Below are 1,142,305 nucleotides of genomic sequence, written 5' to 3'. Positions count from 1 at the left end.
GAGCTGTGTGTGGTGTTCATTTCTCTAGCCTAAGCAGTCGTGGAAATACATGTTGAGATGCAGCCACTATTGGCCTGGGACCCTGAGTGACTAAGAGGAACATAGCCTCTTGCTTACTGGGCTTGGACATTAATGAGAATGAAAGGAACACTGGTTACTACCCTGCATGTGAATCCCTGCATGTGATTCTTTGTTCAATGCCACGGGACATTTTTATCATTACAATTCTTCAACTAAGTTTTTTAGGTTTGTTTTATAAAAATTCAAATCAGAAACACTTACTGAGTGGCTCATATTTCCCAAGACTGTCAACTGAGACTTTGTGATATGAGTGAGATTTTGAACCAGAATAACCTAGATTTCTCTCAGAATTTTCCACAGTTTGTGGTGATCCACAAAAAGGCTTTGGCATAGTCAATAAAGCAGAAATAGATGTTTTTCTGGGACTCTCTTGCTTTTTTCCATGATCCAGCGGATGTTGGCAATTTGATCTCTGGTTCCTCTGCCTTTTCTAAAACCAGCTTGAACATCTGGAAGTTCATGGTTCATGTATTGCTGAAGCCTGGCTTGGAGAATTTTGAGCATTACTTTACTAGCGTGTGAGATGAGTGCAGTTGTGCGGTAGTTTGAACATTCTTTGGTGTTGCCTTTCTTTGGGATTGGAATGAAAACTGCCCTTTTCCAGTCCTGTGGCCACTGCTGAGTTTTCCAAATTTGCTGGCATATTGAGTGCAGCACTTTCACAGCATCATCTTTGAGGATTTAAAATAGCTCAACTGGAATTCCATCACCTCCACTAGCTTTCTTTGTAGTGATGCTTCCTAAGGCCCACTTGACTTCACATTCCAGGATATCTGGCTCTAGGTGACTGTGTGGATCACAATAAACTGTGGAAAATTCTGAAAGAGATGGGAATACCAAACCACCTGACCTGCCTCTTGAGAAACCTGTATGCAGGTTAGGAAACAACAGTTAGAACTGGACATGGAACAACAGACTGGTTCCAAATAGGAAAAAGAGTATGTCAAGGCTGTACATTGTCACCATGCTTATTTAACTTATATGCAGAGTACATCATGAGAAATGCTGGGCTGGAAGAAGAACAAGCTGGAATCAAGATTTCTGGGAGAAATATCAATAACCTCAGATAGGCAGATGATACCACCCTTATGGCAGAAAGTGAAGACAAACTAAAAAGCCTCTTGATGAAAGTGAAAGAGGAGAGTCAAAAAGTTGGCTTAAAGCTCAACATTCAGAACACTAAGATCATGGCATCTGGTCCCATCACTTCATGGGAAATAGATGGGGAAACAGTGGAAACAGTGTCAGACTTTATTTTGGGGGGCTCCAAAATCACTGCATATGGTGACTGCAGCCATGAAATTAAAAGACGCTTACTCCTTGGAAGGAAAGTTATGACCAACCTGGATAGCATATTCAAATACAGAGACATTACTTTGCCAACAAAGGTCTGTCTAGTGGTTTTCCCAGTGGTCATATATGGATATGAGAGTTGGACTGTGAAGAAAGCTGAGTGCCGAAGAACTGGTGCTTTTGAACTATGGTGTTGGAGAAGACTCTTGAGAGTCCCTTGGACTGCAAGGAGATCCAACCAGTCCATTCTAAAGGAGATCAGACCTGGGTGTTCTTTGGAAGGAATGATGTTGAAGCTGAAACTCCAATGCTTTGGCCACCTCATGCAAAGAGTTGACTCATTGGAAAAGACTCTGATGCTGGGAGGGATTGGGGGCAGGAGGAGAAGGGGATGCCAGAGGATGAGATGTCTGGATGGCATCACTGACTTGATGGACATGAGTCTGAGTGAACTCCAGGAGTTGGTGATGGACAGGGAGTCCTGGTGTGCTACAATTCATGGGGTCGCAAAGAGTCGGACACGACTGAGCAACTGAACTGAACTGAACCTAGATTTGAAACTCATCACTACTGTTTATTAGCTGTGTGCCCTTGATGGGTTTCCTAACTAATCTGATCCAGAGTTTACTCCTCCATAAATAGCAATAGAGTTCGTTCCTAATTCAGAGGTGTGTTGAGAGACTGAATGGTACGATATCTCTAAAGTGTATCTCCATGTTGGGATACATCATTTAGCTCCGACCGTGGGATGAAGCAGGCATTGATTGTGTGTTGTGGGCATCCTTGAAGCAGTATCTTGTTGTTCAGATGTGCTGTGCGATGCTAAGTCACTTCAGTCGTGTTCAACTCTTTGTGACACTATGGGCTGTAGCCTGCCAGGTTCCTCTGGACATGGGGTTCTCCAGGCAAGAATACTGGAGTGGATTGCCATTCCCTTCTCCAGGAAATTTTCCCCACCCAGGGACTGAACCCGAGGTTATGTCTCCTGCATTGGCAGGCCGGTTGTTTACCACTAGTGCCACCTGGGAAACCCTATTGTTCACATAGAACTAGAATATTTATTCCTCTGCCCTTTCCTCCTGCTTACTTCACAGTAGTTAAATTTTATTGTAGGTCCTTATCATAGTGATACTAATACCATCAAGAAGACAAAACTTGTTTGGGGAAATGTGCTATAACTTTATAATCTGCATAGAACCTGATCTATATTTAGCTCAGTGATAACTAGATTAATTGAGGAACAAGGTTCAGCTTTCCTGACTCTCCACACCCATCACCCTCGCCGTGGACTATCTTGTCTCTCACTTCCTTGTCAGCTGTCACCATTTCACATTGAGGTTGATTCCTTTCTAAAGACCAAGGAACTGGGATATAGTCATCCTACCTGGGGAAATAAGGACAGGTTTCACTGGTTCTCATAATATCATAGGGGCTTCCCAGGTGACTCAAGTGGTAAAGAATCCACCTGCCAATGCAGGAGACACGAGTTTGGTCCAGGGTTGTCAGGAAGATCCCCTGGAGGAGGAAATGGCAACCCAGTCCAGTATTCTTACCTGGAAAATTCCATGGACAGAGGAGCCCAGTGGGCTGCAGTCCATGGGTTGCAAAGAGCCAGACACAACCGAGCAGCTGAATGCACATGCATAGTATCATAGACTGTGAGGCCTGGGAAACTTGTCAGTGAGTTCATCTTGGCAGTGGTTTACAAATCCTGTTCATGGAGGGATGGTGGGTTTTTGTTTTTTCGTTTTTGTTTTTGGGGGTTTTTTTTTCCCATTTTTAAGACCAGATAAATGTTTGGTATGTGAAGGAAGTCGTCTTCAAAAGGGTTGAATCTGACTGGTCCCACACTTCTTCACAGTAACATGTGAAACTTGAAGGCATGAAGCAGTATCTACAAGGTTATCCTCTTAATCATGAAAGCAATAGAGATCATCCAAAAGGGAACCCAGCGCCCAAGAAAAGCACTCCATAGTGAAGTCCTGCTCACCAAGTGAGAAACCAAAACACTGAATTTGGAAATGGATCAACTGCAAGGGATACATACTGGATCTGGTTAGAGAATAAAGACGTGGAATTAAGAAAATGAAAGAATTAAGATTTTGAAATAGAATATAAATGTTATAGAAAGTAAAAATAATGGAAGTAACAAAAACAGGAGGTATAGGAGAATAAGATGCTGTTTTCCTTATTTTTCATAGCAGATAGATCAAAAAATACTATTTAAAGTTAAATAAGTTTATAAAAATAGCATATCTAATTATGAGTTTTCATAATTTTTTTTTCTTAATCTTGGAGGAGTATCCTTGGAACTAATATTGCTTATGGTAAAGACACATTTTTTTCTAAGTTGAATAATTATTTCATTTTCACTTCAGCTGGTTCTTCTGTTAATTCAAATGAAAAACTAAATGTCTTGTTCCAGTTGAAAAAAGAGTTTTTATGTTATAACATCATGCTTATGAAATTATACCTACTCAGCTATCTTTCTCCAGCGATTCTCTCTCCCCCACTATCAGTCTCCGTGCATGGAGAGAGGTGTCTCACATGTTGTCCTCTAAATATTAATGCTGGTTATGGATCAGAGGTACCTTTCCTTTCTTCTTTATACTTTTCCATGTTGCTTGAATTTATCTTAACAAACATGAGTCATTTTAATAAGAACAATAAAATTATTCATTTAAAAAAGAAAGTGAGGGGCTTTCCTGGGAACTCAGTGGTAAAGAATCTACCTGCCAATGCAGGAGACACAGGTTCGATTCCTAATCTGGGAAGATCCCACGTGCCATGGAACAGCTAAGCCTGTGCACCACAACTATTGAGCCTGCGCTCTGGAGCCCGGAGCCCCTACTGTGGGAGCCTGTGCATCACAGCCACAGCAGTGAGATGCCAGCACACTGCAGCTAGAGGTGGCACTGCTCACCGCATCAGGGAAAAGCCCGTGCAGCAACAAAGGCCCAGCGCAGCCAAAAATAAGTCATGATTAAAAAAGGGAAATGAGCACAAGAATATGTAACTTTCAGAACTAGCAAAAGAATGTATATGTGTGTATGTATATGTGTGGCTCTAGATATAGATATCCTAACAGTTCCTGGCATATTGTAGGCACTCAGTAGGTGCCAGGTACAATTATTATTGTTTTCTTGGGAAGAGAAAAACCTTAAATCCTGACTGTAGTAATTTTCAGTGTTAGTTGGGGTTCTCGGTTGCAGGCATGAGCATTCACTCCGTTTGGTTTATTAAAGAAATTTAGGTGTCTCTCAGAATCTCTAGGAGGGCCTTGGAAGAACAATAGCAGACCATCCTGTGGGAGTGAGAACTCCAGCAGAGACAACCCCCAGCCGCCACTCCTCCACCCAGAGCCACAGATTACACCACCACCCCCTGGTACAGTGCTGGTGCCTTAGGTTTCTGCCTCCATCTGGTGCTGGTACCTTTTATTTCCTCTTCTAAATATAAGTCATGTGAGGAAGCCTCTGATTTATGGTGCTAAGTCCTAGGCCTGCACCCCAAAGGCAAGAAAGGCTATGAAAGCAAGATCTTGGCATCTATCTTGGAGCAGCAAGACTTGATAGAGATCTGCAAATACAAGCCAGAGAAGGCGATGGCACCCCACTCCAGTACTCTTGCCTGGAAAATCCCATGGATGGAGGACCCTGGTGGACTGCAGTCCATGGGGTCGCTAAGAGTTGACTGAGCGACTTCACGTTCACTTTTCACTTTTCATGCGTTGGAGAAGGAAATGGCAACCCACTCCAGTGTTCTTGCCTGGAGAATCCCAGGGACGGGGGAGCCTGGTGGGCTGCCGTCTATGGAGGTCTCACAGAGTCGGACACGACTGAAGCAACTTAGCAGCAGCAGCAGCAAATACAGCCAGCGGGGATCAAAGATGCTGAGCAGCCTTAGATGGAGTAAATTCTGTCAACCATACCTCCCAAGTACCCCTTATGAAGCTTGGTGAGCCAAAGACTAAAAGGATTCCAAGAGCACTTGAAAATTATTGTATATTCCTTACTTGTTCAAAGGTTCTGCTAATTTACTAAAATATATTTATGTACAGTAGCCCCTTCATATCCACAGGTTTCATATCCAGAAATTCAACCAACCATGGATTGAAATTTTATTTTTTATTTCCAGAAAGTTCCAAAGAGCAAAACTTGAATTCGCTGTTCACTGACAAATGTGTGTATGTGTATATGCCTGAGGAGTATGCTATTCACAGCTATTTTCATAGCATTTACATTGTGTTATGCCCAAGGTCCCAATCCCCAGAACTGAGAGAACAAGACATCTACAGCAATGCAAACGCAAAAAGGGAATTTATTGCTAGCTCAAGCCAGGGCCCAAGTTTCATCCAACACAGTGGAGTGGAACAAGGGCCCCGAGCCCTGAATTACAGCAGTATTTATAGGGTTAAGACAAAGACAGGGAGTTGGCAGGGGCGGATTGGTTGCAAGGGTTCCTTAGCGTCTACGAATTGGCTAGATTTTCACGTGCACGGGCTTTCTCAGGGGGTTTTCATCCTCGTCCTGATAAGCTTGAACCAGGCTACAGGGAGTACACTGATTGGTCGAGTCCTGGCGCTGGCAGAGGATAATCTCAGCTCCTCCTTGGCAATAACTCAGCCCCTCTGTGAAGGAGACTTAGGCCTACCTTGGTCCCCTGAAGTCTGTCATGGCGCCTGTTTGATCCTAACACATTGTATTAGGTATTATAAGTAATCTAGACATGAATTGAAGTATATCAGAGGAGGAAGTTCACTGGCGCTCCAGAGATTTGGACTTGATGCATTTACTGTTAGGGACCTTGGTTCATTCCCTGGTTGGAGTATTAAGATCTCACAAGCCATGCAGTGCAGCCAAAAGAAAAAAAAAATTTTTTAAGTATATGGGAGGGTACTTATAGGTTACATGAAAATACTGTTATATAAGAAACTTGAGCATTCTCAGATTTTGGTGTCTGTAGCGGGTAGGGTCTTTAAAACAATTCCCTACAGATACCAAGGGACCACTATAAAATTCCAAAACCTCAGAGAAGGCTCCCCTTATCCAATGTAAACAGTATTATTAGAGACCTCTCAGTTCTTAGCTGAAAAAGGAATAGAGTTTTTTCTTTTTTTTGGTGGGGGGCGAGGGTTGCTTTCTGGAACTCTCTTTTTCAATGATCCAGCGGATGTTGGCAATTTGATCTCTGGTTCCTCTGACTTTTCTAAAACCAGCTTGAACATCTGGAAGTTCACAGTTCACGTATTGCTGAAGCCTGGCTTGGAGAATTTTGAGCATTACTTTACTAGTGTGTAAGATGAGTGCAATTGTGCAGTAGTTTGAGCTTTCTTTGGCATTGCCTTTCTTTGGGATTGGAATGAAAACTGACTTTTCCAGTCCTGTGACCACTGCTGAGTTTTCCAAATTTTCTGGCATATTCAGTGCAACACTTTCACAGCATCATCTTTCAGGATTTAAAATAGCTCAACTGGAATTCCATCCCCTCCACTAGCTTTATTCGTAGTGATGCTTCCTAAGGCCCACTTGACTTCACATTCCAGGATGTCTGGCTCTAGGTGAGTGATCACACCATCGTGATTACCTTGATCGTGAAGATCTTGTTTGTATAGTTCTTCTGTGTATTCTTGCCACCTCTTCTTAATAGAAAAACATCTATTTCTGCTTTATTGACTATGCCAAAGCCTTTGACTATGTGGATCACAATAAACCGTGGAAAATTCTGAAAGAGATGGGAATATCAGACCACCTAACCTGCCTCTTGAGAAACCTGTATGCAGGTCAGGAAACAACAGTTAGAACTGGACATGGGACAACAGACTGGTTCCAAATAAGAAAAGCAGTATGTCAAGGCTGCATATTGTCACCCTGCTTATTTAACTTATATGCAGAGTACATCATGAGAAACGCTGGTCTGGAAGAAACATGGGCTGGAATCAAGATTTCTGGGAGAAATATCAATAACCTCAGATATGCGGATGACACCACCCTTATGGCAGAAAGTGAAGAGGAACTAAAAAGCCTCTTGATGAAAGTTAAAGAGGAGAGTGAAAAAGTTGGCTTAAAGCTCAACATTCATAAAATGAAGATCATGGCATCTGGTCCCATCACTTCATGGGAAATAGATGGGGAAACAGTGGAAACAGTGACAGACTTTGTTTTCCTGGGCTCCAGAATCACTGCAGATGGTGATTGCAGCCTTGAAATTAAAAGACGCTTACTCCTTGAAAGGAAAGTTATGACCAACCTGAATAGCATATTAAAAAGCAGGGACATTACCAACAAAGGTCCGTCTAGTCAAGGCTATGGTTTTTCCAGTAGTCATGTATGGCTGTGAGAGTTGAACTGTGAAGAAAGCTGAGCACCGAAGAATTGATGCTTTTGAACTGTGGTGTTGGAGAAGACTCTTGAGAGTCCCTCGGACTGCAAGGAGATCCAACCAGTCCATTCTGAAGGAGATCAGTCCTGGGTGTTCATTGGAAGGACTGATGTTGAAGCTGAAACTCCAATTTTTGGCCCTCTGATGCAAAACACTAACTTATTGGAAAAGACCCTGCGTGATGCTGGGAGGGATTGGGGGCAGGAGGAGAAGGGGACGACAGAGGATGAGATGGCTGGATGGCATCACCAGCTTGATGGACATGAGTTTGAGCAAGCTCCAGGAGTTGGTGATGGACAGGGAGGCCTGGCGTGCTGCAGTCCTTGGGGTCACAAGGAGTCGGACATGACTGAGCAACTGAACTGAAAATTAAGCCTTTACCTGTGTGACTCCTGCCTTTGTGTGCCTTCACTCTGCCCTCAGGAACTATGTCACTTGAAGCCCTGGACCTAAAGGAAGACCTTGAATGACAAAGGTCTATGAATTCAGCTTCTTAGAAATCAGTGGCATTCAGTGTCTGAGGCAGAGCTATCAACAGTTGGTATTAACCTGGACATAATAAGAAAAAGATGTCCAAAATGAGCCTTAGCCTGAGAGGAAATTGGGTTCAGGATTTTTGAAGAGGGTGGTTATGGGAGAAGGTAGATATAGAGACCCCTCTCCAAGTGAAGTGCATGTGTCTTTGGGATAAGCATCAGTATTAAAGGTAGAACTAATACAGTCGGAGAAGAGAGATGGTTCAGGACATCAGAGTGGAGACCTTTTGCTTTAATAAATATTAAAGACAAAACAGTGCTGCTGCTGCTGCTGCTGCTGCTGCTAAGTCGTATCAGTCGTGTCCAGCTCTGTGCAACCCCATAGACGGCAGCCCACTGGGCTCCCCCATCCCTGGGATTCTCCAGGCAAGAACACTGGAGTGGGTTGCCATTTCCTTCTCCAATGCATGAAAGTGAAAAGTGAAAGTGAAGTCACTCAGTCGTGTCCAACTCTTCACGACCCCATGGACTACGGCCTACCAGGCTCCTCTGTTCATGGAATTTTGCAGGCAAGAGTACTGGAGTGGGGTGCCATTGCCTTCTCCGAAAACAGTGCTAGAAAACATAAAATATGGAAACCCAGAATCTCAGGTTTGGAAATTATTTTAGCCATTGTTTATTACAACTACTCTTAAAAAAGATAACAAAACTTCAATTTGTCTCATCTGAGTGAAGTTGCTCAGTCATGTCCAACTCTTTGTGACCCCATGGACTGTAGCCTACCAGGTTCCTCCATCCATGGGATTTTCCAGACAAGAATACTGGAGTGGGTTGCCATTTCCTTCTCCAGGAGATCTTCCCCACCCAGGGATTGAACCCAGGTCTCCTGCATTGTAGGCAGACACTTTACCATCTGAGCCACCAGGGAAGTCCTGTTCATCTGAGTAGATGTCCCAGAAACAGGGAGCTCATTTGCTTGGAGGAAGCCCCCTGCATATCTCAATAACTCCAGTTGCTAGAAAGTTCCTCCCTATTTTCAACCCAGTTATTTCATAATTTTGGGAGTGGCAAGGAATTTGGAGGGGGGAGGAACTGGATTTAGGTTAGGGCTGTATAGGAATAGATTTGAGCAGAGCTAAGCAAGAGAGATGAGGGGTTGAGGCTAAGGAGGAGGGTCTGCATGATGGCAGAGTGCACTTAGGTACAGAGAGACACCCGTGACTGGGGACACAGGGTCCTCTGCTCTGGGTGAGACACAACCAACCTCCCAGGAGTTCTTGGAAAAAAATGTGAGGAGAAAGAGGTTGTTGCTCGTCTCTGCAAACTTTTCTCTAGCCATCCTTGCAGATGTGGAGGGGGAGGGTAAAGGTTGACAAGATGGTAAGACAGGGGAGATGACCCTGGCCACTCAGGCACACTTCCTGGGATCACATCCTCACTCACTTGCTCTATGACCCTGGACATACTCTTGTTATTTTTTTTAATTTTTATTGGAGTATAGTTGATTTACAATGTTAGTTTCTGTTATATAGCAAAGTGAATCTGTTATACATATATACATAGTTTTTTTAGAATCTTTTCCCATATAGACCATTATGGAGTATTGAGTAGAGTTTCCTTTGCTGTTTGCTAAGTCACTTCAGTTGTGTCCGACTCTGTGCGACCCCATAGATGGCAGCCCACCAGGCTCCGCTGTCCCTGGGATTCTCCAGGCAAGAACACTGGAGTGGGTTGCCATTTCCTTCTCCAATGCATGAAAGTGAAAAGTGAAAGTGAAGTCCCTCAGTCGTGTCCGACCCTCAGCGACCCCATGGACTGAAGCCTACCAGGCTCCTCTACCCATGGGATTTTCCAGGCAAGCGTACTGGAGTGGGGTGCCATTGCCTTCTCCATCCTTTACTGTTTAGTAGGTCTTTATTAGTTGTCTATTTTATATACATAGTAGTGTGTATATGTCAATCCCAGTTTTCCAGTTTACCCCTAGCTCTCTTTCCCCTTGGTAACCATAAGTTTATTTTCTACATCTGTAACTCTATTTCTATTTTGTAGATAAGTTCATTTGTACCATTTTTTTAGATTCCACATGCAAGCGATATATGATATTCATCTTCATCTGACTTACTTCAGTCACTGTGACAATCTCTAAGTTCATGTTACTGCAAATGGCATTATTTCATTCTTTTTTCTAATTGAGAAATAGCCCATGTATATATGTACCATATCCTCTTTATCCATTCATCTGTTGATGGACATTTAAGTTGCTTCCATGGCCTGGCTGTTATAAACAGTGCTGCAATGAACATTGGGGTGCCTGTATCTTTTCAAATTATGGCTTTTTCTGGATATATGCCCAAGGGTAGGGTTGCTGGATCGTGTGGTAGTTCTATTTTTAGTTTTTTAAAGAACTTCCATACTATTCGCCATAGTAGCTATACTAATTTACATTCCCACCAACGGTGTAGGAGGATTCCCTTTTTTCCACACCCTCTCCAGCATCTATTGTTTGTAGATTTTTTTGATGATGGTCATTCTGACCTGTGATAACTTCATTGTAGTTTTGATTTGTATTTCTCTAATAATGAGTGATTATTATTAATAATCTAATAATGGCTGAGCACCAAAGAATTGATGCTTTTGAACTGTGGTATTGGAGAAGACTCTTGAGACTCCCTTGGACTGCAAGGAGATCCAACCAGTCCATCCTAAAGGAGATCAGTCCTGGGAGTTCTTTGAAAGGACTGATACTAAAGCTGAAACTCCAATACTTTGGCCACTTCATGTGAAGAGTTGACTCATTGGAAAAGACCCTGATTCTGGGAGGGATTGTGGGCAGGAGGAGAAGGGGACAACAGAGGATGAGATGGCTGGATGGCATCACTGACTCGATGGACATGAGTCTGAGTGAACTCCGGGAGTTGGTGATGGACAGGGAGGCCTGGTGTGCTGTGATTCATGGGATCGCAAAGAGTCGGGACACGACCGAGCAACTGAACTGAACAATGAGTGATGTTGAGCATCTTTTCATATGCTTTTTGGCCACCGATGTCTTCTTTGGAGAAATGTCTATTTTGATCTTTCACTCATTTTTTGATTGGGTTGTTTGGTTTTTTTTTACATTGAGTTGCATGAGCTGTTTGTATATTTTGGAGATTAATCGCTTGTCAGTTGCTTCATTTGCAAATATTTCCTCCCAGACAACCCTCCCTGAGATTGTCGTCATTTTGTTTATGGTTTCCTTTGCTATGAAAAGCTTTAAATTAAGTCCCATTTGTTTATTTTTTTTTTTAATTTTCATTACTCTAGGATTGGGAAAAGATCTTGCTGCAATTTATGTTCTTACTATTTTTTAACTGAAGGATGGTTGATTTACAATGTGTTAGTTTCAGGTCCTGGGCAAGCTGTTTTTAATCAGTCTGTGCTTCAGCTCCTCAGGTAAAATCATAATGGAATCTACCCCTTAGAGTTGTCTTAAGGATGAAATGGGTCTTTATCTATAAAACATTTACACCAGTATTTTATGTGTAGTAGGTCTTATATGTTTGCTAAACATAGAACATTTTGGAGTTCAAACTGGAGAACAAACTTATGAAACTATGACTTGGATTTCATGATATATATAGCTGATTTCATACACTGCCAGGTCACTTTTTTATTACTATATTCCTGACAACCTCCTAACAGTGAAACTAGTTGAGAATCACATTATAATGAGGGAAGGATTCTAACAAAAGTTGCTAAGAGAGTAAGTTTAAGTTCTCACTGCAAGAAAAATAATTATTTTGTAATTATGTGTGGTGATGGATATTAACTAAATTTGGCATATATCAAATCATTATATTGTACACCTAAAACAAAGACAGTGTTATTTGTCAATTGTATCTTGGTTGGAAAGAAAACCAGGTCTTCTCCTGTAAAAGAACAAAAGTGTGTGATGGGAATTGAAAAACCGTCTGAAGTGGCTGTTTGGGAAATGATAGGAAGATGATTCAGGACATGGGGTAGCACTGGACAGAGAGGCAGAACAATACGCTTGTGGTAGTAGCAACCCTGACAATAATTTTTCTCTAGCAGAACTCAGCAATAGGTATTAGAGCAGAGAAGGGGCTAACAAGTGGACCCAGAATTGAGGTTTGGGCAGGTGGCTCCAGATGAGAGAATATCAGCTGGAGGACTTTACCAAAAATGATGTCTGTGGGTCTGGACTTAGAAGAAGGAAGGACTGGGTAAAAATGAAGGGCTGATAACAGTGAATATCTTTAATCCACAAAAATATGTAAAAAACTCATACATTTTTATTAGAACATCATGAATAACCCTCCCCCTGAAACAACAGACAAAAATCATAGACAGGAACTACACATAACCTAACAAATATATGGAGAATGTTCAATCTCATTAGTGGTCAAAGAAATGAGAATTTAAATACTGAGATAGCATTTCTCACCTACCATGGTAGGAATAAAGCCTACTTTTTACTAGTGAAAATATTTTGTGCTCTTGGGTGAAAAGAAAACTACTGGACAGTAAATTAATATAAATCTTTAAGAACATAATTTGGCCAATGATTTCAAGAAGCCTAAAAATTTTTACTCTTAAATTCGTCATTTTATTCCTCGTAATTTATACCAAGAAAACAATACAATACAAAGACAAAAAGAGGAGAAAGGCACATCCTTCTTGCTCCCTTGTCACCCCTTAGTTCTTGTATCCGAAGAACTAAGCTAGTTAACCGTCAGGAAAAGTGGCCGTTAATGTCCCCTGAAGCTCTCTGTCCTTTGATTAGTAGGTATCACAATAAAGGAAGTTTTCTCAGCCCACTTCTCTACAGAGGCAGGCAGATCAAAGGCCCCCTGACTTCACTGCCATTGATTTCTACGTTTCTATTAGCCTAAGTTTCTGTTATTAGCACTTCAGTTATCACCCGCTGGATCGTGACCTCCCAGGGCAGGGACTTCAGCTTTACTTATCTCTGTTTTACAGCCTCCTCTACTCCGTATGGTGAACACTCACACAGTAGACGCCTCATAGATATTTATAAAATTGGCTGTCATTTCAGCCGCTTCCCACTCCATAATGCCCATTCTCTACCCTCGTCAGTCTGTGCATTTGGCTGAAGTTGGTGTCTCTGTTCAGTTGATTTATTCGTAGATATCCTCGTGTATGTGCCAACCAGTGTGCATTTCAGGAGTGCTATGTTTATTAAAGGGCTCTTGTGTCGTGTACCTTAAAGCAAGGTTCAGAGTCCATGCCTCTCCGGGCCTATCAATAGTAATTGCTTTCCGTAACTATTGCTAACAGAGGGATGTGGTAGTATGTGGGTAAAAAAAGCATGATGGAAAGCCAGCTGACTCACAGAAAGTTAAAACTGGAAAGGAGCTCAGGAAATGGTGGTATCACTCATGCTCCACCCTGATTTTACGTATAAGGAAACTGAAGACCAGAGGGAGAAAATTTTCCCAAAGTGGAACAGCCAGGTCTTGGGATAAGGGTCCAAGGTCTAGGCAGCTCATTAAGATTTCCAGGGCACTTGTTGTCTTCAAAAGTATGTGTCAGCAGAGCGTGTGAACTGCAGAAGTGTATGGGGGACAGGGAGGACAGTGAGCCCAGCCATGGTGACTGACAAGGCTGAGCTCCACAGTGGTAGCAGAACCAGCAGGGATCCTGTGAGGTGCCTAGCTGGAAAGCATGGGTGGGTGAAGGGGCGAGGCTGGACAAATATCTGGATGAAATAAAAACAGTGTGGTAAGGTGAGTTGAGCATGACCTTTAAAACTTGGAATTCAATCTCTGGACTGCCAAATATCCCTTTGTTAGGTAACTTCTCTAAGATCCAAGTGTTTGGTCTGTAGAAACTTGCCCACAGACTTGACTTCACAGAATCAAATTAAGAGAGGCAGTGGAGGTAATTTCAGCTCAGCACCAGGAAAGAGCTCTGGAAGATGGTGGTTGGTGCCCTCCTCATCGAGGTCAGGTCTCATGGTCCTTCCAGGAGGTTGAAAGCGAGCTCTCGTCCCTCTGTCCGTCTTCAGAATGCTTTTGGATATGTCATGCTCCTACCTTGTGAGGGAGGACCTGTCCCCAGTGGGCTGACTGCACTCATGAGCACGAGTTGGCCTACTACAGCGCCTAGGCCGAAGTCAGTCAGCTGCCTATTTTGTAGGACCCACAAGCTAAGAGTGATTTTTACATTTTTTTTAAACTGGAAAAAATTAAAAGAAGAATCGTATTTTGTGAAATGTAAAGATTATGGGGAATCCAAATTTCAGTGTCACAGGGTCTTATTGGAACAGAGCCAGCTTCATCTGTTTGTATGTTGTTTGTAGCTGCTTACCTCTACAGTTGCAGGGTTGATTACTCAGAAGAGGTTATGGTGACATGACGACACTCTGATCACTTCACACTGCTTGCTACTCAGCACACTAAACACCATAGTGATACAGGTATAACCCAGTAGTATTTCAGACGCCATATGTAGTAATACTATGACATTTTGTGAAATATAATTGATGTACAACCTTATGTTAGTTTCAGGTGTACCTCATAATGATTTGATATTTGCATTCCCCAGTGGCTCTGCAGTAAAGAATCTGCCTGCAATGCAGGATTCACAGAAGATGTGGGTTTGATCCCTGGGTTGGAAAGATCCCCTGGAGGACGGCATGGCAACCCACTTCAATATTCTTGCCTGGAGAATCCCATGCACAGTGGAGCCTGGCAAGCTACAGTCCATGGGGTTGCAAACAGTCAGACACAGCTGAAATGACTTAGCTAAGTCATGGTAAAATGATAACCGTAAGTCTAGCAATCTTTTGTCCTCATACAAAGTTATTAATGCAATGTTATTAACCATATTCCTTATGCTGTATGTTATATCCTTGTGACTTACTTATTTTGTGATTTACTCATTATGTGACTGGAGTTTTGCAACTCTTAATCCCTTTTACTTGTATCCTTCATCTTCCACCCTATTCCTTTCTGTCAACCACCTATTCAGTCTCTGTATATATGAGTCTCTTTTCATTTTATTTGTGTGATTGCTGTTTTGATTCCATATATAAGTGAGATGATGTGATATTTGTCTTTGTATTGCTAATTTCACTTAGCATAATTTCCTCTAGATCCAGCCACGTTGTCACAAATGTCAGCATTTCTTTTTTATGGCTGAATAATAATACACTGTATATACACCCCACATCTTCTTTATCCATATATCAATTGGACACTGAAGTTGCTTCCATATTTTCTCTATTGTAAATAATGCTGCAAACAGCATTGCATTTCCATACCCACTCACCCCTGGGAACTGTTTAGGACTAAAAGTGGCAGGACTTCCTGCTGTCCGCCTACAAGCTGGCCTGAGTGCCTTTCGTACCTGAATGTTGGTCATTGCAACAACCAGTGCAAGGTTGGTCATCTGAGAATCTTGAACCTCCATATCAGAACTTGATTTGCCATTAGTAAACATCTAAAAAAATAATTTTAGACCCTTAGACTTAAAGAGCTCCAGCAAGATACACTCATTGTCCAATTGTTTGAGAAGTAATGAAAGGTAAGGGGCACAATATAGAGATTACATTAGCCAGAGTCCTCCTGTCTTGGACATTGCTCAGTCAGGACAATTTTAAACCCTCAAAATTGAATGACACGAAGTCACCTGATGCAGCACATATGAACTTTAGATCAGAAAGCTACAAGAGATAGATGCCAAGAGAAAGAAATGCAGGTGGATATTGATTGACCTCATAAAAACTTACAGCATTATCAGCAGGCTCAGGCTCTACCTAGCTGGTACGAGACACTCCCTCATAGTTTCCTGGCAGTTTTTCCCAGGTTGTGATGTCAGGCCTGAGTCTGCTCATCTCCCTGAGCCTCAGTGTCCTGACATGATCAGGGAAGTGGAGATTATTATCCCCACTGTGTTGCCTCCCAGAGTTGTTGTGAGGATGAAAAGGGTGAATTCATATGAAAACACTCTGCCAACTACAAAGAAACATAACACACATTCTCTTCAGTAGGGCCATCCTGTCACCAAAAGAAAGACAAGCAATTACAGGATTAATGTATCATTTCAAAGCTGACTTCCCATCATAGCGTTGCTGTCATTTCTCCTTCACTCCTCCCACCTGCTCCCCCTATCATAAAGGGATTAATTGGTTAAAAAGTGTAAGCTCTGTAAGGTAGGAATTAGTGCCTGGCACCTAGCAGGCATTCACTAAACAAAGAATTGGTAAGTGGGTGGATGAATCATCCAGTGGAAGAAGTTTATGGGAGTTAAAATTCCTGGAGACCTACCCCCTCTGGTAGCTGCAGGCTGATGACTGGCTGATGATAGAAAAATACATAGCTATGACGTGTAACTGAACAGGAACTCTTAGCAAAGATCTCTTGTAGCAAACAAGGCTCAAGCAGACATTTGTGGATCCCCAAAATTGAAAGATATTTTAGAAAGCTCTTCACCTGATGAATTATGGAACTATACAGTGAAATACCACTCAACAAAAAAAAGAAAGAAAGATAATAGATATGTGTATTAATTCTGTATCCCAAAACTTAGTGAATTTTTTAGTTCTAATAGTTTTTTGATAACATCTTTAAGATTTTCTACGTATTATAATGTCATCTGCAAACAGTGACAGTTTTACTTCTTCCTTCCAAATTGAATTCCTCTTATTTTTCTTGTCTGATTGCTGTGGCTAGAATTTTCACTATTATGTTGAATAAAGATGGCAAAAGTGAGTATCTTTGACTTGTTTCTGATTTAGTGGAAAGGCTTTCAGCTTTTCACCACTGAGTATGATGCTGGCTCTAGGGTGTCATGTACAGTATTTATTATATTGAGGTATGTTCCCTCTATACCCACTTGATTGAGAGATTTTATCATAAAAGGATGTTGAATTTTGTCAAAAACTTTTTCTGTATCTATTGAGATGATCATATATTATTCTTCAGTTTGTTAATATAGTATAACACATTGATTGATTTAAAGATATTGAACCATCCTTGCCTCCCTGGGAAAATACCACTTAATCATGGTATGTAATTCTTTTAATGTATTATTGAATTGTTTTTGCTAATATTCCAGTGAAGACTTTTGCATTGATTGTTCATCAGTGATATTTGCCTGCAATTTTCTTTTTTTGTGTGGTACCTTTGTCTTATTTTATTATCAAGGCAGTGCTAGCCTTGTAGAATATTTGGAAGCATTCCTTCCATTTCAAAACTTTTTTAGAATAGTTTGAGAGGGATGGGTGTCAATTCTTCTCTAAATATTTCATAGAATTTACCTGTGAAGTCACCTGATATTGGACATTTGTTTGTTGGGCTTTTTTAAAAAATTACTGATTCTATTTTATGACTGGTAATTGATCAGTTCGTATTTTCTATTTCTTCCTGTGAGAGTGTACATTTCCAGGAATTTCTCCATTTCTTCTAGGTTGTCACTTTATTGTCATAGAGTGTTCATAATAAACCTCTGCATTTCTGCAGTGTCAGTTGTAACTTCTTTTTCATATCAGATTTTATTGATTTGGGCCTTTTTTGCCTCATGAGTCTGTCTAAATGTTTATCAATTTTTGTTTATATTTTCAAAGAACCAGGTCTTCATTTCAATGACCTTTTCTATTGTCTTTATTTCTGTTTGATATTTATTGTTCCTTTCCTTCTATAAAATTTGAGTCTTGTTTTTCCTTTTTCTAGTTACTTTAGATGTAAGGTTAGGTTGCTTGAGATTTTTGCTTGTTTCTTGAGGTAGGCTTGTATCACTATTAACTTCCCCCTTAGAACTGGTTTCTCTGCATTCCACAAATTTTGAATCATTGTGTTTCATTTTAATTTGTCTCCAGATGTTTACTGATTTCCTCATTTCTTCAATGACTTAATCATTGTTTAATAGCTTCTTTTTAAGCACCATGTGTTTATGTTCTTTTGGAGTTTTTCTTGTAGTTGACTTCTAATCGCATACTGTTGTGGTTGGAAAAGATGTTTCTTATGATTTCAGTCTTCTTAAATTTACCGGCACTTGTTTTGTAGCCTAGCAAATAACCTATCCTAGAGAATATTCTATATGCACTTGAGAAAAATGTGTTATTCTGTTTCTTTCATTTTGTTTTTGTTGAAGTATAGTTGATTTACAATATTGAGCTAGTTTCTGTTGTACAGCAAAGTGATTCAGTTACATTTTTTTTCTACTATATATATATATTCTGTTTCATAGACTTTTCCCTTATGGTTTATTACAGGATATTGAATATAGTTCCTTGTGTTATACAGTGTGTTATACTTGTTGTTTATCTATTTTATATATAGTAGTTTGCATATGCTAATCCCAAACTCCCCCACTCCTTTCCCCTTTGGTAACTATAAGTTTGTTTTCTATGTCTGTGGGTCTATTTCATAAGTAAGTTATTCTGTATTATCTTTTATATTTTATAAGTGATATCATATGATACTTGTCTTTCTCTTTCTGACTTAGTTCATGTAATGTGATAATCTCTAGATCCATTTCTGTTGTTGCAAATGGCATTGTTTCATTCTTTTTTATGACTGAATACTATTCCATTGTGTAGCTATACCACATCTTCCTTTTCCACTCATCTGTTGACGGACAGTTAGGTTGCTTCCATGTCTTGGCAATTGTAAATAGTGCTGCTATGAACATTGGGGTGCACATATCTTTTCAAATTGAGGTTTTATCCATCCATATATATGCCCAGGAATGGGATTCCTGGATCATATGAAACTCTCTTTTTAGTTTTTTGAGGACCCTCCATACTGTTTCCATAGTGGCTGCACAAATTTATATTCTCATCAAAAGTGTAGAAAGGTTCCCTTTTCTCCACACCCTCCCCAACGTTTGTTATTTGTATATTTTTTAATGATGACCAGTTTGACTGATGTGAAGTGGTACCTTATTGTAGTTCTCATTTGCATTTCTCTAATAATTAGCAATGTTGAACATCTTTTCATGTGCCTCTCAGCCTTTTTATTTTCTTGGTGAGCCTGGGCAGAATTTTGTCAATTTTGTTTACCCTTTCAAAGAAACAGCTCTTCATTTTATTGAATTTTTTTCTATTTTTAAGATCTCTATTTTATTTCCTTTCTGATCTTTATTATTTCCTTCCCTCTGCTGACTTTAAGCCTTTTCCAATGAGTCAACTCTTCGCATGAGGTGGCCAAAGTATTGGAGTTTCAGCTTTAGCGTCAGTCCTTCCAAAGAAATCCCAGGGCTGATCTCCTTCAGAATGGACTGGTTGGATCTCCTTGCAGTCCAAGGGACTCTCAAGGGTGTTCTCCAACACCATGGTTCAAAAGCATCAATTCTTCAGCACTCAGCTTTCTTCACAGTCCAACTCTCACATCCATACATGACCACTGGAAAAACCATAGCCTTGACTAGACTACTACTTAGTAGGCAAAGTAATGTCTCTGCTTTTGAATATGCTATCTAGGTTGGTCATAACTTTTCTTCCAAGGAGTAAGCATCTTTTAATTTCATGGCTGCATTCACCACCTGCAGTGATTTTGGAGCCCAAAAAAATAAAGTCTGACACTGTTTCCACTGTTTCCCCATCTGTTTCCCATGAAGTGATGGGCCCGGATGCCATGGTCTTCATTTTATGAATGTTGAGCTTTAAGCCAAGTTTTTCACTCTCCTCTTTTACTTTCATCAAGAGGCTTTTTAGTTCCTCTTCACTTTGTGCCATAAGGGTGGTGTCATCTGCATATCTGAAGTTATTGATATTTCTCCCAGCAATTTTGATTCCAGCTTGTGTTTCTTCCAGTCCAGCATTTCTCATGATGTACTCTGCATATAAATTAAATAAGCAGGGTGACAATATCCAGCCTTGTTGTACTCCTTTTCCTATTTGGAACCAGTCTGTTGTTCCATGTCCAGTTCTAACTGTTGCTTCCTGGCCTGCATACAGATTTCTCAAGAGGCAGGTCAAGTGGTCGGGTATTCCCATCTCTTTTGGAATTTTCCACAGTTTATTGTGATCCACATAGTCAAAGGCTTTGGCATAGTCAATAAAACAGAAATAGATGTTTTTCTGGAACTCTCTTGCTTTTTCCATGATCCAGCGGATGTTGGAAATTTGATCTCTGGTTCCTCTGCCTTTCCTAAAACCAGCTTGAACATCAGGAAGTTCACGGTTCACATATTGCTGAAGCCTGGCTTGGAGAATTTTGAGCATTACTTTCCTAGTGTGTGAGATGAGTGCAATTGTGCGGTAGTTTGAGCATTCTTTGGCATTGCCTTTCTTTGGGATTGGAATGAAAACTGACCTTTTCCAGTCCTGTGGCCACTGCTGAGTTTTCCAAATTTGTTGGCATATTGAGTGCAGCCTTTTCTCCTATACTGGGTGTATATATGTCAATGAGTTTAATATCCTCTTCTTGTATTGATCCTCTTATCATTATATAGTGTCCTTTACCTTTATTTATAGCTTTTCTTTTAAAGTCTGTTTTATCTAACATGAGTATTACTAATTATTTCTTGTCATTTCCATTTGCATGAAATATCTTTTTCCATCCCTTCACTTTCAGTCCATGTGTGTCCTTTGCCCTAAAGTGGGTTTCTTGTAGGCAGCTTATATTAGGCTCTTTTTTAAATATTTAATCTGCCACTCTATTTTTTTGATTGGAGCATTTAGTTTACTGACATTTAAAGTAATTGATATGTATTGGTAGTTATGTATTTATTGCCACTTTAAATCTTGTTTTCCAGTTGCTTTTATATTTCTTCTTTGTACTTTCTTTTTTGTTTTTCCTTTTGTAGTTTGATGTTTTTCTATGATGCTATGGTCTCTCCTTTTTGGTTTTGTGAATCTGTTGGCCACCTGATGCAAAGAACTGACTCCTTCAAAAAGACCTTGATGTTGGGATAGATTAAGGCAGGAGGCGAAGGGGATGACAGAGGATGCGGTGGTTGGATGGCATCACCAACCTGATGCAAATGAATTTGAGTAAGCTCAAACAGGAGTCCTGGTGTGCTTCCTGTCCCTGGAGTCACAAAGAGCTGGACACGACTGAGTGACTGAACTGAACTGAACTATGTGTTTTTTATTTTTTGTTACCTTGTTTTTCAAGTATGTTAAGGCATTGCTATATCTATTTGCTTTAGACTGGTAATCATATAGGCTCAAACACATTCTTTTTTAAAACTATATTTTCTTACTCTCCCCCCAACATTTTATGATTTTTATGTTCTCTTTTTACATCTTCATGTTTATCCTTTTGCTGTTCATTGTAATTATCATTGCTTTTACAAATTTTTAAAAATCTGTGTACTGGCTAATTTAAATTATCTACTTTCCAATTATGATATTCTCTTTCCTATAGATTCTTGCTGTTTAGAAAAGAACTTTCAATATATTTTTTTTATTTTAAAAGAATAAACTAAAATGTTAGTCTTGCTGTACTGTTTTAGTTTTTGGTTATCTGAGAAATTCTTTATCACTACTTCTATTTTAAATAATAACCTTGCTGGGTAGATTAAGTTGCAAGCTTTTCCATTTCAGGACTTCAAATATATCTTGTTACTCCCTTCTGGCTTACAGTGTTTATAGAGAGCAATCGCTTATGGAGATTTCCTTCTAATTAACTTTGTTTTTCTCTTGTTGCCTTTAGAATCCTCTCTTCATCCTTAACTTTTGCCACTTTAGTTATTATATGTCTTGGTATATATCTCCTTGGGTTCATCTTGTTGGGGACCTTCTGTTCCTCCTATACCTGGTTATCTGTTTTCTTCTTTAGGTTTGGGAATATTTTCAGCCATAATTTTTAAAAATACATTTTTGACCCCCTTTTCTCTTTCTTCTCCTTTTGGGATCCCTATTGTTCGTAGATTGGGATGCTTTATATTCCCATATGTCTCATATATTGCTTTCATTTTGTGTGTGTATCTTTGTCCGCTCTTTTGATAGAGTGATTTCCATTATTCTACCTTCCAGCTCCCTTATTCACTATTCTGCATTACCCAGTTTGCTATTTACTGCCATTAGCTCAGCATTGTCTCAGCAGGTGATTTTTCCGCTGAGTATGTGAACAGTACATGAACCGAGAACTTCCAGATGTTCAAGCTGAATTTAGAAAAGGCAGAGGAACCAGAGATCAAATGGCCAACATCCGCTGTGTCATCAAAAAAGCAAGAGAGTTCCAGGAAAACATCTACTTCTGCTTTATTGACTACGCCAAAACCTTTGACTGTGTGGATCACAACAAACTGTGGAAAATTCTTCAAGAGATGGGAATACCAAACCACCTTACTTGCCTCCTGAGAAATGTGTATGCAGGTCAGGAAGCAACAGTTAGAACTGGACATGGAACAACAGACTGTTTCCAAATCAGGAAAGGAGTGTGTCAAGGGCTGTATATTGTCACCCTGCTCATTTAACTTTTATGCAGAGTACATCATGGGAAATGCTGGGCTGGATGAAGCACAAGCTGGAATCAAGATTGCTGGGAGAAATATCAATAACTTCAGATATGCAGATGATACCACCCTTATGGCAGAAAGTGAAGAAAAACTAAAGAGCCTCTTGATGAAAGTGAAAGAGGACAGTGAAAAAGCTGGCTTAAAGCTCAACGTTCAGAAAACTAAGATCATGGCATCTGGTTCCATCACTTCATGGCAAATAAATGGGGAAACTGGAAACAGTGACAGACTTTATTTTCTTGGGCTCCAAAATCACTGCAGATGGTGACAACAGCCATGAAATTAAAAGACGCTTACTCCTTGGAAGAAAAGTTATGACCAACCTGGACAGCATATTAAAAAGCAGAGGCATTACTTTGTCAACCAAGGTCCATTTAGTCAAAGCTATGGTTTTTCCAGTGGTCATGTATGGATGTGAGAGTTGGACCATAAACAAAGCTGAGTGCTGAAGAAGTGAGGTGTTTTTTTTTTTTTTCAGAAGTGAGGTTTTTGAACTGTGGTGTTGGAGAAGACTCTTGAGAGTCCCTTGGACTGCAAGGAGATCCAACCAGTCAATCCTAAAGGAAATTAGTCATGAATATTCATTGGAAGGACTGATGCTGAAGCTGAAACAATACTTTGGCCACCTGATGTGAAGAACTGACTCATTGGAAAAGACCATGATGTTGGGAAAGATTGAAGGCAGGAGGAGAAGGGGATGACAGAGGGTGAGATGGTTGGATGGCATCACTGACTCGATGGACATGAGTTTGAGCAAGCTCTGGGGATTGGTGATGGACAGGGAAGGCTGGCGTGCTGCAGTCCACAGGGTCACAACGAGTCAAGCACAACTGAATGAGTGGCTAAAGCAAACTGAATTGTCTCCTCTTTATAATTTCTCGTTCCTTTTTACAGTAATCTGCATTTCTGTGGATAGTCTTTCTTAATAACTTCTGTATTTTCACTACTTCTTTTTTTAACTTGGGGTATAGTAGACTGGGGTAACAGGCAAATTTGGCCTTGGAATACGGAATGATGCAGGGCAAAGGCTAATAGAGTTTTGCCAACAGAATGCACTGGTCCTAGCAAACACCCTCTTCCAACAATACAAGAGGAGACTCTACACATGGACATCCCCAGAAGGTCAACACCAAAATCAGACTGATTATATTCTTTGCAGCCAAAGATGGAGAAGCCCTATACAGTCAGCAAAAACAAGACTAGGAGCTGACTGTGGCTCAGATCATGAACTCCTTATTACCAAATTCGGACTTAAATTGAAGAAAGTAGGGAAAACCACTAGACCATTCATGTATGACCTAAATCAAATCCCGTATGATTATACAGTGGAAGTGAGAAATAGATTTAAGGGCCTAGATCTAATAGATAGAGTGCCTGATGAACTATGGATGGAGATTTGTGACATTGTACAGAAAACAGGGATCAAGACCATCCCCAAGAAGAAGAAATGCAAAAGCAAAATGGCTGTCTGGGGAGGCCTTATAAATAGCTGTGAAAAGAAGAGAAGCGAAAAGCAAAGGAGAAAAGGAAAGATATACTCATCTGAATGCAGAGTTCCAAAGAATAGCAAGGAGAGATAAGAAAGCCTTCCTCAGCCATCAATGCAAAGAAATAGAGGAAAACAACACAATGGGAAAGACTAGAGATCTCTTCAAGAAAATTAGAGATACCAAGGGAACATTTCATGCAAAGATGGGCTCGATAAAGGACAGAAATGGTATGGACCTAACAGAAGCAGAAGATATTAAGAAGAGGTGGCAAGAATACACAGAAGATCTGTACAAAAATGATCTCCATGACCCAGATAATCACAATGGTGTGATCACTCACCTAGAGCCAGACATTCTGCAATGTGAAGTCAAGTGGGCCTTAGAAAGCATCACTACAAACAAAGCTAGTGGAGGTGATAGAATTCCAGTTGAGCTATTTCAAATCCTGAAAGATGATGCTGTGAAAGTGCTACACTCAATATGCCAGCAAATTTGGAAAACTCAGCAGTGGCCACAGGACTGGAAAAGGTCAGTTTTCATTCCAATTCCAAAGAAAGGCAATGCCAAAGAATGCTCAAACTACCGCACAATTGCACTCATCTCACACGCTAGTGAAGTAATGCTCAAAATTCTCCAGGCCAGGCTTCAACAGTACATGAACTGTGAACTTCCAGATGTTCAAGCTGGTTTTAGAAAAGGCAGAGGAACCAGAGATCAAATTTCCAACATCCGCTGGATCATGGAAAAAGCAAGAGAGTTCCAGAAAAACATCTATTTCTGCTTTATTGACTATGCCAAAGCCTTTGACTGTGTGGATCACCACAAACTGGAAAATTCTGAAAGATGGGAATACAAGACCACCTGACCTGCCTCTTGAGAAATCTATATGCAAGTTAGGAAGCAACAGTTAGAACTGGACATGGAACAACAGACTGGTTCCAAATAGGAACAGGAGTACATCAAGACTGTATATTGTCACCCTGCTTATTTAATTTATATGCAGAGTACATCATGAGAAACGCTGGGCTGGACAAGATTGCCGGGAGAAATATCAATAACCTCAGATATGCAGATGACACTACCCTTACGGCAGAAAGTGAAGAGGAACTAAAAAGCCTCTTGAAAGTGAAAGAGGAGAGTGAAAAAGTTGGCTTAAAGCTCAACATTCAGAAAACGAAGATCATGGCATTTAGTCCCATCACTTCATGGCAAATGGATGGGGAAACAGTGGAAACAGTGTCAGACTTTATTTTTGGGGGCTCCAAAATCACTGCAGGTGGTGAATGCAGCCATGAAATTAAACGATGCTTACTCCTTGGAAGGAAAGTTATGACCAACTTAGATAGCATATTCAAAAGCAGAGACATTACTTTGCCAACAAAGATCCATCTAGTCAAGGCTATGGTTTTTCCTGTGGTCATGTATGGATGTGAGAGTTGGACTGTGAAGAAAGCTGAGCACTGAAGAATTGATGCTTTTGAACTGTGCTGTTGGAGAAGACTCTTGAGATTCCCTTGGATTGCAAGGAGATCCAACCAGTCCATCCTAAAGGAGATCAGTCCTGGACGTTCTTTGGAAGGACTGATGCTAAAGCTGAAACTCCAATACTTTGGCCACCTCATAGGAAGAGTTGAGTCATGGGAAAAGACTCTGATGCTGGGAGGGATTGGGGGCAGGAGGAGAAGGGGACGACAGAGGGTGAGATGGCTGAATGGCATCACCGACTCGATGGACATGCATTTGAGTGAACTCCGGGAGTTGGTGATGGACAGGGAGGCCTGGCATGCTGCAATTCATGGGGTCGCAAAGAGTCGGACATGACTGAGCTGAACTGATAGTAGACTGGAGAGGTCTGTTTCGTTGTTGTTTCAGGGAAATTCTCCTGATCTTTTCATTGGGAGTGGTTCCTCTGCTTCTTCATTTTACCTATACTTCGTTGGCTTTATGAGTTTAGGAGAAACAGTCATCTATTGTGGTCCTGAAGGGTTTTTAATGTGGGAAATTTCCCATGTGGCGTCCATGAGTCTCATGTTTTTGTGTGAGGGCTGTTTTTATTATGGATGCTGCCTGCCACATCTTTCCTCACTGTATGTTGGCCATTATCCCCTTGACAGGGGAGTGTGGTTGCTGTCGTGGTGACCAGAGCCTGCACTGAGTGTTGGATGGACCTCCTCTTTGGTCTGTGGTTGTCACAGCCCTATCAGGGGCAGGATCTGCTCCCCAGTTGTTGGAGTAGACATCCCCCAGATCTGTTTCTGAACTGCAGAGTGCAGTAGGCAGGACTGGAGCACTCCCACTGAGAGATGAGCCACTGAGGATTCCTCTGTTGAAACTACATTCTGGGAAGTGCCCTCCATGGTGTCACCTGTCACCCATTGTGCAGGCTCACAAAATACAGTTTGGGGCACTGCCCTCAGCCCCACTTCAACCATGGAAATTCAGGTATTTGGCCTGGGTATCCCTTAGGCACTTAGCTCATAAAGCCATTAGCATGGACCCACTGGTAGAGAACCGCTGAGGTCAGGCACCAGGACTGCTGTAGTCATCCATCTGGACCTACCACGGGAGCTATTGAGTTAGCCCAGACCTCAGCCCTACCTCTACATGTTCCCACAGAGCCTTCAGCTGCTATTGCTGGGCCCGACCTACCTACCCACCGGAGCTCCAATAATCTGATTGGATATCCCCCAGGCACTAAGTTTACAAAGCTGCCAGTGGCGCATAAATCTGCAGATCACACAGCTGCTGGGACACAGCTCAGATTTTAGCCCTTGAGGATCAGCTTGGATTTTAGCCCCAGCTACATGTGTGGACAACCTGCCAATGCTTGCATGCTCTCAGAGCTTGTAAAGGTGGAGCTGTACCCACCATAAGAATGAGGCTGCTATGATGGGCCCTGCCTCTCTCTTCAAGTATGCACTTTAACAATGGGGCTTCAATGGCAGACACAAGCTCCTTCCTGAGTACCTCCCAGTTGCTGCTTGGACCACATTCCAGCCTTTTCAGGCTCTCTCTGTATAGCCAACCCCAGTGCTCTCCTCAGGTCTGTCCTTTGAAACCCAAGCTTTAGCACCCAGCCCCTACACACAGTAGCAGATTTATTTCTTGGGCTGGGGGGTGCAGGGAGGTGACCAGGATCCTCTATACTGGTCTCTCTGTTCGCCTGCCGTAAGCTGACTGCTGTGCTCTTCTCTGAGCCTCTGAAGTTCCATTTCTGAGCTGATCTCCCAGTTGTTGAAGGTTTCCAGGGCGAAGGAACCTTTCCTCTTTCACAGCTCCCTCCCAGGGTTGCTGGTCTCATCCCTTTTTTCTCCCCCCTTTATTTCATCCTTTTTGGTTACATGGTGATCTTTCTTGTGATTTTGGTTTCATGAGATCTTCTGCCAGCATTCAGCAGTTATTCTGTGAGAATTGTTCCCACATGTAGATGTCTTTTTGATGTATTTGTGGGAGGAGATGAGCTCTACATCTTTCTATTCTACCATCTTGATCCAGCCCCCCTCAACTCTTTCCTATTCTGTTTCTTTTGGATGGAGGTAACTCAACAAAAATGTATAAAATCCATCTGGTCTAATGTGCCATTTAAGGCCAGTTTCCTTAACGATTTTCTGTCTGGATGATCTGCCCGTTGATGTCAGTGGGATGTTAGAAGCTCACTATTATTACTGTGCTACTGCCAGTTTTTCCCTTTGGGTTTACTAATATTTGTTGTCTGGATTTTAGGTGCTCTTTTGTTGGGTCATATATGTTTATAATTATTATACCTTATTGGATCGGTCCCTTCGTCTTATGTATTGTCCTTTGTCACTTGTTACAGTCTTTGTTTAAAAGCCTATTTTGACTGACATAAATATTGCTACCAGCTTTATTTGAGCTTCCATTTGCATAGAATACCTTTTCTGTCCCCTCACTTTGTCTGTTTGTCTTTAGATCAGAAGTAAATCTCTTGTAGACAACAAATAAGTGGTTCTTCTTTCCCATCCTTTCAACTACTCTGTGTCGTCTGAATGGAGCATTTAGTCTATTTACAGTTAAAGTAATCATTGATGGGTATGTACTTATTGCCGTTTTGTTCATTTTTTCTTTTTATTTTTGTAGTGTTTTGTTCCTTTCTCCTTTTGCTCTTTTCCCTTGTGACTTGATGACTATCTTCAGTGTTATGTTTGGATTTCTTTCTCTTGTGTCTGTGTGTATCTATTATATATTTTTGATGAGCAGTTGCCATAAGGTTATGTATAACAACATATTTTTTTAAGTTGATGATCTCTTAGGTTCAAATACATTCTAACAACCCTGCATTTTCACTCCTCCCCACAACATTGAATAGTTTGGTGTCATATTTAACATTTTTTTATTTTGCATATCCCTTTACTATGTATTGGTATATAAATGATCTTACTACTTTTGTTTTTTAATCTTCCTACTGGCTTTATGAGTGGTTGGTCTACTACCTTTACTCTATGTTTGTCTTTACCAATGAGGTTTTTTCCCTTTGTAATCTTCAAATTTCTGGTTGTGGTCTTTTCTACTTAGAGAAGTCCCTTTAACTTTTCCTGCAAAGCCAGCTTAATGGCAATGAACTCTTTTAGGTTTTGCTTATCTGTAAAACTCGGTCTATCCTTCAAATTTGAATAATAACCCTGCCGGGTAGAATATTCTTGATTATAGGTGTTTTCCTTTTGTCACTTTAAATATACTGCGCCACTTCCTTCTGGCCTGCAAAGTTTCTGCTGAAAAGTCAAGCTTATTGTCGTAGGAGACTTCCCTTACACATAAGTAGTTGCTTTCCTTTTGCTGCTTTTGATAGTCTATCTACGTCTTTAATTTTTGCCATTTTAATTATAGTATGTGTTGGTGTAGACCAATTTGGATTCATCTTGTTGAGGACTCTCTCTGCTTGTTAGATCTGAATTTTGTTTTTCCTTTCCCAGGTTAGGGAAGTTTTCAGTTATTGTTTCTTCAGAGAAGTTCTCTGTCCCCTTCTGTCTCTTTTCTCCTTCTGGAACCTCTACAATACAAATTTTAGTATGCCTTATGTTGTCTCAGCAGAGAAGGCAATGGCACCCTACTCCAGTACTCTTGCCTGGAAAATCCCATGGACGGAGGGGCCTGGTAGGCTGCAGTCCATGGGGTCGTGAAGAGTTGGACACGACTGAGCAACTTCACTTTCACTTTTCACTTTCATGCATTGGAGAAGGAAATGGCAACCCACTCCAGTGTTTTTGCCTGGAGAATTCCAGGGACAGGGGTGTCTGATGGGCTGCCATCTATGGGGTCACACAGAGTCGGACATGACTGAAGTGACTTAGCAGCAGCAGCAGCATGTTGTCCCAGAGATTTCTTAAACATTCCTCATTCTTAAAAGATGTTTGTTTTTCTTTTTGGCTGTGCTATGCATGGGCTTTTCTCTAGTTGCAGCAAGTGGGGGCTGCTCTCTAGTTGCGATGCACAAGCTTCTCATCGATGTGGCTTCTCTTGTTGCAGAGCAGAGGCTCTAGGGGCTTTCAGTAGTTTAGGCTCCTGGGCTCTAGAGCGTCAGTTCAATAGTTGTGGCACTTGGCTTAGTTGCCCCTTGGTATGTGGGTCTTCCCAGATCAGGGGTCAAACCCATGTTTCCTGCTTTGACAGGCAGATTCTTTACCACTGAGCCACCAGAGAAGTCCACACTCCTCATTTTTAAAGAATTCTTTTTTGATTTCCACTACTGTCTTCCACTGATCTGTTCCTCTGTAGCATCTAATCTACTGTTGATTCCTTCTAGTATGTTTTTTATTTCAGTTATTGTATTCTTCAGCTCTTCTCACTGTGTTCATCCATTATTCTCCTGAGTTCACCGAACATCTTTATGATCATTAGATTGAATTCTTTATCAGGTAGATTGCATATCTCCTCTTAACTTAGTTCTTTTATGGAGGTTTTGTCTTGTTTTTTTTTTTTCTCTCACTTGCAACATATTCCTCTGTCTCCTCCTTTTGCCTAATTCTCTGTGCTTATTTGTGTGTATTAGACTGGTCACTTCTCAGTCTTGGAGAAGTGACCTTATGTAGGAGACATCCTATGGGGCCCAGCAAGACATTTCCCACTGATCATTAGAGTTAAGTGCTCTAGGGGTGCCTTATATGTGGGCTCTTCTGCTGTAGAGAGGCCAACTGCTATGGGCACATGGTAGGCAAGCCTGGCCCTTAGCCTTGTTGGCTGCCAGGCCTTGCCTCATGCAGAGGCTGCTGGCCCATTGGTGAGTAAGACTGATTCCTGGGGCAGCTGACTACAGGGACCAAGGAGTTCCAAGGATGGTTCTGGCCAGCTGATGGGCAGGGCTGGATCCTGGGGCTGTGTCCTCCACTGGTAGGCAGGTAAAGCTGTGATGCTAGTAAGCTAGAGAGAGGACACCAATATGGCACTCGCCAGCACCAGTGTCCTCCTGGTAGAAGGAGTTCCCCCAAATGGCTTCTGCCAGCATCTGTGTCCCCAGAGCATTTCCCTTTTGCTTTCTGCCTCTCTGGAAGGTACTGTGAGATCAACAAGTGTGTCTGACCCAGGTCCCTCTCAATGTATTGCCTCTGTACTGGGACTTGGAGCGTGTGAGATTTTGTGTGAGACCTTTAAAAGTGGAATTTCTGTCTCTTTGAGCCCTCCAGCTCTCCTAAACATAAGCTCTGCTGGTCTTCAGAGCCAGACATTCTGGGAAATCATCTTCCCAGTGCCAGACCCCTAGGCTGGGGAACCCAGTGCAGGGCTCAGACCCCTTGCTCCTTGGGAAGAATCTTGAACATTGTGTCTATCCTCCTGTTTGTGGGTTGTCTCTCTAGGGGAGTGAATCTTGAGTAGACTGCATCCCTGCCCCTCCTACCTGTCTCATGTTGGTTTCTTCTTTATATCTTTAATTATAGAAAATAATTTCTGCTGGTCTTCAAGTTATTCTAATCAATAGTTGCTTTGCAAATAGTAATTTTGATGTGTCCATGGGAGGAAGTGAGCTCAGGCTTTTCCTACTCCCCTCTATTGGCTTCACCTAATAGCAGACTTTGTAGTAGCAATGAGAAATGAGTTCTGTGTCCCATCTCTGGTCCCTAAGGACATGCCAACGCTTCAACATTTTCATTTTAGAATCACCAAAGCATATTCATTATGTCAAAAAAAAAAAAAAGGAGGGGGGAGAAAAGTTGACTTCAAATGCCATACTTTAAAATCCCAGTATGGATTATTTTGGAGTATGGATTATGGAAATAACAAAATAATTGTTATCAAATTCAATGACAGGGCATTATTTATTATACAGTGACACTATTGGTGGGCTAAAATAACAGATTGTGTTAATTTATCAGACTAAGGATATATCCTAGTATTCCCAACTCACAGGAAAGCAACCATCAGGAAAAATAGAAAATTTTAAATGAATTATCTCATTATGGCAAAATTTCTTTATAAAATTAAATAATGAAAATGAGTCTGCAATCAAAGCAAATTTTCAAGTGGCTCATGTGTTAGCCAGGCAAGGAAAACCATTTAGGGATGAGTTAATTAAGTTGTGTTTGATTGTAGCAGCCAGAGAAATGTGCTCAGATGAAAGAAGCTTATTTAAGACTGTTTTAGCACAACAGTTGTTCAGAGAGTTGAGAACATTGGGAACAATGTCATAGTCAATTAATAGGCAAGGCAAATAATTTTGAGTATTTTCTCTTGAATCTTGATGAGTTGATGGATGTTACCAATACTACTCAGTTGTGGTTTATTCAAGGAGTCAGTTACGAGTTTTAAATGACCAAATAATTAGCCTCTATGAATAGCTTCTATGGCAAAACCTGCAAGAAATAATATTTTCAAAATGAAATTATACACTTCAAATGGGTGAATTATATGATAGATGAGTTGAATCTCAATAAAGCTGTTTTTTAAAAAAAATTTCAAGGTAATTGTGAAAAACCTATTTTTAGTCTGAACCAAATAAGGATCTCCTCAGGTATGTTATTATCTTTACGACATTGGACTTTACTCCCATCACCAGTCACATCCACAACTGGGTGGTGTTTTGCTTTGGCTCTGTCTCTTCAGTCTTTCTGGAGTTATTTCTCCAGTGATCTCTAGTAGCATATTGGGCACTTACCGACCTGGGCAGTTCATCTTTCAGTGTCCTATCTTTTTGCCTTTTCATACTGTTCATGGGGTTCTCAATTCAAGAATACTGAAGTGGTTTGCCATTCCCTTCTCTGGTGGACCATGTTTTGTCAGAACTCTCCACCATGACCCATCCATCTTGGGTAGCCCTACGAGGCATGGCTCATAGTTTGAATGAGTTAGACAAGGCTGTGGTCCATGTGATCAGATAGGTTAGTTTTCTGTGATTGTGGTTTTCATTTTGTCTGCCCTCTGATGGAGAAGGATAAGAGGCTTATGGAAACCTCCTCATGGGAGAGACTGACTGAGGGGGAAACAGGGTCTTGTTCTGATGAGCAGGGCCAAACTCAGTGAATCATTAAACCAATTTTTTGTTGATGGGTGGAGCAATAATGGATGCTGTAAAGAACAATATTGCATAGGAACCTGGAATGTTAGGTCCATGAATCAAGGCAAATTGGAAATGGTCAAACAGGAGATGGCAAGAGTGAATGTTGACATTCTAGAAATTAGCGAACTAAAAGGGACTGGAATAGGTGAATTTAACTCAGATGACCATTACTTCTATGACTGTGGGCAACAATCCCTTAGAAACAATGGAGTAGCCATCATAGTCAACAAAAGAGTCTGAAGTGCAGTACTTTGATGCAATCTCAAAAACAACAGAATGATCTCTGTTCATTTCCAAGGCAAACCATTTAATATCACATTAATCCAAGTCTATGCCCCAACCACTAATGCTGAAGAAGCTGAAGTTGAACAGTTCTATGAAGACCTACAAGACCTTCTAGAACTAACACCCCAAAAAGTTGTCCTTTTCATTATAGGGGACTGGAATGCAAAAGTAGGAAGTCAAGAAACACCTGGAATAACAGGCAAATTTGGCCTTGGGGTACAGAATGAAGCAGGGCAAAGGCTAATAGAGTTTGGCCTAGAGAATGCACTGGTCATAGCAAACACCCTCTTCCAACAACACAAGAGAAGACTCTACACATGGACATTACCAGATGGTCAACACCAAAATCAGATTGATTATATTCTTTGCAGCCAAAGATGGAGAAGCCCTATACAGTCAGCAAAAACAAGACTGGGAGCTGACTGTGGCTCAGATCATGAACTCTTTATTGCCAAATTCAAACTTAAATTGAGGAAAGTAGGGAAAACCACTAGACCATTCAGGTATGACCTAAATCAAATCCCACATGATTATACAGTGAAAGTGAGAAACAGATTCAAGGATTAAATCTGATAGAGAGAGTGCCTGAAGAACTATGGATGGAGGTTTGTGACATTGTACAGGAGACAGGGATCAAGACCATCACCAAAAAGAAATGCAAAAAGGCAAAATGGCTGTCTGAGGAGGCCTTACAAATAGCTGTGAAAAGAAGAGAAGCAAAAGGCAAAGGAGAAAAGAAAGGATATACCCATTTGAATGCAGAGTTCCAAAGAATAGCAAGGAGAGATAAGAAAGCCTTCCTCAGTGTTCAGTGCAAAGAAATAGAGGAAAACAACACAATGGGAAAGACTAGAGATCTCTTCAAGAAAATTAGAGATATCAAAGGAACATTTCATGCAAAGATGGGCTCAATAAAGTACAGAAATGGTATGGATCTAACAGAAGCAGAAGACATTAAGAAGAGGTGGCAAGAATACACAGAAGAGCTATACAAAAAAGATCTTCACAACCCAGATAATCACGATGATGTGATCACTCATCTAGAGCTACACATATTGGAATGTGAGTCAAGTGGGCCTTAGGAAGCATCACTATGAACAAAGCTAGTGGAGGTGATGGCATTCCAGTTGAGTTATTTCAAATCCTAAAAGATGATGCTGTGAAAGTGCTGCACTCAATATGCCAACAAATTTGGAAAATTCAGCAGTGGCCACAGGACTGGAAAAGGTCAGTTTTCATTCCAATCCCAAAGAAAAGCAATGCCAAAGAATGCTCAAACTACCGTACAATTGCACTCATCTCATGTGCTAGTAAAGTAATGCTCAAAATTCTCCAGGCCAGGCTTCAACAGTACATGAACTGTCAACTCCCAGATGTTCAAGCTGGATTTAGAAAAGGTAGAGGAACCAGAGATCAAATTGCCAACATCTGTTGGATCATCAGAAAAGCAAGAGATTTCCAGAAAAATATCTACTTCTGGTTTATTGACTACACCAAAACTTTTGACTGTGTGGATCAGAACAAACTGTGGAAAATTCTTAAAGAGATAGGAATACCAGATGACCTGACCTGCCTTTTGAGAAATCTATATGCAGGTCAGGAAGCAACAGTTAGAACTGGGCACGGACCGACAGACTGGTTCCAAATAGGGAAAGGAGTATGACAAGGCTGTATATTGTCACCCTGCTTATTTAACTTTTGTGCAGAGTACATCATGAGAAATGCTGGGCTGGATGAAGCGCAGCTCATGCAGCTCAATACCAGAAAACTAAACGACCCAATCAAAAAATGGGTCAAAGAACTAAACAAACATTTCTCCAAAGAAGACATACAGATGGCTAACAAACACATGAAAAGATGCTCAGCATCACTCATTATCAGAGAAATGCAAATCAAAACCACAATGAGGTACCATCTCACGCAGGTCAGAATGGCTGTGATCCAAAAGTCTACAAGCAGTAAATGCTGGAGAGGCTGTGGAGAAAAGGGAACCCACTACACTGTTGGTGGGAATGCAAACTAGTACAGCTATGATGGAGGACAGTGTGGAGATTCCTTAAAAAACTGGAAATAGAACTGCCATACGACCCAGCAATCCTACTCCTGGGCATACATATTGAGGAAACCAGAATTGAAAGAGACACATGTACCCCAATGTTCATCACAGCACTGTTTACAATAGCCAGGACATGGAAGCAACCTAGATATCCATCAACAGACAAATAGATAGGAAAGCTGTGGTACATATACGCATTGGAATATTACTCAGCTATTAACAAGAATACATTTGAATCAGTTCTAATGAGGTGGATTAAACTGGAGCCTATTATACAGAGTGAAGTAAGTCAGAAAGAAAAACACCAATACAGTATATTAATACATATATAAGAAAGATGGACTTCTCCCCCGGACTCCTTAGTAGTCTGTCAGTGGGAGATCTTCACGGCTGGCCCCTCCCCTATTCCAGCCCCGCAGAGCCGTCCAAGTCTCCGTCATGCGTGAGTGCATCTCCGTCCATGTTGGCCAGGCTGGTGTCCAGATCGGCAATGCCTGCTGGGAGCTCTACTGCCTGGAACATGGCATCCAGCCCGATGGCCAGATGCCAAGTGATAAGACGATTGGGGGAGGAGACGACTCCTTCAACACCTTCTTCAGTGAGACAGGTGCTGGCAAGCATGTGCCCAGGGCAGTGTTTGCAGACCTGGAACCCACAGTCATTGATGAGGTTCGCACTGGCACCTACCGCCAGCTCTTCCATCCTGAGCAACTTATCTCAGGCAAAGAAGATGCCGCCAATAACTATGCCCAAGGTCACTACACCATTGGCAAGGAGATCATTGACCTCGTCTTGGATTGAGTTCGGAAACTGGCTGACCAGTGCACGAGTCTTCAGGGCTTCTTGGTTTTCCACAACTTTGGTGGGGGAACTGGTTCTGGGTTCACCTCCCTGCTGATGGAATGCCTCTCTGTCGACTATGGCAAGAAGTCCAAGCTGGAGTTCTCCATTTACCCAGCCCCCCAGGTTTCCACAGCTGTCATTGAGCCCTACAACTCGATCCTCACCACCCACACCACCCTGGAGCACTCTGATTGTGCCTTCATGGTAGACAATGAGGCCATCTATGACATCTGCTGTAGAAACCTCGACATTGAGCGCCCGACCTACACGAATCTTAACCGCCTCATGAGCCAGATAGTGTCCTCCATCACTGCTTCCCTGAGGTTTGATGGCGCCCTGAAATGTGGATCTGACAGAGTTCCAGACCAACCTGGTACCCTATCCCCACATCCGCTTCCCTCTGGCCACATACGCCCCTGTCATCTCTGCTGAGAAAGCCTACCATGAACAGCTTTCTGTAGCAGAGATCACCAATGCTTGCTTTGAGCCAGCCAACCAGATGGTGAAATGTGACCCTCGCCATGGTAAATACATGGCCTGCTGCCTGTTGTACCGTGGCGATGTGGCTCCCAAAGATGTCAATGCTGCCATTGCCACCATCAAGACCAAGCGCAGCATCCAGTTTATGGACTGGTGCCGCACTGGCTTCAAGGTTGGCATTAACTACCAGCCTCCCACTGTGGTACCTGGCGGAGACCTGGCCAAAGTACAGCGAGCTGTGTGCATGCTGAGCAATACCACAGCCGTTGCTGAGGCCTGGGCTCGCCTGGACCACAAGTTTGACCTGATGTATGCCAAGCGTGCCTTTGTTCACTGGTACGTGGGTGAGGGCATGGAGGAAGGAGAGTTTTCTGAGGCCCGTGAGGACATGGCTGCCCTTGATAAGGATTATGAGGAGGTTGGAGCCGACAGTGCAGAGGGAGATGATGAGGGTGACGAGTATTAGCATGTCCGCTGCAGTTTCATCTTGGGACTGTATTAATTGTGTTCAGTGGAGCTGCCCACTGTCGCCCTATCTTGACAATAAAGGTGATATTTCCACTTCAAAAAAAAAAAAAGAAAGAAAGAAAGATGGTGACGATGACCCTATATGCAAGACAGCAAAAGAGACACAGATGTAAAGAACAGACTTTTGGACTCTGTGGGAGAAGACGAGGGTGGGATGATTTGGGAGAATGGCATTGAAACATGTATATTATCATATGTGAAATAGATCGCCAGTCCAGGTTTGATTCATGAGACGGGTGCTCAGGGCTGGTGCACTGGGATGACCCTGAGAGATGGGATGGGGAGGGAGGGGGGAAGGGGGTTCAGGATGGGGAACACATGTACACCTATGGCTGATTCATGTGAATATATGGCAAAAACCACTACAATATTGTAAAGTAATTAGCCTCCAATTAAAATAATTTAAAAATTAAAGGCTATGGTTATTCATTATATTATTTATGAGTAAATAGTTTGTGGAAAATATTTGAGTATATCATGTGCTATGAAGCCAGTACTGTAACAATGAACTTCATTCCCTATAAATGTACTTAACCATCATTGGTTCTGTGAATTTTTGTCTAACACAGAAGCTAATATCCTGGCTTACTCTGCCATAAAGCAGTTTCATGGATAGCAGTAGTAAAAAGTTTTATTGCAAATTTTTAAGCGCAAGGCTAAGATTAAAATCTTTCTGAGTGAGAAGAACCACTTTCAACAACTATCAAACAAGAATGACTTTTGAAGGTAACTTTGGTAAAGACTTGGTAATGCTTCTTAATGAATTTAACTTACAATAACAAGGTAAAACAGCAAATTTTATCCTACGGTTAAGTCATCTTAACAACAATTTAATAGTGTTGTGTAATTTACAAGTGTTGTCAAACTAGTTTCTATATGACCCATGTAGCCAAAATTTAAAATGAGAAGCAAGACCTTCCTATCTGGCCCATTACTGAAAAAGTTTGCAGACCCAGATCCAAGTCATAGTCCTAACTGTGCTTCAGAGTCCTAGCTATAATATATGTATTATAATGGTAAATCTTCTTTATGATTTTGAGTAAATTAGTGTGAAGTAAATTGTGTAGAATAGTGGCACATGGTAAGTGCTTTTAAAGTTTAAGTTGTTCTTAATAACTATATTTCTATAGCTCTTCTGAACTATACAGAATTGTGGTCATTACAAAAGATTATCTGTAGGTAGAGGGAGGTCTTTGGTGAATAAAAATTTCCTTTAAAAAACAGTCCTCTTTAAAACTACTGGAGGAATTTCCACCTTGTCCATCCCTTGCTTTTTTATGTTTTGGTAGCAGCTTTAAAATCACTGCAGTTGGTGACTGCAGCCATGAAATTAAAAGACGCTTACTCCTTGGAAGAAGAGTTATGACCAACCTAGATAGCATATTCAAAAGGAGAGATATTACTTTGCCGACTAAGGTCCATCTAGTCAAGGCTATGGTTTTTCCTGTGGTCACATATGGATGTGAGAGTTGGACTGTGAAGAAGGCTGAGCGCTGAAGAATTGATGCTTTTGAACTGTGGTGTTGGAGAAGACTCTTGAGAGTCCCTTGGACTGCGAAGAGATCCAACCAGTCCATTCTGAAGGAGATCAGCCCTGGGATTTCTTTGGAAGGACTGATGCTAAAGCTGAAACTCCAATACTTTAGCCACCTCATGCGAAGAGTTGACTCATTGGAAAAGACCCTGATGCTGGGAGGGATTGGGGGCAGGAGGAGAAAGCGACGACAGAGGATGAGATGGCTGGATGGCATCACTGACTCGATGGACGTGAGTCTGAGTGAACTCCGGGAGTTGGTGATGGACAGGGAGGCCTGCCGTGCTGTGATTCATGGGGTTGCAAAGAGTCAGACACGACTGAGCGACTGAACTGAGCAGCTTTATTTAGATATAATTCACATACCAGATAATTCACTGATTTAAATTCAGTGCATCATCACAACCAATTTTAGAACATTTCCATCATCCCGGAAAGAAACCCATACTTAATCATCATCCCTTAATCCTTTTTGCCTATTTTGGACATTTAATATAAATGGAATTATACTGGGCTTTTCTGGTGGCTCAGATGGTAAAGAATCTGCCTGCAGTGCAGGAGACCTGGGTTCGATCTCGGGGTTGGGAAGATTCCCTGGAGAAAGGGATGGCTACCCACTCCAGTATTCTTGCCTGGAAAATCCCAGGGACAGAGGAGTTTGGCAGGCAACAGTCCATGGATTTGCAAAGAGTCAGACATGACTGAACGATAACACTTTCACTGTCATATGAGATGAGGTCTTTCGTGACTGGTTTGTTTCAGTTAGCATATTATTTTCAAGTTTTAAACATATTTATTCCTTTTTATGAAGGAATAATGTTCCATTTATGAATATAGCACATTCTGTTAAACCATTCATCAGATGATGGAATTAGGTTGTTTCTATCTTTTGGCTATTGTGAATAATGGATGAACTGTCATATACAAATTTTTATGTGGACATTTTTTTCACTTATCTTAGGAATGTATCTGGAAGTATAACTGTTGCATGAAATGGGAGCTCTGTGTGAAAGGGGACCAGACTTTTGTCCAAAGTGGCTGTACCATTTTACATCCCTGCCAGCAGTGTATGAGGATTCCAGTACCCCCATATCCTCACCAACACTTGCAGTTATCTGTCTTCTTTATTATAACCATCTTAGTGATGACAAAGTGATATCTGGCTCACTTTTAATTCTCTGGGATGACGTATTGGGGAAAACTACTCTTCTCACCACTCCACGCTGGGTTCATGAGGGGACAACACCCTGAGGGCCCAGCCCTGCAAGAGCATCAGGATATTCCCTCTAAAACTTAAGTTTTTCTCAGAGGAGAAAAGATTCCCAGAGATTGTGCTCAACTGGTAATTAGTTTTCAATTCACAGACTCACACATTCATGCCACCCTCAGAGGGGACATTATTGAAAAATGAGGAAACATTTTTCAAGGGATGGCAAAAGAGTTACAGGGCATATATGCTCAGTTACTTTGGTCATGTCCAACTCTTTGTGACCCTATGAACTGTAGCCTGCCAGGCTCCTCTGTCCATGGGATTCTCCAGGTGAGAATACTGGAGTGGTTGCCATGCCCTCCTCCTCCAGGGGATCTTCCTGACCCAGGGATCGAACCCAAGTCTCTTATGTCTCCTACACTGGCAGGCAGGTTCCTTACCACTAGTGCCACCTGAGAAGCCCAAGTTACAGGGCAGATGATCCCAAAGCATCTTGACTCAGGAGGAGCCAGGACAAGCTCGCTTCCAGAGAGAAGTTCTATGGACATTGCTGCCCAGCCCCACCTCCTACCAGTTGCTCCCCATCTCTGCAATTTCCAGAGACACCAAGAAGCCTTCTGGGATCAGGGCTGCTGGGAGTTAGTTACCATAAAGGAAAGAGGAGTCTCCCCGAAGAGGCAGACCCTGCATCACAGCAGGACATCACAGGTGATTCTGGTTTCTGGTCCTGCCTTGTATGGTTACTGCTGCCCAGGGTGGAGAGATTTGCCCCCAGAGGAAGTCTGCCAGTTGGTGGCTGTTTATTGCACGCCTGCATGCACTGGCCTCTGCTGGGTGTTGTGCTTACTGGGTGCACTTTGCAGAAAGTGTTCAGGGTAAGGTTTCCTCTTTATGTGCTCCCACCACCCCCCAAGTGTGTCCTTTATCGCACTTTCACAGTTACCGCAGAAATGTAAATTTCAGTTCATTTGCTCTGTCCTCTAAAGTCGGAAATAACATCTGACATTTGTAGATTCTCTAAAGTATTTGGTGAATGAGGAAAAAAGCTGAAGTTGACACTGGCTCATTGAACCCAAGCATAGTACCTCACTGTACATATTGTTTTGTAGTTTATTTACGCTTAGTAAATATAGTATTATTGAAAATTTCCTTTGTCCTAGTGACTATGCAGTATTCGTCTCACAAACTCCCCAAATTTGTCTTGACCAGGCTCTAGGTTTTGGACATTTACATAGTTGAAAATCTGTAAGCGCAGGCTGTAGGTGAGCAGGCCTCAGCAGCTGCAGCACATGGACTCAGTTGTTGCTACTCATGGGCTCTAGAACATTCAGGCTTCAGCAGTTGTGGTGCATGGGATTGGTTGCTCTTCGGCACATGGGATCTTCCTGGACCAAGGATTGAACCCATGTCTCCCTCATTGGCAGGTGGATTCTTAACCAGGGAAGTCCCATTATTATTTTTGAGCACAAGTCTCACTGCTTCTTAGGATAAATTCTTAGAATGGAATGGAACGTTGCTGGGTGGAATGATAGGTCTGTTGTTAAAGGTCTGCAATGCGTATTGCCAAATTTCCCTTCCCCCAAAGACTGTGTGTGAAACCTATTTCTCACACATATTGTCCTTGGCAAGCATCGTCATTCTCTTCATCTTTTCAGTAAAATAGGCCCACAGAGTATCTCACTGATTCCTGAAGCTATGCAGCCTCTCAGGAGATTGTTCATGAATGCCTTCCCAAGTTTTATTTAAAATTTGTCATAAAGAAAACTGTTTCCAAGAAAGCCAGATCAAAGATTCCTTCTTGAAAGGGACATTTTATAGGTGACAAAGAAAAACAGCAACCAAAATGAATGTCTGGTGAAAGATCACTGGGAAAGTTGAAGGTCGAGTTTGAGCTTTGAATGTCAGGTTAAATGATATTACATCCTCCCTAGACTGACAGTCAGCTGTGGGGGCAACTTCCCTGGAACAGGTGCTTATCTGAAAATAACTGAGTTATCAGAAAGTAACTCAGAGTTCAGCTCCAATGCAGGCTTGGTTCAGTCCTCTTTTGCTACTTTCATGTGACTTTTGTCATGTTATTGATATTTCATGTTCTTTTTCAGTTCATTTACCTGTTTGCTTCCACCACTACCCTACTTTTAAAGACCATTTTCCTCAACATGCATGCAGTGATGCGTCCTAGCGTTGTGTGGGTTCTTGACAAAACATATATCATCTCTGCTGTTGTCTTCCATAATCTGTCTTCTTGAAATTGACTTCTTTTTTTCAAGACCTAAATAAATTTAGTTTTAAAATATACTTTCAGTTCAGTTCAGTTCAGTCGCTCAGTTGTGTCCGATTCTTTGCAGATACGCAAAGTAAATATCCTTTACATTACCTCAAAAAAAAAAAAAAAAAAACTAGTTTCATTTTCCATGAATAGAAAGTCACCATAAAATAAATCCAACTAAAATAAAGTGTGATTGGATTCTGGGTGGGTATCTATGATTGTCAAAGGCTCTTTGAGCAATTCTCTTCCTTGTAATGGGAAACAATGCAAGAAAGAGATATGCTAGCAACAGATGAGATTTCACAATCCGAATGACTGAAATAAATTTGAAAATGCAGTTACCTCCCCCACTAAGTAAACCAATGTTCTCCAGTACTGTGTCCACAGACGACTTAAAATCATCTGTTTACCATGGGCACAGTGGCTGTCACACCCGAGCATGCATCAGTGTTTCCTGGAGTCTTGTTAAAACACAGATCGCTGATTCATTAAGTCTGGGCTAGCACTCGAAATGTGCATTTTTAAAAAAGGTCCAAGCCATGCTGGTGCTGCAGGTCCAGATCACAGACTCCAAGAAGCACAGGCCTCACTGCATCACCTATCACTTTAGGAAGAACTAGCTGGAAAAGGCCAGCAGGTGCAAACCTACTCCATTCATTGTGACCGTTTTCCTCTCAAAGTGCAACAAGCCCGGGTCCAGCTATAGCATCCACAGAGCAGTGCTGTAGTCTCTCTAGAACCACTCACTTCCTCTAGAAGGAAAACTGAATTACAATGTGTGACCAGAGGGGAGATTTCTGGCCTTCATAAAACCTCCCCACAATCAAGGAGCAGAGGAGGAAGTAGGCGAGAAGCCTTCCCTGGGAAAGCCCCTCTCTGTGACTTCTCCCAGAGCCGAATTTCCTGAAGACTGATAATCAAATGGAATTAAAGAGTTCACAAAATCTGACTCTCTCCATGATGCAAAAAAAAATTTTTTTGAGAACTGACTAAACTCAGTGAGGTGAGTAGGTAAGTGATTGTAGAATTATACAAGCCAACCTCCTAAAGTTAACGCCTCCCTCTTTTGAAGGCCAAGGTATTTGAAACTTAGCTCCAGTGATAGAATGCCTATGTGTCAGCATTGGAACCTTCCTCTGAGCCCTTGACATCAACTGTATATGAAAATAGAAAATCTCGAGAGAGCTCAACCATAATACTGCCTCCCAACAATTCAAAGCACATTGACTGGTCCATGTAAAAAATTTATTAAAGTACATGAAGTATAGTTGATTTACAATGTTGTGTTAACTTCTGGTGTATTGCAAAGTTATTCAGTTTTATGTGTATTTATATATTTTCCATATTCTTTTCTATTATGGTTTATTATAGGATATTGAATATATTTCCCAGTGCTATACAGCAAAACCTTTTTGTTTATCTAATGTATATACCGTAGTTTATTAATCCCAAGCTCCTAATGTATCCCTTCACCCCTTTCTCCTTTGGTAACTATAAGTTTGTTCTCTCTGTCTGTGAGTCTGTTTCTATTTTGTAAATAAGTTCATTTTAGATTCCACATTTTAGAATTTAGATTCCACACGTGTGTGATATCATATTTGTCTTTCTCTGTCTGACTTATTTCACTCAGCACAATAATATCTAGGTTCATCCATGTCACTGCAAATTACATTATTTCACTTTATGGCTGAGTAATATTCCACTGTCTGTGTATACCATATCTTCTTTATCCATTCATCTGTTGATGGACATCTAGGCTGCTTCCATGTTTTAATTACTATAAATAGTGCTGCTATGAACATTGGAAGTACGTGGATCTTTTGGAGTTAGTGTTTTCTCCAGACATATGCCCACAAGTGGGATTAGTTGGGTTATATGGCAATTCTATTTCTGTTTTTTAAGGAACTTCCATATTGTTCTCCATAATGACTAGACCAATTTACATTCCCACCAACAGTGCAGGAAGGAGAACCCTGCTCTTTTTCCACACACTGTCACAGTAGAAGAAATGCTCTCCTTTACTGCTGTATCTAGGCGTCTGCTATGCCATGTATCATTCACTCCATCAAGGATAGTCACCGCAGTTATTGCTCTTTTCTTTGATTTATTTGACTGGAATGGGTCTTAGTTGCAGCACTCAGGATCTTTGTTGCATCCTGTGGATCTTTCACTGGGGGCACATGGACTGTCTAGTTACAGCTCACAGGCTTTGGAGCGGGCAAACTCAGTAGTTGTGGGGAGTGGGCTTTAGTTGCTCCAAAACATATGGGATCTTAGTTCCGTGACCAGGGATTGAACTGGCATCCCCTGCGTTGCAAAGCAGATTCTTAACCATTGGACCACTGGGGAAGTCCCTGTCCCTCTGGTCTTGACTATAAAATGTTCCTTTTAATTTTTCGTAATAAACATAATAGTGCAACAAATGTATTTGCACACATTTCCCTTCAGTTGAAAATATTTCCTTAGGATACATGCCTAGAAGTGGATTTCTCAGTCAAAAGGTAAGGATATTTTGAAGGCTCTTAATATTTGCTGCTGAATTGCTTTTGGGTATGGACCTAACAGAAGCAGAAGATATTAAGAAGAGGTGGCAAGAATACACAGAAGAACTGTACAAAAAAGATCTTCATGACCCAGATAATCATGATGATATGATCACTCACCTGGAGCCAGACATCCTGGAATGTGAAGTCAAGTAGGCCGTAGGAAGCATCACTATGAACAAAGCTAGTGGAGGTGATGGAATTCCAGTTGCGCTATTTCAAATCCTAAAAGACGATGCTGTGAAAGTGCTGCACTCAATATGCCAACAAATTTGGAAAACTCAGCAGTGGCCACAGGACTAAAAAAGGTCAGTTTTCATTCCAATCCCAAAGAAAGGCAATGCCAAAGAATGCTCAAACTACTGCACAATTGCACTTATCTCACACGTTAGTAAAGTAATGCTCAAAATTCTCCAAGCCAGGCTTCAACAGTTCATGAACTGTGAACTCCCAGATGTTCAAGCTGGATTTAGAAAAGGTAGAGGAACCAGAGATCGAATTACCAACATCTGTTGGATCATCAAAAAACTAAGATATTTCCAGAAAAATATCTACTTCTGCTTTATTGACTACTCCAAAACTTTTGACTGTGTGGATCACAATAAACTATGGAAAATTCTTAAATAGATAGGAATACCAGATGACCTGACCTGCCTTTTGAGAAGTCTGTATGCAGGTCAGGAAGCAACAGTTAGAATTGGTCATGAAACAACAGACTGGCTCCAATTAGGGAAAGGAGTACGACAAGGCTGTATATTGTCACCCTGCTTATTTAACTTCTATGCAGAGTACATCATGAGAAATGCTGGACTGGATGAAGCACAAGCTGGAATCAAGATTGCCAGAAGAAATACCAATAACCTCAGATATGCAGATGACACCACCCTTATGGCAGAAAGTGAAGAGGAACTAAACAGCCTCTTGATGAAACAGTCGGCTTAAAACTCAACATTCAGAAAACTAAGATCATGGCGTCTAGTCTCATCTCTTCGTGGCAAATAGATGGGGAAACAGTGGAAACAGTGACAGACTTTATTTTCTTGGGCTCCAAAATCACTGCAGATGGTGACTGCAGCCATGATATTAAAAGATGCTTGCTCCTTGGAAGGAAAGCTATGACAAACCATATTGACAGCATATTAAAAAGCAGAGACATCACTTTGCCAACAAAGGTCTATCTAGTCAAAGCTATGGTTTTTCCAGCAGTCATGTATGGATGTGAGAGTTGGACCATAAAGAAAGCTGAGTGCTAACGAATTGATGCTTTTGAACTGTGGTGTTGAAGAAGACTCTTGAGAGTCCCTTGGACTGCAAGGAGATCCAACCAGTCCATCCTTAAGGAGATCAGTCCTGAATATTCATTGGAAGGACTGATGCTAAAGCTGAAACTCCAATACTTTGGCTACCTGATGCAAAGAACTGACTCACTGAAAAAGACCCTGATGCTGGGAAAGATTGAAGGTGGGAAGAGAAGGGGATGACAGAAGATGAGATGGTTGAATGGCATCACTGACTCGATGGACATGAATTTGAGTAAACTCTGGGAGTTGGTGATGGACAGGGAAGCCTGTCGTGCAGTCCATGGGTTCTCAAAGAGTTGGACACGACTGAGTGACTGAACTGAACTGAATATTGGCTGCTGAATTGCCTTTGGGGGAGAGGGGATGTGGAACTGACCAGCATGTTAAATTACCTATACCCTCACCAGAAATTATTATTATCAATGTAAATATTTTAAACAGAAGCATGATGTCATTTCATTTCTGTTCTGGTTAGCAGCATGTCTTTAAAATGAGTGTAAAGTTGAGTATTTTTCCCACATTCCTTAACTATTTTATTTTCCCTTTCTGAATAATTTGAGTATGTCAGCCAACTTTTGGAAAATAAATTATGGTGAGTCTGAAGACCCAGAACAGAATCTTATTTACTTGCATTCTGTGCTCCCTGCAGCTTCAACAAACTGGATGACATTTGTCCATTCTTTCCTTTAATCCATTAATATTTGCTGAGCACCTGCTGTGTGCCTGTGTTCTGGCTGATGGAGATGGAGGAGTGAGTGAGGCAGGGAGGCTCTTGTGGGCAACAGACACTGGAACCAACGGAGACGAAGTCATTTCATACATGGTGAGAACGTGGAGGAAATGAACTGCAGATGGATAGTCAGGTGGCTGTCTTAGAGGAGACCACAGAGAACCCCCCTGTCATTCACCCATTAAAAAAAAAAAAAGCCATCTCTACGGCTTCCTGTTTTGCACTTAGAATAAGATCTGTACTCCCTGCAGAATCGGGCCACAGTCTGCCTCTCTGACATCGCCACCTTCCAATCTCCTCCTAAACGACAGTGCTCCTCAAACACCAAACTTGTTCTCATTGCTCCTTCTGCCTTCAAAGTTCTCCTATGTTTGAATGGCAGCCTGTTTCTTAATATCAAGTCTGAGTTCAGATATCAACTCCCATGAGAAGATTCTGCTTACTGTCCTATATAAAGAAGTACCTTCTAACCTGCCAGTCACTATCCTGTTATGTTTTATTTTCTTCATAGCATTTATCTCTCTCTGAAACTAATTGTTTGCTGCCCAGCCCTTTGCCTCTATAAACTCCAGGCGTGTAGGAACCATTGCCGTCTTGTCCACTGCTTCAGAGATGTGTCTGATAGATACACAGAACTGCCCCAGACGTCTGATATCAATCACCTGACTTTATTCCTGTAAAGTATCCATTAGGTGAAAAGTTAATTTCAGTAGATAAAAATGCCAGGATTGGCAATGGTTTTTGTCAAAATGTCACCAGTTAAACACTTGAGTTGGGAATATTGCTTTTCCACAAGGCATTTCTCTGGGGATGGTTTACTAAAATAGGAAAATAACTGATCAACTTGATTTATTATCCAAATAGGATATTAATAGTATTAGTGAATCTGAGAAGACTATGTATCAAGGGACTAGAATTAGTGAGAAGTAGTTAAGGGCAGTTAAAATTTCTTGCAACATTTGATCCTGTAGGCAAAAAATTCTGTGGGCCAGTTATTTAATCTTGATAGAGATTTTTGGTTTCTAATGATTCCCCAAAGCCTTGGAGTGTTATGCTGTGGAATCAAAGTAGCTGAAGAGGGGCTCTTGACGAATCAGATTCAAATCCTAAATGTCTTTGACTCAGCACTCTCCTGTTTGCCCTATGTCTGAATATTCAGATATAATTTTAAATTAATGAACGTGTCCTGTCCATCTCTATAGACAATAGATCATCGATAAGGCCTCTGCTGAAGTATAGTTCTGAGGTAACCAAGTAATTACAGGTAAACTTAGCTCTTTTTAGCTGATTCTGTGACATCACCTACATATCACATTGTTTTTATGGGAAAGTGGAGTCTGTGTTTTCGACTTATAGGTAAATACAAAAAATATAGCTGGTATGGTGCTAATATCACCCCTTTTCCTTGCTCAGGTTTTGAATCATGTGAGAAATGAGACAGAATATGGCAAATGGAGACAAATCTCACTTGCAGTAGGAGCTTATTTTGGAGATTGTGATTTGGGGGCCTCCTTGTTTAAAATATTTATTTATCTATGACTGTGCTGAGCCTTGGCTGCATCGGGTGGCCTCTTCCCTGCAGTGCTCGGGCTTCTCTCTAGCTGTGGCCTGCAGGCTCCAGAGCTCATGCCTCTGTAGTTTGCCGCGTGTGGGCTCTCTAGTTGAGGCATGTGAACTCAGTAGTTCTGACCCATGGGCTTAGTTACCCCATAGCATGTGGGATCTCAGTTCCCTGATCAGAGACCAAACCTTGTCCCCTGCATTGCAAGGCAGATTCTTAACCACTGGACCACCAGGTAAGTCCCTGATTTAAGGCTAATACTGAATCCTGACCCTCCCAGTTCCAACAGTCCTGAGTACTCAGGTGCTCTCCCAGAAGGATCAGAGGTTAGTATTCCAGCAGGATCAGAGGTTAGTATTCCCAGTTTATTCTTCTGAGATAAGTCAGTACACCTCACTTGGGGCAGAGTGAATAAAGGCTGTGAGAGGCCAGGAACATGGCACTTATTGAGCACTGATTCCACATGGAAGGAAATATCAACAATGAGCAAGAAGCATTTCCCCTCCTGAGAAGGTCTCTGGATTTGTCTCTGTAGTCCTGGAGTGTTGCCGGCTGGTGTGGGGTTCAAAAGGGCCTAAGAAAGGATGACAATGGATTCATGCTTTCAGGACTGCCTGACTTTCTTGTTGTTCGTGTTTTACCAGGGAAGAGTCAGGAAGGCAGGTGCCTAGCAGATCTCCATCTCTTCCTGGTCACACTTTCTTGGGTCCTCAGTAGGGAACTGGAGTAGAAAGCCATGGCAGATACTGACACGGTTGTAGTCGAGTTTCATTAGCAGACATTGGCAGTAGGACTCTGTGTATAGTACTCTCTTGAAGTCTTGAACGCAGGAAAAGGTAGAGCAATGGGCTCTTCCTGTTTACGAAACAGGATTTGAGATGCAGCAGTAATTATGTGACTTCAGGCTACTTTCTTAATTATCTTAAAATCCTGGTTAGCCTTTTGTAAAGTGAATGTATTATGTAGAAATGCCATGTAAAAATGGTGGAAAGGAAGAGCATATTTGTGAGACATATATAAAGAACACTGACAACTCAAAAATAAGGAGACAAACCAGTCCACTAAAAATGGACAAATGATTTGAAGCAAATATTTTTAAGAGATATGAGTAGCTAATAAGCACATGATAAAAGGCTCCATATCCTTTGTCATCAGGAAAGGCAAATTAAAACCGAAGTGAGATACCACTACATACCCTTTAGAATGGCTAATATTATAAAAACTGGTAAAAAGTGTTTACCCAAGAGAAGTGAAAGCATATGACCACACAGAAACTTGTGTATAAATACTCATAACATCTTTATTTGTAATAGTCAAAAACTGGAAACAACATAAATGTCCATCAACAGGTGAATAGATAAACCATGGTATGTCCGGCATATCTACACAATGAAATATTGTTCAGAAGTAGGAAAAAACCAAACTATTAAATATACACAATAATATGGATGAATCTCAAAATAATCATGCGGAGTCAAAGAAGCCAGATCAAAAACTAAACCCCTCCCAAACCCAATACTTTGGCTCCAATATTTTGGCCACCTGGTGCAAAGAGCTGACTCATTGGAAAAGACCTTGATGCTGGGAGGGACTGATGGCAAAAGGAGAAGGGGGCAACAGAGGATGAGATGGTTAGATAGCATCAGTGACTCCATGGACATGAATTTGAGCAAATTCCAGGAGATAGTGAAGGACAGGGGAGCCTGGGGCATGCTGCAGTCTAGGGGGTCACAAAGAGTTGGACACAGCTTAGTGACTGAACAACAGCAACAAACCCAGTATGTCTGTATGACTCCATTTGTATAAAATTCTAGAAAATACAAATTAATCTGTAGTGACAGAAAGCAGATCAGTGGTTACGTTAGACTGCAGGCATGGGAAAGGCTGAACACAAGAAAGCTTTTGGGAATTATAAGAATATTTGATATCTTGATTATGCTGATGGTTTCATGGATGTGTGTACATGTCAAAAGGCTTCCCAGGTGGCTCTAGTGGTAAAGAACCTGGCTGCCAGTGCAGGATATGTAAGAGACATGAGTTTAATCCCTGGGTGGGAAAGAGCCCCTGCAGGAGGTCATGGCAACCCACCCCAGTGTTCTTGCCTGGAGAAGCCCATGACTACAGGAGCCTGGCAAGGTACAGTCCATAGTGTCGCTAAGAGTTGGACACGACTGAAACAAGTTAGCCTGTACACGCACACATGTCAAAGCTTTAAACATGTTCCGTTTACATACAGTATACCTCAATAAAATTGTAAAAGAAAGCAGAAAGAAGTAGGGAAGGAGGAAGAACTGATACGCAGTAATACGGATGAATTTCACAGTGTGCTGAGGGAGAGAAGCCAGACACTAAAACAGCACATACCTTATGACTCCATTTATATACATTTCCAGAAAAACCAAACTAGTCTCCAGTGACAGAAAGCAGGTCTGTACTTGCCTGGGCTAGAGGGTGGAGAAAAGAAGGGACTGCGAAAGGGCAAGAGTAAACTTTCGGATGTGATAGAAACGTTCTGTATCTTGATTGTAATAGTGGTTTCACGTGAACATACATCTATCAAAGCTCATTGAGTTTTATACTTTAAATGGATTCATGTATTGAAGTAAATTATATCTACCTCAATAAAGTGAGTTTTAAAAGAATTTTAAAATGCCTTTGTTTAACTCTTGCTTCCTGGAATCATTCAAGCTGAGAATAACACAAAACATATGGGCCTGAGAGGTATCTTTGCTTGGGAGAAATACTTAAATGGGCCTCTCAGCTATGTAAGAGTTAATCCCAAATCCTATTCCTGAATGAAGACTTTGGGGACAACAGGGAGCTCACCTGCTGTGTAATAACAAAAATTTTTGCTTTCACTAAGGTTAGAGTTAACATTCTGGCTAATATTCACGAGGTGTTACTGGCTTCATTCCTCTGCCTGGGGCTAAATTGCAAAGGGAGTTGGGGTCTTAGACTTTTAAAGAGGGAGAATTGGATTAAAAAGACCCTCATCCAGGACTTCCCTGGTGGTCCAGTGGCTAAGACTCTGTGCTTCCAATGCAGGGGGCCCAGGTTCAATCCCTGGTCAGAGAACTAGATTCCACATGCCACAGCTGAGTTTGAAACCCACAACTAAAGATCCCACATACCACATACCATGTGTCCCAACTAAGACCCAACACAGCCATATATATATATATATATATATATATATATATATATATATATATATATATATATAAGAGTTAGCAAAGTTAAAAAAAAAAAAAAAGACTCATCCAAGAGAGAAACTGGTTCCTGAAACGTGAGAGGTCAGGGGCTAAGGAACAAGAGGCAAGTAGGGGACCTTCGAGGGGGGATGTGGCTTGTGAACAAGCAAGAGTCACAATATCAAGTAATCTGTTTTGAGTTATTCTCTTTCTTTCCCTCCCTGACCTGTCACCCACAGGCTCTCAGTAAAGTTAAATGCTACAACATTATATTAACTGCTTTTGAGAACATTAGTGGGGGACCGTGTCCAATTTCAGGGATATGTGGGGAGCCAGGGAAACTTGGAGACATGAATACACAGTTGTTGGAGGTAGTCATCAAAGAGACCCACAGTAGTGATCCAGAGCAAAAGGTGATAAAAAGCTCAGCAACAAACAGTCTGGGGAAACACATGAGGACATCTCAAGGATTCTCAGAACTACAGCTGGAGGAAACTGGATTTCCTGCACTCCATGGCAGCATGAGGGGCCCAGACTCTATGACTGGGTGTTTAGAGGAATGGTGACCTCCTAAAATGTGATAACTTGGGGATGTTTGGGATATAAAGACATTAACATTCCCCCCTCCACCCCATAATCTCCCGAGGATGTTTGGATGGACTGTCCTGAGTTATTTTGGACTATGAGACAGAAAAAATAATCCATAAGGTCTGGTTCATAAAAGCTCAAGAGAGACCTACGTTATGCGACCAAACCCTAACTAGTAATTGCCTCTGTTGGCTTTGACGTCAGTTGATGACTGGACTTTGAACCCGAGAGAGAGTTTAAAAGAAAGATAGCTGGAGGCAAATAATTTCCTTCCTGGATTACCTAGCGAGAACATCCAAAATGAAAGCCTTCACTCACCTCGCTCTTCTTGCCCTCCTTTTTCAAGCCTTAGGTAAGAAACACTTAAATTTTTTTTCATTCCTTTAATCATATTTGTTGTCTCTGAGATAGAATCAGCAGGCTTAAGCTACTAGTTCCCACCGCCCCATTAGGTGGACTGTGTTGTGGATGAAGTTTTCTAGGGGCTCAAAGGCACAAGGCATTTCAGTCTGTGATGAAGGCAGATAGAACAGTAGTGAAAAGAAATTTCTGGACTAGGATTTGGGGTTCAGAGAGCCTGAGATTTGCCTTGAAAGTCCTGAGGCCAGACAAGAGCAATTTAGTAGTTCCAAGGGCTCATTGCTCTAGAATGTCCTTCTGTTTAACCCCCAAATGTCATTTGGGTTCTAATACAGAGCATGCTGCTAAGTCACTTCAGTCGTATCCGACTCTGTGCGACCCCATAGATGGCAGCCCACCAGGCTCCCCTGTCCCTGGGATTCTCCAGGCAACAACACTGGAGTGGGTTGCCATTTCCTTCTCCAATGCAGGAAAGTGAAAAGTGAAAGTGAAGTCGCTCAGTCGTGTCCGACTCAGAGACCCCATGGACTGCAGCCTACCAGTCTCCTCCATCCATGGGATTTTCCAGGCAAGAGTACTGGAGTGGGGTGCCACTGCCTTCTCCGAATACACAGCATGGACCTGGTTTAATCCCTGAATGTGGCATGAAGTTTTCTGCCCCTTATACTTGGGAATTAGCGTTTGCCTCTGGGCACATCCCTTACTCCTCTGAGTGTTGGTGGCACTCCTGTCAAATGCTGATGCTCGTATCTGCTCCACAGGCACAGCTGGGCGCAGGGAAGCCCTTGATAAGTGAGCGTAGCAGCAGGAGCAGGGTAGCAGCAGTCAAAATGGCCAGCTGGTCAACCGTTCTCTTGTTCCTGGAAGGACACGTGCCTGTGACTGACTGGTTAGACCAGGCCCTCTTCAAGGTGAAGAGCCAGATTCTACCATCCAGGCGTGTCCAGACCCAAGGGGAAATCTGGTGGCATCTTCAGCAGTTTTCTATATCCAAAGGTTTAGGAATAGCTTCCTCACTAAAACTTTTCTTTTAATTATTTCTTTTAAACTGACCATCATTCTCAGAGCTTTTGGAGACAATTAAGGGTTCTAGAAAAGTGATTATGGGATCACTAAGAGTTTACTACTTCATGTGTCCAGGGATTCCTAAGAGTGGGAAAAAGTGACTTTCATGATTACCATAGCCCTTAGGGTAAAGATGATCTTTATTCATCTTACTCTTTAAAAAGTTTGTGTGTCTAGAATTAAGAATTGGGTACACATCACTAGAAAACATCTTGAAAGAAGTTTGATACATTAAATACCTTAATGGGGGTATTTTTCATCATTGTTTAAACATACCCCCTTCTCTACCATCCCTCAACTAATATGTCCTGTAATGGAAAATTGAGGTAATTCCCATGAACTGTAAGGACAAAAAGGAAGCCACTTACAGGTGGTAAACAGCGTCCCCTGGTGGCATTTTCAATTGTCCTCACTGAGAACTACTCTGAGGACTATTAAATTCAGATCGACGGTTCTGCAACTACAGACATAAATTATATTACATCTCATAATAATATGATATATTGATATTAATATATAATTATATTTCAAATTATATTAATAAATTATAATTAATAACAATTAATACAATAATTGTGGCTTAATAGAAGTGGCTTCCCTGGTGGCTCAGACAGTAAAGTGTCTGCCTGCAATGCGGGAGACTCGGGTTCGATTCCTGGGTCGGGAAGATCCCCTGGAGAAGGAAATGGCAATCCATCCCCTGGAGAAGGAAATGGCAATCCACTCCAGTACTCTTGCCTGGAAAATCCCATGGACAGAGGAGCCTGATAGGCTACAGTCCATGAGGTCGCAAAGAGTCGGACACGACTGAGCGACTTCACTTTCACTTTCATATTTTTCTAACCAGCTGAGCTAACAGGCCAACTGCCATCATCGTACTTTTCAGTAACTTTTTTTTTTTTTTTTTTGCCATGATGCACAGCTTGTAGGATCTCAGTTCCATGATGAAGAATGGAACCCAGGCCACTGCAGTGAAAGCCCAGAATCGTAACCATTAGGCCACCCACCAGAGAACTCCCCAGTAACAGTTTTCCAGTTTTGTCTGTTCAATTTTTAATTTCATTTATGTCAGTTTTTTTTAAAGAAATAGTCATGTATTTTTATTTTTAATATAGTCCACTGCATTTATTTTTCAGGAAAAAATGGATTAGGTACTAATTAGTATTAAATAATAGCAACTGCCATTATATGTTCAGTGTTTTGTTTTCTGAAACTTGGTATCTTTATTCTTCCAGCCATGAGGCAAGACAATGCAGCCTCAAGTGCCTCTACCGTCACAAGTACACCTGCTTCAGCCGCATCTACTGCAGCTCCTATCACCACAAGTCCACCCACCACAGACACTACAGCCCCTCCCGGCACAAGCCCACCCACCACAGACACTACAGCCCCTCCCGGCACAAGCCCACCCACCACAGACACTACAGCCCCTCCCGGCACAAGTCCACCCACCACAGACACTACAGCCCCTCCCGGCACAAGCCCACCCACCACAGACACTACAGCCCCTCCCGGCACAAGCCCACCCACCACAGACACTACAGCCCCTCCCGGCACAAGTCCACCCACCACAGACACTACAGCCCCTCCCGGCACAAGCCCACCCACCACAGACACTACAGCCCCTCCCGGCACAAGCCCACCCACCACAGACACTACAGCCCCTCCCGGCACAAGTCCACCCACCACAGACACTACAGCCCCTCCCGGCACAAGCCCACCCACCACAGACACTACAGCCCCTCCCGGCACAAGCCCACCCACCACAGACACTACAGCCCCTCCCGGCACAAGCCCACCCACCACAGACACTACAGCCCCTCCCGGCACAAGCCCACCCACCACAGACACTACAGCCCCTCCCGGCACAAGCCCACCCACCACAGACACTACAGCCCCTCCCGGCACAAGCCCACCCACCACAGACACTACAGCCCCTCCCGGCACAAGTCCACCCACCACAGACACTACAGCCCCTCCCGGCACAAGTCCACCCACCACAGACACTACAGCCCCTCCCGGCACAAGTCCACCCACCACCACGAGTACTCCAACCCCTCCTGGCACAAGTGCGTCTACCACCACAAATACTACAGCCCCTCCCGTCCCAAGCACATCCACTGCATTCGCAGGGAGTACAACTTCTAACACTGCTACGAGTACACCTACTTCTGCAGGTAAGTATAACTCCTGCTACCGCCTCGAATACGTCTACTCCTACCATACATACTCCAGGTAAGAGCAAGTCCCTCAAGTCTCCTCACTAAGGAGTCACAGTATTGTGAAGGATGGTAAGTATGTGTGTTCTGCCAGAGAAGGGAAGTGTGTGTAAAGAAACCCAAGGTGTCCTTGGATGTAAAACCCTGGAATTAAAAAGTCTGGGTCACACAGGCTAATAGTGATGGCAGAGATGCTAAAAGATTACCTGCAGTTCCATTCTGTTCTCTCCTCAAGCTACTTGCCAGATGTAGAAAATTTTTTAAACTTGGACTTTGTGAGAGCTACTTTTGCAGCTTCCCTCTCCCTAGGAGATTTTTAGAAATAGTTTCTTTTCTCTGAGGTCAGGTGCTAATAAGCACTGATGAGATCGCTAGCCCCACTACTAGATCCTCAGTCTACTGAAAAAAGGAGCCAGTTCTACCCTGATTCCTCATCAAATGTTATTGAAAACATGTGACATTACCAGAGTCATGATCCAAAGGACAGATGTTTAGGGACACTGTCTAAGAGATGAAGGTTGGCCTCCAGCCTATGTTATTGAGACAGGAAACACTTGCTGCTTTTCCCAAAGTTTGGTATAGAATAGAAAAAGTTTGGTTAGTAAACTTTACCAGTGGAGACAAACTAATAAATATTTTAGGTTTTGTGGGCCATAATGAGATCTGTTAAACAACTACCCCACTCAGCCGTATTAACATCAGAGCCACGGACAACATACACATGAACGTGCTGATTGTGCACCGATAAACGTAGTTTACAAAAACAGAGGAGGACTGGCAAGAATTGGCTTATGAGTCATAGCGTTCCAACCCCTGGTCTAAAAGAGTCCTTAAACCTATGTTTAAAGGATCTAGATAAACCCTGTTATTCTCAGTTAGGGAGACTGAGGCTCAGTGAGGGCAGCCACTTGCCCAGGGTCAAAGAGCAAGCTGATGTCTTCCTATACATTCTTCTTTTGGCTTCCTCAGTAATCTTTGGTAGATCTAAGAAATCAATGATTAAGGAAATGGAGCCAGAGGGTGCACTGAAACCTGCTTCCCCATCTTCTTTCAGGTTTGGAACAGCTATGCAATCAGCTCTCCTGTAGTCAGGAAAGGGAGCTTTTCTGTGCCATTTCTGCTTCCCTAGACCCTCTGTCAGAGTAAGGCAGCCTTCTTGTGTTCTGGCCCTATACTAACCATGTGGCATGGGCCAAACCAATTCTCTTTTGGCTTCAACATACTCACCTGTAATAAGGGATGATTGAACTAAATAGCCACAAAATCCTTTTCTCACTGTAACATCCTGTGACTTTATTCCTGGCACACAGAAATGCTACCGAGTCTGTCCTTTTGGCCAAGGAGAAAGCCACACTGGGAGTTATCTGACCAGTATATCCAAAATGGTGCTGCACTTGATTTCTTCCCTAGGCTGATTCCAAATCATCCTTGTAATGTGGTTAAGGCTTTGTTAAGAAGCCATTTACTTAGAATATTGGTTAACACCCTGTTAGAGAGCTGACCCTTATTGTTGTTTGTGAGATATTGTATGCACTATGCCTCCTATGTCCAGGTAGCCTGTTGTTGTTTTTTTTCTTTTACTCTTAAAAATATTCATTTTAGATAGAATTTATCTTTTAGAGAAGTTTTAGATTCACAGCAAAATTGGGAGAAATGTAGGCCAATTTCCCATATTTCCCTGCCCCCATACCTGCACAGCCTCCCTTATTATCAACATTCCTCATCAGAGCGTACATTTGTGACAACTGATGAATCGACACTGACATATCATAATCACCCTAAGTCCAGTTTACTGAGGGTTTACTATTGTATATTCTATAGGTTTGGACAAATGTAGAATGATATGTATCCATCATAAAGACTGTTTTCACCTTCCTAGCAATCTGCTGTACTCTGCCTATTCACCCCTCTTTCCCTGCTAACCCTTGGCAACTGCTGATCTTTTGTTGCCATAGTTTGCCTTTTTCAGAATGTCATGTTGTTAGAATCACACAGTATGTAGCCTTTTCAGATAGGCTGCTTTCATTTAGTAATATGCTTTTAAGATTCCGCCATGTTGATTTTCAAGGCTTGAACATGAATAAAATTCCACTGTCTGGCTGTACAAGTTTGTTTATTCACTTACCTACTGAAGGACATCTTGATTGCCTCCAAGTTTTGGCAATTATGAGTAAAACTGCTCTAAGTATTCATTTGCAGGATTTTGAGTGGAAAAAGGTTGGTAAATACTAAGTGAATACTTAGCATTTATATTGAGTAAATACTAAGGCTTGTACTTGCTGGGTCATATAGTAAAGTTTAGTTTCGTAAGAAACTGCCAACCTGTCTTCTAAAATGGCTATACTTTATATTTATATTCCCACCAGTATGAGAATTCCTCACTAGCACTATTTTATTTTTTAATAAAAGTGAATTAGGCCCATAGTTATGGAAAAATAGCTTAAATGGGGTAAAAGTATATGCTGCTGCTGCTAAGTCACTTCAGTCGTGTCTGACTCTGTGCGACCCCATAGACAGCAGCCCACCAGGCTCCCCCGTCCCTGGGATTCTCTAGGCAAGAACACTGGAGTGGGTTGCCATTTCCTTCTCCAATGCATGAAAGTGAAAAGTGAAAGTGAAGTCTCTCAGACATGTCCAACTCTTCGTGACCCCATGGACTGTAGCATACCAGGCCCCTCCGTCCATGGGAGTTTCCAGGCAAGAGTACTGGAGTACTCTGGAGGGTGCCATCACCCTCTCTGAACCACCAAAAGGGAGAGGGACAAATTAGGAATATGGGATTAACAGAGTCAAACTACTATGTATAAAAGAGATAAGCAACAAGGATATACTATATACCACAGGGAATTATAGCTATTATCTTGTAATAACTTATAATGTAGTATAATCTGCAAAAATACTGAATCACTATACTGTACACTTGAAACTAACATTGTAGATCAACTATATTTCAATAAAAAAGAGACCATGTTATATACATTGTACCTTATATGTAGTTTTATTTTTAAGCAATGATTTCCACCTATGGAACCATTAGAATTTTAAGACAGCTCTGAAGGTTGTCAGTCATTCAACCTATTCTGAAATCAAAGCTCAGAATCGTCTCATTTGACAGAGGGAAATGGCTAGCCAAGATCGCCGTTTGGCTAACTGGTGACTTCTCTTCTCGGATCCCGTCAGTTTTCCAAAGATAGGAAAGATGCTGCACGCTGTCTGATCTAGGAATCCTCGCCAGTGGTGTAGAAACCGTAGTCATATTCTTCTCGCCATTCATTCAGTCATCCACTCAGAAAGCCAGAAAGTAGAGTGGCCCTTCATCACTTCCTCTTAGAATTCTCACTGAGTTAACCCACTTTGTTCCCTTCCCCTCCCTCATAGGTCTGTGTACCATGTATGCTACCCAGAGTATAAAATCCAGTTTGGGGTGGGGGGTAGTTTTTTGCCTGGTCCTCCCTGTAAGTCAGTCATTCATATCTTCTGAAAAAAATATGGTGCTTTCTCTAAAATGATTTTGGAGCACCCCACCTAGTATTGGAGGAGCGGATATCAATGTTCTGGAGGGTCTATGAAATCCAGAGTTTCCTTACTCCTTGGAATTAGAACACTGGGATCTCTTTCTGAGCAGACTGTTACTCACCAACCTCTGACCTTTACTACTGACAAGTGCTTGGCTCTAGAATTTTAGCAACAATCTTCCTAGAGACATAAGAAAATATGTGTTTGTTTCTAGCTGTTCTAAGGGTATGCCATGGCATAACACAACCAAGTAATAGAAAGTGCCCAGGAGGGAGACATGAAGATTTAAAAGTATATTTCCAGGTGTAATTTGTTGTCACTTGTGGATTTTTAATCTCTTTCTACTGTATCTCAGGTCCCAGCACACCTTGCAAAGAGGATTCCTGTAAGGATGGTTCTTTGTGTGTTAATCTGCATAATGATTATTTTTGCCTGTGTTCAGAAGGATATTACTATAAGTCTTCCAAATGCAATGAAGGTGAGTTACAAAGGATGAACAATGGAAATGTGCATCTCAGGCCTAAAGGGAATAGAAAACTTAATGACAAAAAGAGCTTCTGGAATATCAAAAGGAGAAGAAAATTTGGAGGCGACAAAGGCCAGCCAAGCAGAAAAAAAGTTTCTGTCTTTATCTCAGTGGAACCTAGTGGGAGAGGAAATGGACCAATTCAGATATGTGAACTAGTTCTAGAGGTATGGGAGGGAATGGGTCCCTTCACTTTATCTGGTTGAGGATCAGTGCCATAGGGTCAAAACGTAAATGATAGGTGTAGAAAGGTAAGTGTGTAAAATGATAGATGTAAGTGTGTAAAATTACAAAGACTGCATAAATACAAAGCAATGCTGTTACATGGGGACACCGATGCAAAATGAGGTGATTTCCTAAAACGACAGAGTCAGACAAGCCAGGAACCTGGTCTCTGACTTTGGCTTAGTTTTTTTGTCATAGGATTTGCTTGTACCATAACACCAAATCTTATTTTTGGAGACTTAAGAACTTCTCAGCTCTGGAAATGGACTTTAAGAGCAAATTGACACTATACTTTTTTGGTTAGATCGGCTGGGTGCTATAAAAGTCCAAGGCTGCTTCCTGAGCTATATGTTTTTGTCTGTTTTATGAAAAAGAAATATCCCTTCTTGCCAACTGCACTGGAAATGAATGCATGTTGACACAGGGATTAGAGATATCCCCAAGGCCAAATGGCTGTTCCTGTTGTTAGCACGAGTAATCTCATTTTGGGGATCCACTCTAAGTGAATGACCCCAAATATAGAAAAGTTTTGTGCATTGAGACATTTGTGCAAATTTTTTTACTTTTGAATAATTAGAAGCATTGAAAACAAAGAGTGACTGCATCAACGAAGGAAAGATGTGTTTCACAGAATATATAGCATTTAAGCTAATAATTATGCAGACTGAGTAATGACTTGGAAAAATGTTTACTATTAATAGTAAGTAAAGAAGACTCATGATATAAACTTGCAATTATAATGATACAAACTAGACATACACACACACAAAAGAGCTGGGAGAAATATACCAAAATGAGAATAATTGTGATAGGTTAGGTTGGGTTTGGGGTAATGTTTTTCATATTTCCAGAATTACTGTAGTATCATATGCTTAGAATTTAAAAATAATCTATGCTTTAAGCAAAATGGACCTTCTTTACATTGAATATCACAGAAAGATTCTGCTTGAATTTCAGGAAAGATATTCCCTGGTACAATTAAGGTCAAAATGTCATACACACCTGAATTTGAAAATAAAACCTCTAAGGCGTATCAGAATTTATACACTCAAGTTACTACATTTGTAAGTATTTTCCAAACATCCTTCCTCTATAAATATTCTTTATTCTAACACTGACTTGTATAGACCGGCATTTGGGTGGTATAGGCTGGTCCAGCTATCCCAGTGTTTCAAACAGTGAAATGTACCCTTATTGGTCTGCAAACAGTAGCTGTTCCAAATTCCCAGTGCCACTGCTTCCTGGTTGCCTGGGCTCTTCCTCTAGGACCCGGGGGCCTCCCTGTGATCCCACAACCAGAGGTAATACCTGGCATGGCCGAGGGCCTTCAAAAGCCACTTCTAGCCATGCCATACTCTTTCTTACAGAGGCTGATTAAGTGGGCAGATAAATGTAATGCTGTTTTAAAATAAATTATTTCCATAGAATTGAAAAGAATTGAAAAATTGTATTTTTTCCTTTTGCATACATTTGCATACATTTCTAAACTAGTCTGGCTTCTTTAATGTCCGGAAGAGGAACTCCATCTGAATTAATAAACATTACTTCTTTATCCCGTTGTCAAAAATGTCAAAATGAACAACAGTTTCATTTCATGTTGACTACTGTGAGTGAGTCTGTCGACATGCAGGAGATGGAGATCTCTGTTCTGGAACCACATATGTCAGGAAGGTCTGGAAGGTCTCAGAGAGGGTGTCCAGCCCGTGTTTCTCAAAATTTAGTTTTGAAGGGAAAAATATTAGGTTGGAAATATATCTCAGAGCGCTAGGTGGAGAAAGACTTTAAAAAACTAATGTCTTAATGGGGCCCAGGAAGCATGGTGGCCATGAAAATGGACCACGAAGTACGGAATAACAGCATCTAGCCACAGATTAAAAATTACGCAAAGAGGATAAAAACACCTCTTTTAAGTCAAAAATCAAAAGATGTCCAAGGTCCTTGGAGTATGGCATGAGAATGAATGTGAGGTTTGTCAGAGATTTGTGTTTTTTATTAGTTGTGTGTGCTTTTGGCATGACACTTTAACTCTTAATCTTGTCTTCTCAGTGTTCAAATGAAACTTGATTAGATTAGAGGCTCTAAAGTGGAAGCTACCATGCTTTATGGTTTTTGTGCTTTTAAAGAAACCAATAAAGCATTTTGTACAACTTTAAAAAAAATTAACGTTTTACTCTATGACAGTGTGTTTGCATTTGAAATTACATAATTATAAAAGTTTTGTTATTAGGATTGTTAAAACGTGAAAAAATCTTACCCAAATGACCTTACAGATAGTCCAGGGAGAGCACGTGCTCATGACCAAACAGCTGTGCCTGGCACTGCTGTGATAAAAGCTGTGTCTGCTGTATCCCAGGCTTGCCTGAGCCCCTTTGCCTTACCTCTTGCGCATGAGTGGCCTGCTGGCCGTGACTTAGCTTCTTACCCTGGATCTACATTCCAATTTCCTGCTCAGATGATATCTGGCACATTGAGGATAAGCAACACCAGCGTTTCCATTTCTAGGAAATCCTTCAGTTGTCTCCTGTGGCTTTACTGAGCACTGGCCACTGCAGCCACTGCATTTCCCAACATGATTTGGGTATATGAGTGTCCAGAAGCCTTTTCCTGCTACAGATCTAGGCCCCTGGTCTTCAGAGACTAGTTTAGTGACTTGTTCAGTCAGATCTTGATGGTCCCAGAGGTGCCAGGGAGGGGACAGAGCACTTTATAATATCCAAGAAACTTCTAATCTGAAAGGGATACACCAGAACTCCTTTGCAACTCCTGAAGATAGGAAAAGAAAGACAGTTTACTTTCTTTAATGTCCTCTTAGCAGACCATGTAGCCGGGGCAGTGCTAGCTCAGGCCCTGAGAAGACTCTCAGGGTCTATTTTGTCCCCAGCTAGATCCAAGTGGACAGGCTGCGTAGGGATTTGAAGTTTCCCTGTTATACTGTACCTGGCATTTTATGTATATTTCTAATTTGCAAAGTAGCCACATGGGGAAGATGGCACTATGGTACTGTTTAGCAGGTGAGGTAGGTAGTCAAGGATCAGGAAGGCTAAGTAAACTGACCGAAGGTCACCCAGCTGATGAGTGAGGACGAGGATTTGAACCCAGACCTGCCTGACCCTCAGGGCTGCTGCTTCTCCCCTGCTGGCTCTGTTGTGCAGTGGGGGCCTGGCAGGCCTGTTTACGTAATTCCTGCCCCCATGCCCAGCCTTTTGGCCTTTCAGATCAGTAAGTGTATATCCTCAAATCCTCGAAGGATGACCTGGAAGAAAGAAAAAAGAAAAGGAAAACCTTTTTCCTATACCAGATGCTAATTTTGCAATCTTTTTTTTTTTTGAAATTAAGAAATTTAAATGGCCAATGGTCAACAGTGGAGCTGGATAGAACCTTGGAGGTCATCCAGTGAACTTGATCCTACATAGACTCCCAGTGCTCTGATGGTTTACAGAAATACCAGCTCTTTCTGATATTTAAAAGAATTGAAAGGAATAGAGACATATTCTGGATACAAGGCTGCTCAGCCTTAACTAGAGTATCAAATTTATTTGAATTTGACTAGAATAAGAGAAATGTTTTAATATCTCTTAAAATTACACTGGTTGCTATGATCTTTTAAAGTGTGGGGGGAAACAATAAAATTCTTGAATTATAAAAAGTTGCACCAACCCAGTTCAACATTCATGTAATAAATATCAAGACTGAGGTCCAAAGAGAGGAAGACATGTCCAAGATTATGATTTCACATTTAATTTCTTCAATCATCAGTCAGCTTGTGTTTGTTGACTGTTTCCTGGAGATGGCCCTATGCTGAGTGCTATGGGATGGGAGCTGGGGATGGGCAGGTATGGGTGGTATCATAAGAAGGAGAAAATGAACCCATTCTTGGCATCAATTAACTTACCTTCTAGCTGGGACCTCCAGCCTACCTCCACCTCACCCCTGCCAGAGGTCCCAGCTTCATCTCTGGCCACTTGTTTACAGGTATCTAGAGTTGTCTGCTCTTAGAACACAACCCAGGCCTAATAAGATCTACCAGTGCTGGAGCCCCTTCCAGCTCACAAAGCTATGTATCATGTATTCCATCGCATTTTCTACACATTAGAACCCTAGTCGGTGGGAATTACTGCTGTCTCAAATTTCCCAGTGAGAAAGTGAGGTTCAGAGAAGTTAAATTTTGCAAACGCTGACAAATGGAGAAACTTGACCCTTCTGAGCCACACTGCTTCCAAGCATTGGTGTGAGCTATTCCTTCCTCTGTCTACTCCCTGGACCCGTGCCACCTACTGAAATGCTTTACAGGCCGTTTCCTTTATGAAGGCCTGTCTTGGGCTCTGAGACTGAAAGAGCGTTTCTTTGAACTTCCATGGAAGATTGTATTATCTCTGGCACTTACCTCTGTCAGCTTCACGGTGTAATCTGAGGTTACATGGTGTAACTTGATCATAGGCTGGGTCCGCCCATCTTGGTAATCTATGTCTCTGGTATAATGCCTTGGGAAGGGAAGCATTTAAGTCTTCCTTGGGTAAACTGATGAGTGTATGAAGTATGCCGTTAGGTAAGTCTAACAAAGATGCAAAACTTCACATGACTTTGAAAAGAGAAAACAAGTCAGTCACGCTATATTTAAGAGTATTGATTTGACTGAGTGCTTCAGGCTTCCATCTTTTTCCTGGGTAGCTCAGACTTACACCAGAATTATCCTATTTTAGAGCAGAAATTACTGAAAGGTGTTAGAGCGCATGTAAAGAATAAATTTGCTGTGTTACATAAGTGAATTTAGAAATGGGTTTCTATTAAAAATCTAGATATATTATTACTTTTCCCCCTTGCTGTAGTTGTTATTAAATCTGTTCTTCTTCTCCACAGTTTAGAGATACCTTTAACAATTCTGATTACGGACAGACTGTAATTGTTAAAGTAAGGTAAGTTTGCTGTGGACCCACAGAGTACTTTGGAAGCAGGCTATGTTCCCTAACTTTTAGTCTCCTCTTGCGTTCCCCATATGGCGCTGAAGTCCTAGGGTGGCCAGTCACAAGTCAAGAAGAGGTGGTCAGTCTGAGGACCACAAAGGGCCCTGACTCAGATGCACATTGACCCTGGCCTGGGTGGGCAGGGTGTAGCCTGGGGATAGCAAGATGTTCCCTGTGATTGGCTACTTAGCAACTTGCTCACATGGTCCAGGACATCACCTGAATCTGTTTGTTCTGTTTGATCCCTTGGCTACAAACCACACCTGGCTATTCCCTGGAATGTGCATCCCAGGGGGCCTGGAGGAGAATGAATGGTTCATGACCATCTCTTCCTTCAAAGGGGGAAATGAGGCAGATAGGAAGACCCAAGTCACATGACTGGTCACTGAAGGGCCTGTCGTGAGCTCTTTCTACAGTAAGAACAGGCGTGCAGTGAGCGTATCAGCATGTAGTGACCAGGGCTGTGTGCTGTTTGGAAACCCAAAGAGGTAGAGGATTCTTAAGAAATTAGTGATTCCATGTTGGCCTTCTCTGAAGCACATTGATACACAAGTGCTGCAGGCTGAGGAAAGAACTCTCTAAGGTAAACAGAATCGTGCAGAACAACCAGCTCTAATGTATTTGTATTTCTGTGGTTTTATTATCACATCTATCTTCATAAACTTTGTCAAATCATTTGTGGAGAAAGATGAATTAAGAGAAGCCCCCCTAAAAGTAGTGAGTTTTGATCTTGGTGATGAGCAAGGGGCACGTGTGACTGGTAGCCAGGAGGCAGTCTAATGGGAGGCACGGTACAGGCAGCAGGCAGAGAGGCTGGGCCCCAACACAGTGGCTGGAAGCTGGAGACACAGCAGACAATACTGAAGGCTACACATCACTGAAGCGTGTTCAGCTTGGTTTAGGGGACAACAGGGAGTTCATGCATCGGGATGACTGGATAAAAGCAGGAACAGTGAGGTATGACGGTAGTAGGTAGTAGGCAAACCTCTTCTTGAATCCCAGCCTTGGCATCTTATTGCTGTGTTACTGGGTGCGTGTTTTAACCTCTCTGGACTTTTGTTACCTAATCTGTATATCTGGTTTACTCTGATCAACTTTCCCAGAACCCTGTGGAGAGCAAATGAGATACTGTTGGAAAGCTTCCCTGTGCAAAGTACCTGGCATGTAGTCAGTTTCAACATGTATTAGTTCCCGTCTGTTTGCCTTCCAGAATAGGGGACCCTGCAAGTGTGATGGAGAGCTGGCCCCACGGAGTCATTTGGTGGGGAGTGGTTCCCTGAAACTGTGGCACTCCTTCCATTTTTAGGGTGTTACAGAAAGGGACCCAGGGGAGTTTGGTGACAACACCTTACCTGTGAACTCAGTGTCCTAAGAGGAGCAACTCCCTCAGCTTGTGGGCAGTGGCGGGCTGATGGACCTCAGTCTCACTTCAGAGGGCATTTCTTAGGCTCCAGACCAGTGCTCTCTCCTTGGAATCCCCAAGCTCTTTATTTACTGCCTGAATGTTGGAATTGGAAGGATCCCCAGAATTCCTCCTATACGCCAATCTCTCTTTGGACAGAGGAGGACACTCGGGCTGAGGGAAGTTAGGACTGGTCTTGGGCCACAGAAGATGGTGGCTCCCCTGGGTCTAGATCTCTGGGTTCTTAACTTGGAGGCTAGTGCCCTGGTTCTGTATGCTGCTGCTGCTGCTGCTGCTGCTAAGTCGCTTCAGTAGTGTCCGACTCTGTGCGACCCCATAGACGGCAGCCCACCAGGCTCCTCTGTCCCTGGGATTCTCCAGGCAAGAACACTGGAGTGGGTTGCCATTTCCTTCTCCAATGCATGAAAGTGAAAAGTGAAAGTGAAGTCGCTCAGTTGTATCCGACTCTTAGTGCCCCCTTGGACTGCAGCCCACCAGGCTCCTCCATCCATGGGAGTTTCCAGGCAAGAGTACTGGAGTGGGTTGCCATTGCCTTCTCCCCTGGTTCTGTATACGACAACTTTTTGTCACTTGAGTACATGGCCACTCCATCCTTTCCTTGAACTCTTCCATGAGTAATGTCTTGCCTCCTGAACTGTATGCTAGTAGGGTCTTCAGATGATGAATGAATTACAGATGGCATTTCTTTCCTAGCCCCACAGCAAAATTATACCATAGATCTCTGGTCATCTTTCAACTACCAGGTACCCCTTTCTCACTGCCTGGTACCTTCCTCTGTTACCTCTGAGTTCTACCATGAACAAATCATGAAACGTTAAGATTCTAAAGCCCACTTTGTTTTTTGGACTCCTTTTTTTGAGGTGATCATTCCTAAAAGCAGAATTTGGTTCATGTTTTGGATTTTCTGGATTGTTCCACAGAACCCATATAGCTGCAAACATTATCTAAGTAGGGTTGGCTGTGTTTTCCAACTTCTATATTTATTCAAAAGTCAGAATGGAGTATAGGAAAACAATAGGACTGCAAAAATATATCCTGAGTCTTAAAAACACATGGCCACAAGTCAGAGAGGGAAGACGTGTTTTAAAGTCCTTTTTTTTTTTCCTCTCTCTCTCAGTGGTTGTATCACTTGATTTTTTTTTGGGGGGGGAGATAAATGAAAGAATTAGAACTTGGCACAGCTGATCTCAGGACCCCAAACTGTAGTGCTAATTAGAGAGAGGGAAAGACCCTTATGATGTCTTGCAGCAAGGTGATGTGATTTGGTATTACATTCTGATGCTTCCCGGGCTTCCCAAGTGGTGCTAGTGGTAAAGAACCCACCTGGCCAATGGCGGAGGTCTAAAGAGATGCTGGTTCCATCCCTGGGTTGGAAAGATTCCCCTGAAGAAGGGAATGGCAACCCACTCCATAATTCTTGCCTGGAGAATCCCATGGACAGAGGAGCCTGGTGGGCTGTGGTACATAGGATTGCAAAGAGCTGGACACAACTGAAGCAACTTAGCACGCATGCATGTCTGATGCTTCCCACGGCCCCTCCTTTCTTGGGATCAGTTCTCCTCTGGGTCAGGTGTGCCCAGGCCTAGTCATACACACACACTTTGAAGCTGCCTGCTGGCTTTCTGGGCCCTTTCTGGGAATGATCCATACTCAGTATGGTTAATTACTGCTCTCTCTGTGTGCAGAAAGGAATACATACCCCTTTGTCTCTCTCAAGGCACAAATCTGAGATTTTACAGCTCATCAGGAGATCTACTCTTGATTTTCTACAGAAAACGGCAGCTTACTGTTTCACATGTCACTGATTCTACTTCTGGTTCGATCCAGGCACCTAGAAATGATTGTCCACAATTTTTCTAAGTGTCTTCCAATAGGGCCTTACTATAGTCCTAGATTTCCTCTGAATGCATATTGAATAGAGATCTCTAAGTCTATAAATGGCCATCTTATAGCAACCCCAGGCCTCCCTCTTTGAGCCTCAACTGTGGATATAAAACAGTGGGTTGGGACTAACTCTGGGAGATTTCAGAGTCTGGAAGGTCTGAAGACCAATTTGGTGATGCTTTAGTTCAATTCATCAAGTGATGGATTCATTTCATTTTTAGCCCATCCGCTTCAGCAAGATCTGAAATGCGTGCTGGTAACCAGGGTGTTGACGTAGCAGTAGTAAACATGTTTACAGAAAGTACAAAGGAAACTGAGACATCCATATCAGATACCATTAGAAAAGCGACTAATAGCCCCTCAAGTAACTTTTCAGGATATGACCGTAAGTATTAAATAATTTTATTCAACATTTACCTGAAGACCTATCTACATTTTCTATTATAAATAAATAGAAGTAAATGTTTTACTTTCCTTGTGAAGGGGGCCAGAAGAACTGGATAATTGAATCCACAGACATCTCTGAGTTTTCTTTGAACCTGTCCTTTCTTCCTCCCTCCCTTTCCCCAGTCACTTGACTTCTGCTCACTTATAACCATCTCCTAAGTCATCAAACTGACTAGTTTCTTCCTCTTCCTCAAAGGTAGCCTTGGGTAAACAGCCTCTGGACTGGGAAAGATGAAGAAAGGAGGAAACAGGAGAGCTCTATACCAAGTTACAGCTTTCCAAATGCTTATAGAAAGTTTTAGTTACACAGTTCCCCTTTAGGCAGATGTACATGCCCATGGGAGAGCTATAACAGTTCACTTCTGCTGTTTTATAAACACACCAACCAGGCCTGGCCTTTCCATGAGCCCCTGTGACATGGGAAACACACACACTCTTTATTTGCTCATTTTTTATTTTTAACCCTTTGCTCTTTGTAATTGGATTTTTGTTGTCCTTGTTTTGGGTTTTGCTTGTAACAAGCCTGAACTCATTTGGGGCTCTGGACTGTCATACTTCTAATTTTCCACCTTTGGTTTCAGGACTTTCTTTTTATATTTTGTTTATGTCTCTCCTCTGAGAATTTCCTGTGCAAACCATGCCAGTTTCTTTAAATTACCTGGCCTTCTCCCACTTTTGTTTTTTTTATAGCTCATTGGGGGTCATTTGCAGCTGCACAGTTAGGATTACATTTTCAAAGCTTCTTACTTTCCTGAACTGTTTTAATCTTCCAGAGTCTCATACCATGGAACTACACCTTAGCCTTTCTGAACATTTCAATATTTACTCTCTCCAAGTCATACTCCTGTTTCTGGCTATCACTTGGTCCTTGTCTTCCAAGGAACCAGTCACTTCTACCTGCCAATAAATTTCTCCTTGGGGGTCAGAATTTGGTCCAGAGTAGCAATTCATGTAGTCAGAATAGCTATACCCGCCTGGAAGATGAAAATGTCAGCAGGGCAAGACAAAACCTTACTGTACACCCTACTTTTGGCTAGATGAGATTTCTATCAAGTGTGAGGAAGTTGAGAGTCCTGATCAGCTTGGGGTTGGACCACTCATAATGGTCATCAAATGAAAATATCCAGTGCATTCTTCAAGATAAAGTTAGGGTTCCCTTTGCAGTTCTCTCATTTGGCTCTACTTGAACTGCCTTAGCTCTGAGCCTGGTCAACTTGAAACCATTCGGCTTCAGCTCTAAGAACTGCTCTTTTTGACAACTCCCCTCAGCGTCTCTCCACTCTGAGACCAGGCATGTGCTCTGGTACATTATGTATCTGGTACAGATACATTAACAGATTCTCAAATGATGCCAGCTGGAGATGGCCACAGGAGCACGAACCGCCCAGCACGTGGAAGGGAGTGCTCAAAACTTTTGGAGAAAAACACCTTTTGCCGCTCTCTCATTTCAGCTGCAAAGACAGAGTCTGTCTTCTGTGTCAACAGTTGTAAAATCTCTTTCCCTGAGTTTTTATTTAGAGGCATTTTCAAACAGCAGGTGATAAAGGAAGGTTAGTTACAGGCTTGGATGTTTGGAAGAGAGTAACCACATATCTTCTACCTGCTCCTATTTTCTCCCCCTCATCTATTCTCAGATTCATCTTTTTGTCCCTAATGCCTTCCAGTCTGTTTCTAGACTAACATTCTTAAAAGATGATTTTCTCATGGCCATGCTTCTGCTCAGAATCTACAATGGATTCTCAGACTTGTAGGATAAAAGTCAGTGGCCTTAACCTAGCCTTCTAACCCTGCTATACCAATGAATGGACAAAGGGATGATTATCTGTTGAGTCTCCTATAGTAGACACTTGCATTAGCCCCATTTCACAGGTGGAAGACACCTTGAACCCACCAAAAATCAAATGATTGAACAAAAGCCTCCAGACCATCAACTGCAGAGCCAAGAATTCTGTTTTCTTCCACCTCACCTCACTGCCTCTCCCCTGCCCAAGTACAGTCCCATTACTCTCAGACAACAATCCTTTCCTCCTTTTCATCCCTTGTTTACTGCACTTAGACTTTGCCTCGGAATATTAAATCTTTCCTCTTTCAAGACTTAGCCCAATTTCCACCTTCCCCATGTTATCTTTAGCTATCTGAGCCCCCGAATTCCCGTTGTACTTAAAGTCTGTGCTACAAGTTGCTGGTTGCAACTTTCTATGGGTACAAACATGTAACTCTCCAAAGATGGGGTCCCAAACTTATGCAGCTACTGTGTCCTTTCTGGAACCCAGCAAAGAGCTAGGTGCAAAAGAGAATTTGAATATAATCCTACTGCATGGGATTGAATTAATTTTAATTGAATAATATAAAGAAATATTTACAGAAGAGACCCACTGGGGAGCTGAATTTCAGAATCTTGGATTTTCATTGGTTGAATCCCAAAATGTGTTGAAAGGCAGTGATGACCACAATGGAACGAGGTGTTTTCACAAGTTACCTTATCCATATTGTCTTGCTAAGTATGTCTTTGAATTATTTGTGCCTCTCAGCGCAAGATCGGTGTGATTACTATGGTTGTAAAAAACCGAATGACCAAAATGACTGTGACAGTGGTTTACTATGTGAGTGCAAAGAGGGGCTGGCGAGACCAAACCCACAGATACCTATGTGTGTTGGTAAGTGTTCATCTGCTTCAAATGGCTCACCTCTTTCCCCTTTTCTTCTGCATTCTCACAAAGTACACACTTTCCTGCTCAAGCCTCCATGTGCATTTCAGAGTCTGAGGGATGTGAATTTTGGCTTTTGTTCTATGGGCCTGGAGGGAGCCTTGGGTAAGAGCTGGTGAGGAGGTCCACGTACCACTTCACAGCCACTGAGCGCCTAGTTTCACCCAGAAAAAGCAATGTGAAAAATTATATTCTGAGATGTGTCACTTTGGGGTTGAAGAGGCTGTTTCTGAAAATCACCCAGAAATCCCTCTCTTTTGCAGCTTCGTGTTCTGATACATGCAACGCAGAGCACAAGAGGCAATGCCTAGTGAGAAATGGGAGTGCTGCCTGCGTGTGCCTGCCAGGCTACAAGGAAGATGATCAAAACACTTGTCAAGCGTAAGAGAAATCACCCCTTTCTCATCTTTTCATAGCTAAGGCTAGGTGAAAAGGACAGAGCTTGTAATGTATGTACGAGTTTAGCTTGGGAAGTTGGTTCACTGGCAGAAGGTTCAGAGCATCACCACCACCACCATCAATTTTCGAACGTTTATCTGTGTGCTGGGAACTACAGTAGGTAATGCTTCTCAAATAACAACTTCAGGAATGTATTCATTCCCCCATTTTCAAGTGATACAACTAAAGCTCAGAGAATATGAATGGCAAGTCCCTGCTCACAGGGCAGCAAATAAGTAGCAGAGTGACCATGTGGTCTCACAGCTTGAGGGGTCCCACTAAGTGCTAGGCCTCTGGGACTCATCTTCCCCCAAACGGATGAATCCTCCCAATGCTCTGAAGATGGAGCATTCAGTTGGTAGCAAATGGAACCACACAGGACTGTATGCCCCTCAGTCTTCCCGAGAGCCATGCAAGGTACTTAGCTGGAAGATCGGGGTGCATAAGGAAGAAAAGAGAAAGAGGAGACAGAACGGGGAGCAGACAATGAACGAAGGATGCGTGGGAGACATGGAGGTTGGGTGGGAACTCTGACCTGCTTTCATAAGGTTCTTTCCCACACCTTCCTATTCCTTCTTGTATTTTAGGTGTGCGTTTGGCTACAGTGGAGTCAACTGTGAAGACTGTGAGTACAAAAGTCTTGCTTTGTTATTAAGCTTCTGAGAAACAGACATTGACCACATTCAAAATTCTGTCCAGTCCCCCAAAGTCTCTGACATAAAGAGAAAGAAAATCTGCCTGGAGTTTGTCTTCTGGGTCAGGCCAGTCCATGCCCACCCTTAGGTCATAGGTAGAGCCTCTCAGCTATGGGAAACAATGGAACTTAGCCCAAGAGATGGGCTGGAACCCCTGGACTTGTCCCAGGCCAAAGAAGGTTGTCCCAACATTGTATTCATTTCCTGCATTAGATTAAATATTCACTGTCTGCTACTAGAAAGGATAAAGACCAGTATATTCCAAAAATGTTTATGTTCATAGTGGAGCAAAACTAGAAACCAGACATTTTAATACTCAAATCGTCTTTTTGTTTTACTAGTGTTTTTCAACAATTTTTTCCCTCTTTTCCACGTTTGGGATATATTGCTGTAAATTGAGTTGCTTTGTTCCCTCCCATGCCCTACCCTCACCAGACTGGGGCAATACTAACTATATTATATTTAAAATTTTATATAATGAACTAAAGATCAATGACCCAAGGTGAAGGAAATATTTCTGTTAGTTTCCCAGCCAGCCACAAAGTTAGTGGTGAGAAATGCTTTTCTTTTCTGCCGTATTTTATTGTGAACCTGGGTTTGATAAGTCATTTCTTCCTTCTGGGCTTTCAGTGTCTCCATCTATAACGTGAGAAGTTTGGATCAGATGACCTTTGAGGCTTTTTTCCAGACTTAATGATCAATGGCCCCATGCATCCTGGTTAGTTAGAGGTGGCATAAAGGGCAGTCATGGAGCAGGAAGATCTAGAGCAGCACTGACCAATCAAAATACAACATGAACTTCAGACTTAATTCCAGATTTTAAAAATTCTACGTAACATTTTAAAAGTAAAGAGAAATAGGTGAAATTGATTTTTAATGAAATGTTATTTCACTCACTATATGGAAAATAGTATCATTTTAGCAGGCAATCAATGTAAGAATTATTAGAGATATTTCACAATTTTTTTTTCATCCTATGTGTTTGAAATCCACTGTGTACGTTACACTGACATGCCACATCAGGACGACATTTTAAGTGCTCAGGAACACTAAACAGAGCAGATCTAGAGGAGACGGAGTGGGAATGAACCTCCAGACTCTTCCCTCACCGATCCCATCCAGCCTTTACCTGGCTCCTCTGTTAGTGACAGATTTAACTGCAACCTAGTTCCCCTAAGTTTATCAGCAAAATCAGCTATGGTGGCAGGCAAAGGCAGCAGAGGTAAGGAGGTAGAGTGGACCTCAGGTGAGATCCCACTCCCTACGAAGCCCAGGAAGGCCTGCCACCACGACCTCCGTTGTGTTTATGGTCTTCTTTTGCCTGGCAAGTTTGTCTCTCTGAGTTCTGAAGACACAGTTGGGGGAGACAGTGGACATAGTGTTAAAGGAAGTGAGCCACCCACTCATCCTGGCCCTGGAAGAGGGGGTCACAGACCAGAGCCCCATTGTGTTCTTGGCCAGAAACCACTGGGAATTCCCATACCTGTGCAGTAGAGGAGTTGGGGGGGGGGGGGCGGGTCTGCTTGGGGGAAGCTGTTCCTACTCTTCTCTTTTCCCTTTCAGCATTTCAGCTGATCCTCACGATCGTGGGCACCATTGCTGGCGTCGTTATTCTTGGCATGCTGATTGCACTCATCGTCTCAATGAGGTATATGGGACAAAGTGTCCCTTTCTTGGGTCACAGCACCATCAGCACTACACTCTGGTTTCCAAACACACCCAGCCTTTCCCAGGCAACAGAAGGAAAATAAGGCCTCTCTAATACCATTGACCTTTTATCATCAGAACTTTCTTCTGATTCTATAAGCTACACATGATTCACTGAAGAAAATAGAACGTGTGTAAGAGAGCAGAATGAAAAAATCACCCACAAAACCCACCACCCTGAAACAACCAACATTTTGGCATACATCCTTCTAGGTTTTTGGCTACTGTTTAAAATGAATTTTGTATCTTTTGTGCTTTAAAATTTTTTGTTGAGATTTGTTTTTGCTTAATACTATAAAGTGACATCAGTGTTAGTTGCTCAGTAGTGTCTGACTCTGTGACCCCATGGGTTGTTAGCCCGCCAGGCTCCTCTGTCCAGGGGAGTGGGTGGCCATTCCCTTCTCCAGGGGATCTTCCCAAGCCTGGGACTGAACCCAGGTCTCCTGCATTGTAGGCAGATTCTTCACCATCTGAGCCACCAGGGAAGCCTATAAAGTGACACAGCAACCATTTTCTGAGGTCATTAAAAACGCTCTGGGTAGTTTGGGTATTTTTGAGCATGAGCCACTCATTCTCCTTGTTTGCCCTACAATAAACCTTCATTTGCTCAAAAAAAAAAAAAAAACCAAACCCCGAAAAACCAAAACAAAAACAGAAAATATTTTGTTAGCAATATTTAACTCCATTGATATTGTCAAATATAATTTTCATCAAGTCACCCCTTCCCAGAATCTCTCTGCAAATAGCCTAACATCCCTGGTGGTCAGATGATGAAGAATATGCCTACAATGCAGGAGACCTGGGTTTGATCCCGGGGTTGGGAAGATCCCCTGGAGAAGGTCATGGCAACCCACTCCAGTATTCTTGTTTGGAGAATCCTATGGACAGAGGAGCCTGTAGGCTACAGTCCATGGGGTCACAGAGTTGAACGTGACGGAGTGACTAACACAAGGACAAGGACACCTCACCTGAGCCTCCTGGGTTTTTAGTAGAAACATTATCTCTGCATGGTGTTTTTTTAGTTTGGTGCCTTAAGTGCCCTTTTTAAAAACTTAAGTAGGGTCCATTCATTCATTCTACATTTAGATAAAGTTCCCTCTATTAACAGGGATGGAATGCTATCATCTATTCCATTCTAGATGTGCCAAGGGAGGAGCCACTCTGATTTAAAAAAATGAAAAGCTACTTTTTAAAAGTAGCATTTGGCTCATAGCTTATATTTTGGCAAATAGGTTTTCTTGCACTGTAATGTGAGAGGACAAATAGTTTTCATTCCTAAAATATTTTGTTTCTTCTTCTTTTTTTTTTCCTTTTCACTCCATTTTGTTATTAACTCTTCCCCAGAGACTTGATTGCAAGGATGCCAAGCTGGGAACTGGGAACATGGCCTTCCCTTTCCCAGGGGGAGGGGGCCCAGGACATAAGCTCCGGAGCAAGGCTGCCTCCTCCACGGAGAACCGGCTCACTGCCATGTCTCCAGGGCCCTCAGGGGCTGCAATAGAGCTGTGTCCCCGAACAGTCTTGGTTCTCAGTTCCCTCTTCCTGCTGCAGAGCCCGGTTTTGCTCTTAGCTCAGCCTTGGATTCATTTCTCCCGAAGCCCTCCAAGAATTAGAATTTCTTGCCCACTCCCAAGGGAAGGGAGCCTCTTCTCAGCCACCTTAGACAGGAGTGTTGTCACAGGGAGGAACTCTGTGGTGGGCTAGGCTGGCTATCAGGGTCAGCAGGCAAGTGGGTCGTCCTTTACAACACCCCAGGGCCTGAGAGTCACCCTTGGACCGCGCTGTGGCCTTCACGGATGCCTCTGGCCCTACCACCCACTCTAAGAGAGCAGCACTGTTGGTGACTGTGGGCCAGAAGGAAAGAATGGTCACGATCAGAGTTAACTGGCAGGGAGGCAAGTGCCTCCCTCGCCTCAAATCCTTCCACTTGGCACTGAATGCTTACATTTGAGGTCCTTGAGGGCTCGCAGCAGATCCTGGGAAACTTCTATTTTTCCTTAAGACCTTTATGCCTGAACTCATCTTCTTCATTGAGGTGCTTCTATAGAATTGACTTTGCTTGAATGAAAACTGTATTACAAATCATCCTTTTTCTTTAACTTTTACTATCATTTCCATAAGTAATTCAAAGGCACACTGACAAATACTAACATTATTAGCAAAATGTAATATGACAGGCAGAATTACTAATAGATGGTAATGTTGGATCAGGACAATGTTCTGGTTTTGATGTTTACATGGAGCTTATGAGGCGAGTCAGGGAATCTACACTGAATGAAGTACTGAAGTATTACATCAGGTCTGTAGCTTATTCTTAAATGGTTCAGGAATGTTAACAGTTGGGAACTCTGGGTGACAGATGTATGGGAGCTTTGTGTAATTTTTTTTAATAACTTACATGTAAATTTGAAATTATTTAAAAAATTTACATATTGAAAAAAGAATATTAACATTTGCTTCAAGGAACTTGCCACCACTGTCAGATCCTAATTTCTGTTACCAATTAACAGGTTAAAGAACAAAGGCAGGGATGTAGAGGAAGAGACCTTGATTGAGAAGGACTCACAAAATCTGAGACTCAAGGAGACTGGCTTTAGCAATCTAGGAGCAGAGGGGAGCATCTTCCCTAAGGTCAGGGTGAACCTGCCCAGAGACAACGAGTCACAGAACCCCTACACAAGCCCCTACACCCTACCGGACTATTAGGTGAGTATTGTGTGTTTTCTATTTGCCTTTGTTAAGTGAAATGCCCCAGGGCAGACTTGGGACCTGGCTACTATATCAGCAGCAGCCCTGGCTGCCCCGTAGACCTTTTTTATTTTTCATCAGGAAGCTATTATAATTAGCCACCAGTGGGTCCCTAACAGTGACCATCTATGTGACTTTAGACACACCACTTAATTTCTCTCACCATCTATTTCCTCAGCTGTAAAAAGGGAAGCTTAATTCAGATGCCCTTAATGTCTCTTTAAATTATACATTTCTTGGGCTATAACTCCAGTGGTTGTGATAATTCCTAGACTGCTGAAGGCCCTAGGACCCAACCTAGGTCTGGTCTGGGAAGGACTATTGGATGTAAGCATGGTTCTGTTTACATGGGTCCTTTCCAGCCAGCCCACATAAAGGCAAATCTCTCCTCTCCTCCCCACCCAGACCACAAGGCAACCTGGTCAATTTCTAAAGTAACAAGTGAGGCTGGTAATATTCTTTCCCTTGGGAGGACTTTCAAGGTGAATAGCTTGTTCTCATGAGACTTGTGTTAGAGAATTGAAGCTGGCATTGCTCAGTGTGACCGAATGAAATACTGAAAGGAGAAAGCCTGTCAGAGGAGACTCCTGCAAGGAGTGACAAGACAGAAGGCAAAGGAGAAGGGGCCGGAGAAGAGGAGGGGGAAACAGAAGAGGCAAGGAGAAAAATGACTTGTTTAAAAGAGGAAGAGTGGGGAGAAAGAGGAAGAAGGAGGGGTGAGGCATCCCAGGAGAGAAGAAAAATAAAGAAGCTGAGGAGGAGGACCTAGGAGGTTGAGGGAAGGGCCGGGGGAGGGGTCACAGCATCCCCGCTTCCCAGATTTGAGCTCAGCTTCTGCGGGTGGCCCGGGTGAGCAGGTCATCCTTTGAGAGTCTTAACGCACTTTGAATATTCTGGGAAAATCTGAATCGTTTTATTTTAAAATCTCATGGTTGATTTTCCTTTAGTCATGGACTCTATTTCATGTGTGCATGAAGGGGTGATTTGCACAAAGTGGGCCACCTGGGGTTGGACACAGGGTCTAGTCAGCAGTAGTCGAGAATGGATGTCCCATGGACGCCTGTTGGTCCTACATGACGTGAACCTTCCGCTGAACTCACTTCAAGCCTCCCTTTCTCCACACTGGTGGAATGCTTACTTCAAGTATTGCCTCTGAGGAAAGGCCTTTAGTGGCTGAGTACACATGGGATTTAGAATCTGACAGACCTGGTTCACAGTCTGGCCCTTCCTGCTCTGAGCTGTGTGATCTCTGACAGGTTATTTGACTTCTCTGGGTTAGTTTACTCCTCTGTGAAATGCACTAAATGAAGCCTACTTCAGAGGATAAAGATCAAATAAGCCAAAGTGCATAAAGAGCTATTTGAATAATATTATTCAAATAATATTTAAAACAATGTTAATCACTTATGAAACTAAATTTTCTTATACATTTCTTCTCTTTTCTAAGAGTTCCCCTCCCCTCTCTCATTTTGTCTAGAATTTTGCAAGAATTTGGATCCATCTACAGCCCCTCAACCTAACATATGAGCTTTTATTTTGAATGTTCAAAAGACTGATGGAGAAGGGAGCAGCCTTGAAGATCTGGCCTTTGGTACTTCTCTTCCATCCAATATCTAGCCTCTCCGAATGGAAGTTGTGACTATTTACAATGAATACAGCTTGTTTGCTAACTAAGTACCTGTGAAATTAAATGCATATAGATACTGTGAGCATTTGCAAGATAGTTGATTTGCTCCAGTCAGGAAAGTGGTTAGTTTTTCTTCCCGGTGGGGCAACAATAACCATTTCCTATCTAGAAGGAAGTTCCCCAGGATTATTCACTCCGCAAGAGTCTAGAATAATGTTGCTTGGAGTTGATACACTGCAGATAAGTGGCCTAATTTTGGAAGACTCTTACACACCAGCTATGGAGGTCCCAGGCAATGGGAGGAGATACCATCCTTCAAGGTGCTCAAATTCATTCTCTGGCAAGTTAAAACAGAGTGGTACTTCTGTTCCTCAAATATAGGGATTTTATTTTCCTGCTGGGAGTTTGTGACCTGGCCTCACACCCAGGGGACAGAAAAAGAGACATGTCTCTTAGTTTTTGAGGAGCAGTTACTGGCAATGCAGGACCTTCTTAATGTCAACTAGAAGGCCTGGACTGGAAATGTCCCTCGAGCCTTGTGATACAGATTCCAGAGGTACTTCACCAAAGCATCAGCCTTCCCTCAGAGGCTCAGCAGCGGCCACCAACATACACACAGCCAAGAATGGGGGCAGTCACCTCGAGCGCAGTCTTTCTTTAATGTTAACAGTATCCTTGCTTATGTCTAATGTCCTGTCTCCGTGCAAGTTATTTTTTATTATTATTATTATTTGTTCTTGACTGTTAACTATAAAATATGACAAATAAAGTGTCTTTAATAGATGGTGTCCTTCCTTGTGTTTGGGACTTGGGGTGATGCAAATGGCGGTTACGTTTCACTTTTAATAGCAAACCTGACATGTGGTAAACCGAATTGATTAACATCTGGTCATTAGGCGCAGTTGGATTACCCAAGGTAATTTAAAAATAAACATTTGGCTGCACTGGGTCCTTATTTAGAGAATTCTGTGGGCTTCTCTTGTGGAACACAGGCTCTAGAGCACGTGGGCTCAGTAGCTGTGGGGCGCCAGCTTAGTTTCACTGTGGTATGTGGGATTTCAATTCCCCAACCAGTCAAACCTCCATCCCCTGCATTGGAAGGCAGATTCTTCACCACTGAACCACCAGAGAAGTCCCTACCCAAGGTAATTTTTTTTTTTTATCATAGACATTTCTGGCTTCTTCCCCTGCATATCCCACTACTCTTCCATTATGAAGCAACCAAGCATTTTGAATGGGATTGATCCAACTCCCTGAACCTCATCTTCAAGTGTAAGCCTTGGTTGGCCCAAGCCTTTCAGTGGAATCCCATGCCCCCTTGCCACAGTGATCGACTTAGTGAGCACATGGCCTAAGTGGATACAATTAGAATAAAGCTTAAATGTTGGTAGGAGACTTATGGGAGGAGAGAGTTCTGGAGAGTGGGGTTGAGGTATGAGGTCTTGAACTGCTTTGGTTTTGCTGAACTGACAGAGAGGGCAAAACTGAGAGAATCATGGGAAAATGGAGCTGGTACTCTGATCAGACCATACCTGAAGTCTTTAGATTTTACTTTTAGGCCAGTTTGAGTAATTATTTCTCTTTTTGCAGGTGAAAGCAGCCTCATCTGTACAGCTTGTGTTTACTCTTGTGTTATCAAGGCTAACTGGTAAACAGAATAAAAGAAACACACTCGTGATCTATTAATGCCCACAGTAAAAACATCTGTTATCAATCAGTGAGTTTTGACTGACCACTGTAACTCGTCAAACTACCATACAATTGCGCTCATTTTACATACTAGCAAGGTAATGCTCAAAATCCTTTAAGCTAGGCTTCAACAGTACATGAACAGAGAACTTCCAGATGTTCAAGCTGGATTTAGAAAAGGCAGAGGAACCAGGGATCAAATTGCCAACATCCTCTGGATCATAGAAAAAGCAAGAGAATTCCAGAAAAACATCTGCTTCATTGACTACACTAAAACCTTTGACTGTGTGGATCACAACAAATTGGGGGAAATTCTTAAAGAGATGGGAATACCAGACCATCTTACCTGCCTCCTGAGAAATCTGTATGCAGGTCAAGAAGCAACAGTTAGAACTGGACATGGAACAACAGACTGGTTCAAAATTGGGAAAGGAGTACATCAAGGCTGTAGATTGTCACCCTGCTTATTTCACTTATATGCAGAGTACATTATGCAAAATGCCAGGCTGGATGAATCAACAGAGGGAATCAAGGTTGCCGGGAGAAATACCAACAACTTCAGATATGCAGATGATACCACCCTAATGGCAGAATGTGAAAAGGAACTAAAGAACCTCTTGATGAAGGTGAAAGAGAGGAGTGAAAAAGCTGGCTTAAAACTCAACATTCAACAAACGAAGGTCATGGCATCCGGTCCCATCATGTCATGGCAAACAGATGGGGAAGAAATGAAAACAGTGACAGACTTGATTTTCTCGGGCTCCAAAACTACCGCGGACGGTGATTGCAGCCACGAAACTAAAAGGCGCTTTCTTCTTAGAAGGAAAACTATGACAGACCTAGACAGGATATTAGAAAGCAGAGACATCACTTTGCCAACAAAGGTGTGTATAGTCAAAACTATGGTTTTTCCAGTAGTCATGTACAGATGTGAGAGTTGGACCATAAAGAAGGCTGGGCACCAAAGAGTTGATGCTTTTGAACTGTGGTGCTGGAGAAGACTCTTGAGAGTTCCTTGGACAGCAAGGAGATCAAACCAGTCAATTCTGAAGGAAATCAACCCTGAATATTCATTAGAAGCACTGATGCTGAAGCTAAAGCTCCGATACTTTGACCACCCGATGTGAAGAACCAAGTCATTGGATATGACCCTGATGCTGGGAAAGACTGAGGGCAAGAGGAGAAGGGGGCTACAGAGGATGAGATGGTTGGATGTCATCATCGACTCTATGGACATGAGTTTGAGCAGGCTCTGGGAGACAGTGAAGGACAGGGAAGCCTACTGTGCTGCCGTCCATTGAGTTGCTGAAAATCAGACATGACTTAGTGACTGAACAACTGAAACTTGTCATCACTGACTCTAGTTCTGACGTGCATGTTACCTCCTTTACATTTGAAGATGATTCTGGATTTAGTGCTAAAAGTAGGCTACTTGAACTTCTTCTCTAAGAGTCTCACCTGTCTCATGACCCTCCTCACTACACTATGTCAGTTTCCATCACTTCTCAAAGGTCCTGGGCCATTCAAAACTCTGGGCTTCATGGACCAGAGTACATTCATTCTTGGGAGACTTTCATTGCTATTGTGTGACTATATATGTGTGTATAATGTTTATGAAAATGGCTCTTGCCTCCAAAGTTGCTTTTGATTCTTATATAATATGCTGTAATTCATGTGCTTCTGCTCACTGGGACTTCTGCAAAGGTCTACTAACTGACTGTCCTGCAACACTAGAGGGCTGTCAGAACGAACTTTCTAAGAGGTGAGTTTGATCATGGCACTTCCTTGGTTAGGGCTCTCAGGGGCTCTGCACTGAGAGACTGAGGCACAGAGGGCCCAGTCTCCTTGCGGCTCCTTGTTCACTCCTGCTAGGGTGCCAACAGCGCCAGCTTGGCCGCTCCTGCCCACCCCACGCCTCTGCCCTCCCCAGCAGTGCACTGACACTGCCACACCAGCCTCTCCCTAAACATGCCACCTCCTTCGGCCTCCACTTTTGGCCTATGCTGTGTCCTACGCTTGACACACCCCTTTCCTTCAACTGCCTAACATACACCTCCATCTGTCTAGAACAGCTAAACCACCGTCTCCTCTGACCAACTTTCTCTAATCCTCCTCTTCTCTACACAGCCCTCTCAAGCAGAAGTATCGCCTCCCTTGTGTGAGACCTGGAACTCGCTTCCCCAGGAAAGAGGTCCTGCACTAGGTAAGTCTGTGTTTCTTTCTCACCCAGCACAATGCCCTGCATAGAACATTAAATAGTTATGAAACAGTATAAAGCAGGAGTCTCTCAGTCCAGCCTTGAAGAGTGTGCTCATTATCTTGATGGTGGTGGAGGCTGCATGAGTATTTGTTCTTCAGTTGCTCAGTCATGGCCAAAGCATTGGAGCTTCAGCTTCAGTCTCAGTCCTTCCAATGAATATTCAGGGTTGATTTCCTTTAGGACTGACTCGTTTGATCTTCCACTCTCAAGAGTCTTCTCCAACACCACAGTTTAAAAGCATCAGTTCTTTGGTGCTCAGCCTTCTTTATGGTCCAACTCTCACACCCATACATAGCTACTGAAAAAACCATAGCTTTGGCTGTTTGGATACATTGTCTAGGTTTGTCATAGCTTTTCTTCCAAGGAGCAAAGCTATGACAAACCTAGACAGTGTATTAAAGAGCAGTCCCACCCATACATGACTATTCATGGGTATCAGTTCAGTTCAGTTCAGTTCAGTCACTCAGTCATGTCCAGCTCTCTGCAACCCCATGAATCGCAGCACACCAGGCCTCCCTGTCCATCACCAACTCCCGGAGTTCACGCAAACTCACATCCATCAAGTTGGTGATGCCATCCAGCCATCTCATCCTCTGTCGTCCTCTTCTCCTGCCCCCAATCCCTCCCAGCATCAGAGTCTTTTCCAATGAGTCAACTCTTCGCATGAGGTGGCCAAAGTATTAGAGTTTCAGCTTCAGCATCAGTCCTTCCAAAGAACACCCAGGACTGCCTTCCTTTAGGATGGACTGGTTGGATCTCCTTGCAGTCCAAGGGACTCTCAAGTGTCTTCTCCAACACCACAGTTCAAAATCACCAATTCTTCGGCGCTCATCTTTCTTCACAGTTCAACTCTCACATCCATACATGACCACTGGAAAAACCATAGCCTTGACTAGACGAGCCTTGGTTGGCAAAGTAATGTCTCTGCTTTTCAATGTGCTATCTAGGTTGGTCATAACTTTCCTTCCAAGGAGTAAGTGTCTTTTAATTTCATGGCTGCAATCACCATCTGCAGTGATTTTGGAGCCCCCCAAAATAAAGTCTGACACTGTTTCCACTGTTTCCCCATCTATTTCCCGTGGAGTGATAGGACCAGATTATAGCAAACCTTAAATCATAACCTGTGTATATGAAATTTATTAGACCTCACTAGAGCTGTTTTTAAAAATGGGATGTAGATGCTCATGTGGGAGCCTCTCTGACCCCGAGGAAGGCATCCTCCGGTCATAGCCCCGGGACAGCACAGGAGCACACATACGTCATTCTGCTGATCTCTGCTCAGCGTAAAGGCTGAGATGAGCATCAGGCAAAACTAGCTGGGGATGGGCTGCTGCCCCGACAGGAGCAGGTCTTGGCTATACATTCCAGTCACTTGAGAAGATCTAAAAGTCACTGACACCTGGGTCCCACCCAAGAGTGCTTCACTGGTCTAGATAAGGCCTGTGCATCCTGCTTGTTGAAGCTTTGCAGGTGATTCAAACGTGTGGGGGAGTTTGCTCTAGACCAGCGGCTTGGCTCCTTGCAGTCAAAACGCAGATCACATCATTTTCCATTCCTTCTCCAGAGATTCTAGAGATCAGGAGTTTTTTATGAACAAGAAATCTTCAGTGGGCTCTGAGCCTCTTTATGGAGAAGGGACCCAGCCATCCAGGTGGCATCAAGACCAAAACAGCTGGAAATTTAAATCTTTGGGGCAGTTTTACCCCTGAATTAATCACCACCCTCTTTCCCCCTTCTTAACCCCTGGGCAAATTACGTGGCCAGTAGGTGGTGCTGTCTCCTGTGGCTTGCAAAAAACAACTTCGGGTGAGATAGTTCTTTTAAAAGCTGGATTCATGTCAATGGCACCCTACTCCAGTACGCTTGCCTGGCAAATCCCATGGACGGAGGAGCCTGGTAGGCTGCAGTCCATAGGGTCTCGAAGAGTCGGACACGACTGAGTGACTTCACTTTCACTTTTCACTTTCATGCATTGGAGAAGGAAATGGCAACCCACTCCAGTGTTCTTGCCTGGAGAATCCCAGGGTCGGGGGAGCCTGGTGGGCTGCTGTCTATGGGGTCACACAGAGTCAGACACAACTGAAGTGACTCAGCAGTATGGCAAAACCAATACAGTATTGTAAAGTAAAATTAAAAAATAAATAAGTGAAAAAAAAGCCTTGTTTGAAATTGCTCACTTTTAATGCAACAATTCTAAATGATTGCCCCTTGACTTTTTCTTGGTCTCTTCATTCCTTCCTCTTGTGCCAGGTAAACATGAATATTATCAGTTCACTCTTGTTACAATATTTGAGTAATTGACTGGATCATTAGCGATCATACATTGTTTCTAGTGGGATCCCTCCAAACCGAGGGATCAAACCCAGGTCTGTGTGACCTCATGGACTGTAGCCTGCCAGGCTCTTCTGTCCATGAGGATTCTCTAGGCAAGAGTACTGGAGTGGATTGCCATGCCCTCCTGCAGGGGATCTTCTCAACCCAGGGATCAAACCCAGGACTCCCTCATTGCAGGTGGATTCTTTACCACCTGAGCCACCAAGGAAACTCAAGAATACTGGAGTGGGTAGTCTATCCCTTCTCCAGCGGATCTTCCTGACCCAGAAATTGAACCAGGGTCTCCTGCATTGCAAGTGGATTCTTTAGCAGCTGAGCTACCAGGGAAGCCCAGTTGGGTTTAAATCCCAGGTAATCTGACTCCAGAGTCTACCTTTCTATCATTAATGCCAAAATATTAACATAGGGGCTTCCCAGGTGGAGCTGGTGGTAAAGAACCTGTCTGCCAATGCAGGAGACTTACAAGACATGGGTTCAGTTCCTGGGTCAGCAAGATCCCCTGGAGGAGGAAATGGAAACCCACTCCAGTATTCTTGCTGGGAAATTCCATGGACCGAGGAGCCTGGCGGGCTACAGTACAGGGGGTCGCAGAATTGGACACAACTGAAGCAACTCAGCATGCATGCAGTATTAACATATGTAGGCTGTTTCAGTGATTCATACACATAGTATTTGAAACTGAGAGTGTCCTGTATTTACTAGGCCTGGTGCCAGATACAAACAGGACTTCCTGGAGCAATGGGCTAATGGGCCTTTATTATCAAAAATGAAAATTCTATCCTTATGCAATTGTTCAGATTTCAGAAAGTATTCTCTCCATTAAAGTAATTCATCTAAAACCACGTACAAAATGCCTGCTGTGGATTACTGATGACCCCAGCTGTGCCTGTGGCCTCCCACTCTGTTTGGGCACAGGGCCTCCAGTTTCCCTCCAGTGAAAAAAAACTCTGTGCACTCTCTCTGCCCAGCTGTGGTATCCTGCCCAGCTGTGGTTATGGAGGAGTCTTTGAGGCTTCTTTCCTTATGCTGGAAACAATAACCTCTTGACGGGGTCCAAGCCCCCACTGGGTTGACACTGACCACCGCTATCCCCACCCGCCCTAGCACCACCTTTATCAGCCAGGCCTTCTTTGCTCCTGACCTTCTGGGGAAAACCCCTCTGTCTTGTTTCTCTGGTGTGTAGAAGGTCCTCAACAAAACTCACTGAGTGAAAGAATGGAGCCCCTATTTCAGTGAACTAACATTCTAGAGCAAAGAATATACTGGACTATGGAAGCAAAGAACAGAAGTAGGGAAAAACATCAGGAGAAGTCTCTGGATTATAATAGGGTTGATTGTCCAAATGTCCGTTTGAAATGACAATTTTGAGGTATTTGGTTTTTTTTTTTTAAAAAAAAACCTTAGGCCATAACAGAAAGCCTCTCTTAAATAGCCCTAACTAACCAGCTTTACCATTTTCTTGAGAATTAACTTATACAATACCCTCTAAATGGTACATAATTCTCATTCCACAATAGAACATCTATCATTTTAAACGAATGCTTTAAAATTTTCTATTGTTATTATTTTAAGTCTCATGCTTAAAAAAAAAAAAAACATAAAACAACCCTTAAAAGGGTCAACACAAATAGACTTTTGAACCGTGGACTGCCTGATAGCCCAGAGGCATCTATTTTTGCTCCTGGGGCTCCTGTGAGCCCTCTCTACTCTCCTCTAAGTGGTGATCCAGGCTCCTTCCTGCTATGGCTCATTTTGAATGTTTCTCAAGGTCACGCCATACTCAACTGCATCAACATACTGGAAAGGGAAAGAGTGTGAAGGATCATGCAACAGAGATTTTCATGGGTTGGGTCTGGTGTTAATAACTTTCTTTCCAACCACATCACACTGGCTTAGAACCCAGTCAGATAACTACACTCAACACACCAAGGGAGGCAGAGGAACACAGCAGAGCTACACAGGCAAGAAGACCAGGAAATGGGTGCTTTGTGAGCAGCTAGCCTGCCTCTGTTCTCTCCCTGCCTTTGCCTTACATTTTCTCACCTTTCAGGATTCTTCATTAATATCGCCATTCCATCCTTAACCTAGAACAATATCTGGCACAAAGTATACACTCAGTAAATATTTGTTAAATTAATGAGTCATTCCACGAATAATTTTTTATATTTTATTTTATTACAGTTGATTTACAGTGTTGTGTTAGTTTCTGCTATACGGCAAAGTGATTTTCTTTTACACATTCTTTTCCATTATGGTTTAGTACAGGATATTGAATATAGTTCCCTATGCTCTTCACCTTGTTTTTTATCCCACAAATACATTTTAAGTGCCTACTCTTAATTCTCAGTTAAGGCAGAGAGTCAGTCATGCCATACGCAAAAATTTCAAATTCAACTCATCTGATGAAGCAAGGACCAAGCCCTTTGAGAACATGGAGGAAAACATTCTTACAAACATCAGTTCTGGAAGGCTTGAACTGGGTATGGAAAGATGAGTCGGGTTTATCAGTTGGGAAGATGAAGGATACAGCCTTCTAGGAGAAGAAGCCTGATGTGCGGAGGTGAGAATGTGTTTATGAGGGCCAGTGTCAGGGCCAGGTTATGATGGGTCTTTGTATTGTTTAATCACCTATTCCTGGTGTGGTGACCTTTCAGTTACACCAACCATGTTCCCTGCCTGCTTTTCTTGAAGAGAAGGCTGAATGGCAATACCTACTAAGGCGTTCACTCAAGTCCTTCTTGTGTAGAGACACTTACAATGCCCTCCCTGGTCCCTTAGGAAGGAGGGAGCCCAGCTAGCTCAAGTTATAGCTCGTGGGTTTCCTGCTTTGTCCTTCAGCTGCACTTGGAAAGCATGGTCTGGGAGATACAATTCTCCACAGCTAACTACACTGCAGCCTACTGACCTAAGGGTAGAAGACCCTGTGCTTGCTGTTAGTTGTTGTTTGGGGATGAATGTTATTAGGGTCGTAATAAAGTATGGAGCTCCATGCAAGGAAAAGTTTGCTGTGACCCTGGATGGCCACCCTGTATAACATGACTCAGGAGACTAATGGGCCAAAACTGTGGTCCTAAGAAATCATGTGGGGACCCAATTTAGGAAGTACAAGGCAGATTCAATAAACATTTACTGAAAGCCCACTGTGTGCCAGGTGTTTTCAGATGTATTTGCTAATTTAACCTGCATGTAAATACTCCCTGAAATGATCACAAATAAGACCAATTATGAGATAACATTGGGCTTCCCTGGTGGCTCAGATGGTAAAGAATCCACCCGCAATGCAGGAGACCTGGGTTTGATCCCTAGGTTGAGAAGATCCTCTGGAAGAGGGCATGGTAACCCACTCCAGTGTTCTGGCCTGGAGAATCCCCATGGACAGAGGAGCCTGGCAGGTAACAGACTATGGAGTCGCAGAGTCAGACGTGACTGAGTGACTAAGCACATGAGATTACATTGCACTTCAGAAAATATTAAGATATATTTCTTTTAAGTACACTCAAATTACGACTAGGCCATCGTCATAGTGAAGATCAGCGTTCCATTCAAATGAGGCAGCTGTGATAGAATAGAAGGAACTATGGCCCTTGGAGTAAGGAGATCTTGGCTCTATCACTTATCATTACTTCTCCAAAGCCCCAGTGTCCAAAGGGGGAGAATGAGGTATGTTTTACAACATTGATTTGTTCTATAAATACCTAACTGAACTATAAATACTTGACTGGGAGCCATTCTTTGGGCCTCTCTGAATGCGGTGACTTTTTGAATTGTGCTTGTCTTTGGGAGGAACCTAGAAACTATTCTCCTGGAATTACTACCAAATATAATGTCTTCTAAGCTGGGGAGGCACCTACATCTGTGCAACCACGCTGTTATCTCCTACACCCGAGATGAGTGCTATGCTAGACTGAGGGCTGAGTTCCCATGAGATGAATCCTTGATGCTGCCAGGCTGGCTAGCTCGTCCCTACATCTTCTTGACTAAAGCCACATGTGGCCTCCAGAAGGCTTGTGAGTCTGAATATTGAGTTGACCCTTGGAGGAGCCTCTGGTGGGTACTGCAGGCACTGTGTTTTATTGTATGGTCTCTGAAATGTTGGAGCAGATAGTGACCAATCTCTAGTGAGGCTAGGGAAGAAACTACCAAAGAAGGAACTTGGGTTACATGGCACGAAGAATGTGCTGTGATTGATGATTAAATAACCAGAGTAGACTAGCCAGGGGGCTGGTGGGGGGCTATCCCTTAAAGAGGTGAAGTGGTCCTTTTCAGAGTTCACTCTCAAGATAGGTCCTCACAATCTTCCCATGTAAAGAATGTGTTCAACCAGGTCCTGCATCCTGTTAAAGGGCAGTGGTTTTTCTGCAGGACAATTTTTAGTTGGTAGAACAGGTTATGTAAACCAGAGCCTGCTGCCAAGTGCCAAACACATGTGAGTTCACAAGCAGTAATTATAGAGCCAGCGCTGGCATGGATCAGATCCTTTGCTTTCCAAGTGAGCAAACTGAAGTCCAGGGAGGGGCAGGTGATCACACGGTTGCCCAGCTAGTTGAGGATTGAAATTGAATTCTTACAAGTTCAGATTTATAGTTTTGCTCCACTAGCAATTAAATATGAAGAGCTATAGTCTACCAAAGGGGCAGTGGCCCTGTACATGGTCATAGCTGGGTCCTGGGCTGGAGGCTTCTTGCAGGGCTGCTGGCTCTTGACTTCTGCAGACCCGGTCATTGAGTAGCAGTGCAGCCTCCACTCCCCATCATACCCCTGAACTTGGCCCCCAGAAAGGGGTAGGGGTCAGAAGTCCTACCTTTTAAAAACTGGCTGAATTCCTAGCTCCAGCATTGCCTGAAGGATCACTGACAGAGCTGACAAGGCAAAAGAGAAAAGCAAGATGGAAGTGGGGGATGGCAAGGAAGGGATTGTAGGTGAAAACGAGGATTAAAAAAGAAAGTGGTCCTCTACTGGCCAAGGCAGAATGCTGGCTGGGCTTCCAAGAGCGTTCCCACGTTCTTGTATTGGTGTATCCCAAGTATTGGTGTTCACTGCCCTCTATCCTATACCCTCATTTTGTCGCATTTCTTCCCAGGCCACATCTGCATGGACCATTACCTGTTCTGTGCCCCTGCCCAATTCCTTACTCACTCCTTTTTTCCTGGCATTTATACTAGAAGTCTCTATATATGACTAATTAAAAAGGAGTGTGTGTGTGTGTGTGTGTGTATTTGTCTTTATTCATTGTAGTTTTAAGTAACTGGAAAAGCATCTCTGCCCTTTAGGTGGTGTGAAATAACTTCTAGGAAAACAGAAACAAATTGTAATGGCTTTGCTAGAGTGGAAAAGGGGTATTTATTGAAAGACTCCAGCAGTCTCCTCTGGGTCTAAGCTCTACAAACAATTTTTAAAAAAAGTTTTCTAAAAAGGAAACAGACATGTCAAAATTCATTGAAAATTATCACAACTTTTACTGTAACTAAACTAATGGATATTGTTTTAAAATATCTCAGTTCATGAAAGCTGGAAAACATACATTCCCTCTGGAATATATAATCTTAAAAATATTTTCAAAACTAACCTTCAAAAAATTGCTGACAGAAAGATATAATAATTCATGAGCATTTTCAGAATTGATAATTCCATGAACAGAGAGGTTGCAAAAACACGACTTATGTATCAAGGGTGTGCTATATTCTCCATAAATGAGTTTAAAATAAGTTCTAAATGGCTTCAGAGAAATTTGATGTTTCTATGCCTTACAACTATATTTGTACATTAAAAGCAACAACAAACAGAAACACCTTAGCTCACTGCTGAAATTTTCCATCGAGACTGTTTTGTTTTCTGTCTCAATATGAAATTCCACCCATCTGAGCCTTGGCATAATGTGTCCTTAACCTCAAAATAAACAAACAAAAACTACTGAAATCAACTACATGCCAATTAACAGAATAGGCTATTTTCACCAAAATTGAACTTGCTATGCTTCTCATGGCCTGTCATTTGCCCATCTCCTTTGTTCATTTATTACATGGACGGTGCCTTTAGGTCTGTCCTTGGCAGTCATGTATGGGTGCCATGGGGAGTGCTTTTGCCTAACCAGGACCATGTCACATAGAAGTAGAAAAATCTATAAAGAACATTTTCTTATATAAAGGAATATATTTTTAAAATAAAAAGGGAATTCCACGGTAATCTAGCTGTTAGGATTCCGGCCTTTCACTGCCATGGCCCGGTTCAATCCCTGGTCAGGAAACTGAGATCCCACAAGCCGTGCAGCATGGACCACCCCCCTCCAAAAAACCAGTTAATTATTAGGTTGATGCAAAGTAATTGCGGTTTTGCATTGTTGAATTTTGCTGTTTGATATTGGAATACATTCTTAAATGCGGTCATGTCATACATCATTTTAACGCACATTTCTTGTGCTTTATTTTTTTGCTAATGCCTTACTTGCTGTTTATATTTATTTTAGACTAGGGAAATAATGTTAGAAAAAAGCAAATTCAAGCAATCTTTTTATTTGAGTTCAAAATGGGCCATAAAGCTGCGGAGACAACTTTTAATATCAACAACGCATTTGGCCCAGGAACTGCTAATGAATGTACAGTGTAGTACTGGTTTCAAGAAGTTTTGCAGAGGAGACAAAAAGAGCCTTGAAGATGAGGAGGACAGTGGCCGACAGAGGCCGGCCATCAGAAGTTGATAACGACCAACTGAGAGCCATCATCGAAGCTGATCTTCTTAGAAGTACATGAGAAGTTGGCAAAGAACTCAACATTGACCACTCTGAGGTCATTCAGCATTTGAAGCAAATTGGAAGAGTGAAAAAGCTTGATAAGTGAGTGCCTCATGAACGGACTGCAAATTCAAAAAAATTGTTTTGAAGTTTTGTCTTCTCTTATTCTATAGAACAACAATGAACCATTTCTCGACTGGATTGTGACATGCAATGAAAAAGTGGATTTTATACAATAACCTGTGACGACCAGCTCAGGTTGGACCAAGAAGAAGCCAAACTTGCACCAAAAAAAAAGGGTCATGGGTCACTGTTTGGTGGTTTGCTGCTGGTCTGATGCACTACAGTTTTCTGAATCCTGGCAAAATCATTATACCTGAGAAGTATGTTCAGCAAACTGATGTGATGCACTGAAAACTGCAGTGTCTGCAATGGTCAACAGAATGGACCCAATTCTTCTCTCCCACAATGCCCAGCTGCACATCACAATCAGTGCTTCAGAAGTTGAATGAACTGGGCTATGAAGTTTTGCCTTATCTGCTATATTCACCTGACCAGTCGCCAACCAGCTACTACTTCTTCAAGCATCCTGACAACTTTTTGCAGGGAAAATGCTTCCACAACCAGCAGGAAGCACACAATACTTTCCAAGAGTCTGTCAAATCCTGAAGCATGGATTTTTATGCTACAGGTATAAACAAACATTTCTCATTGGCAAAAAATGTGTTGATTGTAATGGTCCCTATTTTAATTAATAAAGATATGTTTGACCCTAGTTATAATGATTTAACAGAGAAGGCAATGGCACCCCACTCCAGTACTCTTGCCTGGAAAAGCCCATGGATGGAGGAGCCTGGAAGGCTGCAGTCCACGGGGTCGCTGAGGGTCGGACATGACTGAGCGACTTCATTTTCACTTTTCACTTTCATGCATTGGAGAAGGAAATGGCAACCCACTCCAGTGTTCTTGCCTGGAGAATCCCAGGGACGGGGGAGCCTGGTGGGCTGCCATCTATGGGGTCGCACAGGGTCGGACACGACTGAAGCGACTTAGCAGCAGCAGCATAATGATTTAAAATTCATGGTCTGAAAGCACAATTACCTTTTCACCAACCTAATATTAGCGTTAAAGAAAATTTTATACATGTTTCATAGTCCTATCAATTGCTGCAAAAGAATTTGATAACATTCTGTCATCAAGGTCATTCATTTCTAGCACTGTGACAAGCCCCAGGCATGACTATTATAAAAGCAGAGTAAATTAAGCATACTTTCTAAAGTAAGGTGAAAACTGTAGGGTTGTTTTTTTTTCCCCCTTGGACTTCTTGGTATCTATAAATCAGTGAAATATTTTTGACCTGGATTATAGATTGAATTACACAATAGGACAACTCACCCGTGGGAGTGAGTTAGCATGGAAATCTGAATTTCAAAATACAAAATCTTCTTTTTAATTAATTTCATTTTCGACAATGCTGGGTATCCGTTGCTGCGAGGGCTTTTCTCTGGTTGTGGTGAGCAGGCTTCTCATTGCAGTGGCTTCTCTTGCTGCAGAGCGCGGGCTCACAGGCTCAACAGTTGCGGCGCACAGGCTTAGTTGCTCCGTGGCGTGTGGGATTTTCCCAGACCACAGATCAATTTTGCGTCCTCTGGGTTACCTATGTTCAAACTTTGAAACTCAAACTCAGTCCAACCAGCAGCCTCCTTTGGGTCCAAAAGCTCAGCAATGATCAGAAATGGGATGTTGTGGAGGCAGCCACAAGAACTATTAATATTCCAGTGGCTGTGGGAAGCACGGCCTCGTCTCCTGCCTGAGAGGGACCATCAGTGCATGCTGATTTTGTTCTTCAGAGAAAGTCAAAGCATTTGAAGGGCACTTCCACTCTCCCTGATGCCTCAGATGGTAAAGAATCTGCCCAGGTTCAACCCCTGGGTCAGGAAGATTCCCTGGAGAAGGAAATGGCAACCCACTCCAGTATTCTTGCCTGGAAAATCCCATGAACAGAAGAGCCTGGCAGGCTATAGTCCACGGGGGAGCAAAGAGTCAGACACGACTACGACTGAGAGACTAACATGTCGAGCTTTACTTCTCCACTCTAGCTAATAAAAAGAATGAAGGGTGACTGGACAAGAAAAAGCCGCACAACAGAAAACAAAAGCTTGGGAGGAATTAGAAGAGGCACCGACCTCCAAACTAGTTCTGAGATAATGGAACATGAAGAATGTTGTCATCACTTGGGATTCAGCGGTTTATGGCAGGTCTGGGCAGGTTGGAAACCACCAGGGTGGGACTGGAGGAGGGCAGATTTGGTTGCAGCTCTTTCCAGGTGCAGTCCAGGTAAACAGGGGTGTGTGTTGGGACTGAACAGTGAAGGGCCATGCTGGGGTGGGGGAGGTGGTGCACATACCAGACACCACAGGCTATAAACTTAGAGGATGCTTGATAAATGCAAGTTTTTAATTGTACTTATCAAGGCAATACTTACTCAATTTCTGCAACTTTCCTTCCATCTAATCTATCCATCACATCCTTAACAGACAAATCTTTGAAAATCACCACTCGGCACTGACACCTCTCAGTTCAAACTCTTTTACTGGCTGCCCATTAATTATAATCATTGCCTCTCAAGCTTGGATAAGAGTAGCCCCAAGGTCATTCAGCTGAGGCAGAAAGACCCAAGATAAACCCGGAGAAGCTCCAGCAGCACCAGTTTTACTGGAAAAAGTTTAAGGACAAGCATGACTCTTACATCAGAATAAACACTGGGAACATTTAGAGTACAGTGATATTTACATGCAATTTATGGTTGAAATCCTCTTTCAAGTGGAACTTGGAGCTTGGCTTCTATGCACACTGTACCACAAGAATAAATTGACTTCCTCTGGCATCAGGCCACCACCTTGGTAGAATGTGGGGTGGGAGGGCACAATTAAACTCCAAACTCCCTAATCTGGTTAGTTAGAACTGCTCCCCCTCCCCCTCCCTCCCCAGAGCCATCTGTCCGACTGGTTCCTGACCTGCAAAGGTCATATCACTTTGTTTTTTTTTTGCTGCTTCTGCTTCTAGTCAGAGGCACTCTGAACTTTTGGACGAGGCATCCAGCTCTGTCGCTTTTGGCACGTTAACCCTTTGCCTCAGTTTTCTCACCTGGTTAACAGCAGAGTTGTGGGAGAGGATTTCAAGAGTTAACAGGGTATTTACATTTCAGCGTCTGGCTAGCCGCGTGCTCTTTCTGCTCCACGTGTTAGGCTGCTACTGTTACCTCCTTGTACGTGAAGACCGCCTCTTCTCTGGCCTACAAACCATTCCGGTCTTAACCCCCTCAACGCGGCACAGCCCAAGCCCACCTGGCCCTTTGCACGTGCTGTTAAGAGAAGCTCCCCACCCCATCCCTTACAGTCAATTTTAGAACCAGCTCAGATATTAAGAATAAGGTGAAAGGCTGAGCATCTGTTTTTAATTTGTTTCTCTTTACGGAAACCGCCAGCGTACCGAGATAGGAGAAACGCATAATAGCGACATATTGACCAATCTCAAATGCGCGTTAAGGGGCAAAACTTGAAAGAGAGGAGAGTGTGTTTCAGGTGTGCCTCCACGCCCCACGTTCCCCATGGAGCGACTCTCCTCACGGTAACACGCGCCGGTGCCTTCGCCTCTCCGGCGAGCGCTGCTTTGGGAAGGAAGACCAGACTGCCGCTGCACGGTTCCCCCCGCCCCCTTAAATTCAGCAACCCCAAGTAATCTCTGCTCTCGGATGGAGCGTGACCTGCCGCCTTCCCGAAGGCCCACGCTGCTAGGAAAGCCCGGCAGACCCCACCCCGGGATTTAGACCCCCGCTCCGGCCTCCAGGTGCGCCGGAAGCGACTTCCACCTGGATGCCCTCGGCCTCGCGTTTCGGGCCGGTCCCCGCGAGGGGCGGAGCTCGGCCCGCCCCGCCCCGCCGTCAGCGGACCGTGTGGCAGCCGGGCGGGGGCCGGGAAGGGGAGAGAAGGGGAGGAGTGAGGAGAGGAGGAAAGTGGAGCCCGGCGGGCCGGAGCGAGGAAAGGAAGGGAAGGGGTGGAGGCGACTGGCAAGAGTTTGCCGGCGCGCGGGGGAGCCTCGGCCCGGGACGCGTCGCGGAGCCAGAGTCGCGGCCGCAGCGCGGAGCCTGCTGTCCCGCCTCTGCCCAGACCGCCCGCCGGGGCTGTCCCGAGCGGCGACACCCCGGGCGTCCCAGCCGGCGAGCCGGCGCAGCGGCGGCCCCGGGACTCGGCGGCGAGGGCTGCGGGAGGGATGGTGGCGGCGGGGCGCGGGCCAGAGCAGCCGCCCCCGCCTCCCGTCCGGCCGAGGCCCCCGGCCCTCCGCCCCCGCTCCCCGGCCGCACGCCCCCGCGGAGTCCGCAGCCCTCGCAGCCGCTGAGCCCGGCGCCCCACCATGCCGCGGGCCCCCGCGCTCCTGTTCTCCTGCCTCCTCGGGCTTTGCGCGCTCGTGCCCCGGCTCCCAGGTAAGCCACGCCGCCCGCTGTGCAGAAAGAAACTTCGTGGCGCCCCGAGCCGCCCGCCGGCGTCTTGGAGGGGCAGGGGCCAGGGCAGTTGTTTGAAGGTGGGAGGCGTCCTCGGGGACACCCCCGAGGGGGGGCTTTCAGACTGCGTGCGCCACCCCGCGCGCGGCCCGCCGCAGCCCCGCTGGGCTGTCGTCGGCCCCCGGTCCCCTCCCGGGCAAGGAGGAGCCTTCCTGTGTAAACAGCCCTGCCCGTCTGCTGACCTAGCCCGCGAGCGCCCGCGCCCAGTGCGCGGGGAGGGCCGCAGCCAGCCCCGCGTCGGGATCTGGACTCTACAACTCCCGGCACAAAGCGGCCCTTGTGGCCGGCCCCGGGCGGCCGGGCTGCTGGGAGGCGCCGGGTGATGCAGCCGGTGCCCTGATCGCGGGGAGCGAGGGGTAACTTGGAGGCGCGTGACCAGGAGCCAAAGCGTGGGGTTCACGGCTACTCTCGAGGGCTAGACTTTTGCAAGCGTGGATGCCCAGGGTTTCCTGGCGAATCCTAGAGTTTCACCCCGTCTAGGCCAGCCGCCTTTCTTTAAAGATGTAAACATCCCTTCCTCCCCCAAGCACCCGCATACCCGAGGGGAGACCCGCTTCCGAAACCACAGCCCCACCTGGGAACCAAGCCCTACCTGGGATCTCGCGATCTACTTCCTTCTGCCTGGCTTTATGTCGGAGCTTACAAACACCCCGTGCAGCGTACTCCCCCTGATTCTGAAGGATTCTGGAGCAGGGGGTGTGCAGTTGCACTCGCGCGATCCTGCTCTGGGCTGGCGGCTGTGTGAGGACCCTCAGTTACCTGCTTTAAGTTTTCAGAGTTGGGAGACTGCTGAGGAAGGATGCTCTGTTGGCGCTGGGGTTGCCAGGCAGAAGGAGCTACCCCCACCCCGTCCCCTCTAAAAGCAGGAAGCTCCAGACTTTCTCTTTTCCGGTAGGAGATAATTGTGTTGAGGTTCTCCGTTCACTTTCAAGCCCCAAATTCGATAGCTGTTCCGAACCATGTGTCTGGCCTAGAGGGAAAGGAGGACGGTCCCCTGCAGAGTTTCATTTACATGAAGGCAGTGAAGGTTGCTGTCTGAGACAGAGGAGAGGTCTAGACAAACAAAAACTTTTTTAGGCGATATTTCAGACTTATTACTGTAACAGGTTTCTTTCATCAGTCCAGAGCTTGGAGTGAATCACTGTTTTCCAAACACCCATCTGGCAACCAGTGCCCATTGCTCATGGGTCCCAGGGAAGGGCAAAGAGAGGGATATAGCCTGTGTTATACACAGGAATATATTATTGCCAACAGCCCCCTGCTTCACAAGGACTGTCCTTTAATTTGAAATTCTTTTTTATTATTAGGAAGACTTAAAAAAAATAATTGGTAGTGATAATAGGGTAGTTTTTTGTTTGGAGCAAATGAAAAAATTGGCAATCCTATATAAATTTTACCTTCTCTTTTTGTTTTCTTTTAAAATTATAATCTGTGAAATACAGAAGTGTAGGAACTGCTGAAGGAGATGATTTCTTAGTTTCCTTACAGGTTGACATCCTGGTTCTGAGACAAACTTAAATACTTCCAGTTGCAAATAGTTCTTTCAATCCGTTATTTTCCATTTGCATTGTGATTTCTGCTTTTCAAATTTCATATTTTTGTTTTTAATAATCTCCGTTTTGGGGGTTAGCCCAGGATAGTGAAGTGGTTTGCCCACTGTCCTTGTGCATAGGCCTCATAACTTTTTGGTTTAGGGCCCTTTGTCCTGCATGACACAATTTAGGTAGGGAAAAAAGCATTGAGCCCACAGAGGTTTATTTCCAGTGCTGTCTCTTCTTCTGGAATTGTGTTAGAGCTCAGCCATCGCTCCATGGATCAGCAGAGCAATGGGAGAGCAAGCCCATCACTGGCTTCCAGACCTGGCCACCTTCCTCTTAATGCCCTGGAGCTTCTCAAGGTTACCAGCGACTGACACATATCTGTGTGATTTCTCCTCGTTTCCCAGTGTTGCTGAGCCAGCTGCAAGTCTGAAACAGCTTTTCTTTTCTCTTCCTTCCCTTGTTTTCTCTTTTTCTTGAAGCACTGCAGGTACTTTGTCCAATTTGTGTTCTGCTACTAGGACAGAATTTGACAGAAAAACCTTGATTACCCACTAAGAGAAAAAGGTGACTTGCAGGGTCCTGCCTGCCTGGGTGTCCCTAGATCGGTGGTTAAGTTACCAGTCTATTGCTTTGCACTGCTTTCATCTGTGTGTTTAATCCAGCAGGAAACAGACTTTTAATTTAAGGGGGCTCACTTCAAACAAGTCCCCAGCAGGCTGACAAACCCCCATCCCAGAGTCCTCTGCTCTCCTTATTAGCAAAGACCTGCAGACAGGACCCGAGGAAGGGTTTCTCTTTGGGGAGGCCCTTGCTCTCTATTAAGGAGGGAGGGGTATGGTATTGACTGGGCTGCAGAACTGGAGTCATGTTTGCCGTCATAGTTTATTAAAAGGGGAAAAAAAAAATCAAATGTTCTTTTAGTGAATGCCCTGCACATTAGAATGCTCTAAATCCTAGGAGAGCCCTTTATCCTATTTACTGGACTCCTGTTGGCAGCATTCCCCCACCACCACGATTTCCGTGGTTCGTGATGGGGCTGTTGGAATTTGGCCTTGGGTTTGCAGCTCTCAGGTAACCAGGCAAAGGTTTAGAAATGCAAACTAGGGGGCTTGGTGGGTCGGCTGCTGTTTACCCTAGGTATTTACACTTTAGCGCCATCATCCTTGAATTAGGGGGACTTTTAATAAAGGCGATTGAGGCAAAAGAGGGCAGGGTCTAATTAGCTCTAATTAGTATTCCTCTCCTGCTTGTTCTCCATGCTTATTTAGCTACTGAGGCAACGGAGAATGAATATATCTAAGTAGTTGGCAAAAGGCCCTTTGTGCCTGCCTACCCTGGTAACTACTTTTTCTTCTCCAGCCAGCTCACGGAAATATTCTGAAGTTTTAATATAATGTGGGGTGATTACCTAGTGCTTAAATGATAATACCCCATTCACGTGGCAGTGAGCAGCTGGGCTAATGGCGGTGGGGTCGCATCGCAGGTATTTTCAATACACCGGGACTGAGGGCTGTGGTGTGTTTCTTCTTTCAAGCTGAAATGAGATTAATGACCTTTATGAATGTAAAGGAACACTTTATAGGCACCCATTTGTTTGTGAGGCTGCTGCTTCTATTGATTGCAGGGTTTGATTCCTGGGCTACATGGTGAAAAGTGTGCTTCCAGGGAAGGCTGTGACACCTTCCCTGTGGTAGATGCTAGTTCCCACCCCCACCAGTTTTTCAAAAATAGTTGCTTGTCTCTTATAAGAGTTATACTCAACTCTTACTCAGAATGATCCTGTTAAAACTCAACTTAGATTGTGTTACTCTGCCTAAAATCCTCCAGTGGCTTCCAGAAGTCTTGCCAGGGTCCTACCAGGCTCTGCATGAATGCCCCCCGACCGCCACCTCCACCGCCCCCACCTAATGCCTCTCACTACTTGCCCTCACACACTTCAGTCCCATCACTGTTCTTTGGGCAGGATCACAGGCCTTCCCTCTGCCTGGAATGTTCTCCCTGCCCATCTCTGCACCGCAGGCCTCCAAGGCCTTTTCTCAGTGTGTCCTACTCAGGCAAACTGCAACCTCCTGCCTCACGTTCTTCCTGTCTCCTTGCCTTCCTTGTTATTTCTCCTTAGCACTTACTACCATCTAGTGTACTTGCTTATCTGGTTTATTGTTCATCCTCTCCTCTGAGCATTCAGCCCCCAATCAGGACATAAGCTCCATGAAAGCAGGGAGTTTTGTTGGTTTTATTTGTCATTGTAGTCATCTGTGCTTAGAACAGTGTCTAATACTTGTTGAATGAATGGATGGACACAAGTTTTGGTACTCTGTATGCACGTGTGTGTTGGAGGCAGAGTGACCCATCCTCACCTCCTTGCCACCTTCTACAACTAGCTTTGAGGTCAGAGACTATGCATGTAGCTTGTTAGGAAGAAACAGTTGCGCACGAGAGAGAACTCACTTGAGTCTGTCCAGATTTTTTTGAGTTGGCACCTATGATACAGGTGGTTTTTGTCACCCGTGAATTGTTTGCAGGGGGATTCTAAGGCCAGGAAAAGTTGTGACTTGCCCAAGGTCAGGTAGCCAATAAGTGACAGAACAAGCTCTTGGGTCTTTCATGCCAGGATGTCCTCTCCTTATCACATGACTCCAGCCCAAATGTTCTGTCTTCTGTGAAGCCTTGTCTGTACCCCTTGGGTTGGGCAGAATGGGCCTCTCCTTCCCTCCCTTTCATTGCATGTTCTGTCTTTTAGAGGAGGCTGGAAGTTGGAGGGGATCTGCCTCACCTGCTATAAGGTAAATTGCCTGGCTCTCACAAAACAACAGCAAAAACAACACCTACCTTTAGGTCCCTGATATGGACAGAATGATTGGTACTGGGTTGATTCCTACCCACCAGCTCCCAGCATGATTTCAATGATCTTTAAAAAAAAAACACACAAAACCCTCAACTTTTTAAATATGTAAAACAGTTTTAGATTTATGGGAAAACTGAGACGTTGATACAGGGGTGCTCATATGCCTCAATTCCAGCTTTGCCTGTGGTTTGCATCTTGCGTGCACATGGCATATTTGTTACAATTCATGAACCACATCAACATGTTGTTATTAACTAAAGCCATACTTAGATTTTCTTAGTTTAAGTCTGATGTTCTTTTTCTGTTCTAGGAGCACCGTATTACATTGCGTTGTCATGTCTCCATAGGCTCCTCTTGGTTGTGACAGTTTTTCTATCTTTTAATGACCTTGACATTTTTGAGGAGGTATTTTGTAGATAGTCCCTCCACTGGGATTTGTCTGTTTTTTTTTTTTTTTAATGATTAGACTGGAGTTATGAATTTTTAGAGGAAGATCATAAGTGGTCAGTTGTCTGTTTAAAACTAAATTTTGAATAGGTAATAGGTTCACATACTTTTTAAAAGCATATCCAGTGTAGGGTGAGAGATTGCTGTTTCATTCTTGTTGCTGGTTAGTCTGGGACATGACCCCGACCTGCTTCCCTGCTCAAACCATCCCTGTCAGTTTCTTATGGGTCCATAGTATTTTTATATGTTTACTACAAACCTCCCTCCCCCAGTTTTATTGAAAGGCAGCACTAAACACACTGTTCTGCACCTTGCCTTTTGTGTTAACTTAGTGAAATCTGTCTCAGAGTGAGCGTCATACCAGTATGCAGGGAACAGAGAGCATGCACATTCTTTTTTAAAGCTGCATAGTATCCTATATATGAACTGATGTTTTTCAAACAGCAAGTCATGTCTATAAAGGTGGTGATGTTGAATGTTCTGCTGATGTCTGGCGTTCAGAAAGGCAGTAAAAATACAAACGAGACAGATCCTTTCTAGGGTGTATTTACACTTTGTGGTCACATCTTTAGACCGATGACTGTTTAATTGCTAGATCCAGCACTGGAAAGACTTTGTCTATCATGTGACGCATGAGTGGCTGTGGTTCAGGGCATGGGGAGAAGCACTCCAGTGCCTTACCATTTTTTCCCCCCAGACAACAATGATGATATGTTTTTATTTTCTGTTGTCTTGAAAACAATGAGTAAAATGTAATTCAGGATTGTGTTTCTCTCGCTGGCTTCTCAGTTGTATCTTAAAGGTGGTTGCACAGACATCAACGGCAGGGTCTGTTCTTGTCTGTGTGCTTTCCAGGGTGCATGCACACCCTACTTGCTCACTGTGTGTTTCCCACTATTCCCAGTGAGTAGTGTCCTGTCTCCTCTCTCCCTGCCATGAGGGCTGCGTCGTCTTGGGACTCACCTCTATTATCCCGTGGAGTGTTTCAGATCAGGAAACTCCAGCTGCTGGAGGTGTGCGTCAGTGGGTGCTGTGTGGCCTTCGCCACGTCGGGTAGACAGAGGTGTGGAGAGGCTGAATGGAGGGAGACCAGCCAGGAGGCGACCGCAGAAACCTGCGGAGGGCTTGGCTTGGGCTGTGTGGGGCTGAAGGAGGGTGCAGGCAGGAAGGGTTGGATTAGGAGAAACATATCATGCATCTTGAAGGAAGGATCGGCCTGGCCTGGATAAGATTGATAATAGGGAGGGATGAATCATTGAATTTTGGAAGGAGAAAGTATTTTCAGATGATGGTTTGCAGTAAATCCCTGGCTTCAGAGACATTAAGGGCTGCAGGCAATTGACACTGAGCTGGGAGTGGTCACTGTGCAAACAGTAACCAAGAAAAGTTGTGGCCACTGTCTGGGCCTCTAGCACCTATTACTATGACCTAGACACAACACTCTGACATTTGTGAACTGTAGCTGTTTAAGTTTTTATTCATTACTTCCTTCCTTTCAGAGTGCTGCTGGTGCTGACTGACTCATCCAGCCAAATCCAAACTCACTGAAATATTAATAGGTGGAGGGAGGGGAGATGCCAGAGGAGTAGCACTGGCGCTGGGGCACATGGCAGCACACGGTCTATGCTTTTGGTTCCCAGAGTGCCTGATGGGACTGGCATGACTTGTCCCTGGCAGCCGTGAGCTCCCAGGGAGCACAGCCTGGGTCATTTATCTCCGTGTCTCTAGCTTCCCCTAGTCCAGTACCTGCTGTTTAGGACTTGCATAGAGCAGGGTTTCTTGAATTTGAATTTGTCTCAACAGCAACCTAATTTTATTTTTATATTTTAAAATTAATTTTTTACACAGTTTTTAAAGGTTACTTTCCATTTTGTTATTACAAAATATAGCAACCTGATTTTAGTGGAATCACTGTCAGTGCAGTGAAACTACTATTGCATGTGAATATGTAAGAACTAACAGAAACGACTAAGAATGTAGTATGACAGATATTTTACAGTTGTTCAATGTGTTTTCATACCGGATGCCTGTCACATCTGTGGATCCTCTTTCAGGATTTTGTCCAAGGTCTTTTAGGCTAGCAAAGCAGAAGACCAGAGCCCAGTGTGATATGGGTCAGAGAGGAGAAGCCCTAATGCTCTGAACCTGCGATCTCTGATCCAAGGTCCCAGAGCTCAGTGATGAGGCCCTGGTAATTAGAAAGTGGTGTTTGTGAATTAATGTGAGTTGAGGCCGAGACATAATTGAGACATCCAACCTCAAATTCCTTTTGGACTGAGGGCCTGTTGAACACTTGGAGGACCCTGGAACTCACTGGTCACATGACCCGTGTCTGGGTGGCATAGAGACCCCATATGGGTACTTGCTTGCTGGTTCCCCTTCTGACCTCTTACTGGAAGACTGGGCTCCTTGTTATTTTTTCCAAGTTATTTTTGTTTTCTCAGGTTTTCAGCTGTAAAATTAGATGACTTAGTGAGCTGATCCTAAAGCATTTCTAGCTCCAAGGTTCTGCAGTTCCATGATTTTATAGAAATGATTTATAGGGATGATTTTATGCATCCTTTATAGAAGTTATTTTATATGTCAAAGCAAATGACATGCCACAAGAGCCTGGATATGTATTTGATAAGGTGGAGGAGAACAGGAGAAAAGTCACTTTCATTCTAGGTTTGATTCTGTCCCCTGCGCGGCTAGTGGTTTCTGTCAGATAAGGAGTTTTTTTTGTGTTTTTTTTTTTTAAGTTGTCAATGTCTATTTATTTTTCTAAGTTTGTTTATTTTTGACTGTGCTGGGTCTTCGTTGCTGCACACAGGCTTTCTCTAGTTACAGCGAGTAGGGACCGCTCTCCGATTGCCATGTGAGGCTTCTCATTGTGGTGGCTTTTCTTGTTGCAGAGCGGGGGTTCTAGGGTGCACGACGTCAGTAGTTGTGGCTCCTGGGCCCAGTTGTCTTTGTGGCTCACGGGTTTAGTTGCTCCACAGCATGTGGGATCCTCTTGGATCCAACTCATGTCCCCTGCATTGGCAGGTGGACTCTTAACCACTGGACTGCCAAGGAAGTTCCCACATCTATTTATTTAATGTCAACTTTAAATATTCTGGGGAATATTGTTTTTTTACTTGAAGTATAGTTGATTTACAGTGTTGTGTTAATTCCTGCCGTATAGCAAAATGATTCAGGTAAGGAGATTTAACCCAACAATGAAACTGACTGTTTGAAACTTTTCCTGCAGTCATTTCTCTTTTTTAACAGGCTCAGGTACCTATTTGAAAGTCTCCAAGTGAGTGGATTCATTTTAAAGTGAGAAAGGAGATTGTCAGTGTAAGCAGGTGGACGGCAAGCCCGACTTCCCTGTGGGCTGAATTCTGATAGCTTCCTGGTGAATGTTTGGACCTGCGAAGGACTCTTCCTCCTGGAATGAGGCCTGCAGGGTGATTGGTCCTGGCTTTGTTTCTCCTGTGAAATGCATTCTCAGTCCAGCGTTGTGCCCAGGAGGTCCCACTGCAGGCCTGGCAGTGACATTGGGGTCCCCAGCTCTGGTGGTATGAGGTGGGGTCCCAACAGGGTGGCAGTTGGTGGAGACGAAGTGCCCAGGGTTCCATGTCAGGGTCTCTGGCTGGGAAAAGCCATCGTTCTCACCCTCTGTGGGCTCCCAAAGTCACCCCTCTTTCTTCCCAGCCCCTCAGCTCCTGCCAGCTCCTCCCACTTTCATTGCCTGGAAGTGGGAATGAGCTGCCATTCTCATGCCAAATGGCTTTCCCTCTAGTGCCTCTGTGCAGTGACTCGGTGCAGCATCCTGCGTCACCCGACTTCTGTAGGTTTCTCTCTGCTAATGACAAAGAAGAATCAAGGAGTTAAAGTGACCAAATTAGAGAAATGTTAGTTTTAAGATGTCTTACAACCTGTATTGTTATGTTGTTTGGCGAAGCTGGGGAAGAGTCTCAACCTCCCCGTTTTCTCCTCCACACTCTTGTTGATCTTATTGCCTCTGTTTTTCCCCTTTATGATCTGAGCCCTTCTTCCTAGGGCTGGTGGCCCTGGGTTTTTCTTTTTTCCATTTATCCAGTGAGCCTCTAGGCAATGAGCAGAAGAGACCAGTGGGTCTGTTAGTGCTGTGAGGACCAAATAAATTTACATGTGTTTAGAGAGAAGCCAGTAAGTATTGCTCTTGGTCAAAAGAAATCTGTCCCAGAGGGAAAAGACTTGGGTGATGATCAGTTTCACCAAGGATACCTTTGCTGTTGCGGATGGTAGTGGGAGGGGCATACAGTGGAGAAGGGAGATGGGGGAGGAGGGGGACAATGGATTTGACCTGAATACCACACTTGAGTTTGCTTCAGGAGACCCCTCCACAGATTAATGGGATGGGGACAGAGGGTGGAGGGTAAATAATTTTTACAAGGACGTTTCCTTCTAGTTTGAGTTTCTGATATTTTTTTGAACATCAGGGATAGACTTTGAAGGGGTGGCTTTTTAATTTGGTCAAATACCTTTTTATTATCTCCCTAGATGATATGTATTTTCTTGATCTATTAGTAGATATATTGAATTAATAGATACCCTGTATCTTAAGCTGGCATCGTATTCCTCGGCTACATTCTTCTTTAAGGACTTTGCTGCTGTCTTTGGGTACACTGTGTATTTGGTGCGACAGTACCTGATTTAGGATTTTCTTATGTCTGAAGAAGATCAATCAGTTCTATTTTAATTTGCTTTTTGTGCTGTTTATGATACTTTGTCTGGACTGAGCATAGAGGGGCCTTGTTCTCGATGAGCCAGGGCCTGCTGTGTCAGGAAGAAGGCAGTGGGACTCCTGCGGGCACAGTAGAAGCGACGGGAGCTGCTAACACAAGTGTGCATGCGGTGGGTGCTTCAGAAGCCGTCAGTGTTTAGCTTCTGCAAGTGAGCAGAGGCCTGTGATCAGCACAGGGGCCTGCACCCTTCAGCTTCAGAGAGGCCCCCTGTTAGAGACGGAAGTGACTCCTCCCGCCCATGCAAAAGCCCATTAATGGAGTTTATGGCTGGAAGCTAATGGCTGCATCTTTATCTTTCTTTGAAGGTCTCAACATATGCACTAGTGGAAGTGCCACCTCATGTGAAGAATGCCTGCTAATCCACCCAAAATGTGCCTGGTGCTCCAAAGAGGTGCGTAGGTGGGGGAGGGGAGGAGTGCTCTGAGGGGCGGGGTGGGGGGCGCGGTGGGCTTCACCTCGGCAACCAAGCTGACCGGGCAGAAAAAGTGTGTGCAGGTTCTGTGAGCTGCCTCTTCCTTTCTCCCAGGGCGGAGACAAAAGAAAAGCTGCAGTTTTATGTTTTAATCCTGTTTTCGGGAAACAAGATCTTCTTTCCCTTTTGTAGGGGAACCAGTTATCATTCTTGTACAGTTTTCTGCTATTTGGTAAAAAGACCTGAGCTTGTGGAGTGAGTCTTTATAACAGTATAAAACATGCCTGAGTGGGTGGCCTGTTGGCGGATGCCGGTCATTGTTCAGTGGCTTATCTGAGGATGAATATTATGAATTGGCCTTTATGGAATGGTTACTTGAAAAGAATAGCTGCTCTTTCCTTAGACCCTGTAGGAAGGGATGTAAGTTTGGGGTGGTGATAGGCATATTGCTCTCGTAAAGCAATACAAACATCAGCGCTTGGTTGGCTAATCAGGAAATATTCAGTTTCCAAACCTACACTGCCTCTTCCAAGTGACTGTTCTAGAATTTTTTTTTTTCCCTAGTAAAGAGTAAGATTACTAAACAAGCTACTTTGAAAGAGGGCTCTTTTCAACATGTGAACCCCTCATTGTATTTGGGGCTTAATGGTACTGTTTTGTTATTAACTTTAAAACCTTTCACAGATTCCTTACGACCTGCACAACAAACCCAAGTTCCATGGCCCCTGCCTGCTTCCCTCCCTACCTTCATCTCTTGCTTGCCCTCAACACTTTAGCCCCAGGGGATGACCCAAGCGAGGGTCCCCAGAGAGCCCTGACTGATGAACACCCTCATGGTTCTCTCTTTGCTGCTTCTCCTGAAGAGCTTCCCAGATTTCCCCTCCTTCCTTTGACCAACCCCTTGTCTTCAGTTTTCAAGAGATTAGTTCAAGACTCATCTACTCCATGAAGACTTTGATGGTTTCCCCCAGACACATCTGTCTGTCCACCCAACCATGTTTCCATTCATCTATCCATCTATCTGCAATAAGAATGTAAGCTTCCCCCACCAGAAATTTAGGGCAGGGGTTTTATCTGTTTTCTTTGCTGTTGAACCTCCCATACCCAGAGTGGTACCTGGTTCATAGTATTAATAGCTGCTCAGTAGGACTGATGAAGGATTTCACTGGGTGGCCGTTTATTACATGTCTGCATGTATAGGCCACAACCGACCACCTTTCTGTCCTCTCTAGTTGGACCTCCAGCAATAGCCCTTGTAGCCTCTTTACTCTGTGCGTTTGGTTTTCATGCCTGTTTCCAATTAAATCATTATTTCCTCGAGATTCTGTGTCTTCCTCATCTTCAAAATTGGCCAAGAATCTGTCAGGAATTCATATTTGATAAAAGAGGCCAGCTAAAAAGACACCTTGTTTAGAAAACCAAAGTTGAAATCTCAGTTTCACCATAATTTACTGCTTCTTGGTATGTAAAATGAAGATGACAATTCCCACCCTCCAGTACTTTGGAAGTATAAAACAAGATCAATTCATGAGAGGGCTTGTGGATGGAACTGCTAATTGACTGAGCCTCCTGTACCTTATAGATACTTTCTCATGGAATGTGAGCCATGGTTTCTGGAAGTTGGGCTGGATTGTCAACTTTAGGTTTCTTCCTTTCCCCAAGTCTGATGTCCTGATACTGGTAGTATCTGATGACACCTTTTTATGTTTTTGTTTTTGGCTGAGAAGCACAACATATCTTAGTTCCCCAGCCTGTTCAAGTCCATGTCCCCTGTGTTGGAAGCATGGAGTCAACCACTGGACCACCAGGGAAATCCCGACTAATATCTCCAGGAGCAAATCATTGTCCTGGTCCACACCCGGGTCCCCTCTGTAGCTTACTGGGCTCTGTCTGTGCTTATAGCCTCAGCCTTGGCTAATGAACGTCCTGTGATTCCTGCGTGGGAATGCAGCTTCCCACCCACTTTGGGGGTGAACTTTCTCCAGGGCCTGAGTAGTCTCAAAGCTAAGATTGGGGCATTCTAGACTGCCCCTTAATAGGGTAAGTGTGACTGAGTGCCATAGTCATGAATCCTGGGACATCATCAAAGAGGTGAGGTTATCTGCAGAGAGCACATGATGTGGAGGGGCTGGTACCGAGTAGGGGGCTGGGTCCCTAGCCAGTGTGTTCTTGTGGATTCCCGGTTGCATTCCACCACAGATTAACCCCCAAACACATTCCATTGAGCTCCTCTGCTTCAGATCCTACAATGGCTTTCTTGTTTACCTGGGGTGGGGGGTGGGGACGCCTTACACTGCATGTAGCAAACTTGTAACCTAATTCCGTCTCCCAGGTCCCCCTCCCATTACTCTGTTCTCCCCCAGGTGTGGCCTTTGAGTCAGCCAGTGCCCTTACCACCCTTCCCCCGCCCCCACTTCATGCCACTCTGTCTGCCTGGTTCTGCTGCTTGGCTGGCCCTGTTAACCTGGCTCTCCTGTCTTCATCTTTCAACTGTGGCTTCATTTTCTCTGGTAGCTACAGATCTTACCCTCTGGCTCTAAGGTCAGAGTCTCCAGACTCTCCCCTGTCCTAGTTGAGGATGTGGCATGGGGCAGGGAGACTGCTGGTCCTTATCACACGACTCAGCCTCTGTCCCTTGCCCTTCGTCAGAGCCCGGGGCTGTTCTCCGCCAGCTTGAACACTCCCAGTGCTGATTGTGCTGCACAGCATAAGACACACAACAGATTCCGGCGGCTTATTACCTATTTTTCTGTTTTGTCCTTCACATTTCTGAAGTAGGCATTTGCCTCTGCTCTAAGAGTGTAAGTTTCACAACCCCGCTAGATGTGAAGGGGCATGTGCGGGTAAGAATGTGCGCGGGTGCTTTTATGGCAAGGCCTCGGGGCAGCCCACGTGATTTCCATTCACATTTTCTCATCTAAAACCAGTCACAGCACTCAGCCTAAGTGCATAGGCAGCTGGGAGACTTCATGTAGCTATGTGCCCGGGAAAAAGGGGGAAGGGGCTTTGTGGATCAGCAGCCTGTGCCGGAAGCAGGGCGCCCCGCATACTGGACAGAGGATGGTGTTTGGGGAGAAGTGGGCGGGGCTGAAGCAGCGGTGCCCCCCCAGGACAGAAAGCAGGGTTACAGGAGCTGGAGAGGAGACAGGCAGGCTAGGCGATGGTGCTGAGGGCTGTGGGGAGAGGAGAGGCTGTTGGGGTGTGAAGGTGAGACACCCTCAGGAGATGTGGCTGGGAGTAGTTCAGACTGCCAGGAAGCCAGAGGGAGAAGGGCCCAGGCTGCCAAGGCCGCCCTGTGGATGCTGGAAGGAATCCCGCCGGGACCAGAGCAGGGAGGCCTGGGGCGCATTGATGGTGGCTGTGGGGCAGACGTGGGAGAAGGCTGGGGCACCTGGGCTGCGGCGACCAGTCTCTGCCTTGGAGGTGGACATGGATAGAAGGAATGGAGGGGTCAGTAGGACTGGAGGTGGGAATGTGAGGAAGGAGACAGATTAGAGGCTGGGAAACTAGACCAGCTGACTGGATCTTCTGGGAGATTACCGTGCTGGGGAAAGTAGAGCGGAGGGGACATGACCTCTATTCTCCTTTAAGCTGGGAAGGAGTGAAAAACATGAGTGTCCGCTCCAGCTCACAATAAAACATAGATCTGTGGGAGAAATCTCTTTGTGGTCGTGAAAGGGAAGCATCTCAGCCCAGTGTACATGCTCCATGAACAGCCATCCAGTGCGTTAAGTGAGCCCAGCAGACCTGGCAGGGACTTGCCCATCTCCCAGCAGCCGGGCCACGCGGTGGTGTGCTGACGGTGCACAGATTTTAGTCTGTCGCCACTTACCTTCAGCCTCGCCTCCCCTCCCCCCAGATCCACGAGGGCTGCAACGGAGCCAGGGCCGCAGCCACAGAGGGCCCCAGCTTCCTGCCCCTGCCCAAGTCTCCGCCAGGCCCTCTCCCTGTTCACCAGTTTGCATTTGCTTCCCCCTCTTACCAGGATCAAGGCGTCTGCCCCCACGGTCCACACCCTCCCACCCCGCCCTGTTCCTGCTTGGGTTCCTCTTTCCCCAGGTCTGCAGTTTCTCAGCTCTTCACCCTGCTGTTTCAGAATCAAAAACCCACCTTTGCCCCTAAATACCACCCACATCTTTTTTGAGTTTTGGCTTTCTGCAGCAGGCAGTGAGGCGCACAGAGGATGTGATGACCGGCGTGCTGCAGGCGGACAAGCTGAGTGCCCTGGCCGCTGTGCCCGACCGCCGAGAGCCTGCTGAGCACTGCTCTTGGCTGCAGGAGGGGGTTTTGATTAACAAAATGTATGAGAGTTAAGTACTATTTCGGTGAGCAGTAGACCTCATTATATCCTCCGTGTGACAGGTGACAGAGGCAGTGCAGAGGGTCAGGTTGTAACAATTCTTTAGCACCAGTGTTGGAACAAAGTAAAAGCCATCTAGGTTTGGTACGCCTGCTTCTTATGTTTTTCTTTCTGATGTTATTACCGTTTGGTGACTAGAAGCCATGAAAGATACTTCGAGTTCCAGTGTGCCTTCTGTTGCTTCTCTTAGTGGGTTGCCTGTCATACAGTTACCTTCCCTGAGCCCTTTGGAGGGTTGGTGACAGTATCTCTGGAGACTGGACAGATGCTTCCTTCGTGAACTGAAACTTCTTCCACCATGGAGCTGTGGAGCTAGTGGTAAAGAACCCGCCTGCCAGTGCAGGAGACTTAAGAGACACTGGTTCGATCCCTAGGTTGGGAAGATCCCCTGGAGGAAGGCATGGCCCCCCACTCCAGTATTCTTGCCTGGAGAATCCCATGGACAGAAGGGCCTGGCTGACTGTACAGTCCATGGGGTCACAAAGAGTCGGACATGAACGCAAGCAGCTAAGCATGAGAAACCATTCTAAAACCAGTTTCCACTTTTCCATGTTGAGATGAAGTCTCATGCCTGTTTTTCTGCATCAAGCGGATAGTTATCCTCCAAGTTTGATAGGTGGCAGAAGAGTTCGGCACCTGGAACAGCAAAGGAAATGCTCAATTTAGGGGGATGGAGTCTGGGGTCACAGAGTTAGTTTCCTGCTCTGGAATTCAGCAGTGACCTTGACTGAGAAGGGAGGCAGATGATGCAAGGAACACTGAGCTTGTGTTCACAGAGCTGAGGCTGGAGAAACTTAAAACTCGTCAGGTGAACATAGGCATGAACTTAGGTGTGTGGACCTCTGACTCATCATCTGTAGAAGTGAGGGACTGGACCAGGTGATGCATCCGAGGTCCCTTCTCCCTGGAAATTGCTTTGTTCTGACACCTGGCAGAAGCTCTTGGCACATCAGACTTCAGGATGGATGTCACTCATGTGAGGAGGATTTTTTAACCATGAGTCTTCCTTTCCTTCAAGAGTTTATATAATTTGGGGTGTCTGCATTCATTGAATTTGAAGCTTAGGAATGGAGGTATTGAGACATTGTCTTTATAACATTTGTGCCACCTGGAAAGGACATAGCTCTTATAATATATGCCCTGGTCTTTGTGATTTTGGTCTCTTCTCTTTTAATGTGCATCTGCCCTTATTCAAAATTAAAATATCTAGTGAGGATCTCAGGGGAAGAGAGCGGAAGCTTGTGGTGGGTTTGTCACTCCCTGCTGGGTCTGCAGTGCTATCTGTCCCTTTCTTGGGCAGCAAGAGCCTGTGCTAGAGATCAGGCATGGCTGTCTTCAGACTCCATGCCAGAGAGAACTTCAGCTATTGTGGGCATCCCTGATAGACTTCGAGAAAGCCACCTTATCCTCAAAGGGTTCTCCAGACCTGCACACCCAGAGGTGCCTCAGCAGGTGTCACTGAGGCCCTAAAGGTCTGGGATAATGACAGGACTTGATTATATAGATAAAGGTATCTTCAAAGGATGTCAAGCTCATGAGAGAAGCCACTGGGACTGCCCCAAGTAGCAAGAAAACCAAACTCTGAAACAGGAGAAGGTTGATAGAAATGATAGATTTGATGGCCCTGAGGCTAAGTCTGGGTTTGGTATGAGTGTCGTGGTAGGCTGTCCAGTGCTGCCCGTGAAGCTGGAGCTGCTGAGCAGGGGGCACCCCTGTACTGTCCCGTTGCTGACGTGTTTGGCACTTGTAAAGTCATCCTGCACATGGCAGTTTTTATGTGGTCAGTGATGGTTCTCATGCTGGCCAGCTCGGTGGCAGGAGTTCGTGGTCTTTCCTGCTGGTGCAGCAAACTTCAAGGAAGCGTTGTGCATTGGAGTGAAGGTTTGCCACAACCTTGAACAATGTTATTAAGGAAAAATAAAGCTGTTAACAATGAGGGATATGAAGAGGGCTTTGCTCCTAACAACCTGGAAAATAAAGAAGCCCCGAATAGAGTCAGGAAAGCCAGCTACACAAACAAGGCTATAATGGGCTCTCTGTGGCTGCCTGAGCTCTTCAGGTCTGGGAGGTGTGTCCTGGACTTGAAAGTCTCCTGATGAACCTATCAGGGGAGCAGCAGGTGGCTCTGTACCTGTCCTCCCTCGGGGACTGGTAGTGTCTAGCAGAAGCAGCCTTTGAGCAGATTGACTGGGCAGCTTGGATGAAGTTCATTGCTGGTACAGGTGTCCGTGCGTCACAGGATGATCTTGCTGATGTAAATGGCTGAGGCTGTGGATGAGGAACCATGCAGCGGCCTCCCGCTTAGGGTGAAGCAGTTTGACTCTGTGACATTGTCTATTCCAAAACGCAGGCTGCACCAGGCCAAGGGGAGGGGTGTTGGGGTACCCATCACTCCGGGGAGACGGAAGATGCTTTCCTCGCCAGCTTGGTGGTGGGGATGTGCACTGGTCTGCTCAAGACATGTGCACTTTGACAACCAGAACTGGGTGGAGGACAACCAGTTCCTCAGGATTCGAGGAGCTGGCAGCAAGGCCCAGTGTGCTGCCAAGAAGTTCAGAAATTCCTTAGCCAAGTAAGCTCTGAGCAGCCCCTGAGCACTTTCAGCTCTGGACAGCTATTCAGTAATTCAACCTCTGCTTCACACAGCTTAGGACAGCGGATCCATGCCTGTAAGGCCCTTAGGAAGGTACCTCTCCTTTCCCCTATTGCTGTGATTTGTTTGTTTGTTTGTTTTTTTAAACTGCTTCATCAGAATTGCTGTATCAGAGCCCAGCTTGACTGTACAGAACCCAGCTTTGGACTCTTGCAATTTCTAGAATAATCATTTTTCTCAGCTTGTTCCACAAGTGTTTTTGGAGCCATTTATATGTATATTTATTGTGGCGTCCCTGAGGTTGTTGACAGGCAAGATCTCCTGTTATGTCAAGAGTTCAATAGACAAAATTTTAAAAAAATTCAGTTATAAACAAAATCACAGAAGCTCAGAACAACACATCTGGTTTTACTTACTTAAAAATACTTCAAAGTCTCCTTGACTTCCTGGTGTTGACTCTTGCAGAGGCCCTACTGGGCACCTACTGGCTTTGGGATATTGTCTGAGTGACGGTTTCTCGGCCACTTGTATCTTTCAAAATTTTTAATTATGCAACTTTTGACCGTATCAGTTGTTTTCTCCTGCTTATCAGGCAGACAGGCACATTTTTAAAGAAGCATTTTGACCATTAAAATAACAGTGCGGCCAAACATTTTACTGTGTGTGTTTACAACTTACACGATGCTTCCGTATCCAGCACCTCAGTTCTTTATTTAATTCTCATAATACTCCGTGAGGCATTTGGGGTGGGGGTGTCCATCTTGTCCATTTTAGGAAATGGAATGTAGAGGGTCCAGGGTCGAGGGGTGATGATGAATCCACAGCCTGAGATGCTCTGGAGCCATCCTGACTGCCCTCTGCCCTCTTCCCCTGTTTCCGTGCCTCCAGGACTTCGGCAGCCTGCGGTCGGTCACTTCCCGGTGCGACTTGAAGGCGAACCTGATCAGGAATGGCTGTGGCGGCGAGTTCGAGAGCCCGGCCAGCAGCACCCAGGTTCTGCGGAGCCTGCCGCTCAGCAGCAAGGGCTCCAGCCCAGCGGGGTCCGATGTCATCCAGCTGACACCGCAGGAGGTCACGGTGACCCTGAGGCCCGGTGAGTGCCCTGGGGTGGGCCAGTTCAGGATGGTGGGAAGAGAAGCCTGGCAGGGGAGGGCGATGGGAGGCATGGCCCAGACCCCGGGAAGGGAGGGCCAAGGCCTTTGGGATAATGAGTATCTTTGCTATTTTAAAAGTTGTGGTGAAATATATGTAACATACAATTTGCCATTTTAACCATTTCTAAGTGTGTAGGTCAGCGCCATTAATTGTACTCCCAGTGTTGTCTAACCATCACCACTGTCCATTTCCAGAACTTTCTTATCCCAGACTGAAACTCTGAACCTGTTAAACGCTAACCCCTCGCTCCCTCTCCGCCTCCCCCCTGCCCCCCAGTCCCTGGCAGCCACCATTCTACTTTCTGTGTGTGTGAATTTGACTGCTCCACATACCTCATACAGGTGGACTCAGATACATTTGTCTGTTTGTGACTGGAGCATTTCACTTACTGTAACATCCTCCAGGTTCACCCATGAGCTAGCACGTGTCAGTTTCCTTCCTTTTCAAGCTGAATAGTCCTCCATTGGCTGTGTAGACACAGCTGTTTATCCATCCATGGGCTCTTGGGTTGTCTCCACGTTTTGATTGTTGTGAATAATGTTCTTATTTTCGATGGGAGGATGCTGGTACATTTACTCCTTAGTCCATGCAAGTTTCTAAGGGAACAGGCTACCTCCAGGAGAAAGTATTTTTTCCTGTCAGCAAATTTGAATCGGTGGCATTCTGAAGTGACAGACTTGCAGAGTAGAGATATTTTTTTCTTTATGACCTTGGAACCTCTGCCTTGGAGTTCATTGTGGTATAAGGGGACTAACAGTTTTTGCACACATACGATGTGCTAATAACTTGACCTACCCAAAGGTAGCAGACACAATTTTACACCTGAGGAGCTATGTGCTCAAGGGCTCGCAGGCAGAGCAGCGAACCTAGTTCAGTGTTGGGTCTTTGTGGTTGCACAGCTCATGGTTTCTTGCTCACCACTTTTGATGCCTCATATTCTACACATGAGGTCCCTTGTGATGTCAAGGGAGGATGTGAACATGGCCAAATTAGAAAGTATCACTTGTTGAGAGAAGGCAGCCTTTTCCCCCCGAATCCTGTTGACTTTTAGCCTCTTCTCCTTTCTCATTGTCTAGGAAGCCACTCACAATAACCATTTCCAGATGGTTCATTGAGACTTCGGGGTGGCTGGGGCTGTGGGAAGATGAGGGATCTGGTTGGCTGTCTGGGCTTCTGGTTCTGGCTCTGTTTCTAGCTCGGGGCCCTGGGCAAGCGGCCCCACTCCTTAGCATCTCAGGGTCTTTGTCACCTTCATTCCTCACAGCCCTATTCAGAGGCTTAAACGAGACTTTCTGTTTAAATACACTTTAAGAACTTTAAACTACTGTTTTCAAAGAGTCATGGCCAGAGATGCAGATTTTGGAGACAGCCACATCTCTATTTGGATAGAGATTCTCATATCTCAGAGACAGTCGAGCATGGCCCTGCACATCGTAAGCATTCAGTCATGCTGCTTCTAGTTGTCGTAAGAAACGACTCTGAGTCACCGTGCATTTGAGAACTGTCTCATTTCACCTACTGACTTGTCTTGGAAATAAGAAACAAAAGAAGGTGTCAGTGGCCCTGCTGAATATAGAGCAGTGTGAACTGCTGCACAGCCCAGGGCTTAGGGTTAGCTCAACATACCGTTCTTACAAGTCATCTGACTGGAAGGGACTCTTGGCCCTGCGTTTAGTAAGGTTCCGAGGTGAGAGAGAGAAGGCAGCCCTTACAGAACTGTGCGGGTGGGTAGAAAAGAGGGAGCCAAGTGGGCAAATATTCGGTGGTGTCCTCTGGGGAAAGATGAACGCCTCTCCTCACGTTAGTCTTTGATTCAGACTCAAGGTCAAGGGCTCTGACCTAGAAGGGGACGTAGGCATCCTTGTAGATTAGTAAGTTATCAGAGCACAGCGTATGATAAAAATGGTTATTGACTAACATAAGTGGTGTATTTTCCTTTTTATCTTAAAAACTGTGTAACGGGCACTTCAAGAAAAGCCTTGAAAAATCATCCACTTTATGTTTTCATTTTTGCTAGGTTTTCTGTCTTTATTCCTGTATTCGTATTGTTCATGTGTTTATGATGTAATATTACTGTGTACCGTTTTCAGTCAGTTTTTGAAAACGAAGACCAAAATTAACACCTCTAAAAGAGTTTGAGGGTCATCATTGAGGGGCGTTTTTATTTGGGGAACTCCTTATCTAGAATTACTCTGAGCCTGTGCTGCTCTCCCCAAGAAATATTCTTCATGGGGGTGAATCCTTATTCTTGAGGGTAGATTTAGTTTAGGGAGAAGCTGGAGGTCACACAAAGCCAAAGATGTCGCCGTTTCAATTCCAGTTTTTAAAATGAGAATTAAGGTGTGGTTCTAAGGCAGAGAGACTGTTGTGTGGTTTGACTTATCAATTAGCTTTTGAAACAGCCTCCTAAGAAATGATTTGAATAAGGGGATCCTCCTTGCGTAAAGTTCTCATAACGTTCAGTTTATGCACAATGCTTGTTTATGCATGAAGCTCAACATACACTCAGTTAAAGGAAGAAAGCAGTCTTATTTGGTATACTTACAGCTCTCACTAAGCATTGTGATTCAGTTTCTAATATTGAAAATAAAAATACATGAGTCTGTGTTTATATAATACGATGTGAGGACTGTGTGCAGCTCTGGTCCTACAGAAGGTGCAATAATGGAGAGCCCATTGCAGCTTATAGAGATGAAGATAGAGAATTGGAGAAGAAAATTAGTGAAAAGTGAGGAGGAGACCTGATGAAAATCTGAATTCCTAGAGGTCTAGAGCCTCATGAACACGTTTCTTTCTCAAATATAGAAACATGTGATGCCAATGATGCCTCTTAAAATTTTGAAAATTTCAGTATTAATAAAGAGAAATACAGGCAAACCCCAGATGTTTATTTGTTTGGGGGAAGAGAAGAATAGTATGTTGTAATTAGCAACATTTTCAGTTTACCAAGTGCATACTTATTTCAAGGTAATGCCCCTCTGACTCTGGGGAAGGCATTCAGGTATGCAGCGATTGGTTTCTCCATTGTGTATTTTCAGAAATGCTTTTGTGTCTCCTTTGCCCAGCTCCCCCATACCTCATGATAAGTGTTTGTTGAGTGAAATGTGTAGCACTTTATTAGCTTTATGCCAGACTAGTTAAGGACAAGCTTCAGCACTATATGTGAGGCACTTTACCCAGGCAAGGTTATTATTCCAGAATAAGCCTGGAAGAAAAAGAACAATTTTCCCCTTATTTAAGCAGAATTTTTAGAATTTTGTTTTGTTTTTTGATTGAGATATAACTCACATACTGTATAACTTACCATTTTAAAGTATGCAATTTAGTGGTTTGTAGTGTATTTGCAAAGTGGTACGGCATCACCACTATATGATTCCAGGACATTTTCATCACTACAAAAAGAAAATCCTGTAGCCCTTAATACTCCTTATTCTCTCCCTCCCCACCGCATGCATTCAGCCCCTGACAACCACTAATCTGGTTTTGATCTCTGGGGTTTTGCTTACTTTTCATTTCATTTAAATCATGTAATATGTGGTCTTTTATGTCTGGCTTCTTTCACTTAAGCAAAATGTTTTCAAGATTCGTTGATGCTGTAGCATGTATCAGGACTTCATTCCTTTTTATGGCCAAATAATGTTCCACTGTATATGTATAGATATACCACATTTTAGTTGATGAATATTTGGGGCTGCTTTCACTTTGGGACAATTATGACTAATGCTGCTGTGAACATTTATGTACACATTTTTGTGTGGACATATGTTTTCAATAATCTTGAGTGTATAGCTAGGAGTGGAATTGCTGGGTCATATGGTAATCCTGTGTTTAACTTTTTGACGGACTGCCAAACTTTAAGCAAGATTTTGTATAAACACAAGATCATGTTTTCCATTCTGTTTCCAATCCTGGAAACTGTATGTCAGGATAACAATCTTAAAAAAACCTTAATGAAGAACATAAAATCCCTAAGAAAGAATGTAAACTTTAGAATAAAGCATACTGAAATGGTGAAAAGTTAGGGGTGGAGCGATTAGAAAGGGTTTACTTAAGTCTTGATTTGACTCAATCCATTAGCCTCTTAAAAAATGACCTCTGATTGGCAGCTTTAAAGCATTTTTTTTAAACGTTTTATTTTGAAGTAATTTTAGAGTCACAAGAAGTTGCAAAAATAATGGAGAGTCCCTGTGTACCGTCTCAGCTTTCCCCAAGGATAACTTGTTACATAACTGGAGTGTGTTATCAGAGCCAGGAAACTGACCTGGGATTGTACTGTTAACTGTACAGGACGGGTTGCTTTTGAGATGGGCTTCTTTCCATCCCTGTGTATACTGCCTTTCTCCCCTCTCTCACGTTGTGATGGGAGATGGCACGTGCCTGACTTGGGTATTGCTTCTGCTCCCCAGACTGACAGTGCACACACTTAAAAACACTTGATGATGGGTGGATAGTGCTTTGCTGTGGGCTGAATGTTTGTATCTCTCCAACATTCAGATGTTGAAATCCTAACCCTCTAATGTGATAGTATTAAGAAGTGAAATGGGGCCTTTAAGAGATGATTGGGTCATGGGGTAGAACCCTCATGAATGAGATTATTAGTATAAAAACCAACCCCCAAACCCCAGAGGGTTCTTCTGCTTGCTTCGGCAGGAGGTCTGTAGTCTGAAACCCAGAAAAGGGCTCTCATCAGAACCCACCCACACTGGCCTAGTCTTGGTCTTACACCGTTGTTAACCGTGAGACATAAATTTATGTTGTTTATAAGCCACTTGGTCCATGGTACTGGTTATAGCAGCCCAAACTAAGATTATTTTCAAGGAAACTAAAAATGCTGAACCCTAATTGCTTGGCGTCAGGTACTGTAAAGGTCAATAATGTCTTCTGATGGTTCCATCTGTCAGGAGTCAGAATTCTGAGCAGAGGGAGTAGTGTTTGGTGCCGCACTCAGCCTTGTTCTGGGCCAGGAAGGCAATTCTTCGTTATGGGTCTGGATTTAATTCTGAGTCTTAATTGCCTTCTGCTTCACTGAGCAGAGAGCTGGGTGATAGTCTTAGAAGTTATGTGCTGGGGCCCTAATTCCCTGTTCAGCTGTAGTCCATTTATAATGTAGCTGATTTTAATGTTTCTTTTAATTTCTAGCACAGAAGTATAATTCCAAGGAATCAAAAACTACTTGCAGTGGGGATAGTGAGAGTGTTTATCTGTTAGATGCTACTTTGTCTAAAATATTTGAATACAAATTAATCTTAGGAAAACCAAAAGTTGTTGCTAGAGTTCTCTATGTTCATTTTCTGGGAATGTTTGTCATCTGGTATATGTTCCCAGGAAAAATAACTTTTCACTTTTTGTTGGAGGGAAGACAGAAGAAAGCTTTTAAAATACATTTCAGAGGCAATGCTGGTAGATACTTGATTATGGAGGGAGACTCTACACTGAGGAGCCAAGCAGTGGCACAACAGCTGAGGCTGGCTGAACTGGAACCTGGAAGAACCAGAGGGCCACAGGAGATCAGCTTTACTTTGGGGTTTGTTTTATCCTGTTTCTCTGATTCTGCTGCTGGTCCCAAGGCGGGGATTTTGTGGACTGGCCCCAGAGAAGATGGTGACAGCCACACAGGGAGAAGAACCTGTAGGGGTCTTAGGTGCAGAGGGAGGAGGGGGTTGTGTGGGCTGGGCTGGTGTCACCAGAGACAGGCACAGACTGAGGGCCCACAGTGGCGGTGAGCCCAGCTCTCAGCCGACTGGACTCACAGGAGGTGGCGACTGGTTTAAAGTCTCAGGTGGTGCCAAACTGGGTGGCTGGATGTATTATTGAGTGGGTCTAAGTGGCTCAGACGGTAAAGTGTCTGCTTGCAATGTGGGAGACCAGAGTTTGATCACTGGGTTGGGAAGATCCCCTGGAGAAGGAAATGGCTACCCACTCCAGTACTCTTGCCTGAAAAATCCCAGGAACAGAGGTGCCTATTAGGCTCCATTTCACGGGGTCGCAAAGAGCTGGACATGACTGAGTGACTTTACTTTCACTTTCAAGTGTACTTGGTTCCAGAAGTGTACTCAAAGATGGAGAAGGTGCCCCAGACCCTCTCCTAGCAGAGGGTGCCCCTGGCCTGCAGCAGCGGCTTCACCTTCAGTCAGCTCACCCTGGGGGCTCCCTCATCAGGGAGTTGGGGCACTTAGCACCCACGCTGAGAACTGCTCCAGAAGTGTCAGTCCCTCCAAAATCTGCTGTTAATTGAGTCCAAGCTTATATTGCTCGCTGTGTAACAGGCCAGTAAATCAAGAGACAAGTTGTTGGGACGAGGAATAATGACTTTATTCAAAAAGCCAGCAGACCAAGGAGATGGTGGACTAGTATCCCAGGAAGCATCTTCCCTGAGTTAGAATTCAGGCTTCGTCCCTCATGGCTCAGCTGGTAAAGAATCCGCATGCAATGTGGGAGACCTAGGTTTGATGCCTGGGTTGGGAAGAGCCCCTGGAGAAGGGAAAGGCTCTCCACTCCAGCATTCTGGCCTAGATAATTCCATGGACTGTATAGTCAATGGCGTCGCAAAGAACTGGACGCTACTGAGCAACTTTTGTTTTCACTTTTATACTAAAAGGAGAGGAGGCAAAAGCATGGTTCCCAGCAGGCTTCAAAGGAGGTATTTTAATGTCTTCCTTCCTGCAGCCGTTCACAGGCAAGTCTGGTTGGGATGTTTCTTTCAAGCAGATAAGCAATGGTACCTGGGAGGCAGGGTTCCCTGAGATGGGCCAATATGTGTAATTTAAGTTTATAGACAACATCCCTTTTAATTTGTGAGAAAGGTTCTTCCTCGATTACCTTGACAGAAATTCCATTATTGTCAAGGACTACTGAGGAGTTTGGAGCATTTAAAATCCAGCACAGATAAGGTAGCCGTAAACCCTTATTTTGAACATTAATGATTTAACCCTTTTTCATACATTCCTCCATTTTTGGAAAACTTGGAGAGAAGTTTTTTTTTTAGCATTTACAGCCTCCCTTTGGGGAGGTGTGTATGTGTTTTAGTGATCAGCTTTTCTTAGAATTTACTGGCAATAGATTTCTTACTTCAAAATAGAGAACCTCTTGCATACAGAGAGAGCTATGTATCACATCTCATTTCTCTGTTTGCCTTCATGTCTGGAAAATTTGGAGTTAAGTATAATACTGAAGGCTGTTAGCCATTCACACTCAAGTTTTTGGCAGAATGTTCTGTCTCTCTTTTTAGCCCCACAGGAAATTGCTTTAATAATTGACTTTCAGGGGACCTGGGGTTGAAGTTTTACTTGCATAGAAGCATTTGTACAGTGTTTATATATATATATATATTTATATATATATATAGAGAGAGAGAGAGAGAGAGAAAGAGAGAGAGAGAGAGAGAGAGAGAGAGAGAGAGACTCCTCCACACCCACAGTAATGAACATCTCCCCCATTTTACTGATCTAGAAACTGGGCAGCAAGTTTAAAGGAGCCTGAGGTCTGGAATCCTTGGTGACAAGGTCTGGATTCCAACCTGGCTCTTGCTCTCCAAGGCTGGTGTCTACTTCCCTCCCGTGGATGCCTCCCAGCCTCCATGAATCCAAGCTGGTTCCCCGTTTCCTGGTCCTAAAGTGCTTATCTGTTAACTGGTCATAATCCCCCCAAAGGTGGAAGCAGATTCTGGATTAAAGAAGGTGTAGCTGGGAACTTGGGGGAAGGGCACAGGTCAGAAAAACACAGAAGACCCTGCAAAGAGGTCATAGGCTTGGATGGAGGGGATATGTTCGCAGGCCGCCGCCGCTCCCCGACTGTGGTGGGGCATCCAGGGATGGGAGGGGCCCTATGCTGAGAGCTGCTCCCTGTGCCTCATGGGAACCAGAGACAGATACTGTAGCAGTCCAGAATTCATTCTGGAAGAAATCACGAACATTCTTCTGAGTCAGACTCCAATGGTTTTTAAAAATAGACTCATACCACCAGGCAGCCCAAACTACATCAATCTCCAGGTGGCTTGAGCAGCACATGCAAGGACATGTCAGGGGAAGCCGGCTGGGCTCCGCCACTCAGGCTACAGTGGTAATTATGGTAATCACTCTGCATTTGGGCAGGCCTTCACTGCTTACAAGACTCTCCTTTCCACACGAGTGCTTCACAGACTTAATGCTGGGTGCTGTTATTGCCTTTTTACAGTTAAGGAAATGGAGATTTGGGTGGCATCCCTAGTTGAGGGGCAAAGCTGGAATTTGGACTAAAATCTTTAGGTCCTTAGATTCTTCACGGTCTAATTAATGACGTATGCCTCGTCTGGGATGGGAGGAGGGGAGGGAGAACAGACCACTGGGTCTCCTATCCTGCAAGTTCAAGAAGGCTTCAACCCACTGGTTGTCAGCTAGAGGTGAAAGATTGGTTCCTCTGAAATGTCTCTGTGGGCAGATGAGGTGTGGACCCTCATGTGGGAGCAGTCACTTTCGACATTGCACCTCTGAACACAAGAGAGTACATCCACATTTCAAATGTGTGTGGACAGTTACACGCAAAGAGTTCAAAGGCATCTCTTGGTGTCTCTGGGAGGCTAATAATTGTGATGGCAGATAGAATCACCTGGTAGGATTTACTTACTGAAATTATGTCTGAACAGTGTGTTTTTAGAGGTTATGAAATGATGAAGAATCATTGTCCTGGCATGCATCCCCCAGTTACTGCGCTGACTTGGGCCTTTCTGCACAGCCTGTGGGGCAAGCTTTCAGAGGCCACGCCTCCCAGACACTGCCTTTTTCTCTTTGTTCTTTTCCTCTGAATCAATTTCTTTTTCCTTTGTCTGTTGACTGTCTTATTATAGAAACAAAAACCGTTTTCTCTCTTGTAGCTGTAGATAAATCTAATAATGTTTCTTCTTTTTTCCTTTTTTTTTGATGGTGCTAAAATTTATAATATTCACATATTTATACAGATAATTTGATAATGATTTGTGTCTGCAATGTCAAATATGCCCCAGAACTAAATACTATTGTTTGATAAATGGCTAGAGAGGTAGAAATAGGTGACACAATATAAGCGTAAACATTTTGCCCTTGTGGGGTATTTTAAGTAACCATCTTTGCTTTCCCCCTTTCTCTTGCCTTCTCCTCTCCCTCGCCACCTCAGTTCTTATATCCTTCTTTTGTTAATTTCTTCCCTGTTTTCTGTTTCACACACAGCTTTATAGTCTCCTGGCCATACTCCCATCCCGGTCAGTCCTTTTTCTGAAGTTGGTATGTGGTGGGTGGACTACTTTCACCCAGTTTGTGTCCATGGAATTGTCTGGTTCACTATCCACCAATTACCTAAAGTCATTTTTGCTGAGAAAACAGAACACTGCTAAGGAGACTCATTCTTAAAGGGTTTCCTTAAAAATGGCTGAGCCCTGTGTGTGAAAGGAGTGGCTCCCCTAGTGGCTTAGATGGTAAAGCGTCTGCCCGCAATGCAGGAGACCTGGGGTCAATGCCTGGGTGGGAAAGATTCCCCTGGAGAAGGAAATGGCAGTTCATTCCAGGACTCTTGCCTGGAAAATCCCATGGGTAGGCTGTGGTCCATGGGGTCGCAAAGACCCCATGTGTGTGAAAGGAGAACCTAGAGCTGCACCCTTAGCACCCGTATTCCATCAGTCACTCTGCTTCCGGGAAAAAAATGTCTCCCAAGAGGCACACGGTCACTAAAGAAAAGTTGCAGGTAGACCGGCTTTGAAAGCAAAACCCATCCCTTCTGCCCCAGCAAACTGGATGACCTATGTCTAACATGCATGGTCTCTCGGTTGGCACAGGTGACAAGACTACGTTCCAGCTGCAGGTTCGGCAGGTGGAGGATTATCCCGTGGACTTGTACTACCTGATGGACCTCTCTCTGTCCATGAAGGATGACCTGGAAAACATCCGGAGCCTGGGCACTAAGCTAGCTGAGGAGATGAGGAAGCTCACCAGCAACTTCCGGTTGGGGTTTGGGTCTTTTGTAGACAAGAACATCTCTCCTTTCTCCTACACAGCCCCGAGGTACCAGACCAACCCATGCATTGGGTGAGTGACAGCCGCCCTTCCTGTTGGGCATTTAAGGATGGAGAAATGGTTCAGAAGGAAGACTGACCCTAAAGAAAGGCCTAGGGAGGTCGTATCTGGGTGGGGGAGGGAACCTGGCTTCGGTGTTAAATTTGCTGAAGGATGTTCTGGCTCTGTTCTCCCTCTGCTTGGGAAGAAAGAAGTTGTTACAAGGTTATGTAACGCTACAGTGATGATAGCTCATTTGTTTTCCTGCCTGCCTGACACAGCAGTGTTTTCTACATTAGTAGATTTTAGAGAGTGCTCTCAGGAAGTGATGGACCCCGATAATCGTGAGCAGCAGGCAGAATAATTTAAACTTTCCCCTTGTTTAGAGTAACTTAGGTGTTTGGAATAAGTGAATTCAAAGTCTGTTCCTGTTGTTTATATAAATAACTATAACTTACCTTGACAAAACAAAATGAAAACCCTGCCTTTTATAAGTGTGATTTTTTTTTCTAACATAAGTACTTGAATTAGAAAAGATGGGACACATTATTAGAGAACGGCAGTTTCTAACTACTGCAATGAACAAATCTAAAAAATTATGTAGTGACTCAGGCATGATGGAAGTTTATTTTCTGAACTCACCTAAGGGCAAATGGGTCTCCTGATCAGTGGATACCTGTCCTCTAAGCAGTGACTTGGGACCCAGGCTCCATTGGTTCATGTGTGGCTTGTAAGGTCATCATGCCTCGAGGATCGCTCCTAGGAGGATACTATGGACCAGAAGAGAGTGGCCTCTGCTCCTACATTTGGTTCTGTAGTACTGGGTTCTACAGTGAGGCTGGGAGCTAGATTAGCTGTGCACAGTAGAGGAGATAAATGAGTTGATGAATAGGTTTCTGCCCTGGTACATTTGTGTACTGGCGGTGGAGGATCTCTTCCTCCAACTCCCCTAACACAACCTCTGTGAGGTGGGTTTGTTCAGATGGCAAGACTATGTGGTGTGACAACAGTGAGTGATAGCCTTCAACTTTTTATCTCTTCTCCATATTCAGCTTTGGTTAGGCTTTGGCATATGAGGCCCCAAAACAGTTACTAGATGAGGAATAGGCAAGACTTAAGTTCTTACTAAGTGTCAGGCACCCACTGCATTTCATACCTTATGTGGATTGTCTCATTTAAATTTCCTAGCAGTCTTTTGAGGTTTCTAAAGTAGAAGTGAGCTGTAGTTTTAAGATAAGGCAAATGAGGCTTAAAAAGAATAAATAACTTACCCAAGATTATACAAATAGTAAGGGGCTTCCCTGGTGGCTCAGCCAGTAAAGAATCTTCCTGCAGGGTGGGAGACCCGGGTTCAATCCCTGGGTCAGGAAGATCCCCTGGAGAAGTGAATGGCAACCCACTCCAGTATTCTTGCTGGAGAATCCCATGGACAGAGGAGCCCGTGCTGTAGTCCATGGGGCTGCACAGAGTCGGACTTGACTGAGGGACTATGAGCACTGTCTATCCACACTTGGAATATGAATCAAGGTGAACTACTTCCAGAGTCTGTTTCCATTAATGCTTGTTTTTACCCTGTCCAAATCACACCGCCACACAGTTGCTTTACTTGCGTTTCAGTAATAATACCCATTCCCAAACCACCCAGCCTTCAGGGCACTTGTCTAAAGGTCATGTTATCTGTGTTGCAGTAATAAGCAATCAATCCCCAGATCTCAGTGGCTCAACACAATGAAAGTTTATTTCTTGCTCATACAGAATCTCAGGAGAGCTGCTTTCTGTTGCAGCTCTTCTTCAGGGGGTGACTCAGGGATTCGGGCATCTTGTGATGTCATTTTGATTCTTTGTCTCCTTGGCTTTCCCTGAAAGGAAGGGGCTGCTCTTAAGCCCCTGAGCCTGTCTGTCCTCTTGGCTCCCATTCGGCAGCCTCAACAGTTTTCAGGTCTGGTTTGGGTTGGGTGGGGGAGGGGGCAAGGTGATAGTTACGCTGGTGTTGTATGTTCTGAATCCTTCTTCATCCCTCTGTACACTCTTCTAGCAGCTAACGTAGATCTTCTCCAGGAATTGCAGTAACATCGTGGTGGAGAAAACAAGAACAAATTTTAGATACAGATGAGATTCTGAGCGCCTTAACCATGAAGAGGTGCTGCTGCTGCTGCTGGGTCGCTTCAGTCGTGTCCGACTGTGCGACCCCATAGACGGCAGCCCACCAGGCTCCCCCGTCCCTGGGATTCTCCGGGCAAGAACACTGGAGTGGGTTGCCATTTCCTTCTCCAATGCATGAAAGTGAAAAGTGAAAGAGAAGTCGCTCAGTTGTGACCGACTCTTAGTGACCCCATGGACTGCAGCCTGCCAGGCTCCTCCGTCCATGGGATTTTCCAGGCAAGAGCACTGGAGTGGGGTGCCATTGCCTTCTCCACTAAGAGGTGCTAGGTGTCCTCATTTGTGGGGTTTAGCTTCCTCCTGGCCACTGGTGGCTGTGGTGTTGTTGTTACTTTGGTTCTCTCCCCAAGTCCTCCACGCCACATCTTTTTGTTGGAGTTCTGTTATTTGCCAGGAGCAACAGCATCTTAACCAAAAGTTTTTTCAGTTCATCCAGAATGGTGATTCTTTCTGTTGCTTTTTTCTCTGCCCTCTGGTTGGGCCCTGTCTCCGGACAGGCAGGGTGTGTGTCTGTACTTCGATTCTTCTGGGGACCATCGGCGAACTGTCAGATACTAGATTGGAAGCTGGCAGAGGATGAAGGGCTGGCCCGGGGCCCTCAGCATTGAGTATTCAAGGTTGTTGCGCTCTCATTCAGAGCTGCTTCTCCAAGCCCTAGAAGGCAGAGCCGGCTGCAGACGGTAGAAGTTTTGACAGTGAGTACAAGGCACACTGACAGGCTGCTTGGGAGACAGGAAATCCGGGGAAAGAATGGGGGTTTGAAAGAAACATCAGGTCTGAGCTATGCAGATCCCTCCTGCCTAAGCTGGGCAGCACTTGAGGGAGTTGCTCCCTGAATCAGTGAGCAGGCTGAGATAGATCTCCTGTGTCCAGGCAGTGGACTCTGCTGTCGCCTGGGTGTCCTCGGAGATCTCCCACCACCTCTGGGGGAGAACAGAGCAAGAGGATGTAGGCAGGCTGTTTCTGCCCTTGATCCAGCCTGTACATGGGCTTTGTATGCTTTCCTAAGTGTTAATGACACTGTGAATTAGTTACCAACAGTTAAAAATAAAAGATTTAACAAAGAATGGCCAGGATTTCTAGGTTTTCTCCAAAAACTAGGAGGTCTGGTAAAGCAGGCTGGTTTCACATGTCATTGGCTGCCACAGTCCCTGCCACTCCCCCTTGTCTCCCAGCTGGTCTCATTCACTGGTTCTGTTACTGGGCCCTCTCTAGATTCTTGGATAGCAATGCCATAGAAACAAATGTTGCTCCCATAAGACTCTTAGACAAGCAGAGCTTTTTATTGAACGGGTAGCTTGTGCATAAGAGAGAAGGTGGAAAAGAATGTCAGTTCCCCAAAGACTTTCTGATAAGGGGTTTTAAAGGCAGCGTGAGGGAAGAGGGGCTGTGGTTTGCCTGGTGAGCTTGTGCTCAGTTCTTACATTGGTTGGCATCAGGGTGAAGTTTTGAGCATCATCACCCTTCTGGTTTTACAACCCGTCTGTGGTCTGTGTGCCTGCAGTCAGCAGTTTTCAGCTTGGCGGAGGGGGCAGGGGGGCCCTGCTTCCTGCTTCCTGCAAAAACAGCCTAGGAATGTGTGTCAGGGTTTTATCTATATCTTTCGGGGAACTGGGAGTTTGGCAGTTCTGCTAGGTGGTGGATTTATGGTTCCACTTTTGTCTTTTGGAAGGCGTGTACAGACGATCTCATGCACAGAGATGGAGCTCATCTTTTACACCCATGGGTCTTTAGCTGTCTCAGAAGCCCAAGCTTTTAGGCGCTGTTCTTCTGGCATGTGAAGCCCACTTGCTCAAGGCCTTTTGCTCAGTTCTGTTCCAGAATGGCTGTACTCTTGTCTCCCTGTCTCATCTTGAGTTCTGTGCTTGGCTCTGTAGATGCTGTCTGGGATCCTTGTCTGTTCTTTTCCTTCCACTCACGTGGAAAGAAAATCACAGTGTTCTCCCTCAGTGGTACGTTCTGCTAGGGTTTTTCTCCCTGTGATGGTGGAAGCAGCAGTAGTAGCCCCTGGAAAGTTCTGGGGAGATGGGAGTTAGGAGGAACGATCTGACCACCTGTGCAGGGCATCTCAGAAGAGAACCAGTTTCTCATGGGGCTTTCCTAAGGTGTGTCCCTCCTCCTGCTCCAGATGTTTCTGCCAAAGGATCAAAATCCTAGACTTATCTTCTCTCATCTTAGAATGAACCAGAAATGCCAGAACTGAAGTAAGCAGTACTAGGGCTGCCATAAGAAGAAAAACCAAAAAATAGTTTAATCATCAGATTAAAGAACTGTTTAATTCTTTAATCAGAGTTGCTGAATTTAATCAGCAGCTCTGGGTATTAGGAATACTGTATTCCTATTCTATTCTGGGTAATAGGAATAGTGTCCTTGGGAAGAGTCACATCATATTCACTGATACAGGATTTGACGGATTAATCCAGCCTGGTATTTCTGGTTCTGAACCTTTTTCTTTTGTTAGAGGTATAGAAGCAGCTCACAGAAACAGGCTATGGAGTGGCGGTTGCCAGAGGCTGGGGAGTTGGGGGTGGGGGCAAGGGGGAGAAGTTTGTCAAAGGGTGCAGACTTCCAGTTATAAGATGAATACATTCTGGAACTTTAATATACAGTGTGGTGGCGGTAGTCAACAATACTGTATTTGAAATATATAATTGTATACTTGAAAGTTGTGAAAGAGTTGTTAAACGTTCTCACTCCCACGCACAAAAAGTGGAAGTACATATGTAAAAATCTTTGCAAATGAGATAACACATTTTGTCTTTCATCGTTTATATTTTTTTCCTTAACCCTTTGTATTTCTTCCAAGAGGTCATGGTACTCCTTTACCACCTTGAAGGTATTATTTTATTGTCTTCTGGCATGCTCTGTGGCTGATGAGAAGTCTGCTGTCCATCTAATGGTTTTCCTTCTCTCTGGTAACTTTTAATATTTCCCTGTTTTTTCATGTCCTGTACTGATAGGCGCTCCAGTGTGACTAGGTTGGATTTAGTACTTTTATTTGCGTTGTACAGAGCTTGCTCTGCTTGTTTAATTCGAGAATACAGCTCTATTCTTGAAATTTTTTGGACATCTGATTCCCTTCTCTGATTCTCTTCGTTTTCTTTCTAACACTACTAGGTGTGTGTTGGAGCCTTTCATTCTAAACATCATGTTTCTTAATTTTTCTTCCATAATTTCTCTTTCTTTCCATTAGCTGCATAATAGAAAATTTCTCCCAGTTTACCATTTTGTTCTTCAATTAAAAAAAAAAATCTTTGTTTTATACTGGAGTATAGTTGAGTAACAGTGCTGTGTTTCAGGTGTACAGAACAGTGCTTTAGGTATATCTGTACATGTATCTGTTCTTTTCCAAATTCTTTTCCCATTTAGGTTATTACGTAATATTGAGCAGCATTCCCTGTGCTATACAGTGGGTCCTTGGTTATCTATTTTAAATACAGCAGTGTGTACATGTCAGTCCCAAACTCCCAGTCTATCTTTTGCCCCCCTCCCCGCTTCCCTGGAACCATAAGCTCCTACTCTTAAGTCTGTGTGAGTCTGTTTCTGTTTCGTAAGTAAGTTCTTTCTTATGTATTTTTTTTAGATTCCATATGTGCCATGCTGCTGCTGCTGCATATGCAATTTATCTTTCTCTGTCTTACTTCACTTAGTGTGATAATCTCCAGGTCCATCCATGTGGCTGCAAATGGCATTATTCCATCTTTTTAATGGCTGAGTAATACTCCATTATATATATATATATATATATATATATATATATATATATATATATATATATGCGCACACCACACATCTGTTGATGGACGTTGTGGGTTGCTTCCATGTCTTGACTATTGCAAACAGTGCTGCAGTGCACACTGGGGTGGCTTCATCCTTTCAAACCGTGTTTTTCTCTGGATTATGCATAGGAGTGGGAATCCTGGGTCATCGGGCGTGGCAACCCTCTCCAGTATTCTTGCCTGGAGAATCCCCATAGACAGAAGATCCTGGTGGGCTACAGTTCATGGAGTCGAAAAGAGTGGGATATGACTGAGTGACTCAGCACAGCACAGCACATAGTATTTCTATTTTTAGTTTCTTAAGGAAGCTCCATACCATTCTCCATAGTGGCTGTACCAATTTATATTCCCATCAATAGTGTAGGGGGGTTCCCTTTTCTCCACATCCTCTCCAGCATTTATTGTTTGTAGATTTTTTGATGATGGCCATTCTGACTGGTGTGAGGTGATATCTCATTGTAGTTTTGATTTGCATTTCTCTAATAATTAGTGATGTTGAGCATCTTTTCATGTGCTGTCTCTTGGCCATCTGTATGTCTTCTTTGGAGAAATGTCTGTTTAGGTCTTCTCTCTCTCTTTTTAAATTTATTGGCTATGTTGGGTCTTCGTCGCTACTTCGGCTTTTCTCTAGTTGCGGTGAGCCGGGACTACTCTCTAGTTGCAGTGTCCAGGCTACTTTTGTCGTGGAATGCGGGGTTCAGCAGTTGTAGCCCTTGGGCTTGGTAGTTTTGGCTCCCAGGCTCTAAAGCACGGGCTCAGTAGTTGTGGCATAGAGGCTTAGTTTTTCCGAGGCATGTGGGATCTTCCCAGACCAGGGATTGAACTCGAGTCTTCTGCCATTGGCAGGCAGATTCTTTACCGCCAAGCCACCAGGGAAGCCCCAAAGTCTTCTCATTTTTTGATTGAACTGTTTGTTGTCTTATATTGAGCCACATGAGCTGTTTGTAAATTTTGAGACTAATCCCTTGTCGGTCACATCATTTGCAAATATTTTCTCCCAATCTGTGGGCTGACTTTTCATTTTATTGATGGTTTCCTTTGCTGTGCAAAAAAAAAAGCTTTTGAGTTTAATTAGGTCCCATTTGTTTATTTTTGTTTTTATTTCCATTAATCTGGGAGACAGCTCGAGAAAGATATTGCTGCAGTTTTATGTCAAAGAGTGTTCTGCCTATGTTTTCCTCTAAGAATTTTATGGTATCTGGTCTTATATTTAGGACTTTAATCCATTTTGCGGTTATTTTTGTGTGTGGAGTTAAAGAATGTTCTAGTTTTATTTTTTTCACATGCACCGTTTATTGAAGAGAGTGTCTTTTCTTCATTGTGTGTAGTCTTGCCTCTTATGTTGTAGCTTAATTGACCGTAGGCACATGGGCTTATTTCTGGGCTTTTTATGCTGTTCCATTGATTTATATTTCTGTTTTTTGTGCCAGTGCCTTGTTCTTTAGTTTTCAAATCCATGCACTGAAGTTTCATTTTTGAATTTGAGTGACAATATTTTTTTTTTTCAGACTTTTGTTTTTTCTATATTTTTTCATAACCTTCTGATTGTTTTTTCTCCCTGATAATATCCCATTCTAGTCTATGGAAGTTATTCCTTCTTCTCCTCAATGTTTTAAATATGTTTGTTTTAAAGTGCTTTCGGTCATTTTGCTATCTGTTTCTTGAAGATCCTTCAGTTGGCTGCATTTGCTGACATTCTTTCATGGTGGTTTATTTCTCATAGGGTCAGTAACGTTTTCCTTAGCTCCTCTTCAGAAGAGGTTGTTTTCCATCAGGGGGTCATGTGTCCCAGGTATGCTGACTTTCCTGCAGGGTGGTTTTTTGTTCCCTGCTTCCAGGATCCTCCAAGTCTCACTGTGGGACTAGTTCTCCCCTTTTGTTTCTCAGCAGGGGGGTTCCTTCCTTTTAAAAGTAATGAATTCTGACTTGTTCAGGCCTGGAGTTACAATCTTTGTGGGTGATTCATCTCGCCCTGGGCCTGGAGTGCATCTTCCTCACTTCTTTCCCAAGCCAGGGGCTGGAATTTTTCTGGTTTTGATTTTAGTGACAGGGCAACTCTTCGTGGCCCACAGCTTTATGCAGAGAACCCTGTTCCGGTGCTTGACCCTGCGCGGCTGAAGTCCATCATCCCTGATAGAACCTGGCCCCAAGTCCCAGATTCTCTGTCAGATCCCAATGTAACCAACCAGGTTTCTTGGCCTCCTTAAGCAATAGAAATTAATCAGAGGCCAGAGGAGAAATTCAGGCAAAGCTTTATTGAGCTGCAGCAGGGGCGAGTAAGAACGATCAACAGGTTCTCTTGCTCGCTTGCTTCCTGAACCCCTACACTACCCCCCGCCCCGTTGGAGCCGGGAGTGGTGGTGAGCTTGTTCCTTATATGGGGTGGGGGTAGGGGAATACCCAGGGGTCGGGCTGGAGGGGGGCTTAGGTGGTCTGCCCATCCCTTCAGTGGTATTGCGTGCAAGGGGGCATGTGCAGTACCCTGCTTTTGCTCCTGACCCTCTGCTTTTTTACTCCAGGCTTTCCAAAAGTGGCAGATGGGTTTTTTGGACTCTCGTATCTTTTGTCCAGAATCTGCCCCAGCTGCACATGCACTCGGTCTTGCACAGTTTCTTTGTATTTTGTTGCTTGAGGAGAGATGTGTCCAGGTGCAAGCACTGCAGTACTACAGCAACGGGGCCCAGACCCCAGCCTGTCTGACAACATGCCGTGGCGGGGCTGGGGGCGGCAGAGGGCCCCTTTGCCGTGAGATCCTTGCTCACTGCGTCCCACCTACTTAAGTCCATTCGTTTGTGCAGTGCTTTCCTCTCCTTCCTGGCACCTGAGATTTCCCTGCGAAGCTTCCAGTCTTGGCTACCTATTAACATTTTTCAAGATTAGATTTTTACACAGCAGTTCTCTTTGTTTAGAAGAAGAGGGGAGGTCTTTCTCTGTCAGCTCCACGGTCCACAGTATTATTGTTCTGAAGCATTAGACTGTTTTCTGGATTTGCCTAGATTTAATGTCTTTAAATAGGATTCACTTTTTATACACACATGCACCCCCAGGCTCTTTAAGCATATATATTTTATTCATCTTCCTGGTTCATAATCCTTAATTTAGTAAAGATTTGCTGCTAAGTCGCTTCAGTCGTGTCCAACTCTGTGCCACCCCATAGACGGCAGCCCACCAGGCTCCCCTGTCCCTGGGATTCTCTAGGCAAGAACACTGGGGTGGTTTGCCAATCAGGATAGTTAGTGCTGCTGCTGCTGCTGCTAAGTTGCTTCAGTCGTGTCTGACTCTGTGCAACCCCATAGACGGCAGCCCACCAGGCTCCCCCGTCCCTGGGATTCTCCAGTCAAGAACGCTGGAGTGGGTTGCCATTTCCTTCTCCATTGCATGAAAGTGAAAAGTGAAAGTGAAGTCGCTGAGTTGTGTCCGACCCTCAGCGATCCCACGGACTGCAGCCTACCAGGCTCCTCCGTCCATGGAATTTTCCGGGCAGGAGTACTGGAGTGGGGTGCCATTGCCTTCTCCGTTAGTAAAGATTTAGTAGGCCCTAAACTGGGGTCCTACAGCACAGACACAGGTTGGGGGGGTGGGTGGGCTTCCTGACACAAGACCATCGAACACCCAGATCTTCAGGTCCCTCAGTCAGCTCTCCCGGGAGGAAATAACTAGTCACAGGTGACATTATTTTCCAGTGACTGCAGAGACATTCAGCAGAGCCTCTGTGACAGCGCTGTTTTCCTCTCTAAGAGGTGCCTCTGATTTGGTTGCAATAAAGTTCTCTGCAGTGAAGGCTTCTCTCTGGTAAATGCATTCTCTAGTTCCTGATTATTAATAGTAATTCTCCACAGAAGGAAAAGGTAAAAAATGCTGATTTAGCTGAGCTTTTCTGGTTTTCTCATTGAACAGCAGTTGCAGTCCAGTTCTTCCTTCCTCAACCAACCCCATCAGCCATAGCAGTAAATTCCTGTAGTCCCCAGCAGCACAGGGTGAAGTTGCTCCAAGGACGAGGAAGAGTCTGTGTCCATTTTTTCCCTCCTGGGTCCCTCTGTTAGTCAGATCACCACAGTGGGACTCACTTCCTGTTTCTCAGCTCACTTCCTATTTCCAGCTGGGAATGCAGTTTCCGTGACCTTTCTCTTTATGGCCAGCTGAGAATGGGAATAGAAAGTTTGGACGGCCTGGAGTCATGGGTTATAGACAAGCTTGATCTGTGCAAGCACAAGGGGTGGGCAGAAATTTAGGTGGAAGGAAGAGGGAGTAAAACACAGGAAAGGCAAACAAGGACAGCCTCTGATGGTTCTCCTCCTCCGGGAGGCACCACAGCCGTTACAGCAGTGGGGCTGACCATCCACAGCTGGCTTGCAGCTGGTGGCTGATGGAGCAGGTACTGAAGGGCCTGAGAGGAATGGGGCAGCCTCTTAGAAAGCCCAGGGCTGCCTCTTGTGCAGACGGGGAGCCTCTCAGACCTGCCCTGGCTGCCCTTCAAGGTGCAATTAGGCAGGAGCTGCTAGGTCCTAAGTCTGCTTCCCTTCCCATGCACATGGCTTGGATTGGGTTATGAAGCCATCCCCTTGTGCCTGTCTGTTAAGTTTGGTTTTCATCTTTGTTCTGAAAGAGAGGCTTCCTTAGCATGGCCACAGACCTGCACAGTCTGTCCAGCTGGCCACCCAGCTGCCTCACTGCCCATCTTTGCTCTTACTCCCAGCCCTACGGTCTCGTTGGCCGCCCTCCGCCCTTGGACTCACCTCTCCCGCAGGGCCTTGTGTTTACCCTTCCCTCTCCCCCTGTACCTAGGGAACCTTCCTGGAAGCAGTGTCAGGCCTCTCACCCTATTCTGTTGGCTGTATGTCCAACTGACACTCCAGTAGCTATGGTTGGGATCTAACTTCCTCCAGGAATGGGGCCACTTGGGATCTCTACTGTGGACTGAAGATCAGAACACCCAACAGTCAGGAGAGCTGTGTTTTGATATTGGTCAGTCACTAAGTTGTGTCTGACTCTTTGCAATCCTGGGGACTGAAGCATGCCAGGCTTCCCTGTCCTTCACCATCTCCTAGAATTGGCTCAGACTCACGTCTGTTGAGTCAGTGATGCCATCCAGCCATCTCATCCTCTGTTGCCCCATTTTCCTTCTGCTCTCTTATCTTTCCCAGCATCAGGGTCCTTCCCCACAAGAGAGCTCTTCCCATCAGGTGGCCAAAGTATTGGAGCTTCAGCATCAGTCCTTCCAATGAATATTCAGGAGAGAGATATGGCATTAGCCTCCTATTGAGATGTGATACTTCCCTCTTTCCAAGTTGCCAAATAGAATGTTCCATCTGAAGATGATTTGCTTCTCAATGATTTCTCTTTGCATGCATCTGGGAGAGCTGATAGTTTATCATCCCAGTGTTTATAAATGAATGAGGAAGCAGGAAGAACGTTGTCATTCCTATTGCATTTAGAGTTTGCTCATGTGCCGGCGTGTCCTGGTTGTCTCTGAGTGGGTTGACAGGAGAGGTTATGTGATCTTTGATCATGTGACAGCAGCAAAGGGGATGTGAGAAGCTGGTTTTGTAAAGTCACTCTGCCATCCCTTGACACTGCCCACCTTCTCCAGCCCCAAAGAGCCCCCACCCCCTTCCTCAGGCACTGCCGAGGCTATGATGCCCGTGCTCCAGGCCCTTGCCTCTTCAAGGCGCATGTCAGGGCTCCTCCGTGGCGTCTTCGCAGACTGCAGAAGCCCATCATTACCTCTGCTTCTTTTGACCTGTTTGTCCATTTCATGCACTAGAGCCTAGTGTGTGCTGTCTTCCCTGCCATTTAGGACTTGTGTTTGGGAGGTAGGAACTATTATTGCTCTGTTGTCCCCCGTGTGCCTGTCCCAGGGACACACGGTAGGTGGCTGAGTATTCGTTGGTGCCACTCAGGGCACTCAGTAAAGGCACAGAATATGTTGTTGTTTAAGATTTTAAGATAATGAAGGAAACGTGACTCTTGTCCTCTTTCTCTGTAGTTACAAGCTGTTCCCAAACTGTGTCCCCTCCTTTGGGTTCCGCCACCTACTGCCTCTCACGGACAGAGTGGACAGCTTCAACGAGGAAGTTCGGAAGCAGAGGGTGTCCCGGAACCGCGATGCCCCGGAGGGTGGCTTTGACGCAGTGCTCCAGGCGGCCGTCTGCAAGGTAACCTTCCCTTCTATCCCGTCCCTGCACGGGAGATCAACGAAGAGGCATTAGTGTGGGCGCTGGCATTGCCTCCGTATTTTGAGCCACCCCAGCCCATGGGCTCCCTTCCGCTGTTGCATCAGAGGGTGAGCTCAGTGGGCCCCTGGGGAAATCTGCAGCCATCAAACCAGCTGGAGTGCAGGGATGACTGGGGGCTGGTGTGTGGCTATGTCAGGGTGTGGCTGTGTACAGTGGGAAGCCGTCTTTGCCAGCAGACAGCTGTTCTGTGTTTCTGCATTTGACTCTTTCGTCTCTTTTTTGGGGGAGTGGGGAGGGAAGGGGTGGAGTCGAGCCATATGCATAGAACCTTGTAGAGCTTTATGACCCAATTTTTGTAAATACTAAAGATTGCTCTCTTGGGGAAATCCAGTGAAAGAAGAAATTGCTTGTCATCTTTGGTTTTGTTTCTATTTGTTTGTCTTTCTCCTGTTTCTCTGTAATATATGAATCCAGAGGGAGGACACATACTTAGGTCAGAAATGAACTCAGGCTTTGAGAGGTTCCAATCTCAGCAAAATATATAACTGGAATGTTGGTAATAATTTATTCTTAAAATAATTTTCTGCTGTCAAAACAACCCAATAACATCAACAAAAGATAAAAATAAATGCCACTCTTGAATTTTGCTATCCCAACACATACTTCAGAATTTTTTCCAGAGTGGTCATCACACACTATGCACAATTGGTAGCACTTTCTTGAACATTTCAGGGGGCTCAGCAGCAGGGCGGTGGTTGGGACACCCATGTCTGGGGGAGGAGGGCTGGGTAGGGAGGTTAGCATTCAGTCTGGGGAGGCCGCATAACTGATCTCAGGGAGCCTGTGTCTAGTGCTTCACAGACTCGCTTCTCCTCCTCTCAGTCCTTTACAAAATGATAAGAGAGCCATGGTTGTCCATCCTGAAATATTAATAAAACCCCAAATGGTAGACAGAGGGGGATAAGGGGAAAGGAAAGTATGAGGAAAGCAGCAGAGCCTTCTCCGTCCTCTGCTCGGTCCCACTGGCATTCTGCCCATCCCTGTTCCTTGGGGCCGCCCCGGAGAGGAAGGTCTCAGTGGCCCCTGCCCAGCTGCTGGCCAGAGGTGAATGGTTTGATTCAGAGGCCCCTAATGCTTCATAGCAGCCCAAGAAAGGCAGACAGGACCCAGCTAGATTCAGCTCTGAATCTTTCAAGTAAGTCACAAAGTAGTTCATGGATTTGCCTCAGGAAGAAAAATTATGACTCTCATTCCATTTTTGACTCTCATTCAGATACGGACTGTATGGGGTACTATCTTTAGAGATGTTCTGGCAAATCCACTGCTTGGCAGAAAAAAATAGTGCAGGGAAAACACAGGATCCCTCTCGCCGCCCCATCCTGGGAATATTGTGGGTTTTCTTTTTGAGGGGGAAACTCATCTTTAAGGCTAGGGGGAAGAACCCAGTAACAGGCTTGTGCACTGTCCAGTTATATTAATTCTGTTTGATTAGATGAATCAGAATGGCGTGATGGAATGCTGGAGGTTTGGTGATCTGTGAGAAGCTGTTTGATTTGTTCTTTCCCCACAGTACCTTCCCTTGTCCCAGACGCATGACAATATCCTTCCCTTTGAAAACTCAGTATTTTAAGACTGGAGTGTTGGTGGAGATGCTACAGATTTCTTAGACTCAGTGCCTGCACCTGGTTGTGAATCGTTGGCTAAGAGGCATTTTAGCGTGTGTTTCGGTTTCATATCTTTTGGCGTTTTTTTTTTATTCCCCACCTTGCCCTTTTGATAAAACAGTGTAGAGGTATGACTGTATTGTGCAAACAAAAGAGAAAAATAACAGAAAAGATTGGAAATAAGTAGACCAGAGTGTTAACAGCAGTTGACTCTAGTGATAGGATTATGTGTGGCTTTCTTTCCTTTCTGTTTTTTAATTTCATATTTTACTTAAATTTTCACAATAAATAACATGTGATTTTTAAATTTTGTAATGGAATATTTCAAACATGTGAGAGTAGAGAAAATAGTGAAATAAAGCCCCATGTACCCATGGTCCATTCTTGGGCAGTTACCAATCTAGCCAGTCTTGTTTCATTTGTATTCCTAACCACTTTATTTTCATTATTTGAAGTAAATCCTAGATATCATTTATTTCAGTGATATTTAGATTTTTAATGTTAATTAGATTTCAGTGATAATGAGATTTTTAAAGTTCTTTTAAAAGCCCTAAGCATGCTTTACCTTGTTGACTGTATTTTCTGCCTCCTCCTGATTTGCCCAGATTAAAGGCCCTTACTCTTAATCCTACAAACTGAATGTGACAGCGCCAGCAGGCCTGTGATCTCTGCAGTTGGAGAGAGTCTCCTGAAGGCCGGAGCTGACTGGGCAGCCCCAGTGCTGTCTTCCTCTGACGCCATGCCCTGGAGATGGAGCTGATAACAGGCCTACTCCCAGCCCACAGGGGCGGGTGCTTTGTCCTGATTTCATTCTCACTCTGGCTTCCCTAGGATGGACTGATAGTTACCAACTAGAGAGACTTAGGGGTATGGAATGCTCACATGACTGGTCTTAAATCCCACCCTCGCCGCCGGCTTTACATTTCTTGGGAAGCTGCTCTTTGCAAAAAGAAGGAAACAGTCTGTTTCTACTTAGGATTGTATTTAGGTTAAGTAGAATTCTGCTTCTATGAGTGGACATTCTGAGTTGCCATCTCTCCCTGCTGCTGGTCACATTGTTAGGAGAGGCCATGGACCAGCAGCCGCAGCTAAGGAACCCCTCTGTCACCAAGGCAGGTGTTTTTCCTGAGGCTCTACTGGCCTGGGCTGGAACGAGGGAGTGCCTCTACCCCCAATTTCTTATCTTTACCTAGAGACCTTTAATTAAACTTGTTATACTTGGTCTGAATAATGGTTTCACCCTTTACTGCTTCTGTTGCTCTCCTGGGACGTCCTAGAAGTTGATTGTAAGTTGTTTATTCTGAAATTGAGTAGGTGGAAGTGTGATGAGTGGTTCAGATTGGAGCCATGGCCGCTTTCCTGCTCTCCCCAAATAGGGAGAGCTGGTGCCCTGGGGAAACAAAGGGTGGAGGGGGTGCCCAGGAGCTCAGAGTTGTCCGTCTCAGCTTTGCTGTTCTCTGTGACTCTCAAGTCAAACACGTTCCCTGCAAAGTTATGCCTGGCTGGGTGTGTCCCAGCTATGTGGATTCTGTGGGCTGCTTTCTCCCATCAGACAGAAAAATCAGATCTCTGCAACCCAGCTTATTCCCTTTCGGCCTTACCTTCTAGCCCCCTAACATTTATCCATCTTATCCTTTAGACAGATTTTCTGTTCTAATCTCAATTACCTAATTTTGCATTATTCATTATTTTTTTAAGCATTGTATGTCTTCTCAGAAATAGGTTGATAAATATGTCTCAAAGCAAACAAAGTAAGTTTGCGTGTAAACAGTCTTGGCGTGGCGTGGGTCCTTGATCCCGTGACTAGTGAGAGCATCTTAATGTAAAATGGGGACCACAGCCCCAGATAGGCTGGAGGGACAGCTTCCTCCGATAAGACTTCCTGCAGGAATGCAGATTCTGTGGGCCTCTGGAAGCAAAATAATGGCTGCCCTTGCCCCACTATCATCCTTGCTCCAGGTGTTTTGTATGCATCAGCTCTGATTCCCACAACAGCCCTGTAGTATATTGGTGGTGTTGGTGCACAGTTTGGGGGCTCAGTGGTAAAGAACCTGCCTGCCAGTGCAGGAGATGCCAGAGGCACGAGTTCAGTCCCGGGGGCAGGAAGATGCCCTGGAGGAGGCATCCACTCCAGTATTCTTGCCTGGAGAATCCTCATGGACAGAGGAGCCTGGCGGCTACAGTCCTAGGGTTGCAAAGAGGCAGACACCACTGAGCACGCATGCTGTAGTGCCCAGTTTACAGGTGAGGAAACCGAGTGTCCTGAGGTTCATTATACTGACTGTTGGTAACAGCAGAGCCAGGTTTGCACCAGTTCCTCCTAAAGCCCCAGCCCTGTCTATTTCCTGGTACTGGGCACTTTGGGAAGTATTGATAGTGCCATGCGGAGCAGAGAGGACTTGATTTAGAGTCCTCTTGTCCCAATTCAAGTTGTGTCTCTTCTGCTACTAATGGCTCCATGGTGGTCTGGGTGCTCGGCTGGAGGGGAGGAAGTCCAGGGTGCCCTCCAGCATGCTGTCAGTGCCCCTTTTCACAAAGGACACGTCATAGCCTTGTTTGTGCCCCTTTGCCCAGAGCCCTTGATTCTGCTTTTTGTCTCTCCTGGTTCAGTTTTGAGCCCAGGCCAGGCAGTGGCTGCTGTGGATACAGCAGAGGGTGGAGAATTCCCCAGTCCTGGAGGCAGGCTCAGCTCTGAGAGGTTTTTACTCTGCCCACCCTCCCCTGGAGTTGACTTGGCTTCTTTTGACTGTTGTCTGATTTCTTTTAGACCTGAGACTTGTCATTTTCCCAAGTACGAACTGAGAAATGTAGACAATTGCCTTTCTTTCTGAGTTATCTGTCTCGGCGTGTTTCTGCTAGCAGATCACACTGTGGTTTCTGGGGCCTAGCGTAACCCGCCCTGCTTGCTCTTCCCCTGGTCTTTGTGAAGCCCGGGAAAGTATTGGATTTCTCTGTGGTCCCTGGAGGCTGTGGGGCTGTGTGGGCAGGCACACGGGCCCTCTGTCCATGCTCATGAGGTGTTTTTGTCGGAGGTGGTACAGGTTCTCCTTGGCTTTCTGTTTTGCAGATGGTTGTGGTTTAACGTGGGGCTCCCCTGGTGGCTCCTCGTTAAAGAATCCACCTGCAATGTGGGAGACCCAGGTTCGATCCCTGGGTTGAGAAGATCTCCTGGAGGAGGGAACAGCAACCCACTCCAGTATTCCTGCATGGAAAATCCTATGGACAGAGGAGCCTAGCGGGCTACAGTCCATGGGTCTCAAAGGGTAGGGCACGACTGAGCGACTAAGCATGCATACGTGGTTTAATGTGAACTTCTGAGTCACTCAGCTGTCTTGGTCCCTCGAGTGATATGTCCTTGTTCTGCCTCCTGCCTGCGAGCTGTGCTGTAGGCCTTGCTGTCCTGCTCACAGCTGCTGGTTCCACACGAGGGGTAGGAACGGACAGAGTTACAGCTCAGAGTTATCAGCAGGGCATAGGTGAAGAGTTTGTGTCTCACTTTTTTTAAAGAAATTAATTTCTTAGTTAATTAGCAGCTCTGGGTCTCCATCGTTGCGTGGCTCTCCTCTAGTTGTGGTGTGCGGGTGCGGCTCTGTAGCTGCGGTGTGTGGCATGCACGCTTATTGCAGCGGCTTCTCTAGTTGTGGAGCACAGGCTGTAGCGAGTGGGCTTCGGTAGTTGTGGCTCATGGGCTTCATTGTCCTGCAGCGTGTGGGATGCCCCCAGACCCAGGGATCCCCCCACGGACCAAACCTGTGTCCCCTGTGTTGGTAGGCGGTTTCTTTACCACTGAGCCACCAGGGAGGCCCATGTCTCAGTTGCCTGCATAGCTGTCCTCACGCCTTGGCTCCCTTGGCTGACGATGGCAGGGTGGACTCAAGCTGGGAAAAATTCGAAGGCCCCTGCAATGAATGAGGCTGTATTTCAATACCTGGCGGGAATGCCAGTGTTTCAGATGATGGGCTCATTTTTGCTGTATTTGAGGCAAAGGGGGAAAGTGACAAGAGTTTATTCTTGGGCCCTCCTGACACTGCTCTTCCTAGCCTTCATCCTGGCCTCTGCATTCCAGTCCCAGTGACCTTCCGTCCATTACTCTGACTCATGGGAGGCCCTTGGCACCTGCTGGTTCCTCTGCTTGGAATACTCCTCCCCTGTATTCTCACATTTCTTTCAAAAATTAAAAAAAAAAATTAGTAGACTATATATTTTTAAGAGCAGTTCTCTGTTCATAGTAAAACTGAACAGGAAGTACAGAGTTCCCATATACCCTCCTCCCATATGCACCCTCCCCCAGCAGAATGGCACATCACTGTCTCACAAGGCCTGTAGCTGACACAAGGTTTTTCTTGGTGGTTCTATGGGTTTGGGCAGATATAATGACATGTGTCCCCCAGCATCATACCATGCGGAGCATTCCAGTGCCTGTGCCTCCCTCCCACCTCCACCCATGAACCCTCTTTTAGTGTTTGTTCTCTGCCTACTTGGGACCTCTGCTTGCTTGCCTTATGTCAAGGAAGCCTTCCCAGATCCTCCTGAAGAGGTTGGAGTTGCTGTGCACCAGGCCTTGGTCATGTCAATGACAGTTATTTTTATTTGAGTGATGTCTGCCTCCACTGTGAGACTGGCAGCTTCCTGAAGGCAGGGAACCACATCTGTTTTCACACCACCTGGTTCGGCAGCACCAAGCTCATTGCCTGCACACAGCAGTTTCTTCTTGAACGTTTGGCAGACAAGGAGATGCTTTGTCCTCACTGGTTCCTTTATGCTTCTGAAGTTTAGGATGCCCATGTCTGCCTGGTTCCCAAGTGCTCCGTGTCATTCACACATACTTCACAGGTCCTCTGAAGCAGAACCAGAAGTACTGTTACTGGACCATACTTTCCAACTTCAGAATGTTTATTGTGTGCCCAGTAAGTGCTCAGTGACAGGTATGGTGAAGAAAATTAAAGAAAGATAAGAAAAAGTCCCCATCCTCCAAGATTTGATCTGAGTTTGCAGATCCACTCAAAGGAAATAGAACAACCTATTTGTAAACATTAAATAGAACTATGTAAAATCATGGACACTTTACTATCAATGAAATTTGATATTTGACTATTGATAGTTTCTCCTACAAAAATGGAAAATGCATATAGTTCAGCCTCATATACTACAAATGTTGTCTTTAGTTCAGGTTGGACTCACCATAAGAGTCTACGTTATACATGTTCTACTGCAAGTTGTTAGGGCTTGGGCTGCAGATGAATGTCTAAATCCTCAGTCATGGTCTGAGATTTCTTTTCCCTGAGGAATGAAATGCAACATTTTCACCTGTAAGTTGAACCACAGACAGATTTTTTTAAAAGATTTTTCATTGCAAAGCATGGATGGAAACAGGAGGAACAAACTACTGATAGCATGTTTACTGTTAAAAAGTGACGGAAATAGGCTTGAATGTCCACATGATTGGGGAAGTGAATCAGGGAGAATCCAGCCTTGTTTTTCCTCATGGGCATCATTGGAATTGAGGCTCCTTGGTCCCCAAGCTCAGCTCTGCTATGGGTTCTGCGCCTTGGCTGGTCAGGTCTGCCTTCTTCCCATCCTCTTTTCCTCCCTCAAATCTATTCTCTCTCTGCTTGCCTGAAAGGTCAACACACAGAGTGTTTCCGTTATGACTTTGAAAATTTGTTGGGCACTTGTCTGCAGGATGCCCCATTAGCTGCTGTGAGAGATACACGGTGATGAAGCCACAGCTCCCACCCCTGGGAGCATCTCTCCAGTTGGACGACAGATACCTGTATTGACAGTCTAAAATGCTGGCGGAGTGCACAGACTCTGTCGAAGGTCTAGCTTGGGGGACCCAGTGGTTAACTAAGTGTTCTATCCCTTCAAGGGATCACCTTTGTCTCTTTGCATCCCTGTGTTGGCCCTGAGGCTGTGATGCTGATGATGTTATTGATTACCATTGGCTGAGAGCCAGGCTTCTATGCCACGTACTTCATGGGGCTTGTTTTACCTAATCCATTGAAAAGAAAGTGAAAGTGACGTTGCTCAGTCGTGTCCGACTCTTTGCGACCCCATGGACTGCAGCCTATGAGACTCCTCCATCCATGGAATTTTCCAGGCAAGAGAACTGGAGTGGGTTGCCATTTCCTTCTCCAGGGGATCTTCCTGACCCAGGGATTGAACCCGTGTCTCCCGCATTGCAAGCAGATGCTTTTATCACCTGAGCCACCAGGGATGCTATATTATATTGTCCCATTTTGATGATCAAAACAAGCCTGGAAAGGTTGAGTAGCATTAGAAGGTCTTACAACTGGAAATGACAGAGCCAGAGATGGAACTGTACCCACTTTGCCAGCTCCAGAGACAGAATTCTTAACCTTGACCTTAGAGAGCCTGCCACTTTTTGGCCCACACAGGAGCAGAGAGGTGGGAGGGGTGTGCTTCCAAAGAGGGCGGGTCCTGGTCTCAGGAAGCATTTTGGTTTCCCGTGTGACTCAGTTCACCAGCGAAGAGCCAGGACCAAGTCTGTCCCTGGAGAGACAGCTGCACATGCTGCTGTCCTCTGGAGCGCAGAGCTTCCTGTTTACAAGAAACAGTTATAAGGAGGCTCCAGCAGCCTCTGGGTTTGCTAGGGAAACCTCAAGTACCATGCCAAGGTCCGCGTGCTGCCGGAGCCCAGCCCTTGGAGTGATGCGCATCTTTGCCCTTGGCTTCCCCATCTGTGAGATGGGAACTCTGCATCCCCTTTTGCATTTATAATTTCCGGCATCTGGGAACCATGACTCTGCTGTTTGGCTCTCCCACATAGCACTGTGGAGATACTTTCTCAGATGGTGCATCCTTCCCAGCAGTGAGGGAGTGTGTGGCTGGCGACTCTTGCATGACAGCTGAGGCCCGTGGCTGTGTCAGCACCTGGCTGGAGGACCCAGGTGTTTGAGTGACCTTTGCTTTTACTCAGATAGGCTCATGTTGAGAACAGAGAACCCCATGATTAAAGCTGGTGTTTCTGTCCTTGAAGAAACTGCTAGCTACACGGCATCCTGACCTAAGGCCTCCCCTATATTGAACTGTGTCTACCAGAGAGAGTACTGTGGCCGGGTTCCTAGAGATCGATGTGCCAGACCCTCCCCCACCCTCCCACAGGGCATATCTGAGAGTCCCTCTCACACTTGCCATGCTCTGATGTGGTCTGTGTGTGAGAAGGTCATTGGGATGTGGGCATCAGGACTCAGGCTTCCGTGAGCCTGTCAGAAGACCCAGACACTCGGAGTCCCAGCCCCTCCTTCCTCTGCAGCCAGGCTACATCCCAGGACCTGCATGTGCTTCTGGGGCTGTGTTTAAGACAGACATTGATACTGGAGAACAGAGGGTGAGTGGATGGTGCTAGGGTTGGAAACCCTGAGGAGTGGTTAAAGGTTAGCTAGGAGGAGAGACACCACCGGAAGAAGCGTGTTTCCTGACCTCAGATGTCACTACGGAGGAGGGCTGTTCAGGGAACATACCTGGGTGGCCACAGAGAAACAGGTTCGTGTTCAAGGCAAGGGAGAATTGTCTAACAAAGACCTCTGTTTGGCATGGAACAGGCTGCCAGATGTGACAGTGGGTCTGTATGGGGACCCCAGGCCCATATGGTTGGGGTGCCAGACAAAAGGTCCCTGTACGGGGCAGAGCATGGTTGAGCCAACCTCTGAGGGTCCTTCCAGTTCCAGGTGCTAGGTATTTCGTCTGAAGTGGCTTTTCTGCCCAGTAACCCAGCGGTGCTTCTGTTCTGGAGTGACCTCTTCTAGCCTGTTTCCTGTGGGCCTCACTGCACCCTTTTAAGCTGCATTTGTATTCAGTCACTGTGACTGTGAACTCTGCCTGCACACTCGTTTTGTGTGCCAAGCACAGCTAGCCTGAAGCTAATGCCCAGAAAAGCTTTCCGCTCCCGATGGCTTCCCCATGGAGCCACCTTGCCCAGTGGGCAAAAGTCCAGGTGACGTGGGCAGCTGATCAAGGGGACCCAGGGACAGTCTGGAAGTGGACAGGGAGGATGGAAGCCTGTTGTTGGTCCTGTGAGTGACCCTCCTTTGTCAGGCCTCGTAGCCCCTTGCTTGTGACTCGTTCCAACCCCAGAAACCAAAGCCTCACAGGCCAGAGCTTCATATCATCAGATAGAGAAACTACACCCTTATTCTGTAGCCCTTATGTCTTCCCCAGTCCAACCCTGGAGCCAGATGTTGGAGGTGAACAAGCCTGCAAGTTTGTCTTCACTCTTGGGAGGATCCAGTTTCTATTTATTTTCTCAAAGGCTGTGAGACCGAGTGTTCCGTCTCCACTCTGCTTCCCCTTTGTATGAACTGCTGCTCCCTCTTCACCATTTCAAGGTCCCAGGTCCCCCCATTCCAGGCCTGGCTGCCCGGGGCTCCCAGTAACCATCCCGCTGCCGCCCACCCTCCCTCCCCGCTCCTGCAGCTTGAACTGGGGGATCCAGTACAATGGGGATTTTTCTGCAATCCCCATTAGTTTTCTCAGATCCCAGTGTATAACAGGTGATTGGGTGCAACATTTTTCAATTAAATTAGCCCCTTAATGCTTCCCATATTTATATGATTAAAAGAAGATGTTTGTTGGATTCCAAAGCATATTAAATAGTTGGTGGAATAGGGAGTGATGTGATTGAAGACTCCTAGACATTGTGAGGGAGGTTTCTTGTTGCACAGCCCTGATCTTGTTCATGTGTCCACTTACGGCTCATTCCTCACTGAGCACAAAGTGTGTGCCAGGCGCAATGCTCTTTGTTGTTTTGGGCCCCATAGCCCTTTGTCTCTTCTCTAAGCTCTAGATTGCTGCTGCTTTTTAAGGACAGAGCAGAGTGTTGGTAATTTCTCCACTGAGCTTCCAACTGGTGAAGTCATCTCCAGCCCCAGCACAGAGTAGACTGTTCAGTACCCAGAAAACCAGAGGGTTTGCCTCCTGCGACCTGGACAGAGATTCTGGGCTTGGTGACAGGTACCCCCAACTCATGACTCCTATCACGTGTGTCTGGAGTCTGTGGATTGCTGCTTTTCACATAGCATGGTCTCCTGTGCACATGTGTGACTCACGTGGAACAGCTGCAGTAAACGTGAGTCACAGAATACGTCACCCTCGGGGGGCAGGATGCACGCTGGTGGCCGGGAGAGGGGCGGGCCTGGGACCTGGGCTTCTCACACAGCGTGGGCTTAGGAAAAAGAGGGTGACATGCTGCACTGCCCAGAGGCTCTGGCTCGACGCAGGTCATGGGAATGGATTATAAGACAGAATGGACAGTTCGGGACTGGACAGGTGCTGTTGGGGGACCAGGAAGGCAGGATGAAAGAGACACCTCCAAGTTTTCTAGATAAGACATTTGATGGTCCCTTTGTCAGAAATGGGGAAGAAGGTGCCTCAACTCTGGAGAAGTTGAGTTTTAGGTGATGGCAGACACATCTGGCATTTGATGTAGACCGAGGACTGAAACTCCAGAAGGAGGTCGGTGGCGGGCGGGGGTTGGGGAGGGACGTAATTGTGTGCTGTTCAAGCAGATGTACAGAACTTGGGTAAATCTCCTCAGAGGACAGTGTTACCTTTGCCCTCATCCAGTGCCTGGAGAGGAAGTGGAATCTGCAAGCAGCCGGAGGGGAATGGGGCACTGGACAGTGTAATGTCCAGGTCACCAAGGGCAGGAGAGCTCGAGGGAGGCCCTGGTTGGCAGCAGAGAGGCGAGAGAACAAGATGAGAGGATCGCTGTGGGGTTGGCGACAGGACCTCAGCATGGGGTTCTCCACCTTGGCTGCACTGGAGTCTCACCTGGGAGGTGGAACCTGGTGGCTGGCCTACAGGTCGCAGGAGAGCCGCTGGGCGTTAGCATCATTAGCGTACCCTCAAGTGCAGCCAGGGCAGAGAACCACTGAGGGGAGCAGCTAGAACCATCTGTGAAAGAGGGAGTGGGGGCGTGTGAGGAGACTGGGTTATACAGAATTGGGGAGAGGAAGTGGAGGCAACCTGTCTGCTAGTCTTAGAGACAGGGGATGAGAGATGCTGGGTCAAAAGCAGGGTATTTATTTTAAGTGGGTCATGAGCATATTTTTAGGCACAAGGAAGGAAGCAAAGGAAATTGACTAATGGAACAGTGCCCAGAGAGGGTGGAATTTGGGAGCTGCATTTCCTAGGGGAGGGAGAGCACTCCTACCTTTCAGGGCAGTCAGACCAGAAAAGAAACCAGGAGGATGCCCAGTTTATTTATGATGGAGCAACATCCTTGAGCTGTGGAAGCAGACTCTGAGTGCCTGGAGTAGATGAGTCCTGTTCCATCTTCCCTGGATGCTCCTCCTGAGTGCATGGGAACTGGGAGTTGGGAGGCTAGAACAGACCTTGTGCGGCTTTGATGCAGACTTGACCAAAGAGAAGGCACGTGAACTGCAGTCTTGGCCAGATACTGGGTTTCTGAAATTCTGAGTCCAGTGCATTTCCGTCCCGCCCACCCCTGACATTTTCATCTGAGGGCAGACCTCTATCATGTTGGAGGAGATTGGCTTTTAAAAATCTTGTTTTTACCCAGAGGCTTGGAGAAAAGTTTAGCTAAACAAATCTTTTTTTTTTCCCCTCTTAAAATAGTTTTGTATAAAAAACAGAATATGTTCAATCTAAAAATTTAGAAAATGCAGAGAGCCAAAAGGAGATAAACATCACATCCCTACAATCCAAAACCAAGATTGTGCATTTCTGGATTTCAGGCGCAGATTTTCAGCCTCATGGAAATACCAAGGACAGCCACTGTCAGTTCTTCTCTGTTTACAGCATGCGGGTTCTGAACTAATTGCTCCTTGTGTGTGGATTTTGTTTTAATTCTCTCAGCCCTATTCTATCAATACTATTATTACCTCCATCGTATAGCTGAGAAGCTGGGACTGGGAAAGATAAAGTACCTTGCCCAAGGTCACAGAGACAAGCTGAGGGAAGGTGTGGGCATGAACCAAGATTTGCCGCTCATCCATTCATTGGAGCCCACGCACCCAGCTGCTTCTGCGGACACTGCCACCAGACCAAGGAATACTCATAACTCGTGTTCCCAGCGTGGTACTGACATCCAGTCTGGTCATCTAAACTTCTGTATTTGAATGAATTTCCGAGCAAACTAAGCCTTTTTCAAAAAAGAAAAATATTATGGTGTGATGGATGTATGGGCTTTCCAGGTGGCTCATCTACCAGTGCAGAAGACACATGAGATGTGAGTTCGATCTCTGGGTCGGGAAGATCCCCTGGAGGAGGAAATGGCAACCCACTCCTGTGTTCTTGCTTGAAAGATCCCATGGACAGAGGAGCCTGGCAGGCTATAGTTCACGGGCTCAAAAGAGTTGGACACAACTGAGCTTGCACACTTAAGTTTATTATATATCCATCGAGTGCCTGCTCAGTCATGTCCGACTCTTTGCAACCTCGTGGACTGTAGTCTGCCAGGCTCCTCTGTCCGTGGGATTTTTCCAGGCAAGAATAATGGAGTGGGTTGCCGTTTTCTCCTCCAGGGGGTCTTCCTGACGCAGGGATTGAACTCATGTCTCCTGTGTCTTCTGCATTGGCAGGCGGATTCTTTACCACTGAGCCACCTGGGAAGCCCCTAGTATAATAAATTACATGTATTGAAAGTGTACAATTTGACCAATTTTGGCCTTTATACGTAACCATGAGATATATATGCACTAAAGTCCTGGTGATGAACACATATCCTCCTCCCGCGAGTACTTTTGCTCTTTTGTCATTTCTCCCTCCTGCATCTCCTGCCCTCTTTCCCCGGGCCCTCACTACTTTGCTTTCTATCACTACATTTGAGTTTGCATTTGTTAAAATTTTATGAATCCAGGATATACTCTTTTTTATTTTTATTTGTCCTGGTTTATTTCAGAACCATTGTTTTGAGATTCATCTATGCTGTTGAGTATCTCCATTCCTTCTTTTTGTTACAGAGTAGTATTCCACTGTATAGATACACCACAGTTTGTCCATCCACCACTGATGGATATCTGGGTTGTTTTTTATATTTGTTAGTTTTTGCCTATTATAAATGGAGCAGCTATAATGTAAATGTGCTCAAGTCTTTGTGTGGACTTATAGCCACGCTGGTGTGATCACTCACCTAGAGCAAGACATCCTGGAATGCAAAGTCAAGTGGGCCTTAGGAAGCATCACTACGAACAAAGCTAGTGGAGGTGATGGCATTCCAGTTGAGCTATTTCAAATCCTGAAGGATGATGCTGTGAAAGTACTGCATTCAGCATGCCAGCAAATTTGGAAAACTCAGCAGTGGCCACAGGACTGGAAAAGGTCAGTTTTCATTCCAATCCCAAAGAAAGGCAATGCCAAAGAATGCTCAAACTACCGCACAATTGCACTCATCTCACACCCTAGCAAAGTAATGCTCAAAATTCTCCAAGCCAGTCTTCAACAGTCTGTGAACTGTGAACTTGCAGATGTTCAAAATGGATTTAGAAAAGGCAGAGGAACCAGAGATCAAATTGCCAACATCCTCTGGATCATCGAAAAAGCAAGAGAGTTCCAGGAAAACATCTATTTCTGCTTTATTGACTATGCCAAAGCCTTTAACTGTGTGGATCACCACAAACTGTGGAAAATTCTGAAAGAGATGGGAATACCAGACCACCTGACCTGCCTCCTGAGCAATCTGTATGCAGATCAAGAAACAACAGTTAGAACTGGACATGGAACAACAGACTGGCTCCAAATAGGGAAAGGAGTATGTCAAGGCTGTATATTGTCACCCTGCTTATTTAACTTATATGCCGAGTACATCATGGGAAATGCTGGGCTGGATGAAGCATAAGCTGAAATCAAGATTGCTGGGAGAAATATCAATAACCTCAGATACACAGATGACACCACCCTTATGGCAGAAAGTGAAGAACTAAAGAGCCTCTTGATGAAAGTGAAAAAGTTGGCTTAAAACTCAGCGTTCAGAAAACTAAGATCATGGCATCTCATCCCATCACTTCATGGCAAATAGGTGGGGAAACAATGGAAACAGTGACAGACTTTATTTTGGGCGGCTCCAAAACCACTGCAGATGGTGACTGCAGCCATAAAATTAAAAGACGCTTGCTCCTTGGAAGGAAAGTTATGACCAACCTAGACAGCATATTGAAAAGCAGAGATGTTACTTTGCCAACAAAGTTCTGTCTAGTCAAAGCTATGGTTCTTCCAGTAGTCATGTATGGATGTGAGAGTTAGACTGTAAAGAAAGCTGAGCACCAAAGAATTGATGCTTTTGAACCGTGGTGTTGGAGAAGACTCTCGAGAGTCCCTTGGACCACAAGGAGATCCAACCAGTCCATCCTAAAGGAGGTCAGTCCTGAATATTTATTGAAAGGACTGATGCTAAAGCTGAAACTCCAATACTTTGGCCACCTGATGCGAAGAGCTGGCTCATTTGAAAAGACCCTGGTGCTGGGAAAGATTGAGGGCAGGAGGAGAAGGGGATGACAGAGGATCAGATGGTTGGATGGCATCACCAACTTGATAGACATGAATTTGAGTGAACTCCGGGAGTTGGTGATGGACAGGGAGGCCTGGCGTGCTGCAGTCCATGGGGTTGCAAACAGTTGGACACGACTGAGCAACTGAACTGACGCTTTTATTTCTCATGGGTCAATCCTTTGGACTGAAGTGGCTGGGTCATATGGAAGATGTTTAACTTTTTAAGAAACTATCAAACTGTTTTCCAGAGTGCATATATCACTTTACATCCCTATCAGCAGTGTATGCTGGTTACATTTTCTCCCTCAGCATTTGATATGGCCAGGCTTTTTAATATTTAGCCATTAGGTGTGTGGTAGGATATCAGTGGTTTTAATTAACAGAAAGCTTTTAAACTTCCTGGTTTGCAATTCTTCACTGTCCCTGTGGCAACTGTGGAGCCTCAAACATTAAGCAGTAAAAGGAGAATAGATGTAAAAGTTATTACTAGTCTGAGAGTAATAACCATAGATCCTTTTTTAAGTCCATCATATGTACTAAATACTTGTTAACCTAGCATCCACCCTGCAAAATAGGATTATTTTCATTTTACAGATGAAGAAACTGAGGCTTAGAGAGACGACGTGACTGACTTAGTGTCTCAAAAAGCAAAGACTTGGACTCAGCCTTGCCTGTGCCAACACTCTCATACACTGGCCCCCATGCGACACTCCATTGTGTATTATAGTTATTCCCTTAAAAAAAAATCCGCTTTCCCAATACTGCCCTCTGTCCTAAATGTGGATACAAAGCTTAAGTCTTCAAAATAGTCCAGGCAGACAGTGGGAAAATTATTTCTATTGTAAATTCTCTTTGGAGTCAGCGCTTGTATAATCTCCCAGCCCCAAAGCCTGGGTGAATGAATAAGCATGTCATTCTCCACAGCCCGACCTCTTGGCCAGTTTTGTTAATATCGCTTACACAGTAAGAGTCCACTTCAGAGAAGACAGAATTAATATTATTATGCTACACTATTCTTCATTTGTGGAACTATTTCTGTTTCAGATGCAATTTTCCAATTCAACGAACATTTATCTTGGACCCAGCAGTCATTAATTGAGAGCCTGCCATGCGCTTTGAATTACTGCAGTTATCACACACCCTCCCCTCGCCCTGTGTGACCGGACAGTTCAGCTGTGTGTCTAGAGGCAGATCATCTGAGTGTGACTTCTGGGGTCCTTCCTGGTTCAGCGACCTTGGGTTGGTTTCTTAATGTCTGTGAACACCAGTGTCCTCATCTGCAAGATGAAAATGTTACCTCCTTCATAAAAGTTGCAGTGAGGATGGAATGGAACAGTGGAGGTGATCAATAAACTTTAAGTATTGTTATTCCTTCTTACTAACATGAAAAAATGTAGAGGGTTAAATAATGTGGTCAGATCTACAAAGGTAATTGCTGATGGCAAAAACCTCCCGTGCCCACCTTCAAGCTCCCAAGTTTCACATTATTCTGACTGCTTGTTGTCACTCTCCTGTAGGTTTCTACATGCCACTTGAGAAGCTGGTGTGGAAGGAAGGGAGGCAAATGGCAGAGCCAACATTCAAGTCTTTTAAAGTAGCACTTGGATATTAAAGATAGTTTGAGGGGAAAGTGGGAAGATTACTGCCTCTAATCTCAACCCCAGTGATATTGCGGTGTATTTGGCTTCAGTCTCCTCTCTTTTTAATAGAAAGTGATGCTTCTTTCTTATGTGGTTTTTTCAGTTCAGTTCAGTTGCCCAGTCATATCCGACTCTTTGCAACCCCATGACCGCAGCACACCAGGCCTCCCTGTCCATCACCAACTCCCGGAGTCTACCCAAACCCATGTCCATCGAGTCGGTGATGCCATCCAGCCATCTCATCCTCCGTTGTCCCTTTCTCCTCCTGCCCCCAGTCTTTTCCCCAGCATAAGGATCTTTTCCAATGAGTCAGCTCTTCGCATCAGGTGGCCAAAGTATTGGGATTTCAGCTTCAACATCAGTCCTTCCAATGAACACCCAGGACTGATCTCCTTTAGGATGGACTGGTTGGATCTCCATGCAGTCCAAGGGACTCTCAAGAGTCTTCTCCAACACCGCACTTCAAAAGCATCAATTCTTCAGGGCTCAGCTTTCTTTATAGTCCAACTCTCACATCCATACATAACCACTGGAAAAACCATAGCCTTGACTAGATGGGCCTTTGTTGGCAAAGTAATGTCTCTGCTTTTTAATGTGCTGTCTAGGTTGGTCATAACTTCCAAGGAGTAAGCGTCTTTTAATTTTATGGCTGCAGTCACCATCTGCAGTGATTTTGGAGCCCAGAAGAATAAAGTCAGCTACTGTTTCTACTGTTTCCCCATCTATTTCCCATGAAGTGATGGGACCAGATGCCATGATCTTCGTTTTCTGACTGTTGAGCTTTAAGTCAACTTTTTCACTCTCTTTCACTTTCATCAAGAGGCTCTTTTAGTTCTTCTTCACTTTCTGCCATAAGGGTGGTGTCATCTGTATATCTGAGGTTATTGATAGTTCTCCTGGCAATCTTGATTCCAGCTTGTGCTTCTTCCAGCCCAGCGTTTCTCATGATGTACTCTGCATATAAGTTAAATAAGCAGAGTGACAATATACAGCCTTGACGTACTCCTTTCCCTATTTGGAACCAGTCTGTTGTTCCATGTCCAGTTCTAACTTGCTTCCTGACCTGCATACAGGTTTCACAGGAGGCAGGTCAGGTGGTCTGGTATTCCCATCTCTCTCAGAATTTTCCAGTTTATTGTGATCCACACAGTCAAAGGCTTTGGCATAGTCAATAAAGCAGAAATAGATGTTTTTCTGGAACTCTCTTGCTTTTTCAATGATCCAGCAGGTGTTGCCAGAGAAGGCAATGGCACCCCACTCCAGTGCTCTTGCCTGAAAAGTCCCATGGACGGAGGAGCCTGGTAGGCTGCAGTCCATGGGATTGCAAAGAGTTGGACATAGCTAAGCGACTTCACTTTCACTTTTCACTTTCATGCATTGGAGAAGAAAATGGCAACCCACCCCAGTGTTCTTGCCTGGAGAATCCCAGGGACGGGAGAGCCTGGTGGGCTGCCGTTATGGGGTCGCATAGAGTCAGACAAGACCAGAGCAACTCAGCAGCAGCAGCGGATGTTGGCAATTTGATCTCTGGTTCCTCTGCATTTTCTAAAACCAGCTTGAACATCTGGAAGTTCATGGTTCACGTATTGCTGAAGCCTGGCTTGGAGAATTTTAAGCATCACTTTACTAGCGTGTGAGATGAGTGCGATTGTGCAGTAGTTTGCCCATTCTTTGGCATTGCCTTTCTTTGGGATTGGAATGAAAACTGACCTTTTCCAGTTCTGTGGCCACTGCAGAGTTTTCCAAATTTGCTGGCATATTGAGTGCAGCACTTTCACAGCATCATCTTTCGGATTTGAAATAGCTCAAGTGGAATTCCATCACCTCCACTAGCTTTGTTTGTAGTGATGCTTCCTAAGGCCCACTTGACTTCACATTCCAGGATGTCTGGCTTTAGGTGAGTGATCACACCATCGTGATTATCTGGGTCATGAAGATCTTTTGTGTACAGTTCTTCTGTGTATTCTTGCCACCTCTTCTTAATATCTTCTGCTTCTGTTAGGTCCCTACCATTTCTGTTCTTTATCGAGCCCATCTTTGCATGAAATGTTCCCTTGGTATCTCTAATTTTCTTGAAGAGATCTCTAGTCTTTCCCATTGTGTTGTTTTCCTCTATTTCTTTGCATTGATCCCTGAGGAAGGCTTTCTTATCTCTTCTTGCTGTTCTTTGGAACTCTGCATTCAAATGGGTATATCTTTCCTTTTTCCTTTGCTTTTCGCTTCCCTTCTTTTCACAGCTATTTGTAAGGCCTCCTCAGACAGCCATTTTGCTTTTTAGCATTTCTTTTTCTTGGAGATGGTCTTGACCCCTGTCTCCTGTACAATGTCATGAACCTCTGCCCATAGTTTATCAAGCACTCTGTCTATCAGATCTAGTCCCTTAAATCTATTTCTCACTTCCACTGTATAGTCGTAAGGGATATGACTTAGGTCATACCTGAATGGTCTAGTGGTTTTCTCCACTTTCTTCAATTTCAGTCTGAATCTGGCAATAAGGAGTTCATGATCTGAGCCACAGTCAGCTCCCAGTCTTGTTTTTGCTCACTGTATAGAGCTTCTCCATCTTTGGGTGCAAGGAGTGTAATCAGTCTGATTTTGGTGTTGACTGTCTGGTGATGTCCACATGTAGAGGCCTCTCTTGTGTTGTTGGAAGAGGGTGTTTGCTATGACCAGTGTGTTCTCTTTGCAGAACGCCATTAGCCTTTGTCCTGCTTCATTCTGTACTCTGTAATCACACTCTAATTACAGTACTGTATTCTTTTTCACTGTTTTAAATGTTTACAATTTCATACTTTTTATGAACACAGTGTCTAGTGGCAGTGAGGAGAGATCTCAGTTGCCTTAACTGTTCCCGAGTAGTAGGGTCTCCACCTGGTTCCCGTTTTGTCACTATTAGTAAGAATACTGCTATGTGTGTTTCAGAATACTTCTTGCAGATGGTCTCCTGAAGGAGAGTCATTGAGTCAAAAGATGTGTACTTCTTCAAGGGTTTTTTCAAGTCAGGTGTATTGAGGGAAAATTTACACAGAGTAAAATTCACCCTTTTGTATGTGTAAAGTCTTAAATAAGACTTTAAGATATAGATGAAGAAATTAAGAATTAAGATATAGATGAAGTAAAAAAATAGATGAAAAAAGAGATGTAGATGATTTCTTTCACCTGGGGAAGTTTTCTGGTGGTGTCTGTTGTTGACTCCTCTCTTTGCCCTCAGCCTTTGGCCATCATTGATCTGTTTTCTGTCCCTATATATTTGTCTTTCCATGAATGTCTTCTGAATGAAGTTAGGCAGTAAGTTGCCCTTTGAGGGTTTTTTTTAGGCTTTTTCCACTTAAATCTGGAGCTTTGGAGGTTCATCTGAGTTGTGTGTATCTGCAGTTTGTCCTTTTTTATTGCTGAATAGTATTCCATCTAGAGATGTGTGATGGTATGTCTATGTATTCACCACTTGATGGACCTTTGGATTGTTTCTAAATTTTGGTGATCATGAATAGCTGCTATATAAATATTTGCATAGTAGTTTTTATGTGAGCAAAAGTTTTCATTTCTCTTGGATATATACCAAAGAGTGAGATTGCTGAATTGATGGTCAGTGTGTATTTAACTTTATAGGAATATGCCAAACTGTTTTCCAAAGTTGCCAAAACATTTTGTATTTTCACTAGCAATTTATGAGAGGTCTAGTTGTTCCACATTCTTTCCAGAGCTTGCTATCTTCAGGGCTCTTTTTTTTTTGGCATAGCTATCTGGTGGCATCTCATTGTGAATTTAATGTGCACCTCCTTAATGACTAATGTTGAGGATCCTTTTGTGTGCTTGTTTCCATCCATATCTCTTCTTCAGTAAAGTGCCTATTCAAGTTTCTATTTTTAAAAATTCAGTTGTTTGTGTTGTTACCAACCTATGAGAGTGCTTTGTACATTCTGAGTACAAGTCCTTTATCAGATTTTTATTTTTTGCCAAACATTTTCTCCCAATCATGCCTTGTCATTTCATTTTTCTCAATGGTAACTTTCAAAGAGAAGATGGTTTTAATTTTGGTGAAGTCCAATTCATGAGATGTTTGTCCTGTGACTCATTTAAGAAGTCTTGCTTATACCAAGATTACAAACCAAGATTATAAAGCTTTTTCTCCTTTCTTTCCTTTGGACACATTATAGTTTTAGGTCTGTGATCCTATTTGAGCTCATTTTTGTACATAGTGAGAGGTATGGGTTAAGCTTCATTTTTTTTTTTCAAATAGATGTCTGATTATTCCATTAAATTGACCGTATGTGTGTGGGTCTATTTCTGGTCTCTGCTGTGTTCCACTGGTCCACGTGTCTTTCCTTTTCTCAGTAGCACACTGTCTCAATTACTGTAGCCTTGGCCTGATTGAATCAATTCCACAACTTTGTTGTTGTTTTTTTTTCAAAATTGTTCTGAGTTTTCATTGTTGAGTTCCCATACATGCCAGTTATTGGCCCTCCTAACATATTCTCAGTCTTGCCACCAAGGGGACTCACTCCTCTCCACTTCTAATCCCTTAAATTAGACTTGTCACAACTTAGGATTCCATTGCCATAGGGGACCTTCTAGGTGTCTTCCTCAGGGTTTTGAAAATGTGCCCGGCCTCCTCATTGTGCCTTTACTCGGCTTCCTGGTGGCTTAGACGGTTAAGAGTCTGCGGGCAAGGCAGGAGACCCGGGGTTGATCTCCGAGTTGGGAAGATTCCCTAGAGAAAGGAATGGCAACCCGCTCCATTATTCTTGCCTGACCATTATTCCATGGACAGAGGAGATTCTGTCCTCTGTGCCTGGCCTTCTTATTAACCTTTACTAGTGCCTAGGACACCTCCCCGTCCCCAGCTTCTGCCTGCCCCCTCATGTCTTCTTCCAGCTTCCTGGAAGGGTCCTGACCTTTAGCTCAGTTTATGTTTCCTCTACCCTGGGAAGACTTTCTCGCTTCCTCCCCCAGTTTCTGTTGAGAGTGTATTTACCATCTTTAGCACACTTATCCTGATATGTTGAAGTTGTATTTCTGCTTGACTGCAAGCTTTTTGGGGTCCGAAACAGATGATTTCATAGACCCAGTGCCTTCCATGGAGCCTGTGCGAGGTCAGAGGTCAGTAATTGTTTGTTGGCTGAATGTTGAGCATCTGGGAAACTGATTCCCCAGAGGTGGATTCCTTGCTCACAGCTGGTATCCTGGCTTTCCGTCCTCGCTGGCTTCCTTTCAAACCACCTTTTCTTCCCTGTGTTATTCTTTTTGTGACTTATTTCCATGCTGCTTTTCGAGTGAATAAGAAAATGTCTCAGCTCTTAAAGGCTGTTTTGTCCATCATTTTGGTGATAAGAAAGGATGATACCCTCACCCCCTCATCTGCCATAAGGTGGTAGCTTTTAACTTGGGAAGTCTGTGAATCGGGTCCATTTCAGTGTCCCGTGTCCGTGTGCAGATAACTCAGCAGAGTTTAAATCCTTCCTGTGTCCATCCTGCCACCCGTGTGTTTCCTTTCACTGCTGGTATGGAAGCACTCCAATCCCAGATTTCATTGCCCTGTGTCAGGATCTAGCTGCTCCCAGCTGTAATGATTATGAGTGATTTGTGTCGTGTCAGGGCCACAGAGGTTAAAGATTTAAAGTAGAGCCCTTCCGTGACAGTATAGCCTGTATTGAGCCATGCTACTGTCTGAAGAGTGGGCATATTCCACACAGTGAAGCAGTTAAAGGGAGAAGAAAGGTTATCTGATCGACCTTAATCACTGGAGTGATTCAGTTAATGATTGAAGTAGTTTACATCTCCCAGAAAGATGGCAGATTCTATCAAATTCCCCAAAGACAGACCCGTCTGCTGGTGGTTTGGGCGCTCTGTCCGAGTGATGTGTGTCCTAACTGGGGAGCTGAAGCGGCCATCTCGGACCACGGCGGCCAGCCGGGTGTGCTGGAGTGTGGGGGAGTTGGGGTGGCTAACGGCTGTTCTGTGGAAGGAATACTGGGGAGACTCAGAGGGGAGGCCTCCGGCAGGGGTGGCTATCGGGTAGAGAGGGGGCAGCGAGGGCAGGGTGGCCTGCAGCAAGGGGTTCCAGGCATAGGTGGGCCCCATGACGGAAATTCACCTCTGCCCCTTGGCTTCCCCCGTCAGCTGGCTCTCTGTGGTTCTGCAGTGCTTGCAGAGTGATCCCCAGCTGTGCACGCAGAGGATCACCTGTGATCTGCACCACAACGCCTGGGAAGGGCCAGTGCCCCGCCTGATGCCCCAGGGCAGCCAGGAAGCCTTTAAACCCGTCAACTTCTGTCCCTCAGGAGAAGATCGGCTGGCGAAAGGACGCGCTGCACTTGCTGGTGTTCACCACGGACGACGTGCCCCACATCGCACTGGACGGAAAGCTGGGGGGCCTGGTGCAGCCGCATGACGGCCAGTGTCACCTGAACGAGGCCAACGAGTACACGGCGTCCAACCAGATGGTGAGGGCCGGACTCCGGCACCGCCCCGCGACCCTGCCACGTTCTGCAGCCTCACCCAGCCTTGGCCACCTTCCTCCGGACCTCTGCTCACTGACTTCCCCATCCTTTCTTGGGACTGGGTTTCTATTCCACCTCCTCCAACTGGGCTTCCAGAACTCCTGCTCATCATTACCTTAGAGCGTCTCTCAAGGATTTCTGTGGCTGGTTCATCTTTCTGCTGTTGTGCACCCACACGAGGAAGGTTTAGTTGAAGGAAGAGGTGGGTGAGACAGGATAGATGTCAAAGGGAAGAGGCGATTTTACATGAGAGAGGGGGCTGTGTTCCCGCAGAGGAAAAAAAACTGGGACAGAAGTTATGAGGCAAGACCAGCAAAGACAAGACTTCCGGGTTTCTAGAAATAGGCTTCCTGAGGCCCTGAGCTCCACCAGTGTTGGGGGCAGGTGGCAGGTGTCCTGTACTGGATGAGAAGCCCCAAGGACTCGCCACTCCCGGTAGTCCGTCACTGTGGTTGTGCAGTTAAATAGAATTTATGCAGAATTTCAAACATGCAATAGGCCAGTAAATGAACTTCTACCTACCTGTCACCCAGACCCAACAGTTAAGATCTTTTTTCACACTTGCTGTACAAAGTTTGTTTTTTTCTTCCCAAATATCCTCTTCCTTCCCAAATGCGCTTTCCAGAGTGCATTTGGTAGAGTGGCTGACTAGAGAGAAATTCTTTATAAATCTTGCTGGACTAACCCATTTTCCCCAGTTTTAAGAGGTGGTCAAGAATAATGGAGTCCAGAGAAAGAACTCCTAACTATACTACCTGATAACTGTAGAACCTCACTGATGAGGACTCCTGGACCCATTATCGGCCCTTAAAATCCTTCAGGACTTTGTTAAGCTGCCTTGCAGCATCCTTCAGGGAGCATTCTCCCTCCCTCCCTCCTCTGTACCCCTTCCCACGCCGCAGCCTGACTTGTCCAAATGTCAGCAGCCTATTCTGCCCATTCTGAGCCGTAAGAGGACTGAGCAGAACCTGTGCAGGACATTGGCAGGTCCAACATTGGGCATGGGAAAAGGAAAATAGGGCAAGGAGATCAGGAAGAAAGTCTTAGGGGAGAGAAGACAGATAAACAGGTGCTGATGGTAGGACGTGGTCGCTGCCCTTTTGTGGCTTCCCCACTCTGCACATTCCTGTGGAAGGGATGGAAACACAGACCAAGTGTGGGAGACCTCCACTCATCACTTCTCCATTTTGGGTTGAGAGGGGCAGGGGGAGTGAGTCTGGTTTGGTGGGTGCCAGAGGGTCCTTTCCTGGAGAATCTTCCCTACATAGTTTCTCAGTAAGGGCTGTTAAGGGGCTGCTAGGGGAAGATGCTTATTATCTGCACAGGTGATGAGTTACTGAGTGCACGTTGGAGCCAGGTGCTAGTGTCTCTACTTGCAAGAAATGTTACAGCCTTGACTTTTGCCTTGGCCCTAGGACTATCCATCCCTTGCCTTGCTCGGAGAGAAATTGGCAGAGAACAACATCAACCTCATCTTTGCAGTGACGAAAAACCACTATATGCTCTATAAGGTACACCTGGAAGGGAGCGAGGGAGGCTGGTGGCCTGAATCTGGGGGCCCTGCTGACTCTGAGATGAATGGGAGAATGGAATGTGGGGCCAGGTGAAGTGCGGGGCGGCCGCATGAGGAGTGTTAATGCCCTGCTCTGTGTGGGCAGAGATCCAAAGGAGGGTGGGATATAGTCCTGTCTTGATCTAGTGGAAAATGATGGTATTGAGGAAGCTCTTAGGCATTCCTATAGCAGAGCATACCAAGTGAGTTAAACATATGGTTTCTAATTTGATAATGAGGGAAACAGTCTCAATTCCTGTTTTTCGGATGATGAAATGGAAACACCCAGGGAATAGGGAAGGAAGGCATAAAAGGAAGACTTGCAGAGAGAAAACTAGGCATACATGTAGACAGGCTGCGTGCAGAGTCTGTGTGCCCTCCCACAGAGTGTGGGAGACCAGTGGGTTAGTCTGGGGCAGGAATTTCCAAAGAAAACAGTAAGTGTCTTGAGTCTGTTACAAGACTTGCCCCAGCCATCCCACGGGCCACGCTCTACTCTCCCCTCATGAATGTGCTTCTCCCCCACAATCACGGGCAAATCGCCTCTCACTAGAACTCCCCTGCGAGCTGCTCCCGGAGTGTTCACGTAAGTTGGGTGTGAAGCCCAGCTCACCTCTGACATCCTTTGAAATGAGAGGTCATGAGAAGTTCATCCCCACCTCTAGAACAATCAACCCCAGTCCCCTCTCTCTGCTGCTCTTAAATATCCACCGGAGAACCTTTGTCTGAAGGTGTGTTTCTACTGTACCTGCCTCAGATCATTGATAAAATGCCACTTACATCTTCTTAAGTTCTTATCTTCTTTCAGTCTGAATCAATTTTAGATGAAAACAAGAGAAAGAGATTTTTTTGGTCTTTGTTTAGTGAAGATAGCAGGATAGAATATGGCCATTTACAGGGATCAGTTTTGGAGAGGTGGTTGCACGGACTATACTCCAGATGCTTCAGGAGGGAAGAGACCCACCTTCGCTTAGGGCAACCTTGCTTAGAACCAAGTACACCTCACTCAGGGAGGAGGCGTGTCCAGTCTAAGGCAGGCTGAGGGTGGTGGCTATTTCTAGATGTTTCTGTCACTTTAGTAAGTGACATACACTGGCCTTGGTACCAGTGAAAGAAGAAAGGCAGCCACGTCAAGGCTGCTTGCTTTGCCAAGGACTTCACCCAGAGATACCAGACCTCCTTGGAAGGCACCATTCCCATTCAGTTCCCTGCTAAGAAAAGAGACTGTCTTGGAGACCATTGGCAGAGTTTCCTCTTTCCCTCTTCCTGGACAGTTTGAGGGCATCTTTGAACGGAAACTGGGAATACCTATGTAGTCTAGAAGAGAGGACAAGAACATTGAAAATATATTGATTCTGGTGGTGGTGGTGGTTTAGTCACTAAGTCGTGTCCGACTCTTGCAAACCCATGGACTGTAGCCTGCCAGGCTCTTCTGGCAGGGAAGAATGCTGCCAGGGATCAAACCCACATCTCTTGCATTGCAGGAGGGTTCTTTACCATTGAGCCACCAGGGCTCCCTATATTGACACTAGAGGACGGAATTTCAGAGTGTTTTTCCATGACATACCAGAGAGGAGGGGTCTCCAGGAAGAAGCCTGATATTGTACTTTAGAAACACAGCTTGTCAGACCCTTCTCACTCAGACCGTGGAGAACCGAGATTCCACAGCCTACTGCAACAGCTCCATTCCCTTGTGCTTACTTGTGGCTTCTCTGAGTTATGGTGCCAGGGGATGGCAGAAGCAGTGCGGAGGGCTCTGACCATTCTAGCTCAGTAGGGCAGTGTTCACTGTTTGACAGGATGGAAAGGCAGAATGGGCTCATTTATTTTCTTTGTTTTTTTTTCCCTGAAGAATTTTACAGCCCTGATACCTGGAACAACAGTGGAGATTTTACACGGAGACTCCAAAAATATTCTTCAGCTGATTATCAATGCATACAACGTAAGTCACAGATTTCTTCTCCCACCCCCACCCTCACCCGCTCCCCCTGGGGCTCCAGGAGCTGGTGCAGGCTCGGGTTGGAAGGGCGCCATTGTGCTGGGGCGCTTGGTTCTGTGTCTTGCCTCCTGCCTCTTGAGTTTGGCGCCTTCCTCCTCCATTTGGATTCGGGGTAGAGAAGGCGTCCCGCCTGTGCCTCGGTCTCCCCTGACCCCTGCCACCTGGACTCACATTGTGAGCGGATCCCAGTGGAGCAGCACATGGCTCAGTCTGGCCCTGGGATGTGCTTGGCTTCTCCCTTTGTGGTAACCCTGATCCCCATCAGGGCACCACGCTTGGGTGGTGGGTACAGGTGCTCTTCAGCCATCCAGGTGCCTGGGCCATCTTGCCACCGTGTTCCCTGTGGCAAGAAGTGAGAAGCACGCACCCTGCTCGCCTCCCAGCAGGACTGAAATTCCCCAGGCTCCTGGAGCTCCACATTGAGCCACAGACTAAAATGGGTCAGAAGAATCCGTAAAGGGTCAACAACAGTCCTTTTGCCTACATGCTTAGGCTCTAATTAGGTCCTTTTCGAGGGAGCCTGCGGGGCTGTTAAATACTGCGCTACTGTAGCTCCATTAGCCTGACTCTGCTGTAGTAATAAGTACATGCTTAACGACATGATTTAGTGGGGCGCTGCTGCCTCCCAAGCCAGTCATCTGCGATTCCCAAATCTCTCTCCATCCCACCCCCTTCCCTCCGTTCCTAACACCCAAAAAGTGCTTGACACAGACCTCCTCTCCTCGGGAAAAGACAAGCCCCGATTCCTGTGCTGGCATGTACGTGCCCCTCTCTGTGAAGCCTCCAGTGCCCACCCAGCCCCTCATGAGGCCTGGTGGTACCCGAGTTGGAATTCAGAGTGCCTCTGCCTGTTAGAAACAAAGTTCTACATAGAGTAAGTGTAGTTTAGCTGGCTCTATTGTGTAGAATAGACCTGTGGGCTAACCTGGGAATATAATCCACTGTGCTGGCGTCACACGGTATTAGAAAAACCATCGTACTTTCCTATCAGTGGTTTACAGATGCACATTTGGAGCTCTGTCTTTCCAGCTGAATTTGTTTCCTACTGTGGTGGCCTTATTTTGAGTTACAAAATGCTGCTGTGCTAGACCAGAGGCTGTAGGTAATACCCTTGTTACAGAGGACCCGGAGAGTAGGGTGCCAGCCTTCTCCTAGTCTCCTGAAGGCGGTGAGTGGGTGGCAGTAAGGAGTCGGGGCAGGTTTTCCCTCCTCCCCGTACCTCTCCCCTAGTTCTGTGCAGCTAAGGGTCCTCTTTCTCTCATACATACTCTGATCCTCATTCTTGGAACTTCCTGTTGAGAGAAACTGGACTTCCTTCGCCTTTCCTAGCTCACTTCTCTCACACTAACATCCTCTTTTCTGATCTCTGACCTTTAATCTTCATCGTGTCCATTGGCCAGCACAGAGCCCAGTGAGACCGGGTTTCCAGGTTAGCTACGCTTTGCGGTTTTCAGATTCCTGCAGTGCGTGGAGGTGTAATGTAGTGAGGGAGTCTGAGCAGGGTGTGTGTGAGGGAAGGGCCAGGCCTGCCCCATGTCACCACTGTCCCAAGGGCCCCCCTCACCGTCATACCCCGGGTCTCAAGCTCTGGACACGAACAGCGGGGTCAGAGCAAGAGCCAGAGGCATGCCCTGGACTGACTGCCCCATCCTGCTGGAGTCCTAGGGCTTGAAGACCCCTGGGTTAGCAGGGGGACTGTTGCTGACCAGCTCTCAACCATGCAGTGACCACTGCTTACCTCTTGCCAGGCCAGAGCCTTTGGGGAAGAAATGGCTGAAGGGTGACTGTGTCCTGGACTCCGGCATGGGGTGCAGGTTTCCCCGGGGCTTCTGAGGAGGAGCCATCTCCCAGCATCTCCATCCTCAGTCAGCTCCTGAGTTCTGACATCCTGGGTAGCTGGCAGCCAGAGCTCCAGGGCTCCCCTGGAAGCGTTTGCTGTCCAAGGCCCAGGCCCTCCTGCTCCTCATGGGTCTAAGAAAGAAGGGCATCATGACACCCGGTTCTGTAGGACTAGCAGCTGGTGCTCGCCAGAGTTGGAAAAGGCGCTGTGCTCAGTCAGTGTTCCGTGTGACTGAGCGGTCTGCACATGCACAACCATGTGAGGGTCCAGTGCAGACCAGGCGCACGGGGCCTTGGTAGTGGATCCCCAGGTGGAATCTCAGAGACGTTGCTCTCCCTCTGAGGCATGGTGCAATGACCTGAGCAGGACTCACGACAGATGAATTCGCCTTCTTAATGGAAACCCAGGGGCCTGGGTGAGGCAGAGGTCTGGAGGGGAGCAGGGAGCCCTCACTGTGGCTGAGGAATCAGGAACCGGCAGAGTAGAGAAAAGATCCGTTCCAGGCAGGGGCACCATTTGGAACCTGGAGTGAGCCCCCAAGGACCTCTATGGATCCAGTATTATAGCTGCACCCTGAGTTAGATTGGTGTGTCTGTAAGGAAACATGTTAGGAAACCAGACTCTGTGACACCAGAGTGTGTGAAACCTGCCCTTTAAAATGGGCGTTTCTGGAATACGATCCAAAGCAGCTATTCAAATTCAGTGGAAAACGAAAACAGCTTTCTTGAGAAGTAATTAACAAACTAATTTATAATGCACTGTACTGATTTAAAGTGCATGCTTTGATAAGTTTTTGACAGTTGTACACACGTGTAAAATCATCACCAGAGTGAACGTGTCAATCACCCTAAAAAGTTGGGACCCTTGGTCACTCCTTACTTCTACTCTTTCCTTCAGTGGAAATTTTAAAGAAATACATTAAATATAGAAATGTGAAACAGCAAGGTGTTCAGAGCAAAGTCTAGCTGGTGGAAGCTGTGTTGGGGGCACTTCGGTGTTCAGTGTTCATTAGCACCTGATTCATTGGCTGCGGTCCTTCCTGGTAAGGACTGGGCCTCAGCCGCCCACCCGTCTCCTGGATTTGAGCCTGCATTGGCCCATGTGTATGTGCGTACTTTGGCCTGTGGTAGGGGCTCTGGTTATCCTTTCACCTGCTTCTCTACCCAGTCAGGGTCAGGGCATGGCTCTAATTGGACTGTTTGCATTTCTCGGCGTCACCTTCCCGCCTCTGCACTTTGTGGTGGATTTCCTGTGAGTCACACAAGGCATGAGTAAGTGTGGTGTGGACGCTGCCTCCCCCAGTGCCAGCTCACCGTCTGTGGGGACATCCTGAAGGGACTGCAGCGGAGCACGCATAGCGGACGAAGTGGTGTGACTCGAGGCCGGGGAGGGGGCGCAGCATGAGGGCGTGTGTAGTGCAACGGCTTGTAGACTAGAGTCTTGTTCTCCGCTTTCATGGTGGGAAGTCTGCACCTCTGGGCTTTGATTGCTACGTTTTTTCTCGCTATGCTGGATTCTTGATTGTGAGGGATCCCCGGTGTGGAGCTTTGCTGACAGTGGGTGCTGGTGGGAGGCTCCCTTCCAGAGCTCAGAGGTAGGGCCCTAGACGCACGCATGTGCGTACACGCGACACCAGCATTGCGTCACACAGACAAAGGGAGGGTTGAGCTCGGGGAGAAATGCTGGGGGGTCCCTGTTCAGGAAGAGCAAGAACAGGGTGTGTTGGACGCCACTAGAGCTGCACGTGGAGGGTGACGTCAGAGGCCTCCTCACCGAGCACATGGCTTTCTTTTCGCTGTTGCCATAGTCTGCTCTTCCTGCTCCACAGCTGGCCTGCCATAAAATGATTGCAAATGTCACCTAGCCTGGGTATTTAACAGCCTTTAAACTTCTTGGCGTTGTCTACTTGTTCTAGGGTGTGAGGAATCGTATTCAGAGGCAAATTTGGGAGGAGTTCATTGAATTTCAGGAATGACAACGTTTTCATGCATCACAACTGCATTGGCTGTGGCTTTGGTTTTCTGCTGTATCTGGTACCCTGGCCACTTCTTCCTTCCTTCATTCATTCAACAAACAGAGGCAGCTTAATGTGTGGCAGGCATCATGCTACCCCCTGGGGATAAAACTGAACAGAACACAGTGCTACCCTCCAGAAACTCATAATCTTTGAGGGGAGACTGACTCAACCAGGATACGACCTAAGCATCCACACTCCCCGAGGTCAGAGCCAGTTTCCAGTTAAGTGTATAACTGCAGAGAGCCTGGTAACTGCAGAGAGCACTGCAGGGGGACCCAGAAGGCCCGGTTCCGATCCTGCCTGCCCCTGCCAGCTAAGTGGCCTCAGTTCCTACTTCCATAAAGTGAGAAGTTTGAAGTGAGTAATCTCCACAGTTCCTACCCTTACTAAAATCTTAGAGCGTTTCTCATTCCAGAGACAGCATGAGGATCGAGAATAATACACACTGGATCTGAGCACAAAGCTTAGGGGTGTCGTGGCCAGAGCAGGACATAAGATTCCATGTCCATCTGCTACAGTTACCGATGCATCGACTAGGAGTTCAGTCCTCAGTGTCCCCTTCCTCCGCCAGATTCCCCGTGAATTCTTCCAGGCGGTAGCTTCAGCAGATCTTGGTGGCAAGTGCTGATGCTTCTTCCCAATGTCTTGTTTGTGAGCCATGGGGCCTTCGCATTTCATGAGACTGAGCCTAAGAAATTTAAATAGCTCCAGTCTACCTAGCCCTTTGATGATAAACTGCTTTGCCTCATCCTCACACTTACTCACAATTAAAATGTACAATTTTAATTTACCTCATCTTCCAAAAATTTTCTTCCGCTAAGCCCGAGCTGCCTAGCATAGCTGTTGTTAAAAATATCCATCTTGCCCTCTCTCCATCCAGGCAATAAAAGTTTATGTTCAGTCCTAGAGAGAAATATGCTATGGTCCTTGGAATTCACAGCTCAGTGGGGAGAACAGATTTGTTAAAAAAAAAAAAACAACTAACCACATTCAGCAGGGCTTCCCTGGCAGCTCAGCAATAAAGAATCCACCTGCAATGCAGGAGAGGCAGGCTCAATCCCTGGGTTGGGAAGATTCCCTGGAGAAGGAAATGGCAAGCCACTCCAGCATTCTTGCCTGGGAAATCCCATGGACAGAGGAGGCTGACAGGCTATAGTCCATGGGGTTGCAGAGAGTAGGACACGGCTGAGCATCTGAACAACAGCAGATCACGTGCAGCGGGAGAGCTGTGTGTGCTGAGTGGCACTCTCGCAGTCCTCTCTGCCGGTGGAGGCTGGCACTACCAAGAGAAGAGGAAGTGGATTTAAGAGAGAATATTTTTAGAGTTGTAGAAGCACTTAGGCAATTGGTGGCAAAGGGAGAGACTATTTTTCGCAGAGAGTGTTTTCAATAAGCTGTTAATGTGTTGGGAAAACTGCATATTAACTAATGCAGGTGTAATACTACATGCTCAGCAGAAAAAAAAAAAGATAATCAGCCCTAGGAGAGCAGGAAGCACCTCTGCCTTCCTTTGCCCAAAGTCTGGTTGCCTGGAGTGCACCTGAGAAGGGAGGTAGGGGCTGAAGGGCCGTCAGTTGACCTGGGGAGGGAGATCCATGTGTCTCTTGGAATGTGTATGCAACCTGCTATTCTGAGTGTATTTAGTGTATAAAAAATCCTTTTTGTAAGATGTACCTTAACTACAAATTAGTTACTTCATTTGGCCTCTGTCTCCAAAGTGTATCCTCCTTAGAGATTTTCAGTGGTGATTTTTTAAACTTGGAGACGTACAGACAATTGCGTAGACTTTTCACAAACTAAATACACCGCGGGTATTGAGCCCCCCAGGCCAAAATGGAATATTACCATGATTGCCTCCAGAACTCCTATGTCCTCTTCTATGACTCTCCCCCAGGGGATAGTATAAAGAAGCGGAATCAGTCTGTATGCTGTGCACATCTGGTTTTCCTTTTGGACTGTGTGATATTTATGAGATTCATCTGTGTGGCAACAGGCAGTCCTGTTTCATTCGTTTTTGTACTGTATGGTACTCTACATGAGCACACCGTAATTTGGAAAAAAAAAAAAAATTCTGTTCTATTGATAAGCATTTGGTTGGTTCCAGTTTCTAGCTGTTATAGACAGTATTGCTGTGAACATTGCTGTCTGTGTCTGCTGGGCAGTACACATCTCTGTTGGATATGATTCTGATGTGAACTGCTTGTCTAAGGTTGACCTAAGCATTAGTAGGTACCAGCTGATGTTTTTCTTGAGGGTTGTACCAGTTCACACTCCCACCAGCAGGGTTTGAGAGCCCCAGTTGCCCGAACTCCTTTCCAACATTTGGTGTTTTTAGTCTTGTACCTTTTCTATTCTGATGGATAATTTTAACTTGATTTTGGTTTCATCCACTGTCTTGAGGACATAGTCCACACATAAGATGTTATGTTCTCTCAGAAAGCAGTTGAGAGCTCATGAATGTGGACCTCATCAGGTGGGGGATGGATGTGATGGTGAGCAGTGGAGGGTGGGTTCTGGGAGAAAGTGCCTGCGGAGCTGATGGGAAAGGATGATAAAGAGCTGGTCAGGGGAGGAGAGAGAGGAGCAGTGGAGCAAAGGACCATTACCCCAGGCAAGTGCAAGGCCCATAGTCTAGAGAGCACATGGCAAGATATGAAGAGCTCCATGTCTAAAGCTGAGGGTGGGGATGAGAGATGGCTCTGCAGAGATGAGCAGGGACAGCTCATCACCCTTGGAAGCAGATGAGGTTATCGTGCGGCAGGTGGAGCACCAGCACTTCTCTGAGCTCCCAGAGGGAGACCTCAGGCCCAGCCTAGTAAGATGGTGTGTGGGTGTGGAGAGGAGGAAAGGGATGAGGGAGGAGCAGCAACCCTAGCCCACTGGCTCTCGCCTTGGCTTGAGACCCCAGAGTCAGAGGAAGCCCTGTGGGCATCAGAGAACCAGTGTGGAGAGCATCTCAGCTGTAACCTTGACTGAGTGGTTCCGGCTTCTTCTCTCTCTGTTCAGAGCATCCGGTCTAAAGTGGAGCTGTCTGTCTGGGATCAGCCTGAGGATCTTAATCTTGTCTTCACTGCCACCTGCCAGGACGGCGTATCCTACCCTGGTCAGAGGAAGTGCGAGGGCCTGAAGATCGGGGACACGGTAAGTTCTCACCTCCTCACGTGCTTAGACTTGTTAACATTGGTCATCGTGCTTTGGCTTCTGATAACTTTCGTGACTTATTAGAGGCCTTTGGGAGTTTATATTCTGTCTTCCAGCTCAGCCTTCTCTGTGCTGTGCCTTCAAGATGCGGGTGGACTTGTTAAAAACTCCAGTCAGTACACAGCCCTCAGTATATTGGCTGCCTCAAGTTCACATGGTACCTTTGGTGCCTTTAACTTATTATTATTATTACCTTTGTTTGACAAGGATTAAATTGGGTTGGGGGAGTGTAAGTGGAAACCTAAAAGCCCCTGCCTTCATTCCTCATCTCCTGGAGCTTGCTCTGTGCCTTGGATAGTCTGATCTTCACTTTCCCCTTCTATACAATATGAAGAAAACCTCTCACCTCTTCTGATCTGATCAGATGGAATGGCTAACTCTCACAATGGAGGGAGCATGGATTGCCTTGTCTGACTTTAAGTGGATATAATCAAACGGTGGGGAAGAAATATCGCATATGAAGGTACATTCCAAGCTAAGGACTTGAGGGAGGGAGGAGGATGTACAAGTGATGAGAACAAAGGTGAAACCCTGGCTCAGAGGCAGGCAGAGTGGTGATGGAGAGCCAGCCACACTTCTAGAGATTTCTGCCACCAGAAGCACCAGACAGACTGTGAGATGCATTCTCTGCTTCGTTGTCACTTTCCTTGCTCAGAAAATGGGAAGGCAGTGAGGGGAAGTTCTCCTCTGTAATGAAAAGATCTGGAGCCGGAAATATTAGAGGGATCGTAAAGATCCATGGCTGTATCTTCTGGGCTTTCATAAGCACTAATGATGGCCAAGGTGGAGATTAGCAGACATATCCTGGACGCCAGGGAAATGGCTCAGAAAGACATGGGTGGGGTCACACAGTTGCTTACCCCACAGTGTGGTCTTTTGGAGTTGCCTCATGTTCTGTAATTGATTCTGTCCCTCCTTCACCTTCCCAACTGCTCTTCCCCCACTTTACGACCCACAAGCATACATCTCACCCATTCTAAATCTTATAGGGGTGCCTCACCCCAGCAAAGAAGACGGTTCAGAACGTGGCATGAAAGTTGAGAAAGTGAAGGACTCTAATGACCAGACAATAAATCTTTTTCTAACTCAGATTTTTTTTCCAAGTGTCTTTTTGCTCTTAAAAAAAAAAAAAAAAGGAGAGGGGGAGATTGAGCTAATCAAGTTGTCAGATAATGAATTATTGAAATTTAAAAATGCTTATTTATGGCTTTTAGCTCCGAAGATACTCATAGAATAAGGCGATGTCTCTGTAACAGACTCCTATTCCCATCTTCCTATTGACGTGAATAAATTTTGGAGAGAGTGGTTTAATCTATGCAAATAAAATACAAGAGTAGAATTGATTCTAATCCCTGTCTTATTTAGTAATAAGTCAAATTTTTAACATACATGGACTATTTGGGTGGGGAAAGCCCCATCTCATTAAAGTTGCACATTGAATAAAATTTTATTTTTTCATACTTGTCATATTTGTGATATTTATGTTGTTTTGATCAGTTGCAATGATTAGTCAATCCAGATGGTGTTTTTAAAAACATAAAAGCCTTATAGTCACCGAGTCTAAAGAGGCAATTATGAAATGTAGAAGGAGTCAGAGCTAACCAGAAAAAATACTTGTAAGTGGATTCTGTAGATCTGTGGTGCATGGGATGTTTAGTGCAGTGTGTCAGGAAAGCTAAAGAAGGATGCGTGAAAAACACCCAAAGAACCCTTTGCTTGGAGAAATAGGTGCCATGAAACTGAGGAGGCGAGGATGTACAGCACACACCAGATGCCTGGGCTTCAAGATGTCTCTAGACAATTCCTAATGGCATCCTAATACAGACAGGTAACGTAGGTTGGCAGTAGCAGAGCTAGGCAGACGCACAGCTGAGTAAATCTGCTTTCTAGGAGTGTTGATGCCATCAGCTGGAGGAAGGCTTGGCTGAGGTTCCTACTGTCTCCTGTCCATGTTTGCTACTGGCTTGAGATTAACTTGTGGGAGAACTGCTTATCAAAGGTGGGAAGGTCACAAAGCTGGAGAAAGTAGATTACTCATAAAGCAGGAAAAGCAAGATTTAAGAACATTTTTCAAAGTGAAGTGGAGTTGAAATCATTGGAGTTAGTATCTTGCACTTAGTTCAGAATATTAATAAGATAGAGGGAACTTGGTTTGATAGTAGCTTTTAAGAAAAGGATCTGGTAGATTCTGATTCTCAAAGCCTCCATGTGAATAACTAGCGTTGCTTTTAAAAAAATACAACGCCAGCTGAGGGCGCATTAATGGAACCCCACTGGGTTCCCTGTAAAGTGAGAGTGAAGTCGCTCAGTCGTATCCGACCCTCAGCGACCCCGTGGACTGCAGCCTCCCAGGCCGCTCCGTCCATGGGATTTTCCAGGCAAGAGCACTGGAGTGGGGTGCCATTGCCTGTAAGGAAGGTAGTTATTCACGTTGACAGATGAGCAACACACAGAGTTCAGTCAGTTCCCCAAGTAAGCAGCCAGTAAGTAGCAGAGCAGAAGTCCAAGGCTCAGACCTTCTGGCTCTGACACCAACACCAGTGCTCCTCCCTACCCCCCACCACCTTCCCTTGGCACTCGCTGCCCATCACTGTTCCATCACACCTGTCGCGCCTGTCCAGAGGGCTCGCCTCAGAGTATGATCTCAAGGGCCAGCCTCTAGCAAGGGAGTACCTCCCCACGTGCTCTGCACACCCCCCGTGGCTCAGTGCTGCCAGGCACCCTGAGATGTGAGATCACCCACAGACGGGCAGTGGACCTGCGACAGTCTCCTGAGTCCCCTCGCTGCTCATAGCATCCTGACCGTGGGGATGGTGACGCGAGCTGCCGTTTCCTGGGGATTTATAATGCGCTCCATGCTGTGCTAGGGCTTTGCCGCCAGGTCTCTGCTGCTTGCAGCCCCTGGGTCAGGTGGACATTCCCTCTCCATTTTATGTGAGAAAGACTGAGACTCTGGGGTGGGCTTGTGGGGTGGCGCTGAGGGGCTTGCTGGAAGTCTGACTGCTGGTGAGCACGCACACTAGGAGACAGCTGCAGCCACTGATGCCGCAGTCCATGTTTTCCCCTTAAACCTTGTGCACTTTGGAAAGTTTCAGAGACGCGAAAGGTGTTATCATCACCACTTTCGTGGGGTCACTCTAGTGTACAGATCTTGTTTCTGCTAGGACATCTCAGCAAGATAGGAACATTGTCCAGAAGACAGGACAGGCTTCTAAGCGGCATTTTTTTCCACAAACGTGAACCATCTCAGATGTATTTGGATGGTTTCAGGAGCATCTGAAGCAGAAGAAGGAAGGGTGCTTCTCCCACGCTCTCCACAGAGTTTCTATGCCAGCAGGTGAGCCGGAGCCTCTCTTGGGCTCCGAGGGGCCGTGACCCTGTTGAGACAGCGGCCTGAAGGCAGGCCTCCCACACTGGCCTCATTGCCTCTCTCTGTCCGAGAGGCTACAGTCATATGGCCCCTGGCTCTGCCGCCAGGGCTGCTAGGTTTTGTTTTCTGTGGATGGAGACAGGCTGGCACAGAGCAGCGGCCACTCACCCATCATAACCAGACCGAGTGCTGCTGGCCAGGCCACCAGAGGTGGGCTCCTTGAGGGCCCTGGAGGCAGCGGAGGACAGAACCCAGGGCAGAATGAAAGGTGGGTCCTTGTTCAGAAGTCACTTCAGGTAGCAGAGTATTACACATAAGCATGGGTTATTCTGAGCGTGGAGTCCACCATGCTGGTGTGGCAGAGAAACTGGGGGCCTCCCCTCAGCCCCCTTTTTGCTCATGGAGCCCCAAGGAAGAAAGGCCCCTCATCACAGGGGCCACTATTTCAGCTGAGGCTCAGAGTTTTCCAGACATAGAAGAAGGTTTGGGAGGCCCCATTAGTGGTAAGTCCATGAGGGTATTGCCCTTTTGCAGGTGGGAAGCAGCTGAGGGGAGTGGGCTGGGGACGGAGGGGAGAGTGGCAGGGACAGAGCCAGGATTGGGCCAACTGGGAGGACGAATGTTCCAATACGGTGTCTGGCTGTTATTCGGCAGGTGTTTTCTGTTCCTTAGCACCACAAGCTGGGAGGGCTGCGGGCAAGTCAGGAAATGGCGAGGAGGTAGGCAGGGGCACAGGGCACAGCGGAGAGGCGCTGGGTCTCAACTGGATAAGAGGAGTCAGGGAGCGCAGACGGGCTATCACTACCATCAGGTGCGTCTCCGGGCCTGGCCTGTGGATAAGGATGTGGCCCATGGGTTGAGGGGAGCCGTGGGACAGCTGGGTTCAAGCGGCTTCCGTGTGGGTCTCGCCTCTGTAACCAGAATTTCCTGCAGGGGTCGGGGTGGTCAGGCAGCAGCATGTGGTTCCTTCCAGCCAGAGGCTGTGGTTCCCTGACTGTCCTGTGTCCTCTGGGTAAGGGGTCTGTTCAGAAAAGAAGCAGGTGGTAGGGTTGTTGTTATTCAGTTGCTAAGTTGTGTCCGACTCTTTGCCACCCCATGGACTGCAGCTCGCCAGGCTTCCCTGTCCTGCACTGTCTCCCAGAGTTTGCTCAGACTCATGTCCATTGCGTAGATGGTGCTGTCCAACCAATATCATCTTCTGTCACTGACTTCTCCTTGTGCCCTCTCCTCCTGCCCTCAGTCTTTCCCAGCATCCGTCTTTCCAATGAAGAGTCAGGGTTGATTTCCTCTAGGAGGTGTAGGGGGTGAGGGACAAAGGTTGTCCTCAGAGAAATAATCCTTAAATGAAATCTTGAAGTCCCAAATCTAGTGATTTCCATTTTTTCCTCCCGACACCAACCAAAGCTGACTGAGTGGGCCAGGCTGCTGGAAGTTGGTTTTCTCATGAACTGGCTTTGACACATCAGTATGCAAGTGGCCTGCTGTGCGGCCAGCACTAACGCCTGGTACAAAGGACCCTGTGAGCCCCATCATAGGCTTCCCACAGCGTTCCCTCTACTGTCCCCTCCCCTGGGACTCTCCACCTCATGTCCTAGCCCATTGTCTCAGTGAGCTCCTAGTAGCCTTGGCATCTGCACAGCCTGGATTTGGTGGGCCTGAGTGGGGGTTGGGCAGCCCCTGGGAAAGGATGAATCGGGCCAGCAGCCCCAAGGGGGGAACCAGGAGCATCTCAATGAGGTTCAGAGGAAGGGCTGCTGTGCCCATGACCATCCTCTGGAACCTCAGAGTGGGAAACGGAGAGTCTCCAGAACTGGGGGCCTTCACCATCAGTCCACAGTGGTCGCAGAAAAGGAACCTCATTTCAGCCATCTGACAGGCTCGCTGGATTCTTTCCTGGTCCCTCAGGGAAATGGACTCTGAGGGGAGGGGTGGCAGAACAGATTGACTCTCTGTTCCCAACGTGCTTTTTATAGCATTTCTGTGCCCAGCAGGACCTGAAACTTGGTGGCTGAAACTGAGCCATTTTCTGGTTATCAAGTGGCCAGTCAGACATTAGGCTGCATGGGCCCTGACAGTGAGGGCCTTGGTTAGACCAGAGCTTGGCTGGGGAGGGCCAGCGGGACCTGCTGAGAAGCCAGGCCTTCCTGCTTCTCCAGCCGGGCAGCCTGTGCAGACAGCAGATGAGCATTTCTGAATCCTGGGTGGTTGGCTGCCAGCACTCACTGAGGGTCTTCACCTTTCCACTTCCTCCTGGTAAGTCCTGGGAGATTTAATCCCCTCTCTTGCTGCTTAATTCCATGATGCAGGCAAGTTTTCCTGCGGGAAGGTTATGCTCACAGATGGACACTACCCACAGTCTTGGAATAATTAAATACCTTGGACTCTTGGTCCAGGCTGTTTGTAACTATTTTCATTTCTGACCCCCAGCTGCCTTTGCAGGGAGCAGAGCTTTCCATTTATCAAGTCCAGCAAAGTTGTTGCCTTGGGAAGCACTAGGCTTCTCTCTGAGCCTCAGAGGGAGAGATGTTCACCTCCACATTCTTGATGCCCTTGGCACCTTGGCCAGGTGCAGCCTCCTTGTCCTTCCATCTGTACTCAGCTTACCCCCAGCCCAAGGCTGGAAGATTTAAAGAAACCTCTGGTCACCACCTGGGAGGGGTCCCCACCTATGGTCCCTGTGTGAGCTGGGCCTCTCCCTCTGAACCCAGCTCTGGACACTGGACACTTGCCTCATTCTCTCCTTCTAGGAGGAGATGTGCCAAGGTGAGCACAGGCCTACCCCTCCACCCCCCCAGCTGTGTGAGCATCACTAAGCCCCCTGAGCCCACCAATCAACCCTGCTTTCTCTCTGGTAAATGAGGATGCCTCCTCCTAGGGCATGTAAATGAGATGCTCATGGAAATACCAAGCACGGTGCCTGGTGCGTGTAGTACTCAGCGGCTGGTAACCGTTAGGCAGATTGCAGTATCCTGGGTGGGTCCCCATCTCACTTCCTTGCCTGCAGAGCCCCGCCATACCTGAGGGCCTTGGAACTTACTCTTGAATTTGCTTTTGTCAGTCGTTCCCTCTGCCCCTCCCACTGCCCACGTGGAAGCGGGGGTGGGCCAGTCTCAACTCGCTGCAGCTGGCTTGGTCCTGCCAGCTTCCTGACCTGGCTCGTGGCCATTGTCCTCAACTCCCTTGTCCGGCAGCATGTCCTGTGACACCCCTTCCCCAGTGCTGACTCCTGCTGTCTTGTTGCCAGCAGGACCCTCTCCAGGGCCTGGGGCGCTGGCTCTCCTGCTCAGTCTCACACATGCCCGCTCCCACCCTGGGGGTCCCTAGATGTCATGGAATCTGAGGGGAGGCCTTTTAGAGTCAGTAATGATCCCAAAGTAAAAAGAGTACCCAGTAAAGCAGGTTATTGATGACTTTTTAAAGAAATCAGTTCTTTTCTAACCCAGATAGTAGAATTAACAACAACAGTAGCTAAAAGTGGTTCCTGACTTGTTTTGAGCTTCCAGCATGTTCTGAGGAGCCTTTTGAAAAAGAGAGACATCTGGGCCAGGCAGTGGGTCAGTTTCTGGAGTGGGTCCAGGCCTCTGTCCATTTAAGGGAGAAGGACTCGGGGTGTTGTCTGGTCAGGTGTGCCAGCTACCTGTCTGGAGATTTCTGCAGCGCCATGCGTGGAGGGCAGTGCTAGAGGATTCTCACCACACAGCGTGAGAGGGGAAGTGGGGTCATGCTTGACTTCCTGGGAGAATCACAGCGAGCAGTCTTTCCCTTCCTCACATCCCAGCCGTGTGGGCGGCTTACAGGCACCTTTCCTCCCTTGTGATCTGCCATTGAGGTCCACTTTCCTCCCTGTTTTCATGGCAACTCATAAGCAGTTCAGGAGCTGACAACATACTTTGCATGCTTTGTTTAATAAGAGAAAGTCTGTCCACATGTATCCCTGGTGACTCAGATGATAAAGAATCTGCCTGCAATGCAGGAGACCTGATTTTGATCCCTGGGTCGGAAAGATTCCCTGGAGAAAGGAATGGCTACCCACTCCAGTATTCTTGCCTGGAGAATCCCCGTGGACAGAGGAGCCTGGTGGGCTACAGTCCATGGGGTCACAAAGAGTTGGACATGACTGAGCGACTAATCCTCTCACTTTTTCTTTCACTTCTAAATAAAACCTCAGGGCCATGGGCTGATTGTGAAAGACTCGGTTGTGGGTGCCACTCAGAAATTGGGACAAAGGGAGGCTCAGGTGTGTCTGTGAGGAGACAGCTAAGCTGGAAGGGACCCAGGGGTCCTCTGTCCCTTCTCCAGCAGGGGAGGAGGCACCTCTGTGGAAGAGTAGGCAGCTGCCAGGGCTGCTGGGCCCCAGGGCCCCGTGTGCTCAGGGAGCATGTCTAGCTTGGTGCAGACGAGGTGCCTGGTAAATTGTTCAATGTTTCGTTGACTTTTAAAATGGAGATGGGGAGAGGATAGGATAGAAATGAAAAGAAAGGGGAGAAAGAGAACCATATAACCTTGAGTGAATCTTTCTACCTTCCTGTGGAAGCCTTTTTCCTCCAGGGTGTGAGGATTCAAAGAGATAACATTAATGAACCAAGCACAATGCCTGTCAGATGCTGGTGCCTGAACACACCCTTACTGGGTAAAGGGAAGGGCTTGCTGACTTGGGGCCTCATCCTCCTCAGGTGGCTGGAATGGCCTCCCTGCATGTGGGCAGGGGCCAGATTTGATCCCAGCTCTGCACTGAGGACCTTGGAGGAACTGTGCTAAGGCCCCTGGGTGATGGGGAGGCCAGCACAGGGAGCGGGAGGCCCAGTCGCGCCACGGCCACAACATCCCCTCTCTTTCTCCTGCCCAGGCGTCCTTTGAGGTGTCGGTGGAGGCCCGGAGCTGCCCCGGCAAACACGTGCAGCACACGTTCACCCTGCGGCCCGTGGGCTTCCGGGACAGCCTGGAGGTGGGGGTCACCTACAACTGCAGGTGTGGCTGCAGCGCGGGGCTGGAGCCCGACAGCGCCAGGTGCAGCAGCAACGGGACTTACGTCTGCGGCCTGTGCGAGTGCAACCCCGGCTACCTGGGCACCCGGTGCGAGTGCCAGGAAGGGGAGAGCCAGAGCGGGTACCAGAACCTGTGCCGGGAGGCGGAGGGCAAGCCTCTGTGCAGCGGGCGCGGCCAGTGCAGCTGCAGCCAGTGCTCCTGCTTCGAGAGCGAGTTTGGCAAGATCTACGGGCCCTTCTGCGAGTGTGACGACTTCTCCTGCGCCAGGAACAGAGGTGTCCTCTGCTCAGGTGGGTGCCCCCGCAAGCACCGTTGCTCTGAGCCAAAGCATGCCTTTTACTGAGTGCCATGGTACTGCTGGGAGCAAGCGAGGGTCAGCCTTGTAGGTGGCACCAGCATGTTGAATAGAAAACAAGAGACAGCACTGCCGCGTTGTGTGAGGGACTCAGGGCTGGCGGGGTCTGCCGTGCGTCCTTCAGGACTTACCCACACGGCATTCCTGACTTGTAGGTGACCAGACTCTTCTTGATCGCCCTGGGAAGGAGCTCTCTGGGGATGGTAGTCATTATTCCTTTATTAGACATCCATTCATCGCCTATGCGCCTCCCTGGTGGCTCAGCTGGTAAAAGAATCTGCCTGCAATGTGGGAGACCTGAGTTCAATCCCTGGGTTGGGAAGATCCCCTGGAGAAGGGAAAAGCTACCCACTCCAGTGTTCTGGCCTGGAGAATTCCACAAACTATATAGTCCATGAGGTCACAAAGAGTCAGACACGAGTGAGCAGCTTTCACTTATCGTCTCCTATGGCTGCTCTAACAAGTTTCCATAGACTTAGTGGCTTAAAACAACCCAAGTTTATTCCATTCCAGTTCTGGATGTCAAAAGCTGAAGGGGGTGTTACCTGGCCAAAATCCAGGTGTTGTCAGGGCTGCGTTCCTTCTCGAAGTTCTAAGGGAGAGTCTGTTCCCTGTCCCTCTCCAGCTTCCAGAAACCCATCTGCATTCCTTGGCTTGAAGCACCTTCCTCTGTTTTCACAGCCAGCAATGTAACATCCTCACATCTCTCTCTGACCTCTGTTTTGCACTGATGCTCTTTGCCTCCCCCTTATAAGGAGCCCTGCGGTTGCATTGGACCCACCAGATAGTCCAGACCAGTCGCCCCATCTCAGGATCCTTGGCTTAGTCACATCTGCAGGGTCCCTTCTACCCTGTAAAGTAACACTGATACAAGTTCCAGGGATTAGGCTCTGCATATCTTCGAGGGCCATCCTTCTGCCTCCCACAGGTATGATTTGAAAGTTTTCTTTTATATCAAACAGAAAATTGTTTCTCAGTCACTTCCCCCGGTGGGCCACATTTTAGGCTTCCCTCTTCCATATGGCAACCTGCTAAAACATCTGAGAACTTCTTTGTGTTTCTCTGTTCTCTTTTCTTTTTTAATTTTCAAAATATTAAAATTTTTTGTTCTCTTTTCTTAACCCAAACCAGATACCAGGTCTCTTCCTGCTTTGAGGCTCTTGTCATTTTGTTAAGCATGCTTCTCAGAATCAGGGAGGTTATTTGGAATCTGGGTAACAGGGGCTCAGCCCCAGGTTCAACTAACATTTGCTTCCTGTGACCTGAACTTTGCACTTTCATAAACACCTGCCAACAGCACTCACCTTTTCTTTTCTATCAAACAATCACATTGTCCTGTTGAACTTGATTCTAACTTGACGACCAAAAGTTGAAGGTTAACATTCGAATGAACTGTAGCCAAGCCAGGTTTCTGTTGCGTCACATCTGAGCACTTAGGTTTTGAACCCAAGCATAGGACTTTATGTGGATTACAGTGAAATGGAAGTTCGGCAGCTCCCTTTCTGGGAGTGGCCCTCTGGCGAAACACTGTGTCTTTTAACATGTCTCTTAAAGGTCAGTCTGTCCAACACCACGCCACCTGCAGATCGAGGAACAGAACAGTTTTGGGCAAGATGATAGTTTCTTCTGCTACCTCTTATTCTTTTCTATGTTCTGTTGCTTCCAGGATCCCCTCTTTGTGAATGGTCTTCCGGTGGCGAAGTGGTGATTTAGAAGGAACATGGAGTGTGGCAGGGAAGATGAAGCGCAAAGATGTGGAGCAGATCAGGTCATAGAAACCATCCGTGCCTGTGGGAGGAGCAGCCCCCCTTCTGTCCACAGGAGAAACAGGAGCAGATGGTAGCCCAGGGGAGGATAAGCCAGTGAGGCCTCCAGGGGCAGACCACACGGTGAGACGCATACATGGGTGTGGCATGCTCAGAATTGGAGATGTTCTATAAAGTGCAGGACGTGTGGTGTCATAGAAGAGTCAGCTAGCTGGTAGGGTCTGGATTTGTTGTGCTGAACAGGGAACAGGGATCCACTCTCCCCTGTGGGTTGGATGGTTCCACTGGATCAGCAGAAAAGTGCTTAGGATCAGGCAGACCTGGGCCTGAATCCAGCACCAACATGGGCTGCTTGTGTCCCTTTGGGCACAGAACTTTGGTGAGCAGTGAGAGAACGTGTCTAAGCACCTAGCACATTGCCTTGCTGACCACCAGCTCCTCTAAGAAGCAGTGGCACACACTCCTGGGAGCTGTAGCCGTTTCCAGTGTGTGTTCGGGGCCACCTTCCCCATGAGTCCCGCGTGGCGGGGTGGACAGACTGCCACCATAAACTCTCTAAGATACCTGACTGTGTCTGCAATTGGCTTTCAGCAGTTTTTTTTTTTTTTTTTTTTAACAAATTAGCAAGTATTATCATGGAATGCTGTCCTAAAATGTGCCCGTGGGAGACTCTGTCATGTCCCTGAGTGAGGAAATGGGAGGTTAGAGATGCCTTTGGGCTCCTGCCTGTGTGGTATGTGGAGTCACTAACTCCTCTGGGTTGCTGAGCTGGATGTCTTCTGTTCCCTCATAGGAAAATTTGAAAAATACAGGGGGAGTCGATGGATGTGTGGTCAGTCTGAGCTGTCTGTCTCCTTCTTGGTGACCAGGATTAATTTGGACCATCTGGTGAAGCAGACAAGAAACTTCTTTTACCCTCTGTGTCCTCAATCAAGAGAATGACTCCAGCTAGCTGGAGGATTATTCTTAGGTCTAGAATATCCTGAAGGGAAAGAAAGAAGTTGTTCATTATTCCAACATTCTTACTTTAAGAGGTTTCCCGTCTAAATTTTTTTCTAAATGTGTTTGTGTATGCAATTTTGTATCTTGCTTTTTTTTCTTATATCCTAAGAAGCACCTGAAGTTGAATTATTTGAACACAGCAATGATTAGAAGAACATTTGGCTGTCTTTCCACTGCATCTCCAATTAGCCACCTCCACCCCTTCACTTTCTGGCTCAGACGGTAAAGAATCCCCCTGCAATGCAGGAGACGTGGGTTCAATCCCTGGGTTGGGAAGATTCCCTGGAGAAGGAAATGGCAACCCAGTCCAGTACTGTTGCCTGGGAAATCCCACAGACAGAGGAGCCTGGTGGGCTATAGTCTATGCGGTTGCAAGAGTTGGACCCGACTTAGCAACTAAAGCACCACCCCTTCACTTTGAAAGCAACAGCTAGTTGAAGCTATCCAAGTCTTCCTGGAGACAGTAGTTTGTGACGTCAGGAGGTATGGGTGATGTGAGGTCATCCAGGAAGGATGCCCAGCTCCAGGCAGGACCCATTTGCATGCGTGCAACCCTGCCTGCCCGTCCATGTAGCGCCCAGCTCCTCATTGCTTGTCTCACAAGCACTCCAGCTTGTTCAGGAGGCAGCAGTGGTTGGGTGAGGGGTCTACCCCCAATTCCTTGTTCCCAAGGTCAGCTTGGGGCTCCCGCTCTGAAATGGAGTCCTTTGGTTTCAAGCTCTCAGATCACTGTTGTGTTTGGGGTTTTGTGGGGGAGAAGTCTTATTTCTCAACAGCCGTTCTGGTCTTGAAGATGCTGACTCAGAGACTCACAAGCAGCTGACTTCAGCATTCTCTCAGCCCTTCCCCCTGCAGCCAGGCCTGCGGGGGCCGTGAGGTTGTGATCCACCTTCAGACAGGGCCTGAGGCAGAGCCAGGCCAGAGCCGGCAGGGACGTCCTGGAGAAGTTCTTCCACTTCTCCCTGGTCTTTTCGCCTGTAAGAGGCTTCTGGTCCTCACCCCCAACCAAGACATAGGACCGAGGTTACAGGTTTGAGATGTGTTACACGTCACAGAGGTTAGTAGTGACGGAGACCCACCTAAGGTCTGGAAGCAGTTGAACATCTTGGCTGTTACTTTTGTGACGCACTGTCATGGGAACGTGTGTGGACACAGGGCTGCTGTTTCTCCCTCTGGTTTCTAGAGGCAAAATGACTCAGAGTGCTTCTGTCCACAGACCATTCCTGTGAGTACAGAGAGCCGCGGGGCCATTGTGAGGATTTCTGTTCCTTTGAGTCTTCTTAAGTGTTGACCCTTCAGAATCCCTCTGTTAATAGAATACATGGACATGGTCTATTTAGTTGTTTTCAATGTAATTGAAGGTTATTGTGCAAACTTTGTTATTCTTTGCTGGTTTCTGTACCCAAACAGTGCATTTCCTGGGATTTGAGTTACTCTGCTGTGGTAAGCTGTTGAAATCATCCCAACGCTAGTGCTTTCAGCAATCTCTGTTCTTAAAATGCCTGCACTGCTTAGTTGCTCAGTAGTGTCTGACTCTTTGAGACCCCATGGACTGTAGCCCACCAGTCCATAGGATTCTGCAGGCAAGAATACTGGAATGGGTTGCCATGCCCTCCTCCAGGGGATCTTCCCAACCCAGGGATCGAACCTAGGTCTCCCGCCTTGTAGATGGATTCTTTACTGTCTGAGCCACCAGGGAAGCATGCACTGGGATATGTGGAATAATTTACTGAAAGCTTACTTCTTGGGTTTCATATATTGAGAACATTTATATCAAATAGGATATAGAATTTTTAACAGAATGCTTTCATATTTTACTTCATCTAATAGGTTATTTGGCCAAGTAAGGCAAGTAGAGGTCAAGGGGCAATTGCATTATTCTTCCAGACATAAGAAAATGGAGAGTTGCATCATTCTGAGTGGCCAGAGCCAGCGTCCAAACAGAAAATCCTGGTCTGGGCTGATGGTTTCCAGAAGGTTTCACAAAGTTGTGTTACACCTCTTCTGTTAAAAGCACCTCTGACATTATGGCCTACTTCTAGGCTTATTGATTCTTGCCAAATGAAATACCTCCCATGGCAACAGTTATCCGGATATGTTTATAAAAATGCTTCTGCCTCTGTTTATACTATTTTCTTTAGAAATATAATTTTCACAGTCAGAGTAAGTATCCTAGTGGCCATCTCTGGAGCTGTGGCCCCAGCTCTACCTTCTGTCACTGCATTGCAATTTCACATTCTGTAAATGACTTAGAGGATTGTCTAGAATGTGGTTCCATGACAGAGGCCTCAAAAAGTACCTTTTGAATGAACCCAGATTTGACAAATTTAATTTCTCAAGAAGGGGCTCTTGGTGAGATTACTACCACTGCGTGCCTCAGGTGGGAGAGCCTAGAAAATTCTTCACATCTTTTCATGTGTATTAGTCTCTATTCCGTTTCTTGATGGTTACCTGGATGCTTTTTGCAGATACAAGGAGGCACTATATATGAGTGTGAAAATTCCGTCCGTATCTTGCTCAAGTTTATTTGAATAAACAGCAAGGTACCAAAATGTAGGGCTTAGTCAGTCGTATAAGCAAATGATGTACCTTTCAGACTGGCCAGGTGAAGCAGATGAGCTGGACTGCTCAGCTCTAGAGTCATCCAGCATCTTGCAGCCTGAGGCTGGAGAAAGCTCTTTCAAACACTGTCGTGTGATAAGTATCAGATCTTAGTGCAGCTGGAGACACTGAGGCAGTGATCTCTCACTGAGGTTGTTTCGTTTTAGGTAGAGTGCTGCATTCATCTCATGGAGGAGTTCACTGAGCATTCCTCACGTGCCAGGTTTTATACCGGGTGCCAGGGGTACAGAGTTGGAACTGCTCACAGTATTGAATTAATTTTTAAATGTGTGTTGTCACTAGAATTTTCCACTCCTCAGAAATTTTCTGGGTTAGAAGAATGAGGATATGAACCGCTTAAGCTTCTACCTTCACCATCCAGACTTGTGTGAGATGTTGAAAATTAAGCATGTTGGCAAGCCGTTTGGAGAACCTGCCTTGTTCCATGCTCTGGGCTATTGTTCCAACTCTGGGAATTGAGTTTTCTTACTGCCCTTCTCACTGCTCAGATCCCAGAAACATCTGAAGCAGCAATTTACCAGGGACTGTGAAAACTGGAGTGATCTGAACATTGGACCTCACCTTACTACCCTTGTCTCTCTGCTTAGAAAGGGAAGTGTGCAGACAGGGAAGCCAGTGATGCGGACTCTGCACATGCTTTTGAACTTCAGGCCTAATCCAAGGTCATGGAATTTGGCTTGTGAAGGAAATAATGAAACTTTAATAACAAAGGAAAAGCCTAAGAAAACCATGAAAATGCCAAAGATAAAATCTTAGTCATGTATAGAATTGGGTGGCATTAACTTTTTGATATTATAGAATAACACATTAGGAAATTTTCCATTCTTAGTTAAGTTGAAAACAATGAGAGACCTCTGGTGACTAAAATAGTTATTCTTAGAGCTACTTTGGTTCTCTTTCTTCAGTGTTGAGCTGTCACTTGAGTTTGGTCTTGATTTTGGAAACTGTTACATAACTGATGGTAGGTCTCTGCTGCTCAGTGCTTTGGGTAGGGTGTGGTAGGATTGGATGGAGCCCTGTTTTCCTTTGGGGTAAGCGTTCTTGACTGTCAAACACTGACCTAAGAACTCCACCCAGATCCAAACTTTCCCTGCTGTCTGGAAGTTGCTCTAAGTGAGTTCAACCTCCTGAAATTTTGTGTCTTGTTAATAAAAGGTACTGGGGTCTGTTAGCCTGACTTGCATCAAAGCCATTCAACTGGCACGGTGTTGTGGTGAAGGAAAGCACAGTGTTTATTGCAGGTGCCAAGCAAGGAGACTAGGCAGCTCATGCTGGAAAGACCCTTAGCTCCCCAAGGACTTTCAGAGAAGAGTTCTTAAAGGCCACGTTAGGGGTGACGGTTGCAGGGAGCCTGATCAGCTCGTGAGCATTCTTCTGATTAGCTTATGGTGAAGTAGTAGCATGAATTTTTTTTTGAATTTCAACTGGTCTGGGGCCTACCATCATCATGCAGTCAACTTCCTCTACTTGGTGGGGGCTTTAGTTTCTGCCAAACAACTCAGGGATATGACTCAGGGTGTCAGTAGCCCTTGAGGAGGAGCTAAGGGTCCTTGACTTGGTTTTCTGCCTGAGCTATTATTTTGCTTTTCTTGACTGCATTTCTTTGTTTCTGCATTTTCTCACTTCTCTGATTAAATTTTCTCTTTGGAACTTGGGGGAGGCCTCGGAGGAGGCTAAAGCTTTTCTACAAACAAGAGTCAGAGGACACAGGGGCAGGAGGAAGGTCTATCCCTGGAAGGCCCCTCGGACCTGTTGTCTTCTGGACATCTTCCTGAGCCCTTGCCTATTGCCCTCTGACCCAGAGGATGGGACCTCCAATCACCCTAGTCCACAAACCGCAGCCCAAAAGTCTTGATCAGGTGACCCATCATCCTTGAGCTAAAGGAATATACGTCTCAGGTTGCTATTTTATGTTGTTTGACATTGCAGTCTTGGCCTTTAGGCAAACATTGTAACGATGCAAGGAGAATCTACTTTAAGACACTTTTAGTATCTTTTAGTAAGGTGTTTTTCCTTGGAAACACACTGAGGCTAGTTTGTATTCTCCATAAGCGAGCATGAAATAGTAGGATTATTTGCATCTCCTGTGTTTCCTGCCACCACCGGACACACACACACAGTGGGTCAGCTGCCTGTTACCTGCACTGACCGTTTGCATTGTGGGAAACTGAGGCCCAGAACCTGGACTAAATCACTTTATGATTCTTGGTTAGAGATTCAGACTTGGGGAACCTTGCAAGTAAATAGTTAACCTTGTTTCTACTGAATTTTGCTCATTTTGATTAGCTTGAGACCCTTCCCAAATCTATTACCAGTTCAGCCCTTCCTGCCACCACTCAAGCATGTAGCCCACAATTTTCCAAGTTTTCCCTGATAAGTGTGCTTTATTTTGGTCAAAATTTTAGGAAACATTTAGTCTCTGTTTTGTTCAGTGAGTTTTCTCTGGGTTGCATAAGGAGAGCGCACCCCAGGCTGAAGGACATGCGTGGACCAGGAGAAGCCGAGGCGCCCGGTGTTATGACTGTTACTCGAGAGGCACACAGCGTTCCTTTCAGTAGCCAGTGAGTGTCTGGCTGTTGTTATTGATCAGACTGGACCCACTTTCCCTTAAATGAACCTTTGTTAGCCTGTTCTAATTTATACAGTGCTCTTGAGGTGAGTGATCTCATTTGGTTGTTTTCCTCTACCGGGAGTTGGAGGTGGCTGTTACTGATCACCCCTGTGGGGGAGACTGTGGCCGAGAAGATTGGCATGTTGGCCACGCTCCTCACTGGTGGTGGCTGGCCCAGAGCCTTGACCTAAGAAAAGCCCACCTACCCTAACCCTCAGGGGATTCTCTTCTCCGGACAGCTGCTTCCTGCCATCTCGTGGCTTGGCTGGGCTTCTGGCAGCCGGGCTTCAGCGTGGCCCACTCCTGTCACATGCCATACCGACTCTGTCCATTGAGAGTGCTGCTCCAGGCTCTGAACAGGGGCCAGCTGAGGATGGAATATGGCACCTGTTCACCAGCCACAAGAACATGACAGCTTTCCAGGTTGAAAATAGTCACCCTCTCATCCTGTCGCAGTGACCAGAGGAAAGGGGAGGGAATTCACGTCTCCCCAGATGCGGTTGGCATTTCCCCACAAGTGCCTGCCAGGCAGATCGGGCAGATTAAGCCAAACTTGAGAAGTTGATCTGGGGCACCTCTGTTTCTTTTGGCTGCAGGCCTTCTGTTTTTCTTTCTGAGTCAGCATTCTTGGGGGCCTGTGAGGACTCTGGTTCATTGCATTCAGCTGATTACAGACTCCTTTGAAACTGGAAAGGTGAGTTCAGTAAGGAACTTGGGATTTTCCATCTTCTCTCCATGGCCTGAATCTCCCTGTAATTGATAGAGTTGGGTCAGACACCAAGGCCTTTCCTTGGTGCCCTCGTGTGAAATGCAGCAGTAATAAGAGAGACTTGGCAGCTGGGCACCAAGAAGAAGTCAAATGCTAGAACCAGAAAGGCAACGATGTCCTTTGAGAGGGTTCTGCTGCCTTTGACAGTGGAGTCTTGACTTTGTAGCCAGTGAAAGTAAAAGTCGCTCAGTCATGTCTGACTCTCTGCAACCCTGTGGACTATACAGTCCATGGAGTTCTCCAGGCCAGAATACTGCAGTGGGTAGCCTTTCCCTTCTCCAGGGGATCTTCCTAACCCAGGGATCAAACCCAGGTCTCCCACATTGTGAGCACATTCTTTACCTGCTGAGCCACAAGAGAAGCCCAAGAATACTGGAGTAGGTAGCCTATCCCTTCTCCAGGGGATCTTCCTGACCCAGGAATCAGACCGGCGTCTCCTGCATCACAGGCGGATTCTTTACCAACTGAGCTATCAGGGAAGCCCTTTCTAGCCAGAGCTATCATCTTTAAGTAATCTTGAGGTTTGGGGAAGCTTAGCTTAAAGCAGCAGCACCTTGTTTAGCAGTGGTTGCATTTTACTGCTCATATGCAGAAGGCAGCATGCAGTCCAGATGAGGGCAGAGGCTGAAGGGCTTGTCAGGGCCTCACCTACTGGGAAGCAGCATCCGCTGAGCTCGTCAGGGCTGGTTCGTTGACACTGAGCCAAGGACAGAGGAGCAGCCGCTCCCGGGACTGAGGACGCATCGTTGTTCACATCTCCCAAGAGCCTTTTGCTGGAGAAATCTGAGCAAGGTGCAGGCACGGTAGTGAGTGCAAAGCCTGCGACTTCTGCTTGACCACGGCCGTGTGTTGCCACAGGAAAGAGTTTCTAATTTTTATTTCTCGTGTCGCCCTGAAGTCTCTGTTTTTCTTGGGCATTTGTTGAGAATTTAAAATATCTCAAGAATCATGTTTAAACATCAATAATTACTCCTTTTCCTTTTCTAATTTCCAGTATCAGATATCTTCTCCAGGGTTTCAGGCTTGCCCTGATGGCGTTCACAGCCTCCAAGAGCCAACAACATGTTTTGAGCATCCACGGTGTACCTGACACCATGCTAGGCATTGGGCAAGCAAAAATGAAACACCATCTTTGATTTTGTATGGGTTTGCAGGCTACTGAGATGCATCACATGGGGAAACAAATATATCTGTGTAATAAGTGATATATACTATACTCTCCCTGTTAACTAAGTATTCTAGTTGACTTAAGAACATGCTCAGGACTCTTTAAAGAAAAAAAAAGAAAGAGAAACCCTTAACCCCTGACCCCCCCCACTGTGAGCTCCTCTCCTCCATACTCAGAGCCGTATTCCTCAGAACATTTGTCTGCACCCACTGACTACACGAACTACCTCCCAGGCAGCCCTCACCTCAGTCCAGTTCGGATTCAGCCCCACGATTCCACCAGAACAGGTCTTCCAGGCCCCATATGGCTGTGTCCTGCTACGTCTAAGGCTTATCAGCCCTTGGCTTGACCTAAATGTCGAATAGCAGCTGAGCGCCTTTCAGTGCTGGGGTTGTCTGCGGCGCGGCTTAGCCATCTGCCCCTCTCGGGCGTTTCGCTGTGCCCACACCTTCAGTCACCCTTGTGGTGCTCGGTTGCTCAGGCCTGTTTCCACGCTCCCTTCAGCTTTGTATGTCTTAAATGCACCTCAGTCTCAGGACGTTTCAGACTGATTCCATGACCTTCCTCCCAGCTGTGGTTCTCTTCGGATTTTCCTTATCTCCCCCTTTTGTTTATCCACCTGTACAAGCCAGAAACCCGGAAATCATCCTTTTTCCTACCATCTCCTCAACTCCTGCATTCCTTCTGCTACCAAGTCTTGTCCTCACCCCTCTTCTGTTTGGAATTCGTCTTCTCCCCATCTGGGCTACCACTGTCCTAATTCGTCTACTCCCCATATTGCAACCAAAGTAGTTGTTTAAAAACAAATATATGCTGCAAATATATAAAAAATCAAATATATACTGCAGCCAAAGTAATTGTTTCAAAACAAAGATATGCTAAAGTTCAGCATGTTTCAGAAGCTTGGAGTGGTTTGGAATGGCCAGAACTTGGGGTGCCTGGGGGCACAGGGGCAGCTGAACAGACTCGAGAGGTAGGCCTCGAACAGCCTCGTATGTCAGGGACAAAAGTTTAAATGTGGAAGCTGTGCTTTCGGTGGTGAGGAGCTGTTGAAGAGTTTTAAGCAAAAGGGTGTCGTGACATAGTTGACAGTTCAGGGAAGTGATGGAGGAGGCCACGTGGACACTGACCTGGGGAAAGGGCAGACCATAGTGTGAGGACTCAACCAGGAGAACGCTGCAGTGTCCCGCTGAGGCACTCAGCCTCCCTCTTGGGAAGGGAGTTTATTGTCCAGCCGTCTGGGGGCTACGGGCTAAATTCACGCTCCTCAGTCTAGCCCTCAGGCCCTCCTTCCTCCTCCTTCCTCCCACCTTCTTTCCCTCCCTTCCCTTCTGTCTGTTTCTGTACACACTTGCCTGCAGACACGTATGCCTACAAGCACACATGCAGACAAACAGACCCATGTCTAGACCCTGGGTAGCCTTTCTCATCCACCTCTCCTTTCCAGCTACTTCCCCTCCAGGCTGCCCACTCTCTCTATTCATCCTCACAAAGGAATGCATCCTATGTTTTGCACCCCAAATGCCTTCTGTCCTCTACTATTCCAAAACCTGTAGTTTAGCCTAGAGCCTGTCCCAGCCTCTCTCTGCCCTGACCTGGAATAGCAAGCGTCAGTGGTGGAGGGATGGGAGAGCCCACCTAGTTACCGCCCTTACTGTTCACATAGGAAAACAGAGGCCAAGAGTGATTTAATGATCAGTGATTAAAAGGGCCAGCCTTGGGCATGGGTCTGTTGCACATTTTTAAGCTATAAAATACCCTGGGTCACCTTGACCATTTATCCTATGTGTTGTTCTAATTGTTATGACTTAGTCCTGACTAAGTCATAACTGGGCTGGAGAGGCAGTACCTGTAGTGGTTAGGGCTCCAGAGTTAAACAAATGTGGTTCCAAACAGCCCTGATTCCTACCTGCTTTGTGACTTTGGATAAATTATGTGGCTTCTCTAGGCTTCATTTTCGATACTTGCAAAAATTAGGGTAATAATTATACCATCACATAGGGTGATTGGGACTATTAATGGGAACACTCAAATTAAGTGCTTAGAAAATGCCTGTCCTATTGTAAGTACCCCCAAAAGTTTCTCTATTAAGAGATTTTAATGACTTGATGTCTCAGTGAATTAGAAATTTCTTAAAGGCAGCACATGATACAGTTCCCGTAGTGCACATTAACAGAGAATTCCCCCAATCCTGGGAGATAGATGAGCCACTGGACCTCTTTTATTGATGAAGAAGCTGGACCGCTGCCAGAGCCAGCAGGTGGCTGGGAGAGGTTGCACAGTAGGTGGCTCCGTCCAGAAGACGCGCCCCCAGCTGAGGGGTTCCAGGTCGAGTGGCAGGGTAGGGCCGAGTGGGTCTGAGGAGACTCTCTGTAGAGCTGGCATCTGGGTTGGTGTGGAGCAAGGAGCACTGTGCTCTCTTTGGGAGGGGCAGCCCTTAGTTGGCAAGTTCTCCAGTCAGTAACTCATCCTTGGCAAGAGCAGGCTGTGTTTACAGGCTCGGGAAGTGCGTGGTGAGAAGGACACAACCCCTCAAGAGCAACTTCTCTCCTGTCCCTGGAGGTTCATTTAGTTTCCGCTGAGGTGTCCGGAGCCAGGCCGAGACCGCTCACGCGGGAACTGAGGAGATGCCCTGTGCATTTCTCTGTTCTCTGATTTTCCAGCAGCAAAAGCCAGTGCATGGAAGGGAACACTGAGACAGTGGGAGGGGCCCTTCCCATGGGGACCAGACTCACAACACGAGAACGCTCGGCTGGTATGTAATCCTAACCTGCTCCTGGGCCAGGCGCCAGGGAGAGCGCCTCTCAGGAGGGTTTTCCCCTTCCCGGCCCCAGACACAGACGCGGACCTTTTAGAAGCCTGTGTGTGTGTTTGGCCACATGGAGGGCAGCCCAGATCTGGCTGTGGTTGCATGGAGACTGTGTGAGTGCCAGGATGTCTGTGACCATGCCCTTCTGCTGTTGTGTCCACAGGCTCAGAGAGCGGCTCTGAACACTGGCTGATGCTAAGGAGGGCAGGGCTATGCACTGTCTCTGGCTCAGCAGTGGCTTGGGATCCCCGAGTCACACAGACACCAGGGGACTGGAGGCACACAAAGCTCTGAGTTGCTTTTCCTGCTTTTTTTAAGACGGCTTTTAGAGAGTTCTAGAGGCTGTGCCCTGGGTGTCACCCAGAGGTGTCCACACCGCAGACAAGGCCTGACTTCTGTGGCAGGGAAATCACCCAGATGAGCAGAGGTTTTCCAGCCCACATCCCTCCTTGTTCTTTTCTCTCTTAACCACTTCCTGTTTACATGCTGCCCGTCCTGGGAAGAGTGGGAGAGAGAGGAGGAGGGAGATGACAGAGGGCTGTGGGAGGAGAAGCACTGCGGGCTGCCAGGGAGGCAGAAGGTAGAGTATACACTTGGTGAGAGAGGGATGCTGCCAGCGGGAGAGGAAGAGACGGGAGTGAGGGACGCACCCTTCCAGTCCAGGGAGCTGCTCGCAGCCCTCCGCTCCTCAGCCCGGAGAGGAAGAGCTGCAAGCTGATCAGCAAACGAAGTGCAGTGCGTTCCCAAGCTGCATGGAAACTATTTTTGGACCTGCTGTGGAGAGAGATGATTTGTACCCAAAGCGTCTGACGTCTGTGGTGACCCTTGTTCCTGGGCTGGGCCAGGATGGGGAGAAGACACCCACTTCTGTTTCTGCCCATCCCAGGCTGGCTCGCTCCTTCTTCCAGCCCCAGGGCTCTCACACAAGTTCCCTGAGGTCACCCCAGGCGTCTCTTGGGTCTCTGCAGACCAGGGTCCAGCTGGGAGCTGAGGGCCTACATATGCTCTCCCTCAGACGTCCTGCTGTCCCCTTCCTGCTGAGGCTGGAACCCCGCACCCCCCAACTCACATACACAAAACAGGGCCTCCGGAACCACTGGGTGTCAGCCTCCACAGCAAAGCTCTGGGGTCCAGCGAGCAGTTCCACCAAACCCTGAGTGTTCTCTCTTTGGGCTGGATGTGGATTAAGTCACTTTCTGGGAGCTTCTAACTCTGGAAGTCTGTTTTCTTTTTTTTTTTCTTGGCTGTACCATGCAGCTAACCAGATGTTAGTTCCCCAACCAGAGATTGAACCTGGGTCCCGGCGGTGAAAGCGCCAAGTCCTACCCAGTGAGCCTCCAAGGAATTCTCTAACCCTGGAAGTCTTTGATCCAAGCTCCCAGAAAGTGTTTCCTCTCCGAACTCTGAGATCATCTGCTCCAAGCTTCCCTTCCCTCACCCTCCCTTTGTTATGACAGTAACAACAACGATGAACCTAGCTAGCATTAATTGAGCACTTTTGTCATTTAGTTGCTAAGTGTGTCTGACACTTTTGTGACCCCGTGGACTTGAGTCCACCAGGCTCCTCTGTCCATGGGATTTCCCAGGCAAGAATACTGGAGTGGGTTTCCATTTCCTTCTCCAGGGGATCTTCCCAACCCAGAGATCAAACCTGAGTCTCTTGCTTGGCAGGCAGTCTTTACCACTGACCCACCAGGGAAGCCCATACGTCAAACACTAAGTGCTTTATACAGGTTAAGTGACTGAACTCATAACAGCAAGCCTACAAGGGAGGCATCTTTATTGGCCCTATTTTATTTTTTTAAAAAGTGTTCTTGATTTTATTTGAAGTTACAGTTTATTGAATTTTTATTTTTTGGCTATGCTGCATGGCGTAAATGCAGGATCTCAGTTTCCCAACCAAGGATGGGACCCATTCCCCTGGAAGCATGGAGCTTTAACCACCGGACTGTCAGGGAAGCCCCTATTGGCCCTATTTTAAAGTGAAGAAACCAACATGCAGAGGGATTAAACATCAGTTACTTCTGGCAAATAGCAGAATCAGGAGGCAACCCAGGCTCCCTGATTCCAGAAGCCACATGTCAGCCACCGCTCTACCGCCTCAGTTTCTGAACGTTCCCTGTATCCCTGCTCTGTTGCCCATCACCCACGTTCCGTGGTGTGTTTACTCCCCTTCACCCTTTGCCTCGTGCAGGAATGTTCACCCCTCCTTTTCCTGGGGACAAGGGGCCTGGCTGTCTCCTATCTGAGTCAGTCACCCCTCACCCGGCAGATCCTTGCTTTCCACTCCCTTGAACTCCCCCCCTTTGAAGCTGTGTCCTTCCACGGCACAATCCCATACTTCTTCTCACCCCTGTCTTCTGATCACCCATGCACAGTGCTGTGACCACCGTCCAGAGCACTGATCCTTGCTTGCTCTGCTCCAAGGGCAGTCCTGTGTCAGCTGCTGCAGGAGGGGCTTGATTTGCAGTAGCACCAGTATTTCTGACGACACTCCCGTGAGGAAGGCATTGTCCTCATTGACACATAAGGACGTGATCATCAGTCAGGTTTAGGGATTTGCCTAAGGTGACATAGCCAGTGGTGCAGGATACACTTGAACATGGATCACACACTTGAGCAAGTATGCACAGCCCCCAGCCCTTCATGCAGCTGATCAGGATTACCCTGAGCTCCTCCGGCCACAGCCCTCACCCCAAGCTGTTCAGTTTCCCTTCACCACCCTCCCCACTTCCTCCCCACCTCATTCTCTTTCGGCTGTGATCTCTTTAGAGTTTGTTCTTCCCTTGATCCTTCCACTTGCCACCAGATTTTCTCTTTTCTGTATCTTTCTCTTTAATCAGAAGGATGCTCAAATATCCCCTCTTTAAAATCCCCAACCTCCTTCCTCCCCATCTCTTCCTTTCTCTGAACATCCGGATCCCTTGTGGGAGCTGCCATGCTCTCTGTGGCCACTGCCTCACCACTTTGTCACTGGACCCCACCCTCACACCCTGCTGCACTGTAGAATTTGCCCTTGTTGGCCTCTGCAGGGCTCTGGTTCTGGCTGGGGCTTCCTCACAGGCCCCCCTCCCTCCTCTCCAGCAGCTCCTTCCTGCCCGCTTCCTCGGCACCCCTGCCTCTGAATAGTCCGTATTCTACTTTATCAAGGGAGGCAGGGGCTGCGTCTTGGCCCGTGGCCCACACAAGCACCGTTTTGCTGATGGAAAGCTGTTGAATTCTGTACAGCTGAAATTCTGTATAAATAGACACATTTACAACTTCCTGTCCATTTAACTATCAATCATTCCAACAAAGGTACTAATAATAACTTGCACATGTAGCAATTCACAGCTTACAAAGTACTTTCACATGCCCTTCAGTATCCCTATCTGTATGTAATGAAAATATTTTTTACGTCTGCAGAGTATTAAACAGGCATCATGAAATTCAGCACACTCTGCCAAGGTGCTGGGGAAGTGTTATAAATGAGCTCTGTTATGAGGAGTTCTTGCTTCGGCCCTCTGGGTGCTGTTGGCCAGCATCGTGTTCCCGTTCCCCGTGCGGCTCTCCTGCTAATAGATGGGTTATTGAGCCTGGGGACGGGACCCAAGTGGCCCTTGTCATTTAATAACACATGTTGCTCCTAGGGCGTTAGGAGAGGCCAAGGGCTGACCAGAGGCTGTGGAAATCTGCACGTGTGGGTTGAGGGAAAGGCAGGTTGAGGCCCAGCTGCAGGATCTGAGATGTCTGGGTTAGGATACAGTGTGACCAGATTTGCATGGTTTGTGACACTCTGTGCGGGTCACGCTTTCTGGAGGAGATGTGGAAGCTTTAGGCTGAGATGGTGCGTGGCAGTGCCTTGTTGCCAGCTCCTCTGGTTGGGAGGCTGTCCTTGGAAGACGGTGTTGAGGGTGATTCTGAGGCTAATCCCGGGCTCCCTGGCAGAGACTCCCCTGATTAGACGGTAGGCTCTGCCTTGGGAGTGAAGGAGGGCAAGGTGCGTGCGCCCCTCTCTGTAGCTGCTTTACACTGTCTTGGGAGGCAATGGGCCACCTGACGGACAAACTGGGTCCATCTAGGGAGTCCCTGAGGACAGCCCTTAGGCGGATTCAGCCATTCCACCAAGTGCGGCTTCTCTCCTAGTGTGACTTGCTGGGACTTTGCGTTGGAAGTGGCAAATGTTAGAAGCCAAAGAGCCCCATGGATGAGGACTTTCCAAGGTCCTGGGGCCCCTGTGGCTCCCACCTGCTGCCCCACTAATGGCGCGGCTCTGGGTGTCCTCACTCACAGGCTCTTTGCACAGCATTTCCTTCTCTCCATGTCCTCGCTGCTCAGGTGCTGGGGGGCGGCTTCCAGGGATGGCTTACGTCTCTGGCCATGAGTCCGGCCCCTAGCCACGGTGGTGACCACCGACTCCTAGTATCTGCTGCCCGTGACTCCTAACTCTGCTCACACCCCAGATCCAGGAACGCTCAACTGCTTTGACCTGGGGCTGGGTTTTGGAGCTCTTGGGTCCTCTTGGTATCATATGTGCCTGAGGCAGCTGGGTTTACTTGCCAATCAACAGTCATGCGGGAAAGTACGAGCAGTTGGCAACTTCGCTATCTTCTCATTGAGCAGATCTTTTCACATGAGAAGCTCAGTCACAATGGGGAGCAAGTTCTTCTTTCAACACACACGTACCCACACTTCACCACAAAAAAATAATATACTACCTCTTCTCCAAACCACTGACAGTTTGGAATAGTTGTCAGGTTACATCTGGTTCATTTTACATTGCTGCCAAATACAGAGTAAGAGGGAAGACAACACTCATCCAGGTCAAACAAAGCAGTCCCTCTGGCCTGAGTGGTGTCTTTGCTGTGAGTAAATATGGCACCAGTCATGCCTCTTCTGATATTTTTGCTTTATGGGATGCTGTGATGTACAAGCCACTGGAGAGGCCAGAGCTAATGAAAAACCTACCCCTGAAGTGCGCTCGCTTTGAGATGCGTTTAAAAATATATGGATGGACGGAAGGGGGGAGGGATGTGTGATGGAGCAGGTGACATGCTGGGGGTGGGAGAGCTGGGAAATAGGCGGATGTTCACACTACAGTCTTTTCATCTTGGCTGCAGGTTTGGAATTTTCATAATAAAATGTTGAGGGGGAAATTACCCTGACAGTGAACCATTTTAATTTAAAACAGGCTCCTGACCAGTGTGGTCCCGAGGCCGAGAGTGAGGGAGCTCGCTGTGTGGATTGGACCCCTTTCATTTGGGAAGACTTCCCTGTGGAGGGTGGTTTCCTGCCTCCATAGCTGTTCGAGGACTGGTGGGGAGGAGGGGCGTGCAGGCCTCCCTCCCTGGAGTGGCTGTGTGCTCTGCGGCCCCCCACAATCGTAACCCTTGAGCCAGGGGTGCTGCTCTCCCCTGTGGCCCACACAGCACACGCCAGCCTCCAGGCAGTTAAACTGCACTCCGCAGCCTCCTCCTGGCTGGGCCTGGCTTTCCTCACCTCTCCCAGAGGGCCGCCATGTGCCTCGACACTGCCTGTGAAGTGTGTGTGTGGTGGGGGATGCTGTTGCCCAGTGCTGTGTCTGCCGGGGCTCTGCGTCCCTGGGCTGTGGTCCATGTGTGGGGGATTTGGGGGGCTGGGGCTTGTAGGCTCCAGATGGCCACCCTTGTCTCCCACAGGTCCCAGGCACTACAGTGAGGACTGGGCAGAGAGGGGGAGGGGGACAAGAAGGAAGAAGGGGTGAAGCGGCGCTCTGAAGTTAGGTCCTGACCTGAACTGTGGATCACACTCGCTGGGGGTCTCGCAGAAGGTGCTGAGATCCAGCTCCCAGGATAGCTGACGCAGGAGTGGGAGCAGAATGCAAGCCCTCCCCCCGCATCTGACACCATCCCCCGTCTGTCTGGTCTCCTGCTAGTGTGTCTGTGGATTCTCAGTAAATACAAATCCTTGGGCCTTTTGGTATCAGTCTTAGAAGAATGGCATGAGAAAGGAAAGTATGCTACAGTAGCAGTGTAAGGAAGACTTTAAAAAAAAAAACTGCCCTTTATAGCATTGCTTTCCACTGTGTTAGCACAGAGAACAGGAGACCCACGAATGGCCAGGCCCCCCTGGAGGCTGGTACTCCCCATGCGCCTCCCTGCCCAGCAGGTGCACGCGTGTGCCTGGCGCACACACAGTCCCCTGAGCCCAGCAGCCCCCCTGCCCTTGATGCCTGCAGAGCTCGGAGGGGAGGTCCGGGCCCTCCTCCCTTGGAGGCTGTGGAACGGACAGGTCCCCCCTGCATGGGGGACCAGGGGTACCCTTAGCCAGTTCTCCTTGTGATTAGGGCCTACTCTGTCTCCTGAGAGGCTGCAGATCCTCAAGTTCAGACTGTGGGTCCTTGAGCCATACTCGTGGTTTGGCCACCCTCAAGCTGCTTCATCCTTCCATGTGTCGTTTTCATCACTTGTGAGCAGGGGATGGTTGTAAGAATTCTGCGAGTTGACGCTGTAAAGCCTGACACGTTCGTAGTGAGTTCAGTGTTAGCTGCTGGCGCCCTTGGCCCCTGCTCCTGAATCGTCCGCTCTGGCCACAGCTCCGGAGTCAGCATCTCACTGAGACTCGGAGACAGTGCGTGTGTGCGTTTCCGTTGCGGCTGTGACAGGTTACCACAAATGGGTGACTGAAGACGGCTCCCGTGTGTTCTCTCACAGCTCGGGGGGTCAGAGTCTGCCATGGCTCTCCCTGGCTACAGTGTCGGCACCGGGAGCCCCACACTCCCTGCCAAGGCTCCAGGGAGGGCCCTTCCCTCACCTTTGCCATCTCACAGAGCTGCGCCTCTTGCATTCCTGGCTCCTCGAGGCCGCCGCCTCTGTCTCCAGAGCTGGCAGCACAGCATCTTGCCCCTCCTGGCCGTGGCCACCAGCTTCTGCAGTCAGATCTCCCCTTGGCTTACTCCTACACGGAACCCTTGTGATGGCACTTAGGGTCCCAGGGTAATCTGGGAGACTCTCCTCTGTCTCAAAATCCTTCACTTTATCACATTGCAAAGTCTCCTTTGCTATAGGGGGTCACAGCCACAGGCCCTGGGGCTGCTAGTCACATTAACTGGGGAGACAGGAAGAAGTTCTCTGGGGCCCTGGGCCCGGGGCACAACTTGGCCAAGATCTGGACCGACTTGGAGCAGCGTCCAGTGCAGGCGGACCACATGCGCCGCCTGGGCGCCCTACTGTCACCTCGTGGTGGCACCAGGCCCTCTGTCTGCCCGGTCAGAGTCTGAGGGCCCAGCACATGGCAGGCGCCAGCTTGGTTGTGTTTTCGTGCGAGGGCACAGCCCGTGCCTCGCTCTGTCGCATCCCCAGGGCCAAGCATGTGGCAGGCGCCAGCTTGGTTGTGTGTCCGTGCAGGCAGGCAGGCACTGATGTGCGGTGTGTGTCCTTTTAGGCCACGGCGAGTGTCACTGTGGAGAATGCAAGTGTCACGCGGGTTACATCGGGGACAACTGTAACTGCTCGACAGACATCAGCACATGCCAGGCCAGGGATGGCCACATCTGCAGCGACCGTGGGCACTGCGTCTGCGGGCAGTGCCAGTGCACAGAGCCAGGCGCCTTTGGGGAGATGTGCGAGAAGTGCCCAACCTGCCCTGATGCCTGCAGCACCAAGAGGTAAAGCCCCCACCCCAGCTTCTCCCGCAGACCATCCTGCCATCTGGCCGGTCAGCCTCCGGGGCCACCAGGCTCTCACTCCCCCTCTCCCACACCTTGCCCATGCAGCCTTGCAGGAGAATGAAACTCTTACTCACATGAACTAGAATAGGGCCTTTGAGGCTCTGGTTCCATGGAGACTTTGTAAAAACAAAACAACAAAAAGCAAGACTGTTACTCAAGTTTAAAAATTACCAGATTACTAGGTTAGATGATATTGAATTGATTTTGGTACCAAAATAGCATCTTCTTGAGCCTTTAGTGTGTCACTGAGTATTTCAAAAGGACATTCAGCATGCATGTTTTTTCCAAATTAATTTGACCTTCCCCATTAACATCTCCCAGTGTTTCACAGGCCACCTTCCCTGTATAGAAAATACTGCTTTAAACAAAACATCATCAGAAGGTAAATTGGACAGGAGGGCACCCGACCTAGATAGGGCATGCCAGGAACAAACTGCAGTGGCTTTTGAATTTTCTGCTCCATTTGTACAGATAATGGAGCGAGTCTCCGTGCTGCTGCTGAATGCAGAGATTGTCCAGATACAGGCTCCAGGCCTCCACTGACCCAGCCACAGGGTCACGTTCCCCAGCTGACCTCCTCGCAGCTCTGCCCTCCACATTCTGCCGGAGCACGAATGAGAGGCAATGAAAGAGAGCAGGGAGTTATGGCATCGGGAAAGCAAGAGTGACAGCTTGCCTTGATTTTGCTAGAGAAACAGCTGTGCCATCGTCATCCTTGTGCTGAGGGGCCAGGAGGGAGGGGCGCAGATAATCAGAAACAAGTAATAATACAGACGTTGTTTCCTTTTGGCTGGGAGATGCAACTGTGCAATTTTTTTTGGCAGATATCCCTTCCACATGCCTGGCCCAGGCTCCTAATGAGAGGAGGTCATGATCCCTGAGTGGCTGGGGCTGCCGGTCAGTCTGAACTCAGAAACGTTCTGGGTGGCAGAGCCCCTGTCTGGACGTTTGCCACAAATAATCCAGGCGTGGGTAATTGAAAGCTGGCCGCAGATGGAGAGACAAGACAGACAGGGCCAGATTTTATTTTGTGTAATTAGAGGGAAGCCAGGCAGAGTAAGGGAAGAGAAACACAGATCCACTGTAGACCTGCTGAGAGTGGAGAAATAGCAGAAATGCAAACGGAAACATCCCCGGGGAGGAGGTTAGGATCCTGGGTCTGGAGCCCAGATAGCTGTGGCCATCTGGGCCTGGACTCTCGGCCATTATCAACATGCAATGCCTGAGGGAGGCACCCTCCCCCCAGCTCCCACCAGCAGAACCCTTCTGAGTCTCTGCTCCCAGACCTTGGGGCATGTGAGGCTGTTGGGAGGTGGGGATGAAGCTAGGACAGTACGCGTGGAACCAATAAAAGCAGATAAAACCTGTTTCTTTGCCTTCCTCTGGAGCAGCAAGGCAATAAAGGGTTGGCTTAGGTCAGTTAAAAGGTGCTTGGGAAGACAGCCTTAGCTTTAAATGTTTAAAGCATTCATTTCTAAGAAGACATGGATTTTCTTTGGTTGTTGTTATCCATTAAGCAACACCAAAGGAGCAAGGAGAGCAGAGGTGCCATCAAGGATCCTCACTGTTCCTTCTTGCTTGTCTCTGGGCCACACTGACACTGCCTTTTTCACAGCCTTCTTGTAACTTAAAAAACAAAATGAAGTCCCTTTGATAGTGCCTCATTTCAGGCTGTTTTTCTGCTCGCTGCTTTGCTGAGAACCACCAGGTTTCCAATGTCAATGTCCTTTTTTTTTCCCCTCTGGTACTTCAGAGCAGGCAATCTCCACTTTCTAGAACTAACCAAACACACCCTTCACCTTGGGTGAGTTCATATTCAGCCTCAGCTGATTTCAATTAACAGACTCCCTGAGCAGAGTCTGTCTCAGCAGCTTGTTTGTTTAAAGGCCAGACTTATGTTAATACGTGACTACAGTAAATCACAAGTTTCGACCCAGTGCGAGGAGCACACGGGTTAAACTGATTTGCCAGTGTGGATGATGAGGGAATGTTCCCTGGAAGCAGGCCTGTTGTTTCCTGACGACAGAGCCTGCAGGTGGAGGCCTCCGTGGTGAATCCTAGTGGAGACCGGAAGCAGACACCTTTCTTTGCGGTGTGTTAATTGTGGGGAGGGGGAGGGCAGCGGCATTAGTGTGAAGGACCAGAGCTGGAGCCACCCCTTCTTGGGGCCCAGCCCAGACTCAGTACCCGCCCACTGGGCTCTGGCCTCAGGGGAAGTGCAGCAATTCCGACTTGTTTAACTCGAGAATGTTTCCATGAAGTCATCCCGGGAGAGAGGAATTTTGTGGCCCATCCTGGGATGGTTGAATTCTTCAAACTATTAGAACCCTAGTAAGAGGGCCGTATCTGCTTTCTCTCCACGATCTACGCACTCACCCAGCCCTCCTCAGTGTTCAGAAAGCAGAGGAAGGGCTTGGAGAGGGACTCGGAGCGGCGGGGCTCCTGGGTGCCGAGCCCTGCTGCCTTGAGTCCTCATTTCCCTCGCCTATGAAATAGAGCGACTTAATGAAACGCCCCCAGCTCCCTTCAGGCCTGGCATCCACTGCACGGTTTTGGCCCTGGAAATGTAGTAACTGGTTCCTCCATCCCAAGGAATTTAAAAATGAAGATGAGAAACCTGATGCATGGCAGTTATATTTCCTGCCTATTTTTGCCAGAGAGCCTTCCGGACACACAGCCCTGTTGGTCCCCATAGGCCTGTGGGGTACGGGCTGCTGTCCCCTGTGTCGCTGAGGCTTTGTAAGCTTCCCCTTCACCCCCGCCACACTCTGGTGCCAGGACACAGCTACAAGGAGGCAGTGGCCTGCCCCACGTGCTTAACTCTGGAGTCCTCACCCCATTTCCTGGAGAAGCCTCTGTTTGGGGATCTCTTACCTCCTTGCAGGTCACTGAGCTCCATCACCTCAGAAAGGCCCTGCAAGTTCACCGTCAGCTGGCAGTTTTGTTCCAACCCACCTCTCCCTGAAGTTGAGTTCTTGCTACCCCATTTATGCACCCCCCAGCAGTCCCCCAGAGGGGTTAGGAACCCTCTCTCTCCTCCACAACAATCTCAATGGACTGTTAGAGCTTGGCTCCCAGGCCACGTGGGCTCTGTCTGGGAGGGAGAAGGGGGAAGGGCCGAGAGTCTCCAGGACAGTGGTCCTCAGCCCTCACCTTTGCTCAATCCCTGGGAGACCAGGCTCCAGCCCTAGAGATGCAGATTCTGTGGGTGTGGCTGGGACCCCGGCCACGAGGGTGTGAGAACTCCTCCTCAAGGCCAGGAATACTTTTTGTTTTTTTATCATCAGAAGCTCCTTGTTTGGGGCAGACTCCTCAGGGAGGCATTTGACACACTGGAGAGCAGGTGGATGTGGCTCCTGGTGTCAGAATTTGAAAGGCCTCCAGCCTGCAACTTGACATGGGGACCAGACACGTCTCTAAACTCACCTAGGCTCCTCCAAGGACCTTCAGGCTTCCCTGCACGAGGGCGACAGGGGGAACAGTAGGGCTAAGCAGCTGAAGATGGGAGAAGTTAAAGCTTCAAGGGCCTGAAGGAGGGCTGGGATCTGCACTCCTGGGGCATGTACTCTGTTACGTATGTGGGGCTGATCACAGCATTTAACACCCATTTATTGCCTCTCTTCCAAAGAGACTGTGTCGAGTGCTTGTTGCTTCACTCAGGGAGCTCAGCTGACAACCAGACCTGCCAAAACCTGTGCAAGGATGAGGTGATCACACGGGTGGACACCATTGGTGAGTATGCCAAGTGGCCTGGGCAGCTGGCCCCTTTTGGATCCTGGCGGGAGACGTAGAGACTCTATCCTGTGGGGATGATCTTCAGGGCTGCCTGGCAGACAAGATGGTAGTTTTAGCCTTGAGTTAGGAAGTAGCCTCAGGTCCTTGGCCAGTCCTTGCTGGCTCCCCAAGAGGACTTGGGGTACCTGGGCTAGAGCACAGGTTCCAGGCTCTCCAGGGTATAAGACCCTCCCTGTTCATCAGTGTCTGTCCTGTCCCTGGGGCCAGTCCCTTCCTAGCCACATCTTCTCCCAGGCTTCCTGAGAAGTTGGTGTATTAATTAGAATAAGTACTGTTAGCTGCCACAACAAACATGCCTCGAACCTCAGTGACTTAAAATAGTTGGTTTGTCACTCACTGAAAGTGAAGATGTCCCTGGTTGACAAAACCTCCGTTGGTCCTTCATGAGCCCAGATACCCTCTCAGTTTTGGTTCTACCCTCCCCCAGGTCCTCAGAATCCTCTCCATTGAGTCTACAAATGGGGAGGACAGAGGGAAGGATTGGATGGGAGGTTTACGAGGGCTGGACCTGGAAGGGTACATGTAACTTCCCCCCAGAATTCAGTCACCCGGCCACATTTACTGCAGGAATGGTGGGAAATGCCATCCAGGTGTGCCCAGGAAGCTGGGAAACCACGTTTGGTGACCAGCTAGCCAGTCCCTGCCCCATTTGGCCTTAGCCCAGCACAGCTCTCTTGATGCTGCTGGTGTAAGACAAGGCAGAGCTTGCATTCTGTCCAGATGAACCCAGGATAGAATTCCTGCAGGTCTCTGCTCCTTGTTCCTGCCTCCCTGGTCTTGACTGATGCTCTGGCCAAATCATGGCAACCAAGTCATGAATGCCATCAGCGCATAGTCACTGAGCACCTACTGTGTGCCAGGGCTTGTACTGAGCCTGGGAGCCAATGGGAAGCCCCACACCCACCCAGTCTGGCCTCTTATGCCAATTTTCCTGCCCTGCTTTTCTGTCTTGGGACTTGAGGCCTGGCTCGCAGCAAGTTCTGCCTGCAGACCTGGGCCATTGCCTCATGACTGGACACCCACAGAAAGACAGGGCAATGCCTCTTCTGACCCACTAACTCGCTCTGGAGCAAATGTTGCTGTTCACGCACAGCTGTGACCTGAATCAGCTGCTTCACGGAGAAAGTTTCTGTTCGAATTCAGCTGTTATCCTTCCTTCCTTCCCCCAGGCTTACACACACACGCACGCACTCACACACATGCTCACACACATACACACACACTTGCTCACACTCAGCCAGACTGGGCTTACAGTTGGGGTTTGAGAGGAAAAGCCCAGGCCTCCGTGTCTGATAACCACTCAAAACTGTCTGGTCCTAGGTAGAGCCTCCTTTGAGCCACAGGCTTACAGAGGGTGGAGCTGGAAGGCGTTCCATGTCACAACATAACCTGGAGTTGTTACTCAGGACCCATGGGTCATTTCCCTTATCACCCGCCTCCCTCTTACTTCACACTCTTCCCGGCTTCCTTCCCCCCAGAAATCAGTCTAACCCCGACCCAGGGAAGCCTTGGACTGTGGATAATGGCTCGGGGGTGGGGGGCGGGGAGGGTGACGCCTTCACCTCAGGTGACAGCCGTGTGGGGACAGTGGGTGTGAGGCAGCGTGAGGAAAGGAGCTGCTTCGCACGGGGAGCGAGGCAAGCAGTGTGCACCATGCTGGGGGCTGGGAGTCTCGCTCGTCTCATCCCTCGTGGCGCGCTCTCGTTTCACGTCTCAGGACGGCACTGCCAGCTCTCGGCCTCTGCGGCTGGCTCTCCGGCCAGGGACTCGAGCGTGAGCCCTCACTCAGGCCCCCGCGGGCAGCCGGCCAGCCCCTCCTCTCTCCAGTTCCACTGTCCTGTCCCGCCTGCCCATAGTGCGTCCTTCCCCCCCACATCCCCACAGTGAGTGCTGCAGAGGCTCCCGCGCGTGGAAGGGAGTCTGCATCCCTGGGGCAGTCTAACTCAGCACTGGGCCTGCATTCTTGATATGAGAGACTCCCAGTCAGCCTCTCTGCACCCCTTTTCTTTGGGGACAGGATTTGGCTCTTCACCCCACCCCTCGGTGGCTCCGAGTTACTCAGAGAGACACTCAGGACATTTCTGCTTGGTTTTCTTCCAGTGAAAGATGACCAGGAGGCTGTGCTTTGTTTCTACAAAACCGCCAAGGATTGTGTGATGATGTTCACCTACTCAGAGCTCCCCAGTGGGAAGTCCAACCTCACGGTCCTCAGGGAGCCAGGTGGGTGAGGCCTGGCCCCGTCTGCTCCCCCAGGGCTCTTGGTTTCTGAGGTATCACCCATCCTCTTCTCACCATCCTTTCCAAACTCCAGAGAGGGGAGGGACACAGTTCCCTGTGAAGATCAGGATCTGAGGCCTCCTCTACCTGACTGCTGTAGTTCAGAAGAAAGATGATCGTTCATCTGGGGACCAGCGCTGGGCCGGAGCTTGGGGGCTGTGACTGGAGGGAGTGGGAGTTATAGGAGGATGGGGTCCTGCCCTGGGGGAGTGCCTCATCTCAAAGGAAGGGGTACAGGCGTGACGGTAAGCACAAAACACACTTAACCTGCGTGGCTAACGACAGTGCAAGCGTGCAAGGCAGGGCCGGACCATCAGGGCTAGAGTCAGGGCGCTCCGGGTGCGTGCACGGCCCTGGCTGGGCTGCCGCCTCCTGGAGTGGAGTCCAGGGAGGGCACAGCGCTGTGGTAACATTCCGACAAGTGCTGTGCCCAGCCGCTGAGGACGGCATGCTCTGACCCAGCATGGACATTTCTGCCTCATGCTCTGGGCCCGGGGACCAGTAGCCCTTTTCCTTGGGATAATTAGGGTTTCTGGTATGACCCCTTTTATTCTTTGGAGGAGGTTGGAGCGGGGGTGAAGGTGCAGAAAAAGATCTGCTCTCTTGAGTTCACAGCATTGCAAACTGCTTCCACGTGAGGCCAGACCACATAACGTGCCTTCCCTAGGCAGAGGCAGAGGGAAAGGCTGTGGTCTCAGCCCAGGATGCACGCCTGAAGAATGAGGCTTTGTTTCCAAGCGCTGTCTTTGTGGTTCTTTGAAAATAAGCACATTTGCTCCAAAGGCTGAGCACTAAGGGCTTACAAATGTTGGCTGGCCCCCAGCCCAGCCCTTGTGGAACGGCTTCGTGAAACCTGCCGCCTGGTCTACTCCTGAAACCATTTACGTGAAAGTTAAGACATGGTCCAGCATCCTGCATGGGAGGCAGGGCTGGGCTGGGTTGTGGGTGCTTTGAGGTGGGGGGATGCAGCCGTGCTCAGGGTGTGTGGGGAAAAAGTGGAGCAGCCTCTGAGTTCTCTTGGGCTTTGCCCTCGATTTGCTGTGTGGCCTTGGGACAGTCACCAGCCTTCTTTGAATCTTTTACTTCATGTGCATTGGAGAAACCCGCCTGCCACCCACACCTCCCAGAAGCCATGTGAGGGTCTTATGAAGCACAGGAAGGCCTCTGGGGAGAGCTGGTGGGCCTGAGGTTGGAGTAGGGGCATAGTGATGCCAGCGGCTTGCTCACCGTGCCCTGGTCCTCCAGAGTGTGGGACCGCCCCCAGCGCCATGACCATCCTCCTGGCTGTGGTCGGCAGCATCCTCCTGACTGGGTTTGCGCTTCTGGTCATCTGGAAGCTGCTCGTCACCATCCACGACCGGAGAGAGTTCGCCAAGTTCCAGAGTGAGCGATCCAGGGCCCGCTACGAAATGGTACGCCAGTGGGAAGCTGGAAGTGGGAAACATGTCAAGCTTAGGGGTCCAGTTGAGTTCAGGCAGAGGCCCCCTAACACCTTTAGCATTCAGAACAAAGAAGCAAAGCCTGAGGGGTGGCGTGTACCCAGTTCTGAACACCCTGCACAGAGCCCCACACCACGCCCAGGTCAGGAGGCTCATGAGCAGAGGTGCTGGGCACAGCCTGAGCAGGGGGAGTCTGGACGGTCTGGACACAGCCCAGGAGGGGACCCCACATACCCCCAGTCTATCGCAGTGTCTGTGTGTGCCTTGCTTCCCCAAGCAGACTGCTTGTCACCCAAGGACAGAGCACAGTGAGTGCCCCCTGAAGTCCTAGTTAGTTTCTGTGAAAACTGGAGGGGACTTTAGAGACCATCTGATGGACAAGGTCCCCTGTTTCAGAGATGGAGAGAGAAAGTTCAGGGAAGGGCAGGGCATTCCAGGCCAGGGGGTTGGAGGAGCACGTCTTGCAGCACAAGGCGGGCACCTCCACCTGCACGCTGAGCCCACTGCCTTCCTGGTGACTGACCCTGGAAGGCCTCCAGCCCTGTGTGTGTTCAAATGAGTGAATGAACTAACACATGTCCTCTTACCCTCCGTGTTCTCTAGGCTTCAAACCCTCTGTACAGAAAGCCCATCTCCACACACACTGTGGATTTCACTTTCAACAAGTTCAACAAATCGTACAATGGCACAGTGGACTGACAGCTCCTTCCCCTCAGAGGGCTGAGCGGCCAAGCCAGAGACTGACATGCTCGGGACAGCTGCTCGGCTTGATCACTGCTCCCCGCTCCACCGAGCGCAGAGACCTTCCGGCAAGTCCTGGCCGGGAGCCCGTGCAGGAAGGCGCCCGGCTGTGCCGGCTGGCCACCCCTCCAAGCCTGGCCGCAGTACTCTCGGCTCTCCTCAGCACGTCCAGCTTGTCGTCTCAATGAACTGCTGAGACGCGGGCCGCGTCCTCCTTCCGGGAGGGCTGGGCCTCAGATCTGGCCCCACGAGAAGGCTCTTGGGAGTGTCAAGAGTGTGTAAAATCCACAGTCTGGCTTCGCTCGTGTTGATCATGTTTGTATGAAATAAAATGATCGTGCATTTATGTATAGTTCTGATTCCCGAGAATTACCTGCCTGGTGTCTCTGCCTCACACGTGGGTGTTGGTGACGGGATCGAGATGCGTGTTGCAGGCACGTAGTTTGCAGAGGTCAGCTTTCTTCTGCCCATGTTCATCTGGTACTTTTGTAACGAAAAGGAAAGAGATTGTTTGGGATTGAAAGTAAAGATTAAAACCGAAAGATTTTGTGTTTGACACTCTTCGTGACTCTCCATGACACGCACTTACCTTTCTGAAGTCCCCAGCAGGGACACCACACAAGCCAGTCCAATACTCCAGACCAGGGCTTGTTCTACAGAGCTCCATGCAGTACTCCATTTGTGGCGGGGAGAGGGGCACTCCAGAGAGGGCTGAGCAGATGTCTTTGGACATTCCTAACCCTTACTTAGGTTCAGAACTGTGAAGATCGCCCCTCTGGCTTCTTTCCCATTTCCCAGGTGTTAGGCTGCAAATTGTGCAGATGAAGAAGGGTCAAGCTGTGGCTTCCACATAAAGTGACTTCTTGCACATTATAACAAGTTTCCTATCAGCTGTCCTTCCTGAAGGGCCCTTTAAGGCCTCTCTCTTTCCATATCTGAATCAAATTATCTGACCCTATCCCCTGTTTATAGATAAGGAAACTGATCGCTGGAGAAGGGATGGGGCTTTGCCACTAATGACAAGCTGGTACAAAGAGCAGGCCTCACAAGAAAAGGTACCTGCTCCTTTTTGCAACGTTTCTTTCACTAATCACTTAGCTGCTGCTGGCATCACTTCAAGGCTGTTGGGCTTTCATTCCAGACTCATCTGTTCTCAGCCTTGGACTTCATTTCGGCAAACGCTAAGACAAATGTCTATTAGTAAACAGCTGTATTTATTACCGGGGGCAAATAGGAACGGATCCTGTGTTTCCTTTGCCTTGTGTAATTAGGAGGAAACTGAGACCTTGCAACTTGGTGAGACTGCCTTAAATCCTTTTTGGAATAAAGCCAAATGTAGGTAAATATACAAAATAGACACAGGGTGGTTTTGTGACTTTTCCAAACTGAGAAAAATATGATTTCAGAAGAAACGTTGGATTTCTCATTTGATTGTGGGTTTCCTGAAGACACGGCTAACTTGTTCAAAGTCTGATTTTCTACCAGGCGGTTCTGTAAGGGCACAGCGTTCTTGAGCCAGGGACAGAAAGGATGAATTGCTGCAGGCTTCCACCTGATGTGGAAGTTCGGGCTATTTCCTCGGTGACACCAGATGGCTGCTGCTCACAGTGCCCTGCTGCCCCCTGCTGGAGGCTCTGGGGACAGCTGTTCAGAGACCTGAGGAGATTCTGACCCAGTGTGTGATCCCCTTCCTTCCTTTTGGTGATTTGGCCAGGTCCTCACCGCCTCCTGTTACCACAGATAATGGAGCAGGAGCTGAGGGTGCTCTGACCTTTGCTCTGCCAAGCTCTCTCAAACTGAGGGCCCATTGTTGCTGGGCTGTGGAAGCACTCAGGTGAGAGTGAGCTGCAAGAGGACCTGCCGCTGTGTGGCCACGGGTGCGCCTGCAGGAGCACGTGCCTGGTGGCCTCTGGAAAACTCTACTGTCATCTGTTTGGACAGGTAGTTAGTAACGGGTTTGTTGGAAGAGTGAGGGGTGGCTATTTACCTTTGTAATCAATCCTTGTTGACTTAGTACAGATTTCCAAATGGTACTTTATTCATTTTTAACAAGTTTTCTAATTGCAAAAGTAGTACATGGAAAAAATGAAAAAGAGATCAGAAGGAAAGTAAAAATCTTTTACAGTCACAGCACACAGAGGCAACAACTCTTATCCTTTTTGTGGACGACATCTCAGTCTTTTCTCCCGCGCGTGTATGTGTGATTTTAACCAAATCTGAATTATGCCGTCACTTTTCAAGAGGACTGGGGATTCTCATTCCACTTGGTTGACTAGTACTTAATCATTAAAGTAACTAACAGCTGCCTCTTCTGAGGTGATAGCTTTTTAAACTTGCTTAATCAGGTTCAAAGCTGGCGGTGATTATCGTGAAACTCGTGGGATGAATTTCAGGTAACAGCAAACAGATGGGAGCTCAGCGGGGCGGAGAGACGGTCCTTTTCTCTGTTCACATGACATCTCTTAATTGAATTGCTCCTCCCTCTCTGGAGGGCTGTCGTCGTGTGGGGCTCCTGTTGCTTCTGAGAAGGGCAGGCTGGCGAGCTCAGCTTCCTCGGCCCTTTGTGACTGGCTGGGATGGGGCAGTGGAGCGGAGGAGGACAGCTGCGTGGAGGACACTCAGGAGGAGGTAAGAGCCTCTGAAGCATCCTTGTGGACGTGTGGGGCCTGTTTGGGAGTCTTTCTGGCTGCGGCTGACGGCATGCCTGGATAGGGGGCTCAGAAGGCTTGGTGAGGTCTCTCCTAAGCTGACTTCTGTTTGCACCCAGCTCAGGGGATCCAGGCTTCCCAGGAAGGACGTGGTTCTGTTCTGATCCTCAGAGAAGGATGTAAGGCAGGCAGGACTAGGAGGGAGACACTTGAGCAGGGGTGGTGCTGGGAAGGGAGAGCCCGTCTTTCTCAGCCCCCAGGGCTCCTCCCACTGAGCTTGTGGCTTTAGGGGTGGTCACTGCCCAGCCGGCCCCAGCTGACAGCGCCACCTCCGGGACAGGCTGGTGATGTGTCTCAGTGAGACAGATGGTCCTCGTGTCCAGTTTGTGGCTCTGGAGTTCAGTGCTGGGACGTTCGAAGCCTCCTTTTGTCATATCATGGGAATGTATAATCTAACTTCGGTGTCTGGAATTTTTGCTTTTGGTTGTAATTGGTATCTTGATCGTCAAGAGGCTGGGAACTAAACGCCAGGAAACGGAACCTACCTCCAATTCTTACGGAGATCCCTGTTTTCCCCAATGAACCCCACCCCCTCCATGACCCCCTCAATCCTTGCCTGTCTCCGCTTCCACACACGCTCTCTGATCCTTCCGATGTCCTGCTCTGTAGTGCTTCATTTTAAGTAGCCTTGAATTCTTGTTGCAAACAGGCAAGCTCTAAGCTGTAGGTTACCATAGGGATGCGTGCTGCTGGGACCTTCGAAAGGAGTTCTTGGTCATATTGTGTTGGGGACGCTTTTGGTGTTCTAGTGAACCTTTATTGGAATAAGGCTAATACATGTGTAAACAGGGGTCATACTAAAAAGCCTGGACCTGTTTATCAGGGCAGCTGGTTACTATTTACCAGCTTAGTTTGACTTCAGAAACCCCTTGGAGTACTCGTCAATTACAGCCTCATTGGTTCTACCTGCATCGAATATCAAATGCCTGCAGCGAAAAGCAGCCTCTCTCCACGTGACCCTCACAGTAGTCACACCTGGTGTTCAGGGAAGGTGTTTCCCGTCTTCCTAAGGAGCGAGTTGAGACCAGTCACTCTGGGAGAGGGTTGGCACGTGAGACCCCACCTCTAATTTGATGCCTTCTCCTCTGTGTTCATCTGGGAAAGCACGGCTGTCAGTTCTTATCTCAGAACTCTGCTGTGTGACCAGAAGGCACACATGTCTACTGAAATTAAGTAAGTGTGGATGAAGAGATTATGTCCCTTCCCCTCCCTCTTACGTCTTTTTCTCCCGTCTCCATCTCATCAGCAATCTCTGGTACATGTGTGTTCACCAAAAATCGAGGTGCTTTTTCTATTTAAAACTTGAGGGAAGATGACAACTGACACACACTTCATGATTCCTACCGAGTTCAGCACCAAAGTCCAGCAGTTTAAAGACTTTTCCACGGAGGTGACCATAGGTTGGTGCAGACGCTGGTTCAGGGCTCACCGCCCTGCTGGTTGAGCCAGCCCTGTGGGAATAGAATATTTGTATGAGCGGTTGTGTGTGCTGGTTGATATTCCTGTCCTCGCCTGTGTCCATACAACAGTATTTTTAAGAAACCTACAGTGAACAGAACACACCGTCAACTGAGGGTTGTGGGTCGCACCCCATGTGAGGATCCCACGTGGGCAGCAGAGCGGGGCAGAGGTCCCAGGAGAGATGGGGAAGCCAGGGCTGCCTGCCTGCCTGCCAAGTGTCCCTGAGGGCTTGTTCCTGCTCAAGCCTCAGGGACTGTAGGCTTGAGGTGGGAGACATCCCCTGACAGACCCAGAGAAGAAAGCAACAGGGAGGGAGGGAGAGGGGAACGCGCCGGCCCAAAAGGAGACCACAGGGGCTTGGGGAAGTCAGGGCAGCAGGATGTGGAGGGTGAGAGTGGAAGAGGAAGTCATAAAAGAGGAAGGAGACCAGAGACACGAGGCTGGTTTTCCCTGAGCTAGTCTTTTTTTTGGCTGTGCTGGGCCTTCGTTGGTGTGTGGGCTCTTCTCCAGTTGCGGCGATTGGGGGCGGCTGTCTAGCTGTGGCGCATGGGCCTCTCCCTCAGGGGCCTCTCCTGTTGCCGAGCGCAGACTCGCGGGCGCACAGGCTCAGTAGGTGTGGCTCGTAGGCTCTAGAGCCTGGGCTTAGCAGTGGTGCCCATGGGCTTCGTTCCTCCACTGCATGTGGAATCTTCTGGACCGGGGGAAGACCTGCACTGGCAAGTGGATTCTTACCCACCGAATCACCAGGGAAGTCCTCCCTGAGCAAATTCTATGAGGTCATCATTCAAGTGTGCAAAAAGCATTATTTTTAAAAAACTCGTCACCTCTACTTCAAGTGTCTGTTCAAGTGATGGGAGAAAACAAAGCCACTAAGTAAAGAGGGAGTGTCTTGTTAAGCACAGTCGTTCCAGGGTCTCCCGAGCCCCAGCCTGCAGGCTCAGTGCAGCATCATGACGCTGGAGGCAGGTCCACAGAGCCGTCTGCGCACATGATGCCTGCTGAGAGGTCACTGCCCTTTCAGGACCACGTTCCTACATGGCGGTGGAGAGAGCCTTCAGGTCCACCAGCCCTGTGTCTCAGTTAACTTCCAGGCCCTTTGCAGGGAAATGCGGCTTCTCCCTCATGTTATCTGGAGCCACAGGCCGCCTCAGGCTCTGCCCCAGCCACACCTGGCCTCCAGGTCCACTGCCTCGCTCCGTGCCGGGGTTTCTGGCATTGCTGCTGTCCTGGGCCCCTCCTGGAAAGCGAGGCCCAGAGCTCCTCTGCTGTCTGCGTGTCGATTTCCCTCCCTCCCTGCCTGGAGTGGGGCGCCTGTGGCACAGCCTCCCCCAGGATCTGACTGTGCCCACCCCTCCACCTTCTGTTCCTCTCCCCAGGTCAGAACACCCCTCCCTACTGCCTTGGTGGGAAGGGGAGAGGCAAATGTTCTTCCAGACCAGTCCTTTTGCCAAGACCTTGAACTTTAAAAGTTAAAAAAATATTCTAATTGTTTTGTTTCTCTTTTTATTTCCATTGTGGCATTACTTTCCTGTGGCTCAGAGGCCAAGTGTGGGCTTGGAAGGGCTGTGGAGAAAACAGTCTGTGGAGCAAAAAAAAAACAAAAAACAAAATCACTTGATAATTCATACAAGGCCGGATTATGAACTTTAAATGCCCTAAGCCCTAAAAAAGATATGGCACCTCATGTTCTATAATCTAAAATTAAAGCAGCATTTAATAAGACAGCAGCTACTATTAAATAAAGAACCCCAAGGAGTCCTGATTTGCACCTCCCCCTTTTTAAAAAAATGCCAGATTCCTTCAAAAAACGTATTTCAGTATCCTTGCTTCCTGGGCCTCTTAGCCCGTGCCTCAGTCAGGCCATGGTGTGCCCCAGCACTGATGGCACATGTCATGTCCGTCTGCTAAGGGGGGGAGGAAGCAAATGGCAGAGTCCACGGGTGACACGCCGACTGATGCTGGTCTCTCTGCTGAAGCACAGCAGGCACGCGGGAGCCAAGCAGCTGTTTGTCTTGGAGCGGTCACTGACAGCAGCCGAAGGTGCAGGCCGAAGGCAGGCAGGAAGCCTGAGTCTTGGTGGAGTCAAGTCTTGTCTTCCTAGTGGCCAGGCTAGATGTGGGGGAGCTGCAGCACACCGTTGACTGTGTTAGCCAGCTATCGCTGCACAACCACCTCCGAGCCCCAAATTCCATGGCGCACAGCATGAGCATTTATCGCATACTCACAGGCGTGCGGACTACGTGAGGCCCCTGGGCATCAGGCTGTGGAAGGCGGGTTTGGGCTCTGCTCTGTTTTTATTCTGGCATGTGTGCGCTACTCAGGGCATGTTCTTCTCATCGTGGTGGCAGACATGAAGGGGTGGGTGGAGGAAAGGCGAGTCTAGGCTCAGAACTGGGACCCTGCCCTTTTTCCCCCATATGCCATTGGCCAGAGGTTACACAGCTGAGCCCGCCAGTGGGGTGTGGAAATACTCTCCACCTCAAATGGGAGGAACTGATGAGTCATAAGGGAAGGTGTGTGGATTCAGGGGGGAATGAAGGATAGGGATATCAGTAGCGCTGTCCCTTGTCTTGGCACTTACTGTTGAATCTTGGTAGCAGTGAAGCATGCGTCTCTGAGTTGTGACTGATGGTGTTACCGACCAGGGTTGTTTGGCCTCCTTAATCAATAGAAAGTGATCAGAGGCGAGACAAGAAATTCAGGCAAGGCTTTACTGGGGGCCTCTGCTGTAGCGGAGGGAGCAAGAACAAACAAGTGGGGACCGAGCTTGTTGCTTATATGGGATGAAGGTAGGGGTGTGTCCAGGCGGTTGGGTCAGAGAGTTGCTGTTCAGTCACTCAGTTGTGTGCGACTTTTTGTGACTCCATGGAATGCAGCACACCAGGCTTCACTATCCTTCACCATCTCCCGGAGTTTACTGAAACTCATGTCCATTGAGTCAGTGATGCCATCCAATCATCTTATCCTCTGCCACCCCCTTTTTCTCCCGCCTTTGATCTTTCCTAGCATCAGAGTCTTTTCCAATGAGTCAGCTCTTTGCATCAGGTGACCAAAGTATTAGAGCTTCAGCATCAGTCCTTCCAGTGAATATTCAGGGTTGATTTCCTTTAGGATTGATTGGTTTGATCTCCTTGCTGTCCAAGGGACTTTCAAGAGTCTTCTCCAGCACCACAGTTCAAAAGCATCAGTTCTTTGGTGTTCAGCCTTCTTTATGGTACAACTCTCACACCCACATATGACTACTGGAAAAACCATACCTTTGACTAGATGGACCTTTGTTGGCAAAGTGATGTCCCTGCTTTTTAATATGCTGTCTAGGTTTGTCATAGTTTTTCTTCCAAGGAGGAAGCATCTTTTAAGAATACACAGAAAAACTGTACAAAAAAATATCTTAATGACCCAGATAACCACAATGGTGTAATTACTTACCTAGAGCCAGACATCCTGGAGTGTGAAGCCAAGTGGGCCTTAGGAAGCATTACTATGAACAAAGCTAGTGGAGGTGGTGGAATTCCAGCTGAGCTATTTAAAATCTTAAAAGATGATGTTGTTAAAGTGCTGCACTCAATATGCCAGCAAATTTGGAAAACTCAGTAATGGTTTTATAGGACTGGAAAAGGTCAGTTTTCATTTCAGTTCCAAAAAAGCCCACCCCTTTGTGGTGGTATGTGGGGCATGCACAGTACCCTGCTTTTGAGCTCCTGCTTTTGCTCCAGGCTCTTCAAAAGTGGAAGTTGGTTTTTTGGAGTCTCTTTGTATCTTTTGTCCATAATTTTGCCCCAGCTTCACTTTTGTTGTGCTTAGTTGTTCAGCCATGTCTGACTCTTTGCAACCGCATGGACTGTAGCCCACCAGGCTCCTCTGTCCATGGGGATTCTCCAGGCAAGAATACTGGACTGGGTTGCCATGCCCTCCTCCAGGGAATCTTCCCCACACAGAGACTGAATCCAGGTCCCCCACGTTGCAGGCGGATTCTTTACTGTCTGAGCCACCAGGAAGCACCATGCATGCAGTTATTTTTAGTCCCTTATGGTTTCTTGGTATTTTGTTGGAGAAGTATGTCCGGGTGCAAGCATTGTGGCCCTGCAGCAAAGGGTCCCAGGCTGTCTCATTCCTGCCTGAGAGACTTCCACACACTTATTCTTAGGAGCTAAGGAGCTTAAGGTCTCTTCTGAAACTTCTGCTGGACAGAGGCTGCAGTCCCTAGCTTGCCCTAGAGGTGTAGAAGTCCCTTACTTAACTGTCCCAGGGACCTCTAGGGAACTGAATTCCTTGAGCCATCATGATCCTTACTTCAAACTACTGGAACCTGAAAGATGCAAACTTAACCAAAAGGTTAAACAAGGGCTAAAAAGAACAACAACAATAGCCGTTAAAGAGCCTAGAAAGGGAAGGAGCCAGGTGAATTTTGGGCTTCCTTAGCTGTTGACCAGACAAAGCTATTAATAAAATTGTCTGCCAAAATTATGAAGCCACTCTGTCTGAGCATCCATTTCCTTAACATTAACTTTCATCTGTCCTGTCCCATTGATCCAAGTGCAGCAGGAAGTATTAGTTATGGTGCAAACTCTGCTTTGTTCTGCCAGAAGGCAATCAAGGGCAGGATGACTGTCAAGAACCACATCATCCAAGGAAACAGGAGAGGTCCTGGGTCCCATTAAGGCTTCAACTAGGAGCCAGCCCGCTACGTCATTTTACTTGTCTGTTGTTGGTGCCTGCCTTTTGAATAGGTGTCTCAGGCCTTTCACTGGCTTACAGGTATACTGTTCTTCTGTTGTGATTCAAGGGGTTTCTGGATGTAAAAGCTTTAGTCTGGACAAATGTGCACAGCTAGATATCCCTTGCAGAGAAGGGCATGGCAACCCACTCCAGTATTCTTGCCTAGAGAACCCCATGGATGGGGGGGCCTGATGGGCTGCTGTCCACGGGGTCACACAGAGTCGGCCATGACTGAATCGACTTAGCAGCAGCAGCAGCAGATATCCCTTGCAGTTTGACAGCAGTGGGGGTGGTTAAAAGTACTTTATAGAGACCCTTCCACTTTGGCAATAGCTAATCTTCAGGAGACCCCTCTTTCTAGGTTTAAAGAACTTGGTCCCTGGGTTTATTTGTGCAGAAACAGCTCCTTCTCTGTAGTTTAGTGGGAGCTGGAAGTGTTTTGTAGGCATAGTCCTAGACTGCCTTCTGAACTTGTCCTAGATTAATAATATATCTCAGGGCCTGATTCACGTCCTCACCCAGTAGAATGGCAATAGTAAGACAAGGTCTCAGGCCACTCCTGGGGGTGACATGGACTCTGAGGAGTGCAATAGGAAGCAAGTTGGTCCAGGGTTCGAGTTTCTTGGCAGAGGTTTGCTAAGGTTTTCTTTAAAGTATGGTTCATTTTCTCTATTTTCCCTGAGGACTAGAGATGTCAAGAGGTTTGTGGCTCATAGTCTATCCCTAGGACCGTTGTGAGCCCCCGTGTGATTTTTGCTATAAGAGAAGACCCGCTGTCACTCTGGAGGGATTTTGGAAGTCCAAACTGAGGAATTATTATCTTTTAAAAGGGACTTGCCACGGCTTTCCTGGTGGCTCAGTGGTAAAGAATCCACCTGCCAATGCAGGAGACACAGCTTCAATCCCTGATCTGGGAAGATCCCACGTGCCTTGGAGAAACTAAGCCTGTGTACCACAACTACTGAGCCTGTACTCTAGAGCTCTGGAGCCACAGCTGCTGAAGCCTGTGTGCCCAGAGCCTGTGCTCCGCAACGAGAAAAGCCGCCACAATGAGAAGGCCGCCCGCCACCACTAGAGTAGTCCTCGCTCTCCACAACTGAAGTCCATGCAGCAACCAAGACCCAGCACAGCCAAAAATAAATGAATAATTTTTTTAAAGGGACTTACTGACTTCCATAGCTTTTTCAAGTGAGGTGGGGAAGGCTTCAACCTATTCTGTGGAAGTATCAACAAACACCAGAAGATATCTGTGTACGGGTTGTGGGGGCATATGAATGAAATCTAACTGCCAGTCTTCCCCCAGATATGTCCCTTGGCATTGAATTGCCCTGACTTTCAAAGAGCAGATTGGATAGGTCTGTGGGTTATTACAGGCACATAAATCATAGGAAGCATTACTTGTTTTTACTGTTCTTTTAAGCCCCTTCCCTTCTCTTCCCTTAAGCTTTTTGCATCAAGTTCCATGGTGCATCCCTCCCATAGTGGCTGGCATCATGTAAGCTCTTAGTGAATTTCCATTGTTGAGTTTCAGGGATTAGAACCTTATCCTTCTTTTTATACCAACCTGTGCTTCTTTTCTCATAATCCCATTTTAACCATTTTCTTTTTCCTGTGGGAAATACTAGGGAAGGCCAGGGAGTTCAGGGGGACCAATCACTAGAGCTATAACTTGTTCAGGTTCCTGCAAATTGCCTGTTTTGCAGTTTGATCACCTTTGCTATTGCCTTGGCTCACAAAGATCCATCCCTCTGGTACATCCCACTGTAGGGTTACAGAAGCTACACTGCTTCTAAAACAGCCAGATCCAAATCTTTGTGTTTCATGGGGGAATTTTTAGCAGTTAACATTCCTCTTTATTTCCAAATGGCAGCATGAATCTGTAACACGTGATAGAGTCAGTAAAAATATTTAGAGTCAGTAAAAATATTTAGTCAGTAAAAATATTTAGAGTTACATTTAGAGTCAGTAAAAATATTTAATTTCTTATCTTTTCCTAATGGCTAACTTCCCATTAGTGCAATTAGTTCAGCCTTCTGGACTGATGTCTAGGTTGCCAGGCCCTTGGCTTCTATGACCTCATCTAGGCTAATATCACCCCACTCCAGTACTCTGGCCTGGAAAATCCCATGGATGGAGGAGCCTGGTAGGCTGCAGTCCATGGGGTCGCAAAGAGTCGGACACGACTGAGCGACTTCACTTTCACTTTCAAGCATTGGAGAAGGCAGTGGCAACCCACTCCAGTGTTCTTGCCTTGAGAATCCCAGGGACGGAGGAGCCTGGTTGGCTGCAGTCTATGGGGTCGCACAGAGTTGGACACGACTGAAGCGACTTAGCAGCAGCAACAGCAGCAGCAGCAGGCTAACTATGGCATACTCTTGCCCTTTGGGTTCCCATTTCTACAGAACTGCCCCCATCATTAAATGATTTGACCTCAAGGCTGTCAGGAGGCTCATCTAGAAGATCAGACCTGCTGGAGTAAGTTTGTTCTAGGGCCTCCATACAGGTCTCCTCTCTCAACTGCTGGAAGCAGAGTTGCTGGGTCAGGATCTCACACACTTTCAAGGTAATGTTGGGAGTGTCCATCAGGAAGGCCTGATATCTTATTAACCTTCTTCCAGTCAACCAATGATGCTTTGACTTCCAGCCCAGATTGTACCTGATTAGGGGTTAGCACATCTGAGTGTTGTCCCAGGGTGAGTGTGGAAGCCTCGTTAACCAACAGGGTCGTGGCTGCTACTACACACAAGCAGCTTGGCCTGCGCAGGGCCACTGAGCCCAGTTGTTTGGGAAAGTAAGGCAGTGGCCACTGTCTGGTCCCAGCTTTGGGGCCGGGACCCCTAGTGCTCTCCCTGTCCTCTTGTGAGTGTATCGTGTCATGGGCTTGTCCAGATCTGGAAGCCCCAGTGCCGGTGCTCTGCTCAGCTCGGTCTTTCGTCTCAAAGGCCCACTGGTGATCTTCATTCCATCACAGTTGTTCATTTCTCCTCCTTTTAAAGCCTCATGAGGGTTTTGCTCTAAGGCCATAATTTAGAATCCAGATAAAACAGCCAGCTTTCCCAAGAAAGCCTCGGAGTTGCCTCTCTGCGGTTGGAGATGGTACTGCACTAATGCTGTTTTTTGATCAATGGCCAGGGCTCGTGCTTCTGGGATCAAAACAGATCCTAAATGTTGAACCCCCTGCTGTGAGATCTGAGCCTTGGTTTGAGAGACTTTCTGTTCCCTTTTATACCAGAAAATTTAGGACCTTAGGAGTATTTTGACCTAAATCTTGTTTGGTCTCACTGCTCATCAATAAACCTCAATAGATTGTAGCAGAGTTCCCTGGCTAATGGATTTCCAGAAACATGGGAACTGTCTTGAAAACCCTCTGGAATCCCTGTCCAGTATATTGGATAGCCTCCAGGGTGTCAGGGTCCCTCCATTCAAAGGCAACAAGGTATTGAGCGTCTGTATGCAGGGGAGTATAGAAAATGCATCTTTGAGGACCAAGACAGAAGTACTGGGTGCTCCCTGGCACTTGGAGGAGGGTGAATGCGTTTGACCCCTGTGGGTGAGTAGGGATGACTGGCTCATTTACTGCTTTAAGTCTTGCACAAACTGATACTCCTATTAGGCTTGTAAACAGGGAGGATCGAGGTGTTACAAGGGAATTGGCAGGATCGAATGAGTCGGTGTTTTAGGAATTTGCTGAATGGCAGTTGGACTCCCCTCAGGGCCTCAGGCTTCTAAAGGGTATTTTCTGTTTCAGGGGTATTTTTCCTGAGGTCCTGACCTTACTTTTATTAGGGTATCTTATTTTGCCCTTCCTGGCACCAAAGTATCCCAAGCTGCAGGGTCTACTTGTTCTCTGGCTTCTTGGGGAATATTTTGATGCCCAGTAGGTAGGTCATCGGGGTTACTAATAGATGCGTTCTCAGTTCAGATGCTTTACCTCCTTGGACTTCACCCTGCCCTAAGAATATACTAGTTCCTAACTTATCTAGCAGACCTCTCCCAAGGAGGGGGACAGGGCGTTCCGGCATATACAAAAAGGCATGAGTAATAATGGACCCAACTCCTCAGGCAAGGAAGAGATGTAAATCGCCCTCCCTCTGGCTGCCCGCCAACTCCTGCCACAGTACAGTCCATGGATGGAGAGGGGCCTGGCTGGTCAAGTCAGAACAGAGCAGGCACCTCCAGTGTCTACAGGAAATTCAGTTCTTCTGCCTGCCACATCGAGGGTGACCTGAAGCTCCCCTGGGATAATGAGGATGGATCGAGTGGAATCTGGAGCTGGCACCACTTGGGCCCTATCAGTTGGTGTTCAAGAATCTCTCATCCAAGGGATTCACAAGGAACTGGGGCCAGTCAGGGTTGCCCCTCAGGCATCCCGCAGGAGGGCGCTCAGGCCATTCCCCTTCCAGTGGCCCCCTTTCCGACAAAGATGCACAATGGTTCTGGCCCAGGCAGCTCTTTGGTGGTCTGTCCTGCCTACTCAGCCCCCCAGGGTGCTCTCGAGGTGGTGGGTGAATCAGAGCAGCCAGAAACTGTTTCATTAGCCTCTTATCCTTATTGTCCATTAAGTCTTGGTTGTTGCAGACTTTGAAGGCTGCCTCTACAAGGCTGACAGTGGGGTTTGAGGTCTCATTGGGGCCCCTCAAGCTTCTGTAATTTTCTCCAGATACCTGGAGTAGCTCGGTGGTAAAATGCACGGCCAATAGTGTCCTCCCTTTGGCAGACTCGGGGTCTGTATTGGTGTCTGTCCTGAATGCCTCTTTCACCCAGCTGAGGAAGACTGCTGGGCTTTCACCTTCTTTCTGTGTAACCTCTCAGACCTCATCACAGTTTACAGGCTTCGCCATGTGCCTTTTCATTCTTTCTGATACACAAGTAATGTCTCACCCTAACCTGTCCTTACACAGTCCTCTGGTCCCAGTGTGAGTCATGTTGTGGGATTGCATCCCCAGCTGCCTGATGAGTTGGGTGGTGTGAATTGGTGGCCAGGAGGCCACCTGTTACCTGGCCTTTGTGAGTATACTCTCCTTTTCATCCCTGGTGCAACAATGGGCCAAAACAACCATGATGTCCTGCCAGGTGAGAGAGAATGCCTGACAAATTCATCCCTAAACTTGTCAGGGTTCTCTGAGAACCTCGCAAACCTCTCCTTACAGATGAACCCAGCTAAGTTTAAGATCTCTCTTTGGGATGTTCTAGGGGCTACTTGAAGAACCCCAAAGTTAACTGCAAGTCAAGAGAATTTCAATTAGATTAAAAAAAAAATTCCACACTGGTTTTATTTTTTATTATTTTTAAAAATAGGAACATTTGGCTGTGCCGGTTCTTAGCTGCAGCACACGGGTCTTCAATCTGCATTGCAACACGCAGGATCTTTCGTTGCGGCTGACCAGATTGGCCAGTTTCCTGGCCAGAGATTGAAACTGGGTCCCGGCATTGGGAGTGCAGAATCTTAGCCACTGGACCACCTGGGCAGTCCTTCAGTTAGAATGTGATATTTGGGAAGTCTGTCAAAATTTTTTAAAAGTTTCAAAACACCTGGTCAGGTAGGAACTAGGTTTCTGTGAAACAATACTTATTCATTGAGCTAAGGTGGGGGGAAAAGACAAAAGTAAATACAGATCACATAAAGGCATAGGAACTCAAACAACCTGTCATCAAAAGCAGCATTCCAGGACAGCGCCGTTCTCTTAGGAGAGAAACCACATCCAGTCTTGCGTCAGCCTACTCATAATAAAATCCATTTTCCTCATTAAATTTAATCCAACCTTTGAAAACTCTGACCACGTACAAAATTGTTTTCTCAATGCTCCTCTTCCGCAAACCCGCAACTTTCTATAGCCATACTTTGTCCCTTATTCTTTCCCCATTCAGAATAGCCAGCTCTAGGACAAAATCACCCTTTTCCCTTTCAATAAAATAAATTTGCATTCCTCATACCTTCTGAAAACACACACCCTGCTTTCCTAAAGCAACCATGAACTGTCCTCTATATTAGCCTACGTCTCAAGGTGGCTCCAGCGTTAGTTTCTCTCACAGGAAGACAAAGTAGGTAAATTTAGAATAGACCCGCTTAGCAGTTAATGTTCCAATATTTTATCTTATTTGAAGTGATCTGGATATCCAGGGAATTCCTGTCGTTTATTTTTAAATTTATCAAAATTTGGACTGTTTTACATGGGTGTTTCCAAGACATAATCATTCCTGTACAGTTTACCAAATCCAATACGTGGGACTCTCACCCACAAGTACACCAGTTTATGGAAATCTGCTGCTTCAGCCCATTCCCAGCGGACTTTTCTTGGTGGCAGGAACATAGAGGGGAGAATCAGACTTCGAGCCACTACACGATATGAGGTTTAAACCTCTATCACTCTCATAAATCTTTGGTCAAGGAGAGCCCGCTGGACCAAGGTCTACCCGGTGTGAGGCGAGCCTCTCCCACCTCTGCTTGTCACCAGCAAGGGAGCCATTACTGCCGAGAGAGCAGGTCTCACAAGCTGAGGAGCGATGCTGTAGCTGCCGATGGCCTCAGAAGCATGGGACAGAGGGAGGAGGGGACAGAGGGAAGACACAGAAGTAGAGAGATTTCAGGAGAGGGAAAAAGGACAGAGGGAGGGGCAAGTGCTGCCTGGATGAGGGCAGGAGGCCAGACTCACCGAGCATGGTGACACTGGAAGAGGAGGTTCAGTTGGTCACTTGTCACCCTTGGAGAAGCTGCGTTCAGTGTTTCCAGAGGTGCCCGGATCCTCTCCCCAGAAGGGCACAAGCCCCACGTTGGGCACCACAAAATATGTTACCAGCTAGGGTTCTTGACCTCCTGAATCCATAGAAATTAATCAGAGGCTGCCGGGAGCCAGTGTGAGGAATCCCGCCCGTGACAAGGTCATGAGGAAGGAAGCTGACATACGCAAGGCGTGCTCAGACTTCAGGGGCCCCTCTGGAAATTCCTAAGCATGTACCCCAACAAAAATCTGCCAGGTTTTGTGCTCTGCTTTTCTACTCTTCTGACATTTTCTGGAAAAAAGTCAATTCAGGGCTTTAGTCTTCTGCATTTGAAAGAGTGTTTCAATCCAAAAACCCCTCTGATGGCTTTCTAGCCTGCCTGCAGGACTCGTACAGCTGCACATGTGATTGTTTGAGGCCTCCTGACCTCAGGAGGCACAGGAAGCTTAAAACATCCTAGGAATGTAGGAGCTTCCGAGGAGTCAAAATCTTTAAAATAGGACTGATTAAAAGTTTCATTTGTTGAGTCAATGCTTGCTGCCAAATTTTCATATCCTTTATTTTTAGATATAGTTGGTATATAGAAAAACAAGTAGTAGACCTTGTATTAGCAACATTAGATCTTTGAGTTAAGTACCTTCTTTGTTATAACCCACTGCACCTTTGTTCTATAGAGATGTAACTTTAGCGCTTTAAGGAGATGTAGATTAAAGAAAAATACTTCAGGGGAAACAAAATTAACATTCATTAAGGAAGAGAGCCAAAAAGTGTTAACAAGCCTCTTGGCCAGAAGATAATGTAAATCACCTGAGACCTTTTGTATACAAAATGATATACGGAAAGAATCTGGGTTGCGAATGCTACACAATTTTGTGTTACCCATTGATCTCCATGTTTTATCAAAAGTATAAAAGGCCTTCTGAACAATAAAGGAGGGGACCAGCTTCTCGGACCAGTTTCTCAGAACTAGTCTCTCGGCCTGGTTTCTTGGGAATCTGGCTCCCCCCGTGTCTCTCTCTCTCTCTTCTTCTCTCCCTTTCCCTCTCTCTGCTCTTTACTTTAATTTCAGGCTGAATCTCCACCTGGGGCGCGGAGGCTCGCCAGGTCTACTTACTTGCCCTGGCTGTTAAGACCCGTGCGAAAGGGAGCTTAAGGTGAGGCACCCCTAGATATTCAAGCGGGCGCCGGTGGCCCAACGTAGATGGTGCAAATTCCTTGTCTGGAATTTTATTGGTCTTCCGCGTAAACCAAGCTATTCAGCCCTCTTCCTCCACTTAATCTTCCTACTACGCTATAGTTTCTTAATCTAATCTTATATCAATCAATAAACAAGTCTTTCCACGCCAACGCCGTCCACCCTTCGAATTCCCTGGATCCACCGGGGCTGGACCCCGGCAAGAGGCCAGACGAGAAATTCAGGCAAGGCTTTATTGAGGTCCCTGCTGCAGCAGGGGCAAGGGAGAACAATCAGCAGGTTCTCTTGCTTGCTTGCTTCTGGGTGGAGTGGGGATGGGGGTGAGCTTGTTCCTTATATGGGATGAGGGTAGGCGTGTGTCCAGGGGTTGGGCTGGAGGGCTGGTTTGCCCACCCCTTAGGTGGTATTGTGTGCAGGGGCCATGCGCAGCTCCCTGCTTTTGCTCCTGACCCCCTACTTTTTTGCTCGAGGCTTTTCAAAAGTGGCAGGTGGGCTTTTTGGTCCTTTTGTATCTTTTGCCCAGAATTTGCCCAAGCTGCCCATGCACTCAGCCCCATACAGTTTCTTTACATTTTGTTTGAGGAGAGATGTGTCTGGGTGCTGATATTGTAGCACTGCAGCAGAGGGTCCCAGGTCTCAGCCCGTCGCAGTGGAAGCAAAGACTAGCTGTGTCTCAGCATGGTATGGAAGTACCTTTGAACCTTTAGTAAGTTACTTAATGACTGGGATGATGTATATCGGGTTCACTCCGTGTTCAATAAATTGACTCTCTTCAACCCCATGGACTATACAGTCCATAGAATTCTCCAGGCCAGAATACTGGAGTGGGTAGCCTTTCCCTTCTCCAGGGGATCTTCCCAACCCAGGTCTCCCACATTGCAGGTGGATTCTTTACCTTCTGAGTCACCAGGGAAGCCCAGTCGTGTTCCATTGGGCTTCAATTTTATCTGTGAAATGGGGTGATCAAATTAGATGACCTCTAGAGAGCTCCCAAACTCATTTCCTAAGATTCTGGGATATATATAGTCACTGCATCAGCAGGTGACTGGTCCCAATATTGCCAGATTCCTCCCCTGCCCACCCCCACCCCTGCCCACCTGTGCACTCCCAGCCTCCCTCAATGAGTCTCTTCATGAATCAGAGCACTGAAGTGCACCATGAATGCTCACAGCCAGGCTGCCACAACTGGATGGATCACGTGGCTGGGCTCAGGATTCCTGGTTGTGATGGGCCTTTCTCAAGCCCAGTTGATTCCCTCCCTTTGCAAGGGATTATTCCTCTAGATACTTATAAAATTTTCCATCCTTGAAATTCAGTCATATTGACAGGATGTGCCCAGGCGTACACCTTTGTCCATAACACCCGCCTAGAACTTAGTGGGCCCTTTGCTTCTGCAGATGCAAGCGTTTTCATAACTGTGGAAACTTTCCTAAATTATAATTACTTCCTGTCCTTACATTGTCTTTTCTTCTTTATATTCATGAATCTGTTCTCTAAGCCTCTCATCTACTCCCTCATTATTTCCATTTCTTTGTCCCTTTGTTTTGAATTTCGGTATGTCTTCCACTTGACCTTCCTGCCCACAGATGTAGTTCTCAATATCATACCATCTTGAAACTTTTCCACCTAATTTTCACATTCAAATCAAGGCAGGAATCTTCATTTCAGCGACCCCCACCCTGCGCCAGGGCCCCCCACACACACACAAACTGTCATCCTCTTGTTATCCTGCAGTGGGTCTGCTTCCTGTGGCAGCCCCCCTTCCCCTGAAGGCCGCATGCTCACTTTCATTCAGAAGCACTTGCTGGGCCTGCTCCAGTCACCGCACTGAGAAGGTGAAATCCCTACGCTCTTAGAGCTTACACCTATCACAGGTGCTTCTCTGCTTTCCTCCCGTGGTTGCTGGATTTCCTCAGGGGCTTTCTTTCGTCCCTTTCACCACCCCCACCCCCCAGCCAGCACTTGACCCTCATGTAGCAGCAGTCCTATCGCTGGTAGGAGGCCCACAGACTGCATCTATGGGCCAGCACTGCGGCGACCAGAACGGGCTGTTGGAAACCTCAGCTCCTCTCAAGCAAAGGCCATCCAGATGGTGCTCTGATGCGCGCACACGAGCATGCATCCTAGCCCTGAGCCTCCCCACTCTTGCTCCTGTGTCCACCCACCTCAAAGGAGACAGTACCCTGTACCTGTCCTCCTCTCTCACGATCCTGGCAGACTATGGTGGTGCTTCTGGGCCTTGCCTGCATGAACCCAGCAGCATTAGGTTCAGAAGGTAAGTGAGCTATGTGCCCTCAGGCTGCCATCTGCACCGTCCGGTGCCCGCTTCCCAGAGACTGGTGACGGTCCACATCAGCATGGGTGAGAGTGAGCTGGGTCTGAGCCCTGGGCCTGTGTTGCTCACAAGCGGGTTGTGAAGTGTCTGTACGCCTATAGCTCTAACCTGAGGAGAGGACCAGGGTTCTGAGGCTCCTGCGGCACACACATCCGCTGCCCTTGGCTGTACTGATCACCTCGAGTGGAGGAAGAGGCCAGTGCCCATACCGCCCACTCCCATTACTCGCAGATGTTGTCCTGGGTGCCCTGTGAGGACTGTCCCCACATCCTTCACTACTGCCAGGTGTTCTCAACACTCCTTGACCACAAAAGGGCTGAACTGTCAAAAACGCCTCGAAAATACTTCTAGGCTGAAGAGCCCCCTCACAGGTCCTGGACAGCCAAATTCTTCTTTGTCTTAGTCAATTTGTGCTTCAAAGTTTTATGATTCCAGAATGTCTACGCTGGGCTTAGTCTTGAGAAACATCAAAATCACCTGAAGTATCTGTTACAAATGCAGATTTCCAGGCCTCATCTCCTGTCTGCTAAAACCATCTCTGATGGTGGGGCCCAGGTCGTTCTTTATGCTCCTGAATTCCCTTCATTACCCGAGAAGGGCCCTGAGTGAACTTCAGTACCAGAACTGCTTACGGCAGGAGTGGGTTTCTCAGCAGGAGGTGGAGACCCCAAGACCGTCTTATTGCAGAAGAAAAATGTGACGAACCAGGGCGGTGATGCTCTAGTGTGCTCCCTGCACCTGCATTAGCATTGCCGGAAAACATGTTAGAAGTGCAAACTTTCATGTCCTGTCCTAGAGCCACCCAGAGTCAGAAACACTGGCGCTGGGCCAGCATCTGGCTGAATGAGATTCTGTGTGATTCTGATGCGTGCTGCAGTGCAAGAATCTCAGCGCATCACTGCAAAGGCCTCCCAGCCTAGAGGTCACCAAGACTTTGAAGACAATTCCTAACTTTCAGCTCCTCCAGAGTAGCCCCGAGGTCACACCTCTTCCATTTCCTTCCAACCTTGTTCTGTGACCATTTCCCTTTCCCAGAGGGGATTTCTCTGGAGCTGCAGCACCGCGACCTGAAGCTGAACTGGACTTTAGGGCAGAGGCGATTAAGTGTAGACTCTAAGATAAGCCTTAAATGGGGCCATTTCAAAATGATCATCTGAGCCCACATCCTTCACTCCCCTCTAAGATGCTTCCTGAACAGACCAATTTCTTTGGAGAACAGGGATCATCCAGAAACTGAGAATTTCTAGGAAAAAGTGCAGCTGTGGCCAGAATAAGAGGGCTGCCTAACTGCCGCATGTGTGAGGAAAGGTGGATGTGCTCAGCCCCACCACTGTGGAAACCCAAGGTAGTTGTCACTACCAACTTCAACTCTGTTGCTGGGCTCCTTTCTATTTCTGAATCTGAAGGCTAACATCCCTCTCTAGCAATGCCCTTTGGGACAATCACGTGGGATCTTCTGACAAACTTCCAAGTGAAACCTGAGCCCTCTTGACACTGTTGTCTTTTGAAATAAATGAAAGAGCAGCTGCTCCACTTGTAATAGAGAAGCCCTCTCCATGTTGAAATGAAAGCCAGACACAGGCTTCAGGGGCTCATCTCCTGCTTCCCCAGCAGGCCCTCTCCAGTGAGTGAGTGGTAGCAGTGCTGGGAGCTAGCACCATTTAGACACCTGGACTATTACTTTTAGGCAGAATGGCTAAAATTTACATATTATTAGGGCACCACATTAGACACAGAATAAAGGGCACAGAAATGTTGTACTGGTTTTAGGCTCGTTATGACATAAAATTTCTGTCTCACGGCAGTTAAAAGAATCAAAAGGTCTGGCCTGGAGATGGTGGGGGGCGGGGAGGCGGGGGCACAGTCCTCAAATGTGGCATTCTAACAGAATAGGGCTTGATTGCCTAGCCAACATCAGTCTCAGTAAAAGAGGTCTTGAACTGATTGCAGTGGCCATCAGTCGCTCAGCATCTCCGGTGGACCGTGGCAACTCCAGTTCCACACAGGGCCCGTGGAGAAACCCAAGCAGGATTAAAGGCCGCTTATTGCTTCAAGCCAGTAGCATCTCAGGAGTCCACGTGTCTATCCTCAGGGCCACCCCGAAAGCGTATCCAAGGGGCTCAAACAGCAAGTCTACTCAAGTAAGCTTCCCAAGCAGCTTTTCTGTACATCTCGGCTGCTTCCAGATGATTAGCTGATGCTATTATGCCCCGGCCCACAATGATGATATCAGAGCCCCGTTTGCCGATGACTTCTTGTGGGCTGTGGTACTGCTGGCCGAGATTATCACCTACAAACACACAGAAGTCTGTTTAATACAGAAAATGAAAAAACCCTGAAACGTCACCTTTCTGAGAAGTATCTAACCTGATTTAAATAGGAATATGCTCTTGTTCACCATGCCCCTTCTACACAGCAACTGAATAAAGGCAGATGAAGAGACTCTTAAACTGGCCAGAGACCTCCACAGTGGAAACATGCTCACCAATTCCTTTTTGATGTCTCATTTTAGAGCATTTACACTTTAACAGTATCCAAAAAAAAAAATAAAAATTATTTTTCCCTAAAAGGTTCAATGCTAAATACAATGCAATAAAAATGACCTCACAATTGAAGACTATTTATTTTTTAAGACTATTTAGTATACATTTTAGAATCACGGTGCCACGCTGTTGGAAAAGTCCTCATAAGGCATCTGCCCTGACCATCACCATGTGCGTGAAGCTTTCCCTGCAACTCTAACCAAATGCTTAGATTATGTACAGATCCTAATTCTTAATTCTGGCCTTTTTTTTTGAGAAATTTTTTTCACTGAAGTGTAACTGACGCATGACATTAGTTTCAGGTGTACACCATGATTCAGTATTTGGATACATTATACATTATGAATGTACTTGGAAACACTCAGTATTTGGATACATCATCACAGTAAGTCTAGTTAACACCTGTTACCTTATATAACCACAGAATTTTTTTTTCCTTGTGGTAAGAACTTTTGAGATTTACAACTTTCAAACAGCAACAAGTTTGGCAAGCTGTACATTACGTCCTCATGACTTACTCTGTAACTTCAAGTCTCTACCCTTTGACTCCCTTCATCCATTCCATCCATCCCACCCTACAACTCTGGGAGCAACCTATCTGTTTTGTCTATGAGCTTGTTCTTTTGGTTCTTAGCTTACATATATGAGGGATCATACACAGTATTCGTCTCTCTGACCTACCTCACTTAGCACAGTACCCTCAAGGGTACCCATCCATTCTGTCACAGCTCCTAAGTTTCTTTTGTAACAGCTGAGCGATACTCCACTGTGTGTGTATACTGCATCTTCTCCGTCTGCTCACCCAGCTAAGGGCACTTAGCTGGTTTCCCTGTCTTGGCTGTGGTAACTACTGCTGTGAACATGGGGGTGCAGATATTTCTTCGAGTCAGGGTTTTTGTTTTCTTTGGATAAATACCCAGAAGTGGAGCTGCTGGATCATATGGTCTTTCTATTTTTAATTTTTTGAGGAACCTCCGTACTGTTTTCCATAGGAGCTGCACCAATTTACATTCTCACATACAGTGCACGAGAGTTCCCTTTTCTCCACATCCTCACCAACACTTGTTATTTCTTGTGATAGAGGGCATCCTTATTTTGTTTCTGATCATGGAGAAAAAGCTTTGATAGCAGTCATTCTAACAAGTGGGAGGTGGTATCTCATTGTGGTTTTGCTTTGCATTTTCCTGATGATTAGTGATGCTGAGCTTCTTTTTATGCATTTTTTGCCATTTGTATTCTTTTTGAAAACTGTCTATTCAGATCCTTTGCCAATTTAAAAAATATTTACCTACTGTTTATTTTTATTTATTTGGCTGTGCTAGGTCTTGGTTGGGGCATGTGGGATCTTTAGTTGCGACATGTGGGATCTAGTTCCCTGACCAGGGATCAAACCTGGGCCCCCTGCTTTGGGAGTATGCAGTCTTGGCCACTGGACCACCGGGGAAATCCCCTTTGCCAATTTTTTAATCTGATTGTTCTGTCGTTCTTATTGAGCTGTATGAATTCTTTACGTTTGTACACTAACCCCTTATCAGACATATGATTTGGAAATATGTTCTATCATTCAGTAAGTGAAAGTGTTAGTTGCTCAGTCGTATACAACTCTTTGTGACCCCAAGGACTATAGCCTGCCAGGCTATTCTGTCCAAGGGATTCTCCAGGCAAGAATATGGAATGGATTGCCATTTCCTTCTCCAGAGGATCTTCCCAACCCAGGGATCAAACCCAGGTCTCTTGCACTGCAGGCAAACTCAACCATCTGAGCCACCAGGGAACAATCATTCAGTAAGTCACCTTTCTATTTTGCTGGTTTCCTTTGCCATGTGGAAGCTTTCAAGTTTGATGAAGTCCCACTTGTTCATTTCTGCTTTTGTTGTTTTGGAGTCAGATTTTTAAAAAATCATTGAGAAGACTGATGTAGCGATGATTACCACATATGTTTTATTCTAGTAACTGTATGGTTCCAGATTTTACACTCATGGCTTTAATCCATTTTGAATTAAGCTTTGTGTATGGTATAAGACAGTGGTCCAGTTTCATTCTTTTGCATGTGGCTAATCAGTCTTCCCAACACCACTTTATTGAAGAGGCTGTCCTATCCCCATTGTATATTCTTGGCTCTTTTCAAAAATTAATTGATCATGTATGTGTGGGTTAATTTCTGGGCTATTTTGTTCCATTGATCTAGGTATCTGTTTTTATGTTTTGTAATATAATTTGAAATCAGGGAGTGTGATGCTTCCAGTTTTATTATTCTTTCTCCAGACTGCTTTGGCTATTTGATGCCTTTTGTGATTCCAAAGAAATTTTAGGACTCTGTTCTATTTCTGTGAAAAGTGCTACTGGACTGTTAGTAGGGATTACACTGAATCTGTAGTTTGCTTTGGGTAATTCAGACATCTTTACAAGATTCTTCTAGTATATGAGCATGAAATATCTTTCCATTTCTTTGTGTGCTCATTGTCCTTAAAAAATGATTCTGTCTTATGGTTTTTAGTGTACAGGCCTTTCACCTCCTTGGTTAAATTTACTTGTAGGTATTTTTTCTGATGCAGTTGTAAACAGGATTGTTTTCTTAATTTCTGATTGTTAGTGTATAAAAATACAACAGATTTTTGACTTTGTATCCTGTAACTTCACTGAATCTGTGTATTAGTTCTAACAGTTTTTTTGAGTCTGCAGGGTTTCTATATATAGTAATATGTCTTCTAAAAATAGTGACAGCTGTACTACTTCCTTTACAATTCAGATACTTTTTGTTATACTTTTTCTTGATTAACTTCTCTGGCTAGGATCTCCAAAACTAACTTGAATAAAAGTGGCAAAAGTGGGCATTGCTGTTGTGTTTTTGATTTTAGAGGAAAACCTTTCACCTTTTTTGGTATGATGTTGGCTGTGGTCTTACTTATGTTAAGTTCTCGCTATAGCCACTTTGTTAAGAGTCTTCCTCATAAATGGATGTTGCATTTTGTCAAATACTTTTCCTGCATAATTGAGTCTCTATTCTTCCTTCTGTTGTTTTCTTCCACTTGCATACGAGTTTCTTTAGTGGCATGCTTAGATTCCTTTCTCTTCATCTTCTGCTTGTCTGCTATGGGATTGTGCTTTCCATGTGGTGTATTATATATTCTATTTTCAGTTGATAAGTTTGACTACATTCTAAATCTCTACATGTTCATTCCCTCCACAAAGTTTTATGCTTTTCATGCCACATTTTACATCTTTTTGTCTTATATGTTCTTTAGCTATTAATTCTATAGTTGTAATTATTTTCACTACTTTTGACTCAACCTTTTAAGTGGTTGATCCACTGCTGCTGCTAAGTTGCTTCAGTCATGTCCGACTCTGTGCAACCCCATAGACGGCAGCCCACCCGGCTCCCCGGTCCCTGGGATTCTCCAGGCAAGAACACTGGAGTGGGTTGCCATTTCCTTCTCCAATGCATTAAAGTGAAAAGCGAAAGTGAGGTCGCTCAGTCGTGTCTGACTCTTAGCAACCCCATGGACTGCAGCCCACCAGGCTCCTCCGTTCATGGGATTTTGCAGGCAAGAGTACTGGAGAGGGGTGCGATTGCCTTCTCTGGGTTGATGCACTCACTACCTTGACTATATATTTGCTTTTTCAGTGAAACTTTTCTTTCCTAAGTTTTCCTGTTACTAATTAGCACCCTTTCTTTTCAGCCTAAAGAAGTCCTTTTAACATTTCTTGTAAAGCCAGTGTAGCTATGCTTGAACTCATTCAGACTTGCTAATCAGGAAAGCTCTTCAATTCTGAGTAACTCCGCCGGGTAGAGTTCTTTGTTACAAGCTTTTTTTTTCTTCACACTTCTGCTACATTATGCCACTGCTTTCTGATCTGCAAAGTTTCTGCTGAAAAATCTACTGATAGTCTCATGGTGGGGGTCATGTGTATACAAGAAGTTTTTCTCTTGCTGCTTATAAGATTCTCTCCTTATCTTTAGCTTTTGGTGTTTTTAATTATTATGTGTCTTGATGTGGGTCTCTTTGGGCTCATCTCATCTGGAACACTGCGCTTTCTGCGTCTGGATGTCCATTTCCTTCCCTCGAATAGGGAAGTTTTCAGCCATTATTTCATCACGTAAGTTTCTAGCCTTTTCTCTATCTTTTCTTCTTGGGACTCCGATGATGAGAATGTCAGTCTGCCTGATGCGTCCCGTAAGTCTTTTAAGCTATCTTTACTTTTTTCTTGTTTGGTTTCTGTCGTGACTGGGTAAGTTCCACTGCCTTTTCCTCAAGTTCCTTTGCTCCACCTAGTCTACTAATGAACCACTCTACTGTATTTTCAGTTATGCTACTGTGTTCCTCAGCTCTGTGACTAGTATGTCCCACCTCTATTGAAGTGGAGTTTGGGGAGCACCTTTATGACCATTACTTTGAACTCATCATTAGGTAAATTACTTATCTCCATTTCATTAGGGTTTTTTCCCCTGAGGCTTTTATCGTGTTCTTTCACTTGGAACACATGCCTCTGTTTCTTCATTCTGCTTTTCTCTGGGTTGGTTTCTATGCATTAGATGAAACACTTGTCTCTCCCAGTCTTGAAGGAATAGCCTCATGTAGGAGATGAACCTTGTCATTCAACCCTTCCCTAGGTCCTGGTTGTTTCTCAGATCTTCTGATTGTCAAAGCAGCCTATTATATTTGTAATAGCTCCCAGTAACTGAGGGTGTGCCAAGACTTATCAGTGTCCCAGAGAGAAGGGGGTCTCAGTTAAGCACCTAGATTCATTCTCTGATTGCCACGGCTAGGACCTTCAAATCTATGTTGAATAAAAGTGGCAAGAGTGGACATCCTTGCCTTATTCCCAATCTTAGAGGAAATGCTTTCAGCTTTTCACCGCTGTGATTTTGTCATACATGGCCTTTAACATGTTGAAGTAGTTCCCTCTATGCCCACTTTCTGGAGAGTCTTCATCATAAAGCTTTTTCTGCATCTATTGAGATGATCATATGGTTTTCATTCTCAGTTTGTTGAGGTGTCACATTACAGATTGATTTGTGGATAATGAAAAACCCTTGCATCCCTGGAATAAATCCCACTTGGTCGTGGTGTATGATCCTTTTAATATACGGTTGGGTTCAGTTTGCTAGTATTTTGTTAAAGATTTTTGTGCCTATATTCATTGGGATTGCTAAGTCACTTCAGTCATGTCCAACTGTGTGACCCCATAGATGGCAGCCCACCAGGCTCCCCCGTCCCTGGGATTCTCCAGGCAAGAATGCTGGAGTGGGTTGCCATTTCCTTCTCTAATGCATGAAAGTGAAGTTGCTCAGTCGTATCTGACTCTTAGTGACCCCATGGACTGCAGTCTACCAGACTCCTCCATCCATGGGGTTTTCCAGGCAAGAGTACTAGAGTGGGGTGCCATTGCCTTCTCCGTTCATTGGGATACTGGCCTGTCATTTAATTTTTTGTGGTATCTTTTTCTGATTTTGGTATCGGGTGATTGGCAGCCTCATAGAATGAATTTGGGAGTGTTCCTTCCTCTGCAGTTTTTTTGGAATCATTTCAGAAGGGCAGGTAACTTTTTCTAAATTTGATAGAACTCAACTACAAAGCCAAGCCATCTGGTCATGGATTTTTGTTGGGAGTTTTTTTACTCAGCTTTAATTTTAGTACTCGTGTTTGGTCTTTCATATTTTCAGCTTCTTACTTGTTCAGTCCTGGGAGCTTATATCTTTCTAAAAATTTGTCCATTTCTTCTAGAGTATCCATTTTATTGGCATATAGTTGCTTGTAGTAGTCTCTCATGAGCCTTTGACTTTCTGTGGGGTCTGTAGTAACTTCTATTCTTTCGTATCCATTCAAGCAGTCTGTGTTTTCTGGTTGGAGCATTTAATTCATTTACACTTATACTTTAATTATTGATATGTATGTTCATACTGCCATTTTGTTAATTGGTTTGGATTTGTTTTTGTTCATAGGCCACCTTCTTTTGTTCTCTTGTGATTTGAAGACTTTAGTGTTGTGTTTGGATTCCTTTTCCTTTTGTGTGTATCTACTGTAGATTTTCGGTTTGCCATTAACATGAGGTTTTATATAGCACTCTCTCTCTATATATATATGTGTGTGTGTATATATATACACACACACAAAATTGTTTTAAGTTGTCAGTCTCAATTTCAAATGCATTTCTAATATCTTACATTTGTACTCTTTTCCTGATTGCTGGTTTTGATATCAGATTTGTATGTGGATGACTCCCTATCTTTATGGGTGCCTTTATTGGTGAGTTCCCCACTCATAATTTTCTTGTTTCTAGTTGGGGCCTTTTCTTTTCCATCTAGAGAAGTTTCTTTAGCATTTGTTGTAAAGCTGTGTTGATGGTGCTGAATACTGTAAAGCTTTTGATTTCTCTAACGTGAATAAGTGCCTTTCTGTGTAGAGTATTCTTGGTTGTAGGTTTTTAATCTTTCATCATTTAAAATGTATCATGCCACTCCCTTCTGGCCCGCAGAATTTCTGCTGAAAAATCAGCTGATCATCTTACGGGGATTCCCTTTTATGCTATTTGTTGCTTTTAATATGTTCTCTTTAGTTTGATTAATGTCTCAGTGTGTTCCTCCTTGGGTTTATCCTGTATGGGACTCTGTGCTTCCTGGACTTGAGTGTCTCCTTTCCCATTTGGGGAAAGTTTTTGGACATTCTCTCTTGAAATGTTTTCTAAGGTCCTCTCTCCTTCTCCCTCTGGGACCATATAATGTGAGTGTCGGTGCATTTACTGTTGTTCCAGAGGTCTCCGTCCTCACACCTTCATGTTTCTTCCTTCCCGTCCACAGCAATGATTCCCACTAACTTTTCAGTTTGTTCCATTTGTTCTACTGCCTCATTTATCTGCTACTGATTTCTATGCATTTTCCATCTGTTTGATCTTAAAAGCTTTTTTTTGTTCTTTTGGGCTATACCATGCATCGTAATTCCCCAACCAGGGACTGAACCCATGACCCCTGCACTGGGAGCACAGACTCTAACTCGCCAGGCCCCCCGGGAAGTCTCCTAGCTCCTTATTAAACATGTCTTGTACCAGCTTGTGCCCCCATGCTTTCTGAGGTATTGGATCTTTACTTTGGTATCATTACTGTGACTTCTTTTTAAAGTAGACTGCCTATCTTCACTCAGGTGTTGTTCTTAGGTTTTGGTCCTTCATCTGGAATGCATTTCTTAGCCATCTGGTTTTGTCTGATTTTCTGTGTTTGTGGTCTGTTTTCTTCAGACTGCAGGATGCTGTAGCTCTTGCTTCTGGTGTCCATACTGTGGTGGCTGAGGTTGCTCCAGGGGTCATGCAGATCTTCTCGTGGGAGGGATGGGTGCCTGCCCACTGGTGGGTAGAGCTGGGTCTTATGTATGGTGAGCAGGGCTATCTTGAGAAGTATATTTCCAGGTAGCTGTGGGGTCAGGAGGACTTTAAGCAGCCTGTTTGCTGATGGCTGAGTCTGTCTCTACCCTGCAGGTTGTTTGGCCTGAGGCAACCCAGCACTGGAGCCTACAGGCTGTTGTTGGGGCCAGACCTTGCCAAAATGGTCACCTCTGGGAGAGCTCACACTGATGAATATTTCCTGCAAACTCGGCCACCAGTTAACTTGCCCCCACAGTGAGCCACAGCCAACCTGCACCTTCTCCCGGGGACCCTCCAAGATCCACGCGTAGGTCAGTCCCAGGCTCTTATGGAGTCATTGCTTTCCTCTGGGTCCAAGTGCATGTGAAACCTTGTGTGTGCCCCCCAAGAGTGGAGTTTGTTTCCCCAGTCCTATGGAGCTGCTGCCCTCAAGCCCACTGGCCCCTGCAGTGGAAGCTCAGAATCGAAACCAATGGACCACCAGGGAAGTCCTCCAGCTCTTTACTAGGCATTTCTTGTATCAGTTTGCACCTCCATTCATAGCCAAATACTCTGGGGCTCCTTGTCTAGCGTCAGGAAAAGGAGGCCGGGGAGCCTCATGTGGGGCTCAGAACTCACTCCTATGGGAAACCTCTGCGATGTAATTAATTATTTATCACCCACTTGGCAGGTATGAGATTTAATTAAGGTATAGGCACCCCTCTTACCATCTATTTGTGGCTCGCTCTTTATCTTCAGAGGTAGACTATCTTTTTTGGTAGGTTCATGTCTTGTTGTTGTTGATGGCTGTTCAGCAGTTAGTTGTGATGCTGGTGTTTTTGTGAGAGGTGATCTTAAGTCCTTCTACGTTACCACTTTATCTCCACCCCTGGCAAAATCTTTTGAAGTTTGTAAATACATAGTCCTGCAGGACTGCAAGCATTAAGTCCTGTGGCCCCCAGGTAAGTTCTTTATTAGGTGATAACAGCTGCAGTGAGGCACAAGGAGAGCACAAAGATGGTGTCCACCAGAGTATGCTCTCCTGAAAGCGCCCTCTTTAACACAAAGGCTGAGCTCCTGGGTCTGCTGCCTCTTGCTGTGTCCTGGGGGTGGTGGCTATTTAAGAACTCCCTCTCTGTTGATGATAGTTCAGTGAAACCTGCAAGTGTAACCCTCACTGGTCACAAGAACCAGCCCATTCAAATATATCCCTCAATGGAAGCTGTAAAAACCAGGGTCCCAATCAGGGATTAAGGGAGTTCCTTTTTGGGAGGTAACAGTGAGCTGGAATGTGGCAGAGAGACAGCACAATGATTGTGTCCACAGCCTCTTCTCCCTGAGAGGATTTCCATGGGGCCACTAGATATCTGCCCCACAGGCCTCTTTCACACACCCTCTTTGTGGGTGCTATCTGTGCAGTGTTGGGGTGCCAAGTACTGTCTCTACAGCTCTTATTATCATGGGACCAAACATAAGATCCCCTGACCTTCAGAGCCCAGGAATCAAGGGGTGTTCCTTGGGCAGCAGCTGCAAATGTCAGGGGACATGTAAACACTCCTTCCAGGAGATAATGGTGTTCATCAGCAGTTCAGCAAAGGGATAGCGTGAAGATGGTGCCCACTGGTCTCTACCCCTGGAGGGAATTCCCACAAGCTCTTGGAGGTATGTGTTAAATTAGATGCCTACCCCTCAGATCAACTCTTAAATATTAGCAGTGAGCTTTTACTTCAAGTCTGAGGACGGGCTGCCTCTGAGTTGGGCCCTGAGCCAGGTAAGTCTCAGATTACTAGTCTTGTGAGTCTTGTGGACACAAGCCCAACTGGGTTTCAGAGCTAGATGTTTTTGGGGCTCATCTCTCAGGTCCAAGTTTTTAAAAAGTTGCGATGCCTGATGTGTAGTTAAAACCCTTTGCTCCTCAGAAAAAGCTCTGGGTTTTGAGTTCCACTTTGCATCTGGGTCTCCATACCAGGGGTGAGGACCCAATATCAAGATGGTTTTTCTTGTTTGCTTAATGTACAGTGCTCAGACAGCTCTTAGGTTTTATCAAGAGGAAACTGTTACACAGGTAGTTACAGACTCAGCATGTCTGGGAGGAGGTTGGCTCAGGATTAGTCTACATTGCCATCTTGAACCAGAACCCCATTTTTTCCTTCTTTTTAAATTCTCCTGTTCCAGAAGCCTTCTGATATGTGGCATATCATTATCTTTCAAATCCAAGATGCTTTAAAAAATCCCAGATCCTAACTGTACTATCTACTTGAAAAACTATGGCAGCTTCCAATAAATGTTACTAACAAGCCAACTACTTTATGCCAAGACAATGTGCTAAGTGCTTTACACACATTATCTCATTTAAGCCTTTCAACAGCTCTGAGGTTCAGAGTTCTTGTTATCATGGGACCAAACACTGAGGTTCAGTGTTGTTATCCACGTTTTTACAGATCAAGAAAATGAGACCTAAACAAGGGAAGTGATTTGTCTAAAGATACTGTAAGGGCTAGGAATCCAAATCCAACCTACTCACAAAATGTTCAGCACAAATATAGAGTTTAAAATAAAAACTGTCAAGTACTTTCTTATTTAGTGGCTAAGTTGTGTCCACCTCTCCTGTCACTGGATGGACTGCAGTCCTCCAGGCTCCTCTGTCCGTGGGATTTCCCAGGCAAGAATACTGGTGTGGGTGAACATTTCCTTCTCCAGGGGAACCTTCCTGACCTAGGGGTTGAACGTGCTTGGCAGGTGGATGCTTTACCACTCATCCACCTGAAGTCCATCGAGTTACTACAGCAACTCTTCACTCAGTCGTGTCCAACTCTTTGAGACCACAGGGACTGCAGCACGTGAGGCCTCCCTGTCCATCGAGTCAGTGATGCCATCCAACCATCTCATCCTGTCGTCCCCTTCTCTCACCTTCAGTGTTTTCCAGTGGTCAGTTCTTTGCATCAGGTGGCCAAAGTATTGGAGGACTGATATATTCAGGACTGATTTCCTTTAGGATGGACTGCTTGGATCTCCCTGCAGCAAAGGAACTCTCAAGTCCTTTCCAACACCACAGTTCAAAAGCATCAATTCTTCATTGCTCAGCTTTCTTTATGGTCCAACTCTCACATCCATACATGACTACTAGAAAAGCCACAGCTTTGACTAGACAAACCTTTGCTGGCAAAGTAATGTCTCTGCTTTTTAATATGCTGTCTCGGTTGGCCATACTTTTCTTCCAAGGAGTAAGCGTCTTTTAATTTCATGGCTGCAGTCACTATTTGGGGTGGGGGGGCGGTGGGGGCTCCAAAATTACTGCAGATAAAGTATCTCACTGTTTCCCCATCTATTTCGCATGAAGTGATGGGACTAGATGCCATGATCTTTGTTTTCTGAATGTTGAGCTTTAAGCCAACTTTTTCAATCTCCTCTTTCACTTTCAGCCATAAGGGTGGTGTCATCTGCATGTATGAGGTTATTGATATTTCTCCTGGCGATCTTGATTCTAGCTTTTGTTTCTTCCAGTCCAGCGTTTCTCATGATGTACTCTGTGTACAAGTTAAATAAGCAGGGTGACATTATACAGCCTTGACGTACTCCTTTTCCTATTTGGAACCAGTCTGTTCCATGTCCAGTTCTAACTGTTGCTTCCTGACCTGCATACAGATTTCTCAGGAGGCAGGTCAGGTGGTCTGGTATTCTCATCTCTTTCAGAATTTTCCACAGTTTATTGTGATCCACACAGTCAAAGGCTTTGGCATAGTCAACAAAGCAGAAATAGATGTTTTTCTGGAACTCTCTTGCTTTTTCCATGATCCAGCAGATGTTGACAATTTGATCTCTGGTTCCTCTGCCTTTTCTAAATCCAGCTTACACTTTTGGAAGTTCACAGTTCACGTGCTGTTTAAGCCAGGCTTGGAGAATTTTGAGCATCACTTAGTAGCGTGTGAGATGAGTGCAATTGTGTGGTAGTTTGAACATTCTTTGGGATTGGAATGAAAGCTGCCATTTTCCAGTCCTGTGGCCACTGCTGAGTTTTCCAAATTTGCTGGCATATTGAGTGCAGCACTTCTACAGTATCATCTTTCAGGATTTACAATAGCTCAGCTACCGTTTCTGTCCTTTATTGTGCCCATCTTTGCGTGAAATGTTCCCTTGGTATCTCTAATTTTCTTTTTTTTTTTTTTTTTAGTTTTTTATTTTTTAAATTTTAAAATCTTTAATTCTTACATGCGAAGAGATCTCTAGTCTTTCCCATTTTGTTGTTTTCCTCTATTTCTTTGCATTGATCACTGAGGAAGGCTTTCTTATCTCCCCTCGGTATTCTTTGGAACTCTGCATTCAAATGGATATATCTTTCCTTTTCACCTTTCGCTTCTATTGTTTTCCAGCTATTTCCCCAGCAAGATGGTAGGCACTGGAGTGACTTTGAGGAGATACCCCATATCCAAGGGCAAAGGAGAAGCCCCACCAAGATGGTAGGAGGAGCGAAATTGCATTTAGAATCAAACCCCATACCTGCCAGAGATGCTCAGAGGGCTCAAACATACCTGGTGCATACCAGGACCCAGAGACTGAGACAGAACTGTGTTTGAGTGTCTCTTGAGGAGGTACGGGTCAGCAGTGGACTGCCACATGGGCTGGGTACAGCAGCCTTGGGTATGGCATAAGCCCTCCTGAAGGAGGTCGCCATTAACACCACCATAGAGCCACCAGAACTTACACAGGACTGGGAAGCAAACTCTTGGCGGGCACAAACAGAACGTTGTGAGCACCACGAGAGACTGACCCAGACTTGCCCAGGAGTGTCCGGGAGTCTCCGGTGGAGGCATGGGTCAGTGGTGGCCTGCTGCACGGTTGGGGGCACCAAGTGTAGCAGTGCCATGGGACCTTTTGAAGAAGGTTACCATTATCTTCATTACCTCCACCATAATTTGGCCTTGGGTCAAATGACAGGGAGGGAACTTGGCCCTGTCCATCAGAATAAGACACAGCTTCCCCCTCAGTCAGTCTCTCCCATCAGGAAGCTTCTGTAAGCCTCTTATCCTTCTCCATCAGAGGGAAGACAGACTGAAAACCACAGTCACAGAAAACTAACCAATCTGATCACATGGACCACAGCCTTGTCTAACTCAATGAAACTATGAGCCATGCCGTGTGGGGCCACCCAAGGTGGACGGGTCATAATGGAGAGTTCTGGCAAAATGCAGTCCACTGGAAAAGGGAATGGCAAACCACTTCAGTATTCTTGCCCTGAGAACCCCATGAAGAATATGAAAAGGCAAAAAGATGAACTCCCCAGGTCGGTAGGTGCCCAATATGCTACAGGAGATCAGTGGAGAAATAATTCCAGAAAGAGTGAAGAGATGGAGCAAAGCAAAACCACCACCCAGTTGTGGATGTGACTGGTGATGGAAGTAAAGTTCAATGCTGTAAAGAACAATATTGCACAGGAACCTGGAATATTAGGTCCATGAAGCAAGACAAACTGGAAGAGGTCAAACAGGAGATGGCAAGAGTGAATGCTGACATTTTACGAATCAGTGAACTAAAATGGACTGGAATGGGCGAATTTAACTCAGATGACCATCATATCTACTACTGTGGTCAAGAATACCTTAGAAGAAATGGGGTAGCCATCATAGTCAACAAAAGAGTCTGAAATGCAGTACTTGGGTGCAATCTCAAAAATGACAATAATCTCTGTTCATTTTCAAGGCAAATCATTCAATATCACAGTAATCCTAGTCTTTGCCCCAACCAGTAATGCTGAAGAAGCTGAAGTTGAATGGTCTTCAAGACCTATAGGACCTTCTAGAACTAAAACCCCAAAAAGATGTCCTTTTCATTATAGGGGACTGGAATGTAAAAGTAGAAAGTCAAGAAGTACCTGGAGTAACAGGCAAATTTGGCCTTGGAGTACAGAATGAAGCAGGGCAAAAGCTAATAGAGTTCTGCCAAGAGAATGCACTGGTCATAGCAAACACCCTCTTCCAACAACACAAGAGAAGACTCTACACATGGACATCACCAGATGGTCAATACCGAAATCAGACTGATTATATTCTTTGCAGCCGAAGATGGAGAAGGCTCTATAGAATCAGCAAAAACAAGACAGGGAGCTGACTGTGGCTCAGATCATGAACTCCTTATTGCCAAATTCAGACTGAAATTGAAGAAAGTAGGGAAAACCACTAGACCATTCTGGTATAACCTAAATCAAGGCAACTATTATCAAGTCTTAAATAGGTCTTAACAGTCATTCTGCTGAGGCCTACTCTGTAGTATATAATACCTATAATGTGAAGCTTGAGAAATAGCAGAGACCTTCACTATTCTCTAGTCCCAGAGGACCATCTACTTTTTTTTTTTTTTTTGGTTAACCTGCAATGTTTTTTGTTCAAAGTATTTAACTGAAAACAAAACCCCAAAAAGGATGTCTTTCATTTTAAGTGTTGTTTATAAAAAATAATTAGTTCTGTCAAGGTTAATAGGTATCCAACAGTTGAAGTATTTCAGGATTTAAAAGCAACTAAGCTTTACCAAATCTATAGTCTCATTCATTATGTTCTCAATATTATCATTCCATCCACAGAAACACCAATTCTTGCATCTGCTCCTATATAGTGTTTTTATCCATCCTGTCAACACTTGTGTATTTATAGAACATTTATGATGCACAGGGGTACTGTGCTAGAGTATATGCATTCTTCAGAAAGAGATCTCATCCTCAAAGGGTTTCTAGCCTAATAAAAGTATTCCAAATACCCTACATGTGCAAAATATATGTACAACAATGTTAAGTTTATAAAAAGTTCAAGTGTATCCACAATGAAATGATTGAACATATTACAGCCCAGTTGTAACTAGGATACACTAAGGGGTTGTAGAAAAGGAACTCTAGATGTGGAAACATAACAAGCAGCACACACACAAGCCACTTCAGTCATGTAAGACTCGTTTCCCTAGGGACTGTAGCCGCCAGGCTCCTCTGTCCATGGGATTCTCCAAGCAAGAATACAGGAGTGGGCTGCCATTCCCTTCTCCAGGGGAATCCTCCTGAGCCAGAGACTGAACCCATGTTTCTTATGCTTCCTGATTGGCAGGTGGGTTCTTTACCGCCAGCACCACCTGGGAAGCCCCACCTCTGGGTGTGGAAACATGGGCTGGCACATACACAAACATTCTCCATACTCTAAGAAGCAGAGCTGCTTGCATCTTAAACGGTTTTGCTGAGAACCAGATGCTCATAGTTCCAGCCTTAAGGAAAGAGATAGAAAGTGGAATAAACTCCCATACTTATGAGAAGCAAGGTTTCTCATACAATAACTAATTCAGGAAAAATATTTCCAGATCACCATTTCTTCCCCATTCAAAACAGAGTGATCCAGATGGAAAAAATGTGAAGTTCGCCTCCTCCCACAAATACGTCAAAAAATACATCTACACATGGAACAAGTCTCACAGAATACCTACAGAATGCTGGCAGAGGACATCACACTTCTGAAAGGACAAAAAGAATCTCCATATAACCAGGTGGGACCAAAAAAAAAGAAGGAATCTGGGCAGGACCTGTACCCCTTGGAGGGAACCGTGAAAGACCAAAGACTCCCACACCCTCCTGGTGGGAAGAAGGGGGACTGAAAATATATTTTAAAGTATTTCTGAAAACTTCCCAAACTAAAGAAGGAAATATATCCAGGTACAGGAAGCACAGAGGGTCCCAAACAGAGCTACACCAAGACATAATTAAAATGGCAAAAGTTAGCATTTTAAAGGCAGTAAGAGAAAAACAATCAGCTGAATACAGAAACACTGCTGGCCAGAAGGGAGTAGCAAAATATATATTCGAAGTCCTGAAAGAGCAAAATCTATAACCTAGAATACTCTAGCCAACAGCATTATCATTCAGATAGAAGCAGAGATAAAGAATTTCTCAGACAAGCGAAAAAAGAAGGCAGTAATACTAAACCTATTATGAAAGAAATACTGCAAGGTCTTCCCTAAATAGAAAAGTTATAGTAAAAGAAAATTAGTCAAAAAGTAAATCACTTAAATAAAGCTGGTATACAAATTAAAAAAAAAAAATCCTGTGTGAAGGTTACAATAACCACAATGAACAGCAAAAGGATAAATATGAAGATGTAAAAGAGGACACCAAAATCATAAAATGAGGGAGGAGATTAAAATGTAGATTTTTTTCAGAATGTGTTTGAGTCTATGATTACCAGTCTAAAGTAAGTAGATACATGGAGGGGTTAACATACTTGAAAAACAGGGTAAGCACAAGTCAAAAACAAAACAGATTCACAAAAAGAGCACAAAAGCATAAAATAAAAGGAAATCACCAAACTGCAAAAGGAAAAAGGGGAAAAAGCAAATACAGAAAGCAAGGTTTAAAATGGCAATACATACACCTATGAATACTGACCTTGCTTCTGTGATGATCGAGAGGGGTGGGAGGGAGTCTTAAGAGGGAAGGGATATATGTATACATATGGCTGATTCACACTGATGTACAGCAGAAACTAACACTGTAAAGAAGTTATACTCCAGTAAAAAAAAAAGTAATTATCCTAAATGTCAATGGGCTAACTGCTCTGATCAAAAGATGCAGAGTGGAAAGCTGGATTTAAAACCAGCATGCAACATGTTGGCTATGAGAGACCCACTTTAGGGCAAAAGACACATACAGACTGAATAGGAAAAGATATTTCCTGAAAAATGGAAATGACAAGAAAGCACAATACCTGTGGCAGACAAAACAAACTCTAAACCAAAGGCTGCAAAGGAAGATAAAGGACACTATATAATGATAAGCACTCCAAGACGAAGATATTTACTCCTGTCAACATATATGCATGCACCTAAGAATAGGAGCATCACTACGAACAAAGCTAGTGGAGGTGATGGAACTCCAGCTGAGCTATTTCAAATCCTCAAAGATGATGCTGTGAAAGTGCTGCACTCAATATGCCAGCAAATTTGGAAAACTCAGCAGTGGCCACAGGACTGGAAAAGGTCAATTTTCATTCCAATCCCAAAGAATGCTCCAACTACCGCACAACTGCACTCACTTCACACGCTAGTAAAGTAATGCTCAAAATTCTCCAAGCCAGGCTTCAGCAGTATGTGAATCGTGAACTTCCAGATGTTCAAGCTGGTTTTAGAAAAGGCAGAGGAACCAGAGATCAAATTGTCAACATCTGCTGGATCATGGAAAAAGCAAGAGAATTCCAGAAAAAACATCTATTTCTGCTTTATTGACAACACCAAAGCGTTTGACTGTGTGGATCACAATAAACTGTGGAAAATTCTGAAAGAGATGGGAATACCAGAACACCTGACCTGCCTCCTGAGAAATCTGTATGCAGGTCAGGAAGCAACAGTTAGAACTGGACATGGAATAACAGACTGGTTCCAAATAGGAAAAGGAGTATGTCAAGGCTGTATAATGTCACCTTGCTTATTTAACTTATATGCAGAGTACATCATGAGAAACACTGGGCTGGAGGAAGCACAAGCTGGAATCAAGATCGCCAGGAGAAATATCAATAACCTCAGATATGCAGATGACACCACCCTTATGGCAGAAAGTGAAGAGGAACTGAAGCGCCTCTTGATGAAAGTGAAAGTGGAGAGTGAAAACGTTGGCTTAAAGCTCAACATTCAGAAAACTAAGATCATGGCATCTGGTCCCATCACTTCATGGCAAATAGATGGGGAAACAGTGGCTGACTTTTTGGAGGGGGAGCTCCAAAATCACTGCAGATGGTGATTGCAGCCACGAAATTAAAAGATGCTTACTCCTTGGAAGGAAAGTTATGACGAACCTAGATAGCATATTAAAAAGCACACATTACTTTGTCAACAAAGGTCCATCTAGTCAAGGCTATGGTTTTTCCAGTAGTCATGTATGGATGTGAGAGTTGGATCATAAAGAAAGCTGAGCTCCGAAGAATTGATGCTTTTGAACCGTGGTGTTGGAGAAGACTCTTGAGAGTCCCCTGGACTGCAAGGAGATTCAACCCATCCTTCCTAAAGGAGATCAGTCCTGGGTATTCATTGGAAGGAGTGATGTTGAAGCTGAAACTCCAATACTTTGGCCACCTGATGCGAAGAACTGACTCATTTGAAAAGACCCTGATGCTGGGAAAGATTGAGGGTGGGAGGAGACAGGGACGACAGAAGATGAGATGGTTGGATGGCGTCACTGACTCAATGGACATGAGTTTGGGTAAACTCCGGGAGTCGGTGATGGACAGGGAGGCCTGGTGTGCTGCAGTTCATGGCATCACAAAGAGTCAGACACGACTGAGCAACTGAACTGAACTGAATATAGGAGCACCTAAATACATAAATACTAACAGGAGACTTTAGCACCAAACTCACAACAATGGACAGATCTTGTAGACAGAAAGTCAGTGAGGCAACAGAGATCCTAAATGATACAACAGGATAGTTAGCCTGAACTGATACTTTCAGAACATTACACATTCTTTTCAAGTGCAACACTCTCTAGGCTTGACCAGATACCAGGGCACACACACAAAAAAAGCCTGAACAAATTTAAATGGTAAAGAGGGTAGAAATTATTTCAAGAATCTTTCTGACTACACAGCATGAAACAAAAATCAACCACAGAAGAAATGAGAAAAAAACAATTACATGGACTTTACACACAATCATCCCAAATCTGTGGGATGCTGCAAAAGGGGTTCTTGGAGGGAAGTTCATAGCAATATAAGCCTCCTCAAAATCTCAAGCAGCAGAACCTACTACTTATAAGAATTAGAAAAAAGAACAAACAAAGCCTAAGCCAGCAGAAGGAAATAAAGATCTGAGAGGAAAAATATGAAACGGATTAAAAAACAATAGATAAAATCAGTGAAACCAAGACTTGGTTAGACAAAAGTGACAAACCTCTGGCCTGGATTATTAAGAAGGAAAGAGCCCAAGTAAGAAATAAAAAAGGAGAAATAACAACTAATACAGCAGAAATACAAAACCCATAGGACAATATTATAAACTCTATGCTAACAAACTTGCCAACCTAGAAGAGATGGAAATACACAGCTCTTCAAAACTGGATTAAGAAGAGACAGATAATGTAAACAGGCACTAGAAGTGAAAGAGAATCTGTGATTAAAAAAAAAGACACAACAAAAACCTCCCAACAAACAAAGCTTAAGGACCATGTGGTTTTACAGGTGAATCCAACCAGACATGTAAAGAAAAACTTAACACAGATCCTTCTCAAATTCTTCCAAAAGGCTGAAGAGGAGGGACACTCAAAGACGTTTTATGAAGCCACCATCACACTGACACCAAAACCAGACAAGGATACCAGAAAAGAAAACTACAGGTCAATACCTTTGACAAATATAGATGCAAAATTTCTAAACATATTAGCAGACCCAATTCAACAAACATAAAACAGATCATACACCATGACCAAGTTAGATTCACTTCAAGATCACAAGGATGGTACAATATATGAAATCAACATGATACACCACATTGACAAAGAACAGTCACATGATCATCTCAATAGGTGCAGAAAAAGAGCAATGGTGGAAAACTGAAAGCCTTCCTGCTAAAATCTGCAACAAGACAAGGATGCCAACTCTCATCGCTTCTATTCAACATAGCATTGGAAATCAGACAAGAGAAAGAAAAGGTATCCAAACTGGAAGGGAAGAGGTAAAACTGTCATTTTATGCACATGCACACATGCATGCTAAGCCTCTTCAGTCATGTCTGACACTTTGTGAGCCCATGGAGTGCAGCCACCAGGCTCCTCTGTCCATTCTCCAGGCAAGAATACTGGAGCGCGTTGCCATGTCCTCCTTCAGGGGATCTTCCCAACCCAGGGATCGAACCTGAGTCTCTTACATCTCCTGCATTGGGAGGCAGATTTCTTTACCACTAGCACCACCTGGGAGAAGGCAATGGCACCCCACTCCAATACTCTTGCCTGGAGAATCCCATGGATGGAGGAGCCTGGTGGGCTGCAGTCCATGGGGTCGCTAGGAGTCGGACACGACTGAGCGACTTCACTTTCACTTTTCACTTTCATGCACTGGAGAAGGAAATGGCAACCCACTCCAGTGTTCTTGCCTGGAGAATCCCAGGGACAGGGAGCCTGGTGGGCTGCCGTCTATGGGGTCACAGAGAGTCAGACACGACTGAAGTGACCTAGCAGCAGCAGCAGCATACACACATACACACACCTATAACTTAATCACTTTTCCGTACAGCAGAAATTAACACAACACTGTAAATCAACTATATCTCAATAAAAAGCTAACACAAAAGCAGCTTTATTGAGCTCCACAGGACGCTAACCTAGATCATTCCTTTATTAACTCAAGACTATCAGTGAGAAAGCTCGCAGTTTTTCAGCTGCTGCAGTTGTATTTGTAAGACTGCTAAGTGTGTTATGTGTTCAGATAAGTCTGGAAGACATGACAGAACCATGTACTGAAAAGTCCACACTGAAAAGTCACAATAAACATTAGCACAACAAAGACTCCGCAAAGTCCTAAACAAATGTCTGATTCTGTTTACAGGATTCCTCCTTGAGCATAGAACACCTGTTTTTTGGCAGTATATTAAAAATATCAGTTGGGAAACAATTATCAGCTTCTAGGCATACTTCAATAAAAAGTAACCTTCTAGATTTTCATCCTAAAATTAGACTGCAAGCTATTTTTGTACATCTAGGTTTTATTTTGCTGACTTGGAAAAAGAAGCATTTTAGAGGAATCATTACCAATCAATAGGCTTACCTCCCGCTTCTAACTGAACTCCTGGAGTCAAGTGAAGAAATTCTGGTTTCATGCTTACTCGGGAGCCAGAAATAAAACCAACCACAAATTCAGAATGTTCTTCAGCCATTTTCACCTGAATGGAATGTAATAAGCAAATGACAAGACAGCAGTTAACCACACCAAATGTAAGAAACTTTGCTATCTTATAAATGTATTTTCTCATGTCATATTAAACTCATATCTAAACAGGTAATCTTAGATATGAATCTACATAACTTGCTCCACTAAGACCCTAAAATAACTCCTCCTATCCCCTTCTCCCATAAGCAAACACTAAAAACACTAAAAATCCTATACTATTTGCATCGAAAATCTAGTTGCTCCATTATTACCTATTTTTAATAATGTTTAGGGACCTACCTACTTCCAAAAAGGATATATCATACCCTAGAATACATTTATAATGATATAAAGCTACACTGAAGTCTTACTGCCCATCTGCATAGATATCCAAGGACAGCCACCACATAAAAACAGCTGTGCTATAAAGAGCTAGCTGAAGAAATCTTACCTCCACAGCTTTCCCTATACTTTAACACTGCCTCCACAATTTCTCTTCCATTACCTCACATCTTTAGGAGATTCCCTAGGTCTGCCTAACTTTCTTTTTCCCCCTGCCTAGCTTTCTAATTTGGTTCTTCCCTGAGGCCCAGACTTTCATTCTTGCTACTAAGTACTACCACCTACCAATAATCAATGTATTGTCCTTGAGCCAGATCCAGAATGCCAAACATTAACACTGACTCATGGACCCTCTGCTAAGATCACTGGGAAATCACAGACATTCATGGTCAAATCAAGGGTGGGGTTATTTAAAACCTGGCCCTAGGGCCATGTGAGTTTTTCACAGTTCCACAACCTTTGAAATATGAAAAATAAATTCCCATGTAAAAATGAAAATTTTATTAAAACTTCCTACTACTTTAAAAAGTAGTCTTTAAAATATATGCAAATCCATCTCATCTTTCTAGGTGACTATCCAACTATGAAACCTGCCCAGAGGAGAATGTGAAGAGGAACTTTATGACCGGATGATTCTCCATCTCTTATTTTGTTCTGGTGTGCAGGGGGTGGAGCTGGCTATGGTACATTAGAACATGTATGGTGCTGTAAGAACTTCCCTGGCGCCTCAGTCGGTAAAGAACCCACCTGCAATGTGGGAGACCTGGGTTTGATCCCTGGGTTGGGAAGATCCCCTGGAGAAGGGAATGGCAACCCACTCCCATTCTTGCCTGAGAATCCCCATGAACGTAGGAACCTGGCGGGCTGCAGTCCATGGGGCCGCAAAGAGTTGACCACGACTGAGCGACTAAGCACACACATGAGAATTTTTAATAATGGGGAGTTACTAGACGAAATACCGTGTCTGGACTCTAGTTAAGAGCTCTCCTATAGAACGCCAATCAATATCAAAGACTGAAAAAGACAACCCACTTCGTGGGCTGCTGTCGTGAGAATGTGCATCTTTGTGACTCAGGAAGATTCCAAGAAACTGGAAAAAAGCTCTCCAATTTCAGCTCATGGTGAGGTGGGAAACCTCTATCTTAAAGGCCAGGCACCTACAGACACACATGCTTGTTTGACCCAGTGTCTGTGTTCCAGTGTTTCTCTTGCAGCACCACTCATCTCTTTAGTGTCTGCTCTAAGACATAAAAGGCTACTAACCATCAGTGCATTCTAGCCAACTAGTATTAATGCACTGTCGCAGTAACAGCAGCTGATCTGTTGTTTTGGGCAGCAATTCCACAGACCCCAAATGAAGGTGTTTTCTTTCCCTGTAACATCTAGTGTCACAGTCCTGGCCTCTCTTGCCCCAGTCCCTCTCCTCTGTCACTTACTGCTGCCTCAGTGTAGCTCCCAGTAGCCAAGGTACCAGCAGAGCTCATTTCTGCAATAAGCAGGCATGCCCGGTGCAGCGGCAGGCCGACTTCTCCCAGGCCTTTCACAACTCCTGAGCCGGGCACGACATGAGCATTTACAAGATCTGCCCAGGAAGCTATTTTAAAGACCCCACCTAAGAAAGGGAAAAAAAGATGTTTGTCAATTTTCAAACAAAAACCTGTAACTTTTAACTCAACCAACCATCTACAATAAGAAATAATCTAGTAACATCTAATGAAACAGTGAAGCACTTCAAGAATTTTAGTAATTATCAGTGGACCTATTTGTGAAAAATGCATCTTTCCATCTGCTTAGCTAGTTGAGAAATAAGGAGAAAAAAATCTTGTAAGCTCTATACTTAGCAAAACTGGCTGTTTTTCTTTGCAGGCTGATGTTTGTGACCACCAGTAAGATTTATGCAACTGGAAAGGGACTCCAGTGAAGACAGGTGTATTGAGGTCAAAGACAGCAAATTGAAATTCCTCTGAAGATGACAGATTTTCACTCTGTAGGGATATCTCAGGAACTTACCATCTCTTAAATCTTCTTCCTGTTCCTTAGGTCTCACTAGCTCTTCAAATTTCAATAAAGCAATTGTATTCATTTTAAAGGCACAACAATAACTCAAGTAGATTTTTGAAAAAACTATATGCAAACTTGTAGAAAGCTTGTATAACTTTTTCAACCGTCAATATCTTAAGCATATGAAGTCATTACAAACAAAGCTATCCTTAAAGAAGTAGCTTAAGAATATGCATGTATTACTTTAAGGTTAAGTGAAAACAAAAAAGCATTACATATATACGACAGAAATTTGCATAGATGAATGGGTAAAAGAAGCATTTTTACTAATGCATGCTCTACTCTGAGTTCCTATTTAATACTTTTAAAAAATGATGTGTATCAACAGATCTTTTATTGCTAAAAATAAATCTTACCACTTTATACTACTTTTTCCTTATTTTCTGTATCTGCAACTTTCCTTCTCCAAAGATTCAGAACTGTGTTTTGTTCTTCCAGGGCCAACACCTGTCATTTTTGCCTGCCTAAAACCCATGTCCCTTTCTTCTGGCATCAGAACAGCCATTTTCTTTAGGAGAATTAACCCTGTACCTCAGGTTTCAAGAAGTTTATGTAAAGCTAATAGCCTCAGATCACCAGGAGCAAGGTGTATTACCCAAGTGAGTTAATAAACGTATTCTATACCCAGGCCTGAGTGATTGGTTTGGGGCAGGCATGAGGAATGTGCCTACCTGAGAAAGAAGAGAGAAGAAAGCAGAGCTGCGACTTGAGGAGAAGGTAAGCCTGAAAGATATCACTTGGGCGCCTAGATCCAATCACGCTTGACAGGCTGTTCTACTGCTGGACTTTGTCATGTGAGCCAATGCTTTTCCTTTTGTTCTTCAGCCAGTTTAGGCTGGATTTTGATTCTTGTTGGTTCCTGAATAATGCTTACCTTCATACTGCTTTTTTACTGTGTTTCCTATGTCCGCAAATTTCCGGTCTTCAAATATTAGAAACTCATGGCGTTTTGCCAGAGTGGTTAACTCCTTCATCACATCCAGAGTAAAATCATTCAAAATATCCACATGAGTCTTAAGCAAGCAGATTCTGGGTCCCAAAGCATCTGCTAGCTGCAGCAGCTCTCTGGACTCTGAAATATCAGCAGACAGACACAGATTGGTCTCCTTCTTTTGCATAAGCCTGAGAAGCTTCGATGCAACCGGGTGGATCCCAGGCAGCTCTGCACGTGCACCAAAACTTAGTTCTTTGGGTTCTTTCTTCACAGAAGGGAGAGAACCATTAGGACTGGCTGCCACAAAAACATTCTCCTGAATAAATCTCTTCACTCTCTCCACCATCTCAGCATTGATTTTTTTCTGTTGCTCAAGAATATCCAGCATTTTGGACAATGTACACACTGAGTGGAGACGAATCCCATGGGCCTGCAGCTTGTCCCTGCCTCCCTGCTCTCTGTCCAGCAGCACGATGGCATCAGTGACCTTCAAGCCTTCTTTCTGAAGAACCTCAGCAGTTTCCAAAACACTAGATCCGCTGGTGACAACATCTTCAATGATCAAACAGGTTTCTCCTGGATTAACAGCCCCTTCTATAAGCCGTTTAGTACCTGGAAAGGAAAAAATTATGTTGATTCCATTTTAAAATTATATATTTCAACCAACTCAAGATGTATCTATAGTATAAATTTGGTAATGTATTTATGAAAAGGTGGATAATCTAAATTATACTTTCTGATAATCCACTTTGGAAATATATTTTTAAAATTTCTGATGAATCTTCAATGTGCTATGATTTACTGTTTTGTTCAATGTCTCTATTTCAAAACTGTCAAAGTTACATATACAGAATATTTACAGTAAAACCAGCAAATTATTTAACTTTGTAAAACATCACAGTGTGTTTATGATCAAAATTTCAAATATGGGGTTTCTTTAGGCAAGATCACCTGGACTGGTGAAAGTTATTAAAGAATAGCACAATATCATCAATGAAATCATTCCTTTTTCCATTAACAATTTCTTTATTCAAGATCAGCAAAACAACTGGCCTTTTGAGTATACAAATTGAGGAGGGAAAATATTCAACAACCATTTAGATGAATCACTACATCCTTATGAATTATATAATGTAATGTGACTAAATATACTGGCCCACTTCAATCCCTACTACAAGACTATTTTCAGATAAAACTTACAAATTGTAAATAACTCAGGCTGTAGACTACAAAAACCTGTGTTTTTGGAGAAGCATTTTTGTGTTTTCCACCACCAAATTTGCCTTATTTTGATGCAGAATATATTTAGTGGGTGTTTTGCCCACTTTTAACTTTCCCACACGTACTATCTTTGTCTTTTCCCCTAACTCCTTTTCTTCCTTGAAGAACTGGCAAGTTTAACTTAGACCAGAACATAAAACTGTATTTATAGGTACATTTTAAAGTGAATGATCATATTCTAAGAAACCTTTTGAAGATACATAATAAGGAAATAGAAATAATAGTTTCCTTATGGGAGAAATTCATATAGATAAAACACTGTGCCACTCTACAGCAAAAATATTATTCTAGTTTTTTATAATGTTGAATAAACTAAAACTAGATAAGAGTATAACAAATCTCCACAAATACAGCAACGTGCCACCTAATAACTCATGGGCAATCTTGTTTCAGCTATAATTCCAATCCTACCACCCCCCAATAATTTTTAGAAGCAAATCTCAGACATCATATGATTTCATCATAAAAATTTTTGGAACACATTGGTAAAAAGGACTCATCAAAAAAAGCAACAAAACAGAAATAATTCCAAAAATATTAATTCTTAGTGTAATAAAATATGAAGTCAGTCCCAACACTTTTAGACTGATGTAGCTTTACGACTGAGCAACTTCACTTTCCCTTTTCACTTTCCTGCATTGGAGAAGGAAATGGCAACCCACTCCAGTGTTCTTGCCTGGAGAATCCCAGGGACAGGGGAGCCTGATGGGCTGCCGTCTATGGGGTCGAACAGAGTCGAACACGACTGAAGTGACTTAGCAGCAGCTTTAAAACATGTTTGAAATACCCACCTGATAACCTACTGCCATGAAGCCATTAAAAAACAAAAATTTCTATTTAGAATTCCATGCGGCATTTACATTGCCCCTCCTTTTTTTCGCCATGCTTCATGGCTTGTAGGATCTTACTTCCCCAACCAGGCCTCCTACAGTGGAAATGCAGAGTCCTAACCACTGGGCCACCAAGGAACTCCTTTACATTGCTTTAAGGGAATAGTTTTATTCATGTAATTTAAACATAGTACACTGGGAAAGTATGTGCTCTAAAAGCATTCTGCTGATGAGGAAAGTGCTGGTAAAAATGTTGGGTTTCATAAATTTGGTGCACAAAGCACTTTTTTTTAACTGCCTAGTTAACATAAAGCATTTTATCCCCAGACTCTAAAGGAAAGGGAGTTGCTTTATAACAACAGTTAACACACTCCAAGGCCATAACAACTTAAAGGACTTATGAGGAATATTCAAGGTGATCATCAACCTCAGTGCCTAGAAGAACAAATTCTAAAAGTGTCAGGTTAAAAAAAATAATAATAAATTTAAAAAAAAATAAATAAAAGTGTCAGGTTACAAATCAACTTAATGCTATACTATTTTTACTTTACCATAATCCTTTGTTTCCTTCCTTCTGATAAGCATTGGAATTTGGTGGGTTGAACAGATAACTGTAGCCAATGGTAGAGCTGTATAAGGTACTCCACACACAGTGTCAAAATTGATCTCTGCATTTTGGGCAGTTTGAAATAAAATTTCTGCAACCTGTTAAAGAAAAAGAACAACATATGAATGATCTAGTATTACTACTTTTAAAGCTGTGTATAAATCGTGTAATAACATGATAGTCAGAACCTAGCAAAGGAAAGTCTCAAACTTGGGGCAGAAAAATATAGATGCCTTGTTAAATTATCCTCTCCACAAATCCCAGTGTACAAAAAAAATATAAAAACACACGAATTAATCTGCTTGGCTAGACTCAGGGCTGCTTCAAGGGCAACATGGAATGTGTCAGGAAAGGCTATGATATTGACCTTGAGACTAAGCATGACACTCAGGCTTCACAGCTGTCCTCAGTAATTCACTATGCTTGAGTATCTAAACCCATCAGTTTTATTTTCCCAACACAAGTTTTCACTTAAGAAGTTTTACAGGAGAAATTAAGAAAACAATCACATCAGGACTTGTCTGGTGAATGAGCGGCTAAGACTTGGTGCTCCCAACACAGGGGACCCAGGTTCTATTCCTGGTTGGGGAACTAGATCCCACAAAGTCAAAGTGAAGTGGCTCAGTTGTGTCCAACTCTTTGCGACCCCACGGATTGTAGCCTACCAGGCTTCTCCGTCCATGTGATTTTCCAGGCAAGAGTACTGGAGTGGGGTGCCATTTTCTTCTCCAGGGAGATCCCACATGCCACAACTAAACACCCTGCATGCTATATCTAAAGATTCCACAGGCCGCAACAAAGGTCAAAGGTCCCATGTGCCACAACTGAGACCCAGTGCAGTCACATAAATAAATACAAATATTTAAAAAGAAAACTGCATTATGAAGAACAGAACACCTACAAATAAATTTAACCAAGGAAGTGAAAGACTTGCACACTAAATATATTAGATTTTAAAAAACCTGAAGGTGGCATAAGTAAATGGAAGAATATTCCAGGCTCATGGACCAGAATTAAAATGTTAAAATGTCCATGCTATCCAAAGCAATACACAAACTCAATACAATTTCTATATAATTACAATGGCACTTTTCACAGAAACGGAACAATCCTAACATTTGTACGGAACTATAGAAGACCCAGGATAGCCAAAACAATCTTGAAAAAGAACAAAACTAGAGGCATCATGCTCCTTGATTTCAGACTATATTACAAAGTAATAGTAATCAAAACAATATGGTATTGGCATAAACACACACACACACAGGTCAACAGAATAGAAAGCCCAGAAATAAAGCTACACATGTATGTTCAATTAATACACATTAAAGGAGCCAAGGATATAAAAAGGGAAAAGGACAGTCTCTTCAACAAACAGGTTTGGGGCACACTAGACTACTATCTTACACCATACATAAGCATTAACTCAGAATGGATTAATGACTTGACTGTTAAGACATGAACTCATAAAATTCCTAGGAAAAAACAAGTGGTAAGTTCCTTGACATCGGTCTTAGCAATGATTTTTTGGATTTGACACCCAAAGCAAAGGCAACAAAACCAAAAATAAACAAGTGGGAAAGTGGTTCAAGACTGCAGAGTAGAATATCCTGAACTCACCTCCTCTCATTGACACAACAATTCTATAGCTCACTGTGAACAATTCCCTCTAAATGAACCTGAGAACTAGCAGAACAGCTACATCACAACAAAGGATAAAAAGGCCAATTGAGATAGGTAGAAGAGTTAGACACAGTCCCCTCAAAACTCCATCCCCACTTCAGCAACCCATAAGCAACAGGGAGCTCACAAAAACCAAACTTCCCCGACGCCCTACATCAGTCACCCTAACCTGCGAACCCGCACCAGACAGATGAGCACTCAACACACTTGGCTTTGAACACCAACAGAGTTTAGATCCAGGAAAACCAGATGGATGCAGGGAATGGAGATTTGCTCTTAAACGGATTGTGAGCAGACTCACTCACCCTGGGACCCAGCTAAAGGGCAGCAGCTTGAAAAGAGCCCAGATCATATAGGGAGTAAATTCATTTGGTAATCTTGAAAACTCTGCCGGAATGTCACCGCTGGAGCCCTCTCCAGGTATGGAAGCACTAGCAGGCATCATTTTTACACACTTGCTAGTGCCTTCCCCACACGCCTCTGCCCAGCACCCCCGAGGCAGCAGGGGAATGCACCATTTCCCCATGCTTGTACAACAGCATAACAGCCCCCATCTCCACCACAGCAGCCACAGCAATGTGGACACGCACCAAAGCCAGCAGGCATATGCAGCCCAAACAGGGGACACTACTGGAGTGTGTACTCTGGTTGCAAAGGGAGATTTCATTCCTGGGCTCCACAGGTGTGAAACAGTAGAATACATAGTTTGAGAAATAACCAAGAACTACAGCAAGGTTAAGGGGTAAGTAAGGTTCATTTCCAACGTGGGGCCACCCCCATCAAGACTGGAAGAAATGACTGTTTCACCTAACACATGGAAACAAACACAGAGTCAAGCAAATTGAGGAAACAGAGATATGTCCGAAACAACAGAAAAAGATAAAGCTCCCAGAAAAAATCTTAATGAAAAAGGTAAGTAATTCACCTGATAAAGAACTTAAAGTAATGGTCATAAAGATGCTCACCAAAATAGGAAAAAGAATAGATGAACTTGAAAAAGAGAAAATGCAAAAATATACCAAAGAAAAATCAAAGAGCTGAAGAATACAATAACTTATCTGAAAAACACACTAAAGGGGTTCAAAAACAGACTAGATAAAGCAGAAAGACTGGTAATCTGGAAGACAGGGCAGTGGAACTCACCCAAACAGGGCAGCAATAAACAAAACACCAGAATTTTAAAAAGCAAGAACAGTCTAGGAGACCAAGGGAATAATATTGAGAATAATGGCTTCCAGTTTAAGATAGTGGAGGAGGAGGATGTGCACTCATCTCCTGTGAGGACACCCAAATTGTAACTAGCTGTTGAACAATCACTGACAGGACACTGGAACCCACCAAAGAAAGATACCCCACGTGCAAAGACAAAGAAGAAGCTGCAGTAAGAAATCCCATCCCCGCCAGGTGGGTGATCCACAGACTAGACAACAAGATGCCAAAAAGTTATCCCACTGTTATGAAGCTTCCGAACGCCACTTCAGGCTTCCCAGCCTGGGGATCTGACAAAGGGACTGATACCCCCAGGGAATCTGGCCTCACAGGCCAGTGGGATTTGATGACAGGACTTCCACAGGACTAGGGGAAGCATGGACTCCTGTCTTGGAGGGCACGAACAAAATCCTGCATGAGCAAAGACCCAGAAGAGGAGGAGTGATCCCACTGCAGACTGAACCAAACTACCTGACAGCATTGCAAGGCCTCCTGTGGAGCCAGCAGGGGCTCAACACAGGGACAGGGGCGCCAGTCTGGGAGGGTCCCCCTTGGTGGTCGTCATTAACCATACCAGCTGAGCTATTTGAAATCCTAAAAGAAGATGCTGTGAAAGTGCTGCACTCAATATGCCAGCAAACTTGGAAAACTCAGCAGTGGCCACAGGACTGGAAATGGTCAGTTTTCATTCCAATCCCAAAGAAGGGCAATGATAAAGAATGTTCAAACTACCGCACAATTGCACTCATCTCACACGCTAGTAAAGTAATGCTCAAAATTCTCCAAGCTAGGTTTCAACGCTACATGAACCAAGAACTTCTAGATGGTCAAGCTGGATTTAGAAAAGGCAGAGGAACCAGAGATCAAATAGCCAACATCTGCTGGAACACCGAAAAAGCCAAGAGAGTTCCAGAAAAACATCTACTTCTTCATTGACTACACTAAAGCCTTTGACCGTGTGGATCATGACAAACTGGGGAAAACTCTCAAAGAGATGGGAATATCTGCCTTCTGCGAAACCTGTATGCAGGTCAAGAAACAACAGTTAGAACTAGACATGGAACAACAGACTGGTTCCAAATTGGAAAAGGAGAATGTCAAGGCTGTATATTGTCACCCTGCTTATTTAACTTACATGCAGAGTACATCATGCGAAATGCCAGGCTGGAGGAAGCACAAGCTGGAATCAAGATTGCTGGGAGAAATATCAATAACCTCAGATACGCAGATGACACCACTCTTATGGCAGAAAAGAACTAAAAAACCTCTTGATGAAAGTGAAAGAAGAGAGTGAAAAAGTTGGCTTAAAATTCAACATTCAAGAAACTAAGGTCATGGCATCTGGTCCCATCACTTCATGGCAAATAGATGGGGAAACAATGGAAACAGTGACAGACTTAATTTTGTTGGGCTCCAAAATCACTGCAGATGGTGACTGCAGCCATGAAATTAAAAGATGCTTGCTTGTTGGAAGAAAAGCTATGAGCAACCTAGACAGCATATTAAAAAGCAGACGTTACTTTGCTGACAAAGGCCCGTATAGTTAAAGCTATGGCTTTTCCAGGAGTCATGTATGGATGTGAGAGTTGGACCACACAGAAGGCTGAGCGCCGAAGAATTGATGCTTTTGGACTGTGGTGCTGGAGAAGGCTGAGAGTCCCTTGGACTGCAAGGAGATCCAACCAGTCGATCCTAAAGGAGATCAGTCCTGAACATTCATTGGAAGGACTGATGCTGAAGCTCCAATACTCTGGCCACGTGATTCAAAGAGCCAACTCATTGGGAAAAAACCCTAATGCTGGGCAAGATTGAAGGCAGGAGGAGAAGGGGATGACAGAGGATGCGATGGTTAGATGGCATCACTGACTCAATGGACATGAGTTTGAGCAAGCTCCAGGAAATGGTGAAGGACAGGGAAGCCTGGTGTGCTGCAGTCCAAGGGGTCACAGAGAGTAAGACATGATTGAGCAACTACACAGTGATGGGCAGACAGAAGCAGCAAGAAGCAGCACAGTCCCACAGTGGCTAGAGGAGAAAACATGTCACGGAGAGTTAATCACGATGAAAAAGTAAAAAGTTATGTCCCAGATGAAGGGACAAGATAAAACCCCAGAAAAACAACTAAATGAAGTGGAGATAGGCAGCCTTCCAGAAAAAGAATTCAGAATAATGATAGTGAAGATGATCCAGGATCGCTGGAAAACAGTGGAGAAAATGTAAGAATACCAAAGAACAGACAGATGAAAAATACACTCGAAGGAATCAGCAGCAGAATAAGGCAGAGGAATGAATAAATGATCTGGAAGACAGAATAATGGAAATCACTGCTGTAGAACAGAATATAGAAAAAAGAAATGAAGACATTGTAAGAGACCTCCGGGATAACATTAAACAACCAACATTTGCATTATAGGGGTCCTAGAAGGAGAAGAGAGAAAGGACCTGAGAAATATCTGGAGAGATAACAGCTGAAAACTTCCCTAAATTGTGAAAGGAAATAGTCAACCAAGTCCAAGAAGCACAGAATCCCAGACAGGATAAACCCAGGGAGGAACACTCCCAGACACATAGTAATCAAACTGACAAAAATTAAAGACAAAGAGAAAATATTAAAAGTAATGAGGAAAAAACAGCAAATAACATACAAGGGAACTCCTATCAGGCTATCAGATGATTTTTCAACAGAAACCCTCCAAGCCAGAAAGGAATGTCACAGCACATTTACAGTGATGAAAGGAAGAACCTACAGCCAAGAACACTCTACCCAGCAAGTCTCTCATTCAGATTTGATGGAGAAACCAAAACCTTTCCAGACAAACAGAAGTTAACAGAATTCAGGACCACCAAACCAGCTTTACAACAAATGTTAAAGGAACTTCTCTAGGCAGCAAACACAAGAGAAGGAAAAGACCTACAGAACATAAACCCAAGATAATTAAGAAAATGGTAATATGATCATACACACCGTTTAATTACCTTAAATGTAAATGGATTAAGTGCACCAACCAAAGACATAAACTGGCTGTGCTGATGAAAACAAATGCATGTATGTACTTCCACTTACCACATGACTCTGCCTGACCCCCCAAATTGTGTCTAATTGTTTTATATTGTTAACTTAATCATGTTCCCGTGTAATTATCTTCTATTTTTGGTCTGGCTATTGATTATGAAAACTGATAAAACTTTTACTATTATGATTATGTAATTATTACTTGCTATGGTTTTTCCTGTGGTCATGTATAGATGTGAGAGTTGGACTGTGAAGAAGGCTGAGCGCCAAAGAATTGATGCTTTTGAACTGTGGTGTTGGAGAAGACTCTTGAGAGTCCCTTGGACTGCAAGGAGATCCAACCAGTCCATTCTGAAGGAGATCAACCCTGGGATTTCTTTGAAGGAATGATGCTAAAGCTGAAGCTCCAGTACTTTGGCCACCTCATGCGAAGAGTTGACTCATTGGAAAAGACTCTGATGCTGGGAGGGATTGGGGGCAGGAGGAGAAGGGGACAACCAATGATGAGATGGCTGGATGGCATCACGGACTCGATGGACGTGAGTCTGAGTGAACTCCGGGAGATGGTGATGGACAGGGAGGCCTGGCGTGCTGCGATTCATGGGGTTGCAAAGAGCAGGACATGACTGAGCGACTGAACTGAACTGAATACTATTCGATCACGACTGGTCAACAGAAAAAATAACAGAACTCTATATCACCAAACCTACAATTAATAGAGAAACCGATAATCACTTTTCAAAATCCAGATGCATATCAGAATTATCTTGAAACTTTTTGAAAAATACAAATGCCCAGGTATTGCTTTTTTTTCTCCAGAGCTCCAGGTATGTTGAAAATAGATTTGTCCCCTTTCCCAGGATATGAGCTCATTCGAGTCTCATCTTTGATAATTAAGAGTAGCTAGGGACTTCCCTGGCAGTCCAGTGGCTAAGACTTCACCTTCCAATGCAAAGGGTGCAGGTTCAATTCCTGGTGGGCGAGTTAATAATCCCACCACCAAAAATCCAAAACATAAAACAGAAACAATATTGTAACAAATTCAAGAGACTTTAAAAAATGGTCCAAATAAAGTTAAGAAAAAAAAAAGAGTAGGTCACTCATCCCTCTCTTAAGGAGGACTTCATGCATGAAAGCGAAACAATTGTCAACGGTTAGGTGATTCTTTTATCTCTTTCTATACACATGGAATTTGCTCACCTGATATTTTAAAATTCTGCTTCAGTCCCACACCCCATTATTCAGAATGCCCATCATACTAAAAGAGCTGAAAGAATTCCAAAGGACATATAACTTTAGGTGGGAAAACACTGCAACGCTTATTTTAATACCAATGATCAGTTTTTAGACATCAAGACCTAACAGATTCTAATTCCAAGGAGTTCCAAGCTCCCTAGAAGTCCTCCTGACTCCTGTCTTGACTGGTCTTAATTAACATAGTCCTCTCCTACCCAGAGGCTTGGATACACAAGGATTTCCTTTTCTCCCTGCTCTCAGCCCAGGGCCTCTGCCAGGGAGTTTTCACCACTTGTGCCACAAAGGGTGAGCCCAGATGCTTACTGTTTAGAGCTCTTCCTTTGCCCTTCTTGGATGTGACTAAGAAAAAAAAAAAACTAGGGAGGAGACATCCCAGTGAGTGGATGTTTCTCATTTAGACTGAAAAATATCTCCAACCCAATAAACAAACCCTTCACAAACTACCAATCAGAAAAACTGCTAGCCATTGCCAAGCACATAGTAGGCACCTGTCCAATACTGGAAGAAATGAATGAATGAATCTAAAGAAAAAATTATGAGAACATTCACATTACACACTATATATATAACAACTGTAAATACATATGTACCCAACATAGGAGCACCTCAATATATGACAAGTATTAACCGCCATGAAAGGAGAAATCAACAGTTACACAATAATAGTGGGGGACTTTAACACCCCATTTACATCAATAGAGATGGTCCAGACAGAAAATCAATAAGGAAACTCATTGGACCAGACTGATTTAATTGATATTTATAAGAACATCCCATCCAAAATACAAATTCTCAAGTGCACATGGAACATTCTCCAGGATTTATCACATGCTGGACCACAAAGCAAGCCACAGTAAGTTAAAGAAACCTGAAATCATATCAAGCATCTTTTCCCATCACAATACTATGAGATTAGAAACACACTAGACAAAAAAACTGTAAAACACACAAACATGTGGAAGCTAAACAATATGTTACTAAACAACTCACTGAAGAAATCAAAGAATAAATGAACAAAAACACAGACTTCCCTGGTGTTCTGACGGTTAGGAATCCGCCTGCCAGTGCAGGGACATGGGCTGACCCCTGGTCTGGGAAAGTCCCACACGCAGCGGGGCAACGAAACCAGTGGGCTGCACGCCTGGGGCCCGCGCTCCACAGGGAAACCGCTGCAACGAGAGGCCCGTGCAGCTCGGAGAGCAGCCCCCACTCGCCAAAACGAGAGAAAGCCCATGTATAGCAAGGAAGACGTGGTGCAGCCTAAAAATATACACAGTAAAAAAAAAAAGATTCAAAATCCATGGGACGCAGCAAAAGCAGTTCTAAGAGGGGAAGTTATAGCAATACCATCTTACCTCAGGAAACAAGAAAAATCTCAATTAAATGACCTAACTTTACACATAAAGCAAACTAGAGAAAGAAAAACAAACAAAACCCAAAGTTAGTAGAAAGAAATCATAAAGACCAGAGCAGAAATAAATGAAATAGAGATGAAGACAACAGTAGAAAAGACCAATGAAACTAAAGGCGGGTTGTTTGAAAAGGTAAACAAAATTGATACACCTTTAGCCAGATTCATCCAAGAAAAAGGGGAAAGGGCTCAAATCAACAAAATTAGAAAAGAAAAAGAAGTTACAGTGGACACCAAGGAAACACAAAACCACTCCCAAGAAAAAGAAATGCAACAAGACAATGGTTGTCTGAGGAGGCCTTACAAACAGCTGAGAAAAGAAGATAAGTGAAAGGCAAAGGAGAAAAGGGAAGATATGCCCATCTGAATGCAGACTTCCAAAGAACAGCAAGGAGAGAGAAGAAAGCCTTCTTAAGCGAAAAAAATGAAGATCAAGGCGTCTGGTCCCATCACTTCATGGCAAACAGATGGGGAAACAATGGAAACAGTGACAGACTTTCTTTTCTTGGGCTCCAAAGTCACTGTGGACAGTGACTGCAGTCATGAAATTAAAAGATGCTTGCTTCTTGGAAGAAAAGCTAGGACAAACCTAGACAGTGTATTAAAAAGCAGAGACATCACTTTACTGACAAAGGTCCATCTAGTCAAAGCTATGGTTTTCCCAGTAGTCATGTACAGATGTGAGAACTGGAGCATAAAGAAGGCTGAGCGCCGAAGAATTGATGCTTCTGAACTGTGGTGCTGGAAAAGACTCTTGAGAGTCTCTTGGACTGCAAGGAGACCCAACCAGTCCATCCTAAAGGAAATCAACCTTGAACATTCATTGGAAGGACTGATGCTGAAGCTAAAGCTCCAATACTCTGGCCACCTGATGCAAAGAGCCAACTCACTGGAGGAAACTCTGATGCTGGGAAAGACTGAGGGCAGGCGAAGGGGTGACAGAGGAGAACATGGCTGGATGGCATCATCGACTCAATGGACAAGAGTCTGAGGAAACTCCAGGAGTCAGTCAAGGGAAACCTGGCATGCTGCAGCCCATGGGGTTGCAAAGACTCGGACATGACTGAGCAACCGAACAACAAATAGCCAAAGTAACCACAAGTACAAAAAGCAATGATGGAAAAATCAGGCTCCCTGACCTCAGACTATACTACAAAACTGCAGTATGACACTGTCACAAAAATATGGATCAATGAAACAGGACACAAAATCCAGAAATAAACACACGCATTTATGGTAAATTAATCTTTGAGAAAGGAGGCAAGACTATATATGCAATGGAGAAAAGACAGTCTCTTCAATAAGTGGTCCTGGGCAAATTGGACAGCTATATGTAAAGCAATGCAATTGGCACACTCTTTAATATCATATACAAATATAAACTCAAAATGTATTAAAGACTTAAATGTAAGACTGGATACTATAAAACTCTTACAGGAAAACATATGCTCAACACTCTTTGACATACATTGCAGCAGTATCTTTTTCAATCCATTTCCTAAAGTAATGGAAATAAAATAAAACTTAAATAAATCTGACCTGATTAGACTCAGAAGTTTGTGCACAACAAAGGAAATAATAAACAAAATGAGAAGACAACCCACAGAACGGGAGACTATATTTGCAAACCATGAAACTGGCAAGGAATTAATCTCCGAAATTTACAAACACCTCATGCAACTCAGTATCAAAGAAACAAACAACTCAATCAAAATATGGGCAGAAGACCCAAACAGACATTTCTCCCAAGAAGAAATACTTATGGCCAAGAGGTATATAAAAAGATGCTCAACACCGCTAATTATTAGGGAAATGCAAATCAAAACTACAATGAGATATCACCTCACACCAGTCAGAACAGAATGGCTATCATCAAAAAGGTTACAAACAATAAATACTAGAGAGGGCTTGGAGAAAGGGAGCCCTCCCATGCTTTTGGTGGGAATGGATATTAGTACAGCCACTACAGAAAACTGTATGGACATTCCTTAAAAAACTAAAAATATATATAGCTATGACATTATCCAGCAATCCCACCCTTGAGCATAGATCCAGAAAAAACCATGGTTCAAAAGAATCCACGCACCCCAATATTCACTGCTGTGTTATTCACAATATCCAAGAAATGGGAGTAACCTAAGTGTCCACCAACAGATAAATGGATAAAGATGGGGTACATATATACAATGGGATATTAGCAATTAAAAAGAATGAAATATCGCCATTTGCAGTAATATGGATGGACCTGGAGATTATACCAAGTGAAGTAAGTTAGACAGAAAAAGACAAATCATATGACAGACCTTATATTCGGAATCTAAAAAAAAATTATACAAATGAACATATTTACAAAACACTCACAGACTACAAAACAAACATGATTATCAAAGGGAAAGATGAGGGGAGGGATAAACTGGGAGTCTGGAATATATACACACTGCTATATTTAAAACAGATAAGCAGCAAGAACCTACTGTATAGCACAGGCGACTCTGCTCAATATTCTATAATAACCTAAATAGGAGACGAATCTGAAAAAGAAGATACATGTGTACAGATATAACTGAATCACTTTGCTGTACACCTGAAACTAACAACACTGTTAATCAACTATGCTACCAATATAAAATAAAAACATTAAAAAAAAAAGAAAAAATGCCTGAAAGTTTTCTTAACTCAGGGATGGAAACAGACATCCAGAATTAGGAGTGTTTGAAAGAAGATGAACCCAAAAAAACCTGAATGTAATAAAAATGTCAAAAGTTGAAGACAAGGGGACAATCTTAAAAGTGGCAAGAGAAAAACAACTTGTTATACAAGAGAACAACCCCCCTACCCCATTAAGACTATTAGCAGATTTCTCAGCAAAAACTTTGCAGGCCAGAAGGAAGTGGCATGATATATTCAAAGTGCTCAAAGGAAAACACTTCCTACCAAGAATACCTAGACCAGATGGACTTAATAGAGAACATTCCATCCCAAAGCAATAGAATACACATTCTTTAAGTGTACCTGAAAGATTCTCAAGGATAGATCATATGTTAGACCACAAAACAATTCTCAAGGAATTTAAGACTGAAATCGTATCAAGTATCTTTCTGACCACAGTGGCATGAAATTGGAACTCAGTTACATGAAGAAAACAAGAAAAATCTCAAATATATAAAGATTATACAATATGCTATGGAACTACCAGTGGGTCAATGAAGAAATCAAAGGACATTAAAAAAAAAACAAAAACCCTTAAGTCAAATGAAAATTAAAAGGAAACATACAGAAGTCTATAAGATTCAGCAAAAGCAGTTTTAAGAGTAAAGTTTATAATGATACAGGCCCACCTCAAGAAACAAGAAAAATTTCAAATAAACAACCTAACTTTATGCCTAAACAAAGCAGAAAAAGAAGAACAAAAGAAGCCCCAAGTTAGCAGAAAGAAGGAAATAAAGATCACAGTGGAAATAAATGGAGACCAAAAAGAGAATTTAAATAAATGAACTAATAGCTGGTTCTTTAAAAAGATAACCAAAATTGATAAACCTTTAGCTAAAGTACCAGGAAAAAAAGAGAGCTCAAATCAATAAAATCAGAAATGAAAGAGCACACACACCTGATACCAAGGAAATAAAAGCCTCCTAAGAGGTTACTATGAGCAACTATAAATCAACAAATACCCTGGGAAATGGATCAGTTTCTAGAAACACAAGTCTCCAAGACTGAACCATAATTGGAAATAATGAATAAATAGGAGAAATAATAAGGAGAATTAATCAATAATAAACAGACAGACAACTCACAACAAACCAAAGTTTAAGACCCTATGCCTTCATTGCTGAATTTTACTATTCAAAAAAGATTTAATTCCTATCCTCCTCCAATTCTTCCAAAACATTAAAAAGATGAGAGAATGTCTCCAAACTCCTTTTACAAGGCCAGCATTACACTGATACCAAAACCAGACAAGGACACATACAGAAAAAGTACAGGTCAATATTGGTAATGAACTTAGATGTACAAACCGTCAACAAAATATTAGCAAACCAAACTCAATGCATAAAGAAGATAATAAGCTATGATCAAGTGGGATTTATCTCAGGGATACAAGGATGATTCAACACTACTAATCAATGAGATACATCACATTAACAAAATGAAGGGTAAAAATCATATGGTCATCTCAAGAGGTACAGAAAAAGCACTTGATAAAATTCAACCACCATTGATAAAGACTGGACAATGGGTGGAGATGGAATAATAAAGGCCATATGATAGGCCCACAGCTAGTCATACTCAACAGTGAAAAGCTGAAAGTTATTTCCTTAGGATCAGAAACATGACAAAGAGGAGAATCCTTGCCACTTTTACTCAACATAGTACTGGAAGCTCTAGTCAGAGCAATTAGGCAGGAAAAAAGAAATAAAAGGCAGAACTATTGGAAAGGAAGGAGTAACTAAGTGCTGGTGGTGGTTTAGTCACTAAGTCGATTCCGACTCTTGCCATCCCATGGACTGCAGCCTGCCATGCTCCTCTGTCCATGGGATTCTCCAAACAAGAACACTGGAGTGGGCTGTCATTTCCTTCTCCAAACTAAGTGGATGACATGATTTTATATTTAGAAAACCATAAAGACTTCACAAAAAAATTGTTAGAATAAACGAACACAGTAAAGTTGCAAGGTATAAAATCAATATACAAAAATCTGTTGTGTTTTTACAGACTAACAACAAACTATCAGAGAAATTAAGAAGACAATGCCATATACAACTGCCTCAAAAAGAACAAAGTACCTAAGAATAAATTTAACCAAGGAGGTGAAAGACCTGTACACTAAAAAGTATAAGACACTAATGAACAAAACTGAACATGACACAAATTAAGATATTCCATGCTTATATTTGGAAGAATTAATATTGTAAAAATGTCCACATTACCCAAAGCAATCTGCAGATTCAATGCAATCCCTATCAAAAATCCAATAGTATTTTTCACAGAAATACAACAAACAATCCTAAAATTTCTTTGGAACCATCAGTTCAGTTCAATCACTCAGTCGTGTCTGACTCTTTGTGACCCCATGAATCACAGCACGCCAGGCCTCTCTGTCCATCACCAACTCCTGGACTCATGTCCATCGAGTTGGTGATACCATCCAGCCATCTCATCCTCTTCTCCTCCCGCCCCCAATCCCTCCCAGCATCAAGATCTTTTCCAGTAAGTCAACTCTTTAGCATGAGGTAGCCGAAGTATTGGAGTTTCAGCTTCAGCATCAGTCCTTCCAATGAACACCCAGGACTGATCTCCTTTAGAATGGACTGGTTGGATCTCCTTGCAGTCCAAGGGACTCTCAAGAGTCTTCTCCAACACCACAGTTCAAAAGCATCAATTCTTCGGCGCTCAGCTTTCTTCACAGTCCAACTCTCACATCCATACATGACCACTGGAAAAGCCTTGACCAGACCGACCTTTGTTGGCAAAGTAATGTCTCTGCTTTTGAATATGCTGTCTAGGTGGGTCTTAACTTTCCTTCCAAGGAGTAAGCATCTTTTAATTTCATGGCTGCAATCACCATCTGCAGTGATTTTGGAGCCCCGAAAAATAAAGTCTGACACTGTTTTCACATCTATTTGCCATGAAGTGATGGGACCAGATGCCATGATCTTAGTTTTCTGAATGTTGAGCTTTAAGCCAACCTTTTCACTCCCCTCTTTCACTTTTATCAAGAGGCTTTTTAGTTCCTCTTCACTTTCTGCCACCCAAATAGCCAAAGCAACCTCGAGAAAGAAAAATAAAGGTGGAGACTTCATACTCCTTGATTTAAACTATATTAATAAAGCTATTGTGGTCAAAACTAATTGGCATAAAAACAAATAAACAGATCGACAGAACAGAATAGAGAGCCTAAAAATAAACCCAAGCACATATTTCAATTAACTTACGAGAAAGGAGCCAAGAATGCACAACGGGAAAGGACAGGCTCTTTAATAACACACTGTTGGTAAAACAGGACAGCAACACGCAAAAGAATGAAACTGGACCACTATAATACACCATACATAAAAATTAACTCAAAATGGATTAAATTTGAATGTAAGACCTGAAAACATAAAACTCCTAGAATAACACACAGCTGGTGTTACTCCCTGACATTACTCTTGGTGACATTTCTTTGGATCTCACTTCAAAGGCAAAGACAACAAAAGTAAAATTAAACAAATGGGACTATATCAAACTGAAGAGCTTCCACAGAACAAAGGGAGCCATCAGCAACACCCCCTCCCCCCACAAAAGTACCCTTCTGAACAGCAGAAGATATTTGAAAATTATATTTCTGAAAAGGGACTAGTATCTAAAATACATAAAGAATTCACAGAGCTCAATAAAAAATGATCTGATCAAAAAAATGAGCAGAGGATCTGAATAGACATTTTTTCCAACAAGACACACAAATAGCCCAGAAGCATATGAAAAGATGCTCAAAATCACTAATAATCAGGGAAATGCAAATCAAAACCACACTGAGATATCAAACGGCTATTATCAAAAGAGCAAGAAATAGTAAGTTTTGGTGAAGATGCAAAGGAAATGGAACCCTTCTGCATTTATGGTGGGAATGATAACTGGTGCAGCCACTGTGGAAAGTAATATGGAGGTTCCTCAAAAAGTTAAAAACAGAACTCCAATGTCATCCAGCAAGTCCACTTCTGGATATTTACCTAAGGGAAATGAAAACACTACCTTAAAAAGATATCTGCACCCCCACGTTCACTGGAGCATTATTTACAATAGCCAAGATGTGGAAACAACCTAAATTGCAAAACGACCATCAATGAACGAATGGATAAAGAGAATGTGGTATGTACACACACACAGTGGAATACCATTCAGCCAAGACAAAGGTAATACATCGCCACTGGCTCAACATTTAAGGGCATTAAGGGACTTCAAGGGCATGATGCTAAGCGAAATAGATGGAGAAAGGCAAATACCTCATGATCTTATTTATATGTGGAGTCTTATAAACACAAAGATAAATCATAGACATAAAGAACTGATTGGTGGCTGCCAGAGGCAGAGCAGGGGAGAGGCAAAATGGGTGAAGGAATTCAAAAGGTACAAACTTCCAATCATAAAATGAGTAAGTCATGGAAATGTATTATAATATGCAGCATAGTGATCATAGTTCATAATACTGCTTTGCATATTTGGAGGTTGCTGAGAGATCTTTAAAGTTCCCAGCACAGGAAAAAAAATTCAATTATGTTAACTACACTTACTGTGGCAATGATTATGCAATATACACAGTCATTACATACACCTGAAACAAATGTAGTGTTATCTGTCAATTATATCTCAATTTTTAAAAAATCAACAAAAGACTATATACCAAAGTGTTTTTGAAAGTTCTCATAAATACAGAGCCACTAGTTGATAATATCTTTTCCCACAAAAATCATCACATTGTAACACTACAATGCATACTCCCACCCAACACCATCTTATTTTAAGAAAAGTGAAGAATTACTAAGTGACCTATATCCGAGGTGTTCAAATTTTTTTGTTTCTGTATTTCTAAAGATTTGAAAAATTTATGAATATTTTTAAGCGGCAAAAAATGTAACTTCTGGAGTACTGAAAAAAATCAACATATTATCCTAGAACTGTTACATCATTCTTTTAAGTGAACACAATAAGATCCAAATGCCATATTGATTTGATAAGCAACATCTGCTTAAAAAAAAAAAAAAAAAGAGAGAGAGACTTCCCTACTGGTCCAGTGGCTAAGACTCTGCATTCCCAATGTGCGGGAAGTGGGATGGGGGTGGGGACTAGATCCCACATAAGGCAACTAAAGATCCTGGATATCACTATTAAGACTTCAGGGAGCCAGAAACAAAACAAACTACAACATGAAAATGCTTAACTATGAAACCTGGAAAAATTTACACTTTCTTGAACTTATATTCTCATTTCATTATCTCCAGAGAATTTTATTCCAATGCAATATACATTTATGCTTGAAAAACTTCTACTGATCATTCTATGATACTTCTCCAAAACAAAAATGTATGTAAACTGAAATTTTAAATTGTTTAAATTTTAAAAATTTCCCATGACTGTAAGTCTCTAAATGTTAAAACTTCTATGTTATTACAATTATGATCATAAAATGAATTAAAACATAATCTGCAAATTTGATAGAAGCATAAAACATTATTTTGAAAATGCACTGCTTAGTGACAGGAATAGTAGTACCTGACCCTGGCAATTAATTTATGTATCTAGTATAACTGACTATTACTACTAGGAAGTCAGAGTTCAGTGCAAGTTCTATTGCATCTTAGGGGTGCAAATAATAAGAAATCCTATTTACATACATAAGCAGACATGAAAGAGTTCTGTTATAGCCAGAACTCTCAGTGTTTTGAGCTCCTTCTGTGTTAACTATCCAAAATAACACACACATACACACAAACCTCAACATCTAGTATCGAAAAATAATTTTTGGTCATCTGTAAACTGATGACTTCTTCAAAAATAAACCAATTTTTCAAAATAAGATCCCTAATCATTCACTTTCTCAGCACTGATGAGATGCACCATAGCAAGATTCTGGATGGCAAGAACATTCTAACCCACTTCAACTAGTGCTTCAGTCCTTTTTGTAATAACCTCAGAGTGGGGTTCACAAGGGGTGAACAGAAACCCTTAGTGGTGGAGAAAGCTTTACACATGTCTTCCAGACAGAACTTCTGTGACAACGCCAAGGTTCTACATCTTCACTGTTCAATGAGGTAGCCACTAGTCACATGTGACCAAATTTAAAAATTCCCGGGACTTCCCTGGTGGCCCAGTGGTTAAGAATGCGCCTGCCAATGCACGGGACAGGAGTTCAACGCCTGGTCCGGGAAGATCATACATGCCCCAGAGCAACTAAGCCCATGTGCCACAACTACTGAGGTCAGAGTGCTTAGAGCCTGAGCTCCACAGGAGAATCCGCAGCAGCGAGAAGCCCAGGCACAGAACAGTCCCCGGTGACCACAACTAGAGAAAGACCACGGGCAGCAACGAAGACCTAACGCAACCAAACAACAACAACAACAACCCATAATGGTGAATACTCGCAAGCGGCAAGGAATTTAAACAGCACATTTAGACCCTTCTACTTACACTGTGGTCGGCAGCTTGTGAGGAAAGCATAATCTCCCATCTTGCCTCAGATGTACTCAATCAGTCAATCAGATTACCCATTTAAACAAAATTCCAGGTGATTCATATACACTCAGAGTTTGAGAAGCATTGTGCTAGAAATCTCTTAACTTCTACACAGCTTTTCCCTTTTATTCACCAAAGAACTGCCTCCATGAAATGTCCACCCTCTGGCCTTAGTTCTTGCTCCTGGCCACAAAGTCCAAAATCGAATCCCCTTTTCCTAGCAAAAGCCTTTCCAAGTATTTAAGCAGCTACAAAATTCTTCCCTCACCCACCATTTCCTCCCCGTCCCATTTTCACGAAGTTGAATACGCAGAACTCCTCCAACTACTTCTGTGAGAGCCAAGGCCCCAAACTGGGTTCCTTGACTCGGCTGCAAAGCACGTGTCAAAGCCAAGCGAGTCTACGAGCAGGCTGCCCTCTAGATCCTAAAGAGCCGAACAGTTCCTGGTCTCTGGGTTTCGCAAACCAACTCCCCCAAGCCGAAGCAGGGTCGGCCTTCCTGCTTGGCTCTTTTGATCTCACCCAGAGCCCAACATCTGTCACCCCACTCCTCCTGGTCCCCATTCACGCCACGAAACCCTCTCCTTTCCTTTCCCCGGTAGGTACCTGACTCAGAATACGTGGTCGAGACACGATGCCCCGCAGATCTATGTACACAGGGGAAGAGAGCCCACTCTTCAGCACGAAGTTCCCAAACTTAAAAGCCTGCACGTCGTACAGACCCGTTACCAAAGACCCCAAAGGGGCATCAGCCGCCGCCATCGTCCCGCTCTTCCAGTTCACTCCAAACTCCAAACCTCGCTTGCCGCGGCGCCCGATGACGCCACCTGAGAAGTCCCGCCTCTTCCGGCCCTTTTTCCGGCGGCTGGGCGGGGTAGCTGGCTGCGCGCGGCTCCGGGTCCCAAGTAACGAGGAAGATGAATTTACACTTTAGTATCAAGGTTATCCAGGAGGAATATCATGCCAGCCAGTCTGAAAATCTAAGCATATTTTGTATTCACAAATCAGTTCCTTAGAGGAAATTCCCATTATGGGTAGATGGCAATACTTTAAAGATACCGTTAAAATCGTAAGGCTCATAATTGTTACTCATCAAATTGATTCTGACTCATTTGAAGAACTGACTTATTGGAAAAGCTGCTGATGCTGGGAAGGATTGAAGGCGGGAGAAGGGGATGACAGAGGATGAGATGGTTGGATGGCATCAGCGACTCGATGGACATGAGTTTGAGTAAGCTCTGGGAGCTGGTGATGGACAGGGAGGCCTGGCGTGCTGCAGTCCATGGGGTTGCAAAGAGTCGGACACGACTGAGCGACTGAACTGAATTGAAATTGATTCTTATTTCTGTTTAATTTTCTTTATGTATGTCTGTGTTTTTTGTGAAGACAAGATGACCAGCCAGCGTGAAGGAGCCCATGCTTTTGACAGTTCTCGTTTCAAAGAAATGCAATAAAATCTTGATGAAATAGAAACCAAACTTTAAGATATTTTTATTCTTGTTTGCAAAATAAGCTAATCATAATACTTCAATCCCTAATACATATCAACCTAAAGAATAAAATGGCCAGTTACTGTACCAGCAAAATGAGTTTTACTTGGGAATGGCAGAGGAATTGCATTATCGGCATGGAAACTGTGGCAAACCATAAGCAATCCTGGAGAAGAAAGGAGAGGAATGCAACTTTATGAAGATGCCCCAGAAGTTGGGAGGGTTTGCTTTGAAGGAAAGTTCTTTGGAGTAAATCAAGAGTTCAGGTTGGTGACAGTTTCTTGTGGGCTGACAGTTTCTTGGTTGCTTTTCATTGGCTGCATTGTTGCTGAGCAAGGAAAAAAACCTTCCATCCCCATGCTAAGGAAGTTAAGTAAACCTCTTCTTACCCAGGGATGTAAAAGAAGGTGCACAGGGTGGTATGTGCTTGTGTGTGCGACAGAGCTCCTCCGTCAGGGCTTCCTCCCTCCACTTTAAATGAGATTTTTCCTTTACAGTATTAATTTTAACATACACTAGTTAATTGACAATATACTATGAATTAGTTTCATTTGCATTTGGGTGGCACACACAGGCTCTTTCAAAGCCTCATTACGTCTGCACATTACGTCTCCAGACTCCTGGAGTCCACAATATATTGTGTAAACTTGTGAGATCCATCCCATAGGGCCTAACAATTTTCTAACAAAGTTGCCAAATGAAACACCAGAATGAAGTTAACAACACACACTGAGGCTTATTTGGCATTTTTAGATAGAGAAATGCCTTAGAGTATTTCTTCAGGCTATAAAATTGTTCTTTTCTTTCCAAAATGCTGGGCAAAATGTGTTTTAATAAAAGCGCAATATTTTCATCTTGTCAAAGGCTTTCATATATTTGGAGGAAGAACAAAAAAAAATTACTCTTTTCTTTTACCGGACATTTTAATTCGAAAGAAAACAAAAGACCACCAGAAATAATCTTTAATATAGTATATTTATAGGAATGCATAACTTGAGATGTACATTTTGAAGCTTCATCCATAACTTAGAACATTTACTGTAATGATAATAACAAGACAGCAAGTCATCACTTTACAACATTACACATGAGTGCTTTTGACTTACAAATAAAATATTTACAACCTACCTTTACAAAACGACATTGTGTGCATACAAAATGAACAACTGCAGAAAACTTTAAAAATAATGAAACAACCAAAAACCCAGAAGATACACTTAAGGCAGACCAGCAAGACACTGAAATAATTAAGGCTGTGGAATTCTTCTGCACCTTGAAAATATAGAGCTATTTATCAATACTGTGGAGTGATTTTAAATCAATTGTTACAAGCCTGATGGAAGTATGTACTTATATGTATATGTGTAATGGTCCCTATGGGGAAACCTGTCCACTTATGGATAAGGCCTTTTATCTGAATGGCCAGAGAAGCCCACCCCCAGACTCGCAAAAGACTTGGTAGGGAGGAATCACTCAAAACCAAGAGGTGCCAATAAGATTTGCAAACCAACTGTCACATATTCAAATATAAAGATTCTTCTGACTCCAGGCAAACAATAACCTCAATGATGGTCCCATTATGTTTCAAGCTTTGTTCGTGTGGCTTTGTAGCTTCAAAAGATAGCAAATAAATCCCTAGTGAGTAGACTCTAACTCTACCCATCAGCCCTAATGGTTTTGAATGGTCCTAAATGGTTTTCAACTAGAAAACTGATCCACCTGGGCTGTCTTCAAATGGATAGATTTCTGCATATGAGCAATAACATATACATACATATTATACACTATATACATGTACAGATGTACATATATCCATATTTTCCAACAGTTTGCATTCTGATCACTACTGTTCTCTGACTAGGATCTCGTTCTGAAGAACACGTTTAGTTTTTTCACAGTCTTCACATTTGTCCTAACTACTATTTTTACTTACTCACCTTCCCCATAGAGTAGGCCAAAGTCTGGCAGAAACAGAAGTAAAAGCACCGGGGTCAAAAAAAATCAATCATAGAGATGACATATATGGCTTAAGTTAGTAAGAGAAGATGTATGTTTTGTTACCTTCAAATTCATAACCACAGTCTTTGAGATCATAGTAACAGTCCCCATAATACTCCAAGATGTGGCTTCATTTCTTGACGGAAGTCGGGCATTGATGTAACTCTTACACTAGCTATTCCTCAGCTAGTAAATTCATTTGCACTCTTCCATTTCTTCAGCCATCCTCACTAGCCAAAATAACAGTTAGCTGAATAAGCAGTTAATCTTGTTCATCTGAATAAAAACAGAATCTGACCACAATTTAGAATCTCCCAGCAAATAGGCTAACAGGAAACACAATAGCCCATGAGTATTAATTTCAATCTTTTCATAAATGTCCCTTAAAGATGAAAATTTGTCTTAGAGTAATTGTTTTTTCCTCTCCTCTAACTTCTACGTGTATTGAAAATGAGGAAGAAATGTCTTTCATAGAAAATATGGCCTGTGTTCTACTATTTTTGTATATATTTCTCACATGAATAATATTCTCTATTAAAGATATCTAATGCTATGGACAAATTTCAGCTGTTTTTAACCCTCTAGAATTAATGAAACAAAGAACCTTTTAGTTTTTAGAAAGTGTATATTAACATAGTAATTCCCCTTTTCTTAGTAGAGAATGGGTAAATCTTATCTCTTCTAACCCCACCTTGAGTTTAGTTATTCATTTCCAAATGATCCCTAGATTTTAAATAGTTAAGAAAACTGTAATGCTAATAAACCCACTGAAAGCTCACGTACTGTGGTCGCCTAACCCAGACTCCACAGAGATGCTACACGGGAGGGAAATACATAAGCCCCACATTTCTCAAAACTGAACAAGCATGTGGTGAGTTTGCACTTTTTCCCTACTATGAAGACCCTTATGTTTGAAATATTTCCTCCTCTATCAGATTTATGGGACAAAGTTTTAAGATACAGAAATAACCAGCATCTAGTGTATAACACATCTGCCCCTTCGTAGTCTCACAAATCTCAATGTCCATGCTCTTCCACAAGGCAAGTAAAAAAGTAACAACTGTCTCACCAGCACTAAATCATGGAGACTGTGGAAAAACAAATATGCCACTTCCAGGACATCTAATTATCTTAAAACAGAGAAAAAGATCAAAGTTTTCCCTCCAAAAACTAACAGTTCATTTCTACACCTGTGCATTTAATTTGCCTCTTACTATAGAAACCTGTGAGATTCTAAAGAAATGAGTTGTGATATCAGAAAACATTTTATTCTCATCTCTGTCCTCTCAGTGAGGAAAGTGGCTGTTTGGACTTTTCTCTGTCAATTTTTTCTAGAGCATATAGCTTGAGAAGAGAGTCGTGGTTGCTTTGGAGGGCATCTTACTCTGTGCTTCTGCCATAAGACATACTCAAGAAAACAGTTTATTGACAAACACTTCATCAGCTCTCCTAACCTTTTTCTGTAAATAAGCTTTTAAATGATTGAAATTATAGGCTAAGATCAAATAACATTCAGACAAAGAGCACCTAGTACTTCCAATTAAAATCAATTTACAGAATTTAATCTCATAAGTTTGTAAATGGTATCTAAAGACATGAATATTGAAATCTTGGAATGTTCAAAGTTACCATCAATAAAATTCTTAGCACTGGCAGTGTGTAGCACTTTTTAAAAAATCAAAGTATTTTCTAGACATCCCAACTAAGGTATTTTCCCCACATTCCTATGAGATTAATTCCTCCCTCCTTCCCCCAACTCCCATTTTCACAATGGGGATATTTGGGGCAGAAAAAAAACAAAGACTTTCTGTAAGAAAGGACGAATCAGGAACAGCTGAGGCTGAAACTCAAGAATTCCTGGGCTCACCCTATGTTCAGATGGTTTCATTTAAAATATTTTAAAGAAAAAATGCTGCAATATCAGTCAGTCTAAATACAATGAACTTCTTTATCTCCCATCCTCCCCTCTGAAAGGCACTACTATTTATAAAGACTTGTGAACCACAAAGCGGTGCAGCCAGCTTTTCCTCTGCTTCCTCTGTTCCCCCCAAGAGTGTTTATGGCTGTGAGAGACCTGAAGGACACCTCCAACGTTACAATTTTTTTTCTTAAACATTTTCTCACATTCAGCTGTACGTGGATATAAATCTGTTTAATTTGAAACCAATGTAAAAGGTGTAGTAAATTACTATGTATACCTTTAAAAACTTATTGTGGGTTGTCCCTGATCTTTTCCTTCTTTCTGCATCCCATCCTTATAAAACAAAAAAACCCCCAAAACCCTATACAATGGATATAAGCCAAGCAAGAAACTTGTGACTTTAACCAATATTTATTTTTCCCATTTCAACTGGAAGTTCATTCTTACTGATTCCTAGTTAAGTTTTGATTGCAAAAATTACCATAATTAGAGGGGACTATTTTCTCATCTCTCCCCTCTTCTCTACCACAAAGTAATAAATCTCTCTGCCAAAATAGGTACAAGAAAGTGGTTCCTAATCCTTCATCCCTCACCACAGTTGCCCACAGAGCAACTAGAGTATATTTCCCAGCCCCATCTTCTGGGATTCCTTGTTATTTCCAACTTGCTAAAGAGAATTCCTAAACCAGGAACACAATCAACTTATTCTCATTGGGAAGGACCAGGAGCTTTGAAGATAGGATGTCTCCCTGTTAGCTTTCTTCAGTTATCAAACCATATAAAATATATACCCTTTCTCTTGGGGCCTCTATTAAATTCATTCTATTCTAATGATTGTACTTTGGCTCCAGTTAACAGAATCATCCTTGCCTTCCATTTGGCCCATCCCAGCTCTGATGTGAAAGCTGTTATAACTGCTTTGGCTCTAACACTCTTGCCCTCCCAACAGCACAGTGTCATTAATGCTCTCCTGTGCAGTCTGGACACCATTATCCTCCTCAAGCAAAAACTCAGCTTGTTTCCTACATGGTCATAAAAACTCATAAAGATTCAGCAGGGGGCTTTTTAGTTATCGTCCACAGTGGATGGAACATAACTTGCCAAGCCATACTGTACAGATATTCGTAATCCTCAGTGCCTGTATTTATCCCATGATGAGCCCAAGGGACCAGGCTTTCTTCTTTTATGTTGTGTCTTATAACAAAGACATGTTTACTAAAAGAGTTTTTAGTAAACTTGTTTTAAATTTCAAAATATTGTATCATATAGTATTGGTATAGAACTATGGGTTTAAATGAAGAATATGAAGGGTTAGAGAGCTCTGAGAAAGTAGCCTTGGTGGCCCAGGGCCATTCGAAAACTAGGAAACAAATACAGTCAGAATCAGTTTCCACTTATTTGGTTAATCCTGAAAATACATAAGTGCTATCTAGTCTTATTGCTTGTACTTTTTACTAATTTATTAGTCTATAATCTTAGATGGGATGAGGTGGAACACAGATGAAGAAGTTGACTTTGAAGTCAATGGAAAAGAATGATGAGTATTTTTAATTCTACATTTCCACTGCAGGAATAAGTATTTTATATACTTATTCAGGCTTATATATACTTGTTCAGGCTTAGTTTCCATCATTCTTCATTAAGATAGGTTTATAGTTCTATTTATCCTTCATAAACTCTCTGCTTGCACTTCTGTGGGGCATGATTTTAATTTTCTCAGGCTTTTTATAAGAGAGAAGCAATGCCATTAAACCTGATTTGAGCAAACACTTAAGTTATATTTTTTAAAATAGCATTTGCATAAGAGTAATTTAAAAAACACATTCTAGGAAACAAAGGATGGCTCATGTACAAAACACAAAAACAAATCTCCCAAAAACCGAGGAAAAAGAAAGAAAGAAAGAGACCATGAAATGCCCAGGTTTAATTTTTTTTTTCCACCAGTGGAAAAAAAGGCAGTTCATAACCATCTTGTGTGGAGAATATATACCAGAAAGCAGTGTCGGCCTCAAAATGCAATTAGTCCTTTTAGTCCAGGGAAATATTGGTGGCTGAGCAGTGATAGATATTGCAAGTGCAGTTAAAACTCAATGCTCTGTTAGGATGACGTATCAGATTTTATTCCATGGCTTCAAAAAGGACTTGGGACCAGGCCTTTGAAAGGCCTATATGGCTGCTTCCTTTTGGTAAGCACCCCTTCATTTCTACAAGGGGTTAGAAATAAAGCAGGCTAACTTTCTGAGGTCTGCATTCTACAGCTGCAGAAGACATCAGAAAGTGTTGTTACGTTGTTCACAGGAACTGCAGGAAAGGTTTCTGTTTGCACTTTTGCATGAACCTGTTTTATTCGTTACCTATTTCAAATGAAGTGTAGACATAAAAAATAGCCCCACAACTCATGCTGTATTTGGACTTATTCCCTGGCAGGCTTTCCTGCCAGATGAACTCTGAGCTGCCAGTGAATCTGGGGATAGCATTTCATAAACAGAACCTAGGTTAGTCAAATACCTGTGACCAAGAGAAAAATCTTCTCACTCACAGATTGCAAAAGGGTAACATTGCTTTCTCTTAATGCACAGGTTCTGGTAAAAGAGTTCTATACAAGATTTATAAAATGTTCTAAAAAAAAACCAAAGCTGTCATCTAATTGTGCTTAGTCAAAACAATGTAATGCTTCGGTACATAAATTACTGTCTTAACTGGAGCACTCAAAGTTACTTAAGGTTGATTTCATATATATCTCTATATTATAAAACTCTGGAAGTTGAATGCGATATATTTTTACTGTATGTGTACATGTATCCTATTAAGAAACTATATGTGAGTCATCTAAACCAGTACAGTTGACATACATGACATCTCTGTTAAACAGAACTTCTTGCTTAAAATTTCAGCAAAGGCAGGAACCTTTATACTTTCTTCAGTGAACTTATGTTTTGCCAAGTTAACCACTCATTTTGGAACACAGTTAAAATTTCATAACAGCTATTCCTGTTATCTCTGCCTCTCTTCTGAATACATTTCATAACTCTGTATATCTGTATCTCTTCTGAATGACCTTCTAGAAAGTCCCTGGATTTAGGATGATTTCACTGCTGCTCAGACCTTGACAAACCAATGAGGAGGTTTAAGAGGTACATCTCTCAATCCAGAGAACCACATGGAGTGAATGATGGACAGAATTATTTACAGACACATTCAGTCTTGCTTTGGTTCACACTGCACTTCCATGTGAAACCACGAGGGCTGGGAGATGGCTACGTGCCTTGGTTTAGCCGATTGACAATGTAGCTCTTGACGTTGGGAATGGGGCGCACATCATTCTGATGCTTGCGGCGCTCGATGAAGCACGCCAAGCGGGAGGTGTCCAAGGGGATCTTGGAGTAGCTGCCATTGTGGGGCTGCAGCCACGGATGCTGCAGGCAGGTGGCTGCCGTGGGCCGCCTCCGAAAGTCTTCCTGTAGGATCACATTGATGAAATCTCTGGCAGCATTGCTCACACCGCAGAAGTACTCGTGGGGGAAGCTGAAGTCCACCCTGCACACATTGATACACGTCTCCTCCTTGCTCTCATCCAAGAAGGGGGAGACCCCACTCAGCATGACGTATGTCAAAACCCCAATGCTCCAGATGTCGGTGCCCAGGGATACAGGGATGCCCTGGATCACTTCTGGGGCAGCAAACTCGGGGTTCCCCAGCAGGTGGTGGATATGGAAGTGACCTGAGATCTGGACAGCGTCCTCCAAGTCAATGAGCTTCACTCGAGGCACTGGAATCCGTAGGTCAATGAGCAGGTTTTCAGGCTGCAGAGATCCAAGGAGGTGGGGAGGAAAGAAGGCAAGTTCAGCTCTGTTTTGACTACCTGTAGGACTCCAGCCACTCCAACATGGTTCTGCTATTCTTTGATAAAGCCTATAGTGTGCGGGATGTTCCCTATGCTTCAAACTGAGCTAGACTCTGAGGCTGGATGGTATTTCAGAGAAGTTGGTTGACACAGAAAATCCTGTCTTTTTAACTAGCCCTTCTGCACTGAAAGAGTAAATTATTTATTTGAGGGGAACAGGGGCTTCTTTTAGAAAAAGACAGGAACATTTAGTGATTCCTTTTATAAAGTCAGACAAAGTGGTTAAAGCCTACCTACCTTCTCTTAGCCCAGATATTATGTGACTCTGATGTGTTCTCATTAATTCAATAATAACACACACATTGTGTGACAACCCATTTTGTGTTTAATATTCATAGGGATTCTAATGCAAGAAAATAAAATAAAATGAGAATTTATATTCCTCAAGGGCAATGACTGGCAGGTTGAACTTAACCATTTCTCTGCTAGGGTTGCTATTCCTTATTACCTTTATGTCCAAATGTGCAACTCTGCAGTTATGAAGGTACTGCAGGGCTTCCATGATGTCTCGAATGTAGAAAGCTACTTTTTCTTCCATCAGCTCATCATGATTCATAAGGTAGTCCAAGAGTCGGCCATCGTCCATCCTGAAAAAAGGGAAAAAAAGGCAAATATGTTTGCAAAAGGAAATATGTTTGCAAATATGTTTGCAAAAAGAAATATGTTTGCAAAGAAAACAAAAAAATAGCACACACAGAAATCTGTAAGATTGCTAATATTTCTCCTATTCCCTATTATAAATGAAAATCAGTGTTGCAAGACGTGCATTTTAGTTAGAGTCCAAAGTTAGTACAATGTTCAGAACTTATATTAAAAAGATAGATAAATAGATATGGAGGAGATAGAAAGAGATAGAAATAGATGGATAGATAAGAGAGAGATGCATGCTTCAGGGAAAAAATCTGTATACTCTTAAGACACATTGTGAATGCCTGCTAAGTCGCTTCAGTTGTGTCCAACTCTGCAATGCTATGGACTGTAGCCCGGCAGACTCTGTCCGTTGAAATTTCTCACAAGGAAAGTCTGACATGCCTTTAAGAGAGGTTAGATTGCAAAATAGAGAAAGGAAGGAGACAGAGAGAGATCTTGCAACTATCTGAGTAACTGGAATCTGATGGCTTCAAGGAGCCTCCAGAGAAGGCGATGGCACCCAACTCCAGTACTCTTGCCTGGAAAATCCCATGGATGGAGGAGCCTGGTAGGCTGCAGTCCATGGGGTCGGTAGGAGTCAGACATGACTGAAGCGACTTAGCAGCAGCAGCAAGGAGCCTCACATGTGTTTTGCAAATTGCTTTTCCTTTGTCAGCTTTTAGTTGGGGAAAAGTAGCAAGTAGGCAAAATTTGACCTTGACATTCACAATCCCTTCTTGAATCCTACTCTTCCTGGGCAACTATCCAACTTCAAAAACTATGCCTGAGAGCCTGGTACGAGGAGCCAGCCAAACCTAGACTTGAATCCTGGTTCTGCTACACACAGGCTGGGGACTTGGAACAAGTCATTTAAACTCTCTGTTTTGCTTTCCTCATCTTTAAAGTGAGAGTAACAACAACAATACAAATCCCTATTTCATCTATGAGGACTGTTGATGGATCAAGTGAGACACTGAGGCATTAAAGCATAACTGGTAGCAATAGCAAGTGTGCGACAAATGGCAACTATCTTCAGGTACCCTGTGCCCTCTTTAGCAGGGAGTGACCAGATGTCAGGCGGCTGTCCTCTAATGTGCACTGGGCCATTGAGGATCACTGGGAAAGGCCCAGGCAGAGGAGCCTGAGCCAGAATCCGAAGCTACTTTTGAGCACAGCTGACATCCTCCCGCCAAGTTTCCATTCTCTTCTCTAGCTTGTTCCTTCCCACCAGCTTGTTTTCTTTTCCTGCTTGCTTGACAGGCTCAAAGGCCTAAATCACAGTTGAAAGCTGTAAATGGAGGTGCTTCTCTGAACACAGGTACATGTGGAGCCACACACCGTACTGGTCTCCAGTATAAATGTCTGTCTTCTCTCCAGGCCCAGGGCCTCATCACACCAATCAGACATTTCTATGAGGGATCCATACTTCCGAAAAGACTGTCCTCTTGGGCCTCTGTAAGATTTCTCTAAACTACAGGGCATGATCTCTGCTCTTAGCTTGGGGAAGGAGTGGGAAAGATGTGACCTTATTGCTCTTTTCTGGGACCCAGTATGTAGCCCCAAGCACACAGGGATACATCCTGGAATGAGTGGAAGCTCTTGAAGGTCTGGAATGAGAGGAAGTCTGGAATGAGAGGAAGGTTTTGAAAGTAAGATTCTACCCTGCAAGGACTTTCTTGGGGGTAGACTGGGGATGCTATATCAATAGATGAGAGGAGCAATGCCACGTCCAGGGAGCGGCGGCTGTGCAGGGGCAGGAGGGCCAAGAGGAGCTACTCCACGTTCAAGGTCGGGAGGGGCAGCCCTGAGGAGATACCCCTCGTCCAAGGTAAGGAGCAGGGCTGTGCTTTTCTGGAGCAGCCGTGAAGAGATACCCCAGGACCAATGTAATTTGCGAGAGGGCATCAGAGCGCAGACACACTGAAACCATAATCACAGAAAACTAGCCAATCTGATCACACAGACCACAGCCTTGTCTAACTCAATGAAACTAAGCTACACTGTGTGGGGCCACCCAGGACAGGCAGGTCACGGTGGAAAGATCTGACAGAATGTGGTCCACTGGAGAAGGGAATGGCAAACCACTTCAGTATTCTTGCCTTGAGAACTCCATGAACAGTATGAAAAGGCAAAATGATAGGATGCTGAAAGAGGAACTCCCCAGGTCGGTAGGTGCCCAATATGCTACAGGAGATCAGCGGAGAAAGAACTCCAGAAAGAATGAAGGGATGGGGCCAAAGCAGAAACAACACACAGTTGTGGATATGACTGGTGATAGAAGCAAGGTATGATGCTGTAAAGAGCAATATTGTATAGGAACCTGGAATGTTAGGTCCATGAATCAAGGCAAATTGGAAGTGGTAAAACAGGAGATGGCAAGAGTGAACGTCAAAATTCTAGGAATCAGTGAACTAAAATGGACTGGAATGGGTGAATTTAACTCAGATGACCATTATATCTACTACTGCCAGCAGGAATCCCTCAGAAGAAATGGAGTAGCCATCATGGTCAACAAAAGAGTCCGAAATGCAGTACTTGGATGCAATCTCAAAAACGACAGAATGATCTCTGTTCGTTTCCAAAGCAAACCATTCAATATCACAGTAATCCAAGTCTATGCCCCAACCAGTAACACTGAAGAAGCTGAAGTTGAACGGTTCTATGAAGACCTACAAGACCTTTTAGAACTAACACCCAAAAAAGATGTCCTTTTCATTATAGGGGACTGGAATGCAAAAGTAGGAAGTCAAGACACACCTGGAATAATAGGCAAATTTGGCCTTGGGTGCAGAATGAAGCAGGGCAAAGGCTAATAGAGTTTTGCCAAGAGAACGCACTGGTCATAGCAAACACCCTCTTCCAACAACACAAGAGAATACTCTATACATGGACATCACCAGATGGTCAACACAAAAATCAGATTGATTATATTCTTTGCAGCCAAAGATGGAGAAGCTCTATACAGTCAGCAAAAACAAGACCGGTAGCTAACTGTGGCTCGGATCATGAACTCCTTATTGCCAAATTCAGACTTAAATTGAAGAAAGTAGGGAAAACCACTAGACCATTCAGGTATGACCTAAATCAAATCCCTTATGATTATACAGTGGAAGTGAGAAATAGATTTAAGGGATCTGATAGATAGAGTGCCTGATGAACTATGGAATGAGGTTCATGACACTGTACAGGAGACAGGGATCAAGACCATCCCCAAGAAAAAGAAATGCAAAAAAGCAAAATGGCTGTCTGGGGAGGCCTTACAAATAGCTGTGAAAAGAAGAGAAGCGAAAAGCAAAGGAGAAAAGGAAAGATATAAGCATCTGAATGCAGAGTTCCAAAGAATAGCAAGAAGAGATAAGAAAGCCTTCCTCAGCGATCAATCAAAGAAATAGAGGAAAAAAACAGAATGGAAAAGACTAGAGATCTCTTCAAGAAAATTAGAGATACCAAGGGAACATTTCATGCAAAGATGGGCTCGATAAAGGACAGAAATGGTCTGGACCTAACAGAAGCAGAAGATATTAAGAAGAGGTGGCAAGAATACACAGAAGAACTATACAAAAAAGATCTTCACGATAATCATGATAGTGTGATCACTCATCTAGAGCCAGATATCCTGGAATGTGAAGTCAAGTGGGCCTTAGAAAGCATCACTATGAACAAAGCTAGTGGAGGGGATGGCATTCCAGTTGAGCTATTTCAAACCCTGAAAGATGATGCTGTGAAAGTGCTGCACTCAATATGTCAGCACATTTGGAAAACTCAGCAGTGGCCACAGGACTGGAAAAGGGCAGTTTTCATTCTAATCCCAAAGAAAGGCAATGCCAAAGAATGCTCAAACTACCACACAACTGTACTCATCTCACACGCTAGTAGAGTAATACTCAAAATTCTCCAAACCAGGCTTCAGCAGTACGTGAACTATGAACTTCCTAATGTTCGAGCTGTTTTTAGAAAAGGCAGAGGAACCAGAGATCAAATTGCCAACATCTGCTGGATCATGGAAAAAGCAAGAGAGTTCCAGAAAAACATCTATTTCTGCTATATTGACTATGCCAAAGCCTTTAACTGTGTGGATTACAATAAACTGTGGAAAATTCTGAAAGAGATGGGAATACCAGACCACCTGACCTGTCTCTTGAGAAACCTATATGCAGGTCAGGAAGCAACAGAACTGGACATGGAACAACAGACTGGTTCCAAACAGGAAAAGGAGTACATCAAGGCTGTATATTGTCACCCTGCTTATTTAACTTCTACGCAGAGTACATCATGAGAAATGCTGGGCTAGAAGAAGCACAGACTAGAATCAAGATTGCCAGGAGAAATATCAATAACCTCAGATATGTAGATGACACCACCCTTATGTCAGAAAGTGAAGAGGAAGTAAAGAGCCTCTTGATGAAAGTGAAAGAGGAGAGTGAAAAAGTTGGCTTAAAGCTCAACATTCCAAAAACTAAGATCATGGCATCTGGTCCCATCACTTCATGGCAAATAGATGGGGAAACAGTGGAAACAGTGTCAGCCTTTATTTTTCTGGGCTCCAAAATCACTGCAGATGGTGACTGCAGCCATGAAATTAAAAGACGCTTACTCCTTGGAAGGAAAGTTATGACCAACCTAGACAGCATATTCAAAAGCAGAGACATTACCTTGCCAACAAAGGTCCGTCTGGTCAAGGCTATGGTTTTTCCAGTAGCCATGTATGGATGTGAGAGTTGGACTGTGAAGAAAGCTGAGCACCGAATTGATGCTTTTGAACTGTGGTGTTGGAGAAGACTCTTGAGAGTCCCTTGGACTGCAAGGAGATCCAACCAGTCCATTCTAAAGGAGATTAGTCCTGGGTGTTCATTGGATGGACTGATGCTAAAGCTGAAACTCCAATACTTTGGCCACCTCACGCGAAGAGTTGACTCATTGGAAAAGACTCTGATGCTGGGAGGGATTGGGGGCAGGAGGAGAAGGGGACGACAGAGGATGAGATGGCTGGATGTCATCACCGACTCGATGGACATGAGTTTGAGTAAACCCCGGGAGTTGGTGATGGACAGGGAGGCCTGGCGTGCTGCGATTCGTGGGGTCGCAAAGAGTCGGACACGACTGAGCGACTGAACTGAACTGAACTGATAGCAGTAGACAGACGCACAAACTCTTCTCTTTCATTTCAATTTCACCCCTGTCAATGAGCCCCTTGCCAATAAGCTTTTCCTAAACTCCTGCCCAGCCCAAGAGCCCATAAGAGATAGAAGATGAAAACTGGAGTGAGACAGATGTGGGTTCAAGTCCCAGCTTCTCCATTTTCTAGTTTTAAGGAGCTACTTTTAATGAACTTCCTTATCTCTGATTTTCTGATCTATAAAATGGGAATCACATTTTTATACAATGGAGGGGAGAGTGCATGTTACATACAACATTTTGTAAGCTAGAGGCATTGTATGAAATGTAACTGCCATTTACATTGTGAGCAAGAAAATAAGCCAAACAGCTGGGGACTGCGTTCAAGAGATGATACTGGTACTTACAGTTCCAAAATGAGGATGTAGGAAGTGGGGGACTCATAGGTGTCATGGAGAGTGATGTACTGGGGGTGCTGCAGGTGCTGAAGCAGGGCAGCCTCATGGGCAGCCTGCTCCTTTTTCTTCATTTTTTTGCTAACAAATTTCACAGCGACATCTTTGCGAGTAGCTTTGTGAATGCACTTCTTTACTATGGAGAACCGGCCTCTGGAAAACAAAAGGGAGAAAGTGTTTTGCCAAGATTCCTCAATCAACTAGGTATCATTTTATTCAAGGATGCGAGAAGTTTTATCTGAAGTGGTTAGACTGTAACATTTTATTATTATAGAAATCTACTTTTTTTTGCATTTTTTAACTATAACATTATCATTCAGAATTGTTAACTATAATATTATCTTTCCTTTCTTAGCATTTGAGGGTTCTCCAAGATGCAAAAAACTAAATAATATTTTTAGTCAATGAACATCAACTACAAGTTCAGTTTCCTGAACAGAATATATTTCTATAAAATACAACAGTGAGAATATGAAAGAAGGAGGAATTCTGCTCTACGATAATTTCAAAACATTTTCTAAAGAGGCAATTTTTTTCATCTTATTTTATATTTCTTATCCTTTTTACAGAAAATTTCCTATATATACAAAAGTAGAGAGAAGAGTGTAACAGATCTTCTATGTACCCAGCAGCCGGTATCAACAATTGTCAACACTTTGCCAAACTTTCATCTCTTATTTACCTATCTCCTGCCCATTTTTTTTGTTTTGTTTTGTTTTTCTGGAGTGTTTTAGGTGCATGCTATTTCTCACATAAATATTAAGTTTGCATCTCTAGTTTGACAAGGACATTTAAAAATGTATCACCACCACTCCATGGAAGGTAGTAAGAAAGTAATACAGAAGGAGAAACTGGTTGGCAATGGAAGGAGAGAGAGGGAGGGTTGAAGAGGTGACAAGGCAGCAACATTCAGAATCTGTCCGTGAGGGGCCCTAACCCAAGAGTAGGGGAGTGAGAAGTCCTAGGGCAGTCCACTCATCTAGCGGAAATGAATGCATCAGATATCATGGCCACCACTAAGACTGTCCAGTTGACTCCTTAACCTGGCTCTATGTTCACTAAGCAACTTCCTGATAATAACTTTTTTCACTATAAATTTTCCCCAAAGAAAAGAAGGCCCTAAGTAACAAAGCAAGTATTTGACAAATATTAATTGAATGCCTATTACACGCCAGACATCAATCTTGGCATAGTGAACAAGTATTTGGCCAAACTGGCAGTTCTGTTTTACATTATCAAGTAATAAGTTGCCATCCTGGGTTTTAACAGCACTCTCTCGTTTGCTTCCTATAGGTCACTCCTTCCAGAGGACTTTAAATGCAGGAAAACAACTGATTGCTGAGGAGAGATCTGGATTGGTGGTTATGTCACAGTATTGCTACCTTAATTTTTAAAATATATTTTGTGTTTATCAATGTTATGCATCCTTATGGTTTAAAAAGTCATTAGCTTTAGCAAAGTTTGTCATCAAAAGCAGTAATGTCTCATTCTCCATTCATCACCATTTTTCTTCCCACAAAGGCAGTTTAATATATTTTGCTGATTTTTCAGATATTTTCTTCTATGGCACTAAGTATAGTATGTTTTGTATGACTACTTCTTGATTTTTCAATTTTAATTATTATCTGTTGACATCCCACTATGGAAGATGAGATTTTAGCCTCTTTCCTTCCTTTGTCTCTACTACATAACCACTTTTCCTATTCCCTGTCCTTCCAAGAGAATTATATTATAATCAATATTCAGTTTTTCCATTATTGCAACTATGTGAAGTGCTGGTCACAGTTGAACCTCTAGTAAAATAAGACAATTTTTCACGTTTGTAGTAAAATGCATTCTTTAATAATTTCTAAAAAAAAAAAATTCTGACAAAGAGTGCAAGGGAAATAAGTTGTTTGATATTCACATATCTAAAATATGCTTATTCTACACTTATAATTGATTGTTAGGTTGCTGCTGCTGCTGCTAAGTTGCTTCAGTCATGTCTGACTCTGTGCGACCCCATAGATGGCAGCCCACCATGCTCCGCCGTCCCTGGGATTCTCCAGGCAAGAACACTGGAGTGGGTTGCCATTTCCTTCTCCAAGGCATGAAAGTGAAAAGTGAAAGTGAAGTCACTGAGTTGTGTCCAACTCTCAGTGACCCCATGGACTGCAGCCCACCAGGCTCCTCCGTCCATGGGATTTTCCAGGCAAGAGTACTGGAATGGGGTGGTTAGGTTAGCTGGGTATAATTCTATGTTGAAAAAAATTTGAAGGAGTTATTCTGTTGCCTTTTAACTTCTAGTGTGAATGATGATGTTAACTGTTAAGGCCCATAGCATTATTATTCCTAACCCTTTGCATATGATTCTTATAAAAATATTTAATTGTCTTTTCACTGAGATTTCTCTTACTTTCTTTAGCTCAAAGACCTTTTCTATAGTTTTGCTGGCCAGAAATATTGGATTCCATCAGAATTTTAGCCTCTGCATCATCATATACTTCCACACGAATACCCTTGGGGGTAAAGAGTAAAAGAAAGAAGAAAAAGGTGAAAATAGGGATCTCATTGCTCTCTTCCTGTTTTTTGGCCATAACGATGGGTTTCTCTCAGAGATTTTGCTCTCTGGGCATGCAGGACAGTTCCCTGATTTGGTCCACCCTTGGGTCAAAGCTAGGAGATCAAAGAGAGAAAAAAACCTCAAAGCCCAGAAAACTCACTGCCACTGCCTATGTGTTTTTCAGGTATTACCTCCCTCCCCAATCTCCCTGTTCTTAACTTTTCAGGAAGCTCAAATAGTTGCTGTTTGTATTTCATCCAGAGATGCTAGTGTAGTCAGTGAGAGAAAAGGCCACAATGCGCTTACTCCATCTTGGCCAGCATCATAAATTGGTTCATTCTAACAGCTGGGGACTAGGAAGTTGTTTGGAAGCTCTGAGTTTGTGGATGGAGGCTGTCAACTTGACTCTCACTGTATGGTGAACTGCATGGACTGTTCCGTTGGGGGAAACTTCAAAGTCAGTATCTTTAAATCTTTCCTCTTGAGTTGGTCAAATTTTGCAGAGAAAGATCCTCCAACTTTCTGGCAAGAACGTGAAGCCTTGGTTTTCCACCTCTGGAAGCCTGATTGATAAGAGAACAGGGGTCCTTGGTATCTAGCATTTATATATTCTCACAAGGGTCCTGTGTCAGTGATGCCATCCAATCATCTCATCCTCTGTCGTCCCCTTCTTCTCCCACCTTCAATCCTTCCCAGCATCAGGGTCTTTTCAAATGAGTCAGTTCTTCATATCAGGTGGCCAAAGTATTGGAGTTTCAGCTTCAGCATCAGTCCTTCCAATGAATATTCAGGACTGATTTCTTTTAGGATGGACTGGTTTGATCTCCTTGCAGTCCAAGGGACTGCACAGTTCAAAAGCATCAATTCTTTCGTGCTCAGCTTTCTTTATAGTCCAACTCTACAGGCTATACTGCTGCTTTTTTGGATCCTGTAACCAGGTAGCATTCCCAGGGGATAACTCTTCAGCTTCTTTAAGCTGCAATGGTGCCTGTATAGTTTATTTCTGGTTAAGTATGCCATGCTCAAGTGCTCTTTGCTTCTATGAATGAGCTATTGGAGTGAAGATATTTCTTTTTTGTAATAGTTACTGAAGAGCCATTTCTAACAAGATAGCCATATAGACCTAGAATTCTAGGTTTATGTGTGATGGAGAAAGCTGACTCATGTATATGACCCTGGCACAGTGGCAAAGATATATTTTGTGTCTCATGTAAGTATCTACATGTCTTATTTCCACTCTGTTAACATAACAGCATTTTAAAGATCTAAAAATATGAAGACTATACTTGGGAGAGAGAAAAATCTTCAGGCTATTGGAGACGAACTTTTAAAAAAAATTGATTGCTTTGAACAGATCAGAAAATTGATCTCTCCTTAAGAAATATCAAAACATCCATCTTTCAAGAGAAAAACGTGCCTTAGCCTAAGACTATCAACAGCAAATACAGGCTTCAGGGAGGACTTAACTGGTACATCCACGGGACTGAGCCGGTTTCATTTAGAACCAGATGGGGATTTGTTCTGCTTATTATTGGGGCTCATAGTGTGGTAGTGGTTTAGTCACTAAGTCGTGTCTGACTCTTGTGACCCCATGGACTGTAGCCCACTGGGCTCCTCTGTCCATGGGATTTTCCAGGCAAGAATACTGGAGTGGGTTGCCATTTCCTTCTCCAGAGGATCTTCCCAACCCAGGGATTGAACCCACATCTCCTGCATTGCAGGCAGATTCTTTACTGCTGATCCACCATGAAGCCCTGGGGGTCATATATAGCTTCACAAACTTCACTATCATGGAGCAAACTAGATTTCAATTACCAAAATTTATTTTTGACAAAAATTGCTGTGATGTGAAACAGCATACATTAGTAAAACAAACACAAGCTTAAAGTCAGGTACCCAGGGTTTGAATCCTGGCTATATACTTACTAGTTGTGGGATCTTGAAAAAGTTACTTAACCTTCTGAGCTTGAGTTTCTTTTATTGGAAATCTACACTTCCCTGGTGGCTCAGATGGTAAAGCGTCTGCCCGCAATGCAGGAGACCCAGGTTCGATTCCTGGGTCGGGAAGATCCCCTGGAGAAGGAAATGGCAATCCACTCCAGCATACTTGCCTGGAAAATCCCATGGACGGAGGAGCCTGATAGGCTACAGTCCATGGGGTCGCAAAGAGTCAGACATGACTGAGCGACTTTACTTTACTTAACTCAAACACTACCTCATGGTGTTGTAAGGATTAGATTAAATAACTTTTGTATAATATCTGCATAGTATCCAGAGGACTGTATTACTCAATAAGCAGCATCATCATTCATTGCCATGTAGACTTCCACTGGCTCTCCCTCCTGTTTTCCTGTTTGGCTTCCTACATGAAGAAGGTAGAGCTAAAGCTGGATTTTGATGAAAGGAGCTGTAACAAAAGACAGTGATTTACACTGTGACGCCTGCCTAGGAAAATGAGAATAATGAACATTTTTGCTCTCTCCACAACCTCTGTCACAACCACTTAGGAAATTTTATGCTTCATTGAGAAATGTCAGTTAGAGATGGAGATGATACCAATGGCCCATTGCTAGTGGGTGCTCTCTTATTTACACATCACAGGAGGGGGGTGACTTGTAAGACCTACTCATATTCTCTCACTTAGACCACCTGGAGACCAATATATCACAGGCATGAACCCCTTTTTTTCCCCATATCTTCAACTATTTTGTGAGACATGTGATAGACTATTTTTCACTATTCTGTTAAAAGTCATATTTTTATCCTTTCATTTTTGAGAACACATTTTTCTAACTAAAGGGGAGAGAGAAAAAGAGAGACACTTGAACCCAACAATTAGTGATTATACATTCTTCTAGTCAAGGCTATGATTTTTCCAGTGGTCATGTGTGGATGTGAGAGTTGGACTGTGAAGAAAGCTGAGCACCGAAGAATTGATGCTTTTGAACTGTGGTGTTGGAGAAGACTCTTGAGAGTCTCTTGGACTGCAAGGAGATCCAACCAGTCCACTCTAAAAGAGATTAGTCCTGGGATTTCTTTGGAAGGAATGATGCTAAAGCTGAAACTCCAGTACTTTGGCCGCCTCATGAGTTGATTCTTTGGAAAAGTCTCTGATGCTGGGAGGGATTGCGGGCAGGAGGAGAAGGGGATGACAGAGGATGAGATGGCTGGATGGCATCACTGACTCAATGGACGTGAGTCTGAGTGAACTCCGGGAGTTGGTGATGGACAGGGAGGCCTGGTGTGCTGCAATTCATGGGGTCGCAAAGAGTCGGACACGACTGAGCGACTGAACTGAACTGAACTGAAGGAAGACATGGAACTTCTTATGAAAATTGACCATATACTACTCATAAAGCAAGTCCCAACAAAAAATCAGGGAATCAGTATCACATAGACCAAATTCTCTAACCACATGGTAATTAAATTAGAAATCAGTAGTAAGAAGATAATCTTTCAAATGGACAGATTCTTAGAAAAGTTCAATCTTCCAAGACTGAACCAGAAAGATATAGAAATTATGAACAACCCAATTACAAGCAGTGAAATTGAAGCCGTGATTAAAAATCTCCCAAAAAACAAAAGCCGAGGACCAGATGGCTTCACAAGGGAATTCCATCAAACATTTAGAGAACAGCTAATGCCTATCCTTTGAAAACTCAAAAAATTGCAGAGGAAGGAACATTCCCAAACTCATTCGATGAGGCCATCACCCTGATACCAAAACCAGATTAAAACAACACAAAAAAAGAAAACTACAGGCCAATATCACTGATGAACATGGATGCAAAACTCTTCAACAGAATTTTAGCTAACAGAATTCAGCAACACATCAAAAAGCTCATACACCATGATCAAGTTGGGTTTATTCCAGGAATGCAAGGATTCTTTAATATACACAAATCCATCAATGTGATACACCATATTAACAAACTGAAAGATAAAAATCATATGATAATCTCAATAGATGCAGAAAAAGCCTTTGACAAAATTCAGCACCCATTTATGATTCTAACTCTTCAAAATATGGGCACAGAAGGAACCTACCTCAACATAGGAAAGGCCATATATGATAAGCCTACAGCAAACATTATTCTCAATGGTCAAAAACTGAAAGCATTCCCCCTAAGATCAGGAACAAGACAAGGGTGTCCACTTTCACCATTATTATTCAATACAGTTGTGGAAGTCCTAGGTAGAGCAATCAGAGAAGAAAAAGAAATAAAAGGAATCCAGATCAGAAAAGAAGAAGTAAAGCTCTCACTGTTTGCAGATGACATAATACTATACATAGAAAACCCTAAGGATAGTATCAGAAAATTACTAGAGCTAATCAGTGAATTTAGCAAAGTTGCAGGATACAAAATCAATACACAGAAATCACTTGCATTTCTATATATTAACAATGAAAATTCAGAAAGAGAAATTAAGGAATCAATCCCATTCACCAGTGCAACAAAAAGAATTAAATATCTAGGAATAAACCTACCTAGGGAGACAAAAGAACTGTACACAGAAAATTATAAGACACTAATGAAAGACATAAACAGACAGAGAGATATTCCATGTTCCTGAGTAGGAAGAATCAATATTGTGAAAATGACTATACTGCCAAATGCAATCTACAGATTCAATGCTATCCCTATCAAATTACCCATGGCATTTTTCACAGAACTAAAACAAAAAATTTCATAATTCATATGGAAATACAAAAGACCCAGAATAGCCAAAACAGTCTTGAGAAAGAAGAATGGAGCTGGAGGGATCAACCTTCCTGACTTCAGATTACACTACAAAGCTACAGTCATCGAGACAGTATGATACAGGCACAAAAATAGAAATACAGACCCATGGAACAAGAAAGAAAGCCCAGAAATAAACCCATGCACCTATGGGGACCTTATTTTTGACAAAGGAGGCGAGAATATACAATGGGTCAAAGACAGCCTCTTCAATAAATGGTGCTGGGAAAATTGGACAGCTACATGTAAAAGAATGAAATTAGAACACTTCCTAACACCATACACAAAGATAAACTCAAAATGGATTAAAGACCTAAATATAAGACCAGAAACTATAAAACTCTTAAAGGAAAACATAGGCAGAATACTTGATGACATAAATCAAAGCAAGATCCTCTATGACCCACCTCCTAGATTAATGGAAATAAAAACAAAAGTAAACAAATAGGATGGGATTAAACTTAAAAGCTTTTGCACAGCAAATGAAACTATAAGCAAGGTGAAAAGACATCCTTCAGAATAGGAGAAAATAATAGCAAATGAAACAACTGACAAAGGATTAATTTCCAAAATATACAAGCAGCTCATACAACTCAATGGCCAGAAAAACAAACAACCCAATCAAAAAGTGGGAAAAAGACCTAAACAGACATTTCTCCAAAGAAAACATATAGGTGGCTAACTAACACATGAAAAGATGCTCACCATCATTCAGTATTAGAGAAATGCAAATCAAAACTACAATGAGATATCACCTCACACCTGTCTGAATGGCCCTCATCAAAAAACCCACAAGCAATGCTGGAGATGTAAATTGATACAGCCACTATGGAAGACGGTATGGAGATTCCTTAGGAAACTGGGAATAAAATCACCGTATGACCCAGAAATCCCACTCCTGGCATATACCCTGAGGAAACCAAAAAGACACATGTATTCCATTGTTCATTGCAGCACTATTTACAATAGCTAGAACATGGAAGCAACCTAGATGTCCATCGACAGATGAATGGATACAGGAGTTGTGGTACAGATACACAGTGGAATATTACTCAGCCATAAAAAGGAATGTATTTGAGTCAGTTCTGATGAGGTGGATGAACCTAGAACCTATTATACAGACTGAAGTGAGTCAGAAAGAGAAAGATAAATATCATATTCTAACACATATATACAGAATCTAGAAGAATGGTACTGAAGAAATGGTATTTGTAGGACAGCAATGGAAAAACAGACATAGAGAACAGACTTATGGACATGGGGAGAGGGGAGGAGAGGGTGAGATGTATGGAGAGAGTAACATGGAAACTTACATTACCATATGTAAACTAGATAGCCAACGGGAATTTGCTGTATGGCTCAGGAAACTCAAACAGGGGTTCTGTATCAACCTAGAGGGGTGGGATGGGGAGGGAGAAGGGAGGGAGCTTCAACAGGGAGGGGGTATATGTGTACCTATGGCTGATTCATGTTGAGGTTTGACAGAAAACAGCAAAATTCTGTAAAGCAATTATCCTTCAATAAAAATTTTAAAAAAAAAGAAAAAAAGATAATTTTAAAAAATCTCACACATTTGGACATTTTAAAAACATTTCTACAGTTGGGTCAAAGAGAAGAATCATAGTTGAAGGATAAAGTACTTAGAGCTGAACAATAAAAATGCCACAATCAGAACTCTGGATGTAGCTAAATTGTACCCTGAAGAGAAGACTGAGCCTTCAATTCTTATATTAGAAAAGCAGAAAGGCTGAGAACTTCAACTTAAGTTAGATAAAGAAGCATAGAAAAGACACATAAATAGTCTAGTTTTTTCTTGGTATAGAGAAAACGCACTTAGTGAAAGAAACAAAAGACAAGAAAAAAGTCATGTTCATGATGTGATGTTGTTGAGTGTTCATAAACAAAGGAACAGAAAACTGGGTCATTACCTTCCAATTTCATTCAGCTCAGTATAAGCTGAATCAAAATTTTCCTTCCAAGAAATGGTGGCACCATCAGCAGCAGCGTCTTTGGAAGAGAAAGGATCCATTTATCATACTGAGGAAGTCATACAAGAGGGACGAAAAGGTTAACAGAAAAGCTCCAACATCACCCCCAAAGCAATTCTCATGGCTAAATATGGGATCTAACTCAGTGGGAAAATACCACAATTCTCTGAAATGTTATCTAAAAAAAATACTAGCCAAGGGGAACCTGATGTGACAGACTCCCCAAACTACCTCCATAAATGAAGGGAAAACTTGGAACAATCAGAAATGTAACTTCTGGATGTTTTCAAATAGAAATCTGGCAGCAAAAATTAAGAGGGAGAAAAAAACACACACATACACACACTTTGAAAGGCCTAGAAAAGCCAGTGAGAATCAGGGCTGTAGGAAGGACGCAGCAGAGAGGAAAGGGGAAGAGTTATAAAGCCAAGAAGAAAGGAACATGCAGAGAGCAGGCTGAAAACTGCTCATTCTCACCCTTTATTCTCTGCATTAACGAGCGTATCTGGTATACTGAATGATTTAGCTTTACCCCAAGTATATTAATACACCTGGCGGCAATCTTTGGCGGCACTACCTTGTTTGATACATTAACTCCCTGGCAGTGATTTATACACACACGTGCGTGCACACACACACACAAGCATGCGCTACAACATTTGTGTTGTCTGCTGGGGAGCAAGGCTCGCAACAGGAAGCAAAGCAGAAGCAGTGGGCATCCCAGGTGGGACTCAGGGGGCAGCTGGGAGAAGAGCAGTCCAGCTGCAGCACGTCGCTTTTGACCCTGGCCATCTCAGCCTGCCCACAGCACAGCTGGGCTGAGGCTGGACTCGGCTTACCCACATAGAGTTCTGAGGAAATAAAGAACCAGGACCAAGGTTTCCCAGTGAGTCACAGGCCCCTCGGGAGCAGGGTGGAACCCAGCTGGCAGTGGGGAGGGCCTGGGGAGCATTTCCGGAGTTAACCGTGGGGGTGGCTGGGGGGCTGCAGCCCGGGGGCCCTACAGGGTCCACAGCCCCTCTGGAGACTCCGGGATGCCCTTGACCTAAAGACACAAGTTCACTGTCTTTTAATTTCAGTGACTTCCTCTCCTTATCCCACACATTCCATTGTCCTGCACTGCCCCAAACTTCACTATTGGGAGATTTCTTACAAAATGTCCCAGGGACCAAGGTGGCTTGGTGAATTCACGAATAGAGGGGCAAAAAAAGAACCAGGCTTGTAAAATACTCAAATGCAGCTAGTTAAATGCATCTCTTAGTCATTCAACGTATCTACATAAAAATGTATCCGCCCTGAAAAAAGGCATTCTGGGAGAGCTGGGGGTGGAGAAATGATACTCATTTTAACTCCAACCTTCGAGCAAGTGGCTTTCCTTTCCCCGTTTTAAATTGGTGAGTGGGGCTGTCACTAATTCTGTGAGGCACACTTAGGCTGGCAGGGGTTCCCAGGGAAGAGGAGACTTGGTGTTTCCATCACAGAAGGGGGACAAGTAGTACCCACAGGGCTCATGGCTCCTGCCTGCCCCTCTAGGTGCCTGACAGCACACACCAATGCCCGGGACCAGGACCAGGGCAGACATGGGTGGCAGATCTAACTTGAGCCCCATACTTTACGGAAACAGTCTTCATCAGGCCTCTGAAATGCTACTTGACAGAAGCCGACAAGCAAATCCAGGTCACCTCTAGCTCAATGGCTCAGCAGGCCAGTGGGCTGCCAGGACCAGTGAGTTTATGACAGTTGGCCAGTCGTCTTGTCTTCACCACCAGCGTGCTGGGTGTGGCTGGGACTCACCGTACTCTGGAAGTCGCACGAACTCTGAGGGCTCGCTGGGAAGGCTGATCCCCCAGGGGTTACTGGCACTGACTCTGAACTGATAAGGACTCCCAGGACTGAGGTCTTCAATGACAAGGTAGGTGTCCAAGGTCGATGCTACTGACTGCTGCCAGGCCTGGGAACCTAGGGCACAATTTTCGAGGAGTGGGAAAGAGAAAAGGCCAGAGGGACATTGTTTCAAAGACCTTCAGCAAACAATGAAAGGAAAAATGACACACTGTGGTCGCTGCCTCGGGCCTTGAAAGCCTGTTGGCTAACTGTGGCGGGTCTGGGTTCAGTTTCTTGAGACTGAATACATCATGAGTGGTGTTGAAGCAGCTGGCCTGCAGAGTCTGCTCATTTCCAAATGGGCATGTGAGAGAGTGAAAGCACATGACGAATTTACTGAGGAACACACAGCGCATTTTCAACAAGGCCAGAAAAATATGTTGTTCGTTAATAACAAAGTGAGAGAAAACAGGCATTTCAAAATGGAAACAGAATGGAAACGAACATGTACTGAGCACCATGGACATGTAAAATACTGTGGAAGGAGTCCACCCATAACCCGCTCATTCCACGTTGCCACTTAAATCCACAGAAGCCCTGTGAGATCGGGAGCATCCGTCTCACTTTACACATAAAGTAACCGAGGCTCAGAAAGATTAGATAACTTTCCCAAGAGAACTTAGTTCATAAGATGAACTATGTATGACCTGAAGAATGCCAAGGGAAATACAGGCTTGGAGAGACTTGTCTCTCAGCTCAGCAACAATGCCTTTGTGCTGAGCTGAGAGACAGAGTGAAAAGCTAAACAAAGAGGTGGACAAATATTTTTATAACTGCAGAGGGTCTCTTTAAGAGAAGAAAGAAGGGTGAAAAGAAGAAGAGCAACAGAGAGCAGAGCAGAGCAAAGGATTCTGGTTCCAGGTGTAAACCGTTGCTTTCAATTCAGGTGTGTGATTCATCACCTGGTTCAGAGAGTGCTACTAACAATTAGAACTACCTGGCAGCTTCTCATTTCAATAAATTCTTCTTGATAACATTTGTTCCTAACTACTAAGGGTATGTATGCACTCTTAGTGTGTAAATGTAACAAGGTTAAAAACGGAACAATTTAAAAAGTGATCTCTCAATTTATACTGTGATCTCTAAGTTTCGTCCGGGGTAAAGATGAGGGGTGGGGTGGAGCCTTGCTTTTGCTCTCCTAGTTACTACTCTGGAAGAAAGATCACAGATTAGCAAACTATTAATAGAGAGCTGGGTTCTCATGCCAGCTCTGCCTCTTACGGACCCCAGCTTCATGCTTCTTAACTTTCTCTAAGCTTTAGCCTCCTCATCTGTAAAGTGGGCTTGATTGTCCCCGTCTGCGTGATCAGGCTTGTTAAGTAGGTAAGAGCAGGCAAAGGTACTTTGCCACATGCCATGAGTCATTGTCATTTTGGCAAAAAATCTTGCTCGGGGTTTGAGATCAAAGGCAGCTGAAGCCTGGCCTGAGGCCTTGGTGGTGAGTTGGAACATAGAAGGGACAGCTGATGAAAGGCATGGAAGCAGTGTTATGACTCCGAAGGACCTCCTTAAGACAGAGAAGATGGGAGAGGAGGCAGGGGAGGCGGCGCACCTTCCTCTCTGTACTCCACGGTGTAACCGGAAATGGTGCAGTTTCCCGTGCTGGATGGGGGCAGCCAGCGGAGGATCACGGAAGTGCAGCTTCTCTCTTGGGCAATGGGGCGGTTAGGGGCCGCTGGAACACCTGCGGGACAGAAATTAGGGTCAAATGCCATTTCTGCAGAACTTGGCATTTATGCCAAGGCTGAAACTCACCTAGGGCATGTGACCTAACCCTAACCTCACATGTTTCCTGTGGCCTTGCGCACCAAGTGGTACACCTTCCCTAGGCTAAGGGAGGCTTGGGAGACACACCTTGCTGTCGGAATTCTCCCTTGGATCACATGCTGCATTCTGGACAGAAAGCTCCGTGAGAGAACTGCGCTGTAGGAGGCATACAGTAGGGCCTGGACAGCTCTTATCAAAGATTCTTTCTGCTCCCATTTGCTGCAACCTTGTTTCGGAACTTTCACAATGGCCCTCTTCTTCCCTAGGTCTCAGGGAGCCCTTTTAATGTCCAGTTAAAATGTTTGACTATCACAAACATAGAAAGCAGAATGGTGGTTGTCAGGGGCTGAGGGGAGTGATGGGGAAGTGGAGATACTTTGTTTCAAGGGTGCAGAGTTTCAGCTTTATAAAATGAGAGTTCTGGAGATGGGTTACACAACAGTGTGCGTGTACTTCACACTACTGAACAGCACACTTGAAATTGGTGAAGATGGTGCATTTTATGTGTATTTTACCATAATTAAAAATGAATATTAAAGCACAAGAAATGTTTGACTAACAAAGAAACTGTACCTTGCACTTTAACAGTAGCAGATGTTGACGCAGTACCGTGGTCGTTTGCGGCTATGCAGGTATAGATACCGCTGTCTTGGGGCATCAGATTGCAGATTTTCAGGGTGATTTCCCCAGAATCACTAGGGACATGGAAAAAGGATGTCCTTCAAACACCAGTAATGAGACAATCACCTAGTAAAGGTACAAGGTGTGCTGAGCTGAGTCCTTTGGACCAAGGTCTAGTCCCTGCTTGTTATCTTCTTACATACCTTAGCTGAGCGCCTTGCCCTCTATCTCCCCAATTCCATATAGAGGAAGAAAATTCTTGGCATGCCTATCTCTCAAGTTGGTTGTAAATGAGGGATAGTAAAGGAGTAAAATGAGATAAGAATTAGAACATGGTTTGAAGTAAAGTCCTATACAAATACTGATCCCCAATGTTATTACTACCTAAAATATTTGGTCCTAAAATACTTTCAATCCATAAGCAATAATAAGTGGTACAAAAAATGGAAAGACTAAAGAATGAAAACGTGCAAGTAGTCCACATTCTACATGTGGCACCCTCAAAATCACTGAGTGACTTAAGGCAAATTCCTTCACTAAATAACTTTCCCAGTAGTTCCAGCCTGGGGTTCAGGACATTAAAGAACTGCTCTGAAAAGGTTAAACCCAGAGGTCACAGTCAGTCCCACTTCCTCCTCACTGGTTGTAACATAACGTGGTAATTTTCATGACTCTTGCCAAGCACTGACTCTCATCCTAAGCTGCCTGGGTCCACTGATATTTTATGATCAGGCCATGGAGTCTCTGCTGGGAATATCATTTCACACGCAAAAACATTAAGCTAAAGGATGAAGTGTCTTGATCCTAGCTGTTTCTTCCATAAATGTTTTTTAAGCATCTAGGGCTTGTTACTGCTTGTCCTATGTAAGCAGCATTGTGGAAGAAAGGTCTTAATTGGTGGGGCTTCCCTGGTGACTGAGAAGTAAAGAATCTGCCTGCAATGCAGGAGAACCAGGTTCAACCCCTGAATCAGGAAGATCCCCTGGAGAAGGGAATGGCAACCCACGCCAGTATTCGTGCCTGGAGAATCCCATGGACAAAGGAGCCTGGTAGGCTACACTCCATGGGGTTGCAAAGAGTTGGACACAACTGAGCACATAACACTTTCACTTTTGGTTCAACCAAGTTTGATTTTTTAGTCTTTGTGTGGAAGCATACTTGTGGCTGGATTTTCTGTTTTCTATTGTACACTGTGGAGTAAGTCACTATGTTTTTCCTCATAAGAAAATTGTTCTTAATGGAGGAATTGAGTATATCACTGTTTCACAGGATCCCAAGGGCCACAAAGGGTCTGTGCTAGAATAGGTTCCAGGGCAGCTCTTCTCTGAGAGACTAAGTAACCTGAACAGGAAATGCATCCCAGACTTAGCTTCTGGGTACTGCCCGAGGTGTGGGGAGGTGCGGTGCTGATGCGGGGCTGCTGCTTACCAGGAGGAGACGGTGTATGTAGCTGAGCTGTTGTCAGTGTCAAGGATGTTCTGGTCTGGACCCTTCCAAGTGATGGTGGGCTTTGGCCGCCCACAGACTTTGCACTGCAGAGTCACTGTGTCCCCAAGCAAGCAGGTCACGTCCACTAAGGGCACGAGGAATTCTGGTGCCACTGTGGTCAAATCAACATGACGTAAATTTGCATTATTCAGAAGAAACCCAGAACAATAATTTTATAATGCAACCCTCTCACTCCCCACCCATGCTGTGTAATGATTCGAATAATCTTCAGCTTAACAGCGCAGAGTCACTGGTGTCCTGTGAAAAAGTATTTTTAAAGTACCGTGCCATGTTAGGTCGGTTCAGTTGTGTCCGACTGTGTGTGGCCCTATGGACCGTAGCCCACCAGGCTCTTCTGTCCACGGGATTCTCCAGGCAAGAATACTGGAATGGGTTTCCATTAATAAATGTTTAGTTTTAGAAAAATTAGGAAATATAGATTTTAAAAAAAGAGAAGACAGTCTCCATGATGTCATCATTCAGAGGTTACTGTGAACAGTGTGGTATATATCCTTTTAGATTTTATAGAAATACAGCTTTTCTTACAAAACGTGGATCTCATTATACACATTGCAAGCTGTGGTCTTTTTTACCCCACTGTTTATCCTAAACATTTTCCTTGTCCGCAAGCACAGGACTACATGACCACTGTTTAAAGATGCTACCTCAGTGCTGGATCTGCCATAATTTATTTAGCCAGTCCCTGTGTCGTCAATTCTGTCACTTTTCAACTCACCTTCTTGGATGAAATTTGGATTTAAGATCTGAAAAACACAAAGAAACAGAAAGTTGCTTAAATCCTAAGCTACTTAAAGAGAACAGGAGACTCATCATAGTGACCAAAATGAAAGTACAATTTGGGGCGAGAAGCCTCGAGCCCAGCCCCTGCAGTTTGTGGCCGTGGCACTATGGCCGTGACAACAAGGGCCCCTCATTTACCCTCCCCTCTGCTCTGTTCACACTCCCTCTGGGCAGCTGGGGCCCCAGGCAGGGCTACTGTGACTGCAGAGCTGGCCTCGCTGTCCTCCGTCACTTGCTCTTCCTCCCTATTGTATGCATGAAAACCCATTCTCCGCCACCTTGACAGTCACTCAAGCATCCTGATGGCACTGATTCTTCCCAGCATTGGGAATATTCAAATATAGAGGAACCGACATCTATTAAAGTGGAAGGGTGCTGGACAAGAATCCAGTCATTTCCTCCCAGCAGCTAAATGCAGAGTTTGACTGGTTGAGGGGAAAGGAAAGTTCCACTTCTTCATCCTGCCCTCCCAGAACTCCTCCTGTGGCCCAAGTCTCCATAGGCAGCTTGAAAACCACAGAACTGCCCTCCTGGCTGCCTAGGTGAGGAAACGGAGACTTGGGCTGCCCTAGTGACCTGTCTGGCCGTATGGCTGGTTGGTGGAGGCCCTGCTGGTGCCCTTTGTACATACCAAGCTGTCTGCCATGTGACAACATGGAGCTCACAGAAGGGAAAACCTTCCAGTCCACTGGCCATTACCTCTTCTTGAGAAGATGATTGCCTTGATTTTTCTCCCATCATTTGTTTGGCCTCTAATCCTATAGTCTAGGTCACAAAGCCGGGTGGGGTGAGCAAAACCTGGGCTACAGAGTAGAAGAGGCGGGGGCTCACTTCTTTTATGTGATTTTATCCTAGTCATTTAAACTTTAGTACCATTACTTTCCTTCATTATAAATGGGATAAATAATACCTAGTACAAAGTGTTACCGTGAAGATTAAATGACACCATGTCTATTGCACAATGCTTGACAAGTATTCAATGACTATTTAAATAAAGATTATCTAATTCTAATCTTCTCCCTTCTGCTAAGAGGCCTATTGTTGCAGTGGCTTATCTCTAATAGTTTATCTTGCAAAATTCTTCTTTACTTCATAATGAAGGCAGGAAGATTATGTGCCTGGCAAACCGCCCACTGGGGCAGTCACACTTATCTCTCTGATTTACCCAAGTCACAGGTCAACTCGGTTTCTGTGTGGTTTTGCCTTATACAGGCATCCATCAAGCCCTTTGGAAAAAGATATTCCTCCTCTGAGTTCCTCTCTGCAAACCTTTTGCCTGCGTCTACCACTCAGGCTTTTCATCAAACAGGCTGCAGGAAACTGCTGTAATGCTTCATCCTGGAGCTGAGTGTCTCAAGATTCTGACCACCACAGGGCTCTCTGCTAGTCTCCAAGGCCGCTCACACCACTGCCCTGCCTGCTTTTAAACCAGTGGTTCTCAGTCCTTGACCCAGATGGCTTTAAAAACACACAAAAACCCAGTGCCTGGGCCTTATGCTTAGAAATTCTCTTTTAATTGGTTGGGATCAGCAGTTTTAAAACACAGGTGAATCAACATGCAGCCCGTTGAGGAAGGCTGCTAAGCGTTACCCTCAATCCAAGGAAACCAATCTCGGATAGACCTGTTTCCTGCCCCGGAGGCTCTTCTGGGTGGGGTGGGGATGCATGGGGCATTTGGTAAAGGGACTGCTTTTCCCACACTTTTGAAACCCCATCTACGTGAGGAGACCCCAGACCATGGTAGGAGAAGTGTAAAGAGTTGCTCCAGTTAACAAGGCAACTAAGCCACCAGTGCCCGTGATGGGCAGCACGGCATCACGTGCAGGGGCGGCTAAGGGAGCCGGAAGTGGATCCGCCTGGCTTAGGTGGAGCGGGAGGATGACATGGAATCAGTCATTTCGCAGTCAAGGAAAACTAGGAATATTTCCTAAACGTTAACAGTGGTTTCCCCAGGGTGATGAGATGGTGGGTGGCTGTCTCCCCATTCAAAAAATACTGCTTGCTTCTCTCAGTTCAGTCGCTCAGTCGTGTCCGACTCTTTGTGACCCCATGGACTGCAGCACACAGGATGGTGTAAGATTTTGTGGATACAGAGATACTAAGACATAGGCTCCGACCTCAGAATTTATAAAACATCAGAACATTGGGTGATTTTTTTTTTCTTACATGGGCTTTCCAAATATTCTGCAGTCATTATGTTTCACTTTTATAATAAATTTTTAAAGGAAAAAATGGTTTGGTCAGAGGTATTAGACTGTAAGCTCTTAAAAAACAGGAACCATGTTATTCGTTTTTGCACCTCAGGCCTCTAGCCCCCAGTGTGCCACGTAATGGGCATTTAATACACGTTGGTTGAATGAATATTTGATCTATGTCACATTTCAGTTTTCCCATGAATTTAGGACTTATTTATACATAAAATCTGAAAAACAGGACCAAAAGATCTTTAACATAAGTACTCCTGTGTATAATCCTAATAATATTTGACTGGAGTCAGCTTTTAAACACAATAGAATGCAAACTTTTTTTTAAAATCTAAAAACAATAAAATCCATGGCCTCTGAGAGAGTATGGTCTTAGGAATATGGGATGCATAAGGGATTGTAAACTCTAGGAGCAGACAGAGTATGTAGTATCCAGATTCTAAGCCAGACACACTCTCTTGCCTTGAACAACATTCCCAAGCAACTGAAGCCTCAGTTTTATCTGTAAACTGGGGATCATAATGTCCACTTGGAAAGCTGTTTGACTGAAGGGCTCAACCTATCTGATGATGATTTACTGAGCTTACCATTGGTTAAGTGGTGGTGGCCAGCAGGGGGAGAGGCAGAATGCCCACTACCCTCCTTGAGCCAACGGTCTAGTGGGAAAGATGGACTTAAACGACATGCAGTGTCTAGGACGGTGCTGGGCTGATGTCAATAACCACCCTTCAAGGAACATGAAGCACTGGCCTCTCCCTCCTCCTACCCCAAATCAATCAGAAGGATTTGACTCTAGGGTCAAAAAGATTTGGGAATGCTGCCAGCTTTGTTCAATGGCCTGTATTTCCCATCTTGATGGGAATCCAAGAGGGAGCAAGACACTGAGTCCACTCCAGGAGTCTCAGAGAGCTCTCAAATGGCAGTTTCCTATGTTACAAACATTTAAGTGGGGTTTCATAAACCTACACTGTGGCAGTGCTTTATAAACATCCCAAACTGCTGCTTAGAGAGTTTACCTTATTCCCCTTTCTTGTCACAACCCCAACTGTGTTAAGTACATTATTAAACACAGCAAGCATTGTTTAAAAAGAAAATCCTCCTAGCTTTGGTGTAGACCTTAGTGGGGACTTTGGAGAGAAAGGCTGCCAGTACAGCTTAACTGTAGGTTCTTTATCTGGAGGCAGCTTGTGGAAGGCACCTCTTTTCATGCCGCTGCCCTTTGGCTGGCCCAGGTGTTGCTGATAATGGTAATACCATCACTGATTTGTTTAGCCTTTCATAGTTGGCACAGATTACTCAGACTCCTTCACGTGCTCTTCCAAAGCCCTGGGAGAAAGTGCTGAGCAGTTACTTATTCCCATTTCCAGAGGAGACAGGGAAGTTAAGTGTAACAGCACAGAGACAGTGATGGGGAAATGGCTCCCAGAGCTTTTTCCACCTCGGCGTTCAATGCAGAGGCAAGGTCTTGGGAAAAGCATCGGGAGACTTTGTCATCAATGTCAAAGGACTGCCTGCTGACCTTTGCTCCATGTCCCATCTCTACCCAGTTCTCCTCTACAAACTTGTCCAGCAAGAACAAAGAGCCTGAAAAAAAAAAATCCATCCTAATGTTTTTCTGTGACTCTGGATTATGCCCACAGGGGATTCCTTCCTTGTTGTTGTTTTTTTTTTAAATTTTTATTTTGAAGCAAATCAGAGTATTGACTGGAGGAGGGTCATGACAACCTTTCATCCCGTAGCTTCATATTTATCTGAGGTTCTGTATGGACCACAAGGCCCATGTGGGCAAGGGCCATGTTTCATTCACTGTCATTGCCTCAGAGCCTAGCACAATACCTGCCACACAAGTGTTCCATTGCTATTTGTCAAATCAATGAAAAACTGAAATGATAGGGAGGAGAGTTGAGAAAAATGCCTTGCCGTGAACTCGGAGTGTTTTTCTATTTCCATTTATCCGGAACATGGCTTGTTCTGAAATCTCATCAGTCAGTCCCGATCTGAGATTTAGCCGAAGTGATCTTCCCCTCTTCTCTGCTCTTCCAGAGGTTGGTCCCTTTGGCTCTGATCATGTGCTGCCATCTGTCATCACATCTCCCCTGCATGTTAAGAGCCCCACCAGACTTGTGAACCCTTTTGAAGCCATAACCTGTTCATGTATTTCATGTACTCTTTGTCATGTTGCTTGACATAGCAGAACAAGTAGAATTTGTTAAATTAACTGACTCAATGAGTTTAGACTAGAACTTAGGTTTCCTTTCCATTAGACACTACCTTGTCTAATGATCACAGGTGGTGTGGGACAGGAACTGAGGTATCAGACTGGGACTCAAAGGGTTAATTATAAGGTGCACACATTTCTTGAAACCTAATGTTTTCCTTCCTCAGAAACAGTCTGGGAGTCCATGTAAAGTGATGGAGGGGCAGGGGGAGAGGTCTGGATTCCAAAATGGAAGCGGGGGGAAGGTGACGTTGTCTATATGAAATGCCCGTTCTCTCTCTAAGAGACCAAGCTTCAGGAGGAGGAGGCTGGCATAGACCATGTGGGAAAGGGCTGGTTAGGAGCCCGGTTGTGTATGAACAGCAGAGGGCAGCAGGTGGTAGTGGGTCCTCCTGGAACCACCACAATCCAGTTCATCAGCAACTCAGTTTCTTCCTTCTGGAGAGAATTCCAATTGTATTCTTGATTTTACTTTAAAACGGGAGGGTAGTGAAGTAACAGGAAAGGATTACAGGTGAAATCAACCAGCAATGAATAATAAGCTGAGCTTTGAGCAAATCTGGAGTTTATTTTTCTTGCCAGTCAGTGTCCAAGGTTCTGACTCCAAGACCTGAGCGTGAGGATGAAATCCCATCTGTCTAGAAGACCAGGTGTCAAACGATTCCAGAAGAAAAATACCTCTTTCTTCTAAATTCCTCATCACCTCTCACAACACACAGTTCAAAACTATACATTGAGAATGTCGACGGAGTCAAAATAGTCAAACAAAACTCAAACCAAAGGTCCTAAACTCAACTCAGAGCTACCTTGAGTGAAACAAAATTCCATTCTCCGCCTCCTCTTTCTCTTAGTGCTTGTGTCAAGCGAGTCTGTGTTCCAACAAGGAAAGAAAGGGATTTTTAGATGATGAATAAAAGGGACAGATAACAGAAAAACAATGTCTAAAAGTTGAGGTATGATTTCTGGTTTGGAGGTTTAGCCCTTCATGTTTCCAATCTGGTGAAACCAGACAAAATATTCTATTTGTTTAGTATACATTTCTCTAAATATTTAGAAAATATTCCTATTTCTTCTCATTTCTAAGAGGATATAAGCTGAAATTTAAAAAATACATAAATGCAACACAATCCCAGACACCAGAATTCTCTTTGAACTATCCTTACCTCCCAAATATTTTCATTATCATTTGGTTCTAAGTACTTTTCCTTCAACCATGATTTTTTCCTTTGACCCAATTTTAATAGAAATGTTTTTAAATTTACAAATATATGAAATTTAAAAAAATTATCTTCTTGTTCCTAGTTTCTACAAGACTGATTCCTTGATTTTCACTGGGATTTGCTTTATGGGTAGTACATGATTGATTTTCACAAAAAGTTCCATGTGTTCCTGAGAAGAACACATAAGCACTAACTACTGGGTAGACTTATGAGTGTCTATGTGTGGAGCACGTTGTTTTACGGGGATTTCTAGTCCAAAGTGAAAGTGAAAGTCAAACCAGAAATCATACTTCAGTCTTGTCCGACTTTTTGCGACCTCATGGACCATAGAGTCCATGGAATTCTCCAGGCCAGAATACTGGAGTGGGTAGCCTTTCCCTTCTCTAGGAGATCTTCCCGACCTAGGAATCGAACCAGGGTCTCCTGCATTGCAGGAGGATTCTTTACCAACCACTAGGGAAGCCTCTTCTAGTCCAAATCCCTCTCCTATTCTTCAAGCTTTGCTTTTAAGAACATTGTGTTCTCAAAAATAAAAGGGATAAAAATATGACTTACACAGAATAATGAAAGAAGATCTATCCCGTCTCACATAATAGCAGAGGAGAAAGGAACTAAAAGGCGGTTTATGGTGTGCACATACTGGTCTCTGGTGTTTGTGAGGACGGGGCTGGGGTTCCAGTGGTGGTGTTATCATTTCCCTTCTGTAACTCGTGTTTCCAACGTGGAATCTACAATCTTGACTTTGAATATTCAAAATCTCTATGCATGAGTGTCCTGAGGTCTCAACCCTTAATGATTTGACCTTGATCATATTCTGATCCCCCAAACCTCTTTTACTAGGGAAACAACCTCCCAGAGTCTGTGGGCCGCAATAGGTTACGATGTGCTCTGAGGACAAGGGCCAGAGGAAGGCTGACTTGTGGATTCCCACGCCCCGCGCTTCTTCCCTGAGGTCCCTGAGCTGAACACACAGCTGCTGTCGTCACGGTTTCCCCTACCAGTCATTCCCTGCCTTTCACTAGCGCTCCGTTCTCTCCCTGTCCTGCCCCTTAGGGTTGGGTATTTGCCACCTCCCACTTTAGTCTACTACAACAGCCCTCCAATGGGCCTGCCTGTCCCCACTGTGTTCAGTTAGGTGCCAGTTCCTTCCTAAAGCCCAGAATGAATTATTTGGACTCTGCCCAACAACCTTCAACTGCTCCTCACTGTCTGCTGCATCAAGTCCAGGCTTCCTGGCAAATCCCCCGAAGCCTTCAGAATCTGGTTAAAACTCACCTGCCAGGCTTTATTTCCTACCATTCTTCCCACATACCTAAACCCCAGGTATCCAGATAGCAGTCTCTTTTCAATGTGTGCTAGGCACTCTCAAGCCTTTCTCAGCCTTCACACTTCTCCAAGACTCTTTGCATCGTATCAGTCCCTCCAACCCAGCCCCTGACGACCACGCACACAGGCACCCTGGGAGACAGGTTGTGAATGCCCAACTGTGGGACAGCTATTTAACCTCTCTGCTCTCTCACCTGTAAAGCAAAAACAATGGCAACAGTATCTATGTCTTGGTGCTGTTGGAAGGAAAGGACTCAGTATGGAGCTGGATACATAGGAAAGGCGGATAAACAGGAGCTACTATTACTAGCCCAGCCCTGAGTGGCTGTTAAATATTCACCGAATGAGTCCTTGAATGGCTCTCTGACCCCATAAGAGCAGATTTCAAAGTTCCCTATATAACAAAGGCATTTAATCGAAGCCACCTCCCTCCAGGTGACAGCGCAGGGAGGGGCCTAATTTACATAACTTGTTGGCCCTCTATAGTACTCACTGCAATGCCTGTATCAACCAACTTGTGTTAAACTGAATTGACTAGGAAATCATGTTGAGCGGGCCTGTAGGTGGATCTTGACAGCACAGGGTGTGCGCAAGGGAGGTGGTGGCCTCTGCTCCTCTAATAGCTGGCTCTTAGAGCGACTTCTCCTGGGTCAATAGCACCTCATAATCTCATCAGTGTATGACACAAATGAGATGGGCCAGGCTTCCAGATGAGGGTGAGGGTGTGCTGGGTGACTCTTCTGACCTGAAAAAACAATTCAGACGTTTCCGGCTCTTGAAACTAGACCTCTTTCCTGGCATTTATGGCTGGACTCCTGAGTCACTGGGAATGGGTGTGGTGAGGCCAAATAATTACCCCAACTGTCAAGGGATTTAAAAAGTTGTTGAGGAAGAAATTCTTCTCCAGCAAGCAAATGTGCAACAGGGGACGGCCTGAAACTGACCTTCCTTAAGGAACTGAGCCTCACTTGGGGAGCAGACTTCTCTATCACATGCCAAGTCTGTCCTCTCAAAGCACCAGAGTTAAGACCTGCTGTTTCTATCGGTTGTGTGACCGTGATCTTTCTGAACCCGTTTCTTCTAGGAGGGTAAGAAAACTCCATCTTCACCAAACGGTTGGAAGGAGCAGAAAGCATAGTAGATGTGACGATGCTGTGGAAGATCTTGCAGTGAATCTTCTTGGGAGAAAGAAACACTAGCTCCAGCCACCTAAGTGTGCTTCTCCCAGTGGCAGAATATAAATCAATCTGCATGTAGAGTTAGAGCTAAGCTAGGCAAGAGGAGTGAGTCTCTGGGCCCAACCCATCGGATCCATTACAAAGAAAATATTTTGTAAAAATAAAATGAGAGGAATGTGATGCTTCACTTTCTTTTCTCCAAAGAGTTCTTTTCATTTAAAAAAAAATTCTTTTTATAAAATGCAGAAACAGGCACCAGTGGAAATACACTGGCGATGCCGGGAGGTCAGTCACCCGACCAGGGGTGTAAAAGTTTCCTTGAATCTGTCTGGCCAGGTTATTTTGAAGCTCTGAATCTGGGACAAGGAGCCGAGGCAGCTAAGGCGGGAGCCACAGGCTAGCTCTTTGAAGACGTGAAAGCCAGGCCTAGGGAACTGTGGGTCTGGGGCAAGAAAGAAAGGTCAATTCTGGCCACTCAAACCCTTCCCAGAGCCGGAAGTAGACGCTCCAGCTGGGGCTCGGGAGGAAATGTACCCAGGCCATTCCTGCCACAGCCCCTGCAGAACAAATTTCAGGGGCAAAGCACAAACTCTTCTGTTTTCTCTGCTGTTGAGGCCTCATTGTTCTCAGCGTCAGAAGTTCAGGAGAGCAAGGTCTTTTGATACTATACCTTAGACCGGCAGGAGGCTCAAAGGGTTCAACATCTCTTACATAAACACCTGTGCCCCCAGAGCTGTGTGACATCCCACAGAGAAACCCCCCAGGCTCAGAAAGGCTGGCCCACCTGAGGCCTTACAGTGGACAGTCCCTAGACTGGAGTCCAGTCTCCTGGCCTTACAGTGGACAGTCCCTAGACTGGAGTCCAGTCTCCTGGCCTTACAGTGGACAGTCCCTAGACTGGAGTCCAGTCTCCTGGCCTTACAGTGGACAGTCCCTAGACTGGAGTCCAGTCTCCTGGCCTTACAGTGGACAGTCCCTAGACTGGAGTCCAGGTCTCCTGGCCTTACAGTGGACAGTCCCTAGACTGGAGTCCAGTCTCCTGGCTCCTGTGCCAGTGCTCTTTCCATATGATCCTGCCTTCGTGTGATTTTTACTTAAGTCCTGCTTCAGCCTTGCAGGGCCGGGATGGGTGGAAAAGATATTCTTTGTTGAGCTGGAAAACTGAATAACAAATTAACAGAGGAAAACGGGTACTGGAAGGCGCGGCTTCTTGTCTGCCAGAATCTGGGTTTTAGATTAAAAACAACCTGAAGGTGGGGGTGGGCAGCTCCAAGAGGGGGGCAGGATAGTGTGGGTAGGGGAACAAGGGCCAGGGAAAACCAGAAACAGGCTTCAGGGCACCTGCTCATTTTGTGAACAGGAAGTCACAACTTCCTCTGCCTCGGTTTCCTCTTCTAAAAGTCTTGGAAGGGGCTGCAGAGACGGCGAGTGAAGTGGAGTTATTGTTCAGCAGGTAAAGTTTCAGTTGGGGATGATGAAACAGTTCTGGAAATGAATAATGGTGATGGCCACACAACACTGTGAAAGCACTTAATGCCACTTAAAACAGGTAAATGTGGTAAATTTTATGTGTATTTCAGCACAATAAAAAACAAATGAAGGGGATAGTATTAACTAAAGGTTTCCAAGATTCCATCTACTCTGAAAGTCTATGATTCTTACCCTATTTGGAAATTTCTTTTCAAATTAGCTTCATCTTTCCACATGCTTTCTCTCCCACAGGTTCCCAACCCAGCTCTTACACAGCAAGCACCAATACCCACCCCCCTGGAGTTAAATGCCTCATGGTTGGTATTATGACTGCACGTAGCCTGTGTTGCAGCTGAGGACAGCCCTGTGTCAAATGGCTAGCTAGGGCAGAGATGTGATCTTTTTAGAATCATGACAACCTCTTACTCTGATGGACCAACCATCTCTGTTAAAAGTGGCATTGACATTAAAAAATATTAAGATGCATTTAGTTAACTGGACTTGACATAAATGCTAGCCTGAAGACTGAGACCCAAGTCTGGGGAGTTGGGTCAGGCCTTCCTACGCCAGCATCTGCTGCACGCAAGCGGCGATGCTGAGGTTGGAGGACGGGTGCCAAAGCCCAAGCATCGAGTCTTCAGACAACTTTTCAAAGGTGGCAGGGATGTGGGAACCCGTGTAGCCTGGGTCCTGGGAGAAATCCAGTACAGCTCAGAAAAACCCAGACTCTTCAAAGATGGGTGTGTTAGCTGAGAGGGCGGAGGCTGAGCCTCAAGCCTTCAGCCCTGCCTCCCGCCTGGGTGTTAGTGCAGACACTGGGCAGGACAGGGTGAGGAGCTGGCAGGAGGGCATGTGGTGCCTAGTCCACCATCACACCTGCCTGCCTTGTCAATAAAAGACAATTGGCAGTCTAAGCTCTACTGGGGAAAACGAATTAACAGTCACTTGTTCCCAAGACAGCCTCATGTTTGATTTTCAGCCTGATCTGACTCTTCTTCCATGTACAGACATTTCTCTCATTTATAATATCCCCCTCACTGCCACTCCCAAAGTGTAATCAGTGCAGGGTAAAGAACAAGACTAAACTAGGGACAGATCTAGTCATTTTTAGAATGGTCCCCTCTGAGATGTGCTCCTGGATCAGCAGGAGACAAGGGGGCTGTGAGCTGTGAGGGGATCGCAGAGACCCAGAGCCAATTCAGCAGGGGCTGGTGGTGTGGCTTGCAGTCCTGGGAGTGGGAGGGGAGGTTATGCTTGAGAACACTCATAAGCATGTCTCTATAGAGGAAGAAAAAGGATGTACACATCAGAGCAGAATTGCCTCCCTTTACAAAACTGGGTGTTCTCAGATTCCTAGGATTCAAGGTGCTTTATTTTCCTCTTACTAGCTTTCAGGGATGTGCCTATATGTCTCCCTAAAATTGTATGTTAGGACGTATGCCTGCCATGAGGGCAGCAATCAGCTAATGTGAAAGCAGAGATCCCAGAAAACTGCCCCTTGAAGGAACCCTTCAACCCACTAATTGAGAATGAATAAAGAGTGCTCTGGAAATTATATTCGTGCAGAGGCAGGAGATAAGAGCCTATACATGACTAGGCTTGGAATCAACATGCTGGTATCAGGTCAAGGATGGGCAGTCAGCAGGGCAGGACTTAGCATTCAGAGATCTCACACTGAGCAGTGCACAGGGTGTGTGGAGTGGGTGTCCGCTGAGGGGGCTCAGGCCCAGGGGATCTTAGCAGAGGTCATAGGAATTGCAGCTCAGCTCAGGGGGGCACAGGGACACACTTCCAATGAGACCACACCTATTACGGTCATCAGGTGCAAAAGCCTGGGGCCAGACTGGGCCTGGAAATGATGCCCAAAGCTCTCAATTTAACAGCAAGAGTCCTTTATGAGGTGGACAGCCCATATATTTCTCAAACCTGGTCTTTAACATATAGCTCTTTTCAGTAGGCACCCCCAAGCCATTTTCTTCTGCAAGGGACATTGCAATAAAGTGCTACCTATACCTACCCCTTGAGAAAATTCTCAACTCATATTGAATAGGTTAACTTTGTATATCTTATTTGTCCTCTGCGTCTGAAAACGCTAACAGTGCTATGATGCCTGCTTTCCCTCAGCACCTGATTCTGTGCTCAGAGTTAATATCAACATAGCAACACAGTTTAGAAGCGCCCGATAATTCCGACAAGGATCCACGTGAATGTACGAGGGCTGCAGGCACTTCTACTACAGAAAACTTGATTAACCAGAATATTTGCAGCTTCCAACTCCTTCAAGAGTTCCAGTTCTACCTCAACTATTTCATCTGAAAACTTCATACATGCATCAATACAATTTTTGGCTTTCTTTATATCAGCATTGACATCCTAACATGTTTCCTCATGCAACCACAGCACCTCCCGGTGCTCAAGCTCATGTGAAGCCTTGGATGAACAAGAACCCAAGAAATGTGTGCAATTCACAAAGCAAGGCTAAGACATGCACACTTGCAAGCTTTTGCTCATTTAAACACAGAACAGAGTATTAACTACATCAGTCAGCCTTCTCAGTGTTGACCCATGAGAAGGTCACCTGGTCCCACACCTACCTGTGCCCAATTCTTCCTCTAAAGAGCAGAGAAGGAAAGTCATTCTTCTCCCCCTAGTCCACCAGAGCTGAGAAACGTCCCAAATTGCCTTGTAGAACGCAGATACCTGGCTCTCCCCGCTCCCTCCAGGTATTTGCAGATGACATTTTCAGGACATGCCAGCAACACTGAGGTCTGGAGATAGAGGTGCTATGAGGCATATCTCGAGCTGACAGGTGTGAGCTCCCCAGGAGTTGGTGCTTGTCTTGTGAAATGCAAGGAAAGCAGAGCCAGAAATTTCCCCCACCTTCCTCACTCTCTAAGATACCCAACAGGGGAGCACCGGACTGGCCTACACCTGCCAGATTTAGCTCTGTGGCAACACCTGCAGCCACAGGGGACTGTTTTCTCCAGACAGATCTCTCACTTTCAACCACTAGTCTCTGGCTTGGTTGAATTCAGCTGCCATCTTCCACCACTGACTTATCCCTCTTAGAGTCATGTGGTTTTCCTCGGCTTTTGTGCTGGTTGTCATCATATGGTGGTGGCTTTCTTTGGAATTAGGTCAAATTAGAATAATAAAGATCCATTTAGTTAAGTGAAAAACATAGGGCTATAAAAAGGAAAAGTTTTAAAAAATACATTCTACATTTTATGCACAGAAGAACTCTCAAACTTTTATCCATTATCAGGGATGTGGGCACAGATTTGGAGGAAAATATTTCAATTTACTGGGAACGACAAAATGGCAGGAAAGCCATTTGCTCCAATTCTCTAGGGTTTGTAAATTTATGATGCTTGTCAGTAGTGAGCCATGTGAAAGCCCTAATTCTATAATCCCAAAGAGTTCCTGGCCTAGAAGGAGTTGAAGTTGATTGGATGTTCTTGCTGGTGAAGATGTTGGTTTCTCTCCCACATTCCTGTAACCCTGTGGTATGAGAAAGGCCCCTGAGCTGGGTTTCAGCCTCCTTATCTCTAGAAAGGACTCAGCAAGGCCTATAGGAGGCAGGCTGTTCCCAAGGCTCTTTTCCTTCATGACAGGTGCAGCTACTGCCCAGGAGCCCTGGTGGCTGGGGAAGAGCAGGTTCTGGAGTTGCTGCGATCACTCCTCATTTGCTATCTGCCAGCTATACACAATGACCGGGGGCCAGGTCATCCCACAAACCACACCTAATCCCTGATTTTACTGGTGCCTTCAGGGAGGAATTAGTCCCAGAAGAAAAAGAACATAAAGGGGAAAGGAAAAAGGGAAAGCAAAAAGGGAAAAGGGAGCAAGGAGAACTAAAAAAAAAAAGGGGGTTCTTCTCTTTAATTGAGAACCAGTCACTATTTATAAAGCTATTTTCCATGAAAAAATGTTTTCCAAGTCTCCCATTATGAAGCTGGAGATTTTCTACACAAAGCCAAAATTGTCTAAAGAAGAAAATAATAAGCAAGCATTCAAGGGAACCAGAAGTTTTTAAAAAGGCATCTAGGAAGAGGTTTTTTTTTTTTTTAATTTAAATTAAACTGAATTCAGTTTTGTTTTCTTTTTTATAAGTTGGATGGGACACCCAGAAATGCCCTAATATCACCGTGTATCCTTGACTGGCTGGTCACTTGAGCAAGGTCACTGTTACAGAACACACCAAAAGAGACAATCATTGTAGTAAAGAGGACGACAATAGCTGCTTCTACCTCCATGCTAGTGTTAGGGTCAAGATCATCACACTCTGACTCCTCGGAACTGTTGGTCTCCTTGACGGGCAGCATGAGGTGGGGGAAGAAAGAGAACACAGTTAGAACACAGGCAGCTTTGGCTAGAGAGCGGGGAGAACTTAAGAGAAGCGTGAACAATGGGAAAGTGGGCAGAGAGGAGCCCGGTGCTGTCGAGGTGGGTGCGGGCCACCTGGGGCGGCAGCGTGCTCTTTCCAGGGAGAGCCGCTCATCTCCCAGGAAACAGCAATGGAAGCAGCCAAATGAAGCGTGAGTGCTGTCTACTTTCAGCTGGTGTCTTCTGTGAGGCTGGACTTCCCAGGCGAGGGTGAGGGAGACAGTGTAATTTCTTTTCCCCAAGAAGGACATTAGAATGGGTTTTGACTGTTCTTATTTTTCTCAGGAAGACTCAGGTAGATAATACACATTAGCACAATATTACACATCAGCAATCTAATTTCCATTGTCCAGAGGCAGATCTTTTCTGAGGGCCCAAAACAAAGAAAAGAGATCACATCATTTCAAGATGGGGTACAACAAGGATCTGCCGAAGCTTAGAATCAGGGAGTTCATTATCATAGCTGGGTTATTACAGAGCAATAGCTTGGGTTTTATCAACATGCTTCCCTTCTCTGCCCAGGCATAGGCCTGAAGGTGATGTCTGAATTCTGGGGAAAAGAAATGAAATTTTACCAAGGACACAGTAGCCCTTACATTCCAAACCTCAGACTTCAAAGGGTTGGAGGTTTGGAAAACAGCTCTAATCTCTTTACCTTGCATGTATTTTTAAACCCAAGACACTGAATGGGTGACTTTGAGAACTTTACTATGAATCAAGCATCTTGCATTTCTAAGAGAATAAATAATACTGCAGATAATTTTGCTATAAAACATCTGCATAGTATAAGGAAGGTATAAAAGAAAAAAAGAGATACTTACTTATTTGAATCGAAGTTGCCAGGAGAAATAAAAAATAAAAAATAAATTGATCTCGCATGCAAAATCCTACTAAACTACTTCCCCTCTGGTCCCCATCCACCCAAGTCTCCTTGTGAGAATGCTGCAGGGTGGGGGTAGATGAGAGGTTGGACACAGTTCCGGAATACCTTACTCACTTTAACAGAGACTTTGTTGCCCAGAATATCCTTGGGTTTACGAGGCCCTGTGGCTTCATTTTTACCCGTGTTCTCCACTTCTGCCCGCTTTCTCATGCGTAGAGTATGCCATGAACATGACTTCCTGTTGTACCAAAAAATGCACCAATCAAAATGGTAGGTCAAGGCAGAGTGAGGTGGTGGGTGGGACTGCCACCCTCTGCTGAGTCAGCAAGTGAGGCACTCCAGCGAAGCCCTGGCTGCAGAGGCCCCAAACCTGCACACCAGCTCCTGTGGTAGAGGCTGGCAGTGGATCTTACTTCCAACAGGAAGTGAGTGAGGATGAACTTTGACCCCTCCCAATAGATGTGCGAGGCTGGTTGCAGCATTGGAGGGAAAAATGAGAATGGAGTTATTAATAATTTACTGAGGGACATTTTTATATATTGATGAGGGCTTAGAGGACTTAGGAATTCCCTTCCTGAAGGGTATGGTGGATGGGAGGACTGGGGTGGGGAGTCAAATAGGAAATATAAGGGAGGTATAGTCTATAGTGTGTAAGGCACTTTCCCAGGATCAGACACAGAGACCCAAGAGCATGATAATGAGGTTTCCATCTCATTGTTTGTATTTGCGCTGCGGCCAGTCTCAAACACTGTGTAGTACAGATAGAAGTTCTAGGGCATTGGCTTAATAGACTGGTGAGTGCCACTCATTTATCTGGAGGAGTTAGGATGAAGGGTTGATGTTCTCCACATTATACCATGTCTGTGAATACAGGGCTCTGTCAACCACTGAGAGGTCTTAGAATTTTCCTGTTGGGAGAAGACTCAACATGTGCTCTCAGGAGGTGAGTAACAATGCCCTTTCACACTATCCTAACTTCTTTCTTCTCACTAGGGGGTTTGGAGCTATTTCTTCATAGACCTGTAAAGAGAGGCTAGTGCAGAGCTCTTGAGTTCCACATATGCCACAACTCAAAGACAAAGACATCAAAAGTCAAGTCACAAACAGCATCGCGGACCTGGGCAAGCATCATCAGTTTCAGATGTGGTCACAGTTTGGATGACATTCTATCGTGTCTGGAGTAAGTGAGGCTGGCCTCTCTCCAGTGTCTCCTTATCAAGTTTAGGCCTATACAGACAAAGCTCAATTAACAGAGCTTTCATTAGGGAGACAAGGGAGAGAGAAAGAGACCTGTGAAATTTAGGAGGAAGGAGGATGCCCCAAAATACATAGCATCTCCTCCAGAAAACTCCACAAATGTCAGGGATTTTAGGATGTTTTGGGGAAGATGTGCTCAAAATATTCATCACAAACATGGAGGTTTAGCAATCTACTTTCTGAGCAGGAAAGAGTGATAATATTCATGGCCTCTTTTTTTTTTTTTTTTGGAAAGCAGCTCCCACAAAAGGCAAGAAAGAATCTCCTGGCCAGACGTTCTCTTATATCTCCTAAATTGGCAGGCTCCCTGGGATCCCTTGCATACCAGCTGTTCACTTCAACAGTTGTTTCCGAGTGAGAACTGGTCACAGAAACTAACTTCAGGTAATATCACCTTAACTCCAGACTTTAATCCCCTATCTTTACCCCCAAAGCAAAGTTCCTGCTCATTCTGAGAACATCTTGAGTCAGAGGTTCCTGCTGAAAAGACTCCTAGGGCAGCCAGTACCGTGTGTGTGTGCGTGAGCATGGGGGTGCGTTCCTATGTTTATCACAACCCTGAAACTAGAAATGCTGCAAGCAATGTTGAGAAGCAGACACGAAATAGTACAAGAGGCAGAACACACTTAATTTCACTATTCTTTTTCCCAGAAGAAGGCGTCATCACGGTCTGGGGATCTTCCATCTCTTGGCCACAAGCCCAGGGATTGATGTGGAAACAGAGACATTTCAGTGACATTTATCCTGTAGGCATCACAACCAGCTTGACACTTGTGGCCACAGCAGCCCTGGGGAGGGTGCAATGAGTGTCCTTCACTGATAAATAGTGACAACCGCTTTCAGTCCATTGCTCTGTTCCACTCCCACTAACCCTTGAGCAAGAACTGCTGATAAGGAATCAAATGAGCAATTGGTAGTTGAATCTGCTCTCTTTTGCCTAGTTTGACACCCTTCCTACCAGTCTTCCCGTGGAAGGTGTGAAATGTGAACAGAAGATGTGAAGGTGAGAAGGGAGAAGTTCTGAGTGCCTGGATATTTAGATCACAACTCATTATGAGTTAGCTACTGCTGTAAGTCACTGATTAATAAGAACCTGAATGCTGTGAGGGCCTTTATTTCCAAGGCTTCTGAAACCAAATATCTAAAGGATAAGATGAATGGGGTCAATTGCCCTTTAGGGGTTGCTGCTGATTTCCAGCTGGGCCTATGGTTACCTGGAAAGGCCAGGGTGGGGTCAGCAACCTGTCTCCTGAGCCAGAGAAAGCACCAAGGAGGTACAGCTCTGCTGGTGTTGCCGCTCAAGTATCCTGTGCGAGTTCCTCCCTGGGCGCCGGTGACCACTCAGCGTGGAGCGCAGTGGGGGATGCGAGCCACCCCACCACCTTCTACACTAGCCACTGATTCACATCAGCACCACCAGGTCACCCAGTTGGGCAGCATCCGAGCGGCATCATTCCTCATCTCAGAGGTTACAGAGAACCTACAGGGGCTGTTTAGAAGGGAAGGCTAGGGTTGGATCTCTGGTGGTAAAGGCACTTTTTGTTTAGGAAAAAATTGCCAATGCATTCAACCAACTCTTAAAGAAAAAAAAAAAAAGAAGAGGAAGAAGAAGAATAATCATTTGTGCATTTAAAAGTTCCAGAACAGTGCAATGAGGAAAAAGGGTCCACTAGTTTTAACCTCATAAAGACATGCTCATGGTAAAAATTTATTTTACATATTTAAAATAATACATTTAAAATTATTAGTTACATTACAGGTACAATGATGAACATTGTGACTCTCCATTATATTGCACAGCCTGACTTCATCCACATGGGTTTCTTTAAATAGTGCAAAATACTTTATACAGGAATGTGTTTGGAAGAGCCTTCGCAACCAAAATGAGGAAAAGAAATATCTTACAAATGACCATGAACATATATTAAAGTGACAGGGGAGGGGGAAAATTAGAAAAAAAAGTTACAATCTGTACACAGGAATTTCCATAGACAACCAAAAAGTTCCCCCTCTCCTGGGAGAAGCAGCAGGCCTCTGACCTATGCAGGTCTGGCATTTGTGCTAAGGTAATTTTTTGGAGTCAATCAAAAAATAATATATATATATATATATGTGTGTGTGTGTGTGTGTGTGTGTGTGTATATCAGTAACTTAATACAATATAAATAGAAGTCCAGTCCAGTGAATCCTGTGGTGGGTCAAATGGAGCAACAGGAGGCATGCCTTTTGTCACCTAGGGTTTCAGTACGGTTCTTTTCTTAACAAGGGGGTGATGGGGAGAAAAGAAAAAAAACAAAACAGAAAATTATAAATGAAAAGGAAAGAAAACCACTGCTGTTACCACCACCACCAAAGAAAAAACTGAACAATCCAGCCCCGATGCCCCCTGCTGCATGTGGGTCCAGCACTCAGACCTTGGTTCCGCTGGCGCTGTCGTGAATAAGCAGCAGGAACTCCCTATCATGTGTTTGCATTTTTGTGTTCTTTGTTTCGAAATTTTTTTTAGATCCACATACTCCTCTCCCGGGGACGCCAACGAGGCACTTACTTGATGCTCCCGTCACTATTTTCTGTGGCTGCCGTGGCTTTGGTGAGGGGCGCCAGGATGCTGCCAGGGACCCAGCCCTCAGCGGCAGGGGAGTGGTCGCTGGCGGGCTGGTACACCAGGCACATGTTCTGCTGGTTGACGGCGAGGACCTGGACCACCTCACCTTGGCTCACACAGATTTCATTCTCCTTCAGTGCATAATAATCTTTGATCACGGCCATGGATGAGGCCCCATTGCAGCCTCCCAGGTCACTCTGCGAGGAGACAAAGTGAAAGGGACACAGATACAGGAAGGCTGGTTCACACATGCTTGCTCTGCACCCTTGTGTGGTTAAAAGCCAGTCTTCCTACTAGCAAGGTAAATAGCAGGCAGAAATTATCTTGAGAAATGAAATTATACTCATACACGGGATCTGAGAATGTATTTTAAGGCAATGTTTCATTAATACTATAATTGAGGGTGTAAAGGTGGAGATACTGCTCAGCCGTAGGGAAAGGACTAAACATGCCTTCCGCGTGGAAATCCCTCCTTAGCATGCACCTTCCTGCCAGCATCCTCCATGGGAGGAAGAGTGTGGCAAAGGTACAGACATATGTAAACACCTGGGCAAAGGTCAGGTCAGTGGTCACAACCTCCCAGTAAAAAGAACACAGGCTCTTTGATACATTTTTTTTTCTTCCTTTTGAAAAAGCATTGGTCTTACTCTACATTCTGACCCTCTTTGAGACAGAAGTAACAGTGAGACATTTGCCCAATTCAAAGGCCAGGCCATGACTTATCCTGACCCAACCACTGTGGGAACAGAACTCCTCCAGACCCCCAGCTCCACCCCCCGAGCCGGTACTCATTAATATGAAAGATCCTGCCCCCATGACTTTTTCACGTGACTCTGCACCGGGAAGCTACTTCAAGACAGACCTGCAGTTTCCATGGATGCCTGGTTGCCTCACAGCATGGTGAGAGCCAGAAATTCTTCAGCAAATTAATGTGACTTCAACTTACTCACAAGGGCGAGGGATTTTAAGATGAAATCACTTCCAGGTGATAAAATAGGTCAGTATAGTTACTCTAACACAGAATTGAACTTGGTCATCAATAGTTAAAAAAATAAATTGGAAATTCCTTGATGCTTTCACTGCCCAGGGTCTGGGTTCAATCCCTGGTTGGGGAACTAAGGTCCCACAAGCTGTGCAGTGTGGTTGGAAAAAAAAAATCAGTATCATCTAATAATTTGGGTAAGAAAAATAAAACTATAAGGTAAAAACATATAGGTCAAAAATGTAGACATTCCTATTCATAGACCCATTGAGGAAATGGAGGCCTGATGAGATTAAGTAACCCACTGAGGTTCTAATGCAAGACACAAAGTTCTGAGCTGCAGAATTTGGAATGGAAACCAGATAGCCTAACTCCTGATCTAGCACTTTTCCCATTCACTGTCATTTCTACTACTTTGTGTGGTCAACACAGCTGTGTACATTGATGACAATCCTCATGACAATGTTTGAATTGTGGATTATCTGCGATAAATGCCTAATCCAAGGGTAGCTTCCACAGTTACACATCAATGGGCAGCACCCCCTTGCTGCATCAGCCTATGGGTGGTGAAGAGCTGTGGGCTTGCTTCAGGAGCTCATTTTTAGAAAGGGCAATCTCTTCAAGTTGTCAAACCCTAGAGTTGCGACTTTTAGGTGATCCACCTCACAACTCCTCTATTTGCCTCAAATCATAATTGCTACTACAATACTACCTACAGCGTTTCTGCAGATGGCAACAATAGCCCTTCAACACAGAGTGTCTGAACCTGGGGGAAACTGGCCTTGCTCACTCAGTTTTTCAGAGAAGGAAGAGACATAATTGAGACTAGAAGCTATTTAGTGGATTCTTCCTGCTAAAACAATCAGCATAAAAAGATGCTACTTTATGAAGTAAGAACAGAGGTTGTGCCCTCAAGGAGGGTGAGGGTGGAGGTGATGGGCCATCACTTACCTTGCTGGCCTCAAACTTGTCCCCGGCCTGGTGGTAGTCAAACCCTGGACTGCCATTGGAGGTAGATATCTTCAGGGGTGGCAGAGGCGGGTTATAGCTGGAGCCCTTTGGGGGCTTCTCGGAGCCCACGGGGATGGAGGAGTAGGGCCTGGGGCTGGCTTGGGGAACCCTAGCAGGCTGGGACCTCATCACGGCTGTGCTCCTTTCTTTCCGCTGATACTCAATGGGTGACTGGAGGGCTGCAGGGAAAGAGCAGACTGTTACTCTCAGCTTTGGAAATCCCACGAGGACTTGGAGGCTCATGAGGTGAAGGCTTTGTGAAAGACAGAGTGGGAACTCAGGAGATAGGGGAAAGCTATCTTGAAGGGAAAGAGATGAACTTTGTTTTCCTGAGGTTAAAATGATAAAGTTCCAGGGTCTGAGTAGTAAAGAGGTATAGCAGGTAAAAACCACACAGGTCAAATTCTCTAACAGTGACTTCAAGGCTGGCCTGATTATGTTGTTTCTATCAGTGTTCACGGTAACAAATATTTAATTGGGTTAATGGCTGAGGCCCAGAGAACTTTCCATGATGAGGATATTTCTATAGTAATAGGTATGTACTTTAACAGGACTCAACACACGGTCCATATTTCCTTTCCATCTGAGGCCTCAGGACGGGAAGGCTGACTCTGAGGTGCCTGCACATGTGTCTGTAACTAAAAGCCTGGCTCCAGTCCATCATCACGTCCTTTGTCTTCTGAGTGTGTAAGTGCAGCACGGGCTGCTACCAGACCTCGACCTTTCTCCCTGGAGAACAGTAAATATTTAAGCATTGAGAACTGAGTTCAGTAATAGCTTCATAACTCACTATAATTGGGGAAAAGTTTTCTTGGAACCAGGTATCAATACAAGTCTGGATAAGTGACTATGGTCAAAGAAGTACCGTTCCAAATCTGAAGCAGATAGTAAGACAGCTGTGAAGCAGACCGCAGCAAACTGACTTGATGAATCAATATCTATTCTCATGGAGCTGGGGTTTTATTTTGATTATATGCAATAATTATGCTGAAGTGTTTGAAAATGGCATATCTTCTTAAATAAGTTCCACAGAAAGACTTCTTCTACCAGCCTCAATCTGCATAACTTAAGTTTTAGGATTAGGAAAGTTGTGCATCTTTGGATTGGATTTGTATCTGGCTGACAGATAGTGTCTTATACCTGACCCTGTTTTTTTGTTTTGTTTTCTGGGGAGTTCATAGACGAATGTATGCCCTACCACTAGCAACTATACTGCAGTTTTGGGGTTAAGAACCTGATTTTAAGTTACACAGCTCTTAGTTCAAGTTCTTATTCTAGCACCTACTGGTTTTCTGACTTGGGACCAGTTTATTTACCTCTCTGAGCTTCCTCTTCCTCATCTGAAAAATACAGTGTGATAATATGTGAAATGCTCAGCACTGTGTCCCACACAGATAAAGGACTCAATATATGGGTGGGAGCCATTATTAGTACTCTGTTACCTACAGTTTCAATTTATTGTCCTACTTTACTATTCTTTTGTCCTGAATTGATGAACTTAGCAACTTCATTTCCAACTTAGAATCTATTAGAAATTCCTAATTGAATGCAATTTAATGAATGTTTTTTATATTTCACACATTTTTGCTTAACATTACTTTATCCACATAAGCATTAAATCAACGTTGTATATTCAAAAGCTGTGAACAATATACAGCTTTCAGTACTATCCCTCAGGGCTGGGCTGGTGTTTAATTTTAGATTCTTTAGAATTAGAAAGAACCCTAGAGATCACATAGTTTAATCTTTTTTTTTTTTTTTTTTTTTACCGAATTGTTCTACAGTTGGGAGACCAGGGGCATGGCCCAAACTCTGTCTGTAAAATTGCTTTAAAGTCTCATGTTGTTTTAATTGCTAAGTCATGTCCAACTCTTTGCGACCCCATGGACTGTAGTCTGTCAGGCTCCTCTCTCTATGGAATTCTCCAGGCAAGAATACTGGAGTGAGTTACCATTTCCTTCTTCAGGGGATCTTCTGACCCAGGGATTGAACCCATATCTCCTGAACTGCAGGAGAATTATTTACCACTGAGCCACCTGGGAAGCCTTGAAGTCTCATTTTCTATCTTAAAAAATCAAGGCATTCTACTATATAATCTCATGTTATTTGTTTTAAAATAAATATAATGTGCTAAATCCCTTACCATGGTGTACAATTGATACCTGATGATCTCACAGGCTCTCTGGAGTTATCTGGAGATAACAGGGGCTACACAGAGAATGATGCTCTCTATGGGAGGTGTGCTGTGTTTTCCTGCTTCCAAAGCTGCAAAGTAGATGGTTCACAAAAAGAGCCAACCAAGGCCCAGCGACACGTCATGACTTCCCCAAGGTTCATCACCCCTAGTCTCTCCCCACAGTATTCAGTCCATGCTAGACACCCAGCAATTGCTCTATGTGCATCATTTGAAAAGAGACCAGATTCTAGACTAGAAAAAGTGATACGCTGAAGGGTTGGATGTGTGTGTGTAACCATGGGAACACATATGGCCACACAGTACTCCTGTAAGTCTATAGAGAATGTCATTCTCTGTGTAAGTGACTATTGGTTCTGGGAAGCTTCAAGGTATTCCTGAAATTTAGAGTTAGCAATCACCTCTGTTGGGAGCAGAGAGGGATTTGAGCTGATCTGCCAAACTTCCAATTATCTCTAGATAACACTAGAGAACCTCTGAGATCACCAGCCATTAACTGCCAAATGGAAAAATATACATCACTGATAGCTGGCCCCTGAGACAAAGAGAATGTGCTCATTTCAGATTTTGGCCCCAATTATTACCAGCTGGTAATGGTGGCTACAAGGCACTACTTCTGTGCCAAGGCTGTAAGAGATTATCTCTTCTTTTGGAAACATGGCCTTCTTTATCATGCCCTGTCTGCCCACTTGTATATTTGGGTTCAGAAAAATTCTACACAAAGTGTTTCTGAAAACTACAAGGTTGGAATGCATGTAAATGTGATCAAGGCTCATAACTCACCAAGGGGGCTTAGGGGTGTGAGGTTCCCTGAAAATGGCCTGCCTAGAAGCCAGACCCAGTGCCTACCATTTAAGAAGTCGCGCTGTGTTTCTAAGACTTGGTTGATGTCCTGCACCCAGGCCTGCTGGATGTCAGCATTGGCGGCTTGCAGAATGACCCTTTCTGAAGTCTCCCTGTTCAGAAGCGCAAACTTGCAGGGGTCACTGTCCACGTTCTCCTCCAGGACCAAGTAGTTCATCTGGAAGAAACCAAGGGGATCCTTTACATATCTAAGTGGCTTTAAAATATCAACAACATATTACAGTTCCTTCAAGCTTTTATTTCATATGTTTCCAAAAATGTGCCCTGGCCCTAACACCTTAAATACTTCTGTTTCTGCTTTTGAGTGAGCAACACGATCTTGGAGAACCCACACGATCACCTTAGAGACTGGTGCCAAGCTGTTACTTTTTCTCACGATAATCGACCTTCAAGCCTGAAGGCTACATGCCCAAAAGATCTTCAACGTTCTGGATCCTAACTCATGCCAGTGCCTTGTCTTTGGAAAGCAGCTCCCCCAATGTGGTTCTTCCTTGCCCTTCCTCATCCTCGCCTGGATCCTCACCTTGATGCTCTTTTTGAACATGTAGCCTGGGGTGAGGGATCCCTTCCTGAGCAGTTCACTGAAGATGACGATTTGCTCAAAGAGGAACACACGCCTCTCCTTGGTCCGCGACTGCATGCCAGCATCCAGCTCAATCACGTAGAATGTGTCCTGCTGTAGCAGCTTGCCCTGAGCAGTCAGGGTCCCCTGATGGGAAGAAGGGCTGGAATGAAGTAAGTGAAAGACAGGGAGATGACCCTAGCCCCCCTGGGTAACAGAACCTCCCCCTCTGGGGACATGGACAACAAACTCAACAGCACAAGCCTCAGGTTCTATTAAGAGACTGAATCAGGGCCCATTTAGGGTAGACTGTGGCCACCTTCCTTCTCATAGGGCCCCAGACGGAAGGGAACGATGGCTACAGAACCACGAAGAAGCAGTTCAGGGAAAATGCCAGAAAGAAGATAAAATTATTAGCTAAAAAGATGTTCAGGAATTGTCCTAGCCCTTATTTCTTTTAGTAAAAGGAAAACAGAAAGTAGGTGATGCTGGAGCTGGAACGGTTTTGCTGTCCTTGGAGAAAGTGTGCCACTGAGAGGTATGCCTGCCTGGCCCTTGTGAGAAGACCTTGGGTACTCTCATAGCCATGGACCTAGAACCAATCTAGGGTCAGGGAAATGATGGAGGTAGGAACACACACACACACACACAACACACACACACACACACACCCCCCAGGGAAATGATGGAGGTAGGAACACACACACACACACACACACACACCCAGGGAAATGATGGAGGTAGGAACACACACACACACACACACACACCCCAGGGAAATGATGGAGGTAGGAACACACACACACACACACACACACACACACACACACACACCCCCAATGAGTTGGACCTCTCTCTTCTATTATTTCAGGCTGGTGAAATTCTGAGGCCTTCATCTCCTGCTACAGATCAGCAGGTACAGCTGAGGTACTATCAATAGGTTCCCTTATTTTATAAGCTGGTAGATATTTTTTGGGGGTCCTGGAATCCTTCTTATAATGTTTCCAGTTGCCAGATCACTTGACACCCAGTCTAGGAGGTAGAGCATATTTGGTTTACCAGTTCTAACCAGATTTTCAGAGATACTGTCACATTTTTCAAGGGACTCTAGCCCAAGCCAGCAAGTCTTTATAGACGCTACTGGAGAGCCTTGCTTTTTATACCGTTCAGCAACAAGAAGATGCTGCCATCTGAGACAGTGACCAGAACGCTGCCTCTAAACTATACTCTCAGCTGACAACTTTGGTCCTTTAATGCAAATGTGGGCTATTCTCTGCACATGATGCCTTTTTCCAAACATTACCTAACACACGAGCTATTTTCCTTTCATGTTCCTGAGAAATGCCTGCCCTTTGCTTGGATCATGGTCCTTACTGTCAAGGTCAGCAGCCAAACAGACTTATCTCTACCCTGGTCCAAAGTTAATATTAAGCCAGTGACCAGCTCTAAAAGCTCTATTAATATTACATAAGAGCCTGACCCAAGAGTTATAGCTCTGCCAACATTGAAGGGAAAGCTAAAGGATGTAAAAGGGAGGGAATCCAAGTGAAGGGGTTAACTTCTCCCTGCCCCAGAGCCATGCACTTCAGAAGGAACGGTCCTTCCCAGTTAGCAGAAGGAATGCAGAGCAGACTCTCTAGGACTTGATCAAAAAAGGAGATGGTGGTGGTTGATTTCAAAAAGAAAATAATTCCACCCTCCTGTATATGTCCTTCTGTGGACACATGACCATGTACAATATGGTTCCTGTGAAGTCTGAGTGGGTCAGAAGGCACATCGGATGCCCCTCCTGTCAGAGTTCAGTTCCTCCAGAGACCAAGAGAAATTCAAGTCAGACTCTTGCTCAGAAAAACACAGGGAACATGAAGGGTGAAGGGTGAAAGGAATCATTTGGCTTGTTCAGAACACCCTCAGACCTGGCATATTCCAAGCAAACAAGTGTAAAATGTCATCCAGTGTGACTTAAGAAACACCGTGTGAAAACTTGAGATGTATTTCTGATGCATGGCCCTTCTTCTCGAATACCTCGGGCCTACTGTGGAGAACAGGAACCTGTGAAAAAAATTAAGAGCAAAAAGGACCCTCTACATAGTTCCCGATCACAACAAAGTGATGAAAATCAGACAGGGACAGCAGGATGGGCCGTAAGGGCAGAAAGGACCAAAGAATTTGGCTCAAAACCATCATGAATTGAACTCATTAACCCAAACCTGAATATTACACTTCCTAACCTCACATATATACCAGTTCGCCTTATGTCTATTTTATTATAGTTTAGCCAGAAAGAAGAGTCTCTTGTTTCCAAAATGAAAAATGCAATGTTACAAGATTACTGGGAAACAGGATTAGAAAATCCAAATCTTTCTCTGAAGGGTTCAACAACAACTATAAGCACCTGTCAATAACTGTGTTAGTTTCAGTTTTATCATATTAGTATTTAAAATAGACTGTCTTTAGTTGGAAGTGGTCAAACAAGAGATGGCAAGAGTGAACGTCGACATTCTAGGAATCAGTGAACTAAAATGGACTGGAATGGGTGAATTTAACTCAGATGACCATTATATCTACTACTGAGGGCAGGAATCCCTCAGAAGAAATGGAGTAGCCATCATGGTCAACAAAAGAGTCCGAAATGCAGTACTTGGATGCAATCTCAAAAACGACAGAATGATCTCTGTTCATTTCCAAGGCAAACCATTCAATATCATGGTAATCCAAGTCTATGCCCCAACCAGTAACACTGAAGAAGCTGAAGTTGAACGGTTCTATGAAGACCTACAAGACCTTGTAGAACTAACACTCAAAAAAGATGTCCTTTTCATTATAGGGGACTGGAATGCAAAAGTAGGAAGTCAGGAAACACCTGGAGTAACAGGCAAATTTGGCCTTGGAATGCGAAATGAAGCAGGATAAAGACTAATAGAGTTTTGCCAAGAAAATGCACTGGTCATAGTAAACACCCTCTTCCAACAACACAAGAGAAGACTCTACACATGGACATCACCAGATGGTCAACACCGAAATCAGATTGATTATATTCTTTGCAGCCAAAGATGGAGAAGCTCTATACAGTCAACAAAAACAAGACTAGAGCTGACTGTGGCTCAGATCATGAACTCCTTATTACCAAATTCAGACTTAAATTGAAGAAAGTAGGGAAAACTGCTAGACCATTCAGGTATGACCTAAATCAAATCCCTTATGGTTATACAGTGGAAGTGAGAAATAGATTTAAGGGACTAGATCTGATAGACAGAGTGCCTGATGAACTATGGAATGAGGTTCATGACATTGTACAGGAGACAGGGATCAAGACCATCCCCAAGAAAAAGAAATGCAAAAAAGCAAAATGGCTGTCTGGAGAGGCCTTACAAATAGCTGTGAAAAGAATAGAAGCAAAAAGCAAAGGACAAAAGGAAAGATATAAGCATCTGAATGCAGAGTTCCAGAGAATAGCAAGAAGAGATAAGAAAGCCTTCTTCAGTGATCAATGCAAAGAAATCGAGGAAAACAACAGAATGGGAAAGACTAGAGATCTCTTCAAGAAAATTAGAGATACCAAGGGAACATTTCATGCAAAGATGGGCTCGATAAAGGACAGAAATGGTCTGGACCTAACAGAAGCAGAAGATACTAAGAAGAAGTGGCAAGAATACACAGAAGAACTGTACAAAAAAATTCTTCATGACCCAGATAATCATGATGGTGTGATCACTCATCTAGAGTCAGACATCCTGGAATGTGCAGTCAAGTGGGCCTTAGAAAGCATCACTACAAACAAAGCTAGTAGAGGTGATGGGAATTCCAGTTGAGCTATTTTAAATCCTGAAAGATGATGCTGTGAAAGTGCTGCACTCAATATGCCAGCAAATTTGGAAAACTCAGCAGTGGCCACAGGACTGGAAAAGGGCAGTTTTCATTCCAATTCCAAAGAAAGGCAATGCCAAAGAATGCTCAAACTACTGCACAATTAAACTCATCTCACACGCTAGTAAAGTAATGCTCAAAATTCTCCAAGCCAGGCTTCAGCAATACGTGAACTGTGAACTCCCTGACGTTCAAGCTGGTTTTAGAAAAGGCAGAGGAACCAGAGATCAAATTGTCAACATCCGCTGGATCATGAAAAAGCAAGAGAGTTCCAGAAAAACATCTATTTCTGCTTTATTGACTACGCCAAAGCCTTTGACTGTGTGGATCACAACAAACTGTGGAAAATTCTGTAAGAGATGGGAATACCAGACCACCTGACCTGTCTCTTGAGAAACCTATATGCAGGTCAGGAAGCAACAGTTAGAACTGGACATGAAACAACAGACCGGTTCCAAATAGGAAAAGGAGTACGTCAAGGCTGTATATTGTCACCCTGCTTGTTTAACTTATATGCAGAGGACATCATGAGAAACGTTGGACTGGAAGAAACACAAGCTGGAATCAAGATTGCCGGGAGAAATATCAATTACCTCAGATATGCAGATGACACCACCCTTATGGCAGAAAGTGAAGAGGAACTAAAAAGCCTCTTGATGAAAGTGAAAGTGGAGAGTGAAAAAGTTGGCTTAAAGCTCAACATTCAGAAAACGAAGATCATGGCATCTAGTCCCATCACTTCATGGGAAATAAGATGGGGAAACAGTGGCAACAGTGTCAGACTTTATTTTTTTGGGCTCCAAAATCATTGTAGATGGTGACTGCAGCCATGAAATTAGATGCTTACTCCTTGGAAGGAAAGTTATGACCAACCTAGATAGCATATTCAAAAGCAGAGACATTACTTTGCCGACTAAGGTCTGTCTATTCAAGGCTATGGTTTTTCCAGTAGCCATGTGTGGATGTGAGAGTTGGACTGTGAAGAAGGCTGAGCGCCGAAGAATTGATGCTTTTGAACTGTGGTGTTGGAGAAGACTCTTGAGAGTCCCTTGGACTGCAAGGAGATCCAACCAGTCCATTCTGAAGGAGATCAGCCCTGGGATTTCTTTGGAAGGAATGATGCTAAAGCTGAAACTCCAGTACTTTGGCCACCTCATGTGAAGAGTTGACTCATTGGAAAAGACTCTGATGCTGGGAGGGATTGGGGGCAGGAGGAGAAGGGGACGACAGAGGATGAGATGGCTGGATGGCATCACTGACTCGATGGACATGAGTCTGAGTGAACTCCGGGAGTTGGTGATGGACAGGGAGGCCTGGCGTGCTTTGATTCATGGGGTCACAAAGAGTCGGACACCACTGAGCGACTGAACTGAACTGAACTCTGTTTAGTTAACAAATGAAGTTTGGCTATAAACTAACAGCCACTTATTAAGCTTAAATCAGGAAAGCCAATTTGCTCTTTTGAGATTCATTTTTTTGGGTTGAACTGAATCCCCGCTCCAAGTTGCATGTTAAAGTCTTAACCCCCAGTACCTCAGAATGCAACCTTATTGAAAGACAGAGTCTTTATAAAGGGAAACAAGTTGAAGTGAGGTCATTACAGTGGGCCCTAGTCAAATGATTGATGCATTTATAAAAAAGGGAAATTTCCACAGAGGTCTGTACAGAAGGAAGATGATCTGAAGACACAGGAAGAATGCCCTCTGAACATGAAGATGGCCATCCTCAAGCCAAGGAGGGAGGCCTGAACGGGCCCTTTCCTCACAGCGCTCAGAAGAAACCACCCTTGCCAACCCCTTGATCTCAGATTTCCAGCTTCTAGAAACGTGAGATGATGTATTTCTGTTGTTGAAGTCTACAGTACTCTGGTTATGACCACCCTAGCACACTAATTCTGGTTATGGAGGCCCTAGCACACTAGCATATTCAATTGAAACCCAAATCCTGGGTACATCCAGCTGTTTCCCCCAAGGCTTGACTCTCTTTGTCAAAGAATAAAATGTGAGGTTTTAGAGCTTTAAACATCTACTTAACTAAAAAGCCAGCCACTAGGCAGACCTGTTTATTAGAACCAGGGGAAAAAAGGGAAAGGAAAAAAAAAAAGTGTTCCATTTCTCCCTAGTTCTACTCCCATCACATAGTCCTGCACTCCCTCACATTCCCAGCATTTCTCAAGTAGGAAAGAAAAGGGAAGAGGTCATTGGCAGGTCCATGGCTATAAAGAATCTTGGGTCTTTCCACCCCCCTTGGAGTTCTGACTGCAGCTTGGTTGACCTCCTATGACTGGTCTATTGCTGGAAACCCTAAATAGGTGCATCTTCTAGGCCCATGAACCAGAGGGGCGCAGGCACAATGGCGTAGACAGCAAGTGAGACAGAGAGGGTGGGCACAAGGCTTCAAAGGGAAGCCTGGGCTCCTGCTGCTCCAAAGGGAGAGGGCTAAGAAGCCTTCTTGAGAGCTCACCTCAAAGCCCTGCAGGCGTCCCAGGTTCATCATGTCATTGCAGCGTTTTGGAACAAGGCACATTAACTCCACTGCTTTCTGTGGGGAAGAAAAGCAGCAGTCATAGCCAGGAGCAGCACTTGGGTGGGGGGGTCAGGACAATTCCATACTGGAAGACTGAGGCCTCCTGGTGGCTTCTTGATCCTAGGAAAGGACACTGGTCCCTACTGTCCACTTCAGAAGAGAATGGATTTCCTGTTCCAGTTTGCGGGGTGTTGGTCATCCATGCAGAGGCTCCACATGAATCAGTGACCACATGCAGGAAGGAGGCTTCGCAGTCCATCCTTTTTCTACCTTCCTGCATTTCTTTATCCATTTGCTTTCCTTCTCACATTTTCTTTCTTCTCTTTGTTGCTTTCTGGCTGCCCAAGCAACAGCTTAGCCTTGCTTGTGAAACACTAGAGGTTTTAACCTAAAATAACCTGCCAGAATGGTCTGTAACCACTCTGGCTTAAAATAATCCCCATGGTGACGTTGTCTCAAAGGACTTCACTTAGAGAGTAATCCTCGGGGCCCAGGGAGGGAGTGAAAATGGAATAATTTATATGTCAGCTTCAAACAGTACCTGGATTCATGGATAAAGCTGTACACTGAAACACTCAATCTCTGCAGGATGTTAGAGAGCTCAAATGCCACCCTTTCCCACCACATGTCACTGGGAGCCACAAAGAGAACATCAGTGGGGCTAAGCTCTGCTCTGGCTCAGGTTTGGATTCTTGTGTTCTTGATAAACCCTCAGTGTGCTCCTCAATGCTTGGCATTCCTCATCCTGCTGGGCAGCTGTCTGCTAGGGGTTCTGCTGTCTGAGTTGGCCTGGATCCTCTATCCTCCAGAGCCAATACTTCTCCTTTAGAGGGAGACATTCAGTACTGTCCCATGAGAACCACCAGCATTACAAGCAGAAAACTCACCTCAATATCTGAACACTCCAAGCCAGCCTTCTCGCTGTATCTCAGGAAGTCCTAGCAAGTAGGGAGGCAGGGAAGGGTGAGGGGAGGGTAAAACCAATTAGGAAAAGACAGCACTATAAAAAAAACGAAGTATCATAAAAACCAAGATGACACCCAGAAGACTCTTCCCCAACAGAGATGGCAATGCTTTGTAGTAGCTGAGATATGAAGTTACGAGTCACAGTAGACACAGAAAAAACATTCAAAGATTCAAAACTATGCGTAGAGGGGAGAGGCAAAGAGGAGAGAGTGACTGAATAGGGACAAAAGGGGAATGATGACGAGAAGGAATGGAGACAAGACAGTTAAATATCTCTTCCATTTGCCTTATATTTCTCTAAGACAAGTCAAATTAAACAACTTTAAAAGGTAACAAACGGTCAAATTTTAGGTTTAACTCTTCTGAGGTTTCCAGGGTTTTTTTTTTTTTTTTTTTGCATTTTCTTTCTTGGTGAATTCTTCTCTGATTTTATGCTCTTATAATTTTTTAGTTTTTAAAGGTACCAAGTCAGTTGGTGACTGCAACAACGTAAGAAAGTGATTTGGAAAAAAGAAAATCAAATAATGACCAAATTTAAAGGCAGGAACAACAGGCATGCAATTTACTTGAGGGCAAAGGTGATGCAAATAACCAGCAGGTAAGGTAAAAACCCATATAGGCCTCCCATAGGAAAAGTGTGATGGAGACAGAACCTTGAGCTGACCTGCTCCCTAACTCAGAGCCTGACTAAGACCCTGCTCTGGCCCTGAGTGGTGCTCACAGACCTCTTACCTTGAGGAGCAGTTGATATTTTGTTATTCTCTGAATGGGCTTGATAAGGAAGTCGCTAAGTGTCAGCCTTTGATTTATCTCTTGTTTCACCTCCTGGAACACAAGGGAGCTATATTACACAAAAAGGAACCAAAGGATTGGGGTGCTCTGGTTATGGGTTCAAAGGAAAGGAAGGCAGGTCTTTGTGTTTGCCAGGAAAGGTTTAGAATCTACAAAGCACACGATGGGTAGAACTGCCTACACAATAGTTCATTTGTTATTAACACATAGCCTATGAGGGCCCCCCGGGAGGAGGAGGGCCCTCAGCAGTCTCCAGGGCCTGGTGATGAAGACTGGGGGCACAGTGGGCTCCGGGGTCATGGGAGGAGGACCGGAACTTCTGCAGCAGTCTTCCAGTTACAGAGGCGTTCTATCAGCAGGGACTCCAGTCCACTCATTGGGCTGCCTCCGCTCCTCTCCAGCAAAGGGACTCGTGAGAACTTAGCCAAGAAGCTAATTAATGGCTCTGAGGAGGCGGCTATCTCTGTCCTGAGGGATGGGCAGTGCTGGCTGGGGGTCACCAGGCGATGAATGACGGCTGGTATTCCTGAATGGCTTGATCTTGGCCTGAGTTTCTTGCCCCCACCCTGGTTCAGCCAAAATCGAGCAGCTTACCTCAAAGTAGGCATCATACTCGGCGACGATGTACTCAGAGCGCGGCTTGTTCTGGCAGTACCACACGTAGACGTGCAGCTTCCGCTCCTGCAAGGGAGGGAAGAGGGGAAGGCGCTCAGGCCCCTGGGCCGCGCCGTCAACCTGAGAGCGCTAAGCTGGTCTAAGCATGGAGAAGAGGACACAGATCCAGTTCACGCTCTGGAGATGCACCAAGGCGGCTAAACATCAGGGACAGAGGAGTAACCTTAGTGGGCAAGAGCCCATCTTCCAAACTGCCAAGGAAGGGAGGAAAAAACCCAGCAGCTCAGGAAGGGATGAGGAGGAAGAGGAGAGGAGGGAAGGGACTGCAAAATGCATGCACCTGAGCCTGGCGGGGGGGAGGGGTGGGGCGCGGGGCAACACTCACATATTTAATAAAGAGCTGTGCCAATCTGTCTTGCTCCTGGATACATTTTTCCAGTTCACCCAGGAAAACACTAAAGGAGGACGGAGAAGAGAAGAAAGCCACGTTCTTCAGAACTGTATTACTTCTCAATGAGGAGATAAATGACAGAAGACTTCCCCCAGACTCTACCCCTAAGGTCAGATGCGGGAGGATGGGAGCGCTCCAGGTTCCAGGACACCCTGAACCTCAGGGCGATGCAGCACTTACTCCTTATGCCAGTCATAAATCTGGTGAATATTTCCAAACACGATTTTATCCTTTCCTCGCATGTCCTCGGGGACACCCTTTTCTTCTATTCTCTTCATGAAACCCTGCAGGGTGGAGGCAATGGTGAGTAGAGCATTTCAGAGAATATTTCTGGACCAAGGCCCACCCAGAAGCCTGGAGGAAGCCCATCCTCTGTGTGAGGAGAAGCCCTTAAGGGCTTCTGTGGTTTCTTACCACTCAACCAGGACTTCACCCTTATGCAGAGTGAGAGACAGAACTTTCTGAAGTTCTGGGTCCCTTTCTTTGTCTCCAGCCCCCTTAAGAAAGCAGGACAAAGAAGATATAGTTGGCTGTTCCTCTCCTGTCTCCCAATCCAAATTACGTCTTTGAAGGCTTAAAACTAGATGTGTCTGACCTAGAAATAAGTCTTAATATGTGAATACTTCAGCTTCTGTAACTGGAGAAGGACATGGCAACCCACTTCAGTATTCTTGCCTGGAGAATCCCATGGACAGAGGAGGCTGGCAAGCTACAGTTCATGCGGTTGCAAAGAGTTGGACATGACTGAGTGACTAAGCACAGTACAGCTTCTGTAAAGTGCTAGCAAATATAATCTCATTTCAGCTTTAAGTTCCAATGTTGTTATCAGCAGCATTTGTCCCATTCAAAAGATGAGAAAGCCAACGCGTGGGGGATTATGTGACATGTCTAAGTCATGCCACTGATGTGACTGATCCCTGGACCTCAGGCTCCAGACTCCCAAGCCCACCACTCCCAGGCTGGACTGCCTCTGGCAGCTGCTACGCCTTTAGCTGTCCCCATCTCACCTTGGAGAAGAGGATAACTTTCCTAAGTTAGAATTCAGGCCCTCTGTATGCCAGGTTAGTCTGTTTATCCAAGGTTCGGGATAGGCAAATGTGTGTGTATGCGTGTGTGTGTGTGTATTAGTTGCTCACTGTGTCTGACTCTTTGTAACCCCATGGCCTGTATGAACCCCTAAATCAGCAGGCTGCCTAGGACTGGGATTTATAGACCCAGCGCAAGGAAGCAGCAAGTGAGTTAGATATCAGGCATCCACCTTGTTAGACTTCACATCTTTTCGTTTAAGATGATTAACCACAGGGCTCTAAGCCATCTAAATTATCGATTTACTTTCTTATACCTTCTCATCCATGTGTCTAAATCCCTCTAAAGTAAACCCCTATGGAGAGAGAATTGTTTTATTTACTATCAAGTTGACTCAACTGTGGACCTGCCAGTCTTGCTTTATTGGTGGTTTTTAGTTTGTCTGTTGGCTTGGTAGCAATATGCTCTCCTTAAAAATCTAGGGAAACACAGAAGCCCCGAGGTTTCACTAACAGTGACCTGCTTGACCTGCTGAGTGCTCATGGTGGCTCACAGCCACGAGGAATATATGTCCATATATTTCTCATACACACACACACACACACACACAAATATGGGCTTCCCAGGTGGCGCTACTGATAAAGAACCCACCTGACAATGCAGGAGATATAAGAGATATGGGTTCAACCCCTGGGTCAGGAAGATCCTCTGGAGGAGGGCACGGCAACCCACTCCAGTAATCCTGCCTAGAGAACCCCGTGGACAGAGGATCCTGGCAGGCTACGGTCCATAGGGCCGCAAAGAGTCGGCCATAACTAAACTGACTTAGCACACGTGCACACGTATTTATGACTAGTGTATACGTTGGTTAAATACCAATGCAAAGCTCTAGAGACAATGGCTTGGTTACCTAAAACAAGGTGAAATGGATTCAGGTCTAACCAAGAGGCTGCAACATTTGAGGCCCTACATCCCCCTAAATCTCCTACAGTATTTCAAGGGGAAAAGGTTAAAAAAAAAACAAACTTTGTGAAAAAAAAATCACATATTGTATTCGATCTATCATTTTTAGTTTCATCTCTGTAAACACCCAGGGAGAGTAAAATACCTGGGAGCCCAGGTAGGCTCCAATATCCCCCTGGCTGGGTGACCACAGACATGTCCTGAGCCAGGTACTCACCTCCACCACAATCCCCAGGTCCTTGACATAGTCTTTCTCTGTCTGTACCAGCTCATTCAGGACAAACCTGAGCAAGAGATTAAGAACAATGAGGGCTCCTCTTCACTGTGAAGCAAGAAATCCTCACATCAAAGTTCACAATAAAGTTACTTAGGAGTCTCTACGACAAGACCACCCAAACCCACACTGAGCACTCTGGGGGAGGTGCTGGCTGATGCCCCCTGGATGAGAGGCCCCCACTGGTGAGGAGCTGAGGGCATCCAGGCTGAGAGGGCTTTCCCAGACGGCAGCCATGCCAGAAGAGCGACACTTACAACCTAGCACTTGTCTTCTTCCTATTGTTTATAATCCCTCCTCCCTCACCTATGACTGAATAACTGTACAACACAAGGAGGAAGGAATAACAGCCACTTGGGCAAAACTGAGTTATGAAAGCTTTGATCAGCATGAGACTTCTTCTCCTTCGTGTCAACTCTGTTCTTTGCTTAACCAGAGAGAAAGACATTTGTTTGATAAGCAACCTTTGGGCCTCAGGACACTCATCAAGTGAAGTGTTTGAGATACAGAAGCTACAATTATTCAGATAGGTGTCCATGGTAACCAGCCTGCAAAATCCCCAGTCAAGGCCAGAAAGACTGACTGAAGCCATTCCCTAATCACCATTTTCAGTGTGGCCATGTCCCCAGCCCCAGCAGAGGTGGGATTTAACCACCACAAGGATCTTTACTTTCTTGGTTTCTTTCTTGGTAATGATTTCTTCCTCTTAGAGCATTTACTTTGTGCTTATGAGAGGGTAAGTACCGTAAGCCCTGGTTTATGCAGATATTGAGACTGTGGCAGTATTGCCGAAGATGGCAGTGTGAGAGGCAGAGATGGGATCTGAACCCAGTTGTACGAGAGTTCAGAGACCACTCTTTCGCTGTTGCCTGCTGCCTGGCTAAACTATTCAGACTGGCTCTCTGGAGTCCCTGAGGCATCAAACCCAAACATTTCTTTCTGTCCAGACAGTAAAGAGCTGGACATAAGGCAAGTATGGCTGTGCACAGAGGCAGGGTAGCTGTATGCAGCCTACTGGATTCTGACTTGTATCCCCCATATTTGAAAGAGTTCTGCCTGGAGCCACACAGCTCATTTTTGGCCTGAGTGGGAGAAGGAATCAAGTTCTGGGACATCAAAGAGGGGCTGCAGCACAAGGGTGGTAGCCGTTCTAAGCCTTGGAAGCAATTCATCTGAAATTTTTGTCCCATACAGCGCAGAGAAGCCACAGATCCCTGGGCCTGGAGCCCCAGGGTGATAGGGAGGAGGCAAGGGAAACACACACTTCTTTATCAGTGTGCCCAGCACTTCCAACCAGCTCCCTCGCTCTGATACACACAATTACGGGTTTCAGGCCACAGGAAGGAACTGGCAAGGCCAAATAAAAGCATTTAAATATACTGGAGCACAGACTGAGTTACTGCTTAGAAGAAAGTGGTAAAAAGAAAAACCACAGGAAAGTTAGAGTGGGAATTTGGGGCTGGAAGGGCTCTCTGGGGAGGAAGTCCGGCTCTCCGCCTCTGGATGGTATTTCTATCCTGCTGACATCGAAGGGTATCCTAGCTTTCCAGCCTCTAAGAAAGGGGATTGGACTAGGCGCTGCTAGTGGACCTAGCATCTCCTCCCTCAAAGAGCTGATGAAACACTTGAAGAGATAAGGACACAAAGAAAGACATCTGAAAGGGACGTAAAAGATTTATGCTGCCTGCAATTGAAGGCAGTGTACAATCAACTGCCAAATAAATTGAACTGATAATGAAACAATTTTTTCATGCTCAGTTCTTCTGAGTAAAAGTTATTTATTAATTATTATTATTATTTATTTATTCATGGGCCTCCTTTATAGCTCAGTTGGTAAAGAATCCACCTACAATGCAGGAGACCCCAGTTCGATTCCTGGGTTGGGAAGATCCCCTGGAGAAGGGATAGACTATTCACTCCAGTATTCTTGGACTTCCCTGGTGGCTCAACTGGTAAAGAATCCGCCTGCAATGCAGGAGACCTGGGTTTGATCCCTGGGTTGGGAAGATCCCCTGGAGAAGGGAAAGGCTATCCACTCCAGTATTCTGGCCTGGAGTATTCTCCAGGACTATACAGTCCATGGGGTTGCAAAGAGTAATACAAAGTAAATGTTATTCTTTGGTCCAACTAACTACTTCCAGATATAGGTAAGATCCACATCTGACCCTCTATCCTTCACAGTAGTAGGGAGTGGCTGGTTTTCCACAGAAAATCTTAGAGCCTTGGCACAGGCTGTTCCCTGTGCCGAGAATACTTTTCCGCAATGGCTCAACCTCCTGGTCTTCATGCAGAAAACTTCAGTCAGAACCACTTAAAGCTGCAACATGGCCTCACCCATACTCCTGATCTCCCTTACTATTTTTTATTTTTTCCCCGCTTCTAGCATACTACATGATTTATTTTAAATTTTATTGTATGATTTCTCACATTAGAACGTGAACTTGCCACGAGAGCATGGGCTTTTCTTTTGTTGTTATTGTTAGTTTTATTCACTGATATATGCCAAGCAGTTGGTACAACAGATATTCAACAAATATCTGTTGAATAAATGAGTGGCTAAAACTTGAAGACAACTACGTCCATTCTTGACTTTTTCCTTCTCCTGGACAAATAACTGTCTGTTTTCATCTTTTTTCCATGAAGCTCCCATTTAACACTTTGAGGTCTTACTGGATTGAGTCTCCGTTCTCTATTTCCCTCAGCCTCCAGCCTCATGTGGGGTTTACAATTAAACACCTACACATCATCTCCTTCATTGTGGCCATAAATTATAGCAGAATAAGGGTAATATACAGCAAAAGGAATGAGTCATTCTAACAGCTGGCTTTTTGGGACAGCACAGGATGTGGAGCGATACAGAGCTGAGCGAGGGAGAGAAGGGGGAAGAAATGAGAGAAATGGGTAAAAGAGGCAACAAACTTTTGCCTCTCGGATTGAAATTAGACAATGTCATGTCTGGAAGCAAGACAATGACTGGAAGCTTAAATGACTGTTCACAGGCTCTTTACAAGAGTCGAGATAGGCTTTGCCAAGGAGCACCTGTCATCTCAAAGGTCACCACCCTGATATAAGTGTTCATCTTCCTGACGAAAGTTTTGCTTTGGCTTGACAAGACTGGAACATCAGCTTTGACCCTGCCTCCTCTAAGTAAAAACAACCTGGAAAGCTAAGGAGAATTAGCTTTGTCCAAATCCTAAGAAATTTCCCTTTGGGGATGGTATTGCTTTATCTCTAATCTATTCTTGGGGTTCCCCTGAGCACCATAAAGTTAAGGTGGTAAATACAGAACCAGAGTGCTTACATGCCACCTGCTCATTTCCCCTAGGAGGTGACAGCCCTGCCCTGGCCGTGATGTTTCCTAGGAAATAGTCACAAACGGTCACTTTGCCTATTTCCAGGCAACAGGAGGGACTGCCCTCATTTATTTTTGCTCATCTTCAGGTCTACGACCAGGCTCAAGGAGTTACAAGTTTGAGGGATTAGGAACAGGAAGGGGCCTTTCCCAACTGCCTGGCCTGTTCTCACTGTGCTCACCATCACTCCCACGTTGGGCTACCTGCAAGACTCATCAGCAGCTCTGCTGCCAACACTCAGTCAAACCCTGAACAAGAAAACTGAAGTTCCGGAGGGACTGTGGCTTTACATGAATGGTGTCGCCATCTTCTTGATCAAACCAAGGAACAGAAGAGTGCCTTCACATCAGGGAGGATAGCCCAGACCTCACACAGCTCCTGGGTTCTTGTGAAATGGACTGCCATGTGAACTGTATTTACCCCGAAACATTCAAATAGCAAAGAGTTTCTCTTGGAACTCAGACCACAGTGAAATAAGTCAGACAGATAAAGACAAAGACTGTATGATATTACTTATGTGTGGAATCTAAAAAAGTAAAGCAAACTATGAATATAGCAAAAAGGAAACAGACTCACAGATATACAGAGCAAACTGGTTACCAGTGGGGAGAAGGGAGTGGGTAGGGGCAAGATAGGAGAGAGGAGTAAGAAGTAGAAACTATTTTAGAAACTAGGAGTAAGAAGTATATAATAAACAAGCAAGGATATACTGTGCAGCACAGGGAAATATGCCAGTATTCTATAATAACTATAAATGGAATATAACCTGTAAAGCCGTGTGAATCACTATGTTGTAAGCCTGTAACTTAAGCAATATTGTGCATCAGCTTTAACTCAATTTAAAAAAAAAATTTAAAAAATAACCAAACAAGAAATAGTACTATATAACAAATGTTTTTTAAATAAACAAAACCATTGAGAAGCGGTGGAGCTAGACCCTAGCCCGGTAGCCCAACAGCTCCCTTCTCCTATATGTTACTTTCCTGCATCAGGGGAAACGTTTCCTCAGATAAAATTCCATCAGACTTTTTCTACCAAGGATTCTTTGATATGGGGTCATAGAAATGGTCCCAAAGTTTCCTAATCTTTGTTTTCTTTTTACCATCATGTTTTAAATTTCAAACAGACCTTGGTTATAACCACACTTTGTCAGTAATGTTTCAGCTGAAAATCCTTACATCAGAGCCAAACGTCTCCTTGTTGATCAACGCCACACTGTATAGACCAATGGTCGCCTGAATGATTTCAATGGAAACAGTGCGGGGAGTCCCCAATTCTCCCTAAACTTCCCAGGACCCCCGACCCTTGCCCATTGCAACATGTGCAGCAGGCTGGAGTCCGGGGAAGTACTTACATCCTGCCTCTCAGAGCCTTGGCTTTCTGTTCTTCTTCCAGATTTCTGGGAGGTGTGGGTGGGGTCATGCCTTCATTCAGGCAGCCTGCGGGGTCTTTCAAGCTCCCTCGATAAGAGCCTCCTTCCAGACTCTGAAAAGAGAAGAATAAACAACCTTAAAGAAGTATACGTGAGAGAGTAGCCCGGAAGTCCTCACGTCCCCCCAGCCTAGCCACAGCCATCTTGGTAGATCAGTAACCGAGGCTGTCCGCCCTGGACCTCAGGGAAGTACCAGGAGGCCAGACTCCCATCTTGCTGGAGCAGGGCATCCAGAGCTGCCGCCTTCTCAGGCAATCAGGATGTGCTTGGCGCCAGGGGCTGCCGATTTCCCAGACAGAATGGACACTGTCACAGTGACTGATCTCTGGGTAAGAGCTCCAGAGGTAAAGCTAATTTACTGCAATTCTACAAACAAGCAGCAAGGAAAGAAAGTCAGCTGTAGGACCACCAAGTGCAAGTTAACAAGGGGAGGGTAGTGATGGGAGAATTCATTCGGTAAAATCATGTTTGTTAAATCAGCTATGATTTTCTTTGAAGAGACTAATAAGATGCAGATAAGAAGAGGTAAACAGATTTAGCGTTTTCTAAAAACATCTTTGCTAAGGTTTTATTTACCAAGGGCTTTCTTTCATTTATTAATCCCTTTAATCTCTTTTAATTAAGGTGCTGCAGGACTGAGAAACAAGTTAAAGAGCTTAATAAATATGTTACTCTAGAAAGAGCTAAGGGTAAAGGATTCTAATCCCAGACTTTCCAGTCCCTGGACAATCTTAAGACAGCTAAAATCATTCCAAATTGATTTCTTCTCAATTTTCAAATTGGGTTTCTCCTTTTTTACAGATTTTTAAGGAACAGTCAGAGACAATAGGCGCATAACCCCTTAAAAAATTTTAAATGCTCTAAAACAGTGAGCTTCCCCCACTACCCCCATGGATGGAAATAACCAGGATGCTAAAAAAAAAAAAATGGGGTAAATCTTAACATTTTTATAAGCACTGTAGGAAAAACAGCACAGAATGACATGTCATTTCATTGTGCAAACTGGCAGAAACCGTGTGGATAAACAGTAGGCTGGAGACCAAGGTTATGGTGGGCAACTGTAAAACAAATATGAGAGAGTAATCCAAACTATTCACATAACGACAGTCTAGGACAGCCACTTTGTAGGAAAAGGGAAGGCTTTACTTTAGCAGTCTTTGAAAGATCAAGAAGTGCCCCTAAAGGCAGTAGGAACAAAAGACTTCAGCGTTGTCTTAAACAACCTGCACCTGGAGTGTCTATTGTGAACTGGCTTAGCTGCAGTGTTTCAACACTGGCTGAACAGAGGTAGGAAAAGTCCAGGTAAATGAAACAAAAAGTAAATGAGGTGGCATTATATGAGAACAGATGGGGATATCAGAATTGGAGGCTGAAAAACTTAAAGCTGAGAAGAGATGTCAACCTTTTTTTCTTCTGCTGTTGCTGCTGCTGCTAAGTCACTTCAGTTGTGTCCAACTCTGTGCGACCCCATAGACGGCAGCCCACCTGGCTCCCCTATCCCTGGGATTCTCCAGGCAAGAACAATGGAGTGGGTTGCCATTTCCTTCTCCAATGCATGAAAGTGAAAAGTGAAAGTGAAGTCGCTCAGTCGCGTCCGACTCTTAGCGAGCCCATGGACTGAAGCCTACCAGGCTCCTCCATCCATGGGATTTTCCAGGCAAGAGTACTGGAGTAGGGTGCCATTGCCTTCTCCTCTATTTCACCCTTAAATCAAGAACCTGTGCCAGAGCCTAACATGAATTTGTTATTAACACTAGAACTCAGCATTAAGAGGACAGGATCTTCAAGCTCGAGAGAGAGAATTTCTTTTAACTTGACATGAAGATGTTTCACAGAACAAGTAACCAACCATGGAAGCTGTCATCCAGGGAAGAAGCCTAGGCTAAATATGTAGAAAGGTCAAGAAAAGTTTAGCTAAATTTGCAGATTCAGGATCTGTAACCAGTGATTAAGGAAATGAGTATCTGGTGCTGAGGCTTGACAAGCCACCAGACAGGCATGTTTTTCAACATGTGACATGTCCTCTGGTGCCATCAGCAGAGACAGGCTCCCCAGGCGGATGAACCCAGCTGATGATTGATCTGATTACGTGCCTTTTACTTCCCCTCCCCTTGCCCACATTGTTTCATTTCAGTCTTTATTCTGTAGCTTGTTGGCTGGCAGGATGCTGGCTGCAAGGCCTGGGAAATATGCTTACATCTCTGCTACAAGGCTCTCCCATGGACCATCCATCTTGGCGTGGTCCACTCTCAACTCTTGTACAGAATGAAGGACATCTGAGGAGTCCAAAGTGTTACACAGGGAAACATGTTCTGTCTCTTCGTGCCTGACCAGTTTTATGAGCAAAGAGCCAGGTTATCTCTTGGCAAGGACTCTCAGGCATGGAGTTGAGGGAGGCAGAGGCAGTAAGAGTGGAAGAAGAGAGAAATTTAGGGTTTGGCTAAAATGTGTGCTGTTTCAATCTCTGGGTTGGAAAAATTCCCTGGAGAAGGAAATGGCAACCCACCCCAGTATTCTTGCCTGGAGAATCCCATGGACAGAGGAGCTTGGTGGGCTACAGTCCACGGGGTTGCAAAGAGTCAGACACGACTTAGCGACTAAAACAACAACAACAACATGCTGGGTAATCTGTCTCAAATAATGGCATTGGCTAGAAATACCGTAACTAATTCAAGAGTGATTCCCTCTGAGGATCTGGCTACCTGTGCTAGAGTTGGGATATGGGGTCCCAGCCAAGGAGCACTATAGGTGATCTTCAATTGTCTGTCTGTGCTGCTCCCTGGGGGACATGGGCAGTGATGGCTGGTTGATGAGCGGTGGACTGTGCAGCAACAGGGGGGACTTCCGCCCTGTCTGGGGCTCAGGACCACGATAGTCTCAATAGATAAAGGAAAAGGGGTGCCAAGGAGGAAGCGACAAATGGCGCAGACGGGTGCTCCTATCGTTGGTGCCAGGTCAGGGAATAGAAATGCAAATACAATTCAAAAAAGTGGATTAAGAATGAAGGAAGACTATTGCCACAATGGAAATGAACACATTTCCTGTCAGCTTGATCTTGGACCACATATCCATAAAATGCCCTTCCCTCTGGACTCCTATAAGCACCCTTTACGTACCTTTATTACAGTGTTGTGACTGATTTGTTTATACTTAAGCAAATATTTATTGTGCTTCTACTATGTGCTGAATATTTGCAAAGTGCTGGAGAAATGAAAACAGATAACATACGGTTCCCTGCCCACCAAAATCTAAGCTACAGTGGGCATTCTTCTAGACAGGAGGGTACCGCGGGGAAGATGAGAAAAAAGAGCAGGCAGCTCTAAAGTGGGGTAGGGAAGGAAGGGAACGGCTCAGTAGAAGAGGCAACACTTGAACTGAGTAATGAGAAATGGAAAAGGTTTCACTGGATTCGCCATTGGGAGGATGATCCAGGCAGGAGGAGCACAGTGAGTAAAGGATCGACCTGAGAAACTGCCTGGGGCAGCCTGGGAAGCTGAAAGCCACCTGGCGTAGGGAGGACAGTCTGTAAAGGGGGGAGAAGGGGAACTAGTAAGTAACTATGTGTTATGCGAGTTGGGGGGAGTAGGAACTAGGGAAAGAAGAAATAGGATGTGAAATGGACAACCCTGGAGAAGGATGCAGAGATCAGATTACAAGAAGTCTTCTGTGTAGCAAAAAATCCAAACCACCATGCTGAACACCTGAAATTAATACAAGACTGTAAATCAACTATACTTCAATTTTAATAAAGAGTACCAACTTCCTTGACCAATGAGAGGAGAATTTTATGCAGGGAAGTAACATGATTGGATTAAGTTTAAGAAAGATTTGTCTTAATACTCCTAAGAGCTCTTCATGACTTGGGAAAATGTATCTGATGTCAGTAAAGGAAAACAGGACTTACGATTTATATACTCTATGATTAACTACATTATTTTTAAAATATCTGAATTTCAACACTGACTATGTTTAGATGATGATATTATGAGATATAATTGTGCTTAAAATCTTGTCATTTTTCCAATTTTTCTTGAATGAGCATATAATGCTTTTGTTAATCAGAAAAGAACTATTAAAAAATTTTTTAAAAGGAAAAATGAAAGAAAAGTTAAGATTCCCCCCATCAGTCATGCAAAGAGACATCAGGCTGAAAATAAGGAGGCAATGGTTACAACAGCCTAGGCGGGAGAGGACTTCTGAGCATCAACCCTAGACTGTGAGCTCCATTAAGGAAGGTTCTATGCTGGCAGGACGGGCACAGAGTAGGACTCCAAGAATTTACTGAATGAAACTCTTGGGTACAGGTCAAAGTTCATGTGATAAAACAACAGACAAGGGTGCTGATCCAGCATCACCCACCACAACCAACCTTTTAGCTGTCCTACCGTTTTATACAAATAAGTATGAAACACCTTGACAAAAAATATTATGATCTTAGTCACTCCCAGGCAAATTGGGGGCAAGGGTAGGGAAGACATTTTAAAGTAGAAAAACTGAAGTCTGGATTTTCCAGGCAAATGACATTACACGTTTGAGACTTCAGATTAAATTTTTTTTGGTGGAAATCTAAACTTCTATTTTAACAAGCTCAGGAATCTTTTCCACAGAAGGATGCCAGAGGAACTCAGTTCTTGAAAGCACACATTTTCATAATGGATACGATGAGGCCATTATTTCCTCCCATCTGGACTGTTAACTCTACTGTCCCTTTGACAAAGCAAGCTGATTTGTCTAAAGGAGAGCAAAGCATACACACAAACGCAGCCTGGCCCTTGCTACGTTCTGTGACCCACAGACTGACCTAGGGAGGTGAATACTATCAAAGCAGAACAACCAGAGGGCAGAACGTCTTGCTGAAGCAGATAGGGCCAGTTCTCAGGGTGTCAGGCTACCAGGTAGACCAAACAAGAGCTCAAGCCTGGCCAGCCTCTTCCCTAAAGATGGAGGATTTTCAGTCAGGGGTCCGCCAGTGCCACCAGGAGCCCAGTGAACTACTGTGACTTGCCACCTGAGGATAGGAGTTCAGCGAGGAGGCTTTCCTTCCTGAGGCCTAGTCCCTGGTGGGTCAGACGGTAAATAATCTGCCTGTAATGCAGGAGACCCAGGTTCTATCCCTGGGTGGGGAAGATCCCCTGGAGAAGGAAATGGCAACCCACTCTAGTATTCTTGCCTGGGAAATCCTATGGACAGAGGAGCCTGGTAGGGTACAGTCCATGGAGTAGCAAACAGTCAGACACGACTGAGCGACTAACACTTCACTCTTTTGTCTAAGGTAGGTGGTAGAATCCTGGGCTGTTTACAAACCCAGTAGATTCCCACAAAGCCAGAAGCCCTTGCTCCTCAAACTTGAGGCACGCTAAGTCGCTTCCCTATGGACTGTAGTGTTAGTCGCTGAGTTGTGTCCGACTCTTTGCAACGCCCTGCCAGGCTCCTCTGTCCATGGGGCTCTCCAGGCAAGAATACTGGAGTGGGTGGCCATGCCCTCCTTCAGCGGATGTTCCCAACCCAGGAATCAAGCCCGAGTCTCCTGCACTGCAGGTGGATTCTTTATTGTCTGAGCTGCCAGGGAAGACCTTCAAACTTGAGGAATAAAACCAAATCACATGGACTGCTAAGCTACTACCCTGCATGCAACATTCACCCAACCACCAATCTACTAACTGACAAATACCGTGTCCCTGTGTTCCGGGTGAAGATAAAGTATGACTGACTCCCTTTCCCTGCCCTTCACAATGCAAATAAGGTGGTTAAGAGCTAACATTTGTGGGATGCGCAACTAATCAGTTTACAAAGCACATTCATACCTTACTCAGCCCTCAGTGTAACTCTCTTGAGATTAGATTCAGGTAGACAGAAGCACCACTGTTGATAGGCAAGATAAAAGAGAGCCCTCCAAGTGGACTAAATAACTTGCCCAAAGCTACACAATAAGTAGCAGAGGCAAGATTAACATCATGTCTTCTGATTCCTTATATACTTAGTATCACCACAGCCAGTCCCTACGTCTAGGAAAAACTTTATTAAAAATCACACAGAAAAACAAGAGAGTCCTTAGTCCTGGCTTAATACCATACCTTAATACAAAACCCAGAAAAAGTATTTGAAACACATGTACACCCGTGGCGGATTTGTGTTGATGCATAGCAAAACCAATACAATATTGTAAAGTAAAAAAATGATAAAATTTTAAAAAATTTATTTGAGCTCCATTTGGGGGGAGGTGTGTGGGCACGCTCTCCTGATAAACAAAATCACTGACTAAAGACCAAATTGGGTAGATGAGACCTCAGAAGCATCCATTAATGTCCAGAGGTACTCACCAAAGGAGTTTTTAGGGTTTTATCTGCACCGCAGGTGAGTGGAACCCCTGTCCTAGTTCCCTAATGGCACCTCTCCAGCAGCAGAGATTACAACTTCCGGAGGCTATAGCCCCGAACAGTCATAGACACGTGACCATAACGCACCAAGGGCAGTTTTCAGACTCAGGGACATGAGGGATCTCATGGCTTTTGGGTGGAGCTTGGGGCCCAATGATTTCTAACTACAGCATCTAGTACCATCTCTTGAGCAACTCAAAAGGAATGCAGAAAGAATCTAAGCCGTGGATATGAAAATCCAAGCATGCCGGATGCTCCTGTGATATTCCCAGTTCTGTACATTTGGAAGGACCTGTTAGTTCTTCTTATACTGAATGAATTTCCACTCACAGGTTCTGCCCTCTGGAGCAACCAAGAGTGAGACCAGTTCTTCTTTCCCACAGCAGCACTCAGTTACTGAAAGACAGCTCTCGTGTGCCTTCTCTCTCCCAACTTCTCCCCATACTTAACCTCCTGCAACTTTCCTTCAAATGACATGGACTGCATGGTATTGGTACTTCCTCCAGGGCCCTTCCACTGAGTTCACGAACATTTTAGAATGCTGCATTCAGAACCTGACGCATGACTCACACACAACTCATGACAGGTGTGGTCTGAAGAGCTTTGAGTACAATGGGGCTATTACACCCCTGGATTTGTACGTTGTACTTTCATTAACCCAGTCTATGACCACACTGGTTATTTTGGCAACTGACATACTATTGTACTTACAGTCAAATAAAAACTCCAGAACTTTTTTTTTTTTACAGGCTCTAGATCTTATCCTCCTCTAAGCTAGACAGTTCATAAGCAATAGGCATACCAGTGTTGGAGGTGAAGATGCAACTCCATATTCTCAAATAGGGCTGAAGAAACAACCACCTACAGGTGCTCCGTTGCTACCCCATGGTGGGTACATAGGATAGGAAGAAAGAGAAAGTAGAGGAAAGGAGAAAGGATAGAATTTTGGTTAGAAGAGTCTGAGAAATCAAGCCACTGCTCTTGCCTTCCTTTCTGTGACATAGGGTTGGTTTTATATGTTTGGTCAAAGCAATTGCTGTAATTCTGGGTTTACTGCAGGTCCCCAAGAGGTAGCTATTGGTAGAAGCAGTTAAAGTCCTTATTATGGTAAAGTCACCACTGAAAGGCCATTCATTCAACTGCCATTTTTAGACAGTTTGTTATAGGGCTGAGCAACTCTAGCATTATCCTACACTTCCCCTCTACTCTGGGACACTTGCTCTAACGGGACTCCTCAATATCTGTGCTCACAGGGAAAACACGTGGCCCATGGAGCACACAAACTAGAGGCCTGCAGAGGCTCACGACAGCGGCAGGAGGTGAAGAGGAGCAGTCAGAAAATGGTGATCCAAACTGTGAAAAATACAGACTTTGGAAATAAGTGTTTGCTGATGTAAGTATGAAAGACTAGGATCCACTAACACAAGGAGGAGAAAATAATGTCCCAAATGACTAATAACCTAGTTGTGGAGGTCAGTTGCAAATGAAAAGATGAAGATATTTTAACAAGTAACATAACGGGATTATTAAGATCTGTCCCAGGGAGCATGTGGTTTACACAGAAATTGTTCTGGGGCTGCAAGAAGAAACCTGGCCTGGGCTGGCGAAGGAGGCCCTTGTGGAGAGACAAGATTTGAGGGGGACCTCGAGGGGCTGCTATACTTTAGATCAGCAAAAATAAGGAGAACATTGCGGAGAAGTTGGGGTGGTATGAACAGAAACTTGTGGGGAGGGAAGCCAAATGCATGTTTAGGGACAGTGAATAAAACAGTTTGGTTGGAGCCAAGTTCATTGGCCAGAATAACACACGGATGTTGGAAAGGGAGGTTGAAGAACAGGCCACAGGACATTAGACTATTGGGTAAGTTTGGGCTTCATCTGTGGGCCAGGGATTTCCAAACTTTGATTATATACTTCAGTTAGTGAACGTGATTACAGTCATGCACTCCCAAAACAAGTAACTTATTTATAAATTATGTTTCTGTACTCCTGTATTACCCTTAAGTACATTAAAAAACATACACAAAACCATTTTAAAAGGATGAGTTAAAGAGATTCTAATATTTTCTTCCAGTACTTCAAAAAACCATCCTGTATATCTGGAGGCACCCCCACATTAGAGACCACTGCTATGAGGGGAGAGGGAGGAAGGGAACCCTCACCAAGCAGGGAGACAATGCTGGGGGAGGGAGGAGGTGCCGGTGAGGCTGGGGGCAGATGGCGGGAGGAGGATTCAGAAGGCTTCTCTGGGCATGAGGTCAGGCCCATGCTCAGGTGGGAGGAGAGAAAATGCAAAAAAAAGGGGTGAAAGAGAAAAGGCAAAAAAAAGGGATGATTTTTTAAGGAAAAGAAAATTTAATGGTTATTTGGAGAATGAAGAGGGTCTATGGATTAGTGTGGAGAGGAGCGGAAGTGAGGAGTGGTCAGGGAGATGGGCTTCGAGAAGTCAGTGCTGTGCCCATGAGAGCTCTCAACTCCCCTTGGCTCCCTGCCCCCACCACAGCATTGACAGAGATGGCAGGAGAAGGGACAACCCTCAGCAGTTTGATGCTAGCACTAAAAACACCAGCTAATCTTTTTTTTTTTAATTAGTAAGGAACATTTGAAAGAAAAGAAGGTATTATATGTTAAATTTCAATGGTCTGCTATAAGCTGGGGTACTTGAAAAGGGAGTTACTATAATCAAAATTATATTCAGGCAGCTTTCCCTAGAGAGCATCCATCCTTTTCCAGCTGGAGAAGGGCTTAAACAGTGCTGATTGACAGGACTGCTCCACAGAAGTCTGGCAGAAGCACAGACATTTATCCTAATGAGAGCTGTAGGAAAAACCAAATGAACGATGTGAATGGGAGCAAAAGAAAGAAAGATGCTTCAAGTTGCCATCCTGTAGTGATACACTCAAAGGTAAAAACATGGGAGGAGAAGAATAGCCCTGTTCAAATGAGTTATCCAAAAAGGGACTCCTTCAGTGGGATTATGCCAAAACCCTGAGCTCAGACTCATAACCCTTCCCTCTAATGGTCTGTTTTGTCTCTGAGACAGTCACAAGCTAGAGCAGTTTTCAGTGGTGTACATTCATGATGGGATATGCACCATCTCCCTTAATTTCTTGTGATGAGGTATCCACATACTTTTGCCCACTCTCCTTTATCATCAGCAACCTCCTTTTGTAAGAGTTTGTAAGCTAGAAGACTCTGACACCCCCCAAATAAAATTACCCGGTGCTTTCCAAGACCCAATCCATGTTCTGTGTCTCAGGAGCAAAGTTAGTTTCAAGGCTACCCAGACACACACCAGCTACCAGTCGGATGCCACTGCCCTACAGGCCAGTGGACCAGACTTACAGAAGGCTACTTTGTCCTTGATACTTTTCACCTTTCATCAGTGTCACAGTCCCAAAAGGACCTGTTAATCGCCCAGGCCCATTCTCAAAAAAAGCCAAAAGGACTTTGGGGTGCAGTTTTTAAGAGATCATCACTGGCTGGAAACAATCCTACAGGAGGAATGAGGACAGGTGCAAAGGAGAACATAGCAAACAGAAGTCAGGCCTCGGGAGCCGCGTGGAGGTGAAACATGCAGAACGGCCTCCAGGACCCCCACTTACCAGCTTGCTTTTGACCAACTGTTCTATTGCACTGACAAGGTCTGCAGCAGTAGGTACTTCGGTGGAAGCCTGCCGGGCTGCTAGCAAAGAGGAGGACTGCAAGACATTGAGCAGCAAGGGAAGAGCAGATTAGCCAGGAATGAGGAATAGCAATTAGGAAGAAACACGGCAAGTACAAAGCTCAGAGCAGGCAAGGGAAGCAAAGCTCTATGTTTAGAGGGAAGAGATGACAGAGGGAGATAGGGGTAGAGCGGGAGTGGGGCAGGCCTGCTGGACCCCTTGTCAGGAGCTCTGGCCAGCAGCGAAGCGGGGGCCAGATGAGGCTCTGTTTAGGCAGGCCTCCAGAGGAGCTGGGGGAGGGTCACTGGGTTCCCTGGAGGCCAACAGGGAAGGGCTGAGCCCACTGACAGCAACGGGGGAGGGGGCGGACAGGACTTTGGTCACTACAGGGCCGCCCACTGCTATTCTAGGAATTGAGGGGTCAATAAACCTAGCCTCAATTGTGTCTAAAGAGAAACTGTCCTTGCTTTGCTGAGATGTAGATCTTTAGTACAGACAGTCACTTTGTTTCAGGCAGAAACGCTAGGGGCAGGGCACTTGGGAGACCAGAAACCGCCTCCCCACTCTCTCTCTCTGTCTCTCATACACACACACTCTCTCTCTCCTCCACAAACACAACTGTTTCTGGTAAGGCCCAGGACTGAAACACGAAAGTAATAAGGGCTTTAGCAGGCCTTGTGCCTCTCATGCTGGAGCAAACACGGACGACCCTGCTCACAGTGAAAGGAGGCTGAAGCCCAGGGCCTCCCTCCTCCCTTCATATTAGCAGTGAGGACTGGTCCATGGGACTGTGTGGTCAACGTCCCTGCTCCCCGAGGGACAGTGCTTTTGCTTTTGCTTTCTTCCTTTTCCTACTGGAGGAAAAACTGGGAGGGAACTGGTTAACCCTACATGCATGTGTAAACTTTAACCCACCCCGCACTTCCAAGCAGAGGGCAACTGTGTTCCCAGGGCCCAGGACAAACGGGCATAACGACTGTGGGAGGAGAAAGCTGAACTTCCCAGCTGGGCTCTGGATTCAAGCTTGTTCCTTAAGTTAGGGGGAAGAGTTTCAAAAAGGAAGTTTTTTGTTGTCTCATCTAAGACTGACTTGAGGTTTTTGCTTCTGAGATGGGATAATAATATCAAATGAATGTAATTAAGAGAGCAACCTCTCCTGGAAAGCAGGAAAACAGCTTAAGATTCTTTGGAAATCCAAGTTAGCTACTTCTCAATCTAGTAATCCTACCCCTGGGAACTGATTCCAAGGAAGTAAGTCAAAAGAAAAAATGCTGTATGTACCAAACGATCTGCAGCAGTATTACCAAGAGCAGCAAAAACTGGAAACAACCCAGGATATCCCAAAACAGGCTGGTCAAGCGAACTATGATACATAAGCGTAATACTCCTCAACTATTAAAATTACAGCTATGAAGGTAAAATTAATAAGACTTTAGGAAATATTAAACACTATTTATATTTAATTTTATAGGTATTAAACATATAAAACACCAAACACATCATATGCCTATTTAGAATTATAAAAATAAAACATACATGCATATGAACAAATAGAAGGAAACAAGGAGAATTAAAGTAACTGCATAATACTAGAATGAGTGAACTTTTTAAAACTTCTTTTATACTGATTTAAAACTTATTTTAATAATTCCAATTCCATTTGCTAGAAAATTCTGAAGCTCGTCCCACTCCCAAATATTCCAGGAAAACAGAAGTTCAGAAATCAAACAACAGGACTGAGGAGGTTCACTTGTCTTAAAAGGGGCTGATGCCGTCTGCTGTAATCCTGTGTCTGGGGTGAGGCTGCATTCACAGTTAAAGATTATCCAGAAACAACACAACATCCTTTCCCCAAAACAAACTGTGTTTGAGGGATTTCAAGGGGGAGGGTTTGTGACCTTTCCTTGTAAGTTGGCACCTCCATGTGGAGGGCAGTGTGGGATGGTAGATACGTGACCTGAGCACCCTGCTCCCCATACACACTCTCACTGCTACTAGAACCTTTCACAATAGGCCTCTGGGAACACAGCAGGTTAGTTCTCGTTCCCATCTCAAGGCGAAGGTATTTCTGCCTCTAGGAATCCAGGATGGGCAGCATGCCATGCTTCCTCTCCTTCTCTTTCCAACAGTCCAGGGTCAGAGCATCACCTTAGGAGGGGCTGTAACTGTGTGCTTCTCATGGGTGAGTCACTGAGGGGGGCAGTACTTACACTGCAGTCACTGGCCTGTCCGTGGAAAGTGTCCCTCTAGCTTAGCCCTGAGGAAGAGTGCAAGTAACGTCTGGGGACAACTGATCCGAACGCAAAGCAGAGAGAATGCAAATAAGATCTGGGATCTCACCAGGAACTCTGAAGCAACCGTACCCAGTACTTCCTGAATTGTACCCTGGGTGGCACTGTGAAGGTCAGCTCCCTGCCCGTGCAGCTTGGGCCCACCACCTCTGAGGGGCTGCTGCGTATGGGACACAGCATGAGAGAGCCCAGGGAGACCCTGGGGGGACGGCTAACCACCACCAACAGTACTGTAAAACAGCGCTGAAGTCACCACCTCCGCCTCCAGTCCTCTAGGACAGAAACGCAGAGAAGAAGCAAGAGAAACGCGATGAAGTGAGAGCACTTCAGGAGGTGAGCAAGGGTGGCGACAGATTCCACTACCAAAGGAGGGACCTGCCTGAGCCCCAGCTCGGTGCCAGAAGCAAATCCCGCCTGAGCTCTGCCCCAGAACAGCTGGGATGACCAGCTGTGCTCAGAGACACAGGGACGCACACATTCCCAACACCAGCGAGCCTCTGCATGCCACTGGGACTGCGGGTTTTGTAAACCAAAGAACTGGGGCAACCTGGCATATTGGGTTTGTCCATCTATGACAAAACCTCCCCTTAGCAGCATTTCCATCCCTTACGCTGTTCGCACCAGGCTCGACTGGAAGTTACTTTGGTTTGGAGTTTAGAGTTAAGGATGAGGAAAACCATCAACTAAAACATTGGTCGAACAGTTATGTACAACAGAACGATCACAGCCTAGAACCGTCTCAGCTTCCTCTTTGAGACAAGTAGTTTCTTTTGGGATCTGCTGTTTCCAATGAGAGAGACATTATCCTTCATCAGCAGGATCTGGTACTAGGCAGATTCTCACTTTGAGAATTCTTGCTTTGAGAATCCACCCCTACACTGCCCAGCATAAAGTTAGTCCCCACAATCCAATACAGACGGAATCTGCATCATCTTGGAATCATGAGGCATAAGAGATAACAAGGGAGGGAGAGCATTACTACCCTCACCACACACACTGAACCAAATCACATTTCATACATGGCTCTTCCAAGTGAGAAAAAGATCCTACCATTTCATCCTGAGTGGGGTCGTTGTCAAAGATCTTCATAGGCGGAGGGAGGGGTGTGTGTGATTCTTCGTCTGCCTCATCTTCACCCCAACCTTTCTTGCTCTTCTAGAACAAAAGAGCAGCATTAGTCACTGTTCCCTACAGTTAGAGATGTCCGCTGGTTCAGGACTTGGGATTTCTTAAAAAGCAATATATGGTACCCTCCTCTCTCAACACACTCCTATTTTTCCCTGTGTGGAATGGGCATCCTTGTTTATCTCAAACGACAGCGAGGACCAAATGGGGGAAAACACACACACACACACATGAAAGACATCTACCTTACTGATTAGCCAGGAAAAGAAAGGCTGAGGCAGCGGTCAGAGAGAACCCAACATTTTAAGCTTATGAACGATGATTAAACCACAGTCTAAACGTCACCAGGCTCGACTGTCATTCTCAGAGGAAGAAAAGGCAGATAGCATAAAACTATGAAGAGTCTGGTTTCATATCAAGAAGAATTTCTTAGCCATGTCAGTGACTAGACTAGGTTAGTTTGCCAGGTAAGAGAGTTATCTCATTTATATTCTGACCACAGAACCCCAGCTTTGGAAGGGATATAAGAGATTGCTGGCCAGTCCGACCATCGGGTCGACATGGGTCTTTCCGATTGTTACGTGAGGTCATATGCTCTCCCAAACCTTTCCAATATGGATGTTCATTTGTTTTCATGAAGGCCCATTTCATTACTAGTTGAGCTTCATTAAAGGCTGAAACCTTGCCTACTGTAAACCTTCACCTGTTAAGTATAATACTCCCCTCTGGAGCAACCAGGAGTTGTCTACTCCCTTTTATATATGGCACTGCTCAACATACTCGAAAACAGTCATAATCTCAAAAAGACAGTCCTCTGTGAAGTGAAATGATCTCCATCCTTTTATTCTTATTCTAAACAGGCCCAGCAGGAACTTGCCTGGGAGTCCAGTGGCTAAGACTCCATGCTCCCAACGCAGGGGGCTAGCGTTCAGTCCGTGCTCAAGGAAGTAGATCCCACATTCCACAACTAAGTGTCCGTGGGTCACAACTAAAGATCTTGCCTGCGGCAACTAAGACCCTAAGCAACCAACCAAATATTTTAAAAATAGGTAAATAAAAGTCCTAGCAGGTTTTATGTAGTCTTTAGTAGAGACTGGGGACTTGGTGACCACTGGCTCCCTGTGGGCCTAGACCGCCATCTCCAAAGGGTGGGCGGAGGAGGAAGAGGGATAGACTGGGAGTTTGGGGTTGGCAGATGCAAACTGTTACATTTAGAATGGATAGATGACAAGGTCCTACTGTACAGTGAAGGGAACTGCATTCAAACTAGGTATCTTGAAAATACCTAGGCCCAAGAAGACCAACTATGGGGAGTTAGAATCCGGCTAGCTCACAAGCCTTGCTGAAGGACACCTCTTGAGGCTCCAGGAATGAGGCACGTCAGAAGCCCCTCCTGACGGAAGGCTCCGAGGCCTCGTTTAATTACCTCGTCAGCGCTGTCTCCCTGGGGGGTCGTCTCATCCCCAGGCTTGGGAGACCCCAGGTCGAAGCTCTTCCGACCGTCTCGTACTTTCTTCTGCTTCTTGATGTTTCCATCTGCTTTCCCACTGTTAAGCCGGCGCACGGGACTCGTCAGCCACTTCTTCAGGGTGTTGGTGGACCGCTTGGGCCCCGGGGAGCTGTGGATGGAGTTCAGGGATGGTTGGGCCTGCAGGTTGGCCACCGACTCGGACTTGCCTCCGTTTTCACTTGAGGAATGAGAGTACGCATCTGAGGAGAAAGAACAGATAGGCAGAGCTGTGTCAGGACACTTAAGGTAGGCTGCCAGCCTGGGAATAAGAGCTCGGCTTGAGGAAGCAGGGCACAAGGCAGAATGTCAAGGCCAGCTGCAGATCCTGGTCAAGGAAACACCCTTATTATCAGACGGTAGTAGCTAACACTCAATCCACAGGTGCTGTGGATACAGTAGCAGTAAAAGACAAAGACCCTGGCCTTCATGGAAAAAAAAATCAAGCCTCTAAGTGAGATTCATCAACTGATACCAATGTCATTAAGCACTGATGAGTATTCTAAAGTTGTATAAGACAGATTTTATTTTCAAACCCCTTATTTAGTTACATACACAGAGAGAGAGAGACAGAGAGAGCGAGAAAGACAAGAGCCAAAGGGCAAGACAGGACACGCAAAATAAAGATAAATGCACAAAGCAGTATATGATTAATTGCCAAAGGGCTGGCATGGACTCCAGACGATAAAGAAACAGAGTTCAGAGGAGGGTCAGATCAGTGTAGGCAGCAAGACCGGTCTGAAAAGCTTTAATGGAAAAGATGTGTCTGAATAGAAGAGAAGGAATTCCAAACGGGGGAGATGGCAGGAACAAACGCACAGAGGCAGGAAAATGGAAAAATAAGTTAACACAGCCCTTAAAGAGACCCTTTAAATGAGATACAGATTAACAGAGAAGGAGAAACTGGACAGAAAGAAGAGTGAAAACATTTAATAATAAACTAGAGGAGTATGAACTTTATTATGAGACTCTACTGGGAAATGGGGTGATAAAAAGGGCTTTTGTTTTTTAATTAACTTGGTAACTGCATGTAACATAGCCCTGGGAAGAAGACTGAATCCAGAAGGCCACACTAGGACACAGCGAGGACAAAAGAAGGAATGCGAGGCATTTCAAAGCAAGACGTGATAGGGCTAGTATCTGGATGGCACATCAAAGGTGAGCTATCTCTTTTGCGCTGCTGCTTCTCAATGGCAAAAGGTCTTGGGAGAACACCTGACCACTTTGACCTCACCCTTGATGGGCCCTCTTACCCTGGTACCAGGTTACAGGCTGGCATTTAAACAGAGTACTGCTGTGACTTTTCACACCCACTTGTCTCAAAGACCAAATCATCTTTTCCTATGATGACTTTATCTGAGACCCAGACTAGAGGTCTAACCTGGCCTTGGAGGCCCTACAGCCTACACCTGCCCAATACATTCAATATAAAACCTTAAAGTGAATCAATGCTTTTGCCAGTACAGAGCTGCCTCCAGCTTCTATACTGGTGGATCTCATAGGCACCAAGCTCAGGCTCTTCACCCTGTGGGAACTTCCTTAGCTATGGTCAGAGTTCTGCGCATACTCTGGAAAACAACGGCAGAATATCTGCATGTAGAAGCATTAAAGATTGAGCTCCTAAAGCCCCTTGGTATGAAGGGACACTCAGAGGGTTGCTCAGCTCAGGGACTATGTGGGAATCGACTAGCTTGGTTGACGTCCCTTTAAGGGCAAAGTCATAATCTTATCTCAGAGAATTCTGTGTTGGCTGTGGTCTTGGTTGTATTGACATTATTTCTCAAGTGTTTGGTATGGGTCAAACTCTTGTTCTCAGAAGCCTGGGTGATAAACATCTCAGAAGCACCGGTAGTGGACCTCTTATCTTTCTGTTGATAAGCTGCAGAGGCTTTCCATTCACCGTACCCATGTGATACCACAAGGCTCTATTAAATCCAAGCCTTCAAAACTTAGATATCAGCGTATGTTATGTCAGCAGAGCTAGAGGCCCAGCTACATTAATTGTGCCTGGTACTACTGTGCAGACAGATGACTGAATACATTTTCTGTTCTGTGGCAAACCATAGGCTGGCTTTGAGACTGAAGAATGCAAATTTTGACTGACCATTCTTGCCTCTCTGTCATCTGGTTCTGCTTTGGTACGTTCTGCACAAATTAGTGGCAAGTGGACAGATTACAAAGTACAAATAAAAATCAAGAGTATTCTCACTTTTGTTTCAAGTTTATTCTGTGTAAACAATTAGGGCCATTCAACCACAGCCCACATAAAAGAGAATTCAAGAATTGGAAGCCATCTCTAATTTGTCATTTACAGTTAGGGTCCTGTATTGAGGCAGGGCTGCCTCTAAATCACTTTGAATGCAAAAGAATATGACACCATTTAGTCTCAAATTTATACTTAGTTCATTGCTACTTCAAAGAATAATTGGCATGTGATGCTCATCCTATCTTTGAAAAATGAACACAATGAGCTGTTTGAGAATTTATTCTAGTATCTTTCCAGGCACAACAGTTAACTGACTGATTTGTAACAACTACAACAGTAATACTGTTATTTCATCAAATCTTCCCAAGCTGAGATAGGTACTATTTAGTAGGATTGTCATTTTAGGAAATACAGTGTTTCAAGAAACCAAGGGTCAGTGTTGGTAAATGGCAGAGAAGCAAAATTTATACCTAGATCTGACTCCACTACACTATTTAATCTTAGTCCAACATCTGTGTTTATACCATGTATTCTTTTAGCCTCTATATTATAAAAAGGAACATCAAGTTGCTAGTCTATGCAACATTCAGTTCAGTTCAGTCACTCAGTCGTGTCCGACTCTTTGCAACCCCATGAATCGCAGCATGCCAGGCCTCCCTGTCCATCACCAACTCCCAAAGTTCAATCAGACTCATGTCCATCGAGTCAGTGATGCCATCCAGCCATCTCACCCTCTGTCGTCCCCTTCTCCTCCTGCCCCCAATCCCTCCCAGCATCAGAGTCTTTTCCAATGAGTCAACTCTTCACATAAGGTGGCCAAAGTACTGGAGTTTCAGCTTTAGCATCATTCCTTCCAAAGAAATCCCAGGGCTGATCTCCTTGCAGTCCAAGGGACTCTAAAGAGTCTTCTCCAACACCACAGTTCAAGAGTATCAATTCTTCGGCGCTCAGCCTTCTTCACAGTCCAGCTCTCACATCCATACATGACCACAGGAAAACCCATAGCCTTGACCAGACGGACCTTTGTGGGCAAAGTAATGTCTCTGCTTTTCAATATGCTATCTAGGTTGGTCACAACTTTCCTTCCAAGAAGTAAGCGTCTTTTAATTTCATTGCTGCAGTCACCATCTGCAGTGATTTTGGAGCCCCCAAAAATAAAGTCTGACACTGTTACCACTGTTTCCCCATCTATTTCCCATTAAGTGATGAGACTGGATGCCATGATCTTCGTTTTCTGAATGTTGAGCTTTAAGCCAACTTTTTCACTCTCCACTTTCACTTTCACCAAGAGGCTTTTTAGTTCCTCTTCACTTTCTGCCATAAGGGTGGTGTCATCTGCATATCTGAGGTGATTAATATTTCTCCCGGCAATCTTGATTCCAGCTTGTGTTTCTTCCAGTCCAGCGTTTCTCATGATGTACTCTGCATAGAAGTTAAACAAGCAGGGTGACAATATACAGCCTTGATGTATTCCTTTTCCTATTTGGAACCAGTCTGTTGTTCCATGTCCAGTTCTAACTGTTGCTTCCTGACCTAATATAAATATACATTTATATATAATTTATGTGTTACAACATTTCAATGATGAAGACAATCTCAGTCTCACTAATTTTACAGATAAGACAAGGAAAGCTTGTATTTGAAATTCATGGTCACAGATCATAAAGCTAGGACCAGAATCCAGGCACCTCCACATCTCTCCAGGGTTCTGAGCTAATGCTTCCTCTTTAGCCTTGAGGCATTAAAAACTGCCTCATAAGGTTGGGATTCTGGCTTTAAGTCACTGGGAAGACAGGTAATGTGCAGGTAATAAAGTTCTTTGGTATGTCCATCCTTTCTAGATCAGGAAAAAAAAATATTCTGAGGTTGATGTTACTATGAGATATTTTTGAGACAGAGAAAAATATATAGAAAAAAATTAAATGGCAACCCATTCCAGTACTCTTGCCTGGAGAATCCCATGGAGGGAGGAGCCTGGTAGGCTACAGTCCATGGGGTCGCAAAGAGTCGGACACTACTGAACGATTTCACTTTCACCTACCACCTAGGTAGGTAGACAATTATTTTGTCTAAGTCTAGACAATTTTTTTTGCCATATTTGCTTGTTTTTTAAATCTTTCTTTTAATTGAACTATAATTGATTTACAAAGTTATGTTGGTTTTAGGTGTATTAAGCAAAGTGATTTTGTATTTAGCAAAGTGATTCAGTTATACATATGTGTGTGTACATATATATATATATTTTCAGATTCTCCACTATTATAGGTTATTGTAAGATGCTGAATATAGCTACCTGTGCTATACAGTAAATCCTTCTTGTTTACCTAGTTTATATACAGTAGTGAGTGAAAGTTGCTCAATTGTGTCCAACTCTTTGCAACCCATGGACTGTACACACCATGGTATTCTCCAGGCCAGAGTGCTGGAGTGGGTAGCCTTTCCCTTTTCCAGGGGAATCTTCCCAATCAGGGATCGAACCCAGGTCTCCTGCATTGCAGGCGGATTCTTTACCAGCTGAGACACAAGGGAAGCCCATGTAGCCCATATACAGTATGTGCATATGTTAATCCCAAACTCCCAATTTATCCGCCCCCCCTTTTCCCTTTGGTAATCACAAACGTGTTTTCTATGTCTGGAGTCTGTTTCCGTTTTGTAAATAAGTTCATTTATATCATTTAAGATTTCATATGTAAGTGGTGAAAGTGAAAGTGAAGTCGCTCAGTTGTGTCCGACTCTTAGCGATCCCATGGACTGTAGCCTATCAGGCTCCTCCGTCCATGGGATTTTCCAGGCAAGAGTGCTGGAGCGGGGCACCATTTGGTATTTGTCTTTGTCTGACTTACTTCACTTAAAATGATAATCTTGATGTCTATCCATGTTGCTGCAAATGGCATTATATCATTCTTTTTTATGGATTAGTAATATTCCATTATATGTATAATATGTGTGTGTATATATATATATACACACATACTATATCTTCTTTATTGATTCATCTGTTGATGGACATTTAGGTTGCTCCCATGTCTTAGCTATTAAAAATAGTGCTGCTATAAACATGGGGGAGCAGGTATCTTTTCAAATTAGAGTTTTCTTTGGATATCTGCCTATGAATGAGATCACTGGATCATATGATAATTCTATTTTTAGTTTTTTAAGGACTCTCCATATTGTTCTCCATAGTAGCTGCACCAATGTATATTTCCAACAACAGTGTAGAGGGTTCCTTCTTCTCCACATCTTCTCTAGCACATGTGATTTCTAGACTTTTAGATGATCACCATTCTGATCAGTGTGAAGTGATACCTCATTGTAGTTTTAATTTGCATTTCTCAAATAATTAGCAATATTGAACACCTCTTCATGTGGCTGGCTGTTGGCCATCTGTATGTCTTCGGAGAAATGTCTATTTAGGTCTTCTGGCCATTTTTTGATTGAGTTGTTTGTTGTTTATTAATATTCAGCTATATGAGCTGTCTGTATATTTTGGAGATTAATCCCTTGTTGGTAGCATTGTTCATAAGTATTTTCTCCCAGTTCATAGTTGTCTTTTCTGTTTATGGTTTCTTTTGTTGTGCCAAAGCTTTTAAGTTTAATTAGGTTCCATTTGTTTATTTTTGCTTTTGTTTCTGTTACTCTAGAGTAGAGAGCCAAAAAAAAATATTGCTGTGATTTATGTCAACAAGTAGTATGCACCTACATTTTCCTCTAGGAGTTTTATAGTACTGTATTTGGTCTTATGTTTAGGTCTTTCATTCATTTTGAGTTTATATTTTTATATAGACAACAGTCTAATTTAATTCCCTAGCCACCTCTCTGAGCTGCTCAATTTCTTCCTTAATATCTAAGAGAAGCAGACATGAGGCATGGTCACAGAACACATTCCAAGGCTTCGCCGATGACTAGAGAATTCTTGACACCAACATTCATCTCTTCATGATATTCTGTTCAAGCAGATTAAAAAAGAAAACTCTTTCAGTATAACTGGCATAATTTCCCTGCCTTGATTATATGATTCAAGAATAATCCACTGGTGCCTACTTAATGGATGGCCACAGAGAGATGGCAGCACTGGACAGACATTCGGGCCTCTGTTTCTTCATCCATAAAATGGACAGCTTAGACACAGTGCATTCGAAGTCTTGCCCTACCACTGCACAGCTCTGTGACTCTGGGCCAAATACTTGATCTCTGTCTATCTCAGTTTTCTCATCAGTAAATGAAGATAACATTAGTATCAACCCTAGAGGGTTGTTATTAGGATTAAGGAATAAATATTTGTGAAGCGCTTATAACAAATGTTATACTTCCACTGGGAGTACCATCTAAGTTAAACAAAAAGTAATAAAACCATAACTATCTCCCCTAGTTCCACGTCTGTGCTTCTACTCTGTATCTTCCTTCACCACATCTGTATGTTCTTCTAAAGGCTAGACTAGATAACGTAAGGCCATTTTTAACCTCAAAGTGCTATGCCTCATGAAAACAAAGGAAAACTTAGGGCTACCAGTTGCTAGTCTGTGCTATTCTCCCTCCCCACTTAGAATAACTTACAGTCAATGTCTGAAATCTCACTGGAGAATAAGGAGTCACATCCTTGGGCTACCAGGTCATTGCTGTACAGGTTACTCCCTGGAGATGACACATACCTCTTTATCTACAGGGTATCCCTCGGAACAGGAGCTTCTCATGGGCTTGGTGACCAGGCAAGTGAATGGCTGTGAATATTAGGGTCTCAGATAACATCATGGGGTTGGAATAAACATATCAACATTATTGGTCTAAGCCTTGAGAGAAAGGTTCCATAATTCTAGGTATTCGAGAATCATGTTTCTAAGCACCACAGGAGATGAGAGCTGTCTGCTTGACATAAATATGAAAATTGGAATAAAGCCATGAGAGTTTATATACTTGAACACATCCTAATGAGTCCACTGTCTACGTTGTACATTCCTTTAGTTGGATAACCTTTCATTATTAACCAAAATATAAGATATCTGTATACAACAGGGGTAGTGACTGAATATACTAGAAATTTTGTTCATTTATAAATTAAATTTTCTTCCTGAAATGTTTTGCCTCATTTTATTTCACTTTTAATGCTACACCTAAAAAATAAAAGCTTCTACTCTTTTTTTGCTCTACTGTAAATTTTGCAAAACTATTCCGCAAGAATACACTGCGTACAAGTCACCAAAGAATGCAAATTTAGAATACAGCTGCATGCACAGATCTGTCACCTGCCAGTTTTCTAATCACAGAATACTGGTTCAGCTTTCTTTCCACTGATCTCAAAGTGAGTTGAAAGTGAAGGACCACAACTCCTAGACAAAAAGAAGGCAGTTCCATTAATTTAGTGTGTTTAATAGCCCCAAAGACCAGGAATGGTGTCCTTAGAAGGGCTAGGTTGGGACCTCAGAGTACACACATGTACAGATGGCACCCAAGGTTTTGGTGGGTTACAAGCTCCCCAGATGCATAACTCACTAAGCTGGCCTACCATTTTCTACACTGACTTCACGGGGGCAACTCAAGAAGGAAAACTCATTTCAATCCAGTCTTCTGCAGTTCAGTGACGGTATTCAATCACATCCCAAAGGCAGATGTGATTCATAATACATATACACAATATGCAATTCACACACTGTATTATGTAATTGCTAAAAGATTTGGGATCTAGCTGTTCTTTATTAGTCATACCTCATCACCCACCCTCTAGATAGACAATAGGTCTATAAAACTCTTGCTGGTATTCATCATAACATTGTTTTGGAAGTTTTGACTCCAGTAGTTGAAATCACAAGAAACCACAAAGATTTCTAAAATCATTAGATATTTACAAAAAAGTCCTTTAAACTCTTGTTATTTTGTTTTGCTTCAGCTCCAATGATACAAGAATAATTGTAAACTCATTCTTATTGCTGTCAGTGTCTTGAGTTATATATAATGTGAATGCATTCAAATACATCTGTCTATAGAGATTATACGGAGAAGGCAATGGCACCCCACTCCAGTATTCTTGCCTGGAAAATCCCATGGATGGAGGAGGCTGGAAAGCTGCAGTCCATGGGGTTGCTGAGGGTCGGACATGACTGAGCAACTTCACTTTCACTTTTCACTTTCATGCATTGGAGAAGGAAATGACAACCCACTCCAGTGTTCTTGCCTGGAGAATCCCAGGGATGGGGGAGTCTGGTGGGCTGCCGTCTATGGGGTTGCACAGAGTCGGACATGACTGAAGCGACTTAGCAGCAGCAGCATAGAAATTATATATGCCCAAACATTTCTGCTTTCTTTGGCTTTCTATAAATAATTTACTTAATATAAAAATCAGAAGTATCACACCCTTTTTTTTTCACACTGGAAATTGCACATCTAGAGAAGGGTGTATGATGGGAAGGTCAGGGGTGAAATTCTCTGGGTAATAAACCCATAAATTCAATTGTTTATAAGCACGGAGAGCACAAAACCTACCGTATTAGTGTATCCTTCATGATACAACAGAAGGGCCCTGGCAAGTCTTTTAGCAGAATGTTGAGCAAAAATAGTCTCCTGGTTGTACTTTCCAATGAGGTCCTGAGGCAAGGCACCACCAGTGCCTGGCATGGCTGACTTCCTTGAAAACCACTTGGTTGCCCATCTTGGTGTCTGGGCCGCTTGGTAGCAGGGGAAAGCTGCTACGGTGACAGCAACAGGGCATGTGGGAGTGGGAGAATCAGCCTGGTCCAAAAACTAGGAAACTGTTGCCCTTGAGATTGCTCCTACCACAACCTTAGACTAAGGCTGGCAAAAGCCTGGCTCAGGATATTCCCTGCCTCCCTCTTAGCCTGATTCAAGTCCCAAATGCATGGTGCAAACCCTGCTTCCTGCTTATTAAGTCATAGCTTTTACACACTTAGTTCAGGAATTTCTTCTTCAGTAAGTCCCTTGCCAACTTATCATTCTTCACCACTCTACTCAGGCTATTTTTATGCTTTTTAAAATATATTTTTAACATTCAGATCTCTATGATTTATAATATGTATCTTATTTTTCTCATTAAATTAAAAATACAAAATGAAGGTCCACTCTGAGCCTCAAAAGCACATGGCTTTGGGCTCTATGTTTTAAAAAATTTTTTTTAAATTTTATATTGGAGTATGGTTGACTGTACTAGCTTCCCAGGGGGCACTAGTGGTAAAGAAGCTGCCTTCCAGTGCAGGGGACATAAGAGACTCGGGTTCGATCCTTGGTCTGGGAAGATCCTCTGGATAAGGGAATGGCAACCCACTCCAGTATTCTTGCCTGGAGAATCCCATGGACAGAGAAGTCTTGTGGGCTACAGTCCATGGGGTCACAGAGTCAGAAGTGACTTAGCACACGTGATTGACTAACAATATTGTGTTAAGTTTCTGAGCTCTCTCTTATTTACTTTCTACTTATTGGTCCCCTTCTCTTCCCTGCTGGTCCTATCCTGGGAGCATGTGCACAGAGATCTGAATCACAGGGACAATTCCAAATCCCAGTGGCATCCATATAGGGCAGGAATCCTTTTCATCTTCAAAGCCCACTGGGACATTAGTTCTTCATATCAGGATCTTCTCCAACAGACAAAGCAATCTCCACGAGAGTGAAAAGTCAGCACCCCTGGCTCTAATATAGATGAATTATTTGGAATTCTGTTCTAATTCAGTCCAGACCTGCACTGACTACTGCCGGTTGCTTCAGTGCCCTGTTCCCACACTTTCTACTTTGACTCCTGGCAGGATGCCACTGGATGCAGAGTAAAATAAAATTTCCAACTGCTCATTGTCAGGTTTCCTTGGCCTCAGTTTCACCTGTGTAATCTTCTCTTTGAGCCAGAGGCAGAGGGAGGAGAGACATCAAAGGGCACTGAGTCCATCCCCTCCCCCAACCCAGACAAGCATCTGCTGCTGCTTTATTGACTACACCAAAGCCTTTGACTGTATGGATCACAACAAACTGTGTAAAATTCTTAGAAAGAGACGGGAATACTAGACCACCTTACCTACTTCCTGAGAAATCTGTATGCAGCTCAAGAAGCAACAGTTAGAACTGGACATGGAAAAATGGACTGGTTCAAAATTGGGAAAGGAGGACATCAAGGCTGTATATTGTCACCCTGCTTATTTAACTTCTATGCAGAATACATCATGCAAAATGCCAGGCTGGATGAAGCACAAGCTACAATCAAGATTGCCAGGAGAAATATCAATAACCTCAGATACGCAGATGACACCACTCTTATGGCAAAAAGTAAAGAGGCACTAAAGAGCCTCTTGATGAAAGTGAAAGAGGAGAGTGAAAAAGCTGGCTAACAACTGAACGTTCAAAAAACTAAGATCATGGCAACTGGTCCCATCACTTCACGGCAAATAGATGAGGAAACAATGGAAACAGTGACAGACTTTATTTTCTTGGGCTCCAAAATCACTGCAGATGGTGACTACAGCCACAAAATTAAAAGACACTTGCTCCTTGGAAGAAAAGCTATGACAAACCTAGACAGCATATTAAAAAGCAGAGACATTATTTGGCCAACAAAGGTCCATCTAGTCAAAGCTATGGTTTTTCCAGTAGTCATATATGGATGTGAGAGTTGGATCATAAAGAAAGTTGAGCACCAAAGAACTGATGCTTTTGAACTGTGGTGTTGGAGAAGACTCTTGAGAGTCCCTTGGACTGCAAGGAGATCAAACTCATCAATCCTAAAGGAAATTAGTCCTGAATGTTCATTGGAAGGACTGATGCTGAAGCTGCAGCTCCAATACTTTGGCCACCAGATGCAAAGAACTGACTCATTGGAAAAGACCGTGATGCTGGGAAAGACTGAAGGCAGGAGGAGAAGGGGACAACAGAGGATGAGACGGTTGGATGGCACCACCGACTCAACTGGACAAGAGTTTGAGCAAGCTCCAGGAGCTGGTGATGGACAGGGGCGCCTGGTGTACTGCAGTCCATGGAGTCACAAAGAATTGGACATGATTGAGTGACTGAACTGAACTGAAACATGCTACACCATGGCTATCACAGGCTATCACACTGGCTCATGTGATAAACTATTCCCCCGACTTGGCTCTGGAAGTTAAGGGCGAAGAATTCTGAATCTTGACACATCAGATCAGGCAAAAGTCAGTGAATACACAGCTCTACTTCTCTTCCAAGTGCAAATATTCTAGATATTAGTTTCATCAATGTTATTTTATCTCTGAGATTTGTCCACAGTCTCTGGAGAGGAAATGCACATTTTTTTTTTCTAAACTGTGGAATAGGAAACTCTCCTAAAAGGCTTCTGAATGGTTCAAAACATCACCACCAAAAGAATGTGGTAAAACTTCCCTAAAATGAGACTGAAGAAAGATAAAACCTAAATACAGAATTACTAGTATGAAATCTATTAGTGTCAAACTATATATTAGTCTAAAACCTAAATACAGAATTTTTGTTTAAGTAATGGTTTCTAGTTGTAATAGGGCCACAGGAATCAGCAGATCAGTAGGAGCCGAGTTTTCTTCTATAAACATATCATGAGCACAAGGAAGCCTTCTATTACGGCACAAGCACCTGTCAGGTCCCAAGGCTGGGGAAGGTGTCTTCTTCTGGCTTCTTCTCCTCATAGGCCATGCTTCCAAGTGCCAGGCCTGGCGAGGAAGCCAAATTCTCCTGGCATTAAGGGCCACTCCCGAGTCCAGGATGTATCCACACCACTGCTTTCTCCTAAGCCTTCAAAGAGGCTCACAGGTGGGCTTCCCTGGTGGCTCATATGGTGAAGAACCTGTCTGCAATGAGGAGACCTGGGTTCGATCCCTGGGTTGGGAAGATCCCCTGGAGGAGGGCATGGCAACCCACTCCAGTATTCTTGCCTGGAGAATCTCCATGGACAGAGGAGCCTGGCAGGCTACAGTCCATGGGGTTGCAAAGAGTCGGACACAACTGAGTGACTAAGCACACAGCACACACACAGGTTAAATGTAAGCTCTCAAAAATAGCCTTACCCTATTACCTAACATGGTAACATTTCCCACTTTTCAGAATGTGTGAACATAAACAAGTTCAGCTCCAGTAATAAACATAAAGCCTCAAATGACATTATGTAAGTTACTGTATTTAACTGAAGACTCTCAGAGAATGACCAAGATTATCTTTCAGTTTTTCTGTCCTGCAAGCAGACTCTTCATTCACAAAGGTTTCTGCAAGGATATTTCTCTTCCCATTCCTGCTGTCACTGCCCTAATTCAGAGACTTTGAATCCTCTTGTTTTAACTATGTGTTAACAACAACCTCCAAACTGGTCTCTCTGAAGCTGCTCTTTTTCTCTTATCTATTCGATGTCTCTCTACTACGAGAACAATTCTATCACTTTGGTCAAGTCCCCGTTTAAAACTTGACTAACAAAGTCTAACTTAGCCTGCCATTTAAGGCACTCCATGGTCAGGCCTGAGCTCACAATTCCAGCTCTCTGAGCTTCCACTCTTTGATAATCCAAGGTTCTCAAACTGTGGTCCCCAGACCAGCAAGATAACCGTTATCTGGGTACTTGTTAGAAATGCAAAACCTTGCGTCCTGCTCCTGAGGTACCAGATGAGAATTAAGAGGGTGGCTCAGCACTCTTGTGTTTTCAACAAGCCCTGCAAGTAATTTTGATGTATGTTAAGGTTTAGAAACAGCTATCCTCTATGAGCCATCTGCTTTCAGCTAATTATTCAGTTCCCTGCATTTCTCTTTGCTCAAACCACTCTGCAGCCTCTCGGCTTGTCTAAAGCCTACCTAGGAGTTCTTAGGTGACTAAGCTCAGCATAATCCTCCTGTTTTTCTGGGAGTATCTCTCATGCCATTCATTTGGCACTGATAAATGCTTGTTTGTGTCCTTTACCTCCCTAACTCTAAGGAATGTCCTTGAGGACAGAGATGTCCTCCATCTTTATATCCCCAGCAGAAGCCCTTGGGTTACAGAGGTGCTCATTAAATAGCTGGTGATGAATAGCTAAGGACAAAGCAAAAGAATTCATTGGAGTCTGATTATTTTCAGACCCAGAGACCTCTACAAAAAGGTTGTTGAGACCTCTAAGACCTCTAAGAAATGTTGTTGAGGTGCTCATCTCTTAAATTTAGCAATTTGACTATCCATGTAGGCTAGTGCTTCCTGTTCCTTATGCTGTTCAAAGTATCACCCAATCAATTAAAAAGATGGGTTAAAGAAACTACCTGTTTCCTTTCTGCAGGACTTCTAGGAAACTTTAATATGCTAATTAACATGCTCATGTAGATGACTCTTCAAAGGGAATATTTACCAAATTCTATTAATATGTTATAGAAAGCAGGGTTGTTAGCATCAGTCTTGGCTATTATTCCATCTCAGACTGGAATACAAAAGGTAAATTGGATTCCTGAGAATGGTATCCTGAAAACAGGGTTGATAGTCAAACTCAAAACCTCCTATGAACACCAAAGCAAGAGATAAGTTACAGTTCAGACCAGTTATTTTTGGCTATGTGCTATCACATCAGAGTCTACGCAGGAGCCAATGGGAAGCCTGACCTGAATTCAACTTATAATGTGCCCTTCAGTAGTAACCTTAACCAAAGGTAACCATGCCAGGCTTAATTACAGAGCGGGAGGGAAAGAGCTGAGCAGGGTGCTGCTGGAACATTAAGACTTCAATTATGTGCCACTTAGCTGAAAATGTCACAATGGAAATTCTCCTAGGGAACCTGAGGCAAGACTAAGAGGAGGGAACTACGTTATCTGGAGGAAGTAACAGGTGGTCAATGACTGGGTTTTCAGGGTCCTTTTTTTGGAAACTACATTTTTGTGTGTGGTGGGGAGGGTGCGTAGGAAAGAAATTGTTAAGATTTAGGGTTTCCAGGACTTAATACAACTTGAGACCCTATAGTCTTAGCCTGGCCCTGTCTTTCCTAAGGACCTGTGCCAAGTGAGCTTTCCTCTAGGGCCTTGCTACCTGGCTTGGAAAAAAGCAGCAGGCAAATAAGACTGTGTTCAGTCTGGGCCTCCCAACCAAGCCCAGCCTCTCCATATACTTTCTCCCCTCTGTTCTTCATTCAGCAGCGGCCTTATGGTCCTCCCTGACCTCTCTGGGCCCAAAGCACAAATGTATGCTAAGGGTACACTAAGGGAATGCATCCTCAGGTTGATAAGTTCACAAATATCAATCTGGGGTTGAGTTCACGAGTATGATCCCATTGCTGTCATTTCTTAAAAAAATTATTTAAACATAATTTCAGATTTAGAGAAAAGTGCCAATATCTTGTACAAAGTATTCTTACATCTCCTTCACCCAGATTTCCCAACTAATAACACTCTACCACTTGCTTTTTCTTTTCTTTCTCTTTCAAAACTGTTGAGAATAAGTACAGAGAAGATTCCCCTATATCCCTAAATACTTCAGTGTTGTTAGTTCTCAGTTGTGTCTGACTCTTTGGACTGTACCCATGGACTGTACCCCACCAGGCTACTCTGTCCATGGAATTCTCTAGGCAAGAATACTGGAGTGGGTTTCCATGCTCTCCTCCAAGGGACCTTCCCCATCCAGGGATCGAACCCAGGTCTCCTGTATTGCAGGCAGATTCTTTACTGTCTGAGCCACCAGGGAATATTGATACTCTATTTTGCTTAAATGTTGCCAATCATTCCTATAGCACACTTTATGGGGAAAGGTCTTATCTTTCATGACTTGGACATTTTTTATGAGTATATTATTTTGTACAATATTCCCTCAAACGGGGTTTGCTGGATGTTTCCTTAATGTTAGAGTGAGCATTTTTGCAGGAACAGTCCTGAATGTGATGCATCCTTATCAGGAGGTGCACAATATCTATTAGATCCAATTCTAGTGATGTTAACTCTGATCTCTTAGTTATGGTGAGATCTGTTCCTGGCACAATTTTCTAATCCATCAGGTTAAACTGCAGATAGGCTTAGTCCTGGTGTTTTCAAAGTCTGGTATAAACCAACTATAAATGATATTTGAACATAATTCCTAGGTAAAATACTCAATTCCACTCATGAAACAATTTCCTGACCACAAATGTTGTTGTTGTTCAATTGCTAAGTCATGTCTGACTCTTTACAACCCGATGGACTGTTGCATGCCAGGCTCCCCTGTCCTCTATTATCTCCCAGAGTTTGCTCAAACTCCTGTTCATTGAGTCAGTGATGCTGTCTAACATCTCATCCTCAAGAACCCCATGTATGTATGATGACAAGAACCCCATGTCATGTATGATGATAAGAGCCCCATGTCATATATGATGAGAAATATGAGAGAATAATTTTCTGTTCCACTGAAAACAGATTGAACAATGTATAATGAAAACAGTGATTTTTGCTAAAGGCTAGAACTAGATTTTGTTAACATTTTGTTAAGTTGTGCTTTATTTGACATGCTATTTAAAATTGATTTTAGCCTTGTGGGTATATAAAACCAGTCAAGCTGACGTTTCCACATGAAACTCACATTCCTAAATGGACCCAGGAGTTCCTTCTGCGGCTGCTGCTGCTAAGTTGCTTCAGTCGTGTCCAACTCTGTGCAACCCCATGGACAGCAGCCCACCAGGCTTCTCTGTCCACAGAATTCTCCAGGCAAGAATACTGGAGTGGGTTGCCATTTCCTTCTCCAGGAGTGCCTTCTATAGATCTTGAAATTGGCCCTGAAAATGACATTGGGGGTTTTGTGAAGAGGCAAAAAATTCTGACTAGCTCTGTTGATTATTTACAATATTTTACTAATAAGTACAGAAATATCACAACAAGAGCTCTGGTTGCTCTAGTCTTGAGTGTGTGAGCTGACCAGCTGAGAAAGCCAGAGACTAGAGAATGGAAACACGATTCTAAGATCCTAGGAGACAGCAAGCCATTTCTGTCCTCACAAGTCAGACTTAAAGAGTGTTAACCAGTAGGAGAGATGGCAAGTGAGTGATGAGAGGAAGATCACTGAGAACCTTAGCTGGCCCCAGGGGCACAGATAAAGCTAGGTAGGGGCTATGTTGGAACATACAATGGGAACCCTGGAAGGGTTACTTCCTAATTATACCACATAGGTTATTTGCATAACTCGGTCAAGGAACTTTAACAGGCATTCCCTGCCTTTCGGGCAGGTGAGACAAGCTGACACCTTTTCCTCTAGCCACGAGCTGGTTCTTGAGACTTATCAGTAGTATTTCAACTTCCCTTCTATCGTCAAAAACATCCAAAGTGCCCACTGGGCTGCTAGAGAACAGAGTGCTTACTCATACAGGGCAGGGGCCAAAGCTCAGATGAACTTGGGGATTAATAGGAAAGATAAACATGAGAAGAATTCAGATATCAGACAATCAAGAGAGGCATGGAGTGGCAACATGGAGAGTGCAAGTCTGCTGGGGACATTCATATTCATGTTTTAAGAAAGAATCCAAACACTCTGCTGCCAAATAAACACATACCTGGGACCAAAGGCCCAAAGGCTGCTACTCTGCCATGCCCACCCAGTGGTGACAAAGCCATCTCCTCATTACTACAGCTGGAACCCCCAGCTTCTTCTTAATTCTTGATCATTAATGACTGGGGCAGGGTATCATCCAGTGCCCCCGATATCCTGGAGATAGCCTCTGCAGGAAAAATTACAATTGGACTATTTCCCTAAGAATGTCTCTTTGCTAGAAGACTACCTAGATGCTGCCCTACTATGAGGGCTCTTTTATTCCTTAAGAACCCTGGGTCCTGTAGGCTCAATTTATATTTGAAGATAAGGTATTGTTATTCTTTCATTCAACAAATGTCTACTGAGTGCTGTCTATATGCCCTGCACAGTTCTTGATTCTGGACAACACCTGTGAAGAAGACAAAGCCCCTGACCAGCGGATGTTGGCAATTTGATCTCTGGTTCCTCTGCCTTTTCTAAAACCAGCTTGAACATCTGGAAGTTCATGGTTCATGTATTGCTGAAGCCTGGCTTGGAGAATTTTGAGCATTACTTTACTAGCATGTGAGATGAGTGCAATTGTGTGGTAGTTTGAGCATTCTTTGGCATTGCCTTTCTTTGGGATTGGAATGAAAGCTGACCTTTTCCAGTACTGTGGCCACTGCTGAGTTTTCCAAATTTGCTGGCATACTCCTATAAGTAGGTTAATAAAGACATATACATGTTAAGTGGAGGAGGAAATGGCAACCCACTCCAGTATTCTTGCCTGGAAAATCCCATGGACGGAGGAACCTGGTAGGCTACAGTCCATGAGGTCACAAAGAGTCGGACATGACTGAGCGACATTTACTTATACATGTTAAGTGTTTAAAGATGCTGTGAAATGGCTCTCCAGAAAGACTGCTGCTGCTGCTGTTAAGTCGCTTCAGTCGTGTCCGACTCTGTGTGACCCTATGGAGAGCAGCCCACCAGGCTCCTCTGTCCACGGATTCTCTAGGCAAGAATATTGGAGAGGGTTGCCATTTCCTTCTCCCCAGAAGACTATATCAATTTATATTCCTACCAGTGTATGACTGTCTATTTCCCCCATTTTTACCATTAATTTTGTTCACCTGAAGAGGTTAAAATTTCTTATTTTTATTTGTATTTCTCTGATTTCTACTGTTACTATCTTTTCCAAAAGTTTGCTTTTCTTAGTTCTCCTTTTTACTTTGGCCCATTTTCCTATTGGGTTGTTGCCTTTTTTCTTATTGACTTCTAAGAACTCTTTATACATTCTAGATATTAATCTTTTGTCTAATATGTAGATTGCAAGTATTTTCGCTTAGCCTATTGCTTGCCTTAACTTCCTTTAGAGTGTCTATTAAATTCACCTGAAATCCATCTGGAATTAATTTTTATGTAGAATGTTATTTGAACACGTAATTTACCTTACTATTTAAAAATAAAATTTTTTTTTTGGCCATGCTGAGCAGCATGCAAGATCTTAGGTTCTCAACCAGAGCTCAAACCAGTTCTCCATGCAATGGAGTGTGGCGTCTTAACCACTGGGTTGCCAAGGAAGTCCTCTTACCTACTCTAGCATCAGGAAAAATATTTTAAACTTCAAAAGAACCTGTTTTCTATTTATCTCATAAGCTTCCATATTTTATAAATCAAAATCATGGACTTTTTTTTTAGCAGGTAGGACTTTGGGAAAAGATTAAGCAGCAGCCTTACCCCACATCTCACAGCCTGAGCATCTTCATGCCCCGTGCATGCCCCACCCTGTGCAGGCACCCAGCTTGCTAGACTCGTGAGAAGCAGAGCTCAGGTTCTGGCTCTCGGGGCAGTTCCCGTGCTCCTCTGGGTCACATGTCAACAGTAAGGTTCCCCACTGAAGAGATGATGCAGTCCAATCTAAATATCGCAGAAGGCCCAAGTTTATGGACCTAGGAATGCCCATGTGAGGACACTACAGTCACTACTCCAAATCACAATTTCCCCCATGCAACATTCCAATAAAGGTGATTTTATTTATCTGTTTTAAGTTTCAATATATTTAGGTTCAATAAGTAGTTACAATGAATGCATGAACATAATAAGTTGAATACTTAAATTATTTGTGATGGGGATAGTATGAGTCAGCAGGGCACTGAGATGGTAAAGAGGGTTAAAGTCAACAAGTAGTAGATTTTCCAGTAAAGCCTCATGAGAGATGCTAGAAGCTGTAGCAAGAATAACATGCTGAGGGGGTGTGTTTAGGGGAGGAGGGAATCCCAGTCATGTGTGATGGAGAGCTGGGGTGGAAGGGTAGGGAGTGGTGGAGGTGGGGCCAACTGCCACTCTGCTCTTGGATGTTCTGACATACCACACGGTCATGGGTGAAGCACAGAGGCTGAAAAACACCTGTGAGTGAATATGCATCTTAATTAAATATATGAACCAAAAACCCTAAGCTACTGAAACTCTGTAACTGGGAGTCAAAACCTGATGCAGCACCTGTAGTCACTGCAGCTCAATGGGGTGGGTCACAAAGAGCCATCTGCACTGTCCCATCCAAACCCCCCAGTGACTGTGGCCATGGACATGGTAGACAGCTGACCAGGTCAGAGGTCAGGCAAGGCCAGGACAAGAAGCTGCACTTGCCACCCTGCCCCCATCAACCCCAAGAACCACAAGGGCAGGTGGAAAAAGAGTCTAGGGACCTGCCTGACATAAAATCTACCATTTTAGCCATGTAAGTGTACAACAAAGCTGTGCAACCATCACCATCATCCACCTTCACATTCTGTATGTTCTCTACCGAGATCTTACAACCTGACAAATCCTCTAATCGTTTTATTTTCAGTCTTGTGTAAGGCTTGCAACACTGCCCATGTATAGGTGCTCTTATGATGCCCATTTGATACCAAGGATGTGTCATAGAGAGGTTAAGTCCTTTCTGGCAGGTTGCAGAGGTGCTAAGTGACAGAGCCAGTATTTAGGGTAGGTATGCAGGACTAAAATCTATACTCTTATGGTTTTGAGCCTCATTTGGATGAAGGACCACACTATAAGTGAGAGAGAAAATGTCTTAATGCACCTATTATCTGCACGCACAAAAATGAATCTTAAAATTTCTAGTTCAAATTGCAAGTGAGGAAAATCTGAACTATTTATAACCCCAAAGAATGGAAATTGCACAGAACTCATTCTATTTAGTAGGATAATGTAAGGATCATAAAAATATTTATAGGGCTTTCATAAGCTCATTTGCAAACTACATCTCCCAAACCTTTTTTCTACCATTAAGCGCCTCACCTTTCAATTCTACTATCACAGGGTTGTGCAGAAACAACTTCTGTGGTTCAGGACAAGCCACAGAGCCCAACAGTGGCACCAGGAGTGGCTTGCCACAGCCCAGTGGGTGACCCCCATGCTCCCACTCTGGAGGACACACTGTTCCAAGCATAGAGAAAGCCTGAAAAATGGAAAAGCAATCTTGATAAGACTATTTTTTTTTTTTTGTCCTTAGAGTTTTTGTGTTTGCCACCCACGCGTCTCTTGATTGCTTCAGAAAAGGAATCTCTTAGTAGTAGGATCCCAGTCCAGAGCACACCACCCAGAACCGCACGTGTGAGCTGAAGTTGTTCATCTGCCTTCTGCTGGTGATGCTGCGAGAAAGACCTGCTCAAAGACCACTGGGTCCCATCTGAGAGTAGGTTTTCCTAGCTTGGTATGATGTATTATTCCAGGGGATGGGACAGGCTTAGGAGGGGGGTGATCCATAGATAGAAACCATGAGGTGAAAAAAAAAACAAGAACAACCATTATTTCCCTCTAACTCTCAAGTTTAAAGTCAAATGAGGCAACTTTTCAGTTCAGTTAAGTTCAGTCACTCAGTCGTGCCCGACTCTTTGCGATCCCATGAATTGCAGCACGCCACGCCTCCTCGTCCATCACCAACTCCTGGAGTTCACTCAGACTCACATTCATCAAGTCAGTGATGCCATCCAGCCATCTCATCCTCTGTCGTCCCCTTCTCCTCCTGCCCCCAATCCCTCCCAGCATCAGAGTCTTTTCCAATGAGTCAACTCTTCGCATAAGGTGGCCAAAGTACTGGAGTTTCAGCTTTAGCATCATTCCTTCCAAAGAAATCCCAGGGCTGATCTCCTTCAGAATGGACTGGTTGGATCTCCTTGCAGTCCAAGGGACTCTCAAGAGTCTTCTCCAACACCACAGTTCAAAAGCATCAATTCTTCGGTGCTCAGCTTTCTTCACAGTCCAACTCTCACATCCACACATGACCACTGGAAAAACCATAGCCTTGACTAGATGGACCTTAGTCGGCAAAGTAATGTCTCTGCTTTTGAATATGCTATCTAGGTTGGTCATAACTTTTCTTCCAAGGAGTAAGCATCTTTTAATTTTATGGCTGCAGTCACCATCTGCAGTGATTTTGGAGCCCCCCCCAAAAAATAAAGGCTGACACTGTTGCCACTGTTTCCCCATCTATTTCCCATGAAGTGATGGGACCGGATGCCATGATCTTTGTTTTCTGAATGTTGAGCTTTAAGCCAACTTTTTCACTCTCCACTTTCACTTTCATCAAGAGGGTTTTTAGCTCCTCTTCACTTTCTGCCATAAGAGTGGTGTCATCTCCGTATCTGAGGTTATTGCTATTTCTCCCGGCAATCTTGAGTCCAGCTTGTTTTTCTTCCAGTCCAGTGTTTCTCATGATGTATTCTGCATATAACTTAAATAAGCAGGGTGACAATATACAGATTTGAGGGACTCCTTTTCCTATTTGAAACCAGTCTGTTGTTCCATGTCCAGTTCTAACTGCTGCTTCCTGACCTGCATACAGATTTCTCAAGAGGCAGGTCAAGTGGTCTGGTATTCCCATGTCTTTCAGAATTTTCCACAGTTTATTGTGATCCACACAGTCAAAGGCTTTGGCATAGTCAATAAAGCAGAAATAGATGTTTTTCTGGAACTCTCTTGCTTTTTCCATGATCCAGTGGATGTTGGCTATTTGATCTCTGGTTCCTTTGCCTTTTCTAAAACCAGCTTGAACATCAGGGAGTTCATGGTTCACATATTGCTGAAGCCTGGCTTGCAGAATTTTGAGCATTACTTTACTAGCGTGTGAGATGAGTATAATTGTGAGGTAGCTTGAGCATTCTTTGGCATTACCTTTCTTTGGGATTGGAATGAAAACTGACCTTTTCCAGTCCTGTGGCCCCTGCTGAGTTTTCCAAATTTGCTGGCATATTGAGTGTAGCACTTTCACAGCATCATCTTTCAGGACTTGAAATAGCTCAACTGGAATGCCATCACCTCCACTAGCTTTGTTCATAGTGATGCTTTCTAAGGCCTACTTGACTTCACATTCCAGGATGTCTGGCTCCAGATGAGTGATCACACCATTGTGATTATCTGGGTCATGAAGATCTTTTTTGTACAGTTCTTCTGTGTATTCTTGCCACTTCTTCTTAATATCTTCTGCTTCTGTTAGGTCCCTACCATTTCTGTCCTTTATCGAGCCCATCTTTGCATGAAATGTTCCCTTGGTATCTCTAATTTTCTTGAAGAGATCTCTAGTCTTTCCCATTCTGTTCTTGTCCTCTATTTCTTTGCATTGATCACTGAAGAAGGCTTTCTTATCTCTTCTTGCTATTCTTTGGAACTCTGCATTCAGATGCTTATATCTTTCCTTTTCTCCTTTGTTTTTCACCTCCCTTCTTTTCACAGCTATTTGTAAGGCCTCCCCAGACAGCCATTTTGCTTTTTTGCATTTCTTTTCCATGGGGATGCTCTTGATCCCTGTCTCCTGTACAATGTCAGGAACCTCATTCCATAGTTCATCAGGCACTCTATCTATCAGATTTAGGCCCTTAAATCTATTTCTCACTTCCACTGTATAATCATAAGGGATTTGATTTAGGTCATACCTGAATGGTCTAGCAGTTTTCCCTACTTTCTTCAATTTAAGTCTGAATTTGGTAATAAGGAGTTCATGATCTAAAGCAAAGGAATCTGACAGGTTAGCAGAGGGGAATACTGACTTTCTTTGAGACAGAATCCCAGTCAGGATACACATTTTCAATATCTATGCCAAGCAACAGCAGAGATGGGTATTCCATTCCAAAAACTGGGTGGGTTGGGACTTCCCTGGTAGTCCCGTGGTTAAGAATCCTCCTTGCAATGTAGAGGATGTGGGTTTGATCCCTGGTCAGGGAACTATGATCCCACATACTGTGGAGTTACTGAGTCCATACACCCCAACAAAGATCCACCGTGCCACAACCAAGACCCAATGCAGTCAAATTAAAAGGGGACACTTGGCTGGGTCCACCCCACAGGGCAGACACAGGCAGGCCTGTAGGCAGCTCTCCTGTGGGGGAGGCGACCCCTGCACAGTCCAGGGCCCCTGGGTAGAGAAAGGCACAGGAAGAAAGAAGGGATGATGGACATTGCAGGGAGAGCTACACTTTCAGTTACTTAAGTTAACAGGGGGCTCTGGAGGTGAAATCTAATGGCCTCACTAGGAGAGGTCTGTGAACCCTACAGAAGAATTCAGGAGTGTCAACACAAGGGAGCAGGAAATTAATCACGGTCAATCACAGGCTGCCCTCCTACCAGGAGAAGGCAGGTGGAACACACAGGGTTCTGGGAGGGCTGTGATGACTAGAAACAGCCTCCCTGAGAGAGTTGATACTATTTTAAGAGACAAACAAGAGTGACTGTGGTTAAAGATAATCACAGTCAGATGTTGGCAAAAGTAGACAAACATTCTAGGCCTCTGCTATTTAGGGTATAACAGTGTGTGCACGTGTGTGTGTGTGTGTGTGTGTACCAGCCAATACTTAGGTTAAGAGCTTTGGCAGCACAGGGTTTACATATGCAAATAAAAGTAATACCCTGCAAGAAAAAGCTGCTTCTGGAACTACAAATCTATCCCATAGTTTCAGAACACAATATGGAACTGTACCAAATTCCAGCACAGTAATAAAAAATATAGAACTTGATACAAAGATCAGAATCAAGCTGGGCGGGCAGCAGGGTGAGTGGGAGACAGAGTGGAACAATGAGAAGAAACCAGGACTCAATTTATTAACCACATGCTCTTGGGAAAATGGTTTCATCTCTCTGAGCCCGTCTTCTCAGATGTGAAATGTGTAGGCAGACTCCCCAGAGACCATCAAAGGGGAGGCAGTAGTGGCACCTGGTAAATCATTTCCACAGACACTCCCTTTCGTTCCTGGATCCCACCTCTTTCCCCACGCTGCTTCCTTTGCCCAGCTACCTGGGTGAAGAGCATCTCTCCTGACCCTTCAAGACTCACTCCCCATGTCATCTCTTCACAAGGCCTTCCCTGCACACAGCCTTACTTCTCCAGAAGAGCTGCTGGTGCTGTCCTCTGGGCACCAACAGAGGAGGCAGGGGGACTTGACTTGTCCCTAAACTCACTGCACTTTCTCATTAGACCAAGGGCCTATAGGTCAACAGAGAGGATATCTGCTAGCTGTCTCCCCAGCACCCACTTCTTTCTTTCCCTTTCACACGAGCACCTCAGATTTCCCAGCTTTGTGAGTTGAAACCCTGTCCCTGCTCAATCTCCAGCCCCACCCCCCATCTCAGGGGTAGGTCCTAAAATAACTGGAATATTTTATTCTCTGGGCCATGGGGATTAAGTCAAGGACGATCACATGCCTGACTCCACATAGACCCAAAGAAAATCAATTTTAGAGACTTTTCACTTCCTCTTTCTCACTGAACACGAAGGTCTGTGAGTTTCATTATTGGCAAAAGTAATCTAAATCTAACCAATATTATATTTATTTAATAACCAGAATGTCAAGTTTCTTTGTTTAAAAGTGATAAATGCGATTTCTGAATACAAGAAGCTCTGACTGGCTGCTGACGACAAAGAGGACATTTCTGAGCCATAAATGGAAGATCAGATATGTACCAGAGCACAGCAGATAACTGCAGTAATTAAAGGAACACATCCAAGATGATCAACTTTGGACATGAATACAGGATAATGGCAGAGACTAAACAAATAAATATAAAGGTTGTTAGAGATAACCTGCTGAGAAAGTGCTTAAGACACACACTGGCCTCCAGGTGTAGGGAGGAGAACTTTATACCTCTCAAGAAAAACTGGCACCCTGAATCAGCCCTAGGACCCACCAGTTCAGCAACTTATTTTGAAAATGGACACTCCCAGGGACCAAAATTGGACAAAAAGCCATTAATTAGAGGTCTACTAAGTTTCAGGTCTGCTTCCCTGGAAAGCTTTGAAAAATGTTCACTAATCCTCCATCCCACTTAATGGTCCATCTCCAATTACTGCCCTGTAAGACAGAGAAATATCTGATAATGAGAAAGAATATGATTACTCATAAGTTAGCATTTACAGAGTGCAGTCTATGCACCAGAAAGCCAAGACTATATTAGGAGATACAGTCCAGTAAATACCTGTATTTTCCCAAGTATAAAGATGAAACAATTAGCATAAAAAAGTAACTAGACTAATGCAGTTTAGTAAATTCTAATGACAGGATGGAAACTCAGTCTGACCCCTCTAACTCACACTTCCCTTAGAGACCTGAGCTCAAAAGAGACTTGCCCTCAAAATCCTTCTTGTTTACTTACAGAAAATGACAGATGAGCACAAGATAGCTAAATGGCCCATGTTCCCTTCTGAGTCAAGTCCCTGTTTGTAAGACTAACTGGACATTGTTACAAAGTACTAGAATCACAGCTCCAGAAGCTTTGTGATCTGGTTCTCCTCGCAAGTACAAGCCGGGGCATTTTGGAAAGACACACTCCATGTAGCCTCTCCAAACCTGCCTCTGTTTGTAGAGATCAAACAGAAAAATAAGACTGCCCTAGTTGAGTCACAATCTGATACCATTCTGAAAATGTCACATATGTATGTATAAATTTTATGGTGTAGGCTGCTAATCATGACTATAAACACAAATTGGAGTTGTGACTAAATTACAATAAGAAATATTTTACAAACTAAACCAGTTTCAATCCTTTGCATGTGCCAAGCTATTCCAGTATTATGGACAATGTCTCTGTCCTGTCTCTGAGATATGTACACATTGATACATAAAAAGACACAAACCCAACAAAGACACATTCCAGACAACCAAACCAGGGTGGAAATCTATATAATACAATGTGCAGATTGTATCTCATGAACCCGGGATTGGCGACTTTGGAATAAGAGACAAGAGTGAGCACATAACTGTGGCATAATGTTTGGCAGGAAGCCATGGTAACTGCAAAGCCAGGTGAGTTAGTTGCTGATTCTGTGCAATGGGAGGAAACTCCAAGAGGGTGGAGAATTTAGCTGACTTTCTCCAGGGACCCAGCCAAGCCTGGATAAACTCCAATCGTCACTTGGGATGACTATACTTCTCCCTACCCTGAAGTCCTCCTCTTCTCCCCACAAGGCTGCTCTGGCCTTTGGAGGAGGCTTGCACACACCCTTGAGGACAGATCGGCTGTTTTGCTCTTGCAGCCCGAGCTTGCATATGCTGGCAGAAGGTCACAGTTAAATTTAGACCTGACCACCTCACTGGGAAGGAGCTGGGAAGCTGGCTGTTTGAGGAGATCCACAGACACTGTGGGAGAGGTGGCTGGTTATACTCCAAGTGGAAGCACTATTTGGTGGTCAAGACATAAGTTAAATTGGGAAGGGGGTATAATTTTCAAACCAAAGCACAAAGAAACAGGGTCTTAAAAATTAAAAAGACTGGAAAAAACTCAAAAGGTTATTGAGGTCTTCTCTGTTTTCACACAGAATCCAAATAAATAAATAGAATTGTCTGGTTTTTTAAACCCTTTTGTGGAATGGGAACTGGAAAGAGTCTCGGAAGCCATCGAGTACAATCTCCTGCATGTTGTTGAGTCAAGTCTACAACACTACTGAAGACAATCACTCCGACTAAGCTGAAAACTGTCCTCACACATGAAGGGGGTGTATCCCTACAGGAGGTGGCAGCTCTGGATGGTAACGCCCCAGAGCAGAAACTAGAGCCAGGGGCAGGGGTGGATAAGCCCAAGGTGGGTGGGTAGTGGTGAGTGGGAATTTAGCCCTTTTCTCTGGATCCCAGTTTCAAAGTATGGAGGAATATGACAGCTCCCTAGGACTCAGGTCATGAATTAGAAAGTGAAGACCTCACCAGTGATCCTTTGTGGACACTGTACAGGTTCCCCAGGTGCTTGTGGACCAAAGAATGGTGCATAAGCTCTGGAAGCAAGCCAGTGTCAAGTAGGGGGGCCTCCAAAAACTATCTGGCTTTATGCCTCTTTTACTTGACTTCCCTGTGTTTTCCCATGATAGTGAGCAAAGCTTTTGCAAAAGACTTTTAAATGAGGCTCAGAATGCAAATGATATACACTTAGGGACCAGAAGAATGGTAGTAACAAAGCTTTTGGTACTTATGACAGTTTCGCCTACAAGTTCCCTATTGCCCCAGTGTAAATTCTACCTCCTTCTCTCTCCCTCCAACAGATACTCTCATAGCATCCACTGAGAACACTTACAAAGATCTGTGTGTGTGAGAGATCTGCTGCCCTCTCTAAACTGTAAACTTATAAGGGCAGTCTATGTCCACTTTGGTCAGTGGCTGTGATCTCCAATTATCCTCCAGTTCTGGAGGAGTCAGAGATGACCAGTCCAGGAAACTTTGAGTAAGGTCCCCAGAATACCATGGCAGCCACAGACCTCCCTGGGTTGTTTGGGAGGGCTTCATGAGACCCTGATTAGATAGGAGCAGGCTACCGAGGCCTGGCTTTGGATCAACCCTGACTTTCCATCAGGCCTAGGTAATAGGAAGGCCCCGTGACATGTCTAAAGAAGGTCCCCAGTATCGCCTGGCCTCACCTGGAGACCCCAGGCCAGTGGAACAGATCCTGACTTGGTCAGGATGAGTGGAACCTAACCCTTAGCTCCAGCGTCTGGGAATTCAGCTGTGACTTCACAGTTGTAAAGTTCCCCCAGGATCCCTCTAGACATTTTGAAACACCAGATGCAAGTGGCCACGGCAGGGAAGATTCCAATGGGAGCAAATCTAGAGCAGGTGGCAAGGACATAGCTCCAGGAACCAGAGAGTGACTTCTCATTCACTGGGACCTCTGCCCCACTCAAAGAGCTGGATCTCCCAGAAGACTTGATTCAGTGTTTCTACCCTCCCCATCCCCCCCAAACAAAAGAGCAGGACTGTTCTACATTTGGGCTTCCCTAGTGGCTCAGACAGTAAAGAATTCGCCTGTAATGCAGGAGATCTGGGTTTGATCCCTGGGTCAGGAAGATGCCTGAAGAAGGGAATGGCAACCCAACTCCAGTATTCGTGCCTAGAGAATTCCATGGACAGAGGAGCCTGGCAGTTCAAGGGGTTGAAAAAGAGTCGGACATGACTGAGCGGCTAACACTCACTTTTTCATTCTACGTTTCACTGTCTTTTCTATACTTGGTCTTAGCCAAGAGGCCGAGAAGCAATTCCACTATCTTTTCTAATAAAAGTATAAGCAATATGCTACAGACAGAATGATATTATTTTACTCAGTACCAGCTAAGACTTCAGGCAAGTCCTTTATCTTTTCCAAAGTGCTCTTCTCAAGGATAAAACTGAGATCTTTTGTTCTGTGAATGCGGTAACATTCTGGCAATCTATGACACCATACAAACAAGGTGAGCTATATATACACATTCCCTACACAAATAGGGAGATGGTCCCAGCATCTATATAACGCTGCACTCTGTCAAGCACTCAGTGAAGCTTTGAAAGGACAAAAATGGAATGAAAAATGATGCTCGGAATGAATCAAACCTCGAACGTCATTCAGCTCAACGGCAAAATGAAACTTGCCTGAGTTCAACCAAGAGCTGCACACGCCCACCTAGTCAGGTCTCCTCTGGATCTCAGTCCCAAGTCAGAGCAGCGGGCTCCCCTCGCCCTGCCACACAGCCCCATCCTATCCCTCAGATCCTGGGGCCAGGCCAGCCACACTTCTCATGCCATGCGAGGAGGCAGGACTGGAGTGAAGCCAGTCAGCCGAGGGTTAGAGAGTTGGTAGCGGGTAGCACATCGTCCCCCTTCCTGTTCACTGTTCTTTTTAAGACTCTCCCTCATTTTGCTCCCAAAAGGTGGCTAATCTGAGCTCTCCGAGGAGAACTTGCGATTTCAGTCTTGTTCCTCACAAACTGTGTTGGCTCAGAAAGGAAAATGTATGACCGCTTTCCTTGGAGGTTTCAGTGGGGAAGGCCTGTGGGCAGCTTCAAGCATGAGAGAGACTGCTATCCTCCTGGAATTAACGGAGAGGACTGAGGGAATGGGCTGGGATTGGCCCTGGAGTGGGATGAAAGTTTCTAGTTTTATATCCTTTCTACTCCGGCACATAAGTGTATCATGGACTATAAGATGCAGGAAAGCTCCATCCAGGGGAAACATAATGCAAGCTACAAATATGAGCCATGTATTTTATATTACATAAAAAATAAAATTGCATAATTTTACATTATTTAAAATCTTCTAGTAGCCACAGTAAAAAGTAAAAACAAACAGGTACAATTAATTTTCATATATCATATTTAACCCAATATGTCCAAAACACGATCATTTCAATATGTAATCTATAAAAAGATCACTGAACTATTTTACACTTTGTGAAGTAACTCTTTTAGATCTGGCATGTAATTTACACTTCAGTACAGCTCCACTTGGACCAGGCTCATTTCAAGTCCTCAGTAGCCACATATGGCTGCTGGCTGCAGAATTAACACAGCTTGAGAAGGCGGGTCTAACCTCTCCTCTGTGGTCTACTGCATTAACTGCTGGCTCTAAGCACACTGTAAACGCAGCCCTTTAAAAACCCCTGTAGGGGGCTTCCCTGGTGGTTCAGTGGAGAATCTGCCTGCCAACGCAGGAGACACAGGTTCCATTCCTGATCAGGGAAGATTCCACATGCCATGCGGCAACTACGCCCATGTCCCACCACTGTTGAGCCTGTGCTCTGGAGCCTGGGGACTCCTGGGCCCATAACTGCAGAAGCCCGTGTGCCCAAGAGCCTACTCTGCAACAAGAGAAGCCCCTGAGAAGTCCGTGTACCAGAACTAGAGAGAAGCCTGTAACAAAGACCCAGCACAGCCAAAATCAATAAATAGAACAATTCCTAAAAACCTGTAAGGCCCAGAGAGAACCCTTAATCTCCTGATAAGCCCTCTCAGATCCCCAGGCCACTGTGCTCCCGTCAGCCTCTGCATCGTTATTTTAGTAAGAAACCAGGCAGATCCTTGAAGCATCTTTCCTCTTATTGTCTTCAGCAACTATTTTTCCTTGGTTTTTTGGAGGGGTCATTATTTACTGTTTCATACTTATCAAGCACCCCCAAGTTGAACTAAAAGATCCTCAGGGGCATAAAAACATCTTAAATTCTCTGTGGTGGCTAGTCTAATACCTGCCACATGGTACTCAAATATTTGGGGACTAAGCATACAAACTATGCTCAGCTCGATTTCTCATTTGATCAGGGAACTAATGAAATCATTTGAACGTGAAAGCACAGTTCCACAGAGACGTCTATACACTCATTAATGCTAACAGTAACCCAACACTCACATACCACTCGCCACGTGCCAGTTTTGGGTGATTAACATATGCCAACCCATCTAAGCCTTGTAAGAGCTCCATGACTGGATTTCCTGATCATCACATTTCACTAGATTTCCATCTTTCAGATGAGGAGACCAAGGCAGAGTTTATGTAACTTGCACAAAGTCACATAGGTAAGTGGTCAAATTCATTCTGGCTCCAGGGTCCAAGCTCTTCATCATTATGATATATTGCCTCTCAGTCCATTACCATCACAAAGCGTATTTTTTTTTTTTACACCATACCTATCAGAACACAGCTTAAGAAACAAAGGCTCTCAGCCAGCATATCCTTATAAAAAAGAATTAAGTTAATTCAGAAAATGTAAACAGAAGTAAACAGGAGAGACGTGAAATTCCTGGTCCCAGAGGATGTTCCTCATAAATCCTCTTTAAACAAAGAACTGCACACTCTTCCCTTCAAAGAGTATAGAACTGGGGGTAACTGGCAACTGAGTCTTGAAATCCAGGATGTCATTTCTTTCCGGAACTCCACTTTACGGGATTTATCCTAAGGAAGTAATTATAGGTTTGTGTCAAGACTTGACTATAAGAATGGTCATTATAATATTGTTGATAACAGCAAAATTAGAAACCACCAAAAATAGGGAGGTTGAAAATAAAAACAAACCATATTTACATGTGATAAAATGAGCATCTAGTGCTATGCTACTAAAACAGGTTTCTCAATAAAACAAAAAACCCTGATTTGTGGTGTCTGGTGACCCTCTTAGTAGCAATACTCTCACTATGGCTGATTTCAAGCTTAACCATCCACTCTCAAAATCCTGAATATTTAACAATCCCAATCTGAACTGAGCTGGCATATCACTGGATGCATTCACAAAAATGTCATGAAAATTGTTTAATATGTTATGTGAAAAAAGTTTGTAACACTACTGTGTCATATTTCTGGAAAAAATACACACATGGAAAAAAGATAAAAAGGATATATTCCACATGTTAACATGGCTCTAAGTAACGGAATTTTATCATCATTTATCTATATTTTCAAATGTTTTCCCAAGGCAGAAAGAAGTAAATCAAGACTCTCTTTCCCAATAACAATAATTTTGAAATAACCTATCTCTTTGGAGGCATGTCTCAAAAAGAGAAAGAAAAAAATCTTTGGACCTGCTGGTGAAAACAGCTACACAGTTAGAAAAGCCTCAGGATTGAGGAGATTCCTAATACCAAGTAGGTAAGAAAAGGCTGAGTGGGTAAAACCTGCAGCTCTAGCCCTGTGTATACTGGTCTCACGGGGGAAGAGGGTAGGCTGTACTCCTTGGAAAAGAAAAGGTGCGACGTAGGGAGTGGAGATATGTAAATGCCACAAGAATCTGTCTGAACAATCCGATTCTGGAAGGATCTATTTCTTAACCCGAAGCTCTTCCTCATCCCTTCCCACCAAATTTTAGCCATTGCATTAAATCAGTCCTGACAATTGTCAAGTTCAAGTCTTGTCTATGGCAAAACTCTCTGTAGCTACTTAAAATATACTGGAAATACATCTACTTGGGAAGACATTTCAAAGATTAAGCAAAATCTTGTTTTAAAACAGAATATATAATATGAACCCATTTATTTTAAAAGGGAGCAAACACATAGAAAAGTATATTAAATGGTTAAGTAGTTGTTTCTAGGTAGTTAGGATTATGTTATCAAAGTTTTACTTTTATGGCCTTTTGGTTTGCCTATCTTTTGATTTTTTTCTTAATTAAGCATAGTTACCATTAACAGTCTGAGGGAAATGATCACAAAAGTGAAGGAGTCTTAAATGGGAAGACGGATGCCATAACTACCCTTCCTCGTCCTTAGGGGCTAATAGGCTCAGAGAAGATATGCGTGAGTCTTAATGCCAACCCCTCCTCCCATCCCATCCCCCTCAAGTAACAGTGAGTGGGAAGGACACCCCTTCCCACTTCTCAATCCCCAGGAAGCAAAATCCCTAGGAAGCAGGTCACAGATGCCCTTGCTGGAGCTGGGCGAAGGGAGGAGGAAGGTAGGGGAGGGTGGAGAGCAAAGAACAAACCAAAAATATGAAGCCCTCTGGAGAGCTTGTTAAAACGCAGACCGCTGGGTTGTAGTCAATGGAATTTGAATCAATAGGGCCAAGAATCTGCATTTCCAATATGTTCTCCAGTGGTAACCACTCTTGGCGGCTCTTCTCCTTTAAGATGAGGAGAGGAGGCGGCACCACACAGGTGTGAGGCTGAGATCCAAAATCTAAACAAAGTGGCGTGTTTGCGATTCTTTTGGAACAGTTAGGCTTGGTTCATTTTTGGATGGGGAAGGGTAATATCCCTTTCCCCCTGGGAGCAATAATGGTTATGCTAACGGAGAAAGGGAAGAAACTGGGACTTCCTGATCAGTCCTGAGCCTGCACAGGCAAGGTGCCCTAAGAGACCAAACACAGGCCTACAACTAATCCTGCCCCAAGGAGAGCAGGTTCCTGGATGCAGAGATGTTTTATGAGGTGCTGTTTCCACCGCGCAGCAGAAGGGGGTTTCCCTTCCTTTCAGTCTGCCAGTTTCCTCATTGCGGTTGCCAGGAAAGTAAGAAAGATATGAAAGGACTTGTTCCGTAACTCTGGTCTTTGCTTTTTACCTGGCAAAGGTCAATCTGGCAGCCTCTTGGCTGCCTCATGGGTGTTTAACCAGGGCTCCCCTCCTTCCAGAAGCATAACACAGAAGGTTCTGTCAACCTCGAGAGAGGAGCTCCGATAGCCACTGAACAGACCAAGCTACCCATGTCTCCCATCCACAAGGAATACACAAGATACTGGCCAAACCTCAGACAAATGTCTAGAACCTCAAGGGCTGTGGTGAGCAGGTCATGACTTTTACCTAGGCAAAGACAGTCTGAAGAGGACCTGCAAATCTTTGCAAATGAAGGATGTGCAACAAATGCTGGCTGATGGGATCAGAAAAATGTTTCACTGGATTGCTAGCCAAAGTCAAGGGGCTGGCAGGACATGACGTCTTTTTACTTAACATAGGTTCTCAGGACCTAAACTTCAATACTGGTGTAATTATGATCCAATTCTGACACACTATGTTTCCCCTCAGAGAAGAATAACTCAAGCATGCTTATGGTATCTTGCCAGTACCTACTCTCAAACGTTCTTTTATGTAACCAGTGATTATAATACTAGAAGTGTCATGTTTTTTAAAGTTTTATTTGGTTTAATTTTAAAAAGAAGGAAATCCCTATCATACTTATAGATACAGACTTTCTTTCCCCACAGTGGCAGCTCTACAGCAGTGAGGCATAGTTGACAATGGTTTGAACCAAGACCATGAAATTCCTTAGGAAGGTCTATTTGCAGCATTTTCACCCAGAAGACCCCACATATTTAGCTGGGAGGCCCCTGGGTATGCGTTCTATGTCTAATATTACAATTACAATTACTGTTACCATCAGTAGCTAACCTTTTTAAAGCATTTTATATACCTGGTGGTAAGCTAAGTCCTTTTCACACATTCTCTTAACTTATCCTCATAACAGCCCAACGGGGTCAGCACCATTATGATTCCCATCCATTCTCCACCAGTATCCAGTGCAGGGCTGGCAGGCAGTCAGCATGTAAACATGTGTCAAATGAATTAAAACACTGTGTGTTACATAAAAACCAGTGATTAAAAATGGAATGATAGGAATGCATTTCATTGCTTCATTTTCACCCGAAAGCATACACTTCATGGAATAAGACAAGAAAAATGGGGGGAAAGGGACCGTTGGAGTTAAATTGAACCAGAGGGAAAAACATGGACAAATAGTTACTAAGAACAATGTGCAGAAACTGTTCTGGGAGAGATAGAGATGCTCAGCCTTCTGTGGTCCTGGGATAGAACAGCCGCTCAAAACAGACCAGGCAGGTCTCAGATCCCAATGACTCCAGTCACCCTGCAGGAACCACAGATGATTCCACAGTCAACACCCAAGTTCCAGCCTGGGGTCAGCCTCTACCCTTCTCAATTGGGTAAGCCAACTGAGAAGGGTAGAGGCTGACCCTAAATGTCTTTGTCCAGAAGAGAAATTGATCGCATGGGCAGGAAGAGAAAAACACAGTTGCGGAAAGAGTGCTGGGAAAGGGCTATAGGTCTGACCTTGCTACTAAATGGCTGAATCGGTTTCTTCTTGGAGGAGAAAAAAAAAAAAAAAGATCTATTAAATAATCTCTGAAGTTACTTCTAGTTCTAATGTCCCATGAATAGCTAGCCCCTTCTGTTTGAGAAGCCCTTTTCAGAGTTCAGATCCATGCTCTTTCAAGGGCAGGGAAAATCTGGGATTTGGTCTGAAGGAGAGGGTAGGTCACACAAGCCACTGACACTCACTGAAAACTGAAAAGGAGCAGCATCAAAAGGATGGGGAGTGTTTTTAGGCCAGAAGAGAAGCATCAAGATTCAAGAAGAAATTCACTAAGTAGATACAAAAGCACTGCTCCAGAACAAGGCAGGCCTATGACATTGTTTGGACTCAGAAGTGAATCCCTCCTCCCTCACGCACACATTGCATAAAAACACAAGAGTCTGAGCTGTTATCTTTTTATCTCAGGTTCAGTTCTGTCGTTCAGTCATGTCTGACTCTTTGCGACCCCATGAACTGCGGCACGCCAGGCTAGGACTTACCAACTGTGGCACATGGAACCACTGTGGTGACAGGCCCACAGCATGGTCAGTGATTACTGGACTTACAGTGGTACCAAAGGAAGGGTATTTGGCGTCCATTTTTGATTTCCCGCACCCCAACCAATTCCATATATTCCTGTTTCTACTAGGCTACATTATGACTGGAAAACAGGAATAATTGATCTCCCTATTACTATTAACTAGTTAGAGAATCAAACATTCAGAAAGCTAAGATCACGGCAACTGGTCCCATCACTTCATGGCTAATAGTTGGGGAAACAATGGAAAAAGTGAGAGACTTTATTTTTGGGGGCTCCAAAATCACTGCAGATGGTGACTGCAGCCATGGAATTAAAAGACGCTTGCTCCTTGGAAGAAAAGCTATGACCAACCTAGACAGCATATTAAAAAGCAGAGACATTACTTTAGCAACAAAGGTCCATCTAGTCAAAGCTATGGTTTTTCCAGTAGTCATGTATGGATGTAAGAGTTGGACTATAAAGAAAGCTGAGCGCCAAAGAATTGATGCTTTTGAACTGTGGTATTGGAAAAGACTCTTGAGAGTCCCTTGGACTGCAAGGAGATCCAACCAGTCAATCCTAAAGGAAATCAGTCCCAAATATTCATTGGAAGGACTGAAGCTGAAGCTGAAACTCCAATACTTTGGCCACCTGATGCAGAGAACTGACTCATTGGAAAAGGCCCTGATATTGGGAAAGACTGAAGGCGGGAGAAGGGGACGAGAGAGGATGAGACGGTTGAATGGCATCACCGACGCAATGGACATGAGTTTGAATAGGCTCCAGAAGTTGGTGATGGACAGGGCAGCCTGGCATGCTGCAGTCCATGGGGTTGCAAAGAGTCAGACACGACTGAGCAACTGAACTGAACTGAGTCAGAGAATCAGAGATGGGAAGAGAAGCATAAGATCTAGGTTGGGGACAGTATGTATGTTTGGAAATTCTCCCCAGATTAAGGTATATCCCTGGGAGGCAGAGAAAACCAAGAGGTGTATTGGGAAAACATACATGTTAAATGGTCAATTCAATTTTCATAGTGGTAAAGGCACTTCCTGGAACATAAAGAAAGAAAACGGTACGTATTCCTCAATGTCCTAAGGCTTCTCTATCCTTTGGGAGGTGAATTAAAGTAAACCAAAGTGAAGGTCACTTCTGTTCCTCTTTGAGGTTACCAACACCTTTCTAAAGAAACTTGCTATCATGGTTTCACACATTAAATTCAGTTTATAAAATGAGCCAGGGAAGGGACATTCAAATCAAGGTTTTGAATAAGGTTCCTATTCAGTTATTCTGGGAAAAGGTAGGGAGGAGAAAAGAAATTATAGATGAAGATGGCTTGCAAACACCCTGTAAACCCCCATAACCTTTATCCAGACCCACCCACCCCTGTGATGAGACAGCCATGGGAATGTGATCCCAGCAGCTCTCCTGTGAGCTGACTCAGCCTGGGTAAGTCACCACTGCTTCCTCTTTTCACCTCTGAGACAGTCTCCTGAAGCAGTCACTGTTCACCGTCTAAATGGGGAGCCGTGTCGGCTCATGGGCTTCAGCTGCAAGGACAATGATACAACAGTAAGCAAGTATGAATAAAGGCCATGAGCCCTGTGGAGAAACAGAGGAGGCCAGTAGTCAGGAAACGCTTCCAAGAAGGGACAGTTGTCCATAGACCCAAGGTTAATTACAAGTTGACTAGAAACTTAAAGCCTCTAAAACTGACTGCCACCCACTCAGGTCTAAAATATCTCCAGGCTCTGTGATCTAAGATGTCACAATTTCTGGTCTATAGCATAGGACTTAGCAACCCTCCAGGTGACTTGAAATCCTTTTCATCTCTTGGAAACAAGTTGCTTTTTAAAATCTTAAGATCATTAAAGAACAATCCAGAATGGACCCACTTCTTCAGGTGTAGAGGAAAGTGTAACTAGCCAAAGCAATCCTGAAACTTCCCACAGAGCACGGCATCAATGATTGATCACCCTTCACACAGACACACACACACACAGACACATACACACACACTAGTATTTCATGTTTGGCTATTTTTCACTTCCAAACAGGCAGTTATAAATGTTATTTGCTCTCCTCCTTCCTTCTCACCCATCTCTATTTCCATTCTGCCAATGATTCTCAGTTTTCCTGCTCTTTAACACTAATTTCAAGGTAGGGAAGGAACATCATCTTTCATCAAACCTTTCTGCCATACTCATACTCAACAGAAACAAAAACTGGAACAGAAGAACACCAGACAGCTGCCTTCCTCACTTTCCCAAACCCAAAGACAAGCTCTACTAACTTCATCTATATTTTTCCTAAATATGATTTAAAGGCCACATAGGTACATCACTAAATCCTTAACTCTTACTCTAGCGTTAACAATTACAACCATTTAGGATTCACCAGAGCAAGTCCAGGATAGCTTAGGTTTGTGTCAAAAATAACCAAAACATTCCTCTTGGTTCCTTTTCCCCCAGACTTTAGGAGGTATCCTTTAAATGCAGGACTGGAAGCCAGTCACAATCAGCCAGGGGCCCTTGACTTAGGAACCATAGTATGGGTTCCGACAGCTTCACAGTCATCTTTACAGCCAGAGAAACTGGTTTAATGGAAAAGGGGGGCCAGGCAGGTCCCTGGATATGCCCTGCCATCAGCCCCGCAGACACTCTCCTGAGTCCTCCTCTGTGTTGCAGCTTGGGCATAGAGTTCTCGGGCTCTGGACAATGCATTCAAGCTCAGTACAAGACCTTATATTTTCAGTCGGCTTCCAGATAGATGTCTATATGCTGGGTGGGGACTCAGAGCTCTCTCTTCTGTTAGAGCAGATGCAGAAAGCCTCTAGCAGTACCCAACACCTCAGACACTGTCACCCTGCCCAGTGACGCCAGGAGCTCTTTGAAGGGTGGCTAAGTCACGCCCACCACCATCCTCCTCAGATTTGAGCCCCAGGTTCCCATCTTCACATCTTTTAGATCTAGGAAAGAGTAAGGGGTAACGTGGGAGAAGAGGAGAGGCACCCACCTTTGTTATCCTCCTTCTCCCTTTTAAGCTGCTTTCACTGCTCAGGACTTTTGCTTCCCTCTGTCTTCAGCTGAGACAGTCTCCTCCACTCAGGCTGCAGCAACTCCCCCTTCTCCAAGCCGCAGAGCCTGCAGCCACTGCTTTCCCAGTCCTGCAGGCAGGGGGTGACCCAGCAGGCGCCCCAAGTGAGCTCCCCGCCCCCTCCTTGCACCACAACACAGAGGGCCAGCCAGGGCAATTCACAGACAAACTGAAGGCTGGAAGACCCCTGGAGAATTACTCTGTGGAAGCTTGGGCTGCCACACATTTGGACTCAAGGAGGCAGCTGCAGGGCCTTTAGATAAGCACCGCCCAAGTTCCCAAATTTTGCCTTTGGACAGGAAATGGACTCCCTAGAAATCCTACTTGGAAACTGTGCACCAGGACAGCAGCCTAGCCTTCATGGAAAACCCACCCACTCAGATTCCCTTTGGCCATTTCCGGCTTCCTCTCCCTTTTAATACCCGCTTCTTGCAATTCCCAGCCACGGTTTTACATGGTTCTGAACTAGGCTTGGATTTTTGTGAGGGTCCCTGGCCTCCTAAAATTCTTTCTCCCTCTGAATTTTGATTTTTAGAGTTAGCTACTACACAGTTCTAAGCTGTTTTAATTAAATGCAGAGACTGAGAGAATCTAACACTGAGATTATGAACCTTAATGACTTGGGGAAAGGTCCTTCAGCTTTAATTACTTTTTGTGGCCTCATATCTGTTTGCTGCTGCTGCTGCCGCTAAGTCACTTCAGTCGTGTCCGACTCTGTGCAACACCAGAGATGGCAGCCCACCAGGCTCCCCCGTCCCTGGGACTCTCCAGGCAAGAACACTGGAGTGGGTTGCCATTTCCTTCTCCAATGCATGAAGGTGAAAAGTCAAAGTGAAGTTGCTCAGTCGTGCCCGACTCTAGCGACCCCATGGACTGCAGGCCACCAGGCTCCTCCGTCCATGGGATATTCCAGGCAAAAGTACTGGAGTGGGGTGCCATTGCCTTTAGGATGGAGAATTTGTCAGAGCTGTGTGTAGGGTGGGCACATAGGATGGTGGTCACTTGGATAAAGTTTATTCACCAGTAAGTCTCAGAGAGTTCCATGGAGACCTTATCAGGTTAAGATGGGCATGGAGACTGGGGCATCACAAACAGGGGTGGAGGCGAGACACCATCAGGTAAAATTTGTAAAAGACCAATGTCAAGTGAGAGCCTATCTTCTCACTTCTAACTACATAGAAACAGACCCTCTTGAGGTGTTAAAGAGACATGAAATGTGTTAGGAACATCTACTAACTCTGTCTAGGAAGGGCTCCATTCTTTTTCAGGATGGGCTGCACACTGATAACCTTCCTCTGTCATCCTTCTCACTATCTTGTTTTGCAGGCTGATTTTGGGGAAATTAGTTGCTTCCCGCAAGGCTGCTTGACATTAAAATTAGCATAATAATTAAATACAGTCCTAATTGGGTACATAGAGAGTTCTTGGTTAATTAATGAGCCAAGCTCTGGCCCAGAGCTGCAAACCCACGCTAGCCTGCCAAAGCCCAGGCACAGAAAAGCCGGCTCCAGTCCCCAAATAAATTGTCGCTTGGCAAAAATAGTTCCTGGTGTAGAGACAAGTGTCAAATACATTCCTATAGCTAAGAGTCATCTGTTAACCCGCGGCTGAGGTCCATATGTAAATGAGAGCAGGAAAGTGTGACTCTGCCACTACGGGGAGCACAGAGCTCCCAGTGCCCTCTCCCCACCCCCCGCATCCGCGCCCCACCCCCCCTGCAGACTGGCGCCCAACAACCAAAGACGCTAAGTAACTTGAGGTCCCAAACTGGAGCTCCGCATCCAAGTCTGAAGCTCTCTGAGACAGAGAGCGAGCAAACCGCGTAGTGCCGCAGAAACTGCAAAGAACACAGCTGGGAGGAAACTGTCCATCTGCCGTGCTCCACTCCCCAGCCCCATTTTCGCCCATCCCACATCCCCCCACCCCCGCCCCAATTCAGCCGGTCCAGTCTGCCTAAAAAGAAGGTGCCAATGCCGACGGTCACTCACCTCTGCACGGAAAGCAACAGCAGCACTTCGCAAAGAGCCACCCCAAAGAGGGACCTCGGGTGTACGCGCGGTCGCCGCCCTTCATGCTGCCGGTGGCCCCAGCGCTCCAGCATGGCCCGGGGCACCAGCACCTGTGGGAGCGCAGCCGGCAGGCCACCTCGGCGGGCGCTGCGGCCCCGGAGGCAGCTCGCAACCTCGGCCCTCCTTCCCGGCCGTCCCGCACCGCGCGCGGCCGCCGCTGTGACTTTCTGGGAGCCGGAGCCACCTTGGGGAGGAGAGGAGGGGCCCGCGGGGAGGGCGGGGCTGGGGGCGGAGTTCCAAAGTCCAGCTGTTTGCCCTAGTCCGGCAGGCAGCGTGGCCCAGAGCCTTATGCAACGCTGCTCTGACCCAGGGCACAGAGCATGCAAGACGAGTGTACACAACCCACAGCACAACACAGGTGCTTTTCCTTCACTGTAACTTCCTCTCCTCAAAGGCCGCCACAGTCAGCTCCAGCTTAAAATACACAACCTGATGAAGCTAGAAAGAAGCAAATTTAGAAGGTTCCAGACTCCATAGTGCTTTTTCTCTAACAGGTTTCCCTCTTCCTTCCCCTCAGCCTCCGAACATGGACAGCCCCTTCTGTGTTGAAAATACCTTCACCTATCCTTTTCTTTCCTTCTTTTAAATATTTACGGTTAAATAATAATAGTGCCTCCCCTTTTTATAGGCTCCCGGGCGCCAATGTTGTTACTTGAAACTGTAAGACCGAAGTTCAAAGCTTTGTCCCCTACTAGCTGTCTGACCTTAGGCAAGTCATTTCACTTTTTTAATCTTCAGTTTCTTCATTTAAAAAATGTAGGAGGGAAAAATAATCCCCATATTACACGGTTGCTAAGAGAATTTTAAAAGACATATCCATGAAGTAGCTGTTAAGAGATTTGAGTGCCTACAGAGAAACTGCAGACACCTTACTTGTGGTGGAAGATGTCCATTCATTCCCCTAACCACACCCAGTGGGTCTATCATTCCTTTACTTAAATCTCTAGCTGTTTCCTTTTTTAAGTCTTTTCATATTTCAAGGTCAAGCTCATATCCACCATACTTCCCTGCCCCCCAGAAGCCCACATGGACCACGCCAACTGGACCTTCCCATGAACCACTGAGTTTACCACTCACTAAACATCTCTCCCATTCCTTTGTGTCCAGATTTAGGAGACAGGATTTCTGGAAACATACAGCACTCATATGGTAGCAATAGCCCAATCATCAGATTAAAAAAAAAAAAAAGAAGCTTGTGAGAAGCAGCAGAAGCTTGATGAAACAGAAGCTTGATCACTCAATTCCCACCTGGAAGAAAGACAGCCACAGGACAAGACTTTGCCTTCTATACATTAACTCATCGATCACACCAAATAACCTTATAAGGTAGAATCCTCTTTTAAATTGAAAGAAACTGAATGAATGAATGGTGATGGGGCTCTGATGATTTAACTCTAAAGAGAGATTCTAAAAATCTTCACCCCATAGGAAGAACAGAACCCAAAGTCAAAATCTACCTTCAAGGTCTACCACTGCCACCTCCCTGATGGCTTCTCCTGGCAAGTTTTTAAATAATAATCTCACTGTTAAGCAGGAAGTGTGCCCCAGGTGCTCCAGATATAAAACACAGAAATGAAAGTTCAAATTGCTCATGCAGCCCAAACCCCAGATTCCTGAATTCAGTGATCATTCTATTGGTCAGGCTCATCTTGACCCTTCAGCCCATCTAAAAATGAACTTTGTTTCCTTGTGATCCACTGCCTGGGTGCTATGATATGAATCAACATTTGGTCTACCCACCCAATACTGGGGCATTCTGATAGGAATTCAAAAGTGATTCAAAATTGCTTGCTGAGTAACCTCTTTTACTTTAACCCTTCCTCTGGGCCTTTGCGTTTGAAAACTGAAACTGTTAGTTGCTCAGTTGTGTCTGACTTTGTGCAACCCCATGAACTGTAGCCCACCAGGCTCCTCTGTCCATGGAATTCTCCAGGCAAGAATACTGGAGTGGGTTGCCAGCCCTTCTCCAGGAAAATCTTCCCGACTCAGGGATCAAACCTGGGTCTCCTGCATGGCAGGTGGATTCTTTACCAGTGTTCAGGTGACACTGGATTATCTTTCCATCAAAATCTTTTGTAAGAGGCTGATGATGTCATCTTGTAGAAGCTGGCTTGAATTAGATGTCTGAGGAAGACTCCACCCTTGCTTCAGAAATAAAAGTACCAGAAACTAATAGGTAAAAAATAAGCTATAAGGGTATATCATACAGCACAGGGAATATAGTGAATATTTTATAACAGCTATAAATGGAGTATTTAAAAACTGTTAAATAGCTTTTTAAACTTATCACTACACTGTACACCTGTAACAGAATGTTATACAGTGAAATGAAAGTGTTAGTTGCTCATGTCCAACTCTTTGCGACCCTATGGACTGTAGCCTGCTAGGCTCCTCTATGGAATTCTCCAGGCAAGTACTAGAGTGGGTTGTCATTCCCTTCTCCAGGGAATCTTCCTAACCCAGGGATCAAACTCTATAAATATACTTCAAAAAGAATCTGAGTACAAGTAGACCCTTAAAGTAGTCTTAGTCTCCATGTAAAAGATTCATTAGGCATGTTTCCACTGGTCCTTATTAACCAGGAATCCAGTCACTATCAATTTAAAGGATATTAAAATAAAGCCATTAGGGACACCTTACCCATCTTAAGTTGATATGATCAGCACATTTTGGGCCATTCGGAAGACTGGTTAGGCATCAATAACCCAAGAGTCCCACTGCCATCCTTGTGTGCCTTCCAGAATGAAACCAGTTATGTCTAAAACCCAGCAAGGAAGTCTTGAACACTGCTGAAGACACGGACCAATTTCAGACTGATTCACTGACTCAGCAAACACCTACTGAGTGCCTACTATGTGCCAGGCTCTGTTTAATGCACTGGGTCTACATTCTCAAACAGAAACAATCCCAGTCGTTGTGGAATTAGCTGCTACAACAGACTCAACATGAACATGAAAGAAAAGGGAATCAATGTTAGATATCTGACTAAGTTTTGAGTTTAGGGATTTAAGAAAATAGGTGCCTGAATCCTCTAACCTACATCTAGATGTTTTAAGTATCCTCAGGACAATTTGGAGGGGATGGTAGGGCAATGGTTTTTAAACACAGATGCTTATTAGAATCATCAGGGAAGTTTTTCTATTAATAAATTCTAGGCCTTAATATATTTTTTTAAGGTTCTCACCAGGTGATTTCAGGGTGGAACCAAGTTTAAGAACCACTGATGCCTGGGTCTTCCTCCCCTATCCCTCTCAAGATTCAGATTAATTCACTTTGGGTGAGGCTATATTAGTATTTTTTCAAAGTTCCCCAGGTGTTTTGTAAGATGCAGCATAGTTTGAGAGCCGTTGCTGTAATGTGGTGGTTCTCAAACTTGAGTGTGCATCAGAATTACTTGGAGAGTAAGTTACAGCACAGATTACTGGGCCCCACTCCCAGACTTTCTGATTCAGTACGATTTCATTTCTGCAAGTTCCAGGATGATGTTCATGTTGCTGGTAGAAGGACCACACATTGAGGACCAGTTCAGTTCAGCTCAGTTCAGTCACTCAGTCGTGTCCGACTCTTTGCGACCCCACGCGCTGCAGTATGCCAGGCTTCCCTGAGCTTGCCAACTCCTGGAGCTTGCTCAAACTCATGTCCATCAAGTCGGTGATGCCATCCAACCCTCTCACCCTCTGTTGTCCCCTTCTCCTCCTGCTTTCAATCTTTCCCAGCATCAGGGTCTTTTCCAATGAGTCAGGTGCATCAGGTGGCCAAAGTATTGGAGTTTCAGCTTCAGCATCAGTCCTTCCAATGAATATTCAGGGTTGATTTCCTTTAGGATTGACTGGTTTGATCTCCTTGCAGTCCACGGGACTCTCTAGATAGTGAAATCTTCCCCATCTGTTTGCAATCTACACCCTCTTCTTTTTGTAACAGCACTTTGATTTTTCTTTGAGAAACCAGCTCTCTTCCATTCTTAGACCATGTTTTTGGATGTGGCTGACGCCCTCCCTGTGTCTATGCTCCACTCTAAGGATAGGCCTATGACCTGGGTTTAGCCAGCCAGCCAAGGGGACTGGTTCAGATTTAGCACATGACCCAGTTTCAGCCAATGATCATAAACTAGAGACCATAGCAAGAACTACTGTGAAAGCAGCAATCCCTTCTCAGAAGATTTCTACATTGATAGAATGTTAACCTAAAGCAGCTGGAGGCCATCTTGCCATAAAGCCAACACAGAGGAGAGATGAAACGAGAGAGAGGTTGGGGTGTGTGTGTGTGAGAGGTTCGATGACATCACCTAAACACACTTCTTCCTCAAAGTTTTATTTATCCCTGGACCTTATCTGAGCCCCACTCCAAATAAACATCATTTTCCATAAGACAGTGGAATGTCTATAATCTCAAGGTTTTAAAACTCTACCCCACCCACTCCCAAAGTTCAGGCTAAGAACCACTGAGCTATAGCAGTATCTCTGCTGCTGTTGCTGCTGCTGCTAAGTCGCTTCAGCGTGTCCGACTCTGTGTGACCCCATAGACGGCAGCCCACCAGGCTCCTCTGTCCCTGGGATTCTCCAGGCAAGAACACTGGAGTGGGTTGCCATTTCCTTCTCCAGCAGCATCTCTGGAGTGTTCCTAATTTCCAAACAGACGGCTGAGTTTTATTCCTATTTTTGGCAGAATTTGTCTTCAGTGATGCTTCCAAGTCTATCTTGCATGAATTAGGCTATCACCTGTCTGTGTGTCCATTTTACCTCACCTCCATTTTCCACAACAGTGAACCTCAAAGAATTCCTGCTGGTCTCAGCCTGCAGACATACTGGGCCTAGTACCCCACAACGCTGGGCTGGGTACCAGTGACTAGTGACCTCTCGCCTGAAGTTAGCCACAGGCTTCAGGAACACGGGACCATGATTTCAGGCATCTGCCCTTTTCACTGACAGGTGTGTCCAATTTTATCCTTTAGACTTATTCTCCTCAGACCTATAGGAACAGAGTGTTTTAAAACCACAGCATTTATCCAGGTTTCTTAATGAGAGCTCAGCCTAGAGACGGAAGGAATAGCAACTGTATTATGCCCCTACTCCGGTCTAGAGATTCCTGTGAGAACTTTCTTACAGAGAAAAGTACAGTACACGCCTTCTACACAACAAGCCCAGAGAGGACTGTGGCATGGTTTCCGGTGACTACGGGCAGGCCTGCCTTCCTCAGTCCCACCCCAACCAGTCACTTACCTGCCTTTTCCTCCAGCAGTAAATCTCAGCTTCAGTTTGCACTCTCAGGTTCTGATCCCAGATTTGTATCTAGAGTTTTTTTTAAAGCTCTGCAGGTGATTTCAGTATGAAGTCAGGGCTAAGGACCATGGGCCTTGGGACTCTGGGATTACTTCCTGCATAGTAGATACAGAGTTTAGGAAGCACCCCAATTCAAATATTTTCACTTGCTCAAACTCTGACAGCTGGTCCTTTGACTCATTCTCCCACCACCTGCTACGCTCTCCAGCTACTAACCACATGCTCCTTAATCCCCATCTTCCTGCGTAGATTTCTGGTCTGTAAACTGCCTAATGGCTGACACCGGAATGGTTCTTAATTTTCCCAAAAGTATCCTGTCCTGGCCTCCGTTTGCGACTGCAGCTTAAAACGCCGAGGTTCTTGCCAAGTACTGATCATTTATTCAACAAAGAGTTTTTTTTTAGTATCTACTATCTGTAACTCACTAAGGTAACCTATATATGGGAATTTATATGGGAATCTTGTATGAGAAACATAAATTGAATATGATGTGTTCCCTGAGCAAAGACAAAGAACAAGGTGAGTTCCAGGAAAGCAGTTGGTTCAATGTTTTTGTAGCACAAAAAGGAAATTGATGGAAAACCAAGACTGGACATAAAGTATAGGTTTCATCTTTATGTGAAGAATAATAATTATCAGTGACCAGAAACATTTAAGATTAAAAAAAGAGAGATGCAATGTGTACATTGTTTCTGTATTTAATTTGAACTCCAAACATGTCTTTCAAATATAATGTCTATGTATATAGAGAAGGCAATGGCACCCCACTCCAGTATTCTTGCCTGGAAAATCCCTTGGACGGGGGAGCCTGGTAGGCTGTAGTCCATGGGGTCCCTAAGAGTTGGACACGACTGAGCGACTTCACTTTCACTTTTCACTTTCATGCATTGGAGAAGGAAATGGCGGCCCACTACAGTGTTCTTGCCTGGAGAATCCCAGGGACGGGGGAGCCTGGTGGGCTGCTGTCTGTGGGGTCGCACAGAGTCAGACACGACTGAAGCAATTTAGCAGCAGCAGCAGCAGCCTCAGGTTACATCTGTTATTTTAATAGTAATGTCCACAGAAAAAGCATTATTGCTAGCAGTATGAATAGTAACCTCTTCTAGTTATATCTGTTTAGTGTGATCTAACCACTACACCACTGCTGGCCCCATGGGTGTCTCCATTCACCTAGCAACAGCTTTTAGACTCCAAGGACTAAACCACCATTGAGCTTGTTCTTTCTGTTTTCAACTATGCCATGTAACTGTGTCCCTGTGTCCCTCTCTGCCTATCTAGCTGACACCTGTCTGCCTCCTTCTGGCTCAAAGTTAAGCCTGCCTTGCCCTGCCAACACTGCTTTTCAGGAAGGAAGATCACTGATCGTCCTCTGGTTTGAACCAAGCCCCAGGTAAGGGTAGCCAGGTGATGCTGAGAAGGCTGTGGGGTTTCACAAAGGACCGAGGGGTCTCACCAGAGCAGCCAGCGCTCATGCTCTTCTGGGGGACAGTGAGATAAAGCTGCAGATAGCCAGGATGGGCTCCTGGAGGTCCGAGCTCAGGAGGAGACAAGCTGTTTATCAAAGTGAGAGATGACTGCAGCTGGAGCTGCTAAAAACAAACCACACTAGGTTTTATCTACTTCCAGAAAGGTTCACTTCTATGTAGGTCAAAGTGTTCCTGAAGTAGGGCAGTAAGAAGTGCCCGTCTATCACTCTGACGGAGTTCCAATTTGGGAAGGCTTGCCATTACTAAGTGTCCACTGTGAGGGATGGTATTTTCATTCTGACTGTCAATGCCCGCTTCCCTCCCACGGGCAGAAATAGCAGCTGCAGCGGCATGTAGATTCCTGGGTGCGATGAAGAGGTTTCTGATACATTAAATGCAGTGTGGATTTTGCCTTAATGGAATTCAAGTCAGTTTATGGAGGAGTTCATGAATAGGAGGGATATGGAAGACCCTGCCCATTCTTATATTTCTGAATTTTCAACCATTCCAGATGCATGAGAGGTAAGCTTAGCCCATGTGTTCCAGAGGAGATTTCCCAGGCAGCAGGATTGCAAAGATTTTCTCAGTTAGAACTCCAGGCCTCAGAATATTATTGCCTACCGCATCCTCAGGCCCCCTGATAAAGTTAGCCGGTTTCCCCTGCAGTCCTCGGGGGATGGAGGACACTGAGCCTGCTCTTCACAGATGAACTCTCTCAGGAGTCCCTGACACATGGTCCTTTCTCCTTCCTCGCCTCCCCCCTCTCTTCCTCTCTTCTCTTTTCCTCCCTCCTTTCTTCATTTCCTTCCTCCCTTCCTTCCCATAAATATTTACCGAGACCTTCTTATATGTCAGCTACTGTTCACGCTACCTGAGATAGAGAACAAAATAAACAAAACCTCTTCCCTTGTACAGGGAATCTGGGGACCGGTAGGGGGGGATAAATGATAAACACTGGTAAACATGCCAGGTAGTGACATAATTGCTACGAGGAAAAGTGAAACAGCAAAGGGGCACGTGTGATGGTAGAGGGTGAGAGTGAGGGGAAGTCTCTCTAACCAGGTGACATTTAAGCAGAGACGTGAAGGAAGTGTGGTGACAAGTCGTCTGGGTATCCGAGGACCTGGGGTGTTCCAGAAGGTGTGGGCACTGGGCAGGAGAACGCATCACTCAGCTGTGGAAGAGTTCGGTCAGGCAGGCTGGTCAGGAGGTGGTAGGACGTGGTAGGAAGGATATGCCCCTCCCCGCAAGGATGTCCACACACCTAATCCTTAGAAACTGCAAATGCAATACCTTACAGAGCCAAAGGGACCCTGCAGACGTGATTAGGGACCTTGGGATGGGGAGCACATACTTGATTATTCAGGCTAGCACAGTGTAATCATGTGAGTCCTTAGGAGCAGAGAACCTTTCCCACTGTGGTCACAGGGAGATGTGACTCTGGAAGAAGGACCAGGGAGATGCAACATCACTTGCTCTCAAGATGGAGGAAGGGACCACAAGCCAAGGAATGCAGGCGGCCTCCAGAAATCTAGAAGCTGGGAAAGGTGAGGAAACAACCTCTTGTCTAGGGCTTCCAGAAGGAAGGCTGTCCTGCTGATTCTTGATTTTAGTCCAATGACAATCACGTTGGACTTATAACCTGAAGAACTGTAAGAGAATAAATATGGTGTTGTTTGAAGCCACTAAGTCTGTGGTGATTTGTTAGAGCAGCAGAAGGGAACTAAGAGGAGACGAAGTCAGAAAACAGGCTCTGGGGCAGGTTTTGCAGGAGCCTCCCTGCAGCCACACAAGGGGCTCTTGTTATCACTGGAAGTGAGATAGGAGCCATGGACTGTTTTAAGCTGGGCCCAGCCCTCCTCCCTGTAGCCTGGAGCCCAGCAACAGTAATTATCCACATGCCCACCTGTGTACAAAGGCAGGCACTCACACCCCCTGTAGCATACAGGCCTTGTGGAGAGTAAGGCAAATGGACATAATATCAGAATCAGTGTTCCAAGCTGGGGCTGGGGGACAATGCTGGGGAAAGCAGGCAGCCTAGTCCTCTCTCAAAGGTAAGGACAAGAAAAGAGGCAGGCTGGTCCGTGAGTGGATGGCCTCTCTGCTCCGGAGGATGGAGAGCTGGTATTAAACATGGCAAGACTTGCAAACTGAAAGATTCCTCATTCATGTTGTAGAGTTTGAGCTCAGACTGCTGGTTCAGTAGTACGGGGGTCCTAGACAAAGGGTGGTTGCTTTCAAAGTTTGACTGACACAGGGGAAGGCATTGAGGTGATGGGAAAAGGGTCCTCAACACTCTCTCTGGCCAAGCAGTATCAGAGTCCCACTGCTAAAAGCTCCTCGGGCGGAGGGCTGCAAGGCTTGCTCCTCATGACCAACTGTTATGATCCTCTTGTCTCTGGCCTTCCCTGTAGAGGTCCGGTGGGCTTTCCCTCAGCCTTTAGACCTCTGTTGCTCCTTCTCTGCCTCCCAAGCTACAATCTGTGCATGTCATTTCTACATTCCCTGTGCTTTTGTGGGGAAAGTGGTTTTAGCTGAGGTAGCTCTAGTAAAAGAAAACTGCATCATCTTCTCTTTGGGAAACATTCTGTTTTTTATTTCTCCTATCATTTATCTCCCATTCCTTCTCAGCAAACACACACAGTGGTAGCCTCTCCTCTCTTGGACTGAATCTGAGGCTCTCATTTTAGCTCTGAGTGCTACCAGCTCTGGGCTGGTTCATGAGGCTCCAAGGAGCGAAGTTGCTATTCACGTCTCACCCTCCTCCCCCTGGAAATAATAAGAGGCATCATTCTTATGTATATTTCACAGACTTACAGTGGGCACCAGGAGGCATGAAAATATGCTGTTGAGACAGGCGTTTGGCATAAGCGAAGTGTCAGCAGGCTGGTTACACAAAGGAGAGGGGCAGGATCTCTGCAGAGGGTCCCCAGAGGCATCAGTCATTTCCCTGGATAATGCAGCGTCTCCTCCTGCGTCACTTCTTCTTGTAGCAGCGCCACACTGGGGTGTACTGAAAGGAGGATGTGGCCTGGCCTGACATTTTTCTATCTGAGGCCTCCATTCCAAGCCCTTTGATGTCCTAAATAATATCAGACAATGGTAGCCAGTCCCAGGCAGGACATCTCACCTAGAACAAAGTAGGCTTGGGGCAAGTTCTAACTGTCTTTGCTGATCCCTTATTCTTAAAAGAAAAATAAAATAAAAAGGAGGGTAAGGTGTGAACTAGATGGCACCTACATCACCCTATTCCTGAAATTGTCCTCAGAGGGCTCCCATTTGGTTAGTAACTATCATTTCTGGTCCATCCTAACACAGACAGGAAAGTGAAAGAAATTCAGTTGAAAGTAAAATAAGGCAGTTTTTACAAAATTAGTCTTTGTTCTTCTCTTCTTTGAATTGGGGAAGGACACATTCATGCCCACCCAACAACACTCAACATCTCAGCATCGCCCTCCATCACATAGGATCAGCCCAGCTCTAGAATATGATCCAAATGTTACCTTCAATGACCAGAGTTAATCAGTGAAAGAACAGGGCATTGAGAGGCGCAAGCTAGGGGATAATTTGAATTTTCACTTCAAATATATCATATATAAACTCTACCCTCTAGGTGGAGGCGAAAGAAAATGAGAAGAGAGGAGTCCACCATTACTCCTTAGGAACTCAGAGTCAGCTGGATCTGCTGTTGGTAGTGCAGAAAGGGCTCAGGGTAGGCCAGGAGTAGAGACTGAGGGCAGGGAGAGGGTGCAGAGTAGAGACAATGTTGGGCCATTGCAAGGCCTGCGGATGGAACTAGAAACAGCACCTTGACCCCGTGAGCAGCCCTGGGGAAGATTCAAGCTGGAGACACCCTAGACGCATCCCTATAGAGGCATCAGAACTGCGACAAAGGACAGGGAAACGAACGTTAGTCGACTGTGTGGTACTCACAGGTCAGAAGTCTGGCTCAAGGCAAGTGGGCACTATTGCCCATTTTATAGATTTTAAGTATCTTGTCCAAGATTATCAACTTACCGGTGACTGGGCAAGGATTCAGGCCCCCCAGATCTTTCACCTCGAGACTCCTATTCCACACCTCTCATTACGCCATGCATGTCCTTCTGCACGCCACTCTAAAACCTCACGCGTAGCAGGGCCACTTATGTTTTATTCTAAGCAATCTATGCATGCAACAGAGAGAACAACTTCACAGCTTAAAAGCATTTCTACTTAACTCTGCAACCTCTGAGGCTCCCAGCAACTGCGAGAGATGAGGATGTTTATCTGCTTCCCCTACAGTTGCAGGAACCAACATTCAGTGAGTTTCTACTCGCTTCATATTCTGCTCTCTTCCTGATCCATCTGACTCCCTGAGTACCAAGCTCCCCCCCAGTTTTCTCAAAGATTTGCAAGTATGCTTCTATGAAAAGGATAGGCTCATTATAACATATCAGATTGAACCATTTAAAATTTCTGATTTTCAACCAGTTTTGACTACAAATATGGCTATTTCATGAGGTTCAACCTAATAAACTGGACCTCAAAATGAAGGTCCAATATATGCTATGCTTGGATGGATTAAACACAGGATACTTAGACTGTTATCACTTTAGGTTACTTACAGTACTTGCCTGACGTGGAGAGAAAAAAGGAGATTTTTTAGAACAGGATGGAATCGTAGAGGTAAATCAGGAAGACATGGATGAAAGGTGATACCAATGCTATTTTAGAACATGTGACAATATGAATAACTGTACAGAATAAAAAAAAAAAGACCAGCCCATAGAGAGCCTCAGAGTGGAAGGCAGTCACTATTAAGTCCCGAGAGAGACTGGCAGTGGACTCTCCAGCCGGTAGGCAGGTGGAGACTCTATGTGTTTGGATTTGACAGCAGAGGAGATGGTAAAGGTGCATTTTCACTTCTGAAGCAGAAAGTGCAGGGAATTCCCATCCCACAGCGAATCTGCTGGACCAGCTGGACCAGCTTCAGGGAGTATCCGGGCCCCAGCAGAGCTGCACCCCATTTAGCCCACTAGCCAAAGTGCTGCTCAGAGCCATTCTGCTCCAGCCAGGCTCTTTCTAGCGCGCAAAGCACGCACAGGACAAGTCTGCCGCTACTGCCCATAGGGAAGGGAGCCCAGGAGACCAGAGGGAGAGGGAGTGGGAGGCATCATGTGTACAAGGCTTGTGCACTCTCAACCTTCACCCAGCTAGACTGGGTAAATCTAAGAGCACTGAGTCAGAGAGAAGGACAATGAAGTAAAACAGCTCTCTTCAGTACCTCCAGCCTTGGGAGGGGTGGAGCATGGTGGTAAAGAGTGAGACCTTGGGAAATGGACCTCCGTTGAAATCTAGATCCACCACTAGCAAGCTATGGACTTTGGGCAAGTTACCTGATCTAAGACCCAGTTTTCAGTCTGTCAAATGAGGAAAATAGTGAAGCATGAACACAGAATCTGGCGCTAAGTGAGGTCAGTAAATGCCAGGTACTTTTACGAGCTGATGGCACACTTAATACAGGTCAACAGTATCACGACTTGTGTGGCATCTTCAGGCTGTGGTGGTACATCCCTCCAGAGCCCACTGTTCTCCACTGTTCTTTACCTTCACACCTTCCGCAGCCTGGGTAAGCTGTTCCCGAGGCCAGCTAGGTGATAAAAGGAGAACTCATCAGGAGACCCCATAAGAGAGGACTCCCTGTAAACAAGCCAGGCCACCACAGGCACCGCCTCTTTCCTCCAGGACATCAGCTCCAGGGCTCGCCAGGCCCTGGTTTAGTTTGGCTAAGCAAACAGGCATTTCCCTATAGCTTCTTCAGGTGCTCAGTTGGAACCAGGGCAAAAATCATACAGGAAAAAGAAAAGGAACACAGGTATCCTACAGAGCTGGGTGGAGAAGAACCTGGACTGTGCTTCTGGACCCTGCGCTTTTTTGAAAGACTGCTTTTAAGTGTACAGTTCAGCAGCAGTAAGTACTTTTCCAATGTTGTATAACCATCACCATCATCTACCTCCAAATTTTTTTTGTCTTGCAAAAGTGAAACCCTGTACCTGTTAAACACTAACTCCATAATTCCTCTTCTTTCCGCAGTCCCTGGGAACCACCATTCCACTTTCTGTCTAACCCTAACCCTAGCCCTGCCCCTTCCTCCCTAAGCTCCGCCCCTTCCGCCTATGCCCCCACCCACTAAGAAAAGAAAAGTGATAGTTACCTCACAGAGTGGAATCGTACAGTATTTGTCCTCTTTAGTCTGGCCTATTTCACCTAGCACAATGTCTTCAAAGTTCATCCATGCTGTAGCGTGCGTCAGACTTCCTTCTTTTTTAAAGTCTAAATAATATTTCATTGCATGTATATCCCACATTGTGTTTACCCACACATCTACTAATGGACACTTGGGTTGCTTCCATCTTTGCTATGAACATAACTGTACAAACACCTCTTTGAGTCCCTGCTTTCAATTCTCTTTGGGGTATACATCCAGAAGTGGAATTGCTGGATCGTATAATAATTCTATGTTTAATTTTTTAAGGATTCCCACACTGTTTTTCACGGCAATTCACCCTTTAACTTTCCCACCAGCAGGGTAAAGTTTTCCGATTTTTCCACAACCTCACAAACACCTGTTATTTGCTACGGTTTGTGAAAAAAATAATAGCTTTCCTGATGAACCACCACGAGTTGGTTTCTCATTGCAGTATTGACATGCAGCGCCCTCACGGTCAGTGATGTTGCCCATCTTTTCATGGACTTATGACCATTTGTATACCTTCTTTTTGAGAAATGTCTATACAAGTATTTCGTTCATTTTAAAATCGAATTGGTTCTCTATTGTTGAGTTGTTACATAACTGCATACTAGCCTCTACCAATGGGCTTTAAAGGCCTTCCTATACCTGACACTCAGGCAGCACCAAACTCCTAAAGCAGTCACTCTGGACCCATTAGAATTACCAAGGAACTTAAAAACCACTAATGCCCAGGCCCTTGGTGGCTCTGAGTTAACTGGTCTGGGGCGGGGCCTGAAGCATCAGTACTTTTGAGTCTCCTCCAGGTGGTTCTAAGATGCCCCAGAACTGAAGCCACCACTGCAAAGTCTTTGTCCCTTGGGAGGTGCTGCCTTCGCCAGTCACTGCTGAGAAAGTCAGAGGGGATGAGGAAGAGGAACGACTGGGTCCACAGGGCCCAACTCCAGGGAGGAGCTCTAGGATGTCAGGGGGGCTGTGACAGGGAAGCCAGGCCCCTCTGCTCTGTCACACAGCCCCACCAGCAGTCCTGCCGCAGAGATATCAAGAGGAAGCAAGCAACCGCTGACTCCTAAGCAGCGTCAGGAAGGAAAGACTGGAGAGAGGCCCTGGAGCCTCTCGGAAGCCCAGCAGGCAGAGTGTGGTACAGAGGTTCAGCGAGGAGGTAGGAGCCCTGCTCTCTTCCAGCTCTGCCACCAACTCCCTCCGTGGCTTTGAGAGGTCACCTTGCTTTCCTGTGCCCAAGAGAGCCCCTATAAGAGAGGAGGCTGGCCAGTGCAGTGATTCTCAACCTTTCTGTCCCTTGGATTCACCTGAGGAGGGTTTGAAAAACACTGACGCTCAGGTCTACTCCGGGAATTCCGAAACCTCTTGTTCTAGGTGGGGCCTGGATCTTGTCATTTGATAAAGCATCCAGGTGGCCCCAGGCAGCCAGAGTTGAGAGCCTTGCTCTAGTAGTTCTCTACTCCTCAGCGCTGACATCCAGGGCTCTTTTGTCTCCATTTCTGGGGATGGCAGTCGTGCCTGAGTACCCAGGCAGCACTCCGCACACACACGATTTCCTATCCCTTAAGATTTGTAGGAGCACTGGCCTGATGCTCTCTCAAAGGTTAAGAGGACCAGTTGCCTTCCGAGCATTGACAAAGAAATGAATTCTGACCTCTGGTGACACTGGAGGATGCCCTAGCCTATTCCACAACCCTCAGAAGATCATTTCAGCCTCAGTTCCATTGGGCATAACTTGGGAGGTGGAGTGCCCACTGGAGACAAGTCACTTGGAGAGGAGAGAAGGCCAGGTGGCCCACAGGCAGCCTGCTGGATGGGAAAAGGAATAGCTTATCGAATTTCTGCTAAGAGGCTGAGACTCCAGACAGGTCCTAGAGAGAGACAGAGGGGCTTTTCCAAGGTGAGGCGTGTGCTTGAGTGTGCATACTTCCAGCTGAGGCCTTGTTAGGGCTGTGAGGATGCTCTGAGAAGAGAGACTTAAACCTGACTGCTGGGAGTCAGGCACCTGGAGGAGGGGGGTGGATCCTGAATCCTCGGGGTGAGAAGCCAGTGAGAGCTCACAGGCTGCCATGTGAAGCCCCGCCTAACTGGCTTATGTTGGGAGAGAGCAAGCAGGCTGCCAACAGGAAGAGCCAAGGAAATGGTGATAGGCGCTACGGGTGGTGCTCATAAGAAGTCATGATGGCAGCAGAGTTAGCTGGAAAGTTCTGCGACAGTCTCCTGGCTTTCTTGCCTCTATTTTGCATCCCTCACCCTCAGCTCCCATTTCTCAATTAACTCTCCACTAACTGTATGCCCCCTCTGGACACCTCCACCTCCCCTGGTGGGCCAGGGCAGGGAGGGGATGCAGCCAGCCAGGAACCAGGGAAGCCAGGCCTAGGGCAAGAAGCCCAGCTCCTCCCCGGAAGTCAGGTCCTTTCTGATAGACCACCCCACACTGGGAGATGAGTCACCAGTCAAGTTTCCCTGCAACTGAATGGCTGTCCTGGCTTTGTCTCTGGAGATGGGAGTTCTCAGTCATTTTGCTGAATAATTTGTGGAAGTGATATAATAACTATAACTTCTCCTGACAACTAACATGTATTGAGTGCCAGGCACTGTTCTAAGTGTTTGGCATATATTACTTCATTTCACCCACACAATTCTAACCGCTTTGTTTGTCCCAGGTTCCCCCATGGTGAGATTTCAAGTAGAACCTGAGATCCCCTGCTCGTCCCTTCCCCAAAACCACCAGATTCTCTAGTGACCGCTTCAGAGGACCGAGGGGCCACACCTGCAATCACAGATCCACACAACTTCCCGAGACAGAGCAAAGAGGGGAACGCCGGTGACGGCTGCACCGGGGGAGGGGAGCACGGGGGTGTGTGTGTGTGTGTGCGTGTGGAATGAGGTGAATTAGCTTTTAGCAGCCATTCTCCAGATGGAAACCACCCCTACCCGCTCCAGGCCCTTGGAAGGACCAGTTCAGTTCAGTTCAGTGGCAGCACCAATAATGCAGCCTGCTATCGCCACCTTGTGGACGAGAGGAGGAAGTCAGGTTTAGAAGTGGACCCGATGGAATTCCAGAAATGAAAACATACCACAATTTCATTAGTCAGTAGCATCAACAGCTCTCCGTGGTGACCATTACCCCTGCTTCCCGACAGAATCAGGTCCTTCCCTCCTCCCATTCCATAAATACCTAGCACAGGGTTGCATGGAAACCCTGAGGTAGATGTCTGACCAGTGACAAAAAGCAGCTCAGAGTTAAGAGAACTCTGCTGTTTTCTGGGCCTCAGTGTCCTCAATGTAAAATGAGTGACTTCCAGGCCCTGACAGCCTCGACTTCTGAAGTCAGAGGCGCTGGTACTTGAGTGTGCGTCGGTGTTCCCAGGGACTTACTAAGATGCAGACGGCAGCCCGCGCCAGCATTTCTGGCCCAGAAGGCCTGCAGTGGGGTCTGAGAACTTACATTCCTAAAAGTTCTCAGGAGATGAAGATGCTGCCAGTCCAGCGACACCCCTCGCCTGGAGAACCACTGTTTCCAGGGGCTTAGTCTCCCTGGTGTGAGACAGTGAATAAACAAGCAAGTGGGAAGAATACAGAGCTTATACAAAACAGAAGCCAAGGCTCCAGTAATCTGCACGTCAGAGGCACATAAATGAGTGTCTCAGACCCTGGCAGGGCTGAGGGGAAGGTCAAACTCAACTGGCTTGTGCTGGGTGTTACCCCCAGGTTTGCTCAGGCTTCTGTGAACCATGAGCGCCTGGGGAGCGGGAGGGGCCCAGGGAGCTGACAGCAGCTGTGGAGGGGGAGGGGTTAGTGGAGAAGGGAATCTAGGTACTGGGCTGTGGGTGGAAGATATCTTTTTGGATGTGTGGCAATACAGTGGGGGAGTTAGACGAGATCTGGTGGTTTAGTCACTAAAAGTCGTGTCTGACTCTTGCAACTCCATGGACTGTAGCCTGCCAGGCTCCTGGGTCCATGGGATTCTCTAGGCAAGAATTGTTGTTCAGTCGCTCAGTCGTATCCGACTCTTTGCGACCCCATGGACTGCAGCATGCCAGGCTTCCTTGTCCTTCACCATCTCCCCGAGTTTGCTCAAACTCATGTCCACTGAGTCGGTGATACCATCCAGCCATCTCATCCCCTGCCGTACCCTTCTCCTCCTGCCCTCAGTCTTTCCCAGCATCAGGGTCTTTTCCAATGATTCAGCGCTTCGCATCAGGTGGCCAAAATAGTGGAGCTTCCAGGCAAGAATACTGGTTGTCGTTTCCTTCTCCAGGGGATCTTCCCAACCCAGAGATCGAACGTGGGTCTCCTGCATTGCAGGCGCATTGTTTGCCGACTGTGCTACCAGGGATCTTAAGGGTCATCTAAGTCAGCCTTCATTTTTAAGATGAAATGATTCTGAAAGATTAAGTGACTCTTTCCCAAAGTTACATGGTTGTTGCATAGCTCTTTCTTTTTAAGCTCCCAATGCACTCCCCTGCACAACGCACTCTCTTCTCTGAGAGAAATCGCACAGGTCAAAACAGGCTCCTGAGACAAGCGAGTGCCATGATGCTCTTCTAACAAGTGGGCCACATCTCCAGCGGCCTCTGGTCCTCATCCCTCCCCCTCCTTTCTCCCTACCTTTCACCAGGGGGAAGAAGCAGTCCATCTCCACGCTGCTTCGGGAGTGGGAGATGCACAGGGCGCTGCTGGGGACCAGGCCCTCCTGGGGGGGGCTCCGCTCCGTGGTTCGGACCAGACACCAGCCTGGCCGCTCACTCGGCCGCTCTAGCAGCTCCACCGTCTGTCCCACCTGGATGCTCAGCTCGCTGCTGTGGCCTGCGTTGAAGTCCTGGAGCACCACGGTCAACTCACAGCCGCCAGAGAGCTTTTGGGGGTGAGGTGGGGGTGGAGTAAAACACAAGGGCATGGGGGAAGGATAGGTGGGTGGGTGGGGAAGGGGACAAAGGATGCATGAGAACAGAGGAGAGGGGGAAGGGAAATAGCAAGGACGAGATTCAGGGTGGAGGAAAGGGAGAAGATGGGAAGGGAGTCGGGAAGAGGAAAGGAAATCAGGAAAAAGAAAACAAAAAATAAGAAATTAACACAGTGTTATTCAATTCCTGTCGTTCACTCTAGCTGCAGTGACAGTCTGGAGCCTACCCAGAACCGGGCTTTGCTCCTAATTCCTTCCTGTAGCATGGGAGTTAGTTCTTTTCATCATTCCTTTACGAGCTTCCAGCCAACGGTGGCGTCCAACCCCGGCCCAAGTGTGTCCATTTTCTTCTTCCAAGGGCTCCTCTGCCCCATGCCTGGCTGCACTCCTGGTCCTCACACTCTTCTGGCATCATTTTTAACTCACTCACTCTCACTTGATTCTAACTGACGTTGGGAATAATGGAGATGACCTCCCTTCCTTCTCATTCCTGCCACCTTCCTCATCCCCACCCCATGCTGCAGCCACTAGCATAAACGGTAGGCACTAGAGATATAAAAGAGAACAGACCCTCAACTCAATGGCAGATACAGAAGACTGTTCACCTGGAAGGAGACTAGAATCATCTGCTTGCTCAGCCCCTGGGGAGCAGGGGGAAGATGGGCAGAGAAGAACGGGTGCATCTTCCTTAGGAACCAGCCTTAGTGCTCCAGCCTTCTTCCTTCTAGGCCTGCCACCATTCCTGGGGCAGAACCAATAAAACTGGGGAGAGAGACCCTGCGACAGGAACACCCTCTACTAGTTGAACACTGAGACTTATCACTCTCACCGAGAGAAACCATTCGGTATTCATTAGTCTTCTGGAACTCAGCACACAGCCTACCTCTGGGAAGAGCTGCTGCACTTAGGGGTAGGGTAAGAAGGGGGTGAAGGGAAGGAACAGGAGACCCAGGGGCCCAGCTCAGCAGCCTGTTCTCTGAGATTCAGGGGGAAGCTCCCTATTATCTCCAGGGAGCTCACCTTCAGTCTGCACATCTTTGATTTAAGCCTCCAGGGCCTGCACTGTCAGTACCAGCAGCGGTAGCTATGAATTTTACACACATCCAGAGAGGCTTCTGCTGAACGGTAAGCACGGCATAGGTAAGCACAGTGAGTAGGGAATCAGCAGTCCCCCCAGCGTCAAAAGCCCAGCATTCAGGACTGTGAGAATTTTCTATTAAAGGAACTTGAATGTTACAGTGGGCTCGAAAAGGTTAATATGACATATCAGACTCATAGCTGCAATATGCATCATTACCGATCACAAAGCACGGAGTCCACTCTAAACACATTTCCATGGATGGGCATGGTTCTGCCATCAGGGTTAGGTCAAGAAGAGAAAGTGTAGGACAAAAGGTGGGAGGTGGAAAGAGACGAGAAGAAAGAAACATGGTTTTGGTTCATTTTTTCCATGTGACTCTCCTGGTCCCATTAAGTACACAGACGCCACTACCCACTCAGCTGGTGTTATCTTCTCCAAAGTGTCATTTAGAGAAGGATGTTGTGGAATGGATATACCTCAAGTCTGAAGAGTGCTCTTACAGTGTGTAAAGTACCTTCACATACATTATCCACTCCATTGTCATTTCTTACATCAAGAAATTTAAGCTCAGAAATGTCAAGATCAGTGGTTGGAACAGTGAGTGTGCATGGAAATCACCTAGGGAGGTTATTGGAAATGCAGATGCCCTAGCTGTTCCCTCCCTTGCGCCTGGATTAGGGCCTAGAAATGCATATTTTTAACCAGGAACCTCCAGGCCTCCTCCTGAAACTCAGGATTCTGGAAAGGGGATTCCCTGGTCTACTATTTGAGAAACACTTCTAGGTGGCTTCCCCTAGTCACCCAGCTGGGCTTGAACCCAGACCTCGTCTACAAATCCCTTGCTCCTTAAACCACATGCCACCAGGCAAGTCACACATTTTCAGACGTGTCTGTGGCTGCAGAGGGTGGGAGGCACATAGGGAGAAGACGCCAGTGGCCTGAGCTCCTGGGTCTCTCAGAGTGCCCGCCCTACATCAGGCCTCTTAAGTTTTTGGATTGAAATTCTTGACCAGTTTGTACTACATATGAATAACTGTATCACTGAAACACAAATTTTACTCTGATATTCTATTTAATTCTTTCCCCTCTCAGTTGCTGGTGGCATCCCACTAGGTCAATTACACTTTCTACTAATGGACCATTTGTAGGATTCTGGGCTAGGTGAGCACGACATTTCCTTAACTCCAAGAAGTTCTGTCACTGAGTTTCTATGCCCCTGTGGCGTTCTCCTCTGCGCCACCCTCAGGAGCTCAGGTTCTTTCCTGGGGCCAAGGGTGCACAGGGCCTGAGATGTAACCTGCAACCTTTTCAGGGCTGGGTGCCGCCCTCTGAGGACTGTTGAGGGAACGCAGAGGGGGCCTGAAGCTCTGGCTGCAAACAGCTCAGTAGGGCACCAGACACAAGGCTCATTGACCCTGAAGGCAAGTTACAGCCAGACCCACCCACCAGCAGGGAGAGGACCAGGGTTGGGTAAGAGCTTGGAGCCACGCTGTGCGCTTCTACAATTCAAAACCCAGTTCTGGTAGAGAAGCCTGGAAACACCACGAGGTGGTGCTGTTTGCCTCCTGCGGGCTGACAGTCCAGAAATGAGGGCAGGGAAGACGAGGGAAAGGCCTTTCTGTGACGCTCATGCTCTAGGTCCAGCCAAACGCACTGGAGTCAAACACAGGGTTGATGACCTGGCTCCTCTCACCTCAATGGCTTAGTCAAAGAGATTACTACACGGGGTCCCCATCCCCATGGCAACAAGGGAATTCCAAAGAGTGGCAATGGAGGGAATTAGGAGAAATGGATGAGGCAGTGGTGAGCCATGGCTGACCCCAAACAACCCCTTGAGTCACGGGGAAATTTTAGGGTGTACAGATTTGGGGTTCACAACTGAGAAACACTGCTTCAGAAAACCCACAGTGGAATTAGTACTGAAAAGTTCTAAGAGCCCCTGTTGATATGGGGAGGGTCAAGGGCAAAGGGACCAAGAGATCTCTGAGGAAGCTTTGCACATTTAAGGTGCTTCCTTGCAATTCTTAAAGTAATTCATTCAGGCTTTGTGCCTTACGCTTTCTGGACTGCGATGCTTCTCACCACCATCTGAACATTAATTACACAGCGTGTGTGTGCGTGCTCCCTCACTTCAATCATGTCTGAGTCTTTGCAATCCTATGAGCTTTAGCCCTCCAGGCTCCTCTGTCTGTGGGATTTCCCAGGCAAGAATACTGGAGTGGGTGGCCATGCCTTCCTCCAGGGGGTCTTCCCAACCTAGGGATCGAACCCCTGACTCCTCTATCTCCTATACTGCAGGCACATTCTTAACCTCTGAGCCACCTGGGAAAGCCCCTAAACAGAGGGCTCATTAACCAATAAGCCCAAATCCCTCACAAATACTAAATTATCAGCTCCATAGAAAAGTTCACGTGTATATATTTCTTTCCAACCAGTTCTGGTGTCTCCTGACTCACAGAGTCCCATGACCATTATTTTCTCTTCCTCCTCCTTCCATTTCCCAAGGACCAGTGGCTGTGTCCCCATCCTCATGGTTTCTTATTGCCTTTGCAGTGAGTGGCACATTTGGGAAGTTCCCACCTCTCTGCTACTGCTAAGTCGCTTCAGTTGTGTCCGACTCTGTGCGACCCCATAGACGGAAGCCCACCAGGCTCCCCGGTCCCTGAGATTCTCCAGGCAAGAACACTGGAGTGGGTTGCCATTTCCTTCCCACCTCTCTGCCTGAGCTAAATCTCCAGTCCTAGGAACTTAAACAGCTTTATCTAACAGCCTGTTACAGAAAATGCTGCAAAGAACAAGTCCTATTTTCACTTAACTAGTTTCTGCACAGGCAATTAAGAACTTTTTAAGGTCTTCCTTTGCAAGTCTTTAGATTTTTATTTTCTATTTCTCAGCATGTTTGTTTTCTAACTTTTCTTTTAGGCTTGTGGATTATTTTTCCCATCTGGCTTCATTGTCAGAGATGACCCCTTTGTGCTTTCCCAACACAAAGCTGCCACATACAGCCTGTCTTTCAGCTGTTCCCCTGCTTGACTGACTAGCCATGGAGACATGCACGGAGCTGGAAAACCACTGCCCATTTACCCTCCTTGCCTCCACTCTGGGCTTGTCTTCTGGCCTCTTGACTCCTCCCCAAGGAGGGCCATTCACAGCCAAGGCAGCTGTCTGGACACTCTCTCTCTTCCTCAGTATTTGCATCTCCCAGAATCGACTCATTTTAAAGATGACTTTGCTTTTAATGATCAGTTCCTTGAACAGCCTCTCCTTCCTGAGCACGCAAGCCTTCCACCTAAGCAGCTCTCATTCTTACGTCTCTGATGCGTCTACCCCTCCCCTTGCCCCATCCTCCCATTTCATGGCTCTAGACTTGGATTACTTTAATAATTTCTTCAGCCTCCCGGGCCCTCTTTGCCTCCTTTAACTACCTGTTCTCTCCCACTGCCAGCTGTCTGTCCATGAACACTTATCTGGGCCTCAGCCTCTTACACCTGCAGCTTCACTCTGAAGTTGCCCCATGGAGATCTGCCATCAGGCAGCTCACTGACTTTTCCAGCACTTCAGATGTCCTCCTCCCCATTGAGCTGAGCTATGCTTATCCTCAAAGAAAATAAAGCTATGATCAGGTTCTTTCTTTAACTAGTTCCCAAGGGTAAAGCAGGCCTTATGTTCTAGACCCGTTTTACTGATCAAAATGTAAAAACTTGACTTTTTTCTCTCTTAGCAGAGTCCCTGATTTCTCTAAGATGACCATCACTCCCCCGAAAGTAGCTTGTTTTTTGTTCATGATGCACGTTTGAGTCTCTTCTACCAGCCTGTTGCTTATTCCCTCTATGAACAACATTCCTATTTGATGGGTGTCCTTAGACCTATCTCTCATATCACAGAGGTCACAGGTGATTTGATGGGCACCACGAAGGACTGTCATGTCCTGTCCAAAACTTTGAGGCTGCATTGAAGTTTTACTGCATATTTTTAAACTATCTGAAATGGTTGTTTAACTTTCAAACTATCAGTTCAATCCTACTCCAGATTCTAAGACCAGACTTATTCCTGCTAGAAAAAATGTCATGAGTCTTGCCCTGATAGCACAGTCTCAGCATGAAGCTGGGTGTGATGGAGTCTTCTCTGACCTTGCACTCCCGTTTCTGTAATCTCCTATCTTTCTCCCTTCACAGTGACCCCCCTACTTAGCAGTGTGCCCCCGTCTGGCCTGGGTGTGAGTCTTTGGTGAGGCCTGTTAAACCCCTCTGATGCTAATTACCATCTGTGTCTGCTCCCATTGCCCCTGAGTCATCAGCTGATTCTTTCGCTTCCTCTCCCAGTCACTCTCCTTTTTGGGTCCAGGCTTTCTTGGTGGAGCCTGTTCCCTTCTTGCCCAGTCTCTGGGTGGGCTTCACCCCCCACCCTCTGTGATGCTTCCTAGAGGGCAGAAGGAGCACCTCACCTTCCCCCTGCTCCTCGGTGACAGTACATGCTACTCCGCACCGGGAAGACTTCATAACCCCCCCTGGCTCTTGCGCATATTCACCAGAAACCACTGCTTTCATGTAGGTCGTTTTTGCTTGGTTACTATTTGGAGAGTAATGGAACCTCCTTCTTGTATAAACAGTGTGCACTAGATCACCTCTGTGAGCTTCCCCAAGTTACAGAAAAAGAACATGAATATTCCCTGTGGGGTTTCCGGTAATATTCAGAAGTGTAGGACAATACCCCTCCCTTCTGTTGTTATTTCAGAGCCTCAGCTTCTGTGTGATCTGCTAATCAGATTCTCCCCAGGCAGCACAGACTAGTGGTGAGGCAGGGACTCTGGAGCCCTTTATCAGTTGTGTGACCAGGGACAAGATATTTAACATCTTGGTCTCGGTTTGCTCATCTGTAGAATGGGGATATGTCACAGTACCTACTTTGTAAGTTGTTATAAGATTAACTGAGATAACACTTGTAAGTATTAAATAAGCTAATACTTTTAAATATTTTTAAAGTACTTAGTGCCTTGAGCAGAATTAGCTAAGTGTTTAAAAATGAATGCCAGAGGTAATTAATTATTATTTAAATTTGAAGAGAAAGGAATAGAGAAAAATGGAAAAGAGAAATCAATTTGATGGTGCATTTATCTGGGAATAGACTGTGCCAGATGTATCAATATATAGGCATGTAAATGATTATATAATGATTATGCCATGAATTAATCTGCAAATGAATACTTTTTTTTTTTTTTCCTTTTTAAACATCTTAATGGAGTCTTGTCCTAAACCCAGCCAACTAGAAGAGCTGGCCCTTGCTGTCTAGGGAAGGTGATGTGGACATTTTTAAAGGTTTCCCAAGTCAGCACACCAGTTCCCTCAATTAGCCCTGCTTGATCCTCAGAAAGCCTCAGGAACTGGAAGCACCAGGCAACCAGGAGGGCAGGAGTTCAGGTGGGGCTGAAGAGGTAAGATGGGCTGAAAGTCTGTAAAGGAAACAGATCCCTAGTTCCCCCTCTACCCAATGCACACTTTCCTGAAAAATGGAAATTCACTGAATATCTACACACAGAGTAAGGAGATGACCACATCCTTGTCCCTCTTGGCTCCCAGAATCCTGGCAATCAAATACGAACACTTGAGGCTCTTTCACTGGAGAAACCAGAAAGGTGTATAGAAACTGACAGCTGGGAACCCCTCCCCACAAAGCCGTGGTACCCTGCCAGACCACCAACAGGGAATCCTTCCAGTCAATAAGCGCCTTCCTTTTACACAGAATATGTGGTCAGCTTTCTTGGTGCCGCAAGATTCAGCTAAGAATTACCAGCCTTTTCAGAAAAGTCTCCCTGACAGAGACCAAACCAGGCAGACACAGAGGGCCAGGAAGTCAGAGGGAACTAAATGCAGGCAGGACGAACTTCAGCAGCACTATAATGTCCTCGGAGAGAGAAGAGGATATTTTATCCATGAAAAAAGAGCAGGCTGCTGCAGAAAGGAGGAAACTTACAGGATGAGAAAGCGCCCTTAGAAACCAAAATCATGGCTGAAAAGAGACATTTCGTGTATGGGTTGGTCTCCCGCATTGCAGGCAGATTCTTTACCAGCTGGCCACCAGGGAAGCCATCTGGGTTGGAGATATATTCAAATTTTCCAAAAAGTAGAATAAGAACAGCAGCAGAGGAAAATAGGAGAAAAATAAGACAATTAAAGAAGCAATCCAACAAGTTTTAGATAAAGTAGAAGGGAATAAATTGCAAAGAAAAATCCCCAGGACTGAGGGCATGAATTGCCAAATTGATTCAGTGTTCTAAGTGCCTGATGTAATTAGTTTTTTTGTTTTTTTAAAGACCTACTCTAAAGCACAGCACTGGAACATATCAGTAAAAGGGCATCCTAAAAGCTTTCAGAGAGGAGAAAAAGTCAGGTAAAACTCCAAAAATCAAGAATCATAATGATAGCAGATTTTAACAACACTGAACATAAAAGAAAATGGAACAATTTCTTTAAAATTCTGAGGGAGAATGACTTCCAATCTAGAATTCTATGCCCAAACCATCATTAAGATGAGGGTACACTAAAAACATATTCAGACTTTAAAGACTAAAAAGTTTGCCTCAATAAGCGTTCAGTGAGTATTATGATTACCATGTTTTCCCAATTTTCCTTAATTTCTCTTTACTTTCTTTGTTTCTCTTAATGTGATATGCTTTTGACACATAGAAAATAAAGTTAATTCCTTCATTCCCTTTATTAAAAAAATGAACTGTCTGAACCCACAAAATGGTTTTTGATTTTAGCAAAGCATTCATCAGAGTCTTATGTGATAAACTTTTAGTTAAAACAGTGAAATGTGGACTGAGATGATGCTGGAACTGTTGGGTGGATTTATGGCCTGTTGGAGGTAAAAGGAATCTGGGGGCTCATCTGATCCAATCCTTGCATTTTACAGATGAGAAAAATAACTCCCCAAGAAAGAAAGGAACTTAACCAAGGAAATTAGTGTTTGGAAGACAGTAGATACTAAATAAACATTTGTTGCTTGAAAGGACACATTAGTAAGTAAGCAAATGAGTTAAGTCAGATATTATTCAACCTTCTTTTCTTTTAGATAAATAAATAAATAATTGACTCATGACTGCTGGCTCTGGTTGCTCCGCGTGGGTCTTCTCTAGCTGTGGAGAGCAGGGGCTGGTCTCTCTAGATGAGGAGTGCAGGCTCCTCATTACAGTGCTGTTTTCTTGCTGCAGAGCAAGGCCCTAGGGTGTGCAGGCTTCCGTAGTTGTAGCACACAGGCCTAGCTGCCCCGTGACATGTGGGATCTTCCTGGACCTGGGATCACAGCTATGTCCCCTGCACTGGCAGGTGGATTCCTAACCACTGGACCACAAGGGAAGTCCTATCCAACCCTTTTAACTCACACAGGGAAAAACTGAAGCTCTCAACCTAGTTGGTAGTTGGGCCAAGACCAGACTTGGGTTTTCAAATTTAGGCTCAATACACTTTTCACCAAACTTTGCTAGATTAATGATGTCATTGCTCTAAAAGAATAACACAAGGCTCTAAGTCCACTTTCCCACCGAATGCCTCGATATATGGAGTGAAGCCAGTGTGGGAGGAGGGCTTCCAGATCCACGCTGCAGAGGCTGCAGGGCTGGGAGAGGCAGCTAGGATGACAGATTACAGGAGCCAGGTGCCTTCGTGGGTTTCTCCCTGGTCTCCTACTCAAGGCTGGATTCTTTAAGAGATATCTGCTGTCTGCTTTATGAAACTGTTCCCTGCTGGTGAAGAGCTGTGGTTTTAAGAACATTTTCCGTGTTTTTAATTTTCATTCATGGTTCTCAGTCTGCGTTCCAGGGGAGTACAGAGGATTTAATTCCTCCTTTTTTAAAACATTCCTTCTCATAGCTCTAGAACATGTAGTTTCTGATATTTTCTTCATATGCTTCTGGATAAACTTCACTATGTTACTGTCCCTCCTAATAGGGTGGTCCCTATTAGGACTGAACCTATTTCCTTAGATGGAGTCTTCCAGCACAGACCAAGGCACACGCTAACTTCCCAGGAGTGACCGCTATACTTCCATGTGGTTCAAGAGTCTCTTGTTAAGTCAAACTGTTGATGCCTATTAAGCAGAATCTACTGCAAACCCCAATCTGAATTGCAGAGTCCTCTCAAGCCTGCACCTGCCCTTTCTCTACTTGGGGCTCTGAGACTTTTAACTCAGAGAATTTTCTTTTTATCTTCATTAAATGAGGGGTGACCTGTTGACCCTGTGACAGAGGGGCTTGTCTCAGCCCTTGCTGAGAATGTAAGAGACAGCCGGCCAGCTGCTGGCAAGCTGGCGGGTGGGGGGTGAATTACAAATTCACATTCAGAAGTACATTCTCAATGCTTTGACTCAGAAAGCAAACACCCATAGTGACATAGGCCAAAAGAGACGCCAGGAAACATCCTGTTAATTTCTCATTTCGGGGCTGAATAAGATGATAATTCACATCTGAATGGCCCTTTATGGAGTACAAAACTCGTGCACAGACATTATCTGACTCTCACGGATCCCTGATTTTACAGATAAGGAAACTGAGGCGTAACGAGCGGGAATGACAGGCTCACTCTGAGTCTTAGGAGTGCGGTTATCTCATCCACACTCATTCGCTTACTCTGCAGCCAGCCACTGAGCTGGGCACAGGGCACAGAGCAGCGGGGCAGACGGTTGTGATGACCTGCCCTCAGCAGGCTTACTAGCTGCTGGGGGACACACATCATATAAGCACCCAAGTACCACAGGGGAAATGCAAGGTGCTGGTCCAGGGATGAGGAACAATGTCCCTTACTACTGCCCCATGGGTACTTGTCACGCGACTGTATGCTGCTCGGTTCTTGTCTCATCACAACGATGATTTGGAGCGACGGGCATTAAAGCCCTTGGCACGTAACAGCTCTCAGGTCTTGAACAAACCGTGTCATAGCTCTTAGACAAATCAGTGTTACAGCTCTATTTTATTTAGAAGACAGCAGGAGAATCCATCCTTGAAGAAGAGAAGAGTGGAGGAGGGCGCCAGTGGTTGGTGGGGGCGGGAGCGGGGGTGGGGGCAGTAGAGAGAGAGAAAGAGCGAACGCAGGTGAGACAGAGCGAGAGAGGGCTTGGCTCCTCCTTTTATATGTTTTCCTCCCCCTGGGCCTGCCCTATGCAAATTAGGCTCAGCCAGGAGTGCTGTTCTACCTGAAGTCCTCACTCTGGTCCTCGGACCTTTCTTTGACCTTCCTTTGTTCTATTTTTGCAGGCTTTTCCCTTTCTTGTCTTTTAGCCACAGCCATTTGGACTCCTTTTCCCTGTTCTAACTACCTAACAGTACTGCCACGATAACAGTACTGCTCTGAATTGTGTCTGTTATTAGCTTCGGCCCCTCCCTGGGCCGGGACAGTGGATAACAACTTCACTCCTGCTTACCCACAAGCCAGGGGGACCCGAGAGCACCTGCCTCTCTCTGATGCCGGCCCACTCAGCTCCATCACCACTGGGCCATCTCCAGTTGTGCAGATGCCAGCTCTGCAGATGAATGATCTGGAACAAAGGCCCAGCAAAGACAGAGAGCAGCAGCAACAGAAAGGTTCCCAGAGTCTCATCACGGCTTCCCTAAAGGTTGTCGTCTTTGCCGTCAGGGAATCCCTGTTAGATTTCCTCTTACCCCTGGTCCTACCCTCCCCTTTTCAGTGTGAGTTTGGGTCTTGGTCTGTGACCCCACACTCCCTATTTCCCAGGCTCACCCACTCCTGGGTGAGTGCTAATGGGACTTTCTGCTTCTATCTGCTGCTGTTGGCTGGTTTTGCTCTGGGACTGACTGCCAACCACGTCTCATGTCTGGTTCCTGACATTGCGTCTTCCTCACCACTGCCTCCCAGCCTGGTTACCAAGTATCAGGATGCCCCTGCTGGACACTGCTTACTACCTGCTCCCTACTACCTGTCTGTGATCTGTGGTCTAGTTTCATCTTCACTTTTTTAACTTGCATTTTTTTTGAAATTTTATTAACAAAAACTTTTCTTTTTTTAAAAAAAGATGTGCCTTGGTCCATTAGGAGTTAATGTGTTCTCTGCTCCTGACTTTCAATTCAGGTCAGTGCTCCATGAACAGAGGAACAAAAAAAAATGTTAGTCGCTCAGTTGTGTCCAACTCTTTGCAACTCCATAGACTGTAGCCCACCAGGTTCCTCTGTCCATGGGGGTTCTCAAGGCAAGAATACTGGAGTGGGTAGCCATTCCCTTCTCCAGGGGATCTTCCTAACCCAGGGATTGAACCCAGGTCTCCTACATTGCAGGCAGATTCTTCATTGTCTGAGCCACCAGGGATAACAAAAACTTTCCTTTCTTTCTTTTTTTAAAGATGTGCTTTGGTCCATGAAACGTTAACGTGTTCTCTGTTTCTGACTTTCAATTTAGATCAGGGCTCCAGTAAGAGGAGAAAAAGAACAGTGCTAATGGCGCACTGTGGCCGCTAGAGGGAAGCAAAAGCTAGGACTTATGAAAGGCAACAGCCACACTTGGGGTGCTTGACTAGAAAGGAGACTGGATCCTCCCCTGCTTAGGGCACATGTGGGAAATATGAGACACACGGTTGCATAGTGCCTGGCACACAGCAGGTGCTCAATACATGTTTGCTGGCTTAAATTCCTAATTTTAGATATAAGAAAGCACAGACCAGGGCAAGTTACATGATGTGATCACAAAATCAGAGTCAGGGCCCTCTCTCTCGGCTCTCAGGCCAGTGTGCCTTTCCATCACACGGTACACCAGTCCCCCTCCCCGTCCTTTTCTGCTCCTTTATCTCCCAGATCCAGATTTCTTGACCTGTCCAGCCAGATTCCAAAACATCCTTGGACAAAACTGTAGTCATTTGTGCCCCTCCCCTCCCTCCCTTATACCTAATTTGAAACCTGGCCCCGTCAGGTCATAGACCCTCTTTATTGTCTTTTGGACGGCTCCTCGCTAATCCAGGCCTGCACCAGCCGCCTCCGAGTTTCTGTGGGTGTCTCCTCATATCTACTCTTCCATGCTCCAGCATCATCATAAATCTGTTATTTTAGGTACACATCAACTCCACCGTGTCTGTCCCTTCAGATTCTACCAGCTTCATCCTAGCTTCACAGCCCCTGGAATCACCCCATTCGCTTGTTTACCCTGACTTCTACCACGTGTCAAGAGATGTTCTCTGCTTGGTCTCTTCCCAGACAGGTACCGGTCATTTCTGCCTCTGGACAGCTGTTGAGGGGGTGGGTGACAGTCCCACTGAAAGCTCCCTCTTCCTCTGCAGACCCTGCCTTCCCCACAGCTCTTGATTCCCTGCATCTCACGTCTCCCACATTCTTTGGCAGTCGTCTGCACAACACGCTTCCTGGGACTAATGTGACCTGACCAACGTGTTTGATACTGAAGCAGTCAGAAGGATTTACTCTGTCTCTTGCCTTTTTGGTTTAGTTACTGAATTTGTAGAGTGCCTTCTCAGATTCATCAGTTTTCTCCTGCTCTATGGCGTTGCTTCAACAGTGGGCCTGCCAGGGCTCTGGGTTTGGCAACGGTGGGCCTGCCAGGGCTCTGGGTTTGGCAACGGTGGGCCTGCCAGGGCTCTGGGTTTGGCAACGGTGGGCCTGCCAGGGCTCTGCGTTTGGCAACGGTGGGCCTGCCAGGGCTCTGCGTTTGGCAACGGTGGGCCTGCCAGGGCTCTGCGTTTGGCAACGGTGGGCCTGCCAGGGCTCTGCGTTTGGCAACGGTGGGCCTGCCAGGGCTCTGCGTTTGGCAACGGTGGGCCTGCCAGGGCTCTGCGTTTGGCAACGGTGGGCCTGCCAGGGCTCTGCGTTTGGCAACGGTGGGCCTGCCAGGGCTCTGCGTTTGGCAACGGTGGGCCTGCCAGGGCTCTGCGTTTGGCAACGGTGGGCCTGCCAGGGCTCTGCGTTTGGCAACGGTGGGCCTGCCAGGGCTCTGCGTTTGGCAACGGTGGGCCTGCCAGGGCTCTGCGTTTGGCAACGGTGGGCCTGCCAGGGCTCTGCGTTTGGCAACGGTGGGCCTGCCAGGGCTCTGCGTTTGGCAACGGTGGGCCTGCCAGGGCTCTGCGTTTGGCAACGGTGGGCCTGCCAGGGCTCTGCGTTTGGCAACGGTGGGCCTGCCAGGGCTCTGCGTTTGGCAACGGTGGGCCTGCCAGGGCTCTGCGTTTGGTAACAGTGGGCCTGCCAGGGCTCTGCGTTTGGCAACGGTGGGCCTGCCAGGGCTCTGCGTTTGGCAACGGTGGGCCTGCCAGGGCTCTGCGTTTGGTAACAGTGGGCCTGCCAGGGCTCTGCGTTTGGCAACGGTGGGCCTGCCAGGGCTCTGCGTTTGGTAACAGTGGGCCTGCCAGGGCTCTGCGTTTGGCAACAGTGGCCTGCCAGGGCTCTGCGTTTGGTAACATCCACAATGCCTGTGACTGTTGCAGTGTCTGAGCATTTTTTCTCACAACTTTTAGCTTTTTGGTTTTTCCTGCCAAGATATGTCAACATCTGTAACCCAGAAACTGTGTTTTGTTGGTAGTGGTGGCAGTGGAGTGGCGGGGCAGGGGGTGAGGGAACTAGTAAGACTAAGACTTCCCTGGAGGACAGCATGGTGGTTTGTAGGCTAGATTTTGAACTCAGCAGTCTGAACGTGAATCCAAGTTCTACCTCGGAAATGGAAGATACAAGGCCTGTCTAAGTTCCTCATCAGAAATACTGAGGTACTGAAATGAACAGAGTTGCCATTTTGGTTAAAGATGCATGTGAAGCACCTGATATCCAGTTAACGGCTATTATTCTTGCGATTTTTACTCTTGTCCTTATTATTTGGTGTGATTGGTTGATTTATTGAGTGTAGCTGCAACAGTCCCTTTTCTTTAGAGAGAGAAATCATTCATTTTATTTTAAAACTCTTAAATGCTATACATAGAGTGCATGTATCAGCTCAATGAATTTTCTCAAACTGAACATATCTGTGTGATCAGCACCCCGACCCCGGAAAAGAACATGGGCAGCAGCTCTGAAGCCTTACCCACACTCACTTCCTGGTACCCCCCACAACCTTTTTTTTTTTTTTTTCAATTGTGGTGAGAATACTTACTATGAAATCTGTCCTCAACACTTTTTTAAGTGCACAGTGCCCAAAGCTGTACTGTTGGCTACAGGCACAATGGTGTACAGCAGAGCTCTAGAATCCTGAACATTCCCTTCTACGCTGTCCTGCTGCGTGACTCTGAGCAGTGAGGGTTTAACAGAGTCAGAATATTTCAACTTCTTTCTGATAGTCGCAGAAGCTGGGGTCAAATATTAAGGAAGAGTACTAAACTGCAGGTCCGGTTAGAATATCTGGGCTAGACTAAGATTTAATAGCTAATGACAGAATGCAAAGTCAGGATCATAGACCCTCTAAGAACTGGGGTGAGATGGGAACTCTATTTTCCTTTACATATAAATCAACTATACCAAATATGGGTTGAGAGCAGACATCCATAGTTTCAGAGTAGGCAGAGGAAAAATCAGTTTGGATATCTTTTAAAATTTTAGAATTTTTTCTTCACTGTGCCCCTTTCCTTGTGATTAGGAGTTTAGTAGCTAGAAAGGGCTGGCTTGATCTGAGATACATCCTGGACAGAGTAATCAGGGAAGTGAGGGGCAGACTTGGTGAGGAAGCTGATGGCCCATAGGAGCGCACACCACCTCAGCTAAGAGTTCCTAGTGGCAGCACTCGGCTGGAGAGCAGATTTCTTTATATCCTGAGGAAAAGATGGAAATCGGTGGGGTACTTGGGCAAGTTACAGAAGACTAGGCAGTGTGCCTGTGGGAGGGCCCCTGGGCCCCAAATGTTAGCACACAGGGAGAAGAATGAGCTCTTAAGCAAAGCAATGGTTAGTAGTGTCAACCTGGGGATGTATTTGGTATACATCAGACCAAAGAGCTTCCCTGGTGGCTCAGATGATAAAGAATCTGCCTGCAATGCAGGAGACCCAGGTTGAACCCTGGGTCAGGAAGATCCCCTGGAGAAGGGAATGGATATTCACTCCAGTATTCTTGCCAGGCTAATCCCATGGACAGAGGAGCCTGGCGGGCTACAGTCCATGGGGTCACAAAGATTGAGACACGACTGAGTGACTAACACTTTTCAGACCAAAGAAGAGAATACTCTACTGGAGCTAAACACTCTGGTGTACAAGTACGACAGCACACACATACTCAGCATCACAACAGGGGAGCCCCCCATAAACACTCCCCACTTTCCTGGGTCTTCAGCTATCGGCAATGCACTGGATTCTAATAGAGAAACAGTCACCTCTTCCCCTAAGTACAAAGAGGTACTTCTCTCTCAATGTTCTGACTTCTGGAAAGTCTTGGTCAACTTCAAACCAACTTGGTTTCTGCAGGGAAGAAACTGCTTAGATAGTCTAAGGTAGATTAAAGGTAGAAATTCTTCTCCTTTTAGGTTGACCTTGAGTTACTCATTCATTCAACACACATATATGAAGTACTCCTGCTTCTGGATTTACAGTTAGGTTAGCATGTAGTCCTCAAACGCCTGCCCCAAGCCCCCAGATACATCCTCCCAGCACACATGGGCAAGGACGTACTCCACATTCTCGCAGCTCCACCGCACTGCTAAGACCTTCCTTAACTGTTTCCACCAGTCTCCTCCACCTGCTTCCTATCTCCCCAGGAAAGCCTTCATTAGGCCTGAGACCTCCAAGGGATTCTTTGAGATGCTCCCTCCCACCTGTCAGCTGTGTCTAACACGGATCCAGACTGGGCACTTTGGGCTCTAGGACCATCCCCCATACCATGAGGATGCAAGGTTTCCTTTGGGGAGGAGATGTTCTGATTGTGTATTTCCCCAGAGGCACTCACCCTCCACACTCACCACAACAACCCTCGATACTGAGGTCCAGGTAAAGTCACTGTTTAAAATCACCACTGCCAGGCAACCGCTAGGCACTTTGACAAGGTAACACTGAGCTGTCAATGAGAACAACAAGGGTGGTGTTTGCTTCTTTTGAAAATGACTTTAGATCTTAACTATCTTAGGACTTTTTTTTTTTTTTTTAAACGAAATTCAGTTAGTGGCTGATGAGAGCTCTCTGGGTTGCCTGCCCTTTCTGATGACGAAGCACACTCTCCAGTTGCCTCTTCTGTTTGACTTAAGGAAAATCTGAGACAAAGGAGACAGTTTAGGACAAAAACCCTCCCGTGCTGTCCTTGCCTTCTCGATTGTGAAGTGAGCTGTGGGCAGGGCTGTGTTCTGACCTTGGGGTGAGAGGAGACTTCACAGCGTTAAGATGTGGTTGCCTTCTTTATCTAAAATCATGTTCCTTTAGGAAGGGCTGGACTCTCTGGGCCTCAGAGAAGCTCCATCAGGGTGGGGTGTGGCACAGCCCCCACCTGCCTTAACAGTGAAGGCTGAACAGAGATTAATGACGCATCCATGACCAGCTGGCAATCTCCTCATGGCAGTGGTCCGCAGCCTCCTGCCCAGCCTCTGGGCAGAGGACACTGGGAACCTCGCCCCGGGGGGCTGCTCCTTTTCTGGCAAAGTGCAGGAACCAGTGGTCCTCACCCGCTGGGCTTCCAGGAACAGCCTCTGTGTCTCTGTGTGAGGCTCCCACACTTCAGCACAGCTGCTGCTGGCAGCTGCAAGGTGGATTTTTTAAATCTCAGCATATAAGGTTTTGAGAAAAGAAAGGCTCCCTACACATCAGGGAAGCTGAAAATTAGAGGAAGAAATTCATGATTCATTCTCTAGGCATAAAGCCACTGTCACATATGCCACAAATGTCACCGGATTTCCCAGGTCTAGTGTGGACCTCAGGCTCACTGGCAAAGGATGGAGAACATAAAAGACTCCAATACACAGAGTTTCACCCTTCATATACCAGAAAGGGAAATGAAGGAAGCCTTGTTGCTACAGTAAGAGTCAGAATTATTGGTCATTATGCAGCAAGTAAAATGTTAGGTAATACAGGAAATGTATATTCTTAAATACAGCCAGACCATTGATAAAGAGTACAGACATCACCTCTGGCCATAAAACTGAAGCAAATCCCCTTTGTGCATGAGAAAATCCTAATCTCTTCACAACATCCTTTAGCACCCACCTCTTCAGCCTTCCCGTCTGCCACAGCAGTCTACAATCCACACGTCCAGCTATGTGGACGGCCAGTCCTGAATACCCATCTGAGGGTATCTGTTCAGCTGTCCCCTCTGCCTGGAACACCTTGCCCCCCAGTTCCCACCTGCCACGTTCTCCTGCTCATGTATGGTTGAGCTCAATTTCCTTATGTCCTGATTAATTATCGAATTGATTCATTCAACAAAAATGTATACTGAGTGCTTACAATGTGCCAGGTATCGCTTTAGAGACTGTATTCAGCACTAAAAAAAGAAATACTTCTGACCTCATGGAGTTTGCACTCTTGTAGGGGAGGCAGGCAGTAAACAAGATAAATAGGTAAAACAAGCAGCATGTTAGAATGTTAGTGATTAAGTGCTCAAGAGCAAAAGAGAGCAAGGAAAGGTATGGAGAGTGGTGCGTGGGTGTGCAGGTCTGGTGTGGGGGGTGTGTGGGGAGTCTATGTGAGGGGGTGCAAACCCCTTCTGGCTGCATATCTTCTGCAAGAATGTCCAAAACCCCACCATCTCATAATTGCTTTTTCTTTACATGTTGCCAGTGCATAGTATATGTACCTCAATTATGGTATTTAACATCCTTATATTTTCATATAGGGGCTACTTATACACACGGGTCATGCTCTGCAACTGGCATCCAGATCCCGACAGCTTTGTGTCTTCAGACTCCAGCCCTGGACATATTTTATGCAGTCTGTTCACATAGGGTTTCACGAATTAAGAGAGAACTCTGCCCATGAAGTCAGAATCTAATGTACCCTTGCTTCTGTTTTTCCCCCTTCAATGTTCTTTCTCCTAGATCTTTTTCTCTTTATTTTTCTTTCTTGCTTGCAACAGAGGGTTTCTTAATACTTTCCTGAGAAGGTATCATCATCAGTTAATCTCTCCTTCACTAGTTACTTCTGAATGAGACTAACTGCTCATCAAGTAACGGGGAGGCAGGGAGAAGGCTAGGTAGTGGGAGCTGATCTCTTATGGAAACTCATTTGCAGAGAAACTAATAAATTAAAAAAACCCCTCTGTGGTGTTTTAAAAATATGCCCACAAATTCTTTGACATTCTACCCTTTAGTGGTTGGTGGAGCTTAATTCCTTCCACCTGAGTGCTCGCTGGACTTAGAGGCTTGCTTCTAGTGAACAGAATATGGTGGAAATGTTGAAGTTGACTACTAAAGCCAGGAAACAAAAAACACAGTAGTTTCCGCCTTGCTCTTTCTTGGATCACTGGCTTTGAGGGAAAGCCAGCCATCATGTCATGAGGACACTGAGAGAGAGGACCATACGGTGAGGCGCTGAGGCCTCTGGCCAACCCCCACGTGAGGGAGCTCTCTTGGAAGCAGGTCTTCTAGCCCCAGTCAGACCTTTAGAGACTGCAGCTTTGCTCACATCCTGACTGCAAACGCAGGAGAGACCCTGAGCCTAAACCACCCACTTCGAAGTCACTCGGATTCCAGAACTGCAGAAATGCTTAGATAATGAATATTTGTTGTTTTAAGTAGCTAAGCTTTGAGGTAATTTGTTACACAGCAATAGAAATTGAGTGAGTTCTTATTCTACAACTAACATTGAGAAAGTCAATGAACCTCTCTAAGCTTTAGTTCTTCAATTGTGGATAAAGGAGATTTGGGTCAGAAGATTAACAGGGTGCCAGCCCTCAAATCCTATGTTCTCTGAACGGAACACTCTAGGAATAATGTAGTATATGTCAGTTCAGTTCAGTTCAGTTGCTCAGTTGTGTCCGACTCTTTGTGACCTCATGGACTGCAGAACGCCAGGCCTCCCTGTCCGTTGCCAACTCCCGGTAGTATATGTCAGCTATGTATAAAATGTACCAATAACAATTTTGATCTCTCTGAGCTATTTCTGCAGATTTAGATAGCAAAGGGATCATCATTTGAACCCAAAGGTGCAATTTATGTTCTGAGAAGTGATATTCATCTTAGAAAGAGATACACACAAAAAATCCCACCAACAGATTTTGTGCTTAGGAGGGGCCTAGAGAGGTAATATCCTTTACATGGGATGGTGCTTCACAACTGACCACGAGCTTTCATGCATATTTCATTTAATCCTCACAAATCTCCATTTTATAAACGGGGTTGAGGCTCAGACAGTTTTGGTAACTTGCTCAACATCATGCAGTTATTATGTTCTAGAGTTTGGAACCTGAACCACAAATTCTTTGTTACTAAATTCTACTTTTCCCTTACTCTCAGCTGCCTCCCTGATGAAATGGCAACCCACTCCAGTACTCTTGCCTGGAAAATCCTATGGACGGAGGAGCTTGTTCGGCTATCGTCCAAAGGGTCGGGAAGAGTCGGACACGACTGAGCAACTTCACTTCACTTCACTTCATTCTATTAAGCAGATTAAGGACATTCCTAGCATGACACAACACCTTCTACAAGAAACTTCCTGCAGAGAGCTGCTGATAGGGGTGGTCTTACACAGCAACATCTTCTATCACAAAACTCCATTCTATCCTGCATCCAAGTGATTGGACCAGAGTCATCTGCCCATGGACAGTGAATAGCTGACCAGGAATAAAGGACACGGCCTGGCGTGAAAAGATGAACAGGGCCAACTAGATTCTATCTTTTAAAAAATGTGAGCTAGGAAACGGCAAGAGAATGACACACTTACCTGAGGGCAGTGCTGTAATCATGAGGAGAAGAAAGGTCAGAGGGGTTACAACGGGCCACAGGCAAGTCAAGGTTATGTGGGAACAGAAAATGGAGTACGTAGAGGTGATAAGGTGAAGACAGATGTATAGCTCTATCTATCTGTCCATCTGTCTATCTGTGTCTATCTGTCTGCTTATCTACCTATCCACCTATCTTTCTATCTGCTTATCTCTTGAGAAGAGAGAGACTGGGACAGAATAAGCTAGACATGAGGAGAGGAACTTGAACTGGGAGCACAAGTGAGGTCCCTATAACCATCTTGGATCTAGGACCATCCTACGGACCCAGGCCCACAAGGTCTGAATCTACTGTGGCCACTAGGATGCGATTCCTATGAGAGTCCATCTCTCTCATAGATCCCTGGTGACACTAACCCGCTTTGCTGAGTTCTCTTGAGAGAGCTGTTTACCTTACAACTAAACAAATGTAACAAGAGCTGGCATGGCTAATATGAAATTTAATAAACAAAACTGTGTGAGCATAACATTCCCAAAATCATGAGGGTTTTCTAAATCAAAATATACACACACAAAGAGCTCCGTAGATTCTGACAGTTAAATAACAAAACCACTTGTGATACCAAAGCCGCTTACATTCCATGATACCCAAGACATAGGACATGAACTCTACTCCTTCACAGGATAACTGTGATTATGGACTAACCAATGGTTTTTCAGTTTTAAGAAACTGCTCCTAACTGTGCAAAAGAGTCCAGAGCAATGCAAAAACCAACTAAGACATCTGTGTGTCCTAAGCTCTGCTGTAGAGGTGTGACTGGCAAACAGGGAAGAGCCTTGTGAAGCTCTAAAGGTCACTTGGGATGGACATAAACCAGTACCTCATCAAGGCTGAATTTTATTAATTGGTGTAACTGAGCAGCCTCTGACCACCCAGAATATTGGCCTTTCCAGCATCCAGACTCAGTATAGGGAGTTCTAGACTAAAAATGAAGGATCCTGGATATGACTCTCAGCTCTGTCACTTAGCAGCCATATGGGTTGGATAAGCAACTTCACCTTTCTAAGCCAGTTATCCCATTTCTACAACAAAATGCATGGACTTAATAAAAAATTGTCAAGGTCCATTCCAGCTTTAAAACTGTATGAGTGTGATTCAGAGATTCTCAACTATTCGTGCACAGCTAGCTGCTCATCATACACACATGGTAACCATATTACCGTAGTATGTCTATAAACTCCAAACAAACAAAAAACCAGGACACATGATCTAGCCACAGGACAGATTCTTTAAAACTGGAATTGTCCCATAAACTATTTAGTAGATAGACCTGGGCCCATGGCTCCCCAGTTGGTCCATATTGTTCTTCAAGAGGGGCTTGAATGGGTGACTGAAAATAAAAGAGCCTTCTTTCAGGGGTTCATTTCTTATCTTGCTGCTACTTCTACTGCTGCTAAGTCACTTCAGTCGTGTCCGACTCTGTGCGACCCCAGAGATGGCAGCCCACCAGGCTCTTCTGTCCCTGGGATTCTCCAGGCAAGAACACTGGAGTGGGTTGCCATTTCCTTCTCCAACGCATGAGAGTGAAAAGTGAAAGTGAAGTTGCTCAGTTGTGTCTGACTTCGTGCAGCCCACTAGGCTCCTCAGTCCATGGGACTTTCCAAGCAAGAGTACTGGAGTTGGGTGCCATTGCCTTCTCCGCATTTCTTATCTTACTTGCTTTTAAAGTAATTTAAGGTCAAATATATACAAATCTACACATCTTTGACCTCTTGCCCTTTTTCTCCGTTGAGTGAGTGAGTGAGTGAAGGTGCTCAGTTGTGTCCGACTCTTTGCGACCCCCATGGACTGAGGAGCCTGGTAGGCTACAGTCTATGGAATTTTCCAGGCAAAGGTACTGGAGTGGGTTGCCATTTCCTCCTCCAGGGGATCTTCCCGACCCAGGGATTGAACCTGGGTCTCCCGCATTGCGGGCAGATGCTTTACCATCTGAGCCACCAAGAATCTGGGAAATCTAAGGCTTATCTAGCTTCTTTCTTTCAGTTTTCTTATAAAACACCAGCAGTCACACCCACTTCTTTTTTCAGACCTCACTAACCCCCTGGGCAGAGTATTTACATCTCCTCCAATTCTGCTTTGCACTAAACCCTAAAGCATGCTGCTGGGGGATGCAGTGTACCGGGCTGCAGCTGGTCCAAGCCTCAGTGATATGGATGGGGGCTGGTGGAAAAGTGGTTGAGATGACTACGTCATGCTCATCATTTAGTGGAACAAGGGTCAGTGTTTTAAAGCTTCCTGTCTTTCCCCTCTCCACTGGGAGAGGATTTGGAACTTTGTAGGCTATTTCCCTCGGAGGATCAATGCGTTTTAGAAAGATCAGTTCCTAAAAGGCAAAGAAAGCGTAAATGCAGGAGAGCAATCTGCACTGCATTTTAATATCCCTGAAACATGGTAGTAAGTAGATTTGTTCCCTAATCCCCTCTAAGACCATTTGAGGATATTTCCCGAAATCCCCGTCTGAGTGCTTCCCTCAGCTCCTCTTCATCCTTGGGCCACAGATCACTCCCCCAGGCTGCCTCTTCCTCTGGGGGTGGCACACGCAGGCTTCGGGGTCTGCACAGATACTCAGGGTGGACTGCCTGGCCCTCTGGACACCAGGTGATGGCACAGTGGAGGTGGCACGGGAGTGCTGGGCCTCAAGACAGACATCTGGATGGCCATCTCATTCTGCCCCTAAGAGGATGGCAATCTTGGTCCAGCCAGTGGGTCTTGCTGGGTCTGTTTACTCATCTCTAAGTGAGCACTGCGTACATGAAACAGAAAAGCATCTCTGAGCTCTACCTCTGGGCTCTGATTCACAGCTTGCCCTTCTCTGAATCTCCGGGTAGAGATGCTAAGGATTTGGAGGTGGCTTCTTGGTCCACTTTGAGCTCTTGGCCATCTGCTGGACACACTCATCTTTGACATTTCAGAGCCTTTCTGAAATTGAGGGGAAAGTCTGTCTCCCTCCTACTCCAGAGAAAACACTGTTTAGTTCCTGTTTAAATTTCTCTTATTAAAAGTTCTTTTATGGAAAATTCTCTTTTCTTGTTTTATTGTTACCATGCCCCAGAATATCCAGCATTGCTTTAAGAATATTCCAAATGTCAGCCAGATTTTCTGCAACAAGAACACATAACTTATTCCTCTGACCACAAATTTCTACCCTTAAAAACTCAACCAAGAGTAGCGAATACCACTCCTGTCTCTGTTGCTTGCTCTGAATGTCTCTCTCTCTCTCTCTCTCTCTCTCTCTCTCACACACACACACACACACACATACACACATTCTCTCTCTCTCCAGCAATTCAAAGTCATCTTCCTTGGATCCTGCATCAAAGGCCCTCACAATCATCCCATTGTGTTTGAAAGAAGGCAGATCTTGAATGTTAATCCATACAGTTTAAGAAAACGCACCACGTATACTTGTATTGTCAAAAATCAAAATGTTACTTAACCTAACATGTTTGCCTTTTTGCTCTTGCTGTCAAAATCTGAAGACAAACTGACTCTATGGGGACTTTCAAATTGTCAAAACTCCTTGTTCATTTCTTGTTGGATTCTTCATATTATCCTCTCTTAAATCTTTTATATTCTTTTTAAGCTAAAAAACTGCTCATCAACAATAGATAGTCTTGCTCACTATTCACTGAGAAAATAGAGGTCCTAAAAGGTCAACATGTTCAATTTCCTTCTCCTCCTATTCCTCTCCAGCTTAGAGAACCAGTCCAAATCCTTGAGCACGTAATTTAAGGCCTCTCAGATCCAACCCCTCAATCTTTCCAACTCATCTGCTACCAAGACAGACCCTGGGTTCCAAGTCACAGCTGTACTTGCTGATTCCTGAACGTATCCAATAACTTCCCATTTCTCTGACTTTTTATTTATGATGTTTTCTCAATATGGAATAGTCCTACCTTCCCCTTCCAAACCACACCCCTCTCATCTTCTGGAAATCCTTTCCTACCTTCAAGCCCAGCTCAAAGGCAACCTCATCCACAAAGCTCTCCACAAGCAGCTCCCATCCAAGCCACCACCATTAGCAGTTCCAAATAATCTCTTCCTTTCCTTTCTAGCAAAATGCTATTTGTACCTCTATTATAGCACACCTTTGCCTTGGATATTTGTTTCCATCCCTGTGTCTTTTGTTGGCTTGAAAGTGCCTTAACAGTGGAGCCGATGTGGTTTAAAATTTTTTCTTTTACGGAAAGTATTTTAGAACATTGTTGATTTAAATTTGCTGAAGTAGATGGAAAGAGCTGTACCTTGTTTCATCACATTTTTAGAACTTCTACCTCTTTGCTTCCTTCATATGAACTCTCATGTTTAATTTTAAAATCTCACTTCTTTTTAGTGTTTTTAATAAAACAAATTTTTCTGGAAATAGGGAGGATATACATTCTAAATGTTTTTACTGGCTTATGATTTTGGAATTTTCATTGGACCATCATCAATTTTGAGGAAATTCTTCATAATTTTTAAAAGATTAATCAATTTCAAAATATGTTTAAATATTAAGAGGGAAAAACACAACTATTCTTTATGAGATATGGAAGGACTTAGGAGTCATGAGTCTCAAGGATACTTCTGCTACACAGTAATATTCTTCTGTACAAGATAAGCACAAAATGTGGGAGAGGGAATTAGAGAGGTACAATGGATTGTCACGTCACTTTTCTGATAGAGAGAGTATGGCAAAGACTTCTAGGATCCCCCAAAAGTCCATTCTGCCTCTATTTCTTAGTAATAAAGACTCTTTTTTTTTTTTTTTTGAGGGGGAGGGTGTACATTGCTGCCCAGTAAAAGACTATATTCCTTGGGCTCCCTTGCAACTATAGCAGCCTTATTATCAAGTTTGGCCAAGGAGATGTAAGCCTGAGTGTAAGCTGCAACCAGTCTCCTTAACATGAGAGGGATGGTTCTTCTCTTTTGCCCAATATCCTCCTTGGAACACTGGCCTTCTTAGAGTATGAATTAGATCAAACCCTGCAAATGGTGGAGGAATAAGCTAGAAGGAGACTGGGGACCAAATGAGTTTGTGGCTCTTCTCCAGCAGTCCTAGACTGCTTACACTCAGGTGTCTATTATGTGAGATAAACTTCAACCTTATTTAAGTCAGTCTCTGGGAGCTTTTATATGTAGCTAAATCTTCTAATCCTAAGTACAGAGATGACAGGATCTTATAAAGGTAGGAGGGGGAGGTTTAAAAATATGTATTTTGGAATCTCCATGTTTTTCTTTTCTGATCAGGAGAGAAAAGCAGGTTGGCTCAAAGAAGCACATCTCTTTGACAAAAGAAGACAGAGAGTGAGGGCAATGCTGCAGGAATAACTAGCAAAGCTCAGCTGACAGCAATGCCTGTGACACGGCTGCTCTGAAACCCCAGGGCCAGAACAGACCGGAGGAGACTGCAGGGGCAAGTTTCCACAGAGGCTTTACCGCAGCATTCTTAGAAAACCCGAGCACTGAGCAAAAGCAGAGCCCCGCAAATCTCTGCCTTAAAGAAAAGATGAAAAACAAGCTGCAAGTCAGTGCAAGAAGTACAGGGCGACCTAGGGTGATTGACAATGACTGAGGTTTTGTGAGAATACCTGTACATAAAACATGTTCTTTTCAAGTTTGCTTCATTGTATATATCTTAGTTTTCACAAGTTTAAAATTTACAAGAGTATTTACAAGTTTATAGTGTTAAAAATCTTTATATGAAATCCCTCTCTACCTGCCTAATTGACTACACAATCATGTACTGTTTTTCTTTAAGTTGCATTCCTGGGGAGATTCTTTTGATGATTTTTCACTTGTTAAAAGACCCATAGAGTCTGCTTGCAGGAGCTACAAAAATTGCAGGAAAAATGCCAGTGATGGGATAATTAGCCTCTATAGGACTTGCTTTGAATTTCTAAACTTATTAAATAGTGATAAATATCAACCAACTCAGGTTTAACTCAGAAAAGGTAGTCTAGTACTTTTATGAGTCATCCACTTTACTAGCCTTTCTTTGTACTGAAGGAAACCACTTCTTTCCATGTTTCTCCAAGCCCAAAACTTCTAGATTTCTGTCCCCTAAAGTTCACAAAGCCACCAATAAAATCTTGAACCCAATGTTACTTTTATGTATTGAGTTGGCCAATACATTCATTTGAGTTTTACTGTTAAGTTGTTTTGGAAAAACCTGAACAAACTTTTGGTCAACCTAATACTATTATATCTGTTTTTATCAGCAAAATAAGGTTACTGCGTTGCTCCGTGATAAAGTGTGGTCATGCAGGCTATGATCCCCTGCCCACCTGTGTGAGCGCAGTCCTGGAAACAGCCTCTCCTATGGATGTCTCAGTCCTCAGAGACTCTTCTGCGTGGCACCTGTAAGTCTCAACATCCCTCCCAGCCTGATTTCATCTGACCGGCCTCACTGTTCATTCCTGCAACTCCATCCGTGGGAGCCATGTCACCATTAATTTCTTCGGGTTGTGTTGCTTCTGCATCTGAACCTCAGTGCAGACCATTCCAGAGGCACAAAAAATACTTCCCCTCATTTACTCTATACAAGTTCATCCTCTCTGGATTGTCCACAGTGACTGGAGGATAATTTCCCTACGGCCGCTTTGGCTGTGAGTGCTGTTTTAGAAATGATACGGTTTATAGGCATAAATTACAAAATGCTAGGGCACTTGCCTTGTGGGCTAGTAATTAAGAATCTGCCTGTCAGTGCAAGAGACACAGGTTAGATCCCTGCTCTGGGAAGATTCCACATGCGGTGGGGCAACTAAATCTGTGCGCCACACCACTGAGCCCATGCTCTGCAACAGAAGCAGCCACCTCAATGAGAAGCCTGTGCGCGGCACCTAGAGGGCAGCCCCACACGCCACAACCAGAGAAAGCCATGCACGGCCACGAAGACCTAGGACAGCCAACAAATAAAAAAGCTAGGGTTTGAATGGAACTTAGAGATTATGTGTTTACATGTTTATTTATCATTTAACACTTTGCTATTTCCCAAGAAGCATCTGAATAGGCTAAATAAAATGTATATACATGAAAATATTTAAAATACAAAGAGACTATCAAAAGCTATATAGAGATGGAGAATTCATAACTCCCTTATTTATATATGGGCCTCCCTTGTGGCTCAGCTGGTAAAGAATCCACCTGCAATGAGGGAGACCTGGGTTTGATCCCTGGATTGGCAAGATCCCTTGGAGAATGGCAAGGCTACCCACTCCAGTATTCTGGCCTAGAGAATTCCAAGGACTATATAGTCCATGGGGTCGCAAACAGTCAGACACAACCCATCGACTTTCACATTATTTATATATAAGGAAACAGAGGCTCAGAGAGATGAAGTGATTTGCAAAGATTACAAAGCTGGGACTAGCAGCTCTTCCTTCATTGGTGACTTTGGTTCCAGGCTGATGGTTCTCCTTTCTGCTCCAAGTTTCATCATCCTGTCTGACTTCTCTCCCTGTGGGCAGTCTCTCTAGCACCCGGGCCTTGTTTCTCTGACCTCAACTCCCCTGAGCCCCTCTTTTACATCACTTCAGCAGCCCTTCCCCAAGGTCACACCATGGTCACTATTTTCGAATGCTCTGACTCTCAGAATCACTCAAGTACACATCTTCCTTTCTTTAATGGCATTCTACAAATTTTGATATGTCGTATTTTTATTTTCATTCAGTTCAACTAATTTCTCTTTTGGCTTCGAATTTGATCTGTGGGTTACTTAGAAGTGTGTTATTTAGTTCCCAAATACCTGGAAAATGTCCAGAAGGGGCACCAGAGCTCATATTAACGTAGGGGAAAGGCCATTTGGGGACACACGAAGAAGGCCAAACCGCAAGCTAGGAAAAGGGTCCTCACCAGAAACAGAATTTGCCCGCACCTTGATCATGGGTTCCAGCCTCCAGAACTGTGAGAAAAATCAATGTGTTGTTTCTGCTGTAGCATTTTGTTACGTTAGCCCAAGCAGACTAAGACGGCTTATTGGCTGTAACTCTCTGTTCTACTACTTTGGTGGTCATGTTAGGACCCTGATGCACATTTTTAACTGACCACAGTCCACTTTCCAGTGAAATTACAACACTTCTGGATCATATAAAAACGTTACAACAGTCATTCCATTTCCCCCTTCCTGGCCTTTATGCTATTATTGATACAGAGATTATATTTACATGTTAGAGGTCACAGACACCTCTGTTACTGCTTTTCTTAAAATGATTCAGTTATTTCCATTTAAAAAAATCCTGGACTCATCTTAATGTACTTATTCATTAGATATATGAGCTGACTTCCAGATTATTATAAATGACAGTTTTCCAAATGTTTCACCACTTCACAGTGTGGGTTTTCATTTTCCCAGCTTCCAATAATACTCTTTTTCATCTTCAGCTTTCTTCCAAAGCCTATACCGCACATTTTCTTTTTTTGCTGCTCTTTTCTTTCTTTAAAAAATTTTTGGTCTGGTAGCACTCCAATTTCAGGTAGACATTTCTGAATTAGCTTGCTGGAGTGATAAATATACTAAACATAACAAGAATTTAAAGAACTAGAGAACTTAAATGATTGCATTTTATCTGATGATAAAATTTCTATACCAGATTTCTATTAGCTAACAATTGCTTGGTGTATCTTTTTCCATCTTTATTTTCTATATCATTGCTTTAGGCTTGCATCTCTCTTACACAGTGTATACCTGAGTTTTGATTAATAAGTTCAATTGGAAAGTATCTGTATTTTAATTAATGTATTAAGTTCATCTGCATTGATAGTGATTAACATTAACATACTTGGGCTTCTTTCTGACTTTTTGTTTATATTTTTCAATTAGCCATGAATTTTCTCTGCTTCTTTTTTCCTTCTATCAGAATGATTAAAATTGCTTGATTCTCTGTACTTTCCCTTACCAGTATTTAAATTATATATTCTATTTCTTTCCTCCCAGTGGCTGTCTTATACTACCCTTGAAAGAGTACATATTTCTAACAAAGCTTAAGTGAATTCCTACTTCTTTCCATTTCTTAAGTCAGAAACAATCTGAGCTTGCTTTATCCTCCCTCAGAATACTTCATTTTCTTGCAAATGTTTATTATTTTTTTTATTCTTATTATTTGTGCTTAACATTAAATTATATTTGTGTGCTTAGTTACTCAGTCATGTCTGACTCTTTTGCAATCCTTTGGACTGTAGGCTGCCAGGCTCCTCCATCTATGGGATTTTTCAGGCAAGAATACTGGAGTGGGTTGCCATTTCCTTTTCCAGGAGATCTTCCCCACCCAGGGATTGAACCCAGGTCTCCTGTGTCTCCTGCAACACAGGTGGATTCTTAACCAACCGAGTCATGGGGGAGACTGAATTTACTGTAGTATTTTAGTGTCTCTTTTACTTTTATTTTCTTTGTGTATCTAGTACTCCCTCCTGGGTTCATTTTCCTTTCTGCAAAAGAGTGACGATTTATGAGTGATAAAATGTCTAAGTTATTGTATATTGAAAACATACTTATCTCACCCTTACTCTTATAGTTTTCCTAGACATAGAATTCTAAGTAGCAAAGACTTTCCATTAGAACATTGATGCTTTTACCCATTTCCCTGTAGTCTCTGTCATGAGAAGCTTGTTATCACACTGAATGTCATTCCTTTTTAGGTAACTACTTTCTCACAACATTTTTTTCTTTTTTTTTTTTATGTTCTCTACTTTGACTAAAATGTTTCTATATTTCCTGAGATCTGGAAAATTCTTTTACTATATATTTGAAAAATGTCTTTTGCCATCTTCCCCGGTGTATTCCAGAATTATTATTAAAATTACTTGTCATCCCCTCTCTCTTATCCCTCTGGTTGTGCTCTAGGACATTGCCTCACTTCTATTTTTTAAATCGGTAATACTCTCATCAGTGTGCTTTCTTATTCTGCGGTCACTTGTTTCTGTTTCATATACAGTATTCTTCCTTTACTTCACTGAGGATTTTTTAACATCCTTGTTTAAAGGCGCTTTCATACTGCTCTTTATCTATCAATTTTTATATTAACCATGTATTTGCCATTTCTAGCGCTTTTAATTTCTTTGTGCAGATTTGTTTTTCCTTGTGGTATCATTTCCTTCTATCTAAGGGACTCCCTTTAACATTTCCTGTAGTGTAGATCTGCCGGTGAGGAATTTGGAATTTTTTTCCAGCTTTTTTATGTCATGGAAAAAATATTTTGCTTTCATTATTTAGAGTTATTTTTACTAGATATAGAAGTCTTGGTTGAGAGTTTCATTTACTTTCGTTATTCCACTCAGAGGTGCACTGTCTTTTTGCTTATCTTGTCTTCAATGAGAATTACGCTATCATTTTTATCTTTGTTCATCTGCATGTAGCATGTATTGACTGCACTTCAGTTCAGTTCAGTTCAGTCGCTCAGTCGTGCGACTCTTTGCGACCCCATGAGCTGTAGCATGCCACGCCTCCCTGTCCAACACCAACTCCCGGAGCCTACCCAAATTCATGTCCATTGAGTTGGTGATGCCATCCAACCATCTCATCCTCTGTCATCCCCTTCTCCTCCTGCTCTCAATCTTTCCCAGCATCAGGATCTTTTCCAATGAGTCAGCTCTTCGCATCAGGTGGCCAAAGTATTGGAGTTTCAGTTTCAACATCAGTCCTTCCAATGAACACCCAGGACTGATCTCTTTTAGGATGGACTGGTTGGATCTCCTTGCAGTCCACGGGATTCTCAAGAGTCTTCTCCAACACCACAGTTCAAAAGCATCAATTCTTTGGCTCTCAGCTTTCTTTATAGTCCAACTCTCACATCCATACATGACTACTGGAAAAACCATAGCCTTGACTAGACGGACCTTTGTTGACAAAGTAATGTCTCTGCTTTTTAATATGCTGTCTAGGTTGGTCATAACTTTCCTTCCAAGGAATACGCGTCTTTTAATTTTATGGCTGCAATCACCATCTGGAATGATTTTGGAGCCCAGAAAAATAGTCAGCCACTGTTTCCCCATCTATTTGCCATGAAGCGATGGGACTGGATGCCATGATCTTAGTTTTCTGAATGTTGAGCTTTCAGCCAAATTTTTCACTCTCCTCTTTCACTTTGATCAAGAGGTTCTTTAGTTCTTCTTCACTTTCTGCCATAAGGGTGGTGTCTCTGAGATTATTGAGCTTTCTCCCAGCAATCTTGATTCCAGCTTGTGCTTCATTCAGCCCAGTGTTTCTCATGATGTACTCTTCATAGAAGTTAAATAAGTAGGGTGATAATATATGGCCTTGACGTACTCCTTTTCCTCTTTGGAACCAGTCTGTTGTTCCATGTCCAGTTCTAACTGTTGCTTCCTGACCTGCATACAGGTTTCTCAAGAGGCAGGTTAGGTGGTCTGGTATTCCCATCTCTTTCAGAATTTTCCACAGTTTATTGTGATCCACACAGTCAAAGGCTTTGGCATAGTCAATAAAGCAGAAAGAGATGTTTTTACGGAACTCTCTTGCTTTTTCCATGATCCAGTGGATGTTAGCTATTTGATCTCTGGTTCCTCTGCCTTTTCTAAAACCAGCTTGAACATCAGGAAGTTCACGGTTCACGTATTGCTGAAGCCTGGCTTGCAGAATTTTGAGCATTACTTTACTAGTGTGTGAGATGAGTGCAACTGTGCAGTAGTTTGAGCATTCTTTGGCATTGCCTGTCTTTGGGACTGGAATGAAAACTGACCTTTTCCAGTCCTGTGGCCACTGCTGAGTTTTCCAAATTTGCTGGCATATTGAGTGTAGCACTTTCACAGCATCATCTTTGAGGATTTGAAATAGCTCCACTGGAATTCCATCACCTGCACTAGCTTTGTTCGTAGTAATGCTTTCTAAGGCCCACTTGACTTCACATTCCAGGATGTCTGGCTCTAGGTAAGTGATCACACCATCGTGATTATCTGGGTCGTGAAGATCTTTTTTGTATAGTTCTTCTGTGTATTCTTGCCACCTCTTCTTAATATCTTCTGCTTCTGTTAGGTCCATACCATTTCTGTCCTTTATCGAGCCCATCTTTGCATGAAATGTTCCCTTGGAATCTCTAATTTTCTTGAAGAGATCTCTAGTCTTTCCCATTCTGTTGTTTTGCTCTATTTCTTTGCATTGATCGCTGAGGAAGTCTTTCTTATCTCTCCTTGCTATTTTTTGGAACTCCACATTCAAATGGGTATATCTTTCCTTTTCTCCTTTGCTTTTCACTTCCCTTCTTTTCACAGCTATTTCCTCAGACAGCCATTTTGCTTTTTTGCATTTCTTTTTCTTGGGGATGGTCTTGATCACTGCCTCCTGTACAATGTCACGAACCTCCATCCACAGTTCATCAGGCACTCTGTCTATCAGATCTAGTCCCTTAAATCTATTTCTCACTTCCACTGTATAGTCATAAGGGATTTGGTTTAGGTCATACCTGAATGGTCTAGTGGTTTTCTCCACTTTCTTTAATATCAGTCTGAATTTGGCAATAAGGAGTTCATGATCTGAGCCCCACTCAGCTCACGGTCTCGTTTTTGCTCACTGTATAGAGCTTCTCCATCTTTGGCTGCAAAGAACATAATCAATCTGATTTCGGTGTTGACCATCTGGTGATGTCCATGTGTAGAGTGGACATCTTCCTCTTTTGCTGTTGGAAGAGGGTGTTTGCTATGACCAGTGCATTCTCTTGGTAGAACTCTATTAGCCTTGAGTAGATGGACCTTTGTTTTTAGGGTTTTCTATTTTATCACTAGTTTTGAGCAATTTAATTGTTATGCCTTTCTTTTGTTTTCTTCTTAGTTATTGTGTGTGGGATTTACTTGGATTCTTGGATCTACCTATTTATAGCCTTTATCAAATTTGAAAACTTTTCAGCCATTATTGGACTTCCCTGGTGGCTCAGATGGTAAAGAATTGGCCTAAAATGCAGGAGACCTGGTTTAATCCCTGGGTTGGGCCAATCCTCTGGATAAGGGAATGGCTACCCACTCCAAGTATTCTTGCCTGGAGAATCCCATGGACAGATAGCCTGGTGGCTACAGTCCATGGGGATGCAAAGAATGATATGACTGAGTGATTAATACTTTCTACTTTCTTTCTCAGCCATTATTGTTTTAAATATTTTTATGTCCCCCTTTCCATTTTGGGAACTCCAATTACATGAATATTAGGATGTTTCAGGTTGTTCCATGGATCAACAATGATGATGCTTTGTACTTCTAAAAAAGTTATTAAATTTTCAATGTTTCCCTTTGTATAGTTTCTAATACGATGCTTTCAAGTATGCTTATATTTTCTCCTGGAATGTCTAATCTACTGTGAATCTTATTCAGGTATTTTTTACTTTAGACATTGTAGTTTTCACCTCTAAGAAGTTCAACATGGGTTTGTCCTTATGTTTCCCATATCTCTCCTTAATTTTCTGAATGCATGAAACACTGAATAATAACTTTTTATGTCCATGTCTGCTAATGCCAACATGTGTGTCAGTGCTGGTTAAGTGTCAATAGATTTTCTCCCTCATTATGGGTCATATTTTCCTGCTTCTTTGCAGGCCCAGTAATTTTTGATTGGATACCAGGTATTGTGAATTTTACCTTTTTTGGGGTGCTCAACAATTATATTCATATATTCCTATAACTACTCTTGAGCTTTTCCTGGCATGCAGTTACTCTGAAACAGTCTTATTCTATTAAGATTTGTTAGGCAGAATCAGAGCCTAGTTCTTCTAGGGCTTATTCTAAGTACTTAACCTGATGTCCTGAGAATCTGAGGTTTCCTAGTTTGCCTGGTGGGAACAGGCATTACTGTAGGCTCTTTGGGGAACAATGAGTATCTTTCCTCTAATTAATTCAGGTGATTCTTCCCCATCCTGGGGGAGTTTCCATTTATGCATGTGCTGATCAATAATTTGATGAATACTTGCAGGAAACCCTCTGAATATCTCCAGAGTTCTGTGCAGCTTTCTCCTCTCCACAACTCTGTCCTGTGAAATCTAGCTGCCTTGATATCACTGGACTTTCAGCTCCATATTCTCTAGTGAAATTAAGAAGGTGAGACTGAAAGTCCACTGGTTTACCTCTCCCGGCACTGAAACCTGGAAACTCAGAGCAGTAAGCAAGGGTATTCACAGGGCTCACTTTGTTTCCTGTCTCTTGGGGATCGCACTGTCCTTTGTGGTCTGATGTCCAATGTCTTGAAAATAGTTTCTTATTTTTTGTCTGGTTTTTGATTGCTTCAAGCTGGGGAGTATATCTGGCCCTTGTTTCTCTATTTTGGTTGCACAGATAAGTCTCACATCCTCTTTCCTGACCACAGCTTACCCTCCTTAGTTATTCTTACTATGACTTCTCCTTAATTCCACTGGGGCCTCTAGCACATGGAGCCCTCTACTGACTCCCATAGAAAAGCTATGACAAACCTAGACAGCCTACTAAAAATCAGAGACATTACTTTGCTGACAAAGGTCTATATAGTCAAAGCTGTGGTTTTTCCAGTAGTCATGTATGAATGTGAGATTTGGACTATACAGAAAGCTGAGTGCCGAAGAATTGATGCATTTGAACTGTGGTGTTGGAGAGGACTCTTGAGAGTCCCATGGACTGCAAACAGATCAAACCACTCAATCCTAAAGGAAATCAACCCTGAATATTCATTGGAAGGACTGGAGCTGAAGTTGAAGCTCCCACACTTTGGCCACCGAATACAAAGAATGACTCACCGGAAAAGACCCTGATGCTGGGAAAGATTTAGGGCAGGAGGAGAAGGGGACGACAGAGGATGAGATGGTTGGATGGCATCACTGACTCAATGGACATGAGTCTGAGCAAGCTCCAGGAGATGGTGAAGGATAGGGAAGCCTGGCATGCTGCAGTCCATGGGGTCAGAAAGAGTCGGACACGACCGAGCAACTGAACAGTCTCCCAATCTGTCAAGACTCTCCTTTTATTACTTTCCCTCCTATGCAGCTTGTATTCCACGGTCCATTATTTCAGTAATGTTCTTGTCAAGGTCCTCAATTCCCATTTTACCCCTAGGTTCATTTAACCTACCTAATTACATGGTAGAGGTTCAATATATTTAAAAAAATAAATGGATAAGTAAATGAGAAACGAAGTATATATGTTAATTTCTGATAAAATCTCTGCCTATATTTCGAAACTAAATATTAAAAAATTACTAATTTTTAATACATCTCTTCTATCAATACAGATAATAATTATGTAAAAATTAGGTTATCCTTTATATACAAATAATATTTTCCCAATTCTACATTACTTAGGATGAGCGCTTGTGATTTTCCCTAGTGAAAGTCATAGACCTCTGGGGTAAAACTAAGTCAGTAATATTAAAATAGAATGTTTAAGTATGAATGAAATTGAGAGATAAGTTTCTATTACTCTTCAACTTTATAGATGTGGGAATTGAGATATTCAGAAGACAAATGATTTGGCTAAAATGTTTTTCAAAGTTCATACAGCTGGTCTATAGCAGAATGAGGAGCAAAATCAACTTTCCTAACTCCAAACCAGGGTTCCTTCCTTCTCATTGCAGTGCTATATTTTCTTGCCCAGGTCTACTTGTATGCAATATCCTGTGTTTGCAGAAATTTGAATGTGGTTTACAGTAGAGCTTGCTTTGGCTTCCTAGTGAAATCAGCTGCTTAATGATGGAGTAACCATATGATTTCTAGAACCAGGTCATGCAATCTTATAGCACAGCTTATAATAGGACTAAAGTAGCACATGGGTCTACTAGGTAAAACATTCTTTGAACCATTAGTCAGTGACTCTGCCAGGGGATTCAATAAGTTCACATTCCTACTGTGTAAAACTTACTGTGTAGAGGCTGATGCCAGATACTAATAGAGAAGTTGGTGGGTTAGCATATAAATAATGCAATAAATTAAGATATGAAAGGGCTCAAGTTCCTCTATGTCCATCAGGACATTGTGCTCTTAAAAACTGGTTCCCTAAGTCTGGAAAAAGTTTTAAGAACAAGAAGTCTTCCAATCTTCATATTTTGATTAGACATTGACACATTGACTCAATAAATTCAGAGCCCAATAGTCAGGGATGAGGCCTAGTGAAAATTAGGCAGTGGGAATAACAGAAAACAATGACTCAAACATGAATAACAGTATTTCAATGTATATGTTTGAAATTCACAAACATACACATGTACACGCACATAATACACATACTTGTTGAGTAGATGCAATATTTGAAATCTGAGTTAGAGACAAAATGTAAATTATATGCAAATATGACTTGAGGTTACTGCTAATGTAGTCATTCTGATGTTCACTAAACATTTTTAGCTTTTTGCCTTCTGGACACGTAACTCGTTTGGTTTACTGTCCCCTTTTGGTTTTGTTGGGCCACATGACTAGTCTTGGCCATTGAAGTTGAGTCATTTCTAGGCTGGATCATTTAATTTTGGGTTAAAATCCTTTAAAATTATCTTTCTGTCTGGGATGGTAATCAGCAACTTTAGAAGATGATACATCAGCTAGGGTCCCTGATTTTCTGTGACAAATAGAGCCCCATGCCAACCCATTATGAATATGTAGTGTTAGCAAGAAATAAATCTTTGCTTTTTTAGCCACCAGTATTTTTTAAGTCATTTGTTACCAGAGCACAACCTAGCTTGTCCTGACAGATATATCTGCTTTCATTCTTTTCCCTGGATGGGGAAGATACTGTCTTAGGGATAGATACTAGTAGGAGCTCAGGAATACTGGGAGAGTGGTAAGGAAGATGAAGTTAAGGAAGGGAGGGATATGTAAAGGGGCTATTCTAAGACAAATATAAACATATACACATTAAATGCAATTTGGGAAGACTGCTGGGCTGGAGGAAGCACAAGCTGGAATCAAGATTGCCGGGAGAAATATCAATAACCTCAGATATGCAGATGACACCACGCTTATGGCAGAAAGTGAAGAGGAACTAAAGAGCCTCTTGATGAAAGTGAAAGAGGACTGTGAAAAAGTTGGCTTAAAGCTCAACATTCAGAAAACGAAGATCATGGCATCCAGTCCCATCACTTCATTGCAAATAGTTGGGGTAACAGTGGAAAAGTGTCAGACTTTATTTTTCTGGGCTCCAAAATCACTGCAGATGGTGATTGCAGCCATGAAATTAAAAGATGCTTATTCCTTGGAAGGAGAGTTATGACCAACCTAGATAGCATATTCAAAAGCAGAGACATTACTTTGTCAACAAAGGTCCGTCTAGTCAAGGCTATGGTTTTTCCAGTGGTCACGTATGGATGGGAGAGCTGGACTATAAAGAAAGCTGAGCACCGAAGAACTGATGCTTTTGAACCGTGGTGTTGGAGAAGACTTGAGAATCTCTTGGACTGCAAGGAAATCCAACCAGTCCATCCCAAAGGAGATCAGTCCTGGGTGTTCTTTGGAAGGACTGATGTTGAAGCTGAAACTCCAATACTTTGGCCACCTGATGCAAAGAGCTGACTCATTGGAAAAGATCCTGATGCTGGGAAAGATTGAGGGCAGGAAGAGAAGGGGACGACAGAGGATAAGATGGGTGGATGGCATCACCAACTCAATGGACATGGGTTTGGGTAGACTCTGGGAGTTGGTGATGGACAGGGAGGCCTGGCATGCTGCGGTTCATGGGGTCATAAAGAGTTGGACACAACTGAGTGACTGAACTGGACTGAATTGAACTAGATTTTATTACTGTTGTTGTTACTATTACTACCATGATTATTATATTTATTATTATTATTTTTAAACAATCTGAAGATTATGGCCATTACATACTATGACTCATCCTTGGTGTTTGATAAAAAGAGGAAGGAGAAATAATTCTAGCTTTTGGAATCTCTTAGATTAATGCAATAGCTATGCTTCCTACATAGTGTGAATTTTGTTCTTTGAGTATATTTTTTTCTATCCCAGTTGGACTAGACAGTTCTTGCAGTTAGGACTATATTTTATTTTCCTTGTGTGTACTTTGGAAACAGTCCTAAAGCTCAATAAAATCAAGCTGAAGGCCAGCTGCACTTGTTATCAGGGAATTGGCATCACATTCCATTGTTGACCATCTCTTGGACTGACTCGAACAGATGCATCAGTTCTCACATTTTCATTTCCTGGAGATGAGCATGGTGATAGGACAGGGCAGTGAGGAAAAGTGCATTTGCAATCAACGCTGTCTTTGGAATTATAGTCCTTTTCACTGGCGACCAACTCAGTGAAGCAAATCAAATGAGACATTTTTCAAATCTGACTTTTCATAGCAACTGTTTCAATTTTTTAGACATGTGTGCTTTTGGATTTATTCTCCTTTTTATTGCTCCTGGCCCTTGGCGCTTTTCCTTTTGCAATTGTCCCATTTGCCATTCTTAATTAGAAATAATCTACAGAGCCCACAAAGTCAAATGATATATTTAAAAACTCATGGGTGTATAATGCAATAAAAACTGTTGAGGGAAGAGTCAGCATTTATCAGAATCCTTTGCACTGTCAGTGTCTAAACCATACAGTATTTTCCCACACATAGCTGGGCTTCTGCTTGCCTGTTTGATCACGGCCTTGGAGCTTCTTTGCTAACTTTCCAATTGCTGTCCTTGTTTATCAGTTCTTGTCCTTGATCTCAGGTTGTAACTTTGCCTATCACACACAAGCCTGTCTTCTACTCTTGCATTACCTGGAACTCAAGCAGCAGGCTCCTTGTTTTTGCCAAGAGTGACATTATTCTTCAGAACTCCTTCTTACTCCCCAGTGGTGTAGTGGAAGTATTCACCATCAATACAACCAGTCGGGTTGTATTAAAGATGGAAAATATTTCTGTTTTTCTGCATACTAAAAAAATATGCAATTGGACTAACACTGCCTACTCTGTGTCTGGCACTAACATAGGCAGTGGGGCTACTGCAATGAAAAAAGCAGACAAGAATTGCTGCCCTCATGGGACTTATTTTATAACAATGACAAATCCAATTACTAGTAAGATATGACATGGATCTTATAAAACTGTAGTGGTCCGTTATTCAGCTAATGATCTACAACTACATGTAAGGTACAATGTTTTTGCATTCTATAGTTTTAGTTAAAAATTAAATTTTTATCAGGATAGGCCAAAAGATAGTTGACCCATACCAGGTATGATCAGAAGCCCCCTCCTCAGCACACATGATGGTCCCCACTCTCACCCTGGGATCCTTTAACCCTGATTGATGCCATAGCAGCAACCCAGCAAAATCGAAAAAAATCAATACAGCCAAATATAAAAATTCCACATACTTGAGTTAAAAAGGTCACCACTGCCAGGCAACAGTACCCCTGGACAGAGTAACAAGTAGAATTCTTATTCCACTTCTTATTCCAAATTCTTATTCCACTGTCCCAGAAACTCAAAGGCATGTACGTCGAGACTCCCTCCTCCCATCGCTGCTATTTTTTCCTGTGGTTACCACCATCCATGACCATACCCACCCACAGCGGGCCTGGCTAGATGATCAAGCCACTAGCACCCTTGATGGTCATTGGTAAGGCTGGATACATCATCTATGCTGTGAAAACTCCCTCCCAGGCCAGAAGAGGCTTGCAGAACTGGCAGAAATAGGGTTCACAGGACAGATCCGAGAGCCAGCTGGACATCTCCCCTGAACCCCTGTGTTGAGATTCTGCTATTCACAAAACCCAGCCTAAAGCAGACTGGAGTCAGAGCCTGAGCAGCTCCTTTGAATAGAGGGAGTAAGGGCTGCTGTACCAACAGGTGACCCAACACAAACAGAAGGAAGGTGTGTGAGTGGTATTCCTTGAGCTACTCGGGTCATCAGAACGACAATCTTATCCTTGTCTTCTGACTGCATTTTGGTTTTCTAAACTTGTCTTCCTTTTTGGATTATGTATTTGCAATTTATTTAACGGGCTCACATCCTCACAAAATTCTTTTTACTGGGCTTCAGCACCTTTCCTATGCATATGTATTTGCGCACATGTATTGTTGAATTACAGTCTGCCTTCCTTCTCACGGTGTCTCTAACACTGATCTGATTAACTGAATCCTCTGCACGCCACCTCATCTCCTCCAACCCAACCTGTTTGCTTATACGCTCCATCCTTGTGTTGCAGTGGACAAGCACTATTTGTTTTTAAGGAATAGTCATTTTTATAGCACAGCTTGGAGTCTAAAGCTCAGAAAACACATTCACATAGTATCTTTCATAATATGGATATTCTAATCATCCAAGTTTTATGATCCTCATATTTTCAATTTATCATGGTCCACATGTGGAATAACTATGACAGATATTAGATCCTATGCCACCTCCTTGTTACCAAGCTTTTGGGTTTCTGATGCACATCTGTGTGTGCTCAGAGCTACAGAGTAGAGTTTCTTCCTTACCCAACTCTGCTCTTCCCCAGGCGTTCCTTTCCTAATGATACCTATTTTATGCTGAAGCTAAAATAACTAATTAATTAGCTTTCTTTGAGCATATAGTGAGTACAGATAATTAAAATGGGGAGATGCTCACATGGGTTTATTATCTACATCTAGAATACACTTCAACTTGACTATTCTATGTGATTTATAAAATGATTCTAATATATGCCATGTATTTGAGTATAGGATTATTTCTAACTCATTTTCATAGCCTGTTCAGTGGCTCTTACAGTGTCTGGTGCAGAGTAAGAGCTTATTGAATAAATGAGTGGTCCCAATGGTGGTATAGGGAGAAAATGTTAGAATATCAGAGTTGAGAGACAGATGAAGACAGTTTTAGAAATGAAGCTTCTAAAACCTTTGGCTCTTGGATGGTCAAAACACATATGGGAGCGGAAGAGAAACAGCTCCTTGTAACTCTTGGGTCCTTGTCTGTGAGATTCAGTGGGAGACCTTACTTTCTCACTGTGAGGAATCAGTGCACAACTGGAGAAAATAACAAAAAGAAAGGCAAGTACTGGAAAACAGGATTTTCTCTTTCATGTCTATGGTTTTCTTGGGTATATTTAAATACCTGGGAATGTGATTCATCAGTCATTGGGTTTAACAAAATCCACCTTCATTTCCCCATATACTTTAGTGTTACAGGAAACTTTCAATTATCACAACTAATGGGATGGAAGCAAAAGTACACATAATCAAATACCATTTCTATTTGCCTTTGGAAAGCATTCTGTCTGCCTTACCCCCAGCGGGTTTGCTTTTACGATGATTAGTTCTAGCTTGGGCTAATATTAAAATGAGTTTGCATTTTCTCTGTCCAATACCTGGCAGTAGAAGAGAAATGTGTTTATGGCAGAGGAAACTCATGCAGGGCTTAGAATTTGTCGCAGTTAATCACCCACATGGATAATCTACATGCAGCAAGTGGGATTTTGAACAGACTAAAAGGCAAAGAGCAACTACATGTCCTGGATTTTAATGGCCCGGGGTAGATACCCCAGGGGAAAGCTGTAGCTCATGTTATGAAGAGTGTGAGCAGAGAAAGAACACTGAACTAGGAGGGAGGCAACTGGTGTGCTCATCCGTGATGCCCAAGGGAGGCCACATAACCTCTTTGTGTTTCAGTTTCTTTATCTAGAAAATGTAATAAGGATACCTGTACCTGTTCACCTAACAGATTAACTGACAAAAAGGAGTAGTGAATAAAAGAGTTTGTAAAAGTATTAAACGCTAGAAAAACACCAAGTATTGATAGACAAACAGTGAAATACTGTCACCAGCTTTTCACAACCTGTCCTTTGCCCTAACTCCTCAATGCTTGGAGTCTTAGGCTGTGGCTTCTGAAACTTAACCCAATTTCTTAAGGATTCTGCTCTTCCAGGAATAGCTACTTTGACACTGTCCATGGATCCTAATGAATAGTTACATTGTTTATCAGGATTTTAACAGAGATCTTTCAGCTATGATAATTAATCTTGTTGTTGTTCAATCACTGTGTCTGATTCTTTGTGACCCCATGGACTGTAGCCCGCCAGACTCCACTATCCATGGGATATTCCAACAGAATACTCGAGTGGGCTGCCATTTCCTTCTCCAATAATACTTAACCTAGTGGCTCTCAAAGTGAGATCCCTGGACCACCTGCAGCAGCAGCATCTAGGGATGCAAATTCTTGGACCCACCCCAGACTGAGTGAATCACAAGCTCTGGGAGTGGAGCCCAGCAATCTGTGTTTTAACAAGTGCTCCAGATGATTCTGGTGTACACTCAAGTTTGAGAACCACTGCCTTAACTCAAACGGAAAAAAAGGAAACCCAGGAGTCGGGCTCTGAGACATGCTACTGAAAGGCCTTTATTTCTCTGAAGGAGGTAGGATAAGGCTTACAGGACTTTTCAAATCATACTGCACAGCTGTGTGTGTGTGTAAGTAAAACGATGGCCGAGAACATAATTTTCTCTGGGAGGTCTGTTTCCCAACCATCCCACCTAAAAATGTATCACCACCTTCCTTAGCACTCCCCACTTGCCTTTCTTGATCTACTTTTCCTTGTAGCATTTACTACCTCTTAATATGCGGTTATTTACTTATTTCAGTTATCGTCTGTCTCCCCCAGCTGGAACGTTCACTCCATAAGGGCAATCTGTTTTGTTCACTGCTGTGTCCCTAGTTCTGAGAACTGTGCATGGTTCCTAGTCAGTACTCTGAATTAACAAGTGAACAAACAACTGCTGACCTTGAGAGAGAAGAAAATACTGGGTCAGATCAAAACACTGAAACACCTGCAAGAACCCTTCTTACAGCACAGGAGCCTTGCCTCTCTCTTCCTGCTTGGGGCTCTGAAATAAGTCTGCAAACAAGGCTTGGGTAACTGCCATCCTCAGGGGTTTAATTCACCATGCTGTTTGATTATCATTACAAAATGTGCTATCTGGTTTTTCCTAGGCTGAGGGTAGTGTACTGACGGATCAATGCATTCACAGGGCTGGCTATGGGTGTGCAAGAGACCGGAGTGTGACACAATAGGGAAAAGGCCCTCTCGGAACAGAAATCTACTGAACTCTCATTCTTATGCTGCCCCTAACTTGCTATATTGTCCTAACCAAACTGCTTAGCATTTCTGGGTCTTGTTTCATCTGTGGATCTCAATGATTTCCAAGGTCCCTTTCAATTATATTAATAATTACACACCCATTCAAATATTACTTGATTAATGCCTCTCTCCTCCACTAGCAAGCTCTGTGAGAACAGGGGCTGAGTCTGTATTTGCCCACCTAGTTCATAATGCCCAGCACATGGGGGCACTCAAAGATTTGCTGAGTGAGCAAATTCCTGTGGAAACCAAGTGGGAATCTCAGCCTCATCATCTTGTGCTCTATACAGCTAAGTTCAAGGTATGTGGATGTAGGTTTCAAAACCCTGGCCTGGAAGAGATCTCCAGCCAACAGGAAGAGCAGGATGCTGTGCCTCCCTCCACCAACCCCCAGAGCACACAGAGGTTGCAAAATTCATTAAATGTATTCATGGCAAGGTATATGGGAGAGAGCCCAGACTGGGCACTGGCCATCAGCCCTGCGGTCTGAAGAAGCAAGGGTCTGGGGATCAGAAATCTGAATCACAGAACTGTCATTCTCTAGCTTTATGAGTTTGTACAAATTATTTACTTCTCTCAGCTTCAGCCTTTTTATCTGGAAAATGAAGTACTGCCTGCCTCTCAGGATGGCTCTGAAGATCAGAGGAGTTGATATGTATCAAGCGCTTTCCCAATAATCTGGTGGGAGGAGAGTGCTCAGTGTATGGAAGTCTCCTTGTCTGGTCCTGCCTTTTCTGCCCCTTAAAAGGTTCCTAACAAAGCTTCCTGTTCCAAAAAACTGACCCAAGTTGGTTATGGCTAATGGGAGTGCCCTGGCCAGCCTGGCTTAAGGGGAGATAGTGATCAGAGTCAAAAGTGCTTCTCAAAATATTTACCTTTGGAAATACATACTTTCTCCATTTGCTTCTAGTTTGCTTAAGGACATTTTGAGATTTGAACTTGCTCTAACTTGATATCAAATAGTGCAATTTTGTAAATAAATCTTAACTGATAATCACTTGAATGTACTCTTATCAGCGAACAGGATGAGTTAGAACTTCTCTATTTGGCTGCCTTTGTCTCGCCTTCTGCTTTGCTCTTGGAGGGAATTATCCTCCTGGTCCTGCCTTGCCCCTCCACCTTCTCCCACCACATCATCCACTTCAAACGACTATCTTTATCTCGGAAAACGAATTCTGCTGCTAGGCAACCAGAAAACAAAATCCACAGTGGTGGACGTGATTCGCATTGTGACGGCAACTGCAGTGGTGCCACCACCAGGCCAGACGTACACCCATTGCATCTGTCCTCAACAGATCTTTCCAGAAAGCGGGATGGGGTGCATTCTTGGTAGAAAATTAAGGGCCTCAGTACTCAACAGAAAGTATTTATAAATCACTGTATATCAACAGCCTGCTTTAGAATAATTTTATTAGAACACATTCAAGAAAGTGACATATGGAAAAAGACAGCAGCAATTCTTAGTCATGCAAATGCCCGTGTTAAGGTTCTCCATTGGATTTAAATTCAAGTACAAAGACAGTCCTTTCCTGAGCCAGGTGCAATTCCAGAGCATGACACTTTGAGTCGAGAGCATGTTTCCTCTGCAAAGTTCAGAACACTGAACAAGTCCCACCCTCACAATAAGATTGTGAGATACATGGAAGTGTAAACTTTCAGGATTTTAAGGAACCCTTTACCCAAGCCCTCCCCCATAACCCAGCTGGGGGAAGTAAACCCAACTTTGGGACCTCTTATAAATAGATTTAGTCTATTGAAAATAAAGCAGTGGGCCTTAAAAAAAATTAGAAAATGAATATATACATACATATATATATAATGTAATGGAATCACCTTTGCCTTTTGCCTTGGTGTGGGATTTCCATGAAACTGTATTAGGGGTGGGGGCTCTCAAGTGTTTGGGGAGTTGGAAGACTTTTTTTATTTTTTAACTTTTTATTAAGAAAAACTGCAAACATATACAAAAGGGAGAGAATGATATAACGAACACCCACGTGCCCATCATCTAGTCTCAACAATTATCAACATGTGGCCAGTTTGCTTATTTCTTCTCCCACCTCCCACCCACCCCTGCCAACAGGATAATTTGGAAGCCAAGGAAGGCTGGTAGGGTGATCTTCGAACCAGACACCTCAGCAGTGAGTAAGGTTAGGGAGGAGCTAGAAAACAGTGGCAAAACCTGGGTAGGTTGAAGCAGATGGAACATTTGGGAGAAGTAGTTCCTGCCAGTGTTTGGGATCAGTTGGAGTTGACCCTCACCTTTGATAAACCATAACCATAGGAGGTCCCTTTTTCCTTCTCCCTCCCGTTCATGATATAGGGGAGGCAGGCTAGATTAAAATGATGGGTTTTTCCAGATTGGGGCCACTGACAAAAGAAACATTCAACCTGGAGAAAAACTCCAGGAAAACTCTAAAGAGCCCCCCACCAGGGTCGGGGGCCTGGCGTTCAGACTGGGAGCTGGGGGAGCGTGTTGGGCCCTGGGGCCTCTCACAGGTCCCTGCTGCCTCACTCGTTTTAGACTTTGGAGAGAAGCTCGGCAACCTTGAATTGCACCCAGTAGAGAAAGAAGCAAGGGGCCCCGAGGAGTGAGCCCATGGCCCGGGGGGCAGATTTTGCATGGAACATGTTGCCCTCTGAGCAAAGGCTGCACCCCACACCAGCCCTGCCAGAGCAGTCTCAAGAGAGGCGGGTGATGGGAGTCCAGGTGGGAGGTCCCAACGGCGGCACGGCTAACCCGGTGAGCTGCGTGCTAAACGTAAGTGGAGAAAGGATCTCCAGGTCCCAGGTACCACCGAGGAGCAAGGTTGCCATCCTGTTAAGAAAAGGGCCGGGGCTCTGTGATTTGCATATAACTTTGCCAAAATTTTCATGAGATCCTGTAGCCCTTTATAGAAAACAGAGTGAAACCATCAGTGTGACTAGTGTTATTTCTAGCGATCCCATGCACACAGTGCAACCTGGCAAATACACAGTCATTATTTTAGAGGAAATGGAGGATGCAGAGTGCTGTGTAGGACAGTGGTTGGTCTGAAGGTTCAGAAGTCAACCAGGTCTAGCATCCAGAGGAGGATCACTGACTGGCCACTTTTGACTGTGAAATATTGCAAGAGCACAAACCTGCACGCTGTTCTTTGCCTTAGTTCCCTGTAGAGCAATCCTGCTGTGACTTTCCAACTTCCCAGACAGACAAGGAGAAGTGGAGCCAGGAATAATATAAATAGAGATACATTAAATGAGAGGTCCAGTGGCAGTGATCATTAGTGTTTATTTCACACCCTTCCTGTTTTTTTGGTTTTGTTTTGTTTTCTTGTTTCAATTCTTTCAGGGTCCCTTGTGCCCTACCAAGTCTTACCATGACATTCAGCTAGAGAAAGAAACTGAGAAAAGGTTACTCATTTGTGCAGCAGATCTTTAGTAGTAACTGACTTAACACTCTTGATTTCAAGTGTTTCCGGGGTCTATAACGTGGTAATCTGGAACTTTTCTAAGGCACAAAGCTGGCTCATGCACACTGCAAGGCCGGCTAAGGGAATGCATTACTGAGTGAGGGAGTGATGGAGCCATGCCAGAGACCCCACATTCCAGTGTGGTTCTACCATCTCTATTGGGCCATTAGAGGCAATGGAATCATCCTTTCTTTAGGAACGATGGTCCCTCAAAGAGAACCAGCTTCTAGTGCTATTGGAAGAGTGAAATATTTCAAAAAGCAATGGCTCTTACCCAGGAGAAAAGTTTAAGAGGAATGAAAGAGTCTGACCTCCAATTTGACTGTGGTTCTGCTCACGGTGTCAAAGGCTACCTTATGGAAATGAGAAAATCAGTATGAGACACTTTTAGTAAGAACTCCAGCCAGGCAAAAACTGTTCATTAAGGGACAGAAAAAGCCTCAGCATGGAGCTCAAATGGCAGTTATTCTGAACTGTGGAGGTCGGGGGCGCTAAGGATTCAGAAGGGCGATGAGATTCTAAAGAAAGTCCAGGACAGGATGCATGTATTTGTGAAAGGACAAAGTACTGGTGCCCACTGAGCTCACCTTTCCCAGGGCAAAAGGGTCTCAAAAAATTTAAATCATATTTTCCTTTGCATAATGTTGCATTAACGGGCTGAGGGTAGGGATGTGGCATCGACTGTCCTGAGTATCTAGTCCCCCACATCGTAATTCACTGTCAGCACCAGTTTACAGATGTGCTATCACATCTGCAGAACTTACTTTCGTGGCGGAATTTAATAGCTTTATGAGTGCTGGATTTGACATTTGGCTCTTTATACAATGGTTAAAATTCTAAGGGAGAAGAACAGTTTAAAAAAATATCTTTAGTGTCATCATTATTAATAGCTAATTTATTTGTATCATTTTTATTATCACTATTATTAATGTCTAATATTTGTTGCATCTTTACCATGTGCCAGGCAAAGTGCTGAGTATCTGGCATGCATCATTTCATGAAATTTGGAATGGGTAATACCATTACTCCCATTTTGCAGACTGGGGCATTAAGGTCCTGCCCAGGATCATACAACTGGCAAGTGGAGGGGCTGAGATCTGAACTGAGGTTGGTTTGACTCCAAAGTGGTCCTAACTGCTGTGGTAGATTGCCTTTTGTAAAGGAGAATCCATCTGCTAAATGATATTTGTATGTGTGTATGTTTGTGGATTCCAAAGGTCTTAGAAAGCATCCCTCACATATTTTGAGGATCCATGTTATCCTTGAAGACGTAACTAGAAGTGGTTTGGGTCACTTTAATATGTGTATTTATTAGATTTTGCACAAAAACTTTTATCTCCTTTTAAACCTCAAGATGTAATGGTCTCTGTGTACCTGCAAATCTGATGATGGTTTGTTATGTGAGACATATAAGAAATTCAGGCATGTAGGCAAACTGAACACTTATTCTCCAAAACTGAGAAAATGCATGCACATTTACATAGGAAGTCACTATATTATATGGCCCAGTTGGTGCCTTAAAAGGGTAGTTAACATCCATACATCAACATTAAAAAGCGACGGCCATTTATGATCTCATTGAGATGATTTTCTGAAAATCTAGCCTAGGGCAGAGACTAGTGGGAAAAATTTAAGTGGAAATGTGGTTTAAAAAAATACCATAAAATTTCTTTGAAATGTCAACGATCTCTATTATTTAGACAATAACTCTCAGCTTGGAATTCACAGATATCCCATATCCAATTGCCCTCTACCTTTGGCATTCTGATTCAGCAGGCCAGTTTTTTGAAATGTTTCCTTGGTAACTCTAGGGGTCACTTGGTTTAAGATCATTAGGGCCCAGGACTTTTCCATGTACCAGACAATACATGGTTGGAAAACCTGAGTTGTGCAGCATTTCAACTGCATTTTCACGTCTGCCAGTATACACTGTCCAGAAGCACTTGGGCATTTTCCATGAGGAGCAAGAATCAGTGAGACCCATTTTGATAGGACAGCAGCTTTTATTAACCAGACCTTCCAGAATTCTTTTTTTTTTTTTTGGGGGGGGGTGTATATTGAGATTCCTCCCACCTCCCCCTATTCAGTTACGTGCATGTGCTAAGCTGCTTCAGTTGTGTCTGACTCTTTGTGATGCTACGGACTGTAGCCTGCCAGGCTCCTCTGTCCATGAGATTTAGCAGGCAAGAATACTGGAGAGGCTTGCCACTTTCTCCTCCAGGGGATCTTCCCAACCCAGAGATTGAACCCATGTCTCTTACATCCCCTGTACTGGCAGGCAGCTTCTTTACCACTAGCGCCACCTGGGAAGCCCAGGTATAGACTCCTTCATAGAAGCACTTAACTTATTAACATACTGCAGGTCTCACTCTAATATTAGGCACTCATAATATGAGTTTTCTGAGTTATAAAGAGAGGTTCTAGAGTCTCTGGGTAGAATATCCAGTGGTATAAAAATAGCCAAAACTGGGGAACATATCTGTTATATTATAGATTCATATCCTTTCTTGTTCTACAAAGAATTTGAGGCAGCTGGTTTTTAAATGCATCTTCAGTCGACTATATGTTCTAGATGCTTCTGTCTGAAGGATCTGGAAGCCACAGAGGCAGGTATGTGCCTGAGTTACTGCTTCTGTGGCAGACATAATAAACTGTCTTTTCTACATTCCTGGCTCATGTCATGTTCTGTTAGGCACAGCAGACAGCGAGCAGCTGACATGTGTAATACATGGAACATAGTATGTTCCTGTTTTTTTTATTTTTTCCCCTTGCCCTTGGTATTTTCAATCAGGTGCATTCCATTCAGTTGATCAGGAGGGAGAAATGATACGACTTAACAGCATCTGGAGAAGGAAATGGCAACCCACTCCCGTATTCTTGCCTGGAGAATCCCAGGGACAGGAGCCTGGTGGGCTCCTGTCTACGTGGTTACACAGAGTCAGACACTGACGTGACTTAGCAGCAGCAGCAGCAGCAACAGCATCTAGGCCAAAATGTTGCTTTGTGTGTTTCTGCCTGAATCATCCAAATGTTTTGGTTCATGGACTTGGCCAGCAGAAGGCAGTGTACACAGCAGACATGAGAAAGACCTGGGTTCAAATCTCAGCTCTGCCACTTTCTGGATGTGTGACCTTGGGCAGGTTATTTAACGTCTACATTTTCCTCATCTGCAAAAATGAGGACAATGATACTTACCTTGAAGAACTGTGAGGACTGAGTAAGAAATTACATAAAAAATGCCAGGCTCATAGTAGGCATTCAGGAAGAGAGACACTTGTTACTCTAGGTTGTCCATGTTCTGGACACTTCCTTATAGTAGCCTTCATGCTTTCCTTGGCCTGTTCAGTTATAGCAGGGGCTTCTAAGGGAAAGGGCTGTATGACTTTCATTAGATGGGCAGATTTGCCCTTGGAGGGCACTTCACTGCTCTGTGTTCCTCTGTTACACACATGGAATGGCAAAGCCCATATTAAATGGTTTAAAAGAGCCTTTCTCCACCTCCAATTTCAAACTAGAGCCCAGACGGGCAATATTCCTTCACCAGAATGGGAAACTGAGGTACAGAAGAGTACAAATGTTGAATCGTGCAGACAGAAAGACATCATGAATTATGTTTTCAGTGTAGCTCTTTTTCAAAGCTGATTTTTGTGACTTTCTTAGTTTTTTCATGCTTCCTACTCTACTTTTGGCTTCTAGCCGTGTGTGTGTGCTGCTCATACTGACCGCAGGGCTCCTCATCTGGAATTCGGTGAGGAGGTTACTGGCAAGGAGTGGTTAGCCAAGCATCTTGGTGAAGAACAAAGAGGCCCCGGGGGTGGTGCAGAGACAGGCTCTGCTGTGTCCCTTCCTGAGTGACAGACTGAAGTCCTCACTTCCAGAACACTATCCCAAAGGAAAGAAATCAGCCTCAGCAAGGAAGAGTCACTCCCTCTGTTTTTCATCTTTCCATTTTTCCTTCTGCTTTTGGAGAGAACTGTGAGACTAGGCCAGGTGGGAAGAGCATCCTTGACAATGTTTGTTTCATGTAACATTTTTGTTCCAAGTTCAGAAAAGTTAGAAACTTTCTCTACTGAAAATTATCAGAAACTTCGCTCTGTCCTTTGAGAGCAGGAGAGGAGAGAGGAGGAGGTAGGGGACGGAGTGGGAGAGCTGTGTGTTAGCCTGATGATGAACCTGCTGTTAGGAACCTTGCTGCCCATGCAGGGGTGACCCATCCTCCCTACCCGGGGACCCAGTGTCCCCACACTGATCACTCGGGGAACCCCTCCACCTGGAATCATAGGGGGTTAAAACCAAACTTGAACATGCCTGCCTTTTCTCCATCCCACTGTATATCTCTTCATAAAATCTCTTCATGAACTTCAGCGTATATTTCAAGCTTGTCCTCTCACCTTTTCTATACTTTACTGAACAGCTGAGTTTGGGGAAAAGCCCTGATGAACTAACCCACTATTCACCTTCCCTATTTCCCCGCCTGAATTTTCCTCCTCTTCCCTTTCACTATCCAAGGCTCCTGACCTTCAAAAACCAAACAAAGTTGCCAGTTCCTCAACTAACAACCTTCAGTAACCTTGGCCCATCTGCAAGTCAGCCCAAATTCACTGTCTGGTCACTTTCTCTCATCTTGAGATGTTGAGGGGAAGTTCATCCCTCTGTTACCTACTAGTCACCTGCTCATCCCTTTGTCTTTGGTTCACACAGAGGTTTGATCCAGAAACCGTCTAACAATTGAGACCCTTCCTGTCCTTAAAAATAACATCTACTCTTTTTTTGATTAATAAAAGTACTCTGACTTATCGTGGAGAATTTGGAAAAAGCCACCATCCAGAAATAACCACTACTTACATTTTGGTGTATTTCCTTCATATATACATACATGCATACATATATGTATATATAAGTATATGTATACATGCATACAGAAGCACAAACACACACACATATACACACATCCACATTCCTTTTAGTGTTTAACAGAAGAGTTAGTCTTTCATATTTAGAGGGAAAAGGAAGATCCCAGGCAGGTGGAAAAGAAAAATAACCCCAGGCTGCAGCCCAGGCAGGCTCTTCACCTGTGTCAGCTGTGGCAATGAGCTTTTGGAGCACATGGCTTAACTGGTTTGTAATGTCATGGACTTGAGGGCCAGGGGAAATATCCAAGCTATCCCTGCCTCCCAAACCACGTGGTGAATCCTTCTCAGAGAGCAACACGGGAAACATAGAGACACACCAAAATTCATAGATACACACAAACAGAAATTATACATGTAAAAAACATATTCAAACAAGTCTTTTCTGAGCCCTCTCTGTGAATGCCCCCTCTATTTCAATGCATTGCTGATAATACAGTGTATCACATTTAAACCTTGTTTTTAATGGGTCTCAGGGTTCAGCGCTGAGATGAAAACTAACCCATGGGAAACAATAGCAAACTGGAAGAAGATGCTTTCTCATACAGTGCTGATGGAAGGGATTCCAGAGAATCATTCTAATATAATTCTAATCATGATGAAGATGCATTCCAGCAACATTCTTCCTGAGGTCAGAAACATCTTTTAGGACAGCGAGATAAGTTTAGAGACACAGTGATGCAGTATGTGTTAGACTTATACTAATAAAGGTGATTATGATTTGAAGGATCATTATATTTTAGTGAAGATATAATCACACATATCTACCAGAAAATGTGAGAAGAGTAATCTGCAGACAGCAAGGGAGGGGCAGGACCATGGGGAAGGGGGCAGTTTATCAGGACGCTCTAGGTCCTAGAGAATGTTGCTGCGGTTTGGGAGACATGCTTCTTCTCTGGAAGCTCTCAGGGATAAACTTGATATATTACATAAAAGTCTAAAGGCAGGGTGAGAAAAATGCAGCCACTGTGATGATCCAGTGGAATGTTATTTCAGGAGGCGGTCAGAGAATGAAGGAGAGCTGAGATGGCTTAGAGACCAAGCTGTGGATGGGGATCGAGACCAGGAGCAGACCTGGGAGGCGGCATAAGAGTTTAGTTTCAGTTCTGTTGAGTAGACTACAGTGAGTCGTTCAAGAGCAGTTATGTCATAGACAATTGAAATTATGGTGCTGGATCCTAGGGTGAAAAGTAAGGGCATCTTTCAATTCATTGTTAAAGTGCAACTGTATGCAAAGTATAATATATATGCTTTGGCTGTTAAAGAATAACAGTTGACTGTGGGAGACCAATATTGGTGGCTCAGAGGTGGTAGCAGGGGATTAATGTGGAGAAATAGTGAGCATTTCCATGAAGGAGGCTTGAGTCAGGCTAGGAGTGAGTGGTGGGTAGGATGTGATTAGAAGTCAGTGGGCATCACGGGAAATGGAAGCAGCAGGAGCAGATCATGACAGGAGTGGAGGCAGCTGACTGCCACTGTTCACTATGCACCAGGTGCCGTAGTCAACAGTAAAGATGGAAGCATCGTTAAAATCGAGCCATGGGCATCAGGCAACTCACAGTGTAACATGGGAGAGAGACATACAGGTAACCAATTATTTGGTAAGTGCAATTAGGTTGCAACCTACAAATTGCCAATATGTGATCAACCATTTTGGATCCAATCCACAAAAATGGCAGTTTCACATGATTCAATCTAATCTAAGTGTATTTTAGTGTGTATAACAGATAAGGGTCTCTAAGGATCGTATATAGGGAGGAAAAATTATATAAATGTCTTTGGAGATGGGACTGTAGTTTATTCTAAGTATATGCTACAGAAGGCTTTTAACAGACAAGTGAGATGCTGAAAGAAATGTTTTAGGAAGATGAATTTGGTAGCAGTAGAAAAGATATAATGCAGGGGCAACATCCCAGAAAGCAGTGAGGGGCAGAATTTAGTAGGCTACTTAAAGAATTTAAATAAAGGGTAAGCAGGGCCTGACCAGGGTGATGTGATAGATATTTTGAGGGAATCATCCTTAGTGACTTGGCTGTGGACCGGCTGGCTATCAGGGGATATTGCCCAAAATGGATCGACAGATTAAACCTGGGTGTCTGGAAAATTCTGCTTCTGCCCCAAACAGGGAAGTCAAGCCAGGTTTGTTGGTTTGAGAGAAAAAAGAAAACTTTCTGATGCCGAGACTGAAGGAAGCTGACATCAAACTATAAAGACTAACTGACAGTGTTCTCTATGCCATCATTTGGTCTTGTGTTTGCTTGCTAGTCTCCTGGTTCCACAGGAGAACCGGGAGTTCAGAAGGCTGGGGACCAGGGGAACCGGGAGTTCAGAAGGTTGGGGACTGGCCTGTTTGGTGTCACTGCTGCGTCTCCAGTCTGCAATACTGCCGTGCACATAGTAGGTGTGCAAAAATGTGCTGAGTAAATAGTGACTATGAAACTGTCATTAGCAGTAGGTCACTTCAGAGATATCATCTTGGAATTTGTGTCATGGACATCAGAATGGAAGCAACAAAAAACTATTATTGAAGGTGGGGGAAGATCTAGAGAATGAAAAATCAAGAGAAGTTCCAATTCAGTGAGCATGAAGCAGCAAAGAGGTGTGAAATGGCAAAAGCAAAGGAGGTGCCTGACAATATGAGGGAGAGAAGAGATGCTGAATGTACCAGATGGAAGCGGGCACAACACATGAGACTCAGAACCTGTGGACAGGTTAACCTTACACTCACTCTGAGTTGAGAGAGAGAATGAGAACATATAGAGCGTTACACATAAAGGTGAAGATATGAGTAATTTGGTAACCATCATGCCAAACACAACTCTCATTATTCCTTAGGTGCTCCCAACAAAGGCCAAATTCCTTTGAATGGTGTCCAGTGTTTTCCATGATTTGACCCAACCAATCATTTCAGCCTTGTTTCCCACATCTCATCTCACAAAGTCCACACTTCATCAGGCATATTTACTGTGCACGTCCCAAACTTATCCTATATATTCCTTTCTCCCTTTTCCTGTTCTAAATGTTTGGTCCATTTAGAATGACATTCCTCCCCACTCCCAATACCAGTCCTGCCGAGATAAACTCTACCCACTTGGTAAAGTTTAAGGCTAACCTTTTCTAATCTTCCCAGACTAGGTAAGTTTGGTTTTATTTTTCATTTAAAAATATTTTGCTATTTTATTTTTAAGAAGTTTAATTATTTTTGTCTGTGCAGCACATGGGATCTTAGTTTCCCCATCCAGGATTCGAACCCACGCCTCCTGCATTGGAAGTGTAGCATTTTAACTACTGGACCACCCAGGAAGTCCTCCAATTTTCTTCATAATATCTGTTCTGTATTTCTAGATCTCTTTCTTACCCATAATGCCCAACACATTACCTTGTGTTTATTGGGTCTTCATTCATTGATTTAATAAATAGTGACAGAGTCCCTTCTGTGAATCAGTATTTTGTTGGATTTGGTGATGCAGTAGGGATATAAAACAGATATGTCTCAAAAAAAAAAAAAAAACAAAACCAGATATGTCTCTGTCCTCTTGGACCTAACATCTGGTGGAGGAAGCAACTGAGTAACCAAACAAACGCTGAGATAGTCAATAATAGTGATAGGTTCTAAGAAATGACAATACAGAATACTGTGAGAGATGTGACTTGGGGAGAGGAGTTAGTCAGAGGGTCAGAACGGGCTAAGAAGAGAGAGCAAACGGGGCAGACTGTGGCATGAGAGGACTAAGAATTTTCTAGGCAGAAGGAACAAAGGGCCTGAGATGGCAAGAAACCTGACACATTCCTGGAAGGCCAGGAAGATTACGGGGCAGGAAACAAGAGGAAAAGTGGCTGCAGTGAGGAGAAGAGGGCCGAGGTCCAGGTCATGCAGCCCTCATAGGGCATGCTGAGGATTTTGGTATTCATCCTAAGAGCAAACAGATGCTTTCAAAGGGGTTGAAGGCACAGATGTGAAGAGCTTACACTTTAAGATCACACTGGCCTCAGAATGGAGAAGAGATTAGAGGAAGGTCAGAGTGAATGCCTGGGCACCAATTAGGAGGCTTCTTTTTTTTCTTTTAAAGTTTACTGAGTGTTTAATATAGCTCTAATGTTATGCTTGAAATTGTTTAAGTTAGTTAAGTCGCTTGCTCAGTCGTGTCCGACTCTTTGCGACCCCATGGACTGCAGCCTACCAGGCTCCTCTGTCCATGGGATTTTCCAGGCAAGAATACTGGAGTAGGGTGCCATTTCCTTCTCCATAGGAGGCTTCTTTCATAGGCCACGTGTGATAGTCCCGTAGTGTGGACTAGAGTGGATTATACAGACCATCAATAAATGCCAAAAGAAGGCAGAAGCAGTCTTTCGGAGTCAATAACTAGGATTGAGAAAAGTTGAGTTTCACCTTTACAAATCTCTCCACTAATGTAAATCACAGTCAACAGCACTTCAGCTCTCCAGACCCCTTGGGAAATGTGCCTTCCGGATAATAAAGTGTTCTCGATGACAAAAGGTAAAGAGCAACACCAACTTTTTCTTCCCGTTTAAATCTTTTTATAAATAGCTTTACATCTCTGACTTCTTAAAAAGAAAAATAAACTGAACATAATTTCCCCTTCTGCTGACAATTCCAACAGAGTAATAGTTACGGCATAGGACAAAATATGAAGGCTGTCCTAAGACATGCCAGGTTATAGACCTTCAGTAAAAGGACCCGGCGGCTGGAGTTTGCTTCCTCTGCCAGCTTTTGCTTTCATAGCTTCTCTGCTTCCTCTTCTGCTATCGTAGCTCAGCTTTTGCGGCTACTGGTGTCTACATATAAGTAACTTTCTCTTATGGGCTAAGTTTCTAGATGAAAATGGTAAGAATTACATATAAAATTAGGATTTGAGAGGATCTCCTCTGAGCATAGATGCTTAGTTTTGCTATGTAAAGATTTCCTACCTGGGTCTTAGATCTGTTTGTCGAACAAGTGAGTTCCAAATCCAATGGAGGTATCATCTGTTTTCCTAATACACTTCATTGCTTTAACTGTATTGCCTGTTACATAATATATAAAGTGCAACAGATATATTTTAAAATGTCAAAGTCTTTGTTCTTTTTCTTTTAGTAAAACAGAGGTAAACTTAGGGATTGACAAAAGCCCACATTATGTATAAAGTTTCCATATTGGTATTCTCCACTATTCTGTGGAGAATAAAAAGATGAACTCTATTTTAAAGGACTAAATGTAAGAAATGTCTCATTATATCCCATCATATGAGCCTTTAACTTACAAATGTGTTGCCTTCAAAATGTCAAATTAGATTTAGATGCTTTTTAAGACACGATAGAATGAAAAGACTATCCACAGAGTGAAAGCAGATATTTACAACATGTATAACCAACAAAGGATTAATATCTAGACTATATAAAGAAGGCCCAAAACTACATAAGAAAAAAACAAACAAACAGGCAGCTCCCTAAAAAACTAGGCATCATGCCCCTGTGATGAACAGGGGCATTGCAAAGGAGAAAATCTAAAGGCCCACTAAGATATGGAAAGATCTTCAACTTCATTAATAATTAGGGGACTGCAGACTAAAACCATACGCAAACATTACTACATACCCACCAGATCTGGCTCTCTCAAGTATACATGATGATGCGGAGCAGCAGAAATTCTCACATATACTTATAGGTAGGAGTGGAAAGCTGGTATCAGCAGTTAATAGTAACGAGGAAGATACATGTACACACTATCGCCTAGCCATTTCTTTCTCTTTTTTCACTTAGTAATTTCATTCCTAGCTTTATACCCTAGAGAAACTCAAGTACATGCCTTCTACAAGGATACACATACAAGGGCATTCATAGCAGCATTGTTCATAATAGTCCCAAACATCCCATGTGCAAAATGGATAAATAAGTTGTGGTATATTCATACAATGGAATACTATACAACAATGAAAATGAATGAACAGCTACACATGTTAGAAAGGAGGAATTCCATAAAAATAAGTGTTGAGCAAGAGAGGACACACACACACAGAGAATGAGTCTAGCCATATAAAACTTTACAACAGTCACCCTGAAATAATAGTCTTTAGGTATACATACAGAGAAGGTACAATAATAAAGAAAATCAGGGCATTATTATTATGAGTGTCAGAAGAATGGTCACCTCTAGGGAAGAGGACAAGGCTGAGACCAGAGAGGGGCACGCATGGCACATATGGAAACCCGGCCATGTCTTGCTCTCATGAGCTGCATGGTTATTACGTGTATGTCCACTTTATAATTACCTATTCAAATGCTTAGTAATTTTTATGCATTTTTAGTATACCTATTTTACATTAGTAAATTTAAGAAAAAGTTTAATGTTGACCAGAAGTATCTGATTAGGTATGCATTTTATCCATAGATATATAGATAGATAGTGAAGCCGCTCAGTCGTGTCCGGCTCTTTGCAACCCCATGGACAGTAGCCAACCAGGCTCCTCCATCCATGGGATTTTCCAGGCAAGAATACTGGAGTGGATTGCCATTTCCTTCTCCAGGGATCTTCCCAACTCAGGGATTGAACATAGTAACCGCTAATCAGACAAGTCTGTAAGTCTCATTCGGTTAATTATTCTAGAGTTAAAAGTCCAATACTGCGCATTTCAATAAAAATAACAGAAAATAAGACAGTTGCAATATTATCAGTTAAACAAAATATATATGAGAGAAATATTAAATAAGGATTATTTTAAAGTATCTAATATCAGATTGGAAAAGATAAAAAATATTGAAGATACATTAGGTGGCAAGACTGGAGAAACTGACACCCATACTCAGCTGGAGAGAGTATAGATTGGTCCAACTCCTATACGGGGTGATCTAACAACATCTATCAAAACTTTTAAACACATGTTCTACTTCTATTACACCGGTAATAAACTCATAACTTACAAGCGTGAAAAACTACATTTGTATAAGGATTACAGCCCTGTTTGTAGTGGTAAAAGACTGGAACATCCCAGGCACCCATCAATAGAAGACTGGTTAAATAAATTATGGTCCTCTTAAGTAATGGAATACTGTGTAGCCATAAAAAAGAATGACCCAGCTCTATACATCCTGCTATGAAATTACCCAGATTTGTTACAAGGAAAAAAGTATAAAATAGTACTTATTGTTTGTTTACTTGTTTAGACATTTTCTAAAAAGAATAAATGTGAGCTTTTATATTTTAAAATAATATTCCAGGAAAAACCCCCTAAATTTTAAATGTGTATGTACTACTGCTTCAAAAGTTCCTTTAAAAAATTTTGAGTACATCTGCTTAAGGAAAAACAGATTTAGATTATAATGAGGAAGTATAAGAAACTTTTGGAAAAAATTCTGAGGGAACTTTTTAATAGTTCCCATCAGAACTAACAGGTCATTAAAAAAAAGCCTAATTCCACATCAAAACAAAATACTTCTTTTGATACAGATGTATCAGTTGCATTGCTCTTTTACAATCTGTCCATGATTAGAATAATTATTCTAGAGTTAAAACTGATACAAAAGAGGAGAAATAGAAGGAAGATAAAACTTCAAGGTCAAGTTCAAATTTCACTTCTGGTGTAAAAGCCATCCCTGGTTCCTGGGCTGTTGTTCACAGTGCCTATACTTCTGTTAAAAAAAAATGTAGCATATTGTGTGGTAAGTATATATCTCACCTAACATTCATTGTCCTAGTTTCTCTGACACTAAGCACAAAAATTGGAACCAAAGAAGTGCTAAGTACAACTGTGTCCTTCCATAAATACAAATAACATGTATATAGCCACTGTACATGGCATCATACATAAGACACTTGTGGGTGTGAACTCAGGAAACTCTGGGACAAGGACAGAGGTTGTTCTTATATATCCTGAATCTCTATGGTAAATGGTCATCAGTGAACACTCAATAAAATTCTGTTGAATAAAATTCAGTGTACCTAAATATTTGTACCATTTTTGTCTCTAGCTAATTTCATGCTTCTCTGTTAACAGATTTTCCTGCTTGATCAGGAGTTAATGGTAGTGCCTACTTCAGTCAGTTCAGTTCAGTTGTTCAGTCGTGTCCGACTCTTTGAGACCCCATGGACTGAAGCAAGCCAAGCTACTTATTTGCCTCCTAAATGCATAACCAATCCAGTGGTTTGGACTTTGTATGTCCCCATTAGAAGTACTGTTTTAAATTTAATGTTAGAAAATATATGCCTAAAATATTTTTCTTTGAGCAGTTTTCAATACATTTTCATGGGTTCAATAAAGGTGCTTAATATCTTGTGTGTAAAGAGGCATAGAAACGGTGACTTCTTGTTCTGGGGGGTTGCAGGGTGAAGTGGGATGGGGAGATGAGTTAGACTCTGTATTACAGATTTCAGATTCTACAATTTGAAATAAGTTCCTTGAATAAACTCTTCCCCACTTCTCATCCCCTCATATCCTTCCTCATTATCACCGTCATCACCTGTTATTATAACAGTTTTCCCTTTTTTTAAAAAAATAACAATTTTCCTTTGATATTCTTGTTTCATGAGATAGAAGTAATGTTTGGGGGCTATGTGACTACTTCCTGATCTCTTCTCTTGGTCTGGAATGTCTACCTGCCAGGAAGGCAACCTTCCCTAACTGAAACTCTACTGACTGAAACTACAGCTCAAAGGTGATAGTGGTGGAAATTCTAACATTCTGGTTTGAAATCATTATGAATCAAGAAGTTAAAAACTGGGGGACTACCTTCAAGAACTCCCATGTTATCTTTTTAAAAGATTTGCTGAATTCTTTTAAAATAAAAGCTGCAATAGTGTCAATCGCAGATACACACACACAAAATAGATGTAAGTTGCAGTGCATTCCAAGTATCTCCAATTTGAGTATATTTAGGTTCACATCAACACAAAGAGAAAGGTTTAAGCAGGCCACCTAGGTGCTTTGTCTGTTTTGTTCACTGCCATAACCTCTTCGTCTAGAACAGCACCTACCAAACAGTAGGAGCTCGATAAATGCTTGATAAGTTAATCAATGAGATTAACAGCACGCATCAAGGTAATGAAGAAAAGAAAAGGTAGTGAACATTTAACATCCTCTAGTGCTCACCAAGTCAGACCATATGTAAGTGACTAACAGCAGAGTCTTGAATGAAACGTTCTAAATCCCATTCCTGTAACTGAAAGGAAACCAGCTAGCAGAAGACAGGAAAACACAGGGCCCGTTTTTTTCTTCATGAACGTCAGAGTGGAGTACAACCCCTTGCATATGACACAGAGAGCAATGCATATGGGGGCACTCAGTAAACACTCCGTAACCAGCATCAGCAGGGCCATGCAGATTTAGAACTGCTCTTCTGAACTTTGCTGCAATTTGCAGCTTCAAGGAGAACCAATTAGAGCATTAATGATGATAATAATAATAATGATTGGAGATGAGCATTCTGAACTTAGAAAACTCAACTCTAATACGGGGAGGCTGAAAACTTGACTATCAACTCTGAACAAGGCAGTGACTAGTCCAACGCAACCAGGGCCAGATCCGAGTGGCATATGGCAACAGAAGATCAGAAAGACTGATTAGGAGAAGGAAGGGTCTGGTGGAAACCAGGGAGCGGACACATGGAATGGGTCTAGTCTTCTCTCAATAGGAAGAGCTATCAGGGCAGAAGTAGGCTGCGCCTCTCAGCAGGCATTTGCTATTTGTTGCCCTGGGCCAAAGTTCCATCCTTGGGGTTTTTCCCCTAGTGGCAGGCCACCACAGAGGACAGGCAATCTTGTTTCTCTTGACAAGGCTCTGCTTTCTGGCAGTAGTATCATATCATCTCACCCCAATGCCACAGAAGCGTAGATCTTCCCATGGCCATCCTGTGTCCACTATATCCCACTAGTCATGACAGATAGGTGGGCAGTAGCCATGAGCAGTAAGGCAGTGAAGCTAAGCTTCCAGGAAGGTAAAACCCACACAAGCATTTTCAATCTAGAGTCAAGATCACAAAAAAGGGTAATATTCATCCACTTATCTACCAAGACTTCCATGTTACGGGAGAAAACATGTCATATTTGACAGCACAGCACAAATAGGGAAAGGAAGCTCAGCTAAAGCGCAACCACCACCTCAAAGCCTCGTTCACCCACCCCATCCACTCTCACCTCACTGCTTTGGCTCTGGATGTTCATATCTTGAAATTTCTAAGTTCACTCTCTCCCCTCTCAGGAGAGCTTGCCTCCAGATACCAGAACTACTGCCATCATCCCCTAGTCATCCAGGAGCACACCATTTTAAGGACAATATTTCCCAAAGCCTGTTTCCCTCTCACCAGTAGCTTTGAGAAGGTAGATTCACTCATCTTGTTCTGCACTAAAAGAACTTTTTAACTCAGAAGGATAAAGGGCGAATGATATGCCAAGAGGTCTGTGCAGAACAATCGAGTAAAACCCTCGCCCTGAGAGCTGCCACTTCTCTCTGCCTCCAGCCTCCAAGCTGGCCCTGCCCTCGACCTGTGCCATCTCCCAGTCTTGTGTCCCTTCTCCCCAGTGTGTCCGACGAGCAGTGTACTCACTTGAGGCTTGTTTGCCTTGGACTGTTGCCAGCTAATCCACTTGAACATCTTGGCTTGATCTCAGATTTGCGTTCTGCTTCCACCAAACTTTTTACAAATAGAATTTAAGTTTGTGGTGGGTGGCAGCAGGGTTGAACTTGTTCTGAAGACTCACGCTCCCATACCGCTTGGAGGCAGGGATCGGCCTCACCACAGTGCTTACTGCCCAAGCTCTCAGAATCCGACAGGGAATTTGCCTACAGTGGCTTGAAGACTCTGGGGCAGACTCGCACTCCCACCAAGGCCACTACGTGAGTCACAAGTACTTAGTATCAAACAGTCTGTGGTAGGCATTAACACTTGATAAGTTATCTTTCTCCTTTGCAGTCTGGAGACAACTTAAAGAACCACTTTGTAATTTACTTTGGGTTGCTGTAGATTTGCTGGGACTGGGCAGGGAGGTATAGAGGCAGCTGGAAAAGAAGCCAGTAACAATAGTGTTTGTTTTTGCTACAAAGTTTTAGAAGCTGAACTATCAGTAACTACAAAAGTACTATGCTTTTGATTCCATTTAACAGGCAGGAGAGTGACCTGGGCTTGAATCTGAGGCCTACCATGAACTGGCTTTGTGATTCTGTGCAAAGCACCTTCTTCCCTTTAAACAGGATGGAAACAGAGGGCAAGAGGATATCTCAGGCTCCATTCTTCCCTGAGTGTCTGTTTTCAAACTCCAGATTTACCTGGAGTCATATCTGGCCTCTGGCCAGCCCTATAGCTATCGCACAGAGATCTGACCTACTGACAAATCACCTTTTGCAGTCTCCTTACTTCTGGATCATATATTTGCACAATACCACCACTGGAAACCAAGAAACTTGTGGCCTCAGTGCTCGGTGATCTGCCTGTGTACTGCAAACTGCTTCTCAGCCATGGTGGGTTATGAAGATTATTTGCTTTCTAGATGATCGGTAACATTTACGAAGTCTAAGTATAGGTTTCAGATGTATCCACCTCAAAGGAGGAGTACAACTGTAAATTTTTTAAAGGTATTTATTTAAGAGTTAGAAAATGCTCTGTTACTAGATGGGAGGCAACACAAACCTCTCCCTCTAAAGAAACAATTTAGGGCCCTGAGATAAAGGGCAGAGTAACGAAGTGGTGAGGACTCTCCTGGAGACCCATTACATTTTTTCTTTCTAGCTTTTAGCATTGTGCATTTAATAGGCTAGACCTCCAGAAGGTGGGTCACCTGCTCAGGCCCCAGGGCTAAATGTCACAGGTTGTCACAGACTCATTCTGGAGACTCAAACTTGGGTGGACCATCTTGATGGTTTTCATTTTTGTTTTGTTTCTTCAGTTCAGTTCAGTTCAGTTCAGTCGCTCAGTCATGTCCGACTCTTTGCGACCCCATGAATCTCAGCACACCAGGCCTCCCTGTCCATCACCATCTCCCGGAGTTCACTCAGACTCACGTCCACCGAGTCAGTGATGCCATCCAGCCATCTCATCCTCGATCGTCCCCTTCTCCTCCTGCCCCCAAATCCCTCCCAGCATCAGAGTCTTCTCCAATGAGTCAACTCTTTGCATGAGGTGGCCAAAGTACTGGAGCTTCAGCTTTAGCATCACTCCTTCCAAAGAAGTCCCAGGGTTGATCTCCTTCAGAATGGACTGGTTGGATCTCCTTGCCATCCAAGGGACTCTCAAGAGTCTTCTCCAACACCACAGTTCAAAAGCATCAATTCTTCGGCACTCAGCCTTCTTCACAGTCCAACTCTCACATCCATACACGACCACTGGAAAAACCATAGCCTTGACTAGACGGACCTTAGTCGGCAAAGTAATGTCTCTGCTTTTGAATATACTATCTAGGTTGGTCATAACTTTTCTCCCAAGGAATAAGCATCTTTTAATTTCATGGCTGCAGTAACCATCTGCAGTGATCTTGGAGCCCCAAAAAAACAAAGTCTGACACTGTTTCTACTGTTTCCCCATCTATTTCCCATGAAGTGATGGGACCAGATGCCATGATCTTCGTTTTCTGAATGTTGAGCTTTAAGCCAACTTTTACACTCTCCTCTTTCACTTTCATCTAATGATGATCAATAACTTTATTTTTGTATTTTTATTATTTCATACATTTATTTTTTAAGATCAAGTACTTCCTTACGTATGCACTGAGCTGTCCATTAAATTCTTTTGAATACATTTTTAGTAGGCCTGTATTACACTGTCTTATTTAGATATATCTGAAAGAAAATCAAACAAAACCAACCAACCAACCAACCAAAAAAACATATGAAACAAAAACTCTGGTCTTTCTCCAACTAGAAAATGTACCAGTGGCCTCTCTGTGTCCTCTCAAATACCAATTCTCTCTCTCTTTCTCATATGTTATAATGTATTTTATAATATCTCTATTAGCTATTGCTTTGGGTTATTTACACCTTCTTTATTAACACAGATAAAGGAGTTTTAAAAAGCATGTCTTCTTTTATAATTTTATTTAATTTAATATAACTAAAAGAGTAGCCACAAAATACAATCATTCACCCAAATATATCATAAAATTGTGTATACTATACACACAAAAAAAATCTAGGGCTATGGCTCATAACACATTATTCCCTTTATAACAAGTTATATCCTGCCAGTGTATTGCATCATCCTGATTTTTTTTTAAAATAATTTGCTAAGTGAAAAATATTACAATGTGTGAACTGATAGACTTTTTATCAGTCTTGACACTGATGAGTCTCCACATTTCCAGATATTTGGTTTTTATCCTTAGTGGGAAAAGCCAGTAATCTGTAGGCCCTTAAAACTCCAGTCACCTACAGTCACCTGGACAGTCTCCTCTGCTTCACACCCTCTTTTGTACAGGATCTTGGCTAGTCCTTGAAAATCCCAGGAAGCTGAGATCATTGCTTTCACTGTACAGACTTGGAGATGGAGGCATGGAATGATTGAGTGACCCATTCAAGGTCCTGCCACTGTAAGCAATCAGGGACTGAATGCATGCCTGATTCCCCAAGCCATCCTCATCCTCTGTGCAGCTGATGCCTTTGCAGCCCACTCAGACTCTCTTTCCTGCTGGGGTGCCATGCCCCACGTCTTTGCATGTTGGCTGCTAACAGCTCACAGCTGCCACAAAGACCAGCCCTCTGCCTCAAGGTAGGGCAGATTTTGGGTGCCATTCACACTCCAGCTCCAGGAAGGATCAGGCTGAGCTGGACTCCAGCTGAGGCCACGTGCACATTTGTCTTAGCTCCTTCCACAATGGGCCCTGCTTCCTGCCCCTTTCCTTGAAGGGACACCAATAAATCCCATGTACAGGAATCCCGGTCTCAGACTTTGCTTCTAGGGAACTGGAACCAGTAAGCTCTCTTTCCTCCCAAGAAGCCCTATATCCAGCCTTATTCTCTGGAGAATTTTTCTACTTAGGAGCCCATTTATTTATTTTTTAAGATATTACTTCATTTTATTTGGCTGGGATCTTTCTTTAGTTGTGGCATGGGAACTCTCAGTTGCGGCATGTGGGAGCTTCTTCTGCAACCAGGGATCGAACCTTGGCCCCCTCCATTTTAAGAGCACAGAATCTTAGCCACTGGGCCACCAGGGATGTTTCCCTATGAGCCCATTTAAATGGAGAATCCATTTTTCTGTCCCCCTGTCAACAATAATCCCTGCAAGGAAACTAACTTCTTACATTTAAGGCAAGTTCTTCCAATTGCAACATTAGTCCACTTTTTCTTACAGGAAAAACCTAGGAGCCTTTTTTAAAATCTCTTGTTAGTAGCAGAAGACTAGAATGCCATCCTTTCTCTTTCTGGTTATTTACCTTTCCTCCCTATATAGGAAAGCAAGCCAAAGGAGTGCTTGCTTCATTCATTGCTGCCCTCTCAGCGTGGAGATCCGCACCTGCTATGCAGCAGAGCGTGAGCGGAGAGCACAGCAGAGCATAACAGAGCATGAGTGAAGAGAGATGAAATAGGCCAGTGCACGGGCTGGGCCCTCCCCAGTATACCAACATGGGGGCTAGACCCTCTCTGACTACAGCCCTTGCACCTAGCGGCCTGTTCTGTGCTCCCAGAGTACATGTGTCAGGATCACCAGGGTCTGATAAACCAGGTGAGGCTCTTTAGTAAAGAAGTTCTTTCCCAGAAGGCTTCTGTAGCCAGGCTGCCCTGCTCCTTGTTAGTGGTATTGCATTACCACAGTGAGTGACCTTGTAGGAATCCTTTGTCCCCTTAGTCAGGCCCTTGCCATCTCTAAACAGAACATTTCCTCCCAAATAGCAGAACAGAGTTTTGGTCATAACTCATTACACTGCTTTGACAGTTGAGAATTTAAACACTTTTGAGTTGTATTCTGAAATTGCCGGGCTTCTCTAGGCATTTCCCTGTCTCCCTTCAGCACATTGTCATTATCAGCCCACCTTGTAACTTAGATCACATTTGCTTGTTTTTGAAATCCCTCATTCAAGTCACAGTCAGCCCCAGGATGTTTCAGCAGTATTCTTCTGTTATAATTTTTGCAGAGAATAGCACTTGCAGCTCAATTTCCTGTTTCCAGCCAGCCTGAACATGTCTAGAAATTCACAGCGCATTTTGGATGGAGAGTACCCTTCCTAGGAGGGGTTTGTAATGTTCAATTCAATAAGCACTTATTGAGCATCTCTGGCATGCCTAGTCTAAACAACATATACATGCATAGAGACTGTCACTGCCCAGCTGGCTACTTCTGTACCATTAGTTGGTAATTATTTGGCAGATACCCATCTTGTTCACTGACAAGACACTTCTTCACTACTACCTTATTACTCAGCGTTGCTTGACTAGAATTCTATGATTCTGGATTTCTCTGAAATATGGTTGCCAACCTCCATCACCTAATACATGTATCAGCAAAAGGGTCTTGTAGTCATGTCCAGAGTAGCATGAGCATATTCTGGACAGAATTGGAAGGGGCTTAGACCCAGAGCTCTATGGACGAAGTAAGGACATCCATTTGCCTTCAGGGAAATGACACTTTTACACAGGACAAGGATAAAGTAGAACCTAATTATGCAGACCCATTTGAGAGCTGAACAAAAACAACTTTGGGGAGAGCTATTCATGTCATTTACGGAGGCACCCATGTTAGCTCTGTCAGAATTTTATGCAGAGTTAAGAATACTAGAGTGATTCCTCATCAAGGGAGGACATACCACAAGCAATTCCAGCTTCTCTGTTATAGAGGGAATGGGGACATTCCCTTTCCTAAAAGAAGAGTCAGACAAGGATAGACCCAAGTTTCAAAACCCGAGTGGGAAATGAGGAAGGGCCAGGTGTCAGGCTCTTGCTGGTCTTCTGTTCTCAATCTTGTCTTTATAGTCAGAATGTGGGTGAAGTCACAAAAAGTATGTTTAGCCAATAATGCTGGGGAACGCATCTGATACACTGGTCAGAATAATTCTATATTCAAAACATGCTGGAATATGGATGGAATTAAACAAGAGAACATCTAATAGATATTAAATGGTCCAACACTCAGGTTACTAAGTCACCTGCCCAACTAAGAGAGGGCCACAAAAACAGGCAAGGAGATTCCATGAGTCAGCACTGTACACCCAACTATACAGGGTAAAACATCTTAGGGAGGAGAGCAGGCATAATCGCTCTAGAACAAGAAGCTGAATTTGCATCGGTTAGTTCACACCTAATGTACTATGTCACTCTGGAGGCCCCATTTTATATAGATCATTATATACTAGAGTAAATCCGAGGAAGGCAACCAGGATAAGGAAAGATCTGAAAATGTGTTAATACAAAGAATAGCTGGAGAAACTGAGAACTTCTAAAAAAGAAGATTAATAGAAAAGACAAGTCAACTGTCTTTAAATAAAGCCTTAGGGGTTACCACTGGCCAAAGGTGATACAATTTGAGGGTTAAAATGAAATACCTGAGAATAATGGATTATAACCCATTAGATAACAAAATAAGCCAAGAGCCAATGCTAACAGCAAATAGCTACATTTTAGATTCTAAGGCCTAGCAAATGGAAAGTGCAATAACGTTGTTCTATTTATAGACAAGCAAACTGAAGCTATGTCCCTTTAGGTCTAATATGGAAAAAACTTTTTGACATTTAATGAACCACGGACCTGGAGGGCAGAACTCTATTCAAGAACTTCCAAAGAGTTTTAATATGCTAAATAATCAAGTACTCTTATTCACAGTATCTGGATTTCTATTTCCTTTCTAATAAAGAGAGAAAGTTAACCTTTACTGAGTGTCTAATCGGTAACAACTAAATATATTTTACTTAACCTTCCCAAAGACTCAGTGAGATGGGCATTATCTTTGTTTTATAGATTGGGAGATTAAGGTGCAATGACTCATGCAACGTGACTCAAAGGGCAAGTGCCAGAGCTGGAATTGGAAACCAGGTGTGTCCAAACTCCTTCCACCCTACCCAACACACAAAGGACACATAAAGTGATTGCAGAGGTGTCTTAGGGTCCCACAGTTCCTAGAGGCCATCCGTCCTGGCCCTTTGATGGTTCTGTTTACCATCTATCCAGCCCACAGCTCTACTATTCTCATTCCTCTGGATTAGAAGAAAAAGACTGGGACTTTTCTAGAAACTCACCGTTAAAATAACCCTGATCTCTGTGAGGTATCTCTGCCCCGTCCCTTCCCCACAGTCACCTTGTCTGCCCTCCTGCTGAATATGACTCAGCCTACCTGAATTAGCCCGTTTTCTCTTTCTCTTCTTAAGAGTCTATTCAGCTGACTCCTTGGAAACCAATGAAGACTAGTTTCCAGGTCTTGTGGTATAGTTAGGGGGAAAATTTAACACTGTTGATAACATCTGTAAATTCAAAGATACCAATAAATAGTTTCTCTGATGAAAGGCAGTGCAGGTCAAGGGGACACATGGCTGTCCCCTTCTCACTGCTTAGTGTTAGAAGAGTAAGAACATTCTAATTATGGTGCATGGTCGCAGACAGGCCTTCCCCTTATTTAACTGTTTCTAAGTGATTTTCCAGGTTTCATGTTGGAACACAGAATCTCTCTTCATCTTCCAACCTACTGCTCATATTTCCCAAAGGCTGAGAAGGCAGTTGGGAATTGACCAGTCCTCCAGGTGATCAAAGCTTTTTGCTTGTAGTAAGGAAACTTCCAGGTTTCTTTAGCATATTTATAAATACACTATTTGTATGTTTGGCTGCTTTCAGACCACCTGTTTTAGCTTCTGCTTAATTCTAGAGTTCCCCGCCTGCTCTGTTCATTCCCCAAGTACTTCCTGAGCATCCCTGTGTGCTATGTGCTGAAGGGACAGCCGTGAAACAGACAGACATAACCCCTGCCCTCATCAGGGCTTAAGAGCCTGGCTATAGAGACATACATGAAACGAAAATTACACAAATAAGGATTCACACTCAACAAAGAGTCCACATGTCTCTACAGTATCCAGAACAGAGCTTGGCACATGGTGGGTGCTTTTTCATGAGAATGTGACTGAAGTTTTGCGAAATGTGCAGAAGGACCTACTAGCTGAGTTCATCTTAGCACTGGGAGCTCAAAGCTTTGACTTGGAGAGTGAGGGGAAAATATGACAGTGAATCAGGGAGACATGGGTTCTTGTTTCTGCTTTTCTACTCGCTGCTAGGGTTTTCTTATGTGAGTCACTCAGACTTCCTGGCATCAGTTTCCTCACTTGTGAATAACATGTAAGTACCAGGGTCCCTCATTAATAAAGGGCTGCTGTCAGAAGTGGTCTGCTAGACTACCCTGCAATCACCCTGCTAGAAGACAAGGAGAGGCTGGAGTGGAGGCTTCCTAAGACAACTGTCTCTGGCCGAGGTGTCTAACGGCCGTGGGGAAGACAAAGTAGCAGCCGGAAGGGAAGCATTCCCCGGACGACCAGCATGGAACTGATAGGCTGCTACGGCTGAACTTGGGAAACATGAGCTTCACTTACCACCCACTGACTGCTTAAAAAGAAACACTTTCATTCATAGGATACTCTAGGTTATATTTCTAAACAACCAATCAGAGGAGAAAGGAAGTACAGAAATAGTTTTCTTTGTATGTTTAACAAGTAGAAAAATCCAATTTTCCATCTACTCCGATAGTCAAAAATGAAAGCAGGATGTCAAATAGAATTAATTACCCTGCATGTCCTTGAACACTAGTCTAGAGAATGATTTTGCACCATGATCTTCAGAAGTTTCCAGTAAGAAAAAAATTTTTGGAAAAATCCTAATAAATGCAGATTATCTTGAAAAAAAAAAAAACAAAAAAACAAGTCCCTAACTTAGAAAACTAAAATGAAGTCAGGACACAGCATGTTGCCTGAGGCTGGAGGACTAAGGCCAAAATACTCAGTCTATAAACTAGGGTCAACTGACCTTTGAAAACCCCTACCTTTATTAATAAAATCCCTAGTATTCAGAAAAGGATCATGTCATAGTCTTCTGACCCTGAGGTAAACAGATGAGAGGAGGGTCAGAGACAGAACCTTCCCCTGCTCCTGATGCACAGTTCAGACTGCTGAACTCCTCCTGTGGCTTGAACAAACACTCCGAGTCTCTGCTACATTCTCCTTTCTTTGCCTCCTCATCAGAGCTCCTTTTACTCACTTGCTCCAAAATGTAAGAGCAAGAGACCAGGTTTTCTCCTGAGACAACTACATCCCTCCACATTGCTTCAAACATCACTTTCTGGTCCTCTGCCCCTCAGGAACTGAACCCCAGTACTCTGGCCAGAGAAGGGCATCATTTTCACCAGAGCGCCTTCGGACACGAGGCATCTCTGTGGCCATTTCCAAAGTCACTGGTCTTGGTCTAACTTTGGGATGAGCCAGTCACAGCCACTAAGGTCTCTGGAAACTATCCCAGTCTCAGCTTCCTGAGTTCCAGCCTCCCAGAAAGCACAGTCTAATAAGTGCCACTGGGGCATCTCAGGAGAGGAAACCCAGACTTGCTCTTTACTCTCACCAGTTCTGCTAAGCTTTGATGGCATGAGAGGGCTGGCTGGCCCCTCAATCTTCTGCCCCCTCAGACAAAATCTCCACGCTGTAGCATATCTCCTCCAGCCCTCCAGCTCTTTCCCCTCTGGCCACCACAAAGGCCACTGGCTACTGAGGTCAGGCTCCACTGTGGGAGACATTCCCCCGTGGGTGGCCCTCTAGGAGTGGTTAAGCCAGTAGGAAGTCTTGGGGAGGAAGGTTGGCTGTAGCATATCTCCTCCAGCCCTCCAGCTCTTTCCCCTCTGGCCACCACAAGGACCACTGGCTACCGAGGTCAGGCTCCACCGTGGGAGACATTCCTCCATTGGTGGCCCTCCAGGAGTAGTTCAGCCAAGTAGAAAGTCTTGGGGAGGAAGGTTGGGGCACTGGCCTACCTTGTCACTGTCCGCTGTGTTCTGGGAGGTCCTAGAGGCAATGGAGATGGTGTCTGGCTGGCTGCTCCCATCCCCCTGGCTGTCAACATCCTCCACTCCATCCCTGCAGGAAGAAGAGAAAAACAGCAGGGGTGGGGGTGGGGGGAACAACTGTGGGTTTAGAGCACACAAGGATTTTCAGCTGGTCTGGCAGAGCAGAGCCTTAGCACTTTTTAGCAGGGATTTGTCTAAAATTATCCCACTAAAGGAAGCAGTCCCATGTGATTTTCAATGATGTCATTTCTTGCGCTTAGCAAATACATAATCACTATGTTGATAACTGAACACAAAATGACTCTCTATAACTCTTCTGGCCCATGGTACAGAGGGGGCAGCTATTTATTTTCACTAGGAATGGGTCTATAATAGGCAGTAGGAAGAAGCACGTCCTGCTTAGCACCTGCTTAGTGCAATAGGAATAAACACATCCTCTCCAACTGTCTGGGTCATCTGCAACAATCCCAGAGTTCAGGGCATTCAAACAGATTTTGTGCATGCTATAACAGGATGGGGGTGGTTTATAGCTGGCTTATAAAGAGAACAGAACTGAGAAGAATTTTTTTGACCTGTGCTTCTCTTGCTGGGATATTTTTTCCAGGGAAGGTCCTTATGTTGGACCCTCAACTCCTGCGTCTGGAGGAAGAGTTTATTGCCTTCATTTTGGTGGGTCTTACTGATCGCATGCTTATTTCTGATGACTTCTTATTAACATAGAAAGCCAAGGCATCTTCTCAAAGATAAGAGGACAGTCACAGATTCCGCAGCAGCTCTGGAGCCAGCTGTGCTCCTGAGGGTCTGACAGGACAGTCTCCCAAGTGTACTCCTGGCCTTTGGACCCCCTCCTAGGCCCCTGGACCATACAGCTATTTCATTCACATGCTCCCTCAACTCTGCTGCTTTACAACTGGGTCCCAATCCCATACTGAACACAAAGGCTGGGCCAAGAGGGATTAGATGTCTGGCAACTGGTGAAAGCCAAAGGGTCAATGTCAGGAAAAACTGGAGGTGTGGGCCAAGGGTTGGATAAATCAGCACAGGAAATGACGGCACTTCCTATGGGGGTCTGTGTGAAAGTCATACCCCTGCTACTACTTTAGAAAAACATGGCCTTAGGGGAAATGAGAACTCACGCCCGAGAGTGTTACTCCATGGGCAACAGTCACTGAAGCTGTCTCACCAAAGTCTACACAATTACAGTCTACAGTGTGGGAGTACATGGACATGTGTGTGTGTGTGTGCATACATGTGATGCATATGTACATACACAGAGAGTGCTAATCATAAAAAGCTTCTCCCACTCAGAATGATTCTAAGTCAACTGTTTTCTCACCACCACTTGTGGGCTTGGGAAATGCCAACTTGTTTTAATAATATAAGCCACACGTTCGTAGGAAGGAAAATCTGCTGTAAAAAAAATTATGTGATGCGTTTCAAAACCAAAAATAAAGGACATTTAGATCATCTGTTATTTTAGATATCTGGAACACTGCTCCCCACCATTTGTAGATAGTTCCGAGCTGGCTGTACTTTCTGCTTCCTACTATTCTGGCCCATTGCAGTACCTTCTGGTCCACTCCAGATGAAGCTAGTTCTGGGGGAGGTGAGGAGCCTAGCCAGGAGGGTAGGTAGTGTTCCCCAAGCCAACCCATTCCTCTGTAAACTCTGTCCCCGTATATAGGGAGCCAAGCTAATGAAATAACACAATGCCTGGCTGTTCTCTGCAGAGTCCACCAAGGTTTCTCACTCTCTCGTCACCTGACAATGACCAAGGAAAGGCACGCGGCATTTCCAAGGTATGTCCATCCCATGTTCCAGAAATGCTCAAATTCTCCTGCTAGAGGAGAAAGGGGCTCTTTCCCTGGACAGCCTCGCCTGAACATCCTTTCCCATCAAGGTCCTGGACCTTCAGTTCCTTATAACAGTTTTTCATTCTCTCTTTTTTTATTGAAGTAAAGACTTGCTACAGAAGGATCTGTCTCTAGCACTAAACTAATTGTGCCCCTTACCCTGACACAGGTAACTGAAATCAAAATAACCCCTCCCCACCACAGTCATCGGAGAAGGCAATGGCACCCCACTCTAGTACTCTTGGCTGGAAAATCCCATGGATGGAGGAGCCTGGAAGGCTGCAGTCCACGGGGTCGCTGAGGGTCGGACACGACTGAGCAACTTCACTTTCACTTTTCACTTTCATGCATTGGAGAAGGAAATGGCAACCCACTCCAGTGTTCTTGCCTGGAGAACCCCAGGGACGCGGGAGCCTGGTGGGCTGCCGTCTCTGGGGTCACACAGAGTCGGACACAACTGAAGCGACTTAGCAGCAGCAGCCACAGTCATCACTGTTCTTTTAACACCTAGAAGGGGCCTTATCCTGGCCATGCGTGTTCTGGGGCTCCTGCCCCTGGAGGAGTCCCTCTCTACCTCAGCCACACCTTTCTTTCTACCACCTCTTTTGGCGGCTCCCTGGTTTGTGTATGCTGGCTGGTACCAAAGGGTCAACTAAACCTTCTGAATTTATTCCATTCATGAATAGAAGAGGAGAGGACAGCCTGTTATCGCCAACATCCATAACCTCCAGAACTCTGGTTTCAGTTTTTTTTTTTTTTTCAAGTTTTCCAAAACTGACATGAAGTTTTTCTATGCTTTCTTTTAAAGTGCCCTGCAAAGAGTCATTGAAGGTGACTGTCACAACGAGACTTGAGAAAGAAATACTTAAGCAGTCACCCACTGGTATAGGGAAAACTGGGATTCAGAAGGACCCAGAGAGATGAAGATATTACAAAAAAAAGTCATTTTCTGCCCAATCACAATGCTTGCCTCAAATGAAAGAAGGTGAGGGCTTGGCAGGGGTGGGGTGTAGAGTAAGAGCTGCAGTGACGCCATACCCCTGCCATCACAGTCCTTCGGCTGTCTAGCTGGTCCAGAGAGCCCTCCCCTCAGCCACCTCCCTCCCAAAGCCTTTCCCATTCACTTCACTCTAGTGCCCATCACAAGTCCTCTCTCCCTGATGCCTGCAGCATTTCCTGTCCCTACCGGTGGTCCTGGCTCTTCTTGCTTAATTATCCCATGTGTGAGACATGCCTGTCAGATGGTTCTTGAGGGAATGGACTCCCTTTTATATTCCTGGGGCACCCAACACAATCAGGTGCTCACTGAAGCTCTGCTGAGTATAATTGACAGTGATGGGTGAGGTGCTTAAGAGGTGGTGACTCCTCTTAGGTAGAATTCAGTGTGGTGTCACAGAGAGGGGTGCACCACCCCCACAGAAGCAAAGGTTCACCCCACCCCCACTCCCTGAGGCCTGTGGGGCTGTGCTAGGGGCAGAGACCCTGGTTACCTCTTACTATTGTTCCTCTGTTTGGCTGGTGTTTTGGGGAGCTGAATTGGCTCCTTCAAAGCTCCTTTCAGGTGAATGATCCTTTCTTGAATCACCTCTCGAATGTTCTTGATCCACTCCTGCTTGGTTTCTATGTTGGAGGCCTGGAGTGCCACAGGAAGAGACAGTAAGAACCTCATTCCCCTTCAGTCCACTGAAACAGTTCTCACCCCTTCTCTTGCAGGCTCAATCCATCAGTGGTCAAGGATACCAAATGTTGGAGGGGTTTATTTCTCTGGTTTTATACTTGTGACTTCAATCCCACGGACATGCTTTTCCAACTCCTTGAACAGGGCTCTGACCTCAAGACTCAATGCAAACTTCTACAGGGTCATTTTCAAAATATTTAATAACTTTGGAGGCACTGACCAACAGTGATACCTGCCCCTGCTGGACCAAGGATTAACACTTCAGTTACTGGATTCTGGGGAGGTCTGGAGAATACAGGAGGGGCAACAAGGGGGTGTTTGGAGGCAGCAGCCATTTACCAAATGGATACATAGACTTGGATATACTGGTCTAACTTGGATATACTTATATCTAACCTGGGTATAAGTCCAACACCCATATGACTACATAGGCTTGCGGTGATTGAATCCGTCCCAGGTTTTTAGCCTAGTAAACCTGTTAATTGAAGGCACTGCTATCACTCCATGGATATCCCATTTGTCTTCATGGAAATCTGCTCAGGTACTTCTTCCTCATGTCGGGCAGCAGCTATGCTGACCATTCGGAGTGAACAAGTGTGAAGCTTGCTCAGGGCTGGCCCATTTCTTCCTTGGCGATGGGCACTTCCCTGAGAAGCACACAACTGACAGGTGCGCCATGTGCAGGATCTGTCAGTTTCACTGGCATGGCCACAAGTGCTGACTCAGCTCCCCGGTTATGTGTACTCTGGGGAGCTGAGGGGACTCCAGAAGGACCCTGCTCAGCACTCCTCTCAATCGGCCTAGTTCCCATGCTCGCTCGTATGATTCACTAGAGTTTCCAGAATGTAACGGTCTATATCTCACACACAGTCAGCCTCCACTGAGCAAAATACCTTACATGTGGAAGGTGTTCAGGAAGGAAATGTTGGATGAATGTAGAGCAAACAAGGCGACTTTTGCCAAAGGTCAGTTGGCATCCTTGCCTCCTGAAGTGGCCACGTGGGCAGAACATATTTAAAGTGGACCCCACTAAAGCCATTCCCTGCCTTCTTCCCTCCACGCTCCAACAAGTGCCTGGACTTACAGACCAGTAGTCTTTGAGGCTTCAGGCTACTTTCATGATAGAATTTGTGTCTAAACACCCATGTGGGGCTGCCCTCTTGAGGGAAGCCCAGAGGCCCCAACTTTTACGCATATCCTGCCCACATCCCTCTAAGCCCCCTTTGGTTACCCCCAACCCCGGTTTTGTGCCCAGCAGAGAGCAATACTTACTTTCAGCACTGTTTTATTGTCTGAGGATGGGGTGCGCCCAGACCACAAGGCGAATTTGCAGGGATCACCCTCTACGTGTTCGGTCACACCCAGCTCTGAGGTCTGTAGACAGGAAATGCCTGTGAGAGGCGGGGAAGGGGAGGGCGGTGGGGAGACTTAGGGCTGGGGTGGGAAGGGAAAGGCAACAGAGAGGAGAGGACCGAGGGAGGGGCTCTGTCAATCAAACTTAAACAGACCAGATGTTCTGTTCTTCTACCCAGGATGAAAGGACCTACAGGCACATGCCTGATGAGCAGGTAGCAGGGAGGGTGGGTGAAGAGGGAGGCGCCCAAGCCAACAGGAAGAAGAAAGGTGAACTCTAAGATGCGGAAGTGGGCTGAGGGGGCACTTTCCAACTAGGATGCCTTTCACTTGTCCAGGATGGTGTTGGTGTGGCACCAGGGGAGAGACGAGCAGAGTGTTCAAGATCCCTTCCTGCCCAAGGGAGCTAGCAAATGGGGAGTCTCGTCTGACCCCACCTGCCCCACCTACCAGTAGCTTGTTCTTGTAAACATATTTCGTGTGTCCTGAAGAGTCTTTGATCTCCTTGCTGAAAACCAAGGAGATCTCAAAGAGGAATAGGTGTCGCTCCCGCCCCTTCCGGATCAGCGACTTGGGGTCCCACACTTGAAAGGCATCTTGTAAAATCAGCTCCCCCTGCACGTCCAGGTTCTCGTCGAACCCTGAAAAACACCCGTTTCCAGTCTGTGTCTTTTCTCCACCACATGTGGGCACCTTGCTCTGGTCCCGTCTTGGAGGCAGGCTTCCTGAGAGTGATCCCTCAGCTCCCACAGCACTTTTCTCTCAGGCTGATTCCTGTGGCTCCTGCACACCTCAGAGGACAGCTCTGCACTGGGATCAGACCCCTTTTCTGCCCCAGGTCTCCTCTGCCAAACCAATATCAGGGGAATCTCCTGCAGAGCTCCAGAGCAGTCTCCCCCAGCCCTCTGCCAGCCGGGGACGCCTGCAAAGGTGAATGCCATCTCTCCTTCTCCCTCCACAGCCCCCGCTGTCACTGACCTGGAGCTCCAAATGGGGCTGACGACACACACCGCCTGCCTGAGTGCCCCGACCCCACTCTGTTCGTTGTCACTTCATTTCTTACGCTCCGTTCCTAGGACTCTTCCCCTTGATAGCTCCTGTACTATGTGGCGTACAAGCCTTCAACAATTAATATTCGTATCAGTTTAACAGAGGTTCTGGAACTTCATTGTGTATAAGAATCACCTAAATTGATTATGAAAACACATATATCTGCCCATTCTTCAATCCCTAAAAGACTGGGATTCAGTAGGAGTGGGGTGGAGCCCATGAATTTGCACTTTTAAACAAGTTCCCAGGTGCTGCTGCTGCTGGTCCATAGAGCATACCTGAAGGGCCTGGATCCAGAATACAGGCCAGGGGCAGGCTGGAGGAGAAGGTGCTCAGAGAGGCAGACATGCAGGGGAGGGGCTGGGGAGCAGGTGTGAACAGAAGAGTAGGCGGTGGAGAAGGCGAGACACCAGGAGTAGATTCAGATAGTCAGGGCTCAGTCTGGAGGAGGTAACCGTGGCTCCTCTGCACGAAGAGGTGGCCTTCCTGTGTTAAGGGTGGCCAGGATATACTGAAACCAGACCAAGTCTTTGGCAGTGTTGGGGTAAGGGGCAGGGAAGGAAAAGTGGTCTCAAAGAGAGGAATACCCCCACAGGGTTACTATGTGCAACAAAGAAGACTTGCCTCCCTTATCTCACCTGTTTGCCAGCCCAGGTTGGGATGTGGAATATTAACTCATCTAATAGTTTTGACCATGGCTGCTCTGCCCTCATCTGCTGGGTTTTGCGGTGTTGGGAGCACTTTATTGTCTCACTCTGCCAGGTTTCTGGGTCCCTAGAACATGGTTCCAGCGGACTGAAGGAGCTTTGACAAAGTCCCATCAGTTATATCTGGCTAGACTTGACTCCCCTGCTATGAGCGGCTGGGGGTAGTTGCACACTGACAGGCGTGTGTTTAATGCCACTGAACTGCACACCTAAAAATGGTTAAGGTGGTAAACTTCATGTTATATGCATTTTAAAAGAACGAAAAAGAGAGAAGGACAAGGCTAAAGACAGCGTTTGTGTGTATGTGCTGGTTTCTGCTTATTACGACGACAAGTGTGATGCAGATGCTATGCAGATGAACAGGGCTGCTATGGGTCAGGGTTTTCACACCTTTACAGTAAGGATAATGATGGCTTGTCCTACTCTGCCTCTCAGGCAGCAAGCTGTCCACATACCTGATGCGACACAGGCCTGGGGCTACCTGTAGGCAGGTGATAGCTGAGCTGGCCCCTGTGGATCTCCTCTCACACTTCCCCAGGACCTATGGAACAACTTGCCATTTCTCTTCTCTTCTAGCCTGGTGCTCTGTTTGACTTCACACCACATCCCCCCCCATGATGCCAGTTCCACAGTTTTAGGAAAGGAGGCTCCCCGGGAGGCTGAGCGCACAGCTACCTTCCAGCATGCTGACGTGCATGGCGTCGTTGGCTCTCTTTGGGACACTAAGCATCACCTCCAGGCCTTCCTTGAGCTCCCCTTTTCCTTCTTCACAGCAAGTTAAAAGTTCCTGTGAAAAGGTCCAGACACAGTTAGAACAGTTTCCCCCAGCTTCCCCAGCCTCCCACTAGCTAACCCCTCAAGGCAATTATATACCAGTTCCTCAAGGAATTATGTGCTGTGCTTAGTCACTCAGTTCTGTCCAACTCCTTGTGACCCCATGGACTGTAGCCCACCATGCTCCTCTGTCCATGAGGATTCTCCAGGCAAGGATACTAGAGTGGGTTGCCATGCCCTCCTCCAGGGGATCTTCCCAATCCAGGGATTGAACACAGGTCTCCCACATTGCACGCAGATTCTTTACCGTCTGAGCCACCAGGGAGGCTAGCTTCATTGTCCGTAATGGTCCCCTCTGGGAACCCCTCTGGGGTGGAGAGGTTATCACCAAAGAATTCAACCACCATGCTTTTCCCAGACTGAGCTTCCTCAGCTCAATCTAATCCAACTAACTCAACCCAACTCCCAAATGGCTGGCACTAGAAATGAGCAACTAGGGTATTCTCTATCACTCAACTAACCTGGAGGTCAGGGAATACCCCTGGCAAAAGATACAAACAGAGGTGCAGTACTATGCCATCATAAAGAGGACACACAGCACTCATCCATCAGCATGTCAACTTCCAGCACCACTTTCACTGACACACCTCTACCGCCTGAATGATTTCTTCCACACTGGGAACAACTAGGGATTGTGGAAAGTATAGGTTTATAGCTTTTCAGAGTCCTAAGAGATTTTTAGATTATATGTATTAGAAGTCAGCCCAGGGCCAACAGATAGGATCATGGACTAGTCCCTGGATTGTCAAATGAGGACACTGTGCTCAAGAAGGACATGGGTTTTGCCCAGGTTATAGAACTCACTGGAGGCCATGTAGAGGCTTGAATCCAGATTTCTTGAATCCAAATCCAATACTCCATCCACCAGGCAAACCTGCCTTCCCCCTGTCCTCCTGGACCATGCTCTCTCTTTAACGTCTCCATTGGAGACTAGGTCTTTACCCTTTCCATAAAAGATATATAATATCTGGTTGATGGAGAAAAGATAATTTCCAACTATCTTAGTAACCATAAAGACCATTCAAAGTGATTTCACTCAAACCAGAGGGATGCTGGCTTTCACTTTTCCTATCAGGGTTATCATATCTTGCTCACTTTGACACTGGAAAGGAAGAAGTTAGGCAACAGATCTACAAACCATACTTTCTCCTTCTGGGGATGGGGAAGGCAGAGAATGGGTGGATGGGTGGGGATGCACTTCCAGGAAAGAAAGAAAGTTGACAAGACCAAACCTTATAAACACATCAATGACAGACCTCCTGGCAAATTAAAGGTACCTGCTAGCAGGAGGCTCCTTATTTACGGTGTGCTTTCAGTAGGGTCTGTCTGGCCTGCCTATGATTTCTTATGGTAAACAAACCTACAATCAATGGCTCCCTGGAAAGTATCACATAAGTTATACAACTAAGTGAAAAGTGATTACAATTCATGATGAAATGGCTCTCTTCAGGGTAAGTGATAGGATGCAACATACATTATTTAGAAACTTTGCATGCTAATCAAGATCACAGCATATCCTGATGTTGTAAGAAAGGTCTTGGAGCTTTTGGTGGTCCTGGACTTCTATGTTTTATCTCTGTCTTGGATTATCTGTATCTTTGAAACTATTAGTAAAGTAAGGTATCTGATTAGTGATCATCTGATACGAAAATCCAGGCCTTTGTGTTATCTTCGATACATTCCCGCATGAAGAAGGGAGCTCTGAGTGTCCCTAAAGAAGAGATACACCGCCTAGAGCAGACGCTTGGGAGGCAGACAAGATCATGTCTCAGCTCTTTCTTTGGTTCCAGTCAGTGTAATAGCGTCATTGTCCAGAAAGTTGCATTTACTTCTGCCAACCGTAAGTTCTCTTCCCTTACCTAATTTTAACCCTCCCAACCTGTTCTCATACATCATCAAAGGCATTTCTAGGCAGAAACATGAGAGAAATAAGAAATATGCTACAGTTTGTAACAGAAAACACCAATTACTTTAACCTCCCAAAGCAATTTGGCATGTCCACCAACCAACCAGCAAAACCAATGAGTTCTCCTCAGATCTCTGCTATAGTTTATAAAACGGAGAAAGCTCCACATTTAATTTAGACTGAAAAGGACAGCTGTAGCAGATTTACACAGAGAATATTGAACACTCTGACTTTCACTTTTATGCAACACCTAAAGAGAGGAACTCCAGAGGATACTGATAATTAAATATCAATTTACTTGGAATAAAGCTGACTTTAATGAGAAAATAAATCCCATATTATTTATTTATAGTAAAAGCTCAGCAAACTATTTTTCTTTTACTCAGCAAGCATTCGGCTACAAGCACATTTGAAAGAGGTCAAAATTATCTTACTAAGTCTTTTCTTCCCCAAATAACTTTAAAACATGTCTACAACAAATTCCCCCTACTTTACTGTCTTCTTTCTCAGTTACCTGCATAGTCCTCTCTTTCTAAAACTGCTAATCACAGAGTGAAAGCCCAGAGCCCACCCTTCCATCTGCCTAAAGCAAAACACAGGGCAGCCTATCCATCCTCCACATCTCCCCCTTGCCCAAGGCACAAAATCCATCCTAGGAACTTCAGCCTCGGGGATTAGCAGGGAGGGGTGAAAACTATTTCTTTGAGAACTGGGGCCTAATTGACTGGAGACCCTGGCAGTATGGATGGGTGAGTCAGTTTTATTTTATTTTTTAAAAATTCACAACCCCATCAATTCCTGAAAGAGCTTTGGAATTAACTTAAGTTTGAAAACCACACAACACACAGATCTTCTTGCATAATAATAATCATTTAGAAGAGTCATACATCATGTGGGCTAGGAAAGGAGAGGATAATTATATACAGTTGTTATTGTTGCTATTTAGTTGCTAAGTCGTCTCTGACTCTTTTGTGACCCCATGGACTGTAGCCCGCCAGGTTCCTCTGTCCTTGGGATTTCCCAGGCAAGAGTAATGGAGTGGGTTGTCATTTCTCCCTCCAGGGGACCTAGGGATCAAACCTGGGTCTCCTACACTGACAGGCAGATTCTTTACCACTGAGCCACCTAGGAAGCCCAACATTACAGTACTTTTCATTTAAATCTATAACCCTGCTCCATCCAACAGCCCATTCATTATGCTTACTCAAATGTTTTGTCAGAATCCAAGATAGAAGATTGTTCTCCACCTCTGGGGTAAGGAGAAACTCCTGTAAGTAACCATCAAACTAGACACTATCTGACAGTCAAAGGCAAAGAAGGACCTCAAGTTCTTGTGATTAAAGAGCAGAGACATTACTTTGCCAAACAAGGTCCATCTAGTCAAAGCTATGGTTTTTCCACTAGCCATGTATGGATGTGTGAGTTGGACTATAAAGAAAGCTGAGCACCAAAGAATTGATGCTTTTGAACTATGGCATTGGAGAAGACTCTTGAGAGTCCCTTGGACAGCAAGGAGATCCAACCAGTCCATCCTAAAGGAGATCAGTCCTGGGTGTTCATGGGAAGGACTGATGCTGAAGCTCCAATACTTTGGCCACATGATGCAAAGAACTGACTCATTGGAAAAGACCCTGATGCTGCGAAAGACTGAAGGCAGGAGGAGAAGGGGATGACTGAGGACAAGATGGTTAGATAGCATCACCGACTCAATGGACATGAGTTTGAGTAAACTCCGGGGGTTGGTGATGGACAGGGAGGCCTGGCGTGCTGCAGTCCATGGGGTTGCAAACAGTCGGACATGATGGAGCGACTGAACTGACTGACTGACTGGCACACCAGTTTTTCAGGAAAGAATACCCATGCCCTACTCTGAGATCTTAGGAGAATTTTTCTCAGTCTTTATATAGGAAACTTCAAAAACAGAATGGCATCTTCAAAGTTCTACCTAAATAGCTGTGATGGTCTGCACATAGTTATTTCTGACACTGCTGCTGCCACTGCTGCTGCTAAGTCGCTTCAGTCGTGTCCGACTCTGTGCGACCCCATACATGGCAGCCCACCAGGCTCCGCCACCCCTGGGATTCTCCAGGCAAGAACACTGGAGGGGGTTGCCATTTCCTTCTCCAATGCATGAAAGTGAAAAGGGAAAGTGAAGTCACTGAGCCGTGTCTAACTCTCAGCGATCCCATGGACTGCAGCCTTCCAGGCTCCTCCGTCCATGGGATTCTCCAGGCAAGAGTATTGGAGTGGGGTGCCATTGCCTTCTCCGATTTCTGACACTAGTCCTCAACAAAGGCCAAAGGCATGGATGCCCTGTGGTGATTCTCTAAGTCATTTTCTGCAGGGTTGGCAGACTGGAGTGCCTGGAAGTGAAGTCCTGGAGTTGAGGAAAGTGAAGGTTTGAAGGATGGGTATGAAAAATAAGGATGATGTAGGACCTGGCCCTAACCCAGAAGGGAGAAGAGGTTGGGGTGTGGCTCACTGCTGCCCCCACTCTTCTCATTACAGAACTACAAATGCTAAGTCAGTAGGACCCCACAGATAGGAAAGGTGGGTGCACTTCAACATGACTAGAATCTAGATTGAAACTAGATGGGTTCTCAGGTTTACTGAAGCAGCTAGGAAATGTGAGGTTCAGCAAGCATCTCATAGGACTGAATTTCATCAGTTTCTCTAGAACTATACTACTTACGACATGCTTCTCACTATTCTTTTTTTTGCATTTGAGAAGTGACCAGCAATATAGTCAAAGTTAGGGAAAACTCCACCCTTACACATTAAGAGTTAATGCAGATACAGTTTTATAACTGCCTATGATATCGACTTCCCAGGTTTTCTTTGAGAAATGTCACATTTTCAGACTGTTAGTGTATTCTCTGAGAAGAATCAGCTCAAATCACATAGTATTTTATATAATTTGATGATTTGACTCTTAAAGAAAAGGGTTGGGAGAAAAAACATATCTCCTGGTTGGCTCCAGAAGAACCCGTAACACGTAGGAGCCTACAGATACAGAGTTGTCATTGTGTCTTTGTATGTACTTTCAAACTATTTCCTCTTTAAAATCTCCTAGTCTAGACAAACACAGACATTAAGGCAATGATAGGTGCTGCCCATGCTGGCACTGCCCCTAAGACCTTGATCCTGGATCCTACCAAGAAGGGCCACCAGGAGGGATCTGCCCAGAAGGAAAGGACGGGAGAGTTTCTGTGTACCCACCACTGTCTGAGGTGGCAGTCACTAAGAGCTGTGCAGTGGTGGGTGTATATGAAAACAATCACCATCCATCCCTGCTTCCATTTCTCCTCCTTCCCCCAAAATATGCATGTGGGATTTCATGGGATAGAACATGCAGTCTGGAGCCAGCAATGGCAACGTGGGCTCATTGCTGAAGTTCTGCTCTAGGCAGAGGAAAGGTCTTCAGGTAGATGCTTTCCCACGCCTGGGCAAAGCTAGGATTCCCTGGACCTGGTTGGCAGTGTGGTCAGGGTGACATAGAGGGGAGGGGAGGTACCTTCAGGAGCAGCTGGTACTTGGTAATCCTCTGGACAGGCTTAATTAGGTAGGAAGAAATGGAGTTGGCCAGACCATGCCGCTGCTGTATCTCCTACAGGGATAAAAATGGACACTGTTAGACACAGTGGGACATGTGCATGTATGTGTTCTGGGAGGAGGTGAGCAGGGTTAAGGACAGAGGAGAAAAGGAAAAGGTACAAAATGATTAGAAAGGGGAGAAGATAAAGGGAAAACATATAAACCAAAACACATAGGAAATAATCATTGTGTCTTTAAATGATAATGAGTGCCTGAGCAGTAGAGAGGATCACACCTAGATTCTGGAAAAAGTGAAAATACAGTTAGATAAGCAAGATGTACATAGGTCATTGATGGCGGAGAGCTAAAAGAATGAATTAGGGTTTGATGGTGAGTTTTTCAAGGGTAAATTTCGCAGATCTTATATAGAAGAAAAACATGGTGAAAACAATATTTCAGAAAGACTCACATAAGCCTAATAGCAACACAGAGTAGAGATTGGGAAATAGACACAGAGACCAGTCCAGAGATTATTGCAGAAGTCTAAGTGTGTAAAAATAGAATTACCATCAATCCAACAATTCCATTCCTAGGTATATACCCAAGGGAAATCAGAAAATATGTCTACAAAAAATTGCTGCAAAATATTCATAGTAGTATTATTTTATTAAGAGTAGTGAAAAGGTGGGCATAACCCAAATGTCCATCAACTGATGAGTGGAAAAAAAATGTATTATAGTCATACAATAGAGTATATTTTTGGCCATTAAACAGAATGAAATACTGAGACATGCCACAACACAGATGAACCTTGAAAGCTTTATGCTAAGTGAAAGAAGTCAGTCACAAAAGAACACACATCACTCCATTTCTAAATGAAGTGTCCAGAAGAGGAAATCTATAGAGATAGAAAATAGATTGTCAGTTGCTCAGAGCTGGAGGGGTAGGGAGGATAAGGTGGAGGGTGATGGCTAAAGGGTGTCGGGTTGCCGTATGAGGTGACAAAAATGCTCTAAAATTGGCTGTGAGGATGGCTGCACATGTCTGTGAAGGAACTAAAACAAACTGTACCTTTACATACATCTATATCTACAGGTGTGTAATGCGGGGGCTTGCCATAAACGAAGGTTAGTGAGCACAGAGCATCGGAGAATTACAAGAAACATTTTAAACCTAGACAAGGTAGGACTTGTTACGGGCCATGAAGGAAGGTGAAGAAAAGGGAATAATAATAATAATAATAATAATAAATCATTCCATTTCCCTCCAGCTATCCCAGAAGGTGGCAATTTTCTCACTCATCTGCCTCTTCCCTAAAGCTGTGTGTTTATATCAGGACTTGTTCAAGGAAAATGGGCAAAACAGCTGGCAGCCTGACCCTATTTGGGCAAATGAACATTTTGAGCTTATCTGGGGCTTTGGCAGGAGAGCTCAGGCAATAAGGCACTTGACTGGCTTCCCTCTCTGACAAGATGCCGAGTTCCAGGAAGGCTTCATGTGGAGACTAAGGAAGGGGTGGTGTCCAGTGGCTGGGTCAGCCAACCAAGCTTAGTAATCAACAGGGTACCAGTCATCACAGCCTCACAGCTCCCATGTCTGGTGTAGGAAATGCTGGATCATGTCAATGTGTGGGCCTTTCTGGTACTTGAATTTTCTGTGCTCTCTTTACAGTAATGGATAACAGGGCTGTCTTTATTGGGGGTTTAATCTCTGATAGAAGGAGGGCCTAAGGTAAATGGTCTCTAAGTATAGCATTTAGGGAAACTCTTCTGATGGGAGGGGAAAAGCTACAAAGATGATGCTTTCTGGAATGCGTAGGGAACCATCAGGAGAGTTTGCTGCCCTCTCTCCCTACCGCTAGGCCAAGCTCCAGGAAGTCCTGCTGGACTGGTTTTCTGTCTTGCATTGGCCTCCCTAACTAATGTACAGGCTCATCAGGCATGATATTGGAAATGGGGATAGGGTGTAAAATTTGGGGTACGTCCAACTTATAAATCAAAGCCTAGAAACTGGCTAGAAACAGGAATATGAGGAATGTAGGATGAGAGGAATATGCAGATTGGCACCAGACACTGTAACATGTGAAAAATGAACCAGGCAAACCATGAGTCAACCTCCTGAGGGGCTCACAAAAGGCATAGTGTGGCATTTGTAACCTGTCAAAAGGCAGGTGGTTGCAAATGCCAAAAGAGACAAAGCATACTGCACACAAAGAGAAAGGCAAGGATTCACGAAGGAAGCAACGCATGACTGTGACCGTTTAAGGACAGGAAGACTTCGAAGGGTGTCTATGTGTGCCCGTGTGCAGTGTGCGCAAAGGGCTCACAGTCTATCTTAGGCAGTGAGAATAGTGTGAGCAAAGATAAGGAGGCAGATGAGTCTGCAGCCTACTTAGAGCACAGGATATGTATGTTCAGAAAAATGTGAAGAGGAAGACAGGACACAGTGCATTTAAAACTTCAAAAAGACTCTTCTAGATACTATTGATTAAAAAAACCCATAAATATCTTAAGAGAAATATATTATTAAAGAGAGAGAATAGCAGTATAGGGCATCCAAAATGATACCCAATAACTTCTGATACCAAGTCAGAGAAGTACTTTTCTTGAGTTTTTGGTTTAAACAAAACCTCGCAAATTTCACTTTGGGACCATTTCCATAGTAATACTCCATCTCTAAAAATCATGTCTGTATTTTCTTGCCTGGCTTTCACCCATTCAAGTATTATTCCTTCATTGAGCAACAAGACACTTGTAGAATCACTTCTGTTACAGCAGGTCAGGCTAGAAAGATGCTCAGAGAAGGATTAGTTTGTAAACTTGAGTATGGGAACCATGTTTGAATGTCTGAGACCCCATGGGACCTGGCACATTATCCTGCCTACAGTAGACATTCAAATATTTAGAGAAGGAATGAGTAGGCAGAAAGTTAGACTGACAGACATTTAAAATTTTCTGAATTTCAAGTGTTTGTCACTTCTGATAGGACTATCAGAACGGCTATCACCTATCTCTCACTGAACTTCACTTTTTTATTCTCATTTCTTTCCTCCCCCTGTTCTTCCCATGCATCCTACCGTGATCCATTTGATTCTGTTCATGTTATAGCCAATACGTCACTCTCTGGGGACCAGTATCATAAACACATCATTTGCCAACAGGACTGTGTGCTCACCCAAAACCAGAGGCCCTGGCAAGGCACATCAGCTCTGAATCTCCTCTTGGCTTCCACTACAGAACAAGTGCTTGACCCTGGCTGCACATTACTCTCACCTGGAAATGTTTAAAAATCTCGATGCCCAGGCCAAATCCAGGCCGATCATAACACAATCAGGGCTGGGACTGGAACCAGTATTTTTCATAGCTCTAAGGTGATTCCAAGGTACAGCCAAGGTTGAAACAATTGTATTAGAGTAGTTAGTGATTCTCAAACTTGATTGGGCATTAGAGTCACCCGGAGGGCTCCTTAAAACTCAAGATTGTTTCCCTGGGGATTCAATAGATCTAGAGCAGTGTCCAAAATAGGCATTTCTAATAAGTTCTCAGGTGATGACAATGTAGCTAGGCTAAGACCACACTTTGAGAAGTCCTGCATTTGAGGAGCTATATAGGTGGCTCAGATGGTAAAGAGTCTGCCTGCAATGCGGGAGACTTGGGTTCAATCCCCGGGATGGGAAGATCCCGTGGAGAAGGGCATGGCAACCCACTCCAGTATTCTTGTCTGGAGAATCCCATGGAGAGAGACAGGAGAGCTATAGTCCATGGGGTCACACAGAGTTGGACATGACTGAGCAACTAAGCACGCGCACACACACACACACGCAGGAGAAGTGGAACATCTTGATTGGCGCTTGCATCCTAGCACACCTCTTCTACACATGAGATTTATGGCTAGCTAGATTTGGCGTTGTGTGCTTAGCTGCTCACTTGTGTCCGACTCTCGGCAACTCCATGATGTTGAGATATGCAGGCAAATGTGCCTTCTCAGAAACCACAACACTTGAGATGGGATGAAGTAAAACACAGCATTTTTGTTTTGTTGTTTATGAGTTGTGTCCAACTCTTTTGTAACTCCATGAACTGTAGCCCACCAGGTTCCTCTGTCCATGGGATTTCCCAGGCAAGAATACTGGAGTGAGTTGCCATTTTCTTCTCTAGGGGATCTTCCTGACTCAGGGATCAAACCTGTGCCTTCTGCTTGGCACATGGGTTCTTTACCATTGAGCCACCAGGGAAACCCAGAACAAAAAATAAACAGTGGTTTTGTTTTTTTCCATGTTTTATCCACTAGAGAGAGGATTGGGGGGCCAATAAAGAAAAATGAGGAACAAAGGATAGTTAGAAACCCATAATCTGAAAGTAGAGAAGCATTCCACCTGCTCATCAGTGGCTCAAGAATGGAAATTCACAGCTTACATCAAAGAAGGTGCCTGCATGCTCCAGGATCAGCTGGTTGGAATCAGGCTTGTTTTTACAGTAGGTGACGTACATCTGAAATTTGTCTGCCTAAAAAAACAAAGATAATAAGAGATCAGCATCCATTAGTTGCTCCCTTCTGTTGACTGTGCCATCAAGTGTTGTGCAGTTAAACCCTTAGACTGCCTGGCACAGACAATCCTGTGGCAAATGTCCTGGGCTCATTAGGCCTGTGCTACCCTAATAAACTTGGGGATATGTTTTTCTTATCAGCAGGGGAAGAGAGCTCACTGAAAGAGAGTTCATTTTAAAACTAGTCTGTACTAGATAGAATTAGAAAAAATCAGTTTACAAATCATAGTATGTCCTGAAGCTGGACAGAATTTACTGAGAGAGTATCCCTACCTCCTTTTACCTATAATTTGCTTCCCATCTTGAAAAATGATAGCATTTGCTTTAAAAATGAAAAGTCAAATGAAAATGAAGTGTAATCTCAGCAGGAGATCTGCTTGTACTCTAAATGTCCCCATGGGGGCAGTTTCTAGGGCATGTCAAGCAACTGTGCCACCATCCCACCTGTGCCAGAAGCAATGATGGGGGAAAACGAAAGCAGGGGGACTCTTAGGGGGTCCTAAGTGAATCCTAAACAGATTGCTACTTTAAGTCAAGAATCCTATGGCTTGGTAAAAATTCATTTCTTATGTCTTTGACATCTCCGGCGTTAGTGCTTCACAGCCTTTCCACTGGGAAAGTTATGTGTACTTTGGCCACCAAGCACTTTTCCCAACTGTGAAGTACTTCCCATCCCAACGCCTGCATAACACTGGAGATGTCCTCTTCTAAAAAAGAAGCCTAACTAAGTGCTAATTATAGCAGGTTTCACTTATGCCAGCACTTACTTTCCCAAGTACTCTATCCATATTAACTCATTTGATCCTTATGAGAACCCTATGTGATGAGTTCTTTTATTATCAACCCACTTAACAGGTATGAAAATAGCGGCATGAGGTTGGTTGCTGTTGTTTAGTCGCTAAGTCATGTTTGACTTTTGTGACTCCAGGCTCCTCTATCCATGGGATTTTCCAGGCAAGAATATTGGAGTGGGTTGCCATTTCTTTTTCTCCAGGGCATCTTCCTGACCCAGGGACTGAACTTGTGTCTCCTGCATTGGCAGGCGGATTCTTTACCATTGAGCCACATGAGAAGTCCACAATGTAGGTTAGGTCACTTTAAATTCAGAAAGCAGTGGAGCCCAGGCAAGTTGACTTTAGGCTTCTTGGTCATAACTCTTGTTGTCCAATACATGGCAACTCTTTCCACCCTTTACTCCTGCACTATAGTCATACGTTAAGGTGATAAGACTTAAGAAATCACTTTGAGATAATTCTTGGCAAAACGAGCATATTTTATACTAAAGGTTTTCTGAAACCAATTTTATGTACTATTTAGGAGGCATTCATCATCCCTAAGAGATGCTAATAAATCATACTTATGGTTGACTGTAAGGCAAATCCACAAAATGTATGAAACAAGATGCCAAAAAAAAAATCCCTTCACTTAATGGTCAGTTTCATTTTTTCTCTACATTGGCTGTGCAAGGGATCATATACTGTTATTAGCAATAATGTGAACTGTGCGTGGGCTCATGAATTTAGAGGTGGAAAATGTATTAGCACAAAATAAAATGGCAGTCTGAGACTCCCTTAAGAGAGCAGGCCAGGAAGTAAATGTTACAGTTTCAGAAAAAGGAGGCAACTCAGGTCTAGAGTCGCAGGATAAACTGTGATATTAATTATATGTCAGTGGACTATTCAACACCCCAGCTCCTCTGAGATCTTTCCATCTATAAAATATAAAACATAACCACAGCCCTGCCTATTCCATAGGGCTGTTAAGAGCGTAAACTCTCTGAATTGTAAAGACATTGGAAAAGTAATTAGCCCATTTTGAGTAGTAGTTCTAATTGGTTAATTGTTGAATACGTAGAACTCCTGGCCCTGGGGAAAGATTTCCATGTTTAGTTGTGCTTACTGTACTAACTAGGTGGGCTTCCCGGGAAATGGTGGTACACATATCACGACCCTGAGCTCGGGATAATGAGGCGTGGAGATAACTAACAGAGACTAGTGTTTCCATTTATATAATTAGAACCTGGTACATTCAGCCCATGTACTTGGCCCGTGACAACAGCTCCAAGAAAGAGAATGACTACGTATACATCCTGTAGGTCAGAACTGGGATGGACAACAAAGGAGTCTGTTCTCTTATCAAGGAAGAAAATGTAAACAATGGCTTGGTGGATTTCTAAAGTTCTAATCCCCTAATCCTCATCCTGTTAAAATAACTCGTGGATGGAGCTGGAACAGTTCTTCTACCAGGGGTGGTGGTCTTGTTTCAACCTCCTGACATTTCAGTTTTTGAAAGTTTTTTTAAGGTAGATATCAGACACGGGCTCCGGTGCTCCGTGATAGACTGCTTTCTTTCAGATCTACTCATGGATCTTCTCTACAGCCCCTGGTCCTGTGTTAGAATGTCAGTGACACCAAGCATCAGCTCAGGCACTGAACAGTGATGCCATCTGCTACACCTGTACTCCTGGAAAACATGGGATCATAGGAGGAGAAGTTCAGTAGGTTACCCAAGTAACAAAGCAGTGTCCCACATCCTCAGGCAGCTGCTCATACTTCTCCAGTTCTTTGAGGAAGATGCTGCAAGGAGGGAGAAAGGCTGAAATCAGACATTTCTGTACTGTTGGACCCCTCCCCACCAAAGGCTCATACTGAGGCCAACCCAATCTCATAAACTCTCCATTATTTACATATGCCTTCTCCACTTTCTAAGTGATATGCAGTAAGGAGCAATTTAAAATATGTTGGAACTAATTTCATTAAATTTTAAATTAATTAATGCTACTTAATTGTTTCCCTTAAAGGTTTACACTTCTCAGGCTGAAAGTAATGGAATATGATACTTGTGTTGGGCATTTCAATGCTATGACTCTATTTTTTAATACAAGTAGTCTGAGCATGTTGCAATGTTTGAAAATATATAGATATAGGTATCAAAAGACCAAAATAATACTATCTATGATCCCAGAGGTAAGGTGGAAAAATTCTGAATCCTATACTGACTTCTTTCCAATTTTTCACTTTCTTCTTCTGTCAGTACCCAGTTTGTGCTAAAAACTGAGTTAATGCTTCCGGTTGCTGACACTGTTAGGAAAGAAAATTTAATGGGGAAAATGTCATAATACATTTCAAAGCTGAACTGAATTACTACCGAATTATCTGCCATTGTGAATATCTAAGGCATGGCTCCTTTTTATGTTAATAAATAATAAACAGCTGACTACACCAACTTCAAATTCGTATATTAAACAATTGGTTTGAGCTCAGAGAATACAAGCTCAAATAAGCCAGAATCATTAGAATGGCATTTTCTTTTCAAAAAATCAGGCAAAGTGTTACAAATAATTATGAGGCTGTAGGGAAACATTCTGACAGTGATGGAAGATGGTATAATCTCTACAGGTCAATTCGGCAATATCTATAAAAGTAAAAAAAGTACTTATCTTTGCCTCTGCAATTTTAGTTTTGGAAAATGTGCTATAGTTGTAATCACACATATGCAAAATGAAGTATACATACGCATATTCACTGCGGCATTCTTCATAATAGCAAAGGGCAGTGTCTAGATGACAAAGTAAACTATAGCACATCCATAGAATCACAGACTATATGGCTATAGAAAATGGCAAAACTTTGTAGGTTTTTCATGGAAGATCTCCAGGTCAAGCTGTTAAGTGAAAAAGGCAAGGTGTAGAAGAATGTACCTAACATTCGGCCTTTTGTCTAAGTAGGGGATATATATACTGTTATTTCCAACCCAAGAAACTAATGGTTAAAGTGTATAATTTTAGTTTTGCAAGATTAATTCTGGAGATCTACTATATAGCATAATATTAATAGCTAAGATTACTGCATCACATACTTAAAATTTGCAAAGAAGCTGGATCTTTTGTTAAGTGTTCTTACATAACAACAGAAAAGAAAACTTTGGGAGGTGATAAATATGTCTATGGCCTTGATGGTGGTGATAGTTTCATGGGTATATAATTATCTTCAAATGCATCAGTGTTTTGTGATATTAAATATGTACAAATTTTTACATCAACCGTACTTCAATAAAGTGGTTAAAAAGAAAGTCTTCCCAAAACAAAAAGACAACCTACTGAATGGGAGAAAACACTTGCAAATGATGTAACGAATATGAGGTTACTATCCAACATATATAAATAGCTCATACAACTGCAAATGAAGCAACTGACAAAGGATTAATTCCAAAATGTATAAGCAGCTCATACAGTTCAATATCAGAAAAACTAACAACGCGATCAAACAGTGGGCAGAAGATCTAAACAGACATTTCTCCAAAGAAGACATGAGGATGGCCAATAAACACATGAAAAGACACTCAACGTCACTCATTATTCAGTTCAGTTCAGTTCAGTCGCTCAGTCGTGTCCGATTCTTTGTGACCCCATGAATCGCAGCACGCCAGGCCTCCCTGTCCATCACCAACTCCCGGAGTTCACTCAGACTCACGTCCATCGAGTCAGTGATGCCATCCAGCCATCTCATCCTCGGTCGTCCCCTTCTCCTCCTGCCCCTAATCCCTCCCAGCATCAGAGTTTTTTCCAATGAGTCAGGTCTTCGCATCAGGTGGCCAAAGTACTGGAGTTTCAGCTTTAGCGTCATTCCTTCCAAAGAAATCCCAGGGCTGATCTCCTTCAGAATGGACTGGTTGGATCTCCTTGCCGTCCAAGGGACTCTCAAGAGTCTTCTCCAACATCACAGTTCAAAAGCATCAATTCTTTGGTGCTCAGGCTTCTTCATAGTCCAACTCTCACATCCATACATGACCACAGGAGAAACCATAGCCTTGACTAGACGGACCTTAGTCAGCAAAGTAATGTCTCTGCTTTTCAATATGCTATCTAGGTTGGTCATAACTTTACTTCCAAGGAGTAAGCATCTTTTAATTTCACGGCTGCAGTCACCATCTACAGTGATTTTGGAGCCCCCCAAAATAAAGTTTGACACTGTTTCCACTGTATCCCCATCTATTTCCCATGAAGTGATGGGACGAGATGCCATGATCTTCGATCAAAGGTACACTGAGGTATCACCTCACACCAATCAGAATGACCAAAATACTACAAACAATAAATGCTGGAGAGGATGCGAAGAAAAGGGAACCCTACTACACTGTTGCTGGGAATGTAAATTGCTACAGCCACTACGGAGAACATTATGGAGATTTCTTAACAAACTAGGAATAAAACTACCATATCACCCAGCAATCTAACTACTGGGCATCAACACTGAGAAATCCACAATTCTAAAAGATACATGCACCCTAATGTTCATTGCAGCACTATTTACAATAGCCAGGACATGGAAGCAACCTAGCTGTCCATCGACAGATGAATGGATAAAGAAGTTGTGGTGCATAGATACAATGGAATATTACTTAGCCATAAAAAGGAACAAATTTGAGTCAGTTGTAGTGAAGTGGATAAACCTAGAGCCTCTTTTACCGAGTGAAGAAGTCAGAAAGAGAAACAGATATCGTGTATCAATGCATATAACTTGGATCTAGAAAAATAGTACTGATGAACCTACTTACAGAGAAGAAATGGAGACGCAGACACAGAGAATGGTCTGGTGGGCACAGTTGGGGAAGGAGAAGGTGGGACAAACTGAGAGGGCAGCATTGACAGATATACACCATTGTGTCTAAAACAGACGGCTAGTGGGAAGCTGCTGTGTAGCACAGAGAGCCCAGCCTGGTGCTCCGTGATGACCGGGAGCGCTGGGATGCGGAGGGGAGGGAGGCTTAAGAGGGAGCAGATATATAATACAGTCATAACTGATTTGCACTGATGTATGGCAGAGACCACCACAATATTGTAAAGCATTATCCTCCAATAAACAAACAAACAAACAAAAAACAACGTGATTTAAAAATGGGCTGAAGACCTGAATGGACTTTTTCTCCCAGGAAGATATACAGATGGCTAACAGGCACATGAAGAGATGTTTCAACATCATTAATCATCAGAGAAATGCAAATTAAAACCACAGTGGCGCATCATCTCACACTAGTCAGAATGGCTATCACCAAAAGGAACACAAATAACAAATGTTGGCAAGGATGTGGAGAAAAGGAGCCATCCTACACACACACACGAATTTTACTCAGCCATAAAAAGAATGCAATGTTGCCATTTGCAACAACCTGGATTTACTAGAAGGCTATTATGATAAGTGAAATAAGTCAGAGGAAAACAAATACCGTATGATATCACTTTTATGTGGAGTCTAAAAACTACAACAAACTGGTGAATATAACAAAAAACAAACAGACTGACAGATACAGAGAACAAGATAGTGCTTACCAGTGTGGAGAGAAAAGGGGAGAGGGGCAAGAAAGGGATGGGGGATTAAGAGGCACAAACTACTGCGCATAAAGAAACAACCTACAAGCATATACTGTACAGTGTGGGGAATACAGCCAATATTTTATAATAATTATAAATGGAGTATAGTCTCTAAAGACTGTGACTATGTTGTACACCTGAAACTTATATAATATTGTACATCAAGTATACCGCAATAAAAAAAAAGAAAAGAGCAACAGACTTTCACACGTGTCAAATAACACAAAAAGAAGAGCATTCACCACAGTACTGTTTGAAATAAAACTGGGTTGGAAGCAATGCAAGTATATTTTTAACTCATTACCACAGGAAACCAGATGAAAAAACATGGTGGATAAAGATAAACATGGGTCAAATACTGCCACCAACTGTCACAGGATGTTATCTAATGCAGCAGGAAAAGAGGACAGTTTAGGCACTGAAAGGCCTTGGGTTAAAATCCTTGTTTTGTCAGGTTAGGTGGCTCTGGGCAACTTACCATGAATCACAGCACCCATATTAGAGTGACATTGTAATGATAATAAATGAGACAATAAAATTCTTTTAAGTAAATTAAAAGAAATAAATGAAACAGTATAAAATGCAAAAAAGGGATAGAGGTGGGTGGGTCTTCTCAATCTATACTTTTCTATTTAATTTTGATTTAAAAGTTGATTCAAAAATTAAATTAATAGATATAAAGTAGGTCTGAATTATTCCATTACTTACCTTTACCATTGGAACAAATAAATTTTATTGATTTGACTTATACTACCTGATTTCTCTTGTCCAAGCATTCTGGAAGCATCTTATAATTACAATTGGTTATGGGTTTTATATATATATATATATATACCTGTTATTTGTTTTATCTTTTCAATGACATAGAATGATTTGGTTTTGGTTTAAAGAAATATATATGTGCAATTAAAAAATGTTTGGCAAGACATATTTGTAAGGCCAAAATGCCAATGATTTATAGAATCATAGATGATATTTTTTGTCCATCTGCCATTGACGTTTTCTACTACAAATAAGTATTACTTCAGTAGTAAGTAAAAGTCAGTTGAAAATGTTTGAAGACTCTTAGCAGTATCCATTTAATGATAATCATCTTTCCCCTGAATTCTGGAGTATCCTGATCTGAATCACTGAACAGCAGTGATTATAATGCAATTTGGGCTTACAAAATGCAAATATGCAGTGCTCAAAAGTCAATAAAGTATCATATTTATTACTACTTTTAGAAGAACTGCAGGTGACCCACATGTATTTCATATGAATTCTAAACTGGAAATAGAAAAATATATAATGCTGCAAGTGAGGATCAAATTTTTTACAAGGACAAGAAAAAATCATGGGTTTTTTTTTTTTGTTGTTGTTGCAAACAGAAGCAATCTGGATCATCACCACATACATAATATATTAATTCAGTCATCTATTTTTAATATATATAATTTTTATTTCTGGAATTAAATTCTAAAAGACATGTATTGTGTGGCTGTTTTCCATGAGAACACTGAACAACATAAGGCACAAAATCGTCACAGGTATTTTTTCAGGTGTTGAGATATTCTTTGTGGCTGTTTCTCATATTGGCCTTCAGGACAATCTCAGTGAAGACAATGGATGGAGATCCAGCTCTGAGCTGTGATGGGCTGAACAGGACCTGGGGGTTAGGGCTGGAATGGCTTGGTGAGTGAGGGAAGAGCTATTCTAGGACAGGGGCTGGTGAAAGGAAATGAACCGCTTTCAAGAAAGGAGGAGTGAGAACAGAAGAGTACTTGGGAAAAAGAGAAAGGAGAATCTGGAGCCCCAGGCACCTAGGGTAAACACTCCTGGGTGCAGGAAGCTTCCACTTGCCCACTTTTGGGCTCTCACTCCAGTCCCCTCACTCTGACCACTATGGTATACAGGTTCTTCTCTATTAAGAGTGACCAAAGAAATGATACAATACCTGGATCATGACATTCCATAGAAGATATAAAACTGTATCCTTGTTTTAGGAGTTGCGAGGACTCTGTGATGACTCAGGGAGAGCTTCCCTCTTTCCTTAACTTATGACCAAAGGTCAGTGACTTGGTCACTTCAGGTTAATTTTAAGTAAAAAATGCTAATTATGCCCACAGAGTTGATAATTGATCTAGATGCTGAAGACAGTAATAGCAATTTTTGGTGACAGCAGCTGCCTATGGGAGGATACTCTAAAAATTCTCAAGAAATGAAAGCACTTTAAAATGAATTAAGTACATAGAATATCATTTCTACAATTAATGCCTTCCTGGAAAATGGTTTTAACAGCAACTGCCACTAGCCCACTCTTCTGCTAATCCAAGGCCTTACTTTCCTTTCCTCTGCAAACTAATCTCAAATAAAAGAACCAGAGTTCACATCTAGTCACAGTTGTCAGCAGGGGGTCTTACAAAGTACCACTTTTTTTTTTCAATTTGAAACAATCTCGTGAGGTTGTTGTGAAGATTTAATAAACTTATGTAGGTAAAGAACCCAAACCACTACCTGGCATATCAGTTCAGTTCAGTTCAGTCGCTCAGTCGTGTCTGACTCTTCGCGACCCCATGAATCGCAGCATGCCAGGCCTCCCTGTCCATAGGCACTAAATTAGTTTTTCAGGATCAGTGCCTCCCAATCTTAATGAGCTCTACTCCTGGAGACTTACTCCCAGGGAGCTCTTCCCACCATGCCCCTGTGAAAATCTATAGTAGACTGTCTTCTCTGAAAACCATATCCTGGGAAAAATCTTGATTGCGGTTATGTAAAAATTGGATTTCAAGGTCACATATCATTTAAGCTTGGAAATTCTGGGTTAAACTAGTTTGTTTATGAAAGGACTTTCAAAATCTTATAATATGATGAGGTACGTTATATCTCTGAGGTAAGTAGAGTGTGCAGTGCTTCCCAAACTTTGTTGCAGGTGGAACACTTTTGGGGAAAGTATCAGACTTGGTCTCAAGGAACACTTAGTGACCCCTACTCCTGCCTGTGCACTGTCCTCTGGGGTTAGGATCTGAGCATCTGTATCATTTAGCAAAACTCCCTGGGTGATTTTAATGCATCCAGTCCATACCTAGATCAGCTTTTGAAAGCAATTTTTTTAGGCTCCAAAATCACTACAGATGGTGACTGCAGCCATGAAATTAAAAGATGCTTGCTACTTGGAAGAAAAGCTATGACCAACCTACACGGCGTATTAAAAAGCAGAGACATTACTTTGCCAAACAAGGTCCGTCTAGTCAAAGCTATGGTTTTTCCAGTAGTCATGTATTGATGTGAGAGTTGGATTGAGAGAAGGCTGAGCACTGAAGAATTGATGCTTTTGAACTGTGGTGTTGGAGAAGACTCTTAAGAGTCCCTTGGACTGCAAGGAGATCCAACCAGCCATCCTAAAGGAAATCAGTCCCGAATATTTACTGGAAGGTGAAGCTGAAACTCCAACACTTTGGCCACCTGATGCAAAGAGCTGACTCATTGGAAAAGACCCTAATGCTGGGAAAGATCAAAGGCGGGAGGAGAAGGGGACGACAGAGGATGAGATGGTTAGGTGGCATCACCATCTCTATGGACATGAGTTTGAGTAAGCTCTGGGAGTTGGTGATGGACAGGGAGGCCTGGCGTACTGCAGTCCATGGGGTCACAAAGAGTCGGACACGACTGAGTGACTAAACTGACTGCCCTTTCCAGTATGCTTCCAGCTGGCAGATCCTACATTCACTCCATATGGTTTAATTTTTAAATAAAAAAGGTAGGAATTAAACAAGCTACTCTGTGATGGGCATATCAATTCATAACTTTGAATAAGTTGTGTACTACCATCTCAAGTAATTGCTGAAGACCAGTAGCAGTATTAAACTCTATTTTGCTTTTTAATTTGAAACTTATGAAGACGACAGGTTATGTACACTTGATCAGTATAATTCTACCTACTTCAAATAGACATGATGAGTTTAAATTAAAGCACAAGAAGTCATAACACTTTCTACAAATGATGGGACATTCCCCCTCAGCTGTTCTATAGCAACATCTTGGTCTTTACCACTCCAATAATTATGTGTAATAAATCACGGGAGAATGAGCAAAGCAAGAAGTTTAAGTGTTTGTGTGAATATCTGGGGTTCTTTCAGAAATGAGTAAAACTTTTAAAGAAATGTCAAGATTCAAATACTGTATGATATCACTTCTTTGCAGAATTAAAAAAATACAACAAACTTATGAATATAACAAAAAAGAAGCACGCTCACAGATACAGAGAACAAACTAATGGTTACCAGTGGGGCGAGAGAAGTGGGAGGGGCATTAAAAGCCACAACTATGAGGTATAAAATAAAATAAGCTACAAGGATATACTGTATAACACAAGGGACACAGTCAGTATTTTATAATACTTATAAACGGAGTCTAGCCTGGAAAATTGTGAATCACTCTATTGTACTCCTGTCTTGTACATAGTGGGGCTTCCCTGGTGGCTCAGATGGTGAAGAATCCACCTGCAATGTGGGAGACCTGGGCTCAGTACCTGGGCTGGGACGATCCCCTGGAGGAGGGCATGGTGACCACTTCACTGTTCTTGCCTGGAGAATCCCCATGGACAGAGGAGCATGGTGGGCTACAGTCCACGGAGTCTTAAGGAGCTGGACAGAACTGAGTGACTAAGCACACAGCACATAATTCCTGGAGGAGCCTGGCGGGCTACAGTCCATGGAGTCGCAGAGTCGGACACGACTGAGCGACTACGCACGGCACATCGTACTTAACAGTGTACAACAACTACACCTCAATAAAAAAGAAATGTCAAGATCTAAGCAATGTTACCACTCTATCAAATTATGATGATGCAATACATTATGCAGTTACTTTATGAGGAAAATGCTTCCCTCCGGCTTTGGATGGGATCCTGGGAAATAAAGCCACTAGCATTACTGACAGAAAAACTTTGTGAGCTTTGTCATTAAGCACCATGAATACAGCACCATTCCAAAGGCACCCTGGGTCATTCTGAAACTGTTATTTTCGCCAAAGGTAAATTTGGTCTGTAGTCTTACTGCTTCTAAAGAAGTGTGTCCTTCACTGAGGACCTTCATATCAAGGGTACAGCTTGAATTTAAAGGAGAATACATGTGATGGCCTTGTTTGTGCATGCTCTCAGGCATGGGCATATACACTTGTTGGTGAGAAGGGGAATGAAGCAGGGTAACAGTGGTAACAAGAGAAAAGCAGAACAACAAGGAGACATAAACAAATAAAGCTGGAGGCAGGCTGGGGAGAGAGGTATCAGGCTTATTTGCAGGCAGCCCAGGACACTGCCCCTTACGCTTTTGCATACAAGAGGAGCTAGAGATCATTTCTAAGGGACCCATTAGTGACCAGATAGACCCAAAGCCCAGCATGGAAGAGGTTCTGGACTGCAGGTCAGGACAGCCAGTTAGCACACTGAGCAGCTGTTCAACTACTGGAGGGTTGTGTGCACTCCAGGGAAGGTGCCAGATGGTTCATAGAAGTCTTTGCTCAGCACAGTTTGATCACCTGGGCTGGGCCATGATAATCACCAGGCTCTGTCTCTTTAATTCACAGCAGGAACTTCTGCTGAGGTTAGAGGTGGAGAGGAAAGGTGCACAGGGCTGGACTCTTACTCAGTATACCCCCCACCCTCACCTTAAACCTCAAGCAGCAGCTTACCTCGCTGCAGTACTACCTGTTGAATACATTTTGCTAATATTTCCTAAATTTAACTTTTGTGATTAGATGAATCAAAAAGTACAGCACAAACATAAGTTTAATGTTAAAGTAAAATATAAACAATGAATCTTGCATTTAATGTTATTCATAGGCCATTGACAGACAGGCTGTTTAGTAGCTAGGCATGGACACCAAGAAGTTAGTGTGTACAACCGAAATGAACATGACTTTGACACACCAAAATGAATGTTTAGACTTTGTTTTGCTTTGGGTACTCCCCCATATTTATAAAACTAGCACTGCGAAAAAAAAAAACAGCAACAAAATCGCAGCTATAATTTTTTAAGGCCCTACTGATAAGTGTGTAAGGCTCACAGTTATCTCTCCGAGTATAAATTTAGGGCCCAAGAAAAAAAGCACTAGGATGTCCCCTTCCTCTCTGCTTGACATTTGAATATTAAGAAAATGACAGTGTGAAAATAGGGAGTTATGAAGACGTGGATTCTTTGGCTGTCTTACTAATCGGTTTGAGCAGGTCACAAACCTTGTAAGTTCCAGTTTCTATGAAACAAGAGAGTAGAATAGAACGAGATTTTCCTGGTGTGGGAAAGCAGCACAGAAAGCAGAGAATACAAACAAGGTGTGTGAGTACAGGAAGGAGGAAAGGCAAAGCAGAGAAAGCAGCTGCAGCCTGGCAGAGGGGCCTTCAGATGAGGCTGTGGCCTGCACACCCCTTTTCCCTCCACTTGGGGGAGCCAGCGCCTCACCTTGTAGCTACAGATCCACCCTCTGCATTTCAAGCGGTTGTAAAATCAATTTAGAGGGTGGAAACCAGCATTAAAGAGGAAGGAGAACAGAACCTAATCCAAAGTGTCAGAGTGCATCACACATGGTGAGGGCATTATTTTGCAGGATTTAATTTTCCTATTATATATAATACATAAAGCATGTGCATATCAGGACAGGATATATAATTTTTCCTTGGCTGATAATACAAAATGTTTGAAAAACGCTTAACTGACTCTCCTGCCTACCATAGGAGACAGGGAGGTCTAGCTCTTTTTCATCCATCTCTCCCCCTCCATCTCCCCCTCCCCCTTTCTATACTGCCTTCCTCAGGTACTGCCCACTCTCCCTCCCTCTCTCCCTTCTCTCCCACATCTCTTCTTCCCCTTGCTATCCACTGTCCTCACTTCTCCTCTGTCCAGGTGTTCCATCCCACTTTCCCACTCACTCTGTCTCTCCTCCCTTCCTCCATGCTCCTGTCACCACCATTTCTGCCTCACAGCCCCTCTACCCACCACCTCGCCCCTCTTGTGCCTCAGTCTCACAGGAGCAGACGTGACAAGACACAGTCCACCTTGGAGTGTGACGGCTTCACCTTCCCCCCCACCCTTGACCCAGGATGGAGACTCACTCCCAGACTTCTTCATTTCAGGCCATTATTGTAAGGGTGTGTGACCTGGATGACATACCTGTGGAAGAAACGGGTTGAAGTGTTCCTGAGATTTGAGGATGCACATTGGAGCTGGTGAGATATGAAGCAAGGCAACCAGACTTGGCAGTGCCAGCCATGGTCTACAGAGAGGAGAGAGGGACTGCCCCAGCCACCGGAATCTATGCCTAACTGTTCAACAGGGAAATGTCACAAAGTGCGCAAGTCACTGGGCCCTCTCTGGGTCTCAGGGCTCTTATCTGTCAGTGGGGACGATTAGGCTTGATGCTCAGGAAGACCTTCTGACCCCTGACAACAGAGATTTTATAAAACTGGTATTGCCCAGACTCACATATGACCATATCGCCAAAAACTGAAAGGGAAAAATTAAGTTCAGATTTAACCAAAGGGGATGAGCATTTTAAACAAACTGCTGTCCTTACTGGAGCTGAAAATCAAATACAAGGCAAACTGGAAATGAATGATTTTCCCACATTACAAGCTGTAGGCCAGTCAAAGGGGGGAGAGAGCACTAATAAAACCATGACCACTGGGGAGGTCTATCTATGGCATTTGCCTCGGTTCCTGAGTACTCCCAGAATGCTTAACAAAATGCAAAAATAGACCTGGGTTTCGAGTAGGTGAGTGCCGTGATCTCTGTATTTGGTTCTATAGATACAAGATGCAGTATCAACATAGGGGGAGCAGAGGGTGGAAACCAAGTGTCACTCCTTAAACCTCCAATTTGTGTTACTATCACTACTTGTTAACTATTAAATTCTACAGATATGAATTGTTCCTCTTTACAATAATTTTGGTACTTGGGAACTTCTCCATTCAATACCTATAGAGACAAAGCTCCTACAGAAAGGTCACACACACACAAAACCAATCTTGATTGTCATTCTTCAAAGTGACATCATTTAAAAGGGTCAATATTAACCAGCCGAGTTATTTAACATATGCAGCTTTGGTCTAGACACTAACTTCCCAGTGCCTCAGCTGATACGGTTATGCAGGCCGTGTCCATCTCAGTCCCTCGGCCGCTCAGTCTGTCTCCAGTCTTCCTCCCTCCCAGTCTCTTTCCCTCACTCTCTCTAGAGAAGAGGCACAGAACCTGAGCTATGCACTAGAAATCAAAGGAGTCTGTTTCTCTGTCAGATAGCACTTAATTATAAATTTGAAAAGATGCAAGCAACTGGGGTTAAAAAGAACCTTTTGATACGTTTAGGTTAAAAAGTGACCATTTCAGAAAAGTATTTCTGAAGAGCAAACTAGAGTTTGGACAGTTGCCTTTCTTCCCAATAAGAAGTACCCAGGAAACTCTTTCATTTAGACATGCAAATGTTTTGCTTGTCTAGAAGGTTCTGACAGTGGTGAAGAAAAATAATGATTTTCCGTATCTTGAGATTTTCATAAACAAAAGAGTGAATTATGACTTGAATGGCATTAGCCATAAGTCTGCAAATTTTAATTCTATTTTTAGCCCACCCATTCATTCATCCACCCAACAAACACTTACTTAATGTTTACTGTGTGCCAAGTATTGGGGTTATGCAGTGAAAGACATGACCTCTTATGGAGTTCACAATTTCTGCATTTTCAAAGTTGGCTTAATTGCCATTTTTAATATTACTCGTTAGAGATTTTAGAGGGGTATACTTTCTACATTAGTCAAATTTTGTATGACATGGGAAGAAAGCACATATTATGAGTAGAGTAAATAAAGCCTTAAGTCCTCTAGATCCTACTGGGAATTAATAAACAGCTTGATTTTTTTGCATGTTCCCCTAAATTGTGGACTATTTAAAACATATTTTGGTGGATAGCTTTCTAAATGCATTACAAGTTCCTTGCTTTTTCATGCAGGATATGCCAACGATTCATTATTACCTATTACTAATATATTACTATGCTGTATCATAATACAGTGGTTCTGTTGGACTCTATATTGGGTTATATTGGGACCTAGGATCGTCTGACCTATGGAGAATAGCTCCTGACCACCTTGATCTTTTGGGTTCTTTTGACTCTTTTTTTGGAAGTTTATCTTTCTTTCCTGTCAGGTACTGATATCAAGCTACTTGCTCAAACTCTTGATTCTTATTTGCTGCTTCTAAATTGCTATGGGCTTGGAAACAATCTAACCAAGAAAGAGAGAGGGCTTCATGGTAGACAAGAAGGAGTTCCTCTGGAAAGAGAAGAACTTTATCTTTGTGATATTTCTTTTGGTTGCTCAGAGGCTGGTTTTTATTTTCTTCTTGTTTCTTATGTTATAAATAGCTAACATTTTTGGGGTAGCTGTGTTCTTAATCACTGAATTTATTCCACTACAAAATGCAATATTCCTATGGCTTGAGTTTTTTTGTTTTATGGAGTTCTTAGAACTCTATTTTGTAACTGGTACGTAGACCTTCAGCTACTTCTTAAGTAGACTACCAAACTGCTTGCCTTGATTTACTGGATTGATACCTTTAAACCACAGTAAGGCAAGGTTATGCAGGGTAGTCTGTTGTTATCTAGTTGCTAAATTGTGTCCAACTCTTTATGACCCCATGGACCGTAGCCCACCAGGCTTACCTGTCCATGGGATTTCCCAGGCAAGAATACTGGAGTGGGTTGCCATGTCCTTCTCCAGGGGATCTTTCCAAACCAGGGATTGAACCCATGTCTCCTGTATGGGAAGTGGATCCTTTCAACGCTGAGCCATCAGGGAAGCCCAGATATTCTGTTACAATTGGTCAATTTTGAAACGAAGAGTCTTTCCCCTTATACACTGATTTGGCAAAAACAAGGCTCACAGGAAGTGCGTATCGTGATCTCTATATTCCTATACCTTGCCAATTTGGTAAGAATATGAGCAAAGTGAGACTTCTGACTAAATCCCAGAGATCATAAATCAGATAAGAAAAGTAACATGACTTACTACTTTCTAGGCTGATATCTTCCCAAATATCTAGGGAGATGGGATAATACTCAACTGAGCTCAGATGATGGAATGTGGGGTCAGTGGTCAAGAACGGCTTTACTGGGATCTTATTAAATAGACATGAGGAGAAAATATTGCTGTCGCTGGAGATTTCCAGACAAAAAAATATAGAGAGTATAAAAATTTGGGTTTAAAAAAAGACTAGGAACTTTTATCAAGTACTCCAGAGAGTCAGAAGGTATTTTCACCCTGGAGCTTACTGCTTTCATACTCTGACAGGGGAGCTATGTATTTTATGTTTTCTTTAGCTAATGCCATTTGATGACTTTACAGGGGATTAATCATCAGGTGTTGATGAGAGGAGTACCTCTTTACCTGCTTTTTAGAACTTTTAGAGCTCAGCATCCTTTTATAGTCAACTATTACTTGCCAGGTGGCTTAGCAAGAATCCGCCTGCAGTGCAGGAGATGCGTGTTTGATCCTTGGGTTGGGAAGGTCCCCTGGAGGAGGAAATGGCAACCCACTCCAGTATTCTTGCCTGGAAAATTCCATGGACAGAAGAGCCTGGTGGGTTTTAGTCCATGGAGTTGCAAAGAGTCAGACACCGATGAGCAACTGAACACACACACTTGCCTTTGGTCATTCTTAGCAAAGAATGAGGTCTCATTCTCTAGAGCTGGGCTGTGCCTTATAGTAGACACTTGTTACCTATATTTATTAAACAAAGTTGAAAATGCAGTTCTCAGTAGCACTAATCACACATCATGTGTTCACTAAGCACACATAACCAGTGGCTATGGTCCTGGACATCACAGACACAAAACGTTTCCACCCTACTGACGGCTCTATGGCACAGTGCTGTTCTAGAGTCTTGCCTCAAGGGGACTGCCACCCTGGTGTACTGGCAGTTTCATCTCCAGCATGACAACTTCATTGAGTCAAAGCCTTGACTAGCCTGACCCTAGGACTTCCTCCACACTGAATCCTACAACTCTGAACCTCTACGTTAGCCCTTCTTTGCAACAGGGTCCTGAGAGAGCTCTAGGACTTTTTGTCAACATTATTTCTCAAGGTTCCCTCCATTTGTACACTGGAAACTCAGTTATTTCCATAGCTGGATATGTCATCTTGAGAGGGTAACAGGCAGGAAGGCCAGGGGTCTCCAAACGGAGGAAATAGCTTGCAAGTGTCAGACATTTTTATCTCTCTTAAGCGGCAGGAGGAAACAAACTAGCGATATTTTTTCCTTCTCTATACAAATTTAAAAGGAGGTTTCTCTTAAAATTCTGTGTTGCCATAATGCCACCTGGTTTCACCTGAAGTTAACCATTGCCTTTTTCTTATGGAAATGTTTATCTTAAGCTATGCTAATGTATTATGCATTTACCCCACACTCTGTCTTCAAGTCGGTTCTGCCTTTTGGGCTCAGAACCTACTTGATAAACCAGTATGTTATACTCTGATATTGTTCCTCTAATCTATGTAAATGAAACGATTTGTATGGTGATCTGCCCTTCTTCAAGATTCAAGTTAATCATTTTATGGCCCAAGATAAACCATTTGGTGCCAAGATTATCCCAAAATACATCTTATGGGTGAGGGGCCTGGTGCCATTTTAAGTTTTGAGACATTCCTTTCTTTCATTAACAGACTGCTGGTGACTATATAACATCCAGCTGAAGACTAGCAGGGGGGTACTCTTTCTAACCCCCTTCTGATGCCTATGTCAGAAGCTTTCTCTGTCTCCTTTATGCTTTAATAAAACTTTGTTACACAAAAGCTCTGAGCGATCAAGCCTCGTCTCTGGCCCCAGACTGAATTCTTCTCCGGGGGCCAAAAATCCCGGCATCGTAATTCAACAATAATCTTTCAATCTAACCAACCAGTGTTCTTGCTGACCCTTTGTTAACGATTGAATATGTTTAGTATGCTATGAAAAAGATGTATAAATCAGACTGGGAGCTGGAAGAAGTGAGTTGTGAAGTTTTAGGGCTCTCTGATTCTACTTATTTCAACAAAACATAGAGGGTTGATTGATGTTCTCCCCTATAAACTGTCGAGAAATATATTCCACTAGATAATTTGATTAGATATCTATCAACCTGTCTATTGTTTTGGTTGAGGGCGGGGATGATGAGGAAGTTAGGGATGAAGGGAATATTTAGGTCAAAAGAAAACATCAGTGGAACTTGAAACCTAAGGCCTGCAAAGTAGGATGGTTAACCTCAGATGAATTCTAATGTCAGGATTACCCAGAGTTTTAATAAAGAGAAGCTACTTTTACTTCCTCAAGCCAGCCTATTATTTTGATTCAGTCTGAGGATACCGGCAGTTAGGTTAGTCAGGATACCGCTGAACATTTGACTTCACCCTCCATTAGGAATTTTGGACCACTGTGGAGAAAGAGGGGTGAGTGAAAAAGAAGTCTGACAGCCATTAACTTAGAGATTTAACAGGCACTACTTTACCAGGAGAGAATTCCCAGTTAACTTTGGTCCACTTGTTGGGAAGCCTTGCTGTTGGGTATTTATGGCCCTAAATGTACTCCACTGAAACCCTCCACCACCAACCTACTTGTTATGAAAATCGTAGATCTCCTGGATGTTGCCAAAGATGATATGCTCCTTATTAAGGATCCCAGGGGGGATCTCCTCCACACCACTGGTCATTTCCCACAGGTAGGTCTGTAAGACAGCAACAGTTCCATCATTGGCAAGCACTGCCATGTGAAATACATATAAAATAAATAGGCCTTAAAAACTTGTGGGGTAAGGGTCAGACTAGGGATGCACATAGAGCTTAAAAAGTGAGATGGTAAATAAGCAGAATGAAAAGAAAGAAAACTTGAATGTTCTATTATCTTGATCTGCTGTTAAGGAAATTCATCCCAGCAACAGCACAAACTCCATACTTTTATTTTTTAAATATGCTTTGAGTTTGACTGTGTGTCAGCAGGGAGATGTAGATTTTCAGACTTAAGTTCATTGACTGTGTCACGGATTTTATTTTGAATTCATTTTTCTTACATGCTGTCTTTTGCTGGGTCTAGTTCTAATCTGAGAAAAGTTTGTTTTCTAAAGCACTTTTAATTCTCATGCAATTATTACTGATTTGGGGAAAGATGTCCTCTGGCTGGTTTTTCATTCTTCAAGCTCTGGGATAAGACAGAGTACTGAGCTCCTCCCCAGTACCAGATATGGCAAGGACATCATTTTCTAACACAGTTGAGAACTAATGACCACAAGACTTACCTCTAAGCACTCGTGTAAGTCTCTCACATAAGCCTTCTCTGTCTGGAGCAATTCTGCCATAATGAATCTAGAAGGAAACAAGCGGGCTTTTAGTTGGTTAGAGAGATAAGGCATCCCTTCTTTCAAACTTCACTGCCCCCATCCCAAGCATTTATCACATTCTTGAAGGTCCTTTATTTCTACTTTACTGACATAAATCTCTTCCTCTGAGTCCCTCTCACTCTGATCATTTGCTTTGTGTCCCTTCAGTATGCTTGGGCTCAGCAAGTTCCATACTCACTCCCCTCCTTCCTGCCCCAGTTCTGCCACGTTGTGACTCTGTGCTGACATCTGTGTACTCCCAGTTGCACGTGTGTGTACGGGCACAAGCATGCAGCACCACTCACACGCATTCTCACCAACTAGACACCAACTCAGCTTCCTACATTTCTCTTACTGTAGCTCCCAGAATGCTGATTCCTGCTCAGTAGAATTGCTGACTTATACCAAAATGGTTCACAGTGCCACAGGTTAAACCAGGTTTAAAAGTCAGAAAACACAAACTGTTTTCTGTAATGAACCAGAGAGTAACTACTTGTGGGTCATTCAGTCTCTGTCACAAGCACTCGGGTTTGTTGTTGGACATGAAAGAAGCCACAGACATGTTAAAAAGAAATGAGTCTGGCTGTGTTCCAATAAAATAATTTATGAACAGAAAATAATTTCATCTAATTTTTATGTAGCAAAAGTATTCTTGTTTTGATAGTTGTCACCATTTAAAAATGTAGAAAATAATTTTTAGTTTATAGCCTATATAAAACAGGTGGTGGGCCAGGGGTGTCCTGTAGGCCATAGTATGCTGACCTCTGGCCTCCAAAGGGACTATTTTACAGCGTAAACTCTGTGCCTGAGGCTGAGTGGGTGATCCCAACCACAGAGCAAGCTAACAATGCTAAGTGACTGCTTTTCACTCTCCAGAAAAGAGAAGGGTGTGCCACACATTTGCAAGGAGAGGGCTCCGGTCTCCCTGGACTTCTAAACAACACAGTGCACCCGGGCAGACATCAAGCTTAAAAACGTGAGGCTTCACTGTAGTGTACCCATGTCTTTCACAAATTTGTATTATAAATGGTCCTTCCTAGCTGGCATGTGCTGTGCAATAATCTCTAATTTAGCACAAAGTACATTTTTATACATTTATTTTGGATTTTCTATGTCACTGTTTTCACGGTACTTTATAATGAAAATTCCTATTTATAGTGTGTCACAGATAAAAATTTAGAGAAAGATTATCCACAGAGTGTTCCCTGTTGGGAATTTCACAAGAAATGTTAAAATAAGAGGCATCTTCTCCTGGACCTTTATCTTCATGGGTTTTTTTTTTTTTTTTTTTTAAGCAATACATTGTTCTAGCAGTGGCCTTTCCATTAAAGTATAAAAATTCCCTTTTGGAGGAGTTAATAAGCCACACTCTTACTATTCTTGCTCTATTGGTAGATGGAAAGTCCATGAGCTTTGAGGTCAGACAAACAGGAACTGAATCATAACTGCTGTTTCCTAGAGGCAGGTCTTGCTTCTCCAAGCCCCAGACTACTCAGTTGTAACACAGCTGATCACACAGGGCTGCGGCAAGGATTAAACAAGCTCATGCAAGCAAAGTTCCTAGAACACTGTATGTGCTTGGTAAAAAAGGAAAGATCAGAAGGAATGTAATCCCACGTGCTTTGAAAAGCTGTCTTTGATTTTACTGCCTTGGATTCTGGCAAGCTTCTGTCTTCTCGTTTTTCTCCTTGTACTTCCTGCAGTTTTTCCTGTTTTCCTTCATCATATAGCTCCAGTACCCTCTACCCCATTTTCTTTTACTTTCCATTCACCTCTACCATCCTCTGGCGATTTGGAGTCCCAGAGAGAGCCCAGCAGGAAGATCTGTCCTCTCTCTCATTTTCCTCCCTGTTATGGGTTGAATTGTGTCTCCCCTGAAACGCACATGTTGTGTCCTAACTCCCGGTACCTCAGGATATGGTACTTATTTAGAAACAGAGTCACTGCAGATGCAGTTAGTTAAGACGAGGTCCTACTGGCGTAGGCTGGGCTCCCAGTCCAAAATGATTAGTATCCCTAAAAGGGGGGGGGGGCGGGGATCTGGACACAGGCCTGTGCTCAGGGAGGATGCCAAGTGCACATGAAGACAGCCATCAATATGGCAGGAGAATGGCCTGGAGCAGAGGCTTCCCTCCCAGCCCGCAGAAGGAACCAGCCCAGACAACACTGTACTTTCAGACTTCTCGCCTCCAGAACTGTGAGACGATACACTCCTGTTGTTAAAAGCATCTCCTTCATCATACTTTGTTACAGCAGCCCAAACAAACCACCACACTCCCAGAGGAAACACAAGCTCTGACTTCAGAGACCACCTTGAATTTCTTCAGCTCCAAGGGACCTGTGGTCCTACTTTATTTTGATAGAATCAACTACAGAAGACTTCTTAATCTTAGCGCACACTTTTTTCCAGCATTGCCTGAAAGGACTCTGTCAGAATGCTCTTCATAATGTGTGCGCACATCTCTGGCCGAATGTAAGTGTGAAACACTGACGTAAAGGAAGCAGAGTGGCAAGACTTGGTTTGTAAAGTTGACTTGCTTCATTGTTTCTTCTCTCCAATGCCCTATACTTCTTGGTTAGTGTGAAATGTGGGGGGAAGCATCCCGTCTGTCCATCCCAACCTCTGTAGGTGGTCATGAGGATAGTCTAAAGTGATGGGCCATGAGGAACCTGCCAGTCAAGCGGAAACTGCCCTCAACCCCTGCCCACATGCACACATAAACATACTCTTTTTTCCTGGCTGATTTCCGCTTCTCTTCATTGACCTCATGGTTGGCATCCCGGAGCTTGACCTCACGATCTGAAAGGCTTGCTGGGATGATGTCCAGCTCCAGGTCCTTGTTATCCTACACACACACAGATCACAGAGGTCACCTTGGAGATGTTCTGGGAAAGCAACTCAACAGAGTTAGGGGAGGCAGGGGACAGGAAGAACAGAGAAAGATATAATGGAGATGGATAAGAAGATGGGGAATCCCACCAGCTGCCACCCACAAGCACTCTTCTTCATAATTCTTCAAAAAAATTCTTCATAATGTTTTTTCAAATAAGAAAATATAAAATATTCAAGTCAATTGTTCAGGACTAATATCTACAACAAAGGAAAAGAATGAACACATTTGATAATTAGTGTCATATTCCCCCAAGGACTTTGGCTCTGTTTAGATCTACACAGACACACTGCTCCAAGGTTGATTATTAACCATTAAAACAGATGTGAAACAGAAATGCATAAATACAGAAGAAAACTTCCACTTGTCAAGGAAAAGTAATAAATGTAAATATTTTTATTTAAACAAACAGCTTCTCTGGAAATAGAAAGCTAAATGATAGAATGATTACTGAATTTTCTAATCGCCCATTCCTGCTTACTTCAACCACTGTCTGGTATTTATATAGGATGAAAATCTCTAGGAAAAAAAGCTTATAGGTTAAAGCCTGGGGGAGATGTTAATTCCCCCAATTTTAGTGGTTTGACCACTTTATTCTCTGTTTCAGAGTATGAGCCTATTTAAAGATTTAAGAACTAGAAATCCTAGGATTAAATTGCCGCCCTGTATTTAGCTCTGAATTCATAGGTTACTGACCCCTATTATAAAGAAGAGATTAAAAAGTCAGTCTTCTTTGCTTCCTGGCAAAGAGTGTCTCTTTTCAGTTGAAGTGTCAAATAGACTTTACACATATTGCCTCCCTTATTCTTAAAAGAGCACTATTATACATACTGAGGACTCTAATCATTTGCTGGTTAACATAATTAGGTGGAAGACAGTACTGATGAAGCCAAGATAAGGAGTTTAATCCTCAAAGTCAACAGTTAACTCTACACATAGAAAAACTCTGTTCTGTAGCCATAGGTCCCACCCCTGGCCAGCCAATTTTACAATACACACAGCACCAGTTGTGGGGAGTTGGAAGTTCCAGCAAGACCAGCCCATCCAGGAGAAAAACCACACAAGGCAAGTGCTCTAGGTGTCAACAGCTCAGAAAGATTCCTCTGCAGTCGCCGCTTCCTTCCACAGTGAGGAGCAGCAGTACTGGGGGGGAGGGAGGGGGGGAGGAAGATGTCCCACCCGGGAACCCCCACACCTACCTCTGTGTTGACTCCTAGGGCTTTTTCCAGGGAGTACCGGTATTTTCCCATCCTCAGGGAGAAGTCTCTGTAATGCTTGTCCACTGTGGTCACCCATTTCCTGATCTCTGTGGCATGAATGTGACCTTTTTCCACAAAGCTATCAGCCAGCTGAATCAGAAGCTTCACCTTCTCCTTTGTTTGCTGCCCCAAAAGATGGTCATAAGTTACTAGCTGACCTTCACTCTCGTAACCCATCACCCCATCCTTCTTCACAGCAGCCATAGAGACCCCAGAGCCAGACTGCCTCGATTGGTATCCCACTGCTGTCACTTACAGGCAGGAGGTCCTGGGTAAGCTACTGAAACCCTCTGTGCCTCAGTTCCTTCATATGCAAAATAGGGATCATAACAGTTTTTATATCATAACATTGTTATGAGCATTACATGAGTTGAAAATGCAGGATGGGTCTGAACACAATGCTCAAAATAAGAGCTCAGTAAGCAATACATGTTAGCCAGTAGGATTATTGGTTTAAGAATCTCTTATGTTAATATAGTACTTCACTGGTTTACAGAGTATGCTAATGTCACATCAGAGGCTTGTTTTGAGTCTTAAAGCATCCCTAGAAGGAAGGTGGAGGGAGGCAGCGTAGGTCTTTTGAGTCACATATGAAAAAAGCTGAGGCTTTGAGAGGCTTAGGGCTTGTCCAAGTTCATACAACCTGTAAGTGGTAGAGTGTATTTGCCTCTTGTCTATAGTTTCTAGTTCTCTCCCTTCATTGCACTGGCTTGAAGAAAGCTTTCTAAACATCAAGTGTGTTGGTACAGCCAGAACCTGAAGAAATCTAACTAGCAGATTTAAGAGTAAACTCTGCCTCCTTCACCACCAGGATCTTATCTTTAGTTTTCTTTAGAGAGAGAATGGATACAAAGCTAGTGTCCATCACGGGGCTAAGTGAGGTAGAGTCATGGCATGTATTGGGTTAATTTCATTTCTAACAAGAGTGTGTTCAACACCTACCCTGACCACACCAGTGTGTAGAGGGGTGTGGGAACTGACTTGAGGGGTAGACGAGAAGAAAAGGAGATACTCATTTCCTCCCAACAGTCTTTATCCCTAGAGGGACAAGACTCACCCAGAGTAGTTAAATAACTCAGGGCATTGTGTAACTGAATGTCAAAATGTAAAGTACATATAGTTAACACTGCAGTGATCTTAAAAAAGGGGGAAAAAAAAAGGTGGGCTGGCAGAGGCAAGACAGGTCTTTGGGGGAGGTGGGGTCTACGTGCATTAAGACATAGAAATGGAAGGGCTGTCCAAACAAGCAAACACTTGCTTATCTTTTATCCTAAGTTTGAGTTTTGAAACTTTAAAGTCTATTAGGAAAGTCTGATAGATTTTAAGAGAAAGGAAGAGTATTTAAATACTAGTCTGAAAAATAATCTTTTTTCTTTCAGACAGGGGGAAAGTAGGTCCAAAATTTGGACCATGCTACAATCCAGATAACTGAGGGAAGCAGGCAGAAAACCACTGGGGCAACAGCGGAACAGACAGAAGCGCCTTTCACTCCCTCTGCCACCACCATCACCCTGGCCTCTCCAGGCTCATCTACAGCCCCTCCCCCCACGAGAGACTGATCCTCTCCAGAAACGCCAGAGGCGGCTTCTGGTTGGAAGGGCAAGACGAGAACTTGGCCACCACATGGCCAGGGCTCCCGCTCTCTAGCAACTCATTGAACACGTCTGAGCCTCTCCTACCTATCTCAGTGCAGTGGGCTGGTCCCTGGGGCTGGGAGACAAGGGGCCAGAAGAGCGTTAGTGTGAAGGAAATAAGGTGGGTATGAGGACAGGAGAAACACCTCCTTAACCATGGAAAGGCAAACAGCAGCAGCACTGAGAATCAGTCAATAAAAGATACCTGGTATTCCAAGAACTTTTAAAAAGCTTTATTTGGCTGCACTGGGTCTTAGCTGCAGCATGTGGGATCTAGTTCCCTGACCAGGGACCAAACCGTGCATTGGGAGCACAGAGTCTTAGCCACTGGACCACCAGGAAAGTTCCCCAAGGACTTACATATCATTGCATTTGGGGTTTTCCCCCTAGAAAACAATTTTTCTTAGTTTTTTTTTTTTTAAACTTTAAACATTAATTTTGTAGCTATAATCAAGAAATCTATCTGGATATAAAAGTCTTGGAAATATATATCTATTCTCTGCTATTGGTATGGAAACTTGTATATGAGATGGGGGTTTATAGCCTATTGGTAACAACAGTCCTACCAGAGCAGCTATAGCAGAGGAAATTATATCCTGAAACATCAAAACTGATTTCAGTGTCAATAAGGAGAATGGCATGTGAGCAAGAGCATTGCAGGTACATGTGGAACCCGGGGAAGCAAACAGACAGTGAAATGAGCAGCACAGAAAGGCCTTCCTCACGTGGCCTCCCCTGTCTGTGTGACCACAGCTCTCCATGGCTCCTAAACGCCAGCCATGTTGAGCTTCGCCTGCCCCTCCTGCAATCAGTGGCTCTTCCTTACCCCCGTTTTCATCTAAATGTCCCTCCTCCCCTCCCTATAAGCTGAGTGGGGGATTGCCCTTCCCAGTGTTCACACAGTACTACACACACATGCTGCTACTTCAGTGTGTATCATCCTGAGTTATTCATGTGTCTCCTTCATTAGATCATATGTTTCTAAGAGATAAATGTGGTATCTTACTCATTTGTATCAGCAATGTTTAGTAGGTATAACATAAATGTTGGGAAAATGGATGAGTGGGCAAATACTGTGCTGAGAGGTGAGTAGAGCTAGACCAGCAAGAGTTGAAGGCTTACATGGGGAAGAATGGTTGTTCAGTCAATCAGTCGTGTCCAACTCTTTGTGACTCCGTGGACTGTAGCACCTCAGGCTTCCCTCTCCTTCACCATCTACTGGAGCTTGCTCAAACTCATGTCCACTGAGTCAGTGATGCCACCCAACCATCTTGTCCTCTATCATCCCCTTCTCCTCTCACCTTCAATCTTTCCCAGCATCAGGGTCTTTTCTAATGAGTTGGCTCTTCACATCAGGTGGCCAAAGTGCTTTGATTATACGGACCTTTGTTGGTAATGTCTCTGCTTTTTCATATGTTGTCTAGGCTTGTCATAGCTTTTCCCCCAAAGAGCAAGTGCCTTTTAATTTCACAGCTGCAGTCACTGTCTACAGTGACTTTGGAGGCCAAGAAAATAGTCTTTCACTGTTTCCATCATTTCCCCATCTATCTGCCATGAAGTGACGGGACCAGATGCCATGATCTTTGTGGTTTGAATGTCGCGTTTTAAGCAAGCTTTTTCATTGTCTCTTTCACCTTCATCACGAGGCTCTTTAGTTCCTCTTCACTTTCTGCCATAAGGGGGTGATGTCATCTGCTTATCTGAGGTTATTGATATTTCTCCTGGCAATCTTGATTCCAGTTTGTGATTCATCCAGACCAGCATTTTGCATGATGTACTCTGCATATAAGTTAAATAAGCAGGATGACAATGTACAGCCTTGATGTACTCCTTTTCCACCTTGGAACCAGTTCATTGTTCCATGTCAGGTTCTAACTGCTTCTTCTTAACCTGTATACAGGTTTCTCAGGAGGCATGTAAGGTGGTCTGGTATTCCCATCTCTTTCAGAATTTTTCACAGTTTACTGTGATCCATTCAGTCAAAGGCTTTAGCATAGTCAATGAAGCAGAGGCAGATGTTTTTCTGGAATTCTCTTGCTTTCTCTATGATCCAGCGGATGTTGGCAATTTGATCTCTGGTTCCTCTGCCTTTTCTAAATCCAGTTTGTACATCTGGAAGTTCTTGGTTCATGTACTGTTGAAGCCAAGCTTGGATGATTTTGAGCATGATCTTGCTAGCATGTGAAATGAGTGCAATTGTGTGGTAGTTTGAACATTCTTTGGCATTCTGTTCTTTGGGAATGGAATGAAAACTGATGAACAGATTTGACTCATGAAACGGACCCAACCATGCCCATGGCCCATCCTGAGAGCAGTCTGAACTGATTTCTAGTAGGTGACTATGGTGGCACCGTGCGACCTGCCACATGTCTGGCCACTGATGATGAGATCAGAGGAAAAACCTGTCTCATGAGGGCAGCCCATCAATATGCAGCCAGTGACTTCCAAGGTGTTCTGGTCTAGGAGCTCTTACTGAACAGGGACAGGGGCAACATGCTGGGTGGGTTTTCTGGGAATGTGGACCATAGAGACAGCGTTCTGGGTAGCTTGTTGCAGAGCAGAAGTGAAAGCAGAGACAAGGAGAGAAGGGAAGCTGAATCACAGTGGTGGTGATGTTAGCCTGTGATGAGCTGACCAGGTAACATGGCTACTGGAACTGTCCTTGGTCTCAGGTGACATCCCAATTTTCACCTCCAGAGGTGAGACTATGCTACATGTCTTGTTCTTCCCATCGGGTTGAGTCACTGAGCTTTTCCTGGGCTCCTGGGAAGTCCAGCTACATAGCTTCTGTCTTTATTTCCATATCCTGCCATACAATAATCTTTTCCTCTTTGTAACCTAAGCCAGTTTGAAACTCAAATCTTACCACCGAGAAGAGTAACTTATATAGACTGACAAAGTGGGGGTCAGATTGCAGAGGTGATGGCATGTTAGGTTCAGAAGTAAAGACATGATCCTGTGGACAAAGGGAGACTTTGGGGAATATAATTCACTTGGGATTGGAAATTTGGGACTGACATCTCACTTATCTTGGGCTTCTTATGCCCCCTACTATATGTTTTGCTCTTTCATTTTGAATTCTAATTGTTACCACAGGAAAAGACAGAAGTTAGAAAAAAAAAAAAAGTTCAATGGCTCTATTTTTCTTTTTTCTTTCTTTCTCTCCCTTCCTTTGATCAGTTAATATTATACCATCTTCCCTAATCACAGTGCCTTACTCTGAATATAGTTTGTAAAAAACCCCTTTGGTGTCTTTAGCACATTTGACAAGTCTTTAAAATTTAGCCTTCTTGATATATTCTTACAAACTTATTATAAATTTCCAACTGGCCTTTCATTGCTAATCTGCCCTGTACTTATTGTTACATTTTTTATAGGTATGGAATTATTGAGTTCCCTGTACAGGAAAACAGTTTCTTGAGGTATATCTTCATATTCATTTCATGGGAGACAGAAATTTTCATTAAACATGAAAAACTAAACTTTTCAAAAATGTATGTCACATGTGAGCTATATTCATTCCTCTTAAGAAAGAAAAATGAAGCCGCTCGGTTGTGTCCAGCTCTTTGTGACCCCATGGACTATAGCCTACCAGGTTCCTCAGTCCATGGGATTTTCCAGGCAAGAGTACTGGAGTGGGTTGCCATCTCCTTCTCCAGGGGATCTTCCTAATCCAGGGATTAAACCCGGGTCTCCCAGGTTGTAGGCAGACGCTTTGCCATCTGAGCCACCAGGGAAGGCCCATTCCTCTTAAGAGTTTCAGAAACAGAAATATGCTCATCTTTTATCTGCTGCTTAGATTCTACTTTTCTCATAGAAAGTGCCTGACAGGTTCAGTGTTCCCTTTCCTGGCTATCTGAATTCCAAGACATAATTTAGTTCAACTAAAGCTCCAGTTGCTTTCATTATCACTTAATTCTCTTTGTTAAGAAGAATTTAGCCAAGTTTATCTCATAGCTTCTTTCACTTTCACAGATGAAATTATCAGTTTAAAAAACTACTTTCTCAGCAATTAAGGAATCAATTCCATTCACCATTGCAACAAAAAGAATTAAATATCTAGGAATAAACTTACCTAAGGAGATGAAAGAACTGTACACAGAAGATTATAAGACACTAATGAAAGAAATCAAAGATGACATAAACAGATGGAGGGATATTCCATGTTCCTGGATAAAAGAATCAATATTGTGAAAATGACTATACTACCAAATGCAATCTACAGATTCAATGCGATCCCTATCAAATTACCAATGGGATTTGTCACAGAACTAGAACAAAAAATTTCACAATTCATATGGAAACACAAAAGACCCAGAATAGCCAAAGCAGTCTTGAGAAAGAAGAATGGAACTGGAGGAATCAACCTTCCTGACTTCATGTTATGCTACAAAGCTACAGTCATCAAGACAGTATGGTACTGGCACAAAAACAGAAATATAGACCAATGGAACAAGATAGAAAGCCCAGAGATAAACCTATGCACCTATGGGTACCTTATTTTTGACAAAGGAGGCAAGAATATACCGTGGGGCAAAGACAGCCTCTTCACTAAATGGTGCTGGGAAAACTGGACCGCTACATGTAAAAGAATGAAATTAGAACACTTGCTAAACACCATACACAAAGATAAACTCAAAATGGATCAAAGACCTAAATGTAAGGCCAGAAACTATAAAACTCTTAGAGGAAAACATAGGTAGAACACTTGATGACATAAATTAAAGCAAGATCCTCTATGACCCACCTCCTAGATTAATGGAAATGAAAACTAAAGTAAATAAGTGGAACCTGATTAAACTTTAAAACTTTTGCACAGCAAAGGAAACTAGAAGCAAGGTGAAAAGACAACTCTCAGAAGGGGAGAAAATAATAGCAAATGAAACAACTGACAAAGGATTAATTTCCAAAATACATAAGCAGCTCAAACAACTCAATACCAGAAAAACAAACAACCCAATCAAAAAGTGGGGAAAAGACCTAAACAGACATTTCTCCAAAGAAGACATACAGATAGCTAACAAACACATGAAAAGATGCTCAACATCGCTCATTATTAGAGAAATGCAAATCAAAACTACAATGAGATATCACCTCACACCTGTCAGAATTGCCCTCATCAAAAAGCTTACAAACAATAAATGCTGGAGAGGGTGTGGAGAAAAGGGAACACTCTTTCACTGTTGTTAGGAATGTAAATTGATACAGCCACTATGGAAGACGGTAAGGAGATTCCTTAAAAAACTAGGAATAAAACCACCATGTGACCCAGCAATTCCACTCCTAGGCATATACCCTGAGGAAACCAAAATTGAAAGAGACACATGTGTCCCACTGTTCACTGCAGCACTATCTACAATAGCTAGGACATGGAAGCAACCTAGATGTCCATCGACAGATAAATGGATAAAGAAGTTGTGGTGTGTGTGTGTGTGTATATATTTATATATATATACACACACACACACACAATGGAATATTACTCAGCCATAAAAAGCATTTGAGTCAGTTCTGATGAGGTTGATGAACCTAGAACCTATTATACAGCGTGAAGTGAGTCAGAAAGAGAAAGATAAATACCATATTCTAACACATATATATGGAATCTAGAAAAATGGTATGGAAGAATTTATTTACAGGGCAACAATGGAGAAACAGACATAGAGACTAGACTTAAGGACATGTGGAGAGGGGAGGAGAGGGTGAGATGTATGGAAAGAGTAACATGGAAACTTACATTACCATATGAAAAATAGACATCCAACGGGAATTTGCTGTATGTCTCAGGAAACTCAAACAGGGGCTCTGTATCAACCTAGAGGGGTGGGTTGGGGAGGGAGATGGGAGGGAGTTTCAAAAAGGAGGGGATATATGTATACCTATGGCTTGATTCATGTTGAGGCTTGACAGAAAACAGCAAAATTCTGTAAAGCAATTTTATCCTTCAATAAAAAATAAATTAATTAAAAAAGTACTTTCTCAACATCATTACTCATTGAGAAATGTAAATAAAAACCACAATGAAATGCCACTTCATACCCTCTAGCATGGCTATATAAAGAAGACAGATGATAACCAGTGTTGGAGAGGATATGGAGAAGTCAGAACTCATATACACTGCTGGTGAGAATGGCAAATGGTGTTCACACTTTTGGAAACAGTTTGGCATTTCTTCAAAAAGTTAAATATAGAGTCATCATGTGACCCAGACATTCTACTTTCAGGTATATATCTAAGAGAATTGAAAACAAATGTTCACACCAACACCTGTACACAATGTTCACAGCAACATCATTCACAGTAGTCAAAAACTGGAAACAATTCAAATGTCTATCAACTGATGAATGGATAAACAAATGTGGCATATAGCCATACAATGGAGTATTATCCACTCACAAAAATGGAGTTCCAATGAAGACCCGCTGCAATATGGATGAATCTTGAAAATATGTTAAGTAAAAGAAGCCAGATACTAAAGACCACATATTATATGCTTTCATGATTCCAAGTTGCATCACAAAGTGTCTGGAACAGGTAGATTCATAGAGATAGAAAGCAGATTAGAGGTTGTCAGGGGTTTAGAGGAGGAAAAGATACGAGTAACTATTGATGGGTATGGGGTTTATTCTGGGAGTGATGAAATATTCTGGAGCTAGATGGTGGCAATCGTTGCACAATCCTGTCAATGTATGAAAAACCACTAAATTGTAAAAAATGGAAAACAGAAGAATCTAAAGAGTTTTGCTATTAGAAAAACTGAGTTCTTCCAGATGTTAAGATGATTAAGCTTTAATTAGCACTATATGCCTTAGCCCTTTATAAATTTTAAAATCCACAGCTGGAATATATCACTTGGATTCTTCCAACTGGCTTGACTACAATGGAGCACAACAAGAAAAATTTGTTTTCCTCTTATCCTCACACAAATTCTCTTTGTCTTATTTTTATTCTCACATTTTTGTATTGCTATATAGAAAGTACCTTTTGATATGCAGTGTTTCTTCTACTTGATCTCTTTCTTTGGAATAGAGTATCTAGTTTGACAGACTCAGTATATTCTATTGCTCAGTTCAATCCTGTGGTCCATCATATTTTCTGTCTTGTGGTTTAAGGTCAATTTGGTTTCTATTTCAAATTCACTTTATTGGTTATAAACATTAAAACAAAAGATGACTGGTTAAAAGAGGTTTGTTTCTGGTAAGTAGGACTAGGGTAGGGCTGGAGGCTATTGCCTTTCATCAGAAGATCCCCAGGTAGATTTGTTAACTTGAGATATTCTCATAACGAATAGTCCTGACAGTTGGAAATGATAGATGGGAGGATGAAATCCCATTAACAGAAATAGTTAAGAGTAAGAACAGAGAGAGAGCCAAAGTAAAAAAATCATATTAAATAGAAATTTGAGGAGGAAGGGTCGTTGAAATCTACCCAGATTTTTTTTTCTCTTATATTCTCAAATATTTGTAGCCTCTCTTCAATGTGAAAGATATAGTTCAGTTCAGTCGCTCAGTCATGTCCGACTCTTTGCGACCACATGAACCCCAGCATGCCAGGCCTCCCTGTCCATCACCAACTCCCGGAGTCTACCCAAACTGATGTCCATCGAGTCGGTGATGCCATCCAACCATCTCATCCTCTGTCATCCACTTCTGCTCCTGCCCTCAACTTTCCCCAGCATCAGGGTCTTTTCCAATGAGTCAGCTCTTCGCATCAGGTGGCCAAAATATTGGAGTTTCAGCTTCAACATCAGACCTTCCAATGAACACCCAGGACTGATCTCCTTGCAGTCCTAGGCACTCTCAAGAGTCTTTTCCAACACCATGGTTTAAAAGCATCAATTCTTCGGCACTCAGCTTTCTTTATAGTCCAACTCTCACATCCATACATGACCACTGGAAAAACCACAGCCTTGACTAGATGGACCTTTGTTGGCAAAATAATGTCTCTGCTTTTGAATATGCTATTTAGTTGGTCATAACTTTCCTCCCAAGGAGTAAGCATCTTTTAATTTCATGGCTGCAATCACCATCTGCAGTGATTTTGGAGCCCAGAAAAATAAAGTCAGTCACTGTTTCCACTGTTTCCCCATCTATCTGCCATGAAGTGATGGGACTGGATGCCATGATCTTCATTTTCTGAATGTTGAGCTTCAAGCCAAGTTTTTCACTCTCCTCTTTCACTTTTATCAAGAAGCTCTTTAGTTCCTCTTCACTTTCTGCCATAAGGGTGATGTCATCTGCATATCTGAGGTTACTGATATTTCTCCCGGCAATCTTGATTCCAGCTTGTGCTTCATCCAGCCCAGTGTTTCTCATGATGTACTCTGCATAGAAGTTTAATAAGCAGGGTGACAATATACAGCCTTGACATATTCCTTTTCCTATTTGGAACCAGTCTGTTGTTCCATGTCCAGTTCTAACTGTTGCTTCCTGACCTGCATACAGGTTTCTCAAGAGGCAGGTTAGGAGGTCTGGTATTCCCATCTCTTTCAGAATTTTCCACAGTTTATGGTGATCCACACAGTCAAAGGCTTTGGCATAGTCAATAAAGCAGAAATAGACGTTTTTCTGGAACTCCCTTGCTTTTTCCATGATCCAGTGGATGTTCACAATTTGATTTCTGGTTCCTCTGCCTTTTCTAAAACCAGCTTGATCATCAGGAAGTTCATGGTTCACTTATTGCTGAAGCCTGGCTCGGAGAATTTTGAGCATTACTTTACAAGCATGTGAGATGAGTGCAATTGTGCGGTAGTTTGAGCATTCTTTGGCATTGCCTTTCTTTGGGATTGGAATGAAAACTGACCTTTTCCAGTCCTGTGACCACTGCTGAGTTTTCCAAATTTGCTGGCATACTGAGTGTAGCACTTTCACAGCATCATCTTTCAGGATTTGAAATAGCTCAACTAGAATTCCATCACCTCCACTAGCTTTGTTCATAGTGATGCTTCCTAAGGCCCACTTGACTTCACATTCCAGTATGTCTAGCTCTAGGTAAGTGATTACACCATCGTGATTATCTTGGTTGTGAAGATCTTTTTTGTACAGTTCTTCTGTGTATTCTTGCCATTTCTTCTTAATATCTTCTGCTTCTGTTAAGTCCCTACCATTTCTGTCCTTTATTGAGCCCATCTTTGTGTGAAATATTCCCTTGGTATCTCTAATTTTCTTGAAGAGATCTCTAGTCTTTCCCATTCTATTGTTTTCCTCTATTTCTTTGCACTGATTGCTGAGGAAGGCTTTCTTATCTCTCCTTGCTATTCTTTGGAACTCTGCATTCAGATGCTTATATCTTTCCTTTTCTCCTTTGCTTTTTGCTTCTCTTCTTTTCACAGCTATTTGTAAGGCCTCCTCAGAAGGCCATTTTGCTCTTTTGCATTTCTTTTTCTTGGGGATCGTCTTGATTCCTGTTTCCTGTACAATGTCATGAACCTCCATCCATAGTTCATCAGGCACTCTGTCTATCAGATCTAGTCCCTTAAATCTGTGTCTCACTTCTACTGTATAGTCATAAGGGATTTGATTTGTCATACCTGAATGATCTAGTAGTTTTCTCCACTTTCTTCAATTTCAGTCTGAATTTGGCAATAAGGAGTTCATGATCTGAGCTACAGTCAGCTCCAGGTCTTGTTTTTGCTGACTGTATAGTGCTTCTCCTTCTTTGGCTGCAAAGAATATAATCAACCTGATTTCAGTGTTGACCATCTGGTGCCGCACTCCCGTGCCGTCGCAGCTTCCTCACTCATGCGCTGTTGCAGCCGCCATAAGATATAGTTAGGTAAGTGAATAAAGCATTGTTCTTGTCCTTTCAGGTCTTGCAGGCTCATACAGGAGACGACACTGCATACACATTACTGGGAGAACAGGATGGTCCGTGACAGGTGTCTTAAGGGCTGTACAGACAATGGTTGCAGTCCAAGGATGGGCCAGATTGTATCCTGGCAGGTAGGCAGGATCACGGAGGAGGAGGCACTGAAGTGGAATGGCGGCATCTTTTTAAAAAGTACAAACTAGAGGGAAGGGAAGGCTAATCTAAGGAGAAAATTAGTATAGAAAAGATACAGAGGCACGAAAATAAATTATGTATTTTTTGGAGGGTAGGAAAATATATCCATTCAGCTGGAGTGTAAAATCTGCATAAATGGGCAACTGAAGATACAGCTGGGGTGCTAAGGTGACACAGATGTAGATGTTGTTGAGTGTTAGCCTGAAGGCACTGGAGAGTCATAAAAGCTCTCCAGCTGGTTGGTAATATGACCAAAGTAGTGTTTTAGAGAGGAACACCAATGAAGGACAGGATGGACTGGAAGGAAGGAAAGGCTGAAAGCAAAGAACCCAATTAGGGTGACAACAATGTGAGTAGAAAGGAGAAAGATAGGAAGATTGTAAAGGAAGAATAAAATAAATTGACTAAATGATTCTCCATGTTTCTACTTTTGTGACGGGCAGATCCTGATCGTAGGAAGTTCTGGGTATCCGCTGTGATCCATCCTATGTGAACAGGATCACCATGGATCTGGTACTATTCAGACTACTAATGACTCATTGTTGACACTGTCTGGAGAGGGGCAGATGGATGCAAAGCGGGTAATTCAAAACCATTTTCATTTGGATTTGAAAAGGGTTCTGGGCATCTGCCACATCCCTAGTGCTGTTTGTTCTAGCTGGTGTTGAAATGAATCTCTTATCTGATTGACAGCTTTTCATATGGAGTGACAAGGCCCAAAAGCTCACAAGTGTGCAGAGGAAAACTCCCCACTATCAAGAGTTCAGGGTGTAGGATTCACAAAGTATAAAACTACTTCTGAAATATCTCAGGAATGAGGCTAAGAGTCTAATTTTATTACAGCAAATTAGAGGGAAGTTTGCCATAGTGTCAGAGGGATCTCTGGGTAAGGTAGGTAGGCATCAATATGTTCCTCCCTTGACTCCCACAAAAGCAGCTCTCATCCTGGAAGAGCATCTGCCGTGTCTGAAAGTGATGCCAAAGGTGGTCCTCCATGGCAGGGAGCCCAGGGTGAGGGACAAGGAAGCTACAAAGAGGGAACTGAGATAGATTTCCTTCCAACCCAAGGTCCTCAGATCAAATCCTGGCTAGGAAAACATGAAAACAAGATTTCCTTCTACTGTAGCATTCTCCATCTCAGTGTGAATGGGATGTGGGTATATACACCAGTGTGTGTTTTGCTCCCCAGGGACCCCAGCCTTTCCTGGGCAAGGCCAGATGGAAATAGTTAGTTCTGGAATCTGCTTTGTGAAGCCACCCATAGCCACTGGCCCTTCTCAAAAGGTGGACTTCCAAGGCCTTTCAGGTTTCAAGAGTATGTGGCTGATTTCATACACACAATGTGCATTCCACATGAATACACTCCTTTGTTGTATTTGGTCTAAAAGAACACAGCAGATTCCAGAACCTGGAGCACAAAGATGAGGTCCATTCAGAAGCACAGCATATAGGAGTTGAGACCCTGTGTACAGAGCTCTACCCAGCAGCTGCATCTCTTTGAATGTTCAGATTTCAAAGGAGATGATTCTACCTACGTGTCCCCCCTTGGTGCTATAGTCAAGCTTTTCTGTACAGAGGCTATTCTCCCATTCACAGTGTGTAAATGGCCAGAATGGGGTGTGCTGGGTGGAAGGGGAGGGCTCCAGGATGCTTCCTACCTTGGCAGGCACCCTGAACTCCCCATATTCTTTCAGCAGTTCCTGAGTCTCCTCTGTGGTCTCCCCGGTGGAGGTATGTGTTGAGAGGTAATATTCACCTGTTTCTTGGATCCAGTCTAGTGCCTGTGGGAGGAAACAACCCACTAAGTTCTCCCAAAAGCCAGCTGTTAGTAGGAAAACATGCCATGCTCTGATGTGAACATTGTGGTTTGGAACAATATGATGGACCCAGGGAACCCTGGCATGATTTAATCAGAATGTAGCTTGGAAGTTGATTTATGAAAGTGGCCTTCTCTGTTATACTTGGAAAAACCCACCAGCAAAGACAGTGTCTTGTCCATTAAATTGGGGACTCTTCTAGACCAGGTCCACTATTATCCATGAGTTAGGGCAATCTGCCCCCAGCATCTCCTCCCAACTCCTGTCACCAAGCTCTGAGTAGAGTGCTTGGTGAAGGTTGAATTGCTGTCAGGGCAAGCATTCTTCTTCTCACCCCCATCTCCCATCTCTCTTCTGTCTGGTGTGATGACCCTCTTTGGAACTGTCCAAGTCTTGGTCATCTAGGCCTCTGTATGGTCCTTTTCCGAGACAACTCCAGGGAAAGCTCTGAACATACCTGCTTGGCGCTTCGCTCAAACACCACGTATTGCTGACACTGGTCTAACCGCCGCTTCTTCAATGTCCAGAAGTGCAGGACACGGTTCTCCCTCTGTAAGAGCTCACTCAGGATGGCTGCAGGGCAGAGAGCAGGTGCTGGTCTCAGGAAGGCTCTGATCAAATCTGACCAGCCACTCGGGACCCACATCCTAGATGCCAGATAATTGTGCCCTGCGACTCTCCCCATAGGACTAATTCAACACCAGAAGCAGGGGCCAAAGTTTGGTTCAGAGAGAATTTCCCAGAGGAGAGCAAGATCAGGGAGACTGGGGGAGGGCCTACTGTGAAGTTGCATCAATAAAGTGGGGGAGAGGATGTCCCCAGCGTGACTTAAAAGTGACCCTGATTTTCTTCACACCAAAGCTATTCTTGATGATAGGAGACCTTGGGAAGTATTGGTACTGAAAATAATAACTAATTCAATAAGACCCTTAGAGCCTGTAGAGAGTGAATGGACTTGGGAGGAATCCCAGCCACTCTTGGAGGTTCTAGGGGAGGGCCAGAGGTGAACAGGCACGAGGACTGGGGTAACTTCATGGACAACCACATCACTTGCCACGTACTCTGCCTATACAGAGGGCTGTTCTCTTAGTACTTTAACAGCATAGCCTCAGTTTAAAAACCTCTAAATCACAGGCATAGGGAAGTTGTGTTGAAATCATGTCATCATGGAATCGTGTCTCTAAGCCCAAACTCCCCTGGTGGTTGGGACTGATCGTAAGAAAAGCTAAAGCCATTCTCAATCATCTCTAATGATGGTAGGCGTGAGGATGTGCATGAGGCCATGAGCAGAGCAGAGGCTGTGGGAGGCATTTGTCCATGTCAGCTCCCTCCCTCTGCCTACTTCTCCTGTTGTTCCAGAAGCAGCTGGTTACGTGGATAGACTTCCAAAGTGTTTAATAGTATGTTCTAAGCTTGAAGCATCAAATCTATTTTGTACTGTTTGCCTCTGACTTCCCACTAACTACATTAGATACTACAAAGATATACAAGAATGATGCTATGAAAAGTTGACACTTATTCAGTGCTCTCTATATGGCAGACACGTATTTTCAGAGTACCCTCATTATGCATGGACCATTATCTCCACTTTACAGATGAAGAAACTGAGGTTTAGAGAGGGTAGGCAACTGGCCCAAGGTCATTCTTATGGAAAAGGGTAGAACTTTATGACTTCTTAGCCACCTTGGGCTCCCAGGTTATTGGGACTATAAAGCACAAGTTATGTTGCAGGAAAAAGCCAATTCTGACTGCATGTTGGAACTGTTTCTTTGACTTGCTTTTTGTTTGTTTTGTTACTATAATCCACAATGGATTATAATAATAGTCCATAATCACCCATAATGGTCTGTCTCAGAGAATCCTGCCCCTTTGCCTGAGTGTTAAACTAAAGTGCCTTTGCTCAGAATCCTGTCCACTTGTGGATGGCAGAAAGGAAGAAATCAACACATTCCCTGGCTGAGGCTTGCCATTATAGGAGATATTTGCAAGATTAATGGCCCTTATACTTTGTTTCTTCACCTCCCCTCATCTCTGCTCTATAAAAGAACCCAGTATTAATACCCCAATAAGACTGTTATTTTGAGACATTAGTCTGCCATCTTCTAGGTCTACTGGCTCATGGGACAAGCAGAGCAAGCTTGGACTCAGTAACAGGGTGCTCTACACAGAGGGCACAGCCCAAATTGTAGTGCTTGTTGATTTTTGTGAACTTTTAATGCACTATGGAAGTTTAACTCTTGAAGGATAGATAGAATCTGTCTCTTCTCCCTTAGGCTGAGAACTTATATGGGTCCCTATTATTGATTTCTCTCTATATCTATGCTCTTATTATATAGCTTTTTAGTTTCTCCCCCAAAGAGACCAAGCGTACTTCCTCACCTGTGACCTCACACTTGGTCATGTGACTTGTTTTGGCAAATGGGTCGTTGATAGGACATAAGTAGGGGCTTGGAGTGTGCTTGTGCAATCGACCTTGCCCCTTTGATCTCTGCTATAACCTCCCTAAGAAGTTCTCCTGGGTGACCACTGCCCCTTCAACAAGGTCCCAGAATTAATCCACATGGAGCAGACAAGAACCCATCCTGTAGTGAAGGGGCCAAGCCAGCCAGATCTGCAGTCTCAAGCAGAAGTGCATTGTTGAGCCCAGCCAAGGCAGCTGGTCTCCAGGCAATGCAGTCAATGAACAATAAATGCTTACAGTTGTGGGCCACTGAATTTCAGGGGTTGTTATATAGTAATAATTGCTCCTATAAGAAAAACTTAAAATATGAGGCACTGGCTTTGGGCCCAGGTAGCAGGTAGAAAGGAAATGGATACAGAAGAGGTTATAGGTCTCTGCTCAGGTGAAAGCTACAACTGGGCAAAGACAGTGAGAACCCGTGTTACCTTTAGTCTTTTTGTCTCCAAGTTAGAGCTTTGTTCACTGAGGTCCCTCCGTGGTGGCTGAGAGAATCAGCCCAGCTTAGGTGAATGTCCTAATGAGTTTCAGGTTCCATTTTTGCCCCTCGTGTAAGCTTTCCTGAGGGCATACCCTGCTCTGGCCCCCACCAAGATGGGGCACATCCTGCTCTCCCTGGGAGGCTGCCACTCTTGGCACACTGGGGCGGAGCTGGGGGCTTGCTCTCAGCAGGTAGCTGGCCTCACTCAAGTCACATTTAGACATCAGAACACAGATCCTGAAAAATCTGCAGGAAGGGAAAGGTGACATAATGCCAGCTACCTACAGGGCCCCTCAGCTGCAAACAGGATAGCACATCTGGAAAAGGAACCCTCTTCCCTCTTCTCTGTAGGGAACTTTGATTCTTAAGTTTTAATTCTTCCTGGTGTCCTCTGATCTTGCCACCTCCCGAATTCCTTAAGCAGAAGAGAGGCCCTTCCTAAAAGAGGTTCAAGCTTCCCACTGTCCCCTTAGCAGCTTGCCAAGCCTGTATCACTTCCCTCCCTAGCACTGGTCTCCAGGGTTGTATTGCTTTGCTGTGTCAAGATGACATTTGTTAAATTACTTCACCCACTCAAAGGCTAATTTCTGTCAGGTCCAGAGTAAGTGATTCCACCAATAATAATTTAAGCTTAATGTTGGTCAGCAAATGAACAACTTTAAAGGTTATTGATTTTTATCCACACAACTGTAGACTTTATAGAATTCAGAGAAATATTGAAGATTATCTAGACCAGTACTTATCTAAATTTTACGTGCACAAAAATCACCTGGTTCTGGTGGGATGGAGGAGCTCTTGCCAAAATGGAAGTTCTGATTCTGTATGTTTAAGTGGGGCATGAGATAATGTTTCTTATAAGCTCCTGAGTGTTGTCAATGCTACTGGTCTGGGGCCCATATTTTGAGCAGCAAGAATTTACACATCCTTCTTCATTTTTCAATAAGAAAACTGAAGTTTCTAAAGCTTAAGCAGTAAGTAAGAAAACTAGGTGGCTCAATGGTAAACAAAACAAAGCAAAACAAAAAACGCCCCATCTGCCAATGCAGGTAACTCAGGAGACTTGGGTTTGATTCCTGGGTTGGAAAGATCCCCTGGAGGAGGAAATGACAACTCACTTCAGGATTCTTGCCTGGAAAATCCTAGGGACAGAGGAGCTGGTAGGCTACAGTCCATGGGGTTGCAAAGAGTCAGACACGACTGAGCATGCAGCACATTGTACACTGCAATAAAACTAGGATTAGGATGCGGTTTTATGAATCTCAGTCCATGTCTCGTTCTCAGGCTGCAAGGTAACTCAGTCTTGTGCCATTCAATATGGTAGCCATGTTTGGCTATGACACTTAAAGTAATTAATAGTCAGTGGGAGTAACCAGGCACATTTCAACTGCTCAAAAGTCACATGTGACCAGTGGCTACGATACTGCACAGTGTAGATATGTAGAGACTATTTGTTATTTCTCTTAGCATTGTTCTAAACTCTAAGAGAGTCCCTTGGACTGCAAGGAGATCCAACCAGTCCATCCTAAAGGAGATCAGTTCTGAGTGTTCATTGGAAGGATTGATGGTGAAGCTGAAACTCCAATACTTTGGCCACCTGATGTGAAGAGCTGACTCATTTGAAAAGATCCTGATGCTGGGAAAGACTGAAGGCAGGAGGAAAAGGTGATCACAGAGGATGAGATAGTTGGATGGCATGACCGAATCAATGGACAGGAGTTTGGGTGAACTCTGGGAGTTGGTGATGGACAGGGAGGCCTGGTGTGCTGCAGTCCATGGGGTTGCAAAGAGTTGGACACGACTGAATTGAACTAAACTGAAACTCTAAGATAAAACAAAATATACTTGGAGAAATTTTATAGTCATTTTTCCATTCCAAATTTTGATGCATGATGAATTGCTACTGTCCATACCATCCCACATCACACTTTTTCTTATCTAAGGAGAAGAACCAGGAAATCTGAGGTCATATGAAGACCAGGTACCAAGCTCTGGTCCATGTGGCTGGAATGGCTTCAGGTTGGCAGGGCCCACACTGACCTTTCACTTGCTGTTCGGGTCCTCGGGTGTGGCTGGCAGCACTGGGCATGCTGACGTTGTTCCTATGGATGTACTTGAGAAAGACCTCAGCATTCCGCCGTGCCAGGGTGCAGGCCTGAGAGAGACACAGTGTGAAGTCCTACACATAAGTCTCAGTCCAGAGGTGCACACGATCTAAGACACGAGAGAAGGGATGCTGGCGATGAGGCTTCTGGGTCTCTGGGTGAGCAGAGTCCTGGAGGCCAATGGGAGCAACATGGATGTTCCAGTTTTTTTTTTTTTGAAATATTTATTCATTTATTTGGCTGCACCAGGTCTTAGTTGCAGCATGTGGGATCTAGTTCCCTGACCAGGGATCGAACCTGGGCCCCCTGCATTGGGAACTGAGAGTCTTAACCACAGGACCAGCAGGGAAGTCCCAGGATGTTCCAGTTCTAATGGAAGAGGTTCACTTATTCTTTTAAGTGAAAAGCTTAAAAAAGAAAAGCTCCCTGTTCCTCTCCCCTTTCCCTTACAAGCGAAAAAATAAATCAGCTACTCCTTAACTACTACATGTACTGATTCAGCATGACCACCATCACCTTTCAGGCTGATTTCCCTCTGCCATATATAAGAGTGCCTCGTATATGACCTTGGTGTAAGTCACTTTAACATTAGCTTAATTTAGACTCGAGGAAGCAAATTTAGTAATCAAACCTATTAACCACACATTCCAAATATAAATGGCAATTACCCACGTTTTAGAAACATGTTTGTCTATAAAACCCACCTCCACCTCAATAAGATTAATAAACATCCTATTGCTGGGCACAATATATCATGTAAAAGAGTAAGAGCCATTGTACCATCCCCTTAAGGCTCACAGAGCAGTGGGTGGCAGAGAGGACGGGTTTGTCCCATGCTGCTGCACCGTAAGGAGGCTGGGGCCCAGCATGGGCAGGAGTCATGAGCAAGTCAGGATTAGAATCTAGGTCTACTGATAGAGCGCTTCTAGTTTCTCTCAAGACCAAAGATTTTCTAAAATTTCTTTACAAAGCAGTATTTTTCCTGTTGGTAGAAGTAATACATGTTAGTCCATTAATTTTCAGTTCACAGCTTTCAAAACTGAATTATCTCTAAACAAAATTGTTAACTTCTAAACTTAATACTTCGCATCTGATTCTACAAATCATATGGTCAAAACTAAGCTTTTTTATATTTAGCATCTGATTCTACAAGTCACGTGGTAAAAAATTATTTTAAATGTTGATTTCACAATAATGGTTTCTGGGAGCTCTGGTAAGATTGTTCATGGTCCTACCACCCTAAGGCCCATGAATTTAACAGCTGGATAGTGGTCCAAAAGCTAAAGAACCCAAAATACATCAACTAATGTATACAGAGAGCTTGATCTTCTGTCCACTTGGCTTGTAATACCCACAACAACAGAGTTCCTCAACTATGGTTCTGGGCACATATGGAAAACCTCAGAACATTTTTTTTCCTTCTTCAAAGGAAACATTTAATTTTATCAAGATATACCTTTATACCTCTATTTAAAAACTTTGACATGCTCTACTTAAATTGTTTCATTTTAAACTTTGTTTTATCAGAGGGAAGACTTTTAAAATCATCTTAAGCCCTATATGGAAGAATTTCTATTTAATCTTATTAGTAAGAGCTGATTACTAAGGGTCAAATGCAGGTGCAGATACTAGATAGATGGGAGGAAAGCAGCAGGAGGTCATCTTTAAAAAAGAATAAAAATAAAACTTAAAGAAGTGGTCAAGTAGAGAAAATCCCTAATGAAAGAAAAGCAGTTAATTACAGAATTGTAGAAAATCAGTGGCAACATGTTAGGGTATAAAAATTCTCTAGCGTGCTTTCAGAAACCTGAAAGGAAGCAGAACATGAAAGCAAGGAATTTGAGAGTAAATGGAGCCTTTGAAAAAGTTTTCACACTGAAGGCTCTGTCAGAGAGAAGATCAAAGGCAGAAGGAAAGAGGTTTAGGAGGTCTTCTCACACCAGCTGAAAGCTGTTCAGAGCTGGACTGTGTTTCCCCCCCGGGAAGCTACGTATTTCTGTCTTCATACGCAGAATAAACAGTGTCACATTTATTGGTAATCGGTAATTGTTAGATTGATAAATAAATGTCTAAACATATTTTTTTAAACTCTTGCTCTAAATTTTGTGTCATCCAGTTATAAAAGATGTATTTTAATAGTTTTCTATCTTATATATTTAAATTAAAATATTTTTATAGATAAAACATAACTAAGTGAAAGTATGCATTTTCCTCAGTAAATATCAATGGGATATCAGGATATTTATACACAGCACCAGCAGAAATGGAGCATTCTAATTACCTAATTATACAAAAAGCGTTAAGAGAAATAATGTTTGAAGTGTAACTTTTCAACCTTTCAAACGTCCTCTCTACAAATGCCTCCCTTTAGATAAGAAACTAGAAAATACAGGGGTATGGGAAGCCCACATGGAGCAGTGAGAGAGAGAGAGACAGAGAGACAGAGAGACAGAGAGAAGGGAGGAGGAAGAGGAGGAGGAGGCCGAGACGGGCAGACAGTAGATGAAAAACAAGGCTAAAGTCCCGGAACTGGGATGACAATGTGCTCTGACCTTAAGAAAGGCTTCCTTTTGTTCCAAATGTTTACTGATGAGTGGAATGACGTGGTCGATCTCTGCTGCTGGCCCCAATTTATCCCGTCCACCACACCAGTCTTCATCTCTTCGGTATTCTTGCTCTAAGCTCTCCAGGACACTACAGACCTAATGAATCAAGGATGAAAAGACTCAGTAATTGTTTAAGAAGTGTTTTATAAGGACCATTAGCTTAGAGACCCCTACTGTAAGTGACATTTTTCATTCAAAATCCAATTTGTGGCCTTAGGTGTGCAGTACCCCTGAGATGTCTAAGAAAAAGTCCAGGAGGCAGAGAGAATCCAGTGTCTGGAGCTTGGAAGACAGGTTACAACTGAGGTATGGACTTTGGAATCATTTTCTGACAGCTGATGGCTGAAGGCTACAGGGATTGATGACATCACCTAGGTACAGTGTACACAGCAAGAAAGGAGGTAAGACTAGTAATTTGGGGAGTTTCAAAGTGTTTTTATGTGTTAAATTGCTATAATCTTATGATAACCTATGAATTAGGTAGAACAGGAAAAGGAGGTTTGGGGAAGATATTTGGGTTGTCTAGCCATCTGTACTTGTCCTACAGGAAGTAGCCTCAAGTAGAGGTAAAGGAGGAAGTTGCCTATGTTGTGTGATTTATGCACCATAAGTGAATGTTATCTTTCCGCTCCCTGGGAAAAATATTCCAGCAAAAATGTTTCAAGGTGCTACCATAAGGCAATGACATCTCCAGACCTGCTACCGCAAAATGTACATTTCCTTCAGAGGAATAACAAATTCGGGTTAACTTAAAAGATAGTTAAGATGGTTTTTCAGTTCTAAAAAGTCTAGGAGGCCATGCTCTAATTGACCGTATAGACAAATTCAAAAGACCAAAAGCATTTCAAACGGGGCTTGGGTGTATCAGTAGGAGACACAACACAACCTAGTGTCAGGGATTAAGGAAGGATGCAGAAAATAGAAACCATTTCTATACTTTCCTTCAACAATCTGTGGTTACTTACCTGGCTAGGGCAGCAGGGGAAAGTGGTTCTAACTATCCTTGACCTCCTCTATCTGAGAAAGTCATCTCTTTTGGTAAACGACGTGGCATTGGATAGGATGCTTTCTGAGTTATGAACTGAACTGAAAAATTAGCTGAAAGATGTTCAAAGCAGAACACTCCCATTGCCAACATGCTTCCCATGTCATGAAAAGGCCTATCCCAGAACTCTAGCTAGTTTCTTTAGCACCACACATCTCTCTTGAGGCAAGGCCTCAAAACAAGCAGGAGGCTCACATCTTGAGAGAGAACAGATTATACACATGCAACAACTTTAAGAAAACAAGTGCTTAACACTTGTCCCAAGGTAGTACTAGTTTTAAAACCAATCAATTTGGGAGCTGGAAGAAATGGAAAGATTACCCAGTATAAGTCATTTAATTTAATAGGTGAAGAATCAAAAATCTAGAGAAAGTGACCTTTGGTAAGGTCAGTTCAGGGTCAAATTTCCTGACTCTTAATCTAGTGTTTTGTCCCCTTCAGCATCTTGCTGCTGCTTCTGCTGCTAAGTCGCTTCAGTCGTGTCCGCCTCTGTGCGACCCCATAGACAGCAGCCCACCAGGCTCCCCCCTCCCTGGGATTCTCCAGGCAAGAACACTGGAGTGGGTTGCCATTTCCTTCTCCAATGCATGAAAGTGAAAAGTGAAAGTGAAGTCGCTCAGTCATGTCTGATTCTTCACGACCTCATGGACTGCAGCCTACCAGGCTCCTCTGCCCAGGGGATTTTCCAGGCAAGAGTACTGGAGTGGGTTGCCATTACCCTCTCCTCAGCATCTTGAGCCATCTCAAATTTAAAACTATATATGATATTACAAAGGGATTAAGCCTCATTTTTTTCATATGGGTAGTCAGTTGTCCAGCACCATGTGTTAAAAAAAAAACTTGTTGAATCGCTTTTTCAAGAATCAATTGACTATATATGTGGGTCTACTTCTGGAACCTCTACTCTGCTCCATTCTGTCTGTTCTCACACCAATACCATTTTGTCTTGATCACTACAGCTTTAGAGTCTTAGAGTCAGGTAGTATAAAACCTCCAATGTTCTTTGTCAAGATTGTTTTTGGCTATTCTAGGTTCTTCACATATCTGTCTAAATCTTAGAATTAGCATATCGATTTCTATTTTTAAAAAAGCTTGCTGAGGTGTGACTGGGCTGTGCTTAATTCATAAATCAACTGGAGAAGCTCTTTATTATGTTAATCTGCTGCTCTCACTTCTGAGGGCATGTAAGACCATCTCTCTGAAATGCTTGAGAGGAGGACTGAGAGAAGGTGTAAACATGAATGCTGGCTGCAGGTCCCACTGACAGACAGTGCCGGGAGCCAGGGTGAGGAATCCCGCCCATGACAAGGTCATGAGGAAGGAAGCTGACATACGCAAGGCGTGCTCAGACTTCAGGGGCCCCTCTGGAAATTCCTAAGCATGTACCCCAACAAAAATCTGCCAGTTTTTGTGCTCTGCTTTTCCACTCTTCTGACATTCTCTGGAAAAAGTCAATTCAGGGCTTTAGTCTTCTGCATTTGAAAGAGTGTTTCAATCCAAAAACCCCTCTGATGGCTTTCTAGCCTGCCTGCAGGACTAGTACAGCTGCATGTGTGATTGTTCGAGGCCTCCTGACCGCAGGAGGCACCGGAAGCTTAAAACAGGGGCTTCGGAAGAGTCAAAATCTTTAGAATAGGACTGATTAAAGGTTTCATTTGTTGAGCCAATACTTGCTGCTAAATTTTCATATCCTTTATTTTTAGATATAGTTGGTATATAGAAAAACAAGTAGTAGACCTGGTATTAGCAACATTAGATCTTTGAGTTAAGTACCTTCTTTGTTATAACCCACTGCGCCTTTGTTCTATAGAGATGTAACTTTAGCGCTTTAAGGAGATGTAGATTAAAGAAAAACACTTCAGGGGAAACGAAATTAACATTCATTAAGGAAGAGAGCCAAAAAGTGTTAACAAGCCTCTTGGCCAGAAGATAATGTAAATCACCTGAGACCTTTTGTATACAAAATGATATACAGAAAGAATCTGGGTAGCGAACGCAACATAATTTTGCGTTACCCATTGATCTCCATGTTTTATCAAAAGTATAAAAGGCCTTCTGAACAATAAAGGATTGGACCAGTTTCTGGGACTAGTCTCTCGGCCTGGTTTCTTGGGAATCTGGCTCCCCCCGTGTCTCTCTCTCTTCTTCTCTCTCTTTCCCTCCCTCTGCTCTTTACTTTAATTTCAGGCTGAATCTCCACCTGGGGTGCGGAGGCCCGCCAAGTCTACTTACTTGCCCTGGCTGTTAGGACCCGCGCGAAAGGGAGCCTAAGGTGAGGCACCCTTAGCTATTCAAGCGAGCGCCAGTGGCCCAATGTAGATGGTGCAAATTCCTTGTCTGGAATTTTATTGGTCTTCCACGTAACCCAAGCTATTCAGCCCTCTTCCTCCACTTAATCTTCCTACTACACTATTTCTTCCTAATCTAATCTTATATCAATCAATAAATAAGTTTTTCTCACGCCAACGCCGTCCACCCTTCAAATTCCCTGGATCCACTGGGGCTGGACCCCGGCAAGACAGGTTACATCTGCTCTGAGATAGACTTTCCCATGGTCCCTTTTGTCCCATGGTCTGTTTCTCTGATCTATTTCTACCAGGGAGCTATCCTGTCTTAAACCTCTATTTCATAAAAAGAGTCCCATAACAGCACCCAAATCATTTACAAATCCTCTTAACCCTTGTGCATATTACTGTAGAGATATATTAACAATGAGTTTGGAACTTCAGGGCCCCGAAGTAGGTATCTCCTGCCTTTTCTTCCACAGCTGCACCATCCTACTGGTTAGGCTCACACTTCTCTAATGACAGAGAGCCGTGTTTCCTGTACTACACTGGGAATCCCATGAATGAAAGAACTGTATGCTTTTCAAGCAGTGCACAGTTCCCTATTGTGGTAGATTAAACTGTGTTCAGTAACTCATCACTCTCTTTTCACAGTCCTCACAGGAGGCATACTTCGCTGATGTTGGCTTGGCCATGTGACTTGTTTTGGCCGAAAGGATGTTACAGCATGTGACGTGGGCAAACTTGAAAGGCACTTGCACAGTAGGTCTTGGGCTCTTGCACCCCTGCCTTTCACCACAAATGTGGCTCAAGTAGCTGCCAGTCAAGAAGAAAGAGGAATACAGGAACAGATCTAGACCCAGCCTGTAGCTTGGAGCCTGGTTTTATTATGCTCAGCCAAGATCAGCTGGATACTAGATACCAAAGCAAAAACAGATGTTTATTGTTTTACACCCCTGGGATTTGGTGATTCATTATACAGCATTATTGCGGCCAGAGCTAACTGGTACATCACTGAAACCTAGCATTCAGCATATGCCCACCCAATTTCTACTTCAACACCTACGTCTAGTGAGTTTGAGAAATTTATAAGAGACAAATCACATGGTCCACTCCTTTAATGGAAATAATTATACGGAATCCAACCATGGTGTTTGCACAAATCATCCTTGTACTCTCAGGCTAGTGCTGAGAGGACTGGCTTCTTGCTAAGGTAGATCCTACAGATTGGCCACGTGTGGCAGAAAACTGCCCTCCGTTGGTCTCAGGCCCGCACAGCGCTCTCCCTTACCTGCTCAGAAGTTTTATAAAAGGCCACTGAGGCATTGACCAGTTTCAGTCGGTCTTCCATCTTGAGCATGAGCTGCTGCCAGTGGAGGGCCACCTTCTCAGCACATTCCCGGATGGCATCTGCATCATAGTGACCAGCCTGGAGCAGTGCCTCAGCTTTCTGCTGAACCTGCAGGGCGCTCTGGTGTGTCTTCTGCAAGGAAGTGGCATGAAAGAGGGACTGGGCACAAGGGGAGGAGAGAGAGGTCCGTGGGAACAACCCAGGCGTGGTATGGGAAGGGGTGGAGTGAGGCGTGAGTGGAAAGATGTAGAAAAGTTAAAGAGCTTTAAATGACTGATTCAAACATGTTGTCATCACTGTTTTAAAAGCATATTTAAAAAATGAATATCAAACATTTTCATTAACTAACTGCTCAGGTCCCTAACTCCTGTCCCTACCCCTTTCTCATTTATTTGCATCACTCTTCATTTTAAAGACATCTTAGCTTCTGTGCTAGACAAACACAGTTGTGTATAAATCTGATTCCTGATTGACTCAAACATTAATTAAGTCTCCTTTTCAAATCTAATCATAAAATTATTCACATCAGTTTTCAGAGGAGGCTATTGCTGTAGTCTGCAGATCAAATAAACATAGCACATTAAAAAATCCCCATGTAATACAAGTCTCAACCAACAATGCAATCACTTTAAACATGAATGATCATTTTTAAAAGGGTTCTGTAGAAGGAAGACATTTGAAAGGTTAGTAAAGCAGGAGAGTAGAATCTCACACCATCTCTAGGTTACCAAGGGAACAGAACAGTACAGAAGATAATTCAGTTTAGCATATAATCCCGCATTACTACATTATTTACGTTGCCTTTAGGATAATCTATACTGCAGAAGGTTTGTTTTCTTACTCAGGGTAAGTGTGGTTTGCATCCTCTGAGTTCACTTTAACTGAAGGAGGTGGGGAGAATAGGTTGGAGAACTGGGTGGCAGGGAGACAGTCAAATAAATACAATTTATTATAACAAAAGAGTGATGTGGATGAGCCATATGACTTCAACCAGCTAATATTATCCCAGCTTCAGCTACTGGGATCACTTCAACCCAGTGGTATAGCATGAATTTGGCCTTTGCACTTTCAGGAAAGGATGGCTTAGCTGACAGTCGAGGAGAACAGCTGGAAGCCCAGTGCCTTACTCCTGAATGAGTCCTGCTCTTCTTGGGCTGCAGTGCAGGGACAGGTCCCCAGAGCAAATCCATTCGAGCACTGCCTGTGTGTGAACACAAGCTCTCCTCTTTTCACTTCCGCCTCTCCTTTTACCTTCATCCCAAATTGCAGTCTACACAGCCTATCAACTACCTTCTGGCTGCCCTTTCCCCTCTGCTGACTCTGTCCTCGGCATTAGCTATGTTAGCATGACCTCCTACAGCACCTAGACTCCTTTATTCCCTTACTTTGCCACTGATTTAGCCTTCAGACCTGATGAACACATTCTTATCATGTAGCAATCTTCCTAACTGCTACATGAAGTTAGAAAAAATAAACTAACAAGTAGAAATAATCCATTACAAATCTTTGGTTTCTCTCTCTGTTTTACTTATCGGTACCATTTTCTTTTCCTGTCTCCTAAATGTTGAAGTACCCTCAGGTCCATTCTTGGTTTTGGTTCACTTCCGTAGAGTTCTCATCTATTCCCTTGGACACTCAGCTCAGCTCTGACCTCCTTCAAAGACCTTTCTGGATAGCCTGAGACTTACTAAAAACTACCCTCTTCTGAATGCCTGTATCACTTGGCTGATTTTCCTTACTTAATGAAACTCTTAAGGCAAGGGCTGTTTTAAAAAATCTCTTTAAAAGCCATTTAGTCATGTGTATTTTCTGTGCTAGGCACTGTACTTATGAATTTTTCTAGTTCTTATGACACTACTACAGGTGGATATTCTTATTTCCACTTTACAGATTAAGAAACTGAGGCTCAGGCTAATCAAGGTACTTGCCCAAAAACATACATACAAGGAAGTGATAAAATCAGATTCAGGTCTGACCTATTTCCAAATTTATGTCCTTTCCACCATATCACATCACATCACTTCATATCTAGCAATTAGAATGGTATCTACAGTTTCTCATTTAGAGGAAGGGCTCACCAAGTAGAATTAGTGATTCTGATAATTATCTTGTCTCTCCTCAATATATAAAACCAGCATATAATTGTCCTTGTACCTTTTTCTCAGAGTAGAGGAGTAACTTTAATTTTCTTACAATTTATGCTGTGTAACAAATCCTCTTCCTTATTCTGAAACTCATTAATATCTAATAGTCCTGGGAGCCTCTTCTTCCCTTTAATTTCCTAAATGATAAACTCTTATGCATATGACATAATCTCTGCTTCACTAAGCTTGAGTCATTATTTTGCCTTTATTTCTACTATTATCTAATCTTATTAAGTGCATGTCTTTGAGACATGGATTATCAAGGATGTTCATATTTAGTAGGAGGACATGGAAGAAAACCAAACCAAATCAACTGAATTTATTATCCAGTTTTAACTACTGTCATAGTGCTTATGCTTAGAATGCATAAGAGGATTTCAAATAAAAATGGATTTTTAAAAAGCAGGGTATAAAAACAAGGGTGCCACTATGATGTTCACAGTTCTTGAAGACACATCAGTCACAACATTTGGATACTAACAAATACGAATCTGTAAAGCTGTATTTCTGGAGAGCTGTCTACTGCTCTGCATTCTGAATGGCTCTGGGGAAGTTTTTCTGTAACCAAGGATACTTCAGGTAAACATTCTGACCTTCTTTAAGGAGACCAAAACCTTTAGGCAGATGAGGCCAGTCAAGCTAGGGGCATCAAACATCTCGGTTTTCCCATGAGAGTTCTAGTCCATGCTGATTTTTCTGGCTTAGTTATTACTAATTCCCACTTTTACTCTTAAAAGAGTCTTAGTTCTAACAATAAATTATATAATTGTCTTACATAAAGCTATTTTATTTTCCCTTCTAGAGGGCAGGATTCTTTCTTAGGGCCCAAGAAGTCAAATTATGTTCCCTATCACTGTAAGGACTTCCAGTAACTATCAAAATGGGTTAAATAAAATCAGACTAGTTAAATCTCCTATCAAATTACTTACACCCTACCTGGCATATGTTCCCTCAGTGCAGAACCTGGTCTAAATTGACATATTTAGAGAGAAGTATAATGTCACCTGGAGAAGGAGCATATGTTGAAATTCTGGCTCTGTTCTTGTCATTATTCTAGCCAAGCTGCAGACCCTGCCTACCTTCCATTCCCAAGATCCACCAGAAATCCTATTTGTTTTGTCACACCCTCTTGAGTCCACAGATAAACTCTACAGGGGTTTATATCTCAACATTTATCCTAGGAATATTTGATCAAGTTGCATCCATGAAATTAGAGACACAGATGCTTAGTAAGCCTCTATTCTGTAAGGATGCAACATCATCTAATACAAATTTGTGTACACTGCAAAAGCAAGTCAGACAGAATTTAGTTATTTCAGTAACATTACTAATGGATTTACCCACTATTTTCTACTAGCTCACTGAGACGCTCAAGTGTGTCATGACACTTGGTTTTACTACCTCAGCGTCTAATTAAGGGACTGAAAATTGTATTACCTGACAGGGCAGGTAAACTTCCACATTCAAGATAAACAAGGAGGAGGTATGGCCAAGAGCTGTCCTTTCTTTGCCTAGTATCCCTCACAGGTTCATGTCAAGCCTTGAATGTGATGCCCAACTTTCATTTTCTTCATTGCTGCCTCTCAATGGGGCTTTGACCACCATGGGCTTAATTTTTTATTATAATCTCAATCTTGATTTTTCCTTTACAATAAATAGATCCTAACACCCTAATATTTGGGTGTGCCAGTAAAATGCAACATTTCCTAAGAAGTTATTAAACATCTTAGAGAAGTATGACATTCATGTTAAGGCTACATTTTCACATATAAAAAAGCTTGTCGAAAATTAAATGGCTGAAATCCATCAATACTAGTTTAAAAATGGCTAGCAATCAGTTGGACCACTGCATTAAAGATAAATTTAATGACACAGACAGGTAAGATTTTATCATTGCTGTGTTTCTTTAGTAGAAAATAATATTTTTGCACTTCTTACACATTCAAAAGTGGGTTAAGTTCTATACTGAACCACAAGTGATGCAGGTCTTTGAGGTTTTCTCTCTTTATTTCTTTTCCCATTGGTACTGAACTTATTTTTAGCATAGTTCCCATGTCCCATTTCCTACTCTTTCCCCATACTGTTCTAGAGCAATCAGCTCGAGTCTCTTTGGGAAGGAACTGTTCCAGTACAAAGGATAATTAAAGATATTATTTAAAGCAAGACAAAATTCATATTAGACTATCACAAGTGGAATTTTATTTTAAAATAGCCTTGGTTGGTAAATTTATGATTTTAGTTTATTCTTTAAATATGACTTCCACCAGCATTATTGAACAACTACTTTCAGTGAAACAAACTATCTAGTGTCGTCTGCTCCTGTGCTCACTGCTCTTCTTAAAAGGCAGATTTGACAATGAAATCTAAATGTTACATGTAAATCAAATGTTTAAAAATGGAATCCTAATTTACTAATGAGTCCTACAGTTATTTATCCTCAATTCTGAGTGAGCTTCGACTGGAATTGACTTCTAACCTTTTAGCTTTATATTTTTCACATGATGCACAGATCATAAGGTATTAAAAGATTCAATGGACCAGGGGCCTTGAAGGTTAAAGGTACTAATAAAAAAGATCACATTTGGAGTGTGAATACTTGTCTTCTAATACCAGGCTTCCTTGGGGTGATGAAGCCCTGGATTTGCTTTTCCAATTCCTGGGTGATAAGGAAGCTACCTGGCCCATTTCACAAGAAAGAGCAATGGCTTCACCACATAAAGGAACACCCACATCTTGAGGAATCATCCTGCCTAAGTTGCAGAGCAGAGAAGGGAAGGGAGGACAGTGCAGTCAGATCTGGGTGTTACCTCGATGGCTAGTTGGAACTGCTCGTGCTCCCGCTGTAGCTGCTCTGCTTCAGACAAAGAGCTGGCGTTGACCAGGCTGGCATTGAGCATCGACTCCCCATTGCGGATCCATCCCAGGACCTAGGGAGTTGGGACAAGAGCACGGGTGAATGGCCTTTAGTCAGACAGCTGACTATCTCCTACCCACAACGAAGAGAAGATAGGAAGGATCTGGATAAGTCAAGTCTCTCCAAATTTATCTGGAACCCTGTGCCATAAGATATTTATTGTAAGTACCAATCTCATTCCCAGCTTCACATTTTCTTTCCTACCCTTATCACTCTTCAATCCCAGTCTCCTCAGCTACTTAATTTAAATATTATTTTATCTGATTGCACCGTAGGTATAAGTTCCTTCTGGAACACAGTATGGTAGAAATAAATATATTCCATATGTATGGAATATTGGTATATTATCCTTTTCTTTTTTAAGGCCAACAACTGCTTGAAATCTTCTATATCTCAACACACCTATTAGAAACAATTTCTTCATCATCTAGTGAAACCAGACCATTCTGTGGCACTCACGGAAGTCTGCCTTATTTGGTTATTTTGACCTATGTTTCATTTCCCCTCATTAGAATGTAAACTTCCGGAAGACTTGATTAATACATGAACCATATCATAATCTCACCCAATGCCTAGCATAGTGCTTTTCATATGACAGGTATGCAATAACATTTTTGAAAGAGTGAAAATATCCAAGTCACTGTGGAAAATATCCAAGTCACTGTGGAAAATATCCAAGTCACACCTGAAAAGTGGGTCCAACCTCCTATGGTTTGCAAAATAGCCAAGAGTAGACAAGTGTTAGCCTTGATTGGTTAAACAACCCAAAAGGAGGAAAAAGAAAACAAGCAAAATAGTATGAATCACCCATCCACTGGATCATTAGAAAATGAAAGAGTATGTTATAACTGATTTAAAGTATTTAGAGATTATGGCTAGGCTGAGTAAGATTTCTAGGTGATCTTAATCTAGTACTGGGGGAAAGGAAATTCAGCTAGAGAATATTAGAATAGAAGGAGAATCAGCTGATACTGTCTAGACAGTCCTAGCTGAAATGGAAATGTGGCAATTACGCAGCTAATAGAGTCTGGTGCAAATAATCAAACTGGAAGTATTAGGCCTTGAAAATCTACCTTGTGTCTGGTCATCAGAAAATTGCCAAATATTTGCTTTATTAAAGAGTCTGAGAGTTTGCTTGGAGAGGAAATAAAAGTTCTTCTGAAATTTCAAGAGCAGTAAATACCATCCATCTGTTCCCTCAAGGCAAAGCAGAAGACATCACAAGCTGTTTCAGAGTTTTTGAGACTTTTTTTTTTTCCTCTCAACTTCATGTTAAACAATTAGAAAAATATTAATCCTAGTCTCCTTTCCCACAATCCTCAGCGGCATTTCTCAAATGTCCTCCTTGGGCAGACAATGACTGATGCCATATTGTGCACGGATAACACTGGGACATAAATCCCATTGAAGCTGGGCTATTTGGATTGAGATGTTAATTCATGGGCTGTCTGGCAGATTGCAGATGAGATGCCAATCTGTAAAGCAATTAGTTGCAGGAAATAACTGTTCAGAGTGTATGTGTGAAATCTCTGATGCCACTGGTGCACTGTAGTTGGCTGACTAGAGGCGCTTATGATGTCTAAAAGCTGGCTGTAAGTTTGGGTACATGCATACACAGATTGCATGCCCAAATGCTTCACTCCTTTGGAAAATGGAGCTCATAATTTATATTTCTGAACTATGTAAGTCCTTCTGCCATGATTCATCACATCTTGCTTGGTTCAAGATTCACTTGAGGGTGTCAAAGAAACATTTTCTCAATGTGCATCACAAATCAACGCTTGTAGGGGGCAATCTGACTCCCTCTGGGCCTCTTCAGTCTTGCTGGAATATGTTTCTCTCTATTTTGAGCCAAGTGAAAACATCAGTTATAGCTATAGTTGTGGGATCTCCATCTACCAGATTCTCCATTTAGAAATATGATAGGTTTTAGTCTCTGCATCTTACATTAAATCATGCCATATCCTTGATATCCTTGTTCATTTTTATTTCCCAAATGTTGTTTATAAAGGCATTCCAGGACTTTAAATAGGAAATTGGATTTTAGGAAGACAAAAATGCATGGCAGTTTAATCAATGGCTTGGTTCAGGGGTGGGATTGATGCCAATGATTAAACTACAAGCATTTTTATCTTCCTAGAATCAAATCTCCCATGTTGAAGTCCTGGACTCAGTCCTAGAAGCAGAACTGAGACCATGTTGAAAGAACACAAAATCTTAAGTCAAAACACCTGGCTTTGTTTCTACCTGATAAAGTCACTTAACTCCCCTAAGCCACAGCTTTTTCATCTGTAAAGGTACGATATCTTTCCTTCCTGTATCAGTATTGATGTAGCATAATGTTAAAGGCAAAGCCTGATGATGGTGGTGATTTTTAGTTTTGAGACAAACCTAACTATGATTCTTCAATTATACCTCTCACAATGAGAAGAAAAAGAATTTATGAATACCAACTTATATTCTAGTATTTGCAGAGTTTATTTGTATATTCTGATGAGATATAGATACCTTAGCTGTTTTCTTATCATCAGTCTTTGTGCTCTGATCAATAACTCTTGTTGGTATAATTTTTCATTACTGTCATCATTTTATCTTCCTGGTTCATAAAATTGGTTATTTATTCTCTGTGAGCATCCAAATGAGAGGAAGGTAGTAGAAGAAATTTTGTAACAAACATGAGAAATATTGGCCCCACTAATCTTGAGCTATTTGACTTTCGAAACATCATTTAATCTCCCTGAGGCTTAGTTTTCTTATCTGTAAAATGGTAAGTCACAAGGTATTGATGAAATGAAATAATTACTGTAAAAGTATTTTGTAAACTATAAGATGTAATCCTCTAAATGCACATTTTACATATCATTCATCTTGGACCATAGTTTACTAATAGGTTAGATGGTCTTTAAAGGTCACTTGGAGCCATAATATTCCATACTTCTTTCAAAATTCAGAGACTGTCCCTATAACCACAGGATAACAGAGAAACATAGCCCTGCAGAAATGAGGGTTGGGAAGAGTATTGCTGCTCGGGGATTTGGGAGTTAGGTCACCAATTCAGCTCAGTCAGGCTGAGGGGGGACTGAACATAGAGATCTACTGTTTCGTTAGGCCAAGGAAGCTCAGATAACCGAGTTAGGAGAAGAGTGGATTTGGTTAACTAGATGTGACTGTCTAAAATGATGATGCCACCTAAGCTGGGCAAGCTGGATCCTGTGCCCATGTAGGTTGGGGAAGTTGCTTGGCTATGACTGTGTTCTCTAGGTCACACTGACAGGAAACCTATAAGGCTCCTGCTACTGCAGATGATTTATCACAAGGCACACTCATTACTGAAATCTAGCCACAGGAAAATCGTCAGTCTCTCAGGTGGTTAAATGGGAGCCTGTTATATTTCTAGTGTTCTTAGTTTAAAAAATTAACATTTATGAGATTGTATGTGTTTATCTTTCATGGTTTTATAGACTCTGACTGTGTCTTCTTAATTATCTCCATTTTGAAACAAATGGATGATACTTGTCCCTATGGCTGCCTATCTTTTGGTACTACTCCAACTCCTTTTAATTATTATGTACAGTGAACAGAATTAAATGGTATTTTCTATATGAATATGAGGAGAAGGTAATATTTTCTCCTTTGTTTTAAATTCCTATCTTGATCATATGCAAATATTGGCCAGTGTTTAGTCCACAGGGATAATTTAAGTCAATGTCTTTAGTAGACAAATAAGTACAACTTATTTTCCCACAGCTCAGAGCTCCAACATCCCACAAATCCATTTTGGCCTATTTTCTGCTAAATGCATTGCTCTGCAGGAATACATATGGGCATTCATTTAGTTTTATGCCCACTAAATAGGTTTTTCAAATCTCCCTCAATTATCTAATAAATGTAAGGTCATCCTTACTAGAGTAGCAATTTTCCTGGAAAACAACCAAAGCATTCTGTGGGGTCTGGAGAATAATCTAAACAATTTTTTTTTAGAAGAAAGGGGGTATCTGGGTGGTCTAGGGCCCTGGACCATGGGAATCAGGGGAGTGGTTTCTCTTCAAGACTCAGCATTTCTCTGGAGATGCTGGGGCCATTTATCTTAGATACAAAGTCCTAAGTAATCCCTCAGAAAGCAAATCAGTTGTGTTAATCAGTTTTATTTGTTCTAAATACTTGAAAATTATTTTTAGTCAACATCTGTGATATCATTGCTCCTCAGAGCTCCAGTTTAATATAACTGTGGTCTAACTGCACATAGGTTATGAAGGCCCAATCTAAACCTTTAACCTCTGAGCTATAATGACAGAGACATAACACAGTGTTGTCCTCTCCCTTTCTGTCTCTATTAATGGCACTTCAATTAAGGTGTCCTTTTTTTTTTTTTTTTTTGAGAGTACATTCCAAAGAGAAACTCTCAAGCTGGTGTCTAAATTTAGCCCACATGATCAATACTGACATCTAAATTAACTCCCTCTTTCCAAGTGGCAACAGCTTCCAAGTCAATATTTCCTGCTCCACCAACTTCCATCAAACCTCCAAAGCCTTCTCTGAAACTGGATTAGATGACTCCCTAAAGAAAGAGCCCATGCTGACAAGGAGAACAAGGCTGTTTAATGAGGCATAATGGCTTAATGGGACAGCAGTCCCTTGGCACCTGCAAGGGCTGATATCCTTTGCCAAGGCCTTCGTGATTTCCTAAAGGCTGATCTCAGCCATCCAGTACCATTTTGAACTACAATCCCCATGTGTCATTCTTGCCATGGTGAAGAGAAGAAGGAGTTTTCTCTTTCCAAAATTTTCTCTTCTGGAATTTCAAATTCCAGAAGAACATTTTTTTTGCTCTATAATTCATGGAATACTGAATGGGAATGTATGCAATTAATCGAGCCTGGATGATCCATATATAATCTACTTACCCACTTGACAAACTATCTATCGTCCTTCAGCTCCCCATCCTGTACAGAATGTATACTTGGAAGGTTAAAAATTCATTTCATTTCCATTTTCACCGCAGTCAGTTCAGTTCAGTTCAGTTCAGTTGCTCAGTCGTGTCCGACTCTTTGCGACCCCATGAATCGCAGCATGCCAGGCCTCCCTGTCCATCACCAACTCCCGGAGTTCACTCAGACTCATGTCCATTGAGTCCGTGATGCCATCCAGCCATCTCATCCTCTGTCGTCCCCTTCTCCTCCTGCCCCCAATCCCTCCCAGCATCAGAGTCTTTTCCAATGAGTCAACTCTTCGCATGAGGTGGCCAAAGTACTGGAGTTTCAGCTTTAGCATCAGTCCTTCCAAAGAAATCCCAGGGCTGATCTCCTTCAGAATGGACTGGTTGGACCTCCTTGCTGTCCAAGGGACTCTCAAGAGTCTTCTCCAACACCACAGTTCAAAAGCATCAATTCTTTGGTGCTCAGCTTTCTTCACAGTTCAACTCTCACATCCATACATGACCACTGGAAAAACCATAGCCTTGACTAGACGGCCCTTTATTGGCAAAGTAATGTCTCTGCTTTTGAATATGCTATCTAGGTTGGTCATAACTTTTCTTCCAATGAGTAAGTGTCTTTTAATTTCATGGCTGCAGTCACCATCTACAGTGATTTTGGAGCCCCCCAAGATAAAGTCTGACACTGTTTCCCCATCTATTTCCCATGAAGTGATGGGACCAGATGCCATGATCTTTGTTTTCTGAATGTTGAGCTTTAAGCCTACTTTTTCACTCTCCTCTTTCTCTTTCATCAAGAGGCTTTTTAGTTCCTCTTCACTTTCTGCCATAAGGGTGGTGTCATCTGCATATCTGAGGTGATTGATATTTCTCCCGGCAATCTTGATTCAAACTTGTGCTTCTTCCAGCCCAGCGTTTCTCATGATGTACTCTGCACAGAAGTTAAATAAGCAGGGTGACAATATACAGCTTTGACATACCTCTTTTCCTATTTGGAACCAGTCTGTTGTTCCATGTCCAGTTCTACCTGTTGCTTTCTGACCTGCATATAGGTTTCTCAAGAGGCAGATGGTCTGGTGGTCAGGAGGTCATGTGGTCTGGTATTCTCATCTCTTTCAGAATTTTCCACAGTTTATTGTGATCCACACAGTCAAAGGCTTTGACATAGTCAATAAAGCAGAAAGAGATGTTTTTCTGGAACTCTCTTGCTTTTTCCATGATCCAGCAGATGTTGGCAATTTGATCTTTGGTTCCTCTGCCTTTTCTAAAAGCAGCTTGGAACATCTGGAAATTCATTTCATTTCCATTTTCATCATAGTCAAGAAAAACATAATTAGAGAGTTGGCTCTACTATGAATTCTGTAACAAAAATAAATAAGAAACAAAGAATGCAAACAAAACTATACGATGTTGCTTTTGTTCCGTCACTAAGTCACGTCCACCTCTTTGCGTACGATGTTGCTGTTGTTCCGTCACTAAGTCACATCCACCTCTTTGCGTACCAAGCACCCCAGGCTTCCCTGTCTTTCACTCTCTCCCAGAGTTGGCTCAAATTCACGTCCATTGAGTTGGTGATTCTATCTAACCATCTTATCCTCTGTCACCCGCTTCTACTCTTGCTTTCAATCCTTCCCAGCAACAAGCTCTTTTCCAATTAGTTGGCTCGATTCAGGTGGCCAAAATATTGGAGCTACAGCTTCAGCATCAGTCCTTCCAATGAATATTCAGGGTTGATTTCCTTTAAGGTTGACTGGTTTGATCTCCATGAAGTCCAAGGGACTCTCTAGAGTCTATTCTAGCACCACAATTCGAAAGCATCAATTGTTCAACACTCAGCCTTCTTTATGGTCCAACTTTCACATCCATACATGACTACTGAAAAACCACAGCTTTGACTATATGGACCTTTGCTGGCAAAGTGATGTGTCTGCTTTTTAATATGCTGTCTAGGTTTGTCATAACTTTCTTTCCAAGGAGCAAGAGTCTTAATTTCATGGCCACAGTTACCATCCACAGTGATTTTGGAGCCCAAGGAAAGAAAATCTGTCATTATTTCCACTTTTTTCCCTGCTATCTGCCATGAAGTGATGGGACCAGATGTCATGATCTTAGTTTTTTGAATGCTGAATTTTAAGCCAGGTTTTTCACTCTCTTTTTTCACCTTCTTCAAGAGGCTCTTTAGTTTCTCTTCATTTCCTGCCATTAGAGTGGTATCATCTGCATATCTGAAGTTGTTGATATTTCTCTCAGCAATCTTGATTCCAGCTTGTAATTCATCCAGCCCAGCATTTCACATGATGTACTCTGCATATAAGTTAAATAAGCAAGGTGATGATATATGGCCTTGTACTCCTTTCCCAATTTTGAACCAGTCCGTTGTTCCATGTCTGGTTTTAACTGTTGCTTCTTGACCTGCATGCAGGTTTTCCAGGAGACAGGTAAGGTGGTCTGGTACTTCCATCTCAAAAATTCAATTAGGAATAATTTTCCTGTTATCCAGTTTATTGAGATGACCATGAACAAAGAGCAGAGGAGAACTCCCAGGTCTGGATTTCGGAGGCCTGGGCTCGGGTTTCAGCTAAGCAGCCATGAGGCCCTGGGAACACTCATCTTATAGTACCTCAGTTCCTCATTTGTAAAGTAAACGTACACCACTGTCTCTCATGGACTTTTTCTCCTAAATTGAGATCACAAATGAGAAAGTACTTCTCATAAGAAAGAAATTACTATCATTGCTGCCAGGAGATTCAGAATTTGAATACTCATCCCTACTCTGGGCCTGCTAGGGTTTCTACCATGTCACCACAAGTAACATGTCTCTCTAGACAATTAGGTATGACCCCAGGATAATTAAACTGAAAAAAACCTGGATGGCAGTGCTGTGACCTGGCTTTGCTTAGGGCTCAGTGATGTCACCGGTGCTCAAGATGAATCTTTAGCACAGAATGTGAGGACTCAGCACTGATTGAAAAAGAAGGGGCGCAGAGAAGGTAATTTTGCACATTATAATAAATAATATATAATAACTATATAAGCATAGGCATTAACAAGGACTACCTTGAATAAAAGGGACCAAGAAATAATTATAAAATGTATTTTTGTTCCCTGTGCTAAATTGATAGACTTAAATCTAAAAGTGCCAGTGGTTACTGAACATGATATTTTGGGCAGGGCTCTGCCTAGAGGAAGCAGGGAAACGGGTTGAGTGGGAGAGTCTGGAGCAGAAGAAGCAAACACTGACGTGCTGTGGGGTCTACCCTGCCAGGAAGTCCTCCTGGACATGTGGAAGGTGATGGCGAGTTCTTTCTTCAGTGTGACCTTTGTCTGGTGACCTTGCTAAGCTTCAGTGACTTCCTCTGAAAGGAGAGTAATGTTTGCTTCAGAGAATGGTTGTGAGGATTGATCAAGAGATAGGTATAAAAGGTCTATGACACTCAATAAGTGGAACTATAATTATATTCAGATTTCTTCAGTCCCACTTTGCCTAAATAGGAAGTCATCAATCATTATGCTGAAAATTCCCATTTAGTCTGTTTATAATATAAATATGTAGTATATTTAAAATGTATCATTGGTCATTGTGTGTATATTCCTATAAATCCCTAGGAATGGTACAGGTATATCCTTTAGGACAATAGATAGTATCATGTCTCATACAGGTAAGAACTCTTTAAAGTTGGCTTTAATGTGGCGAGAACATTTTATAAAAACCACAAATACACTGAAAAGAATAATGGAAACTGAATGATGGCTACCACTTATTATCAAGAATATGTCAGGTCCTTACTAGACATATAGGTGCCCCCAAATTAATCAGTCTGGCTCTAAAGTCTGAATATGTCTATTGATAAAGGCTTTACCTTTCCCATGAACTCTATGCAGGATTGAGGACAGAAAGGAAGAGAATGGATTCAGTGACTGAGGACAACTTGGAAAAGCCCTAAGAAGATGTTCTCCTTAGATTGTTATATGCCAGAGAAATAATGCATTTGTAAGTCTGAGCCACTGGACCATTAGATCTGTTTGTTAGAGTCAATAGACAGCAGACTAGCTTTCAGAAGCTAATACAACCATTCCTTAACTTACCTATTCCTAAGTTCTGGTCACACCTGAGGCTCTGTATGCCTTACCCCATACCAGGAGCAGGCCCAGACCAGACTCAGCCACTGGAAAGCCCAGGCTGAAGGTGGAGGGCCAGGCTCACCTGTTTGACCTCGGCCTGGAGGTGCCGCAGCTGGAGGCACTGCTCAAGTCGCTTGTGGGTCTGCTCTGCGTTGAGCTCCAACTCATGCTGTTTCTCATGGAGAAACTCTAATAGCTCCTGTACCTGGGCTGCCAGATCAATGTCTTTTTCACAGATTAACTCAATCCCTGATTAAAACAAAATGTAAACAATTAAAAACCAGGTAGTATGGTAAAGACTACATTTCCTTCAACATGCATATGAAAGCTGGAATTCGGAAAGACGACACCAGTACCCTCCCAACCTCTGCATATCACTCTGTGAAAAGGGATAAATCACCATAATGGGCCTTTGAGATGCTCAAAGCACACCATCTCTATTGGATTAACTGATCCTTTGCCGGGGAACAACTCTTTAACAGATGATCAGCTCCTTACTAACTGGAGTCAAAGAGGTGGTTTACTGGAGTCCATCCCCAGACAAGACCGCATACAGCAGTCCTTACTGGGTGGTTTGCCAACACCCAGAATATTCACAACCAAGCCTTTGGATTACATTGGGAAATACAAAACAAAGCCCAAAAGACGCTGTCTCAGGAACTTCTGCCAAAGGCACACTCTCTTTCAGCTGGTCAGATGAAATTCATGATTAGAAGCTAAATGCATTCTGAAGAGAATAGTTGGCCACCAGTGGTAATTTTATTACTCAACTACTTAGGTTCCCTAAAAAAGCACTCTTAGAAATACCTGCTAGCTCTATTGTTTATCAAAAAAAGGCAAACATGCCTGATAACCACACCCCAGCAATATCACAGGGGTACTGAATACTTGGCCTTCCCAGGTGGTTCAGCAGTAAAGAATCCACTTGCCAATACAAGAGACATGGGTTCAATCCCTGGGTGGGGAAGATCCCCTGGAGAAGGAAATGGCAATCCACTCCAGTATTCTTGCCTGGAGAATCCCATGGCAAGAGGAGCCTGGTGGGCTAGAGTTCATGGGGTCATAAAGAGTCAGACATGACTGAAGCAACTTAGCACACACTGAGTACTTATCCATTTAGAAAAATCATCACACTAAAACTGTGCCCACAGGAGAGTTTGCTCATCCTTCTACTGATTCAAAGCATTAGAAAGCCCCACCAGTCACCAACAAGGGCTCCCAAAGTTCATTAATAAACTGCCAACCACCTGACTTTGATGGGAGACGAATCAACACCCATCAGGCAGAAGCTGTGGCTCCACTCCTTGTGTAAAACCCCGGACCTCCCTGCCTTATTTTTTTGGAGTACCTCTCCCAGCACACAGGCATGTGAGCACACACACACACTTCCTCTCTTCTCCAAACCAGAGCTCCTATTCACACATTATCACCAATAGGCCTAAAGTAGCCTTTCTCCAACAGATTTCTGCTTCAGCAAGGGTCACTAAAGAACTCTAAGATGGAGCAAAGGCACTGGCTAGTTATCAAGGTCCTTCTGTCCTCTAGTGACTTGACTGTGATTCCTTACTTGCTGTGATAGAGCACACGGAATGTGTGAAGCCTGTCCCAGATCAGAATCCTGATCTTGGCAAGTTACCTAAGCTTTCAGAAACTTCACTTTCCTTACATGTACAATGGGATTTTACATACCCACCTATCTCAGGAGCTGGTTGGGAGGATTCAGTGAGATAATATATAATATATATATAAGTATCTAATATATGATGACAATAAACATGCTTTGCTCCTCAGTCCCACGGCTTTCCTGGTTCCTGACTCAAACTTTCAACTTTCTATCTTCTGACAGTCATGTCTTCTTGGCTCCTATCTTCAACTTCATGCAAGTTGCATTATTTCTTGATTCTTACTGTCCAGCTATTTCTGATTCAGCCCTGCTCAGATCCTTGGCTTTGGGAAAATCCTAACTCTGGATTGCTTGCCTCCTTCTGATCCCTGACTCCACCTGGCTCCTCAGATTCCTAATTTTGTCCAGATCCTTTCCCTGAGCCCATATCTTGGAATCTATGACCTGGTGCAGTTGTGGTCCTGATACTGACAAACAGAATCCCAACTAACCATGAGGTTCAGGGTGCCAAAGTATAGTTACTTCCATGGAGATCTCACTCAGAGGAGCCCCAAAATCTCAGTGTATGGCCACATTAAAAAAATTGCCCTTTTGAGACTCCCCCCTCACTCTGACTGACACCATCAGAAATTCATCACTGCCACCACCAACACAGTGGCCTGATGCAGTGGGAGTGTATAAGGAAAGTCTATACGTGTGAAGGGAAATTCATTTCCAGAGCCCCAAATAGTGTTTTATATAAGACAATATGGGAAAGTGGGAGATTTTTTTTCTGGTATTACATGTAGTAACTTCAGTATCTTTCCATGTTTATTTTTTCTGTTGGTTTCATAATTCTAAGTCCTAGGTCCTGAAAATCTGTATCTGTGGGAGACAGAGAAGGGAATGGCTTGTTCTTTTGGCAGTCAACTCCCTCCACTTACTATTTTCAATTACCAAGAGGATGTGGTAGAGCATTACTTTGACTGAAATAAAACAAAAAGATAAAGAAAAATTTCTACCTTTGCATTGCTAGGCATCATGGGATGACCCTTGATCTCCACATTCACTTCCTAAAAATGTAATATAAGATCCACCTGCAGAAGTAGATCCTTGCTTCCAGCCACAATGCAGATTTTTTTTTCCGTTTTGTTTTCATTCTGCATGCATCTCTAGTGTTTAGTATGCTGGGCTTGGGCTAAGTGTCTTTCTATGGGAAGCTCATGGCTCACACCTGCCACATCACATGCAAATGGGCTATCTAAGCTTGGTACCTCATCAAAGGGGCCAGCCACCTGCTTAGAACACCATCCAGAACCTGCCTGCCCTGAGACTCCAGTCCTTCATTTTCATTAATTTCACTTGATTTTTTTTTTAATGAGATGAACAGGAAATAAAATGGGTGAAGAAAATGCCTATTGCATTTCTACACTCAACAACTCATCACGTGAATGAAGTGAATGGGAAGAACATGCAGAGTTAGTCCAGCAATACCTAGAAGAACAGAAACTCATGCCTCTTTCCTGGTGCCCACAAACACACTGACATGAGTCCCAGCTAATACCCATCAACTGGTAAGCAGCATCAATTAATAGCAAATAGTATTTTTGTGTATTGACATTACTGTTTTCAATCTAGTCTGAGGCCTAACTGTCTTCCTTAGGGGCTCTCCAGAGATGCAATAAAATGTGTTTGTCTTTTCCATCAAGTAATGAAATATATTCATACTGAAATAGTTTGCCAGCCTCTCTAGAGAAAGCTGTATTGAAATTTCTTTCTCATGTACCTCTACAATGTCCTGCAAATATCCTTGTGTCAGAACACTTCCGCTGAGGTCGGTTCCTTACTAACTTGTCTGTGTCCTCACAGTAATCTAGGTTCCCTGGGGCCAGGACCATTTCTATTTCATGCATCTCAGCTTCTTCAGGACCTAGCACAGTGCTTGACACGTAACACTCCCAAAATACCTGTTTAGTGAACACAGGGGCCTCTTTAAGGAAGAACATGGGTGATCTGAGAGCTCTGGGGACAGAGTTAGGTTGGAATGCAGGCTCTGCAACCCATTAACAGTGAGTCTCTGGGTTCCAAATCCCCTCTGAGCCCGCGTAAGACAGGAATCTGAACACTGAATCCTCAGGATTGTTATGAGGACTAAGAGAGATAAGGTGGATACAGGGCCTGGCATTTAGTAGGCTCAAAATACACCCATGTCCCCACTTTTTCCTTTCCCTTGGGGGAAATTATATTCTGTGTTGATTACTGATGGGACTATTGAATGACATATAAAATGTAAATAGAAAATCTTACCATCAGATGTTTATGACCTTGTTCAAAGTATATCATTAGAAATGATGATTTGGATGCTACTAGACTAGTGCTCTCAACCTTGGCTCACATAAGATTCATCTGGAGAACTTCAAAAGTCACCACGTCCTGGCCACAGCCCAGACCAACAACATCAAAAATCTCTATGGGTAGGAACCAGGCAACAGGAATTCCCACCTTAAGGTTCCCAGGGTGATTCCAACATGCAATGAAGAATGGGATACACTGGATAAGATGGAACAATGGTCAGCGATCCAGGAACAGAGACATTCCTTAGGCTACACTCAGTTACCAGAATGTTCAGCATAGCAATTACTTAGGGCTCAAGGCCACAGTTGGTAATAAAATGTTGTTTTGTTTTCCTTTGCTGCCACTTTAATTTCCTCATGGAGAGAGGTGGCTGTGGTCTAGGGTAGAGTTAGGTATTTCTGGCTACGCTGCCCATACTTGTAACATGTTTTTCAACTGTCTGTATGTTCTTTAAATATCTGTGTCTGCCTCAGATAGAGAACATTTTCTTTTCTCTTTTCTCCTCCCCCAACTCCTCTTTCTGTGTCACTACCTCAATTAACACCCAGTTCAGAAATTACAAAGTCCTTTAATCAGGTTTTTAGATTAGTATTTTCAACCCTGGCTATATATTAGAATCACCTGGGAAGTTTAAAAAAATCTGGGCCCACTCCAGACCAATTAAATAAGAATCCCTGCGGAGTGGGATCCAGACACTGGTATTTTTAAGAAGCTCTCCAGGTGATTCCAAAATATGTAGTCAGGCTGAGAACCATTGTTTTACATCAGGTTCTCTTCGCTTCCTCTCAGAGCCACATTCCTTCACCCCAGAGTAGCTTACATTTTGGAAGAACACAGGCCTTTTGTTTCCTTTTACAACATAAGTACAATTATTTGTGGTCCATTATTTTTATGTATATCGGTTTCTCCCAGACTGATGTTCACTTGATTAATTCAGCAAATGTCAATATAGAGAATTTGCTATGAGTGAGACATAACCACACTGCTGGATGCTGGAAATGTAAAGAGAAGGAAGGAAATGACCCGCCCTCATGCTGCTGGAGAAGCTACAGGAACACAAATAACCCTTACAGAATTCAGTGTGAGCTACCGTATCAGTACAATGTACAATAGTTATCAAGCTTTACTGAACTCATACCAGGCTCATGTTTCACCCCACTGCATGCTCACAGTGACTTCATATGGTTAGGATTCCTATAATTGCTGTTTTTTAGAGGAAGGTGAGGCTTGGAGAGATTGGATAACATGCTCAGGGAACCCATGCAGTGGGAGATATGATGCAGATTCCAACCCAGAAGTTTCTGTCTCTCCTGGCTGTACGATTAACCCCTATGTCCAAAGAGACGAGTGATCCTCACAACTTACTTTAAGAATTTAAGTGCTGGGACTGGGTTCTTCCCAAGCACAGTAAATTTTAAGCACCATTGCCACACACTCCAAAGAGTTTTCACTTAGAGACCTTGCATAAAGAGAGAACTTGATGCTTTGATTAAACCATGAAAGGAACATATGCACAAGATATACAGCTCTTGTTTTATTTCTAAGGTCACATGTAACAGCTGCATGGTCAGATAACATTAGGGAGATGAGCTGGGGCATAACCAGTGGGGGCAGTGAGGCTAAATCATGGCAAGTGAGAACTGAAGGGAAGTTTAAGAATGAAGGCCCACCTTTCACACTAGACGGAAGAAGAAACTAAGGTCTACAGAGAAAGAATAGTGACTTCCAAAGTCAGACTGCTTGTTGGTGGTGCAGCTGGACCTTGAATTCCACCAGCATGTTTGACCCAGCACGACTCTTTCCAGAAAAGCCTGCCACTTCCTAAGTTGAGGCCCAATAGATAACCCTAAATAATGTGCAGGTAAAGAAAATGTTCCTATTTTGCCAACTACTTTTAAGGCTGCTGTTGATTTAAGCAGAGGCTTTTGCTTTGGTTATGGCTCTTAGCAAATCAGGTGGATTTAGTAGAACCTGGCTGAATGTTACAAAGTTCACACCTAAAAGTAAGTGTAAGGAAATTCCCTACTTCCATTTATTCCTATAAAAATCAAAGCATAAGCCCTTGATTAATTCAGCTTGGAAAGCTACATAGCAACCAAATTCTTCATTTTTCCAATTGTTCTTTTTCTGAGACAGCAGGTTTTTTTTACCTCTAGTTCAAATATAATTCATTAGACATACAAGGCAAATGCCCAACCCATTTGTTCCCTGAGTCCTGTGTCTCTGAAGTTCTGCCTTCTTCAGCCACCCAGGTTCTTGGCAAGGCCCACTCTCAGACCACCTTCAACTTCCACTCCCAGTCCCAGCTCCGGTGTGATGCTGCCCTCCCTCCAAGCCAGAGATGAGACAGACACCTCCTCTGCAGGACAGGCACATGGTAGCAGAGGAAGCTTCCCTGAGAGCCCTGGAACCGCTCCCCTGGAGGTCTCGTGGGCTATGCCAGACTGAACAGCTAGCCGAGGAGGAGCAGGAACAGCCGTCCCAGCAGAGAGGGCAGAAGAGGCCAACCAAGGCTCTTTTGACAAAGTTCATTTCTAGAACAGGATATGTGGGGGTGGGCAGCCCATCTGCCTGGGGTGTTTTCACCCACTCAGCCCTCATGGTTAAGGGGACCGCCAAGCACAGTCAGTCTACAGGGACTACTAGCTCCTGGCAGTCTTTCTGTTACCAAGGATATCTGGCTCTTGGACAGAGGTGCACTTGCCCAGGATCATACCAGCACCTTGCTCCAAAGTGCTGCAAGTCTTCAGGCAGATGAGGCTCTCCACCTGAGAGACACATCAGTACTGAGGGATGAAGGGATAAGCGTACCTGCAGAGTTTCTCTGCACAGCCTCCTTCCTAGGTACTGTGTCTGCATTCTCTCATGTTTCCCTATCTTAGTTGGATAGCCGGCTATCTTGAAGATCATGAGGACAAGCTATAGGGTGAAACCTTGAGTCCAGACAAGGTTCTCCATCAGTTTTCCCCTTCTGTAATAAGGCCTTGAAAAGGTACAGCTGTGGCCAAGAATACCGCTTCTCAAACTTTAACGTGCACATAATTTACCTGAAGATAAAATGAGGTTCAGATTCCTAAGTCTTGGATTCTGTTTTCCCAATCAGCTCTTGAGCAATGCTGGTGCTGCTGGCTCAGGGCCCACACTTAGAGCAGGTCCTAGATCAGCAGTCCTATATTAGTACATCAGAATCACTTGGAGGGCTTACTGTTGGGCCTCATGCCTGAGAGATTATGACTTGGCAGGTTCTGGGGATGGGCACCTGAATTTGCATTTCTAACAAGAACTCAGGTAATACTGATACTGCTGATCTGGGGACCACAATTGGAAGTTGCTGTTCTAAGGTACACCAGAGATATCGGCTGCTGTGATTTAAACTTCACGATAAAAAGCAGTGATTCTCAGCCCTGGCCGCACGGTGGCATCATCTGAGAAGGTTTTGCCAAGGCCCAAGCCCCATTCAGAGTTGCTAAATCAGAGTATCTGGGTATTGTCATTTTTAAAATAATCCCCAGATATACCACAAAGTGAATAAGGGCTCCTCCTGGAGCTGTGTGGAGCATGATCTGCACCCTGAAAACAGTGTCTCACAGACAGCTGCAGCCTGTTCACAACACAAATGAACATTCAAGGAAAGATAATGCTGATCAAAGTAAATAGAATTTACTAGATATCTCTCCTCCTGTTAGGAGTGAAGTTCCTTTGAATGGTGGTATGTCCTCTTTCAGATCATTAAAAGAAGCACAGTACCCTAAAGTCAAGTTTGATTGCTAAGGTCTGTCTGACAATCTCATGATTCTAAATCAACAGAGACATGGACCAACCATGTTTCAGAGAGTTGATGGCCTGAGCTCCTGCCTGCCTCTTCCTGGAGGACATGGGGTGGTGGGGGTGAGGAGACCTGGGCTCTGGCAGTCTACTAGTTTTAGACCCAGACCAATAACTTCTTCCTTCTGGACTAGGGAACCACTATGGCTCTCTCCAGCTCTGAGTTCAAAGGCTGTTCTGGAAAGTGGCAGCTGAAACTTAGAGTCCGTGCATTTGTTGGATAAACAACAAATAAATTCTAAATAGAAAAAGAAGTCTAGTCTGAGTAACAGCCATGTGTTTTTTGAGAAGTTATAAAATTATATGACCTTGCCATAAATTTTGTCAGTACTTCTTATACTCACACACAGACTAGTGATAAGAAAAATGAGGACTCTGGGAGGGCTTCCCTGGTGGCTCAGTTGGTAAAGAATCTGCCTGCAATGCAGGAGACCTGGGTTCGATCCCCGGGTTGGGAAGATCCCTGGAGAAGGGCACAACAACCCACTCCAGTATTCCTGCCTGGAGAACTCCGTGGACAGAGGAGCCTGGTGGGCTACAGTCCATGGGATTGCAAAGAGTTGGACACGACTGACTGAGTAACACTGAGAGGCATGGACTGGAGATGAGGAGTCAGCCCTGAGGGTGAAGGATAGGCTAGGAGAGTATGTGCAGCGGGTAGGCGTGGAACAGCAATATCTACACATCTGAATACAAGTCACAAGGATGGCTAATGGCATTTGGAGCCCACCTGGTTTACTTCTCTAGAGCACCATGTTTGTGAATCTGTGCTAATTTCCATCATTGGTTTTTCCCTTTCTCCCCACAGCACCACGGAGAAGGCAATGGCAACCCACTCCAGTACTCTTGCCTGGAAAATCCCATGGATGGAGGAGCCTGGTAGGCTGCAGTCCATGGGGTAGTGAAGAGTCGGACACGACTGAGCGACTTCCCTTTCACTTTTCACTTTCATGCACTGGGGAAGGAAATGGCAACCCAATCCAGTGTTCTTGCCTAGAAAATCCCAGGTATGGGAGTGCCTGGTGGGCTGCTGTCTATGGAGTCGCACAGAGTCAGACACAACTGAAGCGACTTGGCAGCAGCAGCAGCCGCAGCACCAGAAGAAACCTGGTCCTATTCCTGTCTTTATGATAGCTAACTGGGCAACCTCAGACAAACAATTTCAGCTCTCATGCTTCAGTTTCTTTTTTATTTTTTAATGGTACAAAACTCTCTGTTTCTTGTTCCTGTGGGAAGAGAATGAATGAGTGGAGTGGAAATGCCCCTTGGAGTTAAGCTGATTGGTGTTCTTGTTTTCATCATCTCCCTGCTGGACGCATAAGCACAGGACAGGTCTCCTACCTGAGGCCTGGACCTCCATGATGTACTGGTGCAGATCCTGGCCCTGCTGGATGACCTCAAAGGTCATGTTGTTCATGGCTAGCTTCCGCTCTGTGTGGCGCTGCAGCCGCTGTTCTGCCAGTGTTAGATCCTCCGTGTTGAAGTCATTCATCTGCCGAAGCAAATCCTCGTTCCAAGCGTCGAGCTCTGCTGTCACCTGTAAGGGAACCACCGTCAGGGCAGGCTCACTGGTTCACAAGAGACAGCTATGTAGAAGCTCACTGATTCTGAGCCTTACTGACTCATCTAAGTCAGATCTGACTCTGCTTTGCATCTCTTTCCTGACCCCTAGACTACGTTTAAGCAATGATGCCAGGCACCCATGTATGCATGCCTTTACTAGGGTTCTCCCTGTGTTTCAATGTCTACAACAGCTACTTCGCTGTACACCTGGAACCAGCTATGGTCCAATGTAAAATTAAAATGTTAAAAAAATTGTTCTCCCTGTGTTCTAGTGTCTGCAGCAGCAGCAAATACTTAAATGATGGATTATGGTTTAGAAAGGTTTTGCATACTCCATCTCACTCCACCCACAATAACCTGAGACATAGGCAGGGTGGAGATCTCTAGGTCCATCTCACAGAGAAAGCAGCTGGTACTCACTCACACAGATGGAATGGTTTGCCCAGAGTTTACCCTACTCATGAGGGACACGACTGGAGGACATAACTCAGTTTCTCTCCTTCCTGCAAACACTTAGTCCACCATACCGTAACTGTTCTAAAGATCTCATATTGGAGAAGGCGTCAAAAATTAAGTACTGAGTCTAACTTCAAGAAACAAACAGAAGGCTGGAGAAGCCCAGGGAATGACCGAAGGTCACATAATTGTTTAGAGCTGGAGTACACCAAACCCCAGGATCCTGATCTGGTCCCTGTGTTCTGGGTACAGGATTCTATTACTCACAAAGGGTGATGCCTGGTAATAGTGACTAAACAAGGTGTAAATATATAGCTTACCACTAGAAATCCCAAGAAGATTACACTCTATTGAAAGGCACACATGATTCTGATGAAGACTGAAGCTTGGAATGAAGGGAAACTGCCCTAATATGGATTTTCTAATCGGTCATTGCTCTACAGTTTCAGTCATGTGATGTGCCCTCATTTACTCTCAAATAAGTGCCTGCACACGGAGACTGAATCCTACACTTCCTTAGGATCGCTGCAATCAAACACGCAAGAACAACTCAGAAGTACTTAACTGGATAATAATTCCACATGATATATAAACCAAACAAAACCTTTTCTGAAATGGCTTTCAGATGTGTTATCTCATGAAGTCCCTGGGAAGGCAATGGCACAGGTAGTGTCACTCTGTTTTCTGGGAAGAGGCGATGGAAGCCTCCCCCCAGATCACACAGTGCAGTTTGTTCCAGGCACCCTAAGCACACAGCCCAGAGACCAGCTTAGTGATTTTCATCATGCTGAGAGTCATCTCGGCTGACATGTGGCAAAACCTTCCCAGTTACCAAACACTGCTATCCAGGAACATCAGGAGACAAAGAGAAGGAAAGACCAGTCTGATGCAGCCTGTTCACAATGGGAGATGGTGCTGTACCATGCTGTGCCAGGGCCACACAGACCCAGATGGGAAAGGCAAGCAGTCTCTCATGAGAGGCACAGGATTCTCATTCTCTGTCTAACAGTAAGACTTTCCTCCAGTGAAAGTGCAATTACTCTCTTCAAAGCAGAAATAGGGCAACTAAAACTATTACCTTCACAAGTCAGACAGAGAAAGACAAATATCATATGATATTACTTATATGTGGAATCTTAAAAAGAAAGGTACAAATGAACTTATCTACAAAACAGAAATAGAGCTACAGATGTAGAAAACAAACTCACAGTTACCAAGGGATATGTGGGGGGCAGAATACATTGGAAGACTGAGATTGACACATACACACTACTGTGTATAAAATAGATAACTAATAAGAACATACTGTATAGCAAAGAGAACTCTACTCAATACTCTGTAATGGCCCACATGGGAAACAAATCTAAAAAAGAATGGATATTCGTATAACTGATTCACTTTGCTGTACATCTGAGCTAATACCACATTGCAAATCAACTATAGTACAATAAATATTTTTTTAAAAAACCCTTCACTGTTATGGCTTCTGTCCCTACCTCTTTACAGGTCAACTAAGGGATCCACTGAGTTCAGCCCAAAACCTGGTATCGATTTATTGTGGGGAGTTCTTGGTGATTTGGGAATCAGCAGGTTGGCAGGCACACAGGTTTTTGTTATATCCTATCTTTGAAAAGCACTTCATTCTCTAACTAGAGAAGGGAGTTAAAATGAGAAAAACAAGAGAGAGAACTTATAATTGTGGGCTTCCTTGATGGCTCAGTTGGTAAAGAATTCTGCCTGCAATGCAGGAAGACCCATGTTCAATCCCTGGGTGGGGAAGATCCCCTGGAGAAGGAAATGGCAACCCACTCCAGTATTCTTGCCTGGAGAATCCCATGGACAGAGGAGCCTGGTAGGCTACAGTCCATGGGGGTGCAAAGAGTCAGACACGACTTAGCAACTAAACCACCACCAACTTATAATTTATAAGAGATAATTTATAGAATGAATAGGACTTTGTAGGCTAGGCCTATAAATGTTTTTCCTTCTTGTATTTAAAAAAATTGAAGTAAAATTTGCATACAATAAGACACACAAATATTCCATTCTATGAGTTTTGACAGTTTTAGATACCAGTATAACCGTCACCAAAGACAGAATAGAGGACCTTTTCCACCACCCTAGGGACTCACCCCTTCCAGTCGGTTCCTGCCCACTGCCTTCAGGTACTACTTGCTGATTTCTATCAGCACAGGTTCTTAGATTCCGCATAAATGAAATCACACAACATGGACTTCAGGTCTGGCTTCTTGTGGTCAACACACTGTATAGAAGATTCAGCTGTGCTGTGTCCATTCATTCCTTGCGGCTACCGAGTACTGCTCCATGGTGCAGAGATACCGTGGTTTACCAGTCCTCAAGCTGATGAACTCCTAGGGTGTTTTCAGTATTTCGCTATTATGGATAAGGCTGATGTGAAAGACTTGCACAAGTCTTCTGTGGACACAGGATTTCATTTCTCTTGAGAGTCACTTAGGAGTGTGATTATAGGGTCATAGGATAAGTGTATGCTTAACATTCCCAAAAGGAATTTCACATTCCCTGTGAAAGTTCTAGTTGCTCACCATCATTTGGTATTATCAGTCTATTTAATTTTAGCCATGCTAGTGGGTGTGAAGTGATATCTTATGACTTTAGGTTGTATTTTCCTGATGACTCATCATGGTGAGCACATTTTCATGTGCTTATTGACTGCTGGAATCTACTTTTAGAAAGTGTCAAGTTTTTTTTCTCATTTTTCAGAACCTAGGTTATCTTTTGATTATATATTTGTTAGAGTTCTTAATACATGCTGGATATAAGTCATTTATCAGATAATATGTGGGAAAGAGCCCAAACAAAATTTTTAGTCCATTTCCTTGCCTACAAATGTAAGGGAAGTAAGACTAAGACAAGCATGAAAGAAAGAGTCTTTTTCTTTACATTTTTTTTTTTCTTAACATTTTAGCTTTTGCTTTGTTTTCATGAAACTGAGTCAATAAAGAAGCTGTTTGCTGCAGGAAGACCCTAGAGAGGTCCCGAGACATGTGTCTGGAATGGAAAGGCAAGTGCCAAGAGCCCTGATCAGAGCAGAGCAATGATGAGGTGCTTTAGCTGAGAGAATAAGGCTCAGAGGTCTGGTATCTTGAGAATCTGAATTTCAAACCAAACGTGAAATATACCCAGGATTCTATATCTGGTGTTTCTATATTCCTTCCTTCCCCTTCTCTACCTACACTACCCAACCCCATTAAGTTGAGGGGCCCACGTCTGAAATGAAGCCTGAAGAAAGAGAATTTCAAGAAGCTACTCAGTGCAACAGCCTGACTTCCAAGCTTTGCTCCTTGGGTCTACACATTCTTCACTCTCTCTGTGGCTGACTCTTCCCAACCCCCAAGAACTGAAGCCCAGAGCCTTGAAATCGTCTGATTTATGTATTTCAAATGATGGCTGGAGTTTAATTATTTTCTTCCTGAGTATTTTCTGTTTCCTCAAGGAATATTCTGTTACTGGCTTCCTCCTCTCCACCTTCTTTCTAGGGCACAAGGCTGGCACAGAGCAGGGGTTCATTTTTTAAGGGAAAAAAATTTGTTTTCAAACCTGAAGTTCACTTTACTGGTAATGAACAAACCTAGCATTCTAGCCCCATCTCATGCTCTCCTGTTATGTGAACTAGGCATGTGGCCTACTCTCTGGTGTGAGAAGTTGCTCTGCCCTCTTCAGCCACCTTCTCTGGCCCAGCAGCCCTGAGACATCCATGTTCCTCCTCCCAGTCTGCTCAAGTCCTCACCACCCTTCAAAGTCAACTCTGGCATGGAGTCTCATGACAACCCCCAGAACCTGATGTTTTTCTCTGGCTTATCTCATTACACAGGACAAGGGTTAATTTGCTAGTACAGAAACAAAACCATGAAAAGAAAAACCTGTCTGGTGGACTAATCCAGTGATCTAACTCCATTTGGAAAGGAAACCTGGAAGAATTTGTTCTGGGCAGAAACTAGGGCCTGAACCAAATGAGTGAAAGATGGAACATAAGGTACCCCCAGGACATTCAGCTTTCAATCAACCTATTTTTCTTTCTCCTTCCACTCAATTAGCTCCATCTCAGCTCCTGGCTCACTCAGTTCCCCTCTTGGCTCCAATGGGCACTCTCTGCCTCACTCTTCTGAATTAATTGAAGTGTTAGGATATGATGACCTCTTTGAGAGATACATTGGCAGTGTTTTATATTCTAACAATTATCTACTCCAGAGTCACAGCCATAAGGGAAATCAGAGAAAAGAGCTAAACAGGAATTTAGATAGGATAAGAGGCAGTGGGAAACAGGAAGGCACTTCAAAAAGAAGCCCAAAGCTTTCCTGCCAGATGAGATTCAATGAATCCAGTATTCTGCAGTCCAAAACGGGCTCTAGGGACTTTGTTTAACAGTGGCCTTGGGCTCTGTTCTCAGAAAGCCCTCTTCTTTGGCTCCTCTCATTTTTTGGGTCCTTCCCAGTAGTTATGTGTAGAGGATACTTTCTCCCCTCACCCCCAAGTGTCTTAAAGAAGATACTTTACCCTGAACTGTGTATTCATTATGGGATAAACAGTATTTACCATCGCTTCCCAGGTTGCACTAGTGGTAAAGAACCCACCTGCCAATGCAGGAGATGCCTGAGACAAGGCATCTTTCCCTGGGTGGGAAAGATCCCTTGGAGGAGGGCATGGCAACCCACTCCAGCATTCTTGCCTGGAGAATCCCCATGGACAGAGGAGCCTGGTGGGCTATGGTCCATAGGATTGCAAAGAGTGGGACACGACTGAAGCGACTTACCATGCAGTGTTGAAGCATTTGGTTCTCTTTTATTTCATCCTCATAGCAACTCCTCACAGCAACATGAGAAAACCAAGGCACAGAGAAGTCACATCATTTGCCTCAGGGTCTCAGAGCTGGCAGTGGCGGAACTGAGCACTCAACTCCAAGGCCAAGGGCTCTTAACCACGGTGTCATATCCATAGAGCTGGTCCCAGAACCAGCGTCAGGGGGTACTTTTTAAATTTTTTTCACTTCAGAGAAGTGCCTGTTTAACCTTTCCTCTGTTTTCTTCTCTAAAAAAACCCTCACAAACTCATTGTAACTACACTTTCTTCACTTCACATGAACCTTTAAAATTAATCATGTGCTTTGAACAGATCAATAAATGGTATGTTTATGGCTTTATATAATGCCAGAAATAACTTATCCTTTCAAAAAACACACAACCTTCCCCTAGTAAGATATTTTTGTTGAAGAGTTTGGTAAATTTTAAAAATTGATTCTGAGTACTTATATACTTAAAAATATAGTTTATGTATTTAAAGTATATGGAGTATTTATACTCAATATAAAGGTCATATTACTCTAACTGGAATTCTTTGTTCCCTCAGAAGCCTTTGGGGCTTCCCTGTGGCTCAGACAGTAATAAATCTGTCTGCAATGCAGGGGACCTGGGTTTGATCCCTGGATTGGGAAGATTCTCTAGAGAAGGGCATGGCAACCCACTCCAGTATTCTAGCCTGGTGGGCTGCAGTCTATGAGTTGGATAGGACTGAGCAACTAACACTTTCACTTTTATTTTCAGGAGCCTTTGCCATGAACAGGAGAAACATCTGCAATCTGGCCTTGGGGTGTGAACACTGGGACAAAAGTTGTGGCAAAGAGAAGTGTAACTTGCCCTCTGCATGGGCACATTCTCTTTATGGTAAGAGCAAATGCCTGTGTCTCTCACAGCAGTTACATGAACTCTCAGGGACTACCTAATAGAACTGGGTAATAAATTCAGAGAGAATAAGATGGGATATTTGCTTAAAATGTGGATGCAAATACATATACATATGTGTGTATGTGTATATATATATATCAAATTTGTATATATTATTTAGGCAGTTTATTAATAATAACAATACTAACTACAATGTATTACAGTGTTAAGTGCTAGGCACTTGAGTTCTATGTGTTAACTCATTAAATCCTTAATAACTCTATGGACTGGGAATTATTATTCTCATACCTATTTCTCAGATGAGGAAACCAAGGGAGTAATTTGCATAAAATCATACAATTAGTAAAGCTGGTGAGACAGGTTTCAAACCCAGGCCCTGTAACTCATACTGCATACTCAATGACTATACTACACTGCCATTCAGCAAAGAGTGACACTGTGTGTGTGTGTGTGTGTATCAACACTACGTATGTTACGCACATTAACGTCCAATCCCATTCCAACTAATAATGAGGAGGAAGGGTCTATGGCATTACATTGTGGTAAGATGCTCTGAAATACATGAGCTGTCAATGCAAATGAACATCTTTCTGTTCTATAATGTCATTATTTATATTAAAATGAGAAAACTGAAGGCTAAATATTCTTCACTGAACTACAAGTGCTGGCTGGTAGGAGAAGAGATATTGCAGCTAAATAGAATTTCATTGCTTTTGGGAAGGGCTATTTCATCTACAATGGGTATGTATATTTACACGTTCTTTGGGCTGCAAAGAGATCCAATCAGTCAATCCTAAAGGAAATCAGCCCTGAGTATTCATTGGAAGGGCTGACGCTGAAGCTGAAGCTCCAATACCTAGACCGCCTGATATGAAGACCCGATTCACTGGAAAAGACCCTGATGCTGGGAAAGACTGACGGCAAAAGGAGAAGGGGGCCTCAGAGGATGAGACGGTTAGATAGCATCACTGACTCAATGGACATGAATCTGAGCAAAGTCTGGGAGATAGTGAAGGACAGGGGAGCCTGGTGTGCTGCAGTCCATGGGATCGCAGAGTCAGACATGACTTAGCGACTGAACAACAACGTATTTATGTGTATTACCACTGCGAAACTCAACTAAATTATCATAGCCATTTGTTCTTCTTGTAGTCCAGTATTAGGTTCTTTTCTGTTAATCAATTAAAATGATAAGATCAGTGAATTCTAATACAGATTATTTTAAAAATATATCATGGAATTTCACTCTGTTTTAGAAATATATACAATCTGTCCAGAGTTAAAATGTTTATGTATGTAGCTATAAGGAAACCTTTGAGGATACTGAAAGAAGCAGTATGGAAAAGCAGGACTTAGCAATAAAGAAATCCATGCAGCTATTTTTCATGTTTGTGAAAAAAATGAAAGAACGTATCATAACACTTTAACTGATGAGTTCCAATGTTTGGTTACCTAATTTCTATTCCAACTGGATAATTTAGGTACTGGAACACAATTTTTATGACCAAGTTCATGTTCTTTTTTTCATCATCATCATGATTAAAATTGAGATCTTTTAAAATCATGACTGATACTGAGGGGATCTCGAGTCTTTATTTTGCCCATATCTTTGCCTCTTAATCAGTTTGAGACTCACAGAAATCTATTGTTTTAAAAAAAAAATCTCCCCTCTGTTGAAGAGCTCCCATGATATATATATATCGTTCACCCATTCTAGAACTTATCCGTACTTGAGGGTCAGAACGGATTTTCTCCTGCAAAGGCTAAACACTCCATGCTAGAGTTTACATTATTTCCTTCTACTGAGTTTCCTGCATCTTTACCAGAAAGGAGAAGTGGGCAGCATTTGAACCTTCATAATGTCACCTGACTTCAGGTCCACAGCCCCTTACCCACCCCATTACAGAATGATCTGAAAGCTTCCATTAGGGATCTTTGGTAATTTAACAAAACAGGTGACATTCTAGAATACTAAAGCTATGTAAGTAATCCTTTTTTTAAAAAATGGAAGATGTGAGGGGTAACTGCCAGTGATTCTGAAATCAATTTGACAAAAGTCTAGAAGAAACTATCAAATAAATATTTTGCGAGAATTTTGGTTTACTTTATTGCACTTATTCTGTATTTCCTTTGCAAAAGATCTGGAGTACATTTAGAAAAGGCTATAGGGATCCCAAGGAAACCTACAAAGATTGATCCCAAACAAATCATTTTTTTTTTCTTGATATAGTTACTATGTTGGTGGGTTTGAGGCACATTACAACCAGGAGAACAACAAGGCTTTGCAGAGTCTAACACTATCTATGGAGGAAAGGGCTATGAAATTGGACTAGAAGATGATGTGGTCCTTTAAGGAATGACTGTGCAGGCTGATGGCTCTGTGTCACGGAAGGAAAACGTCCAGTGAAGCACCACAGAGCCCTGCCTGACCTGGCCAATATTTCAAATTGTTGAAATACTGATAGCAATAATAAATTAAATATATTTTGATAGGCTGAAGAACTGCACCAGAAAGAAAAGAATAAAATCTGAGAGGAAAAATACATAAAACCCTTTCATTTAAATTTTTTAAAAAAGTCAATGTACTAGAAACATGTACCCAGAAAAAAACAGCCAGGGGCTTTTAAGGGAGCAGAAACGTCAACAGGACAGTTTCTATGATGAAGTCATAGAAACATCTCTTGGGCTGAGCGTATAGAACACCAGCGTCTTGGACACACAGCTCCCCCAGGGTTGCTGGGGCTGGGGGTATAAGCCACCATGGATAACTAGAGTCCAGCCACCGGGGGCAATGAGGCAACAATGTGGACCCAGGAGGTAGGGACCACACTGCGGCTATATCCCACAGAAAAGGGCTAACAGGGAAGAGAAGTAGTTATCGAAGATTTAGAGCCAGAGGGGACTGCAGAAATAACTTTCACAATCTCAACACTTTCTGGATAAAGGAAACGAGGCCTATGACGAACATTTTCAAATATTTTTAAAGCTTCCAAAAAGAGGGAGCAGATTTGTTCTGTTTCTCCAGAGAGCAGAAGCAAGAGAAAAGGGCAGAAGGAGATCTTGGTTCAACACAATAATGAGATTCTGAGTTCCCTCCTCTCCTGAACTCTGCTTCTGGGCTCTGCAGATATTCTTGTAGAGGCTGGATGGCATTCTTCAGAGATGCCAAACCCTGGACATCCAATTTTTACCTTTCCTCCAGGTGTCATCTTACTGGGAAGCTTTCCACAGGCAGCCTGAGAAGCTCAGCACTCCTGCCTCAGTGTTCTCAGCGATCTGTAAGCCTGTCTGTGTCATAAATTATCACTATGGGATGCTTCTGTTTCTGCGGTTCTTCCCAACCAGCCCCCTGATAGCAGGGACAGTTTCATCCTCAGGGCCCAGAATAACTTCTGAGGCATAGTAGGTGCTCACTAAATGTTCATCAAGTTGAATTTCTGTTAGGTAAAAGATTGACTGAACAATCTCACTCAAGCATAAAACATAAAAGGCCTCCACGTACAACCAGTCACAGAGTTGATACTACCAGTGAATAACAATCAGCTTTCTCTCCTCTAGGAAGAATTTTCCTCCTTGAAGGCCATTTCTCTCTAGCCTCAGCCTGGCCCCCGCCTATCCCAATATGAACCCCATGGATTTAGAGCTCCTTATTCCATTCCTTACTCTGATTAATTGTGCAGATTAATTTTCAGGTATTGAAAAAACTCTGATTGTAATTACAGAGTCAGAAATTTAAAAGAAAGATTATAACTGTGGCCCATTTTTCATAAAGTCCCTTGTATAGGTTTATCTTTCTTGGTGTCATTCCTAGTTCTCTCCAGTATGGGTATATCCTGGGGGTGCCCAAGATTGCCCATTGATAACAAACAGAAAAATCCTAAGTATATAAATAAGCATATGTATGTACATATATATTATATGCACACATATTTGATCAAACTACTAAAGAAAAAAAAAGATACATGACATTTCCCTGGACTTTCATAGTATACTGATCCCAGACTCTCACTTGTACCACATGGTAGATGGTGTGTTGGGAGGGCTCCTCAGGGGACACAGGAAGTACCTCAATACAGATGGACTTTCTGGCTCATCTGTTCAGCTGCTTTTAGCATATTTCAAATTAGTGCTCTTTTCATGTGCCCAGCTAAAGGGACTTATCTATTATCTAGTTTTAACTAAACTACCCTTCACAAAAGACATGTGGCTTAACAAGGTTCCTCAAAGGAACTACAGTTTGAAGATAATACTGACCATGAAAGCTCAAGAGAACTCAGAACTCTTTGGCAGCCACGTGACGGGGTAAAGAAACAATGACAATCTAATCAGATCTGTCAAGAAGCCAGAGCCAAAAAATAATGGAAAATTATCAAGAATACTATTTGAAATACAGAACTGCAGCTTCAAATGGAAAAGTCAAGCTTCATTCACCCTAAGGGCACAGTAAATTTTGAGGTTATTAGTGGCAGTAGAATACATACATAATTTATAAGCCAATATAGATGCATATGTGGAGAGCTGAGAGTTCAAAACTAGTTTATTGAGTGTGTATAATCAAAGGAGTTTGGAGACCACTGACCTGCTCCTGTTTCTAAAAATATTTTATTTCTTTCTGATTATTCTAATTAATTGTATAAAAGGTGAAATGCATGGAAGCATCAAAAAGAAGAAATTTTCCATATTCTTACCATCACAAGATAAAGATTATTTGCATTTGGTGAAGTGTCTTTTCTATTACTGTTTCTTATAACATATCTTTCACAGAAGGAGGCTGAACTTACAGGGAAAAAGCTTACTAGAACATCTGTGTGTCGTTGCTTCTGGTCTCCAGGGATGTGAAGAAGGCGTATCAGGAATGCAGTCTTGGTTTTTTAACCTTTGCCTAATACGTTTGGGATAAGTGTCACTCTTACCTGGGTACCTCAACCCCATCCCAGGTACTCTGGGAGCCATATAATTAAGTAAAAGGAAACTAGTACAGCAACTCATGTGTTATCTTAATTTTAAAATTAATTAGCCCATGCTAGCCATCAGTGACGTGGTTAAGGAGTCTTAACTTAGACTCCCCAGATGTCGGGGGCAGGCCTGCACTGCTCTTCAGTAATCCCTAGGAATTCTGAGTATGCCCATCAAATGCCTTCCTTTAGGGAAGGAAACCATAGCTGTAGGTCCTGCAGTGACAGCCTCTGCCCTGGCTTATATCAGCTCTACACATCTCTCATTACAGAAACCACCCTCAGTTTCACACTCTGAATCTTCTCTAGAAGCTTGCCTTTTACCCCCACACTGAAACACTAGTTGGCATTTGAAATAATCTCATCACCCTCAAATATAACTCTGACAATCTGACTTAAAGCAGAAATTTTCCATAGCTTTGGCAGGATTTTCATTCCTATCTAAGATGAAAAGCAACATTTCCCCAAGTTTTGGGCCACACCTGAAAAGGGGAACCAGACCTCTGCTAAAACCTGGGTACAGAACCAAATTCTTATTCCCCTCATTTGACTTATTCACTATTTTCATCTCCCTCATGTTATTAGACCCTTTACTGCTTCCTTACTTCAGCTTCGCTGCATACCAAGCTGTCCAAGTTGTCAGGGTAGGAGGGGAAACTTTTATACAACACAAAGGCTGAGAAATGCAAATCTTACAATTTAAATATCAAGCTCTTCTACTGCAACATTTAAAAATAGGGTCAAATTTTATGCTATGTGATCTATAGTCAACTATATTTTTTTTTTAAAGCAGCATATTTTTTTCCCGTAGGCTTTGGATTGGAAATGGATTGTCCCAGAATCACTGCAGGCAAACACATCCTAATGGTGCCCTCAGCTGATGTCAATGGGTTACAGTCCAAGTGGCGAAGTGAAGCTAATTGACCCACTGTGGAACTAAACCAGCAACCCAGACTTCAAAACCACAGCCATCTCACCAAATAAAGCTTAAACACCCAAACCCTTAGGTTATTTCCTTCCCCTTAAGCATTTTTGGATGTGGACTTGGAATGATAGGAAAGTAAATAAAGAACACAACAGCCAAATTCCCATACCTGCTAACATAATTCCCTCAGGGATGTATTCACTCTCAGTGGGTGAAATGGAGTCAAGGAAGGACGGTGGGAGTGTCTGTGGCCAACACTACTGCAACCAGACATCACCTCTGTTTATTTCTCACTCTCAGTTATCACTCTTTCTTTTATTACCTTGGTCACCCCATGTTCACGCCTTTCCACACACCAATATCTCTAATTTTCCATTGGCATTTTCATTGTTCTTTCAATATATGTTTAAATACCATTTGCAACCTGAAATCACTATGAGTACCAATTCAAAATAGATTAAAAAGTATAAATAAATTCACTTGAAGTTATGGAATGAGTTGGAAGGATAATCAAGATCTAGATTTAAAGACTTATCTCTTCCTTTATTTCAGAAATTGTCCAGAGAGCACTTTTTAGAACATGGCATCTTTAAGTAAAAACTTGCAGTGGCTTCTAGGAAGTTAGGGTAGAGGTGAAGGAGAGAAAGGTCAAAAGAGAGTCAGAGATAGGAAGGATTGCTCTAGGGATTGAAGAAGAGGGCACCTGTTGCCAAAACAGCTTTCTGGCCTGTAAGGGGTTGAGAATGACATTGAGACTGGAATATTGGAGCACTCAACATTTGAAAGGTTTCCCTGATGGCTCAGATGGTAAAGAATCTGCCTGAATGTGGGAGACACAAGCTCAATCTCTGTGTCTGGAATTCCTAGAGGAGGGAATGCCAACCCACTCTAGTATTCATGCCTGGAGAATTCCTTGGACAGAGGATCCTGGTGAGCTACAGTCCCATGGGGTTGCAAAAAGTTGGACACAACTGCGCGACTAACACTTTAACACTTACGTTCAAAAAAAAATAATAATTCTCCTTCCCAAACCAGTTCCACAGAAGTTTCCATAGATATTGTTGGGAAGATCAATCCCAGACACCCAGAAGCCTCAACTTGGAGGAGATGGCAGGAATGCAAAGTAAAGTTTTAATGAATGGTAGACAGAGAATTGGTTTTCCTTCACAACACACCAGCAAGGAGCAAAGAGAAGACATAGTTTTTAACCATTTGCCATCCCTTAAAAGGACAATACGCCACAGGTGTTGAATGTTTTTCACACCTCAGAAACCCTACTGACCTGGCTTTAGTCACTGGCTTAAAGCAGAAAATAATAAAAGGTTGGTATTATGTGGGGCAAACATTATTAGTAGGCATCAAAAGAGGACATAAATATATCAGAACACCAGATTCTGACCTTCCCAGGATGAGCTGAGGCATTGATGAGATGAACCAGCAAATGACCTTTGCACACGCTTAATTTCTTAATAAGCAGAAAGCAAACGAAGGATTGGGTCTTCCTTCCTCTGACTTCCTGGCTGCTGTGTGAGTCCATCCAACCCCTAATCTATAGTCACCAGCTGAGGAGACCACCTAATCTTAATACCTTCCTACTCAAGAAGCTATAGAATTTAGCAAGTCTACTTCAGTCACCAAATGACCAACTCCATGGTCTTCCAGGAACCAAAGTGCCAAGCAAAAGTCCAGTGCAAACCAACAAACCCTTCCCAGTGGACTAATTCCAGAGACTGAGGAGAGAGCCTCTGCTTGGCAGTGGGGTGAAAGGGACTGGAAGGAATCTAACATGGTGAACATGAATTTGCTGATCTCTAAAAATGTATTGTGATACATAATCCCGTCCAGTCCCCTTAGTCTGGCTCTGGGGCAGTACCCTTGGCCAGGAGGCAGCCTGCCCTCCACCTGCCCATACCTCTTCCCCACATCTACCTCAATGGTGTACTGCTCAAAGATGCGCAGCTGTAGGAAGATGTCCAGCTTGATCTTGCGCTCGTGGAACAGCTCCTCCATTTGCACCTGGGCGTCATCCAGCTGCTGCAGCACCGACTCTATGTGGCTGATGGAGCTACTATGGGGCGTCTTGTTGTTGGACACAGCCGAGTCCCTGTGGCACAGTGGGAGAGAGAAAGGAGGGGCTTGCCATATTAAAAGTGACAGTGGAGAGGGAGCTTTCCTTGTCTCAGCAAGGGGGATGGGAATCAATAGAGTCACTCAGGCAATGGATGTTTATCAGACTCCTATTGTGAGCCTGGCACAGTCTGCCTAATAGGTGAACCAAAGACACATGTACCCTCTTTGGGGTTCACAGCACTGTAGCTCCGAGATTAGCGGCTGTCCTATTCCTCAGACAGAACTGTGACAGGAATCAAATGAAATAGCACATGCAAAGGGGTTCTGTAAATATCAATGAAATGGAATGCTTCCAAGCATATGTATAGTCTAATATACACATATTTCAATGCTAAGTCACTTCAGTCGTGTCCGACTCTGTGTGACCCCATAGACGGCAGCCCACCAGGCTCCCCCGTCCCTGGGATTCTCCAGGCAAGAACACTGGAGTGGGTTGCCATTTCTTTCTCCAAGACATAGTTCAATATACACACACAAATACACATATCACGATACATAAAGGTAGACAAATTAAAAGTATATGGAAAAAATCCTGCCTAGTTTTAACTCACAGGATCATGGTTAAAGCAAAATGAGATCACGGCTGCAAAAACTATTCATCCCCTTTATAATTCTATGCCAAAGTTATGGCTGGTGTTATTTAATAGGCTTTAAGCTGTACTTAGGAAAGCTTGAAGCCTGGCTCAAATCCCTGCTCTGACATACATGGGCTGGTGACCTTGGGAAATCTCCTCCCTGAGGCTCAGTTGCCTCCTGTAAAGTGGATTTAATAATCCCCGGCCTGCTCATGGCATGGTTTGCTGTTAAATAAGATGGCATGCATGACTGTACTCTGTGACCAGGAATGTGCTGTATGAATGACTGTTAATTCTGGAAGATGTGTCAGGTTCTTACTGGGCACAGGTCCAGTTGGGGAAAGTAGAATCTAGGGCACAAGAGGCTGAGCAACCAACAAAGGCTTCAGAGATGATAAGTCCTGATTTGAGTGTTAGAAGAAAAGGATGAACCAAGTAGATGGGAAGGGCGGGCTTTCTGAACAGAGAAGGTCCGTACAAAGGCAGTAAGGGGAGATGACACATCACAGAGGGAATAAAGAGATAAACACTGATCGAGATAAACATTGATCTGCTGAGACAAGCGAGGTTGTAACACCCCCAAAGAGACCATTACAATAGAAAAACTGGAATTCAATGTTTAGATTCTATAAGGCCTTGAGTGAGTAAGCTAGAGCCCCTGGACTTGAAAGAAACAGGCATGTTCATTATCTCATGACATCTTGGTTTCTGATGCAATCTAAGAAGTCAGAGGGGAAAGTCCTTAGTTTTGAATGCTCTCAGCAGCAGCTTTTCTGAAGACCAGGTACTTTTGGCCTGTGTCTGACTCAGAAGCAATGGTGTCTAAGCTCACACTGTTACTGGAGGGAGCACAAGGCCAAGAGCGCCACCCCCCCCTTCTGTCATCTAGAGAACTTACAGTCCCTCTCTTCTCACCTTGGCCTACTTGGGCATGAAAGTTCACCATGCACAGCTTCCCCCAACCATGAAAAGAACTCAGGAGGAGTACTGAGCACTATACATCGTGCATTTGCTGAGAACGGTACTAACGAGAGGAAGTGACTACTATCTCTGATGGCTCCCCTCAGTCTCTCTCTATCACTCAGCTTCTAGGAGGAAAAGGATGATTTCTGGCCCCTTTGTACAGCACCTCTGTCACTATCATATACACTAGAATCAAAGACATAGTGTAAAAGCACCTTAGGTGCTCCAGTGTGCAGAGTCATGAGGCCTGGGGAAGACGTGTGTGCTGGTGCGTGGGAGGCATCTTGCCAATGTCTACTAGGGATTGGTCACTTTTTTCTTTGACTGGTCTTGATATCAAGGAAGGGAGCCTAGATGAGTGTCAGACTAGTGGTGGAAGGAACAGTCACCAGTGGTTCTTGTCACATGTCTGTGGTCCTCTCTGAAATCCATAGAACTTAAACTGGTAGGACAGGCATCAGCCATATCATTGTCGCCACCAACACAGAGCAGCCTTCAGCCCTCAGGCATGGTGCTAGGTGGGCAGGGCATCTGCCACAGACTCAGTCCCACAGAGAGGCCAGCCAAGCTTGTGGAAAGCATTTGGAAAGAAAACACAAAAGCCATTACATAATTCTGGAGTTGACAAGCTCCTAGAGTGAACTCTAAATCACACAGATGAAACAGCTGAGGCCCACAGAGGTTAAGTAACTGCTCATTATTTGGAATTTTCCTCAGAAGCAAATAACAGTGGAGTTTCCTAGGTAGGCAGACGAAACTGTCATGTATTATACATTCATGAAGATAAACCAGGGGAAGAAAGGAAAGAGGCTGTCTTGTTAGTATGCAACAGGAGGACTCAGAACATGGCGTGTGAATGTTTGGAATAGAAATGATCAATCCAACAGAAAAACATGCCACGGCTATCTTAAGGTAAGTTCTTATTGTTTATTTAATTGGACAACTGGTTTGAGGATGGGGGGTGGGAGGAAGCCCTTTCCAACTGAAGTAATTCCCTCTGGCCTCAGGATTGTCCTGGGTCTTGTTGATGAGATTATTACTATCTGGAGCTGGCAGAGGTCCCAGCACTCAGTGATTTGGGGATAGGAACAAGTCCCCGCAGGCAGACATCATTAGTGCTATCAAATCCTATTTACATATCACCTGGGCACATGGCAGGTTACTGAGGGCTTGCTCAAGGCCTCATGACACTTTATCTGAGGAGCTGATGCCTTTGACAGGGACAGGAAACTAGATATTGATGCAAATAGAAAGGAGGCAACGGGCGGTTGGGGGGGATTACTAGAAATGAATATAAGGTGTCAGACAGGATTTTCTAAGAGTCATTCTTAGCTATATTTGTTTAGGGCAATAGAGAAGGAGTTTTATTTTCTGGGTACCAAGGAATGGTAGAAAGGTCCTATGTGGGTAAGCGGAGAGCAGAGTAGGACACATCGCACACTCCCTACGTTCGCATGAGGCCAAAGGCAGTCATTTGGGGTCACATTATTACTGTCTGGAGCACTGGAATTCAGAATTAGCCCAAGACCAGATGCCAAATAACACTATGTTCCATAATGGCTATTTCTTTGCATGATCAAATATGCCATCATTCTTAATGAAGATGCTGTTTATTTTCTATTGAATATTGCTAAATTTTTATTGTATTTATATTACTTATTGATCACATAATTCTTTGAAACATGAGAGCTTTTCCACTGACTATTTCATTCTAAATGCAAGTTGGGTATGGTGCAGGCGTTTTTATATCTGACAGATGGAGAAACTGAAGCTCACACAAGACCACAAAGCTGGCTGCAGCTGAGCCAAGACCAGGACATGATGACTTATCTCGTGTCTAGTCCAAGGCATTTCCCACTGGAAAGCACCGCCCATGCTGACCTGGCCTCGCTGGGCTCCCCCAGGGAGGGAGGCGCTGACCTGAGTTGCTGGATAAGGTCTTCGCCCTCCTTGATGACATTAAGTGTGGCATCCAGAGTGGCGGTCTGCTGCTGCTGGAACTGCTTGATCAGTTCCTGGACCGCATCCACAGAGTCTGCACAGACATCCTCCAGCATCTCCTTCTGAAGGTCTTCCATCCATGTCCATAGCTGTAGGGGTTAGAGAGAGCAGAGTCTACTCAGGGCACATGGGAGTGGAGGGCTGGGGTTAAGGGCAAGAGTGTGGAACTCAGGTCACCCAACCTACTCTCAACTACTCAGTTCAATATCAGACTGTCCTTCTAATCAGCACCCTACGGGTCAGTTTGCATCTCTGTATTTATATTCACTATCCATCTCTGCTAAGTTTACTCCATTAGTACAGGCATTCCCTAAGGACAGGAATTACCCTCTGTGCTTTACTTTCTAGTGGTTCTGGAAAACCGGTCTTAGAGCAGGAAGCTAACTCATTTTTGAGAGAGTGGGAAGAACAGGGAACTGATGATGGACAAATTCTATTTCATCTTTTCATAAAGGAGGACTCTGCACACTTCCTGCAGATAGCTAGAGGCAGATTCCCAGAAATGTATCACGATTTTACAAATATGCAAGAAAGAATGGGATGTTCACTAAGAACCAAGTGAAGATTAATTAAGAAAATATGTGCTAGGCTAAACTATTTTTTTCTTCTCAGGACTGTTTCGTTGGTTAGAAAGTTGACTGCTAAAGAGGTATAGCTTATTTTAATTTCAATATAAGACATTTCCCTCATGATATTCAAGATGATGAAATGCAGTCAGGATGATGTTACTGGTCAGACAACTTCAAAAGAGCTAAGTGTAGTGATTTGAACGGAGTAAGTACTGGAAATGATGAGGAGTAGAACTGAATTACTAAATTAATGTCTTGATGGCTCTTCCTCATAGTGAAAACAGGTGGCCTTCCACAGTGCTCCACTTCTAAGTGCTCTCAGTGAGCACTTTCATGAATGGTGGAGGGAAAGACATGTCTGATGTTTGCTTAGAAACAAGGGATCTTCCCCCGGTTAGCAGAAAAGATAAGCTCATGACTCTACCAGGAGAAAAGCCAGTGGAGAGAAAAAACTGAGAGAAGGAGCCAGAAGATGCCGACTGTGACTGCTGTTCTTCCCGTAACCTGCGCTGTCTTTGAGTACATCATCTTTGCTCATCAGACTTCGTGTGTAACAGAGGCTGAGGAGAGCATAAAATAAAACAGTTAACCTACAGTTCTAACATTCTGTAAGTTTTCCATGTCAAAAACATGGGTAAATATCCATCTTAAGAATATTATTTCATCTTGCTGGTTCTCAGTATCGTAAATCATGGTGTGGCCTTTGTAACAAGGGGTTAGAAAAGAGACAATAAAGAGAGACAAAAATAATCTTCAGACTGTTGACAAATTATTCTTGTCTTTAAGAGAGGAAAAGCCTCAAGTGTGACAGAAGAGGTTGAGTTCATAAGACTAAGAAACCCTGGAGGTAACAAATAAAGGGGGGGTGTGTTCTTTCTGGACAGGTAAGAACTTCTCTGAGCTTCAGTTTCCTAATCTACAAAATGGAAAGAAAAAGATTTGACCTGCTCACTTCAAAGATTATGAAAAATAAATTATTTACTTATTATCAATGCTTTAAATAAACAGCATTATTAATAAGCCTATTGCAAATTATTATTCAGTGTTCCTGTCATTTGGCAGCTTGTGTCTGGTTTAGTTCAATTTACATATTTATTTATTTTTTACAAACAAGCTTCCTGTCATAAAACACAAGCTTTCTAGACTATTTAAGCTGAGGTACATTTTCCTACAGGTATGAATGTATCTATTTCAAATCAGTATGAAATCAGAAAGTTCAGGATATTGGTCACTATAACTTAAAGTTACTTCAGACTTTCTGGCTGCTCTTTTTCCTGGAGCAAAACCATTTTCCAACTGTGCTGAAGTCCCTGGGTATGAGACAATGGAATCTCTGAAAAATTGCTATATAGAGAGGCAATATAGCATAGCAGTTAAGAACTTCTAAATCAAAAAATTAAAAACTTAAACAATAAAACAAGGAAGAAAGAAAGAGAGGGAGGAAAAGAGAGAGAGAGAGAAAGAAAAAAAAAAGAAAGGTAAGAAAGAAAGAACCCCCAGTTCTACCACATATTAACTCTACAACCTCGGGTAAGTAATACCCTCTTTACACCTCAATTTTCCTTGTCAGTAAAATGAGAATAGTAATAATTGTTATCCCTACAGAGTTGCAAAGATCATTAATAAATTGATATATATGTGTGTGTTATGTCTTTATGTATAAACACACAAACAAACGAGATACGTGTGTGTATATATATGTATGTATATATATGTATACATATATACACACACTTGACATTTAAATAAATTTAATATATATAAATATATACATATGATAAAATATGCATATCACTTAGAAACAGTACCTGGCATATAGTAAGTGCTAGATATTATTATATTTATGCAAGCCACCTCCAGTTCCCACTAGAAGATGGAGGAAAAATTTGAAGTACTCCATTTTTAAATTGGTAAAAGATTGATACTGGATTTGATCTTTCAATATGCTAACATGAGTTGGGCCCCTCTTTTCTGTTTTTTGCAACTTTGTCCTGGGATACCTAAGGAAAACCTAGAGATTGAAAAGTCCAGAAATTTCGTTTTTAAAAAAGCAAGAAAAGACAAGACTATGTGAAGAGAGAGAGAGAGATTAAAATCGTGGATAGGAAACATGTCACTTAAGAAAATTCTGAAAGAGATGGGAATACCAGACCACCTGACCTGCCTCTTGAGAAACCTATATGCAAGTCAGGAAGCAACAGGTAGAACTGGACATGGAACAACAGACTGGTTCCAAATAGGAAAAGGAGGACGTCAAGGCTATATATTGTCACCCTGCTTATTTAACTTCTGTGCAGAGTACATCATGAGAAACGCTGGGCTGGAGGAAGCACAAGCTGGAATCAAGATTGCCGGGAGAAATGTCAATCACCTCAGATATGCAGATGACACCACCCTTATGGCAGAAAGTGAAGAGGAACTAAAAAGCCTCTTGATGAAAGTGAAAGTGGAGAGTGAAAAAGTTGGCTTAAAGCTCAACATTCAGAAAACGAAGATCATGGCATCTGGTCCCATCACTTCATGGGAAATAGATGGGGAAACAGTGGAAACAGTGGCTGACTTTATTTTGGGGGGCTTCAAAATCACTGCAGATGGTGATTGCAGCCAAAAAATTAAAAGACGCTTACTCCTTGGAAGAAAAGTTATGACCAACCTAGATAGCATATTGAAAAGCAGAGACATTACTTTGCCAATAAAGGGCCATCTAGTCAAGGCTATGGTTTTTCCAGTGGTCATGTATAGATGTGAGAGTTGGACTGTGAAGAAAGCTGAGCACCAAAGAATTGATGCTTTTGAACTGTGGTGTTGGAGAAGACTCTTGAGAGTCCCTTGGACTGCAAGGAGATCCAACCAGTCCATTCTGAAGGAGATCAGCCCTGGGATTTCTTTGGAGGGAATGATGCTAAAGCTGAAGCTCTAGTACTTTGGCCACCTCATGCGAAGAGTTGACTCATTGGAAAAGACTCTGATGCTGGGAGGGATTGGGGGCAGGAGGAGAAGGGGCCGACAGAGGATGAGATGGCTGGATGGCATCACTGACTCGATGGACGTGAGTTTGAGTGTACTCTGGGAGTTGGTGATGGACATGGAGGCCTGGTGTGCTGCGATTCATGGGGTCGCAAAGAGTCGGACATGACTGAGCGACTGGAATGAACTGAACTGAACTGAATAAAACAAATTTAGTGTGTCCAGATAGAAAAGCCACTGGATGGAGGACTGCTCAGGATGAGGCTGGTATTCCTATTTCAAGAATGAGAGAGCTCAGAAGTTTATAGATATCTTAAGGAATTTATTTTATTCAGGATAATTTTGTTCTCAGTACCATCCTTAAGCCTTTTTATGGCTTCATAGCTTGGAGTTTCTTTTTTTTCTCCTCTTCAGTAAAAAACTTGAACACTTCTGGTGTAAGTCTAGGGAAGAAAGTCAGCATTATTCCTTTCTGAGTAAACCCACCATGACTCATGACACTCCCTCCACCTGGTAGCCATGTAGCTAAATTGTAGGGACCAGTTAAAGATCAAACTTGCCAAAGACGAGATGTCAGTGTAACAACAAAAAGACTAGAGAAAGATTAGGTATGTCGGAGGAAACACACCGACCTCGGGAGTCAATATCATTTTAATAAAAATGTGTCCTACTCTTGTATATTCTCTGATTAATGAGTTGATTTTTCACATTCAGTTCAGTTCAGTCGCTCAGTCGTGTCTGACTCTTTGCGACCCCATGAATCGCAGCACGCCAGGCCTCCCTGTCCATCACCAACTCCCGGAGTTCACTCAGACTCATGTCCATTGAGTCAGTGATGCCATCCAGCCATCTCATCCTCTGTCGTCCCCTTCTCCTCCTGCCCCCAATCCCTCCCAGCATCAGAGTCTTTTCCAATGAGTCAACTCTTCGCATGAGGTGGCCAAAGTACTGGAGTTTCAGCTTGAGCATCATTCTTTCCAAAGAACACCCAGGACTGATCTCCTCACATTATCAGGTCACATATTCTACTTTATTATAAAGAAAATCTTGTCTAAGGTAGTTTAAAACCTACCACTAAGGAAAATCAACTAAGAAATCAATGATGTACAACATAGACGCCACTCAGCCCAGTGGTCAGCAGCCTGGTAAGGAAAGGAAAGGTCTGGTCTACCTTCAAGAGCATAAAATGTCAAGTAAAATTGCTATGGAATTTGACTCAGAGATAGGGAAGCACCAGAGACAAAGGGTTAGTGATAACATTTCTTCATTTTTCCTTCTGTAAAAACAAAACCAAAACAAAACCCAGAGGGAAAGAAGTTCTTGAACGGAATTGGTATATACTGGGGATAATTCTCGATCTTGCCCTTGTCCTCGCTCTATGATCATGGGAAAACTGCTTCAAGTGCTTCATACTTAAAGTACATGTGATGAGTGTATGTGTGCAGGGGGGTTCTCCAGAAGCTGAGGTAAAGAAGAGAATTGTAATAAAAATGCCTCTCTAAGTTGAAAAAAACTGCAGTCACATCTTTGACACCAAGACACTCAAAGTCCAGAGAGTTTAGCAACACTTTGAAGATAATTGTTCTACCAAGTTAAGATACTATTTAGTATCTGGAAGGCTTGAGTAGAGAACCACAGGAAATCATGCAAGTCGTCCCCTGGTGTCAGCAAGCTTAAATTGCAGGCTCATAATTCTGAAGAAGCACCTCTGAGGGATAAACATTAACATCAGCGTGACTAACCTATGAGTAAGGGCCCATATTCCGTTCCTTAGGCTGTAAGTTTCCTACTATCTGAATTTCCTGTAGGTTTCCTTCTGTCTGTGTGTCCATCTGACTTATTCTTGAAGAGCATGCCTAGACTGCTTTGAAAAGAATTCAATCAGAGAGTCACTTCTATTATTAATTTATTCATTATCAGGGAGCCAATGAAACTGAGTCAGAATGATCTTGCAGTTCAAGTTATCACAAGCCATTGCAAGAATGAGGTGAAATCATGGAGTGAGTGAGGCAGCTTAGGAGCAGCCACCACATGTTTCTTCCTGCTGTCCTCCATTTCCATTTCTCTCCCCTAGGATAATCCTCCTAACCCTCTGGTTATCTACAGTCTAAAATATTAATTAACATTGTGCCTCTGCCATCAACCCACCTGCTCCCGAGAAAAAAAAAATCTCCTGTTTCAGCCATTTCCAGACCCTCTGTTCTTGATCAAACACACCTGTGCAAGGGCCATTATTTCAGGGTTCTGCTCTCTGCTTGGCAATAATTATTTGGGCCCTGCTTCCCAGGTGGGAGCCTGGTGGGCTACCATTCATGGGTTTGCAAAGAGTCAGACACAATTGAACATGCATGCACGTGATATGCACACTTAGGTCTCTTGTGTTCTCCCAGAGAACATATGTAATTATGGCCCCAAATACCTATATCCAAAAGAATGACCTGATTTGAGACTCTGAATTTTGGTAGAGGGGGAGTTAAGGCCGCCTTTCAATGAGCTACATAAAGTTTGCTCTAAGACTGAAACCAGTGAGTTCAGGAAGGGCCAGTGCATGGATCCCATTCTGCTTACACAGAGGGGCAGCCTGAGAAAAGGGCAACTGGAAAGGGCAGGAAGGGAGGGACAGGAAGGAAGAAACTAGGAGGTTTGTAGAAATGATGAAGCTTATGGATGAGAGGTTAAGGAAAGAGGTAATTTTACTCTGTTGCTTTCTCCTGTTGATTGGCTGTACCATTTGCACAGTCCTGGTAGCCATTGTACTGATACAACTGATGGACCCCTAGAAGCAAAAGGAACACCGATTCCATGGGATGAGTCACCCCTCCCTCATTTTGAAGGCATCATGTTCCTTTGGCATTGACTACCAGTTTCTATCTCTTAAATAAATACCATACCAGCCTAACGACCGACATAGAAGAAGAAGTTGTTTTGTTCTTAAGGCCAATAATCCCTTTTGAAAACGGATTTAGTTTTGGTTCTATAGTGGGCAGATAGAGGAATGTGTGTGTATGTGTGTATCTATGGCGTTCGTGTTATATGTACCTATTTGAGCAGGAAATAGCATGAAAGAAGGATTTCACAGGGTTATAAACAATTGGAAATGGCATTTAATTAAACATTTAACAAAGAGCTGAGGTTGATTATCTTGGACACATTCCTCAGTTAATTTGACTCTCATATTATGACTACAAAAATATCTAAAAACAGTTATTTTGAAAACCCAGCAATTGCAGCATTTCCATGGAAACACAGCAAAGAGAGAGGATTCTGCCGGACAATCTCTGTGGAGCAGATGACACTTGCCACAAATGCCTTTTTTTCCCCTGGACAAAGAAAATGAGGACTTGAGTAAATACTTCTCCCTACATTCTCCCTGAGGTTTCCAGACCAGCAAACAGCCAGCTGGCCTCTTGTCCCCAGGCAAAAGGAAGATATTTGAAAGTTCAGCACAATTTCTATTAATAGCTAGGTTCTGGATGCATAAGAAAGTTCCAAGCACATGTTTGTTACCTCTCTTTATTATGTAGCTCTTCTCTCAAAGTAGAGATGGAAAGTTTTGTTTTTATAAAATAACATTTATTGGGATTGTTCCTCACTTTCAATTGAAAATATTAAAGAAAAGTTATGAAACAAATAAAATATTCAAAGGAAAATTAAATCATTCATAACATTCTTACTTCTTTGTATACTTCCTTCTAGTCTTTATTCTAAGTGTGTGAAAATTGTGGTCATGATGGATATACAGCTTTTTATATATGACACCACAAGCTCTTTCTCATGCCATTAATAATCTTTGACAGTGTGATTTATAACTGTATAATATTTTACTCTATAGATTCATTATGATTTAATGAATCACTTAACATGGAATATTTAGATGGTTTCTAATTATTCAAGGTTATTAATAACAGTGCAATTAAATAATTAGAAGCCTTTAACCCTCCAGATGCCTTTAGTCATGAAAAATTCACAAAGCTGGCAAACAGAATCAAGCAGACTCTTGAATCTGCAGAAGAAACGAGCCTTCTTCATATCTTCCTTCTGTTTCCCCTCTGATCCTAATTAAAGTACATCTTTGGTACAGCTGAGTAGAAAATTATTCTTCCATTCACTCTATTTACTGTAAGAGAGAAAACATCCATAGCAACTCAAAATTCCCTCACGGACTTGTGGACCAGTAAACTTGGCTACTAACCTTGCCATGAGTAAAAATCAGAACTTTGCTGACAGAGTAAAGAGGATGGAGTCAAGAGTTAATTGACCAGGATCAGACATTTGGAGTCAAGAGTTAATTGACCAGGATCAGACAGGATCCACACTTAGCAATGTCTGCGAGGTGGTGTGTCTTGAGAGGCATTAAACAGAATAGGGAAAAAGCAAACCACAGGCATTCCTTCATTAGCCCATTCAAGGATCCTCACTTCTGACTACCCAATAATCCATTTCTGCCTGCTATACAGGCTGTAGAGGAAAGCTCCCACAGGCAACTCAGATTCCCCACCTGCCTTCCTTTGTTTACACTGTCCGTAGAGTTCAAATCAAAGAAACTGGAATAGATGAATGATGCAACTGAACGGGCTTTCCCCCACCTTTTTATTTTTTCTATTTTCTTTTTTTAGGAAAAGTGACTAGCTTCTCATTGTCAAGTAAGCCTGTTTAATATTTATTCAGCGTCACTAAGTATCAGACCAAGCAGTAGAAATATTAGAATCTATGTTTACACATCTAAACCTACATGTGTACTCTACATATGAGCACCTCCGATTTGACGAGGAAGAGTCAACAATCTCAGTGAGATCCCGGCATCGTTGATGAGGTACACACACAGTGCTCCTATCCTGTCTGGGTGGGAAGCTGGAAGCACCAGGGAAGAACTTCAAGGAAAAAATGATGCCTCTGAGTTGAGTCCTCAAGTTCTTTACAAGCTACTTTAGAGATGATCTAAGGATAAATTTGGGAGGGAGTTTTCTACTAGGAAAAAGTGGGTATTAGAATTGTACGACTCAAATTTATAATAGTCACCATCATAATTATCACAAAATAATAGAGACTAAGTAATTACTCCAAAGACACACAGCCATGCCCAGTGAAGATCGAGAGCTGGAAATCTGGCATCTAAGATCTTGCTGCACCCACCATGTGTGTGTACAACACATATGCATAAGTGTGTACTTACATACACACGTCGTATTCTCCACTCTGTATAAAAGGGACCTCAGACAGACTAGTTTGGGGATAGGAGGTAACTGAGAGGAAATGGGCAGATAAAAAGTCCTACAGGATGCCCCCCATGAGGAGCCCCACTATGATAGCCACTCAAAATGATACTTTTCTTTCCCTCCTGGAAAAAGTTAGAATGTATATGATCTGAGAGCTGTAGATCTCTTGAACAGAAAAGGCCTCACAATCACACACCCCTTTGCATCCAGGTAGGACTGCTCCTAATTTCTCTCATATTTTGGGGTCCCAAAGAAAGAGACTATGCTACTTGCCGACGGCCTCAAATAAATTCCTGGGTTTAGAAAACTCTTCCAAGTCTGTTTCCCAGTCTTTCTATGAAAGGGCAATGAGAAACAGCAGGGGCTTTGGAGTCAGAAAGATCTGGGTTCAGTCCTTACATTTAGCACATCTTCACTACAAGACCTTGGGCAAATTATTAATTTCTCTGATATTTAAAATTAGAATTAAAAATGACAATTCTCATTGCTATTGACTAGACAGAGAAACAGTTAGGCACATAGTGGGGGAAATCCGTTTTCGTTCCCTCTCCCTTTCTTCACCTGTCCCAGTATCATCCCACTTCCTTTGGTGCCATTTCATATGAATGTGGTTGTATAAACTGAGCGATGCTGGGAAAACAAGTCTCAGATTCAAACAGGACCAAACTTAGCAAGGTTTGAGAGCTATCTTGGAGAACAGTGGTTGATAACTGAATCCCTGACTATTCCTTTACTTTTTTCATCGAAGAGCTACCCTGCCTCTGTCTTGGGGTTTGGAAAGGTAAAAATATGAGTAAGGAGAAGAAGAAGAGCAGAGGAGCAGAGGACACATGAGAGGGAGAGAGGAGAACAGAATGCATGGTAGCAGGTAAGAACATGAGCACAGAATTTAGGAAGACAGGTCAAGACCCTGCTGCACTGAGCAGCTCTGTACCCTCAGACAAGTTCTTTTCTGGGCCTTAGTGTCCTCATTAGAAAATATGTTTAATAAAGCCTGTATCATAAGGTTCTCACGAGGATTACATGAGATGCTGTATGTGTCTAGCAAGTAGTCAATATTCAATTAGAAAAAGATACTACCTAATATACACTGAGTGCTTGCAACAGACCAAATCTTAGGCTAGATGAACCACATATATCACACCAGGCTTAATTACTATTATTAATTATGATTATCGACATCAAATAAAGAAGAAGAGGAGAAAAAAAAAATCTTGAATTCACATTAGAATCATAAAGGGCCTTAGGGACAGTAAGTCTAAATGCGCAATTTTATAAATGAGGCACCCTAAGGCCAGAGACACTGTGATTAGCACACACACACAGGGTTTTATGGCAGCAAGCTCTGGACTAGAATCCCACCCTCCTAGCTCCATGTCCAGAAGGCTGGAGGTGCAGCTAGACAGGCTTCCTGGCAGCCTCAGTTACCTTTCCAGGAGGGCACTTCCCTGGAAAGTAACCTGGTCCACCCCTCCTTTGGCAGCCTACAGCCCCACAGTCCTCACAAGGAACGTGGCTCTTGCTCATTCATGCTCCTTTCTCCCACCCACAGGCTCGTAATTAAAAGAGAATACACATGCCTTTGGTTTCTGAGACCTATTAAGAATCAAGTAAGCCACAGCAAGCAGACAACCAGGCAGGAAAACTCGGATTAAAGCTAATCCCCCCCCCACCCCCCTTGCTTTACAGATGCTCATCAGAGGGTGGTTGTAGGTCCCATGGAGAAGCAGCGGAGCCAGCTTCACAGGGCTCCCCAGCTCTTCATCTGCCTGGGGAATCTCAGTTTAGAAAATATCTTTTCATGTTTAACTCTGATAGACACTGCAATGATCTGCATTCATTCCCACAAAGAGTCAGAAAAGCCTGTGAAGGAGGAACAACCAGGCTTCTTAAGGCATTTCAAATATCAAAAATCAACTTAATTAAGTAAGGTTAATTTTTCTTCCTGAGCAGCAATCCAACTTTAATTAATACTTCATTAAAATTGGTTCCTGGGGGAATATAAGCATGTATACACCTAATGAGCTCATCTGTCACAGGTGTTATCACAGAAGGTGTTAAATGTGCCTCCTCGCTGGCCACTTAGATGGCCCCGCGTTAATCGGAGCCAAAAAGCAGCCTAGGTCTGCAACTCTCCTGCTCTCTGTGGGCTTTGATCCCGCCAACAGCGTAACATGATCCATCCTCCCCTCCCCTGTCTCCACTCTGTGAATGATTCAGGGGCCAGATTTAAGCCCAGCCTCCTGCACAGATGGCACCCCGGTTTCCCTCCCTTCACTGGCTTTTGCTCCACAATGAGAAAGGTTAGGACACTCTCACTTTATTAGTACACTGCGGCAGACTTCATTAGATGATTCAATCCTCTGTTTAAAAAAAAATAAAAACATTGAACAGATTTGCAAACTCTGTATATTCCCTGCTGGTAGCAAAGATGATTTAAGTTCTGCAGGACTCTGATTTCTGATGGGAAACATCAACCAAGAGAAACTGGGTGTTGCGTGGGAAAGGAATCTCTGATCCTCTATTATTGCCTCTTAAGGTGACTATTTCTATACTAGGAATTCCCAGATTTCTCCAGTTGCAGACGGAATGCTCTAACTGACCGCCCCCCCAAACCATCTGCCTCCCCAGCCCTCTCCTCATTAGAAATAACGAGGAAATTTTGCCCCATATTGGTTGAGACCGCAGTGTAAGTTATCAGGAGCAAGTTGTTAATATCACCAACCTCAGGAGGCTAGTAACTTCCAGACCACCCAGGACACCAGGCAGACCTCGGGAAGCTACGAAATCAACCTGACTGTTGCCAGAAAAAAGCAGCCCAGCCCAGTGCCCCTCCTTGCTAACTTCCCATACCTCTTTGGTGTGAGTATGGAAGGAGACAGACATGTCCAGCAGAAGCTTCCGCTGCTCCACCCTGCGCACGAAGTCTTGGATGCGCACCTCCAGGTGTCTAGCTGCCTTGTAGATCTCCTCCGGGTCACATTCCCCTGTCTGAGCCAGCTGCTCTGCTGCTTCTAGGAGCTTGTCCGCATTGGTGTATGTATTCTGCCAGCAATGACAGTGAGGAAAAGTCAACTTGCAGTCACGAATGGAGCTTCACGTCTTCCCCCAGCCCACCAGGGCTGCCCAGAGCTGGAGCGCAATGCGTGGGCACTGAGCCCAGAGCTCCCTAATCTGGAAGAGCTGAGCGCCCAGCTCACCCACCACCTCCCAGCAAGCCAGCAGCCTGCCTGGCAGCTCAGCACAAGCGGTACTAGCTCGGTGCCTCCTCTCTCCCTGGGATTTCTCCCAGGTGGGGTGTCCTGGAAAGAAGAGAGCAGACATGCTAGAATCTCCATTCCTCAGCCTCGCCTGGACCCTCTACCCTTAGGGAGATCCATCACTGCCCTCACCTCTCAGGCTGTAACTGCCAGAGTTGGAAATACCTCATGCACAAAGATCAGCTGGGTTTCTATATGAGAACACCAGAGAAATAATAACTGGGAAACTTGCATGACTTTTCCCCCAAGTCCCTTGTAACTACTGGTGTTTATCTTTTGGAACAGAGCTATCTCTTTGGAGGGGAAAGGGTCAGAACTCAGGGAACTGACAGAAGGAAGCAGCCACAGCCAGAGCGAGGAGATGCAGGCAATTCCCTGTGTGCGCAGCAAAGGCTTGAATCTTGCGGGAAGGTTGGGGAGGTGTCTGGTGATTTTGTTTATCTTATGCTACTGCATGCACGCACACAAGCACACACTCATTCTCTCACACACACTCTCCTCCAAACCCCTGTCTATGTTCTCCAGAGCATTTTGAAAAGCAACCAGCTTGTAATTATTGCTCATCAGGATGGAGTCACTACCTCTGCAATACATGTATGTCAGTTAGTACATATATGCCATGGATTCAATTTTTTCTGGGTAGGCTTCCTGTAAAAGAGAGTTCCAGACAGACCCTGAATTAGAGCTGGTGGCTCAGATGTACATTATATTTCTCAACACCCTTATAATGACACAAGGCCCAACAAAGTGATGCACAAGTGAACTGGTGATGATATGAAACTGGCAGCAGAAACAGTCAGGATCAAGTGCAAAGTGAGTGGAGAAGTGGAAGGGATTTTGTAGCAATGATTGTGTGCGGTGCTTTACTTTGCCTGTATCTGAGTGGTCTCCGGTCCCCGGAGAGTTCTTTAGACTCACCTGAAGACCTGGGTATTAAAGGTTGAATTGTGTCTCCTCTAAATTTGCATGTTGAAGCCCTCAGCCCCAGTACCTCAGAATGGGGCCCTTATTTGGAGACAGAGTAACGGCATAGGTAATTAATTAAAATCAAGTCATAGTGAAGTAGAAGGAGTCCTAATTCAATATGACTGCTGTCTCTACAAACATGACACCACGCAAAGAGACAGACACACACTCAGGGAGAACACTGTGTGGAGCTGAGTGTGGGAATCAAGGGATGTGTCTACCAGCCAAGGAATGCCAGAGAGTGCAAACCAGCAAACCACTGGGAAGTAAGAGAGGCACAAAACAGATTCTTCACCATATGCCTCAGGAAACACAATCCTGCTGACACTCTGCTCTTGGATTTCTAGCCTCCAGAGCTGCGAGACAACATGCTTCTGTTGTTTAAGTCACCCAGTGTAGGACATTCTGCCATGGCAGCTCTAGCACACTACTACAGTAAGGCGGAACTTCCCAGATGCCGTTGAGCCAGCTTCTTGACGGAAGAATGAGCAGGCTTTCGGCAAACACTTGTCATGGCCTCAAGGGGTGCCCAGAAAGGCTTCAGTGGCTCCTTAAGGAATGCTGTCTGACAAGCAACTGCCCAAGTCACTCTCCCAAAGCAGGTGAGGTGGAGCTGAGGCTTGGGTGGGGATGAAAAGGAAGAAAAACCCTTTGGCCCTACTTGGGGGATTCATGGAAAACATGATACTTGTGAGAGGAAAGAGGCTTTGCCGCTAGGTTAAGTAAGAGGATATTGATTCTGGAAAGCAAATGAAGGAAGCATGAACAGTTCTGATGGAAAAGTGGGAGAGATGGAAAATGACAGGCAGGAGGAGACCTCTGGGGCTGTGGGCCAGGTTAAGGAAGCCTGAATTGTGGAGGTGGCCCACAATTTCTAATAAATAAACCACAAGCTGATGGGAGAGAGTTTTTTCAAGAATTCTTCAAATCTTCCATTTTACACTTTAGGGAATCTCAAGAAAGCCCAAAGAAACCCCAAAGTTGTGTCTTCGTAGTTTCTAGCTAATAAATAAAAATTTATGGTACAGCCAAAGCAAGCTTGCTTTCCAGTTAAGTTTGGGACCAATAAGAGATACATAAGAAGTACTCTTGCCTGGAAAATCCCAGGGACGGAGGAGCCTGGTGGGCTGCAGTCCATGGGGTCGCTAAGAGTTGGACACGACTGAGCGACTTCCCTTTCACTTTTCACTTCCATGCATTGGAGAAGGAAATGGCAACCCACTCCAGTGGTCTTGCCTGGAGAATCCCAGGCATTGGGGAGCCTGGTGGGCTGCCGTCTATGGGGTCGCACAGAGTCAGACACAACTGAAGTGACTTGGCAGCAGCAGCAGCAAGAAACAAAAGTGAAGTGCCTATTGCATGTAAGGTGAACAACTTGTCCTGGGTTGCCCAGGATTTTCCTGGTTTTAGCATTAAAAGTCCTGTGTCCTGAAAAACCTGTCAGTCCTAAGCAAATCAGGATGGCTGGTCACCCTAACACAATTCAAGACTATACATGTCTCAGGAGTACAGATAGATATATGATATATGTTGCTTTAAAGGAGAATAAAATCATCCTTAAGGGAAAAAAGTATGACACATTAAATGGGACAAGCAACACAAAAATAATTAGGAGCTAATGTTTCTTGACATGATATAGGTGCCAAGAAGAAAATGAGTAAAAACCAAGAATAATAACAGCCAATAATGACTGGATAGTTTTCACATGCCAAGGACCATTCTAAAGGTTCACATGCATACTCATTCATTTAATCTTCACAACGACCCTAGGCAGTTGATACAGTCATCGGTCCCACTTCACAGATGAAGAAACTGAGGTAAAAAGTATTTCTAAGGTCACATGTTTCAAAGGTGGTAGAACCAGGATGAAAATTTTGTTGTCCAGCTTCAGAACTCAAGCTCCAAATCATTACACTACCATATCAGCTGAAGAGGGGCCTTGCATGCCATGTAGAAGTATGACTAGTGTATAGTGTCTAGAAACATTACACCGCCTCTACTTTGCCAACTAAGGTCCATCTAGTCAAGGCTATGGTTTTTCCTGTGGTCACATATGGATGTGAGAGTTGGACTGTGAAGAAGGCAGAGTGCCGAAGAATTGATGCTTTTGAACTGTGGTGTTGGAGAAGACTCTTGAGAGTCCCTTGGACTGCAAGGAGATCCAACCAGTCCATTCTGAAGGAGATCAGCCTTGGGATTTCTTTGGAAGGAATGATGCTAAAGCTGAAACTCCAGTACTTTGGCCACCTCATGCGAAGAGTTGACTCATTGGAGAAGACTCTGATGCTGGGAGGGATTGGGGGCAGGAGGAGAAGGGGCCAACAGAGGATGAGATGGCTGGATGGCATCACTGACTCGATGGACGTGAGTCTGAGTGAACTCTGGGAGTTGGTGATGGATAGGGAGGCCTGGCGTGCTGCGATTCATGGGGTCGCAGAGAGTTGGACACGACTGAGCTGAACTGAACTGATGCAGGGGCAGGCAGAAGCCTGAGGATGGGCAGAGAAGTAGGGGAGTTTCTCATGGATGGTCTGTCTCTCTTTGCGCTCTGTCAGTCTCATAACACAGTTGCTCTCATGCTCAAGTAAAGATGTGCTTCCCTGGGTACCTCCCTCGTGGTCTGTGTACCCCTTAAAGATAGGTCCCATGTGTCACTCATTGTGGGTTCTTCATGCCAGACACCATGGCTGGTAGACAATAGGCGCTTACTAGATGTCTACTGAATGAACAAGACTCAGAGCTTGAATGAGCATTTCAAATCTGGGTACGTTGAGCTAACCTCACTAAAATTGGAGAGTAGAAGGAAACCATATTTATAAGGCCGGGAAAGGCTAGATAATAGATTTTACAGTGAGAGGGACAGGAGAGCCAGTGGAAGGGCAACAGGGTCAGCACTGAAAGCAGGGCTCCCTTCTTTACCTGTTTCCCAGCCCTCCTCCCCATCATGACTAGAAAGAGCTCTAAAATTCAGACCCAGTCATAGCTCTCTTCCACGTAAAACTGTCCAATGGCTTTCTACTGCCTCTGGGGTAAAACACATCAGGGTGCCATGCAAGACCCTTTTTCATCTGACACTTGTTTTTTCCCTTCAGCCTCAATTCCCCGACAACAGCCTGTGAAATAAATTGCTTACACTTCTGGAAAATCATAGCACTGGATCTTCCCCTGTGCTTCTTCCTGGGTTGTCCTTCCCCTACTTTTTTTCCATGACCAACTCTTACTCACCCTGTAAGACCCAGCCCAGGTGTCACTTCCCCCAGGAAGTCCACCCTGAGATCCACTTCCCTCCCAAGGTTGGCTTATATGAGCCCCTCTGAGCTGTTAGAGTGATCTGTGCCAAACCTCTTCTTGGTTCCTGCCATATTCTAATGCCAGTGTTTGCCTTTCTCATCCACTTAGGGGCAGGTAGTCTTTCACTTCTTTCCCTTGGTGCCCCAAGTAAGTGCTCTACAAAAATTTAATGAATGAATTAATAAACTAAAGAATACATCAATCCCCACCAATCCTAATGTTCAATCCTTGGCCCCCATCAACTACATGGTACAAGACCTTATATGCTAGAATTTATGTTCAATGTTTAATCTCATTTGGTTTATCCTATTTCCTGGCAGAATCGTGAAATAAGAACGTGATTATAGAATATCAATTAAAGTGTTGATGGAGCAATTCACTGATACCTGTCATTGTCCCACTTTGGGACAAGGGTCACAGCTGGCTTCTGCTCACCTTCTGACCAGGCCAACAAGAGTGTCTACCCCAGGGCCAGAAGCCAGCTCACCATGAGTGCAGCTCCTAGGCACTCTCTGGCTCCTCAGTCTCCTATCCTCTGCCTTGGGCTTGATCCCTTGATGACATTTCCTAATTATGGATGGCTGCATTTCCTGTTCTTCCTTCCCTCCATGCCTGTGTCCACCAGGTAAAAGGTTCTAGATAATTCAGCCCTTATGTTGGTGGGCATAAATCTCATCTTCACCTCATTGTGCTTTGCAGATACTGCTTTCTGTTTTACAGACTGAAGGTGTGTGGCAACCCTGTGTTAAGCAAATCTATCAGCATTGTTTTTCCAACAACATCAGCTCACTTCATGTCTCTATGTCACATTTTGGTAATACTTGCAATATTTTAAATTCTTTCATTATCTTTGTTGATTTTTGATCATTGATCTTTGGTGTTACTACTAGGACTTACTTGAAGGCTCAGATGATGGCTAGCATTTTCTAGCAATAAAGCATTTTTTAATATCATGGAGGGCATGTATTCACTTACATTGAAGGTCTCTTTATATCTGATCATTTCTACAGCTGTGCATACACAAATAACTCAAACATGAATCCTCCAGAAAGTTAGGTTCATATTTGACTTTAAAAACACATCTCTAAAAGTCCCCAACTGAATCCTCCAGGAATTTAGGTTCATATTTGACTCTATAAACACATCTCTGACAGTACCATCAACTCCCCAAGTCAACATATCCTTCTGGAATCCTGAGCCCCTTCTGTATCACATTTACTTTTCTCGATCACACTGAGCTGATAACAGAAACCAGGGGTGTGTTTTCCCTGCATAATGTACCTATGTCCTAGATTTCAGTTTCCAAGTGTCCTGAAGAAAGCTTCTGACAGAAGCAACAAATAGGCAGGGTGTTACAGCATTATGTACTGGAACTCAGGTGATCACACATGTCACCATCACAGTGAGGACAGGGGCTGGGACTAACCCAAATCTTCCTGGGACATCCTAAGTCTGTAAGAATCTCCCAAAGTTTAGCCTGTAGCTGGGTAAGTCTCTCCTGATGAAGAATACCCAGAGTGCTGTAACTCTCCTGAGGGACAGGATAAAGCTCTAGACTTAAATCAGGAAGCCTATCAGTATGACGCACGAGACTCTCCAGGATGGCCATGGAGATGAGATTTCCACACATGTTGATGACCCTGAGCTGGGAGCAGTGGCTCAGGGCAGGCAGAATGGCCGTGAGGTGGGAGTCCATGATCCCATACAGGTTTAAGTCCAGTTCTTCCAGAGAGCCTGCAACTTTCTCCAGCAGAACTTGGAGGAGCTCAGGACTAAAGCTGGTCAGGATAACACCACTCAGATTCAGGCCCTTTAGCTGATAGATGTTCAGGCACTGGAACAGATGGGTCAAGTCAGATTCTGTAGACAGGCAGTTGGTTATTGAGAGGTTGTCCAAGGTTGTGGGGGGGGGGAGTTCTTCAGGCATCTGAGTATCTGGCTCAGATGGCCTTCCAAGAAAGATGGAGATTCCATTAGGAGATACTGGAGGTGCTGCAGCCTGAGGATCTGAGAAGTACATTGTAGAAGATGCTGACTGTCCTGCTCCTCAACAGCAGACGCATGAATGGGGCAGAGAAGGAGTTTCTGAATATTGCTCATCTTGCCCAGCTGATCCTCAGCTGGCCAGAGTGGAGAGCTTCTGAGTGAAACTCAAATCCTCCTCCTGTACACAGTCCAGCTTCACCAAACTGAGAAGTCTCTTAATATCTTCCATAGACACTGAAATAATCTTTATCTTCTTACAGCATTGGTGTATAGGGCCTTTTCTCTGTCTCATCCACATGAAGAGGTAAATGAGGAATTTACCCAGGCCATTTTCTTGAGACAAAGTTCTTTGACTACCTCCAAGAGAGCCAAGGGATGCTTTGTCCTTGACATGTCCTCAGCCACCGGTGCCATCAGTGAGCTTGAGTCCATGTCTCCAGACTACATCCTCCAGAAGTCCCAGCCAGCATTCCGCAAGTCCAGCACCTGAAATTTGTACCTCCTGGGGTGAACCTTCTGGGCCAGCAGGATATCAAGGCCATCCAGCATTGCTTGTAAGGTTCCTTTGTGAGGCTGCTGCGTCAGGCCCCCCAGAGGCAGGAGGGCAAAGGGCCAGGCTTGCACCATGGCCTTCAGGGTCTCACTGTGTCTGCCAGAGAAGGCAACCATGTATAATGGTGGGTAGAGCTCAGTAGGCAGATACTCCAAAGAGGTGATGGCTGAGGCTTCGTCTCTCATCAGGCTCACTGCTGCTAAGTTCCCAAATCTGAGTGGGTTGTGAACACTCATCCTGACTCTTGTCTGAATGGAATCCAGCTCTGATCTGTTTGGTGGGCTGCTCAGACCTCAGACTTGGTGGAGAACACAGGCAGTGACTTCAGAGTGAGAGGCTTCTGCATCTCTTCTTTGATGACTGATGCTTTTATAGAACTTTTCTAACCACATCTGCCCTCCTTCCAACCACTAACTTCCAATCAGAAGGCACTCACTGATAAGATTCCACAGTGTCCCTTGGGGTAACCCTGACTGGGTTACTGTCAATCTCCACATGAGCTGACTGAGTCAGACCTTCATTAATAAACGAGAAAGAACAAGGCAGGGGAGGGGCGGTGGTGGTGGTGGCATCAAGGACTTATTCCTTGATTTACCTCACAAAACTGGATTGAGTTTTGCTAATATGGACAGTTGTATCCCTGGATGTGAGAAAGGGAAAGGATTATGGGTTTCTGACATTACACAAAAAGCTAAGTCAAAAACAATGTCTTCAGCATATCATTGTTGGGAGATCTCTGGCAATATCAAAGTTGTTAAATGTCCCAGAATTAAAACAGCTTCATAAAGGCAGTGATGTTATTTCCAAAGGAAACAAAATAAACTCCTATTTCTTTCAAGTTGTCACTTAGGTGTTACATGAGGAAGATAGCAGATTATGAGTGTATTCAGAGAGTTAAGGGATGTGCAACTGGAGGTGTGGTTGGCCCTCCAGATTCAAGTTCTGACTTCTTTAAAGGACATCTAGTCAAAATCCTAATGAGAACTAAGGGTGGGTGCTGGGCAGTGTGGTGGTGGCCATTCCTAAAGGGACCCTGTGAAGGACTCAAACAGCATCATATATGTTGTTTTTTCGTCTCCTTTTCTCCTGGGAAAGAGGGACATTAAAGACTTTCTTTGGGTGATATTTAGAAATTAAACAGGAGAGGCTAAGAGGAGACAGTTTCATCTTTGAGGGTGTTTCCTCCTAGAATGTTGTGATGAGGACAGCAAATTGACTTGAAAAGACTCAATCTGAGGATGTGAGCAGAGGGACACATGACCAGCTCTGCACAGGAGGACATTTTCATGTCTGGGAGTCAATGATGCTGGTCACTGTGGGCTCTTGGGGAGCCTGGAGCAGGGGGTGAAATAAACATGGATCAGTCCGACCTAACCTTGTTCTCAACATGGCCACCGCTCCCAGTAAACACTGTCTTTTAGGTGCTTCACACCGGGGATGGGCTGAGATGGCAACTGACCCCAGGCCTGTTCTAGGGACATTACCACATGGTCAACACCGAAATCAGATTGACTATATTATTTGCAGCTGAAGACAGAGAAGCTCTATACAGTCAGCAAAAACAAGAACGGGAGCTGACTGTAGCTCAGATCATGAGCCCCTTGTTGCAAAATTCAGACTTAAATTGAAGAAAGTAGGGAAAACCATTAGGCCATTTGGGTATGACCTAAATCAAATACCTTATGTTTATACAGTGGGAGTGACAAACAGATTCAAGGGATTAGATCTGGTAGACAGAGCCTGAAGAACTATGGATGGAGATTCATGACATTGTATAGGAGGCAGTGATCAAGACCATCCCAAAGAAAAAGAAATGCTAACAGGCAAAATGCTTGTCTGAGGAGGCCTTACAAAATTGCTGAGAAGAGGAGAGAAGTGAAAGGCAAAGGAGAAAAAAAGAAAGATATACTCATTTAAATGCAGAGTTCCAAAGAACAGTAAGGAGAGATAAGAAAGTCTTTTTAAGTGAACAATGCAAAGAAATAGAGGAAAACAACAGAATAGGAAAGACTAGCGATCTCTTCAGGAAAATTAGAACTACAAAGGGAACATTTCATGTAAAGATGGGTACAATAAGGAACAGAAATGGTAGGGACCTAACAGAAGCAGAAGATATTAAGAAGAGGTGGCAAGAATACACAGAAGAACTATACAAAAAAGACCTTCATGACCCAGATAACCACAATGGTGTGGTCACTCACCTACAACCAGACATCCTGGAGTGTGAAGTCAAGTGGGCCTTAGGAAGCATCACTACAAACAAAGCTAATGGAGGTGATGGAATTCCAGCTGAGCTTTTTCAAATTCTAGAAGATGATGCTGTGAAAGTGCTACACTCAATATGCCAGCAAATTTGGAAAACTCAACAGTGGCCACAGGACTGGGAAAGGTCAGTTTTCATTCCAATCTCAAAGAAGGGCAATGCCAAAGAATGTCCAAGCTACCACACAATTGCACTCATTTCACATGCTAGTAAGGTCATGCTCAAAATTCCCCAAGCTAGGCTTCAACAGTACATGAACTGAGAACTTCCAGATGTTCAAGCTGGATTCAGAAAAGGCAGAGGAACCAGAGATCAAATTGCCAACATCTGCTGGATCATGGAAAAAGCAAGAGAATTCCAGAAAAACATCTGCTCCATTGACTATGCCAAAGCCTTTGACTGTGTGGATCACAACAAACTGGAAAATTCTTCAAGAGATGGGAATACCAGACCACCTTACCTGCCTCCTGAGAAACTTGTATGCAGGTTAAGAAGCAACAGTTAGAACTGAACATGGAACAACATACTGTTTCAAAATTGGGAAAGGAGTGCATCAAAGCTGTATACTGTCACCCTGTTTATTTAACTTACACACAGAGTACATCATGTGAAATGCCAGGCTGGATGAAGTACAAGCTGGATTCAAGATTGCCAGGAGAAATATCAATAACTTTAGATATGCAGATGACACCACCCTAATGGCAGATAGTGAAGAGGAACTGAAGAGCCTCTTGATGAAGGTGAAAGAGGAGAGTGAAAAAGCTAGCTTAAAACTCAGCATTCAAAAACTAAGATCATGGCATCCGGTCCCATCACTTCATGGCAAATAGATGGAGAAAAAATGGAAACAGTAACAGACTTTATTTTCTTGGGCTCCAAAATCACTGCAGATGGTGACTGCAACCATGAAATTAAAAGGCACTTGCTCCTTGGAAGAAAAGTCTAGATTTGTCTGACAAATCTAGACAGCATATTAAAAAGCATACACATTACTATGCCAACAAAGGTCCAAACAGTCAAAGCTATGGTTTGTCCAGTAGTCATGGATGTGAGAGTGGACCATAAAGAAGGGTGAGCATTGAAGAATTGATGCTTCTGAACTGTGGTGCTGGAGAAGACTCTCGAGAGTCCCTTGAACTGCAAGGAGATCAAACCAGTCAATCCTAAAAGAAATCAACCCTGAATATTTACTGGAAGGACTAATGCTGAAGCTGAAGCTCCAGTACTTTGTTCACCTGATGCCAAGAGCCAACTCACCGAAAAAGGTCCTGATGCAGGCAAAGATTGAAGGCAGGAGGAGAAGTGGGTGGTAGAGGATGAGATGGTTAGATAGCATCACGGACTCAATGGATATGAATTTGAGCAAACTTCAGGAGACTGTGAAGGACAAGGAAGCCTGGCGTACTGCAGCCCATGGGGTTACAAAGAGTAGGCCAGGACTGAGTGACTGAACAACAATATTCTAGGGACTCTGGGAGCTGAACCATAATCCCTCACATTGATATTCTCACAAAATTTTAAATTCTTTCATTATCATTATCTTTGTTGATTTCTGACCAGTGATCTTTGATGTTGCTACTATAACTTGCTGAAAGCTCAGATGATGGTTAGTATTTTTTTTAGCATTAAAGCACTTTTTAAAAAGGCATATACACTGTTTTTCTAGACATCATGCTATAGGACACTTAACAGACAAAACTTTCATATGCACTGGGAAACCAAGATTCATGTGGCTCACTTTATTTTGGTATTCGGTTTATTGCAGTGGTCTGAAAGTGAACCCACAACAGCTCTGAGGTATGCCTTCCTTCCATCCCCCTCTGCTGCAGCCTTGGCTCATGACTTTTTGCCTTCCCTCAGGGAGGAGACAGAGCATTGCAGGATAACTTGTCTCTAAAAACATTGGCATCCTAGCAATATAGCTGTGGTTTTAGCCTCCTTAGGCTGAAGCAGAAGGACGAGAGGTAGGCTTTTTAAAGACAGAGTATCGAAGAGGCAGTATAGTGAAAACGCTTCTGGAGTTAAGAGGTGACTTCCTTGATAACATGAAATTAGCATTTGGGCCCTGTGCTCTGGGGATGAGGACGGATGAGGATGGATAAGGCCAAAGTTCCTCTTATAATTCAAAAGTGGTAGTGTGGACCAGAGGATATAACAACCAGGGGGCCAGTATAGAACTCTCCCCTCCATCTACCTTATCTCCTAGTGTAGGTAGTCCTAAGTTTAAGGATGAGTAGTGATCCAAAAGATCCTTTGCAAGACCCTTATTTAGCACTGGGAGTGTATATTCCATGTAAATGGGAGTTAGATTCCCAGGACAAAATAGAGAAAATCAGTTGAGCACATGGCTTTTTTTTTTTTTTTTTGGCTATGCTGCATGGTATGTGGGATTTTAGTTACTTCATCAGGGATTAAATCTGAGCCCCCTGCAGTGTAAGAACAGAGTCTTTGGACCACAAAGGAAGACTCCATAGCATATTTAAAATATAGCACTAGCTTCTCAGGTGGCTCAGTGGTAAAGAATCCACCCGTCCATACAGAAGATTCAGGAGACCCGGATTTGATCCCTGGGTTGGGAAGACCTGCTGGAGGAGGAAATGGCAACCCATTCCAGTATTCTTGCCTGAAAACAAATCCCATGGACAGAGGAACTTGGGGGTTACAGTCCATGGGATCTCAAAGAAGCAGACATGACTGCGAATGCAAGCTCACTGATACAGCACATCAGTACAGTCAAAATGTATAGCTAGGGTGATATAGGAAATTGCTTTTCAGTTTTCATTCCAGGGTATCAGGCACATATTTCTCCATCATCTATTGGCTCTTGAAAAGGAAAAAGGGATGGACTCTGATGATAGCTAAGTGGTCTTTGGTGGGAAGCAGTAGGATGGAAAGGAAGAAACCACTTGGTACCAGTGATGGGTTAACCCACCATATTACGTCTGCTGGAAGGACATCTGCCTACGTATCCTGAGTAAAGGAATAAACAGTAGTTGTCTCCATTAGGATAATTTGTGTGTCCAAACAAGGAGTAACTAATGACTACTCTTAATCAGATGCTCCTTCAATTGGAGACTGTCTATACAAATCTGCTACAAGTCTACTAATTGGGACTGATACCAAAAATAACTATTGCACTTGCCAATACTTCCCAACACAAATAGTGTGGGAGCTGAGAGTATCTCTGGGAACCTAAACACTGGCTTTATCACATTTACATATACAATCATCACCCTGTCCCATTCTCATACACATCTCTACTTGCTGGAAAGCATTTTCCTCTGCACGTCTAAAATGTTTCAACACCTCTTCCTATTAACAATAAGTGGTGTATTTTCAGAACTCCATATTTTTAAAGTAAAGTTTTATTTCCTATAGTCTAACTTTTATGTGTTTAAGAACACCTAGACTGAGTAATTCTGAGAAAAGAATAGTAGTTGTTCTTTGCCAGGATGTTCTCCTTTACTGATTTTCTCTTTCCTTCTTATCCTCAGTAACCCTCTTCATTTACAGGCTATGCTTTAACCTTGATGTATTTCTTTCAGTTGCAGGCCAGAAGCTGAGTATCTAGGTATTCTCAGGCAAAATAGCAGAAGAGATAACCAGAATTAACTATTAGCATATTACCTATTTAATATAATGATAAAAAGCAATGCTTTGTTTCTGGACCAAAAGCCAGGGTCAATTCTAGAGGCTGCCAATACTGGTTACAAAATATGATCTGTCAGAAAACATCAGGACCAGCTTGTAAGAAAGGACCAACCAGATTCCAGAAAATGCGGCCACCCCAGGGGACTGAGACACAAAGCAAGGAAGGACTTTCTCCTTGACTCTTCCCACCTATGCCTCCAGGGCAGGGAGAGCAGTAGATGGCATAGACTGGGCCAGGCCTGATGCTCAGACTGAACAAAAGATGGTGGTATATACAGGAAGGGACCTAGAGGCCAGAGGCTGGCCTAGAGCTGCAGGCTGGGGCTAAAAGAAGAGTGAGAAGAGCCCCAGGGATCTGAGCAATTAGAACATCAAAACCAGGAGAGTGCCATGCAGACACAAAGCTCTGAAGACTGCAGGGGGAAGCATTTAATCCTTTTCCCACTAAGCAAGTCCCAGATGCAGCCAGCTGGCAACTATATTGCTGCTGGGAAGCAACCCACCACCCCAGCACTATGGGAATTTGATAACACAGTCTCCACCCTGGCTACGCTTCTCCTCCTTCCTCCTCATCACTCAGCTCAAATGGGCAAAATAATGGAGGGGAACATGTAACCACAAAAGAAGAATGAGGACAAAAATGTTTTAGGAGTGAAGACGGCATACCTAAGCGTTCAGATGTGAATTTGTGGATTGCCCAGTAGCCTGGCCCTATAGAGGTTCATTCTCACGTGGAATTCTTGAAGCCAAAAAAATAGCGGTTGGTGAGACAGGATTTCCATGGAACAGAGATAAGTTAAGGCCACCTGCTGCAGGGTTTGGCAGTTCAAGAGATTGGGGAGGCAGGGAGATGTACCCAAAATGCTGCTCTCTCTCAAAAGAGTAACTTTGCAGTGTTGCTGTTTCTCCTGCTTTCCATATTCTATGTTTGGCTGTTGGTGGGAGGCAGTGGGCGGGAAGAGGGAGAAGGCAGGCCTTTGGAGAAAGACAGTCGGTTTGAAAATACTGCTGAAACCCTTGGGGCTTGTGGACTTACTTTCTCTTCTGTTTTATCCTGAAAAGGGCAGGCAGAAAAAGATGTGCCTGACCCAGGGAAATGGGGATCAGGTGAAAGGGAGAATGAGCAGAGGGGCTGGTCCACACTTCTGCTTCTGCCCCAGTGAGCACAGTGCTTCTCGAGCTCTTTCACCCCCATGTGGTCACATATAGCCCTAAGCGTCCACATTCCAATCTGAAGGGAGCCCACTGCCTATGACCCTCTCTATGAATGGTGTTCCTGCTCATTTTCAACTTCGCAGACCCTGGACCCCTATCTGCCCTGTTCTTATCATAGCTAACCTTGGGTTTCATCCATAGACTCTATGGAACAGGGTCTCATAACAGCAGCACTGATAACATTTTGGGCTGGATAATTCTATGTTAGGGGGCTGTTACGGGTTGAGTTCTGTTCCTCCACAAAGGTATGTTGCAACCTTAATGCCCAGTACCTGAGAATGTGACCTTTTTTTTTTTTTTTTAAGAAACAGTGTCAATGCAGGTAGAATTAGTTGAGGTCAGACTGGAGTTGGGTGGGCTGTAATCCACTATGACTTGCGGCCTTATAAAAAGATGAGTTCAGGAACAGACAGACACAGAGAGGGTGCTGTGTGACGTGAAGGCCAAGGCTGGAGTGATACAAAGGAACACCAAAGATTGCCAGCAAACACCAGTGAAGTCCAGAGAGAGGCTGGGAACAGATTCTCCCTTACAGAAGGAACTAACCTACCAGTACCTTGATTTTAGTCTTTGAGCCTCCGGAACTGCGAGACAATATACTCCTGTTGTTTTAAGCCACCCAGTTTGTGGTCCTTTGTTACAGTAGCCCTAGGAAATTAACAGAGGGGCTGTTCTCTGTACTGTAGGGTTTAGCTGCATCCCTGCCCTCTACCCACAGGATGACAAAAGCAATGCCTTCCCCAGATGCCAACCCAGAATGTCCTCAGACATTGACAGACATGCCCTGGGTGGGGGTGGGGGATGGGGAAAAATGTCTTCCAGTTGTGAAGTTCTTTTAGATCATAAGACCATCAAGGAAGGCCCAGTGAGGGAGCCCATACAACCTCCTTAGCTTATACTGCTTTTCTGATGGTCCCTCAGATGGCAGAAGCCCTAACAAATCTAACCCTGTGGTTCTCATAGGACAGGACTGGGCAGTAGATCAAGGAGCCTGGGGGAGAAAAGCAGTGTTCAGGTCCTACCCCAGATTACTCAAATCAGAATAGGAGCTAAGGAGGAGGCAGGGAAGGGGAGTATCCGGCAGCATATGCTTTTAAAAACTTAACTTATATGCAGAGTACATCATTCGAAACGCTGAGTTGGATGAATCACAAGCTGGAATCAAGATTGCCAGGAGAAATATCAATAATCTCATGCAGATGACACCACCCTAATGGCAGAAAGTGAAGAGGGACTGAAGAGCCTCTTGATGAAGGTAAAAGAGGAGAGTGAAAAAGCTAGCTTAAAACTCAACATTCAAAAAACAAAGATCATGGCATCTGGTACCATCACTTCATGGCAAATAGATGGGAAAAAATGGAAACAGTAACAGACTTTTTTCTTGGACTCCAAAATCTGCAGACAGTGACTGCAGCCATGAAATTAAAAAATGCTTGCTCCTTGGAAGAAAAGCTATGACAAACCTAGACAGCATATTAAAAAGCAGACACATCATTTTGCCAACAAAGGTCTGTATAGTCAAAGCTATGATCTTTCCGGTAGTCATGTACAGATGTGAGAGTTGGACCATAAAGAAGGCTGAGTGCTGAAGAATTGATGCTTCTGAACTGTGGTGCTGGAAAAGACTCGTGAGAGTTCCTTGGACTGCAAGGAGATCAAACTAGTCAGTCCTGAAGGAGATCAATCCTAAATATTCATTGGAAGGACTGATGTCAAAGCTGAAGCTCCAATACTTTGGCCACCTGATGGAAAGAGCTGACTCATTGGAAAAGACCCTGATGCTGAGAAAGATTGAGAGCATGAGGAGACGGGGACAAGAGAGGATGAGATGGCTGGATGGCATCACTGACTCAATGGTCATGAGTTTGAGCAAACTCTAGGAGATAGTAAAGGACAGGGAAGCCTGGTGTGCTGCAGTCCATGGAGTCCTAAAGACTTGAACATGACTGAGCAACTCAACAACAAAAGTGTGTTAGTCACTCAGTCATGTCCGACTCTTTTCGACCCCATGGACTGTAGCCCACCAGGCTCTGTCCATGGAATTCTATAGGCAAGAATACTGGAGTGGGTGGACATTACCTTCTCCAGGGGATCTTCCCGACCCAGGGATCAAACCTAGGTCTCCCACATTGAAGCAGATTCTTTACCATTTGAGCCACCCAGGGAAGCCTGTAAAAGCTTCCTAGGTGACTATACTTGCAGTCTCTATCTAAGGTTAAAACCACTCTCTAAGCGTAGGGCTCACAGCCTGGGCTGAAATTCTAAGGTGACAGAAATCTCATCTTTTGCTCCAAAAGAGCTACAGGTTTTGAATGAATGGTAATATTACTAATGACGAGAAAAACCTGGAGAATTTAGGACTATACTGGATTTCACAGTTTACCTAGTAGTTTAAATATAGTAACTATGGTTTATAAAAGTAAAAAAATAAACATAACCAGAATGTTCAATACTTGGGGGAGGTTACTACACTGTGGGCTTTCCTGGTGACTCAGGCAGTAAAAAAAATCTGCCTACAACACAGGAGACCCAGGTTCAAGCCCTGGGTTGGGAAGATCCCCTGGAGAAGGGAATGGCCACCCACTCTAGTATTCCTGCCTGGAGAATCCCACGGACAGAGGAGTCTGGCTGGACATGACTGAGCGACAACACTTTTAACACACTGTGCTATGACCAAATGAGGCAGTCCTCACGATTATGCTTTGAAGACTATTTAGTAATCTGAGGAAGTATTCCTGATGTAAGATCAAATGAAGAAGTCAGCATAAATCAAAGTATGGTTCTAGTCCTAACGACCTACCTATCTATTGGAAAAAACTACTACTGATAATGATGGCTGCCAGTTTTGGACCCATCTACAAACATTACTACAGTGTAATGGAGTAACGCTATTATATCATGTTACAGATAAGAAATTACTTTGCCAACAAAGGTCCGTCTAGTCAAGGCTATGGTTTTTCCAGTGGTCATGTATGGATGTGAGAGTTGGACTGTGAAGAAAGCTGAGCACCAAAGAATTGATGCTTTTGAACTGTGGTGTTGGAGAAGATTCTTGAGAGTCCCTTGGACTGCATGGACATCCAACCAGTCCATTCTGAAGGAGATCAGCCCTGGGATTTCTTTGGAAGGAATGATGCTAAAGCTGAAACTCCAGTACTTTGGCCACCTCATGCAAAGAGTTGACTCATTGGAAAAGACTCTGGTGTTGGGAGGGATTGGGGGCAGGAGGAGAAGGGGACGACAGAGGATGAGATGGCTGGATGGCATCACTGACTCAATGGACATGAGTCTGAGTGAACTCCGGGAGACGGTGGTGGACAGGGAGGCCTGGCGTGCTGTGATCCATGGGGTTGCAAAGAGTTGGACACGATTGAGCAACTGAACTGACTGAGATAAGAAAACTGAGGCTTGGAAAGGTGAAAGAATTTGAAATCTCGAATAAGCTCACATAGCTGCTGAATAGTAGATGTCAAGGTGGAATTCACATTTATTTGACTCTAAGCAAAACATTCTTCACATTTTTCTGTGCTGACTGGAAACTTGCCAATATATATTAATAGTTTATATATAACTATCTCTAAGCTATATTAGGGATATGTTTTTCCCCACTATTTTCTTGTTTCCAAATGTTCTATGGTAAACATGTATTAATTTTATAGTCAAAAAAATGGGAAAATCATTCAAAGTAAAAGAAATTATATGCAGGGCATTCTTTAGAAATTATTCCAAAAAACAAACCAAATTTTATGTTTACATCTGTTTGCTTCTTTTTGTCTGTGTAAGAAGAAAAACATACAAGCTAACTGTGATTGCCTTGGGAGGAAGGGATTAGGAAGTGGGAATGGAGGGATAATTAGCATTTTTATTTACACATACCTTTACAAGGTTTTGCTTGTTATTGTAACAATTAGGAATCTCTTTCAAACTTTGAAAAATACTAAATAAAAGAAATTTTAAAGGAAGACATAGGGATCTAATATATTTTTGTCAATTGAGTAACATCTAGAAATACAAATAACTTTCATCATAAATGTATTTATGTTAGAGATGGATGCATTTCCTAGTTCTGGGATCCTGAAGACACTAATGCTTGACCAACCAGTGTGATATATTCAATCATACAAAAATGCACAATCTCTCTGTAGCCCCAGTCAGTGATTTCACCTTTCTCAGTTTGGATTTTATGACACTGCTCATCATAGCTCAGAAGAAACATGATTTTGATATGACATACATATATGCAAAAAAGATCCAGTCAAAAATAATCACCTGTGAAATCTTGGAAATTATTTCCCCTGGCACAATGCCAGCATCAACTACCCAGGACCCTGAGCTGTCTCCCACAGCAGGAAAAAAACAAGAGACATGTCAAATTTGAAAATACTTAGAAGTGAGGCTGATTCTCAGACAACACTCCCAAGAGCCTCTGTCTGGAATGCTGCTATAGGCTTTGGTTGAAAGCCTTCTCTATCACCATCACATAAATATCAAAGCCCTCATGCCCATGGCATGGAGCTGACAGCAGCACAGAGTGACAGGCAGGGGCCAGTCCCTGGGTACTTATGCGTATGAAACTGACAAGGTGATGTGATTGAAATGCTTAGGACCTTTCAAATAAAAGTCAGCAAAATAAAGATGGAGTGATGCAAAGATCAAAGGAGTAATAGAAGAATCATTTTCTTCTAGGAGAATCATTGTCTCTCTCCCTATTTTGCTGATGCACTCTGGGACTGTGGTTTCAGTGGCTTTAGAAGGTCTAGGTCACTTATATCTCACCTTCCCCAGGTGTGCCACTAAGATCATCATCATCATTCAAGAGAAATATGGATTTTAGCCACAGGACTGCTCCAGGGCCCACAGGAGGTGACACACACTGCTCTCGGGTCTACATTCCCTAACCGAATCAGGTCTCCCTGAATGCAAGCCAGCCCTAGATGGGTTCTGAAGTGTTGGGAAGGACCCTCAGTAAGGGCAAAGGAAAACCTTGGCCTCTGCAGTGGCCCTGAAGGTCTTTCTACTCATGACTGAAATCAGTGAACACTGCCATGCATCCTGAGACATCCCCCCAACCCCCCGCCAAAAAATAAGATGAATTATGTTCAGAATGATCTTTATATAAAGCATGGAAAGTTGAAAATTATGCAGCATGCTTGGGGCTGGTGCATGGGGATGACCCAGAGAGCTGTTATGGGGAGGGAGGTGGGAGGGGGGTTCATGTTTGGGAACGCACGTAAGAATTAAAGATATTAAAATTTAAAAAATAAAAAACTAAAAAAAAAAATACAAAAAAAAAAATAAAGGTGGTGTCTGCCTGTGGAAAAAAATAAATAAATAAAATGTATTTCAGAAAGTTTACCACCAATACAGATGAGCTTTGAAAAGTTTCATCATGAAGTGGCTAGGATTAAATCTCGGTTCTCTATGAAATGACATAGAATAGTTCATTCTCTAACGATGAGGAGGAAATGAGGCGTGACAGTAGTACAGAGTGATGGTGTGATGCTCAGTGTACACTGGATAACAAATGACTGGGTAAGATGTGTAGGCCTGGAGAAGGTTTCAAAAACAGGCACATTTTTGAGCCAACTTCAAGAAGTCTAAAATGTGAAGGCTAAGAGGAGAAATCTACCAGGCAAGAGAATGGCTTGGGCAAAGGTCCAGATTGGAAAGTTGGGAGGATATGAGGGTTCTTGGAAAGGACCTGGGGTTTCTCCCTTCAAGCCAGAGTTGGTGACGGAAAGCTTGCTGGGGGTAAGAAGTGGCACTTGGTTCTTCAGGAAGAACAGTCACTCTGTTCAGAGAAGCACAGTGTAGGAGTCAGAGAGCCTAGCTCTAGTCCCCACTGTGGAATAAGTCCAGAACAGTGGCTGTGTGATACGGAATAGTGGTAGGGAGTGGGCTGAAGGGGGCAAGAGAGATAGAGGAAGGAGACCGACACAAAGAATGGGGCCACCTGCACTCCCTTCTCAAACAGGACCAGACTCAGAGATTTGCTCTAAGACAGAAGAGACACCATATATCCACCAAGGACTGATTACCACAAATTGTCCCCAAACCCCAGGGCCCTCTGAAACCTCAGGATTTCCATTTTCAAAGAGGAAGCAACATCCATCTTCTTCTTCTTTCCTTAGGTTATCAATTGAAGACACTCACCCACTGGAGCATTTCCTTGGAGCAGAGATGCTACAGGAGATCAAAGTCTCCCCACATATGGCCTCCAAGGGAAAGGGCAGAATCCGAATAGCTGGAGATCAACTATGAGATAGGGAAGGGTCATAAAGTTCAGGATCACATCGCATCATTCACCTCATTATCTGGAGTTCTTGAAAGTTCCTAACTTTCACAGACCAAGCAGTATCTTCCATGACCAGACTACACCCATAATGCTCATCATGAAAACCTTGGCATGATCATGAGTAATTAAGTACAACTCCCCCCACCCCCCAATACAACAAAGGGGAAATTAAGCAATGAGGATTCTTTATTGCTGAGCCACTGGGGAAGACCAGAAGTTATGTGAACACAGAAGCAATAAATGGGAGAAAGCTGGCTAGGTGGTGAGGTCTGGCAGGGCATGGATACATTGACATAACCCCAAAAGAGGCAGAGGGAAGGGTCGCTGTAGGCCCCCAGGGCTTTCTGAAAGCTGTGAGCAGAGCTTCCTTGTTCTCTTTGGGCAGAAGGGCATGTAAGAGAAGTGGTCGAGGGCTCTATGCACAAAGCATCATGATGTTTCCATTTCCAAAATCCACCTCTGACCCCGAACTCTCCCTGATCTACACTTACATAAACATCAGAACAAAGCTCATTAAATCACTAGCTTTAGCTTCAGAATGTGGGAAGTTTCCTGGCTAATCCCTGCTACGCATGGGAATCTGGCCCTCAAACAGTGTCAGAAGTCTGGGGCGTAAAGAGTTCACTTAAACTCAGAGGCTGGTCAGCACATTCCCTCTCTTGGGAAATGGCCGGTATGGGGCAGCAGCATCAATCTTTTCTGTATCTTTAGCTCCTTTTTCCTGAGCATGTTCCAGACATGATCTCATCCACTGTCATTATATGCCCCGAGTAATAATGATAATTTACATCTGCTCTGTGCTCTAGACTTGAAGTGTTTTTAAGTACACTATCTCATTTAATATTTACTTCAGCTATGATGGAATGAGCATAATCCCCACTTTGTAGATGTAGAAATGCTGTTAGGTGACCTGTACACATAGCCTGCGTGGCTCTGGGCTTCCTACCCAGGTGTCCCAATCCCTGTGCCCTTCCTTCCCACTTGTTGCCTCCCACAAGGAAAAAGGGAGGAAGAATCTGTAACTCTTGTTTTGTTGATGATAAAGTTATGGCTTTAATTATCAAAGTGGCCTTTATGTGGGGCACAGGATAAGGAAAGAGAGAATCTAGGAAAATAGTGTGTCAAAGTCATCTGGTACCAAGTCATCTGACCACCTGAAGCCATGATGGGATATAATTCCTTGGAATAAACTTCACACTTTCTAACTTTATAAACTCATAAAACTTTTACCAAAGCCACAGCAGGTGGGTCAGACCCAAGTTTTGCATCCAAATAACCCTCTCTTCTGTAGCTGGTTCCCTACCACCGCCTAAGCAAATGAGACTGACCTTATTAATTCCCAAGACACTAAAGAGTCCATGACTTCCCTAGTAGCACAGATGGTAAAGAGATTGCTTGCAATGCGAGAGACCCTGGAGAAGGAAAGATACTTGGGTCAGGAAGATCCCCAGGAGAAGGAAATGGGAACCCAATCCAGTATTCTTGTCTGGAAAATCCCATGGATGGAGGCCCCTGGTGGGCCACAGGGCATGGGGTCGCAGAGAATCAGACATGGCTGAGCGACCTTCACTTTCACTTCACTTCAAAGAGTCCATAAATTTAGAGTCCAAGAAGGCTCCTGAAGAAGAAAACTGAAACGTGTCTACCACGTGGATTCGGAGTTCCCTTTTTAGCCATATTCACTGCCCCCTTCCCTTGAAGTTATTTTCAAATTCTATGCATGTGATGGACTAAAGTCCACCAGAGATATTTCAATCCAGACTTGGCATTGCTGAGGCTCAGATATATTTTACAAAATAGCCCAAAGTGTGAAACACCATGGGGATGTGTAATTACAGCTAAGGTTGCCCATGCTCCTAGAATATAGTAGGACAGCTGAACTAGTCTCAGAAGGTGAAACTGAGTTGCTCAGTTGTGTTTGACTCTTTAGACTCATCTGTCCATGGAATTCTCCAGGCAAGAATACTGGAGTGTGTTCAGTTCAGTTCAGTCACTCAGTCGTGTCCGACTCTTTGCGACCCCATGAATCGTAGCATGCCAGGCCTCCCTGTCCATCACCAACTCCCGGAGTTCACTCAGACTCATGTCTATCAAGTCAGTGATGCCATCCAGCCATCTCATCCTCTGTCGTCCCTTTCTCCTCCTGCCCCCAATTCCTCCCAGCATCAGAGTCTTTTCCAATGAGTCAACTCTTCGCACGAAGTGGCCAAAGTACTGGAGTTTCAGCTTCAGCATTAGTCCTTCCAAATAACACCGTACCCAGGACTGATCTCCTTTAGGATGAACTGGTTGGATCTCCTTGCAGTCCAAGGGACTCTCAAGAGTCTTCTCCAACATCACAGTTCAAAAGCATCAGTTGTTCGGAACTTAGCTTTCTTCACAGTCCAACTCTCACATCCATACATGACCACTGGAAAAACCATAGCCTTGACTAGACAGACCTTTGTTGGCAAAGTAATGTCTCTGCTTTTCAATATGCTATCTAGGTTGGTCATAACTTTTCTTCCAAGGAGCAAGCATCTTTTAATTTTATGGCTGCAGTCACCATCTGCAGTGATTTTGGAGCCCCCAAAAATAAAGTCTGACACTGTTTCCCCATCTATTTGCCATGAAGTGATGGGACTGGATGCCATGATCTTCATTTTCTGAATGTTGAGCTTTAAGCCAACTTTTTCACTCTCCTCTTTCTTTCATCAAGAGGCTTTTTAGTTCCTCTTCACTTTCTGCCATAAGGGTGGTGTCATCTGCATATCTGAGGTGATTGATATTTCTCCCAGCGATCTTGATTCCAGCTTGTGCTTCTTCCAGCCCAGCGTTCCTCATGATGTACTCTGCATATAAGTTAAATAAGCAGGGTGACAATATCCAGCCTTGACGTACTCCTTTTCCTATTTGGAACCAGTCTGTTGTTCCATGTCCAGTTCTAACTGTTGCTTCCTGACCTGCATACAGGTTTCTCAAGAGGCAGATCAGGTGGTCTGGTATTCCCATCTCTGGGAATACCTGTGGAAGAATTTTCCACAGTTTATTGTGGTCCACACAGTCAAAGGCTTTGGCATAGTCAATAAAGCAGAAATAGATGTTTTCATGGAACTCTCTTGCTTTGTCCATGATCCAGCAGATGTTGGCAATTTGATCTCTGGTTCCTTTTCTAAAACCAGCTTGAACATCTGGAAGTTCACAGTTCACGTATTGCTGAAGCCTGGCTTGGAGAATTTTGAGCATTACTTTACAAGCATGTGAGATGAGTGCAATTGTGCAGTAGTTTGAGCATTCTTTGGCATTGCCTTTCTTTGGAATTGGAATGTAAACTGCCCTTTTCCAGTCCTGTGGCCACTGCTGAGTTTTCCAAATTTGCTGGCATATTGAGTGCAGCACTTTCACAGCATCATCTTTCAGGATTTGAAATAGCTCAACTGGAATGCCATCACCTCCACTAGCTTTATTCGTAGTGATGCTTTCTAAGGCCCACTTGACTTCACATTCCAGGATGTCTGGCTCTAGGTGAGTAATCACACCATCATGATTATCTTGGTTGTGAAGATCTTTTTTGTATAGTTCTTCTGTGTATTCTTGCCACCTCTTCTTAATATCTTTTGCTTCTGTTAGGTCCCTACCATTTCTGTCCTTTATCAAGCCCATCTTTGCATGAAATGTTCCCTTGGTATCTCTAATTTTCTTGAAGAGATCTCTAGTCTTTCCCATTCTGTTGTTTTCCTCTATGTCTTTGCATTGATTGCAGAGGAAGGCTTTCTTATCTCTTCTTGCTATTCTTTGGAACTCTGCATTCAGATGCTTATATCTTTCCTTTTCTCCTTTGCTTTTTGCTTCCCTTCTTTTCACAGCTATTTGTAAGGCCTCCCCAGACAGCCATTTTGCTTTTTTGCATTTCTTTTCCATGGGGATGGTCTTGATCCCTGTCTCCTGTACAACGTCACGAACCTCCGTCCATAGTTCATCAGGCACTCTATCTATCAGATCTAGTCCCTTAAATCTATTTCTCACTTCTACTGTATAATCATAAGGGATTTGATTTAGGTCATACCTGTATTAGCCATTCCTTTCTCTAGGGGATCCTTCCAACCCAGGGATTGAACCCGGGTCTCCTGCATTGCAGACAGATTCTTTACTGTCTGAACCACCAGGAAGCCCATACTAGTCTCTACCGAAACCCAAGAGGCAGTGCCTTGGGCCGGCTGGGCAGCTGTCTTGCATATCCTGAGACAAATAAAGGGACCCTATCCCGATGAGGCTTGGATATCACCTGGTACCACAGGAGGCCACAGGAACTTAGCTCCCTCTGTCCCAAACCTGCTTGCCTATCCATGTGGAATAACCAGATGTAATGCTTTATGCCTGTCAGAACTTGGCAGTGGGCTTTTCTTCCTCCTATTAAAAAATTATTCCAAACATAATTGGTTCATGAAATATCTCCAGTTGCTCAGCAGAAGAGAAAAAAAACACATATCTATTTGGTGGGCTGTTCTTGTTGGTGATGTAAGTTTAGCTTTCAGTTTTCATAATATTTAGCCTGAAACCCTTTCACCTGAAGCTCTTAGGTGCTGGTTCCTGGCACCCTTGTCCCAGAAGCACTCCACTCACAAGTTCTCAAAAGCCTTTATCCTAGAGCCCAGAAACTCCTGATTTGCCCATCACAGCTGCAGAGGACTCACATCACACAGCTCTTAGGGGTCCTGGAAAGTACTACCACCTAAAACCACACTTGGATCAGAACCAAGTGCTGCATCCTGGATCCTGGCTAGAGCCCTGATTTCAGGAAAGGATCTCCCAAGAGGAGATGGAACAGACAAAAAGGAAAAAAAAAAGGGGGGGTAGGTAGAGAAAAAGGAGAGAGGGAAGAAGGGGGAAGAGGAGAGAGGCTACAGCTATTAATGTTTTGAAGAATTCCCCACCCACACACCACCACCACCTCCACCATCACCGTCTCCACCATCATCTTAGCCAATTTTAGGGGCTCAGAATGTCCTCACATTCCTCTAATATACGTACATCTACAATGGGGAACTGGAAAGGCTTGGGAGGGCATTTGTAAGTAAGTTGCCATTCTCTGAAGCTTTCTCTTGGAAAATGATTCTGAATGTTTGGCTTAAACCCAGCCCTCTGTTTTCAATGCTTACTGTGCTTCTCTTTACCAACTTATAATGGTACCTACTTTTAATAGCCTATAATTATAGTTACTAGAATCCGGGAAAGAGTAAAAAGTCTTAATATAAAAGATTTCATCACCAAAAAAACAAAAACAAAACCACTGTAGATATTTATCCATTACCGTGGATATATCTGCTGCTGCTGCTAAGTCACTTCAGTCGTGTCTGACTCTGTGCCACCCCACAGAGGGCAGCCCACCAGGCTCCCCTGTCCCTAGGATTCTCCAGGCAAGAACACTGGAGTGGGTTGCCACTGCCTTCTCCGATGGATATATCATTAAGTGAGAAAAGCTGACAACCAACATACATATATGTATAAATAATGGAAGAATAAATATCTGAAAGAATTAACACCAAAGTATTAGCAACTAAGACAGACAACTGAGTGGGTAAAATATTTTTGTTCCTTTTTGCTTGTCTGTACTTCTATATTCAAATGGGTATATCTTTCCTTTTACCCTTTGCTTTTCGCTTCCCGTCTCTTCACAGCTATTTGTAAGGCTTCCTCAGAAGGCCGTTTCACTTTTTTGCATTTCTTTTTCTTGGGAATGGTCTTGATTTCTGTCTCGTGTACAATGTCATGAACCTCCATCCATAGTTCACCAGGCACTCTGTCTATCATATCTAGTCCCTTAAATCTATTTCTCACTTCCACTGTATAATCATAAGGGATTTGATTTAGGTCATACCTGAATGATCTAGTGGTTTTCCCCACTGTCTTCAATTTAAGTCTGAATTTGGTGATAAGGATTCATGGTCTGAGCCACAGTCAGCTCCCAGTCTTGTTTTTGCTGACTGTTTACAGCTTCTCCATCTTTGGCTGCAAAGAATATAATCAATCTTATTTCAGTGTTGACCGTCTGGTGATGTCCATGTGTAGAGTCTCCTCTTTTGCTGTTGGAAGAGGGTGTTTGCTATGACCAGTGCATTCTCTTGGCAGAACTCTATTGGCCTTTGCCCTGTTTCATTTTGTACTCCAAGGCCAAATTTGCCTGTTACTCCAGGTGTTTCTTGACTTCCTACTTTTGCATTCCAGTCCCCTATAATGAAAAGGACATCTTTTTTTGGGTGTTAGTTCTAGAAGGTCTTGTAGGTCTTCACAGAACTGTTCCAACTTCAGCTTCTTTGGCGTTACTGGTCAGGGCATAGACTTGAATTACCATGATATCGAATGGTTTGCCTTGGAAACGAACAGAGATCATTCGGTCGTTTTTGAGATTGCATCCAAGTACTGCATTTCAGACTTTTTTGATGACTATGATGGCTACCCCATTTCTTCTAAGGGATTCCTGCCCACTGTACCAGATATAATGGTCATCTGAGTTAAATTCACCCATTCCAGTTCATCTTAGTTCACTGATTCCTAGAATGTCAACGTTCACTCTTGCCATCTCCTGTTTGACCTCTTCCAATTTGCCTTGATTCATGGACCTAACATTCCAGGTTCCTATGCAACATTCCTCTCTACAGCATCGAATTTTGCTTCTATCACCAATCCCATTCACAACTGCATGTTGTTTTTGCTTTGGCTCCATCCCTTCATTCTTTCTGGAGTTATTTCTCCACTGATCTCTGTAGCATATTGGGCACCTACTGACCTGGGGAGTTCATCTTTCAGTGTCCTATCTTTTTGCATTTTCATACTATTCATGGGGTTCTCAAGGCAAGAATACTGAAGAGGTTTGCCATTCCCTTCTCCAGTGGACCATATTCTGTCAGAAATCTTCAAGAAAATTAGAGATACCAAGGGAACATTTCATGCAAAGATGGGCTCGATAAAGGACAGAAATGGTAGGGACCTAACAGAAGCAGAAGATATTAAGAAGAGGTGGCAAGAATACACAGAAGAACTATACAAAAAAGATCTTCAAGACCAAGACAATCACAATGGTGTGATCAATCACCTAGAGCCAGACATCCTGGAATGTGAAGTCAAGTGGGCCTTAGAAAGCATCACTACGAACAAAGCTAGTGGAGGTGATGGCATTCCAGTTGAGCTATTTCAAATCCTGAAAGATGATGCTGTGAAAGTGCTGCACTCAATATGCCAGCAAATTTGGAAAACTCAGCAGTGGCCACAGGACTGGAAAAGGGCAGTTTACATTCCAATCCCAAAGAAAGGCAATGCCAAAGAATGCTCAAACTACTGCACAATTGCACTCATCTCACATGCTTGTAAAGTAATGCTCAAAATTCTCCAAGCCAGGCTTCAGCAATACGTGAACCGTGAACTTCCTGATGTTCAAGCTGGTTTTAGAAAAGGCAGAGGAACCAGAGATCAAATTGCCAACATCTGCTGGATCATGGAAAAAGCAAGAGAGTTCCATAAAAACATTTATTTCTGCTTTATTGACTATGCCAAAGCCTTTGACTGTGTGGATCACAGTAAACTGTGGAAAATTCTGAAAGAGATGGGAATACCAGACCACCTGATCTGCCTCTTGAGAAACCTGTATGCAGGTCAGGAAGCAACAGTTAGAACTGGACATGGAACAACAGACTGGTTCCAAATAGGAAAAGGAGTACGTCAAGGCTGTATATTGTCACCCTGCTTATTTAACTTACATGCAGAGTACATCATGAGAAATCTGGGCTAGATGAAGCACAAGCTGGAATCAAGATTTCCAGGAGAAATATCAATAACCTCAGATATGCAGATAACACCATCTTTATGGCAGAAAGTGAAGATTAAGAGCCTTTTGATGAAAGTAAAAGTGGAGAGTGAAAAAGTTGGCTTAAAGCTCAATATTCAGAAAACGAAGATCATGGCATCCAGTCCCATCACTTTATGGGAAATAGATGGGGAAACAGTGGAAACAGTGTCAGACTTTAGTTTTCTGGGCTCCAAAATCACTGTAGATGATGATTGCAGCCATGAAATTAAAAGACGCTTACTCCTTGGAAGGAAAGTTATGACCAACCTAGATAGCATATTAAAAAGCAGAGACGTTACTTTGCCAACAAGGTCCGTCTAGTCAAGGCTATGGTTTTTCCAGTGGTCATGTATGGATGTGAGAGTTGGACTGTGAAGAAAGCTGAGCACCGAAGAATTGATGCTTTTGAACTGTGATTTTGGAGAAGACTCTTGAGAGTCCCTTGGACTGCAGGGAGATCCAACCTGTCCATCCTAAAGGAGATCAGTCCTGGGTGGGGTGTTCTTTGGAAGGACTGATGTTGAAGCTGAAACTCCAATACTTTGGCCACCTGATGCTAAGAGCTGACTCATTGGAAAAGACCCTGATGCTGGGAAAGATTGAGGGCAGGAGCAGAAAGGGATGACAGAGGATGAGATGGGTGGATGGCATCATTGACTCGGTGGACATGGGTTTGGTTGGACTCCGGGAGTTGGTGATGGACAGGGAGGCCTGGCGTGCTGCGGTTCATGGGGTTGCAAAGAGTCAGACACGACTGAGCGACTGAACTGAACTGAACTTCTATATTGAAAATGTGTGGTTTTATAATTAGAAATTTAAAAAAAATAAAATAGAAGCTCTATTTGGAAAAACAAATAAAGTGAGAGTTGAAGAAGCTCAATTTTTTCCATTACTCTGAATGGATTAAGCTAGAAGCATGGGTTCTGGTATCAGAATGTCTGGGTTAAAAGCTTGTCCCCAAAACTTGAATGACCATCTCTAGGCCTGATTTTTTCATCTGGAAATCGAAGACAACATTAAAATCTACTGCACAGAATTGTTTCAAGGATGAAATGAGATATTTCTTATAAAGGTATGTATTCAGTAAATGGCCGTTATTTTTATTACTTATTTTTACATGCTTATAGCACAGGTTTAAAATACTCTCAAAATGTTTTTATCCAGGAGAAATATTTTCATTGTATAATTTGCATACATTCCCCCATATGCAAATCCATCACGGTCTCCCTCTCCCTTCTAGCTACAACAATGCTGGCTTCCAGAGGCCTACCCTGTGGGCCTAGTGTCACAGAAATGAAAAAGGTGGAAGAGAAAGGAAGACAGTATGGTTTGAAAGCAACTGTTGGAAGACATGGTAATACGTGGCTTGCTTTCAGAATCAATACCGGGCAGATGAGGAAGCTTTTCTCTGGAACAGCTTTCCTGGTTTCCTTTCTAAACCACATCAGCGGTCTCTGAGGTCAGCAACTTGATTCTTCCCACCAGTGTGTTAGTCTCACTGTGCAAGGTAAATATGTTGTCACTTTGTGGAAGTAGTGCCCACACACTCGGGGCCCCTCCAAGGAAGACCACTGAGGCAGAGAACCCTTGAGAAGGGAGAGTGCTCTCTCTTGGCACCCAGACTCTCTCTCCTTCCTTCCCCTTTGCTGAGGCCCCATGTAGGCTCAGATTCAGTCCCATGACAGAAATCAAATGGAAGTACATGTCTTACCAACAGGCTAGTCCTCCATATCGGGTCTCACTGGCAGCTAACCCAGCCTTGCCCTGGTGTTCACATTTGATAATATGGCTTTTACCCCTAGCCCTACCTCACCTGGTTCCCTAGCAACCCTGCCTCTGATTTGCAGCCCAGTAGGCAATGGCACCCCACTCCAGTACTCTTGCCTGGAAAATCCCATGGACAGAGGAGCCTGGTGGGCTGCAGTCCATGGGGTCGTGAAGAGTTGGACATGACTGAGCAACTTCACTTTCACTTTCCACTTACATGCATTGGAGAAGGAAATGGCAACCCACTCCAGTGTTCTTGCCTTGCCAGGAGAATCCCAGGGATGGGGGAGCCTGGTGGGCTGCTGTTTATGGGGTCGCACAGAGTTGGACATGACTGAAGTGACTTAGCAGCAGCAGCAGCAGCAACAACTGAAGCCTGCTAGCTGTTAAGAGAGCTTTCTATCTGTTAAGAGTCGTCTCAATGCAAACCACCAATCTTCCTCCTTAGATCTCTGAATACACTGACTCCCAGAGGCCCAATGCTTGTACCCCCTATCACCCCAAGGCTGAATGTACCATTACTCTATGCCTTTTCCATGGTTCTGACTGGTCATATTGGATGGACTCCTCTTGCATATGCTTAACCTGAGGGCCAAGCTTAGTTCCTGCAGCTGATCTTTCCAGTCAGGACCTGACCCATCTCAAAGGACAAGCCTACTTTTTCCAACATAATTAGGCAGACCAGGCAACACCTGGGGCTTCCCAGATGGTGCCAGTGGTAAAGAATCTTCCTGCCAATGCAGGAGATGCCTGAGACAAGGGTTTGATCCCCGGGTCAGGAAGATTTCCTGGAGGAAGGCATGGCAATACACTCTAGCATTCTTGCCTATGGACAGAGGAGCCTGGCAGGCTACAGTCCATAGGGTCACAGAGTCGGACACAACTGAAGCAACTTAGCACAGCACACACAGAGCACACCAGGCCGAGTCTTGAAAGGTGACAGTATGGTACATGCTAACCCTCCTAGAGGGGAGTGAGGCTTGGAAGTGTCCCATCACCACCACTACCATGATCACCACTGCTGCTGCAGAGGCCACCATTCACCAGGCACCTCCTAGGAACCAAACGCTCTATTAGGCACATTCCATGTGTTATTTCTGACCCTCACATCAGTCTTCAGGGGAGGTATCACTGTCTCCATTTTAGAGATGACACTGAGTCTCAGGGAAATTGATTATCACAGGGTCCAAGGCCAACAAAAGGAAAGAACAGATTGACTGCAAATGCTACACTTTTCTTTACTATATTGTAAAAATTACAACTGAGAGGGAGGTCTCAAATAGGCTCGTGGAGCTATCAAGGGGGATGTGGTCTGAAAACAAAGAGGTTTTGTTAATGATAGCCTGACTTTAGCATAAGGTAAAAAGAAAGAGACAAAATAATATCCTGGACTGGGTCAAGTGTAGCCCACTTTTTGCTAGGAAATGGAAATGAAGACTCAGGACAGATACTGGCCAAATTAATTGTTAAATAAGCCAAGCTCCAGCAGAGAGCATAGCGAGCTATCACCAACTGTGGGTACATGTGTTTCAGATGAGGCAGGGGATAGGCAGAGAATAGTGAGAGGCAGTCATAGGATTCCACAGCCCTGGGGTCACACAAAACTTTTAGATAAGAAGATGTCGTAGAGGGTCATGTAGGTGACCCTGAAATCCAAGGGAATTCTTAGACACAAGGTGGGAAAGAGTGGCACTCAGCAGTCCGGTGGCCACAGGCTAACACGTGGCTGTCTGAGGGGTCACCCAGATTCATACACAGAAAGGACTAGGAACTGGTTCTGGGGTGGAACTGAGCACCCTGCCAGGTCTGATCCCAGAGACATCCAAAGCTTTGTGAATCAAGAGACTCTGCAGCAAAAGGGTTGAGAGCCAGGGGTCTGGAGTCAGACTACTGGGATTTGGATCCCAGTTCCACCACTTACTAGCTCTGCCAACTCGAGCTATTATTTTACTTCTTTGCCTTAGATTCCTTGTCTGTAAATGGGAATGTCAATACCTAACTCATGGGATGTTATGAGAATGAAATGAACAGCGTCTGGCACATGGAAAGTACTCAGTGTTACTGTTATTGTCACTGTTGTTGTTGTTAGCTACTCGGTTGTGCCTGACTCTTTGAGACCCCATGAACTGTAGCCCACCGGGCTCCTCTGTCCACGTTATTACCTTTAGTACTGTTGTTATTAGGATCTCCTCAGAAGAGAGGAGGAAGAGGCAGGACTTGATGAGTGCTCAGAGATGAGCAGAAACTGGTCAGGGTAGTTAAACAGCAGGAAGGATTAAAGAGGAGACTGCATTGAGACTCGGGAGCATGACCTGCTCAGTTAAAACCCTGAGACAGCAGAAGCATAGAGTGGGGTGGAGAGAGCACAGAAGGGATAAAAGGTAAAACCAGAGAAGGCAGCAGTCAGGTTCTAAAAGGTCTATACTATCAAGAGCTTGAGGGGTTTTCTTGGAGTCTAGATGGTAAGAATCTCCCTGCCAATGCAGGGGACATGGGTTCGGGAAGACCCCACATGCTGAGGGGCAGCTAAGCCTGTGTGCCGCAACTACTGAATCTGAGCTCTAGAGCCTGCACTCTGCAACAAGAGAAGCCACTGCAATGAAAAGCCCGCGCGCTGCGACCCGAGAGTAGCCCCTACTTGCCACAACTAGAGAAATTCTGCACAGACAGAAAAGTAAGAGCCAAGCCGTCTTTTAAAAAAAAGAGTCTGAACTTAATCCCAGTGGGAAGACACCTATGAGTACCGTAACAAATGGAGTAACACAATGAGATGTGCATTTTAGGAAAACCACTCTGGTAGCAATTTGTGCATGGATTTAAGGAGACCATGACCAGAGTCAGGGAAAACAGGAGAATACTGTAGTAATCCAATCAAGAGACAATGAGACTCTGCTCTACGGCAGTGGTAAAGAAGATGGAAGAAAAGGGACATTAAAGATATAGAGTCAGTAGGATTTTGTGAAGGATTCAGGAGTGAGAGTCAGGAACAACTCCCACATTTCTAGCTCAAGCAGCTGGATGGTTGGTGCTGTTCACTAGCACAGGGAACACAGGGGTAAGAGTACACCTGGAAGGAGTAGAAGATGCTCAAATAAACTCTGGACACATGAGGTTGGAGAACCCTCTGAAAAACTGAAGTGGAAATGGCCAGACGGCCAGTGGGTTTTCAGACAGGAAGCGCAGGGTGAGACCAGAGACGAGACACGGATCTGCAAGCCATCAGAGCAGGGGGCCAAGTGAGAGTGGGAAAGAGTATAAAATCATGCAGGCAGTGTAAAGGGACAAGAGAAGGTCTGCGGAACAAATCCTGGGGAAAAGGAGAAGAGCCTAAGAAGGACCAGTAAGAAAGTCATGTGGACACCAAGAGATCTAGCTGTCATGGAAGGCTGACGATGGGGGATTTAAAAAGTGGCTGACAGGGTCAAATGCTTCAGGAAGACCAATTAATATCTTAAAAAGTATCCTTTGGATTTAACAGGCAAAAAGAAACGTTCAGGTGGAGACTTTGGTAAGATTAACCTCTATTGGTTAGCAAGAAAAGAAGCCCAATGGCAGAGGTCAAAGGGCATCTAGGAGGTAAGGAAGTAAGTGCCCATGCAACTATAAACTGTTCTCTTAAGAACTAGGGCTTTCAAGGGAAGAAGAAATGGGAAGTAGGGTTTCTTTTTATTCATTTTTTTTTTTTTAAGATGGGAAACACTTGAGGATGTTTAAGGAAAAAAGAGTTGCCTCTAATGTAAAACCTCCCATGATAAGAAGCTCACTGCATCACAAGACATTTCATTCTGGTTTTGGATAGTGTATAAAAAAGTAATTGTGGGTTGGAAATGATACATGAGTTAAGCTAAAATTAGCTTCACAATACCTTTCACCCTATTTCTTCTACAGGAAGAGTTCAACTATCAATCCTCCACCCACCCCAACCTTCCATACAAAAATACTTACTCAAAATAGTTGAACATATAATTGAACATATCCAGTTATTTCAATGTCGCTATCTTGGCAGGCTTCCAACAATCATAGCACAGTTTGTCAATATCCTTTTGAAAATATATTTTCTAGAATTAGGCACAATATTCTTATATGATCTAAATAGTGCATAAAGAAATTCTTATTTCTCTGGTTTAGAGATTATATTTTAATTTGTATCATCATTCAAATGTCTTTAATATTCCCCTTTAAGAGAAATGTCTAAACTCTTTCATCTAAAGGTCAAGGTTCTTGAGAGTCTTTCAAGCTTTTCTAAAATGATCCTCTCTCTATATTGTATTAATAGAACGCTTTGCTCTCATCAACTTATTAATGTTTTATTTACGGTGTCACAATTTACAGGAGATGCCAGGAAATTTGAGGGCTCTCATAACCACTATAGTTTTCCCTGAGCCAGAACTGAAATCATATCAGACATTCCTATATCCTCCATCTAATGGAGGAGACTATGGTCCTCTCGAGTCACAAGCATGGCTTTCTCTTTGCTCTCCTTTAATCTCTATTATTTCTTCATACTGTTTACTACCCTCAGGCTTGTAGATTTCATATAGATAAGAACCTTTCTAATATATCCTTAGCCCTCCTATGAAAAGAGTCTAAACAGAAAACCTTATACAATTGCCATTTTTTACTTATGCTTAATACCCTAAAGTCTCAGGAATATTTACATTTATCTTGTGTTAAACTCTAAGTACCTTACTTATTACACATGCCTTTTGTTGATATATGGATAAGAGAAACTACAAATATTGTTTACAATCTGTACTTTTGGTATTTTTTCTAACTTATGTTGACCTAAGGGCATTTCCTTCAGAAAATGCTTCTTTCTGTGTCACCTGTGGGCCTCACATATCTGGTTTTGGCTTTAATGGGGTTAATTTTCTCCTTCAATTTCAAAATTCACCTAAATCCTTCTAGACAGATCAACGAGGTTTCCTGCCAAGGCACATCCTTCTCCATCTTTACAAGATGCACTCTGCCCCTTGCCAGAAGTCCATCATCCTGGCTTTGCAGGATATCGTCCAAAAGACTTTTTAAAACATCATTTACACAGGAAATCATTTGTTTCTCAGCCTCCCTTCTTTCTCATAGTCACTACCATCATACAGAACAAGAGGCAGAAACACCACTTGTGCTTCTGAATCTCTCAGTGCACCACCCAGAACTTTAGCCATTAAGAATGGACTCTCAATTCTCTGAGTTTGCTGTCTGTTCCACACAGGAAGCAGCAAAAGTGGTGGCGGGGGCGGTGGGCAATTCATAGTCTTGATAAGAAGTTCTTGGCAGGCTCTATATAATATCTTGGATATTGGCTCTGACCTCCTCTCAATTTTCCACATCAAGTCTGTAGAACATGACCTTAAAAACCCTTGTTTGGGAATTATCCACTATATAAGATATCTTTCTTCTTCCTGACAGTGGTCACAAGACCCCTCCCATCAGCTCATGCCAGTAACTTCTCCCTAGTGAGGGAAGGAGAAAGAGGAATGTACTGAGTCCACCCCAATGGGAAGAGTGCCAGGCAAGCTCCAAAGGGTAAGACTGTCCCTCATTTCTCTGCTGTTTCACATTCTTCCACTTGCCCACTTCATGACATTAATTTATCAGCATTTTCCTGGCTTTCTCACCATTTTTTCCATCCTGCCTAAGAAGCTTTCATCATCTCTGAGAAACTGGAGTGTGAAAAAGTATCTACTTAATCTCTCCCCGCTCTTCCTTCTGCTTGCATTTGCAGCTGCTATAATTGGTTACCATCTCAGGCGTGACAAGAGAGATGGAACTTAGTCCAAAGGTCGCCACACTACCGCTAGGCAGGCATATTTTTTGGATCATCAAATGAACTCAGGCTTTATCTTGGTTTCACTAGATGTACTCCTTGAAAACCCTTAAAGAGTAAAGGTTACGTCCCCTCTCTTACTGCAGGACTTCTTAGAGGGTTAGAATACACTGGCTGCATGTTTTTTATTAGATTGTGAGTTCCGCAAGACAGAAACTATGCATCTGTTTCATTTTCTATGGGGACCTACACAGAGACTTGATGGGACATGGAGACTGAATTGTCCAATTCTGTGGACTTAGGCTATCCATCTCTAGGAATTATCCTATTCCACTCACCCTACTACTCTGGTTATAGTTAGCTGGTTAAGTTAGCTGATTATACTTTGATATCCTTTAGGGGCAAGGTCATTAGTAGGTCCACTAAAATGTTTCTCTTCCTTTTTTTTTTTTGCCTATTTTTGACCCCAAGACTCAGAATGAGGTTTTTTAAAAATGTATTCAAGGTTGAGGAAAAGCAAGGATCAGCTAGAGAAATAACTAACCAGAGATTACTGAATGAAGTACCTAATTGTGACTGTGTTTTTAATGTTTCTTTAACTCTTTTTTTTGAATGGTCTGTTCTTTCAAAAATGTCACACTAGTGCTTAGCTACTTAAATGTGACTTGTGGCTTTGAGATTTTAAAATATATATATTTGAATGTAAATGCTTGTTAATTTTTGACTAAACCAGCTTACAGAGAGTCTGGCATTTCAGATAATGAGGTCATAAAGCAGACCATTAACAGAGTGGGCACAACTATTCTCTAAACCACAAGCATTTGAATATTCCCCTACTGAGTTATAGAAAATATCTCAGGACAAAATGGCAGCACCATTGCCCATTCTACCTCCTGAGCAGATATGGACACATCTGTCCCCTGACAACTATGCTTTTATGTGCAGCAATTCCATTTCTATGCTCGTTTATACCGCCAGTGACATTTAACATGCAACATACACACACATTATATATATATATATATATATATATATATACACACACACATACATATATATACACACATATATATAATGTGTGTGTGTGCATATGTATGTAGTAAGTGCTTTTAAAAATCTGATTTACTCTATCGCCTAAGCCATTTGATAAGTTTATGGGCAACTTGAGTCAAGTATCTGTCTGGACCAGAAGGGGTCTCCTGGTTCCCGGCTCTTCTGTTTGAGCATGGACAATCTCAGCAGCTTAGACTAGAAAGGCCTGAAGAGACAGCTGTTGGTGAGCCCCCTGGCCTTGACCCCTCCCCATCTGCCTGTCAGGCTGTCGTGACTGAGGCTCCCTTACTCACACAGCTCGGCTTCTACATAGGCTGTTGAAAGAGTGCCATCTGCAGGATGAAGGAGAACGCATAAATATTAATTCATTTCCTTCAAATGAGTTAAAACGTGTTCAAAGGTAATCAACACAAGATTTAGGTTAAAGTCTAATGACAGATAATGAATTGCTACATTCATTCTTCACAGGTATAATTTCTTTCTATTTATTCTAATGACTGCCTTAAGTATCTTTACCTCAAAGAGTAACAAGCAGTGAGAATCAAAGGTGCATCCACTATCCCACGAGCGGAGAAGTGTTGGTTCAGGGACTTTGTGCTGCCCTAGACCTGTCCCCATGGGTAGCCATTTCTCTGCTCTTCCCTGCAGAAGGGCATATTTCCAGGCACCGTGACAGATGAGACAGCTCTTTTCCTGCTTTGATTCGACACAGGTTTTAAACTTGAATGCAGAAAATGGGAGCTCAGAATTCCCTTGTCATATCAGCCTTGGGTCAAAAGAATCATAAAATCATGAAGCTGAAAGAGGTTTCTGCACTCAATCATGACCCTCTGCAGTGCAGGTTCACAACCCTCTGTAGTGCTGCTGACCAGTGGCCCCCAGCCTCTGACTTCATACCATGTGTGATGCCCTTCGTGACTGTCTCATAACCAGCAGCCCATAACAACCAGCACAGGTTTCTAATGCTTTCACTGATTGGCACTGATCTCTAACTCAGAAATTATCTAATTCTGGGTCAAATCCATTTCTCTCCTCCCAGTGGCCCTCACCTAGTTAAACAGAAGCAAGAAAGACAGAGCCCTTTCCTGCCTGGATCACCTCGTTTCTCATCACTTGAGCATGATTGTCACACAACACAAGACAAAGCAGAGCTGAGGCAGCTGGCTACTGACTGTCCGTCCACCTGCCTTCATCACGGGCAGGGGTGGTTTTCCTATGTGGACTACCAATTCTAGGATGCTAGGCAGCTCCACTGCCCACTCCCTTCCCCAGAATGGGGACAGGGAACAAGACATGAATAAGGATTCATTTCCAGAACATGAGGCCCAGCTCTAGAGGCCTATTTACAGGGCAGTGATGTGGTGACTGCGCCTGCGTGTGCGTGTCTCCTCTGCGGCCCACGTCCCCTGAAACACTCCTCCTAAAAGCAGGAGGCTTCTGGAAGGTACGACACTCTCTTCTCTCCTAAAGACACAGTCTAATCAGGAAGCAGAAGCAGGAAGAGGTGAGTTATATCAAGAGATTACTTGCTGGCTGGACAAGGAAAAGTAATGCTTGTGACAGGGGAAGCCTCCCCACTCTTATTTTTCTCTCTGACCTGTACTTTACATGAGCAAACTGGCAATGGATTTTACACCCAATTCCTCTACCTCAGTAAGGAGGAGGAGCATGGGGTTAGGGTTACTTACCATCCTGTACTGATACCCTTCCCAGCTACCTCTTCCCTGCCTTAGTTTTTCTATTGCAACTGTTTGCAGTTGACAAATATTTATTTACCATTCATCTGGTGATCCAAAACAAGGATCTCCTTGCATCAGGCAGGAAGGCAGCCCAGAGTGCCCCACCAAACACCAAAGCCACAGCCCTGGTCTCCTTCTTCGGGATCCAAACACATACAACCGTTCACAGCATCTCACCTGAGCCACCTCTTCGAAGTCATCATGCCTCTTCTGCAGGGCCCGAGCTCGGTGCAGAGACTTCCCGACCCCTGTGTGCTTGCTGAGAAAGGCCTCGCCGTGGTTTTCAATCCAATCTAACACCTAGTCAGAGAAGGAAGACAGAAACAATGACTTCTTGGCAAAAGGAAAGACATGTGACAATGTGTGTGACCGCTAGGCTATCAGAGTCCCATCCCAATTAGAAAGTGGCAGTCCAGGTGGAAATGTTCAATCCATGATAGACACAGGGATTTCATTACTGTCATTGGCAATATAATAATCCCACCCTTAACTAAGTTCAGTTCTTCCTCTTTGATCTCCAGAATATCCTCTCATTACTTGTTCAGTTTTCTCAGCCTTAATAAGCCCATTATTTTAAACAAGCTACATAGACCGCCAGACACAGTTTAATCCTCTCACAACTTTTGACTCCAACCACAAAATCAGACACATTTGTAGGAAATTAGGCAGTAATCCCTGGGTCAGAAAGATCCCCCTGGAGTAGGAAATGGTAACCCACTCCAGTATTCTTGCCTGGAAAATTCCATAGACAAAGGTGCCTGCCAGACTACAGTCCATGGGGTCACAAAAGAGTTAGACATCAATGAACCACTGAGCACACACACAGGCAGTGCCAGGTCAGGGCAGCTCCTTGGCTCTCACTCCACCACAAAAGTGCTCATGGAAGTGGCACTAAGTCATGGGGACCCTGCCTCATTGCTCTCCTGGGACTCCCTCCCTAATTCTGGGGGTAAAGTCTAGAGTAGCCAATCCCCAACTGGAACTGTACCAAAGATAGCCAATCACCAGGACAGCTGTGTTCTCTGGCTTCTTTTCATCTTTCTCCTCAATCAGCATCAACCAATCAACCAAATAAAGGTCTTTAGCATCGCTGATGCTCTTGGGTAGCAGTAGAGACTCCATGTTCTCCAGACTTAAGGTCTAGTGGTTGGCCTTAAGACATTTTCCCTGGAGTTGAGGGCAGCTGAAAAAGAGGTGACTGAAGCAGTAGAGGGACGGGTGAGGGAATGCTGAGAAGGTGAGAAAATATGTTGTCCTGAGGGTCACTTGACAGGAGGAGTGGGTGCCCCTTAGTAAAACCCTTGAAATATAGGCAGGATCAAAGCCTGGAGTCCCTTTTGCACTTGTCCACATCAGTTCAGTTCAGTTACTCAGTCGTGTCTGCCTCTTTGTGACCCCATGAATCGCAGCATGCCAGGCCTCCATCACAAAAATGTGGGTCTCCCAGAGAGAAGGGAAGCAGTTCATCTGGGCTCTGAGAAGTTGGCACTCAATAAATCAAATGGCCACAATTAAATCAGAATTGCAGGGCAGACACACCTGTTGCAGATCCTACCAAGATTCAACTAATTTGACTCTGCTCCTACTACAGTAAACTTCAGCTAAACATTTGATTAATGAGGTACTAGTTTTCCCAGATTTTAGAAGGACTTTTGGGAAAATGATTCAGATGGACTAGGCCTGTTTAAAGGGTACTTTAATGCTGTTTCTTTTACAGATTGTCCTGTGGTAAGCAGAGAGACCAAATCATTGCCTGGATTGCAGGCATGGGAGTTCTGGTTCTACAGAAGCTAGCCTTTGGCGTCACAGCCTCTGACATTTGAGATAAATTAATGTCTGCAATTGTACGAAGTATGGAAACTTTCAATATCATAAAGTCATACCAAGATGGTATTAGAGAAAAGCACATATAAATATAAAAATGAGGTTTAACAAAAGTACATGGTACAAAGCCAAGTCAGGTAATCATCCATGAAAATAAAGGGGGAAAAAGCCTTTTCAAAAATGACTTTATCTAAACATTTAGTGTAAAGAGCTTAAACATTTTAGGAAAAAGAATTTATATATAACACAGGAAACTATATTCAATATCTTGTAATAATCAATAATGGAAATGAATCTGAAAAAATATATATATAAAACTGAATCACTTTGCTGTACACCTGACTCTAACACAATATTGTAAATCAACTATACTTCAATCAAAAAGATTTTAAACACTAACAAAAATCTGACAATACTTTTTAATATTCTGGAGGCACATCTGCAGAAAGAAATTGCAATAGTAAGTGAACTGAATTTTTACCTTTTGCAAACACTGAAAGCAGCACTGAAAGGAACTTTAAATATCCCTTTCTCAGAATAAAGAAGAGCCTACTTTTCTTTTGAGTTATTTATGGTGATATTTCAGCAAAAAAAATCAGGAGAGTGCATTTTTACTTGACTTACCACAATTTGATCCACAGTTCTGTACAGTAAAAGGAATGATGGGTATTAGCATGCAAAGCCAAAGAGAAACATTTCTAGTCACAAATTTTCCCATATATTGGGCACCATGGATGGTGCAACTTTATAATTTTTATGCATATTTAAACTTTCATTAATCCCTTTTTGAGAATGAACTGAAGCTTGGAGATAATTTTTATATACAAAAGAGCTGTCTTATAGCTTTTCACGAGTGCTTGGAATTTATGATGTATTTTTCAGATCATAATTAAAAAATTTTTTTTTGAGTAGTTAAGTGTGATCTACTTCTCTGGCAGTTTTTTCATGAATCTTATTTTGTTCCTTTTCATTTTCAATCTCTAAAATTTCAATCTATTTCATTTTCAATAAATATTCTAAATAATATTCTAAAGCAAACTGGTTAGAGAGAAATGTTTCAGATGTACTAGTTCACAAACAGTTAGCTTTTATACTCCCTGAGGGCGTTTTCACAACTTTTAAACATTTTCTTTTAAAAGCAGTTTGTTTCCTGTTTCAGTTATTTTGCTTTCTTTAAAATGTCAATTCATTTTCCCTTAGTGACACCTAGTTTACTTAATTAGCTCAAATTTAACCACTTAAAGTCTATTTCATATTTAAGGGGCTTTTACTTAGTTTAAACATAACTTTGCTCTGTGATGTTACATTGTTTCCATTTAGTCTAACTTCTTTCATTAGAACTGGAGCTGTGGGGAAAACAGTGTAACTTCACTGAGGCTTCAGGGACTGCAGGGAAATCAGTTTAACAAATATAAGAGCAAAAGCTTTAGGAAGGGAATAAAATTACTTTAGTAATACATAGAGACTGAAAAAGTACCTGAGGACAGATAAATGTAATCAATGAATTGTTCAAAACGATAATTTCTGACGATTTTGTTTCAGACAGTTCATAAGCTCTCTTGACCTTTGATTTCATGGTCCCCAACCCTGGTGATACAGGGTTCTAACATGTACTGCATAGCAGAGAAATGTGCTTGTGAGCAGACACCAGCAGTGCCTGGCAATTAGTGACACACTGTAAATTAATGTGCAGCATCGGAAGTCTAGTGAGACCCAGAACCTGAACATCACTGGCTGAAGAATAAATTGAGTTTCTAGCCTCACCCTGGACCCTATCAAAGTGTAAGCACCCATCAAGGTACCCCTTATTTGTGCCCCTTTATTTAATTTCTCTCATCTACAAGATCCTACTTAAAACAGTCAATTATCAGTTAAAGTTAGGATAGTACAGGATGATAGGTAATGATACTATTGATGGTTTTGAATTGGTATCTAAGTGTTTCCAACAATAGGAGGTTTTCCTTTTATTTTTTGTCTGAAGGAAGGGTCCTCTGGATACAGAGAAGCATGTGTGGGATATGGCTATTCACATACTCTAATAAATATATACTGTTAGTCTCATGGCGGCCTAGTGTCAGGCCAGAGGATGGCCCAAGGTGCAGGATTAAACAAGGCAGGGCTGGCCCTGACTCTCGGAACTCAGTCTAGGTGGGTAATGAGCACTAGATATGAAACCACACAATTCGTCATTAATTGCAAGGGTGAAAAGTGCCAACAGTCAGGGAAGCTCACTCTGAAGAAATGAGGTTTAGCTGAGACCCGAGAGACAGTAGGACTTAACCAAGTTAGCAGCTGCAAAGATCAGCATGGCTGAAGTAGGCTTTAGTAGGAAATGCGCCCAGAGAAGGCAGGTACCAGATAGAGCTAAGCCTTGGTGGGCTGAGCTTCATTCCAGTGTTTGGCCTAAGAGCCACTGAAGGGCTAAAGGAGGAGGAAGACACCATCAGATCTGATTGAAAAATTATTGCTCTCACTGCTTTGTGGAGAATCGATTGGATGAAGGCAGGAACATGGGTAGGAAAATAGGAAGTTCCTACAGAAATCCTGACAAGAGGCAATAGCTCAGATGAGGCCAATGGCAGTGTCTGTGAGGAGGCAGGTTTGAGTATTATTTAGGGGACAGAATGGCTAGGATTTGGTGACTGGGCATGGGGGTGATGAAGAAGCAGGTGGAAGGTTAATCCCTCCAGGAGAAAGGCTTGAAAAACTGGGTGGAAGAGGAACTTGTCACTGGTGCAGAAGCAAGTGAGTCACAAGGGATAGCAGATGACAGATTTTTTCATGCTTTCTTTCAGTTTTCATACTCACATTCTGGTTTTGATAAATGACAGGTGTGTGAATGAATTTGAGTGGGAAGTAGCACCCAATGATAGTTCTCAGTCTGATTCTGGCAAGATGTGCCTTTAATTTCAAAGGAGTAATTTTATATACAAAGGTTTAAAAATAAACTATAAATTATTAATATAGCTGGATCCCAATGATAAAAAAAATTAGGGATATGAAATCCATCTGAAGAATTATAAATTTAGGCTTATGTTGAATTAACCCTTGCATTCCTGAAGGCATTTCACTGGGGTATAATTTTTGGTAGTGGTGGTGTAGTTGCTAAGTAGCGTCCAACTCTTGCGACCCCATGGACTGTAGCCCACCAGGCTCCTTTGTCCATTGGATTCTCCAGGCAAGAATACTGGAGTGGGTTGCCATTTCCTTCTCCAGGGGATCTTTCCCACCGAGGAGTCGAACCCAGGTCTCCTGCGTCGCAGGCAGATAATTTACCAACTGAGCTATGAGGGAAGCGTTAACATGACATGTGAAGTCCTCTGTGACCAGCCCCACCCACCCCAAACCCCACCTCCAACGAATTCCTGTCCCACCTCTCAATATCCCCAAAACTGCTTATTACCTTCTGAGTTTTGTTCTTGCTATTTTTCACTTCACATGAAATGTCTCTTTTTCTCCCTACATCTACTTCCCAGGCTCCTTTGTTTTTATCCTTTAAGCACCATCTCAAAATCTCTAGTTTTGGAAAGTCTTTTCTAACATCCCACTCAGGCTGGGGGTGGTATCACTCTTCTCTGCTCTGTTCAGACTACAATTATTGCCCACAGGCTGGTCTCTTCCACTAGACTCTGACCTCTCTGTGATTCCTGGACATAGCATGGTACTTGGCAGAGGGGTTTGTTAAGACATGCTGAAGTCAACTCAGACTCATCCTCTCAACATATGGCTCTGAATGCCTCTAGCTCCATACTCCTTAGCTAGGACCCTCCCTTTCAATACCTCTCACAGCCTGCATTCAAAGTTCTCCCTTTGTGTGTATCCTCCCTCTGCACTGTCTCACTCTGCAGGTGGTTCCTGAAGAAGTACGAAGTTTTCACCATTGTATGCTACCCTTTCATCACTTGCTTGCCCGCAGTATCCCCATCAGCCTTGCACACGCAGGAGATACTCAATGAATACTTATAGACATGAACTGTCAAGTGCAAGCATGGCAGCCTACTGTCTCGGGGAAAGCTGTGCCAACCCATTCAGCCGGAGGCCTGTCCTTTGCCTGTCACTGGGGACAGTAGTCCTGGTCAGCTCAGGACTCCTCACCACAACAGCAGGCAGGTAATCTTGCAAACCACTTGTAAAGTTCTTCCTTTCTCATGCCCCAACTTTCCCCAACTTTTCCACCAGAATTAGTCCTTTCCCAGAACAGCCTTTTCCAAGGGAGACACTCACATCCTGAACTGGATTTAGGAGCCAATCTAACTGCCATTATGTATAATTCCCTAATCACCCCCTTTCTTCCTCATCTAATTGTGTTTATTCCAACTAGTATACAATCAAGACTCTGTTTTTCAGGGGAGGAGACAGTTATTTCTAGCTGCTAAGGAGAACAGAAAAGTCCTTTTGAAGAGAAGTATTATATTTTCTGAACAGTGGGCATGAATGCAACCAAATTAATGGGAGAAAATCAAAGGTGTAGCTGCTTCCTGTCCTGGGACTTTGATTTTTTTGATTCTTCTAATATGACAGAATCTTAATGTTGGAGAAGAATATAGCAACCCACTCCAGTATCGTTGCCTGGAAAATCCCATGGATGGAGGAGCCTAGCAGGCTACAGTCCATGCAGTCACAAAGAGTCAGACACAACTGAGCGACTTCACTTTCACTTAACACTGGAGAAGAACTCCAACTTAAAATGCAGGAGGACCCTGCATTTTAAGGCAACTACCTTTGAACAAAGTTTCAAGTTGGTGTCTAAGCTCTGTTTACCTGTGAGTGGTTTAGGTATCTAAAGCATCATTAAAATGTGCACCATAATAAATTAAGGGCATCATAACTTACAGAGGAACCTAGGTTCTTCTCCCTTCTCCCCTGATTCACCATGGTACTCTGACCATTCTCCTGTTTTCATGAATGCATCTAGCTCATTCTGGCCCCAAGGACTGTGTAGGTTCCATTTCACATACTTGGAACCTTTTCTTTTTTTTTTTTTTTTGCTGTTTTATTTATTTATTTTACTTTATTTTACTTTACAATACTGTATTGGTTTTGCCAAACATCAACATGAATCCGCCACAGGTGTACATGAGTTCCCAATCCTGAACCCCCCTCCCACCTCCCTAGGATGCTTGGAACCTTTTCTTAAACACATTCCATGGCTTATTCATTTAGCTCACTGGCTATCACATAGCACCTATGACATATTTGTTTGTTTGCAGTAGTGTTTTTCTCTACTTCCTAAATATAAGCCCCACATGGGCAGGAGCTTTGTTTGGTTTACCGCTAAGTCCTCAAATAACATCAGCTCAATAAATTAGTGAATTAACCAATCTGATGTGAGAACTTTCTGTGTGATGAAGGGCAAAACCACGAAAGGAAATGAAGATGTTTAGCAAACAGCTGTGAAATCACAATTCCAACTCTCTGATTCCCTCCCTGGCTCTCTCTGATCAATCATCTTATTTGAAATATGTTATTAATTTTGTGTAATAATCTGATCCCTGATAAAATAGGCAAGATGTTTTCCATAAAGTGAAGAACTGCCCCACTCAGCTCCTACCTCCCAGCCCCAGCCCTCAACTCTGTAGAAGCCATTATTCTGAGCTCAGGAAGGAGAGCTGACACGTCATCACGTGTCAACAATACATTTTGTCCTGTTAAAGGCTCCAGTACACATGATGTGTGAGAGTACCCAGGACAGCCCATCAAATCATTATTTCTGCTTCCTTACACAGCACACTGCATGTTAGTTCTAAAGGGGAATGGCTCATCCTTTGCCAACACCACCCTGCTCCCCATTGGCTGTGACTGGAGAGCATGTGGGCAACACTTGAAATGCCCAATTATCAGCAATTATCAGTTATCAGCAATTCATTTTCTGTCTCATCTTTGGAACAAGTATGGTCAAAATAAATGTCTTGCTATGGCAGGGAAAGCTGTCATTTTTCCAAGAGGACTCAGCTGAAACTTAGCAGGTGACCAGATTATCTTCCCCTGAGAACCATGGTCCTGTCCCCTGACACATGTGATGCCAGGTGGAGGCCAGCTAGGAGACCAGCAGTCTTCCGCCCCTGCCCCTCCACTCTGGCCAGCCCAACAGGCTGGGGTGACTGGAACTCGTCTTTGTCCTTGGCAGCTCCCTGAGAGCATCTCCTCACCACGGTGCCTTGATTCCTGTTTATGGTATCACCACACTTTTCATCACTAAGGACTGAATCTCTCAAGCCAGAGGCTCTCAAACTTTAGAATGCTTCAGAATCACCTGGGGTTCTTTCTAAAACACAGGCACCATGTTATCCACAGATTCTGAGCTAAATAGTGTGGAAGAGGACCAGATAATCTGTTTTTAACAAGCCCCAACTCTGCCCAGATGATCTTAATGCCAGAGATCTGAAACCCTGGCAAGTCCCCTCCTAAACCGAGTTTTTAACTTCTCTATCCAAAACTGTATTCCTTTTATTATCCCACCCCTGTTCCTCTTAGGATTGAGGAACATCAAAGAAAAGGGCGAACTGAAACAAGTAGGATCTTCGAGGCCCTTTCAGGTACAAAAAGCCTCTCCATGTCCCCAGTTCTTGTTTGGCCTTCCTCAAGTTTCAAAGAGGAGGCTCATGTAGTTAATGGTTAGAACACAGGACTCCTGTTCCTCCTGAAGGGATACCGGTAACAATCTGGTGCATATCTTTGAGTTGTTCTGCAGAAACTAAGACCCCCACCCCCCATCCAGTGGAGGGTGGTGATTACATGCTGACCACAAGCAGTAGATCCCAGACTGGATGGAAATAGAAGGTTGATAATTAAGATTCTCGAAACATCACCCTGTTACCTCACCACCAAACAATCAGAAGAATGTCCATGAACTGATCACATACCCTGTGTGTGTACTCCCAATGTTGCCTTTAAAAACCCTTCCCTGAAAACTATTTAAGGAGCTCAGGTCTTTTGAGCACCAGCTTCCTGTTGTCCTTGCTGGTCACCCTGCAGTAAACACTGTACTTTCTTTCCTTCTCTAGGCAGTGTCATTTCATTGGCTTTGCTCCACGTTGGACAAGTGGACCTGAGCTGGGTTCTTTAACTTGTCCAAGAACCACACTTGGAAAAATACAGTTCCATATTCATACCTGACACTTCCTTTGCTTTCTATAACAAAATGGACAGCAATTTTCAGTGATGCTTTTTCATAAATACTCTCATATCCACCCTTGTTCCCATCACTTAGGTCAATGACTGTGATCCCACCATCTTCCCACCCCGACTCAGTCCTCTGCTGGCACAAAATTACCTCTACCCTTCACTCTGATAACATGTTTTCTCTGGTCAGAATCTTTTCTAGCTCTCCACTGGTTACAGTGGAATCTTTTATCCTTTAGCCTGGTATTCAAAGCTCCAGACACAGCACGTTGAGGTCAAGGACACGCTGAGTACATGTTTATCAGAAATGTCCTTGGATGGTGGCTGCCTTGTTGTTCAGTTACTAAGTCCTGTCTGACACTTTGCAACCCCATGAACTGCAGCATGCCAGGCTTCCCTTCCTTTGATATTTCCCAGAATTTGCTCAAATTCATGCTGAGTCGGTGATGCCATCCAGCCATCTCATCCTCTGTCACCCCCTTCTCCTTCTGCTCTCAATCGTTCCCAGCATCAGGGACTTTTCCAATGAGTCATCTGTGCACATCAGATGGCCAAAATACTGGAGCTTCAGCTTCAGCATCAGTCCTCCCAATGAATATTTAGGATTGATTCCCTTTAGGATTGTCTGGTTTGATCTCCTTGCTGTCCAGGGGACTCTGAAGAGTCTTCTCCAGTACCACAATTCAAAAGCATCAATTCTTCAGCACTCAGCCTTCTCTTGGAGAAGGAAATGGCAATCCACTCCAGTATTCTTACCTGGAGAATTCCACAGACAGAGAAGCCTGGCAGGCTGCAGTCACAGAGAGTCGGACACGACTGAGTGACTAACACACACACACACACAGAGCTTTCTTTATGGTCCAACTCTCACACCTGTACATGACTACTGGAAAAACCGTAGCATTGACTATATGGACCTTTGTCGGTAAAGTGATATCTCTGTTTTTTAATAAGCTATCTAGGTTTGTCATAGCTTTTCTTCCAAGGAGCAAGCGTCTTAATTTCATGGCTGCAGTTACTGCCCATCCACAGTGATTTTGGAGCCCAGGAAAATAAAATCTGCCACTGTTTCCACCTTTTCCCCACATATTTGTCATGAAGTGATAGAACTAGATGTCATGATCTTGGTTTTTTTGAATGTTGTTTAGTCACTTGTTAACAATAAAAGGGGAACTGAGGACATTAAAGGTGTTTAAAATTACAGTAGCTCAAGAAAGCCCCGAGGCTCAGTAACTTTTGGGGAGGGACTTCTTCTCACTGCTTCTCAGGACCCACCAGCTTCCCACGCCTGCTAGAGGGAGGGACCCAAACCCTTCCTTGGAAGGTGTTCATCACAGAATGACCACTGTTCAGTCAGAACAGAAAATCAGAGTAAGCACCAAAGGAGAAGACCATGACAGGGAAGGGAACAGAAGGTGGAAAGCAGGGCAGAGAGGAAGGCGGGAGAGGTGTAGAGTGTAAGGGGTACTAAGGGTCCATGAAATTCCAGGCAGGGGGGTCTGAGCACATCAGAGGCAGGCCTCCAAGGCCCATTCCCCAGCCCTGCTAATTCTAGCTGGAGAGTACATGGAGAAGACTGAACATATCCTTTGGTACCAGCCTCCTCCCACAGGGAGAGGGATAGTGTCCCTCTAAGATCAGTGACACCAAAGAGTCAGATGAGAAAGCTTCCTCATCCCCACTCCAATCAGAAAGCAACGCTGACTGGTGGAGCCCTCTGTTTCTCCCCTCTCTACCCCCAGTTCAGCCAAGCCCAAACCTGCTCACTTTCTGGACACCCACCCTGCCCAAAGAATCATCTGTTGTCTACTTGAACATATTTGAATGACTGGATTATCACCATCAAAATTTAATTGAGAGTTTTAATACTGCTAAATACTACCATGGGCAAATGGAAATTATTCAAGATACTCAAAACCACCAACAAAGAAAACCACCAACAATGGTGAGGTAATGTAATTACGGTTGTGAAAAATAAGTGAGAATGGGTAGGGCTTGTTTTAGGGGCATTGTGTTAGAGATAAATAACCATAGCAGGCCATTTTATAATAATGGAGCAGGTGGGAAAGAGCGTTTGAGTGTGAGTGTGATTGCCTGTGTGAGTCTTACTGGACAGGCAATTTGGGAATGAATCTCATCTGTCAGCAGTTATGCAACCTTGGGCAAGTCTCATCCTTTGGGACCAAATAATCTATCTGGGCCCTTTGAGCAATGACATTCCAGCACTAACTTATAAACCCCTCAAGGGCAGGGGCTGTGTCTCTCTGCATTCCCATCATCTAGCATAGTGCCCAGGGCACAGCAGAGAGGTTAAGAGCATGAACTTAGAAATTTGGTGAAAGTGGGTTTAAATCCTTCCTCTGCCACTAGCTATGTGACTTTGTACAAGTTTACTTAACCTTTCTAAGCCTCAATTTCCTTATCAGTAAGATGAAGACCAAACTATTACCTGCTTTATAGTGTTGGAAGATTAAATAAGATAAGGGAAGTGATTAGATATGCAATTGCTCATAAAGATGAATCATGAGCTATGAATAATAAAACGTTTATAGACACATTTAATCTCAGGAAAAAAAAATCTCAGGGCTGGAATCTCCTCCCTGACATACCCACCAACTACCACCAGTTGGCATTTCAGATTTTTGAGAATGATTCCTGCTGTGTGTGTTTCCCCATCTACCTGGGACTATGTATGCCATGGGTAAGCATTTTCCTTCTCAGATGCTTTAATCCTTCCTTTTTATAAGAAGAGTTCATTTCTAGACCCATCATCATTCCAGTCATTTTTCCCTAAGCATGCAATTTGTGACCTAAAGTGCTCACCTTTTATTATGCAAAGCTGTTAATTGGATTATACAATGCCAAACTGGTTTAGTATGATTAAGGGGCTTTAGTCACTACAGCTAGTAAAAGATCGACTATCTGGAGTTTGAAAAAATTACCATCAAATCCTTTTTACACACTGTTTGGCAGGCAAGAACTGACACAGTAAAAGCTATAGCTTTCCATATGAAGCTTCAGTAAAAACTGAGAGAAACAGGTGAGATTCCTTTGTAGTACAGAACTATGGATTTTAATATTAATGCATTCATTCAGAATGGAGTCACTGAGCCAGAAAATTCTGTCATCACTGCCCCTCCCTAAGCTCACTTTTGGACCACTTAAAAGCAAAACACATTGTTCTTAGGGGAGGGCACTGGAACCTCAGACAGGTCATGTCCCCCCCAGACCACTCCTAACCCTTCCAGCCTGACCTCCTGCTATCACTGCCAAGAGCAGGCACCCAGCTAGATTTCCTCTTCCCTGTCCACTGGCTATAACTCTTAGCTCTCCGCTTCCTGGCTATCCCCAGGAATACCATCCCCAGATCCTCTGCCTGAGCTCCAAGGACCAGTGCAAATGACATTCCAACCATGGGAAATTTTTCTGCTCTGACTCCACCAGCCCATTGTTGTCTTGCTTCTCTGGCCCTAAACCCAGATAGACACATGCCATTGACACATTCTCAGGTACATATGTCTTCTCTCAGGCCAGGGACCCCCAGCTCCTAGCGCAGGGCCTTGCACACAGGTGTTTCAAAATACTTTACCAATTTATTCTTGCACCACAGGCAAGGAGAAGAAGAAAAGGAGGTAGAATAAGACAGCTTACAGAGATACTCATGACAGTTGCTCTGGCTATGAAAAAACAGAATGGAATTTGCATCTATCAGAAAGATCAAGACTAGCTACTCCTTGTTCTTCTCAACAAAGTTAGGTCTATCTGGGCTCAGAAGGAGCCCATGGTGGAAAGCTAAGTTGGCTGATATTGTGAAATGCTCTTTCGGCTACTGCTTAGTAGGGCATGGCAACTCACTCCAGTATTCTTGCCTGGGAAATCCCATGGACAGAGGAGCCTGGCAGGCTACAGTCCATGGGGTTGCAGAGTTGGACACAACTGAGGACCGACACTTTCGCTTTTAGTACTGTTCTACTCTACACTGGAAAACCAATAGCACTGAAAATCATTCCACTAGCAATACTAGGGCAGCTGTGCCCTGTCCATGCACTTCTGCATCTTAATGAACCCAAGTTCCAGTCTGATCCTCAGAGACTAATTTTCACTGCCTCCAAGCCCAGAGGGGAAGAGAATGGTAAAAGGACACCTCCTATTGGGACCCAAAGAAGAGCTAGCACAGAGATAATGTGTCAGGCCAATTCTGGCTACATAATGTTTAAATGAAATCTTGTTTTCACTGGTGTCTATCTTGATTTCAACCTCTCTGCTTTACCCCACGCTTTGGACAAGGTAATCCTGCTTGGGAAAGACCATCCCCCAGAAGAGTGAGTGAGTGAGTGAGTGTGTGTGTGTGTGTGTGTATGTGTGTCTCTCTCTCTCTCTTTCCTCTCTCTCTGTTAGGTTGTATGTATCACTCCTGTCTGTCTTCTGTTCTCCTTTTCTGTCTTCCAGGCTCCTTTCTCATGTGACTTCTGTAGGATACCTGGACTGGGAGCCAGAAGACTTAGGTTCTGGTCCTGGAACTACCATTAACTAGCTGTGTGGTTATGACCAAGTTGCTTTACATCTCTGGGAATCAATTTCCGACTGGGTGCTCTTCCAGTCCCTAGCAGTTCTGAGATTTTTATCACTGAATGAAATGAAACTCAACATATTCACGAAGCAGTAGCTATTGTAGAAACAAAGGAATCAGGCTGGGAGTTCCCAACAGTGCAAGCATCAGGGGACACCCAAGTACTACTCAGAGAAGACATGACTAAACCCAGGCAATCCTGCTGGAGGATCTACTACATGCTAGACAGGCACTGTGCTCGTATCTCATTCAGTCCAAAAAGATAGGTATGTGATATTTCCTATTTTAGGGGTGAGGAACCTGAAGCACCAGGAGTGAAGTCACTTGCCCAAGGTCCCATGGCCAAGACTTGTCAGAGCAGGATTTACACTCAGGCTGTCTGGCTCCAGAGCCCATGCTTTTTATCCACAGTGCTATATTGCCCCAGCCATTGATGCTCACTCACAAGCTTCCCACTTAGGCTGTAGAGTAAACTTCTTTCAACCCCACATGTGCTCAGGAGTCTTGGATCCAGACTATATGGTTAAGCAATTCTCTCCTCTTTCAAGACACCAACTCTGACTTCTTGCACCTCGGCCTCTCCCATTAATACTTGATTGCTATGCACCTGCCTCGCATGCTCAGGTAGCATGGAACTTTCTATTTTCAAGTGTGTATTTTTTGTTGCCTTTCTATCTAAGCAGACATCTTGCCAGAACCTAGTGCAGTGCTGGGCTCCCTGCCCAGGCCCACACTTGCTGAATAGCTGATGGGCACCAAGATGCTTTGTAGCACTAATGTTATGTCCTGAGTCCTCTGCCTGGGGCTGTAAGTAAATACCTGGGACCCTTCAGACTTTCACAATTCCTGCATGCAGACCCCAGCTGCTCACTGGCAACTACTGAATGGGCTGGGAAGGAGGGTTAGATGGTGTTCAAGTCATAGAAGCAGAAACTGGGGTCCTCCAGTGATAATTTCACCTCAAGTCAGCAAATATAAAAAGAACTCCAGCTTTATGCCAGACAGCTAAGAGTTGTAAGGGGCACAGAGAAGCAGCAGTCATGCCTTCTGCTCTCAAGGAGATACTGGAACAGAAGAGATAGAAAAATGCAAAATTAAAAAAATGATAAATATATAAAACTTCAATAGCACTTTGACTTTTGTGTTAAATTACTTTTTATGTATGTGGATGCATGCATGCATGCCAAGTTGCTTCAGTCATGTCTGACACTCTGCAACCCTATGGAATGTAGCCCACCAGGTTCCTCTGTCCATGGTATTCTCCAGGCAAGAATACTGGAGTGGGTTGCCATGCCCCCTCCTCCAGAGGACCTTCCTAACCCAGGGATCAAACTCAAGTCTTTTACTTTCCCTGCAGTGGCAGGTGGGTTCTTTACCACCAGTGCCACCTGGGAAGTATGTGTGTGCATATATATGTGTATATATATATAATTAAATATAATTATATAATTGTGGGAGCACAGAGAAAGGAAACTACTTGTCCCAATCTCATTGTGAAAACTAGGACAGGCTCCTGCATGGCTTGGAGCTGGGAGACCAAAATTCAAGTTTGTCACTGGAACCACTGAGTTCATCATGTCCACTGACCTCTGAAGCACCAGCTCAGACACTGATCAGACGCTGATGGTTGCTGGGTGTCAGGAAGCATCTGAGACCCATCACAAATTAGTAGCCCTTGTTTATCACATTCTTCTTTGCATATCTGCCCCAGTGTCAGATATTTGGTGCAAGTGAGTGGGACAATGGCTGAATGACATCATGTCTTCAGAAGTCACATTCACATGTCCAGAAAAGAACAATCGAATTAACCACCCTGGGGGATTCAGTCCTCATGGAAAATCCAAACCCCTTTACTTCTACCTCATAATCTTATTGCTTTTGTTGAGTGCCAACAATGTGATTCACTGATAGAGGTGAACTGATAGGGTCTGCATTCCAGAAATGCTCCTGTTTCTAAGAGCATGATGTGGAACAGTCACCAGTGTAGCTTTGTTATACCTTCCCCCAGCTGTAGTGTAGATGTCAGGGTGGCCACGGAGAAATCTGATAACCGCTATTTCCAGAGAGTCTGTGTCTAGATGCCGCCCTCCTAATGGGGATGCCTTTCCCCACCCTCCTCACAGCCCTCCCCTCTGCAGCATCTATCCTACCCCATCCAACAACCATGAAAACAGCAGGAAGGCAATGAGCACACCAAGGAAGCTGCATAATTCATGGTACAGAAATCTCCAGAAGTCACTCAAAGTTCACCCAAAAGTAACGGCCCCTCTGTGTGCCTCTGGAGGCTGGCACCTCACTCTGTCTCATTCACAGACCAAAGCTGCGGTCTCCTGTGCTCAGAGTTGATACACTGATCTGAACAATTCCAGATGGCAGGAGCAGACAACTAAAGCATTTGCTTCTCCATTCCCAACAAACCCCACAAGGGTTTCAGAGCCTGGGCCAGCACCTCAGCAGTTCCCATCTCTCCTGAGACTAAAGTGTCACCTCTGAAGACTCCTCACTGCCCTAGCTGGGGGGCAGGGGCTGCAAAGGAGTTAGGGCAGCCCAAGAATATGGGGCACTTCTGGAGGCCTGTCTACTCCTGGGACTGACCGCATGGTGGTAACCCAACACACAGAGGGTGTCACAGCCCCTGATAGGATGCCCTGCCCTCCCTCCAAACCTATCTCCTTCTCAGGGTACCCAGTGTAAGATCTCCCTAACAACAGCTGTAAGGGGAACCAACACTCCAAAGATACGTCCAGTTAGCTTTCAATTTTCCATGTATATTTCGATATACTTTTTGACTACACTTGGTCAATATCACAGGAGGTGTGGAAGGAGAGTGAAATGCTATTTTATGTGTATAATCCTGAAATTATAAGGTGGCCACAGAAAAAGTTTGAGACCATGAGTGCTCCTACCCTTGCCTCTTGGAGTGAACCAGCAGGGAAATGATACTAAATCTTAACTCTCATCTCTAGTTCCCACCCACCCCCTGCTCCAGCTATTAGTCCTCAGAGAAAAGCTCCCAGGGGTCCCCAAAGATACAGAGAAAGGAAGTATGAGGAGAAAAGAATGGGTCATTTCATCCAAAAGGGTATTTGTGGCAAGGCTATCCTCTTATAGTTAGAAAATAACCATTTCTTTACTCTTTGTGGTAAAGAATAAAAGCTACAACTATTATAATAATGCAAGAAACAGATTAAGCCAGAAGTAACCTCTAATTACAGAACACACAATTATCAACAGCCCATCTTTTAAATCTGGTTTCCAAATCAAGCTTGCCAAAGAATCCCCTGAAGGCTCTGTACCCCACCACACCCCAGCTCCAGCTGGCTACCTGCATCCCTGGTTGAGAAGCGAGCTGGCTGGGGGTCCAACCCTGACAATGCTCAGATACCCCCCCTCCCCAGACCTGTCCAGAAAGCTCATGCCTGGGGGATGGCCAAGCTTTCCCCAAATAAAACAAAGTCATGACGGCAAAGAATTGCTACTTCTCAGATTGAGCCTCCCTTCCCAACCCCAGGCCAGGTTTGCAAAGCTGCTTAAGTGAGAAGCATCAGTGAGCAAGTCTGGAAGGTATAGGAGGGGGTGGGGGCTGCTGGGGGCTGGATTGCCCTCTTCTGTCCATGAATCAGGCATCCCCAGGCCTGATGACTCGGTGAGGGGCTCAGGCATGCCTGCCTGGCCTGTGACAGATGCCAGGATGGGGGAGCAGGGTGCTACCTGCTGGACGTCCTGCTGGAAGACGCAGAGCTGCAGGCGCTGGTGGAGCCGCACCTTGCGGTGCTGCCAGATGCTCTCGAGCCGCCGCTGGTGGTGCAGCACTTCGTGCACCACATCCAGCACCTGGTGCACCGCCTTGGAGTAGTTGGCTGTGGCCGTGAGGGACTCGGAGTTCCCGGGACTCAGGGGCCGCTGCAGCACATCCAGCAGAGCTTTGCCGTCCTGGCTGACCTGTAAGACGAGAAAGGTCAAGTCAAGGGAGAAGGGGGAGGGGGGTGCAGGCACAGAGAGAGGCAAGGCAAGCTGCTGGGGCCCCTGGTTGGAACGGAGATTCCCACCCAGATTCATGACAACCGAGGAGTGTGCCACCAGAGCTGACCCAGTGTTCAGCCTGCAGCCTGGGGAGGTGCTGGTGCTGCAGCCATCGTCTCCAAGGCCCTGAATCACTGTCTCTCTTCGAATTTCAGCTTTTTCAGGGCAAGTACTCTGCCTTGTTTCTCTCTTTCCGTGCCTAGAACAGTGCCTGACACTCGGTACTTGATAAATATCTTGACTGACTCTCTAACTAGGTTAGGCAACAGAACTCCACTTTGGGAAAAAAAAACCTGAATATAAGTTGTCACCATAAACCCCTCTGCCTCTTCCTTCCTCAGCTTCCTCTACCTAGCTCTGAACTTCTAGGTGTGTGACTAGAGGCAAGTTACTTAACCTCTTTGGGCCTCAGCTTCCTTGTGTGTGAGGTAGGGATAGTAATGGCACATAGCTCAAAGAGCTGTGGTAAGGATTAAATGAATTAACACAAGCAGAGTACTTAGAACAGAACCCAGTGTGTAGTACTGGCTACCAAGTTCTATCTTTATTATCATCATCATTTCTCTGTCTTGCCTTCTTTATTTCCTTGTCATTTTCTTTCTTTTATATTTATCCTTCTTTCACTCTCCTTGTATTCAATCCCCTTTTTTTTATCCTGAAAGTGGTAACATCCCTGTCTTTTCAGAACATGCAGAATAAGGGAGCGGCCCTTAGATTGTAGACACAACATCCATGCTCCTGGGTTCCCCAAAACTCACCAGTGGGGGTGACATTCCCTGTCAATCCTCACCAGATTCCTGGCAATATTTCTAGAAAGTGGTATCATCTGATTGACACCTGTGGCTCTCCAGTGCTTGGCAGAGTATCCAAGGAACATGTGTCTTTCTAATTTAAAACAGTGATGACTAGGGAATTGATAGGAATTTTAAGACCCCAAATTAATCTGGTTAACAATGAAGTCAAAGTTAACGTAGAGTTAAGACAGTCTCTTACTTCCAAAAATGTGGCAGAGGAGGTGTGCTCCCACTTCTGGCCTTATGATGATGAATAGGGAGCTATTTGCTGGGCTTGCAGCTTCCCCTCCCCTACCTGCACATCCTGATAATAGCTTGGCTGGGGGTTCAGAAATACAGAGCCTGCAGTTACTCCCCTGTTGATGGAGCCACAGAAGTGCATGGGGGACTGTGGCATGATTAAGAAAGGAGAACACATGATTCAGGTGGAGAACGCAGCTGAGACAGGAGAGCGAGCCTGGCTGGAGGAAAATGACCCATTTTGATGACCAACTCTATCCACCCCATTCTACTGTGCTCCCTCCTACAATGTATTGCCAGGAGAGGGAGAGAGGAAGTACCTCATCAATAACAGAGACATGAATAAGATACACATTCTGTGGCCATACCCGGGAGAGCTCTCTTCAGGGAATTCTGAGCAATGCTGCTTTTGGGCACTGTGGTCTGTCCAGGGCTGGGTGGTTCCAGTTGGAGGGCCAAGTCCTGAAATTCAAGTCAACCCAAGTCCCAGTCCCCTGCCTAGCCCACACGTGCAGGAGGCAGGGCAGTCCACTGCCTTCTAAAGTGGGCTTGAAGGGAACATCTCCATCCCACAGTGCTAGGGCCCAAGAATTAATTGAGAGAAATGCCGTGTCTCTCTATATATTATAATCAAAGTCCATGAGTGTGTGAGTATAATATTATTCTCATTTATATGCTCTATTTTTATATTTTATAAAGAGTAAATTTAGAGATTCTTGACCCACAGGCAGAGGCACAGTTCTGTCCTGAGAGAAAGCCTTGGGCTACGTGCATTGGAGCTGGTGAGATCAAATTTGGCTCACTGGTTCTCCTCTCTCTGCCTCTTAAAATGATGAAAACTATTACCTTTTCAGTACTTATTATTGCCAGGCACTGGGCCAAGTGGATTACACAAATTATTTTTACAACTCTTAAAACTATAGGCAGTTGTTATTACTTTCATTTCACAGAGGAAGAAAATGAGGCTTTGGGTGGTTAAGTAACTTGTTTGAGGTCACACGGGTAAGAGAAGGAACCAGGATTCAAATCTCCATTTTGACTGTGGCAAAAACTCCTATTTTCACTCAGTTGAAATTAGTTAGTTCTTTGACTTCAACAAGCACCAAACTTACTTGGGTTGATATTTATTGAAATAGAGGTTCCAGGTCCTACTTCTTGACAGTCTGATTCAGCCTGGGATGGAGCCCAGGAATCTATACCTTTAACAAGCACCTCAAGTGAGTCTGAGGCAGATGGTCCAGGAACACACTTTGAGAAACAGTGCCTTAGCTGACCTTTCCCCCAAGAAAATCCATGGGCCAGTTGTGAAGACCCTTCCCTCTTCTCATCCAGCTTTCCTCATCAGCCGGTCTCTTCACATCCCTCAGCCGCTCCCTCAGAGTTCACATCAGTTAACAAACTTACTGGGCTGGGTGTATTCACACACATGCACCTATATACTTCTTTTCTTTTACTTTAAAAGGAAGTGTTTCCCCCTTAACTTGTACCATGTTCCCAGCCTTCGATTTTCTAGCAGAGGAGCTGTTTAGTTTGACTTTCACTTCCACAGCAGCTTCTCACTCCTACAAACACTTATCTCCACCCCACGGCGAGTTGTCCTCTGGACCTGGCAGTGAGGAAATTAGTACTTACTTGATGAGCTGCTTCATAACAGTGGTGACAAGGCCTGTTCACCGCCCAGACAGCTCCAGAGGAGCACAGCCTTGCTTTCTTACAGTCCTTCCTCTGACAGCCCAGTCTTCACACACAGGGTGAGACAGGGGCATGGGTGTGTGCGTGCATGCACACATGTACACCAACATGGTACCTGCTGATGGCTGCCTCTTTCTGCTTCCTGGGCGGAGACCATCATTCACAGATCAAAGATCTTAAAAGACGTCTCCAAAAGGAGAAAAATGGCCTCTTTTCTTCTTAGTCCAACCCAGGCTATATCACAGCTCATAGGCTGGCGCTCTTGCCACCCACGCCCATACACAGCCAGGACCCGTAGGTGTCCTGCTTGGTTCTCACCTCTGTGTAGGCCTGGGTCACCTGCTCATACAAAGACTGGTGGTGGTGGATCGCCAGCTCCAGGTCCTGCATCTCAGATGGCAGGCCACCTTCACTGCACATCTTGCACCAGGCATCCACTCCCGACAAGAACTGGAAGGAGATACCAGCTAGGTCAGTGTGGGAGCACTGGGGGCGGGCAGTGACAGGCACGGACAGATACCTTTAAGAAGCATTTGGACCTCTGGAAGCTTTCAGAGACCACTGCAGAAGGTGGAGTTTTTTCTTTAATTCTATAAACACCAACCTCAGGAAAGAAGTCAGCCCCAATACCTATTTAGAAAGTGTAGTTTACACAAAGAAAGATGACTACTATGAAACTGCTGGGGATGGAAGCTGTCTTCATGTTCAGTGGGCTATATCCACTATAAAATACATGTGTGAAACACCTCACTAAATTATATGTGTACATGAGAGATGTTTATCCTGTGCATGCTCACACATGAGAGTCAACATATAACAAAATGGGATATTTACACATACGTGCTCTACAATGTGGATATCTAGCTGTGAAGAGGAGCAAAGAACGCCTCATAAAGGCCCATCCGGCACCCCAGGGAACTTGGAGAGACCATTCCTACAGAGGATGGAGATTAACACTCAATAAGATTCCTGTCGTTGGGTCAGAAAACCCAAGGGGCTGGCAGAGGGAGGGGAGATTAAGGACAGACTGCACTGTGTCTAGAGTGACTCCGGGGATGTGATATATAGATATAGATCTTGACAGAAATCAAATTATTTAAAAGTTAAAATTAACAACTGTGGAAGACTATGGGTCTCCATGCACACAGGGTAAGCTAACTGAAATCACTCAGATTTATTGGGTGGAAAATACACCTCTAAAATGCAGATAATTCTTCACCCAATAGTCTGGAATGGTTCTGTCTGTGATTCTTCTTGCCTGAGTGCACAGCTCCATTTAAATTAATTGCCTAAATACCTTTTTATCTCATTGCCTAGAACAGCCCATCTGAGGACAATAAAGAGCTGCCTAAATAAATGCATTGAAAAAATAGCCTTGAATCCACTGTTTGGTGTGTGCACGTGTGTATGTTTTCCAGCTAAAAAGAAGCATGGTTTATGAGTCTCCCTGAAGGACTGGTGATCTTGAGAAACTGCATTAAAAAAAAAAGGATACAAATAAAATTTCTTCTCATCCAAATAATCCAAGTCAGGAAGCAGCAAATAAAAGCTGATTTCTCCAGTTACTTTCAATTCGGGTGTGTGCTTCTACAACCGCTTGAGTCCTCCTCTTGGTATTACGTCAGCTTTCAGTCCTTGGCCAGTTGGCTGTGGCAGCTGATTTTTCATTCTGCATGTTTATATTGCATTAAGCCACCTCCTAACAATTCTGGAAGAGTGCTGCGTATCACCCAGTATCAGTCTGTATGTGTTTTCTAATATCTCAGAAGCTGCTTTGCTCCATCAACAACCATTTTACCAAGGAACCCGAAAGTAACTTGACAGTTATATGTCAGTCATGGGGGTAGGACCTCTTCAAGGCCTTTCGGATTTCTTGGTAATAATCTAACCAGAGTCCTATATCAGACCCCACACAATGGTCATCTCAAGGAGAGAAAGAGAGACAGAGAGGGAGGCATTGAATCTCCATTGCCAATCTGGAGAAATCCTGAACAAAGTTTGAAGTAATAGGGTTGAAGAGAGAATAGGAGATTAGTTGTGAATATTTGCTACTATAAAAGGCTAGATTCCTCTCAATGTGTAGGGCTGCTCTTAACTTATAACACAGAATTTCAGTCTCTGGGAAAGGCTCAGATAGAATCAGACACAGGGTGGAGGAAATATAAACATACCAGGATAGTATGTTGAACATAAAGCCACAGTAGTAATGTTTACCATTTAAGAAACACACTAAGCACCTAATGTTCCATTTCTAATTCTTATAACAGTGCTGTGAGATTTATGATCATCCCCACATTAGAGATGAGCAAACAAGCTCAGAATGTTGAGGTGACTTGCCTAAGAGTTAATGATCAGAACTTACATATGTCTGGCATCAAAACCTAGACTCTTTCAATTATTCCATGCTGACTTCCATATTAGATGGGTAACAGAGGAAGAGATTTAAGGAATGACCTTGTGTCTGACTCTATATTACCTATGAGCTAACCAAATGTCATACAAAGAAAGAAACTTAGAGGTTTTCTTTAATGTTAGACACACTTGATCCCAGACACCTATAGATTGATTTTCACAATGGTGTATTAATAAACTTTTAATAACCAGGATATATATATGTGTGTATACAACAGTATGTTATAAATTTTACTGCTATAAAAGATGTATAGCACATGCATAATTTATGAAGAAACTGTAAATTTAGAAGCATATAGAATGCTTATGATAAATTCCATGTAACAAATTAATTCTCACAGATGCTTCTATTTGTAAATGACAAACTTATATAGTTACAGCACAAAAGCTGGTTGGTATTTCAACTTCTGTTAAGGTATAAGACAAAAGTGAAAAACACCTGGAGACTTATGTCAGAATGTTACTCATTCATCAGTGATTTTAAGTGGCTTTTTTGCTGAATGAAATTATATTTTTGAATATCAGAAGAATATTTCCTTAATTTTGTGTTCTATTCACAGCATAACAGCTCTACACAGGGCACATTTTTACACTAAATCTAAATTTTAAAATATTTTTTCTCTCATTTTTTTTAAAGATTCTATACAAACAATAAAACAACAGATCAAGCACTGGTTTGTAACACTTGATGATTTCCATGGTGTAAAACGTCTATCGTGGTCTATTTCAGGCTACCAGTGTGACATCACCAAATGTGGAGCTAGGAGGTGATCAGCAGCACACAATTGTATACTTTTTCCACCATAGACATAAATATTAGAAATAATCTCAAGAACATAGAAAATAATAAGACCTATTGAAATAATTGAAAATGATGAATTTTGAGTACTAATTACCTTTGTTTTTAATATGATATATTTAAACTTATACAGTTTGAAGTAATGGCTATGTTTAACAACCAGTTCATTTTTTAAATTTGTGAAAATTTAGCCATTGGCTCTTCCTAAGCTGGTTAGAGTCAGCTCCTACACACCACTAGATCTTAGGCAGGTCACTTAATCTCTCTGAGCTTCCCTGCTCCTCTCCATAAAATGGGTTAATAATGTCACTGGCCAATGCCAGTAAGTAAATGGCAACAAATAATAATTATTTCTGTCCACTGTATTATTATTATCCACAGCAAATGCTTCATGTAAAATTAGTTTTTCCCTGATGAAACTCAATGATCAGTTTAGTTTCACTCCTTGGTCTATGTTCATGGAATGCAAACTAAGCAGTCAACACACACCCACCAATAAACTAGTGAGCAGAATGGAAACAGGCTCTGGGTTCCTTCCTGTCTGAATGTAAGCAAAGCCACTAAGAGTTATCAATGTCTCTCTGTGTACACAGGGGCCATGACCGTGGTAGAACATGGGTTTTCTCACAACTACCAAACAAGGTCTTCAGTGTTTCAAAAAGAGAGGAGGGGCTCTCTACACCACAGTGTATGTCCCTCCCAGCCTGCCCTGTCTCTGCCCCTCCCTACCAACAGCAGCTCCAGCAGTTCCCCTGGCCTCACCTGCTCAGCCTTCTGATGGAACACAGCAGACATGGCGAGGATGGTGCTGCGTTCATCCAGGGCAGCTGCGAAACTCTTCCACTCCTGGTCTAGCTGCGTGGAGATCTGCTTGATTTGCTGTGAAGCATAGTGGCCAGCCTCTGAGAGGCGGGAAGCCACAGACATGATGCGGTTGATGTTGACATAGGCATTCTGGGAAGCAAGGGAGAGTGGTGCTTAGTGGGGCAGGCTGAAAGGGCGCCCACAGAGCACTCTGGGGTGGGGAAGTACATAGTGAAGGAGGCTACCCAAACTGAAAAGTTTGAGAGAGGCTCCATCAGCCATATTAGCATACCCATTTTGGGCCCAAAGGAGGCCTTTGTTTACATATTAAAATCTCAGTAGATGGCAGGTACAGAAACTGAGCTTTTCCATTCTGGGGACCAACACAGTTTCTGTGGTTCAGACACTAAAGAATCTGCCTGTAATGCAGAAGACCCAGGTTTGATCCCTAGGTTGGGGAGATCCTCTGAGAAGGGAATGGCTACCTACTCCAGTATTCTTGCCTGGAGAATCCCATGGACAGAGGAGCCTGGCAGGCTATAGTCCATAGGGTTGCAAAGAGTTGGACATGACTGAAGGGACTTAAAGCGGCACATGGCACATTAATACCCATGAATGCAGTCACTTTACATGGACGACCTTAATAATACTCACAAGCACCTTATGAGGTCATGCCATGGGGACAACATGGTATTTCCAAAAGTTTCTCACTAGAAGCAATGGCTCAGACCAAAGCGAAAAGCAAGAGGAGGAATAGGCACCTCTCTCAACTCAGGAGAGGGCTGTACCCAGGGCATTACTACAATAGGGCAGCAATGCCCAGAGAGCAAAGTACACAGGTCACAGGATAACCACACATCTTCCTACCACCAAGTGAAGACTTTACTGTCCCCCGTTCCTACCCCCACCAAGGAAGCAGGTGAATAAATAAAGATAGCATGTGCTGTGCTTAGTTGCTCAGTCGTGTCTGACTTTGCAACCCCATGAACTGTACCCTGCCAGGCTCCTCTGTCTGTGGGGATTCTCCAGGCAAGAATACTGGAGGAGGTTGTCATGCCCTCCTCCAGGAAAGACAGCACATGAAGCCACAATATCCACACTAAAAATAAGACCCATGGAGCCCTTTCTTATCCCTGTATGATTTAGGAACATCTCCCCACCTGACCTCAAAAAAGCATCTGTGAGGTTCTCCAGGCCCTGCTGACTCCTCTCACCCTGTGTTTTGTTTACATTTATTCCCATCTTTGATTGCCAATTAAAAATTCATGACCATGTGTGTCATTCCTTATTAGGCCAGCAGAAAACTCTCTGGGAAGAAACAAGACAACAGAAAACCCATAGAAACAAAGACAGTAGTGAGCATGGTTAGTTTTAACTGCTATCTCCTATTAATTGTCTGAGGTGTCAAAATAATCAAGCAATATTGTGGCACCTGCAAGGAGCTTTTCTGACTCACACAATGTCTGTCTGAAGAAGGACTAGGGTGGCAGGTTGCTGGCATACCTTTCTTCTTTGTTACAAATCTTCTCATATGATAATAAATATTCTTTGGCAACGGCATTTTCTCTTGGCTCTATTTGCTCAGCAGTAGTTCATTAATAGCGGGTAAGTTTAATGAAGGTTCTTTATTTTCTTTTCCCTCTTCCTTCATGATCCCCATTCATCTTCATTGTCCCTGACCTCAAGCATTCTGTCCCAAATCTGAGACAGGTTTATAAAGTCACTCTTCATTTAAAAGGTCTCTGTGAAGGTTTAAAGGGTTAAGTGAAGAACTTAAGCACAAATCCATCCTGATGTCTATGCGTGATTTCTTTCTTTAGACTGGCCTGAGACCTTTCTGATGTAGCATGTTTCCTTAATAGAACTAAAATATTATTACCCATTATTATTTGAAATAAATATCCTTCAAAGATTTAGGAATCATTATCGGTCCTGTTTTCTGAGTTAGGACAAAGATTCTTCTTAAAATTAAACTCTATTTATAGAACTGACAAGAAAGACCAACTCTGAATTAGAAGGAAAGAAATGGGGAAGACGGACATACACTTAGTTTAATAGTTCTGTCTTCTAAGGATCTGAATTTCCCCCAAATTTCCTGCTATGGTTTCACCCAAAGCAGACGTTGGGTGAAACAAGGATTTGGGGCAGATTGTTTATACAGGTATGATTCCAGGAATCATACCTCCAGGAGGGCCTAGAGGATCTATTCCACGTTCAAGGTCAGGAGGGGTGGCGGTGAGGAGATACCCCTTGTCCAAGGTAAGGAGCAGTGGCTGGGCTTTGCAGGAGCAGCCGTGAAGAGATACCCCACATCCAAGGTAAGAGAAACCCAAGTAAGACGGTAGGTGTTGCAAGAGGGCATCAGAGGGCAGACACACTGAAACCATACTCACAGAAAACTAGTCAATCTAATCACACTAGGACCACAGCCTTGTCTAACTCAATGAAACTAAGCCATGCCCTTGAGGCCACCCAAGACGGGCGGGTCATGGTGAAGAGGTCTGACACAATGTGGTCCACTGGAGAAGGGAATGGCAAACCACTTCAGTATTCTTGCCTTGAGAACCCCATGAACAGTATCAAAAGGCACAATAATAGGATACTGAAAGAGGAACTCCCCAGGTCAGTAGGTGCCCAATATGCTACTGGAGATCAGTGAAGAAATAACTCCAGAAAGAATGAAGGGATGGAGCCAAAGCAAAAACAATACCCAGCTGTGGATGTGACTGGTGATAGAAGAAAGGTCCAATGCTGTAAAGAGCAATATTGCATAGGAACCTGGAATGTCAGGTCCATGAATCAAGGCAAATTGGAAGTGGTCAAACAAGAGATGGCAAGGGTGAACATCGACATTCTAGGAATCAGCGAACTAAAATGGACTGGAATGGGTGAATTTAACTCAGATGACCATTATATCTACTACTGCGGGCAGGAATCCCTCAGAAGAAATGGAGTAGCCATCATGGTCAACAAAAGAATTCAAAATGCAGTACTTGGATGCAATCTCAAAAACGACTGAATGATCTCTGTTCGTTTCCAAGGCAAACCATTCAATATCACAGCAATCCAAGTCTATGCCTCAACCAGTAACACTCAAGAAGCTGAAGTTGAACAGTTCTATGAAGACCTACAAGACCTTTTAGAACTAACATCCAAAAAAGATGTCCTTTTCATTATAGGGGACTGGAATGCAAAAGTAGGAAGTCAAGAAACGCCTGGAATAACAGGTAAATTTGGCCTTGGAATACAGAATGAAACAGGGCAAAGACTAATAGAGTTTTGCCAAGAATATGCACTGGTCATAGCAAACACCCTCTTCCAACAACACAAGAGAAGACTCTACACATGGGCATCACCAGATGGTCAACACCGAAATCAGATTGATTATATTCTTTGCAGACAAAGATGGAGAAGCTCTATACAGTCAACAAAAACAAGACCGGGAGCTGACTGTGGCTCAGATCATGAATACCTTATTGCCAAATTCAGACTTAAATTGAAGACAGTGGGGAAAACCGCTAGACCATTCAGGTATGACCTAAATCAAATCCCTTATGATTATACAGTGGAAGTGAGAAATAGATTTAAGGGACTAGATCTGATAGATTGAGTGCCTGATGAACTATGGACTGAGGTTCATGACAGGAGACAGGGATCAAGACCATCCTCATGGAAAAGAAATGCAAAAAAAGCAAAATGGCTGTCTGGGGAGGCCTTACAAATAGCTGTGAAAAGAAGAGAAGCAAAAAGCAAAGGAGAAAAGGAAAGATATAAGCATCTGAATGCAGAGTTTGAAAGAATAGCAAGAAGAGATAAGCAAGCCTTCTTCAGCAATCAATGCAAAGAAATAGAGGAAAACAACAGAATGGGAAAGACTAGAGATCTCTTCAAGAAAATTAGACACCAAGGGAACATTTCATGCAAAGATGGGCTCAATAAAGGACAGAAATGGTATGGACTTAACAGAAGCAGAAGATATTAAGAAGAGGTGGCAAGAATACACAGAAGAACTGTACAAAAAAGATCTTCACGACCCATATAATCACGATGGTGTGATCACTCACCTAGAGCCAGACATCCTGGAATGTGAAGTCAAGTGGGCCTTAGAAAGCATCACTACGGACAAAGCTAGTGGAGGTGATGGCATTCCAGTTGAGCTATTTCAAGTCCTGAAAGATGATGCTGTGAAAGTGCTGCACTCAATATGCCAGCAAATTTGGAAAACTTAGCAGTGGACACTGGAAAAGGACTGGAAAAGGTCAGTTTTCATTCTAATCCCAAAGAAAGGCAATGCCAAAGAATGCTCAAACTACCACACAATTGCACTCATCTCACACACTAGTAAAGTAATGCTTAAAATTCTCCAAGCCAGGCTTCAGCAATATGTGAACCGTGAACTTCCAGATGTTCAAGCTGATTTTAGAAAAGGCAGAGGAACCAGAGATCAAATTGCCAACATCTGCTGCATCATGGAAAAAGCAAGAGAGTTCCAGAAAAACCTCTATTTCTGCTTTATTGACTATGCCAAAGCCTTTGACTGTGTGGATCACAATAAACTGTGGAAATTCTTCAAGAGATGGGAATATCAGACTACCTGACCTGTCTTTTGAGAAAGCTATATGCAGGTCAGGAAGCAACAGTTAGAACTGGACATGGAACAACAGACTGGTTCCAAATAGGAAAAGGAGTACATCAAGGCTGTATATTGTCACCCTGCTTATTTAACTTATATGCAGAGTACATCATGAGAAATGCTGGGCTGGAAGAAGCACAAGCTGGAATCAAGATTTCCAGGAGAAATATCAATCACCTCATATATGCAGATGACAGCAACCTTATGGCAGAAAGTGGAGAGGAACTAAAAAGCCTCTTGATGAAAGTGAAAGTGGAGAGTGAAAAAGTTGGCTTAAAGCTCAACATTCAGAAAACGAAGATCATGGCATCTGGTCCCATCACTTCATGGAGAATAGATGGAGAAAAAGTGGAAACAGTGTCAGACTTTATATTTTTGGGCTCCAAAATCACTGCAGATGGTGACTGCAGCCATGAATTTAAAAGACACTTACTCCTTGGAAGAAAAGTTATGGCCAACTTAGACAGCATATTCAAAAGCAGAGACATTACTTTGCCAACAAAGGTCCGTCTAGTCAAGGCTATGGTTTTTCCAGTGGTCATGTATGGATGTGAGAGTTGGACTGTGAAGAAAGCTGAGTGCCGTAGAATTGGTGCTTTTGAACTGTGGTGTTGGAGAAGACTCTTGAGAGTCCCTTGGACTTCAAGGAGATCCAACCAGTCCATTCTGAAGGAGATCAGCCCTGGGTGTTCTTCGGAAGGACTGATGTTAAAACTGAAACTCCAGTACTTTGGCCACCTCATGTGAAGAGTTGACTCACTGGAAAAGACTCTGATGCTGGGAGGGATTGGGGGCAGGAGGAGAAGGGGACGACAGAGGATGAGATGGCTGGATGGCATCACTGACTCGATGGTCGATGTGAGTTTGAGTGAACTCCAGGAGTTGGTGATGGACACGGAGGCCTGGCGTGCTGCGATTCATGGGGTCGCAAAGAGTTGGACTTGACTGAGTGACTGAACTGAATTGAACTGATTCCAGGAAGCACAACGAGGGAGTGGGCAAGTCAGAGGGAAGGGTGGCAAATGAAGACAGGATGTGTTCATTAATGGGTTACTGCTGTGAGCATTTGGGGGTCCTCCTTCCTGAAACCTTTAAGAGACTGTATAGAACATGCTTCCAAACATCACAAGGGGAGATGAGGGATCTGGAGTATTTATGCAGCAAGTACCATCACTCATGGTTGAAGTTCCTCCTGGAGTTACTCCCTGGCATTTCCAGCCTGGCCTATACACAAGCCTAGCACACTCCCCAGGCCAGAGAGTGCCACTGGCAGAGAAACGTGGGAAGCTGTCATTGTATATGGGAACCAGATGTCCCTTGGGGCGGACTGAGGGATATGAGTGGGACATTGACAGAGTCTAATAAAGTTCTCCTTCCAAACTAGGTTCAAGTCCTGCAAACCCTCCCCACCCTCATACATTCATCCAGACCTATCTAGTTTCGTTGGGTTTTCCTCTCCTGGGAAAGACCTCCTCGCCCTCTGGCCAGACAGGAAGCAAGAACAGCAATGAAGAGCAGGGCATCGCCAGTCCACAGGCTCTCTTGTTTGTACTGTGTGAGTGTCTGGCCCTTTGTCGTCACTGCCTGTTTTATGTTCTCTCCCCACAGGGACGGGGAGACATGTTCCTGCTCACTTTCAGGAGGAACTTTCTAGCTATTAGAGATGTCGAACTGTGGCTACCACTGGAGGCTGTTAACACTGTCTCTCATTCAAATGTTTATGGAGAGTGGGCCAGGCTCTGGGTTGGGGGCTGTGGGATATCAAAGAGGAATGAGACAGGATTTCTGTCCTCAGGGGCTCACAGCTGAGACTTAAGAAAAAGTCCTCAAATAACTGTAATTTAAAGCAAAATGAAGTAAGTGTTGAGACAGAGGTAGCAGCAACTCACAGTGGGGATGCAGAGAGAAAGGGTCTGAACCACCAGCAAGGATGTTAGGAAGGGGCTTCCTGCACAGAATGGGGTGGTGAAGCTGGCGGTCCTCCAAGGCCCCCTTCAACCTTTAAGCCTGTGATCATAAATGAAAGCTGAAGACTAACAAACAGAAAAGACCATAGCTTGCATTTCACATTCTAGAGACTAGCACAGTAAATGCCTTTTTGTTTCCTTATCAGTGGGCAGGGAAATGTCTTACTTAAGCTAACAAATGATTATGTTTCACACAAGTAGAGGCAGCATTTCTCACAATAGAAGGATAAATATAATGTTGACTCATGAATTTGCTCATTGTTCTTCTCTATAGCCCCTGTGCAGAACAGCAAAACACTGCAGGCAAATCACGTGGCCCAAGCTCATCATCTTCATCTCCCTGGAGCCTAGAACCTGAGACAAGTAGGCAGATAGATTTTAAACTGGAGTCATAAACCAAATGACCAGAGAGGAATGGAGGAGGTCTCCCATCACTTAAAAGGACAACGTAAGGTTAAGAATCCAAATAAACAGGGTGCTTAGTCATTAGGCACAAATGTCATGGCCTTTGGTCAACCCTTCTGTGTAGTTTTTCTGTGTTACTGTTTATGCCTCTGTTAAAGAACATCTGGGACTCACACTTGTCTTGGGGAAATGGCCAGCAAGAATGGGTATTTTGACTCTTTATGGCCTTTCCATTTCCTACCAGCTGCCTCCTCCACTCTCTCTGTCTGCATGGCTCTGCTGTTCTTCCCTGTCAGCCTTCAATGTCCTTCCAGCTGCAGAACTGACCATCGGTCAAAGGCACCAAAGTTGTTAGGCCAGAAGCCAGGAGTTAGATGTGAGTTCTGGTCCAGTCCTGGCATTCACTTAAGGTGTCATGTGCCTCCTCTGTGCCCCAGCTTCCTCATCTGTACTATGAACTGAAGATCTGACATTCCCTTTCTGAGTAAGCAGTGTTGGTGCTATATAGCCAGGCCTCGAGGTATTCCCTGATTCAAGGAGAGTGTCCAGATTGAAAGTAGAGAGAACCTAGGAGGTCACAATCTTCTTCTGTCTCATCTCCCAAGAAGAGCAGTGCAGCTCAGCCTCGGCTGTGTGCATGCCTCAGCCCCTCAGCCCAGCTCTGCTCTCTGCTCTATCGTGTGAGATCCACGCCTGGAGCTGGGTGACCAAAGAGCAGCCTCTTCACCCAAGCTGAGCTACCAAGACTAACCATATTCTCTGACCAGAAATTTAACAATAGGACTAATAATTCTGGCTGAGTATCCTCTTAAACCCTTATCGCAACACTGCCTTATCAATTTACCAGCCCCCACCAAGTGCTGCTATTACTATTATCATTATAAACATATCGCACTGTCCAAGGTTTAAGCACGATCTACCCTGCAGAATGCAACCCACCAGCAGCCTGGCCTGCTGCCTCACTCACCCCCTGCCATCTCCCTTCAGAGGCATTCCTCTGATCGTTTCGGTCACAAACAGAAAAAAATAACTAAATTCAGCAAAATCTTGCTAACTTGAAATCCTCTATATTTACACCTTGCCCCCACTTTTGTTGCCTATAAAATTGTGTTTTCTCATGTCATTCCTGTAGTCATTAACTGAAGATCAGAGGATGGACGACTGGACTCTTCTCCTGAGGTCTTGTCTCCTGCTGTGATGAACTTAAATCGATGAAACAGAGTCATTCTGCTGAAATTTCTATGTGGCAGAATCTTGATCAAAGTTTTCAGCCCTGCCAAAGGCTCTCACTTTGAACCTGGCCCCTGGCTCCTCTGACTGGCTACAAAACATGCAAAGTTGCTTGCAAGATAATGATAACTGTCCACATAAAAACCCAGCTAAATTTTCTCTTTAAATGTAGTCTCTTATGTGGTATACTCTGAAAGAAATACTGGTTCTTTTAAAAATAGTCATTTGATGCAAGCTATCATTTTGGTAACCCTGGGGTCTGTGTCAGGGGCTGATTATAAGAACATATTGTTTCTGAATTCGTAGATTATTTGAATTCCATTCATTTACTCCTAAAATCAGGAGTAAATTTTATATTCCTGTGGTCATAGGTCCCCACCCTGAATCATAATCTCCCTGCTGTGGGCTATATGAGATAACATAAAGCATCCAGTCAGTCTGTGCCTGGCATATAACTGATAACTCAAAGAATATCGTATCTCTTCCCACATCCAAGTGCAGCAGTTTGGGGTTAACTCTCCTCTCCAAATTCAGTGCAACTCAAATCAAAGTATTAGTAAAAAGTAAGACAAAAGAAAAATCTATCAATGATTCCAACTAGAGACAAATATTCCAATAAGAGGCCAGAGTCCCACTGTATTTCACAGAGTTTGCCACAAAGTCCCCTACTATTCCTGAGGAACAGTTCCTTGCACAAGAGCCCGCGAGGGCAAAACTTCCCTCACTGTCTGTCAGGCCACTGCCCTGAAAACCACACTTCCAGTGTTGGCAGAAGCCTTTCCCCTAGGATTCAAGGGTCTGTGGCCCTGAATTATTCATAAGCCTTTCTTTGACTCAGAAAGATTGGAGAAATCAGAATTGGCCAATGACTGATTCTGCGGGTCATGCCCTTTCAACCTTAAGCTGGAAAAATAAAGGTTCTTATCTTTGGGATAGCTTTCTTAAGGTGTCTCCACTTTGTTGATATGTATGAGCCACATCCAGAGTGCCCAGAAGTGGGAGTGTCCTATGTTCATACAAGGGGATAGATCCATCTCCTTATCAATGAGCATACTGCAAAAGGTGGCCAAAGCCTCTTCCCCAGCCCAGGCAAGGGAGCCTGTCACTTTGTTGTCCAGAGGCGCATTTCTCATCATCACCTCCAGAATGGCAGAGGGGATTTACTGAACTCTCATCTCTGCAAGGAATAGTCCTGGGCGCAAGGTTTTCAATTCATTCTGTTCAATGGGACTGCAGCTTTTAAATTACCATAGTGAAAATGGAAGTTGTGAACTGACAGGTCATCACAGAAGGTGAGGCGAACTACCACAGAGGGGCCACTTTCCTGAAAGGGGCTCAGTCCTCTAGACAAGCCCTGCAGATCTTGCCTCTTCAAATCCAAAAGTCCAAGGAGGGAGGTCAGGCAAACAACCAGTCAAGAGCCAGGGTACTGGGCAAAATCATTCAGGTCAAATGCAAACCGAATGCTAAATCAGAATGTGAAATACAAAATATATAAACCTCAGCTGATAAAAATGTTATGCAAACCAGAGAAGCATACCCAAGGTTACTGAATGCTATTTTGTACCAGATATTCACGGTGGGTGGGGAGAAACTTTTCTTTAGGGTCTTTTTCTGATCTTATTTCTCCTGTGTATAGAGAAAAAAATTTTTAAGTAATTTTGAGTATATATATATATAAATATATATACAGTAATTGGGGGAAAATATTCTTAAAGCTATATAGAGGAAATATATATTATTTTATACCCTAGTCCTTTCCCGCCCCAGTGAAGCTAATATTCAAAGCATCAAATGTCTATGAGTGATGGAGCTAAGGGGGAATTTATATTCCACCTTCTACTTTTATCAAGCTCATTCTTTTTCCTGAGACACAAAGGTTGTGTCTAGTTCGGTATCACTGAACAAAAAGTTCAGTGCTTTTTGATCCCCTCTAAAAATAATGCTGAGGGCTGCAGTGCATTTTTAATTTTAATGCATTTGGTATTTTAAATATTATTTAGTTTTGGAAATTATTTTAATGTATCTTTACTTTTAATAGATTTGATCAAGTTTCATTACATGACAGCTCTAATTATTCAAATGTCCTCAAAACTTTTTACTTTGGTAAAGCATTTTTTTGGCAAGTAAAGTATAATTTATTTACAAGCAATAGGCAAGTTTTAGTGACCAAATTATACTTTAAGAAGGAAAAGAATATAAAAACACTTTATTTAAAAAATTTTAGAAGCTAAGTTCATAAACAATCTCCTTTTATAGTTAGAAAAAAATAATAAGACCCAGACATTTCTTGAATCCGCCTAGTAGGTGCTTAAAAATTTGTAAAATCAATTACATAGTATGTTCAAAGTCACAAAAAGAGAGGCAAATTGGGACTAGATCCAGGTCCTCTAAGTCCTAGTCTGCACAACCCCTTTACTTATACTACCCTTTTCTCTTGCCCTAGAGATCATTCAAAGGATTGTTTTTGTTTTTTTCACAATACTCTTAAGAGAGCCACGAGGAGATGTATTTGGAGATCTTCCCAGGCAGCTTTCAGAGACTTCATGAGTAACATTCAGAATTAGTAAGAAAATAGAGATTGTGCCAAGGCAATGGAAAAAGCTGAACATCACCTCCTTTTTCCCAATTAATAATACCATATGTACTGCTTACATCTTTGCAAGTACCAAACCCACTTTGGGTCCTGAAACTGTTAAAGCATCAGCTTATGATTAATTACTTGAACGTTACCATGTAAACCTGCTGATCCCACCTCAGAACATATGGGCATCGGATAGTTACTTACATCTGGAGTAAGAACTCTCCATGCTTGAAACTCTACTGCAATAGCTATGAGATGTGGTAAGCTGTAAATGAAATCTCTAACTTCTGCCTCCCTCAAGCCACAGGGTGCCCTCTAGGGGGCCTAACAGGGCAGCTGATGGATGACTATCTGGTCAGGTCTGGCCAAACAGTAGGTCAGACCATGTGGAAGCCATCTGTCTCTGTCGGGCAGAGAGAGGAAAGAAGCTGGACGAGCCCTGGTGCTCAGCAAAGATAACACTGGCCCGTGAATCCCTCACTCTCTCTCTCGCCTGGCTTGCTGTAGCAATGTTTCCTCCAGCAATTGCTTTACAAACCATTAAACAGCCATGAAAACAAGTGCCTGGCCATATGTCTGAGGGCCAAGGAAGCCCAGGAGCAGATTTAAGTAAAAGAGAAAATCTCTCTCTCCTCTCTTAGTTTTGAGTGAAACTTCCTTAAAAGGGTGAGTGTCTTTGCATGAGGCATTTTTTGTGAGATTGAAATGGTAGGGAGGGATGGGTATGGCTGGAATCAGATTCAGGGACACCGTAAGGGAAAGAGGCTAGAAACAAAACAGCTCTTTTGAGTTGCTGCTGCTGCTAAGTCACTTCAGTCGTGTCCAACTCTGTGCAACCCCATAGACGGCAGCCCACCAGGCTCCCCTGTCCCTGGGATTCTCCAGGCAAGAACACTGGAGTGGGTTGCCATTTCCTTCTCTTTTGAGTTAAGATGTAGTAATTTCAGGATTCCTTTAAGGTTGGAATCAGAGACTATGAAACATCACAGAAACACCAGTATTTTATACCCCAGGCCTTTCTCCTATATTTTCTCTTGACAACTCAGAGCTTGGTCTGAGACACCATCACAACCTGGGAACTGGTTAGAAATGCAGAATCTCAGGCCCCTTCCCAATCTTCTGAATAAGACCGCATTTTAACAAGACTGTCCCAAGTGATACGTATAAACATTAAAGTTTGAGAAGCTCTGTAGACAGGAACTGTGAGGAGCTGTCCTGAACAAAGGGAACTATTTCTTCTGGCACTCCCACCCTAAGAACGATAAGAGCTGAACATGTGCCAAGCATAACATCATGCCAAATGTGCTTAAAATGCATGATCGCATTGCATCCTTACAATGTCTGTGTTTGTCAAAGGTACTATCACTGTTCTCCATTTACAGACAAGGTAGTGATGTTCTGAGAATAACTTGCCAATGGTCTCACAATTGGGAAGGAAATACAGAGCAATGGTTAGCACCAACTGCCTGTGTTCTTTTCCACCTGAAAGCAGTTGAGTTGGCCAAAGATGTCCTGAGAGAGAGGAGAAACGATGAAGAGAAATTGCTCCCAAAGATCCAAAACCCTCAAATTCCAGAAAAATAGGTCTCTTGGAGAGAGAATTCAATAAGAATTTCTACTTCTCTGAAGTCTCCCCACTGGGGCCCTTGACTTGCCCTGGCAATGTGTTGAATAACTCTGCTCCAGAATGGGCATGAGCCTGGCAGGTGGACTTTTCTTATCCTTTCCCTCCTTGGAGGAAAAATCACAACCTGTAAATCTTAGACCAGTCACCTTGGGGAATAGGTCCCTGTCTCTATAGGACCATAGTAAAGCTCAGGATTAAGACAATTCTTTGACCCTCAATATCTTGATTTATCATTGGAGACTAAATCTGCTATCCTATTTGTTTATTCAACCATTCATCCAACAATGCAAGTGGGGAACAAGACAAGCAAAACTCCTATCCTCGTGGAGCTTACATTTTGGAAGCGTCATTATTACAATAATGTAATATCTATTATATATTACCTATTTTGGTGCTATACAAAATTCAGGTGGGCAAAAGGATAGTGTATGATGGAGCTGAGAAGCGCTACTTAAGACAGAGAAGTCAGGGCAAGCTGACCTCTGAAACTGAGGGTAAGACTGGAGCTTAGCCCTGAATGAAGTGAGAGAATGAACAGCCAGAAAGAGGCTCCAGGTAGAGGAAATAGTAGGGGCAAAGACCATGGGACAGGAGTGACCTTGGAGTGTTCAAGAAACAACAAGAAGTCCAGGGTGGCTGGAGCAGATGAGTAGGTGGTAGAGGATGAGACTGGAGGGGTAATGGGGGTCTGTGCCACAGAGAGCCTTATAAACCACGGTAAGGGACTTCAGCTTTTATCCTGAGAAGGACAAGACGACATTAAAGCATTCTGAGCACAGGAGTGACATGATGTGAAGTACCTTACTTTTGGCAGGATCACTAGGGCAGTTATGTTGAAAGTGGATTGTAAGGAATCAAAGGTGGAAGCAGGGAGACCAGATAGGAGCTACCACAATAGTCCAGACAGGTAATGGCTATGGAGGTGGTAACAAGTGGCCAGATTCTGGATATATTTTGAGGGTAGAACCAAAAGGACTTGCTGATGGAAACCCTTTATGCACTTCCTTATCTCTGGGCCTCTGGTTGTGTCACAAAATCTGAGCTCTGGGTTTTTTTTGCACTGCCCTTTTCTCATTTGCCTATTTAATTATTTAATCCAGACCTCTCAGTTCTCAAATATTCTGTTTTGTAAACATTTCGCTTGTATGTCCCTGATCCATCTCTGTCCCTCATCTGGTACTCCTGGTCGGCGACCAGCCATGTCCCAGAAAGACATATGTAATGCCGCTCCTGCATATTATTATTATGAATACTTCATATTTGTGTCATGCTAACAGTTTAAGCCCTTTCGTATACATTATCTCATCTGACGTGTGAGGTTTCACAGACCATTTCACGTCTTTCATTTGGCTCCAGGAAACCTCAGAGAAGAAGCGTGAGTCAGCTTTGGCTGAATTTCAGACAAGTTAACTCCTTGGCAGCTACAGACCTGGCAGAGAGCAGGCACTGGCTGCATGTGAGTATGTCAAAGTGTGTGGGTAAACTGAGCTACAAGGCTCAGGGGGCAAACACCCAGAGGGCAGAGCATATATCCTGAGGGCAAGGCACATGCTGACAGAGGGCCTCTGAGAGCAGTGGATTGAAGCTAGAAAAGTGGAATCAGGGGTGTTGGGCAGAGAACCAGGAGTGAGGGGGAAGAAGAGGGAAAACTGGGCCCTGGAGGGGTGAATGATCAGGAGAGAAGGCTGAACCAGGCCAGTGCCAGCCACAAGTCAGAAATCTGTGTAGTCAGTCAAGCCCTGCAGGTCAGCTCAGAGAAGCCTTTCAGGAAGGGACCCACGCCAAGTATCTGGGCAGCAGGTGAGGAAAGCCAGCATTGTACACCAGAGCGACACTGAGTAATACAGGGTGGTTCTTTGCCTATGCCAAGGAGCTTCTCTCTGTTTCTGGTTAAAAAGGAGCCAGTCCTCAAAACATGGCTGATTAGTGGGTAAAGGAAAATGGGGCACCTGGAAAGGCTAGAGTAGGGAGCAAAGACAGGAAGTAGACAGATGCTCTTTCTCCCTGGATACCCTTGAACTTGAAGAGAAGTCCCCCAACTCCACAGACTAATTAATTGATAGCTTTAGAGTCTGACCTCAGGGATAGTGTCAGTTGACTTATTTTCTGAGTCCAAAGCATACTTCTTCTCCTTTGGACAGTTCTAATGTCAACAATGGTTCCAAAAGCATAGATCAAAATGGATCCTGAGCACATCAGAAAATAACTCTAATCCTTCTCCTGAGTTGGAAGGAAAGGGTAACGCCATTCACAAGGCTGTCTTGTTCAACTGATTAGTTAGAAAAGGTCTGGTTGGAGACACATGTATTATTTTATAAGCACAGGTTTCCTTAGAAGGCCTGCCCTAGGGAATCTCAGTGTTAACAGAAAACACTGGATTATATTCTTTCTTGCCAGGGAAGGACACATTTTAATGGCTTTACTTCCATCTTTAGGATTAGAACCTCAGAAACCAAGATGCTTGAGGTCAGGTTGAACTTCAAAGATCATCAAGTCCAATGGTTCCTGAACTTTATTGTGTATCGCATGTGGACCCTTAGGCCTACAGGGTATTTTCTAATTTCCCTTTTTATTTTTTCTTTGATCTATTATATACTAAAGAGAGCAGTATTCAATTTCCACATATTTGATAATTTCCCAAATTCCTTCTGTTGCTGATTTTTAATTTCATTCCATTGTAGTCTGAGAACATAGTTTATGTTATTTTTATCCTTTTTATTTATGAATATTTGTTTTATGGCTAATATATAGTCTTATTTTGGACATGTTTCACGTGCTCTTGAGAATATATAGTCTGCTGTTGTTGGATGGAGTGTTTTATAGGTCAATTTGGTTTATTTCTTCACTCAAGTCTACTATTTTCTTATTGATCTTCTGCTTAGTATTCCAATCATTATTACAATTGGGGTATCAAAGTCTCTATTAATTTTGAATTATCTCTCATCATTTTGGTCAGTTTTTCCCTCATTTATTTTGGTGTTACACGTTAGGCACATATGCTTTTAATTGTTGTATCTTCCTGATGGAGTAATTCTTTCATCAAATGTTCTGCTTTTTCCCCAGTAACATTTTTGTTTAATTTATTTTAATTGGAGGATAATTGCTTTACAATACTGCGTTGGTTTTGCCATACATCAACATGAATCAGCTATAAGTATACATAAGCACACACATGTCCCCTCTCTCTTGAACCTTGCTCCAACCCATCCCAGCCCTCAAAGCTGTCACAGAGCACTAGGTTGAGCTCCCTGAATAGTACAGCAAATTCTCACTGGCTATCTATTTTACATATGGTAATGTATATGTTTCCATGCTGCTCTCTCAATTCTTCCCCTCCTCTCCTTCCCCCACTGGGTCCACAAGTCTGTCCTCTATGTTTGTGTCTCCATTGCTGCTCTGCAAATAGGTTCATCAGTATCATCTTTCTAGATTCCATGTAAACACATTAGTATACATTACTTGTTTTTTTCTTTCTGACTTACTTCACTGTATATAATAGGCTCTGGGTTCATCAATCTCACTCAGTTCAGTCGCTCAGTCATGTCCTACTCTTAGCGACGCCACGAACCGCAGCATGCCAGGCCTCCCTGTCCAACACCAACTCCTGGAGTCCACCCAAATTCATGTTCATTGAGTCAGTGATGCCATCCAACCATCTCATCCTCTGTCATCCCCTTCTCCTCCTGCCCTCAATCTTTCCCAGCTTCAGGGTCTTTTCCAATGAGTCAGCTCTTCCTATCAGGTGGCCAAAGTATTGGAGTTTCAGCTTCAACATCCAATGAACACCCAGGACTGATCTCCTTTAGGATGGACTGGTTGGATCTCCTTGCAGTCCAAGGGACGCTCAAGAGTCTTCTCCAACACCACAGTTCAAAAGCATCAGTTCTTCGGCACTCAGCTTTCTTTATAGTCCAACTCTCATATCCATACATGACTACTGGAAAAACCATAGCCTTGACTAGACGGACCTTTGTTGGCAAAGTAACGTCTCTGCTTTTGAATATGCTATCTAGGTTGGTCATAGCTTTCCTTCTAAGGAGTAAGTGTCTTTTAAATTCATGGCTGTAATCACCATCTGCAGTGATTTTGGAGCCCCCCAAAATAAAGTCTCTCGCTGTTTCCCCATCTATTTCCCATGAAGTGATGGGACCAGATGCCATGATCTTCGTTTTCTGAATGTTGAGCTTTAAGCCAACGTTTTCACTCTCCTCTTTCATGTTTACCAAGAGGCTCTTTAGTTCTTCTTCACTTTCTGTGATAAGGGTGACGTCATCTGCATATCTGAGGTGATTGATATTTCTCCCGGCAATCTTGATTCCAGCTTGTGCTTCATCCAGCCCAGCTAAAATGCATTCCTTTTTATAGCTGAGTAATATTCCATTGTATATATGTACCACAGCTTATCTATTTATCTGACATCTAGGTTGCTTCCATGTCCTGGAAACAGCCTAGTTTTTGTTTTGTTTTGAGGTCTATTTAAAAGTCTGTTATTAGTATAGCCACTCTGGGTTTTCTTATGATTGCTGTTTTGTCATTTTTCCCATTTGTTTACTTTCAATATATTATAATCTTGAATCTAAAGCGTTTGTCCTATAAACAGTGTATAGTTGGATGTCATTTTTAAAAAATCCGTTCTGACAATTCTTGCCTCAGATTAGATTGTTTAATCCTTTCACAGTTAATGTCATTATAGATACAGCTGGATTTATGTGTGCCATTTACCTGTTTCTATATGTCACAAGTTTGCCTTTATAACCCTGTTCTTTCTAGAGTCCTTTATGTTTTATAATGTATTTTACAATGAAGCACTTTATTATTTTGCTAACTTTTGTTCACTACATATTTTTTGTTATTTTCTTAGCTGTTGTTCTAGGGCTTCCTATAAATGTCTTAACCCATGAGAATCAGCTTCAGATGTATACTAACTCAATTCCAGTGAGATATTAAAATGGCACTCTTGCGTAGGTTTATTCTCTTTCCCCAGTGTTTTGTGATGTTGTTATTATACATATTATATCTCTCAGTGTTATAAACCCAACATTAGATTGTATTACTTTTTATAATTTCACGTCTTTTGAAGCTGAGACAAGAAAGTACAGCAAATATAACTCTATAGTTCTTATTACATCAACTTCCTTATTTTTCATTTCTAGATCTTCCCTTTTACCCCTGTGCCCATCCTTTATGCTGTCACTGGAAAATGTTACATTTCTGTATGTTATATGCTCAGTAGTACATTACACACATATTATTTTATATAATGGACTTTTAAATCAGTGAAGAGAAGAAAGAAGAAAAAATTTGCAAGTATACTGTCTTTTGTAGTTACATAATTACCTTTCCCGGTGCTCTTTGTCTTTTTGTATGGATTCAGATTCCTATCTGGGTCACCTGCTTTCACTGTAAAGAACTTCCTTTATTTCTCATCAGGTAAGTCTGCTAGCAAAAAATTTCCTCAGTATTTGTTTATGAGGAAGTATCTTTATTTTATTTTCATTTTTGAAAGATATCTTTGCTGAATACAAGATTCTTGGTTGACAGTTTTTTTTTCTTTAAGCACTTTGAATATATTATTCTATGTCTTTCTGGGCATCATTGTTTCTGGTGATAAATCATCTATTTTATCCTTATTGAGATTCCCTTGTGACAATTCATTTTTCGCTTGCTGCTTTCAAAACTTTTCTGTCTTTGGCTTTCAGTATTTTCACTATGATGAATCTGTTTGTGGATCCCTTTCCTTTATCTTACTTGGAGTTCCTTGAACTTCTTGGCTGTGCAGATTGCTTTTCAATATTTGGGAGGATTTCCGCCATGATTTTTTTAACTGCAAAATGTTTGTTTTAATTTTTTAACTTTTTGTTTTATATTAGAGTATAGTTGATTAAAAATGTTGTGTTAGTTTCAAGTACACAGCAAAGCAATTCAGTTATACATGGATCTACTCTTTTCAAATCCTTTTCCCATTTAAGTTGTTACATAATACTATGCAGACTTCCTTGTGCTATATAATAGGTCCTTGTTGGTTATCCATTTTAAATATACCAGTGTTTTACATGTCAATCCCAAATCCCTTCCCCCAACCCTTTCTCTCTGTTAACTGCAAGTTCATTCTCTAAGTCTGAATCTGTTTCTGTTGCGTCACTTGTGTCATTTCTTTTTAGATTCCACATATAAGCAATTTGTTGTTCAGTTGCTAAGTCATGCCCGACTCTTCGCGAACCCATAAACTGCAGCACATCAGGCTACCTTGTCCTTCACTATCTCCCAGAGTTCACTCACACTCATATCCATTGAGTAGGTGGTGCCATCCAACCATCCCGTCCTCTGTCTCCCCCTTCTCTTCATGCCCTCAGTCTTTCTCCAATGAGTCGGAGTTTCGCATCTGGTGGCCAAAGTATTGGAGCTTCAGCTGCAGCATCAGTCCTTCCAATGAATATTCAGGGTTGATTTCTCTTAGGATTTACAGGTTTGATCTCTTTGCTGTTCAAGGGACTCTCAAGAGTTCTCCAGCACCACAATTCGAAGGCATCAGTTCTTCGGCAATTTACCTTCTTTATGGTTCAACTCTCACACTGGTACATGACTACATGAAAAGCCATAGTTTTGACTATATAGACCTTTGTTTGCAAAGTGATGTCTCTACTTTTTAAAATGCTTTCTAGGCTTGTTACAGTTTTCTTTCCAAGGAGCAAGTTTTTTTTAAATTTTGTGGCTAATAGTCACCATCTGCAGTGATTTTGGAGCCCAAGAAAATAAAATCTGTCACTGTTTCTACTTTCCCTCCTTCTTTTGTCATGAAGTGATAGAACTGGATGCCATGATCTTAGTTTTGTGAATGTTGAGTTTCAAGCCAGCTTCTTCACTCTCCTCTTTCATCCTAAAGAGTCAAGAGACTCTAGTTCCTCTTCACTTTCTGCCATTAGAGTGATATCATTTGCATATCTGAGGTTGTTGATATCTCTCCTGGCAATCGTATATAGGCAACATCGTATAATTTTTCTCTTTTCTGTCTTAGTTCACTCACTATGGCATTCTCTACATGCATCCATGTTGCTGCAAATGGCATTATTTCATTCTTTTTAATGGCTGAGTAATATTCCATCATACGTATGTACCACACCTTCTTTTCCCATTCCTCTGTTGATGGACATTTAGGTTGCTCCCATGTCTTGGCTATTGTAAACATTGCTGCAATCAACACTGGAGTATATGAGCCCTTTCATACCATGTTTTTCTCCAGATATATGCCAAGGAGTGGGACTGCAGGATCATATAGTAGCTCCATTTTTTTTTTTTTAAGGAACTTCCATCTGTTATTCACAGGGATTCTACCAATTTACATTCCCATCAACAGTGTAGGAGGGTTCTCTTCTCTCCACACACTATCCAGCATTTATTATTTGTGGATTTTATGATGGTCGCCATTCTGACTGGTGTGAGGTGATATGTCATTGTAGTTTTGATTTGTACTTCTACAAATCAAATAATTAGTGATGTCAAACATCTTTACATGTGCCTGTTGGCCATCTGTATGTCTTCTTTGGAGAAAGGTCTATTTAGATCTTCTGTCCATATTTTGATTAGGTTGGTTGTTTTGATATCAAGCCACATGAGTTCTTTGTATTAATAAATTTTAGAGACTAATCCCTTGTTGGTTACATCATTTGCAAATATTCTTTTCCCATTCTTTGGTTTGTCTTTTCATTTTGTTTATGGTTTCCTTTGCTGTGCAAAATCTTTTGAGTTTAAGCATGTTCCATTTGTTTATTTTTATTTCCATTATCTCAGAGATGGAATGAAAAAGATATTGCTGCAGTTTATGTCAGAGAGTGTTCTGCCTATGTTTTCCTCTAAGAGTTTTATAGTGTCCAGTCTCACATTCAGATGAGACCTCAATGGAGATTAAACAGTATGTTATTAAACAACCAATGGATCACTGAAGAAGTCAAATAGGAAATCAAAAGATACCTAGAAACAAATGAAAACAAAACACAATGATCCAAAACCTATGGGATACAGTGAAAGCAGTTCTAAGAGGGAAATTTATAGTAACACAATCTTACCTCAGCAAACAAGAAAAATCTCAAATAATCTAACCTTACACCTAAAGTAACTAGATAAAGAAAGAACAAAGAAAACCCAAAGTTAGTAGAAGGAAAGAAATCATAAAGATCAGGGCAGAAATAAAATGAAATAGAGACCAAAAAACAATAGCAAAGATTAATGAATCTAAAAGCTGTTTCTTTGAAAAAATAAAATAAATAAACCTTTAGACAAACTCATCAAGAAAGAAAAGGAGTGGCTTCAAGTCAATAAAATTAGAAATTAAATAGGAGAAGTTACAATTGACACCACAGTAATATAAAGGATCATAAGAGACTACTACAAACAATTATATGCCAATAAAATAGACAACCTAGAAGAAATGGACAAATTCTTAGAAAAGTACAAACTTCCAAGACTGAACCTTGAAGAAATACAAAATATGAACAGATCAATTACATGTGCTAAAATCAAATTTGTGATTTAAAAAATTCCCAACAGACAAAAGCCCAGAATCAGAAGGCTTCACAGGTGAATTCTCCCAAAGATTTAAAGAAGAGTTAACACCTATCATTCTGCAACTATTCTAAAAAATTGCAGATGAAGGAACATTTACAAACTCGCTCTATGAGGTCACTATCACTGTGATACCACAGCCATACAAAGATACTACAAAAAAGAAAATTTCAGGCCACTATCCCTGATGAACATAGACACAAAAATCCTCAACAAAATACTAGCAAGCAGAATCCAACAAAATATGAAAAGGATCAAACACCATGATCAAGTGGGATTTATTCCAGGGAGGCAAGGATTTTTCAAACTCCACAAAGCAATCAGCATGATACAGGACAATAACAAACTGAAAAATAAAAACCATACGATCATCTCAATAGATGCATAAAAATGTTCTGACAAAATTCAACACCCATTTATGATAAAAAAAAAAAAACTTTCCAGAAAGTGGGCACAGAGCGAAAATACCTCAACTTAATAAAGACCATATATGACAAACTTACAGCTAACATCACACTCTACAGTGAATAGATGAAAGCATTTCCTCTAAGATAAGGATCAAGACAAGGGTGTCCACTCTTGCCACTGTCATTCAACATAGTTTTGGAAGTTGTAGCTACAGCAATAAGAGGAGAAAAAGAAAAAAGAATCCAAATTGGAAAAGAATAAGTTAAACTCTTGCTGTTTGCAGTTGACTGGATACTATACATAGAAAATCCTAAAGATGCTACCAGAAAACTACTAGAACTTATCAACAAATTTGGTAAAGTTATAGGTTACAAAATTAATACATAGAAATTGGTTGCATTTCTATACACTAACAACAAAAGATCAGAAGGAGAAATTCAAGGAACAATCAAATTTACCATTGCATCAAAAAGAATAAGATACCTAGGACTAAATCTACCTAAGGAGACAAAAGACTTGTACTCCAAAACTATAAGACACAGATGAAAAAAATCAAAGATAACATAAACAGATAGATAAACCATGTTCTTGGATTAGAAGAATCAATGTTGTTAAAATGACTATACTACCCAAGGTAAGCAATAGCTTCAACACAACTGCTACCAAATTATCAATGGCATTCCCACAGAACTTGAACAGAAAAAAATCTTAAAATTTATATAACGGAGATACAAAAAACCCTGAACGGGCAAAGTAATCTTGGGAAAGAAAAATGGAGCTGAGAAATCAGACTCCCTGATCTCAGACTATACTACAAAGCTATAGTAATCAAGACAGAATGGTATTGGCACAAAAAAATAGAGATATAGATCACTGGAACAAGATAGAAACCCCAGAAATTAGTCCATGCATCTATGGTTAATTAGTCTATGACACAGGAGGCAACACTACACTTAAAAAAAAAACACCCATATTTATAATGGCTACTTTGAATCTTTGTTAAATTTGGTATCTGGTGACTATCAGAGGCATTTCTGTTTCTTGCTTTTTCCAGCAAGTGCTTTTTATCTGTTTGTCCCCTCACCCACCACTTCCATTCATATATTTGTTTCTTTGCATAACTTATAATTTTTTGTTAGAACCTGGACATTTTAGATAATATATTGCAGCATCTCTAGGTACTGATTCCTCCACTTCTGGGGCTTGTTATTGTTATTTGTCTACTTATGTGTTTAGTGACTGGCTGGATTATTTTAGTGGGAAACTCTGATGTTGTTCCTCATGGGGTACAGCATTGGGTATGCCCACAGTCACCCTGGGATGACACTGGTCTTTGTAGTCATCTCTTTAACTTTCTCTTTCCCTGACCACATCAAGCTGTTAAATTTCACCAATTTCCAGATCACTATTCTATTGCTTCCCATAATGTCCTGGGGGTATCAATTGCTCCACAGATCTATCCAATCAAATCCAAGCTCCTTTGAAGGGATAGTTCCTGAGGCCAGTATTTCAGATTTGTTCTGACCCCAGGAGGTCTTTTTCTCTCTGGCAAACTAACCTGCCTACTATTCATCCTGCATCTTCAATGACTCTAGCAATCTTCTTAGTTATCTCTCACCATAACTTCCCTAAGGGCATTTTTGAGAGTGCTATTGGCTTGAACTTCTCCACCCTCTGTTGAAAATAAAATCAGTTGCTTTGGGAAAAGATTTGGGGCTCTATGCTTTATATTTTGCTTCTACTCCAAGGCAGTGCTATGCCCATGATATAGCAGCAGCTCCATGAGTTGGGGCTAGGCAGAAGAAGATGCTCCACCTCTTAGCCACACTCACCTAAAACTTAACTTCAGCATTCGGTAGCTTGGAGCAGGATAGGAATTGTCCTATCTGAGAAGAGAGTTCTTCAATTGGGAACTAGGGAGAAAGGGGATCCTGTGTTCTTGGCTGCACTAGTCTTGAGTAGAATTTCTATCTCATTGAGGTGGAAATGGAGAGAAAAGAGGGTCCTGGTTCAAATACCACAGATTCACTGTTCTTAGCAAGTTTTAGTAAATTTTCTTGAATAAATGTTTCTTCATTTGTTGTATGCACTTAGGAAAATTTTTAGAGACTTTTTGTTTAAAATATGTCTGCCAACCCGCTGTATAGCACAGGGAACTCTACTCTGTAATGGCCTATGCAGGAAAAGAATCTTAAAAAAAAAAAAGACTTTCACTAGAGAGTAAGTCTGCATAGCTCCTCATCATTCTATCACACTATCATACTGGAAGTGGACTCTCTTTCAGAACACATAATGCTACATTTTAGGGCATGACTATTTTATACATATACATGTCCACAGAACAATAGTTTGCTAACTTTAATATGTACATAAAATCACCAGTGAAACTTGTAAAAAATGGAGGTTTGGGGGGTCTCATCCCCCAGAGATTAGAATTTTCTAGGATTTTCTAGTCTTCCAGGAGTAGAAGCCAAAAAGAAATCTGCACTTTTAGCAAGTGCACTAATGATTCTTTGGGGGGAAAAAATTGCACTAAAAAGACTAAAGCATACCAGCAATCTGTCTCTTCTCTTTTTCAGCACGTTCTGTGTCTACTAAGAGACTTTGCAGCTATGGCAGGGTCAAACCCTGTCTACTAAACATTACTATAGTGTGCGTGCAAGTGTGTGTGTGTTTTCACCAAAACCTAGAAATACTGTCATTATAGGAAGTGCTGCTGCCTGTTTGTGGGTAGGGAAGTGCCTGCAGAATCAAAGGTGACAGAAGACCCCAGAGCGAGGCTTCTCAAATTGGGGTCAGGAAACCTGCTCAGAATCTTTCTCTCTCTTGCACCAGGTTTGATTTTCCCTTGGTGTAACTATTTGTAACTTTCCCTCAAAACAAAGAGAGCGCCACAGGCTTTGTAGCAATTGGTCTGATTTGCACACCACCAACTGACAGTTAGTGCCTCTGGTGAGCAAATTAATAGCATTAAAGCAGCTATCAACATGCTGCTGCAGAAATGCTTCCTACTGCCCAGCTATACATGGTTATCACTAACATGAGCCCGCACAGTCATAATCATAGAAAATGAATATCATTTCATATTTTAAAACTCTAGACAGAAACCATTAGCAATTTATTTTTTCCCAAAGAACCAGCTAATTAAAATTGTAAATAACACTGTTATGCTTGTATGTACTTCTATGAGTGTCTTTTTCATGAGTGACTGGAGCATAGATGGCTACATAATGGTTCTACTGCACATTACAACCCAAACTCTACTTCCATCTGCCCACACTCCCATCAGAGGAGGAGGCCACACTCAGGGCAAGGAGAATTTGTAAGAAAGGCTTTCACAACAGAAGACATATCAGGAAAAAGGAGGGCCCCAGAGAGCTCAGGAAATCTGGCTTTATGAGGCTCTATAACAAGCCAGAGAATATTTATCTACTGGGTTTAGTAGGTAGGTTATTATTGGAGATGAAAAAAGTATAATAGGATTCCCCAGTTGAAATTGCAAAAAAAAAAAAAAAATTCTTGCTATAACGAAAAGGCAAAGATCAAGCATTTTTAACCATTTTCTTTCAGAGTTGCTCACGGACCATTCTCAGTGGGGCATTACTCCCACACTCTCCACATGTTAATAACTGATACCCTTTACTAGTACCAATTCATAGATAAAATCTAGGATATTTCTGATTTTTTCCATAATTTGCTGATATGCAATTATTTCTCAATAATGGTCATCTCAGCCAGAGTTGGGTCTTTAGCTGGTATATAAAACTAGACATGAAAACAAAACCTAAAAAACACATAAATTATAACTAGATCATTTTCATTTACCAAATGATATACATAGGGCTTCCTTAAATTATAAAGAAGAATTGGTACTCACAGAGTTAATTCATAGGTTTCCCTGGTGGCTTAGATGGTAATAAATCTGCCTGCAATGCAGGAGACCCGGGTTCAATCCCTGGATGGGCAAGATCCCCTGGAGGAGGGAATGGCAATCCACGCCAGTATTCTTGCCTGGAGAATCCCATGGACAGAGGAGCCTGATGGACTATAGTCCATAGGGTCACACAGAGTCAGGCACAACTGAAGCAAGTTAGCACAGCATAGCATTTAATTCACAGACCAATAATTACTATCAATTAATGAACAATAAGTCAATACTAATTATTAATTGAAAATGTACCTGACCTCTCCTCATTTAAATGGAGCCTCTTTTGTTATTCTCCATCATAGCAGCCCTATTCTTCCAACACAAGACTTATTGATTTATGATTATATATTTACTTATGAGATTGTATAATATCATCCATCTCCCCACTGGAACCTCAGTTGGAAAGACCATCTCTCTTTTATTCACCACTATATGCTCAATGTCCAGCACAACATCCAATCCTTAATTATCTCTGGAATGAATGAAGAAAAGTCATGAGGTTCTTGGGATCTTGAATTGGGGAGGATGATCAATAGGCTTTAGGATTCCCTTGAATCCCCTGAAAATATTAATATCTTTAAAACATTATCTACACATATTTCTCTGCAGAGAAGACTCACAATTTTCATTAGATTTCAAAGGGGCTTGTGACTGCGCAGAAAGGTAAGGGATCACTGGCCTATTTCAGTAGTAAACCCTAAAGCTTATCGATCACCCTCCCCAATTTAAGATCCCAAGAACCTCATGACTTCTTTCTTGACTCATTCCACAAATAATTAAGGATTAGATTGGATGTTGGGCATATAGTGGCGAACAAAAGAGAGATGGTCTGTCCCACAGAGGTTCCAGCGGAGAGACCAGATGACATGATAAGGATTCAGTAGCAAACAACTCACCTGTAGCCTGAAACAAAGCATGCTACATGCACTTTTAGGTGGACAAATGTGTGGCATATGTGTAGGTTCTGTTCCAAGAACCAAAATGTAAATGTCTCAGGGAATTTACAGAACAACCCACATTCCCACTTCCCCTGAGTAACTGATCATTCCTACAGTCACTGGGCTCCATCAGTAGCTGCTTAAATTCATCTGTTTCTTGGCAGCAACATCCACCACTCAGGCCAGAGAAAAGGAGTCTCTAATACCCTTCTTTCACCTGCTTGGGATGATGACATCCATTTAGGGGAAGTTCCTTTTAATAACAAACCTGTAAACCTCCCAGTTAACAAAGGCACTGGTCTCTGTCTATAATGCACTGGTTTGGGCAATTTGATCAAACAGCACTGGGGTTTCCCTTCCCCTGCCTGCAGCTGGAGAGGAAAGCCAGGATAATCAGGCTAAATGGGCCTCTGAGTGCTGCAGGCACTCATGGCAGTGGGAGACTTAGAGATGGGCCGGAACATATTAATTGGCTGTTGTATATTAAAATTCCTCTTCTTCTCTCCCAGTTCCAGAAGATGCTTCCTTTCAGTAAAATTCTTCCCTCATTTTAATTTTTTTTTGTCCTGAAAATGGAAACATCAAAGGTAAATTTGTCAGAGGAAAGAGTTTTTGATGTGTCATTAACTCTCAGTTATCCATCTTAACGGAGAAGGGCAGTGGTGCAGATAATTCAAAGCCAAAGGCTCTTTCTATTTAACTTTGTAGTTCATTGTTTTGAGGGGCTTGGTAGCAGACTTACCTCTCTAATTATGTTTGTCTTTGCTTCTTATTAAAATGAGTTTGTCTGCCTTAGGGCCAGGCAGTTGGGTGACATGAAGATTCTGGTACAGAATTTGTAAAATTCACCCGGGGAAATCTACAAGGCACACAGATAATCAAAACTGACTAGATCTGAGTTCACATTCTTAATCACTTGTGATCAATTGCTTTGTTCCTCTGTGACTAAAGCAAACCTGAGATGAGACACAATTATAGAAGACTAGTTGGAAGGGAATGAGTCTTTACATTTAGATGAAGGCAAGACTGCTGTGGCCAAAACTGACAACACAGTCAATATTGATGTTTTCCCTGCCTGGTCCCACAGCCTTCTATTCTGCAGCCCGAAGTACCTTCCCATGCAAATCCCATGCTGTTCATCTGTACCTGATACCCCGCAGTGACTCCCTTTGCTAACCATTATGGTTATTCACAAGTACCCACTCTCTCTTCCCTAATATCTGGAGGTAAGACCATATATCTCCACACACGAAGTTAGATGTGGCCATGTGACTGGTGTTAGGTAGCAAAATGTTCCACTTCTAGGTGGAAGCTTTCAGAGCTAACATGTGCCTGGAGGCTTGCTTTGTCCAGTGAGGCACTGGCTGCATCTGAGACAGTGGCTGCTCCCTCAGCCTGGATCCCTGAGTGACTGTGATGAGCAGAACCCCAACCAGCCAGTGATGGGTACATGGTAGGAACAAGAAATAAACCCCTATTGCTTTAAATAATTGAGACTGTAAGGTTCTTAGTCACTCAGCATCTCTTGTTGTTTAGTTGCTAAGTCATGTCCAACTCTCTCGCAACACCATGGACTGTAGCCTGCCAGGCTCCTCTGTCCAAGGGATTTCCCAGGCAAGAATACTGGAGTGGACTGCCATTTCCTTCTCAGGGGATCTTCCCCACCCAGGAATCAAACCCGCATCTCCTGCATTGACAGGCAGACTGTTTACCACTGAGCCACCAGGGAAGCCCACACAGCAACTCAATCACAGCACATATCAAACTGCGCCATGACTGTCTGAGTTATCTCCCTTATCAGACACTGAAAACTTGAGGCCAGAGTTATTTCTTCTTCAATACAGTAAGTCCAGTGTATCACATAATTAAAATAACTCCTTAGAAAATGAAATTGTCTTCCTTCCTGGCCTCTGTGATCTTCTGGGTTTATGTTTTTCTAATACTTGCCCTCCTCCTATCATCACCAGTTGAAATGATAAGGTGTCTCTGGCATCAGATATATGGGGAATGGCAGAGATGTTCTTTTGGATCAGCAGTACAAGAAGGAAGAGCTGGCAGAGGGGAGAGAGAGAGATGTTGAGGCATACTTAGGCTGCAGGCATTTCAAATACAAAGGGTTCAAAGAGGCAGACAAGATTTCAAAGTCTTGGGGTGACCACATGGAAAAATAAGTATCCCAAAGTGTTGGTTTTTCAAGGAATCATACGTATTATCTAGACTAGACTCCTATATCATCAGCATCATTAATATCATAATACCAATACTTACTGATAATGGAGGAAGTACTAGGCACATCTCCAGCCACCTTACAATTAATTCATTAAATCCTCCCAACCATCATATAAAGTAGCTATTATTATTCTGATTTTACAGATGAAGAAATTGAAGCACAGAGAAGTACATTTCCTATGACTACAGCCAGCAAGTATCCCTCTCTGTTTGAATTCAGCATCTGCTTGAACTCTCCCCATCACGGGGGCTCTAACTTTCAATACAAGCCAACTCCCGAGCCACGTCCTGCCTCCTGCTCCAGCTGTAGTCCCCTGGACAGTTCTGCTTCCTAGACCAACAGGAAACAATTCCACCTCTTCTCTGCAAGGCAGCCCTTCACAGGCTCCTCTTCTCTAGTCCAACAACCCAGTTTACTCACTGGTTTCCAATGTGCCACAGACTGAGGTCCCTCTCCATCAGCTCAGTGACTCACGTGCCAGTCGGTGAAGTCAGTGGAGTAGAAAGGGGCACTCTCCCTTCTAGTACAGCACAGGGCTGATAGCTTCTACAACCGCAGCACATTCCTTTTACCACATAAAGCAGGGTTCAGAGGCAGAAACGGGGCCATAATCTGCTGCAGGAATAGCCAGCTCACCACGTGCTCTGCACACGTCCCCATGCTAGCAAATGGAATGCTAAAAGGGGCTTCATGTTCAGAGCTTCTCCTTCCTACTCAGGTTGGAAGTCTGTTTCTACCCTCTGTACCCCAACCCCTTTCCCCTTCATCATTCTCTTGCCCCAAGAAAACAGGTCCTGCACTCACCATGGAGTTCATGGCAAAGTGATTGTGCTGTGTCTGGAGGTCTAGGGCGTGCTGGTAGCTGACTCCGATCTCTGTATGGCTCTGGAGGAATAACTCCTTGTTGTGGCTTATCCAGTCAAACATCTGGAAGGGGAAAAGAAGACACAGATAATGGTTATGAGTTCAACAGCAAGAAACTGTAAGAGCTACTGGAAGAAAACCAGCCCTTCTGCTGGTGCCCAGTGAGGACCAGACATTGTGCTCAGGGTTGGGGTGCCCCCAGCCTGGCTTCCCAGGAGAGCCCTCCTTAGAAGGAGGCCCCACCATCAGCCTCGATGCTTCCTTACAAACTCTAGAGGAAAAAGAAAATGAGTAAGAGGACCAGGGAGAGTTAGGAGAAAGCTGTTTACTATCAGCTTCTTCTTTTAAAAACTTTTAGAAACCTTTATTTCTCCTTTTAAAAACTTTTCAAAATCATCAAAAGAACCCCCCCCCCCAACATGCTTTAGGGACAGGACAGGTGGGAGGTTTCATGTATCCCCTACTGCACCAGCAGGAGAGACCCTTGTCGGAAGCCACAGAGCATCCTAATATACTCCCCTCCCATTTACACTGCCTGACCACACACATCGTTGAATTGACTCTGAATGGAATCAACTTTTCGTTTGATCCCAGAGCCTCACAATTTTAGGGTTTCTGCTATAAGCCATGAGGAATCAGAAGAGGAAGATTTTAAAGGTAGGGTAAATACTGCCTGGCACAGTGGGCACTGAGCCATTTTCCTCCCCCAGCTCTGTACCTGGTTTTCATTTAGGTTTCTACCTTCTTCCCAGGTGGCCCACTCACTTTTAGGGGAGCTGATCAGAACCTCAGTTCCAAGGAAAAGCCTGGTCACTCTAAGGGTTATCGCTTCTCAGGACACCAGATCTAAGCTAATCAGTGTATGACATTTCCTGACTGATGGGATTATCTTAGAAACATGTCCAACTCTTTGTGACCCCATGGACTGTAGCCCACCAGGCTTCTCTGTCCAAGAAATACTCCAGGCAAGTATACTGTAGTGGGTTGCTATTCCCTTCTCCAGGGGACCTTCCTGACCCAGGGATTGAACCTAGGTCTCGTGTATTACAGGCAGATTCTTTACTGTCTGGGCCACCAGCGAAACTGGTAAGAAACAGGAATGTTATTCAATTCAGTATAATAAAACACGAAGGGAAGTTTGCTGGAAGCTTCTGGGAAAACAGAACTGCAGTACTATAGATACAACTTCTCTTCCTCTGATACTGTCATTGTGACCCTGCACCTCAAATTGCTGAACTGTCACAATTCTGGTGGCAGCTTGAGGGAGAAGTCAATGGGCAGAGAAAGAGTGTAGCCAAAATAATGGAAAGAAAAAGGCAGAGTTCTGCTTGAGCCTTGCCTGATCACCATCTTCTCTCTGGACTTCCTTAGAACCTGAGCCAATAAATCCTCTTTATTACTCAAACTGGTTTAAGTTGGATTTTCTGTAATTTTCTGCCTTGAGTAGTCAACTGATATAGCCAGGAAAGATGTTAAACCTTTGGAGAAGAGGACTGCTACACCTGGAACTCACGCTCAGTAGCTTGGGATGAGCTAAAGACTGTGGTTCAGTTGCAGAGAAGAGCAGGAAAGAACTGAGCAGAGATGCAAGCTGAGATGCTGCAAAATTCACACCAGCTCTCCTCGAGGCAGAACTACAGCCTCATTCCATTTTCCTCCTTTAAACAGACAAAGGTGAAGGTGAAGGTGAAGTCGCTCAGTCGTGTCAGACTCTTTGCGACCCTGTGGACTGTAACCTACTAGGCTTCTCCATCCATGGGATTCTCCAGGCAAGAATACTGGAGTGGATTGCCATTTCCTTCTCCAGGGGATCTTCCTGACCCAGGGATCGAACCCGGGTCTCCCGCATTGGAGGCAGACGCTTTAACCTCTGAGCCACCAAGGAAGCCAAATTCAGACAAATGAATTTATTTTTTCAGTTTAACCAACATTTATCGGACACTCATTATATGCCCGGCACTGTTCAAGGCAAAAATGATTAATATGTGCTTCTTGAGTTTAAGTGGCTTAAAAGCCATTGTGAAAAACAAACATGGACTCAGATATAATGTTAGTATAACTTGGCATATGGCAATTAAGATCACAATTTGAAAAGAAATCTATCAAGATAAAGGTCAAGATGGTGGATCAAGGTAGCACCCACTCTTGGTGGTGTGGAGACAGGAAAGAGCACAGAAGGCTTCCCAGGGTTGGTGACACCTGAGCTGACCTTGACTCAGGTAGGAATTAGCCAGCAGAAGATGAATGAGATAGATGTAAGCTCCACACAAAGGGGAGATCAAAGGGGCAGAACTCTGGGGCAGCCCAGTGTTCTAAGGGCTCTGAAATCACCACTTTTGTGCTTCTTGACCTGATGTAAGGAGAATATGTGGCTGAGGAGGTAGATGGGACCGTGAAGAGCTCTAGACACAGGCTTCAGGAAACCTGGTCTATATACTGTGGGCAGCAAGGCGTCAGTGGAGGGTTGTGAGCTGAGCAGTGAAGCTCGATGTGAGCTTTGGAGCAGTGTGGGATGGGAGGCTGGAGGGGAGAGATGGAGTGGTGAAAATGGTTGGGAGGCTGTTACAGTAATCCTGGGGAGCAAGAGTGATAGCCTGGAAACCTGGGTGTGGGGAATGGCAGTGGAGCTTGAGAAGTGGGCAGAGTAAGAGCTACTAGGAAGGGACTGAGGACTCCCAACTGCTTAGGAAGTGGGGGTGAGGGAGAGACGGGGAGAATAGTCAGGTATCTGGCATAGCACCCCGGGTCCTTGTAAAAGAAGATGCCATGGTACTACCTCAGGAGGAGGGTGAGAAGCTGGGGTAAGGGAGGAGAGATCGTGGTTCCATGTTAGATAACTGAGTTTTAGATGCTTAGGAGAACTTCAAGTGAAGGTGTCCTGTGGGTAGTTAAGAGTTTTGTCTGGAGGTCAGGAGAGAGACATCAAGGCTATGACAACCCACACATAAGCATAAACAAACCACCTTCCCAAGGCAAATGGGCATGCTTTGATTTAGAGAGGAGTCTCCCTTCTGAATAACCCAGATCACTCTCTGCTGCCTACACAGATAAAGGGCAAAAGTAGCATTCTTCACTTTTGACTGTCCATGGATGTCCCAGGCCAGGGGAGCCTGTGGAGGCTGGTTGGTATTGGTGGTGTGCAACACCCTGGGTCTGCCATCCATAGCCAATCCCACACCAGTGGCACATGGTTGGTGTTTCTTAAAATTATTATTAAGGACAAGAGGGGAAGAAGACAAGCACCCCCCTGGAGACTAAAGGAATTTCATTGTGTAATTTTTGTTCTTTAAAATTCTACCTCTCAACCTCATTTTAAAATAATTTCTATCTCTTTTTCTTGTTGATGAAAGAATCAATAAAATTAATGAAAATCTGAAATGCTTGAAGTCCTTAGAACTTGGGATAAACTCACTCCTTATATTTCCTTGGCTATCCTAGTGGCCTGGAAGTGACCTTCCTTGTATTTTCTGCTAAATGACTATTTAGATATGCTAATAAACAGAGAGTTATGTGCTAGCATCAGAATTATTAGATTGCTTGGCGCCAGGTCCCTGCTGGACTACAGAGCAAGGAGAGCTGAGCATGGGCCAATTAGGGGGGAAAGCAGGGACAACAGCAAGTTAAATGGCAGGTGAGGACAGAAAGTGCTGGAGGAAGTGCACATCTCATTGAGCAGACTTATCACATGATGAGGTCTGGGCCCAAGCCATTTTGCCCCATCTGCCTTCCGTAGTGGAGAACATAAGCAGTCTCTGGGGCTGAACTTTCTGGGGAACTGCAGCTATGCTGGAGGCTAGATGCAATGCTCCAAAGACGTGACACTCATCTCATGCAGTGAGAAAAACACCTGCTCTAGAGGCCAGATAGTTTACATGATAGCAGGAACCAGGGTTTTCCCAACACGGCTGTTTTCTCGGGACAGTCTCAAGTCTTCTCTGGGCCTGAATCTGCTAATAATATATAGCCCTCACCTTTTTGAACTTGACTGCCTGAAAGGATCATCAGCATTTCTGCTGCATTCAGTGGAACCAGCAGCAGAGAATATGAGTGTGTGCATGTATACTCCCAGGTGGGTGTGTGGTCAAGCAGGATGAGGACAAGACTGGGTCTGGGCCTGGCTCTGTCACTAACTACCCGTGAGACTGTGGGCAGGTCTCTTCATTTCTGTGCTTCTCTTCATTTGCAAGGGATAAGTAGTACCCAGAATGGAAGTAAGCATCCTGGCTTACAATTGGCTCCACTGGGAAACTTACGCAAAGCACTTTTTTCCATTCAAAATAAAAATTAGTCTTATTGAATCTCCTGCATCAGAATACATATTCATTGTTACAAAGTACACTTCTAACTTTTGATTACAAAGAATGTCTGTGAGAAAACTGGCATTGTGTTTGACAGCCAGAGAAAGGCAGCTTCTTAGTCTTAGCCCTGATATCTGTCTGAGGTTTAGAGTTCGAAATGTCCATTCGCACACATCATCTCACTGCCTCCATCAGGCCCAATTTACAGGCGGCAAACAGGTCAGAGAAGTGAAGCCCACCCAATGGGCTTTTACTCATTTCACCCAAGGCACATTCACTGAGTGTCTGCTGATCCAGGCTCAAGGGATACTGCCCTACCTCCTTGACTACAGGACCTCCTCTGCCCAGGCTCCCCAGAGCAGTTGCCCCTCGAAAGGCAGCCACCAGGGCACTATGAGGCTCCAGCTGTGGTAGGACACTGTCCCTCACAGGCCATTCACGGCCTAGTACCCAGCCCCCTCCTCTCTACCTCACCCCTGCCCTCTCAGTGCCTGGAGACAGCTGATCCAAACAGCTACACTTCTCTTAATAAATACTTAGTGAATGAAAGCAATGCATGAGCAAGTTGGCCATGGGTTCTGGGGTTGCTAATCTCCAGACAAGCTGACCCTTTCTAAATTCCCTTCCAACTAGGATACTATGTTTGATCTGTTTGAACTGGCTTCTCTGGAAGACACTTCAACTAGACACTTGAACAAAACTCTAAAGAAAAAAAAATTAAAGGAAACATCTCCACAGTGGTTTCAAACATTCTGAACTGTTTATTGTTGTTGTTGTTACTGTTATTTCTTTTTTTGAGAAGCAGCAAATGGTAGGTTCCACAAAATGTAAAAAGACAACAAAATTCCTCCAGGAGGAAAGTTCATGTCTAAATAATGAAATTTTATCTCTTTGTTTGGAAACCAACATAGTTTCATCTCATTAAGAAGATGGATGCTACATGTAAGCTACTTGAGTTTTTTTCTTCATATTTTGCTAAGTAATTTTTTATGCTGGCTAAAACTCAGTGAAAATATAAAAATCTAGTTTTTAATATATAATAAATGATAGAATCTATTTACATGCAAACTAGGAAACTAAACAGAAACATTTTTATCCTTTTCTTTTAAATATGGGGATAGCTAAAAGATTATTATTGTTCTGTTCTGTTTTTAATAAAGCATAAACTATTAAGAGAGCAAGGATATTAAGTAATAATCCAGGACTTATTTCCTTCATTTGCCACATTTAGCAACAGCATCTGATTTAGAATTTTAACTTTCAAACCAACTTACCACCTAGTGTTAGAATTTTATGCTATCTGTAGTTTAAATTATATAGGTTTTAATTTGCTCATATTCTGGTTTGGGTGACTTGATTGAGAGGACAGAAGACAACTAAATGATTTTCTTTTCTAAGTATGCACATTCCAGCATTACCTGTTGTCCCCTGTATCCCGCTTGTATACTGCATTAACCCATCCGTGAATGCCTATGCCCTAAAGAATACTAACAGCCTCCTTGCCCAAGAAGCTTGCTACATCTGAAAACTTGCTGTGCAGTCAATTCCACAACAAAATGTTATGTGTGTTATAGTGTAAAGAAGAAGTTTCAATTCAGGAGACTTGGGTTCTACTATTGACCTGCTTTATAAACGTTGACAAGTCCGTTAATGGTCTGAACCTCAGTTTCCTTATCTGTGAAATGGGGATAACAATTTACACTATTTCAACCTTAGTGTAATAGTGAGATTAAAATAAAACAATAAATTTCATGCTTCGGTAATTGCTACATACCAGATAGATTTTTAAATCTATACAGTGAGCATATTCTACTGCACATATTTCCCTAATGTTTGTGTCAGAGCAGAGAACTGATGAACGGTGTAGATTTAAAATTGCACAATCTTTACCCTACTGCAAAATCACTGTGGGCTCATGGAAATTACACCTGAAGCTCATACACAAACATCCACAGCCCACCCTGCCGGAGACATGCTCCCAGAACCTCCACAGGGCACTAGACAGACCAAGGACACCTGTGCATCTCCCCACTGCCCCCACCCTGACACACACTCGGGGTGAGAAAGAGAGGGAGAGAGGGAAGGAGAGAGAGAAAGAAAGAATGAAAGAGCCTTTGCTTACACAGGACTCAAAGCCCTGCATGTTCTCTCAGGGTCATGCCTGAGGGCACTGTCCCCTCCTGGCCTCCCTGTGTAGCCCAAACACTGGAACAGTGATCTAACCCTCTCCTGCCCTTCCCCTTCCCCATCCTCTCTGCCATATCCCAACCTTTCACTATTACAGACTGAATCACTTTGACTCTTAAAAGTTTTCACCCAGGAGAGACTCCTATTAAAATGCATCATTCCTGCAACCCTTCCTAGAATTGGTTTATCCCGGGCACAGAAACAGTTTATTAAGAAAGCAAGGTCCTTTGTGAGCATGACTCAGGGATGGGATCCTAAAATGGGGTGGCAGAGGAGCCCTAGACCAAAAGAGACAGGCCCTAAGATGGCAGTGGGAGGGAACCAAGGGCAAATTTCCCCACTTTACAACTCTGCTTTCACACAGCTCTGCCTGACCCCGGGTATATGTCTTCAGGCAAACAGGGAAACACACAGACCCCATGTGTGTGTTCTGGCCTAGGATCCTTGTTGTTATTCAACAGCCCAGTCTTGTCCAACTCTTTGAGACCCCATAGACTGCAACACACCAGGCCTCCCTGTCCCTCACCATCTCCTGGAGTTTGCCCAAGTTCATGTTCATTGCTGTCCAGCCATCTCATTCTCTGATGTCCTCTTCTCCTTCTGCCCTTGATCTTTCCCAGCATCAGGGACTTTTCCAATGAGTTGTCTGTACACATCAGATGACCAAAACACCGGAGCTTCAGCTTCAGCATCAGTCCTTCCAGGGAATATTCAGGACTGATCTTCCTTAAGACTGACTGGTTTGATCTCCTTGCTGTCCAAGGGACTTTCAGGAGTCTTCTCCAGCACCACAGTTCGAAGGCATCAATTCTTCGGCATTTTGCCTTCTTTACAGACCAGCCCTCACAATCATATATGACCACTGGGAAGACCATAGCCTTGACTATACAGACCTTTGTTGGCAGAGTAACGTCTCTTTTCAACACACTGTCTAGGTTTGTCATCGCTTTCCTGCCAAGAAGCAATCTTCTGATTTCATGACTGCAGTCACCATCCACAATGATTTTTGAGCCCAAGAAGAGGAAATATGTCACTATTTCCACCTTTTCCCCTTCTATTTGCCACGAAGTAATGGGGCCAGATGCCATGATCTTACTTTTAATATTCAGTCTTAAGCCAGCTCTTTCACTCTGCTCCTCCACCCTTATTAAGAGGCTCTTTAGTTCCTCTACACTTTCTGCCATCACAGGGGTATCATCTGCTTATCTGAGGTTGTTGATGTTTCTCCCACCCATCTTGATTCTGGCTTGTAACTCATCCAGCCTGCATTTCTCATGATGTGCTCAGCATATAGGTTAAACAAACAGGGTGACAGCACACAGCCCTGTCGTACTCCTTTCTCCATCTTGAGCCAATCAGTTGTTCCATAAAGGGTTCTAACTGTTGCTTCTTGACTCACATACAGGTTTCTCAGGGGACAGGTAAGATGGTCTGGTATGCTTTCCGCAGTCTGTCATGATCCACACAGTCAAAGGCTTTAAGTATAGTAGATGAAACAGAGATAGATGTTTTTCTGAAATTCCCTTGCTTTCTCTATAATCCAGCCAAGTGTTGGCAATTTGATCTCTAGTTCCTCTTCCTTTTCTAAACCCAGCTTAGACATCTGGAAGTTCTTGGTTTGCATAATGCTGAAGCCTAGCATGCAAGATTTTAAGCATGACCTTTCTAGCATGGGAGATGAGTGCAATTGTCTGATGGTTAGCACATTCTTTTGGCCACCTCATGCGAAGAGTTGACTCATTGGAAAAGACTTTGATGCTGGGAGGGATTGGGGGCAGGAGGAGAAGGGGACGACAGAGGATGAGATGGCTGGATGGCATCACCAACTCGATGGATGCGAGTCTGAGTGAACTCCAGGAGTTGGTGATGGACAGGGAGGCCTGGCGTGCTGCGATTCATGGGGTCGCAAAGAGTCGGACACGACTGAATGACTGAACTGAGCTGAACTGAACTGACCCTTCTTGGGAATTGGGATGAGGATTGACCTTTCTCTTGTGGCCACTGCTGGGTCTTCCAGACTTTCTGACATAATGAATGCAAAATCTTGATGGCATCTACCTTGAGGGACCCTTAAGACTCTCCAATCTTTGTTTTCAATTATCTGCTCATCTAGGATTGAGCTTTCCTGCTTTTACAAAGCAGGATAGAGAAAGAAAAGGTAAAGGACCCCAAGATGTGGACCTAGTTTGTAGCTCCCCAGAATTCCTTACTGAAGGGAGTTTGATACCTCACCTCTTCTGTATCCTGCAGGCCTGTAGACCATAACGAGCTCAGGGTTCTGGGAGACAGTCTTTCACTGATGTCTATAGACAGGGAGGTAGTTGGGACTTGTGCCTGACAGACAGTTAATAAATACCTACTGAAGGAGAGAAGGTGTTCTGGGCCCTGTCTGTTCTTCTTTAGGCTTTTGGAATGACAGCAGGCATAGTTGTATATATGGTACAAGAAAGAAGTCATTTTTATCTATCACCATAAATCCAGCTCTTCTCAGAGGATGGCTCAGCCTGGTTACCTGGGAGACCCCAGCACTGTAGCCTCAGGAATCAGTCAGGGCACCAAACAATATCACAGGCCAGGCTGTATCTCTGACCTGCAGACATGCTATTGATGCTCTAGCATAGTTCTTACCCACTCTGACCCTCAATTCCCTAATTCCCAGATCTCAGATCTAACATCCTAACATGCTACTCACATCTAGAACTGTCCAGTTTCTCTATAAAACAGACAAATGTCCCTGTTTGCTCTCATTGTGAGCAGGGAGTTAATAAAACCCTTTCCCCTTGCGTATGCTAATCTGACCTTCAGTTAACACCCTAGTTCTGTTTCCCTGGAAACAGATAAAGATAGCATGTGCCAACATGTTACTAAATCATGTTGCCTATGGTTTAGAAAAAAAAAAAACACTCCCGACTGGTAAACTGAATCTGGATTGGAAAGACTATCAATGAACTATAAATAACTGGTGGGGATAACGTCCCTTGATCGTCCCTGAAGGGGGTGACTCTTGTAACTGGTGTGTCCACTGCCAGAACCCTGGAAGCTGTGCCAATAGAGTTGCTATAAGAGATACTGGCTCGTGTGAGACGTGTTGTCGAGACGTGAGAGCTTCTGCGGCTGCCCACCATGGACCTTGTCTCCTTGCACCTGAGCTGACCTGCTGCAAGGACTGTACTGTGAGGAAACCACAGCTCCCACCTTATATTGTCCCTAGTGGATCAGTACCAAAGGTGGCCCATAGCAGTCTTTGAGTCTGAATGCTCAGTGGCATCTAAGACTCCTTAGTATGTGTGGTATCCATATTGCACAGCCAAATCCTGTGTACATAGTCTCTCTTTGTCTTCCCTTTCCCCATGCTCCTTTCTCACTTTCAACTTCTCTCAATAACAGCAGTAATAATGGTAATAACAACAATAATAGCAACTAATATTTGCTAAATGCTCATCCTGGTGGCTCAGTCAGTAAAGAATTGGCTTGCAATGTGGGAGACCTGGGTTCGATCCCTGGGTTGGGAAGATCCCCTGGAGGAGGGCAGGGCAACCCACCCCAGTATTCTTGCCTGGAGAATGTCCCATGGACAGAGGAGCCCGGTGGGCTACATTCCATGGGGTCACAAAGAGTTGGACATGACTAAGTTACTAAGCACAGCACAGCACCTTGTGCCAGGCACAGTTCTAAGCATTATTAACATATAACTCATTTACTCCTCTTAATAACATCCTAATTATCTCTCCAATATTGACCCCAAACATTATCATCTCCATTTTACAAACTGAGAAACTAAGGTACAGAGAGGCTAATTAACTTGCCCAAAGTCACAAAGCTTATAAGTGGCAGAGCCAAGATTCAGACTCAGGAGGCCTAATTCCAGTGTTGATATTCTTAACCCTGTTGCTCTACCTTCCAAAATGCTCAAAGCTTCATTTCTGTCTACCCTTCTCTTTTTCACCAAACTTCCAGAAGTACATTTGGCCCCTTGGCTGCTTTCGTTTTTCCTCCATCCACTTCCTGTTTAACCTCTTGTAATATTTTCTACCTTTACTGCTTTCCTAAGTCTGCACTCACCATGAAAACTGACTGCCTCTTTCTTTCTGAGGTCTTGACCCTTCCCTTGATCTTGCATCAGAATCCAGTGCCGTCATTTCTGCCATCCTTTCGACGGGCTCTGACCCTCTACCATAGGCAGGCCATCCAGCTGCAGACACGATCAGCTTTCTCCTCCTGCTTTCACAAGTCTCTACCCAACACTAATTTCTCCCAGGAGAATCAGGGTTTCACAGACTCAGGCTTTCTTGACACACCACATCTAGTCTCAGCATGACAAAAACAATAGAACACTCTAATTTCAAAAGCCCACCAATTCTTCAGTTCTACACTGATTTATCTAAACTTGCCTCCTAATTCTCTGCTGCCCCTTTATGGCTGTCCTTCATGTCCCTCACACCCTCACTGGAACCATCTCAACCCTTAGCCCTCTGTCTTTCATTCATCAGCTTTGTCCATTTGAAAATCCATTCAGGCTCACATTTTCAACAACCCAAATATTATTTCCTGTTTCATATGCCACATCCTGTGCCAAGTACGTTCACAGACTTTCATGTTTAGTCCTTATGCTGCTGCTGCTGCTGCTAAGTCGCGTCAGTCGTGTCTGACTCTGTGCGACCCCACAGATGGCAGCCCACCAGGCTCCCCTGTCCCTGGGATTCTCCAGGCAAGAACACTGGAGTGGGTTGCCATTTCCTTCTCCAATGCAGGAAAGTGAAAAGTGAAAGTGAAGTCGCTCAGTTGTGTCATAATAATGCAAAAATGAGGTTTTGTTAATTTCGTTTTCGACATAGTGAAAACTCAGTACAAAGAGCTGAAGTAAATTGCCCAAGATAACACAGTTTGTAAGTGATGGAGATAAATCCAGAATCTAGTGTCCATCTGAACCTAATTTCCTCTCTTCCAGGGTGCTCTCTAACCTCAACTTCCCTGATAACTGACAAGAAGAAATATGTGGCTCTGCACAATGAGCTTTACACACATTATCTCAAGCCTCGAAACAGCCCTGTAAGTTAGATATCACCATCATCACCTTTCTCTAGAAGAAACTGTTTGAGAGATCAAATAATTTGGCCAAGGTTGCACAGTCGGGGTGCATATTAAAGCAAAGTCTATATGACTTCAAATTCCATGCTTTTAAACTACTATCCAATTGTCTCCCAAATGCACACATTTTTGGATTATTCCTAGTCACCTGGTGCCCATGAATTCAGTATGAATACCCCCTTGCTGTAGCATCAGCATCTCAAACTACTCCGCCTGCTCTGTGAAAACTCTTACCTTCTCTTGACCCCCCATATCTTTACCCTGCCCCCCTGAAGTCGATTCATTGTCTTTCTTCAAATCATTCTGAAATGTACCCTGTACTTTCCACTGCTATGGACACTCACCGCTCAGCCCCTCCTGCCAAGATTACTGTAATTACTCCCTTACTGGTTTCCCTGACTCTGTTTTCTTCTTTATACCAAGCAATCTGCTCCACCAGGCTCACTGCTCTGATACACTACTTTTACCCCGTCATTCCCTCAGTCCAAAAAAAAAAAAATCCCCTACAGAATTATTGTTGCTATCTATTACCTATAATTCAAAATCTAATCTCCTTATTCTGGCATGCAAGGTACCTCCCCGCCCCCATGCCCAGTTGGTCCATATCTGCCCTTCTCCCTATTCTTTCACTCCACTGTATGTATCAAGAATCCTTTCCTGCCATATTCTATTCAGCACCATGCAAATAAATCACACCATGCTCACTGCCACCCCCATATATGTGTTCACATCTCTCCTTCCATACCCAAATATCCGATTTACTTCCACCCTTCAAAATGTACTGGAAGTCTCCTTTCCTTGCAATGATTTCTTTGACCAACTGAGCCCATACTGATTTCTCTTTCCTCCAAGTTCACTGCCCAAGTATGTACCATAATTCACAAACCTAACCTTCATTCAGAACTACCTAAAGTGTTTTCTTAAAAAAGTATAGCTTCCTAGGCCCTATCCTTGAGATTCTGATTTAGCAGGAACTCTGCAGGTAAATCTGATGCCCTTACATTTTTATTTAAACAGTTCATGTAGACATATAGTCTGTTTTTGATGGGGTAGCTAGTAAGGAACTTAACTCTATCATATGTATACTAGTTAAAAGCATTGGTTGACAACCAACATAAACCACTGATCCTTGATGGAAGGGAAACATACAAATAAGCCCCAGGTCTACCCTGGCTTTCTCCCTGAGGGTATTTTCCAAACTATGAAGCCAAGAAACAGGAGCTGAGCAGAGAGCAGCAGTCTTAATGGCTGTAATATAACAGAGACTAGACTTCGGGGCTGGTAGGGTGTTTGCAATCACGGTGATAGGAAATTAGAGAGGAGGGAGCTAAGAAAATGAGACCTAAAAATGTTCACCAAATTTCCTTTAGGTCCTTGGCCAGATCCTAAGCTGTGCATAGGCAAGGTAAGATTCCAGAAGGCCTAGGAGAGAATAGCTGTGGTATGCGGAAAACTGAAGAGAAACATCAGGGGCTACAGTGATGAGGAAATGTTACGAGTTCTAAATCAGACAGTGTGAAGAGACTTTGGTGAACTCTGGACACTCAACTGGGACCCCAAAAAGACCAGACTGTAAGAGTAAGAACGGCATCCTAAGAATACGGGCTATATCCTAGAATTAAAGAAAAGATGGAAGTAGATATGTCATAGCAAAGCCTAAACCAAGGCTCAACAGGATCACAATCTGTAGTTTAACTGCATCCCAGAACAAAACTTAACAAAAGTTAGAGGAGGATAACCTAATCAAGAGGCTGTACAATACATCATCTATAACAACCGGTAGATTATTCAACATATGAAGGAGAGAAAATTGACTAAGAATAAAAGAAATTAAAGTCAATAGAAACAGAACCTGAGATGATTAGGCTATAATTTAGCAGACAGGACTTTCAAAAGAACCATGATTAACATCTTCAACAAAATAGGAGGGAAAGGCACAAAATGAGTTAAAAGGGGAACATAACAACAGAGTCCAGTGTTCTGTTTCTTGTAGCCAAAAGCATGCCGACATAAACAGTCACGTGCTCAGGATGCTTAGCACACTATTTTATTCACTTATTGAGCGCCCACTGTATTCCAGATATTGGATTAGAGACTAATGAGGAAAGATCAAGGTCAGAGTCTAGTGAGGGAGGCAAATATATTTGATAGTCTGTCACTTTTAACTGTGAAAAGTACTATGAAAAGTGTATATGCCCTGGAGAAGGAAATGGCAATCCACTCCAGTATTCTTGCCTGGTAAATCCCATGGACACAGGAGCCTGGCAGGCTACAGTCCATGGGGTTGCAAAGAGATGAACATGACTTAGCAACTAAACAAGAACAACAAATATGTGTCTATATAACTGATTCACTTTGCTGTATATCTGAAACTAATACAACATTGTAAATCAGCTATACTTCAACAAAAATTTAAGAAATAGAAAAAAAAAGGCAAAGGTCAAAAGGCAGAAGAAGTAGGTCTTTATTTAGTGGCAGTGAGGAACCACTGAAGGAGAATGATAAGGTTAAATTCACCTCTAACCCTAAATGGGTCTCTGCACTGAAGCCCTCAACACACAGTCATTTATCTCATTTGCAAAGAAGAGTTCAAGGCAGCCACCATGATCTCACAAAAAATCAACTAACACATTACAGACTTCTCCATGACCGCGGGGTCTCACCACCACCACCCAGCCCCCTGCCTCCTTCCTGCCCCTTCTTCTTTTTCTTAAAAACCCTTCAACATCTGAGATGAAGAAGACAGATGTAAAGAAGGAGATACAGGTGCCATACGGAAGGCGTCTGGCACAGGGCATGACGCACAGTGGACGCTGAGCACATGCTAGTTCCCTCCCACTTTCTTCCCCTCCTTATCCTGCCAGACAGGCTAAGCTGCCAGCCACAGGTAGTTGTTTTCTGACTGAAGAAACCCAGGCTACAACTCTTCAGGCTCAAATCACACACTGTCCTAGAAAATCAGCACACTCCTATTAGGCCTGAAAAGGTCGCTCTCTTCAGACCTGCCCTCATGCTAAGTGAGGTAATGAAAAGTTTCACCAAGTCGATTATTAATATAAATGTTTTCAGAATTTGAATAATGTTTTTATTCTTTGCATTTTATTTCCAGTCTGCTTGCCTGGATGGACTAAATTTCCTGCAGTCCTGGCAACACACACACACTACCCCACTGTGGGAAGGAACGGTCACCCAGGAGCCAGCAAGTCAAGCAGAGGAGAAACGGGACCAACCAAGCCAGGAGTCAGCTCGGGGAGCCTTGGGATATTGACTCTGAGTGGCCAAATTCCTTCCATCTGAACCACAGATGATGATAAAATATTTTCAGGAACAGCGTGAGGGAATGTTTACTCACTTCCCAAAATGTAAAATTGAAGAGGTCAAACTCAATTTAATTCAAGCTGAGAAAATAGTGCCCAGCTTTATCCCAGAGCTAAATTTAGGCATAAACCGAGTTCTGGCCCTGGCAAGTTAATTTATATGAGCTAATGCTTGTTCCTGGCCTACAAGATATACTCAATAAACGGTAACTATTATTGTTACTGCAAAAATGGAGTGTCTGTTGGATGTTCTCACCCAGTCCTCCCACACATCCTAAAATCAGCTGTGGCAATTACTTGCACATCTGGGGAAAAAATTCCACGTGGACTGAGGAGGAGGTGGCCTCCCCTTTAGGAGTCCCTCTCCGAGAAAGGGGGCAGATGCTATGCTGGAAGGGGTCTGGACTAGGTGGGCTTGACTCTGAGCAGAGGAAGAAAGCTAGCCCTCTCCTCTTCCCTTCTCCCCTCTTCCTACAGCAACAATGAGGCTGAGAGGTGGGAGACCACTAGGGAGCCAGGCTCACCTACCTGCTGGAGAAGATGCTCTATCATGCTTCCAGCTTCCGACCCCACCTAGCAGAATATACTCCATAGGAACTCAGAAAAAACTTAGGAAGGAAGAGCCCAATCTTCAAAACCCTCCATTTCCTTAACAACCTCATTCAGAGGACTAAGGTAAATTCTTGTGTTTAGATAATGCCACTGTCCCTAAGAGTAGAGCAGAAATGCACTAACCAGGTAACTCCTGGTAATGTTTTCAATAACCTTCATCACCACTTTGACTTCTCCATGCCTTAAGAGAAACCAACACTTGAAGTAAGTCATTTATCCTTCTTCCAAAGTGCTTTTGGGCTTTCTTTTCACCACCTTAACACCCTAACATAAAAGTCTTGTGGTTCCCTTAGTTCTCCTTCCTCCTTGACCTCCAATGAACCACCATGTCCTATTTTCTTTCCCTTAGACTATCTCCAGGACTTGCCCCTCTCCTTTCCTCTCTCCCTGTCAACTCATCGGCTCACATTTGGATTAGTATAAAAGGACAAGAATTGGTTTCCCTAACTCCAACTCTTTCTCTCCATTGCAAGAGGAAACCTGTTAATTCCAACTTTTAAGCAAAAAATTAGAGTGACATCTCTTGAAACCACTCAGCAGTAGGTGGTGCTCTTGTGCCAACTCAGAGCACTCACAAAAGTTTTGTTCTATCAGGCAGCGTATTGAGTGCCTCTGAGGAACACAGTTATCTCAGACACTGGCCCTGACCTCTGGGGATGTGTAATATCACTGCATTGGGACAGGGCCAGTTTGATGGATAAAGACTATGGAAAGTTGCCCGGAGGACAGAAAGACCACTTCCATCAGAGGAGAGTGGGGAAAGTAGCTAGGCCTTCAACTAGGATAGGGTTTCAATAGGCAGATAGGAGGGAGGTTGGTATAAACACAGGTGTGGGAGGTGGGCCTCTACAAAGCACAAAAGAGGTTTTCCTGATGTCGGGGCTGAAGGCCCAAGTCCAGCATCATTCTCCATTCTAGGGCCTTCTGGTTTGCACCTCCTCGGGCACCTCGGGACAAGGGGTATCCCAGGGAAATCTTTTAGGACAGGACACATGCCACTCTCAGGTGAGACAAGTCAGTCCACCCATCTGCATGGAAGAAACCAACATCCCTTTTTTCTCTGTACCAAGAAAGGGCAAGAATGTAGCTTTCCTCCAGTCCCTGGTTGCTCAGGGAGTGGTGTGACTAGATTTCTGACCTCCTGTTGTGACTCCGGGTAATCGACATGGCATGGACACCCCTCCCTCCACTGCCCTCCCCCTGCCTACAGCCCACACCCCTCCACATGCCGAGCCTGAGCTGCAGCCACACTGGACGGAACCTACTCTGTGCCTCTGAGGCTGCCATGCCTTTGCTCATGTTCTTCCCTGGCCTGCACCCCAATCCAGGCTGAAGGTTTCCCCTCATGCTGTCCCCACAGCAGTGACAGGCTCTTCGGTCAGCTTTCCCTGTGCAGCAGCTGTTTGCCAGTGCCTCCCCGCTCTAGTGTGGTAAAGCCTGACTCCAGTTCATCTTCCAATGGCCCGTTCCCAGTACAGTATCTGGCATTTATTTAATTGGCTTGTCTTCAGCAACAGTGTTTTAGATCCTGCCAAACTGGGCACACACTTCTAACTTCCTTCCTCTAGCTTCCCCAGACACCAGGGCCTTACCTCACCTCTATGTTTTGTAGCCACATCTGCCCACTGTCTGCTCCAGTACCCATGTTGTGGATGGCCGTGTACTCTCTGCCCTTCTTCCCATGCCCTGCAAGAAAGCCCCCCAACCCCCATGCCTCTTCCACTCTTGATGGCCCAGCTCCAACTGGTCTCCATAAACTTACCATCTGCTGAGCACCTACTGGGCTTCTGGCATACTAGATGCTTCAGACACATTTTCTATAATCCATATAACAATCCTAAAGCATGTATTAAAAATCTACATTTTACAGATAAAGAAACTGCTCAGAGAGGGCAAACTGGCCATAGATAGTCAATCAGCTAGCAAGTGGCTAAGCTGTGATTCAAAACTCGTCTCTTGTGATTGTAATGCCAGTGCTCTTTCTAGAAGTCTTGGCTGGGTCTTCTGGTGGCCTATGCACGCTGCTCTCCATGGGAGGCCTGAGCCACACAGGGAACCACCCAAGGAAGGAAGCGAGACCACAAAACAAGACCACAAAAGGGAAGTGAAACAATCAGTTCTGAGAGAACGAATGCATCCTAGAAGGCTGGGGTAACAGGCTAGAGGAGGTGTGTGGGCACAGAGAAGAGGGTCACCAACAGGAGAGGAAGCAGAAGGGGCGCAGTAGGGAGGACAGAAGGTGAAGGGAAGGGAGGAAAGTGGATTCTTCAAAGTAAAATGGCTGGGAAGAAATCTTGGGAAACAATTTCTGTTTATATCTCTGATGAGCGTCCTTCTTTCCTAGCTCATCTAAATTGCTGCAGACAGACTCAGAGTAACAACCCAGATTCTGGGAAGTACTGTTTGCATAGTGTCCCTGTTCTCAGTTCTGAAGGGTCATGTGGGGTCCACATGTAATGGGAGGCCACCTATGACACGTATGACAATTCAGGCTACTGCCAGCCCTCGTAAGAGACCTGGGAGGGTGGGGGGAGGAGTCAAGCCTGCTGTGCCCAGTGTTCCTGCCGCTCCTTGCTCCACTGCTTCTCACACCCACTTCCCACGCAGGCCTGGCCACCTCAGCGGACACTGAGCACACGGTGTCCCAAGCATGAGGCAGAGTGAAGGACAGAGCGGGAGAACGGGTGCTAAGGAGGAGAAAAACAGCTTCAGGAGAAAACATGCACACAGGCATTCTGCAAAACACTGTGACGTGGATTATTTTTGGAATCTAATGTTTCTAATGTTCAAGGGGAGGAAATGAAAACGAGTAAGTAGAGATTCCCAGGACCAACAGGCTGGAAATAATACAGGACGCAGTGTCCTGGGCTGGGTGGGACACAGACACACTTCCTTGCCCTGAGCTGAGCCAGGCAGCGGGAGGGGGCGGGGCAGTGGAACAGCCTCAGCAGGAGGGAGGCAGCAGGAGGGGCACCGGGGACCTTTCTCCAAAGGGAGCAGGAAGTTACAAGCCACCCAGCAAAGACTTCATCTCAAAGGTCGTAGTTCTTGGAGGCCTCCCTCCCAACGCCAAGGGCTCAAGCAAATGAATCACAGAAACTTGTCAACATGCTCCCTAGAAGACCAACCAGTGCTTGCCCTCTTACCATAGCAGGGGTAAGGTCACAGGTCAGGTGACCACCAGCCTCCACTCCACCCCAGTCTCTCTAGCCACCTCCTAGGTTACTGGCCTATGCACTCTTTCTCCTGCAGGGCAAGGGCAAGATTGGTATTGGGGGGCGGGGGTGTGTGTGGGTGTGTGTGTTGAGAAGCGGGGGGAATATTGGGGAGTGTGTGTGTGCGTGTGTGTTGGGGAAGGGGAGGAGTATGGGGGTGTGTGTGTGTTGTGTGTGTGTGTGTATTGGGGAGGGGGAGGAGTATCGGGGGTGTGTGTGTTGTGTGTGTGTGTGTGTTGGGGAGGGGGAGGAGTATTGGGGGTGTGTGTGTTGTGTGTGTATGTGTGTTGGGGAGGGGAGGAGTATTGGGTGTGTGTGTATGTGTTGTGTGTGTTGTGTGTGTGCGTGCGTTGGGGAGGGGGAGGAAGCCCAGCCACAGAACAGAGGGCCCACCTTCCCACTGCCTACCTGACACTATCCCAGGCACACCTCCCACCGTTGCCAAATCTCAACTTTCTCAAGTAAAATGGTGCTCACATTCATACCCCTCACCCTCCCCAACAGACAGGAGGCCAAATGAGGAGCCACCAACTGCGTGACTCTGGGTGGGTCTCTGCTCTGGGTCAAAGTTTTCTATGTAAAAGGAAGGGCTGGACCAGAAAATCTCTAAGGTCAGGGGTGTGAGAACACTTTAAAAACCGACATTCAAAAAAAGATTTCATATCATGACAACAATAGCACTTCAGTCTGACAAATGACACTGTTGGCTCAAGGCGTGTGGGGGTTGGAGAGGCGGCCAAGAGAAAAGGCAGTGAGCCAAGCGTGGGGCAGGGAGGGGAGCAGTGTGTTTCTTCCACCCTGGCCCAGTGGTCCTGGTCACCCAGGCAGAATGAGATTTAGGGTCCTGCTTTGGGCTCTGGGGAGTGAACAGCAGTGTTTGCACCTGAGAGGGAAAGGGCAGGAAACAGCAGTGGGTGCTCTGTCCGTGACAGGGCATCCTGTGGACGTCCTGAGCTGCTAGTACAGTTAACAGGACATACAAACAGCAAACACAACAAGCACAAAACCCTTAGTGCACTGTCCTGCTGCCCACCGTCATGCTCTTCACCCATCTTCTCAGGGTGACTAACATGAAAGAAACATTATTTTGTTTGCATAGACCTCAGAGAATATAAAAATGCATAGACATTTCTTGGATAAACCGCAGGAAGTTCTGGCTGCAAGCTTGTAGGAGAATATGACAAGTACGCTCTTTGCTCTCATGCATGGCAGGGGCTGACAAGTGTCTCAGGCGTAGCTCGTGCATGGGGAGGGGTTGTCACCTGCACCTGAGGAGCCTTGCTTTCCTCTATGGCTGTTTCAAGGACAGACACTACTTTTCCAGAGACTTTCCCTTTGGCAGTTCCCCCAACCCTGACTCACCAGATATGATCCCAATTTGACCCGGTGCTTCTCTCTTTTGCTTCACCCAGGGGCACCACACAATGCAGTGATCTTGGGGGCCCCTCATGAACCTTTATCATAATTGCCAACTTCTCTCAAAACTCAGTTCTTAACTTCATCCCATTAGGGACCATTGAAAATTATTTGGAGCAAGTTCATTTGAAAGGTAGCATTGATCACACTCTTTGAGGTCTCAGCAGGTACCTGATGACTAAGAAGTAAACCAGGATTGAAACAGCACAAGAAGGAAGGGAAGCCAAGGGTAAGGGAGCAGTGATCTGGGCGAGGCACAGGGCTGGGGCCTCCACACACATCATCGCATTCAATTTTCCTAACAACCCTGGGGAGCTTTCTTTTTTTAATCAGTAAAAGAACTCAACAAATCATGACCCTATTTGCTGAGAAAAGCTTCTCTTTCTCATTTTCCATCATCAACCAAAATGATACCTCTGAAGAGAGAAAAGTCAACTGTAGATACACAGGGGAGGATGAATAGTAAAAAGGCAAAAATTACTGTACAATTGTTGAGCTGTGAAGGGGCTTAGACACCATGCAGTGTGGCAAGTCTCAAAGGAGAAGGAACGTTAGCACATTTGGGTCAGGGTGAGAGGGGTCTTTACTCAACCACTCTGGGGACTGTGAAACATCCCCTTTACAAGACTACTCTTGACCACCACTCTCACTACGGTGACCACACCCGCCTCTTTATCCCAGTGAAGGACACTTTCACAAACAGAGAGGATTGTACATAGAATAATATCGTGTGCAATCAGAAGAAAAAGTCAAAAGACACTGAGCAAATTCTTCATCTCTGTTTTGTTGGGAACATAACTGGGGGTCAGAAGTTAAAGATGTGCCTAAGATCTCCTAAGAGCTAAGTCTCCAGGCCATGTGAGAGCCCCCTCTCACAAAACTCTATTTCATCACAGATATGGCAGCCATGAGTGTGAACAGAATTTCACCACACAAGGATGAATATGGAGGAATGAACTTAAAATTAGGTTCTCCAAAGGGAGCTTTCCCACAGGTGGCATGGTAAAGGCAGCCATTGAGGTCAGGATCCTCTAAGCAAACGAGAGGTCCTCATCTGGGCAGGTGCCTCGCTCATGGAGGAGGCAGGCACCTAAATATCCTCCCAAGTGTGGTGATAAATACCTTGTCTTGGGTGTGTCCCACATGAAACAAATACAGCATGCGGTATAAACTGATAATAAGCACAGTTTTAACGCTGGAAGCCCACTGGATAGCTCTGTTCATTCTTTGGGGGATACTCCCACAGGAAGTGGAAATATATTTCTTCTTTCCGGAATGGCTTTGAACAATATTAGAGGGCCTCCTGGATAGACATCAGTATAGCCTCCTTTATTCAGAAGCAAAGTAGATCAAGGTTTCTCCATTAATTAAGTCAAGCTATGCCCTGGAGCCCTTCTAAGAGCTTCCCTTTCCCTACAAAGACTGGAAGATCGTGGGGAATCTTCCAGCAGGTATCTGGTATAGCAGCTTTGGTATTTTCTGATAGCTATGATCGGCATCAGCACATATATGGGCAGCAAGAGGTCACAATGGCGGGTGTCAAGATGACAAGGCTGGGCTTCCTATGGTGCCTGGAAGGTAAACTCTTGCATCTCACGGTCTCTCCCAATTCTACCATTCTAAGATGTACCCTAGGCATCCAGGAAAAGTGGGGAGCTAAGGAAGACACTCCACTGAGCTGTACCCACCCTTCTCTTTTCCAAGGAGACATCTACCATGAGTCTGCTCAATGACTCGTAATAAACAAACTGCCCCCTAATGGAGAAGAGGCCTCCCTTCTTGCCAGTAATGGGATGTGATTGCAGGGCAGACACCTTCAACACACAGGATCCACTGCAGCTAGTGGGGCAAATAGCTGTGAAACAGGGCTGCAAAGAGAGTCGTAATCTGTGCCTGGCTAATGAGGAGCGACTGGACCATGTTCTGTGAACACAGTGGAGGACAGGCCCATTAGTTACAGACCAGAGGGCACAGGGCCCAGGCAGTGGCGCTCATCTTCCAACAAGATGCATTCTGTGTTACTCGAGTCACCTCTGAATTACCCAGCCCTCCCACAAATTGCTCATTAAGGCTTTCCTGTCATTTCTGAGCTGCAATATTTTCCTTTCCTAAGAACTCCTTAATCACAGAGGCTGTGCCTAGGACAGTGGGGTGTACACAGCAGACATAAGTAGTAATAAATAGGACTTGATGACAACCTGCTGCTGAAAGACAGAAATTCTGGCTCACTCATCTTTATCCAAGTGCCTTGTTTTGGGCTCATGACAGCTGCTCAGCAGACGTTTATTAAATGAATGGGTGGCCTGCCTTATGAATTATCTGTAAAACAGAGTCCCTCCTCCCTAAATGTTTAATTGGCAGAGAAAATGGCTCCTTCCTGGCCACCCCCGAGATGAGGGATGCATGGGGTCATTGCAGAGGTCAGGGGAAGGTGGTGAGGGGTGGTTTCACTTCTCAAGGCCAGCTGGCAAATGGGAAGTGCTGCCATTATTGAAGGCCTGGGAAACAAGCTGTCACCCACAGGGCGAGAGAGGAGACTGCGCCCACCCCTTTATAAAAATAGAAGCTGGGTGATCACCAGACTCCTCCAATTGCCAAGAGCTTCCCAGATCTGGAATCAGAGGCCTCCAACAAGCCTCCCACCAGACAGGAGGCTAAGACATGGCTCACGCAGTAACTATTTCCTCAGGCCCTTGTTTAGATGCGGATATGCTCATACAGCTCTTACCCAAACCACCATCCTCCTCACCCTCTTTCCAAAACACCAAATAAGTCAAGGGCTGAGGCCCTTAGTTCTGCACAGATATTTTAAATTAATCTTGAAGCAATTTAAAAGGATTATTTTTCTCCCCTGCCCCTCACCCAGCACATTTCTGTGGCAGCTAGGTCAAGCCTGAGCAGCATTTTCACCACTGACTCAATATCAAAATATTCCTGGGTTGCCTTCTCCCCATCAGCCTTTCACTCCCTCCGTTTGTTTTTTTTTTTATATTCCTCCTCTCCTCCTCTGTACACACATATACACACACACACACACACACGTGCACAAATATGCAAGCAAATACACTTCTCTTTAAGGTATGAGAATGGATCCTAACAGAGTCCACATACAGAATTCAGGGATCGTACACTTCAATAGGGAAAAAAATATGCTTTTATTTTTACCCACCTCTAACTAAAATATAGCATTCTCTTCAATTATGAACAAAGGCATCCAACTTCATTAATGCTATCAATACTTGGGCCTCTAGAATCAATAGAAACATACTCATTTTCATATCATATCAGGGTTGTTGCCCTGAAACATCATCTGTGGTCATCACTACTACAAAATTATGGTAGTTATAAGATTTCAAGTCGATCTTGTTGTTTAACATGCTCCTAAAGTACCACCTAAGTTGCTATACTTTAAAAATTTTAGTAACTGTATTTCAATAATTATTTTCCAAGCCCATATGTAATTTTGTACATTTACAAATATTATTCTGAGAAGCAGTCCATAGTCTTCACCAGACCAAAGGGATCCAGAGTGCAGAAAGGTTAAGAGCCCCAGCTTAACCTAATGAACATTAGAAGGTGGGACTGAGATTTTCCCCAGAGTCATCCTGCACCAGGGGACTCAGGGACTAACAGGTAGAGTTCAGTGATAGCATAAGGCAGGCCCCAGGAGTGACAGGAGAGTAGGGTTATTGGATAAGAGCTTGGGTGGACTTTGGAGACAGACACAATATTGGTTCTGTTCAACTGGCAGTGTGATCTTAGGGAAGTCACTGTACCTCTCTGAGCTTCCATTGCCTCCATATGAGTTAAGAATAATACACCATACAATTCTGTGAGCATGAATTGTGAGGCAGCATTACACTTGGCTGACTGGTTCTAGGCTGACTCCAGGTCAGCCTTCTCTACCTGGGGGCTTCTGCGGTAAGGCATGTTATGCTGTTTTGTTTTGTAAATGGGCACTGTCTGGGCCCTTTTAGGCTTTCCATTTCCTGAACTTGAAGGATGCCGTGAAGTGCCTCAAACTCAAACACATCTAGGCAGACCCAAGTCCCCTACCTCCCTGAAACAGGCACCCAGGCCAGGATGCAAAGCAGATCTCCTACCCCAGAGCAGAAAAAATCTCAAGTAAAAATGAAATGCTCCAGACCTTTCCAACACTGGTCACGGAGGCCAAAACACATGCCTCTGACTTTACAGAGTAGCTGACTCCTGACCTGCTGTCTCTTCTCACTTGGATATGAGCAGGGGGTTCTGCAGTCCATGTGCTCCAAACCTCAGGCCCAGGCCAGGCTAGGGTCAGACTTAGGCTGCCTGGCCACTGGGTCAAGAGTTCTCAGGAAGGCCAGAGGAAACCCTGAAACTCCAAAAGTTGTGCAAGAAACCCCTATCTCTTCCAAACTCTGTCTTAAATGATGTGCAAAAGTTCTGTTGTAGAAAGGGGTCATGTACTCTTTTAAAATTATACATATTGATTTTCATCTGATTATAAATTATAAAAGATTGGAAAGCACAGAAAACTTATACAGAGAGATTAAAATTAATCATAATCCTTGCCCCTGGAAATAAAAAGTATTAATGGTGAATGTTTTTCCAGCTATACTTATATTGGCACACTTATTATATAAACTAGGATCATAATTATATAGTTTTGTATCTTGATTTCATCACTTAAAATACCTAGAGACATTTTCAGTATAGGCTCTTAAAAGACACAAAACTATTATATCAGGCACTGTCTGTAAGACTCAAGGTTACTGAGAGTCATGGTGTTCCTACTAGTGATATTATGCATTTAAATTTTATTCCCAGAAAATTGATAAGAGAGCCCCTTTCACTCCTCTTAAAAGTATATGCAACAGTCAACTCTCTTCTTTAGCTCAGAGAGCATCTAGAGAAGATACTTTGCATCCTTAGCAAAGAGGCACTATAGGGTATTTTCCTTTTTCACTCTTCTCTTTTTCACTGATAAGGGGAAAGCTTTGAAAATTTACTGCTGGAAAAAATATCATGCTTGAGAAAATGTGCAGCAGTGAGGAAAAACCTCCAGAAATAAAGTGGTATGGTGGGAAGAGAGCACTGGACTTCAAATGGAAGAGAGCTAGATTCCCATGTCAAGCTACCATTGTAGCCCCAAGATCAAAGAACACCCAACATCACCCACTCAGAGGGCCAAAGGACTGTATAGACTAAATGAGACTCTGTATGCAGAAGAGCTTTGTCAACAGTCAAGTATACTGCAGGGCAATAATCACTAAGTCGTGTTGCAACTGGTAAGAGCATTGTTGCTTCTGTTGTTCGGCCAGCTTGAACCATTCACAGCACGCCCCAAGAGGGGCAGTGTCTAACAGTGCAAAAGTGGGGAGTCTGCAGCCATGCTGCACCTCCTAGTTTGGCCAAGATATTTAGCTTCTCAGTTTCTTCATCTGTAAAATGGGATGATGATGACATACCTACCTCGTAGGACTCTTGACAGATTAAAACGCGTTAATTTACACATGGTGCACAGAACAATACCTGATACATAATAAACACCACACAAGGGGAGCTTTAAAAAGTGGGACTAGCAGAATCTGTGTGTGCCCCGCACCCCAGCCCTACTCAGGCTTGGATGGCACCCTCCTACCTTTTCAGCGTCCTGCTCGAAGAGCCGCAGCTGGAAGCACTGGTCTAGCTTGAGCTTGCGCACATGCCACATCTGGTGCAGGTGCTGCCGGGTGGAGTGCAGCTTGTCCAAGAGGCTGGTGATCTTGGGCACCAAGCTCTGGAAGTCGGCACTGCCCGGGATGCAGTTGCGCCCTGAGAAGCCATCACTGCAGCGGATGCACTGCAGCAGTCGCTGCCCCTCCCGGTCCAGCTCCTCCACAGGCGCCTTCAGCACCTTCTTCTTCAGCTGTGTGTGTTCATCAATTAGCCGCCTCGAGCCCTCCACGTCCACAGGGAACTCCTTCCGGGCCAGCATCTCCTGCAGGTCTTCAAGGCGTGAGAGCAGGTGCACGGCGCTGTTGAAGAACTCCTCCAGGGAGAGCCGCAGCTCAATCCACTCCTCATGGTTGTAGTCCAGGGAGCCATCGAACTCCTCCGTCAGCTGGGAGGGGTCCACCAGCTTCGTGAGGCCCTCCACGGACACCATGCTCGTCTGGGATGGGCAGACACAGAGAGGGAGACTCAGTGATGCAGGGGCAAGTCTGGGGAAGACCCCCAGGGGAGCCGTGGGCAGGAAAGAGAAAGTCAAGAGGAAAGGCCAAGGTACATCCAGAAAATGACCAGACCCTGCCTGGAAAAGGGCAAGTGGGAGAATGTGCAGCCTCCTGAGCAGATGTCACAATCAGCCAAGGTCAGTAGTTTCAACAGACTAGCTGACTGGCTCAAAAGTCTCTTCACCTGCCACCATTTGCCACTGAAGGAATGACTGTCTTCATGTCCCTACTGTCCTCATTTTCCTCTTTCCAAGTCCACCACAACAGGATGCTAGAAGCTGGGAGAATAGACTGAATCTAGTTCCAGGAGCCTAGTTCTCAATAGCTTTAAAACCCAGGATCCTGTCCTCATGGGTGGATTAAAGAGTGAGGGTCAGTTTTGAGCTGCAAGGGTCTCAGAGTTGATCTTCCTGTCTCTGTCCACGAGCAGATGCCCTTCTCTGCTGCAGAGAACAGACAGGGCTTGGGGACAGGGAGTCTGGGCTCCCCATTTTCTCTGAGCCCCCTACAAGCTCTTAGAGAGTAGAATGGAGAAGGTTTGCCTCTGGGACGCAGAGCAGCAAGTGATGGCACAGGCAACCACCCAAATTTACCAAGATCTTTTCCTTCCTACAGGATTACCTGATTCTGTTTCCTGGAGAAGGAGAGGCAACTAGAGAATATCTAGATCCAAGGTCTAACCCTACAATTAACAACTGTGAAAACTAGGTAAAGCAAGTTTGCAGAGCTTCTGCTCCTTCCACTGTATAATGGAGATAATAATGGGCTGTGTGTAAAGTGCCTAGGGCATGGAGCCAGCGCATGCTCCGACGCTGTTAGTGCTCATCAGGATGACCTCAAGGTTGCATCCTTTCTGAAGCCCTTAAATGCAATTCATGCCCTTCTGTCTGGCTGATCTTTGAGCATCTCCTCCTCTTCTTCCTTTTCCCTCTATCTCCTTCCAAAGACACAGAAAGGGGCTCTGAAACTGGACTACTCATCAGAGCACCTTGGAAAGTTTACAAAAACACTGATGCTCAAATCCTTGTCCAGAGAAACCCTCATCTAGTTGGCCTGGACTGGAACTTGGGCATGGGTAGTTTTAAAAGCTCCTAATGTGCAATCTTGGAAAAGTTATGACCAACCTAGATAGCATATTGAAAAGCAGAGACATTACTTTGCCGACTAAGGTCCGTCTAGTCAAGGCTATGGTTTTTCCTGCGGTCATGTATGGGTGTGAGAGTTGGACTGCGAAGAAGGCTGAGCGCCGAAGAATTGATGCTTTTGAACTGTGGTGCTGGAGAAGACTCTTGAGAGTCCCTTGGACTGCAAGGAGATCCAACCAGTCCATTCTGAAGGAGATCAGCCCTGGGATTTCTTTGGAAGGAATGATGCTAAAGCTGAAACTCCAGGACTTTGGCCACCTCATGTGAAGAGTTGACTCATTGGAAAAGACTGATGCTGGGAGGGATTGGGGGCAGGAGGAGAAGGGGATGACAGAGGATGAGATGGCTGGATGGCATCACTGACTCGATGGACATGAGTTTGAGTGAACTCCGCAAGTTGGTGATGGACAGGGAGGACTGGCGTGCTGCGATTCATGGGGTCGCAAAGAGTCAGACACGACTGAGCGACTGAAATGAACTGAACTGAACTGAATGTGCAACCAGTGACACAACCTCTGCAGATCCAAATCCCTGCTACTCAAAACGCAGCCCTGGAACCAGCAGCACTAGCACCACATGGGAGCTTGTTAGAAATCCAGGATCTCAGGCTCCATCTAAACCTGCTGTGTCAGAATCTGCATCGAAGGTCCCTAGGGAACTCTGTGCATTAAATCCAAGAAGCCTTCTTTTAGAGCACTTTCCCCCTTTGAATTTGGCCCCAAGTTTACCACTTCCGGGAAGTCTCCCGTGATTTCATTCAGCAATTTTTCTTTAAGTATCTGCCATTGCACATGCCAGGACTCTTATCTCTTAGCACTTATTGCCTCACTCTATACTAAGTGTACCTCATCTGCTCTTTGTGAAACACTACTTTATAAACATTCTTCCAAGTGGGAAGCTCCCAGTTCTCTCTCCTGTTAAAGACCAGCTTGCTCAACTTGGGGTGAAGTGGGTGCAGGGAGATGGAAAATGCTGAGCAGCTATGCTGAAGCACAAGTTTTAAGACTTGTTGGAAAGATTGTTTCCAGTCGTTTCAACTAATAAATTTATAAGCCTGCTGTCACTGCTTCTGTATATAAACAAACCCAAAATACACAAAGCATTTATTTCCCTATAGGACTCCTAGTGCTGGGGAAGATGAGAGTTAACTGTTTTTACACCAAGTCGAATTTCTCATGTTATTTACACAGAGAACTGCCTCTCAGCTGGTCTCATTGCTGCGCTCAAATTGCAGCCTACTGGGGCCACTCCCCCCTCCGACACACACACAGGTGCTCCCGGCCCCTAGGGCCAAGCCTCTGGAATGGCAAGTTACTGATAGATTAAGGGCAGCCCTGCTTTCGAACACGAACACATACTGTACTCAGGGTTCATCCTCTTGCAGATGAGGGCAAAGTTCCCAGAAAGGGGGAACAGCTCGGATTTGGCTGGAACGAAGATTCCTAAATCACTGATTTAATATGTTGTCATTAAAGGCTCTCAGGGGACTCATATGGCCTCTAGAAAAATCTAGTTAAAAAACAACATGTTTTCTGAGTGTAAAAGTAATACAAAATTCTCAAAAGAAAGTAGAAAAACATGAAAATCAAATCACTCATCCAGCCACCTCAGATAAAGCACTGTTATCATTTTCATGCATTTCTCAGCCTTCCTCTGCATATACTATACACTTAAAAACCAGTTTTAAATTACACTGCTAATACTGTCTTATAACTTGTTTTTAGAAAACAATATATCATGCACGTTTTCCAATGACACTATTGTTCTAAATATAATTTTAATGGCCTCCTAGTACTTGTGTACTAATGTAGCCAAAATTAATGGATATTTAGGATACAAACTATACATATATGTTTGCATATATATGTATGTGTGTAAATATGTGCGATACATATGCACATATATTACTGCAAAAAACAATGTGATGAATATCCCTGTAGACATTTTTTTGTTTGTTTATAATCATCATCATTCATCTGTTTTTTAAAAATTTTTATATTAAAAACATTTTCCTAGAAGGAGAATTAAAAGATCAGTAGATATAAACTCTTTTTAAGGCATTTGACCTAAATTACAAGGTTGCCCCCAGAAACAATTCCTCTGACTTCCACACACCAGTAGACACAGGACTGCTTAAAGACTCTGTGCCCTTGGGACAATCTCATGAGCCTCTTCTCCCTTCTAAGAATCTCACTGGAAAGGCCATAATGGCCCAGGAATCCTGAATTATCAGCTAGTCCCTGACATGTTGGGGATTTTAAGGTGGTGGAGGGCAGGTGAGAAATGGGGGGGTGGCAGAAAGGGGAGGAAACAGGAGTGAGAGAGAGGTCGGCCTCACCTCAAAGATGAATTTGGAGCTGCCAAAGTTGGTCTTCTGTTTCTGCCAGAAGTTGTCGGGTTTGATGATGAGGGCCACATGGATCTCAGCGGGAAAGGCTTCTTGCAGCGTCTTGAGGAGGGGCTTGATGAGGTCCCACTTGGACCCCCGCATGTCGATGATGACGGTGAAGCCACGTTTGCACACGTCCTCGCTGTGGGGAGGTCAGAGGGCAGGCACGGTCACTCTGTGACTTCGGAGTACACAGTCAAAAAGCATCTGGAAACCTGCATTCCTCTTAATCTGGACCAACCTTCCAACTTCACACCAGGTCTCCTGGCTGTCTTCCAATGTAACTCAAAATGTACTGCCTCAGAAAACCTTTTGTGATTAACCTCATTTGACCAAGGGCATCTGGCTTCTCCCGGCACTTAGCAAATAACTCAGCCTTCCCTGTAGTCAATTGCACTTGTTGGGACATTTATGGTTTCAGCATTCACTATTGTGTTGGAGTTTCTTTTAATTCTTGTCTCCCTCTCTTGCTTCTGGGAGGAATCATCTTTTCTCCATTTGAATGCTGTACAAGCTCTCTAGAGACAGGGATGCTGCTGCCCTTAGATCTGAAATGGAAAGTCCTTGGCATGAGTGCTATCCTTCCCCAGGCCCACATCAATGGTAGCCACTGGAATACTTTACCACTGAACTGAACCTGGGCCAAAGAATCTTTTCCAAAAAAAGAGATCTAGGCTGATTCTATCAATTGATTAGAGATGGTACACAAGGTATTGATAACACCACTGTATTTAAGACGTATTACTTGTAGTTCAAATTGTATGTCAATTTTGACAAACTGTTGGGTCATGCCAATTACTCTTAGATGGCCAAGGGTGGGACTGACTAGAACAGTGGATGTGGTCCCATTGTCTCACACACTTCCATTATACGAGTCGGGTATAAAAAGGCACATTTCAGGAAGTTAAGAAAGGGGAACTACTCTTGAAATCAACGCAAGATGAAATGACAGTGACCAACTTTGAAAACTGAAAACTAATCAGACTAAATGAATCAAGATGATGCTACAAACTTACTTAAACACTTGGACTTTATAACACCTAATAATTTAAAGAAAAAAGAAAGTCAAAACAGTTATAACATCTCAGTTTGGAAGAAATGTTTTGGTAGTTAGGGGGCTTTTCTTGGTTTATTCAATCTATGTATTTATTTTCTAACTCAAAATAGACTTTGGTTAATTCACATGTTTGTATAAATACCGGTATAGCATTTCCTTAGGGTACTTGTCTTACAATTTCCTATTACCCAGACTGTACTCGCTTAAAGCCCTGTTCATGTTGCATGCTCCACCGTCGTGTACCACCAGCTACCAATCACTTATTGCTACTGGAGGTAAGGCCACAACTGGAGGATTTCGTCTACAAATGGAAACAAAATTCTGTTTCAGGCTTCACTCTCAAATCTCAACCAGTGATAAACTTGTCAGACTTTTGAAGAGACCACAGCTCTTGCAATTGTGTGAATGTCTCAAGCATAAGGCAGCTTATTGGGCCTCCCAGTTATACAGGAAACTCCCCAGGCAGGACAGACACTCTTTCCATTTCTTCTTGTTGACACAAAGGATTAGACTCAGCAAGGAAGAAGGTTGAACCCTCCGTTTCTCTGCAAATCCTATATCCCAAAGGAAAGCAGTTACCTCTTCTCCTACTCTGACATTTACTGAGTCAGTAAGTGGCCAGCGTAATTCTATATTATTGTATGAAAGCAATGTACCTTTTACTTAAATTGCAGAATTTCTTTCCTATTGTAAGAAAACACCTGCTAATCATAGAAAAGTTAAAATATTCAGAGATCTGCATGAGACACTAATGACAGGGATGTATAGTATTCAGGCCTATTTCCTTCCTGCCTTTTTTGTGCATGTAATTTTCATACCCTATAGTGTTCTACCTTTCACTGTAACATAGAATTTTTCTCATGTCTCAGATTTTTTTGAAATGATTACATTTAATGGCTTCCCTGGTGGCTCAGAGGTTAAAGCATCTGCCTGCAATGCGGGAGACCGGGGTTCGATCCCTGGGTCAGAAAGATCCCCTGGAGAAGGAAATGGCAACCCACTCCAGTATTCTTGCCTGGAGAATCCCATGAACAGAGGAGCCTGGTGGGCTACAGTCCATGGGGTCGCAAAGAGTCGGACACAACTGAGCGACTTCACTTCACTTCACTTGTAGCTCAGTCGGTAAAGAATTTTCCTGTAGTATAAGAGACCTGGGTTTGATCCCTGGGTTGGGAAGATCCCCTGGAGAAGGAAATGACAACCCACTCCAGTATCCTTGCCTGGAAAATCTCATGGACACAGGAGACTGGTGGGCTGCAGTCCATGGGGTTGCAAAGAGTCAGGCACGACTGAGTGACTAACAGTTACTTACTTAATGACACATAAGCCATCTTATAACTACACCACAGTTTATTTAATCATTCTCATTACAGCTTTACAGAAGGGCACATCAATTTACATGTATACCAGCAAAGCATAAGTGTACCCCCTGCCCCCACTACTGTATCCTCATCAGCACTGATTATTGAATTTTTAAAATCTTTGCCAATTTTCTAAGAAAAATATTGTATTACATTTATATTTGCATTTCTTTGCTTACTGGCTATAGCTTATTGACCTATAAGAATTTCTTCTGTGACTTACCTGATCATTTCTTTTAACTATTTTTCTATTTCAGTTTAATGGCATTTCTTATTGAGCTTAGCTTCATTTGCAAGCAGAAGTCACTTGGTCGTGTCCAACTCTTTGCAACCCCATGGATTATACAGTCCATGGAATTCTCCAGACAAGAATACTGGAGTGGGTAGCCGTTCCCTTCTCCAGGAGACCTTCCCAACCCAGGAATTGAACTGGGGGTCTCCTGCATTGCAGGCAGATTCTTTACCAGCTGGGCTACCAGGGAAGCCCTAGTCTGACTCACATTTGCTGCATGCCCACTTAGGCCAGGCATTGCACAGTAATTGGGGGTCTTCCCTTCCCTTAGAGATGACTGACTTCCTTGTTCACCAGCTCCTCAGGCCCTGTCGCTGTTACCATAATTATGTGGACATGAGAAAATCCCATCCCTAACAACAAAGAGTCAGTGTTGCCACCAAGAGCTGGAGTTTGACAATCCCAGATCTAAATGTGGTCATCAGTAACAGCTCACACACTGTTAACGAATAATGTCTGACAACAAAAAGAGAAATCAGGTACTAATACTCTCTAGGAAGTTCTCACTAGCTCAGCAGATGGAGAAAGAGGCCCAGAGGTTGAATGCTGAGAGGTAACCTAATTGGGCTTTCCTGGTAGCTCAGACTGAAAAGAATCTGCCTGCAATGTGGGAGACCTGGGTTCAATCCCTGGGACGGGAAGATCGCCTGGCAACCCAGTCCAGTATTCTTGCCTGGAGAATCCCATGAACAGAGGAGCCTGGTGGGCTACAGTTCATGGGGTCACAAAGAGCCGGACATGACTGAGCGACTAACACTTTCACTTCCAACCTAACTGGCATCTCTCTGTGAAAATAGCTGATCTACCGAAGTGCTTTCTCTGTGTGATTTGAAGCAAAAAGCATAGCCAGGGTAGGGTAAGGAACTTCCCTTCACATGCTTATCATGCCAATGACTGTGGCTAGACGCTTAACCCATGGTATTTCATTTTATCCTCACAATGACCTATGAACTGGGCATGGTTATCGTCACATAAGAGATGATGACACGGAGGCAGAGAGTGTGCCTAAGGTTACGTGACTGGTAAGTGCCCAGCACAGAGTCAAAACCAGGACCCCTGACTCCAAAGCCCACACCCAGGTTACTCTACCAGGTCACACCTACCAGGGCCACTGCATGTGGTGTTTTGTGACTGGGTGTGGAATGAAGGGTCAGTGATGAGGGGACCAGATTAGGAGACGGGGGAGATTAGGGCGAGGAATCCAAGTGTATGACTTCATTCTGCGGTCTTCAAAAATCACAAAAGCACAGAAGCAAAAGATCGTGGCTAATTCAGGAAGTTCAAGTAATTCACTTTGGTTTAGGCACAGAGGTAAGAGACAGCGTGGTGAGACAGTGTGGTCTGAGTGCCTCAGAGAGCCCTATTCTAGGCTCTGACCCTCCTTTTCCACCCTCCCCCCAGAGAACAAGGAGACCTGCCACATAAGAGTCCAGGCTGCCCCTACCCTTTTCTAGACCAAATTCCTTGTCCCTGACATCCTAAAATTTTCAGCTCAAAGGGCCCTTAACCTACTTCCTGAGCTCATACGTGCCTCTCTCCTAGGTTCCATCCCCAGGGTGTAAAGAACACTACCAGTGTGAGTACCTTGGCCTGAGGGGTGGCAAAGAGCTGCTGTTTTCAAAGATGTGGCTAGAACATGGATGTGTCAGCCAGGTTGTCCACATGCATGTAGGGGGCCTTTCCACAATGGAAGACAGACCTAGGAGGTAGGCAGAGAAGGGAGGCAGAGCATGAACTAAGGCATAGCTCCCTGCAACTGCCAAGTTCTAGCAAGGAACACAGAGGAGTCCAACAAATATGAATCTGAAGTTGGCCTCCTAGGTTGCTATGAAAATATTTTTGTCAAGGTAGAAGGGTAGAACACATTTTTTTCTAACAGTTCATTAACTTGCTATATTAATTTTCAATATTTAGACACAGGGTATGTAGGTTTCCATTTGTACTCCTGCCCCATTGGCATTGCAATGTTAGAAGCGGGTCTCAAATTCAGAAGCAACTTGTACCACGGCAGGAGTGCTGCACTTATCCCTAAGGGCAGTGAGGAACAGAACATGATCAGGTGATTTGGGAAGACTACCCCTGCAGGTGTGCTGAGGGACAGTAAATCAGGATCAGCCAGGGTAGAAGAACAAAAGCAGCAGAAGCAGAGACCATCTCCCTAGGACTAAAATGTGTCCTAAATGAAGCCTTCCTTGGGCTACCTGATTTAAAGCTGCAGCTGTCCCCTACCACTCCCTACTTTTCTTCCCTGATTTATGGTCTCCTTAGCACTCATTAACCAATGATTTGGTGGCAAAGACAGTAACGAATTTGCCTGCAGTCAGGGAGATGCGGTTTCAATCCCTGGGTCGGAAAGATCTCCTGGAGAAGGAAATAGCAACTCACTCTAGTATTCTTGTCTGGAGAATTCCATGGAGAGAGGAATCTGGTTACCACCTGGAGTGTGTATTTTACTTATTCATTTTTACTGTCCATTTTCCCCTCAATGGAAAGTAACCTCAATGAGGGAAAGGCTGTTTGTGTTGATTTCACTGCTAGATTCCCTGTGCCTACAGCACCTGGGGCAGGCTAAGACTCAACATATTGAGGAAGGAGGGTAGCAGGTAAGGGTATGATAGAATTTAGAGCCAACACACTTTGGTCAAAATCCCAGCTCCATCATCTACCTGTTGAGGAAACATAGGCAAGTGCCTTTAAACCTCTACATCTCAGTTCCTTCACTATAAATTGTGAATAATAGTAACTACATTACAGAGTTATTTTAGAGATTAGGTTTGTTAAGATACATAAAGCACTTACGATGGTGCTGGGCACATATCCCTACTATGCAAGTCTAAGCTGCTGGGGGAGACACTGTTGGTGTCCCACCCAAGGCAATTTTGTTGATCTTTGTGCCCAGTCCCCAGCTCCATAAGTGTTGCAGCGATCAGCTTATGCCTGAGACCATCCCAGGAGACTTGCCTTTGACTGATGGGTGCACTTTTCCAAAAGACATGTGGCAGTTATACCCCTATCCCAATGGGGCCAGTGCCTCTCTTATTCAGAGGTGCCTTTCACTCAAGGCAGGGTATCTCTGAAGTGTGGCTTATACTCCAGTGCATTCTCTCTTCCCTGGGGGTCTCCACTGGACTTCTCCACTGCTCCTTCCTTCTCTGTACCTCCAACTCCTTTACACTTTTTTTCCTGAAGAGAATGCCCTTTAATAGACAATTTCCATCTGAGTCCCTGTCTCAAGAAACAGTCACACAATATTATAACAGTCATACATCAATTTCATAAATATACAACATTCTGAAGGCAATCTGAGGTATAGCCTTGAGATTAAAAGAGAAATATGAGTTGCAAATTTTGACTTGGGAGTCATACTATGCCTGGCACATAGTAGGTGTTCAATAACATTTGCTAAATGAATAAATCCATGAACATTGGCAGCAGATATGCACAGAAGTGGGTGACATCACCCAGTGAAGACAAGTAAGATGAAAAAAGAGCTCCCTGATAGTTCAGTTGGTAAAGAATCTGCCTGCAATGCAGGAGACCCTAGTTAGATTTCTGGGTCGGGAAGATCCGCTGGAGAAGGGATGGGCTACCCTCTCCAGTAATCTTAGGCTGCTGCTGCTAAGTCAATTCAGTCGTGTCCAACTCTGTGTGACCCCATAGATGGCAGCCCACCAAGCTCCCCCGCCCCTGGGATTCTCCAGGCAAGAACACTGGAGTGGGTTTCCATTTCCTTCTCCAATGTATGAAAGTGAAAAGTGAAAGTGAAGTCGCTCAGTCGTGTCCGACTCTTAGTGACCCCATGGACTGCAGCCTACCAGGCTCCTCCTTCCATGGGATTTTCCAGGCAAGAGTACTGGAATGGGGTGCCATTGCCTTCTCCGATTCTTAGGCTACCCACTCCAGTATTCTTGGGCTTCCCTTGTGGCTCAGCTGGTAAAGAATCTGCCTACAATGCGGAAGACCTGGGTTTGATCCCTGGGTTGGGAAGATTCCTTAGAGAAGGGAAAGGCTATCCACTCCAATATTCTGGAGAATTCCATGGACTGTATAGTATAGTCCATGGGGTCACAAAGAATTGGACACGACTGAACAACTTTCACTTTTAAGATGAAAAAGCTTCTGAGTCTAGGATAGAACTGATGTGAATATCAGTTTTAAGAGATAGGAGAAGAAAGTAGCTGAAGAACAAATGCAAAGAGGTAAGATAAAACTGGGAGAGCAGTGAAGTCAAAAAAAATCAGGGAAGAGAGGACTTCAAGGAGGAATTACAGCATCAAGTGCTCCAGAGAGGTAGGTCTTAGCTGAGATGAGAACTATTACATTTAGCAGCTACAAGGACTTAGTTCAGTTGGTCAGGGCAATGTCACTAGGCACTGGGGCAGGAACTGGGTGGGGCAGGAAAGCAGCCTTCCTAACTGGTCTCTGTGATGATGGGAGAAAAGGTCAAGGTCATCAGAGACGGGATTTGGTGCATGTACTCCAGAAACCAACTGAGTTCACACTGCTCTTTGGCTATGCCCAACCCCACAGAGAATACCAGGCCGCCTCTTCCTCAAGCCTGCATGCCCCCAATCCTCCCTTCCTCTCAGTGTGCTGACATGGGGAGAGCTGCAGCAAGACAATTTACACTGGAACATAACTAGCAGGTGGTCATCCTTTTCCCTTTAGGATATTTACCTTTTCAGTGATACTTCTTAGCCCAAATTTAATTTTCAGGGGAAGAATTTGCATTGTGTATGGTGAGGATGGGAGCACAGAAGGTGAAGTTTGGAGCAGTGGGCCTTCAGATCCACTAAGTAGCGGGAAGGAGAGTGAGTGACCCTCCCCATCTCCCATGCCCCCTGCTTTAGAGGTAGAGTGCAGTCACTGCCCTACTCCTCCTGCCCTGCTAATTTCCCATATGGCACTTGAGACCTGGGCCCTGTTGGCCAGCTTCTCATCCTTTGCAATAAATTTCAGTTCCTTCCAACTGAGCTGTGAACTGTTTCATGGACTCTCAGGGGCTCTCAGGCCCAGGACGTAATGTATACTGAGTGACGGGATGATTGATCAGATAGTTCTTGTACTCAGTTCTACACCATTTACTCTTTTGTTCTTACGTGTCACTGGGGCTGTTTTCACTCAGCAAGCCCACGCTACCTCAAAACGGCATTTGCACCACTTTATGCCAATGCTTTTCAACCTTTACTGACTTTCATCATCACCTAGGACCCTTATTTAAAATGATGATTTCGGGAGCTCCCTTTGTGGTCCAGTGGTTAGCAGTCTTCCTTGCAATCAGGGGACATCAATTCAATCCTTGGTCCAGGGAGATTCCACATGCCACAGCGAGCTAAGCCTGTGAACCACAACTACTGAGCGCAGATGCCACAATTACTGAAGCCAGACTGCCTAGAGTCTGTGCTCTGAAACGAGAAGCCACTTCAACGAGAAGCCCACGCACCGCAACTGCAGAGTAGCCCCTGCTTGCTGCAACTAGAGAAAGCCCCTGTGCAGCAAGGAGACTCAGTGAAATCAAAATAGAAATAATTTAAATTTTTTACAAATAATGATTTCAGTGACCCCTTTCAGATACTCCGATGAAAATCAGTCTGGGATGAGCTCCAGGAATCTCCTAGGTGATCCAAGGACAACACCTAGACTCTCTTAAGCGTGGTTTGTGAGAGTTTAATGATGTGCACTTTGTCTACAATAGATGAGGCCTGGCATTAATAAACAGGTGACAGAATGCAACTCCACAGTCTGAACATTGTTTGCAGGGAGGACGGACAGCTGTGCTACACATAAGTTAGTCAAAAATGTTAGTGAGTGTCTCTCTTCATAGCCTTATGCTCTCTTGAAGGGAGTTATTTATTGCGAGCCTAGGTTTATATGCCTTCACAATGAGAGACTAGTCATGAAGGGGCTTCATAAATAATACAGTGTCATATATTTTTTCATTAATTTTTTTAATCTAACAAATATTTATTGAGCACTTACTCTGTGGCTGGCCCAGTGCTAGGCACTAGGGATATAAATGTGGATAAGACAGACACATGAAGGTTATATTCTAGGGCGAGAGATGGACACAAGATAGTAGCTAGATCAATAGCACAAAAGCAAATTGTGATAAGTCTTAACAACTTATCAGGTGGCCAGAACAGGCCACTATGAGGAACTGACATTTAAACAGTGACCAAAACTATAAGAAGGAGAGAGTTAAGGCAATGTTGTAAAAAGAAAAATGTAGGCAGAGGAAACAGCCTGAGCGAAGGTCCTGAGGTGGAAAAGAGCCTGTGTGCTGGCTGTTCCTTCACTATGGGGAGGAAACAGGGGAAGTGAAGTTCATAAGGAAGCTGGAGACCAGCAGCCAGAACTGGCTGTAAATATTGAGGAGCTCCAAACTCTAAGATGGAGAGAAATATAAACTGAGAACCAAACTTGGAGCAGCTGTTTTTTTTTTTTTTTAATTAAAGTGGGACAGACACATAGATTGTTAATTATTATTAATCTACATGTATGTTCATGAGAATCTATGTCTGCTAAATGTTTTATATGCTTTATCTAATTTACTCCTCACGTGAAACTCAGAAGTAGTTTCTATTATTATCCCATCCTATAGTTAGAGGAACTAAGGGCCAGAGAGGCTGAGTAACTTGCTAAAGTCACCAGGAAAAGGTAAAGTCATATTTGAATTTAGTCAGACTGCAGTATCTGTCATGCTACCTTGCCTCAGAGAGAAACAGAACACTTAAACCTGAAGAAACGTTAGTGCTTACCCTGCTGATCCTTCATTTCAGAGCTAAGGGCAGCAAATGCCAGAGGAGGGAAGTGATTTGTTCAGAGCCACACAGCTGGGTGGATGTTTTGTATATTTAGCTTCCCTGGTGGCTCAGGTGATAAACGCGTCTGCTTGCAATGTAGGAGACACGGGTTCGATCCCTGGGTCGGGAAGATCCCCTGGAGAAGGAAATGGCAACCCACTCCAGTTCTCTTGCCTGAAAAATTCCATGGATGGAGGAGTCCCGTAGGCTACAGTCCATGGGGTCGCAAAGAGTCAGACACGACTGAGTGATTTCACTTCACTTTGTATATTTGGACCAGACATCCAGTTGTCAATCTGCCCATTCCATGTCTTCTATTAGGTCACAAGAAATTTGGAACTGAGACATCAAGTAATCTGGTTTGCAGGGCCAGGATATCCTGTTTTGAGCATCAGAGTTCCTTCCCTGGGAGTGAGGACTCTCTTGTTTACGGTTCCACTGAGCTCTGGCAGTAGAGAGATAGCCTGATCCCCTGTGTCCCAGCTTCTGTGGTGCCAACTGGGATTCACCCCATATATATGAGTGCCTGACAGATTCTCACTTGCAACAGCTACTGGAATAAATGTAACAATGACCCATCCTGGTGGCAGGTGGGGGAGCAGAGATCAGCAATGAGTACCACTCCAGCGGAACAGGTGAGGAGGCAGCAAGAGCTTCTGCTTAGTGTGTGCTGATGGGAGCTGCTCAGGTGCTGTTAATTGTGGGTTACAGGGTGTGTCTGAATCCTAGTGTGGGGACTGGGAAGGAGCAGAAGTAGATTTCAAATCAGACCTATCCACTAAATAGTCCAGGGAAGGAGACAAACTGAACACTGGGGCAGAGGGCTGGACTGGTCACTGAGCAGGGAGTGAGGGACAGGACGGCCGAGTCAGATGGGAGGACTTCCTGTCTCACAGGGCAGCAGGGCCCTACCACACACAGCTCTGGCCCCACAGGAGCAAGCAGGACCCGCAATGCAGGATGATCTGGAGGGATGATGAAGTCTTACCATGGTGCATGGACAGTTCATGGCGAGCAACAGAAACCAGCAAAGTGTGGAAGGAAGAGTAGCCCCAAGAAATCTCCTTCACACTTTCCTTAGAACTACACTCTACCCATGTCTCCCTCACATCATTTCAAGCTGAATTTCTCTATTCAGAATTTGAGCATCAAAAAGAGTCCTTGGAGTTCTGAGAAGAAAACCATGCCCTGACCCATTTGTGTCTGAGTTCTCAAGCCATTCCCAGGTCATGGAGAGTCCGTGGCTATGGGATCCCGATTTTGTTTCGATCCTTTTGTCTATCACACTGATCTGTGTGAACCTGTTTTCTGCTCTTTGGTGCTATTCTAATAGCAGCTTTCTGCTGATTGCCCCAAACCACACCACACCCACTTTCTTAAACAACCAGAAATCAGCAGGTGTTAAAGAGAAGTGTTAAAGACACATTAGCACCTGCTTTAAGCTTTCTAATCGGTATAATCAGAAGTAGTAAAAAGAACATTGGAGGAGGCAGTGCCTTACAGAGCAATGAGCCACTAGAGAGAATATCCTGTAGTGAGTAAGAGATCAGTCACACAGACAGTTCTCAAACTCAACCTGCACAGCATGAAGGTTCCTGTTTGGCTGTATGTGAAAAGAAGAGGAGAAGCTCAGAGAGGTGGGAGGGCTCCCGTGCTTGTCCTATACCTCTTGGCAGACTCACAGGTGGCTGTCCACCATCAGCTGGCTTTCATAAGGAGATTCATCTACCACCAAATCCTTCTCAGGATCCATGTTAATCCATCCAGAGGTTTTTTCCTATGTTTGTTCTTAAAAAAAAAAAATTATTTGTTGTTAGCTGTCCTCGGTCTTCATTGCTGCACAGCATCTCTTTCTCTCTAGTCACTGTGAATAGGGGCTACTCTCTAGCTGGTGCGTGGGCTTCTCACTGCGGTGGCTTCTTTCGGTGCAGAGCACGGGCTCTAGCACGTGCAGACTTCAGTAGCTGGGGCAGTGGGCTCAGTAGGTGCAGCTCCCAGGCTCCAGAGCATAGCCTCAATAGTTGTGGTGCACAGGCTTAGCTGGTCCACAGCACGTGGCATCTTCCCGGATGAGGGATCAAACCTGTGTCTCCTACATTGGCAGGGGGATTCTTTATGTTTTGTTTCTGTATTTTGTTTTGATTTCCTGGAAGACACTCTAGGTCCACTTTTCCAGGGTATGATTATTCCAAACAACTTGTGTCTTTTCTATCCAATTAGTAACACATCTTTTGCCTCTGCACCTCTGATCTGTGATGCCAGGGCTACAGGGCAAAAGCTCAGAGATGATCCATTATCCTAAAACAAAGTCTCAATCCTTTCTCTGTAAAGTGGGGAGAATGACTAATTGGTCTAGGGTTCCAGCTCAGCAGTGTTTAAAAGATCCCTGCAGATTTGAACATGCAGCCATGGTTAAGTGCCCCTACAACAAATGTTCTAGAGATGTTCTTGCCTGTTTCTGGGTCTAAGAGCTCCCGCTTGCCAGTTCCCCACCCTTGACTACCAGAAACCAAGCCAACTCTTGCCCAACTCAGCATCCCAGGTAGACCTCGGAATGGAGTCCAAGTAAAGAAGGGTTATGTTTTCCACTGCTTTAAAGTTTGCTGCCTAATTCCACCCAAATGAAACTGTTTAAAAAAAGAAAAGAAAAGAAATAAAACATTTTGATTGCAGCTGTGCCAGAGGCAGAGATGTAGCCGATTCTCTTTTCTATCCGTGGACAGAGTGTGGTGAAGATTCAGGCCCCAAGATTATTTCCACATCCCCAAGTATGGCCATTAAAGCAACAGGTCAATGGCCTAAAACACACAGAAAGACCTCTGCACCCACAAACTGACTTATTCTCAATGCTGTCTTTAAAAACACTTTCTAAAAATAAAAAAACAAAAAAGCTCAAAAAGAACAAGATTTTCCAGCCTACAGCTAGTCAAAGGAGCATACTATAGACTGAAAGGAGCTCCCAAGAAGAGTTCCAGAAATGACCCAGCTAACAGACCAAAGTAAAAGGATGCAGCCTTCCAAAGGAAGGTTCCTGTGGGGGCCAGCCTGGTTAGCTGCATGTAAACCTAGAATGTGTTAACCTACCAGATTATTACCTGACAGTCTCACCTTCTCTGAAACACAACTTCCATTCACCAAAGAAAAAGACCTGCTTTCTAAGCCAGACTGGTCTGGGGCAGGGCACTTGGAAGGAGCCCCTCTCAGCTAGGAGAAAAGGAGCTGGGAAACTTGGGAGAAGCACCAGAACCATTGCTCCTAAAAGTTTGAGGCTGGCTGGCTAGAGAGAGCAGGTGGCAGAGGGGTGGGTCCAGGGGGCTGGGATGGAAACTGACATTTCCATTTCCCAACCTCAGCCTCCTGTCCTATTTCCTATTCTGCTTCATAGAGTTGTTCACCCCTCCTTCTAGGGCATTCAGAATATGAAACAGAAGTGAAATGGAAACCAAGGGAAAGAAAAAAGGATGAAAGCCAAAAACAGCAACCTCTCCACAATGCCCTCTCCCGCCCCTCCCTAGACCATCCCCAAGGCCATGCTCCTCCAGCCTTCACCATCTGCGCTTTCCCATAGACAGGCCAGGTGAAAACTCAGGCATCTTTTTTTTTTAACTTAAAAAAATATGCATCATTATAAATTGCTCATACATCTGTGAGTAGTAGGCCAAAGGCTGAATCCACATTCCAAAGACTGTAATCTGTCTAACCACGGTGTCTCAGTCACCCCAACTATCAGTCACAGGGAGCTTTTCCAAAGCCGGGAGACAGAGAAGAGAGTTGACCCAGGTGGGGCTGCAGCAATGTGCCATGTTCCGCCCCACCCACAGAACAAGGACTCCTTGCTCACTGCAAACTCTGTTGCCATCACCACTCTTCCTCCTCTCACTGCATCCCCACCTCTCTCACCCTCTCAAGGGGATCCCCTCCTCTCCGGCTGGGCTCTACTTTCCTAGCAAGGCAGGTGGAATCCTCATTAATAAACCACATACTTCCTCCAGGAAATAATCATTGGTTAAAACTGCCTGCGTACGCCTCCTCTCCTCCCTGAGTAACAATCACTTTCTTGAAAGCCCACTGCGATTTCCCTGTACCTACAGACAAATGCCCAAATAACCTATCAACACAGACCCCTCAGCTGTCTTTACACTGTCAGGGCCAGGTCCGCTGGACTTTGCCGAGGCAGGAGCTTCACTCGGCACAGAGCAGGTGCCTCTACCTTCTGACACTAGCCAGGGGCTCTGCGATTTCCACTGCGGAAAACCTCGGTAAGGCTCAGGCACAGGAGTAAACCTGGGAGCGGTGAGGGGGGTAGTGGAGACCCAAAGGAGAAAGCCAAGGGAGCGGGACATGCCTGGAACTCAAGCCAACCAGGAAGGGCTCCTGCATGCCTTTGCCCTGACCCACAGCTAGCTTAGAGACTCTGAGAGCTCGTGGGTAAGGGGAAAATTCCTCCACACAAGACCCCAGGGAGGCCCTGACCCCAGTGGCTGTCAGGAGGCAGTTCAAGGTTGTAACCACCAGCCCCAGCAATACCACTGGCCAGCTGGGTGACACTCAGCATCTCGCCACACTCTCTGGATAGCACTCCACCCTTTGAAAGCGAAGGGGTTGGCCTGGCTGACCTCTGCAATCCCTTCCTACCTCAAATTCCAGGATCCTAACCTATCTACTTCTTCTGAAATTCAGTTCAGATTATACATCCAATAAACTGTCTCTGATGACGTCCACTGAACTGCTATGCTTATTTAACAACTGCCTAGAAAATGTTTAGTTTGTTTTCTCCAGTGGGTCCTAGAATCTCCACCAGACTGCAAGCTTTTCCAAGCGCAAGAACTAGGTCCCCTCTCAGTGTGCAAGTTCAGCCTGAAAAAACCAGAGGATTATTTGACCATCATCTCTTAAATTGTTGTGTATGTAAACTAAACAATTGTTCCATTTATACACAGATTTAAATCTGGACTGACTTGCAGGCGTCCTAATGGAATACTTTATCCCCATCGGGGCTAGGTCAGGGGGAGGAATGGTTCTTGCCTTCCTCCAGGTCCAAAACAGGGAATTTCTTCCTTAGTAAGGAAGTTCTGAAGTCTGAGACTCCTGCAAAGGAAAACTGCCTCCAGTCTAGAAATGAGATGACAGTCTCTTCTGAGACAGGGAATCAGGGTGGAGAGTGTCACAGCACTAGGTTCAAACCTTGCCTAGAGCACCAGGCCAAGAGGAGTTTCCATGCAAAACCTGGCACACAAATTGCTAGCACTGTAAACATGAAATTCCAGCTCAGGACTGCATGAAACAGTCTGAGATAAGAGGGACGAAAATGTATTGGTTTTAGAGTTTTTCAATAGTTCTCAAAACCAAAGCTGATCCTTGTTTGACCTAGAATAAGGTAGGGGGTGGGCAGAGGAGGGAGGCCCTGAGAGAAGGTGAAGGAGGAAGCAGGACCATCAGGGCGCACACTTGGATGATGTCAGTAAGTGACTCGGAAAAACATTCGTCCTAGCTGAGTCACAGTGGCTCTGACAAAGTGCTCCTGTCTGGGTTCCAGAAGAAAAAGGGCTGGCTGTCACACTTGCTCGATATAGAAACAGGAATACTTCTTGTTGATGAGACAGCATCCACTCCCGGCTCCCTGGCATGCTCCCCCACACTCTGTCCTCTGATAGAAGGCTCTGCAGCGGAGCCAGTCCACCCACCCGGCCTGGGCCCCTCTGTGGGTACAGCCCCTTACAGAGGAAAGAAGACATTCCAAAGGAGCACTGGGTCTGACTTCAGTGACTTCATGTCTGGAAAAGAGAGGCTGGCATTGGCTCTGATGGGATGGAGAGGGTGAGACACTGCCCTTTTCTCTTGGGGCTCTCCCAGTCTAAGAGAATTCAGCCAACTTGCAAGGTGCTGCTCTGTAAACTTCCAACAAGACCCACTGACCTGCCCTCAAGCTGTTTTCCATCTATCAGGGAAAAAGCTTTCTGAATAATCACAACTCGTGGAAGACAGGGGACCCATCACCACTAAATGATGGGTTTTCTAGTTGCAAAAGTCTTCTTCAAATTTTTTTCAAAGTATTTTGTTCTGCATAGGTGATGCCAGACTTTCAAGAGAGACATTCTTTAAAAGTTGTTTTATCTAAAGCAATCCAAGAAGAGATAAGGTGGAGTAAAACAGGTAAGGGGGAAACCTCCTTCTTATAATAAAAGTTACAGTGACAAACTGGCATAGAAATTTTCCACACTAGTAAATATATACACCAGGATTATACTCTTAGCACCAAAAAGCCCTACATGGTGATGTCTTTCTTGTTCTCATTTCCCATGTTTGGAGAAAAAAAATTGAACCTTTAAGGGAAGGTTTGAAAAGACAAATTAAGACGTCAATCTTCAGTGTTTGTGGCTAATGCAAACAGTGAGGAAGACAGTAGAAATGTCAAGAGATAAGTATGCCTGAGGCACTGTAACTTCAAGTCTACCTAAGACTGAAGACAAACCAATAGGAGTGATTTTCTTTTTAAAAAAGGATTTTATTTTATAAAAGGAAGAATTGATATAGAGATTCTGCCTGGTAGGTTACAGTCCATGGGATCGCAAAGAGTTGGACACGACTGAGTGACTTCACCTTCACATTATTTAAGCGTTTTTACCCAAAATAGCATTATTATAAAATTCTCAGTTTCAACTAGCAATATTCAAGCTAAAGATTTCTACAAACATTATTTAATATTTCAATGTGAAAGTGTAAGTTGCTCAGTCAGGTCCGACTCTTTATGGAATTCTCCAGGCCAGAATACTGGAGTGGGGTAGCCTTTCTCTTCTCCAGGGGATCTTCCCAACCCAGGGATTGAACCCAGGTCTCCCGCATTACAGGCAGATTCTTTACCAGCTGAGCCACAAGGGAAGCCCAAGAATATTGGAGTGGGTAGCCTATCCCTTCTCTAGCAGATCTCCCCAACTCAGGAATTGAACCAGGGTCTCCTGCATTGTAGGCAGATTCTTTACCAATTGAGCTATCAGGGAATTTAATATTAAACTAATTTCATAGTTCAGGAAAAATAATTATCATTTAGTGGTTACTTAAGTTTAAATGTTTCAATAAAAATTTAAAAAGTAAAGCCTAGAAAACCTAAGGTCTAAGGAGGAGAGGGCATAATATTTGGAGCCCTTGACAAAATCCACCTGTATCTTCCCTGGAGAAGGAAATGGCAACCCACTCCAGTATTCTCACCTAGAAAATCCCATGGACAGAGGAGCGGCTACAGTCTATGGGGTGGCAGGGAGTCGCACATGACTTAGCAACTACACCATACAAACCATCTGTCTTCTAGGCAGCTGAGCTAATGTACTCCACCACTTGGTGGCAGCATACCTAAACTGCCAGAGTGTGTAAAGGGTAAAGGGTTAGCAATTCAGCCATGTATGACTCTTCGCAACCGCATGGAACGTGGCTTGCCAGCCTGCTCTGTCCGTGGAATTCTCCAGGCAAGATTACTGGAGTAGGTTGCCATTTTATACATATATAAGGCTTCCCTAACGGCTCAAATAGTAAAGAATCAGCTTGCAATGCAAGAGATCCAGGTTTGATCCCTGGGTAGGGAAGATCCCCTGGAGAAAGCAATGACTACCTACTAAAGTATTCTTGCCTAGAGAACCCCATGGACAGAGGAGACTAGCAGGCTATATTCCAAGGGGTCGAAAAGAGTCGGACACGACTGAGAAACTAAGTTTCACTTTCATACGTATATAATAAAGGCAGTCTCAACAAAACTAAAGTGACATAACATGAAGTGTCAGCATCCAGTATATGCCTCCCAAACATACACTCATCTCACATGCTAGCAAAATCATGCTCAAAATTCTCCAAGCTAGGCTTTAACAGTACGTGAACCTAGAACTTCCAGATGTACAAGCTGGATTCAGAAAAGGCAGAGGAACCAGAAACCAAATTCCAACATCCACTGGATCATAGAAAAAGCAAGAGAATTCAAAAAAAAACCCATCTACTTCTGCTTCATTGACTACGCTAAACCTTTCGACTGTGTGTATCACAGCAAACTGTGGAAAATTCTTCAAGAGATGGGAATACCAGACCACCTGACCTGCCTCCTGAGAAATACGTATGCAGGTCAAGAAGCAACAATTAGAACTGGACATGGAACAAAGGACTGGTTCCAAATTGGGAAAGGGGTACATCAAGGCTGTATATTGTCATCCTGCTTATTTAACTTTTACGCAGAGTACATCATGTGAAATGCTGGGCTGGATGAAGCACAAGCTAGAGTCAAAATTGTTGGGAGAATATCAATAACCTCAGATATGCAGATGACACCACCCTTATAGCAGAAAGCGAAGAGGAACTAAAAGCCTCTTGATGAAAGTGAAAGAGGAGAGAGAAAAAGCTGGCTTAAAACTCAACATACAAAAAACTAAGATCAAGGCATCCGGTCCCATCACTCCATAGCAAATAGATGGGGGAATAATGGAAACAGTGATAGACTTTATTTTCTTGGGCTCCAAAACCACTGCAGATGGTGACTGCAGCCATGAAATTAAAAGATGCTTGCTCCTTGGAAGAAAAGCTATGACCAACCTAGACAGCATATTAAAAAGCAGAGACCTTACTTTGCAGATAAAGGTCTGTCTAGTCAAACCTATGGTTTTTCCAGGAGTCATGTATGGATGTGAGAGTTGCACCATAAAGAAAGCTGAGCACCGAAGAATTGATGCTTTTGAACTGTGGTGTTGGAGAAGACTCTTGAGAGTCCCTTGGACTGCAGGGATATCCAACCAGTCCATCCTAAAGGAAATCAGTCCTGAATATTCATTGGAAGGGCTGATGCTAAAGCTAAAACTCCAATACTCTGGCCACTTGATGCGAAGAACTGACTCATCAGAAAACACTTAGAGGCTGGGAAAGATTAAAGGCAGGAGGAGAAGGGGACAACAGAGGATAAGATGGTTGGATGGCATCACTGGCTTGATGGACATGAGTTTGAGCAAGCTCTGGGAGTTGGTGATGGGACAGGGAAGCCTGGCGTGCTGCAGTCCATGGGGTCACAAAGAGTTGGACGCGACTGAGTGACTGAACAGAACTAAAACATACACAACCCCAAATACCAGTGAGGGGCATCTGATAGAACCTAACCAATGACAGGTGAAGAGAGAAATAGAAACATGTTGAACATATTTACATAATGAGAGAGGGAATATGTATGCTGAGTTGCTCAGTCGTGTCTGACTCTTTGTGACCCCATGGACTGTAGCCTGCCAGGCTACAGAAAGCTGGGTCCCAGAATCTATAGGATTCTCCAGGCAAGAATATTGGAGTGGGTTGCCATTCCCTTCTCCAGGGGATCTTACTGACTTAGGGATTGAACCTGGGTCTCCTGCAATGCATGCAGATTTTTTACCGTCTGAGCCACCAGGAAAGCCCCAAAGGGGAGGGAGAAACAACCCCAAATCTGGAACCCACAAAGTGAAAAACATATCCTTCTTCCTCAATGCCAAGCTCTCTCTCTAGTATCCATATTTAGGGATCTCCCTCACAACATTCCAGACAAATGAATTCGAATGAAATGTAAATCATCCTGATTCCCCAGCATGAATTCCTGAAAAACCTGAATACACTGAGATTTATTTCACCTGCAACACAGAAGTTTACCTAATCTAAGTGGAAACAGCAACATTAGCTTCCTAATCAGCCTGCTGTCAGTAAGCCATAGGTCTCTGAATCCTAAGAAAGAGAGCAAATGACCACACCTAAGCCTTAGAGAAAATAAAGTCTTCTTCAGTGATCAATGCAAAGAAATAGAGGAAAACAACAGAATGGGAAAGACTAGAGATCTCTTCAACAAAATTAGAGATACCAAGGGAACATTTCATGCAAAGATGGGCTCAATAAAGGATAGAAATGGTATGGACCTAACAGAAGCAGAAGATATTAAGAAGAGGTGGCAAGAATACACAGAAGAACTGTACAAAAAAGATCTTCACGACCTGGATAATCACGATGGTGTGATCACTCACCTAGAGCCAGACATCCTGGAACGTGAAGTCAAGTGGGCCTTAGAAAGCATCACTACGCACAAAGCTAGAGGAGGTGATAGAATTCCAGTTGAGCTATTTCAAATCCTGAAAGATGATGCTGTGAAAGTGCTATGCTCAATATGCCAGCAAATTTGGAAAACTCAGCAGTGGCCACAGGACTGGAAAAGGGCAGTTTACATTCCAATCCCAAAGAAAGGCAATGCCAAAGAATGCTCAAACTACTGCACAATTGCACTCATCTCACACGCTAGTAAAGTAATGCTCAAAATTCTCCAAGCCAGGCTTCAGCAATACATGAACCGTGAACTTCCTGATGTTCAAGCTGGTTTTAAAAGGCAGAGGAACCAGAGATCAAATTGCCAACATCCGCTGGATCATGGAAAAAGCAAGAGAGTTCCAGAAAAACATCTATTTCTGCTTTATTGACTATGCCAAAGCCTTTGACTGTGTGGATCACAATACACTGTGGAAATTTCTGAAAGAGATGGGAACACCAGATCACCTGACCTGCCTCTTGAGAAACCTGTATGCAGGTCAGAAAGCAACAGTTAGTACTGGACATGGAACAACAGACTGGTTCCAAATAGGAAAAGGAGTACGTCAAGGCTGGATATTGTCACCCTGCTTATTTAACTTCTATGCAGAGTACATCATGAGAAATGCTGGACTGGAAGAAACACAAGCTGGAATCAAGATTACCGGGAGAAATATCAATCACCTCAATATGCAGATGACACCACCTTTATGGCAGAAAGTGAAGAGGAACTAAAAAGCCTCTTGATGAAAGTGAAAGAGGAGAGTGAAAAAGTTGGCTTAAAGCTCAACATTCAGAAAACGAAGATCATGGCATCTGGTCCCATCACTTCATGGGAAATAGATGGGGAAACAGTAGAAACAGTGTCAGACTTTATTTTTGGGGGGCTCCAAAATCACTGCAGACGGTGACTGCAGCCATGAAATTAAAAGACGCTTACTCCTTGGAAGAAAAGTTATGACCAACCTAGATAGCATATTCAAAAGCAGAGACATTTCTTTGCCAACTAAGGTATGTCTAGTCAAGCCTGTGTTTTTTTCCAGTAGTCATGTATGGATGTGAGAGTTGGACTGTGAAGAAGGCTGAGTGCTGAAGAATTGATGCTTTTGAACTGTGGTGTTGGAGAAGACTCTTGCGAGTCCCTTGGACTGCAAGGAGATCCAACCAGTCCATCCTGAAGGAGATCAGCCCTGGGATTTCTTTGGAGGGAATGATGCTAAAGCTGAAACTCCAGTACTTTGGCCACATCATGCAAAGAGCTGACTCATTGGAAAAAACTCTGATGCTGGGAGGGATTGGGGGCAGGAGGAGAAGGGGACGACAGAGGATGAGATGGCTGGATGGCATCACTGACTCGATGGACGTGAGTTTGAGTGAACTCCAGGAGTTGGTGATGGACAGGGAGGCCTGGCGTGCTGTAATTCATGGGGTCGCAAAGAGTCGGACACGACTGAGCGACTGAACTGAGTTGAACTGAAGCTTTAGAGGATCATTCGTCATTGCTGCCCAGAAACAAACTCCAAGGAGACCCAACTTTCTCAGTGGAAGGCAGATAAGGACCTCAGCTCAGATGAGAGCAGAGGAGATTAACTACTACTTTGTGCCAAGCCAGGAACTCATTGTACAACCAGCCAAGGAGATCAAATATACCCAGAGGCAAAACAAAAGATTCACCAAGGGCAAAAACAATCAAGTCATCATAGATTTGTTATCAGATTTGAACTTTAATGTATGGTCCCCCTTTCAACATTCCTATTAGTTTAGGCAAGTTAAAGGAATCCTACCCTGGACGACCCCAAAGGGCAGGCCCTGTGGCCAATTCTTTTATTCTTTCAAATCCAGGGATAGGTTTAAGTGCATAACCCTAAATTAGGCTTCTTGATGATGGTAAAAACAACATTTTCACAGGGGGTTCTGGTCAGTAAGTAGTGTAAAAACTTAAATTTGGAGAAACAAAAAGACTTGGAAGTCTATAGCAAGGCATACCGGAACTATAAATTGGGAAATTTGGAAAGAAACATGGCAATGCAGATCACTGGCCTTAAAAAAATCCAAAATTGCAACGAATCTATCCCCAAGAAACCATTTAAAATGTAGACAAAGGTTCATACACCAAGAATTTTACTGAGAGTCGTTTATAGCAATGAAGTTTTTAGAAATGACTTGGATATCTAATGATAAGGTTAGTTAGAATATGGTGTATCCAAAGATATACTATTATGCATAAAATGTTATGAAAATATTCTTAGGGTATAATAGTAAGTGGGATAAAACATGAAGCAACATTAAATAAACAATATGATTCAATTCTGCGTTACAAAATCTCCAATAAAAAGAGGTAGGAAAGAAAAATGTCAATATATTGTTTTTATTTCTAGAGGGTAGAGTTACAATTGACTTAAAAATTTTTTCTATTTTCTGCTTTTATTTTTATAATAAATAAATAATTTTCTAATTTTAAAAGAGGCCAAGACTTTATCACACCATTAGATATATATATATATATATATATATATATATATATATATATAAATTCAGTATTTATTACAATGATGATACCCCTAGATGATACTGATCTTATTACTATTACTGCTATTCCTATTAGCTCTCATTCTAACCTTAACCATTATTGTAACCTTGACTTTAAGGGACTTCCCCTGATAGCTCAGTTGGTAAAGAATCCACCTGCAATGCAGGAGACCCTAGTTCGATTCCTGGGTCAGGAAGATCCGCTGGAGAAGGGAAAGGCCACTCCAGTATTCTGGCCTGGAGAATTCCATGGACTGTACGGTCCATGGGGTCACAAAGAGTCAAACACGACTGAGCGACTTTCACGGGACGGGCCCAATTTAAGGACTTTTCTGTAGCTCAAATGGTAAAGAATCTGCCTGCAACGTAGGAAACCAGGGTTTGATCCCTGGGTTGAGAAGTTCCTCTGGAGAAGGGACTGGCAATCCACTCCAGTATTCTCGCCTGGAGAATTCCATGGACAGAGAAGCCTGGTGGGCTACAGTCTGTGGGATCACAAAGAGTTGGAGATGACTGAGTGATTAACACACAAAAATTTGACTTTGATAGAGTTGTGCTAGACACAGTGAAGGACAAATAACAAAACAAGGTCCCCACTGCCAAGCAAGAAAAGGGAAAGAAATCGGCCATCGGCCCCTGCTGAGTGCCAAGACCTTGGCTAGGTACCTTACATGTGTTCTCATGTGATCCCCACTACCTTTATGTCTGTTGATATCTCTGTGCCTATTTTATAGGCGAGGAAATTTGTCAGCTACATGTACATTTCTCCTCCCAGAGGGGAAGGTTCAGGGGTTCATTCTTCCTGGGCTGGAACGCTCTGCACAATTTCCAGGATCAGTATTTGTCCTTGAGGCCACTCCTTCCTCCTCTGCTAGTCCATAGTTCCACTCCCAACAAGTCAGTGGCAATGTCCCAAGTCCCTTCTACGGATCACATTGAAGATGCCCGTGAAGAAAAAACAACACTCCCCTCTCCATCAGGGGTCCTTTTGTCCAGTGCCGGGCCCTTGATTCATCACCTAAAGGTGTTGAAGCATTTCTGGAATTATGAGAGCTGCTTCTCATGGTTACGTTATGACCACATGGTTTCCGCCTCTGATCATCCAGGTTATTGTTCTCTAGGGAATCACAAGTGCTTGTCTCTGCATTTGAAGCATCACAGTAGGCTCTTCAGGGTTTCCACAAGCCCTCCCTGGGCCCTCTGCCTCAGAATACACCAGCACAGACACACACCTGCCAAGACTGGCAGTGGCATGGTCAAGAAAGTGAACTAACTTCAGAATGCCTATCGGCTGACTGCTAAGTAATGCCAGAATCATGCTTCTGATATCAGAGCAATGCAAGATCACTCCAGGCAGGTGACTGAGAGAAAGAAACATCTCAGACCCATGGAAACAGGACAGGATGAGCACCCTAGAATACAGTGGAGACCACCCCCACCTTTCCAGTTTATATGTTCAGGGTCCCTACTACAGACTTTTACTCATCTCTTTAAACAGTTGCCAAGGTCTTCAGTGCTTTAATTTCTTCACAGCATCCCTTAGTGTAATTCACACTGAAAAACAGTTGACTGTTTATCCACAGATAGCATAAATGAATAGAACTGTGTGTCTAAAACTGAGCACACAGACATGGGAGAGGAAGTTTGAGGCACCACCCCCCACCTCCATCACCCTGCACACCCACAGTCACCACGGGTGTCTTGGCCAGCAGAAACCTGAGCTTCAGACAATCACCACCTGCATTTTCCACCTGCAACAACCTTCATACTTAGAATCTAAAGAGTATCTTGGACGACACAGGTTTGATGGGACACCACTGCCCACCATAATTACAACCATCCGCCTTTCTTCTCCTTACTACTCTCATGCTGTCCTACTCCTTCAATCCTTAGCCTATCCTTCAGGATCGGCCTCCCTCCTCTCTTCAGATCTGTCCCCTGCACTCTACCACCACCGCCTCCTTCACCCTGGCCTCCGCATTTAGTCAGTGCCCCAAGTCACACAGGCTGTGTGTCAACAGGAAAGATACCTAATTTCTCTGAGCCTGAGTTTCCTCATATGTAAAATGGGAACAAATAATATCCCTCTCAAAATTCTGTAAGAAATAAATTAATATATACAGCATACTTTTAATAGTGCAATAATGTAGCTTTGAAGATGACAATATTGGCTAGCATTTATTTATTACTTACTAGATCAGTTCTAGAGGTTGGATGCATTAAGTGCTTTTTTTCAACTCCAAATTATATTTTACAATTTATCCATGTTGTCACAATCACAGTAGTTCAGAGAAGCTGCTGTTGTTGCTTAGTTGCTAAGTCACGTCTACCTCTTTGCAACTCCATGGACTGTAATCCACCAGGCACCAATGTTCATGGAATTTCCCAGGCAAGAATTCTGGAGTAGGTTGCCATTTCCTTGTTCAGGGGATCTTCCCGACCCAGGGACTGAACCCACGTCTCCTGCCCTGCAGGTGGATTATAGTGACTATAGTCATAGAGCTGGGATTCCAAAGAAGACAAACTTTTGTTGTTTAGTCACGAAGTCATCAGAAAAGTTAGTCACAAAAAACTACATATGGTATAATATCATTTTATAAAGCTAAAAACCATGCAAAACTAAATAATTCATTGCTTACGCAAACATGTGGCAAACTATACCAAAAAAGAAAAAGGATAAACACAAAACTCAGGATAATAGTGATTTCTGGAGGAAGGAGGTGGGATTAGGGCAGGGAAAGGCCACAGATAGCTTCAAGAGCAGAGGAGATGTTCCCATTCTGAAGGTGGGGGTGGGCTCTCAGGTGTTCGATTTATTACAACGCTTCATAGCTTACACATACATCTATTCCTTCACATGTAGCAAATACTGCCATATACGTACATATATTTATGCTTTTAGGGCTTCCCTCATAGCTCAGTCAGTAAAGAATCTGCCTACAATGCAGGAGACTCAGATTTGATCCCTGGGTTGGGAAGATCCCCTGGAAAAGGAAATGGCAACCCACTCCAATATTCTTGCCGGGAGAATTCCCATAGACCGGGAAGCCTGGTGGGCTACCGTCCACGGGGTTGCAAGAGTTGGACATGACTTTGTGACTAAACCACCACCACCATTACTATTATTAGGTGCCTTTAGGAGATAGGCTATTACATTCTGAGTGCCGAAGTGCTACAGAGAGATTGACAGATAATTTCTCCACAACATCCTTGTGAGATAGACATTCTTTTCCCAAATTAAAAATCAGAATATTGGACTCAGAAATAGAGTCATATGCCCAAGGTCTCATCTTGTGTTAAATATCTTCCTTTTGCCCCTGTGAGTCCATCCTCCATCCTCTCCTCTCTACCCCAAAGCCCTGGGAGGCTGACCCACATGGAATGCCTCAGTGAGCCCCGTGTCACTTGGTTTTGGTTACATTCAGTAACTGACAAACAATGACAGGAGGCCAGAGAATGGGAAGGCTGAAGCAAGAATATTGACTTCCTTTATCCCGCGTCATGGAGTCACTGTGAGCTCTTGGCAGCTTTCTACTGAAGGCCACAGTTCCTGCCAAGTGGCCCTCTCCTACAGCTACCTCTCTGGGTTCCATGCACCTCTCCTCACCTTGCCCCTTCAGGCCTAGAAGTCATAATGTCTTGCCTACCTGATGTTGCCAGCTCTGGGATAATTTGAAAATTCAAATCTTGCTGCTTTCCCTGTTGCCCACCTGCAGCATTGTAAAGTGTGTCTTTGTTAAACTCTGCTCAGATAACCTGGGTGGAGTGGTCATATGCTTCCTGACTCAGAAATGGTAGAGCTGGGATCGGAACCCCAGTGCCTTCCATTGATCTGAAGATGTCTCTCTTCCCTTTGCTGTGAAGGTCTGTATGGCTCCAAGGAAGGTGATTACAGGCAATGGCTGTTACTATTGTGATGCTACGTTCCTTAGCAGCAGAGTAGAACACCATTTGCCCTTCAGTGCTTGGACTGTGTACACCTAACAATAGGAACACTTAACTGATACTGTTAAGAAATTTGTATAGAATGTGGTAAGTATAATAGGAATTATGAAGATTTATACATAAGCAATAAAAGAAATTTAAAAGGGATCTGGAAAAGGATAAGCTTTAGGCAAATGTCTTCATTGGCTCTATTTTCTGAACTTTACATCACTACTCTTTGCAGTCTTCTTTAATTGATGGGGCTTCCCTGGTAGCTCAGCTGGTAAAGAATCTGCCTGCAATGCTAGACACTCTGGTTCGATTCCTGGGTTGAAAACATCTGCTGGAAAAGGGATAGGCTACCCACTCTAGTATTCGTGCGCTTGCCTGGGGGCTTATCTGGTAAAGAATCTGCCTGGAATGCAGGAAACCTGAGTTTAATCCCAGGGTTGGGAAGATCCCCTGGAGAAGGGAACAGCTACCCACTCTCGTATTCTGGCCTGGAGAATTCCATGGACTGTGTAGTCCATGGTGTTGCAAAGAGTCAGACACAACTGAGCAACTTTCATTTTCACTTTCACTTTCAGAGCAAAGGGCAAGATACCACCGACACATCTCAACAGGCCCTTACAACAGACACATTCAGTGATGACACATTCAGATTCCATAGCTTGGGTTCTCTCGTGCTGAATACAGTGGGAGGAAATCCTTGCAGCTTTAACCTCTTCATCTTTTAACTTCCTGGCTCTCTCTATTTATTTCTATTTTCTGGTGACACTGCACAAAGAGCGCTGGCTATAAACCCAATTTATCTGTTGCTGAAATTGTAGAACAAGAACAAATTATCAAGCAATAAGCGGAATATTGGCACGTTGGTTTGATTGACATTACAGAATACCCCATCATTATTTCTTGTCATTTTTCCTCACCAGTATGATACCTGTATTCCCTGCTAGAACACTCAGCATCTCAGCAGCATTGCTATTAAGTGGCAGATACATCAAGGTGCTAACAATCAGTGCCCAGAGGAGCCGCAGAAAGCTGATCGTGACAAAGCAGGATAACAATGAAGAAGAGGAAGAATACAGTGCAATAAAAATGACCTGGGATTTCTTTACTAGATACTTAGAAATTCTACTCCAAGCATATGGTCAACTCCCAATAATCACAGTGGGTAGACTATCCGTACTACAAGTAATGCTCAGGCAACTGCTTACTCTCAGCCTACATTTTGTCTCTCAATTTCTAGGGACACTCATCCACTGCTTGTTTCTGAGTATTTCTTTTCCACTCCTTTCATGTAAGATTACAAGCAGATATCAGGGCAGAAGGACAAAAAAGTTAGATAAGTATAGGATGGATGACAGAAAAGATAACACAAGTTTATCAAGATCCCTAACTGTGCCGTGGCTTATGGTAGGCACTCAATAAATATTTGTTGAATTAAGTGAAAGAAGTTATCAGAAAGTTGAATTAGGAGACTTTTAAGGCTTTTCTTCCTACCCTAATTTCATCACTCCTCAAAATAAGATAACAGAAATCTTGGAGAAGCCCCAGGAGATAGACGTTCAAACTCATCAGGAGCAAAAAAGGGAAGTTGGAAAGGACTCATCTCAGGCTGAGATGGATTCCAAAAGAGCAACTGCTGCTGTCACAGCCACACTCTAGAATCATGTTTAGCCCCATCCAGAATGCAAGGGGACTGGAAAAGAGTTCTCTTAGAATTTAAGATACACACAAGATCTGAAGTGAAATTCCAGGCCTTAAATAATATAGGGGATTTGAGAAAGAGAGTATGTTTGTGGAGTAGTAATACTGTTTTGAGGTTATAGATTTCTATAATGTGTTTTCCCCCAATATCATAGAAACACAGAATTCAGGGCAGGAAAGTTTCTTAGAAATGATCTAATCTGGCCTCCAACCCACTGTAGAAGTCTTGGACAGGAAGCTCGCTTTCTCCAGAGGCAGCAGCAGTAGTGCTGGACAGCTCCCACCTGGGCAGATTGTTTCTCCACTTCAGAGTCAGGATCTCTCTAACTTCTACCCATTGATGCAAAAGAGACCATGCCTGTTCCCGCCTCTTAGGGGCAGCACAGCTCTCCTGATACCTGAAGTCAGGAATCACTTTTCTTCCATTTTCACCCTCACCAGAAAACATCCTCCAACTGCAGAAACATAGTTTGTGGATCCCTTAGTATGCTGCTCTCCTGACAATATTCTAACTGGTCCACATAGCTCCTAAAAAGGAGCTGGCAAGGCTCAGTGTAGCAGACTGAACGCAGTGGCCCAGGCAGAACCTGGCCTTCACACATTATAGTGGGACTTTTTCTTCCCATTCATTTCATACAACCATCCTTCTTCCCAGACTCTCTTGGGTTTCTGTCCCCTTTAGCTGCTGCTCCTAAGTCACTTCAGTGGTGTCCGACTCTGTGTGACCCCATAGACGGCAGCCCACCAGGCTCCCCCGTCCCTGGGATTCTCTAGGCAAGAACACTGGAGTGGGTTGCCATTTCCTTCTCCAATGTATGAAAGTGAAAAGTGAAAGGGAAGTCGCTCAGTCATGTCCAACTCTTCGCAACCCCATGGACTGCAGCCCACCAGGCTCCTCTGTCCATGGGATTTTTCCAGGCAAGAGTACTGGAGTGGAGTGCCATCGCCTTCTCCTCCCTTTAGCTAGCAGAAACCTTTTCCTTTTAAATTGTTTACAATCTGTTCTGTCCCACCTTTGCTTAACAGGTCAGAAATAAGTTCTTTTAATTGTTCACTTTCTATTTAGAGTATGCAGCAGCTGCATGGATATGATAAACCTACCAGAAAGAAAACCACACCCTTCATATTTATAAAGGGGACACTGTAATAACTCATAAATTATCACAACCCTCTGTTTATCACCTATTCTATAATATAACAGTGCCCAAAATGGCCATCAAGCTGATTGGTTCCTTAGAGTCTGGGATCCTCTTTCATCACTTACTGGGCCTGTTCGCTTGTCTTCTCTTGCTTCATCCCTACGCTACCAGCACAGTTATATACTGTGCTGTCTGTCCTTTATGATCACTGGTTTGGCACTCAGTAGGGAAATACTTAGGTTTTTCCTAACTTTCTCAAAATGTCTGTTCCTGCTCACCATGAGTCCTAAGTCAGCCTGGCTTATAGAGGCTCTAAATATTTGTAAAATGAACAAATGATAAATGCTTGAATAAGTGAGTGTCACCCACAGGTGATTACCCCAGTCTGAAGAGCACATTCCACCTGACAGAAGCCTAGCTTTATAGCCTCCTTGGCCATGACCCAGAATAGTCTATTTCTTCTAGTCAGGGTCACCTGCCTAAATCTAGCTGTTCATTTCTGCAGATTCCTTTCTTTCCAAAGCCAGGGCTAAGCAGAAGAATGGCAAACACTATCTGATGTGCTAAGTGCTTCAGTTTCCTCCCCAGACCTCACTGTCATTGGAATAACCCTGTTCAAGGTTTTGTTTCCAACAGTCATCACGTGTGAACCTGTGGCCAGCAGAACTAGGAAGCGATGGGTGGGGATGACTAGTTGGTAAGCTCTTCAGCCTGCCAAGTACGCACACTCCTGGTGAACATAGGCCCCTTGGGAGGGAGGCAGCAGGCATCCCTGAACAATTTTTCCCACTGAAAGTAGCAACAGCATTTTTGCCTCCCACCTGCCAGAACCTGTGAACCTTTTCTGTTCTCAGGAGCCTAGGATGCAATGCTTGGGACTACCCTCTGGGAAGCAAACAGCCTGAGTCTACTATGCTCTTTCAATGACAACCTATTGTCTATACTTTTTCATGACCTTCCTCCCAGCTCTTCTTGAGTTTTGTTCCCCTTTACCTAGTAGAAATCTTTTCTTTTTTAATTGCTTCCAATCCTTTTTGTCCCAGCTTTGCTTAACAGTCAGAATTAATAAAATGTTCTTCCAATTCTTTCACTTACTATTCTAAAGAAGAGTGTGCATTAGCTTCAGGGATGTGATAAACCTATCAGAAAGAAAAACATACCCTTCAAGATCCCAAATTTCTTCTGACTCTGAAAGAACTAAGAGTCTGTCATTGGTCCCCCTGAAAACTCTTCCTGTAAATTGCTTTAGGAAATGCCTGGTTTTATGCCTGTTAGTAGTATACTTGGCAAAGATGCCTTTAAAACTGCTTAGCCCCTCAATGGCTAAATTGCTAAATTACCTACATCAATCATGGGTTATTTAAACCATCTCCTTGCCTCCAAGACAGATGGGAATATTTCTTCTGAATAAAGACCTCCGGGCGGGCGGGGCGGGGGGGTGGTGGTGTGTGTGGCACGGAACCCTTCTGTTCTATTCTTTATCCAACTCTCTTGTACTCATAGTTTAGAAGCTCTTCTTTGGATATAGCTAAGTCCATTTCATTGGAGCTTAAGACTTCTTACCTTTTTTCTGGTTCTCTGTGGATATCATAAAGAAAAAAAAAAAAAGCCACCATTTGACATCTATTTGTTCACAGCCTTCTGCTCAGAGCTCTTCATTCTGTTCAACATCTTTCCAAGCATTTGATGACTGCCCTTAAATCCCCTTTACCCACCTGCCCACCACCATCCGCCAATCCTTGTACATGTGTCTCTCCCATAGCTATTTCAAATGCAGTGACTGCCTCAACTGACATCTGTTTCAAGAACTTAATCAACACGTTCAACAATTATCCAAGGTCTCCCCGCAAAGGCAGAGCTCCTCTGTGCAATTTACTGATTCCTCTGTAAAATGCAGAGAGACAAGATGAAAGTTCTAAAAGCCCCAGGCACCACTTCTTATTTGCCACAGCAAACACTTGACAGACTCCAACCCCACTAAATCAGAGAACAGAGTTCTCACTGACCGTGAACAAGGATGGGGAGAGCACTAGGGTAGGAGTCAGGGGGGCTCTGAACCAAGCTCTGCCACTGACCACCACCACCCCGTAAGCAACTCCAATCCCACACAGATGTTGCTTCCAAAGTAAAACACGACATGCATTTGCCTGGATTACTGCTCAGGGGTCTTCTGGCTCTCCCATTCCATGTTTCTCTAACCATGCCAAGGCCTCTCCTCCACCACAAATTCCGTGTCCCTAGCATGTCTCCCTTGCCACCCTCTGAGCGCAGCACCACCTAGAAACACTCAGAAACCAGTGTTTCTCAATCATTTTTTAAAATCATCATCCTGCCACAAAAGAGGCTTTTTATACTTTTTTCCTTAATCACCAATGAGATTTTAATACCATGAATATATTATATATATATGTTTATGCACTATATATTTAGCTGTGCTTAATACATGAAAGTTTTTGTGTGTGTGTGCCTTACACAAGAACCAATTTGCATCCCCCTTGGAGGCAATATTGCCCCCATTGAAAATGCATGACCTAGATTGAGCTGAAGGCTGCCTCTTGAACGATATAAGTGGAGCTATTTGCCCTAAACTCTAAAAGCTACAAACATATTCAAAAGCCAGAGGTTTTAGAAAAAATCCATTACACAAGCCAGAGTGGAATCGGCCAGAATTTCCATTTCCCCAAGGCAAAGAATGGCTTCCCATCCCTGCCCCCCCAGGCCACACTGTCACCGGTTCCAGGGCCTGTCCTGGTCCTCTAAGCCTGGAACCTTCACCTCTGCCCATGGTTCCAGCATCCAGCTTCCACTTTGTTCATATGAATCCCAGCAGTAACAATAGGAAGGATGGGAATGAGGTGAACAATAGGTACTGACGTAACAGAAATAATTAGAATCCATTCCAAGGGCAAAAACAGCCAGGCCTCTGGCAGGGATGGAGGCTCACTCCAGCTTAGTTGCATCAGGCCAGCTTCCCCCTCTCTCCCCTGCAGAACATTCACCTCACCTTGGCACGCTGGCCAGATAGGTCACCAGTTTCCGCAGGTCTTCCTGTCTTATTCTGTCATGATTGCTGCGAGCAGGGAAGGTCAGGATGGGTCCACCTCGCTTATCACGGCCCCCTGCAAAGAAGAAGAGAAGGGTGTTTAAGAAAAACCAGCTAGAAACTGTGCCACAGAGGAAAAAGAATTCTTCTGAGTGCTAGATAAAACAGGCAGAAAGATGGTGCCCAGAGAAACCTGGTCACTGCCTTGCGCAAGGGCATGGAGTTTAGATTCATAACCTTGGGCAAGTCTTTCAACATCTCTGTTGCCTCATTGGCAAAATGCAGATGAAAATAATGACGACTACATTACAGGGCTGCTGCAAGACTTGATAAGATGGCACGTGGCGAAGCACTTTGAGAAGTACTCGCTACAAATAAGAGATGATAACGAAGGAGGTGATAATTGCTCTTACTGAGAAAACAGCCAATGAAAGTGCTATGGTCTTTGGAAATTCAACCTCCAGTTTACTTCTCTTTGCAGACCTCTATGAGCAGAGTGCTCAGGGTTAACTGAATACCGTGGTGAGAAGCCCTTAAAGCATCCAGCTGGGACATCACTGCTAGGAGGTTTTTAGATTCATAGAAGAGACCTAAGTGTGGTCTACACAGCCAAGGATCCACCCCTGCCTGCCTGCCTGCCTAAGTGCCACCTGTCACTCCTACTGGAGGAGCCCATGAATCTTCATTGGAAATAGGATGCTCAAGGTCATAATCACTGCAAATGCATATGTACACACTATGATAACAAATGTCTTCTAAACATCTGGTTTAAAAAAAAGTGGGGAGGAGTAACTGCGATGATGATCATTGTTTGCTATCAGGATGCTGGGGTTTTACATGGTTGCTTTTTCTTTCCTCTATTTTCCAAACTTTCTACTCATGATTTATTCTGCAATTAAAAATTTATTCATTAGTAGATGCTATGATAAGGAAGCAGGACCAAGTTTCTCAAGAAGGTTAAATGAGGACAAAGCTAAGGTGCAGTAACTGTGTCCTTACAGGCACTGGCTATTTCACAAAGAAGACTCTGTCGTGATCTCAGGCTGCCACCTGACACCCCCAGAGCAGGTCTACAAAGGGGTCTAGTGCAAGAGGGAGGAAGGGCTGGCAAGGCCACCACCAACACTGGAAAACAAGCTTAAAGGTCAGCACCTTGAAGAAGGGCACTTTCCAAGCCTCCCAGGACCCCACTCAAATATGACTTCATGAATATTGTTTCCCTCTGATTGTGGGGTCCAGAAAGGGAGTCTCAACAAAGTCCAACTTATTGCAGGATACTCCTCTGGAAGAAATAAGAAGGCTGCAAGGAGAAAAAGGCCAAACAAGATCATGGCCACTGAGAGATTTGGCCCTGAAGAAAAAAATATTTCACCACCACCATCTACTCCCTGCAGCCCCCACCCAGCCATATTTGTGTACACATACCACAGAGTTGGATCCTGACCCCCGACTCCAAACCTTAAAAACCACAGGCTCTGGGCTCTGAATATGGATGACCAATCTCATTTCATCTACCTTGGAAATGATCTCCATCTCCCAACTGCCTTCACAGGGGGAAAAGGAAGTAAAGGGATCAAGAGGAAAGTTTCCTCAAAGCTAGGAGGCTCTCCCTCACTATCAACCTTCACCTGCAGTGTTGACCTCACTTGAGAGATTTTCACTCTTGGGTGGTTTTAACTGCAGCTATTGCTTTTCTCATGGTCCTTCCTCTGTGGATGGTTTAAGAGTAGAGCTAAGGGAATATGGGGGGCCAAGGTTGGTGTGATGGCAAAGACTACCTAAGAGGCTTGGAAGGATGTGAGCATTGTCCCTCCTGAGCAGAAGCCAGTTCTTCCCTGGTAGTCAAGAGTTTCATAATCTTGGCTCCAAGAAGGTTCCAGATGGTGTTGAGTGGTGGCAGGGGACGTGGGGTGGGGAGGGTGGGGGAGATGACCCAGGGGAGTGGAATTCCTTCCCTCCAGGAAAAATTAATGGATATGGAGTCCAGAGGGGGGCAGCAGGACCAAGCCAGGTATTTTTCAGAAGGAAGATGAACTTGCAAGATTGTAGGAAGAAAAGGAGGAACAGGCATAAAGGAAGAGAATCTGTGCTGGAAGGAATGGGGACAAGGGGTGGCTCAAGGCTTCAGGACAGGAACAAGAGGGGGCCCTGCCCTTTTGTCTGTGGTAGACTCAAAGAGGAAGGAAACAACAGACATAAGTTAGAAAGACAAAAAGTTCAGCCTGCCTAGGAGACACTTTCTCTAGGTAAAATAGTGTTGAAGGTCAAAATAGGCTTGAGGTACTGGGGAAAGGAGGATGGACCATCTTTGGAGAGTGTTCCTGGAGAATGGACAGCAGGACTGGGTACGATGTAGGTTTAAGGGTAGGTGCAGGGTATCTGGCTTTAATGAGAGCTCTGTTGAAGGTCTGGCCATGGCGTCCATGCTAGCCTGAGTGAAGGCAGAACAGAGCTCATGCATAGATTAAGTGGGGAGGAATTGGGGAGAAAGGAAAACGGCCTGCTTCTTTGTGAGTTCTCAAAGGAGAGAGAACAGCATATGTTTTATTTACCTGATATCCATACTTCCCCAACTGATAGAGGAACAGCAGAAGCGGTCATGGGTAAGAAGCTAAGGCTACAGACAGACATATCAAGGTCAAGGTCTTGAATGTGCATGGCTACAGGAAGGACGCGGAAGACTTCAGTGCCAAGGAGATTGAGGAGCCATGAAGCTGTAGGATTTGACTGATAATTAACATGAGTGCTAAGGTTCCAGAGGGCACTAAGTAGAGATAAAGAATGAGAACCCTTTGCTGAAGTCAAGGTGCATTGTGGAGTGGGCCCCAGATAGTGGAGACAAAAAGAGCAAAGTTTTTAAAAGATGATAGAGATGGTAGCAGGATCTTCAGCAGCGCCATCCCCTTACTTATCCAACACCTGCTGTTTGCCAGTTAACTGAGGCTTTGGTGCCGGGAATAGAGGATGGGAATATAGAGGATAAATAGGGAGGGAGTGGTTTGATGTGCTAGAAAAGGCACTGGTCTCCTTCTGCAAAAGCAGGGCAGGACAGGGCTAGGTAGGAGGCAAGTTCAAAGGCAAGGGAAGTTAAGGCTTTGCTGATTGAGGTGGAGGAAGATGGCACTCATATTTTTCAGGGGGAACCAGGCTCCAGTGGGGACAAGTAGATTATGGTAATTTGGAGGAGGACAAGAAAACACCTCTAGGGAATCATACCAAAAGTATGGCCCATACAACTGTAGTTCTGCAAGATGCTGATGGATACACAGGGTATTTTTAAGAGAATGTGTTATTTGTATTTTGGGAAATGCTCTCGTGCTTTGAATGGACAGTCTCCAAGAAGGTGGCTACAATAGGCAGCATCACCCAAGTTTACTTGAGAGTAAGCCCTTTTTTCTTTTTTGAGGATCATCTCCTGTACCAGTTGTTCTATGCAACGTGCTTTGAGACATGGGTCCAGAGTATGAGTGGTGGTGCCACAGCAGTGTGGAGCTCCCCTGAGAATAATGGGCATGATGTTGATGGCTGATAAGGTGGCAAAGAGGGACATCGGGAGGAGCCAGATGAGGGTGTGAGCACACACAGAGAGCAGGGTGAAAAGGGTCTGTACAGGGAGGCTGGAGAGAAGGGACAACGGGTGCTGAAAGAGGGAGGCAGAAGCACATGAAGGAAGCTGGAGAGAGGGCAGAGGGAGAGCCCATGGCTGAGGACTCAAAGCAGGATGGGGCAGGGCCGGGACGATGCAGGCTGCCTGAGCGCAGCCGCAGGTTTGGCTGCACACGTGCACTCGCCCACACACTGGTGGGCCCCACAGGTTCGGCTGCACACGTGCACTCGCCCACACACTGGTGGGCCCCACAGGTTCGGCTGCACACACGTGCACTCACCCACACACTGGTGGGCCCCACAGGTTCGGCTGCACACGTGCACTGGCCCACACACTGGTGGGCCCCACAGGTTCGGTCGCACACACGTGCACTGGCCCACACACTGGTGGGCCCTGGGTTATTCCACATGCACGTTCCCATGGCAGTACAGCTTCCCCTCACCTTGGCCACACCAGGGCACCAACAGGGGAGGCAGCTTAACCGGCACTTGGTTTCTCTGCTCAGCACTTCCTGCAGGGCTTCTTCTCAGAGAGACATGGATCCGCTACACTGCATTACTTAATTCTGGGTTTCTTTATTTTTATTTTTGTGTTTGGTCTTCTAAAAGCTTAGGATACAAGAGCCTTTTTTGGTTTGTTTTTTGCTTGGGGTTTTTTTTTTTTAGCTGCAGCCAGTCATCTCCCTGGCACCCTCAGTGTCCTTACCAGGCACAGAAGGACAACACTCCCTAAGCCCCAAAGTTCCTGGCACCACTTGCAAATGAATAAGACTTACCCCCACATAGAGAACAGGCTTGTGGTTGCCAGGGGAAAGGGTGGCCCACGTGGACACATGGGCATGAGTTGCCCACTGGGCCCCCTTGGCCCCACTCTGGGAAGCAGCTACCTGCCTCTCGTTTGACTGACCATCTTTCTGGCACATTGCTGCTCTGTACACCATGAGGGCACCTCCTGACACTTGGAAAGCTCTTTTCTAGGGCTGGCTGGATCCTGCTCCAGGGCTCTAATGGAATTCACATGGGAAAAAGTAAGCCACAATCAATCAAGCTAGGGTCCCAATGCCAGACTGTAACATGTCTGCATTCATATGCCCTGAACTGCTGCGCAACAGGATGGTGCTCAAAGAGTATGCATTAAAGCCAGGATGGCCTCCAGGAGGAGGCAAAGTGGGAAGCAGAGGAACAGCTCAAAGTTACGGGGAAGGCACTGCAGACAGAGGGAGCATCAGGCATAAGAGAACGGAAGAATTTGCAGGACACCTGGGGAGAGGTAGGACACCTGGTTAACCAGCTTCAAGGCATTAAAGAAGAGGCAGAGAAATGCTCTGGCTCCCTGGAGACTGTGGGCCATGTCCTGGGAGCCCAGATGATGGACAGCAGTAGAGGTCAGAGCCCTGGTGCTGCCCAGCAGTCCCAAGACTTCTACACAAGGTCTTCCCAAAATGCTCAGTGAGCACTCAGATCCAAGTCTATGAAGGCTTCAGAGGCTGTCTTCTGTCTCCACCTATACTGAACTAGCTGCCACCTGATTGAGTCAAGGATCCAGCCTGAGCTTCAGCTTCTTCAGTGACAGGGGCTCATTACCTAATAAGATATACCAGTGCCTAATGCTAATGGAGAAGGGCAGCTTCCCAGCCACTCTCTCTCACAGCAAAAACAGTAGCAAAACACTCTGTTATTATTACCACTACACGCTGTGCTTAGTCGCTCAGTCATCTCTGACTGTGCGACCCCATAGACTGTAACCTGCAGTAGCCTGCCAGGTCCCTCTGCCCATGGGGAGTCCCCAGGCAAGAATACTGGAGTGGGTTGGCATGCCCTTCTCCAGGGGATCTTCCTAACCTAGGGATCGAACCCAGGTCTCCCACATTGCAGGCGGATTCTTTACTGTCTAAGCCACCAGGATACCACTACTACTGCTAATAATACAGAATGCACTTGGTACTTACAAAGGCTTGACTACTCCCATCACATACTCTGCCTTCACGTCCCATCCCTACACTCGGAGTTATCAGCCTCCCCTCTGGTCGGGTGGGAGACTCCTGCTGCTTGGTTTCTCCTTCCTCAACCCCCCCTCTTTCTCCCTTCTCTCCGTTTTGGCTGTCACCCATCCGCGTGCCCAGCAGTGCCTATGGAGTGAACCCCTGCACTGAAGGACTGCGCTGGCCCTTTCCCTGTGATCCCATTGTCACTCCTTGTAGATGGCCAGAATCATCTGGAAACAAAAGTTCAGTCTATGAAGCTTAAGTACCTGGGTGTATTTTTTTTTTTAATGTGATGCCTCGCTACTCACACTGCCATTCCCCCAGCCCCTGCTAGAGACTCTGAGCCAGGAGGCCTATATTGATGGCCTAGAACTGGCACCATAGTGCTGCTGGTACACCTCATAGTTCAGTTTCAATTACATCAGCAGTTACCAGACTTTTTCTTAAAGGGTCAGACAGATGGCCTGTGGTCATCTGGTCTCTGGTAGAACTACTCAGCTCTGCTATTACAGCAACAAAGCAGCCATTGGCAACACTGGTGGTAGACTGAATGATGGTCCCCAGGCATATCAAGCCCTAGTCTCTGGAACCTGTAAATGTTACCTTATTTGGAAAAAGAGTTTCCATAGATAGTGATCATTAGGGCTCTAGAGATGGGAAGATTATCCTGGTAGGTCTGAGGTGGGCCCCCAAGTGAAGTCACAGGTATTCTTACTGTGAGGCAGAAGGGTCTGACACAAACAGAAGGGCAGAAGGCAATACCACCAGGGAGGCAGAGATGGGAGCGACATGGCCACAGGCCAAGCGGATGCTGGCAGCCCCCAGAAGCTAAAAGAGGCAAGAGTCAGATTCTCCCCCAGAACCTCTGGAGGGAGCACAGCCCTGCTCACATCTTGATTTCAGTGCAGGAAACGGACTTGGACTTTTGGCCTCTAAAACTGTGAGCGAATACATGTCTATGGTTGTAAGCCACCAAGTCTGTGGCAAGAGGAAGCCAATACACTACTAAATGAATGCACATGGGCTATGTTCCAGTAAAACTTTGCAAAAACAAGTGCCTGGCCTGCAGCAAAACACAGGCTATAGTTTGTTGATCCCTGAATTAGACATTAAAAGGACTGGGAGCACAAGATACGCTATAGAGAAAAACAAAAAATACATACTAATACTCACTTGAGTTCCCTTTGCTAGAAGAAGAGATGAGGAAGAGCCAGAAAAAAACTTACATCTCTTGTCCTTGAACCACTCAAGAGACGAACCAAAACAAAACCTGTGGGAAGGTGTGAAGGGGATAGACCCTTGCATCCTCAGAGGGGCCTCAGCAGTTCCCACAGGCCTAACAGGCCTGGAAGGGTAGGGCAAGGTGAGGTGGATGTGCGTGGGTGCATGACGGACCCACCTTCGGTTGTGAATGTCCTCCAGAACACCCAGTGGGGACCAGAGTGCTCCTTTCCCTTTCTGCCTGCCTCTGGAGAGAGGAGCAGCTGCTTTGAACATCACCTCCACCCCTACCTCTTTCTTATTTGCACACAAAGAAGTGCGTGCCTGCACACATTCCCAACACACACACACACACACACACACACAAACTTCTCTAGATCTGTAACAGAGGAAACTTGCATAGACACTCACCAGACACGAAGGCCACTTTTTCCTTTAGGATGGGAAGGACATCAGAAGCTTTCAAACCATCATTCCGAAAAGAGCCTGTCAGAGAACAAAACAGAAGGAATCAGAGTGAAAGGGGTCAAAAGACTGAATCCCTTGGTTCCCCCTTAGCTTTTCAATCCCCTCATGGGCCAGAAAATAATGCCCTCTCTGGGGTCCACAGCCTAGCCCAAGAGCAGGAGAGGCTCCACAACAGAAAGGACACTTTGACATGATGCCAGTCCACAGGGGTGACCAAGAGTATGCCCCTCTGGGTCCTTTTCAAGAAGAGGACAGTGCAAGTCACCCCCCTAAAATACACACAAAGTACCATGTCCTGGAAGCAAAACTACAGCCCCATTGCTGTGAACTTGAAGATGGGGGCTTTTTGGAAATCGTTTTTATACTTTCAATGCTAGCACAGTGGCTGGTACATAGTGAATGTTACACACTAGACACTCAGTAAATGCAGGTCAAGTTAACATCGAGATGGACCACAATGTCCTAAATAATTCCTTTTGCTTTTTCCTCTACGTGGCATAGCAACTGTTAGTCTTCATTTTACAGAGGGAAAAAGTGAAAATTCCTGAGTGAGAAGCAAAGCCGAGTGCAGCACCATTTTCCAGCTCTCCTCCCTTCCCTTCAGTGTCACTGCCACCAGTCCACAATGAACGACCGATGAGCGATGTCAGTTCCACGGGAAGCAAATGCACTCCCTTCTTCAGCAACTCACTCTCTGCCTAGACCTCATTTCTCCGGTGGAAAGCCATTTCTGGGGTCCAGCTGAGCTCCTGTTGGGAGGCTGGAGGCAGAGGCCTGGGGCTCACACAGAATAGAAAATAACAGTGTGCCTGGAGAAACAGCAGCCTCAGGAAGAGAAGGACAACCCAGGCTGGTGTGAGATGTGTGGGAAGGGAGGACTCAGCTTACACGTGCACACATACAAACTCCATCTCACCGCCCCTTGTCATTTATCCTGAGTACCCCAGAGGACTCTCAGGGAGAGCCAGCCCACACGCAGAGCCCTGCAAGCTGTAAATGGAATTTCTGCTGTGTACCACCTCCAGGAACATGGCACAGAGGGACCCCAGAAGAAAGGCAGCCCTGTGTGGGCTCTGTGGGGCAGAGCTGGAGACCACGGAGACCCCTTCAAGTGCCTTTCTCCACTTGGCTTTCTCCCTTGTGCTCCCAACCCTATAATCTACAAAGGGGAGAAACGTGCTGAGCAGGATGGTCTTGCTCGAGGCATCTCAATTCCTCATCACTATTTCAAGCTTCCAAAATTGTTGGGAATTTTGGCAACACCCCAGGACTAAGATCACTGCCTAGAGAAGGGAAATAAGACAGTTGCACACTCAACCAAAGAGGAGAAGCAGGCCCAGAATGCCAGTGTCCATGGTAAGAGGTCATATGCTGGCCCAAGACAAATTTACAAAGGATCTCTGACCCTTCCATCTATTTCTTCATTTTCATTTTTCACTAAATGTAGACAGTGACGCTTTGTGCTCATCAGTTGCTTCTCTTTACAAGCTGACCCAGAGCAGCTGATGCTGAAGTAACCAGCTGCAAGGCTCAGTTTGAGAAGGCTGTGGGCAATAGAGGAAAAAAAAATAACACCATAAAAAGAAAGTTCTAACTATAGAACTTTTTGTACTTTCTATCTTTGTTTCTACTGATCTTTATGCTGACTTTATCTTCCAACAAAGGAAAGCTATTAAACCTCACCAGTAGAAAGTAATTAAGATCAACGTGCTGCTGCTGCTGCTAAGTCACTTCAGTCGTGTCCAACTCTGTGCGACCCCATAGACGGCAGCCCACCAGGCTCCCCTGTCCCTGGGATTCTCCAGGCAAGAACACTGGAGTGGGTTGCCATTTCCTTCTCCAATGCAGGAAAGTGAAAAGTGAAAGTGAAGTTGCTCAGTCGTGTCCGACTCTTCGCGACCCCAGGGACTGCAGCCTACCAGGCTTCTCCATCCATGGGATTTTCCAGGCAAGAACACTGGAGTGGGTTGCCATTGCCTTCTCCAAGGATCAACATAAATTATTGTAAAAAATTAAAAATAGATACACAGATAATTTTTCACCATGATGCAATAAGAATAAGCTTCAGTTTCCTGGCCAAGGAAGAGTCCTATTAGACTTTACCAGCTAGACAGAGATCATCTTTAGCACATGAGTTATGTGCGTAGAATGATATATCTGCATCAAAAGTTTTATTTTCATATAAAATGTGTCCTTCCAGATTATTTACAAGTTCAAAACCAGCAAGATGCAAGCTAATGAAATATTACTGTATAATAACAATCCACATAACCCTCTTGTCTTCTAAACTCTTGTCCTGTTTTTTTCCACTGTTGTTCCTCTCCTGCTCTACCATGTTAAAGTGAAAGTCGCTGTAGCCTTTTCCTTCTCCAAGGGATCTTCTCAACCCAGGGATCAAACCCAGGTCTCCCACACTGCAGGCAGATTCTTTACCAGCTGAGCCACAAGGGAAGCCCAGTAAAGTATACAAGATGGCTCTAATTTCCATACAGTTCCCAGACATGTAACGAAGAAAATGCTATAACAGAAGCAAAAGGTTACCCGTCCTGCCGCCTCCCACCTGTGGAGAGACAGAGAGAGAGCGCTTGGAATTCCATTCTGCAGACCCCACTCATCAAGCCCCACCTCCTCCTTCTCCACTCCAGACTCCAAGGCCTGAGAGAAGAGGAGCAGCTTGTCCAGGCAGCTTGCAGTTATTGCTCCAAGTACATGTCACTGTCTTGGGTTGGGCTGGTCTATGATTCCTGGCAGGGGATGGGGGTCCTTTCTCTTCCCAGGCCAGAGTTCCCTCATCCAGTTCAGACCACAGCTGAGCTATCTCCTAGGTTGTGTGTCCAACCATAAGAAAACCTAAAGGGTCCAGGTTTACAAAATCCCTAACTAAAGGATAATCTTTTCCAACAGCAACAAGATTTTTCACATTATAAAAGGATGTGATCCAGGGTCTCTTTAAATAAAAGTGGCCTTAGTGGTTTGAATTAGTTTCTTATTTGCCAGAAATTGAATTACAAATAACTTTTCAACAATGTATGCATTATGTAAAGCCAAGTAGAGCTAAACTAATTAGTCTAGCAGCTCAGAAGTTAGTGACCTTGCATAGAAAACCTATTTGCACCGGCTAAAGATCCTGTGTATCAATAACCCCATGGCCCCTGTGAAACCAGTTGTCATACATAATCTGTAAGAAAGGAGAACTTCACTGAACACTAACTCAAACAGAACCAATGAAATAGCAACATGTGTTCACCACTAGGTACATGTCTGCACAGACTCATAGCAAACGTTCAATACATATTTGATGACAAAATAAATATATGAATGAAATGTTAACCCTTCCTAAAGTGACTTGCACAAGGTCAGTGGCCTCATCTGTCACACCAGATGCTGGCGATCTGAGTAGATGATACCACTCAGCTGTAGTATTCCAAGACTTTTTAAACCTTTTCCTCATATTTATTGGCCTTTGAGAGCCTCAGATTATTAGATCAGTATGCTTTGAAAGAACCAATTTCCTGACATGATTCAGTGCACTTCAGGAAGATAGAACAACTCTTCCTTGGCCTTCCAGTCCAGTCTTCCCCAGGAATCAATTTAGAGATTGGAATCCTCATGGCACATCACACCATTTTGCAGACAGCCAAGTTACCAGAATGAGAGGCTAGTGACAAGAGAACTTCCGGGGGCACACACTTTGAAGGAGGCAGGCCTAAATGGCAAATTTTCTCTCAGATATAAAGGTATATTTGATGGCACTAACAGACTATAAACCCCAGGCCCCTTGCTACCTCTAAAGAAAGACTGGGAAGAAATAAAAGCCCCTGTGCTCTTGCAGTTACTGCAGGAAAAGAAAGAACCAGGGGGCTCCCTCATGGACCTGACCCAACATGAATGCTGCATTTTATCTTATGGACAAAGACACACTTCACTGGCGCTCAGTGCTAGTCCCACCCCATTTATGTCCTGCTGCTGTCAGAATTACAAGCCTGCTGTTCTGTTAATTAGCAACGTTCAAATGCTCTGCATCTATTAGGGAAGTAAAAGTTACCACTGCCATCGCCCCAGGATCTCCAGCATGGGTCTTCTCCAAGCCCCACTCTTGCCTACTCCTCACTCCAAATGGGCTGTGCTCACATTGCTGCTGCCTGCTCCTCTTCACATTTTCCTAGTCGCTGTTCCCATGCAAGAAGATGCCAATCACCCTCATCTGGCTCCCAGCCTCTGTGTGGCTCCCTGAGGCAGGAGCAGGACTGGCCGTCTGTCACGGGCCTTGTCTGTGGTTCTGTAGCTCTGGGATAGCAGGGAGTCTCTCAGGGGAGCTGGGGCATCATCTAGGCTAGCCTCCTTTAGGAAGCAATCCTGATTTCAACAAGAAACAAATAAGCCAATGTTGAACATTTGGAGGTGAAAGCTGCTCTTTATTTCCTTTTGGTTTGCAGTCACTCCCCCTTAATTTGCACTTAGAAGTTACTGTGTTAAGTATTCTAATGTTGCATCAAATGGACCCGATCCCTGTTTAGCTACTGAGACACCAAGTTGCCCAGCGCTCACGTCTCCGTCTCCTTTCCACTCCAACCCTGTGTGTCCAGGACGGAAGGCTTGATCATGGTGGCACTGAAAGACTGACTGATCCGCCACACAAAAAAGATTTGGCTTAGAGCTGAGAGTTCCAACAGCTCATTAGGCCAAACCTTAGTTTGGGCACTATTTGAACAATTTCCTATTCCCAGAGTCATTCTTTTATCAATTATTTCTTGAACCCTATTGTGTGTGAGCCTTATGTTAAGCTTTGGGAATACTTTGACAAGTAAGAAATGGATCCTGCTCTCCAGGAGGTTTCCAGGCAGAGGTAAGTAGGCATGCAGATAAGACAGTGAGCTGTTATCAGAGACAGGATAACATATGTACAGAATGCAAAGGAGTCCAAAGGAAAGCCTTCTTAAGGGTGAGTCCTAACTGCTTGCTACTTAAAGTTACAAGCATTACCTACCAGCTAGAATCTTGCTAGAAATGCAGAATCCCAGGCCCTACCCCAGACCTACAGAATCAGAGCCTGTATTTTAACAAGAAGTTCAGATGAGGAATACACATTATGTTTAGGAAAGTGCTATACTCTAAAGTTTGTCTTTCTATTCCAGAGTTGCCTCAGAAGCAGAGATAGACAAAAGCATCCTTTAGCCCAGTCTAAACAGAACCTCTAAAATCTGATCTAGGGCTTCTGCTCATGACCAACCCCCTACACAGGATTCCAGAGATTCAGCCATTACTCTGTGACCCAAAACTCAAATCCAGCTCTGGAATAAAAAGGCTATCCAGGAAGGCTATCCTCCTCCAGGGCACTGAGACTGGACCATGTCATATTTTTTGACGGTAGGAACTTTTATGAATAACACTTGTTCAAACTGCTCAGCATTTTGGTAGTTTAAACCACTTTCTCATGGACCAAATGCTTTAATTTCACAACAAATCTTCCTCTACACCAGGCCTCAGAACCCTCTGCCTTCTGGAACTGTTCTCAGTATCACAAACACTGTCACTGATCATATTTACAGGCCAAGATGCCATCTCTGAGACAGCCCTGGAGGACAGAGCATCCAGGCGGCTCATGCCTGTTTACCACACCTGCACTCCCACCCACGGGAACAAAGCCCTGAACACTGGGCAGCACTGGATGAGAAACAGAGGAAGGAGAGGCGCTGTCACCCTAGGGAGCCTCACACCTATGGAGAACACAGGGCTCACCCCAGGTAATTTGCTCCTTAGGAGAGGAGACCCAGTTTTTGCCCTCTAAGAGTTTTCTGCCTAATACCTAATGCCTATTTCCTCTGACACCAGAAAGCTACCAGACACAGTACAAAAAGATAACTTAGATTCTGAGATCCTGATAAAGATCCTCCCATCTTGCCTCCAACATGGCTGGCCCACAACCCCTTTAGCCTGATTACTGCTGCCATCACCCAATGAGTTACCCAAACAGAAACTTGGAGGCGTATCCTAGACTCCCCTCCATTGCAAAGATTGATTCAGTCACTTGATACTGTTGATTCTACCTCTTAAATCTTTCTCTAAAGAATCAATCCTTCTGGGCAGTTTGTTTGACCACCCCCGTCCAGTTGAGCTGTCCCTGACTATACCTTGCACTCTGTCACTCCTAAAAAGCATTTCTGTGTTTTCATTCTGATCCCCCATTAACTGCCCCCCATTCCCCAAGGGTGGGGACCATGTTTTACTTGGTGTTCTACCCTAGCACCCAGCACAGCGCCTGTCACACGAAAGAGGCTAAAGAAACACTGAACTGAAACTGAGCACACACAGGTCCTAAGCAGACAGAGTAAGAGCGGTGAATCGTCAGGGTGGTTCCCCCAGGAGGTGATCTTTGAACCAGATTTTGAATAAGGGAGGAGCCAAAGAATAATGCTCTGATGGGAAGCAGTACAAGCCAAGACAGAGAGAAAGGGGCCAGCAAACCGTGTGCTATAGATGAAGAGGTTGCTGGCTGAGCAGAACAGCAGGGTCAGAAAGGCACGGTGGTAAAGGGTGGGCTGTGTGATCTCGCTCTGAACCTGATCATTCTCAACAGACTGAGCTCCTGAGAAGGCCTCCAGCAAAGATGTGGCTTCAAATGCCTACAGAAGCTCCGAGAGCTGGATTGTGCTGCGGTAAGAACCAGAGCTGGTACAATCTGGCTGGTCCCAAAGGAAGGCCATAGTTCCAGAATAGAGTTGGATCCAGCAGGCACTGACTCCAACCTCCATGTTACCTCCTGTTCTGTCTTCAGAGAGACAGGGTAGGATGGGACACACAGCCCCTGCTGAGGTGGCTGGTGGGATGGGGTGTGGGGGGCGCTGGAACTCGGCATCTTTGTTATCTTCTCCCTAGCTTCCAAGATAGGCAGGAGGAATGTTTGCTTGCCAGGTGCCTCCTGGGAGCCTGCCAGGCTGGGAGTTTGGGGAAGACCCCATGAAGATACAACATGGAACGATTCATAAAGGGAAGAGACCTAAGGACATGGCTCCTCCTGTGTGGGGACTAGTTGGGGGAAAGCTCTTGGCAGAAGATGCTGTCAGTGCAGCTGGGATGAGAGGGAACCCACTGGTGCAAAGAGGTGGTGATCTTTATTCCCCTCACTGTCCTTTCTTTCCTTCCTCTTTTCCTATATTAACTGAAGACAAGGATGAGAAGGGAAAGGCTAAGAGAGATAAAGAGCTGGAAACACACACATACAGATGGAAGTGACGGTCTTGTCTCATCTTTACAGACACTAATGAGCTATTGAGGCAACTGCCTGTGGGAAACTCTTTCAGGGACTATAAATATGTTCCTTGGCACTCTCCTTAAAACACCTGCCACTGAGGCAGGAAGTGTGTGCAGAGCTGAACGGAAGGAACAAATCTGGCCGAGAAAGAGACGGAACAGCTTTGCGCCAGCAACAGACACACAGCACAGTGTGAGGATGCATTGCCTCTCCCCAGTCTGGGGACCCACTGCTCCAGCCAGGCTGACCCCCTGAAGTGTCCTTCACCACTGACACTTGCCAATGTCAGACCAGCCAGCAGCATGCTCCCACCCCACGAGCAGCAGCCACAGAGCAGTAATAGTGTGGCAGGCTCTCACCCCCACAGAACCAGGCTATAGAGCTTCGGAGAGAAGGATATTCACAAGCCTCAGCTCACCTGATCTCAATGCAGAAAGGAAGGGGGGTGGTGGCGGTGCAGAAAACAAAAGGGCCCCTCTCTGAGTAATTACTAAAATTAAGCTTTTCCAAGCAAACTGATGAGGTGTTATGCCAGAAACCGGCAAGGACGGCCAGACTGAGCCGTCTTTACACAAGGGGATGCAGAGTCTACCTTCTCTGAACTCTGGCATGCATTTGAGTGTCACTCCTCACAATGACCACTTTCTGCCCTTCTTCATCGTGAAGTGTGCCTCTTCCCCACAGTACCTTCCCTAACTCCTTCCTGACCCCAGGCTGGCCCGGCTTCCCTTCTGTCTACATCACATGGCAGGCACCCCACTGCAATGAGATCTCCACCCCTGAGTTGAGGCCTTTGTCTAGACTCTTAAGCTCTTGAGGGAAGGAACTGGGTGCTTTTCTCCACATCTCCAGTGCATGGCACACAGCTGGGGCTTAATGAGTTTGCCCAGGAACTGAATCTTTTTCATCCACAGTGCCTTCTACACAAAGGGTGCTTAGTAGCAGCTGTGCCTCTGCCTCTCCGGGCCCCACTTTGCATCTGCTTCTACCCCATCTCCATCTTTCTCCCTCTCATGCTTCACAGAAACTCTAACTGCGGCCTATCTGACTGTCAACTTCCTAAAGTCAATATTAGATATAAAGCCCTGGCTAATAGGCTACTTCTGAGGAGCAAAAATGTGTAACACTTACCATTACTAAATTAGCTCCTTTAAAGATCACTAATAATTAGCACTTTAACCATATGGGTAACACCTCTCTGAGCCCAGCTAATGAGTAAACCATTTCTGTTTATTCTTCACAAGCTTTAATATTAGCTTGAGTTGAGACCTCAGCTGCAATACACAGGTTCACTCACTCTCCCTCCCTCCCTTTCCAGAAAAGCTGCCATCATTTAATGTACTCTGGATACAAGAAAATGGCCATTTCAAAAGAAATTATATTGCTCATCACTTTTTTTTAACAGAGTCTTTTCTAACTGATCAGGTTATTTAAAGTGCTCATACCTTACAGATGGTGGTGATGGTGGGAGATTTATTGTCTTTTTGTTACACTGAGCATTACTCTTGGATGGGTCCTCAAAGTAACACAGAACATTAGCCAGAGATGAATATAAATAAGCTGTTGAACATTAGCAGCATATTTGCTTTTATACTATGTTTAGAGAGAGACCTAACAGAAGCAGAAGATATTAAGAAGAGGTTGCAAGAATACATAGAAGAACTGTACAAAAAAGAGCTTCATGACCAAGATAATCATGATGGTGTGATCACTCATCTAGAGCCAGACATCCCAGAATGTGAAGTCAAGTGGGCCTTAGAAAGCATCACTACGAACAAAGCTAGTGGAGGTGATGGAATTCCAGTGGAGCTATTTCAAATCCTGAAAGATGATGCTGTGAAAGTGCTGTGCTCAATATGCCAGCAAATTTGGAAAACTCAGCAGTGGCTACAGGACTGGAAAAGGGCAGTTTACATTCCAATCCCAAAGAAAGGCAATGCCAAAGAATGCTCAAACTACCGCACAATTGCACTCATCTCACACACTAGTAAAGCAATGCTCAAAATTCTCCAAGCCAGGCTTCAGCAATACGTGAACCGTGAACTTCCTGACGTTCAAGCTGGTTTTAGAAAAGGCCGAGGAACCAGAGATCAAATTGCCAACATCCGCTGGATCATGGAAAAAGCAAGAGAGTTCCAGAAATACATCTCTTTCTGCTTTATTGACTATGCTAAAGCCTTTGACTGTGTGGATCACAATAAACTGTGGAAAATTCTGAGAGAGATGGGAATATCAGACCACCTCACCTGCCTCTTGAGAAATCTGTATGCAGATCAGGAAGCAACAGTTAGAACTGGACATGGAACAACAGACTGGTTCCAAATAGGAAAAGGAGTATGTCAAGGCTGTATATTGTCACCCTGCTTATTTAACTTCTATGCAGAGTACATCATGAGAAACGCTGGACTGGAAGAAACACAAGCTGGAATCAAGATTGCCAGGAGAAATATCAATAACCTCAGATACGCAGATGACACCCCCTTTATGGCAGAAAGCAAAGAGGAACTAAAAAGCCTTTTGATGAAAGTGAAAGAGGAGAGTGAAAAAGTTGGCTTAAAGCTCAACATTCAGAAAACGAAGATCATGGCATCTGGTCCCATCACTTTATGGCAAATAGATGGGGAAACAGTGGAAACAGTGTCAGCCTTTATTTTTCTGGGCTCCAAAATCACTGCAGATGGTGACTGCAGCCATGGAATTAAAAGACGCTTACTCCTTGGAAGAAAAGTTATGACCAAACTAGATAGCATATTCAAAAGCAGAGACATTACTTTGCTGACTAAGGTCCATCTAGTCAAGGCTATGGTTTTTCCAGTAGTCATGCATGGATGTGAGTTGGACCATGAAGAAGGCTGAGCACCGAAGAACTGATGCTTTTGAAGTGTGGTGTTGGAGAAGACTCTTGAGAGTCCCTTGGACTGCAAGGAGATCCAACTAGTCCATTCTGAAGGAGATCAGCCCTGGGATTTCTTTGGCAGGAATGATGCTAAAGCCAAAACTCCAGTACTTTGGCCACCTCATGGGAAGAGTTGAGTCATTGGAAAAGACTTTGATGCTGGGGGGATTGGGGGCAGGAGGAGAAGGGGACGACAGAGGATGAGGTGGCTGGATGGCATCACTGACTCGACGGATGTGAGTCTGAATGAACTTCAGGAGTTGGTAGTGGACAGGGAGGCCTGGCGTGCTGTGATTCATGGGGTTGCAAAGAGTCGGACACAACTGAGTGACTGAACTGAACTGATACAGGTACTCAGAGGCAGAGGGTGTGTACTGTGGAGGTTTAGACATATAAAAGGTTTACTCCATGGAACCCTCACTCTCAGCGTCTTTCCTTCTTCCCCAGTGTGCATATCAATAACATTTTAATTAATTTTACTTTAATCAGCATATTATGACTTTAGTTAAAAATGAAACTGTTGACTTGAAGAAAAGTCAGCTTAGGCCTCTGTCATTATAGAAGGCATTCAAGCAGGCATCCAAACATGAAATGGCCCATCGGTAGAAGCAATGCCAGAGGGACATATTGGGCACAGACTGGACACAGGTCCACCACAGACATGGAAAACCTGAAGGCCAAAGGGAAAAACAGGTTTGAAAAATTGCAAGTGCAGCCTGATAGATGAGAAAGGCCATACCCAAAGGTCATATTGTTGAATAAACTTTAGCACATTAAAGCCCCTTCTCCCACTTTAGAGACATGCATGCTGCTGTCCTTGGTCCTGAGTTAGTTGTACAGTTGCTACTCATAGTGGCTGCTGTCCAGTCTGCCTTAGGATATATGAACCAAATGAGAAAGAGTCAGAGATGATAGAGACGTCAAGAGGTATCAGAGAGATAAACAAATACGAAAAAGTATTGAAGGGCATAGACATGGAGACATTACTGTAGAGAATTGAAAGAGTCATTTTGGGATTGTTTTCAAATAATTGCAGTAATGAAGAAAGGTCTGCATACATCACACGACAGACAGACACACACACACACACCTCCCGTGGAAATGAGACAGCTTGAACTCATGTCCCCCAATATTATGTGTTGGTTTCTGAATAAACTGACATAGATGGGTTGGTCATGGAAAGACTCTTAGAGTTTTAAGGTATTTTAAAATCTCTCCTTAAGTTATTACCCTAAGCTATTATCTAAACACTGTACAATTCAGCTCAGTACATACTCACTGAGCATGTATATGTGCCAGGTAAAGTCCCAGTCACTATGGGTAAAATGAAAAAAATGTAGAGTTTCTGACCTTAAGGGACTTTCAGTTTAGAGGGAGACTCAGACATGTTAACATGTAATTTTAATATCAGGTAAGAAGCATAATGGTAGAGGTACACACAAGGGACAAACATTCAGAAAATCCCAAAGGGCTAATATAACTCAAGGTATAAGAAAGTGTTTGAAGAGTGAAGGAGCAGTAACCAGAGAAGAGGCGATAGGTTATGGGTACCTCAGCAAGGTCCAGGACTGGAATGGACAGTAGCGAGTACGGAGGTCTCTCCAGTGGGTTGCAGGGAATAGAAAAGAGTAGCTAAGACATGGTGGCTTCCCTCCTACAACCCAAACCCTCTTCACAGTATCAGAGCAATCAGTTAATGTTTGCCAGAGATAAACAACAAAGTTCCCTTACAGACTTAGCATTATGAGGAGGCAACATAAGTTAGGAAATGACCAGGATCAGGGAGAGTCTGACTCATGATGCCTGATATCTCTTTAGAAAGAAGCACAACCATGTCACCAGAGGAGGAAATGGCAGCCCACTCCAGTATTCTTGCCTGGCAAATCCCACAGACAGAGGAGCCTGGCGTGCTGCTCTGTCCATGGGGTCTCAAGAGTCGGACACAACTTAGCAACTAAACTACTAATTACCACTAACCATGTCATGTGTTAAATTGGAAACCAAAGTAATCCAAATATCTCATGAAGCTAGAATTCTTCTCCAGAATATGGAAAACAAGGAACTTGGGGCAGGGGAGGGTATCTGCAAGGGGTTGCCTTGATAACCTTCAACTCTGCTCACCAGAGGACATGATAAGCTGCACATTCCAGGAGCATCTGGTAGACTGAAAGAGGCTTTTTAACCTTGCATCAAAATGTATGTGGTGGGAAAGGCCTTGAAACTCATGAAAATACATGCAATTTATTGAATATATGTCCATACATTTTTATTTTTCTGAGAATTGTGTAATTCCAGTTTTCATGAGATATTCAAAGGGTCAATGGCTCCCTAAATGGTAGAGAACTACTGGTCTAAAGCAAAGTCAAATGAGCCTACAATCTGTCTTGAGTTCTAATCAGTAAACCCCATCACCCAACACCTGTCTCACTCATGGCCCACTAACAGGGTTTAGCTGAGACACAATACAGTTGTTGGGCTTCCCTGGTGGCCCAGATGGTAAAGCATCTGTCTGCAATGCAGCAGACCTGGGTTCAATCCCTGGGTTGGGAAGATCCCCTGGAGAAAAAAATGGCAGCCCACACCAGCATTCTTACCTGGAAAATCCCATGGACAGAGGAGCCTGGTAGGCTACAGTCCATGGGGTTGCAAAGAGTCGGACATGACTGAGCAACTTCACTTTCACCTCAATACAGTTGTTGGGCTAGAAGAGAAAGTAACTAGAGAAGACAAATGATTTAGATTCCTTAGCTTGGATAAGAGGAATCTGAGGCAGATGGTAGGATGTGAAGGCTGAGTGCCAGATCCTATGTTCCAAAGATAAGCTTCAGAGATGGTTTTCTCTCATTACAGAGTTCCTGAAAGCCAGAATGAGTGAGGTCAAACACAAAATGCGTTGTGTAGGTGTCTAGGTAGTGCCTTTCCTGGATGCCTTCTTAACTGAAGATTTCCCTGGCTTCTAGCAAAGTGATGACAACTTGACCCAAGACCACTCCTAGAGCATGAGGGTTATGGTCAGAATTAGAGCTGACAGAGAGTCTACAAACTTATTTAACATGATCCCCCGGAGGCTGCATCATGGCAAGATGAGAAGGAGGCTCTCAGATGTTCCTAGTAAGGCAGCCACACCAGAACAAGCCTGGCCACTATTTGCTCATCTTGTACCAGATGGTGAGCTCTCTCAGGGCAGCACATCCTGAGAGGCAGCTCACATCCCTGAGTAAAGCACAGGCTCTGGATTCAGACAGAACTAAGTCTGACTCTCAGCTCCAGCACTTATTAGCTGTGCCCTTGGACAGCTTACTTAACATCTTTGGGCCTGTTTCTTCATCAGAGATTTAAAATACCTACCTTACAGGCTGGAGTGATGATTAAAAGAGAAAATCTATTTGAAGGTACCAGACATATAGCTGATGGTAGGTCACCATGATACTCCTCTCCTTCCTGTTCATCTTGGCAGTCCCAGCATGGGCCCTAATACATAGTAAGTGTTGACAGTGTCAATGAATGAGTTAATGAATAAGTGAATAGAGTAAATTCAGAAAACAGCAACTAAAAACTGCCTTTCCACCTTCCCACTACATACCTGTAAGCCAAGCTGCTCATACTTATCTATGTAGTTGCTCTGAATTTTTATCATTTCTTTCCCCTACCTAATATCGGCTATTTGGCAAGCACTCCAACCATTCCTGCTCCCCAAAGCCTGGTCAGATGCAAAAGAAAGTATCCCTAGTGGGAGAGCAGCTGCTGACTGAGTGCTCACCCTCTCCTTCTATGTCCAGAGAGCTATGGTCCTGGGCACCCCTTCCACACCAATCTCTATGTGCTGGACCCTGTAGCTAGCCAGCCTTGCCTTTTCTTCCCTAGCTCCTCTTCCCCATTGCCCTGGGTTCCAGATGAAGGTGTACTAATTCAGATGGCATTTCTGAGAAGTACCCCTACTGAAAACACATCCCAAAAGCAAGGCCACCATCTGAGATGAGATGGCCTTGACATCTACCTCTAGGCAGAATCTTCACAGCCCTGTGAGGAGACACAACAGCTTGGGAGAAACAAGAGGCCTGAGGGGAGTCCCTGCTCTGTGGATCTTTTCCCTGGTTGCCCTTGAGTTGTCAAGCCATTGAGTGGAGAATTCACAGAGGCAGAAAGGGCTAAAGAGGTCAGAGAGCTAGGTGTGGAGGCCAGGGGAGTGTCAAATACAAATCCAGGTGAGCTGAATCTTCAGTCCACCTGCTACATAGGATAAATGGCCCCAAGCTGCTAAAATTCTCTGTTCTGGGTGCTCTGAAAGTCTTTTCTCATTTATTCTCCAATACTTACAATTTTTTTTTTTTCCAGTCATCTAAGCAGAATACCTCTAAGAGGCTGGGAAACCAGATCTTCTTTGCTCTCATCCAGCTTCTTAAAGAAAAGGAACCCTTAACCATGGCCAGGGAGCTGTGAGGCTGCCTTGTCCATGGACAAATGCACACCAATACTCAGAAAACAGCTTATATGCTAAGTACCAGAATCACATTAAAGTAGGGAGTAATGATATTCGTTATGGCTTCATACTATTGAAAAATCACATAAAACCTAAATGCTGAACCACAGGGGACTGGTAAAACAATCCATGGTCTAACCACTCTATGCAACCATTAAACATGACTGTACAATAATAATTAATGCCACAGGAATTGTCATGGTATAAGGTTAAGTGGGAAAGCCAGATTATAAAATGCATGTACAACCTTATCCTAATTGCATATACACTGGTGAAAGTGAAAGTGAAGTCACTCAGTTGTGTCCAACTCTTTGCGACCCTGTGAACTGTAGCCTACCAGGCTTCTCCGTCCATGGGATTCTACAGGCAAGAATACTGGAGTGAGTTACCATTTCCTTCTCCAAATTGTACAACCTTATCCTAATTGTATATACACTGGTACATGAATATAAAAACCAGATACACACACACAGACAGTGGTTATCTCTGGAAAATGGGATTATGACTAATTTAATGGTTCTTAACTGTTTTTCACTGTCCAATTTTTTTTATCTATTCTTGAAATAATTGAGAACAGGAAGTTCCCTTCTTTGTATATTAATCTTTCATTTATAGGTTCCTTATATAACAATATTCATGCACTTAAAACATTTAATAATTAGATTGTGGTTATGACAGCATCTGCAACCAACATTTTAAATCAAACGTATTTAAAGTTAAGGATGGCTGTTATTCAGCTGTTCACTCTATGATGTGATTCCATGGCAAATTAAAAAGTGGCTACCATTCATCATAGATAAAGTTGTTCCATGACTGAAAAAATGAACTTCAAAGAAACTATAAAAAGAAATTTAGTTTTTCATTAAATGCCTAAGATTTGCCATATATCCAAATAAAGTTTATCTCAGGAAGGCAAGATATTAAAGATTCAAGTAAAATAAAATTCAAATAAAATCAACATGGTTTTAGATTAAAAACTAAACATTCTATCAGTTGAATAAATTTATGTTTTTAACATATGCTTAATTACTTTTACTGTAATAAAGTCAGGCAGACATGCTAGGGCAAGAAGGAATGAATTTCTAAGTACTTATTATGTGCCAAAGAGATTTTCAACTAGGCTTCTATATGGAGGAATAAGTGGATAAAAAGGGCTTCCCAGGTGGCTCAGTGGTAAAGAATACACCTGCCAATGCAGAAGATGTGAGTTTGATCCCTGGGTTGGGAAGATCCCCTGAAGGAAGAAATGGCAACCCACTCCAGTATTCTTGCCTGGAGAATCCCATGGACAGAGGAGCCTGGGGGACTACAGTCCATAGGTCGCAAAGAGTCAGACACAACTGAGCGACTGAGCATGCATGCACATGGATAAAAATAATTAAATATGTTTTTGAAAAAAGATGAATAATGGGTTGGGTTTGCCCTACTAGGTATCACAATATATTTCTTAAAAACTACAATTATGAAAAAGTGGCACAGACACAAGAATTAACATACAAATGAATGGCACCTGATTCATAGACCTAATGCAGATCTGACATTTAAGAACCTAATATATGATAAGAGAAGAAACTAAAGCAAATTATTAAATAAATGGCACTGGAAAAAGAGACTAATTGGAAAAGAAAAATCAAGTTAATTCTCACCCTATACACCACAATAAATTTTAGACAGATTAGAAAACCAAATCTTAAAAATGACATATAAAAAAAAACACCTTAGGAGAAAACATGGGTGAGTATTTAACTGACCCCTGAATGACAAAGAGCTCTCTAAACATGAAAACACTGAAAAAAATAAAAAAGGAAAATATGATTTTTGTCTATGGAAATTTTAAAAACTATACATCAGAGTATAAACAAAACTTAGAATGCAAATGACAAGCTGGAAAACATATTTGCAACAAAACTGACAAAGGATTAATACTATTCCCACCTGAAAAACAGGCAAAGAATATAAATACACATTTCAAAAAGAGAAACAGCAATAAACAAGAAAAAGTGGTCAACCTAATTAGTAATCAAGGAACTGCAAACTAAACAATGAGATGTTTTGAAATCTGTCAAATTTGCAAAGATTTTGAGAAGGTGACAATCCTCAGTGCAGGCAAGAATTCTAGACTTGCCCGCTCTGTCCACACCCCTGCCAGTGCAAGTAACCTGGCTGCAACCTTTCCAGAAGGCACCTTGGTAATATGACTCATGGACAATTCTGTATACAATCAATGACCTAGTAATTCAATTCCCCTCTGGAAGCCCATCTAAGGAACTAAGAAAAAATGAGGGCAAATACCTGAGGACAAGGGGTTTCCAGCGGCACTCTTAACTATGGTCCCAAACTGCAAACAGCTTAGATGTCCAACAGAAGGGGACTAGTCAGATAAACTTGGGAGAGTTCTAAACGGAATACCAATCAGCCATTAAAATTTTTATTTTTGAGTAATTTACAATTTCATGGAAGAATGGTTATAACACATAAAGTAAAAAATAGGATACTAATGATACATGTACTATACAACACTAAGTTAAATCATATGAAATTGCTGAGGCTCAACTGCTTTTTTTACCTTCAGAAATATCAATTTGGTATGTTCCCAAATATGGCTATATTTCTGGGTTGTGAGGCTTATGATGATATTTCATTTTCTTCTTCATACTGTTCTATAGCTTTCAACATTTCTTCAGTGAACATGTATTATATTAAAATTTTTAAGCTGTATATTTATGCGAAGACCATATGAAGAAACATCCAAAACTCAAATCTGTAACAAACCACCTTTTTCCCTCTTGTCTCGATTTTACAGTTCTCTGCCTCCTTGATCTCTTAATATCCATGCTACTCATCCGTGTCTCTCTTTTAATTTATCTGCATGTTCTGTAACTTGTTCTTTGGGGTTAATCCCCAGAAAAAGAAGCAGGGCCCTAGAAATGGTCTGACCTGTTCTATCAGTCCCCTTTCCTCCAGGAAGACTCCCCAGACCAGGCATGAGTATCAAGAGATTTCTAATGCTCAGAAGTGGTCCCATGCTTTACAGTCAGTGAAGTACCACAGAAGAGGAAAGCAGGCGGCCTCCTCACTGGAAATCCTCCTAACTGTGTAACTGCCAATCCCCTAGAGTTGGGAGTGAGGTTCCTGTCCCTGCTTCACGGTAGGATCACAGAAAAAAGGTAAAAGATCACCTACAGGCTTGGGGAGAGGCCGGCAGCAGCTTCCCTCCGACAGCACAACGGTGAGAATGAGTCCATCACCTGTAGCCTGACGTCTTGCGCTCTCTATTCCTGGCACTTTTGTATGCTAAATGATGAGGACGTTTTCATGACTTGTCCTTTCCCAGAACTTCTTGACTATGCCACTCACAGAGCTCTTAGGCCCCATGGGGTGGCAGAAAGAGCATCGGACTTGGGAGTCAGATGGTCTAGGTTCACCTCGATGTATCAACTTAGCCACTTTGCCTCTCTAGTGTCTCAGGTATAAGGACATAACTCTGCTGATTGAACCCTGAACTCTAGGCAGGCACCAGTTTGCAGGGCAAACATCGGACTAGACACTGGTTAATTGTGTGGCTATGCCCTCAATCCCATTCAGGGAACATGGTTCCCAGTGTAGGGGGAGGACTCTGTCAAAATAACCAAAGTCACATCCCTGAATTCCTACTCGTGCTAGGACAAGTGGATGAGTGAAACCTGAGAGTCAGGCTCAGTTCTTCATGAAATGCCAGACCTAGTCATGTCCTGCCGCCTCTTCCAACCTCTTTCTCTTCCGACAACTGAATGCATCTTTATAACCTCTAGGGGCATAAAGAAATGGATCACCATCCGAGGGCCTTCACATCTTCACCAGTCTCCCAGAGTAAAGCATCACTTCGTCTTACCTCCCTCTCCCATGACCCTCATCCAGAAAGAACTCCTAAACGTGCCCAGCAGCTCTACAAACAGGTCCCGGCAGTGGGTTTATCAGAGACAACAACATTCCTTCTCAGAGCACTGGTCTGTGAGAAAACGTGCCCTGTCCTAGAGCACCCCATGGGAGGGCCAGAACCAGTGGCATGACACATCGAGAAAGCCCTTACAGACTGCCAGTCCTTCATTTACAAGAAAGGGAAACAGATCCAGTGAGAAGGCACTCAAGGCCACACGATGAGTGGAGAAACCCAATTCCAGTCAAGCATTCTCTGTTCCATACCACACAGCCTGAAGAGTATCCCCACTATCGATGCTTAATAGTAGAATGCAAGGATGGGTAGATGACAATTCAGAGCTTTGCTCTTCAACCAGCTACATGAGGCTGTTTAAATATCAATTAATTAAACAAAATTAAAAACTCAGTCCCTCAGTCACATTTGATGTAGCTAATGGCTGTCATATTAGAGAACACAGAGAACATCGTCATCACTGCAGAAAAGCTCTACTGACAGTGCCAATCCTTTAGATGGATAGAAGACGGATAGATATCCCATAAGACCCATAGATATCCCATAGACCTGGGGCAAGGTCTATGTCAAGTACTCCCTTGAGATCTACTGAGGAATGCTCTCCATGTCCCCTAACCAATGACTCAGTGACTGAAAGAACAGCCCATAAAACAGTCAACAAGGGGCTCAGCCAGTACGGACCACAAGTCCAAGAAACACAGATCACCATCCAAGGGAGCATCCTGGGTCTAAGCACAGGAGTCTGTGGAAGAAACAAGTGGCTTCTGTCTCCTCACCTCTTTTTTCAAAAAGTATAATTATCAATTTTTGAAACTTGATCAAATTTTCCCATAGGTACCAAAGGTCTCAGTTACTAACCACCAAGCCTCACACAGATGCTTCTGAGCCTCGGTCACTTCGGGAGGCAGCTGTGCAGCAGGCAAAAAGAAGCTGAAAGGAGAAGAGAAATCCTCAGGTTCCCTAGTGGGAAAGTCTTCACTAGCCTCTCATTTTCAAGAGGCAGTTTGAAACCCTGCATGTGTGCTTACTTTGTAGTGTTTAATCACCCTCCATCAAGCCAACAAATCAGCCAGAAATCAGGCTGTCATGCTATAGAGAAAAGTCAACCTGCCCGATAGCTTTGTAAGCCCACAGTCCAACATGTGACAAGGTAAGAAGTTTCTTAAAAGGCTGGGTGAATATTCTGTCAAGAAAAAAGCCCCTTTGCAAACAGGCTTGACTTGTTCTGCTCTATTCAAAATTTGGAGTAGAAGCCTGATTAAGAACACTTTTGCCAATTAAAAAATTAGTTTTAGAAATTCAGGATGCTCAGCCTCCAGTAATGACATCCTTTAAATAAAAGATTTTATTGGAAAAAAAATTGCTTTACAATATCATGCTGGTTTCTGCCCTACATCAACATGAATCAGCCACAGGACCCCTCCCTCCTGAACCTCCCTCCTATCTCCCACCCTATCCCATCCCTCTATGTTGTCACAGAGCATTGGGCTGAGTTCCTTGGGTCACAAAGAAAATTATTACTATATAAAGTTTCAGTCATTAAAATGAGAGACATCAGCTACTTACAGAGAGCAGAAAAAGACCAGGTCCTCTGGATATTTTTTTTTTTTAATTAAAGTATAGTTGATTTACCCCTGCATATTTTCAACACCTGAAGGTCCAACTATACATGAGACAAAGGAAAGATCTACTCTGAATTCTACTGGCTCAGTTAAGGCAATTGATACAGTTAATCTTTAGTCTTAATAAGATCTCAATGAACATTCAGTTTCTTTTCTATAGCCAATGAGAATATTCTTATTAGTTCACACTGTAGCGATTAATAATCTACTTTGCTATTTCAATTTTAAGACATTTTTTCTTATAACAATAGAATTATCTTTTGCTTTGGAGTGCCCTAGCTTCATTTTTCAGGAGGAAGATTCATCAGTGTTCAACCTCAAAAAAATGTTTACTTAGTATCACTGTGCCTCACTTGTACCATCAGCAACGTGTAAGTAGTACCACCTCATAAATGTTGTTGTGAAAATTAACTGAGATGATGTGCATGTCTTTTGACTGGTTCTAAAGACTGGTTCCAAATAGGAAAAGGAGTTCATCAAGGCTGTATATTGTCACCCTGCTTATTTAACTTCTATGCAGAGTACATCATGAGAAACGATGGACTGGAAGAAACACAAGCTGGAGTCAAGATTGCCGGGAGAAATATCAATCACCTCAGATATGCAGATGACACCACCCTTATGGCAGAAAGCGAAGAGGAACTAAAAAGCCTCTTGATGAAAGTAAAAGAGGAGAGTGAAAAAGTTGGCTTAAAGCTCAACATTCAGAAAATGAAGATCATGGCATCCGGTCCCATCACTCCATGGGAAATAGATGGGGAAACAGTGTCAGACTTTATTTTGGGGGGTTCCAAAATCACTGCAGATGGTGACTGCAGCCATGAAATTAAAAGACGCTTACTCCTTGGAAGAAAAGTTATGACCAACCTAGATAGCATATTCAAAAGCAGAGACATTACTTTGCCGACGAAGGTCCGTCTAGTCAAGGCTATGGTTTTTCCTGTGGTCATGTATGGATGTGAGAGTTGGACTGTGAAGAAGGCTGAGCACCGAAAAATGGATGCTTTTGAACTGTTGTGTTGGAGAAGACTCCTGAGAGTCCCTTGGACTGCAAGGAGATCCAACCAGTCCATTCTGAAGGAGATCAGCCCTGGGATTTCTTTGGAAGGAATGATGCTAAAGCTGAAACTCCAGTACTTTGCCCACCTCATGCGAAGTGTTGAGTCATTGGAAAAGACTTTGATGCTGGGAGGGATTAGGGGCAGGAGGAGAAGGGGACGACCCAGGATGAGATGGCTGGATGGCATCACTGACTCGATGAACACAGGTCTGAGTGAACTCCAGGAGTTGGTGATGGACAGGGAGGCTTGGTGCGCTGCAATTCACGGGGTCGCAAAGAGTCGGACACGACTGAGCGACTGAACTGAACTGAAGGAGTAAACGCTAGGTGCTGGAGTGAATGAATGAAAGAATGAAGTGTCTGAACTATGTGACTGATGTGTCAGTGGACTCAGCTATACAAACCTCGAAGCAGACAAACTGCAGAAACGATTCACAATTTAAGACACTGTCATTCATGTACTGTCAGCTCCTAAGATACAATAAGTGGGAGGAAATAAGCTGCCTACAGAAAGCATGCCTTGCAAATTCAGGCTACTGCAAAGGTGAGAACATTACAGTTTTCCCATGAGAAAAAATCTTCCCTTCCACTCTAAAGTTTTATGATTGTGTATTTGTGCAAATAGGAAGAACAGTTAATCTAATAAGTTTCAGCTTTGGAGTTCTAGGATTAAAATCTACCCATCAAAATCCGTATGTAGATTTGGATTTGGAAGTGTTCCCCATTTGACTTGGATCCAGGTATGTATAGAGTAATTGAATCATAATTATGTTATTGTTTCATGCTATAATGCTTCTGACATGGAAGGAAACTGGACTGAGAATCTGACGATCTGAGTTTGCTTGTGGCTTTTTCAAAGTCTCTTCCCCTTTCTGACCTTCATTTTGAACACCAGTAAAATGAACAAGCCAGGCAAGATGACGACTGAGGCCAGTCCTCCCCGAGCTGTCCTGTGCCTAATTCTGTTTGTTGTAGAAGAGATAATGGTGTGCAAGAAGATAGAGAAGCAGGCATCCCAGAGGGGAAGGGAGAACCTAAGGGTGAAAATCATCCTAGGAAAATACCATATTTAATTAATTAAAATGCATCATTAGTTTATATACCACTAAGAAAGAAGAAACTATTGCAACTGCCTGCTAATCTGAGAGATGGCAAAATGCGACAGTAAAGGGGAATCTCATAATGAAACATGGGAAAGTACTTATTACATTACTGGGTACTTATTATACTCTAGGCACTACGCTAAGTGTTTTAGATATTATCTTTATTTAACTCAAAAACAACCCTATGAGATAGAAATGTATGATCTTATATGAAAGATCAGCATTTTACAGAGGAGATGATTGATGTACAGAGGGTTTATATCATTTGCTTAAGATCCTCTAACTAGCCCATAAGAAAGGTGAGATATGAACCTATAACTATTTCACTCCAAACTCCATCTTTTTAACCTTTTACCCTTTGAACAAGGCTGGAGCATTTGATGCAAAGTGAAAACAAGTGTCTGATGGAGACAGGGCTGAAACACTGAAATTGTCAGGATACATTAAAGAAACTTATTAGAGTAAAATACTTAGAACTAGAAGGGACCTTAAAGACAATGTATCACAAGCATATACTTTACAAAGAATCTAACGCCCAGAGAGGGGATATGTCATTTGTGCAAGGTTATATAGCCAGTCCGAGTGGCTTAGACGGTAAACAATCTGCCTACAACGTGGGAGACCTGGATTCAATCCCTGGGTCAGGAAGATCCCTTGGAGAAGGGAATGGCTACCCACTCCAGTACGCTTGCCTGGAGAATTCCATGGACAGAGGAGCCTTGGTGGGATTCAGTCCACGGGGTTGGCAAAGAGTCCGACACAACTGAGCAATTATCACTTTCACTTCACATACAGCCAATCAGTGTAAAAGCTAGGATAAAATTTTGCCAGGTAATAAAATCAAGCTTGCCCATCTATAACTGCCTGAATCTGGCAATTCCCATCTTTTTACATCCTAGGCATTTCCCATTTTTATACGTTGATTTCTTAGTGATTTGCCTGTGATGACATAGGCAAGTTCCTTCAGTGCTCCAGGATGCAATTTATTCAAGACTGAAATACAGAGCATTCTCAAAGCAGTGTGGGGAGGTGGACAGAGCAGGAGTGCAGGGGGTTCTAATCCCCTTAGCTCTGGAAACCCTGCAGGCTTAATTCCTCTGTCTTGTGGATTCATATGTAAAACGAGGCTAATAACACCAATCTCACACAGAGACAATGTCTACAAAGTCCTGATGGTGCATCAATGGCAGATATTTTGGCTAAGATCATTGCAATAGCTTGGGGTTTGTATTATGCCCTCACCTTTCTTGGCCGTCAGTCCTTACGTGGATAATCTGTTGTGCATTTTCCAGTCTGAACTATATCTTCTTTGGCTGGATACAGTGGGAGCAGGATGACAGTCTTGACCCTTGCCTTCTCCATTTCCCTTTAAGATAATTCACCTTTTCCAAGAAGAAAACCAAAACCGTTCTCTATACTGTTCTCAAGCTTGTCTCCTGCTAGCTTTAATTTTGTTACCTGACTTGACTTTAAATTTTTGTATAAGGCCTTTAAACATCTAGCTCCTTGGAGAAGTCCCTTTCCTTTCATAATTCATGCTGCTCATCTTAAAGTGAAGGCCAATCTCTTTCCAAAGTGTGGGCAGTCCTCAAGATTTCATAGTCACTTGAAGCTCAAGGTCAAAACAACCTACGTTTAAACTTCCAACCATTGGGAATTGAGTGCCAGTACAGGAAAAGCCCCTTCCTACCTTTTCAGGAATCTTTGTTCTTCTAGTTACATATGTGTGAAAAGACAATGTGTGATAATTATGTTGCAGGCTGCCAGGAGCTAGGGCGGACCCTCAAGCTGGGAAGTGGAAACTGCCAAAGAAACTGAGTAGCCAGGATGTGGGCTGACTTAACAGTCCTACTTTCCATTTTAAAGGCACCCAACTAGGGGGAAGCATGTGCCCAGCTCCACAGTCAGCCACTCTATGGAAAGCCCAGCTGGTGAAACCAGCGGGCATAGCCAAGGCACCTCCACCTCTGCGGTGATAGACTACCTCACAAAATACATGCTTTGTAAATCAAGCATCACAAGAGCCCAAATTTCAGCTCCTGCTTTTGCAAGTCCTCGTGACTATTCTGTTCTTGCTGCTTTGTGGGACTTGGCAGTAAATGTTTGCTACAAGGATTAAAGGCTACTGGAGACCTGTGTTCAATTCCTGGGTTAGGAAGATCCCCTGGAGAAGGAAATGGCAACCCACTCCAGTATTCTTGGCTGGGAAATCCCATGGACAGGGGAGCCTGGTGGGCTACAGTCCATGGGGTCGCAAAAGAGTCAGACATGACTGAGTGACTAACACACCTAGGGGTGGAAGCCCTAAGTGCCTTTCATACCTGATGCGAAGTCTCACAACTACCCTATGAGATATATATTATTTCTGCATTTTATGGATGAAAACTAAAAGTGAGTGAAATAAAATGATTTACCCAAAGTTACAGGACTAGAGCATAGTGAACTCTATTCAATATTCTGTGAATAAAACCTGTATGAGAAAAGAATCTGAAAATAATAACTGTGTATGTATAACTGAATCACTTTGCTGTACACCTGAAATACAGCATTGTAAATAAACTATACTCCAATAAGTTAAAAAAAAAAAAAGAAAACATACAAAGTTATAGGGCTAGGAAAGGATGAAATCAGAATTTGAATTCAGGTCTATCCCATTCCAATGACTGTGCACAAAACCTCAAATTATATGGATCTATCTCATCTAGTTCCTGAGCACTCTGGGTCAAGGCACATTTGAAGCATCTGCAGCCTTAAACACACAGTTTTGATGTATCTGGGTTGAGCCTCCAGTGCCTGAGTTTCTAGAGAGTCAGAAGACAGTCAGACTGCTGAGCCTCTGCCTCGGTTTCCTGCTGAGCACTGCAATTAGTACCCTGCGGCTAGCATTGTGATCCAAAGCTCCACCTGACTGATAAAAGCCTTGCTCATCTCTTGCCATGCCCCTCAACTGGAGCAGGCCAGAGGGAAATGTCTTAGCCCTGTGCTCCCAAGTCACTGTCTGGGAGCCTGCCAGGAGTGGACAGATTGCCCCACAGGGTAGGACCACACACTCCCTTGACCCTGAGGGTCTCTCACCACTTGTAGACTCTGGTGACACCTCCTCCCAGGATTGCCCTAATCTCCTTCCCCTACCTTGGATGGTGGATGGTGGTGCTGGCCTGAAAGAAACTTTCTTTTGTGATGCTCCACTGGATCCCATGTATTTCATTGCTCAATTGTGTCCAGCTCTTTGCGACCCCATGGACTATAGCCTGCCAGGATCCTGTGCCCATGGGATTTTCCAGGCAAAAATACTGGAGTGGGTTGCCATTACCTTAAGCGTCACAAAAGAAAGTTTCTTTCAGGCCAGCACCACCATCTACCACCCAAGGTAGGGGAAGGAGATTAGGGCAATTCTGGGAGGGGGTGTTACCAGAGTCTACAAGTGATGAGAGACCCTCAGGGTCAAGAGGCTAAGCATAAGAAGTCTTCTGCAGTGACCTCGGTTGTCCTATATCCACGGTGGCAACTATTTCCACCAAGTCCTGTAAGGACAGGCCAGAGACTGGCCAGATGCCCACCAAACCCATTCCCTCCTCTTCTGGAGGACACAGTTCTTATTTTTTCCACTCTCCCTTGCATTTCAGAGCAGTCATGTGACTGAGCTCTAGCCAATGAAATGTGGGCAGAAGTGTTATGTGCCACTTCCAGGACTAGGCCATAAAGTCATCCCACACACGTGTCCTCTACTCTCTCCCCCCTCTTCTGAAGGCTGAAAGCAGAGTTCCACTAGAGGACTCTAAGAAATGGCAGAGTCACTTAAGAGAAATTGAACATCTGGAGTGAACTATGATATGAGCAAGAAATAAGCTTCTATTACACTGCCCCTGATACTTGTAGATTATTTTAGTAGGCAACATATGCTGACCGTTAGCAGAGAACACCAATGCTGTTGACATAATTTGGGGTGAAACATGGTGATGGTAAACTATGCAGGCTGAAGAAATTACTTTCTCCATTCCAAAATCTCTGTCTAGTGTTCATGTGTAAGGAGTAGACAGGTCTCATTTAAAAGCAATAAGGATATGGCAGTAATGTGGGTACCAAAACTGTGGGAGAACTTCAAAGAGAAGGAGAAAAATAAATATAAAAAAAGAATAATTGAAGGGGACTTAGAACTACTTTGGAGAAGGCAATGGCACCCCCACTCCAGTACTCTTGCCTGGAAAATCCCATGGATGGAGGAGCCTGGTAAGCTGCAGTCCATGGGGTTGCGAAGTTGGACATGACTGAGCGCCTTCACTTGCACGTATTGGAGAAGGAAATGGCAACCCACTCCAGTGTTCTTGCCGGGAGTATCCCAGGGACGGGGGAGCCTGGTGGGCTGCCGTCTATGGGGTCGCACAGAGTCGGACACGACTGAAGCGACTTAGCAGCAGCAGCAGGAGCAGCAGAACTACTTAGGACTCAGCAGTTAGCTGGGCTCTCTATTCTCCTCTCTGAAAGAGTGGATCCATTCCCATGCCCCTGACAAACACATATGAAAATACCAGGTAAATTTCAAGGATAGATATTAACACAAAGCACTGTGACTGCTTTTATTCCCAAATCTAAATCCTTGACCGTGCCTCTCACCCAGCCTGGCTCTAGCTGCATGGCCAAGCACCAGCAGGTGTTTCCATCTGGACGCAAAGTTCAAATCTTCCTCTAGTCTCAACTTTGTCCCCATCCTATCAGAGAGGGGAATCATCACTTGCTTCACACCTAACATACGCCATATCCATATGTAATAATTATATAATATTACATATACATGATTATAACAATCACCTAATTAGATTCTCTTATATTCTTTCCTGATATAAATGTCATTACCTCATTTTGCAGATGTGGAAACTGAGATTCATAGAAGTTATAAAACGCTTTGGCCAAGGTCACACAATTGGTAACTAGGAAGAACAATTTTCATTTATGCAAAACCTGTCACTGATGAGAGTGCTTCCTTAAACAGCTAAATACACCTGGTGGTGTGCTACAGCCTTTTGTTCTGGTTCCCAAGAGCCAATGGTAATCATCAGAATTTTTGCCAGCTGGTTGTTAAATAGGTTGGTAGCTTGAAAACTGCCACAGACAGAAGTATTTACACGTTGGAAATCACCAAACGCTACAATCAGGACTTTCATTCCTCCATCACTAACTACACCTTTCTATTTGGACCAGTTAGGCAGGCAACACTGTTGTTCTGTTGAGATTTCAGGAATAATAATTAGAAGGGAAAAGCCTTATGGAAGAGTTTGCAAACAAAAACTTAACAAAAGTAAAGGCAAACGTTACCAAGATACAAAACAGTAAGGAAGAAGTATGAGTCCCTCAGCATGGCTCAAGCTTCTAACAATTCCATACAAACTCTCCCAGTAAACTGGTAAGAATTAAAAAGAACAATGCCAGTTTAGGAGGAGAAGCAGTTAAACTATAGGGCAATGTGAAGAAATGCTATGGAAAGAAAGATCATAGAGATTTAGTTTTGAACTAAGGGATGAGGGAGGTATTACAAGCCCCTTGGGGTCATTTCTGAAGTAGGGATTATTAAAAAAAAAATTAACCCCCAAATCTGCAGTTAGCACATTAATGCAGCAACACCCATAATCCAAAGCAGAAGATAAAATCACATGATGCATTCCAAAGCCAAAGATAAATAACTGGAATACTTTCTTTGATCAGCTGCACACGGTTTACCTTCTGTCATCAAAGTGTATCTTAATTAGATGAGCATGTGTATATATACAGTATTTAGGGAAAGGAGGTTAGAAGCTTACAAAGTGGTCAGGGGCACTCAGCCCACATTCACTTTTTTTTTTTAAGTAAACACTCCCTCTGTGGAAAATAATCCCCATGTGAAAAATTAAAAAAATGGTGTTTTTATTTGTGGCCTAGAGGAGTTATTCCCAAACCTGGCTTATCACCAAATTTGGCTGAAAAAAAATTTAAACGTAGACTTTGGTATCTATATTTAGATTTAGATTCAAGGAATATAAGAAACTCAATATGTGTTTGCCAGAACTAAACTGACTCATAAAAGCATAACACCAAAGCAACAATTTTTGTTAAAGGATTAAAGAATCCTAACAAGAAACCTAAACAAGGTTGACCAAATAACCGCAGTAAAGCCAGGGAGGGAAAAGCACTTAGGGCAGAGGGACTGAAGTGAATTGCAGTTTTTGAAGAGGTTACACCAGATGAAGCTGGACTCTGGGAATGAAGACTAATTGCCACTTATTGGCTATGTTTGGGGAGAAGGCAATGGCACCCCACTCCAGTATTCTTGCCTGGAGAATCCCAGGGACGGGGGAGCCTGGTGGGCTGCTGTCTATGGGGTCGCAGAGTCAGACATGACTGAAGCAACTTAGCAGCAGCAGCTATGTTTGGAGGGTGAATGACAGTCTCACTGGGCTTCAGAATTCTTATCTATGAGATGAGGAGATTCACGCCAAAACTGAGAGGTGCTTTCCATTCTCCAACTGCCTATCACAGTTTCTGGCACAGAGGAATTCATTGTTAGCTATTTCTCTATTATTATTTTCTCCTTTTACCCTGCTTTGGGAACATTCAGTTCAGTTCAGTTGCTCAGTTGTGTCTGAACATTTGCGACCCCATGAATTGCAGCACACCAGGCCTCCCTGTCCATCACCAACTCCCGGAGTTCACTCAAACTCATGTCCATCGAGTCGGTGATACCATCCAGCCATCTCATCCTCTGTCGTCCCCTTCTCCTCCTGCCCCTAATCCCTCCCAGCATCAGAGTCTTTTCCAATGAGTCAACTCTCTGAGTGAGGTGGCCAAAGTACTGGAGTTTCAGCTTTAGCATCATTCCTTCCAAAGAACACTCAGGGCTGATCTCCTTTAGAATGGACTGATTGGATCTCCTTGCAGTCCATGGGACTCTCAAGAGTTTTCTCCAACACCACAGTTCAAAAGCATCGATTCTTCAGCGCTCAGGTTTTTTCACAGTCCAACTCTCACATCCGTATATGACTACCGGAAAAACCACAGCTTTGACTAGATGGACCTTTGTTGGCAAAGTAATGCCTCTGCTTTTGAATATGCTATCTAGTTTGGTCATAACTTGCCTTCCAAGGAGTAAGCGTCTTTTAATTTCATGGCTGCAATCACCATCTGCAGTGATTTTGGAGCCCAAAAAAATAAAGTCTGACACTGTTTCCCCATCTATTTCCCATGAAGTGATGGGACCAGATGCCATGATCTTCGTTTTCTGAATGTTGAGCTTTAAGCCAACTTTTTCACTCTCCACTTTCACTTTCATCAAGAGGCTCTTTAGTTCCTCTTTACTTTCTGCCATAAGGGTGGTGTCATCTGCATATCTGAGGTGATTGATATTTCTCCCAGCAATCTTCGTTCCAGCTTGTGCTTCTTCCAGCCCAGCGTTTCTCACCATGTACTCTGCATAGAAGTTAAATAAGTAGGGTGACAATATCCAGCCTTGACGTACTCCTTTTCCTATTTGGAACCAGCCTGTTGTTCCATGTCCAGTTCTAACTGTTGCTTCCTGGCCTGCATACAGGTTTCTCAAGAGGCAGGTCAGGTGGTCTGGTATTCCCATCTCTTTCAGAATTTTCCACAGTTTATTGTGGTTCACACAGTCAAAGGCTTTGGCATAGTCAATAAAGAACTGAGACCATTATCCATTGCCAAAGCTTTAGAAGCTGTTGCCTGGGTGCTTCCAACCTCCCTCTCCTGCAGCACCCTACAGCAGGCTCAGAGTATCTTCTGAAGATGACAGAGAAAGTTCATCACTGCACAGGCCAAAAATCAAGAGAGCCCCTTTCACGTGGCTCTGCTTTCAACTCTGCATGAACCTGAATAAGCTTGCTTCCCTTGGTTTTAGTTTCTAGCCCTGACAAACGGGCACAATAAAAAAGAGCCTGTCCTGGCCAGAAAGCTCTAATGAAGAGCCCAGGAGAATGGGTTAACATTAAGCACCAGACAGCTCAGGGAGAAAAAGACAGCTGTCACTGTCCCTGGGAGTTCTCCCTCCCTCCTGTGTCAGGGAGATGGTTGGTACTCCCAGACTGCTGCACCAAGCTTCTGCTAATTGGAGACTTGATGACAGATGACACCAAGTTTCTGGGAGACAAAATGATCTCTCCAGCCCCAGAGCTCTGCAGTGAGGAGGAGGGAGGATAGGAAGCTTCCCCTGAGTACTACAACCAAGGTTCCTGAGGGCAGCACATAAAACATTCATGGAACTCAAGCCACCACTAGGACATGTCGGGGGGTATAGTAAACAAGCCAAGCTAAGAGTGGAGAATGCTTCTCACCTAGCCTGCCAGCTGCCACAACCCAATGGGAACCAGCTGGGGCCAGCCAGGAGCAGCAGGACAGTCATAGAGGACCACAGCAGCTTGAGAGCACCAGAGACTCTGGAAGAGTCTCAGGAATTAAGGGAAGGATACTTTGTTCCCTACCACAGAGGAAAACGGGCATGTCTTGAATAAAAAAAAGGGGGGATGATGCAAAATTAGGAGGGAAGGACCCTAGTTTGTACTTGTTTTAAGAGATCATCACAGGAGAGAAGGACAAAGGCCACATGTTGGAGAAGGCAGACTTGGGAAGAGGAAAAGGTTGGATGAGTTTGTAAGAACGCAACCTGAATAAAAGTGAAGGAGAGAGACAAAGAGGAGGAGAAAGGGTTCCAAAAAACTAGGATACCCAAACTTTATTAAAAGAGTAGGGTGGAGTGGCTGCTACTTATCAACACAGGAAAGAAAATTCTAGATCTTTATGCTGACTTCTAATTTAAATTTTCGAAGTCACTTCCATGCAAATGAAGTACACCAAACACATGGGATTCCACACTTCCAACTTGAGTTAGCTCTGAAGACACCATATTTTCTCTTCATCCACCCCATCCCCTCACCAAGTGAAGGGAGGTAGGAGGTGGGGAGGGGTGACAGGGTGAGGAGTGACAAAAAATGCCCAGATGGCCCTAGCCTGCTGACTGGGTCATCCTCATTTCCAGCAGCTCCTGCTCATAACTCCAAAGCCCAAGTCTAACTAAAGATGAGGAGATAGCCCAAGTAAAAGCCACTTCTTCCTAAGATGGGAGCCACATCATGGAGTAACTCCCATGGCTACGTTTACGGATCTAATTCATACCAAATTAATTTCAGTTCAGTTGCTCAGCAGTGTGCGACTCTTTGCAATCCATGAATTGCAGCACACCAGGCCTCCCTGCTGCTGCTGCTGCTGCTGCTAAGTCGCTTCAGTTGTGTCCGACTCTGTGCGACCCCATAGACAGCAGCCCACCAGGCTCCGCCGTCCCTGGGATTCTCAAGGCAAGAACACTGGAGTGGGTTGCCATTTCCTTCTCTAATGCATAAAAGTGAAAAGTGAAAGTGAAGTCACTGAGTCGTGTCCAACTCTCAGCAACCCCATGGACTGCAGCCCACCAGGATCACCAACTCCCGGAGTTCACCCAAACTCATATCCATCGAGTTGGTGATGCCATCCAGCCATCTCATCCTCTGTCGTCCTCTTCTCCTCCTGCCCCCAATCCCTCCCAGCATCAGAGTCTTTTCCAATGAGTCAACTCTTCGCATGAGGTGGCCAAAGTACTGGAGTTTCAGCTTTAGCATCATTCCTTCCAAAGAACATCTCCTTCAGAATGGACTGGTTGGATCTCCTTGCAGTCCAAGGGACTCTCAAGAGTCTTCTTCAACACCACACTTCAAAAGCATCAATTCTTCAGCACTCAGCTTTCTTCACAGTCTAACTTTCACATCCATACATGACCACTGGAAAAAATCATAGCCTTGACTAGATGAACCTTTGTTGGCAAAGCAGTGTCTCTGCTTTTGAATATGCTATCTAGTTTGGTCATAACTTGCCTTCCAAGGAGTAAGCGTCTTTTAATTTCATGGCTGCAATCACCATCTGCAGTGATTTAGGAGCCCAAAAAAATAAAGTCTGACACTGTTTCCCCATCTATTTCCCATGAAGTGATGGGACCAGATGCCATGATCTTCGTTTTCTGAATGTTGAGCTTTAAGCCAACTTTTTCACTTCCCACTTTCACTTTCATCAAGAGGCTCTTTAGTTCCTCTTCACTTTCTGCCGTAAGGATGTTGTCATCTGCATATCTGAGGTGATTGATATTTCTCCCAGCAATCTTCGTTCCAGCTTGTGCTTCTTCCAGCCCAACGTTTCTCATGATGTACTCTGCATATAAGTTAAATAAGCAGGGTGACAGTATACAGCTTTGACATACTCCTTTTCCTATTTGGAACCAGCCTGTTGTTCCATGTCCAGTTCTAACTGTTGCTTCCTGACCTGCATACAGGTTTCTCAAGAGGCAGGTCAGGTGGTCTAGTATTCCCATCTCTTTCAGAATTTTCCACAGTTTATTGTGATCCACACAGTCAAAGGCTTTGGCGTAGTCAAATTAGTTTACATATCCTTAAAAGGTAAACGTTCTCCAAAAGTAAACATTCCCAAGTCCACCACTTGTTTATGTTTAAAGTTCTCCATCAGATCTGGGGTTCCCAATGGCACCTCTAGACTTCTCCCTTCCCACCAGGAGCTTTGGGAGAACAGAAACCATACCCATCAAACTGTACAGACCCCAGCAGAGACATACACCAGGACTTCGTGAATACTTTTTGATGAGGATGGCATTTTAAATCCTTGTTATCCCCTAAGGATTCTCCTCCAGGAAGAGAAAAGTTCTGAGAACTAGCAATGCCTGTTAAGAAGGAAAACACACAAGGTTCCAGTCTTCCGTGGGGAGTGCCAAGACCTGGCGTGAGCAGGAGCTCAGCCCGCCGAGTCAAGGAAAGCCGCTGTTCTTCCCGTTATGAAGGACAACTTGCAGCACGCAATGTCCCCACCACCCTCTGAGCCCCAATTCAGCCGGGACTCCCCAGACTCACAACCCTGCATTGGTCAGGACTGTGTTTGAGAGCAACGGAAAACCCTACTTACACAAGTAAGGTGCTTATATGTCTCAAGAAACAAGAAGTCTGGAGCTGGCAATCTGGAGCTGCTTCAACGGTGTCTATATTCTTGATCCACCATCTCTGCACATGGCTTTCTCTCAGTCACAAGATGGGCGCAACACCTCCTGGCATCTTGATCCCATTCCAGGAAGGAAGAAGGGTGAAAAGCAAACAGCTTTCTCTTTGGGTGTTTTTATCTTTACTTGAGAAGAGAAGGCCTTCCTATTGACTTGTGCCTACATATCAAAAGAATCATGTCACATGGTCTCCCCTAGTGGCAAAGGAAGCTGGAAATGTAAGTATTTCACTCTCCACCCTTCATAATAAACAAAGAAAAGGGAGAAGGTCTTTGGAATAGATGTTAGGTATACCGGCTGCAGTATTTGTGCCATTCATACAGATTCACAAATCAAAAGGACACTCACACCCTCCTAGAAGGGATGATGTGGGGTGCCTCTTGACTGTCTGTCCTCTCAAATGGGGAAGGTGTGAAAAAATTTACCCAAGGCTCAGAAAAGCCTCTTAGGTTCCCAAATGTGCCCCCTTCCACTGAACATGCTGAGTCACTTTTACATGTATTCCTCACTACAATTCCCCAGGGCACGGATAACCTATCCCACTTTTAAAGATAAGGAAAGGCTAATGCCAAGTGTCCATGGCTTACAAGTGGGAGAAACAGATTCTGAACCCAGATTTCTAGTCTCAAATCAGCGCTCTTTTCTTTACACCATTGGTCATCTTATACTGCATGCCTATTTCTGCTACTGCTGTAATCCCCACACCCTTCCTGTTTATGATGATCCTTTCCCCTTTTAAAATGGAGATTAATGCAAAAGGAGAAGACAGGTCATAGGGAATCTGGAAAATACCATAAAAGGTTGGAAAAGATCAGGAACCTCTCACTCTTGCCAACAGAATGTGTATCTCACTCTCCCAAAACTCACCCAAAAGAGGTTTTAAAACACAAATCCATGAATAGAAGATGTCTTCCAGGGGTCATCGGCTCCGTGGCGCTCACTCCACCCACCTCAAACTGCAGAGACAGATCTTGGAGTTCCCTGGCATGTCTGCGACTACCCCCCACTGCAGGTTGCTGCACAGGCTCGGCATTGCTCAGGCTAGCCACGTACTCCTCCAGCAGAGCACTTCTATCCCTGCATGGCAATTGCCTGGCCACTGTTCTGACTTCCATACAAGACCCTTCACTTCTCAAGAAAAAAGGACTGTGTCTAATTCAATATTGTATCTGCAGCATCTAGCATGATGCCTGGTACATGGTAAGGTCTTAATAAAAAATATTCAAATAAATAATGCAAAACATCAATTCTTATTGTAGTATCTGTGTATTTCTTTTTGCCCTCTCCAGAGTGGAAACAGAAAGCAGCTGGTCACTCTGGTGGGAGCTCATATAGACTCCACAGACTCCAGGGATAGTAGAATGTGAGCCATTCAACACAAATTTCTTAGGATGTAAGATCCAAGGAGGCTGAAATCTACAGCACTGGAAATGATGTTTCTGCATTTTGGGGTGGGTTGGGGGTGTGAGAAGGAGAAGGAAATGAGCTCTGAACTTCTAACTCTTGGTGTAGGACTCCTGGTGCAAGAAAAGCAGAGAAGGGAAATGGGAAGAAGCGCAGCCTGGAAGCAACAAGAGTGAATGCCAGACACTATCTGAGCTTCCCATTCAGCTTCGCCACATAGGCAGCCTGGACTTGACTACAAAGTCCCCCTGCCTCTGGCTTCTCAGGCTCTTTTTTAGCTTAAGTCCACTGCTTTGCCCTGACCCCTGGCACCCTGCCCCTGACTCTCTCCTAGCACTGATCCATCACACTTCCATAGACTCCCTGAGTCTAGCTGAGGCCCCAAGATCCATTCCCGCCCTGCCCACTGCAGCCTGATGGAGGAAGAAGATGCAGAAGCCAAAGGTACCTCTTAAGTAGCAGTTCCTAGCCTCCCTGGAGTCAACGACCCCTTTAAGAATCTGAGAAAAGCCACAGACCTTTGCCCCTGCTACAACTGCACATATGCATACAACCACAAAATTTTCCTGTGATTATAGGAGTTGAACAGGCTCCCCAAGTGGCTCAGTGGTAAAGAATCCAAGGAGCCTGGTGGGTGTAGCCCACCATAGGCTTGCAAACAGTCAGACATGACTGAGCACGCATGCACATAGGAGCTGGACAGGCCTCCAATAAAGCCTACCCATGAACCCAGAATAAGAACTCCCGGTCCAAGGGCAGGCACAACTTTTGTCTTAGGGCTGTTGTACTCCCCGGGAGAAGCTCTCAATGGCCTGGCCAGGCCACTCCCAGCTTGTCTTTCCCACATGGAAGCTTTCGCAACAGTGAGAACACAAATTGTCTCTTTGATCCCTCCCACCTGCGGATCCTTTAATGAAGAAAACACTAAGTGCTTAGTGTGTGGCAAGCTGTGGGAAGTCAAAGAGTGACACACATTTTCTGGAAATCCACTCTTCACAGCGAACTTGTGGAGCAGATATTCTCCCTTTCAGATGAGGAAATCAGGCTTGAAGAAGTTAAGGAATCAGGTGGTCACACAAACGCATAGTGGGTTACGGAATACAGAATCAGACCCAGGCTTATCAGGGATCCATGGCTGCTCTTGTGTGCACCGCATTCGAGACAGTTCCCAAGCCTAGATTACCTTTGGAAGTAAGCAAAAGAAAGCTTCCCTAGTCACTCAAAATCTAACCCCTCCCTCCATGCCCACAAAAGCCTATAATTCCACAATCAGAAATCTAGCCAAAGAGAGAATTAATGCCTCATGGTTAAGAAGCCGTTTCTCTGGTTCTATATCAATGTGGTTTTGCTGTTTGGACAGTTCATGGAACTGTCACCTGAGTCGTGAGTGTAAACCAGAAGACAGGGTAGGGAGCTGTCCAGTAGTAAATAGGGAAAGCAGCTGAAGGTGGGTTGGAGGACATGCTGCTGCTGCTGCTGTTAAGTTGCTTCAGTCATGTCCGACTTTCTGCGGCCCCATAGACGGCAGCCCACCAGGCTCCCCCGTCCCTGGGATTCTCCAGGCGAGAACATTGGAGTGGGTTGCCATTTCCTTCTCCAATGCATGAAAGTGAAAAATGAAAGTGAAGTCGCTCAGTCGTGTCCGACTCTTAGTGACCCCATGGACTGCAGCCCACCAGGCTCCTCCATCCATGGGATTTTCCAGGCAAGAGTACTGGAATGGGGTGCCATTGCCTTCTCCGGAAGACATGCTAGAGAGCATCTTTGAAGATGCAACGAAGAAAACTAACTGGCAGATGGAAGGAACATTCCCAGATAAACTGTAAAGCAAGAGAAAATAATAAGACAACACCTGACAAATTCCTTCCTATGAACAACACTGTAGGAGCTTGAGGCCAAAGCAGAGGACAGCCCCACCTTGTTAAGTACCTGTTGGAGGGTTTGGGACTGGAAATGGTCTTTAGAATGGACTATCTTCACATGCTGAGACTAAGCTGGAGATCAAGCCCAACAGAGATCATTCAGGAAAGATATCACCCATAGCTGGAAGAATGTCACAGCTTGGGAGGGATGGGGTGGGGACTAAGTCAGCCTATGATTTGACAGAGTCTGGAATCCAGGAGACAGTGAAAGCAATTTGGGAGCAAATGAGGGTACAGGAAAAGACCACACTCTGGGTATCTGTTTATAACCAGCACCTAGGGCTTACTTTTCGGAGAAGGCAATGGCACCCCACTCCAGTACTTTTGCCTGGAAAATCTCATGGACGGAGGAGCCTGGTAGGCTACAGTCCGTGGGGTCACTAAGAGTCGGACACAACTGAGTGACTTCACTTTCACTTTTCACTTTCCTGCATTGGAGAAGGAAATGGCAACCCACTCCAGTGTTCTTGCTGGGAGAATTCCAGGGATGGGGGAGCCTGGTGGGCTGCTGTCTACGGGGTCGCACAGAGTCAGACACAACTGAAGCAACTTAGCAGCAGCAGCAGCAGCAGGGCTTACTTTTAGAGGCCAGAGGCAAGGGCTTGGTAAGCAAGAGGGCTGGTCTTGACTAAAGCACCTGAAGAAGGTGGGCCCCTTCCCCCAGCATCATGGAAATTCAGGAAATCAAATTAAAAAATTATAACATATAATGAAAATTAAGAGTTTAACATGCTATAAGTCTGCAGAATACCACGTTCTTCAAACATATTAGAACTGATATAAGACAAAGCTAGTCAACAATACCATTATGTATATATGTAAAGATTAAACAAGTGTTTATAATTTTTTGTTAAAATAATCCCAAATGTTCAACAATAAGAATGCAGTTAAATAAATCACAGCATAATTGTTAGGTATGTAGGGTCTGAAATCAGAATGCTTTAAAGTCCTGGCTTTGTCAGTCAAGAATTATGTGCCCTTTTGAAAATTAAGTTCCTTAAGCCTCCATTTCCTCACCTGTAAATGGGTATAATTATAGTAATTGTCTTCTGGTATTATTATTTGGCACAGTGCTTGATATATTCCTAGGTAACTATATAGCAAGAAATTATTCCAGAAAATGTTAGCTGGCAGTTTTGTTGTCATTTTAGAAAGCAGGGAAAACCACTAGGCCATTCAGGTATGACCTAAATCAAATCCCTTGTGATTATACAGTGGAGGTGATGAATAGATTCAAGGGATTAGATCTGGTAGACAGAGTGCCTGAAGAACTGGGCAGAGGTTTGTAACACTGCAGAGGAGGCAGTGACCAAAACCATCCCAAAGAAAAAGAAATGCAAGAAGGCAAAGTGGTTGTCTGAGGAGGCCTTTCAAATAACTGAGGAAAGAAGAGAAGTGAAAAGCAAGGGAAAAAGGGAAAGATACACCCAATGAATGCAGAATTCCAGAGAATAGCAAGGAGTGATAAGAACATCTTCTTCAAGATAGAACACTATTAAGCCATTAAACGTAATTTATAGAAATATTGAAAGATGTTTACAAATAACTTGTTTGGGGTTTTAAGGAGCAGATTATAAAGCATGCATACTTTATTTTTGTTATTCCTACATTTATATAGTTATGCATCTATGTTTTATAAATGTATTTTTTTCAATTTAAATATAGTTGATTTACAACACTGCCTTAGTTTCAACGTGTATGTATTTATGTGATTAAAAAGATGAGAAAAAGATTCAGAAAAGACTAGCCAAGGAGAAAAAGAAAGGACTTTTGCACTCATAAATGAAGACAAGAAAGACCAACTTCAATACAGCCAGAAAAAGCTCTAACGGAGTATGCTGCTGAGGAATTTCTTTGATGTGAGCTTATAGAAAATTCCTGGCTGTCACTGCTGCCCCTGTTTTCACCCTGCCCTTCTTTCCACTTGTCCTCAGTCCATGAACCAGGATTTGAATCTCTTCAATCGCAGGAGGGCCGAGAGGAGCTATTCCACGTTCAAGGTCAGGAGGGCCGGCCGTGAGGAGATAACCCTTGTCCAAGGTAAGGAGCAGTGGCTGGGCTTTGCTGGAGCAGCCGTGAAGAGATTCCCCATGTCCAAGGTAAGAGAAACCCAAGTAAGACGGTAGGTGTTGCGAGAGGCATCAGAGGGCAGACACACTGAAACCATAATCACAGAAAACTAGCCAATCTGATCACATGGACCACAGCCTTGTCTGACTCAATCAAACGAAGCCATGCCATGTGGGGACACCCAAGACGGATGCGTCACGGTGGAGAGGTCTAACAGAATGTGGTCCACTGGAGAAGGGAATGGCAAACCACTTCAGTATTCTTGCCTTGAGAACCCCATGAACAGTATGAAAAGGCAAAATGATAGGACATTGAAAGGGGAACTCCCCGGGTCAGTAGGTGCCCAATATGCTACTGGAGAGGAGTGGAGAAATAACTCCAGAAGAATGAAGGGATGGAGCCAAAGCAAAAACAATACCCAGTTGTGGATGTGACTGGTGATAGAAGCAAGGTCCAATGCTGTAAAGAGCAATATTGCATATGAACCTGGAATATCAGTTCAGTTCAGTTCAGTTCAGTTCAGTCGCTCAGTCGTGTCCGACTCTTTGAGACCCCATGAATCGCAGCATGCCAGGCCTCCCTGTCCATCACCATCTCCCGGAGTTCACTCAGACTCACGTCCATTGAGTCAGTGATGCCATCCAGCCATCTCATCCTCAGTCGTCCCCTTCTCCTGCTGCTTCCAATCCCTCCCAGCATCAAAGTCTTTTCCAATGAGTCAACTCTTCACATGAGGTGGCCAAAGTACTGGAGTTTCAGCTTTAGCATCATTCCTTCCAAAGAAATCCCAGGGCTGATCTCCTTCAGAATGGACTGGTTGGATCTCCTTGCAGTCCAAGGGACTCTCAAGAGTCTTCTCCAACACCACACTTCAAAAGCATCAATTCTTTGGAGCTCAGCCTTCATCACAGTCCAACACACATCCATACATGACTACTGGAAAAACCATAGCCTTGACTAGACAGACCTTAGTCAGCAAAGTAATGTCTCTGCTTTTGAATATGCTATCTAGGTTGGTCATAACTTTTCTTCCAAGGAGTAAGCATCTCTTAATTTCATAGCTGCAATCACCATCTGCAGTGATTTTGGAGCCCCCCAAAATAAAGTCTGACACTGTTTCCACTGTTTCCCCATCTATTTCCCACGAAGTGATGGGACCGGATGCCATGATCTTTGTTTTCTGAATGTCAGGTCCATGAATCAAGGCAAATTGGAAGTGGTCAAACGGGATGAAAAGAGTGAACATAGACATTCTAGGAATCAGCAAATGAAATGGACTGGAATGGGTGAATTTAACTCAGATAACCATTATATTTACTACTGTGGGCAGGAATCCCTTAGAAGAAATGGAGTAGCCATCATGGTCAACAAGAGAGTCTGAAATGCAGTACTTGGATGCAATCTCAAAAACAACAGAATGATCTCTGTTCGTTTCCAAGGCAAACCATTTGATATCACAGTTATCCAAGTCTATGCCCCGACCAGTCATGCTGAAGAAGCTGAAGTTGAACGGTTCTATGAATACCTACAAGACCTTCTAGAACTAACACCCCAAAAAGATGTCCTTTTCATTATAGGGGACTGGAATGCAAAAGTAGGAAGTCAAGAAACACCTGGAGTAACAGGCAAATCTGGCCTTGGAGTAGAGGATGAGCAGGGCAAAGGCTAATAGAGTTTTGCCAAGAGAACGTACTGGTCATAGCAAACATCCTCTTCCAACAACACAAGAGAAGACTCTACACATGGATATCACCAGATGGTCAACACCGAAATCAGACTGATTATATTCTTTGCAGACAAAGATGGAGAAGCTCAATACAGTCAACAAAAACAAGACCAGGAGCTGACTGTGGCTCAGATCATGAATCCTTATTGCCAAATTCAGACTTAAATTGAAAAAAGCAGCAAAAACCACTAGACCATTCAGGTATGACCTAAATCAAATTCCTTATGATTATACAGTGGAAGTGAGAAATAGATTTAAGGGATTAGATCTGATAGATACAGTGCCTGATGAACTACGGACAGAGATTCATGACATTGTACAGGAGACAGGGATCAAGACCATCCCCAAGGAAAAGACATGCAAAAAAGCAAACTGGCTGTGTGAGGAGGTGTTACAAATAGCCGTGAAAAGAAGAGAAGTGAAAAGCAAAGGAAAAATGGAAACATATAATCATCTGAATGCAGAGTTTGAAAGATTAGCAAGAAGAGATAAGAAAGCCTTCCTCAGCGATCAATGCAAAGAAATAGAGGAAAACAACAGAATGGGAAAGTCTAGAGATCTCTTCAAGAAAATTAGAGATACCAAGGAAACATTTCATGCAAATGTGGGCTCGATAAAGGACAGAAATGGTACAGACTTAACAGAAGCAGAAGATATTAAGAAGAGGTGGCAAGAATACACAGAAGAACTGTACAAAAAAGATCTTCATGACCAAGATAATCATGATGGTGTGATCACTCATCTAGAGCCAGACATCCTGGAATGTGAAGTGAAGTGGGCCTTAGAAAGCATCACTACGAACAAAGCTAGTGGAGGTGATGGAATTCCAATTGAGCTATTTCAAATCCTGAAAGTTGATGCTGTGAAACTGTTGCACTCAATAAGCCAGCAAATTTGGAAAACTCAGCAGTGACCACAGTTTTCATTCCAATCCCAAAGAAAGGCAAAGCCAAAGAATGGTCAAACTACCACACAATTGCACTCATCTCACATGCTAGCAATGTAATGCTCAAAATTCTCCAAGCCAGGCTTCAGCAATATGTGAACTGTGAAATTCCAGATATTCAAGCTGGATTTAGAAAAGGTAAAGGAACCAGAGATCAAATTGCCAACATCTACTGTATCAAGGAAAAAGCAAGACAGTTCCAGAAAAACATCTATTTCTGCTTTATTGACTATGCCAAAGCCGTTGACTGTGTGGATCACAATAAACTGTGGAAAATTCTGAAAGAGACGGGAATACTGGACCACCTGACCTGCCTTTTGAGAAACCTATATGCAGGTCAGGAAGCAACAGTTAGAACTGGACATGGAACAACAGGCTGGTTCCAAATATGTAAAGGAGAACGTCAAGGCTGTATATTGTCACCCTGCTTATTTAACTTCTATGCAGAGTACATCATGAGAAATGCTAGGCTGGAGGAAGCACAAGCTGGAATCAAGATTGCCGGGAGAAATATCAATAACCTCAATATGCAGATGACACCACCCTTATGGCAGAAAGTGAAGAGGAACTAAAAAGCCTCTTGATGAAAGTGAAAGAGGAGAGTGAAAAAGTTGGCTTAAAGCTCAACATTCAGAAAACAAAGATCATGGCATCTGGTCCCATCACTTCGTGGGAAATAGATGGGGAAACAGTGGCAACAGTGTCAGACTTTATTCTGGGGGGGCTCCAAAATCACTGCAGATGGTGATTGCAGCCATGAAATTAAAAGACGCTTACTCCTTGGAAGGAAAGTTATGACCAACCTAAATAGCATATTCAAAAGCAGAGACATTACTTTGCCAACAAAGGTCCGTCTAGTCAAGGCTATGGTTTTTCCTGTGGTCATGTATGGATGTGAGAGTTGGACTGTGAAGAAATCTGAGCACCGAAGAATTGATGCTTTTGAAGTGTGGTGTTGGAGAAGACTCTTGAGAGTCCCCTGGACTGCAAGGAGATCCAACCAGTCCGTTCTGAAGGAGATCACTCCTGGGTGTTCTTTGGAAGGACTAATGCTGAAGCTGAAACTCCAGTACTTTGGCCACCTCATGCGAAGAGTTGACTCATTGGAAAAGATTCTGAACTGTGGGGGATTCGGGGCAGGAGGAGAAGGGGACAACAGAGGATGAGATGGCTGGATGGTATCACCAACTCGATGGACACGAGTTTGAGTGAACTCCGGGAGTTGGCGATGGACAGGGGGGACTGGCATGCTGGAATTCATGGGGTCGCAAAGAGTCGGACTGAGCCACTGAACTGAATCTCAGAAACAGGAAACAGCGGCTTCCATTATTATCAGTATGACCAATGATAACAGTAATACCTCTCATGGGTGGAGCACTTCACCTTTTCTTCGTGCTTCACACACCCATCCAGTCTTTAAAACAACCTTCACCTGAGCACTGACCAGGAGTAGGACCCCACCAGCAGCTCATCCCAGTCTGAGATGCACAACCTCCTCCAGGCCAGGAATAAATGAGTAAATCAGGGATGCTAGCTCAGGCCACACAAATCAGGAGAGGACCGTGTACATCATGCAGATGTCACCGAGGGGCAGTTCTGAGGGTTTTTGGCTAAGACTATTACCAAAACGCAAGTCCCTGTGCCTGCCACACAGTGAGCCAGATAATACCAAAATGTCTAAGTTTGGAACAGAGAAAGATTTACCTTAGGGCCCCACAAGGATTGAGTGGATTATGCCCTAAAACCCCCGAACCCCTTAAAAGTTTCCAGCAAAGCCCTTTTCTAGGAAAGGTGAGGGAAGGGCATGGTTAGTTGTTGCAAACTTCTTGGTGTCTGCTCTTGATGTCAGTCATGGCCAGGTAACGATGTTCCTATAAATCTCTACCAAACAAATGTCATTCTGTTTTTACAAGAAAGGACAAGGTCCCAAGGCTCAACTTTCACCTTCCAAGGTCCAGGTCCTGGCTAAGAGGAGACAGATCTCAGCTGGCTGCTCCTTCAAGGCCAGGTCCCCAAACCCTGCCCAGCTGTCTTGGCTGAGGGAGTCAGGCGCCCAGGACCCAGTTGGCCCTCAGGCTCCTCATGCAGCCCATATAGTGGGTGCTAGGTCCCAAGGCAGGCTGCCACCACTATTAGGCTGCAAGGCAGGGATGGGAGAGAGGTTCACCACTTGCCTCAAGGCCTGGGCCCATGCGCGGCCTTGGCAAGGGCTCTGGAGCCCTGCACAACATAGCCCCCCAGGCTGTTCCCCACCCACCCTGCCCCCGGCTCACCCACTGGCCTAAGGCCAGGTAAGCTGGATAGCCCTAGGGAGAAGGCCAGGATTCACCTCTTACCTCATTCTGCCTGATGACCATCATTCCAGAAACAGTTGGCCAAACAGCCCCATTAAGGGTAGATCATTGACAGCTGGTTGTGTGGGGGAGGGGCCCACTGCAGTGCTGACCAATGGCTGAGCAGAACCACTAATGGTCACACATGGACAGTTGGTTGCTTGGGGGAGGGGTCCTTTTCAGTGCCGAATAATGGCTGAGTTACCATTAATGGTCTCATAGTAACCATTGCTTGGTAACAGGGTGAGAGATAACAAGCAGAAGGGGAGCTATGAGTGATGAGGAATCACATTATGCAATAGAGGAGGGCAATGTGCAACCCTTAGCATGCAGCAGTTGCTGGGCACCATTACGGGGCAGGCCACTATGGTTATAGTTACTGCAAGACCACTACCATGGGATGGTTAGAGTGGCAGCGGTTAGAGCCCCCCTCTCAGTATAAGCAGCCTGAGGAGCCTGAGGGCCAGTAGGGTCCTGGATGCTTGGCTCCTTCCCTGATTATGGATGGGCAGGGCCTGGGGACCTGGCCCAGAGAGAGCCACCAGCTGGCATCTGCCTCTTCAGGAGGGCCTGGGTACTGGTGGGAGGACTCAGACTGAGTGCTGGACCCAGGCAGAGCAACCAGCCAGAGCAAGGACCCCTCCTCTTAGCCAGGGCCTGAACCTTGGAGGGTGAAAGTTGAACCTTGGAGGGTGAAAGTTGAACCTTGGAAACTTGCCCTTTCTTGTCAGAACAGAGAATAATATTCGTTTGGTGGAGATTTACAGGAACATCGTTACCTGACTGTGCTTTGACCTCAAGAACAAAGGATTTAGCACCAAGAAATCTGCAACAACTAACCACGCCGCTCCCTCACCATTCCTAGAAAAGGTCTTGCTAAAAGCTTTTAGGGAGTTTGGTCTTTTTAAGGCATGATCCACCCATCTTCTTATGGGGCCTGCAGTAAACCTTTTTCTGTTGCAAACTCCAACATGTTGGTAATGTTTGGCCTCACTGTGTGTCAGGTACATAGACTAGCATTTCAGTAACAAGATGGAGGCATGGAAAACACTCTACCCCATTTCACATTTATTCCCAGTATTCAGAGTGGGTGGTTGGGGGAAGAATTCCATGCCCTGAGGACAAAGCTGTCAGTGAAAGAAATGTCCCCAGTTCCCTTCCTCTGGGCTCTGGGGAACCCTGACTCCTCCCAATGCAAAAGAGCAATTTTGTTGAGGATCAGAACAATTAAATGAGTGCGTGAGTGCAGGTGAGTTTGATACAAGGGTCTGAAATTAGGTTTCTGGCAGGTAGGCAGGCTTTTGCAGGCTTCAGCAGCTGTCCTTTTGTGCAGAAGCACGGACAAAGCACCCCATGCTCGCTGCTAAACTTGGCTCCTCACTGTTATCCAAACAATGGAGTCAAGAGATAGATGAGAGTGGAGGCAAAGAGAGGGGCTCTTGTGGAGCCAATTCCATGCCCAGGAATAAGCATCCAAGGGCAGTGATTCATTGAGGCTTAATATTTTAAGACCTCCTTTTCGGGCAGGTTGGATAAGCCAGGTGGTTCTGTAAGGCCCTTAGGGAGGAGAAAGAAAAGACCGATTCCATCTTCCCATCTTGCCCACACAGGGAGACTCATGAGGAGGTTCTGGAAATGACAACATTCTATTAGGACTCTTAGAAGGTCAGGGTCCACTCGCAAGAAGCTCCCTCTCCATCCTCAACAAAGCACTTCAACGTGTGGTAAGGATCAGTTTGATCCTTACAACAGGGGAATGAACAACCTATCAGTTTATAGCAGGCAGCATCCCAAGGACCACGTCAAATATGAGGTCTTGGGGAAAGTGAGGGACTCTGTGGGGGAAGAATGAGGCCCTGTGAGGTCTGGTAAGCAAGGCTTTAGCAGCCTGGCTAAGCTCCAGGAGAGAAGGTAATTAACACAGGGCTACAGGAAAAGTTCTTTCCACCTTCTGAATGTGTGGATGTGGTTTCTTCTAAGTCTTAACCTTCTCACTAATTCTTCCCACATCTCTTCTAGTACTAATAACCAGTCAACTTTGCAAACAGACTCTAAAGGTATTTGTGGTCCACAGACATTTACCCCAATGTGTAGTATTTGCAACAGCTACATACACATGTGCATGGTCTCATGCTGGTGATTCCCCCAACCTTTCTCCTAACCCCTACCATTGAGACTCACTTCTCTTCCCAACATTCAGGTCTACCAGCTCAGGGTCCTCAAACACATGGCCTTAGAAAACACACTCTCCCTGATATTCAACCCTCTTCCTGTGAAGCCATAGATAAGGGCCATCCAGAAAGGGAAAAGGACCAGGCTGAAATCTGAGAAACCATACTGATCCAGAGGCCCTGGCCTAGTGTACAAGGAGCACTGGGCAAAGGCTCGGTGCCCTTTGGGTTCAGCTTCATCAGGAAACATATCTCCCAACTCAACTCAGATACTATTGATAATTTGTCCTGCTCTTGCAGGGCAAACCATTTATGCTTTAGTAACATGGAGATGCAGGTTTAACAACAGGTGACAGCCAACAGCAGATTATTCACTTCCATGCTCACCTGGAGATAGTGCTCACCCTGGTGGGAATAAGGTTGTCACTCTTTTTGAATACTGTATTTCATTCTAAGAAGTAGGTACTAGTATCATGACCACCAAGAAACTGGGACCTAGGGAGGCGCCTAACTTGCTAATCATCACACAGATAATAGAGATAAGGGAGCCAGGACTAGAATTGGATCTCTCTGAGTCCAGCGCCCCAAATCTGTACCCTCCTTGCCCTGGAACTCCTTCCCTCTCCTCCAGATCTATCTGAATCCTGCCATGTGATTCTATACCAATGGCATCACTAGAAGAGACTTGGGGAGTAGCCCAGCTCATATTGATCTCTCCTCCCTCTGCCCTTTTATTACACTCACAGTCTGAGGTAGTCCACCTAGCATCTGATTTTTTTTTCACTCTCCTGTTTCTCTGATTGCTTCATATGTGACCTCTTGGCTCCAAATCAGTCCTGCCGTGGGCATCGCAAGCACTAGTGAACAGTTAGTTTGAGAGACACAGATTAACACTCTAGTTGGCACCCTCTTTCTGGGGTACAGAATTTCAAAAGTCAGAATTTTTCCTAATTCTACCTTTTTGGCTCCTTTTACAAATTAACAGTTGTATTTATGAAGAATTCTAAAGAAATGGGAAAATGCTTATGATAAAATGTCAAGCTAAAAGAGAAAGGATACAAAAATAAATACACCTGTATGAGTTCAACTATGTAAAAAATACATTAAAATGCTGGAGAAAGTATATTAAAGAAAAAAAGAAAATAAAGACTGGAAGGAAATATACCAAAGGTTAAAGAGGGGTTATCTCTGGTAGGACTATTAAAGATTGCTATTTTTCCATTTAGTTTTCAGTCTCTCTTTTGGAAATGTCAGAAACTGCACTTAAAAGAAATTCCAGAATGAAAGTCAAATTGGATTCTATCTGTAGAGAAATCAGTGAGAGTGAACTTGGTGGTGAAAAAAAGTTAGGAAAAAAAATTCTAAAAATATTTCATTCAGGGTCCAAATAGACAAACAAAAATCGCTCTAGGAACTAAAAATGGAGGAAAATTGACTATCCAAACAACAGAAAAGCTAAGAAGCCAAACAGGATGGCATCAGAGTCACCCATGGAAACTTCCCATTTCCAGGAGAGGTGAGCCTAACTTCCTTCACCCAGAAAATGGAGCCATCAGAGAGAGAGGAGAATGATACCCCTATCTCCTATTTTTCTCCACCCTTCAGTTTCCTGCCAGTGTCTTCCATTAACCAAATTCAGTTAGGAGCCAGATCTCATGGGGCCTGGGAAATACAGTCTGCAGGGGTTGGCAACCTGCAAAACTCAACAGGGCAGGAAAAGTTGGGAATCTGCAGGGAAACTCTCTCAAGACCAGCATGAAGGGGGTTAAATTAGATCAAATATCAAATAAATTCTAGGTCAGGTCAATAAAGAATGAAAGTACACATGTTGACAATTTTCAGGAACATGTAAGTTTTATACACATACAATTAGTTCAAGGCAAACACATTCTATTTTAACAGCCAACTCTAAATATCAGTATTTCCCAAACTTTCCTGATAGTAAGAGTCCCCTGGGGCCACCCCTGAGGCCTCAACTGTTATGAAATAGAGATAAGCCACCCCCACTGTGCCCTGCCTGAATTCTTGACCCACAAAATCACGAGCATAATAAAATGGCTTTTGTTTCACGCTGTTATGTTTTGGGGTCAGCAACAGATAAAAGGAACACCTTGCCAGGGATTTGAGAGTCTTCAGAAGTGATCTGGTACACCCCCACCTCCTCAGGTGGGACTGTGTTCCAAGTAACTGGCAGATGGATGTCAGTGTTGGTGATGGTGGGAAGGGGACCCATTAGAGTGTTGAAGATAATGATAGCATTCAGACACATAAACACTAAGGGGAAAGTCAGAGGCCCTGGAAGGATTCAGAGGAGAACTGCTCCCTGTTTTTTGTTTTTGTTTTTTCCAGCTTTGGGGCTTGCAAACAAATTCTTTTCCTCTCCAGATGCTTTCTGCTCCTCATGTCCTATCTATTCTCCATCCCATCCCTTCATCACCTTCCAACTCTATTCAAAGTTGCTTCCTAGAGTAAGACCTATCCTGGTTCTAGGTTCATTTTCTAAATTTTCTCAATGGCCATGCACAGAAATTGAGGAAAATAATTGTGGGGTAAAATTAGGTAGTTTGGGAAAGTAGTTATGGACTGTAAAGCACTATATAAATAAATATTTCCCTCATATGTTTCTTTTTATACAATCTTGTATGTAAGACTTCTCCAGAGACAAGAACTGGGTGGTCACAGGAAGAAGCATTTCTATTCCCTGCTTCCTGTGCCTCTATCAAAACTCCTGGAATCCCATGCATGCTCTGAGGGTATGTGCTGACATTACATACAATATCAACACTTAAACAAATATAAGACTTGAAGCCTTGTGAGTACTTGGATTACCGTCTCAGGACATATTCCACTCCATCTCCATTCCAAGGTAAACCTGTGTGCTCAGTCTTGCCTGGAGCACGTGACATATAGTGAGAAGACCAGAACAGTCTTCAGTTCAGTCGCTCAGTCGTGTCCAACTCTTTGCAACCCCATGGGCTGCAGCACGCCAGGCTTCCCTGTCCATCACCAACTCCCGGAGCTTGCTCAAACTGATGTCCATCAGGTCGGTGACGCCATCCAACCATCTCATCCTAAGTCCCCTTCTCCTCCACCTTCAATCTTTCCCAGCATCAGGGTCTTTTCCAGTGAGTCAGTTCTTCCCATCAGGTGGCCAAAGCATTGGCGCTTCATCTTCAGCATCAATCCTTCCAATGAATATTCTGGACTGACTTCCTTCAGTCTTGACTGGTCTGATCTCCTTGCAGTCTAAGGGACTCTCAAGAGTCTTCTCCAACACCACAGTCCAAAAGCATCAATTCTTCAGCACTCAGCTTTCTTTATAGTCCAACTCTCACATCCATACATGACCACTGGAAAAACCATCAGTTCAGTTCAGTTCAGTCACTCAGTCGTGTCCAACTCTTTGCGACTCCATGAATTGCAGCACACCAGGCCTCCCTGTCCATCACCAACTCCTGGAGTTCACTCAGACTTGCATTCATCGAGTCAGTGATGCCATCCAGCCATCTCATCCTCTGTCGTCCCCTTCTTCTCCTGCCCCCAATCCCTCCCAGCATCAAAGTCTTTTCCAATGAGTCAGCTCTTCGCAAGAGGTGCCCAAAGTACTGGAGTTTCAGCTTTAGCATCATTCCTGCCAAAGAAATCCCAGGGCTGATCTCCTTCAGAATGGACTGGTTGGATCTCCTTGCAGTCCAAGGGACTCTCAAGAGTCTTCTCCAACATCACAGTTCAAAAGCATCAATTCTTCGGTGCTCAGCCTTCTTCACAGTCCAACTCTCACATCCATACATGACCACAGGAAACACCATAGCCTTGACGAGACGGACCTTAGTCGGCAAAGTAATGTCTCTGCTTTTGAATATGCTATTTAGGTTGGTCATAACTTTCCTTCCAAGGAGTAAGCGTCTTTTAACTCCATGGCTGCAGTCACCATCTGCAGTGATTTTGGAGCCCCCCAAAATAAAGTCTGACACTGTTTCCACTGTTTCCCCATCTATTTCCCATGAAGTGATGGGACCAGATGCCATGATCTTCGTTTTCTGAATGTCGAGTTTTAAGCCAGCTTTTTCACTCTCCTCTTTCACTGTCATCAAGAGGCTCTTTAGTTCTTTAGGCATTGCACTAGGAGGACAGTCTTAGTGCAATACCTACTCACTGGGAGATCTGAGGTGTCAGGTATTAGACAGTTCTCCATGGTGCCCTGCATTTATGAGCAGAGGCCCTGATAACTTTTGTTTCACACCACCTTTTCCCTCTGAGGCAAAGAGCAGATTTGTTTGCTGGTCAGTGTAATAAAGATATCTCCTTCTGGGACAAAGGCTAGGCAGATTTGCCTTACCTCTTCATGTGCAGCATCTGTCCGGCCCCTCTGCATGGCGGCTGTGGGTAAGGGGTAGACACACAAACATGCTAAAGCTCATGCTACTGGTTTTGCTATGAGTAACGAAGTCCTTTGTTTCTGACCCAGGCTAACTTGTTAGCTTGCAAACAGGTAATAACTCACGCCCTTCTGAGTTGGAGTTTTGGCCACTGGGTCCTAGAGTACACACTCCCCCTCCCCTGAACACCTGCTCCAGTTTCTCCCGTTTTTCCTGTCCAAAGCACTTCCTTCTGTCAAATCCTTGATGACAAACCCACTGCCTGTGCTAGCACAAGACAAGAAAAGCTGAAGGTAAATGTAATTAAGGGACTAATTCAAGCACTAGACACCAATTTCTGTCAGAACCAGCCTTGCTGAGGGGATAATGATACTAAGGAAGGCAGCTTTTGCTCTGAAGAAAAATCTGTTCAGAAATTTCGTTTTTCCTGCACAGCTTTTCTCCTCAACAATCCCAGTCCCCTCAGGACTGTTTTCTCACTGTCCTGAAAGTCCACATCCTTCCCTCCACTGTTGCGCTGCAGAATCAGTTTATTTAGACACCTTGTGAAAACTGCAGGTTCCTGTTTCACCCCAGACTTACTGAGTCAGAGTCTTTAGAGGCGGGGTCCTGGAACTTGCATTTGAAACAAGTGCCCAGGTGATTGCTAAGAATGCCAAAATCTGCTTTAAACACTGTGGGCTCAATCCTGGCTTAACATGAAAATACGATGCTCAGGCTCCAGGCCAGAAAATCTCATTAATTTCTCTGGTGTGGGGCCTTGCTTGGCATGGTTTTTTTTTTTTTCCTAATTATTTCTTAGAAGAGTCCATTTGCAGTCAGGATTCAAAACCCCCAGTCTATTTACCCTAATGGGAAATGCATATATTTAGGAGTTTTCTCTAATATTTTTCTGCTCCAACATCCCACTGCCCCTCAACTAATGTGTTTAGTTCTTCTGCCTTTGAATATAAATCTTAAGACTTTCCTCCAACTGTAACTCTTTAATAAATCACTTACAATAGAAATCTACCCTCACAATGTACAGTTAATTGGCCCATTACCTTTCTTTCACTCCACCTCGGGGCTCCAGTTAATCCATTTATAATTCATGTATCCATTAACCCCCGTGAGCTTTGCTAAAGGTATCTTCAGCAACCACTGGGTTTTTCCCGGCTTACAACTCTGCCGTTTAGTCAATTCTCCCTGCCTCCCTCCCTATCCCTTCTCCTCAGCACCCAAATCTTTAGGGGAACAGAAGCCCGGGAAGACACCCTTCATACCCGCAGGTCTGGGAGCATTTGCTAGTAAAGTGGAGTCTGAATGGTTGCTAAAGATCATAGCTTCTCATCCCCCACACACTCCCTGTGTCTGGATGGGTGACCAGGGTGCCACAGAAGCCTCTATTTAGATACTAAATTCAGCAGGTCTGACATAGAAGACCTGCTTTCTTCTCACTGTGCTCTTGAGGGTACCACTTAACAGGAGCGTTACTTAGGTACCTCTAAACATAAGACATTGACTTTTTGTTTTTTGGAAATACTTCCCCTTCCATCAACCATATCAATATATTTATATCATAAATTTCAAATGCTCAGTATTGTGTTTGATTTAAAAAGTTAGTTGTTTTTATTTTTTTATTGGAGGATAACTGCTTTACTGTTTATGGGGTTCTCAAGGCAAGAATGCTGAAGTGGTTTGCCATTCCCTTCTTCAGTGAACCATGTTTTGTCAGAAGTCTGCACCATGACCCATACATCTTGGGTGGCCCTACATGGCATAGCTCATAGTTTCATTGAGTTAGGCAAGGTTGTAGTCCAACTCAACATTCAAAAAACGAAGACCATGGCATCTGGTCCCGTCAATTCATGGCAAATAGATGGGGAAACAATGGAAACAGTGACAGACTACTTTCTTGGGCTCCAAAATCACTGTGGATGTTGACTGCAGCCATGAAATTAAAAGACGCTTGCTCCTTGGAAGAAAAGCTATGACAAACCTAAACAGTATATTAAAAAGCAGAGACATTACTTTGCCAACCAAGGTCCATATAATCAAAGCTATGGTTTTTCCACTAGTCATGTACTGATGTGAGAGGTGGACTATAAAAAAGGCTAAACACCGAAGAATTGATGCCTTTGAACTGTGGTGCTGGAGAAGACTCTTGAGAGTTTCTTGGACTGGAAGGAGATCAAACCAGTCAATCCTAAAGGAAATAAGTCCTGAATATTCATTGGAAGGACTGATGCTAAAGCTGAAGCTCCAATATTTTGGAGCTGGTGTGAAGAGCCAACACATTAGAAAAGACCCTGATGCTGGGAAAGACTGAAGGCAGGAGGAGAAGGGGATGACAGAGGATGAGATGATTCGATGGCATCACCGACTCAATGGACATGAGTTTGAACAAACTCCAGGAGATGGTGAAGGACAGGGAAGCCTGGTGTGCTGTAATCCATGGGGTCACAAAAAGTTAGACACGACTGAGCAACTAAACAACAGTTGCTTTACAATATTGTGTCAGTTTCTGCCATGCAACAACTCAAATCATCTGTAACTATATATCTATATATCTATATATCTATATATCTATATATATATATATATATATATCCCCTCCCTCTTGAACCCCCTACCCCTACCCCCATGCAACCCCTCTAGGTCATCGCAGAGGGCCAGGCTGGACTCCCTGGGTTATACAGCGGCTTCCCACTAGCTAGCTATTTTACGCATGGTACATATATAGGCTACTCTCTCAATTCGTCTCACACTCTGCTTCCTCTGCTGTGTCCACAGATCCATTCTCCATGTCTGCATCTTTATTCCTGCCCTGCAAATAGGTTCATCAATATCTATTTTTCTAGATCCATATATATGTGTTAATATATAATACTTGTTTTTCTCTTTCTGACTTACTTCACTGTGTATAACAGGCTCTAGACTCATCCACATCAGTTCAACCAATTCACAGTTTTTCCTTTTATGGCTGAGTAATATGCCACTATATACAAGACATCGACTTCTTTATGGGGAGGAGAGAGAAGAGTATTCCAGAGCCTACATTCCACATGAATTAAAGATAGCAAGATCCATGTGCTCCATGTCTGCCCCACTTGCTGTGCTTTGTAGGAAGCTCTCCATACCCCTACCAAGGGGAGCTCTAGACAGCACTGCCAAGTCATCAAGATCATTGATATATTAAATCACTAGACATTTCTGCCAGCATCATTCCCCTCTTCTGCCATACTCCCCTTCCAGAAGAATAACTAGCCCCACACTCTCACCACAGTCACCTCTGTCAAAACTCCCACTGAGTAGGACTCTGATAAACCCAGGCTTGGAGCACTGATAAGATATATGGCCAGGGAAACATCTTATGTCGAAAGAATGAGTCACTTTAATTGTCAAAATGTGGAGTGGGTTGAGCTGGAGGGAGAGATTTTCTAAGGGGAAAGTGAGAAGGTTTTTACTCCTAGGATAAAGTACAAGTTCATTAGCCTCACCCCCTGCCTAATGAAAATATAAACTGGGGGAAGTAATCAGAGATCTTAGCATTTCATTCAGTAAACAAATGGGCACCTATTTGCAACAGGTTCTGATTGGGCACTGTATGGATTTAGTAATGGATGAGATATGTCCTTTTCTACCATAAAAAGCAATCACACATGAAGAAGATACTTGGATAAGAATGGTCAATAAACCACAAAAAAAATGTTCAATATCACTAATCATTATGGAAACACAAATCAAAACTACAAAGAGATACCACCTCACACTCATTAGGATGACTACTATAAAAAAATAAATAATAATGTTGGCAAGGATATGGAGAAACTGAACCCTTGTGCACTGTTGGTGAGAATGTAAAATGGTGTAGCTGCTGTAGTAACTAGTAAGGCAATTTTAAAGACAGAATTACCAAATGGTGCAGCAATTCCACTCCTTGGTATATACCAAACAAACAAAAAACCCACCTAAAAGCAGGTCTTAATGAGATATTGGTACACCTATGCTCATAACAGCTTTACTGACAGTAGCTAAAATATGGAAGCAACTCTAGTGTCCATTGACAGACAAATGAATAAACAAAACACGGTGTATATATATACTAGTATATTGTCTGTCCCTAAAAAGAAGAGAACTTCTGACATATGCTACAACAAGGATGAACCTTGAGGACCTTACGCTCAGTGAAATAAGTCAGCCACAAAGAGAAATATGGTACCTTAGACTAGGCAAAATCATTGAGAAAGAAGGTAGAATGGTGGTTGCTAGGGGAGGGGACAATGAAGAGTTATTTATCATTTAATGGGTACCTTGATGACACTTTGATTGCAGCCTCATGAGAGGCCATGAGGCAGCAGACCCAGTAAGTTGTGTCTACACTCCTGACACACAGAAACTGTAAGATGAAAAATGTGTGTTACTGTAAGCCATTAAGTTTCAGAGTAATCTGTTACACGGAAATAGATAACTAACACACTACCTTCAAGTGCTCTTTCTAGCCCCCAAAATGTGCCACCCTATGTTTTCGATTTCTGACCAATTAATATCTTCCAATATCCACATCTGGGCTTCATTTCCTTAGGATAATTTTATATTATATATAATTGTCAGCAGATTGATATTTCCTATGGCAGAAGGATGCAGTCACTATAAAGGCATTCCTGGGCTCAGAACAGTCAATGTGGAAACACACACTGAGATTGCTAACAGGATTCTCATTCTTGATCTGCACAAGGTCTCTGCACCCTGTGTATAAAACACGAGGGCACTCACTCCCCCACCTGACTTGGTTTCCCTTTCCTTTCTTCCGCACCAAAGAGATGCTATTCTCCTATATCCTCAGAGGAATCACTTTCCACTATAAACTGTATTTTCACAGAACATCCTAGGCCTGTCTCTTTTCTTTATTTCCAATTCTCTCCAAACTACCTCAGGAGAAGATCTCCTTCTCCCTCCCTTCTACTTTCTCCTCCCTGCTTTGTTCCATTTTGAGCCAAAAAATAATCCTAATCATGACTGAAGTACAAGATCAGTACCAGGGATTTACACCTGTATCAGGAAAAAGGAAGAACCACACATTTTGAAGTAAATGAGAGCTAACAGCCAAAGCTAACAACTCGAAAGCCCTTGGCAGCACCCCAAATCAACATCTGAGCCTCTACAAAAACTTTAACGCCCACCTCCTCCTCATCTAACTTAACCTGCTTCTGATCATAAGCAGCTTTCCAGAAAAAAATAAATAGGACTCTCCTTTGCTGAGGTCTTTGCTATCCATACAATTAAAACAATGCATTCTCTATTTTTAAAATTGCAAATGTATCATATGTGGCAAGTTGTTTTGTATTTAGCCTGAGAGGTTTATCCATTACACATATATGTGTTTTTTAGAAAACTATAAGGCTAGTTCTGCCATCTGACCTCTCAATGAATTTTGAGACAGAGCCCACTTGTAAGCTGGGGTCAAAGAACCTGTATGCAGAGTGTGAATGGTGTTGTTCATTAAGGAAGTGAGGTGAGAGACAGGCGGATGTATAAATACAGGCAAGGGGGTGGAGTAGAGTTGAGAGGAAGGAGACCAGGGAATGAAGTGAGCTCTGTGGGAAAGAGGACCAGGGGAGGGGAGTGGAAGGAAGATGCTATTCTCTGAGTAACTCGCGTGTGAGGGACACTTACTAAACTGAATCCTCACTTCCACTCTGTGAGGCAGGGCATCTTCTTCTGTCACTTTTCAGATGAGGAGCCTGGTTCTTAGAACATTTATATGATCTGTTGAAGGTCATGTAGCTCATAAGTGTTGAGGTCAAGATTTCAACTGGGATCTTTCTGAATAGTCAACAAGGTCCTTCTGGTACTTCTCTGTGCATCCACCCACTCCCTTCTTTATCTGGGCTCCTAACGGCCAATGTGGAAACATCTAAACTTTATCTAGGTGGAAAAAAAGGAGGAGGTGGATTGTCCCACTTTTCTTGATGAAAGTTGGGGCAAGGAAATGCTAAAGCATAAGAGGAAAGTAGCAGAGAGAGTCTGTGAACCAGAGCTTCCATTTCCTAAACCATGGGAAACTGTTTGGCTTTTAAGGTAGGAGCTGGAGGACTGGCGGGCTGGGTCTTGACTGCTCAGAAGGAATGGGGAGAGAAGGCCAGGGGACCCCTTCTCAAAGCCACCACAGTCTCCCTGGGCAAGTGAGAAACAGCAGCCCCAGCAGAACAGGGCCAAGGCAAGGAGGACAGCTGAGAAGAGCCATAGCAATGAAACCAAGAACAGCTAATACCAGTGACCCAGGCACAAACTTGGCCTCATCTTGATCAAAGTGTATGCATATGATTATGGTTGGGGGAAAACTGAGGGAGGGGAAGCTACAGCTTAATGAAGAAGATACAGCAATATATCCTGGGCATTTGTTTCATTAAAATGTTTGCTCTGAAAGAATTATCTTCCTTTTGCTTGCTTGCTTTGTGCTATTTAAACATCACCCTTTTAATAACAAGGTATGCTGCGGATCCAACAAGAGGAATATAGAAACTGTGTCCAGCTTTTATCTCAGGCAAATATTTGGATGCCACTGCTTGGACCTACACTTCCAGGCAGAGCCCAGGTCTTGCCTTGGGAAAGAGCCCCCAGGGGATGCAGATGCAAGTGGTCCAAACCCACTTTAGGAAACTGGCTCAGACCGAGTGGCTATGAAAAAGTCCACCTTTTGCATAGATACACTGATTAGACTGGGGCTGCTCTTTAAGATACAGGGCTTAGGAAACTGAGGGGAAACTGTTGCAGGATAAGAAAAACTGGGCTACTGGACACTAAAATACAATGACCACCAGCATACTCCTCCTGCACTCCTCATCGGCACTTCACAAACACCTTCTCACTGACTCCTTATGACTCTCCCATCCCTATATTGCTCCCAGTTAACTGCCGTTCCTGATATTTTTACTAGACCACAGGCTGAGGTCAAGGTTGCCAGGACACTCGTTGTGTTTAAAATGCTGCAGGGAGAGAATAGAGGGCTTTGTCGGAGCCCACACTTGTCCAAGCAACGGCCTTGTCCTGAACACATGGGAGGTGAGTGGCTTTCCCCTAGGGAGGTCTCCCCGAGGTCTCCATCCGCACAGGGCAGAGCGCCCAGACCCCTGCGTCCTGCGGAAGGCAGGGGAGGGCAAAGGAAGCCAGTTAGCACGCCTGCCCCCACGGTGGTGCCCACCTGGGCATCTGTCCACCTCTAACAGCAGAGACCACCTCCGCCGCTTCTCAGGGAAGGTCAGTGATCTTTACTAAGTGCTCTGAGCCCTTGGGATGTGAGGGGCCTCCCTGCCCCAGGAGTCTGACAGGAAATCAATCCGCTGTCTCCTTTGCTTTCTGAATATTATGAATGTCCATCAGGTAGGGGTCTGACTCAGATGATCTCCAAGGTCCCGCCTAACACCAACACTCCATAATTCCTTTTAGCCTTTAGGTCTGAGGATGGCTTTTTGGCCTGAGGCAAGGACAAAACTGACATAAAGTTAGCAAATGCAGTCACCTCCCAAATTGCCTTGAAAACAGAGGAGAGTAGTGGCATGAATAATCCAGAATTAGACCTTCTCTTGCATTGGAAGAAACTGAGACCAGATTGGAGGAACTAGTTAAAGATGAGGTGACATGGCTGACTGCTGAACTTGGGCTGGGGCCAGGACTCCTGACTTCTAGCGCTCACCCCTCTCCATCACTCAGGTCTGCTACGTTTGGCTTGAGAGTGTATGCCTTGACTTTTGGAACCAGCAGCTGCTTCCTGCTCATAGGGATATTTGGTTCCAGCTGAAAATCCCATGGACAGAGGAGCCTGGTTGGCTGCAGTCCATGGGGTCACGAAGAGTCAGACATGACTGAGCGACTTCCCTTTCACTTTTCACTTTCATGCATTGGAGAAGGAAATGGCAACCCACTCCAGTGTTCTTGCCTGGAGAATCCCAGGGACGGCAGAGCCTGGTGGGCTGCCGTCTATGGGGTCACAGAGTCGGACACGACTGAAGTGACTTAGCAGCAGTGGCAACATCCCTAAGAGTCAAAATTTTGAGCACACACCAGTCAGATGACGAGGACAGGTGCCATGGCCAGGTTTGAGGGGCAGACAGAAGCCATCCAGGTTTTGCAAGTCACCATAAACGTATCACAATGCAGGTGATTCACAAAGAGACTGCTGAGTAATAAAAATGATCACCTCCCCAAATACTATTAAGGGGTTCCCTCAGGATGGATTCCCTGGTAACTCCAATCATCCCACTTAATGTTTTTATAGATGATTCTGATATGATCCTAAGTGAAGTCTCTCCTAGGAGGTGGAGAGCGACTGAACATATTCACTGTTTCAGGAAGACTGACCCAAGTGACCTACCAAGGAGAAAGGCAGGATGAGACAGGCTGTTCAGGAGGCTTTTGAAGCAGCTAGACATGAGGTTAAAAATGGGGATCAGAGGGAAAAAATGGAATGCAGGCAAGAGGTTATAAACAGCTACTGGATCTGAAGACTAAGATGAGGCGGCCATTGGGAAAAAGAAATCAAGAAGAAACTCAAAGCTTTAAGTCCTGAAAAAGAAAAACCATGTATGCTGGGAAAAGAGGCTGAATTTCACTTTGGACATCTTGAAAAGGGTATTCCCATAGAGTTCATACAGAGCAGAGAGAGAGGAGAACCTGAAATCTAAAAGATACGAGCGTGCACATCCATGGTGATCCAGGGAACAGGCCTGGATGCTCAGCAGGGCACGCGCCATGCCGGGCGCTCAGGGCCTCCAGGTGTGTGTGTCTCACATTTCTAACATTCTGTAAGCATCCTGAAGACGGAGAACTTGGCATCTTGCTTTTCCACATTCATTACCATACCCAGTACAGGGCACACGAAGCACAGAACTGAGAAGTCTCGTCTGGCAGCACACATGGGGCCCCATCAACAGTCTCCCCTGCATGTTAGCCTTCATGTCAACAGAAGTCATGCTGGCCCAGGGCCATAGGGTCCTGCAAGCTGCCCCCTTCTTTTCAGAGGACAACACAAGGTCCCCACACAGACTGACAAGGCAGAAAAGGAAGCCCCTCTCTGGATTAAACCCTGCTGTTATTTTCTCAGTTCTAAAGATGATGGCCAGCTCATAAGACTCAAGTCATTCTCCAAATATCTTTCCTGCCAAGGATTATAACATTGAAATCAGGAAAGGAAAAAGAGCCCTGACCAACGAGGGAAGTCAAGACTCCCCAGGCTCCAGGTCTTGTGAATGAGTCCCTGGCCACAAACCCTTCTACCTGCAGCTGAGGCCACATACACAGGACCCTCCTGGGCCAACACCCACCTCCAGCTCCTGACTACATAGCCTTCCTGCCCCTCCCTGGACCCTGGGGCAAAGGTCCACTAGCCACCATTCCACACATGCCCTGTGATGAGAAGAGCAGTGTTGGGACCTTTTCCCCAAGGCACATGGTGAGGGCTAAACAGACAAGCTGACAGCTAGATGCAGATACATTCCCCAAACAAACTGGTGCATCCAATCTCTACAGATTTACTGTCACTGAGGAACATATTAGAGATAAGGCCTCCCTCTTTCCCTTTTGTCTGGGGCAGAAGCCAGAAGAGATGATTGGGAGTGGAGAATGCCCAAGAAACATAGCGGCCTGCATTTGCCAGAGGTACCATGAAGCTCCACATCATCAGGGGAGATGGGGGCTCTGACGTGGCTCACCCCACCCCTTTTGCATGTGATCAGGGAGCAGGAGCTGAGAGCCCAAGCTTTGTAACAAAGTCCTGAATTCACATCCAAGACTCTGTCTCCAGAGCACATCTCCAGCATGTCTGCAGGCTGCTCCCTCTCCACCTCTTACTAGAAAGCTCTCTTCTGGCTAGGCTCTGCCAGCTCAGGCCTGGTCAGTCAGGGCTACTCTAGGGGGTTGGGGGGTTTCGGGAAGCTGGCAGAGACCCAGCACCAAGCCACATGCACAAGGGCCCAAAGGGAACCCTGCACTTGTGCCCTTCTCCAGAGAGAGAGCTGTGATTTCAGACTTCTGGGCACTGTGCCCAACAGTCTGACATCCTAGGAGGGCAGGCGAGGCCCTGCTGGCTCCAAGAAAGGAGCCTGCCATGAAGTAACTGGTGGAGGGGCTCCATGCAGACAACCCAAATCTGAGGGGAGATTGGCAGCAATGGATGAGCAAGGAAGCCTTGTGCCTAAAAGAGGCAAAGTTCCCACCTCGCTGCTGCAGAAAGTCTGCTGGGACATCAGGGACGTCTAGGCAATGATGAATGGCAGGGCATTCTGTGCTTCACAGTATCAACAACAAGCTTTATATATATTTTCCCCACAGTTCCCGGAGAATCATCATCGCTGCCCAGCTGGGCACTTCTAAGGCTTTGTCCCAGCTTCTCCAGCTGGCCCTGAGATAGGGCCACTGAAAATAACAGCAAACCTTGATTCTTTCCCCAGTTATCACAGGGCCTGGAGGCCAAGGCAAAGACAAAGGAGGTAAAGGAAACTTCAGTACAATGGTTTGTGGACCCTACATCCCCCTCATCTCCTTGCCAAATCTTCAAATCAACCTAAGCATGACTTCATCCACAAAGCGTGCTGCTGCTGCTGCTGCTGCTGCTGCTGCTGCTGCTGCTGCTGCTGCTGCTGCTGCTGCTGCTGCTGCTCCTGCTGTTGCTGAGTCGCTTCAGTCGTGTCCGACTCTGTGAGACCCCATAGACGGCAGCCCATCAGGCTCCCCCGTCCCTGGGATTCTCCAGGCAAGAACACTGGAGTGGGTTGCCATTTCCTTCTCCAATGCAGGAAAGTGAAAAGCGAAAGTGAAGTCGCTCAGTCGTATCCGACTCTTCGCGACCCCATGGACTGCAGCCTACCAGGCTCCTCCGTCCATGGGATTTTCCAGGGAAGAGTACTGGAGTGGGGTGCCATTGCCTTCTCCCCACAAAGCGTAACAGAGGGCTAATGTCTACTCCCAGTTGTGTCTGCCCTTTGCTAACTGCATGCCCTTCCATCTGGTCTGGGACTGCCATGTCCACCACCTAAACAGCAGTTCAGTTCCGCTCACTCAGTCGTGTCCGACTCTTGGCGACCCCAGGGACTGCAGCATGCCAGGCTTCTCTGTCCTTCACCATCTCCCAGAGCTTGCTCGAACTCATGTCCGTTGAGTCAGTGATGTCACCCACCCATCTCATCCTCTGTTGTCCCTTCTCCTGTCTGCACTGCAATCTTTCCCAGCATCAAGGTCTTTTCTAATGAGTCTAAACATAGGCCACAACTAAGGCTCTGTCCTCCTACCCTTTCTCTTTTCAAATTTCTTTTTTCTCTTTATCAAATTTACTTTAGCTATTATAAAAGCAATACATGTTAATAACCTTGGAAAGTTATTTCCTTAATCTCACAAAGCCAGATTTCTGGGCTGGCATGGCTGTAAGGGTGGAAGCTGACCACGGCAGCTCTGACCGTTCCTATTACGTCTGCTTTCCAATAAATGCTTTCTCTGAGACCAATGATCAGACCCACCAATTAAAAAAACAGTTCAATTAATACAACTTCATGCGACACACAGCTTTTCTGAAATGCGGCTATCGTATCCCAGGAAGTAGATCATTTAAAGTGTGGAATCATCACTTCCTGTAGATAGCACAGGCCCAGCATGCAGGCAACAGTGATGTACAGTGTTAACAGAGTCAAGAAGAATCACAAAGCTATCACTTACTGTGCACCTACTACATTCTAGGTATTCTGCTAGGCTCTGGGCAAATGTTTTTCTCCTATTCTCAACAAACTTGCAGAACAAATTCAGATCCCAGATAAGGGAAGCTAGGCTAAAAGACTTACCCAACACCTCAGATCTGAAAGCCCTGGAGTCCAGTCTTCTACATCCAAATCCCACTCTGTTGTCCTAAGCAGAGACCTGATTCCCTGTGGATCATTTCTGGCTGTTCCCTGCAGTACTCAAGTAGAATTTCTTGCCATAGAGAGCAAGAAATTTCTTTCTGGCCTTCTCAGACTTCCTCCTCTAACTTTCTACAAGGGACCGAGAGGAGTTAGGTGGAGCCATTGTGACCTTCCCAGCCCATAGCAATCAAGACAGAATTAAGCAGGAAGATCTGTGGGAACTCAAGACCTCTGGCCATTATGCCAAGGTAAGGTAAAGGAGGATGTTGGGGGGACCAACATGATTCAGGAGCTCTGAATGAGGAACTTGAGTTCGTTCTCCCCTTAGAATAGAAGCTAATGATTCCTGGAACACCATCACCCTCTGTTGAGTAATTTATACCTTATATGAATCACACAAAATAGTCATATTATGGATAAGGAAAATAAGAGTCAGAAAGTCAGCTAATCTACTGACAGCCACACAGCCCGTCAGTGCAAAGGTGAGCTGGCTAAACCCAGGTCTGTCCAACTCCAAACTCATGCTTTTCCACCCCACCAAGCTGCTCTCCTTACTAAGCATCTAAAACATATGGGGGTAGTGCCAGGTTTAGGGAGCGGATGCTTAGGACACCCATCAGAACCTTTCTCAGAACCCCCAGGAAGATGATTTTATTCAGGGACCTTGATGGTAACTGCTCACAGCCATTAAGCCATCTGCCTGAGAATCCAAATTCTAATTTCTTCCACAGGCAGGAATTCCTAAGGGAACAACATGTAGTTCAAACTTCAGGAAGAGTCAGAAAAACAGTCCTTCTGTGGTAGATTGTTTACAAAGCTGGTCACATTGAGTCCTCCCATCCACGCGTGCATGCTCCTCTGCAATGTGACTGTCTCTCTGTCCATCAAGAGGTGGCATCTATCTCCTTACCCCTCCCCACCCCAAACCTAGACTAGTCTGAGACTTGGTTGAGCCAGCATGTAGCAGAAGAGACACTGTGTGACTTCTGGGTTTTGACTTTATAAGGTCTTGCATCTTCTGGTCTCATCTTCTTGGAACACTTCTGCCATTACGTAAAGAAACTCAGTCCTGTCTTCTGGTGGATGCGAAGCCATCAGATGAACAGCAAAAGACACCCACTAACAGCCAGCACCACCGCCAGACATGAAGCCATCTGAGACCATCCAGCCCCAGTCAAACTGTCGAATGACTGCAGCTACATGACTGACCCCAGCTGATCTCAACCCAAATCGCTGACCCACGGAACTGTAAGCAAATCAGCAATTGTTTTAAGCCACTAAGGTATGGGTAGTTTGTTACACAGCAATAGGTAACTGATACAACTTTCTTTTTTGCCTCTGGGAACACTTCCCTCACCTACACGTCTCAGCAATACCCACGCAGCTATCTAGTGAGGAATCTCTTTTGGTTCTAGGCAACCCCTGCTTAGGACTTCTCTCAGAAGTTTCTTGCTGATAATCACTTTCATTCGGCACATTTGATGCAGTATACCCTACAAGGCCAGCACTGTGCTGGCAGACACAGGATATTCAGGATATTTTCCTCAATCAACTCATGGCATTACAGATGTCAGTAACCCAAGCCCCCAAACAGTACCAACATAAATAGAATGTGGGCTGCACAGCTGAGCTACCAGGTCACCAGAGTATGGGCCTGTGGTGGGCAGAAGTGTGAATATATGCACAACATCGAGAAAAGTCATTTGGGGTACAATTTCCCAGATCACCTTACAGAAGACTACTCCAGTGCACACATCCATCACTTCTGAGAGCATAAAGGAAGTGGGAACTGAAGAAGACTATAAAGTATATTTCAGGCAAGGCAGCTGACATGGCTCATGGCCTGAGCCTCCACAGGCTCCAAGAAGCCCTGAGACTGGAACCAGGGAGCACATATAGTTTTGACTGCATAAAGAATTGAGCCCAAGGGTTTCACAAGGGCTCATAAAAGTGGAAGAGGTTTAGAGACTGCTTTTATTGATGCACAACTCCTCTGTGTGTACTCAAGAAGAAAATGTCTTCTCTCATATATCAAGCTGTTGGTCAGAGTCAACAACTCCCTGCTGCCTTCGGAAGAACTCCAAACTTCTAATCTGACATGCGGGGCTCTCCATGAGCTGTTGCTAAAGTCGGTTCTGGGATTTGATTCCCAGAACTAACACTATTCACCAGCTGTGTGGCCCTGGGCAGGAAACTTCACACCTCTGAGTCTCTGTGTCTTAATCTGAAAAACTGGGATTTTACATGCATAGGTAAAAGGCATGCTATGAACACTAAAATAACATAACAAAGTGCCCAATATTGTCCCTGGCAGTGGGTACTGACTAAGCGTACAATTCCTTCCCAAGAGTTCAACAGTTTCCATCACAGAGAACAGTTAGTTAGATGCCAGGAAAGAGGTAAGGATTCCTTGGAATAAAGGCTAAAGTTCGATGTGGTTGGTAAAGGGCCAGAGTGATGCACTATGTCTCTGTGTAACTGTTTGGTTTTGTTTCTTATTGCTCATCCCAGCTACATCTACACAGTAATCAGGTTTTTTGGCAAGGCTTTGGCAAGGGATCTTTTGAGACAGGCACTCTGAAATGTTCTTGGTTGCACTTTATCCAAGCCAGCTTCCTCCTGCCTTATACCACATACCCAACAGTGGGCAATCGCCTCTTGTACTCAGAACGCTGGCCCCATGTGAGGACTGTTCTCACTCCATATCTGGTTTTATGAGTGGAAAAAAAGTGGCTCAGATGGTAAAGAATCTGCCTGCAATGCAGAGACTCAGGTTCAACCCCTGGGTCAAGAAGATCCCCTGGAGAAGGGAACAGCTACCCACTTCAGTATTCTTACCTAGAGAATCTCAAGGACAGAGGACCCTGGTGGGCTACAGTCCATGGGGTCACAAAGAGTCAGACACAACTCAGCGACTAACACTTTCATTTTCAATTTCCTTAGTTCCACCTCAGCAAGGCACCACTCCCATATCCAGGCAGACTGAGAGTCCCAGAGAGACTCACCCTCAACTCTTCCTCTTCTGAGGAAAGTCAGTCCATTGTTGATCATAACTCCTTCCTGCCTCCCTTACACAATGCACACTGATATTCTATAGTAAAATGGGAAACGGAACTAAGAGAGATAAATCTTCATCAGAGACCAATCAATACCATTGACTGGGGCAGCTTTTCACTGAACATGAGGCGCCAGGCAGCTATGGAGATCTTCCCCTCCTTCCCCTAAAACTAAATGTACCACCCCTCTACCAATCCCTGGGATTTCACTGCAGGGTAGTTGTATTGCCCATAAGTATTAACCTCTGCCCAACTAGAGCCTAAGGCTGAGCAAAAGCTACAGCTACTAAAATGTCAACCATTGGCTCAGGACAAAAGAGAAATAGGCTCCTTCATACCTGTGAGCCTTTATCCTGTGGAAGGGCCTCCCTGGCCCAGTAACCCACACACACCTCTACCCTGTCATTCAGACAGCCCATAGAGCACACACACTTAGTGAAATTGAGTGGTTCCCAGTCTTCAAGCATCAATTCCCATGCTCCATCAGTCCCATCCAATCGCAGCACTGACCCCTCATAAGAGAATAGAAATAATTTAAGTGACTCAATGTGCCAAGCCTTCTGGTTGGTCCTTTATACAAGTCATTATCATTCATTTCTACTACATCCCTCTAAGTAAAGCATTATTATTTCCATTTTACATATGAGTAAACTGAGGCTAATAGAACCTAACAACATAGTCCATGCATGCATGCTAAGTTGCTTCAGTCGTGTCCAACTCTTGTGACCTTATGGACTATAGCCTGCCAGGCTCCTCTGTCCATGGGATTCTCCAGGCAAGACTACTGGAGTGGGTTGCCATGTCCTCCTCCAGGGGATCTTCCTGACTCAGGGATCAAACACACATCTCCTACATCTCCTGCACTGGCAGGTGGGTTATTTACCACTAGTGCCACCCGGGACGCCCACCTGGGACTATCTACATAGGCCATAGATAGGGTTAGAATCAAGGTCCATGTAGCTATAAGCCCACGACTGTCCAACCAGGAGTCAACTTGTAGAGCTGCACTCTCTTGGTATGTATTCTGAAAACATCTGCCTATGTCTGAGTGTCTACACAGGACAGAGTTTGTGCTTCAGTCACTGGTTTTCAATAGCTTCCAGTACAGTGTCATATTTGAAGATAGGATTGACAATGGTGACAGATGGGGTTGTCTTCCAAGTCATTCCCAGAGTCCTCCCCATCAGACGCCCAGAGACCTAACCCAAACCAGAGGGCATGTAAATGTAGTTGCCAACAGTCATTAAAAATGATGTATTTCTTACAATACTAAGCATACTATGTCATCATGGCAGGAATTTAGACCATGATGAAAAGACATGAAAAGAAGCAGAGGGACGTGCAGAGAGGGTAGACAGAGTCAGTCACCTTTTCCATGAGCTCACTCTTCACTTGGGGAAGAGGGTGGCACCCAAAGCCTCTTCCCAGGGAGCTTCCTCTAGTTTTCAAACCTAGCTGAGCCCCTGACAAGGCACAGTTTAGGACCCTCACCACCACTCCAGGAGCTCCCTCAAAGTTGAGGGAAACAGCTCTCTCAGCAGAAGCCAGCTCTCCTTGCTCTCCCCTGAACCCTCCCCCCATCCTCTCTACCCCAGGTTCCCAGAGCTTAGATCAAGTAGAGAGCCAGTTGCCAATGGCAACCAAACCCCATTGCTTCAATTCCAACTCCACTTTGATTGGTCTGGAGGGATGGAAGTCAAGGAGGGGCCAGGACCGAGTTGCCTTGTGTCTAATGCATTCACTTAACAATCAACATGCCCTGCACTCATGCAACTCTTCAGCTTTTCTAAGGGCTTTCCAGTATCATCTCATCATCTCTCAATCTTGCTGCAGTCCTTGAGGTGAATAACAATATCCTCAGGCAGACAGGCACTCCTTGCAGTTGCTTTGTTCCTCCCCACCAGGCTTAGCACCTTTGGAGACAAAAAAACTTTCAGCAGAGGAAGAGCAGGAATCTGATCCTCTCAGTACAAAGCCACAGATTCATTCAGCCCTTGAGGTGGATGGAGTCTTAGCAGCTCTTCAACTAAACACCTTAGCAGGAAAGTGAAAGTGAAGTCACTCAGTCTTGTCCGACTCTTTTCGACCCCATGGACTGGGATTTTCCAGGCATGGACTGGGATTTTCCAGGCAATAGTACTGGAGTGGATTGCCATTTCCTTCTCCAGGGGATCTTCCCAATCCAGGGATCGAACCCAGGTCTCCTGCATTGTAGACATCCTTAGCAGGGGTGCCTCCTAATCAGCACCCTCCAATAGAACTTTCTGTGATGTTGGAAATACACCTATCTGTTCTGCACTACTGTCCACAGAGGCCACATGGGACTATTGATCACTTCAAATGTAGTAATTTGATGGAGAAGCTGGATTTTTCATTTTATTGTAATTGTAAATAATTTTAATAGCCCCATGTGCTAGTGGCTACTGTATAAGACAATACTGTCCCAATCAGACCTCACTGCGATGGTAACTTGCTGCCTCCATTTGCTGCTGTCCCACAGAACAAAAGGTGTTGTGGAATTCGACACTGAGGATACTCAATGTATGTGCCAAAAGAATCGCTTGGTGTAAAGGTCAGCTGGATCACTTTTGTCTACAGTTTGGATGTTGAGTGCTTCAATTACAAAATGCTCGCAAATGCCTGCAGACTGAGAAGGCTGGAAACAGGAGCCACAGAAGGGCATTGAGCCCAACCCCTTCAGAAAACAGACTAGCTACCCTTTTCTCCTCAGATCACACCTGACAGATTCATGTTCCCTGGGAAATTCTCTGTTGGTCCAACTTTCTCCCAAAGTTTCTGACTACCTTCCCAATGATTCCCTACTTGTAGGTATCCCAGGGCGAGAACCAAGCTAGGGAGAAGTTACATCTGTCACCTTGCATCGCCTCCTCAAAAACTCCACAAGGGCCACAGGTCAGCAGCATCCCTCAGGAAAAGAGCTGTGGGTGGACCAGGGCCAGGCTCCTAGTGCAACGTCCTGAGGTTCTCTCTAGCTCCTGCCCATCTCCATCTTCACTCATCAGTCACCTAACTGGAAATCTCCAAATTTAGATGATCAGAAAACCATATTTTCCTCTCAGATTAGCTCAGAGCAGTGGTCACAGTTTAAATTTGAGGCTTCTAGGCAAAATTGCTTCCCAGAGGAACCTCATTCCCTTTGTTACTTTCTGAATGGATCTCTAGAGAGAGGGAGTGCCCACTGGTGTACACCCTAGAAGTGAAGATGTTGAAGTTGTGGAGAGATGGAATCTAATCTTCTTGTAAGAAGAAAAATATCTGGGGGGGAGCCAGATCAAGATGGCAGAATAGTAGGATATGGAGCTCACCTCCTCCCACAATACATCAAAAATACATCTCCATGTGAAATAATTCTCACAAAATATCTGCTGGCAGAAAATCTCATACAACCAAACCTACAAGACAAATATTTACTTTTCCTGTTTTTTAAACTAGAAATTAAGAAGAATGAATATGTATGACTGTCTAGTGTTTATTAGCATTATTTAGAGATTTCCAGTCACACTGTTGTACCTACAACTCTTCATCCATCCACCATGTATTGAACATGGTTCAGATGCTTTCCAGTCACTATGCTGGCCATAGCATTATCTATAGAGGAGACAAAGAATAACCAACCACTCAATATTTATTGAGCCCCTACTAGACAGAGAAGTTCTTATCTTCACAGAACTTATATTCCTGTAATGGAAGGCTTTCAATAATCTGTGTACAAAATAAAAATATCATTTCAGATAGTGTAAGTCCTAAAAGAACATAAAAGTAGTAGGACTTGGGTGTGATGGGTAGAATGGGGGATGTGCAGTTTTAGTTCTAGTGGTCAGGAAAGACCACTTTAAGGAGGTGACATGAGCTAAGGCCTGATCCTTGGAAAGGAAGCAAATGAGAGGGCAAGGGAAGATGCCCCAGGGAGAGGGAAGAACATGCACAAAGGCCCTGAGATGAGAACAAGCTTGGCAGGTTTTAGGAATAGCAGACTGGCTGCAGTGAAGTGAACATGTGGGAAGTAGTAGGAGAAGGGGTCTGAGAAAGAGGCAGGCTCACATTATGGAGCTTCTGCCAGGCCTCAGTAAGAGGAAGGCACTGGGGGTATTGGGTTTAGGCATGAGAGAGACATGATCAAATTTATGAATACTGGAGTGGGTTGCCATTTCCTTTCTTCAGGGGGTCTTCCTGACCCAAGGATCAAACCCACATCTCCCACATTGCAGGCAGATTCTTTACCATCTGAGCCATCAAGGAAACCCACGAGTAAAATACATTATTATAAAATATAGTACAGGAAGATTGCTGTAAATCATGCCATTACAAAATATTATAGGAACTATGCTAATAAAGAAACCTACACTGCAGGGAAGAAGCAAAAAACCACTAGGCTTCTCAGGATGCTGGCATTGCAGGCCATAACGACAGCTGCCAAGGTGTGGAAGTGTGAGACAACACATGCTTGTTGTCACAAAGACATGGTGGCACACTGGAGGGCACGCAGGCAGTCAGCATGGAGGGCTAGTGGGTGCAGGCATGGGAGGTCCTATATACCAGCCTTGGGAACTGATTTTACATGTCACTGGCTCTTAAATTGGCTCTTAAAAATACTGGTACCCAGCCCCACACTGGACCGATTCCATCAGAACTTCTGAGGTGGGAAGACAGGCACCAGTACATTTAAAAGCTCTCTAGGTAATGCTAGTGCACAGCCAGGGTTGACAGCTACCACTGTAGGTGACGACTGAGGAGCCTTGAAGGGTTTGAAAGGAGCAGTAACAATTGCTTATTTTCCATAACAGATTTGTTTGTCTAAAGATTATATTTTAGAATACAGTATTTTTAAAGTATAATATATTCAGGCAAATTATTAATAATGAAGACAAATTATTAATAATTACCTACATTTGCATTTTAAAGTTTTGAACATTATTGCAAATGGAGTCACGAGTTTCCATTCCTACTGAACTCTGGCTCTTCTGACAGTTTATGCGAAATCTAGAAACATCTAAACAGAAGAAATCATCAGCAGTTCACAGTTGATGGACTTTAGAGCCAGAAGAATTTCCCCTGAGAGCCTCTTTATTTTACAGATTTGGAAAAAAAAAAAAAAAAAAAGAGGCCCGGGAGGTGCTATGACAAGGCTAAGGTTAGAGGTGCTATGACAAGGCTAAGGTTATCTGGGATTAGCTGCAAAAGTATAATTGGAACCCAAACTCTCCACCACACCACACTGCTGCTTGTTTATTAGAAAAGCCATCCCACTGTCTGGACTCTGCATTTTTCACAATACTAAGTATATCTTGAAAGTGCACTTAATTTTATAAGAGAAATATAAGAGAGGAAAAGGGCAGAAAATAAAAATCCAAACTAATCAAAGGCAGTTTGGGTCACATAGAACTTTATTTTTCATGTTATCTCCTTGGTTTAAAACCTTCTGATGCTTTGACATTTTTGATAGGTTTCTACAAACAGAATTTGTTTAAAGGAAGACAGGTTTTCTACAGATCAGTAGTTCTTGTTCAAGGTGCATATTTCAAGATGTAGACCCGCGTCTTTCTCCAGAAGATGGAAGAGTTTGAAGCGAGTGTCACAGAAGACTGGTTCTCTCCCTGGGCTCCGGGATGCATTGGCAGGACAGAACCCCTGGCTCTATATTAGAATCAAACACCTTAGGATTTCTGAGCCTATACTTGGAAATACCATTCCAACACTGAAGGCTAAAATATGCTGCGTATTTTATAGGTGCGCCAGGCAAATGCAGCAGCAGTGCCACCTGCATTCTCACTGCCACCTTTGAGCCCAAGATCCAAGATTCAAGCGACTCCAGTGGCCACCCATGTGGTTCTTCTCCAACCCTTGATGAAGCCTTTTACTTTACTTTCATCTGGACAAGTTGGAAGAAGCACACTGACATTTTATTTGCCAGCTGAGTTTAACTGAAACAGAGGTACGGGATGGTTCAGCCAAGGTCACTGTTTAATCTGGATGCAGTGACAGCTACGGAATCTGACTTTGTCCATTTAAGTATGTGAGAAGGACACTCAGAAGACCACAGAAGAGACTGGGTTCAGGCTGGACCATGTGTAGGCTATGAAAGCTTTGACCATCCCCAGCAAGAACAGATCTTGCAACTGAATCAACAGAAACAGTGGCTTGGCCAAGTAAGGCTTGGTCATGCAGACATGGAAGCAAATCCTTAGGAATTAAAAAAAAAAAAAAAAATCAGTCAGGTGGCCCAGGAAAAGACTGTGTGCAGGGAAGCTCAGAAGGGGGGAAAGAGGCTTTGAAGTTGGCTGAGAGAAAGTCTGCAGGTGAAAAACAGGAGGACCAGGGTCAAGAACCAACCAGCTCAGGGGTGGCCACTTCTGATGTTAAAGCGACAAAGCTCATCAGGACAGTCATCAGTATGTTCTTCAGCTGGAAATCCTCTGAAATTATCTCAGGATCTTCCTAGACTAGACCAGAACATTACCACTGTCTGGAATAGAGATAAGGGTTTCCAGAACTGGGTTATCTTTCTAAGCTATGAAACTACAACTTATAGTCCTTTAAGATCTTCAGATATTACTTTACTAAATAACTTAGATTATTTTTAAACTCCCAAGAGGACATCAATCCTCCACATTATCTAGTTTTTTTCTACAGCTTCTCAGTGTCTTTTATAAACTTATCCATTTTTTTTTCCAATCCTTGAGTAACGGTCCCCAAATTCAATGTCCTGAGGTAATATCTGTACATCTCTTCTATCTTTCTATCATTTCCTTTTCCTTCTTGTGCACCCTCAACTCGCAAACCTATTTTTCTGTGTGTCTTAGAACCTACTTTTCTCCCCTACCTATTTTCTTGAATGCATCCAGCTTATAAAAATCTATAAAGAACACCAACAAAAAATATTTTTTAATGTCAACAGGTTTAGGCTACGGGATGCACACTCTGATGCAGCATCAAATGGGGACATTTTTCTCCCAACTGCTTTTACATCACTGGCAAGGTGATTCTGAAAACACAAAAGATGGTTCAAGTGTCCTATGACAGAATCTGAGGTTCCCTCTCTCTGTGCAAATGATCGACCCTCCACTGCAGGAGCTGCTGGCTTGGTGCTTTCATTGCCCATGTGTTCACAGCCTCACTCTGAAGAGGTTTGCTAACCTGTCCTCTGAACTTGGGGCTAGTGAGCACCTGAAACCTCTCGCTAAAGTCCACTTTCAGGCATTCAAACCAGCATGCCAGAAGAACCCATGCTCTTTTTCTTTCAATCCTTCTCATCTTCAGACGTCATCTTACTTATGACGTGTTCTGAATATGGTGAGAAGGGCTGTGGGTGGTCCGTATTTGCTCCCCGTGTGGCCCTGGTGAGGACACTGAGGTTTCCCACATGGCGGCAGCAGGGAGGGACTGCAGTGCTAGGAGGAGGGGCCAGCGTTTTCTTCATCTTGCACATTCACTTATGAAGAATTTTTTATGCAGCAGACACATCCCACACATGAGAATATATTCACTTCCTTTAGACACACTTATTTCCTTGGGTGGTTTTGGAGGTCATGCTTCTTTCTCGCCTTTGGAATAACCTGCAGTTAGAAGGGCTTCATGTGCAGAAAGGAAGTTCCATTTTGCTGAGGAGAAAAAGGACAAAAATGCAGTTAGTGCCTCTCTCGTTTCTAGATAATTTTCTGTAACATATAAACTCTGAAAACAGCCTCTTCAGAGGGTGCTAAACAGTATTCCAGCTCTGAAAGCCCCACCTCAGGAGTAAGATAAGGTATTTGACTTTGCCTCTAAGCATGGCTCCATAAGAATTCAAATATAATTTACATACATTATGGAAATATGCCACTGCAGCTAAAACAGACTGTGATGTTCAGTTTAGATAAATTTAAACTCTTACCTCTCGGTGAAGAGACATCTCTCTTTCCTTTGTGAATCTCAAAGTGAAGAGCCTCCAGGAGCTGGTTTCCAACTTCCTGCCAGCTCCTGCACCTTCAGCTGGCTGTGCCCCTGCCTCTCCAGACCGAATGAGGCAGGGTGCTCCTTGCTTTGCAACCTCCAAGGCTCCAGCAAGCGTCTGGGCCACGCAGACTCTAAAGGCCTAGTTAGGAGGACTGGGACTTGGGCTCCAACCTGTGGAGCAAAATTCAGCAACAGGAGACCCACCAGGAAGGCACTGACTTTTCCTATCCCAAGCCCCTCTTAGTACACTGGCTGCCGGCCCTGAAGATAGAAACACACGCGACCATTTCATCTGAGAGCCATACGGGCTCTGTGCGTGACTCAAACCACCTGGCACCATGGGCAGTTATCCACCATACAGTGCTCTGTGTCGTTATCAGAGATGATGAGGAGGAGGCACAAGACAGGTCTGAATACAAAACTTTAAACATTTGATTTTATGCTAAAATGAAACAATTTCTCAATCCAAAAAATGTCCATCTTTCTCAGTTATTTTCTGGGCCTTCAGCCTGTGGGGGTTCCTGAGAAACAGAGGCCATTAAGCAGTGCTTGTGGTTCTGATCTTCAGAAGCAGCTTGGGAAAGAAAATTGCTATGAGGCTTTGATGTGGATTCCCACAGGTCTGGAGAATGAATGTTTTGGGAGGTGTGCAAATAGTTCTCACTTTCAGGAGCAAAGTCTGAGCCAGAGTACCCGGGTCCATGATAGTACAGGACATTTTTGGTGAAGTGCGTGAGGCCACATGACACTCACATATTTCTGTGCTGTAGATGCAAACTTGTGTCCACTTAGTGGAAGAAGGTGAGGGTGAGATGATCTGAGAGAACAGCATTGAAACATGTACATTATCACATGTAAAACAGACGACCAATGCAAGTTCAATACACGAAGCAGAGAATCCAAAGCCGGTGCTCTGGCACAACCCAGAGGGACGGGATGTGGAGAGAGGTGGGAGAGGGGTTCAAGATGGGGGGATATATGTATACCTGTGGCCGATTCATGTTGATATATGGCAAAAACCATCACAATATTGTTAAGTAATTATCCAATTAAAATAAAATTTAAATTTAATAATAAAAAAAAAAACTGTGTCCACCCTAACCTCCTGGAATAAAGAGGACATTGTGAATCAAAGGGAAGTAAGAAAGAGGAAAGCATAGAGTTGGAGAGGGAGCATAACCTTGGGGGCAGAGGTAGAACCGGCGAGATGATCTCAGATCATCTGTTATTAAGCATGGCCTACAGTTCATTTCAATCCCCCTCCCAAGGGAACTTACAGAGCCATCCAAAATAAATAATATATTGTGTTAATTTAGTCCCAGTTGTGGATCACAATAAACTGTGGAAAATTCTGAAAGAGATGGGAATACCAGACCACCTGACCTGCCTCTTGAGAAACCTGTATGCAGGTCAGAAAGCAACAGTTCGAACTGGACATGGAACAACAGACTGGTTCCAAATAGGAAAAGGAGTACGTCAAGGCTGTATATTGTCTCCCAGCTTATTTAACTTATATGCAGAGTACATCATGAGAAACACTGGACTGGAAGAAGCACAAGCTGGAATCAAGACTGCTGGGAGAAATACCAATAACCTCAGATATGCAGATGACACCATCTTTATGGCAGAAAGTGAAGAGGAACTAAAAAGCTTCTTGATGAAAGTGAAAGTGGAGAGTGAAAATGTTGGCTTAAAGCTCAACATTCAGAAAACGAAGATCATGGCATCTGGTCCCATCACTTCATGGGAAATAGATGGGGAAACAGTGGAAACAGTGTCAGACTTTATTTTGGGGGGCTCCAAAATCACTGCAGATGATGACTGCAGCCATGAAATTAAAATACGCTTACTCCTTGGAAGGAAAGTTATGACCAACCTACATAGCATATTCAAAAGCAGAGACATCACTTTGCCAACAAAGGTCCGTTTAGTCAAGGCTATGGTTTTTCCAGTGGTCATGTATGGATGTGAGAGTTGGACTGTGAAGAAAGCTGAGCACCGAAGAATTGATGCTTTTGAACTGTGGTGTTGGAGAAGACTCTTGAGAGTCCCTTGGACTGCAAGGAGATCCAACCAGTCCATTCTGAAGGAGATCAGCCCTGGGTGTTCTTTGGAGGGAATGATGCTGAAGCTGGAACTCCAGTACTTTGGATACCTCATGCGAAGAGTTGACTCATTGGAAAAGACTTTGATGCTGGGAGGGATTGGGGGCAGGAGGAGAAGGGGACGACAGAGGATGAGATGGCTGGACGGCATCACTGACTCGATGGACGCGAGTCTGAGTGAACTCCAGGAGATGGTGATGGACAGGGAGGCCTGGCGTGCTGCAATTCATGGGGTCGCAAAGAGTCGGACACGACTGAGCAACTGAACTGAACTGAACAGGGCCAAGGGCTTCCCTGGTAGCTCAGTGGTAAAGAATGGCCTGCTGAGCAGGAGACTTGGGTTCGATCCCTGGGTGGGAGGATGCCCTAAAGAAGGGAATGGCAGCCCGCTCTAGTACTCTTGCCTGGGAAATCCCAAGGGCAGAGAAGCCTGGTGGGCTACAGTCCATGGGGTCGCAAAATGTTAGACAAGACTTAGCAACTAAACAGCAGCAGCAACAAACAGGGCTTACCCTTCACAATGATTGTAAATGGTGAGCATTTACCACAAAGTACAATAATCAGGGTGTCACATTTACTTGAATATCAGCTTAGTCCAGTATCTGTATTATTTTGTTTTGGGGGAAAATGCTTGTGATTTTTGTTCATGGGAAAATATACATAACATACAATTATAGCCATTTTTAAGTGTATAGCTTAGTGGCATTATATATCCACATTGTTGTACAGCCAACACCTTTCAAATGGCATTAAGTATACTCACATTGTTGTACAGCCATCACCACCATCCACCTCCAGAACTTTTTCATCATCCCCAATTGAAATCCGCATTACTTTTCACACAGTCTATAAGCCACCCCGGAACCTCAAAGGATGAAGCTCTTACCTACTATCCTATGCAGTCCTGGGGAAGACTCTAAGATACAATATTATTTAGCATTTTAAGCTTCACTCATTTGGATCCTGTAAAAGGGAGGAGGCCAAGGTTCTGAGAGGGAAACAGACTTGCTCCAACAAAACACTGACAACAGTGGAACCAGCTCAGCCTCCAGTGCACATCTCATGATACCTCATTACATCTAACGCTGAGAAGGAGGACGTGAGAAGGCCCTGCACTGGTGCCCAAGACTATCCTCCAAGGGCTGACCTATCCCTTGTCCCACCCTCTGCTTTGTGGGATTCTCACTGCTTTGGGCAGAGAGCCAGAGTTGCCTGGTAGCCCAGAAAAAGAAGACAGCTCTCTTACACAGCACTCACTGCAAAACCAACTTGGTTGTTGGCACCTTTTTTTCCTTTCCATTTTCATTTCCATGAAAACAAACCCACTTCCCATCCGCTTCTTCACAAAATCACCATAACATACTCCCTACCACGCTTCCCTCAGTGTTCTTCCCAGCAGACAGGAATAGAGGAGGTCTCTATTCCTAATCATCAAGATCACTGGTTTAGCCAGATTTCATCTGCATAAAAATAGGAGTGCCCAGGAGATCCTGCCTGGTGAGAGTTCTCCTTCCTGTACCTTGTAGGGGTGCCTCTGCCCATGACTTCCCATCAAGCTAAAGATGCCCCAGTGCTTCTCAGGTCACCTCCATTCAGGAGACCAGGAGCTTTCAAGAGGAGATTTGCCATTGCGTAGTTCTTGGCAAAATTGCATCACAAATGATAAGTACAGACTTCTTACCACAAACAGAACCACACCACCACAACATTGGTCACAGTATTACACACATACACTAGCACCCAAGAATTTGATCCCCTGAATTTGTGACGCATACACCCCAAGTGCATGTTGAACCCCACTGTATTCCTTTCTTAGGGCTGCCACAACAAATCACCACAAACTGGATGGCTTAACACTACAGAAATTTATGCTCTCAGAGTTCAACCCCAAAGTCCAAAATCAAGGTGGCAATGCCCGAAGGCTCCAGCCTTGGCTCTTCCTGGCTTCTAATGGCTCCTGAGAATGCTTGTCATTTCTGGGCTTGTAGCTCCACCACTCATCTCTGTTCCTCCTTCACATGGCCCTCTTCTCCATGAATCCTCTGCTCTCCTTACAAGAACACTGAGCATGGGATTTAGGATGCACCCTAATCCAGTACAACCCCATTTTACCTGAACTAATTATCATCTGCAAAAAGTCCTATTTCCAAATAAGATCACATTCTGAGATTCTGAGTAGACATGAATTGTTAGACAGTGCTTATTCAACCCATGATACCCACCTCTAAGATATGTTCAATCCAATGTCTCACTTTGTTTTCTTTGTTTTTGCCTTCTCTGTTTCAATCCTACTTGTGACTGACCACTGCCTTGTTGGAATGTTTCTAAGGCATCTGCTTCCATCCTCACTACCCTATTCAAATCTCCAGACTGCACTTTAAATGGGTGCAGACCTTACCAGGTCAAGGAGGAGATGATACTAAGTTGCCCACAGAGGGTTCAATACTTCAAATATCCCCCTCCCCCCTTCAGGTAAGAAGCTGTGTGCACTCAGCTCACATTCAGCATTGCACTGGAGGTTACAGGATTCCTGCCCTCAGGGAACTTAGTGAAGAATAGAAAAATGGACAACTGCATGACCAGATGAGCAAAGCAAGCACAAGGGGGAGGCAGTGAAGGAGGAAGAGGACATAAGCCATGCAGGAGCAAGGCCCCAGAGACAATCTGGGAAGAGGCAAGAAGATACAAACAAGTCCAGAATTTTCAGATCTCTTCAAGAAACTTAGAGATACCAAGGGAACTTTTCATGCAAAGATGGGCACAATAAAGGACAGAAATGGTATGGACCTAACAGAAGCAGAAGATATTAAGAAGAGGTGGCAAGAATATACAGAAGAAAGATACAAAAAAGATCTTAATGACCCAGATAACCATGGTATGATCACTCACCTAGAGCCAGATATCCTGGAATGTGAAGTCAAGTGGGCCTTAGAAAGCATCACTATGAACAAAGCTAGAGGAGATGATGGCATTCCAGTTGAGCTATTTCAAATCCTGAAAGATGATGCTGTGAAAGTGCTGCACTCAATATGCCAGCAAATTTGGAAAACTCAGCAGTGGCCACAGGACTGGAAAAGGGCAGTTTTCATTCCAATCCCAAAGAAAGGCAATGCCAAAGAATGCTCAAACTACCGCACAATTGCACTCACCTCACACACTAGCGAAGTAATGCTCAAAATTCTCCAAGCTAAGCTTCAACAGTACATGAACTTGTGAACTTCCTGATGTTCAAGCTGGATTTAGAAAAGGCAGAGGAAACAGAGACCAAATTGCCAACATCCGTTGGATCATAGTAAAAGCAAGGAAATTTCAGAAAAACATCTGCTTTATTGACTACGCCAAAGCCTTTGACTGTGGATCACAACAAACTATGGAAAACCCTTCAAGAGATGGGCATACCAGACCACCTGACCTCCTGAGGAAACTGTATGCAGGTCAAGAAGCAACAGAACCGGACATGGAACAACAGACTGGTTCCAAATTGGGAAAGGAGAGTGTCAAGGCTATATATTGTCACCCTGCTTATTTAACTTATATGTAGAGTATATCAAGCAAAATGCCAGGATGATTGAAGCAGAAGCTGGAATCAAGACTGCAGGGAGAAATATCAACAAGCTCAGATACACAGATGATACATACCACCCTTATGGCAGAAAATGAAGAGAAACTAAAAAGCCTCTTGATGAAAGTGAAAGAGGAAAGGGAAAAAGCTGGCTTAAAACTCAACATTCGAAAAACAAAGATCATAGCATCTGATCCCATCACTTCATGACAAATAGATGGGGAAACAATGGAAAGTGACAAACTTTATTTTCTTGTGCTCCAAAATCACTGCAGATGGTGACTGAAGTCACAAAATTAAAAGACGCTTGCCCTTTGGAAGCAAAGCTGTGATCGACCTAGACAGCATGTTAAAAAGCAGAGACATCACTTTGCCAACAAAAGTCCCTCTAGTCAAAGCTATGGTTTTTCCAGCAGTCATGTATGGATGTGAGAGTTGGATTATAAAGAAAGCTGAGCACCAAAGAATGGATGCTTTTGAACTGTGGTGTTGGAGAAGACTCTTGAGAGCCCCTTGGACTGCAAGGAGATCAAACCAGTCCATCCTAAAGGAGATCAACCCTGAATATTCATTGGAAGGACTGATGCTGAAGCTGCAGCTCCAATACTTTGGCCACCTGATGGGAAAAACTGACACTGGAAAAGACCCTGATGCTGGGAAAGACTGAAGGCAGGAGGAGAAGGGGACGACAGAGGATGACATGGTTGGATGGCATCACCGATTTGATGGACATGAGTTTGAGCAAGCTCTGGAAGTTGGTGATGGACAGGGAAGCCTGTTGTGCTACAGTCCATGGGGCTGCAAAGAGTTGGACATGACTGAGTGACTGAACTGAACTCAGAATTTTCAGGGGGCTGTAAGCAGATCCCATCTAGATGGATCTAGATGATGGCTCTGCTGCAAAGGGTAGGGTCATCAGTGTTTAGGTTGTAAAGGCCACCTGTTTGTATATGTGCACCTGATCCTGCAGGGACTTGAGTCCAGGCCAAGAGGACCCATTAAGTTTTTCTAAGCAGTTGGGATGGTTGACTTCAGGGAAGCCAGATCTAGTTGGGTGTGCATGACAGACTGGGGGGAGTCACGAGCTGGCAAGGAAACACTGGCTGGGAGCCCAGTTAAGAAGACAGGCTCAAGGGCCAGAGCTTTATCCCTCCGCTATCAGTGAAGACCCATTCACAGTCGAACCTTCCGTTAGACTGCAGTCAATACAGCCATCTCGACATGGTGGGGGGTGGGGTGAGCATCCTGGCTGCCTTCCAGCCCTCCCTTCCCATTAATGTGATGGGTTACAGAGGGCACGTCAAGGAAAGTGTTCAATGAATTCCAGGAATGGAGATCCCCTTTGGACAAAATTCCCCAAAGAGGAGCTCAGGAGTACTTTGCAAATCAACACATGAACGCCTCTTATGGACAAGAGACTGTCCTGAGAGGAGAGTGCCACAGTCTCAGTTCAGATCCAGCTTCTTCCCACTGTTGCATTTCCCCAGGACTGGCGCTGGCGTCCAGGAGGTAATGAAGCAACCCCCAGCTCAGGCACCGCTTCCCACAAGAGGCAACCAGATGGGTGATTATCATCTTCTCCACGAGACTGGAAACTCCCCACCTCCCATAAGGCTCCATCTGGGTCCCTCTGGTCACTAGACATGATGCCCAGGGGAGGCTATAAATACAACCCCTCCCCCCCCCCCCCCCCCCCGCTCACCAACAACCCACCTTCTTTATCCTCTTCATCTGTTCACAAATTCTACTTGGGACCTTAAGGGGCAGAGGGTGGTGGGGAAGTAACATGGATGGAGCAGGAGCAAGCCCAGAATGTGAGGGACAGAACAGTCTCTGAAGTCCTCAAGGCACATCTCTGAGCCTGTCTTCTTGCCTAAGCCTTCCTGGAGAAATGCAGGCAGAAGGGAGCTCAAAGGAGCAGCAGGATGGCTCATCCCTTCAGTTTCCTTTCTCCTTAAGAAAAGTTTTGTGTACCATCACAGGAAGCCTTCACAGGCCCCACAGTCACAGCCACCCTTGCTGGAAACTAGCCTGGAGCAAAAGGCCTCAGGAGAGAGCCTGGGGAAAAGGGGTGGGTGTGGAATTTCCTGAGTGCAGCTTAGGCAGAGGAGAGAAAAGGCACACTCTTCATGTCCACCTCCATTGGCCTGGAGGCTCAAGCTCCGCTAGTAGATGGGGCACAGGAAAGCAGTCCACGAGGAAAAGGACCCTCCTCCAGCTTCTTTTCACTTTTTCAGCAATCGATCTAACTTGAAAGACATAACTTCCACCCCCTTTATTTCTGAAGGGAGATGCAAACGGGTGATCTGTTTGGACTAAAATTAAACTCCCTCTGTGTAACTTCTCAATGGTATTCATTTATTGAATCTGACTCACATTTTTGATGTGGAAAGGTTTTATTAATATAACTACTTATCCCATCCCACTCCCACTGGGACTCATGGCTCTTACTCAACGTACATTTTGGCTAGTTCTATGTTACCTTAAATTCTACCATGGGTTGATGTTTCATGACAAGCACAATCACAGATTCTATGAGAAATTCCTCACTGTCTTTGGGTAACAATTATGAAGCAAAACTGGAAATGGGAAGCAGCCTTGTCTACTCAGGCAAAGACTCCCAGATTAGGGAGTCTGGAGGCTCAGGGTCTTATCCTACAACTATCCATGTGATCCAGCCACTGGCTCTTCAGAGTCTTGGGTTCTTCATCTGTAGAATGAGACTGCTGGCCTCACACAGTTCTCAGTTCTCTTCCAGCTCTGACTTCCTGTGATTGTAAAAGACATTTTAAAATATCTCCCGGGAGAGAAATCTCACAATATTATTTAGTCATGAGAAGATTGGACTAATGATATCTAATATCTCTGAGTTCTGAAAGTCTGTTATTCAATTATATACAATGGTTTTTAAATGTGTGTAGTAAAAAAAAAAAAAGTTTAACAAACAGAACAATCTTCTTTAAATGCCCATTTTAAAAGAACAGAAGTTAAAGAGCCTAAAATAAAATCTCTAGCCATTCTGTGTACACACAGAGAAAAAAAGTGGATGAGATTAAAGCTATATAACATCTGGGCAGCAACTTTGGTGACCAAGACACTTGGCTGACTGAAATAAGACATGACAACTACCAAAGAGATGTTATACCGCAGTCCTAACTCCATGTCACCACTGCATCTTTTCCCATTAGACTCAAGGGGAAACCAGAATCCCAAGGTATGGACAGCATTATGCAAAAAAGACTAATTCTCTCTTAGCAAGGGCACTGCTCTCTCCCTCACTTCATGGCAGACCCTAGGGCAGTAGAACAGCATCTCAAGATACTCAAGAACATGGGTAGGACAACCTGAGCTCCAGCAGGTACCAGTCTGGATATTACTATGAAAAATCTGACATCAGGTTGAAGTTACAGTCATCCTGGTTAACAGGCCATAGATGAGCTCAGGTCACAATGGAGGTACAAAGAGGGGGTACAATACAGTGACAGACGAGTGGCACTCATCACCAAACACTGAGCTAAGTCTGGTTACAGCGGGGAACAGTAACAGGCAAGAGTTTCGGTCAAGTGATCAAGCATCAGTAAGGTTTTGTTAGGCCCTAAGTTTAACCAAAAACTATCACTTAACACAGTCAGAAGTCACCTAAGCCCTCAAGGGCTGGGAATAGATTTTGAGTGCTGGCATATAGAAGATTCTCAACTGTATTTCTTGATCAAATGGAAACTTACGAAGAAGCTTCTGCTCCATTGTTTGCTGAGCAATGTTTCCCACTGATGGCAGCTCAGGCTTCTCAGTCACCCAGGAAAGGGGAACAGGAGTGAGGAGTAAGCCTAAAGATGCTTGGACCAGGTCCAAGATCCCTCAGAAGTAGAATTCCACTTCATCCACCAGCCTGTGTGTCACTCATGGAAAGGAGCTGTATTATCAGGATGCACTGATGGTCTGACGGTGACCAATATCCTCCATAGTTTGAGTTGGGTTGGGCTTTTGGAAAAGGGGAGCTCATTCACCTGAGGAAATACCCCTCAATAGCACCTGAGACCCTGGTGCCCCAGGATCTTAGAAAACTTGAAAGATTTCTGGTTACTTGAGGTAGTCAGACCCTCCAAAGAGTCATCAAAATAAACAAGCAATTAGAGGCTTTGAGTACCTAATGCCTCAGGACAATTGGACAGATGTGATGAACCTCAAGAATAACAACCAGTTAAACCTATTTTGAGTGAAAGTATTCCCTTATTAAGAGAAGAACTGACAGATAAAGTAAGGAACATTGTCAGTTGAATATTGTGAGAAATTGTATTTAACTTGAAAATAAATATTGCATTCCCATCAATTCCATTTCTTATGATGTATCTATCTTCCAACACAGAGGTAAATTAACTAATAAAAATTGATTTTATTAGAATTATTTTATTTGGAGAAGTATATCTAAGTACCGGAGAAGGCAATGGCACCCCACTCCAGTACTCTTCCCTGGAAAATCCCATGGACAAAGGAGCCTGGTAGGCTGCAGCCCATGGGGTCGTTAAGAGTAGGACACGACGTGTTCTTGCCTGGAGAATCCCAGGGATGGGGGAGCCTGGTGGGCTGCTGTCTATGGGGTCGCACAGAGTTGGGCATGACTGAAGTGACTTAGCATATCTAAGTACAGTCTGTGAGTCAATGGGTTTTATATCAGGGAACTTTCTAGACCTCTGATCTTGTCCTGGCCTCTCTTAGCCATCCATACCTGTGCCAATACTCTCACTAGCCACTTATCCAATAAAATCAAGCTCAAAGTAGTATCAATTACTTGATAGCACCTCCAAATTTTAATGCATGGAAACAGACCCACAAATATATATGTATCCCCTGATTCTTGACAAAGGTGACACTACAGAGCTGTAGGGAAAGAACACTCTTTTCAACAAAAGACTAAGTCAACTGGATGGTAAAACAGGAAGAGAAAAAAGAATCTTCCCCTCATTAGACACAAAAAGCACTTCCTTTTTGTCTAAGCACTTCAACTTTTGTGAAAACACTTCCTTTTACATCTAAATGTGAAAAGTAAAATAATAAAGCTTTCAGTAAAAAAAAAAAAAATTGGGGTAGACAAAGATTTCTTAAACAGGACACAAAGAGCACTAACAGTAACAGTTAAAGAAAAAATTTGGTAGGTTAAAATTTGTACTACATTAAAATACATAACATATTTTATCAACATACACCATAAAGAGCATGAAGAGTCAGGCTATAGACTGGAAGAAGATATTCACAATGCATATATTCCACAAAGAACTCATATCCAGAATATACAAAGAACTCCTACAACTCAATAAGAAAAAGGAGATCATTCAATAGCAAAGGCTAAGCACAACAAGTGAAGATTCACTTTACAAAAGAGGGCATCCAAATGGCCAGGAAACATACAAAGGTTTTTGACCTCATTCATCATCAGGGAAACACAAAGTCAAACAAAACACAAAGCCAAAATGTGAGGCACTATCACATACCTATCAGAAGAACTAAAACAGAAAAGACAAATAACACCGAGTATTAGCCAAGATGTTGAGTGACTGCAAGTCTCCTACCTCCTGATGGAGATGTGAACTGTTATAACTGGTTTAGGAAACTATTTGGCAGTACTTACTACAGCTAAACATAATCATCTTCTGGAGCTTAGTAACTACTCTCCCTGGTATATACTCCACAGTACTGAGAACATACAATCTTCACCAGCAGCTTTATTCATCATAGCCCCAAACTGGAAACAACTCATATTCCTTATACAGTAAAATAAACAATTTTTGGTGCTTATAGAATATTATATCATAATGAAAGTGACATACTTGCTACACACAGCATGAATTAATCTCTCACATGTAATGTTGAGCAAAAGAGGACATAGACAAAATAGTACATACTTTAAGATTTAATTTATATAAAGTGTCAAAACAGATAAACTAATCTATGGTGCTAGAAGTTACCCTAGAGTAGTGCCCTTGAGAGGAGAGACTAGTGAAGGAAAGGGGATACTTGGGGGCCAGTGTTCTGGGTGCTTGTAATGTTCTGATTCTTGATCTGTACCCTGGTTTCTCAGGTATGCTCACTGGGAAAAATTCATTGAGCTGTATGCTTAGGATTTGCACGCTTTTTCTTTTATATTTCAGTAAAAAGTTAATATTGAGAAAACACAAACAAAATAAATTTAAGGCATAAAGTCTATGGCGGTGGGCAAGGGGGGACATAAAAATCTGCCTTCCAAATCCAAACCTATTAAATGACAGCAAAATTGACAGCTTCTAACTGTTTATTCTGTTCTCAAATGAAAAATTGACTTTATTAAAGATATAGGCCCCACTTTTCAAAAAAATCGGAAACCACCATCTTATTGAACAAACACACATTTGAGGGTTTTCAGTCTTCACTGGAAACTTTTAGGACATCAAAATTGTTAAACTTTGTTTGGTTTATTTTCACTTTTTTCCTGTGTTAATACTGTTGTTGTTTAGTAGCTAAGTCATGGCCAATTCTTTTGCGACCCCATGGATTGTAAGCCCAGCAGGCAAGAATACTGGAGTGGGTTGCCATTTTCTTCTCCACAGCATCTTCCCAACCCAGAGATTTAACCCATATCTCCTGCTTGGCATGCAGATTCTTTACTACTGAGCCACCAGGGAAGCTCTCCATATTAATACGTGGGTTTTTAAAAATACAATTTCTCTTGGGTAACATTTTCTAATGAAGATTAGCCACCCTAGTATTCATTATAGCCAGCAAGCAAATTAACCTGAGCAGAACACAATCTACCCAATCCGAATCTGGGAAGGTCAGCCAGTGATCATTGTTCACATCGAACAGCTTCACACTCATTGGATAGGGAAGACTGGGAGCAATTATCTCAATAATCCAAGGCAGAAAACACAACCAGGCTATTCAGGAAAAAGAGGGGGCCACAGGGGCCAAAGTTGCTCCAGTGAAACGGAGCCTGGCTAGCCAGAAAGAGCTCATGTTTTCCATGCGCTGGCTTCCGCCCCTTCTGGAGGAAAGCTTTTCCAGGGGATAGGATCATTCTCTTCCATCCCTTAGACCTACATTTGTACAATGCCTATGGTTTACAAAGTTGCCCAGATACTACCATCATCTGAGTCTTATGCTCATCCTGAAGTAAGATTATTATTACCTCCTTTTTGCTGATAAAAGAACTGAGGCTCAGCAAGCTAAAAAAAAAAAAAAAAAAAGTTGCTAAATCATGTCTGACTCTTTACGACCCCATGGACTGTATGTAGCCTACCAGGTTCTTCCATCCACGGGATTTTTCAGGCAAGAGTACTGGAGTGGGTTGCCATAAGGTCCTCCTTAAAGCTGCAGGACTAGAAAGTCACACAGCAAGGACAAGGCACATGCAGGCACAGTGCTGTCTCCACTACCATGAGGTCTTCTGACTTCTCTCCAATCTTGCTTGCGAGAATGAGAACATAATTCCAAGACTTGAAAAAATAAGTCTAGGACTCTTAGATATCAGGCAGCAGGCAAGCTGGAAACTGTGCCCCAGCCCAAGGATGGTGTTCATCCCTTCACGATCATACATCCTGGAGGCGCTGGGAAGTGGGGGAGAGGACTGGGGCAATTAGCTGTTGAGTGTAGCAATGGTCTGAATGCCCACTGCAAAAAGATCATCAGCAACGATGAAACATGTTTCATGAAACATCAGGCAGGCTTTCCTGCAGATGGAACTGACACATGTGGCTTTGAAATACCCACCATATAGTTCTGAAATCCACTCATAAACATGGTGAGGTTGATTTCGCTAGAGATGACATGTCCCCAGTACTAAACAGCATAAAGAGCACTGGCTGTGCAGTCCAACAGTCCAACAGACCTGGCTTTGAATCCCAACTCTACTTTGTGAAGACACATGTGGTGAACAAGTTACTCTTCTCAGCTTCAGTTTCCTTGGCCGTAAGAAAACAATAATATCTGTCCAGAATCACTGTGAACTGATGAAACAATATACGTAAAGTTCCTTTCCCTGCTTCCTACTTTAAAAAGTAAATAGATGGTAATAAGATTAGTTTTCTTTTTGTGAGTTTCTAAAACATATGATAAGTTTGTGTCTTCCTTGGCAGCTAAAATGAAATAAAAACATAAATCATTTAAAATATACCTTATAGGATAATCATATATGAATATATAATCACCTTCTCAGATGGCCTAATTTAAGAACCTTGACCTTTTTTTTTTTCCATCTGGAAGTAATCTGATTAACTCAGTGCCTGCTTCATTTCCTGGAATAGAAATTGCAATAATCTTCTCCTTAATTTCAATAAATGATTAACATGACAAAAACATGTGAGCTGTAGTCAGAATCCAGCTCCTACAATTTCATCTAGAACTGGTGTTACCAAATGCTGCCTGAAAGAAAGATGAGTATCTGATTGGTTAACTCCAAATGTCGTCTTGGGCAAATTCCACAGGTTACCCAAAGAAGCAGAAAGAAAGGGTCTTATGTTTGGCTGCCTATGACTTTCCTTTTAAAAAGAAAAAAAAAATCAAAATCTACAGGTGTTCTTCCACGAGAATGTTTTGCTTTCACCTCAACCCCCATGAGTACCCTCTACCCATAAACTGGTCTGCCTTCTCAACTGTTCTATTTCTGTCCATGCCTGCACATTCTTAAAATCTTAGAAACAAGGAACTGGAAAGATTTCCATTAAAGCCATTCGGCCTAATATCAAAAAAACGCAGGAATCATTTCTTCTGCATCCCTGACAACCTGCTACTAGCAAAATACTTCCAGTGTAGGGCAGTCAGCTACACACTTCTCTGCCGCACCGTTCCCATTCTTGGTCAAATTCTTCTATAAATCCAGCTGGGATGTTTCCCCTTTAGTTCTTCCCCCATTCACTAATCCTAGCTCTGCTCTCACGAACAATGGGGGACATAGATAAATATCACCAGTCCCCCTTATCAGAGGTCCAGCAATGTGGAAGGCAGTCATTATCTTTATACATACATTTTCTGCTCTGAATCAAACACTCAGTTCAAATAACACTTGTTGAGGGTCAACTATGTGCCTTATATTGCTTTAGGGGCTAAGGCAGGAGAGCTAAATAACACACGGCACCTATACATAAGACGCTGACACTAGTCCTTAAGAACAATCTGGATGTGACCTGTGCTGCCAGAGCACCCACCCTCTCCAGGTACACTGTGGCTTGGTGATGCCTCTCTTAAAGCATGGTACTTTGGGGTATTTACCCAAAGGAGTTGAAAAGTTATGCCCACACAAAAACCTGTATACAGATGTTTATAGTAGGTTTATTCTTAATTGCCAAAACTTGGAAGCAACCAAGATGTCCTTCAATAGGTCAACGGATAAACTGTGGTGCATCCAGACAATGGAATATTATTATCCAGGGCTAAAAACAAATGAGCTATCAAGCCATGAAAAGACATGGAGGAACCTTAAATGCCCATTGCTAAGCGAAAGAAGCCAATTTGAAAGGCTATATACTGCATGGTTGCTACTACATGACACTCTGGCAAAACTATGCAGACAGTAAAAAGATCAGTGGATGCCGAGGGGGAGGAGGAGAGAGGGATGTACAGGCAGAGCACGTGGGATTTTTAGGGCAGTAAAACTTACTATGTATGTGCCTATAATGGTAGCCACATTATACTTTTGTCTTAACCCATAGAATATACAACACCAACAGGGAACCTTCATGTAAAATGTGGACTTTGGGTGATTATGACATGTCAGTGTGGGTTCATCAATTGTCACAAATGTACCGCTCTATTGGGGGATGCTGACAATGAGGGAGGGTAAGCAAGTCTGGGGGCAGGGTGTAAAAGTGGGAAATCTCTGTATCTTCCTCTTAATTTTTCTGTGAACTGAAAATTGCTCTTATAAAAACAAGTCTTTTTAATGGAGAAGTAAACAGCAATCCACTCCAGTCTTCTTGCCTGGAGAATGCCATAGACAGAGGAGCCTGGCAAGCTATAATACATGGGGTCGCAAAAAGTCAGACCTAACTGAGCGACTAACACTTTCACTTTAACAATAGGCACCTAAACCTCTCCAAGCCTCAATCTCTTCATCCTTAAAAAAAAAAAAAAAAAAAAGTCATTAAAAAAAGTTACTAGAAAATAGATGGGTAGGTCTGCATGGCAAGGTTGATTTCCTGGTTTTGATATGGTACTATAGCTGTGTGAGATGTTGATGGTAGGGGGTGCTGGGTGGAGGGTACAAGGACCTCCCTGTATGTTTCTTTGCAACTTCCTATGCATCTACAATTATTTCAAAATTAAAAGTTTAAAAATAAATGGGTAGATGGGATGACACTGGCGAAAGCTGCTGATAAGACAGTTCAGAGTCTAATAAAAGGTCCAGACCAGGGTGGGTCCATCTACTGAAATATCTCTGGAAGTGAGCACCAAGGACTGTCAGATCAACATCCACACCCTGCCTCTCACTAGGAGGTGAGGCATCTTTCTGGAATGGCAACCCTGAGCCCTGTGTCCTGAAACTACAGGGCCTTCTCCTCATTCCTATTCTGGAACAACTGGGTGGGTAGAGTCTGCGTTCTGTGCTCCATGTCACCTGGAGGGACTCCGTGAAGAAGGGGAGGGGTCATGAGCCCTCAGGTCCCAGAGTCCAATGCGCTTTAGCAGGCAGGCCCGCCACTCACCAGCTGTGGTGGCCTCTCCCAGACTCCGCAATAAAGGGATGGAGACAAGCATGTTATCACACAGGTTGTGAGAGGAGTCAGTGAAAGAATTCACACCAAGCACATATAAAGCGCCAGTAGCTACTAGAAACTCAATAAATGTTCATGGTCTTAGAGCCTCCTGCATGAGTAAGGTCTAGGTTTTCAGGACACACTCTTACTCCCTTTTCAACACCAGACAGAACATGGGTCCTTCCCCACTTGGTACCTTTCAGCTTGCCATGACATCTCAGATTCCCCACTACTCTGCTACTGCTAAGTCTCTTCAGTCGTGTCCAACTCTGTGCGACCCCATAGACGGCAGCCCACCAGGCTCCCCTGTCCCTGGGATTCTCCAGGCAAGAACACTGGAGTGGGTTGCCATTTCCTTCTCCATCCCACTACTCTAACCAGAGCTTAAACCATCTGCAGTAAAGGACCAGTTTAGCTTGTCCGGCTCTTTCATTTTTTTTAAATCCAATCTGTCATAGACTGGTACTTTGATAAAATACAATGAAAATGAATTACTTGAGAAAGGCAATTTTAAAAACAAAATATAAGGCCTCGGTCTTTTCTTCTTTAAATTTTTAGATTCAACAGGCAAAATTGCCCTGGAAAATTGCTATAAAAGTTTCTAAATGCTTCCTTTCAATTTCTGTACTTCTCATTACTGACTGATAACAGCTGGCAGAGCTGAGCCATGGCCTGCACTTTGAGTCATGCCTCTCTTGTACCGTTTCCTCCAAGTTCCTAATAATCTTACAGTCATAAAATACACCTGGGTAGTTTAAAATCTCTATTTTTTATATTAATATTAATTCTCCCAAGACAGCATATTTTTTCAGTGCCTCATCCACGGTGCCTAGCATAGGGCAGGTGCCTCATAGGGGCTCAAATCCTTGCTAATACTCCAAATAGTAAACAGGCATATTACTTTTACTTTTTCACAAAGTGCATTTGTGAAAACCTGCCCGGTGAACACATCCTATCTTTGTAGCATCCCTATTATTTGCCTGCCTTCCATCTATTTGTGTTTGTCTTTTTCACCACCTGCTTCATCTCCATTTAACTGAAACACACCAGATATAGTCACCGTTTCTCTTCCACTGAGGGACGAGACAGGACAAATCACTGAAAATCCCATTCATCAGAAAAGCTGGCTCTGGTTCACCAGATAAACATTCAAGGAAATGGAGTGCTTATATTAACACACTTCCAGGAGATACTGTTATTCTGTCTACTGCTGGGCCTGTGATAGCCGCTCAATGAACTTTTATGTGAACTAGCCTTGGAGTACTGGCCACATCTCAGGGACTACAACACACATCTCTATCATGGGTAAGGAGACCAAAAGTGGTGATGAGCGCTGTTACACGAAGGAGCCTCAGGCCATGTAGACCAGCGCTTTTCTACCCTGGCCACACAGCAGAATCACCTGCGGAACTTTCCAAAAACATCCTCATGCCTGTCCCACAGACCCAGAGATTTTTTAAGGTAATTATTCTTGGATAAAATGTGGACATCAATATTTTTCCGGTTCCATCACTAATTCCAGTGGTGCAGCTAAGATGAAAAACCACTAATTTGGCATACCCTCCCACCCATACTGGTACTTAGCAGGTGTTCCTTAGATGTTTGTTGAGTGGATGAACGACCCATTCAATGAGTGTGGCAAACGTGGAGATGGTCTTCACTCCTGTCTCCTCAGACCCTTCACTATCAGCGGGCATCTCCTCTCAATGTCCAGCCTTAAACTCTAGACAGAAACACCCCATTTCCAACCTCTTCCTGGTGGGAGGAGGGCTTGTTTCTCTCAGGGATTACTGTCCCTAAAAAAGCACTAGCTTAGCTCATCCTCACCTTTGTCAAGCAGGAAACTCCAGGACTTTCTAGCATATACACCCAGAAGGCCTCCACAAAGAGCACTGGCCCCACTCACACAAGATGGGAACATGTTATCTCATATATCTCGTGTTTATTTAATGCTCGTTCCCTGGTTGTTTTTCTGGCGGTCCATGGGACCATGATGCTATCTCAGACTCCAGACCCCAGAGGACAGAGGCATGAGAACACTCAGTACCAAGTGACCGATTTGTGAAAGTCTGGTAAATGGACACTGTTGTGCTCCTGAGGCAGGGCCAGAAAGCAGGAAATAGGTAGTGTGAGAGGTGAAGAGGGGCGGGGAGTGAGGCAACGTGTGGGCCTGGAGGGGAGATGAGATGCTGGTGCCCGCTGTGGGCAGGCACAGGTGACACATGGATCAGGAAGTGTCTGCAAACCCATCTAAGGGCCCAGGAAGAGCTTCACTGAGTTCTGAGTCCTGTGCTGAGAATGTGTGCCTGCAGCTGCCCGGGCTTCTGACCTCAGGCTGTTCCCTTAGCGGCTGCTGCTGCTATTCTTAGCTCAACAGCAGCCCCGCCCCAGCCTCCTCTTCAAACCTCTTTCCATGACCCCAAAGGAACCACTGAACTTTCAATCTCCCTCCGGACCCTGAACCTCCCTGTCCTTGACTATGGGGACATTTGGAAGGAGATGAACACAGGGTAGCTAAAAGTCAGTTGTGAAATCCAATACATATTTTTTAATGTAGAAAGGAAGAAAACAAAAGAAATACATTAGGTTCTTCCTCTGAACCCCCCACCACCACCAAAACAGACATTCCCTGGGTCTCCCCCCTTCCTTGCCCACCCACATATTGATGACATCTCACTACCAGTAATGGGCATTTTCTGCTATGTTTCTATCTCCCCACTAAACAGGGAAAAGGTAACTCACATTATTTGGGCACCCCTGTTCCTTGGAGAAGGCAATGGCAACCCACTCCAGTACTCTTGCCTGGAAAATCCCATGGACAGAGGAGCCTGGTGGGCTGCAGTCCATGGGGTCGCTAAGAGTCGGACGACTGAGCAACTTCACTTTCCCTTTTCGCTTTCATGCTTTGGAGAGGGCAATGGCAACCGACTTCAGTGTTCTCGCCTGGAGAATCCCAGGGACGGGGGAACCTAGTGGGCTGCCGTCTATGGGGTCGCACAGAGTCGGACATGACTGAAGCGACTTAGCAACAGCAGCAGCAGCAGTTTCCTGGCACTCTGCTGGCCTTTCCAGGTAGTGCTAGTGGTAAAGAACCCACCTGCCAATGCAGGAGACATGAGACATTGGTTTGATCCCTGGGTCAGGAAGATTCCCCTGGAGGAGGGCATAGCAACCCACTCCCATATTCTTGCCTGGAGAATCCCATGGACAAAGGAGCCTGGTGGGCTGCAGTCCATAGGGTCGCAAAGAGTCAGACACCACTGAAGCGATTTAGTACACATGCTGGACTCTGATTTTTCTCATACAATTCTTCTAATCCATCAGCTATGGTAAGAGACCCACCAAGGGTCACAGTTTGCAATTGGCACAGCTGGGATTCAAACCTGGTACTTTGTGACTTCAAAACTGACAGAGCATCATCCTCTCCTGAATGCAAGTGTCATACTTCTGTCACCAAAAAAAATAATCTCCCCTCAGCCCTAATGCAGCTTCTCAAGGCAAGAATCATGAAGCCCCATTAGACTGGTTCCTCCCACTGGGCTCCATAAATCCTGTGGGCTAACTGAACCATCCACTTCCAGAAAACACAGAGAGGAAAACATATTTGCCATCCACGTGCCACTGAGAAATGAAGAGATATGTGGCTTCTCTTGTTACATCAGATTTTTAGGAGGCTGAAGACAGGGAGGAGGGAAGCACCCAGCCAACAGAGAGGAATCACTGACCACCCCAGGATCCATAATAACATTTCTGGGTCCCAGAAGCACTTCATAACTGTAGGGATTCTGAGAAAGTGATTCATTTATTCACCATCCAGTAGATACTTCCTGAGCACCTACTGTGTGCCAAGACTGTACTAGGTGCTGGGAGAAGAGGTGAACAAAGCCATCAGCCTCTGTCCTCATAAAGCTAGCAGCTATTGGAGGAACAACACTGGGGTTTGGAGACATGTGTGGGGTAACGGCATCTCCTGACACACTCCAATAAATTTAGAGCTGAGGCACTTTTAAGGGAGTAGGAGGAGAAGGAGGAGTTGAGGAAACCAAACTCGTTGCTATGCAACCGTGATGATTATTCTTAGCCAGGGCAGGCAGCACAGCGGCACCACACAGGGCGTGGGTGAGGGGAGATCAGAGCAGGGTGGGGGAGAGGGGTGTGTCGGGGAAGCTGAAGGAGTGGGAGTGGGCTGTCTCCAAGGGCACAAACGGACACAGAACAGAATCACACTCGCCAGAGGCAGACAAAATATGGTGGGGGCAGCCCCAGAAACCACAGAGAGGACCTCCTGCCCGGCTATGAAAATCCTTGTTCTTGGGCCTGAAATTAACCTTCTGTTACTATAATCACATCTGTACTGAATACCAAAAAGGGACGAAGAACAGCATAAATGCTGGCATGTTTCTTGCCTGGGGGAACACGCAGTCCACCAGGGCAGTGAGATACATAGGCACAGCAACAGTCCATCAACAAGTATTTATTAAGCTTCTCCTCCATGCTCATTCTGCACTGCACCGGATGCTGTGGGGGCGGAGGCAGCCCCGGGGCTGAGGGAGGGCACAGATCGTGTTGGCTACACAGAGGCCAGCACCATGCTGACCGACACTGCTGGGTCATGGCTCTGAGTGCTAGACCTGGCTCAGTCCCCATGGGCTCCAGGCAGCCTGGGGCTAGTTGTTAGACATCTCTGAGCCTCAGTCTCCTGATCTTTAAAACAAGACTTACGCTAAGCAGTCCTTCCAGTTCTGACAAGTCTCTGCCATTATAAACACTACAGGATTTCAGGGGAAGCACAACTGAGTATGTAATAAAATACTCAGGAGCTTCGTGGAAGAGGGAAGATTTGGAGGCGGGGTGGAGAGGTGGGAGACTGATGTTTACTGAGGGACTATTATGTACCTTTCCCTAAGGATGAAGGGTATTCCGAGTTGAAAAAGCCAAGCCTCAGGGAGATTGAATAACACGCTCAAAGCTACATAGCCAGTAAGTAGCAGATCCAAGATTCAAACCCAGATCCACCCGGCTCCACAGCCAGTGCACTTGCCACTGGTCCCCACTGCTTCTCCAAGATGGTAGGCCATGGCTAGCAATGGGGGTGTGGGGAAGCAGCATGGACAAAGGCACAGGCAGCTCGAAAGCCTCCAGGAGTAACAAGGGAAGACTCCTGGGGGCTGTGTGGGGAAGGAGGGTGTGGTGAGCAGAAAGAATGAGAACTGGGCAGTTCTCACTCACAGCATTGTGCTTCACTGTGCTTAGTCACTCAGTCGTGTCCAACTCTTTGCGACCCCATGGACTGCAGCCTGCCAGACTCCTCTGTCCATGGGGATTCTCTGGGCAAGAATACTGGAGTGGGTTGCCATGCTCTCCTCCAGGGGATCTTCCCAACCCAGGGATAGAACCCAGGTCTCCCACACTGCAGGTGGATTCTTTACTAAGCCCCAGCATTGTGCTAAATTCGAATAAAAAGAAAATGGTATATAAAGCAGTCTTTACCCTAAATTGGGACTTCCCTGGTAGCTCAGACAGTGAAGAATCTGCCTGCAATGCAGGAGACTCAGGTTCGATCCCTGGGTCGGGAAGATCCCCTGGAGAAGGAAATGGCAACCCACTCCAGTATTCTTGCCTGGAGAATTCCAAAGACAGAGGAGCCTGGCAGGTTGTATAGAGTCAGACACAACTGAGTAATTAATACTTTCACTTGCACTTTTCATCCTAAATTAATGTGCAACCAAGGAGATAAAATGTGAAAACCAACAATTAGTGAAACACTCCAAAAAGTCCCAAAGAAGGTGTTCAAAAGTACAATATGTCATAGCACAGTGTAAGTGGGGGGACCGCTGCTTCTGACTGGGGTGGCCATAGATCTGTGGAGGAAGGGGAGTGGGTATGAGCCTTAGAGGATTCCACAGGGCACAGTCGGGGGCAGGGGAGAGAGGTAAGGACATCTGGGACAGGAAAACTCTCATCCGGGGGAGAAGAGTGCAGAAATATGCTCTCTCTGCTTAGAAGACCGAGCTGGTGGGAAACAGCTGGATTGGTAGAGACTATGCCACTCCAGTATTCTTGCCTAGAGAATCCCAGGGACGGGGGAGCCTGGTGGGCAGCCGTCTATGGGGTCGCACAGAGTTGGACCCGACCAAAGCGACTTAGCAGCAGCAGAGCACTTTGGCTGATGGAGTGAAGAGTCTGATCCTTAACTAGGAGGCTGTGAGAATCACTGAGCACACTTGAACAGGGGAAAGAGGCTACAGAGGAACTGATGTAAAGGCAACCAGCAGCACTTAGAGAGCCAGGCTGGGCTGAGGGTCTGAGCAAGGGGGTCACCTTGGGATTGGCAGGGAGGACAATGTCCTCAGTGTTTCAAGATGAATAGGAAAGTCCTGGTGAGTGGGGAGCAGGAGACACTGGGAATCAGAGTCAACCTGAGCTTCAAGAGAGTGATAGGCTCACGTTCAGAATCGGAGAAGCCTAGCACAGAGTCAGACATGACTGAAGTGACTCAGCAGCAGCAGCAGCAAAAAGTAAAATTTGAGGGAAGGATGGCGATGAGGTTGATTAGTTTCATTTTAGACATTCCGTCTAAGGTTCCTTTGGGATATCCAAAATCATGAATCATAAACTCAGAGAAAGAAATGCTTAGGCTGGGGGAGGGAAGGTGGGCTCATCCACTGTCCAGGGTGAAGGAGACCACCTCTGCTCCTGATGCCCCCAGGAAAGGCAGGAGGACAGCTGCTCTGTGAGTTAGAACTGTATGTCCTGATGAGAGAAATCATAGGAGAATGGAAACAAAATCTCTGAGCCAACCCATAATTATTCCCACCAATAGAGCTAGTGAGGCTCTCTGTCAGGGTCAGGCCCAGAAGAATGGAATCCACTTCACTCTTCAAGCTGTAATCCCTTCTGGGCTCTTGGGAGAGACCGTCAGCATCTGTCAGGGACAGGGACTACAGAGGACCACACCCGGCATCTCAGTACGGATACAAGGAATAAGATTTTGGAGTCAAGAGTTCTGGGTAAGAATCACGACAGCTCCATCTTAAGTGTGGGCAAGTTCCCAACTTCTGTGAAGAGTATAAAAGACAAGCTTCAAATACCTGACATTGAGCAGGACATACATACAGGGTCAGTTAAATGTTAGCTCCCTCCAACCCCACCCCAGAGTAGGCCTTTCCGTTACTGATCAGTTCTTATTAATGAAAAAAAACTGAATCAGTATCTATTCAGAAGACCTAGTTATACTCTCTGGGATAGCACAAAAAAAGTGTTTCCCCTTTCACCTGTCGAATGGTATGTTTCCCCTGAAGCTGGATTTGACATGTCTCGAACTGAATTTCATCAGGATAAGGTCTGACAGATACAGAGCAGAGAGGGGTTATAACTGTTCTGTAAATGCAGCCCAAAGGCCCCAAAATATCATCTCTGCCTGACTGTTAAGGGCATATGAAATGCTACCATTAGATTTATTTCTTTAGCCTAACTTGCTTCTTTTAAATAACAAATTCTCCCATGAGGAATAACCCACTGAACTGTTGTTCTTTAGTTGCTAAGTCATGTCCAACTCTTTGTGACCCCATAGATTGTATAGCATGCCAGGTTCCCCTGTCCTTAACTATCTCCCAGAGTTTGCTCAAATTCATATCCATTGAGTTGGTGATGCTATCTAGCCATCTCATCCTGTCATCCCCTTCTCCTTTTGCCTTCAATCTGTCCCAGCATCAGAGTCTTTTCCAATGAGACAGCTCTTCACATTAGGTGGCCAAAGTACTGGAGCTTCAGCTTCAGCATCAGTCCTTCCAATATTGAGGGTTAATTTCTTTTAGGATTGATTGGTTTAATCTCCTTGCCGTCCAAGGGGCTCTCAAGAGTCTTCTCTGGCACCACAATTCAAAAGCGTCAATTCTTCAGCACTCAGCCTTCTTTATGGTGCAACTCACATCTATACCTGACTACTGGAAAAACCACAGCTTTGACTAGATGGACCTGAGTGAATATTGAGATTGGAGGAATCAGTGGACTAAAATGGATGGGAATGAGTGAATTTAATGTAGATCATCATTATATCTATTCCTGAGGGCAAGAATCCCTTAGAAGAAAAGGAGTAGCCCTCATAGACAACAAGTCTGAAATGCAGTACTTGGATACAATCTCTGACACTGTAGTCAGAGCCAGGAGGCACTTCCAAGTGATGCAGAAGTTCTTTGTCACCCAGCGAGGCTTTCCTTTGCCTACCACTCTCTGAAACTGTTCCTTCAATAATGACCCATGATATCCTGTTTTCCAAATTCCAGGGTTCTGCCTCACTCCTCAGCAGATTGGAGGCCAGCATCCACATCTTCCTTGAAACCCACATGTGAAGACACCCAAGGTATCTCAGAGTTACCACTCTCCCGTCCCATTTCACCTGGCCCAGGGCTCTGCTTTTCTCCTCTGCACCAACCCATCCCCATCAAGGCAGAGAGACCCCTTCCCCATCCTTCAGATCCTCATCCTGAAGGGTGGTTCCAAAGAGTGGTTCTGAAGAGTCTCTTCCACAGCAGGCCGAGCACACAGCCAGTGCATAATAAACTGCACACAAAGCAGACAGAGCCATCACGTTCAGATGCTGGCCAAAGTGTGGCTCTAGAGGATGGTGCCCAAGGAAGTGAGCCACAGAAGCAAAGGACTTTGAAGTGTTTCCAAGGGAGCTTCCATTGCTCAGCATATGCAACCTGATCCACAAGCACCCGTTCAGCATGTTTTCTCCAGAGAACAACGTAAAGGGAGTGCCCCAGGGCCCTTTGCTTCCTTGTTACTCTGGTCTCTGTGTCCAAGGAAACGTTCTCACAAAGGACCACATCTCCATAGAAAAAAGTTCCAGCAATGGAACCCTGAGAGGAGAGCCCTCCTTGGCCAAAAGGGGCTTTTCTCCTCTAGCCAGCTTCCCCAGTCCCCTGCTGCAGGCCTCCAACATCTTCCCAGGCCCCCACCCTTGCCTGAGCTGCATCAACTTTCTTGGGACGCAGTCTTTCTGTCACCTCACTTCTTCATTATTTGTCCCATGGTACACACAAAGATAAACAATATCCGAGATCACCACACTCCCAACCACTAGGCTCCCTCACACCAAGGCCTTTCCTCTCCTCCCAGCAGAAGTGCCATGAAAGGGAAAACCATACTCTCCCTCGACAAGTGTGGAGCTCTCTGAGGACCACAGCCATGATCGAGAGCCACACGTTGTCCCCAGCTGTTCCTCCCTCTGGACCCATTGCTTTTCCTTCAGCTACCAGCAGAATTCTGCCCATAAAGGCCACCCTCAGTTCATGCTGGTGACTCAGAGTACACAGGGAAAAATAAGAGGCCCCAGGATAGACAGGGAGATACAGATATGCAAGGAAAGGTGAAAAGAGGGAAGGTAAGAGAGGGTAGGACTGGAGTGAATCCTTTGTGAGCTCAGCCATTTCTTACACCTTATCTTAGTAACCCTTGTCACCTTTGGCCCTGGTCCTGATTCCCAAGATTCACCCTTTGATCTGCTCCTCCATCTCTGCTCATTGCGTGTGAAACACTGAAATTTGTCAGATATTCTGAGCTCCAGAACCCATGAAGAGAGTTGCCAAGGCAACAGAATACTCCTCTTTGGTTATAATTATTCGTGGGTGATACCACTGGTAGAGTTAGAGCTCGATGTCTATCCCACTCCCCCTCCTTAGGCAGGGTCTGGCTGGTTTCAGAGTGGAGGTAGCCATTAATGGCTTTGACAGGGGGATTGGAACGGAAAAGAGTGGGTCCCTCCAAAGACCGGCTAAGATGCTACCTAATGGGCCATCCAGTAGGGAGACAGGATTTTGCAGTGTTGATTAAATGCTCTGCTCCTACTAGGATGAGGTAGGAGGGGGACAGAGAGAAGACTGTCAGAGGGTGGAGTGGCATGAATCGTGGGAGAGGACCACAGTGCCAGGCCATAGCACTCAGGACAGGCGTTTGAGATAATACCAGCCTGCTGGGCCCAGGGGGAGGCATCTGGGGCCTTATGTTCTGTTTAGGTTTGTTCTGACCTCCCTTGTTCTCCATACTTTTTCCCCAGACCTTCAAAGACACAGACTGCACCGAACACACTTAGGATCAAGTGCCCAGGCCCCAGTGCTATTCAGGGAAGACTGTGCTCAGCAAGTATTATTCCATTCAGAGGGCTAGCTCAACCATTTCCTGCGTCCAACCCACATCTGAGCCCCATTTCTAGCCCCTACCCTTCCCTGGATCTCAGTCTTACCATCTCTAAAATGGGAGGGATTTCCTCTCCTCCTTCCAACCACTAATATTTCTGGAAAAGGTAAAAATAATATGAACGTTTGCCTGTGAGGGCTCCTCGCAGAAACTCTTTAAAGAAGCAGTCAGTACCAGCAGCCCCACCGCCAAGAGGCAGGGGTCCTCAGAGACCCCAGCTCTGTTGTTTTGAGGGAGACAGGGCACAATGGTCCAGAACGAGGCCTCTTACACTCGGCCTCCCTCTCCCTCCATATCTTCACCATCATTCCCCACATGCGCCCACTGCCCTCAGACTGAGCTGTTCACACAAGGGGGCTTCCTCCCCCCACCCTGCTCACACCATGATCACTCACATCTCACATTCACTCCTCCTGCCAGGACCAGCAGACTCACCCCCCAAAGCCTCCCCAGCCACACAGCCCACAGGACTCTTCTCCCTACTCCTACGCCTTTCCACCTGCATCAATCATTTGACACATTCCTCTCTCGTGTTTTTATCAGTCTTGTCTTGAAGGCCTCACACAGCCTCTAGAACAGTGCTGTGCACATAGTAGGCACTTAAGTTTGTTTGAGGGTGGATTTTTAAAAATTATTCCTTGTTCAGCAGAACCAGGTGACTCAAGTGTCCAGGTGTCAGAGCATGTCCTTCCGGAGAACGGGAACTCCTCACATCCTGCTATACTTCCCAGCACAACTCTCCTCCTCCTCTCCTAAACACACCGTTTCCAGCTGCACAAACTCTCACAGCCGTTCCACCCCACCCACCTTGTCCCCTGCTTGTCCGGATGGCTTGGGACCTCACTCCCCTCTGGCCTCACTGAGCCATGTTTCCCTCACTAGAGGCCCCTGAATTCCCTGTGGAGCACAAGCTAGGCCTGTAACTTTAAAGCAACATCACCAGCTTGGTCACAAACACCCTGGGACAATGCACATCCGAGACTGTCTTTTCCCAGGTCACACCCAGCACCAGGAGTCTGTGTCCAGGCTGGGAATTCCAGGATCTCTTTGCTGCCTTGAACCTCTACCCAGAATTTCTGGGCCTCCAACATCTCTGGGTTTCCTGGCAGGAAACTGGTATTGTCTCTCCCTGTGAGGAGACAAATTCTACCCTCTTCCTGGAGCCTAAGCAGATGTCAGGCCCACCCTACAAGTTCCCGTGGGCTCCCCGAGAGTAGGCTCAGTGTCATGATAAGACGGTGGGCTTTGCTACCAGGAAGCCCAGGGTTCAAATCTTTGGGTGATTTGATAATATACCCAAGTCAGTCAGCATCTACTGATGGGCTGCTCTTGTCCCAAGGGATCAGGTGCTCTCAGAGTATGGTCCTCACACAGGCAGCATGAGTAGGATCTGGGGACTGGTTAGATACGCAATTTTTTCCTATTTGCGGGCTCAGGAACTGCTCTTTTTAAAATTTTTTATTGGGGCATAGTTGATCTACAACATTGGGTTAGTTTCAAGTTTTCAGTAAAGTGAGTGTTATCTATATGTCCATTCTTTTTTAGATTCTTTTCCCATATAGGCCACAACAGAGTATTGAGTAGAGTTCCCTGTGCTGTTCAGTAGGTCCTTATTAGTTATCTGTTTAAAATATAACAGTGTGTATGTGTCAATCCCAATCTTCCTTATCCCTTCCTCCTCACCGCCCCCCATCAACATAAGTTTATTTTCTACATCTGCAACCCTAAGAAATGCAAATTCTTGGGCCCACCCCAGGCCTGCTAGATCAGAAACTCCAGCACCTGTGTTTTAACAAACTCTCCAGCTGATTCCGGTGCACATTCAGATTTGAGGACCACTGAGTCAGGTCTTGCATGCATGACTCTGTGTGACCCCGTGGACTGTAGCCCGCCAGGCTCCTCTGTCCATGGGATTCTCCAGGCAAGAATACTGGAGTGGGTTGCCATGCCCTCCTCCAGGCGATCTTCCTGACCGAGGGATCAAACTTGAGTCTCCTGGGGTTCTTGTATTGCAGGTGGAGTCTTTACCCATGATATACAAAAATGAGAAACCTATAATCTAAACCAGCAGTTCTCAGCCCTAGCCACACATTAAAATCAGTGGGGGAGCTTTTAAAATGACACCAAAGCCCAGCCCCATCCCAGAGTAATTCCATTAGAATTTCTAGGAATGGGTAAATAATCATAATGCAATGTGCTGAGAGCAAAGACTAAACAAGCGTGCAGGCAACTGAGCAGAGAGAAGGCAGTGAGGAGACCAGGGCGGTGGGTTCACTACCTGTGCCTCTGTTTTCTTATCTGTAACATGGGGATTGCAACATCCACCCTACATGAGAGGATGTACCTAGATGCCTGGTATACAGCAGATGCTAAGTGTGGGCATCCATCCCTCTGTTTCCCAGCCCTGGCTCTCATCTGACTCTGAGCTCAGTAGCTGGACTGATGTGTTTAGTATGCCCCACATTAGCTCTTCGCCAAGGACCCCGCCCCGCCGAGGAGAGGCCTCCTGGCTAGCCATAACCTTGGACAAGATTTCTTCGGCAGCCATTTCAACATTCCCAAAGTCTTCGCTCACCATCCTGAAAACAGCCTGAGTCCTTGGGAACCAGTCTATTCCCAGAGAGCTGCTCCGAGCCCAGACCCCAACTCTCACATCCCCAATTCTTTCAAAGACCGGCCCTCTAACACAGTGGACAAAGGCCTCTGGAGTTACACGAGGGACACATACATGGTCCCACACCTGCCCTTCCCGCCCCCCCCCCACCCCCACCACCACTCAAGCTTTTGCCTGTGGCTCCAGGCAGGTCCACTGGCTCAGGGGAAGCTCTCTCCTATCAGGCAGACCCCCGCTACTGAGCCATTCTTATTCCATCTCCCTCCTCAGCAACATCTGAATGCAGGCCTATTGGGGACTTGGCAAAAGTACCAAGCTCATTTCCCCACCCTCCCCACAAGGCACAGGAGTGGGTCTGCTTTCACAGACAGCACCCTGGGCCTCCCCCACAATGCTGCCAACCCCCAGACCCACAGGCAACCCCACGGCTCCCAAACAGCAGAGGGCTGCCCTTGTGTGGCTGCCTCCTTGGGCTCAGTGCTTATCCCAGCAAATGTGAAAACATTTTTGGCCGCTTGAGAACAATCTTCTCTGTCATTTAAAATTTAAAAAAAAATGAATTGCGTCATCACTTCATAGGCAAACCTAGTGTTGTCTTGTGTTTTTTAAAAAAAACTAAAAGTGTGATCACTCATCTTGCCCAGACTTGGTTTCCTCTCCCCTGGATTTCATCAAATGAAGCTGGGCTGTTTCCTAAAATCAAATTAGCATTCAAATAATAAAGTTTTGTCACCACAAAGAATGTGCTGTGCCGTGCTTAGTCGTTCAGTCATGTCTGACTCTTTGAAACCTCATGGACTATAACCCACCAGGCTCCTTCGTCCGTAGGGATTCTCCAGGCAAGAATACTGAATGGGTTGCCATGCCCTCCTCCAGGGGATCTTCCCAACCCAGGGATTGAACCCAGGTCTCCTGCATTGCAGGTGGATTCTTTACTGTCTGAGCCACCAGGGAAGCCCATGAAGAATAGCTTAAAACAAACAAACAAGAAAAACTCTGCACCACCAGATTGGGAAACAGTCTCCAGAATGCAGACCCCACAGAGTTGAACATAGGTGGCACTCCTGGCCTCAGTTCCCCTGGAGGAGGGGCCTTGAAAGCAGCATCCCCTCAGTAGGCAGTGGTCAGTAAAGCATCAGTCATGCCATTATCTACAAGACACCTAGAAACCAAGCCCCCACCCCAAATAAGGGAGTGGGAGGGGAACACACAAACAAGGAGGGATCTGACTTCAGAGAAAAGGGGCTAGATGACCATTTCTCCAGGAAAAACCAGGCCTATCCTCCTAAGAGGCAGGGGCTGCCAGGAAGAAAACAATGTCTTTGGAAGCCAAAGCCTGGCCTCGTTCCCTGCCCCTGACCCACAGAGTCCCCACAGAAGAATTTGGAATATGAGACAAGAAGAGAAATCCCTGCACAAACAGCCTTGGAGGAAGAGGAAAAATTAAGCAGCTACACAGCTTTTCCCCAGCTCTCTGAGTGGTAATACTAGGGCCGGATTCCTTCCCAGACACCACAAAGTCATCCTCTCCTGGCCCCATCACCCCTCCTCCTTCCCCAAGTCCTGCCACGTGCAAAATAAGACCTCAGCCCAGGCTGGCCAGAGGAGAATGAGATATTTTCTCCTTGGCTCTGCATTTTCATTCAGCCTTAAAAAGCCCAGGCTGGGCAAGAAGCCTGCAAGCGTGTCGTGCTGCGCCTCAATGCTCCCTCCCCAGGGCTGGCTGAAAATCCCCAAGTTTCTCCTTGCTCTGGCGTTCTCACTGGCTGGGGTGCCAGTCCCTGGGATCTGGAAGCACTAATGGATTGGCCCTTACGATGCTTAGAAAAGTGTGACCCCAAACTGAGCATTAGCAATGCACAGCTCTGTCCACCAAGACAAACCAAGCTGGGGCTCCGACAGATAGAGGGTGGCTGGAGGGACAGGGAAAAGGTGTGCTTTGGGTGGTATGCCGTCATTGGCACTAATGGTGGAAAGAGATACTGGGTAGCCAAAATGATGGACAGTTGATACTCCAGAATCAGGGGAACTATTTCTTAGGAGACAGCATGTTTTTTCACAGCAGAGTTGCAAAGAATCTACTTGTTTAAAAATGAATTTCCATTTCCTGAATACAAAAGACTAGGAAGAACTGGGAACCACACGAAGAGGAGAAGCCAATTCAAGCTTTAAAACTGACCCTATAATAAACATCCACAAATAAGCAAGAACTGGCTGTATGGGGAAGATGCATAGGAAGTTAAGAGTTGAGAGGGACTTGAGACCACATTTCAGTCAGTTCAGTTCAGTTGCTCAGTCGTGTCTGACTCTTTGTTGACCCCATGAATCGCAGGACGCCAGGCCTTCCTGTCCATCACCATCTCCCGGAGTTCACTCAGACTCATGTCCATCGAGTCGGTGATGCCATCCAGCCATCTCATCCTCTGTCGTCCCCTGCTCCTCCTGCCCCTAATCCCTCCCAGCATCAGAGTCTTTTCCAATGAGTCAACTCTTCACATGAGGTGGCCAAAATACTGGAGTTTCAGCTTTAGCAGCATTCCTTCCAAAGAAATCCCAGGGCTGATCTCCTTCAGAATGGACTGGTTGGATCTCCTTGCAGTCCAAGGGACTCTCAAGAGTCTTCTCCAGCACCACAGTTCAAAACCATCAATTCTTCGGAGCTCAGCCTTCTTCTCAGTCCAACTCTCACATCCATACATGACCACTGGAAAAACCATAGCCTTGACTAGACGGACCTTTGTTGGCAAAGTAATGTCTCTGCTTTTGAATATGCTATCTAGGTTGGTCATAACTTTCCTTCCAAGGAGTAAGCGTCTTTTAATTTCATGGCTGCAGTCACCATCTGCAGTGATTTTGGAGAGACCACATTTAACCCCTGCTTTACAGATTAGCTGTAAAGGACTTCCCTGGTGGCTTCAAGGGTAAAGCATCTGCCAGCAATGCAGGAGACCTGGGTTCGATCCCTGGGTCGGGAAGATCCCCTGGAGAAGGAAATGGCAACCCACTCCAGTATTCTTGCCTGGAAAATCCCATGGACAGAGGAGCCTGGTAGGCTACAGTCCATGGGGCTACAAAGAGTCGGACATGACTGAGCAACTTCACTTTACAGATTAGAGGGACCTACCTAGAGGTGGTGGCTCTGGAGAAGGAAATGGCAACCCACTCCAGTATTCTTGTCTAGAGAATCCTGTGGACAGAGGGGCCTGGTAGGCTGCTGTCCATAGGGTCACATAGAGTTGGACATGACTGAAGCGACTTAGCATGCATGCATGCATTGGAGAAGGAAATGGCAACCCACTCCAGCATTCTTGCCTGGAGAATCCCATGGATGGAAGAGCCTGGTGGGCTGCCATCTATGGGGTTGCACAGAGTTGGGCATGACTGAAAGGACTTAGCAGCAGCAGCAGAGGTGGTGCCTCAGATGGTAAAGAATCTGCCTGCGATGCAAGAGACCTAGGTTTGAACGCTGGGTTGGGAAGATCCCCTGGAGAAGGGAATGGCAACCCACTCCTGTATTCTTGCCCAGGGAAATCCCATGGACAGCAGAGCCTGGTAGGCTATAGTCCACGGGGTCACAAAGTATCAGATATCACTGGGCAACTAACACAGATTAGAAAGCTAAGGCCTGGGGAAGTGAGTGATTGCCTCATATTACAACGCCACTGGGCAGAAGAGCCACAACTAGAGCTGGATGGTCTAAGCAGAGCCCTGTTCACTTGGCTACATCAGTCCAAGAGCTTCCCCTTGAAAAGATCCATCATCCCAACCACCTGATACCAGCCAGTATGTCGCCAGGACCCTGCAAGGCTCTGGGCAGTGGCTGTTTCTGTGATTACCATGTTTCCCTACACACAAGTCACCCTCATGTGCTACTGACTACACTAAATCAACCACCAAAATGATTAATAAATTACTGCCCAATCATTCAAAATCACAGCATGGACTTTGATAGCAGCACCCTATCTGATTCAAACCAGTGTGCTATGCTCAGTCATGTCCAACTCTTTGTGACCCCATGGACTGTAGCCCACCAGGCTCTTCAGTCCATGGAATTTTCCAGGCGAGAATACTGGAGTGGGTTGCCATTTCCTACTCCAGAGATCTTCCTCACCTAGGGACTGAATTCAAGTCTCTTGCGTCTCCAGCATTAGCAGCAGATTCTTTACCATTAGCGCCACCTGGGCAGAGCCCGATTCAAACCAGGAGCTGATATCAATTTTATCAAGTTCTTGTATAATAATATTCTCAGTATTTGGGTGGCCCTTTTGAGTTTTTCCAAAATTCTTTGATATCTTATATTTAACATTCTGTTCATCAAACCCCAGGGATTAAAGGTAGAGAAGGGGCTGAGACACTGGTTTCATAGACTTTTCCAATGATTATCCATCAGTAAACAGCTGGTGAGTGAGGCCGAGAGACCACCAAAAGCCTTTTATTCCCAGAGCCAAGCTCTTTCCTGAGCAAGTTGGGAATAGGAATAAGAAGCTAAACTTTACAAGAAGCTTCAGAAGGAAGAGCCATAAGGATATTATCTGTTAACCTGAAGGCAAACAGAAGATACAGGAGCCTGGGGGCTAACTACTGAGAATCATACTTCAGTCATACCTCCCTTTTCTTTTTTTTATTAAAGTATTAATTGCACACAGTAAAGTGTAAAATCTTAAGGGAAGATCTAGGTAAATTTTTGCATGTTTATACACTAATGTAGCCATCCAGACATTAGAACATTTGCAGCTACTCAGAAGGCCCCCTCATCCCCCTTCCAATTAAGAATAACCACTATTCTGACCTCTGTCTCACAGACTAGGTTCTTCTTGTTCTTGAATGTCATATAAATGAGAGAATATAATATGTATTCTTTTACACCTGGGTTCTTTTAGTCAACATTCTGTTTGTAAGATTCTTCTATGCTGTTCGTAAGCCAACGGTGTGATTCTTCTCATTGCTGTATAACATTCTGTTGCATCAATATACAAAAATGCATTTACCCATTCTACTGTCGATAGAATCACTTTGGTTGCTTCCAGTTTGGGGCTGTCATGAATAAAGTTTTATGAACAGTCTTATAAAGGTTTTTATGAATTAAAAAACCCTCTTGTCAGTTGGGAATATCCAGGAGCAGAACTGGAGCATCATGGGTGTATACAGAAGGATACTAGTGAAAATTTTTCAAAGTGACTGCATCCATCAGCAAAGAGAGTTCCTGGAGCTCCACACTTTGTATTATTGGTAAAGACTCCTTTTTAAAGTATCACTGTGAAATAAGGTACCCCAGTTAGGTTTTTAGATAACCAATTTTAATCTATAAGCAACTTTTCAATTCTCATTTTTAATTCTAACAATTCTACTTCTTGAACAGACTTAACCACCTAACCCTTGCAGCCCACATAGAGGTGGGCAGAGAGATGTCTACTCACATATTCAATATCTAGGAATTTCATTGTCTCTTCCTTCATGGGTAGTCATCTAAAGTATCAGAAGGTCATACACCTTCTAATCACTCTTCTAGGAAATGTTGAAGGTGGCCTAATCAAGAACTTAATTTCCACATAATCATAAGCCCATGAGTTCTAGTCTCATTGTGCATGGACATCTTTGCTGCTTTAAGGCTATTTCTATGTCCACAATATTGAAGGTTGCCCCATTAGTGGGCAAGTGAGTTACTACCATTTCATTTGTTTTCATGCGGCTTGGCAAATGTTACTCAGTTATCAATTAATCAACACACATTTACAAAGCACATATTTTATGTTACTGAGCTAGACATTCTAGAAGCCACAAAGAAAATCAACATTTCTCTTGAGGAGGCAGGGCCCTGGGGTAAATCATGTGGAATGTTGTCATCTACCTTCCTCTTCTCATTTTAACGCAAACTCTTTCATAGATGAAATGGAGTTAAAACAAACATCAGTGATGGCCTTGACCTTGGAGAGGAAAGCATGTCTTAAGAAAATGAAAATGGAAGAGGGGCGAACAGACCTGCCCATAGGGCCATCGTGATGGGGTTAGCAGGCATTTGGTTCTATCCAAAATGTCCATAAGACACTTGGTCACATAAGACATCTGGTCCATGTCAAAAGGTCCTTGAAATTTGGTCCTATCTAAATCATCCATGAATATATTTGGTCCATGCCAAATGGTCTTGGACAGGACCAAATATCAAGGATCTTTTGGCATGGACCAAACAAACTGCAATATGATAGAGTAACTGGATGACAGAAGGTGATGACCAACCTATAGTCTTCTCTTAGAACAAGATCAAATTCTACCTTATCCCTTCCTCTCCTGACATCTGCCCACCACCACCTTTTTTGTCCCCAGCAACTCTAGGTGTCGCTGACCATACCTCACCACTGGGGAATATGTGCCCAAGACAAGATATATTCCCTGACCTTACCGAACATACCAACCTTAAAGAAAATACCTATGGTGACCACCAAATGCAGAGTTGACTCCAAAGAGGAGGCACATACAGGCAAAGAGCAGAAGGGCCCTGAGCTGGTCCTCAGCGCAGGTCAGACAAGGCAGAGCAGTGGAGTAATGGTCGTAAGTGCCCTGCCCTCTAGCTGAGCAAGGGAAAGAACAAGAATAAACATGGAGCCCTTAGAGTCTGTTAACAGACAGGACAAGCTTTCCACACACTACGTCACTATGATGCTAGGGTAGGGTTCGGCTACTGCTCCTGAGTACAGCCTGGCTTCTTCACTCAAACAAAAGCTGCCTGAAAAACCATGACTGAGAATTTTAGGAACTTTCTTAGAAACATCCTCAGATAAGCAGGTGGAGGTGGCTGTGTACAATTTTGCTCATTAGCATGCGACAGCCCTCAATTTCTCAATTCAGAGTTTCTGACTTGGCTCTCTAGACAAATGTAAATGACTGAGAACAACTCCGTGGCTTTTCTGGACTGGAAAGCTGCTTCTGCTCCTATGCAGAGACATAACCAAGCTGATTTGGCAGTTAAAGAAGGGCATGGCAACCCACTCTAGTATTCTTGTTCATGGGAGAATCCCATGAACAGAAGAGTCTGGCGGGTTACAGTGCATAGGGTCGCACAGAGTTGGACACGACTAAAGCAACTTAGCACGTAGGCGTGTACGACACGGCAGCAAACACTGAGGAGTGGGGGAGGGAACGGGGAACAGGCACGGAAGGTCAGAGCCATGAGGTGGCTCTAAACCCCAGAACCCTTCAGGACCAGGTGAAGAAGGCAGAAACAGCACCTGAGTAAGGGCAGAAGGAAAACCCGGCGCCACGTCAAAGCCACCCACACAAAGACATGGCTGTTAGATCACAACGCTCCCCTCCATTAAGCTCACGTCTTCTCCAGATGTCTTTCTGAGACAATTCACATTTTGGGTTTTTGCTGTTTGCTTTGTGTTATTCCCAGGAATCTGTAGTCTTATTCCATCTTGAGGGACCATTTACTTCTTACCACTTGGTTTAAACTTTCATTTGGTTTTCCTGCTTCCCTACACGGTCAACTCAGAGGGAACACCTCCCCTCTGTCTGGGGCAAAAGTGAAACTACTACTTTTTAAAATTTTATTTTTAATTGTAAGATAATCGCTTTACAATGTTGTGTTGGCTTCTGCCGCACAACAGTGAATCAGCACTAAGCACACAATGTCCCCTTCCTCACACCCCCCTCCCATCCCCCCACCATCCCCCTCCCCAGGTTGTCACAGCACCAGGTTGAGCTCCCAGTGTTACACAGCAACTTCCCACCCATCACCTGTTTTACATACAGTAATATATCTGTTTCACCACTGCTCTCTCAGTGCGTGCCACCCTCTCCCTCACTGTGCCCACAAGTCTGTTCTCTATGTCTGCATCTCCATTCCTGCCCTGCAAATAGGTTCATCAGTACCATTTTTCTAGATTCCATATGCATGCATTAATATACAATATTTGGAAAACTACCACTTCTGAATGGCCAAACACTAAAGAGGGATGGGGCTGAGGCCTCCATCCTCAGCCCCAAAGTTTATTTCATCTCAGGCTTCTGTCTTCATCACTGTTTGTTATCTAAATAATCTCTGCAGGAAATATATCTTTTTCAGGGACAAATGTCTCTTAATATACAAAAAGTAACAGCCATCAGTTAAACAAACATTAGTTGGTAGCATCTATGTCTCAGCACTCCAGGCTTCCATTTTCCTTGATGGCTGATCTGATTCCACTGATAAATTTGATATAGGAATAATAAACAGCTAGAAAAAGTCAGAGCGTGCACATCAGCAAGTGCTTCTTGGGGGCAAGGAGTTGGCCTTATTCATTCCTGTCTTCCTAACACTTAGCCTAGACAAGCACAAAAGTACTGAATAAATGTTAATTGAGGGAACACATGAATGAAGGAAATAATTCAGTAACTTAAAACATACGGTACACATCAAAGGCATAAATTCTAAAGGGACACAAAATTACGGAGAAGTTCAGCCTGTAAGACTGTGGAGTAATAAAGCAAATGCAGCCTAAGAGAAAGAAAACAAAAATGAAGGAGACACAAGATCAACTGAAAAGTCTAAAGCATTGCCAAATAAACTGTGTGGTAATAATAACTGCTGTCCTCAATTATCTGAAGGATTTCAAGTAAAAATGAAATTATATAGCTCTGAATTACTGAATTCAGAGGGCTGAACTCAGATCAATGTGCCTAAATTAGACAAAGTCAGATTTCAATTACATCAAATAGTTGACTAGCAGTTAGCTCTGTCCAACACTAAAGTGAGTTGTCATGTGGCGTCATTAGAGACTTGTCACCGAACCTACAGATCATCACTGCTCAGACATCATCCAGAGGCAATTTCTGCCTCAAGTGGAAGTTAGATTCAGTGGACTCTAAGGTCTCATCCATAACTAAGATTCTATGAATCTATAACTCTGTGGTCAAAAGTGAATAGAGTCAAACAAAGCCAACTTCCTGGAAGAGGACAGTTTGGAGTCAAATTGGAAAGGAGATAACATGGAATTGGCAAATTAGTCTAGTTGCTTCAGTCAGCATTGGGGTATAGGACCCTGAAACCTTACTAAAGTGGGGAGGATTAGAAAATTAACCCTGTATAATTGTATAGGGGACACTTCGAGGTCCATTGTCTTATTCATAGAACCATCTATTTAAAGTATATTGATCCCTTCCAAAATTGGCAGATAATCCTAATCTGATGAAGTTGAAATGGGGAAATCCTATCAGATATTTAACAAGTTGATGCACAATGGAGAGACCATAGAGCTGGAAATTAAAGGAAGCCAACAACAAGGCAAGTCTAGTACACAAATCTGTAACCAATTTGAAACTTGTGAATGGTGGTCTCTGAGTGCCACCACAAAAGTGCCTATCCTGGCAGCCTTGGACTCTTGTCATTATCAAATCAGGGGTCATTATTTTATGAATCTTATACTGTAGCTGAGCCAGACGTACAACAGTACCTTCTTTCATTTTGCTTGGATGTTGGCCAGACACAAGTCATTTTACTATGACTTAAAGAGTACTGTGCCCATCTGTTCACAATTGATGGGAATAATTGAGGGGTAGAATGTGCCAGGCACTCTTGGACAATCCTGTAGAAATGGGTCAGGAGCTTTCTTGGCCATCTGCCATGTGACAACACTTCCTTCATCTGTGAACATATGGAGTTGATGAAACCATCACTTGAAGAGCATGGTACAACAGGGCTGGGGCCATTCTATTTCCACAAGAAAATTTACCTAAGTTACAGCAAGGGAATAGCTTTTACATTCTATTACACCTTGAGAAATTCTTGCAAGCATGCATCCTTGCATGGTACCCTCAAGCTAGAAAGGGAAAGTCGTGATTGAATGTCGTCCCTGTCCACTGTCTCGAGTTTAAGATAGGGACATAAATCACCGGAAAGACAGGTGGCCAGATGAAGTCCTGAGACCACAAACTTCTGTTGTCCACCTCCACTAAGCTGGAGCAGTGGTGGGGAACAAGAAGGTGTTCTCAAATATTTTCTCAGGCTTTTGAAATAGTTCAACAGCCGAAGGAGAGAAAACTCACCATTAGTGTCTGAGAAAATAGTTTACAAAACACTGAATTTGCAAATGTAATTTTGAGTGAAAAATAAAAAAAGAGAACAGGCTGAAAAATCTTCCTCATGTCTGTCCAATTAAGTTCAGAAACTTCCACTCATGACTTATTTTTAAAGGAGAAAAAGAAAGAAAGAAAAGAATCATTAATTTGAGGCAACAAAGTCTCTCCTTATTCTTGGCCAGGAATTCCCCAAAACATGATCCTCTTTAATTCAACTTTTTCTACAGTGAACACCAAGGTAAACCATGGAAGCAGAAGAGATGTCCCTTTAGGGCATCGTAGAGGAGGATCTATGTATACCAGGCACTGTGCTAGGTTGTTCTGGCATAAAACAATATAAACAGTCAAAATCTCCGTCTAGTGGTCCCATCTTCTAATCTATTAATGGAAGCAGTGTTTTTAACCCCTGCATCAAATACAGTATTTCACAGAAAATCTATCACTCTCCACTTTACAAAATAATTACGCTGTGCTATGTGCTAGAGGTGGAGAAGGCAATGGCACCCCACTCCAGTACTCTTGCCTGGAAAATCCCATGGATGGAGGAGCCTGGTAGGCTGCAGTCCATGGGGTCGCGAAGAGTCAGACACGACTGAGCGACTTCACTTTCACTTTTCACTTTCATGCATTGGAGAAGGAAATGGCAACCCACTCCAGTGTTCTTGCCTGGAGAATCCCAGGGACAGTGGAGCCTGGTGGGCTGCCATCTATGGGGTCGCACAGAATCGCACACGACTGAAGTGACAGCAGCAGCAGCAGCATGTGCTAGAGGAGGGAAGGAGTATTAATAGGTGAGCTGTTGAATTCTGGTTATAAGCTGGTAGAGTCAACTTCTTTTCTCCAAACCAAGATGGAGCCTCTAACTCATGAAGCCACCATTGCTCAAGTGGAAACACCTGATGGGTGGAGCCCAGGCCAAATCAACCTGAGGGGCTGATGGCCAAATTGTGTATTATCCAGGTTCTTGACATTACCTCCTCAGTCCTTCCAAGCATTTTCCTGCTTACAGGGGAACCAAGGATGAGGAGTGGAAGAAATTCATTCCAAGGTATTTTGCTGTTTGTGGGCAGTGTGTTGAAAGCATTTCAATGTTGTACATTAAAAAGAGTGTTTGCATTTCCTCTGATTTTAATTATTCAGGCCCTCAGTGTCCTTGACTCCCCCCAGTCTCCCTGGCATGCCCTAGAAAAATGAAGGGTGGGCCTAAACAACGATATCTGCCAGCAGTGCCAGGAGCACCACACGCAGCCCTCTGCCCACCATAACCATGGCTTCCTGTCCTTTGCATGACAGCACAAAGTGACCTGCTCCTGGAACTCTTGCTTACGCACCACACCACCTCTAACCTTGCCCCTTCCTCTTTACAATATTAGCATTTTGAGTCAGGTCATGCATATTTCTTGTTCTCATGATTTGGAACTGTCAGTGTGAAAGAACAAAGCAAGAAGCATGTCATTTGAGGCCCTGGCTTCAAGGCATAGCTCCTCCTTGCTAGCTGGGTCACCTCAGGTAACTCTCTTCACCTGTATAAACTACAATCTCCCCATCTAGAAAAAGGTGATATATGTGAAGGGATTCCCTAGTGGCTCAGATAGTAAAGAATCCACCTGCAAAGTGCGAGACTCAAGTTCAAATCCCTGAGTAGGGAAGATCCCCTGGAGAAGATAATGGCTACCAACTCAGTATTCTTGCCTGGAGAATTCCATGGACAGAGGAGCCTGGCAGGCTACAGTCCATGGGGTCGCAAAGAGCCGGACACGACTGAGCCACTAACACTCACTTTCACTTTTCAGTCCATGTGAACCTTTTTGGAAATTGTAAAGCAGCCTGTTTCTATTGGGGGTGATGCCTAGACCATGTGTCTTCTTTATACTCCAGTGTCTGAACTCCCCCTCTGCAGGTTCTGCACAGATTTGGCTGAAATGCCACTGAATGCCCCTCTTGTTGCTACAGTGCTAACATGGACATTCAGAAGCCACACACACCGTTATAAAGATGCCTACTGAGAAGGATCTTGTAAGCCCAGCCTGTGTACCCCTAGATAGGAGACAGGAGAGGAGATCTACCCCTCTGAGCCTGCTGAGGGACACAATGGCTATAGCCAGCGGGTGCCAAGACTTCTCCAACACTGCAGGCCATGCAGGTACATCCAGCCCCATGGCCCAGGAGACAAGAATCCTCAACTCCCAGGAACATGATCTCCTCTTCAGCACCACCACCTGCAGGACGACCTTCACAGCCACTGCAGCCAAACTCCCTCACCTCACCATTTGGCAAGCTAATAGCCCAGAATTCTCTCACTGGAACTTTTTTTTTTTAAGAGCCATAACTAAAATCTCTGATTGTCTAACAAAAATACTCAGGAGACCAAAGGGTGAAATAAGCTGTGTGACCCCCAAAGCCACTAATCGCCCTTCAGTGGTGCACTGCAGTGTCCTGTCTTCTTCCTGAGTGTCTGCTAACAGGTCCGCCCATGATTAGAGGCATTTAGAGTGATACTGACTCACTCTGCATCTTCAATAGCTGACACCAATAAGCAGTTGCTTTGCTTTACAACAAAGATAATTCAATAGTTAATAGTCTTATAGAGAATTCCAGTCCACAGCCTTGTTTAATAGAGATCCAAAGGCATCCCCAAACTGCACAAATGCTTCAAGTAGAATAAATCACTTTCTTGCACTTCACTGTACAACCAGGTATCAAGGGCCCCAGATTCAACCCTTCGCTGCTGCTGCTGCTGCTGCTGCTGCTGCTGCTGCTGCTGCTGCTGCTAAGTCGCTCCAGTCATGTCCAACTCTGTGCGACCCCATAGACGGCAGCCCACCAGGTTCCCCCGTCCCTGGGATTCTCCAGGCAAGAACACAGGAGTGGGTTGCCATTTCCTTCTCCAATAATGGTCTGATAAAGGAGGTAAGATGTGGCTGAGTGCTCGTGAATGACTTAGACAATAATTTATAAACACAAAAGAAATCCATATCAGAGTGTTGCAGAGGTAGCAGGGATTTTCCCTGAAAAACTTGAAATGTCCTCCCTGGTGCTACCCAAGTTCTATCATGTGAAAAATATCAAGCTGGACTTCTTCCATGAGACTTTCTCTGATCTCTCCAGCCTAGAAAAAGTTCATTCATTCATTCAATATTTATTTATTGGCTATCTATGTATACCAGGCACTGTTCTAGGTTGTTTTGGCATAAAACAACAGTAAAGTAAAATATAAACAGTAAAAATCTCTGTCTAGTGGTTCCATCTTCTGATCTATTAATAGAAGAAGTGTTTATACCCCCTGCATCAAATACGTCTTTCACAGAAAATCTATCAGTCTCCACTTTACAATATAATTATTTTCCCAAAATCATATTACTCTCCACTTTACAATATAATTATGCTGTGCTATGTGCTAAGTTGCTTCAGTCGTGTCCGACTCTTTGCAACCCCATGGAGCCCGCCAGGCTCCTCTGTCCATGGGATTCTCCAGGCAAGAATACTAGAGTGGGTTGCCATGCCTTCTCCAGGGGATCTTCCCAACCCAGGGACCAAGCCCATGTCTCTTATGTCTCCTGCATTTCCAAGCAGGTTCTTTACCACTAGCACTACCTGGGAAGTCCCATATAATTATGAACATATCCTTTTAAGCAGCATGGGATCAAAAGCACTTCTGATTATTTTTTTGGTGTGGTAAGAGAAGGTGCTGGGGCTTCCCTGGTGGCTCAGCAATATTAAGAATCTGCCTGCCAAGAAAGAGACTCGAGTTTGATCTCTGGGTCAGGAAGACATCCTGGAGAAGGAAATGGCAACCACTCCAGTATTCTTGGCTGGGATATCCCACACGCAGAGAAGCCTGGTGGGCTACCGTCCATGTGGTGGTAGGTGTCAGACACGACTTAGCAAGTAAACCACCACCACCACCAAGAGAAGGTGCTAAGTAAATATATGTTGAATGAATAGTCAGCTAATCATGTGAAATAAATAAACATGTTTTAATTTTCTTCTAATTAATTTTCTTCAATTAGCCTCCCCAAAGACAAGAACTTCTCTGTTAACATTTCTGTATCTTCTACAGCATCCAACCTGGTACCGAGTACCAGGACTGAGTACATGGCTCGTTCCAAATACATTCTTAGTTGAATTTAGTAATTCTCCTTGCAGTGGGGATTTCTCTTCCATGCCAATTCTGTTAATCATACTGTAGGTTTAGAAAATGGGAAGCCTAAGACCAAGGAAAACAATATAATCAATACTAAGTGACCTACAATCCCCCGACATGCTGACTAAGCTGTCTCTCAAAGCAGAGCACTGTGTCTGTGAGAGGGGAATAAAGTCATCATTCATCCATGAGGACTGACATAAGCCACCTGTGCATTGCAAGAAGAAAACCAGAATGAAACTGGAGCAGCAAGCCTGACTTTGAACAAGACCACCCATGAAACATCTATCATGTGACCTACATAGGGTCTGTCTACCAAAAGACGGTGAACCCAGGAGTCAAGGACACCTCCCCATCAGGCATACAGCTGCAGCCAAAATCAGTCCAGAGAGGCCAGATACCCTAGGCATGTACCCTTGCTTGCAGTCTTTTGATTCTATCTCTCGAAATCCATGGAACAGCTAGCCTTGTCCTCATAATCTTTAAGGGATGCCTCAGCTAAAAAAGTCAGTGGTTGGAGCTGACCTCTGTGAGGAGATGAACTGATATCCTTTACTACCCTAGCTGAAATCAGGTGAACTGATGATGCTCTCCCAAGCCCCATGGGCATTCGTGAGTCCTGTCACCTAGACCACCAATAAGTATATCATTAGCACTGGCAGCCTGAGAATGGCATAGGCATCTGTGTGTCACCTATACGGGCTTTAAAGTTCCAAGTTTTAGACATGTTCATAGGATATCACATGATTTACCATCTGAAAATTCAACTCACTTACTTAGAAGGCTATCCTCCCCATTTCCAAAATGAGCAAGTACCCCAAGACCTTCAAAATTAATATTAAATGACCCCAAATTACTTTCCCCTTTCTATCACAGACAATGCCAGACTTGGCTTCAGCCTTCTCAGATGTGAGCAATCTGATCCCTGCTCACACTGTGTCTGCCTAAAAGTGTTCCTGCCTCCTTCCCCATCCCTTTCATCCAGCAAGGATCCTGAAGCTGCTCTTGGAAGCTAGCAAAGGCATTTAGTCATGCAAAGCAGAGAGTTGACTTCATTTTGCTCAATAAATATTTCATTGAGATTTAGAGAAATAAGAGAAACCTTATTCATGAGACCTATGTTTATCTTAATGATTCACAGCATAATTTGTTCCACTTAAATATTTATTTTACTACCTTCTCAGGTCTGAAAACTTCTACCCATTCATCAGTGAGTGAGTCTTCATATAATCACCTCACAGATGTGAAGGTGCATGGTAGAGCCTCATTATCCCCCAAACTGGAAGCGCTTCCTTTCCAGCTCCCTCCTTGCACCTGGTTCATGCTTTTGCTGTCTCTGACACAGGCCCCAGAGCCCTCCAGTCCATCTCCATTCCCTGGCTGCTCCTCATCTTGCATTTCTCATCCCTATATAGAATCTTAAAGTTTATCTGGCTCAGATACTTCTCCCAGGCACAGTATCCCGAGAAATTGGTATAGAACAGGGGTGAGGCATGTGCTGGGCATTATGATATATATGGTCAAAAAGAGACTGGACTTGCAATAAAGACCTCTGAGTTCATGTTCCAGTGTCACAATTTCTGGCAACTTCCCACTTGTATAACAGGGAAATACGTATTGTTGGAAGAATCAAGTGAGATAATGGAGGCGCTTCATAAACTATAAAGAATTATAGCTCCCTCCCAGGGGTGTGACCATTAAATAAGAAGATATTTTTCCAGTGTTTAGGACAAACTTGATATGTAATAAATATTCAAATAAGCTATACCAGACCACCTGACCTGCCTCGTGAGAAACCTGTATGCAGATCAGGAAGCAACAGTTAGAATTGGACATGGAACAACAAACTGGTTCCAAATAGGAAAAGGAGTACATCAAGGCTGGATATTGTCACCCTGCTTATTTAACTTCTATGCAGAGTACATCATGAGAAACGCTGGACTGGAAGAAACACAAGCTGGAATCAAGATTGCCGGGAGAAATATCAATCACCTCAGATATGCAGATGACACCACCCTTATGGCAGAAAGTGAAGAGGAACTCAAAAGCCTCTTGATGAAAGTGAAAGAGGAGAGTGAAAAAGTTGGCTTAAAGCTCAACATTCAGAAAACGAAGATCATGGCATCTGGTCCCATCACTTCATGGGAAATAGATGGGGAAACAGTGGAAACAGTGTCAGACTTTGTCTTGGGGGGGCTCCAAAATCACTGCAGATGGTTGACTGCAGCCATGAAATTAAAAGACGCTTACTCCTTGGAAGAAAAGTTATGACCAACCTAGATGGCATATGGCAAAGTAATGGCAGAGACATTACTTTGCCGACTAGGGTCCGTCTAGTCAAGGCTACGGTTTTTCCAGTGGTCATGTATGGATGTGAGAGTTGGACTGTGAAGAAGGCTGAGCGCCGAAGAATTGATGCTTTTGAACTGTGGTGTTGGAGAAGACTCTTGAGAGTCCCTTGGACTGCAAGGAGATCCAACCAGTCCATTCTGAAGGAGATCAGCCCTGGGATTTCTTTGGAAGGAATGATGCTAAAGCTGAAACTCCAGTACTTTGGCCACCTCATGCGAAGAGTTGACTCATTGGAAAAGACTTTGATGCTGGGAGGGATTGGGGGCAGGAGGAGAAGGGGACGACAGAGGATGACATGGCTGGATGGCATCACTGACTCGATGGACGTGAATCTGAGTGAACTCCGTGAGTTGGTGATGGACAGGGAGGCCTGGTGTGCTGCGATTCATGGGGTCACAAAGAGTCGGACACGACTGAGCGACTGAACTGAACTGAACTATAAAAATATAGGGCTTCCCAGGTGGCACTAGTGGGAAACGAACCCCCCTACCAATGCAAGAGACCTGAGAGATGCAGGTTTGATCCCTGGGTCAGGAAGATCCCCTTGAGGAGGACACAGGAATGCACTCCAGTATTCTTACCTGGAGAATCCCACAGACAGAAAAGACTGGCAAGCTACAGTCCATGGGGTCACAGAGAATCAGACATGACTGAAGCAACTTCAGTTCAATTCAGTTCAGTTGCTCAGTCATGTCCGACTCTTTGCAACCCCATGAACTGCAGCACGCCAGGCCTTCCTGTCCATCACCAACTCCCCGGAGTTCACTCAAACACACGTCCATCGAGTCAGTGATGCCATCCAGCCATGTCATCCTCTGTCGTCCCCTTCTCCTCCTGCCCCCAATCCCTTTACACACTATAAAAATGTTTGGGGTGGGGGCAGAATGAGTAGACTTCCAAGGCAACTTGAAACCAAAGAAATTTTACCTTTTGCATTAACTAAATGTCATTTCTAAAATTTTTAAATCCTTGGCACCATGAGAAAGATTTACTATGCCAAAGCAAAAGGGGCTTCTAAAAAGTAATTATAAAGGCTTATATGTTAATAATGGCTTTGTACCTTGTATTACTAGAGCTAATTCCATTATCTGAAAAACTAAAAGCTGATGTTCAGTAACCTGGTGAATGCTCCAAAGCACAGCTCCTAAAAGAGCTTTGCCACCACAGCATGTTAAGAATCACTTTTCTAAGAAGCCATCCCAAAATATCTCCCACCATGTCTGAGTCATTCTATTCACTCTAGACACCACCCACCCCACTCCACACACACATACACATAACTTTCATGTTCCTCTACTTCCGGAGCCAAAGAATCTTAAATTAACACCAGAGTGCATTATTTTCCCACTCATAAAAGGATTAGCTGAGTGACATTAGCACAAAGGAATGAACCATTGGTACCAAGGCACTGCCAGGGTCAAAGAGGTTTTGAGCTGGGAGTACCTACTGAGCTCCCTTCAAATGACATCAATTCTGCCTTCCCTAGAGGTAACTCTTAATAAATGTTTTAGTTATTTAAATATCATATAATTTTCTGATTTTCTTTCCCCCACATGCCCAAGGGGTAAACCCCACTATTTTTCTCTTTCATAAATGAAATTCCCGATAGAGATCCCCTGTTCAGGGCAGCAGGTCAACAGCATACACCCATCCACACACCCAGCCAGTGCCCCCTCCTCTCCCTCAGAGCTGCCGCAGATCAGAATGAAACCTGCAGTGTCTAAAATCTGATCTTGTATCTGCACTTGATCTTCCATCTGTCACTTTTCCAATTCAGCAGAGGGCTGAGAGCTAAAAGATAGAGCAAGAGAGGTCTCCAGGAGCCCACTTGGCAATGAGCAGACGTTAACCAAATGGGAGAGATGTAACCCTCCTTCAAAGAAAGAAGAAGCCCCAAATCATGGCCAAGTACACCTTGGTGGCCAGAGGAGATCCCAAGATGTCACTTAATGGTACAACATCTAATTACCCCCAGCTGTCTAGGCTATGGGTATTCTCATCAGTTTTCAGATGGAGAAGTGGAAAAGAATATGAGGTGTAGAATAAGAAAACTTAGGTGAGACTCCTGACTCATCATTATATGAGCCGGATGACTTGGGCAAGTCACATACTTCTTTGAGCTTCAGTATCCTCATCTGTAAAATAGGGGCAATACTATTGTGAGGTTTGAGATAAGCACCTAGGACAGTTCCTGGCAAATTAGGAAGTATTTAATCAATATCCCAAAACACTAAATTACAACACAAATACTATCAACAGGCCATATTCTCTGGATTCCTTTTCCAGTAGAAGGTCTAGATTTCTTTTAACTGTGTATACTATTTTTGCTGGCTCTTGCATGACTAAGAAAAAGCTACTGAGAGACTACCAGCTGGAATGGAAGATATAGTCTCCAACCACAACCGGAGAGAAATTATCTACCAGATAATTTAGCCACAGATTTCTCCTCATGAATGTAGTGTTGGGGCCAACAATGTCAACAACGCCAGCAGGATATTTTAAAACATCACTATCTCTGGAAGATAAATCTGCACTATCCCCTTCATTTGGATACAGAAGAGAAGTGTTAAGGCATCAAATTTGCTTATTTGTAGACCATGTCCTAACTTCAATACTTTGGCCACCTGATGTAAAGAAATGACTCATTGGAAAAGACCCTGATGCTGGGAAAGATTGAAGGCAGGAGGGGAAGGAGATGACAGAAGATGAGATGGTTGGATGACATCGCCAACTCAATGGACATGAGTTTGAGCAAGCTCCGGGAGTTGGTGATGGACAGGGAAGCCTGGCGTGCTGCAGTCCATGGGGTTACAAACAGTCAATCAAGACTGAGCAACTGGACTGAACTGAGACCATGTCTTGGTCAATAGATCTTAGCTTTAAAAATGCATTCCCACCTTTGTTGACAATCCTGTCTTCCATACTGAGAAATGTTCCTGGAACCAAGGTCTCTTTCTGGAAACTGATTTAAATTTATGAAGCTGCTTGTATTTATGGTAAAATGAAAGTAAATCTGGCTGAAGCAAAGATCTACATTCCCAAGATGACTGACTGTTCATTTATTAGTTACCTCCCCTAGCTAACACCCGAGTCACAGGCTGCCCCTTGCACAGCCTTCCTCCAGGAACCTGGTTCGTTCAGGAGCACTGGGAAGGAGCTGAAAAAGTAGGGGACACCAACAGCATTAAATCAAGGGACACACCCTCTACAGCCAAGGTCAACACCCAGGAGGGCAGCAGGGCTTGGACAGTGGCAGAAGGACTCCACCCACACAGCACTTTGAACAGAAGTTCTCTTCCAACTGGAAGCAAAGAGCCGCTAATCTGACGCACGCTCTAAACAGAGATGTGGGTAAAAATAAAATGAGGACTGCTCCCCTGTGAGAAAGCCAGGAAGAGAACATATTGAAGCAATCATGGCCTGAAGCCCTGCCCAACACAGTGCTACTACCAAGTGACCTCAGTCAGGAACAGGAAAGGGTTGATCAAGTTACTTTCCTTGCTCAAAATCTCCCAATAGCTACCCATAAACTATTGAATAAAATCTGAAATCTCCACAGTGTGGAACAGAAAGCAACCTTTCCAGCTTTCTCTCTCATTATCCCAAATCCCTTACACACATAATCACAATGAGCATACACACTGGACTCCAAGTGAAGACTATCTCTCCAACTCTGAAACTTACCCCCAGTGCCTCTCCTCTCTTGCCCTCCTCATCTCCACAAGTCCAGCTTCTATCCATCCTTCAAGGCCTATCAAGGCCAAGTCCACAGCTGAGATTCTTCTCTCTCTCTTCGCTGCTCCCATGGCACTTTCCAAATAAACAATCTTTTCCCTTCACTGCAATTTCCATGAAGAAAAAGATAGCTTGCCGTGTTCATTCTCATAATAGTATCTTTGCAGATATTCAATACATATTTGTCAGTTTAAGAAGTCTCTCAGTGCCAAGATGTTTGTTCTGTAAGTTGAATTTTCTAGTCCTCACCAGACAAGAGAATTCAACTTCCACTGGCTTTGCCCGATTTCCATGGGGTCACAAAGAGTCAGTCATGACTGAGCGACTGGACTGAACTGAGACCATGTCTTGGTCAATAGATCTCAGCTTTAAAAATGCATCCCCATCTTTGTTGACAATCTTGTCTTCCATACTGAGAAATGTTCCTGGAACCAGGGTCTCTTTCTGGAAACTGATTTAAATTTATGAACTTTTCACATCAGCCCCCGAAAAGTCTCACTGCACTGTGTCCAGGAGGCCCTTTCACATCTTCCCTGTGCTCCCTGGCTGACCCACCTGCCATGTCCCTCTCTCCTGCTCTGGCTGCCAGCTGCTGCTGGAGGAGGTCTGAGGTGACCTCTCTGAGGAATCCAGGGCTCTCCAGTCCCCAACGCTCCAAAGGCCAAACAGCCTGAGTTCCCTGGAGTCCCCCTGGCCCCTGGCTCTAACCTCCAGTGGAAGCTTAGTCTCCTTCCCCACTCTGTCTAGGAGATCGGCATCATTTCTCCCCAGGCTTCACGCAGAACCCTCCTGAGAGCTGCTCCTCCCATTCTGAGCAGCACACACCCCCCTCCTCAGGGCTCATACCCCAGCCCACAGAATTGGCTAGAGATGGATATCTGGGAAAGAGAGTGTGTGGTCTCTCCAAAACCCATCTTCCTCTTCCTCCCATTCAAACCCCTCACACAAACCAGGACCACCAGGCTGCCTGCCTCTCTGATGAAGTGGCCAGGACGTGTCCAAGTGGCCAGAGTGTGCACTAAGCTACACTTGTCTCCCCCAGTCAGCTGCCTCAGGCCTCGTCCCTCATCCCCCTGAAGGAGAAGCACTGACTACAACCACCTTTCCTACTTAAAGACAAGAAACCCTTCCTCTGACAGACTCTACCTGTCCTGCACTTCCCAGGACGCCCCTGCCTCAGGCCCCTTCCTTTCTTCCTCCAATGGGCCTTCACCACTGTGCACAGGTCCTTCTCTCCAGAAGTGATCGATCAGATTGGATTTCAAAGATACTGCCCAGGGCCTGAAGCTTTATCAGTGCTGAAGCTTTCTACGCCTGCCAATTAGTGTGTCCATTATTCTGGGCTGGGTCATCCAAACCCTTAATCTACTTAATGGAGAAGGAACTCCAGGGAGGCAGGAAGAACCTTGAGCTGAAAGGCTGAACCTGCAAAGGAAACTACAGAGGGCAAGGAAGTGCCCCTCAGGGGCAGCCCAGCTTGGCCGCCTGGCAAGTCACCTCAAGGAAAGGAGGCAGGGTGGATGACTCCACGCCTGCAGGAAACAACAAGGTGAGGCAGAAGCTTTCCCCCAGGGCCTCAGGCCAAACTTCAAGGCCAGAGGAGGTTGCTCTGCAACTCCATCCCTGATAACAGACCCTACTGCCCTCCCACAGGGCCAGGTACCCAGACTGGCAGCACAGGGTCTCCCTCACCCTTTTAAAACCTGCCCATCAAGCTGCTAGGCCCCAGATCCCCTCCTGACCATTCCACCACCCTTTTCTCACCCAAAAGGTAAACTGTAGGCAATATGGGTTAAGAATTATTAGCTAACATCACTTCATCCATACAGTAACCCTATAAGATAACGACTGATATTGTGTGCATCTTATAAATGAAGAAATGAAGGCCTAGAGCAGCCAAGTGACATAGCAAATATTACGCAGAGGTGAGTGGCAGAGTTGAACCACTTTTGGTTCACACTGCACCATTCAGCATACTGCCTTAAAGGCAAGTCCATCAGCAAACTAAGCCTAGCCACTGGGCTTGATGCTGCCAAACTTTATTAAGCTTTAGGTTTTTCTTTGTTTTTTAAAGGAGTCTGGTCGTGCAAATCAATAGCTTTAACCAGCAGAGTTTAAGGATGGAATAGCATGGCTGTGACATGCTATTCCAACTTTCACCCCACTTGAAAGCACCGGCCCCAAACTCAGCTGTCCTCATCTGCCCATGACCAAAGTATGCACACATTCAAGCTGCTTGACACACCTTTTTTGGGTATCTTCTTTGAGGGTATCTTCTTTGAGGCCCATCAGAGGAAGAAAGGAAGGGACCTGAGGTAGGGGGGTCCTGGGAGGTGCAGGACAGGTAGAGTACAGGACAGACAAGAGCTAGCAACCTGGAGCAAGTAATGTACTGATAAAGGGAACTTCTAAGATGCAGTCAAGCCACAGACATGGATTATGGAAAAGAGAGGAAGGGAGATAGATTCTGAACCTGCAAGAGGCACTGGGTCAGGAACTGGACCTCCTCTCCTCAAGTGGAAACTACAGAGGGGCCAGACAGGGCAGGGCAGAGGGGTAAATATCCCTCCTTCTGGGTCCTCTTGTCCCAAAGAGAGGACATGGAGTCCATCTGATCTTCCAAAGGCAGGGAGCAAGGGGCCTGCCAGAAAGGCTGTCTTTGGAGGCCTCAGACCTCACTTCTGTGCTCCAACCCTGCTCCTAGGGAATGAGGACGGGTGTATTAGAGAAAGGACAGCCTTCTAGGGAAGTGACGCTCCCAGAAGCCCTCCTGGGGAAGTGACGCCCGTGTCCCCAAGGTCTGTGAGTATTCTCAGATTTTTTTTTTTTTTTACTTTATTTTACTTTACAATACTGTATTGGTTTTGCCATACATTGACATGAATCCACCACGGGTGTACATGCGTTCCCAAACATGAACCCCCCTCCCACCTTTCTCAGATCTTAATATGGTCCTTCTTCTGCAAGCTGCACCCCATTTCTGCCAGAAACACCTGGATGGACCCAGCTCACCCAGTGGAACCATATAACATGCATTAGACTTTATGCAGTATGAATTTATAAAGGTAATTTGTAGTGTGATTAAATTTTGTGAATGAATTTCCTAGGAGGCCATTCTTTCTACCATAGAATTTTGGTTTTGAATATTTTGATTAAACAAAATTATTCTATTGTGATAGCAGGCTATATAAAATTTTTACAGTTTTTAGGTTCCAAAGTGGGTTTTCAAGGAACATGTCCTCAACATTTCTGAATCCTTTCCATTAGGGTGTGGCTTTACATTTTTCTGCAATCACTCCGAGCATGTAGTTCCCCAAATAGGCAAGAAACATGGCTACACTTAATCTTTTTCTCTAGCTGAGATAGATAGTTGTTTTCCTGCTCAGTAGCCACTTACCCGCTTCTTCCTGGCTTAGAGGACCCAGACTTCATTCAGGAATCAAGTATCAGTGTGCTTCCTGGGAAGTAGACACACTTGCAGCCCCACAGGGTAAATGCTACTTCTGCTACACTAATCGCGGAACTGGCATCGGCTTTCTGGCCACTTGTTTGGGAATACATGCATGAGAAGCAGTCTCTTTCAGTTGCTGTGCATTGCTCACGAGACATATGAAACAGTGGCAGCCATCCTGGGGCAATAAGGAAGAGGAGAGTGCAGACAAACACAGTCCTGGGACCTTCATTTCTTGTGATGGCTGGTTGGGCAATTAGGACCAATCCTCCCACTGAAGAACGTCTCTGGGGTTTTCTCTTAACTTTCTTAAAAGCATTAAAGAGCTAAGTAACTAGGCCAAAGCCTTGAAGAAAGTAAGAATCCAAAGAAGTTGCCTTAAAACACAAAGCTACTTTTTGCCCTGAAAGTATCTGGCAACCTGTAAGAAACAGTGGCAAAAGGAAGCTGTGCTTTTGGCAGCCAGGAAGAGAAAAGGGAACAGAAATCAAAGTTCAGAGCCAACCCAATGAAGGGACTCTGACATATAATACCCTACTAAGCTGGGTTTCCTCCAGAGGGAGGGTTTCGCTCTCAAGGTAAAGTCAGTCTAGAAGAAACAAGCCAGCTCTTAAGAAAACTCGAAACACAGCTGCCTGTAGTCTGGGTCCAAGGAACCCTGAGCATTCAACTTGGGTTAAGGTAGAGTTGGGCTAGTGGTACCCCTTGGAGTCCGGCAGAAGAAAACGATCGCTGCAAGAGGAAGTCACCATTCCAGGCTTCAAATTATTCTCATAAAATCTTTTTCAAAAATAATGACCAGGAAACAAACGAAGAGAACACAAGGAAAAAGATACTTTGAGTAAGAATCATCAGAAACAGCAGACTACAGAAACAGACCCACAAAGACTTCAGATATTGGAATTATAAAACAGAGACTATGAAGCAAATATATCTATTACAGTCAAAGAAATAAAGGACAAGCTTATAAGATATTTTTAAATTAAACTAAGAGCTTTTTTAAAGTGATTTGGAAGAGCATTAAGTAAGGATTCTAGCACTGAAAAATCTAACACTTGAAATTAAGTCAATGAACAAGTTTCATTGCAGATTAGATACAGCTGAATAGAGAATCAAACTAGAAGATAAATATCATATGACACTTCTTATATGTGGAATCTAAAAAAAAAGTTATACCAATGAACTTATTTACAAAGCAGAAACAGACTCACAGACATAGAAAACAAACTTATGGTTACCAAAGGGGAAGGACGGGGGGAGAGACAAATTAGGAGTTTGGAATTAAAATATACACACTACTGTCTATGGAGTAGATAACCAACAAGGACTTCCTGCACAGGGAACTATACTCAGTATCTTACAATAAACTATAACGGAACAGAATCACTTTGCTGTGCACCTGAAACTAACATATCATTGTAAACCAACTGTTTTCAATAAAATTTATTTAAGAAAAAAGAAAAAATTAACTGGAAGAGAAACATCTAGGATATATTATGCAAAGGTAAAATTGTGAAAATATAGAATGATAAGAAATATAGAAGACACAGTGAGAAATTTCAACTTCAATCACTTTCAAAATGAATTCAAGGAATTTCCATTTTAATCAACTATATCCGAAAAGTAAGAGGTGGGGGAGGTGGATGGCAGAGAATTTTCCAAAACTGATGAGTTGCAACCTACAGACATCAAAACTCTAATGAACCCAAGAAAACTAAATAAGAGAGAATCTGGTTATGATATTGAGCCTCTGACTTAATGGTCCAACTTACGAACTTCCTGTTAAGCACTAAAAGAGGTAGGAAAATAGGAGAATCATTTATGTCATTTTGAGTTTAGGCTGAGTTATCTGCAGCCACATCCTAAATGATATTCATAGTGAGAATGAAGTATCCACCATTTTTAAATGACTGTTATGTGGCATGTACAACATATATATTTCAATTTTTCATAATTCCCCACATGGCCTTATAAGGTAATACATATTAGTTAATAAGCCTTGGTATACAGAAAAAACAGATTATTTCTTGCTCATATTATATCTTCAAAATGGTTCAGCAGAGGGCTATGTTCATAGTCACTCAGGGTCCCATGCTGATGGAGGCTTTAAAATCCAACAGAGATCCTGTAATTGATGAACAGTGGGAGAATAAAGTAAGTCATATTTTATTTTTAAAGCTTCCATATGGAAATAAAACACCTAATTCTGCTTACAATGCACTGGCCAAAGTAACTCACCCAGCCAAAGATGTAGAAAAGTGGAATCTTACTGTGTGCCTGGAAGGCTGTAGAGCTGGAAATATTTAGTGATGACCTATTATGACAACCACAGAGAGACATGACCCTAATTCTTCAAATGAGGAAGCTGAGGCCCGGAGAGGTATTTAACACATGTTAGATGAATGGAGAATGTACTCACATTAATATGTCTTCTAAGGTAATATTATGAACATGACTATTTGCCCTTTGGTGATGGAGGTCATGAGAAGACAAATGGAGCTGTGGTGTGATCTATAAGGAGACAAGCAAAGTACCAGTTGGGTCTCATTATGCTCTGTCCCAGAATCACCACTGTCAGGGGCAAAGCATGGGTCCAAGGCCACCAGGGGGCAAACACCCTAGTCCTTCCTTTGGTCCTTGTGCTAACCAGAGCCTTTCCTACATAAGATGGGACAAAAATTGGCCAGAGAGAGTTTGTATACATGAACCAAGGGTTCCCACTATCTTACATATTCCATGTGGTTAAGAGGGAAAAAACAATCCCACATAATTGAATCAGCCATGCCAAGTTTCTTAACTTTGATCTATGTAGATTCAGAAAGCTGGCCGAGGCCAAGGAGATGCAGACAGAGTGTTCTCAACCCATCATGTTCAAACACAGGAGAAGGGGCCAGCTTGTTCTCTTAGATCCTCAAGACCTTCCTATGAGGTGGATTTTCCAACCTGTAATGTGCACGATATTCCCCACCCCCTCACATGCCTATTGATGATACAGGCACCACCTCCTCCCAGGACCCACACCTACTGGCAGGCTCCCTCGGCTGCCATGCGTGTCTGCCTCTGCCAGCCCTGACCAGCCTACTGTGACACAGCAGTATCTGCCTGAGAGTCTCTCCCTGTGGCAGGGAAGGACCTGTGGGGTTCTTATTTATTTATGTGTTGGTTTACTCCATCCCAGGGATGAGGCAGCGGTTAAGGAAGGGGAGGGAGGAAGAGGGTGGGGGTGGGGTGGGGAGAGGGCAAGGGGGTAAAGCCCAGAAAAGAAGCTGTGGTGAGCCAGAGATTGGCGGAAGAAATGTCTTTATAATTTCAACTGCTTTTGAACCACACTGTCTCTAGCTGAGCCCCCTGGGGTGAAAGGTCCGTGTATTACTGGGAATAGGAGTCTGTAACCTTAATTATGCCTCAAAGCATTTGCCTGTGTTCTTCCTGAAACTTCCAGAAGGAAAAAAAAAAATATGGTTTCCATTACAGTGTCACTGAGGGACTTGTACTGGGGTTGGGATCATTAAAATAAAAACACTGATGAGTAAGCCATGGCATTTTTTCCTCCAAGACTTACGTCCTTCCTCCACCCCTAGTCCTGTACTTTATTTTGAGACAAGCTTAAAATAGTCTATAAAATATGGAGCTCATTATATCCCATCTAGCAGATTTCATTTGGCATGAATGTAGATTAAAAGCCCCACGCCAGTTCTTCCTCCTAGCCTGAGTTTATAGGGAAGACACTCCTCTGCTTTTGCTCAGGGCTGAGTTCTTTAGAGTGTGATTCTGCAATAGATCAGGAGAGCCAGGAGGTGCCACTTCCAACTCCACTCAACTTATTTTTCATGATAATAACAAGGGAGGATAGAGAAAAAAATAAAATTCTGCTTTTGGGGCTTTTTAGAACTTTTCCTAGAGCCTTGAAAAGCTTAATTCAAACTAGGTGCCCTTCAAACCCATGAATTCCTCCAGTCTTCCACATAACAATGACTATCAGGGTTGCTGAGGGCATTAAAAGGGGCAGAACTGAACTGAAACTGCAGGGGAATATAACGAAAAGGGGCCTCAACTAGGAGTTTTTGCATCCTTGCTTCAAAGGCAGGCTCAGCCAACAACTAACTATAGCTTTAAGAAGTGAAATCATCTCTTTGGGCTCAGTTTCCTCATCTCTAAAATGAGAGGCCTCTTCCAACTCTGTCTCTTTTTTTCTTTTGCTGAGGGTACAATTATGGAGGCAAAAGGATGAGAAATGAAAACTTCCTCTTACCACTGATCTTACTTGACCCAATACCATCTCTTGAACCAGTAAATTCCCTTTCTATCTGATAAAGCCCCAGTCTTCTCTGATTATACCTTCCCTCTGAATCACTAGAAAATGCCCTGCATTTTCCCTTACCCTGAATACCCTTTTCCCTTGCTCTATCTACATCCTTAAAAATCCAAATACAAGGACAGTGCTTAATAGTAAGTACATGCTGAGGGCTTGATTTATCAGTTTCTAACACAGTTCTTGCACAGGTATCATCTTCTCCCCAAGGGTCTCCCCCCAGGGTGCAGCATAGGGTTTTGTCTCTGAGGAGGGAGTAGGACTCAATCAACTCTGGATGGCAGCGGAAGGCTCCACTCATCAGCAGTCTGCTCTGAGCTACCCAGTGGCTGAGTACCAAGGTGACAGGCCTGCCCACCCCCCTAGTCTCTAGCTGTGGGTCCCGCTGAGTCTCCTCAGCCACCGCCCCTATGCAATGAGAGTAACACCCCTACACACAGCCCTGCTGGCAGCTGGAATGAAACAGGTGAGCCTGCGCAAAGTCTGAACTACCTACCTCTTCAGTCACAGCCCATAACATTGCCTACTCTTTTGCTAAGCATATCAAGGCCATCCGAACTGCATTTCCTCATTTCTCCTTTTTCCTACTTAAAAATAGCTCTCTAAGCACCCCCTTCTTCCTTCCTTCCAGCAGAGGAAGCATTCTCCCTCCTCCAGTCTTCCACTTTCCATCTGCACTCTTCAGTCAACCCAATCCTACCTCCTCCAGGTCGCTGCTGCACTTTACAGTACTTATCACAAGCTCTTTTCAATTCAACTGTTGCTTGGCTCAGGGATCATCTGCCTCACTCATTAGAATGTACAGTGCATGAAGATTTCATGCCTTATTCATGCTGTATCCCCAGCAAATAGCTCGGTGCCTGGAACACTGTCAGTGCTTGATGAATATTTCTTGAATGGATTAATTGATCCATTTCTGTTCATCATTTTCAAACTTCTGTCATCACTGGCTCCCACCCCCAGCCTCAAACACATTCAAGCCTCCCTTCTTTAACAAAACCATGGCTTGACCCTAATGTCCCATCAACCACCATTCTATTTTTACCTTGCATTTTCTGACATATTTCTCAAACAAACAATATGTGCTTGCTGCTGTCTCATCTTCACCACCTCCTCCCACTGCAATCTGGTTTCTCTTCATCAAGGCTGCTGAAACAATGCTATGAGTCGTCACCAATGCCTTCCGTCCCCAAACTCCTCACACTGCCCCACTTCCCTGCAGATGGGGACCCCTAACTGTCCCTTCTTCTCTACCCTCAAGAATATATTGTATCCTGGCTTCTTCCTATCCCTTTGACACTGTCTCCCCACGTCCACACTTTTCAAAACCAATCTATGCCAGTCACCTTTTCCCCTATACTGTCTTTCCTGAGCTAGTATCAATTTCACTATCATTTTGGGGCAAATGACTCAAAATCATGCATCTCCTATCCTAACTCTCTAGAAAACAGACATACTTCCATTGAATGAAGGAAGTGGGCCTTTTGTTATGCTATGTTATACTTCTGTGTATTCTCAGCACCTGGTCTACTGCCTGGTACATGAAAATTGTTCATTTCATTTTTAAAAAATGAAATGCTCTTGCTCTGCTATTAACTGTCTTTAACCTGATATGGAAACAAGAATCTTCACAGAATGATCCCAACCTACCTTTCCAAACTGAACTCTTACGACACAGATGTTCCAGGCAATCTGTACTCTCCAACTTCCATCCTTGTGATTAAGTACTACTAAAGATTAAGTCAGTTCTCTCCTCTTTAATGTACCTGCCATTGTATTATTTACCATGGTATTTGTTAGTGTGTATCTCCCCTGCTAAATCCTAAAGCTTCATGAAGACAAGAACACTATCTTCTTCAGCATTGTATTTCTAGGCTCTTGAATACTGCTGCTGCTGCTGCTAAGTCGCTTCAGTCGTGTCCAACTCTGTGCGACCCCAGAGACGGCAGCCCACCAGGCTCCCTGGCCCCTGGGATTCTCCAGGCAAGAACACTGGAGTGGGTTGCCATTTCCTTCTCCAATGCATGAAAGTGAAAAGTGAAAGTAAAGTCTCTCAGTCGTGTCTGTCTCCTCACGACCCCATGGACTGCAGCCTACCAGGCTCCTCTGTCCATGGGATTTTCCAGGCAAGAGTACTGGAGTGGGGTGCCATTGCCTTCTCCTTGAATAGGCTCTTGAATAGGGCACAACATATAGTAGGTGTTCAGAAGATACTTGCTGAAGCAGTAATACTGCCTCTTTCCATCAGAACCAACTACTTCCCCCCCTTGTGAGTGCATAGCACTTGTTCAGTAACTCAACATGAAATACCTTGTGGGATCACACAGATATATTGCAGGCATTGTGGATGCATTATCTACAGGTAATACAGGGATTCTCCAGTATTCTTGCCTGGAGAATTCCATGAACAGGGGGGCCTGGCAGGCTACAGTTCATGGGATTGTGAGAGTCGGACACAACTTAGCACTATCTTTTTATTACAGGCACTACCCACATAGTACCGTGGAACATTAAAGTTGGAAGGGATCCTTTTCATAAGATCCATCACTTGACAGAAGGGCCAACAGGGACTCAGAGATTACCACTGGTTCTAGATCTTTCAGGAATTTGAACTTTAAGTTCCTGAGGGCAAGAATCCTACCTCCTACTCCTAAACACTCCCTGCTATACCTGGGGCTTAGTAGGTAGTATTACTACTGCCACTAATATTAACAATACTATTTATTGTCTTGACAGTTTCTTTGGTAACAAAGCACCCTCCATCCACAAGGTGAAGAGCAAACCCATCACCTACACTGGGGATCCACCGCTGGCCGTATGGCCATGCAGGGACACAGCTGTCCCACTTCTCCTCAGTTATCACTGAAAATGCCGCAACAGAAGAACAAGAACTGGGAGGCCATGCGGGTGCTTAGTCGCTCAGTTGTGTCTGACTCTGTGACCCAGTAAGACTGTAGCCCACCAGCCTCCTCTGTCCATAGAATTTTCCCGGCAAGAATACTGGAATGGGTTGCCGTTTTCTCCTCCAGGGGATCTTTCCAACCCAGGAATCGTGCCCACGTCTCTTGCACTTCCTGCACTGGCAGGTGGGTTCTTTACCACTGTGCCACCTGGGAAGCCCCGTGCCACACCCAGAAAGTGCTATTTTACTGTTCTCACATCGCAGTCACCTCCTCCTCACCGGGTAGAAACACCACACCAGGACCTCACAGCCCAGCTATCAGTGTCCTTCCCCTAGGACTTGGCCTAGATATATCTTGTCCAGTGATCACACACCACAGAAAAAACATCCCTGTGATACACTCTGCTCTCTACTGACAGGGGAAATGGGCATCCTGGTTTAACACGTTTGCCAGAGAGAGAGACAGATGGGGTCCCCCCACCTGTACAAGAACAGGTAGAGGAGAGAACTCATCCCAGGTGAGAGCTGGGGGTCCTGGATCTTGATTCTTCTCTTAGCATCTCTGTGACTAGAGCAGAGTCTTCTAACTTTATAAGCTGATTTCCTACTTGTGAAAGTGGAACTAAATTAACTGCTCTCAGAGAGACATAGTGAGAACCAAGGAGGATAAGATCCTGGAACTGTCAAGTCACTACAGTTCTCTACCTGCAACCAACACTTCCATGACAATCGCCTCTGAGTTCCCTGGAGAGTTCGGATACTCTGTTAGCCTCTTTACTTGGGTTTCGTGATAAGATACAGTGTTAAAGAGTCCACCTGCCAATGCAGGAGATGCAGGCTCGATCTCTGGGTCAAGAGGATTCCCTGGAGTAGGAAATGGAAACCGACTCCAGTATTCTTTCCTGGAAAATTTCATGGACAGAGGAGCCTGGTGGGCTCCGGTCCATGGGGTCGCAAAGAGACACGACTGTGCGGGCACACGTGCATGACAGGACACCACTTTGAACTCGGTGTCCAGGTGAGAATACTAAGGGATGGGGAGACAAGGACCTGCCCTTGGGGACACTCTACTCACAAGGGAAGAGACAGACCTCCAGAAGCAACTAAGCTCCTAAAAACCATAGAAGTCTGGGAGTACAGCATGTCTTACTGAGCACTTATTCATACCAGGCCCTGGCCACACATATTAATTCCTTCAAGGCTCACAACCAGCCCACTAGGCGTGTCCTTCTACCACCCACAGGAGTACATCGTGAATCACAGAACACTGGCCTTGCACCTAAATGCCCATGTGTCTTAGAACAGAACCAGTATGATTAACTGGGGGAACATTTTCTGGAGGACAAGGGGGCTAATGTGGTTTGGAAGGGGAAGGATGTGGATTAACTGTGAGACAGGGAAGCTTCAGGTATTTCAAGTGGAAGCACTTGAATCATGAAGGGAAAATATGAAGGTTGCTGGGGTGTGGGGCAATGAGGAATTGTGCTGAGACAGTGTTTCAAGGGGTGCTGAAATCAAATTTTTACTGAACAATAGGTCCCTTTAAGAAAGTGGTTTTGTGCCAGAAGCCAACTGAATAAGAGATATCTATTAGTGACTTTAAAACTAAGTTAAAGTAACTTCTTTGTGTAGTATATGAATATTCAGCTTCAGGGGGAAGCTGATTACAACCTAACCTCCTCTAATTAGAAAATTCCCAGCAAAGAAACACCAGCCTACTTGCTTTTCATACACAAGCTGTGATTTCCTTTTCCCCACCAGCCATAGAAAGGAAAGAACAAGTCATAAAGGCTGGCACAAAGAAGCTACATACCATGCTGGGCACATATACTCAACAGGACAAGCCAAACCAAGGTGGGTCTCCAGCATTCAAGGCAGGCTAGGAACGGGCTAAGCAAGACAGCTTATGGTTACCAGGGAGGAAGGGTGGGAGGCAGGGATAGATTGGAGTTTGACATTGACACTTACACACTGCTATATTTAAAATAGATAATCAATAAGGACCTGCTGTATAGCATAGGGAACTCTATTCAATCCTCTGTAATAACCTAAATGGGAAAAGAATTTGAAAAAGAATAGATACTTCTATACGTATAACTGAACCACTCTGCTTATACCTGAAGCTAACACATTGTTAATCAACTATGCTTCACTTTAAAATAAAAACTACAAACAAGAAAAGTTTAAAAATTTTTTAAAAAGGTTTAGTCAGTGATAGAAAATGATTGTAGTTTAAATTTCTGAAGAAACTTGCATGAATTATATCCAAAGGATTGCGTTCTTTTAAATGTTGTTCCTTAGTGCCTTCCTTTGTTTATCACTCCCATATAGTGACTGATTTCCTCATTTATTTTGCTGAAAAGTCCATTTTACCTATATTCTCTGGCATCCATGTGAAAGCCCGACAATGAGCAGTTCTCAACTGTGGCTGTCATTACAATCACCGGCAGAGCTCCTTGAAGATGCTGGTGTCCAACTCCCTTCCCAAGGACTCTCATTTAGCTGGCTGGGGCGGTGGCGGGAGGTCAAGGGGTGGGAAGGGAGGAGCTAGACGCCATGCTTTCTAAGAGCTCCCAGATGATTCCAGTATATATCCAGGAATGAGAACCAGCTGGTTTCTGGCCCAGAATCCAAAGCACTTTGTGGTAGCTACAGGAATGTACACGAAGCACCAAGAAGAAATTGGCGGCCTAAAGCTTATGATGTAAATTCAACCTCTCACTTAAGTTTTCCACACACCAGTCATTTCTGTACTTCTGTCATCATTTCACCATATCCACATACCTCCTATAGTTATTTCCTTGATATCATTTTAAATCAACTCCATCTCTTAAATTTGTTTTTAAAAGAAACTCATAGACTGGGGATAATGGCAAAGCAACATAAAAAGGCAGGAGCAAGAGAAAACAAAACGTGGCTCTTGAAAGGAAACAACACCCAGAAATGAGGGAAGGGCTTCCCTGGTGGCTCAGCTGGTAAAGAATCCGCCTGCAATGTGGGAGACCTGGGTTTGATCCCTGGGTCAGGAAGATCCCTGGAGGACAGCACAGCAACCCACTCCAGTATTCTTGCCTGGAGAATCCCATGGACAGAGAAGCCTGGCTACAGTCCATGGGGTCACAGAGAATTGGACACGACTAAGCACAGAAGGGCGGGTCCAGGGCAGGAGACCCAGGATCCATGGGGTCAAGTTGGTCCAGGCACAGCAGTGAGAAGGGATGAAGTCTTGGCTCTGGTTAGGGAATAATAGAGAATGCCATGGAATAGGGTTACAGGTGGCCGGGGGTTGTGCCTTTAAAGGAGCTCTAGGGACAGAGAGAGAAGACTGAGGGAACACAGGGGCTAGAGGAGGCAGATATCTGGGGCAGAGAGGAAGGCAGGGCAGAGTGTGAGGCCTAGGGAAAGCTGGTGGGAAGGTAAAAGGGAGACTAGGGGCAGGAATGAGGGGAGATCTGAGAGACGGATGGGGATAAGGAAGGCCTTGCTGGATAGGGTCAGAGCAGGGGCTGGAAAGCACAGCAGAAGCGGACAATGGACCAAACAGGGTGTCCTCCAGACACTGCCAAGCAGTGACCAGCAAGAAAGCATGCAGGGATGCCTGTAAACTGCCTGCAATCATCCCACGAGCTACCAGAGGTGGTCGCTCCCACACACGGAGAAACACTGCCTAATGCGCTATGAATAAAGAGCAGCTGCCTTTTCACTCTTCCCCTTTTATGACCAAAAAAATTTTTTTAATTAAATGTAAACAAAGAAATGTAAACCCCCATCTCACTTGTCAGGTCCCCATGGTTTCACTAAAACTCAACACCGAAATGCAACGTTACTTCTCTTATATGCACACTCATGTTTTAGATCTGTATGAACACCCTTCTTTTGATGGACAGATCCCACCATACAAACCATCTCCTTAGTCACCATCTGAAAGCACAGAGCATGATCAACAGAGTTGACAAATGCCCAGTAACAAACACTGTAAAAACAGCATCTGATATTAATGAAAGAAATCGTCAAAATCATCATGTCTGAGCAACCTGGCAGTTCATTCTCTTATAAATCCTCACATATAGTCAAGTCCTAGAAAACAACCCCTTTTATTTTCTTAAATCCTTACCCTTAATGAACAATGATGAGGGAGATAAAAGATTCATTTGCAATCACCAAGTATATGCATTGCCATTTCTTCGTAAAGTTTATTTCCGCTCCATGATGGGTTCCAGTACTTTTCTCCCTTTTCCTAGGTGTGTCAAATCACAGATTCATTTATCCCCCAGTCACAGCCAAGAGAATGACTCAGGCTGGCACACAGCTTGTCGATTATTTCATTTTCCTGGGCTAAACTTATCATTTCCCACTTCTTCTTATTGCTTACTTATTCCCTCTTCACTTTCTTGAGGTCTGTGACTTTCAAAATGATATGAGGCATGACAATGATAAGGGTGAAACAACAAAATCCTAAAAAAAAAAAAATGATGAAGGGAGCTAAATTCGGTTACACTAAAGACAGATCCCAGGGAAGTCTGTTCACTGCCCAGAAGGACAGGTTCGTCATTCATCCATTCTTTCAACAAATATTTATTGAGCATTTCCCATGAGCCAGCTCAGCCTAGCACACCATATTAAAGCATGCTGCAGTCTACACAAAGTTAGCTAACGTTAGTAACTAGAGGAAAGTTGCTACATCTTAAAATCCTGCTTGAACATGGCTTCAGGCATCACACATGTACATGTATAATACTGTGATACTCATTAACCAGAACTGGGCAACATAATCAACAGTCACCAACCCCCAAACCTGGAAATAAGTTGCCCTCCACAGTCAGAAGCTGCTAAAGACTCACATTAAAGAAAACCCTAGAGATACTGTTTATGAAAGACCATAAACTTTCCAAATATAGCCATACATGGTGATGAAACATTCATGGAAGAACACATCTGGCAAACAATGTTTTGGGGAGAGTTTAATTAGTTAATTCATAAATCTACTAACCTGACATTTCTAACAATGCCTGACACTTTTACATGCACTAACACAATAAATCTCCCCCAAATTCTATAATATAATCAACATCTACCATTTTTCAAATTAGTAAGCCAAGGGTCAGTTTAAGGGTAAATCATTTAATCAAGGGCACTTAGAAAGTAATGAAGCCAAAACTTGAACCCAAGTTTGCAACTCATGGATTCAAGCACTTTCTAAAAAATAAAACCAAATTATTATTAATGGAGCTTGTATACTAACATCTAGCTTTTTATAATTAGCATCATGTTAGCTTGAATCTTGTTTTAATTTCCATAAGTATAAATGATCTCTAAGCCTCTAACAACTCTTAATTGGACTTTTCTCAACTCCTGGTTATTAGATACCACATGTTCCTGTCTTTCCTAAGACGTCTGTAAGACAGTGAGAACCAACAGCATTGGTATAGAAAACTAACACTCAAGGGGCACTTTTCTTCATGCCAGGCACTGGAATAAGTATTTCACTTGTAGCTTCCCTACAGCAACCCTCTGAGTTGGTGCTGCTGCTGTCGTTACCATTTTCTTTCACAGTGAAGGAGGCACAGAGAGGTTAAGGAACTTGCCTAAGGCCACATGGATAAGGAGGATTCCCACCTGTGGCCTCTCCTTCCCTGGTCTCTGATCTTCACCAGTAACAAGTGCTGGCTCTCTTCCTAACATTCTCATCTCATCTCAAGTCTGGGCTCCCACTGGCCTGTTCTCAGCGCTAGTGAGAGGCTGCTTTTCAGATGTGCTGGTTTGGCTTCCTCCATCTTTGATTTCTCCCCAATAAGAGCCCTGGTTCACCTGCTGTGTGCAGCTCTCTGCTCCCCCCTGGTACTGACCTCCTGGCACACCTAAGACAATCCCCAGTACAGACGACCACACCCTGGGCTGGGCAGCAGAGCCTCCCCTAGGCCACTTTTTCCACCAGGGTTTCATCTCAGTCTTCCCAAAAATCTCTTAAAGGAGCCAACACTTTTAAAAATAACACTCAACACTGTTAAAAAAAAAATAAATAAATTACTCAACCAAGTTAACAGTGGCTTTTCCTTACAACAGAATGTCTGGATTTGCATCACATTACCAAGAGATTTAAATCACATGAATATTTGATGGTAAAATGTATTAAGGTCAGATTAACCTGAGGAATAGAATAAAACGGACTTTCCCTTCCGTTTCCACTAACTGCAAATTCTGTGTGGCTCACCGATAACCCACAAAGGCAGCTGTCCTCCAGACAGGTGCCAGAGCTCCACGATGCTGAGGGGCCTCATAAGGAGGAAATGAACACTTACAAAGCACCTACTATGCACCAGACATTATGTCATGTGTTTTACAGGTATGAATGAACTAAGAATTCTGCAACAACCCCAACATATAGGTCTCACCACGCCCATTTTACAGATGGGAAAACAAGCTCGTAACGGTCTCATAAATCAGCCTAAGGTCACAGAGCTGGTGGTGGCAGAGCTGAGACGTGAGCCTGCATCTGTCTGCCCCCAGCTTCTTGCTCAGGGTTCCACCTAGAGTCCTGCAAGATGGAGCTTGCCTTTGACTACAGTACTGAGTTTGCTGATCAACCCAGCAAGAAATGAGGTCCCAATATACACATGCTTCCCAAATGGCCCTGGGCTCCTGATTCCCAGCTGGGTCACAAATGTCCCCAGAAACACAGCTGCTTTTTTTTTTTTTTTTTTACTTTCCATGGGCTGGCTACTCATCTGTTTCATCCCCTCTTCTCTCTCCTTGCTCTCTGCTCCCTCCTCTACTGTGTCTTCCTGTGTGTGTGTGTGTGTGTGTGTGTGTCTGTTTCTGTGTCAGAAAGCTGTGTGTATATGCATGCCTTCTGCTTCTGTCTCTTACACACACACACACGTATGCACACACATTCTCACGTCCATTCTCTCCCCCCACCCAGGAATACCTCGATCCAGCAGCCGGAGCAAGCGGAGATACCAAAGATACCACTGTTCCCAGAAGCGGTCCGTCATCCCCCCCTGAACTCATCCTTCACAGCCAGTCCCCTCAGCAGAGCCTCGTCCCACCACCGCCAACTTGAGGAGGCCGGAATTTCTTGACGCTGGGCTTGCGCGCAGCCTGCTCGAAGCAAATGCCTGCCTGCGAAGACAGCCACCAGTCCTCCCACACAGAGGCTGACTGTGCCGGGAGCCTGTTTCACAGCAACAAAGGAACAAGTGCGGAACACTGCCGCCTGGTGCAGACCAAGCCTGCAGGGGCCCAAAGGGAGGTCAAGAGACGCAGGGGCGGGCACCAGGGAGCACCTTCACAAAGAAGGGAGCGGAGAAGTGGTCTTGGGAATGAAACCGCACAGTCAAGGTCGTATCTTAGATGTCATTCCAGGACCTCCTGCCATCCTGGCTTCCCCTGCCTCCCATGCCAAAGGCCGGCGGCTCTCCTAACAGGAGACAGGGATAGGAAGCCAGGAACTCAGCCATCCTGGACTCTGAGGCCAGCCTACAAGAGCCAGAGCCTCACTGCCTTATTCCATGGAAACCACAGGCACCCCCGGCCCAAGGCTGCTGGACCCATGTGGCCAGAAAAAGGCCACAGACTCCATCTCCCTTGGTGGATCCTCTGTTAGAGTAGAGAGAGCACGGACTCCAGAGTCACATGGATATGGGTTCAAATCCTGCTACCACTTAACAGTTGCCTGGCCTTGATCACTTTACTCCAACCCAGCTTCCTCGCCTGGGAACTAGAGAGAACAGTATTTGCTTCATTGAGCTGTTGTGAGGTTCCCAAGAAAGGAAGGACCTAAAGTTTCTGGTCCAGCACATGGTGAATGGTGGTGCTCAAGGGCTCCTTCCCCCTTCTGCTCCAAGCCCTCTTTCTCTAGCCAGATCCTCAGCTCCCACAGCCCTTACATCCCGTGCTTTCCCACCTCTGTGCACTGGCTCCTGGTCTTCCTGTCCAGAGCATGGTCATCCTACGGCCAAGTATTCACTGCGGCCAAGTCTTCCTGGTTTTACCAACACGTAGCTCAAATGCCACAGAGTCAGGCAGCCTTCCCTGGTCCTCCTTCCCATCTCCACTGCATTTCACTCTCTCCTTTGTACAAGACTCTGCTTCCTGACTCAGCCAAAAACTCCATGAAGACAGGATCTGCTCTGTGATCATCACTGAACCTTGAAGAGTCTTGAACTTTGCAAGTGCCTAAGTATTTACTAACTGAATGAGTGAAGAGGCAAATGTCTGTGCACCCCACATGGTTTTGTTTTTTAAGTTAGGAAAAGGAGTGGACTACAAGGGCCTCAGTCCCTGAGTACCACCTAAAGCCTGTGGAAGGATGACAGGGCACCCTGGCCTTGAGGCTGTGCTCCCAGGTGACCAGAAGTCCTATCTGCATAAGTGAAATCAAGAGGACCCCAGGTCCAGAACAACTTTGGACTCCAAGCCTAAAAACTACCCAGCAGCCACGTGCATATTCATCACTGCTTTCGCCCAGCCCAGGCCACGCCGGCAAGGTCTTCTCACTGTTCCAGTAGAAATGCTGGCCTCCCAGGCCTCCTGGTCTCCATCTGGAAGCCGGCAGGAGCAGGCCTCCTCAGCGTCAGCTCTTCCTGGAGGCTCAGGCTTCCAAGATGACACAGGCTGCAGAGTCTGACAGAATTCAGACTGAGGAGGAGGCCTGGCCTAGGGCAGGAGCTAGGAGGGAGAGGGAGAAGGCGAGCAGAGCCATGGTCTCCTCCAGGCTGGCCCTGCCCCTGCTCCACCACGGCATCGTGGCTCCTTCAGGAAGAGCAGCACTGGGACCGAGCACACCCCTCCACCCAGAAGCTACCTCGCCGGCTCTCCTAGAGCTATTTTACTATTACCTTAAATGGACAAGACTCCAGTCTGTAGTTAACACAAGAATGCACACCCCTCCTCCTCTCTCTCCAGAGAGAAGTGCACTGACCCTTAGCCTCCCCCTCCTTCATGAATAACAGGCTCCATCATTCAGGTGTGGCCGGTACTTTTCACGCTCACAAAGAACTTTCACATCCATCCTCTCCCTCGGGCCTCTGAGCCACCCTGTGAGGTCTGTAGGATGGGACTCACTTTACCCAGTCTACATAAGGGAAAACCCACATGCCAAGAGGTTAAATAACTGACTTATGGTCAAATACCTAGTCGGTGGCTGGGCTGAAGAAGTGTGTGCCATCTGTCTCTCCCAAGGTGTTTCTGTGGCTCTGGATTGTTCTCTGGGGAAGTGTGATGTCTTTCATAGAGAGGTGGAGGCCCTCGCAGTAGGGCAGGACCCTCGGGCAGTGCTAACAGGCCACAAGCACAGGCTCAGCGGAGGGCCTGCGTGTGGCCCCTTACCGAGTGACAGCCTTTCATCTTTTTCTTTGGCTCCGGGCTTCTGGCTGCCGAGGAAGGGCAGTCTCCAAATAAGAATGCCAAAAATGGCTCTGTATACCCTACTGGGGAGAGATCCGAGATGGGAGGCCTGCACACGTGGCTCCCACCTGGGTCTGAGGAGACCCAGAGATAGGCTTTGAAAAGAGCACCTGCCTATGAGGCAGAAAGTCCCAGTGACCGTGTGGGAGCTATGCGAACTAGAATACTCTGACAGGGCTAATGCTACTCTTCCATGTCCCATTCTTGGGCCTGGAGAAGGCAGCTGGCCCTGTTCCCCTCCTTCCAGTAATCAAGTGCCAAACATTCCACACAGCTTCGTTTTCAAAGACAGAAAGGGAATAAAGATGTTAACAACATGGGTGCAAGCGCTGCCCCCACAAACTGTAAACATAAGAACGTAAGCGTCCCCTGTGGGGTCAGGCCCAGGATGAACCCATTCAGCCAGCAATTTCACTAAACATTGGCTTCAGCCCGTCATGCTGGGCTCCCGGGAGCTCCTCGGTCCACCACTGCTCATTTCTCCAGCTCCCACAGAGCCTCATAAGCCTGCTTTCAATGCAGCCCGTCCAGAAGAAGAATACAGTGTTCCAAGAGGCTGTCAGAGCTGCCGTTTCGCTGCAGTGCAATTAGAATGGACGGGATATTGGCCAGGAAGGGGCCTTATTAGGTCTTGCTGTTGTTGTTGCTTTGTCTTAGACAATACTCCTGCAGCGGCTCCTTCTTCCATCACGGTCAGAGCAAGCACGGTCATTCCTGTTGGCCTGGTTCCTGCAGCCCACCTGGCTGGTGCTACGGGGACCCATTCTCAGAGGCAAGGAGCATCTCCAGGCCAGCAACAACCCGTCCATCCCAGAGGGCTGATGCCTGTCTGGATGATCACCAGAACATGCATGTGTTCCCTTCTCTTCCCTGTTCCTTCTTCCTACGTGGCACTGTTCTTTCTCCCGCTCTCTACCCGCCCCAACATGGAAACACTGTGTTCCCAATCAGATAACGCCAGCACAAGTGTATGGAGCAGAAGGCAAGCAGCACGGAGGGAGGGGAGAAGCAGTCACGTCCCAAAGCTTTCCCACTCATCTCCTGGGATGATGACCACTGTTCCCACAGAGGCAGTGGCTGGCTTGTCGGACACATGGGGCTAGCTCACCAGGGAAGGTGGCAGTGTTGCTAGTCTGCGTAGCAGAGCGAAGACTATCTCTGCCCGAGGAAGTGGGCTCCACCAGGCTGCCATTTTGCCCTGCAAGCTGTACTTCAGTTGCAACATGTATCACACACTCCAGCAGACACCATCCTCAGCCACCTCCCACACCACTTCTGTCCCCTTGGCGATGAGCACCCAAGTGGAGAAGTGAAGCCCTGTGACAACACATTCTCAGCAACGCCATCCATGGATGGGACGGACACTGGCCCGTCTCTCCTGTGAGAGCCAGGTGTCCCCAGGTGAACAGGTTTCCTAGGTCCACACCTGAGGCCAGCACCTAAGACAGGTTATCACCTGTCATGCTGAAATTCAAGCCCACTTCTCCCAAGAGGCCTTTTCCAGCTAACCTCATTCATTCTCTATCTCTGAGGTTCTCAAAGTTTAATGGGCAGCAGAATCACCTTAGAGGGTTGGTTATCCAGGCAGGTAACTCGGTCTCACTCCCCAAGGCCTGCATTTTTAACCAGCTCCCCAGATGAGTCTGAAACAGGGATCTGTCTGCTTCCATCCCTGCTCTCCTCTCTTACTTCACTGAGCTATTCTAATTGAATTCTAGACTGTACCCTGTTTCCCCCCACACCCTCGGAGTGCAGAGTTAGAAGAATCTCCTGGAAGGTAAGGGGCCTTCAAAGCCCAGTAGAGGGTCCCGGACTGCAGGGCTGAGGAGCTGCCAGCCAGGAGGCTGAGAATCAGGCTCCTCTCTCCACAGGCTCCAGAGAGCATTCATCTGTACAATGGCTTTAAATGTCACCTCAAATATCAGGCCGGGTGGCAGGAGCGAAAGGCGGAAGCTCATTAGCCTGCCTTGGCCTGCTTTTGTGTGGCTTTCATCCGTGTTCACCTCCGACCTCCTCTGGGATCATTAACACTCCCTCGACTGGGGGAGCCTCAGCTCTTGGAAACGTCACACAGCCCTTCCCCACACTGGGCTCTACACCAAATCGCTAAGTCAGGGAAATGCAGTCCCTCCAGGACACCTCCCCAGAGCACTTATTCTTCCCCCACCAATCGCCAGAACCCCGTGTGGCCCTGACTCTCCTTCCACAGCATGCCACCCCAACACTGCCACCCTGGCCCCAAAAACCAAGCCGTGCCCTCATGCCTTTTCAAAGCTCACCCATCCTGGGCCTATGAAAAGTATTACGATAAATAATCTCAGCCCCTCTAAGGTCTGCACAAGGAGAGCTTAATATTCAGACCCTCCGGGAATATTTACATTTTGGCAAAAGATAATGCCCTAGATCAAAGGAAAGAAAACAAAGAACAAAAACAAACCAAGCTTATAAATAGAACAGACTGATGGTTTGCCAGAGGTGGGCAACGGAGAGTGGGTCAAGTGGGTCAAAAGGTACAAACATCCAGTTATAGAACAATAAACAAGTCATGGGGATGCAATGCATAGCATGGTGAAACTATAGTTAATAACACTGTACTGTATATGTGAAAGTTGCTGAGAAAGGAGATCTTAAAAGTTCTCATCTAAGGAAAAATATCTAACTATGTGTGGTGATAGATGCTAACTAGAATTACTGTGGTGATCATTTCACAGCATATACAAATCATTATGTTGCACACCTGAAACTAATATAATGTACTGTTGTATGTCAACTATATATCAACTTTTTAACAAGGGAATTGGGAAAAAATAGTATATTTCTACCATCACCAGGAATGCTAACTTTTTTTTTTTTGAGGATTTGTATGTGTGTGTGTGTGTATGTATGTATGTATGTATGTATGTATGTATGTATGTGTATATATATATATATATATATATATGGGCTTCTCTGATAGCTCAGTTGGTAAAGAATCTGCCTGCAATGCAGGAGACCCTGGTTCGATTCCTGGGTCGGGAAGATCCTGCTGGAGAAGGGATAGGCTACCCACTCCAGTACTCTTGGGCTTCTCTTGTGGCTCAGCAGGTAAAGAATCCGCCTGCAATTTGGGAGACTTGGGTTCAATGGATGGGTTGGGAAGATCCCCTGGAGAAGGGAAAGGCTTCCCATTCTAGTACACTAGCCTGGAGAATTCCAGGAACTGTATAGCCCACGGGATTGCAAAGAGTTGGTATACATATATATACATAAGGTCAAAAAGCTTAGTTTGTACAAATTATGATCCAGAATGACATATAAATTTATTCAATATTTTTTTTTAAAAAAAGGAAGGGGAGTGGAAGTCCAGGCCTTGGATAAGCAGCAGGGGTGGGGTGTGTTGGGGGCAAGGAGGAGGGTCCATGACTCTTCCCTAGCTCCATGGGCACGTGCCTATTGGGTGACCTGGTGAAGGCAACTCAAGGAACCCGGTGCCTCCTTTGCCTCCCTCATTCATCCCGTAATCCCCCACTTCCTACCCAGAAAGAACGTAGTTGACTGCCGTCTCCAAACCTCTAATTTAGAAAGTAGTTCTTCTTGAGGGAAAAAATAAAACAATAAATAGAGTGGACACCTCAGAACCTGATCCCAGCAGCCCAGAAACCCAAGAGTTTATTATTGCCTCCTCTGTTTCCTTCACACCCGGCAGGGGTGCCTCCCTATTCCCTCTACTAACAGCAGCTGCTTCACCCATCAATCGAGGTGGTGTGACTCAGTGACCCAAGGGTCTTAGGTCTGGGGGCCTTTTGACCCCCTGACATTTGGTTTCTCTTAACTCTTCCTCCCGCCTCTCAATTACCACAGTTTACTGACTTAGAAAAACTCACAGATGTCAGTCACCACAGCTGAAACCGCATGCCTCACTCAGCCTGTGGGGAACCCTTGGTGTGGAGAATCCTCTCCCTTCTCTCTCCGTCCCACGCCTTCTCCATCTCCACCGAGAGCTTTTCAAATAGACTCCTCAGCATATCTGCCCAGGAAAGTCAGGCACCAGACGACAACAACTGCGGTTGATGATCTTGAATATGAAGTTCAACGGGGTCAAAAAGAGCCCACTGCATCATCAAAGAAATACTAAATTCTGACTAGCATATATCTAGAACTAAACATTTTTAAATATAATTGTTGGGTTTTTATTTTTTGGAAAATGTATAATTTGTGTTTGTTCCATAATGTAAACCACTATTGCATCAGAATATTTGACTCACTGGAATGTCCTGACACTCACCCCAAAACACACACACACAGAAGCACACTAGCAAATTTGAATTCTCTCTTCCTTGACTCTTATTTTTAAAAAGAAAAGAATCAATTGCCATGATCACTTTACTTTTCATGAAATAAATGCTGCTTATGGATCTTAAAAATAACCAATTCCCATAAATTCTAGAACTAATCCCTGTATGATCTGTTTATTCAGTTAATATGAAGCCTGCTAAGGTTAGGAATTTCCACAGTTTATTGTGATCCACACGGTCAAAGGCTTTGGCATAGTCAATAAAGCAGAAAGAGATGTTTTTCTGGAACTCTCTTGCTTTTTCCATGATCCAGCGGATGTTGGCAATTTGATCTCTGGTTCCTCTGCCTTTTCTAAAACCAGCTTGAACATCAGGGAGTTCATGGTTCACGTATTGCTGAAGCCTGGCTTGGAGAATTTTGAGCATTACTTTACTAGCATGTGAGATGAATGAAATTGTATGGTAGTTTGAGCATTCTTTTGCATTGCCTTTCTTTGGAATTGGAATGAAAACTGACCTTTTCCAGTCCTGTGGCCACTGATGAGTTTTCCAAATTTGCTGGCATATTGAGTACAGCACTTTCACAGCATCATCTTTCAGGATTTGAAACAGCTCCACTGGAATTCCATCACCTCCACTAGCTTTGTTCGTAGTGATGTTTTCTAAGGCCCACTTGACTTCACTTTTCAAGATATCTGGCTCTAGATTAGTGATCACATCATCATGATTATTTGGGTCATGAAGATCTTTTTTGTACGGTTCTTCCCGTGTATTCTTGCCACCTCTTCTTAATATCTTTTGCTTCTGTTAGGTCCATACCATTTCTGTCCTTTATCGAGCCCATCTTTGCATGAAATGTTCCCTTGGTATCTCTAATTTTCTTGAAGAGATCTCTAATCTTTCCCGTTCTGTTGTTTTCCTCTATTTCTTTGCATTGATCGCTGAAGAAGGCTTTCTTATCTCTTCTTGCTATTCTTTGGAACTCTGCATTCAGATGCTTATATCTTTCCTTTTCTCCTTTGCTTTATTGACTACGCCAAAGCCTTTGACTGTGTGGATCACAATAAACTGCGGAAAATTCTGAAAGAGATGGGAATACCAGACCACCTAACCTGCCTCTTGAGATATCTGTATGCAGGTCAGGAAGCAACAGTTCGAACTGGACATGGAACAACAGACTGGTTCCAAATAGGAAAAGGAGTACGTCAAGGCTGTATATTGTCACCCTACTTATTTAACTTCTGTGCAGAGTACATCATGAGAAACGCCGGACTGGAAGAAACACAAGCTGGAATCAAGATTGCCAGGAGAAATATCAATAACCTCAGATATGCAGATGACACCACCCTTATGGCAGAAAGTGAAGAGGAGCTAAAAAGCCTCTTGATGAAAGTGAAAGAGGAGAGTGACAAAGTTGGCTTAAAGCTCAACATTCAGAAAACGAAGATCATGGCATCCGGTCCCATCACTTCATGGGAAATAGATGGGGAAACAGTACAAACAGTGTCAGAGTTTATTTTTGGGGGCTCCAAAATCACTACAGATGGTGACTGCAGCCATGAAATTAAAAGACGCTTACTCCTTGGAAGAAAAGTTATGACCAACATAGATAGCATATTCAAAAGCAGAGACATTACTTTGCCGACTAAGGTCTGTCTAGTCAAGGCTATGGTTTTTCCTGCGGTCATGTATGGATGTGAGAGTTGGACTGTGAAGAAGGCTGAGCGCCGAAGAATTGATGCTTTTGAACTGTGGTGTTGGAGAAGACTCTTGAGAGTCCCTTGGACTGCAAGGAGATCCAACCAGTCCATTCTGAAGGAGATCAGCCCTGGGATTTCTTTGGAAGGACTGATGCTAAAGCTGAAACTCCAGTACTTTGGGCACCTCATGCAAAGAGTTGACTCATTGGAAAAGACTCTGATGCTGGGAGGGATTGGGGGCAGGAGGAGAAGGAGATGACAGAGGATGAGATGGCTGGATGGCATCACTGACTCGGTGGACATGAGTCTGGGTGAACTCCGTGAGTTGGTGATGAACAGGGAGGCCTGGCGTGCTGCGATTCATGGGGTCGCAGAGTCGGACATGACTGAGCGACTGAACTAACTGACGAACTAAGGTTAGGAAAGGGCCTGAGCTGAATCAGACCAAGTTCAAATCACAAGTCTTTTTCTGACCAGCTAGTAACTTGAGGCAAATCACTTAACTTCCCTAAATCTCAGTTTCTTCATCTTTTGGATGAAGATAAGGCTGACCTTACAAAATCTGAACAACGTGCATGAGGGAAAAACAAAATAACATGTATGAAATATTAAGTACTGTAACTAACACAGCAGGTGCATTCTCCTACAATAGACAACAAGCTCGTGCCAGTTGAACTTAGCAATCCATGGGATCCAAATGGACAAACACACTAGTTTATTAAAAAAAGACAATGTCAGTTTTGCCTCTGAGGATAGCTGTAAGCCAAGTGGACCTTGTGAAGTGCTGAGTTAGGGACAAGTCAGGACTCCATATCCCGCAGCTCTCCACCTGCCCTTCAGGTAGAGGCAGATTCCTACATCTTACTTGCCCAAATGCCCCAACTCATCTGGCTTCTTCCCTCTGCCCTAACCCAGGCTGCAAAGATCCAAGAGAGAGTCAATTAGAAAAAATCCTTTGACTATGTCCACATGAAATATGTGGATGACTCTCAGTACTGAGGAGACGGAAAACTTTTTGGAGTTCCCTGATATAGTTTCCATGTAGTAAATGCCAATGATTTGGCTTCCCTAAAAGTCCATCAAGCCTGACCTCACAGCATGCATACGGGAAAGCCTAGTTACAGATATTCATGTAAAAAAACAACTACTATAAAACTCCAAGAAGAAAAATGGACAGTCTTAGGGTAGGAAGTTTTTCCTAGGCAAGACACAAAGCTCAACTCACATATATGCATTTTTTAATCTCTGAAAGAACATACAAGTCACCTAAGGAGACCAGGGGATGAAGAACAGTATTGAAAGGAATACTTCTCACTGAATATCTTTTTAAACCTTTTGAATTTTGACCCTTGAACTGTACCTAACTTTTTAAAGAACATTTTAAGATAATGGAGTCAAGAATAAATGTAACTGTTCTTAGAGTCTGGCTTCCATGCTGAGAGAAGACCAAGCCACATGGAAAGACCACATGAAGAAGAACCAAGGACCCAGGCTGAGAAGCCCAGCTCGTCTCAGCCCCACCCATGCCAGCTGCCATCCACGTGAGTGAGGTCACTTTAGAGCTTCCTGCCTTTCCAGCACCATGACAGACACCACGTAAAGCAGAACTGCCTACTCGATCCTCACGATCAGGGAAATGGTAAATTGTTGGTGTAAGTCACTAAGACTGCGGGTGGTTTGTCACAGTGTAAAGATAAATGAAGGTGGGAGTCATTGGTGATTGGAGACAAAGCCACAAGACTGGCTGAGATCACAAGGAAGTATTGAAAAGGACTGTACCTTATTTCATCTTGAAGACAAAAGCATGTCTAGTCTCAGGACCATACATATCTGTCTACCTATCTTAGAATTTGAATTCTGAAGGCAGAATTGTTACAGGGATGTCTAATTAACTTGCTTGCTTGAATTAAAAAAAAAAAAAACAGACAGATTTTCTCTACAGGAAGTAAATATATCTGATTTGGCTACTTGTTTTGACAATGAGAGATACCTTTTCCAATTCACTAAATTTGCAGCTCCAAGATTTTTAAGAAAACATATATAAAGCCTGTTTATAAATCTACAATGTGCTAGAAAATATTTTATTTGCAACCACTTAAACTTATGGTTTTAAAAAAATGTTTAATGTCAACTTAGATGTATCAGGGGAGTATATGGTTTTTAATATTCTTTTAGGGCATACATAAGCAGAAAAAGTCTAAAGCCCACTGAGGTATACATCTTAATACTCGGCAATTGTTAAAAACGATAGTTTTCCACAAATAGATATGAAAAGATCTTCTAAACATACTGTTGGGCTAAAAATGCAAGGTATAGAACAATGCGGTTAGTATTTACTCACTTTCAATAAGAAAATGGTATAGTAAGTACAGATTCAGATTTGCCTATATTTTCAGAAAGAAGCACTGGAAGGATTCATAAGAAATAACACTGATAGTTACCTATGGAAGGAGTGGATTGGGTAGATAGGCATAAGGTCATATTTGATACTGTATTGATTTTTGAGCAATATGAATGTATTATATTCACAGATTTTTTAAGTCTTCAGGAGGAAAAAGGAATATATAAAATTATAAAAACATGAACAACGTTAAAAGATAATCTAGTAGACAAATATATGCTTCATTGCAACAAAACATTACATAAAAGATTAAGATCTCAAATTTACAAAGAGCTCCCAAAAAAAACAGAAAGAAAAAGGTAAACAACCCAGTATAAAATGAGTCAAGAACATGAACAGGAAATTTACAGAAGAAGAAACACAAATGATAGATAAAAAGTAAAAAGATGCTAACTGCTACTAATAATCAGAGAAATGCAAATTAAAGCATAACAGCAGGACATATTTCACCTATTAGATTGGAAAATGTATATATATAACATGGCAGAAGAGTATATTGATATAATGCTTTTAGAAATTAATTTGGCAGTACCTATCAATATTTATAAAGTGCACAACCTTCAATTCCAGCAATTCTACTTACAAAACTCTCACAATTACAAAAATGCTTCAGTATATTCTGTAAAAACTAGCAAGAAAAAACCGGAGATAACCTAGAAATCCAACAATAAGGAACTAGTAAAATAAATTGATATAATTATTGATACAATCTACATTAGGCTTTGAAACCACTATAAAGGACAAGGAGTTTTATATATAGTGACAATTTAAGGATGTCCATGAGATAGTGTATGTGTGAGAGAATAAATTTGCAAGATAATTTGAAATAATTTGTACTAGTCCATTTTTTGTGAGAAAAGATAGACTATAAATACACACATAGACACTATGAGTATGCATTTCAACGTGCATAGAAAAGGAGTTCTGGTAGGAGATTTACCAAACTGTTAACAGTGATTATCCCTAGGAGATGGGAGTAAGTGGTTAGAGAATTATATTTTATGCAATTTTATATCCTTATAATTTTTTACCATAAGCATTCATTACTTTGGTAATTTTGAAAGCATTTACGCTGACTGAAGTAGCAGCTGGGCTTTTTATGAAAAATGAGAGCTCCCTCAGGGCCAGGACAGCAAGTTGAATGTGGGATGATCCACAGAGAACCCACAGGCCACCGGAACCGAGTCCCTGGACTCAGGCACCCACCCCCTGACTGGCAAAGGCAGCTCATCCCACACTTTGCACCACTCCTTGCTCATCACAGGGATGGCTAGGCGCTTTGTGACCTCAGCGAGCACTCAGCACAACCCACCTCTTCTCAGCCCGCTCACTCATCAGCCCCTTAGACCACTTGTGGGACTTTAGTCAGAGATGGCAACTATGTTTCATATCAAGTTCCAGCTCTGCAGCTGCTGCTGCTAAGTCGCTTCAGTCGCGTCCGACTCTGTGCAACCCCACAGATGGCAGCCCTCCAGGCTCCCCTATCTCTGGGATTCTCCAGGCAAGAACACTGGAGTGGGTTGCCATTTCCTTGTCCAATGCATGAAAGTGGAAAGTGAAAAGTGAAAAGTGAAAGGGAAGTCGCTCAGTCATGTCCAACTCTTAGCGACCCGGTGGACTGCAGCCTACCAAGCTCCTCCCATGGGATTTGCCAGGCAAGAGTACTGGAGTGGGTTGCCATTGCCTTCTCCAGCTCTAGTCAGAGGCAGTAATTGTCCAGAGCTTGTGTTAAACAGTTACTATCTTCCCCTTGTATCAATACATATCTTTAAGACTATGTAGTTAAAAAAAAAAAAAAAAAACACTGAGGCCACAGACAGGATGGATGTGGAAAGAGTGGCACTACCAATTAGTGGCGCTGCCAGATGAGGCTGGAAGAGCCGTGGCAGGCAGACTGGCAAGTCTGCCATCCTTGCCCTTGAACGGTGGGCTCTGACTCACCAACACAGATACTCTCAAACCCACTGTCTCTACTGGGAGTGTTGTCACTCACGGGGTGAGGACTGAATGGGGGGCTGAGGGTGAAGGGAGGTGACAGCTGACTGCGGCTGTGTCATAAGCGCTGTGTCCATCAGAAGACAGAGTGGAAGCAAGGAGAGCCTGAGGAAGGGGAAGGAGTCACTAACAGATGGAGATGTGACCCAAACAGCTGCAGATAGAAGGCTCCAAACATCCAGGTACAGTGCCAGCCCAGAGACTGGGTTCCATCTGTCAGGTCTTACCGAGTTCCTTGACCCGAGGACACGCAGCTGTGTCCACATAAGAAGATGCCTTCACAATTGTGAACAGTCCAAGTGCCCTGTTTCTTGGGAATTCACTGATCTTCTCTATCTCCACAACCAAAACCAGAAAAACCCAAAGCCAAAAAAATCTCAGAACTTCACGTGTTGTAACTAAAAACACTCAATAAACAAAGCCAGTCTTTGGGCTCCCTCCGGGAGTAATTGTCTAAGAATGCTTCCTTGCTTTTCAGCTGGTGAGAGAGAGACAGACGTGCTAAGGCTGTATGGAGCTCATCTTGAAAGCATTAATTTTTCCAAGCACCAACGTGCAGTTCCTGTGCTTTTCCTGAGCAAGCGGCAGCAGGCTGTGAGGAGGCTGCAAGGACACCTCTCTGAGCAGGGTCTGCCTGAGCGAGTTTGGAGGAAGGGTCACAACCTGCCACAGGGAGGGGCTGCATAAGGCCTGTGGGGCACTCAGGCTTTAGGGTGGATCACTCAATTCCAAAACGGGAAGAAAGCAAGCAGAAGCAATACCTCTACCTCTTTTCAGGCCCATTCTCTAGGGGCCCAGTAATGACCAATTAAAATCTTCTTCTTCCTCACCCATCCCTCACCACCTGTAGCCCTGACAATCACATCCAGTGGCCAAGCACGGGGAGAGGGTATCCAGCTTGTGGGTAGAGGTCTTTATACCAGTCCTCCTTCTTCTCTCCCTGTCTCCCTCATTAGGGGTGAAAGTCCACCGTGGAGGCTGCAATCTGGTCATACACAGTTTATTCTTTGTTGGCCCAGGTCCAATCTCCCTAGGAAGCTGAGGACCCTCTGCTCTTCAGTCTGTTCACAGAGGACAAGACACAATGAACCATCTACAGCAGCAAAGGGAAGTCTCATTGTCTGCCTGATGGAGGCAGAAGTGACAATTAGGATGTACCAGAAGTCCTGACCGTCTTCACTAGACATTCTCCAAGCAAAGTGCTATCACAGGGGCTTGTCCATATCCAGCAGCATGCCTGGATTCCCAGTGGGGATCAGGGACCAAGCCCTACCCAAGCTTAAATGCTGTATCACCATCAAGACTTCATATGCCAGTCTACCACTGACTAGCTGTGCAGGGTTGCTCAAGGTACTGCACCTCCAGTACATCTGTTTTCTTATCAGTAGAATGAGGATGATAATAGCATTTAAATAAGTTAACAAATACAAAAGAATTAAAGGAGTACCTGGCACACAGTGAATACTATATACATGTTCATGATTAATATTATCATTCTTATGAACTTCCAGCTTTTGCACTCCATCTCAGATAGCTATTTCAGTCCATTGCACGTGCTCTTCCCAAGCTTTGGAATATTGTCTCCTACCTCTCATTATCTAAGCTATCTGTGCCAATTCTCTAGTCTCTAGAAGGCCTTCCCTGCCCCATCCAGGTGAGCTGGGTACCCTGTTCTTCCTCAGCGTCATATTAAATCCATTTTATATCATACTGTACTTCCAGTTGTCTATGTCTCCTCAACCAGGTCCTGTTCACTTCTGTATCCCTTAGTGCCTGTCACAGAGAAGGCAATTGATAAACATGTGTTCAGTGAATGAATGAATGAGGAATAGAAGAAGGAAAGCTTTCATTTATTCAACAAGCATTAAATAGGTGCCTACTCTATGTTCTATCCTGGACTATGCCTGGAAATACAGGAAGAAGCAGGATACCCGAGGGGCTCCCCAAGAACTCACAGTATGGAAAGCAGAATTTCTACCTTCTAGCTGTAACTCAAGAGAAAAAAGAGGGGGTATGTGCAGCCCTGCCCAAGGCAGGTGATCACTAGGTCCCAGAGGGAAGAAGTGGTTCTTGGAGGGAAATACGGTTTGCCCAGAGTGGGTCTGTTTAACCTGAAGCAGACAATGGAAGCCCTGAACATAAGATTCTATTTATTTTCCCTGTATTGGAAGGATAAATGTAGCTTTGCAAGACCTATGAAAAACAAAAGGTAGATTCTTCCTTATGAGGGTGGTTTATTTACCCAGATACTATTCATCAGCGTCTTCCTACAGCAACACGGTCATATCATTGCGTCCACGCTGTCTGCAGACTACCTTCACCAGACTGTAAATTCCTGTGGGCAGAGCCCATAGTTGGTGCCTTTTTGCATCTCACCCCGCTCCCACCTGCCATTAGCAGCTAGTGCCGGCACAGCACCGTGTCCAGGGGAAAGGAACGCTGCAGCGTGCACATGAGGAACAGCTCGCTCATTTCGTACCATTTCTTCCCTTCTGCACTTCTCACTATGTGTTTACCTTTGTTTTGTTTATCAGCTTAAGGGACAAGAAAAAAGGAACATCAAGAGTAGAAGGAGTGTTTGTTGTTCCTTCTGTTTTTCTCTTCTGAAGCAGAACTGACACCACCACTATCCCATCCTGCAAATAAAGATGGCTGTGGGATTTGGGAGATCTACCTGGCTGTAACTCTACCAGAAGCCTCCGACAGCTCAGGCCCACTGACGAAGAAAAGGAAATAGAATTTCCACTTATAGTAAGAAAAAGTCGAAGCAACTTTTTCCTTGGAGATTACATCATAGATACTTGAGGTTATGTTTTTCCATACTGGATGCCCTAAAAATGAGCTTCTTTTCCTGAATGAAAAGTCAAAGCCTGGCCACCACCAAAAGGGCGACAGAGCTCCCAAACCCCAGCCTGAGGAACAGAGAGCCTACAAGGACCACCGCCCTGTGGTTGCAGCGATGTGACCGCACATCTGTCCCGGAGGATTTTCAGAGTTGCAATGCCTTCATCGCTCGCTCCAGGACTCTGGTCCCACCATCCCTCTTATCTTGAGGCTTGTCTGTGGGCATATAAACACAAATTTCCAAGCCAGGTAAAAGAGAGTTGGAAATTACCTGCCTCATCATTTCCATCATTCTTACAAATAAGGCAGATTAAGCTAAAAAGGTCTGTAACTCAGACAAGGTCCTTTTACAAGAACTGAACAGAGAAAACATGTGTCCACGGTTGTGCGTCATGTCCATGCACCTACACCTGTGGATGTGTCCACGTGATTATATCTCTGTATATCTCTGAACAAGACTGGAAATATAACCCGAGGCACTGAGCTGATCACTAAGGCTGCTATGTCTCTGCCACCAGACACAGTCTCCCTGGAGGACCGAAACTGGTTTGGGAACATATATGGAAGAAGGGTAATTTGATAACAGATAGTTTATGTTTTCCTAATATCTTTGAGATGGAAAGTACTCTTCCACAGAGGTACACACAAACACTGCTCATTAAAGTGTTCCCCGCATATACTTTAAATAACTCTCATCTTGAGCAACGTGTATCGTCTTCATTTCCCTCCATGACAGGCCTGTGAGGGTGGGTGGGCAGGAGAACAGCATAAAGTATGTGCCTGGATCTCTCCTAAACCTCTGGCAAATGTCCTCCACAGTAGTCTTAGAGATAAGATGGTGAAAAATGAACAGGATAAGAGTAGAGTTGGGTGGGATTACTGCAGACAAATTGCAGAACCCAAAGAGTGTTTATTAGGACAATACAGTGAGCTTTGGGTAGGATACAGGTCAATGGTGGTAGCCACAAAGCTCTCTCCTTGACTGCTGCATTTTGACTTAAAAAGAAAATAGTTTCTAAGATGACAAGATGAAAGATATGCCTGATGGTATTGACAGATGACACAAAACTGGTATAGTGAGGTTAATACTGTAAGAGATGACCAAAATCAATAAGTAAATTTATCTCAGTAGATTTGAACACTAGGGAATTAACAAGGGCAAGCTTTAAGCATGGGATCTACATTTTAAAATAAAAAAATGTACCTATTACTCAGCTCAGCAATTCCAATCCTTTGTATCTACCCTAGAGAAATAATTGCCCATGTGCATGCTTGTTCATGAATGTTCACTGCAGCACTGTTTATAATGGTAAAAAATTTTAAAAAGAAACAATAGAAGAATTGCTAAGCCAACTATGGAATATCCACAATGAGAAACACTATCTGAAAGATTTTCAAGACATGTCATTGCATAAAAAAAAAGTTGCAAAATGATATAAAAGCCCTATATGTTAACCTCAGACATATATACACAGAGAGATAATTTCCACAGATAGATAGACATATATGTAAATACATGGAAAGGAGGGAAAGTCCCTGATATCTGCTACCAGGATCTACCTCCAGGGAGAAATTAAGTTGGTATGAAGTAAAAAGGGGCTTTGACTTTACTTGTAACATCCAAAATTGAGAATGTATTGTGTTAAACTATGTGACTTAGCTTTCATTTTACAGTCAAGTCTTGCTTTTAGCTTTAAAAAAAAAAAGCTCAAAAATATGGGGAAGGACACAAATTCTTGGGTTTTCCATTACCACAAATGTAAGAGGGGTCAGCACTGTCAGACTGCAGAAAGCTAATTCACACTATCCAGAATGCATCTGAAGCCTGGTGCCCAGGCAGCCTGCAGGGACCAGGGATCACTTAGCTGATCAAGTCTGCAGTGCTGTGCTGGATCGAAGCCTGGCAGCACAATTAGGCAGGGACACTGACAAAGTAGAAAGCAGCTAAAGAAAAGAAATGCCTACAGAGAGCCTGAAAAGCATGACTTCAGAATAAAGACTGAAGGAACCACAACTGTTTAACCTCAAAACAAGATCATGGGGAGACAGACAGGCTGCTTCCAATATTTGAAGGGTTATAATGCAGATGACAAAGCAAACTTATCTTGGGTTTTTCCAGAGGTAAAAACTAGGATAAATAAAAACAGGTAATTCTACCTATGAAACATGAATAAAAAGAAGAAACACTCTGATAGAATGAATGACAACAGAACAGTCTGTCAAGCAAGATCATGAGCTTCCTGTTATTGGAGGCATTCAAGTAAGAGAGTCTATGTGAAAAGATATTGGATTTCATTAGAAGCAAAACTACGTGATCTATAAGATCCCTAACAATTCTAATATTTTACGACTCTGTATTTTGGCTGCAGAATCAGTTTTCAATCAATGTGTACCCCCCATCGACTTCAAATCCCACAGGTGGTGTATTCTGCCACCAGGTGGCAGTAGATGCCTTGGGCTCTGGGTCCTAAATGTTAGCTGCGGTGAAAAAAAAAAAGCAGTTTTATGAAATGTTTTTAAATAAAAATTTAAAAAGAACAGATGCAAGCATGAAGTCCCAATGTAGCCCACTTTAAAGGAACATGTAAGTGTAATTTATAATTTTTCTGATTATTCTATCACAATGATTCTTAATCACCTGCTTTCCTCTTGTACATTTCCTTTGTACAGGGTCTACAAAGAGAGCCTTATCTTCGAATGTGGTCTCTCTCTGGTGTCAAGTTTCCTGACTTGCACACAGTTCCAGATCTCTGCGTCTCCTCAATGCAAAAATCTCTGCTTCCTCTGCAGCTGCAGATTGTGTCTACTACTACAGTCTTTCTTCCCTACCCAAGCAGAAGACCCAACACGAGGGTCAGAGAAACACCCCAGCCATTTCCTGCTTCTAGCTTTCCTGCCTCTGTATCCACGCAATTGAAGCCACAAAACAAGCAAGCAACAAACAAAAACAGAATAGACCGAGTTGCTGAATCCCCACACCCTGACAGCGTGAAAGTATGTGATTATCTTTTCCCAATTAGAAGAGAATCATCTCCCACCCAGCTCTTAAAGAAAGGAGAAACTCTGTTCTCCAACACAGCTGTCAGCTTGGGTGTTGCTTAAAATTTGAATACAATCAACAACCCTTGTCCCAGTCCCTAGCAACCTAAAATGAAAACATTGCCTTGGTTACAAATCACTTCAGAAAACCTGGTTCTCAAAAAGTTATCTCTGTAACAGCTTGTGAGTGAATGGAAACAAAGCAAGGTTTTCTTAAAATCGAGACTTAGAGCCGCTTTATCACAATAAACCATGTACCTGAGTCAAGGTGTTAGTCATCCTCCTGCATCTCAGGTGAAACGCCTCTTCTTCCAGGAAGCCCTCAGGAGACTAGAGCTGTGTTGGCTGCCCCCTGCTGTGTGCACCAGTAGCATCCTGTGCCTGCCTTGTCACAGCCCTGGCCTCACCCTGTCACTGTCCTTACCACACTCACTTCAGTGCCCTCTGCACTGGCCCATTTCCTGGTTACATGGCAGGATTCAGGAAGACCCAGACTCTAGCTGTGTCTTTTACAACTGAATCCCCTGAACACAGTAGGACTCAATAAATATTCATGAAACTATCATAAATACATACATTATCAATTAATTAACTGATGTGGAGCCCAAGTGTAGGCAGCTGCTCCACTGAGGATATTATTTATCCATTTCACAAACATTTCCTGAGCATCTCTCGTGCCGCTGTGGTACAGGATGTGTCAAATGCAGGCTCTGCCCTCGAAGAGCATGCAATGGGGGAAGAAGTCAGTGACACAAATACCTACACTGTGAAGTAGACACACAGTAAAACCAAAACAGGATGGATATTAGGGAGTGAGAAAACAAGCAAGGCACTGGGGCTACCCAGCAGTTCAAAGTGGCTGGAGCTAGGCTGTTAGACGGGTAATGCTGGAACCAGAGTCTGGAGGCCCTTGAATAAAAATTTCAATTAAATAATCAATATGTGGCAGGGTAAGAGCTTTATATTCATGGTTTCCTTTATTTCTTGAAACAGTACTATGTAAAGCCATCCTATTACAGAGAAGGAAAAGGCTCAGAGGAGTCAAGAAAACTGCCTAACACGACACAGCCAATATGTGTCAGAGCTGGGGTCCACACCTAGGCCAGGCTAATGACTGCAACAACAAGGCCGTAGGGCTTTGGAGACCGAGGTGCCAAGTTAAGGAGCTGTTACTTTACCCTTGGGATGCAGAGCCACTTTGAGTAGGAACATGCCCCAGTCAAAGACTGAAGATTTATCAGACAGTAATGGAGAATGGGTTAGGAGCAGTCAGGCTTGAAGCCTACTGCAATGGTCCCAACACTGTATCACGAAACTCCTGAACAGGGAAAGCAGCAACAAGACTGGAAAGGTGGCCCCAAGCTGAGGAATCCAGGAAGAGTGGGGACAGTCTAGTATAATCCCAAGGTATAAACCTGAGTGATGGAGGGCAAGGCTTCAAAAGTGGCATATGCCTGCTTCTCTAGTGCCTCTGCATGTGTGCATGTGTGCCTGGGGGAAAGAAAAGGGCAGACTGCAGCCAAGGACACAGCTCCAAAACAAGGGGCAGCCTGAATACCCAGCCCCACACCTTTCTATGCACTGCTGCTACCTGCAGAATTCCCGGAACTGTGAATTCCCGGAGCCATCCCCCACACTTGGAGCACCTGAGCTCCAGTGACTCACAAAAGCAATAATGTGGCATGAGGCATCCAAAGTGCCTCCCCAGGTCTGGTCTCCTCCAACCAGCCTGCCCCAACATACAGAATGCCTGGCCCCAAATCAGCACCAAGAAGCAGAGGAGTGCTAGAGAGACTTACACACCCCAGGCAGTAATCCTGGCTCCCTGTAATCTTGGGCCAAAAGCTTAACCTCCCTGGATCTGTTTCCTCATCTATAAGATAAGCAGTTTGGATCACAATCAGACATTGCACACTGGAGGCCCACAGCCTGAACTCATCCTGCTAATGGACTTTGTTTGACTAACACAAAGTCTTTAAGTTGCATTAGTTTCAACATTTTAAAACAAGGCTATTTCACAAAGAAAATTCATATTTAAGTCCTCTCTGAAACAAGATCTGGCAACAAGGAGCTCACATTCCCACATGGCATCAGTCAGCTGGAGCTGAGCGGCTGCAGCTCCCCTGAGATAAGGGACACCTCTCCAGTCTGCCACAGTCACCGCCACTCCCTAACTGCTCCCTGACAGTCTCCACTCACCATCTACAACAGGCCTGCTTCAAAAATCTCAGGTTAATGGTTTGGCTCCTTGGGGCACTTGAGTTCACGATTCCTAAGAAGATGATGATCTAAAACACCATCGTTGTGAGGCTTAGGAACTGGGGCAATAAACAGGAGCACAGAGAAGTTGGCAGCGAACTCCCCACAATGGCGGATACAGGTCTCTCAGAGAGGCAGGGGCTTGCTGCAACTGAAAAAGGTTTATTAAAACGTGTGTCAGACCTGCCCGCCATACCCACCCCCCCAACCAGGAGGAACTCACAGATGACATCAGCTTTGGACATAGTCAGAGAAACCCCATCATGAAGCAATTTACTTCCCCAGTCTCTCTAATTTAACAATTAGCTTAACAACCCTGGTCAGGCACTTGCTGCTGGAGAGTAGAGGAGATCCTGACCAGCAGCAGCTTCAGCCTAGAATCTTCTCAAGGTCCTTTCCCGCACTGCCCTTGCTTCAGCTGGGTTGGCCTCTCAGCTCACACAGACAGACATTCTCAATATTTTCAGAGGTTCCACCTCCTCGAGCCTCCCACTTGAGCTCCTTAGAAATTCTCCCCTGTGTCCAAAATCAATTTCTCCTACTGCAGTTTTAGCTTCTTCTCTGCTAGTCTGTCCTGCAGAGATCCTGGCCTCATCATTGGAAGCATGCAGGCAAGAATGCTTTAGCCAATCACTTCTCTGGCTCTTCGGGAGCTGGAGTGTGGAAGGGAAGTCTGAAGACAGTCCATGCTGCAGGAGAGAGGGTACAGTCCCAAGGCTGGAAGCTTTGGTACACCCTGGGCACAGATTCTGACTCAGAGAATGAGTCTCAGGAACTGGGCTTGCCCTGACCTGGACAGCATGCTCAGTTCTCCATCTGCACTGCCAAAGGGCCTCTCAGTACAATGCACAGTGCCTCCCTTGCCCAGCTCACCCTGCTCCTGCCTCCAAGGCCTTTCTCAAGTGGTACCTTAAACCCCAAATGCCAGAGAGAGATGCACACACATTGGCAAGGGGAGACTCAAGAGGGGAGCTTATAAAGTCACAAGTCCACAGATACCTGCAGGATATTTTGAAAATACAGTATTAGAATTCCCAGGATAGAAGGGGTGAGACTGGGGACCACAATAGCAGACCTCAAAGAGGAAAGCATCACTGTGTGACTAGAGAGAAATTTCAAAGAGGCCACGGAAGGAGAAAAGGCCAGGAACTAACTGACCCAGGAGCTTAAATCAAGCCAAAAATAAAGCTGAGGAATGCCAATGTCAAAGCTAATCACAGAGATTAGTCTGTTTCACCAAAGAGACACAATGAGATGAAGAATCGGGGGACCTGTTGGTGCTGCTCCTGGTACAAGAAGTATCCTCAAGAAAGGAAGTTCATCCCAACTTGCCCTCCTCCATTGCCAGGGCTGAGGTCAGGGTTGAAAATGCAGTTAAGTGCTCAGGAACCTGACTGACAAACGAGGTGTAAATAAATCACCAGGACCATATGGCATCCACCTGGCAGTCCTGAAGGAATTCAAGGGTGAAATTGTAGAGCTGCTAACCAAAATGTGTAACCTCTTATTTCAAAGTCACTTGTGCCCTAGAACTGCCAGAGTACTCGTGTAGCCTCCATTCATAAGAAAAGACCCAGGGAGAATTCTCATTTTTTCAAACCAGGAAAGCCAGCAAAACATATGTGAACAGGACTACTAAGCGTGTAAGCAAGCATGACCTATCGGAGGAAAAAAACAGAACAGTGCTGATAACAGCAAAGCATGTTTGTAAGACTTTTTAGAGTAAACATTAGTGTGAATTAAAGAGAATCTGTGGGTGTAACTTCCATAAATTTCCAAGAAATTATTAGCAAGGGATTATAGTAAAAACACTTATTTTAACTGAATAATGATGCGACAGGGAAACACTTTTTCAGTATGCTGACTTAGACCAGAAACAAGTAAAAAAATAAAAAATTGACCACATTCAAATTAAGAAATAAAAAAGTGGAGTTCTTAAAGCCTGAACAGTAGACCTGAACAGTAGATTCTTATAAATAATCTGTTGGAGGCATCGGAAAGCTACTCCACAGGTCTACACTCTTCCAGGCAAGAAAAAGAACTGCTGATCCAAAGAAACGATAGGAAGGTCTTTTGGGGTTCTAAGAGTTGATGTGAGAGAGAAGGCCGAGTTTCAGTGTGATGGGATCTATCTGCCCCATGACAATTCCTTAGTCTCCTCTCCTTTGATAAGACGAATTCTGGACTCCATTCTCTGAACCTTATGGATATGGGCCCCCAAACCTGCATATGCTTGAAAAATAGGAGCAGTTGCAGATTTAACTCACAGAAAATGATTCTGAATAGACTAACAGAGAGACTGTTCACCACATCTGGTTAAACTCTGGCCAGTCAGGTTCACCATGGGCTGGCCCTTCTTCCCTCACCTGCAGTGCCCACTCAATACACAGAACTTCAAACTCATAAACCAAAGGCAGACATCCATAGAAAAACCATACTGAAGCTATGAACCAAATATTCTAAAACAAACAAGAGTAGGACTGGATTGACCTACTCCCTTGAATTAATTTCTAAGATGTTAATACATCTTAGGTCGGGCTTACAGCTGGGAGCTAACCAGAGAAATGCAAACCTGGGTGGGCTCAGCATCTCTTCCTTGTGATCCACATCTGCCTATCGCACTTCTCCGACTGCTTATAACATGAGTGGCTGCCACATAGTCAGAGGCTGTGTACCACTTTCTCAGCACCACCTCTGCTTATCCAAGTCCATTCATTCCTTCAAAACGAGAAGCAAAACAACTCACCATTAGCATCATGGGAATTTAAAACTTACTCTTTCATTTTGGGGCTTGAAGTCAGTGTTTTGTTGGAGAAGGCAGGGGGAAAAAAAGAGTTCTAGATTGTGTCACCTGCTAAAACTTGTTCTTATGTAATGTAGTGGCTACATACATAGGTTCAAATGCTGGCGCTGCTAGTCACTAGCGGAGTAAACACAGAGCCCAACACCCTCATTTGTTAAATGGACGGCAAAAAACATTTGCCTACTTCAAAGGGCAGTTCTGGGGATCATTTTAGGTCATGTTTAGAGCTTGGTACAGCAGCTGGTGCATAATAAACACTCAACAAAATTCAGCTGGTACTAACAAAGTCTCCCTTCCTCTAGATCTAACAAAGTAATTCCTTTCTTGATTTTCTCCTCAAATCTAACTGTAGCTTTTCAGACTTTTTCAAGAGGTAACTGATTACAGCTGCCCCTGATCCACAGCCCTTCAGGGCTCGGCTGTCCCTTCACCATCTTCTTGCGCAGTGCTTGCTTAGACCTGTCTGTGTGTCGTTTCATAAGCTGTGAAGTCCCTTCTGTGTGCCAGTGTCACCACTGCCTGTTCTTGGGTACAGTCTGCACGCAAACTGGCAGCAAGCCTAGCTTTACCAGTAATCGGCCACTAACTGCTTCCCAGAGAGTCAACATACAAAACTGTTTTTGATGAATCTGTCGAGGTAAAGGGGGTGCACTGTGACACTAGACTCTGTCATCACTTTGAGAGCAGATCTATTGTTGGTGACGTCTCACTGACCAAGCTCACAATGCTGATGTGTAAGCCAGAACCTCCATTTACAGGATACCAAAAGCAACAGCAAAATACAGCTGTTACAGGACCCCGAGAGCTCAGGTCAGCATGGTTGGCGGAGGCTGATGGACTGGGGAAACCAAACCATCACCCAAATGTTGCTTAGAGGGCATATAAAAGCAAGGCTAGAAGAGTCCGCAGAATAATTCATGGCCCACGGGCAGTGGACCACAATGGGCTGGTGTATATACCCCAAGATTTGAGCTAGACCTTCCAGAGAACCAAAGCTCCCTTGTTTGCAGTCAGAGGCTGAATGGGTACTACCAGCTTCTGCCTCTTTAATAACCTGCCCTTCAGAAGTGCCTCAGCTGACCAGCAACTTCTGTACACAGTCTTTCCCCAGGCTGCACTCAGTACAATTAATTAGGCTTTGGATTATGAAATTACAGTCACATTTCAGCCCAGCATCCCTGAGATTACTCCCAGCTCATAATAATGGAGTCTTTTCTCTTCTTTCACACGTTTGCAGAACATCTCCTGGTTCACAGCTGTAGAGGATGGATTACATCCATGTAGGATGGATGGATGGATGGACGGACCTAATTTAACCCTCAGAGGAAGCTTCACTTCTATTATTTCCAGGTTCCTAGGAGACTTCACTGTTATCTCTATGGAATCTCTATGGGCCAAAACTCCTCCAGGCCAGAATCCTCATCTTTTATTTGATTTCATGGTTCTTTAGTGAGTAGAACAAGAATTCATTATCAGTAGGCACCTCATCAATGGCACTGATTGACCTGTTCAGTGATGCTGAAGATATTTGCTTTCATTAACAGGAAGAGACCACTTTTCAAGCACTGGTGAGAGAGAGCAGATTTAGGAAGCAGATTGGAACAGAACAAGACCAGGAAGAGGGTACACTGAGCTGCTGTCTGTACAAGGACTTGAAGAAGGAGGTATAACGTGTCCCCGGGTTGTATTTAGAAAACTGATACCAACTACTTAGAAAGAAACAGCTAGTCTTCCATCAGATTATCCTGGCCATCCTCTTTTCCTTCCCTGGTGTTTTGACAGCCCATGGAAGAACATTCAGCTTTAGTTCTCAGAAGAAAGAAACTTGGAGCCTGGGACATAAATATGTCTTATTCTACAAATCACTGACTTCTTATGCTGGGCAAAATCATCAAGAGGTCTTTGAAGAATCCATCTGGTTCAAGGACTGGTGTGCCAGCAGGAAATTCTAATAGAGGAGACGCCTTGCCAGTTGAGGGATTCCTGCCTTCCTACATGGCTGTGGCATGGACATCTGCTCTCTTCTTCTTGGTTTGAGTTGCAAGGCAATGTCGATGAAAAGAGTCCATGTTTGAAGCCAGGCAACCCTGGGTGAGACCCTGGTTTTGACAATTTCTGACAAATCACTTAACCTCTCTGAGCCTGTTCTTTCAAAGTACAGGATATACGCTACCTTTCAGAGTCTGGGGAGGACTAGAGATGGCATCTGAAATGTGCCTATTCAATGGTTGTCTTAGGATGGGGGCGTTTTGGCTAGCTTGGCGCTTGCAAAGACATCACCATTACAGAAGTCACCACCAAGTAACACCTGACTGGCTCAGAGCAATAGCATCCAAGCACACCTAAACAGGTGGGACCCCCTCGCCCCCACACCCCCCCAACCAGGTACAAAGATGCCTCCCTCCCCTTCCCGGTCATCCTTCACATGGACATGCTGCCTTCCCGAGTCCAGAGTTCTAACCATGAATAGAAACCCTTCAGTGACAGACATCAGCATATAGCACACAAAGGTAGTGTGGAGAGAGCAAGACAGAGTGGAAAACAACCCTAATTAAGACAACTTCAATCACATGATTATATACGTAGAAAGTGAAAGTGAAGTCGCTCAGTTGTGTCCGACTCTTCACGATCCCATGGACTGCAGCCTAGCATGCGATTCTCCAGGCAAGAATACTGGAGTGGGTTGCCATTTCCTTCTCCAGGGGATCTTCCTGACCCAGGGATCGAACCCAGGTCCCCCGCATTGTAGGCAGATGCTTTAACCTCTGAGCCACCAGAGAAGCCCATATATGTAGAAGGGACACTAATAATCATTCAGTACAACCCTCTCATTTTACAGGTGGGACACCCGAGACCTTGAAAGGATAAGGGACAGATCCATATCAATGATAGATCAATATCTAAGTCAACAATAGGTCAGTCCTAGAACCAAGACCTCATGACAGGGTTAAGGGCTCTCTATTCACTATCCTGCACTGCATTGTACAGACCCACGGAAGCTGACACACAGGCAAGGTGCCAGAAGAAGAGAATGTCAAACTTGCTTATTTAGCTTCTACTGCATAAACAACACTGGGATAGGCACTAAGACTTTCAAAAAAGTTCTCAGCTGTCCTCCAGGAGCTTAACATCTGTCAAGCTGGGGAAAAAACCCCTGATGTGTGCAATAGCAATAATGAAAGAAGGTTTGTGATGACAGGTCCTGGAATGTGTTCAAGGAGATCAGAGATGGGAACAGAGTGATGTCACAGAAGATTTCTTCCCCACCTGGAGTGGAACAATGCTGGAGCCTTACAAAATGGATGGACAACGAATAGACCACTGCTAGGATGGAAAGAACCCTCAAGCAAAGGTTCCAACAGAAGCAGAGTCTTGGAGTCTAGCCTGACTATGGTGTGTTTTCAAGCCAGTAAAGACAGAGCCTCTGGCAACTTCTCCAAGAACCTGCAAACTATTACCTGGCTGCTTCCTTACCATCTCTTACTATCTCTTAGCACAGAGCATGGAGCTTGATGCTCAGAGCAGAGACCCTTGAGGATTTCAAACTTCTCAGAAATCACTGTAGCACTGAGGTCTCTCTCACACAGACAAACACACACACCTGCACACAGGCAGGCATGCACTGGGATGGCGATGGAGTCGGCTGCTCAGATTTCTCTCTTCCTACACACCCCATGACCCACTCTCATCTGGGTTCCACCAGGCTCTGACCACTCCATCACTGAAGCGGCCTTCATCTCTGATCCCCACAAAGGCTTGTCTAGGAATCCTCAGTGCTGCCCACAGGACTGCGGTGTGTGTGTTGCTACTGCCACTCCAGTCTCTTCCTTTGCTCCACACAGGCTGTCTTTCAGAGCAGTCTCTGTCTGTGAGCTTTTGAGAGGATGTCCCCAGAAAATCTGGGACAGGTCCAGCTACCTGTACTAACCTCCTCCTAACACCGCCTTCCTTTCACTTGGTTTTCCTTAATTTTCCCTCTACCATTCTTTCATCACCTCTTTATCCTGTTGTAGGGCATAATTTTTATAAGCTGCTATAACTCCTTTTTCAAGCAAAGTGGTATCTAAACGTGCGTCTGCTGGTCCAGCCCATTTGCACAGCAGCCTGACAAGAGAAGCTCTCCAGTCTCTTCTCCAACAAAACCTTGGCATCACCATCACAGATCCTCCAAATCCATCCTTCCAGGCCTAAACTGATGTCACCTTTCCTGCAAACCATTCCCTAGCTTCTCCTGGTAAAGCTCACCTCCTCCCTCTGAGCTCAACCACATGTGGGATCAACCTCTTTATAAAACTTACCCTATTCCACCTTGTAATCCATTCTAAACACGGGTAAAATAGCAACAACAATAATAATTTTCTTAAAGAAAATCAGCTCTATGATGTCATTCCCTCACTCAAAAATACTCAGTGGCTCCCCACAATGAAGGAATCCCTCACTTTACCGCCAGCATACCTCTAGTTTAATTCCCTATTTTCATCCTACATACCTGCTGATTCAAACTGCCTACTATTCCTTGAGTACACCCTGTTCTTTGCTACAAGTAAGAGAGGAGCAGGAGGTTCTGTGTACTTCTCTCCAGCCCTGTCCCTGGGCTGCACAACTGACACAGGAACATACACAGACTCAGTTCGGGGAGATTCCCAGTCTCTTAGACGGTCTTTCTAACTTTGTTCCTCGGTATTTCTTTCTCCTCTTCCTTCTCCTGGGTCTCTATGAATTTATTTTCTTCCAGGGTAGTACAAGAGAAAGAACACAGACTATGGAAGTAGGCATACAGACTATTTTTTGGCTTGAATCCTAGCTCTGCCACTTAACAGCTATATGATTTTAGGCAAGTCCTTAGCTTCTCTGAGTCTCCGTTTCCTTACCTTTAAAATGGGAACCACAAAGGTTATTTATTTACTTTTTCATATTCTTTCCCATTATGGTTAATTTCAAAGTACTATTAGTCTCCGGTCTCAGCACAGGCACTACTTGGGACTGAGGTCTTTTTCACATCACAAATTGCATTGCTTCCTTGTACATTGAGTAGAAAACACCACATTTTCCCTTCCTCAGGCCACCAGGCAGAGAAAGCTCCTCCCCAGCCCTTACCAACTCCTCTAAGCGCCGTGTTTTCTTCTTGTTGTAGAAATAAGATTCAAATACCTCTGTCAATAAGCATTATTCAACTGTTGGGTGGGCGGCCGGGGTGGGGGGAAAGGTCTATATCAATACATATGTAAAATCCACCAGGCTCTCTATCATCTCCAGATGCTGCAGGGCAGAGGGTGGAGTTCTGATGTTCAAATGCAAAATGAACTGGTACTTGTGATGGAGGCAGCCAGGGAGTGGGGCTTACTCTAGCTGCCTCATGTCTGTGTCTCTGGATGTCAAGTGTGCTTGCTAGGAACAGGGGACAGTACTAGATGGACTGTAACAGCTAAACCTCCTCCATAGCACAGGCAGCAAGAGCCTTCCAGGGACTCAGTGCAGTTTGGGGCTGTCATTGGTGTGACCGAGCCAACTAAGCTTTCTGATTTTCATCCCAATTTCACAGAGTGATCTGGATACTTCAGAGTTGTGACCTGGCATGATGTCATTAGGCTGCCACCTGTGGAAAGGCAGGTTACACCAGGTGAGGCTGACCAAGGCCCACGCAAGTGCCCTTGAGTTCCACAGATGGAGATAAGTGATTTCCTTCCTGAAGAAAGACCGTGCTCCTTGCCCGACTTCTAGTTGATCCCAGAGTGAGATCTGGTTGAGTTATCCAAACTTTGTCAGACTGCCCCCTTGGTGCAGGAACTGTCAGAACAGTGGCCCACCCAGGGTTAAAGGAGGCCACTGCTTATGGAGGGGAAGCCACGCTTTCTCCATGCAACACTAGCAGGGCCCTGTCATAATCAGACTCATCGCTCACCTCCTCAAGGCCACGGTCAAGCCGCTGAGCTAGCAGAGCAGGTCCAGAGAAGATACCCACGAGACATGAAGCGACCACAGTGCATTGTAAGGAGACCGTGGGAGGGGCCTCCTGACTGTCTTCACGCGTCATCATCAGCTGGAGATAGAGATCCAATCTGCACCTTCCCGGTGGCAGCAGTAAAGAATCCGCCTGCCAGTGCAGGGGACGCAGGTTCAATCTCTGGGTCAGAGAGCCCTGGAGAAGGAAACGGCAACCCGCCCTAGTACTCTTGCTTGGGAAATCCCATGGACAGAGGAACCTGGCAGGCTACAGTCCATGGGGTCATAAAGAATCAGACACAACTTAGTGACTAAACAACACCACCACAATGACCCAGTTTATCTATGAAGTTGGGCAATCAGGGGTAATTTCAGTGAAGAAACATTCAACTGAGGGCCCTCTTGCTCTTTTTACCTTTGGAAATTACAGACATGACCTCAGATGCCTTTTTTTTTTTTTTAATCTCCAAAGCCTAGATGCTAAGGTGCAAAATGTAAACGTTGCCTAAACCTATGGAGGGTGTAATGTGTATTTGCTCTGCTATCTAAGAATGTTCAATTATACTCTACAGGGAACAAGAGAAACAAACAACTGAAGATAGATAAAATTAAGCACAAATGATAAAGAAGCAAGTAGCTCATGAGGCATGTTAGCCATGGATAAAATAAGAGCATGCACGTGTTGAGGAGAAGCTAGGAAGAAGGAAAGGATCAACCAGACACCTAACATTCATGCTGGACACCAATTGCTCTTTTGTGACAGCCATCCAGGTCCCCTAAGTCCTCTGCCCACAGAAGATCCAGAGCTGTTATCAGAACTGCTCTAGTCAGGCTTACCACCCTAGCGTTTCTCAAAAAAACGTATGCGTTGGCCATAGGCCAACTGTGCTGTCCCCTCTCATTCACCTCTCAGTTCTGGTTTCCATAACCACATCATCAGTGGGAAACGGTGACCTGGCAGAGACAGACAGGACCTCTGACCCTGTACACCACAGAAGCCAGGGATGTGGTCTTTACACCCACTTCTACCCTAACCTAAGTGTATAAACTCATCCCATATCTTTGGCTGAATTTTCAGTTCCATGACCTCAGGACAGTGTGTGCCAACTATGTGTACAGAGGTCACCATTACATCAAGGTTATTTCCTACTGCAAGAGGGCCTGTTGGGGGTGACCCTGAAGAGTCAAGGTCAGGGAATGTAGAAAGAGAGGAAAGGGGCCAATTTCAGGTCTGAGGTCAGAGTAGAATTAGGTACTTGAGGATAGATCATTTTACTGAGTGCCAGGATATAAATGTCCTCTTTCTGGTTCTGCCACTAAGAAGCTGTGGACAAATCACTTTGCCTCTCAGAAACCTGGGTTTTCACCTGTCTGGAATGAGGCAGTTAGGCTGCCATTGTTGTTCAGTCACTAAGTTGCATCTCTTTGTGACCCAGTGGAATGCAGCACGCCAGGCTTCCCTGTCCTTCACCAACTCCCAGAGTTTGCGTAAACTCATGTCCATTGAGTCAGTGATGCTATCCAGCCATCTCATCCTCTGTCGTCCCCTTCTCCTCCTGCCTTTAATCTTTCCCAGCTTCAGGGTCTTTGCCAATGAGTTGGTTCTTCGTATCATCAGGTATCTAAATTATTGGAGTTTCAGCTTCAGCATCAGTTCTTTCAATGAATATTCAGGGGTGATTTCCTTCAAGACTGACTGGGCTGATCTCCTTGCTGTCCAAGGGACTCTCAAGAGTCTTCTCCAGCACCACAATTAGAAAGCATCAATTCTTTGGTGCTTAGCCTTCTTTATGTTCCAGCTCTCACATCTGTACATGACTACTGGAAAAACAATAGCTTTGACTAGACGGATCTTTGTTGGCAAAGTGATATCTTTGCTTTTTAATATGCTGTCTTGGTTTGTCATAGCTTTTCTTCCAAGGAGCGAGCATCTTTTAATTTCATGGCTGCAGTCACTGTCCACAGAGATTTTGGAGTTAGACTAAATTATCTCTAATATCCCTTCTGGAGCTCCCATTTTGGTATTTAAAGTCTGCTTCCAGCCTGCACAGCACAGCTAAAGTGCATCCTTAGAAACACTAAGGATGTGTTTGCATGAAGTTCCTGGTGCTTACACAGTAGAGTACAAGAGATCACCTGGCTCCTCTGCATACTAGCAATGAGGAAGTAACCAAGAGTGAGGTTGGAAAAATAAAGTCTTTTCCTTGAATCTCATATTCTCCTAGTGGGTCAGATGAAGATGTCTAGATCTACCCTCCCCCACTCTGGACCCTGTTCCAGCTCAGCCTCCCTGGTTCCCCAGCCAGCTCTGGGCCTGGGAGGCTGACCTGAGTGTACCACATCAAGGCTCTCTCACTCTCCTTCATCCTGCTGAGTTCAGCCACTGGAAAGCCCCTAACAGAAGGTGAAGAGAAGCACAGAGAGTGTGGCCTGGATATCTGCTACCTCTCCACAGCTTCTCGTGAGGTTCTGACGGCCTGCCTGTGTTCCTTAACTAAAAGTCCCAGCTCCTTTCCAGGTGGCCCTCAACACAAACTCTGTCCCCAAGTTCTGGTACCACTTCTTCCTCATTCTGTTAGGTCTAGGGATGCTAAGCTCATCACTAGTCCCTGTCGACACTTACGTAAAGAGCCCCTTCGCTTCCTCAAGTGACCCACCAAGGCTGGGCCATCTGTTTCCTGCTGGATTCCTGACTGGTGTTCCTAATGAACCCATTTTCTCTCTAGCTCCATCTTCGAATGACTGATTCACCCTGAAAATCTCTGCACTATGCAACACACATTCCAGACTTGCTCTGGCACAGCTGAATTCCCAGACAGGGGCTGAGGCGCCTCTTTTCTCTGTAGCCCTCGACAAGCCTACCTGCAGACTTCCTGTTCCACTTGGAAAAACATATCACAGTGACTAAAAGAACCTCACTTCTGTGCATGAATGAGCAGCACAACAATCAGCTCACTGTCCACTGAGCTCTTCCACCCAACGTGGCGACTCAACATCGCTCCCTGGAGATGGTCTTGTTGCCCCTCATGTCAGTGTTCTCCTATTTATAAGCCTCTCCCTGACAACACCCAGCCCACCCTGCCAGAGAAAACAGTGTCACCAGGGCTGCCGGGTCCCCATCAGACCCCAGCTCCAACTCTGCCCCCCTGGACTCACCACAAACTGAAGGCGACCCAAACTGAATGCTTTTGTCTGGCCTCTAGAGATTTTTTTTTTTCCCCTAATTTCAGCTATATTGACGTATAACTGACATACAAAATTGTAAGATATTTAAAGTGTACATCATGGTGATTTGTTACACACATACATGGTGAAAGGAGTCCCCCCATCTAGTGGACATACCCATCACTTCACATATTTATCTGTTTTTATGAGAACATTTAAGTTCTACTCTCTTGGCAAATTTCAATTATACAATACAGCATTGTTAACAACATGCACCATGACATACATTGATCCTCAGACTTTATTCACTGTACAGCTGAATCTGTACCAAGATCTCCCTATTTCCTCCAGCCCCTGGTAACCGCTTTCTACTCTGTATTTCTATGAGTTTAACTTTTTTTGTTGTTTTTCAGATTCCACATATAAGCAACACCACGCAGTACCTGTCTTTCTCTAGTTGACGGATTTCACTTAGCCCAATGCCCTCAAGGGCTATTCATGCTGTCACAAGGGGTGGGTTTCCCTTTGGCCTCCGGAGAACTTATGTTCTTTCTAAGTTCCAGTCTAAGCTGAACATCTCTACTTCTTGAAATGGTCTCTTGTTAATAACGATAGTAATAATAATGATGAAACAGTGACTGAGCACTTGTGGACCAGACACCAGTCCAAGCATTTTGTGTGTTACACATTCAGTCTCACCTGTGCAGCAGGTGCCTTTATCATCCCACCCCATTTTATGAAAGAAAAGATGGCATAGAGGTCAAGCCACATGCTGAAGCTCAGGCCCCTGAAGTCTGGCACCAGAGCCTTTACACTGTTTCTTAATGTTTTCTTATGAAATGCTTTAATCATCTCAGAGAATAGAAAAAATAGTAGAACTCATCCCGATATACTCACAACCTAAATTTACCAATTATTAACTTGTTGCCGTATTTGCCTTATAGTTTTTACACAATTATCTTGAAGTGATTTGCAGCATCATAACATTTCATCTATAAATACAATATAGATTTTCTCATCCACAATACCACTAATCACATGTAACAGAATTAACAGTAATTCCTTAATATTATCTAATAACCAAATTTAGATATATTCAAATTTCCCCAACTGTCCCCACAAAATACAGAACTCTTCACAAGTTCGCCTGTTGGCCTCACATATGGCCAGTCAGATCTCATCTGAATTATTCCAATTTTAGTTCACATGCTGCACCCACCCCCACCGCCAATATGCTATCTGCTCCTTGCTGTACTTTTCCTTCTTATATAGTCTTTTTAAATGAAAAATCTCTCACTCTAGTTCTCCTTCTACTCAGTCCTTATATAAATCTAGTGCAAACCAGTCTTTCCTGGTGGAAAAGACCAATCTCCCCAATTTAGCTACAGCTGCACTGCAGCCACGGCTGTGTAAGAGCAGACAGCACGCACAGGACTCAGCACTGTTTACGTCACTGTGGGCAACTCAAGGAAAAGGATTAAGGTGGGGAGGTTCCTGAAGAGATGGTTGGGGGTCTCTCTGGGGGCAATATTCTTGCCAAGAGGAAGGAAACTGGCAAGTTTTGCTCCAGGTCTTTGCCTCTGTCACTCTTGTCCTGAAAACAATGTGTGTGCAGCTCAAGTGGCATCAGGTGGAAAGAGGAGGCCCAGCTGGGTCACTCCAGGCACCAATGGCCACTTCTGAGCGTCTAGATGCCAACCAGAGGCAGTCCTGGTAACATACACCTGTTCTCCTCCTCAGGGCCCAGCCAATCGGCTCCTAATCAGATGCCCTCTCTGGGCCCCTCTCAAAAACCTTTAGGTCTTCTCCCACCCAAGGTGGGCAGTGTGGAGGGAGGGTTGACAAGGATAATGGGTCACCATTACTGTTTCTTTTTGTCCTACTTCCAACCTCTCTGATGAAGGATAAAGATGAGGAAGAGAGAAGCAGAAGAGTTCAGAGAAGAGGGCATCAGCGAAGTCTGCCCTCAAGCTACTCAGGAGCCGAAGTCCTTAACTCAGCTCTAAACACCAAAATGTATATCCTGCCTGTAAAGGGCTGCTGGGGGAATCACAGCTTTTTTCACACACTGATATTTTTTAAAAAGTCTCTTGCTATCTCTCAGCAGTTTAAACTCCTTCTTGTCCTGTAAGGCTTAATCGAAATCAGCTCCTGAGTTTGACATCCTCATCTATGCCTCCTTAGCATCCTGTGATGACCTGACTGCAGGATGTATCATGATGAGCTGTAATTATCTGTTTCCTTGGTTGTCTCCTCTGCTAGACTTCAAGCTCCTGAGGCTAAAACCATGTCTTGTTTATCTCTGTACCCTCAATCCTTAACACAAAGCCTGTCACATATCAGTCATTTAGTAAGTGCTGGTCAAATGAATTCTAGCACTTCTCCCCAAACCGCATTCTGTGTATTGCTAACAGCACGAGAGTGTTTTTCTTTATTTTTCTTTACTTAAAAAAAAAACTCCCAGTTGCATCTCAGTAGCTCACCTGATAATCAAAGTGACTGGAAAACACCACGCATCCTGAAAACTGAGTCTGTGCTTATAGAGAAGTGAGCCTGCCCCTTCTCAGTGTTCTGTATGCCAATTGTTTTATACCATGACTCCTGAAGGCTCGGCCCAGCTTTTTTCGATCCCTGCTACACCAAAGTCAGTGCTTTACATATGGTACACCCTCAAGAAACGCGTGTTGAAATAACCTGATGGTGTCCATGACTCAAGCTCCCTAGAGAAGTTGACCATCTGCCAAATATAGCTACAGTGTGTTTGAATTATGTTAAATAGTCAACAAAGTTCAGGCAAGGAAGAAAATTGCCAATCCCTCCTGGAAGTGAGCAGAGAGAGGACTTTCTTGCTTTCAAAATGTCCAAACATCTTGTTCTAAACACTGACATCTGTTTGCCTCCAGCTTGCTGCTCCCAATGTTTGCCAACTGGCCGAGAATATCTGTGTTTTTACCAACCATCTTCCCCCATCGCATCACTTCCTTCAGGAGCTGGCAATTTCACAGGCACCAGGGTGAAGCACTATGTGGGCACCAAGGGCAGATATTCACCCCCAACGTGGAGGTGATACAACTGCCTCTGCACCCTGGACAAACCCGCTATCAAAGCGTCCCAGTGGCTCGTCCCTCTAGGAAGGCACGGGCCGTGCCATCACCCCGACACAGTCCCCGCTGCCCTCCCCTCCTCAGCTTCTCTTGCCATTGCCCTCTTAAATCATGTATCATCTGGCTGCCAATGACACCTTTAAAGACATTAAACTCTCATTCCAAATACATGAGTCCTCCTGGAGGCAGACTGACCGGCCTCCGACATTTGGTGACCACTTCCACGCTCTTCCTCCCCTTGAGCTCTCCTTCTGCCTCTCCCACGCTCCGCGGCTGTCACGTGCTCCTCAGTCCCTCCCACTGTCTAAATCTGAGCTGTTTTGAAGGGTCCGTTTAGTTCTCTCCTTGCACAGCCAGGGATTCCAACTCCTGGGAAGGCTCCCTACCTTGTGCAGAAACACCTCCTCACACTGAAATGCATGGAAGCCTTTCTCCTTCACATCCCTCAGAATCCCAGTCCTGCATCAGGCACTCCCAAATGCAAAGCTCAACCCTCTTTCTACACCTTTAGCCCCACACATCCAATGTGTTCCAGACAACTGCTTTCTAACCACCTACTGTCTCCACACCTTCGACATCACCACTCTCCTAACAGGCACCCTTTCCAAACATCCTCCTTTCTTCCACTGTGCCTCCATTTTCCTAAGGCACCAAGGAAGTGTACAATGTCAAAAAAAAAAAAGAGAGAGAGAGAGAGAAAATAATGAGAAGCAGTAGAGATTTATCCTTAGAAAGCAATAGGGGAGTATTAGCACCTACACTGGACACAGAGGTTAAAGATATGGATTTCTAGAATCCACTCCCAGATTCCACTTCAGAAAGTCTGGGCTGGGGCCCAGGAATCTGCATTTTTTAAAATTTTTTGTGTGTGTGTGTGTTTTTTTTGTTTTGTTTTTGGCTGCACTGGGTCTTATTGTGTGTGGGCTTTCTAGAGCACAGGCTCTAGAGCTTGGGCTTCAACAATGTCCCCAAGTGATTCTGATACAAATAATCATAAGTCACATTCTGGAAAAAAAACTAGGTCTCAGCAGCTGGGTACAGGATAAAGATGACAGGGCTAAAAATGTGTAAATGCCCAAAGGTGACTTTAAATAGAAGCAATAAACTGTTACAAGGCTCTGCTGCATAGGGATTTCTACTAAAACCATAGAACCGGGATACACTGCAGAAATTATCCAGTCTCACCCCTCCATTTAACAAAGAAAAACTGAAGCTCAGAGGAGGTTAATTACCTACCCAAGGCCACACAAGTCTAAGGCAGAATGCTTAACATGACAAAGGCTGTCTTTTCTCCACAGAAGTAAACAAAATAAATATGCCCATGCATGCAAACACACACAAGCTTAAAATGGTACTCTCCAAGTTTTAACCTGCAAATGAATTGCATGAGGCTTTTTTTGCAGAGTCTGATTCAGCAACTTGGGGCAGCAGGAGGGGCGGAGAGGCGGGGGCAGGGGGCGGGGACGGGTAGTTTGAGACCCTGTATTTCTAACCCCAGGTGATGCTCATGCTGCTGGTTCACAATCCCCCCTTTGAGTAGCAAGGTCTTAGAAAGTGAAATAACTGCCCTTCTGTTCTAAATAAATGGTCTATTTCTCTACAGTGAGCACTTGTGCCACAGAAAGCTAAGCACCTCTGATTTCCTCGGCCACACTGTGTGAAGGGAATGCACTTTGCTACATCACTGTTTCCGGATCCAGGCCACTAATCACCTGTTGACAGCTAGCAGGGGTGGAACTCAGACCAAAGCAGCACTCATGAGCCTCCAACTGCAGCCCTGTTACCAAACCATCCATGGTGAAAAATGTGATGAGATGACAAAAAAATTTTTAAGGACTTTAAAAGATTTAGCTGTGCACTTTTCTTGAAATAATAGTTAGAAAATTAGGAGATTATTTCATTTTGAAGGAAACTTCCCAATTAAAAATAAATGTCCTTGTCTGGAAATACATGTAGAACCAAACAAATGGTTTTGTCTGAATCAGGAAATAAAGATGCACTTGGACACCATTACTATGAACAAAACTGTATAACACCCAGAAGAATGGCCTCCCAGCTCAGAGGTGCTAGGTGCTCCTAGCACCACAATGTCTGACCTCACATCTGGGCTCCACCACTTACATGCTACAGGATGCTGAGCAAGTCATTTAAGCTCAGTTTTCTCATCTGTAAAATGGGAATATGATGAGCACTTCATGAATTCCTACAGGAAAGTAGGAAAGAAAGGACAAGAAATCGCTTAGCATGATGCCTGGGACACGATGAGCATTTAGTACAAACTGGCCGTAAATACTTCCAGAGGCGTGAGCACAGCCAAGGAACCACCATTTAGTGAATTCCTCAACCACCGAGGAATTCAGCTTCATCAGTCACAAGGCAGAACTGTCTACTATACCTGCCTCCCCCAGGCTTAGAGGCCTTCTCTGGAGAAAGAGACACACACAGAACTTACTGGCTCAGTCTTTTCCATTGATCTCGGGACATCCCAAGTGCAGGCAGCGTGCCCTGTGACAGGGGCAAGTGTCATCAGTGGCTGTGTCTGGGTACCCATTACCCATGTAGGAATCCTACCATCGGCAAAGCCACCTTGGGGGTATGTAGTCACACGGGGTCCTACACTGAGAAGGCCTTGTGCTTGGGATTTAATGTTCTGTGGTCACTGTCTCAAATTCTTAATAATTCAATCTTAGAATATGTGTTTTGTAAGGGAAAGCTGATGGGAAAGGGGAGAACTCGCCAGGGGGCTGAGGCCCAGGCTTACACACAGTCTACTTTAAGCCACCTTCCAGAGCTGGGTTCTCAGGGTCCCATTCCCCCACCCTCTAGGGCTCCAGGTCTTGTCTGGCCGCGACATCCCTGTCCCATGGCAGAAACCTGGACACGAATAGGCTTGAGGGGTGAGGGTCAGGCACAGCCCCCCGCCAACATCTCAAGGTAGAACACGGCAGCCATTCCTCCCCTGAACTGGCCACACCGCAGCAAGCTCAGAGGGTGACTGGAAGGAGCAAGCCTCTCTTCTAGCTGCAGTCCAGGTAGCCAGCATGCCCCTGTGCTTTCACTACCCTTGGTGGTGGCCCGTCCGCTCTGGGTTGAAGCAGTGGGCCCATGGAAAGGGGAGACGCCTGGTTCAACTTCTCTGCCCCTGGCCAAGGGTCAGTCCCGCAGCTGGCAGAAGGGGGATCCCAGCAGTCCAGAGGCCACATGCACCAAGGGGAGGGGGCCCGGCACCAGTAAGGGTCTGCATGGCCCCCTGAGTATCCTGTGCTAAGGGAGCACATTATTAAATAGAAATTTAAAACATCATGACAGGAGAGAAAGGCTTTATATTTTAACAACTACAATAGCACTTTTTCCATTTTTTAACAAGAGACTTAGAATTTTCATTTTGCACCTTGCCTTGCAAATTATGTACCTGGTCCTGACCATCAGCCTCCAGCCGCACCCCAACTCACCTACTTGGTGCTATTTTCACCTCACCCTCAGCTCACACTGAGGGAGCAAGACCCAGCCCTTCTTGTGAAAGGAATCCCTGATAGGATAGGTACCAATCTGCCTCAAAGAATGGTCAGCAGCGCTAATGGAGAATGGCAAAGAAGAGTCCCTGAGAATCAAGGCCACCTAGAAGCAAAGGAATTCACAGGAGATGATGTCTGGCAACCTAGAGAATGACAACGAGGTTGAGGAGATAAAAGGATTAACATCAGCCCCAGAAAAGATTTCCCAACATTTATACCATCATCCCCATGGCTCCCAAACTGTATATCCAAGATACCTTGGGGTACCATAGCAAATTCATAGGGGCTCCATGGGATATTTACTTTTTTGAAGGAAATACATCACTGCTTGACACCCGTCAGATACCACATGAGCTACTAGCACAAGACTGTTCTCAATTACAGCGTTAAGTTACACTTCATTCCTTTTGATAACATTGTATCTTTGCAAAACTAGATGTGGGGCAGTTGCTATGAAAAAATCAAGCGCAGTACAAAAATAAATACAGAACAGGAAATGAAGAAAGTAATATCCAAACTGATTCCAAGTTCTGAGTTGTGCAGTGCCCAAAAGGGACATCCATCTCAGTAATGAGTAACCATGGCTATTTAAGAATGCAATAAAAAAAATACTTTCCTTTCCATTTATGTGTATTACTTTTTCAAATGGCTACTACATTGTTAGGACACAAATACTTATTAAGTTTTTTGGACCTAAATATTTAATAAACAGATCCATGAAGTCCTTGCTTGGCCTAGGGGTGCCATGAAAAAATTAGTGAGATGTTACAGAAGCATGAGCCAAGAAAGTTTGGGAGCCTCTGCACTATACAGCTCCTTGCTTTCACATAGTGAAAGTCTCTGAGAGGAGAGGACAAGGGTGAGGATTATGAGGTGCACATACGCAGTGAAACCAGAGCTAGACTCAGCCAGGTATACACCAACAACTGACCCAGGGACATTTCTCTCGTTAGGTTTGAAGAGGCTACTCCCAACGTTCAAAAAAATTGTTTAATATTTATTTATTTATTGGCCATGCTGCACAGCATGTGGGATCTTAGTTCCATGACCAGTGATTGAATCTGAGCCCCCTGCAGTGGAAGCACAGTCAACCACTGGACCACCAACGAATTCCCCCAAAGTTCAAAATTAAATGTGGATGCTAAAAAATAAAGTCTAGACCCTTTCATCTTTAGCTTGGAGGATGGATGGTCCAATGTGGAAAAGGTTGAAGGAGATGTTAAATCCACAGGTGAAGGATGCAAAGACAGATACCAGAGGAAAGCTCATTGATTTAATTGAGCTGGATCAATTCCAGTAAGAAATCCCAGAGAAACCCAACTGCAGGTCAAGGTTACGAAGCCTGCAGTGCTGAGCCAGGCCACAGATAAGGCTGAAGCTCTCTGGCACCACAGGGAGATGGGTAACTTCAAAACATTCAAGCTTGAGAGGGAAGGGAAAAAAAAAAAATAACTGAGAGAAGAGTCTGGATCAAAAAGCAATCAAGGACTTCTATATGGGCAGAATAAAAGCTTGAAGATAAATGGGACTCTTCAGGTCACAACCTGTTTTATTTGTGGCCAGAAAGAATATCCGGCCCACCTATCGAAATGAGTTAACCTCACCCAAGACTTCAGGAACACAAAGATGCGGCAGCAGCCAAAGAGACAGAAGACGGACAGGTGGCTCTGCTACCTAGAAATGAAGGGGGAATTTACATACAGAAGACCCTCCAGGGCTAAAGGATACTGTTCTGTGGGGAATCTGGATGCCTTGTGTCTCACTTTCTTCATACTGTCAGATGGCTTGAATCACATAACCCCAGGCTTAAGGAATAAGCCTGGGCACCAGCAGGCTCATTGAATAGAGAGGACATTTGTGAGCCTCACAAACAGCAGAACCTCCTGGGCTGACCTGATGCAGAGAGAGGTATGGGGATGGGAACTGATGACATCAGAAGTATGTCCCAGCCAAGTGCTTTCAGTGGGCCCCTCCTGCTTGAGAGCTGGTGCCTGCACATCCAGGGGCCAGGCCCAGAGCCAGGTGAGTCCTCAATCAGTGAGGACCGCTACGGTGACGACGCGCATATGCTCTCCTCTGTCCGGCTGGCCCTTCAGCTCCTGCAGGTGCCCTGGAGACTGGTGGGTCTTTCCCTACTCTCCTTGACTGACCTTATTCCATTTCACCTTCTTGGCTGTTACCTACCTCCCTTGTCCCCGGCCCTTTGCTATCCTTGGGGGTGCCTTCCAACCTGACCACCCTCTCTCGTCAGTCTATAAACTTTGAGAATTTCTTGACCTTTAAATCTTAGTTGTTATTTCCCAGTTTCTCATCCTCAGCCCAGTTTCCAGAATAGCCATACCATCTGAAGACAGAGGGGCAGAATAGGGAGTGCAATGGGGGCAGCTCTAAGAAAAAGAACGGGATACAGAGCTTCCCCGGTGGCTCAGCTGGTAAAGAACCACCTGCCTATGCAAGAGAGGCAAGAGACGTGAATTCAGTCTCTGAGTCGGGAAGATCTTCTGGAGGAGGAAATGGTAACCTGCTCCAGTATTCTTGCCCGGAAAATTCCACAGACAGAGGAACCTGGCAGGCTACAGTCCATTGGGTCCCAAAGTGTTGGACACGACTGATCATGCACACACTCATGGTCCTGGAGGCTCGATCTCCAGAGCAAGAAGCACTCTGAGGAGGACCCTCCCAGCCAACTCTTCACCAAGCCACATGTGATAAAGGATAAATCAGTGGAAGTTACAGAGTTCCCTCTACTAGGGAGGGAAAGGATCTGGCAGGGCCAGCCAAGACACAACTCTCTGGGGAAGAAGACTTGCCAAATATTTAATTTAAAGAAGTTGGAGGCTCTGAAAAAATTAAAAAATATTTTTTCTCCTTTCAAAAATCCTCTTTACACACTAGGAAAGGAAACAAATCATGTTTTAAGAGTAGTTGTTATATATAGATTATTGGTATCCCAAAATTGTTGACTGCACTTTCTTGGGAGTGTATCAGTATTTGGCAGGTCTCATAAAAGTATGAGCTAAGGATACTATAACTGACTCAGAATTTATCATGTACAGTTCACCCAGAGATTGGCAAGATTGGGAGTTTGTCATTGCTAAATGTCTAATGGCTGGGGACAGATATCAGCCAATGACAATTTATTCTAAATCTTTTGTGTCACATGTGAAAAAGGGATTTTCTCCCTACTCCACCCTCCCAAGGCAATCTTTAAAGGACTGGCATTTTCTTAGAGCTAAGATAAGCAGAGGAAAAACCTCTGTTAAAGAACATTCTCAAAGAGACCTTAAAGACTTTCAAAATGACAATCATCCATTTCAGCACCTTCAGTCTCCAGTGAAGAAACTCAAGCCCAGAGAGGTGAGTGTCCTGCCCAAGATCACAGTGCAGGCCAGCACAGAGCTGAGAGCAGCACGCAGCTCTCCCAACCCCAAACAGGGACACGCCTCTCTGCACAGTGCAGCCATCACTGTGCCATAAGCCAGCCGGAACGCTTGTGAAGATTCCTGCTGACACCCAACGCTAGGCCAACTTCTGCTGAGCCACAGTTTGGGGGAGTCCTCCTACCCACCCCCCCTCCAAAAAAACAGATATGTGTGTCTGCTCAGTCATATCTGACTCTTTGTGACCCCATGGACTCTAGCCCACCAGGCTCCTCTGTCCACGGAATTTTCCAGGAAAGAATACTGGAGCTGGTTGCTATTTCCTACTTCAGGAGATCTTCCCAACCCAGGGTCTGAATCTGCAACTCTTGTATCTCCTGTATTGGCAGGCAGATTCTTTACCAGCTGTGCCACCTGGGAAGCCAGATAATCATATATAGTTTCATTTCAAGGACTGAGCAGTGCCTGGAAAGTGTAGCCTCAACCACACAACACTCATGACATGCAAGGCAACGGGCTGCAGAAGGTTAAAAGACCCTGAAGTAGAGGATGAAAAACAGAGGGTTAAAAGTCCTGACATTTAAAGAGATAAATTGCCTCCTTTGTTCTTAACCTCCACAAAGGCTCTCCAGGAATTCACAAGGCTCTTCCATTTAAGCTGATGTATGGGGAGATCAAACTGAATTCAACAACCCAGAAATGGAAAAGTCCCAGAGAACAAAGCCTCAGTAGTGCATACATTGAGGGTCCAGGAAGGGATGAATAGAGTGTGTACCTGGATGCAGAACCATTTAAGTGTAGAACTGAAAATTCTTAGTGTGGGGAAAAAAGTGACACCCACCAGAATGCTTGACCGAGTCCTAAAAGGATTGGCCTTCCGCTCTACCAAAAGAGGTTTAGAGTAGGATTTGATGCTGCCACCCCAGCAGTCAGATCCTACCAAAGCTAGAGTTCTAGGACCCAGGACACCTAAGGTAACAGATGATCTCACACTTGGCTATGGGTCTGTCAGAGAGGACCTTAGCTGGGAATCTGCCTTGGTCTTTGTCAAGAGGACAATTAAAACCTAAGGAGAAACCACAAACATGTTTCTTCAATACCTACTGTGGTGTTAGATGGAATAGTTAGGGAGGTCTGAAAATTATGCATAACAAGCTAAATTAAGTCTTCTAAAAAAACTAGGTAGAACTAAACAAATTAGGTAGAACAGCTGAATGGCTGTAAGAGCTTAGTAACTGAGCCAAAGCAAAGAGAATAACTTAGATGATCTCCTCTTGGATTCAAGAGACATACTGAGCGGCATCAGGACAAGGGCAGAGGAAGGTTTTAGCTAACAGCAGCAGACTTTGGTGAACACTGCACCCTTCAGTAGCCCAGTGGTCCTGGCTCAAAAATCAGACATTACAGTCACATTCTATGAGAATTTTTGTTTTTGTTTAGTCACTCAGTCATGTCTGACTCTTTTGCAACCCCATGGACTGTAGCCCACCAGGCTCCTCTGTCCATGGGATTCCCCAGGCAAGAATACTGGAGTGGGTTGCCATCTTCTTCTCCAGGGGATCTTCCTAACCCAAGGACTGAACCCACCTCTCCTGTACTGCAGACAGATTCTCTACCACTGAGCCACCTTGGAAGCCCATTCAACGAGAATTATAGAGCACTCAATTGTATAACCATGTCTGGAGTGCGCCTCTGCTAGAAGTGAGGCACTATGGAGTCTGTCAGGAACTGCTAAAACTCATTTCTGTTACCAATTTATATAAAAGCTTTTGGCAAATAAAATTCACATCCCACCACCCGCCCCCAAAAGTAACTGTAATACCAAATAATATAGAAATTTAGCACTTTTACCCTTTGGGATGAGGAATTCATTAGCCTTCTTCTTAAAGTTCCAAAGGTCCTGAGGTTAATGGTTAACTGAATGAGCTAAGATATTTGCCATAACCCCACTAATTAAAGAGCTACATTCAACTAGACTATAGACAGTAGACTCCTAGAGAACTTTGGCTAGACCTACTGATGATCATAACCCACGAGGTTTATCTTAAAGTTAGTAAGTGCTAAGCAGGACATCCAGAATTCCACATTATAGGAAAAGAATACACGTCTATTCTTAGGGAGATTTTATCACATACTCACAAAGCTCATACTGACAAGAAACTAATTAGTTCATCGGTGGACAGTACATCCTAAACCAGCCTGCTGTTCAATGGTTCCAACTGTGGGAAAGATAATCTGAAAGTCCCTGGTCTGGTGTCTGGACTCAGTCAGGCACAGTGTGGAAGGCCAGCTCTCTGGCACCATGAATCTAGGGGCCACATGTTAGGGAAGTCCTGAGGGGTATGTTCTGAGGGTTCTCCAAAGCCTGCAGGGAAGGACCAGGACTGGGACAGAAAAGAAAACCATACCAGAGGTCTCTGATGCTTGCACACACTCAGGCAGAGAATGATAGCACATTCTCCATTTGCTTCCAGAGGCTTCTGCAACATTTTAAATAAAGCAGTAACAGGAAGATGGGGCATAGGAGAGGAAATGCTACCATGGCTGATGCTGAAAAGACTCAAGCCTCTCATAGGCAACCATCTATACCTAATCTCGTTTTCTTGTTGCCTAGGAACAGTCGCAAAGCATGCTGGGAAGGGTAGCTTAAGCATCCAGGTGCAGGCTCTGTGGGTTCCCTAGACCAATTCTTGACCCAAACCCAACTTTATTCGTCTATCTGAGCTTGCATTTGGCTAGAGGCCTGGGGACTTCCCCGTTTTGCACATGGCAGACACTCTCCCTAGGAAGGAAAAAAATTAATTTGACACAAGCAATCAATCCCACTGGAATGTTTGCGCACACTGAGCCAAGCAGAAATGGATCCTAAAGGGAGTACTTCTGGGAGGTGATGGGAATTTTAATGCTGAAAAATGATACTGTGTCAAGAACCAAGTATGATGGAGGAAGCACACACATTTGTCTCCAAAGCATGAGTAACACACACACACGCACATGGCACATACACACACAGAAGCAAGTACACGCACCATCCTTGTGGGGAAAGGTATCTGGGTGTATAATTGTCCAGGCTTCCATCACTCTGTTTATTTTTTGTATTCAAAATGTTTTAAGAGATTGAAGAATACAGCAGTGTTAAACCCCTTTAAAGTAGAAAGCTAGAGAAGCTTGTGAAATGTTCCTGTGATTCCAGTGTGATTCCTGAGGTGGCAGGCTTGGTGAAAGCACTCACCACCTCTAATTCCCCATGATCCCACAAAACCCTCTGCCTTTGCCAGGAATTCCCTCCCTACCCTGTCAACTCTGGATAATGAGAGCATCTTCCAAATGCATTCAAGCATCTCCTACTCTATGACCACCACCAGCACCACATCTGTCAAAATAGGCTTCACCATGCTCTTGTTTATGTCCCTGAATTCCGCTAGCGTAGTCATATCATATATTTGGGATGTTTCAATGTACTTTGAAAAAAAAACTCTAATGTTTCCCTCTATCAAAATGTGAGTTATCTGAAGGTCTAAAGAATGTGAGGGAAAGAAGATGGAGTTCTGGGAAGAAGGAAAGGTAGAAGAAAGCCAAAACAGTAGTTCAATTACCCAGTGCCTCCTCTTGAGATGATGTGGTTGGGCTGGGTTTGCACACGCTCTAGGGAAATGAAAACTTTGGATTGCTTTCGCCATCTTCTCTAGGTGACTCAAAGGAAAAGTTCAAGGACATGAGCTGGCAGGAATATCATTAAGTCAGTCCTCCTTGTGCCTTGAGAGAGCTAGCAGAACAGCTCTGAGGGATCCCTGGTAAGGGCATTCTCGAGGGTGCTCATACACATCCCTAATGACAGACTTGGGGTCCACAGGAACAGACTGAGAAGTGTGGGCTTTTCAACACAGACCCAGAAGTCCCAGAAACAGGGCTCCTCTTTCAAAAGGTTCTAAGGACCAAAACAGTTTTAAGTTACTGCTGACCATCAGTTGATTCTCAGGGGAATTAGAGCCCTTGATCACCAAGCAAGGATGTGGGGTCACCTGTGAGCTCTGGCATCAGGGGTCTGAGCATGCGGTCTAGAGATGCTCAGACAAGAGGCCTCAGAAGGATGGAAAGCCTTCAGGGAACCTGAGACTACTTACCTCCTGGTTTCCATCCCTGCTGGCTTTACTATGGTCTAATTAGCTCAGAATGTTAACCATGGAAGATGCTTTTGAGACCACCTCACCCACCTCCCACATCGGTCTCAGAAAGGGAAAGGAATTTACCACACTCATCAATCACAACGCTGGGCTCTGGATGCCCAGCTTATCACTCTTTCCACTTAAACCTAAACACCTGACACCACTATTTGCCTATTTTGTTAGTTTTTCCTGAACTGTCTTGTTCGCCATTCTCCCAGTTTCTGCCACCTTTACCGGGAATAGAGTTCTCATTCACCCTGATCAAATGAGAAATAATGCTCATAGCTACTAGGGCTACTCAAGCCCCAGAGGCCTGGAGCCAAGAACAGTACATGAAACACTGAAGTCTTCCTGTGTTAAAAGAAGCAGAAGAGCTTTGGTTAAAGAAAACACCAATAAATAACTCCACGGCAAAAGACTCAGAGCAACAGTCCCAATCTGGACTTCATTTTTCTACCTATTTATGATGTATCTCAATTAATCTTATTTCTATAGCATACACATTCATGAAAACCTAGGGTGATGTTAAAGGAATTAGCTTTATTTGGAAAAAGCAAAACTGACTGCAACTTGTCATTTTAGGAGGCTGAAAAGACTCAGAAAGCAGATCCTAGCAAGGTAAGAGGGAATCCAGACCCATTAGAGGCCCCTAATTCAAATGTTAGTCATACACACCAGACAGAAATGCAGGCATCAGCAGAGCAGCTCTGTGAGTAATCCATCACCACCCATCACCCTCCTAAAGCTGGGAACCCACTGAAGATAGAGACTGTGCGATACTCCCCTCTGGACCACAGCGCACGGGATGTAAGAAGTGCTCACTAACTGCTTGCTGGGAGAATCGACAATGCCTCGCTCACACGCTTCTGTGCACACGCACACACAAGTGTAGACAGAATCACAATGAGGACAGTCTTAGAATCAAGCCCCATTTCTAAACCTTTTTCCCCAAAAACTATTATTTTAACTAGGGTAATACTGTTCCAAATACAATGTATTTTTCTCTTTTGCATGTCCTTATGTATATTTAGCCTCCTCCTTACTCTATCAGAAGCATCTACTTGCCTCAGGGAAGTTCAGGACAGTTGTAGCAGCAGGCAAAGAGAAAGTGTTCATGTTTAGTTGTTGACATCCTGGGTAGGACTTTTTTTAGTGTTCAGCTTGAATTCTTGACACATTCTCGTGGGGATCAACACATCAAGATCCAAAATGGGTGGACCTGACCATGGAGATCACTTTAAAACAGAGGTAAATCGTACTCAAGATGTCACATTAGGGAGATCCTTGCTACAAGAGAAGGAGAAGAAGCCTTTTTCCTCAAGTATCAGGAGAATGTGGCAAAAATCCAGTCTAGGTGATCAGACACCAGGGTCTCAGCCTCCTCCCATATGCCACCTCAAGGCCCAACCAGAGTTTGGGGTGAAGGAGGCAGCTTTAGAATATAACACCTCAACAGGTGTGAAGGCACCTGAGAACCCTCAGGCCACTCCTGAAGTGGCTGCAGGCCTCTAGGATAACAGCTGTCATTCAGTCCCCTACCCTGATCCACATGGTGTGATGGGAAGAAACAGCATTGGCCTAGTGGGTATATAGTTAGACAAGCCAGGCACAGAGGTTCTGACTTTTCACAGCTGGCAATGAGTGAGATGGGGAGCTGCATATTTCTTCATTCCCTGATGATGGAACTCAGAGATGCTCAGAGAGCCAGTGACCTGAGCAGGCAGAGCCCTGGGGTTGGGAATAGGAGGCTGCCATGCACAGGGACGTTGACCCCACAGTCAGGACATGATTGCTACTGCTTGCTATCAGACAATATCACAGCAAGAAAACACAAGGACAGGGATCAGATCAGACCAGCCCCGCCCCCATAAGGCAAAGACCAGGGGAATCCAACCATCATACCAGGACTCCAAGTAGCCCTCTCCCCTTACCCCCACCGCTATCACCACAAGTTCACAGGGGCACCTCTGCAGACCCAGATCAAGAGAAGTGGGAGAACAGGAGAAAAACCAAGTGAATGGGAAATTTACCTGTAAGAAACAGCCATCTAAAAACAATGACATACTACAAACTAGCCACGTTGAGGTGGAGGGAGATCAGCTCCACATTAGAAAATTTTTAAAGCTACATTTCCTTTGCACATTTGGGTGATACGGAATGTGCAACTGAGCTGCAGTGTCACCCATCAGAGAAAAACCCAGTCATTCTGGGCAGTTAGATGAGCCACTCTTCCACTCACACACACGTCTCTTTTCCGAAAGCAAATGGAACACATCATGAAACGTTTCACTCCAGCCCTGGTGCAGCCAATTCCCTACCAGACATGAAAAAATGTACAGTCCTCAAAGGAGGTACCGCTGTCACTGCCATCCAAGTCCCCTGGCTCTGCTTTCAACCACACTCAAAACCAAGGGAGACCCCAGAAAAAGGCAGCAGAAAAAAATCCCTTTTCATTGACTCAGCAGTTTCATTTGTCCAGAGTATTTTCCTTCTATTATCTCGCTTTATCTCATATTGCTCCTATGATGTATGGCAGGGCAAGCATGTTTACCTCTCTCTTCAGATGAGGAAAGACAGGTCCCATCTGTAAAAACAGACATTTTAACTGGCTTGGCGAAGTCACAGAGATAATTAGTTGTGGGTAGAATTGGAAACCGAGGTCTCCTGAATCACATCCTTGGATTCTTCTAGCCAAACACAAACTATGGCTTTTGCACACACAACCTAAAGCACTTCCATACCTGTGGTATTGGAATTAACTTTCACTCAAACCCACAAAACACATGTGGCTCTTTTTGGCTAATTGTGACTGCAAATCTGGCTCCTAAGTCACTTAAAGGCATACAGCAGAAGAAGCCAAGAATGGCCTCTACCGTTTATTTAAATGTCATTAATAAAAGCGTCAGTGAACACTGCACAGAAAGTTAGCCTCCAGAGAACAGGACTGGCTGCTCTCCCTCCTTCCTGAGAATAAAAGCAGACGAAGCATCCTGATCCTGTGGTTGTCCTGCCGTCACCTCTGAAAGAGATTAAATAATGGGTGATGCTCTTGCTACTCTTTGGACCAAATAATGCTCCAGAACAAACATTCGTCCTCAGAAAAGCTGGGTTATAAATGTCCACTATTAAGAGGACGGCTAAATAAAATGCGGCACATCCACACAACAGAATGCGACGCAACTCTTCAAACAAATGGGGGAGAACACACGCACTGACATGGAAAATGGCCACAATTACCAAGTGACACAAGCAAACTGCAGAATAAAGGGGACAGCATAATTCTCTTTTTTTGTCAAAATATGAAAGAAAGCTATGCATTTGTGATAAATACATACTTACATATGTTACAGGTACCTATGTCAGTCAAATTTATCTTAACACCAGGGGAAAGGAGGGAGAAAGAGCATTCACTTTTAAACATCCTGAAACCGTCCTGTCCTTTCATTTTGTGTTAACTATTTCTTACAACAGCATCAATGCCTTTCCTCCTCCAGACAAGGGACACAATCCTCTGTCTTCTTTCATTACCCCATATAAAGAGTATTAGCTTATGAATGTCTCACTTTGCTCAACAGATACATGTACACTGATATATCATACATTGAAACTAATTGGGGGAAATGGCTTCATTTAGGAAAAAGTCTAAATGTCTAAATAAATGCTCTATGAAAGTATATCGGAAACCAAATCTCTCTAAACAAAACCTTGTTTACCACCTACTTAAATTACCTTTTAACTTATAGACAATAAACACATACGAGATGAGTCAACGAATGAGTGAAATCCCCTTTCTGCTTGACTTCCAATGAGCCATTTTTCCCTGTATCAATCTTCTCCTAACCCAAAAAGACTATAAACTCTTCAGGGACAAGGACCATTTGTTACTCACCTTTAGTAACTCCTTTAGTACCTGGCATAATAATGGGCACATCGTAGACATTCAGTCAATATTGTTTAGTCGATCCACTTGAATGTTTGAACTTCCCTATGTGGATATGAAATTAAAAGAGGCTTCCTCCTTGGAAGAAAAGCTATGATCAACTTAGAAAGCATTTTAAAAAGCAGAGATGCTACTTTGCTGACAAAGGTCGATACAATCAAAGCTATGGTTTTTCCAGTAGTCATGTATGGATGTGAGTTGGACCATAAAGAAGGCTGAGCTTTTGAACTGTGGTGTTGGAGAAGACTCTTGAGAATCCCTTGGACTGCAAGATCAAACCAGTCCATTCTGAAGGAGATCAGTCCTGAATATTCATTGGAAAAACTGATGCTGAAGCTGAAACTCCAATACTTTGGCCACCTGATGCAAAGAGCTGCCTCACTGGAAAAGACCCTGATGCTGGGAAATATTGAGGGCAGGAGGAGAAGGGGACAACAGAGGATGAGATGGTTGGATGGCATCACCAAGTCAATGGATATGAATTTGAGCAAGCTCCAGGAGATGGAGAAGGACAGGGAAGCCTGGGGTGCTGCAGTCCATGGGGTCGCAAAGAGTCGGACATGACTGAGCAACTGAACAACTACAACAATGTGTATTTTTGCAAAAGAAGGGTACTTCGTTAGTTTTCCAGTGCCTATGGGATATTTGTAATCAAGCAATAAAAGATCCCCTCTAATTAATCCAGAATAAACAACAAGTGTTCGCTATATTTTACAGTAAATATTGATTTCATAGGTCTTTTTGTTTAAGGTAGAATTGCTTGTCTACACAAAACAGATTCATTTCCTTAGCACAATGTTTCATTATAAAACTCCCAAATGACCTGCACACCAATAAATAGCTCTTATAAAAAGAAAAAAATTCAAGCCAACAAATACTAATCAAGCAAGTATATGCAAGGCACTATGTTAATGGTGAGAAGAAGACAGACAAGTCCAAAGCAAAAGGTAGAGCCTACTTGGGGAAACCAGACATGACCGTTTTCCAAGGTGGAGCTTCCAAAACGTCTCGGAGTCATCGATGTTGAATAAGTTCTGGAAAGAAACTAATGTCCAAACAAGTCTAGTGTACAGCTCACCTCCACCTTGGACATCTCATCCAAGTCACCAAATAAGGACTCAAGAATCCCCTATTTTCACCTCTACTCTAGGGCTCCAGGGCTGAGCGAGATGCAGAAGTCTGCACACCTAGCTCACTTTGAATTCAACTGGACAGATCATTCTTTAAAGCAATTCTCACCCATTCTCCAGAGAATGGATCCAATCCATCTCCTCTCTTTACGGGATCTCAGCACCCCACAGTCCTTCAGATGATCTTGGATCCCATTCACAGAGAACAATGAAGTCAGTCTTCTTAACAGCTTAATAAGGACTTTACCATCTGACCTATACATCTGACCTGAAAACCTCCTGGTCTTTTCCCACAGCCACAGAGGAAGAGGTGTCCCTCCATCCCGCAGATAACCTCTTTGCCTGGGAACCTCATCCTTTCCAACTTCTGAAGAAGGTAGTGCCCACTCTGATACCCTATCCACACACATACCACTTTCTATCACCTTCAGTGTCTACCACTATTTCCTCCCGTGATTTTTTTCTCAAACACTCAAAGATTTTTCTCTCTCTTTAGAGCAAACAAACAAAACTTCACTGGACCTGATAACTTTTTTAAAAATTTATTGAAGTACAATTTGCATGCATAAAATTCCATATATAATTCTACAAATCACTGAAAGCTCACAAACAGATCACACCATACCTATGACCAAGAAACAAGACAACCAGTACTCCCAAAATGCCCCTTCAGTTACCATTGATTATTTTCCTTACTTTTATTAGCAAACCTCTTCAACAATGGTCTATCTTCATTTTTACCATCTCTTCAGCTATTTCAGAATAAGCATCCCCTCTTCCATGAATTCTCCCCACACCCATGCAGATGAGGCTGTTGATCCTTCCTCTCTGTTCTCAACGTACAGCATACAATCCTTTGTTTATGTGTCAGGCAACTCCACCAGACAGTCACCCTCCATGTCAGAAAGATGATTTCTAACTTGCTGGTATGGCCTCAGCCTGGCACTTAATTAGGTTCATAGCTGGTGTTTGACACTTGAATATGAGTGAATGCAAGAATGAATGAAAAGATCCACTCACTGTAATCTAGTGTTTGCTGAAACTGATCAGTCTCTGTCCAGTTCTCATCAAAAGTAATCATGATATTTAGCTGTCAAATGCAATGGCTAGGATCATGAGAGTGACTAGAAAATTATACCGTTCCAATCACTGCTTAAGCATTCTCTTTATATCCAAATATTTGAGCCCATTATGTGCCAATGGCCTGGGGTACAGAGACAACATCTTGCACCCACCCTACAAATGAAAGCTGTGACATCATTCCCAATGGCACTCTGTCTTTTCATGGCCATAGACCCAACATGGAGTCCTGCCAATCTTTCCCCTTAACTGCTCCTGAAGATACTCCTCCCTCTTCCCACAATCTCCTTTCCAGGAGAGTAACAAGTCAGAGACAGGAATCCCCCAGGAGCCCCAGACCCCTCCCCCTAGCCCCCTTTTGTCACATCCAATTAACCATCTGCCATTCTCCTGGGTCTCTCTCTAGGCCCACTGTCCAGCTGCCAACCGAACACTGTGCTTCCCCACCCCCATACCCCATAGATGCCCATTGTCCCTGGGCTGCAGGGTAAGAGTAGAGCCACATTCCCAGTCCCTGCCTGCCATGCCCTGGAATAACTAACTGCAAGCTTAAAAATCACATCCCTACATATGTGGAAAGAAGGAAGGAAAGGAGAGAGGGAGGGAAGGGGAGAAGGAGAAGGGAAAGGAGGGAGGAAAGATGGGGAGGGTATCACAGGGGAGGGGAGTGGAGAGGAGGAAGCTACTGAAGCATAATTTGGAAATTCTAACCAGTAATATGATATTATATGCAATACAGTCTTACTAGTAATATATATGGTCATATTCTATTATATATAGTGATATTCTATTACCAGAAGTATGATCCCATTTCTATTACTAATTACAAGACGAATATAACTATCACAATCTATAGCTACGAAATCAAGTGATCCTGATAGGTAAGGTTTATTTTTTTACCCATTTTACACATAAGGAAACTGAATCTCAGGAAGGCTGTACTTTGTACAAGACACACAGTAAGTTCCTGTTCTAAGACTCTGATTCTGAAACTGAGCCACACCTACGGAAATTTCCACCTCCTCCTACTCCAGGGAATAGAAACCCAGTCCCCCAGAGCCCACCTTTTGGTAATAGGATCCATACGATCCCCTGGATTCCTACTCCGTCCCCTAGAGGGCCACATAACATGCCTCTCTAGACGACAGTTCTTGGGTCTGCCCCCGAAATGAGAGCTGAAGGGAGGGCTTTGGGGCCAAAGGAATGGGTGTGCTCACTGGCATCGTCCTCTGGTTTGAAGCATTCCTCTTCATGGAGAATGGGCAAGAGGCTCCTCCATGACCCCTGTCTGCTTCCTCTTTGTTTGAGAGCCTGAGAAGGCAATGGCGACCCACTCCAGTATTCTTGCCTGGAAAATCCCAAGGACAGAGGAGCCTGGTAGGCTGCAGTCCATGGGGTCGCTGAGTCGGACACGACTGAGCGACTTCACTTTCACTTTCCACTTTCATACACTGGAGAAGGAAATGGCAACCCACTCCAGTATTCTTGCCTGGAGAATCCCAGGAACGGGGGAGCCTGGTGGGCTGCCGTCTATGGGGTCGCGCAGAGTTGGACACGACTGAAGTGACTCAGCAGCAGAGGCATTAAGGAAACGGAAAATTCAGAACAGGTCAGTCCCTGACAGAGCACCCGATGGCCAGGCATAAGCCCTCCTCAGGAAGCTGCCCCAATAACTTCTTGCCTGAATCCTCCTCCTCTGTCCTCCCCTCATTCATCCTCCACCACCTCGCCCCCACCCCCCAGCTCCCCCGACAACTTGCCTTTCTGACTCACACTCTGTAGGAAGTGATTCTACAGACCCCTCTAGAGCCTGGAGCAGATCCCACCTCAACCTGCAGAAGAAAGCCACAAGTACTTCTAAAAGGATTGCTATTTTGGGACCTCCCTTTCTAATTTCTCTGCCCAAGGAACCTTTTAGAGCCATGCCAACCCAGCTCACCCACTTCGCAGCTGCCCTCAGCTTGTACTATCCACCCCAAGCACAGGACCATAAGCCCCTGATTCCCCAAGCCAGGCGATGCTCTCTCTTTTGGGGGTTACTGGCCAAGCACAGGTGCCCTCATCTGAGCGGCAGGCCAGCTGGCTATTTTACTGAGGTCCTTCCCCCAGTCTCCTCCTCTGGGCCGAGGCTCACCCCCAGCTACCTTGGAGATCCACCCCAACGCGCTCATCCAGGATCTTCCTTCAACTGCTCCTCTTTTCCAAATAGTCATTCCCTTCCCCAAGCCTGCCTTCTCCCTCCTCCCCACTCCTAGGTATTTACAGATCTTCTCTACCTAAAAAAAGCCTCCCCTCAACTCTGCTACCCATCTCCAACTACTTTTATTATTTTTAACCTTCCCTTCACAGCCAAACTTTTCCAAAGAGTCATCTATATGCACTCCCACCACTTCCTCCCCATCCACTCAACTCCCTATTCCCCTTGAAATTTGAATTCCACCTCCCATACACAAGTGAATGTTATTTCAAAGGTTACCAGTGATCTCCCAGTTTCCAGAACCCAGAAGGTTTGTTCATCCCCCTCTCCCTCAGCCTCTCTGCAGCACTAGATCCTGTCGATGGCCGGACTGTTTCCAAGCCCTGCTCTTTCCTGGTTCTCTTCCAGCCCTTCACTCGGGTCTACAGCTCTGTCCTTGGCCCTCTGCCCTTAAGTCTGTATACGCTTTTCATTTATTATCTCGTCTATTCTGATAGCTCCAGCCACAACTTCTTACTGATATCTCCCAAATCTGTATTTCCGTCTCTGGCCTCCCTCCAAAGCTCCAGACTCCCTCCGCTATCCGCCTACTGAATCAACACCTCCCTAAGCTATTTCACTGACACCTGAAAAGCAACATGTCCTAAAGAAAGTTCCCAAATCCTCCCTCTCCTCTGCCTCCCCACAGCTGCTCCTCCTCTTCCTGAACTCCTGATTTTCATTTAGGGTACTTCCCTCCTCCCCGTTACCCAACTAAGCTTTGAAGTCATCTTTGAGACCTGCCTCTTCCTTAACACCTCTACATCCAAGTTACCAAGTCCTACAGACATTACCTCCATGAGTTTCCTCAAAGGCACCCCTGCCTCCCCATTTCAACTCTGCCGTCTCACGTTCAGACCCTCCTAACCTTTCACAGTGGCCTCCCAATCCAGCTCTGGCTACCAGTTCCTCCCCTGTTGCAACTGACCCTCTGCGGGGCAGCCAGATTTATCTTCCTGATGACATCAGCATCCCAGTCAGAAACTTCCAGTGGCTCCTGAAAGCAGACTGAAGAAAGACCATACTCTTTGGCCTGTCATTCAAAGCCTGTGGTTATCTAAGAGTCCAGTAGATGTTTAATAAATGAAGCAATCAATCAACTTGGTCCCCATCCCCTCCTGACTTTGCTCTCCCATTGATCCTCCACCTGCATCCTCTGAGTCATATAAACTGGACCACTGACTGTCCCCAAATATGCCATGGATGGTCGCACCCTTTTTTAACACTGTTCGAACACTGTCTTCCCCATCTAAAGTCTACCCATCCTTCAAGTCTCAAGAAGTAACTACTTCCCTGAGGACACAGTTCATTTGCCACTTTTCACTTGTTTATCCCTCATATCTGTGTTTTCTAGCTAATATCCAGCTGTCTTCTAATAAAGCCATGGGACAGAAGGGGAGGAGAGGAAGCTAATTCTCCAACAGTTTCTTCTTTACTTCTTCGTAATAATTCCTCTGTCCTCCCAGCTAATTCTCTCTGTTCCCTCACTCAACAGCAGACGCAATTTCAAGCAGCTCTATTGATCCAACAGCCCTGTGGCTGTCAATCATTTCCTAGTTATTCTGCTGCCAGTCATTCACACTCAAAGGAGTGGCAGGAGGAGTCTGAACAGCATGCAGACAGAGCAGGAGCAGGAACAGACTGATCCACTGCACCCACCTGAGGCTCAGCGGAAGCAAGACCCCCTTTCTTGCTGGGCTTCTCTAGATGGTATGGGGCCATGTGGCCCAGGGCCTGGGGGACTAGCATTTTTATACTTTGGTGGAGGAGAAGTACCCTGATTTGTTGTAACGAGGGTGCCCCATCAAGTTCCCATGGGAAACCAAACTGAGAAGGATTGGAAAAGGTCCTGTGGAGGCCAAATTTAATAAAAGAATACTTGCCAGAAGAGGTACTTAGGGTAATAGAATGTTCGATTTGGAAAGAACTATCTACATAAATTTGGAGAGAATTGTACAACTTATAAAGACCTTTCACATACAGTGTCTTATTTGAGTCTTTCAACAACCCTATAAGGGAACTGGAGTGGGGGCAGGCATCATCCTCAGCTTACACTCTAGGTGTTACTTGCTCACCCAAGTCATCCAGATAAGTACAGAGCAATGGGGAGGGTTCACCTCCTTCTCTCTTACCTGACCTTCTCAGCCTCTTTCACAGGCTTTTTCTCTCTTTCCCATCCCTTAAATTCAAGTGCTCCCTGAGGGGGGTATTATAATTATATCCATTTTCCTTCCTGCTCTATATTCTTTCTTGCAATGATTTTACACACTCCCAGAGCACAGCACATGGCTACACTAGGCACTCGATAAATATTTGTCAAACAAATGACTAAATGAATGAAAGAAAAAGAGCCAAGGCCCAGACTCTAGCCTTCTGATTCCACCCAGGCTCCTGCACACCACTGTGATGCCTCTCCAGCACCCCCTTCACTTCATGTCAAAAGCCCCGTGTGGTCCCCCTTCAGGAGAGTCCCTCAGCCTCTGTGCCATCACATTCACTTAATAATGACAACAACAGCTAAGGACAGCTAGGATTTCTTGTGTTCCTAATGTGGGTCAGAAACCACCAGATGTTATTTACATGTTTTTCCTATTTAATGCTCTCAACCTGTGAAATAAGCATTCTTGGTCCCATTTTGCAGAAGACTGAGGATGACATAGATTATATAATTTATTCAATATTCCACCCCTGATTAGCGCTGAGCCTATCTGATCCAAAACCCATGATCATCCAGCTTCCTGGCCTTAGCACCACTGACATTAGGAAGCTGGAGAATTTTTTATTGTCCTGTGCAATATAAGATGTTCAGCAGTATTCTAGACTTTTACCCAAAAATTCCAGTTGCCACCCCCTCCCTGAGTTATGGCAACCAAAAAATGTCTCCAGACACAGCCAAATATTTCTTGGAGGACAAAACTGCCCCCATTTGAGAACCACTAAACTCCGGGAGTTGGTGATGGACAGGGAGGCCTGGCGTGCTGCGATTCATGGGGTTGCAAAGAGTCAGACGCGACTGAGCCACTGAACCGAACTGAACTGAAACTAAAGCCTACTGCCTACCTCCAAAAGTGAACTACCAAGCTCCAGAACCAGAAAGAACTGGAAAAGTAAAAGCGTTCATTCTTCAACAGCTAAAAAGGACCTCTAGTTCACCTATTCTGGTGTTTTACTGACACTGACAGTTGGGAAGATTTTTTTCACTTCTCAACTAATTTCTTTCTGCAGCTTCAGTTTATTCCAACACTTCTTCCATTCCCCAAGGGATTATCAAATACAACTGGATAGAATGTACCAATAATTGAGTTATTGATGATTGCTGGCACAACGATAAAGCAAAGCCTCCCAAATCTTATGGACGTGTGCATAGATGTTATATATCATAAAATATATTAATGCAGAAATAACCAATATAAATGCAATATTAAAAATATTAACAACATTCCCTTTTCAGAGCAACAAAGTCCTCTCAATACTCCATCAGAAGTTCTTGAGAAATGGCATGATCAAAAGCCCAAATCATGATGGGTGGAAGTGAAGGAGAATCAAGAAGGAATGGTAAATATTAAATTAAGCATCATGTTTACATTCTGCAGCAAACACAACATTAAAAAGAGATGTTTTTCTTTGCTGCAGAAGAGCACTCAGAAGCTAAGAGACTCCACCCCTTTCAGGTGCCTGACTATGCACGGACACGATGATATTTACCCAAAAAACTGCACACCAACATAGGGTGTTATTCCAAAATGTCCCTTGTCTATGATCTGGCCCTGACAATGTTCAGTTTTCTAGGTGGCATGGGGTTTTTATTTGAGAGAAAAATTGAAATAGTAGTCAGTGAATACCAATATATTACCACCTTAGATTCAGCAACTGCTTATATTTTGCTGTGTTTGCTTTATCTGTCAGAGGGAGATGGCTTGTTTTGGTTCGGTTTTGGTGACTCAAACTTTTTAAAAGATCTTTTAAAGAACAAATCACTTAACTATGTGAAAAGGCTAAAAACAATATAATACCTCTGATGAAGTGAGAAAATGAGTATAGACAAGTGAGTGTTGTAGGAATTCCAGGGGGAGAGTTGCTCTTGTGGGCTGTGAAAGCTTCCAGAAGAATGCGGTGCTCAAGTTTTGAAGAAAGAGTCGCATTTGTAGAGTAGGGGTGAAGAAACATGAGTCAAACTGCCCTGGGACAGTGAGAAGAGCAGCCTGGCTAAAGCTGAGGTACGAAAGACAAACTTGACCCTAAAGACAGTCGAGGGTCACTGTAGGTTCATAAACCAGGTGTGAGGAAAGTACTGCAACCTACTTTAGAAAGTGCAATCTGTCTGCAGATGCCAATTTGGAGTGGAGGTGAGAGAGCCAATTCCAACAGCCAAGAAGAAAGGCTACCGAAAGAGTCCATGGCATCATAATGGGTCTTCTGGCATAGGGCAGAAGCCCTGAGAATGAAGAGCATGGGCTCACTATGAAAGACAATTCAACAGAGATAGTTAGAAGAGAGACTCCTCAGAGACAATACCAAGGTGTTAAATATCGACCCTAGGAAAGGGAAAATGCCAGTAACAGGAATAAGGAAAACAAGAGGAGAAGCTAGTTTAGGGACTTGGAAAGACAGAGTTGAGTGTGAGGCTGACCAAAGTCCAAGTAATAGCAAACCACTAAAAATGTCTTGACTCACAAGACCAAAGCTCAACAGAAATATATAAGATATTTCCACATCGATTTCATTAAATTTATCCTCTGATTTTTTTTTCCTTTGAGTCTTAAAGAAAGAGGTTTCTCCTCAGTTCACCAAAGCCAAGATTTTACTTTTACTAGGGAACCTCCTCTGTCTCACTTCTTCAGATATCTAACTCAGTCAATCTAGCATCTTCAGTTCTTCCTGCCCAGAAGCTCCCTCCCTTCCACATCTAACGCTGTTCTGACTCTCCAACAACAACAACAAAAAAAAAATGAAAACTCTTTTTCTTAATGCTAATATCCTGTCTAACTAGCACCCAAATTCTTTTTGCTTTTACCAGTAAACTCCTATCCACCCCAAATGCCTACCCGGAATGCCTCTTCTAATACTGTGCTCCCAAGAGCTCACAGTGGCCTTCTTTTTTATCACATCCAGTGACACTTACCTGGCATTCCTCTTGTTCAACCTGTCTGCAGCCTGTCATCACATCAGAACCCACGCTGACTCCCTGGGGTCTCTAGGATCAAGTCTCCTTTGCTGCCACTTTCTAAACAAGGGTTTCTCCCCCAAATTCTAACTTTAGCCCTCTCCTCTTCCCTCCACCCCCTCCCTCTGAGAGCTGATGCATTCACAAGCCTCAGCTGCAACAAGCCTTGATGCAGAAGGCTTCCAAGATCAGCCCTACTCTCCTGCCTGTGCCCCTGTCTGGAGTCCCATTTCTCCCACAAACCGATTCCACCTGTATGCTCCTCAATCAATTCGAATTTTCCACATCCAAAGCGAACAGCATTATCTGCCCTGCAAAACCCAGCTCCTGTCCTCAACCAGAGTGCATCAATCAAGACAATGTTGGTCCTCTATGCTTTCAACCCAGTTACTCCCATTTTCTTGTGGGCTTAATTTTCTTTCCCTCCTATAACAAGTTGGTCAATAAATTCCCATATTTATGCCTTTGACAATGCCTTTCTCTCCGAGTGGTCCCTGAGTCCTCATTCTTTCTGCCACTAACCCAGCCAAGCCCCTCTCCCTCAGTTCTGGGTCACTTTTGCATTTGGATTGTTCCTCTCTCTTATCAACTCCATCTATCATATTACCCCCCAGATAAACCTTTCCAAATATCAGTTTCTTCAGGATGTAGCCTTGATCAAGAACCTAAAATGACTCCCTACCAATCTTGAATCAAATCCAATCTCCTCTCTCTTGGGCTTCCAAGACTCTCCCTATCTGGTCTTGTCCTACTTAACAAACTCTGTTTCCCATTCCTCCCTACCCTACACTTTCTGCTCCATCTTCCCGGCATCCTCAATGTCAATGCCTCAACCTCCCTGAGATTTTGTCCATGATTCTTCTCCTACCCTCCATCTCTCCTTCATAGGCTACCCTCAGTCCCTCTCCTCTGTAGTTCTGCCAACTTTTTATCTTAGAGCACCATAATGTTCAGCAGTTAATTAATCTCTAATTGAGCAGTAATTGTCAATCTTCTTTTAAAAGCTCTTGGAGAGAGACCACGTTGAACGTTTCTATCCCACAGCACCCTGGACAGCAGAAGGTTCCTTAGTAGGAGCTGAAAAGCCCTTGTTGGTTTTCTGTTCCCAATTCTGAGTTTCTATATTTCCCCTCCTCTGCCTCATAACCATGATCAATATAATTATTGTGACACACTTTCCCAGGCTTGGATCAAAGAGTTCCCAGAAAGACAGTATAGAATACACCAGAAAGACAATACAGAATATACCAGTCTGTAAGACTGGGGTGTCGTTGTGGGGTGTGTGTGCTTCTCTCTGTGTGTCTATCTATCCATGTACATGTATGTACGGATATAGGATTTAGAAAATGTAGCTTAATCCATGATCAAAAAAACTTAAGTACCAAAATAACCAGAAGAGGACAAGGAACCAAAATGACAGAATTAGTTGAAACATGCCTAATTAGAGGCAGAGTATGCCAGAGTTTTGACAAAGCAATTGCCAGTCTGGTCTTTATATGAGCAAAATTTTCCACCAGAAAGCAGGGGGTAACCCTGGCCCCAGGGACTTTGAAAATGTGTTTGAAGCTTTCTCAGTGGTTCGACTAAATAAATTTATAATCTGTCCAACCTACCAGGTGTAGAGCACTATATTCCATAAAGATTGGGGGATCAGAAAGGAGACAGTTAAGAAATATGGTCTTTTACAGGTTTAAGAATCCCCAGGCTAGAGATTGGAAGGGAGTAAGATCAGAAAGCAGAGCACAGAGGGCCACTCAGGTGGATGGTGGTCCTAGACCCTACCACAGATAGCCTGCCTCCCCTCTTACAACTTGTTACACATTGTCAGTCATTTCCAGCCTTATCTGTTGTAGATTTCACCCTTCTCTGATTTGAAGAGCACATCAAACCTAGCCCCCACCCCCACCATAAGGCTGCCCAAGAAGGAAGAAGAATACCCCCAGCAGGATTCCACAGGAGACAGTCCCCAGTCAGTTATTTACTCTGTGATTTCAGCCAGAGCTAGACAATGTAAGCCCCATGTTGTATTTTGAAAGGCCCTGGGAAAAGTAACACATTGGACCATTATAGGTCATTAACACCATTAACACTGTGTGAATTCATTTGTCAGAAATTAGCAAGCCTCCAGAAACTTGAGATCTGCTCCAAGTGCCTGGGAGGAGAACAGACAGGAACTACTGTTTGGATGGTAGAAAATGGGAAGGAGGAATGGATGCCAAAAGATAAAAGTAGGTCCAGAAAGGGAAGGTCGGAAAGCTCATACTTCAGGAGTTTTCCCCAGAACTAAGGAAAGGCAGACTTTTGTGCCAGATGAGAGACAGGAGTGGGGCCAGGTGGGGGAGTCAGGGAAGACGTCCTGGTGAATGTTTCCAGATAGGCCTTAACCCCCAGAACCTCTCTCCTAGACTATAATCTAAGGTTATAAACTCAGGTCAGGCACGTTTTTAGAATTCGTGCCTTGGTTCCTGGGCAGTGCATATGTGAGTGTAAGGGTGGGGGGAGGGGGACGCGCCAGGCGGCAGTGTATATTAGAAACCACGACTGGTTAAAAGGAACAAGGAGACAAGGCTGAGCCCTGAGAAGCAGGGTAGGATAACAGGGGCTCCTGTTTTCTCCAGGCTCTGGCATCAGCTCCTGTCCTCCACCTCTTTACTCTTCAGACCAACTAGAAAATGAACATATGGGTCGACCAACTCTTGACTTCTAAAGCCACAAGTCTCCCCAACAAAGCACCCCACCCCTTCCCCTCAGATGACCTCCAGGGCAGGGCAATGAGGTTAGGAAACAGATGGGTGTGCAGGGAGCCTCCAGAGCTAACCTGTTCCCTGACCCCACCAGTTCACGCGCTTTAACCCAATTTACAGAAAGAGGGGGTCCCCATAACTTACTGGACTCTTTGGGACAAAGATTCCAGACAAAATGGTTCCAGATATGGAAGATGGGGAGCTCTACCTACTGAGTTGGTGGAAGCCACAGGTAAAGAGGAGATGGAGAAACCCTGGTTATCAGAGAAACAGGGCCACAGGTGGTGGGAGAGGAGAGTGGTCGGCATCTGCTCTGGGAAAAGGGCTGTGCAGGCAAGGAACCTGCGACTCAGACCCAGGACTGGGTGGTGGCGGGGGCAAAGATCAACCGTGAAAGCAGGTCTGGCGGGGGAGCTCTACATACCACAGGCAAGCAAAGATTCAGTGGGTGTGTATGAGGGGGACGCTAACTCACACGTCCAGAATGAGTGATTTTTATCAAAAGCTCCTGCGTTCCCATCACTGAAGAAGAGGAGGACAAGGACGAGGTCCTAGGCGCCCACCGCCTTCCCAGCCAAGTCCGCCTCTTAAGTCTGAGACGCCCGGCTCCTCACACACATCAGGCTCCGCGGTCCACCGTCCGCCCCGCTCCTGACTGTCAGGCTGCAGCCTGCGCGACTCCCGGTCCCTCTTTGCATATCAGGGCCCGGGGCCCGTGGCCCGGAGCAGGGGTGCGGGCGCGGGGCGGCCAGAGCCAGGCTGACAGGCGCTAGGGGGAGGGGGCGCCGAGGGAGGGGCGGGGGGCGCCGGGAGCGAGAGCGGCGCGCTGCAAAGTGATCCAACCTCGCCCCATCCCCGCGCTCGGGGAGAAGGCGGCCCACCGGGACCGCCTCCCGCCTCCCCACACAGACTCCCGCAAGTGGGGTGAACGCCGAGGGGCGCCAAGCTCCCAGCCCCCACCCCTCTCCAAAACGCAACCAGCACTGCCATAACAACAAGAATCTCGGCAACTCCGGCCCGGACGACGAGGGGGACAGCACCCCCCAACACGCCCGCCCCAGCAACAGTCTCGTTCCCCAAACTTGTCCGAGAAGCCGCGTCCAGGGCAGCAGCCCCCCACCCGCCCCACCCCCCCAAGCCCCCCAGCTGCCCAGCTTACCTGTCCGGAAAAAGGCGTCCACGTCCGAGTCGGCGGCTCCTCCTTCCTCCGCTGCCCCCTCCGGGGGGTTCATGACTGGGGGAGGGCGTCCACGGGCAGCCGGGGGGCGGCCAAGCCCGGGGCCGAGCGCTGCTCTGTGGGCGGCGGGCGCTGGGCTGCGGACACCGGGCTTCGAGGGCGGCCGGCCGGGGCGGCTGGGCTGGGGCAGAGGACGCCGAGGCTCCCTCAGGCGGAGGCGCACGGCGGGCTGGGGGCGCCTGCCGCGGGCTCCCCCATGGTCCCCCTTCCCCGGGGGGCGCTGGCCGCCTGCGGTCTGCCCGGGCCGGGGTCCGAGCTGCTTGGGCGCCCGCTCTCCCTCAGCAGCGGCAGCTGGCTCTCCTTCTCGCCCGTCCGCCTGTCTCTATTGTTCAGCCCTGCTCGGCTCTCCTCTTTATTTTTCCTCCTCCCTCCCACCCTCCCTGTCTCTCTACCTCCTCCCTCCCTCGCTCTATCGCCCGCACGCTCTCAGCCTCCCTCCCTCGCTCGCTCTCTGGCTCCCCCTCTGGCTCCCTCAGCCGCCGCCGCCTCGCAGCTCCTCCCCCGGCTCCCGCTCCTCAGTCGCGGCCAACAATGCCCCGGGCAGCGCCGAGCTCAACTGAAGCTTCGGCCCGGGCCGGGGTTCGCCGCGGGCCCCCGGCAGCGCGGACGCCTCCCTCCCCCCGCCTCCCCGCGCCGGCCTCTCCAAGGAGCCAAGCCCGGGCCCCGAGCTATTGTTCGCGGCTGTGCTAGGCCGGCTTCCTGAGCCCCGCAGGAAAAGCCCCGGCGAAGGAGGCGGCCGGGGAGGGGGCGGGGCCGCCGGGCGAGTCCTGGGCCGCCGGGCGCACGCCGGGCTTGCCGAGGGGGCTCGGACGCCTGAGCCCCGCGTGCTCAGCCTCGCCGCTAGCGCTGTTCCTACTCCCGCCCGGCGGCGGCCGCCTCCTCCACCCCACCCCGTTCTCAGGTGTATGAGCCGCGACCCCCCTCAAGCTGCCTGTCCCCCAAGATGGGCTGATCTGTCTCTAGAGGCTGGACTTTTCCCCGCTCCTTCTCGACAAGCTCCCTTCTGTCTCCTTGACCTCCTGAGCCTTTCGCATTTTCCTCACCAACTCTCCTTAGTTCTTCTGGTTTTTTGGTGTTTTTTTTTTTAAAGCTTTTCTCTTCCTTCCCCCCCTTTTCAGCGCCCCTGTAAACACCTCTGCCTGTCTCGGTGACTCTTTGTCCAGTTCATTTCTCTCGCGATGTGCCCCTGCCTATCTTTCCCTCCGTGACCCTCTTCTGTCTCCCATTTGTCTCTGTCCTGCCTCGGTACTTGGCCAGTGTCTCAACGCTCCTCTTGGACAGCTGTCAAACTCCCTAATCCCCGAGGCCTTCTCTGTTTTGTTCTTCTCCCTCGTGTGAATGGAGAGATCCAGTTGGCCAGGAGAAAGGAGGTGTTACAGCAAGCTGAATTTCAATTAAAGTGGGGAGAGGGACAGGAGAGGAATGGGGAAGACCTCAAAAAAGAAAACAGATGCTGTATGGGGTAATTAATGCAGTGATTGTATTGTGCCAATTGGTTTTTAAGCAATAATTAAACAATAATTAGCCAGTATTCTGTTTATAGTCCTAGTGACTGCAAAGCTTACAAAACAGAGGCTCTTTAGACCTGAGTACTTAATGTGGTGTGTTGGAGGCTGTTGTTGCTACCTCATCCAGACAGATGGAGAGGCTGTGGCCTGACCTAATGTGTTAAAAACACACCTAATAGGAAAATCAGATAATGTAGTGTAAAGCTGATGGACTGCTACCCACCAGCCAGAATCTCCCAGATCTGTCATCACTGGTAACCTACTTGGTTCCATCTCTTTCCAGGTAAAGCACCTGGAACCTCTCCAGATCTACAACCAGCTAACTCTTAACAGCAAATAGATTTAAATGCGTTTTTAGTGAACCCTTTCTGGTTTCCTGTACTCCTTACTTTCCTTACTGAATGTCACAATTATTTTTCACCCACTGAAAAAAATAAGTACAGTTGCCTGTCTTCAGTGTTGGGTGGAGAAGGAAATGGCAACCCACTCCAGTGTTCTTGCCTGGAGAATCCCAGGGACGGGGGAGCCTGGTGGGCTGCCGTCTATGGGGTCGCACAGGGTCGGACACGACTGAAGTGACTTAGCAGCACAATGTTGGGTACATCTATCAGGCCTCATTTCTTAAAAATTATTCATAGAGACTGACATCACAAATTCATTGCCATGAGATCTAATTCATCTGGTCCAAATAGCTTGAACTGCCTTAAAGCAACCAGATGCCCCTTTGCGTACCACCTTCCCTGACAATGAAAGTACTTCTCCTTTGTCTTTTCTAAGTTTTGCCTTCCCTTTTACCCTAAGCTGACACTCTGGCCTGCACTCCCACACATACGCATGCCAGCAGAGCTGCTGTGAACTGGCACCATTGTGCAGACAGACAACCAGAGGCCTGGCAAGAGCACTGCATGTGCGCTAAGTCACTTCAGTCGAGTCCAACTCTCTGTGACCCTATGGACTGCAGCCTGCAAGGCTCCTCTGTCCATGGGATTTTCCTGGCAAGAATACCAGAGTGGGTTGCCATGCCCTCCTCCAGGGGATCTTCCCAACCCAGGGATCGAAGCTGTGTATCTTATGTCCCCTGCATTGGGTTCTTTACCACTAGCACCACCTGGGAAGCCAGGCAAGACCATTAGCTCATCCCAAATTCAGAGGAAACATGTTTAGAGAAAAGTTCATATCAAATTTTTAATAAATGTGGACCAGAATGGGGGAAAAACTTATGAAATGACACATTTTAAAAGGAAATTTGGCAATTTCTATTAAGGTTTTAAATGTTCATGGCTATATTAATATCAGACAAAGATTTCCTAGCAAAAGCTGTTACTAGGGGTACAAAAGGACATTTCAGTTAATCAACTGCACAAACAATCCTAAAATTTTTTGCATCTAAGAAAATTTCAAAATATATGAAGCAAAACTGATAAGACCAAACAAAGAGAAACAGACAAATTCAAAATTATAGTCAAATTTTAACCTCTATCTCGCTCAATAACTGATAAGGAAATAGATCATCAATAAGGATATGGAAGACTTGATCAATGCTATCAACCAACATTCTATAAACTGACATTTATAGAATACTCCACTCAATAACAGCAAATATACATTTTTCTTCAAGTACACAGGTATCAAGTACACAAGATAAACTCTTTGCTAAGCCATAAAACAAGTTTTGAAAAATGTAAGAAGATTAACATCATGCAAATTATACCTCAGTTGTTTTTTTAAAAAAAGCATGCAATATTCTCTGAACACAATGAATTAAGCTAAAAATTAATAACAAATATATGAAAAAAACCACATATATGAAAACTAAATAAATACTTCTGAATAAGCCATGATCAAATAAGAACTCAGTGGAGATATTAGAAAGCATTTTTAACTGAATAAAGATGAAAAAGCATCATATAAAAATCTATGAAACAGAGCTAAAACAGTACACAGAGGGAAATTTGTAGTACTAAAATTCCTATTTTGTAAAGTCTCAAATCATTGATCTCCTGTTCTGCCTTAAGAGCAAAAGAAATCCAAAGCAGAAGAATAGAAAGTTTAAAAGATTAGAGCATTAAAAAATTAAATATATAACAGAAAAACTAGGAGAATAATCAGTGAAACTAAAAGAAAATTCTTTGAGAATATCAATAAAATTGATAAACGTCTAGCCAGACTGCAATAAGGAAACAGATAAGACTCAAATTAGTATTAGCAGAAACAAGAGAAGTGATATCACTATAGATTATAGATAGGTAAAAAGAACAATAAGGGAATATTATACATAATTTTAGGCCAACAAATTTGACAACTTAAAATGGACAAATTCCTTGGAAGACATGGACGAAATTTCACTTATGAATAAGTAGATAACTTAAATAGTCTTCTATCAAAGAAATTAAATTTGTAGCTTAAAAGCGTCCCACAAAGAAAATTCAAGACCCTTATAGCTTGAATGTTGAATTCTATGAAACATTTAAGTAAGAAATAATACCAATTCCATACACACTTCTCCAGAAAAATTTGAAAAAAAAGAGACTATTTCCCAACCAATTCTATCAGACCAGCATTACTGTGATGCCAAAATCAAAGACCATATAAGAGAAAAAGAAGACTATAGTTTGCTATCTTGCATGAACATTGATGCAAAATTCTTAATAAAATTTTAGCAAGTCAAATAAAAAACGTTAGCAAATATATAAAAAGAATAATACAACAGGACCAAGTAGGTCAGTTTATACCAAGGAAGCAAGATTTATTTAATATTTGAAAATCTATCAATGTAATTTACCACGTTATGGATTGAATTGTGTCCCCCCATCAAAAAATAATATATATATGTTGAAGTGAGAGTGGATGCCTAATCTGAGGTATCTGTGAATGCGACCTTATTTTGAAATAAATTCCTTGTAGATGTAATCAATTTGGATAAGGTCATTAAGGGGGATTCTTACCCATTATGACTGGTGTCCCTATAAGAAGAGAAAACCTATGTGAGCACAGGGAAAATACCATGTGACAACGGAGGCAGAGACTGGAATGATGTAGCCGCAAGCCAAGGAGCACCGAGGGCTGACAGCCGCCACCAGAAGGCGGGCAGAGGCAAGGAAGGACTCAGGATTCTACCTAGAATCTCAGAGGGGGCATAGCCCTGCTGGCACCTCGATTTCAGACTTCTGGCCTCCAAAATTGGGACAAAAAAAAACTTCTGTTCTTTTAAGCTACCCAAATTTTGGTACTTTGTTATGGCAGCCCTAGAAAATTCATATACTATATCTAAAAAGAAAAGTCATATGATAATTTGAATAGATATAGGAAAGGCATTTGACAGAAAACAACATCTATTTCTGATCAAAACTCTCAGCAAACTAGGAATTGAAAGAACTTTCTCAACTTAAATAAATGGCATCTACAAAAAAACCTGCAGTAACATTATACTAAATGGCACAAGACTAAATGCTTCCTCCAAAGATCAGAACAAAATAAGCAAGAATATCCACTCTCACTCCCATTCAACATTGTACTGGATGTTCTAACCAGTACAGAAAGTAAGAAAAAGAAATTAAAGGCATGCAAATTGAAGAGGTAAACCTGTCTTTATTCATAGACAACATAATTGCCTATTTAGAAAATCCATGAAATCCATCAAAATGCCACTAGAACTAATAATGTGTTTAGCAAGATTCCAGGATGTAAGACCAATATTTAAAAATAAATTGTATTTGTATATACTAGCAATGAGGGTTGTGAACAGAAGTTTAAAAGCATCATTATTTATATTAGCTTGGAAAAATATGAAATATGAAGGCTAAATCTGATAAAAAGATATGTAAGACCTACGCAGTGTAAACTACAACATATTCTGAAAGAAACCAAAGAAGAGTTAAGTAATAGGAGAGATATACTGTGTCATGATCAGAAGACTCAAAATGCTTAAGACATCAATTTTCTCCAGATTGATCAGCAGATTCGATGCAACCCTAATCAAGTTTCCGGAAGGTTTTTTTGTAGATATTGACAAGCCAATTCAATGTGAAGAAACTAAAAAATCCAAAACAACTAAGAAAAAGAGGGAAAAAATTGGAGGACTTACACTACCCAGTTTCAAGACATTATGAAGTTACAGTAATTAAGACAATGAAGCACTGGTGTAAAGACAGACAAATAGATCAATGGAATAGAGTACAGAAACAGACCCACACATGTACTGTCGATTGCTTTATAACAAAGATCGAAGGGAATCCAGTGTAAAAAGGATAGTCTTTACAAATGGTGCTTGAAAAACTGAAAATGTTAGTTTTCTATGACTGCTATAACCAATTGCCACAAACTTAGTGGCTTAAAACAATACAAATTCTATTATCTTACAGTTTGGGAAGTCAAAAGTCTAATATGGGTCTCACGGTGCTAAAATCAAGGTGTTAGTGGGATTGTGTTCTTCCTGGAGGCTCTGGGAGAGAATCTGCCTCCTTGCTTTTTTCAGCTTCCAGAAGCCAGCTGTATTTTTGGCTTTTGTCCTCCTTCATCTTCAGATCCACCTGTGGGCCTTTCACATTGCCATCTCTCTGGTTCTCTCTTTAGCCTCCCCCTTGCACTTGTAAGGGCCCTTGTGATTATACTGGGCCCACTCAGAATAATCTAAGATAATCTCCCTACTTTAAGGTTGCTCCCTACTTTTAGAAACCACAATTCCATCTGAAACCTTAACTCCCATGTAATTTGCTATGTAATATAACATAATCACAGGTTCTGAGTCTGGGAGGTAGACATCATTGGGGAAGTGCCTTATTCTATCACAATACCCATAAACCCAAAAAAAAATTTTTTTTGGATAAATATTTCAAACTATGTACAAAAACTAACTCAAGATGGATCATAGACATTAAAGTGTACCTAAAACTATAAAATTTCTAGTAGACATTGAAGAAAATCGTTGTGATTTTGGTAGTCAAAGTTTTCTTAGCTATGATGCCAAAAGCATAATCCTTAAGAGGAAAAAAAGATAAACTTGACATCATCCAAATTAAGAGGTTCTACTCTTCCAAAGACATTGTTAAGAAAATGAAAAGACAAGCCATCGGGAGAAAATCTTTGAGTCACATATCTGATGAAGGGCTGGATCCAGATTATGTAAAGAATTCTCAAACTCTCAAAATAAACAACCCAACGTTGAAAAAATGGGCAGATTTGAATAAACACTCACCTTAGCAGATATATAGATAGCAAATAAGCACTTGAGAAGATATTCAACATCTTTAGTTATCAGGGAAATTAAAATCACAATGAGACACTACAATCTATGAGAATATCTAAAATAAAAAGATGTTCATATCAAGTGTTGCTAAAGATATGAACTAACTGGAACTCCCCTTCACTTCTGGTGGGACTGTTGAATGGTACAACCACTCTAGAAAACAGTTTAGCAGTTCCTTAAATAAACATGCCCCTGTGATATGACCCAGTTATTCATGGTATTTACACAAGAGAAATAAAAGCATACATCTATGCAAAGACTTGTACACAAATGTTCATAGTGCTTTATATCTATAATAGCCAAAAACAGAATGCAATCCTAAAATTCATTGTGATGAGATAAATGAATTGCAGTATGTTTATAATACATACTACTACTCAGTGATTAAAAAAAGAATGGATTTATCCAATAATGCATGGATAAAATAAAAAATAACTATAAAGCATGGATAAAATAATTATGCTGGATAATGTCAAACTGAAAAGAGCCCATACTAAATATTTTATCTACATAAAATTATAGGAAATGCAAAGAAATCTGTACTTGTAGAAAAGTGGCTCTGCAATTGTCTGGAGTTGACCAGAGCACAAAGCTAAGAGAGCAGGAGCAAGAGGGTATGATTATGAAGAGGAACAAGGAAGCCTTCGGAGTTGATGGATATGTTCTTGATTGCACTACTAGTTTCATGGGTCTACGCTTCTGTCAAAACTGGTCACATTTTGTGCTTTAAGTATATACAGTTATCAAATGTCAATTATACCTTAATAAATCAATTTAAAAAAAAGAAAAGGGTAATTCTATAAAAACTATATACAAGGATATAGTAGCTGTCTTGAGGGTTTTATGTGGGATTTTTAGGTGATGGAATCCCAGTTGAGTTATTTCAAATCCTAAAGATGATGTTGTGAAAGTGCTGCACTCAATATACCAGCAAATTTGGAAAACTCAGCAGTGGCCACAGGACTGGAAAAGGTCAGTTTTCATTCCAATCCCAAAGAAAGGCAATGCCAAAGAATGTTCAAACTACTGCACAATTGCACTCACCTTACACGCTAGCGAAGTAATGCTCAAAATTCTCCAAGCCAGGCTTCAACAGTATGTGAACCGTGAACTTCCAGATGTTCAAGCTGGATTTAGAAAGGCAGAGGAACCAGAGATCAAATTGCCGATATTTGTTGGATCATCAAAAAAGCATGAGAGTTCCAGAAAAACATCTACTTCTGCTTTATTGATTACGCCAAAACCTTTGACTGTGTTGACCACAACAAACTATGGAAAATTCTCAAAGAGATAGGAATACCAGACCACATGACCTGCCTCCTGAGAACTCAAGAAGCAACAGCTAGAACTGGACGTGGAAAAACAAACTGGTTTCAAATTGGGAAAGGAGTACATCAAGGCTGTATATTCTCACCCTACTTATTTAACTTATATGCTGAGTACGTCATGCGAAATGCTGGGCTGGAGGAAGCACAAGCTGCAATCAAGATTGCTGGAAGAAATATCAATAACCTCAGATATGCAGATGATACCACCCTTACAGCAGAAAGTGAAGAACTAAAGCGTCTCTTGATGAAAGTGAAAGAGGAGAGTGAAAAAGTTGGCTTAAAGCTCAACATTCAGAAAACTAAGATCATGGCATCCAATCCCTTCACTTCATGGCAAATAGATGGGGAAATAATGGAAACAGTGAGAGATTTTATTTTGGGGGGCTCCAAAATCACTGCAGATGGTGACTGAAGCCATGAAATTAAAAGACGCTTGCTCCTTGGAAGAAAAGCTATGATCAACCTAGACAGCATATTAAAAAGCAGAGACATTACTTTTCTGATAAAGGTCCATTTAGTCAAACCTATGGTTTTTTCCAGTAGTCATGTATGGATGTGAGAGTTGTACCATAAAGAAAGCTGAGCACCAAAGAATTGATGCTTTTGAAGTGTGGTGTTGGAGAAGACTCTTGAGAGACCTTGGACTGCAAGGAGATCTAACAAGTCCATCCTAAGGGAGATCAGTCCTGAATATTATGAGAAGGACTGATGCCGAAGCTGAAACTCCAATACTCTGGCCACCTGATGAGAAAAACTGACTCATTTGGAAAGACCCTGATGCTAGGAAAGATTGAAGGTGAGAGGGAAGAGGACGACAGAGGATGAGATGGTTGGATGGCATCACCGACTGGATGGACATGAGTTTGAGTAAGCTCCGGGAGTTGGTGATGAACAGGGAAGCCTGGCTTATTGCAGTCCATGGGGTCGCAAAGAGTTGGACACAACTGAGCGACTGAACTGAACTGATAAAATATACATATTTAAAATTTCATAATGTTGATTCTTTACAATGAGGAAAGAGAGAGAATCATGACCTGGGGGAAATTTTTTCACATAGTGCCTAAGAATTCAGGGTGGAGGAAGGAGGAGAGATGTTCAGGTCCAAGTATTTAGAAAAAACTCTCAAATAATGTGACAGACAGCCCCTTCTCTTCACCCAACTTTGAAGATTTAAGGAGGAAGGGGACAGAACGATGCAGAAGAACAGATGGAAGAATGGTGAAGGAGTGTAATGTGCCCAGAAGACTCCAGAGTACTACTGACCTGGGTTCTTGGAGTCTTTAAATCAATAGAAATTGACAATAGGCCAGCTGAGGAATTCAGGCAAGGCTTTTATTGGGACTTTGCTCCAGCATGAGGGGGCAAAAACAAGCAACAGGTGCCCTCGCTTGCTCTCTGAGGGAAAGGCGAGCTGGTTATGCGGTGAGGGTAAGGGTAGTTCAGTGGGTTTGGCGGGAGGGGTGGCTTAGGTGGTCTGCCCAGCCCTTGGTGATACTGTATGCAGGCATCATGTGCAGTTCCCTGTTCCTGACACCGCCAAGTGGAAGTTGGGTTTTGGCCTTTCTGTATATTATTGTTCATAATTTGCCCCAACAGTTATGCAGTTAATTTTAGTCCCTTAAAGCTTCTGTGTATTTTATCACTTGAGGAGACATTTGTCCAGATGCAGGCACTGCAGCAAAGGATCCCAGGCCCCCGGAACCTCAAGAGAGGTTCAGAGTTCATAGAAACAATTGGGAAGGGAGGCAGTAAGCACCTCCAGGAGGGTGTGGCTGTGGGAAGGAAACAGAAGTCTGTGAAAGTCAACGAGGAGGAAATGCAGCAGCATGTGTTGATGGTTAAATGTGAAGTGGAGCAGGTGTGGGCAGGAAAGAGAGACCGGTGGTGAGCTGAAGTTCAAGACTCATCTGGACACTAGATAACAGAGAATGGTGGCATCACTCACTGAAGAAAAAGTCTAGAGGAGAAACCAATCCAGGGAAAGATGGAAAAGTGAATTAGAAGAATATTACTTCATCTAACCCTTCACTTCGTCATTGAGAAAATTAGAAAGTAAAATGACTTGTCCAAAGTCACACAGCAGACCCTATAAATTATGCCTTCTAGGCCAGTATTCCATGCTACTTCCCTGGAACACATTTCCTCCCACCTGGGGATCTGAAGTGATGATGGGCGTCTGGGTGGTAACGTCCAACCAGCAATTAGAACTGTCAGCACAGAGCCTGGGAGGGCTGGGAGCTGGAAATATTGATTAAGGAGCTAGGAACAGGAGCAAATGAGATAAAAGGTTTTCTATCCATTTCCATTAACTTTCCTCTTTAGATGTATCATCAACTTGTATGTCCTGCTTTCCACTCAAATCAAATTTGCCTTAGGACCTGCACCTCTTCCTGACTTTCCTGACATAGTTATTCCATTCTCAGAGACTAGAAGCTGGGGCACTTTCTTGTCTCCTCCACCTTTCCTACTTCCAGCATTCATGCTGTCATGTAGCCAAAGTTTTCCTTTGAAATGTCATCAGTTGCCCCATTTTCTCTCCAATGCCATCCTAGTCCAGTCTGCAGCTCTGTTACCTTGATTTTCCCCAACAGCTTGTCAACTGGCTTCCCCAGGCAAGGTCAGGGAAAGTAAAGCCAATGCCTGAAAGAAAAGATAAGCCAGAGAGGCAGAGAAGTCACAGGAACAGGCTGGCTGTGGAGACAGGAGACAAGAGGGTGTCAGGAGGTAGTTCAGTTCAGTTCAGTTCAGTTCAGTTCAGTCACTCAGTCGTGTCCGACTCTTTATGATCCCATGAGCCGCAGCATGCCAGGCCTCCCTGTCCTTCACCAACTCCCGGAGTCCACCCAAAGCCATGTCCACCGAGTTGGTGATGCCATCCAACCATCTCATCCTCTGTCGTCCCCTTCTCCTGCCCTCAATCTTTCCCAGAATCAGGGTCTTTTCAAGTGAGTCAGCTCTTCACATCAGGTGGCCAAAGTATTGGAGTTTCAGCTTCAACGTCCGTCCTCCCAATGAACACCCAGGACTGATCTCCTTTAGGATGGACTGGTTGGATCTCCTTGCAGTCCAAGGGACTCTCAAGAGTCTTCTCCAACACCACAGTTCAAAAGCATCAATTCTTCTGTGCTCAGCTTTCTTTATAGTCCAACTCTCATATCCATATATGGCCACCGGAAAAACCATAGCCTTGACTAGACAGACCTTTGTTGGCAAAGTAATGTCTCTGCTTTTGAATATGCTGTCTCAGTCGGTCATAACTTTCCTTCCAAGGAGTAAGTGTCTTTTAATTTCATAGCTGTAATCACCATCTGCAGTGATTTTGGAGCCCAGAAAAATAAAGTCAACCACTGTTTCCACTGTTTCCCCATCTATTTCCCATGAATGATGGGACCAGATGCCATGATCTTAGTTTTCTGAATGTTGAGCTTTAAGCTCAACATTAACTTTTTCACTCTCCTCTTTCACTTTCATCAAGAGGCACTTTAGTTCTTCACTTTCTGCCATAAGGGTGGTGTCATATGCATATCTGAGGTGATTGATATTTCTTCCAGCAATCTTGATTCCAGCTTGTGCTTCATCCAGCCCAGCGTTTCTCATGATGTATTATGCATATAAGTTAAATAAGTAGGGTGACAATATACAGCCTTGATGTACTCCTTTTCACATTTGGAACCAGTCTGTTGTTCCATGTCCAGTTCTAACTGTTGCTTCCTGACCTGCATATAGGTTTCTCAAGAGGCAGGTTAGGTGGTCTGGTATTCCCATCTCTTTCAGAATTGTCCACAGTTTATTGTGATCCACACAGTCAAAGGTTTTGGCACAGTCAATAAAGCAGAAATAGATATTTTTCTGGAACTCTCTTGCTTTTTCGAGGTGGATAGGAGGTCAAAAATGGCAGATACCTCAGATGAGTGAGGGACAACCAAGACTGGATTTGGGTAAGTGGTAGATTTCAGTGCACTTTTGAGGGAGAAAGAGGAGGCTAGAACTAAAGTGCAGGAGAAAGTATGTGATAAGGGAGCAAAGTGAAAGGTAGAACCCAACTGTAGATAGGAAGGGAGCCAGCGTGTGGAGAGAAAGAGGGAGAAACAGAGCCGAATCATCTGTTCATGCAGTTTGTACAGTGACATAAAGAAAATAAGACTGCTGTTAGACAGCTTGATCAAGTGTCCGAACATTCGTTTCATTTTGCTTTTCAAAACAGAACTAGCTGTGCAGAGTTGAAGGACACGGCTGAGAAAAGAAAGTGAAAATGTTGGTCATTCTGTCTTGTTCGACTCTTGCAACTCCATGGACTCCTCTGTCCATGGGATTCTCCAGGCAAGAATACTGGAGGGGGTTGCCATTTCCTTCTCCAAGGGATCTTCCCAACCCAGGGATCGAAACCGGGTCTCTTGCATTGCGACCAAATTCTCTACCATCTGAGCCACCTGGGAAGCCCACAGAGAAAGAAGAGAGGGATCAAAAATTCTGAGGCTGGAAAACTATGAGCAGCCTCACAGAAACTGGAAGGGAGGACAGCCTTCTCTCTTATAGGGGTCAGCCACCATTCTGAGAGTTGGTCTGCATAGAGGAAGCTGGTGGGAGATATTTGAGCCTCAAATCTTGATTGCCAGCCATCTGTCCATACTGCACAGGAAATTTCTAACACAAAGCTGTTTCCTTTGTCACACCATTTTCTGTTTAGAGTGAACATAGGAAGTAATCTGTTCTGTTCTTTTAACAATTCCAAGGGAACATCAGAACATCCCCTGGTCCTCGCCTTGCTTGATATACAGTTGTAACAGAACCAAAGTTCATCCTGACCTCTACTCTTAATCTTTCCTGCCGCAACTGAAACTCATTCCCTCTCATCCTGTCTTTGGGGAAAGCATATAGTGGCCGAAAAGCCTGCTTGCGTGAGAAAAGCTGCAACAGGTAAGGTGATACAGATTTCCTCCAGGCCCTAAGGAATCTGCCCTCATAGACACCACACGCATATTCCTGTCAGCCTTGCCTTTCCTGCATAAAGCGGAGAACTCAAAAAGACAAAAGCACATTCAAATATCCCTCAGGTTCCACTGACATTTTAAGATAGTGCAGAGATTCAAGTCCAAAGGAAGCTGCTGATGCTACTGCTGCTAAGTCACTTCAGTTGTGTCTGACTCTGTGCGACCCCATAGATGGAAGCCCACCAGGCTCCCCTATCCCTGGGATTTTCCAGGCAAGAACTATGGAGTGGGTTGCCATTGCCTTCTCCGCCAAAGGAAGCTAGAAGAAATTAAAGAGCTAGTAAACCAAAGTATATCTGAAGCCACACAGGAAGAGTTACATGGTGCTTAAGAAGCAACCAGACACATAGCCCAGTCAGCCCAAGAGCCTCTCTGTGTCACTAAGTGGACTCAGGGGAGAGTAAAGTCTCCTCTCTGATGCCATCTCAGAGGCTAGGAGGACCTGCTAAGCATCCCTGGGGATATGTCTCGCAGCAAGTGACAAGAAATGAATCAAGATGAAAAAAAGTAAGTGAGAAACAGAAAGATCAGGATGGAAATGGGATAAAGACAAAGGTGGAAGAAAGATGATGGTAAGAAGACAAAAAGATAGGAGAGTGCAAGAGAGGTGAGAAGAGATACAGAAAAAGGAATATAATGTTCTCCTGCTGTTCACTTGGACCAAGGTTTTGTAAATAAAGTTTCATTGGAACACAGCCTTGCCATTCTTTTACTTAGTGTCTATGTCTGCTTTTGTGGTATAAGAGCAGAACTAAGTCGTTGTGACAGAGACCTGTGGCCCACAAAGTCAAAAATATTTACTATTTGGCTTTCACAAGGAAAAGATTTGCTGACTCCTGACGTAGAGTAATAATCTCATAATTTCCTCTAACACTAGTAACGTTTTCCTGATTCTTCAGTTATTCTTGATGCTTAAAGTTATCTTCAGAAACTGTCATCCTGAAAGAAACCAAGGCTAGAGCCAAGAAATGGGAAAATCATTCAGAACTCTAACTTAGAGAGTGACCAAAGCAAGACTGTACCAAGATACAAAAGAAATCTCAAAGCTGAAGAACAAATCTTTCAAAAAGATGGTTATACATGGAAAAATATGTGTATGTATATATATGTGTGTGCGTGAAATACAAATTTAGCATTGTTAAAAATGCCAATCAGAAATTATTACAGAAATACATATTTCTGATAAGCATTATGTTTCTGTATATAAATTTTTCCTGATTAATATTTTAGCAATGCTAAAATCACATTTTGTATATCACTAAAACCGCAATTGTTTCATGGTGAAAAGGTTGATACAGTTTGGTCTCAAGGGAATTAAAGGAATTGATCAATATAATATATGAATAACAATATAAAATTGAAGTATGGATAACGGGAATTTAGGGAAAGACATGAGGGTACAAGTTTGAAAGTGGTATTTTTCAATATCTCTAGCCAAGGCACTTGATAACATGAGTCTGGAGAGGAAAAAGGCCAGGAGTAAAGGGTGAATTCTATTCCCAGGAAAGCTGAAACATTTATACTCTTCTGGAGATTCTGCAAACAAATGAAAGAGTCAGGCAAAAGTAACATATCTCCTGCATTTTGGCTCATATTTTTCCGATCTTATCTTCTTCAGATTCAATTCAGTTCAGTTCAGTCACTCAGTCGTGTCCGACTCTTTTCAACCCCATGAATTGCAGCACGCCAGGCCTCCCTGTCCATCACCAACTCCCAGAGTTCACTCAAACTCATGTCCCTCAAGTCAGTGATGCCATCCAGCCATCTCATCCTCTGTTGTCCCCTTCTCCTCCTGCCCCCAATCCCTCCCAGCATCAGAGTCTTTTCCAACGAGTCAACTCTTTGTCTGAGGTGGCCAAAGTATTGGAGTTTCAGCTTTAGCATCAGTGCTTCCAAAGAACACCCAGGACTGATCTCCTTTAGAACAGACTGGTTGGATCTCCTTGCAGTCCAAGGAACTCTCAAGAGTCTTTTCCAACACCACAGTTCAAGAGCATCAATTCTTCGGTGCTCAGCTTTCTTCACAGTCCAACTCTCACACCCATACATGACCACTGGAAAAACCATAGCCTTGACTAGATGGACCTTTGTTGCAAAGTAATGTCTCTGCTTTTGAATATGCTATCTAGGTTGGTCATAACTTTTCTTCCAAGGAGTAAGCATCTTTTAATTTCAGATTACTCCTCCCCAAACTCCATGAAACCAACCCACTCCATTTTGTTCCTTGTGCATGCAGGCACACACACACACGATTCCAGGCACAAGGTTCTAGTCTTCATCCTCTCAATTATCCAGCAATCCCTGCCCTGTTCCCATTTCTAGGTTCCTGTTCAAAGGCACAAACACTGCTGATTACGTCCCCAAAATCCATTCTCTCTACTAAGACAGTTGCAACATTATCCAGGAGGGCAGTGTGTCCAGCTGAAATGTGCAGTGTGGCCATGAAACCCATTTCTTGTCCTGAGACACAACTCAAGAGAAAATCTGCCAGAGAGTTGAGGAAAGTGTTTGCCCTCGTCACACAGGCCCTCCTTTCTCTCCCACGTGCCTTTCTCCTTTGTCCATTTTCCTTTCCTTCCTTCTTTTTCCTGCCTGGCCCACAAATAGAAGGCTTGAGATAGAACAGCCATCTTGGGAGCATGCAACAGCAAAGCCCCAGGCTAAGGATAGGAAGGTTAAAGGTGGGAAGGCTAAGGCGCTTGAGACTCTCCTGACACCTTGGAGCTGCTGCATCTGCCTTGGACTTCTTGTTAAGTGAGAATAACATGCTGTCATTTAGTGATAGGTGAGGTCGTATAAGCAGGCTTTCCAGGTGATGCTAGTAGTAAAAAATCTGCCTGCCAGTGCAGGAGACACAAGAGAGGCTGGTTTGATCCCTGAAGTAGGAAATGGCACCCCCACTCCAGTATTCTTCAACAGAGGAGCCTGGTGGGCTACAGTGCACGAGGGTGCAAAGAATCAGACACGACTAAGCAACCAAGCAACAACAACGAGCAGGTTTAGGTAATGAGTCTCCATGCATGGTAAGTAGCTTCAGTTGTGTCCGACTCTGTGTGACCCCATGGACCATGGCCCACCAGGCTCCTCTGTCCATGGGATCCTCCAGGCAAGAAAACCAGAGTGGGTTGCCATGCCCTCTTCTAGGGGATCTTCCCATGCCGGGGATCAAACCCTCATCTCTTATGCCTCCTGGGTTAGCAGGCATGTTCTTTACTACTAGCACTACCTGGGAAGCCCAGGTAATGAGTAGCCCAATGCAAGTAATACCCTCCTTTCTACCTGGAGAGCAGCCAATTTTTGAAGACCTATACTTCCTTCAAAACCCACCTTAAATCCCACCTCCTTGGGAAGGCATTTCATAACATCTCAAGATTAATCTCCTTCTTTCCCTAATATGGTGACATGGGGCACAATTAAAATCATTGAAGTTGCATGCATATATCAAGCGTGCTTCACATGATAAATAATTACAAGTGTTTATTCACACATACCGTCCCACTCCCACATTGAGAGCTGCTAAAGGCAAGGATCTTCTTTACTCATTTTGAATGCCCTGAGGCACCCAGCACCTTGCCCAGAGCAGTCACTCAATGAAGGATTGTTGACTTACTCTGATTGGAGAACTGCTCCTCCTTCCCACGTGTATATTATGCTGCCACTGCTGCTGCTAAGTCGCTTTAGTCGTCCGACTCTGTGCGACCCCAGAGACGGCAGCCCACCAGGCTCCCCCGTCCCTGGGATTCTCCAGGCAAGAACACTGGAGTGGGTTGCCATTTCCTTCTCCAATGCATGAAAGTGAAAAGTAAAAGTGAAGTCGCTCAGTTGTGTCCGACTCTTAGCGACCCCATGGACTGCAGCCTGCGAGGGTCCTCCACCCATCATGTTAAAACATCTGGCCTCTGTATATATAGGGTGGAAAGGTTACCAAATGGAAAATTGAATTTAGAAATCCTAGCCATGTTTTGACCATATTTGACAGTTTTGAAACTGTACGGCCTGTTGCTGACTAATGGCCCAGAAGTATAGACTAAAGTCAAAGAAGGAACAAAAATGAGATGGTATTTAAAACCCAAGACAGGGCCTATATACCATCAAAATACTGTGCTGGTTTTAACAAACTCAAACTCAGAGCAGTGTCTGTTGAAGGTAGACCCTTATCTATAGCAGTTAATTCAGCTTTTACATTTCTACTGCTTATTTAATTTATTTCCTTTGTTTGTCAAAAATTTTTAAGTACCTGCTGTATGTGTAGGTTTCCCTGGTAGCTCAGCTGGTAAAGAATCTGCCTACAATGAGGGAGACCTGGGTTCAGTCTCTGGACTGGGAATTTTCCCTGAAGGAGGGAACGGCAACCCACTCCAGTATTCTAGCCTGGAGAATTCCATGGACTGTATAGTCCACCGGGTTGCAAAGAGTCAGACACAACCGAGCGAATTTCACTCACTATATGTATAGCCTAGCATGACCAATCATTCCAGTTTGCCTGTGACTGAGGGGCTTTTGAGATGCAGAACGTTTAGTGCTAAAACCAGAGAGCCCCAGGCAAACCAAGATGATTAGTTATCCAAGAAACTCTGTGCTTGATACTGGATATAAAGCAGTAAAAAAGACAAATGTGGCTGCTACTCATATGGAACCCTACAACAGAGTCGGCTTTTGTTGGGGAGGGGGAGGGTGCTCTTAGTAATTGCAAGTAGATTTGCATCCTTTAACTGTATTTTCAAGTCTTTCAAGTTAGATTTTATTACACAGGAATCAAGTCCTTCCAACACTTCCAGGTGCTAACACCACAAATCTCTCCGCACAGCTGGCTGTCCATGTGGAGGGAAGATGAAGGACTTTGGAATAGGAGAGTAAGCAGAAGTTCAGTCCATGAATGTGGTCATTGTTCTGCCGGCTGTGAGTCCCAACCGGTTTTAATCACAGCCTGAGCCAGCTGTCTGTTGTTCTTGGATCAGCAGGCAGACTCTATCTTCAGGTTCTCAGCCATCTTCATGACACAGATTTTGACCTATTGGGTGGAACAGTGCCATCTTTGGAAAGGGCCGGGAGATGTCAACCTTCCCTGGGGAAGTATGGAGGTAATCTGATTGTGGCATTGCTGATGTGGCCGTCGCAGCTAGTGGGGAATGTGACTTTTTATCAATCAATGTTCCATATGCATTCCTCCTATGGCTGGATACCAGATTAAAGAGAAAGGCACTCTTGGGTCAAAGGTATATGATGGCTTATTTTCTCTCTCACAATGTCAGTTCTTCTCCCAGGCAGATACAGCTGGCTCTCTATATCCACAGGAAATTCAAGGACAATGTCTATTTTTCATTTTTTAAGGAAATATTTTTTTAAAAAGGTTACACGACACAAAAGGAGGCAGAGTGGAGTATCTCACAAACACCCCTATAACAAGGTGTGTCAATATTCTACGTAAAAGAAATGTGTTTTTTTTTAAAGCCTCAGTCACGTTGCAAGGAAATATTTCTTTATACGGCAGCTCCTCCTTATTGGCGGTTTCTGCATCCATGAATTCAACCAATGGTGGACCAAAATATGCAGAAAAGATTTTAGAAAAAAATTCCAAAAAGCAACTTGAGTTTGCCACATGCTGGGAACTACTTACATCACATTTACATTGTGTTTACAGCTATTTACATCGTATTTACATTGTTAGGTATCAGAAATACTCTGCCTGCATGTGCATTCAAAGTGATTTCTGAGGTGTCCAACTATTTGTGACCCCATGGACTGTAGCCTGCCAGACTCCTCTGTCCATAGGATTCTCCAGGCAAGAATACTGGAGGGGGTTGCCATGCACTCCTTCAGGGGATCTTCCCAACCCAGGGATCCAACCCCCTTCTTCTGTGGCTACTGCAATGCAGGTGGCTTCTTCACTGCTGAGCCACCGAGGAAGCCCCAGAAATAGAGACGGCTTAAAGTATACAGGAGGATGTGCATAGGTCACATGCAGATACTATACCATTTTATATAAAGGATTTGAGCATTCCCATATTTGGGGGTTTGTGAAGGTCCTGGAAACAATAGCCCATAAATACCAATGACAGCTGTAATATGTTCTACTGAGCTTAGTGGTCTGAAGGTCCTTTGGTAGTTATCAATGCAACAAAGGCTGAAGGTCCTGGTTCCTCCATTTTGAGAACTGGTGGAATACTTCTTAGCCTATGGTAGACTTTTTCTATCTCCAGACTTCATTTCTGAAGATAGAAACTCCAGAAGTTTCTATCTGGAAATAGAAACCACTCAAGTGGTTAGACTTGAGTAAACACCAAGTAAACACGATTGGCTAGACACTGTGCTAGGTACTTTTTATATCCATTATCTTATTTAAACTGCATAGCTCAAAGTAGATATTGTTATTCCCATTACCAGATGAAGAATCCAAGGCACAGAAAGGTTAGGGAACTTTCCCGGTGTCATATATTATCACAGAGCATAATTTGAATCCCTCTCTCAGACCTTTCTGAGAGTTGGTTTGATGCACTGAAAGAGAACAGATCTCGTGCACTTAACGATAAGTATGAGAAAGACTTCGACGAGAGGAGAAATTTTCTGTCTGTTTACTCCTAAATTTTGCCTGGGGAGAGGGTGGGTCAGTGGGACTCGGAACACTGCAAATCAGGGACAAAGACTGGACAAGAGCCTTGGTCTAGTTCCCTGCACTAGATCAAATGTGAACTTCATTTGTAACTATATGTGAGCTTGTGCTTTGAAGCAGTAAGGAATTAATTTAAAAACTATCTTAGAGGGTTTTAAGAGCATTTTTTTTTTGACAAACAAAACTAAAACGCTTAATTTTATTTCCATGGAACTTTTCATGGCAAAGATGCTTTAAGTGGCGTAGAATTACCTTCTGCAAAGATACAGACTAGAGAAGCTAGGGACCCCTCCCTTTGTTGTTCCTCCTGGGCAGTTTTATCTCTGAGGCACAGCATCGTGGTTTTCAGAGCTTGACCACGTCACTGCCCATGCCATCCATCAGTACAGCGGTAGGACGCCGCAGGGACCCCAGAACAGCATTTACAAATGAGGCAAGCAAAGCCTAGAGCCATGTATCCCCAGGGTCTTGCCAACAGCCTGATTTGTAGTAGGTACTCAAGAATTTTATTGAATAAATAAATAAGTGAGCAAATAAAGTGATTTTTTAAAGAAGGTCACACAGCAGGGACAAAAATCCAGTGTCCTAAATCTTAATTCCATTCTCGATCTAGTTACATCATTCTTTGGGTTATCCTGGCCAACTTTAAAATGGATATTTGGATGTCAAAATGAATAGGGCTCTGTGCCTGACCTAAGCAATATCACAAATTTAATTAGAAATGTGGAAAAGATGGAGTTGGTGAAGACCTCCTGTTATCCAGATGCCAAGACCATTCGGTGTGGTTGGTTTGATTTCTAATGAGCATCTGCTTCAATTCACCAAACCCTTTACACTTTCATACAATGCACGGCTCATATTACGAAGTCAAAAATTCTTTATCATCTGTGTGGTCATTCACTCGTTTGTTTCCTCTCCCTGGTAATTGTTTAATCTGGCTTCGCCTACCACATTTCTTGGCTGCTTGCTCCCTCCTGCCTCTGTCAGTCAGGTTGTATTCAGGGAAGGTAAAGGCACAGAGAACATTCCATAGTCAGTTATAGCTGATTAGGTGTTTATCTATTGCTTTGGATTAGCCCCACGCCCTGTATGAATACACAGCTTTGGCTGGTTGAACAACCATCCATGGATGGGGGAGCATTCTAAGATTTACTCTCAGCTTTCCATTGTCTGTGCTAAAAGAGGAGGCAAGGAGTATGAATGCACAGCAGATACATTTTTAAAAATCAAGGTATAATTTACACCCTAAAAGTCCACATTTTAATGAGTTTTTACAATGTTATATACCTGAGCAACCGTCACCGTAGTTGAAACAAAGCACATTTCCAACATCGCAATACTCTCGCGCCCCATCTCCATCAGACTTCCCTTACTTTGGCCTCAGGCAACCACCAACTTTCTTCCTGTCACTATAGATTAGATTTGTCCTTTCTAGGGTTTCATGTAAGTGGAATCAGAGAGTAGGTACTCAACAAAAGTTATTTTTACTTGACTTTGGAATAGCGTCTCTGATTTCTTTCCCAGCGATGTCTGGTTCAGGCTGTTAAAATGAGTTCATCTTTCCGGCACCCACACTGATTTGACAGGGTGGGCATAGCTAGGACTTGGAGGAAACCTGAGAGGCAAGAAGCAGAGGCTGATGAAAATAATTACTGGCAATGAGAAAAATGTTGGCTCTTCCCAGAACTGGTAGACTTTGACCAAGAGTGCGTGCCCACTTTGTGCCCTGAACCTATTTTCAGTGTCACTCAATACGGCTTCTCCGAAACCTAACTGCCTGGGAATTGTGCCTGCTTTGCCTTGAATGGGCATTTTATTTGGAAACTTCAGGCTCCAGCCAGCCCCTCTCAGCCACGGAGTCATTGCACCCTCTGGTGTAAACACAGGGATCTGTCACCCCTGTGGCATGAGGCATTCCCACCCCCGCAGCCATCTATTATCCACCACAGCCCTGCCCTGGAGGGTCAGCTCGCTCCAGCTACTGTTAGGTTGATGGGTTAGAGCTGAGCTTGTGAATACATGAACACAGAGGGATCCCAAGAGTTCAAGCGCTTAAGAGAAGACAGGACCAGAGAGAAGGGAAACCCCAGAGAAGACGGAGCAAGCTGGATGTGAAAGATGAAGAGAAGGGCAGAGGCACAGTCCTCCAAAACAAAGCTGGAAGCCATAGAGGGATGGACTTTTTTCCATCTGAGACAAATCCTAAAAATTCACTCCTCTGCCCAAATAAATAGATTCAGACCCAGGCTATGACAGTCCTTGAAAAGCAGTTTTTAACATAGAAATGCTGATAAATCTTTTCGACCACCTCTATATCTCCAGGTGCCGCTGGATCTGCTTAATCCCTTTAAACTTCCAATAACTTCAACTACGGTGTTTAAAGTCTCATAAATCTGTACTAGCTTAAAATAGGGAAATATAAATCATGTTCAGGAGCTTAGGGGTAGGGACAGAAGATGGGTAGGGACAGAAGATGCCGTTGAAAACCACAGCACAGGCTTTTCATCAAATTATTCCAAGAAAAGTCAAAATGGGAAGTGCTCAGGTTTCTGAGCTGTGGTTCCATTCGTTCTCAATTTATTCTCTTTCAGGGGGTGAGACAGAGTGTTAGGGAGTATCAACGGGATATTCAGTTAGAGAGGAAAAAAATCACAAAGACCTATCACAGTTCTATTTTTACACAAAATGAAACCAAAATGAAACAATAATAATTTTTAAAAATCTACTGCCAGAAGTCATTAGAAACAGCTCTGTTTTCAGTAAGCTAACAACATAAATGATGTTTTCTTTTTGTTAAAATATTAATTCATGCTAAAATGTAAGTTATTGCTACTATGCTACTAATAATAGTTAACTTTTTTTTTTTTTTATCATTTCTGCTACATGCTAGATACCTCCCCTGTGAAGAACTTTAGGTACATTAGTTAATTTCACCCTCACAGGAGCCCCATGAGAATTATTATTCTGTTTTACAGATAAGAAAATTAGGTTCAGATTGTTAAGTAACTCACCCAAAGTCACACAGCTGGTAAATGATTGAGCCAAAATCCAAACCCAGTGTTTGTTTTGAAAACCCTGATCTTATCTACTTCTGGGCTGTGATGGAACCAGCCCACAGACCACGTGGAGGAAACCCATATATCATGCTCTGAAAATTGATGTGTTTTCCTCTTTCTCTTTCTTGGCCTGATCCAATGAGCTTTTCCCTAACCCCAAAGTCTTAGAAACGTCTGCTGTATTAACTGAATCTTTACTCAAGCTTCAGACACTGTAGAGAAAGTAGGAGTCCTTCGCTTGTGCTGCTTGCTTCAAAGTGCAGTTTTCCTGCAAAGATGTACTACCAAGTGGTCCTGGGGAAACCGCCGAACTTTAGTTTCCTCACCTATTAAATAAGGATGCGTATGACCCACCTTTGGGGTTGTTATGAGAATTAATGTGTGGGAAAGCAGTCTGGAGACTGCAAAGACCAAACAATTAATTGCTGTGTCTTATAATGATTCAGTTCAGTTCAGTCGCTCAGTCGTGTCTGACTCTTTGCAACCCCATGAATCGCAGCACGCCAGGCCTCCCTGTCCATCACCAACTCCCGGAGTTCACTCAGACTCACATCCATCGAGTCAGTGATGTCATCCAGCCATCTCATCCTCTGTCATCCCCTTCTCTTCCTGCCCCCTATCCCTCCCAGCATCAGAGTCTTTTCCAATGAGTCAACTCTTCGCATGAGGTGGCCAAAGTACTGGAGCTTCAGCTTTAGCATCATTCCTTCCAAAGAAATCCCAGGGCTGATCTCCTTCAGAATGGACTGGTTGGATCTCCTTGGAGTCCAAGAGACTCTCAAGAGTCTTCTCCAACACCACAGTTCAAAAGCATCAATTCTTCAGCCCTCAGCCTTCTTCACAGTCCAACTCTCACATCCATACATGACCACAGGAAAAACCATAGCCTTGACTAGATGGACCTTAGTCAGCAAAGTAATGTCTCTGCTTTTGAATATGCTATCTAGGTTGGTCATAACTTTTCTTCCAAGAAGTAAGCGTCTTTTAATTTCACGGCTGCAGTCACCATCTGCAGTGATTTGGAAGCCCCCCAAAATAAAATCTGACACTGTTTCCACTGCTTTCCCATCTATTTCCCATAAAGTGATGGGACCGGATGCCATGATCTTTGTTTTCTGAATGTTGAGCTTTAAGCCAACTTTTTCACTCTCCACTTTCACTTTCATCAAGAGGCTTTTGAGTTCCTCTTCACTTTCTGCCATAAGGATGGTTATCATCTGCATATCTGAGGTTATTGATATTTCTCCCAGCAATCTTGATTCCAGCTTGTGTTTCTTATAATGATTATGGCACCTTAAATATAATACAGAGGAACAGCTCTTCTTCAATCCCTAGCTTCACAGACAAGAGAAAACAGACATTTCAGTCACTCAGATGGAGGCCAGAATTCAACTCAAAGCACTCATGATTGAAAGGTGCGAGAGAGGGAAAACACATATCTCTCTACCATCACTTCCCCAACTACCTTCAATGAGGGTATTGACATTGAAGACAGTTTGGGAAAATAGTTTCAGTCAGTCAGTTCAGTTGCTCAGTCGTGTCCAACTCTTTGCAACCCCATGAATCGCAGCACGCCAGGCCTCCCTGTCCATCACCAACTCCTGGAGTTCACTCAGACTCACATCCATCGAGTCCGTGATGCCATCCAGCCATCTCATCCTCTGTCATCCCCTTCTTCTCCTGCCCCCGGTCTCTCCCAGCATCAGAGTCTTTTCCAACGAGTCAACTCTTCGCATGAGGTGTCCAAAGTACTGGAGCTTCAGCTTTAGCATCATTCCTTCCAAAGAAATCCCAGGGCTGATCTCCTTCAGAATGGACTGGTTGGATCTCCTTGCAGTCCAAGGGACTCTCAAGAGTCTTCTCCAACACCACAGTTCAAACGCATCAATTCTTCGGCACTCAGCCTTCTTCAAAGTCCAACTCTCACATCTATACATGATCACTGGAAAAACCATAGTCTTGACTAGACGGACCCTAGTCGGCAAAGTAATGTCTCTACTTTTGAATATACTGTCTAGATTGGTCATAACTTTTCTTCCAAGGAGTAAGCGTCTTTTAATTTCATGGCTGCAGTCACCATCTGCGGTGATTTGGGAGCCCCCCAAAATAAAGTCTGACACTGTCTCTACTGTTTCCCCATCTACTTCCCATGAAGTGATGGGGCCAGATGCCATGATCTTCGTTTTCTGAATGTTGAGCTTTAAGCCAAATTTTTCACTTTCATCAAGAGGCTTTTTAGTTCCTCTTCACTTTCTGCCATAAGGGTGGTGTCATATGCATATCTGAGGTGATTGATATTTCTCCCGGCAATCTTGATTCCAGCTTGTGCCTCTTCCAGCCCAGCGTTTCTCATGATGTACTCTGCATATAAGTTAAATAAGCAGGGTGACAATATACAGCTTTGACGTACTCCTTTTCCTATTTGGAACCAGTCTGTTGTTCCATGTCCAGTTCTAACTGTTGCTTCCTGACCTGCATACAGATTTCTCAAGAGGCAGGTTAGGTGGTCTGGTATTCCCATCTCTTTCAGAATTTTCCACAGTTTATTGTGATCCACACAGTCAAAGGCTTTGGCATAGTCAATAAAGCAGAAAGAGATGTTTTTCTGGAACTCTCTTGCTTTTTCCATGATCCAGCAGATGTTGGCAATTTGATCTCCGGTTCCTCTGCCTTTTCTAAAACCAGCTTGAACATCAGGGAGTTCACGGTTCACATATTGCTGAAGCCTGGCTTGGAGAATTTTGAGCATTACTTTACTAGATGTGAGATGAGTGCAATTGTGTGGTAGTTTGAGCATTCTTTGGCATTGCCTTTCTTTGGAATTGGAATGAAAACAATGAAAACTGACCTTTTCCTGTGGCCACTGCTGAGTTTTCCAAACTTGCTGGCATATTGAGTACAGCACTTTCACAGCATCATCTTTCAGGATTTGAAATAGCTCAACTGGAATTCCATCACCTCCACTAGCTTTGTTTGACGTGATGCTTTCTAAGGCCCACTTGACTTCACATTCCAAGATGTCTGGCTCTAGATTAGTGATCACATCATCATGATTATCTGGGTCGTGAAGATTTTTTTTGTACAGTTCTTCCGGGAAAATAGTTTGGTTCCTGAAAAGGTCTATGGCCAGAGGGATTTGGAAAACACCATATACATAATCCTTCCCTCAGGAAATCACAATGTACTTTGTCTTAAAGGTCCTGAGAAGTCCTACTATAACACAGCCTCTGCTTGATCCAGCAGTTTCCAAGCTTTTGACCAGAGGAACTTTATTTGGGGACTTCACTTCACTTACTTCACTTCACTTTCTATTTATTAAACATCTCCCAAAACACCAGGGAAACACAGTGTAGGGGGTACCAATCTTGAAAACCATAGCTCCTCTCACTCACCATCAGCTCAGCATCTGACCACTCTCTCTTTTCCCTGTGACCCATGTTCCTTCATCAAACACCCACACACAGTGAGGAGACACCCAGCGTCTGAGAACATGTTGTTATAATACCAGGCTGCTCATAGAGGAGGCTCCATATATCATACCCCACAAATCTCTGGGCTCAAGGCCCAATGCCTCAGATAAAAACAGAGGAATCTGAGGAGGGGGTGTCTCTCTCATTTAGTGGCTTTTCAGTAATGTATATTTAATGATGCTAACTTACACTAGAAAATCCTCTTTGTTTGGGGTCCCTCAGGAACCAACCTTGAAATAAGTATTTGAGAGCAAGTAGTTTATTTGGGAATTGATCCAAGGAAATACCAGCAAGAGAGTGAGGAAGTGAGTCAAGAAGGGGAAGACAGCCAATAAAAAGTGAATTATTAAGCCAACTACACAGTGGACAGCTATAGCTTAAGCCTACAGGAAAACAGTGTAAAACACACACTTCAGAATTATCCCACCCAAGGCATGAGGTTACTGGGATATTTACACATAATCTCCCATCACTCATTAGTTGAAGGAAGCTTGGGGCTGGGGGACAAGGTGGTTAAATTTCTAGAGCTGCTGAGCTGCCATGTTATCTTGGACCTAGTGAGCTTCCAGAGCTTCAGGTAAAGTCTTCAAGCACCAGCCTGTAGATACTGGCAGTTGGAAGATGTGTGGAGCCCACTGAAAATGATAAAACCTGAGAGATATGGGTATGCTTCACCGTGTCTCATACTTGCTTTGTGTTTTCAGATGGGAAAACCAAGTTGGAAGAAAGTTAAATGTACCCTTACTTCCTGAACAGCTGTTTCAGGTATTTTTGAGGTGTGAGGTGGGCTGAACATGATCTTAAGTGTATAGCCAGAGGCCAAGAAGATAACTGAGACAAAGAAGCAGGTGACCAGCTCTCCTCTTCTCCCTGGGACAGTGGCTATTGGGCTTCTTTCTGGCTCCACATCAGTAATAGTTCTCATCACAAGCAGTGATTCTCAACAGCTGAAGGGAAGGAGAAGCCACATTCCCCTAGAGTTGTGTGTGGGAATCCAGGGGGACAGAATCTGTTAAAGCATCTGTTTACAACTGCCTCACTCTCACACCCAATGCTAGGTCTCTGATAGTGGTGATAGGAACATAGGATGAGCTAACGCCTCATCCGATGAAGCCAGCCAATGTGCCTCTGAAACCAGCAACTATTTCAGCTAAAGCCTTTGTGTTTTTCTAACATTTAAGAGGAGTTTCAGTAAGACAGCAGAGGAAGAAGTTTGCACTGTGAGCCAAGGATGTTTGAGTGTTTCAGGAAGTGGGCAAAAGACCAGAGTTTAGGAGAACCTGCAAGCAAAGTTGTCTGTGACTCAGCTTATGATGGTTCAACTCAAGACCATCATTCAACATCCAGTTAAGTTGAAAGTCAGAGGTTCCCTGTTCTGTTTCAAGGGATTATTACTCTCTGTTCCCTTTTCCCCAAACCTTACCTGCCAACCTTATTCCTTCTCTGAGTTCATCCCTATTAAAAACATTTACATATGTGACTAAATTGGGAGCAATGTCAGTAATTTGTACCAAAGAGAACTCGGTTACTTTGTCTTCACAGTATTCCAAATTATAAAACCTGACTATATCTATGGTTTGAACATCTATTTTGTCAGGTTATGGAACATAAGTTAAACAGAAGTAAAGGTAGCATTATAGGAAGGGCAAGGTAGAGATTCCTCCACAAAAGTTGTACTTCCTTTACTGACATTACATCGTATGATTCTTTGGCCCTTAATAAAATTAATCATCGGTGCCTATAATTTTCACTCAAGTTCCTAAGCATTTTAACTGTATGTGCCTCCTCTCCTGGCTGAAGTCTTTGTTGCTGGATACAGCTTTCAAGGGAAGCAATGGAAATATACTGCCTTGCCTTATTCCGACCTCTCCAAGCTGGAACTTCTTTTCACAACTACTCTGAAAACAGTGGCCTATACACCATTCATGATATAAGATGAAAGAGTGGCTTTCAGATACAGACCAAGAACCTCCATCCATCTATCCTTTATCCTTGAAAAGAGAGGGAACTCAAGCTATTTTTACTTCTCCCGTGCCCCTCACCTCTATACCTCAAGAAGAGATCATGCCATTGGGACGGAGAAATCTTAGCACGCTGAGTGGGAGTGGCCTAGTAGAAGATGGCGGCCAATCTCTGCTACCGCAGGTCTTCCTCTTCCCTTTGCATTGCTAAAAAGTTCATGTGGCTTGCAGTTGTCTTCTCCCACACCTGCGGCAGTATATTCATCTATTTGGGGTTTTGTCCCATGAAGAGGGTCCCCAGACTAGGGTTTGTGCTTAGGAGAAGGAGCGGCAGAGGTCAGCCTCTGGCCTCTGTCTTGTGCTCTGGGCCTCCTAACAGAGAGAGAATTTAGCTTTCAAACACAAGCTCCCTTGTAATTGCTGCCAGTGAGCATATTGTCCTGAAGAACTTTATGGAGAAGAGAAAGAAGACTACATGTCTTGTTTTGGGAACAGGATTTGGTCATTTCCTGAGGGTTCCTCGCCACCTTCCCCCTCCCAACTCCATGTTTACTGGGAATGTTTTCAAATGTACAGGAAAAATTATCAGAATAAAACAGTGAGTACCAGGCCTATACATACTCCTCCTAACTCAGCAACCAGAGAAGGCAACAGCACCCCACTCCAATACTCTTGCCTGGAGAATCCCATGGATGGAGGAGCCTGGTGGGCTGCAGGCCATGGGGTTGCAGAGAGTCGGACACGACTGAGTGACTGAACTGAACTGAGCTGAAACTGTCAGTTTATTGCCTGAGCAATAAATTTGTGTTTTATCAACCTGTAATGATGGTATTTAGTCGGGGAAGGCAATGGCACCCCACTCCAGTACTCTTGCCTGGAAAACCCCATGGACAGAGGAGCCTGGTAGGCTGCAGTCCATGCGGTTGCTAAGAGTTGGACACAACTGAGAGACTTGACTTTCACTTTTCCCTTTCATGCATTGGAGAAGGAAATGGCAACCTACTCCAGTGTTCTTGCCTGGAGAATCCCATGGACGGAGAAGCCTAGTAGGTTACAGTCCTTGGGGTCGCAAAGAGTTGGACACGACTGAGCGACGTCACCTTCACCTTCACCTTCAGATACATCACAGTTACCGTTTTATTGTGGTAAATCCATCACAGTTATCATTTTAATACTGTTAATTGTACCTTTCAGTGGCATTAATTTGTGCAACTATCACCACCATCCATCTTCCCAAAGCAGAACTGTTCCCTTTGGGCAACAATGCTTCATTCCTCCTCTCCCCAGCTCCTGGCAACCATCATTCTGCTCTGTCTCTACACACTTTGACTATTCTAGTTACCGTATGTAGGTGGGATCCTATAATATTTGTCCTTTTGTGTCTGGCTTATTTCACTTACCCTAATGTCTTCAAGGTCCATCCACAATGTAGCACATGTAAGAATTTCCTTCCTTTTTAAAGCTGAATAACTTCCCTGGTTGCTCAGATGGTAAAGCATCTGTCTACAATGTGGGAGACATGGGTTTGATTCCTGGGTTGGGAAGATCCCCTGGAGAAGGAAATGGCAATCCACTCCAATACTATTGCCTGGAAAATCCCATGGACAGAGGAGCCTGGTAGGCTACATTCCATGGGGTTGCAAAGAGTCGGACATGACTGAGCGACTTCACTTTCACTTTTCACTTTCACCTTCAATATTCTATTTAACATATATATCACATTTTGTTTATTCATTCATCCATTGATGTCCATTTGAGCTTCTTTTACCTTTTGACAGCAGTATATTAACTACTGCTGCTATAAATATTGAATACACAAATAAGTGTTCAGGTCCCTGCTTTCAATTCTTTTGGGTATATATCCAGATGTGAGAGTGCTGGATCCTATGGTAATCCTATTTATTTTTGTGGATTTACCATATTGTCTTCTACAGAGGTTGCACCATTTACATTCTCATCAGCAATAGTTTCAATTTCAATAGTTTCAACTTCTACACATCCTTACCAACACTTTTTATTTCCCATTTTTTATAGTAATTGCAATCAGTATGATCTCATTGATGTGTTGTTGTTTTTTAACACCGAAAACTTTTTGTACTGGGGTCACTGAAGTTTTGATATGCATTTCCCTAACGATTAGTGATGTATCCATCAGTGATTATCAATCAGTTGTGTATCTTCTTTGAAAAATATATTTTCAAGTTCTTATCCAATTTTAATCTAGTTATAATTTTGTTGTTATTGAGTTGTAGTTCTTTATATATTCTGTATATCAATCACTTATCAGATATATGATTTGCAAATATTTTCTCCAATCCTGTGGTTGCCTTTTCATTCTGTTGGTTGTATCCTTTGATACATATAAGTTTTTAATTAGGCTATAGTCCAATTTTTTTTTTTTTAATTTTGTTGCCCGTTGGTGGCTACTAGAAAAGTTAAAACTACATGTGACTCATATTATACTTCTGTTGAACAGTGCTGGCCTGAAAGTTTGATTAGATTCACTTTGGGCAAGAATACATTATATATTCTTGATTATATCATCAGCTATATGGGCTCATGGCCACACAGGCATACAGAAGAAAATTTAGAAATTTCACTGAGTAGTTCTCTCCTACTTAGCTACTGTAATGAATAATATGACTAGCTGTCCCATCTGGAGCCTAAATGAATTTCACATTCCTCTGATGAAAAGTGGGCAGGAATGCCAGGAGCTGATTTGGCTAAAGGAAGAGGGAAGGTGTTTTTTCTCAGGCACCTGGAGAAAATCAGAAGAAAGCAAGGTGTCTGTCCTGGGTATTTATGACGATTCTAGTTCTAGAGACTGAAGCAGAAACTGAAGGATATGATTTCACAATCAATGCTGTGAGGCAGAGGAATACAAACACAGGTGCTACTGTGGCATCCAGGGAAAAGTGCCCTACCCACGTGGTCTTCTCCACCTTACATAGCAGCCCTCACCAGCAGGACTTTAACCTGGGAAGACTGGAAGCATGGGTCATCTTTGGCACCATGGAAGTTTGTAGGTCTGGGAGCCCTGAGACATTGGCATAGATAGACCAGTGTGGTCACAGAGATGAAAAGCAAGAGAGAGGTTCTCGAGTGCATGAGAGACTCCCCTGGGAAGTCTCCAAAACACTGGAGTAAAGGGTTATTGCCAGTAACAAGATAGGAAAGGAGAGCTGGGTAAGCTTTAGGGACAGTTACAATGGAAACGACTGGCTCATTTGAGTGCTACGGCTTACTGAAACAGCCATGAGGAAGGAGGACAGGGAAGGTAAAGGATGGAGTGCTTTCTTCCTGTTGCAGACATGAAGAGGTCAAGGGCTAAAATGGCCAAGAATTAGCTGAACTGCCCTCCCTAGGAGAGTTATGGATTCAAGATTCGACTCTTTGATGATCATCCTTACTGTTTAGCTGTAGATGTTCGTTTCTCTAAGAGGGCTAAGAAGGTTTAATGATCATTTTTAAAGTATTCTGGTGACTTCCCTGGTTGCCCAGTGGTTAAGACTCCACACTCCCATTGCAGAGCCATGGGTTGGATCCCTGGTTGGGGAGCTAAGATCCCACATGCTGCATGAAGCAACCAAAACAAAAAAAAGGGAAAAGAAATGAAAAAGTGTACTGGTAAATAGTATCATCTCACAAATTATTTGGAGCTGCAAAGGAAAAACACATATCTGAAAGTTACCATTTTAACCACATGATCATCACCACTAGTCAAATAATCTGTTATTATATGTCCCCTGCTGAGATACATTATGAAGTACACAGCATCATATATAATGGACTCTAGCTAGGTCCTTTTCATTATACATTAGATTCACTTTGGGCAAGAATACATTATATATAAAGGATGCCAGCTAGGTCTTCAGATTTATTCCCCTTATAGATACAAAGAGATGCTACTGACCCTTCCAGGAAAGACCCATGGACCCAAGGATCTGAGAGATCAGAGGAGGAAGATTATGCATAAAGATATAAAATCCTAAACCATACAATTTCTAAAAGAAAACACAGGAGAAAAACTTTGCAATCTCAGGGTATGAAAAGATTTCTTAGTATACACAAAAGATAAAACAGAAAGCTAACAGATTGGGGTTAATTAAACATTTTATATGCTGCTCTTTAAGCTGTCTTTGAACTGTTTTTAAAACTGATACTGTTTCTAAAAATGAAAAGTTATGCCACAGAATGGGAAAAATATTTGTAGCACACATATATAGCAAAGGACTTAGAATATATAAAGAACATGTACAAATCAATAATAAAAGTACAAAGAATGAAATTTTATTTTATTTCATTTTATTACGTCAGACGGGTAATGTGCTGGTGTCGTAAGAAGGTTTGTGGGGAGGGACATGTCACGCAGCAGCATGAACACCCAATCATCACGCTCATGAACTACAAAAGGATCGGAGAATGAAACTTTAAAATGGTCAAAAACTGAAGCAGCATTTCATGAAAGAAGGTTATGAATGGCCAATAACCACATAAAAATGCCCCACATCATTAATTGTTGGCAATTAAAATCATCATGGTATACCATTACACACCCATTAGAATAGGAAAAAATTTAAAAAGACTGACCGTATCAACCATTGACAAGGATGTGGATTAACTGGAACTCTTCTATAATACTACAGGGGATGTAAAATAGTACAGTCACTTTGAAAAAGAATGTAGCAATTTTTTAAAATGTTAAACATACACCTGTCATTTGGTCAAATCATTGAACTCCTATTTATCCAAGAGAATTAAAGCAAACATGGAAGTTTCTATATGAATATTCATAGTAGCTTTAATCATAATAGCCCCAAAGAGAAAGCAACTTAAATGTCTCTCAACAAGGAAACAGATAAAATGTCATGTACTCATACAATGGAATACTATTCAGCAATTTAGTAAAAATTTTGATATGCCAATAAGATGGATGAATCTCAAAATAGATAATCATAATGAAAAAAGCCAGACACAAAAGAGGATATATTATAAAACTCTATTTATACAGAATTTTGGAAAATGTAAACTTCCCTGCTCCTGTTGCTTCTAAGTCGCTTCAGTCGTGTCAAACTCTGTGTGACCCCAGAGACGGCAGCCCACCAGGCTCCTTTGTCCCTGGGATTCTCCAGGCAAGAACACTAGAGTGGGTTGCCATTTCCTTCTCCAATGCATGAAAGTGAAAAGTGAAAGTGAAGTCACTCAGTTGGTCCAACTCTTCGTGACCCCATGGACTGCAGCCTACCTCCATCCGTGGATTTTCCAGGCAAGAGTACTGGAGTGGGGTGCCATTGCCTTCTCTGGTAAACTTCCCTACGGTAACAGAAAAGAGATCAGTGGTTCCGTGGGGCTAGGGACAGAGGAAAGGATGTTCTGCAAATATGTCTAAGGAAACTTTTAGGGGAGCCTGGACATGTCCTGGGGTTTCCAGGTGGTGCTAGTGGTAAAGAACCCGCCTGCCAATGCAGGAGGCATAAGAGACACGGGTTTGACCCCTGGATCAGGAAGATCCGCTGGAGGAAGGTGTGGCAAGCCACTCCAGTATTCTTGCTTGGGAAATCCCATGGACAGAGGAGCCTGGTGGGCTACAGTCCATGGGGTCCCAGAAAGAGTCAGACAGGACTGAAGCGACTCAGCATGCACGCATGCAAGCACGGACATGTCCTATAGTTTGATTGTGATCATGGTTTCCCAAGGGTATGCATCTGTCAAATTCATTAAACTGTATAAATTTTCAAAGCGGCAAAGAGAGAGTTAAGGAAGAGAGGGGAGTTGGAAGCTGAGAGCCCCTCATATCCCCAGGGAAATTCAGAGATCTTTTTCCTTGGGTGGGAGGGGGATGGACTGAGTGCCAGATAACTAAAGTCAGAGGAAGAGAGCTCATCTCTGCCCTTAAGGGTCACTCAAGAGTCATCAGTCCGAACCCCTGTGACCCCTGCACACATCTTTCCTGCCTGGAAAGCTTTCCTCTTTCCAGCCACATTTATCTCTTCTAAGACTCTCTTCCTCCAAGACTTATTTTCTATATATTCCCAAACATTCTTCATTCATAGCATGATTTCCACTAAATCACCTCTACTTCCTTTCACAGTTAGCTGTTGCCCATAGCTGTATATACTTTTTGAGTCAGATATTACTAAGCATTGGCAAAGAGGTGGAGAAATCAGACCCTCATCCACAGCTGGTATAGCCATTCTGAAGGATAATTGTGTACCTTAAAATCTACCAAAACACTACTATGTATACCTGGAGGGAAATTCCTCCTAGGGAAACAAGGAGATGTGCCTAAGGAAGTTCATGGCCTCAGTGGTGAGGACCACCTAGATGTCCATCTCTAATGCACAGACAAGTAAAATGTGTATGCATACAGAAGCATAATGAACCAGATATACAGAAATCTGGATTGATCTCAAGAACAGAGTTGAGAGAAAAAAATAAAAATAAGATTTATAGCCCAATTCACTTATGTATTACACACCCACATAAAACAGCCTTGTGTATTTTTGTTAAAGTTGCTCATATATCTAAATAAATATGTGTCAGATGTATTGGAAGGACTAAATAGAGTAGATGCCTATGGGAGGAAGGCAGGGAAATTGGGAATGGTGGGTGAAGGGAAAACACATTAAAATTGATTTTTTTTCTTGAAAAGAAAGAGGGCCATTCCATGGAAAGATGATGATATTCCATGAACTGAGGATGGGATCAATTCAAGCATGCACACTTGAACCCCAAAGGATATATGAAAGAAAAAAATATAGATAGATAATAGGTAGATGGATGATAGACACACAGGTAGGTAGATAGATAGATGGATAGATTTTGCCATTCACATTAAAAATGAATGAACTAACTGTCCCCTGGTGTGGTGTATTAGTTTCCTATTGATGCTGTAAGTTGCACAATTTCAGTGGCTTACAACAACATGAATTATTGTTGCACAGCTCTGTAGGTAAGAAGTCAACCACAGGTCTCACTGAGCAAAAATCAAAGTGTCAGCAGGGCTGCAGTCCTTTCTGGGGGCTCTAAGGGAAACTCGTTCACTTGACTTTTCCAGTGTGTAGGAATCAACCCCATTCCTTGACTCATGGCCCTCTTCCTCCACCTCCAGTAAGGGCAGGCCTAGTTTTTCTTACATGTCCTTCTGCGACCCTGACCTTCTCTTCTGCCAGCCTCTTTCACTTTTCAGAATCGTTGTGATTACAGGGAGTCCACCTGGATACTCCAGAAATATCTGCTTATCTTAAAGTTGTGTGACTAATCCCTCAAATCTTTTAAAATTCTGACAATAGGTATGAATTCAGGTACTGGTCACTAGGTCACTGTCTGGAATGGAGGGTGGCATGTCAGCCTTGGATATTGGAAGTCCTGGTCTAGGAGACAAGCAACTCACTCTTATATCAAGAGTTGTAAACAGTATGTTCCATATTTGGGGATAAATGTGAGTCTTGGTCAGAAACCTTGGTGGGAAACCAAGACTATTACCAATAGGCAGAGTGTCCCCTCTGCTATAGGTGTTTTGTCATTGACAAAGTGTGATGTTTTAGCAAACTGAATGGCTATCATAACCTCTTGCCTTACGGCAAACCCTGTGTAGGGATAGACTGGTGGCAAAGTCAACCTGAGCTTTATCTGAGTTAGGGCTATGCTCCTTCAACTGCCAACCTGGACAGGCAGCATCAGCACTGCCTGAGAAGGAGCTTGTCAAAAAGCAGAGTCTCGGGCCTCATGCCAGACCTACTGGATCATAACTGCATTTGACAAGATTCCCATGTGATCTGTATGCTCATTAGAGGTTAAGAAGCGCTGGGTTAGGGTTCTCCTTTAAAAAAGAATATGAACATCTCTTCTAGCAAGTTACCATAGGCCAGTCATTTACAATGAATGACTGGTTTAAGCAGATTACTTCTTATTTATCTCTTTGCTAAAATAAGCCAGATGGGAATTTTGTTTGAAAGGGAGGAAGAAATCATCAAATTTCCAATCCTTGACCCCATTTCAGCCTCAGCTCTGCCACAGGGATCTGGCATATAGTAGGACTCAACACACTTTTGTTTGGCTTTTGTTTTGTTGTTTAGCTGAGTAACTGACTTACAATAACAAAGGATATGTAGTTTTATGCATATTGTGATTTGCTATATGCTCAGCAACAGGATTTTAGGGAACACTTCTCAACATTGATGCACTTGGATGTCCTCTGACCTACAAGGTTTTCAAATCTTGTTTTTTGGACCTCAGAAAGAGATCACTTTGGGGAAAAGAAGCAGATCCATACCTGTAGTTCCATCCCTTCCCTTTGCAAGATAGCTGGGTCCATCTCATCCTCTTGGCAGAGTGCTGTTGTTTCTCCAAGGCCTCCTTGAGGAGCCTCCATTGTATCTTCTCTCTAGGCTCCCTTCCCACCTTACTCTAGGTGGGTAATTGCTAAAGATGCTCTCGTGACCCCCCCTCAGCATTCATCCAAGTATTAAAATACAGAATTTTACCCCTGGCAGCAGCTTCTAAGACACAGTATAATATCCATCACTGTATGGATAAAGAAAAGGAAGTCTGCAGAAGGGAAATAAATAGATCAAGACTGGAGAGGCAGTTCACGACAGAGTCTATATCCAAACCTAGTCACAGAGGTCTGGTGACCTGTTTGAGGTCATATGGCCAGTTGATGACAATGCTGGAATGAGAACCCAACACCAACTCCAAGAATTTTTTCCACTACAGCATCCTTCAACACAGTTAGAACACCCTTGCCCATTCCTGATGGGAGGACACCTCATTATTGATTCACTAATGCTTTTGAAAGTATTCACATTGAGGGCTGAGTGTCAAGGTGGGCTTTAGGAGAAAGGGTAAATTGTGCTACCAGGGAATGCTAGTGACCAAGTCTGGTCTTTTATCTCATACCAGCCTTCCCACCTAAATCCACTTTTATGGCTTAAGCTTTTTGATTATTTTCCTATCCAATCCCCCTTTCTGGCCATGTGTGATTACTATCTTGCTATTTCAAGTTTCTCTCCAGCTGGGTAAGTCTTCACATAGGTTTTTCTCTTTGATTTCATCTCATCCGCCTGGGGGAGAAGGAGAGGAGGGAGCAGCTTACCTTCCCACTGCTCTGTTCACCTCTCACTCATTTCTTCCCAGCTCTCCACTTTTCAACACTTTCTACTTCCCATTCCCTCTCTCCCTTCCATTTCTCTTAAAATAATGGCCCCTGAATTTCTTGCCTCCACCAAAATAGATGGCTTCCCTTGCTCTGCTCAAGGGGTGGGGGCGCACCATGAAAACCCCAAATGCCATCTTTCATCTTTCTTATTTCCTATTTTCAGCACGTATCCTATTTTTAACTCTGCCTCCTTCTTAGCAGATTGACACAGCACTCTGCTTGGTTCCCAGAATAAATGCAATTCAAGAATGAGCGGCAAGTCCAGCCTTCCAGCCTCCCAGAATCCTCTGTAGGCAGGCATTTGCTAGGACTGTTGCTGCCAGCACTGGAGAAGTATCTCTACTGGCATCTGTTTGTCTCAGAGCCCCATCTTTTGCTGTCCTGGAAACTCCTTCCATACAGGATTTTCTTCCTAGCAGATTTCCCTTCCTGATCATGTAAGCACCAAGCTTACATTAAAGATGTTTTTATTCCCCTAGCATACACTGGCTACACTATAAAAGATACTTAAGAAATACTTGTTGGGTGAATGAATGCTGGCACATTAATAACAGATCATCACTGAGTTTATAGGAAGTCAATTTGGAATTATATGATCCACAAGGTGAACAATACATATTAGAATTCACATTTTAAAAATAAAAACCAATTTCATATTACATCCGATATTGCTGATGTCTCCAAATCATTATAAACCTGAATGAAGGAGCAACATTTACAGAGCAACTTCCACTATCAGGACCTGTACCTTGCTTAAATGATTTCCTTTATTCTACAACCTCTGAAATAGGTACTATTATTCCCATTTGGGGTAATAAAACCAAGACTCAAGTAGGTGAGCAACTTGGTGTTGATAACAGAAAGAGTAATAAGTGGATTCAACCCAAGTCTAACTGCCTTCAAAACTCACTTTAAAAACTGAAGAGGACTTGGGGTCTTTGAACACAACATCTGAGGTAGCCCGTGCTAATACCTTCTGGTTCAGCCCGTGTCCCCTTGTCTATTTCTCTCATGCTTGGCACATAGTAGGTGCTCGAACAAATTATCTGTTGAATTACATTACTGAATGTACCATTTAGACTCAGTTTCTTAACCTGGTATCATTCTAATTTTCTGGGCTTGGCATAGACACTTTAGAAGAAACTCAGCATCAAGCTCTGGAGGGTTATCAGATTGGGGACGCACAACCCAATGTCTTCTATCTTCATAAAGGAAAATGGGTATGGGATGAAAACTTAGCAGGCAGGATTCAGATTAGAACTACAGGAAACACTGAAAGACACTGGACCAGACCGTGAAGAAGACAAAATATTTTGTCTGCAGAACCGCATCTCTCTGGGATGAGTCAGATTCCTGCCTGCTGGGAAGGCTCTATTTCTGAGGGTCTACAGAAGCTGCTTCTGTGCAATTGTGGCAACAGTAGGAAGAGTCTGCCGCTGAAACTGACCTCATTCAATGGCACCCTTTTCACAGCAATATGGCGTTGTCAGCTCCCTTGATTGCTCTCTGATGCGTAGCTTTAATTGTATCCTTGCTTTTATGTAGAGAATAGAATCATGTTCCCAAGAGGACAGCCAGGACCATCCACTGCCAGACTTGAATATAAATGGGAGCCTGCAGAAATTGCTGCTTCATGGGTGGGCATGGGAGAAAGGAGAAGAGGGAGGACAGGTATCCCTGAAGATTTGGGGTTTATGCAGGAAGGGTCACTGCCCCCCTTTACCTCTACTAGGAGTACAAACAGCAGAATGTTATTCATAGGAAACTGCCTGGAAATCGCATAGGAAACATCCTGTGCATAGGAAATTGCCTGTGGAGGAGGGTTTATATGTGCTGAAAAGCTGCCATCCTCCCAAAAAGCTGCCCCTCATCCACACTGGAGCTTCTGTGGCCTAATATCACTGTTGACATAATTATCTATTGCCTTCCTCAGTTATGTGTGTTGCTATGCAATTGAGATCATACTGTACATACAGTTTGCAACCTGCTTTTTTCATTTAATATTGTAGTTAATAAGCCTTGGAGGGTGGGAAAGTTTGGTAAAATCCAGCCATTTTATAGTTGGCAGTGATAACAGGCAAAAACAGCAACAACAACCAGCACTGTGGTTCAGGTCCTGGGAGCTGGACTAGTCCTGTCCCACCAGTGGAAGGGTTCAGCTGTTTATACAGCTTCATGAGGCAGTGGGCAGTGGTTGGCTCTAGGAATTGGAATTAAAGGAGTTTTGTTTTGTTTTGTTTTAATCTGTTCTTAACTTATTTTTCCCCCAAATTTCGTAATAAACCAGTATCATTTTTATAGTCAGAAAAAATTATCTTAAGTGTTTCTTCTTTGTGCTGCCAAGAAAGCAGCAAGGCCTTAGAATCTGAATCAGCTACAGAAGAGCAAGCCACCCAGGCTCATCTCACCATGCCTTAGGCTGTTTATCTGCAAAGTGGGACATTCACCCTAGACCCTCTCACAGCAGAGACTGTAACACCCTTACTCTCATACAGAAAAGGTATAGACAAGGTAAAGAGATTAGCAGCCTGGATCTGGGAGGTGGCTGAGCCTTGTGGTCCACAGCTGCCCAAGCCTCCACACCCCTTCTCCAACAAGCCTCTCAGAAGAACATTCATTCACCTTACTTAGGCTCATAACCTTCCAATGTAGGCTTCACTGAGAACAGACTGGAACTCCGTATCTTTAGACCCTGAAATAAGGAATCAAGCTCCTTTTTTGTCCCACTGCTCACTCACATAGCTGACTAGTTCTTTAGGCCCAGGAGACAAGAACCTAGGGACCAAAAAATGTTTAGGGGTCCACAAAAATATTTTAATATATTACCGTATCTGTCATATGCTGACAGAGTTGTAAACATACTTTTTTTTTTTTTAATGGTGGAAGAGGGCCTACAAAAGCAAATTTACCTGAGATTCACGGAAGTCATAATGTGGTCCTGCTCAGCCTATATCAGCTTCATTTTTTCTGGGCCCTACTACGAAATTGTCAAGGTGGATTGTGGATTAGATTGCTGACCATTCCTCTCTATTCATCTTCTTTATCTTTCTGGTACAAAGGAAACAAAACTTGGGTGTGGCTATTTCACATAACAAGTAACTAGAATGATGAGATTAGACCGAGACCCCCACAGCAGAATTAGGCAGACGGAGACATATTTAGCAGAGAGCAGAAGAAACGGGGCTTTTAATTGCCCACACAAACAACCCTTACAACACAGGAAGAACAAGCAGCCATAACTCTAGGAAATGACTTTGCATTTTCCCTTTTTTTTAAAGAATGATTATCCTTTATTCCTTAGGATAAGGTTTCTGCAAAATGTGAACATACCCTTTAATAACTCTGGTTCTTCTTTTCAAATTAGAGTTATAAATAAATAAGCACAATTTGAGAACCATTTGATTACGTTCCTGTACTTTCCCAAGATTCCCTAAGGAGGCACTTACACCAATTTTTGCATCATTAATATTTAAATAAAAATTCGAATTGAATTGTGGGACAAAAAGGCATTTACAAAGCACATGTTTGGGCACAATGCAGCATGAGTTTTTGACTTAGGCAGCCAGCGGAACATTTGGTCCCTGCAGAGCAGCAACAGAATAATGCAGCAAAGAATTTTGAAAGGAAAGAATACAGGTTTCAAGGGAGGAAGCAGGGCAGAAACTCCCAGTTTTATTTGGAGTCTCTTATTCAGCAGCCCCAAATACAGGGACCACCATCAGGAACCAGGAAGTAAGCGAAACAGGGCAGTTGAGCAGGCAACATCAAGTCACAAAGCCCAAGTCATTTTTAAAGCATCAAGGAAAAGTTACTGTGCTTGAGACTTCCCTGGTGGTCCATCAGCTAAGACTCCATGCTCTCAATGTATGAAGCCCAGGTTTGATCCTTGATCAGGGAACTAGATCCCACATGCTGCAACTAAGACCCTATGCAGCCAAATAAAATAATTTTTTTTAAAAAAGTTACTGAACTCAAATCAACCCAAATACCTGTGATACCAAAAAAAAAAAAAAAAAAATTTAATTCCAAACACCTTGTTTAAAAAGTGAGGTGACTTTTCAATACATCTTGTTGAAAATTTCATTTTGTAATTTTCTTGTAATTTTCATTGGTGAACACTTATAGAGCTCGGCACTATGCCAAGAGGGTGTATACGATTGTTCAATAAGTCAGCCCTCAGGGGATTGTAATGTGTTTGGGAAACATGAGAAATACTAGATGTAAAAATGCATCACAGCAGTATGGGGCATACCTGCTGAATGACACTGGAACGGCCCTGCCTCTAAGTTCTGGGCAGTAGCCAAGAGAAAGGCGAATCCTCAAGTGACTAACGTGTCATTGAGGATCCAGTGGAAAGCAGACAGCACACTCAAAGGATTTCACTGAAAGTTTAAGAAAATAATGATTGGAGTGTGGGCAGAGTTACGCCAACTAATCACAGTGGCAAACAGGGCCAGCAGCAGGGAATGCTGGCACCACTCTTGGCCTGTAGGGTAAAGGCAAGGAGCGAAATCGTGGAGCCCCATTGAGCAAGTGCTGGTGTCTGGAAAATGGGAGGCTCCACAGGAGCTGAGGACAGAAGCTCAGGATGCGGGTTGGGGAGTAAATCCCCAGCCTCTGGTCACCTGCTGGTGCTGTCCACAGGCTCAACCAGAAATTGGAGGACAAGGGAGCTAGGAGATGCAGTCATGGGGCACAGATTGGGAGAGATAAGAGTGGAGAATGGACAGGGTGACAAAGGGAGGATAACGCAGTGCACAGGCTGGACACTTCACTATGGGCTTTATGAGAGAGGAGAGTTCTTGGCATAGTAGTGAAAGGGGAAAGGCATCTTGGGCAGAAGAAGACATGCCCATACAGGAAACGGGAAACAATTGATCTTTCAGCCAAGAAATGTGTGCAAAATGCATTTTCTTGAGAATAGGCAGGCTGCAACAGCCAGGAAGCTTGGAGGCACAGATACACAGAACTCAATCTCGGCACAGTGGCGTCTGAGGTGGATAATTCTTTGTGCCTTGTAGGATGTTTAGCAGCATCCTTGGCCTCAGCAGCATTTCACTTTGAGTTGAGATAACCAGAAGTCTTCAGGCATTGCCAAATGTCCTCTGCACACATGCTAAGTCCCTTCAGTCATGTCAGACTCTTTGGGACCCTATGGACTGTAGCCCACCAGGCTCCTCTGTCCATGGGATTCTCTAGGCAAGAATACTGGAATGGGTAGCCATGACCCCCTCCAGGGAATCTTCCTGACCCGGGGATCAAACCCGCATTTCCTGTGGCTCCTGCATTGGCAGCAGATTCCTTATTGCTGAGCCACTGGGGAAACCCAAATATCCTCTAAGCAAATTCCCCCCCAGTTGAGAACCACTGGGAAAAGAAAAGAAAGAGACTATAACCAGAAATCTGTTGAAACATGGGGTAGACAGGAGATTCTAAAGGCTTAGATCAGTACAGAACAGTAAGACAGACAAGAGAAGGACAAATGACACAGACCCCGAAAAAGAGGAGCAGGTAGGCTGTGGGAGGACAGGGGTGGGAGGTCATGGGTAACTTACAGGTGTGCAGATTGGACAGCAGGTAGAATGACGTCTCCACTGACAGAACTGGGGAGGCCTGAGGATCATCCTAAGCAACACGATGTGTCTTCTGTGAACTTAACTTGAAAGGAACCATCGTTTAAACAAGGCACTGAGTTGAGAGCGGAGACTAGGACAAGAGGCATAAATTTGAGTCATCCACACAGAGACAGACTTCTACTCTCCTATGGATAGAAGGAAAAATAGAGAAAACCAAGGTTCTCTTTTCTTTTTTGGGGGGGAGGGATGTTGGGGTGGAAAGGCATGGTGTGCCTATTTAGAAGAAAAACGTGGGATAAAAACAGAAGGCTCCACAGACAAGAAAATCAGGCAGTTTTCTGAGGTGGAAAATGGACTGAAGTCCAGCTCCTGCCCCACTTGTCAGTTCCTTGGTCCTGAGGACTCTGCCTGACATGAGCGACCACCTTTTTCTAACGTACAGAGATGCCACGTAGGCTGGGGGCGGTACTGAGGAGACTCAAAGCTCCCACAGAAGTCACGAGTGTCAGGAAGGGAAAAGCATTGTTGGCCTCACCTCCCCAGTGATTAATGGTCCTCTTTTGTTTTTTCTTTGAATCATTCAAATCTGTAAAGAAGAATTTCATAGGTGATAAGAATGACCAGGCCGACTTTTGTTATGTTAATGAGGTGACTTTTGAAAGTCACCTAAGGATGGAGGCTGTTTATCAGAACTAGACATGTCCGTTAGAGAATTGGAAATTTCAGTCCCACTCCCCAGACCTCTGAGGAGGGGAAAGGGGCTAGAGGTTGAATCACTCACCTGTGGTGGGTAATAATTTTATCAAACATGCCTATGTAATGAACCCTTCATAAAATCCCCAAAGGAGAGAGTTTAGAGAGCTTCCAGGCTGACGAACCAAAATGCATCCACACGCCCTGAGCTGGGCACCAGACTGCACAGGGACAGAAGCCCCTTTCTTCTGGGCCTCACTCTATGTATCTCTCATCTGACTGTTGATCTATATCCTTTAATGTCCTTTGTAATGATCCTGTTAAGTGAGTAAACTGGCTTCTTGAGTTCTGTGAGCTGTCTAGCAAATTAATTGAACCCAAGTGGAGGGTTGTGGGTCCTGTGATTTATAGACAGTTGATCAGAAGCACAGGTGATAACCTGAATTTGAGACAAACATCTGAGTTGGAGGGTAGTCTTGTGGGACTGAGCCCTTACCTGTGCAACCTGATGCTATCTCTGCGTAGACAGCGTCAGAATTGAGGGAAACTGTAGGACACCCTACAGATGTAGATGGTGTCAGAGAACTGCTTGGTGGTGTGGAAGGAAAAACTGCACATACTGGAACTGGATGCAGAATGGTAGGCTACTACAACAATATACCATAGACTGGGTGGCCTGAAAAACAGAAATTTATTTATCCTGTGGGGAGAGTGTGTAATTTCCTCAGTTCAGACTCACTGCAACAAAGATTTGAAACAATGGGCAAGTCACAGCTTGGTTACAGCTTAGAGTTTATTCAGTAAACAGAGGATGGTGGAATAGCATCACCACCTCAATTGAAATGAGTGAGCAAGTTCCAGGAGATGGTGAAGGACAGGGAAGCCATGGGGTCACAGAGTCAGACACTCCCTCCTGGGCAGTAACACTCGAAGCGAGGAAAGTCTTGGCCAGGCTCGCCAAGGCCAGAGCAGCATCTCGGCCGTGACTCTGCAATAGCGGGCCTCTGAGCAGAGCTGGAGCTCTCCTGTTGTGGAAGCCCACACGGTGCTTCCAAAGAAAGGCTTGCAAACCCACGCCTGTGGGCTGCCTCTTCTTCCCCCAGGGAGCCTTGCTTCCCCGGGTGCTGTGCACACGGCTTCCAGGCCTGGACGCCAAGACTCCTTGGGAGTCTTTTCTCAGGGGCTGAGCGAGTGCCTGAACAACAACAACAAACAAAGGATCGTACACCCTCAAGGCTTGAGGATAGGCTCATTGATAGGAAGGGGGAGTGTTTGTTTCACCTGAGGTTCTCACTCTGGTCTGTGGACTTTTCCTTTGTTTCTTTTTCATGGGCTTCCCCCCTTTGTCTGTTTTTAGCCACTGCCAGTTTGAACTCCTTTTTCCTATTCTAACTACCTAACACTCCCAGTTCTGGAGGCTAGGAAGTCTAAGATCAAAGGTCTGGCCGACTCAGTCCCTGTGAGAGCCCAAATCAAGGCTTCCACACTGCAACCTTCTTGTTTGCCCTCACATGGCAGAGTTTAAGCTCCGGTCCCTCCCTGTTCTAAAAAGGGCACTAATCCAGTCATGGGGCTCCACCTTCATGAGTTCACCTAGTTCAGTTCAGTTCAGTAACTCAGTTGTGTCCGACTCTTTGCGACCCCATGAATCGCAGCACACCAGGCCTCCCTGTCCATCACCAACTCCCGGAGTTCACTCAGACCCACATTCATCTAGTCAGTGATGCCATCCAGCCATCTCATCCTCTGTCATCCCCTTCTCCTCCTGCCCCCAACCCCTCCCAGCATCAGAGTCTTTTCCAATGAATCAACTCTTCGCATGAGGTGTCCAAAGTACTGGAGCTTCAGCTTTAGCATCATTCCTTCCAAAGAAATCCCAGGACTGATCTCCTTCAGAATGGACTGGTTGGATCTCCTTGCAGTTCAAGGGACTCTCAAGTCTTCTCCAACACCACAGTTCAAAAGCATCAATTCCTCGGCACTCAGCTTTCTTCACAGTCCAACTCTCACATCCATACATGACCACTGGAAAAATCATAGCCTTGACTAGATGGACCTTAGTCAGCAAAGTAATGTCTCTGCTTTTGAATATGCTATCTAGGTTGGTCATAACTTTTCTTCCAAGGAGTAAGTGTCTTTTAATTTCATGGCTGCAGTCACCATCTGCAGTGATTTGGGAGCCCCAAAAAATAAAGTCAGCCACTGTTGCCACTGTTTCCCCATCTATTTCCCACGAAGTGATGGGACCAGATGCCATGATCTTCGTTTCTCTCCACTTTCACTTTCATCAAGAGGCTTTTGAGTTCCTCTTCACTTTCTGCCATAAGGGGGGGTCATCTGCATATCTGAGATTATTGATATTTCTCCCGGCAATCTTGATTCCAGCTTGTGTTTCTACCAGTCCACTGTTTCTCATGATGTACTCTGCATATAAGTTAAATAAGCAGTTCACCTAATCACCTCCTTAAGGCCTACCTCCAAATATCACTACATCAGGGTCTAGGGTTTTATCTTATAGATTTAGGAAGACACAATATTCATTCTACAGCAACCAGTAAAAAAGACTGAGAAGAAAGAGCTAATGAGGCAGGAGAAAAACCAAGAGAGTCTGATGTTCTGAAACCAAGGAATGGGTTTCAAGGATAAAAAAGTGATCAATAGGGTCAAATGCTGCTGATAGGTTGAATTGAGGCTAAGAGACAACTTTTGACATCACGTTATTTGAGAGCCAGACAAGAGTAGCTTTGGTGGAGAGATAAGGATGAAAGCCTGAAATCAAGGAGATTCAGGAGAGGCTCTAGAAACTAGAGGAAGCAAGTACAGACAACTCTTTTAAAGAACTCTGCAATAAGGGGAGCAGAGAAATGGGGCAAAGCTGGGGGAGAATACAATGGGAGAAATTATAAAATGTTGATGGGAATGAGGGGAGAATGAAATGATGAAAACATATATGGTCTACTCTCAACTACACAGGAAAACAGAAACAGTGAGACCTATTTGATGAGTTTACTTTAAAAGATCTTATGGATCAATATCTGAAAGGTATTTTGTAAAGTATATGTAAGTTGTGAAACATAATAACACCCCCAAAACCACTACCCACACCAAGAGCTAGACCACCATCAATCACATATGGCTTCTCTCTTAGAAGAAAGCAACTTTCCTCAATTTTATGATCATCATTTCCTTGTAAAATCAAATTCTATTGTACTTATTGTACTGTTCTTACACTTATTCTGTTGTACACATTCGGTTGTACTTATTGACTGACTGATCTTCAACCTGGCCTCCTGCAGGCTGTCAGGCCACTTTGGTCAGACAGCAACATGAAATTACAGTCTTACATTTAACCTCCCACACTGAAATTTCATTTTTCATCTTCCAGCTCTAGCTTTGCTTGAACCACCCATTCTTCTGCACGAAGATCATTATAATTCATTATTTTCTGTATTATTTACCCTGCATGAAAGCAGGAAAGACACATCACACCTTCTTCTCTTGTGCACACACAGAATGGACCCCCGTGACCACAGCATTTTTTTTTCTCCTGAAAGATGCACCTACAGCCCTCAAATCCCCAGCCTCCCTGTCCAGTCCCAAGGCATACACTGCTCAGCAGCTGCCTTCACCAGAATCTAGTGGTCCCTCCACAGAGGGAGCGGGAAAGCGGGTGATGGCCAGTGATTCTGTATCCTTTATCTCCTATTCTTGCCTGTGGACAAGCGGCCATCCTCAAGTCATCTAGAATTCTCCAGGTGTGCAAGGACCTGTAAGACCCTGACAAATGCCAACAGACTGGACCCTTCACAAACAGATGACAGCAGGCTCTGAAAGCCCTCCGCTTTCAGAGGTTCCAGCTCCCCCACTTGCTCATCGATGCTTGAAATTACTTTAAGGAGAGACAACAGTTTTCACTCACAATTGAAGAAAACTTTGAAGGCCCTAAATGAAGTAACTCATTGATTTAGACCAGTGCACTGGTCTGAAAGATTAGACGACACAACGGGCACCGGAAGAATGGGTATGAAATGACAGACAAGGGTTATAGTAGAGAGCAAAAGGACTTTTCTTGCTTCCTTGGGCTCCTAAAATAGAAAAATCTTAAAATCACAAGATCTGGAGTCAAATTTGGTCTCACTGCCAGTGGTCTGACCATAGGCAAGTTACTCAACGTTTTAAGTCTGTCGCTTACTCCTAAAATGAAGGTGAATACCTACTTCCAGAGTCACTGTGAGACTTTGAGGCCATTCTAAGCCTGAATATTTTCCTTCTTGCCCTGTTACCTTCAGCACCTCGAGCTCTGTTCCTATCCACACCAGCTCCACCCCCCTCTCTGATCATCACAGAGGTTAAAAGGGAGAAGTCTGGAACACTGAATGGAAGTACAAACCCTAACCGTATCACTTGCTATGATCTTAGGCAAGTTACTTGACTGCTCTGTGCTGTTTTCTCTGTACAATGACGATAATAAGGGTATTTGCCTCATGGAGTGACTGTAAGGATGGAGCGAGTTAAGACGTTTGAAAAGGGAGGTGGGGGCGGGGAGGGGGTCACTGCAAGAAGCGTTTCTGACAATCGTTCCCCAGGGCTTCTCACCTGCTCCCTTTCCGCAAGCCAAAGGCAGCACCGAAAGCTCCTCCACTTCCGCTAACATAAAAAAGCCTGTAAAGTGCTACACATTCCCCAGGGTTTCTCAAAGCCCCCAGCCTCATCCCTAAACCGCTAGGCCGTCTGTAGATCTAGGTCCCCCAGCCTGGGCGCGGCAAAACCTGCGGAGCCCGGACTCCCCAGGGGCAGCGGCAGAGGGGGCGGGGCGGGGGCCACGCGGGAGCGGGCGGGGGCAGGGAGGCTCCGCGAGGTGGCGCCGGGACCCCGCCCGCGGTTGCCAGGCAGCGCAGCGGGCGTCGGCGTAGCCAGGCGAAGGCGAGGCGCTAACAAAGCCAGGTCCCAACGTACCTCTCCTGTGCTCCTGGCTGAGGCAGGTGCCGCCCTACCCCGCTCACATTCGGCTGCTTTCCGCCCGCCGGCCCGCCGAAGGTGCGAGGCGGTGGATCTTTCTCCACACCTCCCGCCTGAAGCCAGGCGCGAGGTGTCGCCCGCTGCCGGATAGCCCACTTGGGAGCGAGCCTCAGGTAGCCACCCCGAGGGGAAGTGGAGGGAGGGGAGCACCCTGAACACCCCAACGGTGGCTCAGGTCTGAGGGAAGAGTCCTGCCCGATGGGCCCACCTGGATTCTGAACCCCTCCTGTTCACAGAGCCGAAAGAGGGGACTGCGATCTTTAGGAGAAGGTAACCGTGGGTGATTATTGCTCTCTACCCAAACTGTATGTATACTTTGTACCCAGGACTACCATTTTATGATTTCTTACACGGGGGCAGTGATTTGGAAACACAACAAAATCTGGGATCAAATCCTCCCATTGACTAGCCAAGTCCTGGCTTTTTCTTCTCTAACACCGATATAACAATCCCTATGTAGGGAGTAAAACTGTGTTCAAAACAGGTTTGTATAGTGAAAGCTATGGTTGTTCCAGTAGTTATGTACAGATGTGAGAGTTGGACCATAAAGAAGGCTGAAAGCCAAAGAATTGATGCCTTTGAATTGTGGTGCTAGAGAAGACTCTAGAGAGTCCCTTGGACTGCAAGGAGATCAAACCAGTCCATCCTAAAGGAAATCAGCCCTGAATATTCATTGGAAGGACTGATGCTGAAGCTGAAGCTCCAATTCTTTGGCCACCTGATGCAGAGTTTACTGGAAAAGACCCTGATGCTGGAAAGATTAAGGGCAGAAGGAGAAGAGGGCAACAGAGGATGAGATGGTTGGATGGCATCACCAACTCAATGGACATGGATTTGAACAAACCCTGGGAGATAATGGAGGAGAGGCAAGCCTGGAGTGCTGTGGTCTATGGGGTCACAAAGAGTCAGATATGACTTAGCAACTGAACAACAAAAATGAGGGGGTTGCCATGAAGACCAAAGGACATGGCTAATACTTTATATAAACTGCTATCATTCATTCATTTTCCTCATATATATTGAGTAATGACTGTATTTCAGGCACCAGGTTTGGCATCAGGGATTCTATTGTGAACAGAAAGTGACTATCCCTGCCCTCGAGTTTACAGTCTATTGGAAATAGACTATTGTTCATCAAAAAAAAAAAAAAAATCACACAAATGATGTAAAATTAGTCAAGTGTTGCCAAGGAGAGGTGAGTAAGGGGTGCTCTGAGAAGGTATAACATAACAGAGAGAGGTCAGGGAAAACTGAGCTGAGAGCTGAAAAACCTATGAAACGATGAGGAGTGTGTCCAGGCAAGGGTAACCATGTGTCCAAAACCCATCATCTATTCCAAACCCAAACAAATGCATACAGTTCCTGGTCCTTGGTTCTAAGAGTTGTTCATAGACCCTCCTCCTGAGATTCTGGTGTCTGAAGCCTTTCATTCAGGTAACTGCAGGCTTTAAACAATTTTTGAGGCCCTGTTTAGCCCACACCAATAAAACCAAATGGGAAATTGCAAAAACAAATGTATATTTCATATTCAGTAAGACCTATGTTCTTTAGCATGTATGTGTTGGCCTGCCATTTCACATTGGGAGGTATAAGAGGAAATTTTAAGATTTGAGGAGGCAGGGCTGGGATGGATGGATAATTTAGAAAGGGCTTGCATACTGAGAGCTTTAAGAATGGGAAAGAACTTCATGAAGTACTGGAATAATGGAATGTTAAAGTAGAATGGATCTTTCCCCGTTATTTTTTATCAGATGTGAATAAATGATCCACAGTACCCGAAAGAAAACATTGGTCTTCAGACTCCTTTCCACCGTAAGGAGCTATGATCCTAAGTCTCTGTGACTCAAAAGTGCATGGAAGTCCTGAGAGTCCGATGGGGATGTGGGAGAGGACTTTAACCTGTCCCTCCTTCAATGTTCACCATTTCCACTGGGGTGTCACCATCTACCCAGTCATCACAGCTTGAAGGGAGTCACCCTAAACTTTTCTCTCTTCTCATCCATCTCTCCCAGTGGTTACCAAGTCCTGTATCTCCTATCTTTCCTCTCCCTCCCAGTTGCAATTGTTTTTCAAGGCCAGGATGCTCTCCAGAGTTTTCCCCAAAGTCCTGCTGTAGTCTCCTAACCAGGCTCCTTGCCTAAGGCTTCACCCCATTCTCTTCAGTGCATCTCAGCAGCTTTCAGTCAATGTGTGTTTCAAGAGTCCAGCAAAGAGAAAGAAATCATACAACAATTTAACAAAGAAAGTTCAATGTAACAAATTTTTAACTATAATGGATTGGGGTAATGGAAGATTGGTTAGCAAGACATAAAGATCCAAAGAGTACAAGAATCACAGGTTTAAGAAGTGGTCACTACCCTTGAGATAGATCACCCAAGAAAGAGATGACCTCTTAAGAGTGTGTCACAGAGCGTGTGGCCACAGCTCATTAGATGGCAGAGAAGTTGAGGTGCCAGGCAGCCAGAAATCCACAGTCTGGGATGCCAAAGAAGCCATGAAAAGGTGAAAGTACACTGGCTGTATTCTGCTGCAAACCTCCCAAGAGAGGTGCCAGGGGAAGCAGCCAGCTACTGGGCGCTGCTGACTGCTGTGCACTATAGCCATTGGGCATTTAAGAGATCGTATACTGCAGATGCTGGAAAAGCTGTGCACTGTGGATCCCTGCAGTGGGGAAACTGCTCATTCCTGGAGCCTAGTTGGAGAAGGCAATGGCACCCCACTCCAGTACTCTTGCCTGGAAAATCCCATGGATGGAGGAGCCTGGTAGGCTGTAGTCCATGGGGTCACTAAGAGTCGGACACAACTGAGCAACTTGACTTTCACGTTTCACTTTCATGCACTGGAGAAGGAAATGGCAATCCACTCCAGTGTTCTTGCCTGGAGAATCCCAGGGACTGCGGAGCCAGGTGGGCTGCCGTGTATGGGGTCGCACAGAGTTGGACACGACTGAAGTGACTTAGCAGTAGCAGTAGCAGTGGGAAGAACTTGTGGAGCCCAGGAGAGAAGTCCCTTCCTCCTCGAGTATCCCTCCAGTGCCCTCTACTGATAAAGCTTAACATTATGCCAGGCAGTGAAGGCTGCTGCTCTCTTCAAATATCATCACTATTTTGGAAGTATTTTCTGACTACCTTATCTAGCCTTCAGATTAGTAAGATGCCTCATCAAGGAGATTTTGTTCTTTTATATCTATATCTTGACACTTATTGTACCCTATTTTAATCACTGATTTTCCTGTTAGTCTCTTCCTTTGGCCTACGAGTGCTCTGAGGGCAGGGTGTGTGACTCATGTATTTCTGTATGCCTTCGAATGACTCATTTATTTGACTCATTTATTTCTCTATGCCTTCTGTATGCCTTAGTGCTACTCCTGCCACATAGGCTGTTATTGGGTTAATTGTTTGCCCAGGACCACATAATTAGTCAAAGATAGGCCCAGGACCAGAGTCCTGGTCTCCTGTTTCATGGTCAGAAGGGCTCTTCATTAGGGTTTGATCTGCCCTGTGGGGTCTCTGAAGGACAGAAGCCCTGTATTTTGTGTTGGAAAAGCCAAAAACAATGTTAAATATCATCAGGAATTGTAGTGGAAAGAGGAGAGAAATGTAGCTCTGATCTTTTGTTGAAAACTATGGTGCATTCACTCCTCATAGCCCTTGCTGACTTTGAGTCCCTGGATCATAGGGATGAAAACTATGGTGCATTCACTCCTCATAGGCCTTGCTTACTTTGAGTCCCTGGATCATAGGGATGCTATGATGAAAATCAGAAGGAGGGAGAACAAGTAAAAGGATGGAAATGATGTGGATGTGGGGACCAGTCTTCACTCTAAGGAAATGGAGACTTTCATACACTTATGAAAGACAAGGTTAAGGTGGCCCCAGGTTTGTCTGACAGGTCCCCAAATCAGGATGGAAGGTGTGTGTTCCTAGAGGAGGAAGGGACTTCTCTTGTGAGTTTCATAAGCTCCATAACTGTGATTAGGGATCACAGTTAACACAGAAGTCTGTAAATGGTATCCCTGGGCTTGTGGACCATGATATGAACATGGAAAGATTCTTTGAAATATGAACATGACCAAGTTAAGACGCACTGAAAGAGGTAACTATTCACTTGTTAAATAATTGTGGCTCAGCTGGTAAAAGAATCAGCCTGCAATGCAGGAGACCTGGGTTCAATCCCTGGGTTGGGAAAATCCCCTAGAGAAGGGAAAGGCTACCCACTTCAGTATTCTGGCATGGAAATTTCCATGCACTGTATAGTCCATGGGGTCGAAAAGAGTTGGACACGACTGAGTGACTTTCACTTCACTTCATGTGGAGCTTTTAACTTTCAAAATGTGGTACTAGCATGATATATAAGCAATTTGGAGAAATCTGCTAATAACAGAGCCAAGAACCACTATTCAAAAAAAAAAAGGGACAAGGTCAAATAGGACTGCTCTTAGCAATATTGCTGCTGGCATCCAAATGCTGGGTTGACTTGATCCAGGGGTTGGCCAAGGGTAGAAAAAGATCCAGACTTCTGTGAAATAAAGTTGGAGAGGCAAGCTAATAAGACAAATCATGAAGAGCCTGAAAGTCAGACAGGGCATCATTTTGATGAGAAAAGAAATAAAGATCCAATAAAGGTTTTAGAGAGTGATGTGATAACATGAGCGGTTAAGGCATTTTATCTGGAAAAACTAAATCTTAATTTCTTGGCATTGGAAAATGATTATAATATTAGAACCTACCTACTCATAGATTGCTGTAAGGATTAAATGAGATAAGGAAACTTCATTGACTTTAAAGAAAGTGAAAATGTTGATCACTCAGTTGTGTCTGACTCTTTACAACCCCATGGACTGTAGCCCACCAGGTTCCTCCGTCCATGGAGTTCTCCAGGGAAGAATATTGGATTGGGTAGCCATTCCCTTCTTCAGGGGATCTTCCCTACCCAGGGATCAAACTCAGGTATCCTGGATTGCAGGTGGATTCTCTACCATCTGAGCCATCATCTGAAAGCCAAAGGGCTTTCAAAGGGAAGCCCATTGAAAACATTGACTGGCTCAGAGGTTAAAGCATCTGCCTGGAATGCAGGAGACCCGGGTTTGATCCCTGGGTCGGGAAGATCCCCTGGAGAAGGAAATGGCAACCCACTCCAGTATTCTTGCCTGGAGAATCCCATAGAGGGAGGAGCCTGGTAGGCTACAGTCCATGGGGTCACAAAGAGTCGGACACGACTGAGCGACTTCACTAATGCTGGGCACCCTTCCTTTATTTGCAACTGTGTGGAATATGGCTAATGAGACAATAATCATATTTTCAGGACAAAAAATTAGGATATAGTCTGACAAGTAAAAGTTTTGTTCCACTGAAAATGTATTTTTCATGATGCAAATGGGAATATCCATGATATTTCAGTGATTTATGGAAACAGTTAAACATAATTTTTGAAACTAGGATTGTCCTAGAGAAAATCCATGTTTAAATGTTTAAATGGCTTTATTCTGAGAGAGGCAGTGTGGTGTAGTGTGGGAAAAGCAATGAAGGAGACCTGAATTTTTGATTCAGCTCCAACAGAAACTGTGAGCTTGTGCCAATCACTTCAGCTCTTTGTGCATCAATTAGTGCTAGGGCGTGTCCAACTCTTTGCGACCCCTGGATTCTCCAGGCAAGAGATTGAGTGGGTTGCCATTTCCTCCTCCAGGGAATCTTCCTAACCCAGGGATCAAACCTACATCTCCTATGTCTTCTGCATTGGCAGGCAGGCAAATTCTTTACCACTGTGCCACCTGGAAAGTCCCATATTGGCCTATATTATAAGTCAAATTAAGTCCCTTCCTATTTTTGGAAAAGATGTTCCTTTTTATTTTCTAGACAGATTTTTTTAAGTTCACCAAGACTAAAGTGGGGAATGAAAGAGAAGGATAAATAAAAACTGACCGTAATGTATCCGACAAAATCAATTGAGGGAGTAAAAGAAGTTCATTTTGGATGCTTTTATGGGAAAGAGGAACTCTACAGTGGGAAGCTGGTGGATATGACTGTAGCATGGTTGAGTTTACAACTGGGGATTTGGCAGTCATCAGCACAGAAAAGGTATTTACTTCCAGTTAGAATATAGTAGATTGCAGCAGATCAAGCCATCCACTGCCACAAATTTAAAAATCTAGAAAAATTATTTTTAAAAATATTGTAAATACATCAGAGAGCTTTAGAAGCAATGGGTACTAGATTAATTCAAATTCCAGGAGGGTGCCAAACCCTTCCAAAGTGAACTCATGGTAAGTCATTTTCTTCCCAGTGGACCTTTGCCAACTTTGGATGTAGACTCAGGACTGCCGGCAAGCCTTGGCAGTTAAACAAACAGCTCTGGCATGACAGATTAGAAATTTAAGTCACCCCAAACACTTTCATTTTTACATAAGGTCTCACATAAAAAAAAAAAAAAAGAAGCATGAAAATGTGTCTAGTAATAAAGAAGAAAAATAGACATCAAAGAGGATATCCACAGGGAGATTCAGCCACTGGAGTTATCAGAACTTGTTGACTCTAAAATAACTCTAATAATATGTTCAGGAAAATAAAGGAAAAGATGTATAAATGGCTGAAAATGGAGAATTCCAACACAGAAATTGTATGTATAAAAATAACAGATATTCTGGAAATCAAAATGCAATATTTGAAATAAAGAATTTATTAAGTGAATTTATCAGCATCCTTGATAGCAGAAGACATGCTTCCTGATGGAAGAAAAGGTGCCAGGTAAGTGGAAAGATGAAACTTTTCTAGAGATTGGAGAGGGTCAAATGCCGGTTCCTCGGGTCTTGGACAAGGCAAGAACTAAGAGCTCAAGCAGCAGAGGAAAGACTATGAGGTCAAAGAGATAGGCTGAGTTGGCAGAGAATGGCAGTGTGACTTCTTTCTGACATCCTTGATCTCACTCAAGTAGGAAATTGCTTCATCTCCTGGGAGTGAGGAAAACAGTTGAGTGGGATTCAGGCTTGAGGGGAAAGTCATTACCTGGAGATTAAATAAGAAATAGAAGTGTGTTCTTGGGGGCGTGGCAAAGATCAACACAGAAGCAGGCGTGAAGGACCTAGAGAGTAGAGGTGGTGCAAGAATGGAGTGTGCTGCGCTGAATGATCTTGCAGCTGAAAGATTACTTTAGTAATGCTATTGTTTTATAAAAATAAACGCAGAGTGAGGCTTAAAGATCAGCTTAGGTCCAAAGGTGATTGCCTGTGAGATTAAGTCTAACTTGATATGAGCCTACTTTTCTGGTTCTTTCAAACTCACTCAGTTTACCTAAATCTTAGAATCACATGATCATCTTTAAATATATGTTCATGCTTTGGTGTTTTCTGAAAGGGTTAGTCATTCGGTCGTGTCCAACTATTTGTGACCCTATGGACTGTAGCGTGCCAGGCTCCTCTGTCCATGGAATTTTCTAGGCAAGAATACTGCAGTGGGTTGCCATTCCCTCCTCCAGGGGATCTTCCTATCCCAGGGATTGAAGCCAGGTCTCCTGCATCACAGGCCTATACTTTACAGAAATCTTAAAGTTCCCCTCCCTCTTCTAGCTTCAGAAAACAACTTCAATTCTCCTGAGGGCATCCCAGCTCCTATGCATAAACTACTGCAGAGTTACCCTGCCTTATCCTGCCTCCTCAGGAAAGGAGTTGCTGCCAGTGTTAGACGCTGCTCTTTCTTCCCCTTGGCTCTTACTTTCTTTCAGTTCAGTTCAGTCGCTCAGTCGTACCCGGCTCTTTGCGACCCTGTGAACCGAAGCATGTCAGGCCTCCCTGTCCATCACCAACTCCCAGAGTCCACCCAAAACCATGTCCACTGAGTCGGTATTGCCATCCAACCATTTCATCCTCTGTCATCCCCTTCTCCTCCTACCCTCAATCTTTCCCAGCATCAGGGTCTTTTCAAATGAGTCAGCTCTTAGCATCAGGTGGCCAAAGGATTGGAGTTTCAGCTTCAACATCAGTCTTTCCAATGAACACCCAGGGCTGATCTCCTTTAGGATGGACTGGTTGAATCTCCTTGCAGTCCAAGGGACTCTCAAGAGTCTTCTCCAACACCACAGTTCAAAAGCATCAATTCTTCGGTGCTCAGCTTTCTTCACAGTCCAACTCTCACATCCATACATGACTACTGGAAAAACCATAGCCTTGACTAGACAGACCTTTGTTGGCAAAGTAATGTCTCTGCTTTTCAATATGCTATCTAGGTTGGTCATAACTTTCCTTCCAAGGAGTAAGCGTCTTTTAATTTCAAGGCTGCAATCACCATCTGCAGTGATTTTGGAGCCCAGAAAAAAAGTCTGACACTTTCCACTGTTTCCTCATCTATTTCCCATGAAGTGATGGGACTGGATGCCATGATCTTCATTTTCTGAATGTTGAGCTTTAAGCCAACTTTTTCACTCTCCACTTTCACTTTCATCAAGAGGCTTTTTAGTTCCTCTTCACGTTCTGCCATAAGGGTGGTATCATTTGCATATCTGAGGTTATTGATATTTCTCCCGGCAATTTGATTCCAGCTTGTGCCTCTTCCAGCCCAGCATTTCTCATGATGTACTCTGCATATAAGTTAAATAAGCAGGGTGACAATATGCAGCCTTGATGTACTCCTTTTCCTATTTGGAATCATTCTGTTGTTCCATGTCCAGTTCTAACTGTTGCTTCCTGACCTGCATACAGGTTTATCAAGAGGCAGGTCAGGTGGTCTGGTATTCCCATCTCTTTCAGAATTTTCCACGGTTTATTGTGATCCACACAGTCAAAGGCTTTGGCATAGTCAATAAAGCAGAAATAGATGTTTTTCTGGAACTCTCTTGCTTTTTCCATGATCCAGCAGATGTTGGCAATTTGATCTCTGGTTCCACTGCCTAACTAAATCCAGCTTGAACATCTGGAGGTTCACGGTTCATGTACTGTTGAAGCCTGGCTTGGAGAATTTTAAGCATTACTTTGCTAGTGTGTGAGATAAGTGCAATTGTGCAGTAGTTTGAGCATTCTTTGGCATTGCCTTTCTTTGGGATTGGAGTGAAAACTGACCTTTTCCAGTCCTGTGGCCACGGCTGAGTTTTCCAAATTTGCTGCCATATTGAGTGCAGCACTTTCACAACATCATCTTTCAGGATTTGAAATAGCTCCAATGGAATTCCATCACCTCCACTAGCTTTGTTCCTAGTGATGCTTTCTAAGGCCCACTTGACTCACATTCCAGGATGTCTGGCTCTAGGTGAGTGATCACACCATCATGATTATCTGGGTTGTGAAGATCTTTTTTGTATAGTTCTTCTGTGTATTCTTGTTACCTCTTCTTAATATCTTCTGCTTCTGTTAGGTCCCTACCATTTTTGCATGAAATGTTCCCTTGCTTGCTAAGTCAGTTCAGTCGTGTCCAACTCTGTGTGACCCCAGAGATGGCAGCCCACCAGGCTCCCCTGTCCCTGGGATTCTCCAGGCAAGAACACTGGAGTGGGTTGCCATTTCCTTCTCCAATGCATGAAAGTGAAAAGTGAAAGTGAAGTTGCTCAGTCATGTCCGACCCTCAGCATCCCCATGGACTGCAGCCTTCCAGGCTCCTCTGTCCATGGGATTTTCCAGGCAAGAGTATTGGAGTGGGGTGCCATTGCCTTTTCCAAATGTTCCCTTGGTATCTCTAATTTTCTTGAAGAGATCTCTAGTCTTTCCCATTCTGTTGTTTTCTTCTATTTCTTTGCATTGATCACTGAGGAAGGCTTTCTTATCTCTCCTTGCTAATCTTTGGAACTCTGCATTCAGATGCTTATATCTTTCCTTTTCTCCTTTGCTTTTTGCTTCTCTTCTTTTCACAGCTATTTGTAAGGCCTCCCCAGACAGCCATTTTGCTTTTTTGTATTTCTTTTCCATGGAATGGTCTTGATCCCTGTCTCCTGTACAGTGTCACGAACCTCCATCCATAGTTCATCAGGCACTGTATCAGATCTAGTTCCTTAAATCTATTTCTCACTTCCACTGTATAATCATAAGGGATTTGATTTAGGTCATACCTGAATGGTCTAGTGGTTATTGCCACTTTCTTGAATTTAAGTCTGAATTTGGCAATAAGGTATTCATGATCTGAGCCACAGTCAGCTCCCAGTCTTGTTTTTGCTGACTGTATAAAGCTTCTCCATCTTTGGCTGCAAAGAATATAATCAATCTGATTTCGGTGTTGACCATCTGGTGATGTCCACGTGTAGAGTCTTCTCTTGTGTTGTTGGAAGAGGGTGTTTGCTATGACCAGTGCATTCTCTTGGCAAAACTCTATTAGCCTTTGCCCTGCTTCATTCCGTATTCCAAGGCCAAATTTGCCCATTACTCCAGGTGTTTCTTGACTTCCTACTTTTGCATTCCAGTCCCCTATAATGAAAAGGACATCTTTTTTGGGTGTTAGTTCTAGAAGGTCTTGTAGGTCTTCATAGAACTGTTCAGCTTCAGTTTCTTCAGCCTTACTGGTTGGGGCATAGGCTTGGATATTGAATGGTTTGCCTTGGAGACGAACAGAGATCATTCTGTCATTTTTGAGATTGCATCCAAGTACTGCATTTCGGACTCTTTTGTTGACCATGATGGCTACTCCATTTCTTCTAAGGGATTCCTGCTGGCAGTAGTAGATATAATGGCCATCTGAGTTAAATTCACCCATTCCAGTCCATTTTAGTTCACTGATTCCTAGAATGTTGACGTTCACTCTTGCCATCTCCTGTTTGACCACTTCCAATTTGCCTTGATTCATGGACCCGACATTCCAGTTTCCTATGCAATATTGCCCTTTACAGCATTGGACCTTGCTTCTATCACCAGTCATATCCACAACTGGATATTGTTTTTGCTTTGGCCCCATCACTTCATTCTTTCTGGAGTTATTTCTCCACTGATCTCCAGTAGCATATTGGGCACCTACCGACCCGGGGAGGTCCTCTTTCAGTATCCTATCATTTTGCCTTTTCATACTGTTCATGGGGTTCTCAAGGCACTTTCTGGCAAATCAATATTCTTCCAAGCCTTCCCCTGAGGGATGCTAACTAGTGCTGTTAACTGCACACTCTTACTAACATCTGTAGATTCATCCCCCTGCAAGGAAACAAAGTATTTTGATTTGGTCTTGTGGAAACTGCATCTATGCATCTTCCAATAGTAATGTTCCATTTTTATATTTCCTTTGCTTCATTTGGTTCCGAATGTGATCATATCTCAGGCAGGTGGGTAAAATGATTCTGTAATTGTGGGAGACATTTTGGCCTTACTTCTTAATTATTCGACCTTTTAAGTAGCTTCCTGAACCCAACCTGATATAAACTACCGTGTAGTTGTAAACGCCATTGTAAAACGTTTCATAAAGCAGTGGTTTTCAAAGTGTGGTTTCAGGGACTTCTGAGGATCCTTGAGATTTTAGAGGGTAGGAATCCAAGAAGGTAAAACTATTTTTGTAATGATATCAAGACATTAAAGGTCTTTCTCATGCTTCTTCTTAAGAGTGTACACTGGAGTTTCCCAGTAGCTACATGATGTGTGATTGAATTCAGTCAATTGGATTGAATGGAAAAAGCAGACATGATAATCTAGCTGGTTCTATTAAGCCAGACATTAGAAGACTTTCAGAAAAGATAATGCCACACTTCTCACTAAGAATTTTTGTTGGTTTGTTTTCTAGAAACTGTAGTTATTTTTCTTATAAGATATGAAGGAGCTATTTTTATTTTAAAATAAAAATATTTTAAAATTCCTAAAATGACAAATATTGCATGATATAACCCATATTAACAAAAGACTTTTTGCATCCTCAATAACTTTTCAGAATGTAAGGGGTGCTGAGATCAAAGACTTTGAGAATTAATCTCTTAAAAAACTATCTGTATAATATAGATATTTTCTGTTAAGGCTCTGGCATAATTTACCCGGCACCATTTTTTTCATTCGATAACTTTTCCATGAAAATGAGATATTTAGGCAGATATCTGGGTAAAGAAAAAAATTATCAGAGCAAACAAATCCAAATTTGAAATAGTCCTCACTATGTTGCCTAATAAGTGATTTATATTTTGGACTGTATGTATAATGTCTGTGAATCTCACAATTATTAAATCATAATTAGATGTTAATTCAAAATTATATTTTATAGTAGGAAAATAAATCATATATTTAAAATACTTAAGGAGACTATAGGCCTTTTTTACTGTAACAAATCAGTTTTCAGATAGAAGAATATTGTTCATTTTCTTTAGAGTAGTTTCATAACACTTTTGAAAAGGGGAATTTTAAGAAATGCTACCATTTAATTTAGCAGTTAAAATGCTAAACTGGCCACAAAATGTAAATATTACTCATACTCAAGTATAATTAAAGTATTTTGAGAAATATTTTTATAAGGTAATAAAGGCCCACAGTCTCTTACTGAATCAATTAAATTATTTTACACTATTATTTGCTTTTAGAAGCGAGCTTAATTTTTTAATTTCTACAAACAAATAACATCATTATAGAATTTCATACTGAATCAGATTTTGGATATTTTACATCACAAACCTAGGATAAATAAATATATAAATCAAGACACAATTTTAAAAAATTAACAAAATCAATTTATGTTTTATTAGAAAGAAGTGATGATGATGATTAAAACATATACCTTCTTTTGGGGGAGTAAATTTTAAAAATAAGAAAAAATTAAATCAAAGGAAGACCTAAGTACTGGAAACATATATGCACAAAACTTTGGCCCTGACAGTAAATACATTGCAGTTAAAACAGTTATCAAACTTACAGAGGTGGTTTTAACATGGTGGTTAAAGGGGGAAATTCTATATAAACATCTCTGCTGGCACATGCTCTGCCTAAAACCTTAAGCACCAAAACAATAATTACAGAAATCTGGAAGTTTACTGAGTGAAACAATATCCAAATATAATTTCAACTGTTATAAATTTGTGTATAGTTGTAAAATGGTTGTAAATTTTGTATCACTATGAAAAGTATACAATCATCAATCAATCACTGCACACCTGTAACCCATTCTGCCATGACCACTTGTGGGAAGCTCTGCTTTAGAGATCTATAAAGGCAGAATACCAGACCACCTGATCTGCCTCTTGAGAAACCTGTATGCAGGTCAGGAAGCAACAGTTAGAACTGGACATGGAACAACAGACTGGTTCCAAATAGGAAAAGGAGTATGTAAAGGCTGTATATTATCACCCTGCTTATTTAACTTCTATGCAGAGTACATCATGAGAAACGCTGGGCTGGAAGAAGCACAAACTGGAATCAAGATTGCCCGGAGAAATATCAATAACCTCAGATATGCAGATGACACCTCCCCTTATGGCAGAAAGTGAAGAGGAACTAAACCTCTTGATGAAAGTGAAAGTGGAGAGTGAAAAAGTTGGCTTAAAGCTCAACATTCAGAAAATAAAGATCGTGGCATCCAGTCCCATCACTTCATGGTAAATAGATGGGGAAACAGTGTCAGACTTTATTTTTTTGGGCTCCAAAATCACTGCAGATGGTGACTGCAGCCATGAAATTAAAAGATGCTTACTCCTTGGAAGGAAAGTTATGACCAACCTAGATAGCATATTCAAAAGCAGAGACATTACTTTGCCAACAAAGGTCCATCTAGTCAAGGCTATGGTTTTTCCTGTGGTCATGTATAGATGTGAGAGTTGGACTGTGAAGAAAGCTGAGCACAGAAGAATTGATGCTTTTGAACTGTGGTGTTGGAGAAGACTCTTGAGAGTCCCTTGGACTGCAAGTAGATCCAACCAGTCCATTCTGAAGGAGATCAGTCCTGGGTGTTCTTTGGAAGGACTGATGCTAAAGCTGAAACTCCAATACTTTGGCCACCTCATGCGAAGAGTTGACTCATTGGAAAAGACTCTGATGCTGGGAGGGATTGGGGGCAGGAGGAGAAAGGGACGACAGAGGATGAGATGGCTGGATGGCATCATGGACTCGATGGACATGAGTTTGAGTGAACTCCAGGAGTTGGTGATGGACAGGGAGGCCTGGCGTGCTGTGATTCATGGGGTCGCAAAGAGTTGGACATGACTGAGCAACTGAAATGAACTGAAAGGCAGAATAGGATGAAATGGTAAAATGTGTACTACAAAGAATATGTGATGATACTCAAGTTTTGTAGGAAGGCTCGTGGCATAGCACAGACTCAAGATGAATCTTGGTGAGGGTGTGCAGGGTTTTAACAGATGGAAAGAAAGAGGGAGGGCCCCTCAACTAAGTCAGCCTGAATTAGCAACATACTGAGGGAAAGAGGAAACTGGATGGAGTATTACTAACAGTGGGAAAGTGTTTAGCTTTGAATTTTTGGAAAGTGGCCAGAGTAAACTATGTGTTAGAAATTTATGTTGGTAAATACTAGTAAAAATTTATCACAAAAATAAACTCAGAATGGATTAAAGATCTTAATGTAAGACCAGAAACTATAAAACTCCTAGAGGAGAACATAGGCAAAACACTCTCTGACATACATCACAGCAGGATCCTCTATGATCCACCTCCCAGAATACTGGAAATAAAAGCAAAAATAAACAAATGGAATCTAATTAAAATTAAAAGCTTCTGCACAACAAAGCAAACTATAAGCAAGGTGAAAAGACAGCCTTCAGAATGGTAGAAAATAATAGCAAATGAAGCAACTGACAAACAACTAATCCCAAAAATATACAAGCAACTCCTGCAGCTCAATTCCAGAAAAATAAATAACCCAATCAAAAAATGGGCCAAAGAACTAAATAGACATTTCTCCAAAGAAGACATACGGATGGCTAACAAACACATGGAAAGATGTTCAACATCACTCATTATCAGAGAAATGCAAATCAAGACCACAGTGAGGTACCATTTCACACCAGTCAGAATGGCTACGATCCAAAAGTCCACAAGCAATAAATGCTGGAGAGGGCGTGGAGAAAAGGGAACCCTCTTACACTATTGGTGGGAATGCAAACTAGTACAGCCACTTTGGAGAACAGTGTGGAGATTCCTTAAAAAAACTACAAATAGAACTGCCTAATGACCCAGCAATCCCACTGCTGGGCATACACACCGAGGAAACCAGAATTGAAAGAGACACATGTATCCCAGTGTTCATCGCAGTACTGGTTATAATAGCCAGGACATGGAAGCAGCCTAGATGTCCATCAGCAGATGAATGGATAAGAAAGCTGTGGTACATATACACAATGGAGTATTACTCAGCCATTAAAAGGAATGAGGTGGATGAAACTGGAGCCGATTATACAGAGTGAAGTAAGCCAGAAAGAAAAACACCAATACAGTATACTAACACATATATATGGAATTTAGAAAGATGGTAATGATGACCCTGTATGAGAGACAGCAAAAGAGACACAGATATAAAGAGCAGACTTTTGGACTCTGTGGGAGAGGGAGAGGGTGGGATGATTTGGGAGAATGGCATTGAAACTTGTATACTATCATGTAAGAAATGAATCGCCAGTCTATGTTCGATACAGGATACAGGACGCTTGGGGCTGGTGCACTGGGATGACCCAGAGAGATGATATGGGGAGGGTTGGTGGGAGGGGGGGGGTTCAGGGTTGGGAACTCATGTACACCTGTGGTAGATTCATGTCAATGTATGGCAAAACCAATACAGTATTGTAAAATAAAAAAATAAAAAAAATTTCTACTGTAAAATTCTATATACAAATAATGGAGAGCCTTGAAAGTCAGGATTGGATTGTCATTTTGTCAGCTGGACTTTCTGACCTATTAAGAGCAGCTTAGAAGGTAGATCAGGACATACCACTCAGGAGAGACCAGAGAATAACCCGAGATAGGGTAGCCCATTAGGAGGTGAAGGACTGAACCAGAGTAAATGAGGTGAAAATAAAGAGGAAGGGATGAGTAGGAGACACATGTCAAATGAAACATCAATGAGATTTAGTGAGAGATTCAACAGACTAAAGAGAATCGAGGCTCCAGGGCTTAGAGGCCAAATGACTGAGGAATGGTGGCTTTGTGTTCAGAAACAAATCTAGAGAGGGGACTTGGGAGATGGAGAGTGAGTGACTGAACAACAACAAGAATATTTGTTAGATATATTATACATGTATTTATGTATATGTAAATGTATTTTACACATGTGTATTTGGTGGGAAAATAGACATAAAGCTGACCATGTTAACCATTTTTAAGTGTACAGTTCAGTGGCATTCGAGACCTTCACATTTTTGTGACACCGTCACCCTCATCCATCTTCACAACTTTCTCATCTTTCTAAATTGAAATTGTACCTGTTACTAACAGTCATGTCCAGCTCTTAGTGACCCCTTGGAGTGCAGCAGGCCAGGATTCCCTGTCCTTCACTATCTCACGGAGTTTGCTCAGACTCACGACCTTTGAGTCGGTGATGCCATCCAACCATCTTATCCTCCGTCACCCATTCTTCTCCTGCCCTCGATCTTTCCCAGTATCAGGGCCTTTTCTAATGAGTCGGCTCTTCGCATAGGTGGCCAAAGTCTTGGAGCTTCAGCATGAATCCTTCCAATGAGTATTCATGATTTCCTTTAGGATTGACTTGTTCGATAAATACAGTTGATCACTTTAACCAGATATATATATGTAGTTATGAGCAGACAATATGAGCAAACTAAGTTACTGTCCCTTGCTAGATAAAATGAATTGAAAAGTTATCAGAAACAATCAACTTCTAACAATAACTTTTAAAATTATGAACTATTTCATACATACAAATAAAATACTTAACTAAATTCAGGCATAAAAATGATGAAACACACATATAAGCTTAAAACATAGAACATTCCTGATAGTGTTGGGACTCCTGTTGCATCTCCCTCCCTGATGGTATCTCTCTCCCTCCCCTATCAAGGACAATACCATTCTGAATTTGTGTTCATCATCCTTTGCTCTTCCTTAGAATATTATAAGCATAATAATTTATAATTTAATTTCTTATAATGCTATTCTTATTATATATGTGATCCTAACTAATATATGGCTTTTTCCTCCCGGCATCATGAGATTCATCCTGGTGATACTTGCTGAGGACTGTGCTATCTTCCCAATGAATTGAAGCTTTTATATTATGTAGTGACCCTCTTTATTCTTACATGCTTTGTGCCTTAAAGTCTCTTTCATCTGGTTTTGACTCATCTACATCAACTTTCCTTTGGTTATTATTTGCCTGTTTATCCATACGTCCTTTTACCTTTAGCCTTTCTGTGTGCTTGAGTCTTTTCAGGTGTGCCTGCAACTAGATATTTTAAAAATCCAGTCTGACAATTTCTGTATTTTACTTAAGACCTTTCCTTTTTACTGAGTCCTGATATATGTAACTTCTCTTCTATCAGGTCATTTATCCAATTTTCCTATGCTTCCCCCAGTCCCTCTTTTCTTGCCTTCTTTTGGGTCAATCAAGTTGTGTTGTTATTACTCTTAATTCCTTTTTTTATTTCTACTGATTGGTGGTTATATTACTTTTATGGTAATTACCCTTGAATTTTTGTATGCATATCTGACTTTTTTACAAAGTCTAAAATTGATGTCTTTAGACCCTTCTTCCTCTGAACAATAGTACACAAAATGGAAGATAATGGAGTACCACCAACCTGATACCACTTTAATTTCTTGTCTTGAGATTTCCCAATCAGGCTGGTAGTATAAATTTAAAACTTAGACCTAGCTCGTGGCTGCATATTTGTGGGAGACTATTTCTCCCCCAATAAGAAGCAGCAACCCTGGAGTAGGAAATGGCAACCCACTCCAGTGTTCTTGCCTGGGAAATCCTATGGACTGTAGGGCTACAGTCCATGGCCTACAGTCCATGGGGTCACAAAGAGTTGGACACGACTTAGCTGCTAACCAACAACAAAAGAAGCAGCAAGGGAGAAAGATTTCTGTGCCACTTGCCCCTTGCAAGTTCACAGGTATTCTCAGTCGCATCCTTTCACACTAAGTGTGTGAACCCTGAAGGGTTTCAGGTTTAAGGGAATAAAAGAGTCTTCCTTTCAGCTGTTTACTTTTTTTCACTCCTTGCCTGGCCTTTTATCTCAAAGCCTCAGTTCCTAGCATCTACATTTGCCCCAAGCCAGCCCTAACCTCTTCATTTGCTTTCCACTCTCATTTCTGTCTTACTTATGTGGCATGTGAGGATTCCCCTCACTTTCTTGCAAGCTCAGCAAAGCAATTTGAAAGGTGTGTTTGCTGGGATTTGTCTCATATCCAGGTGTTTAGAAGAGACAGACTTTTCAGAACATTTATCCTCTATGTTAAAGCAAACAAAGTCTTTTCATCTGTTGTTCCTTTGTGCATGGTGTTGTATACTATCTATGGATTTTCATGTTTTGTTTCAATTTACCCTGGACCTTTTTGAATGAAACATACAAGTTTCTCTTTACAATTAAAGTAGATGGGTATACCTGCAAAGGTATAGAGAGCTGTTCATTAAATGGCTCTTTAATGATTATTTTTATTTGGAAATATGTAATACAATGTCAAGTAATGGAGGATTCACAGAGTAAATTTTGCTACAACTCTTATGGGGCCAATAAGAGTTGTGTGATGTGGAAGATGGTAGTAATCTGATGTTGAGCAAATTATTTTGCATGAACCCATTTTTATTTATACAAATATATATTTACATTGGAAAAAATTCTGAATGGAGAGATTCAATATTTTGGGGTGCTATCATTAGAGGTCTTTTTGTTTACTTCTTATTGATCTCTACCCTTTTTTTTTTTTTTTAATTAGCAATAATCCTACCTCGGATAAACCTCATTGGCCAGGATACCACCACTGCGCAAAGCTAACCTCTACTTTTTTAATGAATAAATAATATTGTGTGTTTTTTAAGTAAACGAAAGAATTAATTACAACAACAGAAAGCGGGGATTAGTGAAGGCCTTCTAACTTCGGAGTCGTGTAACAACAGGTCTGTCTTGTGGGGTAGTGAACCCCCAATATTGAGAGTGTCTCACAGAGGCTGGGTGACCTCCTATCGAAGATTCCTGTCATCTTATGATTCAAAGATTCTCATTTTATTTTATTTTTCCTCTGACAATAGGTCAATCAATCAATGCCTCAGACAGATAAGCAAATATGCATCCCCCCGGAGCTGCCGGAATTGCTGAAGCAATTCACCAAAGCCGCCATTCGGTCCCAGCCGCAGGATCTCATCCAGTGGGCTGCAGAGTATGTACTCCTTTCTCACCTCCAGCCCCTGGCTCCCCTTGGTGGTGGAGGTGGCGGGTGGAGGAGGGAAGGTTTGCAAAACTGAGAGGAGGTTGTCATGGCTGCAGCCTGGGAGTCGGGACTGATTAGCATAATCTTTGTGATGTTCAGCGGTCACGTTGCTTTGGTACTTTAAATCCATACAGAAATCCCGCAAACTGAGAGGATGAAAGCCCTTCGCCAAGTGAACCAGACTGAGCGATAGGACGCCAGGGTTATAGTCAAAGTGTCCTAGGGCAATCAGCAAGAGTTAGATTACCACATCACATATCACACAAGCACACTCCACTGGGTCCCTGCTCCCACCCCAGCCCCTCCCCCACTCCCTGTCCCAGTGGAAAGAACGTCCCAGAGTCTCTTGGAGCTTTAGCCGGCCTTTCCCTGATATAAACCAGAGCCTCAGTCTCAGATTTCACCACCAGATGGCAGCAGTGCACCTGTGGGGGAGCTATGCGATGAGCCAGTGGGGCGGACTGTGTGGGATCAGTCCAAGTGGGTTCTCTCCTGAGTTAAAGCCTCTCATGAGATCCCTTCCTCTACTCCGGTTAAAGCTCATTCTTGAGCCTAGCCACAGACACTTTGTATCTCGTCTTTGGGGAAATTGCTATTTTCTTGACTTCTTTGAACTAATCTGTTCCTTCAGCGTAAGGATTCCACACTGCGCTAGTGATGGGAGCAGGCGGAGCAGCGGCCTGGCTTCAGTGTGCCTCAAACACAGGTGTCCTCTTTCAGGAGACACCTCCAGAGGCTGCTCAGTGGAAGGAGCTCACACAGTAACTGCTAGCCGGGATTGAAACAACTTCACACAGAAAGGCTCCCAGCTACGAAATTGCTCCTTAGACAAAAGTGCCTGCTTGAAATGGGGGAACTGAGGCTTAGGGCAGAGTTAGGAGTGGACCAATCCTCCCAGGGGCCACTTTCAGGCTATATTTACTGTTTGGTGATGGCCTCCTTAGTAGGGCTTCACTGGGAGAAGGGGTGCGTGCGGAGTCAGAGGCTGCAGACCAGAGCTGGTAGGTTAGGAGAGGGGAGAGCACTTTCCTCCAGAGGTTGAGGAGGTCCATTGAGCAGGTGGTGAGGAGGAAGCACTGATACCTCTGAGAAGGCTCAAGATGTATTCCAAGAGGACCCTCACAGAGTCTCCCAGGCCAGTGTGCTCCTGCTCCTGGGCTGGGCTAGTATCAAGTTTCTACAAATGGAAGGAAAATGAGCCAGTAGCGCTCATAAAAACAAGACACAAGTGGGGTTGCTTTGCCTGGTAATGAACCCTGTTTAGTTTTCCATTCTCAATTTTATATATAACATCTAGGACTAAACTTTAAGCATCAGAAGACTAATTTCCTTTGGCACACCCAGACAGACTTTTATACTATATGATAGTTTAAAACCTAATTTTATTGTTCTTGCACTGCTGCTTTATAGCAAGAAAAATGACATTTCTTGGTAGTGTCCCTGACATTTATGGGAGAAAACATTTCACTGTTGTAGTTTGCTTGCGTGCTGTAAGTGTTTTAGATATCCGTGAAGAATCAGTTTGTAGTTTAACTACAGTGAAAAAGGAGAGCATGACCTAAGAGCACTTTCCATCTATTCAGAAACAGAAAGCACCTGTCAGATGGTTTTATGTGGCTTAGAAACCTGCAGCATTTTAGAGATAAAATTCCACAAAGTATTTTCAAGACAAAATGTCTGTTTACCACGAGCCAAAGTTTCCCTGCATATGTACTATCCATGAAGAAACCACCTCCCAGATGTCAGCAGGACACAAACTCATTTGTCTTGTGTTGGGTACATGGGACCACACAAATGTGAAGAACCATGGAAATGCTCACTACAAATGAAGCCAGATAACCCACAGAGGATTACAGCCATGACTATAGGCTCATTTCCACACACTCTAACCAACTCTGCTACAAGGTCCAAAGATGCTGCCGAGTCACACCCACCCCCACAGTGACCAGGTCTGCAGAGACCACTCATGTACATTAGTAGAGTGACCTGAAAGTATTTCTTCTGTCCTCCCTGTGGATGACCTCCAAGGGGTGCCTGGAAGATGTTTTGGTCGGAAGCTGTTGCTCTGCATTGTGTGATGACTTAGAGACAGACCATGGTTTACCCCATCCTTATATGTTGTTCCGACTCTTTATGACACCATGGACTGAAGCACGCCAGGCCTCCCTGTCCCTCACTATCTACTGGAGTTTACCCAGGTTCATGTGCATTGAATCTGTGATGCTATCCAACCATCTCATCATTGTATAACTTCACCCTAAAATGGGCTTTTATAAAATTTCATCTGAATTCTTTGTATATTGCCTGGAGCTGGAGAAATTAATAAAAAGTAAGCGAGGGGCAGAGGCTGTGATCCATGGGTAGTCAATAACAAGGCTTCTAATGGAGACAGGCCTTTCCACATAGCATCAGTGCCCTGTGGATCAACTGCTCATGTCTGTTCTCTGCTGCAGACATCCAGTTTCCTTCATAGGTCAATCCCAAAAGAGAACTCAGTGTTTTTCCCACTGCACCAAAACAAAGTGCATTTCACAAAGCACTGATGTTCAAGCAGTGCTGAAATTTTGAGGGAAGATAAAGGAAGATTTTAGGGCTTCCCAGGTGGCTCAGGAGTAAAGAAACTGCCTGCCAATGCAGGAGACTATCACTAGTTAATGGGACTTCCCAGGTGGAGCTAGTGGAAAAGAACCCACCTGCCCACCTGGGAGACCTAAGAGATGCAGGTTCAGTCCCTGGGTGGGGAAGATCCTCTGGAGAAAGGCATGGCAGCCCACTCCAGTAATCTTGCCTGGAGAATCCTGTGGACAGAGGAGCCTGGCACGCCATGGTTCATAGGATCACAAGGAGCTGAACATGATGAAGTGACTTAGCACACAGCATGTAGCACCGCTGACCAATACCAACTTTCAGTATGTAGATAGCCATCATACCAAGCATAACGATGTTTATGTTTGAAAAAAAAGGTCCTTCAGGTACTAGGATTCTTCCTTCATAAAAAAGAGTAGGGGATTTAAAACAACAATAATTTTCTTTCCTTTTCTATGCATGCATATATATAGACGTGCATGTACATATACTATATATATATATTATTATATCTCAACACACATATGCCTGTATATGTGTGTATGCCTCTTTTTGTGCGTGTACACACATAAATGTAAAACATTTAGAAGGGAATGACAAAAAAAATACCCAGACCCACTGTGCTTCAGGGAATTTCATGCCAAACTTTTGTTGGTTATTCCACATCCTTAGAGAAAAACAAATCTGCTTATTCCCTAAGCCATCTCTATACCGTAAGTGTGAAGTAACACATTCAGGCTCTTCCTGTGGATAAATGAACTAAAAACAACATCTGACCTATTTGTCATTGTTTAGTTGCAACCCCATGGACTGTAGTTCGCCAGGCTCATCTGTCCATGGGGTTTTCCAGGCAAGAATACTGGAGTGGGTTGCCAGTTTCTTCTCTGGGGGATTTTCCTAACCCAGGGATCAAACCTGCATCTCCTGCTTGGCAGGCAGATACTTTTTTACTACTGAGCCACCTGGGAAGTCCATCTAGCATACAGAAGCCACTTAATAAATGTTCTTCCCTCCACCCCTGCCCTCAAAAAAAGGGGAGAAGGGATTCCCAAAGCAGCCAGAGGCCACTGAAGTACAGGCTGCTCCCCACCCCCTTTTTTCTTGTAGTTATTTTGGGGCTATGTCCCGTGGAGAGATTCCTCCAGTGAGAGAGCGGTCTGAGCGAGTGGCTTTGTCTAACTGGGCTGAGCTGACACCGGAGCTGTTAAAGATCCTGCATTCCCGGGTAAGCGCCAACAGGCAGTGCAGATAAGGAATGTGGGGGTGATACTGAGTTTGGGTGGGTACAGACAAAATTCCCCTTGGTCATCAGCTGGCCACTCAGCACTGTCTTAAAATTCACTAAAGCATGCACTGAGAGTAAATCTTCCCTTGTGGAAATAGGAATGATGCTGAAATAGGCTGTGCGCTGACTTGTCACTTGGGTCATTCCGCATTTTCCTGAAGCTGCCAGAACAGTCAGGGGCTCGGTGCAATTTGAATTCCTTCTCTCTAGAAAATGCAGGTCCACATCCCCTGACAGTGTCTTCCTTACTGATCAAGTCCAGATATGATGCCAATCGGAGTTTGGGGAGCGGCATATTATAGTTCCCCAGTTATCTCACGTACCAACATAGCCTTGCTTTTAGACTCTCTGCACAGCCATATCATCCTGGGAGCTGTCCTGGGAATGATTGAGAAGGATCTGTCCTAAGAGAACTTGCAGCTTGGCCAAATCCCAAGAAATATGATTTAGCACTACCATACCTCATTTTAGGATACAGGTTTGAGGTGATTCAGGATTGACTTAGCCAAATGCCTTGGTCCCAGAGGCTTAGCATTTCACTGGAATCAGAGGACCAGCGAAGGCATAGTAGCACTTCACTGGGGCATCTGCACCCTTATTGTGTTGCTGGCCAACAACTAGCCACTTGTGCCCTTCTCCTCTTGACTGCCAAGCACTTTGTGCAGTGGACGTGGCAGAGAGCTGAGGTACCTGGGAACCAGCAGCATCAGGCATCCAGACCATAGACCCCGTATTAAAGCAATGCATATAGAGTCTAGTACAAAGAACTCCGTGGAGTCTAGAAGCAGGAGATTTAACATCTAGTTCTAGTTTCACCACTAATCAGTGTTTGCAGACAAGTTCTCTACTCCTTGGTTTCATTTTCAGGCTGCCTCTCTGCCCTGCCTAGGGACGACCTAGGGATGAAACAGCAGATAATACAAAAAGACCTAGAAAAAAATTAAAATGTAATATACGTTTGTTTTCCCCATAACTCTGATACCTGAAGTTCAACTGGTTAAATTACATCTCAGAACGTTCTTCACTGGGCTGAACGTTTCTCTGCCCTTGCAAAGAGAACTGCCAGAGTCCCCACTGACCCCTGACACCTTCCCCAACCCCTTGCTGTATGCTGGGAGAACAGGGCCCTTGCCCTGGCAGGTGTCCTCAGGGCCTTCTCTCCTCCTACCCCTCATTCCTTGTGTCATGTCTGTCCCCCGCCCCGCAGGTTGGTGGCAGACTGATCGTCCATGCAGATGAGCTGGCCCAGATGTGGAAGGTGCTGAATCTCCCAACTGACCTGTTTAACAGTGTGATGAATGTGGGCCACTTCGCAGAGGAAATTGAGTGGCTGAAGTTTCTAGCCCTTGCTTGTAGCTCTCTCGGAGTTGTAAGTTAGCTTTAATGTTTTTTGTTCCTTAAGGGAAAATCTCTTGGGGGCCTGGACAGTCTCCAGGGCGGTAGTGGATGTAGTACACACAATCAACTCTCCAGGGTTGATGAGGAGCCTACCCCTTCTTTTCTACTCCCCCTGGTGGCTCAGATGGTAAAGCGTCTGTCTACAATGCGGGAGACCTGGGTTCGATCCCCGGGTCGGGAAGATCCCCTGGAGAAGGGAATGGCAATCCACTCCAGTACTATTGCCTGGAGAATCCCATGGACAGAGGAGCCTGGTAGGCTACAGTCCATGGGGTCCCAAAGAGTCGGACACGACTGAGCAACTTCACTTTCACTTTCACTCCTCTCTGAATTAAGGTTATTTCTCTGCATTAAGGTTATTTCTCTGCTTATTAGCCAGAAGCAGGGATGGGGAGGAGAGCAAGGAAAGCTGTCATCAGGTTCTGGGGAGAAGTTGACTAAAATGCAGTTTTTAGATTATATATTAATTTCACTTAGGTTTATTACCACTCCACTCCCTCCATTCATGTTCCTAAAGATAAACAAGAGCCAGCTGTAGATGAAGATTGGCTTACAGTTGGGTTTCAGACACCTAGAAGAAATAACAAGAGATTTTAAAAAAGAAATGCAGTCTTAAAGAAAACTACTGTATGATAAGCATAATTGAATACAAAAATCAGAGATAAGAGAGCAGGAAAGAAGATATGAGGCTGTTTCCGGAGTCATAGTCATGGCATCACCATGGATACAGGATGTTCATACAAATTCATGCCTTTTCCAAATTTGACTTGATTTACAATTGGAAAAGCCATTTTCCCATCTTGAAGAAACCAGTTCATATACATACTTAAAAGGTTGAGGTAACACATTATATGTGGACTCACTCTTGTTAAACACTATTATAATAGCAAATGAAAATGAGTCAGAAAAATTATTTTTTAAAAATCCCTGAAATACGTACAAATTTAAAAATTAATGAGAAATTTATTGCTTCTGCCAAAACCAAATGGTACAAAAAAGGTAGACTGAATCATTCAGTATATCTAAATACAACCTTGTTCTTCCTTCTCAAATATCCTGAGTATGCGTACTTGACACTTTGCTTGCGAGAAAAGTTATCAGAAATACTGTAGTCCAACTTTTCCTGTGATTCTGTTCAACTTTCAGCATAATCATTTCTTTAGAGAGGAAGAGAGAAGAGGTCATTTTGGGGTTTTTTCCTTTTTCACGGCCTTTCCTAGCACTCTTATGCAATGAATAAACTATTCCCAGCAACAGAGGCAAATGAGTTGCCAATGAGCACTGCCACACTTCTGTGGAAATAGCCCCATGGATTGGGGGAAAATCACAGAGGAGAAATGAAAAATTGACACATTTTATTAAATTCTCATAAGGTCACAAGCTTACTCACGCCATATTCACAGATGCTCATGGAGGGGGGAAATATACTTTCTCTGTAGTTAATCCTGCTTTTCCCCACCTTCCCCCCCCTTACTTATTCTTAAGTAAAGAATAGATTCAACCCAACCCAGGAATTTTTCATCAGCTGCAGTAACTACAAACAGCTTTCAGGTGAATTACGCAGTTTCTCAGATTTCTCCTCATAGCTCCTCTCTGCAAGGTGGCAGTTGAGTGTTCAAGGAAAGGGGTGATGCTGGGATCTCAGCGCACCCAGTAGGAGGGTTCCCACCTCCCTTGGTCCTCTCCAGCATCTCTGATCTCCGTGGAAATACTCACCTGTGTGGTGCTAGCTGTGCAGCTGAAGTCTTTGGTCTTTTCTCTCTCATGGCACAATAGTCCCCTAACCAGCACACCTCCATTCTCCCTGGTGTTCAGGGCCTCCTTAAGTCTCTTCCAGATTGCCCTCATCTGCTCCACGTCACAGCCCCCCACTACCTTGGAGGTGTCTGAGTCCTCTCATCCACACACCTCACAGTAACCCTGGGAAAACCAAATTCCAACCCTCCCTCTGCAGCTGCTAGGTTTTACTTTGATATGGCTGACTCCCGCACCAAGGGAAAAAAAACCATGAGGTGATGTTTCTACTTCCCTGCTAAAACGAGGAGGTTTGGTTAATGTTCCATGAGGTTCTTTGACCTCTGTCATTCCACCTTCTCGGCTTCCACTGAGACACCCTCAAGCCTGGCTCAGGATACCAGTGGACCCACCAATTCTGAGCGGTGGCGAGGTGTCTGACTTTGTGTCCTATATCCTTATGTCTAGAGCGCCTTAGTGCTGAAGTCAGCCTGCAGGTCTAGTCCATAAACAAAGGGTGCCCTGTGAATCCAGGAGCCGATCCCATTTTACCCATTTGTTTCATGTTGGACTGTTGCTGGGAACTTAAACGTGGGAGTGGTCAGGGTGTCACCATCTGGAGGAGGGTTCCGTTCTTGCTAATCTATATATCCTTCAAGGCAAGCCCAGAAATTCCTGCCTTGCTTTGCCAACTGAGAGTCAGCCATGATATCCGTGCCATTTAGGAAATCAAGTCCCCTCCTTACAGAAAATCTAATGGCAGGAATTTTAGGAAGCAGGTACATTTACTCCACTCATTTACTTGAGCTCCCTGAATCTACACGTGATTTCAAAGTGCCGCAGATACACTTCCCTTTGAGCATGTGTTCCTCTTCCCTCTGAGCATTTCTTCCTCTAGAATACCTCTCAACCTCCTGTTCCACTGAGACCAATTATATACAAGAAGAGGTTGTGTGATGTGTTCACTAGAAGGAAGGGCATGTTTTGTCAGCAAATAATTCACTTTCTGAGGCTTTCACCTCTGAGTTTTAAAAAGAGGCTTGCAAGATGCTTAAAGGTTATCTTTATGGAATGGACCCCCATCTGACCAAAAAACTTGTGCGACAGAATGCAGACCTCTTTTTATTGTTGTTTAGTAGCTAAGTCATGTCCGACTCTTTGTTACCATAGGGACTGTAGCCTGCCAGGCTCCTCTTTCCATGTAATTTCCCAGGCGAGAATACTGGAATGGGTTATAATTTCCTTCTCCAGGGGATCCTAACCCAGGGGTCAAACCTCTGTCTCCTGCATTGGCAGGGAGATTTTTTTTTTTTTTACCAGTGAGCCATCTGGGAAGCCCAGATCTCTGTTTACTTTAGGTTTATTTAAGTTTACCAAAAAGCTCCAGTCCAGAGAGTTCTTATCCATTCATCTATTTATTAAATATTTGAAAATCTTATGAGGGCAATAGAATTTGAAGGTTTGTTGTTTGAATAATCAGTAAAAGATGTTTGGGGCAAAAAGCAAGGGCTGCCATAACAGTGTACCACAGACTAGGTGGCTTAAACAACAGCAATATTTCTTGGAAGCTGGAAGTCTGAGATCAAGGTTGTAAATGGAACCACCTTGGCTTGTGAACGGAAGTTGTCTCCCTCTTCTTCATGTGGTCGTCCCTCTCTGCACTCATGAGTCTGGTCTCTCTCTCTCTCTCTCTCTGCATCGTAACCTCTTCTTGTAAGGATACCATCCCTTTAACTTAATTAGCTCTTTAAAGGCTCCCAATACAATCACATTCTGAGGTCCTAAGAGTTAGGGTTTCAACATATGGATTTTGGGCAGACATAACGCAGCCCATAACAGCACCCCAATTTGGACGAGGCTGTAGGAAGAGGACTACAGAACAAAGGCAGTAGGACAGTAGGGCTTTTTTTAAAAAAAACACACATGCACAGAGGATGAGCTATAGGTGGGAAGTTCGTGCACACATGCTCGTAAATCTACCCAAAACCACTGTCACGCTGACCTCAAGTCATGCACGTGCCCGCCCATCCTCTTTGACAACCTCTTACCAGCTTCCTGTGTGCCCACCCCCCAGCCTTCCTCTGTGGAAGCGCCTGGCACACTGCCCCACACAACGCTTCAAAACAGCCTCCAGGAGAGAACTCCCAAGGGCAGGAGACAGAGAGTAAATGGAAGTGGCCTGCTCCCCTCCTGTGGCCCGGCTCCAGTGTCTCTCTGGAGTAGATAAGCTGTCCTAATCACTGCAGCCCTTTAGAGCTAAGACCAGAGAGAAGTAAGAAGAAATTTTCTAATTTTGTAGGATGCAAAATCAAATTCCCCTCCTTAAGTGAGGTTATTCTCATTAAGGTAATAAATGTCTTAAAGCATTCAACAGTCTATAAACTTAATTCCTTGAAAGCATCCCTCCCACCAAGAAAGGAAAGGAAATATTATAGAAAGACACCCAGTAGAGAGAGAGGCGAGTATATTTTCAAAATGAGAAGCAAGTGATTTAAGAAAATCATATGGGGAAAAGAAAGGTAATAAAGGAGATAAAATAGTAACACAGTTCAAAGATTTTCCATTTACTTCTAACATTTACTCTTGGAGGACTTTAGTGATTCACACCATTTGTTTGGACATTCAGGCAACTAATCTTTATTATTAATATAAGTGTATTCATTTGACCTAAGTTTGATTTTACCTTTCTGATAAGAGGGTTTGCTGTTTATATATTCTAATCATTATCTTCCATAGAGATGGTAGTTGTGGTTTCTTTAAAGTAGTTATTTTGTGAATAGATAGGGTTGCCACAACAAAAACAGAAAGACACCCAGTAGATACTCAATATTTTGCGATTGAATTCACTGACGTTCGGCATAAAAAATTCAAGCTTTCCAGAATATTGCATCATCCCCACTTAATTTTATGAGAGCAAGGTTTTTGTTTTCTTTGTTGTATCTAAACTGATCTTAGGAATTTAGTGTGGAGTAATGAGCTTCTCCTCACTTAACCTTCTGGCTTTACAGACCATTGCCAAAACTCTCAAGATAGTGTGTGAAGTGTTGTCATCGGACCACGACAGCGGCCCTCCCCGGATCCCTTTCAGCACCTTCCAGTTTCTCTACACGTATATCGCTGAAGTGGATGGGGAGATCTCAGCATCACACGTCAGTCGCATGCTGAACTACATTGAACAGGAAGTGTAAGCAAACATTTAGCAATTGGAGGGGAAAGAGTGTATGGACAACAAATCCAGCAGCCCAGGGCATAGTGAGGTTATTATGCAGCTCTGGGAACAGAGGAATGTTGTGAAGAACAGTAAATAGGGATCAGAAAGAGAAGGGGCAGTGGAAGAGAGAGAATGGTATAGGACAGTGACTCTTAGAGTGCCACCCAGACCTGCAGCAGCAGCACCCGGGAACGTGTTAGAAATGCAATTTTTCAGGCTGTACCCTAAGCCCATCAAATCAGAAGCTCTGGGGGTGAGACCAGGCACCTGTGCTTCAGCAAGCCCTCCTGACTCAGACTCTGGCTCACATTCAGGTCTGACCAGTGATGGAGGTGGGGTGGAGGAGGAACAGACAGACAAGAGGTCAGAGAAAGAGAAGATGATGAGGGCAGGAGCCACAGCAGAATTAAGTTGGAGGGAGAGAGTTGTTCATATATTGTCTTTCTTAAGATTACATGTTAAATAAACTAACACCCCAATTTTCTTTCCCAAACAGTATTGGCCCTGATGGTTTAATCAAGGTGAATGACTTCACCCAAAACCCCAGGGTTCGGCTGGAATAAAAGCACACTTTTGGCAATTTTAAAGGAAGATACAGAGATGATTGTGCTTCAGAAGGACTGAACCCCATATACCATCCAAAGTCAATTTTCTTGTGTAACTGGTACACACTAATAAACAATTAGGCAAACATATGAAATCAGAAATGTGTGGAATTAAGATGTAAAGTTGTTGAGCCGTTACACCTCGATTAACGGAAGATTGGTATTCTTCCCATATGGACACTATGTAAAGTGACTGATGAAACATGGATAGAAAATACATCTCGTGTGAAAGCCAGGCTGTCGGGTTTTCAGAGGTGGAATGTTATCCAGATGCAGTTTTGATGTTCTGTGACTGTTAGGCATTATTTACATGAGCAGCTTTTACATAATCAATCCACGTTTTTACCAGTTTATTTCTCCATTTGTTGTTTTGATGCTAGTTACTTCATTCATTCATTCATTCACCAATGTTTATTGAAGCTAGCTGTATACCAGGGACAAGACTGCCAGGTAAAATACAGAACACTCAGTTGGACAAACAACATTTTTTTAATAGTAATTTCTGTTTTATTCTTTTGCTACACCTGACAACCCTGGCCAGGAACTATGCTGGCTTCTGGGCATATACAAATGAATCATATATGAATTCTGCCTTCAAGGAGCTCACAGTCTAATGTAAAGATAAAACATGAACTTAAAACCACTTTAATGTAAGCGCCCCGCTGCTGCTATGACTGCTAAGTCGTTTCAGTCGTGTCTGACTCTGTGCAACCCCTTCAGGCTTCCCTGTCCCTGGGATTCTCCAGGCAAGAACACTGGAGTGGGTTGCCATTTCCTTCTCCAATGCATGAAAATGAGAAGTGAAAGTGAAGTTGCTCAGTCATGGCCGATTCTTGGCGACCCCATGGACTGCAGCCCACCAGGCTCCTCCGTCCATGGGATTTTCCAGGCAAGAGTACTGGAGTGGAGTGCCATTGCCTTCTCTGTAAGTGCCCTGCTGCTGCTGCTGCTGCTAAGTTGCTTCAGTTGTGTCCGACTCTGTGCGACCCCATACATGGCAGCCCACCAGGCTCCCCCATCCCTGGGATTCTCCAGGCAAGAACACTGGAGTGGGTTACCATTTCCTTCTCCAATGCATGTTAAGTGAAAAGTGAAAGTGAAGTCGTTCAGTTGTGGCCGACTCCTAGAGACCCCGTGGACTGCAGCCCACCAGGCTCCTCTGTCCATGGGATTTTCCAGGCAAGAGTGCTGGAATGGGTGCCATTGCCTTCTCTGTAAGCACCCTAAGAGGCATTAAAAAGCATTTCAGAGATGATTATTGAAGTTTCCACATTAAGGTGCTGACACCATATCCAGATATAATGAGACCCTCTTAGGAAAATCTCCCTGCATGAGCTTAAGACCTTCTGACAAGGTTACCAGATTTTTCTTTCTCCCAGGAAGCCACAAATTTAACAGGCTGTGTGGTTACTGTTCTTAAGGCCAGGTGTGCCCAGGTTGCCTTTCTATCTATAATACTATCCCCTCTTGAAAGTTGTTTTTGTATAAAAACCATGTTGCCTTTTTTATAATACATGCACCTCTCCACTGAATTGGGGAAATTTTCGTTCATTAGTATCTAAATAAATAAAAGAAGACTGTGATGGGATGTCACCACAAGCCCTAGAATGAAACAATAAAAAGGACTGAAACGAATTTACCCCTGTGGTCATCTGGCCACACCTGCAGGGGGTAGGGAACAACTAATTCTCCCTGCTGTTTGCCATCAGCCAGAGTGACCCATCAGTCATATCCACTCTGGAGCCTTCCGTTGTTTGAAAGGCTGAAGCACTGCAGGTGAAACCCTGCACTGTAATTAATCAGGGTTGCTGCTGCTGCTGCTAAGTCGCTTCAGTTGTGTCTGACGCTGTGTGACCCCATAGACGGGGGCCCACTAGGCTCCTCTGTCCCTGGGATTCTCTAGGCAAGAACACTGGAGTGGGTTGCCATTTCCTTCTCCAACGCATGTAAGGGAAAAGTGAAAGAGAAGTCGCTCAGTCGTGCCTGACTCTTAGCAACCTCATGGACTGCAGCCTACCAGGCTCCTCCATCCATGGGATTTTCCAGGCAAGAGTACTGGAGTGGGGTGCCATTGCCTTCAGTGACTATATTTTTTGGGCTCCAAAATCACTGCAGATGGTGATTGCAGCCATGAAATTAAAAGACACATACTCCTTGGAAGGAAAGTTATGACCAACCTAGATAGCATATTCAAAAGCAGAGACATTACTTTGCCAGCAAAGGTCCGTCTAGCCAAGGCTATGGTTTTTCTAGTGGTCATGTATGGATGTGAGAGTTGGACTGTGAAGAAAGCTGAGTGCCGAAGAATTGATGCTTTTGAACTGTGGTGTTGGAGAAGACTCTTGAGAGTCCCTTGGACTGCAAGGAGATCCAACCAGTCCATTCTGAAGGAGATCAGTCCTGAGTGTTCTTTGGAAGGACTGATGCTAAAGCTCAAACTCCAATACATCAGTCACCTCATGCGAAGAGTTGATTCATTGGAAAAGACTCTGATGCTGGGAGGGATTGTGGGCAGGAGGAGAAGGGGATGACAGAGGATGAGATGGCTGGATGGCATCACCAACTGGATGGACATGAGTTTGGGTAGACTCTGGGAGTTGGTGATGGACAGGGAGGCCTGGCGTGCTACAATTCATGGGGTTGCAAAGAGTTGGACACGACTGAGCGACTGAACTGAACTGACTGAGAGAGGGACTAACATCTTTTAACCTGCCTCAGTCTCTCTATTTCTCTTTCACTGTGACCAAAAAATTTTCAATATGATCTTGCCTGGCAGTGAGGAGTGAAGGGGAGCTGAGGGAACAGCCCCAGTTTGAAAGACCCTAAGACAACAAGTTCATAGAATAATAAAAGTTAAAATATCTTTTGTACATTTGAGAAAACAGATTGAAATTAGAAACTAAACCTCAGTAGTCCTGAGCCTAATCCCTGAAGAGTGAGGCTAATGAAACCTCAGCCATCAAAATGAATCCTGAACACAGACATGAAATCATCGGTAGTACTGTAGCCATCAGTTGAGACTCAGCACAACTGGCAATACCAGTGGGGCAGAGTCCATTGCTCATCTTCCAAGCCACCACTTAGTGTCTGCCGTTTTCCTCCTCTCCTGCTCCCAGAGGTGATGCTTCCTCCAGGCTTGATATTACTAAACCAGAGATGTTCATCAGGGACACAGCATATCTCATCTACAGCACATCTCATCTACAGCACATCTCCTGAGTTAACCTGCTGCAGCAGTCACCCCGATGGTGAAAAACAGCCTTCCCGTCTACCTGTGCTATACTGTGTTAATAGTATGAATGATACATTAATGATCACAGCCAGCATTTATTAAGCACTTCCTGTGTGCAAATCACTGTGCACAACACTTTACAGACATTCTCAATTTTTTCTTTATGACCTGACCATACAAAGTCAGTGCTACTATCCCCATTTTATAGATGCAAAACCAGTCTTAGGGAAATTAAGTTATTCATTGTCACTGGTGAGAAGGAATTTGAGTTCAGGTCTGTTTGGTTCCACACTTGTGCTGCCCTGCATGCACAGTGACTATCATAGTTTTCCCCCAGAAACAGCCTCTGAGACAAGAATTTAAATGTATGTAGTTTGTTTGGGAGGCAATCCCAGGAACAGTGGAAGGGGAGTACAGACCGTAACACGGTGAAAGGAAGAAAGCCAGTAGAGACATGTTATCAAGCCAGTTATCCCTGGAGGACTCTGGAGGCAATATAGATCATGCCTCATGGTTACCCAACCTGAGGGCTGAGGAAACTCTCCATCCAGCATCAGCTAAGAGGCATTCACTTTCTGGCATTAACGGCTTGACCAGCTCATGGTCTGAGCTTGCTCCTTTTACTCCAGAAAAATAAAAAGCTCTTATGTAGGAAGTTACAGATGTACACAATAAGCAACCTTTGAAAGCATACGGATGAGGTGCCACCAGCCTCTGCACAAGGCCTTACAGAGACTTTAACGATTATTAGCATTTTGATCACTATTGTTTCCCTCGTAGGGTGAGGGCCAATCCTAGGGGCTGCAGGCAATGAGTGGCTGACACTGTGCTGCTGTAAAATCACAACCTTGACCTTCAAACTGACACACTGTTCCAGACCAGCTACTTTGTGTAGCTTCCCTAGTTGAGATCATTCCAGAGGGGCCCACTTGGTCATTGCTGCCAACAGACCCTTTTCAGACCCATCCCACTGCCCTTCCTATCGTGACCAGAAACATCTGAGTCCTAGCATGACCTCAGTTAAGCTGTCTAATTGAGACCCTTGTAACATATGGTTTGTATGTCTCCTTTAAAAAGAACACCATTCAGGAAGCAATAAAACCAGGATTTTTTGGAAGAAAAAAAGTGGGCTCTCTCATCCTAAATTAAGCTATTTTGATTAAAGAGAAGACTGCAGATATATTTAAAGCTTCAGTAGTAAATGCAAAGTTTATGGCTCAATTCCACTTTCTCTGTGCTCCATGCCCCCTCTCTCCTGGATGCTGTTCAATCAGGCACCTCTCTAGCCCCAGTTAACCAAAAACTTCCAAGACCCCCAGGGCCCCGGAACAGAAGCTGCTGGACACTCAAGTGTGGAAAGCTGAGTTTGAATCATGTAAGAATCGGATTCTTAACCTGAAAATTTTGGAGAGGCTCCTGAATGCCTCTGATAATGTTGTATAAGAATGTTTCATAAATGTGCACATTTGCATTTTTTGAGGAAAAATTTAAAAGCTTCTAGCAAATTCTCAAAATTGTATAGGATTTCAAAAAGTTAAGAACCTTTGTGTTAGAAATAATTACAGAAGTCATCAAATGACTTGAGGAAAAGCAATAGAGCAGTCTCAGATCTTTCCAAGCAGAACTGAGCTCATGTTTCTAAGCTTTAATTTATTATTCAGTTCACAGCCGATTCTTGTTTCCTGGCTACAAATCTTAACTGTGTTTTTAGTTTAGATTTTCATATACTTTGCAACTTTGATGGTTTCCTATAAACTGAAACATGGTTAAACATGAACAAATACTTTCACACTTCAGAGGTGAGCCAACTGGAAAAAGTCATTGGTCCAAGGTACTAAATTACAAAGTACGGCCTAGACCAAGCTGAGTCATTAACCATGATGCTACAGGGACCTAAACTTCCCTATTAGGCTCAAAGGACTGAGTCCTGAATAATTTTGAGTCTTGGGCTTCCCTGGTGATCCAGTGGTTAAGACTCTGCCTTGCAGTACAGAGACATCAATTTGATCCCTGATCTGGGAAGACTCCAGGCTTCCCTTGTGACTCAGCTGGTAAAGAACCCACCAGCAATGCGGGAGACCTGGGTTTGATCCCTGGGTTGGGAAGATCTCCTGGAGAAGGAAAAGGCTACCACTCCAGTATTCTGGCCTGGAGAATTCCAAAGGGGTCAGTAAGAGTCGGACACGACGGAGCAACTTTCACTTTCCCTGGGAAGATTCTACATGCTTTGGAGTAAGTCAGTCCTGGGTTACAACTACTGAAGCCCTTCTACCTAGAGCCTGGGCTGCACAAGAGAAGCCACCACAATGAGAGGTCTGTGCACTGCACCTAGAGAGTAGCCCCTGCTCGCTGCTTCTAGAGAAAGCCCACATGTAGCAATGAAGACCCAGCACAGCCAAACATAAAATAAATGAAAAAAATAATAATCCTGAGTTTCAGAACATGCAAATAGCTGTCAGCCCCAGTGCAACAAAGGAGTCCAAACATTGGTTGGTTCATTTGTTTACTTAACCATTAAAAAATTCCTACTGTGGACACCCCTGGTGGTCCAGTGGCTAAGAATCTGCCTGCCAGTGCAAGGGACTTGGGTTCAATCCCTGGTCTCAGATTCCACATGCCATGGGCAAGTAAGCTTGTGCACCACAACTACTAAAGCCTGTGTGCCTTAGAGCTTGTACATCACAACTAGAGAAAGCCTGAGCACAGCGCAGACCCAGTGCAGCCATAAATAAATAAATAAAGTTCCCACTCTGCACAAGACATGTGCTAGGTATTAGGGATGCTACACTGAATAAGATAAGCTTCTTGCTTTTGTAGAAATGAAATTCTACTTGGGAAGACATCAAGTAACTAATCATGTAAAATAGCTCAGTCGGTAAAGAATCCGCCTGCAATGCAGGAGACTCGGGTTCAATCCCTGGGTTGGGAAGATCCCCTGGAGAAGGGAAAGGCTACCCACTCCAGTATTCTGGCCTGGAGAATTCCATGGACTACCATGAGGTCACAAAGAGTCAGACACGACTGAGTGACTTTCACTTTCAGGCGAAACATGGTGCTAAAACAGCAAAGTACAGGGGCACACTAATTAGGCTGCAAGAGTGGAGCAGAAGGAAAGACTTTCTTGAGAAACTAACCAGAGAGAGAATTCAGGAGACCAAGGCTTCAGTTGCCACAGATGATTGAGAAAAGGTTTCTGTAGCCTATACCTCTCTGCCAAGCTCCAGATTCAAATATCCAGTAGCCTACTTGATATTATTTCTTGTGTGATTCCAATGAACTCCCAATCTACATGCCCCCAAATGAGTTCTTAGTTTGTATTTTTTCATAATAAAATGTTAGGGGGAAATGAGTTCATAAACTTAGCTCCTAAATATGGATCTCTCCCACCACTCATCCAGATACAAAACCTAGAAGCCAAGGTCAATGTAATAAACCTGCCCTTTACCTTACTTCCCAAATTTATCACTAAGTCCTGTTCATTCACTTCCTACGCTTCTCTTGCATCTCCTCTCCATCTCCTGTCACACCTCCCTCTGTCCTAGCTAGAAATGTACTTCCTCTGAACACTACAGTGGCTTTCTTTAAGTCTGATCATGGTAGGAGACAGAAAACACTCTGAACTAAGATTTTAATGGTAATTAAAAAGCTTTACAGAGTTGTGGGTGAGGAAACCAACGAGGAGTGTTGAGACGCCCAGACACTCCCAAACACTAGCAAAGAGAGGGAAATGTTTTATTGCAGCCTGCAGAGAACTGGAGCCCAGTGGCTCCTCTGAGTTGTAGTCTCAGAGAGCCAAGGCATCAGCCAGAATGTGCTAGGAGGGGAGGAATATTCCAGTCTCTCTCCTCTTTCCCTCCTGTCTTCTGCCAGGTGATGCCTATTGATTAAACAAAACCTAAAGTGGAAACCCATTCTGAGTGATGCTGTCCTTAAGAGTGAGTCCCCATGGCACAGAGAAGGGCAGAGAATGGATAGGCAGAAAATGGGGAGATCTATCTATACTGATGATTTCCTTTTCTAAAAACATCCTTTATACTAAGGGCTGGCACTCTTTCTGTAAAGGATAAGGTTGTAAATATTTTAGGCTTTGCAGGCTATAGAGTCTATATTGCTCAATTTTGCAGCTGTAAGACAGAAGCAACCATAAATAATACATAAAAAATGAGTGTGACAGTCTCCCGACAACATTTTATTTATGACACTGAAGTATAATTTTCCTATAATTTCACATCATGAAATATTCTTTTGATTTTTAAAAAACAATTTAAAATGTAAAAACTGCTGACAACTGTACAAAAAAAGGTGGCAGATTGGATGTGGCCAGGGGCTATGGATTGTGGATTCTTGCTCTATGCTGCAGTCAGTAATATTTGTTAAATACCATTCATTTCACTCCATTTTACACTTTTACACATTCCTATTGCCCTTAAACAAAGGTCCGTCTAGTCAAGGCTATGGTTTTTCCTGTGGTCGTGTATGGATGTGAGAGTTGGATGTGAAGAAGGCTGAGTGCCGAAGAATTGATGCTTTTGAACTCTGGTGTTGGAGAAGACTCTTGAGAGTCCCTTGGACTGCAAGGAAATCCAACCAGTCCATTCTGAAGGAGGTCAGTCCTGAGTGTTCTTTGGAAGGACTGATGCTAAAGCTGAAACTCCAGTACTTTGGACACCTCAAGCGAAGAGTTGACTCATTGGAAAAGACTCTGATGCTGGGAGGGATTGGGGGCAGGAGGAGAAGGGGACGACAGAGGATGAGATGGCTGGACGGCATCAATGACTTGAGGGACATGAGTTTGAGTGAACTCTGGGAGTTGGTGATGGACAGGGAGGCCTGGCGTGCTGCAATTCATGGGGTCGCAAAGAGTCAGACACGACTGAGTGACTGAACTGAACTGAACTGATTGCCCTTAGCACAATCCAAATCCTTAATGTGGCCTATAAGAACTCCATAGTCTGACCCCTATATATATGTTTATGCCTGCTGTCAGTACTTGAGCCACAAGTCTGTCTTACTCATCATCATACTGTCTCCACAAGTTTAGAATAGCTTTCTCTCTCCTCTCTATCTAGTTTACTCTTCAGATCTCAACACACTGTGGCAGTACTTGAAATAGCAGAGCAGGGAAGAGGGAGGAGAATTCTGGAAATACTGTGGAATAGGAATCACCAGGAATCTATCTCCCCTCCTAGACCAGAGTTACACTTAGGGAATCTGATGCAATTATTTTGGAACTTCGAAGTCAATTGAAATGTTGAAATTTTTAGGGGGACGGATAGTATGGTAAATTGCAGCTAATTTCAATTTTAGCTCTTAGTACAGTAGCAGCCACGCATGCTTCACTCCCAGTCCAATTCCAGGCAGCCACACATAGGTTCCAGGAGCAGCTTGCACATAGCTTGTGGGAGCCAGGATGGGCAAAAAGCTCCCCATCCTACAAATGTTGGGTATCTGTGCTCTGATCATTGATTGTTGCTTCTGATCACGGAGGTTCAGACTAAGAGGTGGGTAGCCTTTGTTGTTGTACTTCCCTCCATTGTTGGAAGCCCCTCCCCCTCTGGTTGAAGGGACTCACTGGATTTAAAGGACTGGTATCCTTTCTTCTAGAGAAGGCAATGGCAGCCCACTCCAGTCTTCTTGCCTGGAGAACCCCATGGGCAGAGGAGCCTGGAGGGCTACAGTCCATGGGGTTGCAAAGAGTCGGACACGACTAAGTGACTAAACCAAACCATCCTTTCTTCCTCCTTTCATTTTTCTCTTTTTCCTATTTTGAGAGTCTGACAGTAAAGACTGGCATATTCAAAAGCAACAGGATACACAGGGAAAATTAGAACATGACCATACATGCCCAGGGAAACGTGCAGGTTCAGAAAAGCACTGAGGAGACCTTACATTCTGCCAGAGATGGAAAACTGCATCCTGAAATTCAATGGAATCTCAAAGTACTCTGAATAGCCAAAACAGCCTTGAAAGAGAGGAGCAAAGTTGGAAGAGTCACACTTTCTGATTTAAAACTTACTACAAAGCTTCCATCATAAAAACAGTTCAGTGCTGGCATAAAGGCAGATAAATAAACCAATGGAATAGATAGAGAGCCCAGAAATAAACCCTTACATACACAGTCAAATATTTTGGGGGTACCAGGACCATTCAACGGGAAAAGGACAGTCCTTTCAAACAATGATACTAGGAAAACTGGATATCCACATTCAAAAGGATGCATTTGGACCCTTATCTAATATCATTATATAAGAATTAAATAAAAATGGATCAAAGACCCAGATAAATGTAAGACTTAAAATATAGAAATGTTAGAGGAAAACACAGGGCAAATCTTCATGACACGGATATGCCAATGATTTCTTGGATGTGACAGCAAAAACATAGGTAAGGAAAGAAAAGAAAGGGAAAAATTGGAAATTTCATGAAAATAAACAATTTTATATATCAAGAGACAATATCAACAGAGTAAAAAGACAAATCACAGAATAAGAGAAAATATTTGCAAATCATATATATATAACAAGAGATTAATATCCAAAATATGCACAGAACTCCTAAAAATCAACAACAAAAATACAACAACTCAACTTTTAAAAAGGCAAAGGCCTTGAACAGACATTTCTCCAAAGAAAATATGTGGATGGCCAATAAGCATATGAAAAGATGCTCAACAATATTAATCATTCAGTTCAGTTCAGTCACTCAGTAGTGTCTGAATCTTTGTGACCCCATGGACTGCAGCATGCCAGGCTTCCCTGTCCACTGCCAACCCCTGGAGCTTGTTCAAACTCATGTCCATTGAGTCGGTGATACCATCCAACCATCTCATCCTCTGTCGTCCCCTTCTCCTCCCACCTTCAGTCTTTCCCAGCATCAGAGTCTTTTCCAATGAGTCAGTTCTTTGCATCAGGTGGCCAAAGTATTGGAACGTCAGCTTCAGTATCAGTCCTTCCAATGAATATTCAGAACTGATTTCCTTTAGGATGTACTGGTTTGATCTCCTTGCAGTCCAAAGGACCCTCAAGAGTCTTCTCCAACACCACAGTTCAAAAGCATCATTTCTTTGGTGGTCAGCTTTCACTATAGTCCAACTCTCACATCCATACATGACCACTGGAAAAACAGCTTTGAATAGACAGACCTTTGTTGGTAAAGTGATGTCTCTGCTTTTTAGTATGCTGTCTAGGTTGGTCATAACTTTTCTTCCAAGGAGCAAGTGTCTTTTAATTTCATGGCTGCAGTCACCATCTGCAGTGATTTTGGAGCCCCCCCAAAATAAAGTCTCTCACTGTTTTCATTGTTTCCCCATCTATTTGACATGAAGTGATGGGACTGGATGCCATGATCTTAGCTTTTTGAATGCTGAGTTTTAAGCCAACTTTTTCATTCTCCTCTTTCACCTTCATCAAGAGGCTCTTTAGTTCTTATTCACTTTCTGCCATAAGGGTGGTGTCATCTGCATATCTGAGGTTTATTGATATTTCTCCCAGCAATCTTGATTCCAGCTTGTGCTTCATCCAGCCCAGCATTTCACATGATGCACTCTGCATAGAAGTTAAATAAGCAGGGTGACAATATACAGCATTGACAAACTCCTTTCCCAATTTGGAACCAGTCTGTTGTTCCATGTCCAATTTTAACTGTTGCTTCTTGACTTACATACAGATTTCTCAGGCGGCAGGTAAGGTGGTCTGGTATTCCCCTCTCTTGAAGAATTTTCCACGATTTGTTGTGATCCACACAGTCAAAGGCTTTGGCATAGTCAATAAAGCAGAAGTAGATGTTTTTCTGGAACTCTCTTGCTTTTTCCATGATCCAGCGGGTGTTGGCAATTTGATCTCTGGTTCCTCTGCCTTTCTAAATCCAGCTTGAACATCTGGAAGTTCACGGTTCACATACTGTTGAAGTCTGGCTTGGAGAATTTTGAGCATTACTTTGCTAGCATCTGAGGTGAGTGCAGTTATGCAGTACTTCGAACATTCTTTGGTATTGCCTTTCTTTGGAATTGGAATGAAAACTGACCTTTTCCAGTCCTGTGGTCACTGCTGAGTTTTCCAAATTTGCTGACATATTGAGTGCAGCACTTTCACAGCATCATCTTTCAGGACTTTAAATAGCTCAACTGGAATTCCATCACCTCCACTAGGTTTGTTCGTGGTGATGGTGGGCCTTCCTAAGGCCCACTTGACTTCCCATTCCAGGATGTCTGGCTCTAGGTGAGTGATCACACCATCATGATTATCTGGGTCATGAAGGTCTTCTTTGTATAGTTCGTCTGTGTATTCTTGTCACCTCTTCTTAATATCTTCAGCTTCTGTTAAGGTCCATACCATTTCTGTCCTTTATTGTGCCCATCTTTGCATGAAAACTTCCCTTGGTATCTCTAATTTTCTTGAAGGGATCTCTAGTCTTCCCCATTCTATTGTTTTTCTCTATGTCTTTGCATTGTTCACTGAGGAAGGCTTTCTTATCTCTCCTTGCTATTCTTTGGAACCTTGCATTCAAATGGTATGTTTTTCCTTTTATCCTTGCCTTTACCGTCTCTTCTTTTCTCAGCTGCTTATAAAGCCTCCTCCATTAATCATTAGGCATATTCAAATCAAAATTACAGTGAAAGACTACCTCCCACCAATTAGGATGGCCTTGTAGCTCAGTTGGTAAAGAATCTGCCTGCAATGCAGGATACCCAGGTTTGATCCCTGGGTCAGTAAGATCCCCTGGAGAAGGGAATGGCAATTCACTCCAGTCTTCTTGCCTGGAGAATCCCATGGACAGAGGAACCTGGCAGGCTACAGTCCATGGGGTCGCTAGAGTCAGACATGACTTAGCAACTAAACCACCACCACCACCATTAAAAAAAAAAAGAAAATAACAAGTGTTGGGGAGAACGTGGGAAAATTGGAACCCTTGTGCACTGTTGGTGGGAATGTAAAATGGTGCAGCCGTTGTGGAAAAGAGTATGGTGGTTCGTCAAAAAGTTTAATAATAAAACTATCATATGATCCAGTAGTTCTGGGTATATACCCAAAAGAATTGAAAGCAGAGTCTGGAAAAGATACTAGTACACCCATGTTTATAGCAACAATATTTATCACAATAGCTAAAATTTTGAAGCAACCTGAGTCCATCAAGAGATAGATGGATAGATAAATGTGGCACATACATACAATGGAATATTGTTTAGCTTCAAAAAGAAAGGAAATTTTGATACATGCTACAACATTGATAAACCTTGAAGACAAGTAAAGTATGCCAGTCACAACAGGGCAATTACCATGTGATCCCACATTTATCTGTCCATCAGGGACTGGAGGATGGGTGAATGGGATTCATTGTTTGATGGCTGCAGTATTTTAGTTTTACAAGATGAAGAGTTCTGGAGAGGTATGGTGGTGATGCGCACAATATTACAATGTATTTACAGCTACTGAATTGTACACTTAATATTGCTTCAGATGGCAAATTTTATGATTTGTCTATTTTTCGACAAGAAAAAATTTTTATTAAAAAAAAGCAACAGGAACTATTATCTTAAAAACTTATAAAGAGGTAAAAACCCCAATGAAACAAACAAAAATGGATGGGAGAAGCATAAAATTCCAAAGATTAGGGAAATGACCATCAGGCAGCCATTTTGTAATTGTAGGTTAACAAACAACGTTGATGAGATATTAAAACACTCATGTGTCAGCAATACATATCCTATTACATTGTAACTGTAATATATTTGTATGTTACTCACTTGCTCCTTGGTTACCATGGGATTATTGTTGTTGGTTGTTTAGTTGGTAAGTCCTGTCCAACATCTTTGCGACCCCATGGACTGTAGCCCATCAGCCTCCTCTGTCCATGGGAATTCCCAGGCAAGAATATCTGAGTGGGTTGCCATTTCCTCCTCCAGGGGACCCTCCTCACTCAGGGATTAAACTGGATTTCTCCTGCATTGCAGGCAGATTCTTGACTGCTGAGCCACTGGGGAAGCCCATAGCTTAGCCTGCTGCTGCTGCTGCTGCTGCTGCCGCGTCGCTTTAGTCGTGTCCGACTCTATGAGACGCCATAGACGGCAACCTACCAAGCTCCCTGTCCCTGGTATTCTCCAGGCAAGAACACTGGAGTGGGTTGCCATTTCCTTCTCCAATGCATGAAAGCGAAAAGTGAAAGTGAGTCACTCAGTCGTGTCTGACTCTTCATTATTGCATGGACTGCAGCCTACCAGGCTCCTCTGTCCATGGGATTTTCCAGGAAGAGTACTGGAGTGGGGTGCCATTGCCTTCTCCTATAGCTTAGCCTAGCCTACATTAGCCTACATTAAACATGCTCAAACACAGTGCACTGTCCTCACGTTGTGGCTGGCTAGGAACTGAGGCTCCCTAAGATGCCCAGCATCAAGAGAGAGTATCTTACCTCATATCACTAGGCTGGGAAAAGATCAAAATCCAAAATTAAAAGCACAGTTTCTACTGAACACATATTGCTTTCACACCATCATAAAGCTGAAAAGTCCCTAGCTGGACCATCATAAATGGGGACTGTCTGTATGTAGTTGGAAAAAGTCTAGAAGGGAATGTACCAATCTAGTGGGATCATGAGTTTTATTTCTTTATCTGTGTTTCCTAAAATAAGCCTGTATTAATTAGGAAAAATCAGTATAAGTTTTGAAAATCAACTAAGCAAAAACTGAAAACAGTCGAATATGTTAAACACTTTATAGGATATATGAAGAGGGAAGAGAGAGTTCTCCTCAGTTTAATCTAATTCAAAGCCAAATTTATCAAATGTCTAGTTTCGCCAAATCACTCAGTACAAGTGTGCAATATATTGTTACATAGATTTCAGTTTTTGGATTATTTTAATTGTAATTAGGACTTGCAAGATGTAGATCTTTTTCTTTCTTACTTCAAAATGAAATAAGTTGGGTTTTCTCTCCAGCTCGATTTAAAACATTAACCCCAAACGCAATACCTTAAAAACAAAGACATTTCCATTAAAATTCGTGCAGCACGCCAATGGTAAGAATACTGTGCTATTCTTTGTTAACAGTGATTACCTCCACTGAAGAAACAACTATGCCTGGAAGTAAAACTAAAATCGCAGCTAATGAGCACGATTATTAGGCCACAGAATAAAAAAATCTTAAATTGCTATCAGAATCACACAAAGAAAACAGGGCGTAGGATTGATGTTTATTGATTACCAAGAACAAAAACATTCAAAACGGTATTCAAAACACCAACTAAAAATACAGGGTCAAAATCCAGAGACAGTGCAATTCCTCTGAAACCTATTGGCCTTCTACCGTAGTCCCTTCCTCTGGTCTTGGCGGGTCCCCGTTGCCACTTCTCCTAGCAGATGCAGGACAAGGGCTCTCCCTCCAGTGGAAGCCCTCGCGGCAGCAAACTCAGGTCTCCCAGGTGATCGTGGATTCTGGTCAGCCCAGGTCTCCCGCTCCTCGTCCCGCCCTTCTCCGCCCCGCCCCTCTCGGCCCCGCCCCTCTCACCCCCCCACCCCCGCCCCTCTCGGCCCCGCCCCGCCCAGGACCCGCAGCGTTCGCCGGCGTTCTGTGGACTTCTCTCACCCTGCAGCCGAGTGTGACGAGCCGGGGCCGGGAGGGGTCTATTGCGCAAACCCAAGGCGCCGTGCGGTGGGTCGGAGAAAGGTTCTGGTTGCGCGCCCGGGACTATGAGGCGCAGCATCTGGCGGGCTCCTTCCCGGAAGCGGAAGCTCGAGGGGCGGGCCAAGGGCGGTCGGGAGTCGGCGGCGGTTAATTCCTTTTATCTTGCGGCTTTGTTTCACTCCGTTTGGACTTTTCTGAAGCTGCGAGAGATGGTCAGGTCTGGATCTCGACCGGGCCAGGTGAGGTCTGCGGACCTGAGGCGTCCACTGTGGGGGTGGAGAGGGACGGAGGTAGTCCCCGGGCCTGGAGAAGTGGAAAGCCCCCTTTAAAAAAATAAAGAGTGCTGCCGCGTTAAAAAATGCCGCGACAGGAGACGAGGCGGAGGGTGGGTGTGCGTACCTAATCTTAACGCCCTAACACAGTTGTTCTGCCTGTAGATGTTGATTCTGTTTTAATCGTTGTGGTCCAAGTGAGCGCTGGCTTTGGTGTGGTCCCCGGGTTCGAGTCCAGCCTCAGCCGCTGGGTGCGTGACTTACCCTCTCGAAGCCTCACGACGTTGTTACATCAACTCCAGGTTCCCAGCTTTTCCAACGAGAGCTGCTATTAGCTGGTTTTCCGTCACAGTTGCTGGTATTTTACTACTAGTTTTAAAAAGTCTCCCAGTTAGTGTCCCTGCACTTAGACTTATTCTTCTCAATTGCACACCCCCTCATCAATTCTCTGCTAAAAATCCAACTCTGGAACTACCCCCCCGCCCCAATATAAAAATCTCAGTTCTTTGACCTGTCAACACAGCCATTTTTCGACGTGGCCAGTGCATTCCCTACCAGCCCCCACCTCCATCCCAGGAATATCCCGCGCTCTTCAGCTATTTCTTCCACAGCGCCCTGAGTGCCCCTGTTCTTTCAGGCTTCTGTGCCTTTGCATTTTGTTCTGCCTAGAATGATGTCCTTCTCTCCTGAAATCTCCACTTTTCATCTCCTGTCCCTTCAGCTCAAGTACCGCTTCTAGAAGCCTTGGCTGTCAACGTTTACATTGTTTGGGTGTCCTCAGTTTTGTGCCCTTACTGAAATCCAGGCTAGAGACGTTGTTCTCTTCCTATGCTGCTGCTGCTGCTAAGTCGCTTCAGTCGTGTCCGACTCTGTGCCACCCCATAGACAGCGGCCCACCAGGCTCCCCTGTCCCTGGGATTCTCTAAGCAGTTTATCTCTATCTTTTCAGGTAATCAATTAGTCAACCAATAGGAATCAATCAAGCCTTACACAGACCCTCTACTTAGAGTGATCTTACGCCTCCTTAAGTGTAACCATACTATCCTTCTTTCCCCTTAGATTTTTCCTTTTATTTATCAACTCACTTTTAATGCTCTCTCCCCTATTAATGTGAATCTTACACTTTTCCCCAAGGCTTGGCTCAAGACTTTCTTCATGAATGCTTCCAGACCAGTCCCACCCTTGTTCTTTATTTTATGTTGAATGAACTCAAACTTGGTGCAGTCAGCAAGTGGGGAAAACATGGTTTTTGTAGTCATAGTCACCTACCAATTCAGAATCCAATTCTACCACTACTGTCATAGTGATAGTAAGCAAAGTACTTTTTACCTCTCTGAGATTTCTTTTTCTTATCTACAAAGTAGGTGTAATATGCTGCCTTAAAGAATTGGGGAGAGTAAGTGAGAGAGTCTGGTAAAACATCTATGGCATAAATTGTGCAACACAATGTAGTCCCCTTAAAAATAGTTTATTACTGTCAATGATGATAATCACAGCTAACGTTTGGGTAGCACTTACGTGACAGGTACTATTCTATGTGCTTACATATGCTGCTGCTGCTAAGTCGCTTCAGTCGTGTCTGACTCTGTGCGACCCCATAGATGGCAGCCTACCAGGCTCCTCTGTCCCTGGGATTCTCCAGGCAAGAACACTGGAGTGGGTTGCCATTTCCTTCTCCAGTACATGAAAGTGAAAAGTGAAAGTGAAGTCACTCAGTCATGTGCGACTCTTTGCGACCCCATGGACTGTAGCCAAGCTCCTCCGTTTCCATGGGATTTTCCAGCAAGAGTACTGGAGTGGGTTGCCATTTATTCTCATTTCATCTTCACAATAGGCTTAGGAAGTAGATAATAATCCTCATTTTAAAAATGAAGAAGTTGAGGGATGCAGAGTTCAGATAACTTCTCTAGTTACACAGCTGGTTAGCAGTGGAGACAGGCTTTAGACCCACATAGTTAGTGCAGGAATCCATTTAAACATCTGCTCTTAGGTGTATGACTCTGAACAAGCCAGCTTTCTGAAATTTAGGTTCCTACCTCACAGAAATAATAACTAACAGGGGGTTGATAAGTGGAAATGAAAGGCTTTGAACACTAAATTTTTCCACAAATATAATTTTATCTTGCACTTGTTGGTAGGAGATACAGCTCCTAAGAGGTACTTATGTTTTTCTCAAATAATAAAGTAAAAAGTTTCTTTTTAATACTTAGTGGAAGTAAATGTAGGATAAAATGAACATTCTCTTATGTATTAACATTTGGGGCACTTGTTTTGAAAAGTGTTTTGCAGTTTGTATCTAGGGGCACTAAAGCCATTAAACAAATGAATAACTTTTTATCAAATAATTAAGCTTTCAATCCTGAATATGAAAAGGTATTTCCAGTATATGAAAAGATTTATTTCAGATTTGTATTTTAACTGGAAAATATGAAGCACACCAAGGGCACATTATATTACTTCCATTTAAAGAAATAGTATACAACTGTTAAAAAAAATTTGAACTTTGTTAATATGGAAAAGGATTTGAAAGTAAAAACACAAGACTCAAAATTTCAACTGTCTAGTCATGATGACTAAATAATCCATATGAAGCCTCAGTAGCAAACAGCACAGCTAGTGCCTAGATCTTGGTTTCTATTAATAAATACTGTTGTCTACGGAAAGGAATCACTACTTTTTGGGGAAATGGTCAACTCTAGGGTTGGGGCCTGGATATATCAAAGTAAAAAGCTGCACAGCTTTTCACAATTAACACTGAAAAGTCAACTTATGGAATGAGGAAAAATATTTAAAACTGCGTATCTGATAAAAGGTTCATAATCGTAATATACAAGGAACTCCTACAATTCAGTAGCATACATAGGCAAGGGATCTGAATAGGCATTTCTTCAAAGAAGACATATAGATGGTCAGCAAGTATATGGAAAGATGCTCAATATCACTAATTGGGGGAATGCAAATCAAAGCTACAGCGAGATATCACCTCACACCTGTTGGGATGGCTATCATAAAAACCAATCCAGAAGATAACTAGTGTTGATGAGGATATGGAGACATTTGAACCCTTGTACACTGTTCATGGGAATGTCAGGGTGCAGCTGTTATGAAAAATCATGAAATTTCCTATAAAATTAAAAGAATTGTTACGTGATCCAGCATTCTCACTTTGAGTTAAAAATAGGATCTTAAGAGATATTTGCACTCACATGTTCATTATAACATTCACAATGGCTAAGATGTGATAACAACCTACATGTCCATTTATGGATTAGTGGATACACAATGGAATATTATTCAGCCTTTAAAAAGGAAGGAAATCATGCTGTATGCAACATGAGTGGATCTTAAGGATACTTTGCTAAGTGAAATAAGCCACTTGAGTTCAGTCATTCAGTCGTGTCCAACTCTTGGGGACCCCATGAACCGCAGCACGCCAGGCCTCCCTGTCCACCAACTGCTGGAGTCTACCCAAACCCATGTCCATTGAGTCGGTGATGCCATCCAACCATCTCATCCTCTGTCATCCCCTTCTCAATCTTTCCCAGCATCAGGGTCTTTTCCAATGAGTCAGCTCTTTGCATCAGGTGGCCAACATATTGGAGTTTCAGCTTCAACATCAGTCCTTCTAATGAATACCCAGGACTGATCTCCTTTAGGATGGACTGTTTGGATCTCCTTACAGTCCAAGTGACTCTCAAGAGTCTTCTCCAACACCACAGTTCAAAAGCATCAATTCTTCAGTGTTCAGCTTTCTTTATAGTCCAACTCTCACATCCATACACGACCACTGGAAAAACCTGCCTTGACTAGACAGACCTCTGTTGGCAAAGTAATGTCTAAGCTTTTTAAAATGCTGTCTAGGTTGGTCATAACTTTCCTTCCAAGGATTAAGTGTCTTTTAATTTCATGGCTGCAGTCACCATCTGCAGTGATTTTGGAGCCCCTCAAAATAAAGTCAGCCACTGTTTCCCCATCTATTTGCCATGAAGTGATGGGACCAGATGCCATGATCTTAGTGTTCTGAATGTTGAGCTTTAAGCCAACTTTTTCATTCTCCTCTTTTACTTTCAAGAGGCTCTTTAGTTATTCACTTTCTGCCATAAGGGTAGTGTCATCTGCATCATTCCCCTTATATGCTGCTGCTGTTGCTGCTGCTAAGTCGCTTCAGTCGTGTCTGACTCTGTGCATCCCCATAGATGGCAGCCCACCAGGCTCCCCCGTCCCTGGGATTCTCCAGGCAAGAACACTGGAGTGGGTTGCCATTTCCTTCTCCAATGCATGAAAGTGAAAAGTGAAAGTGAAGTCACTGAGTCGTGTCCAACTCTCAGCGATCCCATGGACTGCAGCCCACCAGGCTCTTCCATCTGTGGGATTTTCCAAGAATACTGGAGTCCCCTTATATGAGGTATCTAAAATAGCTAGACTCATAAAAACATTAAGTAGGGTGGTTGTTGCCAGGGGCAGGAGGGAGAGAAATGGAGAGATGCTATTCAGTGGGCATAAAGTTTTAGTTATGTACAATGAGTAAGCTCTGTTGGATTTATGAGATAGATCTAAGAGATCTGCTGTAAACATGTGGAAGTGAAGTGAAAGTGAAGTCACTCAGTCATGTCTGGCTCTTCAACCCCATGGTATGTAACCTGCCAGGCTCCTCCATCCATGGGATTTTCCAGGCAAGAATACTGGAATGGGTTGCCATTTCCTTCTCCAGGCGATCTTCTTAATCCAGGAATGGAACCCAGGTCTCCCACACTGAAGGCAGACTCTTTACCATCTGAGCCATCAGGGAATCTCATAAACATGATACTACAGTTAACAATTGATGTACACTTAAAATTTGTTGAGGGTAGATTTCATGTTACCGCAATGGGGAGAAAAACAAGGTTGGGGGCGGGGGGACCTGGAGATCTTTACTGTAAGGAATGGCTCAAAAATAATGGTGATGTTGAAATGATATAGGGGGTGGTTTGAAAAGACTCCTATTGGCAGAATCTGGGACAGTTTGACCATTAATATAATCATAAGAATCCATTAAAAAGGAATCAATGAGTCCATACTAGCAAACGAAGTACTTCAACGAAGTACTTCACCAAGGTTGAATGCCAACTAATAAATCTAGAATGAATGACGTAAGTTAGAAAAATCACTATTTGACAAATGATTAAGGTAAGATTCCTCAATGAATGCTATTGGATGAAAGTTTGATGAATAGAATGTCTGCATAATCTTCAAGTATCTCCCCACAAAATGCTTAATATTTACAAAGGTAAAAATAGTAACCTGGTGAAAAATCTGGCAGGCACCACCTTAAATAATCAAACTTTACATCCCTAGTAATGGGACAAACGTAACACATGCCTGCTCATACAGTATTGAGATCCTTTTTATGGTATTCCTGCCAAAAAAGCACAACCTGAACCTAATCAAGGGGAAGCAGACAAGTCTAAATGTTTACCAGAGGGACATTCTACCAAAGTAACTGCTCATATTCTTTGAATATGTCAAGGCTGTAAAAGACAATGAATGACACCTCTAGGAACTGTTCCGAGTAAAGGAGACTAAAGAGATACGACTGCTTAAAATGCTTCGTATGATCCTGGATTTATGGGATAAGGGCCATATATATATATATATATTTTAATGTAAAGGACAGTATTTTGATAATTGGTAAAATGAATAAGATCTGTAGATTAGATTATAGTATGGTTTCACTGTTAATTTCCTGATTTTGATCATTTGGTTTTATGAGAGAGTGACCTTGTCCTTAGGAAATATTTAGGAGTAAATACTTAAATATAAAGGAGTATCATGTCTGTAACATAATCTGAAATGGTTCAGACAAAAAGGAATACTACATTTTTGAGAGGGAGAACATGGCAGATGTAGTAAACTGTCAGCAGCTGTGGAATCTTGGTAGCATTATACCGTTCTTTGTACTATTACTTCAAAATAAAGAATACAAAATAAATTTGAAGGAAATCTGCCAGTATCACACTGTTGCGGGTGCTGTATTCTGGTTAATTTTCTTTACCTGATTTTGTAATATGACCTAATGTGTGTGTGTGTGTTTCAGTGAAATGCTGTATAAAATCTTTCAATTACGCCATTATGCCATATATTTATCTAGACAGTTTACTTTTTTAATTCTGAAAGATAATTATTGTGGTAGTTGTTTTTAGACTTAGCGTGATGGTTTGGCTTTTTATTTTGGTCCTGGAAAGGACACCAACATAGATACTGTGAAAGGAAAGCCCCTTAGGGGGTCGTGCAGGGTCTAGTAGAGTTGTGTTACATGGCATCTTATTTCTGCCAATGTTGGTTCTCACTGCTGCTTTTTGACTCCCTCATATTCTAAGTTATCTTAAGGAGAAGTGAAACTTTATAATTCCAGAAAGTTTAATAGTAATTGCTCAAAGGAATCTTGAGATGAAATATGTAAACATGTCAAGAAAAATCCTAAGTGTAACTGCCAACAGTGACTACACCTAAAGGGTAAAATGAGGGAGTGAGTAGGAAATTTAACCATGTCTTTTAAAAATTATATTTTGAATAGATATTATATTTAAATAATGTAAAGTTATTAAGATATAAAAAGGTATACCATGGAAAGTCTCCCTTGTTCTGTCCCCCAGATTCTCAGTTTCCCTCCCCAGAGGCAAGCACAGTTAACTTGTTTCTTGTGTAACTCCTACGTATTGGTTGTGTGTAGAAGCAAATGAGTAGAGTTTTCATGTGCTGGTCTTGTCAGGCATTCTAAAGAATGTGGGAAAATAGAATCAGAGTTATGAACTCTGCCCTATATCTTAAGTTAACATGTATTTTGAAGACCTAGGGGAAGTAAAATATTTTGAGGGATTGAGTATAGTCCAGACTTACTATAGTAGATACTTCTGGTTAAAGTAAAATTTCAGCTTCAGTCTTCAACTTACATAGACTTAAGGAACAAATGTACGTGTTGCTTGCTTGACATTTTATATAGAAAAAAAAATTATGAGTTCAGCTGTAATAGTGGATTTTATTAAAATTAGTAACATGGTACATGTATAAAATGGAGTATTATTCAGCTTTAACAAGAAGGAAATTTTGCACATGCTGCAACATGGATGTTATGAAGATACTGTGCTAAGCAAAGTAAGCCAGTCACAAAAGGACAAATACTGTCTGGTTCCATTTATATGAGATTCCTAGAACAGTGAGACCGAAAGTAGAAGGGTGGTTCCACCAGGTACTTAGGAGAGGAGAGGATTAGAGATTAATGATTAATGGGTACAGAATTTCAGTTTGGGAAGAGGACAACGTTCTGGAGATGGGCTGTAGTGATGGTTGCGCAATTGTGAATGTGTTTAATGCCACAGAGCTGTATACTTTAAAATGGTTTATTTTATGTTATGTATGTTTTACCAAGTGAAACAGAAGGAAACAATAACATTTTAGGTTTTGTCCAAACAGTATACTGAGAATATGATAGAAAAATATTTGTCTATCTCCTATAATATAATGCATTATGTCATAGGTAATACCTTCAGGAAAGCACACTGGACCTGCTAAATTAACAAATGGAAGAAAAGGGTAAGTACTTAAGAAAGTGTCCAGCTTCAGGAATTCTCAAGAGATTTTCAAGTCTATGGGATGGACTAAATTTTCCTACCCCAGAGAGCTAAGTGAGGGTCTCTACTTTCACAAACCTCTGGGGAGAAACCTTTCATATCTCTACCCATGTTGATCATTTTAGTCTTTACAACCTTCATAAAATCCTGCATAAATCCATCTTTTACATGGTTGGCAAACTTTCTTATCCAAACTTTGGTGGAAAGAAAGTGTCTTTTTAGAATGTATTTTGGGAAAATATTATATTTTTTGTAATTATATTTATATTATATGTAAATGTTTTCTAGGACCAATTTGAGAAAGATACCCCGTTTTAATGCAGATTCTGGCTATCCCACTCACTCTGATTCAGAAAGTCAGGTAAGAGTAAACTGAATAGATACAGTGTATACTGTTTAATTAGTTTTCAGGTAAAAGCTAAGAAGTGGAAATAAAAATTCAAAGGTGAAGTATTAATTGTCCTGACAAAGAATGGAGACTTTTTGCTTTAACACATGTCTTCCACCAATAATAAATTGCTTCTAAATAAGGAAATTTTAAAATTACAGAATTTTTTTCCCTGCATTAAAATTTTATGTACACATTTCTATGTGACTTTCTCCTTACAGACTGACACTGTACAGGGGCTTGATGGCTGTGCGTCTTTGCTGCGGGACATTTTGAGAAATGAAGATTCAGGTTTTTTTTTTAAAATGCTTCTTTGCTGATCACCTTTTCTCAATTAAGTAGTTCTCTTAATGCTAATGAATTTTTGTTTTAATCATTAATAGGTTCAGAAATAACATATTCAGAAAATAGATATAACCCCAGACCTGTAGAAACCAAAAGATACAGATCCAAAAAGAAAGGACGGGAAAAACACACTGTGCCTTCTGTAGTCCGGAAGGAAATTTGTAAGTATTTTTTTCTCTTATTTATTTAAATATGATACTTAATTATGGGAGTTTTGATAGATTACTGGGGTTATGCAGTTGGGCTTACATTTTAATAGTATTGGTTATACAGGTGTGTGTGTGCGCTTGTGATTTTTCTTTTCTCTATTCAGCTTCTAATTGCTGAGTACTTTGCCAAGATGAAAAGTAGAAAAGAAAAATGGTTAGGTTTTGTAGGAGAATAGATTCAAACTCAGAATGATATTCACAGATTGGTTGGGTTTCATGTGTATATTTATTGTTTTAAAAATACTGTATGTGTATACATATATTCTAAGTAGGATCCATAGCTCAATTTTTCAGCTGTACAGGTAGAAGATATAGTAATAGGAAGGTAAAATTCCAAGTTGGGTCTTTATGTAAGGAAAAACAGTCTGCCACTGATTGACAGTGACTGTAGCCAAGGATGGTTTACACGGTCACAATTAACTTCCTGACTAAGTGGAATGATTCAGTAAGCAGTTTAGAATAAGCAAGTTTTGATTATGTTGTTCCACAGAGGCCTATGGAACATGGTAGCCCAAAATAGAGATGAAAAAGTCCATAATGGGATTTCAGAGCATCAAGAATGGAACCAGCTAGTTCACAGTTCAGGTGGGCCAAAAATGTTAGTACAGCAGAGTACAGTAAGATTTAGCTTAGGTAAGGGGTTTGAGTCAGGTACAGCACTAGTTCTGGGTATTAGAGATCAGGATTCAGGCAAAGAGGCTGAAATTCAGACGGTCTTGAGTCAGAACCAAGGCCGAGAAAATGACTTCCTATCGCTTCTTGGCCTTTTGGCTAAGATCAAGTGGTGGCTCAGACGGAAAGCGTCTGTCTACAATGTGGGAGACCTGGGTTCGATCCCTGGGTCGGGAAGTTCCCTGGAGAAGAAAACGGCAACCCATTCCAGTACTCTTGCCTAGAAAATCCCATGGACAGAGGAGCCTGGTGTCCATGGGGTCGCAAAGAGTTGGACACGACTGAGCGACTTCACTTTTCTTTTTTTTTTTTTTTTAACCTATCTTGGAGGCCAGTTGTGTTTAGCCTTGTATTGTCTTGACCTGTGCCACTTAAGATGGCAGTCTCAAGCCACATGGGACTGCGGAGCATTCCAAGTATGGCTAGTACAACTAAGGAACTCAATTGTAAATGTTATTTAATTTTAATTTATTTAAATTTGAAAGCTGGTACTTGACCTAGTTATTAAAAAGCTTTTAAAGTATGTTTGAAATAACTTGGTAAGTGAATCTACTTTTTTTAACTGTAAATTTTATTAAACCTAAATATAGATCAAGGATTTCTGATAAAAATTTACCATCTGGATTGAGTTGTGCTTTATGGTAAAAATACACAGTATGCTTAGAATATTTAACGCAAAAAAATAAAATATCTCAGTGATTAATGTTAATCACATATTGTAATGTTAATATTTTGGCTGTATTGATTTGAATAAAACATTATAGTAATTAATGTTACCTATTTTAATTTTTTAAATGTAGTTCTTGGAAAATTTTAAATTGCTTATATGATTTACATTATATTTTGGTGGGACAATACTGGTCTAATCCAGGGTGAGCATACTACAGCCAGTTTCGTTTTCTTGTAATGTTTAGTTATTTTGTAAATGAAGCTTTATCAGAGCACAGTCATGCTAATTCATTTTCGTTTATGTATTTTCTATGGTTACTTTCGTGCTATAGGAGCAGAGTTGAGTAGTTGTGAAAGAGACCATCTGGCCTGTTTAAAGCATAATATGTTTATTCTCCAGCCTTTTAAGAAAAAGTGTGCTCACCCCTGGCCTAACTCTTAGAGTAGAGACCTATTTTGGAGGACCGATGGACAGAGAAAGGAGTGGTCAGCGATGGTGCCGTGTTAGCAACTTGTTGGATCCTAGCTTGACTGTTTGTTCAGAGTCCCCACAGACTTTAGATCTGTTGTTGTTCAGTTGGTGAGTCATGCCAACTCTGCGACCCCATGGACTTCCAGACTTCCTTGTCCTTCCTTCACTATCTCCCAGATTTTACACAAACTCATATCCATTGAGTCAGTGGTGCTATCCAGCCATCTCATCCTCTGTCACCCTCTTCTCCTTCTGCCCTCAATCTTTCCCAGCATCAGTGTCTTTTCCAGTAAGTCGGCTCTTTGCATTAGGTGGCCAGAGTATTGGACCTTCAGCATCAGCCCTTCCAATGAATATTCAGGGTTGACTTCCTTTAGAATTGACTGGCAAGAAAGAATAGGTGGCAACACCCAAATTAAGATAGGGGTTTTATTTATGAAGAAATTCATTACAAACTCATTAGGGTATAAGGAAACCACAAGGGGTTCTGCTAGCCCAGTGCTGGCAGCATGCACAGAACTGTTAATATCCCTAAGTCTTAAGGGACAAGGTGAGGAAGAGGTTACCGGGATTCAGCTAGAGATATTGTTCTGTAGAGTAGGCCATCTTGAGAGGAGCAGTGAGCTTTAAGGGACAAAGGCAGCCCAAGGTGGCCTCACAGAGAGGGAGTTTGAAATACCTTGAATGCATGCCTTTTCCTCTCTTTGATAATGCCACAATTCCCATTGGATTGGACCCAACTGGAACCCTGTTGATGTATATCTAGTCAGGGATCTGATTTTCATTCTTACAAGCTAATGGATTATCCTTACTATGTCATGCATGTTGACAGGAGACACAAGACTCTTGGGCCAGAGACAGAGGTGCTGTGCTCATAGCCCAGCTAGCAGCGTACACATTAGCATATTTATATTGGTTCTGCCTCACTACCAACTGCCAGTGGGATGATACGATGGGCTCACGGGGAAACTGTTCATGCTGAAGGTTTAAGTTTCAGCTGAAGAACACTGAGCTTGGGGGATTCATTGCTTTGGTAGTAAGCAGTTAGAAAGCCTATACCTGACCGAGGGAAAAACATCACCTTATCCCTCAACATTGCTCACTATAAACACAGCCCTGAGAAATGTCCCAGGTACAGAGCTTAGGTCATAGCCTTACATTTTCTTTGGTAAACCCAGCAAAACATGTAGGAGCAGAAGAGACCCATAAAGGAATGTCTCTTAATAATGTAATCCATACAGAGTAGCATCCCAGAGATAGCAGAGCAGAGTGGAGATGGGTAGAAGGTGGGTTTGGTGAAGCAAATGAGAGAGATCTGGCATTCTTAGTCCCTAGCATTAAATTCTTGTTTGGATTAGAGTCACATCAGCAGTTCTGGCCTGTTGTCAGTATATAATATTCTTATTGTCTTTCCCCTACACTGTCATCATCAGAAGTTAGGGCCTACTTCCCAAAGGACAATCTCCATTAGGGTTACAGTATAAGAAATGGTTCTCATTGACCAAGGTTTGTTCTTTGGAAGCAGAAACTTCTTTCCCTTTGGTTAAATTACCTCATCTTTCTTTGATTTATCACTGTAGCACTGTCTACAAAGGATCTTTTTTTTTTCCTTCTTTTTTTGTAGTTAACAGCTGTTAGCCAGTACAAGGTTTTTGCTCTGTTAATCACAGTGCCTAAAATACACAAAAGCTGGGATTTCCCTGGTGGTCCAATGGTTAAGACCCTACACTTCTAATGCAGAGGGCACAGTCTGATGCCTGGTCGGAGAACTAAGACCCTGCATGCCGCTGGATATGGCCAAAAGATTTTTTTTAAATAAAATAAATAAAAATGCCCTTTATCTAAAAAGCACAATTTCTGACAACTCACCAATTTAACATTTTTTTTAAAATAGGCAAAACTGCATTTCCTTCCTTTTTCATCTCTCCACAGGTGAGATAGTCATAATTAGAGCTTTAGGAATTTATTATAGCATGTTAACTAGTATCTACATATCATTTTAACTTTAACATATGTTATCTTACTACTTTGTGTTACTGTCTTCTGGGGCTTGGGCTCCTTATGTATTTTCTGTGTGGGACCTGCCAGATCATTGGGTGTCTATGGAGTCACACCCACCCACCCTGTTGCTTACTCAGAGGAATGAGGCAGAAAGGCAGTTCCAAAAATGCATTGAGAGCTTACCCAAGAGTGCATCTGACATTTAAAAGAAAAAAATTTTTTTTTAATAAGCAGCTACTTACATTTTGATAAGTGTATTGAATGCTGTGGGCACATGCTCCTACCTTCAGTATCATATATATATTTCTGCCCTCATCTTGGAGAAATAAACCACTACAGGCAGAATATTTTGAGCATTAATTGCCCCCATCAAGGCCAGGTGTTCTCCATATTTCAAATTATAATAGGCACCCAGCAATGCCTATCTGCAGTAGGTATTTATTCCATATTTGGGTGGCAGGAATTATCTAAAAATTGCACATCCACTTAATGCTTTTTAACTTGTCTTGGATAAATTGTTTTAAGATTTTTGTGTCTTAAATACAGATGTACAACATTATCAATAGAATTTCACATAGTTTGAGTTAATGGAGGAGTTAAGTAAGACATGTTAATTCTAAAGCTTTCAATTTTAAGAAGTATTTGAAGTTTATTAACTTATGTTGAGTGATGGCATCTGCTGACAAAGACAAAATACTGTAGCTTAACTTAATCAGAGATTAAGAAGAATGTGGTCCACTGGAGAAGGGAATGGCAAACCACTTCAATATTCTTGCCTTGAGAACCCCATGAACAGTATGAAAAGGCAAAATGATAGGATACGAAAGGGGAACTCCCTGGGTTGGTAGGTGCCCCATATGCTCCTGGAGATCAGTGGAGAAATAACTCCAGAAAGAATGAAGGGATGGAGCCAAAGCAAAAACAATACCCAGTTGTGGATGCGACTGGTGATAGAAGCAAGGTCCAGTGCTGTAAAGAGCAATATTGCATAGGAACCTGGAATGTCATGTCCATGAATCAAGGCAAATTGGAAGTGGTCAAACAGGAGATGGCAAGAGTGAACATCGACATTCTAGGAATCAGTGAACAAAAATGGACTGGAATGGGTGAATTTAACTCAGATGACCATTATATCTACTACTGTGGGCAGGAATCCCTTAGAAGAAATGGAGTAGCCATCATGGTCAACAAAAGAGTCTGAAATGCAGTACTTAAATCTCAAAAACGACAGAATGATCTCTGTTCATTTCCAAGGCAAACCATTCAATATCACAGTAATCCAAGTCTATGCCCCAACCAGTAAGGCTGAAGAAGCTGAAGTTGAACGGTTCTATGAAGACCTACAAGACCTTTTAGAACTAACATCCAAAAAAGATGTCCTTTTCATTCTAGGGGACTGGAATGCAAAAGTAGGAAGTAAAGAAACACCTGGAGTAACAGGCAAATTTGGCTTTGGAATACGGAATGAAGCAGGGCAAAGGCTAATAGAGTTTTGCCAAGAGAAGTTTTGCCAAGAGAATGCACTGGTCTTCCAACAACACAAGAGAAGACTCTATACAGGGACATCACCAGATGGTCAACACCGAAATCAGATTGATTATATTCTTTGCAGCCAAAGATGGAGAAGCTTTATACAGTCAGCAAAAACAAGACCGGGAGCTCACTGTGGCTCAGATCATAAACTCCTTATTGCCAAATTCAGACTTAAATTGAAAAAAGTAGGGAAAACCACTAGACCATTCAGGTATGACCTAAATCAAATCCCTTATGATTATACAGTGGAAGTGAGAAATAGATTTAAGGACTAGATCTGATAGAGTGCCTGATGGACTATGGATGGAGGTTCATGACATTGTACAGGAGACAGGGATCAAGACCATCCCCACTGAAAAGAAATGCAAAAAAGCAAAATGGCTGTCTGGGGAGGCCTTACAAATAGCTGTGAAAAGAAGAGGAGCAAAAAGCAAAGGAGAAAAGGAAAGATATAAGCATCTGAATGCAGAATTTGAAAGAATAGCAAGAAGAGATAAGAAAGCCTTCCTCAGCGATTAATGCAAAGAAATAGAGGAAAACAACAGAATGGGAAAGGCTAGAGATCTCTTTAAGAAAATTAGAGATACCAAGGGAACATTTCATGCAAAGATGGGCTCTATAAAGGACAGAAATGGTATGGACCTAAAAGAAGCAGAAGATGTTAAGAGGTGGCAAGAATACACAGAAGAACTGTACAAAAAAGATCTTCAGGACCCAGATAATCACGATGGTGTGATCACTCACCTAGAGTCAGACATCCTGGAATGTGAAGTCAAGTGGGCCTTAGAAAGCATCACTAGGAACAAAGCTAGTGGAGGTGATGGAATTCCAGTGGAGCTGTTTCAAATCCTGAAAGATGATGCTGTGAAAGTGCTGCACTCAATATGCCAGCAAATTTGGAAAACTCATCAGTGGCCACAGGACTGGAAAAGGTCCATTTTCATTCTAATCCCAAAGACAGGCAATGCCAAAGAATGCTCAAACTACCGCACAACAGCACTCATCTCACACACTAGTAAAGTAATGCTCAAGATTCTCTAAGGCAGGCTTTAGCAATACGTGAACTGTGAACTTCCTGATGTCCAAGCTGGTTTTAGAAAAGGCAGAGGAACCAGAGATCAAATTGCCAACATCTGCTGGATCATGGAAAAAGCAAGAGTTCCAGAAAAACATCTCTTTCTGCTTTATTGACTATACCAAAGCCTTTGACTGTGTGGATCACAATCAACTGGAAAATTCTGAAAATTCTGATGGGAATACCAGACCACCTGACCTGCCTCTTGAGGAACCTGTATGCAGGTCAGGAAGCAACAGTTAGACCTGGACATGGAACAACAGACTGGTTCCAAACAGGAAAAGGAGTCCCTCAAGGCTGTATATTGTCACCCTGCTTATTTAACTTCTATGCAGAGTACGTCATGAGAAATGCTGGACTGGAAACACAAGCTGGAATCAAGATTGCCGGGAAAAATATCAATAACCTCAGATATGCAGATGACACCACCCTTATGGCAGAAAGTGAAGAGGAGCTAAAAAGCCTCTTGATGAAAGTGAAAGAGGAGAGTGAAAAAGTTGGCTTAAAGCTCAACATTCAGAAAATGAAGATCATGGCATCTGGTCCCATCACTTCATGGGAAATAGATGGGGTAACAGTGGAAACAGTGGCTGACTTTATTTTTCTGGGCTCCAAAATCACTGCAGATGGTGATTGCAACCATGAAATTAAGACGCTTACTCCTTGAGAGGAAAGTTATGACCAACCTAGATAACATATTCAAAAGCAGAGATATTACTTTGCCAACAAAGGTCTGTCTAGTCAAGCTATTGTTTTTCCAGTAGTCATGTATGGATGTGAGAGTTGGACTGTGAAAAAGCTGAGCATTGAAGAATTGATGCTTTTGAACTGTGGTGTTGGAGAAGACTCTTGAGAGTCCCTTGGACTTCAAGGAGATCCAACCAGTCCATCCTAAGGGAGATCAGTCCTGGGTGTTCATTGGAAGGCTGATGCTGAAGCTGAAACTCCAATACTTTGGCCACCTCATGCGAAGAGTTGACTCATTGGAAAAGACTCTGCTGCTGGGAGGGATTGGGGGCAGGAGGAGAAGGGGACGACAGAGGATGAGGTGGCTGGGTGGCATCACCGACTCGATGGGCATGAGTTTGAGTGAACTCTGGGAGTTGGTGATGGACAGGGAGGCCTGGAGTGCTGTGATTCATGGGGTGGCAAGGAGTCGGACACGACTGAGAGACTGAACTGAAACAGAGATTGTGAAAGCCATGTCTTGAAAAGAAATGAATGAGTGCCGGTACTTGGGACCTATGAGTATAAAATCTGAGAATTCCTGAAACCAGACAAATATTATGGAGCCGAAGGAAATCCAAGAGCAGAAGAGAGACCTAGGACTTAGGAGGAAAGGAAGAGCAATGTGCTAGATGGCTGTGGGCTGCATGGGATCTCAGCTTTCATCATTTTAGATTTCAAAGTTAAGACTATTTTAGGAGGATACTTTTCCTTTTTATTTATTATAAATTGTATTTCCACTAAGGATTTCCTTCGTGGTCCAGTGGCTAATACTCCACACTCCCAGTGCAGGGGGACCCAGGTTCTATCCCTGGTCAGGGAACTAGATCCCACATGCCACAACTGAAAAGATCTCACTTTCTAATGGCAGAAAGTAAAGAAGAGCTAAAGTGCCTCTTGATGAGAGTGAAAGAGGAGAGTGAAAAAGCTGGCTTGAAACTCAACATTAAAAAAGCTAAGGTCATGGTATCTGGTCCCATCATTTCATGGCAAGTAGAAGGGGCAAATGTAGAAGTAGTAACAGATTTTATTTTCTTGACTGCGGACAATGACTGCAGTCATGAAATTAAAAGACACTTGCTTCTTGGAAGGAAAGCTATGACAAACTTAGCCTATTAAAAAGCAGAGACATCACTTTGCTGACAAAGATTGTATAGTCAAAGCTAGGCCTTTCCAGTAGTCATGTACCGATGTGAGAGTTGGACCATAAAGAAGGGTGAGTGCTAAAAAATTGATGCTTTTGTACTGTGGTGCTGGAGAAGACTCTTGAGAGTCCTTTGGACTGCAAGGAGATCAAACCAGTCAATCCTAAAGGAAATGAGCCCTGAATATTCATTGAAAGGACTGACGCTGAAGCTCCAATAATTTGGCCACCTGATGTGAAGAGCTGACTCATTGGAAAAGAGTCAGCTGATGCTGGAAAAGATTGAAGGGAAAAGGAGAAGGAGTCAGCAGAGGATGAGATGGCTAGACGACTCAATGGATATGAATTTGAGCAAACTGGGAGATAGTGGAGAACAGAGGAGGAGGTGTACTGCAATCCAGGAGGTTGCAAATAGTTGGACACGACTTAGTGACTCAACAACATTTCCAGTTTTTTTTTTTTTTAACAGAAATGTTTATTAACCAGTTTGTTTTAGTTCATATATTCAGAGAGTGAAGAGTAAGTTGTTGCATGTCACCTTAGAGGGGAAATGGTTAGAGATTTATTAGTGATATCAGTTGGGAAGATCTATGAATATAAAATATTTATTTGGCCCTATTAAGACTTTGGAGCCATTTGGTAATGGCTGTAACATTTATTGAGTTCTTACTATGTGCTAGACACTGATGGTTTACATGTGCTATTTAATTTTCATAACAGTGTTATAAAACAGGTAATGCTCTTATCATCATTTTTCTGATGAGGAAGAAGTGTCCAAGAGAGGTTAAATAATTTGCCAAAAGTTATTCAGCTATTAATTGTTAAAGCTCATATGCAGGCCAGGGAAGTATGTTCGCACCAACAGGTTATCACAAAGGAAAGAATAACTCAAGTCAAAATAGATGCATCCAGTATCTCCAACCATTTTCATAGTCAAATAATAATTTAGTAGTAGTTTTCTGTGTTTATTGGTTATAATATTTCATTTGCCTCTAACGTTTTGCTTTTACTTGTAGGTTTTTTGCTTTTACTTGTAGGTTTTATGCTTTTAGCAGTGTTTTTATTTTCAATAAATTGTGTATGTATTTAGGGAATTCCATACCATTAAAAAAATTTTAACTTTTCACTTTTTAAGTAAGGATTAACTTTAATAAAGCAAGTGTATAAATCTCAATAAATATTTGCATATGTGTACATCCATGTAGTTGACCACCCAGTTGGAAATAAAGAACGATTTCAGTACCCTGCCAGGCTCCTATCCATCAGTATTCTCATTATTGCCTGTCTCCTCATCCTTGAATAAACACTTTTCTGACTTCTTTCTCGATTGGATAGTTTTACTATCTTTGAACTTCATGTACACTGTGAAAATGCAGCTGTACACTGTGTAGTCTTGCGTCTGACTGTCACACAGCGTATCTGTTAACGTCATATGGGCGGCCAGAGTATATCAGTACTTTTTTCTTTTCCATTGCTGTATAGTATTCCATCATATGGCTACACCACAGTTCATCCATTTCTACTATTCATGACTGTTTGGGTTTTCAGTTGGGGCTACTGCTAATAAAGCTGTTGTGAACATTCTTGTACACATTTTTTAGTAGACATAATACTCATTTCTGTCAGGTATATTCCCCAAAATATAACTGCTGTATCATAAAATATATGTTTAGCTTTGGTAAGCTTTTGCCAAAAAGTGTATGTTTTTCTAAGTTTGTTTTGTACTCTGATAATCTATGATCTAACAAGAATACCCTCATTTCTGTTAATAGTCTTTGAAACAATTTGGGAAGGCAATCTTATTAGACAAAGAAATAGATTTTGATAGTGATCTGTGGAGTAGTCCTAAGTAGAAAACTGTTATTTTTCATGTGTTAATTACTCTGTACATAGATTAACACAAAACTAATGAGGTTTGAGAGACAGCCCTGCCTAAAGAAGCTTATCGTTTAGTCAGACAAGAGAGTGAAAGATAAGCAATATAGTACAGTATCCAAGTGATACATGAGTAGTATAGACAGTATGTACTGTGGCATGGTGAAGAGCAGTCACTAGACTGGAATGACTGGAAAAGGCTTCAGAGGAGCTTTGCTGAGTTAGGTAGAATTGAATTGAAAGGTATGGTTCATCATGAGTAATATTATAGGAAAGGGGGAAAAGCTTGTAGGTGTCTAAATTGGTCTGACTGGATTGAAAGATTTCTTAGTTGAGGGTGATGGAAAGATGGTTGGAAAATTATGTTGTGGTTAGGCTTTTGAGACTTTAAATGTCAGGGTAAGGTCTTATTTGAGAGCTCAATGTGTAGATTAATTCACTTTCTCTAAAAGCTCTGATTTATTTATTATTGTTGTTATTATTAGCATCATTATCATCAAAGCATCATACTTGTACAAGGTATTCTATCTTTCTGTTCCATTCTCCCTCTCAGGAGCATTCCATTTAGTTCAGTCACTCAGTCATGTCTGACTCTTTGCGAACCCATGGACTGTAGCACGCCAGGCTTCCCTGTCTATTGCCAACTCCCAGAGCTTTCCTCAAACTCATGTGCGTCGAGTCAGTGATGCCACCCAACCATCTCATCCTCTGTCATCCCCTTCTTCTCCTGCCTTCAACTTTCCCAGCATCAAAAACTGACTTTTCCAATGAGTCAGTTCTTCCAGTGAGTCAGTTCTTATCAGGTGGCCAAAGTATTGGAGTTTCAGCATCAGCATCAGTCCTTCCAATGACTCCTTTCCCAACTCAAGTGCATTATGAGTAGCATTTAATAGAGATTTTAAAGACATAGTATAAGTTAATTTTGAGGAGAACCTGATTCATTACTTCCTTTTAAAAAAAGAATTTGAGGTGATTTTCTTTAAGGGTGATCACACTCTGTAAAGTATGTGATGAATCAAGTTACTTCTGAGAGCCCTTTTTTCCTCTAATACCTTTGGTAAAGGTTTTTGAAAAGAACCATATTTCAGAAATTGTTTTCCCCTTTTTCCATATTAGTATCTTCAGATAATAAGAAGCAGATACCTAATGATGCTTCTGTTGGAAGTGAAAGAGACTCATCAGATATACTGCAAAATTGGTCACTACAAGACCATTGTGGAATGTATTCACCCTTAATATACCAAGCTCTTTGCGAACATGTGCAGACTCAAATGTCACTGATGAATAACTTGGCTTCAAAGAACAACCCTAATGGAATTCCTACTGCATCTTGCCACACTGTGTCTGGTTCTGGTTAGTATGAATGATGTTTTAAAAAGCAAGAATGTACGCTCTAATTAAGTTGCGTGGTAATTGTATAAGCAGTCTGAGATGTGAATGACTTTTTCTCCCTTTAACATTTTAGAATCTCAGACGTCTTCACCTTCTAGTTATGGTTTACGCACTTCTATCCCAGTCCGGTTACCTCAGCAGCCACCCTGCCCTCCAATGGTTCATTCTGTGAGTGCAGTTTATATACTATATAAGTAATAATTTGCTTTTAGAAATTGTCATCTTGAGAGAAAGTTTAATTTGCTGATTGTATCTTAATGCCCTAGGATGTAAAGACCAATTATTTTTTGAGTTATTTTTTATTAGAAAAGTTTGCCTGTTAATTAAGGACAGTGGTGGGCAGGGGGAAGGAAAAAGATTACTAGAAAAAAAAAAAATCACCCATACCTACCACCGAAGCACAACTGCTGTTAACGCATTGATAGAGCATGTTCCAGTCATTTAATTCTTTGTGTAGGTTTCGTTTTCTTTTAATTTGTTAAGTAAACTTTCTTTTAAAAATATCATCATAATTTTATGTAGTTTCACATGCTGCTTTTAATTCACTTAACATTTAATTGTGATTTACCTTTTGTAAATTTTTACTAAGTTCTTACTACTCTATTTAGTGGATATACCATGGTCTGTGTAACTCCTCACCTATGGTTAGACATTTAAATAAGTTTTTTACTACTGTAACATTTCTCTAAATATGTTTATGCAGAAGTCTTTTCAGCTTATTTTCTACACTGTGATTTCCCAAAGTGGAAATTTATTTTAGTCCCAAAGTAGACTAATTTTTGATGCCTTTAAACCATTTATGATATTTGCAAACAATCTATTTTGGTCATGGCTTTATAATGTTCCCATATTACTGAGTGAACTAATTAAGCTTTAAAAATGCAGAATAGTGAGCTAAGGGGAAATTGACTTATTCACTGGTAATCTGCAATTCCATCCTGCGAATGTCATCTTCTAACATTTTGCGTTTGAGTTTATTGTAGTTAATGCCCACAAGTCAGTGCTCATTATTTTTGAAGTCTTAGCTTGTTTTTTTCTTTCTTTAGGAAGTTCAGACTGATGGTGACAGTCAGCTTGCATCACAAGGAAGAACAATTTCTGTGAACTGTACTGATGATGTTGTAAGGAATTCCTTCAATACCTGTCTTGGAGTTTCATGTAACCTGCCCCAAACTGGCAAACCAGCTACTCCAACATTTCAGCAACTGGGTCTTGCTAATGGGGTTCCGCCGAAAAGACTTTCTGAGGAACCAGACTTACTGAAGTGTTTCCAAACATACATGAAACTGTTGCGTTCTCATCCTGACAGTCCCACTGGCCGCAGCCCCACCCTATTACAGCCAGCTTTCTTGGCTACTAATGAAGAAAAATGTGCTAACGAACACATTGGTGAGGTCAGAAGTGAAGGAAAGGATTTAAACATACCTCTCCGAGATTCAAGAATAAAGGATGTGCAGAAGGCAAAAAACGTGAACCAGAGTGCTGAGAAAGTCAGAACTATCAAGTATTTGTTGGGAGAGCTCAAGGCCCTGGTAGCAGAACAAGGTAGATAAGTACTTTCTTTATAATTTTCTATGGCACGTCATCATTTAAATTCAGGATAATCAACATGAAGTTTGTGATATTTTCCATAGAAGTATGTCTTATGCTAATGAGGAAATGAGTTTTGTTTTATTCTTATTTTGTGGGTTTTTGCTCCCTGTTGTTTCCTGTGGATTTGAAATATGCTAGGGAATATTATTCTTTCACTTGTAAGTGTGTGTTCATTCTACTTGATTCAAAGGGACCTTGAAAAGATTCAACCAAAGAAAATTTATAGAGATAAATTTTAAGGGGTTGGAGGACATGGTTAACTCCCTAGAACAGAGTGATAATTTTTCCTACTTTAAAAGATGTAGAAGTTTTCCTCTCATCATTTATTTAATAACTGTTACAATGTTTAACAAATCTCACTTTGAGAAGGAACCTAAATCTTCTGATGCCCTTTTCCATTCACTCTTAAGGTATTCTATTAATCAAGAAAAATATCTTAGGTGGAGTCATGCGATATTTGAGCCAGGTTGTATTCATTTTCATTATGTATGTATATTCTGAATAATGACTTTCACTTGGAGTTAGGTACACATTTGTCATCTAGAAAACACAGTAATTGATTATGGAAGTTCTGAGTACCTAATATTTGCAGTCTGACAAAAAAATTACCAAATCTTAAAATTTATCTGTATTATTAGGATTGTAGCACTGTTAGTCCTGTGGTTCAGTATATTAAAATCTCCTGTATTTTCAGACTGTTAATTCATTAGTATTCTCTTAACTGAGTACTAAATCGTTGGTAACAATTATAATAGTAGTAATATTAGCTATCACTTATTGAGCACTTAGCATGTGCCCAGCACTGTGCTAAGTGTTTTATATGCATTATCTCATTTAATCCTCACAGCAACCCTATGAGGTACTATTATTGTCCCCATTTTACAGATGAGGAAACTGAGGCTTGGAGAACAGTATTTCATTTAATCCTCTCAGCAACCCCATGAGGTACTGTTGTTATCCATTTAACCATGAAGAAACCTAGGCTTCAAGAATTAAGTAATTTGACTAAGGTACATTGCAGGAAAATGGTGGAGCCCAGGTCTCTGCCCCCAATGCTTTCATGCAAAACCCCTCTACAGAGCATTCTGCTCTGTAATTGGGCACAGTTGTTTACTGTATGCATGTAAACTTTCCATTAAGGTGTTAAAGTACTTGTGGAATTATTAACTTTTTGTAGCTGAATACTTTATCTCTTTTGGATATCAGATAGTTAATATTATATTTATTAAATGTTTTCATTTCACAGAAATTTTGGTTTAATTGAAGTATAGTTGCTTTACAGTGTTGAATGAGTTTCTCCTGTACAGCAAAGTGCATCAGTTGTATGCATACATGTATCCACTCTTTTTTAAATTTTCTTCCTGTTTAGGCCACCATAGATCAAGTAGGATTCCCTGTGCTGTGCCATAGGTTCTCATTAGTGATCTGGTTTTACATAGTACTGTACGTATATCAACCCTCATCTCCCAGTTCATCCCACCTTCTCCCTCCTTGCTGGCCATAAGCTTTTTTGCTACATTTGTGACTCTATTTCTGCTTTGCAAATAAATTCATCTGTACCATTTTTCCAGCAGTTTGCAGAAAATCTGAATAAAAATGAACAAAAGTAAAAGGACAAGAGATCTAAAATCTACCTTCTACCTGTATCTTTTTGCCACCTCCCAAATCATCCACTCCCCACAGTTAATGACAAAAATGATACTGCTTTTGATGCTGCATCAAATGAAGTGTAGCTGCTTGTGTTAAATTTACTTTATAAAGTTAAATAATAAAACCTTATCTTAGTAGACCCTCCCTCAATATATTTCCAAATTGAATCACCAGAAGTGAATTATTCGCTTAATGCCAGGATCAAAGGTTATGCTGTTAATACTAAAATCAATTATAAGAAACCCTTTAGTAATTATAGGAACATGTGGACTAGGAGATATATATAAACCATCTTCCTACTAGACACTTTAACTGAAAAAAAAATCACTGATATCATAATTCTGTGACTTAACATAAATCTTTAGTTTACTGAACTTAATGCCTTTAGAATTCTTCTCAATAAGGAAATGCAGACTACAGGAAAAAGGAAAATAGGATTTGTATAATAAATTCATAAATAACTGAGTTGAGTTTGTTTATAGTACGTATGTATGTGAAATGTTTTCTTTTTTAGTAATACATATGAATAATCTTATCAAAAAAGCAATTTATAATACAGTGTTTACTCATTTCTTCTCTTTTTTATAGAAGATTCAGAAATTCAGAGGTTGATTACAGAACTAGAGATGTGTATATCTCTGCTTCCAGCCGTAAGTGCAAACACAAATATTCAGGTTGAAATAGCACTGGCTGTGCAGCCACTAAGAAGTGAAAATGCTCATTTACGCAGGTAAGAGTTGCGCTTTGAATTGTTTTGTCTCCATGCAGAGATGTCCCATGGCCAGAACAAAAATGCCTGATGAGATATCTAGGGCTTTGTAAGGAAAATAGACGTAGTCTCACTGTGTTTATACTCTTAATCCTCTATTTTCCAAATACTGACAGCAGTCTCTAACTCTTCCATTATTTGTGCCCACTAGGATATATTTTTTCACAACTTTTTCACACCTGCTGTCACTTGGTTGGTAACAAATAGAGAGGTATTTATTAGGCTACTCTAGGCTATGCAGTCCATGGACTGTATCATCCATGGGGTCGCAAAGAGTCGGACACGACTGAGCGACTTTCACTTTCACTTTCAGGCTATGTGGTGCTTGTGCTTAGTTGCTTCAGTCATGTTCGACTCTGCAACCCCATGGACGGTAGCCTGCCAGGCTCCTCTGTTCACGGGATTTCCCAGGCGAGCATACTGGAGGAGTGAGTTGCATTTCCTTCTCCAGGGCATCTTCCTGACCCCAGGGATCAAATCTGGGTCTCCTACATTGCAGGGGAATTCTTTACTGCTGAGCCACCTGGGAAGCCCAGAACTTAGACTCTGTGTATTATTTATCTTGCTATTGTGACCGTAGGAAATATCGATAGTTGTTATTTATTTCTATTTCTTAGAACATTTTTCTTTGATTGATTGATTGATTTTTATCTTTTGGCTGCGCTGGGTGTTCGTTGCTTTGCGTGGACTTTCTCTAGTTGCAGCAAGCAGGGGCTACTCTTTGTTGTGGTGTGTGGACTTCTCATTGCGGTGGCTTCTCTTCAGGCAGAGCACAGGCTCTAGGTGCTCAGGCTTCAGTAGTTGCGGCCTGCAGGCTCAGCAGTTGTGGTGCACGGGCTTAGTTTCTCAGTGGCATGTGGAATCTTCCCAAACCAGGGATTGAACCTGTGTCCCCTGCACTGGCAGGCAAATTCTTATACACTGTGACACTGGGGAAGTTGCAGAACATTTTAAAATTGCTTTAGGAGCTAATTTATAAGCCACTTTATCTTTTTTAAATATAAATTTATTTCTTTTAATTGGAGGTTAATTACTTTACAGTATTGTATTGGTTTTGCCATACATCAACATGAATCCACCACAGGTATACACGTGTTCCCCATCCTGAACCCCCCTCCCACTTCCCTCCCTGTACCATCCCTCTGGTCATCCCAGTGCACCAGCCCCAAGCATCTAGTATCATGCATCGAACCTGGACTGGCGATTCGTTTCATGTATGGTATTATACATGTTTCAATGCCATTCTCCCAAATCATCCCACCCTCTCCCTCTCCTATAGAGCCCAAAAGACTGTTCTATACATCTGTGTATCTTTTGCTGTCTCACTCACATATAGGGTTATCGTTACCATCTTTCTAAATTCCATATATATGCATTCAGTTCAGTTCAGTTGCTCAGTCGTGTCCAACTCTTTGCGACCCCATGAATCGCAGCACGCCAGGCCTCCCTGTCCATCACCATCTCCCAGAGTTCACTCAGACTCACGTCCATCGAGTCTGTGATGCCATCCAGCCATCTCATCCTCGGTCGTCCCTTCTCCTCCTTCCCCCAATCCCTCCCAGCATCAGAGTCTTTTCCAGTTAGTCAACTCTTCGCATGAGTTGTCCGAAGTACTGGAGCTTCAGCTTTAGCATCATTCCTTCCAAAGAAATCCAGGGTTGACCTCCTTCAGAATGGACTGGTTGGATCTCCTTGCAGTCCAAGGGACCCCCAAAAGTCTTCTCCAACACCACAGTTCAGATGCATCAGTTCTTCGGTGCTCAGCCTTCTTCACAGTCCAACTCTCCCATCCGTACATGACCACTGGAAAAACCATAGCCTTGACTAGACGGACCTTAGTCGGCAAAGTAATGTCTCTGCTTTTGAATATACTATCTAGGTTGATCATGACTTTTCTTCCAAGGAGTAAGCGTCTTTTAATTTCATGGCTGCAGTCAACCATCTGCAGTGATTTTGGAGCCCCCCAAAATAAAGTCTGACACTGTCTCTACTGTTTCCCCATCTATTTCCCATGAAGTGATGGGACCAGATGTCATGATCTTTGTTTTCTGAATGTTGAGCTTTAAGCCAACTTTTTCACTCTCCTCTTTCACTTTCATCAAGAGGCTTTTTAGCTCCTCTTCACTTTCTGCCATAAGGGTGGTGTCATCTGCATATCTGAGGTGATTGATATTTCTCCCGGCAATCTTGATTCCAGCTTGTGTTTCTTCCAGCCCAGCATTTCTCATGATGTACTCTGCATAGAAGTTAAATAAGCAGGGTGACAATATGCAGCCTTGACATACTCCTTTTCCTATTTGGAACCAGTCTGTTGTTCCATGTCCAGTTTGAACTGTTGCTTCCTGACCTGCATACAGATTTCTCAAGAGGCAGGTTAGGTGGTCTGGTATTCCCATCTCTTTCAGAATTTTCCACAGTTTATTGTGATCCACACAGTCAAAGGCTTTGGTATAGTCAATAAAGCAGAAATAAATGATTTTCTGGAACTCTTCTTGCTTTTTCCATGATCTAGCAGATGTTGGCAATTTGATCTCTGGTTCCTCTGCCTTTTCTAAAACCAGCTTGAACATCAGGGAGTTCACGGTTCACGTATTGCTGAAGTCTGGCTTGGAGAATTTTGAGCATTACTTTACTAGCATGTGAGATGAGTGCAATTGTGCGGTAGTTTGAGCATTCTTTGGCATTACTGTATTGGTGTTTTTCTTTCTGGCTTACTTCACTCCGTATAATAGGCTCCGGTTTCATCCACCTCATTAGAACTGATTCAAATGTATTCTTTTTAATGGCTGAGTAATACTCCATTGTGTATATGTACCACAGCTTTCTTATCCATTCATCTGCTGATGGACATCTAGGTTGCTTCCATGTCCTGGCTATTATAAACAGTGCTTCAATGAACATTGGGGTACACGAGTCTCTTTCATTTCTGGTTTCCTCAGTGTGTATGCCCAGCAGTGGGATTGCTGAGTCATAAGGCAGTTCTATTTGTAGTTTTTTAAGGAATCTCCACACTGTTCTCCATAGTGGCTGTACTAGTTTGCATTCCCACCAACAGTGTAAGAGGGTTCCCTTTTCTCCACACCCTCTCCAGCATTTATTGCTTGTAGACTTTTGGATCGCAGCCATTCTGACTGGTGTGAAGTGGTACCTCATTGTGGTTTTGATTTGCATTTCTCTGATAATGAGTGATGTTGAGCATCTTTTCATGCGTTTGTTAGCCATCTGTATGTCTTCTTTGGAGAAATGTCTATTTAGTTCTTTGGCCCATTTTTTGATTGGGTTATTTTTCTGGAATTGAGCTGCAGGAGTTGCTTGTATATTTTTGAGATTAGTTGTTTGTCAGTTGCTTCATTTGCTATTATTTTCTCCCATTCCGAAGGCTGTCTTTTCACCTTGCTTATAGTTTCCTTTGTTGTGCAGAAGCTTTTAAGTTTAATTAGGTCCCATTTGTTTATTTTTGCTTTTATTTCCAGTATTCTGGGAGGTGGATCATAGAGGATCCTGCTGTGATGTATGTCGGAGAGTGTTTTGCCTATGTTCTCCTCTAGGAGTTTTATAGTTTCTGGTCTTACGTTTAGATCTTTAATCCATTTTGAGTTTATTTTTGTGTATGGTGTTAGAAAGTGTTCTAGTTTCATTCTTTTAGAAGTGGTTGACCAGTTTTCCCAGCACCACTTGTTAAAGAGGTTGTCTTTAATCCATTGTATATTCTTGCCTCCTTTGTCAAAGATAAGGTGTCCATAGGTGCGTGGATTTATCTCTGGGCTTTCTATTTTGTTCCACTGATCTATAGTTCTGTCTCTGTGCCAGTACCATACTGTCTTAATGACTGTGGTATAAGCCACTTTAGAAAATAAAACTTACTTTATTGGTCACTGCTTGTTTTTAATTTTTTAAAAAGGTATCAGTTTGATGTCTAACGTAATTCTTCAGACTTGACACCAACGTTTCTTGGCTGTGTCCTTAGAGGACAAAGATTATATATCATGCTACTGCCACCGTTTACCTGACCTTCCAAAAATGAAATTATTGAATGATGAAGAATTTGTCAGATACCCTTTTTTTTTTTTTTTAGCAGAATGAGATTTCCAGCAGAAGTAGGAATTTTTGTGTCTCTTTGTTAATCTTTATTTGGAAGGAATCATCCATAATCTGTTATAAATGAGAGTTGGAATGCATAGGCTCATTCAAAAGTGTTTTTCAGCATTTTCAATCAAAAACAGAGTTTTTTTTTTTTTTTTTTCTTGTTTGGACATTTTTAAACTTCCTCTTCCTTTTTAGCCAAAAAAACTGATCTTTCAGGACTTTCTTGGTGTTTATTGCCATCTTGTGGCATTAAAAAAAAAAGCTAGCTTCATTGTTTGTTTGGCATTTGGATCTGGGCAGTTTTTATGTGAGACTCCTGAAACAGTACTCAACTGTTAGTACTGTTCTTGGTCCCTACCCGTAAAATATCTGTAGTGACCCATTCATTGTGACCTTGTGGCCCATTCCAAAATTTCCTGGATGAAGGCTGTGGGGATTCCAGTTAAGCTAGTGAGTGCCTTAATATTTAAAGGGCAAGTTAGAACTCATGACCATTTCCTGAGTTAAGACTCAAATACAAGACCATTATGTACCCACGAAGAACAAAGAAATGGACTGGAACTGAAAGGCAGGAACTGGGCTGTGGTGTTGTCTTTGGCCTGATAATTTGACATGATAACATAATTCTTCCAGATGGAAGTTACTAGAAGAATAGATTGTTTATTTGTTATTTCATTTCAGTTTTTAGTTATAAAATGTAGTGGGAGAACCAGTGAGTTAAGATTTAGACCATCTGGAGACATGTATGGTATGAGTGGAACCCACAAACAAGATTCAGGATAGAAACATAAACTTGGGAGTTATTCACTGACCACATTTTTATTGAGCATCTACTACAGACCTGGTCCTGTGTAGGTACTGGAGACAGTAATGATTAAAAGCAAGTGGTTTGCTCTCAGCGTGTAAGTGTTGAATTCACTAAGAAGGTATAGAGTGTGAACATAACCAAGAGTGCATTGCTGGGGAATGACAGCTTCTTAAGCAGAGAACACAGAAGGAGAAGCCTGTGAAAGAAACCTGAGAAGGAGCAAGTAGAAACTCATACCAAATGAGATATTTCATTTCCTTATCCTGTCACCAACAAAAAGTGTTATTTCCTTCGAGAATGAAATAGCAACCTACCCCAGTATTCTTGCCTGGGAAATGCCACAGACAAGAAGCTTGGCAGGCTACTGTCCATGGGATCACAAAAGAGTCAGAGAGACACACACACATAAGTAAAGATCCTGCAACTAAGACCCCGTGCAGCCAAATATATATATATATATATTTTTTTAAGTGTTATTTCCTTTTATTTTTATGAATCCTGTGGTCATAAAATACCTCCTGTTTTAAATTTGTATTTCTTCATGCTAGTGTGGCTGAGAATTTTTCATATGCTTATCGGCCTCTTCTGTTTCTTTTGTGAATTGCCCATTCTTACTGTTGGTCATATTTTCTTTCCCTACTTACTGATTTGTAGGAGCTCTTCAATGTTACAGCCCCTTTGTCTGTTATATGTGTAGCAGATTTTCTTCCAGACTGCTAATTCTAGAACAAGTTTCTGTTTTGGTGTAGTTAAATCCTTTACTTTTTTCCTTGATGATTGCTGGATTTTGAGTATTGCTTAAGAATGCCTTTCCCACTTAAGATTATGTAGATTGTCACCTAAAACTTGTATAGTTAAGTTTTGTTTGTTTGTTGTTATATTTTATGTTTAGCTCTTTAATCCAGTCTGAATGAATATATACAAATGATATGAGGTAGGATCTATTGTTTTAGATTTCATAACAGTGATACTTTAGTGCTGAATACTTCCAGATAATAATTCTCAAAAGATATTAGAGTTTTTTTTTTAAGTGTTAACTTCTTAGAAGTAAACACTTGCAGTTCCTTTTGTATATTCCTATTTGTGAAACAGCTATATATTATGAAGTTCATTATGAGGTAGACTTGGTGCTTATTGGCATTCTCTTTACTTAAATAAAGCCATTAACCTTTAGATCTAATAAATTAGTAGCACCGTAAGTTTATGTTTCCCAGTTTTTACACTGCGTGACAAACCAAGCAGATAGTTGTCTGATAGCAGCTGGTCCTTGTAGGAATTCTGGTTCATAATTACGACAGATCTTTTAAAAGCAGATAATTACTACAGTAATGAAAATACTTCCTGAGAAGGAAAACAGAAGAAAATAGCAAGAGGAGATAGAAATGAAAGAAATAGAGAAACAAGGAAATCACTGAAGAGATAAGAGAACAAAAAAGGGAAGAGGAAAAATAAGTTAACCTTTTTCTATTGAAGAGCGGTTTTATGCCATCCTGGACAATGTTTTAAAAATTATCTCAGATCTTAGCAGCAGTGTGGTTTTGTTTATTTGGTTTTTGTTTTATGTTTGGGGACAAGATGAACTTCTGCTCTCCTAGAAGGTGCCACTGTTTAGTTCTCTATTTTAATAGGCTTTCAAATGTCGAATCTAAAATGAGCCTGGATTCTTGCATTCATGTTTCTTCATTGTTTCATTTAGGCAATTGAGAATTTTGAACCAGCAACTTAGAGAACGAGAAAAAACTCAAAAGGCATCTGGTTCTCTGGAATGCAACCTTGAATGTAGGTAAAAGAACTGTAAGAACTGATCGTGAATTCTTTATGGCTCTGGAAATGTTGATAAAGAATTGAATTTTCTCAATTACTTTGTCTTAAGTGGACTTTTTGTTAAAAAAGTAGGAATAATACTCATTAAAATTTAAAATAGTGTAGAAACACAAAAATAAAAGATTTGTGCTATCACTTCCCGATAATTCAATCCTATTTTTTTTTAAAGTCTGTATTTCCTTTCACATATCTCCTGTTCATTTATAATTGATTTATTTTATAAATACTTACTGAGTATCTACTATTAACAGATAAATCCTAGTAGAACTATATATGTATTTTTCTTTTGTAAAAATGAGATTACACAGTATATACTCCTGCAGCTTGCATTTATTCACTTATTATATAGTGGATATTTTTCTCTATCAAAATACATAAATATTATTTTTTCTTATTAAAACTAAGTATTATTCTGTTTATGTAGTTCTATTGTAATGTATTTAAAGTCTTCTGCTGATAGATATCTAGACACTTTCCCTGTTTTCCTAGTACAGATAATCCTGCAGCGAAAATCCTTGTACATGTCTTTGTGCCCATGTGTGACTGTTTTTGTAGATTATAGCCATAGAATTGCTGAGTCAGAGTATTACTGGTTCAGTTTTAACTGATGTTGCTAGATTGTCCTTATGGATCATAGAGCTTAAAGTAATAGAAAAGAAAAAAAAAACAGATAGTAACTAGAGGAAAAGATAGGAATTTCTTTTTGTATTCTTGGAAACTTTCCCTAAGCCCAACAAAAACTCACATGCTACAAAGGAAAGATTGATAAAGCATGTCCCAGAAATCTTTTTCATTTCATGCACAGCAGAATTATAAATACATTTTATTTTTATTATTATTTTTTAATACATTTTAAAAAAATCAACAAAATGGGGAGATTTTTGTAATACGTGATATGATAAAGATTGATGTTCCTAATATACAGAAATATCTCTTACAAAGGGAGAGAAAAATACAAACATTTAACAGAACGTACACTTCATAAACACGTTCAACTTCACCAGAGTAATTTTGGAAAAGATCACTCTGGTTCCATTGTGAATAAAAGGTGGGGATGGGTGGGAGAGAGGAGACTAGTGGTTGCTATTTTCAGCAGCTTCTCTTTTTATTCTCTACCATTTCCCTTCTTGTTGCCTTGAGAGCATGTATTTACTATTCATAATTACTTATTTACTATCAGCTCCATGAGAGCAGAAACCATTTCTCTGTTGTTCACTGCTGTATGCTGAGATTCTACTTCACTTGAGGCTGCAGTTATTAAATGACTGGTACCATATACTTTTATAGCCATTAAAAGGAATATGATAGATGTGTGTGCTGATACATAACAGTTTTATGAGGGGGGGAGGCAAGGTCAGAAACTGTGGGCATAGTATGATTCATTTCTGTTTAAATATATATGATATGCAAAAGTATTTTCCAGAAAGATATCAGAGTGAATAGTGCTTGCTTCTGATGGGGAAGTGGCGATGGGTGCAGAGGGAGACTTTTCACTGAGTATCTTTTGGTGTCATTGGTATTTTGTGGTTGAATTTTTTTTACTTTGTACATGTATTCAGTTCAGTTCAGTTGCTCAGTCGTGTCCGACTCTTTGCGACCCCATGAATCGCAGCACACCAGGCTTCCCTGTCCATCACCAACTCCCGGAGTTCACTCAGACTCACGTCCATCGGAGTCCGTGATGCCATCCAGCCATCTCATCCTCGGTTGTCCCCTTCTCCTCCTGCCCCCAATCCCTCCCAGCATCAGAGTCTTTTCCAATGAGTCAACTCTTCTCATGAGGTGTCCAAAGTACTGGAGCTTCAGCTTTAGCATCATTCCCTCCAAAGAAAGCCCAGGGCTGATCTTCAGAGTGGACTGGTTGGATCTCCTTGCAGTCCAAGGGACCCTCAAGAGTCTTCTCCAACACCACACTTCAAATGCATCAAGTCTTCGGCACTCAGCCTTCTTCACAGTCCAACTCTCCATCCATACATGACCACAGGAGAAACCATAGCCTTGACTAGGCAGACCTTAGTCGGCAAAGTAATGTCTCTGCTCTTGAATATACTATCTAGGTTGATCATAACTTTTCTTCCAAGGAGTAAGCATCTTTTAATTTCATGGCTGCAGTCAACCATCTGCAGTGATTTTGGAGCCCCCCAAAATAAAGTCTGACACTGTTTCTACTGTTTCCCCATCTATTTCCCATGAAGTGATGGGACCAGATGCCGTGATCTTCGTTTTCTGAATGTTGAGCTTTAAGCCAACTTTTTCACTCTCCTCTTTCACTTTCATCAAGAGGCTTTTTAGTTCCTCTTCACTTTCTGCCATAAGGGTGGTGTTATCTGCATATCTGAGGTTATTGATATTTCTCCCGGCAATCTTAATTTCAGCTTGTGTTTCTTCCGGTCCAGCGTTTCTCATGATGTACTCTGCATAGAAGTTAAACATGTATTAGTCTTTTGTTTTCTTTAGTTAAAAAAGGTTAAAACAAATTTAAAGCCTGAAATATCAATTGGAGAAGAAAGATACGACTTCTGCTGATCAGTTTCTAAAAAGTACATTTAGTATTCACATAGAACTAATGAAGCATATAATTGTTAAGCAAAATCAATAAAGTCCAAGCCTTTCTTTTAAAAACAGACCTTTTCCAAGTTTTTACTTTTTTCAATTTATTTTTTAATTGAAGGATAATTGCTTTACAGAGTTTTGTTGATTTCTGTCAAACCTCAACATGAATCAGCCATAGGTACACATACATCCTCTCCCTCCTGAACCTCCCTCCCATCTCCCCTCCCAACCTACCCCGCTAGGTTGATACAGAGCCCCTGTTTGAGTTTCCTGAGCCATACAGCAGATTTCTGTTGGCTGTTTATTTTGTATATGGTAATATGAATTTCCATGTTACTCTTTCTGTACATCTCATCCTCTCCTCCCCTCTTTCCACGTCCATAAGTCTATTCTCTGTTTTTCCATTGCTGCCCTGTATAAGTCCTTCAGTACCATTCTTCTAGATTCTGTATATATCCGTTAGAATACTGTATTTATCTTTCTCTTTGTGACTCACTTCACTCTGTATAATAGGTTCTAGGTTCATCCACTTCATCAGAACTGACTCAAATGTGTTCCTTTTTGTGGCTGAGTAAATTCCATTGTGTATATGTACCACAACTTCTTTATCCATTTATCTTTCGATGGGTATCTAGGTTGTTTCCATGTTCTAGCTGTTGTAAATAGTGCTGCAGTGAACATGTGTCGTTTTCAATTTTGGTTTCCTCAGGGTATATGCCTAAGAGTGGAATTGCTGGGTCATGTGGTTTTATTCCTAGTTTTTTAAGGAATCTCCATACTGTCTTCCATAGTGGCTGTATCAATTTACATTTCCACCAACAGTGCAAGAGTGTTCCCTTTTCTCCACACCCTCTCCAGTATTTATTGTTTGTAGATTTTTTGACAATGGCCATTCTGACTGGTGTGAGGTGATATCTCATTGTAGTTTTGATTTGCATTTCTCTAATAATGAATGATATCTTGCATCTTTTCATGTGTTTGTTAGCCATCTGTAAGTCTTCTTTGGAGGAATGTCTGTTTAGGTCCTTTTCCCACTTTTTGATTGGGTTTGTTTTTCTGGTACTCAGTTGTATGAGCTGCTTGTATATTTTGGAAATTAATCCTTTGTCAGTTATTTCATTTGCTATTATTTTCTCCCATTCTGAGGACTGTCTTTTCCCCTTGCTTATAGTTTCCTTTGCTGTGCAAAAGCTTTTAAGTTTAATCAGGTCACACTTGTTTACTTTTGTTTTTATTTCCATTACTCTACGAGGTGGGTCATAGAGGATCTTGCTTTGATTTATGTCATCATATGTTCTGCTTGTGTTTTCCTCTAAGAATTTTATAGTCTCTGGTCTTAATTTAGGTCTTTAATCCATTTTGAGTTTGTCTTTGTCTTTGTGTATAGTGTTAGGAAGTGTTCTAATTTCATTCTTTCACAAGTAGCTGTCCAGTTTTCCAAGCACCATTTATTGAAGAGGCTGTCTTTGCCCCATTGTATATTCTTGCCTCCTTTGTCAAAAATAAGGTACCCATAGGTGCATGGGTTTATTTCTGGGCTTTCTATCTTGTTCCATTGGTCTGTATGTCTGTTTTTGTGCCAGTATCATACTGTCTTGATGACTGTAGCTTTGTAGTTTAATTTTTAAGTCAGGAAAGTTGATTCCTCCAGCTCCACTCTTCTTTCTCAACACTGCTTTGGCCATTCGGGGTCTTTTGTGTTTCCATATGAATTGTGAAATTTTGTGTTCTAGTTTCATGAAAAATGCCATTGGTAATTTGTTGCTGCTGCTGCTCAGTTGCTTCAGTCATGTCCAACTCTGTGTGACCCCATAGACTGCAGCCCACCAGGCTCCCCAGTCCCTGGAATTTTCCAGGCAAGAGTACTGGAGTGAGTTGCCATTGCCTTCTCCAGGTAATTTGTTAGGGATCACATTGAATCTGTAGATTGCGTTTGGTAGTATAGTCATTTTCACAGTATTGATTCTTTCTACCCAGGAACATGGGTAACATATCCATCCGTTTATACCATCTTTGATTTATTTCATCAGTCTTATAATTTTCTGTGTACATTTCTTTTGTCTCCTTAGTTAAGTTTATTCCTAGATATTTAATTCTGTTGCAGTGGTGAATGAGATTGATTTCTTAATTTCTATTTCTGAATTTTCATTGTTAGTATATGGAAATCCAAGTGATTTCTGTGTATTGATTTTGTATCCTGCAACTTTGCTAAATCCACCAATTTAGCAAAGTAATTTTCTGATACTGTCTTTGGGGTTTTCTGTGTACAGTATCATGTCATCTGCAAACAGTGAGAGCTTTACTTCTTTTGCCATCTGGATTCCTTTAATTTCTTTTTCTTCCCTGATTGCTGTAGCTAGGACTTCCAGAACTATGTTGAATAATAGTGGTGAAAGTGGACACCCTTGTCTTGTTCCTGATCTTAGGGGGAATGCTTTCAGTTTTTCACCATGGAGAATAATGTTTGCTGTAGGCTTATTATATATGGCCTTTCCTATGTTGAGGTAGGTTCCTTCTATGCCCATTTTTGAAGAGTTTTAATTGTAAATGGGTGCTGAATTTTGTCAAATTTGTCAAAAGCAAAAATACATGCTTTTTCTGTGTCTATTGAGATTATCATACGGTTTTTATCTTTCAGTTGGTTAATATGGTGTATCACAAAAATTGATTTGCATATATTGAAGAATCCTTGCATTCCTGGAATAAACCCAACTCGATGATGGTGTATGAGCTTCTTGATGTGTTGCTGAATTTTGTTTGCTAAGATTTTGTTGAGGATTTTTGCATCTATGTTCATCAGTGATATTGGCCTGTAGTTTTCTTCTTTTGTGTTGTCTTTGTCTGGATTTAGTATCAGGGTGATGGTGGCATCAGCAAATAAATTTGAAAGTGTTCCTTCCTCTGCAGTTTTTTAAAAGAGTTTTAGAAGGATGGGCATTAGCTCTTCTCTGAATGTTTGATGGAATTCTCCTGTGAAGCCATCTGGTCCTGGGCTTTTGTTTTTGGGGAGATTTTTTATCACAGTTTCAATTTCACTGCTTGTATTTGGGTTGTTCATAATTTCTATCTTCCTGGTTCAGTCTAAGAAGATTGAACTTTTCTAAGAATCTGTCCATTTCTTCCAGGCTACCCATTTTACTGCTGTATAGTTGTTCATAATAGTCTCTTATAATCCTTTGTATTTCTGCATTGTTTGATGTAATCTCTCCTTTTTCATTTCTAATTTTGTTGATTTGATTCTTCTTTCTTTTTTTCTTGATGAGTCTGGCTAAAGATTTGTCGATTTTGTTTATCTTCTCAAAGAACCAGCTTTTAGTTTTATTAATCTCTACTATTGTTTCTTTCATTTCTTTTTCATTTATTTCTGCTCGGATCTTTACGATTTCTTTCCTTCTACTAATTTTGGAGGGTTTTTTTGTTCTTCTTTTCCAGTTGTTTTAGGTGTAAAGTTAGGTTGTCTATTTGATGTTTTTCCTGTTTCTTGAGGTAGGATTGTATTGCTGTAATCTTCCCTCTTAGGGCTGCTTTTGCTGCATCCCATAGGTTTTGAGTTGTTGTTTTCACTGTCATTTGTTTCTAGAAATTTTTTGATTTCCCTTTTGCTTTCTTCAGTAACCTGTTGATTGTTTAAAAGCGTGTTCTTTAATCTCCATGTGTTTGTGTTTCTTATAGTTTTTTTTTTCTTGTAATTGATATCTACTCTTATAGCATTGTGGTCAGAGAAGATGCTTGATACAATTTCAATTTTCTTAAACATACTGAGGTTTGATTTGTGACCCAAGATGTGGTCTACCCTGGAGAATGTTCCATGTGCACTTGAGAAGAAGGTGTATTCTTCTGCACTTGGATGGAATGTCCTGAAGATATCAATGAGATCCATCTCATCTAATGTATCATTTAAGACTTGTGTTTCCTTATTAATTTTCTGTTTTGATGATCAGTCCATTGGTGTGAGTGGGGTGTTAAAGTCTCCTACTGTTATTGTGTTATTGTTAATTTCTCCTTTTATGTCTGTTAGTGTTTGTCTTATGTATTGAGGTGCTCCTATGTTGGGTGCATAGTTATTTACAATTGTTGTGTCTTCCTCTTGGATTGATCCCTTGATCATTATGTAATCTTGTATCATGTAATCATTATCTCTTGTAATCTTCTTTATTTTAAGGTCTATTTTGTCTGATATGAGGATTGCTACTCCAGCTTTCTTTTGCTTCCCGTTTGGATGGAATATATTTTTCCCTCCTCTTACTTTCAGTCTATATGTGTCTTTAGGTCTGAAGTGGGTTTCTTGAAGTGGGTTTCTGTGTGGGTCTTGTTTTTGTATCCATTCAGCCAGTTTATGTCTTTTGGTTGGAGCATTTAATCCATTTACATTTAAAGTAGTTATTGATATATATATTCCTATTGCCATTCTCTTAATTATTTGGGGTTGATTTTGTAGATCTTTTTCTTCTCTTGTATTTCTTGACTATATAAGTCAGTTTAACATTTGTTGTAAAGCTGGTTTGGTGGTACTGAATTCTTACTTTTGCATGTCTGAAAAGCTTTTTATTTCTCCATCAATTTCGAATGAGATCCTTGCCAGGGACAGTAAATTGGTTGTAGATTTTCCCCCTTTCAGTGCTTAAACTATATCCTGCCATTCCCTTTTGACCTGCAGAGTTTCTGCTGAAAGATCAGCTGTTAATTAGCATATGGGGTTTCCTTTGTATGTTACTTGTTGCTTCTCCTTTGCTGCTTTTAATATTCTTTCTTTGTGTTTAGTCTTTGTTAGTTTGATTAGTATGTGTCTTGATGTGTTTCTCCTTGGGTTTATCCTGTATGGGACCCTTTGTGCCTCTTGGACCTAGTTGACTATTTCCTTTACCTTGTTGGGGAAATTTTCAATTATAATCTCTTCAAAAATTTTCTCATACACTTTCTTTTTCTCTTCTTCTGGGACCCCTGTAATTTGAATGTTGGTGTGTTTGATATTGTCCCAGAGGTCTCTGAGACTGTCCTCAGTTCTTTTCATTCTTTTTGCTCTATCTGCTCTTCAGAAATTATTTCCACCGTTTTATCTTCCAGCTCACTGATTCATTCTTCTGCTTCAGATATTCTGCTGTTGATTCCTTCTGGAGTATTTTTAATTTCAGTAATTGTCTTGTTTCTGTATGTTTATTCTTTAGTTCTTCTAGGTCTTTGTTAATTGATTCTTGCATTTTCTCCATTTTGTTTTCAAGGTTTTTTTTTTTTATCATCTTTACTATCATTATTCTGAATTCTTTTTCAGGTAGTTTGCCTATTTCCTCTTCATTTATTTGGACTTCTGTGTTTCTAGTTTGTTCCTTCATTTATGTAGTATTTCTCTGCCTGTTCTTTTTTTTTTTTTTTTAACTTATTGTGTTTGAGGTCTTCTTTTCTCAGGCTTTAAGGTTGAATTCTTTCTTCCTTTTGGTTTCTGCCCTCCTAAAGTTGGTCCAGTGGTTTGTGTAAGCTTCAAATAGGGTGAGATTTATGCTGAGTTTTTGTTCGTTTGTTTATTTGTTTGATTTTCCTCTCATGGGCAAGGGTGAGTGAGGTGGTAATCCTGTTTGCTGATGATTGGGTTTGTATTTTTTTGTTTGTTTGTTGTTTAGAGGTGTCCTGCGCAGGGTGCTACTGGTGGTTGGATGATGCCGGGTCTTGTATTCAAGTGGTTTCCTTTGTGTGAGTTCTCACTATTTGATACCCCTTAGGGTTAGTTCTCTGGTAGTTTACGGTCTTGGAGTCAGTGCTCCCACTCCAAAGGCTCAGGGCCTGATCTCGTTGGTCACCATCAATCTGCCTCCTCCCCCACGGGATGCACCTCCAGCCACAGAGACTTTGGATTGGGGAGCGAGAGCAGCCCTGTGGCAAAGAACTGCTCCTGGGTGACGAAGCAGAGCTGCACTCGGTAGTTCAGTTTAAATTTTGAGTTGCATCTTCCAGCAGAAGCTTCCTCACCCGGCAGGACACCTTGCCCCCAGGTTTGTACTTTTTAATTGAGGTAATAATTATGTGATCTATTTTGTCTTACAGTGTTTTCTCTTCAATCATTGAACAAGTCACTGCAAAATCAATTACAGGAGTCATTAAAGAGCCAGGAATTATTGCAGAGTAAAAATGAAGAGCTCTTAAAAGTGATAGAAAATCAGAAAGATGAAAACAAAAAAATTGCTGGTATATTTAGAGAGAAAGATCAAACTTTACTTGAAAATAAACAGCAATTTGACATTGAGACAACAAGAATGAAAATTGGTATGTGTTTGAACTGTAGTCACAGTCACTTTTTAAAAAGTAATACTGAAACTGAAACTTTTTGTTGTTTTAGAATTGGAGGAAGCCTTAGTCAATGTGAAAAGCTCCCAGTTTAAGTTAGAAGCTGCTGAAAAGGAAAATCAGATATTGGGAATAACATTACGCCAGCGTGATGCCGAGGTGACTCGACTGAGAGAATTAACCAGGTGATGTTGACATTATTTGAATAACTTATGCCTTTTGTTAGATGTATTTATAAACTTCAAAATAATTTCAGACCTGCCTTCTTAAACCTTATCCTTTTCTCAGTGTTTTTGCTAATTTCTAAGGATATTTTTCTTCTGTTCCAGTTAAATTTCAAACGTGGCTAAATTCTTTTTTAAAGCATGTAATTCCAGGCAAAGGACTCTGATGAAGAGCTGAAGACTTGTTTAGCAAGTGGTTAAGAACTCTCTGAAGCCAGAGACACCTGAGTGGAATTCCAGCTCTATCATTTATTAGCTGTGTGACTTTGAGCAAGATAGTTAACCTTTCTAAACCTTAGTTGTAAAGTGGGGGCATGATTAGGGTTGATAAGAGGGCTAAGAAATCATTCATGAAAAGCATTTAGCACAGTAAGCCCTCATTCATCGGATCTTGGGTAAGTTATTTAGCCTGTTTGAACATTATTCACTGCATTAGTAAAATGAGGGATTTGACAATAATTTCTAAGATTCCTTTCTTCCTTAACATGTGTTAAATAAATAAAACCACCTCACTCAACTTTTATATGATATTCTTTTATAAAGTTCAGTTTTCTCTTGAGGTGGTTGACAAAAATTGGATTTTCAACTGATTTTTTAAATCCTAGAGAAGTCAGTTATTTTAGGCCTAAATTATATATCATCAGATCTGACCATGCTTTTGATTGATCCTGGAAAGTCATAGTTCTAAATATAAAGCAATCCTGAATATAAAACAATCTTCTTTGTATTTCAAATGAAAAGATCCATTTTGCATTATACACTTTTTTCCCCACTTTGAGTTATAAACTTCTGGAGAATAAATGATACATAGATACATGGTGGTGGTTTAGTCACTAAGCTGTATCTGACTCTTGCAGTCTTGGCAGGACTGTAGCCTGCCAGGCTCCTCTATTTTCCCAGGCAAGAATACTGGAATGGGTAGCTATTTCCTTTTCCAGGGGATCTATCTGACCCAGAGATCAAACCTACGTCTCCTGCATTACAGATGGATTCTTTTACTGCTGAGCTACCGGGGAAGCCTATACGTATATATATATATATATATATATATATATATATATATATATATATAAAGAATATTTATTAGTTTTGTAAGCACATTTGAAATGACTTTATATAAGCTATGTTAATATAGAAATATTGCTTCTCCCCACATTCATCTTTTACAGAATAATTTCACTCAAACTTTTATTGAACAGTGAGAAAAACAAAATGTACTTCTTGTATCCATGTAGTGTTAATTAGGCTCTGGTCACAGTTTCTGGAATATTGGGTTATACCACTCTTTTTCCAAGTTAATTATGAGGATGCCCCTTCTTATGAAAGTCTTTATAAGGTCTCTAAAGAAAAGCATCTTCTCTTTTCTGAGGAGTAATTCAGGGTAAAAACTTTGTTATCTATAAGTATTTATGGTAAAAGAAGTTAATCACAAAAAACCACATATTTTATGATTTTATTTCTAAGAAATGTCCAGAAAAATGCTAGGATTTACTCAGATCAAGTTGCCCTTTAAATTTAAGAGCAAAACAGACAAAAAATACTCTTTGAGCTTGGTTGTAAAAATTCACCCACATTGGTGACTTGGGCAATTCAGTTAATTAGGAATATTCCCAGTACTATAGCTGGGCTACTGTGACAATTTACATTTTACTTCTGACATTAGAGCATAAGTCAACAACACTTGACAATACAGATAAATCTTCATGTTCGCCTACCCCATCTTTTTTTCCTATAGCCATGTAACCTCAGTCAGATATGTATGTGTCTGTGTGTGTATGTGTGTGCATTTTTTTTTGCATGTGTTAAATAGTCTCAGAGATTTGACAAAAAAATGCCTTTCTCATACTACTGGGGAGTGATAATGGAGCTAGAAGTTTCACATACAAGTGCTAAACAAATTTCCTAAACCATTTCTTCTCCAACTTTCAATAGTTTTGAAATACATCTTTATTACGTTTTTTAGATTTTACTAGAATGCAGGTTATAGTACCATTAAAATGTGAGGAAGATTAATATATTTTTCAGTAAAAAAGTAGTAAATATTCTTCTGATAGTTTCTAAGAGCACTCATACAAGTGCTGATATTTATTTAAATTAGTATAGTTTTATAAATAGCCAAGAAAGGACTTTACATTTTTATTATGAAAACGCACCAGTTTTCCAAGCATTAAAAACCGTTGTGTTTAGCTGAGTCTCATGTAATAGAAACACAGATATATCTACTTTGTAGCTATTTAGGTGCTTGTATTGCTTCCTTTAAAATTTTGGCATAGTTTTATCTCTTTATTTACAGAGATTTTTCTTTTAATTTCAAAGACAGTTGTAAGTCACATTTGTTTACACATGAGAAACTTAATGATTGCATTTAATTTCCAGAGATTAAACTCTTTATTACATGTCCCTTTTTGTATTGTGAATTTTGTACAGAGCAAAGATAGTATTTTTATTTAAGTCTGAAAAGGAACTTCAACATAAGGATTTCTTTTCCAAAAATAAATGAAAATAAAAGTGTCAGTATGCTGTCTGGTTGAATTAACTAGTGGTCATTGCTCATTACAGCACTTCTTTAAAGATGGTTTCTATGGCATACTTTTTATCTTTTAATAGTAGCTCGTTAGCTTCTTGAAAGAGGTATGAAAAAAAGTGGCTGGAGCCATTGCCATTTGAAGGGCAATCAGAACTCAAGACATAGCATATTTAAGATGACAGTGTATGCCAGGTTGGGAAAGAACTTTTTTTCCTTTTGTAGGAAAAGAATCACTTATTCTATATCCAAAGATATTAATATAATCACTGCTAACTGTTTCATACAGAGATTTCCTTCTAGTATTTTATTTGGGCGTGTATAACTGTTTTTACAAAAATAGTATTGTTACTGTGTTGCTTATGGCTACTCTTTTAAATTTAACCTTGTATCATGAACATTTTCCTATCAATAACTATTCTTTACAAATGACTATAAAAAATGGCTATGATGTAGTAAGAATGTAATATACCTGAACCAGTCCACAGTATTTGAAGATAAAGATATTAAGTTCGTCAATTTTCTGTTATAAATTATATCTTTGTAAATATATCTTTGGGTGCAGCCTATTGGTGAATATCAGTAGGTTAAATTCCTAGAAGTGCAACTTGGTGGGTCCAAAGGTGTAGAATATAAAAGTCTTTTAAGATTTCTGATATAATGCTATTTTGCTAGGAGAGTGTACACTCCCACTTTGCCTCTCCAAGCCTTTTTAACAATGGATATTCTTATTTTCCTATGTTAGCTTGATAGGCCAAAAAAATCCTATTTTAAAAATTTTAATTTATCTGATAAAAGTCAAACTTTAAAACATACTTATTGACACATTATAATCTTTTTTTAAAAATTGCCTATTAATGTTCTTTGTATCTTTAAATTCGTATGTTTCTTTTTCTTATCTATATATAAGAATATATATGATTCCATTCAAATAGACTAAAGTCTTGGTATAAAATGGTTTTAACAGGACTACTAATAAAAGCTGTCACCAGATGGAAACAGTGCTAAGCACTTTACCCTTCTGTTTTATTATTTTATCTTATTTAATGTTCATTCTAAATGTGAAGTAGTTATCTTCATTTTTGCAGTTGAGGAACTTGAGATTCAGAAAGGTTAAACAGCTTGCTCAAGATCACAGCTAGCAATAGTGCTAGGATATGAACCAATTTCTGTCTGACTTCAAACCCTGTGTGATTTTCCTTATATCACACTTTCCCTGGAATCTAGCTGTCAGTTATACCTAATTATACGAGATAATTAAATTATGTCTAACTATCCTTTTTTTCGCCAGTATTGTTCCAATATCCTTTCCATATATGTTTTGAATGTAGAGTAATAGTTACTAACACAATCCACTAACAAATGGGTAGTATATTTACCATTTTGCAGTGTTGCTCAAGAATAAAGCATCTCTACCTTAAGAGAAAATTTTTTCTGAGCCTCCATTTTTAGATATAATAGTATTAGATTTGATGCAGACTAAGATCTTTTATCAATTGTTACTTTAATTTACTCTTTCCAGAACATATTATGTGATTTTGTGCTTTTAGTTGCTTTTTTCCATATTAAGAACCAGGTGCTTGCCTCAGATACTTTCTTTTAAAGATAAGAGGAATATGTAAGTAAATGAAACAAATGGGTAAAAAGAAATAATTAGTATACTAAATTCTTCTTAACAGAACTTTACAGAGCAGTATGGCAAAGCTTCTCTCAGATCTTAGTATGGACACTGCTCGCTGCAAGCCTGGGAATAATCTTACCAAATCACTTCTGAACATTTATGAAAAGCAACATCAACATGACCCGATCCCTGCTCACACTTCCATAATGAGCTACCTAAGTAAGTTAGAGCCAGATCACACTCTTATTACACATCCAGAGCCTCTTTCTACAGTTGCCAATGAGGAAAACATGGTGCCAGATAGACCTTATGAAAATGTCCTGCCCTCCAAAGGCCCTCAGCACAGTAATACTAGGAGTATGGAGGAGGTATCAGCCCCTGGAATTGTTCCTGCCCTTTCAAAACAGGATTCTGATGAGGCAAGTGAAATTACGACCTTAGTAGAAGATGAGCATAATTTGGATAAAACAATTTACATTCCATTTGCTAGAAGCACTCCTAAAAAGAAATCGCCACTGTCTAAGAGATTATCCCCCCAGGCCCAGATCAGTGTAGCTCCACCGCAACCGGTCAGTGGACTTGTTGCTGAAAAAGAAAATACACTGTGTGCACCTGGAGTTTGTTCCTCTTGCAAAAAGGAAGAAGCACCTGAGAAACTTTCCAGAACAGCTGATAGGGAGGACAAACAGCTTCTCAAGAAAATAAAGGAAGCCATTTGCAAGATCCCTCCTGCCACTGAGGAGGAGTTGGCAGCCTGTCACAGCCCCTCCGCTTGTCAGAACAGCAATGTTCAGGTGAAAAGCAGTGCAGTCTCTGATGGTAGCTTTTTAAATTCTGACTTACCTTCTGACTGGAGCATCTCTTCTTTTTCCACGTTCACGTCTCGTGATGAGCAAGACTTCCGAAATGGCCTTGCAGCACTGGACGCCAACATTGCCAGACTCCAGAAGTCCTTAAGGACTGGTCTTCTGCAGAAGTAAGCTCAGAAGGAAGGAAAAGTTGTTTTTAAGAATAGAACTTGGCTACATTGAATGTATATTTTAAATTTCTTTAGAGAAAAGTTTTATATTATGTGTGAAATAAATTGTATGAATAATACATTTATCATTGGAATATATTGACACTAGAGCTTATAAAAAGTCATCTTAAGAAACTGACATTTGTTAAGAGAAGAAAGTTGTGTGTTACTAGAAAAATACTGTATTATAAATAAAATTTAGTGTTTATTTATTAGAGTTTATTCTTACTCTGCTGGGCTAAGAATGCAGGTTGGAAGGAATTTCTGGTTGTTCTAAAGGATAATAGGAAGGGAGTCTCTGGGTACAATTTACTATATTAAAACTAGAGGGTTTTTTTTTTCTCTTTCAGGATTCCTGTTTGTTTTTTAATGGCATTATGTTTTAATGTGTGATGTTCTGTGCTACAGGCTGGTGTTGTTGGTGAGACATATAAACATTTATTTTAACAGAAAAAGTGCCAGTATCTCCATTAAAATAAAAAAAACAAATGTTGATTGGTCTTAAAAAATACAGATAACATCCTAAGTTAGCATATGGTCTCTTAACACTTTAGCACTTTTACTTATTTTTGTCACAGATACACTGGAGATCATTAAAAAGTAAAGTCAGACTAATTTTAAAAAATGCTAAGATAGGTTTTGGTTTTGTAAATTTGTTTTTTTAAATAAATAAGTGTTTATTTGTTTTTTGTCATTATATTTGAACATGATGGATTTTATAAATCTTGTACTGATTGTAATTCTGCTTTTCTGGGCCAATTTTTTTTCCCCCAGCACTTCAGCTGAGAGCATTTTCTGTTCTGTAAATAATATGGGTTAGGTTGGTCTCTGCTTCTCTAAACTAGCACTTCCTAACTATTTGGTGTTATCTCCTTCCATGTAAATGGCACATTTTAACTCTTAGAAAGCTGCATAGTGTGCTATGACTGATACTTCATACAAGTCACCTGCCTGGTGTCATTTTATTTGCTGCTTGGGCAGGCTTTAGCATTAGAGTGTTCTGCCAGTCCCAGAACCACCTCCTGCTGTTTTTAAGTGTTGGGGCTGCAACTTCTAGAGACCCAGATAGAATCTCTTTAACATGTTCAGATTTTATAGAAAGAGATTTCTTAGGCCTAAATATTAAATGAATTTTAAGCTGTTTACACAGAATTGTCTATTGTTTATAATTTAGTATTCATAAATTAATTCCTTAGTTTATGTGGAGGTAGTAGTTCACAAGCCTTGAACACACAAGTTGAGAAGTACAGTTCAGAAATGCAAAATAGTAAAGCAAGGAAGGAAGTTTGTCATATGTCTATGCCTAAATATTCAGTTGTTATTCATATGCATATGCAGAAGTAAATTCTTAAAATTATCATGGGATTTTCAAGAAGATTGTCCTCTTTTACCCTTAATATAAGATGGTATCTTTACATGCAAGGAAAACTTTTAAATATTTACAGGTCCAGTTATCTAGGATTAATAATTTGATTGAATAGCAAATGAGACTGGAACATCCCCAAGGGACCTTTACCAGGAGCTTACTGTTTATTTGGTAAAAGACACATACATGTCACAAAAACATGAAAGAATTTGGTTAAACTTTAAGATGGAATATGATCCTAGCAAAATTGAGGGAATAGACAATGACTTTCATAGAAATTTAAAGTAGAAAAAAGCCCCAGTATGGTAGCAAGCAAGCATGAGCTATGCTCAGTCATGTCTAACTCTTTGCAACCCCATGGACTATAGCCTGCCAGGCTCCTCTGTGCATGGGATTTTCCCAGAAAGAATACAGGAGTAGGTTGCCATCTCTTCCTCCAAGGAATCTTCCTGACACAGGTATCAAACCCACATCTCCTGCATTGTAGGTGGATTCTACCACTGAGCCAATCAGTTCAGTTCAGTCACTCAGTCGTGTCCGACTCTTTGTGACCCCATGAACTGCAGCACGCCAGGCCTCCCTGTCCATCACCAACTCCTGGAGCTTACCCAAACTCATGTCCATTGAGTTGGTGATACCATCCAACCATTTCATCCTCTGTTGTCCCCTTCTCCTCCTGCCCCCAATCCCACCCAGCATCAGGGTCTTTCCCAATGAGTCAGTTCTTCACATCAGGAGTCTAAATATTGGAGTTTCGCTTCAACATCAGTCCTTCCAATGAACACCCAGGACTGATCTTTAGGATGGACTGGTTGGATCTCCTTGTAGTCCAAGGGACTCAAGAGTCTTCTCCAACACCACAGTTCAAAAGCATCAGTTCTTTGGCACTCAGCTTTCTTTATAGTCCAACTCACATCCATACATGACCACTGGAAAAACCATAGCCTTGACTAAACGGACCTTTTTTGACAAAGTAATATCTCTGCTTTTTAATATGCTGTCTCAGTTGGTCGTAACTTGCCTTCCAAGGAGTAAGCGTCTTTAATTTCATGGCTGCAGTCACCATCTGCAGTGATTTTGTAGCCCCCTAAAATAAAGTCAGTGTTTCCACAGTGTTTCCACTGTTTCCCCATCTATTTGCCAAGAAGTGATGGGACCGGATGCCATGATCTTCGTTTTCTGAAATGATGAGTATTAAGCCAACTTTTTCACAGTCCACTTTCACTTTCATCAAGAGGCTCTTTACTTCTTCACTTTCTGCCATAAGGATAGTGTCATCTGCATATCTGAGGTTATTGATATTTCTCCCAGCAATCTTGATTCCAGCTTGTGCTTCTTCCAGCCCAGCATTTCCCATGATGTACTCTGCATAGAAGTTAAATAAGCAGGGTGACAATATACAGCCTTGAGGGACTCCTTTTCCTATTTGGAACCAGTCTGTTGTTCCATGTCCAGGTCTAACTTGCTTCCTGACCTGCATACAGGTTTCTCAAGAGGCAGGTCAGGTGGTCTGGTATTCCCATCTCTTTCAGAATCTTCCACAGTTTATTATGATCCACACAGTCAAAGGCTTTGCCATAGTCAATAAAGCAGAAATAGATGTTTTTCTGGAACTCTTGCTTTTTCCATGATCTAGCAGATGTTGACAAATTGATTTCTGGTTCCTCTGCCTTTTCTAAAACCAGCTTGAACATCTGCAAGTTCACGGTTCATGTATTGCTGAAGCCTGGCTTGGGGAATTTTGAGCATTGCTTTACTAGTGTGTGAGATGAGTGCAATTGTGCAGTAGTTTGAGCATTCTTTGGCATTGCCTTTTTTTGGGATTGGAATGAAAACTGCCCTTTTCCAGTCCTGTGGCCACTGCTGAGTTTTCTAAATTTGCTGGCATATTGAGTGCATCACTTTCACAGGATCATCTTTGAGGACTTTAAATAGCTCAACTGGAATTCCATCACCTCCACTAGCTTTGTTCATAGTGATGCTTCCTAAGGCCCACTTGACTTCACATTCCAGGATGTCTGGCTCTAAGTGAGTGATCACACCATCGTGATTGTCTGGATTGTGAAGATCTTTTTTGTATAGTTCTGCGTGTTCTTGCCACCTCTTCTGCTTCTGTTAGGTCCATACCATTTCTGTCCCTTATCAAGCCCATCTTTGCATGAAATGTTCCCTTGGTATCTCTAATTTTCTTGAAGAGATCTCTAGTCTTTCCCATTCTGTTGTCTTGCTCTATTTCTTTGCACTGATTACTGAGGAACACCTTCTTATCTCTCCTTGCTATTCTTTGGAACTGTGCATTCAAATGGGTATCTCTTTCCTTTTCTCCCTCACTTTTCACTTCTCTTCTTTCACAACTACTTGTAAGGCCTTCTCAGACAGCCATTTTGCTTTTGTGCATTTCTTTTTCTTGGGGATGTTCTTGATCCCTGTTTCCTATACAATGTCATGAACCTCCATCCTTAGTTCATCAGGCACTCTGTCTGTCAGATCTAATCCCTTGAATCTATTTGTCACTTCCACTGTATAGTTGTAAGGGATTTTATTTAGGTCAGACCTGCATGGTCTAGTGGTTTTTCCACTTTCTTCAATTTCAGTCTGAATTTGGCAATAAGGAGTTCATGATCTGAACCACAGTCAGCTCCCAGTCTTGTTTTTGCTGACTGTATAGAGCTTCTCCATCTTTGGCTGCAAAGAATATAATCAATCTGATTTTGGTGTTGGCCATCTAGTGATGTTGGCCATCTAGTACAGTCTTCTCTTGTGTTGTTGGAAAAGGGTGTTTGCTATGATCAGTGCATTCTCTTGGCAAAACTCTATTAGCCTTTGCCCTGCTTCATTCCGTACTCCAAGGCCAAATTTGCCTGTTACTTCAGGTGTTTCTTGACTTACTACTTTTGCATTCCAGTCCCCTATAATGAAAAGGATATCTTTTTTGGATGTTAGTTCTAAAAGGTCTTGTAGATCTTCATAGAAGCGTTCAGCTTCTTCAGTGTTACTGTTCGGGGCATAGACTTGGATTACCATGATATTGAATGATTTGCCTTGGAAATGAACAGAGATGGTTCTGTTGTTTTTGAGATTGCATCCAAGTACTGCATTTCGGACTCTTGTTGACTATGACTGCTACTCCATTTCTTCTTAGAGATTCCTGCCCACCGTAGTAGATATAATGGTTATCTGAGTTAAATTCACCCATTCCAGTCCATTTTAGTTCACTGATTCCTAGAATGTCGATGCTCACTCTTGCCATCTCCTGTTTGACCACTTCCAATTTGCCTTGATTCATGGACCTAACATTCTAGGTTCCTATGCAATATTACTCTTTACAGCATCGGACCTTGGTTCTATCACCAGTGACATCCACAACGGGGTATTGTTTTTGCTTTGGCTCCATCCCTTCATTCTTTCTGGAGTTATTTCTCCACTGATCTCCAGTAGCATATTGGGCACCTACTGACCTGAGGAGTTCCTCTTTCAGTATCCTATCTTTTTGCCTTTTCATACTATTCATGGGGTTCTCAAGGCAAGAATATTGAAGTGGTTTGCCATTCCCTTCTCCAGTGGACCTCATTCTGTCAGACCCTTCCACCATGACCCGTCTTGTCTTGGGTGGCCCCACAGGGCATGGCTTAGTTTCATTGAGTTAGACAAGGCTGTGGTCCATGTGATCAGATTGGCTAGTTTTCTGTGATAGTGGTTTCAGTCTGTCTGCCTTCTATTTCCCTCTGTCAGTGCCTACCGTCTTTCTTGGGTTCTCTTTCCTTGAATGTGGGGTATCTTCATGGCTGCTCCAGCAAAGCACAGCCTCTGCTCCTGAGCCACTGGGAAAGCCCAAAGCCAAAATGGTAGAGAAAGACCTAGAAGAGAAGAAACTTCCTTTGGATCTTAAATAATGCATAGGATTTGGATAATTCTATAAATATCCTCAAAATGTTAATCCCATGTAAAGTCAGTATCAGCAAAATGTGGGGGTTGAGTGGTATATTAAGAGGGTGTTAGGTACCCCATCTGGTCAAAATAGAGGAGCTGAAGTTGCTAAGTGATAATGGTAGTACTAGATGATGGTAACACAACTTAGAAGAGCTGGGGTTAGATTGTAGAATTTCCTGAGCTCCAGACAGGAATGACCATTATGCATTATGAAATCATTGGTGTAAGGGTTATCTTGGGGGTGTTTTTTGTTTTTGTTTTTAAATTGAGGATCACCAGATGAATGTTCTTAAAACCGCATAGAGTAATGGTAAATAAGGATTAGAGGGGAGAGAGGCTAGGGGCCATTTTGTAAGCTACTGCAGTAGTGCAGACATAAGTTGATAAGCCTTTAGCAGTAAGAGTGAAAAAGGAGAGAAAAATTCAAAATTTTTCAGTAGGCTTGATGACTTGGTTGAAAATGAAGGAGAAATCAAAGATGACACCGAAGTTTTTAATTTGGTCAGTTCGGGTCACACCAAGCGCTGTCTAAAATGAAAAATCAAGTTCTTTGTTAAGTTCAAAGTTAACAAATTCTAATGTAAGTCTTGCTAAATGGTACTGATTGGAGAGTGGGCTAAAAAGAGTGGGAGTGCCCATTTTCAGTAGTTCTGATCTTTACACTGGGAATTATTATAACTGCCTCCTCATCCCAGTCCCAGCGCTTTCCTAGTCCCAAGTCCCAGCACTTTCACAAAACCTTTTCTGATAACCCAGAAAATGTGAACAGCACTTGGTGTGTCTCCTAATTTCTGGAAAGATGAATTCGGTGTCTCCTGATAGATACAGGCTCTTGAATGGGAAGGAGCTAACTATCTTGTCACTATCCTATGGTCCTTTCTTAGATCTGTGGAGGTAATGTACAAACTGTTACAATGCATTCGGTATTTGTAAATAGCTTTGAAGATGAAAGTTAGAATCTGATTCTATTTGACCAGCTGTAGGGATTGGAGGATCATGGCTAAAGATGCCAAAGTACTTGGTGCATGTTCTTCTCTTGCCACCTTGAAGTTTTAGTGAATTGTCCAGAAATCTTTGCTTTTTACTGATGGCGGCATTTATGTCAAGTGTCTTAAAAGTTACAAAGGCCTGCTTCAACTACATGGAAAGTAGGGTAGAACTGCAAATTCTAGTTATATAGAAAATGTATGTAACCAATCATAATGAAGTATGTATCTACTGCTTATACTGTGGGGCAGTCCCACCAGCTAGAGAGTCACTCGTTTAATGAATAAATGAAATGGAGCTCTAATGTGTGTCTGGTACTATTCTGGGCTCTGAGAAAACAATGAGCAAGACAGGTATTCTCCACTTCCAAGGAGTTTATGTTGACACAAAGTATAAGTCCTGTGAAGAAAAAACATGATGTAAGGGCATAAAAAATGACAGAATTGACTAAAGTTTTAATTATTAGAGGCTGGTTCTCAAAAATTATTTTAAGGAGGCTAAAATTTAAGCATACCACTGCTGCTGCTGCTGCTGCTGCTGCTGCTAAGTCGCTTCAGTCATGTCCGACTGTGTGACCCCAGAGACGGCAGCCCACCGGGCTTCCCGTCCCTGGGATTCTCCAGGCAAGAACACGAGTGGATTGCCATTTCCTTCTCCAATGCATGAAAGTGAAAAGTGAAAGTGAAGTCACTCAGTCGTGTCCGACCCTCAGTGACCCCAAGGACTGCAGCCTTCCAGGCTCCTCCGTCCATGGGATTTTCCAGGCAAGAGTACTGGAGTGGGGTGCCATTGCCTTCTAGTTGAATTATTTGCATTCTAACACTTCCTTAACCATTTTTCAAATCTGTTAAATCTTGATTTCTTTCTGCTCAGAATTGCTTTTTAAAAAGTGTTCTATGTATCAGTTATATTTTGATGTTTGGTTGATTGTATGTAGAGAACTGGTCTGTTTTATATAAAGCAGTTGGCCTGAGTAGAACCTCCCAGAGAATTACCAGATATCATAAGATCTAAGGGACTTCTGAAGGGCTTAAAATTGGTATTTAAAAAGGCTTCTATCTATGAAAGTCTTCTCTCTCACTCTCATGCCTGGAGAGGGAACCTGTTTCATAGTGAAGCCTACTACTGGGAAAACAGGTGCACCTTTTTTCTGGACCGCCGTTTTGCCCGGGTCCTGGCACGCTTGTACTCATTCTTCAAACCCACAGCACCACTACTGTACCTTGTGCGTTCCTCTGTGATGCATGTATCCGTTTACATTTCAGTCTCTCTGGTGTGTTCTCTGTCACCAGTACAAGGGTAATCTATCCTACCAGCCTTACCTCACTGATTTGCAGGAGAAATAGAGGTAGTTGCACTTTGAATACTGGAGGATGGTGTACATCGTCTGTGTCTTACGAAGTTTGAAGAGCTCTCACCGAGTGGAAAAAAGGGAACCTTCCTATACTGTTGGTGGGAATATAAATTGGTGTAGCAACTATGGAGATCCAACCAGTCCATTCTAAAGGAGATCAGTCCTGGGTGTTCTTTGGAAGGAATGATGCTAAAGCTGAAACTCCAGTACTTTGGCCACCTCATGCAAGGAATTGACTCATTGGAAAAGACTGATGCTGGGAGGGATTGGGGGAAGGAGGAGAAGGGGATGACAGAGGATGAGATGGCTGGACGGCATCACTGACTCGATGGATGTGAATTTGAGTGAACTCCAGGAGATGGTGATGGACAGGGAGGCCTGGCGTGCTGCGATTCATGGGGTCGCAAAGATCCTGACACGACTGAGCGACTGAACTGAACTGAGCAACTATGGAAAACAGTATGGAAATTCCTTTCCAACTTCTGCAAAGATATCTGGAAAAGATGAAAACTAATTTAAAAGATTGCACCTAATGTTCATAGCAGCATGGAAGAGCTGAAATACGGAAACAACCCAAGTGCCCTTCAACAGATGATTGACTTAAGATGTGGTGTATATAAACAATGGAATATTGCATGCATGCTCAGTCACTAAGCCCACCAGGCTCCTTTGTCCATAGGGTTTCCCAAGCAAGAATACTGGAGTGGGTTGCCATATCCTTCAAGGGCTCTCTCTGACCCAAGGATGGAACCTGCGTCTTCTACATTGGCAGGTGGGTTCTTTACCAATGAGCCACCAAGGAAATCCATAATGAAATATTACTCAGCCATAAAAATAATGAAATATTGCCATTTGTAGGAACATGGATGGACCTAGGGAATATTATAGTAAGGGAAGTAAGAAAGACAAATGTATGATATTGCTTATATGTGAGATCTAAAAAATAATACAAATCTATACACAAAACAGAAATAGACTCACAGACATAGGAAACAAACTTCTGATTCACAAAGGGGAAAAGGGGGACAGGAGAGGTAAATTAGGAGATAAAAATTAGTATACACAAAAATAGATAAGCAACAAGGATTTACTGTATAGCACAGGGAACTATTCAGTATCTTGTAGTAATGGAAAATAATCTGAAAAGTATATAAAACTGAATCACTTTGCTGATACCTGAAATTAGCACAATATTGTAAATTAACTACTCTTCAGTGTAAATAAAAAATCAGGAGCCCTCGCTGTCCTGCTTGCCCACTTCTGATGTCCTCCAGTTTGTCCATATCTTTTAGTGTAAGTCCCATCAGTGAGCAGTGAACCCCAGATGTGATCTGATCAAGCAGAATACAGTTAGATTATCATTTCTTACAGTCTTTTTAGTGAGTGAAGTGAAGTCGCTAAGTCGTGTCCGACTCTTTGTGACCCCATGGACTGTAGCCCACCAGGCTCCTCCATCCATGAGATTCTCCAGGCAAGAGTACTTACTGGAGTGGGTTGCCATTTGTTTAAAATGGACTTAGACTGAGTTGGCTGTCTTTAGCCATCACAGTATACTACATATTAGGACTGCAGTTAGTTTCCAGACAATATTCTCATTGTCATTCTCAGTGTTTTGTGTGGCATTAAGTTAGCACAGCTTGGGGAGCCAGGTCTTGTCCAGCTAGAAATGAGCAGTTCCTTAAAGACAGCTTTGTGCCAAAAACAAGTGGCCTCAGCTGCCCCTAAAGGAAGAGCTCACACTTGCCACAACTTGAAGAGCTTGTTCTTGAAGCCAGGTCTTCTCCTGGAGGCCATAAAGCATGGTGAAGAGAGCTAGACTGGAAATCAGGAATCTTGGGTTTGGGTTCAATTGTTTTTTCCTGTGTGAACCATTTTTCCCAGTTACAAAATGTGCGAATTTGACTAACAGTTTTCTTTTGTCACTCCGTGATTCAACAGTCTATTTAATAATATAGTTCTAGCATTTTGACCAGACATATCTTTCAATTAGTCAACCACAAAGGGTTTGCTCAGAGTTTTAGAGCTTTATGTGAAACTTCTGTTTAGAACTTTATGTGAAGTAGACAGGTCATTCTCCCAATCAATAGGATGGCCCTGACAACTCCGAAGATTTGTAGAAAGAAGCGGGGAGGGGGTTGTGTGTGATTATTTGTCTCATATAATTCAAAAAGCTCTGATGTTCCTGATATCTCTTAATAATTCCATCTATTTTTAGGATTAAGTTTTGAACATCATCATTCCCTACTAAGAAGTTTAAAATACGCCTGGTATAAAAATATTGTAAATAAATTTTGCTTTATGTTTTATAGCCACCAATTTTTATGGATTAAAAGATTGGACTGGGAAGCCACCATCATTTAAGGCTTCCCAGATGGCTCAGTGGTAAAGCATCCACCTGCCAAGCAGGAGACACAGGTTTAACCCTGGGTTGGAAAGATCCCCTGGAGAAGGAAATAAACAGCAACCAACACCAGTATTCTTGCCTGGGAAATCCCATGGACCGAGAGCCTGGCAGATTACAGACTAGGGTGTCACAAGAGTTAAGACATGACTTAAGCGACTAAACAACAGCAACAACGTGATCTTCTAGTTCAATTTCATTTTTAGAAACAGAAATTAAAACCAAAAATGTTTAAAGACATTTGCTCAAAGCCCCACAGCTAACACCTTGAATCAGGTATTGTGGTTCGCCGTTTACTTTCTGCACTAGGTTGTCTTCTTGATACCAGTTGAATGTCATGACCACTTGAACCCCTGGGGCCTCAAATCTCTCATTCACTCTGTATGCCATTCTCTCTGTGCTGGCATGGTCCAAAAATAAGGAATTCCTTCTGTAATTTATCATGAGGACTGAATAAGATAAGTGAAAATGCAAACTATTTGACTCTATAATGGTTGGTAATGGTCACATAATGTAGTCGGTATACATGTATATATTTGTGCATACTATACTAGACATTTCAGGTTCACTTTTGCTTTATGAAAGACGCAATGTTCTTAAAGTCTGTTTAACATGAAGCATAATGTTAGTAAAACAATTTTCCCACCTATCACTTGGCCATTTCCATGAAAGGTCACTATTTAAACTCCTTTTTAAAATAGATGGAAGAAGTTTCACTAGGTTTCCTCTCAACAGCACTGGCATTCACAGTGAGTTTGGACATTATCAGGACCCCAGCACTATCTTCTTCTCAGCTGAAGAGAAAGAGAGCTCATTTTCCATGGAGATCTCAAGGAGAGATGTAGAAGTATCAAAAGCTATCAAGGAGGAAAACCTGGTCCCCTTTTGAGCCAGAGACTTGCACAGTGGTTCAAATCTAAAATAAAAATGTTGTCCACTGCTCAGTAGGGGGCACACAGCCAAGGTACATATTTTCATCCCACCATCCTTTCCAGATTATTCTTTACTTGGCTGTGAGCTGAGCTCCAGGCCCAGAATGGGGTTGGAGATCAGAATCAAGTATTTTGAAAGTCGGCAGTTCCAAAACAAGCAGAACAGACCCTTTTGGAGGGTAGTAGTTTGTGGTTGGCAAGAAGAAAGGAGTAAATGAAAAATAAAATTTTAAATCCAGAGCCTCAATGGATGGAAAGAAAATTAATGTGTGTTTTTTTTTTTTAGGTCAGTACTATCAGACTTGTTTTAGAATAGGAAGATAGATTGATGGAAGATGAGACACAAAGTAGAACAAGCCAATAAATATTTGAGTAAGTAGGTCCTCACCATTTAGAACAGTGACCTATATGCCACCACTCCACCCTTCCCCTGCCACAAAGCTATGATCACTTTTGTTCACTGGAGGCTTAGAGCACTTGTCATCACCTCTCCCTACCCCCACCCCTTGCCTCCACTCCTTTCCCAACTGGTCTAAAAGCCCATGTGGTTAGATTTCTGTATTAATGGAAGACTAACACATAAAGCATTTCCTCTTGTCCCCTAACTTATCCAGAAAGAGCCTGAGAATTTAAATTGTAGTTCTGTATTCTTGGCTAAAGTTTGAGAAAAGGTCATGATATCTCATTGATGAATATGACACCGGAACAGGCAATGTTCTGTGGGATATGTTCAATGTTCAGTGGTCTATGGGATAGTTCATTTTAATGATGGTGCATTAGAAGAGAATGAGCCCTAGATAGGGAGTCAGATGACCAAGTGAGTCTGTCTTCGTGGTCTATGTGACCTTCAACCAGTAATATATTAGCTCTCTGGTGTGTGCCACACTGAGCATTTAAGGAAAAGATAAAGTGTGCCTCTGAAGACCTAGAGCCCCAGGACCTGCCAAATGAGGAGATATGATCTCAGAGACTTTCCAACTCAAAATGCCATGGCTTCCAAGGAGGAGGTCTGGAACACCAATAGAACTAGACACACAGCCCTGATGGGCATTCACACCATGTTGGGATCACATAGAATTTTAGTGTGGGATTACTGTTCTTTCTCTTTTCCTCTAATACTCACTTCTCAGTACCCTCTATATATACTTTCTTCCAGATGAGCACACTTTCAGAGAGCACTTTTGTGTTGTGACTCTCTGAGGACTTGAATATTTTTATTTCACCATCGCATTTAAACAATAGTTTCCATTGGATTTCAGTGTGAGGATGGAATTGTAAGGTTGTCCTTTCCCTCTGTAGAAATCAAAACTGACAAAAGGAGTACAAATGCCATTTGTGGGGAAAACTAGGAGATAGAAGTTTTGACTAAATATTTGACCATGAACTTTTAAAACTGATTTTAACAACTATTTATTCAAATCAAGAGCATTGAACAGGGAAGAAAATACTTAGGGACAAGGTGATGAGGCAGCAGAAGGAAATGAAGCAGTAGCTGGCAGAGTTTAGGCAAGAGATGGAAGGAAAAAATTAGGCCCCCTCAGAAATAAAGGCAAAATTGAAAGTAAGAGAAAATCAAAAATTTTTTAATCAAATAATTTTTAGGGAAAATCAAGTTTAAAATATAGCAGTTTTGATATAAAACCCTAGACTTGAACTTGCTTTCCTTCAGTGCTTTGCACAGTACACCATTGCCTTCTGGCTCCCAGAGGCTATGAAGAAGACTATCATGGAGCAGGTCCTTGTTACTTTCAAGGTGGTAACAGTTTTCTCTCTGGAAGCCTTTAGAATTTTCTCTGGCTTTGATCTTAAATTTCACTCTAATGAATATTACAGTGTTTTGTTTCCGTTCTTAATGTCTCCTGTTAGTGCTCTATGAGCTCTTTAAATCAGTGATCTTACATCATTTTTCTAATTCTGGAAAATTATCAGTCATTACTTCTTCAAAGGTTTCCTTGTAATTTGTTTTTCTCTCTGCTTTGATTCATATTAAACTTTTACTCCAAAGCTACCTGTCACTTACCTTTTTTCTTCCTTTGAACATTTCTGCCTACTCTTGACTCTCCCAGGGAAGGTTTCTTGACCTGATATTACAATTTGTTTCTCAGTTATCCCCTTCTGCTGATAAACTGGACTTCCCTGGTGGCTCAGTTTTAAAGAATCTGCCTGCCAATGCAGGAGACAGGAGACATAGGCTCAATCCCTGGGTTGGGAAGATCCTCTGGAGGAGGGCATGGCAACCCACTCCAATGTTCCTGCCTGGAGAATCCCATGGACAGAGGAGCCTGGTGAGCTTTAGTCCACAGGGTCGCAAAGAGATGGACACAACTGAAGTGACTGGGCACACATGCACGCTGATAAATTATTAGACTCTTAACTTGAGCTGTTACATTAGTAACATAGTTCTATATAATTGTTAATCTCTGCTTCATATTTCCAAAAACTTGCCTTGTTAACCATATTTATTATGTGTATTTTACATTCTTGTCTGTCTGGTCCGTTGGTCATTTCCTTTAGCATGGACTGTTAGGCATGTGCACATTGTCTCACTCTTTCCCCCTGTAAGCCCATATTACCTTGGGAATATTAGCTACCTGGACAGGTCATGTGTACCTGGCTGTGGAGACTGAAATCCAGCCTTAGACCCTCCTTAGTTCATGGACGATGTCTGGTGTCATGGAGTAATATAGCAGTAGGAAATATTCCCTGCACTGATGACTTCTGTTGCTTCAGTCTGGACTTGCTCACTCCCTACTTACCTACCCACGTTACCTGGCTTGTTCTGTATTTCCTCTCTCAGCTCTGCTCTGTTACAAAAGCTTCCTCCTTGGGATTAGAATAAGAATTAGGGCTGGTCAGAGTTAGGACACTGATCTGCACCTGTTGTTAGCTGCTCCCCACCAGCCAGATTCCAGCTCTGCCATATGTTGTATGTACATCCAATGGCACTGTGCTGGCATTACTCTTCCTCTGCCCAGAAGTGAGGAGGTGAGCAGTGACTTGCCCAGAACAGTGTGGAGGGGGCAAGAATATATAATGAGACTACTTCTACACCCCATCCTCCACCTGCCATCTTCTATTCTAGACTGCTAGTTCCCATATGCGTTTGAAACACAGCCACTTCCTATCTTTCTGAACGTTTCTTGTGTTTATATTATATCGTTATTCATTGACCTACCAGTGATTTCTGTAGCAGTTCTAAGGTGGATTCTGAAAGGAGGCCAGAAACTCCTGTTTGGTTGCTATCTTGTCCTCCCCACTAATGTATAATGTCACCTCTGCCACTCACCAGTTCCACAATATATGTGGGTATATTGCTTCTGTCTCTCGTCTGTTTCACTTATGTATTATCTGCCTCTGTGCAGTCTACACTGTTTTAATTATTGCAAATTCATAACATCTTTTAAAAAATGTTATTGGAATATACTAGATTTACCATAACATCTTGATATCTGATATGGTGACCCTTTCTTCTTATTCATTTTGTAAATTGTCTTGGCTATTCCAGGCCTTTTACTCTCCTATGTGAACTCAAGGATCAGTTTATCAAGTTCTATGAAAAATCCTCTTGAGTTTTAGGTGAATTGTTTTGAATTTATAGGTTGCTTTAGAGAATTGCCATTGTTATTATATTGAGATCTCTAATACATTAGAATTGTATAAAGCTCCATTTATTTTCTCCCTAAAGATCTTGTTCAACTTTTGTGGGATTAAGTCCTGGGTGCCTTATAGCTTTTGTAACTATTGTAAGTCATTTTTTCTTTTGCTTTTTTCTACAATGAAAATACCTTTTTTTTTTCTGATCATATAAAAAGTGCTCATTGTAAACATTTGATTATTATATAAAGAAGAAAGTAAATCCCACGCATCATACTGAGGTTACATTGTTGGTTATCCTTTCAAGCATTCTTTATGCATGCAATATACATACCCCAATACATTTACATACATAGAATCCTGTCATGCTTGCTTTTTTTTGAACATTTATTCTCTACCTCCTCTCCCCATATTAACCCCTTTCTTATTCCCTAGCCACACACCTGTTACCTATATTCATAACCAATATTTGCTCCATGCTTGTGAAATCCTACCTAGATCCTTGTATTAATATTTATAGAGATTTCAGGGAGTTGATTGTTGTTTTGAAAAGAAATGGGTCATATACTCATTTGTACTTTCATTTTCTCATACTTAGAAGAACACTATGAAAATCTATATGCTACTACTGTAGATTCTACTAAGTCATTTATATGGATCTAATTTATTCTTTTAATATTCCATGATCTGGAGATGTAATACTATAACTTATTCAATAATTTGGATCAGTTGTATCTAGCAGGAACTAATTATTTTAAATGGAAAGTGATTTAATACAGGTAATTTGGGACTTAACCAAATCCTTGTGAAAGTGTTAGTTGCTCAGTCATGTCCATCTCTTTACAACTCTAAGGACTGTAGTGCTCCAGGCTCCTCTGTTCATCCAATTCTGCAGGCAAGAATACTGGAATGGGTAGCCATTCCATTCTCCAGGGGATCTTCCTGACCCAGGGATTGAACTCAGGTCTCCTGCATTGCAGATGGATTCTTTACTGTCTGAGCCACTGTGGAAGCCCAAATCCTTCACTTCACTTCATTCAGTTCAGTCGCTCAGTCATGTCCGACTCTCTGCAACCCCATGAATCGCAGCACGCCAAGCCTCCCTGTCTAACACCAACCCCCAGAGTTCACTCAAACTCATGTCCATCAAGTCGGTGATGCCATCCAGCCATCTCATCCTCCATCATCCCCTTCTCCTCCTGCCCCCAATCCCTCCCAGCAGCAGGGTCTTTTCCAGTGTGTCAACTCTTCGCATGAGGTGGCCAAAGTACTGGAGTTTCAGATTTAGCAGCATTCTTTCCAAAGAAATCCCAGGGCTGATCTCCTTCAGAATGGACTGGTTGGATCTCCTTGCAGTCCAAGGGACTCTCAAGAGTCTTCTCCAACACCACAGTGCAAAAGCACCAATTCTTTGGCGCTCAGCTTTCTTCACAGTCCAACTCTCACATCCATACATGACCACTGGAAAAACCATAGCCTTGACTAGACAGACCTTTGTTGGCAAAGTAATGTCTCTGCTGTTTAATATGCTATCTAGGTTAGTCATAACTTTCCTTCCAAGGAGCAAGCATCTTTTAATTTCATGGCTGCAATCACCATCTGCAGTGATTTTGGAGCCCAGAAAAATAAAGTCTATCACTGTTTCCATTGTTTCCCCATCTATTTCCCATGAAGTGATGGGACTGGATGCCACAATCTTCATTTTCTGAATGTTGAGCTTTAAGCCAACTTTTTCACTCTCCACTTTCACTTTCATCAAGAGGCTTTTGAGTTCCTCTTCACTTTCTGCCATAAGGGTGGTGTCATCTGCTTATCTGAGGTGATTGATATTTCTCCCGGCAATCTTGATTCCAGCTTGTGCTTCTTCCAGCCCAGCATTTCTCATGATGTACTCTGCATAGAAGTTAAATAAGCAGGGTAAAAATATACAGCCTTGAGGAACTCCTTTTCCTATTTGAAACCAGTTTGTTGTTCCATGTCCAGTTCTAACTGTTGCTTCTTGACCTGCATATAGGTTTCAAGAGGCAGGTCAGGTGGTCTGGTATTCCCATCTCTTTCAGAATTTTCCACAGTTTATTGTGAGCCACACAGTCAAAGGCTTTGGCATAGTCAATAAAGCAGAAATAGATGTTTTTCTGGAACTTTCTTGCTTTTTCAATGATCCAGTGGATATTGGCTATTTGATCTCTGGTTCCTCTGCCTTTTCTAAAACCAGCTTGAACATCTGGAAGTTCACGGTTCACGTATTGCTGAAGCCTAGCTTGGAGAATTTTGAGCATTACTTTACTAACGTGTGAGATGAGTGCAATTATGCGGTAGTTTGAGCATTCTTTGGAATTCATTGCCTTTCTTTGGAATTGGAATGAAAACTGACCTTTTCCAGTCCTGTGGCCACTGCTGAGTTTTCCAAATTTGCTGGCTTATTGAGTGCAGCACTTTCACAACATCATCTTTTAGGATTTGAAATAGCTCAACTGGAATGCCATCACCTCCACTAGCTTTGTTCATAGTGATGCTTTCTAAGGCCCCCTTGACTTCACATTCCAGGTTATCTGGCTCTAGGTGAGTGATCACACCATCGTAATTATCTGGGTCGTGAAGCTCTTTTTCGTATAGTTCTTCTGTGTATTCCTGCCACCTCTTCTTAATATCTTCTGCTCCTGTTAGGTCCATACCATTTCTGTCCTTTATTGAACCCATCTTTGCATGAAATCTTCCCTAGGTATCTCTAATTTTCTTGAAGAGATCTCTAGTCTTTTCCATTCTGTTGTTTTCCTCTATTTCTTTGCATTGATCACTGAGGAAGGCTTTCTTATCTCTCCTTGCTATTCTTTGGAACTCTACATTCAGATGCTCATATCTTTCCTTTTTTCCTTTGCTTTTTGCTCCTCTTCTTTTCACAGCTATTTGTAAGGCCTCCCCAGACAGCCATTTTGCTTTTTTGGATTTCTTTTCCATGGGGATGGTCTTGATCCCTGTCTCCTTTACAATGTCATGAACCTCATTCCATAGTTCATCAGGCAGTCTATCTATCAGATCTAGTCCCAAATCCTTAGAGGGACCCAAATACCCAGTTCTAGGCTGGGCCTCCAGTGATGACTGCCACAACAGTCCCATGGAACCTGCCACCCAAGAGAAGTGCAACATCCATCACAGTCAGGAAGCTGATGTCCCAGCTGCTGGTTCCAGAGTCATGCCAGCTACTATCAGAACTGTTGACTCGGGACCCATATCATGTCTGTCAGAGCTACACTTTTGCGTCTGACTGGTGAAATTAAATCACAGTCTAGAACACTAGCTTCAAGGGAGTCTGGGAATTATGTCTTTAATTTTTCAGACTCTGCAAGTAGACACACAAGAAAAAGGTTAACTAGAGGGAGAGTAGACCAGTCTACCCAATGTGCTGTATACTGTAGATTGCTGTAGATTGGGTTCCCCTACAAACAGTTTCACAATAAACATATCTGTAATATGGCCTCATAGGTTCCTACTTATATTCCTAAGGAATAGGGTCCCAGGAGTAGAATTTCTGGAACAAAGTATATATGTATTTTAAAAAATAGACCTTGCTAAATTGCCTTCTGAAAAAAATTGTAACACTTTACATTTCTGCTGGCAGTGTGTGAGAATTACCTTCATTCATACCACACAATCAGCAATAGGAATGATGGTTTGGTGTTTGGTGTGTGTCTGTGTGTTTGCTTATTGTGGAGAATTTCAACATGCACAAAAGTAGGCAGAGTGTGTAATGAATTGTCATGTTCCTATCTAGAAGCCTCAACCACCATCCATGCATGGCTGACTCCATCACATCTACTTCCCATGTTTATATTATTTTAGAACAAATTTCAGATACCATATTATTTCATTTATAAAGATAAGTGCATGTCTAAAAGATAAAAACACACAATATTATTACAATATCTAAAATATTAAAAATAATTATTCATGAAATAGTCAGCCAGTGCTTACATTTTGTTTGAGTAAAGATTCAAATGGGCTTCCCAGGCAGTGCTAGTGGTAAAGAATCCACCTGCCAATGCAAGAGACTTAATAGACGCGGGTTTGATCCCTGAGTTGGGAAGATACCCTAGAGTTGGAAATGCAACATTCCAGTATTCTGGAGAATCCCATAGACAGAGGAGCCTGGCGATCTACAGTCTATACAATCACACAGAGTTGGACACAATTGAAGCGACTTAGCATGCATGCAAGATTCAAACAGGGCCCACAGATTGCAACAAATTAAAGTGTTTTGTGTCTTTTAACTTATAGCCTCTCCCTCCATTTTTTTATTCCTCACAATTTATTTGTTAAAAGAACCAGATTAACGATCCCATGAAGTTTCTTGCAGTCTGAATTTTTCAGATTGCATCCCTTTGTTGTAGTGGAATGTTGTCCTAGTTATTTCCTGTGAATTGGTAGTGAAATCTAGAGGCTTGGTCAGACTCGAGTTTGACTTTTATGACAACAATAATTCAGATGGGTGTCTGTTTCTCCACTGGGACTCACATAATATCTGGTTATCTCTCCTTTGTGATGTTAGCAAATCACTTGTGGTCAGTGTCCAGATCCACTAGGATTACAACACTAGCTATCCTTTTTCATCTGTGACATAGGATACATCTGTAAAGAAAAATGTCCTCCACTCTGCTATTTGATTACCTGAGTTCATTTACATAAGAAAAATGCTTGATTGTTTCCAGTTTTTTTTTTTTTACCAGTTTTCAAAATAATGAATTGGTTCCCTAGTATCTTCAGTGGTAACTTGTTTTTTTTAGCATCACTGTGAATTCATTGGAGAAGGCAATGGCACCCCACTCCAGTACTCTTGCCTGGAAAATCCCAGGGATGGAGGAGCCTGGTAGGCTGCAGTCCATGGGGTTACCAAGAGTCGGACATGACTGAGCGACTTCACTTTCACTTTTCACTTTCATACACTGGAGAAGGAAATGGTAGCCCACTTCAGTGTTCTTGCTTGGAGAATCCCCGGGACGGGGGAGCCTGGTGGGCTGCCGTCTGTGGGGTCACACAGAGTCGGACACGACTGAAGTGACTTAGCAGTGAATTCATGGATTAAATTTGCTTGATGTGTTTCAATCCACTGTAGTTGTGACTCTTCCAGATGCTTTTAAATTGTTCCACCTTTGATCAGTGGAAGCTTTGCTATGGTTGTGTTTGTTCTCGCCACTGTGATAGGTGTCAAGCAATTTTACATTACTTCCATTTTTATTTCCCTGATCTCTAGTGAGTTTGACCATGTTCTTATGTTTGTTGGGCCTTTTGGCTTTACTCACTAGAGAACTGTTTATTTGTATACTTTGCACAATTTTCTATTCCCATTGTTGGTTTTGTCTTATCAGTTTTAAAGGGTGCTTTGTCTAGAAAGTAATCCTTGCTGAGAATATAGTAGCACAGACATTTTCCCATACATATTGATTGCTATTAACTTTGTCTTAATGAAGTGATGAAGTAATAATGAAGAATATAGTAGCACAAACATTTCCCAGACATATTGATTGCTGTTAACTTTGTCTTAGTACCTTTTGCCAAATAACAAAAAAGGAATTATTTGTATGCGGTCAAATATGCTTGGCTTTATTTTATAGTTTCTTAGTTCTTGGTAAGGAAAGTCTTCCCAAATCATTGATTATATATATAATCTCACAGACAGTTTTCTTCAAGTTGAAAAATTATTTTTCTTTTATACTGAAATACTTAATTTGTTTGCAATTTACTTTTGATTTTAGTGTAAGATAGTAGTCCATTTTTATTTTCTTTCATATGGGTAACCAGTTATGTCTGCGCCTTTTTTTTATAAAGAGGGTTCAGCTTTTTCCCACTGAACTACCATTTTGGCACATAAACATTTCTATTAGCCACTGTAATAATGATCAATTATTTATTCTATTCCACAAATGCATTGTTATATACCCTTACTAATGGCATATTGATTTGAATACATAAACTTTACAGTACAGCTGATATCTTAGTAAGTTCCATATATACCCACTCTTCATTTTCTTACATTTTTATAGTTGTATTAGCTATTCTTTGGCATTCTTTTGCTACTGAATTTTAGAATCATCTTATCTAATTCCAAGAAAACCTTGTTGGAATTCTAATCAGAACTACATTAAATTTATATATTAAAATTCCTAGAATTAACAGTTTTTTATTGTCTTTCCTTTTAGGATTTCAATTTATTAAAATCCTATTTTGTGTCTTTTAATAGTTTTTTTCCCCTTAGTTTGTTTCAATATAAATCCTAAGTCTGTCTTGTTAAATTTATTTATAAGTATGTAGCATTTTTGTCAGTAACATGATTTGATTGGATTTTTATTAGCAACATGAAGATTTTATAGGCATAAGAAAGAACTTTTTAGACAGACTGTTCAGTCACTGGAACTTATAATTGACGTGAAAGCTCCTCCTTATATTATCAGGAAGGAAGGGTGGATATACATCTCTCTAAGACAGTTAAGCGTCTGTCTACAATGTGGGAGACCTGGGTTCGATCCCTGGGTTGGAAAGGGCCCCTGGAGAAGGAAATGGCAATCCACTCCAGTACTGTTGCCTGGGAAATCCTGTGGACAGAGGAGCCTGGTAGGCTACAGTCCATGGGGTTGCAAAGAGTTGGACACGACTGAGCGACTTCACTTAACTCACTTAACTTAAGGCTATTTAGGTAAGGTCTTACTGAGAGGTTGGGGCCAGGGGCCAAATGAGCCCTGGAAGACCTACAAGGAAGAGGAGTCTACAGTGTTGCTGTTGTACCAGCCTCCTGATATCAGCCCTCATGTGAGGGCTCTTGACTTAGCCAGTTTTTCCAGTGGATACATGGACATGTAGAAGACCATTATAAAATATGCTGGGATAATCTAGACTAATTTAATTCTAAATTTACTGCTGCTACTGCTGCTAAGTCACTTCAGTCGTGTCCGACTCTGTGTGACCCCATAGACGGCAGCCCACCAGGCTCCCCTGTCTCTGGGATTCTCCAGGCAAGAACACTGCAGTGGGTTGCCATTTCCTTCTCCAATGTATGAAAGTGAAAAGTGAAAGTGAAGTCGCTCAGTCGTGTCCGACCCTCAGTGACCCCATGGACTGCAGCCTACCAGGCTCCTCCGTCCATGGGATTTTCCAGGCAAGAGTACTGGAGTGGGGTGCCATTGCCTTCTCCGTCTGGTTCCTATGAAGGTGCCTTAAAACTTTCAACAAACCACCAAACTTCCCTGACTCTCAGATTTCTTATAACAAAATAATTTAGATGCCCCTTAAGGCCCTTTGCGATCTGAAATTCTATGATTTATATATTGTACCACGTGTTCCCTATTTCCCATGTCTAATTCATTAAGAACACACCTCAGTCCCAGCTCCTGATAAGTGCCCAATAAGGAGAGATTATTTGTTCAGTCTGTGAATTTTATAAGTTTTAATCTCTTGTATCACTAAAGTAATGTTCTGCTTTTATATAAAGCAGACTTTGAGTGTTGGATTTGATCCATTTTCTGTTTTGTTCAGTCGCTCAGTCGTGTCCGACTCTTTGTGACCCCATGAATCTCAGCACGCCAAGCCTCCCTGTCCATCACCAACTCTCGGAGTTCACTCAGACTCACGTCCATCGAATCAGTGATGCCATCCAGCCATCTCATCCTCTGTCGTCCCCTTCTCCTCCTGCCCCCAATCCCTCCCAGCATCAGAGTCTTTTCCAGTGAGTCAACTCTTCCCATGAGGTGGCCAAAGTACTGGAGTTTCAGCTTTAGCATCTTTCCTTTCAAAGAAATCCCAGGGCTGATCTCCTTCAGAATGGACTGGTTGGATCTCCTTGCAGTCCAAGGGACTCTCAAAGAGTCTTCTCCAACACCACAGTTCAAAAGCATCAATTCTTTGGCGCTCAGCCTTCTTCACAGTCCAACTCTCACATCCATACATGACCACTGGAAAAACCATAGCCTTGACTAGATGGAACTTAGTCGGCAAAGTAATGTCTCTGCTTTCGAATATGTTATTTAAGTTGGTCATAACTTTTCTTCCAAGGAGTAAGCATCTTTTAATTTCATGGCTGCAGTCAGCATCTGCAGTGATTTTGGAGCCCCCCAAAATAAAGTCTGACACTGTTTCCACTGTTTCCCCGTCTATTTCCAAAGAAGTGATGGGACTGGATGCCATGATCTTCATTTTCTGAATGTTGAGCTTTAAGCCAACTTTTTCACTCTCCTCTTTCACTTTCATCAAGAGGCTTTTGAGTTCCTCTTCACTTTCTGCCATAAGGGTGGTGTCATCTGCATATCTGAGGTTATTAATTGAGCACTTTACCATGAGCCAGGTACAGTTTTAGTTGCTCAGAATGGGAAGTGTTTAAGGAGAGCTGTATCAGCCTCTGAGGACTGGAGTATTTGGGATCCACAAGTCAGGTTGGGAGTTGGGCTGGTGGTTGTATGCCTGGGTCTTTGTCTCTAATTTGCCCTGACCTCTGGGCTTTCTCTTCCTCATCTATAAATAAAGAGCTTGGACCGATGACTCTGAAGCCTCTTCCTGCTCTAACATTCCATGATTCCATGACATAAAATTTAAACGAGATTTTGGAGTAGAGACCTCACGGCTTTATCAGTGTGCAGGCTATATCAGACTGCAGCCTACCAGGCTTCTCCATCCATGGGATTTTCCAGGCAAGAGTACTGGAGTGGGTTGCCATAAAAACCTCAAAATTTGCTTTCCAGTATATCGTTTTCTCAACTGTGATTTTCATGTGTTCGTTTTCTCCTTAAAGGTGGTCTTTGCTGTACTGGCTTTTTACAGTACTTCCCTCTGTGGTTTCTAAGATAACCTCTACAGTGTGTTTGTGGAGGAGGGGGAGCAAATAGAGACCTGATAGGTTATTAGTAGTAGTATATGAGGAATGTGAAATAACAGAATGTGATCACTTGAGTTCTTATTTATCTGTTCATTAAAAGAGTTGTAATTCTTTCAAACTATATAAAACTGGAACCTGACCCCAGTCCCCTCTGAGTTCCCCTGTCACCTCCTTGGAATCCGGGAATTCTGCAGCTTGAAATCATTTGTTTATGTCTTAAAATTGATTCTAACACTATAATAATCATAAGAACTTTAACATTTTGAACTAAATTTTAGAATTATTATTATAATAAGTGATACAATAAAATACCCTTTCCTAAAAGATGCCCAAGAAATTCTCAATAGAGGATACTTGTGGGATTGCAGGGTGCAACTGTGGGGGAAATGACAGGTACTTTTTATTTTCTACCTTCTGTAGGGTTCTTTTCTTCCTTCCTTTTTTTTTCTCTATTATAATATGTGACTTTAATGATTAAAATTTTGATTTAAACATTTTTTCTTGAATTTGAAATTATATCTTCACTGATGGCTTTGTAGTCAAATGTTTTCCCCTAAATATAAGATTTTTCAATGATAAAATGACAGTGCATGACAAAATAGGTTTTAAAGAACAGAAAAGCAATTTATAGTAAATATTTATGGGAACAAACACATTCTGGAGTTCAGCATGTCTATATTTTCACATGGCAATGACTCTGGACAAGGCACTTGTCTTTAAAGAAATCATTAGCCAAACAAAAGCGCTGTTGGTTAATTTCTAAAGTGATCTTTCTGCTGTGGATTTTATCTTAGCTATAAGCAGTTCTCAGCTCTGATCTCACATCAGAATTACTGGGGAATTTTTTTAAAAAAGCATTCCCCAAGCCCCACTCCAGATCAACTGAATCAATTTTTGTGAGTGCAACCAGGCATAATTACTTTTAAAAAGCTTCACAGGTGAGTCCCACCTCTGGCCAGACTTGAGAACCTTAATCCACCAAAAGTGATCTAGGTGGATTTAATCAATTCATAAACTAAGGTGAGCTATTTATTATTTGACACTTGTCAGAGATTAATAAATTATGATATTTTACCTTCTCTTTTTTCCCTTTCCTTCTTCTTTGGTTTTCCTAACAAGGGCCCAGCAATGAAGGGGACCAGGCCAGAGGAGGGATCTGGAGACAGGAAGGAAGTGCAGAGGACACGCACAGACAGATGGAGGCTGGGACTTGTAGATTACTTAGAAAAGCAGCAAAAATAAACAGGCACCCCCTCCCCACCAAGCAGAAGGATATTTTCTGCAACCAGTGTTTTGCTTTTGGGCAATGGGGTTAACTTGCGTTATTTTAGGGCATCTAAGGAAACAAATAGACATTTCTCTCTGAAGCTGATTTATTTAATCTTAACAAACCAGGTTTGTGTGTTTCGACCATGGCATTTTTCAGGTTCAGTGATATATTTCCTGTAATTTCATGCAAACCCTCTTGATCTCTAGTCATTAGCCATGTTTATAGGGTCTGGTACAGCCCAGCTCCCATTGACTCTTAAAAACTGGCCAGCTAGGATTCCCTTTCATGACAGGACTTCACACTAAGGATAAATTTTTGTAAGTGGAATAAAATTGACATAATAGGGCAGGATACAAAAAGCAATAAACAAAAATCAGTTGCATTTCTACATACTAGCAATTAACAATCATAAAAGGAAATTTAAAAAAACAATTCCATTTTCAATAGCATAGAAAAGAAAAAGTAGTTAGAAACAAATTTAACCAAGAAGGTGAATGATTTTTACAGCAAAAACTACAAAACATTGTTAAAAGAAATGAAAGGAGAAAAGAAAGAAAAGAAATGAGAAAGCATCTTGTTTGTGGAATGGAAGACTTAATACTGTTAAGAAAACTGTATTAACCAAAGCAATCTACAGATTCAATGCAGTCTCTCTCAAAATCTCAATGATGATTTTTTGCAGAAATAGGGAACAAGAAGTCCTAAAATACATATGAGAACTCCCTAAAATTCATTTAGGGACTCCTAAATAACCACAATGATCTCAGAAAACATGATCAAAGTTGGTAGTGAGAGAGTCAATTTCTAGGCAGGTTGATAAGAAGTCTGGGGGTCCCCAAGGAGAGAGGGGTCTGGAATTCTCAAGGAGGAGGAAAGGACAAACTATTTTCCCCTCTACATTCCTTAGGATTATATAACAATAATGTATCCTGCTTGAGGACAGTTTCTGGAAAAAACCTTCTGGCTACTCCTGTTATCTTAAAATGTAAATTATGGGAGTGGGTCTAGTAAGGTCTTTACAACCTCCAGACATTCTTTTGATTCACTGTAATAACTAATTAAAAGTATTAATTAGTAATAACTTCATTGCTAACACTAGTGAGGGGGCACTCTCCATCCCCCTTCTGATGTCTATGTCAGAGGCTTTCTCTATCTCTTTTATACTTTAATAAAACTTTATTACACAAAAGCTGAGTGATCAAGCCTTGTCTCTGGCACCGGATTGAATTCTTCTCCTCCAGAAGCCAAGAATCCCGGCGTCTTTCATGGTTCAGGAACACTCTTTCAGTAGTCTCATACTTCGTGATTCTAAAACATAATACAAAGTTCCAATAAGCAAAACAAAGTAGGATGGCATAAAAACAGATGTATAGACCAATGGAATAGAAGAGACAATCCAGAAATAAAACTTGCACACCAAAATGGCAAGATTAGAAAGACATAAGGAATCAGTGATGAGCATTAAATATATATTTACCTATAGAACTAAGATTAAATAAGGAAAATTATATTGGATTGCCCAAAAAGTTTGTTCCATAAGCTATTAAGGAAAAACCTGAACAAACTTTTTGGCCAACCCAATAGTATGCAAGAGTAGGAGCCAACAACGATTAGAGCAGAACTATAATAAACTGTGGAAAATTCTGAGAGAGATGGGAATACCAGACCACCTGACCTGCCTCTTGAGAAACCTGTATGCAGGTCACAAAGCAACAGTTAGAACTGGACATGGAACAACAGACTGGTTCCGAATAGGAAAAGAAGTACATCAAGGCTGTATATTGTCCCCCTGCTTATTTAACTTCTGTGCAGAGTACATCATGAGAAACGCTGGGCTGGAAGAAGCACAAGCTGGAATCAAGATTGCCGGGAGAAATATCAATCACCTCAGATATGCAGATGACACCACTCTTATGGCAGAAAGTGAAGAGGAGCTAAAAAGCCTCTTGATGAAAGCGAAAGAGGAGAGTGAAAAAGTTGGCTTAAAGCTCAACATTCAGAAAACGAAGATCATGGCATCTGGTCCCATCACTTCATGGAAAATAGATGGGGAAACAGTGGAAATAGTGTCAGACTTTATTTTGGGGGGCTCCAAAATCACTGCAGATGCTGACTGCAGCCATGAAATTAAAAGATGCTTGCTCCTTGGAAGAAAAGTTATGACCAAGCTAGATAGCATACTCAAAAGCAGAGACATTACTTTGCTGACTAAGGTCCGTCTAGTCAAGGCTATGGTTTTTCCAGTGGTCATGTATGGATGTGAGAGTTGGACTGTGAAGAAGGCTGAGCACCAAAGAATTGATGCTTTTGAACTTGTGGTGTTGGAGAAGACTCTTGAGAGTCCCTTGGACTGCAAGGAGATCCAACCAGTCCATTCTGAAGGAGATCAACCCTGGGATTTCTTTGGAAGGAATGCTGCTAAAGCTGAAACTCCAGTACTTTGGCCACCTCATGCAAAGAGTTGACTCATTGGAAAAGACTCTGATGCTGGGAGGGATGAGGGGCAGGAGGAGAAGGGGACAACCGAGGATGAGATGGCTGGATGGCATCACTGATTCGATGGACATGAGTCTGAGTGAACTCCAGGAGTTGGTGATGGACAGAGAGGCCAGGCATGCTGCAGTTCATGGGGTTGCAAAAAGTCGGACACAACTAAGTGACTGAACTGACTGATAATAAAATGGATAATAGATGCAACAAAAGGAAAGTGCAAATGAAGAGACCAGGAAGCACTATGCAATATTTCATAGCAGATGCAAAGTAAATATTAGGCAAGAGGAAAAAAAATTTTAAAGGTATCCTCTAAATCAATGGGGGATTCTTGACTCACAACAAAGGAAAATATCTGAGGAACCCCGAAGCTAACGTTTCAGAGTAGGAAGATGCCTGGGGAAAAAAACCCAAACCAAAAAGCATCCTAAGGAGCATCCTGATTTTACAGATTAGAAAACTGAGGCCCAGAGACAGTGAGTGACTCCGCGAGCTCCACAAAGCTAGCACCAGACCCAGGTCTAACACTCGGGTCTCACAATCTGGGACTCTCCACCACAGCACACTTCCTTTCTATTTAATTTTTTTTTTTTTAATAAGTAGCTGAATTGAACATTTTTAAGATTTCTCCAGAACATCCCAGGATACCATTTCAAAATGTCTTCAAACTTGGATCTTCTGTGGGGAAAGAAGGTACAGAAATGCTTTCACAGAGCTGGGTCT

The 1,142,305-nt window shown here is 43.9% G+C and overlaps 6 protein-coding genes, 4 long non-coding RNA genes, 2 other non-coding genes and 2 pseudogenes across 33 annotated transcripts; 8 read left to right on the top strand and 6 right to left on the bottom strand.

Annotated features, from left to right (window-relative positions):
- Positions 1–35,407: 35,407 nt before the first annotated feature.
- On the top strand, positions 35,408–36,887 carry LOC138430872 (tubulin alpha-1C chain pseudogene; annotated as a pseudogene).
- Positions 36,888–51,002: 14,115 nt separating this feature from the next.
- Positions 51,003–51,075, top strand: TRNAG-UCC (transfer RNA glycine (anticodon UCC)). Its single transcript has one exon. It is a non-coding gene; the product is annotated as a tRNA-Gly (tRNA).
- Positions 51,076–52,011: 936 nt separating this feature from the next.
- MUC13 (mucin 13, cell surface associated) lies at positions 52,012–79,109 on the top strand. The gene is made up of 12 exons (XM_069579339.1): positions 52,012–52,131; positions 54,440–55,381; positions 59,295–59,417; positions 60,648–60,754; positions 64,548–64,603; positions 68,180–68,343; positions 70,937–71,062; positions 71,377–71,494; positions 72,139–72,176; positions 73,810–73,894; positions 76,464–76,659; positions 78,179–79,109. Exons 1-11 carry the CDS (start codon positions 52,080–52,082, stop codon positions 76,657–76,659), a joined length of 2,007 nt encoding a protein of 668 aa, XP_069435440.1. The 5' UTR covers positions 52,012–52,079; the 3' UTR covers positions 78,179–79,109.
- Positions 79,110–95,094: 15,985 nt separating this feature from the next.
- Positions 95,095–207,751, top strand: ITGB5 (integrin subunit beta 5). Its single transcript, XM_069556105.1, has 15 exons — positions 95,095–95,821; positions 105,792–105,877; positions 113,740–113,944; positions 123,788–124,037; positions 135,930–136,098; positions 159,175–159,336; positions 160,809–160,904; positions 162,798–162,887; positions 169,808–169,942; positions 178,219–178,648; positions 198,862–199,084; positions 202,776–202,879; positions 205,043–205,162; positions 206,465–206,631; positions 207,262–207,751. The coding sequence occupies exons 1-15, from the start codon at positions 95,752–95,754 to the stop codon at positions 207,355–207,357; spliced, it is 2,403 nt and encodes an 800-aa protein (XP_069412206.1). The 5' UTR covers positions 95,095–95,751; the 3' UTR covers positions 207,358–207,751.
- A 2,131-nt stretch (positions 207,752–209,882) lies between these two features.
- On the top strand, positions 209,883–252,407 carry LOC138421765 (uncharacterized). Of its 2 annotated transcripts, none has more exons than XR_011249626.1 (3): positions 209,883–210,027; positions 250,199–250,750; positions 252,319–252,407. It is a non-coding gene; the product is annotated as an uncharacterized lncRNA (long non-coding RNA). The 2 variants fall into 2 exon arrangements; XR_011249629.1 differs by having other exon boundaries at positions 209,888–210,027; positions 250,199–250,755.
- UMPS (uridine monophosphate synthetase) lies at positions 228,219–273,972 on the bottom strand. Its single transcript, XM_069556114.1, has 6 exons — positions 273,732–273,972; positions 255,287–255,440; positions 252,565–253,236; positions 251,066–251,241; positions 249,186–249,300; positions 228,219–228,827 (listed from the first exon to the last, which is right to left on the bottom strand). The coding sequence occupies exons 1-6, from the start codon at positions 273,885–273,887 to the stop codon at positions 228,658–228,660; spliced, it is 1,443 nt and encodes a 480-aa protein (XP_069412215.1). The 5' UTR covers positions 273,888–273,972; the 3' UTR covers positions 228,219–228,657.
- Positions 273,973–273,976: 4 nt separating this feature from the next.
- LOC138421759 (uncharacterized) lies at positions 273,977–291,017 on the top strand. The gene is made up of 3 exons (XR_011249622.1): positions 273,977–274,356; positions 274,512–274,881; positions 289,932–291,017. It is a non-coding gene; the product is annotated as an uncharacterized lncRNA (long non-coding RNA).
- Positions 280,292–975,850, bottom strand: KALRN (kalirin RhoGEF kinase). 18 transcript variants are annotated; one of them, XM_069555980.1, is made up of 60 exons: positions 975,455–975,850; positions 770,559–770,633; positions 763,297–763,411; positions 731,368–731,560; positions 727,311–727,823; positions 701,495–701,617; positions 672,140–672,331; positions 668,485–668,616; positions 665,129–665,359; positions 648,079–648,201; positions 609,127–609,318; positions 597,402–597,610; positions 593,782–593,956; positions 579,575–579,770; positions 570,533–570,699; positions 561,289–561,408; positions 556,278–556,496; positions 551,603–551,752; positions 548,986–549,100; positions 544,467–544,582; positions 543,851–543,973; positions 530,497–530,679; positions 529,134–529,252; positions 526,326–526,392; positions 525,649–525,758; positions 509,177–509,246; positions 506,539–506,628; positions 502,104–502,196; positions 496,525–496,636; positions 494,543–494,733; positions 494,012–494,113; positions 492,552–492,694; positions 489,176–489,278; positions 417,730–417,976; positions 359,981–360,264; positions 358,480–358,581; positions 355,079–355,174; positions 345,019–345,149; positions 340,255–340,321; positions 338,229–338,332; positions 337,983–338,052; positions 337,577–337,663; positions 336,923–337,015; positions 336,112–336,162; positions 335,162–335,239; positions 328,793–328,978; positions 328,255–328,426; positions 325,152–325,390; positions 323,162–323,415; positions 319,471–319,594; positions 318,338–318,397; positions 304,407–304,434; positions 303,611–303,782; positions 302,135–302,256; positions 301,347–301,478; positions 299,705–299,869; positions 297,851–297,929; positions 288,591–288,791; positions 282,887–283,025; positions 280,292–282,337 (listed from the first exon to the last, which is right to left on the bottom strand). In XM_069555980.1, exons 1-60 carry the CDS (start codon positions 975,525–975,527, stop codon positions 281,792–281,794), a joined length of 8,964 nt encoding a protein of 2,987 aa, XP_069412081.1. In that variant the 5' UTR covers positions 975,528–975,850; the 3' UTR covers positions 280,292–281,791. The 18 variants fall into 18 exon arrangements, with proteins under 18 accessions (XP_069412081.1, XP_069412089.1, XP_069412198.1 ...); XM_069555988.1 differs by having other exon boundaries at positions 358,480–358,584; positions 556,278–556,469; XM_069556097.1 differs by lacking the exon at positions 975,455–975,850 and adding an exon at positions 910,934–911,000 and having other exon boundaries at positions 358,480–358,584.
- Positions 842,679–844,995, bottom strand: LOC138421775 (uncharacterized). The gene is made up of 2 exons (XR_011249633.1): positions 843,793–844,995; positions 842,679–843,520 (listed from the first exon to the last, which is right to left on the bottom strand). It is a non-coding gene; the product is annotated as an uncharacterized lncRNA (long non-coding RNA).
- A 32,162-nt stretch (positions 975,851–1,008,012) lies between the features above and the next one.
- LOC138431667 (small nucleolar RNA U13) lies at positions 1,008,013–1,008,117 on the bottom strand. Its single transcript, XR_011253816.1, has one exon. It is a non-coding gene; the product is annotated as a small nucleolar RNA U13 (small nucleolar RNA).
- Positions 1,008,118–1,024,010: 15,893 nt separating this feature from the next.
- Positions 1,024,011–1,054,331, top strand: ROPN1 (rhophilin associated tail protein 1). 2 transcript variants are annotated; one of them, XM_069579330.1, is made up of 6 exons: positions 1,024,015–1,024,262; positions 1,043,232–1,043,359; positions 1,047,104–1,047,221; positions 1,048,489–1,048,650; positions 1,053,422–1,053,597; positions 1,054,121–1,054,331. In XM_069579330.1, exons 2-6 carry the CDS (start codon positions 1,043,244–1,043,246, stop codon positions 1,054,185–1,054,187), a joined length of 639 nt encoding a protein of 212 aa, XP_069435431.1. In that variant the 5' UTR covers positions 1,024,015–1,024,262; positions 1,043,232–1,043,243; the 3' UTR covers positions 1,054,188–1,054,331. The 2 variants fall into 2 exon arrangements, with proteins under 2 accessions (XP_069435432.1, XP_069435431.1); XM_069579331.1 differs by lacking the exon at positions 1,047,104–1,047,221 and having other exon boundaries at positions 1,024,011–1,024,262.
- Positions 1,042,822–1,042,975, bottom strand: LOC138431099 (U4 spliceosomal RNA; annotated as a pseudogene).
- On the bottom strand, positions 1,043,184–1,050,686 carry LOC138434480 (uncharacterized). 2 transcript variants are annotated; one of them, XR_011254810.1, is made up of 3 exons: positions 1,050,396–1,050,686; positions 1,049,166–1,049,250; positions 1,043,184–1,043,629 (listed from the first exon to the last, which is right to left on the bottom strand). It is a non-coding gene; the product is annotated as an uncharacterized lncRNA (long non-coding RNA). The 2 variants fall into 2 exon arrangements; XR_011254809.1 differs by lacking the exon at positions 1,043,184–1,043,629 and having other exon boundaries at positions 1,049,128–1,049,250; positions 1,050,396–1,050,676.
- A 14,744-nt stretch (positions 1,054,332–1,069,075) lies between the features above and the next one.
- Positions 1,069,076–1,115,141, top strand: CCDC14 (coiled-coil domain containing 14). Of its 2 annotated transcripts, XM_069555968.1 has the most exons (14): positions 1,069,094–1,069,314; positions 1,076,861–1,076,916; positions 1,077,243–1,077,315; positions 1,077,564–1,077,633; positions 1,077,726–1,077,848; positions 1,089,180–1,089,416; positions 1,089,529–1,089,623; positions 1,090,502–1,091,000; positions 1,093,287–1,093,428; positions 1,100,058–1,100,140; positions 1,108,775–1,108,993; positions 1,109,067–1,109,199; positions 1,113,442–1,114,359; positions 1,114,752–1,115,141. In XM_069555968.1, exons 1-14 carry the CDS (start codon positions 1,069,141–1,069,143, stop codon positions 1,114,792–1,114,794), a joined length of 2,865 nt encoding a protein of 954 aa, XP_069412069.1. In that variant the 5' UTR covers positions 1,069,094–1,069,140; the 3' UTR covers positions 1,114,795–1,115,141. The 2 variants fall into 2 exon arrangements, 1 of the variants encoding a protein (XP_069412069.1); XR_011249574.1 differs by lacking the exons at positions 1,108,775–1,108,993; positions 1,114,752–1,115,141 and having other exon boundaries at positions 1,069,076–1,069,314; positions 1,113,442–1,114,609.
- Positions 1,115,142–1,142,305: the final 27,164 nt, after the last annotated feature.

The sequence above is a fragment of the Ovis canadensis genome, chromosome 1 (genome assembly GCF_042477335.2).
Source record: "Ovis canadensis isolate MfBH-ARS-UI-01 breed Bighorn chromosome 1, ARS-UI_OviCan_v2, whole genome shotgun sequence".
NCBI lineage: Eukaryota > Metazoa > Chordata > Mammalia > Artiodactyla > Bovidae > Ovis > Ovis canadensis.
The sequence above is the reverse complement of the archived record's forward strand: the minus strand, read 5'-3'. Positions and strand labels throughout refer to the sequence as shown.

Bases quoted from the DNA above. Each gene is read 5' to 3' on its own strand.
- CCDC14 (XM_069555968.1), top strand. From the start codon at position 1,069,141: ATGAGGCGCAGCATCTGGCGGGCTCCTTCCCGGAAGCGGAAGCTCGAG. The intron at 1,077,634-1,077,725 runs GTTTTTTTTTTA...AATCATTAATAG, and splicing joins TTTGAGAAATGAAGATTCAG to GTTCAGAAATAACATATTCA. The intron at 1,089,624-1,090,501 runs GTGAGTGCAGTT...TTCTTTCTTTAG, and splicing joins GCCCTCCAATGGTTCATTCT to GAAGTTCAGACTGATGGTGA.
- UMPS (XM_069556114.1), bottom strand. From the start codon at position 273,887: ATGGCGGCGGCTGATGCCCCTTTGGGGTCTTTGGTAACGGGTCTGTAC. The intron at 255,441-273,731 runs GTACCTACCGGG...TTTCTTTAACAG, and splicing joins GACCACGTATTCTGAGTCAG to GTTGCAGAAATTTTATTTCA. The intron at 251,242-252,564 runs GTAAGCATTATT...TCCCTTTCTTAG, and splicing joins AGTAAAAAAGCAGTATGAAG to GTGGGGTCTTTAAAATAGCT.
- MUC13 (XM_069579339.1), top strand. From the start codon at position 52,080: ATGAAAGCCTTCACTCACCTCGCTCTTCTTGCCCTCCTTTTTCAAGCC. The intron at 59,418-60,647 runs GTGAGTTACAAA...CTTGAATTTCAG, and splicing joins GTCTTCCAAATGCAATGAAG to GAAAGATATTCCCTGGTACA. The intron at 71,063-71,376 runs GTAAGTGTTCAT...TCTCTTTTGCAG, and splicing joins ACAGATACCTATGTGTGTTG to CTTCGTGTTCTGATACATGC.
- ITGB5 (XM_069556105.1), top strand. From the start codon at position 95,752: ATGCCGCGGGCCCCCGCGCTCCTGTTCTCCTGCCTCCTCGGGCTTTGC. The intron at 136,099-159,174 runs GTAACCTTCCCT...TCTGTCCCTCAG, and splicing joins TCCAGGCGGCCGTCTGCAAG to GAGAAGATCGGCTGGCGAAA. The intron at 202,880-205,042 runs GTGAGTATGCCA...GTTTTCTTCCAG, and splicing joins CACACGGGTGGACACCATTG to TGAAAGATGACCAGGAGGCT.
- KALRN (XM_069555980.1), bottom strand. From the start codon at position 975,527: ATGAACCCCCCGGAGGGGGCAGCGGAGGAAGGAGGAGCCGCCGACTCG. The intron at 701,618-727,310 runs GTAGGAGGGTGC...TTCCCCTTCCAG, and splicing joins TCGAGCAGGACGCTGAAAAG to ATGTTTGACTGGATAAGCCA. The intron at 665,360-668,484 runs GTGAGAACCAAG...CTCGTCTTACAG, and splicing joins TGACCCAGGCCTACACAGAG to GTCAGCCAGGACGGCAAAGC.
- ROPN1 (XM_069579330.1), top strand. From the start codon at position 1,043,244: ATGCCTCAGACAGATAAGCAAATATGCATCCCCCCGGAGCTGCCGGAA. The intron at 1,043,360-1,047,103 runs GTATGTACTCCT...TTTTTCTTGTAG, and splicing joins CTCATCCAGTGGGCTGCAGA to TTATTTTGGGGCTATGTCCC. The intron at 1,053,598-1,054,120 runs GTAAGCAAACAT...TTTCCCAAACAG, and splicing joins AACTACATTGAACAGGAAGT to TATTGGCCCTGATGGTTTAA.